This window comes from Diabrotica undecimpunctata, chromosome 4, assembly GCF_040954645.1.
Source record: "Diabrotica undecimpunctata isolate CICGRU chromosome 4, icDiaUnde3, whole genome shotgun sequence".
In the NCBI taxonomy this organism is placed as follows: Eukaryota; Metazoa; Arthropoda; class Insecta; order Coleoptera; family Chrysomelidae; genus Diabrotica; species Diabrotica undecimpunctata.
The window spans coordinates 64172299-65325731 of NC_092806.1; the positions used below are offsets into that span (position 1 = coordinate 64172299).

At 33.0% G+C, this 1153433-nt stretch overlaps 15 protein-coding genes, 2 long non-coding RNA genes and 1 other non-coding gene across 30 annotated transcripts in view; 5 read left to right on the forward strand and 13 right to left on the reverse strand.

Moving 5' to 3' along the window:
* Nucleotides 1-5680: 5680 nt before the first annotated feature.
* Nucleotides 5681-33342, reverse strand: LOC140439604 (alpha-2-macroglobulin receptor-associated protein). The gene is made up of 3 exons (XM_072529621.1): nt 33023-33342; nt 20355-20781; nt 5681-6346 (listed from the first exon to the last, which is right to left on the reverse strand). The coding sequence occupies exons 1-3, from the start codon at nt 33245-33247 to the stop codon at nt 5865-5867; spliced, it is 1134 nt and encodes a 377-aa protein (XP_072385722.1). The 5' UTR covers nt 33248-33342; the 3' UTR covers nt 5681-5864.
* A 164-nt stretch (nt 33343-33506) lies between these two features.
* On the reverse strand, nt 33507-34536 carry LOC140438260 (rhodanese domain-containing protein CG4456-like). Its single transcript, XM_072527954.1, has 3 exons — nt 33982-34536; nt 33696-33855; nt 33507-33640 (listed from the first exon to the last, which is right to left on the reverse strand). Exons 1-3 carry the CDS (start codon nt 34205-34207, stop codon nt 33586-33588), a joined length of 441 nt encoding a protein of 146 aa, XP_072384055.1. The 5' UTR covers nt 34208-34536; the 3' UTR covers nt 33507-33585.
* A 17175-nt stretch (nt 34537-51711) lies between these two features.
* Nucleotides 51712-188624, forward strand: LOC140439603 (uncharacterized). Its single transcript, XM_072529620.1, has 4 exons — nt 51712-54079; nt 127612-127794; nt 170804-170930; nt 180168-188624. The coding sequence occupies exons 1-4, from the start codon at nt 52079-52081 to the stop codon at nt 180353-180355; spliced, it is 2499 nt and encodes an 832-aa protein (XP_072385721.1). The 5' UTR covers nt 51712-52078; the 3' UTR covers nt 180356-188624.
* LOC140439602 (uncharacterized) lies at nt 132461-146995 on the reverse strand. Its single transcript, XR_011950661.1, has 3 exons — nt 146014-146995; nt 133179-133359; nt 132461-132752 (listed from the first exon to the last, which is right to left on the reverse strand). It is a non-coding gene; the product is annotated as an uncharacterized lncRNA (long non-coding RNA).
* LOC140438261 (uncharacterized) lies at nt 163843-165642 on the reverse strand. Its single transcript, XM_072527955.1, has 2 exons — nt 165400-165642; nt 163843-165342 (listed from the first exon to the last, which is right to left on the reverse strand). Exons 1-2 carry the CDS (start codon nt 165435-165437, stop codon nt 163911-163913), a joined length of 1470 nt encoding a protein of 489 aa, XP_072384056.1. The 5' UTR covers nt 165438-165642; the 3' UTR covers nt 163843-163910.
* LOC140440401 (U1 spliceosomal RNA) lies at nt 187977-188142 on the forward strand. Its single transcript, XR_011950820.1, has one exon. It is a non-coding gene; the product is annotated as a U1 spliceosomal RNA (small nuclear RNA).
* Nucleotides 188625-243873: 55249 nt separating the features above from the next.
* LOC140438262 (uncharacterized) lies at nt 243874-247610 on the forward strand. Of its 3 annotated transcripts, XM_072527958.1 has the most exons (4): nt 243874-244171; nt 244229-244348; nt 244485-244718; nt 244775-247610. In XM_072527958.1, the coding sequence occupies exons 3-4, from the start codon at nt 244603-244605 to the stop codon at nt 245778-245780; spliced, it is 1122 nt and encodes a 373-aa protein (XP_072384059.1). In that variant the 5' UTR covers nt 243874-244171; nt 244229-244348; nt 244485-244602; the 3' UTR covers nt 245781-247610. The 3 variants fall into 3 exon arrangements, with proteins under 3 accessions (XP_072384059.1, XP_072384057.1, XP_072384058.1); XM_072527956.1 differs by having other exon boundaries at nt 244229-244718; XM_072527957.1 differs by having other exon boundaries at nt 243874-244718.
* Nucleotides 247611-253697: 6087 nt separating this feature from the next.
* On the forward strand, nt 253698-851274 carry gukh (NHS actin remodeling regulator GUK-holder). 2 transcript variants are annotated; one of them, XM_072529622.1, is made up of 6 exons: nt 253698-254154; nt 735618-735892; nt 764359-764561; nt 783266-783502; nt 787361-789840; nt 849140-851274. In XM_072529622.1, exons 1-6 carry the CDS (start codon nt 253866-253868, stop codon nt 850594-850596), a joined length of 4941 nt encoding a protein of 1646 aa, XP_072385723.1. In that variant the 5' UTR covers nt 253698-253865; the 3' UTR covers nt 850597-851274. The 2 variants fall into 2 exon arrangements, with proteins under 2 accessions (XP_072385723.1, XP_072385724.1); XM_072529623.1 differs by lacking the exon at nt 253698-254154 and adding an exon at nt 651087-651425.
* LOC140438011 (uncharacterized) lies at nt 815948-819010 on the reverse strand. Its single transcript, XM_072527731.1, has 3 exons — nt 818245-819010; nt 817918-818148; nt 815948-817863 (listed from the first exon to the last, which is right to left on the reverse strand). The coding sequence occupies exons 1-3, from the start codon at nt 818369-818371 to the stop codon at nt 815948-815950; spliced, it is 2274 nt and encodes a 757-aa protein (XP_072383832.1). The 5' UTR covers nt 818372-819010.
* Nucleotides 851275-859931: 8657 nt separating the features above from the next.
* On the reverse strand, nt 859932-866761 carry snRNP-U1-C (small ribonucleoprotein particle U1 subunit C). Of its 2 annotated transcripts, none has more exons than XM_072529628.1 (3): nt 866600-866761; nt 866178-866519; nt 859932-860239 (listed from the first exon to the last, which is right to left on the reverse strand). In XM_072529628.1, the coding sequence occupies exons 2-3, from the start codon at nt 866479-866481 to the stop codon at nt 860073-860075; spliced, it is 471 nt and encodes a 156-aa protein (XP_072385729.1). In that variant the 5' UTR covers nt 866482-866519; nt 866600-866761; the 3' UTR covers nt 859932-860072. The 2 variants fall into 2 exon arrangements, with proteins under 2 accessions (XP_072385729.1, XP_072385730.1); XM_072529629.1 differs by having other exon boundaries at nt 866178-866535; nt 866600-866738.
* A 23645-nt stretch (nt 866762-890406) lies between these two features.
* LOC140439606 (uncharacterized) lies at nt 890407-912151 on the reverse strand. Of its 4 annotated transcripts, XM_072529627.1 has the most exons (4): nt 911810-911931; nt 906079-906235; nt 894335-895560; nt 890407-893498 (listed from the first exon to the last, which is right to left on the reverse strand). In XM_072529627.1, exon 4 carries the CDS (start codon nt 893491-893493, stop codon nt 892372-892374), a length of 1122 nt encoding a protein of 373 aa, XP_072385728.1. In that variant the 5' UTR covers nt 893494-893498; nt 894335-895560; nt 906079-906235; nt 911810-911931; the 3' UTR covers nt 890407-892371. The 4 variants fall into 4 exon arrangements, with proteins under 4 accessions (XP_072385728.1, XP_072385727.1, XP_072385725.1 ...); XM_072529626.1 differs by lacking the exon at nt 906079-906235 and having other exon boundaries at nt 911810-911945; XM_072529624.1 differs by lacking the exons at nt 894335-895560; nt 906079-906235 and having other exon boundaries at nt 911810-912151.
* Nucleotides 912152-924820: 12669 nt separating this feature from the next.
* On the reverse strand, nt 924821-927664 carry LOC140439612 (uncharacterized). Its single transcript, XR_011950663.1, has 3 exons — nt 927306-927664; nt 926430-926740; nt 924821-926353 (listed from the first exon to the last, which is right to left on the reverse strand). It is a non-coding gene; the product is annotated as an uncharacterized lncRNA (long non-coding RNA).
* Nucleotides 927665-931993: 4329 nt separating this feature from the next.
* LOC140439611 (uncharacterized) lies at nt 931994-969249 on the reverse strand. 3 transcript variants are annotated; one of them, XM_072529634.1, is made up of 3 exons: nt 968903-969041; nt 939406-940123; nt 931994-935154 (listed from the first exon to the last, which is right to left on the reverse strand). In XM_072529634.1, the coding sequence occupies exon 3, from the start codon at nt 935129-935131 to the stop codon at nt 933932-933934; it is 1200 nt and encodes a 399-aa protein (XP_072385735.1). In that variant the 5' UTR covers nt 935132-935154; nt 939406-940123; nt 968903-969041; the 3' UTR covers nt 931994-933931. The 3 variants fall into 3 exon arrangements, with proteins under 3 accessions (XP_072385735.1, XP_072385733.1, XP_072385734.1); XM_072529632.1 differs by lacking the exon at nt 939406-940123 and having other exon boundaries at nt 968903-969249; XM_072529633.1 differs by lacking the exon at nt 931994-935154 and having other exon boundaries at nt 939410-941935; nt 968903-969249.
* An 8057-nt stretch (nt 969250-977306) lies between these two features.
* On the reverse strand, nt 977307-996130 carry LOC140439609 (uncharacterized). Of its 2 annotated transcripts, XR_011950662.1 has the most exons (7): nt 996011-996130; nt 995770-995940; nt 995591-995713; nt 990812-992856; nt 979229-979382; nt 978346-979164; nt 977307-978285 (listed from the first exon to the last, which is right to left on the reverse strand). XR_011950662.1 is itself a non-coding variant. In XM_072529631.1 (4 exons), the coding sequence occupies exons 2-4, from the start codon at nt 995915-995917 to the stop codon at nt 991238-991240; spliced, it is 1890 nt and encodes a 629-aa protein (XP_072385732.1). In that variant the 5' UTR covers nt 995918-995940; nt 996011-996130; the 3' UTR covers nt 989923-991237. The 2 variants fall into 2 exon arrangements, 1 of the variants encoding a protein (XP_072385732.1); XM_072529631.1 differs by lacking the exons at nt 977307-978285; nt 978346-979164; nt 979229-979382 and having other exon boundaries at nt 989923-992856.
* A 2497-nt stretch (nt 996131-998627) lies between these two features.
* On the forward strand, nt 998628-1011027 carry Taf13 (TATA-box binding protein associated factor 13). The gene is made up of 4 exons (XM_072529630.1): nt 998628-998842; nt 998901-999082; nt 1004024-1004181; nt 1010877-1011027. The coding sequence occupies exons 1-4, from the start codon at nt 998816-998818 to the stop codon at nt 1010897-1010899; spliced, it is 390 nt and encodes a 129-aa protein (XP_072385731.1). The 5' UTR covers nt 998628-998815; the 3' UTR covers nt 1010900-1011027.
* Nucleotides 1011028-1049368: 38341 nt separating this feature from the next.
* On the reverse strand, nt 1049369-1050712 carry LOC140438693 (uncharacterized). The gene has a single exon (XM_072528337.1). The coding sequence runs from the start codon at nt 1050710-1050712 to the stop codon at nt 1049369-1049371; it is 1344 nt and encodes a 447-aa protein (XP_072384438.1).
* Nucleotides 1050713-1078987: 28275 nt separating this feature from the next.
* On the reverse strand, nt 1078988-1079512 carry LOC140438694 (uncharacterized). The gene has a single exon (XM_072528339.1). It carries the CDS (start codon nt 1079510-1079512, stop codon nt 1078988-1078990), a length of 525 nt encoding a protein of 174 aa, XP_072384440.1.
* Nucleotides 1079513-1098379: 18867 nt separating this feature from the next.
* Nucleotides 1098380-1153433, reverse strand: part of LOC140439614 (uncharacterized) — a 1046430-nt gene continuing 991376 nt past the window's right edge. For all 3 annotated transcript variants that reach the window (XM_072529640.1, XM_072529641.1, XM_072529642.1), the window contains exons 7-9: nt 1113817-1113923; nt 1100408-1100548; nt 1098380-1098939 (exon numbers count right to left, since the gene is read on the reverse strand). In XM_072529640.1, coding sequence (XP_072385741.1) covers nt 1100426-1100548; nt 1113817-1113923 — 230 coding nt within the window. In that variant the 3' untranslated portion in view covers nt 1098380-1098939; nt 1100408-1100425. The remainder of the gene's footprint in view (nt 1098940-1100407; nt 1100549-1113816; nt 1113924-1153433) is intronic.

A 1153433-nucleotide genomic window follows, 5' to 3' on the forward strand; every position in this document is an offset into this window, starting at 1 on the left:
GTTGTTTACCGATTTGTAAAAGTTGCACTTTTTAACTGCGTTTCTATAAAGGGAATGTTTTTTGAGCGCAGCCAAGTTTGAATATCGGCTTTTTTGTAGCCCTAATGGGAATTTTTTCCAATTTTCTGGAATGGTAAGAGGCATTGTCATCACAATTATGGCATTTTATCACAATTATGGCATTTTATCACAATTATGGCATTTTCCAGTGTCTCAACTTTGAAATGACCTCCTATCAATCTCCTCATGGTGGTCTCCACTTTTGCTCGATTTAAAAGCCCACAGTGCATCCGGAACAAAACCATTCTCACTTCCGATGTGTCAGATTATTAATCTTTTACCTTTTCCTAAAAGTGATATTAAAGATAATAATAAAAAAATTCAAAGTTTATTTTAATTTGAATTACCTGAGTGATTTCTAAACCTGTCGACAGCCGATCCAAAAAATGCACGTCTTGCAGAAATCACAGAAGCATCCACCCAAACTTTTGATTTTGTATGGCCAGCATTTATCCATGTTTCGTCAAAGTAATAAATGTTATATTTTCAGCTCTTATTGTCTTATCTTTAGATAAGAGATTATCTGTCTGCAGATAATCTCTTCGCCATAGCACAATTTCATTTCTGTCGAGTAGCAAACTGTTTCTTCCACGTTTTTGAAATTTAAAATTTAATTTTCGTAAGAGTTTGTAAAACGTGGTAATGAATACTATATAATTTTTTTTTCACCTGTAAATTTTGATTTATTAGGTTTACTAACTACATGTAATATAGACACATTTTTATTTGTATACTCAATATAAAAATTTTTCCAAAAATGTGATATTAATTGTATGAAATTAATGTATGTATATATGAATTAAACTAGATTAAATATAGAAAACTTTGTTTGAAATAAATATTTTTCCTATATCCGAGTAAAGTATGTAACATTTTTCCACGATAACGTAAGTATGTCCTAAAAGTTTTGGCACAAAATTCATTGGCTTTAATTTTAAGAAAAACAAAATAATATCAATATCAAGTTACCTTTAGAATCAAAAGTTTGTTTACTGTCAGTTGAGATTTATTTATTCTGAAGTTTCGCATTAAAATGTATAAATTAGAAATAAGGAATGGAAAAGTATCTACAAGTTGGTTGGGCGGGTACTAAAAGCGGAAATCTGTCGAATATTCCAAAATGAAAATATATCCCGCAGAACCATTTATAGGACAATAGCCTAGTGCAAGCAGGAAATACCATGTCTGAATCTCCCCAAAAGTGGAAGCCCACGTGCATTTCCTGCACAGAGGTCAAAGAAATTTGTGAGAAGAGCAGAAAAACCAGTTTGGAATGATATCTTTGGAATTGAGGAGTAATGGTCTTAAATATCGAAAGAGTCCGTGCCCAAATACTTTCAAGCGCAGCTCCTCCGTATACCAAGATACTGTAACTGAGGCAGGTACACATTTCCAATGAAAAATGATTATTTTGGATGACGAAAAGTATTTTACTTTGAGTAATTCTGAAATGAAGGGAAACTATTGATTTTATACCGATAAAGAGGATATTCGACGACAGAACTCGCAAAAATCGCACAACGTTTATATATTTAACAGACTTTATTTTCGACAAAATACAAAAATTGCATACAAAAGCTACACTCTTAACCTTTAAAACGCATTTTGATTTTTGTCGATAGGACACTGATCAAAATATATCGAATTTTTACCGTTGAGTTAATACAAATTTTATTTAAAATTTATTTCGCGCGCTTAACTGACATTCGAAATCACCGGTCGCTTCAAGTGTTTCTAAGAGAATGGTTCATTCTACATAAAAAGTGCTGATAAACATTTTTGTTCAAAATTATCTCAGCTACATTTTTTATTTGAAACATTTTTTTCTATGGCGTGGTGTACAGATTCTTGGTAAATCATTTTTTTTTCGTTTCTACCCCCTACATGGGCTAGTTTTAGGAGAAAGATAGGACTGGTAAACTTTTTATCATCTTTTTTGGGGTCCCAAAATTGACGTTCTCAGCAAAATTCAACTTGTTCATATGACTTTCGGGGGTCAAATATTTGCCGACTGGACTATCTATGGATAAACGATATCAAGGAAAAGCGATGACATGACATGGGATGCAGTGGCGGATCCAAACATAATTTTTATCATGGGGGTCATGGGTCTTGAGGGTGATTTTGATACAGGATTTAGATTGTTGCACCTTTACGATTGATATGATTTGTGCCTCATGTAAGGGAACCATTTTCTCAATAATTATTTTAAGCGACATATTAAACCAATGAGAAGTTATTAAAACCCAAATACCCTACGGGTGCAAAGAAGGGTACAAAATTAAGGGGTCTTAAACTTAAACAAAAAAAAATAATTTAAACCCACATACTCTATGGCAGTAAAATCAAGTGTACAAGACTATTAAATCAAAGGAAAGATATTAAAAATATAAATACTGAAAAATCAAGGACTTTCAATTTAAACTGGGTATTTTAAAGACAATTAATTTAAACCCACCTATCCTATAGCTTCAAAATCAAGAACAAACATATAGTATAAAGTATACACAAAGTATAAACCAAAGTTAAGTAATTTAATTATGTAAGTGTAAACATTAATGAATGTATTTAACATTCCTTAGAAACTCTATTATCGTTGGATATCCGATATCAATTTGTAAAAACATTCATTTATTCCGTATTGCTATACGGAGTGGAAACATGGACTCTCGGAATTACAAGTATGAGGCGTATAGAAGCCTTTGAAATGTGGGTTTTCCGAAGAATGCTGATTTCGTGGACAGAGCACGTGACCAATAACGAGGTGCTGAGAAGAATGAGGACTGAGAGAGAACTCTTAAATATTGTAAACAACAGAAAAACGAGTTATCTAGGACATAGTTACAGAGAAGAAAAATATAACTTTCTACGACTCATAATGGAAGGGAAAGTAGAAGGAAAAAGAGGTTCAGGAAGAAAAAAATGCTCCTGGCTGAAGAATGTAAGAGACTGGACAGGCATGGACACACATTCGATACTAAGAACAGCTCAAGATAGAGATCAATTTGCTGTAGTTATAGCCACCTTTTCGTAATGAAGAAGAAACCTTAAGAATAAGTGTAAACAGCATTTTATTTAAATTAATTTATTCAACAAAAAACATAATATAATTAAGGAATAGGTATTTCTATAATTAGGCATATTAGGCTATAAGCGAGTGAAATATTTTTTTACTCGGTATTGAAATTTTTCTCACGAATTGTCAGCAACAGCCGGCAACGAGTGGTAAATAAAAGTTCAGTGATTAAAAATACTATAAGAATAAGATAAGTAAATATTATTTAATTTTATAAAAATGTATTCTTTTCGCCTATCCGATTTAGCAAATCGCTCTATGATTGCATCAACATCTAAAGAAATTTCAGGATGCACATTGATGAATGGTAAATCAGTTAACCTTTCCGCATAAGTTCTATTTCTAAGTCTTTAGACGCTTAAACGTAGAACGCTCTGCTGTTGCTGCACTGACTGGCAGTGTAATTAATATTTGCAGAAATATTCTGATATTTGGATACATATGAATATCGCAGTTTTCTAATGATTCTAAAATACAATCAGGAAGTTTTCCATTATTTTGCACTACTCTTTTCCACTTTTGAATCCACAGTGAAAACTCTTGTTCTACTGTGGCGTATACAGTAAGTAATATCCTGGAAGGTGTCAACAATTTTTTTCAAAGCAACTTTATCTTCTGGTGTATTATCAGTTTTAGGTAAAACAACTCGAAGATTAAATAGATTCATAACTTTCGGTGAAAAAGTTCTTCTAAATCAGTTAAGATATTGTTTAAAAGGGGTAAATAAATAGATCTTCGGAAATATTCTTCGCAAGAGTTAGCAGATTGGTTTTGACAACAGGTTTGACGAGAAACTATACGAGGCATTTCCAATTGAATGTCTAGTTGTTCAGCTATTTGTTTACTTCATAGTGAAGTTTGCTAAAAACAGATTCAGCATTTGATCTTTTATTTTGAAGAATGCATTTAGTGTCCTCTATGGCCTCAGTAGCCTACTTAAAATCTAATTTTGGTGACTGAAGAAGACGACTAAGTGATACAGTTGTACCAAAATCATCACTAAGACAAACTACTGTTTCACAAATACCTTGGACAGCAGCCCCCAGTTCCTTTATTTGTATTCATCTACGTATCAGACAGAGCTAATGCAACAACAATATTCGCTTTGATATTTATTATAGATAAATTATAAAATGTAGCACACAGTCTCAACAATTGTAATACATATTCAAATTAAAAACAACCAATTCGTAGACAAAACTAAAGATAAGAAATAGGTACCTAATACAAAATAAAAATGTGCTGATCTCGTGCGAAGTCATGTCATGTATATTGAATAAGCAATAATGTGTGGACGGTAATTTTATTTCATCGATATTCGAACGATTCTCTAGCATTCAAATGATGAATTGACAAAATTTGAAAATCGCGTAACTCTGAATTCGTGGAAGTCTTAGTCGTGGTATTACTGTATTTAGATTTGTTGATTTTTTTAAAGTGAAATTTAAAAAGGCTTCCTTATAATTCTAAACTTACCCCTAGAATAAATGAGTTTGAATCATTTCAATTCTTTACTTCCTGCTTATAGGGTTGATGGGTTTTAAATTATTTTTTTTAGGATTATTTGATTGATATTTAATTTTAATTTGGAGTGGTTATGACCCCCTTGGATCCGCCACTGATGGGACGTTTATTATGGCTATGCTTTCACGTTGGTAAGAAAATGGTTGTATGTATATTTTTGTAACAACTATGCTTGAAAAGCACATGATAACTGATAGTTCCATCTAGTGTTGTGTCAATCGTTCATTTTGCAAGGACCGAATCAATCAGTGACCGACACTGAAAAAGATTAAATCATTTTAATCATTAGTTCGTTTCAATACTTTTCGTTGCCGTTTAAAACAAATATCAAGTAACCGATTGATTGAGCTGAATTGCCCGAAAACCGGTAGTATTGCTTACCGTATTTGATATGTTTATTCACCTTCATTGTCCTTGATACGTTTACGTTAGTGCGAGTAGGGCTTAGCTTAGATTCTAGACGCTAGAATTTATTAAGTTTTTGTTTTTAGATTCTTGCTGTAACTCATTCAACTCAGAAATAATTATAAATTTATATGGAAATATGTGCTGCATCCAAATATAAATATTTATTGTCATTGTGCATTTAGTATTGCATTGTGTATTGTGATTTTAACTATCTAACAATTATTAACAACACAAATGAAAGCAATCGCTTGGGCTCGATAGAATATTTTCCAACTCCAATACTCCCGGTCTGTAGCTAGGTCGCTGCTTTGCACGCATGGCAGATATCGGTCCTCGTCGCAAGTGAGGAACGACCGAGGACCGAAAGTAATGAAAGTATTGGCTGTGGGATTTTGTTTTGGTTTAATCTCGATCGACGCCGTCGGCGGTCGATCAATAGATTTTTGTCACTATACGATTCGATCGTTATGAACTAGCGGGATTCGGTCGTTCAATACTTTGAAGTGATTGAATCAAAACGAACGAATCAATCGCGATTGATACAACACTAGTTCCATCTCCATGAACACAAATCAGTTATATTTTGCAGAGGCATATAACAAACTAGCATGCTACTATCAAAGAAAAATATATTTGGATAAAATTAAACAGTCAATAAACTTGTTAATACAAAAAGTTAAGTAAATAGGTAACTAAAAAATATACATTTTAAAATCACATGCAACAGACAACCTAACCTAGAAGTATTTGAGAATTTTGGCATTACGTAGATTCTTGTTTCCTCATACACCAACAATTATAGCTCGATATGTTTTTGCATAATTCTAGTTTCAATATCTAGATGTATCTTCTCCACTTTTCTGGCATGCTTCTTAATATTGTCAGCCATAAGAGAATGTGTGTCAGTTTTACCGCCGGCAATTCCAATTTTTTGTTTCTCCTTCAATTTTTCCTCGTTTAAAGCATGTTCTACTTGCAGATGTCTGAGCTTCAATAACCTATTTTCGTAGTGAAGAAGTTCAGTCTTCAATGAATGAAGTTCGCTTGGTGTGAAATTACTCTCCAGAGCAACTTTCCATAGACCTTGAACTTTGGGTTCCACAAACTCTTTGCTTGCTGGACCTTTGGCCGAAAGTAAATGGAGGTGGTCGAAGCCGTCGTTGATTTCCTTATGTTTATCTCTGAGTAAATTAACTTTATCTAAATAATCTTTATTAGGTTCTTTTTCTTCCTGGATCTCTATTTTATTGTATTTGTCTAAAGAATCTTCAACTGCATCTAAAATATTAAGGAAATTTAATTAGTACAAAGACAAATTTATTTAAAACAATAAAAATGGACAATTAGGTATAATATTTAAATATTTAAAAAATAATAAGTTAAGTTTTCACGACCAAGTTTTTGTAATGATACAATGACATGTCATCTGCGACTACGACAGACATCAAAGTCGATGTGTCAACGGTCGAAGATGTTTTCCGCTAACTGAGGGTATCTCTCTGTCTATTTGTTCAATGTCCATTTCGGGTATCAGGATGTTTCAACTTTATTTTCAAGTATGAATGTGATTTATTTTGGACCCGTTTAGGATTTTATTATTCCCTTCAGGGTTAGGTTTTCTTGTGTTTCAAACTGGTGTTGATAACGACGGCATTGGCCGTAGAAGTGACGTTTTCCAAGCAGCTCATTTCGAACGTTATGTTTTGAAATTATATAGGGTATAGAATCGATAGAGAAGTTGGTACAGACAGCCATTGAAGTAACATGCTCTAAAAACGAAAATAACAAAGATACAAGAAGAAGACATCGGGTTCAATAAATGAACAGGAAACAGGAATGGAAAACGCAAGAGATCATGGACCTCATGAACATAAGACGAAAATATAAAACAAACCCAATAGAATACAAACGAATCAATAAAATCATTAAAAAAGTACTAAAGTAAAAGAAAACTGGATGTCAACAAAATGTCTAGAAATCGAACAACTTCAGGAAAAATATTGAACAACGTCAGGAAAGATGAAAGAAATGACGGGTAGACACAGAAAGAGACAAGAAACAATATTAAGAAATAATAATAACAAAATAATTATAAGACAAACTGGAGAGATGGAAAAAATACATTCAGACATTTTTTAACGACGATAGATATTGTGCTCCGCCATCCACAGATGATAATAAATGAAGAAGGTCCAGAAATAACCAAAGAAGAAGTTATTCATGAAGTAAAAGCTCATAAAACGGAAAGACGGCCGTGCCAGACAATATCAATGTCGAAGTGCTTAAATTAATTGCAGGCAACGAAAGTCAAAACCTAGACACACTCTTCAATAAGATATATGACACAGATAATATACCATCAGACTGGCTAAAATAACATTCGTAACATTACCAAAAAACCCAATTCCTCACAATGCGATGATTATCGAATATTAAGCTTGACGTCTCATGTCCTTAAAACTTTTCTCAGAATCATCCATACACGAATTTACAAGAAGTGTGAGTTTCAGATTAGTGACACTCAGTTTGGATTTTGGAACGGATTGAGAACACGAGAAGCTCTTTTTATCTTAAATGGGCTAAAACAACGATGCAGAGACATGAAAGTAGCAAGAGTAAACAAAAAGAATTGCTAAGCACGATCAAAGAGAGGAAAATAAATTATGTGTCACGTGTTGAGAGGTGAAAGATATGAATTGATCCCAATCAAATTAGAAGGTATAGTACAGGACAAAAGATCAGTAGAAACACGAGAGAACTCGTGGCTGAAGGACCTGAGGAGATGTTTTGACCGCTCATCCGCAGATATGTTTCGTGCAGCAGTTTCCAAAGCTACAATTCACGTTTGGATCGCCAACTTTCGAAAGGAGACGGTGCAATAAGAACAAGAAGGGTATATAGAGAAATACTGGCGATCAACTTAGGAAAAAATAGTTGTGCAAAAAGATTAGAAAACTGCGAAAAAACATCTCTCTACCCTGACTAGAAATCTTAGGATAAGAAAGTATGGTACCTCAGTGACGTTGCTTAACAACTAAGGAAGTTCATCATTACCAGATTTATAAAGGTTATTTTTTTTAGAGGTATAGAAAAGTTGGTAACACTTTTTTAACTGTCGGCCATTTTGACAGCTGTCAAGTGATTTATGTTAAGTTTGGTATTTCAGCATGAACAGACTTTACTCCTGAACAACGCTTCCAAATTGTACAAATTTATTTTGAAAATTATAGTTCTGTTCGAAATACGTATCGCGCACTATGTCCATTTTATGGTCAACATAATAGTCCATCAGAGCAAGTAATTCGATTAACTATGGAACGGTTTTGCACCACGTTTACTCTAAATGATAATATGCAGAATATACAGAAGTTGTTTCTGCTGTAGAGCGTAGCATACAGGATGACCCGAATCAGTCTATCTGCCATCGTGCACAGCACTTGGATACGTGTCCATCGATTTTATGGAAGATTTTGTTAAAAGATCTTGCTTTGCGTGCTTACAAAATTCAATTTTTTTTTATTATGACACAATCTTTAGCAATTAAAACACAAATAAAGTTCTATTAGCTAATTTGCTGGCTGCGAGCAAGGGGCTCCTATTGTCGTGGTGAGGTCTTTTCCAGTGACAAGATCACTTTAACCGTTTTTCAGGTCAGTTGGCCAGTTCCTTTTGAGTCTCCTATTGACTTGGTGTTCTAGCAGATGTTGGAGTAAGGGGTTACTATGTGATTTCAGTGCTTCGTGCTGTATTTAGTGATTACATCCTGTACGAACGGGATTCTTAGGTCTTCATGACGTTTTAGGTTTGATACATACCAAGGTGCATCAGCTATCGTTCGGAGTATTTTTGATTAGCATCTTTGAATTATGGCTGTGTTTGACTTTCTCGCACATCCCCAGAGTTGGATTCCATACGTCCAGATAGGTTTTATGACGGTTTTGTATACAAGGATTTTGTTTTCAAGGCTCAGTTTCGATTTCCTGCCTACTAACCAGTTTAGATCTGTCATTCTTAGGTCAATTTGTTTCCGCTTCTTAAGAATGTGTTCTTTCCAGGTGAGTGTTAAGTCAAGATGTATTCCTAGGTATTTAGTGCTAGACGATTGGGGAAGTTTTTTTTTTTTTTTTTTTCCGTGGAATTTATGGCTTTGGCGAGAACCAATTAGCCAGACTATGTTAGATTGAATCATTAATTTGTGTAAAATGTTTCATAGTATCAGACCTGAGCATGATGTATTCATTTGTTTTGTTAGTAATATATAAAATGTGTAAGGCGTTTATATATATATATATATATATATATATATATATATATATATATATATATATTTTTTTTTTTATTTTTTTTTTATTTTTTTTTTATTATTTTTTTTTTTATTTTTTTTTTTTTTTATTTTTTTTTTTATTTTTTTTTTTCCGCGCTAGGGCGTCAACCCGGTTCATCCCCTCGGAGGTTTCAGCCCTCTTTGTGTGCTTTACGTTTAGTTTCTTTCGCAGAATTGTATACAAAATTGGTTAGTAATTTTACAGTTTTAGTTTACAGTTTATGATGTGTTGATGAAGTACATAAAGGATATCATTATTTCCTGAAAAAATAATACAATTTAGGTCTATTGGAAGGTTTATCTTGTAGTGAATTAAGTTTTTGTATAGTTGATTAATGTTTACATTATTTATTGGACATTCAAGTAAAACATGTACTAATGTACCCATTTTACCACAACTACACAGTGGATCGTCTGTAATTTTCATTTTGTGCTTATAATAAGGTGTTAGTGCATGATTAGCACGTACTCGATTTATTGTGGCAACAAAGTTTCTGTTTGGTATTTTGTGAAACCATGGTTTTCTGGGAATTCTTTGCTGGTGTTTACAAAAGTTTGTTCCGGTTGTTGAAGCGTTGTGTAGGTTTTGCCACATCTCATTTATTTTGTTTCTTTGGTTTAAGAATAGGTCGGACGGGGGTAGTTTAAGATTTAGTTCTTCTCCTGATGTTGGGGCTGTTTTTGCTAAGGTATCTACTATTTCATTACCTGTTATACCTGCGTGTCCCTTTACCCATAGATATATGACGACTTTATTCTTGATGTGTATCTCATTATGTAAATACAGGATATTTGCTTCAATATGATTAACTGATCTATTTATGTTTACTTTTTTAAGTTTATCTACTGCACTTTTGCTGTCCGTACATATTATGAATTTGTCGTGGTTAGAGCCGAGTATGTATTTCATAGCTTGCACAATTGCTGTTAATTCTGCAGTGTATATGGAAGCTTCCTTTGGTAGAATAAATTTTTTTTCAGTATTTTCTTCCACATGGTAAAAGGCACAGCTGGTATATTCTTTTGACTTTGATCCATCAGTGAATATAGAATCATAGTTTGGCCAGTATTTGTTTTTTGTTTCGTTAAACTTTGATTGATTGAAACTTGCTACTTCTTGACTTTCAAAATAGTAGGTTCTAATTTCCCGTGAAAAAATTTGTTCTGGCGAGAAAATTAGAACCGGGGGGAGTTGGTTGGAATAAAGTATATCTGTAATGTCAAGTATTTCTGAGAAAGTTTCTACTATGAGGGGGGTTTTCTTGAAGTGCCAGTATCTATGGGTCAAAACTTGAACTGTTAGTGATTGTATACTATTGAGGTAAGAAGTTTTTTTGGAAATGGTTTTTATCACAAATTTTCTGCTCAATAGTTGTCTTCTTAGTTTAAGAGGAGGTTCCACAGCTTCAGCTTGCATAATATTTATGGGTGTTGACTTAAGATATCCCAGGCAAACTCTTAAGCATTTATTTTGTTGTATCTCGATTTTATTTAGATGTGTATCTGCTGCTGTTCCATAGAGTTGACTTCCATAATCCATTATTGATCGTACCATTGTTTTGTAGAAAAGTAAAGCCGTATTTGGATCTGCTCCCCACTTTGCCCTACAAAACGCTCTTAAAATATTTATAGAATTACTTGTTTTTTTGATGATTTGGTGGATACAGTCCTTCCATAATAGTTTTCTATCTAGATGTAGGCCAAGATATTTTACAGAGTTGCTAATACGGAGTTTATATTTTCCTATTGTTAATGGTCTTTGATAGTTGTTTCTATTTCTAGAGAAAATACATATATTGGTTTTGGACTCGGATATGGAAAGTCCCATGTTGTCTAGGCATTTTTGGATTTCTATAAATTCAGTGTTGATATTTTCTATACATTTGTCCTCTGATTTGTTACTGGTGTAAATAACAACATCATCGGCGTATTGAATAATTTTGGACTTACGTGATATAACATTTTCTATGTCCATTGTGTACAGGCTGTAGAGGATTGGGCTCAAGATACTACCTTGTGGTAATCCAGATCTACATATTCTTGATTCCGAAACTTCTTTATTTATCTTTAAGGAAACTGATCGATTAGAGTAAGCTGATTTTATGAAGTTGGCAAAGGAGGTTGGTAGACCAATATTGATAAGTTTCTCTTCTAGTATATTTATTTGAACATTATCATATGCTGAAGTGATATCCAAAAATGTAGCCAAAGTGTTGTATTTGTGTGTGAATCCTAGATAGATGTCATTTACTAGTATCGTTAGGGGTTCTAAGGAAGATCTTCCCTTTCTAAAAGCATATTGTGAGTCAGGTAATATTTTTTCATTTTCTAGCCAATATTCAAGCCTGTTCTTTATCATTCTTTCCATGGTTTTAAATATACACGATGATAAAGCTATGGGTCTATATGAATCTGCATTTCCGTTCTGTTTTCCAGGTTTTTTGATAGGTACTACGATGTATTCTTTCCACATTGGTGGAAAAGGAATCTTTTTTATCCAAATCGAATTGAACAATTCTAACAGGGCTTTCTTATGGCCTAAGGGCATTTTATGTAACATATTGTATGAAATGTTATCCGCCCCGGGAGATTTATTATTTGTTGATTTAATGCATTGTTCGAGTTCCCATAATTGAAATAGTGATTGTAGAAAAGAAGTGTTTCTATTTACAGTAGCTATTTGTTGAGTAATGTTGTTTTCAACCCATGGGGGTGAGATTTTTGTGTGGAATTCATTTATCCAGTCTTCTTTGGGGTTTATTTACTTGTTTTCGGTTTTTATATCGGTTTACTTTGTTCCACACTTCTTTAATTGGTGTATTTTGATTTAGATTTTGGCAATAATTAATCCAGCTTTTTTTCTTAGTTTCTTTGAAAGTTTTTTTAGCTACTGCATCAAGTCTTTTATATTCTGTTAGATTATTAAGATTTGGAGCATGTGTGTAGGTTAAGTAAGCTTGTTTTCTTGCTTTAGCAGCTATGTTACAGGTTTCATTCCACCAGTCCTTCGAACAATGATTTCTATTTTGTGTGTTTGATTTTTGTAAGGGAATTGCTTTGTTGGCAGCTTTGTTAATATTGTCGATAATGCCCATTAGTGATGATTTTGGTTCTGTAGCTTCAAGTGTAGCGGTGTATACATCCCAATTAGCAGCCTTGAGTCTCCATATGTTATGTTTTGTCTGTTTAATTTGCGCAAGCGGGCTATTCCTTCCAAATTGTATGTGTATTGGTAAGTGGTTAGAGCCATAAGGTTCTTCTAAAGTAGACCACGTAATTAGGTGCGTCAGATCCTGTGTACAGAGGGTCAAGTCTACAGCTGACTTCTTATTGTTTGCTAATGTAGGTGATCCGTCGTTCAAAATTACTAGGTTGCATTGTTCGATAGCTTCCAAAAGAGTCTTGCCATAGATATCGTCATATCCATCATTCCAAGCCAAACTATGTGCGTTAAAGTCGCCCCCAATTATGAATGGTTTTGGAATTTGTTCCAAAAAGTTGATCCACTGTTGTAATGATATTCTAGTTCTCGGTTTAAAGTATACTGAAACGAAGTAAATTTTTTTTTGTATAAATGGAAAATTAACCGAGATACAAGTATGCTCAAAGTTTATTGTAGTTGGAATTGAGACTTCTTGGTATATTAAGTCTGATTTTAATAAAATGGCTGAGCCGCCGTACCCATCGTCCCGGTCACAGCGAATATTGTTGAGGCCTTTAAAATTATAATATTTTCCTGCTTTAAACCATGTTTCCGATAGAAGTGCAACGGAGTAGTTGCCCCTATCTAGTAGATATTCTAGGTTAGTTTTATTAGAAACTGCTGAACGGCAGTTCCATTGAAGAGTATTTATTGAATGGTTGAGGTCTGAGAATGTGATGACGTGTTTCCATTTATAGTTAATTTGACTAAGTTTTCGAGTTCTTCCTTATTTATATTTATACTTTTTGTTACTAAAACTTTTGTGACAATTTCTATAACTAATTCTAATATTGAATTTATCATGCTTAGGTCTGAAGGAGATGCAACTGAATTATTATTAATATTTCCTTTATAGTTAATACTGTCTAATATTCCTCCCTTAGGTAATTGAGATCTAGGGGAAGCTATAATTTCATTATGCAAAATTAATGTTGGATCTGGACTATTTGGTCTCTGTCTTTTAAATGTTCTAGAATTTGTATTATTTGAATTATTGTAAAATATGTTATTTGTTGACATTTGGTTAATTGAATTTGATGGGAGCTGGGTGGGTGTATAATTATTGGGATTTAATGGAGGGAAAGTTTTGAGGCAGGAAATGTTTGTAGTTTGTTCCGTATTAATGGTTGTTGCTTTTGCATAGGAGTTCCTGGGAAACTGTCTGTTGGCGTCTTGGTAACTAATATTACTGGAAGACATAGCGTCTTTTACAAGTTTTTGACGTTGAAATTCCTGACACGCGCTCAAATTTGTAGTAAAATGATTCCCCGAACAACTAAAACATTTTGGAGTTATATCGGTCGTTTTACACTCTTTTGTGTTGTGTGATTCCTGACATTTTTCGCACCTAGCCCTGCTCTTACATTGTCCCCCTGTATGTCCAAATCTTAGACAATTAAAGCATAATAGCACCTTCTGTTTATATGGCTCGACTTCCTTTAGTACCTTGTTGATTGTTACATATTTTGGTAGTACCTGTGATCTAAAACTAACTACACATGTTTTTGTTGGAATATATTGGGTACCTTTTTCATCTACTTGCCTCCTATTTAATCTTTTGACTTGAATGACTTCAAATTTACAGTGTAAATCGTACATTTTGATTCTGTCTTTAACATACTCTACTGAAAATTCTGTGGAAATATCTCTTATTACGCCCTGTCTAACTACAAGAAACTTAGGAATGTATATGTCTAAATTATTTTTTGTAAATATTGCTTCATTTTTTTTAGATATGATATAGTTGGCCGATTTATAATCTTTAAATTTTATACGTATTTTATTTCTCCCTACTGCGTCAATGCTCACAATTTTTTCATCAATTTCTTTAAGATTTGTGATAATAATGTCACCTATCCTTAAAGCGTTTAACCTGCCTTTAAAATCGGGTGAATTATTTTCCAAATACACGTAATGAGGTCCCAAGTCGTTTTGTCGGTAAAGAAATTCCTCCCTTTTTGTTCCTACTTCTTTGTTTATGGTATTTGTTATTGAAGTGTGTACATTAGCAAAGTCATTATCGATAATGGGTTTATTATTAACAAGTTTTGTGGTACTTATCTGTATAACCGGAACCAGATTTTGAAATCCTAACAGCTCCTCGTTTGAAGATGATGCATGTTCTGTATCCATTTGGGTTTCTAAAACATTGTTATCGGAGGCATCGCCTCCGCTAACTGCACTCATAAGTTTTTAATGTCTTTCCGAATTTCGCTTTTTTATTTGGTGTAATTAATTTACTTTTAAAGTTCACGAAATATTTATTTATATAGCTAATTTATAAACACCGGTTTTAAAAACAAGCTTCTTTCTTACGCACGTCTAACTACCACGACGAATGAAAGCTGACTGATTGGGGAAGTTGGATATTGTTAAGTGAAACTGGGGGACACGGGTCTCATCTCAAGGTAAAAGTCACTTGGACTGATTTTGTTTCATTAATTTTAAATCTCCACTTGTAAGACCATGTCTCGATTTCATTCAGTTGTACCTGTAGAATGTTACATGCTATAATTGGTTTTTTGGTCGGCTGCAAGGATGACAGCATCATCTGCAAACGTGCCAGTGATGGTTTCATCCAAGAACGCTGCCCTGTGGAACACCAGATTTTATAGCAAAATTATTGGAATTACTTTCATTCACTCTTGTTCGGAATTTTCTCCCACTCAAATAGGATTTTAACAGTTTAAAGTACGTGATGGGTAAATATTACTTGATTTTGAAAATCAGGCCTGTGTGCCAAACCTTATCAAAGGCTTGACTAACATCTAGAAAAGCAGCTGTGCAGTAGTGTTTGCTTTGCATTGCAGAATTTATGGTGTGTACTATTCTATGAACCTGCTGTATTGTCGAGTGTTTTTTTTCGAAAGTCAAATTGATGGTTGGGTATCCATTCCTCCGTATTGGGGTCTGAGTTAATTTTTTGTAACAGTAACCTTTCAAGTATTTTGGATACGACTGGTAGTAGGCTTCTTGGTCTATATGATGAAACCTCGTTTGGATTGTTTCCTGCTTTTGGGATTAGTATTATTTCAGCGGTTTTAAAGAGCTTTGGTCAGTAGTTTAATCGTAGAATTGTAGAAAATTCAAATCATGCAAGAATTGAAGGTACATCATTACCTAGCAAGGCGTAGACTCGGTGAGTGGGTCCAAAACGAGATACTGTTCATTCCAATTTTCATAAGCGAATTTTGTTTAGCGATGAAGCTTACTTTTAGTTGAATGGCTACGTCAATAAACAAAACTGCCCTATTTGGAGTCAAGATAATCCTCAAATGAATTTGAGAAATCATTACATCCAAAAAACTGACTGTTTGGTGTGCTTTATAGTCTGGTGGAATCATTGGACCGTACTTCTGGCGATGTTCTGGCGAAAAACGATGCTGGCCAAAACGTTACAGTCAATTATGACCGCTATAGAGCCATGATTACTGCCTTTTTCATTCCCCAATCGAACAACCATGATGTGCAGGAGTTGTCGTTTCAATAAGACGGCGCAATTTGTCATACAGCTCGTGCCACAATTGATTTATTGAAGGAAACGTTTGGTAACCGCATAGTTTCACTTTGGGACCGTGAATTTGCCTCCAAGATCGTGCGATTTAACACTGCTTGACTATTTTATGTGGGGATATGTGAAAGTGCTAGTTTACGCCGATAAGCATGAAATGATTGACCACTTGGAGGACAACAAACGCCATGTTATTGCCGATATACGGCGACAAATACTGGAAAAGGTGATTGAAAATTGGACCTTCAAATTAGACTACGTCAGAGTCAGCCATGACGGTCATATTTAAATTATAATGCCAAAAGATTATCTTTCGCATACAGCCAATTTATAAAATTCATCTTTGTTTTAATCCGTTTCAAAGTTCTATACCTCTAAAAGAACACCCTTTAGTATAATGGAAAGTGGGTGAACATTGTCGAAATGTGAACAGGCAGACCTGAGGATTTTATCGATTGATCCAAATGGGTATTTTGTAATTTTCGGTGAATCTGGAGAGGAGTTTCATATTTCGTAGCGCTAAGCTTCACAACAAAACCCAATTTAAATTCTCGTTTTACTGAACATTATATAAATAGAGAAAATTGTTTCGACATCGTGGTTACTGCGAAAGGGCAGTAGTTGCAGAACACACCATCATAAAAGACAATTTTATTTGAATAAAAAAATGCTACAAAAATTAAAAAACGTTTAATGAACTTCAATCGTAAGGAAGGAGTTCTGCATCCAAACCGGATTCACGGTTATAAAATAAGAAACATCTTCCTGAAAATTCCAATTCCGATTAAGACTAACCCCAAAGTCATGAGACACACGATAAGAAAATTTCGATTAAGACTAACAGAAAAATTCATGAGACACACGAAGTTTGTATGTCGGATGTGCCTTCCTAACAATGTGACCCAGCAATCGGCTTTAACATATTCTAATCTAAAATTTTTATGAATGAAACGGTCCGTCAATTTTCCGTCAGATTATCCGTCTTGGATGATCTACTGGCAAAGACCTATGATATCATCGCAACTTTAGAGTCATCGTAATTGAGATAAAAATCCATGAAATCGCATAAATATACGGTTCATTCACCATGCTCAATGACGTTTGAAATTGACAATGTAAAGTTTAGTTAGACCCATATTTTAACAAACCTTGTTTTGGAAAATAAGTAAAAATGGTTCCCCAATATATTTCTCATAAATTTCATAAGACCGCAGTTTAGCTTTCTTTATTATATTCAGTACTACTAGTGCCACTTATGTACGAAGCTATGAAGATGTGCGAAGCAGTATAGGCTAGTTTTAATATAACCTATAAAAACACATTAATATTAATAATTTCGTGTTTGCAAAAGTTGTGTTTTTAGGTGTTTTAATTAAAGTAGGTAGATTGTTTTAATGGTGTTTAAAAGGGCATTTTTCTGTTTATTTCATATATAATATAATTTCTCTAATTATCAGAATTCACTCATGTAAATTAGTGTTTATATTTAATCAGATTTTGGGGTAAAATGGTCCCTCCCTGTTAAGGCAAAATGACTCCTGGGACCACTTTACCCTTACTTAGCCTACCAAATAAAGTTTTGAGTTATACAGGAATATTTTTTATAATAATCAAATGTAGGTATATCACCTTTACAGAAATAATGGTTGCTGCACTTAAGTACTTAAAAAAAGGGACGAAAATCATAATATATTGGTAAGTGAACTAAATGTAGACTACTTTATTCGTAAGGGAGATGTCAGAACATTATCGGTACTTTCTTTTAGGCAACAAATTATTCGAAAAGTCTTGGTCGATTCACTACAACATTGCAGAAAGAATTGGAGACTTACTGAAAGGAATATGTTTTAGACCGACTATTCGGCATGACGAAGAAAAACATTTGTGAAATAGCTTGCGGGAGAGGAACAGTATTAAACACAGATTTTCTCAAAACAAAAAGTCAGCTGGAACGGCTTTGTTTAAATATTTTCTAAAGAGACATTAATGAGATTTCCTTTAGAACTCCTGAGGCTTCCTCAGCCACCTTTTAGCACATAAAGGGCAGAAACAGGTTGGTTTCTTAACAGCGCTGAAAGGAGATACAATGTTACTATTGTTCTCTGTGTAAATGCTGCGGGTCGATCCATTCCTCCAGTCGAAGAAATGAATCAAGGCGTCTCATATGGAACACTTTCTCTTTACAACTAATCTGGATACATAAAAGCTGACACCTTCATTATATTTTTAAATTATTTTAAAAATTATTTAACAATATTTATTTATTCTTAAATCATACATTATACACAGTGCTCAGTTTAAGATGGGGTCCTAATGGCGTATTTTAATGAGGAAGTTATTTTATGGCTTAAAACAAACCCTGGTAAAGTCGTAATTCTATACACTATAGCTAGCTTGTTTGGAAAATCGGATCAAACAGCTGTCACACTTAACAACGGACTCATTGGATTCGAGACAACATGCATCTGTCCTTTTAATCCGAACATAATCCCAGATTATAAATTTAAACCATCGTTTACAACTGATCGACCTATAGTGGAAAATGAAACTTTTGATTCTATTCATGAACCAATAAATACGTCTCCACGAAGAGATACCTCTTCGCTTCCTAAGTTCTTTACTTATAAGGAATAGAAAAATCCGTAATACATCTTCATCAGATGAGCGAGATGAATAGGAAGTAAATGGACGATCTTTGGATGATCACCTTTTTGAAAACAGTCCAGGGGGATTATCAGAAAATAAAACTATCCACTGCAGCTTCAAATAAAGTTGACATTACAAACTCCTAAACTGGTAATTTAATACCAATTTTCGAAGGCAGCACTACAGAACAGAAAGGTGGCATTAAAAGGAATGAAATTCCACCATCGTTGGAGGATACTTGCATAACTCCATATGATATATCTCCACTACCTCAGGCACCTCCTTTGACAAGAAGTTTAAGACTTTCGTTGGGATCAACTTGATTAAAGGAATTAAGTTTTCACCTTCATAACAATTTATCTTTTGATAAAAGAAAAACAAAAAACACAAAAGTCAACTTCATAAGCACCCAGAAAAGCTGTAAGCAGAAAGGTGTTCAAGAAAAGAAAGAAAATAAAAGATTTATTGATTATGAAGACGAATCCTCCTGTATATTTTGCTCTGAATTATTCAGTGCATCGCAGACGAAGGAGGTTTGGATTAAGTTCACTTTGTGCAATAAATGGTGCCATCTATTGTATGGGGGTGTAACTGGAAAGCAGAAAGTGTATGTATATTTGCAATGTTTTTAAATAGAAACGTTTTATTACTTCTTCTGTACAAAGAATCTGTATGAGTCATTTTACCTCACGGACAGGGTGATTTTACCCTAACCATGGTGTAAAATGGTCCATCTAGAGCTTTTTCAAAATAAATTTTTTCTTTAATTAATATTTTTCTTTTAAGTGCATATTTAAATATAATTTTTTCACAGAAATATGTTCTGCTATACACCTCTTATTGTTTGATTAAATTCTACTTAATTATTTGGTTTTTTGTTATTTTATGCCTGAAAAAATGTTACAGGTACCATTTTGCCTCACTCACCCCTATTCGTGGGTTGAACGTGGATATATATATATATATATATATATATATAAGAAATACTGGATATTAGTGACTGTCGATATAAACAAACAACACAGTTTATTTCAGAAAGGTTGGCCGGGATGTTACAGAAACACTCTTGACTTTTGGTCTAGCTTTCGGAATTGTTTTATTTCTTTTTCAAGACACTGTAATTAGAAGAATGTGTAAATATTTACAATATATCACAAATTGTCAGTGCAACTTACTAGTCGTTGAGATTATTTATATAAACTATGACACTCAACATTAATAACATACACATAAAATATAACATAAAATAAGGAACAAAATACATTTTAAAATTTAGTTAGTGATAGTAAAACTTCGTTGTGACATCTTTTAATGGAGTGTTTTAACTGATCCATAGAGAACAGAAAGAAAAAACAAAAATAGTATGATTAAAATGTAATTAGGTGTTCTTCATGTTTTGTTAATGGAAGTAGTATATTAAACCTGTCTTGATGGTATGCAACATGTTTTGCATGCAGGTGTATTATGGTGTGTATATGTAAAAGTAAATCTTTATTTTATTTTTGATGTTTTGTCAGTAAATAACAATAAATGTTGCTCAGTATATATATATATATATATATATATATATATATATATATATATATAGATTTTAAATACTTACTTCCTTCATAATCTTCTGGTTGGCCCTTCACATCATGCAATAATGAATAATACTGATCAATTTTATCTTGATGATGTCCAAATTCCTCCCTCAAAGCTAGGAGCTCTTCTGTAGTAAATCCCGCTTTTTCGGCTTTTTCCCACAGTTTATTCAGCTTCTTATCTTTAAAAATACTCTTATTAATGTGTTTATCGCTGACTTCATTAAGTGGTTTCCATCGTTTTGCTTTTTCAACATCTGAGATATCATCAGCTTGGTCTAATAATCCAAAGTTCTCCATAATCTGCAGCAATTTTTTTCTTAATTGAGCTTCCATGGTACCATCTTTGTCTTTGCCCTCTGCTCGAAGATGCTTCCAAGTTATTTCTTCTTTATCATGAAGTTTGAGGTCTCCAAAGATAGATTTCAATTTGGTATCAGATAGCCTCTATAAAAAGGTAAGAAATAAAAATAGTTTTTAACGAAATAACACTTTAGGAAACCATGTATTTTTATAAATTGCTCATTTAAATATGTCAGTTTTGTTGCATAAAGTCAATGGCTCTTTAAGCATATCCTCCGATGTTTTCAAGTACAACAAAGGAAAAGCAATAAAAAATATGGGTATTCATAAATTTATTGAAAAATTACAATTAGTCATCATTAAAAACTGAACTGAATGGCTAAGAAATAACACGGATCATTTTTAATATGAATATATATAATGTGAATATATATATATGTATATATATATATATATATATATATATATATATATATATATATATATACAGTATACTCCCTCTATAACGAACACGGTTATTACGAGGTTTCGCTTATAACGAGATACATTAGATGTCCCGTGAAATTTCTATTGAACTATAACCGTCTATAGCGAGGCAAATTTGGTTATAACGAGAGAAAATAAGATCCAAAAACGTGTTTTTTACGTTTTTTGTCGGGTCGTGGCTATAAATAAATACCTTTTCAAACAGCCCCTCAATAAACTTAACTGCAGCCCGCAATAAACTTCTTTACAATGAATAAATACAACTGTTTCACATCTTTAGAAAATATGATAGAATGATACTGGACCATTTAAAGCAGTTAAAAATGACTTATGAATGAAAATGAGTTCTTAAAATTGCAGAAGCAATATTTTATGTTATCCTTGAAAATACGCTTTATACATTATGTAATTGGAGAAAAAAATATAAGTACAGATTTTTTGTTTTAACGTATATCATTGATAATAAAAGTAAACAACTCTTTTATGTTTTAATATATTTCATTGACAATAAAAGTAAATAACTTTTTTTCAAAAACGCCATTCAAACAATATTTATTAGCATCTTATATTGCTCCGAATGGCTTCACTATAGGAAGTTAATGGGTTAGAAAACTACAGATTCATATGTATGCACAGTATTATTATTGTCTGATATAACGAGATTGGCTTATAACGAGGTAATTAGTCTGTCATTTCAGTTCTCGTTATAGAGGGAGTCTACTATATATATATATATATATATATATATATATATATATATATATATATATATATATATATATTAGATCTTCAGGATTTTCTCACCTTTTCAGTTATCCCTAAATATGCACAATAAAATTAAAATCTAGACTTTAAGCAGACCAGTTTTTTTTTAAATACTAATATTCCAAGGTGCTGTGTTAGTGTTAACATCCTTAACTTGTATATGTCATTCTGAACTAATTCAAACAATTCTGACTACTTTCACTTTTAATACCAAATGTTTTGCTCTGAAAGAAAAATTCGTCATTTGTGGTGCAGATTCAACAATCCCTTTTAGGGAAGTTTTAGAAGTTCTTGAATTTTGTTTGGAATTTTTGATGAGAGACTAAAAGAGATTTAGAAAAGTGTGCCAGCATGTGGCACACGTGCTGGCTACATGATGATGACTAACGACTTAAGTAATAATAATTAATTAATAATACAGTATACTCCCTCTATAACGAACACGGTTATTACGAGGTTTCGCTTATAACGAGATACATTAGATGTCCCGTGAAATTTCTATTGAACTATAACCGCTTATAGCGAGGCAAATTTGGTTATAACGAGAGAAAATAAGATCCAAAAACGTGTTTTTTATGTTTTTGGTCCGGTCGTGGCCATAAATAAATACCTTTTCAAACAGCCCCTCAATAAACTTAACTGCAGCCCGCAATAAACTTCTTTACAATGAATAAATACAACTGTTTCACATCTTTAGAAAATATATGATATAATGATACTGGACCATTTAAAGCAGTTAAAAATGACAGAGTTCTTAAAATTGCAGAAGCAATAATTTATGTTATCCTTGAAAATACCCTTTCTACATTATGTAGTTGGAAAAAAATATAAGTACAGATTTTTTGTTTTAACGTATATCATTGATAATAAAAGTAAACAACTCTTTTATGTTTTAATATATTTCATTGACAGTAAAAGTAAATAACTTTTTTTCAAAAACGCCATTCAAACAATATTTATTAGCATCTTATATTGCTCCGAATGGCTTCACTATAGGAAGTTAATTTTTTTAGAAAACTACAGATTCATATGTATGCACAGTATTATTATTGTCTGATATAACGAGATCGGCTTATAACGAGGTAATTAGTCTGTCATTTCAGTTCTCGTTATAGAGGGAGTCTACTGTATATTAATAATTATTTTATTTAAGTTGTTTACTACTTTTTAAAAAATATGATTCTGAAGCTATTTTTTGGCTCATTTTAAATTTACTAGTATATTTTTTCTGCTATTTTAACAGATGGTGAAAAGCGAGAAAATTAAAATGTAATTCAGATCTTATTAAATGTAGCAAATTGTGTAGTAAATGCCTCAATAGAATGCAGCAGGATATGGTTCCCTATATTAAAAGAAAAAGTCGCTAAAAAGTATATCAACATTGACAAGGTAATGACATACCAAAGACAAAGACGCATTTATAATTTAAGAATAATACATCACATAACTAAGATTTATTTATAAAAGATATGTAATATAGATCATTAGTCATACTGTGAGTAATTGCGTTGTTACTAAGTAAATTTGACTTCATTGTCTTTACAATGAAGCACTTATATCCAAGACTGTGGTACCTCGGGTGAGTACCGATCCGACAAGTATAATAATAACATCATTCAAAGCGTTTACTTGAGAAGTTACATTTTATTACAAACATATTCTTGAGAACATAATATTGCCATCAGTAATCCAGATGTTTCCTAATAACAACTTCATCTTCCAACATGACAATTGCCTGGTGCATACAAGTAAAATTGATCGAGAATTAATGGATTGGAAGAAACTCATGTTGATGTTCTTCTGTGACCTTCCGGGAATCCAGATCTGAACCCAACTGAAGATGTGTGGGCAGAGTTGACAAAGAACTTAAATTAAAGAAATCATAGAAAACAGAATAGAATAGAACAATGGGAAGCAATTGGGCAGACATAGAAGGAGCTTGTTGAATATAATATGAGGAGACTGGTGCTATCTATGAACAGAAGATTTCAAAGTTGTATTGACAATAATGGGGATTCTACCAAATATTAATTGTGTTCTTGTATAATTTCTATTTTGTTACATTTTGTAAAATTTATTAAATGTCGTCACTTTGATATAAAATGTGCATTTAAATGAGATAAAAATTCTAAAAATTGGCTACTATATTTGTAAGGGTATGCAATGGCCACAGCCATACATAGATCAAGGAAAATATGTTACATTTCTATATATTTCTGGACAATTAGTAGGCTAAATAAACTAACAGAAAAGTGATGAAAACTTCTTTTAGAGTTATGTAGATAAAACTGAGAATTTATGCAAAATCAAAGTAGAGAATATCATAAATTCTTATTATATATTTATATGATAAAGACTATACAGTAATGCCTTAAAGAGAAAGAAAGGAAAATCATTTAACATCTTGAATTTAATAGAGGACTATATGACAGACTGGCAGTGATTATAGTTATAATAACTATAAACTCATATATAAATAACAAATATACAGATAAACATGTTATAGGTGAAGGTTTTACAGTTAAAGGTGTTCAGTAATAATTATCCATTCAGTTGAAAAAAAAACAATCAAGATAACTGTGATTACAAACCAAGAAGCCAGAAGAATTTATTAGAAATGAACTAAGCAGATATAAATTTAGACAAATTTTTAACACTGTGTGCGGATGTCCGATCCTGAGACTTATACTTTGAACTGAAACTTATTTAGTAATAAAACTCCTATAAGATAATTAATAAATGTTTATTAGTAATTATTAATCATAATTATAGGAAAACAATGAAAAAAATTTCCATGGCTCACATGTATGCCACCAGATATAAGATAAAGGTACTTGCACCAGGAACAGATGGCACACATGTATGTCACAAAGAGAAGATTTAAAATATATTGTTATACTTGTATACAAACCAAACGAGCTAATATATTACTAAGTAAAATACTTTTAGGTCGTGTGAAAATTTGCAAGACATGTTGCAACATACAAGACTGGTTTTTCCTGACATAAAGCAATAGTATAATGATATCTCACTATCACTTTCTAGCAAAGTCTATAATTCTTCACTAACATTTTTTGATTTTTTGGTAGATATTTTACATGATTTAGAAATTTTAGGCCACAAAGTACCTGCTTCCGAATATTCACTTATTACTTTTATAATATATTGGAATAATTGCCATTTACACCGAACTGCAAGTCTTTCAACGTTTGTTAATGACATTTTTCAACACTAACTTTGACTCGAAGATCATAATTGGTTTCAACCTTTTCTAATCATAAGTGGACTCTTGTCTAGCATATATAATAATGTTACGATAATTATCCTGGCCTAAAATAACCGTATTATATTATGACTAATGCTGTTCTGTTTTAGATTATACGAGACCTTTCGAATAGCTGGCATAAACTCCAAGTAATAAAAAAACTGGTTCCATTCGAATCTTCCGGAATTAGGCCTGTCCATTCGAGGCGAAACCAGGTCAATTGAGGTCAAAATCCATGGGATTCTAGAGCAGCTGTTTTCGTATAAATATGAGGGAACTTTTATTTTGAAAACAGTTAGTTAATTCTCAACACCCGCGCTCGCGAATTTGTTACGTACGGATATAATAAATTATTGTCAGATAAGTTAATATAAATAAAGAAATAAATTAAACCCGTAAGTGTTATAAATATTGAACCTTTTAATAAATTCACAACAAATGGTGGCAGAAGTGAGATCGAACATAAATTAGACTTATAATAATAATACAAGTGAATATTTGTAAATTGTGAAAATGACGACGATTTATGAGCTGACAGTGACTAATTTAAGAAGACATCTTGAAGACAGAGAATTAGCTTCTACCGGAAAAAAGGCTGAGTTAGTCCAACGACTAAAGAACGCTTTGCTAGAAGAAGGACTAGATCCAGAGACTTATATATTTGAAGATGCTGTCATCTCGTCGATTTCGAAATTAGAGAGCAAAGTTTCCGGCGACATCGCTTCTTTGGAAGACAAAGTTTCTAACGAGATTTCTTCGCTAGAAAGCAAAGTCTCTGCTAATATCTCTTTCGAAATCTCTAAAGTAACTTCTGAGATGTCTGCCCTCGACAATAGAATGTCTTCGCTAAAAAACCAAGTTGCTGCCGATATGTCGGCCTTCGAAGAAAAGATTAAAGAGATAGAAAGGAAGATGGAGGAAACCGGGACAGCAGAGAGAGGAAACAATCCAATTACAGTGGAGACAAAAGAAGACGAGACGAAATGTAAGTTGGAAACACGACCGAAATTTGAAGGAAGTGGAGGTACTGTCCATGTGAAAGTCCCAACTTTCGACGGAAAATCATCATGGAACAACTACATGAAACAGTTCGAATCAGCCGCAAGAGCAAATGGATGGTCTGAAAAAGAAAAGGCTGTAAACCTGACTATCGCTCTTCGAGGAGATGCCTTAGATGTGCTTCAGACCATAGCCGTAGAGGAGACCGATGATTTCGAACAACTGAAGAAGAGGTTAAATATGCGATATGGCCACGAACATTTGGAGCATGTATATCAGTCACAGCTTAAAAATCGTAGACAGAAGAAAGATGAGGCTCTTCAAGAATATGAGGTAGATATTGCCAGATTAGTACGATATGCTTATCCAACAGCTCCCGAAGACATGATGGAAAAATTGGCCGTTCAAACGTTTATTGATGGTCTTCGTGATCATGAAATGCAGAGAACACTGCGATTAGCTCGTCACAAAACGCTGGTTGATGTCTTATCCGCCGCCCTCGAATACGAGTCAGCTACGCAGGCCTCTGGCGGGTACAGTAAAGTTAGAACTGTAAAAGAGGAAGGAGATGAAGATAAACTTGACCAGCTCGTTAATATGATAAAAAGCATGACATACAAGAAAACGAAGACCATCAGATGCTGGAATTGTGGCGAAATAGGACACGTACGAAGCTCCTGTAAGCACCCTAGGTACGACGCAAATCAAGAAACTCACCATCAGGAAAACTAGAACGGGTCAGCCTTAGGGGGGCAGCTTCGACCCAGAACTTTTCCAAAGACCCTCTCATACTAATAGCTTCTTTGAAATGTCGTGAAGATAGTGTATATGTAGATGGAGACATAAATGGTAAAAAGCATACGTTGTTGGTGGATACCGGAGCGACCAGAACCATTATACGCCCGACAGTTATAAACAGCCGAAAGAAACTGTTACCAACGAGGTTACGACTTCGGACCGCTACAGGTGAAAATGCCAACATTCATGGAGAAATCCAGGTACAATTGGGAATTGGGGCAGAAAAGTTTGTCCATACTGTTATAGTTGCTGACATCGAAGAGGATGTTATATTAGGAATGGACGTAATGAATATGCATGGATTCCAATTGGATTTTAAGAATAAGGTAATCAAAGTTGGCAACGAGGAGGTATTTCTCCATCCACATAATGACAACACTGTGCAAGCAGCCATTACAGAAGATACAGTCGTGCCTGCGAGAAGCGAAACGATCATAGTAGCGCGACTACAGGGAATTGTAGACGAAGGGAGACCTGTTATGATGGAGCCTTGGAACCACGACGATGAGGTTGGCCGTGGAATCATAATTGGAAAGGAATTGGTGACTTCGGCTAAAGAAATTCCTGTGAGACTTATCAATGTCAACGACTACCCAGTGACCATAAAGAAAGAGACAAAAGTAGGAACTTGTGTACCTGTGACATCCATAATTCGTCAGGCGACAACATCTGATAATTCCAACGACAAATTCGACCAAATGGTTGCAGTTGCAGGACAGTTACCACAGGCGAAGAGAGAGGAAGCTGAAACGATTGTTCAGGAAATGAAGAAAGACGGGGTGATAGAACCTTCTACGAGCCCATGGGTCTCTCCGGTGGTCCTGGTTAAGAAGAAAGACGGAACGACGAGGTTCTGTGTGGATTACCGTTTGCTGAACAACGTTACCAAGAAAGATAGTTATCCTCTGCCTCGGATCGATGACACATTGGACACATTGGCTGGAAGTAAATTGTTTTCTACTTTAGATTTGAAGTCTGGATACTGGCAGGTAGAAATGGACCCAGTCGATAAAGAAAAGACAGCCTTCACCACAGGATCTGGATTGTGGCAATTCAACGTTATGCCATTTGGACTTTGTAATGCTCCTGCGACATTTGAGAGGCTTATGGAAAATGTGTTGAGAGGGTTATCTTGGAAAACATGCCTGGTTTATTTAGATGACATAATCGTCTTGGGGGAGACATTCGAAGATCATTTGAGGAATTTAGAAAACGTTTTTAATCGACTTAAAGCTGCCCAATTGATGCTAAACCCCAAGAAGTGCCAGCTATTTCAAGGTAAAGTCAATTATCTGGGTCATATAGTCAGTAAAGAAGGAGTGGCCGTGGATAAGGGAAAAATCGATTCCATTAAGGAATGGCCAAAACCAACTGACAAACATCAAGTGAGAAGTTTTCTTGGACTATGTACTTACTACCGGAGGTTTATTAAGAAGTTTGCAGATATCGCTAAGCCATTAACGCGACTTACAGAGGAAGCAAGAGAATACCGCTGGGATATAGACTGCCAAAATGCCTTTGAAACGTTGAAAAAGCATTTAATAACAGCACCAATTTTGGGGTATCCACTGCCAGAAGGAGAGTTCATCTTAGATACGGATGCAAGTAACGTGGGAATTGGAGGAGTGCTGTCTCAGATTCAAGGAGGACAGGAACGAGTCCTCGGATATTTTAGTAAAGTCCTTTCAAAACCTGAGCGGAATTATTGCGTCACGAGAAGAGAACTTCTGGCAGTAGTGAAATCAGTAGAGCACTTCTATCAATACCTCTATGGAAGGAAGTTTTTAATCCGAACCGACCATGCTGCCCTTAAGTGGTTGATGCAGTTTAAGAATCCAGAGGGTCAGATAGCCAGGTGGATCGAACGACTCCAAGAATACGATTTTAAGATTGAGCACCGAGCCGGAGTTAGCCACAGAAACGCTGATTCTCTTTCCAGAAGGCCATGCCCAGCAGAGTGTCCCCACTGCAACAAAACGGAATCCAAGGAAGCAGCAGTGCTAAGAACGACGATTGTCAACGACGACTGGACGCCTATTAAGATCAGAGAAGAACAAGAAAGAGATCCAGTTATACAGAAAATTCGAAAATGGAAAGAGGAAAACCGTCGACCACCTTGGCAAGAAATATCAAACCTATGCTCAGTAGTTAAGACGTATTGGGCCCAGTGGGACTCATTTATCATGGAAGATGGCTTGCTTAAACGAGTCCTGGAAAATGATGACGGTTCAGAGAAGAGAAGACAGTTGGTGATCCCAAAGAGCAGAATAGCCGAAGTACTTCGTCAGTTACACGACAGTCCATCGGGAGGGCATTTTGGTGTAAGGAAAACCCTTCAGCGAATTCGGGAACGGTTTTATTGGATGAACAGTTCCGACGACGTAAAAGACTGGTGTAAGAAATGTACTATTTGTGCTACGAGTAACGGGCCTCACCGGAAAAGGAGAGCTCCCATGAGACAATATAATGTTGGAAGCCCGTTTGAAAGAATAGCTTTGGACATCGCTGGGCCATTTCCAGAAAGTGAAAATGGAGGCAAGTACATGTTGGTAGTAATGGATTACTTTACTAAGTGGGTCGAGATTTACGCACTTCCCGACCAGAAGGCCGTCACCGTTGCAGATAAGTTGATCCAAGAATATATCAGCCGATTTGGAGTGCCTTTGGAGATACATAGTGACCAAGGCAGGAACTTCGAAAGCGATCTATTCCAAGGAATATGTGATAGACTAGGCATGAAGAAAACAAGAACTACAGCATATCATCCGCAATCTGATGGTATGGTAGAGCGGATGAATAGGACAGTCGGCAAGTATTTGACGAAGATGGTGTCCGATCATCAGCGAGATTGGGACCAATACCTTCCGTTCTTCACAATGGCCTACAGATCTGCTGTTAACGAATCAACAGGTCAGACACCAGCCAGAGTCCTATTCGGACGCGAAATGCGACTACCTTGTGATCTAGAATTTGGGTGTCGACCTGGAGAAGATGTAGCAGGTGAGGATTATGTGATCGAATTACGAAGAAAAATGAACGATATACATGAGTTGGTCCGTTCCCACCTTCAGATCGCTAGCGACCGAATGAAGAAACGGTACGATACACAAGCCGAAAAGGGTTGCTTTAAGAAGAACGACAAAGTCTGGCTGTATAATCCCAAGAAGCGAAAAGGTTGTTCTCCCAAATTGCAGCAGTTTTGGGAAGGTCCATACCTCATCATGGAGAAGATCAACGATGTCATCTACCGAATAAGCAAGATTCCGAGGGGAAAGCCGATGATAGTACACCATAACCGGCTGGCGTCTTTCGAAGGTGACCACGACGTAGATGAAGAAGTGGAAGTAAACCAAGTCCAAGACGTGTCTGACCTCACGTTTGAGGAATTCATGGGTGCCTATGGAGGTACCGGTAAAGCAAGACATGGTGTTACCACTGAAGAAAAGCAAGATCTACTCGCGCTCCCCGATGACTACTCGCTGGCCCTTACCATCCCGGCCAGTATCAAAGACGCACCAGGGTTGGCATCCGTCTTTCGAAGGAAGTTTGGTCGAGTTGCAGAACTTCAATGCCAGGTGCCAGCTCCCGGTAAGACCTTGAAACTCCAAGATGCATCACGTTACCTTTTCTACCTGGTAACAAAAGACACTGCCCGTGACCAACCTACCTACCGAGATGTGTGGGAAGCCTTACTTCAATTGAGAGAGCACGTACTAGAGTCCGACGTGCAAAAGTTAGCCATGCCAAAGTTGGAGTGCCGCCAATTAGATTGGAGGGTCATCCGAAATATGGTGGAGGAGATCTTTAAAGACACCGAAGTCCAGGTGTTAGTCTGTTGCAATCCGCATAGTTACTGGTGCGGAGAGAAAACCGTCCCTTGTCATTTTTATACAACTGGAAGTTGTAAAAGAGGGTCCAGTTGCCGATACCAGCATACAGTTCCGGTTCCAGTCCCGACAAGGTTCCAGGAGGAACCATCTTTTAAGAGGGGGGCAATGTTACGATAATTATCCTGGCCTAAAATAACCGTATTATATTATGACTAATGCTGTTCTGTTTTAGATTATACGAGACCTTTCGAATAGCTGGCATAAACTCCAAGTAATAAAAAAACTGGTTCCATTCGAATCTTCCGGAATTAGGCCTGTCCATTCGAAGCGAAACCAGGTCAATTGAGGTCAAAATCCATGGGATTCTAGAGCAGCTGTTTTCGTATAAATATGAGGGAACTTTTATTTTGAAAACAGTTAATTCTCAACACCCGCGCTCGCGAATTTGTTACGTACGGATATAATAAATTATTGTCAGATAAGTTAATATAAATAAAGAAATAAATTAAACCCGTAAGTGTTATAAATATTGAACCTTTTAATAAATTCACAACAATAATAATAATAATAATAATAATAAAGGTCTTTATTTTTCCTTCAAATTCATACAATACACAGAATATATAATTTATATATGCATAAAATACAATAAGAAAGAAAAAATGCCGAAGATCAGTTGGTGCTGATTTCAAGAAATCAGTACCTCTGCTTTTCATCTTAAGCAAGAGAGAAAAAAAAATATATAATATATTTTTTTGCATGTTAAGTAACAATCAATTAAAAACCATAACCAATAGAAACATTTAACATTTAAATATTGTACAAAAACTATCACACAGTTTATACATACTTCATAACAGGTCATCAAATAGTTGCACATGTGTTACTCACTTAGCAATTTAGATTTAAGAGATTTCTTAAAAGATATAATCGATTTTAATTTTAATTCTTTAGCTAATCCATTATATACTTTTGATATTTGATATGTAAATGAATTTTTGAATTGTTCTGTACGATGTGGCGGAGCTGTAATTGTATTTTTATATCTTGTATTAACATTATGTATGTCAGTTCTGTATATAATTTTTTTAAAAAGATATGCTGGTAGAGAGTTTTTGATAATTTTGTGGAAAAGACAAGCAGCATGTAGAAATCTTCTCTTTTCCATGTTCAACCATTTAACATGTTTTAATTTGTGAGAAATAGGCTGGTGTCTTCTTACACCACAGATCAGACGAAGACACGAATTTTGAACCACTTGAATTCTTCTCCTGTCATCTGAACTAATACAAGGCCCATACACAACATCTCCATAGTTAAATTTTGATAGTACCAGACTTTCGCACAATATTCTTTTTACTTTGTATGACAGATAGCGGCGATTATGGTAAATTGTTCTTAGACTGAGAAATGCTTTACTCACACAGGTGTTAATATGTTTTGTAAATTTGAGGTGATTATCTAAAGTTAAACCTAGATTTTTTCCACTAGTTACAGGTTTAATGGTTTCATTATTAACAACTATTTCAATGATGTTACTCATTTCCAAACACACCCTGTTTGGACCAAAAGGATATCATTTAGGGTTTATATCTATAAGATAGTTATAAACAAAATCTTATATAGGTACTTTCAAATATATTTCTTAAAATATTACCCAGCACAACTATTATTTTTATTTGTTTGTATATTTGATTTGTTTATATATTTGTGAACCAACGTAATTATAATTGAATAATACCTTATCCAACAACCTGATACTAAACTTAAATAATTCAATGCACTACTGACAAAAAAAACACAACTTAAAAATGTGTATAAATGGCATAGATGTGCGCCATCCGCTAGTTGGTGAAGGCACCATGTGGCTCACATGTATGCCAACTGCAGGGAACATGTTAAAGAAAAAATGAAACCTGCTATACCTATGAAAAGAATTATACATGCCAAGAAATATTGATGAAAGTGTTATTTAGAACAAAATTGAAAATAACAAGAGGAAGTGAAAGATGTGAAAGCATTGGAGGAGGTAGAAAGGGTGATAATAAAAAAGACCATTAGGTGGAAAAAAACTTGCATACAGACGGTGTTGAGTTGTTTTAACGGGAGCAATGAAGTAAGTATGATTGAATACAATGGTTATTACAGGATATACCTACACCTAGCACAGCACCTTGAATGTATTCAAATAAAGTTGTGAAAGATAACATTTTATTAACTTTTTAGCATAAAACTGTCTTACCAAAACTGCTTTGGACCATAAAAGATTCAATTTGGCCATACGAAAAGGCCGATCCAGATGTTTCAGAGTTATAGGACGTAAATCCACTGGTTCATCAACATCATCCTTATTTTTGTTCACATCATTTGTTTCCAAATTAGCTTCTTTGCTATATTTGTTGTAACACGTGGTATTGATAACGAAAATTGATAGAATAATTACACATATTACATTTAATCCTTTCATGTTGTTCGATATATAGTGTATTTTAATTACACTTACTTAATGATTGTAATTTGTAATCAACTGATATAAACATAACCTCAAATCAAATGTCTATCAGTATCAGATGACGTGTGTGTCAAAATACATAAAATTAAATTTGTTCAGTACAGTATCGGATTCACCTAACGAGTGTGTTTAAATCAATGAAGAAAACAATTATTTACTTATAACAATACAAGAGCAAAAAAAAAACAAATTTGAACTCGAATACATACTACAATAATTTTCCAATAAAGTTTTATTACAATAAAAAAGTAGAACAATTTTTACAATAAAAAGGTAGAACAATTCTCAATTCCTTATAAACCTTTCTTTTGCGACCATTCATTCCAGCCTCCTTTATAATACCTGCAACTGAAATAGAAAAAGTATTGATAAAATACTTATTGTGATATTTTTAAACATATACTTCTTAAATCCAAGAGATTCAGCTTCGTTTAAAGCTTTTAATGCTCGATTTCCTGACTTGCAACTAAATACCAATAATGTATTATCATTCGGGGCTTCCCGTTGATATGTCCTTTCAAATTCATTTTTTGGTGAGGTTAGAGCACTTCTAAGGAGGGGCACTACAATATAATATGAAATATTATTTTCAAAATGTAGAAAACCGTAAAAATATTGTTAAATCCACCTTAGATCATACACTTTGAATTTCTGCTTAAAGTTAGATATTATTCATAATTAATACTTACAAGGTATATTAATGCTGTTTTCAATTAATCCAGTCTCTTTTATTTCTTTAACCTCCCTTACATCTATTATTAAAGCGTTTCTATCCTTTACCAGTCTTTCCATGTCGGAATAAGTAACAATTTTATTATCCATATCATAAAAATATGGCGTAGCCGTCAAATGGCAGCTAATGTATTTAAACGATGTAAATATAAGATGTTGTAAAAACGTACATACCAAATTCATGCTAGCGCAAATAATTTTTATTTCCAATAAGGTATAAATGGATACTTAAAAATTTCAAATGTTAGTTTTCGAAATATATTTTCAAGGGACGTTTTTCACATAATGTCCTATTCGGGATAGCCAATTCCGACAGGGGGCGCTCAAGATTTCAAAGATGGACGATAACTTCGGGAAAACAAATAATTTTGTCATTTGATCTCTAAGCTATAAAACGTTTAATATAAATCATTTACACGTGTGTTTTGCCAAAGTAAAAGTTGGAGTACGTTCTTCAAAGTTTATTTGTTTGTGATTCGAGTTTATACATACGGCAATTGACTCTCAAACCTGAATAAAAATAAAATTAAATGTTTGTTTTTTTACAGTATGTCTGAAACATCGAAAGTAAAATTTACATTGTCTCAATTATTTTTGTAGTTGCAAGGTGGACAGAGATCGTTAGTTGAGGGTGAGGCAGTTTTTGGAGCTGGCTACGTTATATTTTGTAAATTACGACTTACGTTTTCTACTAATAACTTCATGAGACCTTTGGAGCAATTTAGCTGATGGAACAGCATCTTTCTTCAGTCTTCTCAATTTAGTTTCAGGTGTTACTATAAAGTAAATTAAATATTAATATATTAAAATATAAATAATATTTTAATCAAAACTTACTTGAAAAGTAATAGTTCTCAGTAAAATGTAAACTTCACACAGTCATGTACTTGGTTATAGGTTTGCCAATTCGCAAAATGCATTGCCAAACTTTTATGTATGGAATTTTTTTTGTGAATTATAACAGGATGAACATTGAGGAACACTGCAATAGTTTTTTGAAGTCGAGGTCATTGTTAATTACAATATAAACCAGTCGCTAATATGTATACAAATTAATGACAATTTCAAGGTTTTCCCGAAGTGGATGCTTTTGAAATCTACCACCAGGCGTCGCCCACTTTGCGGTTCCTCGCGAATCAAACTAATCAAAGAGACACTTCAATGTACATACAATTTTGACATTAAAAGAACCAATGGTACCAAAACCACAGAATAAATAACAATCAGAATGCCCACGGTTCGTAGACTTACTACGGTTGCCTACTCCGACTGGGGTGGGGAGAGTTATATGCTTGACTCCAGCCATCGAGTTAGATTCTAACTCGATGACTCCAGCACATAATAAATAACAATCAGAATGCCCACTCTCAGATGCCGCCTTTGAAGTTTGTCAGCACGCGATCGCCATATTTTAGATGGAAACATAGACTCGAATTGAGAAATTTGTGACAAGCTACGACAGAAGTGTAATTTAAATTTTTAGAGATTAACAATTTAGTAAATTTGAAATAATTTAATCTATTCTTTAACTAAAAGTAGGAATAAAATAGTGCATATTATGTCTATGGTTGCCGTACATAAATTAAACCGGGTTAATTTTTCTATCCACACCAGATAAAACGTCACTGAACAGCACTGGTTCCGTTTAAAACATGGCTGATTCCGTCTGCGCGTACGAAATGCGCGTACTTACTTTTTCAAGCAGAGTGGGCATTCTTATTGTTTATTATTCTGTGACTCCAGAATGCCCACTCTCAGATGCCGCCTTTGAAATGTGTCAGCACGCGATCGCCATATTTTAAACTTAAACACAGACTCTGCTTGAAAAATTTGTGACAAGCTACGACAGAACCGCAATTTAAATTTTTAGAGTTTAATAATTACTAAATTTGAAATAATTTAATCTATTCTTCAACTAAAAGTACGACATAAAATATTGCATATTATGTCTATGGTTCCCGTAAATAAATTAAACCAGGTTAATATTTTTTTCCCTGAATTAAGCTGAATTTTGCAGAGAATATTAATTTTGGGACTCCAAAAAAGGTGCAAAAAAGTTTACCACTTTTACTCCCGTGTTTCCCCCTAAAAGCCCCCTCGAAGTGGGTAAAAACGCAAAAAAACGATTTACCAAGGAGCTGTACAACGTAGAAAAAAATATTTCAAATAAAAAATGTAGCTGAGATAATTTTAAACAAAAATTTGTAAGCATTTTTTGTGTAAAATGAACCGTTCTCTGAGAAATACCGCTTGAAGCGACATATTTTCGATTAAAATTCGATATCCTGTGATCCAAATGTCCTATCGACAAAAATTAAGAAGCGTTTTAAAGGAAAAAGTACAACTTTCGTATGCAGTTTTTGTATTTTGCCGAGAATAAACTCATGACAATATGACATGAAATTTCAATTTTGAGTTGTGGTAACAAATATGAGGCATTTGAAATATGAATAAAAAATGCAGAATTTAATGTTTTGCATTACAAACGATCACACGTCACGGGAAATATATCTAAGAAGACGGATTTGGATGCAGTTTATTGCAGAAGTTTTGAAAAACGTACTAGTGTATTTAAAAAAAAGTTTTAAATGTTTTAGATCGTTTGTTGTGTGAAAGTGTAAATCCAGCGTTTTTAAGCATATGTCAAATGCTTCACATTTGTTGCCAAAACTCAAAACTAAAATTTCATGCTATGAGTTTTAAAGGTTAGGCTCTAGTAATCGAAACTTCATAGTGGACAGTCAATGAAAGGGACAGATTATATTGATCTCGTAAGTATCATAAAAAATTGCAAAAATCGCGCCTCGTTAATTTATGTAACATCTGTATATGTATAAAATCTGAGTTTAGTTGCGGCAAAATACAAAAACTGCATACAAAATCTAAACTCTTTACCTTTAAAACGCATCTTGATTTTTGTCGATAGGTCACTTGAATACAACTGTCGAGCTGATACAACTTTTATTGAACATTGATTTCGCGCGCGTAACTGACATGCAAAATCGACGGTCGCTTCAAGCGTCGTTTCTAAGAGAACGGTTGTTCTACACAAAAAAATTCTTATAAACATTTTTGTTTAAAATTCTTTCAACGGAGGAGAAACAAACATTGTACATTGGATACTGCAAGGTCATCGAAAAGGTGTTCCCGAAGAAAAGAGGACTTGCAAATAAGTGTCAAGACTTTTTTGGATGATAAACCCCGACTAAATTCTTTCAAAAATAATCCTCCAGGAGACGGATCGTATGAGACATTTTGAAGAAACGTCCATTATTATGCAAAAGAGTACCTGCGGATACTACCGCAAGTTCTCGAGTTAGCGAGATAGACATTAGAAAATGGTTTCATGAGATTGAAGAATACTTAAGAGATGAAAAATATTTTAAAATTCTCAATTCGCCCGGTCGAGTTTTTAATTCCGATGAAACCTGCTTTCTGTCATACCCTAAAAACAAATGAGTATTAGCAACAAAAGATGCAAACAATGTTTATGAAGTTGATAATGCTCCAGCTAAGTCCAATTTGATTATTTTATTTACATTTTTAGCTGAAGGGCGGGTAACCGCCTGTAATTTTAATTAAGGCAATAAATGTTTTTATTTTTAAAAAGGAAAAGACAGTTAAGATTTGATTTCACGTACAGTGCGTCTATGTATCCGCTTATACGTATTTCGGCCTAATAGGCCTCATCAGAACGACTTTCACAGTCGCTCTGAACGTGAAAATAAATCTTTTCTGTCTTAGGAAGCAACAATAACATGGCTTCGTATAGACGCAATAGCGACATCTGATATTACAATCCGTAAACTAATTTTCGAAACCAATTTCAGAATTTTGCTTTAATCTGTGCCTTCTAAGAATTGCAAGGCAAAACAGACGTTGATAAAGATGTTATTAGAGACATGGGGAATCTAAAAATTGCATTCCATAACATATCTCCTCAACTAAGCAAAATTCTTAGCGAATTGGTTTTTAGTAGTCGTACAGAGTCGGGTCAGACAGAGTCGTATATATACGGTCGAATACTACGGGACCTGATAGAGGAAGATTATCAATCGTCTGAAGACGAAGAACAAGGAGGATTTAGATCAGGTCGTTCATGTACAGATAACATCTTCTGTCTTAAACAAATTATAGAAAAGAAAATTGTGACAAATAGAGAGTTACATATGACTTTTGTAGATCTTGAGAAGGCATATGACACAGTCCCGCTAAATAAACTATGGGAAGTCCTGGGCACATCAAACATACATCAAACATTGGTTAGTGCTCTCAAAGATCTATATTATGGTTCAAACTCCCAAATGAAATTCGGAAAACTCTTAGCTGAAAAATTTGCAGTTACTAAGGGTCTCAGACAAGAATGTTGTATCTCTCCGACTCTATTTAAGATTTATATCTCTGCAGCTCTGAAACAATGGAAAAGGAAAGTCAAAGGAATGGGTATACAATTGAACGATCAGGATTACATATATACTTTACAGTTTACAGATGATCAGGTGGTGATCTCAAATGACAAAGATGACATGGAATACATGCTTAGAAAACTAATTGAAGAATACCAGAAATGGGGATTAAATATCAATTTAGAAAAGACAAAATACCTCTCAATTGGAGCTGAACAACTCGATATCGATGACAATCAAAAAATAAATCCATGCAACGAATATAAATACCTGGGCGTCATCCTCGACCGTAGTGGAAAAGACGAACGAGAAATAGAACATCGAATTGTACAAGCACGAAGAGCTATAGCATGTTTGAACGGAGTTCTATGGAGTAAAGAAATATCAAAGAAAAGAAAATGGAACATCTATGAGACAATGGTTAAAACTAGCCTACTTTATGGAGCTAAGACATGGAGAATAACCGAAAAATATAAGAAAAAGGTCGAAGCCACGGAAATGGATGCCATCAGAAGATCGATGAGAATATCAAGAGCCGACAGAATACGGAATGAAGTGATAAAACAACAAATGGGTATAGAGGGCACTATAGTTGAGGATATTGAGAGAAAACAGCTCATATGGTATGGACATGTGAGCCGAATGGGGGACGAAAGATTGCCTAAAAAAACGATGATGTGGCAACCCCCAGAGAAGAGGAAACGAGGAAGACCACCACAGAGCTGGAACCTGGGAGTTAGGAAAGTGATTAGCGCTCGAAATCTGGACGAAGACCTAACTCAAGACAGAATACAGTGGCGTTTGGGAGTCGGACAACGTCGTAAGACAATGGTTAAAACTAGCCTACTTTATGGAGCTAAGACATGGAGAATAACCGAAAAATATAAGAAAAAGGTCGAAGCCACGGAAATGGATGCCATCAGAAGATCGATGAGAATATCAAGAGCCGACAGAATACGGAATGAAGTGATAAAACAACAAATGGGTATAGAGGGCACTATAGTTGAGGATATTGAGAGAAAACAGCTCATATGGTATGGGCATGTGAGCCGAATGGGGGACGAAAGATTGCCTAAAAAAACGATGATGTGGCAACCCCCAGAGAAGAGGAAACGAGGAAGACCACCACAGAGCTGGAACCTGGGAGTTAGGAAAGTGATTAGCGCTCGAAATCTGGACGAAGACCTAACTCAAGACAGAATACAGTGGCGTTTGGGAGTCGGACAACGTCGTAAGACGTTATAAAAAAACCGAATATATATATATATATATATATATATATATATATATATATATATATATATATATATATATATATATATATATATATATATATATATATAACAAAAAGAGAAATCAAACGATTTCTACTTAGCGAAACCGAATTCAAATCTTAACCACTGTGTTTCCTAAAATTTGCGAAACAAACAGCTGGATGAATTAATCGGCAAGGGAATCTAAAATTGCATTCCACAAGCCGTTCATCCTAGTCAAAATTCGTAGTGAATTCAGTTTCTCGTACTTCCAACGAAGTAAATAACAAAACAGAATGACGGTATTAGATTTTTGTTTTGATAAAGTGCAGCAACAACCGTTGATACGTATTTCGACCTCCTTAAGTCTCTTCAGAACGGTATAGCCACTGCTCTGAACCAAAACAAAAATCTTTCCCGTCCTAGACAATAGTTATTAAAATAACTATATACAGACGTAACTACGCCATCTAAAAACAAAAAGAGAAATCAAACGATTTCTACTTAGCGAAACCGAATTCAAATCTTAACCACTGTGTTTCCTAAAATTTGCGAAACAAACAGCTGGATGAATTAATCGGCAAGGGAATCTAAAATTGCATTCCACAAGCCGTTCATCCTAGTCAAAATTCGTAGTGAATTCAGTTTCTCGTACTTCCAACGAAGTAAATAACAAAACAGAATGACGGTATTAGATTTTTGTTTTGATAAAGTGCAGCAACAACCGTTGATACGTATTTCGACCTCCTTAAGTCTCTTCAGAACGGTATAGCCACTGCTCTGAACCAAAACAAAAATCTTTCCCGTCCTAGACAAACGATTTCTACTTAGCGAAACCGAATTCAAATCTTAACCACTGTGTTTCCTAAAATTTGCGAAACAAACAGCTGGATGAATTAATCGGCAAGGGAATCTAAAATTGCATTCCACAAGCCGTTCATCCTAGTCAAAATTCGTAGTGAATTCAGTTTCTCGTACTTCCAACGAAGTAAATAACAAAACAGAATGACGGTATTAGATTTTTGTTTTGATAAAGTGCAGCAACAACCGTTGATACGTATTTCGACCTCCTTAAGTCTCTTCAGAACGGTATAGCCACTGCTCTGAACCAAAACAAAAATCTTTCCCGTCCTAGACAATAGTTATTAAAATAACTATATACAGACGTAACTACGCCATCTAAAAACAAAAAGAGAAATCAAACGATTTCTACTTAGCGAAACCGAATTCAAATCTTAACCACTGTTTATGTGGTTAAGTTTAATACCGTCATTCTGTTTTGTTATTTACTTCGTTGGAAGTACGAGAAACTGAATTCACTACGAATTTTGACTAGGATGAACGGCTTGTGGAATGCAATTTTAGATTCCCTTGCCGATTAATTCATCCAGCTGTTTGTTTCGCAAATTTTAGGAAACACAGTGGTTAAGATTTGAATTCGGTTTCGCTAAGTAGAAATCGTTTGTCTAGGACGGGAAAGATTTTTGTTTTGGTTCAGAGCAGTGGCTATACCGTTCTGAAGAGACTTAAGGAGGTCGAAATACGTATCAACGGTTGTTGCTGCACTTTATCAAAACAAAAATCTAATACCGTCATTCTGTTTTGTTATTTACTTCGTTGGAAGCACGAGAAACTGAATTCACTACGAATTTTGACTAGGATGAACGGCTTGTGGAATGCAATTTTAGATTCCCTTGCCGATTAATTCATCCAGCTGTTTGTTTCGCAAATTTTAGGAAACACAGTGGTTAAGATTTGAATTCGGTTTCGCTAAGTAGAAATCGTTTGATTTCTCTTTTTGTTTTTAGATGGCGTAGTTACGTCTGTATATAGTTATTTTAATAACTATTGTCTAGGACGGGAAAGATTTTTGTTTTGGTTCAGAGCAGTGGCTATACCGTTCTGAAGAGACTTAAGGAGGTCGAAATACGTATCAACGGTTGTTGCTGCACTTTATCAAAACAAAAATCTAATACCGTCATTCTGTGATATATATATATATATATATATATATATATATATATATATATATATATATATATATATATATATATATATATATATATATATATATATATATATATATATACAGAGTAAATCGGAATAAAAAGCAAAATACAGTTAAGATTTTATTTCACGTACAGTGCGTCTGTGTATCCGCTTATACGTATTTCGGCCCAAAAGGCCTGTTTTTATTTTTATTTTTTATTTTATACTACATTATTAGGACAGCTCTCCTCACAGGGGCGGAGGTACTACTATACTATACTAAGATAAAAAAAATTATATTTAGAAAGTCAACAAAATTAATGACTTACAATACTACATTTAAGATACATAACTACATTTAAGATACAATACTACATTTAGATTACAATAGATGCTCAAAATGCCCTCCATTGTTATCAATGCACAAGTAATATCTTCGTCTCAAAGTTTCTAATGCGTCAGATATTGTGTTATTATGACCATTTAAATTTTCAATTTCCGCGCGAACTTTTGCCGTGATAGTGTTAATATTTGTATTTGAATCCAAATACACTTTTTCTTAAAAAAAAAACCCATAAAAAGCTATCACATGGTGTTAAGTCGGGACTATTTGGTGGCCATGTAATGATACCCTTATTGCCGATCCACACATTAAATTGATTATTTAAATGTTCTTGAACGGCTACGACATTATGTGGCGGTGCTCCATCTTGTTGCCATATCATACTATTTAATTGATTTTGTGTATAATTTTGATTTAATAACTCATCCACTTCTGTAATGACTGTGTACACATATGATTCTCCAGTTAATTTATAATCATAAACCAATGGTCCAACTATTTTGTTTTGAAATATTCCGCACCACACATTTATTGATTTTCTTTTTCTGTTATTTTTCTGTTCCCACGAATACCTATTTCTTCTATTAAAAATGCCTAAAGTTGAAAAATTTGATTCATCTGTCCATAAAATGTTATAAAAATAATTAGGATCATTGTTCAAATTTGTAAGCATGTCTTAACAGAACTGTAAACGCTTTCTCTTATGAACATATGATAATTATATAAAAATGTATTTGCAGAAGAAGTCTGTCGATCTGGATAAATCAGCCTATATTCTCTTCTTGTCGCTTGCTTGTTTTTATTATTTTTTACATAAATTGAGAATATATTGTTACGATAAATATCATGGCCTAAAATAACCGTAAATATATTATGACTAATTCTGTTTTGTTGTAGAAATTTCGGCGAAGGATCTAGACCCAAATTATGATGAATCATCCGACTAGAGGTGTCCAGGTAGGCCGATAAGATCGGTCTGAGCTTCTGGTTAGTTCGATGGGAGATCGCCGCCGTTCTCGAATAACAAGATTTCATATATAATAACGGAACTTTAATTGAAGAGGGTCAGTTAATTTTGAAGACGCGCTCGCGATTTTAATTGTTACGTTCGCCTATATAAATTATGTATTATTCGTTAAATAAATTGATATAAGTTATCGTGCTTTTTAATAAATTAAAATAAGAACCTTTTAATAAAGACATTATAAATTAAATAAAGACATAGCAGTTAAATAAATTCACTACAATATCTACTTTTCCATCTACAGTATAACCCATTTCGGTATGAGGACTGACAGTTTATAAGAAATTAATTGTTTCATTTTGAAATGTCAGTTGTATAGCCACCTATGGTTACCCTTTTGTAGTACCATATGCCATTATAGAACAAAACTAATGCTACACAATGTTATCAACTGAAGATATACGAGTATATGAGGTTATTTATGTACATACAGTTAAATGTAAATTTAAATTATAAGCACACTAACATAAATCCCACTCTTTTGTATCCATTCCAGGGGTCCCCTCCCTATGTATAATAATATGTGTTGTTCATTAAATATAAGATAATATTAGATACGCATTAAGTGAAAATTAATACTTAACTGAAGCATTTTCCTTATAACTTTCACACATTTGTTCTGGCTAATTGGCTTAGTTCCAGTGCCATAAAACAAAACACACACACACACACACACAATGTTATATATTGGTAATCAGGAAATGCGGGGCTACTCAATTGAAATATTGAAGATACATTTTATTGGGCACTCTCTGTATACAAAATTTGGTATGTTGCTACATTGTTGGTTGGTACAGATAAAATAATACAACTTTTATTTGAAACTTTTTTTTGTATTCCCGAAATTAAGGAAAATAAGTGGGGGTCAAAATATAATGAGAAACCCGGTACATAAAAAAATGCCAGAGTATGAAAACTCCAGTGACCACATTAACTCCATCACTAACTATCAGGGACAGCGTTATGATAATGCACTTAATATATCAGGCAATTATAAGGGACTCCAATCCAGAATAAAACAACATATTTTTCTGTCCATTTCACACCATGCGCAAATCATTCAATAAATTTAATTGGCAACGCTGCTGCCGAAATTTTTATGGAAAATTAAAATTTGCACCTTTTTCAATATTGTTCAAGAATTTTACGATTTTTTTTTAGTTCTACACAAATGTGGAATACATTACAAAAATTTTGTAGGTTTAAACTCTTGAGTATTACCAGGTGGTCTGCTCGTTCCGATACTGTTGTTTAAATTTGAATATGGTTGTATAAATTAATCAATACATTTGTCCTCCCTGTATTCCTACGATCCCTATAAGTACCGCCATCGGGCTCGTGGAATGCGTCCCTTTGAGGAGAAGAGCAACAGTCGTTGAAAAGAAAAGACGCAACCCGGCAAGTGAACCCATACACGCATATTGAATTGATTTCGTTCGTTGTTTCGTAGTGCAAACCCTGGTAATTAGACCCAGCGGTAAGTTTTTACCTAGTTTTACCTAAACCTATAAATTGTCTTTGATTGTTTATTGCAACCATTTAAATTTTAATAATTATTTGCACCAATGAGGAAAAGTCCATTTTTCTCGCCAGAGTTATCGAAGGAATAGTTCTGTTAATTAAGTACTATTAATTTGTAATAGTACATTTGTTTGTTAATACCCCACATTGGCCTATCTAGCCGGATTTGAACTCATTTGTTGAAAAAATATTTTGTTATATTTAAATTTGAATGGTTGGTTTCGTCTCGTCGTATTTTTTATCGTTTTGAGGGTGCTTATCTTAAGTTTGCGTCTCTTGTCGTGGCTCGAGAATAATTTATGACCTTTTTGTAAAGTCGACCATATGGGACTTTTTAGAAGGGAATTATCGTCGTTTTAATAAAGTATCGAATTACAAATCGGTAATTTCGGGGTTTTAGACCACATTTTTGTACACTTTCGTTTGTGTAATATTATTGGAATTTGTTAAAAATTTAAAATGGAAAAACTTGAAGAAAAGAATAGGAAGCTCAAATTTTTAAGAAAAACTGCTTTAAATGATATTCAGTTAATTTTCGATTTAGGTTTTAAGGCCCTTTCAGACGTTTCTATTCGGCCTTTATTTAAAATTAGACTAGAGGATTTAGATTCGATTCGCGAAGAGTTCTTAAAACATCACACTAATATTATTAGTAATATTCTTTCTGTACCAGACGCGGATACGAGGGTTGAAGAAAATGTTCGGGAATTATTTTTGGAACAATTTTATAAAATAAAACTATTTAGTGCGGAATTATCTGAGCCACAATTTGAAACTCCAGAACCGTTTAGATCAGTAGTAGTTCCACAATCAAATATTCGCTTGCCTAAAATAGAGCTGCCTAAATTTAAGGGTGATTTTAAGGAGTTTAGTTCGTTTTTAGACTTATATAATTCGGTTGTACATAATAACGCAGGCCTAGCAGACGTAGAAAAGTTTAAGTATTTAAAAGGATGTTTAGAAGGGACTCCACTTAGTTTGATTCGTAATTTGTCAATAAATAGCGATAATTATCAAATTGCTTACGATCTAATTGTTAAACGCTACACAAATGTTCGTCGTTGTGCGACCGCGCATTGGGATGCGATCTTGGGCGTACAGAAAATATCGGTAGTTAATTCGAAAAATCTGGCTAAATTAGTAGATACGTTTTTAGAAAATTTAGCCGCATTGAAAACATTAGGTCTTCCGACAGAACATTGGGATTTTATTATGTTTAATTTACTTTTGTCGAAATTAGACGCGGATTCAGTAAAGTTATTTGAGTTAGAAAATAAATCGAATAAAATCCCGTCATTTCAAATATTGGTAGAGTTTATTGAAACTCAGTACATTGCTTACGATAATTTGAATAGTAGCTTAAGTGAATCTAAGAAATCGTCGAGGGCTCCAACTTATACGGAGCCAAAGTGTAATTATAAACATTCCAATGAGTCAAGGCATAATAGTAGTTCGTCCTTTGTTACAAATTCGTCGTCAATATGTTGTGCTTTATGTAAACAAAGTCATTTTCTTAACCATTGCTCGTTGTTTTTGAAAAAATCTCCAAAAGAAAGATACCAATTTTGTAAAGAATCTTCCTCGTGTTTTAGGTGTCTTAATCAGGCTAATCATTCTGTCAAGTCGTGTCCAAAGGCCTTTAAATGTAGTAAATGTAATAGTCACCTTCATAATAGTTTGTTGCATTTTGATAGAAATCGTTCCAATAGTCAGTCGTCCATAGAAAATACTAATAATCCAGGGGCATCGGGAGTCGAACAAAATTCGCCTGAAATATCACATTGTGCTGCTAGTTTTATAGGGAAGAAAAACGAGATAAAAAAGGAAATTTTGCTCGGTACCGTTTTAGTTCACGCGATTGATAGTAAGGGGTGTACACAGCCCTTGAGATGTCTGCTAGATTCAGGTTCAATGAGTTCGTTCATTAGTCGTAAAGCTGCCAGTAGATTAGGTTGGCCTAAAACTCCTTGTTCATTTGAAGTTAACGGACTCAATTCGATGCAAACGAAACTGAATCAAGGTCAAATAAGTTTTTCTATCCAACCTCGTCATCAGGAGTCACCGGTGTTTCACTTGGAGGCTATTATTACAGATCGGGTTTGCTCGGATTTGCCGAGCACCAAAATTGACATATCGACGTGGAATTATATTAAAAATTTGAAGTTAGCCGATCCCGAATTTAACTGTAGTCAATCTATAGATTTGTTAATTGGTTGTAGCATATTTTCGAAGGTGTTGTTAGAAGGTAAAATTGAAGGTAAAGCGGGACAACCAGATGCCCTAAATACCGTTTTTGGTTATATTTTGTTAGGACCTACTAGCACACCTAACCTTTCGTCGACTTCGCTTGTTTGTCTTTCAAATATTGAAGACCCACTAAATTCTTCGTTAACGAAATTTTGGGAACTGGAAAACGTACCGGAAAAGTCAGTTTCAGAACCAGAAGACGTTCTGTGTGAGAACATTTATCTGGAAACGCATAATCGGGACGTCTCGGGTAAATATGTTGTATCTTTGCCTTTTCGTGAATCGCCGCCTTGTTTGCAAGATAGCTATGATATTGCTTTAAATAGATTGCTATCATTAGAACGACGCTTATCTCGTCAACCAAGTTTGAAAAAAGAATATTCTTTTCATATGCAGGAGTATCTTGATTTAGGTCATATGCAGTTAGTCTCTAATGCCGAAAAGAAAAGGGGAAAGTATTATATTCCACATCATTGCGTTGTGAAACCAGATAGTGTTTCAAGTAAAATTCGAGTTGTATATAATGCGTCTCAGAAAAGTCCCAGTCGCGGTAAATCTTTAAACGACTATTTACTGGTCGGTCCTAAGCTGCAACAGAACATAGTCTCGCTGTTGTTGAATTTTAGACTTAATCGTTTTGCGCTGTGTGCGGACATTCGTCAGATGTATCGTAATATTTTAGTCGCTCCTGAACACACGGATTATCAACGCGTGTTATGGAGATTTTCTAGCGCTGAGGAAATTCAGGAATATCGTTTATTAACTGTTACTTTTGGAATAGTATCTTCGCCGTATCTCGCTTTAAGAACTCTCCAACAATTAGCATTAGACGAAGGCTCTCGTTTTCCTAACGCCGTCTCGCTTATTCGTCACGCTTCGTATATTGATGATTTTGTTTTTGGTGCTTCGACTCTCGAAGAAGCACAAACTTTAGTTGACGAATTAGTCGCTTTGTTAAAGTTAGGAGGCTTTGAATTACGGAAATGGTGTTCGAATGAATCCAAATTGTTGTCGCAATTTCCTGAATCCCATATTAATCCTCACTCCATTAATTTTGATCCAGAAGCAAATGGTCCTTCATTAAAAATCCTTGGTTTGAAGTGGATTGCACAGTCCGACGTCTTTCAATTTTCAGTCAAATTGCAAGATGTCCCTTGTACTAAAAGATCGTTTTTGTCCGAATTAGCTCGAATTTATGATCCTTGTGATTACTTAACACCTATTACCTTTTTCATTAAACATTTAATCCAACAACTTTGGGCAACCGGTCTTAAATGGGATGATCGTCCTCCTTCGGAAATAATTCGGGTATGGGAACAATATAAGAGCGAACTATCTCTTATTTCACAGTTCAAAATTCCTCGTTTTTTGAATATTTCCTCATGTCCCATCTTAGAGCTTCATGGATTTGCCGATGCTAGTGAAAAGGGATATGCTTGTGTCGTTTATATTCGTAGTATTGATACTCGTAACCTAGTTCAAGTTAATTTACTGTGTGCCAAATCGAAAGTAGCTCCTATAAAACAGATTACTATACCTCGATTAGAATTGTTAGCTGCTGTTCATTTGGTAAAACTTATGTCGTTTGTGTTAGAGTCGTGGAAGCATATAATATTTCAAAATGTGTATGCTTGGTTAGATTCTCAAATCGTATTGCACTAGATTAAAAGCTCCCACTCGAGATTCAAAACTTTCGTCGCAAATCGCATTTCGTATATCCAGTCCCATAGTCAAAATTATTCTTGGCATTATATCGAATCTCGAAATAATGCAGCCGATGCGCCTTCGCGAGGCATGCTACCGGCCGCTTTTCTATCAAAATTAGACTGGTTAACAGGTCCTTCGTTTTTGTATAATATTCCATTAATTTTTCCAGGGGTTCCTCCCTCATTGCCGGAAAAATCCTCTTTGGAAGAGATAAAGAAAGCTTTAGTGTTTGTTTCCACTCGTGAGGAACATTTTCTGTCTTGTTTGCTGAAAAATAAATCGTCTTTTACCTCGATCCAAAGAATTTTGGCTTTTATGTTGCGATTCGCGCACAACTCTCGTTATAAAAGGTCGAAACGGTCAGGACCCTTGACTTTCGTAGAATTAGAAGACTCGTTGATTATTGTTGTCAAATTTACACAAGAAAAGTATTTTGAAGAACATCTTCAATCAAATTCTTTTCCAAAACCATTTCGTAAGCTGGGAGTATTTTTAGATGATAGTACTCAGTGTTTAAGAGTAGGTGGTCGTCTATCGCAGTCTTCGTTATCGTATGAAGCAAAACACCCGTTTTTGTTACCAAAGAAATCACGCCTTACTACTCTTCTAGTTCGTCATTATCATGAGAAGTATTTACATGCTGGATTTAAGAGTACTCAGTTTTTGGTTAGTCAAAGGTTTTGGATAATGTCTTCTAAACAAGCCGTTAATTTGGTATTGTCCAAATGTATTAGATGTTGGAAACAATTTCCTACAAACTTACAACCCCCTATGGGTAATTTGCCTAGATTTCGTCTCGGTGCCATTAAACCCTTTTCGATTTGTGGGTTAGATTATGGTGGACCGTTTTCGATAACCATGTCTCGTTACAGGGGAGTTAGAACTCAAAAGGCCTGTTTGTGTCTATTTGTATGTTGCGGTACTAAGGCTTTAAATCTTGAATTAGCTAGTGATTTGACCGCGGAAGCTTTTTTGGCCGCTTTACAACGTTTTTATTAATTTTGTTTTGTTCGACTTTTGTCAATATAACCGCGACGAAACCACCATTTTAATTTTAATTTTTTTATTGTAGTTTAAGTTTTGAATATTTGTGTAAGATTTGTATAGGAATTGTTTGTATTAATTATCGTTTTAGTTGTTTAAGTAATTATAGTATTTGGAATTCGTTTTGTTTTTTAAAGACCTTATGGCCTTTAAAGGGGGGAGAATGTTTAAATTTGAATATGGTTGTATAAATTAATCAATACATTTGTCCTCCCTGTATTCCTACGATCCCTATAAGTACCGCCATCGGGCTCGTGGAATGCGTCCCTTTGAGGAGAAGAGCAACAGTCGTTGAAAAGAAAAGACGCAACCCGGCAAGTGAACCCATACACGCATATTGAATTGATTTCGTTCGTTGTTTCGTAGTGCAAACCCTGGTAATTAGACCCAGCGGTAAGTTTTTACCTAGTTTTACCTAAACCTATAAATTGTCTTTGATTGTTTATTGCAACCATTTAAATTTTAATAATTATTTGCACCAATGAGGAAAAGTCCATTTTTCTCGCCAGAGTTATCGAAGGAATAGTTCTGTTAATTAAGTACTATTAATTTGTAATAGTACATTTGTTTGTTAATACCCCACAACTGTAAAATCTTAATCTGTAAAATTATGAAGAAATTAAACATTATTTACGTCATTTTTCCTCAAACAAAGATGAAAAACCATTAAGAAGTTCCCAAGCTGCCGGTTTACATAAAAAACTTAATACATTTGAGTATGTACTGTTACTTATTATATGGAAAACGATTTTAGAGAAAATAATTGCTTCAAACAAGAGTCCTCACCAAAAAGACGAATACCTAAATACAGCCCTCTTAATATATATGATTTATTGAGTAAAATTTTTACATTTTAAAGCTGTAATTTTTGTCGTATTCTTTACTGATCGCGTAAAGATCTTAGGGATATAAAACTATTAACAATAAATCCAAAACAATTTTTCATGATAGTAATGTTAGTGACTCTTCAATAGAGGAATTAAAATGATATGAACAAGATTTAAACCTAGCAGAACTGAAAAATGAAGTATTACAATTTAAGACGTTTATAAGTAAAGAAAATATTATTTAGCCTGTATCTATGTAGTCATTTATTCAGGAAAATAATATTATTGCAACCATCCCAAATTTAAACAAAATTCTTATAATTTATTTCACCCTTTCAATAAGCAGTGAAAGATCATTCTCAGTAATGGCCAAAATAAAAAAAAATTTAAGATTACATTAGACCAACAAAAATTAAATAGTTCATCATTACTTTATATGTATATGTAGAAAGAGTTATTAAATAACTCTATTAATAATGACAAACTAATTGACAAGTTTTCAGAATTCAAAGTGTGAAAAACGACAATATAACTAATCAATCTGGATATATGTATTTGTTTAAGTATTATTGTTTGTTTTAATAAAATATATTTATTTAATTTTTGTACATGTATATTATTTTTTTCTTTTTTTTTAATCCGATAATTAAATAGAACTACATACTATATGCTTTGAAACCAAACTACCAAACGCAAAGTATGTGTCATGACTGAAAAATAGGCCCGGAATTACAATGTTGTCTAGGGCCGGCTTTAGGCTTAGTCCGCCACTGTCTCTTCGCAATAATAGCAATAAATGGAGAATTTCGAAATCTATTATGATGATCCAAATGACCAATTTGAAAACTCTATATTCTAAAATATATATTTTGTAAAAGGGAAAGGTTTTCATAAAAAATAAATAATTACAATATGTGAATAATTAAGAATATAATAATTCAAAAAAGAAGATACCTATGATAATGTTTAATCAGTATGTTTATCGTACACGAGAGGTCAGTAGCAGGTCATAATTGAGTAAATCCTTATGTTTAATTTAGATTCATTTTACCACAGAATACTCCATCCCAACGAGTATTCTGTGATTTTACAATAGAATCGTGTGAATCGTTTAAAAAAAAACGAAAAGGCTAATACAATAAAACAATTGGTTATATAATTTATTAAGGTCATTTTTTTGAAATAAATAGTAATTTTTACCTGCCATCTTTACACAAAAATTTGTGATCATTTTAATTCTCGGTTGAAGAAACCTTCAGTTGAGTTAAACTAGTATATTTAATTTCTATAAGAAGTCAGCAGAAGTTAACGATTCCTTAAATGTCATTACATCATTGTTTGTGTTTAGGTTAGTTCATTTTTAATAAAACATATCTGGGGTATTAAATTATGTATTATAGTAGAAAGTGTAGATTATAATTTTGATAGGTAGAAGGTACTCTAGTCACACTTTTGATATCAGTCTATAACAACCTGTTCCTTTCTGTGATAAATTAATGTATTAAGTGTACCGTCATTTTAAGTGAAAAATCAACCAGTGTTTCGTGAAGGTTAAAACAGGTAAAACATAACATATGTATACATTCATCAGTCTGTGAAGGTAGTGATAGATTCGTGTTGGCAATATGTTTAGGGAACCATAAAAAATTATTTTAAGCGAGATATAGTACAGAAAATCGGAATTTCTAATATTATGGAGAGTACTACTAGTGTTGTCAGTACCCCGCAGTGGAAAAAAGATTTAATTGCCAGACTGAGAAATCAAAATCAAAATAAAGCATCGTTTGGCAACAGCAGCAAAGATCATCACTCTACCCCCCATCACTCTTCGGCTCATCGAACGGTACATCAACCTATCCTAACCTCCAAGAGTGAATCAGTAGCGTCTGAAATTTCGCCGCGGTCGAGTGGTACTGATGCATCGGAACAACCGTGTAATGTGAGTCCGAAAATGGTGCAAGAACGAGTTTGGGTCGACAACAAGCCCGACCATTTCGCCGAAATGGTAGCTAATAATGGGTATCACAAGGAGAGCGACTCCGATTCGTCGGAAGAATTGCATTACGGTCCCGGTATAGTGAAAAAATTAAAAAATAAATACCTTAGTTTAGCCCTCCGGGAAAGCAATCATCGTCCTTCAATACTGAGAAAAGCCACATCATTAGAAAATCTACTGGATGATGATGAACCGGAAACTAAACATTCCTCAGATAAGTATGAATCACGATTTAATGGTGTTAGTGCCACTAGAAATGTACCCAATCGTTATAGAAATTCCAACCGGCATCATGAGATGAAAAGGGCCAGGTCTGTAGAAACTATTTCACGTTTAGACAATCAAACAAATAATGTGGTTTCAAATCGACAATCTTTACATGAAGAAACGCTTATCGCGGTTCAAAAGGAAGGAAATGACTACCCATACAGGAAAATACCAGATAACACTGATATCAAATCAGAAAATAAATTCAGTCAGAGAATAAACAGACCTAAAAGATTGCAACCTATAATGAGTGAAAAAGAAAAACCTCCTGTAGATTTTGTGAAACAAGCAAAAATGATTTTTGAAAGAAGACCTGAACAACGTACTAGAGCACCTCCTCAAACTGGTGATGTAGCTGCTAAAGTTGATAGTTTTAATAATATAATTGTGAAAGCAAAAGTAGAAGCAAAAGCAACAAGAAAACCTCAAGTGAAGGCTCCCAAACCAGCACCTAATGACAAAAAAGTGATTGCACCACGTTCTCCAACAAAAACAGTGACTAAATCAGACGAAAAACAGCAGGTGAAACATTTAGAGCTCAACAAAGTGCCCAAAACTGATTTATCATTGCTCAGTCCAATTCCGGATATATCAAGAATAATTCCTACTGAAACAGAACGAGGTAAACCATCTTCAAATTTATCAGAAACTCCAGACCTAATACTTACATCTAGTCCTTTATCTTCAATACCTCCACCAATATTTAAAAAACCTGAAAAATTAAATAATGAAGAACATCACAGCCCTAAGAGGGTTTTAAGTCCATTAGTAAGTCCCAGCAGAGTAAAACCAACCAGTCCATTAATTAGCCCAAGTTACAGCTGGTCACCAAGCTCAAACATGAGTCCTACACAATTTAGACCTACCACGTTAAATTATGATGATGATTCTGATTCATCTGGCTACAAAAAAGTATCTCCTACAAGTATTAATAATATTTCTAAAGATAGTGGTACATCTGTTTACAATTTTGTTAATAAAGAAGTAAGTCAGAATCACCTTCCTCTCAACAAAAATGTTTCTGAAACAAAAGTTCCCCCTTCGGAGCCTCTCAGGATCGAAGTGAATGGTCATACAGACTCAAAAATTGACACAGGAGCTAAACTTTTACAAACTCAGAGACCACGTTCTCCGCCAAAGTTTACCCCACCACCCCCACCTGTCAATGTTGTCCCTGAGAAAAAAATTGAAAAAAACTTAACTGTAACAGAAATTGAGAAAAATTCGATCAATACTGCAAAGAACAAGTCTAGTGGTAGTGATAAAGGGAGTGTTGAAGTTGTAAATAAAAATGTAGTGCCAAAAAAACTGAGAGCCAAAGAACCAGTTTCAAATACTGCCATTTTTGATTTTACAAAAAAGAACAGGGATGTACCAGACTACATATCTAATGATAAATCAAGGACTCCTAGCAGACCAGAATTGCCCAAGGTGAGTTATTTTTTTATTACTAGTTTTTTATGAGTAGTTGCAGGGTCATAATTAACTCAATACAAGAATTATATAACCAGTTTTTTGGTAGTCATTTACAAAAGTGGTTTTACTAATAACTTGACATTTAATTTTTTCCAATAATATTTAAAAAATGGTTAAAGATTTTATTAGTTATTGGTTGTTTTTCATATAGTTAATTGGCAGTGCCATAATTAAATTGCATAAGTAATATACAGCAATAGAAAACTAAAAGTTTTTTAGAATATCTGGTTATTTTACCAAAATAAAAAACTAGATATTGTTTAAGCAGTACCATACTGATAATTCTTCTTAAAGTGTCCTCTCCTCAATGGAGGTTGGCTACTACAATTGCAAACTCTTATCTGTCTTCAGCTGTTCTTATTAGCTGTTCAAAATTTAGCCCTATTCATTATCAGAAGTTACTTAGCCGTAATAGTCTTTTCCTTCCTTGTCCTCTCTTTCTCTTGATCTTCCCTTTCACTATAAGTTGAGCAGATTGGTACTTATTACTTCTCAGTATGTGGCGTAGCTATGATGTTTTTCTAACTTTCACTGTTAGATCTACATTACAATTTAAGCACCATTGATGTTTTAAGGGTCCATGTTTCAACTGCTTAGAGAAGAACCAATTGAATGTAGTCAAATTTTGAGTTTTATTCAAGAATCACATGGCAGTCTTTATTACTCATAATTAACAAATCAAAAACTTTACACTGATAGTTTTAGCAAAAATCTAATTTTGTATTTATATAGGATTAATCCACAATCGATTGTAATAAAAATTACATTTTACATTTGTTTTATTGCTGTTTCGATCTCTAATCTGGAAATCATTTTCAAAAAACATTATTATAAAACAATGAGGTATTTTAACTGTAGGTTGAGGTTAAAATAACTCCTTGTTCCATAATAATCAACAATTTCCGGATTGGAGATTGAAACATCAAAATAAATGTAAAATGTAATTTTTATTACAATCAATTGTGGTATAATCCCATATAAATATAATGTTTAAAGTAAATTTTCAGTTTTTCAATACACTGTTATTTATTTACAATTTATATAAGCCTGGGATTAATGAAACAAATATTAAGTAATTAAAATGTCCAACTAATGTTTTAACATATATATATATATATATATATATATATATATATATATATATATATATATATATATATATATATATATATATATATATATATATATATATATATATATATATATATATATATATTTAGTTGTATTTGACATTCTTTAGTTAGAACTTGTTATATCCAAATTTTTCTTTCTAGTGATCTCAATTTGAACCCTATCCTTATTTTTCCAATTTTCAGTTTGACATCTTTAATAATTTTTTTTACTTACATTTGCATGTAAAAGTCTTCAAGTCTTCAAATTTTAAAGCCTCTTTTTATTGGTTTCATTGGCATGTACTGTTTTAGTGATGTATGCTCTTTGAAAGGACACATGTTTTCGTCAATAGATAGATAGCTGTCTATATGGCGTAAATGCATTTTGAAAGGTCTCTGAAACATGGTTTATGAGTGGTCTAAGTTTGTAGAGCCTGTCAAACTATTTAGTTTTCGGTTGGAGCATAGTTTCATTATTGTTTAGATACAAAAATCTCAAGACTTTCAGGAACCTTTTTAATGTAAATACTTTAGTCACACATTCAACATGGAATTTTTCATTGCTGGACCAGTATGACCTTATTGGTGGAAGGGTGTGGAACCCCATGACTATAAGTATACCCAAGAAAGCGTCGAGTTCTTTCATATCCATAAAAAGTTCCATAAAAAATTCTTCTGGGTAGCATAGAAGTTCGATTCTTTGGAAATTATTTGACAGATACTCTCACTAAAGAAAACTCTGAAGAAGTCGATTGGCTTACTCGAATTAATGTCAACATTGACGCTTGAAGACTAATTAAAATTAAATGATTCGAAAAGGAGATTGGGGACTTTTTCTTGGACCACACAAAAGATTGATTTGAAGGAGCAGGAGCTTGTTCCTCTTTATCGGCAGGAGTTAAGGAATTTGTTGCTTGAGGTAATGTTAACAGTTGTTCATCTTTGTGTTGTTTATCAGAAAAAATGTTTTTAGGAAATTACCTAGCCAACTTGTTGTGTTTGAACCAAATCCATCATCTAGATCAAAGTCAGGATCTTGATCCGAATCATCAAAATCTTTGTTTCCGCTAGAATTATTTGTCTTTCTTGTAAGAGTAGGTACATTAGCGCACCCTTTTCAAGTCCTGTACTGGAGTATTGGAACGTGTCGGCTGGCTGTCGATACTAGTAGTCCACGAGTAGTCGAGGATTGCGACGGAGTTCTGGAAATTGAGCTTGTCTCAGATAAATTGTCGTCCGCATCCTCATCGTCGTCAAATTCGGAAATAGTCCTCTATATACTGGAGTTCAGCTTCTGTAAGCGGTTGGTTTAAGACATCTCCAAAAATTGTAATGACAAATAGGCCTAATAAATAATTTAAAGTCTTGTAGAACTTTGTCTACCAAATAAATACTAAACTTTGTTTTAATGTATTCGTAAAAATTTTAGTATTATGCGTAAACTACGATCTCGAGATTTTTTTGGTTTAGTATGTGAAAAAATAACCTTTTGTTTGATACAATCATCAAAATGATTAAAAATATTTTCCTAGCTCTGTCCAAGTATTTTATTCCAAATGATACGTGTACAAAAAACAAAAATAAAATTGAACGATTTTTTACATAGACTATTGCAGAAAGGCACGCTGAGCTTCTGTTTAAACAATTTTCGATAATTTTGCTTGCTAAAAGTTTTGTTAAAAACTTAAAGACTTTTCACATAAAAGATTGGTTAATTTCAGTCCTTACTGTTATTAATTAACGTAACGGTGATTTAAAAAAGGGCTATCTTGACTCCTAAAGGTCGTAGGACCTCTTTTTTTTTTCTAAAAGTTGTGTTTTTTAACCAGCTTTCCGAATTTTTCTTGCGATATAATTTGAACTAAATTCTACAGAGTTATTGTAAATGTGTATAAGCTTAAAAAGTGCTATTTATTATTAAATCATTGTGTGTATATAAATGTATTTTTTTTAACTTTTTTCCATGGGTTATTAATATAAGTACTCTTAGCCAAGAAAATAAGACCCGAATTATTGAGATACAGTTAAATTATCGGGACCGGCCTTAGAAATTAGTTCATTTTTCAAAAAATCTTATAAATAAATTAAATTTCGTAAAATATATTCAACCGATCTGGCCCATTTTTTGCACACAATAAGAACACGAGAAGACCATTAAGTTCGGATACATTTAATCAAATTTTAATAAATAATAAAAAAGTATTAACAATATTCAAAAATAGCGATTTTGTTGTTCATTTTGCAATTTATGTATCTTTTTTTCTGAAAAAGTTGTCTATTGACGTCAAATCTCTAAATAGACAAGTTTTTATGTTATGGGCAAAATAGTGAGTATTTCCACTAAACAGTTGATGAATATCTAGATGATAGTCTTTTTCTATTATCTTATACTGCACATTTCAACTGTCAAATCCGTCTATATAGTTATGACGAAAAAATTCTTATTTTTTGCTAACTTGATTTGGTCTATTTAACTATCGACCACAGTAGAGGTAATTAATTCCAGTTTTATCATTATGTTTGCATTGTTTTCTCATATTTTTATTGTATCATCAATGACTACATTTAGAATTCAAATAATTGTCTATCAAATGCTTGATAATTAATAAAAATAATTTCCTTATACTTAATAGAATCATTGAACACATTTTGTCCCTGAGAAAGTATTTGGTATTATGTGATAGACTTTAATAAACAATTTATGATATCTAATACTTCACAATTTAGAAATTATCTTATCTTCATTGTTGTCATATACCCATAATAAATAGGATGTCAGCTTTGATCTTTGTCCTCCACCCACAATTTTTATGTTTAATAAAATCGATTTTGGAATATATAAAGAGGAAATAAAATATTATTTCCATGCATTTAATCTTATATGTAGTACATTTCACACATTTGCTACTATTTTGGATTTGGATTAGGGATGAAAGCTTTGACTGAAATGGTCAGCTGTACTGAGAAAGTTAAGCAATAGCAAATTTTCCCAATACTTAAAGCACTGTCGAAGACAAGCGAAAATACAATTTTAACTGAGTGTATTTTACATTCATTTAGAGAAATATACAATAATTATTAGTGCAATAATAGAAAATTACAAATTCTATTATTTCTAAATTGTAATGGTAAGTATTTACCGATTAAGTAATAAGTAACAATAATACTCAAAATTGCTTTTAATGACAAAATGAAAATATATTACCTGTATGTATGTATGTATTATGTATTTTAATTTGTGTTTTGATAACTAGTTTTAAATTGGAAATCAAAAATATAAGTTATTTTTAACTAAAATTGTAATTTATTGCCATTTAATATAGTAATTAATATAATAATAGTAATATATTTATGTATATATGTAGTTATATAATATTAGGAATAATTTTTCCATATATTATATATATATATATATATATATATATATATATATATATATATATATATACACACACATATGTCCAAAAATTTGGAATATTGGAATATTTCATATTTTTATTGATTTTTATATATAAAATCTTCTGAATAGTTAAACATCATTTTGTTTCAATTATCAACAATACTAAATAAATCTCAAAACCAGATAAACGATATGCGAAAAAAATATTTATTTTCTTGGAGTGAAAAACTTACAATGTACAACTTACATTTAAAAATAAATTAGTATAGAAAAAAATAATTTTTAATAAGTATTTCCTCCATTGGCCTCTCTGCAAGCCTGTAGGCGATTTGGCATGCTACCGATTGACTGGTCGAGCTGGGCTTGCGGAATTCTCTTCCATTCTTCACGAGCAGCATTTTTAAGTTCTCAAAGTGTAATAGGGGGATTGTTTCGCTTCTTGATGCGTGTTTTGAGAATGTCCCAAGCATGTTCAATAATGTTCATGTCGGGGGAATTCGAAGGCCACTGTAACGTAGATATTCCTTCTTCTTTAAGATAATTTTGTACTGCTGATGTTCGATGAGGAGGTGCGTTGTCATGCATAAACACAAATTCATCACCTACTGCCCCTCGGAATAGACATACGACAGGATTTAAAACTTCCTTGGAACACGCGGTTTAGCTGTTTCTAGTGGGGCTTGTCGTCCTGGGGCCCTCCAAACCAGTGTTCTTCGCGAATCAGATACCAAGTCAATTTTTGACTCATCAGAGAACATCACGTTATTCCATTTAGGATCATGATGCGCCATTTCTCTAGCCCATTGCAACCTTACTATTTTGTGTTGGTAGGTTAGTTTAGGAACACGTAGCGGTCTACTACGATAAAAATTTACCGCATTTAGTCTGCCTGTTATATTTTGCCGTGAAATATTCAGTTCTTGAAGCCTAGAAATTTTTCTGGATATACCACTTGTAGATTCCAGACGATTTCTACGAGCTATAAATGTTATTTGCCGGTTTTGTGCTGCTGTTGTACATCGATTTCTACCACTTCTGAGACGATCCTTGACTTCATTTTTATCTTGGAATTTTTTTTTAATTTTCGATACAGCACTCTGAGTAAAAACTTTGACTAAAGTCCTGTTGTAACAAAGCAATTACTCTGGATCTGTCAAAATGAGATATCACGTTTTAAGGCATTTTTAAACGGCTCAATTCAAATTTAAACGAAGACTGAAATAATGTGTAAATACGCTAATCAGTTGAATGTGACCAAAATCATACAAAAACGATTCAAATTTTTTATCGTTTTCATTTAAAAACCCTCTAGAATGAATATCAACAACAGTTTTAAAACCACCATAGGCGTAGATATATTATTTGTATGTATTCCAAACTTTGGGACATGTGTGTCGTTTATATAAATACAAATATAAATATAGTCATAATTTATATTGAAAAAAGCTGACCATATTCACTTGTGTGTTTTAATTTTTTCGAAACTCCTTATGCCCTTCATAGGCATTGGAGGCATATTCTTCGTTTCTATTCTATTCTATCCATTTCTTTCGGTCTCTCCAAAGTTCTTTTATCTATTTATTTATGTCTATAATGTATTTATTTATGTATGTATGTGTATGTTATGTATGTTATGACGTTTTGTCTTTTTTTTGTTGAGATATATATATATATATATATATATATATATATATATATATATATATATATATATATTTTGTTTGTATATAAATTTTTAGTGAAAATGATTTGTAGCAAAATCCTCTATAATATTACTCTGACATCATTTTATTGTTAAATGACTAGAAAAAAAAATAAGATAGAAAAAAAAAATTGTTCAAAAATGTTTAGTTATTTTGGTTAATAACTTTTTTATTTTCCATTTTACGATTAAAAGTAATAGAAATGAAGTTGTAGACAATTTAATTTGCTACTAATGTCGGATAAAATGTTCTGTAGGTTTGCTAGTTTAAGATATACAGCGCGAAAACCCTTTGCACCACTTATTCCAAGATGGCGAATATTCAAGAACCCGGCCAACTTCGCAGCGCTGTAAAGTCCAGAGAACTTAATGAAATTAAACGAATTTGTTGTGAAAATTATGTCATGAAAAACCATGTATGATATTGTTTTGATGTCATTTTATAGTAAAATTACCATAAAAAAAGTTAGAGGACCTTAAAGGTCAAAAGAAAATTTGCTACAAAATTTTTAGATATTTTTGCTTATAACTTTTATAAGCGATTAAAATTAATAGAAATAAAGTTGTAGATAATTTAATTTGTGACACATAATGTCGGATCAAATTTTTTGTAGGATTGCTAGTTTACGAGATAAAACGCGAAAACCCTTTCCCCCTTTTCCAAGATGGTGGCCGGGGGACAAGGGTGGCGACCCCACAAACTTGAAGTTAGGCTTATACTTACCCTCCCAATACATCAAACAAATAAAATTGCGTCCTCTAAGAAATGCACGCTCAGGCATAAAAAATGTAACATTTTAATGGACTTAAATACCTGAATTATATTTTTTAATAATCGTAGGTTTGACCCCAATTTAATATGCAAACACGTTCAATTGATACTGTCAGATGTGTAAGGTCTTCCTATATGGAAGAAAAAGATAAATGTACCTGAGTTGCTTATGACGTTTATTCTTAATAATAACAAACCAACTTTTAATGAACAATTATTGTGGAAATAAACTGGTGTTTAAAAAAATTGGCAACAGATAATGATAATTCTAAGGTTTTAGATGATTTATATATTATACCTTAATCTAAATCCCACTAAATATTCCACTGATTACGAAAAAACACAGGAAATTATCGATAGAGCTATCAGGGATATATATAAAAACTAGGAGTGAAATATTAAGTACATAATAAGTTTATAGAAGCCTAATAATATTATTCTACATTTACTTATCTACTGTATAAACTATATTGTAGGATAAATTTCATTAGCGGGTACTTCTATTTTTTTTTATTTATTAACAAATGAATAATAAAAATAAAACAGTTATTATTACTCATCATTATGTATAGTCAATGATGTGAAATGGTTATTAATATAATGGCCTAAAAATTCAACAAATTTCTGATCTAAATAAAGTTTTGTTTAAAGACCCACTGTTCTGCAGGTTGGCTGTGTCACTAACAAGAAACGAGGTATTTTTCAAATGTTGAATAGGTTGTATATGTGAGTCCATTTCAATTTAGGTAAAAAGAAATAAATAACAAACTTACAATCAATCGATTCTACCTCTGACGACCGGTTTCGCATTAAAAATTATGCCAATATTATATGTGCATAGTTTTAAAGGTGCACAATTTTAAGATTATATGAATGATATATGCCGATACAAGGCATAACATTTATATAATCTTAAAATTGTGCACCTTTAAAACTATGCACTTACAATATTGGCATAATTTATATTTTTTTACCTGACAATACCCTAATATTGGCAATTTGTATTTCCAGCATTTAGTTACTTTACCGGAGACCTGACGATGCATAGCAAATTTTGGTATGCGAAACCGGTCGTCTGAGAAGAAATAAATATTGTTGACCTACTTCTATCTAGGTATATAAAAAACTTGTTTTTTGTAACGAATTAGAGGAGCAATTGGTACGAGCAAAAAACATTCATGTGTGTTTAGATACCAAAAGAAAAACTCGTTTTATTTGAGTTGAGATATATCGAAATTAAGTAGGTAGAATATATTTTCGTGTTTTATTAATAATTGTAACAAAATAATAATGGATTATTGATGGTATGTTACGATTTTAACATATTCATTCCATTATTTTTTATTCTAACTCTTATTCTTCCATATAGCTTTTTTTCACTTAATGGAGTCATCTTTCATTCTATTACTTTTGAAAAATGTTCAGCAATATTTCAAGGTCTTTAGTTTCTGTACACTAGTACTTACCCAGTCTATCTATGAAAAAATCATCAATTTCGCATAAAAATCTTATATAGGTTTTTGAAGCTTCTAAAAGGAGATAACTGATGACAAATTCTTGAAGACATACAGCTGATGTAGCTTTGTGTTTCTTAAACAATTATTTTTTGCATATAAAACGTCTATTTTCAGCATTTAATTACTTTACCGGAGACCTGACGATGCATAGCAAATTGTAGTATGCGAAACCGTTCGTCCAAGGTAGAATAAATTGATTGTAATTCTGTTATTTATTTATTTTTACCTAGAGATATTTTTAATTTGTGAAACATTATGGAAATGATTTTAGCCAGAAGATAGATTTTCGAAAAGAAATGAAAGGATATGTTAACTCAGTAAAAGTATCTAATACTAGTATTAAAAGTATTTTTGCGCGTTAATAAATTTAAAATAAACCAATAAAACTGTATAGTTGTTCTTTTAGTAAAACGTTCTGAAGAGTTTAAATTGAACTGCTGTGAGAACATTGCAGACTCTCTTTACTTAGATTCATTCCATGGACATAATCTCAAAAAATGCTGGGTTGACGTCACTGGAGTAGGTATGGCGTATTACTTGATAGAACTTGAATCATACACCCACAAAACCTATTGTACTGCACTGTAAACTATCAACTTACGTATAATATAAATCATAATTTTTAAATAATATACATTTATAAAAAAATAACCAACAATCAAGTTAAATTCTCCGATTAACAAACAATAGGTATTTAGCTACAAGACGTTTCTCATATTGTTTACGCCTACCTTTCCACGTTATATAGGAAATATGTAAATACGAGCAAATTAATTGTTAAATATAAACAAAGAAATTTTTATTATAATAAATTCTGTTAATTCCTCTATGAGAATTAATTGTGATAGAAGTTTGTCTGTCGTGCATTGAGATTCGTGAGATTTTTTCAAATAATCTTTCTGTTGTTTTTGGTAGAATATTTTTTGTTGAGGTAGTTAGAATTTGTGATTGTTTAGATATTAATGGCAATAATACAAAAGGTTATATTTTATACCGTTTCAGCTTTCTCTTTTCGGAAGAACAAATGACTTAGTAAAGGCACATTAGACTGTTGTTTCTAAAATATAAAAGAGAAAAGTATAAAAGTAATAAAAGTATATAGGAACACATTCCCTCTGCATTGGACTGTCAGTGATGAAAAATAGAAGTCGATATTATAGAACAATATCACTGATTAATTGGAAACACTTTCCACTGAAGCCAATAAAGTAGGTTTGAAAATCAATATTAGTAAAACCAAATCCATGAGAGTAAATGCAAGAAACAACACGCCATTTTCTATCAACAACATGCAGATTGAAAATGTGAAAAACTTTACGTATCTTAGAAGTGTCATAACAGAAAGCGGAGGTACAGAGGACGATATTCGTATGAGGATACGAAAAGCTCAATAAGCATTCAGCATGATCAACCATGTTTGGAGATCTGACGAGTATACTACAAGGAGAAAGATCCGCATATTCCAGTCAAATGTCATGTCTGTTCTACTCTACGGATGTGAAACCTGGAGAGTGACAAAAGTCCTTACAGATAAACTGCAGGTCTTTATTAATAAATGTCTACGAGGAACTGTTCGTATTTTCTGGCCTAACATTATCAGAAACGAAGATCTACTACACCTGACCGAACAAAAAAGGGTAGAACCAGTCAAATAAAGTCCAGAAAGTGGGGTTGGATTGGTCACACACTCAGAAAAAAGTCAAGGAAAGTCTTGAAAAAAAAAAGTCAAGGAAAGTTTTGAAATGAGGTGAAGGCCTTATCGCAAAATAGAACCCAATGGCGCGTTTTCACTGAAGCTGTATGCTCCACTTTAAAATGAAACAGTACCTAATTGTCAAGTTAACGAATAATTTCAGATTGACAGCACTTAAAGCGCACCACCATTGTCGTTAACGAAACAAGATTATGAATTTTCTAGGACCATTATCAAAATTGAAGCTATACTGACCCAAAACTGTAAATTTTACCGTTTGTTACAATATTTATTATAATTGATATTATGTTCAACAACGTTATTGCATATGCACAATGCACACAATCCACAATGCATTTCCAAAAAGGAAATCGGTTTTAATGAGTTTTAAACCATCTCTTTTCCCCTTTAAGTTTATATATTCTGTTGTGAATTGTCTACTTTCTACACACAAGAAGTGGGCCAAACATTGGAACTGAAACTAAGTATGTAAACTTGGATTCAATAATCCTTCGTCGAAACAATTTTCTAAGTCGAACTGGTAATAATAATCCCTGTTGAATTTAAGGGCACTTTATTTTATGTTGCACTTTAGTTACAAAAGATATGTTTTTTACAAAAGTATTTAACTAACACTAAACTATTTATTTTTCTGCTATGTGAACGAAGATTTACGTAGAGCGCGTGTATTTTTGCACAAATCTTGAGACGTATCAAGTACTATTGTAGAAAATTAATTATATTTTCTACAATAGTTTGTCCTTCTATAATAATTTTAATAATGATTGTTATTCTCACTAATATATCTCACTAATTTTAAGACATTCAATCAGCATGACACGCCTTCTTTCTGCTGCATTGTATCTTCTGCGCCTGTCAGTTCTTAAGATTCAAAATATTCAAACCCAACTACCCTTAAAATCACTTCGTCTTTGCCTTCTCAAATAGAAGCACGTAAGTCAAACTTATTTTTCAGCTTCTCAAATAGAAGCAAGTTATAATTCTCACGCTTCTCAAATAGAAGCAGTTTTCAAATAACTTATTTTATTAAATAGTTAATTAAATTCAGTGTCTGTGCATCGAATATGTAAGTACTTGAAATTATTCTTTTATCAGAAGAAAATCGACAGTTTGTGTGCCAACATTTCATAAATGCCGGTCCGACAAATTACAGGGTTGCCGGATATTTAACAAACTATAAACTTTCTTGTTCTATAAATCGCATGTATTTAGCTTTAAGAACAATTAATATAAACAGTTGTGCGGTTTAAGAACATTTTATATGAACATTTATGTTTTTATTATTATTAAAAAGGGTGATTTGTTGGCAATCCCGATACTACTATGTAAATAATACAATAAAAATATTTCTAGCTTAATTCTTATTTTAATTATTCTACTTTTAACTTTATTATCCACTATATTATTACTAATCCGCAATTTTGCGACCTAATGGTCGCTGGTCCTTCGAGGTTTCATTTATTTTTTATCTACCAAATGTAGGAAGGTGGGACTATAATTTTTCAAATATTTACTTTTAAATCATCGAACCAGCTACCTCATCCTTTCCCCTACAACTATCCTACTTAGGATCGAGGACGAAGTCTGAGAATGCCGCTTTAAATCAACCTTTTCTAAGAAAAGAAACCGCCAATTTTCAACGGTTTTAACGGACTTTAAAGGGCCAACGGTGGGTTCTAATAAGCCACTTTTTCTATAAATTTATGAAGAAACTGCGTAATGATAAAATCAATAAAACCAAAAGATTTATGGTCTTTTTACGAGTTCCTAGAAGAAATAAGTATTGTTGACCTAGTTCTAGGTAGATAATAAACTTGTTTTTTGTAACGAATTAGCGAAGCGGTTGGTACGAGCAAAAAACAGTCGTGACCGATACAGGAATAATGAAACAAACGCTCATATGGTATTCATTGATCTTGAGAAAGCATATGACAAGAGTTCCTCAGGAGATTCTGTGGTGGGCACTCAATAAGAAAGGAGTCTCCGGTGAATATGTAAAGATTTTAAGAGACATGTATGAGGGAGTAACAACTTGTGTTAGAACAGGTTTGGGAGAGACTGATAAATTTCATGTGAAAGTAGGATTGCACCAAGGCTCGGTGCTTAGTCGTTATTTATTCTCATTAGTTCTGGATCAAATTACAGCGAAACTACAGGGTAATATTCCGTGGTGCTTAATGTATGCTGATGATGTAGTGTTAGTAGGAAATAGTGAAAGCTACTTAGAACAAAAACTGGAACAGTGGAGACAAGCTCTTGAAGAAAAATGGTTAAAACTTAGTAGGACAAAGGTATTTTTAATGTTCATTTAAGATGGAGTTAGTACAAATAGAATGATATATTTGGATGGTGACAGGATTGTGAAAAGTAATAGTTTTAAGTATCTAGGATTGATATTACAGAGTAATGAGGGAATAGATGGAGATGCATGCAGTAGATTTGGATTGGATGGATGAAGTGGAAGGAAGCAAGTGGTGTGTTGTATGACAGAAAAATTCCAATGAAGTTAAAGTGAAAATTCTATAAAACAGCCAAAACACCAGCTATGATGTACGAAATTGAATGTGGGGCAATTAAAAAGAAAAAGGAACAAGGAATGCATGTGGTGGAAATGAGAATGCTTAAATGGTTGAGTGGAGTGATAAAAAAGGATAAAATTAGGGATGAGTATATTAGGGGAAATCTAGGGGTGGCACCAATTGTTGCCAAGATGAGAGAGCATAGATTAAGATGGTTTAGTCATGGTCAAAGTAGAGATGTTAATAACCCAATAAGAAGAATTGCTGATCTGCGTGTTTCTGGAAGTAGTTGGAGAGGAAGACCAATAAAGACCTGGGAGAAGACTCGTGGACATGTCGGTAAAGGGTATTAATATTGATATGACCCATGATAGAACCGTAGAGGAATGTAATTAAGAAAGCCGACCCCGTATAGGGATAAAGGCAAAGAGAATGATGATAATAAATAATATGCATTAATCAATGCAATTTAAATATTTTTTACGAAATATCCTCAACTTTTTTATGGAAAATTTTAAATAAAATATTTTTCACAGTTCTTATTTATCGAGCTACCGGGAATTAAACAAAAAAAATTCTTAGTGTCTTAGAAACCGAGATATTGTAACTTTTCTCAGCGCGTTGCAATTTGAAGTTCCATTCTAAAAAAAAACGAAGCTCGGACAGAAGGTATTTTACGGGTACCATCACTTTAAGGGGCTATACATTTTTACTCCTCCTTATGTACCATTTATAAAATTGATCATAAAATTTAGATCTTGGTTTATAATCAGCTGTTAATATTAATAAACAATGGAAATATGATTTTAAGAAAAAAAATTGCCATTTTGGTTCCTATTGGTTATATAAGGTTCGTTTTTTTTAAGATTGTGTTTTTTTACCATATTTTCAGTGAGCCTACTTATAAATGCATGACATAAAAAATATCAAAATTATTCAAAAAACAAGGTTATTAACATTTTTTGCAATTATTTATGTCAATTGTGTATGTAGTTTAATTTAGAATCTCGCAAATTAAAGAACTTTTTAAGATCTACAACTTTTATTTGAATCATTTTTCTCTAAAATGTATAACAATCGTTTTATAGGCAAATCATTCAAGCATTTGTCATCATCTATCACTTGCATACCTTTAAGAACCTTTAAAAACATGTATTAGATTTCTTCAGCTTTTTTTTTTCCTTTACTGGCCTATAGTGACATCATGTTTTGTCCTAATTTCAAATATTACGTTTGTGTCACATAAGAGTAATCTATAAGTAATTTCTTATTTCATTATAAATGGATGAATTGTAGGTCTATGCTGACCCGATAGACATCAAATATGGCTTAAGATTTATAGTTCATGAGATTCAAGCATGCGGAGACAACGAAAAACGTGTTTTCTTAGAAGCCATTTTATTTTTGTCCTTTTTTTTGTGTAAAAAATTATGTGCAATATAAAAATATTACTTAATTATTTTATCTCTTTTACATAAGTATTACGTCCTGTTATTAACTGAAAAATTAATATTCTTCCGTTTAGATTGAATAAACTATTTTACCCAAAATGACGTTGAAACTGTTGGCAGAGTTTGTATTACATTTTGTATCACACCAAAGGCTTCTCTTTTCACATATGCACGCTATACGGCGTTAAAACGAGTTCTTTGGATTCTCATTTAAATAGGTCATCGACTTGGATGGGCGCATAACCGAAAAATATAAAACAAAATATGAGAAGCTGAATTGAAATATGTGTACCGTCACCAACAACCTACATTTCACACATGTCCCTATTGTACGCTTCACGTGTCGCTACCATGGGAAGCAGGATGTTCAAATTAGAATTCTTTTTAGAGGATGTTTATTTTAACGTTAAAAAAGAAAAGTAATAATTTGATTAAAGAAATTCACTACGATACACTCAATAATTCCAATTGCTTATCAGAAAAATGGTTCATTTAACAAAAATGCACAAAATAACAATTCCACAGATGATTGGATACTATGGCTTATGTCATGAAAAAATTACAAATTTTCCACCTATATTCTAAGGGAAACTTTTAAAATAGAAAAACAATGACAAAGAAGTAGAACAGGGAGTTAAAACACGAATACTGGCGGGAAACAGATCTTTGAAATGCAACATCTAATGAGGTCAAAACTTCTCTCACTAAGACCCGTTTACACGGGTAGAGTAATGATGCAAGTACTTGATAGAGTAGAGTAACTCTACCCGTAAAAACGCTCAGCGCAGTAGAGTAGTAAGTAGAGTGCATAGTACGTGGTAGAGTAGAGTGACTAGCAACATGTGGCAAAGTAACTCTACTCTACTACCACCACCACCGCCAAAATATCCACTCGCCTGCGCACTCTACCCATGGAACGCCGTCAATTCTGGTAGAGTAGAGTAGAGAGTAGGTAGGAGAGTGCATACGGACGCTGTCATTCCGTCTGGAGTTGTGTTTTGTGTAAATAGTGAAAATGAAGTTCACCGACGATGAACTTCATTTCACTTTCACTTTAAAACTTGTAGATATGTATGGCGAATACTAGTGTTTATGGAATTTAGGTAGTGTACACTACAGAAATAAAAGTAAGAGTAAACGAGCTCAAGCAAAAAATTAAGAATATAAGGTGCACTTATAATCAAGAGTGTTTAAAGATACAAAAATCAAAAAAATGGGGTTCAGGTTCAGCCGATGTATATGTTCCGAACGTGAAATGGTTCACTCCTATGGAAGCGGAAGCAATCATGAAAGGTGCAAAAAGAAACAAGAAAACTGAAGGCTCACGGGCAAGTTACAGGTTTTTATTACTTGTTAATAAACAATACAATAAGAAATAAAAAACGTATTCTTATCAAGATAAGAATATTTGTGTGTGTGTGTGTGTGTATTCCTTCTTTTAAGCCACTCTCTCATCCACTCTTTTCTTTGTTACAAAGCGACCTCAGTTACAAATGCATTTGCAACAGTAGCTAAACAATTTTGAATCAATTTTCTTTTTCTTGAATTCATTTTGTACTAAACAAACACCTACTCCACAGTATACTAGCATAAGTACTATACTTGTAACTCTCCTCGTGTGAACGGTATCAAGCCATTTTTGGTAGAGTAGCGAGTAGAGTCGACTCTACTCGCTACTCTACTCTCCTCACAACTCTACTCGTGTAAACAAGTCTTTAAAGTGCAAAAATCCTGTTATATAAAACTGCTTCGAAAACAGAATTGGTCTTGTTGCAAAAAGACTCGCAGTTTAGTTGGTAATTTTACATGCCTTTACGTTAATTTATGTCTTTACATGCTGCCATAAACTGGATAATTTTGGGCATGCGGTTAGTTCGTCTGCAGCAATTGATCGGGGAATAATTAGGAGAGTCTGACGAAAATCACCTGACAATAGAATCATGGCTCCACCAAAAATGTATTGGTTGTCACGAATATCTTTCAAAGTTCTGGCGTTACAACTTTTCGTGAATCTTTACTTCTTTCACTATTGTGTTCTATTTTTGTAGGCCCTGTGCTACTATTTCCCATTTTCTCACTCCCATTTTCTCCGGATCCTCTCTAACTGCATCTTTCCACCTTTTTCTAGGCCGTCCTACTGATCTTCCATCTGGTTTTTCCCACACATTGTTTATAAGTCAATTGCCATTAGGCAAATGAAGAGAGGCTCTAACTTGTTGTTGTGTCTGCGCCTCCATTCGTTTGTCCCGCTGCAAAAATACAGATGTCATGATCTTATTGCGACCATTCAGAATTTTTTTTTCCAGGAAAGTTGGTTTCGTTCAACTTAGTTGACCCAGTTATAAACCAGGATGACGTAGTCAAGTATCGTACAAAGTTTTTGCATCGCAAAAAAAACAAAAGTATTGTTTATTAGAAAGAATCAAATTGATTCAATTACGCTAATTCTACTATTATACTTTGACTTCCTTGGTTTTTCTTTTCTTCTTCGTCTCTTGGGGATCAGTTCCAAAATCTTGATAATCTATAATCCGTCATTCTCCTCATATGGCCTTACCAAAGGTTTTCTCTCTATGGTGTCTATAAGCGATGTCTGTACACTTATTTCTTTGATTCTGGCTGATTTTGTAAGAACGTGTAATATCAATTCGCAGCATCTTGTTCTGTGGTGCTGTGGTTCTTGGAAAAGTGGTGCAGTAGGCGGTACTGTTAGACTAGCGCGAAGCTTCGTACGATGTGTTCTACATTTTTAAGTTTCAAATAATATTTTTAAAATTGAATCGATAATTTTATCATTTATTTATTATTTCAATTACACGTGTAATTTCAATAAACACGTGGTGAATCTATGACGATTCAAATAAATAAAAAAGTGTTTAAGAATTATATAGAAACGCTGTTATTTATTAGCCTTGTTTAGATTTTAATAAAAATTGAAAAAGTTTATATGTGTAATGGACTTCCCTCGTCGCGTAATCCAATTGTTTACATCGCGTTACCAAGGCGTTTCTGTAGTAGAAGTAGCGCCACGAAATAGCGTATATAGCTACTTCCGTGACCCCTTGTCGTGGCGCTACTTCCGTTACGCTAGTCTCAGCATTTTACTATAGATAAAAAGTAATATATACTACCCATATAGCACTTTCGATTTAATAATTAAACATTTAAACATTGTTTTTTAATCGTTAATAAAACGCTTATAACAGGACGGGCGCTCGGGCTGCTGTGTGTATAAGAGAGAGAAACAAGATCTATGGCACAAATGTTTGTTGATTTGAATTCTCATTGTACAAATGAGGGCCAACCCTGCCATACACGCTTCATTAACAATTAAAAAACAATGTTTTAAAATAAAATAATCCCAGAATTTCCATCAGAACCTGATAGAGAAGGCTTCAACTTGACTTTAGGCACTTGATGATTTCAAAAATAATATTTTTACTTGTGTTTTTGAGCCTTAAAAATCGTTCTTTTGCGTTTTTTCCAGTTTTAAATTATTTATAACTCGAAAGCGATCACCTTTAGAGATAACTTACAATAGACTTCTTTGTTCATAATGATCCAAAAAACCTAAAAAAAATGTCCGGGCCGAAAAAAGTGATTGTTACAATTTGTTCAAAAAACTTGTTACACAAAAATTTGAACAACTTTTCGTATGGGCGACCTATTGATCCTTATTCTGGGGTATCTCATGAGTGATTATGCAAAATAATCTCATGTGAATATTTTTTCGAACGAACCCGAGCTTTTCGCCGTGTCTTTAAGTATTCTAGTACAATATTAGATGCATATTTTAATAAAAGTTCCACAGATATACCTCCAGGAGCAGGTGACTTATTATTTTTCATTTCTTTCAATGAGCTCTTGATTTATTCAACAGTTAATGGTTCATTCTCATTCTCTGCTTTTTTTGGTCGTACGTAAAATTATGAAATGTATCTCTATTTTCTGTTAACAAGTTCTGGTAGTGTCTTTCCACTCTGCTTTACTAATTGGGGAGGTACCTACTCTTATAAGATAGAGATAGAATTATTTATTGATTGACCTAACAGGGGAACATACCTATTTTGTTATTATGGTGATAAAATATGATCGTTAACAGTTAAAAACAACTTCTGATCTCCTTATTTTTTTATTGTCTAATAGTTCCATTCTGTTAAGCTTATTATTTTTTCTAGTGCTTTAAAATGACACATCCACTTTTCTCTGGTAGGCGTTCATTTTTTAGATTTCACCTACAAACCACCGGCACGTTAGAACTAAAAATCAGCGACGGTGCTTTAATAGAGGAATTATATTAGTGGTACCGGTGTAGAAGCAAAACGATGAAGCAGTCGTGACGAAGCGATCAGGTCGTGGCGTTAACTAACAATTTCTTCAAAAAACGGTTTCGTCGCTTTTTACACCGTACACAGTAGTAATTAGTTCCGTATCAGAATACCGCTACGACATACCTTCTTCTGAATTTCTTGTAAGATATATTGACATCAAGCTACCGAGTAGAGTACACATAATTAGACAAATATATATATATATATATATATATATATATATATATATATATATATATATATATATATATATATATATATATATTTATATATGAATAACAATTTTTGCGGACACAACTTTTTTTAGCCTGTACCTAATTGACATATTAATTTTGAAAAAAATCACTTTGACATCCCATCTATTGACAATACAGTTAAAACTTCATTTTCTTCAGTTTTAAATTGAGTTTTCCCGTCATTGGTTGCTTTAAGGCACATCACTTCTACCACTTTTTTCAGGCAATGGTTTGAGAAACACAAGCATACGTATATGTTACAGTTTTTCTTTTTTCCCACGAAACTTAATAGTTAGATAGTCTCTACAGTAACTGCACCAACAGCATCTACTTCTGAAAATTCAGTTTCTTTTCTTCTTTCTTATTAATTTCTATATCTAAGCTGTCAACACTTTCCAACTAATCTCTTTTGCTTTCTTTGAAAAGCTTTCTTTTCTTTTTCTTTACCTACCTGAAAAACCTTTGTACCATTTTGGTCCAGGCCTTCCATTTGCAAATTTGGAATTTGGTATCTCTTTTGGTTTTCTTAACTATAAGTTCAAGATGATCTAAAAGCTGCCTTTTCGTAAGTGGATAATGAATTATAGCAAGTTCTAATATCAACTGTACCAAAATGTTTAAGTACTTCTTCATTTTTAAGGATGGAGAAGGGCCCATAGTGCAAACCTCTGGATATTGTCCTCTTACTTTGTATAGCAAAATTATACGAGTTTCTTTAACTTCTTTTGAAGCAGCAGAAACTGAGTTTCCTCTTCAAATGGCTATAAGTACTGCAGCCATTTGATTCGGAGTATATTTTTTTTTCGGAGCCATTGTTAGTAAATACTGTAATGAAAACAATTCCAGTTATGAACATGTAGGATCCTATGATTGACATCCCCTGTCAATATATAATAGTCTCCCGTTTTATACCGCTGTCGCGGCTTTGGGAGTATAGCAGGGTAGTCTGCTATATCTAGGGCCTACGGTATACAAGGAAGGTAACATGGCCAGTGCTACGCTTCAACCATCTATTATTACCCCTGGTTTTACCCAAGGTACTCATTTTTATTCAGGCTGAGTCGACCTGGGGCCTATAGACATTTTTTTAAAATGTCTAGATGTTCTTGCCGGCGGTATGATTCAAACTCCGGATCACCGGCTTGCGAGGCAAGCATCCTACCGCTTGCGCTACGCAGGCCCTGGCAATGAAAGAAATACATCTTATAGCGGCAACATCGCCTGTTATAAAATATTTGTTGCCACATCCATCACTCAGTAATGGAGTAAATTTAGATCTAGAATTTTTGGGTTACTTAATATTTAGGAAAATCTTTGAAGTATAAAAAGAATTGACGGGTGAATCAAGAAAATGAAGACTGAATGTAAACAGTACATAAATAGAATAATAAAGATTGCAGTAGTAAAAAATAGCGAAATAAATCACCTAAATCTTTAAGGAATAACTCATGATCGGGCATTTGAGTCTATAGAGTGTAGTACTAATAAGAAAAAGTAGATGTTTAAGACTCATGTTTAGAAACAAAACTTGTTACTGAAGATCTATTAATTATTATATAAATTACGACTTTATCTATAATAATCGGATTTCAAAACACCCATCAAGATTGTTTAACCAATTTTTACTATCTTTACAAACAAACCAGTTTTAAGAGGTGACAATTTAATGGGTCTCTAAAAGAGATAAATAATGCTAATTTTTATAAATATCTCTGAGATAAAGAGAACACATATTTTTAATGTGGCACAATAAACCAAAAATGTATCTGCAAAATGTGGCCCTAGGCGAATTTCTTTTACATACCTGACCTTATAGCCTCGACTTAACACCGATTGGCTTCCTTTTATTATCTTAAACAACAGATAATATGCAAGGTCACCGTGTTCAGAATTTAAATGAAGTGGCTCTTTTATTTTTATATGTTGCGAGTCGAATTCTTTGCGGAATTTTTAGTACACCTACGGGATTTTTTGTATTGACCTTTCCAACAAAGATAATATTTTATTATTATGCAGTTTTTCCTATTACATCAATAGCTATCATCAAGTAGTTTATCTGAAATAAAATCGTAAGGTAGCTACTAAGCGGCGTTTTCCAATCAAAAAAGATAAACGTTTATAACTTGTTATCTTTAATTTTTTTTATTGCCTTATTTATGTAAAAACCATAGGTAGTACTTTTAATATATAGGGTGTGTTCAAAGAAGCGGGACGGTCGAATATTTCGCGAATTAAACATCGGATCGAAAAACTGAAAAACACGTTTTCAATATTTTTCAAAAATTTATCGAATGACACCAAACATGATCCCCAGCCACACCCTCTAGAGCGGGGTGGGGAACAACTTTAAAATCTTGGATGGCGTTATAATTGGAAAAAACGGAAAATTGGATTTGTCGAGACACCCTAGGAAAATTATGAAAACGGTGTAATATCTCAAGTAATACTCTTTAAAGTGGAAAATAAAAAAACACGTGTTTAATATTTTTTTAAAAAATCTATCGAATGGTACTTACCAATCACGAATGACACCAAACACGAATGGCACCCTCACCTCCTGGGGTTCGGGCGGAGTGCAACTTTAAACTTTAAATTTAGCTTGTTGGTATGATTTTTAGAGGTCAAATGTCTGACGGCTGGACTAGAAATTGAACAAATATCCGTAAAAATCGTTGCAAGCATCACACTTTGACAAGCCATATCTCTGGTACCGTTAGTCCTAGAATATTTTATATAATAGACCATTTTAAACTACAGAAAATAAGCTTTCTTTTTTATTTTGTACTGCATGTACCTAAATGTACAACAAAAAAAAGTTATAATGAGAAATTTAACGAATACCTTGCTTAAAATTTAGTCGTAGAACCTTCTACAATGGACCATTTTAAAGGTAATTGATTTTCCTTTCTATTAAATGTCCAATAGTATATACCTAGAACTTCGTAGAAAAACGGTCCAGAACAATGGTTGCCAAAGAATTGCGAAAATGGCCTAAACACTTCCACTAAACGTCATTTTGAAGAGAAAGGATAGACGTTTTTTTCTCTACCTCAGTGCCTATCCCCTATACTCTCGTGAAAAAATGTTATGGGACAAAAAAGTAAAATCGCGCGTGGTCCTGTTTTTTGCTTCGTTTTTTGAATATATTTTTGTCAAAAAAATTATTTTTGACTTTGAAAGGTTACATTTCGATAGGAAATTTAATTTTGAATAATTTTTCGATAGATGTATATACAAAAAGCGCATGTTAGTGCATAGGGACTAATTCACCCATTTCTTATAAACGCAATAGAGGTTCGTGGTTCGCAGACACAGTAAACAGTTGAAAGAGTGTATTTAAGCGACGATGGGAGTCAATTGTGCAACATGTAAACTTTTCCAATTATATTAAAACCTATGAAAAATCTATGAATAAATAACATAATTAGGTACTTTATTCAATTGTAAAAATATTATTTTAATTTTAAAAAGTACAGAAAACATAATATGAATCTTCGCGCTAGTCTACAGTACCGCCTACTCTAACACTTTTTTTTAGAGCGGGAGTGTTTCAAAAATGCCTTTTTTTCTATTTTGTCGTTTTTATTTAAATATGCTTTCTAGTATATGTTTGCTGCGAATGGCTCGGACTCGGATGGTTTAATTTTTAATAAAATTTTACATTTGTGGTTGTATATCAGAAATGTCTCGGCAAGTGTTGTCCTTAAGCCCTCAAGGTCTCAATACTTTTTGGCTCATCGGTGTAGACCAGCGAATTTTCATATCCGCACAAAAAATTGAGTAGGGGTTTTAGATTGTACGATCTTGGATTCACTCGTCCAAAACCTGAAATTATGCTATCACCAAACGTTTTCTTCAATAAATCGATTTTGGCACGATCGGTGTATCATTTTGCTCCTCATTGTTGAAACCACAGCTCCTCCACATCAAGTTTATTCAATTCGGGAATGAAAAAGTCACTGATCATAGTGTTATAACTGTCACCATTGACTGTAACGTTCTAGCCAGCGTAGTTTTTGATGAAGTATGGACTAATGATTCCCACAGCTCATACGGCACACCGAACAGTCTTTTCGCAAAGTTTTTCATAAATTGGATGGATACAGCTCCAATTCTTGTGAACGATGGTAGATGGACTCTATGCTACTATACGCACTGTACGACATCTGTGGATGCGTGTTTACACTTTACATTTAGAGTATACTTGGTGTCAAAACGTTCCATCTTTAATCGAATTAATTGCTCTGATGGACGATTATGTCGACCATAAGATGGACATAGTGCGTGATACGTATTCTGAACAGAACCATGATTTTAGAATTAAACTTTGCACAATTTGGAAACGTTGTTCAGGTCTCAGTCTATTTATGTTTGAATGCTAAGCCAAACTAAACATAAGTCACTTAACAATTTTCAAAATGGCTTCTTCTTGTTCTTTAGTTGCTATACTTGTAATCAGACATGGCAACAAACATGACTTGGCCGCCATCATGTTTACAATTTCATCTTCATTGGTAGTGTGCGAAACCCATGATATTTTTAGGATCCGTCGATAGCACCACAATTCGAATGCTTCTAATTTGTTAAGCATTGTGGTTTTTAATGTCAATGTCTCACAACCTTAATATAATAGGATAGACCACACATAACATTTCAGGACCTTGTTGTGAATATGCATCGGCAGGTTTCTGTTACATAAAAATAGTTTCCAGGTCATAAAAGCCTTACGTGATATTTCGATCCTGGTTATTATCTCTTCATCAGTCACAATTTAAATTTAACCAGCTGCCAAGGTATTTAAAATGGTTAACGCGGTCTACCTCCTCTCCATTAAGCGAAAGCAGATCTTGATCTGTATTAATCTTTGCAACTGCTATCCACTTTGTCCTTGAAATGTTAATTGAAATGACTAGAATTAGTAATCTCTGGAGATCTGTAAATTTTCTGCAAGAACGGCTGTATCGTCAGCGTATCTGATATTATTGATTACTTCTCCGCCTAGTCTTACTCCCTCTTACCTGTCATCCAAAGCTTCCCTAAAGATTTCTTCAGAGTATAGATTAAAAAGACTGGGCGACAAAACACAACCTGTCGTACTTCATGTTTGATGGGTAGTTTTTTAGTACGACTATCTCAAATTTTGATAAAGGCTACTTAATTGTAATATAAGTATTTTAGCAGTCTTATATCGTATTTAGTGGTCAAGTCCTACAGTCCGCAGGCAATCAAAAAGTGTATCGTGTTGTACTTGGTCGAATGCCTTCTCGAAGTCGATGAAACAAACATAAATGCTCTTTGGGAACTTATAGCTTCTTTGTGACAGAACGCGCATACAAAATAGTACCTCTCTAGTTCCTAGACTATTTCTAAATTTAATTTGCTTATTACCCATTCTACTTTCGCAGAGAAGGAATACTCGGTTTTGTATAATTCGTAAAAGTACCTAAGTGTGTGGCTCTTCAAACTGATTAGTCTAAAATCGCTGCATTTAGTGGACCTGCTTTTCTTTGGTAATGTTATAAACAGTGACTTAACCATTCATCTGGTATTTTTCCTTCTTTGTAAATTTTGTTAAAGAAAGTGGATTCAACGCATTGAGAAGACCCATGCATTGAGAACTTAAACTTTGCTTTAGGCAGTTCGTCCTAAGCAAACAACTGGGGACTCGGTTGAGTTCTTAAGTGTCTTCTATTTACAGAAGGCCGGACTGCGGTCTATAATAGTTCGGCCGTTAAGAGTGATATAATGACGTATCCCGTAGACCGTGATGGCCCTTATCTCCAGTTAAGACATATACCACTATTTTTTGTCTTGATTTCGACATGAAGATGTAGGATATTTTGTAAAATTATAATCGGTACAATAGAAAATTCATTTTGAGTAATTAAATCTAGATCAGTTCGGTTTGGAGCCTTTTCTTATTTAAATAATTAAAATTCATATCGTTATGAAAATCATCTATTTTACTACTGAATTTAGCAAGCAGTAAGGCAGCCTTAAATATTAATTTAGCGTTTAGTATAAAAAACATTTTACCTCTAACGTGAACTATAAACTAATTGTCGCTGTTTTCTGCAGATTCTCGTTGCTTTTATGTTACCCATCATTTTGATTAGTGTGAGATCCACTTCGTCTATGAATAAAATGTCATTTAATCAGCAACTTCCGCTTGTTTTTTATTTAGTGTCACCGAAACTCTTTAAATATAGGATTTTTGTTGTGAAGACAATAGGAAAAACTTTACAAACCCGTAAAGTTATCAGAAAGCATTTCCATATTTAAATTTACGTACATATCGAATTCCGAAGCACAAAAATGAAACCCGCTATGGATATTTCAAAGGCGTCACTTTTATTACTTTCATTTTGCAAACATAAACATATAAAACTTATAAAAGTGTCATCAGGTTCAGATATAAAACATTAAACGCTTTTAAAATGTAATAAAAACATATATATTCGTAACTGTACATTCTTATTAAGTTTATTAAAGTTAAAAAGGTACGTTTTGTGTACCAATATTAAACTCAAGGAAACATGTAAAACAGGATATTTTAATACCGTCAAAAAGATAACATCTTTTTCACGTACGAAACTCGAAATTTATGTTTATAAATTTATATTTATAAATTTCGAGTACGAGTATATTATATCTATAGTTTTTATTCAATTTTATTATTCAACAATAACTCATCCATAAAAGTATATACTTATTAAAAATATAATATAGATCAAACTTACTGTTACAAAATTTTCTTCATCTAATTTTTCGATATTTATTGACCTTACTTCACTCTACTAACAATAATTTACATAATATACCTTTCAGAATAACACAAAATTAGACTGAATATTGTTGGTGCGAATGAGAACAAGCGAAATTATTTCCCTAGGGACTACTATCAAAAACTTGTTTGTTCTCCATGGAAGGGTTTGGGCAGCCATGATCCTTTAAGATTTGCCAGAAGATTATATTTCTTTTAATGCGCTTTCTTTCTTTTAATTTCTTTTTAATTCTTGACTGTTAAATTTGCATCGAGATATATCGAAATCTGTTGTCGATGTCTATCCAAGTGATTATTTGCGATGTTAAAAGCTTGCCACCAGTTGGGGCTCGAATAATGCTGATTAAACTTAACGGACAACCATTTGATGTTCACCTCATGCAGATATACATCCACAAACAAGAGCACGGAAGATGAGTTAGAGGAGTTTTATCCTGATATTGGAAAGGCTCAAAAACACATGCAGAACAATGATATTAACATAGTTATGGGAACCTGGAACTGCGAAGAAGACGAAAAGGTGGATGGTGTGGCGGGCCCATACGGACCTAGCAGTAGAAACGACAGAGGCACAAGGTTTGTTGAGTTTTGTCAAGAAAACAACTTTGTTATGCGCTGCCTAAACGACGCCTATACAAAAGTCTATCCTGTATACGAAATTTTAACTCAGGCCGTAATCCAGTTATAGTCACAATATGAAAAAAACTAAAGAAAACCCCGAACAGTGGAACCAAAAGCAAAATAGCATGGTCTTAGGCAACGGATGAACAAATAGAGCAGTATAGGGAGTACATAGACGAGCAGCTGGAGATAAGAGAAAAAGGAGATGCCCATAAAGCCACAAGAGAAACAGAACGAGACATCGAGAACATCTGGAGCCTCATAGAATTATTTAGAGCTAACAGAACAAATTACAGCCAATCAATAGAAAAAGGAGAAAATCTTCCTGCATTAACAGCAGAAGTTGGTTGCGCTATAAAAGAAACAAAGTGCAACAAAGCCCCTAGCAGCAAAACAGTTTAAATACCGCAGCGAAGCAGCAGTTTACAAATTAACATACCTCGTGAAAGACATATATGAAACCGAAACTCTCCCAGAGGATTGGCTAACTTCCACATAGGTAGCCCTCCCCAAAAGAACTAAGTCAAGAAATTGTGAGGACCATAAAACGATGTCTGATAATTCACGCTGCAAAAATATTTATGCAGATAATTCACAACAGAATCCGTAATAAATGCGACACAAACCTTGGTCGATCCCAGTATGGTTTCCGAAAGTGAACAAGTATTATTGAAGCAATTCTCGGGTTGAGACGCTGTTTGCTGAAAGATAATTGGAAGTGCAAAGAAATCTTTACGTTTGCTTTGTTGATTACTGAAAGACATTTGACGTATAAAGCACAACAAAATGATTTAAATCCTACAAAAGATCGGGCTCGATGGACGGGATCCGTAATATATACTGGAATCATAATGGATGATTCCAGTATACATCTTCTTCTTCTTCAGATGCAAATCCACTAATGGATGTTAGCGATCACATTTTCCATTAATTCTCTATTTCTTGTAATATGTATCAGAGATTGTATGTCGTTAATCCCTGTCCATTGCCTTATGTTTCGGAGCCAGGACATTTTCTTGCGTCCTATTCCTCTCTTGCCTTCAATTTTACCCTCGATTATAAGTTGGAGGAACTGGTATTTTTCATTTCGCATGATGTGACCTAGATACGCCGTTTTCCTTTTCTTGATGGTTTCGAAAAGTTTGCGTTCTTGGTTTATTCTTTTAAGGACATCTATATTTGTGATTTTCGCTGTCCATGGTATTTTTAGGATACGGCGATAGAGCCACATTTCGAAAGCTTCTAATCTGTTTATATCCCTCGTTTTGAGTGTCCAGCCCTCTACGCCATATAGCAGCACTGACCACACGTAGCACTTAGTAAACCTTAGTCTCAGTTGAAGATCGAACTCTGAACAAGTCAGTACCTTCTTGAATTTTACGAAAGCTTGTCGAGCTTGCTCAATGCGACATTTTACTTCCCAGTCTTCAAAAAGCCACGATCCCAGGTATTTAAATTTACTCACTCTTTCAATGGACTTAGTATTCAGTGTTATGGTGGAGTTTTCAAGTGCATCCAAGTTTCTGGAGATGATCATAAATTTGGTTTTTTTGGTATTAATCTCTAATCCCATTCGCTTACTGTATTCTCCGATTATATTGACAAGTTGTTGAAGATCGACTATGTTGTCGATACATCTAGGATAATGCAAATGGCAACACCAACCATGTCAACAAAAAACGAGGAGTAGGCATGTGAGGGATTCCTCCTGTCTCCGCTTCTCTTTAACATCGGAATATATTATTTAGGAATCTCTGAAGAAACGCCCAGAGGGTGCCAAAATCAATGGATTTGTGATCAATATCAATACGCAGGTAACACTGTGGTACTGGCTGCATCGGCAGAACATCTACAGACACGAATAAATGTCCTGCCGGTATCGAATGTCAAACTGAGCCTAGAGATAAATTCCTCAAAAACCAAAAACATAGTTTTTGAGCGTGGAAACTACATGCAAAACAACATGTTACATAGATAGATGATACTAACATCCAAAATGTTAATTAGCTACATATATCTAGGAAGAGGAAGATTTAAAAAGCTGCAAGCGTTTGAAATATGGTTCTATAGACATGCTAAAAATCAGCTGGACCACTAGAACGCCCAAAGCTGAAGGCTTAAGGGAAATTAATACGCAGCCACAACTAGTCCAAACGATTAAGATGAGAAAAACAGCTACAACTAAATTTGGGGGAAAGATAGATGAGAAGAAGTATAGGTCGAAGGAAGATATCGTGGCTGAGAAATATAAGGGTACGGACATACCGAAGATACATGGATGTGCGCGTTGGAGGTCGAGGTTTACATCGATGACGGGCAGAACATACCGAAAATACATTCCTTTCAGTGTTCTTTGCGGTTTCTGAGATGAGTGATATGTTTTCCGGAAAAGTTAACTTTTTTACATTACAAAATTATGTACATACACAGCAACTACAGTAGTGATGACAGTGAATGCATGTCTTCAGGTGAAAAGTAGTGGACTATTTGTAATTCTTTAAATCGCCAGCTTTCGGTTCATCATATAAATAAAAAAGGCAATATCTAGAAGAATACCACCACGTATTTAAAGAGCTTAAGAAACTCCACTCAAGACAGATTTTATGCTTATATGAGAATGAGTCTGGATAAATTTCAGTATATTTATCATACCATCCGCATCTCGAATGGCGAATGTCACGTGGTTTGAAGACCACCAATAAACTTGTAATTTACCATGCGATCAACAGCTCGATCGCGGTGTAAAACAAACTATTTTGTTCTGGCATCGACATCGAAGGCAGATGCAATCTTATAAGAAAATGAAGGTTTGTATGTATCGACCGCGACCTCCATCGCACACATCCATGTATCTTCGGTATGTTCGTACCCTAAGATATTGGACGAACACCAAAACACCAACGGAAATAACCTAATGCTTGCCAACCTCAACAGAGATGGCACATCGGAGAGAGGATTTGGCGATAGTAATTCCAAACGTTTTGCATTTGTGTTGTCACTTTTCACAACAATATGTTTTCTAATTTTACTACTACATTACACGAACCCTCTTTTCCTTGATCAATATTATATTTTTTTGATATTTTTCTGTACGACGCGATGGGTTCATTAATGCACTAAGTTAGAAACCTTTTTTTTTTATAATAATTTAAGAACTTTACATAGCTGCGTATGACCTTTTGTTATGGATTTACAACTACTTTAAACCCGCCGCTCATTTTTTAATGTTAATAACAAAAGTGATTCATCAAGTTTTAATTAAATCCTGTTATCTGGAAACTATACAAAGCGAAATATTTTATGACGCAATAGTATTCAAATTTATTTGATTTGTCAAAAACACAAGATTACTTAAACAGCTGTATAAAAGAAACTATTTGTCTAATGACAGTCACATTTGTATTAGCTTCTGAAAACACTTGTGTTAAACCTAGTCAAATAGTAATTCCATTTATTCCGTATTATTTTTAACCATAAGTGCCATCTATGATCCACGCCAATAAGCAGGCGCTTTATTATATGTCTTTCTCTCACTACGAATTTTCATTATCTTACACATTGTAGAAGAAATAGAAATTCTGAAATATTATTCTATACATCTATTCTACAATAGTTTGTTTAATGAATAAACTATAATAATTAAAATATTTCAATTTTCCATCTCACTAAATTAAAGACATATGATCAACACGACATGCCTTCTTCATACTGTTTCGTATCTCCTGTGCCTGTCAGTTTTTTTACATTCAACTATTCAAACCGAACTGCCCTTAAAATACTTCGTCTTTGTCTTCTCAAATAGAAGCACGCAAGTCAAAACTCCCTCTTTGGCTTCTCAAGATTTGTGTGTATTTTAAGAACATTTTATTTGAACATTTATATATTTTATTATTATTCAAAAGGATGATTATTTGTTAGCAATTCCGATACTGCTATTTATTTATGTAAATAATAAAATAAAAATATTTCTACCGGAAATCTCATTTTAATTATTCTATTTTCAATTTTACTATTTACTACACTATTAATAACCCGCAATTTTGCGATCTTTGGTCCTTCGAGAATTGTATCTATTTTTTATCTACCAAGTAGGAGGGTGAAAAATATAATTTTACTAATATTTACTTTTAAATCATCGAACCAGCGACCTCATCCTTTCCACTACACACATAAATACATTTCATATTACTGGATGTTCTGTTTTCTATGTCACTTAGTATAATATATTTTCATTTTTGAATAGATGGTTTCTCACCGGATCATTATTATTTTCTGAAAAATCCAAAAGCTTAGTAAAAGTATTTGCATTGCAGCTGGCATTGATAAAGAAAAAAAATCCATGCGTATTCCAATAATCTACCAACCGTACAGCTTCACGAGTATCATTCACTCAATAAGCCCTGTCCCAGTATTCCAGTATGATTGGAACGAATATATATATATATATATATATATATATATATATATATATATATATATATATATATATATATATATATTAGGGATTCTACAGTATTCACTGCCTTCCCTCGCTCAACCGTTTCCATCTCTCTCTGTTGTTCCATTCTCCATCGTTTAGTCCTCTCTTACTCATGGCTTCGTCTACTTCGTTCCTCCAGGATTTTCGGGGTCGTCCTCTTTTCCTCCTTCCTATGGGGCTCCATTCGGTTATTCTCTTTATAAATCTGCTGTCGCTAGTTCTTCTTACATGTCCATACCACTTTAGTCTTTTTTGTTCTATATATGTTAGTATGTCTGTTTCTATTGATGTTCTTTGCTTTATTTCGTCATTACTTCTCCTATCCATTCTTGTTACTCTGCAGCATCTTCGCAGGCATTCCATCTCTGTTGCTACTATCTTACTGCTGTTTTTCTTGTTTATGATCCAATTTTCAGCCCCATATGTCATAATACTTCGCACTAATGTTTTATAAATCTGCGTTTTTGTCTTCATATTTAGGTGTCTATCCCACCATACTGAGTTAAGTTGTCGGATTGCTGTTCTTGTTTGTCCTAATCTTTGTGTAATTTCTTCCTCTGTTGTTACCTTTTTCGTGATTATAAACCCCAGGTATTTGAATTTATCCTTTCCTTTGATTGTTACGTTGTTATCAATCTGTAGATCTTCTATGTCTTCTTCACTTGTAGATAGGTACTCTGTTTTCGCGAGGTTAATATCTAGGCCAGCCTTGGTATATTCTTCTTGTAGTTTCTTCATCATGTAGCTGAGGTCGTCTTGGTCTTGTGCAATCACTGCTTGATCGTCTGCAAAACTTAATGTATATAGGTATTCGTTCCGTACCGGTACTCCCATGCCTTCGCATTTTCTTTTCCATGTAGTCAAGGCTTTCTCTAAGTATATTTTGAATAGGGTTGGAGATGTGGAACAACCCTGCAGGAGCCCTTTTGTTGTGGTGAAGTCTCCTATGATTCTTGTTCCCATTTTAATGGACACTTTATTTTCTTTATACAGAGCTTTTGTAGCTTCTATGAGTTCCGTCTGTATTTCTAATTTGTACATTGCCTCCCATAGTTCTGACCTTGGTACAGAGTCATACGCCTTTCTCAGGTCCACAAATGCCAAGTGTATATCTCTATTTTTTGCTTTTTTCTTTTCCAACAGTTGTTCCAGTGTGTATATGTGGTCTATGCATGATCTTCCTGCCGTGAAGCCTGCCTGATCCTTTCCGATTTTGCCTTTTATCGCTTGCTCTATCTTTTCTCGCAGTATCTTCCCATATAATCTTCCTATTGATGATATTACGCTTATTCCTCTGTAGTTTTCGCATCGTTTTCTATCTCCTTTCTCAAATATAGATGTTATATATGCCGCCGTCCATTCCTTTGGGAGCTGTTCTCCATTTATGGCTTTCTGAAATATCCATTGTATCATCCGGTGTAATTTTTTTGATCCGTATTTTATAAGCTCAGGTGAGATGCCTCCAGGTCCCGGTGCTTTCTTATTTTCGATTGCTTTTATGGCCGTTCTCATTTCCCTATCTGTTATTTCTATTTCTTGTTGTGGGAATCTGCTTCGTCTTCGCCTGTTTTCTTTTCCAATGAATTGTGGTCTTTGTTCTGTTAATAGTTCCTTGTAGTAGTCCTTCCATTCTTTGTCCTGTATATTTCCCAATTTAATTTTTTCTTTTGAGTTTTGTTTCAATCCTCTCAGTACTTTCCATGACTCCGAAGTTCTTGTACCTCCTATATATGTTTCAATATTTAAGCAGATTCTTTCCCATTCTTCATTCTTTTGCTGTGTTATTTGTTTTTTCACTTCTCTATCTTTTTCTCTATATTCTTTATAAACTTCATCGTTGTTTGTAGTCAGCCATTTTCTGTATAGTTGCTTTTTTTCTTGAATTATTCTTTTTGTTGGTTCATTTATTTCATAATAGTGCTGTTTATTTGTTATATGTTCTTTTTCCCCAAAGGCTTCGAATGCTGCTTGCTTTATACTCGCCTTTATATGCTCGTATATTTCTTCGATGTTGCCGTATCTGAATTCTATTAATTTTTGGTCTAGACGTTGTTGGTATAGTTCTCTTATTGATTGTTCTTGGAGTAGTTCTATATTGTATTGTTTTTCTCTTATAGTGTTCAACGGTTCTTCTGTGGAGGGGGTCTTGTTATGTTTCCAATTGGAACGAATATTTATATGTTTAAATTTTAAGTTTTATGCAAAATAAGTGAAATATGTGATAAAGATAGTTCATATGGAAAAATACATTTAGTTTTGTTAAAATCTGTCAGTTAAAAATATTCAAACTCATTCTTCGTTTAATATAAAAACTGCAATTATAAGGATGTTTCATTCACAACATTTTCCGTTCGCATTGTTTACGTTTTGTTGTGATATTGACCTTAAAGAGAATAGAGAGAGGACAAAGATTGAGTCATAATAGTATTATTCGACGTGCGTGTGTTATTGTTTGATATTGATATTTAGGACGGATGCATGTAAATATTGTAAATTCCAATTGGGCTAATGACTAAAATTAACCTCATTTCTATTGCAACGCATTGGACCATATCAGCGGTTAAAGTTTCATATTTTTTACATGAAATGGATTTTGAAAATGTAAATATAATCAGGTTCTGAAACTCTGCTTCTTTGTAGTGCGTCAAAGATAATATTGTGTTTATATGAACTTAGTAAGCCACAATTGATTGTAATGAAAATTACATTTTAACTAAAAATTTGACGTTTCGTTTTTAAAAAAGATTATTTAAGAATTGTATGAAAAGTGTATAACCGCTAAAGTTGAGCGGGTTATGTCTTTTCAAAATCGACCGTTGACTTACTTGGCCACGGTGTTGCAGGTAACAGCCAGGCTTTTGGATGAAAAAAATGTGAGGGTGGATTTTGTGCCCTTGATATATCAAATTCTGATTATTTTGTGTGTTTCTGCGCGGTATTTATATGTGCATTAAGCGTTTGTGCTCGAACTCCGTGCGAGCGTCAAAAGATATGCCTCCCCATGCCATAACTGACTCTCCACCAAATTGAAGTCGCTCACATTCTTAAGCATATCTCTCGCCTGGACGTCGCCACACTCTTACCCGTTTATCTAAGCCCATAAGACAGAATCTAGATTCATCGGAAAACAATACACGACTCCAATCCTGTATTGTTTAAGCCAGGTGTTCTCGTGCAAAATTCTATCTGGCATTTCGCTGTTCAAGGAAAAGCGGGGGTCTAGTTACTATAGTTCGAGAAGGTAAACCAGCACCATAAAGTCGCCTCTGAACTGTACATTCACTCACGTTTACTTTTCTCAAAGCACTAAAAACGACAAAGCTGTCATCTCTAGCTGTTGTAATTCTGCCTCGATCTGAACCACGTTTTTGAGTAAGCAGACCGGTCTCTTGCCATACTCATTGCACACTCAAACCACTGCTTTTCACAGTTTCTCGCTGACTATGGCCATTTTCTAACGCTGCCACAACAGAACTTATGCTCATTGTAATACACTGACAGTGACAACGCTACATAAACAATTTACAATTGACATTAAAATCACAAATACAAAAACTATGCTGATAATGGTTTTTAGTAATTATTGTAAGGGCCCGTTTTATCTCAAACGCTTACCGAAACAGCAACAACAATTTTTTTCAAGCAATCCGTTAGTAAACTATGTTACAGCAGCAGAAACTAGTTCAAAAATAATGATTTCTAAAATAAATTCAAATTAGGTGGTGACCTTACTTTTATGCTTGTCAGTGTATATGGAATTATAACATTGATCAAATTTCCGCCATGGTTTCGCTGGGTAGCGCGCGCATTCCGAATGTCCAATTTTCCATGACTGTCGCGTAAAGGCTGAATTTGACCGATGGCATGTGTTATGTTGGCTTTGAGGGTCGTTGTGGTTTGTGGATTATTCGCATAGACCTGCGATTTAAGAAAAGCCCAAAAAGAGTTTTAACGAGGTGAACTTGCACGATTTCGGTGACCATCGACCTCCTTCACATCAGATGATCATGCCCTGAAATATTGCGGAATACGTGCAAGAATCAGCTGAGAATTATAACAGACTTCCTTAATGAGCATGCTTAGTAGGTATAGGAGCACCTACTAACACTGGACTGTTTCATGGAGACAAGCAGCATATTTTTTATTATATAACAGTTTTAACGATATAACAATTAGCTGAAGTATGGCCGGTGTATAAAAAACGGCTTCCAGGAAAAAAATACAATAATATAGAAAAAGCAGTTCCATTTTAGGCTTATTTTGATATTACTTTTCAGTTAACTGAATTCCTACGCCATTGTTTATTTTTTGCCATATTTGCCTATTCATACCTTCATTGACACCGCAATATCATGATTTTCTTGATATTCTTTTTTCTTGGTCTCTTAGGGATCCAAGTTTTTATTGGTAGTCTATTATCTGCCATTCTTATGTGCCGAATATATGCATATTCGCCAAAAGCTGTTTTTACACTGAATGTGTTCATTTCTTCATTAGTTTTGTCTTGTCCATACTTCATAGCAGCTGCCCAAAAAGTCCTTTGGTAGTTATTGAACTGTTTTTGTAAATTGTGCAGTCAGGACATCCTTCCTCTTTCAGTAGCCCTTGCCTTGTAGTATAATCTTACCACATTTCGAACGCCTTAAGTTTTTTTATCGATGCGTCAGATAACTCCACGATTCCACTTTGTACAGAAGAACAGAGAAGATGTAGCACGTTTATAAACGGATTTTAATTTCCTTTTGTTTAAATTCTCTACTAAGGGTCTAACCAATTGTATATTATGGTCATTATCTTTAGCAATTAAAATCTGTTCGTCTGCGTAATAATTTTGTCTCCAATTTGTATTCCCATTTTGGCTATCTTGTTCCAGTATTTTAGAACTTAGTTTAGACAAATCTTAACTTGATAGAGAGGCAGAGAGCAATCTCGCTTCAGATCCGTATTATCGTGAAATCATTCAGAACACCCTTGGTTTGCCTTGACGCAACTAATATTCTCTGAATGTTAAATTTGTGGTGACTAAACCACAGTATTATTTAAAGGTTATGTTTGACGTTTCAAGTCCCATCTCAGAATTTTTCTCAAAACACGTAAAGTATTTTGCATCATTTAAGTTCTTCTAGGTTTATGTTCTTATTATCAACATTCATGAAATAGAAGGACACTGTATATTTTGACTAATTTATATATTGAGTAAATTAAATTTTCTTATTTCAATGTACTACTTTATTCCCACTAAAAACATAACATTTATTTTTCATTTATTATGTTGATATAGTTTTTTAACAATTTTTTGGGTATTTCATTGTAACTATTGTAGCCGTTGTTGCATATTTTTGACATTTGGTTTTTTAGTAAAGTTTCATTGGATTTTCTCCTAATTTGTTAGTTGTAAGAGCCTCTGTAATGAATACTGTATGTTATACTACAACGAATGACGGCACTAAAATGGAAGTGAACTCAACACCCAAACAGTGGGTATGCTAATTTTACAATAAAGCATTATATATATATATATATATATATATATATATATATATATATATCATCATCATCATTGGTGCTACAGCCCTATAAAAGAGCCTCGACCTTCCCAAGTCTATTACGCCAGTCAGTTCTATCCATTGCCAACTGTTGCCAGTTTGCTGCGCCTATTTGTCTACCATCCTCATCTACACCATCCCTCCATCTGAGTTTTGGTCTACCCCTTTTTCTACTTCCCACAGGTTGTGACATAAGGATTCTTCTAGTAGGGTTGTTCTGCTGTGATCTTGCCAGATGTCCTACCCATCTTAGTCTTCCTATTTTTATAAAGGATACTACGTCTTTACCACCAAATATATGTTTATATCTGTGATATATCTCGTAGTTGTACCTCCTTCTCCAAACACCATTTTCACAGATGCCACCAAATATTCTTCTCAGGATCCTTCGTTCAAATATAAGCAGGAGATTTTCATCTGCCTTGGAAATGGTCCATGCCTCTGACCCATATGTCAACACTGGTTGTATAAGGGTTTTGTATATGGTTATTTTTGTTTTTTGGCTTAAGTTTCTGCTTCTCATATGTCTACTCAGTCCAAAATAGCATTTGTTTGCTAGGATTATTCTTCGCTTGATTTCTTCCGTCATGACGTTCTCCTTGGTGATCAGGGAGCCTAAGTATGTGAATTTGTCCACCACTTCAAAGGTAGAATTATCAACCGTGAGTTGGTGGCCGATGTTTCTGGCTCTATTGTTGGGTGTTGATGCCATTATCTTAGTTTTATTTTCATTTACTTGCAGGCCCATATTTTTTGAGGCGTTTCCTGGGACGACTTTACTTATAAGATAGTTCATTCGATTACATGAAATCAATACATTTCTTCTAGCTTGCGTGTTGTGCGGGCAACTAGATCAACATCATCTGCATATGCCAAAATTTGGGATGATTTATTAAAAATGTTTCCTCTGCTGTCTATTTGGGCATACCTGACCGCCTTTTCCAAAGCTATGTTGAAAAGGAGACACGCCAGCGCATCTCCCTGTCGCAGCCCAACATGCGTTTCAAATGCCTGTGATTGTTCGCCCTGTATTTGGACTTTGCAAACAACTTTACGCATTGTAGCCTTAACCAATCTTATCAGTTTATCGGGGATGTGGAATTCATCCATGGCTTCATACAATTTATTTCTTAGGACACTATCATAGGCCGATTTAAAATCTACGAAAAGATGGTATGTGTAAATATTAAATTCATTGGTTTCTTCCAGTATTTGCCTTAGCACAAAGATCTGGTCTGTTGTTGATCGACCAGGCCTAAAACCACTTTGATATTCGCCAAGAAGCTCCTCTGAATATTCACTCAGGCGACCATATAAAATACTCGAAAATATTTTGTGTGCTGTGTTAAGGAGGGTTATTCCCCTATAGTTTCTACATTCTAATTCATCGCCCTTTTTGTGTAGCGGGCAAACGATCCCAATACACCACTCTTCTGGGATTTGTTCCTCATTCCAGGCTCTCAGTATGATTTTATATATATGATTAGTCAATATATATATATATATATATATATATATATATATATATATATATATATATGTATATATATATGCTGATGATGGGGTAGGTTAGCATAGCCATAACTATATTTTGGCAAGGAAAGGATACACGGCTCATCCTGGCTGCTTATTTTATTGCTAATTAATTGCTGTTGATTGGTATATTAACCTTTCCCCAAAAGCTACCCCATCATCATCTAGCTTAAAACACCCCCGGAACCGCAAGAAATTGATAGCTAATTTATTACCGAAGTTTTACGCCAATAAACAATTTATTGCTGCAACCGTTTCCGAGAAACAATGATTATGCTAACTGTACGGTAAAGCTAACCTAACCACAGCTGTATCTCGGCAATGAAAAAGGCTACAGAGCGCATCTTGGCGGCATATTTTATTGCCAATTAATTTCTGTTGATTTGTATATTGAACAATCCCCAAAAACGTGATAATGATTTGAAATGCCTTGACGCATTTTGTGTTTAAACCGATTAAGGTTGCTACTTCGATTCCTTCGTTAGATGATAACTGAACATTAAATTTTGGCATACGACTTTTTATTTTCGTGAGCAGTTACTTGCACCTGAAAAAGTTTTACCTTTTTAGAAGAAAGCGCTGCATGCCATTTCACTATTTCTGTTCACTCATGTTTTCAATTATTTATGCTTTTTAACTTTCTCATTGGGTATATTTTATATTACATGGTGTATGTGTATAAGATTCATTTCTTGTATTAAGCAAATTCGACCTTTAGGCAGGAATCAAATTTGTGTGTTTCTGTTATTATATCAGTAATTTCTAATCAAGCAAAGTTCGACCAGAAATATACAGTTCATTAGAATCTTCTATTCTCACCGTATGGTGTCGACCATTCGGAACTCTTAGGAACACAATCATCAAGTTTGTTTCCTTTATATTTATGGTAAATCATATCATTTCATTCAATCGTTCCGTTATTATTATTTTTAGGAATTTCCATTTATATTATATCCTTCGAATATATATTAAATAAATAACACAGACTTCAAAATATACCCTGGTGTTTCACCTGTCTTAATGTTTGCCCTCTTCTTTCCTTCCAAATATTTTTGTAAATAACAAAAATTAGACATTTGTAAGACGTGTTTGTATATATTTTCTGCAGTCTTTATATAACGTATTCAAGTATATTAGAGAAAAGTGAAAAATATTATAGGCAAAGTAAGAAAGCAACGTCGTCAGTCGACCAAATATGAGGTCGCAACAAACCAGCGGAACAGACAACGTCGAATCGAAATGCAATAATGCAATAGAATATCTAACGATCAAAACCGTATTGCGTCAATATTATTTTGTGGTTGTGTTATATGGTTAGTTATATTCTAGAATTAATTTTCAAGCCTCTATAGTATACAGGGCGACCACAAACGTAATTCACCAAAGAAAATTGGAATTCATTTTAAAACGATTTGGCGTAAATCATCTAATTGAGAAATGTTTCCCAATGTAACTATGACCTCTATTAAATTAGTCTACTGGTGACCAATCACGTCTTAGGACATTTAAATAAATTATACCTATTACATTACGATAACTGATGGCGTCACCAAAAATTTTTGATAAGCTGGTTAACTTTTAGGTATTTCACCACCCACTTATGCAGTGCATAAGGACCGCTTTTTGGAATCTCTCTCGATCTATATACCGAGATTTCTGTTTTCGAGAGAGATGTCCGATGGTACATTTCTCTCGCTGTCTTATTTTTATTTTTGGATTTTTATTTAATAGGCTTTATTTCAAATCCCTATCGGGTTGGGGAGCGTCGATTTGTGTGTGGGCCTTCTGCTTTGTTTTTCTTCTTGGGCAGTTCTTTTTTTGGGTTTTAGGAAGATGCTTTCTTCTGCAGCTCTGTTTTCTACATCCATCCGGGTTGGGGCTTGTGGAGGTCCAAGCCATAGGGCTGAATATCTCTGGAGTTTATAGTGACTTTGTGGACGCTTTGAAGAACTTTGAAGACTTGGTCTGAGTCTTGTGCATGTGGTATTGACGGTTGTTTTGTTGTATTTTTATGTTGGTTCGATAATTTAGTTTATACTGAGTTTTGTTTGTCGTTTGTCTTCTTTTGGAAGGTTAGTTCTGCTATCTCTTTTTTCATATTTTTAATTGTGGCATTTAGGTTGTCTACTGTGTACTTTTACACATTTAACTGGAAACAACGTCGAAAAGATTGGCCCATACACGTTTTATACAAGTGGAGGCAATAATAGGAATTTTGGAGTGGGTTTTCTGGTACATGAAGACGTGGAGCAGGTAAAACGATTCGTAGTAAAATCTGACAGAATGTGTGCAATTAGAATTAAAGGAAAAAATAACATGATATCGTTAATAAATATACATGCTCCAACAGAAGAAAAAGAAGAAGAAGTGAAAGATGAATTCTATGAAGAATTAGAGTCATTGTGTGAAGAAATGCCCAGACAAGACACTAAAATTATTATAGGCGACGCCAATGCAAAGGTCGGAAGAGAAGATATATATAAAAACATAACAGGGGGTGAAAGTAAACATTTGAATACAAATGATAATGGACAGAGATTAATCACATTCGCAATTGAAAACAGGATGAAGATAATGAGTACCCATTTTAGGAGAAAAAATATATATAAAGGAACGTGGAAAATTCCGGGGTCAAATGGAACTAATCAAATAGACCACATCTTAATATAAGAGAAGTTTGCGAATTTAATAACAAATGTGAAAACGTGCAGAGGGGCTGACGTAGACTCAGATCATTTTTTGGTTAGAATTAATATGAGAGAAGCAATAATTAAAAGGCATAAACGGAAAAAGAAAGCGCAACGTAAATTTAACTTTGAAAAACTGCGAAAATTTGAGGTAAAGCAGGACTATCAAAAGGATATACAAGAAACCTACGCTAAACAAGATAGTACTACTGTGAGTAACATACAACAAAAGTTCTTGAAAATGACAAACACTATAAAGGAAGCTACGTCGAAGAACATACCAAGAGCAAAAAGATTTAGAAAAAACCACTGGTTCAATGACGAATGCAGAACAGAGCTAAAAAAAAGATCAGATTTGAGATTAAAAAGTTTACGTTCGCAAAAACAAGAGGACCTAGAAAGGTATGCCGTACAACGAAAAAAAGTAAAGAGAATCCTAAGGGAGCGGAAACGAAAGTATATGGAGAATAAAATTAAGCGCATTGAAGAAAATTACAAGAAAAATGAAATAAAAAATTTTTATAAAGAAGTAAAATACATTAAAACTGGGTACCAGGGAAGAACGATGAATGTAAAAGATAAGCAAGGAAACCTGGTAGTGGATGAAGACCAAATATGTGAAAGGTGGAAAGAATATTTCGAAGAGATACTAAATGACGAAGTGACTACTGAAGAAAATTGTTATGTTCCTAGACCTCAAATAGTAATAGAAGAAATACCAAAGCCCACAAGAGAAGAAATTGAAGAAATAATAAAAGATATGAAAAACCAAAAAAGTCCCGGGGAGAGCGGCATTGTGGCAGAGAACATAAAATATGGAGGAGAGGTCTTAATAAACAAACTTGGTGAGCTAATACTAGAAGTATGGGATGCCGAAGAAATGCCTCAAGAATGGAATAAGTCGATTATAATTCCTATACACAAAAAGGGAGATAGAACTGAATGCACAAACTATAGAGGAATATCCTTATTAGAAGTAATGTATAAAGTACTCGCCATACTAATTAAAAAACGATTAGAAATATATATAGAGAAGAATCTAGGAGAATACCAGGGAGGATTTCGGAAAGGAAGATCAACAACCGATCAAATTTTTATGCTAAAACAAATCCTGACCAATTGCTATGAATACAACATTTCAGCACAAGTACTTTTTATTGATTACAAAGCTGCCTACGATACAATAAACAGAAACAAGTTAATAGAAACACTAAAAGAATTCCAAGTGCCAGAAAAAATAATAAGATTGGTAAAAATGACAATTAGACAAACCATTTGTGCTGTGAGATGCAACGGTACAGTCTCAGAAGAATTCGAAGTGAAAAAAGGTGTTCGCCAAGGAGACCCGTTATCTACATTGCTATTCAATATAGTTCTAGAAAAAATTGTAAGGATTAGTGGGATAAATAGGTCCGGTACTATTTTATACAAGGAGCACCAATGCTTAGCATACGCTGATGATGTGGTTCTCATTGCAAGAAATGGAAAAGAACTATCAAATATAACAAAAAGACTGATTCGGGAAAGCTCTAAAATGGGACTGAAAGTTAATATTAATAAATCGAAGTACATGGAGATCTCGAGCAAAAAAGGAATAAGCACCAGGGGATCCTTTAAATTGGAGGTGGAGAATGGATCAGTTGTAGAATTCGAGAAGGTGGATGAATATATGTACTTAGGTACTCTTATTGATCAGACATGTAAAGAAGAAACTGAAATCAACCTGAGACTGACCAAGAGCAACAGGTATGCTGGAGCCATGAGCAAAATAATTAAGGCCAAAGATATATCTCGTAATACAAAAATAAGAGTATACAAAACTATAATTAGACCCACAATGCTATACGCTGCCGAGACATGGACTATGAACAAAACCGTACAGAACACATTGGAAGCATGGGAAAGAAAGATACTTCGCAGAATATTTGGTGGAAAAGTAGTAGAAGGAGAATGGAGAAGACGAACTAATGCAGAAGTGTATCAGTTGTATGCTAACCCTACAATAACAAATGTGGTGAAAAAACGTAGACTAGAATGGCTCGGCCATCTAGAAAGAATGCAAGGTAATAGACTAGTCAAGAATATTGCTTGGAGAGTACCTGAGGGCAAAAAAAAGAGAGGAAGACCAAGAAAGAAATGGAGAGATGCAGTGATGGAAGATGTCAGAGAGATGGGAATCAGAGATTGGAAGCTGTTAGCTAAGAATAGAAAACGATGGAAATTATCCATCCAGCAATGGGCCTAAAAGGCCTGTTAACGCTGTACATACATACATACTGTGTACTTTTTGTTCTTTATACTTTTCGGCTTGTCTGTCATTTTCTGCTAATAACTCGGCTATCTTCTGTTCCATATCTTTGTATGAGACGTCATTTTTTGTTCGTTGTACTTCTCGGTTAGTCTATCATTTTCTGCTGGTAAGGCGGTGTCATCTTCACTTGTGGTGTTTTCGTCGTCTAGCTACTTATAATTTGTTTGCAGAGAATTAAGCCGGTGTTTTGTTTTGTTTATTTTAGAGGTGCAATTTTTATTCTCGTTGCGTTTGTATTTTTATCTGTTAGTGTAACTACGTCTTTGTTTGGTTTGTGTTGTTCGTCATTTACTTGATTTTTTATGTCGTTAGTGGGTTGATTTTTATTATTTCTTAAAGTACGTGGCAGAATGCATTATTCGAGGTATCTTTCTCTTCATTGGATTTCTCTTGCGTTGGAACTTTCGCTAGTTCTTCTTTTTCTATTTTCTGCTATTTTTCGGTTTACTTGGTGTTTAAATTCAAATATGGTTGTGTGAATTAATCAATACATTTGCCCTCCCTGTATTCCTACGATCCCTATAGTACGCGCGGGCTCGTGGAATGCATCCCGCTAAGACAAGAGCGTAAGTCGTTAAGAGGGAAAGACGCAACCCGACAGTGAATCAATGCACTCATATTGAATTCGTTTTGTTCGTTGTTTCGTAAAGTAGCGTAAATCATGGTAATTAGCGGTAAATTCACCTAATTTTACCTGAACCTATAACTTGTTTTTGATTTTTTATTGCAACCATTTAAATTTTGATAATTATTTGCACCTATGAGTAAAAGTTCATTCATCCAGGGCTATTGAAGGAAATATAGTTGGTGTAAATTTAATTATTATTAATTCTCGTAATAATTAATTGTTTGTTTAATTCGCCACACTTGGTATGTGAACATTCTAGGGAGGAGACTGGCATTTGTTTGTAGAAATGGCTCTCTATTGGTGGATGTATGATTGAAAGGTAAGTTTCTGGAGGGGGGGGGGTTGAGTAATTTGAGTACTAATTTGAAGAGTTTTTCCGTATTAAGCTTGTTATGAAGGTTTAAGGAAAACTTTATTAGTTATCAATTGTAGTAAAAAATAAAAAATACAATTGGTTTATTACTGTAACTACGACGACCAGTTTCGGGCTCTACAAATACAGCCGATCTTCAGCTCCAAACGTTTACAAGTTACTTAACCACTACAAATACAAGAAAAGGGTAATATTACAATTATTGTTGGTTGGTAAAAATATAGATTATGCCAATACTAAGACCATAGTAAAAATTTTTTAATATGATTTAAGTGTATTGCAAGTATACTTACACAACTGTACAAGGACAGCTGTTACATTTAATAACTTGGCTTTCGCCAATTTTTTCGCCGATATTAGTACAGGAATCAACCTGTTAAGTACGTAGAAAATAAGGATAGTGTCTTAAAGAAAAGCGATTAAAAAAAAGAGGTCTCAGCAAGAAGAGCTGCGGGAAATAGATCATTATACTCTTCATCATCATTATTTGGATCTAAGCTGCTAAAAAGAAAATCTAAAGACTGTATAAAAGTCAATTATTCGCCAGTTGTTACATATGGAAGTGAAACATTGACTCTACATCAGCGGGAAATCAATAAGATGCTGGTATTTGAAAAGAAGCTTCTCAGAATGATATTTGGACCTCAAAGAGATCAATTCATAGGAGTATACAAAAGACGCCGCAATGCTGACTTATTGACTCTGTATATTAATGAAATCATCGTCAGACATATAAAAGCTAACCGGATAAGATGGGCAGGCCATGTGGTAAGATCAGAGGAAAGTGCTAAAGACAGTGTTTTTTGGGAGACCAGGCGGTAGAAGATCAGTAGGCTGTTCCAGAAATCGATGGAAGGATGATGTTGAAGCCGATTTATCTAGGATTGGGTTACAACAATGGGAAATGGAAGGGCAACATCGTGCAAGATGGAGCGGTGTAGTGGATGCGGCGAAAACTCACCCCGAGTTGTAAAGCAAGTCAAGAAGAAGAATCGGATGTTGTAGTCATCAGTAATGAAAAGAGTCAAGATTGATCGTAGCATGCGCATTCATCCTGCTATACCACAGACTAATTAGCAACTTACATGATGTTATTTTGAAAAAATTGGAAAATATTCCGTAGCTGAGCAGATGTGTGCCGAGACGGTTTGCCCTAATAATTGATGTTGAGAGGAGAGCTTACACGTTGTTAAGTTGAGAATAAACTCTTATCATGACTATATGTTTCCTCTAGGTATAATTTTTTCATAGTCAATAGTGTAAAACATTTTCACTTTGTTTTATGTGATCATTTGACGTCACTTACGATAACTTCAGATGTTAGGACACTAAAGAGATTGTTGTGAATCGGTTGATCTGAAATATAATTAAAATTGCTTGAATTTGTTTTCGTAACTTTTTTTGTCAAAAAAGTTATAGCTCCTAAAAAAATTTTCACTAATTTTGTGGAGCACTATATTTTATAAAGATTAGACTATTTCCCCAACAGTTTTCGTGCATATACTATCCTTTTATCTGCGTATACTATCTAACACAATTAATTACAGCGCAACATAAGCTTTTAATACATTAATCAACTATTTGATTTGTAAAAGGTTAAAAAAAAGGTAAGTAATACCTTAATACTGCCATGATTGCCTCTATTTATTTTAAGATTATTACATCTTATATTTTTGAGTGACCTGTGCCTTAAACAGCATTTATAACACAACGTACTTTTGCACATGTTTCAATCGATAACAAAATTCTTCGTAGTTTTAGTTTCTACTTGGATTAAGGCTCCTGGAACAATAATAAAAAGGTGCAACGAACTATCATTACGCATGGACTGTCGCTAGAGAGTGTATTGAAAATGTACGCATTAAAAAATTCCACCTGTTAAATTATTTTCATTACATGCTATTAGCTATTAGTGGTATGACCTCAGATTCGCACGGTCTGTGATCTCTAAAAAGTAGTGATAAATATCAAACGACCTCGGTAGGATGTTGACCAAGCGAGGCTAAAATTTTATGTCATATCGTTATCACGCAAAATACATAATAGATATGTTTTAAAGCCTATTTAGCTAATAATCTGTGTTTATGTGAACCGATTAAAACATTATCACTTCCAATATTTACGTATTATGTATTATTAAAACTTCAGTACCTATCCAACCAGGTAGATAGATGTTTTCTTTTGTTATTTTATTATTCCACAATACTATGTGCAGCTGTCTAGTTGCTAATCTTGCTTGGCCAATCCTAGAATGTATTTCTTCGTTACTCCCTGCTTTTGATGTTTTTTGGACTTCCAAGTATTTGAAGGTTTCAGTTGATTTTTTAGTTTACATTCCAATTTGTAGGCTTTCTGGTTTTCCTCCTGTAACTTAATACTCGGTTTTTTCTATATTAATTGTAAGGTCACACTTGGTGTACTCCTCTTCCAGTTTTATAAGAATATATTCGATATCACCCTCGTCTTCAGCTAGAATGGCTTGGTCGTCAACGAAGTGTATCGTGGACAATATCTCGTCTTCGATTGGAAACATTACCATATTGCAGCATTTTCTTCTCCACACTGAGAGCACCTTATCCAAATATATTTTGAAGAGTGTAGGTGCTACGCAGCAGCCTTGCGTTAGACCCTTACTAATAGGAATTTTTCTAGTTGATTTGTTTCCAGATTAAATGTTTTCCGTCATATTTTTGTGAAGCTGTTGTAATGCTTTTATATTTTTTTTATTTACTCCTTGACTTTCCATTGCTATCCAGAGCATTGAAAGTGGTACACTATCATATACTTTTATCAGATCTATAAATACTACATTGAACGGTTGTGGACTAATCTTTTCTCAATAACCTGCTTTAGAGAAAATATTCTGTCTATACAGGATCTGCCTACCCGAAAGCCATTTTGTTCTTCCACACCTGTCATTTTTTTTTCAATTTTATTTTTTATTATTTTTCCATGGAATCTTGAGAGTGAATTTATGACACTTAGCCCCCTGTAGTTTGAACAATTCTTTCTATCTCCTTTTTTGTAGATGTTGTTAATATGTGCTTTTGTCCACTCCGGTGGTAAGTCATGTCCTTACATATAAATCATGTTCCTAACATAAGGTGAAAACATACGCCAGTAATTTCCGCAATACTTGTGGGCTGTTTTTAGGGGTGTTTTTAGTAATTCGTTCGGTATACATTGTGGTCCGCATGCTTTTCAATTTTTTAGAGTTCGTATTACATATTCGACTTCCTGTACTGTTATTTCATCATATTCCTTTTCATATATGTTGTTGTAATGGTGTTTGTGAATTGCGGTCTTATTTCAATCAGAAGTTATGAGTAATGTTCGATCCAAGCTTTTTCTTCTATTAAATCTATTCTACTTATTGAAAACTAATCGTCTTCAGGGTTTAAACCCCGGTTTTTCTTGACCACTAGTATGAGAGTCCATCGTTTTGCGCTATCCTTGTAGGTAGCTTATTTAGGATCAGGTTGTTGGCCACAGTTACTCAAATACTCAACGTACCCAGAAGCCAAAAAAGTAAAACGTGAATCAGCTGAAACCAGGTTACAATGGTCCTTATATAGCTGGTTCTAGTCATCAACCATTGTACGTCTCTTGGCGAATTCTGTCAGAATTTGATCCGAATTCAAAGAAAACGTCGTGACCACTATCTGATCACCCAGAAAATTTCCGAACTTCTGACTCCTTAGAGATGACTTCTTGCTAAAAATCTCTTATTTAATTCTAGAGAGTTTCGTGAAAGGATAAAAGGCTAGAAAAATAACCATAAAATATAAACATAGAAGGCTACTTATTTTCTTCCAACTGGAACCCATCTCTGCTCTATCCTCCAGAATGCGCCGACAGATGAGAGGCGCGTAAAAGCAACTCCACATCATTCGAAGGTACACGACAATGTTTGACTACTCGAAGGATTAGCTATAAAAGGGCCATGACACGAATGGTGGTTTTGATAGGTTCACGTTCCACCTTTGGATATGTTGGGTATTTAAGTTGAGTTATTACGCGTGATTTGAACCTTTGGCTCCTGGTTTTTGGTTTTGGTTACGTTGAGTACTTTAGTTACCGTGAGCAATAACCTTTCCCTACGCCTCAAGAAACTACCGACAAAAGTAGCGAAAAGTTGAGATATGTTGAGTTTGAAGGTTTGCCTTTTTTGCAGTAACTGTTGTGTTGTATAATCGCTTCAAAATAACCAGATATTTTATTTACTGTTCCACATGGTTTGTCGAATTTCGTCCTTAACATCGTTATAGCTCGTGATATTTATTCTAAGATTGTTTATTTTCTGTTCTATCTGAAGATATATGTGTTTTGTGTATTATTAGCCGTTAATTTTTTGCTAACATCGGATGGGTTCTTTGCTGTGGACATCATCATCATCAGTGGTGCTACAGCCCTAGTTGAGCCTCGACCTTCTCTAGTCGTTTCTGTTTATCGCCAAAACCGTTGTCAGTTTGCTGCGCCGATCTTCTCGCCGATTATCATCCAAACCATTCCTCTATTTCAGTCTTTGTCTACCTCTACTCCTATTTCCTACTGGTACCGCTAATAAGGTTCTTCTGGGTGGGTACTTTCTGTTTGCTCTTGACACATGTCCAGCCCATCTAAGCCTATTTATTTTTATGCAAGATATTACATGTCTACCATTTACTATTTCTTTATACTTCTCGTACAATTCGAAATTATATTGTCTTCTCCAAATACCGTTCTCAATGATTGCGAATATTTTTCCTCTTAGTATCTTCCTTTAGAAGACGAGCAGACGATTTGCGAGCATATCTATAAGTCCTCGTGTGGTGCGTGCGATCAAATCCAAATCGTCATCGTAAGCCATAATCTGCGTTGACCTATTAAAGATTGTTCCCTTATTGTGTAACTTGGCATCTCAGTCTTTCTAACGCTATATTGAAGAAAAGATACGCTAACGCGTCTCCCTGCATATGTTTCAAAGATTTGTGACAGATCGCCTTGTATTTGCACTGTGCATGCAGATCACTTTACTCAGTTGTTTTTACATTTCGTATTAATTTATGGGGATTGTTAAATGTCATCATCGTCATCATTGGTGCTACACCCTATAAAAGATCCTCGACCTTCCAAAGTCTATTACGCCAGTCAGTTCTATCCATTGTCAAATGTTGCCAGTTTGCTGCGCCTATTTTCTACCATCCTCATCTACACCATCCCTCCATCTGAGTTTTGGCCTACCCCTTCTTCTACTTTCCACAGGTTGTGACATAAGGATTCTTCTAGGAGGGTTGTTCTGCTGTAATCTTGCCAGATGTCCTGCCCATCTTAATCTTCCTATTTTTATAAGGGATACTACGTCTTTACCATCAAATATATGTTTATATCTGTGATATATCTCGTAGTTGTACCTCCTTCTCCAAACATCATTTTCACAGATGCCACCGAATATTCTTCTCGGGATCCTTCATTCAGATATATAGGAGGTTTTCATCTGCCTTGGAAATGGTCCATGTCTTCGACCCATATATCAACACTGGTTGTATAAGGGTTTTGTATATGGTTATTTTTGTTTTTTGGCTTAAGTTTCTGCTTTTCATATGTCTACTCAGTTCAAAATAGCATTTGTTTGCTAGGATTATTCTTCGCTTGATTTCTTCCGTCATGACGTTCTCCTTGGTGATCAGGGAGTCTAAGTATGTGAATTTGTCCACCACTTCAAAGGTAGAGTTATCAAGCGTGAATTGGTAGCCGATGTTTCTGGCTCTATTGTTGGGTGTTGATGCCATTATCTTAGTTTTCTACTCATTTACTTGCAGGCCCTTATTTTTTGAGGCATTTGATAAGGTGGTATACATTGGATTGTTACAACATATCAATATTAAATTCATTATTTTTTTTAAGATTTAACATAGCACAAAAATCTGGTTGACCTACCTGGCCTAAAATCTCTTTGGTATTCACCAAGGAGTTCTTCCACATACGTACTTAAACGGCTGTACAGGATGTTGGGGAATATTTTGTATATTGTGTACAGAAGAGTTATACCTCTATAATTTTTACATTCGAACAAATCTCCTTTTTTGTGCAGTGGACATATGTTTCCAGTGCACCATTTTTCTGGCATTTGTTCTTCTTTCCAAACTGACTATTATGTTGTGAATTTGATGTAAAATGCTCTTACCTCCATGTTTGATGAGCTCTGAGAGGATGCAGTTCACTCCTGGGCACTTCCAATATTGAAGGAGGTTTTACGTGGCTGTTATTTCTTGGTCTTTGGGGTGACGCATCATTTTACACTTTGGTACCAAGTAGTTCTTTTAAGTGTTTAACCCATCTGCTTTATACTGTGTCACTAGTACTAACTATATGTTGATTTTTATCGCTATACATTGTAGCCGTAGTTTAATTTCTTGCTTGTGTTATCTAGGATGTTATAGAACTTCCTAGTTTCATTTTGTCCCTTCAGTAATTGAAGCTGTTGCATAATGTGGTTTTCCAAGGTCCGCTTTGTTCTTCGATGGATGGTTTTTCCCCCTTGCTGAGTTTTTTGTACAGTTGCTTCTTATCCCGTATTCTTCTTTGTTGCATATTTTTATATGCATTATTTTTTCTTTTAGTGATATCTTGACATTCATCTTTGAACCAACCGTTGCGTGGAGTGGGTTCTAGTTCTAGGACGTAATTTGTCGCTTCCTTAATTATTCTTCTACATGATTATATCACATTGCCCGCTAGTTATTAAATTCTCATCTATTGTGTTTTCATTTTCAAGGTAATTTTGATATCTTTCTACTGTGTAGGTCTCTTTCAAGAGTTTTAAATTATTACGAGTGCTTCTGTTGCCCTTTTATTTTTTTGTAGTTGATATTCTTTTGTTAACGTAAGATTCACGTAAGAGATTTTTTTTTCTATTGCTCTTTTTTGTCTACCCCATATCATGAAATTAAGTATCTTTAAACTTCAACTGAAACTATACCCATTTTAATTAGTTTGTATTTTTTCTAGATAAGCTTTTTGTGCACTTAGCTTAGTAAATGACATTAAGATCTTAAATAACCATTAATATACTACTTAAACATTTTAAATAAAGATGTGTAGACATAACGTGATTTGATTTTAATATTGTAAACATTGTTTCTGTACTTAATATGACACTTAAAATAAAAATGTGGTTTAAAATAACTACAAACCTGATCTCGAGGCACGTATTAATTAGTAGGTATATTCAGCACGTATTTCGGTCAGAATTCGCAAAAATTTATTTATTTTTAGTTAAATTATTACGTAGATAATAATAGTAAAAATTTACAGGGAACAATTGGGTGGTAAGTAATAATTGAATAAAACACGTGACATTATGGATATTATCATTGGTATTTCTTTTAGAACCTGGTATAATTGCGGCTTGAATGTCATAAGAATTTTTGTAGGCTGCAATTATCTGGTGGTGTTAAAACCAAATGTACAAGGCGTTTACCTATATCGATTTACCAGTATGCGTGAATATCTTTGAATATTAGCTTGAGCTAACCTAATCATACAAAAAACAAAATATGACTTTTAATGAGTGCAAACACATGATGCTGACATGACAAACGTTACATCACTGTTTTGGATTTGGGGAGTTTTTTAACGATATATTGGAATATTTTTGCGGGAATACTTTAGTATTAAATTAATTTAGTTACTAGTGAACACACGCTCTCATCTGGTCAATACTATCAAAATTAGAAAGACGTCATATCTAGGACACATAATGCGCCATAGGGAATTTGATCAGCTCCAGGTAATATTAGAAGGCAAGATTGAAGTTAAAAGGGGCATAGGACGAAAAAAAAATCTTGGCTACGAAACATCAGAGATTGGACCCACACAAGAGGAAATGAATTAATTCAGTAAGCCCAGGCACTTAGGAGGAACCTCAACAGAGAAGGCACTTAGGAGAAGGACTAGTGATAAATAGCATGAACTGAATTGAGTTTAGTTGTGATTGTTATTTGTCTTATTCTAAATTTTGTAAAATATTAATTACCGAGATATTACTTTTAAAATCTGGCGTTCGTGGTGTGGCAATATCCATGAAGCTGAAATACCAATAGAACTATCTAATCATTGGGAGGATTTACGAGGCTTTCAAGTAAAACGTAAGCGACATTTTCAGTAACTCTCTGACGATGCCAAACGCATGATAAAAAATGTTTATGAAAGCCTCTAATCTGATATTTCTACTCAGTGGCATTTACGGAAACGTGCTTTTTAACTTAGATGTCAAAATCGACGGTTTATTCTAGGTTAGGTTAGGTTATTCTAGGAGGAATTCTTTTATTTTTATTTTTAAAGCAAAAGGTCATTTACTTTATTATTATTATTACTTTATTAGATTATTCCTTAAAACTAGAAATTTTAAGTATAACACCATAGATAAGGCCAGACGCTCATGGATAGCAGTAAAATGATTTCTTTAGGAAACGGAATATATAAGAAATATAACGGAGTATTGAAAAACGAAACGAAACATCATAAAATGAAACGTCATAATTGTTCTTATTATTAATAAAAAAGTTTTCTAAATTTCTGAGACTTACACAGGCTTCAGATGGGCTGGATATATTCGACACTGGAAAAACTTCAGGTTCTTCCTCCTCGGATTCAGAATTAGTTGAATTTATTTCTGTTATTCTTCGATATAGTCGTTGATGGTTAATTTTCCTATTGCTTTTGGCACATCACTATCAATCAAGGCAAATTAGAGTGGAATATTATCCTGTGCTTCCAAATCATTCGCATCTATATTTTTATATTATAAATCTGCAATTATATTACACAAAGCATTTTTTTTTTGTTATCGACGACAAAGTATGTCAAGCCACTGTAACCCATATTAAGGTGTTGGTTATGGTACTGTTTTTCTCTATTTCTTGAAGAGAACAACCACTGTCTATACAAGTTAAAATCCTATTAATAAAATAGCTTCTAAAAAAATCATTTTAAACTTCTGAATAATGCCTTGGTCCAACGATTGGCAATGTTAGGTAGTATTGTTTAACATTACCCAGGACAATCTTGGAGTGAGATGTAGAAACAATACTTTTCTATTCTGATTTTTCATCTTCGTGTCTAATTTATGCAGCAATCTCTTTATAATGTATGCTGTCATCCACAACTTTTTATTGGACACCCATTCAAGAGGCAACTTATCGATATGTGTCCCCTTAAAACATCGATGATTTTTGCTTTTGCCTATGATAAGTGGTTTCTCCTTTTCACACTCCATATTTGCAAAGAACAAAATTGTATTTTTCTTCCAGGACCTTCCAGGTCATTTTTCAATGCATATGTTCTTGTTGGCAACGCACGATAGTAGAGACCAGTATCGTCTGCATTAAACACATCTTTTGGGTCATAATCCTTTAAAATAGCAGACAGCTTTTCAGACAGAAGATTTCACGTTTTCGACATTAACATCAGCGGATTCGCTACATATTGTCTTGAAAATAATATCATGTCGACGACAAGATCTTTCTAACAAACTATTTGATGCCTTGAAGTCACTCAGTCCTAGGCCCAGATATTGGCAAATTCATGTTTGCGCCTTACAAAACCAACTGAACACAGTTTGATTCACAGCAAGTCCCTCGGTTTAAGAAAATTTTCTTTTTTTGATCAGTGTTATCACCTTCTTGAAACCATTTTCTGGCCTCTTTTTTATTTTGTAGCAATATGGTCACTTGAGTCTTGCTTACTTTAAATTTTTCGGCCAACTTTCAGGTACTTACGCCACTTTTTTCACTTTCGTTAATTATATCCATTTATTCTTTGATAGAGGAGCGTTTCCTTTTCCCGCCATATTCGTTAGTTCCAAAGCAACACTAATACCACGGTAAAAAAAGACTGTCGAGTATTACGCACCGTGCAGAAAAAATCAATAAACGAGGAAAAATCCAAAATTTTGGCATAGATGCCAAATAACAGAGATAGAGCTAGAAACGCTAAACAAAACTTTAGCATAGTCTGTTTTGAACTAGTAAACAAGTTTACCTATCAGGGTGCTCTCATAACAAGCGATAATGACACATCTGAAGACGTAACACGAAGGGCACTGATAGCGAACAAATGTTATTTTGGACTAAATAAGCAGTTAAAAAACAGAAATTTAAGTCAAAAAACCAAATTAACAATATATAGAACACTCATCCTACCAGTGCGGACATTTGGGTCAAAAACATGGACCATCTCCAAAATAGAGGCAAATCGTCTTTTTCATACTAAATTGTTAACAACGCCGAAATTTCTGCAGAAAACGTATAGGTTTTCTTACTATAGATATATTAACGGAAAAACTCGTTAAATACCTGGCTATTATGAATTCCTGAGAAATACTTATTTCCCTAGACATCCTTGTCCTGTCTGATAGTATTATTTGTATTTTTCTGTCTTCCTATCGTGGCCCCATTATATAGGTATATTTAAATTTATGCGCAAAAAGGAATATGCAATCAAATCACGTTCAAAACCTTTGTACCTATTTTTAAAAAGGAAACAAAATAAAAAGGTGCACAATCAACCATAAGTGGTGCATTCCGACTTAGTCATTATTATTGTTGTTTTTATTGTGTGCGTATTTCGATTAAAAAGAAATTAAGGTCAGTTATAATTTCTACATGGTGACACTTTGTATCGAGGACATAATATTCATTATTATTTGTTTTAGGGAACATCATATCCATATTTTTTTGAAGCAAGTGGTGTGCTTCAAATTTTATTTAATTTATTTTCTTTCGTTATTTCCGGTTATAGTCAGTTTTTGTTTTCAACTGTTGTTTAACAGTGGTTTAACATTCTTTCCAGGAACACAACTCAAAAATATTGACAATATCATTTTAAAATAATCTACTTTAAAATGTAATATATGTCTGAATTGTAAATATGAATGAGTCAGGTGAAATTAAATTATTAGAAGAATTTTTAATCAAGTAACAAAAAACAAAATTTGTTTAATTTTAATGTTTTGTATTTTGAGACCGATTTCTTCTTCTTTTTTTTATGTAGATTGACTTTGTCTGTTTTTCAATGTGCCTCCAGTAGTTTGTCATTCCATCGTTTTCGTGGTCCTCCTACTGGTCATCTTCCTATTGGGAAACCGTCTGTTGCCTTGGACACTACTTCATTTGTTGTCTTTCGGCTTATATGATCGTTCCATTCTACTTTTCTATTTCTTATCCAGTTCTTGATGTTCTCCACCTTGCATCTACGTCGTATATCTGTACTTCTAGCTCTGTCCCATAGTGTCTTACCATCAATTTTTCTAACTGTTTTCATCCCTGCTATTTCTAACATCATTTTTGTCCCCTCTGTCTCAGGTCATGTTTCTGCCGCGTATGTCATTGTTGGTCTGATGACTGTTTTGTAAATTCTGCCTTTCATTTCTTTCCGATATTTTTATTTCTCCATATTGTTTCATTCAAGCAGCCTGCGGCTCTGTTGGCTCTATTAACTTGATCTTCCACTTCAGTTTTGAGCTTTCTGTAGCTAGTTAATGTGATGCTTAGATATTTAAACTCCATTACTTGTTGTAACATCTTTTTTTTGACACACGCTACGGTGGGGGAAATCTTTTTTGGACATCTACGTCACGGAACAAGACACCCTGGCATCTTTCGGCCGAGTAGGATACTAGGCCAGAAGACCCCCGGGGTAGTGACGGATTAACCGTGTTCCGGCTAACACCTTAACCACCGTTCCAGAGAGGTGGTCTTGCCACCCAATTAACAACTAAAATAAAAAACTAAAAATTTATAAATAACCATACCTATTACCGTAAATCAGAAAAAGTTTCAGACGTTAGGCCACACACTAATAAATAATATTAAACATAAATTTGAGATTTCTGGCTCAATTTCCTCCTTTGTCCTCTTGCTCCTTTTTCTTCATCACCCCAGAAATAAGACAGTGTACTTCTCTCCATTATTTCTCTCCTCTCAACATTATGTTTACAATGTTTCTTTCATCCAGCCCGAAATCCATTCGCCTCTCGAAATCGCCCCTCTCATTTGCCCATCTCTGGCAGTTAATGTAGGCGTGAGCATCCGGTACCCCACAAACAGTACAGTCTGCCGAGACAGATTTGCCTATTCTATATGTGAAGGTGCCAAAACTGCCATGTCTGGTCAGAAACTGCGTCAGGAAATAGTCCAGTTTCCTGAACTCCACCACGGCCTCAGATCGGGAATAAGCTCCTTCTTCCACCTTGCCTTTCTGCTATCATTCGCCTATTCTCTCTGCCACTCTACTATCGTTCTTTCTCATTCTCATCTATATTTACATCCATCCTCCTCGCATACACCCTCGCTCGCTCTTTGCACAACAAAACGATCGGTATCACCGCTCCAATGACATATAGAGCCTCATTTGAAACTGTCCTATATGCGCTAGATACCCTGAGGAGCATTCGCCTTTGCGAAGTTTACATCAGCTTAGCGTATTTCGCAGTGTTTAGTACGCTACACCACACGGGGGCAGCGTAGGTTACCACCGACTGGAAAACTCCATTAGCACCTTTCTTTTGGTGTTACCTGGGCCTCCAATGTTTGGCATCAGCCGTATCAACGCCTCCAGATTTCGGTTCGCCTTCTCTACCGTTTTTTGGATGTGTACTCCGAACCCTAGTCCTTCCGACAACCAAACTCCCAGATACTTAATCGATTTAACCGGTGCAACCTTCACACCTTGTTCTATCATCTGATCTTCCAGCTCCAATTTACATCTTAGTAAATTTGTTGTTGTAACCATGCATTTTGTCCTTTTTGGGAAAATTAACATGATAAATTTTCTGGCGGTTATATTAAATTGGTGCAGCATGCGTTGTAAATGGTCTTCAGTTTGAGAGAGTAGCATTGCGTCGTCTGCATGGCAGATTATTTTGAATTGTTTTTCTCCCATTTGGTATCCTTTTTAGTTCCTACTTTTTTTTATTATTTTATCTATAATCAGGTTGAACAATAGAGGACTGAGGGACTCTCCCTGTCTTATCCCATTGCTCTTCAATAGGGTCGGTTAGTTCTTCCTTGTACTTTTACTGTTATTGTGTTGTTCTGGTAGATATTTTCGATCGTTTTGATTATTCCTAGATGTATCTCTCTTGCGTACAATAAGTGGATAACGTCCTTTAAATTGACCCTGTCAAACGCCTTCTTAAGGTCAACGAAACAGATATGCCGGTTTGTTGTATTTTAATGATTTCTCGTGCTTTGCACTTGCCGCATTATAAAGCGTCGGTGCATGATTTTCCCGACCTCAAACCTTTTTGTTCTTCTGCTAGTGTTATAATTTCATTCAGTTTATTTGTTATGATTTGGGTTGTTAATTTTAGTGTTGTGTTTAATAAATGAATTCCTCTGTAATTTTCTGGGTCCGATATGTCTCCCTTTTTGAAGAGTGTTATTAGTATGCTTGATCTCCATTCTTGGGGAATTCTGTTCCATTATTTTTTGGGTTAGTTGTAATAGTTGTTTGGTCAAATCTGCTCCTCCGTACTTAGGAGTTCGTTCGGTATTCTGTTCTCTCCTGGTGATTTTCCATTTTTTAATTTCCTTAATGGTTCCTTTACCTCTTCCTCCTCAATATTTATTTCTTCGTTTGTCGTCACCTTTGGTGTTGGTGGTTCATTATCGTCACCTGTAGCAAATAGGGATTGAAAGTAGTCTACCCATGTTTCCTTCTGTTTCATTTTTATCAGTTCGTTCATCTCTTTTCTTTGTCCTCTCTCCATATTTCTTTTTGTGTTCCGTAGAAGTCGTGTTCCATCTGTTTTGAGAGATCTGCCAGTGTTCCCTTTTTATTTGTCTAACGATTTCCGATATGGAAATCGAAACATCAAATAAATTTAATTTTAAAGTAAAATTGTAACTTATTCCCAACAAAAATAGTAAATTGCATTAAGATTTCACAAGAAAATAGCTTCAGAACAATGTTCACTAGATAAGACAGGAAAATTTAGGGTTCTTTCATCTAAATCCAGCAAGACTGAGTTCTCAGGTAAATCGAGGGGTGGGACAATAGTGATTATTACCTAGGTTAGAACGGGGAAGTGGATTTTGCGCCTCAACCTCGAGCAAAGGAGCTACCCGTCTGAGTTACCCTTCTCACTCTTTATGTCATCTCGAATACGCTTCTTAGTTCATCGTTGACCATGAATCTTGATGCCTGTTATTTAAGTTTTTTATGACAATCGTGGCTCCTACTTTATTAAAATATTATAAAATATTAAATTCAAATTGAGTACAAGTGTATTGGTAACACTAATAATTAAAAAAAGTGCAATAAGTGTGAAACAAAATGAAGAAAATTTTTTTGGACGTTTTCCTAATTTGTTTTAACGTCCTACAGTCTACTATCAAATATAATACTAGATATATTAAAAACATTTGAAATTTGACATTTAACTTTAGTATCAATTACTCGATTTACAAAATTCGAGTACCGAAGGACGACTAAAAATAAAGTTTCTTCTACTTCTTCCTCTTTATAAGCAATTCTGCTTGTTCATTGGCGGATTAATACTTCTATGGAAGATTGTCACTCTGTGTGGCAATCAACTCACAATCACTCAATGATGTGACTTGCTATTTTGACGACACGGGCCTTCTCCATTCTGCTTATGTGGTTATTTCATTATTTTTTTCTATTTTGTGTCCATTCATTTATACACTGTTTTATATTTGTGTGTATAAAACTAAACTGAAGACGTTATTACCAGATAGGGTACCAAACCGATAATCACTATCCCTAAGAATTGTTAAAAATTGGAAATATTTAAAAAACGATTATGTAGTCGATTTCTACATATGTATTTATAAACCTATGCAAGCATATAATATATACCTCCCCCGCAACGAATCAGTTAACTGTTCATTTTTTATGATATGCACATCTGATATTTCTTGTCTTTTGTGATTTTCAAAAAGTAGACACTGTAAAAATGAGAACATAAAATATTAAAAATAGAAAACTTTGTAATATGAATGAAAAATAACTGAATTTTTTACCCTTTATTAAAATTTTCACTTTATTTTCTTTTCGACTTTTTTATAATTTCTTTGCTAACTACACCATAAGACAAAATAAGGACAAATACAAGAAATAATTTTTTCTCTTCAAGCTCCTTACCACAACCCCCAACCCTGAGAATCTATGAGAAACAGCTGGAATTTAGAGGTCATCACAAATTCTTGGGTTTAATCCTTCTTTCAAAGCTTCCATGGAAATATCAGATCTTTCAACTCATCCTTTCCTGTAATAAAAGATTAAATGTGTTAAGATCTCTTTGTAACAAAAACTGGGGCTCAGACCAATCCACTCTACTTTTTCTGTATAAATTTTTAATACCTTTTAAGCTAGATTATGGAGCAATTGCCTATTCCACTCCTAATCAATCTATTCTTAAATCATTAGATGTCATTTATAATAAAAGTCTACAGGGCTTTTCCAACTTTCCCGGTACCCAGCAGTTATGCTCTTTTAGGAGAACCACAGCTACATCACCGCCGCATGTTCCTCACCCTATCACATGCAGCCTCAGTCGCTTATAATATTTCAAAACCAATATATCAAAATACTTTTACAAATAAATATGTAAACAAATTCTAAGATATTCGCTACACTAAAAAACCATATTACGAAAGAATTAAATCCATACTTCAAAATCGTAAACACTAATTTTCCGGATATTTTCTCCTCGGATATTAAATACCCTGAGCCTTGGCTGATCGATTTACCAATCTGTGATACATCCGTGGTCTATTTCGATAAATCCAGTACAAACAATTCTTTTATTCGGCTAAAGTTCGAAGCCCTCTTAGAAAAGTACCGCGACTACTATAAAATCTATACAGATGCATCCAAGTTTTAAGATGGAGTGGGGCATCAATCGTTTCCTTAGAAAACAATCGTCTTTTCCGTCTACCCCCAGTATGTAGCACATATTTAGCTGAACTCTACACTATATACCGTGCTGTGAAACTTTTTAATGAGCTTATCTTCACAAAAACCCTGATCATAACAGATTCCCTTAGCTCTTTAAACTCATTAAAACATATTTTTTCGAAACATCCTTTTGAAAAGTTGCTAAAATACCAGCTGTCCCAAGCTCATCAACATGGAAGAAGAGTTCAATTTTTGTGGGTACCCTCACACGTCGGAATAACGGGAAACGAAGAAGCTGACAGGACTGCACGACAGGCAATTTTAAGCGATTATTCGGAGCCTATAGACAAGTGTGTTTTCAGTGAATTAAAAGCTTATTTTAAAAATAAAGTGTTGTGTTTGTGGCGAAGTGAGTAGTCTCAAACTAATTCTAAGCGTGCGTCCATAACGAGGCGCCGACCCTCGCTCGGGCCATGGGATGGTATCATTTAATCGATTTTCGCTAAAATAAAAGCATTACTTTAAATACGAGCGTTCACCGTCAGTGCTACGCTCTAGGCGAGAAGACGGTGCGATGGTCTCCGTTATGAACGCACCCTTAGCTGAATAAGATCAAGAGTAATGTTTCCCAGTGGATTCCATCGTCGGTGAAGAGCCGTGAACAAATTGTGCTTGCGCGTCTACGTCTAGGATATACCAAGTTAACATACTTTTACCTTTTCACAAAGAATAACCCACCCATATGTGATCAGTGTAACGTTCGATTAACAGTTAAACGCTTTTTAATAAATTGTGGTAAATATGATCAAGAAAGACATCGTTACAATATCTCGAACTTTCTAGTAGAAGCTCTAGGTCAGGAGTGTTTCTTATATAATATGTAATTAATTATCTAAGATCTTTAACATGTTCTATAATCTGTAGTTATTCAATTTTGTTATTTATATTTTGTTTCGTCGCTACTATCCTTTTGGTGAATGCGACTTTTTTGTCTAATAAAAAAAAAATAATAATTTTATCTTATTTGAGCTTGAAAGAAATGGATCAAAGAATGGGCCTATGCCCGAACACGTATGTCTGTGGCTGAATAGATAGATATAATATTATGTATATTTACTATCAGAATGATTACTTATTTACTTCTTGTATGTAAAAGCAAATGTCGATGTAAGTTTCCGATAGAGAAATTTGACTTTGTATAATAATATATTATTTTAAGAATCAACCAGTCGTGTTGTTTACAACGAATTGTGTGACTCAAAGTGTATTTTTATTATTTCACCATAATCTAGGAACTGAACATCCTCCTTTGTTGATTGTAATGGTTGTTCGTCAATTTTGTATCGATAAATTATCATTTTTCTGTGGTTTGTGGCGTCATCTGATAAAAAAAGATATGCTTTTACATCTTGTAGTTATTATTAAAACACTTCAATTTTAGTTTTTATTAGAGTAATAAATCATTGGGTTATGTTTTTACATGGAATCGAGTTCTAAGTTTTCAAAACCGCCATGTTTTTGAATCCTACTTGTTTGATACCTGAAGGTTATAGTTCTATAATTTTAAATTTTTCATGCCACTATACAGGGTGTCCCGAAAATAGTGCGTTCCTTAAAGGTATAGGTAGAAGGCACCATTTAGAGCAAAAAAGTCTTGATAACATTGTTTTCTAAATTCAACGGTTTGACCAAAAAACGAACATACATTTTGGTATGTAAAAAGAAATCTGTCAACTACGTGCAGTACGGAAATCTAAACTTAGACAGTAACAACGTTAGTAAACAGATATTTTGGAACAACACATACATGGAACAAGTAAATAAGCAACGATTCAACTGACCGTCTGTACAAATTATTGTATGTAGGTTCATCACGTGACTAAACACGACCTCACTTCGGCCATATTGTTATGATCGTTGTGACAGATCGTGTATGGTTGTTTACGTTTGTTGTTTTTCAAATATTTTTAGTTTTATAATACTTTTATAAAAACTGTAATATTATATTGTGATAGTGCATAATAATGGTTTCTTGTTCTCAACGTAGTTGCAGTAGCAAAAGCAATGTTAATAAAAAATCTTAAGGAATAACGTTCCACAGGTTAGTATACAAATATGTAAACAAAGTAATGGCCCGTACTTCAGAATATAAATTAATAGTATTCATAAAAAATCTTATAAGTAAGGTAGATCGTGCTATTCTTGAGAATACTCAAATATCTTCATCCTAAATATCTTAAAATTTTTTATTAACTACTGCAAGATAATTATTTTTATTTGTACACAGTATTTCCATTGTGATATTCGGCAGATATTCAATTTTGTTTTTTTAATAATAACTTTTCTAAGTTTGTTAATTGAACTACATTTTTTTAAGTGTCAGTTAATTTGTAGTTATCAAATTTATAAGTTGTAAAACGAACGTATTTCTTCTATTTCATACCGTATAATCATTTTACCCTTTAAAATATTATTTATATTATTACCTCTTTCAGATACAACTTGTTATTTGACTGTATTAATTTATCTTTATGTATATGTCGTGTTTTTAGTGTTTACTGCGGGATAAATAAATCATAGTTTATTAAAAATGTATTGCAGTTTTTTAGATTATGATTAAATCTTCTGAATAACTAGTCACATTTTTATAGTAGTTTTAATATTATTGAGTCAGGCCCTGATCCCACCGCCATATTGGTATGATCGTTAGCCACACCTACTGACGCCGTTTTTAATACACACGTTAATATGCTCATAGATTCTAACAACTATATAAGGTTAATTGTTAGTTTAAAATATTTTATAACTATTTTAAATTTTTCACTTACAGTTTTAAGAAAATCAAATTTTGATATTAATCCATTATTTAATTTTAAAGTTTGTTCATCTACAACTTGTTTTGATTTAAGGGGTTCTACAGAATAAATTTTTGTTACTTTTTTCTGTACGCTTTTAATGTATATTCCGGAATACAGTCTTTCGTAAGACTACTCCCAGATACTTGACTTCGGTGGGAAGTCCATTCTGGTATAGTATTCCTTAATAAATTGAAACTATACATAAGTTTACTCCAGAAAGTTTAAATGTAAAAAAAGCATTTATAAATAAATCAAAGATTCCCAATGATAAAACGTGATACTAAGCATACCAATCAAATGATGAATATAAATGACTTATTTTATTGTGCATTTAGCAAGCATGTATATAAGTTATAAGGAGCGTTTTTATTAAAATAAACACTGAACTAGAGTAAAACGATGGACATGTCATATTACGTAATATTTTTCTACTAAAAAATATACAGTGTACTTATTTTGACTACCAATTTTATAAAAACGATATCAGACATGCGAATATGTATGTCTTATAAGTTTATTTTGCTTTGAGTATCATTTGAATGAACACTTAACTTTTTTTATTTTACACTGTTTGGGCTAATTTTTAACTACTTAACATGAACAATTGTATATGTATTTATATCAATTAAATGCGCTTAATATCGATTAATAATTGATTATTTTATTTTAACTAAATTTCTGATCTATTACCATTATTACTAGATAAAGATATATTGCGAAATTTTAAAAATAAGGTAAACAACATTTTATTTGGTATTTTTATTGTCTTATTGATGCACGACAATACATTTCGTTTTAAGGGGCAGTATTTTATTGTTTTTCCTCTATTCCTTCCTTTATTCATTTTGTATAAACTACAGCAATAAAGCGTATTTGCGCTTTGATGGATGCAAAGCCAGTTCTCGTTGTAATTTTTGGTTTTGTGTTTGACAGTTTTATTTATATGTTAGTGAGCGAGCTATATCGTACGACTTTATGTTTCATGGGTTTTTCCTTCCAGGATATGTTTAGTTTTCAGATGAATGTTGGGATGGGATTGCCTGGGTTGTATTATAGCAAGATTTGTGCATAGCAAACATATATATATATATATATATATATATATATATATATATATATATATTTATATGTATATATATATATATATATATATATATATATATATATATATATATATATATATCTATATATAAGGACCGTTTTTATAAAAATAATCACTGAACTACAGTAAAACGATGGACATGTTATATTACATAATATTTTTCTACTAAAAAATATACAATGTACTTATTTTGACTACCAATTTTATAAAAACGGTATCAGACCGTGTCTGATATCGTGAAAAAATAACATGCGAATATGTGTTTATAAGTTTATTTTGCTTTGAGTATTAATTGAATGAACACTTAACTTTTTTTATTTTACACTGTTTGGGCTAATTTTTAACTACTTAACATGAACAATTATTGTATATGTATTTATATCAATTAAATGCGCTTAATATTAATTAATAATTGATTATTTTCTTTTAACTAAATTTCTTATCTATTACTCTATACTATAGCTAAAGATATATTGCGAAATTTTAAAAATAATGTAAACAGCATTTTATTGGGAGTTTTTATTGTTTTATTGATGCACGACAAGATATTTTATTTTTAGGGGCAGTATTTTATTATTTTTCCGGTATAAACTACAACAATAAAGCGTATCTGCGCTTTTGGAGATGCAAATCTAATCAGAGATTATACATCAGGATCTTGTGGTTTATGGTAAGAGATGGTATTCAAATGTGTCCATGAATTCTATGAGATTCAGTATTTAGTATACTCCTGATTTGTATGGTCTAAATAAAGCTTGTTAGATAGCTTGTTAAATATCTAGTAAATAACAAGCTCTGCTTGTTATTTACTAGATATTTTAGGGTTTTTCGTAAATTTTAGTATGGTATATTACTGTTAATTTTCGCCTGAGTTTTGGAATCTGTCATGTCGACCAGCAGTTGTTGAATAGGACGAACATCCATTTTATCATCTTTGGCCTAAAGTGCTTTATTTGTTCTGTTAGGATTTTATCTATACCAGATAATTTTCCATTTGTTCCATGGGATCTATTCTTGTTTTGAGCTTTTTGGCGTTAAACGGATTTCCCAACAAGTTTCGTTTTTGTTTTGGCCTCTTTATTTGACGATTTGGTTTGCCATTAACCAATAGTTAGTGTGTTATCTGAAACGTTATGGCGCACGCTTGCGGTACCTCTGTATAGTGTCTTATGTGTCTTGATCATATTTCAGACCTGCTATTTGTGATATTCATTTTACTTAGTGCCTCATTCTACTTTTTTGTGTATTAAAGTGCTCAGTAGTCTCTATACATATTTTGCTAAATGAGTATTTGTTATATTGTTCGATGTATCATGTCATTATGTTGTAATATTGAAAAAATAATATATACTTTACAAAATGTAAGAGCAACCATTTGCTTTTTCAAACGGTCATCTGTCTCTCTATCCCGGAGTTACATTCGAATACAAGTGTGTTGCATCTTGTAAGAATTCACATTCTGATTATATGATGGTTTGTACTATAATTTATTTTTATGAACGAGAGAGTAATTAGCATAATTTTAACTGGTACCTCCGACCACTCCATGGGCGTGCTCAAGATTAATTGAAAAATTACTTTGAATAATTGTAAAAAATAAATGAATTATTTCAGTGTTATAAAGTGTTATGTGTATGTAAACAAAAGTGACCTCTTTTATCACACACTATATTAGAACTGACTGGCCTACATTAAAAAGGGTTTTAAAAAATTCACATTTTTTTTAATTTTTAAAAATTACAAAAGAGAAAAAGAGTTTTTAAAACCGTCTAAGGTATGTTAAATAGATGAATAAAAATATTAATATAAAACTTACAGCTACTTGTTACAAATCCAAATCAGATTCAGAAGATGAACTTTCAGAACCAAGATTTATAATAACTGGCTCGATCATTTTATCAGTAATATTGTCCAGCTTCCACATTTTTTTCTCTTCTATAATAGTGTGATTTACTGCCTTTTCCCAGTTTTCAGGTTTTACATTATTTACGGCCTCCAAAAACAACTGTTTAACATCATGAATTTTAAAATTGGTATTTTTTCTTGAAACTTCACTCTTTATCTGTGCCCATACCAGTTCAATCGGGTTTAATTCACAATGATATGGTGGGGATCTAAGTACTGTCATTCCACGATTTTTGGCAATTTCATCAATTTTGTATTTTTTAAATTTTTCTTTATGAAGGGCACACAACGAATAAAGTTCCTTTCTTATAGATCCGGGATGGTACGTAATATTTTTTGAACTCAGCCAATTCTGCAAGTCTTTTTTTAACCACTTGGTTGTGGGCAGTCCTTCTATAAGTCTGGAGTGATAACTTGCATTATCCATTACTATTACACAGTTTTTAGGAAGAAGATCTATCGTTTGTTCGAACCATTCTTGAAAGACATCAGCGTGCATGTCTTCATGGTAGTCACCGGTACGAGTTGATTCAAAAATTAATAAACCACCTTCAACAAAACCGTCTGAACTGCCAATGTGTACTATTATCAGCCTGCGTCCCTTTCCTGATGGTGGGTTTAAACCAGTAGATAAGTTATTTACAAAAGCGTGCCTTTGACTTGTAACAGTTTCATCCTGCCAAAATTTATTTGGTGTATGACCCTCGTTGATCCATGTTTCATCAAGATAAAATATTTTTCTTTTTTGGTTTCTCATTTCCTTTATGGTTCTTAGAAAATGTCTTCTCCATATGACAATATCGCTTCTTTCTAATAAAATAGACTTTCTGGGATTCTTTTTCCAGCGGAAGCCTATTTCTTTTAAAAGTTTCCATAACGTACTTCGACTCATTTCTGGGTAATCCTTATCATCTCGAACTGAGACAAGAACTTTATCCAATGTTGGAAATTCTTGTCTAAAGAAGAATTCATGCACTTTCCGTCGAAGTCCTTCTTTAAAATGATATTCTATTTGAAATTTTGGTTTCCCTGGAGCATTACGTGGCATTTGAAAACTACCACATTTCTCTTCTTTAATAACTCTGTAAATCGTAGATTTCCCAACACCAAGTGTACTGCTAACTAACTCAACGGTCTCATCAACACTTTCACATAAACGTTTGTCTGTAAATGATTTAAAACAATTAAATATTAATGTTTTTTCATTAACTGTTAAAGGACCAATTTTTCGGCGTTTACACGGCACTTCCAAATTTTCCATAACACTAGTATACACAATAAACTGCACCTTGCAACTGAAGTACCTACTTTTAGTGAACTGTTAAGAATTTTGAATACGCCACTTGGACCTTCCTACAAAATGGAAAAACCCACTATCACATTTTCTGTGGAATAAGTTTAGAAGGTAATTATCTAGTCAATTACTGTCGTAGATTCCTGGAATTAAAGAATTAAATGTTTGATTGTTGAAACCCTTACTTCGTGGAATGCACTCATTTCAGATAAAATAAAACGTTTTATTTTATCTAAAGAATTAAACTTTATTTTGCAAATAGGTAGGTACTTATTAAACTTTTATTGGTTATATATAACCAATAAAATAAACATCTTACATTTCTTGCAAATTCATTAGTACCTGTTAACCTCCATCACTCCGACACTGGTAACCTTATTTAGGGATTAGTAACCCTCACAACTATTGTATTCTATTCTGCTCCAACCTTTCTACCTGGTGGTCATACTCAACTTAAAATTGTTTTCCTATATACTTCTGTAAACTTGTTGACAAATATCTGTTTTTCATTGAGTCACCCGTATCAACAGTTTAGGAATTTGCATACATAATTTATTGTTTTATTACTCTCTCATACATAAAAATACACTATAGACTATAGAGGTTCAACAATCACATTTCGGAAAAATAATATTTATAAAGATTTCTGTAGTAGCATTCAGCGTTCTGATGTTAGCTCAATCTGGGTTGTAACAGACAAAATAAATCGTCAAAAATGATCAGAAGACCAGTAGAAGAAGACATATCTTGTGAAAGTTTATTGTGTTTCAAATACTGACTTAAGATGAGCTTTTTCACTCTACAATAAGCTAAAAAATTACAAAGGTACAAGAGCGACACTGCTTAGTACAGTAAATACAACCAAAATTAAATTTAAAAGAAAAATTCTGAGTGGATGCCTGTATGCCATAGTTTAAAAAAACTTACAATGAAGTAAACACTTATTTTTGAAAATGGTATAACTTTTTTTGTTAAAATTTTTAATAATTATTTTTAATAATTAAAAATGTTAGTTTGTTTTTTTAACATTTAGTTCAAAATTCTTTACTCTAAAGGATTTTAAGTGTAACCAACGAACGATGCGTTGAACTATATTAAAAATATCTTCGGGACTTAATCAAGACAGGTTAATTACCTGTCTCTTGTATACAAGGCTAAAAAAGCGATTTCAAGTTAACTCTAATGGCTACCTACTGGTCTTGGCTTTTCCTCGATTCGCTCCTCACTCGAACTACCATCATATCTCATGGTAAATGTGCGTTGAACTTAGTACGTAGATACTAATGAACTGAAAAAACTTACACAAATCTTCTCGTCAAGGACACCATCTTCAGCAAGATTCCTCTTCTGTTTTTTAATTACAAATATAGACTATGTAGTTCAACGAACTTTTATTGTTTTTGTTTTAAGTTACTATTTGAGGTCATATTATGGTAGACGTGTTCGCGCTCATTTATAGACATTTTTGTGCATGTGATTTATTTTAATAATATTTATATAAAGCCGCAAAAGGAAAATAAAACAGAAGATATATGGAAAATGCACTGAATAACAATACCTTGCCTTTATACAGGGTGTCGCAAATATATTGGTCATATAAATTATACCACGATTTTTAGAGATGAAAATAAGTCGATTTGGCCTAACTTAAGTACATATATTGTGCAAAAATGTACGCAGAAAACATTACGGGCTCTGTTAAATGTTACCAAATAAAACCTCTATTTTAATATTGCTCCAAAAGGGTGTAAAACTTTTTTATGAAAATTTATACGAATTATGTGTTAGCATGTCATGGCCAATAAAACCGAAGTAGCAGAAATATTTTTGTTTTTCGATTTTTTTAGAGTTTGTTAGAGGGGTCTTCAAACCTTCCCACCCAACTTTTTTTTAGTATACCTAATATTGGATTAAAAACGCGACGTCAATGAAATGAAATACCTATTTTACTTTTTTGTCTTTTAGTATTTGTTTATAAAATCATTAATTTGGAAGATGCTGCCACTTTTTTAAATGTAATACTACATTTTTTCAATTATTAACTTTCAATTAAAAGCAGAAAATTTATTTATATTTTAAAAGGGTTCAAAATGAACTCCTCTTTCCTATTCAGGCTCTACTTCGTTTTAACAATGAATGCCGAATATTTAAAAAATTCAAATGTCTCTGTCGAAATGCATTAGCAGCTTCTAAAATTCGGTTCCTTAATTGTTCTTTACTAGTTATTTCCACGGAATAAACATAATCTTTCATAATTCCCCAAAAACAAAAAACCATTGGATGAAGATCTAGACCATGCGATGCCCACTCAATTGGTACATCGGGCCCCCTTCCTTTCCAACGTGCTATATTATATTGTTGAAATAAAAATGTCCTAACCTTGTCCCTATAATGGGGTGGAGCACCATCCTGCAAAAACCACATATTTTTTTATCGCTAACGGTACATCTTTCAAGTAGAGAGGCAGGTAGTTTTGTAAAAATGATTAATATTATCCCCGTTTAAATTCTTGGGAAGAAATATTATCTCTACTAAATAATTATTGATAATTCCAGCCCAAACGTTAACTTTAAAATTACCCTGATGGTGACGCACTTTTTTACCATAAGGATACATTTTTGAATGTGGACATTAGTGTATCCATTTTTTATAAAAGTTGCCTCGTCGGTGAATAAAATATTCTTTATAAAGTCTACGTCCCGTCTATTTTCTTCTAAAGCCCAATCACCAAATCTTATACGTTTGTGATGGTTTTGTGGAAGCAATTCTTGAACTGCTGTAACATGGAAGGGGTGCAGTAACTGTTCCTTAACCTTTCTTCACGACATACTAAGACATATAAGACGAAGTGCATATCTGCGATTACAGAAAAACTGCAATTGTTCATTTTCAATCAAATCAATTCAAACAATTTCGTTCACAATAACTAACAAACCACTGTAGAATAGTGAGACCACTATTTTACAGTATTAACAATTTGCCTACTCGAATAATACACTTGGTATTTTGCAAAAATTAATATATATTGTATTATTTAGCTTGAATTTAAAACAGTGGCTGTATCTTCTAAATTACTGATTTTAGAAACAAAATACTACCAGATAAAAAAGTCGTGAACTAGGTATTTCACTTCATTAACGTCGCGTTTTTAATCCAATATTATACTACAAAAAGTTGTGGGGAGGGGGAGGGACTCCTTTCTTATTGAGTGCTGAGCAGTGCTGAGCACAGAATCTCTCTAAGAACTTTATCACATGCTTTATTGTTTGTTTATTTATTTCTTTATTTTTCCATCAGCTGCCTTGAATGAAAATTGTCACTGTTGTTAATCTGCCTTGCATAACACCAAATTGGTTATTGAACATTTCGGTTTCTTCACATAAGTTACTCCCTCCCATATTTTCATGGTACGACTAAGTGGTCATGGCCCTGTAGTTTTTTCATTGTTGTATATACTCCCTTGTTTTTAAACAGGTACTAATATACTGCTTCTCCATTCGTCTGGCATTTCTCCCACTTCCATAAATGAGTCGCCCAGTTGCAAAACTCGTTATGTCCATTTTTCAAAATTTTCGGAAACATAAAAAAACTGCAGAATAAAATAATACGTATTGAAAGCTCCTTTCACATTTTTACTGAAGGTTTGTACATTATAGTGTATGTCCAGTGTCCTAAAAAAGATATGTTAACATTTAGGGGGATTTTAAGGAGGGTTTATTTTAGTCATAATTAGTTTGCTACGATATACTGGATTAAACGAGTTTTGCTGCACTATATGGGGGAGAAAGATTAAAATAAAGAGAGAGAGAGAGAGAGATCATTGTAAGAACTTGTTGAATGTTTAATGTAACAAATATGTTTCAGAAATATATACAAATAAAATGTGTAAATTATTTCAGTTTAAATCTATTAAATGTCCATGTTCATATAGCTCTTCTCCAGCATCATCGATCTTACTAATGTCCGATTCGTTGTCTGGAGGGTCAGTTGGTCAAAAAGTTTTTTAAAGAAAGTGAGATCCTGGTTATGCTCCCATTCCTTGGTAAACTGTTTCGTCAAAAGTCTATTCAAGTCCTTTAATTTCAATTTTTTTATAGGTACACCTTCCTTCGCAGGTTTTGGATTCAAAGTTGACAACTGTTTCTCAGGCTTAATAATACTTTTTCCTACTCCTAAATCAACATTGTAGTTAGTTTCCCCCGTTACCTTAGAATTTCCTAGTTGTTTTGTTTTGACTATGAGGACACGTTTAGTGGGGCGTAACCTGAAATGCCAATCTTTAGGTTCTTTTAGTGTTGATGACACCGCTTCTTTCCAATCTAACATAGAACACTCTTATTCCAAGCGGATAACTGTGGCTCACGACTTAAAAATGTCGACATTTTCTTTGTCAGTCAAAAGGGTAGTATGTTTTTTTAATTTAGTCTTGATTCGTCCAAAAACCCTATCGGGAGGGATGACGCAATGGCCGACTACTGAGAAGAGCAACATATCTTTTTTCACAGACTGCGGAGTATCTTGAGCAAGGAACTTGCTGAACATACCAATAGCGATCTTATTCTTGTGTTAAGTAGTACCCATCAGCGGCCACGAGTCTCTTTTATACTCGTTTTCTAACCAAACATAGGAGAAGATGTTTTCCTTCGTTTGAGAATCTTTTAAGGAAACCTCACTTCTAAGATAGTGAAGTTGTAAATGTACAATTGGCGTGAGTAATACGAGGCTTGGTCAGGAATTTTGGGTATTATCTGGTTTTTCTGACAGTCAAAACTAAAAGTAATTTCGCCATCTTTTTGCTCCTTAACCAGATTGTAAAAGGCATCTGCCCTTTTTTATGGAGATATGTCTTCAACGTGTCTTTTTCCTGTTGATTCCTGCAACGCTTAAGGTGAAGACCGACAAATTGTATGGAAAAGTGTCACAATTTTACTGAAAAAGCAAAGCAAATCCTTTAAAATGAGAGTTTGTAAACATATTTTTTGTTAATTTGTTGCTTGATGATTGCAAAAATAGCTTCAAAAATCGATTTTTTGAAAATTATTAATAACTTTTCTAAAAATGCACAAAAAATTGAATTTCGCGTGCTAATAGGGACAATATCACATGTATTCAGCTAAAAAAAAAAATTTAAGAAGTTTCACTGAACAGTTATTGCAAAATTGAAATTATTTTTGTCAGAAAGCTTTTATCTACATTATTATGCGTAGACTATAAGTCTACATAAATTCTGAAAGCGCTAAATTGAAGAGTAAACATATTTTACCAAATTAAAACATTTAGTGAGAAAACATTTTGATGATGAGCATCCCGGGAGGCCAAATGAAGTCACCACGCCGAAAATAATCAACAAAGTCCATGACATGATTATGGCAGATCGTCGAATTAAGCTCCGCGAGTTAATAGAGGTCCTAAACATTTCCTACGAACGCGTACACAACATCATTCACCATCATTTGGACATGAAAAAGCTATCCGCGCGATGGGTACCGCGTTTGCTGATAATCCATCAAATGCAAAAACGTGTGACCACTTCGTAGACGTTTTTGGCGATGATACGGCGCGATCCGAAGCATTTTTTTCGCCCATTTATCACCGTTGATGAAACCTGGGTGCATTATTATACACCGGAAACCAAAGAACAGTCGAAACAGTGGCGCAAACGCGGCGAAGGACCGTCAAAGAAGGCAAAGAGTGAACATTCGGCCGGCAAAGTGATGGCGACTGTTTTCTGGGATGCGAAGGGCATCATCCACATCGACTACTTGGAAAAAGGAAAAACAATCAATGGTGAGTACTACTCATCATTATTGGATCGACTCGATGCCGAATTGCATCGAAAACGCCCCGGTTTGGAACGCAAAAAAGTGCTCTTTCACCAAGACAATGCACCGGCTCACCGATCGGCCGTCGCCATGGCAAAATTACACGAATTGGCCCATAAATTGGTTGAATACTCACTGTATTCCCCAGATCTTGCCGTTAGCGATTTTTCCTGTTTCCAAACCTAAAAAATGGCTCGGAGGACGCCGTTTCGCAACAAATGATAAAAGTCGTCGCTGAAACTTCGGCCTATTTTGAAGAGCTCGAGCAAAAGTACTATTCGGATGGGATGAAAAAATTGGAACATCGTCTTACTAACTGTATCGAGCTAAAAGGGACTATGTTAAGAAATAAATCGATTTAATTCCAAAAAACTTGTTTTTTCTATCAAAGGCTAGTTTTATATCAATCCACTCTCGTATAGGAAGTTAATATTTTTTTATGCGAAATATCTGCATTTTTACACGAATTTTAAAACAACATTCAATGTCCTACGACTCTTAGAACCTGAGTTTGTTATCACTGAATTTATCAAAAGCAGTTTTTAGATACATGCATCAATCAATATCACAGGAAAATCCTTAGTTCGCTGGTCTATTACCAAATGCGACGAAATCTGTCTCGGACAAAGCTATAGCAATCCATGAAACCACCCATGTTATGACGTAATAAATAATTTTATATACTTATCATTAGAATGTATTTATTTCATTAAAACAATACGTGTAATTTAAACAAATTTTTTTATAAGATAATATTTTTCCGATCAGATTGAAATGCAGTATTTATTTTGGCAACAAGTGTGCGAACATAATAAAACAGCAACTTTTTACTATCGCACATTCGTTTAAAATATTCTGAATAACGTAAGATTTTTTGTTGCAGCCTGGCGAAGGAGGTATTATATTAATACCCGGTGCCACTATATTGGAATCCTTCACTGACGAAGATGAAGAAATTCTTCGATCCTTAGAAGGTCCACCGAGCCCCTGTGATGTTACTTTTATTAACGATAATATCCTCATTGATGGAAAATCTAGTCTTAGTCAAAAAACGAAAAAGGCGAAGGTAAGTTTACTTGATATGGTCATTTTTGTGTTCTTTGTTACTTTCTTAATATCTGTATCTTAGATAAGAAACATTTTCTTGTATAAAGTAAAATTACTATTACGGTATTAGGATATATTTCAGAAAAAGGTTACTGTCGAAAGTTTACATTCATCGTGCATTATTTCAACAATTATATTATTAAATGTGTATTATATATATATATATATATATATATATATATATATATATATATATATATATATATATATATACATATATACAGGGTGTTTCAAAAAAAGGTAACCCCGTCTCTAGGGTAGGTAAAAAACTGAAACATAATTGGGGTTTGCTTAGTAAAAAATTTTTGTAACGCCATCCGTTTTCAAGATACAGCATTTTTTACGATTTTGCCGAAACTACTGGTAACATTGTATTGAACTTTTATACGAATATGTTTTGGAAGCTGATACATCCCATGAATTTGTTTTTATATCTGATTCTCATAGAGGGCGCTAGTTACACGGATCGTACTAAGTATTAGTCAATATAACTTTGTTACCTTGAAAAAGGTACTCTTGGTTAAACTCGATACTGTGTACCGTTTTCGGAATATTTTGATTTGAAAATTATGAAGTAATAATTGATGCTGGTAGTAATGATAAAGTTCTAATAGGTATACCTCTATTTCCTCCAAGTGTGCCATGGAAATCTGACATTTATTGATTGTTATGATGATAAATCAACAATAATTAGAGTTTTGAAACCTTGTTATTTGTAAAATCAAATCAAAATGTACTCAAATGTTGAATACACTGACATGTTATTAACCTTAAGCGAATGTTTAGGATGTTCTAGTGCAGCTGTGACACGTTATGCAGAAAAGTTTCCTAGAAGAAACTTACCAAGTAAAAAAACATTTAGAGCCGTTGTACGACGTTGTCGAGAAACTGGGAATGTGAGACCAAATAAAATAAATTCTGATAGACCAAGAACAACAAGAACAATTAATAAAGAAAATAATATTTTAAATTTACTTGATCAACATCCAACAGTTAGCGTAAGGAATATAGCAAGACAAACAAATACTTCTTCTTCGTGTACTTGGCGGATACTGAAAGAACAGCAATTACATCCTTATCATTACAGACAAGTCCAAGAACTCTTGCCAAATGATCTACCGGTTAGAATGGATTTTTGTGAAACATTGCAACAAAGGACAGCCCACAATCCAAATTTTTTAAAATGCATTCCTTTTACGGACGAGGCCACCTTTACGCGACAAGGTATGTTTAACTCCCATAATGCAGTGTGATGAGAATCCATGAGTCAAAAGGGTATCACATTAGCAACACTCATTTAAAGTTAATGTTTGGGCAGCAACTTTAGGTAACAAATTAATAGGTTATCATATTCTACCTGGAAATTTAAATGGTGATATGTATCTTGATTTTTTAAACAATTCCTTATTCGAGATATTAGAAGATTTAACGCTAAACAAGCGAAGATCTTTATTTTTTATGCACGATGGAGCTCCACCACACTTTGATAGAAGGTGTCGTAATTGGTTGAGTAATCATTTTCCGAATCGATGGATTGGTAGAGGTGCAGAAGCTCCGATTCATTGGCCTCCTCGGTCATGCGATTTTAACCCTTTGGACTACGCAGTTTGGTCGTATATTAAGGAAAAAGTCTATGTTACAGAGGTAAATTCACGCCAAGAAATGGAAGAAAGAATTCAACGTCAATTTAATGACATCATAGCTGATCCCCTACCTTTTAGAAGGTTAATGGAATCTTTAGAAAAAAGAATAGACTTGTGTATTCGCGAAAACGGGGGGCATTTTAAACACTTACTGTAATTGAATTTTTGTTTTATGTTCTTAGTCAATAATTTAATTTTCTTCTTGTGAGTTTTGTTTAATTACTAACTATTTTATACCAGCATCAATTATTACTTCATAATTTTCAAATCAAAATATTCCGAAAACGGTACACAGTATCGAGTTTTACCAAGAGTACCTTTTTCGTGTAAAATTGAATGATGTTTAAGTTTACTTGAAATTTTGAATAATAATTATACTCTTAAAAAAGTTATATTGACTAATACTTAGTACGATCCGTGCAACTAGCGCCCTCTATGAGAATCAGATATAAAAACAAATTCATGGGATGTATCAGCTTCCAAAACATGTTCGTATAAATTTTTTTTTCTTCAACGCCCTGTATCTTGAAAACATATTTCGATGGTTCACTATGAATTAGGGAGTGTTTTCCGGTTTATTACTCTTTCCTTCAATTGCAGTCAACTATTCTACTATAATAGATAATATATGCAAGTTCATTATGATTACTCATTGATATGTGGAACTACCGCTAATCATTTGTTTTTACTGAAACAACAAATAGTAATTTCCTATGTGTGTTTATCACACCTTAAAACTAGATAATTTCATACTTCCTAAATTGTTAGGCATTTTTTATCGTTAGTTATGGATAAATTAAAGCGAACGTTATAAACTAAGGAGATAAATTATTGGAAAATCATAATTTTGATGAAAAAGCCTACATCGGAGACTGCGAAGTAGAATAAACAGTAAAAGGTATTTTAGATTTTTAGAACTAGCTTAAAAGGTTTTATTGTAATTATTATAAATAAAACCACCAGACTAGAGAATAGTATTTCCAAGTACATAGATTGCTGAATATGTAGAAATTTGTACTTACACCTTAGTTTGTATACTTAGTGTATACTTTGTTGTGTACTTAGCACACAACACTTAAAAAGTATCAATATAGAAACGCCAAGATATTATAGTATAAGCGGTGGTCATGAAAATCAACAAAAGTTGGTATTCCACGGTCTTTCTGATGGTCGACTCTGTTAAAATTTGAAACGTACAGAACATTGCTCCGATACCGATCCCATTACTCAGAAGTTGTAGTGTATCAGAAAAATTAATATTATTTTTTTTATATTGACTGGACTAATTTACTTTTCATCAGCAATCAAATTAATAATAAACACTATTATTACTAGTTTTGCTTTCCACATAAAAGAACTGTGTACTATTCATATATTAAATTTTAAGGAACATTTTAAAAAAATTTTAATATGTGTTTGTTGTGCGTTTTGTAAAGTCAAACTTATTTATAATCTCATGACTAGTAAGTAAAAAAAAACTAATAATAATTATAACTACATAATTTTTATATTTATTTATTGTCAACAGATGTCTTGAAAAAGAATTTAAAATAAATTCGAAAGCTTGACAGTAAGTCAAAGAGTTTTCTTTGTCGTGTGGGCCACATAGACTGCATTCTTATGAAGCACCACTTAATATTTAAATCAACAATCAACAACACCACCATCTTATATATATATATATATATATATATATATATATATATATATATATATATATATATATATATATATATATATATATATATATACAGTAGACTGCCTCTATAACGAGAACTGAAATGGCAGACTAATTACCTCGTTATAAGCCGATCTCGTTATATCAGACAACAATATTACTGTGCATACATATGAATATGTAGTTTTCTAAACCATTAACTTCCTGTAGTTAAGCCATTCGGAGCAATATAAGATGCTAATAAATATTGTTTGAATGGCGTTTTTGAAAAAAAGATATTTACTTTTATTGTCAATGAAATACATTAAAACAAAAAAAAAGAGTTGTTTACTTTTATTGTCAATGATATACGTTAAAACAAAAAATCTGTACTTACATTTTTTTCCAACTACATAATGTATAAAGCGTATTTCCAAGAATAACATAAACTATTGCTTCTGCAATTTTAAGAACTCTCTCATTTTTAACTGCTTTAAATTGTCCAGTTTCATTCTGTCTATCATATTTTCTAAAGATGTGAAACAGTTGTATTCATTCATTGTAAAGAAGTTTAATGAGGGGCCGTTTAAAAAGGTATTTATTTATAGCCACGACCGTGCCAAAAACGTAAAAAAACACGTTTTTGGATCGTATTTTCTCTCGTTATAACCAAATTTGCCTCGCTATAGAGAGACATCTAATGTATCTCGGTATAAGCGAAACCTCGTAATAACCGTGTTCGTTATAGAGGGAGTATACTGTATATCGTCTCGTGACGGGTGAGATTGATTTCGGCACGTGCAAAAATATACATTCATACTTGCTCTATATTATAGTGCAAGCGTATCGTGAGGGTGTGATTGATTCGGGTTTGTACAATAACATACTTGCATACCGAGCGATAGAAGTAGTCACTTCAATCACGTTTTCATCTGAATTTTGAATTGTTTTTAAAGAAGGCTACCCAAAACACAATAATAAAAAAACTCATTTATAATACCAACTTCTATGATAGAGCTTTGACAAATAATCCACAACCAGTTACATACAAAATATACCTTACATACAAAATTTTACACACCAAATTGTCCCACTTTCAAAACATTTCTGAACATTAAATTAACAAAATATAATTCATTTTTAAATTCAAGTTTGTTCTCAAAAACAAAAGCTAAAACTCCAAACTCATTAATGAGCAACATAATTTACCGAATAAATTACAGAGAACGTCAAAGTTGTTATATTTGTTATATTATTATTAATATAATTTATTGTTTTTATTTATCATTAAAGGTTCTATTTATAACACTTAAAAATGTATTAAAGTCTTTATTACTAATTTATTTTACACCAATAATTATATAATTTATCTACATTTATTATAATACGTGCGTTACATTTTAAAACGCGACGCGATGTTCAAAAACTAACTGTTCTGTTTACAACAAAATTCGTCTTTAAATATAAAATCCTGTTATTCGAGAATGCGGCGATCCCCCTTCGAACAGCCGAGAAAGTCACTCATGCTGGTTTTATTCGGCCTGCCTGGAAATTTCGAATCGTGGGTTACTCATCATAATTCCGGTAAACTGGTCTTTCAACTGAGCGCCGAAATTACTAGAAATAGAAAAGAATTAGTCATAATATATTTACAGTTTTGAGTCATATGACACGTCATTATTTATCGTAACATATTGTTCAAAGTCAACAGTGGCTTAAGCAACGTGTCACTAAACATAAAAGTGACTGCAACATAAGAGAAAACTCTTGTGCCTTAGTGGACCATCACTTAAAGACAGGACATAAATTTGACTTTAATAATGTAAAAATCTTAGAACAAGTTAACAATTAAAAAAACCGGTTCTTCCTTGAGATGGTACACATTAGCAAAACTCCTGAATCTATCAATTATTAGACTGACACCAACCATTTAGTAATATCTATTGCAATATTCTAAGTAACACATGACATGATAGAACCTAATCTCCTAACCTTTAAAAAACAAACACATTACTCACTTAATCTTTTAGTTAATCTACTTACATTTTTATTCCATTTCTGACCATCACTAACGTGCTATAGACTAACTCACTACGTACCATCCATTACATTTTATAGATCAATATAATATACTTCTGATCCTTTCTTATTTCTCTAACATTAATTTTATTTTTCCACCTTATAATGTCAGTATTACTGTCTATTGTTTACTATGTAACCTATTCTGAAAAATTGTTCGATATCAGACTTCATTAGAATAAAATAAAATGTATTGCAGTTACCATAACTCCCAGATATATCAAATTAAAAAAATATATATTAAATCAATGTCATCCAGTTAAATTTCTACTCTTATAGTTGTAAGTAATGAAATCTTTAGTCTTTGCTAACATCTAGTCATTCTAATAAATTTGCAGCTGTCTCCTGAAGAAGTATATTAATTCATGATGTCGAGATGGTACCAGCAGTTTTAAGGCCAGACACAAATAAAAAAAGGATTTTTGAATTTAGAAAGGGTCCCTGCCGATATATCGGAACAGAGGGTTGTAGCGTCCACTATTATGATTAGAGACATAGATTGAAAAAAGGCTAGTTTAGATGTAGTTGTACAAGGGGAGAGTACTTTGGCGAATTGGAACAAGTAAGAACTTGGTAAGAACAAAATTATAAATGCTCATGGAACGATGATTATAGGACTGGGCCAGAAAAATGAGAATAGTTTTGTATGGGAGAACTCCAGGAGATCGCGAAAGAGAATTTACTTTTGTAGGGACGTCTCTGGTTATATTGACATGCACATTAAGAGGTCTAGTCCAGAGATAGGGGATTTCGCACAGGAGTTTGTGTACACTTTTCAGATAATCAGTTAATAATACTGGAGCTTAAGATGGTGAAGGATCTAAAGCAGGTCTGAAGGTCTGAAAGGTTTGTAGAGGAACTGCAAAACAATGGGTAATAGAATCGAAGACAAGTATGGTTTTATAGAGAATATGGGAATTTCAAAGATCAGGTGATGAACTTTCTAAAAATATTTATGGAAACTGGTGGAGAGAGTATGGGGCGGATATGCATTTGCAGAGAAATTGAGAGTATAGACAGACTTGTGAAAGGAAAAAGAGACTTCTACATCTTCTGAGAGTTTTGGTCATGGATGAGAGTTATTAAAATCAAAAATGGCTCAATGTATTCATCATCTCCTTAAAGACATTTCGTCTGCAATTTTAAATTTTAAAATCTATTACTGCGGTCTGAGCCACTAAGTTATACTGAACCTTACATGACAGAATTATATGTAATGCTCATATGGCTTAAGAGTAATAAAGCTCCGATATAGGCACCGATAGGATACCGGCCGAGTTTAACAAAAATCTTTCTGCGACTACTGTAAGGATCAAAAACATAAGCGTGGCATACGCTTCTTCTTCTTCTTCCTTCTTGTACGTAGGCTTTAAAGCCTGTCTCTTCTTCAATATTAGCCTCCTAAATTGTTTAAATTGTCCCACCATCTTTTTCTTGGTCTGGCAATATTTCTTCGTCCATTTGGTGACTTACCTCGTGCTATTCGTACTATCCTATCCTCTTCCATTCTACTAATGTGTTCGTTCCACTCCTGTTTCCGTTTTGTCACCCATCCATTTTTCTCTTCTATATTGCATGCTCTTCTTATGTTTTCGCTTCTCTCCCTATCGAACAGACTTTTCCCTGATATTCGTCGGAGTATTTTCATCTCTGTTGTTTCTAGTAGTCGTCTCGTTTTAGATGTGTCAGGTCTTGTCTCCGCCGTGTATGTTAATATAGGTCTAATTGCTGCTTTATAGATTCTTGTTTTTGTGTCTCGTTTTAGGTGTTTGTTCTTCCAGATTGTACCATTAAGAGATCCCGCCGCTTTACTTGTTTTTAAGCTTTGGTGTCGTACTTCTTCTTCGACATCTCCGTAACTAGTTATATCTATTCCCAGATATCTAAACCTTGCTTCCTGCTTTATTATTTTTCCATCAATTTCGATTTTACATCGTAGTGGGTATTTAGATGTTGTCATACATTTGGTTTTTTCTGCTGATATTATCAAATTGTATTTCTTGGCTGTTGTATTGAAGATGTGTGTTAATCTTTGGAGCTCGTCTTCTGTCTCGGCGATTAATGCGGCGTCGTCTGAATAACATAATATTTCTTTGTTCTGTTCCCATTCTGTAGCCATGACCTTTACGTACTGCTTGTATTATGTATGTTTCTTTTATATAGTAAGTGTATAGACCTTTGTCAGGTCTATACAACATAAATATGTTGGTTTATTGTACTCGATGGCCTTTTCTGTGATTTGTCTTAGTACAAATACGGCGTCTACGCAGGATCTTCCGGATCTGAATCCTTGTAGTTCAACTGATAAAGTTGTTAGTTTATTGATTTTGTTGGTTAGGACTTTTGTGGTAAGCTTAAGTGCGGTGTTCAGTAGATTTATACCTCTATAATTGTTGGGGTCTTCTGTATATCCTTTCTTGAACATTGGTATCATTATGCTGTTTCTCCATGCGTCTGGTATCTTGCAGTCCAATATTAGTTTTTGTATAAGTTTTGTCATCTCTAGGGTTATACTTTCTCTTCCCTGTTTTAGAAGGTCGTTGGTTATTCCGTCTGGTCCTGGTGACTTTCTATTTTTGAGTGAATTTGTTGCTATTTCTACTTCCTGAAAACTTATTTCTATTTCGTGTCTTAATTCAGGTACGTTATTGTGTTGATTATTATTTTCCTTAGCTTTAAACATTTCCGTCAGGTATCTTTCCCATTCGTTTGCTGGTATGTTATTGTATTCCTTCAATTCTGCCATTTCTTTCCGTTGGTCTCTTATGAATCTCCATATTTGTTTTTGTGTACCGTAGAAGTCGCTTTCCATCCTTTTTGTAAACTGTTCCCAGTGTTAATTTTTTGTTCTTCTTACCAACTGCTTTGTTTCATTTCGTATTCTTCTATAGGTGTCTCGAGATTCTGGGGTATTTGATGTTTTGTACTTCGTGTAGGCCTCTCGTTTATCGTTTATCTTTACATTTCTTTTCTGAATCATGGTCTATTGTTGTTGTTTCTTTTGTTCAGTATGACTTTGCGTGACATACGCATAACTAAAAATACAGTAGACGTTTGATATGTTAAAAATCAGATGACAACAGAAAAATTATTAACAGAATCCGATATGCCTACGATACAATACTAATTACTGAAAGTGACTAAGAACTGTAAACGCTTAGTGCGAAAGTAGTGTGAAAAGATGAACAATACAATGTTGATTCTGATTGAACAATAAGATTACTATACATATAAGACACTGAACAAAAAATCAGTTGTAGAATGGAACAGTCCAGAAGCAATTTCTGAAAAATTCATCAGTTTTTCATCACCCGAAATCTTGATCTCTACGATACTGCATGATAAAATAATATTATTACAGTTTCTTACCGTACGACATGGAAATTTTGGTAGTTGACAATTCGTTACGTTTTAAGAGCTTTGAGATGTGCCAAATATAACAATTCACTTCCTGTAGCGAATAACGAAAGGGAAGATAGATGGCAGATGGCACATCACGTGACTACGTAATATCAAAAAATGTACAATTTTAACATCCAAACGCTAATAATATAAACCAAAAATATGATGAATTTGCTGGAGTCATCTTCAATTTCCACTAGAGAGACGAAATCCAAATAAGAATATGTTATAATTAATAAAATTATATGGATTTTAGAGTAACCATAATGTTAAATATAAAATAATTGACTTTATTTTGTATATACAGAAGATGGTCAATTATTCATCAAAATATTTTGCTCAACTCCAACACTTAAAAGAACCTTTCGAGTGAAACAATAATTATTGTATTTAATCAAATCTTAAAAGTCAGTTTTCCAATTCGACATCAATTGATTTGGAAGTTTAAACCTTGCACAGGTCTTTTGTTCAACTGTTAATATTGATACAATCTCTTTATAAAGTCATTGTTCAGAATCCACATAACAATAATCTTCATTTTTATACGTATATAATTTAGTGATTAATAATTAATCACAACGTTAATCACCATAACGGAAACCAATTTAACACAAACACTGTACTTTTGTGCTCTTTCGCGATAAAACACAAAAAAAGAAACAAGCATCATAGCCATGACCTACTTGATGCGAATGAATTATTATTGAACTAAAATAAAAAGAGAGATGAATTTCATTTCACCCATATTTATATATACTTTTCAGGTACAATAATTAATCCTAAAATACTACTTTCATCACGTTTTTATATATTTATCGATTATATTGATTTTTTTAATAAATCCTTTTTGTAGTTAAAGAAACAAGAATTCCATTTCTATAATAAAATGAACAATTAATATTATTTTCGTATAGTCACAGAATAAATACAAGTCTGTCCGAAACCCTTCTTTCAGTGCGTCACTAATTTTGACGTCATATAGGATTTTAAGAATGTCGAGAATTATTGCATGACATTTTAGTTAAATCTGACAGTTGCAGGATTGTAATCGGCTAAATGTGAAAAGATTATTTTTTTAAAATGTGAAGTAAAAACTTTAAGAATTCAAATTTTTTTTACTTTACATATTAGAGGTCCCGTCCTGTATAAAAAAATTTATTGCGCCTTATATTGGAACGGCATTTTGTCATAATTGCTATGCTATACATTCCAAAGAAAGTGCTTAATTAGCTAGATTTATTTATGGATTTATTATTATTTATTATAAACACTATGGAATTGGAATGTTTGTTTATTTAAAATAACGCTTCCTCCTATAGAATCTTTTAAGAGTTGACTGCGAGATAAAAAAATTTACTGGCAATTGCAAGGCATCAAAGCAAAAAAGTTTCTGTGGCAGCCATTAGTTTAATTTTGTGAAGATTTATCATAAAATCGTGAAAATAGTTTAAATAGTGAGTTATTCTACCAGATTGAGTGTGCAAATGAAAGAGTGTTATGAAGTTTAGGTAAAAAAACAATGGACAGTTTAAATAGTAAAGCAGTTGATTTTTGAGTTAATCTACCAGTTTCGGTATGCAGATGAAATAGTGTTAATGGAGTTTAGTTAAAAAACAAGATACCAAATGTAAGTTTATGTAAATAGTTTAAATAGTGAAGCAGTCGATTTTTGAGTTAATCTACCAGTTTCGGTATGCAGATGAAATAGTGTTAATGGAGTTTAGTTAAAAAACAAGATGCCGAATGTAAGTTTACCTTCTTTTTTTATGAATAACAAAAATCAATATTATATTTCAAACAATCCACAATCCGATTCAGAACCTGATTCATTAAAATCAATGATTACAGGGGATATGTGGCTGGCATCAATTATATCTTATATTTTAATAAAATGTGGTTCTAAAAAGAACCGTTTTAATACATATGAATATCTTCTAATTGAAAATAATTTAATAATTTTAATATTAGGCTTTGTTCTTTCTCGGTATATCTCGGCATATTTAAAATATTTTTATGACAATAAATACAAAATTAAATTTTCACTGTAAAATGTCTGAAAATACTAACCTGGAATGACAATTATCATTTTATCAGTTGTTATGGAATACTATGCGTTTATTTCTTCTCCGGACTAACTCTTTGTTTTGGAATTAAACAGAATATATTGACATGTATAAATTTATTATATTAGAGGATGAAAATTACACTCTGCTTGTTATTTCTTAAAACTATGAATATATAAGTTCTGTTATCTACAATTATTTAACGATGTTTCTGGATGGATTTGAGTACAAGAGATTGGACTCAAATATTAATATTAAAATAGCAAATACGGATAGCTTATCGAACAAAGAAATAAGAGAAATAAATTATTATTATTCCATAGATACGAAGTATTAGGTGAATAAACTAGCGAAACTTATTTATTCTAAATAGGAAAATATTTATGAAGAGTATTGATTCTGATTTCTAACAGCAAATAATTATTAGTGATTATACATGAGAACTTTTCATAATTGTAAATAACATATACCAGGTGACTAAAAACTATATAGAAATACATAGATACTTTAATTATCTTACATGTGAGTAGGTAGGTACATTACACCTCCTTTTGTAAGAATGAAAATAATTGTAAAATGAATTTTCATTTAAATGGTATAAAACATTTGTATACATTATTATTTTATTTTAACACATTTAAATAGTTTCTTTTAGTCTCGATAGTCTTTCACTTCGTCTTATCGGTGTAGTCTCTGTGAAACTAGTCTCTTCACACTTTTTGGATTCACTATAATTATTGTCTTTATTATGTTTACAATCTATACTTAAATCTGTCTCATGTACATGTTTTCGTTTACTTTGACATATATTTAGTGTTAAACAATTTGTAATTTGTTGACAACTATGTGACGGATTTCTACGAAATCGTCGGTAAAAATATTTAATTATCCTGTATAAAATATAAAGTAACATACATTTTATCAAAAATAAGATTGCATAAGTGAAATAAGAACTATTTTTTATTGTGTCTGAAAAATTAATATTTGTTTCTGAGGTCATTTTCTCTAAATTATCTAGTTTATGGCTTGCTAAATTTAATGCATCTCGATCGAGATTATTTAATTGTAAGGGAACAAGGTGTAATTTGGATTCATTATTTATCTTAATATCATCACAACAGACTTCTGGAAGGGATAAATCTGGAATGATAGACTGAAAATTACTTTCTTTTGGATTTGAGACAGATATCAAAATAGTTGATCCGGTGTAAGTTTTGCAATTATTCGAAGTAGAAAAAATACCTGTGTTTGAAAGAACAATAGATATTGGCGTACTAGTCTGACAGCTTAAAGTTAAATCTGTTGGTTTGGGTAAAACATATATCCAAGAATTTGGTTTGTTTAATTTATGTCAAATTCCAATTCTGATTTTCCTCCAAACTTAAGAAAAGAAAATACCAACACTTCCCAACGTTTTTGCAGATACTGCAAAAAACCAGGTCACGTTATAGAAGAATGTAGAAAACGCGAATTTAACAATAAAAACAAAAATCCAACAAATTCTTTAAACTTCCAGAATCCTCGACAACCAACGGTCGATTCTCGAGGAGTTCGTTCAGTTCAGGCCGTATCACAACCATCAACTTCTCAGTCACTTCCTATGTAGATTTACCCTTAGTAAATAATTCTAATCCATCCTCTTGCAAGTTTCTAATCGATACAGGCGCAGATATTTCTTTAATTAAATATTCAAAAATACTAAACATTCCAAAAATTTATTCTAAGTCTATTACTCTACGAGGCATTGATAAAAATGTCTTAAATCCAAATAAAACTATATGTAGTTGTAACGTAAATTTCAAGATAAAAGATTTTGTCCAAACTCATGTTTTCTATGTCGTAGAAGACGATTTTCCTCTTCATTTCGACGGTATATTAGGTAGCGATTTTTTTGAAATAAATAAATGCCAAATTGATTATAAAGAAAATAAATTAAACTTTAAAAATTGTTCTATTTCAATCGAATATATAAAATCTCCATTAAACAATGACAATGACGAATTTCTGAGAGATCAAAATATCGAGACAAGTTCTAATATCGATGAAATATTTCCTTATGATGCTAAATCCATAGAGGATCATTCTTATTTAGAAACCAATGATATCCAAATAACCTTAAGTAGTGAAGAACTACTATCCAATCCAATTCAATCTAAATCTAACTCTAAATCCAAAGAAAATTCAAGTCCAAAATGTGTAAAATCCACTGAGATATGCACAAATAAAACTTGTAACTCTTCACGAAATCATAAATCAAAAACCTGTTCAGAAGAAAAATCCTGTTCAGACGATCTTATACTAAATCAAAACTCTAATTCTAACTCAAGAAGTAATAAAACTATTCTATCCGCAAGAACTGAAACAATTGTTCAAATTAAAGTAATAAATAATGAATTAAGCGAAGGATTATGTCCCGAACGCGAAATCTTTAAAGGTGTATTTTTATGTCCTAGTGTTGTTAAAGTAAAAAATGATTTCTTTTTAACCTCAATCGTAAACACTACTGAAACGGATGTTGAATTAAACGATATTCAAGTAGCAATAGAAAAAATTCCAAATTTACAAAACAATGCAAATATACGAAAAATGTCTTCTTATAAAGATAATACGAATTCTAACAGAATTGCTAAATTAAAAAATGCCTTGAGAACAGATCATTTAAATAGTGAAGAAAAATCATCTTTAATTTCTATTTGCAAGGAGTACAATCATATCTTTTATCTGGAAGGAGATCAACTTACCAGTACAAATGCCATAACTTGCAAAATTCCTTTAAATTCTAATGTACCTATTAGCACTAAATCATACAGGTATCCTGAAGTACACAAACATGAAGTCGAAACTCAAATAAAAGGTATGCTAGATCAAGGTATTATCGAAGAATCAACTTCGCCATGGAATTCGCCCCTTTGGGTTGTGCCAAAAAAGGCCGATGCTTCAGCAAAGAAGAAATGGCGAATTGTTATAGACTATCGACGACTAAATGATATTACTATAGGAGATTCATTTCCACTTCCGAATATAGTCGATATATTAGACCAATTGGGTCATTCAAAATATTTTTCAACAATAGATTTAACATCAGGATTTCACCAGATCAAAATGGATCCTGAGGATTCTCCAAAGACTGCTTTCTCAACTCCGTCTGGACATTATCAATATTCACGAATGCCATTTGGATTAAAAAATGCTCCCAGTATTTTTCAAAGGCTAATGAATACTGTCCTCTCAGGAATACAAAATTACAGATGTTTTGTCTATCTCGACGATATAGTCATTCATGCCGATACATTAGAAAATCATAATAAAAGATTAAAAGAAGTATTCGAAAAATTGTCTACATTCAACTTAAAAATACAACCAGATAAGTGCGAATTTTTTCGTCGCGAAGTAATGTATTTAGGACATTTAATAACTGAATTTGGTGTCAAACCGGACGAAAAAAAGGTATGTGCTGTTACAGATTTTCCTATACCCAGAACACAAAAAGATATTAAGAGCTTTTTGGGTCTCACTGGTTATTATAGACGCTTTATAAAAAATTTCAGTGCTTTAACACAACCTTTAACAAAACTGCTGAGGAAAAATGTTGAATTTAATTGGACAAGCATTCAACAACAGTCATTTGAGAACCTGAAATCAATACTTTGTTCAGAACCAATACTTCAGTATCCAGATTTTACCAAACCCTTTGTCTTAACAACGGATGCTAGTAATTATGCAATAGGGTCCATACTTTCTCAAGGTAAAGTACCAGATGATTTACCTATTGCTTATGCTAGTCGTACCTTGAACAAAGCGGAATCAAACTATAGCACAACAGAAAAAGAATTACTTGCAATTGTATGGAGTGTTAAACACTTTAGACCATATTTGTACGGAAATAAATTTTTCATTTATACGGATCATAAACCACTCACATGGCTATTTAATGTAAAAGATCCCGGATCAAGACTCGTTAGGTGGAGATTAGCATTAGAAGAATATAGCTATGAAATTATTTATAAACCAGGTAAATTAAATCAAAATGCTGATTGTTTAAGTCGTCCTCCTTTAACCATATCTGAAACAAATATTTGCGAAGAAAACAAAAACCCGGCAACAATCACCTTACAAATAAACAAAATGAGTAAAGAAAATAATGACACTTATTCACAGTTCTTATCTAAATCCGAAACTATATTAATAACAAATGATAATATAAAAGAAACAAATGAAAAGATTACATCATTTTCACAAAATTTAGCATTGTTTGTTTCCGTAGATTTAAATTTTAATGAGATCGTTCAGAAACAAATAAATAAACAATTCAGTCATATAGAAAAATTGAAAGCCAAAAATCCAAGACTAAATGACATTATATATATTTCTGATCAAAATAAAAACTTTTATTACATATTTATAAAAAATAATTATTGGGACAATACCTCTTATGAAGATATATTTAATTCCCTAATAAAATTAAGAGACTGGTTATTAAACGATAAAATATTAAAAATTTGCCTACCCAGAATAACTTTTAGCTACGATAAATTAAGTTGGGGAAAAATTAGATCTATGATTAGATTTATTTTTAGAAAAACTGATATATCTATTATCATTTATCATGATATACTAACAAATCCTGAACCTGAGGAAATAACTACAATATTACAAGAGAATCACACTAGTCCTACGGCTGGACACTCTGGTTTTCATCGGACATACAATCGTATAAAAAAACATTTCAAATGGAATAATATGAAAAATGATATTAAAAACTTTATAAAAACCTGTGAATCTTGTCAGAAAAATAAACTCGTTAGAAAAAAATTCGTAAAGCCCATGGAGATAACAACAACAAGCTCAAATCCATTAGAAAAAATATTTTTAGATATAGTAGGTCCTTTACCTTTAACCGAGTCAGGTAATAAGTTCATATTAACATTACAAGATGACTTAACAAAATTTTCTCAAGCTTATGCAATTCCGAATCATGAAACCAAGACTATCGCTGAAAATCTGGTTCGTGGATTTATTTGCAAGTTTGGAAAACCCGATATAATAGTTACTGATCAAGGCCGAGATTTTACTTCCAAATTATTTTCTCAAATCGCCAAGCTTTTTAAAATCAGACATATAAATTGTACTGCTTATCATCCAGAATCAAATGCTGCATTAGAAAGGAGTCACGCTACTTTAGCAGACTACCTTAAACATTATATTAAAGCTGATCAATCCGATTGGGACGAATGGCTAGATTTTGCTATGTTTTCATATAATACAACTAATCATACTTCAACCAAATTCACACCATATGAACTAATATTTGGATATACACCTAATCTACCTAGCAGTATAATACGACCAGTAGAACTCAAATATACATATGAAGATTATTTAGATAATTTAACACTTAAGCTTAGAAAATCTCATGAGTTAGCAAAAACGAATCTATTAGAATCTAAAGTAGTCAGTAAAAAATATTATGACCAAAAGATTAATGACACCGTTTTCTTAGAAGGACAATTAGTATATCTCCAAAATGAGCAAACAAAGAAGGGTCAAACCAAAAAACTTACACAAAATTATAATGGACCTTATAAAATTCTAGAGATAAATTCTCCTGTCAATTGCACAATTTTAGTAAATAAAAAACCAATAAAAGTTCACATGAATAGATTGAAACATGCTTTTGTTTCAGGTATGCAATAATATGGCTGACAAATAGTGAACAAATTCACAAGAAATATACCAATACTCCTATCAACAAATCACCTGGAATCTATTACGAACACATAAAAAATGTTCAATTTATTGAAACTCATTGGAACATATTAAGTCATATTCCTTTACAACCTTTTACAGACAAATTAAATTTTGTAGATCTCACCTATCAAAAAACATTAAGACTGTGTCAAAACAAACCAGTTCTTATTGAATTACGATTATGCGATACTTCACTAAAACTCTTAGGACAAATCATACCTAGACTCTTTCAAGATGAACAAACTTTAAAAAACATAATTCTGCATGAACATTTTAGACCAAAACGCGCTCTATTTAATGCAATTGGATCTGTTTTCAGGACCTTATTCGGTACCTTAGACAGTGATGATGCTGAAAATTTCAATAATGCTATTAACAAAGCTGAAAGTAACGAAAATCATCTTCTTGATTTACTAAAACAACAAATTCATGTAGTAAAAGCCACGATTGCAAATTTTAATAACTCTATTACAAATCTAGACCGAAACAAAGTGATTTTTGATAAAAATTTTGAATCAATTACCAATTACACAGATAAAATGAATAATAAATATTTTAATTTAGATTTAAAACAAAAAATTGAAGAACATTTTACCTTACTAACTTTCTTTATAACAGAATTACAACAAGAATATTCTACTTTAATAAACGTTATTCTATTTGCAAGAAATAATAACCTTCATCCTTCTGTTATAACACCTGAGCAACTAATTCAAGAATTATCTAAAACGGTAACGCATTTACCTAGTACATCGACTTATCCATTTCCATTGACTATCGATTATGCTCATAAATATTTCGATATCATTTTACTTAAATATATATATTTTGATAACAAGATTTTAATTACGGTTAGTATACCTTTGGTTAGTAATACTCCTTATTCTCTTTTTAAACTAATATCTCTTCCTATAATTCATCCAACATTAAAGAGACTTACCTTTATTCTTCCATCTGTCAAATATCTTGTTCTTTCAGAAAATAGAAACATTTATGTTACTATTGATACATTAGAAGACTGTTATTCATTAGATGAAGAAAAACTTATTTGCAAAAATCCTGATACTTTCCGATTTACACACACTAATCCAATTTGTGAAACTGAATTGTTAACTTCAATAACAAACATACCATCTAGTTGCGATACTCGTATAATTCAAACAGAATATGAAACCTTCAGTTCGGCGTTCAGAATAAGCATCTAATAAGAAGTCTTTTAAATCTTTCCATTCGTCAAATGTTCTGTTTCTAGTTATGGCCCTAGCTTTATCGGTTAATTTAGTTTCTATAATGGCTAATAAGATGGGTTTGGATTGCGGATTTACTAAATTGTATGCTTTATCACAATTGTCTATGAATTCGTATAATTTTGATTTTGTACCATCAAATCGAATGAGAAGTTTTTCAGCTATTTCAATTGATACTGACATTTTATTTGAATTAGAAGTAGAAGAATTTGAAAGAGAATTTGAGTCGGGAGAAGGTATTTGTTCGTCAAATAAGTTACTTATATCAGGATATAAAGTAGACATACGTTTACAAGATTTTTAAAATATGAGACAGAATTTAAGATAGAATGTACTTACAAGTAGAATATTGTTGTTGGTCGCATAGTCTATTATTCCACGGGTTCACCTCTACTTCCGATGGAACTACAATTGGGTTATGACTGGAACTGGATTTCGAACTGGATGTACTGGACCCCAATGTAATTAGTTGTAGTGGCGATTTTTCCACACTGACAGTTTTTTTTTGAATGATTCCTCGAAGGAAACAAGTCAATTCAAAAATTCCTCAGCTCTCCTTCTATCAGCAATCAGAGGAACTCTGCTACTAATATCCCACGTTCTGACACCAAATTTTGTTATGGAATACTATGCGTTTATTTCTTCTCCGGACTAACTCTTTGTTTTGGAATTAAACAGAATATATTGACATGTATAAATTTATTATATTAGAGGATGAAAATTACACTCTGCTTGTTATTTCTTAAAACTATGAATATATAAGTTCTGTTATCTACAATTATTTAACGATGTTTCTGGATGGATTTGAGTACAAGAGATTGGACTCAAATATTAATATTAAAATAGCAAATACGGATAGCTTATCGAACAAAGAAATAAGAGAAATAAATTATTATTATTCCATAGATACGAAGTATTAGGTGAATAAACTAGCGAAACTTATTTATTCTAAATAGGAAAATATTTATGAAGAGTATTGATTCTGATTTCTAACAGCAAATAATTATTAGTGATTATACATGAGAACTTTTCATAATTGTAAATAACATATACCAGGTGACTAAAAACTATATAGAAATACATAGATACTTTAATTATCTTACATGTGAGTAGGTAGGTACATTACACAGTTGACATTGTCATAGTACTGTCACTATTGAGACCAATCTGCGTCAAATTATATTTATGCGCATCATTGATTGGATATCTATTTAGCGCATTCTAAACTCCAACCAATTATATATCCGTAAGTAGAATTCGCTTTAATATGCAAATACCCGTGAACGATACATAATTTTCTAAGTTCTATGTATAATAATCACAGACTTAAGTGTTTTTCTGTCACTTCTAGCTTAATGCGTTAGAGAGAATTCTATCAACTATGACGCACTGAAAGAAGGGTTTGGGATGAACTGTAACGATCAGAATGCCCACTCTCAGATGCCGCCTTTGAAGTGTATCAGCTCGCGATCGCCATGTTTTAAACGGAAACACAGACTCGGATTGAGAAATTTGTGACAAGCTATGACAGAACCATAATTTAAATTTTTAGAGATTACTAATTTAGTAAATTGGAAATAATTTAATCTATTCTTCAACTAAAAGTATGAAATAAAATATTGCATATTATGTCTATGGTTGTCATAAATCAATTAAACCGGGTTAATTTTTCTATGCACACCAGATAAAATTTCACTGAACAGCACTGGTTCCGTTTAAAACATGACTGATTCCGTCTGCGCGAACGAGATGCGCGTACTTATCTTGACAAGCAGAGTGGACATTCTGCTTGTTATTTATTATGTGGTATAGTACACATGTATCCACCTTTTTACCTACATTGACATATATGTTTCTTCCTTCTTCCTCTTATTTTGATTTATCTCTACCTAGGAATACTCATGTCCCTTTAAATAATCTTCCAATCACATCGTTTTTAGGCCTTCAAATGTCTATTTTGTTGTTTTCTATGGCATAATTCATCTGACTCTGCAAATACAACATCAATGTCTATGACAACACCTTGTTTATTTAAAATATTTCTTATTTAAATAATTGATCTTCTGGGTACTAAGCGTAATTTTACAGCAATTGATCGTTTAAAACTTTTCTATTGGTTGATTAAGTCGACCAAATAAAAGGGGAAAGTATAACAATTATAAGCAGAAACCAATTAATTTTTATATAATCAGACAACGTTTAACGTGTTTAATTCAACAGCAGATAATTATTTCTCGGTTGGGCCAATATTCGACATAATTGCGGTAACTTCTGTAAAAATTTCATTTTTTCCACAATTCCGAATAAATTATTATCGGTCTGTTGCTCCGATAATGTTTCGTGTTGCTGTAGTAACTACGAAATGAGTCAGAAAGTAGTGTTAAATGGGGTAATGCATGCTTATAATTCGAAACTGACTACGTACGAATTAACGGGTTGATTTCCCCTGTCAACAGAATACATACAAAAAATTACTACGTAGTGATGAGTCACCATGTCAACTTAACAGCCTAGTTTAGTAGGGAACTTTCGATACAATTTTGATTAGTTTTATCATAACTTTTTAGAAAGTTTAGTGAAATACAAATGGAATTCTAGGTAAACTAACCTCGCATGCCTGGGACATTTCAAACGTTTAAAACTGAAAAATGGATATCTCTAATTAAAGACAAGTAAATTAAGGCATTAATGGCTCAGATAGTAGCTGCCAGTATGTATCGATTTTGCTAAGAAGAACTAGACTCTGCACTCTAGTGTTCTGCACACCCTCTTGTGATTGCTTATGTATACACAAAAGTCTTCACAAATATGCAACTGTGAATAAATCTACTTGTTAGTGTCTTGCTATTCACTCTTCACTTAGGAATATTGTATCTGTTTAGCAGGCGTTAGCTATCATATTGATGATCATTACCTTAGACTGCCACCTGGAAAGGAGATACGCATAACCTTCTGTTTTCATAGGTTTTTAAGTCACGATTTTGTCTTTCTTCTCAAACCTTTTCTTAAAACATTTTAGTGAGAATAGAACAAAAAAAATGCAGGTGTATAGAAAGGTTTGTTCAAATTGTTTTTTATGCCTATAAAAAGGGCGCCTCAGATATTATGTGAATAATATTTCTTAGAATATATGAAAGGGTCTGATTTATGAGTTAATTTAAATATACATTTAAGACATTTAACAAAACTCAAATTTTTTGTGATAAAGTAATTATATTTTAGAGCCAAATTATACTTTGTCGATAAAGAAATAGGGCCGTAACAAGTACTATTATTAAAGCATCGAACTTATTATTCAGTACTTATATTAAAGCAATATTTTGTAGATTCTTCTCTTTCGTTACGTTAAATAATCACATCATTAAGAGAGTCTGCTATTCTATTTGCCCTTTCTACCTGCTCTCGAAGTTTGTGGATGTGTATATATATATATATATACTATACAAAGAGTACGACCATTAATAAAATGTAAAATTTATTTAATAGGTGAATTGCAGAGGTTTGTTCGGTCAATTATTGGCAAATGAAAGACGTCAACTACTTAATGGGTTTACTAGAATACGTTTCGCTTTTATTATTTTTTAAAAGCATCCTCGGTTCTCTACAAAAAGTGATGATATAAGAATATAAGTAAAAAACGAACAGTGTTCATACTTACAAAACAATTTGTAGAATACAAATAAATACAAGTAAATTTGAATATAGAAATGTATTGATCCCACATCCATCCGCAAAATCTATGGTCGGTTCATTACTGAAACACACAACGGGCTAACATTAGCGTCCATTTCTAATAAAATACAGATGAATAATTCCCCACTCACCCCTAAACAAACCACAAAATATGCTTCGCTCCCGTACTTCCCACAAATCACGAACAAGCTTACCAAACTTTTCAAAAACTTACCTGATAAAATAGCCTTAAAAACACCAGAACCGTAGAAAAGATATTTTCGAAGACAAAAACTCCATTGGCCCTTTAGAACAAACTAATGTCGTCTATTATATACCCTGTGCAGAGTGCAACTCCTGCTACATTGCCAGACCAGCCGCTCTCTTTAAGGTCGACTAACGTCCCACAAAAGCGACATTATGATTTCTATACTATCTTGTGCCGCTTGTGCCCTTGCACAACATGCCATTTCAACTAAACACAGTATCGATTTCACGAATACCAAAATACTGTGTAAACAACAAAATTATCATAAGCGAACCGACATCGATAACTTGAGCCAGATATATCACTCTCTCGTCATACAGAACAAATAAAAAACCTCATACAGGACAAATAAGAACTTCATATCCCTATTCTTCTTGTTTTTAACTAATAGTCTAAATTGGTCCATTCTCCATCGAATATATACAGGGGTGGCCAACTTAATCGGACTCGAGATCTACTGTCTGCCTTTCTAATTCTTTGCGATCTACCGACTAGGAATTTTTTAACAATACTGGCGAGCAATAAAACTTTTAATCCAGAATTTTAACGTTAAAAGTTAGCTGAATATCTCAGAGTTGCTCACTATATCTCAGAAAATGAATCACTGATTATCTTCTTCTTCTTTTTATCTAGACATGACTCTGTCTGTTTTTCAATGTGCCTCCAGTAAGATAAGTGTTTTCACATCTGCTACTTCTAACATCCTTTTTTTTTCCTCTCTGTGTCAGGTCGTGTTTCTGCCACGTATGTCATTATTGGTCTGTTTTGTAAATTCTGCCTTTCATTTCTTTCCCTGCCTTTATTTCTCCATATTATTTTATTCAGGCACTCTGCGGCTCTGTTTGCTCTATTCACTTTATCTTCCACTTCATTTTTGTTTTCCGTAGCTAGATAATGTAGTGTCTGGATATTTAAACTCTATCACTTGTTCTCTTATTTGATGACCTTTCAGCTCTAATTTACATCTTAGTAAATTTGCTGTTGTAACCATGCATTTTGTCTTTTTTTGGGAAATTAACATGTTAAATTTTCTGGCGGTTATAATAAATTGGTGCAGCATACGTTGTAAATCGTCTTTACTTTGAGAGATTAGTATTGCGTCGTCTGCATAACAGACTATTTTAAGTTGTTTTTCTCCCATTTGATATCCTTTTTTAGTTCGTACTTTTTTATTATTTCATCCATAATCAGGTTGAACAATAGAGGACTCAGGGAATCTCCTGCGTTATCCCATTGCCAGCTTCAATAGGGTCGGTTAGTTCTTCTACCACTTTTACTTTTATTGTGTTGTTTTGGTAGATATTTTCGATCGTTTTGATTATTCCTAGAGGTATCTCTTTTACGTAAAACAATTGGATAACGTCTTTTAATTTGACCCCCTCAAATACCTTCTTAAGGTCCACGAAACAGATATGCCGGTTTGTTGTATTCTAATAATTTCTCTTGCACTTGCCTTATAAATATTGCGTCGGTGCAGGATCTTCCCGACCTAAAACCTTGTTGTTCTTCTTCTAGTGTTATAATTTCATTCAGTTTATTTGTTATCACTTTGGTTGTTAATTTTAGTGTTGTGTTTAAAAAATTAATTCCTCTGTAATTTTCCGGGTCCAATTTGTCTCCCTTTTTGAACAGAGGTATTAGGATGCTTGATCTCCATTCTTGAGGAGTTCTCTTTTGTTCCCTTATTTTTTGGATCAGTTTTAATAGTTGTTTGGTTAGATCTGGTCCTCTGTACTTTAAGAGTTCGTCGATACTTACATCTGCTGAGTTGATGCATCTTACGTCGATTATTTTCGATGGATGTATATCTCTGTTGGTTATAACATAATCTATCATAGATCTTTGTCCACGGATGTTATTAAATATATATTTGTGTTGGTCTTTGTGGTCAAAAAATGTGTTGTTTATTCTATTTTATCTGATTCTGAAAGACCATTTTATCAGCTTTCGAGATCTGAAAGAATTTTTAATCTAAAACCGATTCGGCTCTGAGCGCTAAAATTCTGGATTAATTAGATTTATTACTGGCCACCTCGCCAGTGTGTATTAGTAGTACCTAAATAATACAAAAGTATTAATTCTTATTTATTGAAAAAATGAATGTGAGTCGCTCGCGATGATCGATGCCAGATTGCTAGCACTCGATGATCGACTGACCTAGGGGCCGCGATCGACTGGTCCATCGCGATCGACGGTTTAGCCCCCCCTGGAATATAATATAAAAAAAATAGAACAGAAAGACGGTATAAGATTTAAATTCGATTGCAGGGCATCTGCAAGCCGCTTATACGTATATCAACCTCTTTAGGTCTCATCAGAACGACATATGCAGTTGCTCTGAATCGAAACAAAATCTTCCCCATCGTAGTACAATAATTATAAAATAATTGTTAACAGACGTTACAACGCCATCTATTAACAACACTTGGAATTTTAAAATTTCCTACATGGCGAAACTAAATTCAAATCTTTACCACTGTGCTTTCTAAAACTTGCAAAGCAGAAAAGATTGATGAATTATAAAATGTTGAATTATAAAAAAATGTTTAAATCCTTCTCAAAAAAATCGATTTTTTTTCTTTTACCAATTCCCTCGTTAATCGTACCTCACTGCATTCCAAATAAACACATGTACGAAAGCAAGCCACATGTGGAACTATGACATTCAACAACGGATAGCAAACAACTGAAAGTATACTAGTGTGGTTTGACTCTTGAAAGAGCTTTAACAAAACATCCAAATAAAGCCGTCGGTCAAATTAAAAAAAATCACTTAAAAATTAAATAAATGAACAATAATACTCGCATACAATTTGAAAATGAACGTTAAAATATGGAAAGCAACCGAAAATACCTATTTCTGCTTTATTGGTCTTCGTCTTTAATGTGCGGGCAAGTTAGAAAAAGTAAAAAACTTGGACCAATAGGTATTTACGGTTACCTTCGATCTTCTACTGCACCTTTCTTTCGTCCTTGTTGCAAAGCAAACTACTCGCATTAACTGTTATATATATATATATATATATATATATATATATATATATATATATATATATATATATATATAGTATATAAGTAAAATGTCTCGCAAAACAGGAAAACAAAAAAACAAATGGAACCGTTTATACGTATTTCTGACTATTGATCGTCTTCAGTACGGTGCATCCAAGTTAGGAAAGGAGCATGTTAACTTGGGAAAGGATCACTACAGGAGCAATGCGACCAATTTGTGGCATTAGAGTAAGAAGACCCTGATGATTTCCAGGGCAACAACTAGAAATAACCACGGAGGAAGCTACAGCTACCTGAGGAAAGAAATTTTAAACGTTAAAACGTTTAAAACAAATAGAAAAGGTTAATGCGAGTGAATAATAAAATTCATCCGTGCCACATGCCGCACGCCACTGATTAGCACTTTGGACAACAGTTATTTTCTTTTAATTGTATTGATACCGTACGCCAAGGTTAGTTCATGTCTCGTCGTCGGCTTCTCTTTGCTTTTATCTGTTTTCTATCAACTAGAACTATTACTTTTAACGGCACTACTCGATAAAATAGGCTCATTCTTTCACTGGAAGTATACCATTTGATTAACATTTTACTGTATCTACATAGAAAGGTATTTATCTAATTTAGAATGAACCGATATAATTGCCATGAAAATTTTTAAATCTTACTATCGTACAAACTGCGCGATTGTCAATTTTTAAGTAATAAAGTGTCTTCAATATTTTTTGGCATATTTTGTAACATTCTAGTTACGCACATGCTAACACTATCCGGTGTTGAAGATCATTTAAAGAGGCAGGTTTCATTTTAAAAAATGGCTCCATTAGATCTGGTGATCTTAGTGTCATTCAGTGACACTTCACACACCTCACATTCACACACTTGACACTTTTCGTCCGAGCATTAATAACAGTATTCGATTCTTGATGACCTTGATATATAAATAATAATTTCACGATTGAACAATTCCCAGAAAAAGTATTCTTTTTAATTGATTTGTCACGTCGATTATAACAAATTTGATTTAAAATAAACACACAAACAATTTTTGTGTTCGACCTAGTTCTCAGTCGTGTGTTAGATACGGCTTACTTTTTTTTTGAAAAATAAACAAAATTGAAGAAAACAGAAGTGAAATTACCATCAACCTTGATAAAATATGTTAAATATCCGCACGGCTAATTATTCTTAGCCTAGTTTCGATTCATAAAGAAGGAAACCGCAAAACTGCTAAATCGTAGTTCTTAAACTTGCTAATAAGATAGTCATTGACATACTTCAGGGTCAAACTAAAAAAATAATATTTAAGTTGGCTTTTTTGATAATGTAATTTTGTGTAATACGGTTTTTATAAAATTTTCGCTGCAAATCTTCAAACAATAAAAGAATAGTGATGGCAACGATGTATCGATTACATTAAAGATATCGATGTATTTTAAAATTGTATCGATATTTTTATATTGATAATCAACTTTTGATATATCGGCACATATATCGATATTTGTCATATATCGATATTTGTAGTTCAATAGCCACACAAGATTAATATATTAAATTGGCACGTATTTAATATAATACAGAATAAAATTTATAAAAAAGAAATAAATCAAATAATGGAAAAAGAAAGTATTTTTGAAGTGTGTAAATATTTATTTTCTAGCTAAGCGCTTTGGGCTTGCAAAGCCATAATATAAATAACTAATTTAAAGTTTGTAATTAGGAAAGATCTCATTTTGGTAGCAAAATCCTCAATTTTCCTTTAAACTATTTCTTTATGTTAAAATATTTCTTTGGAAAATACACGTAAAAGATAGTATGCTGGACTCCACAAAAAACACATTAAATTTTTTTTTGTCATGGTTTTTAAACTATTATAATATTATTACTTTTAATAAAACCAGTAACTTAAACATCTCTTTTAAAACCAAACATAACATTAGTGTATAACATTAAGTCCTTTTTTAGAAAAACTAAGAACAAAATTGATGAATTAAACAAAAGGGGTATTTACAAATGGTCTTGTGATGATTGTAACATGACTTAAGTGGGTAGAACAATGAGAAGAACCCTGACTCAAAAAAATCAAAGAACATTTCTTCTTCTTCTAATGGCGCTACAACCCTTTGTGAGTCTTGGCCTGCTTAACAATGTTTTTCCATTCTGCCCTGTCGGATACTTTCCTTCGCCACTGCCTGATGTTCATGGTTTTAAGATCCCTCTCTACGTCGTCTATCCATCTTTTACGGGGCCTTCCTCTTGTTCTGTTTCCTTGGGGCTTCCATCTCTGGACTACTTTTACAGCTCGATTATCTGGCATTCTTTCTAGGTGACCAAGCCAGTTTAGTCTTTGTGATTTTACAAATCTGACAACATCTGCGCTCTGCATTAGTTCATCCAGCTCGTGGTTCATTTTAATTCTCCACGAACTATCGCTGCATTGGGTTGGTCCAAATATCTTCCTTAGTATTTTGCAAAGAACATTTAGACATCACATTAAATTTAATAAATCATTCCTTTTCACCTACTAAAAACAGTAAAATTTTACATAATATTGCAAAAATTTTAGACTTATGAACCTTTTAGAAGACCTTGAGATATCCAAAGAAAGAAAACCCGGATTGTTGCTTAAACTGCAACTGTGATTGTTGCAAATCAATCTCAATTGCAATTTTCAAATTTTTACTTAAAATTCTTACATTTCCAATCAAGAGATACACTTTTTAATATACTTAAGTATCATACTTAAAAAAGTTGCAATCTAGTTTCTTCTTTATATATAAATAATTTGAGTTGTTGTTCTGGGGATAACTTGTCAATTGAGCATACTTTGACCTTCAGTTAATATTATTCATGATGATGCTTTGCAGACCAAGATTTATAAAACTTACTTTTAGACAGCCTTCGATAAATTTCTTCATTATGAATTTCAATTCATCAATGTTTTGATATTTTCAATAATCTAAATTACTCAGAGGTAGATAGATATACCAATTCCACAGTTGTATATTTCAACATCTCCCACTGTTGGTCAGTTGGTCTTTAGTAACGCTTTTACATATTAGTTTTATAGTTCTCCCATTGACTGGAGGTTTAACTGAACTACTTGAATTATACCCCATTTATACACTGCTTTCAATTTTGTTTTAATTTTTAGTATTTCAATTTCATTGTCAGATTTCTTCTTTTTTACAGTATTGATAGTACCTGGTAGACCATTTTATTGTAGTCAACCACCCACTGTCTAATAGATTGTTTAGTCTATTTCTTTCATTCACACTTTATGTCCACTTCATTTGCTCTCAAACTAACAACCTTATTATTACAGACAGGTGTAAGTGTGAGATCTGGATTATGCAATATAGTTAAATTAAAATATTCTATATGTCATATTTCATAAGCTGATTTTCTATAGTAGTGTTAGTTGGACCTTTGGTCAATGCCAGTTTACTTACACAGAATTTAAATATGTGCAGATCACGTATCCATGATAGTGACTGTCCATCAAAGCTGTCATATGTCACATGTCACCTTAACATTTCCGTTAAATACTATTCTCTCTCCTGTTGCCGACAAGAATGTAGCGTAGAATATTTTTCAAATAATTTTAAACTGTTTGTCCTTGTTCTAGTATAGTGTTATGTACAATTTATTTTTAATTTCATGTTTATTACATTCTGCGCTTGCTGGATAGCACAAATTTGACGAAGTAAGTCTAAAACGTTAATAACAAAAAACTTTTATCATCCATTAACTTAGAGTTTTTTATCGAAGTTAATCAATTTTCTTCATTGAAAAAAACGTTTCTTGGCTTATTTCAGATGCCCCTGATGATGCTATAGAAAGCGAAATTATTTGGGCAAGATTTGATTATTATAATTGTGCTCGATATTTGCCTTTAATTTTTCAAAACAGATAAGTGTCGGACAATGAAAAAGAGGTGAATTATGTAGACTTGTTTTGGCAATTATCCATTTTGGTCAAAACTGTAGAAGTGAAACTGTGAAGTATAGTAGATTTATAGAATGACTATGCGTATAAAACAGATAAGTGCAATTATCTTGTTTTTGCAGTTTATTTTATCGTTACTTTAGGATGCCCAAGTGTGCAAAACCAGATAAGTGTCACTTAACGCGATTTTTTATGTGAATTATCTGACGAAAACTTGCACCGATCTTGTTTTTGCTGCAATGTTAATTGCAGCAAAAAGAAGTGATCCGGACACGGAAAGTAAGTATCCCCAATATGATACTTTTGGTTATTTCCTGTCCAACATTTATTGGCATATATTTGGTTTTATTAAAATTCACCCTTATTTTGATCGCATATCTTTCTGTACATGAGAATAACTCAAACTTTTGTGGTTGTGCGATCTATGATATTTATAGCATCTGTTTATTCCATGATTTTTACGCCTTTTTTACTATTGTTTCCCATAAGTTTATGTTTACACATCTCTTACAATGTATTTTGAGGCTAGATTGAATAGGGTGCAAGAAACTGCGTTTTTTGCCTAAGGCTGGTAGTCGCCGAGAATCCGTCAAATACCCTTGGTTATTTCACATTATGCTATTGTACTCATTCCAGAAATCTACAAAGATTTGATGTATTTCAATATTTAATGCATAGCACTTCACTAAGATTTGCCTTAATATGAAAATTAGGTATGTTATAGACTTTTGCCTGCAAAAGCCAAACTGATATTTTCCAATTATTTTCTCTGCGTACAGTTGCAGTCTCTGGTATATCACATTTGTTAGGATTACACATACAATACAAACACACAGTTTGTATAAACTCTTTTCACATTTTTTTTTAGTTTTTGGTATAATTTGGTCACTGGCTTGTTATTAAGAGTTTTCAGGTCTTGTATTTACCTGCTTGTTTGTTCTTATTTCTGACATCTATGTACTCTTTATTCGTGAGCGTTTTATACTATTGTGAGTATCTTAGGATTAGCTCGTTTGTCCTCCATTCTTCTGGTATTTTATTGTGTATTATAATCTTGTTAAATAATTTAAATGTTATGTTTATTATGGGATATATATGGGACATAACATTTAAATTAGACATGCAACAAGAAAGTAGTTTCAGAATCTTGTTAAATAATGTTGTCAGGCAATAAATCGTATTCTATATTTAGAAGGTAATCAGTCAAAGAAAGGAATCATATAATTTCATCCTCATCCTGTCTTAGCATGAAAATTGAAGATTATTTCTACAAATTCTTTCTTACTATAACCGAAAGTCGTTTAATGTCTAAGAATATTGGTAAAGAACTGCTATGCAATCAGTCCGTTAGGAAAACAAAAAGTTACATAAAAATACATACCAGCAGTAAAAGTACTGTTAGCGACACCAGTTGGCATTTCCACATGTGTAGGAAAAAGAATATTACATTTCTTATGTATTTATTTCCAAGAAGCTTCGATCGTTCTCGACTGACTGCTTTTCTCATGAGATAATGTTACATAACACTTAAAATTTTTCTTGTTAAGACCTGCGTAGCTATAAGCAGATAGATTACATATAATGCCTTAATAAATAATTGGAACTATACAGAAACTTTTTTATTATTGACTTTAGGAAAGTTAATCTAAAAATTTTACATCTTTATGGCCGAAAACCTAAAATGCAATCATTAGATACAAATATTTTTCATCTTAAATGAGATGTGTCACAAAATGTATTTCGCATAAGTGTAAGAGAGCTTTATTTTTGACAAAATCGAAAAAACTTATTTAAAAAAAGTTTAAAAGTACAAAACATGCAAAGTATTCAATTACATTCATTCATATTGAAAATATTTTTTCTTTTTGTCTGCAACAATGTAGCTTCGACTATTTTAAATGATTTTAAACTGTTAATTGTTAATTTTATGTTTATGACATTCTGGGATTGTTGGATAGCCCGAAACTGACGAAATGAAGATGCTCTAGCGAGAGAAAGTATTTGGGCAAGATTTAATTAATAAAACTGTGCTCGATATCTGCCTTTATTTTTCAAAGTACATAATATGAATAAATTCAAAACTCGGCAATGATAAGTCTTCATATAGCAGCTTTTTAAAATTTCTTTTACAATAAAATTTAGTAAAGAAATTTTAAGAAAAGGAAGAAAAAGAAAATAATGTTTGATTGTTGAATTTGGATATTTATTATTTGTATTATATATTACAATAATGTAGAAATATTAACAAAACAATTTACGTTTTTTATACATAGTTCAAGAATGATTCAAGATGGGCCAATCCCCATTATTTTTCATTTTCAAAAAAAAACTAGGATTTTTAAAATAACGGCACACCTTTTAAACGGGTTTTATTATCCACAAGGAAACGAAGTTCCTGTAGCTGGATGTATACCATGTGTCACAAAAAATTTATTTAAAAATCCTTTATAAAAGGTATGTAATTAAAACACCCAATCGGGCTACATCACAAAACGTTTTCGGTATCTACACTCAGGTGCAAAAAAATCGATCCATTCCTTATTTCTTATTTATTTGAAGTTGTATAATTTTAGAGACATTAAATTACGTATGTAAATTTAGGTGTACCCTCGTATACGAGAAATAAAATAATATTTTTAATATTGCTTTTTATATTTCTTAAAACAAATTGGTATTTCAGGTTTTTGTCAAAAAGAGTCTGAGGCAAGTAGATATTTATTGAATGTCGTTTTTAATTCAACAACCATACTAGTGTAGGGATTTTATTTTCAAAACGTATTATATTTTTATTTAATTATCCTTCCTAAATGTCTCTAACTCCGACAGATGCTGCAAGGGCGGTGACTTTAGTTCAAGATGGTCGTAGCCAACATTATGCAGCTGAAATGTTGGGTGTTAGTCGATCTTCGGTTCAAAGAGCAGTTCGGCGTTTTAGCGACAACGGTAACTTCACAAGAAGACCAGGATCAGGTCGTAGAAGGGTAACATCCTAAAGAGATGATCGATTTCTGGTCTCATCATGTTTGAGAAATCGGCATGTAACTTCAGTTGAACTGGCAAATCGTCTGAGCGAAGTGAGAAATGTGGATGTAAGCAGATGGACAGTTCGTCGACGACTTGTAGAAGGTAATTTATTATCCAGAAGGCCAGCCCTATCTCCAATACTATCCATAGAACATCGCAGAGCTCGCCTTGCTTTTGCAAGAGAACATGAAAACTGGAGTGATGCAGATTGGAGCAATGTATTGTTCTCAGATGGGTCCAGATTTTGTCTAAGGTCACCAGACGGCCGAGAAAGGGTTTGGAGAAGACACAGAGAGCGATATTTTCAATGTAATATTGCGGAAAGAATAAGTTATCGTAGGGGCTCCGTTATGGTTTGGGCTGGTATCAGTTCAGAAGCCCATACTGATTTAGTTATTGTAGATAGAGGTTCTATGACTTCTGCAAGATACATAACAAGTATTTTAGATCAGCATATGGTACCTTTTGCTCCTTTTATTGGACCTAATTTTATTTTTATGGACGACAACGCGCGTCCTCACCGTGCTAGAATCGTCAACCAATATATAGAGGAGGTGGGAATTGTCCGTATGAATTGGCCAGTTTGCAGTCCCGATCTCAATCAAAACATCTATGGGATATGATGGGAAGACGTCTTCGAGCACGAGTACCCTGTACAAACAACTTGGCTGAACTTACAGCGGCTCTTCAAGAACTATGGGACCAATTGGATCAATTTGATATCCAGAGGTAAATTACCTCAATGCCTAGACATGTACAGGCTGTTATAAGGGCCCGAGGGAGAAACACTAGATATTGATTTAGTATCAATGTTTTTTCTTAATTTCAGAAAGTTTTGAATATTCTTGTATTTTTGAGTTTTGGCGTATGTCTCTATAAATAAATGATTTTTTGGATAATCTGTAAAAATTATTTTAATCTAACATATACTTTTACATCTATACCTGAGTTAAAAGTAATATCTTCAAACGTTTTCTTTTTTCCGCAAATAATACCCATGGATCGATTTTTTTGCACCTGAGTATATATTCCAACAGATTTGGAACTTGGAATATACGAGGTTTGATCCAACATCCTGGAAAGTTACATATAATAGAGAGAGAAATGGCTGATTATCGAATTTCTATGCTTGGCATCAGTGAAACTCACTGGAAGGGTAAGGGGCATTTCCGAAGCGCCTCTGGCAATACCATTTATTTCTCAGGCCACCAAACAGAGAGCATCAATGGGGTTGCAATTATAATACCACCCACATTCCAGAACTACGTAAATGGATATGATGCAGTTAATGACAGAATTATACATCTGAGACTAAAGTGCTCAACATCCATCCTCCACATCATACAAATATATGCCCCGACAGCCACGGCAGAACAAGCAACACTAGAAGACACTAGAATACCAAACAAAGACATAGTGGTGATACTAGGCGACTTTAATGCCAAACTTGGAAGAACGAATCTAGATGACCACATGAAGATAACTTGGAAGAACGAATCTAGATGACCACATGAAGATGATTGTAGGGCCATATGGTCTAGGAGATAGGAATGAGCGAGGAGACCGACTATTAGAATTCTGCAACCAAAGGAAATTCTCTGTAATGAACACGCATTTCAAGCATCATCCGCGTAGACTCTATACCTGGAAATCACCTGGAGATAGAACAAGAAATCAAATAGACTTTATTCTGATCAGTTCGAGATGGAAGTCTTCAATTACCAACGCAAAAACATTTCCAGGAGCAGAATGCGGAAGCGATCACCAGCTCTTGATGGCTGATTACAGAATACGTTTCAAGAACATACGCAAAGCTTCTCCCCGTTCTTTTAGGCTAACGGACCCCGAATTAGCTATCTTTAAAGAGAGAATTGAACCAGCACTAACCAGAATAGAGAACAATCGGGCAGAACAAAGTGTGGATGAAGCCTGGACAGATATTAAAGAAACCATCGTAACAACAGTGAACCAATGTCGCCAACCATCTATAAATAATAGCATTAAACCGTGGATCAGCAGAAACACGTGGAAAGTGATTGAACAAAGAAAGCAACTTAAAGTTGGCCCCTGTGATCAACAGACATATAAAGCTCTCTCCAGAGATATTCAACGAAGATGCCGAAAAGACAAACAAGAATACATCTCTGAAATCTGTCAAGAAATAGAAAATCACGGATATCGAAATGAAACCAAAGACCTCTTCCGGAAAGTGAAAATTCTTGCGAGAGAATTTAAACCCAAGAACTATGCAATAGAGGACAAACAGGGTATTATCATAAGTGATATCGACAGAGTGTTGGAAACATGGAAAAACTATTGTTCAGAGCTCTACAGGGAAGAACACGTAAATCTAGGCCACACTTCGGCCCTCGAAAACATCGCATACAACCCTGAACCTGAAATTCTGCTGTCCGAGATTGAAGAAGCTGTAACTCACCTCAAGAAGAATAAATCCCCTGGCTGCGATGATATCACGGGAGAGCTCCTTCAGAACATGGGAGACAAAGGATGTTACATAATGTGGAAACTTTGTAATAAAATTTGGAGATGCGGAAAGTGGCCCAGAGAATGGCGCACATCATTGTGCATACCAATCCATAAAAAAGGAACAACTACAAAGTGTAGTAATTATCGTACCATCTCACTGATTTCCCATCCAAGCAAAATATTACTAAGAATCATTAAACGCCGTTTGCAACAATACTTAGACAAACAAATTCCCCAAGAACAAGCAGGCTTTGTCAAAGGGAAGGGTACGAGAGAGCAAATCCTTAATATGCGGCAGCTCATAGAAAAGGCCCGCGAATTTAAAATTCCAATAATAATCTGTTTTCTAGACTACCAAAAGGCATTTGATTGTGTGAAGTGGGAAGTTCTCTGGACAGTTCTTCATGAGATGGGAGTTCCAGATCATTTGGCAATATTAATTAAAAACTTATACGAAGATAACTCAGTTAAAATAAGAATTGAAAACCAGCAATCTGATACCTTCAAAACCAGCAGAGGTGTACGACAAGGGTGCATACTATCTCCAGACCTGTTCAATTTATATGGAGAATACATAATGAGGAACGCACTCGATGGATGGAGAGGCGGCATCTCCATTGCAGGAAAAAAGATCTCAAACTTAAGATTCGCAGACGATACAACACTGATAGCAACATCTGAAGAGGAGATGTCGAGACTGATAAAGAGAGTAGAAACCGAAAGCAACAAGTGTGGGCTCAAGATTAATAATCAGAAAACAAAAATCATGATTGTGGACCACGCGAATATCCTCCAAACAACAGGCGCCCTAAATCAATTCGAGAAAGTAGACGAGTTCACGTATCTAGGATCTTCCTTAAGCAATGCAGCCTCCTCCCATACGGAAATTCGCAGAAGAATAGGGATGGCCAAGAACGCGATGAGTCGACTGTCAAAAATATGGAAGGACCGCTCTTTATCCAAAAAACTCAAAATGAGACTGGTACGGACACTCATTTTTTCAATCTTCAGTTACGGTGCCGAAACATGGACAATAAAGTCAGAGGATAGGAAAAGGATTGACGCATTCGAAATGTGGTGCTGGAGACGAATGCTACGCGTCTCGTGGACGGAGCACAGATCCAATCAGTCGATTCTCGAAGAGCTAAACATTCAGACCAGACTCTCCTCTCAGTGTCTTGCAAATATTTTAAAGTTTTTTGGCCACATTGCGAGAAGAGACAATGACAACTTAGAAAGATTAATTGTATGCGGAAACGTAGAAGGACGTAGAGGCAGAGGACGCTCACCTATCCGATGGTCAGATCAAGTACAGAAAGCCACTGGAGAGACGTTTTCCGAGTCCATGAGAGCAGCCCAAAATCGCAAGAGATGGAGAGAATTGACAGCCCGCATTGTAGGAAATCACGATCCTCAGCAATGAGGAAACGACAAGAGAGAGAGAGAGAGATATATTCCATCATCAGTGTCTCCTAAAAGTATATAACCACTTTAATTAAAGAGAACATGAAATTTAAAATTTTGACCAAGGTTAATACAAAATGTTGTTAATACTTACTAAGTGAAGCGTGCATTTCCATAACGTAGTAAGTGCCAAATTATAAATTTTTCAGGAGGAGTAAAAAACAGTTTTTTATCGAACATGTTTATTTCTTATAATGTAACATACTGAAAAAGGATTAGTTTAAAGGTATTATATAATACAAACATACCGCAAAGGAACAATAAACAAAGCTTACTTAAAAAAAAAAATCAAAAATCTGTCTAAGGTCAAAACGTTGTAAGTGCCATCAGGTTTGCAAGTCAAAACGTTTTAAGTGCCAGATTTTTAACCGTTGTTTCCTACAGTAGAAACTTGCCCTGGTTGACCTAATTTTCCTTTAAAATACTTCTTGGCATCATCGTGAAGATAAGGGAGCATTTTTTCAATATCTGTTCTTTTTTTCTCTGGGATACCAAAGTGAGTTCTAGTTTTTTGAAGGTCTATGATTTTAAAGTCTTCTAATGTAACTCCAGATTTGAGTACATTGGTCTCACTCCATCCAGCGAGCTCACTATGTCGTTTAGCCACCATCACCGTACCAAATTTCTCTCTTGTAAGACGAAGCTGCGTAGCTATTGAAATTCCTAACTTCTTTGTGTTCAGTTTATCACAGGCAACGGTTTTGAAATCATAAAAGTCCTTAACCACCATGCACGAGAATGGATTTTTCTGGGCCGCACTAGTAATGATGTTAACAACATTCATCAATGTATAAGCCTTACACACTTTTTTACGTTTTTCTATGATTGCGAAATCTCTGTCGCAATTAAGGAAAGTGTGTCCTTTTACAGGAAATTTATGAATAATTTCCTCAAAAACGTTATTTGCTAGTATGGTCAAATACATGGCGATCATGAACTGATTTTTATTTTGACCCCCACAATTATCCGACCACAAAATAAGCTTTTTCTTTCCGTGATTGCCAATTTCCTTAGTAAGGTAAGTATATAAACAGGAGCTAATTTCCAAGGCACCCCTTCCCCCAAAGTCCTCAGTCCATAAATACATGAATCCCTTTCCTGTGATGGAATCGTGAATTCCTAAGTTACACACTGCAAGCTGTTGTGAGTGAGTTAATTGGGGAATGTACATTTGCTGCTGCATATCGAAGGAAAGAACATAGCAATTACTTGTACATGCATTTTTGGTCTCAGTTGACATTGCTTTTGTAGCAGCCTCTGCTCTCCGATGGTGAAGCTCCTGTTCTGTTACAGCAGCTTTATCTCCTGATTTTATTTGAACAGCCAAACTATCACATGTGGAGCATGTATCTACTTTAGGCCTTGCAAAAGATAAGTTAAATTTTGATATAAAAATTTCATTATACCATTGTCTAGTTACTGGTGGTTTGTTAGGCGGCTGATAATCCGCACAATATTTCTCTAAAAATGCACGGTACATTCTACTTACGTTTAAATCCGGTGACAAGAAGAGCTTATCCGGGGTTTTCGCCCTTGCGTAGTGGCTCTCAATTTTTGGAAAACTTTCGATATGCTCTATAATCTTGTTAGTCCAGACAGTCTTGAAAATATTTTGTCGAGCCCCTCCTCGTTTTTCTGACATATCCATTTTACCATCAAGAATTTTTTCTCCCAAAAGTTGCACTCTTCTTGGAGTTACGGCAAACGTACTACAAAATGTTTTGAGGCAAACCCTTATTTCAGATCCTCCAGGCAAAAGTAAATGGTAGGTGAAAGAGTGCTTTCTCCTACTTTCACTGGGATGTTCGTACTGACCACGACGTCTCCTTTTGATTAATTGGGGATGAATAAACCTTTGTAGGTAACTTTGCTGCTTACTATAATCAGCCATTTCATAGAAATGATTGTACAACTCAACAAGGTATTCCAGTCTTATGGATTTACATGCTAGTGGACACTTGCATTTTACCTAAAACAATTTTGGATTATTTAGATAGATTTAAACAAAAAAAAATTATTTATGTTTTAACGTCTATTTAGATAGGTATCTCTTTAAACCATACTTACATCAGCTGGTGGCATTTTCTTTGTAACGGTCTTTTTATTAACTAGAGAAACATATTCTTCGCCAGAGTTTCTCATTTTCTTGGTTTTATTTTTTTTTCCAACTATCAACAACTCTTCTTTTCTTTTTGGACCGTTTTTCTGTAGTTTCCTCCATATTCGTTTCAAATACTTATGTTTAAACCCAACCCAACACGTCCAAACAAAAATAATTTATAACTGATGCGCCACTCTACATTTAACAGAATTGCACTACGATACTTACAACGTTGTGACTTGCACCGCTACTTTATCCCCACTTTTCACGCCGTCGCTAGCTATATCGACATGAAATAAATTTTAGGCGATGGAATATGGCACTTGCAACTCATTTAACTTAAAAAAACCAAATGAGGCATATTGGCACTTACAACGTTATGGAAATGCACGCTTCAAGTGTACTTGGAATTGATAACATGGCAACGTAAGACTCGATGGTATCGATTGAAATGACAATATTGACATGTTAGGACGGAAGTCGGAACAAAGCAGTCAGTGTAACTTGAGGTATTTTTCTAAATATGACAGTAGCCAGTAATATTTAAAATTGAATAAGTTAAAATTATAATAAAATAACAGTAGCAGCCATCAATGTTGTAGTTTTAATTATGAATTTATCCTAAATTTATAATTAATGTAGGTGGACTGAAGTTTGGTGAAATTTTGTAGGTACTGATAGGCAACCAACTATACAAATATCTAAGTTAAGTGGTGGGGTAAACTGCTACTAGTTTTTAAATACATATCTATAAACAATATCAACACCTCTACCAAACAACTCTGCACAAAATCATTTTACTTTGTATCCAAGTGTGGAAAAAACGTAAGGAGGTGCATTTAAGATGAAATTTTTATATAATATACCGGCGTTCTTGTTCTTGATGTTTTCTACTTATTTAAAGTTTAGCAGAGATTTACATTTATCAAAGTTTTTTTTACTTCTTTTTTCTTGAGTCACTAGATTCTATATTTTTATTGATTGCCTATTACTAATTTTATTTGTTTTTTTTTATCATGTAAACTTTCGCTCATATAACATGGTCTTCTAATTGTATGCCTTTCTCGTTTTGTTTTTTTCTATGTCGATTACAATTTTCCGTAAGTAAAAATTTTATACCAAGAACATTATTGGAATTTAAACTCGATTGAAACAACCACATTGAATTACGGTGTAATAACATATATGCCAAGTCGATCATTAACTAAGGAATTTCTCTCAGCAAGAGGTAATTCATTATGATTTTAATATGTAAATAAACACATGGTAATACGTACGTATTAAATTTTCCGGTTTTATTAAGTACTAGACTCTCATCGAAATTGCGGCATTTAATTTTGCAACATATAACTATGTTTGAGTTACACTTCTGGTTTTGATGTGTATCTGATTCAGAAATATGTCAACTATGTGCCTCGCCCAATCATTTTATTATATCTCAAAGCAGATAAATGGTTACTTAAGGCAATATAGGCATGGCGCATTCACCACATGAAAATAATGCAATTTTACTATAGAGAGTGCCACAAAAGAATGGTCATCAATATCGCAATTTTCCGTGATAAAAATATCTCAATGTGCTCTGTAACTTAACTAAACTGTATTTGAAAACGGTTAAACATTTTTCTTAGAAATCGTAATCAATTGTAAAAATATTTCACAATTAAATCATTTAAACCGTCGGGGATACATCACATAGAGTTAATCAAATCTGCCATACACGTTTGCTGAATTTCTTTAACTTCTTCTTGAAGTGTTCTTCCATAATAACTCTTCAAGAGTTGCGGGCATGGCTAAACGACGACGAATGCGGCTCAGAAGCTGACCATATAGGCGTTCCAGCGAATTAAGATTAGGGCTGCATGCTACAATCAAATCTGTAATGTAATTTATTGTAAGCAGCAAGGTCAAACATAGTGTAATTGATTTCAAAGCTATTGATCATAGGATATGTCGAATAAGACTTAAAGGGAAGTTCGCTAATATTATAATAATTATTAGCATCCATGCTCCAACAGAAGAAAAAGAGGATGATGAAAAGGACATGTTCAGACCGAGAGTACGCTGAGTGCCCAAAAAATGACATCAAAATAATAGCAGGGGACTTTAATGCCAGAGTCGGAAGAGAGAATATATTTTTGCCCACCATCGGAAAAGAGAGCCTACACATAGACTCTAATGATAACGGTCTTTGAATCTTAAACTTTGCTATGTCTAAGAACATGGTAATAGCTGGGACACTGCTCTAACTTATTAGATGTTAGGTCTTTTACAGGAGTAAACATAGACAGTGATCACTCTTTAGTTAAAGCACGATTTAAAGAGGGAATATCCAATTTAGGACCTGCGTGGCGCAAGCGGTGGGGTGCTTGCCTCGCATGCCGGTGGTTCGTAGTTCGAATCCTACCGCCGGCAAGAACAACTAGACATTTTTAAAAATGTCTATAGGCCCCAGGTCGACTCAGCCTGAATAAAATGAGTACCTTGGGTAAAACCAGGGGTAATAATAGGCGGTTGAATCGTAGCACTGGCCATGTTACCTTCCTTGTATACCGTAGGCCCTAGATATAGCAGACTACCCTGCTATACTCCCAAAGCCGCGAGCGGTATAAAACGGGAGACTATTATTATATCCAATTTAAAAAATGAGATTGGGAAAAGGAGAGAAAAAATCGACATTAATAAACTAAAAGATCCCGACATTGCAAATGTATACAGACAGCAAATAGAAGATCAAATAAGGACAGACTACTTAGAAGAAGAAGACATTAACCAACTATGGGCAAATATTCGAGATATTGTGTTACAGACATCGGTTGAAATATTGGGTAACCACGATTAAAAATTTGTAAAGACATTAACGGTGAAATTATACATGATAAAATCTCAGTTCTTAACAGATGGGCACAACATTTCAGCGAACATCTAAATATAAATATAAACGATATTGAAGGAGGTTACAACATAGACAATCAACAAAATCTACAACGTCAACTACACAGTGAAGACCGAACAAGAGAAGAAGTATCAAATGCCATCCTAAAACTCAAAGACAATAAAGCCCCAGGAATCGATGAAATCTGTTCGGAAATGTATAAAAAATGTGGTGATCAACTTTTTGCAGCAATGCATAAACTAATAGTACTTATATGGCAGAGTGAATTGGTACCAGAAGAGTGGCTAAAATATGTCCATTGCATAAAGGGGTGATCAACTGGACTGTAAGAGAACTATAGAGGAATTACTCTGTTAGCATCTGCGTATAAAATCTTCGGCAATGTATTGTTTGAAAAACTTAAACATTTTACAAAGGATATTGTTGATGAATATCAATGCGGATTTACTGCTGGAAAGTCAACTACACATCAAATTCAAGCACATAGGCAGATTCTAGAAAAGTTACTAGAATATAACATAGATACAAACCATCTCTTCGTCAACTTCAAAGAAGCCTATGCTAATGTGAAAAGAACAGCATTAATGCAATGATAGACTTTGGGATCCCCCTAAGTTAGTTAAGTTGGCCCAACTAACAACGCAAAACGTAAGCTCTTGCGTTAGAATTGAAGGAGAAAACTCTACGTTCTTTGACATTAATAATGGTCTAAGACAGGAGGACGCGCTGGCGTAACTCCTCTTTAATATTGCCTTGGACAAGGCAATCAGACAGTTAAGTATTAGAATGAATGGAACAATTTTTAATAGATCGACGCAAATTCTCGCATTCGCTGACGATATAGTTATAGTGGGCAGAAGTATGAGAGACATGGTGCAGTGTTTTACAAGGCTTGCGGACACGGCAAGTGAATTAGGACTTGAGGTAAACGAGGAAAAAACCAAATATATGTTGGTTTCTAAAATATCCAACAGAGAATTCCAATAAAGAATTCACATATCTTGCTCAATACAAGACTTTAATAAGACCGGTTTTGATATATAGTGCTGAAACGTGGACCTTCTCTCAAAATGATGAAAGTTATACACCGATCCAGATATTGTGAAATTCGTTATAGTGCAGAGACTTAGATGAGCTGGACACATTGTCAGGACACACAGGATGTCAGATCACGAATACACTAAGAGATTAACATTGATGATGTGGAACAAGACCTACATACAGATTCCAAGGGTCAGAAGATGGAGTGAAGTTGCCAGTAATCGACAGGAGTGGCGACTTCTTTGTGAGCAGGCCAAGATCCACAATGGATTGTCGTGCCACTTATGATGATGATACATAAATACAACAAATTTATAAAAATTTACAGTTTTAGTTATACCAGTAACCTTCCATCAGTATAAATATCTCTTCCTTCAGAGAAACGAACTGTGAAAAGACCTCTTTTTTGAAAACACGCCGAGTTACAAAACAAAATCCAATAGGTATAGGAAATTAGAGATTTCAGCAGTTTCATCAAAAGCATTTAAAAATCCCCTTTCACGTTTGTGTCAAGAGATTCCTAGTCCATGTATCCAACCAAATTACGAACGTGATTTTAATTCAAATAAACGTTAAAAAAATATTTCGTACAGTATTTTCCATGTGTATCTTGTGCTTTAGCGGTCTTCCTGCTAATGAGATATCCAACGACGATATGATCTCTGAACCGTATCAACTGTTGTGTCACAAAACTAACTGTTGTTTTACGATTTTAATAGTGGAACCATACAGCGAGGATATAATTACTTCCTGTGAAATGGACATTATAACACAATAATTTCAGTGTTTTAAAAATTGGTATATAAAGGATCTCATTAATACAGACAGAATCTTGTATTTTGTACATCTAAAATAAATACTAGAGTAGAATAGATACAATGCCGGAAATACAATAGCAAGGTGTAACCAAATATCAGGAAACTAAATTTGAATTTCGGAATGATATCTGCAGTATATTAATATTGTTTTCATTTATACTCTTGCACTAAAGATGTCTTGTTATGAATTAATTAAAGTATTATTTTACATATTACATATTACATCAAAAAAAAAACTGAAAATGTAGCAGTAAAGAGATAAATTCTTTGAGGTATATAAGCAAGGTCAAATATCAATTTTTGTCCTTTACAGTTTTCCACACTAGTTATAAATCGGAAATTAATTTAAAAAAAATTTGCTACCCAATAACACATTAATTTATTAAATCTTTTTATTTTAGTTAAAGTTATCCTTTGTCGAGGATGGACCTGAAGTTTATGAGTATCCTTCCGAAACGTCGATGATGTTAGATGATTCTCCAATAGTTTCTCCAGTACAACTCGGTCACACCGTTCCTAACCTTAGTGGTGAGTAATTTATTTTGTTACGGTTAACTGAAAAGATAAAGAAGTGCAAACGGAAAGACAAATGGCATATTACCACTAGAAGTAACCACACGGGAAATTGACGAAGCTTGTAAGATATGACAATAACATAAAGTATTACTATTACTCCTTGGCTTAATTTTCTTTCATGAGCTAACTCATAAAAAAAATTATTTTACTGTATGTGTTATCGTACTATTTTGTTGGTAGATTGGGTTTTAAAGGCCGTGAATGAAGGCCGTCATATGCCGTGAATTAACATATCAAGAAAAATTAAAACAAGGCTAATGTGAAGAAAAATTATATAAAAAATAATCTGACTATCTTAAAAACCGGAAAAAAGGTACACATTTATTATGAAATTTAAAATTATCCAAAAGGGTTTTAACATTTCAGAACGTTTTCGGTCTCATAAGACATGAATACATATGAAGCATTTAAGAAAAATAACAGTAAAAACGAATCTGGACCAAATAATCAGTGATTCGGTAAAACAAATCTTAAACATGAATATATTAAATTGTTGAATATATTAAAAGGGATAAATATTATTAAAAATTGAAAAAAGGAAACTAATCCCTGCATCCGAAATCCGTGAAAGGATTTGAAAATAATATAAAAGAGTTAAGAGAAATTAGAAGAATTTCCATGAATGCTGATTCGTCGCAATATTTTTAGCTCTATTGTTAGCCGCCCACTTCCAAATTGTCAAAACATAGTAAAAACCGTTATTATCAAACACTTATTAATTATATATATATATATATATATATATATATATATATATATATATATATATGTATATATATATATATATATATATATATTATATTATATTATATATTATATTATTATTATATATATATATATATATATATATATATATATATATATATTGTTATGATTGTTTATTTTGACTTTGATCTTAGTTTATTGAGCCAATAAAAAAATATAACTTATTTGTTATCAAAAGTAAAATAAACTCCTTATATTACCTGTGTTCGATGGATTCAAAGATTTTCTAGTTGTCTTTTATCGAGAGAGAGAAGAAGGATAAGAATAAAAAAAAATATTATATTACAAAAATTTACGTTTCTTTATTTTATATGAACGAATAAAACAATTATCAAATTCTGTCGTTATCTTGTCAATCAGCATACAAGAAAATAAATCAAATTTTTATAATAATAAGATTTAAAATCTACATACATTTATATTAAGTGAAAACCAATTTTACTTAAATTTTTCTTTACTTGGAACAAAAAAACAACAAAACTTTAAACTTTTGATTAGCCTAACAAAACCTCAGTTCTTAAATTTGAATGCTAATGACCATGATGTCAAACCGATCCTTCACAGATATAAAATTCAATTGTACAAAACACTTACAGCTTATTTTCTTATTGAGTTGTATGTTGGAACATACCCAGAAAAATCCAGTCTCCTCAACGATGTGATCTCTCCTTTTTGGTACCTAGGCTCCTTCCTAACGTCTCTGCAAACCTGCTGCACTAACCAAAAACACCTGATGCACTTCTCCAAAAACTCAACTACTTATTAATGACACAAGGACCTCCTTTTGTCAACTTGATGCCGTAAAACTACTTTCACAAATCTTCACAAAATGCCAACGGTAGATACAAGGACCTCTTTCAATCTACTTGCTATCTCCTTCTGCAAAACTATTCAATTCTTTTCACAATGCCGGTATCCAACTCACGAACCACACCCTATCTTGAGACAAACGACTGTTTCCTTCGATGACCAAATTATAACTGACGTCTCCGGTTCTCATGATCGGCTCACAAATTCCCATTTAAAAACGACCGTCCAATCAAAAGCTCAAATTGTGTTTACCATGATTTTGGAAAAGCCTAATTTCGGTTTCAGAGAAAAACTAAATAGCTTACTTTAAAATTGGTTTTGTCAATACACAATTTATACATATTTCAAAAGATTAGAATATGGTCATTTAATACTCGATTATACAAACAATGAAAAGATTAACTTACAGGTAAAATGTCTTCTAATTCTAAACAAAGGTTTTTTGATAATTTTGTTTGAAACGGAAAAAGGTCGTTTGCCAAACAAATTTCTATTCTTATCTACACTAAATCTTATCTTAAATTACTATATACAATTTGTTTATATTAATATCTTGAAATTTTATTTCGATGGATTTTTTTTATTTATTTTTCTTTGGTTGGGAAAGAAGAAACATAATATATATATATATATATATATATATATATATATATATATTATGATAATACAAATTTCAGGTAATACCGTCTTCTTGAAGGCATTTCCTGTGACGTACTGATTGTAATATAAAGGTTTAAATTATGCGTTTTTTAGGAATATTTCAAATAAAGCCTGAAAAGACAAATAAAAAACAGAAGTGGATGACTTCAGAAATTCTAGCATTAATGGAAGAGAGGAGAAAAGCCAAAGGGAGAAATGAGCCAAAATATCAAGAACTACGAAGTAGAATTAAAGTAGAGATAAAAAAGGCAAAGGAAAAGTGGTTAACAGATCAATGCATAGAAATAGAAGAGTATGACAGAAAATACGACAGCTTTAGTATGCATAAAAAAATAAAAGAACTAACAAATAGCAAAAAGTGAGCACACTATGGGATATTCAAAGATGATAATGGTAAACTCATTGCAGACATCAAAGATAAACAAAGATTTTCGCAAGAATACATAATGAAGCTATTCGACAATGATAGAATGATGCAAGAAGAACTACAGGAACAAACAGGACCGAAAATAATAATGTGCGAATTAGAACAGGCAATTAGAAATGCAAAGACAGCAAAATCAGTAGGCCCAGATCAGATACCCACTGAGCTAATTAAATGCATTGACGAAGAAACACAGCATATACTTTTAGATCAGTTCAACAAAGTATATACAACAGGAGTAATACCCGAAGATCGGTTGCAGTCAACGTTTTGTAACACTACCAAAGTGAGTACATACGACAGAATGCTCCCAGTACAGAACAATTTCCTTAATAAGCCACACACTTAAGATATTTCTCAAAATAATACATGGAAGACTATACAAAAAAATAGAAGAAGATATATGTGTGATCGGTGGACAAAAGCAGACAAGTCCAAATTTGAGTTTTTTCAGGAAGTGATAAAAACTATTTTAAAATTAAACGCATGAGTAAATGTAGCTTTTAATTAAAATTATGTATATAGGATACATGTATTACAATACAAATTAAAACAACATAAATGTTAAAAATTTTGCATTTGAGTTAGGTACGTCTTTCTTTATTGACTTATCTTATAAGGTATAAATGAACTGCAAATTTTAAAATAAAAAAAAACATAAATATTATTATAATTACGAAATGAACATTAAACAATACAATTTTAAAAGAACAAAGGCATATAGTTTGAATTAATTTATTTTTTCATTATCACTTACAAGATCGGGGTGAGTATTTTGTTTTTGTTTGTTTGTGTTTGCAGTTTGCAGGTCTTTGTACAGACAAGATGCTATCTGATTTGCCCTCTACCTGCAACAGATTCATACCACATGTAACAAACAACTTTCACTGTACTGTTATCATGAACTGTCAAATTAAACGTTCACAGTTCTCTTATAAAATGCAACAGATGATTTTAAATCTGGTATTGGTAATTACTGTTGAAGGTCGAAAGTGTATGCCCTTAAATGTGGAACAGTTTTGGCTGTTTCTGTGTCTTTCCTTTTTTCATTATACGCTTGATCAGCTTCCATTTGGTGGGATTTGTGGTCTGAAGAGAGTTTTTCTTTCTGGTCGTCTGTTCAAATTTTTAATTGCACAATAAAATTATCGCAGGTATCACAAGTATCAAGTTTTGGCTTTTTAAATCTGAGATTCTTCTTCTTAAAGTGCCTATCCGTTCCGGATGTTGGCGATCATCACGGCTATCTTTACTTTGTTTATTGCAGAGCGGAACAGTTCAGTGGTAGTCGTGTTATACCACTTTCGTAAATTTTGAAGCCAGGAAATGCGTCTTCTTCCCGGTCCTCTCTTACCATTTACCTTCCCTTGGAGAATCGGCTGGAGAAGGCCGTAACGTTCTTGATTTCTCATTACATATCCTAGATATTCCAACTTTTTAGTTTTGACGGTCATGAGAATTTCACATTCTTTCCCCATTCTACGCAGGACCTCCACATTAGTAACTCTGTCAACCCAGGATATACGTAAGATGCGCCTATAACACCACATTTCGAAAGCTTCGAGTCGATTCATAGATGCAACAGTCAGTGTCCACGCTTCCATTCCGTAGAGCAGAACTGTGAATATGTAGCAGTTCAATAGACGGCATTTTGTTTTTAATGATATGTCTCGACTGTTGAAAATGGTTCTCATTCTAACAAATGCTGCTTTTGCTTTTATTATTCGCTGTTTAATTTCTGTTGAGTGGTCTCATAGGCTATTTAAATTGGTGCCTAGATATGTATATTGCTCGACTCTTTCGATATTCTGTTGGTTGATTGTAAGTTGAGCGTTTAGTATTGGTTTTTTACTAATTGTCATAAATTTGGTTTTCTTTATGTTAAGAGCTAGTCCGTATCGGTTGCTGACTTCTGTTATGCGATTTGTTAATATCTGTAAGTCATTCAGATTATCGGCAAAAACTATAGTGTCATCTGCATATCTAATGTTATTCAACCATTCACCGTTTATTAGTATTCCTTTCGCACAACCGTTTAAAGCTTCCTTAAATACCCATTCAGAATAAATATTGAACAACAATGGAGACAAAATACAGCCCTGTCGTACTCCACGTTCTATTGCAATTTTATCAGTTAACTGGTCTATTTTGATTTTGGCCGTTTGATTGTAGTAAATGTTTCTGATAATTCTAAGATCTTTGTTGTCAATTCCAATTTCTTGCATTAGAGTCATTAATTTGTCATGTTTTACTCTGTTAAATGCCTTCTGGTAATCTATAAAGCATACGTATATGTCACAATTCACATCCCTGCATCTCTGAAATAGCACCTGTACAGCAAAAAGGGCCTCCCGTGTTCCCAGAGCATCACGAAATCCGAATTGTGTTCTTGTTAGTTGTTCCTCTCATTTTGTATAATATTCTTTTGTGAATGACCTTTAGAAATGTTTTAAGTAAATAGGTCATAAGGCTTATAATTCTATAGTCTTCGCACTTTCTCGCATTGGGTTTTTTTGGAAGATTTATAAAAGTTGACACTAACCATTTTTGGAGAATTATGCCTGTATCATATATATTGTTAAATATATTTGTCAACCATTTTATGCCATCATAGTCAATAAGTTTTAAGAATTCTGAGTGAAAATTATCAGGGCCTACTGCTTTACCATCTTTGGTGCTTTTGATGGCATATTTTACTTCTTCGACTGTAAATGGTGGTCCAGATTCGCAATTGGTGTTTGTTGTAATACCAGTGTTACTTCGTATATCTTCAAAAGTTTTTTCCACGTATTTAATCCAAATATCCCTTTTATGCTCTATTTCCAGTACTATGTTTCCCTGATTATCTGTCAGGAATCCAGTGTTCTTGTGTTTATATAAGCCTGCCGCTTCTTTAATCTTTTTATGGAGGTTAAATGAATCATGTTTTTGTTATGTACATCTCTGTACACTTCGAGCTAAACCAATTTTCTTTTGCTATTTTAATAGCCCTTTTTATTTCGGTCTTTATGTTGTTGTAGTAATTCTTATTATCTTTAGCGTTTCTTCTGTCTTCCATCATACATAGAGTCATCATACATCTCCTCAGTCCCCATTTCTTTTTAATTGTTCTTTCAGGTTTTAAGTATTTCTCTGTTATTTCTTGACTTACTTTGTGCAAATTTTCTAGTTCTACATCTGTGTTATCTGTTTCTGTATGAGCCCATGGTTTTTCTGTACGAGCCCACCTTTTTTCTTTTAGGCGTTTTTGTACCTTTTCCTTTACTGTTTTATTTTTCAGTTGGTTAATATCGTACTTCATAATTTTTGGTCTTTGAACTTTCTCTAAACTAAGTTTCATTTTGGCGATAAGTGGATTGGGGTCTGAATTTATGTCGGATCCCGGGTACGCTTTAACAGATGTTATAGAGTTTCTAAATCGTTTGTTAATAAGAATATAGTCTATTTGACTTCGTACTGTGTGATCTGGAGTAAGCTAAATCTGAGGTTAAGCTTTTTAAATTCCTATGAATAAATTTTGATAGATGTGGGCACAGGTGTGGAGTGTTTGAACAATTTGTACATTTTTTGTAAAGTTAGGTAAGATGGTAAGTACTTCTTCGAAGTGTGCTTTCGTGAATAATGACTTCCGTACAGTGGAAATGAAAGTATATGATTTTTTATTTTTATTCGTTTTTCTTCACTAATTTTCGTTTTTGGTGTCTTTCCTCTTTTATCTTCTACATCAGTACCTGCGATCGTAGATTGAATCTTACTGGCGATAGTTAAAACAAAGTTTTTGCTTTCATAGAAAACATTAAGAATACAACCACGGCAGATAGGCTCAAACCAAAGTTCTTGACCTGCATTTAACCTTGTTCAGATCCATTGTTCTTGGTCGATGTGAAGCAGTTTCTTTCACTTAAATAAGAGATGCCATGTATGTTGCTCTCTTTGAGTACGAACCTAAACCCCAATTTTCATCAAAACACTTTTTTAACTCGTTTGCATTAAAACGATCTTTACATTTCATTCGACATGAGCTTAATACTTTGGCTTCGCGCGAACGTATTGGTTTGCCTTGTAACGTAAGATAACCTTTTCCTAAATTTCGCTGTAATTTCTTCTCAGCTTTGTATATCCTTGTGCTTAGTTTTTCTATGCGTGCATACTTATACATTTCACACGGTATAATATTAACGAAAACATTGGAAGTGATAAGAAACGTGAGAAACGCAATGTAATCAATACCCAAATTACAAATTGAATGAATCATTTACATAATATCCTTTTTCATAACTCCCTCAGTCTTTTCGCTAGCCAGCAATTTCACTGATAACTGTACCTATAATAATCAGTTAAGTCAAACGTTTGGTTAGTTATACTTCGATCTAAACCAGATAAAAGGACTTGATTGGGTTCATCTCTATAAAGGTGGGTACACATATGCGAGCCAAACGGTATACGTACCGTACGCGTACAGATCCTTGAAAAATATTCTACATCGTACTGATCGCATACTTATCTCGATCCATGGAAAGCGACAAACCAACAACGAACACACATGTGCGAAATGATTCATTTTATTTATAATTTGGGTACTGATTTATGTTTCTGTTTTTGCTTGTTTAACAAAAATAAAAATATGTACAATAATCAGTTTACTGTTTTCTCACGTCTCTCTAGGAAGGAACACGTCATTCACACAATATCGATTTGATGAGACAATAAAAATGGTCGCTGCTTCTAGTAAGCGTCGTCCAAACTGAAAGACGAGCTTCCTTTGAAGTCGTGGAATAAACCGCAACAATTTGGTTCGCAACGAGTCACGATGAAACAGTACGCAAGCGGTTTTTTCTGCTGTACACATTAACGAATATAGCGTTGGCATACCGTATGCATACCGTTTGGCTCGTATATGTGTACCGACCTTAAAATGGATAAAATTGTGAGTATGAAAAAGGTCACTATTTGATAGGGAACCACAGGTATAACATTTGACTTGTCTTTTTTATGCCAGCGGTAGATAATTTTTTTAGGTGATTTTAATAAATATAAAAATTTTCTCAAAAACTGACTTGTCTGCTTATGTCCGCCGACCACATATATGTGACATCCAGTTTGGATTCAGAGGAGGACTAAGAACGAGAGAAGCTCTGTTCGCTTTTAACGTTCTCGCGCAAAGACGACTAGATATGAACCAGGATCTCTATGTTTGCTTTATAGATTGTCAAAGGACTTTTGATATAGTACGACATCAGAAATTCGTAAAGCTGTTAAAAGAAAAGAATGTGGATACGGCCTTAAGATGCTACGTGTTCTCGACTTTGTTTTATGGAATGGAAAGCTGGACACTAAATAGTGGATAATATAAAGAAGTTGGAATCATTTGAGATGTGGTGCTATAGAAGGATTTTTGAAAATACCATGGACCCAACGAGTTACAAATTCAGAAGTGTTAAGAATGCTACAAAAGGATTGCGAGGTCATAAAGCACATCAAAACAAGAAAGCTGGAATATTTAGGTCAGAGGTGCGAAACATGAGATATTAAGGTTCATAACGCAAGGTAAAATCACGGGTAAAAGATCCATAGGAAAACGAAGAATTTCCTGGCTAAGAAACCTAAGAGAATGGTATAGTTGCATCTCAGTAGATCTTTTCGAAACAGCCGCCAATAAGATATGGATAGCTGTGATGATAGCCAACCTCCGATAGGAGAAGTAACTACAAGAAGAAGAAGATGGCATTTTCCGTGACGTGCGATCGTTTGTAATGCGAAAGTTTAAATTCTGCGTTAATACTTCAAATGCCTCATATTTATTGCCAAAACTTAAAATCTAAATTTCATGTTATAGGTTTTTGAAAGCCTATGGAAGACTATAACATAGGAAATTTTACTACGACCTGTTAATAAAAGTGATACATTTTATTGGTCTCATGAGAATCGTAAAAAATGGCAAAAATTGCGCAATGTTTATTTATTGAACAGATTTGGAGAAACTGACTTCATTTGCGGCAAAATACAAAAGCTGCACTCTTCACCTTAAAAACGCATTTTGATTTTTGTCGATAAGACACTGTAATCAAAAGATATCGACAGATTTTTGGTAAATCGATTTTTTCCAATCGATGTTTTAGAGGGCTGGGGTAGGAATAGTAAACTTTTTTCCATATTTTTTGGGGTCCCAAAATTGACATTTTTATATAGCATTTTACATAGCAAAATTCAGCTTGTATGATTTTTAGAGGTCAAATCTCTGACGACTTGACTAAATGATGAACTGCAATTTTTATGTACCATGAGAAAACTTATTAGAATTTACTAATGTTTGTATTTTGAGAACGGTTTCCGAATTGGAAATTGAAACGTCAATAAACTTACTTTAACGTTTAATTGTGGCTTATTCCCATTTAAATAGTAATTTTTATTATTTGTTTTTTTTATGTATCTCATGATTATTCTTCGGATATCCGATGTATATCGGTTCTCGAAATATAATAGGTAAACATGTAGATAATTAAATATTAATACATAATATATCCTTTTAGGATCATCGCTTGCCAATTACACACCGAAAGGTACCGAATCTTTCCAGCCTGGTATAACGAGAAGCGTCCCGCAGATGCCACCCTCTTCTTCGAACAAAGTTGAGTCGGCTGAAATGGAGCAAAATTTTGAACTAGACGAAATCGATAAACCGTTCAGCTCCGGACATACTGCGGATATACTATTTTAACTTGCAGGAAATTTTTAAATTATACAGTGTTTGTTGTGAAGTCAAGAAAGACCACATCATTTTGAGAATTACTTTGAGTGTCAAAAGTGCTTGAAAAGCTTTAATATGTAATATTTTAAATTTCCTCAGTCAGTTCGCGTGTTGATCGATCAGTTTGTGGAATTATTACCAATTTTATAAAACTGCAGTATAAATTTACGAAATGATGTGGTCAAAATAAGCCAGCTGAGCTGAGGTTAAAGAAATCAATTGGAAAAGAGATAATTTTAATATTTGCCTTTAAAATGCTATTTTACTCATAAAAATGTTTTCAAAAATGGAATATTTATTTATAAAAACAACTTTTGGTATGTTGTGCCTTAGTTGAAATCAAATATTACTAAAAGTTTATCTCTATAGCTCATTTTTATTCCATCTCTGTAGACACAATTTAATATTTATGAGCTATTTAGCTTTTTAACTCGGAATGACAGCACTTCTGATTTAGTTGGTCATTTTTAGACAGCATTTTATTGAATATAAAATTTTATTGAATACATTTTTTGGATTATTTTCGGTACTTTTACTTTTTATTAACTTTGTATTACTTATAAAATTAACAAACACTTTTCGAACTGATTCATTTTTAGCACAGTGGCTTTAACAAACTTGTCTAATCTCTTTCGAACACAACTCTTAAACAACAAAAGTATTTGTACATTGAAATTCCAGATGAGCATTCCAGTATTCGAAGCTATCACATCTTTTGGAGATATTTACACATTTGTACATTATTTTTTCTACTTTTTACATGTTTCGCAAACCTTTTTTACTCCAATATATTATTACCAACGCTAACGAAGGTGGGTAGGAGTAAATAACGTTTGATGTTGATGGTATATTAAACGCAGAACCTTATTCGTTTTACGGCACCTGTTCAAAATTTGCAGTGTTGTCATATATTGCGATAGGTAAGAAAGTTTGTAGTTCTGGCAAGAGTGCACGCCAGGTAATGTTTTGGACACACTGTTGATTTATAAATTAACGGGCGAATGTTTTATCACTATTTTAACTAGTTTTAAATGATTCCAAATAGATGATATCTACTGTGCTAGGTGTTTTTGTTGATTTTTTTTCTTGACCACCGCCATATATACTATTCATGAATCTTTACTGTAAATAAAACGGCAAGTCTTTTGATCTCAATTTTATCAAGTTTTAACAGAGTCCTAATAGGTGCTAAGTAAAAAGATATATTATTGTCAGATTATTTATTAAACTCTTTCACATATTTATATCTCCTATCTATTGTCCTGTACGTGGTGGTCAGAAAATTTCCCGGAATAATAATAAAACAGACAATTTAGGGTTTCAAATAAGTTTTATTTTTCAACATAATCTCCTCTTATATCGATACATTTCATTCAGCTCGTTCCGATATCGTTGTACCTTTCTGTACCATTCCTCTGGAAGTACTGCAAAGTACTCGCCAACAGCAGCAATGCCTTCTTTAGCGGAGGAAAAGCGCTGGGCTATAGGGTGGATGTTTCAGCACTTCAGCACGGGCAGGTGCATTGTGCTGATCAAAAAGATTTTTCTTTTTATAAGCTGGGTCTGTTTTCACGAATACTTGCGTCCAGTTTGATCAGAAGTTGAGAACAGTATTTAAAATTATGTTTTCTTTCGCATTCAGAAACACTAACAATAAGATCTCTCACGCCGATGTCACTATACTCGTCTTCTTTGGTTTGCTGACGATTCGGTTTTTATCATTAGAGTATTAGCAAATTCGCACATCTTTATACGCTGATCTTCCAAAATCATGTGCACATTCATCTCGATGATTTCCGGCAGTGTTTGAGGTACGCAAAATGAACGAGGCGCGTTGCTCAGAATCGGGAGAGATGTGGACGTGGTTCTTTCGACATTCTTACTAGCACATAAACAAAAGAAAAATAGAAAAGAAACATTAGGAGCTACTAGAGCTAAACCAAGAATCATAAAATCAAAGAAAAAAAATCATAAATAATTAGCCATAAAGCGCTTTGTCTTTTCTTCAAAAATCTTCTCTTAAAACCAAAATTCATGCAAAACTGTTAGCAATTATTTATTTGTGGTCCAAGAGGAAAGAAAAAAATATTATTACCCGAAACATAAATTTAATTGGACGTATTATTTTACATCTTACAACAAAAATGTTCATTACATCTTTACATAAAGTTTAATATAAATTTCTCTCGATTACCTGGTAAAAATACTTAAAACTGATCTTAAACTGATTTTAAAAAATTAAAATTTAAAATTCACCTGGGTCATAATTATATCATGATATGTAGTTTTTTAGTTCTTAAAATCTACATACAAATTCAGTGTTATATATAAAAATACAGTGATGATAAAACATGCAAAAAATTACGGGATGTACCCCTTCAAAAAACATTAACACTGCACTCCACTGGGAACATGTAAAAGAAAAGTAAAACTAACTAGATATGTTTCCTTTTTCATATTGACCACCAAACGGAAATATTCAGCTAAATAATTATCTGCTAAAGCAAGATAAAAAAAAGGTAAAAACTTACTGTGAATTTCTTTGTTTTTTTCTATACTTGCTTTCATTGTAGACTTGCCGATTCTTTTAATAGAAGAAAGACTGTTTTCCAATATTAAGTAAACCATAGGATGTTTCTCAACAATAAAAAACAAAAAACAACTTATACTTCCACTCCCATCTTTGGCGAGCGAACGAAACAGAAATTTTTATTTAACTTTTAATGGACTCAACTGCAAATTGTTGATACTATGAGAAAACACCAATACGTGGAGAAAGAAGCCAGACTACCGGCTTGTTCAAAATCTGAACTGGTAATGAATAATATTTCTCATACATCACCGCAATTACAGTCGCAAAGATTCATCCACGGGCTAAGACACTCGACGCCGAATCGTTTGATCTGCGCTTTATTTCCTTCGATTCTCATGCCGGTCTTGATTGAAACTTCAATAAAAGGCAACTTGGGCTGAATAAAATAAATACTTGAATTTTTGTTTATTCTATTCTAAGAGACACTTAAAGTGTGTTTCTTCGAAATTTTAAAATGTTTATAAAACTTTCGTTCGAAGATTTGTAATACGTAGATTAAAACCTTACACAGAATGGAAATTGAAATGCGTGAATTAAAACTTTATAAGTTTTTTGAATCGTTACAAACTTCTTTTGCGAAGACTATTATGACTGCACGATATTTGGTATTTTCTATTTTTAACACCACACTCCTCCCTTGCTTCAAACGATTACTTACACTCGACTGCTACCTGAAATCACTTGCAATTTTACATGGCGTCAACTACAACTAATGTGTACCAACCTAACGGGGAGAATCATGCGAGTAATGCGAGGCCGGAAACTTATCAGTCCTTTTTAGTGGAATATTTTTATATGCTGATATTATTTTACAATCTTTATTATGAAAAACAGCTTTCTAATTCTTTCCCAAACCAACATTCTTTTTTTCTGTAACTTATTAGTCCGATTTTTTTATTAGTTCTTCGTAATGTTCCTCTATTTTAATTCTCGCTTGACATACTGCGATTTATTAATAAATACTCTCTGACAAATTGTAAGAACATGTTAAGTCATATTAGAGAAAATGACTGGTTATTCGTCATTTAATTTAAAATTAACAGATATATGTGTCTTGGAAACTACACTTTTTTTTAGGTAAATTTGTTAATTATTTTATAGCATATTCGTTGGTTTTGAAATTATGTATAACGAAAAAGGGTCTGCGTTTACTCTAATGTATTTATTAAGGGAATCAAATTTAAAAAAAAAAAGGTAAAAAGGGTACAATATGTAATTATTATTTTTTCGTATTAAGAGTAGTGAAATATTTGCCAATTTTGAAAACCTAAATATTTTAGATCTCTTGTTTGTTGTTTTCATATTAAAAAATGTGTATTTATGTATATTATGCATTTAAAAAGTAAGTGTGTGTGAAAAATGTTTTCCCAGTCTTTTTAAATTAAATACTTAGCGGTGTAACTGCTGTTTTGATTGATAAAATATCGCCGGATTTTTTGCTTTTACGAGCTAGAAATTAAACAAACATTCCATCATTATATCTACAATATACCAAGTTAATTCTTCCCAGCCAGCTGTGTTTTAATCCATAAAACCTAATTTAATACATTTTTGATTAACTAAATTAGGGCATCTGTTAATAGTTTTTTTGTAATATAATTTTAAAGATCATGTTCCTAGATTTTTGTTCGTTTCTGTCGCGCCAGTTCAAAATAACGACCATTCAATGTTCAATGGCAACAGTGTAAAAGAAATGTTTTTCTTTGACACTGTTGCCATTGAACAGTATGAACTACCCCTAAATGTTTTTCTAAATTTTTCCAGTTTCTCACATTGTGACAAGATTCATTTATTTATTTATTGACGTGTATCAAATACATGACGCCATCAAGGTTTTTCCTGAAGGACAGTGTATGACATTTAACACCTTATTTGGATGCTCTTATGTCACTCAGTATTCAGATTTTTGTGCGATTCTCTCACGACGTTTTAAAATGGCGACCGTTGAGTTTTTGAAAATTACCTTAAATTGTCTTCATTTGTTTAAGTTATTTTGCGTAAAATGGTTTAAGTCGTTTTAATCAAAATTTTCTACATGTCTGTTTACTTATGCATCTAAATTACCCTCAACTGATTTGGTTTTTCTTATAACATTGATAGCCTCGTGTGTGATACTAACAAAAAACGGTCGTAATAAAATAAAACCAAATTTGAAAAATAATGCTGTTAATGAATATATAAGCAACTAAATCATCAAGTTAATATCTTCAGTATCAGATAAAGTAATCATACTTTCGTCTTCTACACCTTCAGGATGATTTTCAATACACCTCATAGTGATTCGTTAACAAAGTTGATATGCTTTTTATTTTATCTGGTTTTAAACGTCCCTCTACATTCAATGGTTCTAACTGGATTTTAGTAATATTCTTTCCCTTCTTGCAGATGCTCTTGGGCTCAAAAAGTACATTTTTATAAAACGATTCGCCTGTGATATAAAAACATCCTTTCTTGTTTTTTTGAAAATAATAATCGTTTAGATGGTTGAAAACCAAAATGCCAGAATCCAGTACTTTTAAAAACTTTTTGCTCCTTACATTTCCAGTCAAAAACTGTGTAATCTTCTCCCATCTTCTGCACTGTGGAATAATCTTTAATAAAATTAATATACGTTTCTGGATCAATTATAGTAGTTCATTTTTTAACTTTTCTTTTTATTTGAACAAAGACTCGATTGGGGGGAAGGAAAGAATTACCGACTACGGGGTATACGAGTTCTATACATTTTATATGAGGTGGTGCACATCATTCTAGCCAGTATTGGACCATTTCAACCATTGTGATATTCTTATTCTGACCCACACAACCATCAGCCACTAAACACTTCTACCGAATCACTTTCCACAGAAAATTTTCCAATCACGTATCAAACGCCAAGTGAAACTGAGTTAATGAGCAATATTAAACAACTAAAATTAAGGTACCCCCAAACAATTGATTAATAAAGCCAAATTGATATTATGAAGCCTAAAAACTGAAACATTTGTTTTCTTTTATACGCCTACATGCGGGAAGAATAGTCAATTAAAAACATAAAAAAGTAGCTCTTAATTTTGGTAATGTGTTTTATTCTTGTCGTGTTTATTGTCATTATCAGGTATTTTGTATTTTATTCTTTGTTTGTAAATTACAGATTTATTCATTTTTTGGGGTTATTAAGGTTTTCAAATAACAGCTACATAATATAGCCCACCTCTTTTACATATTTCTAAAATTTTAGTTCATATTTATCTTTTCTTTGTAATGTACAATTTAATTGTTTTGGTTTTAGCTGGTGGAGTATTTCTTCTTCTTCTTTTTCTTCTTAAAGTGCCTATCCGTTCCGGACGTTGGCGATCATCACGGCTATCTTCACTTTGCTTATTGCAGCGCGGAACAGTTCAGTGGTAGTCGTGTTATACCACTTTCGCAAATTTTGAAGCCAGGAAATGCGTCTTCTTCCCGGTCCTCTCTTACCATTTACTTTCCCTTGGAGAATCAGCTGGAGAAGGCCGTAACGTTCTTGATTTCTCATTACATGACCTAGATATTCCAACTTGGGAATTCCAACTTGGTGGAGTATTACATTTATAATTTTTCTATCTTTTTTTATTTGTTTTATATGTATTTTTTTATTTTCTCGGTTATTTTTATTTTTACAGAGACACTACATACACTCAGGGGTCTTTCAGAGTGATTTAGACAAAACACAGACCTGATCACGGGTAAATTTGGAGAATATTCAGGGAATAATTCATTTATACATTTACTTTTATTCTCAAAATGTGCTCAAAGAATACATTGAACGTGAGATATCTTCAATCATTAAAATTTGTAGTAGGATTATAAGGTTTCTTTGAATTTTTATACCCTTTCATCACATTGTTTAGCACACTTACATCAGTAGCTATATTTTTACAACCTAATATCATATTATATTCCCCATTTATAAACATGAACAATTTACAGTTTCTAACAATTTTTAATTTAAACAGATTTTAAATACTTTTTTAATATAATCTTTTATTACTAGATTTAAATACCTCGTTCCACTTTCTAACTATTGTTTTTTCGCAATCTGATACTACATATTATACTATATCTCATTATCTGTTAAATCCCGTAAGTATTGTACAAGGACCTCCAGTAGTGCTATAAATTCCGCAAGGGTAAACATTTGCTGTAGACTGCAGATTAACTGCAGACATTTTGTTATTGAATAGAACTGTATTACAAATTTTGTCATCAGAACGCGGCCTGTGGTTTTTTAGGCTCTGTGAAAAGGTAAGAATGGCGTGGGAAATAATTATCTACATTTTCATCAACGCCTTTCTGTCTAATTTGACTAGAAATTAACCAGTAATTTATTAGTAATATTAGATTACTCTTAATTATTTCATCTATTGAATCTACTGCTTCCAATACTCGTTTCCAATTTCAACGCGCGCTTCTTATTACGTTAAATCCATTAAATGCAACATTTGCATTTTTTCTCATTAGATCACTGTTTTTTTTTTGTTAAACATGATGGTAAAAAAATAGCTCCACAATCTAATATTGATCTTATATATATGATCTGAAAAGTAATAGTGCAACATTTGGGTCTGATCCCCGGAGGTTTTACAGATTGATCTTAAGATATTTAATCCTTTTTCAGTTTTTTGGATTGTATATTTTTTTCATGATACAAGTTTTGTCTAATACAGTAAATAAATATTTGACTGAAAGAATTATACAATCTGAATAAATATCAAACCGATAGAAAAAATATTGCTATAGATATAGATAAAATTTAAGAAAGAAATAAAATCACAGTAGTCACTGCGAAATCTATGGCACTATCATACTTACGAAGTCATATATTCATGACATAGGATATAAACACGGTTGTGTCTTCCAAATGTCAACCCAAAACCAAGAGAATAATGCAGGTATTGGCAGAGTTTGAATTCATGTGTAATTTCACATGTTCTTCATTATTTTAAAAATCTGTCCAGTAATTTCTAATTTTATTTGATTCTACTTAAATGGCGTAGGGGATAACCTTGATCAATAAGGCGGTTCCCCCAGGTTTAGGCCCTTCCATTGCACATCGGGTAGGCTGACCCCTGCGATTATCCCTAATGCGGATAACTCGGGCGCGTTATTTTTGGTCAGTTTTCAACCAAGACTGCATGAGTGAACTTTATTAACCAAAATCTATTCTTGACTATTGTTTCAGTTTTTGGTATATTCATTCCTGTAAGTTTAGCTATGTAAAATTAATGTTATTCATCTTTTATTATCAACAGGGCCAAAAAGAGACCAATAGTGAAATTATCTTGTTTGAATTACTTGGTTTCGTAGATTCATAATTACTTCCTTTTTAATTTTGATTCCCGCCGTAGATGTTAAGGAATATTGCGAACTGCTTTAATATTTTAATAAGTACTTTTATCTAGTATATAAGGTAATTGAAATTAAGTGAATAATTGTACTGATCACTAAATTTATTCCTACTGTAAATTTTTTGTTTTACCCTTAGTTTAAATGTTTAAGTTTTTTTATTTATAATCTGTGATTTTGAGAATTTGTGAGGACCAACAATGTTTTGTGTTTTCCACGTTGCTTCTGTTTAATGTAGCTTTTTGCTTATCTTTGATTTAATTATACAATATATACAAAGTATGTACATGTTTTATTTTCCACAATTCCAATACACGGTAACGTCAAAACAAAGTCTTAATTAGATACAAAACGTATAAAAAACAAAAATAATTAATATATACTTTTAATAATATGTACCTTTTATAAAGGAATTTTTAAATAAAAAAAATTTTTGTGATACATGGTGTATAGCCAGCTACAGGAATTTAGTTTCCTTGTGGATTTTACATAATTTGACGGTATGGTCAACTTGGCCCCTCAGTGCATGCGCTTAGCTACTAAAAGATGCACTTTGAAGCTAGATATTTGGTTCATCTCCCAATGTATAAATAATCAAGTCTTCCCTAAAAAGAAAAAAAGTTTAATATCGATGGCTTAAAGCACACTTATTGTATGTCCGTTTTTTTCATTATTTCAGTTATGTCCTGTACCTTGATGACCTCGTAACAGTCTATCATCCTGCACAGATATTGCATGTCTTAAAACATTTGGTGTGATATAATTGACATTTCAAAACTGTGAATTAAGCTCAAAAATGTATTATGAAGGGCACAATTGTTGCATGTCCATATACAATATCTGTGCTCTTAGCAATCAAAAGAATAAGGGCAGAATATTGTATGTCCAGGACATGCAATAATTGTACACAAAATAATGTCACTATCAACACGCCAGCTGGAATTTTAGCAACTTCTGCGGTGTGTGTTTTTGAGGTTATTGCTGTTAGAGTATTTCTTTTTGCTGTAAAGTGAATTTATTGTTTTTGTTTTAACGATAACACTAATGGAACAACGTACCAGAAGTTATAAACTATTGCAGTTAGCACTGAGTAACGAATATTTCAGTGAAAATGAACCACCTAGTGAGTTGACAACAACTCTACAACTCCATCAAAATTGTAAGTAACTATTTTTATTAATTATAATTCAATTGTTGATGACAATACATGAATCAATTATACAAAAGTGTGTTATTGTTGATAAGAAAACACATTTTGTAGAAATATGTGATTATGTAGATAGAGATTTACGATACAAACGAGAGAAGCCAAGATAGCCGAGCGATCTAACTAGTTGAGTTTAGATTGCAGTCCACTCTTTAGTGTGGGTTCGAATTCCACTTGTGGCAACTTTTTTTTTTAGTTTTATTACCTTGTTCCAAAAATGGCTGAAAAATCAATCACAAGGCATGACTAAACAGTAGGCAATAAATTTATGTTTTAGTTTTTAGTACATTAATAAAGCGAAGTGCTTGATTTTTTTAAACATATATTTATTCGTCTTTCAGCTGATGAACCGAATCCTGAGCTTAGTACTGGGATTGACGAAAATGTGGACAATGCTGTCTACCAGATTTTAACTCCAGTAATATACAGTGACATCATCACATCTGCTGGATTCGGTGAGAGTATTTGTACTACATAGTCAAAAAATGACATCATTCCATCTACCTCATCGCAAAATTTATATTCTCCGGCTAAACAAAGTGAAATCTACGACTCCTTTAAATCGACCAGTGGAATGATACATGACTCAAGCCAACATAGTGATTTTTCTGATTCTGATGAATCCTATGTACCTATGTACCAAATTTTTCAGAGCTGTCTAGTGATGAAAATCGTAATATAGGAGAAGTTGTTCAAGAGAATTTTAATCCAGAACCGTCCACCAATACAGTGACACCTGGTAAAAACTGTGCAAGTGTTTTTACTACAGACTCGAACAATGATGCAATTCCATCTAGCTCATCTACCGATCTCCAACGTTCCCCAGCTGAAGAAATTTATCCAGGTTTAACAAGAAAACGAAAGAGGATTGCAGATCCCTCCACTTGGACCAGAAATGTGAGAAAGGAAAAACGTGTGTCAGGTAAGACGTATGTAAACCGAGCTGGAAAAATAATTCCTGAAAAAAAAGTTGAAGGTGTTGACTGCTCTAAATGTCGTTTTAAATGCTCCCAAAAAATATGTCAAATGCAAAGAGAAAAGATATTCAAAGATTATTGGCAGCTGAAATATCCAAGTAGACAAAAATCTTTCATTTGTGCAGTTGTAAAAAAGAATTTAATCTTACGAGCACGTCCACGTCAAGAAAACTCTGCAGGACGGAAAAAGTATTCCAAGTATTATTACTTACCAGACGAAAATAAAGAAAATCAAAGAGTATGTCTTAAATTTTTCTGTAAGACTTTGAGCATAAGTTTTCAAGTTATAGACCTGGCACTGGCTGGGCGTGGCGAATCAGGAGCGTGCGTGGGGACCGATAAAAGAAAAGGCCGTAAGGCTCCTAATACTACAGATGCAAATATAATTGCTAAAGCTAAGGAACATATCGATTCCTTTCCTCACTATTGTAGGAAAGTCACTATTGTAGAAGAGACTCAAAGAAGCTTTACTTATCGTGCGATTTGAATGTTTCCATTTTATATAGACTCTATGAACAATTTTGCCAGGAGAATAATATACCTAAGTGTACTATAAATGTATACAGATCTGTTTTCAATAGCTACGAACCTCCATTAAGTTTTTATAAACCAAAAAAAGATAAGTGTTCTCACTGTAATAGGTATAAAAATGCTTCAGACAAGTCCGCCTTAGAAAATGACTATCAAGCTCATAAAAAGAGAGAAACTGACTCGCTTAAGATGAAGGCTGAATATAAGAAATGATCAATAGATGAAAAAGGTGTAACATTTCGATCAATTTCATTTGACTTGCAGGCAGTTTTATCTGTGCCCTATGCTGGTGATGCTCAAATCTACTAAAGACACAAACTTTACGATATTTGATTATTGTAATAGTGACGGACATTATTACGTCTGGGACGAAACAAATGGAGGAAAAGGAACGTCTGAAATCGCATCCTGTTTGTTGCAGTATATTTCAAACCTTCCTAGTACTGTTAAACATGTAAGCACATTTTCCGATACTTGCGGGAGTCAGAATCGCAACAAAAATATGGCAGCAGCTATGTTATATGCGGTAAATACGATACAACATCTAGAGACGATTGATTTAAAATTCATGGAAAGTGGCCACTCCTACTTAGAGGCAGATTCAATTCATGCCACTATCGAGAGGGCTAAAAAACATAAATCGGTTTATTCCACACGCGAATGGGCTCTCCTTATCGAAATGGCGAGAATCAAACCAGGGACACAAAACACATGTTCTAGGCTATGAGGACATGTTTGACTTTCAAGCTCTGACCACTCTCATGATTATGAACACAAAGTTGAACGTGAATAATGAAACAGTTCAGTGGCTTAAACTTAAGTGGCTTCGTTTTGAAAAGAGTAAGCCATTCACCATACAGTATAAATATAACTTGTACGACGAAGATTTCTATTGTTTGGATGTGTCAGCCACACGAAGGGACACAAGAACATCACCTACCTGGAAAGAAGTCTCATTGAAAAAAAAAATACTCCAAGCAACTGCCAATATCCATGGCCAAGAAAAAAGATCTATTATACTTGTGTAATGTTCTAGTTATACCCAAAGACTACAAAGGTGCCATAGATTCTCTACCTACCAAAGTCAATTTGTAAGACAGAGTTCCAGTAGAAAGCGATTCTGAAAGTGATAAATAGACTGTTGACGTTGTTTATTGTGTTAACATGAATAAATACATTTATATTCTCATATCTTTATTTTTATTTCCATAAAACGTCCAATAATTAAATCAAAATAATGATGTACACTGATTGTATGTCCATACTTTTTTTAAAAAAAGTCTTCTTTAATTTTTTTGTGAGGAAAGGTATTTATTTTTTTACTCATTTCAATGTTCATTTAATGACGTTTTATGAAAAAATTATGTAAAGTATAATATTGAATGTAATGCTGTGCTACAAGAGCTTAAACATTCAAAATCGATTTTCTCAAAAAGTACATTAAAGGACATACAATAAGTGTGCTGTAAGCCATCGATATATACCTTTTATAAAGGAATTTTTAAATAAAAAAAAAATGTTATACAGCTGGTTCCCAAAAAAACTGATACGACTCTTAAAGCGTATTTTGTAGAAAATAGAGCAGTGTATTTTGAAGGATAAATAATTATTATTTACATACTGTCACTGCCAAATCTTAAAATTTGTCAGCTAACTTATTCTGTTCAACCTCAAAAAATGGCTCCACATGCTAGCAAAGAACTAAAAGCAAGAATTGTAACGAAATTAGAAGATAGTTGGTGACTATCTACCGTAGCGAACCATTTTAACGTAAGTAGAATAACAGTTTTTAATATCAATAAAAGATGAAGAGAAAAAGAAACTCTCGAAAGAAAGCAAGGTTCTGGAAGACCAAAAATATCTACCGCTCATGGAGATCGTATGCTTTTGGAGAGATTAGAAGAGAATCCTTTTCAAGATGCGAAAACTGCAAGAATTATGTCACAGTTTCCGGGAAGAAAGACAACAACTTGGCGCAGAATTAAAGCGTCACGTCTTAGGTACCGAACTGCAAAAAAACAAGCTCTTACACCACAAGAGAAGCAATCAAGACTTATATTTGCTTTAAGCCATCAGCTACAAAATCAAGATTTTTTGGACAGGCTAATATTTACGGATGGTCATTTTAGCGCCAATGTATGGGGATGGATTTCATCTAGAGGAATAGGAATGGTATAGCGTATTGATGGCAGGTTTGTTGGGCAGACTTATCTGAATATTCTAGAAAACATCATATTTCCCAATGTGGAATAGTTGTATCCAGAAAATAATTGTATCCTCCAACAAGATAATTGTCCTGTTCACACTGCAAATGTAATAAACCAGTTGCTCCAGAATAACAACATCGAAACCTTACCATGGCCCAGCTACAGTCCAGATTTAAACCCAATCGAGAATGTGTGGGGGGTTATTATAAAACGGTTGTATCGGCGTAATTTTATACCTCAAAATGCTGAACAGCTGTGGCACGGTATACAACAGGTTTGAGATGAGCTCTCTGAAGAATACAATTTCATAGTTCCTTTCACGCAGATGGACCGAAGACTACAAGCTGTTATCTATGCTGATGGAGATATTACAAAATATTAATTTTATTTTTACATATCTAAATTTACTAGAGTTTTGGTCTTTCAGACCCTCGCTTTCTTTCTAGAGTTTCTTGTTCCCTCCATTTTTTATTAATAAAAAAACTGTGGTTCTGCTTATGTCAAAATGTTTTGCTGTCCAGTTATCTTTTAATTTGGTTACAATTCTTGCTTTAATATATTGTTGAGTTAAGTCGTTTGTTTTATTTCTTAATAATAATAAAAATAATATCAATATTTAGACCTTAATAATTATTACAATTTATGAATTTATGAATAATCAATTGTTTGTGTTTTGATAAAATGCGTTAGGCTTTCACAGCCATCGTTTAACTTGTTTATTTGTTTGTTCGGGCTGTTAGGCCGTTGTCTTCTGAAATTAGTTCTCGACGTTTCGCCAATACTAGGGGTTGGCATCTTCTGGAGATGTTACTGCTTCGCTTGTAAGCTGAAACTGACGCCGCGTTGTAGTACAACTAGTAGAACTAATCTCAGAAGACAACGGCCTAACAGCCCGAACAAACAGTTTAACCTTTAACTACTCGCGCATCAAGTTATAACATAAGTACATGCGTTGCGTACTTTATACAACACAAGAGAATACACTTAACAGCAGTTTTGTTTATTTTTTTAAATACACTTAGTTGTTTGTTATAAACCTTATTTATTAACATATTAATAATATTGAACATTTTGAATAAGTCAGAATGAAATTGTTATCAACAAATTTTTTGAAACCAAAGAGACATAATATGTACTTATACTAAAATATAAAAAATAACAGTCATAATGAAATATTTATTACACATCATCTAAGCTGTCATTTTTATTTTGACATTGTGTGCAAGTAACAACAGCAACAGATTGATCCTTGCAGACTGATCTAAGACAAATGCTTCATGTTATCGTTGTAGTCCGGTTTTTCTGTCTACCAATGCCAAAATAAAAACACCTTCCTCGTATTTTTGCTGGTGGTTCGTCATTCCGTTGAGCTATTTAAGGCCGCTTATATGTGTTTAGAAAAAGTCTTATGTTGGATGGCAAAGTATTTATTTCAGCTCGTTCTAAAAGATGTGGTTTCATCAATGATATTGCTAACGATTTTATAAAAAATTTCTTCTAAAGTTGGTTGGACTGTTGAAGTGAGCAAAATTATATAATATTTGACAATTTATTCCTACCACATTCAACATCTGAAAAAATTTAACTAAAGGCCACCTACGGTTAAGTCTTGCTACTTAATACGTAGTTATCTATGGTGTCAACCCCACCTTTGTGAGAATTATAGTCCATAACAATATTGGGCTTATTAGTGACCTGATATAGAGAGGAATCATAATGCATCGTGGAAAGTCTAATAACCGCTCTGTTCTTTTCTGGAACAAATGATACAGATACATAAGATGAACCTTCTATTCGATTTTTATTCGGTAAAAAATTTTTTGGGATATCCCTTTTATTTTTTTTTATTGTTCCAACTATTGAAGTCTTTTTTTCAACAGATCTATTGCTAACTTATAACTGGTGTACCAGTTATCACAAGTTAGATTGCGGTTTCTCCGTTCCATTTTTCAACCAATCGTTGTGTAATATCCCCTGGCTTATTCAATTTTTTGTAAGGCCCATCTAGTTGTTGCCCGCAGTACAATTCGATACCGGTCGCATAAAATGTTGTATGGCTCAACAGCAAATCTCACTAAATCAATTTTAACATATTTTGGCAAATTATTTCCTAAAAATGTTAACACGATCATCTGTCTTGGGACAAACTGTGTCTCATTATCGGAATCAATAATCCTACGTTTCATTCTTTTTACTTTTACAACTTTTTGGTCACTTTCAATATTCTCCAATATATACTTTTGGGCCAAAAAAGTGCCAACCTCTCTAATAATTGCCTTTTTATGGTTAAAAAATATAGGTATATAAGCGATCAAATTATTATCTTTTATTAATTTATGTTCTATAAAAGCATTTGCTATATTATAAGTCTTAAAAATAATTTTTACCTTATTTCTACCAATCAATTTTATATCAATAACATCGTTATTAAAAGTAGTATGTTTAAATAGATAATGACCAACTTTTACCGCTGATAATCGATCATTTTTATCGACTTGTTCTACAACAATATAGTACGGTCCAATATCAGTCGAAACATATTTGTTGTCTAAATTATATATTTTGTTATCAACTTCCATTTCGTTTTGCCTACCGTTTCCATCTGGTGGGTCTTTTCCAGACGGGGAAGCATCCCCGTCGGAAGAGTTACTCGTTATAAAATTATAAACTTGTACTTACCTTATCTATGAGTTTATGAAATAACAAACCAAAACAAACCTGCCTAAATTCGAGCAAAATGTAATTAATCGCGCTTCACGAGCCAACCTTAGAGTTCGGAAGAAACACCAATACTGAAAATGCAACTAATATCATTATGTTAAGAGAAAAACTGCTTCAAGCAGATGTTTTTACGAGAGTGTGTAATGTCTTTGCAATCTTATAACGCAAAAAAAAATAAGTAAGGTCGAATAACTTGAATAATTCTGTAATGGTTTCCAGACGATCATCCACAGCTTTACCACAGGGCTGCGGTATCTCCCACCTTTTGTTTAATATTTTTACAAAGGAAATACACGATGGAAAAATAATTATAATATTATACAGTATTCTGATGATTTTGTCGTTTATCACACTTACAAAAAATTAGAAGCAGGCATAACTGAGCTCACTTCACATATCATCTTTACAAGAGATAACCTACCCGATATTGATAATATAAATGGTACCTTTTATCCAGTATCAAATAAGGTAACTTATATTGGAATTATTCTTGACAAGAATCTTAGCTGGAAACCATTTATACTAAGTATAGAATCAAAATGTTTAAAGATATAAATTTTTTAAACTTCATAAGCAGAACCTGGTCTACAATCAGATCAGAAGCAGATCTACAATCGTGTTTAACTTTTAACGAATCCTTTATTAGATCCATCCTGGATTACGGATGTACATTATATGGATCAACCAGTTGTTACACCCTAAAACAATTGGAAATAATTTAAAATATTTCCCTCTGTTTGGGTGCAACGTGTTCAACGACTGTAGAACTACATACTTCGGATTGAAGCACTATAACCACCATTATTTTTGCGGAGGGAGTCGTTGTCAACGTAATGAGTAATAGAAACTTTGGCTTTCGTAGTGGCTAAACAAGAGAAGATATAATATATATATATATATATATATATATATATATATATATATATATATATATATATCTTCTTCTTCTTCTTCGTCTAGCGATTCACGTCCACATCTGAACATAAGCCTCTTCAAGTCTTCCTTTCCATTGTTTTTTATTGTACGCTACTTGTAGCCAATTTTTCCCGGCAGTCCTTTTCAGATCATCTGTCCATCTCATAGGAGGTCTGCCTCTGGGTCTTTTGTGTTGGTATGGTCTCCAGGTTAAAATTGATCTGTGCCATTTGTTTAGATCGCTCCTAGCTACATGTCCAGCGTATTCCCATTTCAACTTTAATGATTTTTGCACCACATCGGTGACTTTGGTTTTCTGTCTTATCCATGTGTTTGTTTTCTTGTCCTTAAGTGATATACCTAGCATTGCTCTTTCCATCGCGTGTTGAGTGACTCTAAGTATATTCATATTCTTTTTTGTGATTGTCCATGTTTGTGCCGCATAAGTTAATATCGGAATAATGCATGCATCAAAAACTTTAGATCTAAGATGTAATTGAATTTGTTGATTTCTGAGTATATAGTTCAGTTTACCGAATGCTGCCCAAGCTAACTTTCTTCTTCTTTTTATTTCTTCAGTTTGAATTTCCCTATTTAGTATTATTTTTTGTCCTAAGTATATATAAATATATATATATATATATATATATATATATATATATATATATATATATACTTAGGATATATATATATATATATATATATATATATATATATATATATATATATTTGTTTTTAGTACAATCCTGAGCCTTCGATAGTAAAACTTAAGCACAAAACTGAACCCCGTTTACGATCCTGAACCTGTATATTGGTTCAGGATTGGTTTCCTTTTATAACTGACATATGATTTAAAATTTACAAATTAAATCATTTTTTTAAATTAGTGAGCGGACAAAACTGCCTAACTTTCAATTCAATATGTCATTTGGAATCCAAGAGAAACCTGTTTGTATTGTGGTTCAGGATTGCATTTTTTAGTTCAGCCATTTGCCACTTTGGCGCTGGAAACAATTTCTTGAATATACATGATTTTTATATACATTATCACAATTAGTACCTTCCTGATCCATACTATGTGGCAACATTGCTTTGTCGTTATTTTGTTTAGAGAATTGGGGAATTCTATTTTTAGCCAAGGCCAGAGAGATTTCTTTTCAATAGGTGGTATAAGATATTATTATTTAGTTGCAAGTTGCAACAGTCGTTTGTTTTGGTTCAGGAAGATGCGTTTAAAAATGAATAATAATTATAAAGGACGTTGTAAACTGATGGTTGATATGTATTTAGGGAAAGGTTAATTATAATTAATTATTATTATTGTTATTAATTATTCCGTGATACATCATTTTAGACGGCTTATGAAATGTTTTCAGTAGTCTGAGATATCTCAAAATATTGAGTTCCTGTTTAAATTCATTTTATATAGGGCATCTTAAGTAAGAGAAATCACGTCATCTTCTTTTTGCTAACTGTCATGCAAGATGTTTTAGAAGTACTTCGATAAACCTCTAGGGGAATTATATTAGAAGGAAAAGTATCTCTAACTACTGGACCTTGATGTCTTCCTGTTTATATTTTTAAATTACTATTTTATCACTGTCAGTATCTCAGACGAATTTGACTAAATTAGCACTATTACATCTTATTTAGGTTAATTAGTTTAAAACCTTTGTCTCTATTAGTTAACAATAGCGCAAAGGGGAACTGTTTATGAAAACTTTTCATCTATCAATCATACCCCTGAAATTTTTCAAAATAGTTTTGAAACATCCTGTGCAAAATGAACCAAAAAAGCAAAAAATGAGAAAGGGTTTAAAGATTAAATGTATAATTTTTAGACAAAAACATAGAAAAAATACACTTTGATTATTGCTCGAAAAATTCGAAGAGCAGCTTGTATCCAATTTCTCAGATACACGTAACAAAAGATTCAAAAGTTTAAAGTTCAAAAGAGAAAAATGGAAAGGGGAAAGACGAAAAAGAGCAACGTATGGGTAACGTTTAAATAATATTTTACATACTTAATAATAATGGGTCTGAAATGCTTTTTTCTAATCTATTAAGCTCGAAGAATAAAATATATTCTTTTAAATAAATTTCCTGTATTTACAGAGAAATTCTAATCTTTTTGTATCAAAAAGTGACACTTCTTCGACATTCAAAATATTAATCATGTGCCAAATTACCAATATTAAAATATCTCGAAAAGAGTTAATATTCGGAAGATCAAAGAAATATAACTATTTTATTCAAAAATGAATGGGTGTCAAAATAGGTTAGTTGTAAATTATTGAGTGACAAAAAATTTTAAGCTGATTTCTTCTATTCAATATGATGAAAGTGGGGATATCTTGAGAACATACAAATCTAATAACATAAGGACCCAGATCAAGCAATAAAAATGGATTTTTTATCCGACGAGTATGATTCCTATGCGGAAAATAATAATGCTGTGTTTCTACAGAAAAAAAATTAATAACTCGTCTAACACATCCAAAAGCAAATTTATAGAGGATGACGACGATTCCATAAATATCCTAATTATATGCCATCAGAAGACGGCCGAGCTAAAAAAATGGGTAGCTATGTTTTTGTTTAATTGTTCTTAAATTTGGTTAAACTTTGACTCTTTCTTGCAGTTCTCAAATTTAAAAATGCCACAAAAAAGAGCCATCCACAAATCTGTGACAGCAAACAGTGTGAGAACGATTCGTTAATACTTGAAGAAGTGATTGATGGGAATGATGTTTCCTCAATTTTATTTAAAGAACCGATTGCAAGAGAGAAACGCGAGAAGGACGAATCCCTAATAATACGGAAACTCTTAAATTTTGATAATAAACAAAAAAGTGAACATCAAATGGAGAAGGAGACTGAAAAAGAGCAAAACACAAGCAGCAGTACTGTAGCTCAAAGGATATCATCTCTTGCTCTAGAAGAGAAAGTAAGGACTCAATTAAATAACCATATAAGCAGTATATGGCATTCAAAACAATTTGATACTTTACATTCCCCTAAACTCCAATAATTCTTAAACTAACAATCTGTGAGAAAGCATATAACGTACGGAAAGAGACAGAATTGATTTTAATTTATTAGACATGACATACTGTGGTAAGGTTGTTTTGTCGTTTACGTCTCGTCAGACGGGTTTTTTTTGTGGCCAATAAAACAAACCAAACTCATGTATAAAAAAAAGCCTATGTGTAAAGGACGAGACAACTGAGTCACAAGATGTCGTGTCTTAAGTTAAAATCAATTATGTTTCTTTTTTTTTTAATGTTACTTTACTTAAATCTTTTCTTTTTCTTTTAATTTTGATTCATTATACTTCTTTCTTCAGCCAGTTTTTTTCTACGTTTTTTTTAGAGAAAAAATTACAAAGATCGAAGGGATTTTTGCTTCTATTGCGAAAAGGATGTTTCCCATTTTGCTAGACATATTTCTAAATGGCATTTAGAAGAAATTGACGTAGTTAACATATTATGTCATAAGGTTTATTTAAAAGGGAGATAATTGGCTTTATGAAACTTGAAACTATGATGAGAAAAATAATAGAAGACAAACGTCCCAAAGCGACGGACAAACTACTTTGCTTCTACACCATTTTCTTAAACGTAATGATTTATTAAAATCAAAAATTTTCTTCAGAATGCGTGCAGACGACATAAATCTTATTGCTAAAAAAGATCTCTCAATTTGCCAGTACGCATATTCGTACATAAAAGGCCGTCAGAGTAAAGGCAAAATTGATTTGGTAAGACAAAATATGCTAAGACTCGCAAAACTCTTACACTTTACAAGACTACAGAATCCTGATATTAAGAAACTTATAGATATTCTTCGCCCAAAGCATTTTCAACTAATAATTTCTGGAGTTAATAAAATAGCAAAATATAACCCAGAAACGGATAATTATAAGTCACCAACGTTGGCCATAAATTTTGGGACACTTATGAGAAAATGTTGCGACTTAGCATATAATATTCTTGTTCAGATTGAAAACACAAGCGATGAGAGAAAAGAACTTAAAATATTAAAAACTCTTTTAGAATCCCAATGGTGTAATGAAGTTTCTGCTCAAACATGTACCAATTTAAATCAAAATTAATGGAACAAGGAAGAACTTTTGCTGCTTACTAACGACCTCAAGAAACTTAATATGTTTTTGCAAACATCTGCAGAAGAATTATTTCACAAATTGAAATCAGGTGAATACGCCAAAAAATGTCAGTTGGAGAGACCTGCGAGTATAACAGCAACAAAACTTCGAAAGCATTTGGCCACCATTATTCAACTTCTTCAATTTTTCAATAATGATATGGAGCAATTAAGCAAATTTATTACAAATGACACACATTACAAATGCATTGCAATTATTATCGTTTGTCAAAGTATATCAAACGGCTAAAATTTCTAAACTTTTACTTTTAATGATGGAAGGCGGAGCTGAAAAATACAAAGGTAAAACATTAGACGAAACTAACATTAACTTAGCAAATCTCTCTGATGCGGAAGAGGCAGAAATGGAAAATATTTTGGATACTCTAATCTAAACGTCGATTGTGAGATTACATCTACTTCAGCTAACTTAGATAATAATAAAGAACCTCAAAAAAATGGGCAATTTAAAAAAGAAAATATTTATTGATAGAAGAAGATCATGGACAAAACAATAAAAAAGAATTATCGCAGAATACTTGTCCGACGTTAAAAAAAGAAAGCTTTCCATTGAGGTAAAAGTGCAACACCTTATTAAAGAATATCCCGAGGTAATTAAAGAAAGAAAATGGACATGCATCAAAGCTGTAGTTTATAATATGTATACAGGAAAACTTAAACATTAAACACCCATTTTCTAATATTTTTTAGTTGGTTTTTAATTTTTTTTTTTCACTGTTTTGAAAGACTTTCTTGTTTTAGTTTTGATCTGATCTGTATCACATTATTCTTATGTTTGTAGGCAAATTTAATTCCTATTACCTAAGCTATAATAAATAGTAGAGTCAAGTTAATGTACCAATGTACTTAATTTTGATAATAAATGAATGCAATACTTTCCTGATTTATTCTTTTTTTAATATACCTAAATCGTCGTTAACATAAGCTCATATTTTTGACATATATGAACTGGAACGTATGGTTTGTTTATGGTAGTAATATGACGCCTTCGCTGTTAAAATAATCGGTAGACAGGACGTATTGTTTACATATTTTAGGATTTAGGATATGTACAATTAAGGGAAAGTAAAAATATACTGCTTCTGACTCTCAAGCAAACACATACGAAAATTTCCCTAAGAAATCCCATTTTACTTAAAGCTGGCAACATCTCTTAGGCTCAGGTTTATGTATATACACGTATGTTTAGGTTCAGAATTGACTGAAATAACAAGGGGATCAGGATTATGTCATTAATAAGTAAAATCCCCATTTATATATCTTTTAAAATATTGAAAATTTCTTTTGTATATATACATTTTTGAAATCCTTGCTAGAATTAATGAAGATAAGCGTGCCATAGGCAGCTCTAAATATTCTAGATATAGGAGGTTCAGGATTGTATGGTTTTTCAGATGGTTCAGGTATGGTATAAAGATGTATATATATATATATATATATATATATATATATATATATATATATATATATATATATATATATATATATATATATATATATATTGTTACGATAAAAATCCTGGCCTAATAGATTGTGCGAGGCCTGAACGGAAGCTTCCAAAAAAAAACAACATTTCGAAAGTTCGAGGCGAGTCGATGGGAAATCCAGTTTGTCCTTACCGTTTCGCCGTCGTCTACTCAAGAAGGTTTTAGACTTTTCGAGATAACGGCACTGGCATATATTAACAGGACATTTTATTTGGAAGAGACAGTTAATTCTGAAGACCCGCGGCCGCGATTTTAATTGTTACGCTCGCCTATATAAATTATGTGTATTATTCGTTAAATAAATTGATATAAATTATTGTGCCTTTTAATGAATTAAGATAAGAACAAGACATTATAAATTTAAAGAATTCACAACAAAATATAAATAATTATAAATAAATAAAAGACTTAACTGTGGTGTCAGAAGAAAAGTGGAATAAGTGGAAATTGTGGAAATGGCTACGATTTATGAGCTCACAGTGACTAATTTAAGAAGACATCTCGAAGACAGAGAATTAGCTTCTACCGGAAAAAAGGCTGAGTTAGTCCAACGACTAAAGAACGCTTTGCTAGAAGAAGGACTAGATCCAGAGACTTATATATTTGAAGATGCTGTCCTCTCGTCGATTTCGAAAGTTTCTGGTGACATCGCATCATTAGAGAACAAAGTTTCCGGCGACATCGCTTCTTTGGAAGACAAAGCTTCTAACGAGATTTCTTCGCTGGAAAGCAAAGTCTCTGCTAATATCTCTTTTGAAATCTCCAAAGTAACTTCTGAGATGTCTGCCCTCGACGATAGAATATCTTCGTTAAAAAACCAAGTTGCTGCCGATATGTTGGCCTTCGAAGAAAAGATGAAAGAGATGGAAAGGAATATGGAGGAAACAGGGACAGCAGAGAGAGGTAACAATCCGATTACAGTGGAGATAAAAGAAGACGAGACGAAATGTAAGTTGGAGACACGGCCGAAATTTGAAGGAAGTGAAGGTTCTATTCATGTTAAAGTCCCAACTTTCGACGGAAAATCATCATGGAACAACTACATGAAACAGTTCGAATCAGCCGCAAGAGCGAATGGATGGTCTGAAAAAGAAAAGGCTGTAAACCTGACTATCGCTCTTCGAGGATATGCCTTAGATGTGCTTCAGACCATAGCCGTAGAGGAGACCGATGATTTCGAACAACTGAAGAAGAGGTTAAATATGCGATATGGCCACGAACGTTTGGAGCATGTATATCAGTCGCAGCTTAAAAATCGTAGACAGAAGAAAGATGAGGCTCTTCAAGAATATGAGGTAGATATTGCCAGATTAGTACGATATGCTTATCCAACAGCTCCCGAAGACATGATGGAAAAATTGGCCGTTCAAACGTTTATTCATGGTCTTCGTGATCATGAAATGCAGAGAACACTACGATTAGCTCGTCACAAGACGCTGGTTGATGTCTTATCCGCCGCCCTCGAATACGAGTCAGCTACGCAGGCCTCTGGAGGGTACAGTAAAGTTAGGACTGTAAAAGAGGAAGGAGATGAAGATAAACTTGACCAGCTCGTTAATATGATTAAGAGTATGACATACAAGAAAACGAAGACCATCAGATGCTGGAATTGTGGCGAAATAGGACACGTACGAAGCTCCTGTAAGCACCCTAGGTACGACGCAAATCAAGAAACTCACCACCAGGAAAACTAGAACGGGTCAGCCTTAGGGGGGCAGCTTCGACCCAGAACTTTTCCAAAGACCCTCTCATACTAATAGCTTCTTTGAAATGTCGTGAAGATAGTGTATATGTAGATGGAGACATAAATGGTAAAAAGCATACGTTGTTGGTGGATACCGGAGCGACCAGAACCATTATACGCCCGACAGTTATAAACAGCCGAAAGAAACTGTTACCAACGAGGTTGCGACTTCGGACCGCTACAGGTGAAAATGCCAACATTTATGGAGAAATCCAGGTACAATTGGGAATTGGAGCAGAAAAGTTCGTCCATACAGTTATACTTGCTGACATCGAAGAGGATGTTATATTAGGAATGTACGTAATGAATATGCATGGATTCCAATTGGATTTTAGGAATAAGGTAATCAAAGTTGGCAACGAGGAGGTATTTCTTCATCCACATAATAATGTTGTGAATTTATTAAAAGGTTCAATATTTATAACACTTACGGATTTAATTTATTTCTTTATTTATATTAACTTATCTGACAATAATTTATTATATCCGTACGTAACAAATTCGCGAGCGCGGATCTTGAGAATTAACTGTCCCTTCCAAATAAAATGTCCTTTATATATGCCATTGCCTTTACGCTAGAATCATCGAACAGCCTTCTCGATTAGCCGCGAAATTATAACGGTAAGGCAAACGGGTATTTTTACATCGGCTCGACCGTTTCTGGAAGGTCCCTTCAGGTAAATTTCTGCCGGCTAATAGAATACTCTCGTAAAATCTAAAACAGAACAGCATTAGTCATAATATTTACGGTTATTTTAGGCCAGGATAATTATCGTTACATTGCCCCCCTCTTAAAAGATGGTTCCTCCTGGAACCTTGTCGGGACTGGAACCGGAACTGTATGCTGGTATCGGCAACTGGACCCTCTTTTACAACTTCCAGTTGTATAAAAATGACAAGGGACGGTTTTCTCTCCGCACCAGTAACTATGCGGATTGCAACAGACTAACACCTGGACTTCGGTGTCTTTAAAGATCTCCTCCACCATATTTCGGATAACCCTCCAATCTAATTGGCGGCACTCCAACTTTGGCATGGCTAACTTTTGCACGTCGGACTCTAGTACGTGCTCTCTCAATTGAAGTAAGGCTTCCCACACATCTCGGTAGGTAGGTTGGTCACGGGCAGTGTCTTTTGTTACCAGGTAGAAAAGGTAACGTGATGCATCTTGGAGTTTCAAGGTTTTACCGGGAGCTGGCACCTGGCATTGAAGTTCTGCAACTCGACCAAACTTCCTTCGAAAGACGGATGCCAACCCTGGTGCGTCTTTGATACTGGCCGGGATGGTAAGGGCCAGCGAGTAGTCATCGGGGAGCGCGAGTAGATCTTGCTTTTCTTCAGTGGTAACACCATGTCTTGCTTTACCGGTACCTCCATAGGCACCCATGAATTCCTCAAACGTGAGGTCAGACACGTCTTGGACTTGGTTTACTTCCACTTCTTCATCTACGTCGTGGTCACCTTCGAAAGACGCCAGCCGGTTATGGTGTACTATCATCGGCTTTCCCCTCGGAATCTTGCTTATTCGGTAGATGACATCGTTGATCTTCTCCATGATGAGGTATGGACCTTCCCAAAGCTGCTGCAATTTGGGAGAACAACCTTTTCGCTTCTTGGGATTATACAGCCATACTTTGTCGTTCTTCTTAAAGCAACCCTTTTCGGCTTGTGTATCGTACCGTTTCTTCATTCGGTCGCTAGCGATCTGAAGGTGGGAACGGACCAACTCATGTACATCGTCCATTCTTCTTCGTAATTCGATCACATAATCTTCACCTGCTACATCTTCTCCAGGTCGACACCCAAATTCTAGATCACAAGGTAGTCGCATTTCGCGTCCGTATAGGACTCTGGCTGGTGTCTGGCCCGTTGATTCGTTAACAGCAGATCTGTAGGCCATTGTGAAGAACGGAAGGTATTGGTCCCAGTCTCGCTGATGATCGGACACCATCTTTGTCAAATACTTGCCAACTGTCCTATTCATTCGTTCTACCATACCATCCGATTGCGGATGATACGCGGTAGTTCTTGTTTTCTTCATGCCTAGTCTATCACATATTCCTTGGAATAGATCACTTTCAAAGTTCCTGCCTTGGTCACTATGGATCTCCAAAGGCACTCCAAATCGGCTGATATATTCTTGGATCAACTTATCTGCAACGGTGGCGGCCTTCTGGTCTGGAAGTGCGTAAATCTCGACCCACTTAGTGAAGTAATCCATTACTACCAACATGTACTTGCCCCCATTTTCAGTTTCTGGAAATGGCCCTGCAATGTCCAAAGCTATTCTTTCAAACGGGCTTCCAACATTATATTGTCTCATAGGAGCTCTCCTTTTCCGGTGAGGCCCGTTACTCGTAGCACAAATAGTACATTTCTTACACCAGTCTTTTACGTCGTCGGAACTGTTCATCCAATAAAACCGTTCCCGAATTCGCTGAAGGGTTTTCCTTACACCAAAATGCCCTCCCGATGGACTGTCGTGTAACTGACGAAGTACTTCGGCTATTCTGCTCTTTGGGATCACCAACTGTCTTCTTTTCTCTGAACCGTCATCATTTTCCAGGACTCGTTTGAGCAAGCCATCTTCGATGATAAATGAGTCCCACTGGGCCCAATACGTCTTAACTACTGAGCATAGGTTTGATATTTCCTGCCAAGGTGGTCGACGGTTTTCCTCTTTCCATTTTCGGATTTTCTGTATAACTGGATCTCTCTCTTGTTCTGCCCTTATCTTAGTAGGCGTCCAGTCGTCGTTGACAATCGTCGTTCTTAGCACTGCTGCTTCCTTGGATTCCGTTTTGTTGCAGTGGGAACACTCTGCTGGGCATGGCCTTCTGGAAAGAGAATCAGCGTTTCTGTGGCTAACTCCGGCCCGGTGCTCAATCTTAAAATCGTATTCTTGGAGTCGTTCGATCCACCTGGCTATCTGACCCGCTGGATTCTTAAACTGCATCAACCACTTAAGGGCGGCATGGTCGGTTCGGATTAGAAACTTTCTGCCATAGAGGTATTGATAGAAGTGCTCTACTGATTTAACTACTGCTAGAAGTTCTCTTCTCGTGACGCAATAATTCCGCTCAGGTTTTGAAAGAACTTTACTAAAATATCCGAGGACTCGTTCCTGTCCTCCTTGAATCTGAGACAGCACTCCTCCAATTCCCACATTACTTGCATCCGTATCTAAGATGAACTCTCCTTCTGGCAGTGGATACCCTAAAATTGGTGCTGTTATTAGATGTTTTTTTAAGGTCTCAAAGGCATTTTGGCAGTCTGTATCCCAGCGGTATTCTCTTGCTTCCTCTGTAAGTCGCGTTAATGGCTTAGCGATATCTGCAAACTTCTTAATAAACCTCCGGTAGTAAGTACATAGTCCAAAAAAACTTCTCACTTGATGTTTGTCAGTTGGTTTTGGCCATTCCTTAATGGAATCGATTTTTCCCTTACCACGGCCACTCCTTCTTTACTGACTATATGACCCAGATAATTGACTTTACCTTGAAATAGCTGGCACTTCTTGGGGTTTAGCATCAATTGGGCAGCTTTAAGTCGATTAAAAACGTTTTCTAAATTCCTCAAATGATCTTCGAATGTCTCCCCCAAGACGATTATGTCATCTAAATAAACCAGGCATGTTTTCCAAGATAACCCTCTCAACACATTTTCCATAAGCCTCTCAAATGTCGCAGGAGCATTACAAAGTCCAAATGGCATAACGTTGAATTGCCACAATCCAGATCCTGTGGTGAAGGCTGTCTTTTCTTTATCGACTGGGTCCATTTCTACCTGCCAGTATCCAGACTTCAAATCTAAAGTAGAAAACAATTTACTTCCAGCCAATGTGTCCAATGTGTCATCGATCCGAGGCAGAGGATAACTATCTTTCTTGGTAACGTTGTTCAGCAAACGGTAATCCACACAGAACCTCGTCGTTCCGTCTTTCTTCTTAACCAGGACCACCGGAGAGACCCATGGGCTCGTAGAAGGTTCTATCACCCCGTCTTTCTTCATTTCCTGAACAATCGTTTCAGCTTCCTCTCTCTTCGCCTGTGGTAATCGTCGAGCTGTTTGACGAATTGGCTTAGCATTACCAGTATCAATTTTATGCTTAACAACGGTAGTTCTTCCCGTCTTTCCTCCTTTCGGTACGAAAATATCACGATACTGCCGCAGAAATTCCCTTAATTTCCTTTTCTCCATCTGATTTAGAGACTGTCCTGCAACTGCAACCATTTGGTCGAATTTGTCGTTGGAATTATCAGATGTTGTCGCCTGACGGATTATGGATGTCACAGGTACACAAGTTCCTACTTTTGTCTCTTTCTTTATGGTCACTGGGTAGTCGTTGACATTGATAAGTCTCACAGGAATTTCTTTAGCCGAAGTCACCAATTCCTTTCCAATTATGATTCCACGGCCAACCTCATCGTCGTGGTTCCAAGGCTCCATCATAACAGGTCTCCCTTCGTCCACAATTCCCTGTAGCCGCGCTACTATGATCGTTTCGCTTCTCGCAGGCACGACTGTATCTTCTGTAATGGCTGCTTGCACAGTGTTGTCATTATGTGGATGGAGAAATACCTCCTCGTTGCCAACTTTGATTACCTTATTCTTAAAATCCAATTGGAATCCATGCATATTCATTACGTCCATTCCTAATATAACATCCTCTTCGATGTCAGCAACTATAACAGTATGGACGAACTTTTCTGCTCCAATTCCCAATTGTACCTGGATTTCTCCATGAATGTTGGCATTTTCACCTGTAGCGGTCCGAAGTCGCAACCTCGTTGGTAACAGTTTCTTACGGCTGTTTATAACTGTTGGACGTATAATGGTTCTGGTCGCTCCGGTATCCACCAACAACGTATGTCTTTTACCATTTATTTCTCCATCTACATATACACTATCTTCACGACATTTCAAAGAAGCTATTAGTATGAGAGGGTCTTTGGAAAAGTTTTGGGTCGAAGCTGCCCCCCTAAGGCTGACCCGTTCTAGTTTTCCTGATGGTGAGTTTCTTGATTTGCGTCGTACCTAGGGTGTTTACAGGAGCTTCGTACGTGTCCTATTTCGCCACAATTCCAGCATCTGATGGTCTTCGTTTTCTTATATGTCATGCTTTTCATCATATTAACGAGCTGGTCAAGTTTATCTTCATCTCCTTCCTCTTTTACAGTCCTAACTTTACTGTACCCGCCAGAGGCCTGCGTAGCTGACTCGTATTCGAGGGCGGCGGATAAGACATCAACCAGCGTCTTGTGACGAGCTAATCGTAGTGTTCTCTGCATTTCATGATCACGAAGACCATCAATAAACGTTTGAACGGCCAATTTTTCCATCATGTCTTCGGGAGCTGTTGGATAAGCATATCGTACTAATCTGGCAATATCTACCTCATATTCTTGAAGAGCCTCATCTTTCTTCTGTCTACGATTTTTAAGCTGCGACTGATATACATGCTCCAAATGTTCGTGGCCATATCGCATATTTAACCTCTTCTTCAGTTGTTCGAAATCATCGGTCTCCTCTACTGCTATGGTCTGAAGCACATCTAAGGCATCTCCTCGAAGAGCGATAGTCAGGTTTATAGCCTTTTCTTTTTCAGACCATCCATTCGCTCTTGCAGCTGATTCGAACTGTTTCATGTAGTTGTTCCATGACGATTTTCCGTCGAAAGTTGGGACTTTGACATGCACAGAACTTCCACTTCCTTCAAATTTCGGCCGTGTTTCCAACTTACATTTCGTCTCGTCTTCTTTTATCTCTACTCTAATTGGATTGTTTCCTCTCTCTGCTGTCCCTGTTTCCTCCATCTTCCTTTCCATCTCTTTCCATATCTTTTCTTCGAAGGCCAACATATCGGCAGCAACTTGGTTTTTTAACGAAGACACTCTATCGTCAAGAGCAGACATCTCAGAAGTGACTTTAGAGATGTTAGCAGAAACTTTGTTTTCCAGAGAAGAAATCTCGTTAGAAACTTTGCTTTCTAAAGAAGCGATGTCGCCGGAAACTTTCGAAATATCGCCAGAAACTTTGTTCTCTAATGATGCGATATCACCGGAAACTTTGTTCTCTAATGATGCGATGTCACCGGAAACTTTGTTCTCTAATGATGCGATGTCACCAGAAACTTTGGAAATCGACGAGAGGACAGCATCTTCAAATATATAAGTCTCTGGATCTAGTCCTTCTTCTAGCAAAGCGTTCTTTAGTCGTTGGACTAACTCAGCCTTTTTTCCGGTAGAAGCTAATTCTCTGTCTTCAAGATGTCTTCTTAAATTAGTCACTGTCAGCTCATAAATCGTAGCCATTTTCACAATTTATTTTATATCACACTTGTATTATTATTATAAGTCTAATTTATGTTCGATCTCACTCTGACACCATTTGTTGTGCATTTATTAAAAGGTTCAATATTTATAACACTTACGGATTTAATTTATTTCTTTATTTATATTAACTTATCTGACAATAATTTATTATATCCGTACGTAACAAATTCGCGAGCGCGGATCTTGAGAATTAACTGTCCCTTCCAAATAAAATGTCCTTTATATATGCCATTGCCTTTACGCTAGAATCATCGAACAGCCTTCTCGATTAGCGGCGAAATTATAACGGTAAGGCAAACGGGTATTTTTACATCGGCTCGACCGTTTCTGGAAGGTCCCTTCAGGTAAATTTCTGCCGGCTAATAGAATACTCTCGTAAAATCTAAAACAGAACAGCATTAGTCATAATATTTACGGTTATTTTAGGCCAGGATAATTATCGTAACAATAACAACACTGTGCAAGCAGCCATTAAAGAAGATACAGTCGTGCCTGCGAGAAGCGAAACGATCATAGTAGCGCGACTACAGGGAATTGTAGACGAAGGGACACCTGTTATGATGGAGCCTTGGAACCACGACGATGAGGTTGGCCGTGGAATCATAATTGGAAAGGAATTGGTGACTTCGGCTAAAGAAATTCCTGTGAGACTTATGAATGTCAACGACTACCCAGTGACCATCAAGAAAGAGACAAAGGTAGGAACTTGTGTACCTGTGACATCCATAATCCGTCAGGCGACAACATCTGATAATTCGAACGACAAATTCGACCAAATGGTTGCAGTTGCAGGACAGTCTCTAAATCAGATAGAGAAAAGGAAATTAAGGGAATTTCTTCGGCAGTACCGTGATATTTTCGTACCGAAAGGAGGAAAGACGGGAAGAACTACCGTTGTTAAGCATAAAATTGATACTGGTAATGCTAAGCCAATTCGTCAAACAGCTCGACGATTACCACAGGCGAAAAGAGAGGAAGCTGAAACGATTGTTCAGGAAATGAAGAAAGACGGGGTGATAGAACCTTCTACGAGCCCATGGATCTCTCCGGTGGTCCTGGTTAAGAAGAAAGACGGAACGACGAGGTTCTGTGTGGATTATCGTTTGCTGAACAACGTTACCAAGAAAGATAGTTATCCTCTGCCTCGGATCGATGACACATTGGACACATTGGCTGGAAGTAAATTGTTTTCTACTTTGGATTTGAAGTCTGGATACTGGCAGGTAGAAATGGACCCAGTAGATAAAGAAAAGACAGCCTTCACCACAGGATCTGGATTGTGGCAATTCAACGTTATGCCATTTGGACTCTGTAATGCTCCTGCGACATTTGAGAGGCTGATGGAAAATGTGTTGAGAGGGTTATCTTGGAAAACATGCCTGGTTTATTTAGATGACATAATCGTCTTGGGGGAGACATTCGAAGATCATTTGAGGAATTTAGAAAACGTTTTTAATCGACTTAAAGCCGCCCAATTGATGTTAAACCCCAAGAAGTGCCAGCTATTTCAAGGTAAAGTCAATTATCTGGGTCATATAGTCAGTAAAGAAGGAGTGGCTGTGGATAAGGGAAAAATCGATTCCATTAAGGAATGGCCGAAACCAACTGACAAACATCAAGTGAGAAGTTTTCTTGGACTATGTACTTACTACCGGAGGTTTATTAAGAAGTTTGCAGATATCGCTAAGCCATTAACGCGACTTACAGAGGAAGCAAGAGAATACCGCTGGGATACAGACTGCCAAAATGCCTTTGAGATCTTAAAAAAGCATCTAATAACAGCACCAATTTTAGGGTATCCACTACCAGAAGGAGAGTTCATCTTAGATACGGATGCAAGTAATGTGGGAATTGGAGGAGTGCTGTCTCAGATTCAAGGAGGACAGGAACGAGTCCTCGGATATTTTAGTAAAGTTCTTTCAAAACCTGAGCGGAATTATTGCGTCACGAGAAGAGAACTTCTAGCAGTAGTTAAATCAGTAGAGCACTTCTATCAATACCTCTATGGCAGAAAGTTTCTAATCCGAACCGACCATGCCGCCCTTAAGTGGTTGATGAAGTTTAAGAATCCAAAGGGCCAGATAGCCAGGTGGATCAAACGACTCCAAGAATACGATTTTAAGATTGAGCACCGGGCCGGAGTTAGCCACAGAAACGCTGATTCTCTTTCCAGAAGGCCATGCCCAGCAGAGTGTTCCCACTGCAACAAAACGGAATCCAAGGAAGCAGCAGTGCTAAGAACGACGATTGTCAACGACGACTGGACGCCTACTAAGATAAGGGAAGAATAGGAGAGAGATCCAGTTACACAGAAAATCCGAAAATTGAAAGAGGAAAACCGTCGACCACCTTGGCAGGAAATATCAAACCTATGCTCAGTAGTTAAGACGTATTGGGCCCAGTGGGACTCATTTATCATCGAAGATGGTTTGCTCAAACGAGTCCTGGAAAATGATGACGGTTCAGAGAAGAGAAGACAGTTGGTGATCCCAAAGAGCAGAATAGCCGAAGTACTTCGTCAGTTACACGAGAGTCCATCGGGAGGGCATTTTGGTGTAAAGAAAACCCTTCAGCGAATTCGGGAACGGTTTTATTGGATGAACAGTTCCGACGATGTAAAAGACTGGTGTAAGAAATGTACTATTTGTGCCACGAGTAACGGGCCTTACCGAAAAAGAAGAGCTCCTATGAGACAATATAATGTTGGAAGTCCGTTTGAAAGAATAGCTTTGGACATCGCTGGGCCATTTCCAGAAAGTGAAAATGGAGGCAAGTACATGTCGGTAGTAATGGATTACTTTACTAAGTGGGTCGAGATTTACGCACTTCCCGACCAGAAGGCCGCCACCGTTGCAGATAAGTTGATCCAAGAATATATCAGCCGATTTGGAGTGCCTTTGGAGATACATAGTGACCAAGGCAGGAACTTCGAAAGCGATCTGATGTGATAGACTAGGCATGAAGAAAACAAGAACTACCGCGTATCATCCGCAATCGGACGGTATGGTAGAACGAATGAATAGGACAGTTGGCAAGTATTTGACAAAGATGGTGTCCGATCATCAGCGAGACTGGGACCAATACCTTCCGTTCTTCACAATGGCCTACAGATCTGCTGTTAACGAATCAACAGGCCAGACACCAGCCAAAGTCCTATTCGGACGCGAAATGCGACTACCTTGTGATCTCGAGTTTGGATGTCGACCTGGAGAAGATGTAGCAGGTGAAGATTATGTGATCGAATTACGAAGAAGAATGGACGATGTACATGAGTTGGTCCGTTCCCACCTTCAGATCGCTAGCGACAGAATGAAGAAACGGTACGATACACAAGCCGAAAAGGGTTGCTTTAAGAAGAACGACAAAGTATGGCTGTATAATCCCAAGAAGCGAAAAGGTTGTTCTCCCAAATTGCAGCAGTTTTGGGAAGGTCCATACCTCATTATGGAGAAGATCAACGATGTCATCTACCGAATAAGCAAGATTCCGAAGGGAAAACCGATGGTAGTACACCATAACCGGCTGGCGTCTTTCGAAGGTGACCACGACGTAGATGAAGAAGTGGAAGTAAACCAAGTCCAAGACGTGTCTGACCTCACGTTTGAGGAATTCATGGGTGCCTATGGAGGTACCGTTAAAGCAAGACATGGTGTTACCACTGAAGAAAAGCAAGATCTACTCGCGCTCCCCGATGACTACTCGCTGGCCCTTACCATCCCGGCCAGTATCAAAGACGCACCAGGGTTGGCATCCGTCTTTCGAAGGAAGTTTGGTCGAGTTGCAGAACTTCAATGCCAGGTGCCAGCTCCCGGTAAAACCTTAAAACTCCAAGATGCATCACGTTACCTTTTCTACCTGGTAACAAAAGACACTGCCCGTGACCAACCTACCTACCGAGATGTATGGGAAGCCTTACTTCAATTGAGAGAGCACGTACTAGAGTCCGACGTGCAAAAGTTAGCCATGCCAAAGTTGGAGTGCCGCCAATTAGATTGGAGGGTTATCCGAAATATGGTGGAGGAGATCTTTAAAGACACCGAAGTCCAGGTGTTAGTCTGTTGCAATCCGCATAGTTACTGGTGCGGAGAGAAAACCGTCCCTTGTCATTTTTATACAACTGGAAGTTGTAAAAGAGGGTCCAGTTGCCGATACCAGCATACAGTTCCGGTTCCAGTCCCGACAAGGTTCCAGGAGGAACCATCTTTTAAGAGGGGGGCACTGTTACGATAAAAATTCTGGCCTAAAATAACTGTAAATATTATGACTAATTCTGTTATGTTGTAGATTGTGCGAGGCCTGAACGGAAGCTTCCAAAAAAAAAACAACATTTCGAAAGTTCGAGGCGAGTCGATGGGAAATCCAGTTTGCCCTTACCGTTTCGCCGTCGTCTACTCAAGAAGGTTTTAGACTTTTCGAGATAACGGCACTGGCATATATTAACAGGACATTTTATTTGGAAGGGACAGTTAATTCTGAAGACCCGCGGCCGCGATTTTAATTGTTACGCTCGCCTATATAAATTATGTGTATTATTCGTTAAATAAATCGATATAAATTATTGTGCCTTTTAATGAATTAAGATAAGAACAAGACATTATAAATTTAAAGAATTCACAACAAAATATAAATAATTATAAATAAATAAAAGACTTAACAATATATATATATATATATATATATATATATATATATATATATATATATATATATATTTATTTACGGTAACAATTGACTTCCCACATGTAAAGTTGTAGGTTCAATTGGCTTCCGCTGGTCAATTGGCATCCGGTATTCGGATGCCAATTGACCTCTTCAAAATAATATCAGAAACGCATAGTGGATGATATTATAAGGCTCTTTACGCGATATCAACCCGGAATCCAATTGGACCGTTTTTTGATTCGTAAATAAATCATAGTTCGAGGCAAAAAATAAGCAGCGCCACCATCGATTTGTGTATATTGAGTTGAAGCGATATTCATGTCGTTACAGCTTAGCGGTTCAATTGGCATCTACAGGATGTGATACGATTTTGGAAGCCAGTTAGTCACTTAGATTGTCTTAGATTCCAGGTTTATAAAGGTTCGAGTAACATCTGGTCGATTCGCGTTTGAGTTTAATTCTTAGAATGGATATTTTTTGTTTAGTTTTTGGATTTACAATATATTATTGGTTTTATCTTACTTTCTTGTTATCTGCAGTCTTTTATTCTTTTTGAAAGGTTTTATAACCTTATTTCTCAGCGCCATGTGTATAATTTTTTGAAGCATATTGCTAAAACGTTGTGTATTAAAAAGCATTTAATGTTAGGGGTTGTAAATGCATTAAAAATGTTGTGAATTTTGAAAATGTGGTTTGGCGCTGTGTTAATAAGATTCTTTCGTTAAGATGCTTAGTTTTTATCTATCTCTGGTTATGCTTTGTCTTTTTTTCTGTGAAAATATTAACTAATATTATAAATGTGAGTGTGTTTGTCGGCTTGTTTTTTTTCGCATTCCCTGTTTAACTTTTTAACCGATCATATTGATTATTTTTGCAATTTTGACAGGGACACAAATAAGCACAGATGATACATTTTATTAAAAAAAGTTGTATTTTCAAGGGATACTTCTCGGCAGAAGACGCCATCACAATCGAATCGAGGATAAAAGCTAGTATTTTATATGTAAATGAGAATGCAATCCACTCTTAACTGATCAACATTTAATATGTCATCACAGGTGTTCCGTGTGCAATGCTGCCAGGTCACCCATGTACAGCTTGGAACAACAAGAGCCATTTGCTGATCGGTTTAGGCCGCCGAAACCCAATTAATTATGTTTAGATCAACAGAAACAACTACTCCGAGGGCTAATACCCCTACCGGCATTGAATTATACTATTGATCCAATGGTCGCAGCACAACACAACCCATCAAGTGTGAAACGCCAAACAGTTGTTGCGGTCCGCCAGACCTCATCAGTGACGCTTGGCTTCTCCATTGGAAAGTTGTCCGTTCTGCTTAAGGGGACAAGGTCCTCTGCATCTCAAATGTAAATGAGAATGCAATCCATTCTTAACTGATCAACATTTAATATGTCATCACCGGTGTTCCGTGTGCAATGCTGCCAGGTCACCCATGTACAACTTGGAACAACAAGAGCCCTTTGCTGATCGGTTTAGGTCACCGAAACCCAACCAATTATGTTTGGATCAACAAAAACCACTACTCCGAGGGGTAATACACCTACTGGCATTGAGTTATACTATTGATCCAATGGTCGCAGATCAACACAACCCATCAAGTGTGAAACGCCAAACAGCAGTTTCGGTCCGCCAGACCTCATCAGTGACGCTTGGCTTCTCCATTGGAAAGTTGTCCGTTCTGCTTAAGGGGACAAGGTCCTCTGAATCTCAAATGTAAATGAGAATGCAATCCACTCTTAACTGATCACATAGGTGACCTAGCAGCATTGCACACGGAACACCTGTGATGACATATTAAATGTTGATCAGTTAAGAGTGGATTGCATTCTCATTTACATTTGAGATTCAGAGGACCTTGTCCCCTTAAGCAGAACGGACAACTTTCCAATGGAGAAGCCAAGCGTCACAGATAAGGTCTGGCGGACCGAAACAGCTGTTTGGCGTTTCACACTTGATGGGTTGTGTTTTTCTGCGACCATTGGATCAATAGTATAATTCAATGCCGGTAGGGGTATTAGCCCACGGAGTAGTTGTTTCTGTTGATCCAATCATAATTGGTTGGGTTTCGGTGACCTAAACCGATCAGCAAATGGCTCTTGTTGTTCCAAGCTGTACATGGGTGACCTGGCAGCATTGCACACGGAACACCTGTGATGACATATTAAATGTTGATCAGTTAAGAGTGGATTGCATTCTCATTTACATTTGAGATTCAGAGGACCTTGTCCCCTTAAGCAGAACGAACACTTTTCAATGGAGAAGCCAAGCGTCACTGATCAGGTCTGGCGGACCGAAACAGCTGTTTGGCGTTTCACACTTGATGGGTTGTGTTGTTCTGCGACTATAGGATCAATAGTATAATTCAATGCCGGTAGGGGTATTAGCCCTCTGAGTAGTTGTTTCTGTTGATCTAAATATAATTAATTGGGTTTCGGTGACCTAAACCGATCAGCAAATGGCTCTTGTTGTTCCAAGCTGTACATGGGTGACCTGGCGGCATTGCACACGGAACACCTGTGATGACATATTAAATGTTGATCAGTTAAGAGTGGATTGCATTCTCATTTACATTTGAGATTCAGAGGACCTTGTCCCCTTAAGCAGAACGGACAACTTTCCAATGGAGAAGCCAAGCGTCACAGATAAGGTCTGGCGGACCGAAACAGCTGTTTAACGTTTCACACTTGATGGGTTGTGTTGTTCTGCGACCATTGGATCAATAGTATAATTCAATGCCGGTAGGGGTATTAGCCCTCGGAGTAGTTGTTTCTGTTGATCCAAACATAATTGGTTGGGTTTCAGTGACCTAAACCGATCAGCAAATGGCTCTTGTTGTTCCAAGCTGTACATGGGTGACCTGGCAGCATTGCACACGAAACACCTGTGATGACATATTAAATGTTGATCAGTTAAGAGTGGATTGCATTCTCATCTACATTTGAGATTCAGAGGACCTTGTACCCTTAAGCAGAACGAACAACTTTCCAATGGAGAAGCCAAGCGTCACTGATGAGGTCTGGCGGACCGAAACAGCTGTTTGGCGTTTCACACTTGATGGGTTGTGTTGTTCTGCGACTATAGGATCAATAGTATAATTCAATGCCGGTAGGGGTATTAGCCCTCGGAGTAGTTGTTTCTGTTGATCCAAACATAACTAGTATTTTATAGTATAGCAAAGTAATACATTTTCGGGTAGATCAGATATGTAGGATTTAGTGCTCGCTCTTCTACCTATATTTTATTAAAGTGTCTTATGAAATTTCAATTTCTGGATCATTTTTTGTCTTTAACTGGGATATTATTACTCTCCTGCCTTCTACTATTCTTTGCTTTTCTCACCACTCCTGCTGATATCTCTATATTTGTGTTTCGTTTATTTATTCGTTCATAGTTTGTTATTAATTTTGCCTCACACATATTTGCGTCTTAATAATTTTAATAATATAGAAATCTTATTACCTGAATAAAGGAATCATGTTTTGTTCAAATAAATTTAATAAATTAAAACCATTTCTACATACCATTTTGAAGATAATCATAACAACTTGAAAACACTACAACAAATGAAATGGAATAAGCAGTTGTTCCACATCTCTAACGTAAGGATATGAAGAAAAATTGATTCTTAATATCGTGTGTATTTTTCACCAGCGCGAATTAGTGCTTGAAATCTACGTGGCATGCTGCGTATAAGCCTGTCGATATCTTGTTGAGGTATCTATATTTTCCCATTCTTCGATTAGAGTTTATTTTAGTTGTTGAAGGATTTGAGGTGGATGTGGGCGCCTCGGGACACATCTATCTAACATATCCCAAAGATGTTCAATTAGTATAAGCGAATAAATGCAATACACTCTTAACTGCTCAACACATCAAGGTGTTATAGCAGGTGTTCCGCGTGCAATGCTGCCATGTTCACTATTGGAGTCACTGGAGTAGTTGTTGCTATTGATCCAAAAAGTTAAGCTTTGCTTGGGTTTTCGGTAACCTTAACCGACAGCAAATGACTCTTGTTTTCCACGCTGTACATGTGAACATGGCAGCATTGCACGCGGAACACCTGCTATAACACCTTGATATGTTGAGCAGTTAAGAGTGTATTGCAATTTTTCGCTTATATTTTATAGTCAGAGGACACAGTCCCCAAAGCAGAACGGACAACTTTCCAATGGTGAACCCAAACGTCACAATGGATCATTTTATGTACCATTATAGGTATGTGCCATGTATAGCCTTGATAAAGACTTAAAATAAAGTAAAAACATTGGCAAATTTTAAACATTAACTAGGTTTTAATTGTCCCTAACCCACTATTACCATTAGAAGCTATTAAGTGGACACTACTCCTAAAACTTTGTTTACGTTGAAAGCTATGTATCGCCATTTTAAAAAGAGAGACCAAGAAATTTTGTAAATTATATGTTTGCAACTGTGTTTCTTACAAAAACCTTTTGTATGTATATAACTTCTTTATTATTCACTTCTAATGAAGTTAAGAGATAAAATACTGATTCTGAATTTTGTTTAAAAGAAGTGTACCTTTAAACATTTGATTTTCAACTTCTTCAAAGTAACAGTAATTTCAACATCTTTTCAATTCTTGAGTACTTCAATTCCCAAGAGATTTCAGTAATTTTATTTTATTTTTTTCTACGTAGGGCAAACACAACCATGAGATATAATCGAGACTCCATATATTTCAAACTAGGTTGATTTTGATAAAATTGGTTTTTGTTAGGTACAGATAATAATTACCTATGTAGTGCCTTCATAACAGGTAATTCTTATTTTTATGTTACAGCCTTAAAATAGGAGTCGTGTTCTAGTTCACCTACGAATCGGACGTGCCTATCGACAAAGCGGAACGAAATTAAACTGTTTTCGTTTAAAAATTGTGTTTTTATAAATCTGCAGATTAGGTGTAAAAATAAAATTAGATTGTGAGTTTTAAGAACAATTAAATGGACCAGTTAGTCGGGGGAAAACCCCCAGACGACCCAGTGCCCCCAGATATACGTCAAAAAAATACAAATGATATACAAACAACAACAGCAATGACCATCGATAACGATAACACATCGAAAGAAAGACAGGAGTTTTTGTATGTAAGTACTGATTTAGGCCCGTATCATATTTATGTTGAGAATAATTCGGTCGAATTTAAAGGTAAATTAAATGCACTTAAAATCGGAGATATTATTCTTTCTAACTTTCCGGAGATAGACAATAAAATTATAAGTATCGATTCTATAGGTCGGAATAGGGTTAGGATCAAGTTAAAGGATTATAAATCAGCAAATTTTCTAATAAATAATAAAAACGAAAATATTTTTGTTAAAAATAACTTTGTATTGTATATCCCAAAATTTATTCTTCATAGACAAGGTGTTATTAGAGATATAGAAAAAGATTTTTCAGAGGCGTACATAAAAGATAAAATAAGACAATTTGATCAACATTGCACTTTTGAAGTATCTAATGTCAAAAGAATAAAACGTAAAGTAGAAAAAATTACGGATGAAGGTAAAATAGTAGAATATGTACCCACAAAGTCTTGCATTGTTATTTTCAAATCACAAATCTTACCAAAATATATTTCTATTAATAAAGTTATCAAGGAGGTAGAGCCGTATAACCAGAAAGTATTATTATGTTATAACTGCCTCCGTTTTGGTCATCTGGGAGGTCAGTGTCGAAGTAAACCAAGATGCAGCAAATGTCAGGAGTCCCATACCACACAAGATTGTAAAAATTCAGATTACATACCACGGTGCTTTAACTGTCAAGGAAATCATCTTACTACTAATTTGTCTGCTTGTCCAGAATTTAAAAGACAAAAAATTGTAAAGGAAACCATGAGCTCTTGCAATATTAATTTCTTTGATGCAAATAAACAGGTCCCAAAAAATACGTACGCAAACATAGTCGCTCATAATACTTCTGCCATGGAAAGTGGTCAAATATCCTCGACAAATTATTCCCAACGGCCTCAATCTGGACCTACCCCTTCTAGTACAATACAATATCATTCCTCTCAACCTCAGTACTCACAGTCCCACAATTTACAACCCAAATCCTATAATAACAATTTTACTAATTATATGTTTTCTTCTCCTACAACTTCAAACCCAAACAAAAGGCACAGACCAACCAGCCCTGATCCCATTGAAATTTCAAGAAAAGAAATACTTACACAACCAAAAACCTCTTTTGTCTCGGGGGGAATTTTTAATAGTCAACATTATTTAAAAAACTCAGCCGGAGTAAAATTACAATCAGAGGAATTAAATGCAACAATAAGTTTAGTTTTAGAAGTAGTTCTCAATATTATAAGTAATATAAAACAAACAAACAATTTTGATGTATCAAAATCTGAAATTGTGGAATTAATTAGTAAACATGTAAACCATACCTTGTCTTCAAATTCGCAGACACAAACGCGAACATAAATTTGCTGCAATGGAACTGTCGTTCAGCAGTAGCTAATAAAGTAAATCTAGAATATCTGCTATATCAAAATAATATTTCCATAGCATTGCTTTCAGAAACGTGGTTTAAATCAAAATACTATTATAATTTTAAAGGTTACAATTGCTTTAGATCAGATCGGGCAGACGGTTATGGTGGAACTGCCATTTTATTAAAATCAAACTTAAGATGCGAAGAAATAAATCTTAAAAATAGATATCCTTTCACTCACAAATGTATTTCAGTTAAAATTCTCCGAGGTAAAAATCCCATCAATATTGTGTCAGTTTACATTGAACCAAAGACCAAGATATCTGAAAGTCAATGGTTGGAATTCTTTAAAGACATACCTAAACCGTTTATTATTGGTGGGGATTTTAATTCCCACAGTATCGCATGGGGCTGCGAAATTGAAGACAGCTATGGTAAAAAACTTTTAGAATGTATTGATCATTGTAATTTGATATGCTTGAATGATGGTTCGCCCACATTAGCAACTAGTAAGAGTCCATCCGCTATTGACTTAACCTTTTGTACACAAGATATTTCAAAATTTTTTACTTGGAGAGTCCTACAGGACCCTCATGGATCCAATCATCTTCCGATTATCATTAACATGGAAACAGATCATATAACTTCATTTACAGCTCAAAACTATCACAAGATCTGGAATCTTAACAAGGCCGATTGGAAATTATACACATCTGTACTAGAAGCTGTAAATCCTCCTGGAAACTATCAAACTCTAATAGCAAACATTAATAAAGCAGCCAATTTAGCAATACCAAAGTTTTCATCTAACGGAACACATAAGAGACGAATTTCGAACCAATGGTGGTGTGAAAGTTGCAAAACCGCCGCTGATAACCGAAAAATTGCATATGGAAAATATAAACAAGATCCTACAAGAAATAATTTAGTTGAATTTAAGAGACTTGACGCTGTCGCAAAAAAACTTTTCAAACAAAAGAAAAAACAGAATTGGGTAGAATACTGCGAAAGCCTAAATTCAAAAACACAAATCAGTGAAGTGTGGAAGAAAGTAAACACTTTTAAAAACCGCAAACAGTCCAACAAGATTCCAATAGATCCAGAATCCAGCTGGCTAGATGAATTTCATAAGAAAATATCTCCACAGTGGGTACCTTCACAACATTTTCCAGAATACAGCGAAACAGTGTCAAGAGATAGGTTTGGCTTAGAAGAACCATTTAAAATGTGGGAGTTAGAGCGAGTACTTAGTCAACAAAATAGCAGTGCTCCAGGTAAAGACAATATTTCATATTCCATGATATACCATATTCCTCACCACTATAAAATATCATTATTAAATATTTTTAATGACATTTGGAATGATACGTCACAAATTCCAGACAGCTGGAAGGAATATATTCTAATACCTATTAAAAAACCTGGTAAGCCAGAAAATTGCAGTAGATCATATAGACCAATATCCTTAGCCTCTTGCTTCCTAAAGACGTTAGAAAGGTTAATAAAAAATAGAATTGAACATTGGTTAGAGCAAGAACATATTCTCCCAAAATCACAGTATGGATTTCGAAAATCAAAATCAACCCAAGATGCCATAACTGCCTTAGTCTCATCCATACTAATAAACTTTACTGATAATATGTATACTATGGCTGCTTTTCTTGATGTCTCCTCTGCATTCGATACCGTTAACTTGGACATTATGCATAAAAAGCTATTAGACATCGGCTTCCCCATCACCATAGCTAGTTTTCTGAGGACATTGTACACTAATAGATCAACTTTTTTAAAAATCAACCATTCCATCTCTCCACCACGTCTTACGAATATAGGACTTCCACAGGGTAGCATATTAAGCCCAATACTATTTGTTTTATATAATATGGATATAGAAAATTGTATTAATAGCCCAACAAAAATTATTCAATATGCTGATGATGTAGTAGTTTACACAGCCCACAAATCATTGGATATATGTAAAAATAATTTTGATCTCTCAATTAAAGCTGTTCTTAATCACTATGAAAATATTGGTTTAGATATATCAGAATCTAAAACTGAAATTTGTATTTTCTCTAGAAAACATCAAATTCCACAAGGGCATCTGGAAGTAGGTCAAATTCAGTTCCCTATTAAAAATTGTATAAAATATCTCGGTACTTATTTAGACAGAAAACTCCTATGGAAGGATCAAATTCATCATGTCCAAAAAAAGTCTGAAAATGCAATGAACATTCTAAGAGCCTTTTGTAGAACTAACTGGGGCGCTGATCCAAATGTAGCACTTTTATTTTACCGTACTATGATTCGTCCCATTTTCGATTACAGTTGTCATTTATATGGAACTGCCGCAAACACACATTTAAATAAATTAGAAATACAAAAAAATAAATGCCTTCGGCTTTGTCTTGGATATTTGAATTCTACACCTGTTAATATAATGGAAGTTGAGGCGATAGAACCACCTCTGAAATTTCGACGGGAGTTTTTAAGTGATAAATTCATTACTAGAGCCATAGGGAAAAATACTAACTATCTACAGGATATTCATATTTTATCAATTTTAGATCTAACTCATAAATATTGGACAAAGAAAAAATGTTCTCTTCTGGTAAATAGTTACCTGAGGATATCTCAATACCGACATACTTTCTATACGTATGAAAATCAAGTTTCACCTATGTATTCCCATATATTAGAAGAGCTTTTTTCAAAACATATTAATACCTTTTTTATGGACAGTAATTTAGATCCAGTCGCTTTTCAATCATTTACACGGCATAAATGGCCAAACTATCAGTTTTACTTTACAGACGGATCTAAAGTACAAAACAAAGTAGGATGTGCATTAATTAATGTTCAAAGCGGATTTAAAAAATTATTGAAATTGCCAGCTGAATCATCGATATACACTGCTGAAATGACAGCGATTCTTCTTGCATTAAGGCATATACATAGTAACGAACCCTACAGCTGCATAATATTTACAGACAGTAAGAGTGTCGTCGACAGACTAACAAACGTACATAGGTCCAAACAACTAAATCATATAGAACTAGAAATTATGACTATTTACAATAAAATTACAAATTTAGGGAAAAGCATTATTATATCATGGATAAAGGGACACGCGGGCATTAAGGGCAATGAAATAGCAGATAGCCTAGCCAAATCTGCCCTAGACATAGGCGAAGAAGCTCCCTTGAACTTACTCCCCTTTTCAGACATTGATATAATTAGTAAACAGCATCAAAAAGAAAAATGGCAAACATATTATCGAAACACGAGAACTGGAAATAATTACAAACAAATGCAGCCTGAAATACCCATAAAAAGATGGTTTCATACTCTATCAAATCGCCATTTCATAAGGGTTATAAACAGATTAAGATCTAATCATGCTCTTACCCCCCTTCATATGTACAAGTTGGGTCTCGCGGAGTCACCTAATTGCAAGTGTGGAAAAGAAGGTAACTTATTACATATTTTTCTTGAATGTTCCCACGAATCAGTAAACATAAACAAATTTTATGATAATCTTATTATATTAAAAATTCCACTTCCCGTCTACCTGAACAATTTGATTTTCTCTAGAGATATCAATATATTAAAAATGATTTACGAACATATCAAAAACTGTAAATATAAATTGTAGCTTAAAACTAACTTATATTTAAGTAAATATTGTATTATAGGAAAAAAAAAAAAAAAAAAAAAAAAAAAAAAATTAATTTAAAAAAAAAAAAAATAAAAAAAAAAAACAAAAAAAAAATCATAAAGAAATAAAAAAAAAAAAAAAAAAAAAAAAAAAAAAAAAAAAAAAAAATGTAAACCTCCGAGATGTTGAATCGGGTTATGTCTTAGCGCAGGAAAAAAAAAAAAAAATTAAAAAAGAAAAAAAAAAGAATTATTACTAATTACTAATTACTAATTATTAATTGTTAATTGCTAATTATTACTAATTGCACGTTAGATTGTACGGATGATTATATGTTTATTCCTCTAATTGTAAAAAATTCCTCTGATTGTAAAAATTGTTTGTCTTTAAATTTGTCTGGCTAATTGGCTCGGCCAAGGCCATCAAACTGAATAAAAAAAAAAAAAAAAAAAAAAGCCTTAAAATAAAACATACATTATGTCGAATAAATTTTGATATATCATTTATTAACAAACGGTTAAAGAAAAACAAATATGTGTTAAAATACGACTCTTTTTTAATTATTGCTTTTCATAGTATATGGACATAATATTTTATCTCTTTTTAATGTAAAAGAATCTGGTTCGTTTTGATTGTGCATCTATTATTATATAATACCACATCAAACCAGATTCAGTGACGTACGAGAAGTATGGGCAGAGGAAAGAAAAATACACACAGTTGTAAGAAGTCAGATACCAAAAAATAAAGGAGAAAGTTATGTGCACTTTGCGTTCGGCAATAATGTGCCTGTTGTCTTAAACATCTTCACTTGCAAAAATTTTCACAGTGAGTGTTATCAAATGGTCGTATACTCTTATAAGTACTTTTGTTTGCTTTCTAAGTATTTTTCATGGACTTTGAATTTGCTAAAATATTGGAAAGTGTCATCGAAAATGCAAATCGAAGAGAAATACGAACAAGAACGAGAAAATACAGCCCATATAGCCCATAATGCGACGTAACAGCCCAAGACATGAAGTTACAATCATTGTAACATTTAATTTTAACATTTAATCCTACTATACCAGAATTTCTTTAGTTTTCATTACAACAGAGCTCTTTTACTCAGGGAATAATCAGACTAGAAGTTGTTAAAAGACGATAAAACAATTTTAAATTACTGAGCTTAAAAAATGTAAAATAAAAGTATTTAGCAAATTAAATCAAATTTGAAGCTGTCATAATTTTAAAAGAAAAATATTCAATCTCGAAAAAAGCAATAACTACCTGCCTACAATTTATAGATAAAGATAACTTTATAATATACTCTAACAAGTTAAATTTTTAAACATCCGTTTCGACAACAAAATATTACAATGACTGAACAGATGAATTGACTCAGGTAGAATTCCACCGAAACCTTTAGGTATTATTGTCGACTTGAGTCATAAACCAATGGATGCTAAAGGTCCAAAGCCAATCGATGCCAAAGAAACCGCAACAGCGATTGATGCCAATTGGTACCGCAACAGAATTCGCTGTATATTGTGGCCCGTGAATATTCACGGATGCCAAATGGGAATACTTTTCGTCCAGAAGTCAATTGGTACTACAAAGAATATATATATATATATATATATATATATATATATATATATATATATATATATATATATATATATATATATATATATAGTTTCACAACTCTTGCTCAAAAATGTCGAGATCAACAAAAAGATTTTCACTTCGATTTTATAGACTATGAGAAAGCTTTCGACAAAGTTAAGGATAACATTCTCATGGATTGTCTAAAACGAAAAGACTCGTCAAAAATAATATTAATATAGTGACAAATCTCTATTGGAACGAACAAACTGTGGCAACATTAGAAGGAAATAACACAGATACGCAACAGATAAGCTGAGGTGTGAGACAAAGCTGTGTGCTTTCACTATTACTGTTATATACATATATATATATATATATATATATATATATATATATATATATATATATATATATATATATATATATAGTAAGAAAAAGTAGTCCAACGTTTTTTGACTAGTTTGGAAAAAATATATGTAAATACTTTTTTCTTTTTGGGTGTGGTAGTCAATAAAAAATAGAGCTTTGCTAAGGCGTACTATTTATTCTGAATCCAAGCTTTCGGTGGTTTTTTGCCACCTTTATTAAGGTCTACAAAGAAAATTACTACGTTGTAACAAACTGAATGGTGCCAAAAAGGCTGTAAAAAACTATAAAAAACTTACCCGAATGTAAGATTCGTGGCATAAACAACAACGTTAAATAACATGATAAAACTGAGGTTGCAACTAAACTTAAAAATGTTACTGTTAAAAAACACTTTAAAAATTACTAAAAACGTTAAAAGTTAAAAACAAAATGAAGGACGACATGTTGAAACAGTCGTCGTTGCAGGCTTGATTTCAGTCACATTTCACGAGCAGAAAGAGAAAGTGAGTGGATAATTATTGTTTAAATAGTTTGGAGAAAATACAAAAAACAACTTTGAAAATAACGTCTAACAGAATACTGTTAGTGAATTTTTAGTACTGCCAACTGTATTACCAACTTGAAATTAAGCGGGAAATTAAAAATGTAAATTATAACATAAGCAATCGAAAGAAAATAGTATTTAGTAAATAGGTTTAGAAAAAACAACTCAAAACAAAACAAAACTGAATTAGTAATTGCAGTTTGATCGTAAATATTCAGCTGTATAGCAAAATAAAACAACCCCTAACCACTCTAGAGACTACAGATGTTGTTTATTGCATTCAATGTACTGAATGTCCATCCACGTACATTGGTGAAACTGGAAGGAATCTGTCTAGCCGTATTATTTCTCATAAGAGTGATTGTAGATTAAACAAACCTACTTGTGCTTTGGCAGAGCATACTATCGATCTAGACCATAAGATAGATTTCAACAATGTAAAAATATTAGCCAGAGAGAAAAATAAATTCAAGAGAACTTTCTTAGAGATGGTACATATCAGCAAGAGTGATAATAACAATCTTAATAAGAGATCTGAGATCCAGAATCTTAGCAAAATTTACAATTTTATATTGACTTTTGACTGAGCTATTTTGCATCTCAGAGTTTTCTTTGGTTCTTTCCTTTTTTTGAAATATCATTATTAATTGAATATTTACGATCAAACTGCAATTACTAATTCAGTTTTGTTTTGTTTTGAGTTGTTTTTTCTAAACCTATTTACTAAATACTATTTTCTTTCGATTGCTTATGTTATAATTTACATTTTTAATTTCCCGCTTAATTTCAAGTTGGTAATACAGTTGGCAGTACTAAAAATTCACTAACAGTATTCTGTTAGACGTTATTTTCAAAGTTGTTTTTTGTATTTTCTCCAAACTATTTAAACAATAATTATCCACTCACTTTCTCTTTCTGCTCGTGAAATGTGACTGAAATCAAGCCTGCAACGACGACTGTTTCAACATGTCGTCCTTCATTTTGTTTTTAACTTTTAACGTTTTTAGTAATTTTTAAAGTGTTTTTTAACAGTAACATTTTTAAGTTTAGTTGCAACCTCAGTTTTATCATGTTATTTAACGTTGTTGTTTATGCCACGAATCTTACATTCGGGTAAGTTTTTTATAGTTTTTTACAGCCTTTTTGGCACCATTCAGTTTGTTACAACATAGTAATTTTCTTTGTAGACCTTGATAAAGGTGGCAAAAAACCACCGAAAGCTTGGATTCAGAATAAATAGTACGCCTTAGCAAAGCTCTATTTTTTATTGACTACCACACCCAAAAAGAAAAAAGTATTTACATATATATATATATATATATATATATATATCGAGAAAAGGAGTACGACCGTCAATCAAAATAAACTAAGGTACACTCGAAGAGTGGTGGGTTTTTCGGTCTCAACTTCTTTGTCTTTTATTTCTCCACTTTGACCGAAAAACCCACCACTCTTCGAGTGTACCTTAGTATATATATATATATATATATATATATATATATATATATATATATATATATATATATATATTCCGAAGAGTTATTTACACAAGTACTTGAAAACTGTGCAGACGGTATCAAGATAAATGATGAAACTATAAATAATATTCGTTATGCTTGGGATAGAGTCAGTATGGCTGAAAATAAGAAAGACCTGCAGACACTACTAAACACAATTTGCGACACTGGTTAACAGTATGGTTTATTACCATATATTAACAGTATTAATAATAGGAGTTGGGTTCTGCATCGATAACTATAATGTTGTACTCAATGTGGGCTCCGAATATTTTTAACATTAACAAAGTTTAATGTAAGTTATAAATTGTGAATCTTAGTGATATATTGGAATAAACTGTAAGTGTACAAACTCTTTACATAATATCCAGTTAAATTAGCATTCAAATCAGCAAATTGCAATTATTTGTTATTGTTGTCAATAAACAAATCCAGTTTTACCAGCAAATAACCGCTTTTAGTAAAGACCGATATACCTGTTTTAGCAGGTGTACAGAGTCGGACTTACTTTTCATAAACGTTTATCGAAATGAATTTAAACATGGAATCACACAACAGTTCTACAATACAAGACCATCAAAAACAAATAAACACATCACAGTCATACTCATCGGCAGCGTCGAGAGTGCAATTTCCTTTAAAGTCCCAAGCAATTATCTTTAGTGCCTTAGAAAACACCAAACTTCAAGACTACCTTCTCCCACTTGGAAATATAATTCAACCGAAAAATATAATCTTCTCTTCTAGATTATCTAATAATCGCATATGTATGTATTTATCCAATAAACAAATAGTGGACGATTTTATGAATAATCATGGTCAAATAGAAATACAAGGTGAAATTGTCAGAGCAAGAAGGTTAGTTACACCAGCGGAACGACTTGTGCTCTCCGGCGTATGTCCTTCAATACCGCACGACTTGCTAATCAATGAGTTACAAAAAATCGGCATAGTTCCTGTCTCCCCCATGATCTTTCTCAAAATAAGAGCTTCTATGCCTGAATACAATCACATCGTTAGTTTTCGAAGACAAATCTATATCAGTCCACACAATCTAACACTACCAGAGTCATTTACTCTTGTTTTTGACAACACGACATATAGAATATTCATTTCTCAAGACAGTTTAGTTTGCTTTAGATGCAAGAAGCCAGGACACATCGCTTCACAGTGCTCCGAACCACTAGCTCAACTAAACCCCAACCAAAACAATGAAGCATCGGTATCCAGCGCAACAAATATATCCTTGCAAGCATCCAATGACATAAACCCTTCCCAGTGTGAACAAATGTCTATTTCTAATATCCCGGAGATACCGAACAAAGTAGATGCATCAAATAAGGACAGTCACATAATTAATCAACCAAAAAGAAACTTTGATGAAATTATTTCACCTGAAGCAGATCCATCTTCAAAAGAATGTAACATTTTTCCACCACCTAAAGTCCAAGCAAAATCTAAAAAAGCTAAAATTAGTTCAGCAAGCACTTCTGAATGCTCATTTTCTCTCTTACTTGACCCTGCTAAAAACTTCATAGAAAATCACCCTCTACCTTTCCCTCTAAACGTTGATCAACTTAACATGCTCCTAATGAATATCACGGGGTCAACAGATCCTATAACCACAATTAAAGAATATACCACAGACCTATCAGCTTTGTGCGATATGCTCAGTCAAGTTTATCCCCATTTAAAGGAAAGATCCATAAAAGGTAAATTCACGTCCATAAGGAAAAAAATCCATAATTATCTTAACAGTGAGACATCGGAAGCGGAAAGTGACACATCTCAGTTAAGTCAACATTAAATTCAAGTCTCTACTTCAGTGGAATATTGATGGTTTTTTCCATCGCCTTGCTATGCTCCATCATCTAATTGGTGAACAATCTCCTGATGTAATATGCCTACAGGAAACTAATCTGAATCCCCCAAAAAATATAACTCCAACCAATATGACTGTTTTCGCAAAGACAGGATAACAAATAATAATTTTTCTTCAGGCGGAGTAGCCACATTAGTAAAAAAATCACTATCGGCGAAAGAATTTCCAGTGACTACAAATCTGGAAGTTGTAGTCGTGGAAATACAATCATCAAACAGGTATTTTATTTGCAACGTTTACTTACCCTCCAGTCGCCAAGTAACGTACAACGATTTAAAGGAGTTATTCAATCAAATACCATCCTCTCGCATCATCGTGGGAGATTTTAATAGCCATAATATTATTTGGGGCTCCTCTTATTCAAATGCTACAGGAAAAATTGTCGAAAATATAATTTCAGATTTTCAATTAAATTTTCTTAATGACGGATCTCCAACCAGATTTAACATTAATACCGGAAATTCTTCAGCAATTGATCTAAGTCTTTGTGACCCTGCACTCACACCTCGATTATTTTGGGAAGTTTTACAATACACTTATGGGAGCGACCACCATCCTATAGTAATAAAAAACTCTATGGCTCTGACTCATGACGTTTTCATACCCAGATGGAAAACTGAAACTGCTGATTGGTTAAAATTCGAAAATTATATCGACAACTCAATGCCTAACTGTAAAATGGCTGAAAGCATTGATGAATCCTTACACAATTTGAATAGCATTATCATAAATAGTGCTGAGCAATCCGTTGGAAAATCAAAAAAGACAAAGAATAATCAGACTCCTGTACCTTGGTGGAACTCAGAATGTGGAGCAGCTATTAGAGCAAGTAAAACTGCATTTAATAAATATAAAAGACATAAAACACCTGAAAATAAAACCATGTTCAAATCACTTAAAGCTAAGACACAACTTATTATAAAACAAGCTAAGAAGGCTTCCTGGTCCAAGTATGTTTCAGAAATAAATACCTCAACTCCTGTCAGCGAAGTATGGAAAAAAATAAGAAAAATTTCTGGTCTGAAATACACGCCAATGATTTCTAAATTAAAAGTTGACAATAGGATTTCAACTTCTCCTCAAGAAATAGCTAATACCCTAGCTGAATCTTTTAGAGAAATGTCTTCAAACAGTAACTACAGTGATACATTCCTTGAAAGGAAAATAATAATAGAGAATACTGATCTTTTTGCAAATGACAATTTAAATGATCCATTAGATCTACCTTTCACTTTTGAAGAACTGGAAAATGCTTTATCCGAATTAAAAAATACTAGCCCGGGCCTAGACGATATCCCGGCAATATTTCTAAAACATCTTCCTTACTCAGCAAAATTATTTATTCTTCAACTTTTTAACTTAATTTGGCAAAATAATAAATTTCCATCAATTTGGTCTAAAGCTATTATATTACCTTTTTTAAAACCTCAAAAATCAATCCTAGAACCTGACTCATACAGACCAATCAGCTTAACATGTTCTATGAGCAAATTGATGGAAAAAATGGTAAATCTTAGATTAACGTGGACATTAGAATTATCAAATTGTTTAGTTCCGGAACAAAACGGTTTCAGACAAAATCGTTCGGGCATTGACAATATTCTTGATCTAGAATCTGACATTCATGAAGCGCTAGCAACCAAACAACATTGTATTGCAATATTTTTCGACTTGAAAAGGGCATTTAATACTTGTTGGAAATTCAATATTCTGAAAGAACTACATTCATGGAATATTCGTGGAAATTGCCTGAAATTTATTAAAAACTTTCTACAGAACCGATCTTTTTGCGTAAGAGTACATAATACTTACTCAGAGGAGAAAAGTGAAGAAAATGGAACACCCCAAGGATCAGTCCTAAGCCCTACTTTATTCTTAGTGGCAATAAATAATATTATTAACAACCTTACTAAACCTCTAAAGGCTCGACTTTTCGTAGATGACCTTGTTGTCTATATCAAAGGAAATAACACCGAATCAATGACAAACGCTTTGCAATGTTTTCTAAACCAATTAGAACAATGGTCTCTAACGACCGGATTCAAATTTTCAGTAACAAAAACATCAGGTATACTATTCTCCAAAAAGGTCTCATCAATGCCCCCTACATTAAAATTATACAACACTACGCTACCATTTAAACCAACGGCAAAGTTCTTAGGTATGTGGTTTGATCAAAAACTTACTTGGCAAGAACATATAAAACAAACAGTTTTAACATGTCATAAAAGACTGAATCTAATGAAAACATTGGCAAACCGAAATTGGGGATCAGATCAGGAAACTCTGTTGAGAATATATAAAACACTAATTAGATCTAAATTAGATTATGGATCAATTGCATATGCATCTGCTTCAAAAACACTACTTAAAAAACTTGACAGCATACACAACGCTGGTATTAGAATTGCACTCGGAGCCTTCCGGACAACTCCCTCCGAAAGCATACTGAGCGAAGCTGGCGAACCACCTCTAAATTACCGAAGAATATACTTAGCTCTAGCGCATGCTACATCTATAGCCTCAAATATAAAAAAACCCCTCTACTGTAATACTTTTAGTAACAAATATATTAATTATTACAATAATAAGCCCCGTGCTCCCAAACCTTATTACGAGAGAATCCGATTATATAGCTCCAGACTGAACATTCAATTCCCAACAGTATTTCAAACGAATACCAATAACTATCTACCTTGGACTATTGAACAGCCCAAAGTCATTACAGCGTTAAGCATATATAATAAACATGAAACTAGTCCTATTATTTTTAAAGTTAAACTAAATTCAATCCTAGATCAACAATACAATGAGTGGATTAAAATTTATACAGATGCATCCAAAGGTGAACTTGGCGTTGGAGTAGCAGTGGTAACCCCAAATGACACTTTTCAATTTAAACTTCCTCTAAATTCAAGCATCTATACTGCAGAACTATTTGGTTTGCTCAAAGCCATCACGCAAGTAAATATTAAAAACATCCCTTGTTGTCTAGTCCTTTCTGACTCTCTCAGCGCAGTCAAAGCTATGCAAAATGTATACCCTAAACACCCCATTGAGAAAATTATCAGGGCCGAATTAATGAAAGCTCAAGAAAATTTCAGAAGAGTCCACTTCCTATGGATACCATCTCATATAGGCATAGAAGGGAATGAAGAAGCAGATACTAGTGCGCGTAACGCTATCACCAGTGACGTATCAGAAACAGAGTGTCGGAGTATCGCAGGCGATCTAAAAGTTTATTTCAAAAATAAGGTGTTAAGTGCGTGGAATCGGGAGTGGAATGACTCTAGTTCGAAACTCAGAACCATCAAAAGTGATATTTTTTCATGGAAGTGCACAGCCAGAAGTAGAAGATGCCAAACTATTATTACACGTCTACGACTTGGACACTGTAGGTATACTCATGCCTATCTCTTCTCAAATAGTGAACCTCCAAAATGCGAAGCATGCAATACAGTAGACAGTATAAAGCACTTCTTGATAGACTGTCCTAAATATGTAAATCAAAGACAGTCTTACAATTTGCCAAATAACCTGAAAGCACTACTCAACAAAAGTTTAGTTCCGAACAATTCATTAGGTTACTTAAAATGTATAAATATGTTACACAAAATTTAACTTAATTAATTGTTAGAAATGTTCAATTGTTCACAAATTGTAATTAATTGTTACAATGATTGACTGTTACAAACGTTAATTTAATATTATTACAAATGTTACAGGAGTGTCGCTAATAACCTTTGGGTGGATGCGACTTTGTTTCTTTAAATAAAAAAAAAAAAAAAGTATTAACAATAAAGATACAGAAAACAAAAACCATGGTTATCGGTAAGAGGAGTAAAGTCATAACAACGATCCAGATAAAAATGAAGATATTGAACGAGTGGATAAAATGAAATACTGGGAGTCTGGATTACTGGAGATCTAAATCCGAAATCAGAAATTCGATCCAGAATAGAACAGTCAAATGCAGTCTTTTTGAAGATAAGGGAATTTCTAAGTAACCAAAGACTTGATCTGTAAATCTGATATCGGTTGGTAAAATGTTATATCCACTCTCTTCTTCTTTTTGGCGCCGAAGCTTGGACTGTAATGTTGACTTAATGAGAACGCTGGAAGCTTTTGAGATGTTGCTTTTTAGGAAACTAAAAATACCACAGACATATTATAATATTATGAATGAAATGATATTGCACAAAATGGGAAGAGACAAAGAACTTTTGATCACCATTAAAATCAGAAAGACAGCATATTTGAGGCTCGTACTTATAAATGATAAGTACGAGTTATTGCAGCTGATTATAAAGGGTAAAATCGAAGAAAAGTGGAGTCTTGGTAGACGACAAATAGCCTGGCTGAAAAACAAACGCGACTGGACAGCGTTAAATATACAGACACTTTTAAGAAACGTAGAAGATAAGAGACGAATTTGCAATGGTTACAGCCAATCTTCATTAGTGTAGTTGGCACTAGAAGAAGAATAGTATTGTATAATTATACAACCCTGTCCTATGCCTGTTTTTTTATATACGTCATGTTCTTGCCTGTGCCGATCCCCCACCCTAACAGTTGCATTTTTTTCGGAATATATGTTGTTTATTATACGACGATATCGGCTATCTAAATAAACTGACTCTTTTCATTATATATTATATATTCAAATAGCTATACATACTTCTTGAAATATTATTACCTATCGATATTTTTTCCCTCTTCCCCATTGAATTAATTTAATGAACTTTTATTCATAAAAAGAGATTTTATTCATACACAATTATTGCATTTACCATATTTTAAACAAAAAATTTATATCAAAATCCTTTGTAAAAGTTATATAATTAAAACACCCAATCGGGCTACATCACAAAACATTTTCGGAATCTATATTTCATCATCAGTGTGTCTAAGTGTACATGTTTTAAGCCACTAAATATTTGGGTAAAAACACGTTAAATGTTTTTAATTTTAATTTGAATTTAAGTTACATTATTGGATCTTATATGCTATGATGTTTAAGTTACAATTGGAATTGATAACATGTACACTTAGACACACTGATGATGGAATATAGATTCCGAAAACGTTTTGTGATGTATCCCGATTGTGTGTTTTAATTATATGCCTTTTATAAAGGATATTTAAATAATTTTTTTGTGATACATGGTATACAGTCAGCTACAGGAACTTAGTTTTCTTGTGGATATTTTAAACATACTTTTTTGATCATTCAGGGAAAGATCCAAGATAAACGTGCTGCTAGAAGAAGAACATCATGGCTGAAAAATCTAAGACAATGGTCTACATCATTATTTAGAGCTGCTGTCAATAAAGTCAGGATAGCGAATATGGTAGCCAACATGATATCCAACGATCGATAACGGTCATGGAACTAGAAGAAGAAATATACTTTTAAGATAAAACTTCGGTACTAAAAAGAGTAACTAAAACAATATAATTTGCTTACTCAATGCGCAATGAAAGAATCCTCTGAAGTTTGCGCGTGCGTTAGCGGAAAACATTCATTCTCAAATCCTAAAAGTATGTTTTTAGTTGCATTGTGAGTTATTATGTGCAACTCACATTGTTGCAATTTTGTTGTCGTGCCGAGGATGAAGACTGGGATTACCGTTTTCTTAACAGGAAAATAGAAAGTCATCGAGATTATTTTTAAGTTCGATTTTGGCTTCAGATATACCAAGCGATATTGAAATTCATGTTCCCTTGATACACAATATGTTCTGCTGCTCCAAATGATGCAAGTCAATTTGTTAGATCATAAATTAGCTACATACTTCGCTATCTCCTTAATATCTTGGTGTCCTGTTCATTTTTTGGTTAACTGAACGAACTAAGTCGAGAAAACAAGGTGTAGCAGCGGTTTTGATAACCAAGTCGATAAAAATATCTTACTTTTAAAGTAAAATCCAATTTGTAATGTATTGTCACTATATTTAAAGTCAATTATAATAGGTCCAATAGATGGAACCTGTTGATTGCAGAGGAAAGAGAAATAATGAAAAAAATGTTTTTGGATACAATGTTGATCTATTTATTAATTCGTTAACGATTTTAAACACAAACCCACATTCAAAGAAAAAATGCGGTGGTATATAATTTGCTTGAATATTTAGATATATTTTTACTAGTTAAATTTTTTTTTGTATTTTCACCGATTACGTGTTATTACGACTATTTCACTCATCTTAAAATTTTCACATAATCTGACCAATCACAAACCAAAGACAGCTTGTGTTATCGCGAAAACACCAACTGTCTTTCAATTCTGATTGGTCTATCAGCTTCGTGTTTTCAACGACGTAACTATCCGATATCTATCCGGATACCGATCGCAAAGCAAAGTTTGACGTTTGCCAAAAAAAATTATTGTAGCTGTATACGTCAAAATGAGTCGTTTCGGTGGTACTTCAAACGAAGTTATAAACCAAAACATTGAAGAAAATATACCGAGTAACACAAGAAAATCTAAATCTTATATATGGAGACAATTTATGATGTTCTGTGTGGATCGCAACTACAAATTAGATGCAGAAAATAACAACGAAAGACTAGCATTCATTCTAAATAATATAGTTTATAATAATTATAGTCGAGAATAATGTACTTTTTTCGTGTACAAATTATTTATTGTTATAGGTAAAAAATAATTATAACAAATTATTTATAGTTATAATAAATATTTCATGATTATGACTAATTGTGAATTATTCCATAATTACACCATACACCATTACACCATAACCGCTAACCTCCATTGATGGAGACGGCACTTGAAGAAGAAGAAGTGAATTATTCAAAAAATGGGTAGATTTGGGTTACCTAGATCAAATGTAGTATTATTAAATTCCTTCCTCTCATTCTACTGAATTTTTGACCTATCACTGTTCATGAAATAGTCTTATACCACTCGTGATTTAATTTAGCTTATAAGTCTGTCTTTTATTTCTAAACTCAACTGAGTTTCTTAAAGAAAACACCACTCGTCCTACGGACTCGTGGTGTTTTCAAGCAACTCAGTTTCGTTTAGAAGTAAATCGACAGACTTATCGCGAAAATTGAATCACTAGTGGTATTACTATTGATAAGACGAAAAAAACAGACTATGGAAAGTTAGACAGATCCATAAAGAGTTTTGAGAAAAGATTGAAGAGTGAAGAATTGCTGACAAAACACAATTCTTACATAGATGAGACCCATCATTTTTTTCACAGAACAGTTAGCTATTAAACAATATACAGTGTGTCTGCGAACTTGGAACCATAATGAGAAACTTTTTTATTATAGAACTGTAAAGAGAATTGTAAACTTATAAATAAATATATTTATATAAATTCGAACCGCTCGTTTTATTTAAAAACGATACAATAATAAAAAGTTTCGCATTTGGTTCCAAGTTACGCAAACACACTGTATAAGAGGAAAACCAAACTCACGGGGCATCAAATTTTATAATTTATGTGGTAAATCAAGTATTATCTGTCGATCAATTGTTTTGTTTATCAGGGTAATACGACCTAACCTGAGCAAAACGAATTGTTGATACCGAGTCAATTAGTATTACATTTTATTGCATATTGCAAAGATTTCCAGGTTACTGCGGATTAAAATTTGATATTTTTTTTTTCAACGGAAGTCCTAAATAATTGTCTAATTCAGGAATTTTTGTGGCTAGCATCGCAGCTGCTAAAGTTCCTAAGATCTAATCTCGTTTGGTTAAAAATGATTTCAAATTAGAGGTAAACCTAATTAGAGGCTAAGAACTCAACAAAGTTGTCAATATGGCTTCAAATTTCCAAATTTGGTTGTTCTAGATCCCATTGACAAAGTGAGGTGATGGGACAAAAACCAGAGATCTGTATACATTGACAGACCTAAAATTATTACCTCGTAAAGCAGCACTCAAAGAAACAGCTTTTTCTTGTTCTGTCCAATGATTGGCTGTCGCAATAGCTTCAAATTGTCTAAGGTATATGGACCAAGAAGACTTTCCATCATATGGTGGCAATTTGAATCTCATATGATGTGTCGTTTCGTCTCTAGGTGATTCTTCTTTCACTACCGGATCTAAAACTATTGCATTAACTGGTGGTAGCACTTTTGTATTGGTTATCATGCTCTCTTACTGTTTGATCTTCTCTTCTACTTTATCGAATGTTTTAGAAACTTCTTCAAATTTCTCATTGTTCTTTCTATAAGTTTCTTCTATCATTTGAGAAACATTTTAAAATTTCTCGTCGAATCTTCTAGAAACATTTTCGAGTTTCTCGTCGTTTTGTCTAGCTACTTCTTTAATAATTTGAGACGTTTTATCGAATCTTTCATCATTCTTTCTAGAAGTTTCTTCAATCATTTGCGAGACGTTTTCAAATTTATTATCATTTTTTCTAGAAGTTTCTTCAATCATTTGAGACGTTTCATCGAATCTTTTGGAAACATTCTCGAATTTTCCATCAATTATTTTAGTTAAAACGGCTTCTTCTGCTGATTGAAACTGGCATGTCTCCGGGTCGTCTCCATTCTTGTTGAGAACAGTCTTCAGTCGTTCTTGGAGTATCTTCTTGGACCCGCTGCAGTCTTCATCGCGTTCTTCTAGTTGCTCACGCAACTGTTTTACAGAAAGTTCTACTAGCAGCATCTTTGGTCAGGTACACACGTACTTTTTTAAATGTTCTTTCCTACAAAGATCACCACCGAACTATGCGGATGTTCCCGACGAACAATATTTTTTTTTAGCAATCAGTGCTGAATTTATTTTGAAATCTCACATCAGACACCACTGTAGCGAGATTAAATAAAACGAGCTGTTCGAATTTATATAAATATATTTATTTATAAGTTTACAGCACGAAAATATCTTAACCACTAAACTCTTTAATCATCGTTACTTATATACATATATATATATATATATATATATATATATATATATACAAGTTATTATGTACTAGAATATTCTGGACTAGTCCACCTCTAATTCGTTTGTTTGACGGGTCGATCCCTCCTGCACTCGATTCTTCTGGAAGCTTCTCGTCTCTTTCGAGATGCAACCGTTACATGGGCCACGCCGATTGCATGTTCGTAACAGTATATATCATACAACATGATATCAATATAAAAATAATCGAACAGGTATCTGGAATTTTAAAATAAGGTATCACTCGACCGCCTTTTCTATTAAGATTTTAGGGGAGGTATAATCACCTTGATAGGGTGCTGCAGCGAACTGGTGATTATTAAGTGTTCCTTTGAAAACAAAATCGATAGGCCTGAGGTTTTCGAAAAAAATTAATTAGTTGCTCGAAAATGCCTTTGTTTCGTTTTCGGTGAACCATCCTGTACACACGACCAACACATTATTTGGTTTCAACTATCCAAAATCCCTCGTATCATCTAATTTCATTAGGAGTGTCTACATAAACCACCGACCTTTTCGCAAAACAAACCGATTTTTCTAACAGCAAGACTGAAAATTTTTTTAAAAGCACCAATCCAAAAATCTTAGTAAGATCACTCGAATTAATTCCTTTCTAAGCTTCGTAATATCTAGCCACCATTGAAAATTGTAACATGACATAAAAAAAAACATGATTTTAATCATTATTCTGGCTTTACAACACTGCTTGGATCCTAGCCTCCTTATGAATTTCTCTTCAGTCGTCCCTCCCATCGCCTTCCTCTGCCAAGCACGTATTCCCATATTTCTCATGTCTTCATCCACGTTATTAAGGAACATTGTTCTGGGTTTTCCTCTTCTTCTCTGATCAATGGGTCTATTTGCAGTCCAAGCAGCGTTTTTCTAGCTAGGTAATTTTATTTCATCCGCATTTCATGCCCTATTTACCTAAGACGTCCTATCTTAATAATTTTACGATTTCTGGTTCCTGGTATATTCTATAAAGTTCGAAATTGTAATGTCTTGTCCACAGTTCATTGCCATTCACCGCTCCATAGATTTATCTTAGTATTTTTATTTCGAAACATCCTATCATGTTTTCATTACTTTTTGTTAGAGTCCTAGTCTCTGAACCATACGTTAGGACTGAGCATATTATTGTTTTGTAGAGTTCTACCTTTGTATTTCTTGCTGCGGTATATCTCTGCGGTAGTACATATTATTTTCAATGTTAACGAACGCTCCTAGATATTCAAATTCATTCACTGCTTCGATGACGTCGTTTTCTATAATAATTGGCCGTAGGATTTGTGGTTTTGTGCTTATTTTTATGCACATACTTCGTTTTGTTGATGTTTATTATTAAACCCATTTTTGTAGCCGATTCTTTTAGTGTTACATACGCCTGTTGTAAAGAGTTTTCCGTTCTCCCAACAATATTGATATCATCAGCATAGGCAAGGATTTGCACTGATTTGTTATATATTGAACCGGTGGTTATGATTTGTGACATTTTTTCCAGAGCCAGATTGGACAGTATACAGTATACAAATCCCCCTGGATTCGTACTGTACATTTAACTTCTTCAAGAGTTACCTAGTTTTGTTAAATTTACCAACTGATTTTGTACTCCTAGCTCTTCCATTGCTTTGCAGATTTCTCTTCTATTTACAGAGTCGTAGGCTGCATTGTAGTCTATAAATATGTAATAAGTGTCTACGCCATATTCCAGTGTTTTTTTTTCTAAAATTTGTCTCAGGGTTGCAATCTGATGAATTGTCGATTTACTATCTCTCAAACCAGCCTGGTATTTTCCTACTATTCGTTCTGCATATGATGCCATAGTATTGTGAAAAAGATTTTTGCGCTACATTTAGAAGCTCAATTCCTCTATGGTTAGAGTAATCAAGGATATCTCCTTTTTTGTGTATGGTGCAAAGTATTCCAATATTTCAATCACTGGAGGGGAATTTCTGTGTTCATATTTCTTTTATGAGCTGCTATAATGCCATTATGGTATCGTGGCCACTTTCTTTATATAGTTCAGCTGTGAGATTATCTATTCCGGGTGATTTGTTTTTGAGAATCGTTGGTGGTTTATCTTCCCTCTCGTCTGTTCCGCATAAATCATCTCTTTCGTCTTCCACGTTTTCTTCTTCCTCTATATTAGGTACCTGGTTAAAGTATTCCACACATCTATTCAATACATATTTCCTTATTGTCAATAGGTCACCATTCAGACTTCTGCATTGGCTTGAGGTTGTCTTGAATTATTTTCTGTTGATGTTAACTTTCTTATAGAATGCTCTGAATTCTTGCTCTCTGTTAAGGTTTTCCATATATTTAAATTCCTTATTTAAGTGGTTTCATTTTTTTCTTTTATGTATCCTCCTTTCTTCTCTTCTCTTTGCCTGGTAATTCTCTACAGTTGTTCTAGTTCGTCGAGTAAGCATCTTTCTGTATGATTCATTTTTTCTTTTGTTGCATTCTTGCCCTTCTCCTCATTTCTTAAGCCCTTGTCAGGGCGTGGTGACACTGTAAATATTATCAGCTTGCTGTCTTTATTGCTTGTTGCTCCAGTTCTGTATTATTTACCCTTAGTTGTTTTGCCTGATATATTTTTCTAGTTGTGTGTAGTTTGAACCTGCAATTCACTTTTAGCAGTTTATGATCTGATGCTCCAGGCATAGCTTTTACAGATAATACTGATAATTTCTATCTTTTCCGCACGACTATGTAGTCGATTTGATTTTTCTATTCTTTATTTGGACTAGTCCTTGTTGAGAGCCTTCTTGGGTGATGTTTATAAAGTGTATTTTTTTACTAGATTGTTTTCACTGGAAAACTGTAGGAGAGGTTCTCCTCTGTTGTTTTAAATGCCCAAGCCAAATGACCTGACAATATCTCTCAAATGTGGTTCATTTTCAGTTTTTCCCACCTTGGCGTTAAAGTCTCCAATAATATATAGTGGCTTTTTTTGTGGGATTTTCTTCGCGATATTTTCTATGTTGCTGTAAATGCCGTCAATTTTTTCTTCATCTGGGGCACCTGTTGTGGGCATATATACCTGAATAACATAGAAATTTTCAGCGTTGTAATTCTTTTAACTGCGTCCGTAACACCAGTTTTTCTCCTAACTATTTCATTTTAAACTCTCTGAGGGCTATATTCAACATTGACCTCTCCATTGCTCTCTGCGCAACTTGTATCTTAGGGCCTGCATGATACTATAAATGACATTAGTCATGTTAGTCATAGTATCATGAGGGCCTGTACACATGACGGCTAAAACTCCGTTCTTGTATTCGTCATATTCCATCTCAAATACGTCTTCGCTTTTGCACTTCATCGATGAACAGTTTCTTACCAAAATGTTCAACTTCCATTGTAGACAGATCACTTTCCAACACGGCACAGCGATGCCAACAGGGCAAAAGAGGAGCGATTAATTACAGGGACCCGATCCGTTGACTGCGCATGTGCGAGATGACTGCGTTCGAAATATTTGGAACCTTCACCTTCAAATGAAAATGTTAACGGTATATTGCCTTGTCGAATATTATACCAAAATTATACTTTGATATTGTGTTTGCAGAGGTATAAAATCACAACATAGAAAATTGTTTTAAATAATTTCCTATTTAAATAATTAGTAAAATGTCAGTGAACTGTTTTGATTGTGGTAAAACTTTCTCAAATCAGTCTAACTTAAATAAACATATAAAAAATATACATGGTAAACTTTCTACGCCGATGCAATATGAGGAAAATGTGCATTTAAATAAGTGTCTGGAAGGTTGTAAGACATCTTTTCGATTCATTAGCGATTTAAGATTACATTTAGAACAAGAACATCACCTTCGTAATGAAACTATGACCAAAAGTTTTAAAAATTTTGAAGGTAGGACTGATAAAATTTATCATAATAAAATTATTTTCTTTTGTCAATTTTTTTTAGAGTTTACAGCATGGTTAAAGCTCGAGGAAGAGGAAAACAATGTGCGCTATGAAAAATCTGAAGGAATCAAACGCAGTGGAACTGAAAATCAGAAGATCTATTTCAATTGCAGTCGTTCAGGTGAGGAATTAATTAAGTTTTTAAAAGTTCTGTTTGTAGTTTATAAAAGATTATATAGACTATGTCAGTAAGTATAAATATGTGTGCTGTTTTACTGAATATAACTATTTTAATTTATTTTTATGTATAATTACAGGAAAAGAAAGAAGAGAAGAAAGTGCATATACTCGAAATGTCAGGGTTCTTGTAAATTGAACAGAAATTGTACCAGTCAGATAATAATTACGTTAGTAATTGAAACAGGGTTCTGTAGTATGAGTTATGTTAAGACTCATTATGGACATGAAGAGGATATGCAGCACATGAGACTCTCTAAACTCAAACGCGAAAGTGTTGCTTCCAAATTAATTGCAGGTGTTTCGGTATCGCAGTAAGTTTTTAATAAGCAATTTTGTCTTTTTTTTTTGTCAACCAATTTGCTTTTAGCATTTTAAATTCTACGAGGGACAACATTGGATGTTCATTGAAAAGAGATCACTTATTAACGAGGATGGACATTAATAATGTGATGCGTTCTTATAACATAGGTCTAAAGGATGGGTACCGTCACAAACAAGATGCAGTCAGTGTCGAATTATGGATTCAAGAAATGTCTGGAACCGAAAATAATCCTGTAGTATTTTATAAACCTCAAAATTCTGAATGTACTGCATACAATTTAGAAAATAAGAATATTTGTTTAATATTAATGAGTCCAGTTCAAGCAGAGCTGTTAAAAAAATTTGGTCAAGATCTTATATGCGTAGATAGTACACATGGCCTCAATGCATATGATTTTGAAATGACTACAGTTCTGGTCATTGATGAATTTGGAAATGGATTTCAAGTAGCTTTTTTATTTTCCAACCGAAAGGACTCCTACATTAATGAAGTTTATTTTACAGAAATTATGAAAGTTGTTGGGAAAATACAAACACTCTGTTTTATGTCGGACATTACTTCAGTTTTTTATCTCCCTTGGCAAAAAATTATGGGTACCCCACTTAAACAGTTATATTGTTCAATGCACATCGATCGTGCTTGGCAACAAAATTTGGGGAAAGTGTCAGACTTGGATAAAAGAAAATGGGTTTATAAGTCATTGAAGTATGTTCAATGTATACTGGATGAAGATGAGTTTATTTCTGATTTCAACAAATTCTTAAATATTTTACTATCTGATGACGAAACTAAGAAGATGGGTGATTATGTAAAAATACATTATGGTAAAAATGTGAAACAGTGGGCTTATTGTTACCGAAAAAATTGTCCTGCAAATACAAATATGCATTTAGAGGCTATGCATAAAACAATTAAACACGTGTCTTTAGAAGGGAAAAAAATTAAACGTATGGATAAAACATTACATTGTTTACAAAGATTTATGAGGGAGAAGACCCTTGAGAGAATTAAAAATAACAAAAAAATAAAAAGCATCATCACTGCAGTATGATAAATGCTAGACACAGAGCTGCATTAACATTATTGGTAAAAAATGTAGAAGTATTAGGAAATAGAGAAGATAACAGCTTTTACATAAAAACTGCCGATGATTTTCATATAATTAGTAAAAAGCAATTCGACAAAAGTTGTCACCTGATGTGCACGTTTTGTAACATCTGCATACATATGTATGAGTGTTCCTGCATAGACTATGCAATAAAATTAACCATATGCAAGCATATACATTTTGTTTGCTTAAACTTCAACAAATCAGAAGTGGAAGTGAACAGAAATGTACAAAAATTTGAAAACCCAGATATTGAGACTGAAGTGACAGCACTGCGTCAAAATGCCCCATCATCTACCATCTGTGTTGCAGACAAAAAAAAGACAGATCTGGCATTCCAAATAATTGAAAAATTACAAAGTGACCATTTAAACATTGATCAAATGGAACTGATAACCAAACATTTAAAAGTGGCTGCTTCTGTAGGATCTTTGAGCTGTGCAAAACCGTCAGCTGAGGAATTTATTATCAAATTGGAGGAAGATAAATTAATACCTTCAAACAAAAAAATTGAAAAACAAGCATTCTTCTCAACAAGGAAGAAAATGAAAGCTAAAACAATCCGTATGAAGAAACCAGATGCTGTTGAAAAACGTGTAATAGATAATACACTTCATTCTAAATTGTATGTTACAGGTGATGTTTCTAATGATCATATTTATACAAAAATTTAAATATATTGTTTGATATGCAAACTATTTTTTATTTTAGTTATAATTATTTTCACACAGGTAGTACAAAATATAAGTATACAAATTTTGTGCTCCATAGCTATGTTAAAGAACGATAAATTTTATTTTATTCAGTCTGCCACCCTAAGGTTTATATTTGAGGCATGTCATATCAAAATTAATAACAAACTTCAGTTTTTATTAAAATTGAGGTTTTCCTTCAATGATAAAATTGAGAAGCGATTGTGGGGTGTTCTATTTTAAGAAAGCTGCAGACACAATTATAAAATCTATAAATTCATTGTTTTTAAAATCAGTGAGTGCAAAAGGTTTTATATAGGGAAGAGTTCCAGATCTAACAAGATACTAGTAAAAGGGGAACCTGTTTATCGACAGGATATGATTGAATATAAATCACTCACAAAAAAGAATAGAAATATGGACCAGTATTGTCCTGGTATAATACCAAAGTACCTATAGTTTACAAGTAAAACAAGAAAAAGCAGTTGATGTTAAAACATTGTTAGAACAATATTACAGCTTAAACTGGAAGGTTCCGGCACATTTATCAGCCACCCAATTCCGTGAAAAATTTTTGTAAATCTTGAAAATATACATTATTTTAAGCTATTTACAAAAAAAAAATTTGCGGAATTTCCATTTATTTAAATAAAAAATGACTTTGAAAATTGAAAATTTCACACTTTTTGGGCGGCCATATTGAGAGTTGACTGCGACGTTTCCAAATCTATAAAAATGTATAGTATCACAAATATTCTCTGTAAGTTAAATTTTATGATATATTTTTTGAAGGGAATACTTCTTTTTACGTAATATACGTGCATAAACACTTATTACTCTGCTCATCGACTTATATAAATACTATTTTAGAATATAATGATAATCTAAATGCAGCAATTGAACATAAATACTAGATAATAATGAAAAATAAAAATGATCAATAAATTCTGTATTATATTTAACAAATTTTAGAAATTACTAAAATTATTAAACAAAATTTTTAAAGAAAAAAATTAGTTTCTTATATTTTAAAGAACTGAAATTCTTCTTATTCCTCTTTATAAGCAATTCTGCATGTTCATTGGCGGATTAATACCTCTATGGAAGGCTGCCATTCCACTTATCTCTTGCTATTTTGATGACACTGGTCTCCTCCATTCTGCTTATGTTGTTATTCCATGTTTTTTTTTCAATTTTGTGTTCATTTATTTATGCACTGTACGTTACGTTTTCTTCTAATTTCAACACTTATCTTTTGATCTCCGAGCGTAGTTCCTGTAATTTTTCTTATTACTAAAGAACTTAAATGTGCGGTGTTATTATAAAAAAATTAACAATTAAGTAATATATTAACGATTCATTTTTAAATGAGGAACACTTTACGTTTTTATACTAGCTTCAGTGGTAAATATACAACAATTGGAACTATATGCAATAGACTAATAGTTTACCTGTGCAAGGTCGATATGGAAAATCGTGGAAAATGTTAAAAAATATATATTGAACGTCTTGTTATGTTTAGCAGACCGATGGTGATCTACAAAGGTCGGTAGATCATCTCATAGCCCCAAAAAGGAACTCAATCTATCCTAAACTAAACGAAACTAATTAAGATAAAATATATTAATCGGTGTGTATTATTAAGATAAAAATATACGAGTTCCCTTCCTGGGGTGTGAGATGACCTACCGACGTCCTACGGACGTCGGTAGGTCATCTCACACCCCAGGAAGGGAACTCAACCTATCCTCACCTAAATAAATATAATTAAGATAAAATATATTAATCGGTGTATATTATTAAGATAAAAATATACGAGTTCCCTTCCTGGGGTGTGAGATGACCTACCGACGTCCTACGGACGTCGGTAGGTCATCTCACACCCCAGGAAGGGAACTCAACCTATCCTCACCTAAATAAAAATAATTAAGGTAAAATATATTAATCGGTGTATATTATTAAGATAAAAATATACGAGTTCCCTTCCTGGGGTGTGAGATGACCTACCGACGTCCTACGGACGTCGGTAGGTCATCTCACACCCCAGGAAGGGAACTCAACCTATCCTCACCTAAATAAATATAATTAAGATAAAATATATTAATCGGTGTATATTATTAAGATAAAAATATACGAGTTCCCTTCCTGGGGTGTGAGATGACCTACCGACGTCCTACGGACGTCGGTAGGTCATCTCACACCCCAGGAAGGGAACTCAACCTATCCTCACCTAAATAAATATAATTAAGATAAAATATATTAATCGGTGTATATTATTAAGATAAAAATATACGAGTTCCCTTCCTGGGGTGTGAGATGACCTACCGACGTCCTACGGACGTCGGTAGGTCATCTCACACCCCAGGAAGGGAACTCAACCTATCCTCACCTAAATAAAAATAATTAAGGTAAAATATATTAATCGGTGTATATTATTAAGATAAAAATATACGAGTTCCTTTCATGGGGTGTGAGATGACCTACCGACGTCCTACGGACGTCGGTAGGTCATCTCACACCCCAGGAAGGGAACTCAACCTATCCTCACCTAAATAAAAATAATTAAGGTAAAATATATTAATCGGTGTATATTATTAAGATAAAAATATACGAGATAAAAATATAGAAACCAAAACTAATTTAAGATAAATATATATATATATATATATATATATATATATATATATATATATATAAATTATATATATATATAAATTATATATATATATATATATATATATATATATATATATATATATATATATATAAATTATATATAGTTTTTTTTTTTTTTTTTTTTTTTTGTGTCATTGCTAAATTCCAGTAATAGCCTAAAAAGGTATGCGTATTGGACGTATAGCTGACAGACGATGGGGGAAATCTTTTTCTGGTTGCTTGAAGAGCAGCCACGGAACAAGACACCCAGACGCCCTACGGGCGTCTGTGTAGTGCCGGATTAACCGCATTCCGGCTAAAACCTACCACCGTTACTTAGATAGAAATCTAATTTTTTGTGCCCATCCTAACCTAACCCAACCACACCACATTTAACTTAACCTAAATAATACTATTTAAAAAGAAAATATATTAGTGGGTGTCTTTCTCCTACGGAGAAAGAGAAACCGACGCCCTACGGGCGTAGATAGGTCATCTCATGGTCCAGGAAGGGAACCAAACCAAAGCTAACTTAACGCAACCTAAACCTAACCTAACTCATATCAACCTAAACTAACCCAACCCAACCTAAATAAAAAAAACTAATTAACATAAAATATATTAGTGGGTATACTGCTCCTACGGAGCATGGCTAATCGAGGATCTATGGGAGTCACTAGGATATATAGCGGCTCATGAAGGAAAATTTACAAAACTAAAGAACTAACTAAATCAATCTAACCTACGCTAATCTAATTCAACCTAATCTAAAAAAACATACCATACTATACTTTAATATATATATATATATATATATATATATATATATATATATATATATATATATATATATATATATATATATATATATATATATATATATATATAAATTAGTTATATCTCTGTCTAATGCAATTTACTATGTTCTTAAACCTATCATGAGCATTGCGTCCATATAATGCATCCCACATAAATTGGTCGATGTATTCCGGTAGAAATGGAGAGCTCATCACTCCAAGTCGTCTTAGGTATTGTTTAAGACGAGACCAATACCCTTCTACCTGATTTGTACAGACCCCTGTTAGTGGATCTTTAAAAAATTTAGAGTGATTCACAGTTTTGTGAATATACCCTAAATTTTTTAAGTTGGAATATCCCTTCCACTGGTCTGTCCAAATTTCACTACCTTCCCGGACGTGTTTTTTAATAATCTCCACTAATACCTCTCCTTTCCTACTTTCTATATATGTTATGTACCCCCTTTTTAAAACTATATCGTACATTCCCAAAACCCATTGTTCTTTAATTATTCTACCACGGTTATATTTTCGTTTTGTTACAACACTTTCATCAATTTGAACTGTGTGTCCTTCTCCACCTGCAATAATAAGAATGTGAAAAGTAACTAAATGTTAATATTTTGTATTGTTATTTTACCCAATAAAAATGGTTCTTCCTCTTGTAAAAGTTTCCAAGAAACCACATCTCTCAAATACCGATATATCTGTATAACAGATCGTTTTTCCAAATTAATTATTTCTGCGGCACTTTTAACTGGCGCCTGACTTGCCCAAAGCCACATTACATAAAATAGAGTCCTGACTGGTACTCTCAATCCTTCAAAAAATGTACCTGTACATACGGAATACATTTTTTTGCATTTGCCGCACCAAAAACCATGGTTTAATTTATACCCATTTTTCTGTTTCACTACACATGGACGTCGACATTGTCTAACTTTACATTTAAATTGTTCTTTAAGTAATCCAATATTTTGTAAATATTGAATTAATTCAGTATCGCTTTTTTGTGTTATATTATTTATGTCAACAATAGAATTCACTTCCATTTTTCAGGAATAAAACCAAACATAAATTAAACTTGTTTTGACAATTTATAAATTTCATCCAGAGATATTTTGATTTGTTTAAATAAATATCATTTAAAATATTTAAAAACTGAAACAAACCTATCACAAAAATTGGCAACCTCGCACAGTCGCTGTCAAACTTCAATCCAAAAAGCCATAATAAATCAAACAGGTTATATGAGCAAAATTTATTATTTTGTTGATATCAACAAATATTTCATTATAATCCAATGTTCTAATAAAAATTACTAAATATTACACACTAATATGATATAATTAAAAGGTTAGTAGTAATATATAAGTTTGTTTTATAAAAATATGTCTCAAATTAGGGTCGCTAATAAATGTGCTGGCACCAAACTGGAAGAGTAATAAAGAATTAAGGTATTTTAAAATTTAAATTTAGTTCATAAATAATTTGTTTACTTTCAACAACAATAATTCAATTTAAGTTTATAATAATGTATTATATTCCTTATCTTCACTTATAAACGTATATTACGTTAAATATTTTAAATTATCTGGTGCAAAGTTAACAATCTCCATATGCTACTACAACAAAATAAACAATATTCGGCAGTTCATGGGTTCATATCAAAGTCATCAATATCCACTAGATTAATGTGATTTTATTTCTTATTACTGAGAGTACAAGTTATTTATTCTCTTTTATTTATGAATGTAACAACTATGTACCTGTAGAAATAAATAGTTTAAAATTTCCAATTTTTATGCCAAAACCGTTTTTATAAATTTGCTCAGATTATTTTAGGTGGGAGATTGTCACTTTTGATGTCCTTGTCATTTCAAAAATGCACATGCGCAGTTGACGGATCGGGTCCCTGTAATTAATCGCTCCTGGGCAAAAGCGCGCGCTTGATTGTGTTTACGATCACAACCTCTCCTAGTCACTAGAAACGTGCTGCAAATGCGGCGTTTGAAGTATATTCTACACGATTCTACGAGCGCCACGTTTTGACGACGTTGATTCTAAACGCGCGCTTGTATGTGAATCATAATATGTTCCTTGGTACTTGAAACAAGGCGTTAGGCAAACGCGACGTCTAACGCCCTCATGTGTATAGAGCCTTTTTGATGAATTTTCTGGTAAGGGTAAGCCGAAACATTGACCCTTACCAGAAATCCAACAAACAATATAGATGAAAGTAACTAGATTTAATGAATTATTAATTTCTATTGTTATTTTTGAGATCTTATAGTACACTACACTCTTTTTATTATGGAATCAACAATGCATTTATTATTAACAGCAGACGTGCAAAGATCAGTAAGTAAGTAGTACATTAAAAAATGTAAAATAAAACATTTTCCCGAAAATTTAAAGAATCGAATAATTAATTACTTTTCCAAAATTTAAATATTTTTCTTTGTTCTATTACTTTGCTTTTAAATACTAATAACGAGAAAGCACGTGTCTTCTCATTAGGAATACAAACTTGTTGCATCTCAGTTATGTTAAGAATGGCAGGAATCCGCATCGCACTTCGACTTTATCCTACAAGACGTTCTTTATAACAGGATAACAGAAAGCTCAAGGATCAGCAAAATTCTTTCAACGGTTTGTAAATCGATCAACAGCTTTTACCTCATAGTGTTCGTTAACTTCTTATAAGCATATGTTCTCCTGGTAACAGGGGAGCCGCAGTGATACCAATTCGAACAATAACAACCAACAAACAAAACAACACACCAACATTGAAAGTTTGACGGGTCTAAAAAAATTATTAAGGAATAAATTAATTAAATAATACACTGAAACCGCTACACATTTTTTTATTTTTGAGAGACACTTTTCGAAAATTTGTTTGTTAACTGCTATACATAAGGTACATTTAGGTCCCATATTCGACAAATACTTAAATAATTACTTTTTAATTAATTGCGTGTAGCAGACAGTCCAGTTCATTCTAACTTTTAGTGACAGGAGAATATAACTATATTTAAGAATTTTTCTTCTTATAATTTTCTTATAAATTCTTATAATTAATAATAAATAATAATAAATATCAAGGAATAATATTTAGTAGGTACACAGTAGACTATTTATTTATACATTATATTTCAAGTTGTGTTATTTACCATACCTTCCGCTGCCTTATTAAAGAAACATTCCATAAATAGGTATTAATAATTGTATTGGACTATCATTAATTTTATTATTTTAATTAAGAAAAAATATTAATTATTTTTGCCATCCTCCCTAGTTGTGTGAAATATAAGAAAACCAAATATAAAAACTTTGTTTTACCAAAAATAATTGACATCCAAAGCGCCCTCTATACGCTTTCGCTTAAGAAACCTAGAATTTTACTTTTGTATATTTAACTGTGTTGAAACGTTGAAACTTTAATGATTTACTTTATTTGACACTTTGACACACCTAATCTACATAAATATAAATATTCAATTCACAAAAAGTAATAATAAAATTATAAAAATTATAGCCTTTATGTTATAGATACAGGATTTTGTTTCTAAATAATAGATTCCACGTTCTAAGGATAAATAAGTTCAGACATCTATCGAGAGATGGCCAGTCCAACAAGTGTATTTCTGCGCACGTTCTTGATTCAAAAATTTTAACAGCGGGAAGCCGTATCGCACCGGTCCTTTGCCCATGCCACCGCTCGACCGCTCTTCAATTCAACCAACTTTAATCGTATGTCAGCCTTCGCAGGTAGTGGTACATTAATCGTGCGTGTATAAGCGCGTCTACTTTATCGAAAACATCGCCATGTGACAACAATGAGACAGTGATTGTGAGTGAAAGTGTGTTTTAGTGTTTGTGTAATGCCCTTCGTGCAGCGTATTGTTGAGCCGAAATTTTTGAGCAGGACTCAACTTTTCGACGAGAATGGCCACCCCAAAATCGGAGATTTCGAGCTGGAGGCCGTTACCAACAACACCCTGTGCAATGCTCTCAGACAGCTTGCTTCTCTGGTGTTGGCGGCCAATGATATCTTCGAGGATCTGGGGGGACAGCTCGAAGGTATCAAGAAGAGGTCAGAGGTTCTCAGAGTTAGGATCACCAATGTCGGAGGCAAAGTGGAAAAGTTTGATCCCAAGGAAGTTACAGTTCGTAAGTACCTATTAAGTGTCTTTATGTTGTTTATACTCACCTACGTTTTCTGATTATTTTACTTACAAATACAGTTGTTTTGGAATTTTAAAGTAAAAAATGACAGAAAGGCTTTCTTTTGCTATGCTATTTGAGTAAGTTTATAGATGATAACACAAGCCATTAGTGTACTTATTTTATAAAACGAGTTTTATTAACAAAAAATGATATTTTTGCGGTATAATAATATGGTTACTTTTCTGTTTTTTTGTTTATATCAAATATACAAAAAACAAACAATAAAAAGTTGTTTACTAAGGCCTCACTATTAATTCACCTGGCGTTGTTATTCTTAGGGTTACTTTAAATTCCCTTGTTGGAATCTGTAACGGTCATCAGACATCTTTTCATTCTTCATGTGAGAAATTTTCTGCAGCCTATATTAAAACTTTTGGGTAATTAGTTCTTTTTGAAACATGTTCAATGCCTTGAAATATTTTTAGAAATATATTGATACTCTTGTTTATTTTAGAAAATTATTAATTTTTAAAATGAAAGTTTCGGTCATATTTTCTTCGATTTCGAATATGAATACTTAATAGCAAAAATGAACATGTTTAACAAAATTATAATTATGAGAATATTATACTTTACTTGCAGGATATTAAAATACTATAAAATCGGATAGTGAATAAAACGTATAGGTACATAATCTATATTTCCTACAAGCACAAAAGTATAGTCTTCGTTATTATGAGTAAATAAATAATGCTTTAGTTATTTTCACAGAAAAGCATGTCTGTAAAGTTAGCATATCAATTTATTTGATATCTGGTCTATGCAAAGAATATAGCCAAAAGCTTTCCAAGCTAAAAGTGAGGGTCAAATGATATATTATTTTTTTTTTAAACTGTATCAGCGCTATTTCGTCAGGGATAAAATTTGGATTGAAGGATGATGGAAACAATTTAGCAAGTAAGTTGCATTATTCAATAAAATTTAATCAGCAATATATGACGCTAAGATATTTAGGTTCAGTCATCATTATTTTTGGGAAACGGTTGCAGCAATTAAGTGTTTCTTGGCATAAAACTTAAGCAATAAATTAGCAATTAATTCATAACGGTTCACTTTTCTGGTTTCAACGTTTTTGGCCGATATCTCGATTTTTCCAGGAATGAGATCTGCGGTAGGGGGATGATGGGGTAATTTTCGGGGATTGGTTTATGTACCAATTCAACAGCAATAACATAAGCTGCCAAGATGGGTCCTGTGTCCCTTTTCCTTGCCGAGACATAACCATGGCTATGCTAGTTTTATCGAAAAGTTAGCATACCCACTGTTTCTCGGAAACGGCTAATCATTTTTTCTTTCCGTAATAAATTAGCAATAAATTATAGTGTTGCTCTGAATTCGGCCTTATAAAATGGCTATGGTAACTTAACAGATATCAGAAAAGCCTTCACAAACCTATGGAATAATAAACTGAGGTTGAAAATGAACATGCTGACGCAAGATGAAGATTACGTTTATTCACAAAATAAAAATGTGCACAGGGCAGACGTTTTGAGAACTATTCCTTTTCTTATTTCAAATACTGGACCAAGTAGCGGAACAGAAATAAGAAAAATTCAATATTCTAAGACGATCAATATTTATTTATAGCCCGCTATGCTACTGATTTCAAAAATACTTAAGTAACCAGTTATTTCTTTCTCCATCACCTACGATAATAGTATTATCGGATAGTTCTAGACTTTATGTTCTTATTCTTCTTTCTGTACCGTGCTGACTTCCAGCGTTGGATATTCCCATGACAATGTGAGTAAGCCTTTCTTTCTCGATCGTTTGCTGCACGGAAAAGTTGTTCTACACCCAGACAGGTCCAACTCCTTATATTCCGCAATCATGAGAGCCTTCAACGGCCAGTCCATCTCTTAGTCTTTTCCTTTTTCCAAGCTCCCGACCTTTATTTAGCAGTTTGAGGACTTCTTATTATTTAACATATTATTTAATAGTACCTCATTAAACCATTCCAATAACATAAATGAAAAAAAATTATTGGTATTTTCATTTGGAACAGCCATAATAAACCATAAATACAAATATGTTTTTAACTATATACATTATCACTTAAAATAAATTTTGTATTGGTAATATTCTAGAATGTTATAAACTGAATAATAATATCTTAGTGGGTCAACGCCGGTAAAATCAGTCGGCGAGTTTAGTTGATAACCGAATTGCCTTTTTAATAAATAATCTATATCAAAACATTGAGAGATATAGAAAAGGATTAGTTTTTAGTAAACACTAGTTATAGCATGATATTTACAACAGCTTGCTTCATTTTGTCCCAGATTGTTCTAAACCTAAACATACACAAGAGGGACATAATTTTTCTGCTGTCATTTAAATTTTTTAAACATTTTTAAAACAAATTACATTTTTCTGTTAGTTGTGGCATTAGAAACAGTTATGAAAGCAACAAAAATTACTCTCTTAGACATTTTTAACCCAACTAGATGAATGGACAGCTAGTACAAGCTTCGAATTCTCCGTTACAAAGACAACTTGTATGGTGTTTACGAAAAAATAATCCATTACACCAGTCCTTTATCTTCACAACAGCATCGTTCCTTTCCAAAACTTCGTGAAATTCCTTGTTATGTGGCTGGATCAAAAACTTTCCTGGAAAAAGCACATAGAACACTTGGCGCTAACATGCAACAAAAGACTCAATTTGCTCTTAACCGTATCAAATCGTTTCTGGGGTTCCAGCTTCTCTACGCTACTCCTTCTGTATAAAACACTAATTAGATCCAAACTCGATTACGGTTCAATTGTTTATGCCTCCGCAGCGAAGAGTACTCTAAAACCGTTAGATACCATCCACAACGCAGCACTTCGGATCGTTCTAAGAGGTTTTCATATTTCACCCATAGAAAGCTTATATTCTGAAACTGGAGAACCATCATTGCAGTATAGGCAGGCACTTTTAACACTTTCATACGCTTCTTCTGCTAATAAAGATCATCCACTCTTGAAAATAATCTTGACTTTCTCTTTAATAAACCTCGTACTGGAAAACCTTATTACACACGAGTAAGATCAATTCTGAATAATTTTGACACAACGAGCATCCCAAATTGCAACACCTCTCTAATAAAGTTTTTCAAAAAATTCAATAACAACATACTAATCAAAAATAAACTAAACGAGATTCTTGAACGAGACTACCTTAACTGCACAAACATCTTTACCGATGCCTCTAAATCTAATGATGGCATTGGTTGTGCATTTCTTACTCCAACGTCTACTTTCAAATTTATACTACCGCCTAGCTCAAGTGTTTTCACCGCTGAAAACTGTTTGCTTTGTACCGTGCTCTAAAACATGCAAACCTCTCAAGAATTTCAAAACCTCTGTTTCTCATCGACTCACTCTGCTCTCTTCTTGCAATGCAGCATCTGTAGCCTAAACAGCCTTTGGAGCAACTAATAAAAACTGAACTACAAATCGCCCAAGAGAACCACATAACTCCTAAATTTATATGGATCCCATCGCATATAGGAATTATTGGCAATGGAGAGGCAGACAGTAGTGCTGGTGATGCAGCAACAAGTGCGGAATCTGAATTAGTGCGTGAGAGTGTATGTAAAGATCTCAAAACGTTTTTAAACAAGAAGTGATTGGTCAGTGTAGGACAAACTAAGATCACACACTCTTATTTACTTTCAGCCAGTGAACGCCCCCTGCGCCACCTATGTGCTACGCCTCTTACCGCCGTCCATTTGTTAATTGAGTGTTCAAAATACCATAGAGAACGTTTAATAAACAATATACCAAATACTCTACCAGATTAATTAGGAGAAAACTGTCACGTAAAAAACTTAAACTTAAATTACCTAAGGTCAATCAATATTTTGTATCAGATTTAAAGTTTTGTTGCAAACTGCAAAATGAGTTTATGCCTATACGTTTTTTATTTATTTTATTTATACCTTATACTTAGATCCATATCAGGTATAATAATTGCTGTAAAAGTTTATAAAGTTTATACTTATCTTATTCAATCTGTTTCAGTTTTTTTGTGGTTTCAAAGTATGACATTTGAATTTATAAAAGGCGTAATACAGTGAGGTACGCGCCAAAACAAAGGACGTTGCAAACTGAAGCTCTAATAAACATGAAAACTCAAATAATATGAGTTTCAAGTTTTCCTGCGATGAAAATGTGTTGAAAGATTGCCAAGCATGTTTATAAAAATGGGCTACTGCTTTTTCCAAAAAAGGTTAAAAATTTTTAACGGCGCTCACTAATAGTTGCGGTGATGTGTCTTTAAAACAGTTTGTTTCAGTACGCTGTTCAGTTAAGCATCAAAAGTTATTAGATCAGTTTAATGAGAAGGGCAAAAAAATCGTTTTTACGGGAATTTGCACGACTTCCAAAAATCTACTTAAAACAATTTGTATTTGTTCTGTTCTGATTTTCAACATTTCGACTATAATTTTATCCATGCAATAACATCACATTAACACCATACAATTAAAACGCAATATGAAACAGATAATAATCACATAGAACAGTGGCAAGTTAGGGAAAGTCAACTTTTTATTGTTTGTTCACAATAGTGTAGGTATAAACCAAGGTTATGGAATTATCTACCTGCCGATTTGAAACGTTCTAGAAATAACACAATGGTCTTTTGTTTTTTTTTTCCTGAAATTTGAGATCCACAGATCCATATTGGGTAGAGAAAATAATTACACATTTTAAATTTTTATTTAAATGAGAAATGTTGTTTATTTAGAGTTTAAAATCAAACAGCAGTTCTGAATATACAAAGGTTTCTTGTTTTCTTTTAGTCATGATTTCTCATGCAGATTTGCCCACTTTTCTTGTAATATAAAAAGAACGAATACAATTTTATTTTATCATTGTATAAAATATTTTTCGACCAACTACATTTGAATATATTTTATTATTCCGAAGAAATACTCAGCAACATGTTTGGAGCACTGTCAAAATGGAATATACAGAGTGATATATAATTTTGAATCGTATCAGTTTATAAAAGTGAAACTGGCAGTAAATATTTTGTTGCTACACATACATAGATAAACCAGGCCAAACCATAAATCGGAGAGTTTTAACATAAAATAAAACAGACTATTAGTGTATCCGCATTTACGGTAATAGGGCTTTGTCATATCAATATTATGATATAAACATTTGTAAGCATGGAAAATGAGCAAAATTTCATCACCACTGTCTAAAAATTTAAGATATACTATATAAAGGATTTAACATTAAAAATGTACAGTTAAGTTGGATAGTATATTTCACCCTTATACCAGGACTCATCTGTTTTGAGGTGGATGTGAGAGGTGGCATTTCTGTTTATTGTAGAAAAAGTTGTATTAATAACTGACTCATCCTCCCTCTCAAATAGGTCGGGAACATTAACAAAAAAAAAAATTAAAATATTTAAAAATTACTAAAAACATCGTTTTTTTTACTTTTCTTGCTTAATAACTGTAAAACGATTCATTTTAGAGCAAAGCTGTAATGAAATAAAATAGTGAACATTAAATTTTTTATAAAATACGACTGTATGTACTTTTCTATAAGATACGAATTTATTATCCTTGCTGCAAAATAGCAATAAATACAAAAAAAAAGGTGGAGGTGGGGTGGGAGAAAACAAGCTTTTTATTATTCAATGTTTTTCATCCACTTAAATTGCATTTAGGACCTTCATAATTCGCTTAGAAAATCTTTATAATATAATAAAACTGTTCACCAAATTTCATTAAAATCGATTTAATAGATTTAGCATAATAATTTTGCAATCTAATTGAAATTCTTTAAAATCTTGCACAACAAAAAATAGACCGTACAGAAGTTTGCCAAGTTTTACATATAAAAAGTCACTCCACCTATCTAACGTACATTACAGATTTGAAATCGGATTATTTGGGCGACTTCAGGAATGTTTTAAAATTATAAACAAGATATTTGAATCATATGGTTTCACAATGCACGTTAATTCTCCTACAAGAATTACTAAAACAACATCTACCATAAATTGATCATATTGTCTCCTCACTCCTTGATGTACACTCTATATTTATTAATGCAGAACTATCTGATCATAAAGCAGTATATACTACACCAAGTTTAACACTTAACAAAACATCCTCGAAAACCCAACGTCTAGGTAGGATTTTTTCCGCTCAGAACTTTCGTAAATTCCAAAATTTGTGCTTGACTTCTGGGTGAAACTTTCCCTTTGTGGACGTGGACTATAATTTCAGTGATTTTTTAGATAGACTTCTATATTTTCAATAAGTCATTTCCTTTAATTACAATTAAGTCAAAACATCACAAACCCTGGACTACCAAAGGTATCTGCTTATCAGCCAAGAATATGCGTTCACTACTGTACATTACATGTAAGTACTGTACATACTGTAGAAATTTACTACCAATGTCTTTGTCACTAAATATATCTCCAAGCACAGAGGAACCTATTTAAAACTTATCAAAACAGATAAAAAACTGTACTATCAAAATCGTCTGGAAAGCTCTAAGAATGTTGCAAAAGAAACTTGGTACATAATAAACGATATTCGAAATAAAACTAACACAGCTCAAAAATTTTTGACTTCCAAAGCCTGAAAATCTAAATAAATATTTCGTTAATGTGAGTAAAAATATAATATCAACTATTTTGCCACAACAAGATCCTATTTCCTATCTCCCCAAAAGGAAGGTCTCAAATTCATTCTTTATAAAAACCAGTTGATAAATCTGTTCGTTTATATCAGTTCCTTTATATATTTCCAGAGTGCCTAAAGACAGCCATTATTATTCCTCTTTATAAGGGTGGTAAAAAATCGAATGTCTGCAACTATAGACCTATTACCTAACTCCAGTCCAATTCAAAATTATTGAGAGACTTATAAAAGCCGGACTTACGTCCTTTCTCGCTGAAAACAACATTTTATCACAGTCAGTTCGGCTTTTTATGTAATATATGTACCAGAGAATCAGTGATGCTATGTTTTCTGTACTACATGAGGTCTCTCAAGCACTAAACAATAATCTTTACACTGCCACTGTTTTTTGTGACTATGCCAAAGCTTTTGATTGCGTAAATCACATTTTGATAAAAAAACTAAATTTCTACGGAATTCGAGGTATTTCTTTGAATTGGTTCCAATCTTAATTAAGGAATAGGAAACAACTAGTTAGAGCAAAGGATACTGACTCTAGTCACAAAAGCATTTTATGTGGAGTACCACAAGGTTCGGTATTGGGTCCTATACTTTTCCTTATCTTTACAAATGACATCAGTACCTAACTTAAAAATCGATGGAAATTTTTTTCTTTTTGCTGATGATACCAGTATCACCTGGAGGAACTTTTAACATTGCAATTTCATGCAACTATAATTTCTGATCTACTTAAAATAAAAACCTGGTCCAACTCCAATTTACTCTCTCTTAACGTGGATAAGACAGTAGCATTATCCTATATAGGAGCTCTTCAACACTTGCTTCTTAATAACAGACAGATCAGTGTCGTTGGCGGGAAATCAATTTAGCATCTTCCACATGAAGATGCTAAATTGATGTCTACGATATGGTCTTCCTTTTTGGGGTTCTAGTACAGCTGCCTAATCTGATTGTTTGGTTATTTTTAAATTACAAAAAAGAGCATTACGGTATCTTTTTGGCCTCGGTAGAATATCATATTGCTGAAGCTACTTAAAAAATGATGGGATTTTACTTCTTCCCTCTTTATATATTTTAGAAACTGTTTGCTTAATTCCTAAAACCCTACATGTTTTTCCAGCAAGACCTAATCATTACTACTCCACCAGAAATAAGACTACTCCACCAGAAATTTAACCTTTGATGTGTATTTACCGATCCCGTTCACTGAGTTAGTAAAGAAATCTATATTATATTCAGCAAAAAAATTATAAAACCATCTCCCTTTGCAACTTAAATCTGCAATTTCTTTCCGTAAGTTCCGTAAAATGACAAAAAGCTATCTATCTATCTGAAAGACCGTATTATTCAGTGGAAGAGTTTTTTAACGAATAACTAAGAAATTACAGTACGTTTATGTACAAGTAACCAAAGTATTTTTGTAAGCTTTGTCCATAAAATTGTACAATTTTCAGTGACAATAAAGCATATTTTTATTCTATTCTATAGTCACTTGATAGAATACTGGAAGCGCCTCTTCTTCTTCTGAATTTTACTCTACTTGTTTTAAGTACTTTATCCATATTTCATATTTATTTTCTAGTTTGTAAATTAATTAGAGTCGTGTTTTGTAGATACTTGCCATATACATGATCAGTTCTATGTCTGCTAATCAAACATTTGTATATAATTCAAATAAACTAAGTCATTTGACTAATTATTGATTCATTCTTTAACTTCAAACACAACCCGCTTAAAAAACCTATTACAAGACGATTGTTCCATCGTTCTGTCTCGTTCTCTCTTTCATCGGTTCCATGGTGCGCCGGATGCCCTTGAAGGCTGTTTTTTTCTCCTCTTCGAACAATCGGTCGATCAGGTAACACTGTCTCGCTTTACGGTCTTTTGGAGAAGATGAATGCAGAGCCTGTAAAAATGAAGATCGAAGATGGTTACTCTTAGGGATCAGCGGCGCGGCATATTTGAATAAGAATGTGAAGGGGTATGAGTACTCTTTTTATGCCGGCCGACGTTTAGGCTGTAGCTGTGCTTAATATAAATTAGCATACTGTATTCCTGATATAAATTTAAAGTAAACGAAAACTACTGTATAAAATACCTTTCCGAAAAGGCTACTTAAATAAATATCATCAGCAGACAGAGCTTTCCGGAACACGTATTTTTTTGTATGAATATGGATATATTCTTCACATTTTTTTTGTGAAGTAAAAACAAATTTGCAAGTAAAAACCCTCTTATTATTAAAATATCAGTATATTATTCAGTCTTGATGATTTTAGTGTAAGATTATGTGTGCCACAAGGATATTATATTACAGCACTACACCGCTGATTTTGATGTTTGTCAATGTCATAGCTGATATAGGTACTCAAAAGTGTGTAATGTTCGTGGGATGTTTTCGTTCCAGACACAGGCTGACAATTGCTTACTAACATGGTAAATGGTCCAAATCTAAGGCACAGAATAATAAACAATCAGAACAGAACCACCTGGTCTAATAGCAAAAAGACAGACGAACTGCAGGAAATGCTAATAGATCCAAATAAAACATCAAAAGAAATCGGACTAAGAATAAATCTATCAAAAACTAAATATCAAACAAAAAAGTTGCTGGATGTATGTACATATGTATAGCGTTAACAGAGTTTCTAGGCCCATTGCTGGATGGATAATTTCCATCGTTTTCTGTTCTTAGCTATCAGCTTCCAATCTCATTCTGACATCTTCCATCACTACATCTCTCCATTTCTTTCTTGACTTGTCGATTACCTTGCATTCTTCTAGATGTTCGAGTCATTCTAGTCTACTAGTCTTCTACATTAGTTTGTCTTCTCTATTCTCCCTCTACTACTTTTCCACCAAATATTCTGCGAAGTATCTTTCTTTCCCATGCTTCCAATCTGTTCTGTATGGTTTTATTCATAGTCCATGTCTCTTCAGCATATATCATTGTGAGTCTAATTATAGCTTTGTATACTCTTATTTTTGTATTAAGATATCTTTGGCCTTAATTATTTTGTTCATGACCCCAGCACATCTGGAACGAATTTACCAATCTTACTGTTTCTGGATAGTTTACCAGAAATACTGAATAGACATGAGAAAATACCTCGGGTCAATCAAAATACAGAGAAGGTTGAATCTTATGGATACTTAGGACAAAAAATCTTATTTTCAAATCAGAACCTAAAGACCTACTTGAATAGAAGATCTTCCTTATCCTGGACAGCTTTGGACAACAACAAACAGTCTGTAAATCTAACCTACTAAACACTTTAAATTCTAAATTCCAAAACTTGCTACAATACCGGTATGTATTGCCAGTTATAACAGTATGCCAGCAACTCCAACGTATGGAACCGAAACATCGCCTTTTAACAACGTAATTCACAAACTACAAGTAACTCGAAAGAGCCATGGAGTCAGGCAAATGCAATATTATTTATATTCAGTGAGTTTTTTCAAATACATATATAAAAACAATTCACTACTTATCTGTAATATAGAGAACTTATTACAATTTGCACATATTTTTTTTTTATTTTGGCGACACAATTGAACTTGAACTTGATATTGTTCTGAAGCTATTTTCTTGTGGCATTTTAAATTAATGGATTATCGGAAAAGCTTAAAAGGATAGGAAATAAATTCAACATTTCAACAACATTCAAAACAACAAACACGTTGAGATCTATTTTGTCCAAAACCAAACCTAACAATGAACAAGAAAGGACAAAGAATTGCATTTATAAAATACCTTGTGAATGCGATCAGTTTTATTTAGGTGAAACATCAAGGCCATTAAATGTTAGAATAAGTGAACATCAATCCTATATTAAAAATAGAGAATTTGATAGATCTCAAATATGTAAACATGCATGGGATAATGAACATAGGGTTCAATGGAATGATTCAAATATAGTCCTAAAAGAAACGGATGGTAAAAAGAGAAAAATCAAAGAAGCGGCTCTAATTATGCTAAATGAGACCAATTGTGTCGCGAATTCCTCGGCAGAATGTAGTAGGATCTGGTTACCCATATTGAAAGAGGAAGTTATTAAAAAGAAAATACCAATATTGATAAGTCAGTAACATATGGAGAATACATCATTTATATTTTTTAAATAACAAACATATAAAATCGGAATTTGGTATTTATTGAAGGTAAACTAAATGCAAGATCAAATACTTACCATGTCGGGATAGTATTATGAGGTTTTTTTTCCTGGTTTTTCCCTCATAATTTACTATGGAATCATTAACAGGAGAATTTTACTGTCATCATGGCATGTATTTGTCTTTTTAAAGACGAATTACATGTTATGATCTTTTCTCACGGATATTCTCAAGATAAAGTTGATTTCATGTAATCGAATGAACTATCTTATAAGTAAAGTCGTCCCAGGAACGCAACTCAACAATATTGGCAATATCATTTTAAAGTCGTCTACTTTAAAATGTATAATGTATGTCTGAATTGTCAATATAGATGAGTCAGAACAAATTAAATTATTAGAAGAATTTTTCACTAAGTAACAAAAACAAAATTTGTTTAATTTACTAATGTTTGTATTTTGAGAACGATTTCCGAAGTGGAAATTGAAACGTCAATAAACATATTTTAACCTTTAATTGTGGCTTATTCCCATTTAAATAGTAATTAATTGAACTTGATAATTAAATGAATAAGCAATAAGGATTCTTTTAGATAACTATAACTATTTTTAATATTTTAACAGTATATATAAAATGTGAGACATATTATATATTTACACCTAATGCTTTTTAAAAATCTACTTCTTTACTTGGCTCGTCAAATTCATTAGCTATTTTAACTACTTACAACTCGCACCGTTTGTATAACTTTATTCGTTCTTGTATTAATATTAATTATTAAACTTGTATTAATTAGTCAAATACCTTTTTCTAGAATATATTAATAAATGCCTATTTTTGCTTGCCAATGACTGCCATATCGTTCCGAAACATTGACAAAAAATCTGCCAGTAAATGAAGAGTAACCCAAAGAGCAATGTAAAGAACAATGCTGGGGAGAACAAAAGGGATATAATATCAAACTAGAGGGAGAGGACTAAAATAACAGATGCTATAGAAAAGATTGCACAAGCCAAATGGAGATGGGCTGATGAACAGTGGAAGAAATTGACAGATGATGATGATGACAGAGACGTGAAAACAGTTAAAGCAACATGGATAGAAAACTTTCACAGTTACCTAAGACTATTTATATAGATGGCAATATTGAAGAAGCAATTGAAATTATAAAGAAAATGTAATCGACAGCATCAAATGTACAGATAGGTAAATATGCAAGTCTAACAAATTAACCACATACTTACGGGATGAGGAATTATTAAAGACTAAACATACTCACTTTGTTTCTTAAATTATAAATAATAAGTACCGTTTATAAACTTAAATTTAGTCTACATAACATTTTTTACAAATAGTTATATTAAAATTGATTTAAAAATAGTTTAAGTGGTTGTAAAAAAATCGCTTCTGAAGCATATCACTTTCCGCTGTTCATACACAAACAACATCTATTAATAAACAACATACCAATTAATTTGATTTTATTGATACTTTGCAACTAAATTGCTTAACAAAGTACAAATAGACATGATTAAATGCTTGCTGACAATGGTATTAAATTCTCTCTGTTTTATGAGATCTTATACCTAATATGTTTGCGGTTATACGACAATCAGTTTATTAGCTCGGGAAAATAAGATTTCTCTGGGGACTGTGGACAAATCCAGGTATGTACGTGTTTTTAGTTATTATGTGCCTATTTAAAGAAAACCTATACGTTAACGTTTACGTTTTTGAAGAGAAATTCTATTTAATAATTTAATTGTCCTCGGACATCCGTCGTGAATGACTTTGCTGTTAATATCGACACGATTGCTGTTAATATCGACACGATTGCTGTCGGTGTTCCTGTTTTACAAAAGAATTAAGTTTCGTTTGCACTTTTGTTTGATGTTCTTTTATCAATTCTCTAAAATTACAGTACAATACAGTTGAACTTCGTTATCTAATGAATAATCAATTAGAACGTCGAGATGCGATCTTACCTCTGATAACTTTATTTTTAGCAGTATTGTTTATGTCTTCTTCGTTATCTTTACTTCCATTCTCATTTGTTAGGTTCATAACTTCATCTGCTTTTCATTTTCAGTCATGATGTTATATCCAGAGTCACCTTTATCTACTTCTAACCATTGTAAAGCATCTTCCTTAGCTACATGTTCCAAGACATTATTATATATTGTCCTACAGAAATCAGTAACTTCTAACCCTTCTAAATCTATGTCTGCATTTTGGCCATCAAACAAATTCTTCCAATCATTTTTTAATGTTTGCTCTTGCACCTCCTCCTATGGTGCAGAAAAATTAAAAATGGTTGATTTTAAATTGTAAGATTTTATTTGTATTTGTATATTGTATTTTTTGGCAAAAACGTACAGTTAAATTTGCCATCTTCTGAACGTAGAATATTTTCAAATGGGTGAGCAGGACCGTTGGATATTTGAAAATATATATATATATGGTGAACCATGCATTCTTAGAGCTATAATATGAAACGGGCAGATGATGCATTATATTTTTTAAAACTTGAGGTTTAGGAGATTTGCCAACCATTACAGGAGTCGATCTATGCGATCGATCCATCGGCATTAGCACAAAGGGGTGCCGAGACTGTTCTTGCTGATTTTTTTTTCAGAATTGGATTTTTCATATTTGGAGACTTGTGTGCTTTCAAACAAAGTACTCCATAACAAACCAGTTTCGTCAGCATTGTAAATCTGAGATTGTAATAGCATTATTACTTATATGTTCTACTAATTTTTGCCCAAAAGGTTATATTTCTTCTTTTGGTGCACTTGAATTTTCGCCATAAATTATTTTATTCGTGATTCCGTGCCTTTTCCGTAAGTGCCAGAGCCATCCATCACTTGCTCTGAATTCATATGATTTAGCTAATTTAATTGCAGCAGATTTTAATTCGACTGCGAATTGAAATGCGAATGGGACCGGGACCCCACTAGAACGTTGTTGGCCGTACCATTTTAAGATTGCTTTTTCCAGTGAAGTTTCACGAGCCAATTTCATTCGCTTTCTGAGATTGCTGTTCTCTCCTATATCACGCATTATTTTAAATTTATTTATTTTGCTTTTCTTGAACAGTTGATTTTTTATGCCACATTGATCACATATATGAGACACAGAAGTTCCAACCTCCAACTTTTGTATGATCTCTAGTTTTTGATTGATCCTTAGATTGATTCTTTCCGTTTGTCCATATTTAAAGGATAGGATTGCAAAAATTTTAACTTACTTACTGGCGTAAACCAAACGTTCGTTCACAACGAATAAACAAGTCAAATGCTGTAGAGTTGTGTGAATCCCCGCCAGTGTCGTAAACGCCCATACAATCACAGAAATTTCCGCGTTATTATATCAGGGAATCCCCTAATAATACGTGATGTTCTCACTTTCTGTCTCTTGTCTACAACTGTGTAAATTTATATCTCATTATGTGTAGAGAAAGTATATTATGTTTGTGATATCATGTTTCTGTTACAAATACTTTATTTATTTATATATTTTTCAGCCAAAAACATATACATATTACTATTAGAAATGTGTCCTCTTATGCTTAATTTTATTGATATTCTTTGTAAAATACAGTGGTATGGGACGGGTTAAGCATGTGTAATATTTTACGTACAGTACGTTTTTATTTTTTTTTACATTTGACCGGATTTTTTGTCCGTTATATCCGAAGTCCGTTAAATAGATGTCCGTCATATCGAGGTTTTACTGTAATATGCATACTATACTTTCAAGGCATACTCTATCCATCTGCAAGGTTAGATTTGTAGTTTAGATAAACTGAAATAATTAAAATAATTATACTATATTGTATATACCTACCATATCGAACAGGAGGTCAAAATTGCACAGAACATTCACATGTCCCAATACGGTGTAAGTTCGAATTCCGTTCTTTTCCAAAATATTAATAATTAAGAAAATGCCAGCTAGTTTTCTAAGATAAAAAAAAAGTTGATTTGCGGTGTTCATCGTTACTTATAACTGGATCATCTGTTGACAAAAAGATTTAGTTAGATTGTGAGTTTACCTAGGTCGCAACCTCGAGATATTGTTTATTTTATCATTTTTTCAAAGTTTAGAAGTAAAAAAAGAATTTTTAAATTTTCGAGAAATTTTTACTATTTAAATGGGAATAAGCCACAATTAAAGGTTAAAGTAAGTTTATTCTTGTTATAATTTCCACTTCGGAAATCGTTCTCAAAATACAAATATTCACTAATGTTTGTATTTTGAGAACGATTTCCGAAGTGGAAATTGAAACGTCAATAAACTTACTTTAACCTTTAATTGTGGCTTATTCCCATTTAAATAGTAATTACATGCCACAAGAAAATAACTTCAGAATAATATCGAGAAATGTTTGTTAAAATTTGACTAATTTGATGTGTAAAATTAATTATAACAATAAAATGGACAATATCTTAACGTTGCGACATAGTAATTTATCTCTAAAAGAAGTGTGCAAAATGTAAGAAGGATTGATCAAGTAGTTTTTGAGATACAGTGAACACCGACTTAAAATTAGTCCGAGAAAAACGCGTTGCAAAAAAGCCTGTTTTTTTTATACTCACACAGTATCCTCTATTCCAGGCCCATATAGCGACGTGCTTGACAATTTATTCCAATTTCTATGTGAGCTAACGCACTTACTCACCACACTCACTCACCACAGTCACTCACTGATTTCTTTCACTCACCTCACTCACTGACTTCTCTCACTCACCTCACCCACTCACTCACCTCAATCACTCACCTTAATCACTCACCTCACTCACCTCACTCACTCACTCACTGACCGCAATCACTCACCTCAATGACTCACCTCACTCACCCCACTCAGTCAACTCTCACCTCTAAATGCCTATAACTCTATCAATTCTGCTCTGATCACTCTGAAATTTTAACTTGAAGAGTTTACTATCGAATAAAAAAATAAAAAAACCCAAAAAATGCCCTACTTCCCCTTAAAAGTTATTTTATTTGTTTATCCCAGGGACTTTCTTTTGCAATAACATAAGTCAGAAAATAATGAAGATACGGTATTTCTTCGCATACCAAATGAAAGTATCAATATGTATCAAAAAAGTGAAAAGTTTTTTTTACATCCTTCTGCAAAATTACCATTACTTTTGATTTATAAACTGTTAAACTATTGCTCGTAGATAAGATATTTTTTCATAATCGAAAAGCTGATAATCTACCCAAATTGGTGAGAAATATAAAGTTGTTCTGGGACAATTAGATAAAAAGTAGAAATTATTTTTTTAATTTTTTTAGTTTTCCAAGCAATAAATATAGTAACTAAAAAAAAACAGATACCTGAATTTGTCAGTCCCGAACAAGGTCTTTTTTGCTTACTTCCCTGTACTGTACTTTTCCTGTCTTCCGGTCTCTCTCTCGCTCTCTCTCTCTCTCTCTCTCTCTCTCTCTCTCTCTCTCTCTCTCTCTCTCTCTCTCTCTCTAAAAATACTATTTAGGATTATTTGCGGAAAACGAAAACGTATTACCAGCTCTATAGAAGTTAAGTCTAGCAATTAACAATACAGGTAATTAAAAACCTTTATTGATATCGGAAAGCTATACATTTCGTTTGAAAATTATATGATGTGTGATACCACAGTTTTTATGGCACAGCTTATTTACATTTTATATTGTATTCGAAGTTTGTCAGGGTGGTCATATTATTTTTATAAATTCCTGTACACAACTGAGAAAAGAAAGTATCGTATTTATAATTTTCCTGCTTTGAATGCAAAAACATGCGAAGACTGCAGAATTAGTAGCCTGATGAGCCACTTGGTTAAAACATTGTTATAAGTTATACACAGTAGAATATACAAAAAATGCGAAGAAAAAGTGTTATGGACAGAATTTGGATTCCGCGATGCATTGAGTATACGAGAGGATTTACTCGCTGTGCGAGTTCTTGTTCAGAGATGCAGAGATGTCAACTGTGATGTATATATTTGTTTTATCGACTACAAAAAGGTATATGATAGAGCAAACCATGATAAGCTCATAATAATCTTGAAAGAAGCGGGATGACAGACACTTACGAGTCATATACAATATGTACTACAGCCAAACTGCCAGCATTAAAGTGGATGACCAGTTGGCAGAGGCAATCTCTAGAGATAGAGGATTGAAACAAGGGTGCAATCTGTCCCCGTAACGGAGTGCATCTAAATTAGATACGCTTACGACGCAGTAGTTTTTGCAGACAGCTTAGATGATCTATTCTTCTTCTTGACTGGCTTTACAACTCGGGGTGAGTCTTCGCCGTATCCATTATAGCCCTTCATCTTCTACGATCTTGCGCTTCCATTTCCCATTGTTGTACTCCAATCCTAGATAAATCGGCTTCAAAATCATCCCCCCATCTTCTTCTGGGACGGTCTGCTGATCTTATACCGTCTGGTCTCATCAAAAAACACTGTATTTAGAACTCTGTCTTCCTCTTATCTTACCACATGACCTGCCCATCTTATCCGGTTAGCTTTTATATGTCTGACGATGGTTTTAGTCCCATACAGTTACCAATTCAGCATTGCGGCTCCTTCTCTACTCTCCTGACAATTCATCTCTTTGAGGTAAAATATCATTCTGAGAACCTTCCTTTAAAATATCAGCAGCTTATTTATTTCCCGCTGATGTAGTATCCATGTTTCACTTCCATATGTAACAGCTGGGCGAATAATTGACTTGTACTGTCTTAATTTAGATGGTCTATTACAAATAATAATATGGCGCTTATCAGATGTCAGTAAGGACTATGGACTTTTTGAATTTTGTTTAAACAACAGCCAATTGACAAGGTAAACAGCTACACATACTTTGTTACCAACATAAACAGCCACAGGGACCACTTCATTGAAATCGCTTAGGGAAAGCAAGATCAGCGTTTGTAAACATGAAGTCCCTATTTTTTAAGCTACAATTTATATCCATACATATTATATTTATATTATATTTATACATATATATATATATATATTTTACATTTATATTTATACATATTGATATCTCTAGAGAAAATCAAATTGTTCAGGTAGATGGGAAGTGGAATTTTTAATATAATAAGATTATCATAAAATTTGTTTATGTTTACTGATTCGTGGGAACATTCAAGAAACATATGTAATAAGTTACCTTCTTTTCCACACTTGCAAGTCCCTATTTAGGAGTCACAATTTACAACTTGGAACCAAAATCTCTATCATCAGATGTTATGTGTTTCTTACGTTATTATACAGAGTAGAAACTGGGAAATTTTCTGAAGGAATGCGAGATTATTCACACAATCAAAGAGCGTAAATTTTAATATCTGGGCCATATTATGAGAAGTGGACAGATATATGTATGGCTTGTAGCATCATTCTTCAGGGCAAAGTGTTTGGAAATGGAGGACCACGGAGAAGAAGAATATCTTGGCTTTAAAACCTCAGAAAGTGGTTCGATCCGTCTACAGCCGGACTATTCCGAATAGCTGACATAAAAGTTAGGATAGCCATGTCAACATTCGTAATGGATAGGCAACGCAAGAAGAAGAAGCGAAGGATTTCTAAAATAATTTTTATATTTCCTTAAGAACTATGCACCAAGTTTCAAGGCTCTACTCCTTCTCTGTAGAGAGTTATTTATAACCTTAGGTATAATTTTAAAATTCAAAAGAATTCATGTCAAGAATAATTGCATGGCATTGCCACAGTTACAATTATTTTACTACAATGAAACTAAAAAAATTATGGTTTCACCAAAAGTTTCATTAGACCTTAAACATGTTTCTACGACTAGAATTGTGTTTTCTTTATTATAATAAATCAGCAAAAAACAAATCTAAATATTTTACTCTTTTTAATTTTTCGCTCTTTTTAATTTTTTGCTTCTTTTTTGACTAAATGACTGGCCTAATGGGTTAATTGTTGGAGTTTTGATTAATAGCAGGCAGGTATGTTATACGAGACTCAAGGGATTAGGCCTGGAATGAGGTTTTGTGTTTTTGTTTTATTTTTAAAGAGCTCCAAAGATTAACGTGCTCATATGTCAAAAATTCGAATGGAGATGTAGTTTCGAGACTTTTAAAGTACGTATTAAATCTCTTAACCTGCTTTTAGCAGATAAAACAGTAAGGCATTTATATAAAAGGATGCAATTATTATGTGATTGTCTGTAATTTGAAAAAGGTAAATAAATAAGTAGGTAACTTTATCTTTCCGTGTCTGTTAAACCCTTAGGATTTAGTAAATATTATTAGGACCTTTGCGGCCCTAATAAAGGACTGAAATGGCACATATTTTAACTGGGGTTGAAGATGTATAACATATTTAGAATGCAAATATTTTTTTCTCTTTACAACTTATTCTTACTAGTAATAACTGACTAAATCTTTAAAACTGACTATTGATCTTAGAATTTTCCATTGGTCATTCGGTTTTCCTAAAATGGCATCACAAAATGACGTGCCGTACTTTTTTTTTCACTCACTCACTTGAAGCACCAATTTGAATGGTTTCTTCCTTTTCATCCTTCTTCCAAGTCTTGTATTTCTTCTTTGACTGTTGGCATCTTCAGACCTTTATGAAAGTAGTCATTTCGAAAGAACAACAACACATATACAATGTATTTCGGAACCATGTTTTGGAATACTTGTATTATATTAATAATTAATTTTAGCTACAAACTCCTATAGTTGTATGCCATAGATAGACTCTCTTTATGATTTTTTTTAAATTAAGTTTATTTTATATTGAAAACTTGAATTTCCTTTCAAGCAACCAATACATTTTACCTAATTTGATGTAAAAGATTTTTTTAATGTGTTTTTCTCAATTTCAGTCGAGTGTCTCGTATCTTAATATTTTACGGCATCTTGTCAGGGAATGGGGTGATTATTTTTTATATTAATTTTTGTTTGTTTATTATTTTGTTTATTATTTAAGTTGTCTTACAACGAAGGGTTTACTCTGCGTTTCCTCTTTGCCTTTCTCTTTTATCTAACAAATCTATTAAAACTAATATGTTCGCCACAAGTAATATGTTCTGGTTTATTTAGGGTCTGGTCTATTAAAAGTAATTATTTACTCGGAAAGTTTTGTGTCTTTAAAAGGTTTCTTAGAGTTCTCGATATGCTGGGTAGTGTTTGTGACTTTCTGACTCTTGTTGATGAGTTAGAAGATTCGGTTACACCAGTTCCTCGGGTTTGAATCCTCTAGCTTCACTATTGGAGCCATTTACCCATAACCCACCCATGAATAACTCTGCGAGACAAAATAAAAAACGAAGAGGTCAGGAGAAGAACCAAGATGACTGGCGTCATCAAAAGGATAACCACACTGAAATGGAGATGGGCAGAACACATAGCTAGAATGACGGATGGGCGATGGACAAAGGGGTTATTAAAATGGAGACCAAGGGAAAAAAAGATAAGCGTCGGTCAACTACTTACACGATGGCCTGACGATTTAAGAAGACAAAATAAAAACTGGATGAGAGTGGCGCTAGATAGACGGGGTTGGAAACAAGGAAGAGGCCTATGTTCAGCAGTGAACTTTTGAGGCTAGATGATGATAATGACATAATGTACTTGGGCATTATTTATTCCGACTGGAATAGTTTCCATTCTTATTGGATTTAAATTATTAGTGTCCTCAACTACTGCTACCAATAGGGCGACAGTGTCTTAGCAAAGGCGCTTGTAAGGTAAGTATTATAACCTACCTCAGTGGTGTTACAGTGTATAAAATGTTTAACAGTTAACAGCACACTCCATATTTAAACTTCTACAGATATATAAGATTTGAAGAATTTCTGTTATTTGTTTAGACATAGCTGCATTTGAGAACACATCGGAACACGCTGTTTTTTTATCATGGTTTTTTTTATGTTTGTTCTACTGTACTTCTGGTCAAAATTCTTATTGCTGAAACAAAGTGATGATTTTAAATCAAGTGTTATTTTTTTAACAGGATTTTCTCAAACACCTATGAAATCACTATAATAGTAATATCGCTCAAGAAAACATTGTAAACATGTTACAACTCATATTGTTTCAGTTCATTTACCTGTCAAGCGAAAGCGGCAAATTAAAAGCGATTTATTCTACTATTTAATTTAATATTTCCAACATCAAACATTCACATCGTCTTTTAACGAAACACAAATAAGACTGACACAGGTAGATTCTACATTAAGTAAATATAAGTGTTTACTTAAATTTTTCTATTAGTTCTGCAAATAGAATTCCAAGTAAAACGGAACAAAAATGTCTTGTGTTTGTTTGGTTCTCGATGACATAACCTTGCGCGGATTCAAACACATGTTGCTGGAAATGTGTCGTACACGTTTAAGCTGTTTACAAAGTGTTACATAAGCAATAAGTGAGTGTGATAGTTTTATTTTAAATAAAAGTGGAATTTTAATTACGCCACTCTTTTCTCTCTTTTTAAGTTGTTTAATGGACAATTGCATTTTGAGTTTTCATTCAAGAAAATTAGTGCATTTATTCAATATAATTTATTCACAACCTATTCTTGCTAGTATATTTTTTCATTGTACATACTTTATTTATTCCTTCTAATTTTTTCCTCTTTTAACCACATGCTTTTTATCTCTTTCATTTATAAAACTCATGATATAAGTTTATGTAATTTTTGTACATTTTTTCTTTTATTTTTTGATTTAATTACTCTTGTAATTTAAGTCACAATAATAAGACGGGCGATTCTTTAATTAATCTTTACCACACAATGTCTAAGTAATCCTGGAGGTTCTTATAGTTTATGATAATCTTTTGGCTAACCTGAACCTGCAGTACAAGTATTATTCGGCTTTCTATATCCGTATTAGTCCTGTTCAAACATTTTGTTTTTATAGTTTATAAAATTGGTATTGTATGCTTCATTGTTATACTGAAAATGTTTCGCAGTCTTGGATGCGAATGTGGGATGTTCATGCTTGGTCGTAGTTGGTAATTCTGTGAGGTGAATTCGACCGAGAGGAAGGACGGGTCAACTCCGGATATCAGGTGACACTCAGGTTTCATTAGCATACATGTGGGACAAGAATGGCCCATAAATAAGCAGCCATAGTTGACTGAATACCGTTATAGGCCATATTTTCGCAGATTAAGAGGAACTACTGAAAAGTATTCAGCAAGACGGAACTGAAGCTCAGCAAGGGCCAAAAAACATATAGCAAGTGACTATAAGGGATCGGTGAGGAAAAAGTTCAAACACCTATATAAGCAAGGACTAAAAAAACTCAACAATAAATGCTAAAACCAGCAGTAAGCTACAAACGTAGATGTAGAATATATACAAAAGATATTTGAGGTCGTATCGAGAAAAAGTCTACGAGGCCACACAAACGCTTTAGCAGAATCTACAATGAACTCAACGTAACGTAATAATTTCTTTTTTATTTAAGTTATTAGAAGGCATTATATTCTCCAACACCAGATACGATATATTTATTATAACTTTTGCACGCACGTATTTATTGTAACTGTTACACGCGTGTACGTACAGTAGTAATCCCAACATCTGGCATTAAGCGGCATAAGTGTCTGTGAATAACATTCAAACATTCATCCTTGTGGAAAGCACCGGCACCTGGATATGCCAGAGACGAACTCACCAAGTCCCAATGCTCTTTCACTTCCAATGCTTCCCAAACACACTCCACACCCTCTCAGATGCACTGATTATCGTAGGGAGTTCATCATCATCAACCTGTATGCGTCCACTTTTGGACATAGGTCTCTCTCAGCTTTTCATCTATCTCTGTCTATTGCGGCTTGCTTTCAGTTACTGATAACACGCTTCAGACCGTCAGTCCATTTGGTTGGTGGGCGGCCTCTGCTCCGTAGTGCTTCTTGTCTTGGTCTCCACTCGACAATACGTTTTGTCCATCGGTTGTCTGATAATCTGGCAACGTGTGATGCCCAATTCCATGTTATCGACGCGATTTTTTCGATGACGTCTGTTGTTTTTATTCTACGACGTATTTCTTCGTTTGTGATTCGATCTCTCAGAGAGACACCTAACATCTGGCGCTCCATAGCCCTGTGAGTCACGCGAATCCTATTCACTACTTTTTTTGTGAGTGTTAATGTTTCCGCTCCATAAGTGAGTACAGGGCACACACATTAGTCAAAGATTTTGCTTTTGAGGCATAAGGAAGCGTAATATAATCTTTCAAGCATTATTATTGCATCATCCACACGGTCGCTATAAGAACGATGTCATCTGCAAATCTCAAATGACTGAGCTTCTTTCCATTTATGTTGATACCATACTCGTTCAGGTCTGCCTTCTTACAAATATGTTCCAAAAGCTTCGTGAATAACTTTGGAGGGACGGTGTCTCCTTACCGTACTCTTTGCTGTATACAGAATTTATTTTTGTTTCTTGTTCAGATAGTCTTACGCTAGCTGTGGCATTTTGGTAGATATATTTGATTATGTTAGTGCAGCTGACCACTTCAGGACTATTTCGAACTGCGGTCAATAAAGTTAGAATTGCCATGCTAGTAGCCAACATCCGTAACGGATAGGCACCACAAGAAGAAGGGTGTAGCGATAGTCTATTCGGCATTTTGTCAATGCTTTTAACATTTTCTGATGGCTTATGGTATCAAATGCTTTCTCGTAGTCCACGAATATCAGTTCGTAAGTAAGTGTTCGTTGGTGCCTTACCCCGATCTAAATCCAGCTTGTTCTCTAGGCTGATAGAAGTCTAGATGTGTGAGAGCAAACTGATAGGACTGTAGTTTTTTTTAGATCTGTTATGTCTCCTTGCTTGTGTAATAAAACAATGACTGCATTATTTCATTGAGAAGAAGTTTTTCTTTGGTAAATGCATTCGGTAAAAAGCTTAGCCAAAGCCTGGATAATTTTATTTCCACCTAGTTTGATCGCCTCGATCACTACTCCGCCATCGCCAGGGATTTGTTATTTTTCATTTCTAAAAGTACTGTTTTGATTTCGTATGGAGTTATTTTAGGCATTAATTCTGATCCCTGGTTTGTTATTTTGGGCAGGAGCTAATTTGGCTTTTCGTCGGTGGTCTAATACATTTCACGATAAAAAGATTCGACAACCTCAAGGTTTTTTGTTCTATGGGTAGTAATGTTTCCATCTGTAGTAACATTCCCATCTTTGTTTCTTATTTATAGGGAGTTACTAACCCGGAAGTCCTGGGAAAAAGGACCTTCACAATGACGTCTTCGCCTCGTAATGTCGGGGACAGCGTGAGACGCTGGTATGTACATGGATATGTTTGCAGCTTTTTTGTCTCAGATATCTGTTATGAGTTTCTTCTTGTTGGTGGTACACGTGTGTCCTCATGCGCAAGATACGTGTATCCCCATGCGAAAGTATGGGTAGTATGATGCTGTTTATTAATCTAGTTTTGGTTTTTAAGGCAAGATTACGTCTTGGGCCTGACGTTCACGGAAAGTGAACGTTAGGACTTTGTTCATTATGACTTTTAGGTATTTTGCTTCATCTCTACACTCGATTGGAGTTGAGCACTTCCAATGGGTGTTCTGGTGTGGTGATGGTATATAACTGTTGCTTCATGATCGAATAATGGTAAATGAGCTTTTGATTTTTATGATACAAACCAACCGGTATTTTAGTTAGAGATTATATTTTTATGGGACTATCCCACAACTGATTGTAATGTGAATTACATTTTACGTTTATTATTGAGGTTTCCACTGTGTAATTGTTAGTATTAGGTTAGAAAAAATTTAAGTAATCTATTCTAAACTAGATGTCCGAATGACGAAATCGAATCAGCAAAAGAAATTATTTATGTTACCCTTACTTCCGCTTTACACATTGCGAGTCCTCTACAGCTCTTAGTGGAATACTACTGTTTGTCACGCATAAAATATACAGCTTAGTATAAAATGTGCATAATACTTTTGTTTCCTTTAAATAAAGTAAAGGGTTACTATTTAGAAATGTGCTTATTAATCTCAAGCGTAAAGTGCCTATATCATTTTCCAAGAAACAGACTAACATTCTTTGCGATAATAATCTTAAAAGCCCATAGAATAGCAACATTATCGACCTGAAATAACCCTTGACTTGCGAGGAACTGCAAAGTTGAGATTTTTCTATTACATGCCAAGAAAGTAAACATTTCCTTTCATTTCTCGTGATCCTCACGTCTTTGTCGTCTTTCGCATCACATCGCCGCAATACGATATCGTTAACTTATCAAAATCGCTTCAGCCTTCGGGATTTCTGAAAGTAACGTTACCGGCAACTTAGTCAGGACGACAATAAAAATGTTTATTGGCATAGCGCGGCGAAATATCAAAGAAGGAGAAGAAGACGGATAATGAACCAGCCATTCTCGACCTTGTTCGTTTGCACGCTGGCTTCGGTTTGTTTAAAGAATTGGAAAATCGAATTTATACAAGGTAAAATGCACCAGGGCATCTGAAATCTTTCAACTCATCACGATCTAATATGAACCGTAAAATATGATGAACTATACATATGGTTTCACTTTAGTGTGTTTCTAAATTTTCATGAGATTTTCAAGGTTTATTAGCTGGATTGTCTTGGACATTTGGATTTGACTGAATGAATTGTGCCATCAAATCTGTTGGTGCCAGATTCATATGTGGTTGTAAAAATAAGTCTATATAATACAACACTTTTTTCTATATGTTGCAGGAAATAGTAGAAGTACCGAAGTTATTTCTTCGTATTGGTGCTCTGAGCTGGTTCTTGTCACATTCAATTAAATACCTCCTCTGTTCTTTTCGAGCTCTTAGAGCTGATGCAGTAATGTAACGATCCTGAACACTCTTAGTAACTCTAGGCTTTCCAGCTCTAACCCTTTCTGCAACATTTCCTTATCCTTTGTAACGATTAACTAATCTTGATCTCCACTTGGTGATACATTAAAATGTTCACCTACTTGTATATTTCACTTTCCTAGACCCAGCGTGAATTACTAATGAGGACCATATTGGCCTTTGCAACAGTTAACAACTTCTTTCTCGGAAAAATTGGACCGTAAAATTATAGAGTAATTAATTTATTAAACACAACACTAAAATTAACAACCAAAGTGATAACAAATAACCTGAATGTACTTATAACACTAGCAGAAGAACAACAAGGTTTTAGGTCGGGAATATCATGCACTGACGCTATACCTATTTATAATAAGGTAAGTGCAACAGAAATCATTAGAATACAACAAACTGGCATATCTATGTTTCGTGGAACTTGAGAAGGCATTTGACAGGGTCAAATTAAAGGACGTTATCTACTTTTTGTATGTTAAAGAGATACCTCCAGGAATAATCAAAACGGTCGAAAATATCTACCAAAACAATACAATAAAAAACTGATTCCCTGAGTCCTCTATTGTTCAACCCGATCATGGATGAAATAATAAAAAAAGTAAGAATTAAAAAAAGATACCAAATGGGAGAAAAACAACTTAAAATAATCTGCTATGCAGACGACGCAATACTACTCTCTAAAAGTGAAGATGATTTACAACGTATGCTGCAATAATCCAATATAACCGCCAGAAAATTTAACATGTTAATTTTCCCAAAAAAAGACAAAATGGTTATAAGAGCAAATTTACTAAGATATAAATTGGAACTGGAAGGTCAGATAATAGAACAAGTGATGGAGTTTAAATATACTCGAAACTGAAGTGGAAGATCAAGTGAATAGAGCAAACAGAGCCGCAGGTTGCCTGAATAAAATAATATGGCGAAATGAAAATATCGGGAAAAAAATGAAAACCAGAATTTACAAAACAGTCATCAGACCAATAATGACATACGCGGTAGAAACACGACCTGACACAGACAGGACAAAAATAATGTGAAACAGTAGAGATAAAATTTCTTAGAACAATTGATGGTATGGGACATATATGGGACTATACGGCAGAGCTAGAAGTACAAGTAGAGTAGTAAAGACGACAAGAGACGGTTCCCTAATTGGAAGACTATCAGTAAGACGACCACAACAACCATGGAACAACTTGCTGGAAGTAGGGACATTTTGAAAAACGGACATGTCTACTTAAACAGAAGAAGAACTTCCTTCTGAGATCGCTCTAACCTAGAGAAATTTAAAATTGTACTAACGGTTCTTTCGATATTCTCTATATTTCACAAAAACACTTAAAACTTGATCAAGTATAAAATAATTAATGTCATAAAATGTACTGTATTATAATCAGATTGTTAAGTTCCATTTAATTCGAAAATTAACAGAATTTTTTATTAGTAAATGTTTTATTTTTCTTTATAATCTGAGAAGCAATTTTTTCCTTGAGTTTTTTATTTTACTTTATGTATCTCATTAAATATATAATTTTTGCTATATATATAATCTCTTTTATCATAATCTAGATGCTATATTTCTAAAAACATCTTTCTTTCTCTTAATTGTTCACAGTTTTATAGGGTATAATCTTATCAAAACTCGAATTCTTAAAAGCCTTCTAAAGATATCAATTAGTATAATTATTGGAGATATCTTATCTTAATCCGATATTAATTAAGTTTTATGTAGAATAGTCGAAACCAGTGATCAAGTGTAGCGATGTACAGATTCGAACTGAAGAGAGCAGTAGTTGTTTAACATAAACCATTTAGCTTTTGTAAATTAGTACAAATTAATGATTTGATTTATTAATTACATTTCTATTAATGATTTTTATTAAATGTTCTTATGCTAGTTTTGATAAATAAAATTAGTAATTTTGTAATTTTAGGGAAAGTTAATCAAATTTATAAAAACTAGTTTGGATACAAACATAGCTTTCAACAAGGAGTACTTTCAAAATACTTAACAATATACTAATATGAATCAAAATAGAAGTATTACAAAAATATATTTGAATTATTTAATACTGTGATGACTAAATACATTAAATAGTGAGCGAAATAGTTTATCATCTCACTTTAACCAAATTTAACAGAACTGGTTACCAAGAAAGAGCATTCCTTATTATGAGAACTGTCTTATTTCTCATCAAATTTAAGTATTTTTGCCCATCAAAATTATCCGTTATAAAAAAGTAAAATATGGTTATAGTACTACTTGTCCAAATAGAAGGCTTTGCATTTTATGTTCCAACATCCATCAAAGGATTATTATTACGCCATACTCCATTATCTGCAATTATGGCTACTTATAATTTCATGTGAATGTGAATTTACAATGAAATTTTGATCTACTCGTGGTTCTTCCAATCCAATTTTAATTACAAAACTTGTTACAAAATATTATACTTGTCTGGAATCAAGCAAGCAAGCAATTTAAGTAAACCCAGCCTGTGAGACATGTTCACCTCTAAGAATTAAGTTTGGGTGTAACAATTCATTGGAGCGAGGTGTATTAACTCGAGTTAAAAACAGGAGTCACTCCACCGCGCTCCAATGCTCCAGGCCATCCCTTTCCCCATATAGCACTCTGAGGCGCGATAGGGGTACAACTATCAGCCAAATGCTTTTCGTGTGAAAGTCCTGGGTACAAGAACTCCAACACGATATCCTAACCCGATCAGTGCAGGCTAGCGTGACGCGCTCTTTTCCTGCTTTCTCTAGTGACGTATCATCGAACTAAAATTACTTTCTCGGGTCTTGAGTCTCCGCTCCGGGCTGCGCCCAGTTCGGCGACTCAGTGTCCGAGGATGTGGACCCCCCGTGCCCATATTTTGGGGTTTTGTTAATTTTTTTTGGATGACTGTCGCCTTTTTGTTAGTATTTTTTGATTTTTTTGGTGGCCAAAGCCTTTATTTATTTATTTTTATTATTTTTTTTTGAAGGATGTCCTGAAAATAAACATGAATTAATAAAATTTCCAGTGCTGCGTGCTGGGGCTTCTTCTGTTGGTAGAGCTACGAATTATTTAGACTTTATGTGTTTGAAAGGATTTGCTGTTTTGGTCTTTTGTGCTTCCATCGATGGAACGCATGATATCTTCTTATCTCTCGCAAGATCGGGCTTGGATGATTCTCTAATTCTGCAAACCTAATTCTAGCTTTTTCTGCCATTTTATCTGTCACCCTTATTTGTTGCAGTTCTCTAAACAGAAAGCGTTCAGCGACATATCTGGGTACATTTGCCGCTTCTCTGAGGATGTTATTGTGTGCTGCTTGTATTTTCTTTTTATTTGAATTGCTTATGTGTCCCCATGCGAGAGATACATATGTGATTATTGGAAGTATGATGCTATTTATCAGTCTTATTTTCGTGAAGGTTAAACTTTGGGCCATAGTGACTCCTAGGTATTTCGCTGCTCTTTTCCATTCGATGGGATTATCTTGCACTAACAACTGTTCGTCTGGGTTTTCTCTTTTCTTTTTGAATATGATTGCTTGTGTCTTTTCTGAATTGATTGCTATTTTCCATTGGATACACCATTCTTCAATATTATCTAATATTGTCTGTAGATTGTTGACCGCTACTTCTAAGTTTCTGTGTTTGGCCGCAATCGCTGTGTCGTCTGCATAAAGGCTAAGTAGTGTTCCTCGTGTTCTTGGAGCATCTACGGTGTATATTGTGTACAGTAGGGGTGACAGGACTGCTTCCTGTGGCACTCCAGCCTCCGGAGCTCCGTGATCGGATACTACTTGTCCTATTCATACCCTGAAGCTTCGGCTGCTCAAGTACGAAGAGATCAGTCTCGTCATGGCCTTTAGGCCTTTATGCCAGACTCTGTCTAAGGCTTTGCTTACATCCAGGAACGCTGCTCCTGTGTACTGTTTTTCGTTAAATCCAGCTGTTATGTATTCTGTCAGTCTAAGTACTTGTAATTCGCTAGAGTGTTCTGCTCTAAATCTAAACTGAGCTTTTTTGATTAGTCCTATTTCGTATGTTTCAGCTTGTAGTCTTCTTAGTATTACTCTTTCTACGATCTTGCTGACTGCTGGCAGTAAGCTTATCGTCCTGTAGTTTTGCAGAAATATGGTCTTCTTTCCTGGCTTTGGAATCATGATAACGTGGGCTTTCTTCCATCGATTTGGAAAGAGCTTGTATCTAAGGATCGCGTTCGTTATGTTGGTTAAAAGTACCATTGCTTTTGCTGGTAGATACTTCAGAGCTCTATTTGAAATTTTATCTAGACCAGGTGCTAAATCGTCCTCAGATAATTCTCTATTACATTGGCTAGTATGGATGAAGTACTATAACTGATATGGCTTCTACCAGCAGTAGTCTTTTGCAAAAAAATACGTTTTATATGAAACTTCAAGCTTTATAGAGTACGCTTATTTATGTCGGTTGATTATAGGTGGAAAATTATTTTGCATGTAACTATTAGAACCGGACCTCAGACTAACATCAAGAAGTTTTTTGACAAAATTCACACGGATTTTCTATAGAGGTTTACATAATTTTCAAATATTATCGCAGCCTTTGGTTGGTTAGAGATAGTTCAAACACTCCTGACCATGGAGCTGCGCGAAGGCGGAGTCAAATTCACTTAAAGGCAGAAAGATTCAATTGTAAGTGGAATTATACAGTGCATAGTACAATGCGTTTCGCATGGAAGTGGGGACTAAACCAAATTTCGTCTACTGCGCCGTGGTCAGGAGTGCTTGCACTATCTCTACTTCTGGGAAGTGCTAGTTGAACTCACAATACAGTATTGCAAATTGCTAAAGGAAATTGGAAATTGGATTAGGATTTGGATTTGTATCATTATAATACCCTTTTGAATAACGGCATTTTCATAATTTGCTCTTCTTGCTCTTTATTTATTCAGATACATTGCTTGTTTTTCATCAACTGTGTCTCTCATTCTGTTTCGAACACTATAATATCATCTCTTCATCATCATTCATCATCATCATTTATCACAGGTCGAAATGTGCTTCTGTTTCCGATTGGTAATGTTTTTTACATTGTCCATCCTGGATGTTTTTTGATCACTAAAAATCTAAACGAAAGAATAATGGGTTAGAGGTGGAACACTCGATCCGGCAAGGAGCGGGAAGTGACTATTCAACACTTAGCCACGGATCAGGTCTGTCTCAGATAAACATAGGTCAAGACCGGTAAGGAACTGCCACTAGATCAACACTCTAGCAGGAGTGGTTGGCCTTCGGCCTAGGGCCAGTGGAGTTGTTCCCAGATCAACAGTCTGATATAACTCCGGATGGTTGGGCTTTGGTCAACACCCAAGGGCTCGGTGGAGTTTCCACCAGATCACCACTCTGGCGGAACTCGATTCTCTCTTGCGGCATACGCTGTTTTATACCATTGCCTGTCTTCTACCTCCGGCGTCCATCGATGGAAGTGGCATTTAGCGGTGGGAATGCGTATGTGCAGACCGGTGGCGATAGCTGGCGATGCACATCGTTACATGCTTCTTATGTTGTTTATCAATATTTTTCCTGTTATTTGTATTAGTATTCCATTTCATTTGTTGCTAAATATCTTCGTGTAGTGTTAGTTTCAGGTCTTCTTTCTGTTATGTACGTCATGAGAGGCCGAACTAAAGATTTGTATAGATCCCGCTGTTCCTCTTGCTTTTGTCGATTGTTGCTTCTCTTCTTCTTCAATATTGTTGGCCATTTTACCATTTGGCCTTCAATTTCAAGTTTGCACCTTATTGGGTCTGTTGATACCTACTACTAGACTTTAATATTTTTTGAGCCGATATTTTCATGTTGAAACGATTTAGCCTTTGTATTTAACTGATGTAGCATTCTTTATATTTGCATTTTCTAGTTCTACGTAAGAAAAATAGGCAAATTTATAAAATGATATTAATTTCTCAGCTATTTGTTTGATTACAAATACCGCTTCATTACATAGACTTCGGAATTCTTATTTTTCGGCTGATATATTAAGTATTACTGTCTGCTTTTTTGTTATTTCTAAGTCAAGAGTTTGAGAATAAACATCTGTAATGACCAAAGAAGTGTAGCTACATACAGGGTGTGCTACTTAAAATTAATTATCTGTACATTATCATTTTCACACACATACAGCATCTGCCAAACTATTTTTAATATACAACAGAAATAATCTTAATTTACTTAAATGCCTATGACAACATTGTTTTTATTTGCTGAACGGTTAATAACATTTGAAGTTATGTTGCGAAAGAATAGTTTTACACAGTTTCAATTTTATTTATTTTGATCTAAATAATATTTCAGAAGGTATGCTTGATTTGTTAATTCATCAACATCATCTAAACTTTAATGAAATACAAATTGCCCTATCGTTTACTTTAACATGACGAACAATAGGCAGAATCATTGGTTACAGGTTACAGGTTTGACTTCGACGTTTCGCACAGGCCATTGTGGACGAAATAAAAATCCTCGGAGTTCAAACATCTGGTTTTCTGGTTCGCACATCAGCTACGAATCCACGATTAACTTCACGTGAATTGTAGTTTTGTCCTTGATAGTTCTGGCAAGTTGGTAATTCTGCCCTGCAAACAAGTAGGTATACGTATTATCCAACGTAGTCTACACCCAGACAATCTTCTGATTTACGGTCTACCGTGCCTGACAGCCGAACGAAAGTAAACTCTTCGTGATTTTGTTGGTGCCTAAAAGTCTCATTGTGTGTCGTTATAAGCACAGGTTAGTTACGGATTCACACACAGAGCAACATTATAACCTTCAATCAAAAGTGCCGTATTATGCTGCATTACATACAGCATATTTCAACTTGACAATGTTCCATCAAACAAATCTTGTCGAGCAACCAAGAAGAAAGCGGTATAGAAGTCCAACCGTAGAAATTAAAAGCCGAATAGAACAAGCTCGAGCTACTTTTGTAAAAATGAGGAACGTGCTTTGCAGCCACTATCTTAGTATTGACCTTCGCGTTCGATTGACATATTGCTATATCTTTCCAGTGCTACCATGTGGAGTGAAAGTAAGGCGATGCTTTTGAGATAAGTTGGGCGACAGAAATGAGGAGGTCCTTAGACGGCCCGAACCAAACAACACAACTGGTCAATACAATAAAGAAACTCAGGCTGGAATACTTTGGTCGCATTATGAAACACTCTGAAAAATCATTTACGGAAAGATCCAAGGTAAACGTTGTCCCGGTTGAAGAAGAACATCGATATCCAACGATCGATAACGGTCATGGAAGTATTAGAAGTAGAAAAAGGTATAGAAGTATTGGATTGGCCCCGTATTTTCTGTATGAATAATTGTATCGAAAATATTTGGTCATTTTTGAAACAAAAAATGCGTTTGATATCATCTCTGACTAGAGAAGTACTCAAAGGTAGAGACTTTACAATATCTCAAAATCGTATAACTCTCAAGAAATCTCGAGGAGGTTATACCGGCTATTCCACCAGGCTATATTCGTTGTAACAGCATATTGGGTTAAATATTATTTAATAAAAGATATATATATATATATCGGTTTCAAAACGTCTTGCGTCGTTGTCCGATGCCTAATTTCCACGAATTTCTATCATTCCATTGTTCTTCGGTCAAGTCTCGGGAGCTCATTGCCTTTGTTATTCCCTCCTTCCATGTTCTTTTTGGTCTTCCTCGTTTCTTACGATTTGGTGGTATCCATTTCATGGCGATTTTTGGTAGTCTTGTTTCTGGCATTCTTTGAACATGGCCATACCATATAAGTTGTTTCCTTTCTATGTCTGTTGCCAGTGATCCATCTACCCCCATCCGATTTCTTATTTCATCGTTTCTAATTCTGTCTGCTCTAGATATTCGAAGTGATCGTCTAAATACATCCATTTCTGTTGCTTCGAGTTTTCTTTTATTGCTTTCTGTTAGTCTCCATGTCTCTGTACCATAGGTTAAGCTGGTTTTTATGAGAGATTCATATATATTGTATTTTCGTCTTTTACCAATTTCTGAGCTCCAAAGAACTCCGTTAAGGCATCCAATTGTTCTACGGGCCTGGGTTATTCGTTTTCTAATTTCCCTATTGTCTGTGCCTGTGGTGTCGAAATCAATTCCTAGGTAGGTATATTCAGTGCAGAATGCAATTTCGGTTGTGTCCATCTGAATGTTGGATAGTTCTGCGCCTATTGGGAGATATTTTGTTTTTTGTGTATTGAGTTCTAAACCCCACTTCTTGTATTCTTCCTGTAGTTTTCTGGCCATATATGTCAGGTCTTCTTTATCGTTGGCTATAAGGACTTGATCGTCTGCAAACTGTAGGGTATATAGGCAAGTTTCTCCCAGGTCAATGCCCATTCCTCTGCACTTTCTTTTCCACTGATACAGTGCTTTCGCCACGTAGATTTTAAACAATGTGGGGGATATGCAACACCCCTGCCGGAGTCCCTTGTTTACAGGAAATTTTTTTGAAAGTCTATTTCCAATTTTTATTCCCGACGTTGATCCTTCATACAGTTGTTTAAGGGCGTTAATTACTGTGTGGTTAATGTTTGTTTCCTGCAAAACTTTCCATAGCTTTTTAGCGGGTACAGTATCATAGGCCTTCTGAAGGTCTATAAACATAAGGTGGGTTTCTTGATTGGTACTTGATCTTTTTTCTATTATTTGTTTCAAAACAAACACATTATCGGTGCAGCTCCTTCCCGCTCTAAAGCCAGATTGTTCCTCTTCTTCTTGTTCCTTATATTCTTGTTCGATAATGTCTCGAAGTATCCTTCCATATAGGCGACTTAAGGTACTGGTTACTGATATACCTCGATAGTTTGAGCAGTCCAGTTTACTTCCCTTCTTATGTATAGATGATATGAAGGATACTTTCCACTCATGCGGGACTGGTGCACCGTTTAGATATTGGTTTATACACCAGGTTAATCGTTCAAACAGTTTGTTAGTACCGCATTTGATTAGTTCTGCTGGAATTCCCTCCGGACCTGCAGCTCGACCATTTTTTAGTAGTTGTATCGTTTTTATGACAGTCCTCTCATCGATGTTTATCGTTTCTCCCTGTATGTGTATTTCAGTTGGAGACATTTCTCTATATTCCTCTCTGTTTTCTGTTAATAGATTTTCGTAATGTCGGATCCAGTTCTCTGTTGTTATTAATTGTATGTTTGTTTCTCTTTTTTCATTTGATTTAACTTTTGTCAGGAATTTCCACGTCTCTGAGCAATTTTAATTTTAATTTTTAATAAAAGATAAAGACATATATTATAGTTAGAAAGGGTGGTCAAGTTTTTTGGTAGGTACTGTTTCGGAAACAGTGTTTCCTGATGAAATAAGGAATTTATTATTTACTATGTAGATATACACATTATAGGCAGTCCACCTCTGAACGAGTGTGATGGACATGTATGTATTACAACTAGACACGGAGCAAATCATTTTAAAACACATCCGGTCAGTGTAATTGATATAATTCGTTACGAAGAGAGGAGAGGTCGCAGCTACGCTATCATATACACATGAATGAGATCATATGTTTTCATTGATAATTATAAATTACTCTTTGACTAATTGGATTCCGCATGTTGTGGGATCGTAAGCGAGCTTCCTCATTATTTTCTGGCGTCGATATGGATTAGAGATGACCGGTAATTATGTTAAGATGTCTTTATTGATAAATCTTCCTCAGTGATTAAGTAAGACCAATTGTTTTATTGTATTACGTTATACATTACCGATTGCTTTGATATTAGCTTTGACATATTATTTGTTAAAAAAATTAACATATTTCTAATATTGTTAATTAAAAAAAGGAAAACTAAAGAGATGGCAACAAACTAGTTTTCCTATGGATAAAAACAGATTTAATCCTAGTCAAAAGTTTAAAAGGAAAATTAAAAATATTAAAGACATATTTAGTACCTACCGTAGACAAACTGGTCCCATCGTCTCCCTCCAAACTGGTACCCAGAAGAGAGCAATTGGACTTTTGAAGTCCTTTTTAATAATTACCTCCTGATGGCGTTTTAATTATACCCCTTTTAGATTCTCCTACATTTATAGCTGATGATGACAGAGATGTCGAAACGCGTTCTATGTGTTAAAAAATAATGATTTTTTTTTACAATTTGTGGTTTTACTTAGAGTTAGTAATTGTATTAAGGGAATAAAAACTTATTGTAACTAAGGCAATATTATCTAATAATTAAGATTCACCTTCTATGTTACCAGCTACTTCGATTGATTAGTTGTTAATCAGTTTATATTTTGAAACAGAGCTTTCAAAAGGTGCCTTAATTTCTAAAAATGACATATTCACTAACTAACACGTGAAGAAAATCGTTTAAACTTAAAACAGTTCTTTTACAAGAAAAAATTACTTTTTTTATAAACTCCACAAAAACTTATTGATGTATTAAAGCATAAGATCAAATGAAGAATATCCATTGATGTAATTTATTGATAACATCCGACAATAGACAGGGCTAAATTTTGAACAGCTAATAAGTAGAGCTGACACAGGGAAGAGTTTGCAAGTTGGGAGAGGCTTATGAACAAAAATGAACGAGAGAAGGCTAAGAAGAAGAAGGGAAATGTACTTTTACTTATTGTACACTTGTGATCTACCTCAAATAAAAGATACGAAAATTGCTCTTGAAAAAGCCGTATGTTCTACATTGGTTAAAGTGCAGCCAACCGGCTTATTCTATATATTCCATTAACTATAGTTTATTTTTATGAACGAGAGAGTAATTAGCATAATTTTAACTGGTAGCTCCGACCACTCCATGGGCGTGCTCAAGATTAATTGAAAAATTACTTTGAATAATTGTAAAAAATAAATGAATTATTTCAGTGTTATAAAGTGTTATGTGTATGTAAACAAAAGTGACCTCTTTTATCACACACTATATTAGAACTGACTGGCCTACATTAAAAAGGGTTTTAAAAAATTCACATTTTTTTAAATTTTTAAAAATTACAAAAGAGAAAAAGAGTTTTTAAAACCGTCTAAGGTATGTTAAATAGATGAATAAAAATATTAATATAAAACTTACAGCTACTTGTTACAAATCCAAATCAGATTCAGAAGATGAACTTTCAGAATCAAGATTTATAATAACTGGCTCGATCATTTTATCAGTAATATTGTCCAGCTTCCACATTTTTTCCTCTTCTTTAATAGTGTGATTTACTGCCTTTTCCCAGTTTTCAGGTTTTACATTATTTACGGCCTCCAAAAACAACTGTTTAACATCATGAATTTTAAAAGTGGTATTTTTTCTTGAAACTTCACTCTTTATCTGTGCCCATACCAGTTTAATCGGGTTTAATTCACAATGATATGGTGGGGATCTAAGTACTGTCATTCCACGATTTTTGGCAATTTCATCAATTTCGTATTTTTTAAATTTTTCTTTATGAAGGGCACACAACGAATAAAGTTCCTTTCTTATAGATCCGGGATGGTACGTAATATTTTTTAAACTCAGCCAATTCTGCAAGTCTTTTTTTAACCACTTGGTTGTGGGCAGTCCTTCTATAAGTCTGGAGTGATAACTTGCATTATCCATTACTATTACACAGTTCTTAGGAACCTATTAAACCAGTAGATAAGTTTAATTTACAAAAGCGTGCCTTTGACTTGTAACAGTTTCATCCTGCCAAAATTTATTTGGTGTATGACCCTCGTTGATCCATGTTTCATCAAGATAAAATATTTTTCTTTTTTGGTTTCTCATTTCCTTTATGGTTCTTAGAAAATGTCTTCTCCATATGACAATATCGCTTCTTTCTAATAAAATAGACTTTCTGGGATTCTTTTTCCAGCGGAAGCCTATTTCTTTTAAAAGTTTCCATAACGTACTTCGACTCATTTCTGGGTAATCCTTATCATCCCGAACTGAGACAAGAACTTTATCCAATGTTGGAAATTCTTGTCTAAAGAAAAATTCATGCACTTTCCGTCGAAGTCCTTCTTTAAAATGATATTCTATTTGAAATTTTGGTTTCCCTGGAGCATTACGTGGCATTTGAAAACTACCACATTTCTCTTCTTTAATAACTCTGTAAATCGTAGATTTCCCAACACCAAGTGTACTGCTAACTAACTCAACGGTCTCATCAACACTTTCACATAAACGTTTGTCTGTAAATGATTTAAAACAATTAAATATTAATGTTTTTTCATTAACTGTTAGAGGACCAATTTTTCGGCGTTTACACGGCACTTCCAAATTTTCCATAACACTAGTATACACAATAAACTGCACCTTGCAACTGAAGTACCTACTTTTAGTGAACTGTTAAGAATTTTGAATACGCCACTTGGACCTTCCTATATACAAAATGGAAAAACCCACTATCACATTTTCTGTGGAATAAGTTTAGAAGGTAATTATCTAGTCAATTACTGTCGTAGATTCCTGGAATTAAAGAATTAAATGTTTGATTGTTGAAACCCTTACTTCGTGGAATGCACTCATTTCAGATAAAATAAAACGTTTTATTTTATCTAAAGAATTAAACTTTAATTTGGAAATAGGCAAAGAATTAAACTTTATTTTGCAAATAGATAAAATAAAACGTTTTATTTTATCTAAAGAATTAAACTTTATTTTGCAAATAGGTAGGTACTTATTAAACTTTTATTGGTTATATATAACCAATAAAATAAACATCTTACATTTCTTGCAAATTCATTAGTACCTGTTAACCTCCATCACTCCGACACTGGCAACCTTATTTAGGGATTAGTAACCCTCACAACTATTGTATTCTATTCTGCTCCAACCTTTATACCTGGTGGTCATACTCAATTTAAAATTGTTTTCCTATATACCTCTGTAAACTTGTTGACAAATATCTGTTTTTCATTGAGTCACCCGTATCAACAGTTTAGGGATTTGCATACATAATTTATTGTTTTATTACTCTCTCATACATAAAAATACACTATAATACACAAATCACAATGATATCAAAATGGCACAAATAGAAATAGTTGGATGTGACGAGATTTGTAGAAGTATTTTATTTACACAAACCTAACCCTATGTTGATAGTTAAATAACATTAATCTAATTATTTATTATTATTAATTATATATTATATTATTATTATTTATTAACTAAAATCTTAGATCTTTGAAAACAATTCATGCGTATTAATTGTAATATTCATGCAATATTTCTTTCTTTCATGTACTCACAATAAGAAAGCCGTTAACATTGCATTAGGAATCGTGTTGTTTTATACAATTCTTATACTTCCTTCTGTCTCTTTAATGTGCACTAAAACCGGAACTCGGAGTGCAAAAACAGCCAGAAGGGCTGTCTACATGCTACCTCCGGTCTTTGTTATGCAACAGTCGTTTTCGGTGAGCAGACAGTTAAAATCGTTAAGGGAAGGTTGCACGTTATGCAAGGGATTAAATTTATCTTGATTGTGATTTATTTTTATTAACTTAGTAGAAAAAAAAGATGATACTGTATTCAGTAAATACAGTAGACTAGCGTAAAGCTTCATATTATGTTTTCTGTATTTTTAAAATTTAAATAATATTTTTAAAGTTAAGTAAAGTAATTTTATTATTAATTTTATTAATCAAATAATTCAGTGAATTATGTTTGCTCCTAACGCCACCTGTTGACGTATTAACAAAGCATGCGTTGTTTACTTTTGACAGACCTGTCAAATTCAGACGAGATATGAAATTAATAATAAAATATAAATAAATATCATTTGATAGTAAATTTAATTACCATATAAACTAAATAAGATGTTTAAAAATAATAATTGTATTTAAGTATACGAAATTATTTTAAAACGAGAAGTGTCATAAAAATTTAAACAGATGATTCCACATTGTTATTAATTGGATAACATTTTTCAAATTGTGACAATCGTTACGAATCGAATCTTTCATTGATAGATATTCTTTTAATTTGTTAATTCTCATTTAATGTCTGTATTTGGTTAGTTACGTTTCATGCAATTTTTAATTTAAACCTACTTAGAATAAATATATCATGACTAGAAACGAATTAAACGAGAATAGTGAATCGATGTGAAGAGCGGCTATTTCTACCCGTGTTGCCTTCTCGTGACGATAGTTCCGTGACGCTCGTCTCAGTATTTTACCATAGAGAAAAAAGTAATACAACGTTAGTATAGAAGCTCCACTTCAATATATTGCAACTGTACAACTATTGTTTTTACCTTGTCTGATACATTTCTGAAGAACGTTCAGAGATTATTGTAGCTAATGTGATCCTATATCCTGGTCAAGAAGCTGTATATTTGTAAAATGCGTGAAAACTATAATTTATAGTTGAATGTTTTCGTCCATTACCTTAGAACTGTTAAAATTAAATTACTACTACATGAAAAAGTTCCCAAAAATTAAAAACTGATTCAAAACACTTATCACTCAGTGCTAGTAGATTAAAATAAATACTTTTAGGACAACAACTGGACGATTGTTATAAGAAAAAGAAACGGGTACATTTTTTTGGTAATAAACGTAAGTTGCGATAAACATTAATAGGACTTTTCATCAGCCGCCATGATACGTTTATAAATTTATAAAGAAAGATTTATTAAATAAATATTTTTGATTTAATAAAAAATAAAATTGCTTATAAAGAAATAAAAGCTTTAGAAAATTTATAAAATAATATATAATATGTATTGTCTGAGTTTGTATCACTCTTACATATTCCATAACAACACCGCTTCGTTATTTCTTTTCGTAGTAATAATAATTAATTAAAAAAAAATGGTTTCCTAATTTTGGCACTTTATTTGTTTCAATATCTGGATTTTCTTTGGTATTTTTATATTAATTATCTAGATTATCTATATTCCTAAGCTAACCTGTTTGTTTACAAAATGTCTGTTCGGAAAAAGTGGCACTATCTTTGATGAAAAGTCCTATCAAGTTAAAAAGAAGAAAAACAAAAAAAAATAAAAAAAATATATTAGTAAGTCTAGTATACTACTCAAAACCAACCAAAAAAAGTTGTTATTGAGTTTATCGAAAGGTCAAATAATATTATTTGATACTGACATGGACCAAATTCACTTTTTAAAAGATAATCGGGTGTAATTGCCCATTAATCATTGCAAGCGATAAAATAATTTTATCACGCAATACGAATCTTTAAACAGAATAGCTGACAGCTGGCACCTGTATATTAGTATTAGTACAGAAAATTGTGTCAGGATAAAAAACATGCAGAAGAAATTACTCTTCTTTTCTACTTGTTTTTTTATATTTAAGAAGAGTAAAGCTGCGCTGAGAAGTAGTAGTGAATCACGAACGTAAGCCTTGCTTTCGTAAGCTACAGTCCGTATAAACTAATACATTCGGGAAATACGAAGACTAAATTCTTTTCACAAACCGAAATAATTACCATCGTGAGAAGATCAAACTTAGTTGATTTTTGGATCGTGTAGTCAGTCGTGAGCAGTGCAAGGTCGAGGTCCCTTCACTAATCTTGGCATACTTTTATATTAGCTTCGACATTTATTTTTAGTACATTTGTTCTAGTATCTTTAACCAAAGGTATTTATTTAATACTAAATATTGTCAAGTAGTGAAAGAAATAAACACTACTATTCATATTAGTTTCGGAAAATATATTCACCATTGGGCCTTAATACAGTCTTACACGAAATATCCCCGGTTACATTGACGATTACGGCGGTGGTAAGGAAGAGAGAAAGCAGCTGATCGGAAGTCGACACGAGGATGGTTCCCAAGGTCTTAGTCAAACACGCACTGTTATAAAAATAACCACAATTTATACTCACTTTTCTTGCTGGTTTGATAACTCAAATGGGGTGAGTAATCCCTAATGCCTTATCCCTTGAGTTGTGATATGAGTGAGATGATTGATATCGAGAATGATGCATTTATGGGGGCGAGAATCATTTAACTCGCCAAGATTGATGCGGTTCATATAGTTTTCAACATACCTACCTGGACTTAATCAGAAATAATATGTTGATTTGTGTTGAAGTAGAATGTATATATATATATATATATATATATATATATATATATATATATATATATATATATATATATATATATAATTATGTGTATGTGTAAATAGTTTGTTATTTCCTGACCGTGGATTTTTAAATAAAAACTTTTTTTTCCTGGGTTTTTCGATTTGTTGTGAATAAAAATACTTAACTATTGCTTATACGTTTCGGCTATTTGCCATTTTCAATAAGCACTTTATTTTATGAACATACATTATACAATTATATTTTATGTTTACACTCTTTTAATAAGGTTTGGAAAATTGGTATCTGACATTGACAGATGACATCTATCTTAAAGCACGAGTGGTTCAGGGTCGTATCTTAAAGAATTAAGTTTACATCAAAGTGCCGGTCTTTCAGGTCTCCTCAAGCTTCCAGGACCTGTAAATTACTATTTTAGTAGGCATTCTTCGAAAAGTAAATCTTTTATTAATTTATTATCTTTTAAATTAAACATTGGCAGCTGGTTTATACAAAATGTCATTCTATGACTGTTAGCCCAATTTAAATTTCTAAACCTTTAACTGTTCTGTTATTGATCAATATATTTTTTTGAATCTTAAAAAAATTTATACTTTATTCTAAATTCAGTGGATTAATAAGACAGGCCAACAAAAAAAAAAGATTTATAAAACTTTTCTTACAAATTTATGTGAATCCTTTTGTATTTTTTGGCGCTAAAAAAGAATCTGAAATTAGATTTTACGTATCAATCACTGTTTTACCACAATATGACACTGGTTTATTCTACATTATTAGAATAATACCTTTTATCTAATTCTTATCTTGTAATTGTATACATAGGTCTGTACAATCATTTCAGGAGTCAATGCTTTTGTATCATCTTTTCCTTTTTTATGTAAAACTTCTCAAGTAGCTTTTTCTCCTATGCGAGGCACTCTGTTGTTCCTGATGATTTGTCCAACAGTAATCACCCATTATGTTGGTGTTTCAACATCCCTGGTATCGTTTCTAAATTACCTTGATATCAAGTGAAGCATAAGTGTTCCCATTGTGTAAGATTACAGCTTTTAAATTTGTTTTTGAGGAGTCTATAAAAATCCTCCAATCATGCTTATTATACTCAATAACAAACTCCTTCCTTAGATAGACCACCAATATCATGACAGTAGACCAAATTCCCTTCCTGCCTAAAAAACTGAGCAAACTGTTGATTTCTGTACCTGTATTTGTAAATAAATGTACCAGGCGACAACAAATTCTTTTCTTTTAATCTTGAGCCAAGCAATTCTAATTTTTCCTTTGTTAAACTCTTACTAAGTCATTCAACTCAGCTTTTATAAACAACTATGATTGTAAATTTTCTGAAGGACACTGAAATTCACCATCACTTCCTGGACCACTTTCATCAGATTCTGATTCACTAGTATTTAAAATGTCATCAATACGTAGTTTAGGCTCAGGGACTGGCAGTTCAGGTCCATGCTCTACCGGACGAATAGCAGACGGGAGGTTAGGATAAACAATCACTCTTATTTTTTGAGTTATATCCAGAAACATGGACAGTACGAAAATAACAATCATTAGTATGATTTTTTTTTGCTCTCTCCATAACATAGGCACTGCAAATCTGAAAGTTTTTTCTTTCTTCGACCACTTCCTGAAGTCCTCAACACAAACATAACATACATTGTGAGGAGCCCAAACTTTGTCTTAGTCACCAATTTTCACCCCAAAATATGCAAAATAAACCTTTTTTACAAAGTCAGTAATGTTTCTCTAATGTTTTTTAATAACAAAATCGCCACATATGTAACAACATGTATTTGGACCAGTAGCGCACCTAGAATTTGCATCTGGGTGGTTTTGGTTGTTTACCAAAATTTTTTTTATGATGTTACCTCCATTTTGAGTCCTTAAAATGTGTAAGTAACAGTGTCGGAATAGTGTCTGGGTGCGCCACTGATTTGAACCGCGACTAGCCATACTTAAAAGCGTATGAGTCAAACACTGAAAAGTGAGGTTATGTTTATTAGATTAAAGGAACTATACGCTGTTAATGAAGAGGAAGAAGAACAAAGAGTGTTTTACAATTCATTAACAGTGCTACCAACCAAGTAACATTAGATTTCTCTGCTCGTTAAACAAATAAAATGTAATTATTCAATTTTAAATGTTAAATTGTGAAATAAAAGTGGGTGATACAGAATTTTTAATATGATTTTCGGACTCAGCACACTAAAATACATAAGATAGATCTAAAACTTTTTAGATTTTGCCCCGAATTACATCTTTTCTTACTTAGTACAAGTAATGTATTACATAAAGTTGTATGTAAAAAATAAACGGTTGAAATCAGTTGATAACTTCAGAGTTTTTAGTCTACATGAGTCACACGTCCATAAACGTGTCCATAATAATCACGATTTTTCTCATAAAGTGTCACTTTAAGTGTCCTACAATAAAGTAACTTTCTGTTTATTCTGTGGCTATCCAGCAAAAGTTAGATCTCGTCAGTTTTATGTAAATATCTTACGGGTTCAAGTTTGTATGATTTTTGCACCTAATTATTAAAATAATTTTTAACCTGTATTAGAGACAGTGTACCATTTGTCTTTTGAAAAACAAACTTTTTCCCAAAACTTCTCGAAACAAATTGTTGAAATAAATCGATACTGTTTCCTTCATGAAGAGCCTCAACTGTTAGTCCTCGCGTTACTTGCCGTAGTATGGTCAGTAACGCGGGAACTCAGGGTTAATACACCCACACCCCAACATCGACATGTAGCAGGTGTTCTAACGTTCTTTCCTCGCACGTATTATAAAATATTCAAGTAGCGAATGTGGGAGATGGTGAATTTTTCAGAATAACATCCTATTAAGGTCGGTTATTTTTGTAAAGTCATTTAGAACAAGGTGATTAGAATATATTATTCAGAAGAACTAAGGAGACTATTGAAAATCGATGAGCGGTCTATTTTTAGTATCACAACAAGCAATTGAATTAGTTATCCTAATATATCTCTTAATTTTGACTTAAATAATAGAAATATTCATTTTGATATTTTACTGCGACTTAACAGTTAAAGTGGGATACGATCTATCTTAAAAAATGCCCATCCATGATATCGTCTCGTCTACACCGCCTTTATCCTCCACCATTACCTGTAATAGTTGTATTTTTAAACTTTTTTACTTCTTTTTTAAATTAAAGTGTGGTTCAGATATGGTAATTTTCTTACTTAGGGTATGCTCCGCTAGTCTAACCTTATCTGTTTATTTACGGAAACGCAATCAAAACAAACAAACTCTATTTATCGGTCTAGAATACCAGTAAGAATAGTATTTTATATTTTAATGTTTGCTCATCAATATCTAATACTAGTTACCGAGATTACTTTTACTCAACTTCAATCATTATTCTCTCTTTGCCTTTGTTCTTATGCAGAATCGGCTTTCACAGTAAGATTTCTCCATATTTCTATCTTGGGTTAAAACAATATTGATCTTCTTTACCGACATGATCTGCTTAAGCGTCTCCCCAGATTTTGTTTGGTCTTTCTCGCAAGTAATTTTTTGTGTTGGGTGATTAACATCTCAACGTTTAACATCGAACGATCTTGACCTATACTCTCTCATTTTGGAATCAATTGGATGCCAAAGACGATCCCTAGACTTGCCTTAATATACTTATTCTTAATTTTATCAATAATCTAAGCATTCTGATTTCCGCCACATGCATTCGTTTTTCCCTTTTTTTTAACACCGAAACATTCAGTTTCGTACATCATAACTGGCAGTTTTTTTAAATTTTTCTATCAGATTCATTGGAATTTTTGTGACACACATCAAATCTCTTGCTTCTTATTACTTCATCCATCCCACCCTAATTTAACTGCATGCATTTCCATCTATTTCCCCCATTACTCTGTAATACCGATCCTAGGTACTTAACACTATTACTTTTCACAAGTATTTCACCATCCAAAGCTATCATTTTACCTGCAGTAATTCTGTCTTTAAATTAACATTCCAAATACTGTTGTTCTGTTGTTGTTCTATTTTTTTTAAGCTTTACACGTTTTTCCCCAAGATTGTCTATATTGTTCCATTTTTGGTCTAATCCCATTTGCTAATAACACGCATACATTAAGCAGCAGGCAGAATTACCCTGCAGTTGCCCTGGTATGTGATCCAACACCAATGAGTGTTAAAGTGAATAAACAAAGATTGCACCGAGCCCTGACAGAATCCTACTTTCACATTAAAGTTATTAGTATCTCCCACATGTGTCTTAGTAGTTGTTGTTACTCCCTCATACATGTCTCTCACAATATCCACAAGTTCTTCCTATTCCTCTGAACTTCAATAGTTTCTGTCACTCTTAATTGAATATTAAGTTTTCTTCTACACATCCGAAGCTTTCACCTATAAACGGTGTCTTCAATATGTATTCAAAATATTTGTGGTTAAGGAAATGAGTTATTAAATCTATTTTCTTTGTTTTATATATCTGCACAAATATATTCTGGGTCACCGCATCCGAAGAGAAAAATATCCAAATGTCAAATATTTTGTTCACACACGCAAATTATTGCAGGATTTGATGGTATATCTACCACAAAGGGAACTTCTCATTAAACAGAAACAGTTAATGGATACGATCTTCGACATCATAATGTTTATCTAAACTTAATCTTCAACACGAAACTAAAGATGGGCTGTTGGAATGCCAAGGACCTTACTAATGATTATATCACGACGGTAAATGCTTTATCTATTCTCATAATCTATAAAATTTACATTTCCGAAGCACATATTCCTAATAACGGCTATTTTTATATTCCCAAATATTGTAACGATCCACAAAAATCCTATTAAGTTTTAATTCACGTATTTCAAATTTCATCTTGTATACGGTTTTAATTCACGTATTTGAGATCCTATTCTGTGTAAGCTTTTAACTAGCGGACCAACTCGATATCGAATTTTGATGATATTTAAGAGGGGCGGAGTCTAACGATCCATTGTTTCCGTCGCCTGGTGTAAATGTTCCAAAAATCCTAAAAATAAACTGTATCGACGCCAATTTTTTTAAATTGAAAATCGATACAGTAGTTTTTTAGGATTTTCAGGAAGATTTACATTAGGAAACGGAAACAATATGATTTTTAGACTCCGCCCCTCTTAAATAAAAAACGGAAGTAAAACCGGAAGTAACTTTTTTTTTGCATATTTTAGATTGTAAAATGCCACGTTTAAGAAAAAGAAGTCGGTTTGAGAACTCTAACTAACTAACTAACTAAATTTATATTTAAATATTATTTAAATTTAAAAAATACAGAAAACAGTATGATGCTCCGCGCTAGTCTACATTACCGCCTACTGTTCGACTTTTTTGAGAATACGCCACAATTTTACTTTATAATAAGTTTATTTTTTATTTATTTATTTAAAATAAACCTAATTTAAAGTAAAATTGTGGCTTATTCCCAACAAAATTAATAATATATTTCTAACTAATAAATTAAAAACAAAGTAATGCTTACCTCATTATTTAATTCTTCAAGTATTAAACTCAAAACGTAGTCTAAATCTCTAAATATCAATCACAACACCTCACACACGCTGCACTTGTTGGAAACAGAATACTTTCTAACTAAACATAAAAATAAAAAAATACCATCTCATCAGATAGTGTAAAACAGACCCCATAAATTAAAATCGGAGACAGGAGGATCCCGAATTTTGAGTGGTCATTATCGTTATTCCTTAAGTGGAAACACTTGTTGGTGCATTCCAGCATTCGAGAATTGAAGCGTTGTTGCATTGTGTATAATATTGAATGAGAAATGGATTTTAATATATTTATATTTATTATACAATTCTGAATTCAATCAGTAAGTATAAGAAAAAAGTAGACGCGGGCATATTTTAAAAATACATTGAAAATTAGGACTTTAAATTTTGAAGAATGAAACCTGTAAAATTCCTATACTTTACTATAGGAAAAATTCATTTTATGGCCGCCATTTTTAAACCGGTTCGAATTTTTTAAATTTTAAACCTTAGGGGGAATCTACTCAACAATCTGTTTAATTATTCGAAAAAATTATTCTCCTATCTATCACCGTTTAGGAGGAGTATTGCGCACAAGAAAAGGGCTTAGCCTTTTAGTATATAAGATTTGCGTTTTAGAATTTCGAACGAAAAGACATACTATGCGTGTTTGTTTATACTGTCTTAATGACACTTATCGTTGTTTTTAAACTCCGTCTTAAAAGCGTAGATTGATATAAGCAAAATTGAATTATTTATTTGCATTGGAATCTGTCGCTAGGAGAATTAAAAGTCGTTGTAAGCATTTGTCAGATGCTTCCTACCAGATTAATCTGAGCGCGGTCAATCGCTTGCTAGATAGAAATAATGAGAGCGGGTGCGGCTTGAGATCCAACGTTGTGGTTGAATTTTATTCCCGCTTGAGATCTTAAACAGGAAGAGGATCACCTTCACCTGGCGGTCCTCTAGGTAGGCGATACCGGCTTTTTAGACGGTATGGGCGATTGTTTATTGTTTTAAGTATTTAAAAAAAATTATCTTTGGAGATCAATTTATTGTATCTTTGTTCAGTAGTGTTAGTGATAGTATGCAGTCAATAAAATATAGTAAGATGTATATTAAAAGTAAAGATTAATTTAGTGCAGAATTTTTCATCTTTAATTTCAGTGGGTACAGCTGAACAAGTCCACCAGTCACTCTAAGTTTTTACCTCTTTGTACGTATCCTGCAACAACAGAAGGGTAAATATCACTTTTGCATTCCATTGCAAACTAGCAAACAGCGCAGACATAAATATTAATTTGTTTGTGAACAACCACAAATCTTTTCAGTGCAGCAGTTTGCAAAGTACAGATTGCCATGATGGTCGCCAACATCCGAAACGGATAAGCACTACATCAAGAAGGGGAAGAATGTTTATATAATTAAAGTGCTCATTGAGAATGGCAAATAGTCGAAACATTCAAGCAATAATTAAGTGTTTTAGTCAACAAATCCAAGAATTAAAAAAGTTCCTATTTAAAAATTCACCGTCAGGAAATAACAAACAATATTATCATCTATATCTCTCCAGCGTCTTGGTCTTCCACTTCCACGTTTTTTGCGTTCCGGTAGTATTCAATGTAGCAGTTGCTTTGGTAGTCTATCTTCTGTCATCCTCTGTACATGAAGAAAACTGATCCAACATAAAGAAGCATAAATTCAATGGAATATATAATAAAAGCAATTTACAAATGTTCAATCAAATTGAAATCGAAATTTTTAACCATATGGTGTATTGCTCATCAAACTCAAAACATATTTATGGCATCTCATAATTTCATACAATCTTTGTACATCACTGTATAATATCACTTATATATGAAAAGTGCAGACTCTATCGATTTTATATCATATCAGTTTACTGTTTACTGTTACCAATTTAGCTTCGTTATTTTCTAATAAAAGTTACTAAATCGATCATGGACGGAATTGGAAATACGATTCGCGTGCAACATATTTATCAGATGATAAATTTATTGATTGTTAGAGTTGAGTTGTGTTGAATTGTTTAGATTCTATCACAATTGCAATCTGATCTTATTTCTACCGCACGTAATTCTAAGTTTATGCCACTTTGAAGCTAAAACCGTTATTTGTTGGAATATAAGTCATTTAGGCATCCTATAGTTTTCATCCCATTACCATTACCACCCACCGCCAATTATAAACATTTACAGGTTAAGATAATTCAGAATACCTATTTATTTCAGAATTTTTTGCAATCGAAACGTTAAAACAAAGTTAAAATGTAATTCTCATTACAATCAATACTAAAAATTAAATTAGCATGTCTTTCGATTAGGTTATTTTTTATCAAGTTTAGGTATTTTACCTATTTAAAAATTCCACTCGCTCCTGGTAACCATTTTGCTATCTTTTCTCAGCGCACTTCCGAGAATAAGCTGTCATAAATAAAGAATTCCCAGAAAATATACAAAACATCAGAAAATATCAAATAACAATGTAGCATTTCCTAATACAACAGGAGAAATCGTTATGAATTATAAATTGTTTAAAGCACGTGTCTTGAATGTACACCGGGTTAACATATTATGTCGGACTCTTTTAGTGCCCATATGCTACCGGTTGTTCTTGTGCAAATCTATTTTCTTTTTGTTCGTTACGTAGGAAGGTCGTAAAGGTTCTAATATTAACGGCCTACCAGTGGGATTTACAAACAATAAGAATTTATTCAGAACTTGGATGATAATAGTTTTGTCGATGTCGTTGAATTTGGTGGGGGTTGTGACCCACTCCTTCCGCTGATGCTGTTTATTATAATCAAAAACCATTGTATTCAAACTTGTTCATTCATTTTTTTAAATATTTTTCCAGTTTAATTTCTTCTTTAAGTGCCGTTTTAGATTCGAAACTTAATTTCGTGTATATATATGTTCCATCAGTTATTGATATCCAATTGATATGATCTATCAAATAATCGATATATCGTATTTGATAGCCATACTTGGTCGAAGAACGAAACAGGTAGGCTAGTTTATCATCCATATTCTATAGTTTGTTTCACGAAAAATGGTTGAGTGCTTAATGGTTACCTGAGTTGATCCTATTGTGTATACAAGAGTCTCTCAATAAACTACCGAAGTACACAGGGTCGCACTTCAGAAAGTTTGTTATTTAATATATTTCATTGGTAGCTGTGTAATATACGATTATAAAAATTAATTAAATTATTTCATATGGTATTTTCAGGTTGTTCAAGTGAATATACTTGATAATTGAACAATTTTTAACATGAAGAAAGTAGGTTTTTTGTTCTACGTGAATAATTGTAGTATATGGATCTAAATTCAGAAAGGTACTTTCCTTTACATTTTTTACAGGCTTAGGACTGTCAGCAAAAAACTGGCGTGTTTAAAAGTTTTTGCTCTTCCTAATCGGATATCGTTAAAAATGTACAGTAATAATAGTTATATTTACAGTATGTACATACAAATGAATACATAATGTACAAAAAATAGATGAATTGAAAAAAAATATATAGAAAAATATATACAAGTTAATATTTACAAAAAAAAATACCCAAAATAGCCAAAATATATTTATGAATTCCTAAATATCTAATTCTGTTTCGCTGTCGCTATCCTCTTCAAGATTAATAACAATTGGTTTAATTATGTGATTCAAAGTAACATATGAATTTTCTACGTTTATTACATGGCGTACTGAATTTTTCCAACTTTCTGAGGAGATATCATCAACACATTTCCTTATTAATTCGACTACACTACCACTTAAAGTCGGAGAAACATTTTGTGACCTAACATTTGACTTTAGTTGGTGCCACATATGCTCTATGGGATTAAATTAACAATAGTAGAGCGGAAGCCGTAACACTGTATGTCCCATGTCCTCGGCCAATGCGTCACAAATATATACTTTTTTAATAGAAAATGATTTTAACACTTCTAACAGTTCATTTTTTAAATAACTTTCTTCAAAATATATATCGTTTTCTAACAGGTAGTTTTGAATTTCAATTTTCGTGTTATTTGCACTTGGAGACTTATGTAATTGACGACTGTGGTAACTTGCATTGTCCATTACTATCACACTATTTTGAGGAAGGTTAGGTATAAGACAATTCTTAAACCATTGCTCAAAAAGCTCTGCCGTTGTATCCTCATGGTAGTCCACGCAGGAGTCTTTAATGTTCTTTGCAGAAAGCCATAAGACATTTGGGACCCAACCATTTTCTGATCCTGCATGTAAAATTGTTATTCTTTTCCCTTTGTTTGATGGAGCTTTTGTTTGACACCTGTTGGAAGAATCAGACCATCCTTTTTATGGTGTTTCATGAGTGTCAAACCATGCAGATAAATTATTGGTCGATCGTGCAGATAAATTATTGGTCGATCTTCTGTACGGTACTTTCTTAAGGAAGTTATATATTCAGTACGCCACTTTTGTAAACGATGGGACTCCATAAGCACTTGCCTTTTGTCAATTGTACGATATCTGAAGCCCATTTTAGACAAATTCCTCCAAAGACTAATGCGGCTACAGTTTATTTGTGTATCATCATTAGTAAGCCGTTGTTTTAAAGCATCTAATGTAGTTATCCGTTGCTCTTCGTACATTGTGTAAATTTTTCATCTTATTAAGTCCTTATCACTTTCGTCAATACATTTGGTAGAACCGGCATCCTTACGCTTCCTTCTTGACTTAATGGGATTTGATGTAATTCTTTTCACTGTGGTTAGAGGTATTTTCGTTAAATCAGATATTTCACTGGCAGCAGTATTAGCAGTAAGATAAATGCTTTTTCTTTGCTGGAACACTGGAAGAAGCACCATCAATGTTTTTCCACGGACGCCACATAATGCTGTTTTATAGGTATAAATAGGTATATCACTGGTAACATTTGTAACACTTTCAACTAAATGAAACAAAATGTATATTTAAAAATTTCTCATCGTTTTTATATACTTTTACAAATTATACAGAATAGAGGGAACCTGTATAATTATTCCAGGAAATACTTAACGATCAACAAATTTATTGTGGTCATTAAAAGATCAACCATTGATAGTGAAACTCACTGTTATATTGTTTACAACTTTATGAAATAAAATGTATTCTAATCGTTTTTATAATTTTATACGATTTTTTAATCTTTTTTATATTACCAGGAATTTATTATACAAACAAGATAACGACACTCCACAGTAGCTTCAATTTTACCTGAATACTTACCTGCTCAACTAATGTTGACTAAGCTGGGGTACTTTCGGTCGGGTTTTATTGCAATCATTAAGCACTCAACTATTTTTCGTGAAATAAACTATACATATTGCTCAGCTATGTGCCTGTTTATAATCGTATCGTTAGGATAATCTGCAACTGAATTATTTCTGTTCAAATAATTATTTGATATGACCTTTGTTATGAGTTTTAGAATGTAACTTTGCTCTTCAATAATTGTTAGCGTCGTTTATTCGCGTTTCTAAAAGAGTGGGTCGTAATGCCTTTTCTTCATTCATGTGGTATTCTTTATATATATTAAGATCTTAAGATCTTATTAAACATCTGCCATATTTCATAAGCTCGTTTGCTACTTAGTCGTTTTCTGAAGATTTTTTTCTTTCTGTTTTTGGTTCTCTTATGAATCCTCACATATGTTTCTGTAATCCGTTAAAATCATGTTATGTTTCCTTCGAGAACGTTTCTCGTTGTTGTGTTTTTGCTCTTTCTGGAGACAGGTACACTACTGCATGTATTATTTTTAAACCTTTTTTTAAAGTAATATTCCCAAAGAATTTAGTAGGTAGTCAGTGTTGTATGATATTCAGACAAATCATTGAGATATGAGACATGAGTCTATCATAAGATATTTACGACGGTACCTAATATTTTATGATTTTTAGTAATTGTGATTGTGGAGATAACAAAATAAGTGAGGTTACGTATTGAATGCTTTATATATAAAAAAGCTTTACCTATAAAAAGCTCCGAAAGTATTATTGTCCTTCTAGATCATTAATTTTTTGACATAATATAATACTTTAACAAATTAGACTCATTTTTATTTTTGTTAATGTGCTTTAGAATTCTTATTACATTTTTGAGCTTTACAGAATTACAGCCTCAAAATTACAGAAGTGGCTTATAATTTACATTTTCGTGCTGTGTTTACATATTTCATATACATACTAGCATACTCTTCTCATAAATGGCAGTAATTTATCAGAATTTTGGAAAAAGGTCACATCCGACAAACCATAAATAAACCCCACAGAGGTCTTTTAAAAACCCGACTTTTTCATCGCACACAAAATCCTCAGAAATGTCTGCCAACAAATTAAACGATTCTTTAACACCTAACAAAATAGTATCCATCGTGAATTTAGAGCGCTTTGTACAAAAACCATTACCAGTTCCCGCTTCCTTCCCAGGTTAGCTTGAAAAGCTCTGTTTGTCTTCCGAAATAATGGGGAATCCAGGTAGAAAACGAAATAAAAAAAGTCGCTCTCTGTGAATCAAGCCCTCTACTGAAATCAAGTAAAATACTCTACCAAGATTTGAACTGCTTAGTTATTAGGCCAGTTACAGGTGTTTAGGCCTATCGACTTTTTTGTTGATAAAAATACGGATTTATTTTTTATGGGATGGGTATCCTGTAGCCATAGTGTTGGAACAAAATTTTTATTTATAGATTAATTTTACAATAGTGCGAGAACAACAAAAACCATATTTGTATACTTCAACAATTTAAAATATAGTCAACATTGACGAGAACTTCACTAAACGATTTCTTTTTGTCAATTTTTCAACATAAAATATTGTTGTTCAATATAAACTCGTTCAGAAACTGAAGTCTATTTTTTATACAATAAATTTTAATAAACAAATGAAATTGTCCCTTAAAAAAGAAAATCCACAAGGTGTTTACGCTTATTTAGACGATGTAACAGTTGGTGGTGCGTACAGAATGTTTTAAATGCCGTTAAAAAATATGTGTTAATATTAAATCAAAATAAATGTCACTACAATGAAAAAGTTATAAATATTTTGGGATATACAATAGAAAACTCTACAATGAAACCTGTTTCATGTTTTCACATTACTCAAAATGGGTTAATAGTTTTTCAACAAAAACTAGATGTCTTATAGATTGCAAGAAATTTCCATTAGGTCCAGACTTGGCATTTGCTTTTGAGAAGTTGACAACTGATATAGCTAATGGAAATCTATCGACAATTGATTTAAAAGAAATTCTCATTATTGAAACAGGTGGATCTGAATTTGCTATTGCTGCCATGCTGACTCAATCTGAAAGACCCGTTGCTTTTTTCTCAAGTACCCTCACAGATTCTGAACGAAAACATAGTGCAATTGAAAAAGATGCATATGCTTTCGTTAAAGCATTAAAAAATGGAGACATTATCTGATAGGAAGGCAATTCAAACTAATCACAGGTCAAAAATCAGTTTTATTCAATCCAAACCATACAATTAAAATCAAAAATGAATAAAATATGCGTTGGCGTTTGAAGCTTTCTTGTTTTAAATATATTATTTATCGTCTAGGAAAGGTTTATGATGCAGCTGATGCACTATCAAGAATATGCAATAATATAAATAATACAAACAAGTTATATTAATTGCATTCAGATTTGTCGCATCCTATGTACCATATTATAAAAATTCGAAATTTACCTTATTCTATAGATGAAATTAAACAAGTAATTACCTCTTATCCAGTCTGTACAAAAATTAAACCCAGATTTTATAAGAAAGAAGATGATAAACATTTAATCAAATCAACTGCTCCGTTCCACAGACTGATTGATCATTGACTTTAAAGGTTCAATGCCCAGCTCTTCTAGAAATTTCTAAATACTTACAATTATTGACGATTTTCAAGATTTCCATGGGCTTTTCCATGCCCAGATACAAGTCAGACAGTAATTGAATGTTTGAATCAACTATTTTGTTTATATGGATGCCGGCATATATACATTCTGACAGGGAACTAGCTTTACTTCACAAGAATTTATTAATTATTTACACTCGAAAGGAATATCTTCAAGTAGAACAACACCATATAACCCTGAAGAAAATGCTTAAGTCGAATCTAGCATTAAAAATCAAAAATTTAAACATCTCTAATTGGGAAACTATTCTACCAGATGCTCTGCACTCTATACGAAGTTTACACTGTTAGTTAGTACTGTGTACAGCAACAACTGTACACCCCTTGAACGTTTGCGAAGAACAACTAGCGGAACTTCTATTTCTTCATGGCTTAAGTATTTAGACAAAGTATTACTAAGAAAATTTGTACGTAAGTTTGATCCTCTAGTTGAAGAGGTTGATCTTTTAGAAGCCAATTCAGATTACGCTTTAATACAGCATCCAAATGGAAAGAAAAGTACAATTGCAACAAGACATTTAGCTCCTAAAGGTGATCCAAAATTATTGAATCACGATAACGATGAAGATGAAAATAAAAGTCCAAATAATACACTAGAGAATTCCACTAGTGAATCAATACCAGATGAGACAGAAAGTTTACCTATTCAAGAACCGAATCAAGTACCTGATAATTATCATGAACCTAGATTGGAAAATTCAGATTTTCAATCTAGCCGTAAATCAGGTAGAATTAAAAATAAACCCAGATATTTGCAAGTATTGAAATAATTGTTTTGTCATTCTAATGTCAAGTTTTATGCGAATAAAAGTCTAATTCTGCAAAAAAGGTATTTTACTTCTTCTTAACGTGCCCTATTAAGTCCCCTTGACGTTGGCGATTAACATGGCGAAACTGTCTCCGTCTTAAGCTATTCTAAAGAGTTGCTCAGCTTTCCTCATTCCTGTCCACTCCCTGATATTCTTCAACCAAGAGGCCTGCTTTCTACCAATTCCTCTGCGTCCTTCGATTTTACCCATCATAATAAGTTGAAGAATATTATATCGGTCTCCCCTTACTACGTGTCCAAAATAGGCCATCTTTCTACATTTGATGTTATCAAGCAGCTCGCGAGCAGCATTTGCTCTCTCTTGCACTGCCACATTTGTCAGCATAGCCGTCCATGGAATTTTTAGTATACGTCTGTGCAGCCACATTTCAAAGGCCTCCAGACGATTAATGGTGGATATTTTTAATGTCCATGTTTCGACACCGTATAAGAGGACTGACCAAATGTAGCATTTAACCATGCGCTTTCGAAGTTGAAGTTGCAAGTTATCTTTACAGAAGAATGACTTCATTTTTAAAAATGTCGTGCGGGCTATCTCGATTCTACGTTTTATCTCTTGATCTGGATCTAGTTATTCAGTAATATGGCAACCAAGATAATTAAAACTGGACACTCTTTGAATTATATGACCATCAACATATAATCGTGCATCTTCATGTGCTAAACGGCTAAACACCATGTGTTTTGTTTTTGAACAGTTTATGTTTAGGCCAAACTCTCTTCCCACTGTATCAATGGCATTTAAAAGGCATTGTAATCCATTCATGTCATCACTTAAAATAAATCTTTTTACTACACTGTATTTTACTACACTGTATTTTACTACACTAATCAAATAGTTTAGGTTGTTGGTAGAAACAATCCTCGACAAAAATATCTCTCTTCGCGTTCGATTTGAACCCAATGCATTCGTTATTCTTCTTTATTTTTAGCTGCATAACATGAAACGCCGTACGTAATAGCTGTCTTATAGAATTTATTTATCAGTTTCATTGAAATCTGTCTGTAACAACATGCCAGCCACCTCTCTTCATTTCATCCACACCATTCTAACATTACTTAATCCATCTCCTTCTATTTTACCATTGCTCTGTAATACCGACTATAGATACTAGTTATAGAACACTTTAACTTTTTATAATCATTTCACCGTCTAAAGTTACCATCTTCTTCTTGTCCTACCAAGCTTTAAATCTTTTTCTTCAAAAGCTTGCTTCTATTGTTCGAGTATTTGTTTCCCTTTCAATATTTCCTACTAAAATTAGACCATCAGAAAGCCAGTAATATCAAGAATATAATGAGAAACATTCAACAAAAACCTATTACAGACCAGATTTTTAAATCGAGGATTTTTGTGGCATTTTCATTTTCTTGAAGTTTTTAAGGTTTTATAAAAGTAAAGGAATAAACTAAAATCTATTTCAGACCAGTTTTTTGAATTGAGAGTTGCTAAAATCAGTTCATTTTTTTAAATTTTTTGTAAAAGTATAGGAAATTTTTGTAAATTGTACACATACCAATAACCTAGATGCACTGGCCTACGGTAAGTTACACCATCTCGAGTGTTCTGAACAGGTTAGAAATCTCTTTTGTGCAGTCGGAAGGAATCACCCGAAAGTTTATTCAACTCGATGTTTTAAAGGACCGGTCCCATTTCCATTCTAAGTTTCGCTGTGGGAGTGAGATAGGAATTGATGATATTGCTCTTTGAATGTTTGGAATTTGTGATTGATTTCTATAAACTGGCCCTAATGAAGATGATTTAATTTTAAGAGTTATTAATTAAATGGAAAATGTGTATTGCCTTATAAGATATGCTGTAGCACAATATCTTATTTAAATGCGAATTAATAGAATCGTAGGCTGTTTTAATGAAAAAACAGTTTATTTAGAGAAAAATTATATTCTGACAAAACTATAAAAGGTAAACTTACATCATTTACTACGAAGTATGTCTCCATTTGGCTGCAATTACTGGTTTAATCCTTTTTGGCATATATTCTACGAGCTTCTGACAGTTCGCAGATATCCTTTCATGTCGAAACCAAACCAGAATGACCGCTTCTATCATATTTATTTTTGTAATACAGTCGATTTTGCGCAGCCTAGCTTTGCAAATGGCCCATAAATTTTCATTGGGGTTGAGGTCTATTGAATTACTGGGCCAATCTAAAACATTAATCTTCTTCTTTTTGAAAAATTCCATCATTTGTTTTGACTTGTGACAGGGGGCAGAGTCCTGTTGAAGAATCGCTCCTCCTTGGGGCTGACATTTTTGGAGTTCTGTGTCCAAACGATGTTCCAACATGGATTGAATTTTTGGCTGTTAATCATGTCTTTGATTGTTACCAAAGATCTAACCCCCATGTATGAAAAACATTCACAAAACTTTTTTTTGACTGGATGTTTTAGGGTTTGATCAATATGAGATGGTGTAAGGTTTTCATTGCCAGACTTCCCGACGAATTTCGATCATTTTCCCTGAACTATAAATTGAGTTTCATCTGTAAATAGGACTTTTCTCCAGTCGTCTACAATCCAATTAGAGTATTCTTTTGACCACAATAGCCTTTGTTTCTTCATTTCTTTAGTTAGAAGCTGTTTTTTCTGTGGACGCATTGCCCTTCTACCATTCTCCAAAAATGGCTTGTTTTTCTTGGGTCCAATTTGCTCTTTCAAACTAAAAATCTTTCATCTGCTGGTGTTGTATTTCTCTTTCTTCCGCATTTTCCTAACCTTTTCACATTCATTGATTCCGTTTCTCGTTTACGCTTCAAAATCTTGCTTACTACTCTGACTAACTCCACACGTTCTTGCGATTTCACTTTTTAAGCTTCCTAGGCGTAATATCCATCATGGAATTAAACGAAACACTCACTAATTACCGAAAACAACACAAAATAGTACAAAACAACACAAACTTATTGGGAAATGTCCTAAAACGGCTTCAGAGAAGTAAGGTTAAAGGTCCTAAAATGCAGAGAAAAGTGAGGTTATGTTTTTAATGCTTGGTCAGTTGTAAATGTGTGGACTGTGTTGCCAACTGTGAATATTGAAAAATAATGTTTACACAATATCTTATTTAAAGAATACATAATTCTCTTTACCGTTACAAATCATTCCTTTATGCCTTGGTCCCCACACACTTATTTGTTGGGCTTTACCAGTTGCTTAAGGGATTTTCTGTACTTCGGAGTTGTTTTACAGACTCACAAGCTCAGAGTAATTTTAGAATCATAGTGGATACTGGTTTATACAATTTTTATTTATTCGGTAAAATGATAATTTAAAACTTTAATTTGTCTTCTCCAAAACTTTTAGTTATCGTACTATTACACTTTGCTTCCAATGAACTTGATAAAAAGCGTATATTAAATCACGTACAAGAAATGTATACAAATTCACACGAACTTCAACTCAAAGCCGCAAATACAATTTGAAATTTATACTATTGACGTTTGACAGTATACCACTCACAATAAAATGATCATAGTCAACCTTTTGCTACCGAACCCACCATTTGGTCTAGATTACCAAATTTTTTACTGTGTTTGATTAATCTTTAGATATATCCGTCAAAAATGATATATTTAAATACTTTTAAAAAAAATTTCAAACATCCATGGCATAATAATTTTAACGTACAAATTTGTGCGTATACGAAAATCAGCAAAGCATCAAACAAAATGCAGTTGACAGTACTCAAATATTAGTACTGGTATTATTGACTACTATTAAGTCAAAATATAGTGGTATTTTTTCGCCAGAGGCGTTTTTCTGAAACTATACTTCGTTCAATTTCAAGATAAGCTCGAGGTAAACAGATTCAGACACGTGATCAGTGAGTGTGTCGTATCGTCGCAGGTTGTCATTGGTTAGAAATTTAAGTGTTAACCAATGACAAGCTGCGACGGCGCGACGCATCCACCGATGACGTGTCTGAAACTGTTTACCTCAAGTATATCTTGAAATGGAACGAAGTATAGTTAGAAAAATTTGTTATTTCTAGTTCCAGCTTAATAAAACTTTCCAAGGTTTAACATTTTAGTGCATATATTATGAACTCACTAGAAGCGACGATAATTATCAAACTTACCGGTATAGTCTGGGTACCCATATCATACACGTACATGAATATTCCCATCGTTAAATTTAATGGATTACAGGTAGTAATTATTTATATTTTAATTTTTTTTTAGATTAAGCTCTATTTCAAAATTAACTATACCGAATTGTATATTTGTGACATTTTTGTTCTGTATTTTCTAACTAATATTGTGCCAAGCGATTACATAGTTATATGGGATGAAATAAAGATACGAGACGAAAGTAAGCGAAAAAAACCCACGTTCAGCTATAAATTGGCAATATTGGTGATGATTTTATTGAGTACATAAATTCTACCTTAGCAAATAAATAAACATTTCAAGACATTAAAGCACACAACCAGTTATTTCTAAAATTTTCAGTAGATTTATTTTTAACTTTCATGACTATATTGCGAAGTACTCGTTTATAGCTTACATTTATTTTTTTAAATCTATTTTCAAATATATTGTGAACAAATAAAGGTAGGTAAGCACCGGGTTTAATTTTATATGATGACTAGCTGGCCACTTTTTGCTGTTGCTTGGTTATTATACGGCTAATATTATGTTCAATGTATTTAACAGAGTTGTCTTCATTAATAATACTGTCGTCGACTGATTTGAAAGATATCAGATAACCTGGTGACAACTGTTGAATCTGGACGTTAATTTCGTTAATCTCAACATTTTTTCCCGCCAAAATTGCGCGCTCAATGAACCAATTATGATTCAAGTATTTTTCAGTATAGCCGGGAAGACACTTACAATTATTCATATTTGGTCTCGACAAAAGTGCAGAAATTATCTAGAAGTTTAATGCATTGTGTATTTGGATGATTTCCAATCTCCGATAGAAGTGGTACAAGAAGAAGAAGAATTTGGATGCAGTTTTATTTTACGGTTTCCAAGATTTAGGAAATGTTGGTACATATATATATATATATATATATATATATATATATATATATATATATGTATATATATATATATATATATATATATATGTATATATATATATATATATATATATATATATATATATATATGGAAAATTTTATGGATTTAGTATACCTACTCAAATTAAATTTTAACATTTTAACATTCTCAGTAGATTTTAAAATTTAAGTTTATTTAGAATTCTTTCAATAAATTTATAATTGTTAAAATGTATTGAATTAATGCAAAAACTTATATTTTTAACTTTATTGTAGATGCAGAAATAATGTTGAAAAATCGTTTTTTTTTTATTGTAAATAAACAATGTTTTAAAATTATTTTTAATTCTAATCATCTACATCTAACATAATCTACATAATTGTGTCAATAATAAAAAAAAATTACTCTCGAGTAAAAACTAATAAAAGTTGATATCTGACGGTATATGGTATATATTAGTATATTATAACTGTTTGTATGGGAAAACAAAATTGCTGAAAAAAGTAAATAGACCTGAAGGTAGTTTGTTAAACGTCACTTTGTTTAAATGAACTACTACTGTATGTAGTAGAGTTAGAGTCTTATAAAACATTTTGAATAAGGGTATAATGTAACTGTGGTTATGGGAAAATAAAACCGTTGTTTCTACTATTCTCCTTATAATTTCATTATATTTTCTCACTTATTAGACCTTTCTAGGATTTCAAATAATTATTTTAAAACCAAAATAAGCCAAATCGATTCAGTCGTTCTCGATTTATTATAAAAAAGTTATAAAAAAATGACATTTGTTAAACAACATTTTATGATATTTTATATGTAGTTATGAAGTAGTATAAAATGGCGTTTAACAAACTGATCAAATCTACTAAAACTGTAGAGATAAAGTCGTATAAACCATTTTGAATATACAAAATTAAAAAAAAAAAATAAGGGTCATTCATCGAGATAAAAATATATCGCATCTTCTAAGTTGGACCAACAAATACACTTTCACAAAATTTTATTGTAATCAGCTCGGTGGTTTTTGAATATTAACATGGACAAACATCGTGACACGAGATTTTTATATATAAAGATTTTAATGTATCTGCCAATACCAAAGACAATTCGTCTTTATACTAACTGTAAAAATTACAAAAAACTATCACTTGATTTTTTATTACAATTTATTACAATTTTTTGGATTTTCATTACGTGAAAGGTTTAGATAATTAGTTCGAATGGGGGCACCCACTTGCTTCTCTTGTTCCTACCCGCAACTTTCTCACGCTTAATATTATGTATATGTGGAAGAAGTGGAGACAAAAGTGAAGAAGTGAAGACAGCCTTTTTACAATACAGAACACAACAAACATAACAGGCATACAACCACTATAAACGAATCAGAAATGAAACTAATACTTTAGTTAGACTTATAAAAAGCAAACCTGACAGTCTCCCAAAACAGAATGAACACGACTTCTACGGAACACAAAAAGAAATATGGAGAATTATCATAGGACAAAGAAAAGAGAAGAATGAACTAATAAAAATGAAACACGTCCAGAAGGAAACATGAGCAAACTCCAGCAGATAATGAACCACCAACATCAGAGGTGACGACAAACGAAGAAATAAATATTGAGAAGGAAGAGCTAAAGGAAACATTCAGAAAATTAAAAAATAGAAAATCACCAGGAGAGGACAGAATACCGAACAAATTCCTAAGGTACTAATAACGAGATCTGCCCTATCAACTATTAAAATTAATCAAAAAAATAATAGAACAAAACAGAATTCCTCAAGAATGGAGATCAAGCATCCTAATACCTCTCTTCAAAAGGCAGACAGATCGGACCTGGAAAATTACAGAGGAATTAATTTATTAAACACAACATTGAAATTAAAAACCAAAGTGATAACAAATAAACTGAATAAAATCATAACACTTGTGGAAAAAAGGCAAGGTTTTAGCTCGGGAAGATCATGCACCGACGCTATATTTATAATGAGGCAAGTGCAAGAGAAATCATTAGAATATAATAAACCGGCATATCTATGTTTCGTGAACATTTGACCGAGTCAAATTAAAGGACGTTATCCATTTATTGTACACAAATCAAAACTATCGAAAATATCTATCAAAAAACACAATGAAAGTAAAAGTAGAAGAAGAACTAACTGACCCCATTTAAGCTGGCAATAAGACAGGGAGATTTCCTGAGCCCTCTATTGTTTAACCTTATTATTAATAAAATAATAAAAATAATAAGAACTAAAAAAGGATACCAAATGGGAGAAAAACAACTAACAATAATCTGTTATGCAGACGACGCAATACTACTCTCTCAAAGTGAAGATGATTTACAACGTATGCTTCACCAATTTAATATAACCGCCAGAAAATTTAACATGTTAATTTTCGCAATTAATTATTATTAATAAATTTGCTAAGGTGTAAATTGGAGCTGGAAGATCCAAGAATACAACAAGTGATGTATTTTAAATATCTAGGCATCACATTATCTAGCTCTAGCTAGTGGAAAGCTCAAAACGGAAGTGGAAGATCAAGTAAATAGAACAAACAGAGCTGCAGTTTGCTTTAATGAAACAGTATGGACAAATAAAAATATCGGGAAAGAAATGAAATTCATTATTTACAAAACAGTCATCAGACCAATAATGACATACGCGGCGGAAACACGAACTGACACAGAGGGGACAACAAGGATGTTTAAAAACAGCAGAGATGAAAACATTTGATGGTAAAACACCATGGGGCAGAGCTAGAAGTACAGATATACGACGTAGATGCAAGGTAAAGAACATCAAGCACTGGGTAAAAAATAGAAGAGTAGATGTAACCATCATATAAGCCGAATAACAACAAATAAAGTAGTAAAGACGGCAAGAGACGGTTCCCCAATAAGACGACGATCAGTAGGAAGACCACGAAAACGATGGAACGACAACTTACTGGAGCCACATTGAAAAACAGACAGAGTCATGTCTAGATAAAAAAAAAGAAGAAGAAGAAGATTTGTACTTCCGACATCGATATTAAAATACATTTGTATTTTGTTACTTCATTACTGGATATTTTCCTCATTGCTTCTGTAAAAAAATTTATATTCCGAATTTAATTGTATTTTTGGTTTCTTCCCTTCTTATCTGAGAGAACTATGACTTCCCCTTGTATATTAGTTAGTTCTTCTAATTCGAGGGATTTAGTGTTTTCGTTAAAAATTTATTGTATCTACCCACCTAAAGAATTTTTTCGTTTGTTTTGTGATTCGACATGATTATTAAAGGGAGGTTTTTGGCACCAAAATGACACGATTGTTAGACGGATTGGCGAGGGTTTAAGTTAGCCACCCATTTTGTGCCAGTCGCTTATTGCAGCTTCTCTGCAGTTCAGTCAGAACCCCATGTTTCTCTAGTATGGCTAAAAACCTGGCTGCCGCTTCGGCACAATATTCGCTTCGAATATTCTTCCGTCTGCTTTCATTGCCATGGTCTTTATATCGTTATATGTAACCCTGGACAAGAGGCCCTTACAGGGTGCTATCAGCTGGGCCAGCCTAACTCTAGTTTTTAGAGGTGCTACTGCTCTATTCCTTATCTTTTATCCAGGCTTATAACCGGCTACATCGGGTCTAAAGTCGAGTATGTAATACATAAAACGCATCTGAAGTGCTATCTGGAAAATGATCATGATATTTTAATGTGAAACATTAAAATTGGTTTGCGATCGACTTGAAATGAATGATATTTGCTTTTCTCAGGTCAATATTATGAACCAATAAGTTTCCTTTCTTTGCGATATTCTTAGGAATCTTTTTTAGGATCTTTAATTCTATTTTGCGAGCAGTATAACATATTCATATTATTTAATGAGATGCCTGTGATATAAAAGTACCGCCAGGGACTGTTATAATTCTATTTCTCATTAATCATTCATTGGTATCCAATATCTCACATCACCGAATCGTTCTTATTTTAAATTATAATATACGATGAAATCTTAACCATACTCTTCGTGATCATATTTCACGCATGAAAAGATTTAGGTAAAACCGCCGTAAACTCTTCTTTATTCAGATGAAAAAGGCCTATAAGGTCGTAAATTTAGCTTTACGACAGTATAAACCAAAATAAATACAACGACCATGCGCCAGCTCAAGAATGTAATATTTATATCGGTTTTCTTGACTTTTTATTATAAAAGAAAGATGAGAATAACAAGGGCTTGTTTAGATAACACGAAAGAAACTTGAGATTCTTGAAATATTGACTCACTTCGAAAGTTTGGAACGTTGTTAGTTAAGCCGTGATTGAAAGAGAAATATTTTAAAGAGGTTCTGAAACTGTTTCCTTGTGACATGTTAAAGTTAAATATTATTTTATGTGCGATTAAACCACAATTGATTGTAATGAGTATTACATTTTACATTTGATTTGACATTTCGATTTCCAATTCGGTAATCGTTTTCAAAGAACTTTTTAATAAAAATTATTAATGATCTAACCCTAACCTGTAAATATTTATAAATTGGCGCTGAGTGATAATACCAATTTGACATTTGACTTACTTGGCCTCCATCTTGCAATTCTGTTAATTTTAGTTAATGTTGTTATATTCTTGTTGTTAACTTCTTCTTTTAGTATTGGTAACCAGAGCCTGCTATATTCTATTGATGTGTTTGCTACACATTTTCCTTCATATAAGCTAAGGGCTGCTTTGATTTTCCTCTTTTTGCTGTTCGTTTCTCTCATGAATATTCTCTCATCTAAAATCATTAAAAGAATAATTAACAACCGATTGGAATGGTGGTTAAACATTACTGGCGCACTGCCAGCTACACAATATGGATTTGGTACGATCGATACGGAGGTGACACATATATTTACAGACATCCTAATAAGCCTAATTGAAAATGAACACTATGGATCGATGTTTATGTTAAATGGTTTATTTTACGGACAATTTGGTACAATTACAAATGCCAGTAAAAATTGCTAACTTATTTGCTATTTACACATCTTTTATGATGATTTTGTTTGTTATGTACATAGTAAACACCTCAACCAATGTATCCACCTTTTGAACTCAACCATGGGATCCATTCTAAGCAACAAAGTGTTTTAAGTCTACAAATCTTCGCAGAAAAAAATCCCAAGTGGTACTCTTCACCAGACATAACATGGAACCAATTCAGCAAATGACTATCAATAAAATAGAAATAAATTTAATATCAATAAAGGTTTGAATTTCCTAAAATCCATTATGCGAACTTGGTGGGGAGCGTATCCCCAAACAGCACTGCTTTTTTTATAGAGCGTATATAAGATAAATCATAAATTATGGTTTTACACTTTATGGTACAATCAATAAAACTAATCTACGTAAACTGGATATTGTACAAAACAAAGCACCACTAAGAATATGTATGGGAGCATTGAAATTAACATTTCTCAAACCTCTAAAAGTAGAAGTAAAAATTGACTCATTTCGAAAGTTTGGAACGTTGTTAGTTACTCCGAGAAATATACTAAATTGGAAAAATTCGTAGTAATCTTTAGTGGGTTTCGAAACAAACTCCAATAAATCATTCTCCACAAAACCATGTTCATGGCCAATGTGTATGACTATTAATCTTCGATCTTTTTCCGTGGGAGCATTTAAACTAGATGAATGTCCTTTTAGAAAGTCTTGTCTAGAACTTGTAATATTTTTATCTATCCATACTTTTGAAACAGTATGATTTTTGTTCATCGTTTCATCTAAATAAAAAATACCGTTCTCAATTTTTTTGGTATTTGCTAACAAATAATTTCTTCTGTATCGTTCAGTACCGGTTTTTACTTTGATTTTTACAAAGTTCATCATCAGTGCAGTTACCAGGTAGACATGAGGGAAGCCACTCAATATGTGGGTAAAAACCCTTTAAATGATGTTAACTTTAGACGATACTTTTATAAGTTTATACTGAAACTATAAAATAGGGATGCGAGATGTTCATCGATTATTGAAAAAAAAATAAATGTTGAACGCTCGATGGTCGATGTTTTGCCATCGATATTTAGGTATTCGTTAATATCGATGTTAAATGAAAACATCGAACACCATTTAAGTATATACTGCTTTCACTGGCCAGTAACTTATATAATGACACACTTATTGAAGGTACCCGATAAATACCAGCCCAGCAACAAAACAGGATAAAAGGAAAGCTGCTATCAAAACTGTCATTTTTACAAGATATTGAAACATTATTGGGGCTTATAATTTTAATATATTACTTAGGTATTTGCTTTTTTTTAGTAATTTGGTTGTGTTTAAGATATCTATCAAGGGATAATTTTTAATTGTTTACTATTAGGTTAAAATTACACAGTTACACCACGTTTTTCAGCAATTAAATCACCTTTATATAATATTAATGCCATTTATTATTTTTGCATTATTCAACATTTGTAAAAACATGTTTTTTTTTCGACATATCGTTACTATCGATGTTCAGGTTCGATGTTACCATCGATGCTTAACATCGATGTTTTTTTTTACCGATGTCGCATCCCTAACTAAAACTGCCTCTCACTTTTATAAAAACTGTATTAACAGAGAAAAATGCCATCGAAATATACAAATTTAAATTTGTTTCTCTATTCCCTGGAAAAATTTGTGTGTTTTTGTTTTTGATATTTACTGTTTTTGATATTTATTTTTTTATTTTCAGGTAAGTATCCAGACTCATTTTCATATAAACTTTGATGATGTGGTGAGTAATGAAATCGGTATTTTTGTATTTAATCATTGTTGGATTGGCAAACTGCAAATCAAACAAAATATGAACTAAAAATTATGATAGTATAGACCTTTCAAACCAAAAATAACCATTTTTCGTAATTATATATAATTTTTAAATTTGGAAAGTTTTGTTATGTTTTATATACATATATTTGATAAACAAGAATAATACTTTGACTATTATAGACAGATCTCGGACTCTTTTGGATACTACTACATACAGAGAATTCTTGAAAAATAACTATAATTATACATATTAATTTTTTCCATTCGTCCATTAATATGCTCTGCTTATATTTACATGTGATGTTAAAATAAACCATCAAAATAATAAAATATAACAAAAACTGATATACTTGAAACACGAGTGGGCTTTCTACAAGATCAATGATGGATCAAATATGTGGAATAAAACCAATCAAGAGAATAATTTCAGAATACAATATACCTTTCATTTTGATATATTTAAAAAAAAAATACTAAAACGCAAGAAAACAAAAGAATCTCTATCCAATCCAATTTTTAAATGCTGTTTTGTGAAAGGCTGTGGAGCGTTAAGTACGAAGATTGATAAAACTATTTTTCGCTGACACCAAAGCAGCAGTAATAACAAGAAATATCCTCCACGCAGCTGTATCTAAAGTTACGTGGAAATCTCATAAGACGAATTGCTGCCGATGCTGTTGACATAATTACACGAGGAAGTAGTAAGACAGCATTTAGACAAACTTTCGGTGACACAACCTTGAGATAAATCAGAATAAAACTAAACATATGTTCACAACAGGGATCAGGGGCCATAATGGAAAGTCCTTCCAAACATATCTTCACAGCATCGAAAGGTTGTCATATTTCATATACTTGGGACCTCTTGTACACAAATGATATAAATACATATCGCTACCTTGGAAGAATACCGTCATATCTCAAGAAAAGTGAAAAATGGACTATATTTTAAATATTCTATATTTTTTGGTGTAATAACGTCATAAAGTTAATATATGCCTATGGCCGTCAGATGGTAGAAGTGTCGATATTGTTAATCGAAAAGTTGGTTCGACATTTTGCACAACACTGTAAAATTTTGAGTGATGCCGTTCAGTCTCAAATACATACTAAGATAATACACTACTTTCTGTGAAGAATAATGCAATATTCTGAGGTGAGTCAGTGTTATATAATAAGAAGTTAGGAGTATGTTTAAAATTAGTTGTAGAATTCTTTTGGGTTATGTCAGTATTTCAGAAAATTATTAGAACGTTTAGAAATTTTTAGCCCAACTATCCACAAATTATTTCGACATGTAACGTTCTTAAAAAATGAATCCAGTTGGAATTATTTTAGATTACAAAAAAAAGACTTTTTGTGACCTATGGTTGTGAAAGACATTCTGCTAATGAAAGACGAAGATGACATGGAACGTTTCGAAAAAAAGCTGCTGAAATACATTTTTGGATCTGTGTGAAAGCCGAATGGTATATCTGCAGATTCTCTATGCTCTTTAAACTCAAGAAGCTAATCGATCACCCTGATATTGTAAATTTTATTAAATATTATAATATCCGTTGGCTAGATTATTTGCAGCCAATGAACAACGATAGAAATTTAAGAAATATTACCGAATGGAACCCGCTGAAAACAAATTATGGAAATTCGGTACTGAAAAAGAATCGTACACGATAAAAAGGAATGGAAAAATCTCCACGGGGATAGTAACACTAAAGAAAGAAGAATAAATTAAATTCTAAATGAAACAAGAAGAATTATTTTGAAGTTAGGAAAAAAATATCGCCCGTTAAAATTAAAACTAGTTCATATTTAAAAATATCCCAAATTGAGTGCCACAGCTCGTATCTATATAAATAAGACTAAAGATATTATTACATAAAACGATTTCAGGTAATATGAGAAACTGGCTAGAATCCAAACAACCAAGGTATCGAGGTGAAGGTGGCCTGGATATTTATAAAGAAAATAGAAATATGAATTGAGAAAGGTTTCGAAAATTCTAAGCAGAAATAGTGGTCCCGAGAAAATAGAACTCGATTGTCAAAATATGGGTTTAAAATTTTGGCATCACCACACTATATAAAAAAAAGTGGAACAGTAGGGGTACTGTAGGCTAGCGCGGAGTTTCATACTGTATTTTCTGTATTTTTAAAATTTAAATAATATATTTAAAATTAAATAAAGTAATTTTATTATTTATATATTTTTTATATTTTATTCAATAAATTGTTATGTTTGCGTTTTTATGTAAAGCATACATTGCGTTGTTTACTTATGACATTGATTATAAACCACCCACTGGGTGGTTTATAATCAATGCTTATGACAAGCCTATCATATTCAGACCTAATATTAATAATAAAATATAAATAATTATCATTTTATAGTAAATTTAATTAATAAACTAAATAATATGTTTAAAAATAGTAATTGTATTTATATGAAATTTTTTTAAAACGAGTATTTTTATAAAAATTTAAACAGATAATTCAATGTTTTAATTTATCGGATGACATTTATGACTTTTATAAAATTTTGACAACAATTACGAATTGAATCTTTTAGTGACAGATATTCTTTTATTTTTTTTAATTCTCATTTAATGTCTATATTTTGGTGTTTTTCATGCAGTTTTTAATTTAAACCTGCTTAGAGTAAATAATATGATGACTAGAAACGAATTGATCGAGAGTAGTGAATCAATGTCAAAAAACCGCTATTATATGACGCTACCCGTGACGGCGCCATTTCGTGGCGTTAGTTTCGTGACGCCCGCCTCAGCATTTTACTGTAGAGAAAACAAGTAACACAACGCCAGTATAGAAGCTTCGCTTCAAAATACTCTCGTTTCACTTTTAGACCGTTATTTCATTATTTTGAGTGCGACACGATCGACATCGGTTCGCCCAATATTTCGTTTTGATCCATCTCTATAACCTGTTCGTCCTTCTTTTTGGTATATTGCGTGCACTTCATATTTATTGCTTGATCAAAGCGATTTATCGGCGACTCAACTTAAAGAAAAGCTGCCGTAATTGCGAGTATCCAGCAGCGATTGTCTGTTCACTTACATCTGTATATGGGTAAGCAAGTTATCTTGGACCCGGTCGTTTAAACATGAATCAAACTTTTCTCTGTGCTCGATTCAAGACAAATGTTGCGCAATCTTTTTAAATATCTAAAATATTTTGCCAGATGGTAGATACTAGGCCGTTAAAATAAAAATTATAAAAATGTTTGATCAGATGTGCCCTAATAATTGTTCTATTTGAAGTACAAACATATCAAATCATAATAATATAGATACACATTATATATATATTTGAAAATAGTTGTTTGCTGGTCATGGTGCTATATTTAGCTATACTAATATTAGGAACATTTTTGAATATGGATATGACAGAATGAGTTAGACCATTAATAAAGGGGAGTTTTTTATATTTAATTGATTTGTTGTTAGAATCATGGACGGGACCGTCATAGAAATTAGTGCTGTAAATCAGTTTTTTCAAAATTTGTTTATTACATATATATTGTAATATATTGAACAAAATTTATAAATATTCAAAATAGCCAACATTCATCTTAATAACAACTAACCTTAATAATTCATCAAAGAAATATCATTATTCTAACGTTTCTTTTATTGTTATTTTTACATTTGAAATAATTTCAATTTTTTATCGTATAGCTGTAACGAACGTGCTTAAGACAATTTAATCTTGACATTCAGTATTTCAAATACTTTAATGTCAGTTTTATTTGCGAAATCTTTTAATTTCGGTGAGTGTTTTAAAAAGTATTTGTACGCCATTTTTTGTAATGTTCAAATTGTTTTAGTTTACTCCTGAGGAAGCTATTAAATAAATAGCGAAATATTGAGTATCTTAGAAAAAAGAAAGATTTTCATTACAGACCACTTTACCCGATAATTCGAATGTATTTATAAATTATTTTTTGGTCGAAATAATCACTTCTAATATATATATATATATATATATATATATATATATATATATATATATAATGATGAATTGAGACGCCAAATATATAAAAATAAACTGCGAAATGAACACAATTCGTCAAACTTTCCATGTATGAATTAGTCTAGGTTTTGCTAGAAGATTTGATCTTTTACACATTTCGTATAGCCCAGAGGATAGATATTATTAAATCGTTTTCGTTCATAGTCACCAAACTAGGTGGCACTTCTGTACGCTAACCACTGCAGTGGTTAAGTTAAGAGTTATGCAAAATGCACTAGATGCGCCTGGTATTTTTTATGAAATATCTAAGAACGCCCATCCTGTAGAAATAATTTGCAACTTTCTACTTTAAACAAACTATAAAATAATGAGTACATACTATACGAATAGGAATATTCACACCTCGTCAACCTTACCTGTGCTTCTGCACTAGTCATTGACTGACTGAAAAGTTTTGAATTAAACTCCAATATACGAAATAATTACTATTTAAATGGGAATAAGCCGCAATTAAAGATTAAGTTAATTTTATTGACGTTTCAATTTGAAATTTTTTTCAATTTCAAACAAAAAAACAAAATTTGTTTAATTTACTAATGTTTGTATATTGAGAACGATTTCCGAAGTGGAAATTGAAGGTCAATAAACTTACTTTAACCTTTAATTGTGGCTTATTCCCATTTAAATAGTAATTACTTTAACATGCTACAAGAAAATAGCTTTAGAACAATATCCGATATACTAAGGGATATGTTTTTCATTTCGTCTATACCAGCAAGTACTATCTGAAGATCTAATAATAGCGAAACACGTATAATAGAATGACATATTTTATTCTTCTTCTTTCAGTGCCTATTCGTTCCGAATATTGGCAATCATTCTGGCTATAATTATTTTATTGACTGATGCTTTAAATAGATTCGTTGTTGTTGTGGAGAACCATTTCCTCAGGTTCTTCAACCATGATATTCTCCTTCTCCCAATTCCTCGCTTTCCGAATACTTTACCCTGTAGGATTACCTTCAGTAATCTGTATTTAGTGCTGTTTCTCATTATATGTCCGAGATATTCCAACTTTCTCCTTTTAATGGTATACATCACCTCTCTTTCTTTGCCCACTCTTCGTAATACGGTCTCGTTGGTTATCTTGTCTGTCCATGATATCCTTAGAATTCGCCTGTACAGCCACATCTCGAAGGCTTCAAGTTTTTTCTCCATTGCTTCAGTTAGTGTCCAGGATTTAACTCCGTAATACAATATTGAGAAGATATAACATCGTAGGAGCCTTACTTTTATCTCCAGATTAAGATTGTGGCTTTTAAAGAGTTTGGCCATGTTATTGAATGCACTCCTAGCCTTCTCTATTCTACATTTTATTTCCTGTGAGTGATCCCATTGTTCATTTACTGTTGTTCCAAGATAGTTATACTGTTTTACTCGGTCCATTGGTGTATTATTGATACAGTAGAAGTAGCAGAAGCAGAAGTAGTTGAGCGTCTCTAACTTTATTTTTGCTGATGATCATAAATTTAGTTTTTGTTATATTTACTTGAAGTCCAAATCTTTCACTTACTTCATTTACTTTGTTTATTAGTTGCTGTAAACTGTTCAAACTGTCTGCAAAAATAACGGTGTTGTCTGCATAACGGATGTTGTTTAGGCGTTCTCCATTTAGAAGTATTCCATGTTCGCATTTTTCCAAGGCTTCACTAAATATTTCCTCTGAATATAGATTAAATAATATAGGTGAAAGTATACAACCTTGTCTAACGCCTCGTAGAATCTGGATAATTTCCGTTGGTTCACCTCCAGAATTCGTTCTTATTGTGGCTGATTGGTTCCAGTATAAATTTTGTATTATACGCCGATCTTTATCATCCATTTGGGCTTTTGTTAGAATATCCATCATTTTTTGGTGTTGAACTGTATCAAATGCTTTTTGGTAGTCCACAAAGCAGGTATAAATATCGCAAGTCATATCTCTGCATCTTTGAAATAATACTTGTAGACTAAACATATAGATATTTTATTAAAAAATATCAAATATATCGTATTTTATTCAACCATAGTTAATGACCGTATAATTTGCTTTAAGTTTAAGATAAATAATTGACATCAATATATTTTTGTACTACTCAATACTGAAGCCCTGAGATTTGTCTTTTGCAAACTTCTCGACTGCCTTAGTATCTTTGAAAGACCCCAATGGTTTCTCTACTATTTTAATGTTTACTTGTGTGCTAAAAACCAACTACTGAGCGGTTTTAAAATTTAAAATATGGAAGTTAGAGCACAAACATATTATTTACTATTAGTTATTACTTAAGAAAACAAATCTGATCTTAAATACTTACACATTCTCCGAAGGTAAAAGCTGCAAAACGCGACAATACTGTATAATATAGTCTGTGGTTGGTCTTTTCTAGACCTAAACAGGATTTCCAACGACCTACCGTATCGTCTGCATATTCTCAAAGGCATAGCACTGCTGTTTGTAATTCTATGCAATGGTGTTATTATGGGCCTACAGGCTTTAGTTCTCTCTAATGCTTGCCGTACCCTCTTCCAGTGACGGAGAACGAAGATTATGGGATCACCAGATTATGGAGATGAAATTGACTTCAGAATTCTCTGAAATTAATTTGTGCGTTCTAGATTTTGAATATTGTAGTTGGAATATTTTCTTAAAAAATATTTTTATATATTTTATACGGAAACCATTCAGGTATAGACTTTAGAAGTGCATTAACGTGGAATGCCTAAACCAACATTTGGAAATAATGTTTTGCCATAAATATACTTCGTAAAGACGCAGTTAATTAGTTTGAAATTGATCTCTTCAGTGAACACAGCAAAAATTATAAAACAAATTTTAAAAAGAAGTTGTGTCAGGATGTTTATGATATGTAGTTTGGAATAATAGGTACTTAATAACGAATAAAAAGTCAGGTTATATAACACTTAGATTAGATACGTGAGATAAACACGTTATGCCATAATAAGACCCATAAATATGCTGTGAATAGCGGAAATGCAAAATTGAGATCGGTGCAACATGTAGTAAAATGGAAAAGACAGATAAGACGGCAATGGTATAGTTTTTGAGAAGATCGGATTAAGCCACACTACTGAGAAATATTTACAAGGCTGCCAAGTATAACGTATGCGACATTTCTAATACCTGTCTATGTTCTCAAATTTATAAATCAGAGGCAATACAGAAATATGTTTTTTAACGAAGGTGTCAACGTCAAGTTTATGCGATTATGGGAAGCATATTTTTATCTAGAAAGAAGAGGAAGGATAGTGGCAACTAGTGTTTATGAAATGTATGCAGTATTAATACTTCAGCGGGCCCTACGTAGTCCAGGGACATACATTGGTTTCTATTTTTTGTTATCTAAATACCTTCTATCAATCATAGTATGAATGTAGATATAGTTAGAGCGAGACAAGAGAGGCATGATGCATTTAATATGCATAAAAAAAATAAAAGAAGTAACGGATCAGTACAAAAACACAAATAACATCGTTGATAGATACGTCAAACGGATAATCACTGAGTTGGATAAAATAGAGAGATAGAAAGAGCATATTGAGGATCTGTTTAATGATGAATTGCCCGATTTTGAAATTAAAGTAATAATAGAACCTGACATTGCTATGGAAGAAATTGAACGAGCAATAAGATTAGTACAGTCCAAAAAAGTGACGGAGCTGCATGAAATACCAAGTGAAATATTAAAGCTCTTCGAAAGTTCGGTAAAATATCTCTTTTTCATATTTTTAATAAAGTTTATGAAACTGGCTATATACCAACAGATTGACTGTTGTCGACTTTTGTGACGATACCTAAAAAAGCAAATGCGAAAAGATGTAGTGAGTACCGAACCATCAGCTTGATGTTTTAAAAATATTTCTTCGAATTTTGCACTCAAGAATATACCAAAAAATGGCACAAGTTAATAACACACAGGTTGGGTTCCGCAATAACCTTGGAACCAGAGAAACACTTTTTAGTATTCAGGTTATGGTACAGAGATGTAGAGATGTCGGTCATCCAGTTTATTTGTGTTTTATTGACTTTAAGAAGGTTTTTGATCGAGTAAAACATACTGCACTAATTGTCATTCTTCAACAGGTAGGCATTGGTGATAAAGACCTACGTATCATTAAAAATCTTTACTGGCATCAACGTGCAAACATCAGGATTGGTCAAGTTAATTATGAATGCTTCAAATACGAAAAGAAGTAAAACAGTCTGCATTTTGTCCTTATTAATATTTAACATCTATTCGGTATTCGTTTTCAATAAATCATTGGATAGTGTTCAATGTGGTATCAAAATAATGGCGTTAATATTGATAATTGGAGGTACGCGGATGAGACGGTGTTAATTGCAAATAGTTGAGAAGAACTTCAACATCTGATTAATAGGATTACCACAACGAGTGATGAATATGGACTGAAGCTAAACACCACAAAGACAAAGGTGCTGGTTCTCAGTAAAATACCAATGCTACCAGAAGTGGTAACAGCTTATGGAGAACAACTGAGGAGAACCAACAGTATCACTTACCTTGGTTGTAATATAAATGAGAACTGGGACATGAGTAAAGAAATTAGAACACGTATAGAGAAGGTCAGAGCTGCATTTTTTTAGGATGAAAAATGTCCAATCTGAAAACAATATCGCCTACTGAAAATTCAAGTAAGATGTTATGTGTTCTCTATTCTTTTATATGGTGTCAACGGTTGGTAACTGTTAAGGCAGTTTTCTGAGAAAACTGGAAGTCTTTATGTCGGAGGATCCTACAAATAAGTTAGGTTCGTGACGAGGTTGTTTTGCAGCTGGTTAAAACAGTTAAAAATTGAAAAATGAAATATGTTGGCCATGTTATGCGTCACCCAGAGAGATATACTATACTTCGTTTAATAATACAGGGCATGATAGACAGAAGAGAGGGGCTAGGTCGAAGAAAAACGACATGGCTTAGAAACTTAAGGGAATAGTTTAGCAGGTTATGTGCATTCCTTTTCCGAGCTGCCGTCAACAAAATTAGTATCGAGCGTGACACAGGAAGAAGAAGAAAAATTGCAAATTACACAAAAATTCTTGTACCCCTTTACGATACCAAATACGTACCAAAAACGATACAAAGCTTACTCCGACAAGAAGATATCCAGCAAATTCATCTGTTATGAATTCCATAAAGCACTTATGACATACGGTTGAAAGAGAAATTTTGAACAGATAAATTTGTTGAGATTTTACCGAACATGGCTATTCAAGAAGAACGGAAAAAATTGCAGGAAATGTTTGAATTCAATTATTTACAAATGATTTGCCTGTGAACTGAGGAGGTAATACTAATTAATTCGGTATTTGTTCTTCTATTTGTATTTATATCGTAATTCATTTTTGTGTTTAACTTTATATTATAATATCATCTACAAATACAATATGTTGAAGCTTATATATCTATACAGTAACATAACTAAAGGATACAACCCCAGCTAAAAAAATAAATTGTCTTAATTCTTCATGTAGTACTTATGAGCCTGAGGATTCTTGCATTATTTATTTTGTTAACAAGTATATATTTGTATATCAAGTACGATCGCCACTGATCTAGTTAGCAAATTTTATCTGAAGGCGACACGCGACAAAAAAACGCTAAACAAAAGTTTCATTTTGTTTCGCGACGAAAAAGGCGTGCATAAATCGGCCTAAACCTGATAATACAAGGAAAACAGAATATAATCGTAAGAAGAATAATTCTATTTACTGTCTATTTGTGACAAATCATCTTTTTTGTTCAGTTAGGCAGTATGTAACTTTTCTTATGTTGCTGTGTTCATTATAGTTACAGTTTTGTCTAGTTATATTGTTTTTATTCTGCCAAATAAGAAAAATATTTGTAAATACCTCATAATATTACTATCATTTAATAATTACAATTAGTTATGTGTTGAACAGATGAACGTATGAACATTATCTGGTTTTTTACGCCCAAAACCCCGTTTTTTAATGTCATGCACGCCATAGTCTCAGCCTCCCTGAAAGACGAATCGAGTCCTTCGCCCTACATTCCATTGTCGTTCAAGTAGTGTTCACACGCTCCCTCCGTCTCACTTCACCGCCGTCTCTGTCTTACGCATAGATCCTAAGGGGTGAGAAGGTGATAACGAAGATAATGGTGATAATTGGGAGATCCGCTACATGAATGGTCATTCACTTGTGAATACCGTTTGTTAGTCCGTCGATTTTGGATTGAAATTAAAACAATAACCGGTTAACATTAGTCGAACCTGAGCGAGGCGAGACAGGTGGTTTGTGTTGTATTTGGTTAGGATGAAAATAAAACAATGATTTTAGGAGGAATGAAAATCACCTGAAAATTATTAACAGTCGTAATGGATAAATTTGTCTATTTACTACTCGAAACTTACATAGCATCTTTACATCACCTACTGATATTTACATAGCCATATGGCCTGCACAACAAATTTTAACACAAAATATTTGTTCCACAGAATCCCAAGTAATGAGACCAGCGGTTTCACACAATAGTGGTTTACTATGTTATTATCTGCATTTCATGCTGTCCTGCTTTTTATCTTCTAAAGGTGCCTATTTTCTAGTGATGTTGGTGTTCTAGTCACATTGACCCATCTTCTGTTCTATTCACAGCAGCTCGAAATAGATCAGTTGCTTGCTGTCAGTCTTCTTGCTATATCTTCGAATAATTCTTGAATGTATTCTTTCAAATTGTAATTGTAGTCAAAAACTGGCATTCGATGTCTACAACTATGCCTGTGTTGCGTTATTTTGTGGTGTTTTGTACCTTTCTCGCTATCTCCCATCTTATTGTGCATATGGAAATCGTCATGTTTGGGTTGGAGGGTTTAAATTACATTCCATCAGCCATTCTTATTTTGCTCTTTTTATTTCCCTTTGTATATTCTTATGCAACTTTTTGTATTCATTATCATTTCCACCTTTTAATTTCCTTCGCTTCTCCATCATCTGCAATATTTTATCAGTTATCCATTCTTGCTTCTTTTCCTTTTTTTATTTAAGATTTTCATGCGAAATTATGGTAATAGATGTCTTCATTTCGTTCCATTGTTCTTCAATGTCGCCAGTAGTTTCTTCAACTATTTTCGCAATTCTTGTTAAGTTCTGTTTTTACTATTTTCTGGATGTTGTTTTCTTTCAGTAATTTTATATCTATTTTGGGACAGATTTTCTCATGAATTAGTTTGAGTCATATGTTGATATTTGCAACTAATAGATTATGATTCGAGATGATATCTGCGCCTGGATATGTTTTTGCGGAGGTGATAGAATTTCGAAACCTTTTATTTGTGTTGATAAAATCAATTTGGTTTCTTATGATTTTTCCTGGGATATCACTCTCTAATATAAAATAGAAAAGTATTGATGCTGTTCTTCTTAAAGCATAATTGGATCCTGGCAGGATCGCCATATAATATAAAGTAGAAAAAGTATAGTTGCTATCCTACTGGATGCATAATTGGGTTACATCGCCTCCTGACGATGTTACTCGTGGAACTACATCTTAATTGATGGATAGAAGGACTAGTGAATATATATTATTAAACTTGTAATATATCTCGTTTATTCGCTACTTATATACATGGAATAGCGTATCGATTACATTACTTATTTATTATCTAATGTTTACGTATCACATTACAAAACACGACTGAACTGAAATACGAGTAATGACTGAATGAATGATGTGTCCGACTGCTGGTCTGTTTACGATTATATAACATCGAGCTGTGACGCTTTGATTCTTACAATCTTATATACTAAAACGCTAAGCCCTTTTCTTGTCCACCACTTTACTAAAAAACCATATTAGATAATTAAAATATTTTTTCGGAATATTATTAGTATTACGTATGAGATTGTCAAGATATACTTTTGGTACAAAAATTCACTTCCGGTTTTGAGATGACCGGAAGTTAAAATTTATTTTAAGTTTTAGACCCCACAATGTATATATGGATCGAAAGGTCTCGTCGAGACGAATCTAAATATGTACTTCCGGTTGCGATCCGACACCGGAAGTGACCCGAAACGCGCATAAAACGTCAAGATAGAGCAAATCTGACACCGGATTCGTGATCAGCATGCAAAATTAACTGCTAAATGATATCCATGTCGACATTTGATGAACTAAAAATTGCATTCCGGTTTTGAGGTCGACTTCCGGTTTCGTTTTTATTAGTCAAATCAATAGAGAATTCAACGTAGAGTTCAAAAATGTAAGTTCACGAAATTATCATTTATAGTTTTTGAGTTATTGATAAAAATATTTTTACTTCCGGTCATTGTATATATTGTATATTTTTCTCGCAAAATAAAAATTTCATTTAAAAAACTCGATGTCGAGTTGGTCCGCTAGTTTAGTTTAAAATAACATAAAATCAATATTTTTAATCGTGCAAGGTTGAATTTTGAAGTGCAACTCAGACATTTAGAGATTAACACACTGTGTTATTAATTATGTGCGTCCCAGTTTTCCAATTCAAAACAATTTTAATTAGAACAATATTGTTTATGAATTCTAATGTCTTAAAATCTCACCACAACCGGGTGCTTTCCATTTATAAAGCGTTCTTGGATGTAATTTAAAAAATGTATTCTTTATAACCATATCCGTCTCTTCGTAGAATTGGATCAGCCTTTCTCCTCTTTCTTTTCTTGTAACAAGACTATATGTCCCCACAGAATTATTGACTGCCTCTTGTATGTTTAAAATTGCCCATGATAATAGTTAGTTCATCTTTTTCTGTCAATTTTAGAGAATCATCTAGAGTCTGTCTTAAATTACCTTAAACTACTTTCATCAATTTTTTACATACAAACATACATTTATATAAAGTATTGATTAAAAAGTACCTTCTGGTTTATTATCAAATTCAGATTGAAAAAAATTGTACTTACTTTGTTGGTAGATGTCGTATACTCTATTTCATAGATGGGTTGTCTTGTTTTTTGGACGAGGTCTACTTTTGCCTGGCTTCAAAAGAATATGACTATCTTCTTTCCTTTTTATAATTGTACATACTGTCCGTCGTGATATTTTTAATGCCGCAGCATCTCTTTTAAAAATAATTGTTAATAAACGAACATACATTTCAATATGTAACCTGTTACATAGTAATCATATGTAACCTGTTACCCATTTTCATCTGTTGAACAGATGAAAATGGCTGCAAAGGCCCTCCATTCATGTTTTCTATTTCGAAATACTTCATCATAATTAGGACAAGTTGTTGTGATCAAGAACTCAATGGTTTACCAGGCATACTCTAAAAATTAAAACCCTTAAAAAATATTTTATATCATTCAGTTTGAATGATTGAATATTTAAATGACCCGAAAATAATTTCAGACAGTCAAAACAAAACTTACAATTGCCAGTAGGTAAATCAATCACCGACCAATCGTCCTATGGCTGGCTAGGGAAAGAGACGTAATATAAAAAATAATTCATATAGAACGAGCATAGCCATAGCCAATACGAAATATGTTCTCATCTAATATTAACATCTAAAAGGTGAAATATCATTGAACTTTAGGTCAACTTAATTTTAAATTTAATTTGCTTAAATAAACCATAGTTTTCCTTCTAATTTTATTTCTTATTTTAATCATCAAACAAACGAAAGCCTTCCTAATTAGCTAATGTTCAAGCATGTTTACCATTAAAACAAATTGCTAATACTAAAGAATTTCATTCATTGTCCATTCGCTCTCCACTTTCTACTTTAGTACCCAACTTGGCAATTTCTTAGGTTTATTTCCTTAAGCGGGAGAGTCGTTCTCTTGAAATTATGGCAACCGTGTGCTTGTACACCTTCCGGCGGGGATACAGAGAAACAATGTTCTTATACCTACATGTGTTTGTTTCTTATGAATATTTAATGACGGTTTTGCATGTTAAAAGTTCGCGAAATGACCACATAATTCAAGGTCCAAATAGGGAAATTGTGGTGATCATCCATTTAAAGTTTTGTTTCGAAGCTATTTTCTTGTGGCATTTTATTATTATCTGCCCAAGTTTCGTACGAAAAACCCAGATTTACCAAGTATTAATGAATAATAATGTTGTTAAAAACAACAATATTAAGGAACTTATTGAGATTCTCACATTTATTTGAAATTGCATTTTTCTGACTTCTGAAGAGATATTTCGTCATTAACCTTAGCTTGTATTTTAGATATTTCTCTAGAGTAATTATTATTCATAGCATACACATTCCCCCTTGAATTTTATTTTCAAAACTTTTGAAAAACTAATTTAGTCCTCATAATATATTCCCGTAAAATCATTTTAAAGTTATTGAAAATATAATTTGAAACACACAAACAATTAATTTCATACAAATTCAGCGTGTATAGTAGTTCTATTTGTAAACTACACCGGAAGCGATATTTCTATCTGATGTTCATTTTATGCCAACATTTGTAGCTTTGTCAGCCGATTGGTAAGGTTCATAGAGGATTTTGTTATTTATTTTTGTATGCATTTACCTGCAGACATGATTCCTAGAACTTGTGCCTTTTTGGAAAATTTCGAAATATGTTTACGCGTTAAAATGCTCAACAGGCCGCGTAGACCTAGGACGAAAATACAATTAAACCATTAAATTAATATAATTTTAATAGATAAATCATTACTTATTATATAAGACTTTTGACACTTCGCACATTTAAGTGTTTTCTAGTTTAATCTGTATCTCTGTAAAGAAATTGATATGTTAAAGTCCTCCACTGCCTTCTATACCTTATTTTTGCTGTCCAGTTCCTGATTCCCATCTGGTGCCATCTTGTCCTCGGTATTCCTTGTGTTCTTGTCCCAACTGACCTCATTTTTAAAACTTTCTCTAACATTCTTTCGATATCCATTTTTTCAACATGACCTGCCCACCTGAATCTTGCTTTCTGAAAGCAGATCTATGCTTTCGTAGCTCCTTGTCAAGCATCTTTAATTCGTGATTAGTTCTTCTTTGTCAACCATTTTTTGTGATTGTTCCACCAAATAGCTCTCAATATCTTACGTTCTCACCTCTGCATCATTTCTTCCTCTGCTTTATTCAGCACACAGGCCTAACATCTATAAGTCACTATTAGTCTTATAATGAGTTTTGTAGATTCTGGTTTTGGTGTTTTTCGACACATTTTGATTTTAATAAATTTCTTAAATTACTCTAATTTTGATTCACTTTTGCTATTCTAAATTTTATTTCGCTTTGCTCCTGTTCTTTCTCATCCATCACCACGCCCAGATATGTAAAACTATTTTAATTTCATAATCTTTTTCACCTAAAGCTAGTAACCTTAGTGTGTCTCTTCCGGTTCTCTTTCCGGTTGTGTTCTAATTTTTTCTGAAGTCGAAATTCATTGCCTCCCTTTCATTCTTTTTCTAATTTTTTGCAATTAATTTTTTGCTTTTGCGTAGCGTCATGTCATCGGCAAAAGCCATGCACTGATGTTCGTTTCTTTAGATTGTTTCGTGTTGTCATTATGCTGTTTCTTATAATTGTTTCCAACACTAGGTTAAATAATACTGTCGATAACGGGTTACCTTGCCTGAGGTCAATGCTTACTAAAAACTTTTCTGATTAATATTTCGTTACTTGTTCTTTCTAGTTTAATTAATTTCTCTGGTATTTTCAATTGTCTTTTTTTTCATTTTTCCACCTTTCCTCTATCTACTCTATCATAGGCCTATCCAAAGTCTATGAATAGAGCATGTATAACCATTTTGTATTCATTCTCAGCCATCGAGCTGTTATTACTGAAGCTCATCTGACCTTGTCCTATTAATTTCTCTGCGTTTGTATTTATTCTTTCTTTTATATATATATAATCCTCCTACAAGTATCTTGTAGCAAACGTCCCAGCAGGGCAGTACCCGTATAATTTTGTACCATTGACACATCGTTCATTTTTTGTTGAATGGTAATATCCAGGCATTGGATCTCTCTTCGGGCATTTTTTTTTATTTCCATATACTTAAGTTTTATCAGTTCATGTAGTTTTTTTAATGTAGTTTATCACCTTCATTTTACTCTTGGCTTTTATTGCTTTTCAAATAGCTAATAATAATTATTTGCACTTCTTCTCTGGTTGGTTCGACTATTCGCTTTTAATGCTGTCTTCGAATATTATTTGGAACATATCTTGTTTGGTATTTCTTATAACATGGCCGAAATATTCTCTTCCTCTTTTCTTAAAAATTATAATTCATTTTTAGTTAATTTATTTTTATGTATTCTATTAAAGTTGATTTTTAGCTCTTGTCCGAACTTTCACAATCGTGTTTTATCATAACTGTTTTAGAACAGTAGAAATGGAATATTTTTAATAAATGTTAATTAGGTGCTATTAGAAATAAAACGCTGATATGAATTGTATTACATTGTTATATTACAAGATAATTTCCTTAGTATATTTACGTTATGTACACCAGTAATCCACAATAATCCAATGTGAAAAAAGGCTTCAGGAAAGACATTTGCTAATACTTTTAACAAAATTTATACTTTATAAAAAATTAAATTAAAAAAAGTGCTGCTATCTAACTATCTGAGAAAATTGTACTTAAACACTTTTATTTGACTAAAATTTCATTTTGGTTTTGATTATTATGAAACTTGAAAGTTTTGACCTAACATTGCCTAATTATGATACTAAGGTAATAACTTACTTCTGTTGTTGATATTTATGAAGTTTTTGGAGTTTTCGTACTTAATGATTTTTTACTGCAACTAACTTGGCTAAAACCTTAAACAAAACAATGAATGAACTGGATTGCGATTTTATAATAATGAGATTTTATAATAAAAACTGAAAAAAGCTGAATAAATGAACTAATTATCTTTCTATAACAAAAACTGAATAAAAAATTGATTAAATGAACTCATTCATCTTCAGAATCACTATGATTAGGTTCCGGTAAACGATGTGAGCCTGTTGTTTCAAGTGAAGGTAAGTTTGTATACCAGGCAGCTACTTCTTCTGGTATGTGTCCTGATGTGATTTATTTTAAAAGATCCGATTTTTTCTTACTTGAAATCGGTAAAAGTTGCTAATATAAAGATTTCAGTTCAACTGTTTAGGTCGACCTCGTCCAGAGATATTTACTTTTTTATAATCACTTGAATGGTCATATCTGTAAACGAATGCTTCGGGATTTTCCTTCTGAAACCTCAAGCATTTTATATTCAACCATGAAACTGTTTCCCCATTATCATCTTTATTTCTGTTTTGAATAAGATTTAAGGATAACTCTTGCAGGTTGAAAAAGTCTATATATTTAAGGATATGCACCTCATATTCACATTTCTTTTTATTTTTTGGGTTGAAGGAACGGGCAGATTTAAATATTCTCGCCCAATCGTTCATGGTAAAGGCACTCTCATATTTTTTTGCAGACTCTATTGCTGAAGGCATGGAGTCGCATTCCATATGAGAATGCCCTGACCCCAAAAATTTTATCTCGATTATCTTTAGGTTTGGAATAATTTGTACAGCATACAACATCACCGCAGCAACATTTTGGTTTCGATTTTGCCCTCCGCATGTATCACAAAAGAGAGATACATGAATAACTACGGAAAGGAGTCATTGTAAAAACTTAAATAAAATAAAATAAACCTGACTGAATAAAATTGACCCTATTTCATTATTCCCCCGTTTCCCATTCAGCTCATTCCAGGTGAAACAATGTGCTTTCACCCCATAACCAACATAAATAGTGAGATTGTATACACAAATTTTTCTGGAATAATAGAACACAAAAACACCAGAGGAAGGTAATTGCAGGACACTTTGCAGGTCAAAGAAACACATAGTAAATGTAGGGTCGTTTTTACAGTGTATCTTATCATTTTCCTTTGCTTCGTTACACTGATTCTTTCTCATTAAATAAAAAGTATATCGAGCTTCCAGTTTACGTTTTTCAGTAGGTGCAGCTTGTTCATATTTGGTGCAAGTTGAACAAAGACCTTTTTTTGGTTTGAAGAAAAAGTAATTATAACTGTTTCAAAATATTCTCTAAGTTTTTTCACTGACTGGAATATCCAAGTTATTGTTTTTACAAAAATCATTCTTGTAGAGGTTATACATCTTATATATTGACAACCTGCTATCTAAATAAAGTTTTTTAGTTAATTTACGAACATAGTGTGACTCCAATGCTGGAAATTGTTCAATGTGTTTTTTTACCATAGCAATTTGATTTTCGGAACTTTTGTTTGCAGGAGCTTTTTTGCCTCTTTTGTCTATTCCCACAAAACATTCAACACCACTTCGATTTTTTATAGCGGTGTTAACAGGGCCATTTGAAATACAAAGTGTTCTCTCAAAAAATTTTGCACACAGCCTGTATCTACCCCGATCATTTTTCAAAAAGTAAAATTTTGAGATACTTCGGGCATTGCTGTTTTCTGCCACTTTTCTGCGTTTAGATTCCAGTCGTGTTATGTATTTTAGGATAAAGTCGTTTTGCCTAAGAAAATTACCCAGTTCCCAATAAGTTTTACAAATAGTTTCTGTCTCTTGTTGTGTAAAATTGGAAGTGCATTTAAACCTACAAGTACTGCAATCAACTTGCTTACGAAACTTTGCAAGGCATTCTTTTTTTTTTTAGTTTTTATACGGAAGACAATTAGCTCGCTTTTCTTTCGTAATATTAACTTCCCAGTGTATTGGTTCGTTGGTTCTATACCTTGTCAACTTGTTGCCTTTCGTTTCTGGGATTTCATAATCTGAGAATCGCCAGAAAAGTCAGCTTCACTATCTGTTTCATAATCATATTCCACAAGGCGGTTACATTTCACCTGAAAGGAATTAAATATGAGATGGTTTCTCCATTAGTTTAAGCACATCGATATCGATATAAAAATATTTTAGAGAAAGAAGAAGAAAGAAAACACAGATTCTACTATTTTAGCAACCTACCTGAGCATACACACTACAGGTATATTGCTTCTAAATATTTATTTAAGCCGGTTCTGGACTTTAATCAAAAGGAAAACAATATTATTATAAAATAAATACAATAACTCACCAGTCAACATAACCTCAAACACTTACTACGATTTGCATGTTTTCTTCAGATGCTTTTCTACGATAAACTATTTCTAACATCCTCCGGCTCCTTGACGACATCTTAAATAATACTCTAGTAATATTTGACAAACAATATTAAAAATCTTTAAAAAACTGTATTTCTATTTTTCAATCGATTTTAATGCCGCAACTGACTTTACTGAAATGCTGTCAGCTTAACCTCACTAAGTGTTCAACTAATTTTTGCCTGTCGTAAATGGAAAAGAAAAAATCACTTAATGAATTTTAGAGGTACATTACTCTGTTTTCTCTGTTTACTTGTCAACAGATGTATTTATTTACTGAATATTGCCACATTTTCGTCATTACTTTGTCCACGTAATGTAGTCAGATGTGCGCCTATGTAGAGTTTATCATTTGCCAACCGGTGCGGTGTTCTAAGAAAGTAAACATGTCGGTGCTCTAACCTTTCAAGAAACATCTCAAAGAAATTTACCTACCATAATAATAAGGTACGCTCACCTACCGACACGTCTTAAGAATCGGTAAGCCAGACATGAAAATAGGCGGGCATGAAAGCCACCATGTCGATGATGGAAGAGTCAGGTTGTTGTTGTTGGTATTGTAATATTGACTGTAATAATAAGTGTACGGCAATTCTTGGAATTCAAGTCGTCTTCATAATAGCAAGCATTATAAGGCCAGTTACTTAGAGGTTCTATAACTTCTATGACTAATTTTATAATGATTAATTTTAAATACAACGACCGGATTTATGTATCACTGCGACCGAAAGGCCAAGACGCGATTCACAAGAAGAAATTGTAAAACTGTTCAGGAATAATAAACGAATATTTGATAAAATCACAATAGACTTCTTGAAAATTCTTTTCTTTAGCCTTTAAACCTAATTGATTTAGGTATTCTAATATCATGAATTTACATACTTGAGTGAAAAACTGATAGTTTTCACCATATTGTCGATATACCGTGGTTTGTTAGCTTTCCAATTTGTGAATATGTATTACTTAAAATATATATCGTTTCTTCTATATAAAATTATTAATCTAGTTTATCCCATTCATGTTTTTTGATTATATTTTGCAATATAATGAAAAATAAAAAATTACATCGTTTCTACATTTCCTAAACAACATATTATGTTTCCACCCTTTCTATATGTTCTAAATAACATTTTCTTCGTAACTTTCTAAATTTCTTATTTTTTACATCGTCGTGTAGACGATATAGAAATTCTTTATTGAATATCCTCATTTCTGTATTCTTTCCCTCTCTTCAATCCTGACCCCCGGAGGGAGTGTAGTGGTCATCGTGATGTCGCGTATTGTCCGTCTCCGAAGATCTCTGGCCATTTCTTTTAACTCATGCATATGTCTTTTGCATATTCCTGTAATTTGATCGATCCATTATGTTGGGGATCTTCCCCGTGATCTTAGGCCTTTAACTTTTATTGAATAATAAGTCTTTCCATGTTTTCTGTGTCTGTTCTCATAACATGTCCAAAGTATTTTAATTGTTGGAGATGGAGTTTGCTGCATAGCCGTTTGCTGACTTTTAGCTCATTTAAAATTGAAATATTTGTCCTGTGGTCGTTCCACGGAATTCGTTACATTCTTCTCCAACAGAACATTTCAATGGTATCTATCTTTCTTCTTTTCGCTTGTCTTAGGGTTTCAAGAGTCGCATCCGTATATCAGTGTTGGGAATATTAAGCACTTGATCAACCTCATTTTTAGTGAACTTTGATCAGATAAAAGGCATATATCGAGCACAGTTTAATTTAATCTTGCCCAAGTACTTTCGATCCCTAGATCATCTTCAGGGGCATTTCGTCAATTGTGGCCTATCCGGCAAGAACAAGATGTCATAAACATATAAATGTACATTACACTACACTACAAATGGACAAACAAACACTTTAAAATTATTTAAGAAAGGCTACAATAACTTGAAGAAGCCGGAGACAGAATGGCTCCTGATCTAACGGAAATGTTGGGGTGGCCCTGTTGTGTTGACCCCAACATTTCCGTTAGATCAGTAGCCATTCTGTCTCCGGCTTCTTCAAGTAATGTAGCCTTTCTTAAATAATTTTAAAGTGTTTGTTTGTCCATTTGTAGTGTAGTGTAATCTACATTTATATGTTTATGACATCTTGTTCTTGCCGGATAGGCCACAATTGACGAAATGCCCCTGAAGATGATCTAGGGATCGAAAGTACTTGGGCAAGATTAAATTAAACTGTGCTCGATATATGCCTTTTATCTGATCAAAGTTCATTTATTCGAGCATTCAACCTTATATTTATTCATTTTTAGTGAAATTTGAGAGTCTTTCCATATTTTCTTCCATCTTTCTTATGGCAACTTTTGCTAGATCACATCTACGTTTTATTTCTTCCTGTAGTGACCCTGTGTTTGTGATCAATGATGATCTTTGTCTTTGATATGTTTAACTGCAGAGTTTCGTTTTCAACCAGTCGTGTGCGATCAATTATCTCTTCTTGACTATTTGCAAAAAGGGCTGTGTCGTCTGCAAAACGTAGGTTGTTTATTTTTCGGCCATTTATTGAGATGCCCTTTCCCCATTCTTCCAGCGCTCTTCTCATAAAATACTCCCCATATATATTAAATGATTGTGGACATAGTATACATCCTTTTCTGACACCTTGTTTTGGTTGGAATTCCTTTGAGAGTGTGTCAAGCACTTTCGCTATTCCAGCAGTGTGTTCGTATAGTTCAGTTATAAGCAAAATTAAGTGCTGTGGTACGCCTACTTTTTTTAGTATCTGCCATAAGTGTAATTTATAAAACAAACGTATAGTGGGATATTGAATTCCCTAGTTTTTTCTCTTATTTGTCTTATTTTCAGAATATGTTCTCGAGTACCTCTACCTTTGGTAAATTCAGTTTTCTCTTGGGGTATTTCTCTTCGTAGGAATGGAGATTGTTCTTTAGTTGTCGCATTTATGGAAGCTTCCTTTTATATGTATTGTTGTTATTATAGATTTTGTATAGTCGTCAGGCCCTTGCTTGGAATGCCATATTTTGTTACAGAGCAAGTGAAGTAATTTTATTCCGGTTTCTTCTGTGGCTTTGTGCATTTCTGTAGTTATCATATCTGGACCTGGTGCTTTGTTATACTTGAGTTTACTAATTGCCAGTTTTATTTCATTCTCGAGTATGTTAGGTTCTTCTTCTTCTTCAGGAGTTTGGTGAACAAGTTCCTGGCGTCGATCATCTTTATATGGATTCTGGCAATATAATCTCCATGTCTCTTAATTCCCTCGTAAATAATTATTAGCAGTGTCGCTCTTATCTTTCCAGTAGCATCTGTTATAAACCGATTGTATTGTGCAGCCAATTGGCCTCTTGTACACATGCATATAATACTCTCGGTATGATTGGGTCTTATATATTCTTATTTTCGTTTTTTGTCACTTCTTTTTTGATGTTTCCTTTTGTGCTTCTGATTTTTATTTATTATTCCTCATGCCCGTTCTTCTATTTTCATCTATAAGTTGGGTGTATTCATCTTCTTTTTTCACCAAGAAGTATATCGCTGTTAGTATTCTTATGCCAATTCTTAACGAAGTATTTACTTGACATACCAGAAACTATTAATATGTAGGATTTTCGTCCAACAGACATAATTTTTACTATACGATTTTATTTCGTCAGGGTTTTTTCCAGGATATACTATCAGATGAATTTGTGAAAACTTCAGTTGGTCACTTATGGTTATGGCTTGTCATCTGTGAACGTAGCAACGTCTCTGTTGTTGCAAGACGAAAGGTTCGAAGTTTAGATCAGTTTCAGGTCGCTATACGCCTCTTTGCAATGCACCTTTTTTGATGAAATGCATTTGGGTGTGTTCATCTTTGTCTCACCAACAAGTATCTCTTTTGTAGAGTGTAGTTAGCAAATAAACAATGTCCGACACAATTGTCTACTCACGATTAATGTTATCTGTACTAATTATTATGATTGGAATTCTTTTTATATTGGAATTTACTGCAGTTCTTTTCTCTACAGGTCTAGTTTATACGTCCAAAGATATTTTAAAATACTTTTATCTGTCAATACTTTTTCCACTTTTAAATCCAATTTTCTGTCCATTAACCAATATAATGGAAGTTGTTTATATCACAAATTAAATTTGATGTCAAATTTATATTTTGGTTTGATCACTTCTCTTAATATTTTACCTTGGTTTATTATAATTATTATTGCCTTCATTATAATTAGACCTTTATTTTATTTTTCGCTTTTTCATGTTTTTCTTCGTTTATCGTCATTAACGACAGTCTGATTTCTGCCATAACAAATAATAATGAAATTGTTACTATAAGACTATTACAGTTTTGGTACCTATGCAGGAGAAACTTTTGAATCGATAAAATAAGAAGAGACTAAAATGTTAGGGACACCTGCTTTATGACGTCTAGACAGAGTACACAGTTGTAAACCGGTCACAAAATCTTGTTTAAATGCACCGTGAAATTTGTCAATAAAGGGAAACTACTTTTATTCAAAAAATTACTATAAAAGTATTACCTGTGTCCTAAGGTATAAGTAAAATAAATATTAGATTTCTAGAAACTAAAAATTTCTAAAAATAGTAAACCCTGTAGTGTGTATAAAAATTTACTCCAAAAACAAATACTCTAATAAAATACATATTATGATTATTATGATTTTGAAATAAATTAGAAAATTAAATAAAGTTTCTATTTTTATAGAGTTTCAATTTAATTATCAAACAAAAAAAATTATTTTAATTTTTATAAAAAGAGTTTATTAATTCATATTACAGACGTCAAATTATTAATTCGGTTTTTATTATATTTCGAGGTTTTTATTTGAGTTCAGAAAAATCTTTGTCTTTATATAGTTAAATAATAAACAGGAGTACAGTATAGAATAGAATAGAAATATGCTTTATTGTCACTGAAAATTGTACAATTTTATGGACAAAGATTATATAAGTTAAAAAAAAAGTAATAATAACAATAACAATTTAAATTTACTAATATTACATAAATCGCCAATATCACAATATCACAGTAATACCCCGAACTTACGCGATAGGTGCGACCGAGCGATAACCGCGTAAGTCAAATTCGGGTAAATCAGGGTATAATTTCGTATATGTATTATTATGATTGTTTATTTTGACTTTATTCTTAGTTTATTGAGCCAATAAAAAAGAATTATAACTTATTTGTTATCAAAAGTAAAATAATCCTTATATTACCTGTGTTCGATGGATTCAAAAGATTTTCTAGTTGTCTTTTATCGGTAGAGAGAAGAAAGGATAAGAATACAAATATATTATATTACAAAGATTTACGTTTCTTTATTTTATATGAACGAATAAAACAATTATTAAATTCTGTCGTTATCTTATCAATCAGCATACAAGAAAATAAATCAAATTTTTATAATAATAAGATTATAAAGCTACATACATTTATATTACGTGAAAACCAATTTTACTTAAAATTTTCTTTACTTGAAACAAGAAACAACAAAACTTTAAACTTTTGATTAGCCTAACAAAACCTCAGTTCTTAAATTTGAATGCTAATGACCATGATGTCAAACCGATCCTTCACAGATATAAAATTCAATTGTACAAACACTTACAGCTTATTTTCTTCTTGAGTTGTATGTTGGAACATACCCAGAAAAGTCCAGTCTCCTCAACGATCTGATCTCTCCTCTTTGGCACCTCGGCTCCTTCTTAATGTCTCTGCAAACCTCCTGCAGACTACACAAAAAACACCTGATTCACTTCTCCAAACTCAGCTACTTATTTATGACACCAGGACCTCCTTTTGTCAACTTGATGCTGTAAGAATACTTTCACATATACTTTATAAAATGCCCACGGTAGATACAAGGATCTCTTTTAATCTACTTGTTATCTCCTTCTGCAAACTATTCACTTCTTTTCGTTACGCCGGTATCCAAACTCACGAACCACACCCTATCTTGAGACAAACGACTTTTTTCTTTCGATGACCAAAATATAACTAACTCCTCCGGTCTCCTGATCGGCTCAGAAATTCCCCTTTAAAAACGACCGTCCAATCAAAAGCTCAAATTGTGTTTACCATGATTTTGGAAAAGCCCAATTTCGGTTTCAGAGAAAAACTAAATAGCTTACTTTAAAATTGGTTTTTTCAATACACAATTTATACATATTTCAAAAGATTAGAATATGGTCATTTAATACTCGATTATACAAACAATGAAAAGATTAACTTACAGGTAAAATGTCTTCTAATTCTAAACAAAGGTTTTTTTGATAATTTTGTTTGAAACGGAAAAAGGTCGTTTGCCAAACAAATTTCTATTCTTATCTACACTAAATCTTATCTTAAATTACTATATACATTTTGTTTATAATGATATCTTAAAATTTTATTCCGATGGATCTTTTTATTTATTTTTTCTTTGGTTGGGAAAGAAGAAACATAACAGTATGTATGTAAATTATTTTTAGTTGGGACCGGAAGCTAAAAAAGAGTAGTTTACACAAAAAAATGTATATCATATAGCTAATCATCCTTATCAGCTTAGGTTGGGAACACGCTGTGTTCTAATCAATGGGACAATTTTTCTCATTTATCTGATTATCACATCATAATTTTAAGATTGTTTTCATCTCGGCAATAATACCGTGACCTTTAGGAACGATGGCTGAGTTTAAAGATTGTGCACTTTTCACAGCTTCGAGAATTTTTTCTTTGCTCTTTATAATTGTTCTGGCAGTCGATTAGACAGATCAAACTTTTCAACTAATTCACAAAATTTAATTTTTCTGTTAAATTTTTCAATTATGTTAGGTTTAAATTGACGAAATTTAAAAAACGCGTAACTACGGGTTCGCCTAAGTCGAGGTATTACTGTATAAGGAAATAAATAAAATTAAGATTTGTTCAATACAATTAAAGATAATGTTAAAATCCCTTAGAAAAATTACACGTATAAAAAATCATTGGGAAATATCAATGTTCTCTATCTTAAAAAATTAAACCAAATTAAATTAGCTTTAACGAATAAGGCTAGGCGCAGACACATCGAATTTTGATCGGTCGATAAATATCGCTCTGCAATATTGTTCTCAAAAAACACGGTTAACTTTCAATTCTGAAATATCCTTGATAATTGTTCATCAAAAACTGTTTACCTAAACTCCTTCCTTTGATCTGATTGCACAGAATCTAGATCAAACGTCCTAACAATCCCTTCTATCTCTGTTGGCTGTCATAAATCTCCTTGTCGATGATTACATTTCTTCAACCAATAGTCTTTCAATCCTTCAAAATCCAACAGATTCCGATCCCGAATTCTCAAAATTGACTTTCAACTTTCCCAATTTTGAGTTCGATAAACAAAATAACAATGGACCTCAATAATTAGCCTTCAAATTTTCCGGAGTTTTTTAAAGTCAATATAAGGCCCAATAGAACAATACCACACCGGTAATAGCTTATATTTTGTTTATTCAAACCGTTGAGAAATCGGTAGGCGGTTTTCCGAATGATTTTTGCTAACGAAACAAATTTGTTTATTTTCCATATACCTATTAAAGATAATACTATTTAATTTTCTAAATTTTACCATTCACCATATAAAGTCTATATGACTATTAACACACAAAAACATGTAATTATAATTAATTTCTGTATTTTTATCTACGTATAGAAATAATCTTTTTTTTAATTTGGGTTATTCTTCTCTGTCTATTTAATTTTTCTACAATTTCGATTCGCGGATCTAAGATTTCCGCGGTTAGTACAATTATTAAACCTAGAGCTAAGATTAATACTATTACTAGAACTAATATTAATAAGGCCTACTTGCATCATCGCAAAGGGGTATTGCTCAGGAGACAAGGGGATTAATGACTGAATTAATTTGTGAAGGATGATGATGAGAGTTGGCATGTAAGAAACTATTGGTATGGGTGGGTTTTCAATGATAATCGACGCGGTTCAACCCGGAAGACTGTTGAATTTAATATTAGTTCTAGTAATAATATTAATTTTAGCTCTAGGTTTAATACAGTCGACGAAAATAATACAAAAATGATGGTGACCTATGTGAGTAAATTGTTGATGTACTAGTGGAATAGAAATATTGCTAACTTATTCTTTTTCCTTAGCTTTTCCCGTTTCAAGGGTTGCTGTTCCTTACTTTTCTTTGCCATCCATTTCTGCCCATCGTGTCATCTTTATTTAAACTTTTCTTCGGTTTTCCTCTACCTCTATGTCTGGACTAACCTACTTGAGTTGTAAAAAAAAATAGGCAAATTAACTTTTATGTCCTTAAAAATTAACATTTAATTACATTTTTATTTACTAAATCCTAAGCAAGGTCCTTAAAGTAACCTACTTTCCTGCTTATACTAAGATTATACTAGATACGTTAGTATACGTAATAGAATACCTCAATTAAAAAGCGCACTGACAGCGAATAAGTATTCTGAATTTGGTAATAAATTTACTAAAATCTCTGTTAACTCAATCCTGAAGTATCCTGACTTGAATTTGTCAAGTTTTCTTTAATTTCCTATTATTTTATTACTTAAGAATTTTCGACGTTTAGCTGCACACACAATTAATCCCCTGTATTACAGCGAATCACACAGCTGATTTATATAATAAACGCTCTTCCCAAAGAAAGCAATAAAAATATCCTATTACAGTAATACCTCCGACTTCCTCGTTTACACATGTCGACCTTAAAGCACGATATGATATTCACTTTTCACTTTTTTTCGTCTCTTTCATGTGGGATTATCGTGAAATATACCCAACCATAAAGTAAACATCCTTCTTAACATCACCGTACAGTAGTTGGATTCCCGCGAGTCGGATTAAACCCACTTTTTTGACTTCCACAATTTATCTGACTCTTTTAATACGCACTGAATTGTTGCCCAATTTGGAAGATTACCTTTTAGAAAGTTGGAAGGTGATAATGTATTGACTTGTTTAATAATGTCTTCTAAAATAAAAAAAAAAAAACAGAATTTAAAGATCCCTACGGCGTTAATTGCTGTAAATGGAAGTATAAAGAGAAAGGAAATCAATATTAAGGAATTAGTGTAAAAGCTATAAATAACGTTATATTTAGAATCAAATTTAAATATGGTGTTGATATGGGATTAAGTCACAATTTATTGTAATGATAATTACATTTTTAACTAAAAATTTGACGTTTTCGATTTCAAAAATTTGAGTGTTTCTGGATTGTTTGTGGTGTTTAGTTGTTTATTCCTTTAATCTTGTGGAATTTCTTGTTTATAAACAACAATGGGTAGTCATTTTTAGTCAAAACTTTTGTTAGCAGATTTTTTTCTTCTTGAAATTCATTTTCATTGGAACGGGTGCTCCGGGCTCTATCATATAGGGATTGAAACCCGGACCTTTTTGGTTGCTAAGCCAGTAACTAGCCACTAGTGTGCGAGAAAAAGATTTAAATGAATCTCAAAAGAAAAATTCTATAAAACTTCCGTAAGGCCCGCTATAATATACGGAACGGAATGTTGGGTAGTTAAAAACAAGGAGGATCAACGAATGCATGTAGCAAAAATGATAGACAAGAGGAGTGACAGAAAAGGATGAGTATATTAGGAGTCTAGGGTTGGCACCAATTGACGCCAAAATGAGAGAGTAAGATGGTTAGTGCATGTTTAAACTCAAGATGTTAATTACCCAATACGCAGAATTGCTGATTTGCAAATTCCTGAAAGGAGTAGGAGTGAAGGACCAAAGAAGACCTAAGGGAAGGCGCTTGTGCAGGACATCGGTAAAATATATTAATATTGGTATAACCCAAGATAGAAACTTCAGAAATTTAATTGGAAAAGCCGGCCACAGATAAAAATAAAGGCAAAGGGAATGATAATCATATCATAGGGTGCTATATGATATAAGTATCATATCAACTTCCACAACTTTTGCTGGCACACATGCACTCTTTTGTGGAGTGGTTGTTTTGGAGCCTTTTTCATAAATGTAGCTGAATTAGGTGGATAGAGCGTCCAAATTTTCTTCTTCTTTTATTCTTGATATTGTGGGTGGTCTTGGACTTAACGAAACAAACTTTGAACTCAAAAAACAGAAAAAGTCTAAGAGCGTCAAATTACATCCATTCAACAAATCTGCGCTGTTGAAAACAGGAATATACAAGTCTTTCATTAGAATCTGTCCAGCTTTTAAAAATGTTTCTTATTCTTCTTAGTATACTGTGTAATAGTAATATCAAATTGCTATACACAAAGGAAAAAAGTTTCTCTAGTAAAAAAAATGTTTGCGGATAAAATTCAATGATTTTGTGAACTGTACTTGTCTATAAATAATTAATAAAATACTTAATTTTTGTTGTCACATAATCAAAACGGATTTGATGCGGAGTAAGGCAGATTACAGAATTAATATATATATCTCAGCGTGTACACACCACATAATCTGACTAACCACAGATTTATCATTCAGCACCTACTAACCACGTATCTCGCATTCCTCGCAGATTCTCTACAAGTACCCTTTAAGATTTTTTAGTCGTAATCTCGATCGAGATCACTGATTAAACTGACCATCAAACTGTAGCGTAGCGATACTTCAAACTGCATCCCAACAACTGCTCGGTTCATTCGCGAGACTAACTACACGCCATCCTCTCGTAACGTGAAATTCCTTTAAATCTCTCTTAATTTCAGAGGCCGGACCTCCACGGGTGGGAACCAGTTTAAAATTCTCACAAGAGTAATTCCAGTGGCGCGACAATAATCACCCGCTAACACTGATTTGCAGTTTTTTATGAAAGGTTATTAAGTTTGGACAACGAAAGAGTTAATAAGATACTGTTTTTGGAGATGACTTTGGCATTTTCTTTCTTGATTTGTCAATAAAAACATTAATTGAGCAGTGCAGCAAATGCTAGTCTTTTTAATCTAACAGGATAATTAATAGAAGTACTCAAGGACAATAAAAACCATAGACAGAATATAGAAAGTATAATACAATTATAAAAGTAAAATTATCTAAGAAATCAGTTTAACTTTTTTCGTATATTATATTCCAATAATTTCCAAATATGGAAAGAACTTAAGACTGTATTTCTAAAAGCTGAAGACCACCTTAACCCATTAAGGGCCGAGACAATCAACAAAGAGAAATTTGACAATTGATTTATTAGATTGGATTAAAAACACATACATTAAGACTAATTTACAACCAAAAAGAATTTTTTTTTCTCATGAAAGGAAAAACAGGTGGGTGCGTATACGCACCTTTGGCCGAATACGCATACAATTTTTAAAAAAGGAACATATTGTATCTTAACTGTAAATTAAATTTTAAGATGAAAATTTTCGAAACATTCGGGGTGTAGATGCACTGTACACTTTTTACATAAATAAATAGTATTACTTTTGCACATCCGACATTTTCTTCTTGCACTATTATCGTCTCTTTTTATAATGTGGCCAATATTGTCGAATCTAGTTTCATCTGGTAAAGCAAATTTAGATGGACGTCCATATACTGAGTTTGACAATGATGTAGCGGTTTCTTCACTATTCTCTGCATGTCCACTATATTTTAGTAAGTTAAGAACCAATCTCGAACGAAACTCCAGCTGGGAAATTTTAGAATCATTCGCAATTTTAAAAATTTTCCAACTATTGATCACCATACTGTCAATCATGTTAGTAAACAACGGCCACCACCACTTTTTTCCTCTTATTTTAATACGGTAATTCACAATGCCATTATCATGCAGATCCACTCCACCCATGTATTGGTTATATTGGTGAATTACATTAGGCTGAGGGATAAGAATTTCTTTGTGTTCTTTACGGTTATAACGTTTAGTTTGCATAAGGGGTAAAACGTCACATGTATTTGTCATTACAGTCACTACTGAATTATCGTTCCATCTTGTCACCAAAACTTCTAAATTGGAATGGAATGCACATGTATATGAACCTCTTTCCTTTTTTTTCATAATTTTGTTTTCTTCTAGAGGACACTTAGCAGTGCGATTTTCCCTTACTGTTCCTGTTGCAAAGAATCCTTTTTCTTTCAATAGTCCAAAAAGAGCATATGACGTAAAGAAGTTGTCGAAAAAAACCTTATGTTGCTGTGGGTTTTTAACTATCGAAAGTAAATTCAAAACAACTGCCGTTCCTAAGCTAAAAGTATTATCTGTTTTCTCAGTGTTTCCGCCATATGGAATAAATTTGAACAAATAACCAGTATCAGAACATAAACACCATAGTTTAAAACCAAATCTAACAGGTTTTCCACGGATGAAGTTTTTGCACGAATGTCGCCCGAAATATGGAACCATTTCCTCGTCAATGGAAAGATTTTTTGCAAAAACTCCAAATTGTGCAAACTTTCGGTTAATTATTACAAAAATTGGTGACAATATATATATAAAAAAGCAAATATAACGTTTACAGCACACAGCAATTTTATAAATAGTGAATGAAGTGTATTGACTATTGACGAGATCGTAATTTCAGATTGTTTAGTCTACGAAAAAAATATAATATGGTTTCGGCTAAAGGTGCGTATACGAATCCATCGTATAAACATGCAATTATAGACCTTATTTTTAAAGTATGAATGAATAAGTTTTTAGAATAATAAAAATTTCAACATATTTTTATAATTATAGAATACAAAATATGAATTAAGTTTATAATTAGTATCGGAAAAATTTTTTGTATGAAGATGTGCATAAATCATTAAATTATGCAAAATTATAATAATCTTAAAATATTTAAAAAGTAATATTTTTGTCAAAAGAAAAATGATACTATATACCTCAATCTATTGAGATGTTACTTCAATAAAAAGAAAACATTAAAAAAATTATTTTCGGGCCAAAAAAAAATTAACAATAAAGGTTGCGTTTACGCACCTTTGGCCGTAAATGGGTTAAATACACGAATCAAAGAGGCAAGAAACCATGGATAACTAATGAAATATTAGAAATAATGAATGTGAGACGACAACACAAGAACAAAGACTGGAATAAATATAAAGAAATACAAAGACTAATAAGAAAAAAGATAGTGGAAGCAAAAGCACAGTGGCTTGTAGAAACTTGCGAAGTGTGTGGGATCAGAACCGCTAAGCAGTGTGGCACAATAACAAGCACGGATGATAGAGTCCTGACCACAATAGAAGAAATAAGCGTTGAATAGCGAGCATACATACAAAACCTATTCTCAGACAATAAGACAATAAAGATAGAACAATAAATATTGATAGACAAACAAACATCGAAAATAACGACTTGCCCATCTTAACATCAGAAATAAAATACGCCTTAAAAAATATGAAAACCGGAAAAGCCTCTGGACCTGACTACGTTCATAGTAAAATTATACAACTTTTGGAAGAAGACAATTTAGAACTATTATCAAGACTCTTCAACAGTATATACAAGACTGGTACAATTCCACAAGATTGGTCAACGTCTACGTTTGTGCCTATACCCAAATCAAACTACGCAAAAAAATGTAACGACTTTCGATTAATAAGTCTCATGCCCCATATTCTGAAGCTATTTCTAAAAATTATCCATAACAGAATTTACAAAAAATGCGAAGAAGATATGGGTCCGGAACAATTTGGCTTTCGAAACGGTATGGGAACTCGAGAGGCTTTGTTCAGTTTCATTGTTCTCATGCAAAAGTGTCGGGATCAACAAAAAGATGTCTACTTGTGCTTTATAGATTATGAAAAGGCTTTTGACAAAGTCAAACACGATCAGCTAATAGAATGCTTGCAAAAAAGAACCTTGAAACGACCAAACGACATGAATACAATACGTGAACTCTACTGGAACCAAAACGCCTCTGTCAGAACTGAAATGGGTGATACTGAAACCATAAACATCCAAAGAAGAGATAGACAAGGTTGTATACTATCACCATTATTATTCAACTTGTACTCAGAGGACATCTTTGCACATGCTCTAGCTAGATGAAGCACAAGAAGGAATAAAAGTCAATGGAAAAATCGTAAACAATATCAGGTATGCCGATGATACAATACTGATTGCTGGCAGTGAAGAAAAACTACAAATTCTGTTAACCAAAGTAGTGCGAGAAGGAGAACTATACGGCCTTAAGGTGAATGTAAAAAAAACCAAAACAATGGTAATTTCAAAAAAACACACACGAGTTATAAACATACTAGTCAACAACAATCTAGTTGAACAAGTGAAAAAGTTTAAGTATCTAGGCTGTTGGATACATGAAACCTTAGACCAAGAACAAGAGGTTAAATGTAACATAGAACAGGCAAGAAACACCTTCTTAAAGTTACTCACTACCCGTAATCTTGATTTGTCCCTACGATACCGCATGATAAAGTGTTATGTATATAGTGTACTATTACACGGCGTCGAAGCTTGGACGTTAACAGTCAGCTCGTTACGACGTTTAGAGAGCTTTGAGATGTGGGTATTTCGTCGTATGCTGAAAATTCCATGGACCGACTGCGTTAGAAATGAAGAAGTTTTAAGGCGTATGAATAGAGAACGTGAACTCACAGAAATTGTCAAGAAGCGTAACACGTCTTATCCTGGACACATATTTAGACACGACAGGTATAACTTCCTTCAGCTTATTATAGAAGGGAAAATAGAAGGCAGACGCGGCCCGGGCAGACGACAAATAACCTGGCTGCGCAACATCAAAGATTGGATAGGATTAGACTTTCAAAGTTTAATAAGGAAAGCCCAAAATAGGGAAGACTTTACCGAGGTCATCGCCAACCTTCGCTAAGAAGACGGCACCTAAAGAAGAAGAAAAAGAAAGATTGCCTTATTAATCTTACTAAAGTTGACACTTTGACGCACATTCAAAATCTTGGCTCAACAGTATTCAGAATAAACTGAATGTGCGTCAATTATGGATAGATGAGATTCATCACTATTAAAAGTTGTTAGCGATCTTGAAGAACATCGATATAATATACCCGTACATTGTATTGAGGACAGACTACATGTGGGATTCAATAATTAATGTTATGCTGCCAAAATAAAAAAAGTGCCACGAAAAATTTTCAAACATTTTTGAATCGAAGGTTTTAATATTAGTTTTTGTGGAGGGGAATGATTATTATTAGCTCGAAATTCGTAACATATTGTTAACAGCGTTGTTTTTGATTAATACCCATGTTGAAATAATCAAATTTCAACCAATATAATAATTATATGAGTATATCAATTGCATTTACCGTTTCATTAAGAAAATGATTAAAATCGAGTTAGTTAAAACCGTCACCTTATAAATGACAGTTTAGACGTTGTCCACAACAAGTTGTGGAATGCAAATTGTAGATTCCCCTTGTCGGTTAATTCATCAATATGTGTGCTTTGTATATTGTGGAAAGCGCAGTAGAAAAATATCTGAATTTTAGTTTCGTTAAGTAAGAAATCTTCGGATTACTACTATGATTGTTATTAGATGACGTTTTAACGTCCTGTATATAATTATTTTTATAATTATTGCTCTGAAATAGGTATAAGGGTATATAGGAGCTCTGCATTGAAATTAAATCTCAAACGCCTTCGTGCGTCCTTTTATATATTTTTTTACCGTGATCTTAATTTATAAAAAATATTGAGAATGCCTAGCATTCATGTGTTAGATCTTTTTCTTGTAGTGCCTAGCTCTTTCGAATATCGGTGATCATCATGTCAGGTTTGACTTTGTTTACAGCTGCCCAAAACAGATACATGAGACCCCCATGTTTTTAATTCTTAAGATTCTTAATTAATATACAAAAAAGGGAAAAACAAAATCAAGTTACGACATAAATACAGTAGAACCTCTGTAAGTCAAACCTCGATAAGTCGACCTCCAAAAGTCAAAAAAATGTTTTGTTTCCTTCTCTTCAAGCCCCAAAACCCCCATTACTCAAAATCTTAACCGTATGTTAGTCGAAGTAATCAGTGAGACCCTGCAAGCCATTTTGGTACATAGCAATGTTTTATTCTACAAACTTACAACTCGATTATTTGAAAGTTATTACATACCTCTATAGTTTGAAAAAAATAAGTTAACGGCTTTAAGAACTTGCCGACACTGTAAGGATACCATTGTACAACCTTGACAATTCGATTATTTTTATTACTTCGATAGCTCAAAGAAAAATAAGTTACCGACTTTTTAAAAGAATTTTTGAAAATATAAATACACCATTGTATCTTAGAAAACAATTTAGGAGTATACAATAAATAGGATTACCACTTAAGGAACTGATGACTGATGTTAACTCGTGCTTACTTGCTTGGTGTCAGGTATTTAATTTTATTATGTTTCATGTCATTTGAACTTGAAGCAAGTCATTTGTTGTCGATTAAAAAATTGTCAGAATTAATTTAATTATACCGCAATACACATCAATTTGTACAACAATTTACAAATAAAATTGTTAAAACATGCGTGCTGTGAAACGTTTACTGAAAACTTTTCGCTGGAGAAAAGAGTCTCGCTGAAAAGTTAGAAGTCCTCGAAACTGTGAATATCTATCAAAAGAAAAAAGATGTTGCTGAACAATTTGGCCTGCTAATGAGTACTCTGTCAACGATAATAAAAAGTCAATCAGATGTCATGAAAAAAATTCAAAACGATCAAAATTTATCCTATAAAAGATGACGAATTGCAGAATCTCTAGGCTTTGCGAGGAGTGTTTACTTAAATGGTTTGATCAGTGTCGAAGCCAAAAAAGGAGTGTTAGTTACCACTGTTACAAGAAAAAGCCGAAATATACACTGAATGGCAAAAAGTGGCCACCCTATAAATTTCCGAAAATAAAATTTCATTGGAAGTTTTATGCACTGTTTCATATTTCGTCTCAATTTAAATATTTATTGCGATCATTTATGCTTGTTTTTTATCATCATCATGCAACCTCTTCTGTCCACTGCTGGACATAGGTCTCTCCCATTTTTCGCCACTCTTCACGGTTCTGTGCTTCTTGTTGCCATTTCTTGGATATTCGTCCAATGTCGTCCATCCAGCGTGTTGGTGGTCGTCCTCTGCTGCGTTTGTCTTCTCGTGGGCGCCAGTCAATTAGTTTTCTGGTCCATCTTGTGTCTTTCAGTCTCGCTATGTGACCTGCCCAATTCCATTTCAGCTTGGCTATACGTTCGACGACATCACTGATACCTGTTCTTTTCCTTAAGTCTTGATTCCTTATTTTGTCCATTTTTGTCACGCCGAGAATTGATCTTTCCATGCGCCTCTGTGCCACTCGCATTTTTAGTGCGTTTCTGCTCCGTATGTCATAATAGGAAGAACGCATTGGTCAAATGTCTTCCGTTTCATAGCTATCGGGATGTTGCTCTTAAAGATGTCTCTTAGTGAACCATACGCCGCCCAAGCAAGTGTTTTTTGTCGTTGAAATTCGCAAGTCTGGTTGTCCTTGCCTATTCTGATTTCATGACCAAGATATATGTACTTTTCTGTCAATTCTACCACTTGATTTTGGATGATTAGGTGTTCGCTGGGAACTAAATTTGTCATAAATTTGGTCTTACTGATGTTCATTTTTAGACCTATTGTTGAAGATACGTTTTCTAATTCTTGTACCATTTGTTGTGCTTCACCCAGATCTTCGCTAATAGGTACTATGTCATCGACAAAACGCAGATGATTGAGCATTTCTCCATCTATTTTTATTCCTCTATTTTCCCACTTTAGCTTTTTAAAGGCGTATTCGAGGACCGTTATAAATAATTTAGGTGAGAGAGTGACGCCTTGTCTCACACCTCGCTTGATATGAATTTCTCTGGTGCTATCATGTAGTTTTACACGCATTGTGGCATTTTGGTATAATGTTTGTACTAGCTTTGTGAACCGGTAATCTATTCTACTATTGTTCAGAGCAGTTATAATGCTGTCTAATTCCACAGTGTCGAAGGCCTTGTGAAAGTCTACGAAGATAAGTACCAGTGGTCTGTTTGGTGATCGTTTGTTCCGAATTTTGAGCGGAAGCCAGCTTGTTCTCGGGGCTGGTAGAAATCTAACTTTTTCTCTAGTCTTGTCGTAATTATTCGGGTAAACATTTTATAGATGTGGTTCAATAAGTTGATTGGCCTGTAGTTTTCTAGGTGCCTTATCTCCTTTCTTGTGTAGTAAAATTGTTACTGCATTGTTCCATGTTTTTGGTATGCAACAATCTGTTAGACAAAGATTAAACAACATTTTTATTTGGTCGAGAAGGGCACGTCCGCCCATCTTTATAGCTTCTATTACGACTCCATCTTCTCCTGTCGCTTTGTTGTTCTTCATCTTTTTCATTGCGTTCTGGATTTCGCTTAGTGTGATCTCTGGCATGAGCTCTGAACCCTGGTTGATAATTTTGCGTGATACGGCGGCTTCCAAGTTCTTTTGGTCTTCTCTTTGGCTTGTGTACAGTTCTTGATAGAAGTCTTCAAGTATGTGTAGTAGTTCTTTATTTGATGTGGGGACTCCTTCTTTGTTCTTTACTTTGTGTATTTCACATTTTTCATTGTTTAGTCGTCTTCTCAGGACTTTCAGACTTTTGTCTTTTATAGTTTGACGATTATGTCGTTGTTTCTATAGTCGCTGTTTATCTTCAGTTGAAAACAGTTAATTAAACAATAATTTAGATTTTCAAACGTGGATTTATACTAAGTGAATAATTAAAATATGGTATTACCTACAGTAGTTGTTGCTCGAATTATTGCATTGCTACAAGATGGAAGAAGTATCCGAAACTTAAGGTATTCCGAGAACTTCAGTACGGAGAGCTTTCCATCGCTGTATAGAGTCTGGCACATACACACGTCGATCTGGTTCCGGTCGTAGAAGAGTTACCTCGCAAACAGATGATCGTTTTATTGTGATATAACTTTTAAAAAATCGCCATTCCACTGCAATTGATGCAAGAAACAGTCTGCACGAGAATCGAAATGTGAATGTAATTAAGAGAACGGTTAGAAGACGCCTCAATGAAAGAGGACTAATGGCTAGAAGGCCGGCTATTGTTCCCGAATTACAACCTAGACACTGTAGGAATCCATTAATTTTAGCTCGACAACATCAACACTGGAATATACAGGATTGAAGCCGAATTCTCTTTACTGATGAATCGCGGTTCTGTTTGAAGCCCGGCGATGGCCGAGAGAGGGTTCGGTGACGAAGAAATAAAAGATATACCCAAGCCTATATGTCCCAGAGAAAAAAGTTTAGCGGTGATGGTGTCATGGTTTGGCTGGAATCTCATTTGAAGCTCGAATTGAACTTATTTTCATCAATGGCCCCCTGAATGCTCAGTGTTATAGACAATTTTGTCTTTATGCATGATAATGCACGGCCGCATACTGCAAGAATCGTGACAAATTACTTGGGGGAAGTAGGAATTAATACTCTAGAATAGTCAGCCTTCAGCCCTGATCTGAATATCATCGAACATCTTTGGGATGAACTTCATCGTAGGGTTAGAAGTCAACCAGGCTAGTCAGAAAGTCTTGCAGAACTTCAAAACATGCTTCGTGAAAAATGTGAATTTATTCCTCAAGTTTTTATCCAAAATTTGTTCCTTTCCCTTCCAAATCGTATGCAAACGGTTATTGATGTTTTAGGGCATAATACCCGATATTAGACAATTTTGTTCTAGTTCACTAGTAATTTTTATTGCTTGTAATTCGTTTCGATATTACACTATTTTCTTTTGTAGCCTTCTAATTAAATAAATTATGCTAAGGAATCAAGCAATAATGGCTATTTTTTGTTTTAAAAATAAAAGATGTTGAGAATACAATATGAAACAGTGAGAAAGTGCAAGTGAATTGCAAGATTTGTTACATGGTTACGAACCTGATAATATCTTCAATGCTGACTAAAAGGCACGTTTGACTATTCTGACGTTTACTTGTAGCAAACATGTGGGGTACAGGAAAGCTCACACCGTTAGTAATCGGTAAATCAAAAGAATGGATGCGTCTGCAATTTTTGGCAAATGGCCAAAGAAAAAACTTGTCATTCATTGATAATTGTACAGCCCATAATGATATTCCACAAATGATTAAAATCCAATATCTGCACTCCAATACCACATCAAAATTACAGCCTGGATCAAGGTATTATTAAAAACTTCAAATCATTATATCGAACAGAAGTTGTCAGTAACATGTTGGATAATAATATGTAAGAAAAAAAAAAGAATTCCACTATAGATGTATTGCAAGCCATGAGAATGGCTGATAAAGTTTGACGAACTTTAACTGCAACTACTATAACAAACTGTTATATTATGTACACTGTGATTTTCCATTGTCGTCGTCGTCGTCGTCAATAGAAGCAGCTGAAACTGAAGAATGGAATACAGTTGTATCTGAATCAAGAATATCCTTTGAGGACTTTGTTACGTGAGATAGTGGAGTTCCGACTGTTGGGACATTATCTGATGACGAAATTATTGATTCAGTACCTCCGAACATAGATACTAATGATTTAGAGGACATATAGAGACATGAATACGACATGCGCTCCAAAAAACTAGTAACTCTGAAAAACGAGAAGTTTTTGCTCATTATACCCAAGAGAATGCTATAGATAGGGAACAACGAAATTCTCTAAAGCAAAAAAATTACTGACTTTTGTAATGCCATATTTTTATATTTGAAGGATGTTTTGAAATAATGTTGATTTATAATAAACAAAAATGTTTGTTACCTCTATAATTTTAATTTTTATTTATTTTACCTCTCTAGCTCAAAATTAAAAAGAACGAATCTTAACTTCTTTATGTCGAATCAAAATCCGCTCAAGTCGAAAACTGTATAGTTCGAATTTTTTGGTTTCTCTAATTTAATTTTGACGTATAGAGGTTCTACTATATATGTATATATTCATAATAATTGAAGTCGTAAATAGTATTGTATAGAAATAGTCTTCTTGTCCGCTACTGGAGTTCGTCTCATAGCGTGTCGGCAATTTTTACCCTATTCCGAATGCCCGGTGCAAATACTAAAATTCCTCTAGGGAGTCTGAAGTAAGGGGTTATTTATTTCATATATGTTGGGACGTGTCGGTCGGCCGCCAAATTTCTGGCCTAAAGATAAACACCGAAACATACAAAACACTTAATTAGAGAAAAGGCGAAGGTGGCAAGGCCTCAGGTCGTTGTGATTAAACACTCCGTGGGGAAGACGTTAGTCTGGCAGGTTTTCCTTTAGTAGCAGATTGGGGATTACGAAAAGAGATAATCTCAACAGAAAACTGGCTTTCTAGCGCAAATTAGGGCTTTGCAAATTTAAACTCTGCTTATATTCCTACATATTATAGTTGAGGTTGTGGAAAGTTTTCTCGCCTCCCTCTTATCAGTCATGTTTCATTCATTGTTATTCCCAGCTGCTTCTTGCTATTTATAGCTGCTTGTAAGTTTAATTTTATTTTTCTATATTTCCTGTAAGTAGCTAAACTCAACTGATGGAATACCTCATTATATTATGAGAACCTTGTTAATTTTTGCCCCTTCTTTGACCTAGCGGAGTAACAGCCCTCCGAGCCGTAGGTATATATTGGTAATATTCTTGTTTTAATCATATTAAATATCATTCTACTCATACTATCTTCACGTTATTTGTATTTTGCACAGAATTAAAAAATTCAGGTTTTTATAAGTTTAAATCCTCGTCTCTTTAACTAGTTTTTTATTCTTAATATTCATAACCAAACGATAAACAAGTTTTTGTTCAATTCCAACTCATTGATTCTTGCCGAATATGCTTACCTTGACCTACTACGCACAATTACAGAATCAATTTCGATGTAACAACTTCTTATTAGTGCGTAGAAAAAATACAAGTCATGTTTTTAATTTAACAGCCATTCATGTGTCAATTTATAAAGTAATAGTTTTGTTACTGAAACTGAAACCAAGGAATTTGGGTTGGTATTGATAAAAAAGTAGATTGTTGATATGACAATTTGAGTAACGTTTTTTCTGATTTTTTTTAAGAATTCTCATTAAATATGTCCGCCAAAAATATATGAATATACAAAACATAAAGAAACCTTCTCATGGTAAGGTGGTTTGTATTATCTTACTATTGTTATCTTTTAATTACTACACCAACTCGATCAAAACCTAAACCTTATTTTATGAGTTTAATAAACTTCTCAGAGTAATTGTGGTGAATGTCCAGCAGTATGGAAAATGGAAATAGAATCGTTTTTTAAATACCTAGGAAATCTGGACAGAGGCAAGTTGAGAGATCCAAAGATTGTTCAGCATAAAACGAATTAAATTGCCTCATTGGTGGTCGATTAATAATATTCCAACCAAGAAAAAATTGTTTTTAGAAATGATAGAATTATCAGAAGTTATCTTCTATTCCAGATGATCTTGTCATGCTATGGTTTTGATAAAACACAAATTTCCCCACACTAAAGTATAAAAAGATACATAAATATGCACTGAAGCTATACACTCCCGTAGAGCTATAGGACGTAGATTGGATAGCCCATTATTATTTTTAATTCGTTTTCAAATCTTTCTCTTAGGATCTTTAGTGTGTTTTCAATTTTGTCACTATTCTTCTGCATTCTTTCTTTCCTAACTTTGGTCTGTCTACCTTGCTTTTTCCTCTCGCTCTTCTTCCTGGTGGTATCTATTCCGTTATCTCCCTGACTGGATTTGTCTTTTTCTCCTCATTATGTGTCCATGTGTATTTTTATTGCTCTGACTATGTTCTCGTTTTTCATACATAAATCTATTTCATGATTATCCAAGGCCTTGTTTCATTTTTGTTTATTATGCCAAACATTTTTTTACTATGCTTTTTTAACTTTTTGTTTTTCTTCCTCTCTTTACGTTAATATGCTTTTTTTAGGTGTACATTAAAAAATCGTTTAGTAGTTCTGTATATTTTAATTTTGGCTTTACTACGAATATATTGTTTTTTTGTTATATTTTTTCATGTCCTTCATCCGTTTGATTGGTGTTTATAGCTGATCAGGGTATAACCGCTTTCAGAAACAAAAACTACTAAATATTTAAACATGTTCACTTCTTCAAAATTATACTCCTTGATTCTAAGAGTTTTCTTTGTTTTTGTTCCCTGACATACTTGTTATTTGTTTTGTCCAGTTGGCTTCGAATTCCACCTCTTCTAATGCTTTTTGTAAAATCTTCTTACAAGCCACTATAGTTAGGTCATCTGCAAATTCTATTATTGTTCCTGTGTTTCATATCCATTTTATAATCTCATTAAGAGATGTAATATAATATACCGCTTATATGAAGTCACCTTGTAGCATGCCATTTTCTATTTGTATTTGTCCAATTGTCTCTTTGTCTATATTAGTTAAACGTATCGATCCCCTTTTCTTACTCCATTTTATATTTTTATTTGTCATATCCATTATATCCATTCATCAACAATTATTGCTCTTGCGTTTCTTATGATGATATCGTTTGTCTTCAGTAATTCCTTTTCTGTCAAATAATGTATGTCATTGTGTGTCGTATTTATATGATGTTTTCTAAGTCTCTTTTCTAAATCTTTATCCATATCTGTTACTTTTTCTGTGTATATTGTTAGTTTTATCGTATTATTTATGTCAGTATTTTGTATGTTACATTGACTAGGATAATACCTCCAATTGGCTGCAGTAGAACCCCAGTAATTTTTGCATAATGTGTGATCTTGTTTTGATATTATGATAAAAGTACACATATTCCACTCTGCATTGTTTCCTCTTTTCATGTATGTAGTTCTGATAAGTTAGTAAGTCTATTTACTCAGCTCTTCTCTTTATTTTTAATACTTCTTCACTGATTTCATCATATCTCACACATTTCCTCGTTTTTTTTAACTGTTAATACTTTCTATAACTATATATAATTTCACTTGTTCGTAGACCTCTATTCAGTGTGCTCTTCTCTTTTTTCTACATGGGTTTCATGTCCGTCCATTAATTGTTTAACATGCTTTATTTTCTTATTCTCTTCAGGTACATTGATCTTGAATTTTGTTTAGTATATTATATTTCTAGCCAGTTCATAATTGTTTCCATTTTCTGTATCTTTTTTTTGTCTTTCACAATCTCTTCGTTTTTTCTTTCATACTTTTACATATTTTCTTTGTCTCCTGCATTGTCCAATATTAACATATGTAATGTTGCTTTGTTTTTGTATTCTACTACTTGTGTACATTTTTCTATTTTTCTTGTTTCTTGAATTGTACTGATTTCTTTCTGTACAGAATTCACGTATCTTCGTACCATCTTGTTCGACTGCTCCTCTCTTCCTTGTTCTTCAACGTGTATCTATATCGATTCTTCTATTTCCTATTTTTCTTTGATGTCTATTTCTTGGAGTTTACCTACATTTCATCTAAAGTGCTTTTTATTAGAAACTGTTCCCCTTGATTTCTTCCTGGTTGTCCCCTGTTATATTATGTATGTGCTTTTTTTATGTTTGAGTACTACTACATACGTCCATGATGACGACTACTAGGTCTTTCTATGTAGATGGCTCTACATAGAAGTAAGTAAGTTGCCTCATTGAAGGTCAATTAATAACAATCCAATAAAGAACGAATTGTTTTCAGAAATTATCGAACGTGGATTTTTCTTTCAAAGAATATTTTAATGCCAGAGTTTTGAATAAAAATATATTAACACTGTCTATATATCTACATATATTTTTGGAGTTTAAAATATACCAATATTCTTTATCTAAAGGTTTTCCTATACTCAAATATCACTGCTTTAATTTTTTTCTGTAAACAGACGATAATACTCCAATAAATAATTCAATTTTTATTAACTTCGTTAGCAGCAAAATCTCCGTTTCATAAAGAAATTGACTTCGTGCCACATTAAAACCGGAGACAAAAAAGCGAAAAAGCTCTACACCGAAATTTTTGGGGTTAATTGACGTTTTAGGGTTGGAAAACAGAAGGGTTGGATCTAATTGGGTTATATTTTTTTACGCCAAATTGGCGTTGAAATTCTTCGGACAAAGAATTTATGGCAATTGAAATTTGAATTTGAAACGCGGTAAGCATGGAGATGGTTTAATAATGGGTGCTGGCATTATGTCATTCTTAATGTGTTCCAGAGTTGTAAAAAATACATGCTGGAAAATTTGAACACTTTATTTTTAGTAACTCTGAGAAAAACTAATAAAATAACGGCAATAAACGTACAAATATTATTTTTAGAAGGGTCCCAGGTAAACTAGAGATAGAAACGGACATACATCCAAATGTATGTAAAATATGAAGAAGTAAGTTGGAGGAAAGAAGGTAAATAAAATGACCGATACTGCTGGAAGAAAAATTCTATATTTCAGAAATGTAGAAACGAAGTAAAAAAAGTTTAATGAAGAGTTGCGCATCTAGCAATACAAGTAGATGAAGTGTACATCAATAATAAATGCTGGCATTACCGCATTAATAGGTAATACCATCGGAAAGTACAACAAATAATAGAGCTATCTATATTGTGATAACGTTTCAAAATCCTATAATTTTTAAAATTTAATTTAATTCACAATGCAGTAACTTTATACAATACTGTATAAGATTTTAAAAACACGCAATTTATATTTTTGATTGTTTATCTTCAAATTGCCTTCCTTTTAAAAATCTAGGTAAGTCTCTATAAGCACTTACCGTTTTATACTTAGCCAATCTCGCATAAGTATTTCGGCAGAACGCCATTCTAGGAAAATCATTATTTCATACCAGGTACTAGAGAGCGGTGCAAAGAGTTACATTTTTGTGTTTCTTCCGGTCCACCAGAAGGAAAAAATACACATCTTTGAATATAATAACAACTTTGTTTCTTTTCGCTACGATTCCTCCTGGTGGATGAATGCATGGTTATACGTATATATTTTCGAACTTCACGCAACTCTTGTTACGTCGCCTCAGGTGCAAGTAGAATTTTGGAAATAGATTTTTTTTTATACCTCTTTTTCTATCCGAATTGTCGAATAAAGGTCTCTCCCATTTCTCGCCATTCATCCCTGTTGTGTGCTAGGCGTTTCCACATTGGTCCTGCGACTCTTTTGATATCGTCGCTCCAGCGCATTTGAGGTCTTCCTCTTGGTCTCTTCGCATCGTACGGTCGCCAGTTTCCGACTTCTTTGTTCCATCTACCATCTTCGAGACGTTCGTTGTGTCCAGCCCATTTCCATTTTAATTTTGCTGCTTGTTTCGCGGCGTCCTTTATTTTTGTTTTGTTCCGGATTGCTTCGTTCGTTTGCCGATCTATTAGTGAGATACCAAGCATCTGTCGTTCCATGGCTCGCTGAGTTTTTCGAATCTTGTCATTGTTCTTTTTTGTGAATGTCCAGGTTTGAGCTCCGTAAGTGAGAACGGGAAGGATACAAGAATCGAACACTTTGGTTCGAAGGTTTTGGGGTATCTTTTTGTCTTTCAGTATGTATGAGAGTTTTCCAAATGCGGCCCATCCCATTCTTACTCGTCTGCTTATTTCGGTAGTTTGGTTTTCTTTGTTTACCTTGATATTCTGACCCAGATATGATTGGAAATAGATACATTAACGGTATTCCTGTTATTTTCTGGCCGATGTACCAATGGACCATCCAGATAAGTAAACTTCGTTCACTATTTAATTTGAAGGCAATCACAGCATCAATAAGAGAAGGTTTTCAATTTTCAATTCAAGTTGAATGATTTTTTTTATAGTTTTAACTGTGCATAATTTTTTTATTATTTCAACATTATACATTCTTAATCTTTTCTAAAGTTTCTTTTTTTTTTAAAGTATGTGAAAATAAAAATTTAAGTAAAATATTAAATAACTATGAAATTTCAATCCCTTCTTAAGTATTTAAAAGTAAAAGTATCTAAAAATTGTTCTTTAGATGCTGGCAACTATAGAAAAATTTAATTAATTTTATCTTAATTTATGCATTATATCTTAATAAAGGTAGGTCAGAAATTATTACTGCAATAAACATATCAACGCAATTTAGTTAGTTTATAATCATAGTATTTTTAAAATTTGTTATACACATAATTTTCTGCTTAATTTTGTTAAATTTATCGTAAGTATAAATATATATTTCTTGATTCTTATATACATAACACATCTACCTATATTTTAACATCATATATAATATAGAACATTTGTATTGTCTTGTTAAAAATTTTATTTTATCTTATATATTATCATCTTTTTTTCCCATTTTTTAGGAGCTATAAAGAAAAATTAATTTGATTATCATTTGCTTCCTTGTTCTTTTCATTTAATATTTCTGTTTTAGCTGTAGTAGCAATTATCTTGTATTACTTTTTTTCTTTCTCCCAAATTCTACTTTAGTTTGTGGACTACTGGAACTGTCTAAAGAACCACTCCCACCTTTTCTCCGACTTTGAGCAACGTGTTCTGGTTTATTTTGTGTACCTCAAACACTCCATCTTTTGATGTGCTAGAATTGGCAAAATATAAGGAGGAGGTATAAAGCGAATGTCGTGGTTAAGGGCTTTAAAGGAAATGACGAGACTCAACTATAGACAACTTAGAGCGATGAGCAAATAAACATTTGCTCATGTGGTTTTCAATTGTGGTTAGATAGAATAAGGAAACGAAAAAGTATTTTCTAACCAGTTTTTTAAATCTAAGATCCGTGTATATTTGTTGTCGGAGTAAATTGCGTATTTAAAAAAGTCTTTTGTGAGTTGAGTTCTGCTTAATTTTTAAATTTTAATAATATTTTTAAAATTTAATAAGGTAATTTTATTATTTATTTATTATTTTTTTTATTCAGTATTTAAATTTTCGCTTCAAAAATTAAAACCGCTTTGAGTTATTATCATTGTTATAAGATTTTAATAAAATTGAAAAAGTTTACATGTTGTATAAACGGCCATATAGATAAAGAGCATTTCATTTCAATTCGTGCTACCGCATGCCTTTCTAATAAGAGATGAAACGTCGAAACACGTGAACAATTTTTAAGCAGAATTATTAACAATACATCGAAAAATCATCAAGAGTGCTTGAAAAAAACGCCTCAATTCGGCCAAAATATTTATTACTTCTGACAGTCAGTCTACATATGCAGACTACTTTATTCAGTATTTAAATTTTCACTTCAAAAATATTATTTATGAATTACCTAAACCCGCTTTTAGTTAATAACATTGTTATAGATTCTAATAAAATTGAAAAAGTTTACATGTTGTACAACGGACACTCCGCGTCACGTTAGATGGACTCTTCCAACTGTTTACAGCGCATCGTTCCTTTGAAGCTCATTTCGTGGTGCTACTTTCGTGACGCTGTGTCGTGGCGATAATTTCGTGACACTTAACTCAGCATTTTACTATAAAAAAAGGAATCCAACGGTAATATAAAAGCTTCGCTTCAAATATATGTTTTGGTCACACTTTAACACGTTTTGTTTAAATTAGGACTCATCATTGGTAGATCGAAGGCAATCTATAAGACAAAAAACGGACCTCTTAACCAAAGTTCAAACTACGGGGTGGATATGATACCTAAATGCCATCTTGGATGGCAGAAAATAGAGACCGGGGTGTGTGTAGAAGGCGGCGCACCAGACCCTTCGGTATCGCGTATATATGTTTGACTATCGTTTAATCGTTTTCCAGTTTCTCTCTTAAAGATGTTAAGAAACATTGTTATCAAACCTTGTCAAAGAACCGTAATCGCAAAGAATCTTAAAAATTTGCTAATATTGGTATTGTCATATTTTTAAAATAAGGGTATAAATTTGATAGTTTTAATGCCTAAATTAACTTGATATGCACTTCAGTATTCCGCCAATTGAATGTTATTTTTAAGGAAAATCTAAAATACACCGTTCACTGTGAACCAATTCCGAATCAGTTACATTATGCATCGAATTTTAAATACTTTTGATTGGAGTGCTATGCAGTATTCACTTAGTTGGTCTCATTGAAAATATGGCATCGTTTTGATCAATTGTAGGGAGCGTTGACTTGTGTTAATGATGATTTTATGGACGTAAATTCAGACGCAAATAGGTTTTTGCAAACAAATAGATTACACTCTTTCTTTGACTTTAATATCTTCAATTTATTTTCATGTTTTTTATATTCCGGTATTCATGCAAATCACCTTTTAAGAAATAAAATACGTTCAAAAACTTTTATTTTTCAACCCTCGAAGTGTAAATTTTAGTGTAAAATTTGGGTGAGTGTTTAATTTCAACACTCACCCAAAACTGACTCCACATTTATCATTTTCTGCATAATATTACACAAAGTTACACGATTTATCTTCCCGGTTTCCCAAGTGAATGTCCAGTCGGAAAAATTGCCATTAAAGTTGTATAAATTGTATACACTGTTTAACTTCCAGTTTGTTAGCATACCTTTGCATGGGATTAGCGAGGGAAACTTCAACCGTAAATCAAATAGGTCTCTGGATTATTCATCCAGTGTGTTGAGCTTTTATTTGTCTTGCAAAAACTTTTTTTATCAAATACAATATTTACCAAAACGCGACAAATATACATTATAAGTACATTATGTAAAAAAGTAGCAAAAAACAAAAGACAGTTTGCAATTTTTTTTTTGGAAAATCAAATTATCCGTAGAATTCACATCATTTATTCCATTCAGACATACAGCGAGGTCACAATTATCGAAAATACTGTGGACAAATGTTTTGTAATAACAGTCTTAATATATATATATATATATATATATATATATATATATATATACATACATATATATGATTTACTTATTCTGACCGTCTATGTGTCTGTAACGAAAACCCTATCCCCATCTATCCATAAAAAAATACTACTATCTCTGTAGTAGGTGACAATCTCTACAACGTGTTGGTATTTATTTATCTGAACATGTGTTTGGTCACGGACAACTTACATAGCTTTTCCTAGGGTCAGAAAGATGCAACATCTAAGTTCAAGTTTTGGACACACCACTGCAAGTTTCAAGGAAAACTATTGAAAGACTGCAACAAAGTGTTGTATTATTTTTGTAATTTATTTGTATTGCTTTTGGTTATTTTAAAAAATAGAAATTTTCGGGAATAAGGATTCAGAAGATCCTGCGTAGACGCCGTATTTGTACTAAGACAAATCGCAGAAAAGGCCATCGAGTACAATAAACCAGCATATATATGTTTTATAGACCTGACAAAGCCTTTCGATCGCATCCAAGTCGAAGACGTCTTACACCTACTTTATAAAAGAAACATACCTATCAATATTATACAAACCACTTCCATAATCGAATACAGGCAAAGATAAATAGAAAACTAACACAGTGTATACCAGTACAAAGCGGAGTAAGACAGGGTGACTCGTTAAGCCCACTTTTCTTTAATATAATAATGGACGAAATAATACAAGCAGTACCTACGTAAAGGTCGTGGTTACAGAATGGGGAACAAAGAAATCCAAATATTATGTTCAATACAGCAGCCAAGAAATATAATATGATAATATCAGCAGAAAAAACCAAATTTATGACAGCATCTAAATACCCACTACGATGTAAAATCGAAATTGATGGGAAAACAATAAAGCAGGAAGCAAGGTTTAGATATCTTGGATATAACAAAGCTTAAAAGTAAGTAAAGTAGCGGGATCTCTTAATGAAACAATCTGGAAGAACAAACACCTAAGACAAGACACAAAAACAAGAATTTATAAAGCAGCAATTAGACCTATATTAACATACACTTCGGAGACAAGACCTGACACATCTAAAACGAGACGACTACTAGAAACAACAGAGATGAAAATACTTCGACGAATATCAGGGAAAAGTCTGTTGGATAGGGAGAAGTAGAAGAACAATGTAGAAGACATAAATGGATGGGCGACAAAACGGAAACAGGAGTGGAACGAACACATTAGTAGAATGGCAGAGGATAGGACAGTACGAATAGTACGAGATAAGTCACCAAATGGACGAAGAAGTATTGGCAGACCAAGAAAAAGATGGTGCGATAATTTAAACAATTTAGGAGGCTAATATTGAAGAAGAAACAGGCTTAGAGCCTACATACAAGAAGAAATTTTCGTATTGTACAACCAGTTTTATTATGTATGCTTGTATTATATTCATTAATTCTGTTGCCTACAACGTTCTAATAAGTAATACACGGATGTTTCAATAAATTTCTGGAATTAAAACTAAAACTTTACACTTTTGTGCGTCTTAAAACGTTTTATTTTGCATTTTTCATATGCATTCTTAATGTCAAAATAATTCTGCATAGAATATTTTTAGTGTGACAAAACAAAAGCATTTTTGAACGTCATACTTTTTAGAATCCCGATGCATTAGAATCGAGCCACATTCTAGTAATCTATAATCTATTAAATTTAAAATGAAACGGTTAGTACTACATAAACTTTATTCGTTTGAAAGTTAATTAAAATGGTTTATGTTAGGAACAGTTTGAATGCCACAATAATTAACACGAGCAAAGACCCCATTAAATAGACCATATAATATTATTAGTCATAATAGTCTTACTTTTTATATTGTGAATGTGTTATAAAAAGTCGATATTGCATTTGTTATTGCATATTTGTTATTTGACGGGTTTTTATCATGATATATAAGATCTGGATAGGCTCTTGTCCCGTCCCGTGTCCCGCCCGCACTTCTGTCTCGTCCCGTGTCTCACGGCAAGTCCCCCAATTAAATTATATTTTCTAAATAAGTAAATATATTTTTATAATATTGGTATAAAGGCAAATTTAATATTTGTATTTTTGCCAAAAGAAATACTAAAGTGGCAACCAGAAGGAAAGAGAAAACGAGGTAGACCGAGAAAAAGTTGGAGCGAAGGAATAAATAAAGAACTGAGAGAGAGGGCCATAGAAGAAGATCTATGGAACAACCGGTCTAAGTGGCGATTTGAAGTCGGAAAACGGCGGAGAACGTTATAAACCGACAAGTAGTAGTAGTATTTTTTTCTAAGCATTTTTTGTTTTTACATATTGTCTTAACAATTAAACATAAAAATAATTATACTGTTGGACCAATTTAATAATTACCCCACTTTCTACAAGTGGCACCTTTTCCTGTACAATGTATCGTGTAAAAAATTCTATTTGTTTCGAGTACTTTTGGTTAGACTGAAAATCGCTCTAGCGTTTCTTAATTTAAATGTAATTTTGGAATTCTATGCGTAATTTTTGATAATATTACAAAACAAATAACCTATATACCTCAGAAACGAAATCGTGTATAAATATCATTTCACTCCACCCAAGTAGGCCATATAAAAGGTAGGGTAGTTATTTTTGTAAGATAACGATTAAAATAGAAATGATTAACAAAAACACATTTATATTTACTAAAAGAAATCCCTTATTTCTTTTTTATTTATCACGGGCACGGGTAAATTCAGAGGTATCATCATCTGATGGTGTAGCCGTAATTTTTGGTAGGGGTTTATTATGAGTACCCAAACCAAAACATTTTTTGTATATTAAGAGAGCATCGCAATAAATAAAAAAAATTGTCGAAAAAATTTTCTGTTATTCTAAATCTATTAATTATGTTTCATCAATACGAATTATTAAAACATAAAACCTTTTAATTTCTATAAATATTTTTACATTGTAAACATATTGCAGATACTTGTATAACTTTAATTACCAAATCGTTCCGATAATAATAAAAGTGCAGTTTTTGCGGAACATGTGAGACGACGTCCTCGAGACAAAGCTCTAGTCCCGTCCCAAGTACCATTCTGCAGAAAAATCGCTGTCTTGTCCCTCAGCAAAAATTGCTGTCCCGTCCCGTTCCTCGGAACGAAATGCGAAGCAAAGTGCGGGTTCTCATATCTAGTTCAAAATTCGCCCATTTATTAAATTTTTTTTCTAGTCTTCTACAGTTTTACTGTAGATTTTTGAATCGATTCATAAGAATTCTCTACATATGCTGCATAATCTTATTAATATTTATTATTCATTACTAGTTATTGTCTGAATTACTTATTGTCTTCGTCTTGTTGCTTCGCATAGAAATCGCTACTAGCGTACACAGATATGTTATGTTACTATTACGGCCATATAGATAAACAGCATTTCATTTCAATTCGAACTAGCACATATCTTCCTGATGAGAGATGAAACCTCGAAACACGTGTAAATATTTTAAGCAGAATTATTAACAATACATCGAAAAATCATCAAGACTGTTTGAAAAAATTCGGCCAAAATGTTTATTACTTCTGACAGTCAGTCTACATGGGCAGACTGCTTCCGGTTCCTATTTGCTAAGTTGACTATAATGAACCACCAACACCAGAGGTGACAACAAACGAAGAAATAAATATTGAGGAGGAAGAGGTAAAGGAGACATTAAGGAAATTAAAAATAATATTAAAGCTAATCCAAAAAATAATAGAACAAAACAAAATTTCTCAAGAATGGAGATTAAGCATCCTAATACTTCTCTTCAAAAAAGTAGACATATCGGACCCGGAAAATTACAGAGGATTTAACTTATTAAACACAACATTAAAATTAACAACCAAAGTAATAACAAATAAATTGAATGAAATTATAATACTAGCAAAAGAACAACAAGATTTTATAATGAGGCAAGTGCAAGAGAAATCATTAGAATACAGCAAACCGGCGTACCTATGTTTTATGGACCTTAAGATGGCATTTGATCTGGAGAAGTTAAAGCAAATTATCCACTTATGGTACGCAAGAGAGAAAGCTCTAGGAATAAACAAAACGATCGAAAATATCTAGAAGAAGAGCCAGCTGCTAATTCAAGCTGGCAATAGAGGGAGATTCCCTGAGTCCTCTATTGTTTTACCTGATTATGGATGATTTGTAAGAACTACAAAATGATACCAAATGGGAGAAAAATAACTTAAAATGATCTGCTATGCAGACGTCGCGATACTACTCTCTCAGAGTGAAGATGACTTACAACGTTTGCTGCACCAATTTAATATAACCTGGCAGAAAACTTAACATGTTAATTTCCCAAAAATGATAAAATGCATGGTTATAACAGCAAATATAATAAGATGTAAATTGGAGCTGCAATTTCAGATAATAGAACGAGTGATCGAGTTTAAATATCTAGCATCACATTATCTAGCTACGGAAAGCTCGAAACAGGAGTGGAAGATCAAGTGAATAGAGCAAACAAAGCTGCAGGTTGCCTGAATGAAACAATATGGAGAAATAAAAATATCGGAAAAGAAATGAAAGGCAGAATTTACAAAATAGTCATCAGACCAATAACGACATACGCGGCAAAAACAAAACCTGACACAGAGAAAAAAAAGATGTTACAAACAGCAGAGATGAAAACACTTAGAAAAATTGATAGTAAAATACTATGGGACAGAGCTGGAAGTACAGATATACGACTTAGATGTAAGGTGGAGAACATCAAGGACTGGGTAAGAAATACAAGAGAAGGATGGAACGATCATATAAGCCCGATGCCAACAAATAGAGTAGTAAAGACGGCAAGAGACGGTTCCCCAATAGGAAGACGATTAGTAGAAACACCACGTAAACGACGGAACGACAACTACTGCAGGCATATTGAAAAAACAGACAGATTCATGTCTACATAAAAAGAAGAAGAAGACAGTCAATCTGTAATTTTAAGACTACAGTCTACTACTTGTGAGTGCAAAATAGTGTAGGATTGCAAAAAGTCCCTTACATCGCCGCAAAAGTAGCATCGAAAATAGAAAAGAGAATTTGTTGCTGCCTACTGCGAAAATGTTCTAGGTCAAAGGCAATCTAAGAGGTTATTATAAACCTACTCGCTATTCGAATAATATATTTTTAGAATTTAAGAAAGTTAAATGAATTATCATTCATAAATGAATTATCATTCATAAAATTAAATGAATGGGAAGAATATTATACGACACTGCTGAAAGAGGATAGAGTAGAGTACAGATGGGAAAAGATAAGGGAATTAATAGACAACAGAGACGAAAGACAGGAAATCCCTATAATAACATTATCTGAATTGACGGAAACCTTAAAAGAGGTTAAAAACGGAAAAGCCGCAGGGCCTGGAGACATTCCCATAGAGCTGGTTAAATATGGGCCGACTGCACTTTTAGAATTAATAGTAGACCTTTTCAATAAATGTATGTGTGGAGACCAGGAAATTCCTAAAGATTGGAATAAATCTTATATAAGCTCCATATATAAGAGAGGGAATAAAAGAGACTGTTCCAATTATAGAGGTATTAGTGTGACGAGCTCTGTGGGCCGGTTGTACGGCAGAATATTAAAGAAGGGGGTTGAAAGACAGATACAAGATATTGAAGAACAAAGCGGCTTTCGTACCGGGAGATCCTGCCTTGATAATATATTTATCCTACGACAAATAATTGAAAAGCGTGTCGAAAGAAGTAGAGAGACCCATTTGGTATTTATAGACCCTGAGAAAGCATATGATAGTGTCCCGTTAAAGAAAATGGGTCCGGATTGGATTCGACGTATATCCGAGCGATATATAAATTGTACGAAAATGCAGTTAGTTGTGTAAAAATTGGAACCAGAACCTCAAATGAATTTAAAGTCACTAAAGGCCTAAAGCAAGGATGCTGTTTGTCACCGACACTCTTTAAAATATACGTCCAAGAAGCATTGAGGAATTGGAGAAATAAATGTAGATTTATGGGCATCGAAGTGGGACAAGAAACTCTGTATACAGTGTTGTTTGCAGATGATCAGGTGGTGGTTGCAACCGATGAGGAAGATATAAATTATATGAATCGAAAATTATTTGAGGAATATGCCAAATGGGGGCTTACTGTAAACATAAGCAAAACAGAATATTTAAAAATTGGAGGAAATACCACAGATCTGAGTCTTGAAAACGCAGTCATAAAAGGCTTCAACCAGTATAAATATCTAGGAAGCATCATATCAGCAGATGGCAGAGTTAAGATAGATGTACAAAACCGAATAACCCAAGGGAAAAAATGCATCCGAATACTGAATTCATTACTGTGGTCTAATAAAATAAAGATGCATACCAAACTTCGCGTATACAGAGCAATTGTAGAACCAATTACCACATATGGTGCCGAATGTTGGACGATGACAAAGAATGAACGAGATAAAGTAGACGTTGTGGAAATGGATTATCTTAGAAGGTCATGTCGAGTATCGAGAATGGAAAGAATCAGAAATGAGGAAATACGAAACTGTACAGGAATTAGAGATACTCTTTCAGATAGAATACAAGGAAGGCAATTACAATGGTATGGTCACGTGATGAGAATGGAGGAGGAGCGGTGGCCAAAGCAAAGAAAGCCTTAATGTATGTTCCGCCAGAAAGAAGGAAAAGGGGAAGACCACCAAATTCCTGGAGAAGAGAAATTACAAAAACAATGCAATCTAGAGGCTTAGAAGAGGGAGATTGGAGGGATAGGATGGAGGCTGAAATGCGGGAAGCGACAATCGCCGTAGGACCCCCGTTATATGATGATGATGATGATAGAATTTAAGAAAACTGTTTTAATCATCACAGATTCACTCAGCGCAATTCATGGAATTAATCAACTTTTACACATTGGCATTAAGGGCAACGAGGAAGTTGATCAATTGGCATTAAAATCCATCAGAAATGAAAATGTTCCAGAAATTACTAAATATTCCCACACTGACCATAAACGACAGTCCATACCCCTTTAGAGTCTGTTGCGTCCCAAGCAACTTGGGACGCAACAGACTCTAAATTAAAAACAATAAGGCCTCGAGTGGACGCCAGCCTACCACAACAAGGAAAATGAAGAGATCAAGTAATCGTAAATCGTCTTCGAATTGGTCACACAATACTAACACACCAACACCTTCTAAATAAAGAACCAGCTCCGATTTGTACCTACTGCTCTACTCAACTCACCGTGAATCATCTGATAATCGACTGCCCGCAGTTCCAACCTCTAAGAACATGCCGAGGAATTAGTGGAAACCTGAGAAGTGCGCTTACGATAAATATATCGGATTTATTGCAGTTTCTAAAAGACAAACATTTATAATAAACTTTAATTTATCAAAATGTACTACTTTGTATGTCCTCCCCACTAATAACCCTTGGTGGTTGATGTGGGTTCTCTATGTTTAAATAAAAAAAAAGAAAACTGAACTAAAGTTATATTTTAGAGTAAACGACCCATTCGAAATCTACAAATGTTTGTGTAAACAAACGATGGAATTTATTTTTCATAAAAGTGGTCCAATAGTGGTCGATATAATTTCATGCCAATCAATGATCAAGCAATTTGAATTGTACGATAACAACCAACGCTTGTTGTATTATTCTGTGTAGAAGAAGACAAATGATAAAATTTAATATCCATTAAATGTATATTAAACTAAAACTTAAATTTAATTTAAAATTAATAATTTATCAGTCTATAGTAACACGTAAGTATAGTCCATTAACATTTATGTTGTTTTGTTTGCAACATCAAATTATAGTTTAAACACACTTAATTGGAACTAAAGAGTGCGGAGAAGACCTTGAGGTGGAACGCACACACCAGTTGTTAAGTGAGCTGACTCATATATTGCCGTGGATAAGTTCATATTTCAGATTTACGTCACCTAATTATACCTATCTTGACTTCTTGTATAAAATTAAGATTATAAAGTGACATAATGTCGACTTAGTGAGGTATAAATGTTGTTTTTGTACGGTAAAGATATAATTTTTTACTTTCGTTTTTTTATGTTGTGATTTGTATAATGTAAAATGACAATAAACTTTAACAAATTGGTTTGAGTTAAAGATAGGAAGCCCTTTAATTTTGCCTAGCAGAATGCTGCTAGACAAAAAATTCTGGACATTTAATTTTTTTGTCATTTTTGCAATTACCTGCAAGTTTAAAAGAACGGTCTAACTGTATCCTAGCTCCCCTGATTAACATCAGATATTAGTGTTGCGGTCTTCAATTAGATCACGAAAGCATATTGGTATACTTTGAATGAGGTTGTTGAGGTACTCTTCCCCATGAGCACGCTTCAAGCCTGTTTCCCATTTCGTTCTAAAGGTGTCTTAGATAATTTAGATCTAGCCAATTCAGTGTTCAGCAATTAATCTCCTTCAAATAATCCCTTCCTAAATTGATCTAGAAAACAGTCGATAATCATTAAAGATAATATTCGTTGTTATCCTAGGCTAAGCCTCATTATATTTGGCTTATGTAGAACTCTTTATACGGTATTATTGTGTTAAAACAGTGTTGTGTATAATGTTCATTATTTCTTCTCAAAACAATTCTCAACTATCGATTAAACTTGAGGCATGCAGTGTTAGACACAGGCCTTTCATTCGATATTTTATTTATCACTATCTCAAATCATCTGCATTCGTCTCGAACCGACATATTTTTTTTATAAATTTCATTTACACTCATCATCGGTTGTGTCCTCCTTTTGCTTATAATCTTATAATCGTGAAGCCAGGATATGACCAATTTGTAATATTGTTATATTTTTCGTCTTTTTTTCAAATGGTATAAGCTTCCATTTCCGTTTCGGTTTGACTGTTTGACTGGTAAAATCTATATGGTATAGGCTTCCATTTCCGTTTCGGTTTGGCTGTTTGACTGATAAAATCTATAATGTTTGTAACGTTTTTTATCCAGCTATTCTTTCTTAAATTATTTTTCTGTCTTTGTTATTTATTTTGTATTAGGCCTTAAAATGTTTGTGGTTGAATCGGTGATGTGTAAAGATGTCATGGATGTGAAGAATGGATAGGCTAAATATTTTCGTTTGTAAAAACCGAGGAAATGATGCTCACGCCAAGTTCGTTGCTCCTTTTATTTATACTTCTTTTTGCTGTTTATGTTGATTCAAGTTTGTATTTTCCAAGTACATATATGCATTCATTAATTTGTTTTGATGTACCTGGCTTTTTCAGTTGTTATTGCTTTTATTTTTTCATAATTTATGTTTAGTCCAAGATTTCTGACATATCTTGGTTTAGTTGTTGTACCGTTTTCTCTGTTTATTCTTTGCCATCCTGCCATTATACTCTCTTGAAGTAAATGTTGGGCTAAATCTTATCTCATTGTCTAATTGATCCGAACCTGTGATTAAAGTGCCCCTCAGAACTGGTCTAAGTAGTTTTAAGTAGGTTCTTTTGTGGAGATTCCAGGACTCCTGGGCTAGTGGTGAAGTTATGAGACAGGCTAGGTTCAACGTATCGGGGCCATTTACAAGTCTTACAGCCCAATTTCTCCTTCTAAACCGTAGGATATACTCTCTGGTGGTCAGTATGCTTACTGGATACCGTAGATTCATGTCCTCTGGAAGTGCCCGGCATTGGTCTATAAGAGACAGAAGATCCTGAGTTTGGCCTTTATGCAGCCAAGTAAAATAAAGGAGTTACCCCTAAATATACTTGTAGCTATCTGCGAGGCGATGTTTACTAAAGGATTGGATGTTCGAAACCGCAGAAGCAGTTTGGATTTGGAGAATAGCCTGGGCCTCAGAAACGCTGAAGACCAAGTCCTTATCGGTCTAGTCAGGATGATATGGGCAATACAATGAATCCGCCTTAATGGGCCCTGCCTTGATCTGCCATGATCGTGCTGAGAGTATGAGAGATATGTTTGATGGAATAATAACTATCGTTATGACAGACGTTAAAAATTTCACGGAAACTAGAATTACATCAGGAGCCACTACTTAGTGCTTACTCATTCTCAAAAAAATGGATTAGATTACAAATACGTTTCCAAATAACATTTAATGGTACTTGATATATACTGATAATATGGTGTTAGTAGGAAATACTGAAAGCAAATTAAACTAAAGACTGGAACAGTGAAGACAGCTATGAAAGAAACATATTTAAAGCGTGCTAAGGTAAAAGCAGAGTATCTAGAATATTTATGTGCAAATGGGTTTCTTGGTAGAAATAAGATGGTAACCTAGGATTGTGGAAACTAATAATCTTAAATATTGAAGAACGTGGCAATGGGATTATAGATGGAGATGCCTGGAGTACAGTTGGGCGAGATGGATGAGATTGAAGGAGACGAGTGTGTGTTGAGTGACAGAAAGATTCCAATGAAAGAAGAACAATTAATGAATGTTTCAGAAATAAGAATGCTTAAAGAGATAGTAAGTGTAATAAAAAGGGATTATTATTAGATGATCCAAGATATAATCTTACTAAGAAATGTTATTAGTCAAGCCGATCCCAAACAGACATAAGGCAAAAAAAATGATCCTAAAAAATTACATTCTTACTTCTTTGTTTACTACCAATAAATCAAATAACCATAATCTACTAACTTTTAATTACGATACCCTTTCAGTGTATACATGTTCATAATTAACATTATGACGTACATTGTTAGTGTTTCTTTCATTATAAGTGAACATATACCCGTACACGTTTCTCTTTAACATTATTTTGGAGATCCTTGCACTTCCTTTTGTCTTGATGTCGCTGCACGTAGTAGAAGTACAAAAGTCCCGCTATTCCGTCCTTCCTTATTTGGAAAGTCTTCTTCTTTTCTGAAAAGGCCACACGGCTTTTAAGGAATGTCAATTGGAGGATAACTGTATTTAGGGGCCGTCAGGCTCCTGCATCTTGCACCGTTTAGTTAAATTCTTTCCAACTCAATTTACGGCATTGCGTTGTGTATATCAATCGATTTCTACACGCAGAAAAATTTGTTGGTCTGAGATCAGAAAGAACAATTTCCCCCAAACAAAACATTTACAGATATTTTTCTTCCTATTTTTCTTTTGTCTAAATTTAGTGCGTTTTAATTCGCTATAGCTTACGTTTTTTAAATGAAAGCAATAAAACAGTAAAAACAAAATATCCACGTTTTAAAAAGATCGAATAATTAGATGAGTTAGTCATGTAAACAGTATAAATAATTTGACTAAAAAGCTCAATTTAAGAGGCATTTAAAACGAATAACGCCGAATAAATCTTAATAAAAATTAGCGGAGACAAATTTTCCTTTGAGAAACAATGGGGGAAAACTAAAAAAACAATTAAATAATATTTTATCGACGAGATGCCCAACATCTGAATGACCAATAAAAAGATATTAGTTTGATAGCATTGGACCATACATTCTACAGCATCGGAGACAGTTTTAAGATTTCTTTTTTTTTGTTAAAACCAGTATGCACTAATCGATATGTATCTAACCTCTCATTAGTAAGGTGGACAATAGGTTACCACATGATTTATGGTATATAAGTTATCATCTTATATATAATATATAAATAGTTGGCCATTTATGTTAACCGTGATTTGAATTCTCCAGTGCACCAACATGTAGATGCACTAAGATGATAAATTAGCGGAATTTGTTTGGACACGTCAATTTCTTTTACCACAATTACTGAGAAATTAATAGAGTAGAATAGACCGGCATTTCTGTGTCTGATTGACTTAAAGAAAGCATTTGACAGATTAAGACTCAAGGATATAGTCCATCTTCTGTATAGAGAAGTTGCCCTAAATATCATAAAAACTATTAAAAACATTTACCAAAACAACAAAATGAAAGTCAGAATAGAAGGACAACTTACAGAACCTACAGAAATAAAGAGCAGAATAAGGCAGGAGGACACATCGAACTCTATGCTCCTTAATTTAATCGTGGAAGAAATCTTCAAAAGTATCAACAAAGGAAGAGGATAAAATACTCTGTTACGCAGCCGACGCAATATTGATAGCCCAAAATGAAGATAGTCTGCAAAGACTAGTCCACAGATTTAACATAAGAGCAAAAGAATTTAATATGACAATCTCATCTTAGAAAACTAAAGCAATAGTAATTAGCAAAGAATAAATTAGATGTAGAATAGAAATTAATAGTATCTGCGTTGAACGAGTAATGGAAATAGAATACCTTGGAATTACACTGTCCACCTATGGAGACCTGGACAAAGAAGTGAAAGGTCAAGTACAAAAAGCAAATGGACTGACAGGATGTCTTAATAACACTATATGGCGAAACAGACACATTAACACTGAGGATTGAGATGAAGTCACGAATTTATAAAGTCAGTGTAAGACCAATAATGACATGCCCCAGAAACAAGACCCGATATAGCCACAACACAGAGGCTACTGTGTTGTGGCTGTGTCGGGTGAAACGGCAGTGATGAGAGTACTGAGAAGAATTACAGGAAATACGCTGAGAGATTGAAAGAGAAGTGAAGACCTTAGAAAAAAATGTAACGTACAGTGTATAAACAAAGAGACAGTAAATAAAAAAAATGTAATAACCATATAAGTAGAATGGGGGAGACTCGTGTGGTCAAAATAGCACGAGATAAATCACCAATCGGCAGAAGTATCGGACGACCGCGCAAAAGATGAAGTGATAACCTTCCATAAAAGTATTACCTCTTATTTTTTGGACTGTCTTGACCGGATTACATCAGCATATATCTGCTATTGCACTATGCACTCGGATGGTTAGTGGTGATTAAAAATGGCCTATTTCGAGAGTAGTCTCCAAATTGAGAGTATAACAATTATTTTTAATTATAGCTACACTTTAATAAGTACATAACTAAGGTCAGTTACTCTTACAAACTCAACAGTTGTTTCAGTGTACTTATTTCTCCTATTTCATCTTAAACGAGCTTGCGTGGCACATGGTTATTTGTTTGTTTAGCGAGATGATTCATGAGCAAAATCTTGTTTAACTACCCCGATTGATTTATTAAGACACTTTCAGAGGACGAACTTCCTCTGGTTGTAGGTGGATAAACGAGTGTCTAGTATTCAAAATGGAAACTTCCAAGTGAAATATGCCTTAAATGTATAATTTTCTTTTTATAGGAAGTAATTCATTGTACTGTTATAAAATGGGAGTAAAAAGAAAGAGAAAGAAAAAGTTATTCATTGAGTACTTATTTAAGCGTGATAGTATAGTATATAATGTATATAAATGTTATGTAACAATAAATAAATAATACACAAATTAAAAAAATTAAAATACCGAAAAGAAATCGTAGTATCATGAGTTTAGCCCTAATTTTTCCACACAATTTACAACCGGATGGCCGTCACTTTCATAAATTATTTTAACTGAGACCATATGGCAAGTAATACCTAACTAAAAGCTCATTTAAATCACTTCTCCTTTCATTTGTCAACCCCATCCTTTAACCCACTAGCAAAAAGAAGGGGGGACACAGGGGTATGTCCGGCTAGGTGAATCCTGTCAGGCAGCGGAGTGGGTTGGAGTTCTGTTGACCAAAACAGGTGTAAAAATGGACGCCAGTCCGTTCCAACGGACTACAAAAAATATTCATAAATTCCCTAAATAACATTCCTCCATACGAGGTTGGATTAAACCGTGATATTTCCTAACATGCTCTTTTTAAAAATGCCCGCTCAGCACGATCTCATGAACACATTAGAATGTTCCCTTCTCCATCGCGGTAGGAAACTATTCGACTTCCAAAACAATGGGGCCTATAAAATGTACTTTTATTTGTTAATAATTAATATTTAATATCACTAAGATATGGATTTGACCAGACTAATAAAATTGTAGGTAAACGAACAATTTCCAGAAACATTTTATATATATTTATGACAAATTTGTTGTTGCACAAAATATAAATGTTACACACGGTTATTAATTTTAGTTCAAAAGCCTCTAGCATCTTATTTTCTGGACAATTAAACTAAAACTAATAATTCTTTAAGTTACCGTTCGTAATTCTTGATGGTATTCAATTTAAGGAACATTTTGGTTGAGTAAATGACTTGTTACTGTGTAGATTCGGTTTTATTGGTGTTAGTGGGTGTTCACAACGAGGCGCCGACCTTCGCTTCGACCATAGGATCGAACCATATTATCGATCGCTAGGTAAAATAAATGCATTATTTTAAATACAAGCGTTCACTGTCACTGGTATACTCTAGGCGAAGATACGATGGTCTTCGTTATAATTAGTGGACGCTTACAACGAGGTCCGTTGTAAGCATTGTACATTTAAAATATAGCATTTCTTCTACCTGGCGATCGGTAATATGGTACGATCCTATGGTCGGAGCGAGGGTCGGTGCTTTGTTGTGAGCGCCCACTAACTGCTATGATCTAGGCCTTAGTACCCTAGACTAGTACCCTTAGTAAGAGTTTCTTAATAATATATCCGAACCACTGCCACATATCAATCCGATTTGAAATATGCTAGGGATCCTGCACAAAACCACATTAACGAGTATATAAATATCGGAAAGTGATGTAAAAATAAAACAGTCGTTAAATCATATTGATACTATAACAGGAAATTGGGTAAAAGTGACATTAGATAAAATATCAGTAATCACAAAAAAGGTGTAATCTAACCTTAAAATGCAACTATCTTTAAACTACATCATGCTATTAAAAAAAACAAGTAATTCAATCAATCACTCATTAAATATTAGACCTGATTTCGCTATTCATTATAAACCATTCAAACAATAACTTCCTATTACAAACCCAGATTTCCTAAAGCGGCGTTACAATCGTAGTAAAAACGCATTATGTAAATTTTTACTTTTATTTATCGTAAAAAGAAACGGAATCTATCTGAATAAGGGAGAACTGTTTAGGACATTTGGCGCCAATGAATGCATGTAAATAATATAATGAAAACCATTCGCATTTCCATTGGATAGTAGGAACGTTCTAGTTAGATTTTCCAACACACTTAATGTTTGAAGTATAAGTAAAATTAAAAATAAAAATATTGATAACTTGTTACATCATCTCCGAGTTACCTATGTCAATAAATTGTACAAGCAATAATATGTATAGGGAATTACAAAGGACTTGCGCACATTTTCATTTTTGTGAATCCATATTTACTGCAAATGTCATTGAGCGAAACTTGTTTTTTGTTCAACACATCTCAGAAATTCATTAGATAAGAGCAAAAATACACTGTTCCAAAAAATTAAACGCATGTTTTTCGTATTATGTACTTTACTTTTTAAAACAAACAGATTTGGTGATGTTTTCGCTAACAATCTTCAATATTTATAAACTTAACACAGTCTTCAAACAATGAACAACAAAATCGCTAATTCTAAAAATTGAAACTGTTCAAATTTTTTTGCTTAATGAGACATGTTTTCACACCTGCTGCGAATTACAGCTTGGTATCGACGATTCATACTCCAAATACACGGTCTTAAAGTATTCTCATTAAGTTAATTCCAAATTTGGACAAGACGTTGTTCCAGTTTCTGCAGAATGTTTGGTTGATTAAGAGAATTCCGCAGATGCCTACCAAGGAAGTACCAAACATTCTCTATAGGATTGAGATCGACACTATTCGCTGGCCATCCCATAACGTCGATTCCAACTTCTAGATAATTTTGTCGTTTACTAATAAAGTAAATTTTATTTTGGTGTACAATATTCCCGAATTGAGCGTAGATAATTACATTACCATGATATTCGTTCCTCTTTATCTGTTAATTATTCTAGTCGTCAGAGACGAAAATGCCACTGAACTTCCAAAAATCAAGCGAACAAGCTGAATTTTGCCGAGAATATTAATTTTGGGACCCAAAAAAAGATGCAAAAAAGTTTACCACTTTTACCCCCAGGCTAAACCACCTAAAACGCAAAAAATCTATTTACCAATAATCTGTACGCCTTAGACAAAAATATTTTAAATACAAAATGTAGCTGAGAAAATTTCAAACAAAAATGTTTATTAGCACTTTTTTGTGTAGAATGAACCGTTCTTTCACGAACAACGCTTGAAGCGAACGTCGATTTTGAATTTTGAACGTCGGTTACGCACGCGAAATCAATATTCAATAAAATTTGTATCAGCTCGACTGTAAAAATTCGATATTTTTTGATTCAAGTGTCCTATCGACAAAAATCAAGATGCGTTTTAAAAGTTAAGAGTTCAGCTTTCGTATGCAATTTTTGTATTTTGCCGCAAATGAGCTCAGATTTTATAAAGGTGTTAGATAAATAAACGTGGCGCGATTTTTGGCATTTTTTATGATTCTCATGAGATAATATAATCTATCCCTTTCATTGATTGGCCACTCTTAAGTTTTGATTACTATAAATAGAGCCTGACCGTTAAAACTTATTGTTAGTTTTGAGTTTTGGCGTCAAATGTGAGGCATTTATGGTCGATGAAAGTGAATTTTATTAATCTCACGGGAATAAAAAAAAATGGCGAAAGTCGCGCCACGTTTATTTATTTAACACCTTTATAAAAACTGAGTTTATAAAGGTCACTGATACCCGTATTAAAAAAGTGCAGCGACTAACAGCTTCCGTTGAAGGTAGTGTTTTTTAGTCCATCATATACCTTTCAGATAATTTGTTGTTTCTCTTATGAGACGGGTCTATGACGTGGATGTCGTGTACTTGTACCATTTGTTATATACATTTTTATTCTACGAGAAACTGAGGGAATGTACTGCAAAGTAAAAAAAAACGGGTGTGGCAGTCCAGTGGGACTGCTGGTAGAAGTTATACTTATTTAATGCTATAGGTAAGAGAGAGCAGAAAGAGAAAAAGAATTAGGTATTGTAGGGGATGTAAGTTAAATCTTATTGGAATTTCACGTAATACAAAAAAAAACAAATCACTAAAACTAAACTGTATTGAAGTTATAAAAAAAAAGGGCACATGTAAAATATTTTGTAACTATAAATTAAAAACTAGCGTCCTTATTGTAAGGATGTTGTGAAGAGAGTGTTATCTGTCTGCAACCACCTGCAGCCCCTCTCTCGGGGTGTAAACCAGATGTCGGGTAAAATTCCAACTAAAAGTATATTTTACAGGGTTGCTCGAAAGTTTTAACATTTAAGCCGCCTCCCTTGAACGCCTGCAGGGGTTCAACAAGTAATCGAGTTGCGTTAAAAGTTTGTTTCACTGAAGCTTAAGTCACTGATCTGTGGGTAGGACGCACAGCTTTGTCACTGGTCGCTTGAAACAACCTCTATTATTTTTAATTGTCACTGCACGAACTATTCCGTCACTACCCGCATGTAAATGAGTCACTCTACCCAGGCACCATCTTAAGGGTTCAGTCCCATCTTCCTTCACCGTCACTAGACTTCCAATTCTAAGAAGACTGTTGAAATGTTTTTTCCATTTAACTCGTTGCTGGAGGGATGAAATGTATTCCTTGGACCACCTAGTCCAATAACCTTGGATCATTTTTTGAAGCCTTTGGAATCTGCTAAGGCTGTTTTCCTTGACATCTAAGAAATTCCGTTCAGGTATTGCGGTCAATGTGGATCCAATTAAAAAGTGTGCAGGAGTAAGAGGAAGTAAGTCGGAAGGGTCGTTAGACATTGGTGAGAGTGGTCGTGAGTTTAGGCAAGCTTCAATTTGACATAAAACAGTGGAAAATTCTTCATATGAAAGAATTGTATTGCCAATGACACGCTTTAGGTGAAATTTGACAGATTTTACTCCCGCCTCCCAAACTCCCCCAAAGTGAGGTGATCGTGGCGGAATAAACTGCCAATTGATACCTTCGGTAGTTAAATTGTCCCTAATAATTGAACTGGAGGTGTCAAAAAATTTGACAAGCTCATTTTTTGCGCCAACGAAGGTACTACCATTGTCCGAAAGGATGGAAGCACATTTTCCGCGTCGAGAAATAAAGCGTTTTAGCGTTGCTAGAAAACTTTCCGTGGTCAAGCTGCTCACGACTTCTAAATGTATGGCCTTAGTTGCTAAACAGATAAATAGAGCTATGTAACCCTTGATAGTTTTATAATTTCGGGTGTGTCGATCCTTTAGCAAAAAAGGTCCTGCATAGTCAAGTCCACAGTTGTAGAATGGCCTAGAGGGAACAAGACGTGACGAGGGTAAATTACCCATAAGATAGGTTTCTAATTTAGGAGCCACCCTACAACAGATAATACAATCGCGAACGATTTTGCGAACCACTTGACGTCCATTAATGGGCCAAAATGTTTCACGAATGGAAGCTAATAGTAGTTGAGGACCGCAATGATTTAAGGTAAGATGCTCATTTCGTACAAGAATAGTAGTAAAGTGGTGTTTAGAATCAAGCACAATGGGATGTTTTTTATCGTAACAAAAATCAGAATTATGCAGTCTTCCACCAACGCGGAGTATGTTATCCTTATCGATAAACGGATTGAGGGTAAGTAGTTTACTTTTAGAGTCAACGTTACCATGTCTCTTAAGGTGTGTCAAGTCGTCATAAAATGTTTCATTTTGTACTAGTCGAATTATATATTTTAAAGCATTATCTATTTCATCACAAGAAAGGTTGTCGAAGTTCCTTCGTTTAGGAGAAAATTTACAATTATTTATAAAGCGTAATACATAAGCGATAATGCGCTGTAGTTTTACAAATGAGGATATTTTAGTGATGATGTCCAATTTCATGTGAACTCTTGCGATAAGGGCTGATGCTGGTCGAAGCTCAGGGAGTTGACAAGGTTCGAATGTTCTATTAGGCCAATGAGTTTCTGGTTTAGCTAGCCATGATGGGCCATGAAACCACATTTCGGAAGTGATAAGTGATGTAGGAGAAATTCCCCTTGATAGAAGATCTGCGGGATTCTCAAGTGTATTCACGTAACGCCATGTTTGAGATTCGGTCAAAGTTTGAATTTGAGAAACTCTATTTGCCACAAACGTCTTTAATAAACTCGGAGAAGTCTTTATCCATCCTAGAACAATAGTGGAGTCGCACCAGTAAGTGATTTTTTCGAAATCTAATTGCATGTGTTGTTTTACCTTGTCTATCAACTCAGCTAGCAAGTAAGCTGCACAAAGTTCTAGGCGCGGTACCGTGAGGATGTGTTTTAAAGGAGCTACTCTGGTTTTGGAGCAAAGAAGATGACAACGAAAATTTTCGAAGTTTTCAGATGAACGAATATAAATGCAAGCACCATATGCAGCGGTGGATGCATCTGAAAAACCGTGTAGTTGAATTGACCTGTAGTTTCTACAAATTACATGCCTAGGAATTTGTAACTGATTAAGTTTAACCAGTTGAGTCTGATATGTAACCCATTTCGTAAAGATATCCATGGGAACGACTTCGTCCCAGGAAATTTTTAATTTCCACAAATCTTGGAGAATAATTTTAGCTGTTATAGTTACAGCCGAAAGCAAACCTAGTGGATCAAATATTTTTGATATAGTGGAAAGAATAAGTCTCTTTGTAACTTTACACTTGTGCTCTATAGGTTGAACATTGAAATGAAAAGTGTCAGATTTTGGACTCCACAATAAGCCCAAAGTTTTAATAGTATCGTCAGCTCCAATTTCCAAGGAAACATTATTTTGATTGTCAAAGTTTAAAATGGGAGCGTTTGACTTCCATTTTCTTAATTGGAAACCATGACGAGACAATAATTCGGAAGTAAGTGATTGAATGCGTTTGATATCTTCTATTGTAGAACCACCTGTGTGAAGATCGTCGACATAAAAGTCCCGTAAAATTATAGAAGATATGTCAGGAAAATCGGTTGCATACATATGTGCCACTTCTTGAAGACATCTCGTGGCAAGAAAACTAGCAGAAGCAGTACCGTAAGTTACGGTGTTTAAAGTATAAGTTTCGAGAGAGTTTGTATGATCAGATCGCCATAAGATCTTTTGTAAGGAGCGTTCTTCCTCCTTTATCAGTATTTGTCGATACATCTTTTCTATATCGGCTGTTAGTACAAAACTATGTTTACGAAAACGTGAGATGATAGTGAAAAGATCATCTTGCAAATTAGGTCCAACCATAAGAATGTCGTTCAGGGAAACACCTGAATCTGTATTGGCAGAACCGTCAAAAACAACACGAATTTTATTGCCTTTATAGACACAATGATGAGGAAGAAAGAACTCAGAGCCTATGGTTTCAAAGGGTGAAACGGACATATGGTTTAAGAATAAATATTCATCGATAAATCGAGTGTAATCATCTTTTAATTCAAAATTCGCATTAAGCTTCTTTTCGAGAGAATAAAATCTTTTTGTTGCTGTAGTCTTAGAGTCGCCTAGATTGTCGACGGAAGATTTCAAGGGAAGTGATACTACAAACCTACCAGAAGAATCAAGAGAGGTCGTTTTTAAGAAGTGATCTTCACAAGAAAGTTCTTCGTTAGACAAAAATTTTGTTTTTGGGCATTCTTCAATTTCCCAAAATTTTTGAAGTTGATCTTCAATGCTTAAATTGTTTATGGTCGATAAATGGCATGTAGTTCTGGCTGCAACGTTATTGTTTGGAAATAATGGACCTGAGATAATCCATCCGAGTTTGGTTTTTTGAAGAATCGGTTGTCCAGGTGACAATTTAATCTGACCAATACAAATTAAATTCCAGAAGATGTCTGCACCGATAAGAAGATCAATAGGAGATGAAATATTGAAGTCTGGATCGGCCAGAGTAATATTAGAAGGGATATTAAGTGTTTTCTTATCAAATGTGACAGAAGGTAAATTTCCTGCAATTTCCGGAAGTACTAAGCACGAAATTACTTGAGAAAAGTTTAAAGTTTTGGATTTAAATTTTACTGATGTTCTATAGCTTACAACAGAATTTGTTTGGTTTATACCAGAAATAGAAAAATGTGTTTTGGTTGTAGGCAACCTTAGAAGATTTAATAGGCGCTGGGAAATGAAATTACTTTCCGAGCCGTTATCTAGAAGCGCACGAGCCTCGTATTCGTTACCTGAGATGTCAAAGACTCTTATTTTTACAGTTGACAGCAAAGTAGTAGAGTTGGGCTCAAACGAAACGTTACGTGCTGTCAGTGCATTAGAGCCTTCTGATGTACCTGAACTTGAGCAAGGTAAACTGCTGCTGGTTTGATTACTGGTTTCAATATGCTTTTGTGAGTTACCTTGAAAGTGTAAAAGTGTGTGGTGTATTTTCCCACATTTACGACACCCGGAAGATTTGCATTCCTTAGTGAAATGACCACTGCGCAGACAATTTATGCAAAGTCGTAAGCGTTTTGCTTCATTATGTCTTAATGACGTTTCTAATTTGAGAAATTCAGGACAAGTGTAAATTAGATGTTTTTGTTTGCATAAAGAACAGTTAGAAGGATTATTAGTTGACAAGAAATTTTTGGACTTGGGATTGCCTGTAGATGGGAATTTGGGACGAGATTTTTCTTCTTGATGATTAATAGATTCTAAGACTTGTTGCGTTCTGCACATACGATGACCTCAATATAACAATTTTGGTCATCCTGAAGGGGGAGAGAAGATATTCTGTTCAATCTAGAACACGCTGGTTGCCCCCTTTTGGATTGGGTATGTATATTAAAATAAAAGAAATGAAAACAAGTGGACTGTATAAAACTCTATTTTAACTCGAAGTAAAAGCAATCATAAATATACATAACCCAATATACCTACAATTATAAATAAAGAAGAATATAAACTTAAAAGAAGAAGAATATATGTAGTACAAACTTACACACAAAAAGAGAACCATAAACAAAACAAAACTGTCGATTGTATATATACCACGTTATAGATAGAAATAATATACAAAAAATAAAAAAATATGAATATATATGTCATATAAAAACAAATTATTAAACTCAATGCAAAAGTATACTCATAATACACATTATGAGTTAATATTAGGTAATAAAATACACAACACTGTGATATATATACAAAAAGAATAGTGAAATTATTATAATATGAAAAATATACAAATCTACATAAAGGTAATGAAATGTTCTCAATCAAGTTCAATCGCGATCGCGGCACAACAGATAAAAGTTCGAAGCAAATATGACATCTATATACCAAGTAAACGTACTTGATATATGCAGCAACAAAATTATGGTGTATTGTAGCTTACCCCATAAATCACAGCACCAGCCGCTATTACCAACGTCTTCATCGACGTACACCAGGAACCACAAAATTTCTAATTTCAACTTTTCTACATCAAACCGACTTCCTCGGTCAAAGGACCGCTGGCAAGTGTGGTAAGGTACTCTTAACCCAAACGCACACACATGTGTGTGATTTGAGAGATAAAACTCGACTCTGATTGTGTAGATGCATCGCTTATCTCAAATACACATCTGTGTCATTTTGCAGATTGCCCGTCTCGTAGCATGTAGTTTTTAACCCAGATGCACCCTTGTGCATGGAATTTTGATATACGGGGAGAATCAAAACTACCATAAAGTCTGTAATATTTAATAAATGTTTATACACCGTTGCGAAACTGCAACATTCTCCCCGCGTTGGCACACGTGCCAATAACACATAACTGTACTTTGTACTCCCGACGCACTGTACAAATTCCGAAACCGTAAACACTTCTTCGGTTACGAAACGAACACCACACTTACAAGAATACGAAAAGCTCTACAATCACAAAAGAGCACAAAGAACGATAAACTTACAAACGATAATAGGTTACAAATACATAACTACATACTAAATATACATCACTACAATTATACAATTATCAGTACTATACATAAAACAATTCCCTCTCTAATAGGAAGTGCATTCCTCTATTATCCTAGGATACAATACATGAACTTGACGCCATCGAGATGTGACTACTCAAGCGAATCCTCAGGATATCATGGACGGACCAGTTAACCAACGGGACCGTATGAAAAAGAACGAGGAAAGAAAGAAAAGTGATGTATATCGTTAGAAGGCAACAATCAGGATGTCTCGGACACCTATGAGAGACGTCACTCAATACAAATACCACAAATAACCTTCTAATAGTTCTCGAAAAGCAAGGAAATGGGAGAAGACAAATATCCTGGTTAATAAACCTAAGGAAATGGTTCTCCGCAACAACAACTAAGTTAAGGACAAACAAACAGAATAATTGTAGCCCGAATGGCCACTACAATATTCGAAACGAATAAGCAGCAAAGGCAAAAGCAATGTCGTAAGAATTGTAACACTGTCCCTAGATATTAGCAATCTACCTGGACAGACATAATCATGACGAATATGCGAAAATGCAAAACGAAGAAACTATATTCTTCCATAAGCTTTATCCATAAAAGATAGTTATGATAATTTTAACAACAATAAGCAAATTATATCTCAGGTTGAGACTTAGCTCCCTCTTGATAATAAAAAAGTGGCGACTAATTCTAAGCTAGGAGTAGACTTAGTCAATTAGACTAAATCAGAATTACGATAAATAGATAAAGTAGATAAAATACGAACATTATACCATTCAATAAACAAGGCTTTCTATACATAATAAGGCAATTTTGAAACGAACGAAAAACAAAAGTGGTGCGACTTCTAAGAATTCTTTGTACTTTAAAGAATTCGTACAATGTCAAAAAAAAAAAATGTCATAAGTCTCTAAACATTAAAACCGTTATTTTTATAACGTGGCGCAAATAAATGAACAAATAAAGCTACGCAAGCTTTAAGCAAAAATATATCCCATAATCTATGGCAATAAAAAGAAATCTCGAACAGGTAACACAATGATAGATGGGACTCTCAACATTATAAAATGTGCAACAACTAAGTCCGAAATGATGTCTACAATTGGACGTACCTTGGGGCCTTACACGGCCCAACTGTACGTGTGTTTTAAACATCTTTAAAACAACTAGATTGTTCGAAGAAAGAAGAAAATGATGCTTTTGAGTATAAGGAATGGTAGCATTCCTCAACATACCGCTAACTTTCGCACGGTGAATAATTTCCTCTGGAAATAAATTTGGAATATCCAACTGATTATCCGGATTGGCAATACCGGATGGCAACGATTCCAATATACGAGGAAACGAGAGACTTTTTAAGTCTTGAATAATAAGCAATTCAGCTTGCTTTTTACGAACGTTTCTGATGAAACAAAACACAAATTCCTTTACTCGGCGTAAACGAGAAAGATAGGAGTACATTTTAAACGTATGTACCCCGAATGTTAAATCTAGAGATGGGTGTAATGCCACTCTAGTAACTTTTGACCCAATTATGGTCGCAATATCTAAGTTAATAGCTTCTTTAGAATTGTCTCTGTCACGAGACGACAATAATTTTGGCTCACAATGCCAAGATTTTGATCGAGCAAGTGTATCGGGGTTGGCTCCCCGCGAAGCTGTATTGGCAGCGTCATCATCAGACACCCCATCATGGAAGTCGTGCAAAGAAAAATCCTTACGTAAGGATTGAATATTAGAATGGACCTGAGGTCCAGAGAGATGTACATTATTAAAGGATAGCCCCGTAAAAGAACTCGTGCTGGTATGAGCGTCACGAGTCTTGTAGGACTCTCTATCATTTACCACTGCAACAGGTGGAAGGGAATATGCAATACTGCTAAGGCCCGTAGGTAACGCCTTAGGGACAGTATCTACATGAGCTAAAGTCGAGGATAGCTGACCTGACGAACTAGGCGCCATCACACGAGGTGTTTGAGACGTGGATGTCTCGAAAGAAGGTTGAGGTTTTGAAAAAGATGAGTCTTTTGACATATGATTTTGAGAAGATTTAACTACATTGAGTAGATGGCATAAATCTGAAATAAGTGTGGGAGGTCTTTCCCCCACATGTAACCTAGAAGAACAATGGGATGCACTACCTACCTTATAATACGTAAAGGATGAGAGGACGGGCTCCCATATTATAAGTCCCATTGCCTTACAAAACAAATCATCTACAATGTTTCGATCCTCGCTATCTTCAGCGGAATCTACCAATAAGTTCTCGATTGCATCCTGTGCGCGTTCATATTTATCATACTCAACCTGTAAATACTCACGACGAACTTTCAAAAGATAATCAATATCGACCAATGAAACATTTTCTGCAATCCAATTACAGTGACGAAGAATTGCATTCTTTGCAGACCGTCTCTTGAATTTGAGGGTTTCCATTGTTTAGACAAAAATGGAGCAGCTAATATTTAAAACTGACAAGACAAAAAGAAAAAGTTTGTGAATAAGTAAGAGTAATTGTAAATCCCTGGATTTTTTACAGAAACAAACCAAAGAGATACTTGTAATAGTTGAAAGCAGGTCTCTATAATAAGACAATTACAAACAAAATAAAAAAGAACAGTCTCCACAGACCAGGTATCTTATCAAGGAAAAGATATATCCCAACATAAAACGATTACAATCTGTTACTAATGTCCAAACAATCAGGAAAAATTCAACAAAGAAAAATGGTTGCATTAACCGAAAATATTTTTTCCACCCTCACAAAAACACCAGCGAACACAAAAGAAGAAATGTCTCTACAGACTGGGTATTTTTTTTTCACAAAATAAATACCCCAATGTAAATGGTTATACTAACCGCAAAAAGGTCTCTAGCATAAGAAAACCCTGAAAAAGTAAAAGTAAGAATGTCTTTCGGCAGACTGAGTATATGCTTAGACAAAATAAATACTTCACTGTAATAAGTACGAAAAAATCAGCAAAAAATGGGTATAAAAACACCGGAAAAGGTCTCTGTCATAAGAGCACCTTGAATAAAGGATATGAAAAAGAAATAGTCTTTCGGCAGACTAGTTATCTTTCAGTATAAGAGAAGTCTCAATGTAAAATGGTTATAAAGACCGTAAGAAGGTCTCTGTAAAAAGAGCACCTTAAAAATTAATGTAAAAAAGAAAATCGTCTTTCTGCAGACGACTGGATATCTTTTAGTATGAAAGATATACCGTAATGTAAAAATGGGTATAACAACCGCAAAAAGGCCTCTGTCAGAAGAGAACCTCGAGAAAGCAATGTAAAAAGAAATAGTCTTTCGGCAGACTAGGTATCTTTTCGTAGAAAAAAAAATATAAAATAAATGGTTATAACAACCGCAAAAAGAAGGTCTCTGTCAGAAGAGCACCTGGAACAAAGAATGTAAAGAAGAAATAGTCTTTCGGCAGACTAGGTATCGTCTTTCGGCAGACGAGTAGGTATCTTTTTACATAAAAGAAATACCTGACTATATAGTTATGATAACCGCAAAAAGGTATACAGTAAATAAACCTTGTACAATGTAAAACGTAAAATGTCTTTCGGCAGACTGGGTAACTTTTCAGATAAAAGAAATACCCGACTATACTATGGTTGTGATAACCGCAATAAGGTCTCTAGCATAAGAGAACCTCGACAAAGAAATAGTCTTTCAGCAGACTAGGTATCGTCTTTCAGCAGACGACTGGGATTAAATAATTTTTTAATATGATTATTAACAAGAAGAGATTTGTTTTCGAATCTGTCTTTTAGTAATTCCCATGCAGTTTCATATGTTGCTTCAGAAATGTCCAGGTTACGTATTGTTTCTGCGGCAATACCTTGTAAGGATAATCTTAGATAGTGGAATTTCTGAATGTTGGAAAGTTCCGTGTTGGTATGTATGATAGAATTAAATGTATCTCTAAAGAACAACCAATTATCATAATCACCCAAAGGAGGGCAAGTTGATAGTGGGTAACCTAATGTTAATAGACCTTTGTGAACTGTTTTCGGACGAAATTGTCGAATTTGAAGCTTGAGCAGCTTGATCACGGGGTTTTGAAAGATTGGTGTCAATAAAGTCTCGCACAGCGCTAGTAATATGAAAAAACGACGTTTCGAAAGACGACCTTTCTATACCATGGATAGTATCTGCGTTGGCAGTATAGTCCTCATCAGAGGCCTCAATAAGTGATTGAGCGTTGTCAAAATCATCAAAAAGTTTCTCAATTCTATCAAGTCTAAGTTGTAAATCTCTAAAGTTAATTTGTTCTAAAGGTTTGTTTTTGATAGAATTAAAATGTGTACTAAAACGAGTTACAGAACCTTTGATTGAGGAGCGTTTAATTTTTGCTGTAGCGATGTCAGCCATATTGACAATATAATTTTATATGATAAATTCACAAAAATAAAAATATATGTATGTATACGCAAAAAAATTGAAAGCAAATTATGTAATGTTATGTGTATAAAAGTTTTGCGAGTGAATAAAAAACGTTAAAGATAATATTTCAACTTTGTAATAATTTATAAATGAAAATGAATAAATTGAAATAAATTTAAGGACGCTAAGTACTATATTCGTGTATTAATGTATAAATGAAAATATTGAAATCTCTAAATGTGTTATAAATAACAGTAAAATACATGATTTTAAAAATAAATATTTTCCACTGAATTAAATCAAATACAAAATGTACCCTTTTACGACCATAGGATTAAAATGGGTAATAGGAAACTATTTATGCACTAACCTTGACTTTGGCGATACCTGCCTTCTTCCGATGCTGTGTGGATGGGACGATGAAAATTCGTCGAAAAAATACAGCTTCGAATGGAATGTTGATAACTGGTTAATGTGGCTCGAACAAAGGACCATTAATGTAGGGGATGTAAGTTAAATCTTATTGGAATTTCACGTAATACAAAAAAAAACAAATCACTAAAACTAAACTGTATTGAAGTTATAAAAAAAAAAGGGCACATGTAAAATATTTTGTAACTATAAATTAAAAACTAGCGTCCTTATTGTAAGGATGTTGTGAAGAGAGTGTTATCTGTCTGCAACCACCTGCAGCCCCTCTCTCGGGGTGTAAACCAGATGTCGGGTAAAATTCCAACTAAAAGTATATTTTACAGGGTTGCTCGAAAGTTTTAACAGGTATATAGGTATATGGTGCATCGTTTGCTGTATATAAACATTTGACCTGTAATAGGAGTATAATAAATGAAGGATTGTATCAATATTTTAATGAAAATATATATTTTTATTTTCATATAATATGTAGAAAAGGAGTTGAATGCAAAAAAATTTTTTTACACATACTATGCAGTAAAATTCATTGCTTATTTTGTTATTAATGTAAAAATTACAATACAATACACTGCAACATAATTCAATATAATAATACAATACAAATTAAAATGCAATATTCATAAGTATTTAAAATTGCCAATATACATAACTTACTTTACGAAGATAAAAATAAAAAACCAACAACTCTGATTATGTTGGAAATTTTCATTTTATTTTAAAATTTAGCATTTTTGCGTATATTACATATATTTAATAACAATAACGTGAGGTTTTTAAATATTTCAAAAATAAAAAAGGAAATTCATATTGGGATTCGAACTCACGTACACCAGCGTATGAACCAAACACGTAAAAGATTTGTCAATTAGACATGATACTAACGGATTTCTTCTTCTTCTTCTTCTTCGTTTGTTTTTGGGTTTCGATTATATAATCATTTACCCAGTACATGTAAGGTTATGCTCGTCTTGCTCTAGGCAATGCACAACCAGGGATAAATTTCTACTTCTGTTTACTTTACTGCTAATTGACAACTGGGTGATACCACGTTGTTCGGTGGTGATACTGAAAGATCAGCTTTTTCATTTGTTTATCTTCTTCATTTAAGGTTACTTTTTACTGCTAATTGACAACTGGGTGATACTGAAAGATGAGCTTCTCCATTTATTTATTTTCTTCATTTAAGGTTACTGTTTACTGCTAATTGACAACTGGGTGATACTGAAAGATCAGCTTTTCCATTATTTGTTTATCTTCTTCATTTAAGGTTACTGTTTACTGCTAATTGACAACTGGGTGATACTGAAAGATTAGCTTTTCCATTTGTTTATCTTCTTCATTTAAGGTTAGATTAGACTTTTCTCGTTTGGGGGTAGCTTCCAAACATTGTCACATTAGGTATATGGGTAATGCTACCTTCGGTTAGGATTAAGGATTTTAAGGACGTACATTTTTGTATGTTAGGATATTTCCAGTATTTTCTAGATTTATTTTGTTATTTTGACAAGTATAAAAAAAAAAAAAAATTTTTTATAGATCGATTTGAAAAAATTTGATGAATTTAATAATTATTTTTATAACTTTCTCAGAGGGTTTATATAGAATACTATGTAAAGATATTGGACTCTCTATTCCTGCTTTTATTAGTTCTAAATACAGATCCATATTTTTGTGTTTGTTTATGGGACATTCAAAGAAGATATGGATCACTGTTCCAATGGTTCCGCATTCACATATCGGTGTTTCCGTTTTACCTATTTTGTAGAGATAGCAAGGAGTTTTGCAATGTCCACTACGTAAACGATTAATATTTGTTATGGTATTTCTGCCCATATACCCACATTTGGCATACCATGGTTTTATGGGGAAATCACACTGCAATCTGCAATAGTTTGGATCTTTATGTTTAATTTGGGAATGCCATTCATTGTAGAACTGTGTTAAAATGTCTTTTTTTGTAACGCAAAAGATATCTGTACTAACATTTTTTATATTATATGGTACTCTTAATTCTCTCCCAATATTCGCCAGCCTATCAGCTACCTCATTACCTTTAATCCCCTGATGTCCAGGTACCCATTCTATTCCTATCGAGAATCCCATATTATTAGCTTCTACCAATAGTTTTTTGGTCATTATGGTTACGTAATCCATTTGATCCCATTTGAGACTGGAAATTTTGGATAAAGCACTTTTTGAATCCGCAAAGATAACTGCTTTCATGATCCCCTTCTCAATGCACACAGAGATAGCTTTATATATAGCTATCATTTCAGTTGTACAGATTTGTGTGTAATTATGGAGCCTTGATGAAAATTCGTAATTAATCTGTGGTATATAAATTCCAAATCCAGATTGGTTTGTTTGTGGGTCGATAGATCCATCTGTATATACATAGGTATGATTACTATATATTCCACCATATTTTGCTAAAAACATTTCATTAGATTCAATTTCATATTTTTCGTATTCTAGGCTATTAATTGTAATAGGATACAAAAGAATTTTTCTTTCTACTTCATATATGGGATTAATTTTGTATCGGATTATATTTTTTGATTTTTTGAGTATGTCCGTATATGCTAATGAGTAGTCTGGTATAGCTTTATTCTTCCAAAATTGGTTATTTGCGTTTATAGCTTCATTTAACTTATTTAAACTTCTTATTACTATGTTATTTTTTTCAGACATTTGTTTCAATATATACTTATGAGCCAATATTTCCCTTCTAACTTTTAGTGTGGATACTGAACATTCCGCTTGTAATATTAAAATTGGTGTAGAACGTAGACAACCTGTTATAATCCTTAAGGCCACATTTTGTACTTGTTCCAACTTCATCATCAGACTTTTACTGCAAGGATTTAAAAGATTGGCTGCATAATCTAAATGAGATCTTACTATCCCTTTGTATAAGCTTAAAAGAATGTTTGGGTCAGATCCCCATTTTGTACCACAAATTGCTCTCATAACATTAATTCCTTTGTTTGCTTTAGCTATCATATCATTTATTTGAATTGTCATATTCAAGTTACACTGTAGATGGAACCCCAGATACTTTATTTCATTTTTCCATGGGATTTCCATGTTTTGGTACATAAGGTGGGGGAAGTTATAAGCTTGAGCTCTTTTTCTAAATATTATTGCTTTTGATTTATGTGCTGAGATTTTAAAGTTGTGTGTTTCAAACCACTCCTGTAATTTTTGTAAGTAAGTATTTAAGCAATTAATTGATTTATATATATCTGACCCTTGTACCAGAATTACAAAATCATCTGCATATTGGAAGCACTCCATTTCAGGTTTGATTAAATCATGTAAAGACTTAGAGTACAAATTAAACAATATTGGACTGAGAGGAGACCCTTGTGGCAATCCAGTTGATGCTTGGATTGGGCCTAGTATATTGTTTGATTTATCTTTCATATAAATATTTCTATTGAGCAAGAATTGCATAATTAGGTTTGTATAGGTTGTTGGAATACCATACTTTATTAGATATTTATATAGCAAAAACGTATTGACAGTATCATATGCCCTACTAATATCCAAAAAAATTGCGATTGTATTTAAATTTTTACTAAATCCTGTTCTAATATAATTTATTGTTAAAGCTAAATTATCGTTACACCCTTTATTTCTTCTAAATCCTAACTGTTTTGGATTCAATATACAATTTTTTTCAATTATTTGTTCAATTCTTAATTTAATTATATTTTGGAGTATTTTGCCCACACATGACTCTAGGGCAATATTTCTATAGTTGTCTGCACATAATGGATCTTTATAGGGTTTTAAGAAAGGAATAACAAGAGTGTTTTTCCATTCTTGTGGAAATCCAGCTTTTCTGTTCATTATTTGATTAAATATTATTGACAGTGATTCTAATGCTACCTGAGGAAGTCTGCCAATCATACTATATGTTATTAGATCCAAGCCAGTAGCCTTATCCTTTTTTTTAATGACACTTATTATTTCCTCTCTGGAAATGTCCTCCACATTGTCATTGGATTGGATAACAGTAAATTCTGGATCTGTTATATCAATTCCCAATTTATTTAATATATCCAAAGCTATGTGTTTGCTGGGAAGTTTGGCAGGAATTATTGCATTTTGATATGTGGAGAACTGTTTAACAGTTCGCCATATTTCTGCTAGAGGAGTGTCCCTGTTTAGTCCATTACAAAAGCATCTAAAACTATTTCTTTTTTTATTTTTAAATATTTTTTTACTATAGGCAAAGATTTTTTTTATTTCTATATAATTATCTGTACTTGCATCTTCTTTGTATTTTTTGATTTTTTCTTTCCTCATTTTAATTAAATTTGAGCATTCCGTGTCCCACCATGGAGGACTTTTCTTTTTTCCTGTGTGCTTTTTTGTTTCCAAAAAGGGTATTTCTTCATCACTCACCTTCTCCATAATTTGCGTAAAGGTGCTATATTCTTTACACCCACTTTTCATTAGTTCTTCTATTTTTGAACAGTATTTTTCCCAATTGGCATTTTTAATGTTTCTTTTGTAACTTTTTTGGATAGATGTATGTTGAATTTGTGTCTGGATTTTACACATCGTTGGGAAATGATCACTACCACCCGAGTCCTCTAACACATCCCATTGACATCTGTTCACTATTTCCGAGGAGATTAGTGTTAGATCTACTGCTGAAGCATTCTGACCTGGGAGTGTAATCCGTGTGGATCTTCCATCATTGCAACAAACTAGATCCAAATCCTCTAGAGAGTCAGCAATTATTCTTCCATTAGCATTAGTAGTTACCTGACTTCCCCAAAGTGCATTATGTGCATTCAGATCACCCATTATAATTTTATTGCCTCTGATTTTTTCTATTCGCCCAACCCATCCATTTAAATCTATTTTTGCCCCAGGATGAATATAAATATTAATTATTGTTATGTCCCAATCAATTATTTTAACTGCTAAAATTTGAATTTTACTATTATTATTGTTATAAGTATATACTACTTTATGATCCAAACTATTATCAACAGCAGTAGCAATACCACCATAACCATCTAATCTATCCAATCGATGTATTTTATACCCTCTTAAATAAAAATGATGATTTATTTTTAACCATGTTTCATTTAATAATATTACTTTAGGGTTAAAATCGTGTATAAAAATCTTTAAACTATTATAATTACTCTTTAAACTTTTTATGTTCCATTGTAGGATGTATGGATTCTTGGGATCCATCTAGATCTAATAATTTTCTATTTGTTGAAGTTTCATGTGTAATTAGCTTGTTCAAGTAGGTGATTAGGTCTTCCTTATGTCTCCAATTCAGTTTTTTTAGTATTTCATTCAATATTTTTTCCGTTTCCCTCTCTAGTTGTTCTGTACGTGAACATCCAGGGATAGGAATTTTAGAACTAACAGAGAAGGTTCCCTCTTCAAATCTGCCATTTGGAGATATTAAATTCTGATTGTGAAGCTCTCTGTCATAAGTTTTATTTGACTCGTTAATTTTTCTTTTATTTTTGTTCCCGCTATTTTCTGTTTTTTTGCTAAACCACTGTTCTGGGTTACTTCGAATATTTTCTATCCATCGCTCATTAATTGGAATTCTGTCAGGTATATTAACCTGATTTGATAGAGGTGGAAATTCGTCCTGGCTTACTCTAAATGTATTTTCTTTTGATAACTTTTTATTGGAGACATATGGATACCTTTCACTTGCCTCAAAATAAGAGAGATTATCTAATGACATAACAGCTTTAATATTCTGTTGTCTGACATATTCAGGACACTCTTTAAAAGTACTTACATGAAAATTACTACTACAATGGAGACATTTCATCATACATTCACCTTCATGTGCTTTATCAGCACAATTTTTACATTTTTTATCCCCTCTGCATTGATTTTTTGTATGGCCAAAACGAAAACAATGATAGCATTGAACCACCGGAATCATATATGGCTTTACCCTAAAGGGAATCCCATATATAGAAACCTCTTTTGGAATTTGTTTTCCTGAAAAGGTAAAAGCAACTGTCTCTGTATTTATGTATTTGCCTGAATCATATTTTGATTTTCTTTTAAAACGTCTTACCTCCAAAATTTTAATATTTACTGAGGATGTACCCGAAAAACTAATTAATTCAACATCAGAAATACTTGCATCAACATTATTTACTACACCCCTACAAGTTACTTTATTAGCAGGAATAAAGAGTTCATATCCATCATTTTTAATCTCTATATTTGAAACAAATTTATTAGCACATTCCCATTTCTTAAAAATAACGCTAATTCGGTTTTTACCCTTTTTATGAATTTTTTGTATATTCTCAATTTTCTTATCATGTATATATTTTGCTAGCTTTAAAAAACTATAATTTCCGACGTTATTGTTTTTTGATTCCATATAGACCTCAAATGGGCCAGTGTCGGTATACTGATAAGAATACTGTTTTTTGTCTTTTTTACTCTCATGTTGATTAGTGGTCTCCGAATTATCATTATTTCCTACAAATGTTTTGTCTAAATTTATATTACATTCTATATCTGAATCATCTCTCTTACTTATTACCATCTCAACACTAGGAGGACCAACCCCCCCTGTGCTATCCCCCATTATTAAACCTCTTTAAATCTTTTTTTTTTCCAATTGATTTTAAACAATAAAAATTATTTATATACAACTAAAAATTAAATTAAAGTTTATAAAGATAGGAACAGAACTATTATAATACAACCTCTCTCCACAAAAGCCAATCACGGAAACCGAAGATAGCCTCAACCCTCAACCTCAAATGAGTTTCAGAACCTCTCTCCTACTTTCGATGGACAAAATCGACAAATTGTTAAGATTTTCTTCAAAAAACCGTGCTTCCCTAACGGATTTCAAAATTGACAGTTGTCTGACACTGTCATACAGTGATTATTTTGAAATACAGAAGCCTAAAATAATTATGAACATTTAATAAATAATACAAAACATATCACATAAATAATAATATTAATATATAATATTATATATAATATTATATATAATATAATATATTTATAATATTAAATATATATACAAAAGGAACGTTTTTATTCTCGAGAGAGGAAGAGAGAGAAAATATATCTTATGTCTCTCTCTTACTCATTATCTTACATATGTAATGGTTTCACAGATTCACTCCTGTGCAAATTTCCAACGCCGACCGTGCGTATAGAAGTATAACTTCAATAATTTATATATTATGTTTATATGGGATTAAGCCACAATTGATCCAAAGGTCAAACAGCAGTTAAAAATGTAATTTTCATTACAACCAGTTGTGGCTTAATACTATATAAATATAATATTTAACTTAGGTATGCCACAAGAAAACAGTTTCAGAATCTTTTTAAAAAACTAATTAACAAAATGAGTACGAAAACTATACATATCAAGCAATGGCATATAAATTTAAAAGCCGATACTATAACAACAACGATAAGCTAAAAACAGACTGCAAAAACTGTTCGCATATTTTAAATAGCATTTTGATCGATTTACCCTTTAGGGCTATGTACTTCCCACTAAGAAGATCACTTAGATCATTTTTTATTTTTAACCATCTACAAAAATTTAATCCGATGATAAGTATGAATTTGATGGTAATACGATCTTCACAGATGTCGCCGCTGCAGCACATATTTTTGTATGAAGTCACGTATATAGTTGAATTATTCAATTATTCAAAAAAATAATGAAATAATGACGCCGTTGGAATTGGGGAATTTCCCAACAGTTAAGAGTTTTAATATCAGTTCTCATCAATGAATTACCCTCTCCAATAAATTGTTGGAGTCTAGTCTATAGTTTTCGCCTCATTTGCTTGTACGTCCAGTTTATTTTTCTGATATTTACTGCATGTCTAAACGAAATTGAAATCAACCAATCTTTGCTGTGATATAAAGCCTTCATGATTAACTGCCATAAAAACATGAAACCCAACAAACCGATTCAATATTGACTGAAGGCAATAATGGCATTATCATAGCAATTAAATTGCGAATTTATTGCACATACATATCGAGTGTTTATATTAAACTAAATACTGAAAAATAAAGTTGCTTCAAATGCTCATGTTTCTACTCTAATGCTTGCTTAGTTAAAATCAATAAAATTCTGGAACTTAATATCTAATAACTTAATAACTAATTTAAAGCAAAATATGTTTTGCTAGCGTAAGCCTCACATAAACCCTTTTTTGTAGACAATAAACAAAAAAATGCGACATAAACTTCTAGTAAACAAAACTATTTGCTTAGTAATTCACTAGTTAGCCAAACTTCTTCCCATTCGACGTTTCTCTTTCCTAAAAACCACAACTTTTGCGAAGTTCCGACTTAGTTTCGATGTTTATACAAGGAATATTCTCTGAAATTAGATTAATAAAGGAGCCATTTGCTCTTCTCGTTACGTCATTAACCTAGTTAATTAAGTACACTTAAGTTAATTGGTTACGTATGCGTTTCATGAATGATGTTTATTAGTGATTTCATAATTAAATATTCGTTTTGTAGAGCTGTTTAACATGTGCATTCTATAAATGATTTTTTTTTGTAAAATATAATGCAATCGTATATGCATAAAGAATGGTTATAAACTTTTTCGAAAAGAAGGGATCAATTTTTATATTAATCTTAAGGGGTAAACATAAAACTAACTAAAATGTACTAACACTTTGAACCCTGTGTGTACTAGAAGTGGTACATTGTAAGTTTTACCACACGAGCTGTGTGTCTCATACAGTCGCAAAATATACATATAATACCATTGTTATAATACTCAAACTGGCAGATATTTTATATATTTTACAGCAATTGAGATCAATTTTTTGTTTTTTTTTGTGGCATTGACTTTCGTCATTCAGCCAGTCTCGAAAGGTTATAATATATTCCTTAAAAAAGTATACACAGATAAGTACAGATTATTTCTCTCAGACAAATGCACAGAGATCAATTTTTGTCAAATTATTTTATAATTTTGAAATAAAAATGTGTAATTTTGCAAAAAGTTCAAAAGATCTTGTCAAAATATGGTAAACACTTAAGTAAACTTATTAAGAAAAAAGGGACTAGTAAAAGGGCAATAAATCTTTTAGCTTTATTGTTTTTATGCAGTTTCTTCGTAATGTATAACAAAGTGGCTTTTTAGAACCCGCCGTTTGGGACATGTAGAGTTAGTTAAAAACGTTAAAATTCGTTAAAAGATTGGCGGTTTCTTTCAGTATAAAAGGTTGAATCAAAGCGGCATTTAGAGACTTCCTGCTCGGCCCTAGTGCCAAACAGCTTACATTCAGACTTTGTTACCGGTCCTCTTGCAGGACAATTTACATTCAAGACTTCTCTCTCGCACCAGACTCGCAAAATTGGTGTAAAAATACATGCGCTCTACGCAAACCTTCGTACACAGCAGAAAAATAAATATTTTAGTATTAGTCAAATACTTTTATAAAATAAAGTGCCATTAAATACAACAAGCATTATTACTACCAGTTCGACTTAGCAAATTGTTTCGACGAACGATTAATTTAATCCTAGTTAAGGCCGCCGCTAAGGTATTGGCCGCCCGTGTGCAACTTAATATTTGCCGTCCTCCTTCCAACACTTTAGACATACATACTATTATTTAAAGAAATGTGCAGAAGATGCATAATATAACAAACAATAATAATTTATAAATAGATAAATACTTACTTGAACATTTAGACTAATCTCTTAATAGAAACATAAACACATAAAAAACTAAAAACGCACTTTTCGGGCTTTCGTCTCGGAAAACTTTTTGACAATATCTTTAATGTCCAATGTCGCACACACTTCATGTTCTATAGATAACATTGCAGAAAGCAAAAACACATCTTACTACAATTGTTATTTGTTCTACGTGCGCCCCAATGTTTTTTCTCCATTTCATATAATTTTTGATGAGCAGAGTCAACTGTTAATCCTTTTTTTAATGTTGTAGATAGTTTAAACAGTTTTTGAGAATATTTTATATGAGCTGCACCGGATTCATGTCTTTTTAAAATAATAGCTAAATGTTGCCAGTCACTTACCCCATTAATTTCACTAAGTATGTCGACTGCTTTCATCACAATAAAACAGTTTACAAGGTGCACAAAAAACACTATTTAGTGATAATGAGTAAAGTAACCACGGGCGATGAATTTGGTCTTGATTAGGTAATGTGCGATAATAAGTTTCTGAAAATTTTATATTATTTGTATCTCTGGGGAAGTTAATTTTTGTAATTTACTGAGGAAAATTTTCAACAACAAATTGAACTTAACTTGAATACATATTTTGCATCCCATTTTCCGGGATCATCTGAAATCAAGAATATGCTGGAGCCTTCCTACACTGCAATCCAAATTAACTGGAACATTAATTGTTCTGTCTTGGTTGGTGGTTTCAGGTTCAGCCGTTTCAGCATCAGCACTCGCACTATCGCTATTATTATCATAAAATCATCCGTCTCTATCCGCAGGAATATTCAATTGTTTGGTACTTTTTTCTATGGTTTGGACTTCGCTTGAAGTTGAAGGTCCTAAATTTATATCCGAGTCTTCTATATTTTCATGTATGTTTTTGATCAAAAATGATTCCAGTGCACCGCTAAGTTTTTTTTTTCCTCAGTTTTTGCCTCTTTTATTTTTCTATATTAAAAACCTGAAAGTCGTTTTCTTTTTCTTTCGGACATTTTGAAATTATCACTTAAGAACCAAGCCGGGCAAATTTAACAAAATAAATCCAAAAACACTGCAAATAAGTTGTAGAAATAATGTTTTTCTAAATAATATGTAGCCGTAACGCGTATACGAATAAAATTGCTCTGATCTCGACGTTACTTCGAAATACAGTACCTACTGTGCAAAAGAAACGGGTACACTACTATATTTTACAAACAAAATCGTTTATCAAACGCGTGTCTCAATTCATCGAATTCTCAACTAAGACTGAACATAAGACATAATAACCCATCTATAAACATAACCATATGAACAATATTATAACAGAAACTTTACAAGCACTTGTCTAAATTCTTGTAAAGTATCTATGTGTGAAATCTCAAATAACTGAAGTCCGAAGCCGCCAGCCGCTTTGAATTAAAAAGTGTTCCCACTGCTTTGTGACTGTACCTGCAAAAGGGCGGCAGTTCATACAATAAATAATATTTTCTGAGATTTTTTTTAGATTAGGATGAAAAAAAGAAGTATACATGATAAATGAAACGCATTTAAGTATTATCACGTACTGAATAATTATTATTGTTTGGAATATTAGAGTTCACAGAATTATCTGAATCATTACTATTTAATTATTTGAATTTATTTTCATTTTAAAAAAGTATTATCATCAGTGGACTGCTTTTGGCCGCCCCTATTGTTGGCCGCCCGTGTGCGGTGCACACTTGGCACACATGATAGCGGCGGTCCTGATCCTAGTCTATATAATTAGCGAGTTCCAACGTCTGGCTCGCTTCTTGTTCTGTAGAAAGGAGTCAATTCACAACACACGGTTTGTAACAAAAGTCATTGTATGAAAAGTATGTACACCACCATTGACCAAAATGATTACTTTTTTATCTGACAATTAGGTATTGCAAAAAAAGAGTCATTGCATGACAACTTTTCACTATATGCATTGCAAGATGTTTTTACTCTCTTGTAATGCTTAATAGCATATACATTCTTTCATTTCTTGTGCATTTGTATCACTGTGTGTAACTTCCTCTCATGTTTCCTTCAGCAAGTTTATGGTATATTTCAAGTTATCTTTCCTTATTTTACTGCTTTAGGCGGTTGTGGGCCTGTTCAAAAGTTGTATTCACGATTTACTTTTGAAACGATGTTATATTAATTTTTTCTGTTACCATTTGATATGCAATATATGCATTTACTAATGCTGTGTCTACTAAAAGTTCTATACTCACTTTACGGTACCACTTAATTCTGCGATAAACTGCTAAGTAACATGACGCCTTTTGATGCTATTGTATTAATATGTGCTAATACTAGAAGGTTTTTTCACCATTTTTTTTTCTTGTTTCTAGATTGATAATTTCTGGAACATTCTGTGTTGCCAGAAATAGAACACTTCTCCTGTCGCACCACTTTCCTACCATTACCTTAGTATTACTCTGTTTTGTCACTAATTTTCGCTTTTTGCGTTTTGTTTTTCTTATAGGAGTCGGATTAGGTTTCCTTTTTGATCTGAGTGTTCATCTGAGTGAATGAGTATTGGTCATCAGCAGCTATTTCATCCATCGTCGGATTTAAGCTCCCTTAGGTGTGTCCATTCATTTCTGTTTGTTGTTTTTTGCATCTATTCGTGGAAAGCCATTCGATTGATAATATCAGTCCATATGGTTTGAGGTCTGCATCTGCCTCTACTTCTCTTGTGTGCTTTTGGTCGCCATTTAATAATTCTCTTCGTCCTACGGTTGTCTTCCATTCTTGAGTATTACAGTCGACAAATGAGTATTACAGTCGGTTAATTCATGTGCCAAATTTACGTTAGTGTAGAAATTATCAGTGCAGACAGTTCTTCCCGAGTTTAGTATAGGTCATAGTCTCGAGTGCTAATACTACTTGAGTCCCCGAAGATTTAGTTCGTGTAATATTTTCTTTTACAGTGTAAATATATTGTACATATACCATTTTTCACCACACAGTTTAAACAGTCTAAACAATTTAATTTCATATTTGTGGCATTTTCCTGGAATATATTGCGAATTTAAACGATATCTTCGTCTAAAGGTTAATTTTTTTGAAGTTTGTCCAAAACTGTAGTAGCTGTGTTTCCAAAGCAGTGTAAATTAGAGAGCAAGCTTTCAAATCGAATTCTTGACATACCCGCGTACTCTCCAACGTCATTAATATAAGAAGATTTTTACTAAATTAATCTTTTAACGTAGGTTAGTGATCAAATCTCATCCACATAAGATATCCTAATAATAAGAGAATCTAAATCAGGACCTTTTTTCATAACATTAGGCAAAGTGTTTTTAATTGTTTCATTGACAATCCTATTTATTATACTCTGCACGGCGTATTTTTTCGATTCTTGAACTAGAAGTGATAATATTTTGTCGTTGACAAACAGTCTGTGAAAGTCAAATGGATCGTTACCTGCTCTCTTTTTTAATAAACTTTGTCTTATTATTTCTTATCCATTATTTTATTATTTCTTTTGCAGACGTATAATGCAAGTGTTTTTGTTTTTTTGACTATATATGCATATTGGTTTTAAAGAGAGTCAGTTGTCACTATTTGTCATTTTTTTAAACTTTATTAAACCAATTTTTTCATATTTCTAGTGTCGAGTTTTCCTTGTCTCTCGAAAAAGGACAAAGTGGCGCCCTTCATTTTTCTATTTCTTTTTATACCAAATTTTGTCCATTGGTACGTTTCAATTAATTTATCTTTATCTAAATATACCATACACTAGATCTATAGACCCACCTTCCGGTATAAAGATCGCCGTTTTGTCCTTCAAAACACCTGAGCGCCGGTGTGCAAGGTGAACATACTTGCACCTGGAATTATTCTTTTCTCTTTTAATCCCCACTTCCCAACCGGACAAGTTACGTTACACTGTTCATAGTTTCTTTTAATTAAGTGTGTTTAAAAGAAACTGAACACGCAAAACATGTTGCAAATGCTGGTTGCCCACGATTTTATCCCTTATGCCTTTGAGAAGCACACTTGTGGCTCAGGTACAGATACAATATGAGATTACAGACCCATTTCAAATAAAACAAGGATTAAAACAGGGTGATGGGCTGGCACCAACAATGTTTAATTTAGCTCTGGAATACGTAGTAAGAAAAACATCAGAAGGTAGAAACAACACACTTCAGATCAATAAATCAGTCCAACTGGCAGCATATGCAGATGACATAAATAACATGAGTAGACCAAAGCAACAGGTGAGAATACGTATACGGAACTTAAATCACGTACTAAACAAATAGATCTGCCAATAAACGAAAAAAAGACAAAATCCTAGTACAAAGTCGTTCGGAGAGGGCAACACTTACCCGACAGTTGACAACTTAGAAACAGTAGATAGCTTTATCTATGTATGGCATACGCTATGAGTCCGATATTTAAATCACTAGACTTACATAAAATAACTAAAATACAAATCTACAAGACCATAATACGACCTATAATGAGCTATGGATGTGAAACTTGGGGTGTTGACTTAAAAATCTGTAAATCGCTTGGACCTCTTTGAAAGAAAGGTATTGAGACGAATACTATGTCCTATAAATGAGAACAATAGATGGCGAATTCGATACAATTTAAAATCAGATGATGATGCCAGAGCTCGAATTGGGCCGTAGAGCCATAAGATGGAGGATGGAATGTGTGTTTGTGTATTTACGTACAGCCACATTAGTATTCATGTACCTTTAAAGTTAGACTAACATTAACAATTAAGTTTTTTATTACCACCCGCCACAGCGTAAGAACCAAATCACGAGACTTCACAGCCCAGTGCACTAGAGACTGCACAATATTCAAATAGTTGATAAATTTGCATTTAACTTATTTCCAAATAAGAAATACCACCAGTACCGTTTAAAATAATTATTTAACATATTTTGCCATATGTAAACTCTCATAGTTAATTAATGCATTTGAAGAAACTCCATGAGAATCATGAGCTCTTAGTAAAAGGAAATATCAGAAGATTACCCAAACTAATTGCAGCTGATAAGAAAATACACTAGCAATATGACATGGGTAATTGTATGTTGGGTGAATATTATAACTATTCATGGGGGTCAAAAACAGTTTGTCTTTGTGGAACCGTTCGAGTACAATACAAAAATTTGCTTATTCCCAATATATATTTATTGTTTTCTCTAATTATCGAAAGCTAATCCTACCCTGTCACGGATTGGTGCTATTATCTTGTGTGATCTACAAATATTTACCAATTCCCTTATTGTTTGCATATGCACTGGATGTTTATTTAATTTTACACTGAGTACATACTCGCTCGGAATTTGTCACCTTTCGTAATGCATTTCTTTAACTGACACTGTTTGTTCAGCGATATTAGTATCGATAAAAACTTTTACGAAAGCAAACAACATACTCGGTAATTGATCTTCGAAGAGGACCAGACATCTTTTCTAACCCTTCTCACAAAATTGACAGGGAAAATAAAGATATAAATAGACATGCGGTGTTTGAATAAACACAGACTCAGTGAAGAGGGTCATCGCCTTTTTCGGTTTTTAATCCACTCGATATCCAACTATCAAAATTAGGGACCATCGATATTTTTTACGAGAGAATCGAAGCTTTAATGGGTCTGTTGCGATGTAGCGTAAGAATCTGAATACGGACAGTAAACATGCATAAAAAGATAGAATTTAAAAATTATTACAAACAAGACAAAAAAGAATTTTTGCTAAGCTAATGAGTGATATATATTCTTCGCCAAGACACCGTTTGAGCTGTTTGTAGTGGTACGCGGTCAATGGGTTTTTCTTCAAAACTACTTTTATTTGGTGACATTAGGAGTTATTTCCTCCCATCTAACTAGTTCGTCTATTCGACATTTATAAATCTTTTTCTTCTGTACCTTATTCCTAAGAGTCCTACCCGCTACCATTCTCAACAAAGTCTTTACATCAATGGATCTTAATTTAATTTTAGTTCTGTGCCTATCGCTCCTTATTTTCTATTTTTAGTTCTGTGCCTATCGCTCCTTATTTTCTATTTATATATCCAAACCACAGTTAATAGTCCAAGGAAGAATCGACAGTAGGAGGGGACCGGGAAGAAGACGACACTCATGGATGCATAACCTGCGACAATGGTTCGGACTAACATCGACCGAACTGTTCAGAGGTGCCGTAAACAAAGTCAAAATAGCCTTGTTAATAGCCAACGTCCGAAACGGATAGGGCAAAGGAAGAAGAAGATATCCAAACCCTTAAAATATTTTTTTCCTCTCTCCTTACTTATATTTCGATCAATTTTTATTTTGTTACCGATTTCTGACTTTTTTCGTGGTTGTCTCTTTAAAACTTCGACATATCGAAGTTCAGCATAAATAATTCACCTCTGTCAAAAGTGTATTTCTATTAGCTTTGGAAACATCCCATATGTCGAATCGTACATTGTAACGCTTTGAACTATACTTATATGGATACTTCTCTTTTGACAGAAGATATAGTTTTGAGTCTTTTACTAAAATATATAGTTACCTACATATAATACGTCGGTCAATTTTCCATTTGACATTTCTGTTGTCCTAACCTTCAAAAGGATGCTGTCAAAATTTTCATATCATTCGGATTATATTGTTTAAAGTGACGCTACTTTTGTGATATTGATAAGCAATGGATTCAAAGCAATTTCATCTGTTGATGTATCACTGTTATTTGATGAGATAACCATTAAACCATGGTTTACTGAATTCAAACGCCGACATCAATGATGCTGAGCGCTCCGGAAAACCAAATGATGCAGTTATTCTCGAAAACATCGAAAAAATGCTAAGAATTATTATGTAAAACCGCAAAGTGACGTTGTAAGAGATAGCTGACACTCCAAAGTTATCAAATGGTATTATTTTGACTATTATACTTGCGACATTTGGGTATGAGAAAGCTGTTTTTCAAATGGGTGCTGCGTTTTCCCACACCAGAGCAAAAACAACAACGAATTGATGAATCTTAGCTCTGTTTGGACATGTTTAATCGGAAGAACTAGGAGTTTTTGCGTCGCTATGTTAGTATGGATGAAACAAATCTATCACTTCACTTCGGAATCAAATCGGCAGTCTGAATGGATAGCATCTGGAGAAAGACGCCCAAAGCTACCAAAGAGGCAACAAACTGCCTCAAACGTTACGGCCTCTGTATTTTGGGATCTGCAAAGAATTCTTTTCATTGACTATTTGAAACATGAAGAAACTATCAACGGCGACTACTAAATTGGTTTATTGGAGCATTTGAAGACCGAAATCGTAACGAAAAGGCCTCATTTGTTCAAGAAAACAATTTTGTTTCACCAAGACAATGCACCGTGTCACAGGTCGATGAAAACGATGGCAAAAATGCACGAATTGGGCTTTGAATTGCCTCCGCACTCACCTTGTAGTCCAGATCTGGTCCCCAGCGATTACCAGCCTTTTTTTTTCGATATAAAAAATGCTCCGTGGCAAGATATATTGCTCCGATGAGGAAGTAATCGCCGAAACTGAAGCATATTTTAAAGGCGAAGATAAATCGTTTAACAAGGGCGGCATCGAAACATTAGAAAAGCGTTGGAATCATTATATTGATGCTAAAGATTATTTTGATGAATAAAGGATAATTTTGCAAAAAAATGTTGTTTTAGTAGTTCGGCCTGGGACTTTTTGACCAACAGGTTATAATTACCTATGGTTGGCTGCTCTACCTTTGTTTATTGTTGCAATGATTTCCATCTCACCAAGCAATCAAACAAGAGAAGTAAATCCATCCTGTAGAGACTTGCATACCCATATTGACATTCGGGCGTCCAATTCATTGGAGAGGAGAATTGGTCCGAGTAAATCAGGGACCACTTTTTCGAGCCCCAATGCTCCCCAGGGCTATCTTCCACCCCCATAGCACGCTGATGCGCCATGGAGGTTACTTTCACCGAAATGATTGCCATATGAGGGTCCTGAGTACAGGGATATTTATCAAATTAATGTTTACCAAATAATGCAAGACAGTGTAATGCGCTAATTTGCTGTTGCTTGCTTGGGCACAGAAAGATTTCCCACTCTGGACTTCGAGTGTGTGGGCCCTTCTTACCCATTTATTATCCAAAGTTTTTCTGTTAGTAGTATTTTCCTTTTAGCTTCTCATACTCCCTTTACAAGATTTAGCTAGAAATAAAAAACCTAATTCACTGTTATCATTTATTACATTTTTGTAATATTTTATGAAAATAATAAAAATAAAAAAATAAACAGTTTAATATAGTTTCAATCAAGTCATTATTTTTCTTGAATTTCCATAACATAAGCACTCCGGATTTCCACAGTAAAACAAGCTCTTATCCTCAATACTACAAGATGGTCGAACTGTCTCACATTCAGGTGTCGGTTGTGTTTTTGATAATTTACTGACACGGTCGTTTCTATCATTTTTTGGATTTTGGGTTAATTTGGGTTTTGTTAAAATTTTTTGCTTGGTTTTATCTGTTTCTTTAGTTCGCCGCTTTCTACTAGAGATTGCATTATTTCGAGACAATTTCTTTTCCTTTTTATTTCGACATAACTGCAGTTTTTCATTTTGAATTAACAGCTTACCGGAATTAATCCCAAGTATTACAGATTCGTATATTTTTTCGTGGGTCCCTTTTACTTTTCTGCCCAGTACTTTCGATAAAACTTTTGATACTTCAGCTCCCCTGGGATCATTTAAGGTTTCAAGGACTTTTATAATTTTTGAAAGTAATCTGTTTTTACTCATTTTTAATCGAATTATATGTATATTAATATAAAATGACAGTTCAAGTAAATATTTAATACTATTGACAGCCGTCAGTATTTAAAACACCTACACAGATATATACATTAGGCAATTAATAACAACTAACAATACTAAACAAACAGCTTGTTGACCTGAGGAAATAAAAAGTCAAACCAAATTAAAAAAATATAAATAGAAAATATACTTAAATAACAGAACAACCGAAAACTACGATCAATATAAAATTGAAAGAAATAAAGTTACAGTTCAAATAACTAAATCAGAGAAGCAGATTTCAATAAAGATGTTGCATAAAATAGAGAACAGTGCCAGATATCAAAACATAAATTTTTCATATTTGCTGTTACCTCTCTATAACGCTATTCGTTAGTTAACTTTTAAACTTTTGTTAAAAACCCTTATTGGAGAGGATTTTTCGAAATAAAAATTACGTCCGAAAAAATCATCTTTCTCTCTTTTTTCTGCTTCTGGTTGAAAATAGAATAATATATGTTTTAAAAATGTATAAAATGGTGTAAAATTTGTCAGGGTGTATGCACAGACGCAAATTACTTATGAATTTTTAACCGTCTCATTTTTTGGATTTAAAAATTCGTATGACGAATCTTGTTCAATTTTTTATTTTTACGGAGAGTGCACATTTTGAGAATGTAATAAAATATGTTGGGGTTTATATTACAAGTTTGGTGAAGGATATAAACCTCTTTTTATGAACGAAAATAAAAAGTAGCTGTCTGGATAGAACGAAAGAAAAGGGAATGTAATCATATTAAAGAAACCGAACCTAAAATATTCACTTGAATTTGAGAGAGATTGTTGTTTCGTCTTTGATAGTTGTAGTAATTTTATTATCTATAGTTTCAATTGTTTTATTACTAAACTATCGATAATATAGTTAAACTTACTATATATTATCTTTCTTCAACGTCTTTTTTATTGTATTATTTAAGCTGTATTGAAACCCTTGAGTATTTCATCAAAAGCTAGTAAGATAAGTTAAAAGATTTAAAATACTGATATTCTCGAGTTTAACATTGTATAATCTAAGATAGTTAATGACTAGGTAGTTTGGATATTTTATTATTGCTAAACTTTTTGTTTCAATATATAAAATTTATACTGAGTTAATATAATTTCATGAGGGAGCAGCTTCAGTTTCAGTTAAATTAATTATTGGTTAGTTACATAGAGAAAAAGTTTTAAAGACTGGTAAATAGAAATGTTGGAACGATGCAACTACCCTCTGAAAGTTGTGTAACAATAAAATTCCAACTTTCTTTGGTAGCCAATTGTTAACGCTTCATCTACCTCAGTTTCTCAGGTGTGAGAACCTAGTATCCTTATTGCAAATCTGAAAAATGAGTTTGGCTGGGACAAATAGAATAGGATATTAACTAATCATATTTATTGCACATTCATAAAGATACACTGAAGTTTTAATATTAAATAAAATCATAGCAAATCCTGCTATAGCTTTACACAAATTTGAAATTGATACTTACGACACTATTGGCTTCATGCAGGTGACTGAATACTAGGCTTCAGATGTTTGTGTAATATATACATAATATATAGATAGGTTGAATAGGTTGATCGGATACTAGGACTGTAGCTGAATGAGCAGATTTCAAGTTGGTGGAGATGCCGGAGATCGAACACTTTGTAGTTTCAAGCAGCTATTCAGTTCTGCATGGTATCTGCTATGGTGTTGCAGCTGTCATTCCATGTGTGGTGTATAACGCGGCTTCAGGAAGTTCCAACCACCAATGGGGAACAAGAATTATTTATTTAGGCCAAAAAAGCCAGAGAAGTTTTACCGATATAAATAAATATATGGACTAAATCATATATTACATTCATCGAGTTAGAATCTATGGAGAAGCTATGAGCATATTAACGTGTGTATTAAAAACGGCGTAGGTAGGCGTGGCTAACGATGATACCAATATGGCGGTGGGATCATGACCGGACTCAATAATATTAAAACTACTATAAAAATATGACTAGTTATTCAGAAGATTTAATCATAATCTAAAAAAGTGCAATACAAAAATACGATATATTATACATAAAGATAAATTAATACAGTCAAATACTATTAATTTATTCTCCGAAGTACGGGCCATTACTTTGTTTACATTTATATACTAACCTGTAGAACGTTATTCCTGAAGATTTTTTATTAACATTGCTTCTGCTACTGCAACTACGTTGAGAACAAGAAACCATTATTATGCACTATCACAATATATTATTACAGTTTCTATAAAAGTATTATAAAACTAAAAATATTCGAAAAACAACAAACGTAAACAAACATATACGATCTGTCAAAAGTGTCAAAACAATTTTAACGATATGACCGAAGTGAGGTCGTTTTTAGTCACGTGATGCCCTCTCCATAGATTCTAACTCGATTATTACATTAGATGAAAGATATTATAAAAACACTCTCTCTCTCCAATGGCGCTACAGCCCAAATCGGGCCTTGGCCTCCTCCAAACTATTCCTCCAACCTTGTCGGTCCCGCGTCGATCTTCTCCAAGTTCTCACGTCTAGCAAATTTTGCGCGTCCGCTGCCACTTCATCCTCCCATCTTCTCCGTGGCCTTCCTTTTGGTCTTATTATAAAAACACATTATCTTTATATTTTGAAATTAAACTGACATGGCAGAATAGAGTTGCCGACTGACAAATATATTATCTCGTTTGAAGTTGTGCATAGACGTTTTATATATGTCTATAGCGTACTTAGACAAGGAAGGAGAGGGGACGCGTAATCGTATGGAATTAACTAAAGCCTAAATTGGCACCGACCGGCACCAAAAAAGTTGCAAGGTCTCATTTTAGTTCTTCAGTAGATTGAGAATAGTGGATATTAATCAATAAATAGATTTTTTTAATTCATAATTGAACACTGACATGATCACTTTTTGAACATGATTTTATCATTACATATTTTTTATTAGATCCATATAGTGTTTCAGTAAATCCGTAAATTGAAGTTAAAATCAGTAGATCTACTGAAAAATCACTAGACCTGGTAACCCTGGTCCTCTCTCTTTCCTTGTCTAAGATAGCATATAATAGAGTGGAGTAGATACGCCTGTCTAGCGTGCGGCGTAATCCTAGTAGCTTCATACGAGCGAACGAATGAAAATAATACCGCTAGGTTGCTGGTCCCTACCAGTCGTAAGAGGCGACCAATGGGATGTCCGGCTGTTTGGCAGCGGCCGTGTCCAAGTATCTCTTCGGAGTGAAAGGACGAACCGAAGAATACTGCTAGGGTGCTGGTCCATACCGATCGTAAAAGTCAAGCAATGGGATGGAACGAAAGATACAGCAACGAACGTCCCGTACGTAGGAGCAGTAACGTGGTCGTCGTTTAAGGTGTCGGTATTCGGTATGGGGGCTACTAGAAGCGAGACAAGTCCCTAAGTCTTGCTTGGTGGTACGTTATCCCACCAGCGTGCAACTGTTCGCCGTCTCAGGGATCACGGACAGCGGTACGTATGGCACCGTAGGTACTGCCGGGAGGGTGAACCCCACGATATGGCTATCGTGCCACCCCCATTGGAGATGTACTCGCAGGGGCATTGGTTCTGCCAGAAAAGGATAGACTTCCTCTCGGCAGTTTTCAATATCCTTTATGCACCTATTCTACCCAAATGGTAGCTTATTGGGTCGTCAACGTCTAGGGGTTCTTGGCCTCAACAGGTACTGAATACGGGAAATAGAATATAATAAGTAAAAGATTAAGATTGAAAAATACAGATTAAATAGGATATTTAGTTGATAGAAGAGTTAAGAGCCAAATATTGTTAGAATAAAAATAGTGAAATAAAAGAGAAAGTTATTAGATGAATTGAAATTGTAAAATAATTATTTAAAGAAAAATAACAAACTTGTGACGTTTATAACGTTACAATAAGTCAGCATAGTTTGTGTAAAATAGGAAAGAAGATGAAATATAATTGTGGTCCAGTTGGTCTGTAACAGTTAGGCCTAGTCTAAAATTTGATATATAATAAATTAGGTAGAATTCTACGCGTTTCAATTTATCTAACATTCTTACATTGATTCTATAACCTGAATCGAAATTTTCAGAAAATAATATATCTCCCTCCTTATCTACTTGTTTACATTTTCATTTTACCAACATTTTTACATCTAGTTATGTATTTCTGTAAGCGCTGAAATAATTTATTGTATAAAAACTTATTTTGGACATTTATCTTGCGTGCATTCGGGCTGTCACCTCGCTACCGATAAGCCGGATTTATTCTCAATCCGAGATATGTTAATAGACCCCCATCTTCGAAATACATCGCCCAATAAAAATGAAATATATCCAAAAAATAATGACAAAAAGTTTAGTCTTTTATCATGTACACGAGAATCTTGTGTTGACCTCGTTTTTGACCCGTTCTTGAAGGCGTTTTCATTTTTTTCTATCTGCTTAGGGAACAGCCCTGCGGGCCCTTGGATGGAAAAAGATTTTGAGATTTTATTTCTGGTGGTATATTTAGTGGAAACGAGAATTTTCAGTTTTACGATTCTGTGGAAATTGATATTGAAATTGTATCGACAAAAGAAGGTAGTTGTGGCCGAAATAAGGGTATAGAGTTTATGATTGGAAATGATTGTTCTTTTATTTGTTTAGATATAATATGTTTTACAAGAAATGAGACAAAGGAGAATACGAGAAGTACGGGCACATATTGATTTTCACCAGACATAGTAAAGTACTAAAAATAATACTATAATAGTAAAGAATCAGTTATTAACAGTAATTTAATACGTAGGTATAAATTTTTTAGAATATTAACCCATTATTGGCCAGCGTCCTATTTATAGATCACCATTTTTTAACCCTTAAAATCTGTTTTCAAAGAAAAATGTTCCATATATATTTTAGGCTCTAAAAAACTGAATTATAACTTTTGTTGTATTATATTTTCAATAAAAAAGTATAAACATTGGACTTTGCTGACTACGTTTACATTTACATATTTAATAATAAAAGTTTCATATCGGCCCTTTTTTTATCGTTTACTCGATTGCTCTTGTTGATTAATGTTTATTATAAACTAAGTTCCTGAATAAATCTCGGAATTTTACATTGTTAAATCGGCATTATAAGTTTTATTTTACTGATCTTTAACTGTTTTTGATTCATTCAAACATACTTGCAATTATGATAACACTAACGCCAAATGATCTATTTATAGGACGGGTCAAAATTCAAAAATGCAAATATGTAAAAAAAAATTTTATGAATATTTCCATATTAACAACAATATTACTGATAATTATGTATGTAGGGTTGGGGGAGTATCTGCAAAAATATCCACAAACACTTCTTACTAAAATATCTACGTTTAAACATAATAGGTTTTTGACACTAAGTAATATTGACCGGTAATTGGGAAATTGCAAAACAAATAATATCTGCTAAGGAAAAATGGACGCAAGAAAATGTAAAGAGGTAGAAGATCTGCAAATTGAACATTAAAAGAGAGAATTTCACATAAAAGTCAAAGAGGTGGTTGGACTGTGGAAACCTAAACATTTATCTGTAATAACAAACAAAAGCAAAGTAATAGAATTAGACTCTGAAAACAATGAAATATGGGAACAATAAATAAAAGATCTTTTTAATAAAAGCTCCACATAGACAAATATCAGAAATAAACTTTACTCAGGAACAATTAACAAGAAGTTAGGCAAGCTATCTTAAAAACAAAGGGCAATAAAGCACACAGAGAAAACCTGATAATGATAACAGCCGAACATTTTAAACATCTAAGTGAAAATGTTTAAAAATAATAATTGTATTTATGTGAAATTATTTTAAAACGAGAAGTGTGTAAAAAATTAAAACAGATCATGCAATATTGTTATTAATCGGATAACATTTATGACTTTTTACTTCTCATTTAATGCCTATATTTTGTTAGTTATTTTTCATGCAGTTTTTAATTTAAACTTGCTTAGAATAAATATGTGGTGACCAGAAAGAAATTGATCGAGAGTAGTGAATGGACGTGAAGAACCGTTATTTTATGACGCTACTTGTGATGACGCCATCTTGTGGCGCTAGTTCCGTGACGCACGCGACAGCATTTTACTACAGAGAAAAAAAATACAACGCCAGTATAGAAGCTTCGCTTAAAAAAATGCTACAGAAAGGCAGACAAGTGTCTCCCAAATTAAAATGCATCTTTTGGAAGACGCTCTCTGCAGTGGTGGAAAACAACTAAAAGTGTAAAAGTAAAAAAAACATTTTTTTTTGTATTCAAACTCAACCAATAATATTGGAGTGGTGTTCGAGACAGTTTTTTTAAACTTATTTTAAAAATTTCTAAAGCGTTCAGAAATTTAAATTTTCCGCCAAAAAATTTGTAAAAAATACTCTCATGTAGACAATAAAATATCCTACAAATTGAAATAAAGAATGAGTTTCTACCATGATCAGAACCGAAGATATCGTCAAAAAACGAAAAAACACGTTTTAATTTTTTTTTTTAGATTACGTTTGGGCCTAATGAGGGGTCTAAAATTTTTTTTTGGTCTCATACAGAACAACATGTATTTTTATTTTTAAAATACTGCTCGGGGCATTTTTCATTATCTTAATCGGCATTACCCCTTTCTACATGATAGGAAACTTCCTTTGCAAATTAAACTGATACTATGCAGAACCTACCATCTAATGTAAAATTGGTACTGATAACGGTGGTATATTTTATGTATTGTGGACTGAGGATTGGGTACAAATTTTGAAAACCGAAACTAGTCGTTCAAATAAACATCTTTACCGATTGTGATTTTGACTTTAACACCTCTTTGTCCTTTATTAGTTATGGACACGCATTTGCACATGCTTCTTCAATTAGTAGTAAGCTTTAATTTTTTTAATAACTACTAGAAATTGCATAATATAAGGAAGTACACTACAGAGAACTCGTAAAAATATGAGAACAAAACATATCTTTGGTCCATGATTGTCAGATTTCATGATAAATATTTGGCGGGAAAACAATGTATTTATGACACAAACAAGTAAGGAGATAAACGAGAACTTAATAAATAAATGTAATAAAGACCTATTAAATAAGATGGCCTGGTGGCTTACAGAAAATGAATTATTAGAAAATCACGGATGCTCAAATGCTTAATTATTCTTAAAATAAGACTCATATTTTAAGCTAAATATATTTAAAAATAACAAAAATTGTAAGTAATATAGAACATAAAGCTATTACGCTAATAGACTCATTGTAAACGCATATCATTTTGGCATAAATTGTTCAATATATTAAATAAGAACTGCAAACAAAATAAGGAAAGAGCATAATACCGTTAATTTCCTCTTTTTTTCGTACTACAATGATTTAATTCGTACACTTCTACAAATGTTCAAAAAATCCAATGAGACTGGCAATTGTACATAGACATTTTGATAAATCTGTTTGTTTTGTTGTTCTGCAAATCCCCTAAATTCGCCTGTCTGTAATCAAAGCATGTGGCATAGAGCCACGCTAATCCCCAAAACTTGAAAGTCTTTGCTGAGGCCAATATGGCGCTATTGTGCCATTCAAAATTTCGACCCCTCTGACTCCGATACTATTCCCGGTTCGACAAAACGACTATGATAGATTTGATAGATAATGATGTTAGAATAAATTAAGGAAATGAAAATGTAGGATATGATTTCAGTTTTGCTAAAATTGTTTAACAACATTAAGCCAGATAAAAATCGTAGTAAAGATGCCATGGATTGATTATTGACGGGCCAAAAATTAACTTTGGGTTATAATAAGCCGATCGTAACACAAAGACAATACGAAGGCCTCATTGATCAGTATCGGAAATGTTAGGAGTGTTGTGAATATGAATAATAGATAATAGTTTGACAGAAACAAAAGGAATACGGAATGCTCCAAAACTGCAAAGCTAAATGAGCGCCAATAAATCTTAACCAGAGATTTATAAATGACTCTAATTACGTTATAAAAAAATTTTCCCAATTAAGTCTGCACCGTATGGAAAACTTTTAAATTTTCGGTTTTATGGGGAAATGTTATTCTTTATATAAAGTTCTTTACGGCCTAGAATTCAATCATCAGATATTAACTTTTCTCAATCATATACGCGATTTGTCAAAGAATATGAATTTTATTTTCATATTTTTTCATAACTTTCCCATAAGGTGCCGACTTAATTGGACACCCTGTATAAAAAGATTCTTTTATTTATTATCAGATTTAAACTGTTGGGTCCTCACTCCGTCTAAGAGAAAAAATCACATCTTGGGTATCAAACGGATTGAGCTCTGTGATGACTCTTTCCTTGTTAACGATTTTAGGTGATCCAGTTTGCCGAAGTATCTAAAATAAATTTTCTGACGCATTTTAATGGTCTTAACAAAGATCATTAAAATGCGTCCAATGAATCCAAGCTATTTGATATTCTCTGGAAGGCTCTTTAGAGTGTCGGATAGCAGTTGGCACACTAAAACAAAAACAAAATAAGAAACTGCAACTAAACAAGAAACATATGTGGCATTGTCAAATATTGGCCGGCATAGCATCGTCCAACAGTAGACGTGAAGAAACAGCTCACAAGGGATAACAAAGCATCCACCTCACACGCATATCCCTTCTATGGCTACGAACCCGCCCACCAACGCCTTAAATCCAGGAAAAGCTTTCTGCATGCTACTGAAGATCTGACTAAGCCAGCCCTAGGGACTAGACTGAGTTTGTGGAGAGCTCAAAGTAACAATAATAATGAATAAGAACCTTCCACTTAGGCACAAACAAGGATGAGCGACATGGAAAGCGCTCAATAGAGTTCGTGTTGGGGTGACAAGATCCAGCGCCCACCGATTGGAATGGGACTTCCCCTGTAAATCAGCCTTATGCGAGTGTCCCAATGAGAAGAAACACCAACAGTCAAGATCATATCTTCTTCTTAGGGTGCCTGTCTGTTCCGAACGTTGGCGATCATTCTGGCTATGATGACTTCCTTGGTTGCTATACGAAATAGCTCTGTTGAGGTCTTTCTATAAAATGCTCTCAGGTTAGCAAGCCAGGATATTCTTCTTCGTCCTGGGGCCCTTTTTCCTTTAATTTTACCTTGCGAAATGCATTGGAGTAGCTCGTATCTGCCTTGATTTCTCACTGCAGCTTACGGCCCTTCACGATGTTGATCAAATCCGCGGTTGTGTTCATCCTCCGCAGTACTTCTTCATTGGTGACTTTGTCTGTCCATGATATCTTCAGGATCCTTCTGTATAACCATAGCTCAACATATCAGATCATATGAACATTTTAAAATCGTTTTCAGAATTCTTGACTGTATCCATGCATTCCCATTCAATTGCTTGGATGTATTTCATCTGTTCTAAAAATTTTTTTTTCGTTTAAAAAATTCTTATCAGCATTTAAGACGTACCAGTTTAAGAATAAGTCACAGGGATTTCATTACATTAGTCACAAAATCTGCATTCTCCTTCTTTAGCTTGTAAGGTGTTCAGATCTTTTTTCAATCTACATAATTTTGTGAATATTCCTAATGTTTTGCGTACTTGGCTTCACTTATGCTGACGCAGTGATTAAGTATTTTTTTGGTTACGATTTTCAACAACTTTTCAAGAGTTTGTGATTGTATTATTCCTTGTAAATTACCAATATTTTTGTATGGCAGCAAATCCTGATACCGTAAATAGTATTTTTATTGTTTTTGATTATTAACTTACATCTTATTGTTGATGTGACCTGAATATTCTATTCATAAAGTTAGAATTCTTGGTATTTTTTTGAGAATAACTTCAAACAATGAAAAATCGCTTTTTGATCTATAAACTGTTGTAAAAGTTAATATTGTCGTTTGCATGTTGAATTTTTTTCTTTCCAAGCATCCAAAAAATTTCTTGTGTGAACAAGAAAACAACTGATATATAAAATACTTCACAAATGCGACCCAAAAACCTCTCATATCTTATATTTCTTTTGGAATATTTACATTACAAAAAAAAGAATCTTCTATTCATCATTTCAGCTTTTTCTGATTTCATTCAAGATATAAGGCAACGCTGCTTCTCTCCGTCGTTTTTGGCGTTTGTATGGCACACATTTCGCGACCGGGTTCATTTGCCACTTCCGGTATACCCACCGAGATAAATAACCGACTCTCAGAGGCTGTCCTAATAATCACGTGGATTTATTGGGAAATTATACTTTAGGACGATATCAAACGGAGATACATCAAAAAGGCATTATTCTCGGAACAATTGATTTCTAATTTATATAAAGAATCTAGGTCAAAATGCTTACGGTTTCTTTTATATTGTGAAATAATAAAAACACGTGGAGCATTGGCGCTTTCGGTAGGATTTCCAATGTAATGAGAACATGAGACAAAAATTAGTCGAATAAGGGGCTAAAAGTTTAAATTAGAAAAAATACACACCAAAAGTTTTGCTAGATTGATTTTTAACTATAATTCTTATAAACTAATATATGTAATAGGTAATAGGAAAATTAGGTCTACATATTTTTCTTGTTTACATCTAAATGTCTGATTATTTGTAAACCACTTTACCGTATATAATTTTAAAGTAGGTATCTAAATGTATTTCTATATTTAGACAGGTTTTTTGTTACTTATTGAAGGTTGAACTGTTTGAAATATCTACACCTACATTTTTAGTAATTTAATTATATAATATTATATAAGAGCGCAATCTATAAATGGTCTATCAGGATGAAAATGTCCTTGATGCAATTTCTTTATCATTTCGACAGTTAAAATAATATTATTCTAGAAAAAAATATTGTAGCCTATTCACTGAAACGAATAGATTTTTTCAGAAATATTCCAACATACTTCATCTTTTCGAAAAACCTGTCAAGTTTTTTTTTATTCCGACTTTAATGAATAAATGACTGGTAATTTTTAAACTCAATAATAAACTCACAATATCAACATTATTAGCTTTTAATAGTAAAAAAAATGAAGTTGTTATATTAATGTCTGCCAGACTAATTCAGACTGATCAAACGCAGACAATCGCGGAACTTATGCAATTTGTATCAAATAAAGTATTTATGTATAAAAATATATAGTTATAATGCTGTCCCTGTTGTATTAAATCAAGCTCTAAGCGTTTTCTATTTTTAATTGTATACATCCTCCAAACTACACTGATAAAAAACCATGGGGGTAATTTACTTTTCTAATACAATTAACCTCAAGATTTACAATTGTTAGCTGTCACGTCTGGTTGTGTGGAAGATGAAGATTTATTGAGGAGCATACAATACAACATGTTTCTTGTTAGGGCGAGGTTAGGTACTATGGGTGTATCTAAGAATATATGGTGTACAAAAAACCCTATTAAAAATATTTTATTTTTAACTACTTGGATTGAAAAAATGGATAGAATAATAATTTAATACAATTTCAAAGGGAGTCAAAGAATAATCTAGTTCCGATTAAATTTGCTTGTAAATGACTCGTTTCACGTTAATGAATATTTTTACAAGGAATTTATAATAATATTTTCTATAACATAGCATTAACTGCAATATTAAGTAAATAAAATAAGTACGGGCATTTAACGTTTAATCATTTCTATTATGTTTCAATAAATCTATTCTAATTTATAAAACAATTAAAAATATTTTTATTTTGGGAATAAAAGTTGTAACTCCATCTTTGAAAATAATTTGCCAGTGTAGCAAAACATCTGAATATGTAAATGGCAACAGTGTTAGTGTTTTAAGTGTATAACAGACATATTATCTAATACAAAAACAGAACCCCTCAAAAACAGGGTAGAGCCGGATAAGCGGTAGAGTGAATTGAGACGGACAAGAAGCAACATAGTTAGTTTTGACATCCTCACAATTTCTCAAGGAGTTTTTTTGCTGGTGACATAAGAAAAATTATAAGTTTATAGTGCCCTAAAACACCCTTTTTGTATACACCAGTCCTAAAGAAGTTTTGGTTCTCACAGTTTGGTTAGCCTTAGACCAATCCAGGGTTGCGACATATCTACCAACAGGTTTTGCATTTCAGTGATTAGGACAATTGTATACAAAGACACTTTTTTAACACTTTAAATAGTAAGTGGTACTTTAGTTCTAGAACTTTGTTTTGTGTTATTTATTATACATACTGTTTATATTCTCTCCTCTCTCTCGTTGGATATTTTTCTCTCGGCTCACATGATCGTTCCAATCTACTCTTCTATGTCTTACCCAGTCGTTGATGTTCTCCACCTTACATCTTTGTCATATATCTGTACTTCTAGCTCTGTCCCATAATGTCTTACCATCGGTTTTCAGCTCTGCTGTTTCTAGAATTCTTTTTGTTCCGTCTTTGTCAGGTCGTGTTTCTACCGCATACCTGTGTCATTATTGATTTGATGACTGTTTTGTAAATTCTGCTTTTCATTTTTTTCATGTTGTTTCATTTAAGCAATCTGCGACTCTCTTTGCTCTGATCACTTAATTTTCCACTTCTGTTTCGAGCTTTCAATAGCTAGATAGAGTGATACCTAGATATTTAAGCTCCACCACTTGTTCTATTATCTGGCCTTCCAGATCCAATTCACATCTTAGTAAATTTGCTGGTATAACCATGCTTTTTGTCTTTTTTGTGGAAATTAACACGTTAAATTTTCTGGCGGTTATATTAAATTGGTGCAGAATACGTCGCCTGCATAGCAGATTATTTTAAGTTCTTTCTCTATCATTTGGTACCCTTTTTTAGTTCTTACTTTTTTTACTAATATACCTACATATTTTTTTTATTAATATATATTTTATATATATTATACATAACATAAATGTGGAACTCATTTAGCATGGTGGAGAGCAGCTACATAGAGGAATTCAATCATTGGTTGAAAATATATGGAAAACAGAAACACTGTCAGAGAAATCAAATGAAAGTATAATTCTCCCAATCAACAAAAACGGTGACAGATCACCCTGCAAGAATTATAGAGATATAACGCTACTAAATATAACCTACAAAGTACCATCAAGTATATTGAACTAAACCCTATATGCAGAAGAAAACCTCGGGGACTACCAGGGCAGCTTTCAATCAGAAAGATTAACAATAGATCGAAATTTACTTTAGGCAACTGTTGGAAAATAAATATTAATAAAGAAATATAAATATATGCACATTAACCGAACAGCAGGTAGAGATAGAATAGGGCAATTTCAGGCATACAATTTCGAAAGTGTCAAAGAATTCCAGTACCTGGGTGCTACTACAATTTACGATAACAACCTGAATACGGACACGAATATAGAAAGGTAGCCAGAGGCTTTCAAGCAGTATAAGACTTAAAAAACTAATCCAATGTGTTGTCGAGATTATCGAAGCTCCAAATATACAGAACAATGATTAAACCAGTTGTTACATACGGCTTAGAAACCTGGACCATAATAAAACAAAACGAAATATTGTTAAGGTGTTTTGAACGCAAAATACAGAGAAAAATATATAGCCCGACAATTAATAGGATAAAAATCATCAATGAGATAAAAGCCCAGAAACTGAGGTGGGCAGGACGTGTACATAGAGCCAATGAAGCAAAAAAGAGACGTGGGAGGAAAATCCTATCTTTTGAAAACCCATAGGCAATCCTATACTCAGACGGAGGGATAACGTTCAGATTTGCATGCCATGGGAATTCACAACTGGCGAGAAGATATGGTTGATAGAAATAGGTGGAGGCAAATCGTATAGGCAGCGAAGACCCATGAAGGATTTTGAAACTACAGAGAGAAAAAGAGAGAGTCTTTCGTAGAGTTTGAATCAAATTCTAACAAAATTTGATCCACAAAACCTTTATCTGCTCCAATATGAGTGATAGTGAAATGACGACCCTTACACAATTGTGCCATTTTTATTTTACTTAATATCGCTTTTTGTCACTATTAATTCAAAAGTTATAATTGTGCACGTTAGATATAAAGGTCCAAATAGACAGAAAATGTTAATAACGGAATAATAATTTTTAACTGAAATAATTGACGAGTTTTTTGTCGATTGGGAATGTTAATCGTTTCTAAGAAAATTAGGTGCTTCTTAATGAACTTATTGGTTTATTATAATTACTGCAGTAACAAATAATGGGCCCGCGTTTGGGGCCAATATATCAAATTAAAATTGAGAGTCGATTTAACAAGTAGAAATAAGGGGATTAGAAGAAATTATAAAATTTTTCGGCTAAATGAAACAAAGAGGTTTAATCCGTGAGAGTAGCCACTAGAAGACCCTAGAATGGTCCAATTTGCATACCTGTAAAAGACATTAGAATATTGAACAAGACAAGAATAATTTAAGAAAATAGAGGTAATACGCAAGATACGAAGAATTCTTACTGGAAGTAAAGTTGTGGGCTCTAGTGAAGTAGATAGAATCTACTTCGTTAAGTTGCTAACCTATATTATGAAACAGAAATCCTTTGGGATTTATAACAGATCGACAAACCCAGGAATTAAGAAGTTTATATGTATATATAATTCTTGTAAATGTAATTCTGAAATGTAGCCATTCTTTTCACTCAATGCTCTTCGTTATCGTGTACTGTATATCAGAATGTTAAAAAATATTAACGAGTCAATAATTCTGAAGAAAAAAAACCAAAATTTATTAAAATATAAAAATAGGCCAGGTATATATCAATTATTTAAATAATATACTATTACCGCAAATACCAATTAGTTCATTTGACAAGAATCGGATCAACAAATTTTTCCATTTTTCATTTCGTATAGAAATGAAATAGCGTCATCAGGACATTCCACTTGAAATGTTCCTTTCTCTAAGTATATCATTAATTTTCTCACATATTTTTCCCAAACTTTCCAACCATATGTTGTCTTAGGAACACTTTTTCATCAACTGTCTATGACATATTTCCATCGTAAATCTTTCGTCATAAAGGGACTAAGACAACTCAGTTTACGTTAAACCAACAGCCATAAAAATAATTTATCGTGAAAAATTACAAGTGTGAAAGTTTATTTTGTTGGCTTTCGTGTTTTGTCACTGTTGGCTAATAAAGCACAAGAAATTATTGAGGTTGTCTGTTCCTGCAGACAGACAACTATTTTATGTGGGAGGTAAATATAAAGGTTGATGCAAATTTGCGTGTATGGACTGTAAGAACAAAGTGATTGCGAAAAAGATCATTGAATATGCTGGAATTTGAGATAAAGAAAACGATGTCGATAAATCTGTAATTTTTTAGTAATTTAATATTTATATAACTTACTTTTATATTATTAACAGTTATTAATGATTTGAAATTGAAAAATATTTTAATTGTTGTTTTTAGCTGGTCTGAAGCAGCTAAAAGGAATTTGACTACCGATCAAAAGTTTGACCGGTAACGATTTGACATTTGTATATTCAGTTTATCATAAAAAGTACTGAAAGCCTATATGTATTGAGCTTGTATACAAGTAATACGTTATGTAAAACTATGTTAGCTAAGTTAACTCGTTTTTTCTTCTTCTATAGAAGCTGTCTAATCTACTTAGATCTTGCTGTAGCCAATCTTTCATTAGCTGTTATACCCGAGCTGTGCTCGGGATTTGGCAGATCTCCTATGTAGAAGCTCCCCGCCAATATCCGGTTAAACTGTTATTTGGCCCTGGTGTACCCAGTTCCCATTTACTAAGGATACATCGAACCTTCTCATAACAACAGTAAGGTCTGAAGCTTACTGTGCTGAATGTTAGCATGTAGGATCTTGATTGGGGTTATTGAAGCCTACAGAGTATTCCAAGATGTTTTTAACAATCTGTAGCTGAGGTAGTAATCTTTTTAACTAAAAATTGGGAATTGTCAATTGAAATTACAATACTACCATTTGATCTATGACGTTATCATAGGATGTGTGGTTTCATCACAATGAAAAATATTATGGATCAGAGAAGTTAGCTCAAATGGAAGTGTTTTTAAATCCCAAATTCAACGTTGTACCGCAATGAGAATATTAATTTAAATAATTGTGCTAAATTTTTAATTTAATGTTTATTTTCAATAATAAACAATAACAGTTAAAATGTGAAATAATTTTATAGAAGGGGTTCAAAATGTTCTCCTCCTGCTTCAACAAAAGCGTCGAACACAAGTCACAACGCCTGTGATGACTTCACAGACCCATACCGTTTACCTCAAATAATAGTAGTATAGGTCCAATTAAGATTTCCCGATTGTTAGTCAAAAATATTCATTACTTCTTCAGTTACACATTGTTAAAAAATCCCTGAAAGACAGTGTATTTTGGGGCAGAGTCCGCAAACAGAATCAACTCTCGGCTCCTTCACTTTATATTTTTATTCGTGGACTCAAAAGAGTCAAGAGTCAGTTTTAGGTCCTCTTCGGGGCCTTATCTTTTTCGCGAGCTCTCCGGGGCATTGCGTATACAACACTTTTCTCCGTGTGACCTGCATCCCCTGGGCATAATGACGTTATTTCTCGGGATATGAGAGCGAAGTAGCCGCAGCACAAATCTCACCATAAATTAAGTCAGTTGTCAGAAAGAAATGAAAGGCAGAATTTGCAAAACAGACGTCAGACCAATAATGACATACGATAAGTTATTTCTACATAAAAAGAAGAGTGCTTTTGTCCATCATATTGATGTGATACGTTATAAAGGAAGTATCTAGTTAGAAGATCTGATGTCAATTTATTATATTTTTTGCTAATTTCGAGCTTATTTCAGATTTGGTGTACTAAGCCAGTTATACCGTACTTGTTCTTAGACTTACCCTTTTAACGTACCTTTTGTTTAGACCACAAAATAGTTTTGGCACTAGAAGATATGAGTTTCTTCCCCGTTTTAATAGTGTTGCACTTTCCATATTACAATTTCTTTATGAATTGACTCTTTATTAATTCTTCTCAGTACTCTTAACTCTGCAGTTTCCATTAGTCTTTATGTTGTGGCTGTGTCGGATCTTGTTCTTGATTCATATGTCATTATTGGTTTTACACTAGCTTTATAAATTAATAACTTCATCTTAGTGTTAATATATCGGTTTTGCCATATTGTGTTTCAGAATAGACTGGCAAACGCATCCTGCAGTCTATATGCTTTTTGTACTTGATCTTTCATTTCTTTGTCCAGGTCTCCATAGACAGTGTAATTACAAGGTATTTTATTTTCATTACTTGTTTAATACCGATGTCATCGATTACTATTTTACATCTGATGCTGACTGCTTTCTTAAGTCTATCGGACACAGACATGCTTTCCAGTACAAAAATCCAGTAGTCTATAGTTTTCTGGCTGTTTTATCTCCTTTTTGAATAGTAGAATTAGTCAGCTAGTTCTTCATTTTTCCGGTATGCTAATTATTCTGTGTATTATAAGTTTATTTCAAACTTCCTATTTTAACTTCTGTATTATTAACTTCTTAAAGTGAATAGAAAACGCTATTATAAACCAATACGATGGTTATCAAATCATTCTTTGGAGTCTAACAACCTAATAAAAAGTTAAAGGATACTTTATATATATCTTCTTTTTCTTAACATGCCATATACCAAAGTACGTAGGCGACTATCTCATTACTAGAATTCTGTTCTTGGCGGCGTGACACAGCTCGCCTGTATTGTGTATTCCTGTCCATTCTTTAATATTCCTTAACCACGATAATTGTTTGCGGCCGGCTCCTCTCCTACTTTCGATCTTCCCTTGTAGGATTAAATGTGGTATTTCATATTTTGCTCCTCTCAATATGTGCCCAAGGTAACCAATCTTGCGTCTTTTAATTAATTCAAAGAGTTCTCTTTCCACGCCGGCTCTCTTAAGGACGTCATCGTTTCGAACCCTATCCACCCAAGGTATGCGCATCATTCTTCTCAATGACCACATTTCAAATGCTTCAAGTTTGTTGATAGATGTTTTTTTCAAAGTCCACGTTTCCATGCCATAAAGCAAGATGGACCATATGTAGCACTTGACCATTCTGTAGCGTATTTCGAAATTTAGGTTTTGATTACATAGGAGCGGTCTGAATTTCACAAAAGCTTGTCTTGCCATTTGTATTCGGGTTTTTATCTCTTGTTGTGGATCCGATTGGTCATTGATTGTAGTGCCAAGGTATTTAAAAGTTTTCACGCGTTATATGCGATCGTCACCTATGCATATTATCGGGTTTTCTGGAGGGTTTCTGCTAATGACCATATATTTCGTTTTCAAAATGTTGATTTTGAGGCCATATATTTTACCTATGCTATTCACCCTATCAAGTAATAACTGCTGATCTTCCAAATTATCAGTTATAATCACTGTGTCGTCCGCATAACGTAGGTTGCTAATTGGTATGCCGTTCACCTTAATGCCTAATTCCGTGTCTTCTAATGCTTCCGCAAATATATTTTCAACATATAAATTAAAAAGCATCGGAGAGAGTATGCAGTCCAGGCGGACACCTTTCCGGATTTCAAATTCATCCGTATATTGGTCTTGATCAATCCTCACCTTTGCCATTTGGTTCCAGTATAGATTCTGAATAATTCTGATCTCCTTCTGGTTAATGTTGGCCCTGTGTAGTAGTTCCATCATGATATCATGTTTAACATTGTCAAATGTCTTCTCGTAGTCGATGAAGGTGAGGTAGACATATTTTCGTTGATCTAAACAGTTTTGTATTAGGGTGTCCAAACATAAAATTGCCTCTCTTGTTCCTAGTCCTCCCTTAAAACCGAATTGTGTTGACCTGCTAAGTTCTTCTAGTATCTTGTACATTATTGAGTGTAATATCCTAAGAAAGAGTTTCAGCAAGTGACTCATTAAACTGATTAAGCGGTGTTCATTGCATTTTGTGGCATTAGCTGTTTTTGGGATCATCACAATGGATGACTGCAGCCATTCTCGCGGAATGTAACCAGTATCATAAATTCTATTGAACAGCTTTACCAAGATTTCGATATTCTCCTCGTCTAGTAGTTTTATTACTTCTATATTAATTTCATCTGGACCTGTTGCTTTTTGCATCTTTGTGGTTCTAACTGCATATTCTATTTCACTTCGCATTATTGATGGCCCTGATAAGTTTTCGGAAGGAAGTTTGCGCGTTGGTTGTGTTGGTCTTTCGTCATTAAAAAGTCTTTCTGCGTATTCTTTCCACGCCATTGCTATCTGCTCTTCTGACTCTATGTATTCGTTTCTGTCGTTGCGTATTCTTGTTCTGTGGTGGCTTTTGTGTATATTCGATATTTCTTTGATCTTCTTATGTAGTCCAAAACTATCTCCTTTTTCCTGCAATTGTTCTATTTCGTTGCACCTTTCCACCATCCAACGTTCTTTTGCTTTCTTAACCTTCTGGCGAATTTCTTTGTGTATCTGTTTGTATTTGTCTTGATTACGTTGTTGTTTATGTTGTCTTCGCTTTTCCATTAGATCCATAATTTCGTCCGTCATCCATTCGTTATGCTTTCTCTTTCTGATCTGTGTTTTAACTTCCCTGTTTACTGCCAGAATCGTTCCTTTAATATCATTGACCATCTCTTCGATATCATCATTTTGTTCTATTATTCGCATTTTTTCATTAATTTGATTTGCATAACTCTTCTTCAGATTTTCGTCTCTCATCAGTTCTCTTGTATTTATAGGCGTGCTGGTGTCTATATTTGTTGTCTTAATTTTTGCTAGTTTTACTGCACTACCTCACATCTGCTATTAGCGGATTATGATCGGATGCAATATCAGCACCTGGATATGCTGCGATTCTTTATATATATATATATATATATATATATATATATATATATATATATATATATATATATATATATATTATTGAGATATTTAAAGTCTTGGTGCGCCAAGCAATAATTAGCTAATTAATTTTTTTGATTAATTAAAATTATTTAAATGATATGATTATGACTCTATCACAATTTTTAATTCTTTTATCTCAGGGTTAAATTCGTGCTTCAATATCTATGCTATTACATGTGAAAGGTAAGGTCCAGAGAATACCGGAATAATAAAAAACACATATGATCTAACATTATATATTGAAATAAAAATAATGAAATAATTCACACTCAAAAGTTTTCAATAAACAAATCTCATATAAGGATTCTCAAAATTTTGTTCTCCGTACGTGAACAATCAAAATTTATGGTACAAACAATATTAATTGAAATCTCAAAATTCCGAACTATTCTAACTCTCCTAATCAAAATATTTATATCCTTTCTAAATTAAGTATAAAAATTGTGTTATCAATAAAAGAAAAAACTGCAGAAAACAAAATATCTCTCTCTGATGATGAGTGGTCCAAATCCTTGTTCTTCCTTGTAGACTATATTATCTCTTCTCAACCGCTCCCTATGTAATCAGCAATCTTACACAGATTGTTGCAAGTATATCGTCCTTAATGATCTCCTTCAAAAGCACAAATCATTCAAATTATGATAGCCTTTCTCCTCTCGATAAACTGAATCTCTCGTTGGCCCGAGTGAAAAATGACTCTTGGAATATCTTCTCTTTACGATAAACTGAATCTCTCGTTGGCCTGAACAGTGACTCTTGGAATATAAGTAGAGAAATATGACTTACAATATTTTGCTGCTTCAGCTTCTGTCAGATACACTAACTCCACAAAAACTCACTAACATTCAACACTACTGCTTGCTACATTTCAGGAACCGCCAGAGAACAATCACTGTTCCTCTTACAGATTTGGAAAACCGACTGCCTATATTTTCTCTCTCCTCAATCTAGCTAAACTTTCCTTATCCCACCTTTTTCAATCTCCGCCAATCAAAACTCGTCACAATTCCCCATTTTTTCATTTCGATAACAAACAAATTTTTACCTATAATTATAAAATTTCCTAAAACTTATTTACAAATATTATTTTCTATAATTCTTAAAACTAACAAAAACCTCTTTATAAAATATCTTCTATTGTCTTTAATCACTGCACTAATGTATTTGTAAAAACCCGTTTCAATTTGTCTTTTGTTTCACTTAAACTTATGCGGGTCAACTGAAGTATTACAAAGAAATAATTTATGTAAAGCTTACTTTTTGTTTAGTACAGATAATCCAAGAATTTAATAACTTTCCTTCTTAGAAATGTTTGTTGGTTATACTTTCTGAATTATTTTAATTTTTTGTTGAACTTTGAAATATTTTAAACAAACCAATATTTTCTTGATTTTACATATCATAACAATATATATATATATATATATATACAGACAGAAGGATTACGGGAGAAAAAGTTAAGACTTTTTTAGTTGTAGTTTTTGGTAGTCCCTTTCGGCATGGTTTGGATTTTTTTGTTGGTACCTTTTGTTAGTTAGTTCTGTTTTTTAGGCATTCTATGATTTTTTTTTTAAATTTCTACGAAATATTATAATGTATGTTTTATTAATTTTACATATAAATGTCTAGATAGTATGGTAGACCTTTCCTACATCTTATTCGATGATAGAGTGTGGAATTAATTGCAGATAAAGGGATCGTTTCGCTTGGTAAACCTTCTATATAAACTTCCTATATACTACTTATAGCTGATTATTTAAATAATTTTATTTTATTATCAAATCGGCCAAGTGTCTAAGTAATTAAAGAAGATTTCAATTCTTAAATTCACACATCACATCGCAAGACGAAAGTCATTAACCAACCATACACAGTTTCCAACTCCCAACCTATCCGCTCTGCATAAAATTTCTGTAATTACGTAATAGCCGGGATGGAATATGTAGATCCGCGAATTTGAATAAGTATTCCGTAATTTTCGGGCTAATACTCGAAACTTTGTACGCAGGAATTCGCTGCTGCCTGCACTTGGCCAAACTGCGATTAATGCCATTCGCATTCTCGAGAAAATTAATTCCATGTTGGTAGATACCGATCTAAAATTAAGAGTTTGACGTTGGTCTTGCTGAAGTGGCTATTAGCGAGTTTATTGGAAATTGAAAGTTGTGTATTGGTAGCTCCGCTTTTCCTTGTTTTAATCGATCGTACTTAAAAGCATAGTGAATTGAGAAAATTGAATAAATGAGTACGTCTTCATAACAACCACTTCAGACAAAAATAAAATAGTCGTAGTTATGTTTATCAATCTTGTCTAAGACAAAGTCAGGTTTCAATACTTTTTAATTTTAGAAGTAGGCCACATAAATAATTAATTACAACATTTAGTTAGAGATAGATTAACATATTTTACTACATTTTTTATGCATTCAATCGGTTATGGAGGCTTACAAAATTATTATTGTAATTATTATATTTTATTGCTACATCAAACGAATGATAAGAAACAAAGATAAAGACAAAAAAATAATATTTCGTGACAAGAAAAGAAGATATATGTATGGTACGTGAATATAGAATGCATGATAATACTTGGTGAGACTGTGAGCCACCAACATATGCTGTTATGTTGTACGTTGAAGTAAAAAAGCGAAACGAAACCGCGAGATATTGGAGAGATCCACAAAAATTAAAATGGTGGATGTTAAAAGATAAGAAAGAAGGTCTATTTAGGACACACCTAGTAGAAAAAATGAGTTGGAACAATTAGGAAGAATATAGCTAATATTATTATTAGACATACTGCTTTGAAATACTTAGATAACCCTCAAGAACTCACGAAAGAATATATTATTTCCATAATGCAATTGTGAAAATATCATACAACAGGTTTAAACTTGCACTAGCAGTACAAATCAAATTTTTATTAACGGGACAATCATGCATAAAGTCAAACACAATTAAACCTTAGTCTGTTTCGTATTTAGAATCATTTGGAACAATATCTTAAGCCTCTACGGATTTAGGTAAAGTCTCCACAACGTTTCTGTAGTCTTCTGGAATTAACTTCTCGCGTAAGAGGTACAGAAGCTCATACTTTTTGCATTGGATATTGCCAAAATATTGCTATACTGTTGCTCAATATAATAATATACATCATGGACATTTTTACACTGTTTGTGTGTTTTCGTTCGTTTACTAGTATCTACTAGTGATGGGAAGACCTGGTTCGTTTCGGTGACCCGGGTCTTACAGGTCATTCATTAAAATGATCCGTTCATAAAGATATGAACGACTAATTAAATTTGTTGTGTCAAGGTCAAGTGTGTAGAGTTTAATATTGATATGTTTACGGGACAGGACCCGTTCATAGAGATTTTAATTATATTGTTGTTTACGTGTAGAATTCGATATTGTTGCTATAAATTTAAGAATGAAATATAGTTTAACGCTGACATTAACATTTGTATTTCTCAAATCATCTTCAGAAATCAATACAATATAAAAAAAATACTTGAAAAAGTTAAGTAAAATTACAAATTCCACATTATTATGTTCATGAATGAATAATAATGCAACAATTAAAATGGATTTTATTTCCTAGAAATTTATAAACAGAACAGATCCTTTGCGGTTCGCGGTTCATGCATTAATTTGACCGAGCAACGTGTCGCGATCACACAGTTCGTTTCGTAAACACGAGACAGCGTCATTCATACGCATGATTCATAGGGTCATTCGAACGATCCGTGTATCAATCACTGGTCTTCGAAAAGATCAGATCTTTGTGAACAGATCGTTCGTGACCTTCTCTTCACTAGTACCTACGTTGCGTATGTTCAATTTTAAGAAATTGTTACTTGCAACATCATACGTAACCAAAATAACTGACGGATTTGTCTTTGTGAAGCGTGAACATTTAATTTGCAGCCATTTCACTTGATTTCCGTTGGTGTCACAGTTAATCCTTAATCCTTAAAATTATAGAAATCGGAGTATGTGAGATGGTTAACTATGTAGGGACGAGGTTTCAGCCTTGCCATTTGTATTAAAATACCCCATTCACGGGGAAGTACTATTTCTTATTTTTTTAAGCACGTTCTATGGTACCGTATCAAATATTTTAGATCTATTATTTGAAGAGTTTCTATTTTAGCAACAGCATATATTATCGCAACAGTCACATACTTGTTGCGGTTTTTCCACCGCAAGTGTCTGAAAATGAAGAAGCATGTGTAACAGTATTGGGTAAAGATATTTCAACAAACAACTTCCAATTTCAAGTGATCCTTTTTTCCCTGTGTTTCGTCCCATAGAAATGAATAACCATCTGCATTGTAAGCATCGAAAATGGTAAAATTATATACGGAAAGTTTACGTCTGTAGAATATTTTGCTATTACCAGCATAAGGCACAGTTAGTACTGATTGTAAGTCAAATGTAATTGCTCAAAACGATTTTACATTATTTTTGGGACAATAGTCACTTTCTAAAAATTCTAACTCCTGTGTCATCAATTGCCCAAAGGTCGGTCGCAGTCGTCCAAATTTTGTCGACCAGAACGATAAAAACCAACTAAATAAAGAAGGCCAAATAAAGAACGTAATTCTTGACGTTTTGTTTCTTTTGCTTTATATCTATTGTTTTCCGAATATGTTACGGACTTTTCCTGAATCTTCTTTTTGGTGAAAATGACAATTTCATTGATCATATTATCAGTTATAAAATACTTCCAACACTCCAGTGGTGGCTTGCCATTCCTATTTTGTGATCATGTGACGCATGGCAAATGTGTTAATTATTTTGTCTACGTTCCTTGTCGTTAGGACGAATTCTTATTGGAGTTTTGTACCACTTGGTCTTATTGTCTCTTCCAAGATAATATAAAGAACAATGCGCATCCTCTTCAACGGATCCATCACCAGTAGGTTCATCTGAATTGCGAGAAAGAATTACGCAAGCATGTCGCGCTATTACTAGAACAACATTGGAGAAAGTTCGTGCAGAATTTGAAAATAGGCTGTATTATTTTTTACAAAACAAGGGAACCCACTTTGAACATTTACTTGACATTTTTAACAAATTTGTAGTTCAATAAAAATCTCATTAAATTTTCCATTTAAGCCAAAGTTTCACAATTATTCACCCTGTATAATTATTATTTATACCATTGGATAGCATTTTTTATAGTCTTTTCAATGATGTATCAAGAGTAGGGGTTTTCAATTTAAGCTTTTTTGGTTGTGGTGGGTGGGATCTAGTGGATCAGTAGCCTGAATACTCCTTTATGTCATTTTAGTTCCCCCTTACTATCCTAGAAACGGTTTGAAGCATTTTTCAATATCAGCTTTTTTTCATGAGATATAAGCCCTTGTAAGTTTTAAAATTGAGACACTGTATATGAAATAATTCTAGTTAAATATCTATTATTTAAATAATACTACACCGTTACCTGGTCCCTTTTTAACCTCTTTAACCTAAACATAATCAGCAATGTTTAAATAATATCGTATAAAAAAAATTAACATTCTTCATTCATTTACTTTCTATCTATCATAAACAATGTCTACGCTCGATGACATTGTTTAATGCATAGCTTCAACTTATTACGACATAACAACACGGAAATGGATAAGGATTCTTTTATTTCGGTTTTTTCGTTCCCTTTTTAGGTCGGCGCTTTCGTTCACTCAGTACAAAACATATGCGATGATTTATTCCCTCTTGTCATAATATCATGAATGAACAAAATGAGTATCAGTTCTGGGAAACTGTATGTTTATTATGGATATCGTATGCGGTTTTGATTATAAATATTAATAAGGAGTTACGAATGATATCTGAATAATAATTTTGTTTTCTTTTATTGTTTACCGTTTTCATCTGCAGATATGGGGTGGAGAACAACGAGGAACATGTACCAAAATCCAAAATTTCCAAGTACTACATATATACTTTAAGGTTAACATTAACGTATATCCAGATAGTGGTGTATAATAATTATATAAATCAGATAAAGATTATCAGAACGATATGGTAGAATGGAAAAATATACGAACTTTAATTACTTTAAAAAAGTATTTTATATACAGAATTATGATAATAATATATATGGACGGTTGCGTTTCAATGTTATGTTAAAGATATTTGGAATATCTCACAAAGTATCATCAGGTTTTTAAAAGGAGGACTAATAAATCAACTTTTTTTTTTAATTGCTGTATTGCCAGATTTCAGTAAGAGCCTAAGAAGGCAGGCGGCAACGAGAAGGAAATCTTTTTTAAACATCTAACGTCACGGAGCAAGACACCCTAGCATCTTTCGGCCGAATGGGATCATAAATTTCAGATCCATGGTTCAATTTCCTCCTCTGTCCTCCTGCTCCTTCTTCATCACTCCAGAAATGAGACAGGGTACTTCTCTCCATTCTTTCTCTCCTCTCATCATTGCGAAACTGCGTCAGGAAGTAGTCTAGTTTCCTGAACTTACATTCCCACCACGGCCTCAGATCGGGAATAAGCTCCTTCGTCCACCTTGCCTTTCCGCTGTTGTTCTCTCTCTCTCATTCTCATCTACTCTCATCTACCTCCTCGCTCGCTCTTTGCACAACAAAACGATCGCTATCACCGTTACAATGACATACAGAGCGTCAGTTGAAACCGTCCTGTATGCGCTAGATACCCTGAGGGCATTAGCCTTTGAGAAGTCTCCATCAGCTTGACGTATTTCGTAGTGTTCAGTGCGCTACACCACACGGGGCAGCGTAGGGTTCCACCGACTGGAAAACTCCATTTAGCACCCGTCTTTTGATGCTACCTGGGCCTCCAATGTTTGGCATCAACCGTATCAACGTCTCCAGACTTTGGTTCGCCTTTTCTACCGTCTTTTGGATGTGTACTCCGAACCTCAGTCCTTTGGTTCTTGTTAAAAAAAGTTATATCTGATGTTTGAGATCGCAAAGGTAATTAGAAAAATATTTTAGAAAGGATTTTTTTTAATATTTTGCATGTGCCTGATTTGGTACAAATTGTAATAATGGAAATAAACCGAAATAATTAACTGAAACCATATTTAATATAAATCGTTAAAAATACATGGAAAAATATTTCATTATCAGTCTTCATTTGGTCTGTCCATCGTGTTGGAGATGTTTTGCGAATACATGTTGACCTGAGCTGAGTATCCCTTGTTATTGTTCTGTCTTTACATATTTTAATTAATATACCTGTGTTGATTCTGACCATTGCTAGTCTACGCTTGATTTCTGAGGAGCTATTGCCATTTGTTGGTTATCAGGGAGCCCCAGTACACGAATCTGTCTACTACTTCGAAATTCGCCGCTTGATGTATGTGCGATAGATTATTATTTGCCCTGTCTACGATCATTATTTTTGTTTTTGCTGTGTTGATCTGAAGACCAAATTATTTGCTTATCCGGCTTAGCCGTTCGGTGATGGTAATCATTTCGATTCGCTGCTTTTATAAATGTGTCGCAGGTTACTGATTTTTCTGCACCCCATAGTGATTTGTCCATCCCATTCGTCTAGTACTTTCCTCATTTTATATTCAGAATATATGTTGTATAATAATGGTGATAATATGAAGCCCTCTCTAGTTCCTTTCTTTGTTTTGAACCCATTTAAATATATTTCCTACACTTTGCCTGAGTTTATCATACATATTTCTTATTACGTTAACTAGGTGATTAGGTACTCCTATATTTCTTTTGGGCTTTTGTGTAATATACGACACAGAGCAGCAATGGTATGTGTTCTCTCGCTTTTTCTATTATCTGTCTGGTGTTCAATATCTGCTCCCACGTTTCTTTTTCTGGTACGAATCCACATTGCTATTTGGCTATCTCTGGAAATAGAAAGAGCTTTAGCCGTTTATTGATTATACGTAGCAAGATTTGGCTCACATGAGAAATTAGACAGACAGTCGACAGGGAAGGATGGAAGATTGTTTTGAGGCAGTCAAGAGCTCACGAAAGGCTGTAGTTCCAACTGATGATGATGAGGAATAAGGGCATATCAGCCTCCATTTTCCGCAATCTTTAGTTTTCTCAACATTTTTCGTCGTATACCTATATTATTGTTACGTTGTTAATGTTTAGATAGTGCACATTTATTTGTTAACTGGTAATATAGTTTTCCAAGCTATTTTCATCCTGAAAATGGGCTGAATGTCACTAAAATGACATTCAGCCCATAGTTCTTGAAGTGGTTCTGTATTTTATTCTTATTCATTCAACATAGAGAATCATAGAATCGATACCAGTACTAATCAGTACGTGTGATACTTCCGCTGTTAGTTTTATTTCGATAGTCATTTTTCTATTCTTCTAAGGATATTTTGACAAAATATTTTTTTGTGGTTGAGTTCATTTTATTGGTAGTCCACTTTATTACATGTACTATGGACCTACCTTTTTTAAAGCCATGCTAAGATTTGAAGATAATTTGTTTTTTTTTTCGAGTTCTCTTTCCAGATTGTGATTTATAAGCATTTCTTGTAGCATGGCCCAACACCGAAAGGTACAAATGGGTCTACTGATTAAGTAAGAAGTAAGTAAGTCTTGTAGCATTGCAAGACTGTTTATTAAACAGATGTCTATTCATTCATCATTCATTATACCTGCTGTTTTTCTCTTTACAATATATCAGTATAAATTTTACATATTTCTAACGTAAAAGGTGTTGCATCTTCGATATTTTTGTGTTCGAATCGTAAGTCCAATTTTTAGGGTTTTCTGTAATACTTGTAATGTACGTTACGTCTATGGGCGTATGACTGATATCGATAAGAGTAGAAGCATTTTTATTCCTTCTGTAAATCCTTTTGTACCGGTTTTTTTTGACGAATTTTGATAAAAATTGATATCTTGGTATTATGTTGTTACTTTTATAAGTTTTTAAATGTTATGAAAATATACATAAATACACAATATTTTTTCTGTCTGTGAGTTTGAGTTTCAGACTATTCTAGCTAATGAGTCACTAGCCCGAAACCATAGTCCATGAGTTATCCGAGTCCAAATCTTTTTATATACTTAATTTTATCTTTTTCATGGCTGAACAACATGGAAATATATTTTTTTTGTCTTAAAGTTGACATATTTAAATGTATATTTTTATTATCAATACATACTTCGTTCCTTTTCTCTACCTCACTACTTTTGGTGCGAATATAATGATAACAGTTGAGTGAATATATCGAATGTTCAACGTTATCTTTCTGACATACATCACAATCATCTGCCATTCACTTGGTAAGACTCGCGCTGTGGTCACAATAAAAAATTGGTTTTGTATTTATTCTACAGAATATTCACGTTTAATAGAGTAACAATCGCACAATAAGGCAAGTAGGGATGTTGCACATCTGCTGATATTCCACTAGTTTTCATTGTCAAGTGCGCCCCCTTGAAAGCGATACGGGGCAGTGAAGTTTAACAACTGTTAATTTTTCGATTACAAAACGTCCTAATGCCCTTTTAAACGAAATCCAATTGAAAAGCCTCTCTGACAAACGGTTGTATTAGTCAACAGAGAATTTGTGGACGATTTTCGGTTGATTGAAGTTAATGGGCCAAGAGACCGATTTTATATAGACAATTTCATAAATTAGTTGTGGTCTGAAGTAAAAATACAGTAAATTATACATAGTAGGTAATAATCCAGCGATGTTTTTATAGGAAATAAATACCTGTGTAAAATTGTTTTAAATTTTTATTAATTTTTTGGAAATTTGGCAAAATATTGTACAATGACATTAAAGATATTTTACGACATATTGAGTTGTCCAAATAACAGAAAAACCGTATTTTTTAAAACGATATTTCAGACAAGCTTTCTTTAGTAACACGAAACTCACCGATATAGAAAAAGATTAAAGGGAATCTTCAAAAAAACATATTATATTGAAGAATGTTGAAATGAATAATAAAATTATAATTTTGAATATCCTTGTCTGATCAATACTTACTAATAGTTTACTTTTAGTTTATAATTAAGTATTTAATTAATAATACTACTACTAGCCATATTTATTCAAATTATATTACAACTACCGTTCGTGTTTAACTTTTTTTTCTTTTATTTTTGGCTTCAATATCACTTCTTTCTCTCCTTTTAACATTCACCTTTCGATCTTTTATGGCCCCAATACAAGCAAATAATCTTGTTGGCTTACAACACCAGAATCTGTATATGTTTTGCTTGACATGTAGTAATTTATTTGAGACTTATTTTATCGACTTTTTATGTGGTACGTTTCATTCTGTCAATTGCCAATGTACAGCTTCTGCTAGTTTGAAGAATATGAAATGCATCATTTCCATTTTAAAAACCTACTCCTCTCTATATTGATCGTATCCTGTTTGAAGGATACGAAACAACAATTACTTTCTTTTGTAATTAAATAATACAATCGGAAGTTAACATCTGTTTTTGTTATTATTTTCCCGGATGTGAACAAATCGTATATACCACTGGGTGACTAATTTTTACAAATTAACAAAATTAAAATGCATATTAAACTAGCTTTCTAGTATTAGTAATAGAACGACTCAAAACGACTTTTGAAAAATTGATCCACAACATCATCGAAATCCTACTGATTATTACTACCCATTTATTTATCTTTTACAATGACCTTTGTTGCTGGGACATGTTAACATAATAAGTACATAATAATTACAAACATGCCGATCTAAAATGATTACTCTATATTTGAATAAAAAAATTCATCAAAAATAGTGAAACTTTTCAAAAAAATAAAAACAAAACATTAGACGGGCGTATGCGCCCACTTGCACACCGGCGGCATATTCATGCAAGTGTTTTATTTAAGTCTGAACTTGTCAAGCAGACAAGTTCCAGTCCAGCTATGACTGATGTTTGGATGTGCGTGTTGTGAAACAATGAGTAATCGAAGCAGAAAAATTGTCGAACTTGCCTTGAAAGATGCTGAAAAGTAAGGTAATAACGATATTCATTTCTGAAATAGATATGAATCTTTTGAAAACCGCTGCTTTTGATTTTTTTGGTAGTTCACTATATTTCGTATTTTTTATTATTTCAGGTGATCAATCTTACCCTTTTGGTTCACTTGATTCCGATCTTGACCTCATGTTTTTGCCAACCAGTAATGAAGAAATACTATCCATGTCCGATTTCTCAGACATAGAAATATCCTTAGACGTATTTTCTCAAAAAATAGCATTGTCCAAGCTTAAATCAAATAACAAACGCAAATTGCAACCAACTAAAATCATTTCAAACAAAAATTTGTACGGGGAGTGTTTTGGATGAACAAAGCTGTTCTACATAACTCTTGGCCGATGTTGCCTCACAGGAAGAAATAGAAGGTGCTGACGCTATAGCCAGCATTCCATTAGATTCTATAGAAGCACACGAGAATAGGTTATGAAAAGATTTGGAACGGGAACGATACAATATTTCACCCGAACAATTGGAAAAATTTTTTGATATCAAAACCTTAGGTGAAACCCAACTAGCAAATATTTACGATATCCTGTAAAATGAGGTTTAAGCTGATCAAAATATTCTAGAACATACATGGACGCAGCCAATTGAAAATCATCACGAATTTGCATACTCTGCAGAAGGTGGATAATATGACAATTTATCGCCCTATAAGTGTTTGCTTATTTTCTTTAATGATGGAATTATTGACGAGATTGTAAATCAAACAAATTTATATGCAACTCAAATATTGTATGATTACAACGATATAAACATTGATTCAAGACTACACAGATGGGCTCCAACTGACCAAAAATAAATTATTAGATTTATTGGTGTAGTAGCTTACATGAATCTGGTAAAAATGCCTTCTTTGGAGTAGTATTGGAGCAACGATGACCTATGTAAGAATCCACAAGGAAAATAAAATTCCTGTAGTTGGCTGTATACCATAAATCACAATAGTATTTAAAAGTCCTTTATAAAAGGTACATAATAAAAAAAAACCTTTCGGGCTACATCACAGCAGAACGTTTTCGGACTTACTAGTCCATCATCAGTGCATTTGCCAGGTATACATGAGACAAGCCACTAAATATGTGGGTAAAAACCCTTTAAATATTACAAAATTTGTTATTTATTACAACTTGGTGTAATGTTAAAGTTATTTACAGATATCCTGAGTGTCAACGTCCTTACGACTGAGAAAATGCTGAGCGTGAGACGATGTCTCAGTATGGGCTACAGATTGCAACTGAGTTATAGTTAACTTATGGCAACTTCTGTGTCAACTAACATTGTCAATAACCTCTCAAAGGACCTACTAAATTCAGGACGAACTATTATTGCTGATAACTATTATACACGTCTAGAACTAACAAATATTTTGTTGGACAATAAAACACTTTATATTGGTACATTGAAAGCTAACCGGGTGAAAATTCGAAAGAAGTTATACCAAAAAATTTAAGAAGAGGGAATGTTTTTGGACAGAAAAACGAAAAAGGTGTATGCGGCTTGAAATGGAAATATGAGGGATATTCTTCTCACCACTAAGCACACTACAAAATGGAAGTCATCGATTGATCAATCAGATGACCTTTTGTAATTCACTCTTACGAAAAATCACTTAAGTGGTATCTTTAACTAGCGATTAAATTCATTCTGGGGAAAGCGGTTGTAAATTCTCACATATACAATCATCTTGCTGACACAAAAGGTAAAATTACAATGTTTCGGGAAGAATTAGTGAAATCACTGCTAACTTATGATGAGAAACATGACGAAAATGAAACAACACAAACGGCATCAAAGAATCCAGCACAAATTCATAAGTGGTTTAAAATAGAAGGGCCTTTAACAAAGCCATAAAATATTGTAAAGGCTGCTATGCAAGAAAAATTCGTGAAGAATTATCAAAAAATCAGGTAAAAAAAGTTGTGATTTATTGCTATTTAGATTGTTATAATATACATTCAAGGTATTTATATTTATTTGTTTATTGTATACTGTAGCCTTCTTTCTTGTTGTGTGTAGTAGAAACACTTTAATTTTTCAGTAAAAAAATAAAAAAAAAAAACAAAAATGGCAGCTTTCTCCAATATTTGTCTGTATACTGTATCTCAAACCATTCTAAATACGACTGCTGGCATCTAAAATTTTGTCAAATTGCGTAGCAATCAAACAATTTTTTGTTAAGTTGTGTTTTTCAAAATTAATAGGCCTCGATTTTGTAGGCAATATCCTTCTAGTGGTTGACAAAAAGTCTGACGTTAGTCTTTTTACCCGTAAAATATCAAATTATGACTGTTTTGTGTGTTTGATATTCCGTTTGTGAAAATATTGCTATATTTGTTTATATAAAGTGTGTTTAACATAGATTATATGTTTGTGTATTGTGTGTTGCATATGTATTGTGTATAATTGTACATGATATCTGCGACTTCCTTTTTTCCTTCCTTTAAAAAATGTAATTCAATTGTGACAAACCCATATAAATATAATATTAAAAAAAAATCAATTTTGAAAAGTTCGAACAAAAGTAGAATCTGAATATTTATACATAAACTTTTCGTGTTATTGTTACGTGCTTTGCAAAATTCTAAACATACAAAGGGATCATCCTGTGTGTATATTCAATTTTCAGTATATTATGCCAAAATTGGGAGCAATAACTTTCCAGAATTATAAATTTAACAGTACAATTCTGACCCTTGCGAAAGCCTTAGGCCAAATTGTTCACATAACCTTTACATCTTTGAAAATTTCAGCCACCCCTACCTAGTAATTTATTTCGATTTGAAATATTTTTGCTCGAATGCCTTCTCTAAAATTGATTCGTTTTAAATTCTATTATATTCATAGAGTGATCGTAAAAAAGTATATTGCCGCATATTTTGCCGGTTTTATGTCCTGCGGCATTTTATGTGTGGTGAAGGGGTACAAAAATGTAAAAATCGATTTGTGATAATTGAATGTTTTATTGAATTTTTTTTTCTAGATGTTCCTTATACCTATGACAAGTAAGACTGTTTATAACCGCCTTCTACTGTTGTAATTGGTTCCTTGCCGGTTATTTCATATGTATTATCTTTTCAGCTTGCACATCTGATTTGACTGGTCTGTTTTCATTAATTCTGCTCATATGTCCATACTATGGTGGTCAATGCATTTTTGGAAAGTAAAAAATGGTATTCAACACAGCGATTATTAATATTACATACTTCTGTATGGATCTAAAATTGAACAGTTAGTCTCAACACAACGTGGATTGCAAAATGGGTATTACTAATAATGGTTTAACAACACACAACAAGAAAAACGATTTAATATCTTTGATTTTATTGATGCTAGAATAAAAGGCAAGAACATTTAAATCCCATTTCCAACTAGATAATTAATTAAGATTTGAACATATGTAATATTTTTGTATGACCCTTTATAAAAAATTTCATTTCATCGTCATACAGCCTCTGCCTGCATCCAAAGTGGGCCGTAAGCCTCCTCAAGGTCTTTCCATTTATTTCTATCTTGTTAATCGTGCTACATGTGCCGCCCATCTCCATTTAAGCCTTGTAATGCGTTCGAGAAAATTATCCACCTTTGACTTTCACGTTTCCCCTCGTTTGTTACTTTATCTCTCAGTTTAGGCCCAGCATTGAACGTTCTATTTTCCTCTGGGTTATTTCTAATTGTATGATTTTTTTTAGTAAGGGTAAGAATGTCGGCTCGTATGTAACGACTGGCAAGACACACGCCAGGTTGAACGCTCTTCTTTTGATGCTGATGGGTCCTTCCATGTTAAATATTATCTTCATGACTCAAATATGTAAATTTGTGAGTGAGTTCAATTTCTTTTTGCCCGATCTCGATGTTCACAGGCTACTAGGTTGGTTATCATTTTGGTTTTGGTTTCATTAATGGAAAGTTTCATTTAATCGTCACCAATTAGAACTCAGAGTAGAAAAACTCAGAAAATGTTACAAAATAAGTTGTTTTGTCTGTTGCGGAGAGGAATTATGGTGTGTTTAAACTTCAATGGACAATATTTTCAATAGATATTTTGCATAATTTCTTAACTAAAATCATTTTTACTTCCTTACTAGTCAGTTGGCTAGTTTCAATCGTTTGAACAACGTCCATTTTTTGTCGAGAGGAGATTTGTATGTTGTCTTAAAATAAAATAAAAAAAAAATAAATCTTTTTATTACTTATATGTTTCTAAAATAAATAATTCTATGTATAGTATGTATCCTTTTTGCATACATAATTCCGAAAATAAAATATTTCATAAAAAGTTATCAATTTATTTACTTTATAAATTCTACCCATCAATTTTTAGATATTTAACTAACTTGCTTTAGACTTTACTAATCTATGACCAATTTTTGATAAACAGCGAATAACAATAATTATAAATTTAATACTTTTTGCTTAAAACATTCAGATACTGAAATCAGATGGTGATTATTACACCAATATGCAACAATACAATTATGTCTTCACATTAACCATGCTTAATTGATCAGCGGTGGCTCGTTGTTACTTAATTGGCATAGCTGGGCTAGTACTGGTTCTTCATATGTCTGTCCTTTTTATATATTTTTGCTAATTTATCCATAATTCTCTGGCATATTATCATGCACGTTGCGTTTACAGCACGTAGCGTTTAGTTTCCGAAAAATATAATGTAAATGGTTTTAAATATGAACAACTCACACTGTCCGGAACGTATCGTATCAGACACCTAACGTTTCCGTTCAGTATATTTGAAAACAATATTTTACTGATACCGATGGCTACGCAACGAGTCGTAACCGGTTGGTACGGATAATGTGATTTAGATGTCCGTCGTTTTCCCCTCGTTGTTTATTTAGGTATTTGTTTGATTTTAATACAGAGTATTAAAAAAATAATTTTTAAGGCTATTTTGTCATTTATGGATGTGTTTTTATTGCTTTGTGACCATTAATCACGGAAGTGATAAAAAATTAGGACTTTGTACGGAAGTGATACCTCTTCTTTTTAAAAATACTTTTTGGTTTGATATGTATGGCTTCGTTAAATGTAGTATTTTGTTTTTTTAACTGAAGGTGTAATTAAATTCAAAACATATTCAAACTAAATCCTATTTATTCTAGAATATTCATAATATTTTTCATCGCCATCAAGTAATTCTTTGTATAAAGTCCAGTATTCACCTTCCTTCTTCCTTTCTCTTAGCATTGGATGCACTTCAAACCTTCTTTTTACTACAGTTTTTCTTTCTTCATCGTTAAGTAGAAGAGCAATTGTACATAATTTTTGTCGAGAAAAGCGAGATCATATCTTCACCGAACCAAACTGAAACGTTCTATGTATGAAAATGTGAACGCGCAGTCCGATTGCTGGACTGGAAACGCTACTTGCCGGAAACTATACGTGCACGATATTATGCCGCGACCTTTATATTAAAATTCAGAGGACTAATCTGTCTGCTATCTACTACTACAACTAGCTACTGTTGGCTATCTTTTGACTCTCAGCTTCTTCAGATTTTCTTCCTTAATATTTTCTGCATATCTTAGTAAGATTCCTGTGTAGAAGGTCGTTCACAGATAGCACTTATTTTTAAATGCTATTTGTGCCCTCCCCGTTATAACCTTGATCTCTGCTACTATGTCATATTTTTCCGTACAACGAGGTGGTCGTAATTTATAAACAAAAACTTATTAGTTTTTGTTTAAGAATGTTAGTAAACAGTGTATATGCGAAAAGCATTGTCTAAGAATTGTTTTTTTTTTTAGATAAATTTTCGAGGAAATTTTAACTTCTATCCTAACATTAGATCTATATTAAATAATACTAAAATTCCCTTAAAACGTGTTATTTGTAACTTCCCCATATAGATTTAGAAACTTTTTCTATTAACCAAAAAACACCCTATTCTATACAAGGAAACAATTCCTACTATAAATAAATTCCCAATAAACCCAAGTTATTTTTTATGTCACCTCCTAAATCCGCTGTGCTGATAAAAAGCCCAATCAGAAATAAAAATAAAACTTTTCCTTCCCTATCAGGTAATCCCTGTTCTCAATAAAGAAACCCCTAATCTGTCCGCTGCGTAAGGCTGAGCAATGTTTAAAATGTCCCAACCGCGATAAAAGAGGCAAAAAAACGAAGGATATGACTGTATAGGAAGGGAGTACTTGAAACCATGTGTTACAAGAAAGTGTCCCTTTGGCTAGAGGTGGAAGAGACATTATATAAATTTTTAGTTTCAAAGTTTGTTATAGTAAAGATACTAAAAGTCTTCTATAAGAGTAACGAACAAAAATAAATTAATGGATTTTTCATTGCTTGTAAATCAGACCCCCGTGTGTGAAGTTATTAAATAATTCCAAGTTCTATAGGTTGCTGGTTCACTGATATAAAGATAATTAGCTTTGTACGTAAGGTACCAGCGAGACTGCTTCTTAAAAGGCTTAAATTTAGCCCAATAAATTTAAGTTGGATACCTTTGATAATGTCCGCGCACTAAGAAAGTCTGATTTATCTATTCTCTCTTCAGGGTGGTAACCGGGAAATAATATATGAGCTCATACGACATATGCTATTACCTTATCTGCTGGTTTCGGATATCACTTGCTAGATGATATTATGCCGCAACTCGGCAACTCGATCGAACTAATTTCGTGAGGAACCTCTTATAATTCAAACGTATCGAATATTATTGGTACTAGCTCACCGAGGTTTTTTCCAAACTTTCCAAGTCATTCACGAGAAGTAAGTGCTTATAAGGCACTTCTAATGTAAAATAATAATGTCTTCTTCGACAAACCTTTATCGACTCTCGATATCGTGTTTTTAGTCAATTGAGGTAAGAAACAGAGGCTGCTGTCTGACGTCAACAGATGTGGGCCATTCCTGTCTACTGTAGATACCCGTTTAAATCATTCACAATAAAAATTTTTTGAAATTAGCGGCTGGGTATACTTAAACTATAAGGATAGAAATAATGTTACAAATACATCAATATTGATTGACTATTTTGTGAGAATTACGAACGGTGTTTAGTTTAGATTTTCAAAAATCTAAAAAGTATTGCATATTTCCAATATTCGCTTATTGGAGACATTCTTATTCTTACTGGAAGCGTAAAGCATTTTCAATATCTAAAATATTATTTTTGCACCTTAATATTTCGTTTTTAATATTATTCTCGCCTGCTGCTGTATTCATTTTCATTTGAATCAGAACTTAACTTATTTTATCAGTAGCTATTTCCGGGATCTCTTCCAGCCCTACATCCAAATTATTCTTTGATGTTTAACTCTATTTGTTTACTTTATATTTGGCCTATAAAGTACCCTTTAAAATTCTACAGTTATTTATTTGTTATTGTCCTGGTCATGTATTTGGCTTTGTCCTTTTAATTCTTGCCCTTTTAATTCTATAGCTTTTGGTACGAAATGTCCGTGATTTTGTATCGTTACCTCAGTCCCTTACCTATCGAATATCAGTTCGGCGTTCGATGACCTGTGACACACCAGTCTAGAAGCTGATGGAATATACGCGATCAACGATCGAGTCTCGGGTGTGACACTCCAGTTGCATCGATAAATTTCTACTGGGATCTAGGAGCGATTCACCAAATATTTATAAAGACAGATTTAATTGTAATAGTTAGTCTAAGAGATGAATTTGTAGCGATTACTAATAAATTATTATAAACTAATTGTGTTTTTAGTGTGAATGTAAAAAAAGAGTGTAAATAAAAAATAAAATAATATCACAGTATGTCCATTCTTATTAGTTTTTTTACTCTTTTCTTTACGTATCGTTATACTTGTCTTTTATGTCGTCCTTGTTTGAACTTTTTTTGATCTAGTTTGTAGAATGATTGCGAAAAAGATGCTTTTTATTAATTATACTACTGAATATTTTGGTGAACTACATCATTTAACATTTTTTTATATACTGGATATTTACTTATTTTTGTTTTTGTTTTCAGGTAAGTATCTGGACATCATTTCATATAAACTTTAAAGATTAGGTGAGTAAAAATTGTGAGTCTTGGAAAGTTGACTCCTTTAGTGTGGGAATCGATTGTATATAAGCTATTTCCATTCTCTATATGTATATACTGTTATATTTTAACTAATATTTTGGAACATGTGTAATGCCAACTCGACATATGTTAAAACACTGTCCTTCTTGTAGGAGGATATGATATCTGATGGAATATATCTTGAAAGTGCTTGACTTTTTGGACTGGAATTTGTTACATAAAAATAGGATTAGGGAATATGATATATATCGCAAGGGACCGAGGGCATTTACATCATTCTTAAGTGTCTTCAGCAATATCTCACAAAGAAAAAAAAATCTGTACTATATTAAAAGGATATGTAAATAATTTTACTAAAAGATACTTCTCAAAAAAGAGTTTTGAGATGTATTCGTCACTTTAATTGTATGTTGATTTTAAACATTATATTTTTGAACTGAAAAACAGTTGGAATGTTTGTTTCAATAAGTATTAAAAAAGTTTCAAAATTTTAAATTAAAACTGAAAGAAACAGTAACGTTTGGATAAAATTGTTTAAACAATATTGTTGTGATTGTCTCTTGTCCTCCACATAAGACAAGAACCAAACTTCTAATTGATTATAAAGAAAGATTTTAGTAAAAATAGAAGGACCAAAAATGTAGGTATGTGGGTTAATTTTTTTTAATAACGACGAAATAAAACTTGGCCTATATGACTGATACCTAAGGCTGTAACAAATACAATAATATGTGTATCCTATGTCAGTTACATTTATACCAGTCTTTACTTATATCTCAATTGATTAAATGACGTCTGTTTTTCTATGGCAATATATTTGTTATTTTTGGTTAGGTGTCTCGCTATTTCTTGTTTAACAATATTTTTTCTGCGGCGATTTGTCTCGGATTCGTAACGTTCTGTTTCATTCTATGATCATTGGCACCTACACATCTATGGTTTCTACATTGCACTTCCTTTAAATGGTATATGTTAAGGCTGAGTTTTTCTGTTGTGCTTATCTTTGAATTTTTTTTTTGTATGCATCTGTATTCAATTTATATAAAAATCGAAATTCATTATTATTTCAGCTTCTCTGTTTATGGGAGTAGATTGTAGATAAAGGTGTCGTTTGGCCTTATAGACCTTACTAGACTGCTACCTGAAAAAACATTTGTGACTTTCTAATACGTTGTAGCGCCTCAAATCGAGCTTTTTTGGATTGAGGCGTTACTTGAAAAGGTACTTAATTAAATCTTTATCTCGCTGCATCGCATGTGCTCATTCGCCGGATTTTTTTTAGCTTGAAGTTTTTTCACGGTTTAACTAAACATTTTTCAGTAGCTCCTCCTCATATTTTGAAGTATGGCTTGTAACGGAGTGAAGCGCTATAGTTTGCTGATGATTGATTCAGCTTATTTTTTTTTTGCACTTTTGTCTCGCAAGAAACTAGGGAATAAATGGTTACTTCTGACAGAGTCCCACATGCCTGCGAAGGAGGATCAGGGCCAAGTTCGTGCCCACGACGAAGTCTCATATTTTATAGTTTTGGCAGGGAATAATAGATATCTGTAATTACAATAAAAATTTTATTTTATCTAAAAATAAGCCAAATGATACAATTTGCATTTATGGAATAGTAGGTGTGCATGGATATTACTAGGAGGGTTCCAGGAGCATTGTACGATACAAGTGAACTAAATTATTACTAATACCAACTGAGACTAATTTGGGACGATCTGGAATAACCTGAGACGAACTGGGACTCCCAACGGGATAAACTGAGATAATCTTGGAACTCCCAACGGGATAAATTGAGACCATAATTAGACGGATAAAATACATATCACATATACAAAGTCAAAGAAGTAAAAGATATAAAATAAAAAGAAACAAAAGGTATAAAAAATATCTTACCCTTTACAGGGGTCTCGAAACACACGTGCAATGCTCTTACATCTTAATTACGTCTGCACAAAGGAAAATAAAAATAGAATTGTAAAGTTATGCCTTTTTATGGAAAAATATTTAAATAGAAAAGGTGCCATTACTTGGTGTTTTTTGTGTGGTCTTAACTGTATTTTAGTATATTCAGAATGTTTGCAAATAAAACGCGACGGGAGAGAATCGGTACAGTTTTCGGAAGAAGATTTTAAGGGATTATAACGGGTATGTTTACAGAAGATTCGCAATACAGTCATAAACTGAGTAAGCACAGAATATTTAGGTAAGAATTACACTGAGTGGTAATAATATAACAGGCATTTTATTAGTACGGCCAACAAAATTATTTCTCGAGAAAATTTTTACAAAAATTATAGTCATATCTAGAGTGTTTTTAATAAAATAAACGAAAATTGGACAAGACATAACGTACCGAATTTTGACACCTTATAGCATTGCAGAGCTTTTAGGATGCAATTCGTCTTATACTTAGTTGTTAGCAAGATTAATTTTTTTTTCAGTTTATTTAAAACCAAAGTGAGACTCTGGTACTAGTAAAATCCTTTTAGTTGTCTATTGGCCAAATAAATCGTTAAGTACCGAAACTTATTTAAAACTAACGTCTATTTTACTAATGACAAAAGTCGTTAAGAAATTCTCTTAAAACCACTTATTCACGTTTATCTTATACCATTTGTTTTTAATGAATAAACGTTATGTCTAATTGTGCCCATATAGAACTACAAAGGCTGTCTTCTATAACACGCAACTATTAATCTTCTAACACTACAAAAATGGATTTTAATTAAATAAAAATTACAAACGGGACTGTAACAGAAACATCTGCCATTTGACTATGACGATGAAAAATCAAAAAGCGTTTTTGTTGAATGACTCTGTCGTGCCCATATAATTTCAACGAAGGGTACTAAAAATGGGCATAATTGGGAGAAACCATATATTTTTATTACTAGCTATAATACGGTTTGACCGTGAGCGCCATTGTTTCTTATCTTGTTCCAAACGTTTTTCAATATCTTTTCGCTTCGTGGCACTATTATTTCCACTAATATTTTAAGCATTTTTCATCTCATATTTCTTTATGTTAATATCAAGTAAGGTTTTCTTAAATATTCTGTAACGTTATAAACGTCACATGTATGTTATTTTTCTTTAAATAATTATTTTATTCTATTTTCTTTTGATTTTATTCATTTATTAACTTTCTCTTTTGTGTTACTATTTTACTACTAAAATAGTTGTCGCTCAACTCTTATATCAACTAATCATCCTATTTAATTTTTATACTCCATTCTGTTCTATACCTTAGACATATATATGATGTTTATGCCCTACTTCAGTCGACAAAATATATGAAAAGGCATGCTTGTTTTCAAAATTCATTTTATATCGTTATAACTTTTCTTGGGTTTTTTTTTGGCCCATATAAATTTTTCTTGTTCCTCTTTGTTGGGTGGAGCCCCTGAAGTCTCGTGGTACACTACACATGGAATAAAAACTGCTGCAGAATTGCATGCAAAAATCTCAGCGTCTGTTTGAAATCACAGTTCATCCGTATTCAGGCCATCATCTGAAACCAAGAACCACATTAACTGTATGCAATACAGCGCTACAGGCCTTCTAGGCCCCTGGCTTCTAAAAACTTTGTTATTTCCCTCCATTTTTTTCGGTCCCTTGCTTTCTCTCTATAATTTTTCACGCCTATTTCTGACAAGTCTTGCTTTACTGCTTCCAACCACTTCTTTTTTGGACGTCCTCTTCTTTTTTTCTCATTTCTCCCTCCTTCAGTATTGTTTTAACATTTCGATTCTCTGGCATTCGTATAATGTGACCAAGCCATCTAGGTCTTTGGGCTCGTATTTTTGCCGTAATTGCTGGTTTTTCATACATCCTCATTATTTCTCTATTCGTTCACTTTCTCCAAATATTCTCTGCCGTCTTTATTCCTTCGAAGATTTTTCTGAGCACCTTTCTTTCCCAGATCTCTACTTTCTTCTCTTCCTGCTGGTTTATAATCCACGTTTCACTTGCACACATTACTGTACATCTGATTACTGTCTCGTAAACTCGCACTTTAGCTGTTCTTGACACATTTTTTGCTTTCAGTAATGATTTTAGTGACCCTATCGCTCTGCTTCCCTTCATTAATCTTTTGTCTATCTCTTTTTCTTCTTTTCCCGTGTTCGTTATGGTTCCTCCCATAACGAACCATATTCCGCACATCTGTTTAATTTTTCTGTTCTTTCACTTAGAAGTAAACCTTCTTTGTTTTTGCAATACTGTGGATTATTCTTTGTAGCTTCTGTGGATTTCTTAACTTCTTGGTAGAAATTCCTTACCTCTGTGTTTATGTATGCTTCTTCTATGTTTTTCGATTGCTTTTCTAGCTGTTCTCTTTTCTTTTTACTGCAAATTCTTTTCACTTTCCTTCTTCTTGCCACATAGTTTTTGATCGCATTTCGGGTATTTTCTTTATCTCTTTGTAGTTTTGCCCTGTTTCTTCTTGCCAAAACATTCCTACATTCTTCATCGAACCGGTCTTGCCGTCTTTTTATATGCTGTCTTCCTATACACTTTTCCGCTGCTTCCGACATTGATGTCTGTATGGTCTGCCATTCTTCATCTATATTCTGTTTGACTGAATTTTCTAATTTGTTATTTATTTCTTCCTCTAGTTTCTTTACAACCTGCTTCTCTTAAAGCCGCTCTAATTGGTAATTTAATCTATCTCTAACAGGTTTTAGTATTATTGGTAGTTATTGTTTTAGTTTTGCTATTATTAGTGTATGGTCACTGTTGGTATTTTCCCCTCTGTAACTCCTGCAATCGATTATTGCCTTACCATGTTTGCTTTCAATTAGGACATGATCTATCTGATTTTTTATTTTTCCATCGGGAGAAGTCCATGTTACCTTATGAATGTCTTTGTGATCAAACTTTGTGCTAGCTACCTTCATTTTGTTCTCTGTAGCAAATTCTAATAACTTTTTCCCGTTTTCATTTGATTCCTTATGTAAACTTCGTCCCCCCGTTATTCTTGTATATATTTCCTCTTTTCCGATTTTCGCATTCATGTCACCAATGATTATCGTATTTCTGTATATTCCCTATTAGGGTGCTTATGTTTTCGTGGAACTCTGTTTTGGTTTCTAAATCTTTATCTTCAGTGGGCGAATGTAAATTAATGATAATTATTTTCCTATACTTTCCTCTTACTCTCAAGTAATATATTCTGTCTGATATTGGTTGAAAATTTACAACTGCTTGTTTGCTTTCTCCGATACCATGAAACCCACTCCAAAATATCTCTTGGTTCCCCCCCTCTTCAACAGTGTGCTTCCCTATTTTTATTATTTCATTTCCCAGTTGTTTCGTTTCTTGCAGGGCAAGGATATCTATTGTATATGTTTCCATGATTTGGTCTAAGTTTCTTAAAGCTCCCTGCTCATAAGTACCTCTTACATTCCAAGTCCCAATTTTTATTACATCTATTTTTCTTTGGTATTTTCTTTTAGTTGTTGTTTTTCTTCATCCCATATCCATTCTTTCCCATTCACGAACAACTTCTTATAGCCTAATTTTTCTCCGTTTTCCTTTACTTTTTTCTTCCTTTGCTATTTTAACTGTTTCCTTTTGTATTTCTTTTTCTTTTGCTGTCAGATCATTATTTATGTAGATGCGATCTTTATGATACTTCAACTTACTTTTTGTATGTAGTATCTCAATTTTATCCGTTTCTCCTATTTTTTGCGTTCCTTAGTTTTATTTGCGCCTGCAATTCTTGTGATATGAATGTTTCCATGCTTTCTTTTAGTTTCTTATCATTTGTATCTATTTTTAAACCCGATATAATCACACTTTTCTTTTTACTTGTTTTCTCATGTTGTTCCATTCTGTCTTGTTTCACGTCGTTTTTTAATTTTCTGTTTCCTCTTTTATCTCTTGTAGTCGTTTATTATTTTCCATTTGTTCCTTTCTTATTTGCTTTATTTCATTCATTATTTCTTCATGTTTTTCCATTAGTTGTTGCATCATTTTAATCATGATATCCTTTTTCTCTTCCTTTCTCCCCGTGTCACTTTTAGAAGGTGTGCGCTTATAATTTTACTTCTTCTAAAATATTCATCCTGGTCTCTTCTTTTGTGTTTCGTTTCTTCATCTGTATCTATTTCGTTTCCTGTTCCTTTGTCAGTTGTATTTATTTTCCTATATTAATTAAACTTTTTTATTACAATAACAATTATTGTTTGTTATTTTAATTTAATTTAATTCCTATCTTTAATCTAATTTATTTTAAGGCCGGATCTGGATTTTTGTAATCAAATTATGTGGCTTTTATTTTGATATTTAATTTATTGTCGGCACTAATTACTTTCTTATCTGCCAAAAAACAAAAAAAAAACGCGTAGGAATGCCTAAGCGGGTCGACCCCTCGGACTTATACATACATAATAATACATACTGAATTTACAAATTACCAGTCGACCACGACTACTTCATCATACGTTAAGAATTTTGTTCTTCCTACTGAGACTACTGTAATTGAGACTACTGTGCTCCCCAATCTAGAGGTATAACACCATTATGCCCTAGAGAGCTGAAGAAACATTATAGATTACAACCTGGAATCGTATGTATGTGCTGCCGTGCCTAATAACATTTAGTTTCTCGTAGAATATGAACACGGAGACAAAAAGAAATGGCCCAGAAGGGGACCCAGAAATATGTAACCCTTTTGAATCTAAAAATCAAAATATAAAGGGAATGGACAAAGTAGCGACCAGGTCGCGGCTATGTCTATGTCCCAAATAGGTCTCAATGAATGGCATTTGGCAAAATAAAGCAGCTTCGTAGAATTTACTGTTGTTATTAGAACGTTCAATGGTGCCTAGACCCAAGAGCCCTGTGTAGATCAGGGCTAAATAAAAGATCTATCGGGTGATCTATTGGCGGAGAGCTTATATATAGGATATCTGTGGAGAATATATCTGCTAAATAGTATATCTGTTCCCGAGAACTTGTACCATAATAATAGTAGTTAACGGAACATGTATGATAAGCAAATTGGCTGCAATACGAACAGTGCAGAACAGACGGCTTTCTGAGGGAGAAAAAAATTTCCTCTTCACCTGTTGTATTCTCATGGTCTTTAATCATTAAAGATTTGATTCTGTAGAGTTTGAAACAGTTCTAGAAGCCCTAAATCAAATCCGAATAGATTACAGGTACACGACACTAATCAAAAACATTTACGAGAACGCTACATCAAGTATACGACTACACGAAGACACAGAAAAATTCAGCTTAGGTCGAGGAGTTAGACAAGGAGACAATATTTCACCAAAATTGTTCACGGCAGATGTAGAGTCAATATTTAAGAACACTTAATGGCAAGATATGGTCATCAATATAGTGGAGAAAGATTAAATCATCGAAGGTTTGCAGATGATGTTGTATTAATCGCAGATAACTTAACAGGATACAGTTTCTATGATACATTCGCTTAAAAGTCTGTCTGAAAGAGCAGGATTAAAGATAAACTTTGAGAAAACTAAACTTATGACAAATCTCCTAATAAGTGGAAATATAACTATAGACAATAATACCATACAACAAACAGACACTTACAAATATCTGGGACACGAGATCAAAATAAGCAGAGACAATCAAACACATGAAATACACAGGCGAATAGGCCTGACATGGGCAGCATTTGGCAAATTAAGCCATATTCTAAAAATTTCAAGTTCCATGTGTCTCAAGCGAAAGGTTTATAACCAATTTGTTTTGCCTGTACAAACTTATGGAGCAGAGACTTTAACACTCACGCAAAAATCTGCGAATAAACAACTCAGAGTTACACAACGAGCCATGCAACGTGCAATGCTGAACGTGAGCCTTCAAGACCACACAACAAACCAACAAATCGGACAATGATCAGGAGTTCAAGACGTCATCGAAAGAACCACGACGCTTAAGTGGAACTGGGCAGGGCACTTAGCCAGAACACAAAATGGACGGTGGACAAGACGTATTATGGAATGAAGGCCCAGAAACTATAACAGAAGCCGAGGACAGGCTTCTGTAGCGGGAAACTGGCTACAAGTGGCCCAGTGTAGAGAACACTGGAAAGAACTGAGGGAGACCTATGTCCAGCAGTGGACGCGATTGGCTGATTGATGATGAAACATATCTAACTTACACCTAAAACAATAAATTTGTGCTTAGTAAGCTCAAATCCTTAATCGTTCAACAATCCTTATAACACAATAACATTGCTGTCACGTGCCTTACAGAAAATGAATCTGCACGAAATATTGTATCTTTGCATAGCGACCGACAATGAATTGTTATGATATGAACATATGAAGTTATAGTATCGAGTAAAATGTGTCAATTGTCTCAACGTCAAAATTCGGAGTCAGTTTAAACTTGACGTAAGTAGATATCCATAAATTAAATAAATAACTATTTTTATTATCTATAATTATCGAAATTTACTACATTAATTTTTTCTACAATAATATTACTTTTTTCAGTATTATAAACCCTTTAGTCTACGCCCGAGGTAACAGACCTTTTAAAAACTGCGTGTCATGGCGCAGTATGGCTTTTGTTTCTTTTATTCTATAACAAAGTGTGTGGATCCTGTGTCTGTGTTTAGCCACCTTTAATTTTTGATACGCATTTCCCCGATTTGATCTCTAATTGATCAAGCGGAAGCATACATGTCGGCATTGAAACCGATTATTGCCACAGTAAATGTATGAAGGTCCACCATATTCATCAAATATAAAAGAATTCGACACTACTCGCAATGTCCAATATGCTAAATAAAAAAGTAAAAAATTTTACACTTATATTTTTCTTCCCGTTTAGACCAAAACTTGTGCATTGGATGATATTGGTTTTTACTAGATGATATCTTGCTATAAGACACTAAAATAGTATTCGGAGAAGGCGATATAGTTTCAAATTGTACGAGAAGTATAAAAAAATAGTTAATGGTAGAGATGTAATATCTTTCATAAAAATAGGTAGGATTAGAAAGGCTGGACATGTGTCAAGAACAGATGAAAATTACCCACCCGGGCGAACCCTATTAGCGGCACCAGTAGGAAATAGAAGTAGAGGAAAACTAAGACAGATATGGAAGGATGGTGTGGACGAGGACGCAAGAAAAATCGGTGCAGCAAAATGGTAACGGTTGGCGATGAACAGGAGTGACTGGGGAAGGTCGAGGCTCAACAAAGACTATGACACCACTGATCATGATGATGATTTCTTGCTTTGTGAACCATTGTAGCATTTCTATTTAATATCCCACATATTAAAACACCGAAAAATATTTTCAATCCTTTTGCGTCGCTGGGATTGATAATATAAACATTTCTGGTCTATATATAATATCCCAGATTGGTATTTCTTTAGTATTTCTTTGATCTTATTCCGCTTAATATTGCGCGTCAAATAAATATTTGTCATTACAAAATTGGTGACCCCCACGTTGGGCTCTACTTTGTAACGGATATAATTTGCCTACCACATTGGGTATCACTTATAGGGGGTTGAAAGTGGGGACAGCAATTACTGGGCTGGAGATAGGGTAAGCAAACAAACCGAAACCCTTGCGAACGGCCACTCTTGATTTGGTTGGAGAGCTGGGTCGTAATTAAGTGAATAAAGGAGGGGCTGGAAGGGCTAACCACAAAGGAAGAAATCAAAAAAATACTTACATAGATTGCCTGGGCAACACAGATAAGAAGGTTCCTAAACTATTTGAAATGGACGCTGTTTAAAAGAATCTTCTTGCTGGATAGAAAGAAAGGCTTTTCTTTCGTTATATCACTCTGGCTGATGTATTTCCTTTAAGAAAGTTTTTGGGATCGGAATTGAACCAAAACACTACAAACAACACACAAATGTGTCCCATTCAAGCTGTGATTGGTTTACCATGGAACATAAAAATGGACAAATATTGGGAAGTTGGAAGCTTGCGAAGCTGATTCGGGCTTCGGATTATCCTGGATGACAACAAACTGCAATCTTCAAAACTCGGTCACTCAATTTCTTCTTTAAACCAAGTGGACCTCTCAAATGGTTGGAAAAGCCGTCTTACAAATCTCTCAAATAAGGCACAGCACAAACAATTGGTGATTAACTCAACAAAAACTGCCAGATCGCATTTTAAGCACAAATTCACCTCTCAAATTAAATGAAGACTACCACGCCGAAAGCTATCTCTTTCAAACCCAAATCTCAACTTAACTGTTTTTCTTCGTCTCGGTTTTCTGGCCTACTACCACCCCCGACCAGTTTTCGCTGCTGGCCAATCGGATTTTTTTCTAATGACGGTTTTTATAGGATTATGGATCTTAAAAGTGCTGGGTTTTCAAGATTGTAAAAGTAAAATCCAGCTAGCCGAGATGAGATTTTTGAGAAGTGTTAGAGGATATACGATGTCTGACCGAATAACAAATAAATATATTAGACAAGAGTTAAATATATTCGCTCTTAATGACAAACCTGCAGAATCTCGAAAAAACTGAGAAGAGACCATCTGGACAAAATGAATGACCACCGGTTTCCCAAACTGGTGTATAACTAGAAACCGAAAGATAAAATAAATGTGTTCCTCACAGGAAGACGTGGAGTGAAGGAACGGACCAGACCAGACGGCCCAACCGTCGAACCGTTCTAAAGAGTTACAATGTCACAACTTCATCATAATTTACAAAAGTTATAAAAGTGCATTTGTAACTGGATTGTGAAAATTTTAAACACAAGACACTAACAACAACTTGGTATAGGAGTTTTAAATAACATATGTGTGTTAGAATCCTGCTGTTTGAAATTTTATAAAACGCTTTATTCTAAATTAAGAAGATTCCGAATCTTATTCGTAAGGAGTTAAGCAGCAAAGGAAACTGACTGTAAGTTGTACAGTTTTTTTTATTTATTTTTCCAATTTATTTGCAATGTATTCAGACTACAAAAATAATAGGTAAACGTTGGGTTGACTATGTACGACATGTAGGAAAACACCTAGTCATCATCATACTGGCTTTACAACCCTGTGTGGGTCCTAGCCTCAAGAATGTCTCATTAGTCATCCCTATCTATCGCCAACATATTCCCATATTTCTCATGTCTGCATCGATGTTATCAAGGAACCTTGTTCTGGTTCTCCCTCTTCTTCTCTAACCAACGGGTCTATCAAGGAGCGTTTTTTATAGATGGGTCATTTTGTACCATCGTCTTAAATTTTTGCCAAGTCATTAACAATAAAATTTACTGTTTTAATTGGGAATAAGCCACAATTTTACTTTAAAATAAGTTTATTTTGACGTTTATTTTGAGCATGACTTTTCATAGTGTATAATCGGTTGCTCATGTGACACAGAGGTTTCTTAAATATTTTTTAATGCCGTAGTTTTTGAGTTTACTGAGTATTTTTTTAGTTTTCGAGTATTTACATACATTTTGACAATACAACACTTCGTTATTTGCCAAATTGTACGTAACCTCTATTTATTATAACTCATTTTTGTTTTGGAATTTCCTTACTGCTGTAGTAGGCTGACAAGTGGCATCTTATATAGTTAGCGTAAGGTGTTTCTCGTAAAAGGGAAGAATGGTAGTGATTGACTGTATACCATAGTTTGAATAAACTTGCAGTGAAGTAAACTTCTGGTGTAAAGTGGTAGATATTTAAAATTTAATTAAATATATTTTAATTACTATTTAAATGGGAATAAGCCACAATTAAAGGTGAAAGTACGTTTATTGACGTTTCAATTTCCACTCCGAAAATCGTTTTCCGAAATGGAAATTGAAACGTCAATAAACGTACTTTAACCTTTAATTGTGGCTTATTCCCATTTAAATAGTAATTACTTTAAAATGCCACAAGAAAATAGCTTCAGAAATATATTAAATATATATTATTTTGCACCACAGGTTTTTTACTTTACTGTAAGTTCTGTACTGTAAAACATTTGTGTTCAGATTCTCATCAAGCAATGTTCTAAATTTGTTCCAATTGGTAACGCTGTTGAATAATGATGGTGATATTTATTGCCTTTCCCGCTGATTTAATATTCTAGATCCTCAATCCTCAAAAATTATGCTTAGAACATTATAGTCGTCGTCTTCAATAATTCGATTGCCAAGTATTGTGTAATATTTTTCAAATGGTTCCTGTTTTATAGTAATGTTTTAGGGGACAATAGTGTGCTGAAATACTACTAAATAATTGGACAATAATTTTTTTTTGGCCTAAGCATTGGCCATTCAGCCAGTCACAACTTTTGTAATAGGACAATAATAGTCTTCAATTATATTACTAGTTGCTTGCAAATATACTTCACTGTATTGTTTGATTGCACTTCATCGTAAAGTAGTGCTTTATGGATATTTTAACTTAAATATCAATGCCCCTATGGGCGCAATTATCAGGGTGATTTGTGTTATAGATTGTGAATTTGGCATATCATAATAGCTTTTTGTTGTGACTTTTATATATGGGTAAAATGTTAATGATGTGAGTTAATGATAAACACTAAAAAGTTTATTAATTTAGATACGATTACTAGGTTTAACATTCTTGTGAGTTAATGATAAACACTAAAAAGTTTATTAATTTAGATACGATTACTAGGTTTAACATTCTTATTTGTTTTAATGGGGTTTTCGTAATACTTTTCAATCCTGATATGTCATCTGAGAAATTATTTCTGCAGACTTGCGAATACATGACATCAAATTAAACTTTTGAATTCGCCTTGCCTGTAGTGTAGATTGTACTTTAGGTGTAAGTCAAGGGTTAGCTTTTCTTTACGTGTTGGGATAGTGACAACGGCATTAAAACTTAAAAAAAAATGTAGCTGAACACAGGATAGTCGCAGTAGTCTTTTTTGTAAAGGTATGAAGTTGTTTAGCTAACTCGCATAGGTACAGACTTTAGTAATATATTTCTGCTTTATTCACGATATTTATTTAGCACATTTCTAATAGGGAATCCACTAAGAATGTCTCTTTTTAAATAATCTCGGGTGATATGTTTTATTAAATTTTTTTCTATCGGCAGGATGCAGGATAGGGTGCATCTTACTAAACTGAATTTGGAACTATTTAGCATCCTTTAATGAAAGGGTTAGACTCCGTAAGTGTTTTATCTGTCAAACGGATGGCTACGAATGACACATGTTGAAACCGGACAAAAAATAGACTAGAATTAAGTGCATTAACTTTTTATGTGTATGCCGAAAGGTACTTAATTCCACAGCTGAAAAGTAGCTTAATGAGTGAGGAAGAAGACCATATCTTAGTCCCCCATTTGTTACTGATTATTAAAATTCCCAGGTTTTCACCCAATCGATGTTGGAATTTGGTTATGAATTTAAAAATAAATCACAGTTTTATATGAAATTCTTGAGTTTATTCTTATCGTTAAAAGCCAATAATTACTCATCCAATCTACTTACTTAGCTAATCTAGCATCAGGGAATCTTGCCCTGTAGTTTCCCTTTTATCTGATCCAACTTTAATGAGAATAAATAAGGACTACGCACTGAGCTCTAATGCAATTGTACTTTCGCATAAAATATATGCCTCTCCTACACCTGTCCTATACCACTAGTTGTACGTATCTGTACTCCCTCATACACATCGCTTACAATCTTCACATACTCACCGGGGACTCCTTTCTTATTGAGCGCCCACCACAGAAGCTCTCCCGAAACTCTATTATCATACGCTTTCTCAAGATCAATGAATACCATTTGAGCGTTTGTTTCTTTATTCGTATATTTTGCCATCAGCTGACTTTTTAGTGCAGGAAAATCGCGTGTGTTTTGATCTCCCTTACGTAAATCTAAACTGATTGATTTCTATTGCTGCTTTTATTTTTTTTGGCGTCCTTATAGTTTTAAAAATCTTTGTCAGACCTCTTTATCGCCAGTTGTACGCTTAAGCCATGTAATGTACATACTCGGAAATTTTTAAAATAATTTCAGAATTTCGATTCTGATAGAATTTGACGAGTGTGTGATTAATATGCGCCAATTTTAATTTTTAGTTATTTTAATTCGGAACCTACTTGCAGTTTCATAGTTGGTAATTAGCTAACTCCGTGTTTGAATTTTGCCTTTTTTATTTTTCTCTTCAATGGTGAAAGACATTAATCAAAAATGAATCTATTTGATTTATAAGCTACATGTTACATCCAAACAGTTTTTTCCGATAAAATCTAAATTTTTGGATTTATTCGCGAAAAACCGTTTAAAAACATGCTTTTTTGCCGGGTAATTTGTTAACTTTCGGTCACTAATAACTCCACAAATATTGACTTTTCGAAAACACTCTATAATATTTTTGTCTTTAAATTTACTATTCTAGCGACTACTATGGTTTTTTTGATAAATTTTTTCCACCCACGAGTTGGGGTGGTAACCACCCCCAGAGGAAAAACACATAATACCATAGGGTAGATTTTGATCTTTGAACTATTTTTTAACTACTGTTAAAATTCTAAGCAAATCGATGCATATAAAAAAATTCAGAGATTTTCTACTATTTTTAATGTCATATCCTGGACTATTTAGTTAAAAGTGTAGTTTATCATCAACCCAAATAGTCATCAAATTTGAAGAAAAAAATAAAAATGAAATTTGAAGATAAATATTTAGGTTTATGATTTACATAATATTAGAATTGTGGATTAGTCATAAGTAATTATTACAGTATTAAAAAAAAAAGAAAATTTTTTGTTTTATACGTATTATTTTACTATAACGTTAGCGTTATGGGACCGCATATAAAATAATCTTTTATCTTTCAATATTTTTCATTGTTAGTGAACCGACAACATCGGTTCTCTCAAACCGAATTCCAGCAGCCCATTCATCTGAAAAGAATAGATAATTCAAGTTACTTTCCAGCTTTTCGTATCCAGAAATGAAGTGACAAAAGCCAGAAATTCGGGAGAAACGTGATTGGAATGATAAAATCTGTATTCACTTAATTTATTATTTCATCAAATATTCTAACAGAAAGTATCTTATTAGTCGCAAGAAGTTCTCGCAAAGAAGACGGTATTAGGGACAAAACAGAAGGGGTGTTTTCAGATATATCTTAATACTTTATTAAGGCATGAGCGGGCTTATTGAAATTAAAGGATAAGATGTAAGGAAAACACTGGTGCTTAAATCTACTATCACAATTTTATTCTCTGGTGCTCAAAAGAAATGAACAAGAATTTAATAAATTATAGATTATTTTGACATCAAAAAATAAAAGTGATGAAATAAAAAATTGTTGCAAAAAGGTCTGCCAATTTAATACAAACCACCAATTAAGTTTAAGTCCATTAGATCTACATTCATGGGTATGTAGGGAATATAGAATTAGCTGGTTAATTAGTTATAGCTGTAAAGAAAATGAAATGTATATGGTTCAAAATTTAAGAACAATCCAATTGGCACAACTCAACATAATTATCAGCACAAAATGAGATTACTTACCTTTTGTTGTTGCAATTATTGCTGTTCGAAATATTGGAATTCGGGTCAGGAACTACAGAAATGCGTCTGCTGTATCAGCAGAATTGATGTTTCACGACAAGCATTGGGAAAGATTTTGATACTCTTGGCCGGGCCATCATTCTATTTATGTGTCACCTCGGGGGAACAATTAAGGGTCTAACCACTTTCGGTTATCCCCGGGTGCTCTGTAGAGGGCTTCAGAGTAAACGTCGAGAGCTCCTCTACTTAAGTCCATTTTCGGGTTATGGACTTGGAAAATATTTATCTTCGGTGTCTTGCCTTGAAAAAGGCAAGATATTTCTTACATGACAAAGATACACCAAGTTGAAATAAAGCATTAGGTCGTGGTTTTCTGACGGCTTGTCTTGAAAAAGACAAGATATTTCTTACATGACGAAAATATAGGTCGAAATAAAACATCAGATTGTAGTGGAATAATATCTCAGCCACAGAGTATAATTGGAACAGCAGGAAGCAGCGCCCCAAGAGCACTAAGCTCTCGGAGAGCCCGTGAGGAACTGACTTGGGACTTGGCTGACCTGAAAATCGCCAATATTTATATGCGCTGTTCGAGCGATAAATAGGTTCCAGGTCAAGAGCCAATGGAAAAATTCGAGGCGGGGCGATGCGCATCGAAATGCGTACTAGTCCACGATGACATATGAAGGGGGAGACGGTCTTAAGCAAGGGGTAATATTATTAAAAACACTTTGTTTATTGATAACGTCAAAATATACGATTCAGGGTTAAAATTAAAGATTTTTTCAACACGTGAGGGTTCTCAGATTGCAGTTTTCATAAAATATGTGGAGATACCAAAATTTTAAAGCGAGAAATAGCTAATAACACACAATGAAATAAGTAATTAAAATAAATAACTAAGTAAGTTCATATGGTAAAAATACTAAGAATAATAAAAACAAAACTTGTAAATAGCATGAAATACTTTTATAAACAATTCAGGGCTTTTTCAATTTTCGTTTTATTACTTGGGTCGTAATTAGGAAAAGTCCTTATTCTGATTATCTTCTTGGTAGAATCATAGTGGGTAATGAAATTTTCGAGAGAGAAGCAACACAAATACTTTGGTTATACTCGGACCGCACTCAAGAGATCAGATACAGAACTAAGCAGGTGGGACAGAGGACAGGCATTTTTAAAATTTAAGATATTTAAGTATTAACAATATTTGACATGAAAATCTTGTAGGTTTGAGGAGGAAACATATTTGAGGAAGTGAAAGTTTTCGAAATATATACATACAGATGTTAAAAATTTCGTAGCGCCGAAAAGACAAATGGGCATATATTAAGCCACATTAATAAATCAAATGAATACCATCAAGAAAAGAAAATTTGAATATTGGAATATTCCTCAGTTGCGAAGAATAAAAAATATGTACTGTTACAACAAATAATGGAAAGTAAAATCGAAGGATCATATTTATATGATTTCTTGTCACTAATAGAGAAAGATGCCAGGAATAAATGGGAAACTTTATATAAAAATATTACTAATAATAACTCATAACAGTCACTATTATTCAATTCATCCAACTCTGCCCAATAGCATTTCTCACCTAACCTTTTCTCCTTACGTATCATCTATCTATCTATCTAATTAGCCTTCTTCGGTCCATCTTTCTACATGGGCCTCCCCAATCCTTTTCCATTCTTCTCTGTCTGTCGCTATAGTCATCCACCTAGGGCCCACGTGCTTATTGATATCATCTGCCCATCTCATTTGGGACCTTCCTCTGCTTCGTTTATATTCCCACGGTCTCCAAATTATAAGAATTTTGTTCCATCGGTCTTCTTTTTGTCTTATATTGTGTTCGGCAAATCTCCATTTCAATTTTGCAACTTCTTGTCTAACATCCCTCACTTTTGTTTTCTCTCTTATCCACTCGTTTCTGTTTTTATCCATATAAATCATATGCTTCCATTATTACTAGAATTATAATTCATCATGATTGCTTTCCAACCCATCTATTTGAAATAGGAGTATTTCAAAGGCCCTCTTGTGAGTGAAACCAACACTTCAGTGGGAGACTTATATCAAATATTTTTCGAATTTACCAATCCAAAGAGTCATTATCCAAATTGCACATTGCGGGTCCAGTTAATATATCATTTTTAATTGACTCATTCAACAAATCAGTGTATGATCTCTTAATCGATTTTCCCACGAAAACAAAAATAAATATTTAGCATAATTAGCTTAAAAAAATTTGAGGTAATCACTAGAATACAATTAATACGCACAAGTACATACTATTTAAAAATAGTTATATTAGAATACATTTAATTTTAAGTCAATAATATTTCATTAATAAGAATGGTTCTGCACAACAGCAACTAATCTATTTAAAGGATCAGTTAATAAAATAATTATAGCCAGAATGATCGCCAATATTCGAAACGAATAGGCACCAAAGGAAGAAGAAGTATTCTATTTCTTAATTATTCTAAATTATAAAGAGGCATAAACAATGCTAACTGACGTAGGCATGAAAATTATGTGCTTTCGTTAGAAACTGTTTTACATTACCATTATTAGCATTTATTATGCCAATATACACAAAGGTATTTAAATGTAAATTTAAAGTTAATTTTATATAACCCGGAAACAGTTCCTGGGTGACATTTGAGTCAGATTTTTACAAATTTTACAAAGAAAATTAGATTTAATAATTATGTACAGGTTTGAAAGTTAAATGACAAGTACCAGTATTCTATTTCAAAGCGTATGGCTAATTTCCGTGAACATCTTACATTAGTGCCCGTCCAAATGGCTATTACGGCGTTTTGACAAATTATGTAGAATTATTTACACCAATCTGAAATCTTCTATGGAAGTGAGCGCCGTTCACAAATAGAGCAGAAAATACCGAAGCGATTCGGTATACTATTTATTTTTTTGGATTTATTTATTAAGACTGGGTTTTTGTTTAGATTTAAATTAATATTTTCAAACTATTGTAATATTACATAAGTTTTGACTATGATTATAATATGAAACGAAATATTTATGTATTTTTGTTTTATGTCCATGTTATAAACTTTTTTATATAACTAAGATTTTTGTCAATGTCTATGTAGGTATAATTTTTTAAAGTTATCAATGACATTTAAACATGTTGTTTCAATCCATCATCATAGCTAAAAAATTCCAATTTCAAGATTTCTCACACGATTTCTCTGACGGAATATGTAGTCGTCATTTACTGTGACGTTTTATGAGCTCCCCCGTAGATCGATAACATTGCTATCGTTTCCAGCGCAGTATGACTTTGATCTGATAGTGTAGACGAACATCACCAGACAACCGGTCATTAATATTGTTTCTGATAAATCACCATGGTGTCGATTATGGCTGACCGTGACTATTTTATTACTCTGTATATGAATATTAATGGTGATCTGCAAATTGACGAGGGGTATTTTTCATGGGAGGTTGTCTATTTGTAAAAATATTACTAAAACATTATGTTTGCAAAACAGGAATTACAAAATCAGGATGATAAAGATAAACCAATGAATTTTTACAGCAAACGTCTAATCGCTGATTAGAATTTATAAAATAAAAGAAATGACACCTCTATTAACACACCATTTATCAGTCTTTTTTTCTTTAATGTACATACGTATATATAAACTGCGGTTTGTATCCATAATATAAATCGTAGTTTTTCATTGGAATCGAATTTTCTTAAACTGTCGATTAACGACTGTCGATATAGTTAAAAATAAAGGTTACTTTACTCTTTATCAGGTTGAGCGCCGTAGCATACACCGGTGTCTGCTCTGGTACTTTCCTTCCGGGCCATGGCAGACACCGGTGTCTGCTCTGTATCTGAAACTTTATCGATCTGTACTGGCCAGGCAGACACACTTTAACGCGTTTTAATATGCTAGCATGTCTGACGTGGCCCAGAAGAATAGTGATCTGATGCTGGGTTTTTAGTAGCTTTTTTTATTTTTTTTTTTCATTTTTTTTTTCAAAACACTACAAAAACACAATAAAATATTTTAATCACTTTTAATGAAGCAAAAAATACAGAATGAAGCAAATTAACTAAAATTATAAGGGTACAACATAAATGTTTAAAAAATATAAGGTTTCCAGTGCAACAAAATTATTACTTTTTATGGAAAAAATTGAAGCACTCTAAGCAAAATGTTGGTTGTCCTTCACAAAGAGAACAAAATGTTGTAACACGTTTGACCTTGCTTTTCGCTAATATTCCTTCCTGTTTTTTTTTGTAACAGCCTCGACAGTATTTTCTGTTTTCTCGAGCTTTACAGTCTAATTTGGAAAAAACATGAGTTCGAAGATTCTGAACCGTCTGCGTCTGCGGCCCAGAATTGATTTCATTGTCATCTCCGAATTTCAAATTCAGAATTTCATTTTCATAATCATAGAATTGCAGAATACAAGAGAAAAAGAGCAGTAGTATATCCTAAAATAATTTCTACTAAAAATTTTTGTCTCGATTCTGAAAAACAGCAATCCTGTTCTTTTAGTAATCTGTAATTCTTAGAACTTGATGCGAATAACAAAAAATGATCTATTACGAGAGATTATTAATAATAATAAAATTAATATCAACTATATTTCCTTCAATAGTCCTTGGTGAGATAAATGAACTTTACCTCATAGTTGCAAACAATAATCAAATTTTAAATGGTTGCAATAAAGAATTAAAACAATGTATAGGTTAAGATATAACTACGTAAGGACTTACCGATAATTGAAGTTACCATTGTTTACACTATTTTACGAAACAACGAACAAAACAAATTTAATATGTGTGCATTGGTCCATTTTCGAGTTACGTCTGATTCATCATGATCGCAAGAACTCTTGTGTGCTTTAAAAATATTTGCTATAGTTATCTATTTCATCTACGTATATCACTCATTCCATTTGATTTACCAACATTTATAAACAGTTTAAAATATTAAAGGAAATTGGTGGCTTATTTCTGCAATTTCTTAAATCACCGGAATTATTTATGCCTTTGCGATGGGTAGTTTAATTTGAACATTCAAAAGTGTTTCATATTTTTATGCTTTTCATAATAGTTCTGACAAGATGTACCATTTGTATATTTATACTATACTTCATCTAATTTACTTACCGTTTACATGATACCAACACAAATATTTAGGCGGTAGGTGTGTTCTTTTTTAGATTCACTTTGCCGAGTACAGCCACTAGACATATTTTATTATATACGCGTAGAAATAATATTTAAAGATTTCTATTAATGTTAACTTAAAGAAATACACAATAATATGTTTCGTTTAATTTATATAAACGCATTATAAAGCGTTTTTATGAAGAACATTTTTGTTCGTAACACACTGTAACTGTAATCGAACGAAGGTGATATTTTGGCATAAATTGGTAACACTTATTTGACAGTTGCAGTGTTGACACTTTTTTTACTTTATTATTTTAAATTTTAAAGTGAATACCTCTTGTTTTATATTTTTACCTATTTAATAAAATCTGTTCTTTTTAGAACAAAATTAGTGTGTTTTATTTAAAAAATGTCACGAAAGAATTTAAATAGTCGTTGTAAAGAGATGGTAGCTTCTTTGATTCACTAATCGATCTCTCTCTAATCACTATCGATCAGAAAACCGAAATTACATACATTACAAAAAACATAAAATTACAAAAATTATGGCTAGTTTCACAATGCTCTTATTTTATTATTTAAGTACTGCTCACAGAAACATTTTTGTTAACAATATATACTAATAACAGGAATGTTAACTGTACCAAACGATAATTTTCAGCAAAAGGATATTTATACAAAATATATTTTGTGGTACCCAATTTCATCACGTTATTTTTTAATTCCCAAGCAACACATGGTTCTTAATAAGTTTAACCAAGCATATAGCGTATAAGGGAATCATCAGTTTATTATTAAATATTAAAATCCTTTTGCTCGAAATTGCATGTATACTTTTATGGTATCAAATTATACATTGAATAACATACAATATGTAATATTATACACGATAATAAGCAGTTAATTATTAAATCCTTTTGCGGTGTTTCATAATTTATACTTTAGATCGAAATTCAACACGAGATCGTGACCTAGTTTAAACTGAAGTAAAGCCGAAATAACCCAAAAATTATGAAATCCGTGGTTTAGGTACCAAACCATAAGAAATGTTATACATTTATTAATTTTCCAATAAAAAGAACACTATAACATTAAAGAAATAATAAACTAACAATAAAAAGAAAAATCAACTGCAACTAAAATACAGTTGTAATTTTATTCCAGGCTATCGAAATAACACCATAAACAATAAAGGAGAAATGTGATTTAATCAACCAGTTTATATACATAATCAGAAAATAAAATAAAAGAAAAAAAAATCATTTTACAGAGTTAAAAAGAATACGAAAATACGAGTTGCCAAAAAATGAAACGAAATAAAGCAATAAGTAAACAACGTATACAGGGTGTTTCAAAAAGGTATGTTATAAATTAAATCACGCATTCCGGGGACAAAAATAAATTGTTTGAATCCAACCTACCTTCGTACAAAAGTGTACACAAAAAAAGTTCAGTATAATAGAAGAAACAATGCTTTAACAGTGGCAGTTACGACTGTTATGAGGCAGTAAAAAATAAAAGCAAATCAATATTAAAATGGTTAAGATGAGCAAATAAGATCGAGTAAACAAGTCAAATAAGTCAAAGAAGCTGTTGAGACAAAGGAAGCTAATAAAATAGAAGAAGAAAATATTATGACCTAGTACAAAATATTTGCAATAGGAAACTATTCTACGTCAGAAGAATGGAACACGAAAAAATAGTGACAATATCAAAATTAATATAACACAGATTACGTAAAAATTACCAATATAAATTTAGTGAATATTATGTAAAAAGCACCGTCATGAATTTAGTTATAAAGTGGCGGTTTCTTCTGTGGCTTTGAGCATTTCTGCTGTTGTCATATCTGGACCTGTTGCTTTGTTATACTTGAGTTCGCTCGTCGCCAGTCTTATTTGATTCTCGAGTGTATTATGTTTTTCTTCCATTTTTCGAGGGGTTTGGTGAACAAGTTGCTGGTGTTAATCATATTTATATGGACTAATGATTTTGCCCGTCTGCATGTAAAGGGGATCCAATCAATTGCCATATTGCTTATGCCAAATAAATTATTTTGCTAAATAAAACTTACCTTAAAGTTACAGTAGGTAACCAATATTCTTAATACAACATATCGTTTCAAGAACAAAATATGATTGATTAATACTCAGTAGGCTAAAATTATATTTTAGTCTTTTGTACAACTTTCTTAACAAATGTCACTTTCGAGGATTCGCTCAACTTTTGCATGAAGCCGTCTCATAAAATCGATCTATGTACAAAAACCAGCTAGTTTGGATAGTCATTCGTGAAGAATGCTCGAGTTTTGTATTATATTTTTTAGGTCTTACCATATTCCAAGCCAAAATTTTATGATCAACAAACTTTCAAAAGAATTAAAAATTAAATTTTTGAAATAATAAACTTCTTGCAAGTAAACTAACTAAATATAAAGTAACATAAAGCTTTAAATTATTTTGCTTATAAATCTTACCTTAAAATAGCATAGTTTACCTTAAAAAAGCAATAAATCAACCGGATCATTTTAAGAACAAAATATGATTGATTAAGACTCAGTAGCTTGAAATGTCAGTTGGTAGATCAAATTTCTTTCCTAGATGGCGCAAGATGTTATCGTCCCGGACAAACTGTGGTTCCGCTTGACGTTTCGTCCTAGCCTATTATTAGATTAGATCCCGACATTATAATCTAGCGTATTTTTCTAAATATATTCCTCGGCTGATTGTTTTGATCGTGGCTCTCAATTTTTTACACTGTTGTTTATTAGCCGTGCATCTTCGTTTTATCGTTTTATCTTCTTGTTGAGGTTTATTAAACTAGCTTTGTTCCTTTCTCTATGTACACCACTTTGACAAGGATTTCGTGTATTCTCAATTATTTAACGATTTCATATGTTATCCAGTGTTTCTATTTCACAGAATTATTTTTAGCTTTGAACGAATAGTATTGGTGTTGTTACACAATGTTTAATATCCTCCCATATTTCCTTGTGGTGTACGTTTACGAATAGAGAGCATATTGTTTTGCACTTTTTGGAGAAGCTCGTCCTTCTTTCTTAGTTCTATCCTCTTTGTCCCTCTCCGTTTGTTGGGCGCTTTAAGTTTGAGCTTTACGTTAGCTACGGGGAGAGTATGATCTGGTCCACATCAAAGTCGGCGTACATGTTGTTTATATCCAGTATTTATGACACAATATTTATTTCTGACAGCAAACTCGATTAAGCGGTCTCCTTTTTCATTTCTCCGACCTATGATAAACTTTCCCATTACATACTTTAGGTCGACGTTGTGTATAGTGTTGCCGACAATTGGCGATTGTTATTTTCAATTTTTCGTAGAATTCATTGACCATTATGTCGTCTGCTATGCTGGTTGAATTCGGCGACAGACTTTTGTAATGTTGGTTGGACTAGAATAGCAACACCTGCATAGTCCTGGGTGTCACCGCCAAAGAAGTAAGCATAATCACCATTATGTGTTCTAAAATGGCCCTCTACTAACCAGTGCGTTTGAGATAGTCCAGAGATTTAAATGTTATATTTTGCTAGGTCTCTTTCAATAACTTACAGTTTACCTGTGATTGTCTGTAGCCCTAGTACGTTCCATGTACCGACATTAATTAATTTTCTATATTTTAATGCTTGCGGACCAGTCGCTGATTTTCATCAAGCGTTACTTTCTTGGGAATGATGATGCAATGGATTCCTTTGCTCTTATGATGAAAATCCAATGATAAGCCGGTTCAGGTTAATTTCCTATGCCACTTATTTTAGTTCTGCCGGTCGCTGCTGCCCTCCGTGAGGAATATTTAACCACCTTCCGGTCGAGGTGTGGGAAGGGACCAATATATGGAGATTAGATGGGGTACATGATTAGTACCTGTTTTCTCCTAGGTGGGGAGCTTACTGTAGTAGCTGGCGTAGTGCAGGGTTGCCAAGCTCTGCAGTAGTCTGCCCATTGCTGGGAACTGTAGGAGAGTAAGTACTATCCGCTACCCCGCTGATCAATTGCCTGACATGAATTTCATTTTAAGACGTTTTCTTTATTATGTGTCACGACGACAAAAAGGTATTTAAAAGGTATAAATTTGCATTTATGTACAAACACGCAACTTCGCGAACAAAATCTCATGATGTAACTGCTTGGGGCTGAAGTTCAAGGTACCACTCGCTTTAGGGAAGTACGGCAAAAACTTTAGGAATATATATTGATTTATAGTAATTTTGTTATTTGGTCCTGACGGCGGAGGAGAGGTATGCTTTTGAATTACGTTAAAATCTTTTTGTATTTAAAAACTAGTATCTTTTTTTAAATTCTGAGAATATATCACCTAATATTACTAGATCCTCTGCGTATGCTATTGCAGTCAAATATCTACCTAAATAAGGTGTTAATTAAATAATCTCAATGTACTTCCTTTTTGTATATTTTAGATATTTCTTTTTCAAATCAATTTGTTTAATCTAAACCAAGTTTTTCAAATAAAACTAAAAAATTTTGTTTTGTGTGGCAACATTGCCACGAAATATTCGAGAAAGGGCTTCGTCAGGAGCAATCATGCACAGATACAATTATTTACACCTGGTCCTCTTAACTTCAACAAATATAGGCGTCCTTTTAATAAAAGAGAGTTGTTATATTTGTCAAGCAGTACAGGAAATGAAAGAGTTTAGTTAAATATTTTTGTCCCGTTTAATTATTTTGATACATCTGCTGTTTTCTAAATTATTTTTTGTTTTATTGCAGATTTGCAAACAAGGAAGGAATTTTATTTAAAAATTAACTACCAAATACATATACAGTGTGTCCGTAAAGTATGGAATAAATTCGATATTTCCTAAACGAAAAGCCTTTTTAAAAAAATCTAAAACACGTCGATTTTTAAATTTAATGTGCTACATTTTACAATAAAATTTCATTATACATGGTGATACACATCACAGTGATGACGCCATCGTTTCTTTTTTTAAATAATATCATAGTTTGATTCTTTATAAATGTTTTAAGAATTATGTACAATATTCATTAAAATGCTTCCTTCATCGACCGGCTTGAAAAACACTCACTTCAGCGGCGATCTTTTTGCTATTACCGACCACAATTACCTAATTATTACCGGACATTTCAGTCCTATCAGCGACCTTCTTGGCTGACAACGTATTTAAGTAATTAACTACGTACTTATTTATTTAAAAATAATCATATCTTCTGGCTCAATTAAAAAAAAACGCAGTTGAAGATTTTAACATCAGTATTATTCAAATCATAAGTTCATAACTTAAAAAATAAAAAGTTTAATAAGTATATTGGGCATGTATTATTATATATTATTATATTTTTTATTCCATTCGTCTCTGGAAATGCTCCTTTGATTCACAGGTTTTTGAGTATTAACTTTAAAAAATATTTCATTTCCTGAATATGATAAAATATCCTCCTTCTCGGGCCATTTTCAATGTGGACCGCTTGTTATCCATTGTCTTCACTCTTAATCCCGTATCGTCAAAGTCAATACTCACTCCAGGAAAGTACTCTCCCTCATAAATAATCACAGCATATTATTCTTCTTCAGAAATATTAAATTTATTTTTTAAATTGTAACTAGGAAGAATATGTTCTTTCACCACATTTTTGGTTCTTTTTGTTTCTATTTGATTTCGAAATCAGCTTTCTTTTCTTATTCTCCAATTATTTTTCTTCTTTTTTTTTCGGGGCGGAGACGCCCCGTAGAGGGCGTCTTCGGTTCATTTTTTTTTCTTTTCTGAAACTTCATCCTCAATAGTTTTTTCTTTTTGTGTGGTATTATCCACAGATTCCTCCGTCCTACAAGAACGGAAGCTCAATTCTTGATAAAAGTGGGTTACGTGTTTCTGTTACTAGAAACAGAGTATCTTCCGAAACAATGGAGTTTTCATATTCTGCTTCCTGCACTAAAGTGCCATCAGGTTGTACCAGCATGATTTGCCCTTGGTCTCAAATAGAACTATCTAAATCCAAATTGATGTTGGAAATCTCATTATATTCTGGCATATTTGTTTCTAGAATAACGTCATGGGTATTATTATTTTCATATTGGATGTCCGATATTTCGTTTTAAACTCTTCTCCAGAAATAAAATAATCCTTTGTTTGAGAGACTTATTTTCCAAATTCGACACAATTATAAAAGTCTTCTAGTAGAAGTTGTCTGTCAATCTTTTTTTCTATTTAGATTAAAAATGAACTCTTCTGTAAAACACTAGCCATTTATTTTGCTATTTTGATTCAACATGAGTAAGTAGTTTGTTGTAGTCAAAGCTATTCTGATCGTATGGAAATAGTCCATGATCACTGAAACCATTTCTTACTGTATCCTCGGTAACACTAGCCCTAATACATTTGTCCAGTTGCTCTGAAAAATCTTCTTTACACAGAAAAAAATAGGCTTTCTTTTTATTTATTTGCTACAATGTGACCCGATTTTAAACGCCCTCTATATTTGGGTACTGTATACCGGTCAAATTTGTAACCTCGGAAACCTTTTTTTTTGGATGGTGCTAGAAAGGTCACCAATGGAGACACTGCGGACGGTAGCCAGATGGTTGGTGGAGAGCGAGTCGTGGGTTCGAAACTAGCTTTTGGAACCAGGAATGGGTCCAACGGACGAAATAAGTAAAGATACGATAATAGATATTGGAAAAGATACAGAAATGAACAAAAAGATAGATGGGTAAAATTACCAAAGATAAGATAAGATAGGGAACAGGGCGCCACTTAATTTTTTGGGGTTTAAGGAGAAAATTAAGAAACCTTAGAAAAGAAAAGAGATAAGGAAAGATATGTAGGTTCAGAGATCAAACCCAAGAAAAGATATCAACTGTTAATTATTTTAAATAAATTTGGTTAACACTCTACATAAACAAAAAAATAAATATATCAGGTATTACACTTACTTACCTACGAAACTTAATCAGCCTGATCTTTCTACTTGTATAGTTATATTTAAAGGTAAAAAGCAAATATTCAGAGTTATGGTTATATCAGGGAACTTTGACTACATTTGAAGACATGTATGATCGTTAGATACGTCCAGATAATGGAAGATGATATGATACCATTCCATATTACTTGCCCAGATAGGTGGAGATATTAAGATTATGTTAACTTACAGTAATACCTGACGACTGCTGCTTTAAGTCACTGAAGTTAATACTATACTTGTATTAAACACTGAATTTGGTTAACCTTAAAGGTGCTTTATGACTATATTTAATCTAATATCAGGATCAAAAAACTCAAAATAACAAGTGTATACACACTTATAAAGAAAATGCACAGAGACGGTAAGGTAGCAGATACGATAATGTGAACTAACCGTCTTAACTCGACGAATGCCCACCGGTAAGTAACCTGGTTCCTCTAAAATTTTACCAAACTACCCAAGAAAAGGTGAGGGTATCTTCCACTCAAAAATCGTAGGCCAGTTGTATGTATTTCTGAGAAGGTAAAAAGTTCTAACTAACATTGAACATAACGGTATACTTCTACCTACAAACGTGATGAAATATCAAATCTCCTAGATTAGGTTTTTCCCGAAAAACATTACAACGGGCGTTCGACGACAATTACCGAATTTATGACAAAGAACCCGGAAAAGGATTAACTAAGGATTCGCCAGACCGGCGTCTTTAAATAAATACTTAGGTAGATTCTTCAGTCATATTTAGGTAGTTTCCCAATAAAAATTTCTGATCGTAAACACGACCACCAACGTATCATCCACATGGGTAAAAGGAATTAAAATTAATTTAATATATTAATTAATAAAATGTTACAAATTTACTAGAAAAGAAAATAGATATTTATGTTTGAGATGTAGAAAATTGGTACTCTGTTCGTATTAGGAGATTTGAACATATATTTTCAGCAAATATGTGGGTGGTATGGTTAAAGATTATTTAAGTGAATTTATTGAATTGCTGGAAATTGTCACTTTGTGGGATATATACTCATTCATATATTATTTCAGAGGCTAGAGATTTTTTATGATAGACGTTTTATAGAAAATAAATGGGTCAACACCAGTTTTGCTTTTTCTTTTATTTGGATGGTGGGGGGCTACACAAAACAGTCATCCAAACTGAAGACGATCTAACAGTGAAGATTCGAACTTCTACAATATACATTTAGTTTAATTTTAGATTTATTTCCTAAGATACAATTTAAGAAACATAAATACCTGGTTAGCTAAGCATGCAATATTTAATTACTACTAAACTATTTAAATAGAGCACGGTCCTGTCTCCTCTCTTTCATTAAAAACTAAATTGGATGTAAACAGTCGCTAGACAGTTTTTATCTTGCTTTAATTTTATTGTTTCTCCGTAAACTAGGTTATTTTAAGGAACTGACTTGTCCTAGTGACTTACTGCCTCGCTATTATGTTCTCGTTTGTTTAAATGGAATTGCAGTAAAAAACGCAGACCAAATAATTTCTTTTTAAGTGGTTTACTATATTATATACCTTATGGCAATTAAATTTAGTAAAACGAAATGTATACTATTTAACTATTCCATGTTGTGAGACTGAGACCGCTCCCTTAGGGAAAATGGTTCTGATTCGGTTTCTTTGCAGATTCGTGTTCAAAAATTTCCCTTTTAAACAAATCTGAAGGGATCTGGGCGAAGTTTTTGGGCAGAAATTGCTTAAAAAACACTTTTTTTGCTCCGAAAAACATTTTTTTAAGTTATTTGTGCCATTATAAACAAAAAAAGGTCACTTGTCATTTTTCTCTAAAATATATGTACCTAAATTGTTAGTTTTGAGCTTGCTAAGTGCCTAAATTGAAGTTTAAGCATTCAGTTTTCAGATTTTGAAAAGCAATAATAAAAGCTTATTTCAATTTAGACCGTTGTTTTTAATTGTTAATATTGTGCATGTTCACTCGATGTAGTCTTTGTCACTTGTACATATTATACGTACTTACGCGAAAAATTGCCAATAATATAAATATTGACATTTATTATAATTTTGTAATAATAGTACACAATAAATCAATCAACTATGTTAATAACAAATTACAAAATTTTAATAACTGTCAATATTTGATAAAATTTTTTGGCGTAAGTACCTATAGTATGTATAAGTGCGACAGAGACGCGTCATATAGTGTGGTGCACCGCGGCGGCCGTAATTAACAATTAAAAAACAATGATATAAATTAAAACAAGCTTCGATTGCTTCTCAGAATCTTGAAACTGAATGTTTAAACTTTAATTTAGGCATTTGGCAACCTGAAAATTAATAATTATCATATGAGTTTTCAAGCCTTGAAAATGAGGTATTTTCTCATTTTTCAGATTTTAAATCGCTTATTAGTCCAAACCTGTCAACTTTAGAGAAAAATGACAAGAGAATGACTTTTTAAAATGGCACAAAAAACTTTTTTGACAAAATTTTTTTCAGAGCAAAAAGGTGATTTTTGGAATTTGGGATTTGTTTAAAGAGGACATTTTTAAACAAGAATCCCCAAAGAAACCGAATCAGCAACATATTTCTTACGGAAACGGTTTCTCAACATAGGGGAATCAATATGGAATATTTAAAGTATCCATGAATCGAATACCTGCAAAATATAGCATCTTGTAGCTTCACATGTGGTAAGTCGTAAGTACTGGGCGTTTCTTAGTGTTAGCGGAGGAACAAGAATGTAGTTTTTATATGCAGTTTTATTTTCTCCTGGAACTTTCACTATTTCAATGGATTAAATATACAATACTGTAGTTAAATAAGTAGTTGTAAATGTTGTGGTGGTTGAAATGGAATAATACACTTTGTTGGCTACAAAGCACACAAGTGTTATACAAGCATGGTGATGGTTGCTGGCTATAGTAAACATTATCATTTCAGATATTGGATATGGTTAAATTGTTTGAGTAGTTCATACAAATTGCTTCTATATCCACTTGTTGTCTTGCCAATTTCTTGGATATTCTTTTCCTGTCATAAAAAGTGTTATATCTAGCTAGGTGTAAGTTCTTTTCCGCTTCAATGTATTTCAGGTTTTTTAGTAAAACTTGGTTTGCCATTATCATTTATTTTTGGTAACTGATATTTTATATTTTGTATTTTTACAGTTATTTCGTCACACTGGGAACATGTGCTCGATCGTATGAATGAATTTGTTCATTTTAGAAACATTAATCTCTTCAGAAAAGTATGTTTTATTAATTTTAGCTCGCATGAACTACCTGAATCATTATATAGCTGCAACTAAAAACAGGACGATAACATAACAACATAAGCTAACGGAGAAATTTGACATGGATAAGAAATTCAGATGTTAAGGCTCATATCCACTTGAATATGAGCCGGACTGAGGAAAAATTCAAGAAAATTAACAGAAAAATGTGACTGAATCTCTCTGCAGTTACTGAAGTTACTCCCGCCCGGTGAATATACAAATCAGTATTTGAACTACCAAATTTGGATCATTTAGCAGCTCTTTTAATTTGCTGGATCCTAGGAGTCGCTACTATCACCAAAATATCACACAAAAAACTTTACCTTGACTCCCGAAAAACTATCAAAAGTTATACTCTGACGGTAAAAAAGTAGCATCAAGATAATATTTCATCAAGATAACAACTCATTCAGTCAATGACGTTAGTGATCGACGCACGCGTCTATATATCGCGGTTTTAAAGAATGTCGGTTTACTCGCGGCTTGTTGGTGCTAAATGCTGCTGATACACTAACAAGCAAAACAGTCATATCTAGATGAAAATTATAGTAACGTGTCTTGCTCGGAGTCAGAATTTTTTGTCATCTCGTTACAGTACACCGCAAAATAATGAAAAATAAGCAAAAACCCTGGAGTTTAGGTTAAAGTTGCATAAACAGACGAGAATTGTCGCAGATCCATTTAACTCAAGAATTGTTAGTAGAACCCCTTGATTACAGAAATTATCTGCTAATGTCTGAAAAATCGGCTGCAATCAGTTACCTGGCCGATGGTGAAACCCAAAGAAGTTTACAGTATTCTACTTTAATATCTACACAACCTTTGGGAATGATTATTCCAGATATATTGTATAAACCGCGATATTGCAATAATACACTGGCGATCTTTACTGACGAAATATAAAAATGCGGTTTTACTCGCCTGTCGACCACGGCCTTTAAACCAACTTTAGGCCCTCAGCAAATCTGGGTCTTCGTCTATTGTCGATTCAATGTTAAGTAGTTAAGGGAAAATCTGAACAGATCTTTATTGGACCACGTCTACGTTTATTCTAATTTGTCAATCGATGTAAAGTGGATTATTCAAATCACCATATGCTTCCTCTGCAGAAGGTATACCTTTTAATTTATCGCAGCATATAGGCATTATACAGGGATGAGTGCCTTAAGAACCGGCAAAATAACGCAAAAGATAGAAAACATAATACGTTGTGAAATAAAAAGAGATGAAAGTAGTAGAGGTGAGAAATTATCGATATTAACCTATAATTTACTTTATATTACATTAGAATTATCGAAAATTTCCCACCTTTAGACGTTAGCTTATGAGCTGGTTGATTTCAGTCATAGTAATACGTATCACGTAATGTAAGTAAAACAGTTTAAGTAGGAGTATTTTTTTATCCAAAATTAAAATATTGATCAATAATAAACTATGATTTGTGATTTGAGACGTCGCATACACTCTTCTCAATACAGAATTATTATAGCTTGTTATTCTGTATTCGTCAACACAGAATTAATTATCAAATTACTACTAATTAAACTGTTTACTTACATTTGCTTTATTGCCTTCAATCAGTATTTACTTTATGCGAAATTTAAAAAATGTTAATGTTCGACGTCATACTTGTAATATTATGACTGAAGTCAACTAGCTCATAAGCTAACGTCTAAAGGTGGGAAACTATCGATAGTCCTAATGTAATTTAATGTAAATTAGAGGTTTCTATCGATAATTTCCCACCTCTACTACTTTCATCTCTTTTTATTTCACAACGTATTATGTTTTCTATCTTTTGCGTTATTTTGCCGGTTCTCAAGGCACTCATCACTGTATATGCCTATCATAACACTTTACATTTAGAAATTATAAAACAATATATTCAATAGCCCGATGTTTGTATAATGCACAATCTTGATCCAAATGAATTTTAAATAATATTTTGTATTATTTAATACTAATCCACTTTTAATTAATCTTTGAAGCTCATCACATCACAGCTGGAATAAATGGATTTTTCTCATTTTATTTGCGCATGAATTTTCAAAAGGTTTTCCGATTATATAGTATTTTTAAATGAATGTTTTACATGACTGTCAACAATGTTTTTATCTTTTGCAAATTTCTATTGGTTGACTCCAATATTACACAGTAGAGTAAATCAATAGGATTTATTCCATATTTAGCTCCTTTGTAAAGCTTTGTATAGCTTTATAACGTAGTCTCCAGCAGTGATTTTTCTAAAACATCTTTTAATATGATAACATTTTCCTGTTGATTCTCTCATACCATGATCATTTTAGAACTTAATAATGCTTATAGTAGCAAAATTTGTGGCGTTACATGCCCTATACCTGTTATTCTCCTGGTAACGCCCCATTTCCTGTTCACATTTAAAAACTGCTTGGATTTTTTCTGCTATCTGTTTATGATCTCCGGGAAATAAAATAAAAAAACTTAACTCCTTTTTGCATTTTATCGATTGCTATTTTCCAATCCAACGGGCGCAGTTCCGGTACTTTTATGCAATTCTATTAAAATATCAATCAAGAATCTTGTCATTTCTAAAAGCCATTTGTTTAAAACTAGGTTAACCATAACAGATTGGCCGATGCAATATTCGAAGAATTTCAATAAATCTCTCATTCAGCTTATTACCACTGTACTTCTGGGTAATTAGCACTGGCTCATAAATCAAAATGTATATACAGTTTTAGATGGTCATTTAGATTGCTAACTGTAAATCATTTATTGTATGGTTCTGTGTCGTAACATTATTAGGAGTAATTACATGATAATTAGTTGATCTTGAAAATACTCATCCAAAGCATAATTGTTTTATATTATAAAATTTACTAATTTGTGTAAGTTTTTAAATGAAGTATTTACTAACCGTGAAAATACCGATATAAAAAGAAAATTCAATTTTAAAAGTTTATGAACACCTTCATGAACTTTTCAATATTTAAAATACTCAATCTAACGATTATTCAAGTTATGCGTCATTTTATGATAGTTTAGGAAATCGTGGCCAACATGGTCAAACTAACTTTGGAAGTAACTTTGCTCTAAAAGTTTCTTTTGAGTTGTAGTTTTTGGATTATCAGCCGCTAGATGGCGTTTTTTCCTTCACTCATTAAATCATTATATTTCCGAAATTTTGTTATTTTCTTTTATTTCCCTTTGAATTTCATGTTCTGTCTGCATTCTGCTTAACATTTTAACGTTGTTAACGTGATCCATCCATGATATCTTCATATACGACCATTATCTTGCGGATTCGTACTATTTTCATCTGTTACCACAGCCTGTTGTTCCAATAGAGATTTCTCACTACGTTAGTATCATTTTTGTCGAGCACTTTACGCATTATCGCCTTCCATGAGAATGTTATGTTTAACTTTGTCGAAAGCTTTCTCACAGTGTAGTCATTAGTTTCTATTATTAATGTTCCTAGGTACGTGGACTTCTTTACTCTTTAGATCTGCCGGTCTCCTACCATTGGGATTTCCTTAGTATTATTGTTATTTCGTTAGTATTGGTGTTCTTTCGCTAGTATTTTTGTTCTTACTAATTTTCATGAACTTAGTGTTTTTAATGTCGAGGGTGACTATCTTCTCCTTGTGCACCTTAATATTTGTTCATTATTTTTCCTTTTAGATTTTCTGAGCTATCAACTATATTTATCGTGTCAATAATGTTGTTCATTAAAAACCCATTCACTTTCATCGCGGCTGTTTCTGATTTAATTGTTTCCAGAACCATTTTTTCGAGTAAGCGTTATCTAATAAAGGTGACAATATACTTCCTTGTATAACTCCACTCGTAATTTCGACCTCTTTTATTATTTTACTCCCGCTTTTTACTGCTGTTCGCGGATTATAGTGGAGGTTTGATACTAATACCTCGTTCATCCAGTTTTTGTTTTTAAAGAATTTACATCTATTTATCATGTTATGCAATATAGTTGTACTAATTTATGAAGATAGATAAATATCTATTTTATATATCTTTGCCATATCTTGGTAGTAATCTATGAAGCAATAGTAAATGTTTTAGTTAATATCTAAGATTCTTTGAATAAGGACATTAAAAACAGTGAGTCTCTATCGTTACGGAAGTCCAATTACGTGTCACAAATGTTTAGTTCTGGTTTGGAGTTTGGGGTGTATTCTAGTGTGTATAATTCTTAAAAGGGTTGCTAGCTTGTGTGACATTAGACTGGTTGTTTGGTCGTTCGATGTTATGGTTATTTTTTGCCAAAAGAAGTTTAATTTTTAATAAAGTGGTGGTTGAAGTAAAATAAAAACAAATTTTTTGCTGCTTCTTTTCTTTGACAATCCTCCAAATGAAACCAAAATCGACATTGGTTTCATTTATCTTCCGTTTTTCCTAGACTTTTTTGTTTAAAGTCTGTTATTTTTGTATGGCGCAATTATTTGAGAATGGACACCTCAGCCTATTTTTAATTGCTAGAGTTGGTAACACTATAGATACTGAAGTAAGACACCTGCGTGAGAAAAGCCATTATACCTCACAAGAGACTTACAGCAACCTTCTGATATCCTCTGAAACTCCTCGTCATCGTTTATAGTTTCTCATGGCATTCTTGGTGTATCTTGATCATTTAAAAATTTCAATAGATCAAACATAGAGGAAGCTATCATTAGTAGGAGTAGCAACGACTAGTGGAAGCGTCCCAAGGAAATTGGTCCTGATGCACGAAAAAGAGGGCTTAAAATAAGCGAAACCAAGTATGTGACCATCAAAAGAACATCTGATAATGAAAATAATATCGTAATAGGCATACCATCGAACGTTTACAATACGAACGTAATACAATTCTGTAAGTAGCGAAAATAATGCACGTATTTCCAGTGAAAATCGTGCATACTATGCTAATAAAAGATTAATGACATAGAAGTTATTAGACAAAAGAACCAAAATGACTATCCACAGAACATTAATTAGACATGTAGTAACCTATGGGTAATGACAAAAAAACATTGCAACAATTAATCAAAACCATGTATCTATTTAAAAATGTCTGTATTATTTTAGTTCATCTGAATATTACTTATCAATTCAAAGCGTAGTTGTTTCTTTGTCACTTTTTCATTGTTCCATAAATCGTTTAGTTTTAAGTCCATCTCTGGGTTTAATCAAGATAGTAAACCGATACACAGTGAATTCTGATGCTTACTATTCCGTAGGTTTCTGTTACATCTCACGTACTACTTGATACATGTTTCTTTTAGCCTGTATAATACGTTTTTTTATTCGCGTTTCCAATACCGACCAACGCCCACGATAAATATATTCCTCTGTGTAATTAAAAATAAGGCTTCGCTAAAGGGATTAAGTGTCTGTGTTACTGTATACTTTAACGACATGGGCCCAAGAAATGTATAGGTTTCTTTTCGGTACATTTTGTGGTTTCTTTTAATTTATCTCTTATAATTATTTCTAATATTTAGTTTTAGCCCTTAACGTATTATTTTCTATTATATTTTCCGTATACAAAAGCACAACTTTCTTCGACAATAAAACTAATTTTATTTGAAAAACTAGCTTGATAGACCCGTGAAGAATTTTGGCATGGCAGCAACATAGCCAATGATTGGGCGGAGAAACTTTAAACATTTGGATCCGGACTCAAAAAAGTAAAAGTAAAGTAAAAACTGGATGTAGCAAAGTGCAGGTCTTACGAGCTGAAATGCATTCTTATCAGATGATTAGGACGTAACCTAATAACAAATAACTTGGGTTTTTTGAGAACGATTTTCGGAGTGGACGTCGATACTTCAAATACTAGTTAGTTAAAAATGTCTTTTTCATTACAACCAATAATTGTGGCTTAGGAGTAAAGGAGTATATATATATATATATATATATATATATATATATATATATATATATATATATATATATATATATATATATATATATATATATATATATATATATATATATATATATATATATATGCTGTCACTATTTTTCCGGGTTTGACTCCGCGTTGTAAAATGCTGGTTTTCTTGAAAACCATTGTTTTGGCGACGTTTCGGCAAGGTCTCACTTGCCATTCTCAAGCCTGGTGGAACTACTTCTCGTCGTTACTCGATTAGTACTGGTCTACTAATCCAGTAATCCAGTAAGACCAGTACTAATCGAGTAACGACGAGAAGTAGTTCCACCAGGCTTGAGAATGGCAAGTGAGACCTTGCCGAAACGTCGCCAAAACAATGGTTTTCAAGAAAACCAGCATTTTACAACGCGGAGTCAAACCCGGAAAAATAGTGACAGCACATATAGCTCCCGCGGAAACCTCAAAACAAATATATATATATATATATATATATATATATATATATATATATATATATATATATATATATATATATATATATATATAAAAAGAGAAATCAAACGATTTCTACTTAGCGAAACCGAATTCAAATACCGTCATTCTGTGATATATATATATATATATATATATATATATATATATATATATACTGAAACTGAATCAAGAATACTTCTCCTTTACTCCTAAGCCACAATTATTGGTTGTAATGAAAAAGACATTTTTAACTAACTAGTATTTGAAGTATCGACGTCCACTCCGAAAATCGTTCTCAAAAAACCCAAGTTCGTACTCGTTGATATTGTTGCCTAATTTATTTTTGTCTTTTTCTTCAATACCTTTTTCCATTGGTATCATCGTTGTTTGATTTGGGTTTACTGTATGTCCTGTATTTGAGACATGTTGTACAAGGGACGACATTTTTAGACGATATTTTTGTTGTTGAGGATGGTGAAATAGTTAAAATTTTTTAGTCGCTATTAAGTAGCGTTTCTATTTTGTGTTTTCTTAGCACCCTCTCCATTTTCTCTGTTGTATCCTTTACATATGGTAGAATAGTTTTGCAATCATTTCTTTCGTCGTCTGTTTGGCCCTTAATTCTGCTTTGAGCATTCTAAGCTTTTTCGACGGTATATGTTGAGAAGCCGTTTTTACTTAACGCTGTTTTCACATTGCACATGCACATTTTCACATGAATTTCTTCATTTTGATGTCTCTCATCCTTAGTCTTTCTTCGTCTGTCAGTCTTCCGGATCTTATAATTAAGATTTTAATGACAGAATGTAACTGTGCAGGATGGTGATTGGAATCTGCGTGTAGATATCTGTTGGTATGTGTTGATTTTTAGACTGTGTATGGTAGTTGTTCTTTTTCTTCCAGTTCCACAGTAGAAGATATTATTAATGTGTTCTAAAAATACCTTCAGTTTTTCTTCTCTGTGTATCCATATGATAAAAGTATTTTATCCACGTATCTAAGCCAAAATTTGGGTTTGTGTTAGGCTGTTCTTATAGCTCGCTGTTCTATTTCTTGCATAAACAGGTTTACTATTACCGGTGACATTGGTGATCCCATCGGTGCGCCTTCAACTTGTTCATATCTTTGTTCTTTATAGATAAAATATTTGTTATTTAAGCAGTGTTTTTAGATTTAAAGTATCCTGTGGTATTGGATACATTTTGCTTATAATTTCTAATGATTCATCATAGGAACATTCGTGAAGAGTGAGACCACATTGAAGCTGACTCTAGAAATCGAAGATGAACAAATGTCCCGGCTCAAGAGTCACATCTATAATACGCTCGATGAAGTGAATTGCATTCTTGACGTAAGAATCCGCTTTTTCTACGTATGGTTGTAGCTGTTCAGCCAGAAATTAAAGAAAATCTCTAAGAGAGAAAAATAAGTAATAGTTGATAAAATAATAAGTTTTTAGCGCCTACTGTTGATTTTTTTTCTAAATTCGGCCATTTTCTCTTATAATTCTTCTAGTACTCGTAATAGAGTAATTATTTATCTGTACTTTATGTGTTGTATCTTGTCACCGTTTTTAGGGATTGTGTTGTCAAACCTACTTTCTATTCTCACGATTTGCTTACCATGTTTTCCGCTTCCAATATTTTTCACTTCCTTTCTTAAATGCGTATGATTACATCCAGCTCTGATATTTTCTTAGTTTTTAGTCTTTTCAGTATCAGTAATATAACCATTATATAACAGAGGTTCTACTTTATATTCTGATTTATATATATATATATATATATATATATATATATATATATATATATATATATATATCTTTTACAGAATTTTACTTTAATGTTTTTTTTTGTTCAGTACATCAAAACAGTGGTGCAAAATATTACTTTGATTTTCATGCTTCTACCAATTTTATTCCGATGTTCACGAGTCTGACCTTATTGTAACAGAAAAATGTCCTATTAGCCAAAAAATCGTCATCTAGATATATTTCTTTTAAGAAAAATCCTCCCTCTTGAAATTTCACCTCGCAATATTTCAACACCAAAAGAAACAAAGAACCCTCCCCCGAGATACATATATAATAAGCCAATCTGCTTTCTCCTTTGTTTTTGTCCTGCCGAAAGATATCGACATGTATTTTTTTAGATCTCGATTCTTTTCTCTGATGAAAATAAACGTTTCTATTCGCTCTCGAACACGCGCCCCACAGTTGGATCAAATTACGATAAATCACAATAGACAACTTACACATACACACCGGAAGCTACGCGGTAACATGCCCTTTTACACTTCCTGTGTGCAGTTATGGCCCGGAAAATTATGTACGCTCTGTACGTGGTTGTGTTTGCCTTTCTGCTGAACATCGAAGTTATCGGGTAAAGCAATGAGTCGCAATTTGCATAATAGCAAAGTTTGGGTGTATAAACACGTGATATTTGCATCGTAAAATATAAATTAGCTGAGGTTTTATCGGTACATTTGACAATAAACTTGAAAGCATCGTGACATGCAAGCTTATCGCATATTGCATGAATTAACAGTTAAAAACCAACTATTTTATCACTTTCATTGTAAAGTTGATAAAATGCGTTAGTGTCGTCGCTGTCCTTTGACAAATAGCAATTATTTTTCGGAACAGTCCTTAGTCATTGACTTACGGCTTCGCAGGAGCATAATGTTCCTGCGCACACAGTCGAAGGCATTCCAAGAAGAAACACGTCACATAATTTTTGGATATATACATTGGTAATAAAATAATCTAATCATATAAATTAATGGGTTAAATATTCAGATATTCAATAGGTTTACAAATGAAGTGATGAAATTTATATAGCAAGATTGATTTATGTCTGTATGTATGTGTAGATATTCAGGGATAAACTTTAACGACTGTATTCTGTTAAGTTCCTTTATATATTTTTTTCTTCATTACATCTGGAGATTATACACTTAGTGACCAAAATTCTGGTAAACTTTTTGTTTTGTTTGCAGCATTCCTCTTTTTCACACGACTTATGTTATTTACAAGATTATGTATAATTTTATTGCATCGTTTTATGCTTCTACTTAATATTTAACGTCTATTTTAAGATGCACAATGGTTAGTATAAAGAAAATTAATATTTGGTGGAATAACCTTTGTTTTTTTAGCACAGATTTGATTCTGCGAGGCATGGAGTTCACGAGACGAGCCAAATCTTGTGGTGCAATAACTCTAAACCAAATTTGAATAATGGTTTCTATCAGTTATCTCTTATTACTTGGGTTTCGGCGTGATAACAACACTTTCAGCCTTGACCATAGATTTTCTATTAGATTTAGATGAGGACGATTTCCAGGCAAAGCAGGACAGTAACGGTTTTTCAACCATTCAGTAGAAGTCTTGGCCTTATGACAGGGCGCTCCATCTTGCTGGTTGAGCATTTCCTTTAAACTAGGGTTTCAAAGTACAGTACTTCAAACAAATTCTTGATAGTCGGCAGCAGTTTGACTAGCAGTATTTTTTCCTGATATGTTATGGATTAATATTGCCCTCTATTGCCCGTTAGAGATCATACAAGCCCATATCATGACACTTACAGGGTGCTTCATAGTGGCTGTAGTACACTGGGGCTTAAGGTATTTCCCGGGTCTCCGGTGAACAAACTTTACTCCATCACCCCTGTGCGAAGATGCAGGTGTATTTGTCCTTACACCTTGTCTTGATGCCTTTGTTTCGATCAGCAGTCATAGGTCGCTGGTTCTTTCCTTGTGGAACAAGGTTTGTCCTTAGGAAAATAGGTTCACTTTTCTATACTTTTTTGAAGGACCACCCAGAAATACAAGACAAATGAAAGTTTCGTAAATAACGTTTTAAGTGTATTTAAACAGTTACAACTTCGTATTTCGGAGACCGATAACTTGCTTACGACAGCTGATTTACGAAATTTAGTTGTCTTGAGTGTATGTGCAAAAAAAGTTCTGTTGTCTAGAAAGTTCTGTTAAATACAAGCTATCGGCGCCCGTACAGATTATTAAATGGCACAAAAGAATTTCACAAATCTAAACCTTAAAACTAATAAACAGTGTGATACAGATAATATAACACAAAATGGAATAAAAATATTAAATGTTGTTGTTACGCAACAACTCCCCAAGATCGAGCTTTTGATTTGATCGCTCCAAATTACCTTACTCAACAGTTCTTGTGTCCACTCAGTGGCGCACCCAGGGGGGTTTTGGGGGTTAACCCCCCCCTAAGGACCCTATTCCGACACTGTTAATCACACATTTTAAGGACTCAAAATGGAGGTAACATCATAAAAAAAATTTCGGTGACGGACCAAACCCCCCCCCCCCCAGAGGCAAATTCTAGGTGCGCTAGATCTTTAATATCATGTATTTATCTTCTTCTTCAAGTGCCATCTTCGTTCCGAAGGTTGGCGATCATCAGGGCTATACGTATTTTCCAAACTGCTGACCGAAACAATTCGTTGCTGCGACAGCTATACCATTCCCGTAGATTCTTTAGCCAGGAGTTTCGTCTTCTTCCTATGGACCTTTTTTCTGCTATTTTCCCTTGCATAATTATTCGAAGCAGTTCATATCTTTCGCCTCTTGTAATGTGTCCCAAGTATTGCAGTTTTCGTTTTATGATCGTAAATATGACTTCCTTTTCTTTATTCATTCTTCTCAAGACCTCGACATTTGTGACTCTCTCGGTCCATGATGTTCTCAGGATTCTGCGATACATCCACAGTTCAAATGCCTCTAATTTTTTGGTATCAATATTTTTCAACGTCCATGACTCCATTCCGTAGAACAGCACAGAAAGTACGTAACATCTCATCAGGCGAAGTTTCATTTCAAGGCTCAAATCTCTTCCGCAAAACACTCTCTTCATTTTAGTGAATATTGATCTGGCTTTTTCTATTCTTATTTTGATTTCTGCTGAGCTATCGTTGTCTTCATTTATAAAAGTGCCTAAATATTTGTATTTGCTAACTCGATCGATAATTTCATTGTGTAAATCATTTTGGACATTTTGTGTTGATTTCGATATACCATAAATTTGTGTATACCATGTATTTATATTATTTATTAATGTTCCTGAAATTCTATAATCTTCCTACACCTCAATAGTTTCCTACAATTTTTGTTGTTTCCACCATCATCATCAATTTTATCTAAAGCCCTATGTATGTCTATATATATAGTATTGGATATATATCTTCCCTGTCCTGTCTCCATTTCTCTCTTTTCTGGGCTATTCTCATCCATCGTGTTCGCTAATGTTTGCTGTATTTTAGTTTTATGTGGAGCATCTGCCTTTCCATGGCTCTTTCTTTGCATGTTCTCTTTCGTCAGCGACTTCGTCTTTCGACATTAGTCAAATGTTTTAGTTAGGAGATCATGTGGGTATTTTTCGTTTTTCCTTTTTTATTGATTTCATAGAACCACCACTGTATTGTCATTTAATCTTGAGACTTAAGTTGAAAACTGGAGTTGTGTTAGGGTCCAGGTTAGGGAACCGTGTATTAAATCAAGAGAAAGAACATTTGAATACCGTTTTTTAGAATATCTTAACTTCCCAAACTAAATCAAGCCTTTTCTTCTCTGGTTCTTCATTTACATTTTCTGTAGATAGTTTTGTATACGTATAAATAGATTATTGCCGTTCGGAGGAGAACGTAGAACGAGAACGGAGAACGGCATACATGTCCTCAATACACAAAAAGGGAGACAAAAGGAATTGTAATAATTATAGAGGCATATCGGTAACCAGCACCCTGAGCAGACTGTATGGACGAATTTTGAGAAATATGATCGAGGAAGAATATAAGCACAATGAAGAGGAAGAACAAAGCGGGTTCCGTGCAGGAAGATCGTGCACCGATAACGTATTTTGTCTTAAACAAATAATAGAAAAAAGATCGGCTAAGAATCTAGAAACTCATATTACTTTTGTAGACCTGCAAAAAGCATATGACAACATCCCCTTAACAAAACTGTGGACAACGTTGAAAAGATCTAACATCAACCACACATTGATAAATGCTGTACAAGAACTATATAGAGACTCTAAGGCACAGATAAAAACAGGAAAATATCTAACGGAAGAATTCCTGGTTACAAAAGGCTTGAGACAGGGATGCTGTATCTCACCAACCTTATTCAAGATATATGTTGCAGCGGCATTGGAAAGATGGAAAAGAAAGGTACATAGGATGGGTATAGAGCTTAGCAATGAATGTATATATACACTCCAGTTTGCTAATGAACAGGTAGTGCTAGCGACCGACAGGGAAGACATGCAGTACATGCTAAGAAAACTGATAGAAGAATATAACGACTGGGGAATGAATGTCAATACAACAAAAACCAAATATCTTTGTATTGGAAACGAGTCAGATAACATAGACCTCGAAAACGGACAACATATTTCCTGCTGTCAGAGCTATGACTACTTGGGTGTTTCCTTTGACAATACAGGAACTGATACACGGGAAATAGAAAAACGAATCACTCAAGCAAAAAAAGTCTTAGGATGTCTCAATGGTATACTGTGGAGTAAAGAGATAACGAAAGGAAGGAAATTTAATATATATGAGACCATGATTAAAACTACTCTTCTTTATGGCGCTGAAACATGGAGAATTGGTGAAAAGAACAAAAAGCGAATAGAAGCAGTAGAGATGGATGCAATGAGAAGATCTTTAGGTATTTCCAGACGAGACCGAATCAGAAATGATGTAATAAAACAACGTATGGGAATAGAAGGAAATATAACTCAAGATATAGAGAAGAAACAATTAAGGTGGTATGGGCATGTTCAACGGATGCCAGCATCAAGACTCCCCAAAAAAGTAATAGAATGGCAACCGATAGGTCGACGGAAAAGAGGAAGACCCAGATTAGAATGGCAACACGGCGTAAACAAGTCCATGAGCGAAAGAAATTTAACAACAAACGACTGCGAAGATGGGAAGAGATGGTGTTTAGGTATCGGACAACGTCGAAAGACGTTCTAAACCGATGTATATATATAAATAGATTATTCATTATGTATACTTGAGTTTTATAGCTGTTAAGTTTTATAATTCTTGTTCACAACAGGTAATTTGACTAATGCGAATTTAAGTTTATACCTAAGTTGTAGTAGTCTCGTTTTTAAAGGTATATTCTAGTACGTGGTCCAATACCATAACATGGTATTGTTTCTATTATATTTTTTGTGAATCATCAGGCATAGCAATAGCACCTTATAGAATTGTCACCCATAAGCTGTCCTGGTGTTGTAGAACGAAATTATTGTATAGACCCTATTTTCATCAAAATATTTATATCAGATATAAGGTTTATAATTGGTAGAAACCGATTTATTTATTGTCGCTGCGTATATTTCTGTCATAGATAATCATTGCTCCTTAATTATTTCTAGACATTTAACACAATGATTCACATAAGCATTAATTTATTTCGGTATCCCTTTCAACTCCGTCCTCAACATTAAAAAGGCGAAATGTTCCTCGTAAAATAAGCCTTTTATACCGGATTCACCGCCCGTTCTCGTGCGACGATCCCCTTTCCCTAATCCCCCTCAGATCAATTACGACTTCCTAATACCATTGTACTGTAATTAAGCAAAAGCGAGAGACAAAGCGCAAAGTGCTACAAGAGGGCGCCTCTGTTTATCAAGCCGATTACGCGTCGATTACATTTCACTTAATTGTTAACTATGCCTGGCCAAACAAACCGTGTTAGCGAGGTGATCGGCGTGTTGGCGGAAGAAAGTGCATCTGTTGTTATCGCGGAGGGAAATCTCCGTTAGAAATGTAAAGAATAGAATTTGTACTAAGGAAAGGGATGGAAACAATCGACTATAAATTAATATTAATGAAAAATTGATACTTTTCTCATTTTTTAGCCTCTTAAAGATCTGTTTATACAGTAACTTGTTTGGAAGATGAGCGGGCATAGTTTGGAAGGTGAATTATGAAATATTTTTCTATATTTTTGACGATTTTATGGAAGAGCTTTTTTGATCGCTTTTATAGGTACCATTCTTTATGCCACTATCCAAATTTTTATATTGTTTTATTTGTTTTTATCCAAAGAGTGTCTTTTTACCCCCTATATTATTTAAAATATTTTTTATTTCATCAATTTCTATACCCATAAAAACTGTTTATGGTTTTAGTGAAAAAAGTTAAAATGTACCATAATATTAATTTATATCATGCTTCCCATAAATATAGTTGATCCAAAAGTCTTACTAGTCACCCAAGAAAAAATTGTATTCTATATATGAAAATCGAAAAATATAACGGAAAGACGTAATTTACTTATTGATTTATCTTCATTGTATAATTTCCAATTAAACTATTATTCGATCTCATTTCTTTACTGGTTGCAATATTTAGAAGTATTTTATAAAAATCATATTGCAAATATCATACTCGACGATTGGTGCTTTAAAACTTTCCAATTGCGAAAAGATAGCATTTTATGCAATTGTTGGATAAACTACTAATATGTATAATAATCCTCGTTCCTCACTAGGCATTTCAATATATTTATAGCTCAAATATTAAATTGAATTCGTTCTTTTATTAAAATACTCTACGGCTCCTACGGGTTCTTTTATGTTGAATAATACAAGCGCCTTTGATAATCAGGAAGAGTTAATTATTCTTAGGATTTCGTTCCCTTTTGTGTAAGTGTCAAACAATGGTTCAATTGTACCTCTTTATAAAAAGACTAAACGAATTAGAAGGGAAGTGGAAGTTAATAAAATAATTCCTCACCGGAGTTTCTTTTGTCCTTTAGATATAATATGCTTCTTAGTAAAATGGTAATTTCTCTTATCATGGAATAGGAAATGCATATCTATAAAAATAGACATGTTTGTATGACATATATATTCTTTTTTGAATTTTTTATTACCCGTTATGAACCAAAGCCTTCTTTAGAACAATCCTTCATTCTTCCCTGTCTCGGTCATGTCTTCTCCACCATTTAACTCCGCTAGATTTGATGTTTTCTAAGGTTTCATAACTTCTACACAACTCAAATTTGTAACGCATGCGCTACTCCTCCTCCATACTCCTCCATATATATTCTTTTTTGAATTTTTTGCTCGAGGAGGCAGTTCTTGGTCCTTCTGTGTAAGCAACCACCTTACTGCTTCATACGTTAACACTTGCCTTACTAGTGTTCGATATACGGTCAGTTTTATTTTCCTGGGAAGAGCTAGGGTTCCTAGCCCATTTTGACCTCTTGGGCCAGTCATAGTAACAGTTTTCTTTTAATTTTATTTAACCAACACTGTTCTTTTGTGTTCTCTGTTGTTATTCTTTCAATAACGTCTGCTACTCCTAACATTATTAGAAACCCTTAACATTATTACCTCCAGTGCTCTTTCCGCAACTTGTAGTTTACTCACTGTTGTTCTTGTGAGTGTTTCTGCACCATAGGTCAACACTGGTAGAATGCACTGATTAAACACTTTTCTTTTCAGACACATTAGAATCTTTGACCTAAAACTATCTTTGATCTTTGCAAATGTAGTCCAACCTAGGTTTATTCTCCTCTTCAGTTCAAATATTTGGTTGTCTGGACTTATTCTGATCTCATTACCAAAATACTTGTTGGAGTCAACTGGCTCGATGTCCTTGTCTTTAACTGAGATATTTTTGTTATGGACTAAATTGGTTTTTGAAAATTTTCTTTTATTTTAAGACCCAATCTGTTTGTAGAAGTATGGAGATCGTGGATAAATATCTGCGCCTGTTCAAAGCTGTTCGTAAGGAGAACGATGTCATCTTCAAACTGTATTATTTAAAAAAATTTCCATCTACATTGATGCCCTTCTCGTTCCAAGCTATCGTTTTACAGGCGTATCAAAGTTGTAAACAATTTCGGAGACATTTTGTCTCCTTGTCGAACGCATTCGGTACGAAAGGCCTCAGTATCCTCATTAAGTCTTACACAAGCTGTAGCATGCTAATAGATTGATTTAATTAGGGATATGCATCAGTAGTCTATTCTACATTTTTTATTGCGTTAGAGCATGTCGCATTTCACTTTTGTTGACGATATCAAACGCTTTTTCAAGTCAGCAAAGACGAGTATCGGGGATCTATTATATTCAATGGTTTTTTAATTAACGACTTATAGTTTGCAAATGATTATTTATTCCGTATCCAGCTCTAAACCATGCTTGCTCATAAGTTTGATATAAGTCTAGTTTTGCTGTCAACCTAGTAGTTATTATCTTCATAAACGACTTATAAATGAGTGATAACAAGCTGATAGGTCTATAGTTCTTCAATTCCGTTATATCTCCCTTTTTGTCCATGACTACTAAAACATTTTTATTCAACTGATACGGTGTACCTTCGTGTTAAAGGCATGAGTTATACTATCTTTCCTCCTGCTTCAACTGCCTAATTAACGATTTGGTCTTCACCAGCTGCTTTATCGTTTTTCATTTCATTTAATGACGTTAAGACTTTTTTAATTGTTATTTCTGGTGTCCTCTGAACCCACATTTTCGACGTCTTTCTTATCTTTTTCTCCATATAGTTTCGTGTAAAATTCTTGGTTTATCTTAATTATCTTCCCGTTATTTGTTATTATTTGCCCATTTCGATCTTCTAACTTAACAATATTCTTCTTACCTATATCTTGACTTCTCTTTAGTACCCTTAAACTTCGACAACCGTTGTAATCTGTTAGGTGTTACTTTGTTTTAAGTCCTTTCTCACTGCTTTATTAATATCTTTATTAAGCTGTTTTTATTTTAAAGTTCTTTCGGTTTCTCCATAAATGTTTTGTCTTTTGACTGATTTTTTTCCTCTGGTTTCGTCATTTAACTCTAAGATTTTCTAAGTTTTATTTGACGTTTTGATTTACACTTCCGAAATAGTTCTGGTCATTAATGTTTATTGCAGCATTTTTTTATGTGCCAAAAAAATTTTCTCACTCATTATTCACATATATTTTTTGGACGACACTTGGTCGTATATATTTTTAGGAACGACATGAGTACCCTGTGTAAGACTTTTCCGTCATACTTGATGCGACTTTAAAGAACAGCTTACCGTATAATTATTAAAATCAGAATTACTGATATTAAATTTACAGCTCCCAGAGTCTAAATTACTTTTATAATATATATGCTAAACTGTTAAATCTCTTTTTTTTTTTCGAAAAGTATTATTTATTTGATCTCAGCGTAAAGTTGGCTTTCGATGGTTGTTGTTTTATATTTTTATATTATGCTTCATTTTTATATAATCAAGGATTTTGGGTTGGAACTGAATTTTTTCTGGAGATAATTTCTCTTTTAGAGAGTCCTCTCCAGGGCGAGACTATCTTTGATGTCACCTTTAGGTTGACCCTGCCGGGGGTGAAACCATCTGTGATGGTCACCCTTGTAGTGGGTCTCGCAGAAGGCGATACAGTTTTTAGTCACCTGTAAGCTATTAGCTAGTTACACCATGCCCTAGAATATTTGAAAAGTACATTTGGGTCTGAGTAGCTATTATTTGCGGCTGTTTACTTTGATCCTTGTCTGTTATAAACCGATCATACTGTAGTTGGCTTCTTTTACATCTTCGATTTATTTATGATGCCCATTTCAGAATTCTGGAGCCTTGTAGCAGCTTTTACAGGTCAAGTGGGTGTGTACCATATGTTTTTAGAGTAACTTTATAGTCTCCAGAAAGTATTTGCCGTTTGCAACCTAGTGCCTCAAACTCCTGCAAGATTTGGTTGACTGTTGCAGGTTTTCCTTCTGCAGTTTTAGACCCATCTGTGTACCAGGTTATACCTGGTATAAAACCACATATATACCTCTGATATATAGCCACACATAGACTTCTATATAGGTCGAGTGAGAGTGGTTAAGCGGCAAGCACCCACTTAACCTAACCAGATATTAATCTTGCGGGTTGTTTACTTCTAAGTAGATGTCCAACTGGAAAGGTACTGTAGACCTGTATCTACGTACCATGTATAAAGTCATAACCCATATGTTATTCCTAATTTAATTTGTAAGATTACCTTGTTTTGATCTAAAAATTATGGCTTGTGCCAGCATTTATTGTTTTATGAATTCATGGCATTTAACAATTTTGGAAGAAATTTTGGAATACATGGAAGTTTGATTAGAAAAAAAATTTTAGTTGTCATGTTTCGGTTAGTAGTCTGTTAATAATTTGTTTATGTATACTCTTAACTTAATGTGCATGCAACCACGTTTTCGCGACAGGAGTACTTTTATTCTTATAACTCCATTATTTATTTTTTTTGGTTTTTAAAAGTTTTCATGGTTTGTCCTGATTGAAAAAAATGTGTTGTTTTTCGTTCCCAGCTCGTATCCTCCGGAGCCTTTAACATCTTAATTATGTTAGTGCCATTCGCATGTTTCTCTTTCGTTCTTAGTTCGGCTTATTAACATACAATATTAAAGGTTGGATTTAAGTATTATCAAGGCTTTGCGTTCCTGGCGAGATAATTAACACTGTCTCCTTAGAGCTCTTCTTATTCATTTATTGCAGTGAATTACTCCTCAGTCGACTTTTTTCACAGACTATCTTATGACTTTAATTACAATTAGTTACAATGTCACTGTCGATTATATTCTTGACCAAACAAACCCTACTGACTTTACTTAGCTCAGAAGATATTATGGCTGTAAGTGAACTCATTTCACAAATATATTACTTACATTTGTGTAAATTAAACAGAGTTGCAGAGAATCACACATATATTTCATTCTTGATTACACAGCCTTAGTCTACATTGAACAAAATTCATGTTGATGGAACTTTGTCTGATCTCCACAGGACCATGGACTGTTAAAGAGATTTTTTCGATATATGTAAGCAGACCTCAAGACGTTGATTCCTTATGTGTTTGGTTTTATCGGGTTGTATTTAGAGAAAATTAAAGTAATCAATCGATACTACACATTTAATAACTAGAGAATATTTACAAAACCACTATTAGTAATTAAAGAGTGTGCTTTACCACATTGTTCATATTATACCGGTGTTTTTGGGGCGCAAGAATATAGCGAAAACTAATGCACTTTTCACTGCATTTTTGAGACGGAGAGAGCGTAGGTACGAAGTACCGCACACAGCCACACGTTCGGCTAGTTATAACTTAAGGCCCTTATAAGGCATTTATGACACAAATATTTTGTAGGCAAGAGTCTGTCGCATAAGATTCAAGCCAATATTTGTGAAAACGAAAACTAAACGAATCTTAATATAACCGGTTGTTTTTACAATACATGTATTTATACTTACTTCTTATTTTTAATTAACTTCCAAGGTCATGTGGTGTTATTTTTTTATGCCACAAATTTATATTACATCCTGATTAAGATAATTTGAAAATAGCGAATAAAACATTAGGCAAACAATCGAGATAAATTGAAATGTGCAAAACGATTTCCGAAGTGAAAATTGAAACGCCATTAAACTTAATGAATGCATTAAGATGCCCCAAGAAAGTAGCTTCAGAACAAAACTGAAATGTGTTTTGCCTGGCCACCCAATTGACTTATTAATTCCAGATTTAAGAAATATGTATGAAGAATAAACATAATTAGTAACGACTTTAAATTAATTTTAACAGCTTTTCGATGAAAATTCGACTAAAAAAATGACAACAAACTAGTTAAATCTCAGTCCATGCATTTCTCTTTAAAATACCCGACAATTTCCGTCACCGAGAACAGCTGCTCGTCATAAAACAAGTATCCTCACCCTCTCTAATAATCTTATTTAATATTCATCCGATTTGGTATGCAAAGCTTTTGAACATGGCGTCGTTCACCCTTTATTTCACCTTGATAGTGTTAAAACGACAAAAATTGACGGGTAATTCCCGAGGAGATGTTTGTAGAAGGGACACAACGTCGGCGACACCGTTATAAACAACTTGACGAGATGTAGATAAGTTGGAAAGTAGCGTTTTTAATTTTCTCCGGAGTTTGTTGTTCGTTCTGGGTAAATATTAAATTTTTAGAGCGCCCTGGAAGTGTTAATAGAAATAAATGATTTGTTTAAATAGAAATAAATGATATAAAAACTTTAATAATTATATAAAAACCAACACAATGAGATCTATTCTGTCCAAAACCAAAACAAACAACATACAGGGTATATAAAATATTTGCAGTTATAAAATACCTTGTAAATGCAACAATTTTTATGTGGGAAAAACCTCAAGATCACTAAGTGTTAGGATAAATAAGCACGGAACACATCAAAAACAGAGACTTTGACAGATAGCAGATATACAAATATGCCTAGGACAATGAGCACAGACGCACAAAGACAACGACACATCAATATCATCTTACTAAATGAAGATTTATATCAGAAGATCATCATCTATAATTAACTTCATAAACACACAAAAAAATTAAAATTTTATATTAATCCGGGAATTTTCACTCAAAAACAGGCCGAAGGCAATAAGTCAACTGTCAAATTGGCTGCTACAAAGCGCCAATTAATGAACAACAATTTCTTAATTATAATAATTTTTTTGAAAACGATTTCCGAATTAGAAATCTAAACCTCAAAAATATAGGTAAAATGTAATTTACATTATAATAATTGTGATTTAATCCCATATAAATACAATATTTAACTTTACCATGCCACAAAAAAGCAGTTTCAGAACCTCTTTAAAAGGTTAAGTGAGTTACAATATAAAAAATGGTCCTACTTAGAGAAAAAAAACCTACTAATTTAATTATACATCTGATTCACTCTTAATTACGCTCCGTGGTCTATGTTGTGCATACATTTATTTAGATGGCAATATATGGTTATAGAAGACTCATATTTTAAATTTTCTTTAAGTACTCACTTTTTATCGACCTTATCTACTGTTCTGTTTCAACAACAAATCTTTATTTAATACACTGAACGTCTCAGGTCTTTTCTAAACCCACTTCTGTTTTTTATCGACCGTAAAAGGATTTTTATTTTTAAATCATGTCATGATTTTATTTTTGTTATCCGGTCATCTATTTAATCCTTCGGCACTCTTGAAATCCACATTCATAACGATAATCGTTCGTTAATAAGATTTAACGCTAGTTGGCATCACTAAAGTAATGTGTTACGACGTGCCCGTGGAAACCTTCACTATCATTATTATTAACAACATCAGTCGTTCATTCATGAACGTGCGCAAAGGCTTTTGGGGTGTGCATTAAAAATATCTGTATCGAAAATCAGGTTAGAACTACCCAGTTTTATTCAATCTATGTCTATGTGATTTTATCTTTGTTTCAATTTTCTTTCTTCTACTCACTATGTAGTGTATGATGATGTCCACAAAACATATTTTGTGCATACCCTACATCTTTTGCGTATTCCTAATGTTTTAGCTCAAAATAACTAGTTTCTGAGCTAGGTTTCATACCTGATCAGGTTTTAAAAAGACCTATTCAAGGTTTGAATAGCATTGGCGAATAATTACCCTACAGTTTTCGAGAATATTTTCAGCTGTTTTCACCACACATTCGTCATTTTCTGAAGCTCAAAGAGCATGTTTACATAATGAGCAGAAGGCTGTAATAACCTTTTTGCTTGCTTTTGTTATGGAATATTTTCACAGTAGGCTGCACTAAGATCGAGGTCGTTATCTAGCAAAAACAAACGGCTTTCTAGCAAAGTCCATCTATAATAATTAAAATAGTTTAGAAATGTGAGGGCAGACACAGAAAACATGGAAATATTATCAAAGGAAAGGTAGAACGCCGAAGATAAGGAGAAAAATATGCAAATTACATGCATGAGTTAAAAGAAATGGCCAGAGACAGAGATCTTTGAAGACGGAGAATACACGCCATCACGATGACCACTACACTAAATACGGGGGGTCAGGACTGAAGAGATGGAGAGAGATTTAGATTTAGCAAAACGTATCACCATGTATTACTTCGCCAGTTGCTTAGGGGAATGTTTGAAATTCTTAACTGTTATTTACTCACTTTATAAACCTCGAGAATATTTATTGTAGTTTGACTACCATGGGCAATACTCGTATTTCTGAGCTCAAAAATGTATTACTATAATCGCGGTAACATATTGTAGAACGCTTAAAATGAGGCGATGTTTGATCCTTTCTTATTTTACAACCGACCGAATGCCTGGGCTGAAGCGTACCAGAAGTTTGGAAGCAGTTTGTTAGAGTGTAGAGTGTTTTTTGCTGTAATTTAATTATTTTGAATAGTGATGTGGTGACCGTGTAACAATGTGGTTGAAAATGTTGCGTAATAACAACACTGTTTTTGTAGAAAGTACCAGTGGCGGTGTGAATGTAATTCCTGAAAATAAATTACTTGTAAAGAAGATTAGAATCAATTTAAATGCTGCTATGTTTTAATGTGTACAAAAATCTACAAAAGAAATAAGGCTTCGATGAAAAACTGTTGGTACAAGCAACTTCTGAATTAACAGAAATTCACTTACTGTATACAAAATGGTTAAAAATGAACCCTATCATGGAAGGAAGCAATGTGACTACAAATTTTCAAAATCTGTAGATGCTTCACTTAGTATCAATAATTCTAACAATAACAAGAGTAATTACAAAAGCTATTCTACATCAGTTAGTAATGCAAACATCCAGTAAAAGTTAGGATCCATGTAAAGTGAAATGTCAAAATTAATTTTATCACATATGATATGTCCTGATTAACGGTATATACCCAAGTAAAAGATAAATATTTTAAGTACATATTTAATTGCTAGAACAACCAGCCACTGCACTATATCAGCAGAACTATCGTAACCGAATCTGAGCGTTCTCCTATACTATGTCTTACCGCAACTATAGTAATTTCTCTTAAAATATTGTAGAAATATTCTGGAAAGATATAGATAGTCTAGGGTTAAGGTTATTAACCCCCATTCCTACCTTTATGTGTTTCTGACTCATCAGGAGACCTCTTGTAGTTTGAGTGATTTCGTTTTGTGCTCACTCACAATCGTTTATATTGATTTGAAAATTTCAAAAGCTTCTCTTGCAAATATCATGACTATATCATGACATACTATATCTTCATGATAGTAGTTCTTTTATGACTAGGGTATATACAAAATGGTTATTTGTATTTTTGAACTTGCTCTAAACAAATCAATCGATCTGCATTTATACAAATCACGTAAATTTTTCAACCAAGAATTCTGCCTTAGGCCAACAGATCTTCTTAATTGAATCTTTTCCTGTTTTATGAGTCCCAAAATTTTATATTTTGGTCCTGTTATCACGTGGTAGATATGATAACTACTACATTATAACTTTCTTTCTTTAACAAGTGCTGCATGTATTATTAAATTTCAACGTCGAGGCTTCAAAATCGTTCTACATTCACAGTCTCCATTTTCTTATAATCTTAATATTATATTCTTCCAAAAACTCCACAAGCATATCCCATATTTGCAATCTGCAATCAATTAAGACACTTAAATACTTTGAATTTTTCAATTTATTATCCACTTATGACTAGTAGTGGGTTAACTATAGGTCGCTATACTATTAGAATGTCTTTGATCAATTTTTTACATGCGAAAAACATCGCTGTATCAAATCCTATAATTACCACCCTCAATTTCAAATCGTTACCAAAGCCAACCCTTAATAATAATTCCTCCTACCTATTTTTACTCATACGTAAGTACAGGGGTCCCAAATTGGTATGTTTGGCAGGGTATACCGAAAACTAGAGGAGATAGAAAAAAAATAGTTAAGATGTCATGACTTCTTTTTCGTTAAAGTAACTATTGCCAAATCAAATCATCAATAGCTCCCCACATTAGCGAGATACAGGGCGATAATTTAAAAATGTCGAAAACAACAGGGTTAAATATCCTCTTTATTAAGAAAAATTTTACAAAACTTTATTGAAACTTTTGATAGATATATTATGGAAGAGCTCAGTGGCGTACGAGAATTTTTTTAGGAGGTCTCAATAAGAAAATATAATACAAACTTACGTTTTTTTATATTTGACACCGTATATATTTTGACATTTTTCGTTTACATTTTTAATTCTCTTTCACCTGATATACTTATTGTACACAATTTTATTTACCAGAAATAAGATCGATCAACTTAAAAAATGGAAATAATAAATTTACCCGTAACAAAAACTACTTAAAAACCAGAATGGATTTTACAAAAATATTAACAATATAATATACATAAAAACAATAATAAACAACGGGACAACTAAAATTCATTTTACAAAAATTTAAAAATTATAATAAATGTTCATGTAAACCCTGCTTTGTTGTAAAAGGTAATAATTGACACATTTTTCTTACATATCTTACACAATTGAGTATATGCATTGGCTTTATTTTTCTAAATGTTTGATGAATGATTTATAATAATTCTTCCTTCTTCTTCTTCTGGTTCCTATCCGTTTCGGATGTTGGAAATCATATTGGCAATCATGACCTTGCTCGCTGCGGCTTGAAACAGCTCCGTTGAGGTTTTCTTAAACCATGTTCTTAAATTCCGCAGCCATGATATTCTCCTTCTACCGGGTCCTCGCTTACCTTTGACTTTACCTTGCAATATAGACTGCAGCAGGGAGTAACGGTGCTGATTTCTCATAACGTGTCCCAGATATTGCAATTTTATGCGTTTGATCGTAAACACTATCTCTGGTTCTTTCTTCATTTTTTCTAGAACTTCCTTGTTCGTGATCCTTGCTGTCCATGATATTCTCAGCATTCTTCTATAAAGCCACATCTCAAATGTTTCAAGTTTTTTAATAGTGGTGTCTGTAAGCGTCCATGCCTCCGCCCCGTACAACAACACAGAGAAAACATAGCATCTCAAATTCTTCCTTACTTAGTATTAAAGTCAGTTTTATAAATATTGTTTTTTAAAAATCGCCAAATAAAAAAATCAGGAGGATTTAGTTGTGGTGAACAGGGACCATAAGTTCCAATCCACTGATTACGAAATTTTTCATTTAAATAATTTTCAACGAATTCGGAATTAAGGGCATGACGTCTTAACTACGTTTTATCTATCTCCTCTAGTTTTCGGTATACCAATTTTGGACACCCTGCACAGACCTTCGTGGACAATACGAAAAATCTCCCTTTCTGATTTTTGTGTGTTGTTAGAACGGACGTGTTTTTCGCTCCTCTCTCTTATGTTGGCTCTCGGAGACAACTGCGCTTGGTTCGCCTCTCTGATTTTTGTTCCCGTATATAACAGACGTTGTTTATCACCTCTCTTAATTTAGTACTCACAAAGAAACAGTACCTTATATAGAGTAAAAAATACCGCTAATCCGCTAAAGACAATTAAAACTCATACGAGAAACCATTGGGACGTGTGAAACCTACTTATATAAATACTGCGAGTATATATAACAGTAATATTAGTAAGCTTTTTTATAAACTTAATTTAGCTATTGTCTGTATAACATTTTTTTACCTCTCTTAATTATTTTGAACCACACCAATGATACAAGCCTACTACTACTACTACTTGTCGGTTTATAACGTTCTCCGCCGTTTTCCGACTTCCAATCGCCACTTAGACCGGTTGTTCCATAGATCTTTTTCTATGGCCCTCTCTCTCAGTTCTTTATTTATTCCTTCGCTCCAACTTTTTCTCGGTCTACCTCGTTTTCTATAAAAATGATACGCATATGTCTTACCCTACCTTTAAATGAAAATAGATTTTACTAAAAAAATTAGTGAAATACATATTTAAAAATAATGGCGAAAAACTCATCCCTTTCGTAGGGATGAGTCATATCATATATTCCCTTTATATAATTGAGTGACAAAATATAAATATCTGGGAGCTTACATCAACACAGAATTAGATCCATACCAAGAGATCCGTGTACGAATAGAAATGGCAAGGGCAGCGTTCTTAAAATTCAAACAATTGTTCTGTGACAAAAATCTGAATACTGCGCTGAGACTGAGGTTTGTTGAATGTTACGTCTGGTCGCAACTATTGTACGGGGTAGAAACATGGACACTAAAAGCGCAAATAGTTAAAAAGATTGAAGCCTTTGAACTTTGGATATACCGGAGAATGTTGAGAATTCCATGGACTGCCAGGGTCACCAATGAGGAAGTACTGAGAAGGATAGGTCGAGACAAAAAATTGTTGAGAACGATAAAAGTACGCAAGACTGCATACCTTGGACACATACTAAGAAATAATAAATATAGTCTTCTGCAGGTCATCATGCAGGGTAGAGTCGATGGCAAAAAGGGAATAGGTAGAAAGAGGAAGTCATGGCTGCGAAATATTCGAGACTGGACAAACATGACTGTAGACGAATTATTCCACGTTGCAAAAGACAGAGAAGCTTTTAAAAATGTGGTCGTCAACCTCCGTTAATGGGGACGGCATAGGAAGAAGATATTAAAAAACAAAAAATATCCTCGTTACCTAAAGACAAAACTATTCAATCAATGTATACTCCCTGTCCTCTCCTCCCTTGTGGGGACCTTCCTAGTGCTCAAATCTCGACGTTTATAAATGAAATCATAGAAAAAGTAGCAAAACCGAAAGATTTATGGAGAAGGAAACGCTAAACATCAAACTACTAGACGGGTAAAGGAATGATTGAAAAGTAAGAGACGAGACGTCAAACACGATTAGCTATGAAATACGCTATGGCAAAAAGACGAGAGATGGATTAAGATACTTTTAAACTGAAGGCCGTAATATATAGAGATATCAATATGTGCTTAATCATAGTCATTAATGTCTTATCAGATGTGTTGTGGTTCATCATTGAGCTTCAGCAGCTCGAATAGTTTGATTAATGGATATTTCTCCACTGCTCACAGTCATATTATGTTACATGTACTGCCTCAGTATACTGTTTGTTGAGAAGGTTTTTCTTATTGTATGCATGTGTATAATATGTTCTTAGTGATTGCAACTCGATGACCTATAAATACGCCTATTCTGGAGAAAAACTATCATTGCAAATAGTACCTATACTTATCACCTTTAAGGCAGGTGACAGGCACTCGATTTATATAACATTGATTTTGTTTCATCATAGGATTTTAATAATTCACGTATTAGTTTATAAGACTTTTTCTGTTTTTTGGTTTTCGTTTCAGCTGCTCTGTATAGCGTGATAAAAAAGGTGAACTGTCATCCGTCAACTTTTTCTTTTTTCAATACATGTCTTACATAAATTTTATTAAAGATTTTGTTGTCTTAAGTATCCATTATAGTATCGATATAAATTTTGACGACATGTTTGTGTCTTGTGGGTGCCACTATTCACAACAAATTACATAACAGAATGTTTCGAACTTATTAATTACTTGCATTAAATTTATTTCTTAACTTTGCCCACCCACGCAGACGTCAATGATCAGACAGTCTACCGATTCAACAACCAGTACTTCCTGAGTACTCACTTGACCGTTCAAAGATTCCTTTTGACTGGCAGACTTCTGTCTGTCGACTTGTTTGATACGCTGCAAGGATCTAATTAACAAGAAAATACATTAAAAATAATGACTCAATTTGAATTAAAGATCCGTCCATCAGATGTTATGCAAGCAAGTGATTGTTGATAATTGTTTCCTAGATAAAAGAAAAATAAATAAGACGTTATAATACAAGTTTCCACCTTACGAAGATTGGCAGTCGTACTAATACCTCGCTAAATAGATGTTGTTTCAAAACATGTTTTGCTATAAAGGGATATTTCAACATGCATTTAAAATGAAAAAGTAGTAATAGATGGCCGATTATACTGATAAGTATAAACATTTATTCCTAATCCAAATTTCCAAGAAAACAAATAATCAGATGATGAACGGTAGCTTTTCAGACCATATCCGCTTCTCTACTTACCCATCACTCATTAGGGCTTGGACACACCTATCATACAGCGTTCCGATCCTAACCCGATCATACATAGTTCGGCGGCTAGGTACTTTTCTGTATACATGGAAGGGTGGATAGTTGAAAATTATTCTTATGAAAAATGAGATGGGGAATTATATATCCGTATTCATCGAAAAAAATTACATAAGATAGAGTAGTTTTTAACTATCCACCCTTCCATGTATACAGAAAGGTACCCAGCAACCGAACTAATGTATGATCGGAGTAGGATTAACAGTCTGTATGATAGGTGTTATCGAGAACCAACAGCTTCGCGCAGGCGCAAATTGTACTTTGTAAAGTGTACTAAAAACTCTATTTTTTTTTAATTTTATACATTATAACCAGTGCTAAATTTGAATATTTTCTGGTCGTATTCTTTGTTATAGTGTATCATTATAATTTATTAATATTATTAAAAAACAACTCAGTACTTTTGTAGTGTTTAGATAATGTAAAAATCTAGCTTTTATAGAGTAGACTAAAGTATACTAATATATACTGGAATCAAAATGGATGTTTTTATACTGCAAATGGCAACACTATGTCAGCATAAAAAGAGGACTACATCAAGAATCCTGTCTCCGCTTTTCTTTAATATTTATGTGGGACATATTATCAAGGAATCTCTGGAGAGACCCCCAGAAGGTGCCAAAATCAACGGAACTATGATCAATATCCTAAGATACGCAGTCGGCAGACTGAATCGGAAGAGCATCTACAGATGAGTATCTTGTCAAAATCGAGTGCCAAAATGGGACTAGAGATAAACTCCTCAAAAACCAAAACTCTAGTTTTTGACCGTGGAACCTACCTAACATCCAAAACGTTTACAGCTACATATATCTAGGAAGAGACATAAACACTCAGCTGCACCGCTCAAAAGAGATGCATTGAAATTGCCTGCACCGGTTTTGTTAATATGAAAAAATTTCGATGCCACACGAAGTTGGCCGTCCAGGTAAGACTCTAGACACTTAAGTGTTATGGTTGGTCCTTATTGCTGTATTAATCTGAAACGTGGACGATGAAGTGGGAACATTTAAAAAAGTTGCAAGAATTTGAAATGTGTCTCTACAGACTTATGCTGTAGTGCGCATATTTGGTGCACATAGCTAGAAATGATAAGTACGGGTTGTTGCAGCTGATTATGAAGGGTAACATCGAAGGAAAAGGGGGTCCTGGTAGGCGACAAATATCCTGGCTGAAAAACATGGCGACTGGACTGGGTTAAACACACACACGCTTTTAAGAAAAATCAGGAGATAGATACGAATTTGCAATGCTTATATATAGCCAACCTTTATTAGTGGAGTCGACACTAGAAGAAGAATATGTGAAGAACAAGAACATAGTCAACGCAATAAAAGCACAATGTATAAAATTGTAAAGACAAATGTAAATTGAGGCAGGAAAGGAGGAATATAGTAAGAGAAAACTGAACGGTTAACACGATGAAGGACGAGAGGACAGTTAAGATGGAGGGAGCAGGTAGAAGACGATTTAAACGAGAGTGGTAAAAGTAGAAAAGAGTCTGAATGACGAAAACTGTGACCAAAGCGGAAACACACTAAAAAATTTCTCAACAAAATGTGTTTTAAAGTGAAAACAACTACAGCTTCCACAGAAGTAGAACTTATTTAAAAAACTGAATTTATTTAAACCATAAAGAGATGCAAAATCGAATTAATACGTTAATTGGAAAGTGACCTTTTTAACGATTTCTTACGAACGTTAATATTTAGTCCATACATCACTATAATCTAATGCACTAATCTTGTAGAACATTTTTAAAACAGATTCTCTTGTTTTCCAAGTATGTTTGTCGATTAACAAATGAATAACCATACAAACATTTACTTACCTACTTTCTTCGGCTTGCTTTGTTTCTCGATCGGTTATCAAGTAAAGTAAACGTGACAGTACGATATTGATCTCGTTGACATCATTTCTACACAAATATTTAAGTTGTACGGTCCAAATGGAAAAAAAGTTTTAAATTGAATTTGTTTTTCCATATCAATCTACTTGAACTGCCACAAAAATTTACCTTAACAGCCAAAGTTTATAATTAAGTTATTTTAAAGTTGTTTGAAAGTTTTTTCGGTATCTGAAGTTGATAGGATAAAAAAATAATGATGGACATACAAATATTTGTATTTCAACACTGTTAAGCAGTTAAATTTAGTTATGATTTATTTTTTATGTTTTCGAATTCCTTTATATGGCATGTTTTTTTGAAATATACTATATAAATTGTAAAATAAAAGTATTTTTTATTGTAGTGCCATTCTTTATCGATTTTTAGACATCAAGTTGGCTATTATATTTTTTAACGTACATTTATTCATAGCATCTTGAAAAAGGACAGTGTTGATTTATCATAAATATCGTATATCATATATCAGTCTTTGTCTTTTGAGCCATAAATTTTTGAGCTACCGAGTCTACACAATTACATATACAAATACACATATTTCATCTAATCAGAGCATGTAGTCAATGCTGCTTTCAAACATTGCAGTTCCTAGAAAATAACAAACAATGTCATATTTATATATACAATCAGTTTCTAACTGATTTTTCCATTTTCTGATTTCCATTTTCCATTGGTCTCGGTCATTCAGAAGGTACTCTCTTCTATTCCTCTCGCTTTGATATTCTTTTCCACTCCCTCTGTCCAACTTAATCTCGGTCTACCCTTCTTTCGTCTTCACTGCGGTGTCCAGTTTAATACTTTTTTTGAGATTCTGCTCTCATCCACTCGGATGGTGGATCACTCTGTTGGTTGATTCTGATGTCCTTTGTTATTATCTGTTTAACGCCCATGATTTCTTGAATTCTCCCGTTTTTTACTCTGTTTAATCTTGATTTATCGGCTGCTCTCCTTTTACGCTCTCCTAATCCATTTTTGTTGCTTCCAAAGCCTTTATCGCTCTATCTTTGGTGGCTATATTTCGCTTCCGTGTGTAACAATGCTTTTGACAATGCTATTATAGATTCTGTTTATTTTCTCTCAAAATGGTTTTATCCCATAGTATGCCGTTCAATTGCCGGATGACTTGTCTTCCCTGGTTATTTCTGTGGTTAATCTCTCCATCCAAATTGTCTTAATTGGTTATATGTATGCCTAGATATTTATAGATCTTACAGTGATTTATTTGTTGGTTGGTTGGCTCTTCCAAAATTAGATTTTGTTGTTCTCCACATGTGTTCTGTTTTTTTGACATTTACTTCTAAGCCCCATTTCTGATATTCCTGAATAAGTTTGCGTGTCATATATTCTGGATCTTCGTAGTCCTGAGCGAAGAATATTGGGTCGTCTACAAAGCATAGTGTGTACAATGTGGTGTCATTTAGAGGGATTTCCATACCACAACATTTTCTTTCCTGGTAATTGCACTGTCTAGCTATAGAGACCTGAAGAAGTTAGAGATCAAGTACAAAAAGCAAATTGACTGGCAGGATGCCTTAATAACACTATATGGCAAAACAGACACATTAACACTGAGATGTAGTCAAGAATTTATAAAGCTAGTATAAGGCCAATTATGACATATGCCTCAGAAACAAGACCCGACAAAGCCACAACGGAAAGGCTACTGGAAACTGCGGAGATGAGAGTACTGAGAAGAATTACAGAAATTACGCAGAGAGATCGAAAGAGAGGTGAAGACATTAGAAGAAAATGTAACGTACAGTATATAAATGAATAGACACAAAACAGAAAAAAAAAGAATGGAATAACCACATAAGCAGAATGAAAGAGATCCGTGTCGTCAAAATAGCAAGAGATAAGTCACCAATCGGCAGAAGAAGTATCGGACGACCGCGCAAAAGATGGAGTGACAGCCTTCCATAGAGGTATTAATCCGCCAATGAACAAGCAGAATTGCTTATAAAGATGAAGAAGAAGAATATTTTCTTTTCCACTTCTTCAGCGCTTGCTCCAAGTAGACCTTAAACACAATCGGGGACATACAGCATCCTTTTTTGACTCATTTGTCTACTACGAACCCTTTGAACATCTCCTGGTCTATCTTTTTTTTGCTGGTGTTTTTTTTATAGAGTTCTTGCATCGCCTTGTTTAGAGTTACGTTGATGTTTATTTTTTTCTAAAGCTTCCCATAGGTTTTGTTGTGGTACACTGTCGTATGCTTTTCGAAGATCTACTTATAGGAGGTGTATTGCTTGGTTTCGTGCGTTTTTTTTTCTATCAGTTGGGTAATCGTAAAAAGATGGCCAATAGTCGATCTACCTACTCTGAAGCCATCCTGTTCTTTAGCCTTCATATCACTGTATTCTCCCACTATTTTCTTTTTAATTAATTTTCCGTAAGCTGTCGAGATAGTGCCTCACATTGCTATTCCTCGGTAATTGCCTTTAGCTTCCTTTTTATGTGTGGTTGATATAACCGATGTTCTTCACTCTTCCGCTTTATTCTCTCCATTTAAACATTTTTGATGCATACTGGTTAGCTGCCTGTATAGTTGGTCGGTTCCGCATTTCAGGAGTTCGGGTGGGATATTACCTGGATCTAATGATTTTCCGTTTTTCAAGATTTAACATACTTAATTTTCTTCGCTACTGTCAATCACAAATGGGATGCTATTGTATTTACTTGCATATGAGAGTGTGTTTGGGTGTTTGTAGATATTCTATCCTTTCCTCCATCAGTAGTTTTTCAAAATATTCGTCTGATTCACGTAGGCTAATAGGAGAGATGATATATTTAGCCTTTTATTCTCGAAGAGATAGAAGTACTTTCCAGCTTTTGGTACTTCTGCTACCTCCCAGGTAAGTGTTAATTTTAGAGTAGTTTTTCTCCCAGAGTTCGTTTTTTTTTTTGGTTATTGCCCTTTGTACCTCTCTTTGAGCTGTTTGGTATTCGTGTTTACTTTGATCCGTTTTTATGATCATAAATGTGTTTTATTTATTACGTTTGATTTTTATTTTCTCTTCACTTTCTTCATCCTGCCAATAGAGCTTTCTTGTGCTGTCTTTTATACTTCACAACACATTTCTTCTGCACCATTCAAAAATTATTTTATATAATTGTATTGGTCCTATGCACTATCAAAATTTTCGCATATGAGGTCGCTGGAGACTCTATAGTAGAGAACCAAAAACAGTCAGCCATATTTTGTATGACTGCAAGGCATTAGATCGAGGGCAGCAAACACTTTTTGGAGATTATCATGTAACTCTACAAACATATGGTATCCATTCTCTATACCTGTACATGTATTAGGTGATATAGGGCTCCAGAATCCTGGAATGGGTATCTTAAATGAATGGAAGATATACAGTTAGTCAACTGGTTGCAGTTAGAGCGGTTTATAACACACTGCTTCCAAAAAAAAGTGTGTTTGTGCATTCATATTTTTTTATTTTATTTTCCGCCCCGTAACCCACAAATAGCTTATATACCTACGTTTTATTTTCATTATACCACCTGCTACCAATGTGAAGTAAAATATTTATGAAAATTGATTATGTACCGCTTCTTTTGACGTTTTTTTAAACATATTATATTGAACATACGGGAACGGATATCACCGTGATTTAAAAATTACTAGATTGCTTATCTATATTGTTAATTTAAATGCACATTGGATTGATAAAAATGTTAACACTTTTTTTTTGTTTTAGGTAAGTATAACCAACACTCAAAGGTCCCCGTATTTTCGAAAAGATAATATCCGATAATTGTATCGGAAAGACTATACAAAGCTATCATAAGTCAGAAGATTGACGAGTGTAAACAACATAACACTCCTTAAGCGTCCAATCGATTGGAACAGCAAACGACAAACGGTGGTCTGGGATATACTGCGCCCATTTCTTCAAGACCATTATTTTAATTATTGATATTATCCAATAATTTAAAGTATTCAGAGGTAAAGTACTTTTACAGCATTTTTTTCCTACAAGTTTTTCAGCCAAAAGAATGGCTGAATATTTTTGAAAACGATTTTCGGAGTGGAAATCGAAACGTCAAATGTTAGTGAAATTGTAATTTTCATTACAATTAATTGTGACTTAATCCCAAATAAACTAAGTAAATTATTTATTATAAATAAATTAATTAAAATAACTAGAATATTTAATGAATACGTTGTCGTGTGAAAACTAGTTTTATAAAATAACAGAAGAAGACAGAATGATCAAATTAACTGAAATATTTATAAAAAATGTATTGTTTGATCACGCAGCCACTTCCACTACAAATGGAGTAGCATAATCACAAAATTTTCGCTATTGGACAGCAGATCATCTCCATTAGTAATATACATTGGTATATAAAAGCCAGTATTCTAATCAATGTCTGCTGTGGGTTTTGCAGCGGTGAAATAAGTGTACTCTTTTAACTAAGTTTCAAGCTTTCGAAAATGTTTATTTTCATCATCAGGAAAAACTGAAATAAAGTGCTAATGTTAGTAAAGCATCCTCGAAACCTATTAAGAGTGTAAAAGGCTATAAAAACTTACGTTATTGAGATTTGTCTTTCGTGGATGTTCTACTCACATGTGACAATATCACGCACCACTCATTGATTGAGTCAATAATTAAATAATCTATAAATTGCATGGTGTAAAAGACCAAACTTGACAATTATTATTACTTTTAATACATAAGAAAAAGACAATTACAACGATTTAAAACGGCCACGTGTGCCGGCCAACAGTGGAGTGTTAGGTTAAGAGTAGCTGTCATTCCTGGACATGGCAAATGACAGAATTTCTTCTAGTTTTCTTTGTCTTATGTAGTACTACTAATATTACACATCAAAATTTAACAAAGATTGTATTTAGGTTGAAAGAACAATTTTTTAAGATGAGAATATACTAAATGAAGAAACCTGGAAACTTTGTGTATCTAAATATAATAGGTAGGAGTAAATGGCTTAACTGATTAATGTCACTCCTTTTGTTCATTGCGTTTGAATTTTGAGCAATGAATGCCATTTCTAAGAAGATTCTTTTTTTTTTAATTGGATTCAGTAGCTAAAACTTTGACTGATCCATAATTCATTTTGTGATGTTCTTTATTTATATGTTCTGCAAGGACAGATCTTTCCGGATATAGTCTGCTGTCGCTTCGATGACTGATTAAGCGACTACCTAGGCTACAGGTGGTTTGTCCCACATATACCAAATTACAATTGTTGCAAGGAATCTGGTACACTACGTTGGAAAAATCTTTGATGTCACTTTTATCTTTGACTTTGGAATATATTGATCTTGCAGTTAATGAAGTTTTAAAGGGTATTTTTAAATCGGCCGTAAATGGCCGTTTTAAATCGTTGTAATTGTCTTTTTCTTATGTATTAATAGTAATAATAATTGTCAAGTTTTACACCATGCAATTTATAGATTATTTAATTATTGACTCAATCAATGAGTGGTGCGTGATATTGTCACATGTGAGTAGAACATCCACGAAAGACAAATCTCAATAACGTAAGTTTTTATAGCCTTTTACACTCTTAATAGGTTTCGAGGATGCTTTACTAACATTAGCACTTTATTTCAGTTTTTCCTGATGATGAAAATAAACATTTTCGAAAGCTTGAAACTTAGTTAAAAGAGTACACTTATTTCACCGCTGCAAATCCCAATAAACCTCAAAGCTCCGTTTTCTAACGTTGTCAGCAAAGACTTCTTTTCCTTATATATATATATATATATATATATATATATATATATATATATATATATATATATATATATATATTGTTGTACTTTTGAATGTCCATAAGCAATAAAAAACCGATATACAAATTTTATTACTTAAATAAAAATTAAAATTATTGATATTTCATAAAGACACGGGCATATGAATTTTCAAACATCCTGTATAAGACAAAATATGTATTTTAAGTTGTTCGAAGAATTGTTCATTAGGCCTCAGAGACAAGACTTTCAAATATTATCGATAAGAAATTTAAATAAGTCGGTTATTGTGAAATGGTTTTACCCGGAATAAAAGTGTATATAGAAAGTGTTGAACAATGGACCGGGATTTGCGGTGGTTTTCTCCCCGAAAGATTATATCGGTAAAAGTTTATTAACAAAAGACATTGAATTGAGAAACAGGTATCGTTTGTAGCTATTAGTAAGAAATATTTGTAAAGTAGATAGATTTAGTTAGAATAATTAAAGAAGATTTGTTTTCTGGAATTACCCGAATGACGTTTTATAGAGAGAGTTGGGTGGTAACGATATACTCACAAGAGGTGGATGATTTTTATTGGTCAAATTTTGAATGCAAGGAGGTTTGGTTTTGGCTATGAGATAGGAGAGAGAAAAAAAGGTTAGTTAGTCAGTTTTCGTCGTCCAAGAAGGAAGGAGCTTTGTGATTTGTGTTTGTTTGAAGTCCCGAAGACGTAATTTACCGGGTGTGTTTATTTGCGGTGGAAAAGCTGACCAGTGTGAGGAACGGGGTACAGAGAGATAGAAAACCAAAGGGCCTAAGAATATTAATAGCAGACGAAGCCGGAAACATTTGGAGATACAAGGACAGATAGGAGAAAGGTGTACGTCATCTGGACCACAATAGGAGCAGAAGCAGAGAAAGAATTTTTTTGGTGTGGCGTGGCCATAGAATTGCAACGGCAGAGAAGGAAAGGTCAGTCAAATTTCATTAGAGCCGGAGTGTGATTTTCATTTATTAATCAAGTAAATTGAATAAAAAATAGAGACAGTTAATTTTGCGATCACTAAAAAAAAAAGGAATTATAAAAAGAGCTTAGTTATAACACATATTAAAAATCAATGTAAAATAACATTTGGGTCCATGATAGAAAACAACTTCTCATATATTTAAAGTTAGTATATTGCAAATATTACAGGATTGATTGTTGTATAAAATTTCATTAAAATAAAGGACATCTCACATATAGTTCAGTTGAAATTCTATGTATTTTATTCAGGTCATATTACCTATCCCGATTAGGACGCCAATTGGAAAATATTTTGAATCCACGATCAAAGGTAAATCGTACAATTTAAATAGCCTGAGATTGTAATTAATTAATGCTGATTTATTGTGATTAATTGGAGATTAGTTCATTTAATAAATATAGACAGGATTTTTCCTAAGTAAGCAATATAATACAATTTAAATAGCATAACAAAATGGCCCCCAACGTGTAAAGCTTTGAAAAATATTTCTAGTTGGCAAATTTGAAAGGATAGGAGTAGACGAGCAGATATTTGAAAGTTTATATGCCGGGGATAAAGTGAAATATTATGTAAAAATTGAGGACATAAAGATTATATATTTTTTTTAAGATACAATTTACCATAATTGATTTATTCGTGATATTGACAATTTATAGGTTACCATAATTGATTTATTTGTGTGATATTTAAATTTGATAATTTTACCATACTTGAATGATTTGATTGATTTTGACATTTGATATTTTACCATTTGATTTATTTGTGGGATATTGACATTTGATACTCGTACTCAAGAGTTATTACATTTGAACAGGAAAAGTCCCGTTTGTTGCAACAGACCAGTAGAATTTTATATTTGGCGGGGAAATTATTGCACAAATTTCAAAGTTTCATATTTGGCGGGGATAAATAATCTAACGAACATGTCGGCCACAAGGAGTCAAAGCAAAACGCAAGAAAGGAAAGAGGATAAGATAGAAGAGGAAACAATTATTGATGAAGGATCGGATAATGAAGGAAATGCTACAATAATGGAGGAAAGAAAAGAAACAGGGATGTTAGAAAAATTATTAGCTATGATGCAAATACAGACACAACAAATACAAGAATCGTCACAAAAAATGGATAAAAATCAACTGGAAACAAAACACATAATGGATGAATCACAACAAAGAACGGAACAAAAATTGGACAATTTGGAAGAAAACCAAAGAAAAATGGAACAAAAAATGGAAACGCGTATGGACAAATATGAAAACGAAATAAAAGTCTGTTTAGAAAGAAGTAGGGAAGAAACAGAGAGGAAAATAGAATTGCAGAGAGAAGAAATCGAAACTAAAATGAAGGATATTCAGAGTATGCAAAAAAGGGAATTAGAACAGATAGAAATAAAATTTGAAAATGCGCTACAAGAAGACCGGAAAGAAACGGAAAGGAGATTTAAACAAATTGCAGAGATGGAGATAAGAGGAGTAGAAAGAAAGGAAGTCATCGTACATAGCACAGAAGACGTAAAAGTACGATTTGGCGGGGATATAAGGAAAATACACCCAGTGCCTTTTATAAATAACCTAAAGGAAAAAGTCAAATACATAGGACCGTTTGCAACAGCAAAGGAAACCATCAGAAACCATCTCACAGAAGAGGCAAATCTTTGGTTTGTCAGCAAGGAAGAAGAATTGGACAATTGGCAAGATTTTGAGAGAAGATTCTTAAATTATTTCTGGGGAAAAATCCAGCAACTACAAGTAAATAAAGAGTTACAAAATGGAAAATACCATGAGAGGATGGGCGTATCAGAAAAGATGTACGCATTACAACTCTATAATAATGCAAAACATTTGCAATATAATTATTCATCAGAACAATTGGTAGAGTTGATATCGCGACATTTTGAAGATACCTTGGAAGACCACATAAATCTCCAAAATTACAAGGACATTGACAGCTTATGTCAATTTTTGCAAATGAGAGAATCACATAGGCATGAAAGAAGAGAAAGAAGACCGCAAGAAAATTATAGACAAAGAGAAAACCAAGAATATAGAGATAGAGGTCAAAATTTTAGAAGAGATTATACAAGACGAGAATTCATACCTAGACGGGGATATGAAAATAGACCGAACGGAAGAGAGAATTATGAACCCAGAACCCAGAGATGGAATGAAAACAGGGATCGGGAAAATCAGAGTAGAAATAACCGCCCATACCAAGGAAACAGATACAATAACCCACGGAATGAACAGGAATCTCGCGGTAATCGATACGGGAATGATAGACCAAAAGAGAACAGAAGAGAAATAAATAATATGCAAAGAGAAGAAAATGAATTTAAGAGAATAGACGGAAAGGAATTATATTTAGTGACACCGACATTGGCAGAAAGAATCATCAAGAAACTACACGAGGAAAATGGACATATTGGCAGTAGAAAGGTATGGCTTGTATTTAGGGAAAACTACATCAGTCGACAAGATTACCGCATTGCAAAAGAGATCACACAGAAATGCGAAGTATGCCAGAAATACAAGAGCAGGAATTTTAAAAACGAAAATATTGCAAAGAGCATTGTTTCCCGGAACAACCTGGACATTATAGCCATCGACATGTTAAGCGATCTAATTGTGACCACGCAAAGGAACAAGCATATTCTGGTGATGGTGGATGTGTTCTCAAAATACGTAAAATTATATAGTTGCCGCACCACAAAAGGGGAAGAAATATTGAGAAAAATAGACAATTTCATCGCTACGGTAGGAACCCCAAGAAAAATTTTACTAGACAATGCAACGTACTTCCGAAATGATCGTTTCAAGGGACAGCTTAGAGAACGGGGAATCGAGACGAACTTTGTAAGCATCAGGCATCCCCAAAGTAATCCTTCTGAGCGATTTATACAAGAGGTAACGAAATTTCTTCGTATTGCAACGGATGGTCAACATCGGCGATGGGACAGAAAATTGGGAGAAATAGAGATGTACCTAAATTCCATGCCAAGTACAGTAACGAAAGAAACACCAGAATACATCATGAAAGGCGTCATGCCGATAAGACCGTGGGAAGATCCAGAACAAAGAGAGTATCGACAGGTTATAGAAACCGTTCAGAGGAGATTAAGAAGAAGCAATGAGAAATACATCCAGAGACAGGGTCATAATAGGAAACGAAGACCAGTAACTTTCCAAAAGGGTGACAAAGTAATGGTAAGAGCATTAAGAGTGTCAAATCTTCAGACCGGTATTTGCGCAAAATTGATGCCTGTTTTCGAAGGGCCATACATAGTAAACAACGAAGATGGAGTAAACAGCTATGAGTTGAAACATATGGATTCTGAAAAGATCAGAGGTATTTATAATATCCATGATGTATATAAATATCACGAATGAAGATTTAAATTTGTATAAAGTAGATAGTAGGATAGGATAATACGTAGCATAAGTACAGATAGCATACAGGAAGTGCGTTTATTTTGCCTCGAGAAAATTTAGTTGCATAAATTGATAAATTTTATCGATTACAAAGGCGGGGATTTGTTGTACTTTTGAATGTCCATAAGCAATAAAAAACCGATATACAAATTTTATTACTTAAATAAAAATTAAAATTATTGATATTTCATAAAGACACGGGCATATGAATTTTCAAACATCCTGTATAAGACAAAATATGTATTTTAAGTTGTTCGAAGAATTGTTCATTAGGCCTCAGAGACAAGACTTTCAAATATTATCGATAAGAAATTTAAATAAGTCGGTTATTGTGAAATGGTTTTACCCGGAATAAAAGTGTATATAGAAAGTGTTGAACAATGGACCGGGATTTGCGGTGGTTTTCTCCCCGAAAGATTATATCGGTAAAAGTTTATTAACAAAAGACATTGAATTGAGAAACAGGTATCGTTTGTAGCTATTAGTAAGAAATATTTGTAAAGTAGATAGATTTAGTTAGAATAATTAAAGAAGATTTGTTTTCTGGAATTACCCGAATGACGTTTTATAGAGAGAGTTGGGTGGTAACGATATACTCACAAGAGGTGGATGATTTTTATTGGTCAAATTTTGAATGCAAGGAGGTTTGGTTTTTGCTATGAGATAGGAGAGAGAAAAAAAGGTTAGTTAGTCAGTTTTCGTCGTCCAAGAAGGAAGGAGCTTTGTGATTTGTGTTTGTTTGAAGTCCCGAAGACGTAATTTACCGGGTGTGTTTATTTGCGGTGGAAAAGCTGACCAGTGTGAGGAACGGGGTACAGAGAGATAGAAAACCAAAGGGCCTAAGAATATTAATAGCAGACGAAGCCGGAAACATTTGGAGATACAAGGACAGATAGGAGAAAGGTGTACGTCATCTGGACCACAATAGGAGCAGAAGCAGAGAAAGGATTTTTTTGTTGTGGCGTGGCCATAGAATTGCAACGGCAGAGAAGGAAAGGTCAGTCAAATTTCATTAGAGCCGGAGTGTGATTTTCATTTATTAATCAAGTAAATTGAATAAAAAATAGAGACAGTTAATTTTGCGATCACTAAAAAAAAAAAGGAATTATAAAAAGAGCTTAGTTATAACACATATTAAAAATCAATGTAAAATAACATTTGGGTCCATGATAGAAAACAACTTCTCATATATTTAAAGTTAGTATATTGCAAATATTACAGGATTGATTGTTGTATAAAATTTCATTAAAATAAAGGACATCTCACATATAGTTCAGTTGAAATTCTATGTATTTTATTCAGGTCATATTACCTATCCCGATTAGGACGCCAATTGGAAAATATTTTGAATCCACGATCAAAGGTAAATCGTACAATTTAAATAGCCTGAGATTGTAATTAATTAATGCTGATTTATTGTGATTAATTGGAGATTAGTTCATTTAATAAATATAGACAGGATTTTTCCTAAGTAAGCAATATAATACAATTTAAATAGCATAACAATATATATATATATATATATATATATATATATATATATATATATATATATATGTAGTTATATATGTATATAGTATTTATTGGACAGATGTACACTTTGAGACCTATGGTAGATAGCGGTAAATTTAATAATAACGCAAAACCTATTAGTCATGACTGAAAGGTGTTGAGTAAAATTTACTACTAATACGACCAATTTATACTTAGAAACTGTGTATATAATAACACGAAGTGAACTGTTTCTTTTTTAACAGCAGATGTTATATAATTCTATTTAATTAAATTAAATGTACGATGAATTTGAGTAGGCCATGTTTCATAAGAGAGTTGCGTAAGGAACGTTTTTTTTGTTCAGAAATTTTTGCCACTCCTAATTAATGTAATTAATTTCGTTGAGTATTCTATTTCTAATTTATATCTTTCGAGTACGTCTTCATTATCGCCTAATTTGGCGTTGCTTAAAACGAGTGTAGTGAATAACTGTACATATCGTCGGCTTAATCGGCATAGTGCGTAACTCCTTTCATACATATTTTACAGGAGACACAAAAAACGATTTAAAAACGACTTTACCTTTAAATGTATTTACGTTGACCATAGTTATTGTTTTTGTTGATTAGAAAATATCATAAAGGTGGAAAGTATTAGATACTTTTCTAATATTTTAACTTAAATCGCAAGAATTAAAAAAAAATGGAGATACGCAGTTTGCTTTTTTGTATTTTAGCTTAAAAATTGGAGATACTCATTTTTCTTTTCATTTAAAATGAAAGATTATGCAATAAAAAATCAACATAAAAACATGTTTATTCATGAAAGTATAAGATTAATGAACTTAAAAACTAAAAAGGATGAAAAAGTAGAACATTAACAAAAATTAAAAACTAAAAAGAATTAACTAATGATGAGGTAAATTATTATAGAAATCGTGATAATCGCTTTCCATGCTCGTCTTAAGTTGTTGGAGGTGTGCATATTTTTCTGCTTTAATTTTTAGTCTTTGTTTGTGTAATGTCGGTATATTATCTGTATTAGTTGCTTGAATGCTGCTTATGTTCAGTCTTATTGGAAGAGTTTGCCAATCTTTCTCTGAATGTCGAAGTTTAAAAAACACTCCATCGTTGGAATATTTCAATGCTTTTAGGTCGATTACCAATTATCCAGAGATTTTTCCTGGTCTAATTAATTTAAAATATTTCAGTTCATCATATTTTTTGAAGAAGTCGTGCATAAGGTATTCAACTCTGTAAGGAGCTTATTGACATGCTGCTTTGCAGATAAATACGTAATCTGCGGGAATATTGATTTTCTTGTTTCGAATCTTTCTTTCGATAACGGAATGAACGCTGTCCACTTCCATTTGAGTATGGCCCTTATGTAAATATTTCTGTATCACAGTTACACCCTTTTCCAGTGCAAAATTAAATAGACCATTTGACAAAGTAATGTTTCGGTTTTGATAACCGCAGCCGTGACTCCATAGTATAATGTTAATGTTACTTTGATTTTCTAATTGATGTTCTTTCACATGTCCCTCCAAAAAATGAATTATTATACTTGTAAATTCGTTGCTTATCAATCCGCCCTCACTCTCATTCCAAAGGTAACAGTAGCCTTGTTTGCGCTTAATGTCAAATAGTGTGAAATTATGGACGATAAGTTTGATCTTGTAATAAAACGCAGAAACATTGGATTTTGAAGAGAGAAACAAAACTGATTGAAGATCCATTGTTAAAACTTCATGTTGAGACTCCTTATCTGCACTCTTTTCATTTTTTGCTTCATTTTTTAGTGTTATGTGTTCATTGTATTCATCTTCTGTTGAATTGCCTGTTTGATAAGCGACACATTTGTCGCATAGATTCTTTTTCGGTTGATAAAGTGACAGCCGTTGCTTATCGAATTCCTTATGGAATGTGGCAATTGATACAGGTGTATGATTGTGTGTTTTGCAGTAGTCGTTTCTATAAACTTTATATAAATGGGCTTTAGAGTTCCAACTCGGTTCTAATTATTAAATAATTCACTATACACGTGCACACATTGACACTTCGTAACAAACTGATGGATTTACGAAGTTTGCTGACTCAATTTGACGGAAAAGGAGATACGCCGTTTTCTACTTAAGATATTGCAAGGCAAACAATTTAATCTTGGAAATATGGACTTTTCTAGTGTATGCGTTATAATATTTTCTACTAGATGGCACAAAAATGTAATTTTGTTAAAAAAGTGGAGTTACGCACTTTGCCGATTAAGCCGACGATATGTAGTTTGTGTTAAAATTTTAGTACACTTAACAATAAAAAGAAAGTTTCTCATAGTTACAGAAAAAAATAATAAATATCAAGCCGGCGCATGCAAAATAGGATAGAGAAAAAATATATTCCTGGATGTATATTTATACATATTTAATGAATACTTAATGCTCTTGAGCTTTGAATTCCAGTTTGGAACGGAATCACTTTTTGCGTTACATACGTTGCAACGAATATACTCAAACGAATGGTTCATTTCTGTATTGAAAGGCGGGTTCTACGTTGTGGATAATTTTCGTCAATGGAGGTTTTAGAAGATACAATTGCAACAGCATTATTACTTCATTACTACATTACATTACTTTTTTTAGGTAGGTAGATATAAAAAGCCTTTTTTAATTTTGTATTTCAGTTGTCTGTAGCCAAATATGGAAACTTACTATTTGATTTCTCTTGATTCGATATGCTAATTTTTTATAGAAAATTTAATTCACGTTGATATTTTAATCTACTTATTTCTATTTACTTGAATGTTACGTTTATCTTAAATTAGAATAATGCACATTTTCCGGAGCAAATAGTCTTGTTAAACCTGTTAGATGAAATCCCAAGTACATATGCTAATAATTGTAAGAGACCTTAATGTGGGTAAAAACATAAACAGTCTAGTAGTAGGGAGGCATAAAAAAAAGTTATAAACAATAAACAACAATGTAGAAAGACTGATACATTAATACGAACAATATAAACTAAAAGTAATGAATGGCTGTTTCGAGCACAAATATATTACAAATATATACGAGATATACAAGATGTGATCGTGAAGAGAGGAGCAGACTCAGAAGAGAGGGGGCTGGATTAGTGCCTGGTCGTTAGCAAATTGTATATATGTATATACAAATATATATATATATATATATATATATATATATATATATATATATATATATATATTTATATATATATATATATATATATATATATATATATATATATATATATATATATATATATATATATATATATTCGGAAGTACCATTTGCAGAAGTATCAACAGAAAAATATCCAAACTATTAAATATAAAAACAAAAGGTAAAAATCCGAATATTACTACTTGTTTGAAATTAAATTCAGATTCTTACTTAAATCTGTGCCTTTTACAATTTGCAAAGCAAGCACACGATGAATGGATCGACATGGGAAACCTAAAATTGCATTCCACATCATATCGATTCATCTAAGCAAGAACCTTTTATGAATCATGAACTGACTTCTAATACTCAAAATACGAGTAAATAAAAATATAGACAAGACAGTTAAGGTTTGAATCTCGTACAGTGCTTCGACAATTCGCTTATATTTATTTCGTCCTTGCAGGACTCATCAGTGCGGCTGAGTAAGAAGCCCTGAAAGTGAAATCAAATGTTTCTAATCTCAGAAGACAACAGCCTAACAGCCCGAACAAACAGTTTAACAAGTTAGACGATGGCCGTGAAAGCCTAACGCATCTTAATAGGTAAAAATCCGAATATTTCGAAACTATATTCAGATTCTTAGTTGAAGCAATGCCTTCTGCAATGTGCAAAGCATGCAGATGATAATGGATAAACAGGGGGAATTTAAAATTGCATTCCACATCATATCAATTTTAGGTATCCCATATCGGTCCATACATCGTCTGTAATATACGACGACAATTTCCATAGAACTATTTATTGCTTATTATACATGTTTACAGAACTTGGTTTCGATGGCTACTAACTAAAAAATTCCTTACAGCTACAAAAATTCATAACGGAAGTCCCTAGTAGAAGGGAGGTTGTTTCGAAAAACTATAAAATTTTACCTTGGGAAACAACGTGAATTACACAAAATCGTTCATATTGTCCTTCTCTCGCTGGGTTCGACTAACTGTAAATGTTAAAATACCTACTTTCTAAAGATAAGGATTATAATAGACAAATTTTTTCCAGAAATATGTAAGAATAAATGTATTTCAATCTTTTAAGAGATTTCTGAAAACTAATTTACACAAACTCAAAGAATTACTAATATGAATCTAAAATAATAAAATAAAATCGAAAAACAAAATGAACTAAACTATAAGGAGACGGAACAACATTGAAGAAATTATTAAGCAAAAAAGAAAAGAAAAAGGCAAATAGTTACTTAAAAGTGATGCAAACGAACAGTAGAAGAGTACAAGCAAATGATCGAAGAGTTAGATGACAAGTACTCAACAAGTAGGTACTAAAAGCTCTGAAGCCTGGAAAATCCTAAAAAGCATAAGGATCAATGATCAAAACAAAGTGCTGATGAGTAGCATATGTGACAAACAGTTGACAGCCACTCAGCTGATAAAACAGTTTACTGAATTATTGACAGAAATACGAGAAAATTCTCTAGAGAATAAGCACAACATTCAATTAACAGGTGACAGGATGAAACAGCTGTAAAAGGAACAAAACTGCGGAAATTCCCAGGTTCGGTAGGAATAAATGTAGAACTATTACAGTTTGGCCTTCTAAAATTATTAGAAATGCTCCAAAAACTTTTAGAAATATGCCTAAACGGAGACGATTTTCCAGAAGAATGATGGATAAATTTCACTCATCTCGGACGCCTACGGTATTAAAGGTTTCAGCTCTGGAAGGGCTCTTTATGTGTTATCGAGTATCCCTTTCTGCAAGGTCTTATACAGATGCTCACTAAGACCCACTTATCTATGTTCTCTAGGTGGTTCTTTGGAATGACTCCAGTAGTAGAGGGAATAATAGTTATCGTCTGGGTACTTTCTATTCTCCACCGTCTCCTTATTTGTATCTCAAGTACTTTGCAATTTTCCTGTAATAATATTTCTCTATAACAAAAATACGATCTTCTCCAATTACTAACTACTTTATTTTTCGTTTTGTTTCTGTGCACATTTCGTATATTTTTGACATTTTTCTTTTAAGAATTTACATACAATAGGACATTTTGGCCATTTTAAGTTGCAGATCTCTTGACGAAATACGATCTATTGAAGATCGGAAGTCTGACAAATGTAAATCATTAATAACCAACGTCTAATTCTTTGTCGACCTTATGTATAACAATTTCTTCTTGTACGTAATTTAATTAAGGCTCTCGACCATACTCATGGAGGGAACGCCAACCTAGGACTCTTGATTCTAACAAATTATCATATCTTCTTCAATATATTCATTAGGATCCTTACGGAACTCTTTAATAATTGGCTATTTTTTATTATTTTTTTTCTTAGTTAAAATATACGAAATTTAAAATTTAAAACCATTAATCAGAAGTACGTGATTTCTGATAAAAATTAATAAAAAAAATTATTTCTACTTAAGATGAAGATGTGTCAAAATTTTTAAAACACCATTAATATCAACATTAATAGACTTGTATCAAAACCAAACTATGTATATAATGGTAGATTTCAAAAAATTAACAAATTGTATAAATGTAAAATGTATAAATATTAATATCTAAAATTTATAAATACTAAATTATTATATAAATCTATTTTCTCTTTTAATTAAGAGAGTTTTAATAACGAGCTTTTACACGGGTTATGTAATTTAAACGAAATATATAGTTCACGATTTTCATGAGCTTTTCTGTTGTTACGTATTCGTACGTACATGGTTTTTAAATAGCGTATTATGAGTAGTTTCATTTAACCTTATTTATTATCAGTGACAAAAGGATATGTTCTACTTAATATTCGTAAATATATTCTACTTAATATTGGAGTTTATCTAATTTTAAATATCCTTATCGGTAAATTTATGGTTTAAATAACATTCCTTAAGGAAAATTCGGCATTTCTGATGATTTAAAACGAGAGTTTATAAACGTTTCATATTATATATTCATATCGAAATATTTTCCACGAAACATCCGACGAAACTTTATTTTTAAGATATTTTTCATAACACGGGTGGAGAAGAACCCTTCAGTAAATACTTTCGCTAAATTAAATTCCAAGAAATAAACCATTATCATAAAATCCCTTTATCTGAGACCATTGAGCGTTTTCGAAGCCATTTTGTATTCCTTACCTCCTTCACATAAAAGCCACTTTATGTGAAAGTATTGACCTACTTCCGTAATTTAACACGGTTTGCAGTATTGACAGAAACGGCGCATTTGTTTAATCTAAAATTTAGTGGGACTGGATTTTTAGGGGTTTTTACACATTATGTGAAATCAAAGTGTAATAAAACCAAATATACCATGCAACCATACAACCAAATTTAAGAAAACCAAAATCCATTGCTATTTTTATACTAATTCATGAAGTTGGAAACTTACAAAAAGCAGCGATGCGCCATTTTAATGTGTTACATATTTACATTTATATGATATCTGATATAATTTATATCCAGATTTAGCCATACGGCTCTCATTCCCTCTAAGGGGAAAATTCACTCATCCCAGATACCTACGGTAACAAAAAGATTGATCTCTGGTGGTCAAAAATTTCGTACACATCTGGATGTCGGGACAGCCTTTCTGCATGGTCTTATAGAGATGTTCATTCAGACCCAGCTTTTTTATGTTTTCTAGGAGGTTCTTCGGAATGACTCCAGTAGTATAAAGAATAATAGGTAGGGTACTTTTCATTCTCAATTGTCTCCTTATTTGTATTTCCAGATCTCTGTAATCTGTACTCTGTGGCGATCTTTTCGTTGTATTTAACACGCAGATTATTGTTGTTAGGTATCGCCACATCGATTAGTGTTGTTTGTCTGGTTAGCTTATTAACTAGTACGAAATCTCGTCTATTGTATGCTACTGTTTGGTCTGTGAGTACAGTGCGGTCCCAATATAGCTTGAAGTTATCATTTTCAAGTATACTCTCTGGGACGTATTGATAATGGGAGATGGTTTGCTTGGAGAAGACCCAGGTTGATACCTACTTCTTGGTGATAGATTTTTCCTACTGAATCCGTTCCTTGCATTCAGTTGCAGCAAATGGCTGGCAGTCCCCAGTAAGATGTTTGATCATTTCTTGGGCTTGACATCCATATCGGCATTTGTCGTTTTGGACTTGAGGGTCTTCGATGATATATTTAGGGTAATTTTTTGTTGGTATGACCTGATTCTGAATGGCAAGTAATGAACCCAAGTGCGCATTTTTTGTCCTTAGTAATATGGTTTATGCGCATTTCTGGTTTCCTCAGTTTAATCCGTGTTGTATTGTGGTAGGGTAGATGTCTCAGCCTGCATCTGAAAATAAGTTCTTAAATTAGTAATCTGTTTCTCTAATTGCTCACTTATATCCATAAGTTCTCGCCTTCCTAAATATCGCGCTAATGTCGTTTTTATGCCTTTGTCAGGTGTGTTCGTACTTTTCGCTGAAGATTTTCTATATATGTTTTTGTCCACTTAACAATACCAAATGAGTAGCTAAGCGCGGAACATGCGTAGGTGTTTAGTGCCTTAAACAAATTTTTACTGTTATTTTTACTGTTAAGGTGAGAACGAAGCAGTTGTTTTACTCTTCGTATAAACTCAGTAGTTATCTCAGTTTTCATTTGCTTATGGTCAATCTGCCGCGCTTGCTTTATTCCAAGGTATTTATACATATAATTTTCACCCAAGGCCTCGATGTTCTGGCCATTTTGCATATCTAATCCGCCGGGCTGAACCTTTCCTTTGAATACTTTTTAGACACGGCGCTTGTCAAGACCGAAGTGCAGACTAATATCATTAGAGAAATTTTCTACTGGTTTCAGCATCTGATCAAGGTGGCTTCGAGTGAAAGGATCTAGGACATATTTACAGAGGAGAAAAATACAACTTCCTACGACTTATAGTGGAAGGGAAAGTGGAAGGAAGAAGAGGTCCAGGAAGAAGAAAATGCTCCTGGTTGAAGAATGTAAGAGACTGGACAGGTATGGACACACATTCGATACTAAGAACAGCTCAAGATAGAGAGCAATTTGCTGTAGTTATAGCCAACCTTCAGTAATGGAGAAGGCACCTTAAGAAGAAGATAAGACATGCATGCGGCACTGAATTAAACGCTTTCTTGTAGTCGATGAAAGCAGTAAAGATATTTCTTTTCTTGCTATATGCTTGGTTAGAAATGACATGAGTCGATGATAAGTTGTTCTTTACAGCCCATGGAACTCTTAGCGCATCCTTTCTGTTACAGCTTTATAATATTGTTAGAGAATATTGTTAATTATTGGTATTGGAAGGTATATGGTTAATAATAACCAGTCAGTGTACATGTGTTTTTTGGATTACAACAAAGCTTTCTATAAGGTCAAACATAATCGTCTTATCAAATTACATGAAAAGAAAAATCTGGAAATTAGAGACATCAGGTCATCAGCGCTCTCTATTATAATTAGATTAGCAGCCGTGGTAAAAGGAGAATAACGTTTTTTCAAAAGAAATACCGATGGAGATGGGTGTTAGGCAGGGTTGTGTCCTGTATCCTACTATGTTCAATGTATCCTTAGGGGAAATAATACAGGAAGTAGTATAAAAATTAATAAAAGTATATGGTCGCCCAATCAATAATCTAAGGGTCGCAGACGACACTATTCTAATAGCGGAATGCCTTGAAAACATACAACAAATGGTTGACAGAGTGGTAGAAGTCAGTGAAGGAAATAGATTATCTCAAAACGCAAAAAATACTTATAATACACTTTTTAATCAGCTGGAACAACTCGTATTTATCATTTCTAAGTATATGTTTCAAATATGTATGTTGTATTTCTCCTTTTAATGGTGATCAAAAGTTTTATGTCCCTTCCCATTCTTTTAAAAAGTCTCTTAAAAAGCCAATTCCAGCTTTCTCATTAAGTCAACATTAACAGTCCAAACTGCGGCGTCATAAAGACGCATAGAGTGGATATAATATTTTACCATCCGATATCGGATTTGCATATTGAGTCTTTGGTTAACCAGAAATTCTCTCATCTTCAAAAACGCTGCTCTTGATTGGCCCATTCTTGATCGAATTTCTGATTTCGGATTTAGATCTTTAGTAATTCAGGCAAGTATTTCATTTTATCCACTTGTTCAATATCTTCGTTTTTTATCTGGATCCTTGTTATGACTTTATCCCTCTTACTGATAGCCATGGTTTTTGATTTCTTTATATTTATTGTTAAACGAAACTTTTCCCCAATATGGCAAATTGTGTTTAGTAGCGTCTGCAGGTCTTTCTCATTTTAAGCGATAATGACAGTATCGTCAGCATAACGAATATTAGTTACAGTTTCACAATTTATCTTGATTCCTTTTGTGCATATTTCAAGTGCTTGCGTAAATAATTCTTCCGAGTATATACTAAATAGTAATGGTAAAAGTAAACAGCCTTGTCTCACTCCTCTGCTTATCTGTTGCGCATCCGTGCTATTTTCGTCGATTATCATAGCCTGTTGGTTCTCACTATTCAAGGTTCTGAAACTGTTTTCTTGTCACATGTCTAAGTTAAATATTATGTTTATATGGGAATAAGCCACAAATTGGTTGTAATCATAATAACATTTTTCCTAAAAATTTGGCTTTTCAATTTGGACTCCGCAAATCGTTATCTAAAACAGATAATTAAATAATTTTGTTGAAAAAGCGGTGTATAATCGCCAAGATTGTTGACAAGGTTATTTTTGTCTAGTCTTTTCGCTTTAAACATTACATGGGAATGCTATGTCCTTTATGTAATTTATAATACCACCAAATATGTTGTTTAGTTTATTTTCTACCTGTTTTACATTTTTATTTTAGTTTAAAATTTGTCCAGTCTGATCTTCCTCCTGTATGTTATTATTTTTTAAAACCGGTCACTATTAACGTGGTTTATTCTATTGTTTCTCACTGTTTTGAGATCTTGTTGCAATATTGGGCATCCTAAGATTATAATATTCAATTTCATTCTATTTTTACTATTCCACTTTTCCTAAATTTAAAGCTTACAGTACGTTAAATTAGCTGTTTACCGTCCATAACTCCTTTTGATGTGATTGCTTGATTGTTTTTATTTTTCGAGCCTCGATATATTCATTAATATACTCTATGACGTTAAAATAGACATCGGAACTCCTTAATTCGTACTCTGTTTTGGGAAATACTTCTATTCTTCAGATATTTGTTGAATTGTTCTACAAAATTTTGTTCTTCAAAATGTGCAATGGTTCAAATTGTCAATGATTTTCAGAGCTTTTCTCCTTTCCCAACCAACCCCAAAATCTTCATCATCGATGAAAAGAATTTATCCGTGGCTAATAATGGATATTGATTATTAAATTACCATATAATAAATGATCAATACAATTAAATAAGACTATTACATAAAGATAAATCAACCTTGCTTAATTGAAGGCCAAACGATTCCAAACGATTGGAATTTGGCCCACATTAGCCCCATTTATAAAAAGGAAGACAGAAAAGAATGCGGAAATTATAGAGGCATTAGCGTAACTAGCTTGCTGGGAAGGTTATATGGTCGTATATTGAAAAGAAGAATAGAAGAGGAGTATAAAGAAATTGAAGAACAAAGCGGCTTCAGAGCAGGAAGATCGTGCGTGGACAACACATTTACCCTTCAACAAGTAATTGAAAAACGAACAGCTCGAAACCTCCCTACGCATCTGGTATTTATAGATCTGGAGAAGGCTTATGATACAGTTCCTTTAAAACTCTTATTTAGTGTCTTGACGAAAACGGACCTTAGTAAAACATATCTAAAAGCAATACTGAACATCTATAAATGTCCTCAAAGCACTGTAAAAACAGGAAATACTTTCTCAAGGGTATTTACAGTAACGAAAGGCTTGAGACAAGGATGTTGTCTTTCCCCCACCCTATTCAAAATATATATCCAAGAAGCACTGCACCAGTGGAGACAAAAATGTGCGGGAATGGGGTTGAAGCTTAACAACCATTATCTGACAACGCTGTTCTTTGCAGATGATCAAGTACTAATTGCAAGCTCTGAAGAAGATGCAGATTATATGCTTAGAAAGCTCAAAGATGAATACGAAAAATGGGGGATGAGTATGAATATGTCTAAAACAGAATATATGCGAATAGGCAGTGAAGACAAAGACCCGGATTTGGAAATTAGACAAATGAAAAGGTGCTACGAATACAAATATTTGGGAAGTATTATCTGCAGTAAAGGAACAACGGAACGAGATATAGACTATAGAGTGCAACAAGGCAGGAAGAGTGTTCAAATTCTGACTTCGATACTTTGGTCCAACAAAGCTACTATGAGAACTAAAATGACTATCTACAAAGTAATTGTAGAGCCCATTCTACATATGGAGCAGAATTTTGGCAAATGACAGTAAAAGGAAAGAAAAAAGTTGACACGGTTGAAATGGACTACCTAAGAAGAGCTTGCCGTATATCAAGAGTAGAACGTATACCTAATTCTGAAATTAGAAGAAAAACAGATAGAGTTCATACAACTTATGAAAGAATAGAAACTAGACAGTTAATATGGTATGGAGACGTACAGAGGATGGACGACAACAGATGGCCAAAAAGAGCTATGGAATACAATCCAAGTAATAGAAGGACAGGAGGAAGACCAGCCAAGTCTTGGATACAAGGTGTTATGGAAACCATGAAAGACAGAGCCATTGATGAAGACACCTGGAGAGATAGAAAAAGATGGCGATCGAAATGCGGGAAACGGCAGAAGCTGTAGGATCCCCGCTTATATATATATATATATATATATATATATATATATATATATATATATATATATATATATATATATATATATATATAAATCAACCATAAATATTACATTTTTACTAAATGTGATTTAAACTAAATCACATTTTTAAGATATTATCTAGTACTGTCTTTTGCTATTGAAAAGTCAAAATTAAAGCTTAATTTGTATTTTCAATAATTAATTAAGCTTATTATTATAAGATGATTATTCACAAGATAGTTAACATACGCATATTCTTTCTTCACATTTTTTATTAGATTTTATCATAGCCTAGACCATCTGCCGGCCATTGTTCTTCCTTACCTGCGTGTGCTGTTTAACAGGCAGAACGTTAGTGTTTGTAGATCTGAAAAGATACAACCTTCCAAATTATATATTTCTGATGTAAAACTAGGGCAACACTCATTTAGAGGCGAGATAGGTTTATCTACCCTTTCTAGGGCATTACACGGCTTTTACATATATTCGAATAAATTGAAAATTACACAGAAGGGTGTGATTAATTAGGAATATTAATTAAGGTTGCAAAGAACAAGCTGGAAGTAGTGAATGGGATGGGGATAATATATTAGAATAATTAGTTATAGTAGCAGAAAGGAATATTGGATATTGTGGGATAGCAAAAAGTAGTAACTGTAGCAAACAATACAATAACAAAGGCGTTAAGGTGCAGTGAATTAGTTAAAATCGTGATAAATGACTGGGAATTAATAGGCAAATTTATGCCTATAAACTCTAAGAAAAAAGGGTAAAATTTAAAAATTAATATTAATTACAGGGTTTTATGTTTAAATATTAATAACCATAATATTTTTAAAGTAATTAATTTCCACTTCGGAAAATTTCCGAAGTGGAAATTGAAACGTCAATAAACGTACTTTAACCTTTAATTGTGGCTTATTCCCATTTAAATAGTAATTACTTTAAAATGCCACAAGAAAATAACTTCAGAACGACATAATATTTTTTTTTTAATTTGGGACTTTAGGACCGCAATTTCTGATTATGTATGTTCTTTAATAAGAAGTAAGGAACATTTGCCGTTCTATCTCCTTTGCGGCCTTTAAATTTTATTTTAGTATGAGTCCAGGCAAGTGGTCATCATTTTCTTAAGAAAGTCTCACATTAATAAATGGTGTTAAGATCCTTAACAAAAAATTATTATTCGTTATCATTTAAAATCAAAGAATTTTACAAGATTTAAGAAACACACTAAGATCTATTCTGTTCAAAACCAAACCAAACAACGTACATGTGAGATCAAAGAACTGCATTTATAAAATAAATTGTGAATGCAACAATTTTTATGTGGGAGAAACCTCAAGACCACTACGTGTTAGGATAAATTAAAAAGAAACTTTGATAGGTCCAAGATATGCAAACATGCCTGGGATAATGAGCAAAGAGTACAATGGAAAGATGCATCAAATGCCATGAAAGAAACAGGCAGCAAAAAGAGAACAATTAAAAGAGGCAGCCCTCATCTTACTTAATGAAGAAAAATGTGTAACAAAAACATCAACCGAATGTAGCAGGCTCTGTGTCAGAAATACATGGAAGTCAGAATAGATCTACAACATTATTTAATCTAATCATGGATGAAGTCATAAAGAGCGTCACTAGAGAAAGGGATACAATGAAATTAAAATTTACAAAATAACAATGAAAACATTTTGATGGTCCAAAATGAAGATAGGCTTCAAAGACACATGTAATTCACATATTTAACATAAGAGCAAAATAATTTAACATGATTTCAACTCAGAAAACTAGAACAGTAGTAATCAGTAAAGAGACTTAAACGTGTATCAAAAATGAGACGTAAAATTGAAGGCGATGGAGTTAACATTGAGCAATTAATGGAAATAAAATACCTAGGGATTACACTGTGCATCTATGGAGACGTTGAAAAAGAAGTAAGAGATCAAGTACAAAAGAGCAAATAGATTTGCAGGATGCCTTAATAACACTATATGGCGTAACCGACACATTGACTGTGAGATGAGATCAAAAATCTATAATGCTGGAAACAGCAGAAATGAGAATACTCAGAAGAATTGCTACAAACACACTGTGAAACTGAATAAGGTGTGACGAGATCAGAACAAAATGTAATAAACGAGTGGACACTATATAGAAAAATAGAATGGAACAATTACATCAGTAGAATGGCGTATATAAGAGTCATTAAAGTAGCAAGGGACAAATCACCAGGTGGTAGAAGAATTTGTCGGCCGACCGCACAAGAAATGGAGTGACAATCTTTCATAGAGGCAACAAACGGCCGATGAACAAGCAAAATTGCTTTTAAAAGGAAGAAGAAGAAGATATTTAATGCAATACAACTAGAAATAATATTTATGTGACTATTAATAGTAATAATTATATTAATGTGACTCACATGAGCTTAACGAGTTTTTTTAAAGAATATCTATTTTCGGTAAGCTTAAATATGTGGAGAATTGCTAGAAACTTTTTCTACTCAAGAATGACTAATTTGGTAATTTTATTTTTACTCCAGACTGAATTACCTAAATTCCGGAAGTCTGCTTGATGAAATACGGAAATATATTGTTTGGCAGACCAGCACTCGCTCTTTTACACATGTTTAGCAACTGTATAAATTTTAGAATTAATTTTTTGGTCTACTTTCAACTAAAATATACAATGTGGTATCTAGATTAACATTATAAATAATATCTAAATTGATCCAAAATATTTTCTTCTTTCATTGTTTTTATTCTTGTTGTCACTAAATAACAAATGTTATTTAGATCTGGAAATTAATTACATTTTGTTAGTAGCAGTCCTGCACTATAAATTCACGTGTTATCAAACACAAAGGTACCGTGCCCTCTGTTGCAATGCAAATGTTATACTGGTGGACCAACTGGTGCCTTAGTCGAGTATTCTACATATAAAATAATGCCACGTCTGATGCTGCCATCAAAATATATTAGCTGGCTGGTAACCGAGCCATCCACCACTACCAACTCGAAGAAATTTATTTGGTGTATGTCTTAAAAAAACTTACCGTGTATGTCTAATAGGTCTCATTTACTTACAGTCCAAGTAAGTAAACCAAGATGTAGTAAGTCACTGATGAATCAATTTAGTTGCCATCCACCACTACCAACTCGAAGACATTTATTTGGTGTATGTCTTAAAAAAACTTACCGTGTATGTCTAATAGGTCTCATTTACTTACAGTCCAAGTCAGTAAACCAAGATGTAGTAAGTCACTGATGAATCAATCTAGTTGCGGCCACTGCGGTGTTTAATTACAATTAATCAAATTAAAGTAATTCCACATTAGCTTATGTTTTACGGATATATACGTTTATTTATTAAATAGATATTTTAAAATTGGATTATGTCATAATATATGGCAATACAGTGAAGAAGTGTTTCTTAGCAAACAATATCATACACGAGGCATTATATTGCATAAGGAAAAGTGTTGTTTTTTTATTTTAGGAACATGTTATAAATTGGGATCGATCCTGAATTTGAGCGTAGTATTTTAATACTTCTACCTTATTTAACACGTTAGTCATTGCTATGTGAAATTTTGTTAAAGCACTATTTTTTCATATACAATTTTTAATACATTTAATACATGATTTTTTCCACGCTATTACAATCAGCTGCGTATTAATTTTCCATCATCAATCCAGAAGACAGTACAAAAAGCTCTGATTGTATATATTGATCCTTCGAATTTGATTATCTCGTTTCTTATCTTGAAATTTGGCAAATATCCGACTATTTTCTACATAGTGATGATCAAAGTTAAAATGAGAATCGTCATTATTGACGTGGTTAAATCGAATTCATTGATGGGCGGTAATGATTTACCACGCATTTCCGGATCTCTTTATCTGTTTGCTCTCTATTGAGTAATCTGTTTGACAATTTATCTCCTCGAGCATCCATGTTCTGCCTGGACAGGTAAATTTGTTTGAGTATTGGTCTCCACATAAGTTCTTCAACAGGGCTTGCGGAAGCCTTTAGATAAATTCCGATTGCTGTTTCCAATTAGCTACTGGACGTGAGCAATGTTATATTCCGGGTCTAAGAGATGCATCAAAACTCGTTTGATTTAATATATGTTCAGATCGAGAACCATCGCACATGAGTGCTAAATGCACCTCATATAGTATAATGACTATATATAATAGTATCCATATTAATTGTTGTTGGTGGGCCATGACGCTTTTGTTTAATTATATACACCAGTCTTTGTCTTCGGCTGTTACTTCAAAATAGTGTGTTTTTGTAACCTAATGAACCTAATGGTTGTCACTTCAAAATAGTGTAAGTTTTTGTAACCTAATGTATGTAAGTAGATTCATGAGCCATGAGTTTTTGCACATGTACTGTAGTAAAGATGTTTAGATAAGATTCGTTAGTAACATTTTCTCTTTATCACGTCACAAGAAAATAAATCATGTGTTAGCAATATCGCCATACAATTTTAAAGTTTCGTCATTTAGTCCCGTTTTAACACATCTACGAAGTCGGTCCTGATATATTTTTATTTGAACGCACAGTGAAATTGAATCTCTTTATTTTCGTTCGGTTTTTTTGCGGCTTTGAGGTGTTTCCATTCTATTCTTCTCCATACAGGTTTATGTTTTTCTGGTATAATGAGTCATTGTACCCTTCGCGGCTTAATATTTCAGCCATTATCGGCTCGTTGAAAAGGAGTAAATATCAAGTAAAAACAGTTATTTCTTCAAAATTCTGTTCGGTTTGCCTGAGTTTTTATTGTAGTTAATTATTTGCAGATTTTCTGATTTTATATTAGTGTCTTTTTTTAATCAAATTAATTGTTAGCAATGTAACAGTGATCATCATCATCATCAATATCTTTATCCTTATACGGGTTCGGTTTTTCTAATTAAATTTTTACATATTTTTTCTTGCGATGTCTACTTCTGGAATTCATCTGCTTTTTGAATTGCCAACAGGCATTTGACTGTGTAAACTGGAGTTTTGTAGAAAATTCTACAAAACTCACATCAGGAATCCACCAAGGATGTATTCCATCTCCAAGAATCTTCAACGTATGTGTGGAATATATAATGCGAAAAGCACTTAATAAATGGTATGGCGATATTGCTAGCGCATGCAAAATGATCTCAAACCTGCCAAAATAACTAGTGCATCTGAAGAAGAAATGTCAAATCTGCTACAGCCAGTGGAAACTGAAAGTAATAGATGTGATCTGAATAAAGATCAATAAACAAAAAACGAAAATTATGTTAGTCGACTATTCAAGCTCACTGCGAACAACTGGAGCCTCGGGTTAGTTTGAAAGTTGTAATGAGTTCAATTATCTAGCATCATATGTTAGTAATGAAGGCTTTTGTGAAACCGTAATACGTAGGAGAATAGGAATAGCAAGAAATACTGTTGTGAATTTATTAAAAGGTTCAATATTTATAACACTTACGGATTTAATTTATTTCTTTATTTATATTAACTTATCTGACAATAATTTATTATATCCGTACGTAACAAATTCGCGAGCGCGGGTCTTGAGAATTAACTGTCCCTTCCAAATAAAGTTCCGTTATTATATACCAGTGCCGTTATCTCGAAAAATCTAAAACCTTCGATGGCGAAACGGTAAAGGCAAACTGGATTTCCCTCGCATCGGTTCTGGAAGGTCGCTCAGGTAAATCGGAGTCTCTCGTAAATTCTAAAACATATTAGAATATAAACATGTTACAGGTTAAAACTATGACTCATATTTTTACGTAACATTGCCCCCCTCTCAAAAGATGGTTCCTCCTGGAACCTTGTCGGGACTAGAACTGGAACGGTATGCTGGTATCGGCAACTGGACCCTCTTTTACAAATTCCAGTTGTATAAAAATGACAAGGGACGGTTTTCTCTCCGCACAAGGTACTTAGCGGATTGCAACAGACTAACACCTGGACTTCGGTGTCTTTGAAGATCTCCTCCACCATATTTCGGATAACCCTCCAATCTAATTGGCGGCACTCCAACTTTGGCATGGCTAACTTTTGCACGTCGGACTCTAGTACGTGCTCTCTCAATTGAAGTAAGGCTTCCCACACATCTCGGTAGGTAGGTTGGTCACGGGCAGTGTCTTTTGTTACCAGGTAGAAAAGGTAACGTGATGCATCTTGGAGTTTCAAGGTTTTACCGGGAGCTGGCACCTGGCATTGAAGTTCTGCAACTCGACCAAACTTCCTTCGAAAGACGGATGCCAACCCTGGTGCGTCTTTGATACTGGCCGGGATGGTAAGGGCCAGCGAGTAGTCATCGGGGAGCGCGAGTAGATCTTGCTTTTCTTCAGTGGTAACACCATGTCTTGCTTTACCGGTACCTCCATAGGCACCCATGAATTCCTCAAACGTGAGGTCAGACACGTCTTGGACTTGGTTTACTTCCACTTCTTCATCTACGTCGTGGTCACCTTCGAAAGACGCCAACCGGTTATGGTGTACTATCATCGGCTTTCCCCTCGGAATCTTGCTTATTCGGTAGATGACATCGTTGATCTTCTCCACAATGAGGTATGGACCTTCCCAAAACTGCTGCAATTTGGGAGAACAACCTTTTCGCTTCTTGGGATTATACAGCCATACTTTGTCGTTCTTCTTAAAGCAACCCTTTTCGGCTTGTGTATCGTACCGTTTCTTCATTCTGTCGCTAGCGATCTGAAGGTGGGAACGGACCAGCTCATGTACATCGTCCATTCTTCTTCGTAATTCGATCACATAATCTTCACCTGCTACATCTTCTCCAGGTTTACATCCAAACTCGAGATCACAAGGTAGTCGCATTTCGCGTCCGAATAGGACTTTGGCTGGTGTCTGGCCTGTTGATTCGTTAACAGCAGATCTGTAGGCCATTGTGAAGAACGGAAGGTATTGGTCCCAGTCTCGCTGATGATCGGACACCATCTTTGTCAAATACTTGCCAACTGTCCTATTCATTCGTTCTACCATACCATCCGATTGCGGATGATACGCGGTAGTTCTTGTTTTCTTCATGCCTAGTCTATCACATATTCCTTGGAATAGATCGCTTTCGAAGTTCCTGCCTTGGTCACTATGTATCTCCAAAGGCACTCCAAATCGGCTGATATATTCTTGGATCAACTTATCTGCAACGGTGGCGGCCTTCTGGTCGGGAAGTGCGTAAATCTCGACCCACTTAGTAAAGTAATCCATTACTACCAGCATGTACTTGCCTCCATTTTCACTTTCTGGAAATGGCCCAGCGATGTCCAAAGCTATTCTTTCAAACGGGCTTCCAACATTATATTGTCTCATAGGAGCTCTCCTTTTTCGGTGAGGCCCGTTACTCGTAGCACAAATAGTACATTTCTTACACCAGTCTTTTACGTCGTCGGAACTGTTCATTCAATAAAACCGTTCCCGAATTCGCTGAAGGGTTTTCCTTACACCAAAATGCCCTCCCGATGGACTGTCGTGTAACTGACGAAGTACTTCGGCTATTCTGCTCTTTGGGATCACCAACTGTCTTCTCTTCTCTGAACCGTCATCATTTTCCAGGACTCGTTTAAGCAAGCCATCTTCGATGATAAATGAGTCCCACTGGGCCCAATACGTCTTAACTACTGAGCATAGGTTTGATATTTCCTGCCAAGGTGGTCGACGGTTTTCCTCTTTCCATTTTCGGATTTTTTGTATAACTGGATCTCTCTCTTGTTCTTCCCTGATCTTAGTAGGCGTCCAGTCGTTGTTGACAATCGTCGTTCTTAGCACTGCTGCTTCCTTGGATTCCGTTTTGTTGCAGTGGGAACACTCTGCTGAGCATGGCCTTCTGGAAAGAGAATCAGCGTTTCTGTGGCTAACTCCGGCCCGGTGCTCAATCTTAAAATCGTATTCTTGGAGTCGTTCGATCCACCTGGCTATCTGACCCTCTGGATTCTTAAACTGCATCAACCACTTAAGGGCGGCATGGTCGGTTCGGATTAGAAACTTTCTGCCATAGAGGTATTGATAGAAGTGCTCTACTGATTTCACTACTGCCAGAAGTTCTCTTCTCGTGACGCAATAATTCCGTTCAGGTTTTGAAAGAACTTTACTAAAATATCCGAGAACTCGTTCCTGTCCCCTTGAATCTGAGACAGCACTCCTCCAATTCCCACATTACTTGCGTCCGTATCTAAGATGAACTCTCCTTCTGGCAGTGGATACCCTAAAATTGGTGCTGTTATTAAATGCTTTTTCAACGTTTCAAAGGCATTTTGGCAGTCTATATCCCAGCGGTATTCTCTTGCTTCCTCTGTAAGTCGCGTTAATGGCTTAGCGATATCTGCAAACTTCTTAATAAACCTCCGGTAGTAAGTACATAGTCCAAGAAAACTTCTCACTTGATGTTTGTCAGTTGGTTTTGGCCATTCCTTAATGGAATCGATTTTTCCCTTATCCACGGCCACTCCTTCTTTACTGACTATATGACCCAGATAATTGACTTTACCTTGAAATAGCTGGCACTTCTTGGGGTTTAGCATCAATTGGGCAGCTTTAAGTCGATTAAAAACGTTTTCTAAATTCCTCAAATGATCTTCGAATGTCTCCCCCAAGACGATTATGTCATCTAAATAAACCAGGCATGTTTTCCAAGATAACCCTCTCAACACATTTTCCATAAGCCTCTCAAATGTCGCAGGAGCATTACAAAGTCCAAATGGCATAACGTTGAATTGCCACAATCCAGATCCTGTGGTGAAGGCTGTCTTTTCTTTATCGACTGGGTCCATTTCTACCTGCCAGTATCCAGACTTCAAATCTAAAGTAGAAAACAATTTACTTCCAGCCAATGTGTCCAATGTGTCATCGATCCGAGGCAGAGGATAACTATCTTTCTTGGTAACGTTGTTCAGCAAACGGTAATCCACACAGAACCTCGTCGTTCCGTCTTTCTTCTTAACCAGGACCACCGGAGAGACCCATGGGCTCGTAGAAGGTTCTATCACCCCGTCTTTCTTCATTTCCTGAACAATCGTTTCAGCTTCCTCTCTTTTCGCCTGTGGTAATCGTCGAGCTGTTTGACGAATTGGCTTAGCATTACCAGTATCAATTTTATGCTTAACAACGGTAGTTCTTCCCGTCTTTCCTCCTTTCGGTACGAAAATATCACGATACTGCCGAATAAATTCCTTTAATTTTCTTTTCTCCATCTGATTTAGAGACTGTCCTGCAACTGCAACCATTTGGTCGAATTTGTCGTTGGAATTATCAGATGTTGTCGCCTGACGGATTATGGATGTCACAGGTACACAAGTTCCTACTTTTGTCTCTTTCTTTATGGTCACTGGGTAGTCATTGACATTGATAAGCCTCACAGGAATTTCCTTAGCCAAAGTCACCAATTCCTTTCCAATTATGATTCCACGGCCAACCTCATCGTCGTGGTTCCAAGGCTCCATCATAACAGGTCTCCCTTCGTCCACAATTCCCTGTAGCCGCGCTACTATGATCGTTTCACTTCTCGCAGGCACGACTGTATCTTCTGTAATGGCTGCTTGCACAGTGTTGTCATTATGTGGATGGAGAAATACCTCCTCGTTGCCAACTTTGATTACCTTATTCTTAAAATCCAATTGGAATCCATGCATATTCATTACGTCCATTCCTAATATAACATCCTCTTCGATGTCAGCAACTATAACAGTATGGACGAACTTTTCTGCTCCAATTCCCAATTGTACCTGGATTTCTCCATGAATGTTAGCATTTTCACCTGTAGCGGTCCGAAGTCGCAACCTCGTTGGTAACAGTTTCTTTCGGCTGTTTATAACTGTTGGACGTATAATGGTTCTGGTCGCTCCGGTATCCACCAACAACGTATGTCTTTTACCATTTATTTCTCCATCTACATATACACTATCTTCACGACATTTCAAAGAAGCTATTAGTATAAGAGGGTCTTTGGAAGAGTTCCTGGTCGAAGCTGCCCCCCTAAGGTTGACTCGTTCTGGTTTTCCTGATGGTGAGTTTCTTGATTTTATGGTCTTCTTTTTCTTGCATGTCATGCTTTTCATCAAATTAAAGAGCTGGTCAAGTTTATCTTCATCTCCTTCCTCTTTTACAGTCCTAACTTTACTGTACCCGCCAGAGGCCTGCGTAGCTGACTCGTATTCGAGGGCGGCGGATAAGACATCAACCAGCGTCTTGTGACGAGCTAATCGTAGTGTTCTCTGCATTTCATGATCACGAAGACCATCAATAAACGTTTGAACGGCCAATTTTTCCATCATGTCTTCGGGAGCTGTTGGATAAGCATATCGTACTAATCTGGCAATATCTACCTCATATTCTTGAAGAGCCTCATCTTTCTTCTGTCTACGATTTTTAAGCTGCGACTGATATACATGCTCCAAATGTTCGTGGCCATATCGCATATTTAACCTCTTCTTCAGTTGTTCGAAATCATCGGTCTCCTCTACGGCTATGGTCTGAAGCACATCTAAGGCATCTCCTCGAAGAGCGATAGTCAGGTTTACCGCCTTTTCTTTTTCAGACCATCCATTTGCTCTTGCGGCTGATTCGAACTGTTCCATGTAGTTGTTCCATGATGATTTTCCGTCGAAAGTTGGGACTTTAACATGAATAGAACCTCCACTTCCTTCAAATTTCGGCCGTGTCTCCAACTTACATTTCGTCTCGTCTTCTTTTGTCTCTGCTGTAATTGGATTGTTTCCTCTCTCTGCTGTCCCTGTTTCCTCCAGCTTCTTTTCCATCTCTTTCATCTTTTCTTCGAAGGCCGACATATCGGCAGCAACTTGGTTTTTTAACGAAGATATTCTATCGTCGAGGGCAGACATCTCAGAAGTGACTTTAGAGATTTCCGAAGAGATGTTAGCAGAAACTTTGCTTTCCAGGGACAAAATCTCGTTAGAAACTTTGTTTTCTAATGACGCGATGTCACCAGAAACTTTGGCTACATCAGAAGAAACTTTCGAAATATCGTCAGAAACTTTGTTCTCTAATGATGCGATGTCACCAGAAACTTTGGCTACATCAGAAGATACCTTCGAAATATCGTCAGAAACTTTGTTCTCTAATTTCGAAATCGACGAGATAACAGCATCTTCAAATATATAAGTCTCTGGATCTAGTCCTTCTTCTAGCAAAGCGTTCTTTAGTCGTTGGACTAACTCAGCCTTTTTTCCGGTAGAAGCTAATTCTCTGTCTTCGAGATGTCTTCTTAAATTAGTCACTGTCAGCTCATAAATCGTCGTCATTTTCACAATTTATTTTATATTCACTTGTATTATTATTATAAGTCTAATTTATGTTCGATCCCACTTCTGGCACCATTTGTTGTGAATTTATTAAAAGGTTCAATATTTATAACACTTACGGATTTAATTTATTTCTTTATTTATATTAACTTATCTGACAATAATTTATTATATCCGTACGTAACAAATTCGCGAGCGCGGGTCTTGAGAATTAACTGTCCCTTCCAAATAAAGTTCCGTTATTATATACCAGTGCCGTTATCTCGAAAAATCTAAAACCTTCGATGGCGAAACGGTAAAGGCAAACTGGATTTCCCTCGCATCGGTTCTGGAAGGTCGCTCAGGTAAATCGGAGTCTCTCGTAAATTCTAAAACATATTAGAATATAAACATGTTACAGGTTAAAACTATGACTCATATTTTTACGTAACAATACTATGAGTCGATTGTCAAAACTATGGAAAGATAGATCCTTGTCGAAGAACACCGAATTAAAATTTTATAAGTTCCTTAATTTTTCCTATTTTCAGACACGGGTCTGAAACATGGGCAATAAACTACGATATGAAAACAGGATAGGAAAAGAATAACGTCTTCGATATGTGGTGCTGGAGGAGAATGTTTCAAATGTGACGGACAGAGCACAGAACAAATTACTCAATCCACCAAGAGCTTAACATTCAGACTTAACTCTCGCCTTTTGTCTTGCAGGCGTCAAGTTTTTTCGGACATATTGCAAGAAAAGGTAATGATAATCTTAAGAGACTTATAACTTAGGGGATGTTTGACACAAAATAGACATAATTGGACATATAAATTATTAAAAAATATATTTCCTCTGACATAAGTTTAGATTTGACATATATAGATTTCTGCAACTGACATTGGAAGGGAAGAGGAAAAGCAGACGTGGTCCTAGGGAAAAATGATATTGCTACGTAATATCATGGAATGGCAAGAATTAGATCTCCAAAACTCTAATTAAAAACTCCAAAAATTAGAAAGAATTTTGATAGGTAATCGCCTAACTACACTAAGGAGACGCAATCTCTTGAACAGAGGAATATATTAGTACGAATGCAAGAAAACGAACCATATAGACAACGCGGAAAGCTCGGGTTCGTTCGGAAAAATATTCCCATGAGATTTTTTTGCATAATCACTTTCATGAGATACCCCAAAATAGGGTTCAAGAGGTGGCCCAGGCGACAAGTTGTTTAAAAATTTTTTAAACAAATTATAATTATCAAATTTTTTGGTCCGGACAATTTTTTTTTGGATCATTCTGAACAAAGTAGGTCTCTTTTTTCTGTAAACTTAATCGTTTTCAAGTTATAAACAATTTAACACAAAAAAACATAAAATTACGATTTTCAATGCTCAAAACACAATTAAAAAAATATTATTTTTGAATTCACCAAAGACCTACTACATTCAAGTTCAACAAGACCTTGTTCTATCATTTCCTGGTAAGTATTTCGGGTTTATTTCATTTTAGAGACTTCAACTTTAGAGAAAACTTACAACAGTTCTTTTTTATTTATAATGATCCAAAAAATCTAAAAACCTGTCCGGAATGTTTAAAAAAATTTGAACCGGTGACCTGGGTGACCTATTGAACTGGGTTACCTGAACTGGGTGACCTATTGAACCTTATTTTGGAATATCTCATAAAAGTGATTATGCAAAAAAATCTCAGAGGAATATTTTTCCCGAAATAACCCGAATTTTAGCTTTGTCTAATACCATTTATGTAAACTGGAATATCAGTAAAAAAATATCTAAAGAAATGCATTTGCATGGTATTTGAGAGATTTTTTTGATTTTATTGTCGTTCCAATCAACTGTTTCGAATAGCAATTGATAAGAAAATGCTGCAAAAATCTTCAGAATAATACATCGAATAAGATGCAGATAAATATTATTGCACTTAAAAGTATTTAAGTATAATGTGGATACCTTGTACTCCACTGGTTGGACTACGGTATATAATCGCGGCAGGGAGTGAGAGATTCACACTCAGATGTAATTTCACTTTTACAGGAAATTGCGGTCGTATTTGTGGATTAAGCTCAAATTTCAATTTTAGAATTTTAGAGCGGTTGTGAGGCGCACTGCAATCAATTATTCACGCGACTGACTGACCTAAACGCTAATTAATTCAATTAAGGTGATAATTGCTTTCAACGTATTGTACTCGGATAGCAATTTTGATCTTTCGTCGCTTGTTAGTCAAATTATTTCTGGCTTAAAATAAAAGGTTGAAGCGGAATTAACAGAGTTTAATTAGTATTCTCCCAAGTTTTTTAGCTGGATAAGAATCAGCCGTGATAAAAATGTCAAATTTACATTGAGAATTTTTATTGAGTCTATTTCTTCTAAAAGATTATCTTAATTATAAAGTTCAACCCGTATTTTCTGGTTCCTTTTACTTTTATCTTTCGTTTTTAAGCGTCTGTTGTATATAACTTCAAATTAGTTTAAAATTGGTTTTTTCTGTAATGATTGCATTTAATTCAATTTACATACACTAATTTCATTGATGCGTTTGTTATAATGTTGATTTTATATTACACTAGCTGACCCGGCGAGCTTCGTACCGCCTTAGAATTAATAAATGTTCTGTTAAATTATTAGGTGAGAATATTTTCATCGACGGACCTTGTTTTAATTCATATTTTTCGTTGTGACACCAGGCGCGTGAATGAACAAAGTGGATGGTTTGCTTACACGTCAACATACTGCGTACAATTGATGATTAGAGAAACAATTATTTTCTATATTCAACTTTTATAACTTTTATTTGTAAATTGTGCGGTGGTAAGCCCAGAAGACGTTATCGTTTGTTACATATATATATATATATATATATATATATATATATATATATTGTTATGATGTGTTTTTTGTTTGAATGATGAGCAATGAGTATTTTTAATAATATAATATATAGGGTTTTTATCGCGGTTCTCAAAGAATTAGCTTGTAAGTACTTTTTTAAATTATTTTTATTATAACTATTATGAAACACACATATATATCTAACCTAGTCAATGTAAATTTAAAATAAACTATCTTTAAACTGATATTCTTATAAAACTAATTAAATTCTATAGACAATCTAAAATTTAAACAAACTATCTTCAAAATTGAAATTGTTATGACACTAACTAAATTATATTAACAAAATTTTGTACCTTTCTTTCACTGAATGCCTAAATGAACTATTTTCCACTAAGTATATAGATTCTAATCACCACTGAATGTCTTCGTACTTCAGTTATCCTTGTTTTTTTGTGAAATTACTTTTTTCAATTATCAGCTTCTACCAATTTAAGATATATTTTTCTTCACCAGCATCTATACATCACCAACCAAACCAGCAAACAGCATTTATATTTATTCTTCTTTTCAATATACCAATATCCAATTATTATAAGTTGATTTATACTAATCTCCAACCATAATATAATTTAATTTCTTCCAATATACCTTTTTTTATCTTCAATAATTATTTGTGTATAATTATAAATGTGCATTAAATTATATGCATAATTTTTAATCTTCATTTAACTCACTATATTAAACTATTGGACTATTTGTACTTGATTCACTGACTCTAACTAACTTTCATAATAAACTGCTTGACTTCTGACTAAAAACTTAAAAACTTTTTAAAACTGCCATCTTGAATCCAAATCACGGGTATTTATATGTTTTTGGATTTCTAGAACCATCTCGTAATATATCATGTTCCAATTTGTTCTATCAAATACTTGTCTGAATTTTCTGGAACAAACCATTTCGCAAACATGGCCATCTCCGGAGATCCAGAGAATTCCATTCTTTTCTATTAATAATTTTGTTTACATTTAGGCTTTTCAGATCAGAATATATAATTAAATTAGTAACTAACACTCTAATTTAATAAAATACACATTTCAAACAATATGTTATTATAATAACCCCACTTTGTATTCGTATTATGATTAATTTCTATCTGTCAAAATTCGAGAGTATTTTTGGTTGCCTAAGCACATGGCTCACTTAAATCTATTTACAAGATTAAAATACAACTTTTTACACTTATTATATGCTAATTTATTAAAAATGCCCTCACATAAATATATTTTTATTAAATTCTCTAATATATAACTTCTTAAAATAATCAAATACTTTTTTATATCTAATATTATGTAGTATATAACTTATAAATTATTTTCTATAAACCCTAATCGTCACAATACCCCAAAAATAATATTTAAAATAAATAATTTACTTATTATTTTTTTAAATATTAATTTTCTCATACCTTATTAAATTTAATAAATCAATTTTTTTTTTTTTATTATTTAAAATGTGTTAAATACATCCCTGTTCGCTGTCTATGTCAAAACAGAGAACAACGGATCACAGTTCGGCTATTCTATGGTCAAACTGTCATGTCAAATGGAGAGAATAAAATATAACCTTAATTAAAAATATAATCTATATTGTGTTATGTTTATTTATAGACAAAATCTAGGAATTATTTCCATTCACAATAACTTTCATCAATATAAATTGGTAAGTTTTTTCACTTTATTATATTAGAAAGACATTTTTATAACAATTATAGTATCAATTTTGTGTCTAACCCCAAATTATGATTTTTAAGGTACAAATTAATTTCCATATATACAAAATTCAACAAGTATGATGTCAAATTGATTCAAAATAATGAAATCTACCATCTATTTAACAAATCAAGTCTATTGAATAAAATGGATATATCAGTAAGCTGTTAGTATTTTTATAATTAGTGTTAAGTTTATAACCTAGATATATGACTTCTTTTTGAAAAAATGTACATTTTTCTTGATTTATTTTTAGTCCAACTTTGTCTAATCTATTTATTATAATTTTAGGTGTTTCTCATGATCTTGAGCCGTTTTAGAAAAAATTAATATATCATCAATGTAGTGAATTACAAAATGTTCATATTGATCCAAAATATCATGAAGACTTCTACATAGAGCACTGCAAGATGATTGAAGTCCAAATGGTACTACTTTGAATTGATATACTACTCCATCTATCTGAAATCCTGTATACTGTCTACTTTTTCTTTCTAGAGGTATTAACCAGAAACTATGCTGTAAATCGATTTTAGTGAAAAATGACATTCCTGTAATTCTTCCTAATATTTCATCTATATTCATTGGTGCTTCAAATTGCTTTTCAGTAATCTTGTTAATATTCCTTGCATCCAAACATAACCTGATTTCACCTGATCTTTTTCGTACTACTACTATGGGGTTAATAAAATGTGTGTCTGCCTTCTCAATGATCCCATCTTCTAACATATTATTAATTGTTTTGTTTACTTCTTCTCTGTATTTATATGGTATTGGGTATGATTTTGTTTTAAAATCTTTTTCTTCTTTAACTTTTATACTATGGATATAATTTTGTGCAATTCTATTTTCTTTATTGACAAGTCCCCTGTGTTGCTGCAATATGGAAATGACTATTGATTTATATTCTTCAGGGCAATTTAAAACTTTCATTATATCTTCTTCTTTACAAATAAAATTATTCTTCATTATGTACTCATTATTCCTTGCTTCCAATTTTACGCACTCCGCCTCGTAGGCATCCATCTGCTTAAAATTTCCATTCCTTAAATATTCACTACAATAATTATTCTTTACATTCTTCTGGGACATTTCCCTATCATCAAAATACATTTCTTCTTCATAAATATCATTATTTTCTTTTAATAATATCCTATCAACTCTTATTCCTTCTTCTACCTCATCTTTCTGCATAAATTTAATTATTTGCCCTTCCAAAGTTACCATTTTTTTTTCAAAATCTATCTTTACTTTCTTCTTTTCCAATTCATCATTTCCCATTAATATATCAACACATAAATCCTTGACAATAAATCCTTGCATATTAATTTCTTTATTAAGAATATTAATTTTAAAATTGGCTAGTTTATCAATTTCACCCAACTTCTTATTATTTGCACCAATAATTTTAATTTTTGGAATCTTTATTATATCTGATAGTTTTAATGTATCAAAAATAAAATTCTCCGAGACTAATGTACTTTCTGAACCAGTATCTATCATAATTTTAATCATTTTATTTTTGGCCAAAGCATTTATATAAATTAAATTAATAGATTCAATAATTTTCTCTTCATCTAAAGAAATAAATTCAGAAGGTTTTTCATAATAGCAATGGCCTAACTTGTAATTCAGAAAGTTTACTGCACAAAATTTTGATTATTAGAATTGTCAGATTGTATCTGACCACTTGGATCTGATGTCCTATGTCTTTCCCTACTATGACTTCTACTCACATTTTCCTGCCTTGTACTATTTTGTTCCCTGTCTTCACAGCTTCTATTCCTTCGAACACAATTTACCTGTCTGTTATAGTTAGGTCGCTCTGTATTTCTTCTATTATTAAAATCTTGTCTATTATTATTAGTACTGTCATTAAAATGTTGTCTATTATAATTAGTATTATTATTAAAATTTTGTCTATTATAACTAGTATTATTATTAAAGTTCTGTCTATTTGGATTACTGTTATTATTATTAAAATTTTGTAAATTATTACCATACCTAGTATTAATGTTATATGATTGTCTATATTGTTGAATATCATTTTTATTATATTGAAAGTTATTATTGTTTTTTCTGTTGTTATTATTACTTGTCATATTGCCTCTTTGTATTCTTTGAATAAAATTAATAAAACTATCTATTGTTTGAATATTTTGTACAGTTACGGTTTGCACAACATCAGCATCAAAATGTCTAGATACATTTAAGACTGTTTCATCCTCTCTAAGTGGTGGTTCTAAATATTTTGCAACTGTTATCAGTTTCAATGCATAATCTACCATATTTGATTTTAAATTTTGATTATACTTTCCAAAATATAGAATTTCTCTAAACTTTGCTTGCTCTAATTCACCCCAATAATAATTTAAAAATTTATTTTCAAATGTTTGAAAGTTATCTAAATCATTTTCAATACTAGCAAACCAAGTTGCTGCATTGTCATTTAATGTCATTCTAATATAATCTTTAATATCATTAATATTATTCACAAATCTTAATTTATGTTTTAAACTATTTATGTATACTCTAGGATGCAAATTTTTTATATTACCAGAGAATTTAATCCCAGTCTCATTTGTTAAATTTAAGTAAGGTCTCCCTATGTCTCTCATTTGTGAAATATCATCTATTCTCTGTTCCACATTTCTTATTTGATTACAATTTATTTGGATATTTTGTTGTATATCGTCTAATTTTTCTTCTGTGTTTCTCCTGTCTTCGTTAATTTTTATTTCTAAGTTACATTTCTGTAACTCTATTTTCTGTTCTATATCTATCTTATTATCTTGAATAATCCTCTTTACTTCTGTCCTCTCATTGTCTATCCTTTTCTTGTAGTCATTCCGTATACTTTTTATTTCATTTGCAACTTTTTTCTCTGCAGCTTCAAGTTTTTTATCCATTTGTTTTTCCATTTGTTTTACAATTTTATTATTATTATCTTCTATTTTCTTTTCTAATTTTCTATAATTCTCTTCCAATTTCTGTTCCATTTTTTTCATGTCTTCTTTGACTTCTTTTGAATTCTCTTCCAATTTTTTTATGTCTTCTTTGATTTCTTTTGAATTCTCTTCTATTGTCTTGTTCATCTGCATCATTAATGACATCAAAGTTGCCATATTGACATTTTCCTCTCTTTCTGGATTCATTTCTGCAGTATCTTGTGGAACTTGAACTAAACTCTCCTCTTGTATAGGTTGTGTTTCTACTTCCACATCTTCTTCATTCTTTTTGCTTCTTGTACCTTTCTTTCCTTGAGACATTTTGAGACTTTACTTGTTCAAATATAATTAAAAATAAAATCTATAATTTTTTCTTTCTACTGATAATTAATTTAATTATATGAGAGCACTTATCTTCCCAAACTAATTCTTTTAAATAGAGAGCCCCACGTTGGGCGCCAAATTGTTATGATGTGTTTTTTGTTTGAATGATGAGCAATGAGTATTTTTAATAATATAATATATAGGGTTTTTATCGCGGTTCTCAAAGAATTAGCTTGTAAGTACTTTTTTAAATTATTTTTATTATAACTATTATGAAACACACATATATATCTAACCTAGTCAATGTAAATTTAAAATAAACTATCTTTAAACTGATATTCTTATAAAACTAATTAAATTCTATAGACAATCTAAAATTTAAACAAACTATCTTCAAAATTGAAATTGTTATGACACTAACTAAATTATATTAACAAAATTTTGTACCTTTCTTTCACTGAATGCCTAAATGAACTATTTTCCACTAAGTATATAGATTCTAATCACCACTGAATGTCTTCGTACTTCAGTTATCCTTGTTTTTTTGTGAAATTACTTTTTTCAATTATCAGCTTCTACCAATTTAAGATATATTTTTCTTCACCAGCATCTATACATCACCAACCAAACCAGCAAACAGCATTTATATTTATTCTTCTTTTCAATATACCAATATCCAATTATTATAAGTTGATTTATACTAATCTCCAACCATAATATAATTTAATTTCTTCCAATATACCTTTTTTTATCTTCAATAATTATTTGTGTATAATTATAAATGTGCATTAAATTATATGCATAATTTTTAATCTTCATTTAACTCACTATATTAAACTATTGGACTATTTGTACTTGATTCACTGACTCTAACTAACTTTCATAATAAACTGCTTGACTTCTGACTAAAAACTTAAAAACTTTTTAAAACTGCCATCTTGAATCCAAATCACGGGTATTTATATGTTTTTGGATTTCTAGAACCATCTCGTAATATATCATGTTCCAATTTGTTCTATCAAATACTTGTCTGAATTTTCTGGAACAAACCATTTCGCAAACATGGCCATCTCCGGAGATCCAGAGAATTCCATTCTTTTCTATTAATAATTTTGTTTACATTTAGGCTTTTCAGATCAGAATATATAATTAAATTAGTAACTAACACTCTAATTTAATAAAATACACATTTCAAACAATATGTTATTATAATAACCCCACTTTGTATTCGTATTATGATTAATTTCTATCTGTCAAAATTCGAGAGTATTTTTGGTTGCCTAAGCACATGGCTCACTTAAATCTATTTACAAGATTAAAATACAACTTTTTACACTTATTATATGCTAATTTATTAAAAATGCCCTCACATAAATATATTTTTATTAAATTCTCTAATATATAACTTCTTAAAATAATCAAATACTTTTTTATATCTAATATTATGTAGTATATAACTTATAAATTATTTTCTATAAACCCTAATCGTCACAATATATATATATATATATATATATATATATATATATATATATATATATATATATATATATATATATATATATATATATATTTGAGCCCTTCTCTCTATTCGGATTGCTGAATATAGGCCTCTCCCAATTTTCGCCATTCATCTCTGTTGTTTGTAAGACGTTTCCACATTGGTCCTGCAGTTCTTTTAATATCGTCGCTCCAGGGCATTTGCCGTCTTCCTCGTGGTATTTTGGCTTCATAAGGCGGCCAATTCCCGATTTCTTTATTCCATCGGTCATCCTTAGGACGTTCGTTATGTCCAGCGCCCATTTCCATTTCAGTTTAGCTGCCTGTTCGACAGCGTCTTTTACTTTTGTTCTATTACGAATATCTTCATTGGTTTTATGATCTTTGAGTGAGATACCCCGCATCTGTCGTTCCATAGCTCTCTGAGTTTTTCTGATCTTCTCCATGTTTATTTTAGTGAATGTCCAGGTTTGAGCTCCATATGTAAGTACAGGTAGGATACAGGAATTAAATACTTTGGTTCGCAGTCTTTGAGGTAGGTATATTTTTATTTTTTTTTTAAGTACGTATGAGAATCTTCCGAAGGCTGCCCATCCCATTTTTACACGTCTGCTTATTTCGGCAGCCTGATTTTCTTTGCTTAACTTGACAATTTGACCCAGATATGTATATTTATCTACGTGTTCTATCTCTGTCCCTTGGATATTTATCATAGGTTTGTCATCTTTGTTTGACATTAGTTTAGTTTTGCTGAAATTCATTTTCAGTCCTTTTTTTAGGGATTCAATCATCGTTCGTATTCAGTGCATTCCACGTGCCGGCTATTAGTACTACATCATCTGCGTATCTAAGATGGTTCAAGTATCTTCCGTTAATAGGGATTCCCTTATTTTCCCAGTCTATTGACATAATCTTCTAGGGCAGCTGTAAATAATTTTGGAGATATTGTGTCTCCTTGTCTTACGCCTCGGTTGATTTCTACTGGTCTTGTTTCGATTCCATTACCCAACGTCACTATCATTTCAGCTTGTTCGTAAATATTATGTATTAATATTCTGTACCTGGAGTCGATCCGGTTGTTGACTAATGCTTCTTCTATTGCCCACAGTTCTCCGCTATCGAAAGTTTTTTGATAATCTATAAAAGCCAGACATAATGGGACATTGTATTCGTTAGTCTTTTCTATTAAGATTTTCAAAGTATATAGATGGTCACAGGTGCTGTACCCTTTTCTAAATCCGGCTTGTTCTACTGGTTGATATCCGTCAAATTTAATTATTAACCTGTTTGTAATAATCTTTGTAAAGGTTTTGTAAAGTTGTGAAAGAAGTGAAATTGGTCGATAATTTTTCAGGTCTGTGGTGTTTCCCTTTTTGTGAATTAGTATTGTTTTAGCAGTATTCCATTGTTCGGGTATGTTGTCTTCGAATAGACATTTATTAAATAGTATTTTTAGATATGTGATGGCTTCTTCTCCGCCTTCCTTCAGCATTTCTGCTAGGATTCCATTGCTTCTTCGCCACTTCTGAGTTGACATTGGTTATCTCTGCCTTTTCAAGTTGTGATTTGAGGAGTTATAGGGATCGTTCCTGGAACGATACAGTTTTCAATTGAGTTTGCTATATCAGATTTACTTTTTTCTAGTTGTCCTTGTTCATTTTTAATGGTTATTATGTTTTTCTTTCCTAGTTTCGAGTTGATGCATTTGAGAATTCGGGTTTTCTCTATGACTTGTTCTATACGGTCTTCTTGATGTTTTTTAATGTCCTCTTTTATCTGTTTTCTTATTACTCAATTAAGTTCCTTACATTCTGCAGTGTCTCTTTTCTTTTGTCTCAGAAGATCTTTTCTTTATTTCAGCATGTTTTGTGATTCTACACAATTTTCGTTTTCTGTTAGCGGTTGCCACTTCTGAGCTTGCATTTAATAGTTCTTTTGTTATGACTTCAATGATTTAATTTAAGCTAAGTTTATCTAGATTGATATATATATATATATATATATATATATATATATATATATATATATATATATATATATATCCTCTTTTCTGCTAAAACTGTTCGTTCGCTCAACCATTTGTGATTTTTTTTGGTTAGCAATGATGTTCGGGAAAACTTTATGAATGAGCTTGTCCTTCGTTTAGACGACATGTCAAAAATTCGGTGCGAACGAAATCAAAACATTCGATTGGTCGACAAGAATACGGCAGTTACCGATAGCCAGCAATTGCTTATAAAGCTCTTCGGCAGAAATAAGAAATATCGTTTAACAATGCAACTTACTTGTTTGTCGTCAGTCAGTTTAATTTACTTCTCGTGCACTCCTTTGTGGGTTCAACATTGGTACATTCGTTCGAACTAATTGGTTAAATACATCTCGATCATATTTATTTTAACGTCCCGATTCTCGATTGAAACAGTCGCTCAATTAACGATTTGGCGATGACATTCGTAACTTGATCAAAAACTGCCGCACATGATGTAATACATGTCGTCGATCAAAAGTAAAGCCTGCTTATTTATCAAACCATTATGTATCATAAGGCTTGTCGAAATAACAATCGCACACAATGAGCGTGTCTTACTTGTAGATGCAGAAACAATTGCTTCAGCGATTGTCATGTCCCAATAAATATCGTTTTTTTAACAAATTGCGCTGTTGACATGATGCACTAAGTGATGGACACATTACGCCTTTAAAAGTTTGAAGTAATTAAAAATATACCAACCCACGAACGTTCACCTGCAACAACCTCACGTACCATTCGTCACTTATGGGATGAATTGTGTAAATACAACATACTTACAACCAAAAGCATTAGTAAAAAGTAAATCTGAATGATCAGAAACCGCTTTGCCTTGCTATCTATTTTGAAATTTCTTCGATATTGACAGTTGATGCAGTGTTACCAACTTCTTAAAAAAATATGAAGTTATTTTCTTGTGACATCTTCATGCAATTACCATTTTTATTGAGAATAAGTCACGATTTAAGTTTAAAATAAGAGTATTTTTGAGAATAAAAAATAGTGGTTGCATTAATACCTCTAAGAATATATATCTAGGTACAGATGGGTAAGATATAGCCAATATAAATCCTCAATCAAACGCTATTTGCAAATCTTATATTTTAATATGACTAATAAGCAGGTAGAGTCACTTCGAAGTCAGTAGTTCTAGTTCTAGTAGTTGCTATAAGTAGTTGCTTTTAGGTTATTGCGGTAGCAGCAGCATACGATCCACAGTGAATCTAAGGTTTTGAATTGGAATTAGCGAGTGAGTCGTGGTAGCTATGATACAAAACAATAATATGCATTGTTGTCTAATAGGACTTGTTGATAGCAACTGGTCCTCACAGACACTTTGTCTAAGAACCAGCAACCCCAAAGCAACCCCAAAGGAGTCCTACGTTGCCATGTGATCAATTCCTTTTATAACTTAAACATCATAGTTTCTGAATATCAAAGCTGTAATTCAAGTTAATCTAACTACATTTAAAGAGTTTTTACCCACGTATTTAGTGGCTTCAAACATGTAAATACAGATATCACTGATGATGGAATAGATATTCCGAAAACGTTCTGTCATATAACCCGATAGGGTTTTTATATTAATATACCTTTTATAAAAGATTTTTTTTAAATAAAATTTGTTTGCGATACATGGTATATAGCCAACTACAGCACTTTAGTTTCCTTGTGGACATTACGTTTTTTGTTTTTCAAATTGCATTAGAGTCGTTCTTCACATGTTTTGTAAAATAATCTGATAGAATATACAACATTGATTGTATTAGATCTCCATTTTTTTTATCATTTACGGGCCTATTAATTCAATTTCTATGCGTTCCTCGTTTCTGTTTTTAATGACTCATATTAGGTGGCTCGATTCCCGTTATCTACTGTCCCGCATCATACTAATAGACCTATAAAAGTTCACCTGGTTATTCTCCGAAACCGACCCAATTTATATAATTGCCCAAAGAGCCAAAAAAGCCATCATAATTACCATTATTCCACGTGCCTACTACGGAAGACCAACATCTGCCGCCCGTTTATTGTATAACAGAATCACATAAGGCCCGTTTCTCTTACATAATGAAATAATATAATCAGACAAACAGATTTGCATAACAAGTTCTCAGGCAAACTTACACAAATCCACCCTTTTGTAACGTCATTGGGAATAACAACGGATTGTTTCAACCCTTCCGCCCGTTCTTTTGATGGTCAGTTAAAGGGTGTTTTAACGACCACACGAAGCCGGCGTCATTATCGGTATCAACACAAGTGGTATATATGCTTCTAGTTGTTTTATCGTTGTTGTCCAACATAAAAACAAATGTGAATTGAAAGTACTTAATGTATACACTCTATTATTCTCGATTTGGAAATGCATGGGAGCACAGTTTTATGGCAGATGAATCAGTCTGAGCGTTAGTGTCTTGTTTAAGCTTACACTTCTTCAAAGAGGGGCTGCTCGCTTTTTTTGGGGAGCTTTTGAGGGGGACGAGTGGTGTTTTTGGAGTGGTAGGCGGCTATAGAGCAGGGGCTTTGATGGTAGTGATGTAGAAAAGGAGCGCTGTGAGGGAGAATATAAACTTTTTTTGCGTGCAATTAGTTTATCTGCGATATTTGAGGATGTCGTAATACTCATCAGAAAGTTCGTTACCAGTAAAGTGTAAAAGCTTGGCCGGAGGGAATAGAACTTTTATTTGGGGGAGCCTGGTGAGTATGTGCCCTCGGCGGTGGCAAGGAGTCCTTAAAGTTTGGTTAGCTCTGTTGTTGGAGCCAGCTATTGTGCGTGGACGTATCTTTTGCTGAGAGATCGGACTCTATCCTTTGGTGAATTAGTGCTGACGGATAATCTGCACGTTTCCTTATGCAGTTTCTGAGGATTTTCCTTTGTATTTAATGATAGGCTTGATGAAAGTCCTATAGGTGTGTAAGAGAGCTTTAGTAGAACTATTTCAGAGTTTTTCAGACAGCGTGCCCAGAAGTCTATCTCTTTTTCTTACCCTGTCTAGGGTGTTTTTGATGTCAATGTCCCAGTTAAGAGTCCTGCTAAAATGAACTCCCAAGTAAGACACCGAGTTTCTGAAATCGAGATTTTATCCTAGTAGGGCTATCTGGTTCCTCCCAGCATCGCGACTGTGAGGGGATTTGAATAAAATTATTTGAGTTTTGGAGGAAGTGAATGTGACTCTCCATTTGTTGCACCACATGGCAATTCTGTTTATTTCTGCATAACCCTGCATCGGCAGAGACTCAGGCTGATGCTAGTTCACACGCAGAACGGTCAGTGAATGTCTCTTGCTTATTTCCGACTTCAAGTGGATAGCTACCAAAGTGTCATCTCCTATAAATGCCATAAACGAAAACGATTTAATATTGTCGTTTTCGATAGTGGAAATTTAATTTCGAACTTTAATTTTCACAATCGCCGGATTTTCAGTCTTCTTTCATTCTAGGATCCGCATAGCATATCTGATTCAGTATTTCCAATATTTATGGGGTCTGTTTTATGTTTGCCTGTTTTGAATGTTAGTGGAATATAATCATAAGATTTTTGTAGACCATGCTCATTATTCATACGTTTTACATGCCATACCAAACATTCCCAATTAATTATAGTGATTCTATTATATCGTGAATGCTATTTTTTGCTTTTGTTTATTTTTAGATTTTTGCAGTTTCACATTTATGTAAATAATAATTTTAATGGTAATTGAAAATTATTGTTACGTCGTACCGACAACCCCATCTAATTGCCAGTAGTACGAATAGCAGAGCTCACCACTTCTTGCAAGTATTAAGCAACATTGTCGCTTTTACCTACATTTCCGGAGGTGAAGGTCGCCCCCACCGAGATTTTCGGTATACAGTCATCCGGAGATGAATTTTGCAATCCTAAATCTTTGCTTTTGTTCCTGGTCTGCAGCGAGACAGACGTCTCTTCTGCTACGGGTAACACCCCGCTACCGCCATCAACCCCACGTGGTAAAATACAAACTTATATACACCAATACATCGTTGCTGATATATTCAAATACCTTTATTTGAATAACAGTTATATTTATTATGTGGTGCGAATTTATATGGTTGTGCGGACGTGTACGAACTCATCACTATATAGCCCCCCATAAAATTATTAGACCCTCGGAGATATAGTAAACTGATCACCGGCATCCTTTGGAGATTGGTAAACTCATCACCGCAGATAGGTAAACTCATCACCGGGATTTTTGCCTGGTTTCTAATGCGAAAATTGCCTCTTACCTGTTAAACTATTCGTTTATGTAATAATTTAATAAAATCAGAAATTATTTTAAGCAAGTTGCTTTAAAATTTAACTGAGATATTAATATGTCACACGGTGTGGCCTATTAGACGTATCTGCCAATCTAAATGGTTTTGAGATCTAAAAATTTAGTTGCATAGGATTTCGATAGTGAACTTTAAAATGAAAATATTTGTCAACATTTGCTATTTTTGTTTATATCGGAAGTAGTCCCAACTTCGTTATTTGATTTTCATTGCATTTTTATATTCCTCATTGAATTCTCGAAATAATTTGTTAAGCATATATTCGGTCTAACTCTTATTGTTTTGGCGTTATTTGACTATCTTGAAAATAATAGACGGTTTTGGAGAGGAAGTAAATATAAAATGTCTAAAAAATAGGAAAAGCTAAAAACTTGAGTGTGCTATTAGTGCATTGAAGTCGAAGGAAACTTCGACTTGTACAAAGATCTCACAATTGTGCTTTTAAAAGCAATTTTTTTACATTTTTTGGTTAGTTTTCGCCATTATTTGTAGGAGTCAGATGAGTTGTTCATTTCATTTTATAAACATCATGACAATTAACCTCAATTAATGTAAGATACAAAATAATTTTTATTCTGTAATTTATACTAATTTTGTTTATTGTAGCACCCTGATGACACAAATAAAGATTTGCGAAAGCTTGGTAGACTAAACAGAGTACTTCTTTGTCCTATCTTCAGCTGCACACCCAAATAGTTATGTTTTGAAGTCTAACTGATCAGCGTTGACTACAAGAAGCATTTATCGCTTTTTCATATATTTATATATATATATATATATATATATATATATATATATATATATATATATATATAAAATAAAGTTTTATTATGAGGTTGCAGTCATTAATAGGGCAGGAAAGTGAAACTCTTTGTTCTTTATCAAGCTTTCGCAAAATTTATTTGCTTCTTCAGGATATGCTAAAATATGGTATCAGTAAATACAATGAAATTATAATTAAATAGCATTGTATAAAACTAGTATAAAAACTTACAACATGAGGTTAATCCATTAAATTTTCAAATTTACAAAACATTAAAACTTAACTTAATAAAATTATATAGTTATGAAGTACAATATTTTAATTTTATTTAATTTTGTAGAAATTCATTATGACATTGATTATGTTGATGTTTGATTTATGTCAGAAAGAGAATTCATACCCAATTAAAATAATTAAAAAATTTCTATTTAACAATCCTAATAATAGAATGATTGACATGAATCAAACAAGAGAAGCAAATCAACAAATCGTGCAATCTCAATTTACTTTCACATCACTACCTTACATACCAACATTAACACCTAAACTAACTAAAGTATTTGCTAACTATTCTGATATTAAAATTGCAACTAAAAATGTTAAAACATTAGCATCAGTGTATACAAAAACTAAATCACCTATTAGTATTATGGAAAGTTCAAATGTAGTTTATATAATACCATGCGAAAATTGTGATAAGTCATACATCGGACATACATCTAGAAATCTAATAGGCAGACTAACATCACATAAAAGTGACCTTAGAAATAATAAAAATACTTGTGCATTAATAGATCATGCAGTTGCATTTAAGACATCTGGATTTGGATTATACTGTAAAATTACCAAAAACTAGCCGTTTGCTGGGATTTTATGGTCTATACCTGATCCGGGGTGCAGGTAGGCCAGTGATCAGTTTACCAATCTCTTAGGGTCTATTTTGAAAACCCCACTTTTATGCCGGTGATGAGTTTGTACTATGTACGAGGGTATTTATGGTAATTGGTGATGAGTTTACGTGTACCCGGTTGGGACGAATTATTTCATATTGTGTCTCGTTTTGAGAATTTTTAACCGTAGAACATTTTACTTTGGTTAGACATTTTTTACTGTATTTTTTTACCACGAATTCTATTATTACAAAAACCATTTCACGTGGTGATTTCACGTGTTAATTTCACTGAATTGTATTAATTTTACCATTAATTGAATGTTTAGAATATTGAATTTGAATAGTTTATTCCTAATTTTACCTTTGTATTTATTAATACTTATCTGTAATATAAATTCATATCTTTTATGTCCGATTGCATGTTGTGTGCCGTTATTCCTATAATACTTAACCATTTGCCGAATTTTCATATACTACTACTACTTCCTAATTTTCATATTCCTTGCTTATTAATTATTTTTCAACCTCAAATCCTAGGCAGTTAGAAAATTGCTTGCTTTGTATTTTCTTGTTATACCTTTAGTAATGCCCTGCGATGGTGGAACTATTGTTTCATTTTGTGAGATTTGAATCTTTTGTATTATTATCGCTTGTATACCTTCTGTAAACTTATCCTCGGCTATAAATAAATATTGGTTTTTAAATATTTGTCACGTCGCATGTAATTTGTAGATTTTAATGTATGCTATTCTCTGTTTTATTTTACTTGTTTTGAATAGAGCTTACTGCAGTTTTCTGGCTTAATATTTTTCTGTGGTAATATACATATTCAAGGCAAAGGGAAGAAAGATAGCAACATCTTGCTCTATGTGCTATGTTGAGGTTCACTATACTTCCATATAAGCCTCTTTTTGTTGCCACCTACTGTTTTTGGTGAAAATATGGAATTTTACCTTTTGGATAGCTATTGATTCTTGATTTATCCTGTTGTTAATTTTCTTTCCATTTCTACCATAATCCTGCGATATAAGTCCCTAGATATTGTTCTCAAGCTATTTTCATGTGGAATCTTAATGCAATTTACTATTTTTTAGGAATAAGCTACAATTTTACTTTAAAATAAGTTTATTTTGACGTTTCGATTTCCACTTCAGAAATCGTTATCAAAATACGTGACTGAGTTCCGAAGTGGAAACCGAAACGTCAAAATAAACTTATCTTAAAGTAAAATTGTGGTTTATCATATGAAACTAACAAGGAATACAAGCAACCTTATCATCAAACCGCTTTTGTGCTTTACTAAATGAGTGAATCTACTTATATAATGACATTTAGATGAGGTTCCATTACAGAAAACAAAAAGAAATTCGTTTAATGATATATTTTTTAATGAAATCTGTATTTTATCCTGTGTATAAATGAAACTGAGCTTCCAAATTCTTTGTTCCTGAAGTAGGATTAAAAGTGCCATTTTAATCCTAAAAGCACGAATTTGAAATTTCTAACGAACTCCGGAGTATCCGGAAGCATAACAAAATACTCCAGATTTTACCTTAATTAGTCAGGGATTACTCGTATGCGGGTAAAATTGAAAGTAGAATTTCTCGTGCGAAAGTTTCACAACGTTCAGTGTGAAATTACGGCATTGGGTTTCAGACGAAGCTTTCGTGGTACTGACTGCGGGTGCTGGCGTGATAAAATCCTTATTAGGTCTCCGTCCTTGTCTTGGCGAGTAATATAAGCGGAAGTGTGATTTTGGGGATGAGGATGTTCCGGAGCTGAGTAGCATAGTAATGAGTTTATTTTGTTTTAATGGGAATTTAGACATCGTGGAAAGTGAAATGAATATTTCTACGTTCGAAAATTGGACTTTCCGAAATATATTTATTATTCTGCAATTTAAATAATAAGCGGGAAGTAAAAAAAATAGAATTTTATTATGTATGAAAAATTCACCGGTAATTTTAATAACAAACTAAAACGACAATTATAAGAATTTTAGACCGCTATTTTTTTTTGGCAAGTTTTGTTATTTCCGCAGTAGGACTTCCAAACTGTTCTTACCCTCTAACCCAAACTAATGGATAATTCAGTATACGTGTGTATTGTAATATTGTATGAGTTAATTAAACTTCTAGAAGCCATTTGTATCGTAGCCTGTAAATCAGACATATTTGGTCTAGACATAAGAGGTGCTTAGCAAGAAAAGAATAACAGGTCAACTCTACGTCAACCAATCCCCTGTAGAAAGAGTGACGCACTACAACTACCTCGGCACCATGATAAATGAAGAATGGACCAACAACCAGGAGATTAGAGCATGCATCGGAAAAGCTAGATCCACCTTCAAGCGGATGGGGTCCTTTTTCAAGAGTCACAACCTCTCTCTTGATACAAAAGTAAGAATGCTGCGATGCTACGTCTTCTCTGTCCTTTTTTATGGTGTTGAATCGTGGACCTTGAACGAAGATATGTGCAAAAAACTGGAAGCATTTGAGATGTGGCTATATCGGAGAATGCTTAAGATCCCGTGGACTGACCGCGTCATAAATGAGGAGGTCCTCAGAAGAATGAATAAGAACCGAGAGGTACTGACCACCATCAAATCCCGAAAGTTACAGTTCTTCGGACATATTATGCGAAATGAATCCAGATACGCTCTCTTTCGAGCCATCCTGCAAGGAAAAATATTTGGAAAACGAGGTCCAGGAAGAAGAAGAACATCTTGGTTAAAGAACCTCAGAATCTGGTTCAATCCAACATCTGTGCAGCTTTTCCGCGCTGCTACAGATAAGATAAAGATTGCCATGATGATCGCCAACATTCGTAACGGATAGGCACAACAAGAAGAAAATAAGAGGTGCAAGTGGAACAAGCATTCACTAGATTTATTATATACAACAAAGATTTGTCTAGTGAATTAAACAAAGATTTGATGGATTCTCTCCAAAATAAGAGTTGATTCTGCTTATCATAAATCTATGTCAAAATAAAAATTGCCAAGAGTTTGAAGACACAACGGCTAATGGAACAGTTTTAAGGTAAAAAAATCTAGACAGATCTTTAGCTAAATACTTTTTGGGGTGTCGTTTATCATAGACGTTGGTGATGACTTCTGCAAGTTCATCTCTATCGTGTGCTTTTCTAATTAGGGTTTGAAGGTGTAGTTATGACCAGTCGTTGATGTTACGCAGTCAGGTCATTTGTCGTCTGCCAGGACCACGCTTTCCTTCTATTATTCCTTCTACTAACTTCTACTACCTAATAATGTGTATATCATTTTAGCATGCGATATCGTAGAGTTAGACTCGGTTGGTAAAAAGATTGTTTCATATTTAGAAATGCATTCTATTCTACATTTTACTTCTCATTCTGAGCCTAAGATCTTATGTATCATACATATTTAAACTTTTTAAATATGTTGTATGTTTAGAGTAATCTTTTTTGTGATTACCATAGTTTTTGTATTCTTTGCACTAATTTTAAGACCAAATTTTTCACCACTGCTCACTACCTTGTTCAGCATATTTTGCAGTTCTTGTTCACTTCCGGCAATTAATGTTGTGTCATCGGTATATCGGATGTTATTAGAAGTTCTTCCGTTAACTTTAATGCTTTCTTGTGCCTCATCCTCTGAGTACAGATTGAATAATAATGGCGAGAGTATACAACCTTGTGTAACTCTTCTTTGGATTTTTATGGTTTTTGTTTTTCCCCATCTCCGATCTAATAAATGCATTTTTGTTCTAATAGAGTTTAGGTATTATGTTTATATCATTGGGATCGATGTTCTTTGTTTGTAAACATTCTGTTTACAAACAAAGGGTTTTAGTGCTGGACTTTTTTTCTCCCTGGGCCTGTCTAATCAAAAAGGTCTCCGTTATCACTAAAGCTGAAGCTTATTACTTGCTACCCATTGTTGCTTCCTACACCCAGCCTAGAATTTTTGTACCCTGTAGAATTTTGTACAGGTCTTTTGTTTGGTGTGTCTTAAATATACCAGCGTCTCCTAAGCGATCCCAGCGTTTCTATTTCCTGTCTATCACAAAGTCAGCAGTTAATGTCTCCATTGTAAATGCCTATTATTATTAAATGCCATTATCTTACTGGTGCATGCCCGGTCAACATTGCTGTTACTGTTCTCAGTTTGTTTCTGCTCATATAAAGCAGTTTCTCTGTTCTTTTTCTACATGGTTCACCAATGAAGATTTTTCCATGGGTTTGTTTTGGGATTCTCTCCCAATATCTCTCATAACTCTCTCTGATCAAGTACTCTACAGCCCTATGAACTGCAGCATTTGATATTCCCAGAGTTACAGCCGGTTCGTTTGATTCGTTCGATCCTCTATTTGCAAGTTGATCTGCTTTTTCGTTGCCTTCGATGCCCTGATGCCCCGGTACCCAGACAAGCTCAACCTTGTTCCGGTCTCCCAGTTCATTCAGTTCTTTGATGTAGTCTCACACCAACCTAGACATTATTTTTTGACACGCCAGTGCCTTCAGTGCTCCTTGACTGTCAGACAATATATGGACCTGCTCTTTTTCAAGAGCTCTCTCATTATTTTCTTTTGTACATTACAGAATCGCATAAATTTCCTCTTGAAAAACGGTGCAGTTCCTCCACAAGGCAAAGCTTTTGTTAATTCTCGGATTATTTGTGTGTATTCCTGCCCTACACCATCTGTAGTTTTGGATCCATCTGTATACTAGATCTTACCCTGTTGGTTATATACCCCTATATAAATTCTTAAAATTATATTTTTTTGTTATGTGATCTGGTTTTTCATTAAAAATGTCCTTCGTTGCAGTCCTTGCGCTCCAATCCTTTTAGTGATTTTTTTATTCTGTAGGCTCCCAATCTTGCTTCTCCTTGTATTATCAAATGTAAGAGCGGCAGGCCTAGTAGAGACTCCATAGCTGCTGTTGAAGTAGTACGCATGGCGCCAGTTATCCTTATACATGCAAGTCTTTGCACCTTGCTGAGTTTGGCTTTTGCAGCTGTTTGAAGTGTCTTAGTCCACCACATCGTCGCTGCGTGGTTTCGTATCTAGTACCTATAACTCCGACATACTTTACCTCTCCCTTTGGCTGAATTACTTGTACCCTGCAGCTTTAGAGAACCTAATCCCTCTAGTTTCCGTCTACGTGTGAAGGCGACTATGGTGGATTTGTGCGGACTTATATTTATCCTCCTCTATAAGTCCATTGTCTCACTAGTTCTAGGGCCACGTTAATGCGACTTCTGATTACTGTATTGTACTTTCCTTGCGAGATTATTACCAAATCATCTATATATTCATTTTTTTATGACCATTTGCCTTTAAAGCTCCTATTACTTCATTTATCACTAGGTTCCACAGCAGTGTGGATAGAACTCCCCCAGGTGGACATCCTATGTCGACCCAGGCCAATACGGTCTCTCCAATGATAGTGGTATTTACCCACTCTATTCGTCCTAAATATGCATATTTTTGTTGATCGCAATATTTTTGCATGAGCACAATACCGTTCCCATACCGTTCCTGAAACCAAATTGTTCTTTGCCGATATGCTAAATACTTCAACTACATTATTATAATTTTTGGCGCTCTAACATAAAAATGTACAAGAACTGAGAAATTCAACTCATGATAATATGATACTGTCACTTTAACGATTAAGATTCAGTAATATATAATTTCTATAGTTAGGCTATTTTAATTGGAACATAAAAATAAGCGTACTATAAAGACATTAAAATGCCACTATTTCTCTTACTCCTTTTGTTTGAACGTAAACTATGGCTTTCCTTATGTTTCTACTATAAATATCATTTACTTGGAATGTGTTTGTCGTAACATTGTACAAAGCGATACAATGCTAAAAGATACATTCATTTCTAACAAGAGTACAGTCGCCGTTTATTTCATTTGATCTTACGCTCCCCTCGGCACCATCCATAACTTCAGTCAACACTCGTTGGCTATCTCTTTGCAGATTTAATGGTTCTAATCAGTTGAGAAAAGCCGAGCGGTAACCGTAATTGCCCAGCGCCATCACGCTATACTTTCAACTATTTTATGTCGCTCGTTAGTACGGGCAACACTTTCTATTCTGGAAGAATGCTAGACTATCAATCTGCCGCGAATTGTAACGTACAGGATAGATTTTATATTGTTACAATATTTCTAAATACAAGAATGCGTCTTAAATCTACTCAACTTTGACGGACTATTGTCTTAAATCGTAGTAAATCTTAAAACATATCTTGTAACGATCCCAAAAACCTATAAAGTTTTAATTCACGTATTTTAAATTCCATCCTGTATAAGGTTTTAATCTACGTATTACAAATCTTCAAAGAAAAACACTTTAGTGTCTATTTTCAAATTACGTTGAGTAAAACGCTTTCTCTTTAAAACCCATTAATTATAAGCACTAGCATTGTTGATAGCAAGAGTTATTAACAAGTCCTCGTAGACAATTTGTCTCATGACTAGCAACCTCTAGTGGAGTCTTACGTTGCCGTGTTATCTATTCCAGTTGTAACTTAAATATCCTAGTATACAAGATCAAATAATGTAACTTAAATTCAATTTAACAACATTTAACGGGTTTTTACCCAAGTATTTAGTGGCTCAAAACATATACATCTAGATAATACTGATGATGGAATATTAATTCCGAAAACGTTCTGTGATATAGCCCGATAGGGTGTACCTTTTATGAAGGACTTAATACATTTTTTGTGGCACATAGTATACAGCCAGCTACATGAACTTAGTTTCATTGTAGAATTTTGGCTGGGAAGCCGGCTTCATAATAAACACAGCGTCACTTCATCTCTACTAGCAGAGTGGGTCGTTTGTGTTGTCTTCTTCCGATAAGGTCCAGATCTTATAATTTTTCTATAGGCTTTATCCTATCAGTTTTCAGTGTTAAGATGCTCGTTTTTGACTTCTTTACAGAAGAAAAAATAGACATTTTAAAATATTTCACTGCCTCGTTTGTCTAGTTGATATTTCCTTCTAGTGGACGTGTAAAATACGAGAGTCAGGTGGGATATATTCTGATGGATAGCTAGATGCTTTAAAAACGTTTTCGAATCCTTTTTACACAACGATCGATTACTTTTTTTTTGGAATACGTAACGATAAGTAATATTACTTCCTATATTTGTCTATTATTATGCAGCGATTAGCAGCACTTAAAAAAAAAGGATTTCAAAGTTAAATAATACACCTTAATTGGTTTTAACCTTCACAATTTGTTTACTTTGCTATTTCCAAAATAATATCTACTAAGTTTTCGAATGAAAGTCACGTGTTAATTTATTTTAGAAAATTTTATTGTATTGTTTTAAATTTTTAAAATATGTAAAAATATTTTTGGTATTTTGGCATTATGGCATTTTTTAAATGTAGATCAAAGGTGTCTCTTTCAATAAATTTCTCAACGGAGTTAGTTTGTTTATTCATTACTCGCTAACTGGCAATATAATCATTAATTTGTTTAGGAAATAAAGGAAGAATTCGGTGGAACCCTTTGGCAATTTGTTTATCATTTGTTTTATTTATTTAATTTATTCAATATTTCTGGTTTAGCTCTAGAAGCGTTCATCTTTCGTTTCTTTTTCTTCTCTCCAATTTTATTTTAGTTTGTGTACTAGTAGAAATGTCGTAAAGAACTACCCCCACATCTCTTCCGATTCTGAGTAACACGGTCTCGTTCATTTTGTGTGCCTCAAACCCTGTCTGTTAAAGAAGCTGCAGGCTTATACAAGCCTAGAAGAGTTGGATGTTTGGCAGACAACCAAGGTAATCCACTACTAAGTGTGGAAGAGAGACAAGACAATTGGAAGAAATATGTGGAAGTAAGATTTGCAGATGAAAGGCAGATTGCCATTGAAGACATAGAATACCAAACAGGACCCCCCATTACCATTGAAGAAGTCACAGCAGCCATTAGAAAAACTAAAGATGATAAAGCTGTAGGGCCTGACAAATTTCATACAAAATTCCTGAAAATTATGGACAAACAAGGAATAAAATGGATAACGACTATATTTAACAAAATATATGTAACTGGAAATATTCCCCAAAGCTGGTTAAAGTCGACCTTCGTAACTATACCAAAAAAATTAAATGCAAAAACATGAGGAGACTACAGAATAATTAGCCTAATGAGCCACTTACTTAAAACCTTTTTAAAAGTGATACATAATAGAATATATAAAAAATGTGAAGAACAAGTATCATGAACGCAAGTTGGATTCCACGGTAATTTAGGCACCCGAGAAGCTCTATTCGCTATAAAAGTGCTTATCCAGAGGTGCAGGGATGCCAACTGTGATGTATATATTTGTTTTATCGACTACAAAAAGGCATTTGATAGAGTAAAACATGACAAGCTCATATCCATCTTGAAAGAAGCGGACTTGGATGATAGAGACTTGCGAATTATATATAATTTATATTACAACCAAGCTGCCAACATTAAAGTGGATGAACAGTTAACAGAGACAATCTTCATAGATAGAGGAGTGAGGCAAGGATGCACTCTGTCTCCAGTGCTATTTAACATGTACTCGGAGCGTATCTTCGGGCAAGCACTGGGACAACTACAGGAAGGCATCTTAATTAAAGGAGTGCATCTAAACAACATTAGATATGCTAACGACACAATAGTTTTTGCAAATAGCAATATATCAGATATAAGTCGAGAATATGGGCTGGATCTCAATAAGAACAAAACGAAGTACATGGTAGTTAGTAAGCGCGAAATATTAAATACACATCTTTTGGTAAACCAACAGCCAATTGACAGGGTAAACAGCTACACATATCTTGGTACTAACATAAACAACGGACACTCTACTGAACTAAAATAACGCATAGGGAAAGCAAGATCAGCGTTCGTAAAGATGCAGTCTCTTTTCAGAAGTCACAATTTACCACTTAGTACCAAAATCTCTATCATCAGATGCTATGTATTTTCTACATTATTATACGGAGTAGAGGCATGAATGCTCTCTGAAGCTTCTTTAGGAAAGCTCGAGGCCTTCGAGATGTGGTGTTACAGGCGTATCTTACGAATTTCATGGGTGGATCGTGTAACTAATATTGAGGTCCTACGTAGAATGGGCAAGAAATGCGAGATCACTAACACAATCAAAGAACGCAAATTAGAATTTCTTGGCCATTTTATGAGAAATGAACACATATATGGCTTATTGCAACTCATTCTTCACGGCAAGGTATTTGGAAAGAGAGGACCAGGGAGAAGAACAATATCTGTCTATCGTTTGATGTGTTATAATCTAACGGTAGTTCAAATTTGTTTTGGCTTTCTCTCGAAGTTTAACATGAAACTTTTTAGGTGAAGCCACATCTCTTGAGTAATCACACTAGAGGTTTATCTGTAGTTTAAATTCAACCTGCTATTGCTAAACAAATTTCTTCTTCTTAGAGTGCCATATCCCTACGAAACGTCGGCGACTACCATGCTTATAATATTGTTATACTGATCTCGGTCTTGCGCTACGTGTAGCAATTGGTCCGCTGTCAAACCTGTCCACTGCCGCAAATTCCTCAACCAAGAGAGTTTCTTCCGTCCTATCCATTTCTTTCCTTCGATTTTACCGTTGAGAATTAGCCGAAGGAACTCATATCTTGGTCCTCTGATTATATGTCCAAGATATTCTAGTTTACGCCTCTTAATAATATTTAATAGAGTTCGTTGATGTCCCATTCTTCGAAGAACTTCTTCGTTTCTGGTTCTGCTAGTCCATGGAATTTTTAGTATCCTTCGATACAACCACATCTCAAACGCCTCGATTTTATTCATGATATCGGCGTTTAAAGTCCAAGTTTCACATCCATACAAAAGTACAGACCACACGTAACATCTTGTAAACTTTACACGGATTTCCAAATTTAATGAGTTATTGAATAATAGAGGCTTGGATTTTTGAAATGAGTTTCTTGCCTGTTCAATTCTACATCGAATTTCGAAGGATGGATCCAGATTTTGGGTAATCCAACATCCAAGGTATTTGAATCTCTGAACTCTCTGCAGCGGTTGTTGGTTTAATATCAGTTGGGTTGCGCCGATATCCACTTTACTGGTCACCATGTATTTAGTTTTATCGATATTTATCGACAGTCCCCAATTTGTGCATTCCATGTCAACTCCTGCAGATCGTCGATGTTTTCAGCTAGAATAACAGTATCGTCGGCGTGCCGTATATTGTTAATTATTTCTCCTCATATGATAATTCCTTTTTGATCTTTTAAATCTTCCCTAAATAGATTCTTAGAATACACGTTAAAGAGGGTAGGAGACAGTACACAGCCCTGTCTTATGCCTCGTTCAATACTGATTGGCTTTGATTCTCTGTTGTTGGTATTAATAATGGCTGTTTGGTTCCAGTAAAGTTTGGCAATAAGTTTGATGTCTTTCTCATCTAGTTGGATGCTCTGCAAGGCGGTAATTAGTCGATTAGCGATCAAATGCCTTTTCAAAATCAATGAAGCACATATATACGGGTTTTCTTACGTCCCAACATCGTTGAAGGAGTGTTTGCATAGAAAATAGTGCTTCTCTAGTTCCAAGGCATCTCCGGAACCCTAACTGCTCTTGACTAATTATTTCTTCGCACTTGTTGTTAATTCGGTTTAAAAGAATATGCAACAGTATTTTAACGGCATGGCTCATTAAACTAATGAGTCTACAATCGCTACATTTCTTAACGTTTGGTTTCTTAGGTAGAGGAATAAAGATCGATTTTAACCAGTCCGATGGAATTTCACTGGTATCATATATTTGATTGAAAAGTACAGTGAGTTCTTTTATATTGTCATTTGAGAGTAATTTTAGCCATTCGCTGTATATTTGATCTGGTCCACTGGCTTTGTTGGTTTTGGCTTGGTGTGTGGCTTTCAGGTGAAGCCACATCTCTTGAGTAATCGTACTAGAGGTTTATCTGTAGTTTAAATTCAACCTGCTATTGCTAAACAAATTAGTCCGCGGCTTTTCCAAAATAGTATTGTAAATTGTAATATATTAGGGTTACATATTTGATATTGCCGATTAACTTGGGTTGAATTGCTTCTCTGCTTCTTTCCACGTTTAACATCTAATATACTCTAAGATTACATTCTTCTGGGAGGACATATTAGTAACATTTTTCCTGTTCATAGGAGGGCATATTCCTATTCATTACTTTGCAGGATAGCCTTTTTTGTCGATTATCTTTGTTTTTTTTAATTGTCGTTATATTCCTTAAATTATTAACTCTAACATAATAGATTTTCTATTACTTATGAATTTGATATTAGATTGATTACATATAATAGTCATGATGATCTTATTACAGCAACTCAAACATCCGTTTGACAAGAGTGTTGCTATATATCTTTTTTCTCTTTCCCAAGGTCGACGTGACATTCGTGAAGATACCTCATCGCCAAGATCATGAGCTATCATACACAATTATCAATCATGTACTTTTTTTGACATGTGTGGGAATATCGTGCCTTGGCTAAAGCTTGATATGACCTGTGAACAGCATTCCTAGATTGTCATATAGATCTTAATTTCTTCGAAATTAAATTTCATTTTTAATCTTTTTTATAAGTCATGAATGTGTTGCTTGTGTGAGTCCATTTCAAAAGGTGAAAGAAATAATAAGTTAGACTTACTCACAATCAATTTAATTTAACTAATCGGACGACCGGTTTCGCTTTCTACAATATGCAAAGCATCTTCAGGTCACGATACAAAGTTAAAATGCTGAAAACAATAATCCCTTATTAGGGTGTTGTCTAATAAAGATAAAAACATAGGTAGGTGATACAAATTATATAAATTACAGTAATTATGCCAATATTACATGTCTGTGGTTTTATAAATGAATAAAATTAATAATAATAAAATGTTTAAGCAGACAAGGTAAGACCCACAAATTGGTAACATCGTCTATTAAACTGTAATGAATCAATAAATAAATGAACAACTAAATAAACATTACTTACATGCCGGTACTCTATTAGATTATTATAATAGAGTACCGGCATGTAAGTAATGTTTATTTAGTTGTTCATTTATTTATTGATTCATTACAGTTTAATAGACGATGTTACCAATTTGTGGGTCTTACCTTGTCTGCTTAAACATTTTATTATTATTAATTTTATTCATTTATAAAACCACAGACATGTAATATTGGCATAATTACTGTAATTTATATAATTTGTATCACCTACCTATGTTTTTATCTTTATTAGACAACACCCTAATAAGGGATTATTGTTTTCAGCATTTTAACTTTGTATCGTGACCTGAAGATGCTTTGCATATTGTAGAAAGCGAAACCGGTCGTCCGATTAGTTAAATTAAATTGATTGTGAGTAAGTCTAACTTATTATTTCTTTCACCTTTTTTATAAGTCTAATCGGCAAACCATCGTGAGTGATAATGATAATAAGTGATTCTTGTCATTCATCGCAAACTAAAAGTTGATAGACATCGCTATAATTAAAAAAATCAATCCATATAATAAAATTATTCCTTAAACTTAATATTCCTTAAAGCATATTTGATCACCACCTTACAAGATTTACTGAAACAGGGACGCTCTTTCTCGGTCTATATTTCTTACGTCCTCCAGGTTTTAACTCTTACGTATACGTGGATGAATTTACGCGATCTTTAACGACAATGCAGAACTGTAATCGTAGATGGCACGTCACGCCATTTTCCTTACGTAACTATCCATTTTTATGGGACTTGAGGATGAGAACCAACGATTAAGACGGTTTATGGTAAGACGATAAATGTTAGTCTGCTTGTTTCGTGTACAGGGATCATTTGTATATCACACACAGTGTGAGAATCTCTATACACTGGTATACGTCATGTCGAAAGTCATTATTTACTATAAATAGTTATCTAAATTTTTGTAACAGAACACCTGTTCTTGACGTTTGTATTTTAAGATTCAAACTATTCAAATGTGATTCACATTACCTTTATTCCAATTCTTTAGCAACTAAAATTTAATATCTAAAGGTCAGTTCTTCTTTCTATAACAATAAACATACATATGCGCAATCAAATGCGTTAGATTAAGTGTTACCCGACCCTAGTATACAAAACATGTAGTACATCATATCTCAATTAAAAGCTTTTGACCTAATATTTAAAAAAGTGAATAACTCAAATACTTGGGCTGCTGGATAACAAACAAGCTAGATCCAAACCTACCAGTAAGAACAAATACAGAAATAACACGAGCAACATTAATCAAGATGAATGAGTTTGTATAACTTCTTTTTAGTTACTTTTGAACTTTATTTGTAATGCCAAATATTTATTCTGAACCTTCGAATGTTTTTCTTGTGCCTCATTTTGCCAATATATTTACCTATTCATTTTTTGGAAGGCTTCATATCCGGTACCCATATTAAAGGCACTGGATTGTCTCATACGTTTATTAAGGAGATCCTGTGGATTATGGATTCCTGTTAGCCTTCGTGATATCAAAACTGAAAATGAATCTAAAAAGAAACGAAGCTTGTGTTGAAGGACGAAGGACATGTCGACAAATATGGATCAAAATTTTAAAACAAACGAGGAAAATCAGATCACAGAAATAATTAGAAGAGTAAGAAAAGCTGTGCTTGGTAAAGCTATGTTACGTTTATTTATTTTCAGTGCACAACAGGAACTTCTAGGACTAGGACAAATAGTTGCACTCTAGTTTTAAATTTTTTATTAAAGTTCTTGACGATAATACTACTCCATCTTTTTATCTCTGTATCTTCTTTTCTCCAGTCTCAGTGAACCACTTCTGTTAAGCCACTTTAACCCTATGCATCTTACCTCCGGTTATCCTCTCCTTTTACTTCCTATCTTTGGCATTCTTCCCGCTGGAATTCACTGGACTACTCTCTGAGTTTGTTGTCGTGCCATCAGGATCACCATGTTATTTTCATCCCGAGGGCTGACAGAATCGCTATGTGATGTTAGTAAAACATCGGGAGGAATAATTGGGTATTAATCAACTTTATTTTTCAAAAATTAAAAACTAAAAAACTAAGAACATTTCGCGAGTTGTCCTGTCACAAAATATAACATTGAAAAATCTACATACTTTGTCCGTAACAATAATCATGTAATAGTGCATTTGTTATCGTATTTTTCTAGGCATTTGAGTTTACTATACCATTATTGTATTTCTTTTGCAAACCTTTAAAAATAATTTAAAATATTTTGAAGTTTATTGCTCATGAAATTTGTTAAATATAAAATTGAAACCCAACTCTTCTTCCAATGAGCTGGTATTCTTTTTTTTTATAAATAACAAATTTAAATTCATATTTACATCAATTCTCTGCTCTGTTCTTTTGTATAGATATAAAATTTATTTCCACTTCAAACGCCTTCCGACACTCTAACTATACATTTTCTTTTATTAAATTTGAATGTTAATCGATCAATTTAGTAATGTAACAACACTTGTGACATTACCTCTTGAGCTCAAAAGTTGATTTTTATGCGTAATATTAACAGTACAGAAACCTTCTAATTTAAATAAGGTTTGCAAATGAATCCTTAAATTTTTTATTGTGTATTAAAAAGCCTAATTTAGCATAATTTAAAATAAAATTAATCTTAAGGTCTTTATGTCATGCCGATTTTTCTTTGTCATTGAATTCTATTAGATAAATCTTGTTATATAATATCTCGCACGTGACGATTGGCTCGATAGTAGCAAAGATACGTGTCTAAAGCTCTTTTGGCATGCTGCTATGTTTGATTTTTCGTCTTTTGCATTGTATTCTATTCGCTAAATCCTGTCATATCGCAATGTCCTGTATGTTAAGTCGTTTGGGCTCTATAACTTTAAGGTCTTTTTGACAATTCCCCTTCTGACCCCCACCCATTATTATTTACTTCTTGAGCTATCCTCTTTCCAATGACTCCTCATACGTCACGATCCAACCAGCCGTTCACGAGCAAAAGTGGAGGAGAGTAGCCCAACCTCCCCCTACTACAATTTAAAAAAATTAAGCTAACTTCACTTCTAGTGGTCGTAGGAGAAAACTTTTTTTTTAGTCTTTGTCTTGACTTCAGCTATAAGAATCAATAAGTTAAAAATGTGTGTAACGTATAGGGTGCGCTCTAGCTTAATTCATTTATTTAAAAGTTGACCTGTTTCATTGCAATAAATAAGGGGTAGAAACATTTTTTGAGCTAATATTTTTAGCTCGAAAGAACCACCAAACAATAGCCCTGCAAAATATATAAACATTTAAAAAAAAAGTATAAATAATTAAACGAATCTTGAAAATGAATTGCCGATCGGATCTTACGAAGTTTCATTCGATTTGTAATTAAAAGAGCTACAATATAATGCTTTTTGCATAAAAAAAGAATGTTATTTCAAAAATAAAAAATATTGAAAAATTGACATTTTTTAACTTTCAATCTTTACTTTTGGATAAACTATTGGGTCAAATAATATAATGTAACAAAGCTCAAATTAAAGGTTTTTATATGTGCTTTTAAAATGCCCATTCTTATTCTGCCCTAAAATATTGATTTGATAAAATAAAAATAAAAATATTAAAAAAATACAGCAAAAAAAATTTTTTGCACCTTAAAGTGCCATAAAAAATTATAACAGTTTGGAGTTGCAAACACTTGGAGGTTACTCCAGACATTGCCCTTCATAACGCTGTGCTAGTTTTAAAAATTCACCAACTAAGTAATGCACGTTTTTTTTTCTCTACAGCTCGGGGTTATATGGTGTACAACCAACCACTGGGAACTTTCTCATTTTAAGCTGAAATATATTTTGCTCCCTCTTCTCTATATTTTGTAAGGAAAAAAATCTCATTCGTAGATTTTCAATAAAAAATTGGAATACGACGTTGAAAATGCAATCATGTTGAATTTTACTTATATAATCTTCTTCGTCTAGCTCTACAATTTAATGTCAGTAAAACTAAGTTAAAGTTTTATGTGTTTTTGTGTATACTTATCGTCAAATCTTTGTTTGAAATCGACTTTACTTGTATATAATATTATCATAAAATACTTTGCTAATTTATTCTGGTTTTAAAGCATTTACGTAATGCAAAACAACTGTGTATAAAATTTATAACCTTAAACTATATTTTTTATTGTAATGTATATAGAACCCATATATTATTAAATTATATTTGTTTTATGTAACGGATTTCCGTCAGTTTTACAAAGGCCTCTTTCCGTCAGTTTTACAAATATTGCCATTACGGACAGTTCACCAGGAAGGGTATTGGAAATCCATTTGCAATATTTGCAATGTAATGCTTATTTAATGCATTCGTTACAATGCATATAGATAACTGATAAAAGACTACGAATTGTAAAAAAGTTGACAGAGTTCGACAGGTTTTCAACAAAAGAACAAGAAAATATCGATGAATCTCGCTACAATGAAAACCATGTCTGAAAGATAAATGCCAAGTACATTTACCTTATTCTTAGTGGTTTCTACCTTACTCAGTCGAAGAGGTGGGATTGCTGTAGAATTGATATTTGTGAGATTACTTTTTTACATTACTATAGCTTTTGCAGTACTTCAAAATATCAACTTAAAATTACCATTTATATTAAATGCATTTTACACATAGAAATTTAAAACAAAAACATGAAAAATAGAGCTATTATAAATAAAGCTAAGAAAAATAAAAAAAGGAGTGGGCGAATTTAAGAGGATTTCCAGAACATATTTTTTTATAACTATGTTCATTTACAATCTACATCATTGTAGAGTATTAGGTAAAATGTGTTACTGGTTTTGGTCGTGAAGGAGAGACGTCCAATGATGTCCCACCTTAGTCTATTCTGGTTTAGTTTTGAAGTAGCTCTTGGGCCAGATTCTATTCTAGTCCCCTTATAGTTGGACCATTGTAGAATAATTCCCTTACTAGCTCATTTCCATGGTGAATGGTACGTTCATTTTGTGACTCCGTGGCTCGATGTATTTCTTCTCTGATGAAAGGAATCTTTAAATCGTAGTGAAATGTTGGATTACTTACGTACGATGGTGCATCCACTATCGATCTTAGCACTTTAGATCGAAATTTTTGAATGATATTCAGCGACGTTGGCTTTGCACAGTCTCATAGGTGTAATCCATAGTACCAGATAGGTTTAAGTATGACATTATATTGAAGAATTTTGTTTTGGATGTTGAATTTTGATTTGCGTCCAAGAGCCAATACATTTGCCGGAATCTTAAGTCGAGCTGTCTTCTTTTGGTCTGGATATGTTCCTTCCAAGTGAAACGTTGGTCAAGATGGAGGCCAAGGTGTCTAGTGTGTGTTGCTGTTGGTATACTTACATTGTCCATTCTTACAGATTGCATTTGTTATGGCATTTGGTAAATGTTATTTGAGTTGATTTTGCTTTGTTTCCTTTTGTTCGCCATTTTGTGTACCAATTACTAAGTATGTCCAGATGGTGTTGCAGTTTTTGTGATGCTCGTATAGGATCTTCATTTACAGCTAGTATTGCTACGTCGTCAACAAAGGAAGCTATTGTAGTATTATTAGTCTCTAGTATATTGGCTTTGTAGAGTGAGAAAAGAAGCGGTCCGAGAACACGACCCTGTGGGACTCCGGAGTTGATAGGACAGAGTTTGGATTGTTGGTTATTGGGCTTACGGTTGGGCGTAGGCTGATGGGTCGATAAGATGTTACTTAATTGGGTTTTCTTCCTAGCTAAAGAGTCATAATGAGATTAAATCATAACCTGGAACCTTTCGTGTGTTAAGTTTGTTTATTTCTTTCTTGACTTCTATAGGAGTAAATATATAATTATAGAACAAAACATAAACCAAATAACAAATTCTTGAAACAAATAATGGAATGGAGATCATCTGGATGCCGATATCGGTTTTTAAACTAGGGGTTGTGGTTGCTTGGTACGGTTAAGACTACATAGATATCTAAAGTTTTAACATTAGTTGGATTGAAAGAAAATTAGGAACATGAATTAGATTCACCATTACGTTCAGAATACAACAATATTACATCTTATATCGGAAAGTTATTAATGGAACATGATTTGTATTTCGAAGATTTTTATACAAAAAAAAACCAAATTAATAAAGTTCTACACAAGAAGCAATTATACGCAAAAGAGAGTATTGCCGAAAAGCATGGACACAATATATTGAGACTTTCCCCTATTTTTGTGTTTTCAATCCTATAGAGTTAATTTGGGGACAATTAAAGCCAATTATAAGGCATGCAAATATATTTCCTAGGTTTGATAACAAGGTAATTGAAGTAATTAAAAAAGAAGTATCTAATATTACCAAAGAAGCAATTAATTTTAGCTCATACGATATGGCCTGCTTTAAAGGTATATACCTAAGTAAAAAATAAATATTTTTAATTCCATATTTAATTACCAGATCAACCAGCCACCGCACTATATCAAAACCTGCTTTTTACTATATGTCTTATACTATACCTCTATAATATAAATAAGAGTAGAAAACACATAGCCTAGAACCGTCCTCAAGCGTAGCTTTATCCATATATCCCGACAACATCGAAATCCGTAAGTTTAGTAAATGTCTAATCTACGTTCTACTTAAATACGTTTCTTAATTTCTTTGGATTAGTATATAATGTATGATGGATGTATGCAACAGCTGATTTGATGACAACCATGAACCTAGTTTAGTTACAGTTCATGAAAGATTTATTTTTGATACAGGCTAAACACATCTTCATTTTATTTTAGCCTTGCGCTAACATAATACACGAAATTGCACTACTTTGTGAAATTGTTATTTTTCTGGGAATTGTTTTAACTGTAACTTAAACGAAGGTATGATCACTGAAACTTACATAAATAACTCCTGGGTGCTTTAAATTTAAATTCGTTTATTGATTAATGATACATGTATTGTTTAATGTATTGATAGACATAAATATAATAGGTCAGTTAAGTTTAATAAAAAAAAATATAATATACTATATGTTAAATACATATTTTATAAAACAAATAACGATATTAGTAACTGCTCTCTCAATAACTTTCTCATAGTTAATGCACCCAGCTCGAGCTCATAGTGGTCTATACCATATTGGGGACCAATGTCCAGCATTTCTCTCACACAGACACACACCGGAAAGGATGCTGACATCTACCATGGAGGTCGAAGACCTCTTGGTTATACGACTCGAATGCATTATTCATAAAAATGAACAGGTACATACTTTTTGTTTTTGGTAAAGTAGGGTTTTTGTTCTCCGCGTTAAACACATCTTCCGTACGTAGTTACACCGTTCCTCTTAGTGATAATCTGTAATTAAGTTGCCAAATGTTCTCTTTAAATGGTCTTGAGGTCCGTTAGCGAATAAATTAATTCCGTATTCTTTAAGAAGAAATCAACACCGTTTCGTTTTATAATAAAAAAATTAAGTGGAGTAAATATACGTTACAGTTGTTACAAGGCAATACCACAATCAAATTAAAACAAAAATTTACACTAACCTTAAGTTTTCGACCGCATACGTTTCATTACAAGAAATCGTTGGTTAGACTCACAATATTGACTGACTGAATTTAATTAATTGTTATAAATAGGGCCAACTTTATATGTATCCACTTCTTCTTTGATCATCATTATAGTTATATTTGAGTTTAATTCAATGTGCGATCGATTTTCCTAGTTACATTTTTTTTATTTTTAAATTTATAGCATATCAGTTTACCATCATGATCAATAACTACTTGAAATGATTTCCACATCTAAATTAAATATACCTTAGATTACATGATTGCTGATAATTTTATGGTATGTTAAAATTTTAAGTACATTCACTTCAGGGCAATATAAACTTCCAACAAGAGTTACTCGTTACTCTGAAATTTTCAAATTAATGTAATAGATTTTCATCAAATAAATGCTTCTTCATTAAGATTCTACTTTTGATATTGTTTGAGATGCTGAATTTATTACTTTATTAAATTGTTTATTCAAATTATAGTTCCCATATGGTATGGCATAAATTTACTACTGTTCATGTACTGTACTATTCACTACTGTTCAACGCATACTCTGAAGAAATTATGAAAAGAGCTCTAGAGGAAGAAACAGTTAGAATAAAGGTCAATGGAACACCATGGCTATATAATGCACAATTTGACACAATTAATATCGCAAAAAATGAAAATTTGGGAGCCAACTGTAAAGCGAAGGTTAAGAAGAAAGACTTAAAAAGAAAGGAGAAGAAGTTTGAGTTTATGTCCAGGAAGAAGGACAACAGATGCCTTGTATGCTTTGAGACAGTCGATAGAGAAATACGACAAGAAGAAAAGAGAGCTCCATTTGGTATTTATAAATCCTGGGAAATGGGTTCTTGAGAAATACGTAAAGCTCGTGACGGATTTGTGTGAAGGAACGTACACCAAAGTAAGCACTTGTGTCGGATTGATCTGAAAATTTCCAGTGTCGGTTGGGTTACATCAAGACTCTTCACTAAGCCCCTACCTGTTTAACCTTTTTATGGATGAACTGACAGAGAAAGTAAGGGAGAGGGCGTCTTGATCAATTTTCTTTGCTACTTATATCGTATTAGTGGAGAGGAGCAAAAAAATGTTTGAGAAGACTTTGGAGGGTTGGAGAAAGGCTATTGAAGATGGAGGACCTAAGGTTAGAAGGTCGAAAACGGAGTATGAGAATTTAAATACCTTGGGTCTTACATAACTGAAAATGGGACACTAGATCGAGAAATTACCCATAGTATACAGGCTGGTCGGTGTAACTGGAAGCGTATGAGCGGGATACTCTGTCATCGAGAAATTGTGGAAGGGCTGGAAGAAGAGATATACAAGAGTGTGGAGATGCCTGAGTTGGTTGACGTTGAGGAAAAAGAAGTAGAGGAACACCGAGGAAAAGATGGAAGGACTGTGTGACAGAGGACTTGAGAGAGAAAGGTTTAAATAAAGAAGATACACTGGAACGGAAATGTGTGGCGAAGAGAAATAAGGAACAGCGACCCCTAAATAAGGAGAGCTGAGGCAGAAGATAAAGAAGAAAAATATCACAAATTAACGACATTAGTTATGCGGACGATACTGTTATAGTGGCGGACAACCTCCATGACCTCCAGAGGCTAATGAGCAAGATAGTTAAGTATGGAGAAGAATATGGACTATCAATAAACGTTAAGAAAACTAAATTTATGACAATATCAAAAACCCAAAATAATGCTGAAAGCCTGATAATTAACGGTAACAATTTAGAACAAGTGAAAAACTACAACTGTCTTTGTACAATAATTAATCAGTCAAACAAACGTCAATAAAATGAGAAAGGTACTTTGTACAAAAGAACTTAAATTGGACTTGAGAGTTAATCTAGTTATATTTTCTCGACTCTGCTCCACAGAATGGTAACCTGGACCCTTAGCACGGCGAATACTAAGAAGCTGGAAACATTCGAACTATGGATATATAGAAGAATCCTGAAGATATCATGGACCAAGCATGTAACAAACAACAAAGTCATGAGAAGGAAATAATGGAAACCATCAAAACACGAAAGCTGCAATATCTGGGGCGTGTCATGCAAGGTGTAAGATACGACGTACTTCAATTGATTTTACAAGGAAAGATCCAGGTCAGGAGAAGTATATAAAGGAGAAGAATCTCATGGCTGCGAAACTTAAAGAACTGGTACGGATACACATCGATCGAATTATTCAGAGCAGCCGCATCTAAGATCAGAATAGCTATGATGATTGCAAATCTCAGTCGCGAAGATGGCACGTAAAGAAGATAAATTTACTTAATTATTGATTATTAAGAGATAGGTCTTGTTTAATATGTATAACTAAAAAATATTTTTAACAAATGATAAATGACAGACCTAAAATGATTTACACATTTAGTGAAATTCGATTCTCATCATCTTCCGCCCCTTTTTCCTAGATCAAACAATTTTCTCATGCCACAAATTAACAAATGGTTACCACTTAGTTCATAAATAAAACACATGTTAGGAATCAATTCAGTTAAGGACCTAGATTGTGATAAATGAATTCAGTTTTTGATTTATTTCAGCCCTACCACATTTATTTATCTATTTTCCTTACTTCGTCGCTTTGAACTCGAATCACATAAGTTATGGACGGTGTTAATAAGTGTTTGACACGCCTAACGAAGAAATACGAGTCATATTAAATAATTTTCATGGCTCGATTTGAATACCAATCCGAGTATCGATGCGGGGCTCTTCTATTAAAGGTAATGTACGAGCTGGGGGGTCTAGAGTGGATTTTCGAGATGTTAAACTGAATATGTGCCTTCATTTTTAATGCACTATTCTGCGAAAGGTATTATAAACGGTTTAATAAGAATTGTTTTATTGCGTGTCAAAGGCCATAAAGATTTTATAGCTTTATGAACAATATAGGCATAGTAAGAAATATGCTTTGTAAATTGGATATTTTTATCGTCGTAGTTAATAATTCAACAACAGGTTTGCTGAATATTAATTGAGAACTATATCAAATTTTAAAGTTATTTCTACGGTACACTTAAATTTAGTTAGTCTTTCACTATTTGGACAAATTGGATTCTTTTCCCCTTTATTTATTTCTATTTTCTATTTTTTATACTTTTCATTTTTCTTTTTTTATTCTTGTGTTGTTTCATTTATATTTCTTTCCCTTATGTCCCTTTTACATTTAATTATTTTATATTTTATATATTAGAAGAACTATATTGCATAAAGTGGACACTCACACAAAATGACTAAGAGCTGCTTAAGCGTTTCGAGAGAAAGATTCTAAGAAGAATTTACCGAGGACTAAATGAGCAGGGTGTAGTAGGGTTTCAACCCTTAAGTATTAAAACGCAAAATGGACCCCAATCTTGATTATCGACTTTTTTATCTGAGGCTACATAAAGTCCTTAATGTACGAAACAATCATCGAAACTAAGGAACATCTCAACCACAATTCAAGCTGCTGCTGAACATATTCAGTCCAGAGCTGACTTGTTTTAAAAGACATGTTTTCACATACGTAAAACAACTGTGTAAAACGTGCTTGCAAGTGAATGGCCAACAGACCCAGGAGTTGAAGGTAAACGATCATAGATAACGACCTATATTCGTTGAATGGGCTCTGGAGCAGTTGGAAACTGACCCAAATTTGTCGCATTTTGGGCGATACCAATTCAGATGAGATCCAAGAGTGTCCAATGCATGTCGATAAGTCACTGTTTGGTGTGGATTTTAGATATTTTCTAGAGAGCGACGTTGGTCAGACCATAACTGTCAACGGCGAGCACTGTAGGCCCATTATTACCAACTTCTTTTGACCAAAATTGTATGACGTGAATACAAACTAAATGTTGTTTCAACAGGACGGCGTTGCGTGGCACTCTGCTCATGCCACATTGGACGTTCTGCACGAGCGATTTGGGGGCATGGTCATCTCACGTGGAGGTAATGCGAACTGGCCACCGAGAGCCACAGCGGCCCTCAAAGCTAACACAACCCATGCAATAGGTCAAATTCAGCCTGATATATGCTCGAGAATCATGAAAACTTGGATATTTTGGATGGCCGCCATCCAGGAAAGTAGTAGCAAACATTTAAACGATGTTATATTCCAAGAGGCCTTTCCAATGAAAAAAATTTCGATAATATCTCATACACAACTTGTTTTATTTAAATGTAAAGATAAAAAGCGCTTAATTCCGTATATTTTTGTTTCAGTGACCTAAATAATAAGGGTTGAAATTTTAGATTTAATCGTAACAGCCCTACAGTGGTTAAACGTTTCAAAAGTTAGATAATGTCTAATTATTACTTTTTTAAAGTGTATATCGTCCATCAAATTGAAGTGATTCATATATTCAAGTGTTTTTAATTAATAATCAATGTTTAATTGTGAGTTCCTGTATCCTAAAAAGCTCTCTAATAATGATTTGATTTATGTTTCCATACCAAAATTCATCGGTGCGTTAAATAGGAGGAAGAATGGTAAGGCCCTGACGGAATATGGTTGGAGGTTTGGAAGGCTCTAGGAGGGGAACAGGTTGATGTTTTGTGGCAAAGGATTAATAGGATATATAAGTAAGAAAGGATGCCCAATGCATGCAGAGAGAGAGTGTGTGATGGTATCATCGTATAAATATAAAGGGGCATTCAGAACTGTAAGAACTATAGAGGGATAAGTTAATGTCGCACAAAATGAAGATTTGGGAGAGAACTGTAGAGCGAAGGTTAAGGAGAGAAACATGTATAGGAACAGAACAGTTTGGCTTTATGGCAGGAAGGAGAAGGTAAGGGAGGGAGCTCCTTGGTCAATGCTCTTTGCTGATGATATCCTGTTAGTAGATGAGAGCAAAGAAATGTTAGAGAAGTTGGAGGGTTGGAGAAGAGCTATTAAAGAGGAATCACTTAAGGTTAGCAGGTCGAAAACGGAGTTTATGTGGTTGGGAGGAATAGGAATGGTTGGGGACATTGAATTGCTTGGAGAAAAACTTGGAGTAGTTGAATAAAAATATCTTGGCTCTTACATAATGGAAAATGGCCAATAGATCGAGAAATTGCCCACAGGATACAGGCTGCTTGGTTTAACTGGAAGCAAATGAGCGGGGTACTATGTGATGAAGATGCAGGTAGCTGAAATAAAAATGTTACGGTGGATGTTGGGTAAGACTAGAAGGGCAGGATCAGTAACGACATGATAAGGGAAAGAGCCGGGATGACTAAAGTCTCAAAAAAGATTCATAGAGTTGTTAGAAGTTGATGGAAAAAGAAGTAGAGGAAAACCGAAAAGAATATGGAAAGACTATGTGGCAGAGAGAGAAAGGTTTAGGTAAAGAAGATACGATGGACAGAAATAAATGGCGAAGAAAAGTAAGGAACAGCGATCCGCGATCCCTTAGAAGGGATAAGCGGAGGAAGAAGATCAAAATTCATCAACTAACGACAGCTTTTTTACAGCAAAGTGTTGTTGCTCAAATCTAGAAATACCCTGTATAACAATCCTGCCTTTACTAGTAATTAGTGTTAAAATGCAAACATTTCAAGAAGTGCCGATGTGGAACGACATTGTTTATTTTTACTTTTCAAACTGTCTGTGAACGACAATGCTTCTGTGTTACACTAAAACCTTATCTAATTATATCTTTGTCCTTGTGGAAAATAAAATAAAAAGTCATTATTCCATTCCGCGCGTAAACAAAAAATAAAACCCATCACAGGACAAACAGGAAAAACAGAAATTCTATATGCACACATCAGATAATCCCTGACGAAGGTAAATATAATGCAAATAATGCCAGACAGCTACGACGATTATAATAAAAAACTAAATGAAAAACAATGCTATGCTAATCATTCAAATATCGTCCAGCCGTGCGGAAAACAAGTAATGGGTTTTGGAATGTGTCATAGTGGCGATAAGTATAAATAAAATTAGATGAGCCAGATTTTACGTGGGAATGTCTTTAGCTAAAGTATAAGATTTTCTCTTTGTCATATATGGCAGAGCGTTGACAACCGATAATATAATACTTCTCGAACACAATGATGTTTTGTAACTTTATGTACGAAAGTTTATGTACAAAAGCTGTTGTTCTGGCTGAACAATAGTTGAATCGTTTATTGTATAATAATACAAGTATGCAATGTACAAATAATATGAAAACTTTTCAAGAATAAAAAAAAAATAGCTGTTTTTAATTATATTTGACAAAATTGTATATAATTATGTATTTAATAACTTCTTCACGTGAAAAGAGTGTTACAAAGTCATAATATTATATGTGATAGTACCGTTACTTAATGGAAGTTAATTTTATCAAGCAATAAAACAATGAAAACTTTTGTTTTCTGTCAGACACTGTCACAAAATTTATTATAATTTATTGTCACCATAGCTGTTTCGGCAGAGTGCCTTTCCCAAGAAAGTCATTTTTGTTATGCGTCTACTCTTCATAATCTCTAACTGAATAAGTTTTTGTCAAGAACTGTTTGCTTCAAGTTGGCCATTCAAAATTATCAGTATTTTTCAATTTGTTAATTTCCAAACATTCTAATAATGATAGCTTAAGGCCTTTATTTTGAATGTGAAGAATTTGAAATTGGTTATTAAAAGAATGATTATGATCTAGAAGGTGCGTACGTAGAATATATTTTTCTATTATTAAAAGCCCTTTTGTGTCCTGCTATATGTTTGTTAAAGGTTCTACCCCTTTGACCAATGTAACTTTGTAAGTTTGTATACAACAATGTGTTTTTGTAAAGATAGTGGTGTCTTTGCTGTATATGTAATCGAGCAGAAAGTACTGGGTTTGTTCTCTGTTTGTGGAAAGACTAATTTCAGGGCTTTCTTATGAAATTTTAGGTTTAAAAGTTTGTTTGTCTGCTCGTTGTACCCATTGTGTACTGCTATTTGTCTAATGAGATTTAATTCTATCTCCAAGTTGTTTTTTGACATGGGAATTTCTATTAATCTCTGTAACATACTATGATAGGTTGCCAATTTATGTTGTGTAGGATGGGATGATGGATTGTGTATAGTCGTGTCAGTATGGGTAGGTTTATGGAATACGGAGAACTAATGTTTGTTTTCAAGTCTGATAATTTTTAAATGTAGAAAATTTATGGATTGATTCTATTCTGTTTGTAACCTTCGAGCGAACAATCAGAAACGGTAGGTGCCAATGGGTAACAATATAACTACCTCCGAAAGTTGGGAGCCAATGTATAACAATAAAACTCAACTGTCTTTCGGAACCAATTGTTAGCATCGTCTAAAAAGCCCTTTGTAGTTCTAAGCAGTTATTGAGTTCTGTATATCTGCTATGCTGCTATAGGTTGTCATCCCTCTGTATAGTGCACCATGAGGTTTTAGAAAGTTCCACCCAATAAAGGGGAACAGAAAAAAATTATTTTAGACCAATAAAACTAATATATCATTATGTAAGAGATACCTAATGACCATCATTGTAGCTTTCCCTGATCAAACCTTATAGAGATCAAGAAATATATTGGATATATATATATATATATATATATATATATATATATATATATATATATATATATATATATATGCTATATAATATCTATATTTAATAGTTTTCTCCAATTCTAAAAAGCTATGAAAAGGAATTCGGTGGCGCTCATTCTGGCAAATTTTTTATCACATATGTTTTTTTTGTTATTTCAATATTTCTGGTTTAGCTCTAGTAACTATCTTAGTATATATATTTTTCTTCTCTCCAATTTTATTTTTGTTTGTGTACTAAAGGAAATGTCTTAAAAACCACCCCCATCTCTATCGACTCTGAGCAACGCGACCTCGTTTATTGTGTATGCCTCAAACACTGTTGTGTTACAATGTAGATTTTTGACCTGTGTAAACTAAGACCTGTATAAACTAATGATATCAGAGACTGTACAATATATTATTTGAATGTTCATTGTTGATATAAATTTACCTTATAGTTTTTTATAACTTTTCCTCAGACACCGTTACGTTTCTGAGTTTTCAGGTAATGCATTGTGAACTTTTATCATCTCCAAATTGAAAGATGGAAAATTTCATATAAATAAGTTAAATCCCAGTTGGTTCACGTTTCCTCTTGCACTCTCTTGCGAGTTTCGGTATAGATTTCATAGAAAGTAAGTGATTTAGATCATCTTTGCTTTAATAAATCTGTTATAAAAGTAGGCAACTATAGGCACAAAAGATTATTATTAAATGTAATCTCTCTGTTTATGCCAGTCTCAGAATAATAATAAACTTGGCTGTCTTCAAATAAAAACCTTTAATTAACTATTGATCTGTTTTCGGAAGCATTACTGAGTCCCTTTATATTCTTAATGTCCTTCAGGCTGAACAACATAGAAACGGCAAGCCCCAGAACAATCAGTAACTTATTCTCGACATCATTCTCGAAAATATTTTTATTGTGTTGTACGCTTATCCCGCTTTCGGTATATTACACGAGAAGAACGGCTTCTATTTAATGGAAGATCATTTATATCGGCCTTTAAAGAAGGAAATGGCGCTTCCCAGCATATTTCTTACGAAATTTATTAATGTTTTTGTGCGATAATGGCGGCATATTCAGCATCGGCGGCAAAAACATAAGCTGACGTGGAATGATAATGTTGAGAAACAGTTTAATCAAATGAGACTTTTAGAAATATTAAAGAGAGTCCATCAAGTCTGTTGTTAGTTATTTGGATATATTTAGTAAATTAATGGGAAGTTATTATAGATAAGTATAATGAATGAAGTTAGTTAATGCATTTTAAGTACTATTATGTATTAATTCTTGAGTAGATCAACAAGAAGTTTTTTATTCTGCATATAGATAGGTTTCATTCCTACCTTTTTAACCGTATTTTAACTTGTACTGTATTCAGTATCATGTCTTCTTTCACACAGTGTTGTACATAATTTGCGTATGCATGTAGTGTTAAGTGAAATGTAATTAATGTAGTTTTTTGAGTCTTTAATGTCGTAATTAACTGATGTTGCTTTCTGCACATATGATGACCTCTATATGACATATGAGGCCATCAGAAAGTGATGGTTGAGTAACAGCAAAGTTTAGACTCTTTAACAGTATTAAATTCTCCGTTGCATTTAAATGTCTATTTGATAGATTGACAACTGTCGCTAAAATGTCATTATTTCTATTTAGGTTATCTAAAGTGTGTATACTGTTTTGTTCTAATAGAATATTAAATTTATTTAAATGTATATCTCTTTGTTTAATATATGAATTTTCATATACTATAACTAAACTAAAAATAATTTGATCAAAATCAGAATTTGATATCATATCGAAAAGCAAATCTTCAATACTTACAATATCTTGTTCAACAAAAAATAAATTACATCTATGATATTGTAACCTTTCGCGGATCATGGACAAGCTGGCTCTATGTAGAATGTTGTTCAACCTTCTGCTTGAATATGCTGGACGTAACTTCAAGCCCTTTGGTATTAGGTTGTTGTCTCTACATCTTCGTAAAAATTTGATTGAATTTTGACAATGTGCCAGTTTCTTGTATAGAATTTCCAATCTCCGAATATTTTGAATAACGCTGGGCCCATAACGGTCTCTTAATATTGTTCTGAAGCTATTTTCTTGTAGCATTTTAAATTAATTACTATTTAAATGGGAATAAGCCACAATTAAAGGTTAAAATACGTTTATTGACGTTTCAATTTCCACTTCGGAAATCGTTCTCAAAATACATATTCTCAAATTTCGTATCAGAAAGTGAGTCTAGATAATATATACGTTCAGTCTAGAACACGCTGGTTTCTCCCTTTCGAATTGAATGTATATTACAACATAAGGCTCGATGCACACTTGCGTCTTTGTAGCGGGTAGGCTGGGTGCGATCGCTGGCGGTTCAGCAGCAGTTTTTGCTACGCCGTATCGTGAACGACGAACTTAATAACCTGGTTTACAATAGCTGCTGCATTACTATTCAGAGCGACAACAAATAAAATTATCCTTTTCTAAAATCATTGCCGACATTCGCTAACTGATGGGCACTTTGAAGTTTATTCTAGAGCTTTATTTAGAATTCAAGCATAGGCTGCTTAAAGATAAGCCCTAGAATAAGCTTCTAGAGCTTACGTGAGGATAGTTTTGCGCATATATTAGCATCTTTCGTTGTAAGGTTGGCTCATTGTCAATAAGTGAGGGGATCTCAATTTGAGCATCATGTTTAAACTGTTTTTTATTTAGATACCCATTACTTTTGTATTTTTGTTTCTGCTGTTTAAAATTAAACATAGTTTCTTGAAACTGTCCAAGTACTATACTGTTCGCGTTAATTGGGACAAATGAAAAAAAATTCTGGAACCTTAGCTTTTAATAATTACATAGCATAAGTAGACTGAAAATTCCATATATTACCAGAAAGTATGTCCTCCTTTAGCAGAAATGATCTCTTTAATACGTCTTGGCATTAGTTAGCACTAGTTTAAAGTACAACATGTTCTTGATTTCATCATTGTGGAACCACACTTGTATAGCTCTTTTTATCATTGTTTCTTTTGTAGTACAATTCATCTTAGCTAAATGTTTTTTAAGAATATGCCAGAAGTTCTCAATGGGAATTACGATGTAGGCCAATTTTTCCCTCAAATTTTCGACCAATTTCGAATTGTGACAATGGGTCAAGTCATGTTAAAATGTCCTTATTAACGAAGCAATCCTTCTGCGTAATCTGGGTATCCACTATGTTAGCGAACCTCTTGCGCTTCGAGCTCCTGCAATGTTCCACATAGTGGATGCGTTGGCGCTCCCGGAGCGTGCAGTGGTGCGCGCTCCTCGCTCAGTGCTCCAATAGGAGGTGGTAAATTGGACAAACACAAAGGCGAGTTCAGTCTGTTCGTGGACGCGAGCAATATATCACAAAGTGCGTATGTGCCGTATATCACGCTCCACGCTCGGTTAAATGGAGTGATCGGAAGAAAAATGTTTAACTCTAATCGGGTTGTACCCAAACCATATACTATGTTGAGGGATCCCAGGATGATAATTTCAAAAATAAAAATGTTATTAAGAATAAGTGGCAATCGCAAGAGGTATGGACATATCGGGGCAAATATGCAATCATAAAATGAAAATTCTGCTTTCGGGGTTTCAAAGAGAGAGAGGATACCTTACTAACACTGAACAATATGGTTACTACACAAATTAGCCCCATAATTATTATACAACACGGCTAGAAACAGCTACACTGAATCCGATTTATTCATCAGCACATTCACCGTCAACTTCTGAAATATGGGGGAGACGCACTACATCGCCAAATCCACCAGCTCATAACGCACATATGGTTAGAAGAAAGGATACCAGCACGATGGAAGGAAAACATAATAGTGCCCATCCGCAAAAAAGGGGACAAAACAAAATGCGCGAATTATAGAGGAATTTCACTCCTAAACACGGCATATAAAACCCTCTCAAACATCATTCTTAGTAGACTAATCCCTTATGCTGAAAATGTCCTAGACGAATATCAAGCCGGTTTTAGGGCAAACAGATCAACAATAGATCAACTATTCACGCTGAGACAACTTCTAGAAAAGGGATGGAAGTATAATAGACCCATACACAATCTTTTCATAGATTTTCGACAGGCATATGATAGCGTAGAAAGAAGCCAAGTATGGAATGCCATGGTGGAGTTCTCAATACCAAAGAAACTCATTAGGATGACCAAAGTCTGTATGGAGGGTGGAATATCTAAAGTACGTGTAAATAATAAACTGTCTGGCAGCTTTGAAATCAACAGTGGACTCAATCAGGGTGATGCGTTATCTCCACTACTTTTTAACCTTGTATTAGAGAAAGCCATGAGGTCGGCCGAAATAAAAACAGAATTGTTATCGGTTCAAGGTCCCAAGCTATTACTCGCATATGCAGATGACATAGATCTCGTTGGAGACTCCATCATATCTACGAAAGACATCTTCAACAAGGTGGAAGGAGCAACAAGTGAAGTATGGCTGAAGATTAATGAAGAGAAGACGAAATATATGTGTAATTGAAGGTGTAAAAACACCTTCAATTTCGAAAGAGTACAACGTTTTAAGTATCTGGGGGCCGTAATCACAGCTGACAACGATGTTACTGAAGAAATAAAAGACAGAATCCAATCTGCAAACCGCTGTCTATTCGCACTGGATAAGCTCATAAAATCAAAAAATCTTACAAGAAGTTCAAAGATAAAAATCTATAAATCCATCGTCAGACCTGTAATAACATACGGATGCGAAACGTGGACCATGACCAAAGCAAACGAAGAAAAGCTCAGACGCTTTGAACGAAAAATACTTGGTTGATACTAGGTTGATGGAAGACCGAACAAATTGGAAAAGCGTTGTACAGTCAGCCAAGTCCCACCCAGGGTTGTAGCGCTACGTGATGATGATGACATTCACCGTCAACAGCTAGTATCTCCCAAGATGATATTGGTCAAGGCAGTCCAAGTGAATCGCAGTACAGCACGGATTCTTTTAATGTCAATGACTACCTGTAATTATACTTCTTTTTTTAAATAAGTGTTGCAGACTTATAAAACTAAAACTATAACCCGTAGCCAAAAATCGTAACGTTAATGCTAATTTATCTTGAACCAATATGACTTTTCGAAATTTTTTGTCTTTTCTTGTATTGCTGGTAGAACCAAATTATACATATACATACATATATATATATATATATATATATATATATATATATATATATATATTCAAAATTAGATAATTATATTTGCATGAAGTTGTTATAATGGCCACTTAATTTCTAGATTTGAGTTTCATGTTCACTCAAAGGCTCGGTAAAAACTGTGGAGCGCACGAGAAGGGAGCATGTTTCATGTAGGGAAGCGCATGTCATATCCATTGCAGCAGTTGGAGGAGCGTGGAGCGTGAGAAGTTCGCTAACATGGATACCCACCTTAAATATTTCAATGAATTTGGCAAAATTTATCATGCATTCAATAGGAACTAAGGTTTCAGTCCCATTTGTTGTGAAAACCCCCAAAACATCTGTTTAGAAGGGTATTTTCCAGTCTGTTAAATACGATCTTGTCGCAGAGGTTCACCTTAACTTCGTCTAACAAAACTTGATTTATATTCCTGCACAAATAAATGTGATTGATTACACAAAATCACCTTTTCTAGACGTCAACATTCCATGGTCGGTATTTTTTGGCCCATGCTAAGCGTTTGTCATCATTTGTGTTAGAAACTGTTTTTTCTTTGCTTTTTTTGCCTTCCGGTCAACTTTCAGAAACCTTTTTCCGTACTTCAACACCATAATTCAGTAAACCCCTTCGAAGGTTTGTGCTTTTCTTTCTTGGATTTAGTTTGCTAATTCTTACTACAATTTTATCAGTTCTTGGAGTTGTTTTCCGTTTGCGCCCACATTTTACTTTTCTTTTTGGATACGATGATCCGAAATCTTGAAATAATCTTAAAATTCTTGACACACTTAATTTTTCCACACCAACTCCCGTAGCTATATCTCTCACAGTTATAGACATTGATTATGAACGATTACTTTAGCATGCTTTATTTGTATCTCGGCATTTCTTTCTAATATGTCGCATTTCTCAAATATTGAAGACGGAAGGTTTTTAAATGAACACTTCAAATGAATTGTGACTAAATTTATATTTCTTACATCCTAAAATAACTATTTAAAATAGATCTTCGTGATGATAGCGATCTACTTCAGTGTAAACTACTCTTCAACAATGTTTTATAGGAAGTTTATTCAAATTTTTAGGATGATATAAAAAGATTCTTTCTTTGTTTATATTTATTAACCTCTGTGTCTAAAAGTAACCCAACTAATGACATTTTCCGATCTTATATTTTTGCAACGATTTACACATGTTTCAACCTGTTTGACTCATTTATTTGCTCTCACTTCTCATCACAATCTCAATCTCAAAAAAGTGTGCCATTTACAGTATTCATTTGAGATTAATGGAATTCATCGATCACGTTCTTTTGCCTCCCATCCATCTTTTCGTCGGCCCATATCAGAAAGGACCGCAAGACAAAGACTTAACCAGATACACAGCGTCAATCGGGAAATTGTTTTGTTGTGAACAAATTGAGGGAAAACTGTATCCCATTTTGGTGATATGTAGACCAAGATATTGGGAGATAGTGAAAAATCGCCGCCGTTTAATGGGGTTATCGACTTGATGTTTTTATCGAACACATCGAGAGTGGTGATATATGTTTTGGAAATAATTTAATAAGGCATATGGGTCGAGACAAGCTGTCGAAAGCTTTCTTGAAAATTATGTTTTTAAATTATTTATTGGTTATAATGTTATTAAATCACAAGTACAAATTATTACACCTATATAATTATTTGTAAAATTAGGAAAATCTCTTTTTCAAACAGGTGAGCTTGTAGAATTTTTAAAACTATGATTTTTAACAATTAGTACTAAAAATATACCCAACAAATATAAAGGGACAATAAGACGCATCTACTTATAAAAAAATTGTTTATTGAAATTTTATAAATATTCATAATTTAATATAAATTTTTTGTTTAAACAATAATCAAATTTTTCAAATTGGTTATTGCTAAAATTGTTTAAAGAATTATTATTGATGAAATATATCTTTCGATTTGAATATGTGGCCCATGACGAAATAGTCTTTATTGGTCAGCAAAAGTCTTCTATTTATTGCAGGTTCTTCTTCATTATTTGCGGCCAGGTTCATTCTGAAGTGCTTGAATCTGTTGTGTACGAGTCTTATTTGTATTTTTCTACTTATTTTGTTTATATCATCTGCATACGTTACCAATTGGATTGGGTGCAAATTGTGGATTTGTTTGTAATTATTTCTGTTATTTATGCTCATCACCTTCGACCGTCGAATTACATATTCAAGAACAAAATTGAAAATCGTTGAAGCTAGTCCGTCGCCTTGCTTCAGTCCTTGCGTTATCATGAACGCATCAGTTATCTGACCTACATCTGCTTCTGTTTCTATTATTGTCATTTACACTAGTCTTATTCATTTTGGTGGTATACCGAATTCTTGGAATATATTATGTAGTTTTATTCTATCTATTGAATCTTAGGCTTGCTTACAGTCTACAAATATGTTGTAAACGTCCTATTTCATAGTCCCACGTTTTGACTAGTATTTGTTTGACTGCAGTCAATTGGTTGATTGGTACATTTATTTTGGATAAACCTTGTTTGATATTCTCCGATGATTTTTTCAGCAAGAGGATGCAGTGTTCGATTAGGAATATTTGTAAGAAGAGTATTTTTTGTATTTGTCCCAATTTGCATCAGTTCTTGTTGGTGTACTTCTTGTTGTTCCTGCTGCTGCAATTGTTGTTGTAGTAGTTGTACACTTTCGTTTAATAGTTCCCTAAAATACATTATCCAGGTTCTTTTAATTTCCTCCGTGTTACTAATTATTTCATCTTTCTTTCTTGTAGGGTTATGTAGGGCTATGTAGGTTATCTAAGTTTAGTTTGGCTTGTTTTGGATATTTTTCCTTTGCCTATCGACTGTATTTACATCTAAACCGTGTCTGTCCTGGCAGATAGTCTGAGGCACAGCTTGCTTTATGCTTTCTTTTTTACATCTAATATACTTGTCGCTATTCTTTTTTCAATCAGTACATGATCTATTTGGTTGAGTATGTTTCCATCAGGCGATATATAAGTACTCTTATGAATATCCCGGTGTGGACAGCATGTCAAACTTATAACCATATTTGTTCCAGCTGCAAAGTTTATTAGAAATTGACCATTCTCATTTGTCTCTCTATGCAGGCTATGTTTATCTATTAGTCATAAAATATGTACTCTTTCTCTTGTCGCCTATCACCATTTTAATGTCGTTTCCTGGTGTTGAATCATAAATTCGTTCTAGGTGTTGATAAAATGCTACCTAGTGTCTTTTTCCTGTTCTACAAATTCTTTTATTAATGTCTTGAATGTCTGTTATAAGGTGCTTAATTTTATTATCCATTATAAAGGCTACACCGAATTCCTTATTTCCCTCATCTTTAACATAAATCGTCGTCTTGATATCAGTCCATTCTGAGGACTGTCTGAAAGTTTATTAGTGGTACTTTTTTTACAGGAACAGGTTACTGGCCTAATACTCAAACCTCCTTAATATGGGCTTGGGACCAATACTGACAGTGGTTAAGCTACTCAATCCACCCAGCACTTACCAGAGATGGAGTTAAGAATTGTCTAAAGAAAATAATTAGATAATTATATTAAATAAACCTATAACTCGACTTGTTTCTCTCTCTTCTAAAACTGTCCATACTTCCTCAGGAACATCATTTGGTCTAACTGCTTTACCTTTCTTTATTTTTTGAAGTTCTTGGACAACTTCCTAGTTTGTTAGTTCCATTGCTGTTTGTATTGTCATTGTGTACTCTTTTGGAGATACCTTGTTTTTCATACCATGTTTTCAGAAATAGTTTTCCGATTTTCTATAAGAAAATTTCCAAAACATTTTTACATCTTGTTTTAGCAAATATTCCGTTTTACGTACTGATTTTTTTATAACTAATCACTTATTTTGAGAGAAACTTTCATTGCGAACAACTTTACCTTATTTTTTCTGTAAATATGATACTTGTACGGTAAAAGGTCAAGCACTAGGGGGTCTATCGAGTGTATTTTTTGTTCTAAATATTTTCCTAATGTCCCCACTATTTTTTAGCTGAAGCATATCAAAATTCTAGTTATACACAACATTCCGAACACATATCGCTACTGGACTATTTAATAAACCGTTTATAATAAAAATATCGCATATATATTTCAAATTAAAAGTAATTATATAATAATGTGAAGAGCTACCCTTCAGGGAGTATAAACCTTCCATCAGATAATCACCAGAGGTTACACAAATTTCGTTTCATAGTTAAAGCAGCGTCAACTAGACGCTCCGAAGACAAAGGTGCGGTATGGCGTGGCAGACCCTCTTTAAACTGTCATTTGATGAATAGAGGTTATGTTTGAGATTAGACAGAAGACATTCAGAAGTGTAAATGCTGTGACGTGTCATTATTTTACAATAATTATCTATTTCCGATAGGAGGGTTTCCATGTATAATATTTAAGTGTAGACTGGAATCATAATTAAAGAGCGATCTGTTAAAATCAGTGGTATTAATAATTATTATTTTATTTAGTTTTTATATCTTGTCGTCTTAAAAATTTATTCGATTTTGAATAAACACAATGTAAGATTTAATGTAATTATATTAAAATTATCATTGAGTAAGCACAACGATTGGAATTGGAATTGGAATACCAGCAGTAAAATGCACTTAAAATGAGTCTTGATAAAGTTCGAATGACTTTTAATTAATAATTTATGAAAGCTCTGTTCTATTCTGTTCCATGCTTGGTTCTTCAAGGAAGTACCTATCGTTTATGTATTGCTTTACATATTTATCCATCTTCACTTTAAACCAACGTTATCGTTATCGCTGTTTACAACGCATCTTGTTATAATAAATGGGCTAACAAAGCTCCCACTTTAAGTAGTAAAAAAAGAAGACATGAAAACGTGGTTAAGAGATAGAAATATTTCCTTTGATGATAACATGCTTCTACCTGGTTATTATTTATTTTCCAATTTTAATTTCATCCTTTTATTTAACGTACTTGACTGTTTAAAATCCATAAGAAACAGTCGGACAAGGCTTGGCAACAATGACTTGGCAATTACGACCTATACTTCTATTATCTGCGCACTTCGCGACTCTCGCTGTCTTGGGCTAGTATAGGAGGCTGTCTTGGTCCGGAGTGAGGCGATTTTCAAATCTGGTCGATTTAAACTTAACATAATTAAAGATTTTGAAACAAAAATGAAATTTTGTGAAATAGCAAATAAGTTTGATCTGTCAGAATCAACGGTCAAAATAATTATACTGCAAAAAAAATTCTCGAAGTTGTGAAAAGTGCACAATCCTTAAACTCAACCATCGTTTCTCAACGCCACGCTATTATCGCTGAAACAATGTTAAAATTATGGTGTGATGATCAGGGCAATGTGAAAAATTGTCCTATTGATTAGAACATATGTAGTATGTTTTCTAGCTAAGTTGATTTTTTAATCATTGAGATATGATCCTTGGGAGATCGCTAAAAATGAAGGGTTTAAAGCTAGTAACGGTTCTTTCAGCCGATTCAAAAGTCGCTGTAGTTGGCATAGTTGTGTAGAGAAATTAAAAGTTATGATAACCACTAAAGCAGTTAGCTTACTTCAACCGATGGAGTAGGGAATCATTAAAACATTCAAAGCTTATTACAACAGACGATCATTTGCACACATGCATGAAGTTATAAGAAAAACAACGAGCTCTCTATTATAGACTTTTGGAAACAATTCAACGTTTTAGATGCAGTGAAAAAGGAATGAAATTTCGCAAAAAAAAACGTTAAATGGTGTCTGGAAAAAACTGTCCTCTTTTTCATTACTAACACTAAGGTGGAATTGACGGCAGAGTCTGATGAAATTAGGTGAAAGAGGATAGTGATAACGTTTAAGAACTGTTTTATTTCCACAATCAGGAGCTGACAGTTGATGAACTCATCAGAAATGCATGGGCATGAGCAAGACATTGAAGAACTTGATTGTTTAGATCTAGTTCAAACAGAGAATCAAATGACGGTTGGAAACTTGACTGTAGGTCTCAGTTTAATTGAAAAGGTTTTACAAATTTTAGAAAATATAAACTACAACAAAGAGCGCATTTCTTCTACAAAACAAAGAATAAAAATCCACAAAGAAACAATTCCTTTATAAAAGGTATAATAATAAAAGTCCTATCGGGCTACATCACAGAACGTTGTCGGAATAACTATTCCATCATCAGTGCTATCTTAAAAAGTATAACCACTTTAATTAAATCAAACGTGAAAGTTACAATTTTGACTAAGGTTATTACAAAAAGTGTGGTTAATACTTACTGGATAAACATGTTTGAAGCCACTAAATATATGGGTAAAACCCTTTAAAAACCTTTTGATAATTAAAAACTATGATGTTTTAATTACAAAAGGAATTAATTACATGGCAACTTAAGGCTCCACTGGGGTTGCTAGTCCTTAAGGTTGTTAGTCCGTGTCTGTGAGAACTTGTTGATAGTAACTGATTAAAATGACATTAGGACGGAAGTCTGAACAAAGCAGTCAATGTAACCTGAGATATATACCAGCAGTATAATTCAACATTTATTCTGTTTACCTTCTATGTCAATACACACACTCAAATACATCAATTGTCATTTTACTCTGTAATAATAAAATTAACAAACCGGTGCTTTGTTCAGCCTTCCGTCCTAATATGTCATTTTAAGCAGTTGCTATCAACAAGCCATTTAATCAATTACTTAATCAATTACTACTGTAACTTAAATATCATAGTTGTTAATTATCAAAAATATAACTCAAAGTTAACCACACAAGATTTAAAGGGTTTTACGCATATATTTACTGGCTTCAAACATGTATATCCAGCAAGTATTAACCACATTTTTTTGTAATAATCTTGTTCAAAATTTTAACTTTCATGTTTGATTTATTTAAAGTGGTTATAATTTTTAGGATAGCACTGATGATGGAACAGTTATTTCGAAAACGTTCTGTGATGTATCTCGATAGGGTTTGTATTATTATACCATTTATAAAGGAATTTTTTAAATAAAATTTTAAGAATAAAAAATTATTAGCCTGCTATGAGGAAATTATTCAGGAGAAAAAAATTGTAAGTCGCCTTTGTTAGATTGTATGACGCCTTCTACAGCAAAATAACTTCAATTGGCGATGTTATATTTGTATATCCTAAGAGATATCCTAAGATAATATTTTTTGTGTAAATTGCTGTTTTTTAGGATCCAGTCCCAATTAAAAATAATTTATATAACATGTACGAAATTATACTCCAACTTACGCCAATTCGACTTACGCAGTTATCGCTCGGTCCCACCGATCGCGTAAGTTCGAGAATTACTGTATATAAGTTTTGCTACAATTAGCCAGTTTTCTGGATTATCGAAAATAATCGCTTGAATCTATCTCTAGATAAAGCTTCTTTGATTGTAATTGTAATTTCTTGACCGTAATAATTAAAATAACAAAGAAATATTATTACTTCATAGTCATCAGTCGGTATAATGTTTCGTTTGATTTTATTTTCAAATTTGTTGCACCTTATATTTCTATAGTATACATTGGTCAAACTCCGTGGGAATATATTTAGAAATTCACATTTAGTAGTATTTATACAGGTTGCTGTTTGCTCATTTAAGTCCTGATTCTATTTCATGATCAACATATTCATATTCACAGTGAACATTATCAAGCTGATCATCGCTACTTGCAGTGTTCTTCATTAAGTTCTTATTCAATTTACTTTCACTACCTTGCTTTAACTTACGCTCATCATTAACTTCTGGTGGTCTATACATATCTGAACTGTTGGTAGCTTCTTCTACACCACATCAGATCCTACCATAACCATAATCACTATTAGATTGTTGTTATTGCTCAGTATTCAACGCTGCATCTTTTTGATGCAGGTTCTTTTCGGTCAAAGAACCTGTTTCACTGAATAATAATAAATATAAAACACGTATTTTATTTTTACTACACACGTTCTTACCACGTTTAAAAATTACTAATAATTTCGAAGTTAGGAATCTAGCACGCTGCGCTGTGTCACACTGGGATGACATATAGCTCACTGTATGAGCTAGCAGATATCAAGTGGTTGTATTTAAAAGAGACGTATAAATAACATTAGACACTTCGAAAGAGATGGTGGGACATATGTAACCTGTCTCAAAAAGATTAACTTGACTTACATTAGTCTCGTATATTGTTATTTTTGTTCTTATATTGTAAACAGTTTTGTGTTGTTTTAATAGTTAAACATATTGTACATCTCAAAAATAAATGTTTTTTGATTCTCCTGAGATTTAATTATGTACAAGATATATCTTGTAAATTATATAAGAAGGAAAAAAGTGAGCAGTAAAAAGCTTGAATAGAAAATGTCTAGAAACCAGGAGACATATGTTCTGTTTTGACTGACATTAAATTTAATATCTACTTCATTTTTCTATATTATTTTTGCCAACAATTGTATTACCTATCTTCACTTCTTCGAACTTTTTTCCTTTGAGAATATATTGCATTCAATAGCAATTTTTCCTAAAATGAGATCTGTTTTCTTTTAACTATTTTAGAATTCACTTCGTACGCTAATGATTTAGTCAAGTCATAAAAGCACATCATTAAAGCGAAGCGTCAATAAATCTTTAAAATAGTTCAACTTCTGTAAATATGACGAAACTTCAACTAAACTGCGGTACTGCCATCGACGTCTTAAGAAACTAAACCGATCCAATAATGCAGAACGAAGTATCAAAAACTGTATACAGTTACCATAAATATTTAATCGAAGTCAAGACTTTAACATGCAGAAAATATAGTGGATGTGCCATAAAACCAGACTGCAATATTTAATTAAGGGAGTTTGTTTATTTGCTCTTTTGCATAATGTTTTCTTGGAAGCAAGAAACGGACAATTTGCTCCCAATGACGCATCCAAGGGGAACTAAGAGGGTCATGATTGCTTTAAAACAGTAAAAGAGTTATAAGTTAATCGCAAAATTTGTTCGAATCAAAGAACCATAAAAACATTGTTGGGTTGGATAGATCTACTAAACTAAACGTAAATTATACTCGAATTGTCGATTATTTATACATTCCTGAACAAGATAAATATTTAGATACACCATAAAAATATGAATTAGTGAGAAAAGTCATTTTAAAAATTGTGTATCATTTGTCTCACTTTTTGTACTAGGTGAAGGTTGATTGTTGATTGAGAAACCTTATGCCAGCATAATCCGGGCTTCCTTCAAACATTGGTGTGCAATGTATTTGCCTAATTAAATGTCTTCATCTAGTAGGATAATTATGAATATACGAGTTTTATATGTTTTCTATATTGTAAATTGATGGAACAGTAAGCAGGCGATAAAATTTTTGAACTGTGATCTACATATAATGTCTGTAAGATAAATTAAACATTAATCAAATTACTTCTTTCTGGGCTACAAACACTTTTGAGGATGTGTCGTTCTTCTCTAAAGTGTAGTTGTAGGGCGAATAGATGATAGCAAAATAAACATTTGACTGTGTCAAACAAACATCTATCAGTCTATTATCCTTGAGACATAAAATATTGAACATTATAGGCCTCCCCTTTGCGCCTACATCTTTCTCTATCTCGAGCCATGTGCATCCACCTCGAACCATGGTATTTCAGGATATAACCTACCCCATCTGTGGCCTCCCTCGTTTTTATTTATATGTCTAGGGTCTTCAATCTGTAATAATCATATTCCATCTTCCATAAGTTAGTTGTTTTTATTTAATTTTATTATCTGTACCAAATATAAACATTCATTAACTTAAATCCGTAAAATAGTTTCGAAACACAATTCAGATAACTGCCTTAATCTGAACCTTCTATAAATGCAAGGTATAACAGACGCTGATAAAGATGTTAATAGAGACATGGGGAATCTAAAATTTGCATTCCACGACATGTCTCCTCAGCTAAGCAGAAATCGTTAGCGAATTGGTTTCTTGTACTCATACAGAGTAGATCCGAATAAAAATAAAATTAAAAAGACAGTCAAGATTTCCTTTCACGCAAAAATAGTCTATGTATCTGTTGATACGTATTTCGCTTTAATAAAGCTCATCAGAACAGTTATTCATAGGCTTTCTCAACGCTTTCTTTAATTTTATTTTTATTCATTAACTTCTTTTAGTTGTTTATGTTTAACTAGAATTTTTAACTCTTCTTCTTGATTTGTTATCACTTCTGTTTTGTCATAATTCATATTCAATCTAACTTTTCTGCCTTCTTGGTCTAATTGTTGTCTATTCGCTGTAATTGTTCTTTATCTGTCGTTATAAGGACGATGTCCTCTTCATATCTTAGATGGTTTATTTATTCTCTATTAAAGTTGATTCCATATTCATTCCAGTTTAGTTTCTTGGAAATGTCTTCCAGTTAAAGAGTTTTAGCGAAATCGTATCTCCGTAACTCATAATAAAATAAAACGACTTTGATACCTTTCACAAGGCGACGTAAATACAATTTACAGGCTCCAACTATGAATGGCATCACATTAGACTATTCCAAGGAAGTAAAATATCTGGGGGTAACCCTAGATCAAAAACTCACCTGGAATAGTCATATTGAAACAATTTTATCCAGAGCTTTGGTGGCAAGTTGGACCTGCCGCAAGACGTTTGGAAAAACTTGGGGCCTACAACCGAAAATGACTCTCTGGTCATATAAAACAATAATTAGGCCCATGGTCACATACGCATCATTCGTATGGTGGCCAAAAACACAACAAACAACAGCTAACGCCAAGCTTCAAAAAGTGCAGCGGCTAGCTTGTCTGGGAATCACAGGGGCAATGTCAACATGTCCCACTGCAGCTCTAGAGGCGATGCTGAACCTTACTCCCTTGCAGTTCTGCATAAGGAGGGAGGCAGTAACTACCGCCTTAAAACTGCGACAGACACAAATAATGAAACCTGGAGATCTAGTTGGCCACCTGAAAATCTTAGAAGAAATTCCATTGGATTCTAAGGACATGCCGACAGATGTTATGCCAGTCAAATTCGACTTTGAAACACCCTTTGAAGTGGTCATAAAAAACCACCAAATGGGTGAAGAAATTGAACCAAAAGTGGAAGAAGGTTCACTCGTATGGTATACGGATGGATCTAACATAGATGAAAGGGCAGGAGTGGGAGTTACTGGGCCCAATTTCAGGCTATCTAAATCTCTTGGAAACGCCCCAACTATCTTCCAGGCAGAAATACATGCTATAGACATAAGTGCCCAAGAATGTCTCAACCGAGACACCCGTAGGGCAAGAGTCCTTATTTTATCAGACAGCCAAGCCGCCTTAAAGGCTCTAAAGTCATTTACATGTGAGTCGAAGTTGGTTTGGGACTGTAAACAATCTCTCAAGAAGCTGGCGGAACGCAACAATGTAACTGTGATGTGGGTGCCAGGTCACAAGGGAATTGCAGGAAATGAGGAAGCTGACAGCCTCGCAAAAGAAGGAGCTAATACCCCATTCCAGGGTCCGGAACCCTTCTGTGGACTATCGAAAAGCCACATCAGAGAGGAACTCCGTACCTGGGAACTCAATCAACTAAGATCATATTGGTCTAACACACCAGGACAAAGGCAAGCAAAAAGGCTCATAAAAGTGTCGCCTACTGCAACAAACCGCCTTCTCGAAATGAGTAAAAAAGATATCAAAATGGTCACTGGCCTTCTCACTGGTCACTGCCCTCTGAGATATCATCTCAAGAAGATGGGCAAATCAGATAGTGAGAACTGTCGTTTCTGTCACAATGAAAAAGAAACGGCAGAACATATACTATGCAACTGCGTAGCACTGTTCTGCAAAAGACTAAAATTCCTAGGAGAGGTCAGTCTGGCGTCCTCTGACATAGGAAACAAGTCACCTAGGAAGCTAATCAACTTCATCAGAAGTATTGGCATTCTAGAGTTTAACTAGATTAAGGTATGCACAAAAGATCTCTATAGGTCGAAGTGCGGTGAGGCCGCATGGCCTTAACGACCTCACATAATCTAATCTAATCTAACTCATAATAAGATAAAAGTTATATGAGGACCAGAATGCAGGCAGCAACCCTGGCTTAAGAATCTACGAGATTGGCAGGCTTGGGTTCAAACGATTTGCTGGAGAAGACCCAAAACAGTGAAAAATTTGCCAAAATTGTTGCCGATCGTGGATAGGATAGGAAAATACACTAAGGAAGAAGATATATACTAGGATGATATATGACTTATGACCAACGTCGAATTACAGTTGTTAAAAGCTTTATTAGATGCAAATCATTACATTAACATGCACATTTTTTATAATTTTGTTGATGTAGCTGAACAGATACTAACTGTATCACTGATTGTCCTGGTAATCTAGCCGCTAAATGAACACAATCCAACATAATATGTATATTAATGATTCTTCTGAGGTTTTCCCATAATACAAAAATATTTTATAAGGTTAGCTCAAACATCGTCAACTTCTTCTTCTTCTTCTTAGTCGTTAACCTGATGCAGGTATCGTGATATCATGAAGCTGTTAGCTAAATTTCCCAATGTTCCTCCACGTTTTTCTATCTTCTGCCATTCTAGCACATTCTGACAATGGAGCGCCAATGGTAGCAACAATATGGTCCGTGTATCGTGTGGGAGATCTACCTCTATTTCTTTTGCCTTCTGCTTTTCCCTGGATGGTAAGTTTTTCAAGACCATTTCTTCGAAGCACATGTCCCAAATAGCTGATGATTTGTTCTGATATTTGTATTCTTAGTCTTTTCTTTATGTTTAGCTGGTCCAGTATGGATTCATTTGTTCTTCGGGCCACCCATGGTATTCTCAGCATTCGTCTCCAGCGTACATCTCAAATACATCTATGTTCTTTTTGTCTTTCTCAGTAAGGGTCCGGCATTCCGATGCATAAGTAAAAACTGGAAAAACTAGACTTCTTACTAGTCTCATTTTTGTATCGGTAGTTATTTCATGGCTTTTCCAAATTTTTGTTAATTTTGCCATAGCGCTTTTTGCGATTGCTGACCGCCGCTTTATTTCTTCAGTACAGCCTCCTTTGTTGGTTATTAATGAGTCCAGATACACAAATTTATCTACAACAGCGATATTGTTTATCATGACCAGATGATTTTGATTGTTGTTAGCTCTGTCAATTATCATGATTCTCGTTTTATCTCTGTTTATTTTAAGGCCCATCGTTAAGCTTACGTCTTCTATCCGTTGTAGCAGGTGAATCAATTCAGCTTCAGAACTAGCGAGGATAGTAGTATCATCTGCATATCTCAAGTTGCAAATCTTCTTCCCGCCAATGGTGATGCCACCGTTCCAGTCCTCAGTAGCTTTCCGCATTATCCATTCACCATATATGTTAAATAGAATTGGGCTTAGTATGCTTAGTGGGCTTAGGCGTCAACTTAAGGAAGTTCAATAATTTCTTTATTTCAAAAATTATAATATATTATATAATTTGATTTATTTTTTGTTAAATTTTTCTTTACATAATTTAATTTTTAAATTTAATAAATCTATTTCTTTTCGGGGCATCTCTTCTGCCAGTTCCATTTTTCTGTGATGTATCTATTGTGCGATTTCCTCCTCTTTTTCTACATGAAGCCGTTGGCCTACTATTAGTTGTGTTCACTCTTTAAATAGACTCTAAAATAGTTTATGATTTTAAATTCTTTATGCTACATAAGAAAGCCCTGAAATTAGTATTTCCACCACCAGAGACAAAACCCAGTACCTTCTGCTCGATTACATATACAGACAAGATATCAACAAAAATAGCCAAACACATAAAAAAGAAAGGAATAACACCAGCTTTAAGAACAAACAACAACTTAGGCAAGTATATTAAAAACAACAAGAGCCAAAAGAAAAAGCACTTACACAGTGGTGTAAATAAACTTAAATGTTGCGACTGCCCAAAAACTTACGTCGGTCAAACTGGTAGAAATTTTAACAAACGTATAGCAGGACATAAAAGGGCTTTCATTAATAGAAAAATAGATTATTTTTATTCTCAGGCTATCTTTATTAGAATATATGTAAATCAACAAAATAAAAAATACGGACATAATTCTGAATGACCAACTTAAAATAAACAAAATTCACAAGAAAAATAAATTCCTGCAGCTGGCTGTATACCATGTATCATAAAAAGAGGTTTAAATCTTTGTATGTAGGTATATTGGTTGCTCAGGCATGTTAACCTGCTTTTTAACCTGATGATGGAATTATTATTCCGAAAACGTTTGTGTTTTTGATGTAGCCCTTTTAAGGGTTTTTTAAATATACCTACATACAAAGATTTAAACCTCTTTTTTAAAATAAACAGTTCTCCCCCTCATCAACCTATTCAGTTAAAGACTATAAAGTGTAAACACATAACAAAAATAAATAAATTGAGAAAAGCACTCTGCCGAAACAGCTGTAGTGATAAGAATTTAAAATTTAAAAAGAACAAAAGTTTTCAGTGTTTTATTGTTGTTATATATGAATTTCCATGAAGTAACGGTCGAATTAATCACCAATAATAAATTACTTCCAATAAAAAAACCATTGGTACTAGTTAAATAATGTCACTTGATGAAAAATGTATTTGAAGTTAAAGAAACTTTTACATCCAAGGTATTCACGAATTTATTGACACAGAAATTGATGAATAAGTTCATGAATTTCTTCGTGAATGTATTGTTGCTTTAGCTATGATGTCCTTATTTAAGTTATTTTAAATTATTTCCTGTGTCGAAAAATCAACATTTTCCACCATCAACCAAGCACACGTACTCATAGCCAATATTAATAGTAAACAAACTAAATAGTAAACAAAATAGAACTTTACAAATTACCGACAAACAATATTTATTTATTTGCACCATATAATAAATAATTATGTTAAATTATAACAACTGAAATATATTTTTTAAATATATACTACCCAAAATTTTATGGGTTTAGTATACACTTCCACTATTTATAATAATTCTTCTTTTTTCAATGAAAGGAGTATATAATAAAACTTTATTTAAGCTGTTAATGCTGTGAGCTAGGAACTTTTGTGTTGTAGGTTTCCAGCTATGAATCTGTCAAAATATGTCCGAGCTGAGCGAATGGACCTTAGCACATATTTTTTATTTAAAATTTTTACCTCTTGTTCAAGCTCTTTCTGAATTCCGCAGAATGTTTTGTTACTTCTCCTTAATCAATATTTTCTTTCTAAAACAATATTGTTTTCTGATTCTTTATCTTTATTAAAAAAAAATCAATAATAAATAATATCCAATAAAAAAAACCATTGGTACTGCTGAAATTATGACACTTGATGTAAAAATTTATTTCTTTTATTTTTATATAAGTCGAAGAAACTATGAAATACATAATATTCACGTATTTATTGACACAGAAATATTGTATTTACGTATTCACGTAATGTTCACGTATTTATTGACGCAGAAGTTCTTGAATTTCTGCGTGAATTTATTGTTGGTGTAAAGATGTTAAAAGACACGTATTTTAAAACATATCTATTTCAAGTACCGCTTTTTCTTTTCCGACTTCTGAGAAGGGAAAAATTAAAATGCCTGAAATATCACGACGTACATACAACACTTGATTAAATACAAGTTTTCAATAAAAATTCTCACTGCGTTCCCATCCCATATTCCTAGTAATAAATAATCACGTACATAGGTTTTTCTACTGTAAGTCTTTCCTCATACCTGCAATTAAATTTGCCGCTAATAGATTTATATAGCGAAAAGGTGTGTCCATGGGAGATTAATCTTCCTAGAGGATGCGACGCGAAAGTAAACATTTTTTCTATTGATAAAGTTTCGAAGAAACTTGTGTTTAAGTTGATGTTCTTGGTTTTATTTGAACTGTATTAGAGACAGCAATGCATATGGTGAAATATATTCCTTACCGTGATTCGATTTAATTACCTTTAATCTAAGATTTTAGTTTTATAATTTTTTCCAACTATCTATTCGACTTTCTATATTATTATTTATCTATATTATTTTTACATTGGATGCAGCCTTTTTTTGTCCCATTTATTTTTCGGTCTTGTGTAAGGTTCCATCATTTGGCATAACACAGTTGGCTGGTTCTAACCGTTGGACGAAGTTGTCCTTTTTTCGAGCAGGGAAAATGTATGTTCCCTTAGTGATATCCTATAACATCGACCTTGTGACATTACAAGTATTGTATAATACAATATGGTTTTCATGTAATTTAAAGTATTATATCTGGATTACTAATTAGTTTTAACTACTCTCAAGATGTTCCACTGATGATGGTCCGACTGGACCGAAAATGTTTTGAAGATATTTGTAATCCTTTTGAATAAATTTTAAATGTTTTGATAATAAAATAACCATCATTCACCAAAAATCTTTAGGTACTTCTTTTTAAGTTTTTTTTTTAACAGCTATGGTATACAGCCATCCACTGGGATGTTCCCTTTTATTTTATATATTATTATCTTGTTTAACAGATAACGCCAACAGTTTATAAGGTATATAAAGTAAATAACACATAAGGATAACGGCATAGCTCACACAAAACTGGATGAATATAAAAATATAAATAATGTTACGTTTTTCTGTGGGTTCAGGAATTAAGTGAAGTACATTGTAGTTAAACTAATTTTATTTAACTCACTTACTACAAAAAAAAACTCACTAATAATAACTAAATAACAAATATCTCATTAATAAATTATCGTATATCGTTTTACAAAGTAGATATTATTTTATTGGGAATAAGCCACAATTGAAAGTTAAAATAAGTCTATTGACGTATTTTGAGAACAATTTCAGAAGTGGAAATTGAAACGTCAATAAACTTATTTTAACCTTCAATAAATTAAGTCTTATTCCCACTAAAATAGTATACACTTTAAAATGCCACAAGAAAATAGCTTCAGAACAATATCGCTTTACAAAATAAACACTTTGCTAATACCATAAAACCTGTTTCTTCAAAGTGACGCCGCAGCTGTTTTTATACACGAACAGATGTTCTAGATATCGCAAGCGAAGACATGAACGCTGAGTCAGTGCTTTCAATACGAAATTCCAGAAAAATATCGCGAATAAAGCTTACAGGGATGTAATTACAGTTACATAGCAATAATATATAAAAAATTTAAAACGAGCTACGTTGTTCCAGAAATGAACATATCATTTTAAAATATAAAATAAAAATATAGTTCTTTACACTTTTCTTAGTGTAGAATAAGTAAAATAGTCACAGCCGACGTATTGGCGCCACAGCCTCTTAAATAGTTTTCACACCTAAATACAAGAGGGGTAATCTTCACTTAAAGTTCGCATCAAGTAGTATTAGTTAAGTCAGTTGGTTCTCACACGCCCTTGAGGCAACACTCTCAATTCATATATAAAATATTTCTCTACGCCGAAATCGGGCATTTTTTCTCATAAATACGGTTTTCTCTTTTACGTGTGATAAAGAAAGAATTATTTGATACTGTATAGTCAGCTAGAGCCGTGTTGAGGCCTATCTACTCTAAAAATAAGTTAATTATAAATCGATAAACTAAAGGTGATTTTATTTCTCTGGAGCTATATTTGCTCACATTAACAATCCTTATCCTTCAACGGTCACTGAAGAACCAAACCTATGGAGATATATCCATTCACAAGTCCTTTGAAGTAAGGCTTGGAATCAAAGGATTTCCAACCCTCGAATATAGGGAGCCAGTTACAAGGCCCCCTCACTACGTCGTTAACATTATACGTATATATTTCCGTTATACTCATTTGATACAATTCCTTTTGTTTCATACGTTATTTCGCATTATATTTTTCCTTACGAGCTTCCTTTATGGTTAATAATAGATGTTGCTTTGGAATGCACAATACAGGATCTTCTAACATTAATCCCACATAGTGGCTTGGATGCTCCTGTGCTCTAGTGATTTTTCCCAAATGAATACCTATTTAGATCTGGTGATCTAGAGATCTTGGAAGTCACGCTACTGTTCTTCGTCTGCCAATCGATCTCCTAGGAAAACATCTGTAATAAAATGATTCTTTTCATTTGGAAAAATGTCTATAAGGGCGGCTATAAATACATTTTTTAAAAAATCAAGATATCTTTGCCCCGTAAGAGGTCCATCAAAGAAAAAAAGGACCTATAATTCTCTCCTCGACTATTTCTGTCCATACGTTTACTTTTTGGGGGTACTGAATGTGTGCCTTAGTAATCCAATGAAGATTCTCTTTACTCCAATAGCTGCAGTTTCTCGATTCACTGTTCCAAGTAAACAGAATTTCTTTATTGAATTGCAGAATGTTGCTTTATCAGAAAAAATGATTTGACGAATGAAGTGTGGATTTTGATTACATAAATCTTACATTACTTTGCAAAACTGCTTTTGGCGTTCTTGGCGGTCTTGATCACCCGCATTGATTTCCTGGACATCATGAATTTTATATAGATGATATTTCTTATTTTTTAGTACACGTAGAACAGACCTTTTAGAAATGTTTGCATCAGCTGCAATTTGCCATGAATTTATTTAGGGATTCTTTGCCACACCTAATATTACATCAATATTTACATTATCATTTATTGGTGGACGACTAGCATTTGCAATATGTTTCACGTGTCCAGTGTCTCTCAATTTCTTCTCAATTTTACTAAAAGTAGTTTGTGTGATAGGCATATTAGGATATTTTATATTAAATACATTACATACTTCTTGTTGTGTTCTGTTTTTTTCTCCATATCCAACCATAATTAAGACTTCGATTCTTTTGTGTTTCCATTAATGGGGCCCTTATTCATTTATTTATTTCATGCAATAAAATACTAGTCCTTATAAGAAAATGTAAAGAACTGATAATGGTAATGAACTAAATTTAACTAAGTTTTATTAATTTTAACACATTTTTAAAAACTATACTTTTATATACTATACTACTATATGAAAATTTATTTTTTTTATACTAGTAGAAAGAACAGCATTTCTAACCATCTATTTATAAACTGTTTTTGACGTGACAACGTCTTAAATTAGGTTGTGGCTCGGAGTCACTCATGAAAAAGTGTAACGCCCGCTCACGTCTGTTACGATGAGTCACCGAACGAGAGAGAGGCCCGCCGGACCGGCGAATGCCTTGCGTCTCTCTCCCACTCAAACATGATCGGTCCGCTGCGCGCGCAGCACTAGAGAATTAGGCGCGTTGAATCGGTGCGTGCTTGTGTCTCTATCTTTCTCGAGCGTTCTTGGCGTTGGAAAACCGAGAAAGCGTCATAATACAAGTTCACACGTGTGGTTAAATTATCGTCAGCTGTGTCTGTAGTAAAAATGTGGAGTGCTTAGATTCGTCATTTACAACAACTACAACAATAAAGGTTAATAATTGTACACTAATATTTCATTATCGTAAACTATGATTGATTGATTAATTGTTAGATTGACACAAAAGTTGAGAAACTGAGTTTATAGGTTATGTCATACTATTGACAAATGTTGATAGTGTTAAGTAAATTATTAGTTTAAATCACTCTGCAATCAATCGTAATTCAGTCGATTGAGAAGAAACAGCGCGTTTCAACTGCAAACAACTATTGTGCAATTTAATAATATTCATATCAATAAATATTCTACCGAGAAAAAGACGTTGTCACGTAAAATCTTCGCCTGTAAAACCGACTTTACAGGCAACCGATTTTTTTTTATTTATTTATAAAGTGTTTTAAAAGTAGAAAAAAAATTAATGACTAATTTACTTCTCATTTAATTCAATACATTTTAAGAAATCAATTATGATTTCTGAATAAATTCTGAATTTCTATAAATCAATTAGGATTATCTAGATCGCCGATCGACCACAAATTTTATAAGTTTTAAAAAATAGAATGAGATTGGAAATTAGTAACATAACCAATGTTCAATTTAATCCACAATTAGTGAAGAAAATTGCCTCAGTCGGTTCAATTACTGTCAAAACGCAGGTGGGTGGCAATTTGAACATTTCATTTAAGCGAAAAAAATATACATTATTTCCGTTTTCTGACAGCAGTAAAATGTAAAATGTATTTTGCATTAAATAAATTACATATGTACTTCTTGTTGTGTCAATAAATGTAATTCAAAAATTAAAATCTTTTTGGCCACCCTGTATAAAAAGTATATTAATGTTTATATCACTGAATAGAGCATTGAATAACCTTTCAAATGAGCTAGCACACAAGTTCTCTTCTCATTTAAAAAGATCATCGATTACGTCATCACGTCCAGACGGATATCGTCACTAGTATGATATAGATTCCAAAAAATCATAATTTAAAAATAAAAATCTACCTGTTCTGGCATTTATCTCCAAAATCGGCTATTCTCGAATAAATAAATTTATTCCATGATTTTGCCTCTCACTGTATAGTGTTAACAAGATCTGAACATACCAAACAAAAATTACAGTGATGTCACAATTAAAAAATTAAAAATTAGAAAACAATCACTAGCAATACCATGCATTATTAATAAAATCTCCTAATTCCTCACTTAATTGAACTTATAGCTGACACCGGACGTGTCGTGCACAAACGTGTGAACAATTGTATCAATCACAGTAATTAACTTTTAATTTGTCAGTTTGCACAATGGAATGTAACAAATTGAAAAAAAAAACAAAACATCAACAAAAGACCTTTTAAGTTAAACAGATCCAATAAAGACAATTTGATGGAACAAACGTTGTGTTGAGGCGATTGTCTGGTGTTATACCAAAGGTCGTTTCAGTCTCGTCGAGGATACGACCAAACAATGAAGCATTTCGTTGCGGAATTCAATTGTTTAGATCGAAAAATATCTCGAGGTAGAAACAGATTTATTATCGCGTATTTTAAAAGTATTTTTGAGATGTTTTCTTCTGTAACCGTTGAATGCATCTACGGATGATAAAAATTCTTTAAGAAAAAAACAAAATCGAGAGTATATATAAACATCTTGAGTTTGTATAGCATGTCTATCCGGCATGTCCATAACATCTAAAAACATTCGGTAACATTGTTTAAAATTTATGTTTATTCATTCTACTAATTATCATTTGAGAACATTGTGTTGTATATTTTTACACACACTAACAAAGTAAATGCCAGCTCCAGGGACATGAGATTCCCGAAGTAAGTTTTTCTTATGTCCGAGACTCAAAAAGGTCATCCCTCGTTGAGACGGTACCTCTCTGACCCAACCAAGTTAACTAAACCCCTCCCCAATTGCAGACATGACGTTAAGGAGGTTTTATTGGTTTTTGATCTCGTGGGAAATGTGGCATACGAGAGGCCTTTCTACGGTGATACCGCTTTAGTAGGGGTGGCGTTATGCCATTTCTCCCTAGTTTACCTTTCTTTTTGTGATACCTCTAGAATTGCTTTTTTTCCGAATATGTGCCCCAGAGAGGTAGTGACCTTGGTTTTTGGCCTTGCTCACTTGCTCTCCGCATTTGGGTTTTGTGAGTGCCGGACGATCGGCTGTCGATTTGGCAAATAGTGTTTTCTTATCTCGCCAGCCGACCATCCGGAGGGTCTGGTCACTAAGCACGTACCTAACTGTGCACGGCTCAATGCTCGGGAATCGCAGTTGCTTTATCTGGGATATCCATGAAAAAAATTGCTGTTCTCTTTTGAATAACCTAAATCTCAAAACTCTAGTATTACGTATTCGGCTACCTTGTTTATTGATGATGACAGACTGATTGGTCTGTAGTTTTAAGAAAATTTTTTCCTGCTTTCCGAAGCATTATGACGTGTACTTTTTAACATTCCTTAGGAAATCTTCTTAGTGTAAGGATCGCATGTATGATTTGGGTGATGTATACGAAGAGAGGAAAATGCAATACTTGGGTCATGTGCTGAGAGGCGAAAGATATGAATTACTTCAAGTTATACTGGAAGGAAAAGTACAGGGCAAAAGATCAGTAGGAAGACGCCAGAACTCGTGGCTGAAAGACCTGAGGAGATGGTTCGACCGCTCATCCGCAGAGATCTGTCGCGCAGCAGTTTCCAAAACTACAATTGCCATTTGGATCGCCAACCTTCGAAAGGAGACGGCGCAATGAGAAGATACGATCGTTTTACTGGGCAGACTTTTTAGAGCCCTATTCGTACTATTCGTAACTTCCTGGTACCGGTGCTATATATATATATATATATATATATATATATATATATATATATATATATATATATATATATATATATAAATATATATAGCTGCATTAAAGGTACATACTAACTGCAGTTAGTATGTACCTTTTCAATTTTGCGTCTTTTTCTTCCAGTTCATTGGTGGAATTTTACCAATGTTTTTACTGACTATCCTTTTGAACGTTTGCTCGATTGTCGTCTTCTTCTGGTGTGTGTGGAGTGGATTTTGCTCCCACCCGTCTATAGTCTGTATGATTATATTGTGGTTTCCACTTACTTCTGATACTGATTGTATATCATACAGTATTTCTAAGTTATGAAGAATTGCTATGTCCAGGTCTGTTGGAAGGACGTCTCCTTCGAAGTAGAAGGTCGGTCCTTCCGTTTCTATTTTTATTGTGTTGTATTTGCCATCTTAGTAGTTACATAATATTATTCCGTTCTTGGTTGTTGTTCTGTCCTACCAGTTTGACGATCTTGCGTTTGGGTCACCTATTATTATTGGTTTTTGTGTGTCTAGGACAGCATCTAAATTTTTTTTTTGACTGAAACCTAGGGTCTCACGTAGGCTGATACTATTTTGACGGGTCTTCCTTTTGTTTCTATTTTTACTATTGTTCCTTTCATTGTTTTCAATCCAGCTGGAGTGGACATTATATTACGTTTTATTCTTTCTGACTAGGGTTGCTGTACCTCCTAAGTTTAATCTTAAATCGTTTCTGTAGATGTCATATTCCCGAATTTTCCTTCTTATGTTTATGGTCATTTTCGTTTTTTATCGTGATATTACATCTAATTCTTGTCTGTTGATGAATTCGTCCAGAATGATAATACATATTTGTTTTTAACTGTTCTGAATTCCATGATACTATCCGCAGGTGATCCCTGGTAAATTAGAACAATCTATTGGGTTGGATGTGGTTACTCAGAATTTGATTCATCTTGGTGAACGTGTCCTGACATTGCGTTATTTGTTGGACTAGTGCTTCCATGAATAATTATTGTACATTTGTCCTCGTTTGTTGTGCAGCCATCTGGGGTTTCTTGCTGCCTTCTGCGGTTTGTGCGTAGATTATTTTTTGTGGCTTGTTTTCTGTTCTATTTGTTGTGGCCTGAGCATATGAACTTTTTGGGGCCTTTGGACACTCTCTGTAGCTTGATGGTTGCTCACCTTGGCAGTTTTCACACGTTGCCTTTGATTTTTCTTTGTCTAGTTTGCATACATGGCTTCTGTGTTGGACGAAGAAACAACTTTTGTATTTTTGTCCACCCTATACTAATTTGAAATGGGATACATTTTTGTAAATAACTCCTAAGGGATATCAATAAATTAAAACAAGGTGGTATTCCAGTTAAAAAAAAACGGTGATGACGAATAAGTAAATTTAAATTAAAAATCGACCTTCTCTTCTGGGAGTTTTAATAGTGTCGTTAAAGTAGCTAATAATGAATTTATGCATTACCTTTGTATGCTCTGTATATATATAAAAGAGGATATAATATATAGTATACGTCATAAAGTATGACGTGTACTATATAATTTTGAATTTTACACAAAAGGAACCTGATATTATAACGTTTATAAAGATTAAACGTTTATGCTGGATTAGTGGATGGATCCATGCTGTACGGATGCATGAGAACCAAACAAAAAAGAAAGTGATACGGTGGACACCAGTAGGAAGGTCAAATTAGATCTATAGAAAAATTGGAACAAGACCTGAAAACTCTTTAAGATTACCACAAGGAAAACCACAGCAAGAGACAGATGAGAAATTCGGAATAAAATGTAGAGCAGGCAAAACCCACAAGAGTTTCCGAGCTAATGATGAACTTGGGTTTTACTTCTATTATTTTTGTTTTTCATTTGATATGTATTTCCATGTTTTATTTCTTATTATAGAAAAAAGCAGTGTTCCGCAATTTAAGATAAGTGACTTTGTATCTACGTATTTGTTGTAATAGTCAAAAAACGTTGCTTACCCTCTCTCTATACTAGTCGAAGTAGTATAAATTGAATAACTCATAAACTATTTGGTTGATCTGGTTGAAATTTAGGACACTTTAATAACTCAATTTAAGGGTTTTTTGCTACGTTCTCGGTGAATTGTACATGTCTTTTAATTCGCAAAGTCGCAAAATTAACTTTTTATGATCTGCAAAATCATTTAAACCATTTTTGTCTAAAATTTGTAAGAAACGTTTTATAGGCAAAAAAAATTTATTATTGTTAAAAAAAAACAAAGAAAAATCAGTTGAACTTACGTCGTCGCGGATTTTTCATCAGCTACACCTATACTTTTTAGAACTTCCAAATATCTGTAAAAGATTTTTACGTAAAATCAATGATTTTTTTCATAGGTATGCTGAACTAGTGAACGTTTATAACTAGCTGGAATTACGTTTGCCTAACTAGAGACAAAAGTTTAATTTCCACTGATGATACAAAACGCATTGAGTGCCAAAATACTAAGAAATTTAGTTACTTCGTTACATTAGCTGCAATAATTTTTCAGTATTAATTTTCCTGACCCATTAATATAGTTTTTAGAAACTTCAAGCGATTTAATACTGATCAGTACAACGAATATTGTACTAAATTATCATCTTCGTTCGTCTTTTCTGCAACACATTAATTCATACTTCCTTACACTTTGCTTAAATACATAATAAAATTTAGTATGGTTGGATCTATGATTCGTTACCAATAGATGTACCACTCTGATTTCATCAATATCAATATCGCAATTTTACACATTCCTTTCCTAGTTTGTTTTTAGGGGATACCTGTGTAATAACATGTAAAATATTATTTTCCGCAGCCTGAGCTTAATGGTTCTACCGTTTATTATTTCAAAGTTTTCGGTGTTATAGGTCATAAGCTAAGGAACCCTCGAAGTCGCCAATAATATGCATATCTATCAAATTCAACAATTTTTTCTTTCAAAAAAATATTTCTAACTATAATAATGAGTTCATGGGTAAGATGCGCAAATGCTATCCCTATAAATATATTTCTATGCATTGTTTTAAATAACATTTGCCGTAGTTATTACATTTGTTTGATATTTTCTCCTGTTTTGTAATATCAAGATGCATTTTCACTGAAATCAGCGCCTGATTTCCAAGTAGTTAAACCAACACCAGCCTCTTATCGGTTCTTGTATTACGGTACATTTCATAGCAGTTTCAATACAAATATATCTGCGGAGGCAGCAAAACGAGAAGTGCAGTGTAGATTGATATCACAACTATATTGTTTTCATACAGGAACAGATAATATTTCAGATAAAGGTGGTAGTAGCGGACTAGTTATTTATTGGCTATGAATAAATTTCATATCAATTTTCATGTAGGAAAGAGATTAAAATCCTTCTGAATATCAAATGATGCAAATGGTCGATAATCAATTATCGATAATTATTGTTTCATAATATACCGAGGGATTTAATGAATGATGTATGTAGCTGAAATATGGGATAAATATTAACTTGTACTTTGATCAAAAGCAAGCAATGAGTAAATTCGTTCTATACTTAATTATACGATACTTAAAAGCAAGTATGTATTTTAGGATCTAGTCAGTTACCGCCACAATACTTACTAAGTTCACGACTTAGTAAAGTGTATATACTTAAATTTATGTTAACTATAAACTGGATAGTCTCTACAATCCCTCTACAAAACCTTATGAAAACGTCTGAGTGTTCTTTATTAAAGTGTCCAGGTATCTCCTTTGAAGGAACTAGTTTTCTTAATAAGTGTAATAGTGAATAATTAAGAATTTCTTACTTACAACCCGTCATTTTTTTATATAATAATACTAATTTATCTAGTTTATAGCAATATTTATTAAAAACATGACTGTTTATACTTTCCTGGTGAAATTGAAATAATAAATGATGTGGCTTATAACAGGAGTAATATTTTGCAAAATATAATGACTTCGACTTGTTATGCGTACCTACTACATAACGAATCATTATGCGTATTGTGTCAAATTTTTTTGAAATACAATATTAGATTAGGTTTTCTGTCCTTCCCGAACCAAGATTTTTCGAGCCGCCACTGTTTCTTGTATAAACTTAAATTCTTTAACATAGCAGACATTTTTAGTTTGTATTTACATGTCAATAAGATCATGATAAAGAAGTATCTGCAAAGTCTTATTTTGGTACAGAGATCTTCACACTAAGTGGCAAACACTGAAAAAGAAGAAGAAATGTAACTTGTGAACATTGATTGGACACTATGGATCTGGACACATTGGGTCATTCGCATACGTTCGCTATCACCACTCCATGCTCGGGTGGCATAATTTTGGTTGCAAAATGGCTAATTAGAATTTTTACATTTTTTTCATAATTTTATTCTTTTTTTAGCGTTTTTCTAACAAAGTTTGAAATGTTCTGGAGAAGTGAAAAACCCATAGACATAATAAGAATAGATTAGGTAAGGATGGGCTGCTCTGTAAATATAGGTGAAACAACAATTTTCACTTTATATGGTCTAGCCATATTTGTATCTTTGTCATGTCAAATCTATTAGTTAATTTAATTTTCCGTCGACCGTCCATTTATGATCAATTTTAACACCCTCAAAATCATTGATTAATGACCCCTATTAATGAATGATTTTCTATTAATGAACGATTTTATTATAGGCAACACAACATACATTGCTTGCATAAATTAATTAAACGCTCTGTGATTGGCAGTGACCTGTGGTGTAGGCAACCAAACATATACCTATTTATATCCCCACTAAAAAATTAATTTAAAATGAAGTAGCCGCTGTTAGTACTATCTGTCATTGTTTGTCATTATTTACATTATTGTTTAAAATTCTGTGTATTTGAAAAATCAAAGGATGGATATTGACGAAGAGTTTAATTTAACTCCACCAAAATTTAACTTCTTCTATCACAGAATTTACAGAGGTCCAAGAAGACTTAAATATAAATTTGTCAAACTGCTATACAGCAGATAATCATTTATCAATATTACTTTAATTTCAGTAATTTGCACCATTTCGATATTAATGTTTACTATAATAAAACTACCACTAAGGAAACTTTAAATAAAGTCAATGAAAGCTGAAAAAATTGTTGTTTATCGTTAAGTAAATGAATATTTAAACTAAGATATCTTTATTTCTGAAAAGTACGGTCGACGGAAAAGTCGACGCTTCGCTCACGCGTTAAAATATCTCAATTGTTAATCGCCCTTATTAATACACTTGTTGGTGAAATAACTATTAATTATCACACGTCTTAACGGCACATGAATTAAAATTTTAGTTTCACTGTATGGAAAAGCTCTGAGCTAATAGTATAAAGCAAAATATCTTTTTATTTGACTAATTTTAAGTTCAAATTTTTTTAATAAACTTTTGCCGCATCCTGGACCATTAAAAAGAAAATAAAAAATAGTATAGAGATATGAATATCGAAAAGAATTTGCACAGTGCGGTTCTAGGTCTATGGGAATATTTAAGAAGATTGAAAGAAAAAAAAAATCCTTAATACGTGGTGTTAGTGCTTTGCCTGTAGTATTAGTATGGAACACAATACAAAAATTTTATTATAAAAAATATTTATTAAGTTATTTATATATCAAACTTTTTGAAACTAGCATTATTTTGGACCAGGTTTATCTCACTACTGAAAAATCATAGGTATGCTGGTCAAATGCAGTTCAGGGTTTCTTTTTTAGGTTGCTGGCTATGAATGTGGACTAATTTACAATGGAGTTCTTAGAAATTTTAAGACAAAACAGAAAATAAATTTTCTCGTCCAGAAATTTCATTCCTCTTTATTCTGTTTTGTAAGGACGCTATACTTTTTGCAACAGATTTATGGTCCACCATTCAGAAAATTCATTTTATTTAACCTCATCATCATAAAGAACAATCTGTTTCGGAACATAAAACCATTTTTATCTCTTTATCGTAAACGCTTCTCGTTCTCATTACCGAGCTGCTCTAATAAAAATTTAATGCATGTTAAATGTCGGCGGCGCGTTTCGTTAAAGCAATTTGCTACACGAAAATAAATCCATCACCAAGAAGTTTTTTTTCTTTTTTAATCTCAGTGTGCATGAATAAGATGTATAGTGATTATTAAAGTAAGTTAATTACTAAATACATATGGAACTTCATTCGAATCATTTTACTTTAACTTTGAATCATTTTATATCGGTACCTAGTATCACATAAGCTGTGCACTGTATTACACTGGAGGTATTATTAAAAAAATAATTGATATGGATCATCACCATTACTTTTACCTTTCTCCCTATGCGATTTTTCCTCTCTTACTGATTCCAGCAATCAATCAGCAATTATTCGTATTGGATGATTGGCGTTTCGGCGTTGAACATCTCCCTCGCTCTCTCATTTTGGCATCATTTGCTGCCAGTGCCAGGTCTTGTCCCTCTTGTCACACTTTTCCTTCTTTTTAACTGCCCAACATTCAGTTCAGTTCCTTACATCGTAGCTGATTTTATAGCAGTTTTATAGAATTTTCCTTTCAGTTCCATTGGAATTTTTCTAGCACACAACAAGCACTCTGTAATACTATGTTTATATGAGAATAAGCCACGATTTTTTGTGAGGACAATTATATTTTACATAAAAATTTGACATTTGACGTTCTCAAAAAGGATTATTAAATAATTTAGTTAAAAAACCATAGACATGTAATATAAATAGACTGAGAGTTGCAATACAGCGTCGTCCCTCCAGTGCAACAGAGAAAACTAAAGCAAAACAGTACCTGCATTCTAATGTGCCGGATTTTTTACGAAGTGACCTAAATAACCAATGGGAAGGTTACGTGGTCGGTAAACCCGGAACATTAGAAAAATATGCAGGGACTGTTTTGCGTCAGTTTTCTCTATCACACTGGGGGAACGGTAATTTATTGCAGAGATCAGTTTATTTGTATTATATGACTATGTGAAGAACCATAGACATATAATACAAATAGAGTGATTGCTGCAATACAGTCATGTTCCCCCAGTGCGACAGAGAAAACTGACGCAAAGCAGTCCCTGCATCTCTTTCTAATTTGCCAGGTTTATCGACCACGTGACCTAAGTGTCCAATGAGAAGGTCACGTGGTCCATAAACCCGTGACCCGATGTTTTGCCCCATGGAAAATTTTAGCTCTGATTATTCCAAGTATTCAGTGTTGTTAATATGTGCTGTAAATGTTTTTATATGTTTAGAGTGTTTCTGTTTAGTGAATATGTGTTGTGTGTTGCATATGTATTGTGTATGATAGAGAAAGATGTGTATACAGGGTTTCTTATATCGCTATTGTTGGTATACTCTTGTTGGCGACTTCTTCTTTAATGGCAACCAAAGCCTGATACATTCTCTTGATGGGTTTGCTACACATTTTTCTTCGTTGGGTGAGATGTATAGCAAAACGTTCAATTTAAGTTATAAAAAAAATAGAACTACGTGAGTTAAAAAAAAGTTCAAAGAACAGGCATGTTAAAAAACTTGAGTGTAAGTAACAAAGCAAAAAAATTATATTCGATATGGATGAAAAAAGTTCCAAAGGTACAGCTTATTTCAAATCGACTGGCGAGCCCTTCCACGAAATAGTTAATCGCTCAGACAATAGAATATCTATGATTAGACCCATGCAGTGGCGTTGCAATATTAAACAAATTAAATTATTTGAAATAGCACTAATTACAAAATTATTACTCACTTAAATAATAAATGGAGTTTGATTATACACAGAATGTTTTATACATACTAAACTTTTTGTTTGTTATAATACCATCTTTAATAATTGATACTCTATAAAGTTTGGTAAAAGTTAATTTCTAATTTAGTATCAGTTACCTTAAAACCGTAATTATAAAGTCAATATTAATGACTCCTTAACGACTCGTTACGAACATACAAAGAACTAATAAGAATTATTTCCGAAAATTTCTAGTCACTGGATTTCAAACGAGTTTATTTTGTAGAATGAAGATGGTTAAGATCAGATTGGCACCAGAATCCAAAGGAATAGTTTACAATGTATTTAAATACACTCTGCTATGAAAGCCATCTTTAGAAAGATTCTCTTACTAGAGTTACTTTCAACACCTAAGATTTTAAAGGAACTATAATCCATAGTGTGATTATTATCATGTACATGTGTGGCAAGAGTGCATCTTTCTGGATATAATTTACAGTTACTTTTGTGGGAGATAATCCAATCTTTTATGGATCTTGAAGTTTGTCCTATATATTCTTTATTATTTCTATATTAAGAGACTATTATTATGTCTATTCTTCAATTTTAAAAACAAAGTCCTCACTTTGTTAGTAAACAAACTAATTCATCATATGTACCATCAGTACATATGTACATTGTAACTTTCCCTGATGATGTCTACGAAAATAGGCGAAATATATTGGATATAGTGAAAAGAGTATACTTTGTCTATCAGTTGTTTACCCAATTATTTCCCTCCTTTGCTCCTTTGGTAATTTCAGGTTCTGTCGGTCTAAATTAAAACAATTGTATTTTTTGCCACTTAATATTTCCCCAACTGATTGTTTACTTCATCAGAACAAGACAACCATTAGAACTTAACTTACAATTAGACTGACTAATTGACTAAAGAAATTAGTAGTATTTGGCAATGAATTCAAACTCCGTTCGTAACAGAATGGTGTTATTATAAGTATGTTAAAATAATGTTAAAACCGTATTTTACGTTCACTATTATCATTATATAAAAATTATTTTGCTGGTACGAGTATCTCCACATTTCAACTATGTATCATCTGGTCTATGCAGCGACCGGGATAATACCATTATTTATAGTCATCTGCATGAGAATAATACCAAGTCTGATTTATGGATGTTACTCAAATTAGACGTCTTCAACATTATGGTTTTAATCGGTTTACAAATTTATCGAGATAGGATAACAACCGACTGTGTATATACCAGTACATGCACAATGCTGTAAGCGGCTTTAGCTCGAGGCCGCAATAATAAACATTCTAGTGGAATCAAGAATTTCAAATTTACAGATAGAAACTCTAAAGGTGGGTACACATATGCGAGCCGAACGGTATACGTACAGTACGCGTACAGATCCTTGAAAAATATTCTACATCGTACTAATCGCATACTTATCTCGATCCATGGAAAGCGACAAACCAACAACGAACACACATGTGCAAAATGATTCATTTTATTTATAATTTGGGTACTGATTTATGTTCCCGTTTTTGCTTGTTTAACAAAAATAAAATTATGTACAGTAATCATCGACGTATAAATAAAGATTTTATCTTTATTTATACGTCCATGACAATAATCAGTTTACTGTTTTCTCACGTCTCTCTAGGAAGGAACACGTCATTCACACAATGTCGATTTGATGACACAATAAAAATGTTCGCTGCGTCAAGTAACCGCCGTCCAAACTGAAAGCCGAGCTTCCTTTGAAGTCGTGAAATAAACCGCAACAATTTGGTTCGCGACGAGTCACGATGAAACAGTACGCAAGCGGTTTTTTCTGCCGTACACATTAACGAATATAGCTTTCACAAACGGTTCGCGAACAGTTCTGCTCGCAAATGTGTACCCGCCTTAAGATTTGTGCACGGTAGGTAATAGGATACCTAAGTAGCAATGCATCATAATTATTAGTATCATGAAGTGGATGCTTAAAAACAAAAAAGAACCAATAAGTCTACATAGTCCTTGAATCAGTTTAGAACGTATCTTCTTTGAGCCCTATATTATAAATACTTGCATTTATTTAATCACGCATTAATATTTTAAATATGTTTAAAATAATCAATACATTAATGAAAACCCTTATTTATAATTTGAAAATTAACAATGAAAGAGCAATATTAAACAACAAAATATGACATTTGTCTAAAATACTGTTTTAACATGGTAAAACAAACAAATTCTCAACATAGAATAATTTACAATAAATAATTGTATGAATTGTATAAAATTCATTAATAAATCACATTGAAAGTTAAAAAAGCTGAACTTTACCAAACTAAATAACTTTCTTCGTCCTCGTAGTAGACCTACAGTGTAGTTTTATAGTGAGACCTACAACCAACCTACAGACAGCCAGAATTGTAACACCTTCTGTAAAAACTCCTGTTTTGGGAAGTTTGATTCTAAATTAAACAATTATTGTAAACAGATACAATAAGTATTTGTGCCTGCTTTTGTTATCGTAGTCAGCTAAGGCTATTTTCAAATTTTACTCCGTTCTCGATTTAATAAAATTTCCTGGTGTTGTTCACACCTACATTTTATTTGGTATTAAGGAAGAGTTGTAAACCCCAATTATGTATGCAAAACTGTTACAAAGTGGACAACATATTTTAATAAGTTTTCATAAACATTTACATTGTTATGCAACTTCAGCTTTTTTTATTTGCCTTCATCGCACTGTAAAAGGAATAAATATATAGGGGTTTCTAGGATTATTGTTATTGGTACATTTATACATGCTTGTAGGCCAGATGATTGATTAAAAGTAATAGGAGATTATAAACACACTATTTTTATTTCAAGCATATTTATAAAATATTTCTATATAATGTCTCTGAAATGAAAAAAATTGATGAATTGTCGTTTTCTCCTATTCCTTCCATTTTGTATGTGGTATTTTTCTTGCCATAGAACTTTTCAATGAGCCCAAGTTCAATAGGGTTTAGTTCGCAGTGGTAAGGAAGAAGTCGAAGCACTGTAACACACGGTGAACCGAAATACTAGGAAGCAGGCTCAGAACTCTGATACCCTGTGTGTTTCGAAGGCTCGGTTGTTCAGGCCTTGGAGAAAATGGGCGGAGTTATTAGGGAAGTAGGTAACATGCGAAAGAAATAAAAAATGAGCGGTACTTTTTTTTAATCCAAAAGAAGAATAGAAATGAGATGCTCATAATACAAAAAGAAAGACCAAATGGAAAGACCGATAAAAATGTAAAAAAAATATGCAATGTATATGCAGAGTATGCGGCACTTGGGCGAGACAGTGTGACGTCACTGTCGGTAAGCGTTGAATCTGCAGTACCGGCCGAGTATGAACCTTAGCCAGGACCTGAACCATTTGTTAACTGTTCGACAGTCAATTCATCTTCGTCTGTCAACTGTCAATTGTTCTTCTTTACCGTAGCTAATGTCAGAACGAAGCTTCACCGACGCTGGGATATGACACAAGCATGACAGACATATTTGATGTTTAACGATTTAAGACTGTCACACGTGTGGAAACCGTAACGAGTTGCATACTATAGCAATTCATGTTTAAAGTTGTTATTGTACTTCCAGTCTCCGGTAAGAATATGTGTTGGTCATAGAAGGTTCTTTGATAGCAATCAGATATAGATTTGAAAGGTTATCCAAAACCCACATTTTCTTTTCTTCTTGAATCACATGGCTCATATTTTCTCTACTTTCTTAATCACATAAATGTTAACGACTGATTTATGTAGTTTTGTTGTAAATGTATTTTCAAGTATTTATTTATATAGTTAATAGTATAGATACCAGAATGATTTTCAGAATAACACAAAATTACGCTTTCAATAACATTGCCTTTATTGCTTTTGTTCATAACCTACAATTTATAAAATAAAATCCATGGAGAAATAATCTGATTTGTAGATCCAAGCAAACCTCTAACACATTTAAAAGAATCATCAGTAATTATAAAATAAAAAATTAAATAGCTCAGTATGTAAAAGAGGTATATTTAATATGGTTAAATACTCTATACAAATTCATGTATATGTACAAAAATAAAATAAATTTGAACTTACTTTAAGTCCTCTGTGGAAGGGAATTAACTCTATTTCTCTCTATTTAAATTGCATATTAGAAAGACAGCTGAACCTGAAAAAAGTGTTTCAATAGTAAAATCCATAGACATAATATAATACAAGATAGACTGATCGTTGCAAAACCAACCCGTTCCCCCAGTGCGACAGAGAAAACTAACTCAAAGCAGTCCCTGCATCTGTTCCTAATGGATCAGGTTTATTGACCACGTGACCTTACAAATGATCATTGGTCATTTAAATCACGTGGTCGATAAACCCGGCCCATTAGAAAGAGATGCAGCGGCTGCTTCGCGTCAGTTTTATCTGTCGCATTAGGGGAACGCGCCTGTATTGAAATAGTCAGTCCATTTGTTCTATATGTCTATGGTAAAATTTGGTAATAAAATCATGAAGGTTAAAATATCTATCATTTTGAAATGATTTGAGAAAAATATAAGTAGAAATATTAAAAAACGACGAGACTAGAAATTGGAAGATACCGGGACATAAGCTGAAAAGAGAAATAGTAGGAAATCTAAAATAAGGAGTAAAAAACTTTTAAACCAACTTCGTCTAACAATGAAGCTTAGTCCTGTAAATTTTTATACATGCCAAGATATTTTAGCGAATAACTATTTTCCGTTTATTATAGATCCCATGAATTTATCTAATGTACTCACAATTATTCCGTCTGTCTGTACTTTCCAAAGTATCGAAAACGATCCCAAGAATGTGGGTACTTTCAATATTTATAATTAATTTTTGAACGTAATCTTTTAGTATTATATGAATTTACCTCGTAGATAGCGTTGAATAAATAAGTAATATATGTACATTACTGATTTTATCCTACGGATACTTTCAAAAATAAAAACAAAAACAACACCGAATGACCGAGAGCCCCACGTTCGTTTTTTAAATTCCAATGGGTTCGAGATGCGTCTGCCTTTTTCAGGGTGAGGCCACTTCACATCAACAGTGTTGTGTGTCGCATAATTCGGACCCACGCCTCTTTTCATTCATTCTTTTTAGATGTGAACGAAGTTCTTCCATTCGATAGCGAAAAGAAACAAAACACAGTCTGATACTAACGGTACAACGCTTGTCGCCGATGTCTATACCTACTTGATGGCCTTTTTTTGACACAGATGGAAGAAATCAATGATTCTCACGCTTATACGAACGCTTGAACGATATATTTCATTTTTTTCGGTAGTTGAAAAACAAGATTAGTAATAATTTAAGGTGCTGTTTTTATTAATCTGTTTTTAAAGCTTAAAAACTGTACAAAATATGAAACATTTTATTACTGTGTATTGTGCAAAGCATGATTTTCTTCAAAAGATTACCAGCTCCCTTTTCACCTTTTGAGGGGTCACCCTAATGGTCGACGGCTAACATTTACCATTAAGACTACTCAGATTAATTACTCGATTGCTGTTCTCCGAAAAACTTCTTCCAACATTAAGAGAAGTTATAGGTGCATTTTTTATGTTGTTTATGTTGAATATTTTTCCAAAATAGAAAATCCTGCTTACCTTTCCTTTAACCATACGAAAAAAATTCTTAACATGATTCAAATTTTGTTTTTCAAGGTTTTTTAGTGCTCAACAAGAAATTTACGTTCCACCAGAGCTGCTGTTAGTTCTTTAATAAAACATTTTATTCCTTGAAAATACTCCGCATAAAAAAATGACTGTCTATGCATATCTCCCGCTAATAACCCTTAGTGGTTGATTCGGGTATATTTGTGTGAAATTTGTGTATATTTTTTGTAAAATTGAACTCGTAATGGCGACTTTATAAAAACTTTTTGACATTACAAACAAACAAACAAATTTGACAAACTTATTGATTTTCTCCAATTTCTTTGACGCAATAAGGTAACATTTATTTTTTACATCTTCGTTCAAAACCCCTATATGCGCCCCCCTGAAACAGTACTTTTGCCTACATTATAAAATAAATCGAGTTATTGGCGAATTTTTCTTATGGTCTCATCGTAGCAAATCTCGATATATTTTTTTCGTAAGGTACTTTTATCTTCTAGTTCCATGACCGTTATCGATCGTTGAATATCATGTTGGCTACCATATTCGCTATCGTGACTTAATTGACATTAGCTTTAAATAATGATGTAGTCGATTTTCCGTACCATTGTATTAGATATTTCAGCCATAATGTTCTTCTACCAGGACCACGTTTACCTTGGATATTTCATTGAATGATCAGATGTAAAAGTTCATATTTTAAAAAATATTACCGAAGTATTGCAGCTTGCGTCTCTTTACTTTCTGCGTCTCGGACTTTCATCGAGAATGCTAAATTTACAATATTTCTGCAAATGTTCTCTGACATATATTGACTAAGAATGAAAAAATGCATTTTGGTGGGTGGGAATATTACGGCCCTCCACACATATTTTTATTTTTGTATTAATTATTATTTTATTAACTTTGATCAAATAAAAGGCAGATATCGAGCACAGTTTTATTAATTTAATCTTGCCCAAGTACTTTCGCTCACTAGAGCATCTTCGGGGGGATTTCGTCAATTGCGGCCTATCCAACAAGAATAAAAGGTTATAAACATAAAATTAAACATCACACTACAATACACAAGGACAAACACTTAAAAATGTTTTAAAAATAGGCGAAGCTACATTATGTACGGAAACCGGAGACAGAAAAAAAATAATTTTAAAGTGTTTGTCCTTGTGTATTGTAGTGTGATGTTTAATTTTATGTTTATAACATTTTATTCTTGTTGGATAGGCCGCAATTGACGAAATGCCCCTAAAGATGCTCTAGGGAGCGAAAGTACTTGGGCAAGATAAAATTAATAAAACTGTGCTCGATATCTGCCTTTTATTTGATCAAAGTTCATTTATTCGAGCATTCAACCTTATATCAATTTATTTTTTTATTATTTTCATTTTATATTTTAATCCTTTAATTGACCTGTGTGTACGTTTTACGTACGTAAACTAATACGGTCCTGTAGACATCTCCCCTCATTAAGGGAGGCCAAGTTTATTCAGCGCGTACACACATAGTTTAGTCTTGTATTACACAACGTGAGAAATACCCCAGTTTTGTGTAAAATTTACCACTTAAGTTTAAAGAGATGCTGCCCATAGTCCAGTGCACTGGAGGAAGAAGAAACGTTAATTCAACATCAGAGGCACCGTAATTTGATTTGCTTACATACACAATGTTGAAATTAATTGATAAATTTTACTTTTAACCTGTTTTGACATCAAAAATAATACCAGCACGTTTAAATAAACATTTTGACAATTGTTAATTCTGATAATTATTATTAAATTGTTTCAATAATGATATATTCCAAGTTTGTAGGAGTAGTCAATATTTTTAATAAATTTTTGTACGAAACGGAAACAATGTATAGATATTTATAATTTTTTTACTTTGGATATACTTGTATAAAGAACATTGTAATTTTCTGCCATAAAAACTGTACTATGATGCATTTTCAAATCAAGTATAGTTAGCACTAGTTGAATGGCCTACTTTAGCCTTTCTCATGAAAATTCCGTGTGTCACTTGGTCTCTATTGTTAAGTTTATTAAAATTTCACTCTCCTATAAATGCTAATGTTTTTGGTGCAGAGAATTTTTACCTAAATAGTAATTGTTCATGTTCTGAAGTTGAAAGTTTGTTCATTTTTTGTACAAATAAATTATTCTTCTATATTCTCCCACATTATCTGTCGTAACATTTACTATTCTATTTCGTAAACAGATTGCACTATCCACCTGCAGAATCCCAGCTCGATAAATATATTCCTATTCTTCGAGTTGTCCGGATTTATCTGTGATTTCACGGAGAAATGTTAAAATGATATATTTGAAAGATGTATCTCGGTATGTATCTCTGTTATGTAGTGCCAGAATGCCACAAGACGCAAGGTCTATGTGGGCGGGCCACAAGACGTTCTTGTTTCGTATCGGTCACGACGTATGTATACATTTTCATTGGCGTACTCAACATAGATTTATTTTTTAGAGAATAATGCTATATAATACTGAAGAGTTGTTTCAAAATAGTTTTCTAGTAAAACAAATTCAAATTGAAAGTTGAAAACCGACTTGGAATCACCTGAAAATTTTGTTTTGCATTCCAATCTGAAAGATTGATCAGAGTCTTAAATTAAACGATTGGAGTCCCTATAGGTGAAGAATAATCTACAGACGATGAAGGGAAATTTGAGATATGGTCGAGTGGCCTTATCATTCAGTTGCCTCTCTAATAAAATGTAAAACGAAATAACTTTATTCCTGAAGTCTACAGTCTACATTCTCTGTATTTAATGTAATTTTTCCTATTCTGAGACAACCGCAAACATCAAAATCAGAGACTTCGATAAAACTGACAGAGGAGGAAATCTCTTCGTGGAACATGAAAAAATCTTCGTGGTCCTTAGTAGACGGAAACAGAAGAAACAAAGTATAACAACACAGAGTTGGTCAATAGATAATAATAAAATAATTAGTAAATTACAGATACAGAGCACACTCAAAGAGATAAAAAAAGAAGGGAGCGGTTAAAAAGTGTTGAGAAGACATACCAGAGATTAATAAGGACGACATAACACATTCGCTCAAAAACATGTAGACTAGAAAATAAACTGAACCCCTATAAAGCAATAGAAAAAGCCGATAAAAAAAGAAGGGAGCGGTTAAAAAGTGTTGAGAAGACATACCAGAGATTAATAAGGACGACATAACACATTCGCTCAAAAACATGTAGACTAGAAAATAAACTGAACCCCTATAAAGCAATAGAAAAAGCCGATAAAAAAAGAAGGAAGCGGTTAAAAAGTGTTGAGAAGACATACCAGAGATTAATAAGGACGACATAACACATTCGCTCAAAAACATGTAGACTAGAAAATAAACTGAACCCCTATAAAGCAATAGAAAAAGCCGATAAAAAAAGAAGGGAGCGGTTAAAAAGTGTTGAGAAGACATACCGTAGATTAATAAGGACGACATAACACATTCGCTCAAAAACATGTAGACTAGAAAATAAACTGAACCCCTATAAAGCAATAGAAAAAGCCGATGTTCGCTCAGGTTTCGGTTCCAATGATCATTTTATAATAACCTTAATAGAGAAACATGGACCTTGAACGAAAATATGTGCAGAAAACTGGAAGCATTTGAGATGTGGCTATATCGGAGAATACTTAAGATCCCGTGGACTGGCCGAGTCACAAATGAGGAGGTCCTTAGAAGAATGGATAAGAATCGAGAAGTACTGACTACCATCAAATCTCGAAAGTTACAGTTCTTCGGACATATTATGCGAAATGAATCCAGATATGCTCTCCTTCAAGCCATCCTCCAAGGAAAAATATTTGGAAAGCGAGGTCCAGGAAGAAGATAAGATAAAGATTGTCATGATGATCGCCAATATTCGTAAGGGATGGGCATATCAAGAAGAATAGAGAAAACCGTAGAATACAACAATCCACTAGTACTAGTTTTTGGTTGATTTCCAAAAGGCTTTCGATAAGATAAAATCAAAATCGGAAACAGAATAATCAGGGATCTAACATCTGCATAATTTATAACATGTATAAAAAATCAACAGCAAGTGTACAACTCCATAAAAAAACAAACATGTTCCCATTGGAGAGAGGTGTTACGACAAGGAGACACGATGCCATCCAAGCTCTTCACGGCAGTTCTAGAGTATGCTTTCAAAAAAGTCAATTGGTACAAGACAGGGCTAAATATCGACGAAAAATGCTTAATCTTTAATTTACCGACGATATTGTCCTGATTGCCAATGATTTATAAAAAGTCAAAGGGATTGCAAATAAACAAAAGAAAAACAAATATTATGCCAAACTTGCTCATCGGAGGAACAATGAAGTTGGAAAGTTGGAAGAGGTTACATAATACATATATCTTGCCATGCCTTAAAAATCACCATGGAGAACCAGACACAATAAATAAAAAGAAGAATTGGTCTAGGTTGGGCTACATACCGCCAGCATATTGAAGGACATAATCAATAGTAAAATCCCTTTGAGCTTTAAGAGATAGGTATACAATCAATGCGTGCTTCTAGTTATAACATATGGATTCGAAAACGCTAACGCTCACTAAAAATAATGCTAACAAACTGAGAATCGCACACAGGAAAAATGGAAATATCAATATTAGGAATTAAACTCACAGACCACGTTAAAAACGAAGAGATTCTTAATAATTTTATGGACGCCCATGTGCAATAGAATTTTCTTTTGATTCCTGAGACGTCCTTCACTCCAAAGAACTTTTAATCCAGTAGAAACTCTGTACTTTGCGATTGATCAATGTCATTAAAGTATTTTTTACTATTTTTAGCTCTGCAAAATGTTTAATCTGAAATTTCTAATCTTAAAAGAATTTATTCCTTCGTAAGAAGTTTGGTAGTTAAGTTTCGAATTCATTGTTTTTTTTTACACAGTATTTTATTGAGATTTGATTGTAGATTCAGATTCAAACTGCATTTTTATTTTTACTAAAGATAAAATATTCAAAAAGATGCTTAGTTGAGTTTGAGATTAAATAAAACAATGAGTTCAATCGAATATAATTAGAATTGTATTTCGTTGTCTACACAATATATCAACTCGGAATACTTGTCGAACGATAAATTATAGAAGTTAAAAATTGCAATAACGGTACAGTATCCCTGTCTTTCCTCATGCTATTTTATTAACCTCTTGTATTTATCCCAATGTCTGAATGGATTACTATTTATATTTAGTCACACATTGATCTTTCTTCATGCCAATTCTTTATATAGATAATTGATGTTAAAATTAAACTATCACTAATATTTTTATTTTGAGTTTTTTTTTGTCACTTCATAGATCTATCACAGCATTTATATTTCTGCAAACAACTTTCACTGGTTATAAAAGTTATGTTTCAGTTTTGTTGAAATTTTTTACTTGGCTAACTAATCACTTCCATTTTTTATCTTCATCATGTTCCCATTACTATACAGGGTTGGGATAAAGGACGGAACCAAATAAATAGCTTTGAAACAAAAGTCGCCATTTATGAAACTTTTTCATACAAGTACAATGGCACATAATGTATCTGACTCCATATTTTTTACTAATGCGCTACTTCTAGTTTCATCGGAAATATCCTTAACTTACTTATATGTTATTCCGAATTCATAAATACCAAGTTTCGTAGAAAAAAATGGTTAAAACGAGAAATAAATAACTTTAATAAGACCAATGAGATTAATAATTAAAAAAAAACTTAACAGGTTATCAGGTTCAGGTCTGGAGAATACGCTGGCCAGTTCATTGTTGTTACACCCACTTTTTACACAAAAAAAAGTCTCTTACACAGTAGGTGGCGTATGGGCGCGTATTATTCTGCATTGGAATCTCTTCACCACAAACTGTCTCCACCATCAATCATCACTAACTTTGTTCGTGCTCCTAAACATTGTAACAATTTATAATTTGCTTATTGGGAGTTGAAAGGGGGGACTGAACAATTACTGGGCTTGGAGACAGGGTAAGCAAATAAATTAAAACGTTTGCGAACGGCTACTTGTGATTTGGTTGGAGAGTTGAGTCGTGGATAATGATTCCTTTATTTGGGGAGGACTAAGACTACAAAAAAAAAATGGATAAAACATTTTAAGGGTAAATATCTTTTAAAAAAAATAATTTTTAAACTTCTGGTTTAAAGAGAAACTGCACATTTATTTTTATTTCACATAAATAGTTATTACAAATAAAAATATCTATAATAATTTATTAACAAACCTCACATTGAATTGGACCTTCTAACAAAAATGAATTAAAACTATGTTTATCAACAAATGTTACATTGAACTTTCTAACAAAATGGGCTTTAAAAATATGGTTTTTGTACATGTACCAAATGACAGAAAAGGTGTACTAACTGTGATATGTCGAAATGAAACTACTCAACTTTTCTGAATTATTAATTAATTTATCAAAAGTTAATTTTATTTAAAAGAAACTAAAATATGACAATTAGCTGATCCATAAAACGTATGTTTACTTATAAACCTTTAAACTGAAATGAGAGCAAATCATAGTATATTAAAGATAAATGTTTATTTAGAAAAATTTAACAAAACTAATCGCTTCACTGGCTAATTATTTCTTTTGAAATTATTAAAAAAAGTTTGTTACCTTAGATTTGAATACAAAAAAAAACACTGTCCCACACAAACTTCAAACGATCTAGATCCGAAGTGATCAAACATCAAACTGATGTTTGATGTTTGACCTAAAACGGCTTATTTAGCCCTCAAATAAGTTATTTCGCTATTATCAAATTCTTTGACAATGAAAACAGCTTTTAACAAACCGGTGACTAACTAACTTACTATACAAAGACTGCCACATACCATTTTGAACTTAAATCACATTCTTTTAACCAAAACTTATCGAATTGAGCCAAAATTTGCCGGTTTTTGAAACTATAACCGAAACGCATGTTTTCTCGTTCAGACCCCAATTTGTTCTCGCCACTCTCGACTGCTACAGAAATTCGGATTTCCGATTACAAAATTCTTCACGACTTCAACAATGAAATCGACCGCTACCGCGGCCGGTCCTACGAGGAGTGACCTCATCCTCACAAATCATTATGAACATAAGCGGAGAAATTCCTGTTTATTTCGTGCGCAAATATGTAGGCGGAACAAAGATCAATCGAAAGAGCAATTATAATTGTTATAAACAGAGTTAAAATATACGGGTGAAACGAAAATGCTACAACATATATCACCACATACCATAGCCATACCGTTAATGGAGTTTACATAGAACAAAAATACACAACATTAGCGGATTAATAGGAAGTCAGAGACAAATCGTCTACAATTATAAATAATATAACAATACACGATACATAGTCATATACTACACAAACACATAATATATAAATATATAATACATAAACACAAAACAATCAGAATATGATATCATCCTGAGGGTAAAAACACCTCCCTAACTAAAAGTTAACATAACATTTAACTTAAGGTAACATAACATTTAACTTAGACATGCCACAAGAAAACAGTTCTAGAACAATTTTCGGTATGTTACATATTTGCGTTTTGCAAATAAAATTTGAATAGAACTCGTTTCAACGGAAATTAAATTTCACCCATGAGTTTAAATTTCTGTAATAATTTTAGTAACGCATTAAAAGTGAGCGTGAAAGGTAGTAAACATTTACAAAAATGTGGCGACCGTAGTAAGATACAAGTGCCAATTACGTGGAACCAATTAATAATATGGTAGTATTATTGAACTTATTCCATCAGCATATAAATGAAAAAGGAATCATTTGTTACAAAACAAAGTATTAACAATGTTTTTGGGACAATTACCGAACAATCATTGTTAAATAAAAAATGCCATAATAGAAACCGCTGTGATGAAAAAACAACATTGCCAACCGCGAAAAGTATTGTCAATAATCCACTATCTTTAAGGAAACCTTTTATCCAAATAGCATTTTGCATTTCTAGTTCTGGCTCATTTTTCTAAAATTGAAAAAAATCAGTTTTTAAAAAATAAGTTTAAGAGCGTAGGCGCAAAATTTCGGGCCAGTGCTATTTAAATGCATTAATTTTTTTCGGATCCTGAGAAAACTAATAAGTATTTTTGAAAAATTTAAACGCAGAATGAAAGAATACATTACTGGTTGCAGTATCCTAGTTAACGACCAGTCACTTCAAAGTCTTACCAATATAACTTATAAAACTTACCTCGGCTGCTAAATAATTAGAAGAGAATTGTTTGCGACATAACATAAATCTGAATCTGAAGATCAGAATACTGAAATTTATGTGTATACATTATGTACTCTGTGTTTTTCAGATGTACAGAAGAATGTTAATTACAATAAAGAAAGATAAGTAAATCGTAAAAACTATCTAAAACTTCTTGTGTTGGTGGTTTATTATCGTCACCTTTAGCAGATTGGGATCGAAAGTAGTCGGTCCATGTTTCCTTCTTAATGTGTTTCGTTTTTTTTTAGTTCGTTCATCTCTTTTCTTTGACCTCTGATCTTTCTCCATACTTCTTTTTGTGTTTCATCTGTTTTGAGAGACTTTGCCAGTCGTTTTATTTCTGATTGTTTATACTGGTTATATGCCTGTTGTGCTTGTTCTGTTCTGTATTTTAAAAAAATCTTTCTTTCATATTTTGTCTTCACTTCCTCTCTAAACAATGAGATTTTCTTTTTTTATATGTTAGTGTTTGCTACTTTCCTCTCTCTAGAAGTGATTATGTTGCTACCTTAATCTTTTTAGTTTTCCCAGCTTTCCTCTATATTATCGCTTTCATTCCCAGCAATCTTCTCTGATCTGATATTCTTTTTCTGTATAAGTATTTCGTGGATTTCGTATTTAGTCCTTCGACTGTTTGTGTTGGCGCCGCTCTCTTGGGTGTGAAGTATTTCATGAAGATTTTTATTTTACCTAGTACTAGGCTATGGTCGGTAGGTGATGCAAGGAAAAATATTCGGAAGAAGACGTTCATGAAGAAGACGAATATCGTGGATTAAAAACCTGACACCGTGGTATTAATGTCCACTAAATGGTCCACTCCAAAAACAAGAACTCGTTCCAATGTCGGATGTTGATGATAGCTGGTAGGACAAGTTTTACATAATAATATTTTTTACTTTTTTATGTTAATTTAATAGTGACAACCTTGTCACTATTATTTTGAAATACGAAACAAGAAACATGTAAAAGTACAATATAAATAAACAGCGGTAAAAAAAGGTTGATGTATGTCAAAAGTACCATATTATTGAGAAACGGGCAGAAGAGATCACCCTCTTCATTTCAACTCTGACCTCACAAGCTAAGCCTACCTTCCAATGAAAATGAAGTTACGCTCATCACAAAGGCCCCACCACCAAGATCATCGCCTCTTCTTCGTTTAGGTCTGTCATGTCAACTGTTAAGTCTTTGTTTTCGGTCTGTCAAATCTTATTCTTATCTGCAGCCATAAGCTGTCATTTCAACTGTCTAGTCTTCTTCTTTGCGTCAAGCCATCTGTCAAGTCTTCTTCTTCTTCTCCGCACCCGGCAATTCTTCTTCTTTTTTTCGTTTGTCAAGTCTTCTTCTGAGATATTGGTTTAGAAATAGATCTTCAAATCAATGAATAAATCAACTTTAAAAGAAAAATTGTACTTGGAATCAAATTTACATACATAGTATGACAAAATGCAAACTGATACTGTTCCCTAAATGAATTAAATGTGGAAAAAATAAAGGCAGCCATACACTAAACAAGCTTGGTAAGTGTCATAATTTTAGCAAAATGCTCTATGGAAATGATTCCAATTACAATTTATACATAATAGTCAACTTTTATCCAACCAAGCGAATCATTATCTCACGATGTTATTTTCCATGAGCTCATATTTTGTTCGTGTTTTAAACCGTTGTTATAAAGTAATAGTCTCATTTTACTATATTTCTATATAAAAGGCAGAAAGAAAAATAATATCAAGATATAAAAACTAAATAAACCAATTGAACAAGAAAAACAAGTAAGTAACAAAAAATGTATATTTTATTTTCTGGGTCTCTTTGCGTTTTTTATAATTTCATCCATGGAATAAAAAGGCCGGAACCTCTCCTGTTGAACGTTACCTTCGTTACTGTCCTGCGATTCCCTAAAGTTGGGGGAGGAATATATAGCTGTAGTTCTTTCGTACTCGTATATGTTAGATACAGTGTCCATGTCGCGTCTTTGTCTTACAGTACTCAATGGTTCTTCTAACAGTGGGTTTTGAGGAATAGCAACTATTTCTGTTAAGTTTGGACTTAACTCGTGGTACATTTGAGTATTGGCACTAATGACTGTAATATCTACTGGATGGTGTTCTTGCAGTCTCTCTATTCCTACGTTCTCTATATTTACAAGAGGTATATTAAACGGTAATTCTCCTCCTTCGGTATGTGGAACATCCTCTGGCAACAGACCAAATGGTGGAACATTTCTTGTGTTTAAAGTAGTGGTTTCTGTGATCTCATGATGGACTTCTTCCATGTTTATTAATGTAGACCTCAAAAAGCAGGAAGATATCTGTTCGTCTATTCGAGGAAATATATCTGGTAGCCCCATAATTCTTTCCATGTTAAATGTGGACCATAGATCCGGTAGGATAGAAGTTGTTATTTCGTTTTCTTCTACCATATTATTTACACTACTGCATTCTTTGCTGCTGCCAGCTACAGCTACATTTATGCTATTGTCCCTTACATCAGCAAATGTATAATTTTTATTAGAACTTACTGATGAATTTTCTGCTGACTTAATAAGTGAGATGCATTCAATTTCATCTAGAACAGTTTCATTGTCCAGATTTACATCAGTTAATTTCGTTTTATTTGATATATCATTAAAGCTGTTAATGAATTTCAGTTTCTTCTCTTTTTCATAAATTTTCTTTGTCAAGGAGACCGGTATGTTCATTGATGAACTAGCATGAGGCAGTATGTAGGTTATACTTTCTTCGACGCTGAGAGTGCTTGATATATGGCTGGGATTATCTGACTCAGTAGAAATATTGTTTTTCATACTATTTATTTGAACATTATTTTCAGAATCAACTATATGATTCTCATCTTTTTCTCGATTGTTTACATTATTAGAATCTGCAATAACTTTTGGATCTTCTTTAAGGATATTGTTACTTGAAGAAAAATCAGAAGCTTTTGAAAAAACGGTGTTTGCAGAATCGGTAGAGCTTTTAAAGGTATGATCACTTATATATTTTAAAGGAGAAGCTACTCCAGGTGTATCTGTTATGTTATTAACAAGAATTTCCTCATCTGATTCAATCTTTTCTTGATTTATGATATTACTTTCTGTAGAACACCGGTACAAGAATTTACCATCTGTTTTTAAAGAAAGATGACTGATGTGTGGGTGAGATTTTTTACAAACGAAGTTTTCTGGATCTGAAAGGGGCCGTCTTGAAGAATTAGGTATACTTAAATTTCCATTACTTGTTTGCATCACTGATGATTCTATAATATATGACAAAACCATATTTACCAATTGCTGTTTTTTTGTTGAATTTTTTGAATCTTGTTCATGTTTTGTATTTTCGTTTTCTGTAACATCTTCGTCACTCATTACTGATATTATCTTAAGTTAATTGCTTATGTGTGTGAAGTTCTGATTGATATTTCAATATTTGATTCATGATTTGGAATGCATTTGATTTTTGAGACACGCACAATTTTGACAAATAGAAATAATTTCAACGTCAAGTTTGAAATTTTGAATGAGACAAGATTATAATTCAGCTACTAGACAAGTTCAATGTATTATTCTTCTTCTATAATGTAAGTTGGTCCTTTTTTATGTTTATTATATGATCTCCTTTTCGTCAAATATAAATACTTACTTTTTTTATTTTACTATCTTTTAACTTACTTATTATCTAACAGTAAAGTTTATTATCATCATTAATATGAATGGCGTTACAACTCTTCGTGTGTCTTTGCCACGTTTAATATTGCTTTTCACTCTTGTCGGTTCAGTGCCACTATTTCCAACTGTCTTATCGCCATTTTCTGTAGATTCTCTCTGACTGCATTTTTCCACCTTTTAAGGCCATCTCTCTTAGACATACAACTCTTTTCCTATCTGTTCTTTGCCAAAATACATTGTTTGTTGTAAGTCGCTTATCCCTACTCCGTATCACATGTCCTGTCCATATTTGTTGACTTGAGGCCTTAACGTATCTCACTAGATTTTCCTTTTCCACCAGAGTATCTCATTCGTTGTTGTGTACCTTATCATGCTTATTTATAATTATTAGCTTCACAAAGCATGTTATCAGCTGATAGATATTGGGTATTTGCTTATAAATCGATTGCACGTCGTTCAGTTTTTACGTTATCATTTTTGCACAGAGCTGCGGATTTTGAGGATAGTGGAGGATGTAGAAAATTATGAAGTAAGGAAAATGAAACGTTAATATTATTTTTAATTCATATGTTCAGAGGAAATTTGAAAGGAAAATTTAGAAAACACTCAAATATAATGAATTATAATGAAGAATTTGTACATTTCTTCAAACAACAGCTTCTTTTTGGTATGGCAATCTTTATTTTGTTTGCAGCAGCGCGGAAAAGCTGCACATATATTGTGTTGAACCTGATTCTGAGGTTATTTCAGGCTTGTAATAGAGCATATTTATCTAAATTCATTTCGCATAATGTGTCCAAAGTACTGTAGTTTTCGAGATTTGATGGTAGTCGTCAGTACCTCTCGGTTCTTCAGTCAATTCAGTTCAGTCCACGGGATCTTAAAATAAATTGCTAGTATTTTGATAATTTTTATGTCAGTGATTTGATCATAAAATGTAATTGAACATAACTTGTCCTGCCAGATTAGAAATATGGCAACAATGTAAATATGACATTATTTGAGAATTGCTTAAATTTAAGTGTATGTTTCCTTTCTTATGATTTGACTAAATTTTTCTTCGTTTTTGTATGAAATTCTGATTTCTATGTTCAGAGTATGATTTGAAAAATATTAGGGGATTAACTTAATAGCATTGTAAGCCACGCCGCTACCGCATGCACAGTATAATATTTTACTCTGGATTAAAAAGTCGAACGTATTATTCTATTTTCATGGGCTAAAAATGGCGCCACCTGTCAAATGTCTTTTGTCACTTCTTAAACAGTGCAATGGTGTTGGCAAAACGGCACTTGTGGCACTTATAAATCGGTCGGGAGTGCTTTTTTTAAGTTCTTTAAAATTTAAAAAATCTTAGTTTTTTCCTTTAAAAATTTTGTTTTATGTAATTTTCAAAATCTGTTAAATATAATATAGAATTTATTCATCATTTACATTTTTATTATTATCTTGTATTTATGTTTAATCACTTCATTTTTATTATCATCATATATTTATAACGTAAGAGATATAACTGCAACGTTCAAGGTCACTTCGTCGATAAAGGGAGGAGCCAATAATCAGTTGTATGCAAACACCCGAAGCGTAAACATCCATATACTTAGCATGGAACATAAATTTTAGTGCGTTTGCTACGTTGTCAGATAGCTTCGTAATTCGTGAAATAGTTATTGTTTGTTGAATTTTCATATTAAAAACTAAGAGGTACTAAGAGAATCTATTTTTATAAGCTTATTTCCACAAGCGTTGGAAACAATTTACTTTAACTAAATATCGCAATTCTCAATATGAAACAAATTTAGATTTCTAATTTAATAGACTTCCATTCATTCAGTTCATTTTAATGATTATGACATAACTTTAGCAAATGATATTGATATTAGTGCTCTGATAATAAATATAATTATAAACTCATTACAGTAATTATGGAGTATTAGTATTACAGTTCATTACCTCTAAAATAATATTCGATTAGGCAACACCGCATCAACCAACGTCTGTCGTGTCTGGTCGTGTCAAATCGTCAACGTTGCAGTTAAATCTGTTTAGCTGTAACTATAAAGGCGGGGTCCCACCCCACCAGTCGCGCTGCGCTGCGCCGCGCTGTTTGTTTTGGTTCATTTGTGCGCGGAGCGAGCTTGAGCGACTAGTGGGAACGACAAGTAGCGCTGCGCCGTGCAAGTTCAAACAAGAACGAACATTATCCGTTGGTTTTCGGTAAAGTAGTGTAGATCAAAGAAAAGTGCGCGTTTAGTTGGAACGGTGTTTGTGATTGAAGACCATTTTTACAGATTATTGTGTTTCTGTACTATCTCCGCAATGAGTTTTGAGTGGAATCATGAAGAAGTTGAAAAACTTATTTAGGCATACAGAGACAAACCGGAATTGTGGAATCCGAAAAGAAATAATTATCATATAAAAAGTAAGAAATATGATGCATGGGTATTTATTGCAGACAATATCGGTTGTTCCGTCGCTGAAGCTAAAACAAAGATGACGTCTTTGTTGTCTTCATATAGAAGAGAAAAGGTGAAAATGAAAAAGTCAATGGACACAGGCAAAGCTAATTTTACATTTTAATTTCAGTAGACATTGATAAATGCTTTGTTTCATCTCTTTCTTATTACTGGTTCAATCATTGTAAACAGGTACTCGAAATCGTGTAACGACATACGAAAAAAAATTTTGAAACTGTCCTGCAACTAAATCACTTAAAAGATTATTTCCATTATAAACTTGTCTACTTTTAAATACTGGTGTAACCCAATAACGACGTTTCCTCTGGGTCTTTTGTTTTTCTTATAAAAAATGGTTAATTACTATAACAGCAGCACTTGCTATTGCTAATTTTGTTTCCATCGTGCGCGCGTAAATAAAAACTGGAACTTATTTGTTCCTCTAGAATCACATGCGCAAAGTTGCGCCGCTCTGTGTAGTTCTGCTCCGCGCTGCTCGAAGCAGAGCGGCGCAGCGCAGAATAGCGCGACTGGTGGGACCCTGCCTTAATTTAAAAATAAAAACAAAAATCGGTTTGTGATACTCCGGCCTTCGGGAGTAACCGAGGAGGGACGCATAGCTTTCTGATCGTCTACGCACGGGGCGATGGTTTTTAATTTATTTTATTTTATTTTATATTATTTTATTGTATTTTATTTTATTGTATTGTATTTTATTTTGTTATATTATATTTTATTTTATTTATTTTAATTTAATTTAATTTATTATATTGTATACAAATATTGTAAAATCAAAATTAGCCAAATCGATCCAGTCGTTCTCGAGTTGCTATAAAAAGTGCCTATATGTATGTATATTATGTACATTATGTATATTATTGTATACCGCAAGGTTACTGCACGCGTCTCGATATTTCGAGTCACGCTAAGTATTTTTCGGGTCCGTGCAAAAACAGCATACGGAGCGATAAGAAGTATTCTCTTTCCCTTCAAAAAATGGAGTATAAGCCGCTTGGGCCTGGGAAAATTGTGTATCTCAATAGTATTGCAAGCTCATCTACTTCGACGTCATACGCTCGTTTCTCTGATACATCAATTAATAAAAACAAACAATTAAAAACAAATAACTCTTATCTAAATAGATGGTGGTGGTTGATTGTCTGCGTTAACTAAATGACAAAACTAACTTTTGTCTTCAAAACGGTTGACTCTACCTTATTTTTCTTCGATTGTGACCTGTTCACCTCGCTCGTACTTCCCAGTTTTTTTAAATACGCCTGCTCTCTCCTCTGCTTATCGTTTTCGATAAAACAATTCTACAACTGCATTAATCTTTTCCCAACTCCTCACTCAAACTCTTAACTCCTGGAGCAACTCTTTCTCTTCAGACACAAGGATATCTCAACTGTTCGACTTGGTCAAATGTAAACTATATATCTGTTTTTTTCTTACAGTATTCTATTTCTACAGTCATCTATTTGTTCAACTTCTTTTGCCTGCTACCACAGTTGGACCCCTTTCCACCAACACAAGACGCAACTTTTCACAAAATTTACTTTTTGAAAACTCTACTAATTAGCACCGCCATATTAGAAAAACTGTAGTGTCTTCTTCGGGTATTTAAATCACAATACGAATTTCTTCTCATGACATGACTCACATCGACCCCTCAAACCTCTCTCTATATTTTCTAAACCAATCAGAACGCACAAATATCCCTCTCATTCCAACCGTTCTCTACCAATCAAAGGTGAATGTTATCGCAAAAAACCCACTACCAAAACCCCAATCATCAACATTTCTTAATAAAAGGTCTTAAAAATTTGTTCCATTTCTAAAAAAAAAAAATATCCAGTCTATTCGTAACTTAACATAGTACAGAAAATTAAAAATATTCCATTCCAAATTCTTAAAAATATTTACATAACAATGACGAAGAGAACGATTTGTTGAGTATTAAAATCACATTGTTCTTGCAATCAAAAAATTTCGCAGTTCATCATTTTTCCGAAATTAGAGCAGAAAAAACACAAGGGCTTTACTGAAGTTTATGAGCTCTATTCGACATCAAAAGGCTCTTTTAATAAACCCTACGTGTACGGGAGCTCGTAAAAAAGGAAAAAAGAGATAAAAGTGAACGTATTGTGTTGTGAGAGGACTGACAATTTTGAAATTAGTTTGTTTCCCACTTGCCTTGACTTTACATGGTCGAGTTTAGTGAAAAGAATGACTGTGAAAAGCTGTAAAATGTGGTAAATCCAGTAAATGTAAGACTTTTATTTTATATTACCAATTTTTCTGTTGGGTGATGAACATAATAACTTGAATTTTTTATAGGCTAGTCCCACAATCGACGAAAATTTTATTTCATTTATTGTATATTCGAGGATTTTTAAAAACTTAAGTTACTAAGTTAAACAGCAAAAGGTATCACAGTAGGTTAATTAAATGAATGTTTAAACGTGTAGTACGTTTTAAAGTATTTTTGTTGCAAAGTAACTGAGTAGCAGTCATGAAAACTTGAATTGAAAGTGTTCTAGAATTGAATACGAATTCTAGAGCCCCAAGCACTGGATTCCATAATTCCGTATGGGTTTTTCTATTGTTCTGTAGCAGTTACTTTCGCTTTGATATGCCAAATGTCTTTTTAACATTCGAGACAACTAATTAAAACTAAATACATATATATATATATATATATATATATATATATATATATATATATATATATATATATATATATATATATATATATATATATATATATATATATATATATATTAGGGATTCTACAGTATTCACTGCCTTCCCTCGCTCAACCGTTTCCATCTCTCTCTGTTGTTCCATTCTCCATCGTTTAGTCCTCTCTTACTCATGGCGTCGTCTACTTCGTTCCTCCAGGATTTTCGGGGTCGTCCTCTTTTCCTCCTTCCTATGGGGCTCCATTCGGTTATTCTTTTTATCCATCTGCTGTCGCTAGCTCTTCTTACATGTCCATACCACTTTAGTCTTTTTTGTTCTATATATGTTAGTATGTCTGTTTCTATTGATGTTCTTTGCTTTATTTCGTCATTACTTCTCCTATCCATTCTTGTTACTCTGCAGCATCTTCGCAGGCATTCCATCTCTGTTGCTATTATCTTACTGCTGTTTTTCTTGTTTATGATCCAATTTTCGGCCCCATATGTCATAATACTTCGCACTAATGTTTTATAAATCTGCGTTTTTGTCTTCATATTTAGGTGTCTATCCCACCATACTGAGTTAAGTTGTCGGATAGCTGTTCTTGTTTGTCCTAATCTTTGTGTAATTTCTTCCTCTGTTGTTGCCTTTTTCGTGATTATGAACCCCAGGTATTTGAATTTATCCTTTCCTTTGATTGTTACGTTGTCATCAATCTGTAGATACTGTAGAGACTAAATACATTCATACATCAATAACTGAAGTGATCGTCTTACGTATAATGATTTGTCTGCTTACATCTTTAATGTAAATACTTTCCGTACTCTTTTTTAAAACTATTTCTACTTGTTTGATATCATATTTATGAATGTTGTTCAATTGCAATTCAATTATATTCATTCAATGTCATTTTATTTTAATTTTTTAGCTTATCATAATATTTTCTAACGTCTGTTAGAGAGGATGAAGCAGAAATTAGGCCGTTTTATTTTACTCCACTATTATTACTTATCTTAAATTTTGTCTATAATCCTTTGTATTCCATTTTTGCTTTTGAATTCTTAAATCATACTCAATATAATCCAATTAACTTCTTTGGAATCCGTAAATTTTTATTGCCTATAACAATTTATATCTATCTACAGTGTCAAAGACATCGAGCTGCATCACGATTATCACAGGCAGTATTGTCCGTTGCAGTATTAATGTCAATGTTTGGAAATGAATCGTTAAAGTTTCTCTGAGAATCTAATGATATCTTCTTGTAGTGAAAATGCCAATGCTGAATTCAAAATAATTGATGCCAAATATTTGTTTATTTATATTGTATTGTATTTATTGTTTAGATTTAGTTTTCTTCCATATTCTGTTTGTGTATTGTGTTTTTCTTTTTTTTCACTTTGAATATGACTTTCTATTTATAAAGTAATGCTTTAGTCCATAAAAGACATATATAAGTAGAAGAAAAAAAAATATTACAATTTTGCATTCCCACTCTGTCCTTTATTCTTTTGATCATAACTTCGTCAATCCCATTCCTCCAGAATCTTCTATGTCCACCTTTCTTCGTTCTGTCTATGAGGTTCCATTCCGTTATTTTCTTTATCCACATATTGTCAATGCCTGTTTATATACCTGTACCACTTTAATATCTTTTCTTTTATGTATGTTAATATTGGTTAATATGTTTTTGGTCTTATTCTACATGATGAAGAAACTATAAGAAGAATATACCAAGGCTGGCCTAGATATTAACCTCGCGAAAACAGAGTACTTGTCTACAAGTGAAGAAGACATAGATACAGATTGATGGCAACATAATAATCAAAGGAAAGGATAAATTCAAATACTTGGGGTTTATAATCACGAAAAAGGCAACAACAGAGGAAGAAATTACACAAAGATTAGGACAAACAAGAACAGCAATCCGACACTAAACTCAGTATGGTGTGATAGACACCTAAATATGAAGACAAAAACACAGATTTATAAAACATTAGTGCGAAGTATTATGACATATGGGGCTGAAAGTAAGATAGTAGCAACAGAGAGGGAATGCCTGCGAAGATGCTGCAGAGTAACAAGAATGGATAGGAGAAGTAATGACGAAATAAAGCAAAGAACATGAATAGAAACAGACATACTAACATACATAGAACAAAAAAGACTAAAGTGGTATGGACATGTAAGAAAAACTAGTGACAGCAGATGGATAAAGAGAATGAAGCCCCATAGGAAGGAGTAAAAGAGGACGACCCCGAAAATCCTGAAAGAACGAAGTAGACGACGCCATGAGTAAGAGAGGCCCAAACGATGGAGAATGGAACAACAGAGAGAGATGGAAACGGTTGAGCGAGGGAAGGCAGTGAATACTGTAGAATCCCTGAATATATATGGTCTTATTCCTTCATCGCTTGTTCTGTCAAGTCTAGTTGATCAACAGCATAGTTGAATTTATTATATACTTTGCAGCTATCCTACTGCCTTTCTGTTGCTTTTTGTTCAATTATTTGCACCCTATACCGTAATTCTTTACACTAAAGTGTTATAGATCTGTGTTTTGATTTCCGTGTTCAGATATCTCTCTCATCAGATGGAATTCACTTTCTTCTAATTTCTATTGTTGTTTGTTCTCTTTTGTTTTCCCATTGTTTAATTTCTTCTGCTGACGCTTTTTCGTTATTGAAAACCTCAAGTTTTTATATGCGTCCTTTCCTTTATATCTTCTTTGCGGAGATAACGTGGATAAACTGAAAAACAAAGTAATACAGTCAGGATTATTAGTCGACGATATATCAGAGAAACACGCGTATGACCTCGAAGTGGACGAGCTAGCAATATTATTGAGATACAAAATTTTCTCAGGCCCAAGCGGCTCATACTTCATTTTTTGAAGACAATACCTCTTATCGCTCAGTATGCTGTTTTTGCACGAACCCGAAAAAATGCTTAGCGTGACTCGAAATTTCGAGTCACGCTAAGAATTTTATAACAAATTAAATTTCGCAATCGAGCGAGTTATCCTTAAAGAGACTTGTGGATTTCTGTGAGGAGACAAAACTACTAAAGGATTAGACGTTCAGAACGGCTGGAAGGGCTCAGACTTGGAGCCCCTGCTGATTACTGTAGATATGGAAACCCGGAATAGCCTAGGCTCCAGAAACGCCAAAGAATACAATGATACAATGCACATGCCTTAGGAGGTCTTGAAATCTAAAGGGGTCATAGACGGGACCTGCCCCGATCTACCAAAACCATAACCATAAATTTCGCAAAAACTATTAAAAAAATCTGGCCCATCTTTTGCACACAATTCAAACAACACACAATAGCGATTTTTTTGTTCATTTTGTAATTAATTTTTTGTTTATTAACCGATTTTAATTTAGCATATCTCATTTTGCGTATCTTTTTTTCTTCTGAAAAAGTTTTCTTTTGACGTCAAATCTCTAAATAGACAAGCTTTTTTAGTTATGAGCAAAATAATGATTTGGCATTTTGATTGTAAAAATAGTTTTACTAAAAACTTGATGAATCCATATATGAGAGTCTTGTTGTAATCCATATTTCAACTGTCAAACCCGTCTATACAGTTGTGTCGAGTAAACTTATTAATTGATATGTCGCTATAGCGAATGGATAACGAATAAAGGCAAAAACAATCAAAAATAGCACTATAAAAGTATTACAACCATTTTGTTCCATTACTGAAAACGCTGTTTTCAAGAGCTTTTAAGTAATAGCATGCCGGACAGTAGTATCTGCGAAGAAAAGCAGTCAAAAATACAATCAAATAAAGTTATTTACTTGTATGATTAGACTGATTTTGACTACATCAAATGCAGTGAACTATTAAAATAACATATATGCAATATCAAATAAACTTCAAAAATAAAACGGGTGTGACAGTCCAGTGGGACTGCCGGTAGAAGTTATACTTCTATACACGCGTTCGCCGTTACAAATTTATATGAGAGTCAATCTGCACAATCATTACATATGTAATGCTATAGGTAAGGGAGAGCAGAAAGAGAAAAAGAATTAGGTATATAAGTATATGGTGCATCTTTTGCTGTATATAAACATTTGACCTGTAATAGAAGTATAGTAAATGAAGGATTTCATCAATATTTTAATGAAAATATATACATTTTTATTTTCATATATGTATAAAAGGGGTTGAATGCAAAAAAAATTTTTTACACATACTCTGCAGTAAAATTCATTGTTTCTTTTGTTATTAATATAAAAATACAATACAATACACTGCAACATAATCCAATATAATAATACAATACAAATTAAAATGCAATATTCATAAGTATTTACAAATAACAATATACATAACTTACTTACGTATATGTTTCATTTACCCTGATAATAATATTAATAAAAAAATAATAATATTAATAAATATTAAATATATTTACAAAAGGAATATTTTTATTCTCGAGAGAGAAAATATATCTTCTGTCTCTCTCTTACCTATATCTTACATATATAATGATTTTGCCGATTCACTCCCGTACAAATTTCCAACGTCGAACGCGCGTATAAAAGTATAACTTCAAAAAATGGTTGTGGAAGATAAAAATAAAAAACCAACAACTCGGATTATGTTGTAAATTTTCATTTTATTTTAAAATTTAGCATTTTTGCGTATATTACATATATTTAATAAGATTAACGTGAGGTTTTTAAATATTTCAAAAATAAAAAAGGAAATTCGTATTGGGATTCGAACTCACATATACCAGCGTATGAACCAAATACGTAAAAAATTTGCCAATTAGACATGACACTAACGTATTTCAAAATTGACAGTTCTCGGTCATACAGTGATTTATTGTAATTATTATTTTGAAATCTAATAATAAAATAATTATGAACATTTAATAAATAATACAAAACATATCACATAAATAATAATAATAATATACATTACATTATATATATAATATTATATATAATATATATATATATATATATATATATATATATATATATATATATATATATATATATATATATAATATTAAATATATATACAAAAGGAACATTTTTATTCTCGAGAGAGAAAGAGAGAAAATATATCTTCTGTCTCTCTCTTACTCATATCTTACATATGTAATGATTTCACCGATTCACTTCCGTGCAAATTTCCAACGTCGAGCGCGCATATAGAAGTATAACTTCAATATTTGCTTGAAAATATATTTTAATATTTTTTTATCAAAAATTTTTTGAATAACAATAATAATAAATACCTACGTGAAATATTGAAAATGCTAGACGAATTTACTGTAAGCAAAATGAATGTTGTTGTATTATTTCTAATTATTGATTTTGCTGTTTCATAAAATATTGGACGTTTCCCAAATGCAACTAGTTATTCCATTATTCCCAAAGGCATTTATACATGCTCATATTTTTTAAGATGAAAAAATTATTTAATATCTCTATTACGAATATTATAGAGAAAACAAAGAAATCTTACATAAAATATGAGGGTATTCCTTGTTAAAGGTTACATCCTGTTTAGGAATCGCCCTACTTCATGATGATTTATTATTCTAGTGCAGTTTTATGGTAAATGCTGTATTGTAAATAACATTTTACGTATTAAAATGATGATTGTATTAAATTTTACTTTTATTCGATATCGATCCTAACTATTTTTCTTTTTTGTTTCAGGTAAGTATATCATCATACAATAAAATGGCAGAAGATGTCAGAAAATTGACGACTGCAAACAACATAACACTCCTCAAGCGATTAATCGATCGGTAATACAAACGATAATCTGGTACGTAGCTGCACCCTGCTTGTATGACCACGCAATTATCTCGATTGTTAATTGTTCTAGCCGTGTTTCGTTGCCGAAAAGATTAAGCGGTCATTAGATAAAGGAATTATTGAGACTATCGATTTTTGGATTATCTTTAGTTGAATAAAATAGCTTCAAATGGCATAATACATTATAAATCCTTGATTTCCGAAATAAGAGAACTGTTTTAACGAAAAAATTATCATTTGAGTCTGAATTGGGTCTTTCCATTTATTTCCAAAATTTTCCTTATATCTTCAGAACATCTAAATTTCGGTCTTTTGTTTAAGAAGTATTATCTTGTTATTTTCGTTAGTTTTCCTGCTATTTGTGTACCTTAGGCTGTGTCATATGAAATTCCAATCAAATGGTGTTCGCGTTTTGATTTCTTTGTCGGAATATATCATCTTTTCAGCTAAATTTATTTTAAAATACAGCTCTATTTTGTTTTTTATTTTATTTCATTTTATATTTTCTTTGTTATTATTACTCTTGGTTCTTCAATATTAAGAAAATACACCGAAAAATGTGGTTTATTTTACATATTTTGTGCAATTGATAGCGACATAATTATATACGTAATAAAGAAAACAGCTATATAACAGTGGATGTCTCAAGAAATACTAGGTCTAATGGAATCACGAAAAAACTTCAAGAATAACGGTCATGCGAAGTATCGTGAAAACAATTAATTAATTCAGAGGAAAATTAGACCTGCTAAAGGACCATAACTTAAAAAATCTTCGGAAAAAGAAAACGGGAACCTTCAGAGGAAACACAACAACTTTAATCTCCATAAAAGATACCTAGATAGTTTGAGCATCAGTACCATAAAATAAACACTAAGATATTGTGAGCATTGACCACCTCCAAGTATTTTTTAATCAAATCTATAAAACCAGTCAGCTATCGGAAGATTATTTAGAGTCTCTTGATAACTTTACAAAAACTCAGAATAGCCCTAATGACTTCAGACTGATAAGCTTAATGCATCACATCTTGAAAATATTTTTACCAATTCTCTGGAATCTTATATACTTTCTCTGCAATTAAAAATTGAGTGATGCACAGTTTGTATTTTGCAACGGACTGGGAATATAAAAGACTTTCTTCGGGATTATCTTTTTACAAAAAAGTTGTGAGTTCTAAAAGAACGGGTACGTTTGCTTTGTAGAATTTAAAAGGAATTTTATTTTTCAAAATATGGAATCATCTGTAAATACAGCAATGATTTCAGGCTTTGAAAAGACCTCTACTGTCATCAAACAACGATCATAAAAGTGGACTGTAAGGATTGCAATAAAATGAGAAATGAGGCACGGGTGTATGTTGTAACCAACAAGGTTCAATGTATACTCAGACGATTTATTCAATAAATACGCGTACACAATACAACAAATAACATAAAATACGCTAACGACAGAGTAATATTAGCCGAAAGCATCAGAGACCTTCAGATCTTTGTTAACCTGGTTAACGAAAAACGTCGCCGTAGAAGTCTTAAAATCAATATCATGAAAATTAAAGGTATGACAGAGGGAAAATATAGGCCCAAAACAACTCGTATTGAACGGCGAAGTCGGGTAAAACATTTTAAATACCTTGTGAACTGTCATAACACTAACTCCGACGGGGAAATTGTTTCTAGAAAAAAAATATCTCACAAGGTCCTCATGATTTGAAAATCGACATTATACTACCGAAATACATCTATGCACATTCGCAAGAGATCTTTGAAATGTTAGTCTTACTAAATAGATTTGAGATTTAGACTTACCAGACTTGGACAATATAACAACGATGGATAGGTTGAAAAAAATTGAGCTGTATTGCAATTATATAATTCTGAAGAGATTATGAACGATACAAATTATTAACTTCGAGTGACGAATACAATTAAAATCTATTGCCACACTGCTAAATAAAGTAAAAGAAGACATACAGGATACTTTGGTCATATTGTCAGAGGATCTAAATATCAACTACAGCGCGTCATTATTCAGAGGGGAATCTCAGAATAATGATGGATTGGAAGTAACAAACTATCTGGGTTACGTTATCTAAGACAATAGACGAGTCTTTAAGTGCAAGATCTGACTCGATCGGTTGCTGATATATAAAGGTTCCTTGTTGATTGTCAACATGATAGCCAACGTCTGAAGACAGGGTATCACGAGAAGAGAAGGTACGTATCTCCATGGGACTTCACTTGGTTAATACTCGTACTATTTTCATATAGAATATTTGTTGGCGTTTTTCGAACCCACCACCCAATTGTCTTTAAATGAATTGTTGCAATTTTTTCTTCCCGTGTCCAATGTTTTAAAGTGTGTAGTGTCTTTAAATTTTTGCATTACTCGAAGGAGTTTTTCTGTTCTATATATTAAAATAATCATATTATTTGAATATATTTTCTTTATTATTATTTTTCAACCAATTGTTCCTGTTGCTTGAAATCCTAAAACTTGTCTCATAGATTTTCCTAACTAATATAAAAGAAAAATAGTATCCTTGGCTTTTGCCCGACTTTTAGTTTCTTAATTGTATGATCAAAAAATTATACAGCGCATATTTTTTCCACTTGCACATTATTGTTTATAAATTATGTCAATTAGCCTTAATTATTGAAATGGCTCAAGGTTTTGTTGCTCCAGCTGGTACGATTAAGGTTCATGTACATATATACCAAATGCTTGCGTGCAAATTCACTTATATTTATCTCACTAGTTTTTCTTTGTGGAAATAGAAATCGATTTGTATTGATTTTAATATTTTTAAACTGTTTAATTACTAAACTGCGTTTATAACAAAAAAAAGTAAGTAGATATCGGCATAGCTCGCAACAAAGGAAAAAAAATATATAATCAAATATGTGTATAGATGGACGACAACCATAATTCTTATTTCTGGCTATTGGTCGTCTTCAGTACGGTGCAGTTAAGTAAGAAAAGGAGCATGTTAACTTGGGAAAGGATTACTACAGAAACAATGCGACCAATTTGTGGCAATGTTAGAAGACTCATGAGTATTCCAGAGCAACAACTAATACATCCACGAAGGAAGCTAAGCTACGTGAGGAAAGGAATGCCAAACGTTTAGTTAACGTTTTAAACCAAAGTTAGTAACTAACCATTTTTTTGTTATTAACTAGCATTAACGTTTTCTTGTTGTTTGAAACGTTCTAAACGTTGTGGAAATTAAAATGTCAAAACTATTTTAAACTTCAATAATTGTGGCTTATTCCCATTAAAATATTAATAAATATATATATATATATATATATATATATATATATATATATAGATTTAAAATTTAAAAAAATAAAATATAAAAGTATTCTAGTATTTATATTGATTGAATAATTATACTCTGTTCGAAAATTATTGATAGCACAGACACACTATCTTATGTGTTCGTTTTTATATAACCTTAAGTTTGTATTTTAAATTCTGTACTTACGTTTTACAACTATTGTTGTATTTATTCCATTTATGAAGCCATATGCTAAATAATTAAATGATAGCAGTTTTATGACATAGCTTATAGTCCCCAACATAATCTTATAAACCAGTGAAGAAATTCAGAATTATTTAAAATTTTTTTTCTTAAATGTTGCACTAATTTTAATACAATATTATTGTATGTAAAAAGATTTACATTTCTGTCAAACATCTTATTTTACTCTGTTGAAATGAAAGTGTCATTGACAGTATATTTGAAGACTACTCATCATGACTAAAAAACCCCACTAGTACTGTTCGAAGTATAGTTTCAGTGTGTGTTCAGCCATGACCACAGTTTAAGAAGCAACCATTTATAGACTTTTGAAACAGCGAAAGCAAGGAATCACAGAAGCACATTATTAAGAAAATCCCAGCAAATAGATGATCTTCTAAAACAAACAATTTGAAGGAAAGTGGGAAAGGATATAAACTCTTTATACATTGATCAAACTTTTAGCCGACATTAATAGTGAAAAAAATTGCCAAACATACAGACAAATTATGGGAAAATTTTGGAATTAGACTTTGTTTGGGAGAAGCAATGTTATAGTCCATTTGCAACAGGTAAACAATAGAAAAAAACACTTACTGACAATTGGTTTTATTATAACTGTAGAGATCGAAATTGCATGTCCCCGAAAAGTAACATTATTCACTTTTGAAATTAAAATTCCCGAAGATGACAAGGCATCGCAAAGGTCCTGGTCAAAAAGTTGCTGCTGGTTTTTTTGAGTCCCTAAGCACTGCGTTATTGTCAATTGCCTTTTTGAATTGGGCCCTTTATGAGTTTTTTCACTGTTTTTAAGGTGAGGTCACTGATTAAAAATTTTCTATCAGAAGAAATCTGAAACAAAAAGCCAAAGTTTATTCACACGTTTTTTTTACCGCAATATATATCTTGACAATGTCACTTGTCTTAAAATGAAAATAGTTACTTACAATTTTAGAGCAAGTTCAACAAAATACCTCTCCTCTATCTAGCTTTAATTCATGATACGGCTGAATCCAATCCCTTAGTTTGGACATTGCGATGTAAACAAATTAACGAATCCACGGAATACGTGATAAAATTACACTATAAATACACTTTTGAAATCAACCTCAATACACACGTTTACACTGGTTGACGCGAAAACCATAAATGAAACTAATGTAAATTTCGGAAATTCATAGATCTACTTAATCGTAATTTCGGAAATTCATACAGCTACTTATTCCTAAAAGCTTCACCGACACTTTTATTACTCAGAATAATTTGAATGAACAATTTCGAGAAAAGATCGACACATTCAGAAAATATTGGCATTATACATTTTTTTTTATAAAAATATGCAGATATATGCAATTTCTTGTAAAAGTATGAATTTTTTGCAACGTTATGCAAAACATGCACTTTGCATATATTCCGATCTCCAATTATATCCATCTGCTTGATTTTGCTAGGATAGTGCTGATGTAGAAAGAACCTTACTACACATAGATGTAAGGGCAGTATTTTAAGAAGATATAATAAGAAAATAGCGGTGGTATATATATAACGTGACTATTGTGTATAATATTAAATATTTTAAATTTTTCAAACAGAAAATACTTAAAAACAGGAAAAAACGCTGATTCACAACGACAACAAAACACACTAAAAACACCAAAAAGGGGAGAGATTTTCTTGTGTTCACATTGTGAAAAAAATTTTAAAACAAGATTTCTCTCTCTTTCTTCAGTTCTGACCTCCGGAGAGAGTGTAGTAGTCATCGTGAATCGTGATGTCGTGTATTGTCCGTGTCCAAAGATCTCTATTTCTGGTAATTTCTTTTAACTCATGCATAGGTCTTTTGCATATTCCTGTAATTTGGTCGATCCATCTTGTTGGGGATCTTCATCGGGATCTTCTTCTACCTTTCCTTGAATAATAAGTATTTCCATGTTTTCTGTTTTACTTTCATAACGTCCAAAGTATACTCAGTGACATTAGAAGTGTTACACCCAGAAGGAATTATTTCTTGCACTTAATTTTTTGGCAACAGAATGACTATATTTAAAACATGCTATGATAACAATACCAATGTTTTATCTTTTCTACTTTTTGTAAAAAAAAGTTTTATCTTTAAATTTTTTTGTGAAGAGACCGATTTGTAAAAACCGGTTCGTATAGAAATTTTTAGTTATTATTCCTCAGTCTAATTGTATTCAGTGTAAGAAAATGCCTCGAGTTCGAGGACAGTAAAATTACCACCAGTTAGCGATTTTGACAGGGGAGAATTATTGCGTGTAGAGATATGAGTTTGTCGAATCGCGAAATTGGCCGTCGCGTTAATTGTACGGCAATGACGGTTATGCGTGTCTGTCGTGTGTGGACAAACGAAGGTAAAGGAACACAAAGAAGATCAACTGGCCAACCGAGGCGTACCACAGAGCGTCAAGATAGGCGCTTTAGATTACTGGCTCTGCGAGACCGTTTTGCTACTACGCGTCAAATTGCTGACTAATGGTTTTAAGTAGCAGGTAGACCTGTTAGTATGCTTAGACTATACCGCCATATTCGAGCCCTTGGACTGGTTTAATTCCGTCCACGACTAGTGGTTCCTTTGACTGCGGACCGCTGTCATCAACGTTTGAATTGGTGCAGAGAATGACAGCATTGGGTGGCAGAATGGCGTAATGTAGCATTCAGCGATAAATCACGATTCTGTTTAGGAATGCATGATGGTCGTAAGATGTTAAGACGCCACCGTTGAGAGCGACGGGATATCGGGTTTGATGTTGAGAGGCATGTACACAGAACAGTTGGAGTAATGGTTTGGGGGGCTATTGTCTATGGTAGTCCATCACTACCTGTGTTTATTCGAGGCAATATGACAGCTGCACGTTGTGTTGATGACATCTTACAAACTACTTTACTGCCTTATCTCGATGGCCGTCGAGACGTCCTTTTTTAGCAAGACAACGCGCGTCCCATATTGCCCGTCAAACTATGGACTTTCTATAAGAAGCTGGAGTTAATGTTTTGCCGTGGCCGCCCCGTGTTCCGGATTTGAATCCTATCGAACATGTATGGGATATGATGGGAAGGAGACTGGCCACTTGGTACCATCTTCCACAGACTCTGGCACAGTTATTACATGAAGTTTAAGTTGCTTGGAACGAGAAGCCACAGGCAGACATCGATCATCTCATTTTGTCAATGCCTAGACGTATACAGGAGTGTATTCAGCTACGGGGTCGCCAAAGACATTATTAATTTTTTTTTTGATTACTTGTTATTAAAAATTCTTGACAACGTTATCGTTTCATTCTTGATGTAAATCTACCATGTTGCCAAAACATTAAGTTCAAGAAATTATTCCTTCTGGGTGTAACACTTCTAATGTCACTGAGTATATTTTAATTGATGCAGATCGACTTTACTAGAGAGCCGTTTGCTTATCTATAGTTCATTTAAAATTGAATTATTTGTCCTGTGGTCGTAATTCGTACATTAAGGATATTAAATTACTAAGATTTTTGTTTCTGATTAAACCAGATTTCTGTTCACATCTCTTCTTAATCCCAATTTAAGAAATAATTTGTTCAATAATGTTTAAGAAAAACATGAAAACTGAGAAGAGATAGATGGCCCTAATATTTTTCATCTGACTGAAACATGGATTAATGAAGAATATTTTGTAAAAAAATTTGCAAGATGAACAAGTCAATTTCTTGAATTTATAACTTAATAGGTACCTGTATTTTTTAGTTAACTATGTCTTGGGAATATAATTTTTTTATCGCTTCGAATACGTATGAGTGTTTAAAATACCCTTAAACTCAAAAGACTCTTTTAGTAATAAATTATGTTTGAGGCTGTCGTATAGTATTCGATAAACGAATACGTTTTCTTAGCGGTTTAAAAGGATTAATCACACACAATCCCCCTCAATTTTTTTTTTGTTTTTTTTTAGTTAAAGCGTTTTAATTTTCTCACGGGAACAAATATTTTTAACCAAACTACGCAAAAATTCCCAAAAATTAATTAGCTTAAGTCTAATTTATAGAAAGCCCAAATCCGATTTTAGTTTTCAGTTGCCAGTTATTATTTGTATCAATATGCATTCAGACGTTCTAACCATTTCAAAAGCATCAAAAATTTATTATTATAATTCCGAGTAAATATTCAGAATAATGTTGCTCACGCCACCTATAAGCCGGGCGTGGAAACATCTAGCCTACTCCAAGAATCAAACTATAGTTCTAATGGTTCCAACCTTGGTCGACTCAAAATTGGAGCGTTTTTAAACTCTTCGCTATTCAGCTCCCTTCCTCTCTTTGTACGTCCAACAAACGTTTGCTCTTATATATTTTCAAATAAATATTTATTTTAGACCCTTACCGGGAACCCTAATAGTTGCTAGAACTATGTTTATTGGCCAGAGGTTATCTAAATAGCTATGTATTTATGGTATGTGTTCTGAAACCAACAATTCTAAGAATATCCCGTTTACTTAGTCTCCCAATCCCATATATTTTCTCCATTTATAATGGTGAATGTTATGATTCTGCTGCCGATAGATTCAACGTTTCTGCCAGCCTGAGTGCATAGAGGGTAAAAAATTATATCCTTTCTACACGCCACACAAGCATTTGGATAATTCAGGTTGTAACCATTTTATATTTTTTTTATTGAACAGTGAATATTATCTATGAACTAAATAACAGTGAAGTGAGTTAATTTTGATCTTTTAATTACAATAAATATCTACATTCTACCTAATATACAAATCTATTTTTTTATGTGGACGAATTTCGAAATTTAGGATAAAGTATAATTATGTTTTCATATATTTCTCATTAATAATCTAATGCCAAGTTATAAAATGCTTGTTTTCTTACGATATGATTTTAATTTTAGTGTCGTATAAGCACTTCTCATTTGTAATTTAATACCGTAAACACAGACTTGTTTATTTCTTTTCTGGGATGATGTAACTTTTTAACGTAGAATCTTTTAATAACTTTTTATTCGTTAGAAAATAATAAAAGGTTAGTTTTGTTTTAAATTTCTTATTTAATTTCTTTGTCTGAGCTCGTTTCGTTACAAGAGTAAACTAGTAAGGAATGGCGCCCAATTCATTTTAATTTTAAAGATAATACAAACAGCTTCTATATATGATTTTTAAAAGAACCGCACCCAAACTCTCCGATACAAGCAGAAAGGCCTAGATCGTTTGTGTACTTAAGTAAATAGTTTGCGTACGTTACAAAATGGCGCCCAACGTGGTAGGCTTGTTAAATATGGTACAAAATGTCGCTACAACGTGGAGTCTAATACTTTCTGTTTAGTTGTTTGGTAGATAATCTGTTCTGTATGTTTTTGTTGATTGATTGATTGTTTCTATAAAATTTGTAGTTGTTTGTGTATACATGAGGTTATATCTGAAAAGCCCTTCTAGAAATATTTTTTTATCTTTTGATGTGTAGTATTAGATTGGATTGAAAGCTTTTAAGTTATTAAGGGATAGTATGTTGGAACAAGCTGCAACTATTTTGTGTTTCCTATTTTTTTCTTTTGTTATTTTATGTGAGTTCCGTCTTTGTCAAATGTTTGTCGTTTTTACGTCGTTTATCGTTTATTAACGTTACAACGTGCATATTTGTAGTTTAGTTACGATTGAGAAACTCACAAAATTGTGGTAAATTCACTGTTCGTTTTGAATTAATTGCGATAGTAAGAGATCCTTTTTTGTCTTTTTATAGAGTGTGGCCGGCAATTCAATTTTTTGCCGCTTGCATTCACAGAATTATTTTATATCCGATTTCTGCCGACTGGGTTAACCACCCTCGGGATATGATGTAATTCACTACCTGTTCCTTTGGATTCCAACAATTGTTTTTGTCTAGATCTATGGCCCTATCTTCAAGGTATCATTTTTGGTTGCGATTTTATTTTTAGTTTTTTTGGGTATGTTACTAAATGTCACATTATAATTTTGTAACGTTAATTTTAGAATAAAACGAAACAATGGCCAATGAGATTCGTTCAGATTGCAGTCAGATATTCATTTGATTATAATTTTTTATTGAGATATTAAAGTTTTGATTAAAGTAATTTCCATATTGATTTTATTATTTAAATTATATAAACTATTGCAGTCTGTTTAAAGTATACGATTTTCATGACAATATATATATATATATCATTATCTGTTTTTTATTAATATATATTTATTAATAAAATTTTTAACTCTTACTAAACAATGTTTATTGTTTATTTTTTTACAATTCATGTTTGTTTGAAAGTTTAATAAACAATATTTTTTTATTGTGACGTATTATTTTATTTTTGAGTAGAGACGATATAATTTATTTGAATTTTGTTGTAGAAGATAATATAAATCTTTTAGTATTTTAATGAATATATAACCTTCTCTTACAGCTTGTGGTTAAATATGTCCATTAACATGATTTTTGTTAATAATTTGCTAATAGCTAACCGACGCGTATTTTTCTGAAGTCTTATTTTGCAGTTTATCTGTATTCCGTGTTTCTTGTTTTTTTTTGTTAAACTGTTATATTTTGTGATCTAGTTAATTTCTATCGTTTATCCATCTGTTTTTTTTTTATCTACATTTGTGTTTGTTTGTCTGTTTTTTCTATTATCTATTTCCTTACCCAACTCTGGTCTTCGTTGAGTATTGTGTACGAGAAGCTTTCTAGTATTAACTTTTGTCAGCTTTTTCGCGACAAGAATTGTAAACTGGATTCAAATTTCCCACTCGCAAATGTCGTTTGAGTGTCACTCTTTGGTATATTCTGTTGTTTCGTATTTGAACTTTGTTGTGGTGGTCATATTATTTTTAGAAATTCTTATATAAAACCGAGACCAGAAGATATAGATATTTATAATTCTTCAACTTTGAACAGTACTGTATAAAGACCGTTGTAATCCTCTGCCATAAAAACTGTGCTATCATGCATTTCCAAATCGAGTATAGGTAATAAAAAATCAGTTTTCATTTAGTATTATTTATATGACTAATATAATATGGTACTACTTTTTGAATCAAGTAAGTTTCGGTAATTTGGTTGGCTACTGTTTTGTGTAATAAAAGTGATTCCTTTCTGAACTAGAGAAACATTTAAATTAATCTAAATCAATTAACAAACTTGTGTGTTGAATAGATTTGTTGTTTATATTTTTTATTTTTCCCACTTTATTAGAAATGCGGAATAATTCGCAGATGTTAATACTGATCAGCTTCTAGCGGATTTTGTTCCGAGAATCAGTAACAATTGGATTTTATTGGTCATTCACATCGTTGATGTATGTGGAACTATTAGTAAACAACTGATGCACATCGTTGTTGTTACTGGTTTTTTTTTTTCTAAAAAAGGAAGTTTCAGGGGAGCTTGTTCAAATATACATTAACAACCATAGACGTTCTTATCTTTATCTTAATAAATAAACAGAATTCTAAAACTATCACGATGATCTATTTTAGTAATTGTTTCGATTTTCAAACGGGATAATTAATATACTGTTAAAGACATAAAGGAATTTAATCATCAGCCAATCATTACAGCTCCCTGATAACATAGAGATTGTTAAGAGTTTTGCCATTGTAATTTTGATTTCGAAAGTAAACCAAGTATCTGGCAGGAAATACACAAAAGACGAATGTCAAAAAATGGCTGGATGTATTCACTCAATAGAATATTCAGAGGCAAAAATATATCCAAAGCAGCTAAATTAAAAACGTATAAAACTGTAATAAGACCAATAATTACGTATGCCTCAGAGGACTATGAAACAAGCTGAGCGATAAATGCTCAGTTAAATTCAGCTCAGTCAAGTATGTGAAAGAAAAATATTTTGAAGGATATTTAGCGGAAAAATGATAAACAATTAGTGGACACGAAGAACAAACAAAGAGTTAGAAGAATTATTAAGGATAATGCGAGTGAATAATAAAAGTAAAATATAATTACTATTAAAATGGGAATAAGCCACAATTAAAGGTTAAAGTTCGTTTTTGTGGCTTATTCTCATTTAAATGGTAGTTACTCTAACATGCCATAAGAAAATAGCTTCAGAACAATATTAAGAAAGGTAAAATGTAATGGCATGTCTCGCAAAACAGGAAACCAAAAAAGATAATATCGATGGAAGGCAACCGTATATACGTATTTCTGACTATTGGTCGTCTTCAGTAGGCAGTTTTGCGAGATACGCCATTACATTTTACTTTTATTATTCACTCGCAATAACCTTTTCTATTTGTTTTAAACGTATCAACGTTTGGCATTCCTTTCCTCACGTAATGTAGCTTTCTCCGTGGTTATTGTTAGTTGTTACCCTGGAAACCATCAGGGTCTTCTAACTCTAAATGCCACAAATTGGTCGCATTGCTCCTGTAGTGATCCTAATTACTGTTTAAATGGGAATAAGTCACAATTAAAGGTTAAAGTACGTTTATTGACGTTTCAATTTCCACTTCGATAATGAAGTCCCATTTAAATAGTAATTAATCTAACATGCCACAAGAAAATAGCTTCTGAACATATGTAGTGATCCTTTCCCAAGTTAACATGATTCGAAGGAAATATATCTTCGTTTTATATACGTTGCACCCTTTTACCTTTTCGCTTATTTTTTACTGTATTGCTGTAATCTTGAAGTTAAAAAAGTAAAAAAACTACTCTGATTCTGATAGTTTGAAATGTTCACTTTTCAAGAACCTTTTTTTTTAAACTGTTCTCAATTTCTTTATTGCCACACAAGACAGAAGTGACACGTATGCTCCACTTGTAAAAACAAATTTATAAACGTATTAAATGAATTTATTTTTCATTTAAGTATACACAAAATTTTAACATGGTATGTAATTTCCGTTTTTATATATATGCCATATATGCTATTTAAAGTAGACGTAAAATAGTGATTTCATGCCAGAAATTGAAAAACGTGCTGTAATAAAATTCTTCATTAAAATTCACCACGAACGAAGAGGTAAATTTGTTGGATGTTTGCAAATTCTAGTTTTTTTATGTATGTGGCAGAAAAATTGGCGAGACTAGATTTCTGTAAATGACTAGGCTTAGTGGAACTAAATAAACTAGGTTTCCATAGCCATTGTTCTTTAAGCTCACTATACAGGGTCTTTCACTTGACAGAATATTATACTTATAGTAGAAATCATTTCATTTTAATTAGGATAAATATAATTTTATACATACATGCATATAAGTTAATAATTTTGGAGCAATTTAATATTGATTTAGTATTGTAAAGATCAAAGACAGTAAACAACAAAACATTACAAGTAATGTAGAAACACTCACAAGAAGGGATTCAAAGATGACAATGTACCATATGTAAGAGGCTTGTCAGAAAAATTGAAAATAATAGGAGATAAGTACAACATCACAACAACTTTCAAAACAACCAATACACTGAGATATATGCTGTCCGAAACCAAACCCAACAACACACAAGAAAGATCAAGTAACTGCATCTATATAATACCCTGCGAATGCAACAATTTCTATGTGGGAGAAACCGCAAGACTACTAAGTGGCAGGATAAACGAGCATGAAACATACATTAATATCAGAGACTTCGAGAAATCTCAGATATGCAAATATGCCTAGGATAACGAGCACAGATTACAATGGAAAGATGCATTAAGTAATAAAATCATGGAAGAAACAGACATGAAAAAGAGAAAAATCGAAGAAGCATCTCTCATCCTACTTAATGAAGAAAGATTTTTAGCAAACCCATCAGCAAAAAATAACACGTTTGGTGTCCAATACTAAAAGAAGAAACAATACAAAATAATTAGAATTTGGAAACCAAATGTGTAGTCTGCGGCCGTAAGTTACATCCAAATCCATATGTTCCTTATTTTCTCACAAATAAAATGTATAGAACAATGTAGTATTAGTATAATACTTTAGTGCGTGCATATCCGCTAGCTTGGGCCTACGGCCAATTCATAGGGATCAGGTGCTAAAAGTACATAAAAACAGCCTTAACTTTTCTTATAGTCTCAGTCTTTATTTTTATGTATGTTTTAGAAAATACTGTTAACATTTGATAATTAATACTGTCAGACTGATTTCGTTGGCAGTAAATTTTACCAGACGCTTTAAATCTTCTGAAAAAATCATGTAACTTTCCCTATTTTCTCACGTTTGATTTTTATATATGATACTCAGAAAACTAATTCAATAATTTTTAAAGCAGCCAGACCAATTGCAAGGGCCAGACATTCCCACAGACACACACATAAAGGCTTTTGGATAAATATTGATCTTGTGTTGATATACATAGCGAACCGTCAATCGGAGCAAGATCCACCTCAATCGAGATTTCCATGTATTTGGATTTATTAATATTAACTTTCAGTGCCATTTTAGAGCTTTCCCGAATTAGTCTTTTTGCTATACTTGCGAGTTCTTTCCATTTCTTGCAGTGAGAACCACGTCATCAGCGTACGCTAAGCATTAATGCTCTTTGTATAAAAGAGTGCCGGATCTACTTATCCGACTAACCCTTATCTTATAATTTTTTCTTAAGGTAGACAACGGGTCTCCTTGGCAAAAACTTTTTTTCTCTTCCACTTCTGAGACTGTACCATTGCATTTCACAGCACAATTGGTTTTTCTAATTGTCATTTTTACCAATCTTACTATTTTTTCTGGCACTTGGAATTTTTTTAGCGTTTCTATTAATATATTTCTGTCTTTGTAAACAATGAAAAGTACTTGTGCTGAAATGTTGTAATCATAGCAATTGATCAGGATTTGTCTCAGCACAAAAATTTGATCGGTTTTTGATCTTTCCTGGCGAAATCCTCTATGGTATTCTCCTAGATTCTTGTCCACATATATTTCTAGTCGTTTTTTAATTAGTATGGCGAGCACTTTGTATATTACCTCTAACAAGGATATTCCTCTATAGTTTGCTCATTCAGTTCTTTCTTCCTTTTTGTGTATAGGAATTATAATGGACATGTTCCATTCTTGAGGCAAATCTTCGGCATTCCACACTTCTACTATTAGCTCACGAAGTTGGTTTTCGTAAAGCCTCTCCTCCATATTTTAAGTTCTCTGCCACAGTACCGCTCTCCCCGGGTCTTTTTTGATTTTTCATTTCTTTCTTGTGGGCTTTGGTATTTCTTCTACTACTATTTGGGGCTTATACTTCAGTAGTCACGCCGCCATTTAGCTGCTCTTCGACATATTCTATCTATCTTTCCACATCTTTGGTCTTCGTCCACTATCAGGTTTCCTTGCTTATCTTTTACATTCATCGTTCTTCGCTGGTACCCATTTTAATGTATTTTACCTCTTTGTAAAAATTTTTTATTTCCTTATTTTTTTTGTAATTTTCTTCACTACGCTTTACTTTATCATCCATATACTTTCTTTTCCGTGCCCTTAGGATTTTTTTACTTCTTTTCGTTGTTCGGCATACCTGAGTCTGGCAGTATTGGTTATTAATTTTTAATAATATTTTCTAAAATATACGTAAAAATAAAAACTGAAACTAAAAGTTATCATCATGGAGCTTTTACCAAGATAATCTTAAACGTCGGATAATAATTCTAATATGATACAAAAAGGGGAAGAATAAGAACCTCCACTTCCTTCAAGCCAAACAGAGATGTGCCAAAATAAAAATTGAATTTTCGGTTAAAATCATTGCTCCAGTAAAAATTATAAATATTGTAGAACCAAATGTATAATATAAACTAATATTTTTAAGAACTTCATCGAAATGCTGAAATTGTGTTTATCTTATGTTTACTTGCATTTTTTACTTCTTTGTTCTGGAAAGAAAGCCTCAATAGATGCAACAGTTTCTGTGGATAAAAACATCTTGAAATTAGCAATAATTGAAACAAGCAAAATAATAATTATCACAATCAATAAATAATGTGATAGAGACTAAACAATTTAAAAGAGATTACTCGTAACATTAAAGTAAGATAAAATGATGATTTAAATATTGTTGAGATTTTCTACTAAACTATATTCACCGTTGGCAAAATTTGAAAGACAAACGAAAAACAAATAACAAATTAGACCATTCTTATCATAAACTCTACTTTTCTTTATCTTTATAAATGACATCACTAACTTAAAAATCGATGGAAAAAATTTTCTTTTTGCTAATGATACCAGTATCACCTGCAGGAACTGTATTATTGCAACTCTTCAGAACTAAAACTTCTGAACTACTTAAAATAAAAACCTGATCCAACTCTTATTTACTCTCTTTTAACGTGGATAAGACAGTAGCCTTATCCTATAAAGGAGCTTTTCAACCCTTGCTTCTTAATAACAGCCAGATCAGTATCATTGATTCTGTAAAATTTCTTGGTATTTTTATAAACAGCAACCTTAAATGGTAACTTCATATCGATTTGTTAAGTAAGAATCTAGCCTCAGCCTGCTATGCAATAAGATCTGTTTCGAAGGAAATCAATTTAGCATCTTCCAAAATAACATATTTTTTTTTTTGTTCGAATCTCATCTTCGATATAATCTTCCGTTTTGGGGTTCTAGTACAGCTGTACAATCTGATGTTATTTTTAAATTACAAAAAAGAGCAATACGGTATCTTTTTGGCCTCAGTAGAATAACATATTGCAGAAGCTACTTCGAAAATCACGGGATTTTAACTCTTCCCTCTTTATATATATTAGAAACTGTTTGCTTAATTCGTAAATACCTACATGTTTTAGCAGCAAGACCTAATCATGACTACTCCACCAGACATTCAACCTTTGATGTGTATTTACCGATCCCGTCCACTGAGTTAGTAAAGAAATCTATATTACATTCGGCAAAACAATTATTCATCCATCTCCTTTTGCAACTTATTTCCTTAATTTCCTTAAAATGACAAAAGCCTATCTATCTGAAAGACATATTATTCAATAGAATAGTTTCTTAACGAATAACTAAGAAATTACAGTACCTTTATGTACAAGTAACTAAAGTATTTTTATATACTTGGGTTGCAATTTATTTAAATTTTGCAATGGATTGTATATTTTATCATCTTTGATTTTGTGATATTAACGATTTACGTAATTTCAGTAAATTTTAAATTGCTATTTTTATTGCATTATTTGTCTATAAAATTGTACATTTTCATTGACAATAAAGCATATTTCTATTCTGTTCTATTCGAAACTATAGAAGTGTCGGTAAGTATAAAAAACTTTTGTGATTTTAACTTTTTCTAATTTTGTTAATAGTATTTATATATTTACATACTCCCAAGTATGCAAACGAACATACGCCTATGTCGTCGATCTTTCAGACCAGAACAAAACTCTCACATCTCTTAAGGATTCCAAATAAAAAGTTCAAATAGACGCCAAGAACAAATGTTACGTGAAATGAAATTTACAGTCACTTCAACTACGTACTTGAATGGTTGAAAAATTTCTTTATTTGTTTTTTTCGTGATAAAATACTTAAATAACATCTGAATAGAATATTTAATGTATCGAAAGAGCAAAAAGTGAAAAATCAATAGAAATGTCATCATATATGGATATTCAAGAAAACTAAAATCTCTCAGAAACTGGCAATATTCCACCAAGGTCATTAGAGTTTGGGCAGAATAATCTTTGTCGAACTCATACAATAAACATATCGAAATAAAAACATCCTTTTAATTATAAAAAATGTAATTTTTTTAAACTTTTTTTCCATGGGCCATCAGTATATGTATTAACATCGAGAATAATCCTCATATTATTGAGATCGTCCCTTTGTGAGCAGTGAAAGTATTAATCAATAAATCACTATACAACCGTACCACAACTGAGTCATGTCATGAGATTTGTGCTGGAACTACTGTGGTTCCCAATCTGAGGTGTAGCACCATTATGCCCAGAGGATGCATGGCATAAGGGAAAAGTGTTGCCTAAACGATGCCCTAGAGAGCTGGCGAACTCTGCTGGATTAGACAAGTGCCTGACAGCATTACGTCCCAACTTAAGGAAATAAAATAGACACGACACAAAAAGAGATGTCCCAGAAGAGGACTCAATAATAAGCGACTTTCCTGAATTCACAAATAAAAATATAAAGCAAACGAGCAGAGAGGTGACCATGTTAGCAGACTCTGTATCTGTCCCAAATCTATCTCTTTCACCCCAAACAGGGTCCTATTTTGAGCACAGTAAGGTAGCTTCTGCAGAACTTACTGTTAATTAGGGAGGGTTCAATGTCGCCTTGGTACAAGAGCCTTGAGTATACCAGGTCCAAATAAAAGGTTTATCGAGTGTTAACGGAGAGCTTATACATAGCCAGTCTACCGAAACCCGAGGGCTTGTCTATAAAAGTTAATGGAAAATGTACAATAAGCCTATTGGCTGCAGTACTACCAGTTTATTTATAACTAACGGCTACCAGACAAAAAATGGAAAATAAAAATTGTAGAATAAACTGAAAACAAAGCAGACACGAATATTACAGACAGGCGAGTCATTGATGTCTGGTCAGGAAAGTGCAAGGGCATTTGCAGTTGAGTTAGTCGTAATTTCTATATTTTAAGACCAGACTATCTAGTCTATCCTTCACGCCATGAGCTCACCAGTGTTATTTATGTTTGTCCAAATCTTTATATTCCGTAGCCACGACATTTGTTTTGCAACCTACTCTACTCTTGCCTTCACTCTTTCCTTGGATAATTAGGTGAGGGATTACATATCTGTTTTCTCTCAGGATTTGACCCAGGTATCCAATTTTTAGTACCTTGACCAAGTTGACTAATCCTCTTTCAGTATCCGTCCATGTTACGCAGAACATTCTTCACAGGGTCCACATTTCGAAAGCCTCCAACTTATTAATGGAGGATATTTTGAGCGTCCATGTCTCCATATCGTATAACAATATTGACCACACATAGCCCTTAACCATCCTGTAGAGGAGATTAAAAAAGATTACGGTCACATAGTAGCGGTTTAAATTTAACAGAAGCTTGTCTTACTTGTTCGGTATGGCATTTTATTTCTTCTTAAGGGTCCCACTGGTCATTAGCCATCATTCTGAACTATTTGGATGTTCTCACTTGCTCGATTGGAACTTTATCTATTTGTAGTTGTACTCTTAAAAGTGCGATTTTTGTTTGTTGCTATGCATTTAGTTTTAACTGCATTTACCTTCAAGCCATATGTTTTTCCTTCATTATTTATTTTATTTAGCAACAACTGCATATCATGTTCGTTATCTGTGATTATTCCAGTGCCATCAGCGTAACGAATGTTATTTATGGGGTACCCGTTCACCTTTATAGCATACTTAGAGCCTTCAGTGCCTCTACAAAAACATTCTCGACATAGAGGTTGAACAACATAGAACACAAAACAGACAGACTCTGTCGTGTCGCTCTTAAAATTTCAAATTCTTCGGTGTTGGTTGATTTATTCAGCCTGATTTGTGCTTTTTGGTTCCAATAGAGATTCTGGATAATTCTTGTATCCTTTTCGTCAAGATTAGCATTGTGTGGCTATTCAATCAATGCGTTGTGTTTTACTGTGTCAAACGCGTTTTTCATAATCGAGAAATGGGGTGAATATATCCTTTCGTTATTCCATGTAGTTTTGTACAAACGTATTCAAGCAGAAAGCTGCTTCACGTGTACCCATTCCGCTCTTGAAACCAAATTGTGTTTCGCCGCTTACCTCTTCTAGCTTTCTTAACATTCTTGTGTAGAGAATGCGAAGGAATATATAAGTATGAGCAAAATGGTTCATTAAGTTCAGACCGTAGTCTTTGAATTTTGTCGCTTTTTGTCACTTAGGGATCATTGTAAATATTCTAAATGATGCCAATCCATTGGTATATAAATATTTGTGAATTTAAGTTTTGTGTCTCAGAAAATAGTTCAGGGGCGGAATTTAGACCTGAACTGTACTCATTATTACCCATGATATGACCATTTAAGCACCATTCAACGCAACGTATACTCTACTACATTTTTAAAAATGTGCTTTTATTACAAACTACTTGTCAAAAATTGGAAAGAACGATAGGCTTGCTCTATTAACGCTCTGATTTCTTGCCTGTTGATACAGCTTTCATTGATCATTGTTTAAGACTAAGTTTCTTGAAATAATTTGATTTTTGTTTATAAACCTCCATTTTGTTTTTCAGTTTATATTCAATTGCATTCTAGGTCTCCACTTTTTCACTAAATAGATTGTGATGCTCTTCCAGATTACTCGCAGTTAATGCGTTGTCATCAGCGTATCTTAAATTTAGTATTTTTTACCTTGAATAAATATTTAATAAAAAATAAACATCAGATTTGATATTTTCAAAGTATATCTCGTTTATACGTTTATTTCAGTTTATAAAATATTCAAAACTAATTAATTTAAATTGCCCCTCTTCGTTTAAACTGCTGACGTCTCAACAACCTCTCTTTCCGTATTTTGGTTTGTTAGCACTCGAATGTCAATGTGTTGGTCCAAACAAGTCCAACCATCCATTCGACGTTCCCGTCGACTTCACAAAGATTTATTTCGGGCCTCCGGTCCAAATTTACGAAGACGTTTCGCTTTCAACTATAATGGCAGCAAAAGCAAAAGGGAAAAGTAAGGAAAAGACTGTGTTGGCTCTTGGCTCTCATTCAGCACAACTCACTTCTAATTATACTTTCCAAAAATTAAGGGTTAAGCCCGAACGTTTGTCTTTCCGTCGTTCTACATCGTTTAAGACACGTCCCTGATAGAAAGTTCCGTCTTAGCAGCAAAAAGGAAAGCGATAAAAGAGCGCATTGGCGGAGCAAAATTGTCAAAAAGAGGATTTTGTTTGATTCTCGTTTGCTTTTTTCGGGAGTTTAACGTAAAGAACGTTTATGTTTTAGTTGCAACACTGTTCATGAAGTGAATCAATGGGTTTACCGCTAAGATCAGCTAGCGAAGATCCTTTTATGTCAGTAAGTATTCATTCTTAACAGCTCTTTGAATTGATCAGTAGTATATATTGGTAACCTTATCTTCGAAGTAAAATTTTTGTTACAATTCAGTTTTTCGAAATAGTTTTTTAATTACACGTTGCAAACTGTCTTTTAATAATTTTCACAATAATCTATTGTGATTATCTGTCTGTCTTATGTATCTGTCTTTTAATTATTACAAGTTACAAATTTCGCTGACAAAATTAGTTTCAGCCTCTTATCTTAAAGATGTTAATTTCAATTTGAGTTATGTTTGAATAACTAGAATTTAGACCTTGTAAAAGTTCATAAGATCCTTTCTTTTAATGTTTTTATTTTGTTGTAGTACGCTTGTTAATAGTGCTCTCAATTGTCTTTACTCAATTAGGAATTCCCGAAAAGCTTTTCCCGAAAAAAGATTTTAATTTTAATATTTATTTGGTACTTAGAGAAAGTAATAAGTCAGTGTCAAGTGGCCATTTCTTATACGTATCTATTTATATACGTATAGTTTATTATATTAATTTGTTATGTCCAATGTGCCCTATAACTTTATAGCTCTACAGCTCTTGATCCTTGGCTTCCCTTAGCAGAACCTTTCAGCTTACCCTACTCAAGGAAAGTCTTGTCCATATCCTTATTCATAGTACCAGTAGATTTGCTTCCACATCGTCCAGAAACAGTTTTGAAAACAGATTTTTAAAACAGTGAGATCATCCCACAAATTGTTTCCTCCAAAATCTATTGTCATTTATGGCTCCATATATTTTTCTTGCAGCTTTTTTTTCGAAAGTTCCAAATGATTCTAATCTTTTTGGGTAGGTGTTCAAGTCTCTGTTCCATACTGTTCCAAACTAGTCTTATCAGAGTGGTATACATTTTAGTTTTTGTACTTTTCTAGATATTCCTTGATTTTGTTTATTTTGATAGGCAAGACTGTTCTGTTCATTTCTGACTTTATTTTTCATATCATTTTTTGTCTCGACGGGGAGACCACGGTATACAAATGTGTGAATATGTTCGAAAATTTGTCCATTTACAATTATGTTCTTCATCTGTCTTTAGGGAATTGCTAGTACTACTATATATGCAATTTTTCTGCAATAAGCCCACATCTCAAACGCTTCTATTCTGTTACTTATATCCTTTTTTGGCGTCCAAGCCTCCATTCCATATAATAACACAGAAAATACTTAACACCTCAGCATTCGTACCTTGAGTTGCAGACTCAGGTCATTGCTGGAAATTACTTTCTTTTTGTCCACCTTTTGAACGAGTTCCTAATCCATAACATCTCTTATTGTGTCGTTGTAATGGTCATGGATTTTGTGTTTTTGATATTTAAAGTAAGTTAGGCCTCTTCGCTACTATCTACAATTTTATTCATCAGAACCTGCAATTCTTCAATCGACTCTGCGATTACTAACGTATCAGCGGCATATCTGATGTTATTTATAGGTTCTTCGTTGACTTTAATTTCACTTGAGTGATTTAGTGCTTTCTGAGCTATCTCTTCTGAATATAGGTTAAAGAGCAGCGGAGAAAGTATACATCTCTGCCCTACCCCTCGTTGTATTTCTATTTCTTCTGATAGTTCTTTGCCAACCTTTACAGATGCAACTTGATTAAAGTACTGAATTAATTACAAGTTTACTACCGAAGCCAAAAATAAGGTATAAATTAAAGTGTTGGTCAGAAGAATGAAAAAATTTATCGAACAATGGAACAGTGGAACGAATGGAAGAAAAGAAAATACACAGGTTAAAAGAGAAAGCAACAGATCTACAAATATAATTATCACAATAATCAAATTATTTTTGTAGTGTTAAAAATGAAAAGCCTTTTGGAGAATCGTTCTCCAAATACAAAATACTGAAGTATAAATCGAAACGTCAAAAATAAACTTATTTTAAATTTAAATTGTGGCTTATTCCCATAAAAAATAGTAATTAATTCTTTAAACACCGGCAATAGGTTGTTTCAATTTATAGTATTAAGCATTTAATTGTAATCTAAACATGATGCTTGGTGATGATGTTATTAATTGAGCAAGTACTTCTAAGTTCACTAAACATAGAAAACGTTCTGAACAATTTGAATAGTCCATTTGGATTTTTAATTTTAATATTTTATTAAACATATACCAATTACAATTGAAGTAAATTACTTTGTTGTAAAGTTTTTTACATATAATTTACTCATCGACGAACGAAACGCATTTTTGCTCTTACTTTCAAGCAATAAGAATTTTGTGGTTTGACATATAATATACAACGCCATAAATACGATGTAGGTACTAGTGCAACATTTACGGTACTTTAATTTCCGTACATAAATTATTGTATATTTTTAAGCCTAACCTCAAAGTTGAATAGCGGTGGAGACAGGCTGCCATAAAATTGGCGGTTACCGCACCTTTCCACAAGACTGTCTGTAAGTTTATTTGCTTTCTATCAGTTTATTAGGTGGTTATATAATCGATCAGAATAATATTCTGTTTAAAGACATCTTATGGAAAAAAACTTCCAACTTTTATACAGGTTACTGAATTTTTATTTTGAAGTGTTTTATTTATCTATGGATTATCTATAGATTTCTGTTTTAGCACCAAATTCTGTTTTTATTCGTCAAGTATTTTTTTGTGACATTTATAATAGGGCCGGTTGTTCGAACGCTAATTTATTTAATTACAAGCAAATACGTCACAGCAGCTAGCTGTCAAAATTATTAAAAACAGCTTATTATTATTATTGATTTGTAAATAAAAACATGAAATTAACATCAGAAAGAGTTTAATTATGGTTTATTTTAAATTAAAACGAAAAATAATAAAATTGAATAAAATAAATCAGTCAACATAACCTCAAAATGTGACGTATTTGATTTTAATTAAATATTTGAGTTTTGATTAGCGTTCGTACAACCGGCCCATAGCTATCCTTAAAACCAAATAACAGTTTTAAAATAAAGCCTGCACTGACTCTAATAAATTAAGAATAAATACTATTAAAAAACCAACAAAATAATATCCTGAAAGTATTAACTTTTTGATTTAGCATTGCGTTGTAGAGTCGTTGTTGCGTTGCGTTGTTGTATTGCGTAGTTGTTCTTGTCACATATCAGATCGGTACAATCCAAGCTCCATCAATCCATGTGAAACAGCTCAATAATTTTTTCTGACTTTTTAATGTTCACTCCCTTCAATCTACACTCCCTTCAATCTACACTGATAGTTGGCATATGCTTCCAATTTGTGTCCAGAAGCTTTTTCTTAGAGAAATTCTATTTAGGGGAAAGAGCATCGTCCCCTTGCAAGTGATTGAGGACAACAAATGTATTTAATTAGAGCCAAGACAACCCTAAAGTGCACCCTAAATCCAAATATAGAACAAATCGAATTTTCCCTAAGCGTAATTGGCTATTACAGTCTAAAATAGGAATGTTTTGCCCTATCCGCCCCAGAGGTTTTTCCGTAAGTATATTAAGCAAGAGGATTTTTTGCTTAATATTCAATTAACGCGTTCGAGAAACGAAAAATTTGACGAGCAATATTGAGAAAGAATTCAGCGATGAGATTGGAAAATCCGATGATAATTTTTTTTAATAAATAATTATATTCGTTTAAGTAAATAACTACATATACCAAAAAGGTCAGGAAATCTAGCTATTCTGAATCCTCGAACCCTACGTGTTCATTAAAATATTGAATTTAACAGTAAAATTGATAAGAAGATATTATAAAAGTGGTTTCCACCTGTATTTATAGTAGCTTCTTCTTCTTCTTCTTCTTTTTATGTAGACATGACTGTCTGTTTTTCAATGTGCCTCCAGTAAGTTGTCGTTTCATCATCTTCCTATTGGGGAACCGTCTCTTTACTTCTCTATTTGTTATCATTCGGCTTATATGATCGTTACATTCTACTCTTCTATTTCTTACCCAGTTCTTGATGTTCTCTACCTTGCATCTACGTCGTATATCTATACTTCTAGCTCTGTCCCATAGTGTCTTGCCATCAATTCTAGGTGTTTTCATCTCTGCTGTTTCTAACATCCTTTTTGTCCTCTCTGTGTTAGGTCGTGTTTCTGCCGCGTATGTCATTATTGGTCTGATGACTGTTTTGTAAATTCTGAATTTCATTTCTTTCCCGATATTTTTATTTCTCCATATGGTTTCATTCAGGCAACCCTTCCAGCTCCAATTTACATCTCAGTAAATTTGCTGTGGTAACCATGCATTTTGTCTTTTTTGGGGAAGTTAATATGTTAAATTTTTTCGCGGTTGGTTAAATTGGTGCAGCATACGTTGTAAATCGTCTTCACTTTGAGAGAGTAGTATTGCATAGCAGATTATTTTAAGTTGTTTTTCTCCCATTTGTTATCCTTTTTTAGTTCTTACTTTTTTTATTATTTCATCCATAATCAGGTTGAACAATAGAGCACTCAGGGAATCTCCCTGGCTTATCCCATTGCCAGCTTTAATAGTGTCGGTTAGTTCTTCTTCCACTTTTACTTTTATTGTGTTTTTTGGTAAATATTTTCGATCGTTTTGATTACTCCTAGAGGTATCTCTCTTGCGTACAATAAGTGTATCACGTCCTTTAATTTGACCCGGTCAAATGCCTTTTTAAGGTCCATGAAACATAGATATGCCAGTTTATTATATTCTAATGATATCGCTTGTACTTGCCTCATTATAAATATAGTGTCGGTGCATGATGTTCCTGACCTGAAACCTCGATGTTCTGTTAGTGTTATAATTTCATTCAGTTTATTTGTTATCACTTTGGTTGTTAATTTGAGTGTTGTGTTTAATAAATTAATTCATCTGTAATTTTCCGGGTCCGATTGGTCTCCCTTTTTGGAACTTTTCTCAATTCTTGAGGAATTCTGTTTTGTTCTATTATTTTTTGGATTAGTTTTAATAGTTGTTTGGTCAAATCTGGTCCTCCGTACTTTAGGAGTTCGTTCGATATTCTGTCCTCTCCTGGTGATTGTTTATTCTTTAATTTCCTAAATGCTTTCTTTACCTCTTCCTCCTCAGTATTTATTTCTTCGTTTGTCGTCACCACTGGTGTTGGTGGTTCATCATCGTCACCATTAGCAAATATAAATCTAAATCGAAAGTAGTCTACCCATGTTTCCTTCTGAATGTGTTTCGTTTTTGTTAGTTCGTTCATCTCTTTTCTTTGTCCTCTGATCATTCTCCATATTTCTTTTTGTATTCCGTAGAAGTCGTATTCCATCTGTTTTGAGAAGCTCTGCCAGTGTTCTCTTTTTATTTTTGTCTAACTCAAGTATTCGTTTCATTTCTGATTCGTTTACAGTGGTTATACAGATTGAACGAATTTAAAACGGAACATACGAAATCAATGTATTTCGGCTCAACTCCGCTCTAGGTGGTTGGCCAACAAAAGGTTGTCAAATAATTATATTATAAAAATCTAATACTTCAGCGGGCTACTGGATTCGGAACTCATTCAAGAACAAGTCAAAACTCCACCCCAAATAGGTTGCCTAGAATCACTGAAAAAACTATACTAAACAAGCAGTTATTATGCTGTCAAACCACTTATCGCTTCCTTATAGTCCAAGAGATAGAGCCGAATTTATAATGTTAACTATTAAATATTTTTGATATAACAAATAGTAATTTTACTTATTTTTTATTACAATAAAAAGGTTTTTAAATTTATATTGCATAAATAATGATTGTTCAGATATAAGAAAAATTTGATTTATTAGTACATTAATAATCAAATACAAAATATATTATTTCTATTTATCAATAGGTAAAATTCAATTTGTAGAATTCCTTTAACATTTTACAAATAATTATTAATAAAAATCAATTTAATAGTGGAATTATCAATTTTTTAAGTTTTGAAATTTACTTTGTAGATATTTTCAATATTTTTTTTTTAACTTTCAAATTGATTGAATTTTTTTTCATTAGTTAATTATAATTTTACAAATGCTGTTTGGACATTAATTTTGCATCATTATTATTTTAAAATATTAAAATAATAATGATGCGCGTTCATTTAGATCAGTAATTCTAGACGCATGCGCTAAATGTAATAAGTATCAAGATGCTTTTATTCAACTTGGTGAAACTGACTTCGATTGTAATGAAGTTTTTGAAACCTTAGTCACTTATATGGAACAGGACTGACGAGAACAATTCCAAAAAGAAAAGTAAACGATGTCAGATTTTTACTATTTAACCGGCAGTATAAGTTGCATGATGTGAACGAGCCTTAAAAAAAAACTAAAAAATTTCGATGCTTCAAGCTTACCACCATGTCAAGATGAATTACACCAACATCTACTGCGAGCTCATTATATTTCAAATATTTGGACAAATGCTCATAAAAAAGTACCAACAGAATTGATTGTTGAAGAACATGGTTGGAAGTTTGAAGATGAAACATATAAATTCAAATGGTTTAGTGGACCTCAGATGCCAGAATCAGTTCGAGAAGTAGTGATTGAAAATGAAGCAGATAATGAATGTGATATTATTGAAAGTGAAAGTGACGAAGATGATGAATGTGATAACATCAATGAGAGTGAGAAAAATGACGAAGTTTTTCTAAATTTTTTTTTCTTATCGGAAAAATCGTTTGAAAATTTTTGGAAAAAAATCATGGTATAACTTACAGAAAATTGAAAGGATTCTACAAATTAGATTTTACCTCAAAAAATTACGAAAATTTTCATTTACGGAAATTTTTTTGGAAAATTTTGAGGAAAACTCTACTTGACGCTTCTCAGAATAGTAACAGAAGTGAGCATACAAATTTTCAAATCAATCGGTATAAAAATATCATAATAAAATCAGTTTGAAAATTGTTACCGAGACCTAAAATGCGCAGGCAAGTGGTACATTTGACCCCGTTTTGTGGCTCTCTGTACCAACCCAGCTGTCCGCCCTTTTGGATTTAGAGTTTTTAGGGGCTAAATAATAAGCCATGAAAATGGCGGACATATTACTTATCGTTAATTTTTCCCCAAAAAATTGCAACTTCACCCCTGTCCGCCACCCCTTATGTATCCACTCTCGCATCCGCCCCTTGGGATTTCGTCTAGTTATACCAAGATCTTACTCTGGGCAAATTTTCAGCCATATTATCGATCGTTAATTTTTCCGAAAAAAATTTCAACTTCATCCCTGTATAGCCACCCCCTGTACCACGAGGGACGTCCGCCTGTAAGGCAAAGTCTTAACCCAGTTACAATGAATATATTCCAATAGAGAAATGTCATATTACTGATCAGTTCAAAATTTCGGCTCTATCTCTCCGACTATTAGGCAAGCTCTTCTTTCCTTTAAAGGAGACAGATAGTTGAACGATATTTTATACAATGTCTATCACCGGGTATGTATTTATTTTTGTCCAAGTTTTATATTGGTCCACTATTTCAAATGCAGTTCAAACAGACATATATTAAATTGTATGTTCCGTTTTAAATTGGTTCAATCTGTATATGCCTGTTGTGTTTGTTGTGTTCTGTATTGTAAAAAGGCTTTCTTCTTTTCTTCACCTTTTGTCTTCACTTCCTCTCTAAACCATGGTGTTTTCTTTTTTAATAGTTTAGTGTTTGTTGCTTTTGTTACTATCGTGATCTAATATTTCATTCCCAGCGATCTTCTCTAAAATTCTTTTTCTGGATAACTATTCCGTGGATTCCGTATTTAGTATTTCAGGATGATTCTTATTTTACATAATACTAGGCTATGGTCGCTACCTACATCTGCTGAGGCATTTTACGTCGATTATTTTCTATAAATGTATATGTCTATTGGTTATAACATAATCTATCATATATATTTGTTTACGGGTGTTATTAAATGTATATTTGTGGTCTTTGTGGTCAAAAAATGTGTTGTTTATTCTAAGTTCGTTATTCGTCCAGAAGTTTATCATCAGTTCTCCATTTTCGTTTTTAACATCCTCGTTATGTTTTTGCTTAATTCCAGGTATTACTTGATTGCCTGTTCGTGCGTTAAAATCCACCAATATTATCCTCTTATAATGTGCTTAGCGCAAGTATTTAAGAAATATGCGCATTTTCCATGGTTTTTCCCATGGTTTTTTCCACCTCTATTGAGACATCTCCCAAGTTATTCTTGATAGTTCAAAACCAGGCAGTTTTTGTGTAATATAAGATAGATTCTTGACTTTTAGAGATGAAATCTGTGACCATTCCAAAAAATTGACAAACATCGAACTTCGAACATCTCGAACAGTTGTTTCGCTGTTACTGGTGCTGGACGTCAAGACTTTAGTCTTTGCTGCTCAAGGACTCTTAGGTCTTCATGCACAGGGAGTTGGAGGTTGCTGGTGATTTTTTTCTATTCTCTTCTATAAGCATGTTTTGTATATTCTCATAAGTATGACTTAGGAGAGATAATTCTCATGATGTTTATTTGTACTTCAATCTTGTTGGTTTAAGCACTGTTTGACCAAACAGGAGCGGCATATTCAGGAGCTGAAACGACCGGAGTCATTTTTGCCACCTAGTCTGAGGAGGACATGGTTTCGGGTTCCATTTTAGCAGAAAGATTCTACCTAATGTGACATCCAGATACTTCGAAAATCGGAAATCTATTTCTCCATCGAAAACTTTTCCGTAAAGCACTATTATCCTCAATATCAACACTTTTGGAACAGTATCTTATTATTTTAGACACCGTCGTATCCTTCACTCTGAAAGCATTGTTGAAACAGAACAATTAGTTATGTTTCAAATCGTATTTTCTCTAGCATAAAATAATTTATATTTATTTTTATATTTAATTATTGGTTTTTCTTTTTTTTCCTATATTTGATGTGAAAGCCTTATCTGTGCTCAAGCTAAATATATACCAGTGAGTTTCTTTGTCATCCTAAAATCTAGAGCCAAATATTTCGATTTCCACCAAACAACACGATTCAACTATTACGAGATATCGGTTTCTATGTTTGCACGGACTACGTGTTGTTTCCACAATTTAATATTTCGAACACAAGTCTGTGCTGCTGGTGTCAAGATCTGGGTGGTCATTGTAAATTATGAAAGCGCAGTTGTGGCTTTCAAACAATGGCTATTGAACTGTTTATTGGTTTTTAATTCTAAAACAAATGCACTGCACTGCTGTATTTAATAATTTCAATAGAATGATATACATAAAATCAGTATCTATCGGATTGGCAAGTACAATATTTGGTGAATCTGTTAATAATATTATATTAGGTAGAATTATTTACATATAAAAATCCAGCAAAATTTAACCTGCCTAATCAATCAAATGTGGTAGTATTATCACATGAAAGAAGATATTATATTTTTCCTTATCGTTCTTTCAAATATTTGTAATACTATTTTAATTTCTTCCTACTCTATCAGTCCAACCCGTTTTTCAAACTACGCATCTGTCAATGATTTTCATTTTCATTAGACTGAATATGTCAGTTTTTCTATTTTAATTAGTCAAAAAAAATCATATGTGCGTTTAGTAATTCTAATAAGATCTGTATTTGAAGTAGTAGGTATAGATTTTTTGATTTAGCTGTGAGCGATTTGATGTTTGCTCATTTCTATATCTCATAATTGTTTTATTTTTAATTATTCAAAGTAAATCTTACTTATTGAATTAGTAAAATCCATTCTTTAACGAATTAAGTATAGGTATTCATTTTATTGATAAATATGTTCATTTAGTCTACAGTTGCATATTATATTATTAAATCGATCTCTCTCTCTCTCTCTCTCTCTCTCTCTGTCTTCTCATTGAGCTTTGTCTCATTTACTCCTGAGATAGAGCTCTTTCAAGTCCACATCTTTCTGTTAAAGGCGGTCTGAATCCAAAATTTTCAAGCTCTAATTTTATTGTCATCTTGCTATCTTCCCACACTATTTTGAAGTCTAGGACGACCAATCAATAGTCTATATAATATCTCCTATCAACATCAATAACGTAAGTGAAAGACCAGCTTTTAGGCGCAGTAGAGAAAACCTGGTTACTGGGAACCTGGGAAGCAACCGGTATTAACATTATTATTATTATTATTAAAATTAATACATTAGATCTAGTTTATAAAATTTCCATTCACATTAATAATGTGTCGACTAAGCGGATGAGCGGAAGTCGACTATGTAAAACCTAAAGATGTAAAATACTCAAATTAGTATATTCTTTTTATTTTAGAAGGATATTCAATTATTTCGTCTTGTTAGGCACAGGTTTTATGATAAAAAAAGAGCTAAAAGAAGCATTAGTAGAGTTTAAACCAGTATTAGACCGCATATGTAGTATCAGGTTTAAGGGAAAATACCAAAAAATTACCCTCAGAAATATTCACGCGCCTTCAGAAGAAAATTAGATAATTATGTCAAAGAATGTTTCTACAGTGAATTAAACACAACAATCGAAAATATACCCAGATACGATATGAAAATTATTTTAGGCGACGCAAATGCCAAAATAGGGAAGGAAGAAGTATTTAGACCGACAATAGGAAAATATAGTAAACACAATGAAACTAATGAGAACGGACAATTCCTGATAGATTTCACAAGAGAAAAAAATATGATCATAATGAGCACATATTTCGAAAGAAAAGAAATACACAAGGAAACATGGATATCGCCAGATAGAAAGACTAAAAACCAAATAGACCACGTGCTCATCGAAAAAGAAGAACAGCAATGTATAAAGAAGATACGAACATACAGAGGATCAGACGCTGACTCAGATCATTACATGGTGGGCATCAAAATTAAGCAACTGATACCAGAAAACAAAAACAAAATAAAAGAAAAGAAATATATAAATAACTCAATTCGATTAGCAACAAAGAAAGAGCAAGAAGTGTACGAGGAAACAGTGGAAAGAGAACTAAAAAAGATACAAATAGAAGAGCAAACTGAGAACAAATGGGAAAACATAAAGCAAGTAATGAACAAAGCAGCAAAAGAATGTAATAAACAAGAGAATAAAAAGAGGAAAGACTGGTTCGACATAGAGTGCCAAAAAGAAATAGAACTAAGAAAATCATTAAGGATGGAAATGATCACGAAAGAAACAACAGAGACAAAGAATAGATATATGGAGCAAAGACAAAAAGTAAAGGGGGTGCTGAGAGAAAAGAAGAGAAAACACATAGAAAATAAGCTAAAAGAAATAGAAGAGAATTACAGAAATAAAGAAATAAAAAACCTACATCACGGTGCTAGAAATGAAAAAAGAGGTTTCCAACTGCAGTTGCAACTAACATACTGCAGTGAGACACGGACAATGACAAAAAATGAACAAAATTTACTGGAGATATGGGAAAGAAAAATGCTGAGGAAGATATATGGAGGAATAATAAGGGACGGTTTATGGATAAGATCAAATGATGAGTTAAAGGAATTATATAATCAACCTAGTATAATAGGAGTCATAAAGGCACAGAGACTAAGATGGCGAGGTCACCTAGAAAGGATGCCGAATACGAGGACTCCAAAAAGGGTACTAAACTACAGTATAGCTTCAAAAAAGAGAAAAGGAAGGCCAAAAAATAGATGGAATCAAGAGGCAGAAAAAGATATGGAGAAAATTAGACTAGAAGGCCAGAAAAGAAAAATTAATAACAAGAAGGAATTGAAAAAAATCACATATGTGAAAATGAAGAAAGAACAAACTTTTCAAGCCATGGGCCTCTAAGGCCTTTAGTGCTATTGTATATAATAATATATTATTATATTACGTGTGATAATCTAATGGTAACGTCAAATAATTACGTGAAGCTCAAATTATTTGAAACGAACGAGAAATAAAAAAATGCTTCTGAAGAAACTTTCTTGACGGACGTCAAAAGATTTTTGAATGCGAGCTTATATTGGAGTTGTTAATATGATATATAAAATATGCTAAAACCATTGATTTATCAACATTTCCAAAACAAAAAAAAATTAATGAAAAAGAATTATTTCAGTGTTTAGTTTTCGTTAGTGCTAAATCAATATGATTTATCGCAAAGTCTACAATTTCTCTCTTGGTTCGAAACTAAACCACCTGGTTTTTATTAATTGCGATAACAGTCTAAACCAATTGTTTATTTTTGTTTCAGTGGGTCAATAAACGTATTAAAACAGAACAGAACTATATTTGTTTCCTAGTACAAAAATAGCAGCAATAGGTAGAACACCGATTGCTGGTTAGTGTACTGGAAGTCATAAAATTATGATGTAAACGTTCAAAGTTTCGTTTAATATTGATATATTTATCTTGATACTGGAAGAAAGAAAATAAGCGATAAATATTAAACATCGCGAAATCTAAACATATTTATTCATTACTCGTAATAATTATTAATGCACAGTACATAACCATTTTAAGTATCACCAATTTCAAGTGAAAATAAAAGTATGAAAGCATTAAAGCACGATTTAGAGATAAATAAAATATCGAACGAGCTTCAAGATCATCAGTCAATAAAAGCTGGTGTTTTTGGTATCCTAATGATTAAGTATTTGTCAAAGTAATAAATGTTTGGAGAAGTGCAAACAAGCCCACCTCGCATAGCAAGCAGAGAATTGTTTTTACGTAGATATTGCATATCAATTGCCAATATGATATAGATTCAATATTAAATTTCGAAATTATCGGATTGTATTATTCCCATTTTCTGCATTGTTTGGAAGTAAATTCTAGTTTAAGCAATAGAAAATAGTTTCTTATGCAGTATCGCTTTTGTCAACCTTTATCCATCTACTCCTAAATGTAGGTTTCGTCCAGTTACTTCTATCTTTCTTTGACCTGCGCCAATCTCATCAACTGTTTGCCTAATACTATCTAATACTAGTCTCATGCTGTCTACCTACTCTTTTTAAGTTTCCGTGTGCTCAACATTGCTTCCATCTTTCTCTATCTTGCGCCAATCTAATCCACTGTTTGCCTGCCACTGTTCTTATGTCATCTACCCATCTTTTTTGAGGTCTTCCCGTGCTTCTTGTTGTCGTCCTTGGTCTCCATTCTAGAATTCTCCGTGTCCACCTGTTGTCATTATATCGGGCTACGTGACCTGCCCAGCGCCATTTCATTTTTGCAATTTCTATCTAAATATTCAATATGCAATATCTTTCTATCACAATAATGTATCTAGTAATAAAAATTCTAATATATTTTAACTTTTAGTATGCGACACTCATATTTATTAAACTAGACCACACTTTGCCGCGATTTAATTACAGATTTTGTTTTGGAATCAGGGGGCGTAGCTCAGATGGTAGAGCGCTCGCTTAGCATGCGAGAGGTACCGGGATCGATGCCAGGCGCCTCCAACTTTTTTTGTATTAATTTACAGAATTAATTAAATAAAAAAATTTGAATAATTATTTCTGTTATCTATGATTACTTCATATCAAGACAGATGATAAGCATGCGAGAAGTACCGGGATTGATGCTTAGTGCTTTTAATACTTTTTAATAAAACTAATCTTTATATCAAAAAATAACTTTGTTCGTTTTACGCGCGATCCATGGTTTTTGACGTCATCAGGCTGTTTGCCTGATACTAATCTTACGCCGACTAACTATTCTTTTGATGTCTCCATGTGCTTCTATTCGTCTGCCTTGGTCTCGAGTCCACGATTTTCTGTATCCACTTGTTATCATGGTTTCACTAGTAAGAGTAATTTAGACATCATCCAGCAATTCCAAAACAAAGTGCTGAGGAGGAACATTGTCAACGCTCCTTGGTACTATAGAAACAGTGATCTTCATAAGGACCTAGAAATGGATACTGTTAACAAGACCATTGAAAAATTTGCCAAGAGTCACGAACAACGACTTCTTCAGCACATTAGTGTTAAGACCATCATGACAACACAGATCTGGCTAGAAGACTCAAGAGGAAGAAACCCTTTAAGTTAGTTAAGTGAAAAACAGAGTATAGTGCAAGTGATGGTAAAGGTTATCATTTGTGCATTAAATTAACAGAACCTAAGGGATACTAGTGCGTTTGTCCTTAGTCTTAGGTTTTTAGTAATAAATCTTGAATATGTTGCTACATATGAGTCCATTTCAAATAGGTAAAAAAGAAATCAGAATAAGAATTACTCACAATCAATTTTTTCTACCACCAACGACCAGTTTCGCATACTATTTAATAATATTATTTGCTATACATCTTCAGGTCAACGGTACATGGTAAACTATGTGCTGAAAATATAATAACCCGTATTAGGATGCTGTCTGGTACAGAACATATAGCAATAATGCCAATATTATATGTGCGTAGTTATTAAATATGAATTTAAATTAATTCAATAAAAAATTAAAGTGAAAATTAAGTGAAAAATGATTTGGTAAAATGAAATGAAATTAAATAAATATTACTTATATGCGGATACAAGGATTATTAATAAATGTTTGAGAAAACATAGTTTAAAAATCCATTATGGTAAACTGATGAAAGGTGATCAACGGTTTTACTGCAACTATTTAACTTAAGTAGTTGCATACCACTCAGTTTTTTTAAAGTCTTCATTGACAAAAGTGGCACTAAACGCACGTTTTTCGGATGTTTTCAACTTCGGACATTTATTTTTATAGTGACCGGTTTGTGTACAATAATAATATCTGATTTTCTACAGATCTCTGTCTCTCTTGTCATTTACGCCGTCATAACTTCTTCTGTCATTTTCAAACGGTCTGTTGTGATTGATTCTGTTATTTCTACCACTTGTAAACGCACTACCAGTGTTACCAACATCACTTTCAATGTCTAATAGTTTTGCTTTTATCGAATTATCCACTCATCGTTAATTTTACAACTAGTTTCTGGTTTGTCCTTCTTTAACTATTTCATTCACATAACTTGCCATTTAACTGCTATCTGCCATTGCTTGCCATTGAATCTTCCAATCGCGTTGAAATTAGACTTCTTAATGTACTGATTTTTCTAACGTACCCTGAGTCATCAAACAACGATGACTCAGGCGATTGCGAAAGCCCAATCATCGTAATTTTTGCGGCCTAACAACTTGGTCACCGAAAACATAGTAATTAATTATTAACACTCAATAGTATACAACGTTTATCTATTTACCGACGGAAGACATGGTTTGCGCCACCATAACCTGTTAAAGATTATAAATGAAATGCGCCAGTTGAGTATACAGTTAAGACTAATTTTAATTTGTTCCAAAAGTGAATACAATTGACAGTACTTTACATTGTACGAATCTTTCTGTAAATGACAAATAGCGCTATTTAAATTTTGTTGTATGTGTTTGTTTTAATTTTTTGATTATTTCGATTGTTTTTAATTATTTGTATTATTTTTAGTTTTTTGATTGACTTCACGGTGGGAGACACGATCTCTAATCCTTATATGCACACCGGCAGTATAAAAATATTGTACATTTAGGTACACTTAGCTTAGGGGTACCTAACTGAAAGAAGAACCTATATTTTATTTCTGTTTTCAAATTGAAGATAGTTACTTTTTTTGCTATTACTCTAATAAATAATATTTAACAATAATTAGTCTATCTGAAATATATACATTATAATATGCTACACCATTCACAAGCACTCGTAACTTATTTCCTTTACTCTTGAAAGTTTCAATGGCTTCATACATTAAAACACGCCTCTTAATATGTCAAGCTACGAGAAACCCTGTTGCTGAGAGACGATGTCTCAAACTCAAAGTGTTAGTTTTTGAATGATTAGGTTTTAGGAGGTAGCACTTGAAGTTCACAGATTAGAAGCCATTTTGAGACGCTTTATTACAAAATGTTGCCAGTGTTGTCGTTACAGCGTCGTAACTGTTTTTATTAAAAAGAAACACTTTATGCGAGCAGTTGACCAAAAATAAAGTTAAATAATAATTAATCACAAAGCAGTGAACAACTAAATTGTTTATAATCTAGAAGGTAGAAAGGAATAACTGATAGTGCAAAGAAAGGAAACAGCACCCAACCCAGGTCAAATTATATTGTATAATGTTAAAATTTAACCAAAAAAAAATATTCAGCTACAGGTATTAATTATTATAATAAAAGAGAAACACGAAAACAAATGAGTATGTGTATAACTATTCAGAGTAATCGGGTAGCTCTTTTAGACAGTAGACATTTTAAATACAATTAATGTCATAAAATTGAAATGGCAATTACGATGTGTTAATACATACGTCGCGGGAAACGGTAGGACGGGTCAGAGGAACAGAGATGGAATGAGCCATCAATTCGGTCTGGCGAGGAGTGAAAAGTGACTAATCAACACTAAGCCAGAAAAAATTGGTCCGTCTCAGATCAATACTCCAAGACCTGATACGGAACTGCCACTCGATCAAGACTCTTGCAGAAGCAGTTGACCCACTAGATCAGCACTCCAGCGAAATTCGATTCTCCTGTTCACCCCTAAGAATTACGTTCGGGTGTAACAATTCATTGGAGCGAGGTGTGTTAACTCGAGTAAAAACAGGAGTCACCCCACCGCGCTCCAATGCTCCAGACTATCGATTTTCCCCCTATAGCACTCGCGATAGAGGCACAACTATCAGCCAAACGCTCTTCATGTGGAGGTCCTGGGTAATAGAACCCCAACATGGTTTCCTAACCGAATGCAAAACTCAGGACAGCTCATTGTCGCTATATTCCTGTTATCTTAATGTGGCTTATCCGCGAACTAAAATTGCTTACTTGGGCCTCAAGTCTCCGCTCTGAGCCAGGCTCAGTTCGGCGACTTGGTGCTCAAGGGGTTGGGCCCTACGTGCCCGGGTTTTGAGGTTTTTGTTAATTTTTTTGATGGCCGAGGCTGGTTTTTTGTGTTTTTTTTTGGTTTTTATTGTGGGTAGCCCTGAAACAAAAATCAAAATTAGTGCAATAAATATATAAAATGCAAATTAGTGCAAATATATAAAAATATAAAACAATATAATAATATAGAGCTTGTCCTCTTTAAGGCAACCGGGCCCACTTTGTATTTGGCGATTGTCCATGGGTGTTTTTGAGCTACGAACTGTCTTCATTGTGCATTGTTGTTTTTTAAAGTGTTTTTTCTCTGGTGTGTTGTTTTCTCTGTGGTGTGATTTTTAATTTTCTCTCTGGTATTATTGTTTTAGTCTGCTATTTGTTTTTTGGGTCTTTTGTGCTTCCACCTATGGAAAGCGTCATACCTCATTATCTCTGGGGTGCTTCTCTATCTCCGCGAACTTTATCCTAGCTTTTTCTTTCATCGTGTCAGTCACTCTGACCTTGAATGCGACATCAATGAAAAAACTGGAATCATTTGAGCTGTGGGTGCACAGAAGAATTCTGAAAATATCATGGACAGAACACGTCACAAACAAAGAGGTTCTGGGAAGGATGAACAAAGAAATGGAAATTTTAAATTCAATAAAAACAAGAAAGTTAGAATTAATCGGACATATTACACGTGGAGAGAAATACACCTTGCTCCAACTGATTATGCAGGGAAAGATCCAAGGAAAGAGAAGCATAGGGAGGCGTAGAATGTCATGGCTGCGCAACCTGAAAGAGTGGTACGGATGTACATCAAATGAACTTTTCAGAGCAGCCGTCTCAAAAGTCCGAATATCTGTGATGATTGCCGACCTCCGCCGCGGAGATGGCACTTGAAGAAGAAGAAAGAGGAATCTTTTTGCTACGGATCTTGGTACATTGACTGCTTCTCTTAGGCTGTTGTTGTGTGCCGCTTGTATTTTCTTTTTTGAAGTGTTGCATATGTGCCCCCATGCGAGAGATGCATGATGTTAGAATAGGAAGGAATATACTATTTATTAGTCTTATTTTTTGTTTTCAATCTGAGTTTGCTTTTCCTTCCTGCTAGGCCTCTTATAGATGCTCTTGCCATGTGGGTTTTTTGTACTTGTCATTTTTAGCCAGATAAACATAAAATATTTTTTACATTAATTTTAACGACTCTTTTTCCTTCTGTAGTAAATTTGTTCAGTTTGTTCTTATAAATGCCTGTATGCATACATTTCACAGTTTTGTAGGGTTTTAAAGTAACTGTATTAGAAGTAGTAAGTATTAAAGTTCTGCAGATAGTCAATTCTGCTGAGAAGTAACTTTCATATAGAGATTACAAAAGTAACCAAAAGAGTTAAAACGTGTTTTAGACTATTTTATTTTCTTTAAAATCGTGTTTTTAAAAAATCAGGTATATACAAGTTAGTTTATGTACTATTTATTTTACATTTTTTGTGTGGGAATGACTAACCATCCGAAAGGAGGAGGAAGGCTTATTCCAAGATCTGCCCTAGTAACGTTTGTTTTTTTATGGCTTATTATTTAATGTTAACTATCTTTTACCTATAACTATAAATATGAATAAATCATCAACGACTACATATATAAATTAGCTATAACATTACTTAGTAATGTTAAATAATGTTCGTTTTACTGAAAGACCGTTACAGCATTATAAATTCAAATATTGAATTTGTCCATAATTTATCTGTATTCAAAACTATGTACATGCATTCAACATAAATCTTCTGAAGAGTCATAGACGCGCTAGCCAGAGTCCAGTGAGGCCAATTAGCGAATTATTGCATAATTCTTGCTTGAGACTTGCAGAGGAATGAAGACAATAATGAGGAAGTTCTAACGGCACCTGGGGCTTGTTCGACTAATCTTAAAATCTGCATCATTACTACATCAGCAGTTTAAATATATGGCTACTGCTTGGTAGTCTCGGGCCACTTTAATGACTTGATCCCGAGGCTTACTTATCGCAATACATAAATTATTTGATCGTAATGAAATAAAAAATACTAACCATAAGATTGTTAAGCGAAAAAATTTAACCGGAAATCTTAATATATTGTAAAATAAATTGATAATAAGCTGTTCCATATTTAGCCGCGTAGAAAAAATGAACAATTCGAGATTTAGAGAGAAACAAATTAAAACATACAAAGATTGTATGAAATTTATTTCATTCTTTTTTCGCTCAATATTTTTTCTCTCCACTATTTCCTGTCATTTTCTCAACACCCATGTAAATGGGTTGGTTGTAATAAATGTTGTTAATGTTGGTCTTCTTGATATTTTTTTTGTATGTCTTGATATATATTTGAATTTGAATAAAATGTATACTTCCGAATACTTTCGCAAATAACCGCAGATCTGTAATGGTTGATAAAAAATGGTTCACACTATTTTACCCAGAAATGTCAAAGTCGAAAATTTATCAGAAGTAAAATCTAAAGCGAAGATAAAATTCTAGTTCTGATGCGTGTTTTGCCCTTTAGTCCTTATGCTAATCGAGTTCAGGAAGAAACTATGGATACCAAGAATTTATAATTTACAAATATACAAATTTGCATGTCAAAACTGGTTAGTTTTGTTAATACATGTTATCAAATCAGCAATACTATTTTAACAATATAACCAACCATAATAAAGTTAAGAACCAATGTGTAACAACTCTCAACTAATTTGGGAACCAATTGTTTAAGGCTTCATCTAGCTCAGTCTATCAAGTGTAGGTACGTCTTATCTTAAATGCAAATCTGAAAAATGGGTTTGGCAGGGACAAATAAAACAGTATATTAACTAATCATATTTATTATTCAGAAATGAATTTAATATTAAGAGAATCAAATTTAGCAAATCGTGCCTAAAGCTGTACAAAAATGTAAATATAATACTTATGGCATTTCGCTTACATATATTCTGTTCAGATACTTATTAGGATGTAGGCTGACTGTTTGGATGTATTTAAGCTGAAGTAGTTTCAGGTAGGTGTGGAGTTCTCTATAGTGGCCATACTGCAGCTAATGCCCTGTCGTGTCACGTGCTTTGGGAATTTCTTATCAAATAGGGGGAAAAGAAAAATTAAAAAAAAAAGAAAAAAAAAACGAGAAACCTTGTGTTAGCGACTGCATTTTTAAAAATTTCCTTGACGTGTTTTACCAAAATTACACATAATTACAAGAAAACACCTACTTAGCAAATCTTAAGCAGTAAATGCATACAATAATAATTGAACGAGTTAATTAAATTACATTAAATATTCTAGCAGCATATACGATATTAATAAGGTTGAAACAAAAAAACATCGTTGCTTGGAGGTTGTGTATAAAAAGAATTCTAAGAAAGATATAAAAAATTATCAACTGCAAATATGAAAATATACCAATATGTACTCACCTCAGAGGAACTTACACAATATAAATGAATTTCGGGACTAAAACATCAGTTTAAGTAGAAAAAAATATATAAAAAATATTCCACTTCCATTGAAGCAAAACTGAAATGAGAGAAGTCAAGACTTTTCAAGTCCCAAATATCATAGACATTTTATATATGTCTACGGCGTAGAATAGAATGGAGAATACGAGAAATATACAAAGAGTAAATAGAAATAGATTTGCAATAAATGGAAATTGAGATTGAAGAATAATAATTAAACAGAATATTTAGTTGATAGAAGAGTTGAGCGCCAACTATTTTTAGAAGAAAAACAGTAAAACAAAACAGAATGTTAACAAATGAATAAAATCAACAGAAATTTGAATAAAATAATTATTAAAAGAAAAATAACAAACATTTAACGTTTATAACGTTACACAATCCTTTGAGTTCATCTTGTTTTATGTTATTATGCCAAAGCTCGAAAATTGTTGGGACAGAATGATATTGATTGCGTATCGAGTGCAGATAACCGCTAAAATATGGTTAATTTGTGACAAGGTTTACGCTAATGTCAATTTAAGTAGCCCATACCTACATTTCAGCATTATCCAAAAGAAGCTGAGACAGGTCATAACCTTCTTCTTCTTCGAATGACTCCATTAATGTAGGTTAGAGATTACTCTGGCTAAGCTTTCCTTATCTGCTGTCTACGACAGCCTTTCTTTGCAGTTTTTTCTGTGAAAACTTTCAAAATTAGTTTATTAGAAATAGTATCTCGTTGATTCACTTCGTTACATTTTCCTTTGAAACTTATATCCCATTACAGGACATAGTCGAAGTCAGAAAAATAAAAAAGATAAGACAGATGCTCACTGTAGAAGAATTCTTCTCTTTCGGAAATTTTTCGAAAACAAAGCGAAAGACATTTGCAAATAGAAAAAATTCGTATACGTGCATATCCAATCCAAAGTTGAAGGTAAAGGATCATTAGTGGGACGAAGTCCATTTACACATTTGTCGTAAGAGATAAGAAAAAAATAATTTAGCTAAAAGTTGCAGCATAAATAGGACCATACTTATTACATATTTTCAAATATACAGGGCCAACTACATATATTAACAGGGTAAAACAAACTTATCTTTTTTTTTAATGGAACACCCTGTATATTTTTACATTTTTGGACTCTCCCCGATGTTCTCGTTTTTTTAATATTAGGTTTGACATTGTTATATCAGGTAGTTTAAAAGATAATTTCCGTTTTTCATTAATTTCGTAGCAAAATTAACACCCTCTACAATTGTAGAGATTTGACATCAAAAAATATACTTATGTTCAAAAGATTTTTAATATACCTAGTCTACTATTGCCTAAAATTATTAACATAGAAAAATATTTAATTTTTATATACATGGTTGGTCGAAACTTGAAATGAGTTTTCTCAAGTAGAACACCCTGTATTTTATTATTGTAATGAAATGTAATTATATGATACATTATTATTTGTAAAGCATTCCTTATATATAACCAACTGCTTTAATTTGTGAGTTATTAGTGAGCCAATAATTAATGGCACAAAAGATTAGGTGAAATTTAATTATGTTGGCCGTGAATAAAAATACATAATAATCTAGTCTGATCCTTAATTGGTTAATAGTTAATAAGATATCAAAATACCTAAGTAGTTAAAAGTGAAGTAACGTTTAATATACAAAAAAAATAAATGTAAAACAAAATATTTACATTTTAAAAAAATAACAAAAAAATCGTTGAATTTATAATATTCAAAATTGCCTCCGTCATATAGTTGATACATATCTGTTTAATCCCATACATTCAATTCCAATTATCTTATCTTCTTTAGCTGTAGCTCATGTTTTATATATCTTATATTATATTTGGTCTCCGAAAATGAATTCTAGCTTATTTAGCTCTAGAGGTCGAGGAGGCCACCTTCTCGGTCCTTTTCATCCATATCCATATTCTACTACTCATATCAGTACTACTTAAAATAATTCCGACAATTCATTGTCGCAAAACTGTTGATACTTTTTCTGTTAACGTGATCCTCGATAAAGAAGGGTTCTTTGACATAATTCCAGGAATTCCAGCCCAAACGTGTAATGATCATGTTGTTTGACTGTAGGTGAATATGTTTATAATACCATTCTTGTAGAAAGTAGCTTATTTACGAAGTTGAAAAATATTTAAATGCTTTATTCTTTTTTCGTTGCTAGTGATTTTATCCTGTAAAAGAATAAATATATTCGTTTTCTTGTAGTTTAAATTGTAATATAACATTCTGTGGAAACCTTTCTATCAAATTGCCATTATGAATGTTTAAAAAAATGTTTTTTGAATGTTGTAATAGTTTTTGAGTTTATTTTTTAGATCTGGGCATGTAATGGGTAGTAAACATGTGTTGAATATATCCAGTATTACTGAATTTTTCAGTAATGACAACAAAACTACTATTAACTATTTAAACTAAGAGAAAACGAATATATTTAGCCTTTTAGGGGATAAAATCTCTAGCACTTCTAGCATTCTAAAAGAATAAAACATTAATTTAAATATTTATTTATATAACTAAATTCAATTAATTATTGTTCAATTTTGAAATAACCCCGATAAAAATAACATCAAAATACCTTGAAATGCAGTAAAAAATAATTAAAGTGTTATACAAACAATAACATAACCTTAAAATATGAACATTCATAACATTCATAATATTCATAACCAAAAGTCCTAAAATTATTCTTAAAAAAATTTTAAAAACCAATATTTTCAACTTCTCATGGGACACATACGCACAAATTAGGAATGTTTGGAAAAGTTTTTAAAATGCCCGCCCATTGTGACGTCAGAGCTTAGGTAGTCAACTATACATATACTATAACAATAGTATGTCAACTATTATTGTATAAACAAAAATGTAAATTCATTTTAGTTTATTTTTCATTTTCGTTAATTGGTTTGAATATTATTGGACAAAACTTGTGTGCAAAAATATTCGTCGTGCGAACGCGTTGTCTAAGTGCCTTATAAGCGTGTTGTTTTATAAACACATTAATGTCGCTATGTCGGACCCTTGGATAAAATCGTGCATAAATTGTATTAAGTCAGAAATTAATCGCAAATCATAGTTGCTCTCAAGTCTTGTCCAGTGTGTGTGATGGCTCTCTCTAAAATGCAGTGAACAGTGTTATAACCAATTTTGTAAAACGAGCCCTTTTATTTTGTAATAATTTTGTTATTAAATGTGCTACAATCGATTACTCTAAGAAAGGAATTCAATAAGTTTTCCCCATAGGATTAATGGAGATTATGGCAAAGTTTTCGTCATAAACTTTAAGTTATTTCAGTTTATTTAAACAAAAATTAGGTATGTATCATACTTGATTGTTTGACTGAAATAAAGATATACTGCTTGTTTGCTTGGCCTTCTTCTTTTTTAAATACATTTAACACCTTACAAACACAAAAGCTATTACCAGAATAAAAATATTTACTTTTCAGTAAGGAGTTCTCGATCAACCTCTACAAAATACATAAATTTAAATCTATTTTTGGTCGGCGGCTTTCTCAGACAGCAAACTTTCTTCCTTATGCGTGTCTGTTTTGTTCTTATCTTATACCACTTTCTATTCCTGACGGAACGTACGTCCAAACTGACAATTGAGTCAAAACAGACCCTAGTTACGTTACATCCCAGACCAGAAAACCTGAAAACTTATCTAAACATCAAAATATCCGAGCCGGCTTTCAAATATACCTGACGAAAGCAACAAAATATAGACAGACACCTACGTGATGGGAAGTAAACAGCGAGGTTGTGTCTAGTTTGCCGTACTCGTGACCATAATAATGATATTGAGTCGTATGTGTACAACCGACGAAGCACGTAGTAAGAAGATAACACTGGTCAACACAAATTTTGTAATATGTAAATTTTTTCGTATTTCCAATATGTTTGGCACTCTAAAATCAAAATTAAAAACAAAATGTGTTTATTACTCACCAATCTTGAGTAACAGCAATTATACTTTGAAAATAGGTAGATAAGTGATATATCAAGTTCAATCTGTTTATTTCTATTATATGCAAGATGTACACAGCTCTTCTGATTTTCTACATTAGTAGGTATTTACCGGCGTAAGAAGTTAGTACATTTCCTATTGTAGTGCCGTGAAACGTAGTTAAGTGTTTGTGTTTTACATTTGTTTTGTTCATTTATATAAGTATACTGTGATTGATTGTGAATTACCAGCAAAGTAAAAAGCCTAGGCAGTGTGTAAATCAGGATAACAGTTTTTGTTATATGTGTGAGGAACTTTCAAATCGCAAAAACGTACTCTCACCCCACTTATGTGTAGAGCTTACAAAGTTTATTTTGGAGTTAAACTACTACATCAAGGTAAATCACGAGTGCCTCATATATTTTGGTGCCACCACAAGACTTGTGTAACATTATTAAAAGCTAAGGAACCGAAGGACCGAAGTCCAAGAATACTGTGCAGTATTCATATTTTCAATCAGCGTACCGTCTCGTCGAACATAACAAAAATCTCTCTATCCCAAAACCACCAAAGACTTTTAAGTGGGGATGAAGAAGAACTTGAAAGTTTCAAGATTCCATCTGGTTATATACAATTAAAAGATTATAAATAGACAATAATTCACTATTTCAAGAACCAGATTGTTCCTCAAAAGCCCATCTAAGTTCACAGGCTGAATTTAATGATTTAAGAGGGAGCTTTTAAAAGAGTTGTGTCCAATTTTCTTCGCAATGTTAAACTGACAATTACAAAGTTCTTCTCACTGAATTACTTACTGCCTACAGAGTTAGTTAAGAGACAGAGCATACGTCTAAGCTGTTTGTCAAAAACAATTTTTTTAAAAATAATTTTCTTTACTTTAGGACTCTATTTAAACTGAAATTCTCATTACAATTAATTATGGTTTAATCCCATCAAAAAAGTATCGGTATTAAACATGCCACAAGAAAATAGTTTAAGAGTAATAATATAAGGTATAATAAGGTGACCGGTATAATATGAGACTGAATATATCGTGCAGATTATACTGATACGCCTTTTCAATGATAAGTATAAATCGCTTGAATAATGAAATTGTGAAATTCGTTTTACGCTTAGCCACTTCTTCTTTAAGTGCTGTCTTGCAATCGGAGATTGAATGTCATCGTCAATAGCTTTACTCATTGAACTGCATCTTAACCAGTCCCTTGAATTTTTCAACCATGACACTCTTCGTTTTCCTATACTCCTTCCACCTCTTATCTTTCCCAGTATTATCAATCTTATCATTTCATATCGTTGTGCCCTCATTGCGTGCCCCAGATATTGCAACTTTCTTATTTTTATTGTATTTATTATTTCGTATTCTTTGTCCATTTCTCGCAATACTTCCGTATTCGTTTTCTTCTTTGTCTATGCTATTATAAGCATCTTTCTGTAGCAGCACATTTTTAATGACTAGCTTATTTATGAGTTCTTGCTTCAGTGTCCAGCTTTCAAGTCCATTGTAGTATCGAAAATAGTATCGTAATGTAGTATTGTCTTTATTGCAAAGAATAATTTTCATTTTTACAAACGTATTTCTTGCTATTTCTATCCTGGTCATTATATCTGTTGTTTGGTCATTATTTTCTGAAATCCAGGTTCCCAGGTATTTGTATTTTTATATACATAAATTTTTAAATATATATATATATATATATATATATATATATATATATATATATATATATATATATATATTGAAGAGTAATGAAGACAATAATACATTCCTGCCTAACTCCTCTCCTGATTTCAATTTCTAAACTGGTTTCTTTATCTATTACTCTTAAATTCTCTTTGATTCCAGTAAAGGTTTGTTATTATTCTGTCGCTTTTGTCTATGTTTTTTATCTGTAGAATTTGGACTAAATGACTTGCTACTAAGGACACGCTTAGCCACTACGAAACCGAGTATTAAAACCATGGGTAAATCATTGGAGTGACATTAAGTCTGGCTAATAATAAGGTTTTTACATTAAACTTGTAAACAAAACAATTAAACAAGTATTTCGTTCGTTTTTTCTTTATTACCACAATCTAAACATATCTCTTTGTTTTGGTCTAGAACAGACAGGAAAATGTCTGCGAATTACGTGTTCCACATAAAATTCGTCATAATGATCCCTATTTTATTGTATTTTATCTGTCATTTTTAATATGAAAATTCCTGAAAACACAGCCTAATCAGAACAACCTTACCTATATAAACTCTAGAATAAGCTCCACAGTCCCTAGGCTGAATTTTCGGTTGCCTAATAACCGTACATCGTTAAGAATAACTATCATTCGAAACTTAAATAGTAAAGTTGTTAATTTTATTGAAATCATATATCTAATAGACAGTCGCCGACAAGACAGCCAGAGCCACCGTAGAATGCATCCTACATATACACATCCAGCTGCTATGGCGGCACCGTGTAAATACAAGTTCAACGCACATGGTCATAAGTTCAAGGACGATTTTTCAAATAAAAATAGATAAATGTTTTTTTGTTACTTTGTATGTATTCACAGTCAATTAGAGAAACGTTTTAGCGGAAATATGTGAAAATTTTTCACTATGTCAACAATAACTCGTCCTGTATTGTCGGATTGGTTATGCTATGCCAGCCAGAGTGTTAATTTACAAATTGGCAATAGAGGACACCTTATTCTATTGACAATAGAGGAAAAGATATCCAATATCCAATAAGCGTGCTGCATTGTTTGCTATTAAATATATTAAATATATTCTTTTAATTTTTTGGAAATCATAATACTTTATTCTCCTTTTCGAGTAGTAGTGTCTACTAGTTCAGTTACCTATGTTCAATAAATTTATGTGTTACCACACATTTCCAGTAAAATATTTCAACACTTTATTTTTTAACTCATGAACTTTTGAACACATTTTTAAGCAAATTGCGTTTACGTCTAAAAGAAAAAACTCAACGAACGTCACTAAACTAAAAACGGAAAGAATGTGTTCAAGTAGGTAAAAAAATCGTCAATACTGCGATTTTATTACTTGTTTTGACTTACTTACCCAAAAACCTTGTACAACTTCGTAGAAAACCCTAGAAAAACATAATATCTCTATTATTAGTGCTTCGTGAAGATTTAGATATATGTATTTCCAAAATCTCTTTCCAAAAAAGTACACAGATCTTAATAATCTGTATTTGGGCAGTTATAGTTATAGAAAAATTAATAAAAATAATGAAAGATACATTACTAAGTAGCAACGTAGTATCAATTTGGATTTTTAGCTACACAGATTAAGTCCCCAGAATTATATCGGTCGTATAAACATATCGTCCGAAATAACGAAACGTTGCACACTGGTCTCCTTAACCCTTTAAGTGGCAGTGGTAGCAATAGCTACCATAAAAGTTTAAAGTTTATTTTGGAACGACAGTCACGCGAAATTGAGCATTACGCACTTCATTTCATCTCTTGAGTATTGGGAAGAATGCATACCACGTCAACCAGGAATGAGCGCAAAAATCAGATATGATTATTTAGCCGGTATGTGTAACTTTTTCTTCTTCTTCTACAGCACTACAGCCCAAATTGAGCCTTGGCCTCATTTATTTTTTGACTCCACTCTTCCTTGTTTGTGGCTGATCTTCTCCATACACGGACTCCTAAAAGGGCTTGTGCGTCGCTGTTTACTGTGTCTTCCCAGCGCTTTCTTGGCTTTCCTACCGGTCTCTTTTCCTGCATTCTAGCATTTAGTGCTCTTTTTGCTAGCCTACCCTCTCCCACTTTTATCACATGTCCGGCCCATTGCAATCTTTGTATTCTAATGAAGTCTGACAGTGATGCTTCCTTATAAAGTTGATAAAGCTCGTTGTTGTATCGATTTCTGAAGATTCCGTTTTTCCTCACAGGTCCTAGTATTCTCCTCAGTACTTTCCTTTCGAATGTATCGAGTTTGCTTTTAGATGTTTCTTTTAGGACCCATGCTTCACTGCCATAGCATGTTATTGGACGAATTAAGATTTTATAGATTCTTATCTTTGTATTTCGGTGGACATTTTTAGACCGAAATATATGGGAGGGGGCAAAATAAGCTCTGTTTGCCTGCGTTATTCACTTCCGTATTTCTCCATCTTCTGATCCGTCGGCATATATTTTCTACTCCCAGGTATGTAAAATTTCCAACCGTTTCAATGTCATCTTCATGTATAATGTTTTGTGTGACTATATTTCTTGTCGTCTATATAATTATTTTTGTTTTTTCTGTGTTAATTTCCAGACCTAGCTTTTCTGTTTGCGTTTTTTACTCTGCGTGTGTTTCCTGTGCTCCTGTTGATGGTCTACTCATAATATTAATATCATCGGCATAAGTGCCAGTTGAACCGTTCGTTTGGTCAGTAGATTTCCTCGTCCAGTTTGCATTTGCCTAACAAATACTCCAGTGCCAGGTTTTCCAAAGTTGGGGTCAGCCCATCTCCCTGCTTCAGTCGCTGCGAAATTTTGAAAAAGTCTGTCCGGTGGCTTTGTATTCGTACACATGCCTGAATCTCATCCATTGTGGTGTTAATGAGACTAATTAGCTTGTGTGGTATTGCCAATTTAGCCAATATATTGTAGAGTTTGTTCCTTTTGACAACGCTTTTGACTGAGTCGTATGCCTGTTTGAAGTCTACAAACAAGTTGTGAACATCAATGTCATGTTCCCATGATTTACTCAAGATCTGTTTGACTGTAAATAATTGATCCTTATATAAATAATTGTCTGCACTCGTCATCGAACCATGGTCCTCTTCTTGCCTTTTTCTTGTTTCCCAGGGTGAACGCTGCCGCTCTCAGTACTGCTGTGTATGTCTAGCTACCAGTGCGCATTTCCGTCTTACCATATATTTCAGCGAAAACAGGTTGTTTTTGCGTTTAACTTTTCAAGTTAAAAAAATTGTAAAATAATTTGGTAAGTAGTGTTACATATTACATAATTATAGAATGTAGTGGTTTGAATAAAAAACGATGTTTTTTTAAACTAAATTAAACTAAAGAAAAATATAATGGAATCTATATTTACCAGTGATCCTTCGGCACTTTGTTGTCATCCTAAAGAAACCCTTGTGGCTATATTTACCAGTAATTTTTTTGCGTAAATTTGGGAAAAAATCATAGCGGAATTTGTTAAATATTGTTTTCCGTAAATCTAAGATCATATTGAATGTGCACTATAATCGGAGCTGTAATTAACACAGCAAGGAAAAAAAAGTTTACACCACGTAAAGTGCCACGTAAACAAATAAACTATTCCACATAAAATAAAGTACAATAAACAAAAAAGTCTTTGCCTTTATAAGCATATTTTTTTTTTAAAGCGCATCTATCCATATTTTGAAAGTAGTTTAGATACAAGCTTGGGTTTTAATTTAGAAAGATCCTTTTTCATGATGAAAATAAAATACACACCAATAGAAAGTCATACGGTACATTGTTTTCGAGGTTTATAGCTGTCGTTTGGAATAATTTCTTCACACTCACTCACTTTATCGAGAAAATAAAGGATATCACATTAAGACTGAATGATTCAGTTAGTTTCTACATAGTTGCAATGTTTATTATGGTGAATATTTTATATGTTTTGAAAATTGTTAGATATACATATATTAATACGATAACTGCTTTGTTCTTCATTTAAACCCATAAATTTAACCCATAAAATTTGAAGTTTTTAGTGGTGTCACGACCACGCGTTTTTTATTAAATATTGAGAAAAGAGGAATATAGCTAAGTTCGCTAGAAACAGTGAAATAGTAGATACTAACTAACATACTTTACGAAAATCGAACAACTCGCCAATTTAATAAGAAGTGTATAATTTATTGTCAGTTATATCCATAACCAAATCCTAACAGAAATAAATAAATCATAATTGCAATTAAACATATAAAAAAATATATTCTTAGATGACATTACAACCTTTTCCGCCACTACTTTACCCCAACATAATTTCAGTAGGACGGTAGATTTTAGCAACATACTAATTGGGTGGCAATGGGCCATTGAGCCCGGGTATTAAACATTTTTTCAGGGAAAAATTTGATCAACAAGTCTGTTTCGTGTAAAACGTATTGAGTTCTCTGGTTAATATTTAGAATAATAACGAAAAAATGCAATATTTAGATTGTGAATAAATTAGCAATTAATTTAAATATCACAAAAATACCTGGCTTAACTCATTGATGTTATCTGTCCAAAGAAAAAACACTTAACTTTTAAATATAGTGTATTAATTGTAGCAAGTAGTAGAAGAGTAGCAACTGCCCGTCGCGACGCAAGGGACGCATGTGTCCGGGTTAAATTAGAGGAGATGCTTACATCGCGATGTCTCGATTCAAAGTGTCTTTTCTTAGTATGAGGTAGGCAGAAACCTTCTGACCACCCTTCTTGGGTGGTCCGTAGGTTAGTTGGGCAAGTGCAAAGTCGTAAATCAGCGCTATTGTAATGCGATTTTGAAAGACGTTAATTTAACTAAATGGTTCACAGAAATTTGGTTATTTTGAAACGTTTTCTGTGCTTGCGAGGCAATTAACAAATAACAAAGACAAGTGAATTTCTTTGAATTTAATAACAGATTGCCATGTGTTAGACAGTTTAACAATGATAATTTCCTGAATAGAAGAAAAATAGTATACTGTAATCTTTTAACAATAAATAAGTAGTTAGAATATATCATTAAACAAGATCAAATTATAATACAGTAATAAAAATATTGAATGTAAAATATGTAAATAAATTCTAAATACTTTCCCAAACAGAGTCAGATATAAGCCATTGTGTTGGTTTCTCTGTGTGGATAACACATCTTAAACCATGGAGAAGGTAAATTAACGATAAATTTGTTAAATCCAAAAATCTATTTCAACTTAGAAATAGAGAACAACTAACATATTTCATTTTAAAACGTTTTACTACAAAATCCAATGGAAATATGTGCAAAGAGAGAGCACACAAACTCGAATCACTACCATAAACAAAAGAGGAATGCATATAAACTTAAGCGGATAATGCTAACCTAGATTTGGAGGATGAATTGAAGTATCTATAAAAAGGCTTGCTTTGGTTTTCCACAATCACTCAATTGCAATATCTATTAATAACGAGATCCAAAATGTTAAGCTTTCTTACTATATTAAAAAGGTTTCTATCAAAATCTAAACAATCTCACAATCAAAAAACTCTTAGCAAAACATGACTTCAATCAGTAGCGCACCTAGAATTTGCCTCTGGGGGGGGGTTTTGGTTGGTCACCAAATTTTTTTATGATGTTACCTCCATTTTGAGTCCTTACAATGTATAAGGAAGAGTATCGGAATAGGGTCTGGAGGGGGGGTTTAACCCCCAAAACCCCCTCTCGGTGCGCCACTGACTTCAATCATCAAGCCAACGAAGAAGATATAAGAAAGTCTAAGATCGCCCAAAGATCCAACAGAACTGCTGTCAACTTCAGGTATTTACCGCATTCTCTGTAGTTTTTCATTTTCACAGTTTAATTGCAACTATAAATAGTCCTATATATAGACTGTGAATTATTAAACAAACTATTAATATATTCGCCATACAATCGCCTTGTGAAGTATTTGCATTTTTATCACACAACCTTTGTATACTGAATAGTTTATTATTGACTATATTATTGAAATCATATACGTGAGATTGCTGTAAATAAACATCTCAGAATAGGTCAGATAGAAATCTTTATTTAACAATAAAATGTGTTTATCGTTGTTTTGACCTGATTAAGTTAAAACGTTTACCCTTCTGCAAGTTTTTAAGTTATGCATTACCTAAAGACAATATAGAACTACAATATCACAAATAACAAATTGGTGATATTTCAGCTCTGTAATGTCGTACGTATATTGTATACCTACGGTAAATTTGTTATTACTATACAACATTAAATTAATAATTGCACTGAAATATTCAAGTAATGTCTTACAATGCAGTACAGTAACATACACATATGTCCATTGCAAGTAACGGTTACTTGCTCTAGAAAAAACATTAGTGGGCGGTCTTCATGGGCGTTTAACTATGAACTCTACCCATAAATCTTTACACCCATTAAATCAACTGCCATATTTCGTACGCGAGTATAAAATTTTACGTTTTTATAAGACATTTCCTAGTGCAATCTGTCGCGTAAAAGCGATAAGGAAGTTTTTAGATTAAATGATTTTATGCGAAAGGGAAAAGTTTACCAAGTGTTGGAGAATGAGTCCTATACAGGGGTGTTTATAGCTAATGGTTGTTTTAGTCGACCGATGATATATATGCCTTAAGTATAATAGGTATATCAATTAGAATTTGTTCAAATTTTTTTAAATTGCCTGTGTAATATAAGTACTTAACAGAACTTTTAATCGTTTCCAAATTATGTCTGTTTTTGAAGCGAAGCTTCTATACATTTTATAATTAGACAAATCTCTTAAGGTCAGGTTCCTCCAAACAATTTTCAAAAAATCTAATTTTTTTTTCAAAAATTGCTAGACAATACTCTTCCAAGCTGTTAATCCGACCACTCAAGCGGGCTGGGTAACGGCAGCTGTTTAATTTAATGGATTTTTGTAGAAACTACGTTTTTTCACGTAATTGTCACTCGCATTTCGCAACTATTACCTTTATCAAGATGAACCAAACGGCATTTTACTCTTTAAAAAAATTAAAAGTCCAAAATGGGGTCGAAAAATTTAAAAGTCTACCATTTTGTTTTTTTTTTCTGTGTAAATATTTCATTGTAGTATCGACCATAGCCAATTCGATGCAAAAAATGAAACCTTTTTGGTTTTGCTTTCGGGTGATTCGTTTCCAAGAAATGATAATACTCACGAACTAAGTTTGGGCAGCCATTTTCATAACCGCGATTTAAAAAAAAAAGAACAAAAATAGTAGTTTAATGTATGTACATTTGCCTGAAAAAAGGTTGATTTGATTTATCTGTGGTACTATAAATAAAATTTATTTAAAAAAGACACGATTTTTGGAGGAACCGGGCCATAAAAATTTGTGCAGCATACCTGGTTATATAGACGCTGTTTTTATAGTTCACGCGGAGTAAGCAATCAGGATACAAGACTGGCAAGACTATAAAATTACGGCCAATCGTAACAGATATTTCTCCTTATGGATTGGATCCTCGTAAATATGTACGTGAATATCTTAAAATTATTGTTTGAGCTAGCATAAACATAAAAGTTTATCCAACGTTGTCAGTGTTTTACAATTGAAAAATTTGTAGCATACATCCGATAATTAGTTAAAACTAATCCTGTCGTCCTATCCTAAAATAACCACTAATAAAGAATAAAACAATAGATCAGCGCTAAACGCTCAACACAGAGTTGAAGGGAAGAAATTGATAAAAAGATGAGAGAAAGTGAACTGGAGGAGTTTTGATGGAATAGTAGATTGAGATGAACATTGGGAATCAGAATTCATCGGAGATCGTTGTAAACCGATATAGGATAATAATCTATTAAATATGAAACATATTAATAACATATTAATTTCTGTCACAGGCATTCATCATTTTTCATTTTAATTGGTACTAATTTTTAGATGCCTTCTCTATAATATTAATATCACTGATTTAACTTTATGCGTCCCCATAATATTGATCATACTATTGTCATTAATATATTACCTTTGAGCAACTGTGGTGTATAATTAACTGCTTTAATTCATTTTATGTATTGTTACGTAAAAATATGAGTCATAGTTTTAACCTTTAAAACATGTTTTTAATCTAATATGTTGTAGAGTTTACGAGAGGCCTCGATTTACCTGAGCGACCTTCCAGAAGCGATGCGAGGGAAATCCAGTTTGCCGTTACCGTTTCGCCATCGAAGGTTTTAGACTATTCGAGATAACGGCACTGGTATATAATAACGGAACTTTATTTGGAAGGGACAGTTAATAAAGAAGATTCGCGCTCGTGGTATTATTGTTACGCTCGCCTACTAATAAATTATTGTATATGTAGTGATAAATAAACTTATATAAATGATCGTGCCTTTTAATAAATTAAAGTAGGAACAATATAATAAATTAGTAAAGACATTATAAATTAAAGACATAACAATTAATAAATTCACAACAAATGGTGTCAGAAGTGGGATCGAACATAAATTAGACTTATAATAATAATACAAGTGAATACGTAAAATAAATTGTGAAAATGGCTACGATTTATGAGCTGACAGTGACTAATTTAAGAAGACATCTCGAAGACAGAGAATTAGCTTCTACCGGAAAAAAGGCTGAGTTAGTCCAACGACTAAAGAACGCTTTGCTAGAAGAAGGACTAGATCCAGAGACTTATATATTTGAAGATGCTGTCCTCTCGTCGATTTCGAAAGTTTCTTCTGATGTAGCCAAAGTTTCTGGTGACATCGCATCATTAGAGAACAAAGTTTCTGACGATATTTCGAAAGTTTCTTCTGATGTAGCCAAGGTTTCTGGTGATGTAGCCAAAGTTTCCGGCGACATCGCTTCGTTGGAAGACAAAGTTTCTAACGAGATTTCTTCGCTGGAAAGCAAAGTCTCTGCTAACATCTCTTCGGAAATCTCTAAAGTCACTTCTGAGATGTCTGCCCTGGACGATAGAATATCTTCATTAAAAAACCAAGTTGCTGCCGATATGTTAGCCTTCGAAGAAAAGATATGGAAAGAGATGGAAAAGAAGATGGAGGAAACAGGGACAGCAGAGAGAGGTAACAATCCGATTACAGTGGAGATAAAAGAAGACGAGACGAAATGTAAGTTGGAGACACGGCCGAAATTTGAAGGAAGTGGAGGTTCTATTCATGTTAAAGTCCCAACTTTCGACGGAAAATCATCATGGAACAACTACATGAAACAGTTCGAATCAGCCGCAAGAGCGAATGGATGGTCTGAAAAAGAAAAGGCTGTAAACCTGACTATCGCTCTTCGAGGAGATGCCTTAGATGTGCTTCAGACCATAGCCGTAGAGGAGACCGATGATTTCGAACAACTGAAGAAGAGGTTAAATATGCGATATGGCCACGAACATTTGGAGCATGTATATCAGTCACAGCTTAAAAATCGTAGACAGAAGAAAGATGAGGCTCTTCAAGAATATGAGGTAGATATTGCCAGATTAGTACGATATGCTTATCCAACAGCTCCCGAAGACATGATGGAAAAATTGGCCGTTCAAACGTTTATTGATGGTCTTCGTGATCATGAAATGCAGAGAACACTGCGATTAGCTCGTCACAAAACGCTGGTTGATGTCTTATCCGCCGCCCTCGAATACGAGTCAGCTACGCAGGCCTCTGGCGGGTACAGTAAAGTTAGGACTGTAAAAGAGGAAGGAGACGAAGATAAACTTGACCAGCTCTTTAATTTGATGAAAAGCATGACATGCAAGAAAAAGAAGACCATAAAATCAAGAAACTCACCATCAGGAAAACCAGAACGAGTCAACCTTAGGGAGGCAGCTTCGACCCGGAACTCTTCCAAAGACCCTCTCATACTAATAGCTTCTTTGAAATGTCGTGAAGATAGTGTATATGTAGATGGAGACATAAATGGTAAAAAGCATACGTTGTTGGTGGATACCGGAGCGACCAGAACCATTATACGCCCGACAGTTATAAACAGCCGAAAGAAACTGTTACCAACGAGGTTGCGACTTCGGACCGCTACAGGTGAAAATGCCAACATTCATGGAGAAATCCAGGTACAATTGGGAATTGGGACAGAAAAGTTTGTCCATACTGTTATAGTTGCTGACATCGAAGAGGATGTTATATTAGGAATGGACGTAATGAATATGCATGGATTCCAATTGGATTTTAAGAATAAGGTAATCAAAGTTGGCAACGAGGAGGTATTTCTCCATCCACATAATGACAACACTGTGCAAGCAGCCATTACAGAAGATACAGTCGTGCCTGCGAGAAGCGAAACGATCATAGTAGCGCGGCTACAGGGATTTGTGGACGAAGGGAGACCTGTTATGATGGAGCCTTGGAACCACGACGATGAGGTTGGCCGTGGAATCATAATTGGAAAGGAATTGGTGACTTCGGCTAAGGAAATTCCTGTGAGACTTATCAATGTCAACGACTACCCAGTGACCATAAAGAAAGAGACAAAAGTAGGAACTTGTGTACCTGTGACATTCATAATCCGTCAGGCGACAACATCTGATAATTCCAACGACAAATTCGACCAAATGGTTGCAGTTGCAGGACAGTCTCTAAATCAGATGGAGAAAAGGAAATTAAGGGAATTTCTTCGGCAGTATCGTGATATTTTCGTACCGAAAGGAGGAAAGACGGGAAGAACTACCGTTGTTAAGCATAAAATTGATACTGGTAATGCTAAGCCAATTCGTCAAACAGCTCGACGATTACCACAGGCGAAGAGAGAGGAAGCTGAAACGATTGTTCAGGAAATGAAGAAAGACGGGGTGATAGAACCTTCTACGAGCCCATGGGTCTCTCCGGTGGTCCTGGTTAAGAAGAAAGACGGAACGACGAGGTTCTGTGTGGATTACCGTTTGCTGAACAACGTTACCAAGAAAGATAGTTATCCTCTGCCTCGGATCGATGACACATTGGACACATTGGCTGGAAGTAAATTGTTTTCTACTTTAGATTTGAAGTCTGGATACTGGCAGGTAGAAATGGACCCAGTCGATAAAGAAAAGACAGCCTTCACCACAGGATCTGGATTGTGGCAATTCAACGTTATGCCATTTGGACTTTGTAATGCTCCTGCGACATTTGAGAGGCTTATGGAAAATGTGTTGAGAGGGTTATCTTGGAAAACATGCCTGGTTTATTTAGATGACATAATCGTCTTGGGGGAGACATTCGAAGATCATTTGAGGAATTTAGAAAACGTTTTTAATCGACTTAAAGCTGCCCAATTGATGCTAAACCCCAAGAAGTGCCAGCTATTTCAAGGTAAAGTCAATTATCTGGGTCATATAGTCAGTAAAGAAGGAGTGGCCGTGGATAAGGGAAAAATCGATTCCATTAAGGAATGGCCAAAACCAACTGACAAACATCAAGTGAGAAGTTTTCTTGGACTATGTACTTACTACCGGAGGTTTATTAAGAAGTTTGCAGATATCGCTAAGCCATTAACGCGACTTACAGAGGAAGCAAGAGAATACCGCTGGGATATAGACTGCCAAAATGCCTTTGAAACGTTGAAAAAGCATTTAATAACAGCACCAATTTTGGGGTATCCACTGCCAGAAGGAGAGTTCATCTTAGATACGGATGCAAGTAACGTGGGGATTGGAGGAGTGCTGTCTCAGATTCAAGGAGGACAGGAACGAGTCCTCGGATATTTTAGTAAAGTCCTTTCAAAACCTGAGCGGAATTATTGCGTCACGAGAAGAGAACTTCTGGCAGTAGTGAAATCAGTAGAGCACTTCTATCAATACCTCTATGGAAGGAAGTTTTTAATCCGAACCGACCATGCCGCCCTTAAGTGGTTGATGCAGTTTAAGAATCCAGAGGGTCAGATAGCCAGGTGGATCGAACGACTCCAAGAATACGATTTTAAGATTGAGCACCGAGCCGGAGTTAGCCACAGAAACGCTGATTCTCTTTCCAGACGGCCATGCCCAGCAGAGTGTCCCCACTGCAACAAAACGGAATCCAAGGAAGCAGCAGTGCTAAGAACGACGATTGTCAACGACGACTGGACGCCTACTAAGATAAGGGAAGAACAAGAGAGAGATCCAGTTATACAGAAAATCCGAAAATGGAAAGAGGAAAACCGTCGACCACCTTGGCAGGAAATATCAAACCTATGCTCAGTAGTTAAGACGTATTGGGCCCAGTGGGACTCATTTATCATCGAAGATGGCTTGCTCAAACGAGTCCTGGAAAATGATGACGGTTCAGAGAAGAGAAGACAGTTGGTGATCCCAAAGAGCAGAATAGCCGAAGTACTTCGTCAGTTACACGACAGTCCATCGGGAGGGCATTTTGGTGTAAGGAAAACCCTTCAGCGAATTCGGGAACGGTTTTATTGGATGAACAGTTCCGACGACGTAAAAGACTGGTGTAAGAAATGTACTATTTGTGCTACGAGTAACGGGCCTCACCGGAAAAGGAGAGCTCCTATGAGACAATATAATGTTGGAAGCCCGTTTGAAAGAATAGCTTTGGACATTGCAGGGCCATTTCCAGAAAGTGAAAATGGGGGCAAGTACATGTTGGTAGTAATGGATTACTTCACTAAGTGGGTCGAGATTTACGCACTTCCAGACCAGAAGGCCGCCACCGTTGCAGATAAGTTGATCCAAGAATATATCAGCCGATTTGGAGTGCCTTTGGAGATCCATAGTGACCAAGGCAGGAACTTCGAAAGTGATCTATTCCAAGGAATATGTGATAGACTAGGCATGAAGAAAACAAGAACTACCGCGTATCATCCGCAATCGGATGGTATGGTAGAACGAATGAATAGGACAGTTGGCAAGTATTTGACAAAGATGGTGTCCGATCATCAGCGAGACTGGGACCAATACCTTCCGTTCTTCACAATGGCCTACAGATCTGCTGTTAACGAATCAACGGGCCAGACACCAGCCAGAGTCCTATTCGGACGCGAAATGCGACTACCTTGTGATCTAGAATTTGGGTGTCGACCTGGAGAAGATGTAGCAGGTGAAGATTATGTGATCGAATTACGAAGAAGAATGGACGATGTACATGAGTTGGTCCGTTCCCACCTTCAGATCGCTAGCGACCGAATGAAGAAACGGTACGATACACAAGCCGGAAAGGGTTGCTTTAAGAAGAACGACAAAGTATGGCTGTATAATCCCAAGAAGCGAAAAGGTTGTTCTCCCAAATTGCAGCAGTTTTGGGAAGGTCCATACCTCATCATGGAGAAGATCAACGATGTCATCTACCGAATAAGCAAGATTCCGAGGGGAAAGCCGATGATAGTACACCATAACCGGTTGGCATCTTTCGAAGGTGACCACGACGTAGATGAAGAAGTGGAAGTAAACCAAGTCCAAGATGTGTTTGACCTCACGTTTGAGGAATTCATGGGTGCCTATGGAGGTACCGGTAAAGCGAGACATGGTGTTACCACTGAAGAAAAGCAAGATCTACTCGAGCTCCCCGATGACTACTCGCTGGCCCTTACCATCCCGGCCAGTATCAAAGACGCACCAGGGTTGGCATCCGTCTTTCGAAGGAAGTTTGGTCGAGTTGCAGAACTTCAATGCCAAGTGCCAGCTCCCGGTAAAACCTTGAAACTCCAAGATGCATCACGTTACCTTTTCTACCTGGTAACAAAAGACACTGCCCGTGACCAACCTACCTACCGAGATGTATGGGAAGCCTTACTTCAATTGAGAGGGCACGTACTAGAGTCCGACGTGCAAAAGTTAGCCATGCCAAAGTTGGAGTGCCGCCAATTAGATTGGAGGGTTATCCGAAATATGGTGGAGGAGATCTTTAAAGAAACCGAAGTCCAGGTGTTAGTCTGTTGCAATCCGCATAGTTACTGGTGCGGAGAGAAAACCGTCCCTTGTCATTTTTATACAACTGGAAGTTGTAAAAGAGGGTCCAGTTGCCGATACCAGCATACCGTTCCAGTTCTAGTCCCAACAAGGTTCCAGGAGGAACCATCTTTTGAGAGGGGGGCAATGTTACGTAAAAATATGAGTCATAGTTTTAACCTTTAAAACATGTTTTTAATCTAATATGTTGTAGAGTTTACGAGAGGCCTCGATTTACCTGAGCGACCTTCCAGAAGCGATGCGAGGGAAATCCAGTTTGCCGTTACCGTTTCGCCATCGAAGGTTTTAGACTATTCGAGATAACGGCACTGGTATATAATAACGGAACTTTATTTGGAAGGGACAGTTAATAAAGAAGATTCGCGCTCGTGGTATTATTGTTACGCTCGCCTACTAATAAATTATTGTATATGTAGTGATAAATAAACTTATATAAATGATCGTGCCTTTTAATAAATTAAAGTAGGAACAATATAATAAATTAGTAAAGACATTATAAATTAAAGACATAACAATTAATAAATTCACAACAGTATGTAATATGGATATATAGTGGTCGCGGAACTCGGCGTGGTGCGAAATTAACACTTAAAAAACACTCGGTTATGGATAAAAACTCTTCGGTATCTTGTAAAATGGACTTTAGATTTAATTTGACGATTGCTAAACTTAAAAGTATGAATTTTTGTACCGAGTTATTAAACTTCGAAAATGACAATTTTCGCGTTTTTCAGTCCTTAAATTGGTTTTAAAAACGATGCCTTTTAGAAAAAATTTCAAATTTAGTTAACCTAAATACGTGTTTCGGACAAAAAAAATTAAATTTGGTCATTTAAAAAAAAATGTTTAAACAATTTTTGACCATCACTGGGGACTATCACATGGGGCAACATGCACGTTTGTTATAAGCGGACTAGTTCAATAAGATTGTGCAAAAATATGAAATGAGAATATTTTCCTAGCCAGTGCGCCAATACTACCCGGACTAATAGTTTTCTTTAATAAAACGTCCATGCGTTTTGCATGTATGTCCTCCTTTTTTAAACTGATTGAGATTGTGCTTTTTTTAATCTATTACGACAGAAACTTGCTTGAGTATATGTTTATGTGTAAACATTCAGTAACAAGCGTGGCCAAATGCATAATTTATGTAGTTGGAACGACAGAAAGTTTATAAAAGTTGTAAGTAAAATACGAGACTTTGGTCATAAATCAAAAGGGCGCAGCATGTCGCATATTGTTTTTAAAATCGCGTATTAACAGTACCGGCGTAGGACATCTTCGACATTTTCTGTCCATTTTCTTCTTGAATTATTTCTGATTATTTATAGATTCATTCACGACATGTTTTAATTATGAACTAATTTAGTTGCACTATTCTGTATCATTAATTATATTTATTCGAATCGTCTGCTTTAACCGCTACACATATTCTGTAACATACATCATAAAAACGAACAAAAAATGATTTATTTCCTAATTTTCTCTTATTATCAAAAGTCTGATGTCTGTTTTAATCAACCATATTTATACCATATGACAAAGAAGGGGCTACAAATGTTAGGTGATCGGTTATAAAAGTATTATTTCGGAAAAGGAGATGACTAAGTATAAAAAGCTGAATTCCTTATTTAAAATATATTGGCCCATTATAGTAGGATAATATATCATAATCATCAGTGGCGTTATAGTTTTTGCCGCGTTTACTATTGCCTATCATGTTTGTCGGTCCTATGCCACTATATCCTATTGTATCACTAATATTTTCTTCAGCTGCTGTCTGACTGCATCTTTCTCTAACCACCTCCACCTTTTTCTAAGCTGTCATACAGTTCTATTCCATCTGGTCTTTCCCCAAACACATTGTTTATAATGCGATTGTTATTACTGCATATCACATGTCCTGCTCATCTTAGTCTATTGCTTTATATATCTCACTAGATTTTCCTTTTCGAAGAGAGGCTCTTACTCGTTGTTATGTCTACCCCTCAATTCGTTTGTCACGCTATCTCTGTAAGGGATAATACTCGAAGGATTTTACAGGTTTCTTTTTTGGTTAGCGTCCATGTTTCGCATATCTGGATTTTTGCACCTCTTGAAAGAAGTATTGATCTCATTATACGGTGCATTGTAGAGAAAGTCTTGTTTCCCGCAAGTATATGCATTTCAACTTTTCCTTCTATTTTGTTACCATTGGTGATTGTTGCTTCTAGATATTTAAATTTTTTAACCACCTCGAAGCTATGATCGTTTATAGTAATATTTTGCCTTATTCGCCGTCTCTCTTGTTTTGAAACGACAATATATTTTGCTTTGTCTTCATTTACTTTTAGATCGATATTTATTGCAGCTTCCTCAAAGCCCGAGAAAATATCCTTAACTTCGAACGTTGACCTTCTACTGCATCTACTTCATCGGTAAAGGTGAACGGCAAACGATCTTTGCTCCCCTAACAGCTATGTTTGGTTTGATTGGTTGACAGGTTGAACAATAATGGGACGGAGGATCTCCCTCTCAGTCAAAAATTTACGTAGAAAGCATTTGATGTTTTCTCTCCTATTCTAGCTAGTTTCTTATGTATGCCCAGCTCAATTATTCCATTCCATAATTTTAAACGATTAATTGATCGAAATGGATCGAATGACGAAAAATCTATAAATTCTATAAAATCTATAAATCTCCCAATACTTTTTAGGCATTTGCCTAATAGTAAATGTTTGATCAATAATTGTCAACCTTCCAGGCCTAAATCCACACTGGTTGTCACCAACTGTTTCTTCGGGGTATGGTAGTAATATTTTTAGTAATACGAAAGCCAATATTTTATAAGTAATATTTATTAGTGAAATTTCTCTATAGTTCATACATTAGTCCTTTTTTCCTTTCTTATGTATTGGTACAATTATACTGCAACACCATTCTTTCGGTATTAGTTCTTGTTGCAGGCTTTTTCTATTAATTGATGGATTTTACTGATAAGTTCATGACCGCCTTTTTTAATTAAATCTGCATCAATACTGTCCAGACTCGAGGAATTATCGGTTATTAGTAGTTTATGGCATTTCTGATTTCTTTTTGGGTTGGCGGACTTATTTCTATTTCGACGCTTGATGTTCATTTTTCCATTATTTCCATCGTTTTCATTATTAATCAGTGACATTCTGGAGATGTCTTTCCCGATCTTCTGATTTTTCAACAACCGTCTTCCGTCTTAAGGTCTTGATTTTATTTCCTTGGACGGGTGCTGATAATTGTTTCATCAACTTCTTTGTCTGGGACGCGGGTGAGGACCTGGGGCGATTGGGCATATTATTGGGATTGACTACATTTAGGTCTGCTTTTTTCTACAGGTCCTCCATAGTCCTTCACACCTCAGTAATCTATTTTTTTTTGTATACTCGTTATCACAGTTTACCCATATACTCGTAGATTCTCACTTTCAATAGGAGCCTTATCCGCTGCTCGTTCGAGTTTGTTGATGATTAGGCCTGCTTGAGTCTTAGCTAATGAAGTATCAGGATGGTGTCTGTGTGCCACCGTTATCCTGAATACTTTTGTAATATTGCTACATGACCTAGTCTAATCGTTAAAATTCCTTGGTTTTTTAGCAACTCTTTATTTTGGAGACTAATGGTATTCTCCCGATGTATTTTTTTACCTGTATTAGGGTTTTGTATCTCCGTATTGATTTTAGTTGGATTTTCTGTAACGCATGTTTCAGCATCGATTTTTTGCCTCCCTCTGTATCCTCATTTGCTTAATTCCAGAGAGGTGATTTTTTATACTTAATGCAGGGTCAGTTCCTCTTAAAATACCACATGGCTGAGTATTTGGGGGAGATACAGAATATGTGACTGGAGTCACCTATCTGACAACGTTCTCGTTGTGTTGGATGCTCAGAAATGATAATTAGAAACACAACGTTCTCTAAGCTCGTTCTTGAGTTCAAGAAAGCACTTGCTTAGTATGGCGGCCTGGTAAGACCGGGGTTATCCATTCTGCCTGTCGAAACCGAACCTGTGATTGGAGTGCCCTTCAGTACTGGTCGGGGTAGTCTGAAGGAGCTTCTTTTGTGGAGGTTCCAGGACTTCTAGGCCAGCTGTGGAGGTATGAGACAGGCTAGGCTCCGCATAGTGGGGCCATCCAAAAGTCTTACAGCTTCTTGTGGAAGTGTTGAAAATGAAACTTTTCAGTGTTTTATTGTTAGATAAAATAAATTTCCATCAAGTAACGGTCGAATCCATCATTGATATGTATTAGATTAGATCTAATGGATCAATGAGACGTCAAAATCAATGTGCAATATTCTCATATTATATTCTCATATTATATTCTCATGTTTCTTCAATGTTATTTATTTTCACTTTATTTCATTATCGATACATATCCTCAATTTCTTTATTCACATTTTCTGATTTGTTATGTTTAGTTGTTTTGCAAGTAAGCAATTTTGAATAATTCCAAATTATTCTATCGCTTGGTACAGACTTTTTAAATTTCTCTTTTCCAAATGTTCAATAACAATTACGGCTTAAATAAAACACATAAACATCAACAATTTGTATTTTTATAGCATGTACATAAAAATAACTACCTCACATTGCAGAGAACTTATGGCAAAATATTTTTCTAGTACACTTACTAAACCACACAGTAAACATTATACTAACAAAACCGGAATGTATTCATTTGAATTTTAAATTAAGGTTTAAATTGGAAAAAAATACTCTTTTGTCGGAATATGTCGGATGTTGCAATTATGTTATTAAAGCAATCACCAGATATGAAATGGTAGAGAACAAATTGAAAAAATAATTGGATTGGATTATATTTCAAACATAACCTGAAAAATAAGATCTTTAATTTAGATTTTTGTTGTTGATGTAGCAATGTGTCGATCCAAAGGCGGTAAAAAGTATCAGAGACAAGTAGTATCTCGCTTAAATAGAAGAGGACGTAGATTTTAATTAACTGAACTAAACTATTGTAGTTTTTGAGCATTGAACAACAATAAAATAAGTGAAGGCAACAATTTATAGATTAATAGCCATGGAAAACATAAAAGGAAAAACTAAAAAATAAGAATTGAGTTTACAGACGAATATATTTTTTATTATCACGCTGGATCTTGAAACTGTAGAAAGGATTAATAGAAGAAGAATCATCAGATATAATAGACAACGATTCAAATGATGGCGAAGGATGTATCAAAACCAAACAAAACCAAAAAATCCATATCTGATGATTCTCTTTCTTTCTTTCTCCCCTTCCTTCTACCCTAACAGGGTGTCGGATATCTGATGATTCTTCTTCTTATTAATCCTTTCTACAGTTTCAAGATCCAGCGTGATAATAAAAAATATATTCGTCTGTAAACTCAATTCTTATTTTTTAGTTTTTCCTTTTATGTTTTCCATGGCCATTAATCTATAAATTGTTACCTTCACTTATTTTATTGTTGTTCAATGCTCAAAAACTACAATAGTTTAGTTCAGTTAATTAAACTCTACGTCATCTTCTATTTAAGCGAGATACTACTTGTCTCTGATACTTTTTACCGCCTTTTCTTTTCTTTAAAGACCGCCAAGAAGCACTGTGCACAAGTCAGTAACTTTCTTCTACGAAGTTAAAGTATTTGTCCATACTATACAGATGAGATTTAAAAAAGATATAGGTTGCAATTAGTAAAGTATACAGAAGCTTTCTCAGAAATGACATTAAAATATGACTAGGTAACATGAAAACATTAGTGTTCGACGATAATTTTGAAACCGGGGAAAGACCGGTCTATAGCTAACTCAAACAGGGAATCAGTCCAATTGGTTGCCTGGGGAAATTCTATGAATATCTAATAAAGAATCGCCTGGAAGAGGAATTGCAAAGAACTAGAATACTTCTGATAGATAGCACGGATTTAGAAGATCCAGATCCACAATAGACGCGGTAAAGGAAATAACTGACACTGTCAAAGAGACGAGGAAATGATGGGCCGTCCTCGTGATGTTCGACGTGAAGATTGCCTTTAATTCAGCCAACTGGGGTCACATCGTTAAAGCTTTGGAGAAGTCAAGAGTATCAGAATATGTAGTAAATATAATTAAGAACTACCTTAACGAAAGGTATGTCCAGGTGGCGAAGCCAAAAGACCTGCAAATCACAGCAGGAGTACCGCAAGGATCCGTACTGGGATCAACATTATGGAATGTTTTGTATAACGGAGTTCTGGAAATTGGCTACGGTTGTAAAGTAAAAGCTATTTCGTACGCAGATGATCTAGTTCTGCTGATTCAGTTTAAAATAATCTGGGACTTAGAAGACTTAGTAAATAAAAGTTGCAGGAAAGTAATAATTGGATGAGAAAACAAGAACTCTAATTGGCTACACATAAAACAGAAATTGTAACTTTGAATGGGCCTAGAAATCGACCCAATCTTACTTTCATGATAGGTAGTACAACAATAGAGCTGATAACTGTAATATCAAAGCTCATGCCAAACATCGGCGAGCCTAGCAGTCATACCAGAAGAATGTATCTTTAGATAGTGCATTCTACCCTTCTGTATGGTGTCCCCATATAGTACGAAGTCTTGACAATGGTAAAGTATAAAAATATATTGGTAACATCACAAAGAAAACCCCTCTTGAGACTAACAAGTGCGTACCGGACCAAATTGATGACTCCTTCAGGTCATATCAGGTACGCTCCCCATTCCCCTGCTAGCCAGAGAAAGAATATTATTATATGCAAATGATAACGGCCACTTGCCCCAAAGTCTGAGGTAAGAAGACATGTGCCAAGAATGGCAAAATGGATAGGAGTCACAAATCGAAAAGGCTCAATGGACCAAACCGCTCATCCCTGGTGTGGTGGCCTAGTCCACATGTAGGTATAGAAGATTAAATTACTATTTTATACAATTCCTCACCGGCCATGGTTCCTTTAGGTCGTATACGTACATCATCAAGAAAACCGTAGATGACCAATATTCAAAGTGTAACGTCAGAGGCGTCACACAACACTGCGTCTTTGCTAGTAGACTACTTGAAAGAGAGAGACTGATTCTGGCAACAAGGCTAGATCGAGAACATTATCGAAAAATCATTGCAAACAATTTCGTGGTTGATCTGATAACCGGGATCATAAAGAAAAAGGAGCCGCTTGTTAGAGCTAGTCAAGGTGGATAGACATATTGGATTGATGGGACTAGACAAAATATTTTTGACTTGATAATTTTTTATCTTTAAACGGATGGTTCATGTACAGCTTTGCTGTGAGTGAAAAGTCGGCACCTATACAGCTAGTCCTTTGAATATTTAGTGTGTTATTACAATACTTTACAATGACAAATAAACTTCAAAACTCAAAATACTACTGTTCTCCAACTGTCAATAACATATATTATGTTTATATATTTTTTCTGATGTTCCAAACGTCACTACAAATGTCAGGAATTTTCGATGTCATCTTGAATGATATATGAAATAATCTCACGTAACAATATATAATATTTTATAATAAAATATTCTACAATGTACTACATGACATCATAACCAGAAAAAATAATTGGAAAACTCCAAGCTTGATTCACAGGTGGTAAATCGACAATTCCACAGATTTTTACCCTCAGACAAATTTTAGAAAAAATACTGGGGTATAACATTACTTGAGGATCACTATCTCTTGATCTCCATCTCCATTAGAGTAGCTATTTAATTTCCACGACCACAATATTAAGGGGTGAAAGTTACAGCTACGTTCTTTTTTATAACTTTCTCGTCAAGAGAAGATAGAAATAGAAGTAGCCACTTAATTTAGTACTTAATTTAGTCCACACATAGTTTTCGAGGCATCCATTTCATAATTACACCATTTTTGTTTTATTCTCAAATCGGAAAATCTGTTTAATCGAAGAGCCATCATGAAGTTTTGCACTGTACTGGATTTCTAGCAATGGTTTTGTGATTATCTCGGTTAATCTTAACTAAAGAATAATTAATTATCACTAATACATCGTAAACTTTCTACATTACATAGATTTTTTATAGAGTGATTTTCCTCGTAAAAAAAATTATTTATTAGTGTGTACATAAACACTATTATAACCGTTTGTTTTCCCAAAAGAAACGATGAAATCCACTTGACATCAAACCGCGTGTGTGGCCAATTTTTCAACCCGACCTTTTCTTTGTCCGACCTTTCTTTCTCTTCTTTTTCGCGATCACAAGGTGGGTCTTCGTTTGTCTGTTCAAAGATCTGTTTAAACCGGACTGAACGATAACACAGAGAGATTACCTCAGAACGTAATGAGGTAAAGACCCAGACTGAGAAAGAGCACCGACGTTTATTTAGTTTTAGTTTTGTTTTAGAGAACGTGATGTCTGTATTCGATAATATAAATATACAACGACTTGTAAAGAGGGCGATGATGCCATTAAATGAAAAAAAATATCTAATTGCTTCATTTCAGTATTGATACGTTGTTTTTTATTACGATTGAAAGCCAGGAACAAGCACTTTTTATAGGCATACTATAAACTATAGGATAACGAGGAAATTGGAGATTGGTGTTTTCTGTAATGATATATTTAATTATTAGAATAATTTACGATTGGAAACATAATTGAAGAAAGTAGTTTTAAAATAAAAGGACATACATTTATCAATAAACTTGAGACATTAAATTGAGTTGATAATTTTGTTAGATATTCATAAAAGAAAGTGCATGTAGGTCAAAAGTAAAAGAAATAATTAATTAGAATAGGTCTTAATATAACCAATCTAACATAACATAACGCCTAGAACTATTTATGAAATTGACGTGTCGGATTGTACTGTAATTGGGGAAACATTTAGAAATGACTTCTATGTTCCAGGAGCTGTTTAATACCAAATAATTGTGTAGGGCAAAAAAAGGATAATACTTATTGTAGACTACTGTGGTTATAGATATTGTATATTTAATTAAAAATCTTATTTATTTTTGTAAAATATAATAATTAATATAAACATGCCACAAATAGTTTCAGAATTACTGTACAATAGGTTTGAGTACCAATTTCAAATAAATAGTTTTTATCAATTATTTTATTTAAAAATCTTCACAAAAGCACTTCGCTAGTACTGATAATCTAATACCGTATCACCGGGCTTCTATCATCTGTTCTAGAAATAGCCAGCGGAGGGAGTTACCGCGACTAGAACATCATTAGAATCGGTACGGGGTAGATTGGAGTGAAAAGGGTATTCTCGGCTTCGCCAAAGCACAGGACCGCAATTCGGGGCATGTAACACAACAATATTAAAACTGGGAACATCAGTTCTGACGTCTTTCATTGCAGAAAACTCGAAACTGAAATATCAAGCGTATATTTTAAGTAACACGTAACACGTATCTTCCCAGGGTTAGGCTATCAATACGATAGCCTAATGCTGATAGATCGTAGGCAAAGGCAACCAACCGTGCATCCCTATAATTCTGTTAAATTCTCGTAACCAAAATAAAATGGTAAAGTGGCCATTCTTGAGATTTCTAACAAGTCTTAACCCGCTCGCGTTGTTTTTTACTACCCACAGTGTAGCTTGAATTGCAAAGCATGGTCTTGGTATTAATTAGTTTGTCCTTTAAAATAGTTTATAAATCAGCTATGAAATAGGAACTCATTGTTTTTCTTTACGTAAACGTTAAATAAGCATATTATCTCTATACTTTAAAATAGAATACCGCTAATATTTTTTCATTTCATTACTTATTTTGCACTAGTTATAGGTATATTGCCGAAAATATGACAATCAATAAAAATTTGCAAATCAAATTTTGAGTACGTACAATAAACGATTTCTTTTTACAGACATGCATTCAAGAACAGCAAAAATGTTGGAAAGCGCTAGGCTGCTAGCACCAAATCTGGACAAAGTTCATCCAAGTTGTACTGAAGAGTCACCTCTAATACAAAAGTTTGAAAGTACTTAGTAGATCAAAATCACATGATGGTGGTGTAGTTTATAATATGATAGTAACAGAAGAACATCCTCTCGACGATTTATCTTCCATTCTAAATATTGAAAATGTCACCGATGATGTAATCACTGAGCTTACCAACTTAAATCAAACTTTTGAGAATCCAGTCTTCTTCTTTACGTGCCATCTCCGCGACGGAGGTTGGAAATTATCATGGCTATTCTGATTTTAGATACTGCCGCTCTGAATAGTTCGATTGATATGCATTCATACCATTTCCTCAAGTTACGCAACCATGAGATTCTTCTCCTTCCTACACTTCTCCTGCTCTGGATTTTCCCGTATAATTAATTGAAGTATGTATCTTTCATTACGCATAAGATGCCCCAGGTATTGAAGCTTTCGTGTCTTATGGTTTCCGCCCGCTATTTCCATTCTTTTGTTGACTCTTCTCATGACTTCGTTATTTGTTACATGCTCGTTCCATGATATCTTCAGGATTCTTCTATACAGCACAGTTCAAATGCTTTCAACTTTTTAGTAGTCGACGCGTTAAGTGTCCATGCCTCTATCTCGTAAAGCAGAGTCGAGAAAATATAACATCTTGCCAGCCTAACTCTCAAGTCTAATTTCAGTTCTCTTGCACAAAACACCCTTCTCATTTTATTAAAATTTGTTGGTGCTTTCTCTATTCGAACTTTGATTTCTTTAGAGTAATCGTTTGTGTTATTAATTATTGTGCTAAGACAATTGTAGTTTTTATCTAAAGTTTTACCGTTAATTGTCAGGCTTTCATCATTATTTTGGGTTTTGATATCCTCATAAATTTAGTTTTCTTGATGTTTATTGATAATCCATATTCTTCTCCATACTCAACTATCTTGTTCAATAGCTTTTGGAGATCTTGGAGATTGTCTGCTATTATGATAGTATCGTCCGCATATCTAATGTTGTTAATTGGTGTTCCATTGACCTTTATTCCTGCTGTTTCTCCCTCAAGAGCTCTTTTCCTAATTTCTTCAGAGTATGCATTGAATAGTAGTGGTGATAATATACACACCTGTTGCACTTCTCTTTTAATTTCTCTTTTAATTCACACTATATTGTAATTGTTTTGCTTTGAGGACGTCCATTAGCTAATTGTGGCGGACTTTATCGAAACCCCTGTTGTAATCTATGAAACAGACGAACATATCTTAGTTCACATCCAAGCATCTCTGGATCAGTACGTTTAATGCAAAGAAAGCTTCACGGGTACCTGCGCCTCTACTGAATCCAAGTTAGGTTTCATCAATATCCATATCAAGTATTTGGTAAATGCGTTTATGGATGATATTTAAAAACATTTTAAGTGTGTGAGATATCAGGGTTATGGTGCGGTGGTCGGTGCGATCTCTAGTATTTTTCTTTTTTGGGAGACAAATAAATGTTAAAGTCAACCATTCATTGGGTATGTCACCTGCCTGATAAATTTCATTAACGAGCTTTAAGAGGACATCCATGTACTCATTTTCTATTATTTTAAGGATATCAATAGGCAGTTGATCTGGTCCCGGGCTTTTTCCGCTTCTGGTGTTCTTTAGTGCATATAATAATAATATTCATATAGCGACAAACTCGATAATACCACAACGGAACGAGAGGATCAAAGACTGAAAGAACAACTCTTTGCCGGATATTTGGAAGATACAGTACCTCAGAAAAAAAGAGTCCACAAAGATCTCGGCGAAGTTTGTGAAGAAAAACCCATTTATAAAAGATATGATGATCAAGGATCCAAATGAAAAACTAACATTGAAAATTTACATAACGAACAACGCGAGATAGAAATCAACAATTAATACTAACGAGATAAAGAACCAGAAGTAGCTAATGATGGAGAGATGTGCGGTCAAGAAAATGTACAGGGATCTGAAAATATTGACTTAGAAACTAAGAGGCTCAAAGAAAACATCGAAGATTCAAAAGATCAACAACTCCGATTAATGAAAAGGCGCAAAGTTTTCGATGCCCGGCCATCATTCATTCTGATCATATTGTCCTTCATCTTACTTCCTCGTTTCTAGCCCTGCCTCTCAGAGTCAGTTCAAGTAACGACCGTTCCATTCTTCTTTGGGCTACTCTGAGTTTGGTTGCTGTAGCCTGGGTTAAGGAAAGTGATCTTCGAACGTTTCCTTTTTCAAATAATTGACATAAATGACATATTGCTTCTGAAGATGTTTGATTGGAAAGATGTTTGAAGGAAATGTAGGAAAGTATTATACCAGAGTGCTTTAAAAGTCACACAGTGTCAGTGTAAGAAGCATAGACAAACACGCGGACGGTGGAATAGAAAGACCGAGAAAGCGATGGGAGCAGGATGATGTGGATGAGGACGCGAGAAATCTCCTTGGCAGTCCAACAAGAACAGGAGGGTGTGCTGCTCTTTAATTGTAAGAAATCTGGTCTCCACGTTACCGATAAACGATATTCAGATCGTACAATCTTTTATACGCAACTACGGTATTGCATCTGCTTAACACTATGTACAATACTGGTATTATATCTCAACAATGGTGGCTGTTCACATTCATTCAAATGAGCCATTTGCTAAAGATATTTCTTATAAGTATTCTCATCATGGACGTATAAATAAAGATTTATTTATACGTCCATGATTCTCATAGAGAGGCTCTTCCTAGGAAGATTTGAGCTAAATGTACACATAACGCTGCATTTTTAAAAGTTAAGGCATTGCTAATAAATATCTGCTAATAAACATGAATTTATATTGCATTCAAAGAGCAGATATTAAAACTTTTAGGACTTTAAATATCAGATGAACTGAGAGTAAAACCCTATAGTTTATTATATACGGTAGAAAATGGCACAACCACCTTAAAATCTTTAACTTTTATTAGAAAATATGAATGTAAAATGCAATAAACATTGTATACATATTAATGTCAAGAAAACTATGTATATGAACTTCAGTAAGAATCCAATTCATCATACAAACATGAAGTTTGAAAAACTAACCAATCAATAATTTTCATTAATATAATTTTTTATTAATGTGACATAGACCAAACAATTAAATCTGTATATGAACTAGTATAATATTTGATAGTTAAAAATAATCAGACTTGATAGTTAATCCAAATAGAAATGGATATTCTGGAAATGCTGTGACCAGTTCCGGTATAAAATTAATCACTGCTTTTGATATTATCCTGCCAGACATTGTTGATACATCGATTAATATGCAGATGCTTACAAAATCTAAATTGAATTTGGGATGTGGAATTCCAAGCCCACACGTCGCAGTCGTAAATATTTTTATGAATTTCGATAAGACTTCGAGGTCTGGGTGCTCGATTGTGATCCTCTCTCGCTGTCTGGGTGGTTTTTTTGATAAAATATGCCGGGAGAGTTTACGAGGAAGCCTGGAGGGTAGGTTAATCGTAATTCTACTTAGCTGATAAAAAATTTTATGAGTTCAATCTTGACTTATCTTTTTCACGATAAAATCTAGTTATATGTCACACAAATTCTTTTTTGTTTTATGGTTTTATTTGTATTATGTAGAAAACAATCGTATAAAATTAATGACGCATTTGTAACTTTTGATCGACGCTGTTCTTGGTATTTTAAAATAAGTTTGGGATTTTGCCGTTAAACCTGTAAATACACTTTAAAACTACATACATAAAAATAGACATTATAGCAGTGGAGAATAAAGAAGTATATTCTATTATGTACATGCTGTCACGGAAGGAATTAAAAATAAGCGTAATTGTTGTCAATGTTTTGACAGTTTGTAGTAACAGTTTTAAATGTACAGGTAATGATCTACTTTTTCTACAATCCACCTTGGACAGTAATTTTTTTTATTGTATGGTGTAACGAAAAAGCTAACCAAAAGCTGATATTTCACCAATACTTAACGAAGACCACGTTGCTCAGTTTGGGAGCTTCATTGGGGTGTGTAAGGATATGATTAATAGATAATGATAAATACATTAAAATTAGAGTAACATATCTGACTAAAATTACGTCAGACAGCATATCAACGAATTATTAAAGAAAATTATAAAAATTGACTTATTTACCCATAAGCTGAAAGAGATTATATATTCAAAAAATTTTTTATCGTGTTTTCTCTTTATCGAGTTAAATCGTCTCTAAATTATTATTATTTAAATAAAATAATAAGTCTCAAATATATTTTTATTAAATGCTCAAAAAAAATTTATAAACAAATACTTTTAAATGAATAAAAAATGTAAAATAAATATAAAAATAAAACTAAAACGCAAATTAACTCAGGTGATACTTAAAGTTTCCCGACACAAAAAATGATAAATAAAAAGATCTGAGGCTGTAGCTTGGAACCGAGATAAGGCCTTAATTTAGTTTATCTTAAAATTTTCCCTGATATTCATCGAAGTATTTTCATCTCTGTTGTTTCTAGTAGTCGTCTCGTTTTAGATGTGTCAGGTCTTGCCTCCGCCGTGTATGTTAATATAGGTCTAATTGCTGCTTTATAGATTCTTGTTTTGTGTCTTGTCTTAGGTGTTTGTTCTTCCAGATTGTGGCATTAAGAGATCCCGCCGCTTTACTTGCTTTTAAGCTTTGTTGTCGTACTTCTTCTTCAACATCTCCGTAACTAGTTATATCTATTCCCAGATATCTAAACCTTGCTTCCTGCTTTATTATTTTCCCATCAATTTCCATTTTAAATCGTAGTGGGTGTTTAGATGTTGTCATCCATTTGGTTTTTTTTCTGCTGATATTATCATATTGTATTTCTAGGCTGTTGGATCTTTGGAGCTCGTCTTCGAGCTCGTCTCGGCGATTAATGCAGCGTTGTCTGCATAACATAATATTTGGATTTCTTTGTTCTTCATTCTGTAACCATGACCTTTACGTACTGCTTGTATTATTTGGTCCATTATTCTATTAAAGAGAAGTGGACTTAACGAGTCACCCTGTCTGATTCCGCTTTGTAATGGTATAGTACTATAAGTATTATCCCAAAACCTTTTGTTTTCACAACAGCAATCAGAGAACAAAAACACTTTGTGTAATGTCACGTACACTACCATTTAAATAATGCATAGTTTTTTGTATTTTAATTATTACTAAATATATAAAAATAATCTAAAACATGTTCATAAAACTGACTTTACATATAAAACTTGTGCGGGGACTGTAGAAAAGCTTTTGGATGAGAGAATAAATAACCAGAGCATTAAGGGAAGCGAACTCTTAAATTATATTTTACAATTTATTTGAAACATTGCGTAGTTAAACAATTTAATTTTGAGTGATTATTCGTAACTTAATTTTTTCGTACTTAGAGGTCATTGTGGCACTCGTAAATTTGTGTACAAATAAATAAAACATAGAATACCGTTATTTACTAGTAACTAGCAATATCAAAAGCTCTGTTTAAATTAAAACTTATGTCATTATACTAATCTATCTCTTTTTATTTCAGCTGAAAGCGACATTGGCTCGTTTGCTCTCCTCAAGAATCACTTCGCGTCAAAGCATCCTTTCTTGACGAATATCTTTGTTCCTGATACTAGGCCACTGGCATTACGAAACCTATATGAATGCGCTGCAAAGACGCCTGTGCATGTTATGCGTCAGCTGGACAGATGGCGTCGAGATGGACATCGCAGCTCAAAGTTCTTTGTCTGTACGCCGGTTTTGGGTTCCAAGAGGAGGAAGATCAGGACCAAAGTCGATATCGATATCGAGACCAGTATTGTAAGTATTGTTTTATTATTTCTTTTCCATTAAACGTAAATTGTAACTTTTAAATGTTAAAATACTTTAACTTAAGTGACATTGGCCGTCTGTCTATGCTTGACTAGAATTATAAATCAAATATTTTTTAATATGGAGACTTCGTTTTGTATATGCTCTCTTCTAGTGTTACCTGCTTAGCTCTCCATATATTAATTTTCGCTACTTTGCATACTCTTGCATTATATATATATATATATATATATATATATATATATATATATATATATATATATATATATATATATATATATATATATATATATTGTGTACAATATTGGTGACAGTACTGTCCTTTAAGCTACTCCTGCTTCAGGTGTCCGACTCCTCAGAGTTCTTGTCTTATTTGGATCCTAAATTTTCTGGATCCTTGCTGTATCCGTAAATCCGTAAATGTTTTTATTTCGCATATTTTAATGCCTATTCTTCTCTTCGTGTAAATGGCATGTTTATTGAAGCAGCATTTACCACTGATATGATAAGTAGTCTATTCTATATTTTAAAATCGAAGCTTTAATTTACGGAATCACTCGAATAATCTCAAAGATGTATATTTGTCTAAAAATTGGTTTTGAATTCTTACATTGAATTTTTTATTAATTACCCATTACCTTAAGTTACCTTATACAATTTGATATTATAGTGGAATCCTACAAGTTTTTGATTCTGCCTCCATATTAAATTCAAACAAATCTACAATAGCAACGAATAACTAAAGAAATAATACCGAACCGATTTTTCGACTTAAAACTTTCAGAATAAAGATCGGAATAGAGATTGCGAAGAATCTGAAAGTGGACAATAAATACCAAACTGAAAGAACTTGGATGTCGAAAAACGCCTAGTTTCTCTTCTGAGATCTTTTACCTGTGCTTTCTGTAATTTTATAAATGTATAATGATACATACTAGATGGCGGTACAAAGGAGTATTTGTTCAAAGATGAGATACAGAGAAGCAACCTTAACCTTAGGTATTAGTGCCAGTGCAAACAAAATTGGTAGCATTGTTTAATGTTCCCTTTATGTTTACTCGAATCACCCTGTTTATATTCTTTCGCACTCTAGCGAAAACCCAATCTATTCCTGTACCAAGAGAAGCGAAATAAAACAAAACCGGGAAACTATTTTATCCGTACAAACTAGAAACTTATTTCTGCTTGTCCTGAAATAACGCGTCTCTGGGATGAACTTCAAGATTCACGACCGGAATTATTTTCCAAGGGCGACGACACTATTTACACGGGCTCTCTCTCATTACGGTAATGGCTACTGCTTATCTAAATTAGTTTTGAAATTACCATTTAATGCAGCTCTGTGTCGGCGAAGTACTGTATTGGATGAGCAGGTGCAGGAGTTACTTATGGCTTGGCTAAGAACTCGCAATGACTTTTTGTTGATTGAAAGTGCCATTTTCGAAAAAGTAGTAGAATATAAATTTTAATATTCATTGAATTATGACTTAATGCTAAGATAGGTATACAGCAACGTATCGACCATTTTCTTATATATTATGGTTTCATTCTTCATTATAAAAACAGTTAATTGGTATGTTCCAGATGCTATTAAATTGCCTTTCGTTAGCTATTATATGTTTCAATTAATATGATTAATAAATACCTCCCGGTAAAAAAGGAAACTGACAAAAAGAGAAAATTAATAACAATATATTTTAGTGCAGAAAGAGACAGAACCTTGATAACATCTGGATGCCCGCTCTGCATGGAAACACTGTCAAAGAGGCAAATAATATCAAATATCTAGAAATAATGGATTGTCCACCTGGATAAAATATCCAACAAAGCGAAGCTTTCCCTTTGGACATGTCGAAGGATATCTGGAAAATTATGAGGTAATGAACCCAAACATTTATACGCTGGCTATATATGACTGTAGCCAGACCTATGATTACGTATGGAGCACTAACATGATGGTCTAAATGCCAACAAAAGACCATAAGAGAGAAGCTAAATAAGGTTCAACGACAAGCATGCTTAATCATAACAGGAGCGATGTCGACCGCCTCAACCGCCCCCGTGAAACTCATACTTGACCTCCCCCCATTACACATTATATATATATATATATATATATATATATATATATATATATATATATATATATACAGTAGACTCTCTCTATAACGAGAACTGAAATGACAGACTAATTACCTCGTTATAAGCGGATCTCGTTATATCCAACAACAATAATACTGTGCATACATATGAATATGTAGTTTTCTTAAACATTAACTTTCTATAGTGAAGCCATTCGGAGCAATATAAGATGCTAATAAATATTGTTTGAATGGCGTTTTTAAAACAAAATTCTTTACTTTTATTGTCAATGAAATGCATTAAAACAAAAAAGAGTTGTTTACTTTTACTGTCAATGATATACGTTAAAACAAAAAATCTGTATTCTGTAAATATGTATAAAGCGTATAAAGTTATTTTGTCATTTTTGACTGCTTTAAATTGTCCAATATTCTATCATATTTTCTAAAGATGTGAAACAGTTTTATGCTTCTTCATTTGCGTTTTGTCCTTGGATAAAGTTTCTGACAACCTTTAAAACACGTGTGAATGGTCAACCCAATACAATGACACTTGTGAATCATAAATTTTACATTTCCGACTAAGAATCATAAATTGTAAGAAGTTTATTGCGGGCGGCCCGCAGTTAAAAAGGGTATTTATTTATAGCTACGACCGGGCCAAAACGTAAAAAACACGTTTTTTAATCTTATTTTTTCTCGTTATAAGCAAATTTACCTCGCTATAAAGGGTTATAGTTCAATAGAAATTTCACGGGACATCTAATGTACCTCGTTATAAGCGAAACCTCGTAATAACCGTGTTCGTTATAAAGGGAGTATACTGTATATATATATTTAGGGATTCTACAGTATTCACTGCCTTCCCTCGCTCAACCGTTTCCATCTCTCTCTGTTGTTCCATTCTCCATCGTTTAGTCCTCTCTTACTCATGGCGTCGTCTACTTCGTTCCTAGAGGATTTTCGGGGTCGTCCTCTTTTCCTCCTTTCTATGGGGCTCCATTCGGTTATTCTCTTTATCCATCTGCTGTCGCTAGCTCTTCTTACATGTCCATACCACTTTAGTTTTTTTTGTTCTATATATGTTAGTATGTCTGTTTCTATTGATGTTCTTTGCTTTATTTCGTCATTACTTCTCCTATCCATTCTTGTTACTCTGCAGCATCTTCGCAGGCATTCCATCTCTGTTGCTATTATCTTACTGCTGTTTTTCTTGTTTATGATCCAATTTTCGGCCCCATATGTCATAATACTTCGCACTAATGTTTTATAAATCTGCGTTTTTGTCTTCATATTTAGGTGTCTATTCCACCATACTGAGTTAAGTTGTCGGATTGCTGTTCTTGTTTGTCCTAATCTTTGTGTAATTTCTTCCTCTGTTGTTGCCTTTTTCGTGATTATAAACCCCAGGTATTTGAATTTATCCTTTCCTTTGATTGTTACGTTGTCATCAATCTGTAGATCTTCTATGTCTTCTTTACTTGTAGATAGGTACTCTGTTTTCGCGAGGATAATATCTAGGCCAGCCTTGGTATATTCTTCTTGTAGTTTCTTCATCATGTAGCTGAGGTCGTCTTGGTCTTGTGCAATCACTACTTGATCGTCTGCAAAACTTATATATAGGTATTCGTTCCGTACCGGTACTCCCATGCCTTCGCATTTTCTTTTCCATGTAGTCAAGGCTACATGGCTAATGTAGTATATATATATATATATATATATACATATATATATATATATATATATATATATATATATACATATATATATATATATATATATATATATACATATATATATATATATATATATATATATATATATATATATATATATATATATAGGCGGAGAAGACGCCAGGGAGCAGGGCAAAAGGATACCAGGAACAAATCTGGAGAAATAATAAAAAATGAGCCATGGTTGGAAATGATACCAGATGCAATGCAACCTAAATATCATTTCGAAAAGCCTTATCTATGTAGATTAGGGAAGGCGAGTCAAGTCTCGCAGCACTTAGGCCATAATTGACCTCTTGTGCATTCTCCCAGGGAGCTGTTGTCCTTAGCTCATTGTCCATCGTGCCATTTCTGGGAAAGTGGACAAGTCACCAGGAGACATCTCCCTCATGCGAGCAGGTGTAGGCCGGGGCTCGCCGAACACATACTCTCGTATTGGCGATAACTCCGGACATTCACATAGAACATGCTTTACAGTTTCGTCTTCTCGTTCACACTTCCTGCATAGAGGTGTGTCTACTAGCCCCAGTGTTTGGAGATGTTTTCTTAGCTGACAATGACCAGTTAAAAAACTAACTGTCAAGCGTAAGTTTTTCTTGGTCATTCCCAACTATTTCTTTGATGCTGACTTTTCAAGGTTGCTTTTAATGTTATTTGTCTGGCCTTGTTATCTTCCTATCTTTTCACGGTTTGTGTACGTGTGGGAGTGACATTTGACAATTTCTGCGATTGTTGTAGTTGATTGTGTTTAGGTCTCCAAAATTATATATTAAAATACGGGACGTATAATAATACCCATTACCCCATAATTTCTCATAATATTAGGTCATCTCGAAGACGTCGTTGCTTGAATGTCATAAGATGAGCCATGAGGAGTATATCTTCATTATTAGGTCTTACAGGGCCGAATGCCCGTCTTGTGGCTTTACGCTGAATATTTTCAAGTAAAATTTTATCGCGACTGAGATTTGGATTCCACACTGTCCCGGCGATTTGCACGTTTACACACAAACAAAATGTGATCAGTTCAATTTAAGTCACTAATAATTATCACTCCGAGATCGTTATGGGAGGTTACCGAGTTTAAAGGATGTCCATTAATAAAGTACGGTAGTGATGGGCTATTATTGCCGATATGTAGAACAACGCATTTTTTAATGTTAAACAGATGTAACCATTCTGAGGATCATTTGAATATTGCGTCAAGATCGTGTTGAAAAACATGTTGGTTAATAATAATTGGATTCACATATAACTGGATATAATGAGCGGAAAATCACTATGTATACAAAAAGTAGAGGTTTAAGTAGAATGTCCTTGTAAGACCCCGCTGTTGACTGGCTTATCTAGTGAGTAGACTTCCCCAACACGAACCCCAAAGTATCTGTTAGATAGAAAATATTGAATCCAAATGTTTTATTTTTCGCGGATACCATAGTGATCCAATTTAGCTAGTAATCGACGTTTGCGAACACGGTCAAAAGCTTAGAACTCTAAGTAGACTACATCAGCAGGATGCCGATTGTTTAAAGATGATGACCAATCGTTTACACAATGAAGTAAGTTGAACGACCTTTGATAAAGCCATGCTGTTGGTGAGGGATGACATTTTCTTGAAGGAGAAACTCAGAAATAGCTTCCGAAATAATGGATTCCATGACCTTGCCGACAATAGTCACCAGGCTGATTGGACGATAATTATTGCAATCAAGTTTATTTCCTTTCTTGAATATAGGAGTAACCGAAGCCAATTTCCAGGAGGAGGGGAGAAAACCCTGATTAAAAGAAGCAGTCATTATGATGGATATAGTGATGTCTACAGGTTCTGCACATTTTTTGAGAAAAAAGGAGGTTAGTCCTTCTAATCCAGGTGAAGAAGTATTGTGTAGTTTCCATAAATGATGTTTAATTGCATCCGGTGTATATTGTCAAAAGTTTTAGGGAAACGTGAGCACATAATTTAATATTATCGTTAGTTTCATCTGTAAAAACTTAAAAAAAAAAATAACGATAAACATTCCGAATATTCTTTATTTTAAAAACATAAAGACCCGTTAGATTTTGAAGTAATGGTATGGAGACTTTAGAATATAAAAATCTGCTAATGTACCAATAAACTTTTTTACTATTATCACTTGCAATTATACATTCTTTACATCCTGTTCTTAACTTTAGCAACGATTTGTCTCGGTTAGAAAAATTACGGTGAGCGAAAAAAATCATCAAGGGAACCAGTGCGTTTATTATGTTCGCCAAAGCTTTTGTTTATGTCGAATTAAGCGGGTAGCTGAATAGGTTAATCCAAGGTTTTAGCCGAGTTCTGTATAGTTGCTGTAGTTCTGTATGAAGAAAAGTGTTCCACATTGATATATGTCCATAATAGTATGCTCTCTAATTATGCTCTCACATTTAGGTACTCCTGGCCTAAAAAGCCATTAGGGTAGGCTATGCATCCAAATTCCTTTAGCTGTGATTTTAGTGGGTTTCACATAACAAAAACATGAAAATTTGAGACCTTATAAAGAGAATCAGATCAAATAAAAACATTCTAGGTATTGACAAAGTACCTGTACTGCCATTTGAAAATGACCTCTGTTCTCTCAAATGGGATAAACAAATCTAATTGTTTAAATGTTTTATTGCTTATTTTAATAATTATAAACTTTTAAAAATCATGCTTACTTTCGGGTTTAATTTGCAATAACTTTTTTGTTTATAAACATTTTTTTAATTTAGAAAATCTTATTTTCAAAAGCAAGTATTTTCAAGAAAGTCGTATGTTAAACGTTTTATTCTAGAATGTGTAGTTTTTTCACAATATTGAAATGAGTGAAAAAAGTCGCTTTTTGTTGCTTAAATGTCATGACGCAATAAAAAGTTTCGTTAACCACGAGGTAATATGGCCTTTTCTATTGACTTCTCCCAAATATTCCAGCGCCTAATAGTAATTTTTCAATTTTTCAAGTGATTTTTCGGCTTTGTTTCATAAGGTAATAAACTAGAAAGAACTTATAATTTTAATCTAATTTAATTATTTATTTCTTTGAATAAAAAAACTAGTGTTATTTGTTGATCTAGATAAGTGACTTAATTGAGTTATACAGTTATATAATTTTATTGTTGTATTATTGTTTATTCAATATTAAGCTATATCCCTAACTTATGCCACGCAGTTTATATACTAACTATATAACCTTTACAATATTTGTTTTTTTTTTTCTTTAAAACAGGAATTTAAAAAAAATTCTAAAGTCTAAAACACATTGTAAAGTCCTTTGTGGATACTTTTTTTGCCAGGAAGATAATACAGCTCACATATTGGCATAAGTCGCTTTTTGTTGCTTAAATGTCATGACGCAATAAAAAGTTTCGTTAACCACGAGGTAATATGCCTTTTCTATTGACTTCTCCCAAATATTCCAGCGCCTAATAGTAATTTTTCAATTTTTCAAGTGATTTTTCGGCTTTGTTTCATAAGGTAATAAACTAGAAACAACTTATAATTTTAATCTAATTTAATTATTTATTTCTTTGAATAAAAAAACTAGTGTTATTTGTTGATCTAGATAAGTGACAATTGAGTTATACAGTTATATAATTGTTGTATTATTGTTTATTCAATATTAAGCTATATCCCTAACTTATGCCACGCAGTTTATATACTAACTATATAACCTTTACAATATTTGTGTTTTTTTTCTTTAAAACAGGAATTTAAAGAAAATTCTAAAGTCTAAAACACATTGTAAAGTCCTTTGTGGATACTTTTTTTGTCAGGAAGATAATACAGCTCACATATTGGCATATTTATCCTCTGGTAATTTTTTTTCAAAAGCTTTTCAATAATTTTTCAGTGCTAAACTTTTAACACAATGAGTAAATTTGTAGCTTAAACTAAGTAAAATTTTAAACATAGTTTTTCATCGAATCTGAAATAACTGCCATGTGGCAGTTATTTATTATTCAGTTTTTGGATTTTGATGTTGAACAATATTTTCAGCTGTAGGTTTAGAAGCTTGTAGATTTTTTCGATCAATTATCAAATATCTTCGAAAAACTGCACAGAATTTGCACACTGGTCAAACACTTGTTACAATTTAATTCTATTCTAGAAGTGAATACATCCAGTCGCTATTTACTTTTGCATCTGTACTATATGGATGCAATATTTGATCATTTTTGCTTTTTGCTGTTGTATCTTTAAACTTAATTCTAACGGTCATGTTATAAGGTGAATATTTATGGAGGGAAGATACGTAATTAGAAGATATAAAGTTCATGGGAATAGAGAATTGGGGAACAAAATGCAGACATAAAAAATTTGGAATAAAATTACTACCGCATTTGTAGGACACATCTAAAACTAGAAAAAATAATCAAAAGTAGAATAACCCACCTCATAAAATTGACAAAAAGACGCTATATTGCGTCGTTCATAATCCTACAGGATTTAAAGACATTGATGATGATGATTATTATTATCTTCCTTTTCCCTCTTTCTCAGTATATTACGATAACCATCTTTTTTAATGTCGTCCAATCCCTTATCTGCTACATAAAATCCTGTTCCTAAGCAGCCTCTTAAACAAAACAATTTTTTGTCAATTAAAACCAAAATGGTCACACCCATACATCATAATTATCTTAAAATTAATGTGTGATCGTTGTGCTACCTTCAACTTATTAGTCAAAGATACAGGTGTCATTATTGTCAAGGCCGGTAGTTGGGAAGTATGTGGAGCCGATTTTAATTTGAATTTTATCGATGTCTTTGCATATATTTACATGTTACATAATCCATTTGGGATTATTGAACGTTTAATCGTCTGTGAAATAAATAAATCACGGTCAAAACAAGTATGAAACATTTGGAATTTTAAAAACAGATTTTTCCTACTGTAGGAGTGGTTCCCAAATATTTTTATTAATAGATACGTATCAATACACTAGTTTTGTAAAAATATAACACATCCGGATGTATTTTGTAATAGAGAATAAGATACAGGTTAATGTAATAACAAAATACGGAAATGTTGTTCTCTCTCATTGAGGGCTATGATGTATCGTTTATGAAAATAACTACATACAAGTGTAAAGTTCAGAAAACGTACATCAGATTACAGTTCTCAAAGCATAATGTGTAAAAACGGTATGATGTATCATGTCCTGTATTGCTATGCGTAAAATGACCAAGCTACAGCAGAAAATTACATAAAATGTTATTTACTGTTCTGTCATATCCTGAAGATCTGTCAATTAATTCAAATTAACCTGACTTTTGGCTTTGTGTTTAAAAAAATTAATTTTGTAAATTTCTTTTTACTTTTATGAGATTTGGAGGACGGAATGGTGTAATTAGGGCTATTGATTGCACACATATGGCAATTATACAGATCACGAATTGTCGTAATTGTCACACTGACATTAAAAATTTCAAACGAAGTTCTAAAAGAATAAACAAATAATTAATAAAATGCCTATTACGTTGTATATCGTCCAAGAAAAAATGCAACTTGTAACATGGTACTTTCAGGGTCATTCGATACGCGAAGTAATTGATTTATTTATTGTTGCCTTCGAAATACACCCTCACCAAGTGTTACAACAGTTAAAAATACCATTAAACATTTTCAAACTTCGGGATGTGTTAACAGTTGTAAAAAGTGTCATGAAGGTAATGAACCACGTGTTAGACCTGTCGATGAGGAGCGTCAAAACAGGGATATTGATATTTGTGCTTTTGTGGAAGCTAGTGAACCCTGCAATAGTGTACAAATTGCTAGGGAAGTTAACGTGAATGCTCGAACTTTCCAGCGAGTTCTCAAAAGGAATGGGTATCACTGTTTTAAGATACAACCAACACAAGAACTGTTTCCGGAAGATAACTTTAGGCGGATGGAGTTTTGTGAATTTATGTTAGATAAACAGAATGAAAATGTACACTTTTTAAAAAATATTTTATTTTCTGGCGAATCTTCATTTTCATTACATAAAAGACACAATCCATCCGTTGCAAGGTATTATTCTCGGAAAAAGAAGCACTTCAGTGTTGCAGTGCGAACGCAGCATCCGCAAAAGTTAAATGTTTGGACTGGGATGTTAGGCGACCATATTATCGGTCGCCTAACATAATATTTTTTATCGATGTAAACCTAAATGGGCCCAAATATTTACAACTTCTACAGAATGAGATCATTCCGGCAGTTCGACGCCTTCCCGTTAATTTTCAGGAGTTTTTGACTTCCTCAATCAAACGTTTCCTGATCGACTGATCAATGATGAAGTACACGTGGTACAATTAAATGGCCTGCTAGATCCTGTGACTTAGCGCCTAACGATTTCTTTTTTTGGGGATTTCTCAGAGAAAACATTTATAGGCATCAGTTTAAAAGGGCCACAAACCTAGTCGAATTAAGGGCAAAAATACTTCATTTCTCTGCAAGCATTACACCAGCCCTACTCCAAAATATGAGGAGAAATCTGTATGACAGATTTGGTTACTGTTTAGCACAAGGAGGTGGAATAATTGAGCCCTTAATTCATTAATCTGCTTTCCTAATTTTTATTTTTTGTTAGGTACATTTTACGAAGTTTGTAGGTTCTTAATTAGGTTGTATTTTTTATGTTTAAGTTTGGAAGAATTTTATTGTTTTTTTTATTTAAAAGTACAAACGATTCTTATTCTGATTTTTTTTCTTCTTTCTTGTCTTATTGTTATAAGCTTTGTCCATAAAATTTGTACAATTTTCAGTGACAATAAAGCATATTACTTATTTACTTACTTATTTATTTATATTGTTATTAAAGCTAAAAAATAACCAAAAAATTAGTTTTAGAGCATTATAATAAATATACTCTAGAGATGGGATTGCAATAAATCTTATTTCCTATGGTCAACAAAACAATGTCGTTATCTGTAGTACCTTCTGCTCATGATCCGATCAGACTTGACCTGGCATATTTCAACAGAAAAGGATTTTAAAGTATAAATGTTCAAGAAATGTGTGATGCCAGTTCTATATTTTTAAATTGTAATGCTTACTTCCATACGTGAATTAGCAATTTGAGAGTTAAGTGTAGTGAATTGACTCCTGTTCTAAATGCTGGAGAAAGTACCCCAGAAGGAAGAATCAACCATGCTCATATTGATACCAGGAATGGGATTGAGAAAGCTTTCAGAATTTTGAAATCCCGCTTTCGTTCTTTGCACATGCACACAGTTCTACATTACTGCCCCATTAAGCTGGAAACAATATTCCTGTGTTGCATTGCACAACATTCTTACGAAAGAAGAGCTTCCTCCTTTAGATAATAAAAAAGATGAAGAACTTCCTGAAGTTCCAATGGAAATGATTCTAAATGAGGTAAATCAAAACAATGGTTGGATGTTAGAAGTGCAGAGAATACGAAGGAAGGAAGGAACTTTGTGTTGTAAAATAAAAACTTTGTTAAATTGTTAATTAAGTGATATGTGGTTGAATGCTCGAATAAATGAACTTTAATCAAATAAAAGACAGATATCGAGCACAGTATTTTATTAAATCTCGCCCAAATACTTTCGCTCCCAGAGCATCTTCAGGGGCATCTGAAATAAGCCAAGAAACGTTTTTTCAACTGAAGGAAAATTAATTAGCTTCGAAAAAACAACAACAATAATTTGGTGAGAGCCATAAACATTAAATAATATTAATAATTATTATCCGCCACGAGACCACAAATGATAAATAATTCCTCATTAACGTAATTCATTTTCTTCAACTTTACAAGATACTTTTGTTGACGACGAACCCACCAAACCAGTTTTCAATGTTTTTGGTATGGGAACTGAATGATATACGTGGCGTTATGGTTATAATTTTATACGTGGTGTGGCTTTATTGCGATTACAGCAAAATCTGTTGAAATTTTTTCAAATCTAAAGTCATTCGATATTCCGCGCGAGATTTCGCACCAAAGAAACGAAAAGCCCAAAATTGAGTTAAGTGGTGTTGCTTGGTTGACGACGCACAACAACAACCACAGAAGTCAACAAAAAAAATTCAAAAGCACCTAGAAAATGTATTTACTTATTTATTTGCCATGGATATTTATTTTTATGGAAACAATTTTACATAAAATAAAGAACATTACATTTCGGGCTTCAGATTGGACGAAACTGTTATCTAACTATTTATGAAACTACCACGTTGGTTATTTAAGTTTTAGTTTTCTCTATTTATGTGATGTTATTCTTGCAAAAGATTTTAAAATTGTTTGTATGTGTGCGGGCCTCAACAAGGATGAATTATATTCTTAAATTAAACTCAACTATAAACAGGTAATTTCGCTTTAAACGTCTACGTATTCAGACTACATATATATTATTTACAACCTCTTCAAGTAGTAGTTAATATTATATTAAAGCATAGGTATTTTACTTTTGATTTTATTTTGGGTAGTTTTTCCCTAAAATACTTGGTATATACATATAACTCATTGCATTTTATGTATGCAACTTCTAAGTAATTTGTAGCCCAAACATTACCAATAAAATAGCTTATGACTAAATACTTATTAAAACAGTAAGAAAAGCAACGACGAAGTATTTTTGGAAAAATATTTTTATTATTTAATTTATTTCGGCAAAAGACGTCTACTTCAGGCAATTAATATTAATAACCTCAAAAGTTACTCTCCAGGTGAATCTACATATAGCAGCTAATATAAATATATATAACATAAACAACTAAATCATGCTTCGACTTAATGTCTGATCACTCGCCATAATTTCTCACCTGGTCTTCTGAAATAATTTCTTTACCTAGAACTCCTATGCTTTATTCATCAAAAACAAATTGGAATTTATTTATAGAAGTCATTACTAATAATTTAAATATAAACTTATGTCTAAAGACAGAAAGTGACCTGAACACTGTTGTGGATCATCCCGCTACATATATACAGAAAGCAAACTTGGAATCCACCCCACCACCCAAGAATAATAGGAGAATAGAGAATACAAGGAGTTCTATTTTGAGACCAGAAAGTTAACACCATTAAAGGCCACATATTACACCCTCTGGAAGGCTACCAAAACATTGTTACGACTTCAGTAAATTATACTGCCTATCAAAACGAATAACGGACATTGGGCCCGTACTAGTGACGAAAAGGCTAATATATTTTTCTAACACTTAGAAACTACCTTTACTCCATTTTTCTCTGAGTTACAACCAAAAGAAGAGGAAAATATTCATAGATATTTGGACTACCCATACAAGATGTCTCCGCCTAACAACCCTTTTAGAAAAACCGAAATAAAAAGAAAGCTCCTGGTTATAAATTTCTTACTGGATTTGTCTTGTGTCAATTTCTACAAAATGTGCTACTCTTGTTGACACAAACCCTTAGAATCCACGACCTCTAATAGACCCACTAGATTTATTACCAATTCTTGTCAAAATTCTTGATAAATTAATAATAAATAAATTGAGTTCTTTCCTAGAAGAAAACTGCTTAGTTTCTGACTATAAATTTGGTTTTCGACAAAAACACGCTGAAATTGATCAAGTGCACAGAGTTATTAACATCATAAACCAGGATCGGATCAAATCCCACCTAACAGATAGATATTTCCAGATAAAGTACGGTACGATAATAACAGCATTGAGACCTATAAACTTCCGCGTACTTTAAGGTAGTATGCTTGGTCCATTCTTCTACCCATTGTACACGGCTGACCTACCTTCATCTGATCAGTGCTCCTTAGAAACATTTGAACATTTTCTGATGACACCGTTATCTTCTAGTCCCACAAAAATCTGTTGGAAGCATAAGATGACATTCTGGTAAACATCATTCTGATATAGTTAAGAAAATGGCGAATCAGGGTTAATGAAAGTAAACAACAAACAGACATGCCCACATGTATACTTAAATAATCAAGATATACCGCAATCCGATAGTGGAAAATACGACGGCATTCATCTTGATAGACGACTTACTTGGAACAACCACATCTTCAATAAACGAAAAAAACTTATAAGAAGTTAACAGTGTGACCTCGGAAACCTTTTTTGGATGATGCTAGAAAGGTCACCAATGGAGACACTGCGCACGGCAGCCAGGTGATTAGTGGAGAGCGAGTCGTAGGTTCGAAACTAGCATTTGGAACCGGGAATGGGTCCAACGGACGAAATAAGTAAAGGTAGAATAGGATAAGAGATATTAGAAAAGATATAGAAATAAACAAAAAGATAGACCATAGGGTAAAATTACCAAAAATAAGATAAGATAGAAACAGGGCGCCAATTAACTTTTTGGGTTCAAGGAGAAAATTAAGAAACCTTAGAAAAGAAAAGAGGTAAGGAAAGGTATTTAGGTTCTGAGACCAAACCCAAGGAAAGATATTAACAGTCAATTATTAAATAGATTTGGTCAACACACTATATAAACAAATAATAAATATATTAATAATAAATAATATACTTACCTATAAAACTTAATCAGCCTGACCTTTCTTCTGGTCAAAGTTATAATAATTATTTAATATAATAAACAAACATTCAGAGGTATTGTTATATCAGGAAACTTATTAGGAGTCGAGAAATAAAATTCATTGATGAAGCAAAACAATATATTCAACATCACTATGATATAGGCAGCTGAATGTACACACATGTAAAAAAAATGCACCATCAATTATTAAATGGTGGTATACATATAACAATACACAGTATTATAATTAGGAAATACCTTTACAAATACAACAATATAATAAAAACATAATAATAAAAACAGTGAAGAGAGCCTGATAGTATTTAATAGTATTCAACTAAAGCTGGTATAAATCTCTCTTTGCTGTTTATGGGCTTATCTCGAGATAACCAGTACATTATAAGAAAAAAAAATAAGAAAAAAATGAATAGCAAATAAAACAAAGTTAATTAAAGTTAAATTCAAAAGAATACAAGAATAAGATAATAACAAAAAATAATAAAAAAGTTACAAGAATTCTATATTATAACAATTAAACCAACCCGCTCTTGGTATCAAGATAATTAACTGTATCGCACTGTTGTTTAATGATTAACTGAGAATTAAATGTTCGTAATTTAGAAGTTCTTAATAGTTTATTTAGAGTTCGTATCAAAATATTAAATGTTCCTTGATTGAATGCTAACTCAGTAGTTAACCTTAACTACAGGAGAAAAAATAGTCGACGGAGATTCGCCCAGATAGTTGAAGATAATATGATTATGACAACTTACGATAAAACTTGATGACTGCTGCACTCTTCACTAAATCTAAATACATTACTTGTATTAAACACTGAAGTTAATTAAATTAAAGGTAGTTTATACTAATCTTTAATCTAATATGGTATTAAATTAAGAACTGAAACATTTAGATGTATACACACTTAAAGAAAAAATTCACAGAAACGGTAAGTTAACACAGAGACGGTAATCTAAGCAAGCGGCTTTACTCAAAGATCGCCCTGCCAGAAGTGATATTCTTCCTCTCCAAATTTACCAAACTACCCAAAAAAAGGGGGCATATACCCTTAAAAAATGCATTGCAAATAATCTTCACTCATCTTAATTTCCCTTTACTTGGAAAATAAAAAAAATCGAGAAACAGTACTTGTAATGTTTCTCATCTTAATTTCTCTTTACTTGGAAAATAAAAAAAATCGAGAAACAGTACTTGTAATGTTTGATACGCTTAATAACCATGTAGCTCAACCTTAAGGAAGAAAAATTGCTTTTAGTGTAGGTTTGATAGGTATCCATCTACCTCAAAATTTAGACCAGAAAATTTTTTTACTTCGTATATTTAGTAAAATCTAGAACACATTGTATGAATCCAAGAAAAATAGTAGAAAAATAAACATACTTTTAATCTGACACAGCCAACAACGATAAGAACCTATATTAAGATACTGACTTGTATGAGGTATTGTAGATGTCTTCTGAACGTCTTCTTGGAAATTGCACTACTCTAAAATGGTTTTTTCTAGTGATAAATATATACTCTCTTAAAATGTTCTAATATTAAAGACAACTTTTCTAACTAATTCTAATTTGCAAACAACTGCTGCAACAGTTCCGGTGCACCACAGGGTTCAACTTATACAATATAAGTTAATTATCAACTTATGTAGAATAAGCTTAATTATTAATTCTAACTATTCACTCCAAATTCGAGTTTTTGTAAGAACACAAACACGAAGTTCTTGGCTCTCTTTGTCATTTCAAAACTCAAAAGCATAATCAGACGGAATGGTGTCAATTTAAGATATATAAGACCTTTGCAGAAAAGGTTACCTACTCCTGCCTAAGATACATGAGACTGATTTAACATCAAAGACAGCCACCCTGTTTGGAAAAGCCGAAAACGGCACTCTACAAATAGTTTGAAGAGTAACGATAACCGCCAACATACGGCTAAGCACAATACACAAGAAGGAGAAGAAGTAGTCAATTTACCAGATTTTGGATAAGAAAGGTTGACAAAAACGAATTCCTGTCACTCGTGAAGTCACCTTATACCAAGTAGAAATTAATGTATACTTTTACACGGACCATAAACAATAAATGATGTACACTGAAAACATGAAAATATTATCGATCCATGTTTTTATTACTACAAAATGAAATTATAAAAAAAAAATATTAATTTTTTGATGATAATGCTATTATAGGCCTCACCCACGTGCAGGCTGTAAAACGTGCTTCTGCAAGTGAATAGTCAGCGACTGCATATTTATTTTCCTTTTGCTGAAAACTGGCCTACAAATTCATCTAATATGAATCACATAGGCATTTATGGAATATGGTTGGCCATTTTTAAATGAACAAAATTCTTGGCGATTCTCCAGAAAGTAACAGTTGTTACTCAATAACCATAGAACGGTATAATAGCGCAAATTATCGCTAATCTTTTTACTATTTTTACTGGGAATAATAAACCACAATTTTAAAAAGGTCCTGAAACTGTTTTCTTGTAGCATATCTAAGTTAAAAATTATATTTATATGGGATTAAGCCACAATTGACTGTAATAAAAATGACATTTTATAATTTTTATTTGACGTTTTGATTTTATCTCTAAAAATGGTTTCCAAAATCGTTTTCAAAATCGATTTCCTAATTGGATTCAATGGAATTCAAGTTATTGTCGATTTGGCATTTTTTTGCAGTAGTCTAAAATCTCTCGGTGACAGTCGGTCGGACGGTGTTATTAGATTGATTTTCAAAAATGTGGTCAAGTCGTGGTCGTGGTCTTACTCAGCAACACGCTTTGGATTATTTAGCGGAACTAGAACAATTATCTTAAACTGAATCTGACGTTCAAGATGTTCTAGGAAATAACGAAGAGAATGCGGAATTTGAAGTAACTAAATTTGGCAGTGATAACAGTGACGATGAAAATTTTCAACTGCCTTCGAGAAGCTCCAGTGATTATAGTACTGATAATTCCGATAATGAAGCCTGTGATAATGAAGATCTTCAAAATCTTTCGACATCTATCATTGATGCAGAAACATCTGCTGGTGGTGGTACTGTGTGGAAAAAATCAATCTGAACACTTCTCTTCGAGGTAGAGCAGCTAAACGAAATATTCTGAAGGACCCTTCTGGACCCACATCATATGCAAAAACAAAAATTATTGTCGGATCTGTTTAAAGTGCTTTTCACTTATTTATTAACGATTGTATTTCGAAATACATAAAACACAGTGCACAGAAGTTGAAGCTTGTCGACAATTGCAAACTGAAGAGTGGAAAATTTTACTAGAAGAAATTCAAGCGTTTGTTGGGTTTTTGTATGCTCGTGGAATTTTAGGGCAAAACAGTTTTAGTCTGAAGAGCTTGTGGTCAACAAAGTGGGGACCTCCGATTTTTTCAAAGACAAATGTCTCGAGATCGATTTTTACAAATAATGCGATATATACGTTTTGACATCCGGTCAACCAGACGCCAAAGACTTCAGGGCAATAAAATTTGTCTAATTTCAGAGGTTTGGGAGCGATTTATTTCAAATTGTCAATCATGTTTTATACCTATTGAAAACATAACAATTGATGAACAACTTTTTCCAACAAAGGCGAGGCGCAGATTTACACAATTCATGGCTACCAAACCCGATAAGTTTGGAATCAAGTTCTGGCTGGCTGTAGATGTAGATTCTCGATATCTCCTCAATGGTTTTCCGTATTTTAGGGTCGTGGCTCAAATGAAAGACTTTCTGACCATGTAGTGTTGAACCTGATGAAACCCTACCTGAAAAAAGAACGAAATTTAACAACTGATAATTTTTTTACTTCTATCCATCTTGCTCAAGAGCTCGAACGAAATAATACAACAATTGTAGAAACAGTCAATAGAATTCGAAGAGAAATACCAAAATCCTTGAAAAATAAGAAGAGTGAGCTGTTTTCAACAAAAGCTTTCAAGCATAAAAACTGCGTTTCAATTGGTTACCAATGGTCAGTAGCAGTCGAAGAAGCAGGAAAGAAAAAGCCAGAAATTATAAAATTTTATAATCAAACTAAATTTGCTGTCGATGTTGTCGATCAAATGGCAAAGAAGTACACGGTAAAAGCAAGTTCAAGACGGTGGCCGTTGCTAGTTTTTTATAATATATTGGATTTGGCTGCAATCAATGCCTGGTCTCTTTACAAAGCTGTCACGGATAAGAAAATTTCACGTCGCAAATTTATCTTGGATCTCTTAGAAGAACTAACTATGGGCCTAACGAACAGAGCTTCATCGGCAAATCAAGAAAACTTATTGAGTGCATCCAATTCTAGAGAAAAGAGAAAGAGAGAAAGAAGAAAGTGCAAAACATCATAGTGTTATAACAAAACCAGTGATTCGTGTGACAACTGTAAAAAAAGAATTTGTGGTCCAAGAACAGAAACAATTATGTGTAATCAATGCTTACAGTGCATGTAAATAATACTTTTTTATAAACAAAATGTTTATTATGAATATATTATGTATTTTTTCAATAATTTTTTAGTTAATTTGAACACCCCGAAAGCAAGAAATGGTCAAGTTGACCACCGCCGTCCTTGTAGGTAGGTTGATTCAGCCGTCCTTGCAGGTAGGTCGCTTCAGCCGTCCTTCTAGTGTTGATGTTGAGTGACTGATTGTGTTGTGGGTTCCTATATTCTATTTTATAGTATCACTAAAATATTAGTTAGCACTTTTGTCCAGATTTCAGTCTTAGTAAAGTATGGTGGATACAATTTAAAATCGTATGTGACATTTAGTTTTATATTCGGTACATTCTAAATATTATGCTCCAAAAGAGGGCAATTACCAATTATTTAGAGGCATAAAAATTTACGGGTTTATGTAACTTCATTTATTTTCTTTCAGACCGACAAAGTGTTAAGAAACTCATTTACGGTCTAACGTCAAAATGAGGTTAATTATCGAATAATCTGTTTCATATTGACCGAACGTGACGTAACTTTCATAATAAATTTTAGAAAATGGTTAAAGATTTCGATTTTAGTTTTATCAATAAAATTTATAATATTACTGGGAAAAGGCAGTCCATGTTGTTGATCCATGTTAGAAATTGGTGATTTATTATAAAATAGAATATAGTGTTGTGAAATTTGAGATTACCAATTCAATACACTATAACTACTATATTTTTTGACAATAACCTACAAGGTAATTAGAAATATTTTATTTTTTACTCTTCGACTCCAGCTAGGAAATAATTCCTAACAAAATAGACCAATAATTATTAAACCTTAAGCCAATTACTTAATATTAAACAAATTATTTTGCTTTATTTGGAATTTAAAAAATCTTCTAATAGTTAATTTTATCTGCCTCGCTGCTGATAATAATTCATACTTATAATATTATCGTCCTTGTATAGACAATGTGTTCTGTCTAAAACAAACAATAGAAAAGGGCTTAGATTACAATATGGAGAAATATATGGTATTTATTGATATTCATAAAGCGTATAATAATGTCTCATTAGCCAAACTGTGGCAGGGGTTGAAAGACAAATAAATTCCACCCATTTACATTTGCTACCAAGAGAGCATTTTAGTCAAATATAAAGCAAGATTCTTAAATATAGTTAAGCAATTTGTAATATGAGGACTACACAAATTAGTAATTTAAAAATGTTAAAACCTGACGAGCTCGTACCTAGGTCACGTAGTGAGAAATGACAAATATAACCTGCTACGATTTAATTGAAGGGAAGATAGATGGCCGAAGAGGAGTAGAGAGAAGAGCCATGTCATGGTTTCGCAATATTAAAACTTGGACAAGCATGAACGTTTAACAATTACTAAGAGTGGCCCAGAATAGAGAAGATTTTGATGTAGTGATCGCAAACCTTCAGTAATGGAGTGTACCAGAAAGGCAACAATGAAATAAGTTTTACACGGGGTCCTAGAATGATTTGAAATATGAAATGCGTCCACCCGAAAACAAAAAACAGCGAATTTACTCCCGATGTCATTTTTAAAGAAGTCTCATCAAATAGAAAATCAAAAAGCTACACTTTTTAAGATATTGAAGAATAAAAATTTATTCCGATTTTTTCGTTTTTTATCAAATTTTGTTTACATGCCTCTTTTTGAGTTTTTTGTTATATTGTTTTATTGTTTTTAATTTAGAGTTTGATTAATGCATAACTAATAGTTGTACAAAATTATTAATCTATGACAGACATATATACATAAGTTCGATGTTTTCTTAAGTTATTAAACAATATTAAAATACTTGAACAACAAAGTAAAACACTTCTGTTGTAATTGGTATATTTAATTAAAATTAAATTTATAAATCCAGAAGGATTAAGTTCAAAACGTTTTCGGGCTAATTAATCCATCTTCAGCAAACCTAAAAGCAAACGCATATGCATCTATATTCTTTGCTAAAAGCAAGTAACCCACTAAATAAAAAAAAAAGTAAGATAAACCTTATGATTCCTGAAGTGGAGGTGTGTCAGTACAATGTATAAATGTGAAATGAAATTATATGATTGGATATAAAATTCATTATGGTCTAAGAGATTGTGAATGGAAAAGAAATTATCTATTGTTTGGTGAAATGTTATGAATATGTATATGTAATGATGGAAATTACATATACAATAGTAATGGGAGACTTTAATGCTAAAGTCGGGAGAGGAAAAGTTGACGAATGAATATGTCGGGGAATTTGGACTAGGTGACAGAAACGAAAGAGGGGATAGACTTGTAGATTTTTGTCAAAATGAACATTTTGCAATAATGAACACAATGTTCCAACTACCCGATAGAAGATTGTACACTTGGAGATCTCCTGCAGACAACAAAGACCGCATAGTCAGAAATCAAATAGACTACATATTAGTCAAAAATAGATACAAAACTCAATTAAAGCGGTAAAAGCATACCCCGGAGCAGATGTCAACTCTGACCATAACCCGCTGATAGCTAGAATCCACGTGAAACTCAAAGAGATTGTAATACCTAAAAATAAACCAACGTTTGATTACACAAAATTAAGAAAAAGAAAAATACATCAAAAAGTGATCCAACAAGTCAACTCAAATCTAACAGAAGTGGGAGAAGAAATCTTAACATCAGAAGATGTCAATGAAAAGTGGAGCAATATTTAGGAAGCATTACTAAAGGCTGCTGAAGAAAATTTAAAGCCCGAAAAGACAAATAAAAAACAGAAGTGGATGACTTCAGAAATTCTAGCATTAATGGAAGAGAGGAGAAAAGCCAAAGGAAAAAATGAGCCAAAATATCAAGAACTACAAAGTAGAATTAAAATAGAGATAAAAAGGCCAAGGAAAAGTGGTTAATAGATCAATGCATAGAAATAGAAGAGTATGACAGAAAATACGACAGCTTTAATATGCATAAAAAAATAAAAGAACTAACAAATACCAAAAAGCGAGCACACTATGGGATACTCCAAGATGATAATGGTAAACTCATTGCAAACATCAAAGATAAACTAAGATTTTAGCAAGAATACGTAATGAAACTATTCGACGATGATAGAATGATACAACAATGATAGAACGGGCAATTAGAAATGCAAAGACCGCAAAATCAGTAGGCCCAGATCATGAGCTAATTAAATGCATTGACGAAGAAACACTGCATATACTTTTAGATCTGTTCAACAAAGTATATACAACAGGAGTAATACCCCAAGATTGGTTGCTGTCCACGTTTGTAACACTACCAAAGACAGTACATGCGACAGAATGCTCCCAGTACAGAACAATTTCCTTAATAAGCCACACACTTAGGGTATTGCTCAAAATAATACATGGAAGTCTATACAAAAAATAGAAGAAGATATAGATGACACCCAGTTTGGATTCAGAGGAGGACTAGGAACGAGAGAGGCTCTGTTCGCTTTTAACGTTCTCGCGCAAAGACGACTAGATATGAACCAGGATCTCTATGTCTGCTTTACAGATTATCAAAAGGCTTTTGATATAGTACGACATCATAAACTCGTAAAACTGTCGAGAGAAAAGAATGTGGATAGTCGCGATATACGGGTTGTTGTCAATCTGTACTGGAATCAAAAAGCAAAAGTTAGAATCGCAAATGTCGAAACAGAAACAAACAAAGTTCATGATTATTTCTAAGCAACATACAGTAGGAAGGCTAGATATCGAGGGAAAACAAGTAGAAAGAGTGAATAACTACAAATATCTGAGAACTTGGGTAAATGAAAACAATGACCAAGGTAGAGAAATAAGGACACGCATTGAAACTGCAAGACAAGCATTTATAAAAATGAAAACAATGTTTGTCAATCGAGACCTTCCTCTGGATCTGAGAATAAGAGCCTTAAGATGCTACGTGTTCTCGACTTTGTTGTATGGAATGGAAAGCTGGACACTAAAAGTAGATAATATAAAGAAGTTGGAATCATTTGAGATGTGGTGCTATAGAAGGATTTTGAAAATACCATGGACCCAACGAGTTACAAACGCAGAAGTGTTAAGAAGGCTACAAAAGGATTGCGAGGTCATAAAGCACATCAAAACAAGAAAGCTGGAATATTTAGGCCACATTACCAGAGGTGCGAAATATGAGATATTAAGGCTCATAATGCAAGGTAAATGCAAGGGTAAAAGATCCATAGGAAGACGAAGAATTTCCTGGCTGAGAAACCTAAGAGAGTGGTATAGTTGCAGCTCAGTAGATCTTTTTAGAGCAGCCGCCAATAAGGTACGGATAGCTGTGGTGATAGCCAACCTCCGATAGAAGAAGGAACTACAAGAAGAAGAATGATGGAAATAGGAGCAGTATGATAAAGTCATTGATAAGTAGATAAGCAAAAGAAGATATGGAGGGTATTGACTAAATTAAGAAAAGTATGGAGATTATGAAAACAACTGTCCATTGATGGGAACCAAGTTACGTATGAACGGAGTCTGTCTGTCTACACAGTTAGGACTGTTCTTTATGTCTTTAATGGTCTCTAAATCTTCGTACAGATCTAAACGTAATACGTTTCTTTGTTACAATTAATTGGACACCTTCAGGAATCTTTAGTTAATGTTTGTTGACTTTTAAATTGTGTGAAAATGCAGATGTGGACTCTCTCTTGGAGTGTTCGAAGAATCTGGTGGGTAAAGATTTGTAAGTTTTTCCAATATAGTTAGCATCGCAATCTGAACAAGAGAGTATGTATACACCACTGTGGTTCATATCATGTATGGGGTCCTTGGTATTCGTTAAACTTATTGAGGGTTTTATTAACTTCAAATTAAATTTTGATGCTGTCAGAAGAACTAATGATGATTTGTTTGATTCTTTGGTATAATGGAACGGTAAAGAAGCATAAATGGGAGAAATATTGGAAATTGAGGGAAAGGTTGATTGATGGAGGAGTCTAAGCTCACTTTTGTGTTGAAGTTTATCTATAATATATGGATCATAACCATTGTTAATTACAATTTGTTTAATAATGTTTCATTCTTTATTGAAATCAGTTGGTGAAAAAGATATAGAAGGTAATCTATGAATAAAACTTCGAAAAGCGAAAAGCCTGGCAAATATCCCTTCCCTATTTTGAGATATTAAATTCATCAATCAGCCAATCCCGTCCACTGCTGGACATAGGCCTCCCTCAGTTCTTTCCAGTGTTCTCTACACTGGGCCGCTTGTAGCCAGTTTCCCACTACTCTTTTTATGTCGTCGGTCCATCTAGTCGGTGGTCGTCCTCGGCTTCTTTTATAATTTCTGGGCCTCCATTCCATAATTCGTCTTGTCCATCGTCCATCTTGTGTTCTGGCTAAGTGTCCTGCCCAGTTCCACTTAAGTCTCGTGGTTCTTTCGATGACGTCTTGAACTCCTGATCTTTGCCTGATTTGTCGGTTTGTTATGTGGTCTCGGAGGCTCACATTCAGCATTGCACGTTCCATGGCTCGTTGTGTAACTCTTAGTTTATTCGCAGATTTCTGCGTGAGTGTTAAAGTCTCTGCTCCATAAGTTTGTACAGGCAAAACACATTGGTTATAAACTTTTCGCTTGAGACACATGGGAATTGAACTTTTTAGAATATGGCTTAGTTTGCCAAATGCTGCCCATGTCAGGCCTATTCGCCTCTGTATTTCATTTGTTTGATTGTCTCTGTTTATTTTGATCTCGTGTCCCAGATATTTGTAAGTGTCTGTTTGTTGTATGGTATTATTGTCGATAGTTATATTTCCACTCATTACGAGATTTGTCATAAGTTTAGTTTTCTCAAAGTTTATCTTTAATCCTGCTCTTTCAGACAGACTTTTAAGCGAATGTAGCATAGAAACCGTATCCTGTAAGTTATCTGCGATTAATACGACATCATCTGCAAACCTCAGATGATTTAATCTTTCTCCATCTATATTGATGCCCATATCTTGCCATTGGGTGTTCTTAAATATTGACTCTAGAGCTGCCGTGAACAATTTTGGTGAAATATTGTCTCCTTGTCTTACTCCTCGACCTAAGCTGAATTTTTCTGTGTCTTCGTGTAGTCGTATACTTGATGTAGCGTTCTCGTAGATGTTTTTGATTAGTGACGTGTACCTGTAACCTATTCGGCTTTGATTTAGGGCTTCCAGTACGGTTTCAAACTCTACAGTATCAAAAGCCTTCTCGTAATCGACAAATGCAAGAACCAGTGGTATGTTGTACTCGATGCATTTTTCAATTAAGATCTTTATGGTGTGCAAATGGTCATTTGTGCCATATCCTCTCCTAAAGCCTGCCTGTTCTTTGGGCTGATAGAAATCAAGTTTAGGTGTTAGTCTCTTTGTTAAGATTTTCATAAAGAGTTTATACATATGTGTCAAGAGGCTGATGGGTCTATAATTTTCTAATTTAGTAATATCACCTTTTTTGTGTAACAAGACTATCACTGCATTGTTCCAGTCTTTAGGAATCGTACCCGCATGTAAGCATTTATTAAACAGTTCGCTTACTGATTTTAATAGAATTTCTCCTCCTGCTTTTATTGCCTCAATAACGAGTCCATCGTCACCAGGCGATCGATGGTTCTTCATTTCCTTTAAAGCTGATCTTACTTCTGACACAGTAATGGGTAAAAGTATTTCCGATCCCTGATTTATGAGAGTCTTTACTCGTGTCGGTAAACTTTCTTGTGATCTTTGGCTGGTATAGAGGTCTTTATAAAACTCTCTAGTTATTTTCAGAATGTTTTGTTTATCTGTTGTTGCCTTTCTGTCTTTATCTTCTAGCTTGTATATTTCTTTTTTACTTTGTGTGAGTTCTCTTTTCATTATCTTTAAACCTTTGTTCTTTTCTACTGTTTGAGTAATTACATTAGTATTATATCTTCTTATATCTCTTCTAATATCCGCTGAAATTCTTTTATTTAGTTTTCTATATTCTTCTTTGTTTCCCTTTTCTTTCTCGCTTAGGTTTCGTCGTATTTCCATGAGAGCTTTTGTGTCTTTGCTAATCTTTTCACTTTTGGTGTAATTTTTCTTGCAAAATTTGAGTTGTGCGTTTCTAACCGAGTCTGTAATTAATTTATTATGATCGTCGATACTTAGAGGTTTGGGATTATTACTCTGTAAAGTTTCTGCTATATTTTTTATGTACGCTTCTGGCTGATTTGGTGAATTCCAAACTATGCGTTTGCCACTGTTTATCATCTTTGCTCTTTCTTTTTGTAGGTTTATCGTTATTCTAGCTCTTACTGGTCTGTGGTCGCTTCCTACTGATAGTTTATTAAGTACAGTGACATCTTGAATAATTTGCTTTTTGTCTGTTATTATATAAACATATTCGCTCTTAGTTCTTCCATCTGGACTAACCCACGTCCATTTTCTACTCTGTTTCTTCTTAAAAAAGGTGTTCATTGCATACAGTTTGTGTTGCAGTAGAAAGTTGGTAAGTATTTCGCCTCTTTCGTTTCTTACTCCGATTCCAAAATCTCCGATTGCTACTTCTTGTTCGTCCTTTTTCCTTCCGAGTTTCCCGTTAAAATCTCCCATTATCAGATTGTAATGGGCCGGTTCCTGCTTTTTTGCTCTTTCGATTTCCTCATAGAAGGCTTCAACAATCTCATCTTCGTAATCGCTGGTGGGGACGTATACCTGGATTATTTTCAGATTGTATCTCTTATTTAGTCTTAGATTTATATACATAACTCTTGGGGAAATGCAGCCAATGCTCTGTATCATTTTCTGTAATTTTTTGTGTACTAATAAACCTACTCCTCCAGTTGTCGATTCTGTTTCCCCATTATAGTGGAATATGTTGCCTGATTTTAGTTTGACCTGATCTTCACCTCTTCTTTTGACTTCGCTAATTCCTATAATATCCCATTTCACATGTCTGAGTTCTTCCTCCAGTTCCGTCATTTTTTCATCTTTGGATAAGGTTCTTACATTATACGTAATTATGTGCAGCGTTCGTCGTTCTTGGTAGCCTCTTACATCCCGGAGATTCTTTGTACCCTCTGCCCGCTGTCCGTGAATCCTACCGCTACCTTGGTTGGGAACTAGCGAGCTGCCGGGGACTGAGGGCCCTTTTCTTGAATGTCTATTCATGCTGAGGGGTTTTGGCATTTAAACACCACGCTTGCCAGGCGGGTTGGTGAGTTGGTTTGGGAAATTGGTAGGATAGTAGGTATTGGGTAGAAATGGGTTTAGGACATGATTTCTCTCCATAGGAGTTGAGAGACAATCAAGGCTCGCGTAGGGCAGGGTCGCATCCCTGAAGTAAGTCTATCCTCCACTGGGATTGTGGAGGAGTACTTACCCGCTACCGCTAGATATTAAATTACTTGTATATAAATATACTTGTATATAAAATATATCCAAGGATATCATGGACAGACAAGATAACCAACGAGACCGTATTACGAAGAGTGGGCAAAGAAAGAGAGGTGATGTATACCATTAAAAGGAGAAAGTTGGAATATCTCGGACATATAATGAGAAACAGCACTAAATACAGATTACTGAAGGTAATCCTACAGGGTAAAGTATTCGGAAAGCAAGGAATTGGGAGAAGGAGAATATCATGGTTGAAGAACCTGAGGAAATGGTTCTCCACAACAACAACGAATCTATTTAAAGCATCAGTCAATAAAATAATTATAGCCAGAATGATTGCCAATATTCGGAACGAATAGGCACTGAAAGAAGAAGAATATAAATAATAATAACATCTTGAAATTTGGTAATACATACCAAATAATATACACGCATACAATTCATTGTATACATTTTTTTAACACATTTGCGCATTTCCCATAATTATGAAATTATTATTAAAATTAAGGAGCTAACAGTGATACATAAAGTTAGCTGTTATACAAGAGCTAATGCCGTCGCGTTGATGGCACCAAAAACAGGGCGCATAATTTTCAAGTTTTACTCGAGTGTAGTTACATCGCGTTGAGATCACTTTGTCAGCGTATGTGCTTGTGCTACGCGTGAACTGCTTGCTCGCTACTTACTAACGCAATGGGCCGCGCTAGCAACGCTTGCCGTCGGAATAACGCGGACTCTCCGACGACAATGTTAGTACATATAATTTATTTCTTGGTAGTGCCATTGTCTACGCGTGCTGCTACATTAGCGCTTGTATAACAGGATCTTAAGGGTATCATCAGCATATTTCAGGTTACTGATTTTCTGTCCTCCAACCGATATTCCACCCCTTCATCCGTTTAGCACCTTTTTCTAAGATATTCCCTGTAGATGTTAAACAGAGTTGGAGAGATATAGTTCATAGTATAGACCCAATCAAACTTTGCATTAACAATGTCAAATCATAGTTGTTATGTCATCCAGTACGGTGACTAGGCTACTACCGAGCCGTATAAATATGTTACTCCATGGCCTATCTCAATTAAGAATGTTTTCTGAGAAAGGAGTTTTCCAAGAATTGATCTGTATTTAAATATTATTATTTATATTGTATTAAAATAACCCAATTAATTATTATATTTGAACTTGACTCTTCCTGTTAGCAGATCTACAGTACCCAATTTTTTCGCACGGGCGTACGCAGAACACACCTGGCAATTATATAATTTTGTTTTATTAAATATATTCTAGGCATTTACTAAACTATTGAGATAATTTTCATATGATTGAAGATATATAACTTTGTTCTTTTGTTACAGCCTGCAGCCCTCGAGGAACTCCGAAGGTGGACTTCGAACGAAGCTCTTGGTGACATCACCGTGACTCCAGATTGCGCAAGTCGCATTGCCAGTACTACCTATACAGATGGTAACACCACCGATGGCACGATTGGTTCCGACGACGAGGCTATCGATCACAAACTTCCATCGCCTGAGGAGCAGCTTCAAGTTGTGGCACTAAAGTAAGAGAAGCTTATGGTTATTTCTATTGCGTAATTAATTAAAATGACTTCTAGAAGTGAAATATGAACATATACTATAAAAAAAATTAAGATTTTCTGCTCGTAACTTTGAGTGAAAAATGTAGGACTCTGTAGGTCTTCTTTATATATTAGGTCTTAACTTTTCTTATCTCGCATCTCGGATTTTCTTTCTATAGATTGGTTCATCTTGACTTGATGCAGATAAAATTAATACAATTCACATCAAAATCTTCGAACAGATCGGAGGATAGTGGAGTGAAAGCGAGAGGTAAACTATCTAGATAACTTACTAGATAATAATCTAAAAAAAATTTGGCAGAATTTACTCTAAAAATAATATTACAAAGGAATAGATTAATTCAATTACGATCACAAAATAAATTAAAAACTCAATAGCTCAATAAAAAATCAACAAAATCCATTAAAATGCAAGTAGGTGAATGAATGATTTAAAAAAAAATCAAGAACCTAAGTAATCGTTAATCTCTTCCCTCAGTTAATATGAGATCAGTTCCAAATTGGTTTAGGGTTGCTGATAAAACATAAGTAATTACATGAAGAGAACCTGGTTAAGGTCTTATGGATTTATTATTATAAGTCTTATAATAATAATTATGTTATATATCCTACGTTTGCTACTATTTGATATTACGTGATCCCAAAGTATTATTTAGAAGGGATATTGTTTTTTGTGATGATCATAACCAGGTACTTATCTTCTACTTGTTTTTGGCCTTCTCTCGTCCATTTTTGGACATAGGCCTCTCCCAACTCCTTCCATCGATCTCCATCCTGAGCAACATACTTCCAATTTGTTCCGGCTATTCTTTTGATATCGTCCACCCATCTCATCTGTGGTCTTCTTCTTGGTTGTCTACCGTAAGGTCTCCAATATTGTATTGTGGCGTTCCAACGTTGGTCTTTTTATCTAGCAGTGTGACCTGCGAAGCTCCATTTGAGTTTGGTAATTTTTGTTGTGATATCTTCAACTTTTGTTTTTGATCTTACCCAGTCGTTCCTCTTTTTATCTGACAGTCGTATACCTAACATTGCTCTTTCCATTTCCCTTTCTGTTGTGGCTAGTTTATTCATATTTGCCTTGGTTAGGGTCCAGGTTTGACATCCGTATGTCATGATAGGAAGGATGCATCGGTTGAACACTTTGCTCCTTAAGTATTGAGGTATTTTGCGGTTCTTAAATATCCAACTGAGTTTTCCAAATCCTACCCATGCTAGTCTTGCCCTTCTAGTGATTTTCGCACTTTGGGTTTCTTTGTCAAGTTTCAGAATTTGGCCTAGGTAGATATATTTCTGGACTTGTTCTATCTTTTTTTGTTTCTTTTTTTTTGCTTGCTCAAGGTGGTGGAAAGACTTTATGTCCGAACTGCAGAGCTCAAGGCTTCACAGAACAGTGCCGGACTCGAGCCAAAAGGGCTCGCTACCAGCTAAAACCACCACCGCCGTATTCTCCAGAGAACGCCAAATTGAACCATCCTGTGCGGATATAACATCTCTTTGGCGCCTCCCAGACTTATACACCCACCTCTTTGCAGGAATTTCCTCGCTTTATCAAACAATATGCAAGGTATCAATAAGGTGTCCCCTGACGGGTACATATCACAACTCTCTACTATAAAAGGAACACTCGACGCTCTGGAAAAAACCACGCACGCTCGAAGTCCTTACTCTTTACAAACACTCTGGGTATATATGCCCAGATTTAACTGGGAAATACCCCTCTTTGGTTATATGCACACACACGCGGGCAGGACAATATATATGTGTAAATGTAAATAAAATGTATAAATAAATCAAATTGGTGTATAGATCGAATGTAAAAATAAAATGTAAAAATGTAAAAAAAGGGTGTAAAATATATAGAAAATTGTATAAATAAAAGGTTAAAATGTTAAAAGCAAAATGTAAATGTTTTCTATCTGCCATTTATAGTTATACGTCTGAGATCGTCTGTGTTGGTCATTGTTTTTGTTTTTGTCATATTCATTTTATGTACTTTCAGTTACTTATATGTGTCGCAATATCTGATAATTTCTTAATCTTCCAATGCTAGGTCTTGCTGTATTCCAGCGACGCACATATATTCTCTCTTTTTTATATTTATTTCAAGACCCCATTTTTTATATTCCTTGATTAATTTTCTTGTCATATATATAATATCTTAATACTTTTGTGCTATTACTATAGTTGGTCATCTGCTAATAATAATGTGTTTATAGCATTGGAGTTTAACGGCCATCCCATATTTTTGCACTTGCGTCACCAAAGGTTACGACTTTGTTCGAGGTACTTACTTACTTACTTAGTCCTAAGCCTTTCTACCGTTAGGTGTAAGGCTGGTGGGGTTAAGATTTGCACTGTTGTCTCCATGCTATCCGGTCTTGTGTTAGATTTCGTGCACTTTCCCATGTCAATCCTTTCTTCTCAACTTCTTTTCTGATTTCGTCTACCCACCTAACTCTTGGTCTTCCTCGTTTGTTTTTCCCTTGCATTCTCGTTTCAATCACTCGTTTTGTTAATCTTTCATTCGACATTCTACACACGTGCCCGAACCATCTTAGTTGCCCCTCTACTATTTTTTCGTTTATTGGTTCTAGTTTTAGGTTTTGTCTGATTGTTTCGTTTCGTATTTTGTCTGTCCTCTTTCTGTTTGCTATTTTCCTTAGGAACCTCATTTCCATAGCATTGACTCGAGATTTTTGTCTTCCTGTCAATGTCCATGACTCGCTATTATAGATGATTGTAGGTCTAACTACTGATTTAACGACTGCCGTTTTTACCTTCTCCGGTATTTCTTTTTTCCCCAAAAATGTTGTTTTCATAGTGTTAAATAAGCTTCCTGTTCGTCCCATTCTCTCATTTATTTCCATGTCTTGTTTACCGTTTGATTGAATTATTGCTCCTAGGTATTTAAAATGTTCCACTTGTTCTAGTTGTTTTCCGTTTAATTGTATTGCGTGTGTCTTTCTCTTATTTGAAATTATCATTGTTTTTGTTTTCTCTGTATTTATTTTCATATTTATGTTTGACAGTTCTTCTTCTAGGATTTCAAGGTTGTTCTGTAGGTCTTCTCTGTTTTCTGCTATCAAAACCATGTCGTCTGCAAATAGAAGCTCTGATAGTTGAGTCTGTTTCATTTGCCAGTATCCTAATGTTAGTTTTCTCATTCTTCTCTTGGCTTTCTTTATTGCTTCATCCAGTACCACTGAGAACAGCAGTGGGCTCAACACGCATCCCTGTTTGACGCCTTGACTTGTAGTAAATTCTTCGGATTCCTCGTTGTTGGTTCTCACCGTATTTGTATTATTATTGTACATATCCTTTATTACATCAATTGTTATCCTGTCAACTCCTCTTTCCTTTAATGTCCTCCATACGTCCTTTCTTTGAATTCTGTCAAACGCCTTTTCCAGATCAATAAAGCATATATGTATTTCTCTATTTTTATTGATTACTTTCTCACTTATTTGTCTTATTGTGAATATGTGGTCTTGCGTGCTTCTGTCCTTCCTGAATCCACATTGTGTATCTTCCATAGTTGGTTCTATTTGGGTTTTTATTCTTGTTTCTATTATTCTTGGGAATACCTTCCCAGGAATACTTGATATAGTAATACCTCGGTAATTATTACAGTTTCTCTTGTCGCCCTTTTTGTGTATTGGTAGTATAATGTCTTTCTTCCAGTCCTGTGGTATTTCTGCTCTCTTTATGATATCATTCATTAGTTCTTTCATGCTGTCCACTCCCTCTATTCCCATGAATTTTATCATTTCCGGGGTGATATCATCCTTGCCTGGTGCTTTGCCCAATTTAACTCTTTCAATTGCCTTTTCTAGTTCCTCTGTTGTTATGGGTTCTACTTTTTGTTCTTCATTAATTTCTTGTATCTCCACTATGTTGTCTACGTCTGTATGAGTTAGCTCTTTGAAATGTTCTCTCCATCTTTCCATTATTTGGTTTTCTTCTGTTATAACCTTTCCATTCTTGTCTTTTATATTCGGCATCATGTGTTCTTTCTTTTGTCTGAGCTGTTTTAAAGCGCCATAGAAGAGTTTTTGGTTTTCTCTATAATTATTTGTCATTTTTAGTCCAAACTTTTCCCATGACCTTTCTTTTTCTGCTTTCACAGCTATTTTAACCTCTTTTCTTTTTTCTTTATATGCCTCATAATCCTTAGGGCGCTTTGTACTTAGATATCTCTTCCATTTTTCTTTTTTGTTCTTTACTTATCTTCGTATTTCGTCCGTCCACCATTCAGTTCTCCTCATGCTATTATTTGCTATTTTTGTCTTCCCGCAAGTTTCCTCAGCAGCTATGATTAAGCTGGTCTTGAGATTTTCCCACTTTTCTTCTATACTTGCAGTTTTTGCCCTACCTTTCAAAATATTGTCTAATTTTTCTTGGAATATCTTCTTATATCTTTCTTCTTTTAATTTGTAGCTTTTTACTTTTTCATTTACTACCTTTCTCCTCTTTTTTCTTCATTTTCTTTTGCTGTTCTCATTCTCATTATTACTAGATGATGATCACTGCCAATCTCTGAGCCTCTTTTGACTTTCGTGTCTTGTACTCTTTTCCATTTGTTGCTACTTACCAAAAAGTAATCTATGATTGATTTTTCATTTCTACTTTCTTGTACTCTCGTGTATTTGTGTACTTTTTTATGTTTAAATTTTGTATTTGTTATAACAAGTTTATTCTCCATACATATTTCTATTATTCTTTCACCATTTTTGTTTAGTATTTCTTCTCCTTCTTTTCCCATGCATTCCTCAATTCCATTGTTATTATTTCCGACTCTACCGTTTAGATCTCCCATTACAATTATATTTTCTTCCCCATTGTCAATTTGCATTTGGAGCTCCTCGAAAAATTTATCCTTCTCTTCCTTTTTTGCATCTTCATTTACTCCGTAGGCTGTTATTATTGTCCATATTTCCTCGTCTATCAGTTTCATTTTCAGCGATAATATTCGCTGGTTAACATATGTTTCTTCTATAACGTATTGTAGTCTATTCGGTGCAATTATTATCCCTACGCCTTCTTTTGCTCTCTCCTTTGCATCAGCTCCTACCCAAAATAACCAATATCCTTTGTGTATTTTCTTAAAACCTCTTCCTTTCATTTTCGTTTCCGTTATTCCTAATATTTCTATTTTTTGTCTGATCATTTCTTCTACAAGTTCTACCTCTTTTCCATTGATGCTTCTTACGTTCCATGTTCCCATTTTTATCTCTCCTTTTTTCTGCGGTATGTCTTTCATCTTCTTTCTATTCTCATCCTTGTTTACCTTTGCATCGTGCTTTTTCCTAGCGTTATTCCTATTCGTCGCCCTGGTCGTCATTGTCAGATCCTTTCCGTTGCTTTGGTCGTTATCAATGTTCCTCGTGTGGGTGTAGTTTTCTAGTTTTTTGGATGTTTTTCCAGTTCCTTTTTTATTTTGTTCCATCTCCATTCTTCTTGGTTTACTAACACCTTGTTGTAACCAATTTTGACGTCTTTGCCTTTCTCTTTTTCGTTTTTTGCAAAATTTCTTAGGTGTTTCTGCTTTTCTTTCTCTTCTCTAGTCAAGTCATCATTGATGAATACTTTCTCTCCTACGACGTTTTTTAGTTTATATTTTTTTGCCATAATCTCGTGTTTTTCCTCTTCATTTCTTAGTTTTATTACGCATGTATTCTCGCCTATTTTTTTTACTGTTGTAGGTGTAATATCAATTTGAAGATGTTTATTAAAAAGTCCTTTTATTCTTTCTTTTAGGCTGCTTGGTTCATTTGTATCCATTTTTAGACCATTTATTACAATGTTGTTTTTTCTTCTATTTTTTTCGATTATTTCGACTGCTTTTTTCATTTCTTGTAACTCTCTCCTTATTTCTGAATTCTCTTTTCTTATATCCTGATTTTCTTTTTTTAATTGTTCGTTTTCTACTGTCAGTTTTAGTAGAGCTTCGTTTGTTTTGTTTTGTTGGTCTTTAATTTCTCTTATTTCAGTTTTTATTTCTTTCTGCTCTTGCTTCATATCTTTTTGAGTTGTGTTCATTTCTTTCATCATTATTAATAACTGGTCTAATTTCTCAGATTCAGTTGTTTGGCGTTTTGTAGGAGTTCTTGGTGTTTTTTTGCTGTTTACAAAAAAATCTATATTTTCTCCTTTTCTTTTTCTTCCTTCATCTGTAGAGTATTCGTCGCTGTCCATTCTTACAATATTTTCCTTGGCCTTTTCTTGTTATTTCGCTGTTTATCTCCTTCCCTGTCCTACACCGCGAAAAGAGTCGTCGACCAGTCAACCCGTCGAATCTCCGACCCTTATCGGTGTTTATATGTGGGTCACTTCTACCGAGTTACTTTTCGTTGTAAGTCCCGTTTTCCGAGTTTTCTTACAGCCGAAAATTAAAACGATATTTATTCACCAACGCCACTTTGCCGTCGATTTTAGTGTCATCGGTTGTCATTAGTGTCATAGGAAGGATGCATCGGTTGAACACTTTGCTCCTTAAGTATTGAGGTATTTTGCGGTTCTTAAATATCCAACTGAGTTTTCCAAATCCTACCCATGCTAGTCTTGCCCTTCTAGTGATTTTCGCACTTTGGGTTTCTTTGTCAAGTTTCAGAATTTGGCCTAGGTAGATATATTTCTGGACTTGTTCTATCTTTTTTTGTTTCTTTTTTTTTGCTTGCTCAAGGTGGTGGAAAGACTTTATGTCCGAACTGCAGAGCTCAAGGCTTCACAGAACAGTGCCGGACTCGAGCCAAAAGGGCTCGCTACCAGCTAAAACCACCACCGCCGTATTCTCCAGAGAACGCCAAATTGAACCATCCTGTGCGGATATAACATCTCTTTGGCGCCTCCCAGACTTATACACCCACCTCTTTGCAGGAATTTCCTCGCTTTATCAAACAATATGCAAGGTATCAATAAGGTGTCCCCTGACGGGTACATATCACAACTCTCTACTATAAAAGGAACACTCGACGCTCTGGAAAAAACCACGCACGCTCGAAGTCCTTACTCTTTACAAACACTCTGGGTATATATGCCCAGATTTAACTGGGAAATACCCCTCTTTGGTTATATGCACACACACGCGGGCAGGACAATATATATGTGTAAATGTAAATAAAATGTATAAATAAATCAAATTGGTGTATAGATCGAATGTAAAAATAAAATGTAAAAATGTAAAAAAAGGGTGTAAAATATATAGAAAATTGTATAAATAAAAGGTTAAAATGTTAAAAGCAAAATGTAAATGTTTTCTATCTGCCATTTATAGTTATACGTCTGAGATCGTCTGTGTTGGTCATTGTTTTTGTTTTTGTCATATTCATTTTATGTACTTTCAGTTACTTATATGTGTCGCAATATCTGATAATTTCTTAATCTTCCAATGCTAGGTCTTGCTGTATTCCAGCGACGCACATATATTCTCTCTTTTTTATATTTATTTCAAGACCCCATTTTTTATATTCCTTGATTAATTTTCTTGTCATATATATAATATCTTAATACTTTTGTGCTATTACTATAGTTGGTCATCTGTTAATAATAATGTGTTTATAGCATTGGAGTTTAACGGCCATCCCATATTTTTGCACTTGCGTCACCAAAGGTTACGACTTTGTTCGAGGTAAATCTTAAATAATGTCGGTGAGAGACAAAGCCTTGTTTAAGACTCTTGCTGGTTTGAAATCTCTTGGATAGGCTGTTTCCAATTTTACCATTGCCTTAGAATTAGCCTAGATTTGTTTCGTTGCTCGTATTAAACTGATGTTTATATTTATTTTCTCCAATGCTTCCCATAGTTTAGTTGTGGGATATTGTCATATGCCTTTCTCAAGTCTACATACAGTAAATGTACTTCTTGGTTAATGGCAATTGTCTTTTTAATAATCTGTGTAAGACAGAATAAATAGTCAATAGTTAATCTACCTACCCTGAATCCCGCTTCTATATATCTTTGTATTAATTTTTACCTTTTGAACTTATAATAAATAATAAATATTATTAATTATTATTATATTATATACCATAAATCCTGCAGATTGACATAAGCGTGTATATACTTAAAAAGTAATCCGGGATGAAATCACTACTCTCCCCAATTTAAGTTCACTTTCTGTGGACAAATAAAGCAAGGAAATACCCACCACTGTATATATTTAAGCCCACGTCTAGCTATCAAAGTAATTTTCCCTTAAGAATATAAGTTTTAGAAACAAATGTTCAAAACTACAACTTTCTTGAAATATTCTACACATTTTTCAAAAACTTTTACAAGTGCATCTGCATGCAGACGTAAAATTTTAGATATCTTTGCATTGTCTGAGAAATATGTTCATGAGTTTTTCAAAACTATTCGAAGTGAGAGTGGCATTTTATTTTCGACCAAAGGTGTTTTTACTTGATGTATTTTTTGTGTAGCTATAAAATTGATATTTACTCTCCTGTATGGTTTTTAGAATCCCATTGAGATGTTACCACACTTTCTTATTGTTTGGATGTATATATCTTTTATCAGTCTATAATATAAATCTCATTTACACTATATTACTTAACTGACTACGTCATTCGTCCAGCAATTTGTCTCATTTCAGTTTCTAATACCCTTGATCAATTTAATTTTATAGTCAATTCATAAATTAAAAATAATTCTTTTCCCTAATTATAATTAACTTAAATTTTAAATACATAAAATTATAATTTATCAACAGATGGGTCCTTGACCTTGTTTAATTTTCTTAAAATAAACTATCGATCACGTCCTGAATATCATTGTCATTTAAATAGTCAATTATTATTTCTTGCTCTTGCATCTCAGGTCAGTTGGCTGGCTATCGCAGACCAAGACTGATGTGAGTACTATTTCGAGTAGGGACATACCATTCCCGGATAGTTAAATCTATTTGCATCGACATTATGTCGTTTAATTTAATGTTTTTAAGTATGTAGTTTTCAATTTAAACCCACATTTTTAATTAACAGTCAAAATTTTAACCACGTTTTTCTTAACTTAGTGGGATTACTTACTTTTCAGGTTCACTGAAGATGAACTAAGTCCGAAAACGTTCGTTCTGAACAAAAAATCAACTACAATTAATTACAACAGAAGTTTTCACTTCGATGTAAAAGTTTTTTAAAATCAGTTATCTCTATACTGACGAGGATCTAGAAATTCATAATAGGGGGGCTAGACTTACCGAAAATATTATTATTATCATTATTATCCAGATTTAGCCATCTACGTACGTGGTTCAACACAACAACCACAACCCTTTTCAGAGCAGAAGTTTGCAAAATACAGATTGTCATGATGGTCGCCAACATCCGAAACGGATAGGCACTACAAGAAGAAGAAGATTTAGCCATATGGCTCACACTTTCTCTAATGGGAACATTGATTCATCCCAGATATCTACGGTATCGAAAAAATTGCGCTCTGGTGGGACTCTTTCCGTGTTATCGAGCCTTAGGTGACTTGATACGTCGAAGTATCTCCCAAAAATTTTCGTACACATCTGGTCGTCAAGAGTGGCATATTTTTCTGCATAGTCTTATATAGATGTTTGTTCACTTAGACCCAACTGTTTTATGTTTTCTAGAAGATTTTTTGAAATAATACCAGTAGTAGATAAGATAATATGTATTGTCTGGATACTTTCCATTCTCCATTGTCTCCTTATTTGTATTTCTAGATTTCTATACTTAGCAATATTTTCGTTATATTTAACACTCATATTAGTTGTTTGTATAGATAGTTTATTAACTAGTATGAGATATGGTCTATTATGTGCCACTGGTTAGTCTGTGAACTCAGTGCGGTCCCAGTATAGCTTGTAGTTGTCGTTCTCGAGCATTCTATCAAGGACGGATTGATAATAAGGGAGATGGTCGGTTTGGAGAATTCCCATTTTGGTAGCTAGTTCTTGGTGGGTAATCTTTCCTACTGAGTCATGTCGTTCTTTATAATCAGTACCCACAAATGCCTGGCAGCCCCTGGTAAGATGTTGGATGGTTTCTTGGGCTTGACAACTATATCGGCATTTGTTATTTTGGACTTTAGAGTCTTTGACAATATATTTCAGTTAATTTTTAGCTGGAACGACGTGATTCTCAATGGCAAGTAAAGAAACCTTCTGTCTCGAGAAACATCTTTCCTGATGTCAGCCAATAGTTCAACGTTTGTTTTCGACATATTCTCTGCTGATCTCGTTAAGATGTCGCCCATGCAGAGCTTTACTCTCATCTAGGTGTGCATTTTTTTGCGTAGACAGGTGGTTTATGTGCATTTTTAGTTCCCTCAGTTTAAACGGCGTTGTGTCATCTACTGCACAAATTGCGCGATGTAAAGTAGATGTCTGAGCCTACTTGTAGTTTAATCTAGTTTGATTTCTTCTGGATTCAAGTCAGTATTGCGATGAAAGTTGAGTAACACCAAACCATTTAGTCTCTCCTGGTTTATCCTCGATCTGAGATGGGTGGTGAGCAACTCATTTATATTTGGATAAAAGTTATTCCTTGAGTGCAGTAAAGCTTCAATTGCTCTCCACTAACGTCTTGGATAGTTCCTGATAAATCCAATTCGTAAATGGTAGCAGCAGGTATAATGATATCTCTATTTTCTAACCTCAACAGAAAAAATACTACTACAGCGACAAAAACGTGTTTTCGTACTGAAACAGTAGACACTTCCAGCTATGCAATGCTGCATTCGTTTCCCACTCTTCCCCTCTAGCACGCCTTGTGCGCGCGCAGTCTCGATATTTAATAGCCATACCTCGTAGAATACAGAATAAATACGAAAACCTTACTATTTTTACACTTTTATTTTAAAAAGTAATAAAAATACATAATAACAAAAAATTTAGCAGTTTTTATTAAATTATTAAATTAAGAAACGTAAAATATAAAGAAAATAAGACTTGGTGCAGAAAATACCGTAGCACAAAATTACAAAATGATTTTACGTCATTTTGTCTACATAGTCTGTGCAACACGCTACAATAATTTTTGCAAAACTTACAGAAATGTCTTATCTTCCGTTTTTTGCAATACCTACAGTTCCCTCTTTTATTAAGAGGCGAATCTGATAGAGCTTTAGAGTTGACATATTTGACAACTGTAGACTGAATATATGAATGTAAACCTGACGTCGAGGCTCTGGAAATCATATGTTCTTTTATTAGTTCCATTCCCAAATTTCTTATAAATAGCCATCTATTTTGGCTATATTCTGCATCTGGATTATTGAGTCTAGTAATGATAAAAGCATTAATATTTCAAACGTTTATTATTCCATAAAAAGTTACTAACGGCCACCGTTTCGTATTTTTTGAAACGTCATACGAAGAAGCCATTTTATCAACGATGTCTACATCGCATTTTGTAGAATCATAAAATAAAATTGTCTCTGGCTTACCACTAACTAGATCAACTGTGTCGTCACGATGAAAAGAAAACACCAAGAGGACATTTTTTTTCTTCGAGGAAGATAGGACGAAGCCATCATGTGTTTTCCAAAAGCAAATACAGAAGACTGCACGGTACGATTTTGTACGTCGGTTATAATGGTTGGCAATTGCGGCTTATTGGTTTTTAAAGTACCTACAATAGTCAATCTATGGTTTGTTAAAAGTTCCTCGACAGCTGGACAAGAGGTAAATTAGCGGTCCATCGATACATTTCTTCCCGAACCTGATAACGGTTGACACATTCTCAGTGTAACTGTTGCAGTGAAATTATCTAATTTGTACGGCCCAGGTGGCTGTTGTCCAGCATATATTTCCATATGATTTGTGTATACGGTTCTAGCATCAACGGTCGCAAACCCTTTTATATCATACTTTTTGGGCTTGTTCGGTATTGTTTTTGTGTAAAACTTAAGAGGTCGCTGGTTAAATGATATTAGAATAATAATGAAGAAAAAATGCAATATTTTGACTGTAAATAAAAGTAGCGAAAATAGCAAATATTTAATTGTGAATAAATTAAGAGAATTAACTAGCTTTAACTCATTACTGTTAATTGTACGAAGAACATAGACACCCTTTGGTATATTCGTAGCCAGTGAATTAGATTGGTAGCGTTGACCGTCGCGACGCCATCCGAGGCGTAAAAAGAAGGGACGTCCGGTGCTTACTGTACGCTGTCTCGGTAGGAAGTGATTCGCATTTTTAAGGGTAAAAATGTGTACCTACAACTTCTAAGCGGTGGTCAATGGTTCGTGGGGCAAGTGCATCCCATAAATCAATTCTATTGTAGGGCACTTTGAAATACTTTCCAAAAATAACAAAAGCAGTCAAATTCTCCGTACTTAAAACCAGACATGTGCTTAAGTCAGTTTAACAATGAGATTTTACGAAATAACAGAAAACAATATACTATCACATTATAGTACAGTAAAAGAAAAATATTAAATGTAAAATATTAAAATAAATACTACATACTTTCCCAAACAGGTATGTACATTCGAAAATTACATTTGCCTTGAAAAGCGAAAAGCATTTCATCCAATGTGACTTACTCACCTACAGAATAATAATTTTTACAATTCTAAATACATGTGTCAAATATCTCTCTTATATGAGCCAATTTATCTGTTCACTTCCTGTCATCCCTAGTATTTTTACCGTTAAAGCGAATAACTCTTAGAAGAAATCTAAATCGTCTCTCTGCCCTAGTCGCAAGAAATATTTCTCTTTCTAATCCATCTCGCGCAAAAAATTCTTTTAAAGTTTTTTGAGATCCATCTAGTCCTGCCAAATAAAAACCAAGAAATGCTCGCATTTCCGAAATTGATGTATCTTTGACATCTCGTTTATCTTTGAAATTTATAGAAATAGATCTAACATAAAGATTCGTATAGTGTACCACAGAATCAACGATATTATTAAATAAAAGGTTCCATGATTCAATCGGAGTACTTGCATTTCTTCCAATATCAATAGTGCCTGGTAAATGTTAAACAATATTTTCTTATCTAGTATGGACTGCTCTAGAAGGTGTATGTTTCAGCCATTTAGTTCCATATTTTCCGTAGTAATATAGTCGCCTGTCACCTTCTGTAGCATTCATGTCTTATACGTGCTGTTGTGCAGAATCAGTTCCGTGGTTACTGAATGTGTCCTCATTAGACATAGACTTATCGGAATCATAAATCTCTTTGTCAATCTGAACTTTATCATATAGAGCTTGCCGACGCCGTATTTCACTTTCATAGTATAAGTATCTTGAACTTGTTATAATATTACACCTACCTACCTGAGTCCAATAATTAAATCACCTATAAAATACAAAAACACTATGACCGATTACATATTCTGAGATATATCCACGTTTATTAGCCTAAACTAATCTTATATAAGTACTCTGGGAATTACCAGATTACCACAACAAACACTACCGTCTACTGTTTTTATTCCTATTTACTAATAATATTCGAACGTGACTTTAATCCTAAGCTGATAATATTGATGTACATATTTCTAAAAGTTTAATGACCACACGACAGTAGCGCACCTAGAATTTGCCTCTGGGGGGGGTTTGGTTGGTCACCGAAATTTTTTTTATGGTGCTACCTCCATTTTGAATCCTTAAAATGTGTAACTAATAACAGTGTCGGAATAGGGTCCTGGCGGGGGGGGGGGTTAACCCCCAAAACCCCCCTGGGTGCGCCACTGCCACACGAGGTGGTTTATTAAGACAAAATGATATATTTCAAAACTAAAAGCTTTTTTTTTGTAAAATATTTAGATAAGTACTTTTTTTGGTGCCTGAAAGGTACTGAAAAAACAGATATGTATATTATTTATATTCTAGCTTTTATATTCAGCTATATTCGTTGTATTTACCTTCGTTTTCTGTTCTCTTCTAAGTTTATCTATTTTACTTATTTTAGGTTTCTAAACATATTTTAATTTTTGAGTATTCAGCTTTTTAAGTATGTATTTCAAAAACTACTAACATATAAAGTAAAAATATCTATATAGTTATTCTTTAGAAAAGAACGCTTTAGAAAATAACTAGCAAGTATTTAGAGAGCACAACCTCCCATTGTTGATCATAACTTCTTGTTTGCGGTGAGCGCCAGACCTGGAAAAAGTTTCAAGTTTCTGACAAAAAATCGAGGTCACCAATAGTACGTTTGGTCGAATTACTTGTGTAGTCATAAATTTCAATATAGGCTATGGTCTAGTGAGTATATTATCGTTTCGACGTAAACAACTTCTGATTAAAAGTTACGATGGAGATATGAAAAAGAGTTCGTTTCGGAAAAGCAAAAACGTTTAAATATTTCAGGAGATAAGATATAAGTGACTGAAAGTTGCTAATAAACATAAATAAAAATAAATATAATAATAGGTACTGAAATATTTTTAAGATAATTTTCTTTTTCTTGTTCACATTACCACAATTTTACAATTGTCGGATAAACACAATGTTAAAATTTAAAATATCAGACGATTTAGAAGGAACAAAAAGTTCTCTGTCTTCAAGACAGGTTCTACATAATTCTAAATAATTTTTTCAAACTTCTTCATCTAATTTACATTTCGCTAGATTCAAGTTTATTAATAACAAGCAGTGTCAAAGATTCAGGTATCTATTGTCCTGCCTACCAACTAAAAACTCAACTCTAAAACTTTTAGAACCACCCTCTCTTACTTGTGCGCAGTTGACTGTCGCACGTACCGTACTCCGAAAGTGAAGTGGCCGCTGTAAGCATGACGACATTTTTAGAACACTACCTTCTCTCTCTTATCTAGATCTTATCTATTCTGAAGCTATTTTCTTGTGGGATTTCAAAGTAATTACGATTTTAATGGGAATAAGCCACAATTGAAGGTTAAAATAAGTTTATTGACGTTTGACATTAATGTTTGTAAAGTCGGTGAGCCAAATATTGCCACCTTACCGTTTGGTTCTAAATAAATCCTACACTTTAATTAATAACTGAAAACAAATTTGAATAGAAGTAAATAAATGTATTTTTTTAACAATATATTTTAATTATCAAAAAACTAAATAAAGAATACTTTTTTATTGACGTTGCGAATGGCAATATTATTATTATAGATCTTCTATTAAACTCCATTCGCTTGGCTCGGGCATATTTTGACAGATTCATTGTCGGAAACTTACAACACAACAATTCCTACTTCTCAGTATTAATAGCTCAAGTATCCTACTATTGCAGACTTCTTTCTTTAAAAAAAGAAGAATTATTAAAAGGTAAAAGAAATAATAAGTTAGACTTACTCACAATCAATTTAATTTAACTAATCGGACGACCGGTTTCGCTTTCTATAATATGCAAAGCATCTTCAGGTCACGATACAAAGTTAAAATGCTGAAAATAATAATCCCATATTAGGGTGTTGTCTAATAATGATAAAACATAGGTAGATGATATAAATTATACAAATTACAGTAATTATGCCAATATTACATGTCTGTGGCTTTATAAATGAATAAAATTTTTAAGCAGACAAGGTAAGACCCACAAATTGGTAACATAGTCTATTAAACTGCAATGAATTAATAAATAAACAAATAAATAAACATTACTTACATGCCGGTACTCTATTAACTGATGGTTGAAAGAACATGGTTCAAACTATCTGGGACTGTTGATTGGAGAACTCAGGTCAACTATTGTAATTGTTTAACAGTAAACGGGGAAGTTCTTGAGGAGACAGATTTTATCCAATGAAGTAGAGATAGGTGAAATGTATTGTTTGTTTGATGAAAGTAATGTTCTATACCATTAAATTCTTTAAAGTTATTTATATTTATTCTGGAGATATATTTATGAAATATGTGTTATTTATTGAGATTTTATGTTTTGTTTTGGAAGGTGGCAGTTGTAAGACAATGAATAAGAATGGATGTACTGATTGTGTGGGTGTGCAATTAAATAAGCTTGTAGTTATCAAATTTCTTTGATAAAGTTGTTGCAATATCTGGCAAATTTTTTGTAAAGTCCACAAAATTTTATGTTAAAATTAAATTAAGACACTTTTACACACACAGAAACACACAGAAAACACTTAAAAAACGGGGACGAAACAGACATTTAATTTAAAAGGAGAGGATTTTTTATTAGAGAGAGAAGAATTATTCTAAATAGTGGAAGTGTATACTAAACCCATCAAATTTTGGGTAGTATATATTTAAAAAATATATTTCAGTTATAATTTAACATAACTATTTATTATAATATGGTGCAGATAAATAAATATTGATTATCGGTAATTCGCAAAGTTCTATTTTATTTACTATTTAGTTTGTTTACTATTAATATTGACTATGAGTACGTGTGCTTGGTTGTATAGTAATTTCCAGCCACTTTTATTCTGTCAAAAAGTAACTAACTTCGCAAAAAAATAATTACTAAATTCACTAGACAGTTCGGACTGGGAATAGCGAACCGAGTTTATTGCCACCCATGTCAATATTAGGCACTGCAGAACTATAGTTAACAGTAACACATTTTTCTAAAAAAATAAGGCAATTAAATAATATAAACGTAACAAACAAACAGTGAGGGCAAGTAAACTTTTCTTTGTCATCTTTAGTCAGTCCTACACAGGCCTCGTGAATATAACTATAGCACACTATGTACAAGCGCATATCTTCTTTACTGCAGATGTTACAAAGAAAACGATACCAAGATTCTTCATTACTTGATTTTTTTTGTCGTACTGCTCATTGATTTTTCACAACTTTGATTGGATTTTCAATTTTGGTATTGGTGCTAACAAATCTTTGGTTACTTGATGGGCTTTACTGTTTAAAGCTGGCTTTCTCTTTACAGTGGATAATTTAATTTCCGGTGTAATCAGCAGTCCTGTATCTTTAAATGAACTGTTTAAACATTTGGAGTAAGAAGTTTTTACTTGATTAGACCCCGGATTACATTTTGTTGTTTCTTTTGTAACCGTATTGAGAACCGTATAGAGTTACCAGTGGATATGGTAACATGGCGACGTATGACTCCACATGAAGTTGCTGGTCCTGAGACGAAGTGTCTACGAGGACTTGATGATAGCACTGAGTTACTAGTAGCATATTCGCAGTATAGGCATTTATCTGTATCTGTCTTCTGAACTATGAAGATTCGCCCTAAAACAGACAATCTACCCAGTCCCTTAGTCTCGGGATCAGTATCTTGGTTCACTGGGCAACATCTTCCTTGTTATTCCACTCTTCTTGCCATCTTTCCATTGATCTTTCCCTTTCTTCTTTTTTTTATAGCTGTTGTCAAATGATCTCTTCTCTCATAGAGTTGTCTTTTTTCTACTGCTAACACATGCAGAGCAACACAACCCAGAATTGCCAGATTGGGGTATTTCCCCCCATTTTTTGGGGTAATTTCAAAGGGTCTGGGGGAATTTTTATAAACTAAAATGGATGGAGGAAAATTGTGGCGGATTTTAGGGGATCATCATTAATTAAATTTGCGAATGTAGATAGAATTGACTAGAAAAGGCTATTTCCTACATAAATAAATAATATACATATCTGGTTTTTTTCAGTAGATACCTTTAAGGCTTCCAAAAAATGTACTTGTCTAAATATTTTACAAAAATATAAGGCCTTTAGTTTTGAAATATAGATCATTTTGTCCTACAGACCACCGTCGTGTGGTCATGTAAGTTTTAGAAATATGTACTTCCATATATCGGCTGTGGATTAAAGTCACGTTGGATGCAGAATATAGCCAAAACGGAAGGCTAAGAAATTTGGGAATTATTGAGTTAATAAAAGAACAAATGGGATTCAGAGCCTAGTCGTCCCAATTCTGCACATAATCAATGGCGTCCGATTTCTAATTTTGTTTTTTAAACAGTTTTTTTACCAATTTTTAAACTTTTTGGCAGCGTTTGTGTTAAGGAAGCTCAATTGCGTGCTACTGTGTTATATACAGCCAAACATTATGTCTAGTTCTATTGTAAATAGTATTCTGGTGTGTAGAATAATTCTTACATGGGTTTTAGCGTGTGTGACATGACTAATTGTTCGGTACACTTTGCATTATTTTGAATTGACCTTCTTTGGTGAACCATGTAAATATCGATTTTAACGTTTGTCAGGGAAGAATCCTATTGTGTACATTTTATTGAACAACCCCACCAAAATATCCAGAGTTGTGTCATTAATAACTTTCATAACTCTAGTGTTATTTGGTCCGGGCCAGGAAATTTATTGGTTTTAATCTATCTTATTGCATGAGTAACTTTCTTCTAATTTAGTAATCTTGGGCCCCAAGTGTACGTTTATCTCAAGGTGGTCGTCCAACTTCTAGAACTGTTGTTGGTCGACCGAATACAGTGTCCTCGCAACGAACATATTTTCTGACTTCATCTTACTGCTTAGATTAGTGATCTTATGCTAATTTGTTACTAATTTTTAGCCATAATGTTTAACTATGTTTGCCTTTATTGGTTCCAATAGTTCACATTTTTATTTTTCATAACATGACCCAAGTATTTTAATTTTATCTATTTGATGTCATTAATATCTTCAGTTTGTTAATTCATTTAGCTTAATATATAATATTCCTGAAATGTTTATAAACACTTTCTAAATTTTTTAATTTAGCTTTGAGCGTCTACCGCCATCTTTAGTCAATAACTGCATACTAACATCTTTGTTCTTTACAGATTCCCGGCGGAGATTATTGCCGTCGATATATCAGGCAGAAGTTTCGATCGTATGTCGTCACAAAGAAGGTCGCTTAAACCGAACGGCGAAGTACCTAGCCGACCGACAGATGCCGCTAATGTTGACGATTCGACTACAGCCAAACGACGATCGAGAACGAGGAGGACTCGAAGTAAAAGAAGAAACACGTTGGCGGGAACCGATCAGAAAGAAATACGGGATGCTCTAACGGCTGCGTAAGTAGAAAGTTTCTTTGTCGTTTTATTAAAATTTAGTTTCGTTAAGATGAAGAAAAAAATATAATTATAAAATCGGATAAAAAACAATACTTAAGTAGTTTAATATTTTTATTTATTCAAATTTTGCATAAATCCATTCTCCTATGCTCTATGCATTATAACGTGTCTGTGAATCTTTATGGGTTCTTCTCCACATTTGTGTTCTTACTCTTACAGTAAGTGTGTGCCACACTTCTCGTCATTTCTTGTCCGTTTTTCTAATCTAACAGTCCTCAGTTGATATCATCTTTCTTTCTCTTGTTTGAGATAGTGATTAGAGTCACTATGAATTATTTAACTGAATTTGTGCTTTGGTCATTCCTCTTGGATAATTCGTTGTACTTATATTCTGTCCGTTTTATTTATAGTTTCGTATGATTTTGTCTTATATCTTCTGGAGACTGTCGAATGTGGACTTACACGGTTTGCTGCAGCTTGAATTTTTCATCATCATCATTGGCTCGACAACACGTTTTGCGTTTTGGCCTGTTCTAGGATTCTTTCCCATTCTGGTGTGTTTCATGCTTTTTTTCTCCAATTTTTTAGTTTTAAGTTTATAGTCTCTATTTGTTCTATGTATCTCAGCTTCGTTCTTCCTCTTGTTTTTTTCCTACTGGCACTTGTTTGCTAATTTTGTTTGGTATTTCGCCTTCTTCCACTTTTTTTACACGTCCCACCCAATGCAACCGTTCTTTTTTAATGAATGTATTCTAACCTGCGTTTTATTTGTCTATATATAATTTTTTTTATTTAGTCTGTTTTGTTCATAATTTCTTTTTTTATTATTTTTTACTCAATATTTAGGAGTTGATTCTTTATCACCTTCCGATTCAGAGTTCACAATTCAACTACTTAGTTCTACGTTAAATTTAGTATTACGTATTTTTAGGGCTGATGTCAGATCTCCGCTACAGATACACCTTTTTTATTTTCTTAAAGTTGGCACGTGTTTTTTAGTTCTAACTTGTATTTTAGCAGTCGTCTTCCTACCCTTCATATTTGGCTAGTATATATTCTTTTAGATTTTTTAAATTATGTGACATGAGACTAATTGTTTAGTAGGTATCGAGTTGAATATGCCTTCTTTGATAGATATATCAATGTCGATTCTTTTCTCTGGATTCCTGTTTTGCATTTTTATAGTATAAATCCACCAACTTATCCAGGTTTTTGACATTGATTGCTTTAACAATTCACTTGGTATTGAATAACCCCTATTTTAGTAATATCAGGTCCTACGTCTCAGCTTAGAATGTTCATAGAAGAATTTCCTCATCCCTGAAGTTCTCTATGTATTATTTTAATCGGTGTATTTTTTTTTTCTGTTTCCATAATAATGTTTGTCTCTCTCTCTAGCAGTATTTCTGGCATGTCTGTTTTTTACTACATCTAGTTATTTGACTTTCTATGCAAATTGAAATTTTCATACTTGTGTTGCTACACCTTTATTTCCTTACATTTGTTTGCGTAGGATGTAGTACGTATCTCTTATTTTTCTGTTAATCATATTTTGTGATTATTGTTATCCGGTTTTGTTGTTCTTAAATGTTGTAGCAAGCAAGCAATTTAATTACACCCAGCCTGAGAGACTTAGCACCCCTTGAAGTGACGTTCGGGTATTGCAATTTATTTTCAATGCTCCAGACCATCCCCTTCCACCTATAGAACTCTGATGCGCGATAGGGGCATAACTATCAGCCAAACGCTCTATATGTGGAAGTCCTGGGTACAAGAACTTCAACATGGTTCTCTAACCGATCAATGCTGGCTAGCGTTAGGCGCTTTATTCCTGCTATCTTCTTGTGACTTATCCGCGAATCTGAATTGTTTGCTCACGCCTCAAGTCTCTGCTCCGGGCTACGCTTAGTTCGGCGACATGGTGCTCGAGAGTTTGGGCCCTTCGTGTCTGGGTTTTTTTTGGTTTTTATTAATTTTTTTTTGTTGGCTTTTTTGTTGTCCTGTTTCGGACGTTTGTGCTTCCATCGATGAAATGCATCATATCTCATTATCTCTCGCAGTATCGGACTTGGATGATTCTTCAGTTCCGCGACTTTTGTCCTTACTTTTTCTATAATCATATCGGCACTCTGATTTGTTGTAGTTCTCAGAACAAAAATCATTCGGTAACGTATCTCGGTACGTTCACTGCTTCTCTTAGGCTGCTGTTGTGGGCCGCTTGTATCCTTTTCTTGATTGTTTTACAGACATGTCCCCATGCGAGAGATGCGTATGTTAATATCAGTAAATTGATGTTATTTATTATCTTTATATCTTTATTTTCGATCTTAATTTGCTTTTTTTACCTGTGAGTCCTTTTATTGACGGTTTTGCCATATTTGCTTTTTGTACTGTGGCATCTACATGTTTTTCGAAAGTTGCTCCTTTATCTATTATGACTTTCAGGTATTTAGCTTCATTTTTCCATTCAATGAGATGGTTTTGCACCGTTAGTTGTTCCTCTGTATTCCTAAATTTTGTTCTTTTACTCATTATTTCCAAAATTTAATCTGTTATCCAGCTTTTTTCAACATTGTTATCCAGCGTCTTTTTACCTGGCTCCATAAATGCTGTTTCAAAATTCTGTCACTGATGTTCTATGTTATCTTTTGTTGTTCTATGATGTTCTATGATATATTTTGACATCTTCCTAGATTATCAAATAATCTCTTGTTTCAGTTGCTCTGTCGATTCTTCCGACTTTAACTTGTCTATATTTAGTTTTTTATTATAATTTATTTATGTATTTTTTAATTAAAGTCGAAATCTAGCAATCAGGGAATTGTGATCCAAAAATACTTCATGCACCTTGGTACGCTTTTAGTGCTTGGATTGCGTTTCGCTATTTATATTCTATTAAGTAATCAATCTGGTTTCTGATTATGCTGCTATCTTTATCCCATAGTGGCTTTCATGTAGAATATAAAGGCATCTTTTAATTGTGAAGATAAAGCCGTATGGTCCTCACTATGGACCCACAACCTCTTCTTCCCTCTTATCAGCAGTTAAACTGATCCACCTTATAAGCAGTGTATAAATCTGTAATAAATTTAAGGCATATCCCTTAGGAGATGGTTTCCCTTTGCCTTCAGAACACAACCACTGCACTCCTTGAATGAACATTCTTTCTATATCCTTTTCTCTTCCGTAAAGAGTTATTTCGGATTACTACATTCTATAGATAAATTTTCCGCATTGAGCATGTTAACAATATTTTATATATACAATTTAGTTAGGTAATATGTGTTAGGCTCGTACATACAGGTGCTTTGAGTAAAATAAAAATATTTTATTACTACGTCCATTACTTTTGATTCAGTAATCTATTCTCCGATGAAAAATTTATCTTACGAAACTAAATTTTGTATTGGGCGCAGTAGTAGCGGCGGTACAAGTCAAAGGTTTGATTTTAAACAAAGATAATAAGACTTTAATACTAAACTTTAACTATAATAACTAAATAAATTTATAACTTTCGCTGATAGATATATCGTCAAAAGACAGTTCGTAGTGTTTTGTATACTTCAGTTTTCACTTTATGGTATAGTTAAGTAATATGTATAATCTTTGTTTTAAATCTCCTAGCCCTTTGTTCATTCATGCCTTACGCGCTACTGCTCTTAAAATGTCCACTAACTTGCTGAGTGCTGTCGATGGAAAGATTCCCCAAACGAAAATCTATGTCAATAACAAAGCATGCTGTTTGGCTTTCCATAAATGAACGCCATGTAAATATTTTCGGTCATATTGGCATCTGACACTCATCTAACATCGACACTCTTGCATCCAATCAAACCACTAATAACGATTCCTTAACAGGGAGGGACCGTCCTCACCGACAAACAGCAACGAGATTGAATGTTCCACATCTGGTGCTGTATCGAGAAGCAAAAGCAGCGATATATTACGCTCGTCAAAAAGGGATACCCCAGAAGGCAAGAAGTCTCATTTTAATACTCTGAAACAATGGGGAAAGAGCAGGTACGACAAGTTTATGAACAAGAGTTCAGAAGGAAAACCAGACATAAAAACAAGAGAGAGCAAAGAAAGTATAGACGAAGTCAATATCTACGAAACAGTAACCATGAAACGAAAACGGGATCTAGAAAAAGAAAGAAGAACACATGAACGAAATTCTTCGATATCTTCTTCAGAAAAATCGAGCATAAATGTACCAATAGCTAATCCTTTATCATCAGTAATGAATATAGCTGTAAAACTGAGAGACAGCTCTACCCAAAGAAGACTCAAGCGATTGGGAAATAAAGATGAACCACATTCGTCCAGTGGCAACTGGAGTGCTAGTTCAGAGAGCGGCCGGGCTTCGATCGGGTCAGAAATCACGTCAACCACTCATCCGAAATCGTCAACATCGGCAGCTACTTCTAACAATTCACTTAATCTACAGCCCAGTTCAGTAAACAGTAGAAGACGATTTAATGTTAATACCTCTACATCAGGCAGCGTTACTAGCGAGGGGACATTAACTCCAGATATTATCCACGATCTCCATGAAGATGGAGAAACTAGTTCGGTTTATTCATGTGATACAGAAGGCTACTACACTTCGTTTCATATGGATAGTGGTCTTAAAACTCTTAAAGAAGAAGACACTCCACCTACTCCTCTACATTCCACTTCAGCATTTTCTAATTCGGGTTCAAGCAATACAGTATTATCGGCGGAAAATGAATACGAATTATTCGGGAGGGGCTCCACCTCCACCACAACTAGTTCCGCAGGAACTGTCTGTACCACTCTTAGAGCTGCAGATAGTAATAAATCGTTAATAATAGGTCCTGCGGTACCTGAAAGAAAAAGTTCCTTATCAAAACTCTCTAATAAATCAAATGAAAGTTCATTGGAAAGAGATTTTAGTGATAAAACTGGTACTGTGAAGCGAAGTCCTGCTAGCAATGTTAAACCAGTAGTTGTAGCTGTAGTTCACAAACAAAACGATGGTGACGTTTCACCTGATAGTGGGCACAATACCTCTAGTTCTCCTATAGAGTCAATAAGTAGCCCTAATGGTGTTAGAAGTAGTTCTGATTTCGAGTTTTCTGAATCTTCCGATATGGAAGGCCCAGAAAGAATCGAACGAATCAGAGTCAAGACCACCATCAATTCAAGTAGAATACCTTCGATGTGTGTCATTACACCTCCTCACAGCGACGACGAAAGCGAGAATAGTAGCAACTCTTCTCATAAGAACTATCAAAAGACACTCGAGGAAACTAATGCTTTGAACAAAAAGAATACTGAAGATCAAAAGCGAGAAGAATCTGGTAATATTCAACGAATTATTAGCACAACAGTAAACGGAACCAATAAGTTGTCGTTGGTAAGTGTGAACCCACAGTCTGGTTATGCAACTGTGGAACGTATAGATCAACCTGATGGTGCTATAAAACCTATTGAAACTAAAGCTAGTGGCATTAGAGCACCTAGTCCCAGTGGAGGAACTGTCACAGTTAAAGAGGAAATAAAAGCATCACCACCTCAACCAATCATCAAGGCTTCACTTTTACCCTTAAATAACATGTTTGGTAGATTGAAATCAAATATTGTCAATTTTGCTCAGAAACGTGATAGAAGTAAGTCTCCCAATGCTCAAAAAGACCATATAGTAACCAATTTGCATGACAGTATGTTTGATGCGGGAGAATATGTAACCATAGCTGATGTGAGAAATAATAATGAAAAATCCTCGGTGGTTACTACACAACAAGATGCTAACCGTGTTCAAGATATTGTAAATAAAAATTTAACGACTCTACTATCAGGCAAGATAAGAGATACTGAGTATGTGTGCCTTAACGAACTGCCATGTAATGAGAACAATAACGTAACTTCTAGCAGTATAGACTCTTTAGAAAGAAAAAGACAGGGAGCAAGAGTCATTCTCGATGCTGAAGGCAAAGTTGTATATAGTTCTGACAGTTTAAGAAGAAGAAAAGGGGCTCACACCACTTTTGAGCCAGGAAAAAATGTTAAGCCTACGAATAGTCCATCTCCTAGTCCTTTGCCTACTCACAGGGCAATGAAACAAGTCCGACCCATAGCCAACAGCCAAAATCAAATGATAGCTGCAGTTCCTACCGTGGAATTCAACCGGCCTCTGTCGCCCCAAATGCAAAAGATCGTCATCAAAGCTACTACAGGCACAGCAGAAATAATAAGAAAACCTCCGTCCACTATCGTAACGCCAGGCAACACCCCCACGTCTCCCAAAACGCAAGTTTCTAGGGGGGCATACGTTAACATGCAAGAAACTGGAGCCAATCCTGCTCATGATAAAGGTAAGACCCAATTTCCTAGAATCCGCACCCCCAAACCCCTCACCAAAGTGACTCCCAACCGGAAAAACGGCAAAATCCGTCGTAGCGACAGCTACCGCATAGCTAATGCTCCTATAACGTTGAAAATGTTACACGAGAAACTGGAAAAGCTCGACATCGAAGATCAGATTGAGAAAGATATCGCGAGCGAGCTTTGGCGGGAGCGGATAAATTATCCCGCGAGCGTATCTCCGGTTGTTTCCCCAAAGTTGTGCCAACGACAGTGTCACGTATACAGTCGCGAGCATGCGCAACAAATGCTGCTAGCCTCCCCTGCACGCGTCATAATTCCGAGGGATAGTACGGAAAATAGAGTTAGGGTCCTCTCTGCGTCAGTTACAGATACGGAAATTTGGTAATAGGGGGAAGTCCGCAGTGGCGTAACCGGAAAGAAACGACGTTGACCCAGTAAAAATCGCCAAAGGGTCATTGGCATAGATAGACAGGCACGTGGCGAAATACTCTTACTCTTAACATGTTTGCTTTTACTTTCCTTTCTACTAATTTTTTACACATCTGTTTGTATTATTGATTGGTAAATTGAAAATATGCGGGTAAAATTCTAACAGCCATTTCAAACTACTAACCGTGTTTTTGATTGCTTCATTACGTTCCCACCATTTGTATAAATCTTAAAAGTCAGATAAAATATAAAGAACTGTGATAATATCATGTTTCTGACTAATTTATTGCTTTTTAATTTAATTTTTTAGTCCGTGTAAATTGTATGGTTTACACACCTCTGTGACATCTCCACAGTTCGATATGAAGAAATTGCTCTGTAGATCTAAGATGTAATCTATTCTATACTCCAGTATTAATTACTTCTTGTCTCCACACTGTGGAGTAGTATTTTCAAGATAATTATTATAAAGAGGTCGGTGATTCATTTTGTGTATTTCTTGCCCATTTTATTGCCTTGACCAAAAATATTTCTTTTCGTTAAAAATCATTTACTTGATGTCAAGGCGAGGAATTCTCGTCTTTTATAATTATTATTTGTATTATACAAACGAATCTATTCATGTAACAATAAAACACTGAAAACTTTGTTTTCAAAACTTCCACAAAATTTATTTTAAATTCTTATCACTACAGCTGTTTCGGCTGATTGCCTTTCTCAAAGTTTTCAGTGTTTTATTGTTACATAAAATGAATTTCCATCAAGTAACGGTCGAATCCATCAAGAATCCATTCATATTTCAACTATCATCATATTTTCACTTAATGGGATCTGGAGCTAAATAAGCTTTTTCATATCTAGTATAAGATTTTACGGTAGATTTTGCCGTAGTTCGTATTTGGTTTTCGGTTATTTTTAGTGATCTGGTAAACACAAAAACAGGGATTTTCGTATTATTATAAACCAAATCATAAACATGCATACTGAACATTAGAAGAAATAGTACCACAAACATTACACAAAAAATAAAATATTAAGCAAAGCAATATGCGGAATTATAAATTTATCTGAGAATCATTTCCAAACAGTTTATGACGGATATACAAAGACTGCTCTCTTTAAGTATGGATTAATAAAATCTTTAGGAGATGTTGAAGTTGAACACAAAAACGATAACACATGTACAATTTATATTTAAAAGAACAAGCTCATTCAATCGTAATTTTCAATGTATACGTCCAAAATGAGTGGTGTGCATTAAAAGAATACATGGATTATAATTATTTTCAAAAATTTAGCAATTATTCCTAATTACCAAGTTAAGGTGCCTCCTAATTTTTTCATTGACTTTCAATAGAGTACATTCACATATTGTTTTCGTTATAAAAACAATTGTGAAAATTTAGTGAAGAGTATTACCTATTTATTTTCTCGGGGATGTTGCAGTTTTGAATTACTACTTAAATATTAATAAACGGACGGGACACAAAATAACCCCTACGGTGGTGGATTCTTTTCGGTTACGCCATTGTTATCAAGACAAACGTTGTCGGCCCGCTCCCGTTGGAATCGATGGGACGTTCACCCCGCGCTCTACGACTCTCGATTTTTCTCACTATCATCCGACAACGTCTGGATGAGATGCAAGTCGACTCTCCATCTCCCCGCTTTTCCTTATCCACGGTCCTGTTGCTTTGGTGATTGGCCATATTCATAATAACACCAGCTTGGTGGAAGAACTGTCACTAACTTTGATGAATATGGCTGATTCTTCAATATGTTACATTTGTTGTGTATTGGGGACGTTGTGAGGTGTTCCGAATTAATTAGTTTTTTACGTACACGTCCTGTGGTGATATATAGTTGATATATTATATAGTAGAGTTATGTAAGTATTGTTTTTATTAGAATGTTTTTGTGTGTAGATGTATTGTTTTTAGATCCAGTGTTGTACTTTCCGTAGTAGAGGAGGCTTCACCTCAATGTTGCTTTCCACAGGATGTTAGCTAAACGTATTACTTTTAGTCTATTTAATAAAAACTTGCTAAAATTTGTTTTTTATATTTTTTCTAAATAGATTTCATATATATATATATATATATATAGGTATATATATATATATATAAACTTTTTAATTCCTGGGTTTGTCGGTCTGTTATAAATAAACCACTTAATTATTGCTTTAACGTTTCGGCTAATTGCTATTTTCAATATGCTCTGTAATTATATAAATATTACATAATAAACAATTATATTTTATGCCTTCATTTTTTTATAGTGTACTATGGAATGAAAAAGTGGTATTTGACCCTACTTGCTATGGCAGGCAGTTCAAAATATGAGTCGTTCATGGTCATATTTTAAATATCTAACAATGGTTAATTTAAAAAACAACTCAATTTATTAAATTATGATACATATTGGAAAGATATTTGATATTAGTCTTATTATTGATAGAATTTTGATCTTTTTTTATGCCAATAATCTCCAATATGCATCTTTTGTTGTAGTTTTGTTCTTTTTCGCAAAATCTGTACATTTTTAAAATCAAAAGAATGGCTATTTTCTAGAGAATGCTGGCTAAGGCTGTGTTTAATTTGTTCGTTTGTACATTGTGTTTGTGTATAACAACCCTTTTTTGTAAATATTGGTGTTTTTGCCCAATATATGTTAAATTGCAGTCTTTACAATTTATTTCATAAATAACATCCGATCTTTATTAACATATTGGGTTTAAATTTTGAAAAATATTTTTCGGATGTTTTTGACGATTTATGTCCAACATTGATGTCATATTTAGCCAACATTTTCGACATCTGTTCAGAGAATCAATTAATTTTTTAATCCATTATTGAATCCAGTAATGATATATAGTATTTGTTTGATTTAGTGACATTACTATTATTTTTGCTAGGTATGGTTTAGGTTTCTTTTGGATTGCTATCGGGATTAGATTGATTTATGATAATGCAACTTTGTGTTTTAATTATATGGTTGTAAAATTCTGGTGGATAATTACTTTCTCTAAAATATTTTTTCCAGATTTTCGGAATGGTGTTGTGGGCTAGATAAGCTTAATTGCTCTGTCAGTAAGATTGAATACAACACTTCTTTTATGAGGCATAGGTGCGTTGGTATTAAACTTTAGATATCTTCCGGACCAAACATCTTTTGTAAACCAGTTGGTTGTTATCAGTCGGTTATTGTTGTTATAATCTAAGCTTAAATTAAAAAAAGTAATTTTGTTGTATTTTTGTAGTTCAAAGTAAATGGAATAGTTGAACAGAAGTAAGTATGAACTAGAAGAAAACAATACAATTACTGATTTAAGTTTAGAATATAACAATAATGGAGGCAGTAGAAATGGACGCTTTGAAAAGATCAGTAGGAGTGTCACGCAGAGAGAAAATACGTAATGATGAGATAAGACAGCGAATGGGGGTTGACGGCTCTCTAACAACAGAAATAGAAAGAAAACAGCTGATATGGTACGGACACGTCCAGAGGATGGATAACTCAAGACTCCCAAAAATAATTATGCAATGGATACCACCAAACCGCAGAAAGAGAGGAAGACCCAAGAAATCTTGGAGAGAGGGAGTAACGAAGGCGAATATATATATATATATATATATATATATATATATATATATATATATCCAACACAAAATAAGTGTTGGATTCAGTCTTACTGGCAGAGCAAGTAAGCTATCTCGCCTACAATATCACTCCAAATATCTGAGAAAAGGTTAAGGATATTTTAATTTAAGAAAAAAAAATTAACCATAGTTTTACAACCATCTAATTAAAAAAAGGTTTCATTATCAGAAATCAATCTAATCCCGATACCAATTAAAAACAAACCTAAACCATACCTAGCAATAATAATAGTAATGTCACTAAATCTAAAAAACACTATATATCCTTTCCATACATTAATGGATTCTCTGAACAAATGTCGAAAATTTTGGCAAAATATGACATCCATGGTGGACATAATTCTTCATAAACATCCGGAAAATTTTTCAAAATCTAAACCCAATGTTAATAAAGATCATCATATAAAATAAATTGTAAAGGCTGTAGTTCAACATATATTGGACAAACACACCAATATCTATCTAGAAGGGTTGTTGTACACAAACTTAGTGTACAAAGCGTTATCTAGAAAATAGCCATTTTTGTGAATTTGAAAACGTACAGATTTTGGAAAAAGATGCATATTGAAGATGATTCACATAAAAAAGATCAAAATCCTATCAATAATAAAGACGGATATCAAAGATTTTTGTTGAAAATTGAGTTGTTTTTTTAAATGCACCATGGGCACAGATATTTTAAATTCAACCCTGAATTACTCGTAGTTTGAACTACCTGCCATATGTATTTAGGGTTAGATACCACTTTCGCATTCCATGGTAAACTATCAAACAGTTCAGATATAAAATGTAATTGTGTATTATGTAATCTTTATATAATTAAAGTGCTTATTCAAAATGGCAAATAGCCGAAACGGTTAAATAATAATTAAGAGTTATATTTAGAACAGACCGAGAAACCTACGAATTAAAAGAAAAATTCAGGGTTAGGAAATAACAAACAGTATATATATATATATATATATATATATATATATATATATATATATATATATATATATATATATATATATATAATATACTGTATATGGAAAACTTTTTTATTGTTATTTTTAGAACAAAAGTTAATGTATATATAAAGTTATACATGGTCTATTTAAGAGTATGTAACTCTATTTTTGACATTTTTAAAAGTCACACCTAAAAACCACATTTAAGTATGCAATTACATTCATTTATATGTATTAAAAAAATTAAAAAAACATTTTTAAAGCATTGTTGGCTTCAGATGCTATATCATTCAACATCTTACTAATTATTTAAATTTTAAAGTTTCAACTCAGATCTATTCCTATGCAAAAATGAATGCGGTCCAATATCGGGGTTTGTTAATAATAAAACTTTCAAACAGCATTACTTCTAAAAGGTTTTTTAACTAATGTTTGCCGTTTCGATTTCCACTCCGGAAATCGTTTTCAAACAAAAAATTATTAAAAAAAAATTATATTAATCCCTTTTTAGAAAACGATGGACGGTGGAAATCGAATCGTCAAACATTAGTTAAAATTTAATTTTCATTACAGACAATTGTGGGTTCTTCTTCTTAGAGTGCCGTCTCCCTATGGAGGTTGGCTATTTTTATTTTTAAACTGTCTTCTCTAAACAAATCAATCGATCTGCATTGATACCAATCACGTAGATTCTTCAACCAAGAATTATGTTTTCGACCAACAGATTTTCTTCGTGGATCTTTCACTGTGTTATGGGTCTCAAAACTTCATATTTTGGTCCTCTCATCACGTGGTCCAGGTATATAATATTTAAAATATATAACTTCTAATGGTACCTAGTCTGATTTCCAAATTAAGACTGATTGTCTGACCAAAAAATGCTGATCTAGAAATCTCTATTCGCATGTTTATTTCTGCAGTATGATCATATTTTTTAACTTGTTCTATCACGTTACCATTTGTTGCCAATATGTGGTGTACATTTGGTGGTCTTTTTGTAATTAGCATATATTTCGTTTTTTTAGCGTTTATGGCAATTCCCATCTCAGCACTATCCATACTTAAACTTTCTATTAGATGTTGTAGGTCTTCTATGCTCGTTGCAATGGTCACAGTGTCATCTAACGTAACTTGTTAATTAATTTTCCGTTGACGGTAACTCCCGCTTTGATATTATTGAGCGTGTTTTTGAAAATTTCTTCAGAATATAAGTTAAACAAAAGTGGCTATAAAACGCGTCCCTGTCTAACATTTCTACAGATGTTCATTTCTTCTGACTGTTGCTGGTTTTTTCAGTCTTTTTTGTTTTCAATGACACTGCCAAATCAATTCTTTCTTCTAGTGTAATTCTAAAGCTGTCCCAGTTCGTTTTATTGTTGACTAACACAGGGCTGTAAGCCTTTTGAATTATATTTTCACTAATAGTTAATATAATGGGAGTATAATCCGAGCTGACTTTGAAGTTCTCTTCGATTTGTATGTAGCTGCTCGATACGTTTTTAATGATGTAAAACTATATTAAATCAGGAATTTTCATATGGTCTGTGGGCCAATACGTAGGATTCCCCGTTGAGATTGCTTCACACTTATTCTCATTTATCGCTTTGGGCAATTCTTTACCCTTCTTGTTATGAAAATATAAAATCAACAACGTTAAAATTTTCTTCCATGATGAACCGATCAGCTGCGAATTCAAAAAGTGTAGTATATCTTTCAACTTTGATATTGTGTTTTGGGGGACCATATAGATCGGTATGTCCAGGTACTAGAGTAAACTTACTTTGTTCCGGATCTGAAGATATTTCCAAACTAACTTAAATTCAATCCGATTCGATTCTAGTACCTTTAATACCGCCTGACTATCAGATATAATTTTTATAGATCTGTCCCTGCAGTTCTTGTTTATTAGAGGAGACTACTCTGCTATCTTGAAAGATGGCAGAGTTTTACTATGGCTTAGCCTTGGTTTCCCTTCGTATATTCCAGCTCAACTCATGCATCGATTTTAGAGCCGCCTGTATACGAGCATTAATCTACCATTATGAAATTCGATTTATTCGACTTCCACTTGTCCCTTACTTAAAAGGGTAAGTTATGATTAAGCATGCTTGTCTTTGGTGGTCCTATTTTGGTATTTAAACCACCATGTTAGTGAGCTATACGTAATCATAGGTCTGACTACAATCATATATAGCTAGTACATCTGTTTGGGTTTCATACTCCATGGTTTGTACATGTCCAAAGGGAAAGCTTTGCTTTATTGGTTATTCTTACTAAATGTGCGTTCCATGTAAGCCGCTTTTCTAGTATTACTCCTAGATGTTTGACCTCATTCGCCCCTTTGAGAGTTTCTCCATATGGCCATAAACTTTATCTTATCAATATTGTTTGTTTCTGTCTAGTTAACTACTTATCTGATAAAATTTCTCTCGGTATATCGTGCACGGTTTCCCCTATAATTAACGCCCCATTTGCATAGCAGATGATACTCATTCGTTTGTTTGTCATTATTTATCCCATTTAAAGAGCGGTTACGCCTTCTATTATTGTATCCAATTAACACATTCAAGAGAAGTGGACTTAGTCTGTCTCCTTGTCTAATTTGTCCCGGTATGGTTATATTTTTTGTCTGCGATCCAATTTTTATCTTTTTTTTGTGTTATTAACATCTAAACAAAGTTATTTGGCGATTTTCACGATGTAAGCGAGGTCCTTCCCTTTTAGTGTATGTAAAGCATGCAGTCGCACGCTGTCGAATGCCTTGATAAAATCTACGAAGCACATATATATAAGCAAGTGTATTGAATTCTATCGATTTTTCTTTGATTATATTTTTTATAAACTGTGCGTCTAATTAATTAGCAAGATGACGAATATCCGAAGCTAATTGTGCCCAAATAAATTGTTATTTTAAAAATATTTTTCAAAAGGAACAAATATGTTTTTCATGTAAATGGATATAATTTCATATTTGAACCTGGTGTTTAGATGTAAATAACTTGTTTAAATAATTATTTAGAATATTCTCCAATCAAATATATTCAAATTGTTTAAATTTAAAATTCTCATATTTTTACAAAGTTCGTATAGGATTGAAAAAATTTATATATACCTACCTTATAATGGAATTTTTGGTTTTGGGTCATTCAAAACTTCTTACGAACAATAACTTTTTTCTGAAAACTAACAGTATAGTCCGTTCGCTCAGCTTTGAAATATTTTCACAGATTCAATGTCGAAAACCTTCGACACAAAAGTTCCTACCTCTCAGCATTAATGGCTCAAATATACATACTCATGCAGAATCCATTCAAAAGACTATACAATTTCAAAAATAAACTTTTGTTTTAATTGATGCAGTTTTATTTTGTTGATAAATAGCATGAGAATTTTTTTGTTGAAATATTGCCTGTAAGTAGTATGTATAATTTCACTATCAATCTGTAAAAATTTAACCAACGTAGCAAAAAATAATTACTAAATTTACTAGACAGTTGGATCAGCGAACCGAGTATAAAAAAGTTTTCCACATGATTCCACCTGAATGAGATATAGACCAAGGAAATAAGCAAAAAAAGTACCCTGCTTGTGACACTGAACCGGCCAGGCAAACGACAGTTGTTTTGAGTAGTATAGACCTCCGTAACAAAAGTCTATATGCTTCCTGCAGTAGATTTTTTGAACTTAATTTAATTATTAACAAATTAAGGTCAAAAACGGTAAATTTTCGCTTTTTTCGTCTATCAGCAGCAAGTAAAGCATTTGAAACAAATTTGAGAATAAGAAGCTTATATGTCATATATAGCATCATATTTTTTATTCTTGGAGCAAAAACATTTTTTTTATAATTTGTTTAAAAAGTGTTAAATAAATAAATAATAATAAATAGGTTGCCATGACAATTTTTTCATTGGGATGATTTTTCCATTGAGGAAAATCTTAAATTTTCATTTGAATTTTTTTTTAAAGAAATATTAGTAAGTACTTTAAAGTAGAAAGAATTGATAGGATAATTTGTTTTTTTTTAATAAAATATATTATATTCACGAAGTTTATTGAAAAAGTATATATTAATCCTAAATATTTATTTTTTACAATAAAAGTTACCTCAAATATTCCTAAAAAAATGGTTTAAACCAATTAGATGGTTTATTTATCAATCTAATTATTTAGATAATACATATTCGTAATGTACGCAAAAATTACATACCTATTAAAAAAAGAAACGTCGAAACCCATAAACAAGAAACAGAGATACAGGTAACAGCTTTCCCCCCCCCCCCCCGCTCTTACTAGTTTCCTAAACGCTCTTACTAGTTTTAAAGCCGACCAAATTTGAGGACCACATTTTTGAAGCTTTGTGAACGACTCCATTAAAATGTAATCTTTTTCAAATTTTTCACATTATAACTTTAAAGTATGTTCTTTCAGATGACCCTAATAAAGTGTCTTAATTGTTATAATCTAAGCTGCTATCAATTTATAAAAAAAGGCACTAACTTCGCCCCAAAGTATCCTAGGTCAACTTATTTTTCTTTTAAATTTGTAAAAAAATTCGGCTGTCTAAATGTGAAAAAAATAAGTTTTTTGCAGTTAATGGTTAAAAATTTATTCTAATTATTTATAGGCAAAAAATCGACATGTTTTTGCCAATTTTGCAATATTTAAAATTATTTTTGCCCATTTTTTTTTAAATAATAATAATAGAATATATCTTCTTGTTTCAGAAGCTACCCGTATAATTAATATAACTATATAATTTTCTGACTTATATTGTTGCAAAAAAAATTAATTTGGGATAAACAAATTAAATGACTTTGAAACTATTTGACCTATCCACTTGAAATTTTCATCATATTTTAAGTACTACAAGACCAAACAATGTGTGTAATATAATGGTTATAAGTTTATTTTTAAAAAAGTTAATTATATTTATAAAAAACCAAAATTTTTGACTCATTTTGCAATTTTCTAAGCAAAGCAACAAACAGGGATAGGAACATTTAAAACCGCAATTTTAAAGGTTTTCGTATGACTAAGTTTCTTACTCTAAAATTTGTTTTTCATTTGTTTCACTTTTTGTTGATAGACGAAAAAAGCGAAAACCTACCGTTTTTTAAGCTTAATTTGTTAATAACTAATTAGGTCCAAAAAATCGATTGCAATAAACATACAGTGTGGCTATTAAGTCTTACCCCCCCCCCCCCCCAGTGAACTCCGTTATTTAAGACAAAGATGAAAAACGCTCAGATCCGTCAATTTTTATTTTAATAGAGGTATTTTATAACATAAAAAAAATTGTCACCCCTTTCATCCCCTTCACTTGATAGCTACCCCCTCAGATTTTTTAAATAGCAATAGGGGTCGTGCGATAGTTTGTTGGAAAGGGTTTGAAAAGAAGAATTCAAAAATGTATAAGTTTGAATTTTTGTATGGCATAATGGTTTTATTTAAAGTAAAATATACAAAAAATAATGTATTAAATTACATCTTTAAAATTAAAGGAACTGGCAAATTACCCTAAAGAAAACTTAAATTACTACAGGAGATGCTCGAAATGTTCTCCATTTACTTCCTGGCAGAAGTAGATTCTTTGTTTTGTTGCCTCCCTAACCCTTTGTAGGGTCCGCATATCAATCCTATCACATTCTTCGATTATTCTTTGACGGAGTTCATCAACTGTCGTCAACCGGCTCCCATACAGTTTGGATTTAAGGTAACCCCATAGGTAAAAATCTAGAGGAGTAAGATGTGGTGATCTTAGTGGCCATTCAATGAATCCACGACGTCCAATCCATCTTCTCGGATACAAATTATTTAAAAAATTTCGAACGACAGCATCGTAATGAGGCGGAGCTCCATCTTGCTGGAAAATAATATCTTGGGTGAATTCGCCTGGATTGTTTCTAAGCACATCATGAATTGCAGGAATTATTTGTGTTTCCAATAGATGAAGATAGCTTTCCCCCGTTAAATTGCCTTCGATAAAAAAAGGGCGTATAATGTGATCCCCAAGTATACCTGCCCAAACATTTAATTTAGTGGGAAATTGAGTATGACACTCTCGAAACAATCGAGGGTTTTCGTCAGACCAATATCTTACATTTTGTCGATGTACATGACCATTTAAATAGAATGTAGCTTCATCGGAAAAACAAATATGTCTTAAATAACTTGGATCTTGTGAAATATTATTATCCATAGTTTCACAATATTGCAGTCTTCGATCTGGATCATTCTGTCACTCTGTCAATTCGTGCAACATTTTCATCTTATAGGGATGAAATTTTTGCTTTTATAAAATGTTTAAGACAGTCCTGTGACTTACTTCGCATTCGCGAGCAACATTTCTAGTTGAACTGGATGGATTTACTACAAATTGAGACAAAATATCTACTTGCTTTTCCTCAGAAATCTTTTTTCTACCATCCCGTTTCTTGTTTTCGACAGAACCAGTTTCATAAAATTTGGTGACAAGTAGTCTATAGTAATGTCGATCAATTGGACAATTCGGAAAACGTTCATTAAATATTCTCACAGCTTCATGGTAGTTACGGCCTGCTTCGCTAAATATTAAAATTGCTTCACATTTGTCTACTAATCTACGAGGTGGTGCCATTTTGTTTGTTTTGAATTTTTAATACTAAAAATTTACAGTTTACCACTAAAGCTCACCAAATCTCAAGTTCTTGTCAATATTCTTTACAATCAACAGTGCTAATTGCTTGGTTTTTATGACAGTTGTCAAAAACTATACACGCCAACTAGATTATTTAAAAAATTGTTCTAACCATGATATGTTTTAACGACACAAAAGTATTTATTATGCAAAAAAATAATTCGGTATAAACGTTGAAGAATAAAAATTAAATAAATTTTGTTATACCGAATGTCCCATATTAAAGCAAAACCAGTATACCTACTTTTGTATTGTTGTATCGCAAAGTGTATCTCCAAACAATAAATCGTTATTAACAAACAGATCCTTAAAGTTAAAGTAAAGTGTGATAGATTTTAGAATTCTTCTTTTCAAACCCTTTCCAACGAAATATCGCACGATCCCCATTGCCATTTAAAAAATCTAAAGGGGTAGCTGTCAAGTGAAGGGATAAAAGGGATGACAATTTTTTTTTATGTTATAAAATACCTCTATTAAAATAAAAATTGACGGGTTCGAGCGTTTTTCATCTTTGTCTAGGGAGGGGGGGTAAGACTTAATATCCACACTGTATAGGTTCTTGTTATAGAGGTCCATACTACTCAAATCAACTGTCGTTTGCCTGGCCGGAGGAGTGTCACAAAAAAAGCTAATTTCCGTGGGCTAATATTATATATACAATATTTTAATACAATATTTTAATACAATATTAAATTATTGTAACACATTTTTCTGTAGCTTTCTTCGTATTTCTCTAAATTTTGTTTCTTTTATCGGTTCAATATTAAATATTGATCATAACTTTTATGATACCGTTATAATCACCTAGAACTAGGACCACCTCACTAACTCCAACAAGAGCACATAGGTATTTTAGTTAGGTACAGGTTTAAATGTATTAATGTACTTACCCATTTGTGTTAAATCTATTGTCTTCCTTTCATAATTAGTAACTTCATGAGTGAGTTTTGTGATATTTCTTGTAATAAGACTGAGCCACTTTCATGTTCAAACATCTATTTCACTTAATTTTATTACTCAATATTGGTCACAAAATGACAGATTACGTCTCTTATAGTACAAAACCATAGTAAAAATGTATACTTACTTAACCAAAAACTATTTGTTGAAGCAAGTTTTTGAATGTGTAATGCGTTTCAAAGAAGTACTTAATTTTTCAATTTTGAACATTTTTAATGGTTTTTAAAATATTGTTATTTTGTGTTCAATCATTGTTTTTTAGGTGTTTGTGTATTAAAGGTACATGCGTAATAAAATTCATGTGATTTTTTATTAATAAAAAGAAACAATATGGCAGTGATACTTTTTAACTTTCTTTAAAACGTTTATAAATAGCATACCATAATTGATTCGTATAATAATATACTTGTAAATTTTTTGTGGTATTTAATAAAAACAATTTATCAGCAGTTGAAACACAGTTATTTATTAATTACTTTTTGCATTTATTTCTCTTTTCTTACCGTGCAATATTTTATTATAAAAATGCTCTCTCTGAAAACAGTTTTGGATTTCTCAAATAATCATGGATTTATATAATGAATTGTTGTAAATAACATCTTTTTGAAAGAATACTCCGAGAACGAAAATTAAAAACGAATAATTTAATTTAAAATAATGATCAAATGTTATGTAAAATTATACATATACAGTACGCCTAAACTCTAACTCTCCCAACTATTTTCTGAACCATAAAACCTAAATTATTAAATCTTAATTTCGTAAGGTAATTTTAAATGGGATTATATGACAACTAGTACCTCATTCGAAAAACCTTGTGTCACTCAGTATGTTCCTAAATTTCTTTGTGATTCTGTCGTGCTTTTTCAAAATGGTAACTAAGTGTTCGATGGCGACTGTGTAAAGATATGGGCTAACTCTAATAATTATGTAGTTGCCAGTTTTTACACAAAACACGAACAGGATTATTTATTTTTCTAGCTTCCCATTCTTTCTCATTTGTTTATTTTTTGACAACTGTCAAAAATTAGACTTACCAACATTTTTTTAAATGACATGTGACATGTATGCATCATTTGTAAACTCTTGTTGCTACCCAGTTATTCAAAATGATTTTAGATTTTTGATACTCATGCGGTAGGTCGTCTCCAGATAGGTGCATCACACGAATAGCTAGTCTTCTGTTTTCTTTTTTCTGAAAGATCGAGTTACTATCTCTAACATTGTCTTGTAAACTCAGTTCAGTCTTTTTCCTTACTGCCACCTGCATTATGGTATTTGTACTTACTCTACCTTCCTTCCTGTGTAATTCGTTTCTGTCCTCGTCGAATATTCCGCACTCGAATACACCTTGCTCGGCTGTATCAGCCACTCCACAGCCTGTACAGTTTCCATCCGTAACCTTCCTTATTCTTTCCAGATAGGCCCCGAATAAGCCGTGTCCTGTCAGGAAATGGGTAAAGTAATTAGTATCTCTTTCGCCTTATTTCATCCGTTCTTCGATATTTGGAATTAATACCCTCGTCCAGGCCGCCATATGCTCACATGTCCATTCTTCCTACCACTGCGTTATGCTGCTAATCCTAGCTAATATTTTCTTTTGCTCATTCTTCTCGTAGCTTTCCGCACTTTCCTTGACCGTTATGGCCACCGTTGATGTTGTTCTGTATGCACATGTTACTGTTATTAGTGTTTTTCTTTAGGATTTCTCTAGCATTATCCTATAGTTCTTGATGTTAAGCAGTTGTTGCCATACCAGTGCTGCATAGAGTACAGTGAAGTGGACCACTGTCATTATAATTCTCCTTTGGAATCCCTGGACCTTCCACGTTGGGTCTAATTCTTGTTAGCACCAAAGTCCTCTCCTCTGTCTTGCAAACGACGTATTTAACATACTCATATCTAGGACTGCTCCCAGGTACTTTACTACTACCAAATTATTAGGATTAATTCAGACAGAGGTAATATCCTGTGATAACCTGTGATCACTCCCAGTTTAGTTTTGTAAAATTCTAAGAGTATACTTGCTTACCGAGCAGAAGGTTATAACCCTGTTGCTTGCCTTCGGCTTGGACTATTTCCCACACTTCGAAGTGGGCTGCACTAGTAGGTTCCTTTTGCCGTTTTTGCCAGGGATACCGTCGAATAATTCTGGTCCGATAAATGGAGTACCAGTTTATTCTTTATCAAGATCATCACCAATCTTGTTGTGTTCAATCATTACCAATCATCAGTTACTTTGTTGTGTTTCACCAGTTGCTAAGAGACTGCTTGCAGCTCCAAGCGGTGACAGTTATAGAGTTCCATATCTCAAGTGAAGCTTAGCTGTCAAAATAAGTATTTTGAATGAATTTAGATGATTTTTTTAGTCGGCAGTCTTGAGCACAAAAACCTACTGTTTTGCTTGACATAGTATAGGAGTATTTCTGAGAGCTGTTTGAGATAGTATAGTCGTAAGACCATTAAACCCTATTCCTGGTCCATCATATCCCATCCTGCTTTCAATATTTCAGGCCTAAGGTGACGTTATAGTTGAAAAAGTTTTATATCAAGGGATGTATTGCGATCAATGAAAATAATATCTACATTAAATTAATAAGAAAAGTATGTAGAACCAAAACCACATGGCAAAAATCAAATAAAACCCTATAATTTTGTAGAAATTATCGCCAATACAGTCAAAATAGTTGTAACCTTATGTTATGTGAAGAAATCTGAGAAAGAAGTATCTTTGTATACTACATGGTAAATTGGCATTTCATAAATTCAAATACTGTTTTCAATTGAGCAATTTCCAAGTAATAACTGTTATCGCCAATGTGCTAATATTAATTTCTTGAATTGCATGAACTTTGTTATGCTGGTGTAAATAATATTTTCAGCACTATGTGTTTTCTCTGTGCATTAAATTTCTTTAAGATTAATTATTTTGTATATAATTTTTAGTTTGCATGCATTGTTTTATATTACACGTAATGCTATTTGCTATTTTAATTCACATCATTGTAATAAACTTATTAATAAAGATGATCATTCTTCATTTTTCCTCCTAAGTCCATTCAAATAACACGGATTAGAATGTTTGTAATACAGAAAGAAGTATACAAGTTTTTGTTTGTCTAATCAATACTTAATTGAAAAATCGGTGAAAGTAGAAAACTTTGAAGAACCACATTTTGTTTAAAATTAGTCCTAGAACCTTCTACAATAGACCATTTTAACGGTAATTGATTTTTCTTGCTATTAAATGTACCATTGCATATGCCTAAATCTGTGTAGAAAAAATTTATAGAACATTGTTTGCGAAAAAATAGGTAAAATGGCCCAAAAATGGTGTGTGGAATCCTAAAGACTTCTACCATACGTTATTTTTTAAGAGGAATAGAAGTATACCCTCGTGACAAAAAGTTATGGAGTAAAAAAATCGCATGCGTTTTTTGTGTTTTTTGCTTCGTTTCTTTTATTTTTTTGTAAAAAAAAATTATTTTTAAGGTGACATTTCGATAGGAAATTTAATTTTAATCAACTTTTCTGTAGATGTATATAAGTACGAAAAGTGCATAGAATTCTAGTTATAAATAAAAAAAAACAGAAAAAAATAATAAACTGAAAGTTTTTTCTTGGGGGACTATTACCAATACGAAAACAATAAAACCTCTTAAACGTTCTAGTTTGTAGTTGCTTTATTAACTCTTTATTGGACGTAATCAATAGCCTATTTTGTGAGACTAGAAAAGTTCAGCCTGTTTGTTAAGAAGTTACTAAATAATAGTTTATAATTATTTCTTTATAAAACGTTACAGATTTAAAACCATATTGTATTGGTGAAGGGTAACACTCATTTTACTAGTGACAAAAAAATCAACGAAATGGGCGAGCGGCGAACCGCCAAAAAGATGACCATGATCCAGGGCCGAGCCTAGAGGTTTTGCCGCCCGGATGCAAGAACCAAATTTGCAGCCTCATCAGATTCTAAATTGGTACAATATTTTATTATTTCCTCTTTAGAAAAGAGGATGAAGTTATTTAAAAAACCAAAAGATTCAACATGTGTTGCTAAATCTTGAAATCTTTCATCTAATTTTGAGATGGCAATATCAAGAATATAAAAATACAAATTTACTTTAAAATGTAATTCTGGAGATTGAATTGGCTCATCTTTATATTCATATTCATAAAAAGTTTTTTTTCTTCTTGGTCGGACTGTATGAACTACAGGAAATGAAATTTCTGCATCCATCTCTTGAGCTATTTTTTTAGCTTCATTGAGCCAATTTATAAACCCATTGTCGGATCTCTAACCTGTTAAAAATATTTCAATTCCATTTAACATTTGTACAGCTTCTGGTAAATAACGTCAGATTTTTGCAGGAGTTTGCTAACTACATTTAATTTTAATTAAAAATTGTACCAAACAACTAAGGAGCGGGTTTAGCGTTAACCTAGGCACTTCTTTTAAAAGAATATTCCATCGATATGTTGATGCCGAAAAAAAGACATATAGTTCCTGAATAATACTGAAAAAATTGGTAACTTCAAGTGAGCTTTTTGCTACATCATTCACGACTAAATTAAGATGTGTGCCGCTCCAAGGACAAAAAAGGCTCTGGGATTAACATCTAAAATTTTTTTTGTAGGCCAATGTGTTTGCCTTTCATATTGGCACCATTGTCATAACCCTGGCTTCGAATATCGGCAATATTAATATCAGATTCCTTTAAAAAATTTAATATGAAATCAATTAAAACTTGACCGGTACTGTTGCAAACTTCGGAGAATCCTAAAAAATGTTCTCGAACCTCTACAGTTTAAGAAAAATTATCAACAAAAACAAATCTAACAACAATTGTGATTTGTTCTTGATGACTAATGTCAGGTGTGCAATTAAGGGTAATTGAAAAATATTTGCACATTTTTAAGGATTCAATTATATATTTTTTACCTTTTTCTCCTACTAAGGTGATTATTTCATTTTGGATTTTATCGACCAAATAATGTGCCATTTTTTGCCATTTTTTTGAATCCTGCCGATATGGTCAGCCATTACACTATCAAATTTTGCAATTGTCTCAAGTAATTTCATAAAATTGCCATTACCTTTTTCGAATAGTTTTTGACTTTACTTTACTTAATCAGTAGACCCATTTGTACCTTTCGGTGTTGGGCCTCGAAATAGTTTTTGACTATTGCCCATAAAAGCTAAATTTTGTCCAGCAAAAAATTGAATAACAAAAAGAATTCTTTCTAAAACAGATGTCCATCTTTTGTTGTCTATTTCAAATAAATTCTGATTCATATAATCGACAGTTAAACCTTTTTCAATTGATTTTTTTAATTCAACCCTTATGCCACTTACTAGTATCGTGTCTTTCTAAAGCCCGAGACAAATGTTGCCAGTCCCTAAAATCATTATTATCGCTAAAACTATTAGAACAAACTTCAAATAATTTACGGGAAAAGCAGTATGTATACTGAATCTTTAGATTTTGAGTAAATAAGCCAGTTTCTAGGTACTTTTTCATTATTCGTTAACTTTTTCACGAAGTAAGTAGAGCTAAAAGATCTCTTTGAATTATTTACAGGATAAATAATATTTTTTAATTATACTCGACCTATGTCTAAAATTATTAGTCTAAAGGCCCGTTTTCACACTACGTCTTATTGTACGTTTTGTGGGTCATATAAAACGTACGACAAAATGTACGTTTTGTCTAGTGTATACACACTACGTTTTTCCTTCCGTTTTCTACCTCATTTCTAATTCAGAGTATTGAGTTGTGTGAAGTTTGTTTAGTGTTTTTTTTTATTATGGAGGAAACACGGCTGCTTTCTTTTATTTTTTCAACTATAAAGATACTACGACTGAGGAAAAAGGGGATGAAGAGGGAAAAGACAAGATGGTCAAGAGAGTGAGCTTCTAAAAAGAAGCCAGTATTCCCACGTCTCGTTACTAAAAGAGGCGAACCAGATGACTGGCGCAATTATTTGCGAATGGACACCTCAGCCCATTGTCAATTGCTAGAGTTGGTAACACCATACATATTAAAATAAGACACCTCACGAGAAAAGCCATTACACCCTATGAAAGACTTACAGCAACTCTCAGATATCTTACAACAGGACGCAGCGTCAAGGACTTGGAGTTCACAATCATAATATCCAAACCAACGTTAAGCCAAATAATTCCTGAAACCTGTAATGCAATCTACTTGGTTTTAAAACATAACTACTTAAAAACTTTTATACAATTCAATAAATTCCCCGAGAAAATCGTGGGTGCATTGCCGCAAATCTGACATTATTAGGCTTTTTTTGGGAAAAATGAAACGAACTGCAGTGGAACTAGTCGTCAAATAAGTCAAGATCGGACGACTTGTCTGAACATGTATTTTCACGTAACGTTTTATCCTATCAGTTCTCGCAAAACTATGCTTCCATCATTTCTACGATCTGACCTTAGATTTCATTTCGATTCGACAAGACGTACGTTTTGCTGTTTACATGCCACGTTTTATTGTATAGGATTTGTCCTATCCAACAAAACGTACAATAAGACGTAGTATGAAAACGGGCCTTAACAGTATCTGTCCATACTTCTGGCCAATATGCTGGATCTTTAAATTGCTCTCCACTTACATCAATATCTGCGGTTTCAGTTTGCGTATTATTTGATGAGGGAGTATTCGTTCTATTGGTGGTCCAGTACGTTTTCGGCGGTTGATTTATTTTGGTCCTGTTCTTCTGCATCGTTATCACTTAATTTAAAAGGTTGAACATCTAGGGCTTGGCTTGTTGAAGGTTGAGGTTGCGTACTCGTCGTGCATACAAAAAACTTTTTTAGTGAGCCAGCTAATCGCTTGTGGTCTTCCTCTTTTTCTATCTTTCTTTTTCGATATTGTGAACCAGAAAGTCTCTTTCTACCATAAGCCATCTAAATCAGTAAATAACAGTTTATAATTTGAACAAAAATAAAGACCGGAAATTTTTTATGCTAAAAAAAATTGAATCAGTAAAAAGTACAAAATACTACTTTAACTTTATATTATAATATTATGTAGGTAATAAAAAGCTATTTGGAATAAACTTACCATTCACAATACACTGATAACAGTAATAATAATGTATAACAGAAATAAATTTTAAAAAAAATCATACTAATAGGCAACTTGTCATTAAATTCGCAACTATCTTGCGGTAAAACTTACACTCACGAAAGAAAATGCAGAAAACAAGTATAAATTTCGGCCCGAAATATTAATTCCCCGATAGTTTCGAGAAATCCCGAAAATATCAGGGAATTCTCTAACGCCGCCGCCGTTGCATAGAATAGCATCGGTCAGCCCCAGCTACGCACAATTTTGGTACTATTGTTTTTATTATACTCATGTATATTATAAATCACAAGGAAAGGCCGCGCTATCTTCTTAATAGCAACTATTTGGCCAGTTATTTTTTTGCATTTTGCTTGCTTGGCGTTTTGATTTAATTTTGTTAACATTTATATTTTTGGGTAAATTTTGACGCCCCCAAGCGAGCGCCGCCCGGGTGCCACAACCCCTTGCACCCTGCACGGCTCGGCCCTGCTATGATCTGTAACTCGCTGGCAACCGACCAAATTTGATACCAAATTGTTCATAATAAAAATGTGCACTTTTTAAGTAAATTTTTTTTATTGAGGTGGTTAAACATGTAAAATTAAGAGTTCGGATATATTTCATTTTTTGTGGAAATGTCTATAGTATTTCGTTTTAAAATTATAAATCGAAACATTTAAATTGAGCCGAGATATTGCGACTTAAATATAAAATTTCATTAAAATTCTAAAATCACAATTTTTGCTTTTTTCTTGTTTAGTTGCATGTTCCCCACTAAAATCAAAAAAAAAATATTTAGGAAAGTTATGCCGATTTTAATTATGAACATTTTGGTGTCAAATTTGCTCTTACCAGCGAGTTATTGGTTTATTGAAAACTAAAACACTTTTTGGGGGTTCGTCACTAACCTAAAAGTGACCTTGCACAAACAAGGGAATAATAATAAAATAAATAAATAAATTATGCCAAGTTATAGAAATAACTTCATAACGATTGATTGTAAGGTTCTCATCTTTAATGATCTTAACAATTGGACTAGGCATAACTGATATCATAACAATAAAGTGAACAAATAGACCACCCATTCAAAAATTGTGACCTATACTAATTATTGTGTAATAATAGATAAGTTCTATGAAGAAATGAAATATTTGTATACACATTAGCAAACAAAACTTGTTCTACAATTTCATTTATACAAAAGTTGTTGTGCCCGCTGTCACATGTTATTTGAATGTACAAACAAATTGTGCTAATTTTACTAAACTCTGCGGTCGGTATCGACTTTGTAACAATCCGGTTATTTATAACATTCTTATCATGTGGATATTTCTCGGTTTTACAGTAATTAATGGATTGATTCACATTAGATTTCATTATTAATTTATTCACCCACGACGAGACGCGACACGGTGTATGATTCATGGTGTCCACTTCTAATTATTATGACTTAAAGTGTATGAGGTTACTGATTGATCTGAATTGCAACCTGCTAGTGTTTGTTTTTATCGTTGGTAAGGTGCACAATGTATTTATTCATTATTAGAATATTCAAATTTATTTAAAATAATGATATTTGGTGATGGTTCACGTTATTGTTTATTGTTTAAAAATTTTTTTGGTATAAATGATATAATACAGTATTTTTATGGTTTTTTTCATTGAATCATCTCAGTATTTTGAGAACAATATCTCTACACTCCCATTTTTAAATAATTTGTAAGGTTTTTTTATAAACAAAAATAAATTAGAGCAGTTTAATACATACTTTGTTGATGTATAAAGCAATTTTAAATATCATAGATATATTTCAAAAATAGTTTATTTCTTTTCTTTTTTATTTCCACCTATATGAATACATACTGCATATATTTTCTCCATTCTCCTTTACGAGTCAATCTTTCTCTTCTTTAAAAAATTCTATATACGTTTCATAAATGATTTTATCAGATCATCATTATCAACCTGTAGGCGTCCACTGTTGGACATAGGTTCCCTCAGCCCTTGTCTGTCTTGTGCAAATTGCATCTAGTTACTGCGAACACGCTTCAGATCGTCAGTCCATCTAGTTGGTGAACGTTTTTATACTACTCTGATTTTTTTCTGGGATTATTAGCACTCTCTGTTCCAACCGCTACCTTGCTTGGGGATGTGGAGCCGCCGGAGACTGAGGGCCGTTCAGTAGTTTCGTCTTTCATGGAAAATAACATTTGGGGTCTTAAGCCATTAAAACCCAAGCTTGGCCAGTGCGTGTTGGCTAGTTCGTTTAGAAGTGTAAGGAGGAAAAGGTGGAGATGGAAATGCTTTGGGTTTGGACATGGTTTCTTCGGGGATGGGACACTGGGGAAATCCATGAGCTCGCGTGGGCAGGTGTGTTATTCCTGAAGTAGATCTATCCCCTGCCAGGATCACAGAGAAGTATCCACCCTCTGCCCGGTCTTATAACGCCTTTTCTATATTGGTCATATATTTTTTTTAAACATTATGAGCATTCTGTACTGATTCACCTCTGTACAGCTTGTCAAATTTAAGGTGATACTTGACAAATTTGTCGACTTACGTAGAAAATTAAGTGAAAACGCATTCGGAAGAAAAAATATACATAATGCGCTCGGTCTCTTCGCCTCGTTGGTACACTCCATACTACAAGTTTACAGAGAGTTGCCTTATTTATTAATGGAATTTCTATGATATGTCTATATTGTATGTTATTTTGACGTTTCAATTTTTCCTTCGGAAATTTTTCTCAAAATACAAAATATTTTGTTTTTGTTACTTGGTAAAAAATTCTTCTAATAATTATATTTTATTTGACTCATTAATATTGACCATTCAGTCATATTGAAGCGGCAGTTTTTTCGAACACTTCTATAAATGTCTCGTTCTGTAATTTTATTAGAGGAATATTGGCAGAGATGAAAGCTTTACATTTGCGTTACAGTAAACTGTATAAGAATAAAAGAACTGTAGTTAATCTTATACCTGGAACATACCGACGAAACATTTATTACTTAATTTTTATACTAGAGTTGTCGTAATATTTTATATTATAGTCATATACTTTTATTCTTCGGGTGGTAGGGAGGTAGTCTTAAGACAGAGTGACCTGCATTGTTCATAATTTGATCTATTTCATAAGTTTTATTTCTGGGTTTGTGAATTTTTATTAGATTATATAATTCTGCTTTTATCATTTCGTCTGAAAAGGAAATGTTCTTTTGTCTTAACCATTCCTTTATTTCGTCTTTTCTACAATCCTAGTGGGACATTTTTGCACTTGGACATTGTGGTATGATGCATTGTCTATAACCAATACACTAGGGGCTGGTACATTAGGAATAAGTTTTTCATGAATCCATTTTTTATAATTATTATAGTTCATTTCGCTATGATAATCTCCAGACTTCGTACCAGATTTTAATGTCAAACATGCATTTTTTTTATGAACCCCATTTGGCCGTCGGCGTGAACAATAATCAGCCTTTGGCCATTGGACACTGGCTTGTGCAAACCTTCGGTGGTATTGGTCTCTCCAGTATTTGTCATGGGTATGAGAGGAATGAATATAAGTTTCATCCATGTAAATTATGGGCCGATTTTTTCCCTATATTGTTTAATATTTCTGAGAAACTTCCTCCGGAGCACTTGTATATCGGGTTTTTCCATTAGGATTTTCCTGTTATTCTTCGCTTTCTTCCATCGAAATCCCATATCTCTCACTTTTCTCAAAGTTTCATGCGACCCTGTATAAATATTGTCTTCATTAATTTTTTTTTTGTTATATGTCGCAATGTAGGAACTCGTTTTTCCGTGACATAATAATTTATTATTATACGTCGAAGTAAACCTTTGTCAAAATCGCCGAAGTTGGATTTTGGGGCAGATCTCATTCTTTTGTTAGGCGTCGAAAATGATGTAGAAGCACCTTCTTTTATATTTTTCATTTCACGAGAGATCCGTTTTATAGTGGCTATACTTACTCCCGTTGCTAAGGAAGCACGCTCTTGAACTTTTTTAAAATCTTTAACATGCGGATTTTGCATCGCTTCTCTCTGCATAAAAATGATTACATTTGCTATTACCTCCCTCGTTTGTCCACAGCCTTTGACTTTGCCTTCTAATTTTGAATGAAAGTTCATGTTTATAATTTAAAATACTTAACAATAATTATTTAAAAAGTAAAATCTATTGTAATACGATATTTCTTCAACACACAGTAACTTTAAACATAAGCAAAATAAAAAAAACTTGGTCTCAGACTATACAAGTACCTTGCACTTCGAAGGGCCAAGAAATAATAAGGACGAATTGTGTTGTAGTCCAATGCGGATCGTGGGTGGAGCCTAATTTCAAATCGGCCAAGTATCACGTTTAATTTGACAAGCAATACGTATCCCAACCCCAATATAATAGTTTCCGTTGTTTATTATTTCTCCTTTCCTATCTGTTCTTGATCCATAGACTGTTGATTCTAAAACGGTTCTGTACAAACTTTTTTTTTATTCTTGCGTTTTTGTTTCTTTCTGTGCAAGCTGATTTTATTTAAGCTTAATGGTTTGCCAATTTCTGAATACTTTACAGAAATTCGTAGGCATAAATATACAAAATTGTATGATATTTTCGAAATTATATTCTACCAGTTCGTTAATTTTAAACCATTGTATTGGTGTATTTTAATTTTAATGTTGTTTATATATCACCATATTTTTTTACCTGTCCCGCTATTCTTTTCATAATATCAATAAACGCTTTTTTGCTTTTTGCAAGAAAGGTGCAGTTATAGGTTAAAATTTGATGTTGGTTATTAAATGTGTATACTACTTTCTTCTTTCTCTTCAAGTGCGTCTAAATTAGTGGAGGATGGTAACAATTTACTGTGTACCGTTCTTAGGAATTTATGTGAATTAAGTTCTGTCCAATCACAGATGTTCTTCAGGTAGGAACAGTGAGTCGTTGTTTTCTTTTTCCGAAGTGAATTTTATTTTTTTTGTGACTCTTTACAGTTGATGTCCATCAAAAATTTATTCAGTAGTTCTATTCCATGAAGCACATCCAAATGGAGAACACATAATCTACATATCTCCTCCATACTGTGGAATTTTGGTCAAGTTTGTACAAAATGTTTTTCTTAAATTCTCCCATGAAAATATCGGCTAATAATGGTGATAATGAAGAGCCCATGCCTAATCCAAAATTTTGTTTATAAAAATCTTTGTCTAATTGAAAATAGGTATTGTCTGTGTTAATAGTTCCATTATAGCTAATACATTCAGTTAGATTATTGTTGTTAATGTATCATCTCTCTATAATTTGGTTCATATTATTTTATATAAAAGTTTATATATAAATCTATACAGTATTATATATTGTTCAAAGGCACATTAATGAACATGTTGGTAATTTCAAAACTGACTAGCACATTGTTGAGATTATTCTTTGTGTATTTTTGGGACTCCGTATAGGTTGCTGGCCTGCTGTAGTGAGGTGTTAGTGTTCTTCTTTGGTAATCTGTCAGGTTCTCCTTAAATTTAGATAGTGTTTTGTTTATTTTATTCTCCAATGATTTGGTTGGGTCCTTTTGTAGTTTAGTGTTTTTGTGGATTTTCTCCTGGTATTGAATTTTGTCCATGGTTACAGTTGCGTTACCATTGTCTGCTGGTGGGATTATTATCCACTCTTGTTCTTTTAGAATTGTGATAACTTTAAGTTTCTCTTTACTTACATTTGCTTTTGTTTTTGTACTTTTTTCTAGTTCCCTTTTGCATACTACTCTTTTTCATGTGTTGAAAGTTGTTGACAGATGTTTTTAACCCCGCTAATTATATCTAGTTTTGGAACTGGTGCACAGTAGTTATATCGAAATTTAAACCTTTCGAGAGCGTCAGGTTCTCTGTTAAGTTCAACTGTCTATTTGCTATATTAACGACAACTGGTATATTGTTTTTATTGTGTCTTGTTTGGTTATTAATGCTGATATTTCTTTGACCGTGGTGAGAAAGCACATAAGTCATTTTGCCTAGTTTTGCAGTAGAAGCGATTTAAAGTTCGCCGGGAACCTCTAAATCCGTTTTATGGTCCACAATTACGTGTTACTTACTTTATTTGGTTTTAATTGTTGTTTTTATAATTATCTATGTAAATGTCTTATACTAATATAGAACATTCTCCAAACTTTCCACCGCTAATGAAATAAAAAATATGTCAAAAGTGAAATTCGTGACTTATGTTATTTGATCCCAAGTGTGTCCATGACTTATGTGTTATTGCACTTACAGAAAAGGGTTATGAAAAAAAAAACTGAAACACTTAAACATAATTACTATTTAATTAATATCTTCGTCGATACCTGGATAGTCCAGCAACGCTGTTTCGCTCGATGGAAGATTTTCATAGAACCCATGAAAAGTTGTAGGGATTAAAGGAAGCAAATCAAGAAGATCCTTCTTTTTTTCTTTATTTATTGGCACATCCGCCTTATATTTCAACGGGGGAACTAAATTTCCCAACCCATTTCGTCTAATAAAAGAAATTTCCTTAAATGGCTCCTCTGTATTTAAGGATTTTTTGAAAAATATTTTCCCATTATTCTCTTTTCTATAATGTAGCCATTGCACGTCATGCCAGCGAAAAGGTTCTCCTTGATCATCTTTTTTCCTAGACACCAATGGCCCCTTTAACAGAGAAGCAAAATCGAAAAAATCCTTACGGGCCATCTCCACTACTTCAAATTTTGAACTTGTTGATCTGACCAGCTGGTACCAATCATGAGGAAGAAAAATTTCTATATGCGATCTTTTCTTTTTTTTCTCGATCATAGAGTGTGCTACATCTACCTCCATGTGGGTATGCCCAGGTACCATAAACTTATGATCCACTACTTGCACGTTTACATCTGAACTCTGTAATATTGACATAATCATGGATGAAATATGTGAATTTTTATTTTGCCCTCCACATGTATCTGAATAAAGAACAACATGTGTAACTTCAGGAGGCAATTCCAGAAACACTTTATACAAGCATGATCCAACCTCATTGGCCCCTCGTTTTGCAATACATTCGTGCCACATAAAATGTTTTGATTTTCCATTTTCATCCATTACAGTGGGGTTGAATGTCCATAGCTGCCGTTTGTAAAAAGCGACTGAAGACTTTAATAAAGGAGTTGGTAGACATTGCTGGAGGTCAAAAGTAAAACATTTCATTTCTTTGGTCTTTTGAGCTAAAAGCTTGTCTTGTTTTTTATTCTGATATGCCTGTTCTGCAGAAATCATATGATTTTCCTTTTCTATTTCTGCAGATTCTTTCTCTGTTCCATCGCTGCATTTCAGTAGCATAACAAACTTGTCGCATTTATGGCAAGTATCCGTCTGAGGCTTTTTAAACGACAGATTCAATTTATGGAATTCAGATCTATAATATGGATACGACACAGGGTTTTGGTATGATTCCTTGTACAGCGAATACATTGCTTCTAGAGTCAAATGTGATGGTAGAAACTTTTTATTTGTTTGGGCGCGTGAGTAGTGACTTTCGTAACTCGGGAAACTCAAAATATGCTTACTGACTTCTTCTAATTTTTCTTCAGACCACTTGTTTGGTGGAATATTCGTTCCTTGGGCAGAATCAGTCTTTGTTTCCGCAGGTGATGCTCTTTTTTTTAAAGCGATAACTTTTATGAAATTGTCTGTTTCATTGAAAGTCACAAGAAAGCATTTACGGCAAACAGAAATATGGCTACCATCTATTCGTAAAAAATATTTGTAGGTTTTGAGGCGAAATTTTTCTTTGTCTGGATCGTCTGTACGAGGTCTCTGCGATTTTTTGTCATGTATGGTGAAAAGACTGGCTATATAAGCTGCTCTCTTGTCGTAACTGCCTAAACTCCAATATTCGGAAAAAATTGCCTTCAGCTGACTTTCAGTGATTTTTGTTTTGCATTTTGCTCGGCATAGTGGCAGAGGTTGAAATGGTCTCTCTGGAATTATTTTACCATTTTTTGTAACATATGACTTACCCGAATTACGATTTTTTTTTCGTAATTCTCTAGCCTTTCTAGTGTCTGGTGTTTTTTTCAGCTGTTGACGTGATTTTTTACGCTCTAAAGTGCTTTTGCTTGTACTATTATTATTTGTCATCAAAACAGAATTGTTTTCAGGAATGTAATGGGGATCTGCTATCAACTCATCATCGGAACTATACTCATTTGTAGGTTTTACCAGGGAAGTTGAATTTTGATCTGGAACAATAAAATATGTTTACACTCAAGTAATTTTATATTAATATCACCAACCTTCTGAAAATAATATTCCGTCTGTACTGCTTGAGTTTATGTGTTGTCCTGGTTGAACAGACATTGATGGAGAAGTTAATTCGTGAATAGTTATTGGTTCATCCTCAGCGCTTCCAATATATTCCGATAACCAGCTTGTTGGTTGAACAAACGTTGATGATGAAGTTAATTCCTGAATGATGATTGGTTCATCCTTGGAGCTTTGAAAATATTCCGATATGCAGTTTTGCTCTGTAACCAGAATGACATTTAGCTTATAGCCGAATTATGTAAGTTAGGTTATGCAACAACTCAAATTAAAAAAATCTAAGATTTAATTACCAGTACCATTACTACAGCAGGGATCATTATAGCCAGGCTCTGGTACAAAGTGCTTCTCATATGAATCTAGGGTATATTCTACACTTTCTTTCAAAATGATCCCAGTTAAACTAGTATTGGGCTCTAGCCTCATGTAATCACCACCATCATCTAAAATAACATCAAAATTTTAACCAATCTATCTTTCTAAATATAATAAACTGAAAAACTTACCTTTCTTCTCAGAAATAACCAGGCCACAAGAATCGCTCTTACTAGAAACATTAAGTTCTTTTTCTTCTCTTTTTCTCAACGCTTCTTTAATTTTTTCCCATCTACTTGAAAATCCACTCATATTTTTCCAAATTAAAGAAACACAAATATTTTTCCAAATGAAAGAAACACAAATATATAAATAACCAGACACTTTAAACAGAAAACTTCTGGACACGTGTTAGTCGCAATATCAAACCAAACTGAATTGTTTTAGGTTAATTCTTGTCTGCATGTAACGTTTCATACGCGCCTAGTAACATAAGTCACCAACGGGACGACACGAGACAACAAGATCCAACTGGCTCCCTTCACATAAGTCGACTTAAGTGTTTATTCACAAACTCAAGTCGGTATTTTCTCAGTATGGTCATTATGCACACTTCGCAATAACAGCTGTAAAAATGCATAGTAGACTAAAGTGCTTAGATCCGATGATAGTATTACAAATCACCTACACATTTTTATCAAAAAAAAAAATTCGGAAAATTTGACTTATGTGCTTACTCACCTCAGTCACAGATTTTTCTTATGCCTCTTCTCATTCACCTTGTGAATGCCACGATTTTTATCTGGGCTAGATTAAATATTTGGGGTCGGTTAAATTTTTTTGCAGCTTTCAAAAGAATATATTCAGTTGCTTTTCTCAGTGTTAGATGTTCTAGATGATTTTGATTTTTATTCAGTGGACTATTCAGTTCCTTGCGCTAAAAATATTATTTTGCATTTCAGATTATATTTTTTGTTACCTAATCGAAAATGATCGGTCCACGTTTTGCCATTTTTGTGAATTTTTACTGGTTTTATCACCGTCCCACTAATTACGGATTTTGCATATGGGTATTTAAATGTAATACTTAATTAGGTATCAATTAGTAACACATTACAAAGAAAATATTGATTGTATTCCACACTGCATGTTTATTAATAATAGTTGATTGTCAGTGGTTCAAACAAATTAATATTTTATTCATGAGTCATAATTACAAGCTTATCCGTTTGTTTTCGAAGAAATACAGGACATTCCAAAGATATTATACATAAGGTTATTGTGATCAAAATTGTATTATTGCTAATATAAAATACGAATGTGGGAATTACTTTTTTAATATTTTGAAATTATTACAATCTTTGTATAATAAAATATTTATTTATATTCCAATTCTTCTATAAATTCTAACGTAAATTTGCTAGATTTTTTAACAACTTTAAGTGATGATATGGTAAATGTCCAAAATTGATTCAGTCAGTATGTAATATTAAGTATTTAGAGGATTATGACATTGACTTGATTTTGAGTTTTGTTTTCTCGTTTCTGCATACAGCATAGGAACGCGAAAAACTGAACGTAGAGGATTGGAATACCAATAATGGAATGTAAAAAAGAAAGATTTTGTATTCCATTTATAATTTTGGCAAAATCACTGCTTTAATTTACCAAACATTCCCTTAGCTATAATTTTTAATCGCCATTATGACTAAAAAAAGGCATTAAACAATTATAAATAATTTTCATCATCATAAGCATTCATGCTACGACTTGAGTTGAGCCTTAACCTTAATAAGAGGGCAGCTAAATGCTATCCCAACCTTGGCCTACCTCTTCACCTAATTTCCTCGGGCTTCGCTAATAAAATACGTCGTGCAGGGTAGCTTTCATTTCCTCTGGTTAGACATCCTGCCCACCGCAGGTGTCTAACTTTTATTAGTGACTATATCTGTGGCATTTGCTTGTTATTTATAATTATTGTATAGTTCAAAGTTATATCGACGTCGAGAGCTTTATTTTCATTTATTGGAACTAGCATTTTTCTCAGGACTTTCTTCTCGAATATTAATAGCCTATTTTCATCTGTGTTCATTCAAAGCATCCATGTCTCACAACCGTACATTAGAACTGTAAAAGTTAAGAATGATCTGGGTCTTCCTTGTTAGGCAGTGGCTTCTAAAGTGTGATTATTCCGTAGTAACTTCTATTCGCGAGCGTTATTCTATGGCTTACCTCTTCCGATATTAGATTGTTGGTGTTTACCATGCTTCCCAGATAATTATAGTCACCGACTGTAAAGTTATGTCCTGTAGGTTTCTAACTCTGTAACTTGTCCCTGATGCCATAAGCTTAGTTTTATTCACGTGGATGACCAGACCCATATCCCTTGCCGTTTTGGAAAGTGCAAGTCCACGTCAACTAGTCCAAATACAGCGTATGCTAGTATTTGGATAGATTTATTAAAAATAGTACCTCGGTTGTTTAGTTCTGCATCTCTTTTACCTTTTCTAAGGTCAATATTTAAAAGCAGGCCCGCTAGCGCATCCTCCTGTCTCAATCCTCTATTTATACTGAATTCTTCAGGGTAGCTATTTTTTTAGATTTTTATTTTACATGTGACTTTTATCATTTACATTGTGAGAGTGTCGTCGATCAATCTTATCAGTTTGACAGGAATTCCGAAGCTGCTTTGAAATCTACAAACAGGTGAAAGGTGTCGATGTCAAATTCTCTGGTTTTTTCAAGGATCTGCTTTAATACGAAACTCTGATCTACTGTTGATCGTCCAGGTCTGAATCCACTTTTCAATTTGCCAAGAATTTCCTCAGAGTATGGGCTCAAAAGTTTGTAAATTATGTTATCTTATAGACAAAAGTATCTTATATACTATGTTCAAAACTGCTTTCACTCTGTAATTGCCACATTCAAGCTGGTTGCCTTTCTTGTGTAGAGGGAACAGTGAACCGATGTTCATTAGGCATTTGCTCTTCATACTCTTGCTATAATATTGTCAACTTTCTTGGCTACATGCTTGTCTCCATACTTGTAGAGTTCTCTCGGGATTTCATCAGTTCCTCATGCTTTGTTGTTTTTCATTTTTTGGATAGCTTCAATTGTTTCCTGCAAGATTGGTAGATTGACTTGTTCTGATTTTCATCAGGGTTTAATTACACGGTAGAGTCAACGTTATCATCATTAGTGCATAGCGTATCCTTAAAATGCTCCGCTCATCTCTTAAGGAGTTATTTTCAGTTTGAGTTCTTTTCTTATGACGCTTCTGTCTTTAAAACCTTCTCGTATCATTGTGGTTTCTAATTTAATGTCATATATCATATATGAGTCGGCGTTAGTATCTCTGTAGCTACGGAAGGCTAGAGAAGTGTTTACTGTCTATGGTCAATTTGCTTTTGTGAGTCTAAGTAAGTGCTACCAACCACCATTCCTCTCGAGGCTGCGAAGTTGATAACTCGGCTTCCATTTTTAGTTTTGGCGTCATGTGCCCTAAATTTACTAATATATGTTTGGTACCAGTCGTCTTTGCCGCTTATTTTTGAAATGTTTATATCGCTTTGAGGGCATATATCATAGCTGATTTCAATTATTCATAAAACTGATATTTTTCTTTATCCGCTTCTTCCGTTGGTGTATGTACATTGATTGTACTCACATTGAAGAATTTGTCTTTGATTCTTAGAACACTTAGTCTGAATCTGATTGGTTTGAAGTCAAGGACTATTTACCTTGCTTTACCTTGGGACTACGAAAACGGTTCCAAATTCATGTCTGTTGCTTAAGCAGCTGTAATATACATCTTGGTGTGTTTAATATCCTTTGACAAATCTACCGCACTTCTTGTATTGCTGTAATATCATTGTAATAATATTGTAATTGGATAGTTCGTCACAAAGACTTATTAGTTTTCCACTTTCTAGGGTTTTTACATTCGAGATGAAGATTTTTATATCATTATCCTTAGTTCGTAGCTTTTGTCGTTTCCTTAAGTTCCGTAAGATTTGTCTCACTTCAGATTTACAATTATTTTTTTTACTGAATAGGGGTTGTAGCTATATGTCTCACCGCCAACCTGAAGGACCAGGGACTCTTTTGTTAAGGTTACCGTACCTTAGCTAATTTGTTCCAGTTTTTTGACACCGAAAACTCGCTATCACCCACTCCCATTTACTACATAGCGTACAGCCATTGTACGCTATGCGTTGCCCAGAAGTCACGAACGTGGACGTGGGAGTAGCATAGCAAACACCTCGACAATAGTTTCAATTCCACAGTTAAACTCTAATGTTCATCTAACAATAAAACACTAAAAACTTTTGTTTTCAAAACTTCCACAAAATGTATTATAATTTATTATCATTACAGCTGTTTCGGCTGAATGCCTTTCTCAGGTGATATATTTTTGGCATGCATTTATACTTTATAGTCTTCAACTGAATAAGTTGAGGAGGAAAGAAGTGTTTGTCTCAAGTTGTTCATTCAGAATTATGTCTATTTTTTTATTTGTTAATTTTCATAGATTCTGATAAAGATAGCATAAGGCCTTTATTTAGAATGTGAAGAATTTGAAATTGGTCCTTAAAAGAAGGATTATGGTCTAGAAGGTGAAGTGCGTAAGTGGAATCTTCTATTATTGATAGCTCTTTTGTGCTCTGCTATCCGTTTGTTAAAAGCTCTACCGGTTTGACCGATGTAAGTTTTTGGAAAATCTCCACATTTAAGTTTGTATACACCACTGCGTAAGTTGTTGTTTGTTCTGAAGGCTGGTGTTATTCCTTTCTTTTTTTATGTGTTTGGCTATTTTTGTTGATCTTTTGCCTGTATATGTAATCGAGCAGAAGGTACTGGGTTTTTGCTCTGTTGTTGGGAATACTAATGTACGTGACACATACCCTGCTAGTGATCAATTAACACTAAACTTTCTACCAAAAGAAGTGAGAGTGGCTATAATATACATATTGCATGTTCATTTTTTGAAGTCAATCCTGTATGCCTTAATTCAGACTGTCTAATATTGCTGATCTTCAAATCTTTGTGTATATTTCTGTTTTTAACGTACCAAAAATCATCTATGATATTTCTTAGCACCATAAGCCCATTGTTGTATTGTCCATTTATACTTAAATTTTTAAAATGTTGACGTATATAGACAGAGAAGCAACTTATCTAAAATCAGAAATTCTCTTCATTTCTTTTTATAATATTTATATTTTCTTTAGAATGTCATTTTGTGCAAGAGAACTGAAATTGGACTTGAGAGTTAGGCTGGCAAGGTGCTATATTTTCTCGACTCTGCTTTATGGGATAGAAGCATGGACACTTAACGCGTCGACTGCTAAAAAGTTGGAAGCATTTGAAATGTGGGTGTATAGAAGAATCTTGAAGATATCATGGACCGAGCATGTAACAAACAACGAAGTCATGAGAAGAATCAACAAAAGAATGGAGGTATTGGAAACCATCAAGACACGAAAGCTGCAATACCTGGGGCATGTTATGCGTAATGAGAGATACAACCTACTTCAATTGATTATACAAGGGAAAATCCAGGGCAAGAGAAGTGTAGGAAGAAGAAGAATCTCATGGTTGCGTAACTTGAGGGAATGGTACGGATGCACATCAATTGAACTATTCAGAGCAGCAGCATCTAAGATCAGAATAGCCATGATGATTGCCAACCTCCGTCGCGGAGATGGCACGTGAAGAAGAAGAAGAATGTCATTTGTTTTAGCCGCGATTAAAAGTAATACAGAAAGAAACATTTGATAAATTTAAGCGATCCTGTATTTTATATTCCACAGTTAAATGCAAGTTTACGTAACACATACCCTACTAGTGATCAATTAACATTTAACTTCCTACCAAAAGAAGTGGAAGTGGCTCTAATGTGCATCGCATGTTCATTTTTTGGACTTCATTCCTGTATTCCTAAAGTCAATCTTTCTAATAGTTGCTGATCCTCAAATCTTTGTGCATATTTTTATTTTTAAGCTACCAAGAATAATCTTTTCATCTTTTCTTAGCACCATATTGTTTGTTTGTTGCATTGTTTTGTTGTCCATTTATACTTCTTTATAATGTTGAGGGATATAGAGAGAGTAGCAACTCCGTCTTGAATAAATAATTTATATTCACGGCCAAGCTTAACACAGCTTTGTATGTTTGATTAAGTTTTCAAAACTTAATCTTGGACTCTTGATTAATGTACTGCTATGATAGGTTTCAATTAGATTATTGCCGCCTAATAACTAAATATGTAAATTCCTTGTATTACACTATAGTTAGTTTCATACTGCGCATTGTTTAAGTAGATGATACTATGCATTTAGTATTTTATTTACCAGCTGCTGGGTCATAACTAATTAAACCTATAGCCTTGACATTTGGACCTTAAGCGTTAAAAAAATTATTAAAACTGATCATACATCGTTGGGTAAAAGAGAATCAGAAAGGCACAATTTAAAATGTTGTCCAAAACTCAGTACTTAAAATTTTCGCACGCTATATAAAAATACGAATATAAGCTATAATTAGCTTGATCTATTTTTTTTAATTAACCACTAAAAAAGTATCACTTACACTTGGTTTATCAAAAACAAGAAAATTAACATACAAAATTATTCGAACTACTAATTCCAGCTCTTTTTGTCTTACTGTTATATTCATAGTACTAGCTGTTAGTGAACCAGACCTATTTTAGAATGTTCTACTTTAACTAAGGTAAGTATCATCACTTCATTGTCATCCATTCCATGCATTTCACTCATTTCGTCCGTTTTTTTGAGTGTTCTGTTGACATTGTTTAACGTTCATGTGCTGTGTGTGGCTTCGAATAATTTTTTTGTTAATTTTCTTGTTTGTTTTCAGATCTGCAGTTGTTCCAAGTGGTAAGTCTTGGCAGTGGAAAGAAAAGATACCATAAACATAAGAACAATAATCTTTTTTATCAGAATTTTACTGATCGATAACTTCCGTTCACATAAATTAGTTGTTTCACTCCACATTGATAACAAAGCAAATATAATTTATTCCCATATTTTTAGTTTCGTAAAGGGAACTTTATTATTAGGTCCCAATGTACAGCAAATTGTTGTTATATAACAGGGTAAAATTATCTAAAATGATTCCAATAATTTTGAGTATTTCATTCATATTGTTCTGAATAAAACACTGAAAACTTGATTACAATTTATTTTTACTACAGCTATTTCGCCAGTGCCTTTTTTCAAGTAATGTATTTTTACATAACAATTTATTTTAAAATATGTTAATGGTTTGGCTTTACAATTTTCTCCTCGACATCGTCTCTGCCTTTCACGTTTCTCCAAGTGTTCTTTCCTAACAAATTCTATGTTCTTAAATACTTTAGATGTTGATGTTCTCGGTCTTCCTATTATATATCTTGTACTGAGCCTCAAGTATGTTGTTAACACGAGCTTCTTTACCAAGAGTTTTTGGATCTTGTATAGGACACTTTGCTAATCTATTTTCCAGCAATGTTTCCTTTCCTCGGTATTCACATTTTTGTAAATAAAATAATAAATCTCAGTTGGTAAATAAATTATTAAAAAATATCTACTGGCTTGCATGTTCAGAAATGGAATCTAGCATATCAAGTACTATTCTTGATCCTAAGATTAAATATTCGCTATAATTTTTAGTAATTATTGTTTTGTCAGTATAAAAGTCAAAATTATAATAGTATTCGCTACTTCCAAAATTTATAGCCAAATCTAATAAGATTTTCCATTTCCTATTGTTTCAATGAGTTATGTTCATATTATTTCAGAATCATTTATTTTACTTTATTTTTATATTTAATATCCAAAATAATTTTCGTTAAAATATTAGTTACTGTGGAGTAGTTTCTCCTAAATATGATAAAATATAAAACTTTTGATGAAAATCTCAATAAACAAATGTAAAATAAAAAAAATTCAATTTATTTTGAATGTGGAGAATTTGAAATTTATCTATTGGTTTTACTATTGGATAAAATGAACTTCATCAAGTAATGTTCGAATCCATCACTTATTGTTCTGAATCTCTAAATATAGCTTCTTTTAATAGTTACTCTATTCGAAAATATAGCAAAATTTTTTTACATATAGTGTATTTTTAGCACAACAATGGGCTAATAAAATACACGCCATATGTAAAATTATTATAGCTCCAAAAAGACCTTATTGAAATTACTGTCTTCGCAATTTAGAGGCAGTTGAACCATTATGGGTAAACAATGCTTTTTCAATATACCAATTTGATTTTTCATTCAAAATATGACAAAATAAAACTCAGTTGATTATGTTTTCTGTTCTTTTCTTTCTAACGGCAATTTTTGCGTTTTGACTGCTACTAAAAGCATTGCATTTTTTATTGTATTTTAAGTTGATAACTATAAAATAATAAAAATTAGCGCGTATACATATACCAACATACTATACTTATACGGTTTTTCAGATCATTAACAGAAACTGGCAATTTTAGAAGATACATCATTAACTTCATACACAATTTTTGGTTGCACACCGGTTAAACTGGCTGAATTACATACACAATGGTACATTTAAAATCATCGTTAAATTATGGTAAAAAAGCACAAAAAGTTTTTCTATCGATATATCGATATTATGGACGTGTAACGTCCATGATCGATATAAATCAAAAATGTCGAAATTTTAAAAACTAAAGAATTTATTAAGGTTCTGGAAACTACTTTCTTGTGACATGTTTAATTTAAATATTATGCTATGATTATATAGGCTTAAGCCATAGTTACTGGTTGTAATAAAAATCACATTTTTAATTAACAAATGTTTGACGTTTCGATTGTCACTCCGGAAACTGTGTTCAAAAAAGATTTATACAAATTCTGAAAAATGTGTAATCAAAGTTTTTGTTATTGGTTATTTTATTTCAAAATTGACATGCTGGACCTAAATCTTGTAGGCAAACAGCATATAATGGCTATACAAAATGTGAAGGTGGTATTTTTAGCCTAGGAATATCGAATTCTGACTGTTTTTGTTTATTTTGTGTTTTATGTGTTTTATGTGTGTGTGTAAAAAACTGTATCGTCATTATTGTGGTTGAGTGCAGCTTAGAATCCAAATGATCAGATGTTACGCTTTTTCTGTCTTACTGTATGGCTTGAAAGTTGGACAATGGACTCTGAAATAGAAGAAAGAATGAAAGATGCATTTGAGATGTATATATATATATATATATATATATATATATATATATATATATATATATATAGACGAATGTTGAGAATTCTATGGGTACAAAGAGTTACTAATGTTGAGGTACTTCGTCGCATGTGTAAACAAAAAGAATTACTAAGAATAATCAAAGACAGGAAAATGCAATACTTGGATCATGTGTTGAGAGGCGAAAGATATGAATTACTTTAAGTTATACTGGAAGGAAAATTACAGGGCAAAAGATCAGTAGGAAGACGCCAGAACTCGTGGCTGAAAGACCTGAGGAGATGTTCGACCGCTCATTCGCAGAAATTTTTCGCGCAGCAGTTTCCAGAACTACAACTGCCATTTGGATCGCCAACCTTCGAAAGGAGACGGCGTCATGAGAAGAATAAATGCCTAAATTGAACAAAATATATTTTTGTATTTATGTGTATTGTGTGTTGTATTTGTGTTGGGTGTAACATGTTTTTTAAAGCCTGCTGCATTCTGCTGATGGGTTTGCTACACATTTTTCTTCGTTGAGTAGGATGAGGGCTGCTTCTTTGATTTTTCTCTTTGTCATGTCTGTTTATTTCATGATTATTGATCTATTGTACTTTGCATTATGCATGTACATTTTTCTATTGTACTCTTGTGATCACATTATGAGTCACCCTGAAAATATGAACTTTTACATCTCATTCAGGGAAATATCCATGGTAAACGTGGTCTTGGTAGAAGAACATTATGGCTGAAAAATCTAAGACAATGGTACGGAAAATCGACTACATCATTATTTAGAGCTGCTGTCAATAAAGTCATCGAATATGGTATGGTAACCAACATGATATCCGGATACATTGGTGTTCTTTGTATATTTGGCTATAAAAAATAACTCTCTACAGTGTTAATAATTTGATCTCCATGCTTAATGTTTATACAAATATATATCACAAAATACAAAAAAAAACAAAACAGTCAGAATTTGATATTCATAGGGTAAAAAAACCACTCCCAGATTTTGTACAGCCATTATGCTGTTTGCTTACAAGACCGTAGTCCGGCATGTCAATTTTGAAATAACATAACCAATAACAAAAACTTTATTTATACATTTTTCAGAATTTGTATAAATCTTTTTTGGGAACGATTTCCGGAGTGGAAAACCGGAGTAATTAATTTATAGTATAGTAATATAATAGGTTCTTTTAAATAAACTTTGTCAACTTCAGGGCATGCAGTTAGTGGATAGACCTTTTTGAGAAACTTCGTGGCTATTATAACAGTGACTGATGGTTTTTTACATTTGATCTCTTAACTTTCAGTCAATCGGTAAATGATAGGTTACTAAAATCCAAGTCGTCTGATTTGGAAGGTTGCCCTGTACCATTTCTAGTTTTATTTTTACTTTACGTAATGACCAACAACTGTGGCAAACAATTCTCTCAGAAATGCTCTGCATAGTTAAGTGGGGCTTTGGGTTTTCTTACCAAAGTGATTACGTGTATCATCGGTTAATAGGCCGACCTAATGTTGGTGATACTTAAAATCATCAGCACTGTCTGCAATCCGATATCGATTCAACAAATGCTTTGATATCTACCGAAAATATGCTAGAAATAATTCGGTCGTAGTCACAAAATATCACTACTGGCCAAAAGATCAGGAGTTTACTTTACATCTTTCCTCTAACTAGAAGAATGAATTGTCTATAGGGACTATTTAAATTTAAATAGAGCAGATGTCTTATTACTATTTAAATATGAAAAGATGAAGCGTCCCAAAAAACATCAGAAAATTCTGTTAATAATTAGAGAAGATACATATAAGAAAACCTCACGGTAAATTGACATATAATATACAAAATGCAATATTAACTAGGCATATCATTAGGTACTTAATAAATAATTTACCTTAGCATTACTGTGTACTGTGTCAAAGTTGAATGAATAAACTAAATAATTTTGATATATTTGATTTAATAAACCAAATTTTATTCCAAATATTGAATTTTTGTTTATATATTCTATGTGTAAATAGAAAGTTGTGCTCAAACTGAAGAACCAATTAACCAATAGCCAAATGGCGAACATACAAGGTTGCAGCTTTAACTGTTACGTGTTAAAATTCGCTATATATTTAGAATGAAAATTAGAGGCGCCACAGGATCACACCAAAAATATTTCTTATTTACATATTTCACAGAATATTTAATCACTTTTGCACTTAAAAAACTGGTTGCTGGTATTTTCCAGCCCGTTATATTTTTGATCTCATATTATAAATGAATACGTGGTAAAAACTTTTTGTGCTTTCCTAAATCATTTCAAGGAAGGGTTAACAATTAACGACATCATCGTTTTCTTGTGGCACAGATATGTTTATATGCGATTAGGCCACAATTGATTGCAATGAGAATTACATTTTATATTTGCTATACCTACTTAATGTTTCGATTTCAAATTCGGAAATCGTTTTCAAAATATTATTATGAATGATCTTAACCTGTAAATGTTTATAATTGGCAGGGGATGGTAATATCAATTTGACAGTTGACTTACCTAGTCTTATAGGCATCAGCCATGTTTTGAGATCATTCATAATTTTATAACTCATAGTTCATTGATCATCCATAACTTATAGTTACTGGGTGAGATGATTCATAATTTTTGTTGCAGAATTTTTTTAGGAACGATTTCTGGATTTGAAATCGAAACGACAAAAAAAATATAAAATTTAATTCTTGTTTCAGTTGTTTATCATTTGTGTACCAATCCCATATAAAAATTTCTATATATATCTAATTATCGTTAGGTCACGAGGGAAAAGAGATATTTGAGCTTATAATATTATAAATTAGTAAGTTAATATCATTTTACTTTCCATATATAAACAAATCATATTAATAACTCGTTGCTTGGAGCCTTAAGAAATTCCAAATTTAACTGCTTCCTGTAATTTTTTTAATCATCCGTACGAGGTGTTTTCTCACCAAACATTGACACACCATCTTTATTGATAGATATACGAATCTGAAGAAGTATTTTCGGATGAACTAATTAGCTTAAGAATAAAGTAAACAAACAATAGGCCAGTCAGAAATCAGATTTCAATAAATTGTGTCTAATTTCCTTCTGTTATACAAAGTATGAAACGTCTACTTTTATGTACATAATACGTATTTATATTATGTGGCCTTAGTGTACTTTTGTAGCAGGGAATGACCACCTTTACCTGGTGACTTATTAACAATGCTCATACTTTTTATTATGTTACCTATCCGTTCCGAATTTTGGCTATCATTATAGTTACATTTACTTTGTTTGCCATATCGCGAAACAGCTCAGTGTTATACCATTTCCGTAGGTTTTGCAACTAGGGAATTCGTCTTCTTGTTGGTTCTCTTTCCCCATTTATCTTCCTTTTAAGAAACATTTGTAGGAGGCCGTAATGTTTTTCTTACAATGAATCCCATACATACTAAACTTTGAGTTTTGATTGCCATCAAATTGCACATTCCTTCCCCATTCTGCTCAGACCTTCCGCATTGGTAACTCGTTTGGTCGAGGATATACCTAGGATACTCCTGTAAAATACCACATCTCAAAAGCTTCGACTCGATTCATAGTTGCCATAATAATGTTTATGACATTTTTGTTTTTATTGAAATGGTCTTAATTCCGAAAATGGGTTTCATTGTAACGAATACCATTTTTGCTTTTATTATTGATTGTTTAATGTCTGTTTAATTAGTCCATTGTCTATTTAGATTGGTGCCGAGATATGTAAAATGCTCAACTCTGTCGATCTTATTTGCTAATTATTAGTTGGGCGTTTAAGATTGAATATTTACTAATTGTCATACATTTGGTCGTTTTATATTAAGATCTAGCCCGTATCTATTTCTGACTTCAATTATGCGATTTACTAATGTTTTAAATGGTCCAGATTATTTGCAAAAAGTAGTGTCACTTCCTAAAGACAGATTCAAAATAAACGTTGAATAACATGGGCAATAAAATACATACCTGTGGTACCCCTCGTCCTATTGAGATTTTATCAGTTAACTGATCTATTTTGATTTAGGCCATTTGATTATAGTAGTTTGTCTCATTAGAATTATCAATTTGTCGTGTATTGCTATTAAATCCTTTTTGATAATCTATAAAGCATATGTATATTTCACACTTTACATCCCCAAATCTCTGTAATAGTACTTGTACAGCAAAAAGCGCCTATCGTGTTCTCACGTTCGTCACGGAACACGGCTCTGGTCACAGAGTTACTGTGACCGATAATTTTAAACGGGGACTTATAATGATATCTCGTTTGAAAGGTATTGAGCATATCTATTTAATCATACTAATTTTGTTTGGGTTTAAACTGATTTTGATGAATAAATTAAATAAATATTAAAATTATAGATTCGCATTTAATTAATAAAGATTCTAACTTCCGCTTCTGGTTATTTGTCAAAAAATTTGACGTTTTTGAATTCTCTAGTTGTTTTTACAGCGATTTTTTTCTAAAGTGTTTATAAATTGAATACTTAGTTTAATCATTGTTTAACGACACGTTTAAATGTTTACATAGACAGAATGGTACGGACTGTAGCCGACAAAGTAGCATGATACTGTCATAATAATTGGTTAATGTTAAAACAATTTTGAAGAAACCGGTAGTCTTCAAGATACCAAACGATCTGGTTAACCAACAATTAGTGATGACAAAAAAATTTACATAATTGCAGAAATGATAGTGAACCCTACTTTTTCTACAGTCCAAATTGGGTCCATCTGTGGAATCGGTCAAAGGACAGTACACCGAGTGTTGGCTAAAAACAAATTTCATCCATACAAATTAAAAATTGTAAACCAACTTTCAGATGATGACCTCGACCGAAGACTAGAATTCTGTGAAAATATGTCCAGTCAAAGTAACCAACAGTCAGATTACATAAAAACAATTTGTTTTAGTGACGAAAGTACTTTTTCAAATTGTGTTAACACACAATATGAGGTATTGGAGTGACAAAACATACTCAATTTTCAGAAAAAGTAAATATTTGGGCAGGTATTTTGGGAAACCACAATATTTTGGGCCTGTTTGTTTCAATGTCAACTTAACCAGTGAAGTGTATCTGAAAATGCTACAAAACGCAATTGAGCCGTTAATTCTTGAAATTCTGAAAGATAATCAAGATGAATTCATCAACTTGGAAATAACGTTTCAACAAAATGGTGCTCATGCACACTATTATGGTGCAGCAAGATCTTCTCTAGATGAGAAATATCGTGGTAGACGGATTGGACGACGAGGTTTGATAGAATGGCCAAATCGGTCATCGGAACTAACACCATTAGATTTTTTTTCTGTGTGGGGGTACTTGGAATCCAAGGTTTACGCTACAGCACCCAACAGTGTTGACATTTTGAAATAACGAATTGTGGAAGAATATAGGGCAATTTCCCTCGACACAATCGAATGAGTAGGACAAGAGTTTAGCAGTAGTAAACATTACTGTCAGGAAGTAGATAGAGCTCTTCTACTTCTAATACCGTCTCCTTATTCATCTCTGTTAGATGTCCAGTTTTCTTACGTTTATTGCAGCTTTGTTAACCCTTTTATAAAGGTTAAGCAATTCTCTGTTATTTCTCGGTGTATTTTGTGAATATTTTTAATCTTACTTCTCTGTTATCTGTATCTGTATGGACCTACCTTTCCTCTTTTTGACGTTTTTGATCCTTTTCTGTTATGACTAGGTCTTCTACTTGGGTAATATCGTATTTCTTAGTTTTTCTTAGAATTCTTTTACGAATTGTTCCCAATATATAGCTAATAAGTATGTACAATCATCTGTATAAATGTTTCTTTTCTCTTTTTATCAATACGGTGTTCTCTTCAAATATTGTGAAAATAAAAGAAAACAGGAAATTCATTAAGGCATAATATACGTTTTATTAGATCTGGAGTTAAAAAAGGTACATCGAAGTAGAATCTTCCATTATTGTCGTGACAGTCTATTTAATTTTTATCCCTGAACCAATGTATTGTGCATTATATAAGCTGCATGAAATCAAATAGAGTAGTAAAGACGGCAGGAGATGGTTCCCCAATAGGAAGACAATCAGTAGGAAGACCACGTAAAGGCTGGAACCACAACTTACTGGAGACACATTGTAAAACAGACAGAGTCATGTCTACATAAAAAGAAGAAGAATTTACTGTGAATGTGGGCCTTATATCTTCCAAGCTCATCTAACTACACCTTTCCCCTTCAGTTATTCTCTTAGAATAGAAGTAATTCCCTTTCTGACAAGCCTTTCAAGATTTCTTACTTTTTCTTTTGTTGTTTATTCCAATTTTTTTTAATGAAGTGTCTGTTATTGCATAATTGTAGTGACAATATAGTAAATTTTGCTATTTATTATATATTATATTCTTTCCAGCAGCCAATTTACATGAAATACGTATATTTGATATATGTATACTCATTGATATGAGTATAGAATATATTTTCGGTGTGTATAATCATTTTTTGATTATAGTGCGAAATCATCTACATAATTTATTTTATGTTTGGCCATTAAATATGGAATCCTTTATATGTATGAGTTTTAAATTTTTTTTAATAAAAAATTAAAAAAAAAAATATATTTTTTAAATTTTCAAATAAAGCTTTATCCCCAACAAAAACATAAAAAACTGAAATGCCATAAGGTATCAGTTAGAGAGCGTTATAGTTTTTGGTCAGTAGTGTTAATATCCTCCATTCCGTATATTGACTTTTATTATAATCTGTATGTCTAAATTTATTTATAAAATTAAGCATTTATTCATAAAACAGTATCAGAACCTCTTTAAAATTAAGTGGTTTTGAACAATCTGTGTATCTTTCTTCACCCCCGAATGAAATTACCATTACCATTCTACTTACAGTGAAGCTTAACTATATTTTGGATTGAAAATACATTTTAACAACACAACATTAAACATTTTGGATGTTAAATCTGACTTAATTACATACTCTGTTCAATATTTGTATTTTTTACCATTGAGCTTAATTTTTTAAAGACTTTTTCTTCTGAACTGGCCTAAAAATATTCAAAAAAAACGTAAACTCAGATATCTCTTTGCCACTCATCACTTTGTATACATACATCCACGAACTCTACACCCTGCACCGTCATCATTAAAAAATCTTGCACAAGAACAAACATGTCTCACTATCACTCGACATCGTCTTTGCTTGGAGCCCACGGCAGTATCAAATCTCACATCGCATCGTCAGTAACCCAGTCGAAATTCGCTAGTTCGGCACGTACAAAAGCCTATTTACCACCTGCACTGCACACTGAAAGCATGGATTAGCACTTTACGCAATTATTTTTGCTCGAAATCATTGTAGGTGTATGTTGGCTATATGCAGCACGTTTTCAATACGCTAAACGCTAGTTTGGCTTGTCGCATGTGAAGATTCGCAGGTATGTTTGTTTTATTTTTATTTTTATCATTATGTACAGGGGAAGTCGTTGTTCGAATTCACTTGAGACACCACTACCTGTATCTCTACCTGACCGTATTGTAAGATTACAGTGGCACTGTTAAAGTTTGGACTTCACGGAGAACTTTGGAACTCCAAAATTTAACAGTGTTTTGTAGAGTTACAGGCAATGTACGCTTTTCGCTGAACTCGATCATTGATTTTAAAGTAGCTAAATAAAATAGACGAATAATTAAAACAAAAACCATGACTTTATTATTTAAATGTTTTTAAAATTTTAATCTTATTTATATATACAGGGTTTCACAAAAAGATTTGGTCATAAATTATACCACAATTTTTAGGGATGGAAAATAAGTCGATTTTTTTTAATATTGCTCCAAAACGGTTTAAAAAATTTTTTTATGGAATCTCGAGTTTTCTAAATTTTAGAAGGGTTTCTAAACCTTCCCTCCCCCCAACTTTTTTGTAGTATAATATTGGATTAAAAACAGGACGTCAGTAGAATGAAATATTCATTTTACAACTTCTTTATTTTTATATTTGTTTATTTTATTTTTATATTGAATATTTGTTTGTAAAATTATTAATTTACAAGATACAGCCACTTTTTAAATGCAATATTACATTCTTACAAATATTAAGTTTAAACTTTCAATTAGGAACAGAAAATATATTAATTTAATTTAAAAAGTGTTGGTCAATGTGACCTTCCCCTTCCTGTATACAGGCTCTACATCGTTTCAACGATGAATACCGAATATTTTGACAAATCAAATGTCTCGGTTGCAATGCATTAGCAGCTTCCAAAATTCGGTTTATTGTTATTGTTAATACTCTCCTTGTAAAACACTCCAGTTTTTACAAGGAATTTTTAACAAGCTGAATTTTGCAGAGCATATTAATTGTGGGACCCCAAAAAAGTTTACCACTTTTACCCCCGGGCAAAACCCAGCCGGAGGGGTTAAAAACGCAAAAAATCAATTTGCCAAGAATCTGTCCACCGTAGAAAGAAATGTTTCAAATAAAAAATGTAGCTGAGTTAAATTTAAACAAAACTGTTCATAAGCATTTTTTATGTAGAATGAACCGTTCTCTTAGAAACAACGCTTGAAGCAACCGTCGGTTTTGCATGTCAGTTACTTGCGCGAAATCAAGGTTCAATAAAATTTGTATCAGCTCGACGGTAAAAATTCGATATCTTTTTATTTAAGTGACCTATCGACAAAAATCAAGATGCATTTGAAAGGTAAAGAGTTCAGCTTTCGTATGCAGGTTTTGCATTTTTCCGCAAATAAACTCAGATTTTATACAGGTGTTAAATAAATAAACGTGGCGCGATTTTTGCCATTTTTTATGATTCTCACGAGATCAATACAATCTATCCCTTTCATTGACTGGTCACTGTAGAGTTTCGATAATTAGAGCCCAACCTTTAAAACCTATCGCATAAAATTTAGTTTTGAGTTTTGGCAACAAATTTTAGACATTTGAAATATGCTTAAAAAACGCTGGATTTAAACTTTCACACGACAGACGATCTTAAACATTTAAAAAAATTTTTTCACTATTACACTAGTACATTTTTCAAAAGAACAAAACTTCTGCAATAAACTGCGCTCAAACCGTCTTCTTAAATACATTTCCCGTGACGTGTGACCGTTTGTAATGTAAAACATTAAATTCTGCGTTTTTTTCATGTTTCAAATGCCTCATATTTGTTACCACAACTCAAAATTTAAATTTCATGTCATAGGTTTTAAATATTTATCTCTAAAAATGGAAATTTTACTATAACTGGTCAAAGAAAGTGATTAATTTTATTGATCTCACGAGAATCGTAAAAAATGGCAAAAATCGCGCCACCTTAATTTATTTAACACCTTTATAAAAACTGAGTTTATTCTCGGCAAAATACAAAAACTGCATACGGAAGCTGCACTCTTTGCCTTTAAAACGCATCTTGATCTTTGTCGATAGGACATTTGGATCAAAAGATATCGAATTTTTACCGTCGAGTTGTTTATAGGAGAATGTTTCATTCTACACAAAAAATGCTTATAATAATTTTTGTTTAAAATTATCTCAGCTACATTTTATATTTGAAACATTTTTTTCTACGGTGTAAATATTCTTGATAAATAGACTTTTTTGTGTTTTTAGGAGGAAGCCCGGGGGTAAAAGTGGTAAACTTTTTTGCATCTTTTTTGTGGTCCGAAAATTAATATTCTCTGCAAAATTCAGCTTGTTCATATGATTTTTAGGAAAATTTAAATTAAATTGGTATTTTGCCATTTCAGAAAAAACTATCAATTGTTCATTTTCATCTTAATTTTTGAAATAACAGTCAAATCACTATCAAGATAGAGATCACTGCAACAATTTGCCTACTTGAATCATATAATAATAAACTTGATATCAGTATAATTGTATTTTTTTAGCTTGACAATTTCTTGGCTCTATTTCCAAATTAATGATTTTACAAAGAAATGCTAGAAGACAAAAAATTTGGAAAACAGCTATTTCATTCTATTGACGTCCCGATTTTAATCCAATATTATACTACAAAAAAGTTGGGGGCGATAAAGTTTGGAAACCCCCTTAAAATCTAGAAAAATCGAGAAAAAAAATTTTCTCTACTTCGATTTTATTGGCCATGGCATGCTAACACATAATATAAATTTTCATAAAAAAATCTTGAACCGTATTAAAGAAATCGATTTTATTTTATAACTTCAACACCCCGTAAACTTTTTCTGGATGTACTTTTGCATATAGGTGCACCAAATCGACTTATTTTCCTCCCTAAAAATAGTGGTACAATTTATGACCAGTCTGTTTGTGACCCCCTTTAAATTATTATTATTTTTTCAATATTCATCATAAAAATGATATATGTACTACAATTACCAAACTTGCGGTTCACTTTAATATTTCGGATAATCTAATATTCATAATGTCCAGTTATAGATAAAATCCAATAATTATTAATGAAAAATTAGAAAAAGTAAAAATGCCGAACAAAGTCAATTTTAGCGTTCTTAGAGACCGTTTTCCGATAGGTTGGATACTGCGTTTAAAAATAAAAGAGAAATTTGTTTCAAAATATAAATTATATTTTGATTTTATAGTAAAATTCTGTGAAAATATCCATACACAAATTGATATACCGTTGCGTTTCGGTATATAGACATGACGAATGAACGTTGAAATTCAAAAAACCTTGATTATTTCTTACCTGCAAACTAAATTTTGTTTTAATCCAAAGCTTATGGTACTAAAATTACAAATAGTCAAGGATATAACAGTTTTCTGTTCAGTATGCTTTTTATATGCATGGCTGCTTGAAATTTTGACAGTAGGTAGAAAATCGCCCAAAAATTAAAATATTCCCTATGCCAATATGTGCTTTTCCTCTGGGGACGGTGACCACCCCAACTCGGGGGTGGAAAAAGTTTATCAAAAAAAATACGGTAGTCGCTAGAATAGTGAATTTTAAGACAAAAATGTTGTTTTTCGAAAAGTTATATTTTTGAAGTTATTCTTGACAGAAGGTTCACATATTACATATCAAACCGTTTTTAAACGGTCTTTCTCGAATTTAAATTTCAAAATTTAAAAAATTTAAATCTTATTGGAAAAGCTGTGCGGATATAAAATGAAGCTTATAAAACAAAAAGATTTGCTTTTAAATATTATCGTAAACTTAATAGCCGTTATAGCCGTTCGAAGGCAGACTTTTACTCATCGAATACAAAAATCCTAACATTTGATGTTGAATAACCGGAAAATGGTAAGTTTTTCGTGCAAATCTGTTTTAAAGACATTAAAAAACTTAAAATGACCACTGGTAAAAGTGATTTGCATGCAAATTAAGGTAAGTTATAACTAAAATAAAGTCTTTATATTTTTTGTGCAACGGAAAGTAACAAACTCACCCCCGACAAAACTACCCTGTTTGAAACTATTAGTTGTTTAGAGTGATATATGTTTAATGCTCGATTACTGGTCGAATAAATTAACTTTAATCAAATAAAAGGCAGATATGTATCTAGCACAGTTTTTTATTAAATCTTGCCCAAGTACTTTCGCTCCTACAGTATCTTCAGGGGCATTCCATTCTTTTTTTCTATTTTGTGTCCATTCATTTATACACTGTACATTACATTTTCTTCTAATGTCTTCACTTCTCTTTCGATCTCTCAGCGTATTTCCTGTAATTCTTCTCAGTACTCTTATATCTACCGTTTCCAGTAACCTTTGCGTTGTGGCTATGTCGGGTCTTTTTTCTGAGGCATATGCCATTATTGGTCTCACACTGGCTTTATAAATTCTTCGCCTCATCTCAGCGTTAACTCCTTTATTTCTTTAGACTAAAAATTAAACGGGATATGATTGTTTAAAATCTGTATTCGTATGCGTTAGCACCATCTTCAAGCAATTTCACCGCAATCCTTTTTAAAACGAAGGGCTTGAAAAAAATTTAATATGCACCATTTAGTAGTTTATTTTAAAAGCTATAAAGTGATGTAGGTATATTAATTTTTTTTCGAGCCCTTCGTTTTAAAAAGATTGCGCTCAAAGAGCTTGGAAGATGCTGAACGCATGCGAATACAACCTTTAAACAATCAAATCCCGTTAAATTTTTAATTTATAGAAATAAAGACAAAACAAATATCTTCAGTAAAAGGAAGCTGCTTTTTGTGTTTTTTATTTTTCTATTTTAGTTGTTGAGCTATTATGAAAACAAAAGCAAACTTTTTGAGAAAATCTGAAATTAGTATCTTCATTTTAAACTCGGATTTTTCCAAAACTAAATCTTTTAAACCAGTTAAAATGTCAGAATGTAATGTTTGTATATAAATGAAGTAAGTTGTAAATGAACAACGAATAGTTTCCAGGGTAGTTTTGTCGGGGAAGAGTTTGTTATTTTCTGCGTCTCAAAAAATATAAGCGGACTTTATTTTAGTTATAACTTACCAGTGGTAGTTTTAAAGGTTTTTAAAAAACTCCAAAAATAACTCCAAAAATATTACTACTACTACTAAGGATTTCCACAGTTTTCACTGTCTGCCTTCACTCAACCGTTTTCTCCAGTTTTCCCTGTCATTCCAGTCTCCATCTCGCAGGGTTCTTTTCTCCATAGCCTCGTCGATTTCATCTCTGAATGACCTTCGGGGTCTTCCTCTCTTTCTTCTTCCAATCGGGCTCCATTCTGTGATTTTGTTTATCCAGCGTCCTCTGTCCGCTCTTCTGACGTGGCCGTACCAGGATAGTCTCTTCTCCTCTATATAGTCGATTATGTCTGATTGCACTCCCATTCTCCGCTTAATCTCTGCGTTTTCAATTCTGTCTCTTTTTCTAAGTCTACAGCTTCTCCTCAGGAACTCCATTTCTACTGCTCTTATATTATAATATTAACTTTTCGAAAAAACTTCAAAGAACATTTTTGTCTTAGTATTTACTATTCTAGCGACCACTGTGTTTTTTACATAAACTATTTCCAGCCTCGAGTTTGGAGTTTGATATTTGAGCTATGTCTTACCTACTGTCAAAATTTCAAGCAAATCGATGCATATAAAAAAATTGAAGTTTTCTACTCTTTTTATCGTTATATCCTGGACTAAACATAACAGTCAAAAGTGTACCACTTCATATGAAATACTTTCTATTCAATGAGTCAAAAGCTTTTTTGATTACTTTTTTATTTTTACGGTAAGCCTAATACAAATTCAGTTATAACTCATTAAAGGTAATAATTTCGTATTTAACGTTATAATAAATACGTGTCTATTTACTGCTCGTTTTTACTCTACTGGTAATAAATTTTGAATGATGCATCTAGGCCAGGGAAATAAGCAAAAAAGTACCCTGTTTGTAAAACTTATCCGGCCAGTCAAAGGGCAGTTGTTTTGAGTAGAAATAATGCCCTTTCGAAATAGGTTTTGGGGGTTAAACACCCCTAAACCCCCCCTATGGGTGCGCCACTGAGTAGTATGGACCTCTGTAACAAAAACTATGTCTCCTACAGTTGATTTTTTGGACTAATTAATTATTAACAAATTAAGGTCAGAAAATGGTAAATTTTAACTGTTTTCGTCTATCCGTTGATTGAATAACCCAAACAATCAACGGTCTATCAGCAAAAAGTATTTGAAAGAAATTTCAGAGTAATAATCTTATGAGTCATATAAAAACCATCAAAATTTCGTTTTCAAATGTTTATATCCTTATTTGTTGCTTAGAAAGTTGCCAAATAAGTTAGAAATTTCGGTTTTTTTATAAATGTTTATAACTTTTTTAAAAATTGTTCTGAAGCTATTTTCTTGTGGCATTTTAAAGTAATTACTATTTAAATGGGAATAAGCCACAATTAAAGTACGTTTATTGACGTTTCAATTTCCACTTCGGTTTGTATGTTGAGAACGATTTCCGAAGTGGAAATTGAAACGTCAATAAACGTACTTTAACCTTTAATTGTGGCTTATTCCCATTTAAATAGTAATTACTAAATGTTGGGTCTTGTAGTGATTAAAATATGACCAAAATTTCAAAGAGATTGGTCAATAGTTTAAAAGTTTTTTGTTTGTTTATCCCAAATATTTTTGCAACAATATAAGTCAGAAAAGATGAAGTTACAGTAATTCTAAGGATGGTTTATAAAAGAAGAAGGATTATTCTATCGACACTATTAAAAAAAATAAAGAAAAAGAATTTTAAATATTGCAAAATAATTTTGCAAAAAATGTTGAGTTTTTGCTTATAAACAATTAGAATAACTTGTTAAACATTGCCTGCAAGAAAATAATTGTTTCATATTTAGAAAGCCTGCATTTTTTCATAAATTTAAAAGAAAAAAATTTAGCCTAGGACAATTTGGGACGAAGTACGTCCTTTTTTTAATTTATAGCAGCTTTGTTTATAACAAATAAGAGATCTTATTAGGGTCATCTGAAAGAACATGCTTTAAAGTTTTAATGTGGAAAATTCGAAAAAGATTGCATTTTAATGGAATCGTCCACAAAGCTTCAAAAATGTAAGTCGCGGCCAGTTTTGAAAGTCGCGGGAGCGATGAAGGGGAAGGAGCTTTTAATTGTATATCTGGTTCTTGTTTATGGATTTCGACGTTTATTTTTTTAATTTGCATTCTGTTCTGTTCCTTGCTTTGTTTTTCCAGTTGGTAATCTTAAGTATTTTCGGATTTTGTTCCACTTGTTCCATGTATCTAAGTTCGGGTCTTCCCTTTGACCTTATTCCTACTGGTGTTTGCCTCATTATATGTTTTGATTTTTCAGTCTCCAACATCCGTTCAACATGGCCCATCCAGCGCAGACGTCCGATCTTTATGGATGTTATGACCTCGGGTTCATTGTATGCTGTGTATAGTTCAAAATTATATCTTCTGCGCCATATGTCATTTTCTTTCACCCCCTTATATATGTGTCTAAGGATTTTTCGTTCAAACGTATCTAATAGGTTCTCATCGCTTTTTGACACTGTTTATGTCTCTGATCCATATACAAGGACCGGTTTTATCAGGGTCTTGTATATTTTGCATTTGCTTTTTCTTGTAATGTTGTTATATCTTAGATGTTTAATTAGTCCATTATATGTTTTATTAGCGATATGTATTCTTCTCTTAACTTCTTCACTGACATTGTTATCTGCGGTAACTAGTGAACCTAGATATGTAAAATTTTTCACGATTTCGATGTTATAGTCTCCTATTGTCAGATTCTGTAGGTTTCTTTGGCCTGTCGATTTGCTGGCCTTCTTGTATTTGGTTTTTATTTCGTTAATGTTTAGGCCACTGTTTTGTGCCGCTCTTTCTATCGCATTAAATGCTTCTATCATCTCTCTTTCGCTTCTAGCTATGATATCAACATCATCTGCAAATGCCAATATTTGTACACTTTTTGTTATTATTGTTCCTCTGGTGTTGACTTTTGACTCTCTAATTGTTTTCTCTAATGTGATGTTGAATAGAATACAGGATAGGGCATCTCCCTCTCGTAGGCCCGTTCTCACATGAATTGTATCTGTTAGTGCGTTTTGAATTCGAATTTTGCTTTGTACTTTAAGTGTTTCTTTTACTATATCAACGAGTTGAGTTGAAATATTAAACTCTTTCTCTTATTAAAGAGATGCTGTGTGTCTTTATTAAATTCACTAGTCTTTTCCAAGATTTGCCTCAAGACGAAGATCGGATCTATTGTGGACCGCATATGGTCCCAATCTTTCATACACAATATTTGACAGTATTTTATATGCCACAGTTAGTAGCGTTATTTCCCGGTAGTTTTTACATTGAAGCTGATCTCCCTTTTTATGTAGTGGGATAATTACTCCGGTATTCCAGTCTTGTGGCAGTTGTTTATTATTCCATATGTTCACTATTAGTTCGTGTATCGCATTCAATAGGGAGTCCCCGCCTTCTTTTATTAATTCTGCGCTAATGTTGTCTAATCCAGGTGACTTGTTGTTTTTCAGTCTGGTAACTGCTTCTTGCATTTCAAGCTTGCTGTTGCTTCTTGCATTTCTTGCTCTTTTCTTTCTGCGATGTATTTTCTTCTCTTCCCTCCTTAGCATTCTATATTCCTCCTCTGCCTTTCGTGGTCTATGTCGTTGTTGTAGACGTTGATATGCATTATCTTTCCTCTCTGTTATGTTACGACACTCTTCGTCGAACCACTGTCCTTCAGTTGATTTGAGCTTTTTTTGTAGACCCAGGGTCTCTTTGGCCGCGTCTTGTATGATGTTTTTACACACTTCCCATTCTCTGTTTATATCTTAGTGCTTTTGTCTGTTTTCTAGCCTTCCTTTTATATATTCTTTGTATATTGCCTTTTTGCTGTTGTCTGCTAAGTTTTTTATTTCATATTTTTCAATTTTGGATCCCTTTTATTTTTTAATGTTTGAGATTCTGCTTCTCTTATTCTACTTTCTACTGGGTAGTGATCCGAGTCTGCACTTGCCCCTCGTCTGCTGCATACGTTTGGTACGTCTGAGTGATGTCCAGAGTCAATAATAACATGATCGATCGTGTTTACTGTAACCCCATCTGGAGATCTCCACGTTCCCTTATGAATATTTTTTCGCTGGAAGCATGTGCTGGCAATGACCATGTTAAGGGAAGTTGCTAGATTTATTAGTCTGATTTCATTGTCATTGGATACCTCATGAAGGCTGTGCTTACCTGTAGTTGGTAGGTATTGTTGTTCTTTTCCTATTTTTGCGTTGAGATCACCATAAATAATTTTGATGTCATTCTTTGGGCATGAGTGGTATGCAGCTTCTAGTTCTTCATAGAATTTTTTGTTGAATTGAAGACGTATATATTAATCATAAGTATTTTTGACTGATTTTGCAACTTTCTAAGCAATAAATAAGGACAGGAACATTTAAAAAATGCCGTTTTGAAGGTTTTTATATTACTTATAAGTTTTTTACTCTCAAATTTGTTTCAAATACTTTTTTGACCTTAATTTGTTAATAACTAATTAAGCCCAAGAATTCGACTACAGGAAACATATAGGTTCTTGTAATAGAGGTTCATACTACTTAAAACAATTGTCGTTTGCCTGGCTAGACGAGTGTCACGAAAAAAGCTTATTTTCTTGATCTAATCGTACAATTTTCAAACGGGCAACAATGTATTATGTACTTTGAAACGTCCTAAAAGACGCCTAAACGGTTTGATCGACACAAAGTGTTACTTGTTAAATTATTTGAATTAATGGAATGTCATCCTCAAGGACGACTTTCCGGTTAGAGGGTTAATTTCCTAAAGTATCTTGTTTTTGTCTTGAGAGGTATGTTATAATACGCTATCTTAAATTGTTTCAAAACTCGCCACAACCGTGTTTTCTGTAAAACAAATATAACTTTTTGTTATAATAGAAAATTTTCCTGAACTTTGATAGTTTTGTACTTATTTTGAAAAAAAAGATGTTGTTTTTAAAAATTTCAAAAATATTTTTTTCACTGGACCACGTTTTTTTCAAAATTATTCATTTTAAATTGTTTAATTTTTTGGATCCTATTACTGATGTTAAAAGAGTGAATTTGAAATGGATAACATTTAATTATTTCAATTAGGACAGAAATAGCCAGGGAAGTATTGTAACTACCTTCTTCATATGCTAAAGAGTTCTACAAAGTCCCATTTTAATGCTTTTTAAGTACTTTAAAAAAAGTACCAATTTTTCCAGTAAAACTAATCATTTTCATGTTATTCTTTGTTGAATTTTTAAAATTTTTGGTTAAAAACGAAATTGTCACCTTCAATGAGTTTTAACTGGGTTTGGTATTAGGCTTACAGCAAAAATAAATTCATCTTTTGTAGGCAACATTTTATACGTTAACGGTGTTTTCGATAAAATGTCAAGTTTTTGAGTTATTCATGAAAAATAGTTTGAAAACAAGAAAAATTTCAATTTTCCATCAGGAAGTCTATAAGTAGATATTAATTTTTGAAAAAACTCATAGGACATTTTTTGGCTTAGAATCACTAATCCTCAACTTGGGGTGGCTTCAATCCCCAAGATAAAATCACAATTCGGTATAGAATAGATTTACAAGTTGAGGATAAATAGAGGTTAATTCAAAAATGTCATCAAAATCGGTGCGTTGATAGAAATCACAGGTTATACCATATTTTTACCGTGGTAGACTGGAGTAATATTTTTAATAGTTTTTAATCCGGTCTATATAGACATTTGAAATAACAAAAATTGCCGGAAAGCTAGGGTATACCATAACAAATAAAGTTTTAAAAGTCCTCATCGATCCCATGTGTGCAACAAAAATTATTCGGGGTCAAAGGTCAAAATTTGAGATTTTTTTGGATTTTTTTCGAAAACATTAAGTTTTATCAAAAAAAAACTTACAACTTAAGTTGTAGATCTTAAAATTCTCTACAAAAATAGTCCTTACTATTTTTTTCCTAAGAGGTGCCATTCCTGAGATATCGCGATTCTAAGAGTCACATTATACATGATATGCACACGTTTCCACACCACCTGTGAGGTAATGTACTCGGGGCTTTTTTTTACAGTGGTTTCCCCTGTAGGCATACTCCACTAACTGTTTTGACAGTTTTAGAATAATTTAAGGAAACAATACCGGTCAAGTTCTAGATATTACCTTATTATTGATATTGCTATTGATTATTAAGGTAACTATTGTTTTGATTTCTTTAGATATTTTAATCAGATTCATATTCTTGAAAGTCTACTTCAACAGTCAAGTCTTCTTCGATTTCATCTTCTTCCTCTACCTTTTGCTGGATGTTCAAAAATTGTTCAAATGTGACTGAGTCATTGGTCTCTTCATTAAAATCACAGGAGTCTTCCTCTGTTGTACTAAACTGGACATTTGAGCAATACTGACCTTGGCAATTGGTACACGCTAGAGAACACAGCAACCCGACTTTTTTACATCCACATTTGACACTACAACCTTTTTTGCAATTGCAAAAAATAGTGTTAAGGAGTTTTTCTGGAGCAGGTGAGAGTAAGGTTTTAATCGGTTCCAGAGTATTGTCTGTTAATTTCCAACCCCAGTCTTCTGAATTCAGTTCATTGCCTAGCCATGTTTGAACTTGATAATATACTCGATACAAATGTTGAAAAGCAGATGCTGATGCTGGAGGAAGACATTATAGTTGTACTTGTTTCTTGTTTCGCGTATTTTTTACAAAAGTTAAGTATCGGTATTTATCAAGACAACTAATTTTTTTGAAGCTTCATAAACCACAAGAAGAAAGCGAATTCCTTCCGTAATTATTGTTTGCGGTGTGGAATCAAGTTCTGTAAAAACTTTACAGCAGTCAGTCAAATCTTTTTTTTTTTTCGAATAATTTAAGTACTGAAGTTTTGCCCCTTCTGTACATTGCTGACGTAGTGTCGCAGCCGGTTATCGCATGTAAAAATAAAATGTGCTTTTCGCATTTGGGATAAGCAGATAAACTTTTCGAAGAATATATCTCTGTTCGCTGTTGAACCCTTCCAGGTTTCAGAAAATAAATAACTATCTACTGGAGTCCTTGCAGTAAGCAGTACTAACAAATCAACATCTTCACCAACTACAATTGTTGTGTTTGTTGCCACATCTGCTTACATCTGCTTCATTTTTAGCTTGTTTCACTTCAATATTCACAGCTGTTAATTTGTCAGTTAACATGGAAATGAAACGAGATTTATTATTAATGTTAGCGAAAAATTGTTGTTGATTCGCTGCAACTGTTATATTTTCATCTGTAGCCATTGTTAAGAATTGTTCAATACTGTAGCCATTGTTAAGAATAGACAATCTGTTCTTTTTTAAACAATGGTATAGCCAAATGTTTTTCAAGGCCACGTGGATAGAGGAAATTCAGTTTGGGACTGATTATCTTTTGAAGAAATATTTTCAGAATAGTATAATATATAAAAGAGACACAAATAGGCATTTATACTTGTCTTAAGTGCCTGATATGTATATACGTGGCTTATATGTGCATATAATGTATAATGTAACTTTTAAAATCGCGATATCTCAGGAATGGTAACTCTTAGGAAAAAAATTGTAAGGACTATTTTTGTAGAGAATGTTAAGATCTACAACTTTGGTTTGAGGTTTTTTTTTTGATAAAGCTTACCGTTTTCGAGAAAAATCCAAAAAATCTCAAATTTTGACCTTTGACCCCTAATAACTTTTGTTGCACACATGTAATCAATGGGGACTTTTAAAATTTTATTTGTTATGGTAAACTCCAGCTCTCCACCAAAATTTGGCTTTCCTGCAATTTGTCTTATTTGTCAACTATTTTGATGTCTAAGTTGACCGGATCATTTATCTAGAGCCATAATCATCCCTTTTTTAATAACTATATATTTTTTTATTTCTCTCTCCGGTTTTCTTATTTAAACGTTTAATTTTTTATTTAGCTTGAGAATATGCATAAAGTTTTACCAGAGATATATTATTACGTAGATAACAAGTTCTTAATTTTTTTATATCAATCATGCCGTTTCTCTTATCAATTTATATATAAGATAAAATATTCCCCTAGATTTCCGTATCAATATGTCCCTTAATCAATGTCGAACAGACGAGTAACAATGCGTCATTCTAAAAACTACTTAAATATATGTACATAATGGGTAAATATTTTGCTTTTCTAAAAATAAACTAAATAATAATAGTCTTAGATACAACATGCATGTTGTGTGTTTTGAGTGCATGGTTTTTGTGTGTTTTTCTAGAATAATATTACTTAATTTGAAAAGTATATAAGTTAAACTTAATTCCTATCTGCAATATTTCAAATTGGTGTTTTTGTTCAATGTCTACATTTATTTAAAAGTTATACTACAATAATTTGTATTATATCCTTATGTGAGAACGATCTAAAATAAAATAAAATCTGGTATGGCACGTTACGGGAACCCTTTTAACTTTGTTTTATAAAACATACTATAACCTTTGCCTACTATTAAAAACATGAATTTTGTTGTAATCTACAAATTACTGTACTCTACAATCTATTTATTTTCAATAACGTTACAATGACTTTATAATCATATTTGAATTATATATCCAATCTTACAGATCTTCAATTTTAAATTTGTAACATCCTAGCCCTAGATTATTACAAGTAATTCCAGTTTGTTTTACTAAACAATTAGATTTCATTATAAGTATTTCAACACAGATTATAATATGAATAAAAAAAAGATTTTGTAGCATTGACCATATTTCACAAAATTGAATTTATCAATGGTTTTATAGGTCGTGGTCTGGAATTACTTCTTCGTGATATTCCGTCACCAACTGCGGCTGATATTATCAAAGCCGGTGCGGCAACAGTCGTAGCTTTCTATGGCTCGCTGATAATCATACAGCTCGTCAGTGGGTCTTTAAGACCGTTACTGCATCGCATTTGATGTCTGCCCAATTGTAAACGAATTCAGGAAGAAATAATTTCAGACCACGGCCTATAAAATCAATGTACCCTTATATTGAACTTAATTTCACTTTTATCATATCGAAATACACCACATGTATTTTTTAATTGTCTTTTTAGTTCTTGTCCCAATTAGTCCATATTGTACTATATTGAAAATAAATAATTTAAGATATATCTATATAACCTGGTTAGAGTGCCGATATTAATCTTATTCCTGTTTTCAGAACGAGTACAGAGTCCGACCAAGCAACTTCCCAGTCCAACCCAACCTCCAGGAAGTCCAAAAAACGTCCAAAATAGTCCACAAGAGATGTATCGATATGGTTATGGTGACCAGCTGTTGGATATGGATACCAACAGGTTTAATCAGTATTACCTTCCTCGGGGTACCAACATGTACTCTACACTGCCTTCCAAGAAAACTCAATTTTTCAATAACGAACTCAAGGCGGAGAGATCTGTCACGCCAGATATTACTAGGGGCCTAGAAAGAAACACTTATTTCGATCAACGAAGCGGCGTTCAAAGGACAGAACACACCATATTGAATCAACGATTGGGCATTCCAGTGCAAATGCCTGACATCAATCGTCTGCACCTCCATTTTGTGCCTTCAACCTACACACCTCAAAAAAACGACTCTCTGAAATATATATCCCAACCAAATATATATGAAGAAGCAGATTCTATTAGAATATCTCCTATAGATCCTAGAAACTCAGCAGGATTTCAGTCCTCAACTCCATCAGGTAAGACTGAGCTCAGGGCAGCGTCCAATTTAGAAAATAAACTTCTATCTCCAAAGAAATCAACAATGTCAAATGAAGAACTATATGCCGTTATTCACAAGAGTAAAAAAAAGATGAATATTGAAGCAGAAGATTCGCCGAGATCGTCACCTCTAACAGTACAAGAACCTTCCAAAAAACCAACGAAATCTCCAGAAACTGGATACATAGGTGACAAATCTAGATCTAGATTGAGCTGGTCACCTAGTAAAGGGGAATATATAGATTTTAATGAAGATATAGACAAACTATCGCCTCCAAATGACTCAAGAACTCGACAAAGTTGGGCTTGCAGCGATAGAAAACCAAAGCCTAAACAAACCTCTACACTGGATTTTAAAAGACTACTCTTACAAAAATCAAGTTCCAATTCTCCGAAAAAGCTCTCAGCTGTTGAACAGCTGAAGATGTCTAAACAACAAATTAAGCCTTCTCCGCAAAAACTCCAACCCGAAATGAATATTTTGGACCTAAGCGCCTCTCCTCGGAGCTTAGTAAACAGGAAGTTCGTGCATAACCCTCCTGGATCTCCGAACCGAGAGCAAAAACCTTTAACGAAAGTCTTATCTCCCAGGTCCCAATGGCGCTTTGCCAGTCCAAGAAGCGACGTTCTCTCCTCCCCAATCCTAGAAGATTGCAGAGAAGACGAAAGTCCGAACAGTTCCGGTGAGAGAAAAAAGTCTCCCAAGAATCGCAGCTCAAACTCTAACACAGAGACATCTCCTAAGGGGATGCCTCGACAAACGGATTCCAAGCCCTATACCTCGGCTACTCAGAGACTTTACGCTCAAAGAGCTCAATTCTTCAGCCCAGTGACGCCGAAAAACAGTCAGGTTAAGAACCAAGAGAAAGACAAAAAGACTTCTCCACCTACTTTAGAAACCGCGTTTTAGTTTTAGGTTTTTTATTATATAATTTTAGCAGGGTGTTTCCAAAAGAGGAAGTATTAAAAAAATCAAATTTTTTATTAGGTATTTTATGTTCAACACTGGTTTTCTTAATAAATGAACATTGTTCTACATATTAAGATTATTATTGCTCAAACAAATGATACCAGGTGTTGTTTGTCAATGTGCACAATATTTTAGTTTCTTATATTTTATCTTTCAGTTATCCCTGAAGATTTATTAAAAAAACCGTATTTGTTATATACGTCCTCTACGTTGTATGTATTCTTGGCTATTCCTTATCTATAGTTATTTCCTTGTTAACGTTCGTTGTTTTCAATTTTTTACTCAACTCATTTATTAATTTCTCTGTTTGAGTTCTTTATTAAACTGAAAATTTTCAAAAATGATTTTTCAAAAATATCTTTTTGAACCACCCTGTAGTTAGAGTTAATTTAGGATTTCGGTTATTTATTCGTTACTTCTAGTCCTTGAAGAACTACTTTTTTCATTTTTATACAATTAAAGGTTTTTCAAATCTTGTAATGTACAAAAATTAGATGTATATAAATTTTCTGTCGAAGCTTCCAACACAACAAATTTAGTAAGGTTGCCTTAAATTATTGTAAATCTTAATATATTGGTTTTGTAAATAAACGTTTTGAATTGCATTTTTATATATCACATGTTAATTTTATTTCCACAACTTCGCAATATCAGCATGTAAAACGCTGGACACCAGAACTGTAACCATAATCACAAGAAGCCTCCAAACCGCCCTTACATTATATTTTATTAAAATAAAATGCAAATAATAACAGGAAGCCTGTTTAAAATAGGCATTACCACAAAACCAGAAGTTTAAATAAAAAAGAACCAGGAAAGCAAAAAAACAAATAGCGGCAAGCATTGTCTTAAAGAATTTCTACGGCTTGCGAAAGTAGATTTAATATCACGCTGAGCAAAGAAATAAGTGAACTAACTGTAACTAATAGAAACAAAAAAAAATAAACGTGAGTACCTGGACTAGTTACCTCACTGATTTGTTTAAGACCACCGAAGATCGAATCCTATTACAAAGTGTAGACATAATTTACTGAAAATATAATCGTGTCCATAAGAGGAGATCACCGAAGCATTAAAGAACCTGAAAACTGTAGTCTTCAGGTTAACACAAAATTCCAATCGACCGGTTAAAAGCATAGTTGAAATATACTTGCTGCACATTTAAGAATACATATCCCAAAAATTAGTGAATACCAGACAACTTACAGTTTGATGAGGTACTAGTACCATCAATAATACTTGAAAATTGCAATAAGAGAAATAAGCGGTTGTGATGAGGTTTTTTTGGTATAAGGAAAAATCATACTATTACGTCGTGGTCTACTGTTGCTTTATAGATCTATATATGCATAACATACTGTTAGATCTTATTATAACAATTGAAAGCATATACAGTACCTCAATAACCAGGACAAAATTAACAACTACAGATACAGATCCTTTACCACTCGAGGGAGGCATACGTCAGGGACTCACTGCTGTTTTACGACTGAATTATCAACAAGGTACGAAGTAGGTATGTAGTAATAAAGTAGGTAAAAATATATATTATTTGATGTGCAAACGATACCGTAATTGTTGAAGAGTGAACATGGTCTAAAGATATTCCAAAAATCCAATACGTTTGGAAGTGGATGACCAAATAATTCACCAAAAAGAATTTTACCTTCTTAGAAATACTTACACAAAGCTATGGGATGCAGAAGCTGAACTTTGAATAGACACTAGTGAAGAAAGTGCACTAACACTGAACGTTAAAAAAAACAAATTTATAACACAATTGTAAAAACAAGAGAAGGGCTGGTAGAAATATTTAACGAATACAAATATGTGGGTACGATTGTTAATGAGAATATATTTTAAAAAAATAAACAGAAAGACAAGCTATAGCAGAATTTAATAAGATCATAATAGTGCAATGCGGTAGTGACCTTGGCTAACAACTGAAAAGAATATTGCGCTCATATAAATTTTCAGTATTGAATCAGGATAGGGTCTTGGAATCTTGATGAAGGTAATAGATGCGCTTAAAATAAGGAGAGTACAAATTGCTTGCATTTAAGAGACTAGGTGAAGGATACAAATTGTAGTATGTAGGGAAAGTAGTGAAATACTTACTTGATAAAGAAGTGTTGAATGTTGTGTGTGAGCATGCTCCTCAAGTCGGTCTGGCTGAGAATGAAAGAAAAGCTTTCTCTGGTCAATTATGAAACATAGGTACTAAGTGATATTCCATAAGAGGAGTGTCATAATAGTTGGGTGATTCTACTGCACATGTAGGCCAATCCAAGAAAAAGTATGAAGCAGTATATTGAAGACTAGGCTTTAGAATTAGAAATTAAGTTAAATATATGCTGGAATCAGCAATGCCATTAGATATGGCGATTATTAACAAATTCTTAAAAAAGAGAGGAAGTCAAAACATACAAAAGTAGACAAAATTATTCCCAAATACATTATTTCTTGACAAGAAAAGAAGATATAGGTGAATATAAGGACTGCAAGGTAATAGTTATTAGGCATAGCGCTATTTGCTTACTTAGAAAAACCTCAGGGAAGAAGTTTTTAAATTAAAAGACCTGGCGCTGGTCAAACGAAATTTAAGAAAAATACACAGATTAGGTAGAGCACAGATCTTCAAAACTATAAAACAAACGTATATAAATCTATACGATCAACTTTAGCGAGAGTGAAGCAAATATATATATATATATATATATATATATATATATATATATATATATATATATCTAAATCAATATATATATATATATATATATATATATATATATATATATCTATATATATATATATATATATATATATATATATATATCTATATATATATATATATATATATATATATATATATATATATATATATATATATATATATATATATACAGTATACTCCCTTTATAACGAACACGGTTATTACGAGGTTTCGCTTATAACGAGGTACATTAGATGTCCCGTGAAATTTCTATTGAACTATAACCCTTTATAGCGAGGTAAATTTGCTTATAACGAGAAAAAATAAGATTGAAAAACGTGTTTTTTACGTTTTGGCCCGGTCGTAGCTATAAATAAATACCCTTTTTAACTGCGGGCTTTATGATTCTTAGTCGGAAATGTAAAATTTATGATTCACAAGTATCATTGTATTGGGTTGACCATTCACACGTGTTTTAAAGGTTGTCAGAAACTTTATCCAAGGACAAAACGCAAATGAAGAAGCATAAAACTGTTTCACATCTTTAGAAAATATGATAGATAGAATACTGGACAATTTAAAGCAGTCAAAAATGACAAAATAACTTTATACGCTTTATACATATTTACAGAATACAGATTTTTTGATTTAACGTATATCATTGACAGTAAAAGTAAACAACTCTTTTTTTGTTTTAATGCATTTCATTGACAATAAAAGTAAACAACTTTGTTTTAAAAACGCCATTCAAACAATATTTATTAGCATCTTATATTGCTCCGAATGGCTTCACTATAGAAAGTTAATGTTTTAGAAAACTACATATTCATATGTATGCACAGTATTATTGTTGTTGGATATAACGAGATCCGCTTATAACGAGGTAATTAGTCTGTCATTTCAGTTCTCGTTATAGAGGGAGTCTACTGTATATATATCTTCTTCTTAGTCGTTAACCTGATGCAGGTATCGTGATATCATGAAGCTATTAGCTAAATTTCCCAATGTTTCTCCACGTTTTTCTATCTTTCTGCCATTCTATATATATATATATATATATATATATATATATATATATATATATATATATATATATATATATATATATATATATATATATATATATATATATATATATATTCGTTTATAGCAAGTCGTGACATAGTTTTCCGATTTTAGACAGTAAATAATAAATACTTAAAGTTGAATTTTGGACTATCCGAAGATCACAGTGCTGTGCGTCGACTGGTAAATCTATATTGGTGCATCTTATCATCTGTAAGTCACTATACATCTTTGAAACTGTACGTAAATCTTTTTTTGCGCCATTAAAGCGATAAGAATTTACCAAACTATTATAGTTCAAAATCCACGCTAATATTTAATACAGAATAGGCAACCAGTATCACTTTGTAATGTATAGCTGGTTGCTTCCATTACAGAAGTATAAATTCTTTAACCATTAGTAATATTAATTAACCTGATATCGCCTTTGACTACGAGGGCTACAAAAATTATAGTTCCCACACAGTAAATGAAAACATGTGTATAAACCAACTCTCCATTGGTCACCTCATATGTAGCAGCTGCAAAATCAGTTCCAAAGTCGTTCCCTAAAAAAGAGCAAGCGATTCTGTTCCATTCAGTTGATAACTTGAAGCTATTTGACTACGTTAAATCAATAGGAGACATCATTGGACCGAAGAACATCAATTTCGCCTCGAGAATATTAAACAAAAGAATTCGCATTTATTTAAATAACATAGAATTAGTTGATAAACTAATAGAGAACAACTCCACAGTAAAAGTAAGTAATTTAAAACTTTCTATAAGAAGACTCGTAACACCTGCTAAACGAGTCATATTATCCAATGTCTGCCCATTCATACCTCACACACTTCTAGAAACAACCCTGAAAGACATGGGTCTTCAACTTACATCCCCCATCTCATTTCTAAGAGCTGGTATTCCCAGCGATGAATATGGTCACATCCTCTCTTTCCGCAGACAATCATATATCATCCCTTCTCAGGAAGATCTACAAATGTCATTTATAATTTTTTGAAAATAACGATCATCGAATATTCCTGTCAACAAACAGGATGCAATGTTTTTCCTGTAAACAGACCTGTCATATTGCATCTAGTTGCACTAACGTAGAAACTGCATCTCAATCGTTACATTTTAACCCTCAAAACACGATCAATATACCCACTAGCTCAGCATCAACTATTACAGACACTCCACTGTCCACCATAGCCCAACCCTCATCTCAACCTATCGTTGGGATAAAAGAGGATGTCCCAGTTCTCTATAGAATCTGACGCATCTTCACCCTTGGAAGTGAATATATTGGATACTCCGAACATCACTCACACCCACTATAAACTTCAAACGACCAAATAAAACCCCCTAAAAAGAAGATCAAAACGGACATTACTCAAGTACCCACAATACCTGCAACTAGCAAGAATAAAATATTAGACACATATAAAACATCTCCTAAACCTCTTACTCTTTCTGTAAAAAAGTTCATTGCCTTCCTCGAAAATGCATTTGGCAACAGTAACCCACTAGACGAAGCTAAAAGCTTTACAATGTCGATTCTCTTATATCTGATATGTTTAGTATATACCCAAATCTAGATCACAGATCGCTCAAAAATAGGTTCACAAGCATTACTAAAAAATTAAAAAAAGCGCTAAATGAGAAAAATTCAGACCCAGATAATAAAACTCAATCTTCCCAAGACCAAACTGTTACCTGTTAAGTCCTCTTACTAAATAAACTTAATTATATACTTATCCTTCACCTTAATCCAGTGGAAGTGCGATGGATTTTATCTACGCTTGGAACACACCTTCAGCATCTCACTTCTGAATACTCCCTTACTTTTTCTGTCTCCAAGAAATAAACTTCACCCATTCTCATACACCTTTTCTAAAAAACTACATTGGCTACCATTTTATCAGAACTTCTCACCTGCGAGCAAGTGGCGGGACATCAATCTTTGTTTCCTCTTATGCATACCCTCAACAATTCCATCTAGACACCGATCTCGAAGCTACAGCAATAACTGCTTGGTGTCCACATAAAATTGTAATATGTAACTTGTACATTCCTCATTCCTCCAAATTACAAACCAACTCCAATAGAAATCACAAATCTAATAAATCAGCTTCCAACCCCATTTATTCTAGTTGGTGACTTTATTTCTTATAGTCCTATGTGGGGATCCAAATACACATCTGCGCTTGGCAAGCTAATTGAAAAGGTGATACATGATTTAAATATAAATGTTCTAAATACAGGTGCAGCACATATTTTCATGTCCCATCTGGCAGCACATCATCTATTGATCTAAGTATTTGTAACCCTGGTTCTGCTTCTCTCCTTTCCTAGTACACACTGGACGACTTATACAATAGCAACTCCTACTCAATCATCATCTCTAATAATACTTCCAACCCATTCAAACTAAAACTAAATGGAAAATCTCTAAAGCGAACTAGAATCTTTTTAGCGAAACTGTTAGGGAAAAAACCGATCAGATCTTGTTTCAATCTGATATAAACAAAAATGTGGATATTTTACTAACTGTTTTATCTCTTCAGCTGAACAATGTATTGGCACATACACTACAAATTTTACAAGAAAAAGAGCAGTTCCTTGGTAAAATAATGCCTGCAAATCTGCGGTAAGAGAATGTAAAAAAGCCTTAAATAAATACCGACGAACACGCAATGAAACAGATCTTATACACTTCAAAAAAATGAGAGACGTATCGAAACTTCCCTCTCCACGTGGAGTCATATGTCGCCATGTTACCTAATCCAACGGTAACTTTAGCATCCTAGCAATTTATATAATATAATGTAAAACAAATGTAACTAAATTTTTGTTAACGGGTTTTTACCCATGTATTTAGTGGCTACATTCATGTACACCTAGACACTGATGATGGAATAATGGATTCCGAAAACGTTTTGTCTATAACAGCCCGTTTGGGTTTTTAAAAATATATACCTTTTACAAAGGATTTTTAATAAATTTTTTTTTTATATAAGAATACCTTGATCTATAGTAATCTAAGATTTCTTCAGAGTATAGATTAAAAAGACTGGGCAACAAAACACAACCCTGTCGTACTCCACGTTTGATGGGTAGTTTTTCAGTACTACTATCTCGAATTTGTATAGAGGCTTCTTGATTGTAACTATTTTAGCAGTCTTATATCGGAGTGGTCAAGTCCTATTTTCTCCATTTGTTTAATACCTTCATTTTTTTATCTGGATCCTTGTTATGACATTACCCCTCTTACTGATAACCACGGTGTTTTCTTTTGTCCATTTAAAATTAAATTATTTCTCCGGTGATCGGTCCACGGAATTCGTAACACTCTTCTCCAACAAACATTCCAGTGGTATCTCTGTATCTGTAGAGTAGGGAGGGCGAGTTAAGTTTCACAGCACTTAGGCCACAATTGACCCATTGTGCATCCTCCCAGGGAGCTGTCACCCTTAGCTCATTGTCCATCCTGCCAATTCTAGGAAGGTGGACAAGTCACCAGGAGACATCTCTCTTATGTGGGCAGGTGTGGGCCAGGACTCGCCGAACGCGTACTCTCGTATTAACGATAACTCTGGGCATTCACATAGGACATGCTCTACAGTTTCGTCTTCTCGTTCACACTTCCTACATAGAGGTGTGTCTGCTAGCCCCAGTGTATGGAGGTGTTTGCTTAGTTGACAATGACCAGTTAAAAAACCAACTGCCAAACGTAGGTTTTTCCTGGTCATTCCCAAGTACTTCTTAGATGTTGACTCTTCAAGGTTACTTAGTGTTACCCTGGCAAGTTTACATCCTTTCCCTTCTTCCCATCTTTTTACGGTTTGCGCATGGGAGTGACATTTGACAATTTCCGCGATTGTTGTAGTTGACCAACCAAAAAGATCCCCAAGTCCTAAGAGTCTTAGGCCTACCGTCTTCCTAGCTAATTGGTCAGCAATGCGGTGGCCTTTATTCCTATTGTGTCCTTTAACCCACCTCAGGATGATGGTATTACCATCCGAAGCTTGAGTTAGTGACTTGTGACACTCCATTACTAAACCTGATGTGACACGTGGTCTATTCAAGGTTAGTATCGCTTGTCTGCTATCTGTAGATGATTATAGTTTTACCTGCTATACCTTTTTGGGTTATCTCTTTTGCTGCTATGGAGATACCGGTCAGTTCTGTCTGAACTACGCTGGCATTTTTGCCCATACCCCACTTTATTCTTAGGTTCAGTGATATGGAGTATATCCCGCATCCTGAGCCTTCTTTCATTTTGGAGCCATCGGTGTATATGCAATAGGCATTTGCCACGTTTGTCTCCATATACTGTCCTGTTTCAATTTTGTAGGGTTTGTTAAAGACAAACTTTGGTTCAATTGAGTCGCAGCCTGCCTGTAGAAGTGGTAACGCATCCAACTCTTCTCGCCAGAAACGAGTTCTCAATTGTCCCATTCCTACATCAAGGTTTGCACCAGCTGAGCGCAGTCGCATCATTGTCACTAGCGCCACCTCTTTGACATATATATCTAGAGGCGTGATGCCAGTGGTATCTACCTTTCTTCTTTCCGCTTGTCGTAGGGTCTAAGATTCACATCTATGTCGTATTGTCGTATTGGGAATATTAAGCAGTTGATTAACCTTCATTTTTAGAGTTTGTGAAATTTGAGAGTCCTTGCATATTTTACCCAATTGGTATACTTCCATATTTGTTGCTATTATGTAGAAGGACACACTTTAAACTTCGTTTGAAACTGTCGATAAAAAGACGCCAGTGATCCGGTCTATACTCCGATACACCCATTTTTTCTAACAATCCTTTAATATTGTTACAAAAAACCGTATCATCTTGCTGAGAAAAAAATGGCAATAGATATTTTTCTCTATTAAGGTAGTATGTAATTTTGTTGTCTAGGTGAAGAAGATTCTTTTACTTTAGTCTGGAGGCAAGCAACTCGGAAAAATCTCTGATAAGATCGCTTGCTCTTCCTGAATAAACCACTCGTTGAATCCCCTTCAAAATCACTGTCGTCTACCTCAAACCTATTAGTCTGTAGTTCATTAGATAACGTTTCGACATTATCCTCTGGTAACGTAGGTAGACTGCTAAATATTGGAATGGGTGCTCAAACTGATATGGAATTGGTCTTATTGCTGAATTGAGTAGATAATTAGTAGTATATGATCAGTGTCCGCATTTGCTACTATATAAGATCTCAAATCTTGTACTATTTATGTCCACTTTTTTGAAATCAATACATACTCATTGCCATCCGTTCTTCCAAGTACCATCCACGTTGATATATACTAATGTTTATATATTTTACTAAAGTAGAGAATAGTTGTGGTTCTCTACTCTCATCTACTTATATTGTGATCTTTATCTTGCTTTGATGATTGGATCATGTAAGTGTAGACTGCTAACATTTTCATTGATTTAAAATTTTCTCTTTTTGATACATAGGAATAAAATTGAATACAACAAGAGTAAAAATTTTAAAATCCAATAAACATTTGCTGTCCTGACAAGATAAACCTTTTATTGACAAAATAAAAGTACAAAAACTAAACTAAAGTATTTAAAATAAACACATATTTACAGTGAATACTTTGAAATAAATCAAATAAACCTTAAATTCGAAGTCCCTATCTAATTCTTCATTGATGGGCCCATAGGTGGTCGAACTGGGCCCATTGGACCCATAGGTCCCATTGGCATCATTCCCATCATAGGTGGTCTTACTCCCATCATAGGAGGCATTGGTCCATGGGGACCCATCATCATTGGAGGCATTGGGCCTGGACCTGGACCCATACCTGTAAAAGAAAAATAGTTTGAACTGATAAAGAAAGACTATGGGTACTAAATATACTGGAATTACCATTCTTGATTAAAAGGCAATAACTAAAAGCAGAACTACAGCTGGTAATAACATAAGAACATGTGATGATGAAAATAAAATACATTTTCAGAAAGACACCTGATGACCCTTTACTAAAGCAAAATTCTGTAAATAACTATTAAAAATTTCTCTACAGAGTAATGAACTGGAATTTTTTAGTATAACTTTAAGGTTACGTTATGGTTTATATAAACTCGTGTCACTTTTAGTTAAAATTTCCCCAACACAGCTAATTACACAGAGAAACAGATAAAAATGCAGACAGTATTAGTTAATTTTAAGATTTTGGCGTCAAAAAATCAATAAATTCACATCTTTGTATCCATGTTTATAATTTTCTTGTAAAAATCCTAAAATCCCTGATTTGATGCTAAAATTTGCCACCCAACTTGTGGCAGGAAATTGTAATGTGTCTAAATCAAAGTTTAATGTGTTTTAGGGGTTAATTAATGACAAAATTCGCCGGTTCACTCAGTGAACTATTTTGTTCGCGTCATTTTGAGTCGCAAAAGGTTCACGTATTAGCAAAAAGTGCTTTGCTCTTTCGGACTTCTTGTTTAATACTGGACAGAAAGTTTATTGAATTCAAGTGATTCGGTAACTAGTTATATATGCGGAAGCTCATGTTTCGATATTTAATTATTGGACATTTCGGTTACTAAAAAGAACAAAGTGTTTACGTAATTATATCCAGACTGTTTGTGGTGTATTTTATTTAAACAATAAGTAGCTGCAGTCCAATTATCGGAATACACACTCTTAAGAGCTTCGGTATTAATTACTGAACTACACGTATTTAAACCTTCTGTCTTATTGAAAACCCGGAAGTGATTAGTATCAATGTGTTCCAAGGTGTCTGCAGAAAGTAAGGTCCTGGAGGTATTTTACTCAAATTTGGACATGCCAGCGATTTGGCAAGTACTTTCCAATTTTATGCATGCAAAACCATGTGTATAATTTGCATTCGACGCAAAATAGAGACCTTGACGAACATTTGATTTCGATAAGCAATTTCGAGTCGGATTCTAAAGAATTTTCGAATACATCCGTGGACATAAACAGTAGAGACATGACGAGTCAAAACTAATAGTGATAACTATTGTGATAACTAATAAACAATTACAAGAATTTTTGTCGACACTGTCGGTAAAAAATGCTCCTGTTACGCCGTCGCTGCAAAGTGCCCTTCGCGTTTTGATCGTAAAAAGGACATCAATGTAAATGCTTTTATTAGTACCGTAGAAATTTATAAAGACTGCGTATTAGTGTCTGACGAAAATGCGTTTTGAGGAATCACAATGCTTTTTGATGATTTTGCTGCTAAATGGTATCAAGGCGTTAAAGATACTATTTCTACATGGCACGAACTTGTTAAGCTTTTAGGAATTACGTTACGAGAGAAAAACAAAAGTTGATGTTTCCGTTTGTAAATGTAGAGCAATAATTGCACAATTAGAACCAGGAAGTCTCACGGAATCAGTTCAATTAGACATGGTGTACGGATTATCACACAAGTATTGGAGAAAAGATTTCTCGAGAATCAGTCGCAACTTTTAATGATTTGTTTACAGAAGCACGGAAAGTTGAAGATGTCTTTGACCAACCTAGTTTTAATGAAGAGAAAACTTCCCATAATCGTGAATCGTATCAGAATGAATCACATATAAAACAATACTACAATATATAATAACTTTAGAAACTATGCCGTCAATTCTTATCGGTAAATGTGAGTCACAGGTAAGAAAAACTTACCATTCAAGGGGGTGGTTAGTTTTTTTGGCCAAACATTTTTGTACGGCATTAATAAACTTAGGTAGGTAATACAAAAATAATGATTTGCTACCTAATGCCATAAGTTTCGAATCGGTATATAGATTAATTTTTTTTGCAACGCTGAACATTTTGGTTGGGACAGGGGTGAGAAATCCAAGGCGCAACCCTTAATTTGAATACCCCATGCGTTGTGTGCCGATAAGAATTGGCGGCATAGTTTCTAAAGTTGTTATTACATATTATACATATTGTAGTATTTATTTATATGTGATTCATGCTGGGTCATACGACGTTATTAAAAATGTCCCATGGGCTATAAAGATCGAGCTGCACCTACGACTTCGAAAGTAATTTCAGATTCTTCGCGTATGGTTAGTACTACTGTTGGAGCAACTACTTCGAAATCACCACACAATAGCTTAAACAAACCTTTAATTTGTTACGGTTGTGGTAAACCAGGTTTTATCAAAGCAAACTGTCCAGTTTGTAGCCATACGGAAGCATCTTCGTTAGATTTCTCTCCCATAGAAACATTTATTTCACCTCAACCTAGACCAGTGATACGCATCAATATATTAGGTCATGAAGGTCAAGGTTTAATCGATACAGGTGCTAAACAAAACGCAGCTGGTATACCTTTATATAACCTCTTGATGAGGTTATAGATGATGGTGTTAGTAGAAACGAACGAGTGTTGATAAAGGTAGTTGATGTATAAATAAGAGATAAAATGGTGCCTACTAAGTTTATGGTTTTTCCTAATGCATCTAATAAAATTTTTATCGGTATTTTGCAAATTAAAGCACTCGACAGCAGTTGCTCTTTGAAGCCAAGTGAACAAAACGATGCTGGCTGAATATAAATGAGCTTGACTCAATGAGTTTTAAGAAAGTAGGAACAACAAGTTCAGAATGGGGGAGAGCCTACAGCTGATGAAGAAACACCATTCACACTGCCACTATACAGAATGTCACCTGCAAAGAAGGAAGTGCTTAAAACTGGAAGAAGGCATCATTGAAGAATGTGAAAGTGCAAATATCAAGGAAGTGCAATCTTTCCTTCAGACAGATAGTTCTGTCTGTAGACAAATGGTTCTGTCAATTTATAAATAATTTTGCGGATATATCTAGACCCTTAAGCGATTTAACTACGAAAAGTAAGCCATGGAAATGTACGTAAGTGGAAGAGAACTCCTTCGAAACTCTTAAGAAGTTACTAACCACCACACCAATTTTACAGCAAGCAGATGAAAATCAGCTGTATATCATTCGTTATGACGCCAGTGGAATAACGAGCATCCCATGAAATACGCTAACAGACTTCTAACCACTGCTGAGCGCAACTACTCCACTTTAGAAAGAGAAGCGTTAGCTATTGTTTGGGCATAAGAAAAGATTAGAGGATATACTGAAGGTACTAAAATAACCCTGCAGGTGTACTAAAATAACCCTAATAATTATCTGCTGGCAAACGCAACATGGAAGCTGATACACTTTCCAGACCACCATGTTAGGTGAAAGACCTAGATGTTGCCAAAATAATTTAATGATTCCAAGACCCAAATTTGAATGAATATGTAAAATGCACAGATCGTGGAAACTTGCTCACACAAGGAGTATTCTACTGTTACTCATCAGAAGAAGACGAAGAAGAGGCTTTGTTAGTAGTACCCATACATGAGCGTGAAGCCATTATAAAAAAATATCATGAGGCACCAACTCCTAGCCATAACATACTTTGAGAAGAATCACTCAAAAATTCTTCTTTCCAGGCATGCACTGTTTTGTTGCTAATTATATTGATAAATGCCCAGATTGTCAAAGATATAAGGCCTCTAACCAGAAACCAGGTGGACTGTTACAAACCACTGTGTATGCTCAATGTTTCGAAACACTTGCCATCAACTTATTTTAACTGTTACCTGAATGATCAAAAAGTGAATGTTGGATTTAAATAGTTGAAGACACGTACTAAGTGGTTGGAGATATTTGCCTTAACTCAAGCATCCGCACAAGAATGCGCTATAAAGCTTACTGGCAAGGTATTCTTACGATTTGGCCTACCCCAAAGAATTATCAGTGATAATGTTGTGCAATTTGTGTTAGACGTAATACAACAAGTTTGATATGTTTTATGAATAATCACTATCATCCTATTACCCTTCTGTCAATACTCTATTACCCTTCTTCTAATATGGTAGAGCATAACACTTGGCCTGAGAAGATACGAATGATTAGATTTGCCATGAACTTAGTATGAAGTGAGATCAAACTGCTGCCTTCTCAATTTTTGGACGAGAGGTGTGAACCCTAGATCAAGTTAATCAAGATATCTGCCAAGTTGTAGAATCTGAGAATTTTATTCCTCAGGTAACCCCATACCTAAAACACATGGCTAAAACATAGCATGGATCGAGGATGAACCATGACAGAGCCTAAGACAGGTAAAATAAATATGCTGATCAACATTTGAAGAAACCCAGTCCATTCAAAGGAGATTTAGTATGGGCTAAAATAACTGCTCCTAGTAATAGGTTGAAAGGTCAGAAAGCTAAATTCTACCTGATGAGAGATGGACCTATAGAATCAAGCAAGTGGTGATATCTGTGAATTATAAGCTTAGTGACGTGGACACCCCTACGGCTCTTGGTGTGTTCCACATATCTGCTCTTACACAAGCTAACCTCAATGATGTTGAAGCTGCCACGCCTAAAGTGCCAAGCCAAAAACAAGGATGCCCTAAGACAAAACCTGCATCTTCTGCTGGTCCCTCCTCTAAGTTCTATGACAGGGGGGAGACTGTAACAAATCCTCATCCCAATGGTGATACCTAGGGGGTATGGCGAATGAAATAGCCACCTGCATCTAGCAGATATCAAAAGTGTACTAATGTGTTTATATGATCTAAGAATGTGTTTATATGTTTTATTTGTTGTCTGATACACCAACTTAGATAAACATATAGACAGTATTAGTTAGTTAGTTTTAAGATTTTGTGATAAAACCATCAATAAATTCACAACTTTCTATCCATGTTTATAACTTTCCTGTAAAACCCCTAAAATTCCTGAAAAAAACTAAATTGATGTTAAAAGTTCCTTTTCAAAATAAGCACATGAATATAATTTATTATGGTACTTTCCTTGTTTCTTATAGTAAAATCATTATTTGTGAAAGTGCAAAGGGGAGGGAATAATGATTATTCACAATAATCATTATCGGAAATATTTTTTATTATGTAGTTAATTCATGGCTTCTATTACTATTTTTTACATTACCTAGTGACTTAATTATTATGTTTGATTAAATGGATTGAAATAAAACACTATAAATATACCACTGTTAAAAGTAATATTAATAACACATAATACTGTCATTTATCTTAATGAGAAAGTTTTTAGTGCAATACCGGTATTACAATTGCATTTATAGGGAATAGGAAGAGTAAATATATTATATATCCAAATAGATTATTTTAAGTGTAAAAGTGGGTGCAAATTTTAATTTGAAAATAGCTCTCCTTAAAAATTTGCTTTTCTCGAAAGTGCCAGTGTTCACCTAGCGGCGTGATATAGGTATATTAAATATCTTTTTAATCCTCTAAGTGAATTGTCAGAACTGACTTTTCTAATGTACCCATAGTTTTATTCAATATTTTAATTTAAATGTGTTTCTGAACAATAAGCAATCAGATGTCATTGAGATTTTTACTCATGTGAGACAATCAACTCATGAACACATATATCACCATCCCTAAACACCTTTCTATTGTTTTTCATAAATTAAAAATTAACTTGTTCTGTTGAAGACTTGTTCCTAGATTTGACAAGTTGTACTATGTGTAAGTAATTATAGCTTAAATATATTCTTCACAAAAATGAAAACAACTTGCCAAAGATGAGGGTCCCATCAATTTTTGGCAAACAACTAACCACTTCAAAACAAAATTGTGTTATGAAACTACTAGAGTCTAATAAAATATATTGTGCAACATGATCATTGGGACAAACAGTAAACTATGTATACATATTTTATCTACTTCCTGTTTTGGACTCAATACTATTCTGTTATTTATCTTACCTGCTGGTGGCATCATTCCTGGACCTCCAGGTGCTCCAGGCGGTCTCTGACCCATGGTCAGTTGTGCCGGTGGTGGAATGGCTACTCCTTTTCCAGGCTGAGCAAATGGGTTGTTTGCAATTTTACCAGCTTTGAAGGCTGCCGTTGTGGCATCGATTAAGTGTTGGGCTTGTTCTTCCATCCATTTTTGGTAGAAAAATTTGACATTGTCTTTATGTTTTCTGCCAGTACAATGGGTTTTTCGCACACTAGGTGAATCATGGGTTAAGTAAGTATCGCAGTAATCACAGTAGTATTTCGGCATTTTTAGGTTATATCTAGAAATATTCTTCAGTAATTCACCTGTAAATGTATTAGCCTTTATATATTATTTTAGATATTATAAGAAAAAAATAAACATATTTTATAGAAAATATACTTACAAATTTAAATGTTTTCTAAATTTCTCCAAAGCTTTATAAACACTACATTACTAAGTTTTTGTCATCTGTCAATGTCAATCTTTTGTTAGCTCAAGCTGTCTACTTCTTATTTCATTTCTGACATCTCGCACTGCTTCTCCAAGGCAATTTTTAACCACCCTATAAAAAATATTTGTTTTAGTTCGTAACCCAAGCCATAGAATAAATAATAACAATCAGAATGCCCACTCTCAGATGCCGCCTTTGAAGTGTGTCAGCACGCTATCGCCATATTTTAAACGGAATCACATTTTTTATACTATGATCACAGACTCGGAATGAGAAATTGGTGACAAGCTACGACAGAACCACAGAATAAATAACAATCAGAATGCCCACTCTCAGATGCCGCGCCGTCTTTGAAGTTTGTCAGCACGCGATCGCCATATTTTAAACGGAAACAGACTCGAATTGAGAAATTTGTGACAAGCTACGACAGAACTGTAATTTAAATTTTTAGAGAATAATAATTTAGTACATTTGAAATAATTTAATCTATTCTTCAACTAAAAGTACGAATAAAACAGTGCATATTTTTTCAAGCAGAGTGGGCATTCTGATTGTTTATTATTCTATGACAGAACCATAATTTAAATTTTTAGAGATTAATAATTTAGTAAATTTGAAATAATGTAATCTATTCTTCAACTAAAAGTACGGCATAAAATATTGCATATTATGTCTATGGTTGCCGTAAATCAATTAAACCGGGTTAAGTTTTCTATGCACACCAGATAAAATTTCACTGAACAGCACTGGTTCCGTTTAAAACATGGCTGATTCCGTCTGCGCGTACTTATCTTGATAAGCAGAGTGGGCATTCTGATTCTGTCACAGAATAAATAACAGTCAGAATGCCCACTCTCAGATGTCGCATTTGAAGTGTGTCAACACGCGATTTCAAGAAGCAGCAAATCAAGCAAGGGGATAGAAACGACAAGTTCGGAGGAAGAGGAACAGCCACACAACCACAAAACAACATCATAATTGGAGAGCCTTCAGGATATTGTGTTGACACTCGGGAAACTGATGAGGTGCCCAATACAAGGCTATCCATAAAGAGGGAGGTCATGAGAAATCGGATGCACGATTATACCTTAAGTGGAGGAGAATATGAAGAAAGACAAGGTTCCAAAAAACTTTGTAGAGAACCCAGAAGCAATTAAAATAAAAGTGGGCGCTAGAGCGAACAAGATGGCAACATGGGAGGATGAGAAGGAGACAACAGAGTTCCTAAATGAAGAGTGGTCGGAGGGGGTCTTCACGAAGAAAGAAGTGGAGAAAGAGAGGGACAACAGAAGAGGTGGTAGTCTTCGTCACCAAGAACGACAAGGACATCAAAGCCATGAAAAGGTGAGCCATATTTCCGGAACTGCCAAGTACTCCAGCGGAAGTACACGAGGAGGGCGGCCTGGGATCCATGAGAGTTATGTTGATTCAAACTTCTCCCAAAGAAGAAGAAAGAATTCGAGGCGGTGAAGTTCCTGAAAACGTACAGGAAACTGGTGTAGTATAGACGGCGGAAGAACTAGAAAGAGTAAATGTGGAGATCCACACGCTGGCAGTACTGGGAGTTGAAACATCAACTAGTGGTAATAGTTCTTTTGCTCTTCTTCTTCTTCTTCAGTGCCTTATCCGGTCCGGATGTTGGCGATCATCAAGGCTATCATGGTTTTGTTGACTGCTCTGCGAAACAGCTCCGCTGAGGTCATCCCAAACCATTGTCGGAGATTTTTCAACCACGAGATACGACGGCGTCCCGGTCCTCTTCTGCCAAATACTTTACCCTGCATAACAAGTTGAAGAATTCGATATTTTTCTTCGTTCCGCATCACGTGGCCGAGGTACTCAAGCTTATGTTGTTTAATTAAATTAAGCACTTCTTTTTCTTTTGTCATGCGCTGTAGGCCTCAACGTTGGTGACATGGTCCACATAAGATATTTTTAGTATCCTTCTGTATATCCACATCTCGAAGGCTTCGATTCGTTTCTTTTGCTCAGCTTGGGAATATTTTGACAGATTCATTGTCGGTGTCACTATAATAGGTCAAACAAAAACCGCCAAGTGATAGAAGCAACGGTAAAAATGCAGAGAAGTATGAGATACCTCGCTTTTAAAGGCAAACAATGTCAATGTAAGAGGCAGAACAGAAGAGGATGTTTCTTCCGATGTGGCAAAGAGGGTCACATAGCGTTGTAATATAAGGGAAAAACAACTAGGTGCCTCAAATGCGATATCGCCGGGCATGTCGCGAACTCAAGAAGACGCCCAAAGTTCAACCAACCGGTTAAAAAAGAAATTACTGAGGACTAGTCCCAAGGAGAGTGAGTGAGTGAAAAAATTACGAAAGAAGTGCGAGGCTAAGAAATGACAAATACAGGAAACTGAAATCTGAGTGCTGAGATAAGCATATAATCTTTCCGAAGCTACCGCCGTAGAAAAGAACATCGGCGTGCAATAGGAAGTGTCTGACGAAGTCCTAATTGTTTACCTACAATATTTCATAAGTGTTCAATAATCCCATGGTTTTCATAGTCACATGTCGGGACTATGAAAAAGCCAATTCAATGTCTGAATATTTACCTCACCTAAATATTCAGTAACGACATGCGATACGTAAGGCCTTGCGTTCTCATGCGTTAAGATGAAATTATTTCCGATATAAAGCGTGAAAGGAACAACTTGTTCAAAGAAACAAAATTTCTGTAATGTACCTGTCGGTTTTTAAATAGCCTCCACGTAAAGACTTCAAATCCGTTCTTCAAGACTTCACCACTTGATTACGCTTCCTTTGCATTGAAGTGTTATATTTTATATACTTTTGGCGCTAAGTGCATATTGATTGGTAATACAATAAAGTTGTAGGGTAGGCTGTCTAATATTTAATTCTTTCAATTTTTTATTAATTTCTTCTTCTTAAAGTGCCCTCTCCTCAATGGAGGTTGGCTACTACAATTTTAAACTCTTCTCTATCTTCAGCTGTTCTTATTAGCTGTACAAAATTTAGCCCTGTCCATTGTCGGATGTTTCTGAGCCACGGATAGTCTTTTCCTTCCTAGGCCTCTCTTTCCCTCGATTTTTCCTTTCACTATAAGTTGGGCATATTGGTACTTATTATTTCTCAGTATGTAGCCTACGTATGATGTTTTTCTAACTTTTACTGTGTTAAAAAGTTCTCTTTCCTTGCCTATTCTATGCAGCACTTCTTCGTTTGAGGTATGCGATGTCCATGAAATTTTGAGTATTCTCCGGTAGATCCACATTTCAAAGGCCTCCAATTTATTTACGGTTGATGTTTTAAGGGTCCACGTTTCAACTGCATATAGATATATATTTTATTAATTATACCTACCAAACTAGTATTGTGATCTGTTATATTCTTTGTACTGTCAGTTGTCACATGTTTTCCATTTTTATAGTACATATTGAATACATCTAATAGTTTCAAAAATATATTTTCACTTCGTATTCTTAAGGAGGCTTTTGAATGCAGTTAGTTCCTCTGTTACACAAAATTGTTTATCGGCTCTACCGATAAAAATCAACAAGAATTTTGTTTTAATTTATTAAATATATTAATTGATTTAACACAAACCATATTTAAGGTACATTCAGACCAACAGCCACGGGACGATCAGATCACAGTCAAGTCAAGGGGCAACCCATTCACACACACAGTCCGGGCAGATCACCGTCAGTCTACTTCAGCATTCCGGTGAATCAAGATGTCTAAGAGAAAAACACTCTACAAAATGGCATTGCTTTTGGAAGAAGAAGACAAAGTGAGCCCTCGTCGAGAGTGGGTACACAAAATATTTTTATCGAGGAGAGAAGGGGATTTCGCAAAATTGTACCCATAATTAGTGGACGACGAGACAAAATTCGTACAGTACTTTCGCATGTCGCATTGTGATTTTCTTAATTTGCTGTCTCTGATTAAAGACGGCATAACGAAAATGGACACTCACTATAGAAGAGCAGTAACTCCAGCCGAAAAGCTTGCTGTAAGAAAATAAAATTACTTAAAGGATTCAAAATTTTGTATTGTAAAAAAATGTGTAGATAGTTTTCAAAAAAAGTTTTATACAAAGTTTTCTGATGAAAAAGCTTTTAAGTAGGAACCCGTAGTTTGATTAGAGCTTGCTGAAGAATACTGGGGTGGCGCATTGTGAACATCTTGGTTATTAAGTTGGCTGTTATTAGTTCGCTGTGAATAGGTTGGCTTAGAATGTTGGTGAACGTTCGTAACAAACGAAGAGTGTGCCAATTGGTTCAAATTAAACTCCTCCAGTTCACTGATTACACCAAAAACTCTTTGTTTAGCCAAAAGTTTATTTCCGGCATTAAATTTTTTTACTGTAGTAAAAGAAAAGAAAGATCAATATAATCTTTTTCTTTTTCATTTTTTTCTTCTTCCAAAAGATGTTTCATCAAAACTGCACTAGCACTTTCAACAGCTTGATGCCCTCTACGTTTAGGGTTGGATGATTTCCGCATTGGGATCGCAATAGAAGAGTGGTTTGTTTCGTTGGGGTTTTCTAAAGTAAGTTCCTCGCCTATCGCGATATTATCTTCCTCCAGTAGAACTGCATGTTCCTCATTTTCTGTTGCCACGGAAGTATATCTTGTCCTTCATATATATATATATATATATATATATATATATATATATATATATATATATATATATATATATATATATATATATATATTGTTATGATGTGTTTCTCGTTTGTTTGAATGTTGAGCAATGAGTATTTTTAATAATATAATATATAGGGTTTTTATCGCGGTTCTCAAAGAATTAGCTTGTAAGTACTTTTTTAAATTATCTTTATTATAACTATTATGAAACACACATATATATCTAACCTAGCCAATGTAAATTTAAAATAAACTATCTTTAAATTGATATTCTTATAAAACTAATTAAATTCTATAGACAATGTAAAATTTAAACAAACTATCTTCAAAATTGAAATTGTTATAACACTAACTAAATTATATTAACAAAATTTTGTACCTTTCTTTCACTGAATGCCTAAATGAACTGTTTTCCACTATATATATTCTAATCACCACTGAATGTCTTCGTACTTCGGTTATCCTTGTTTTTGTGAAATTTCTTTTTCCAATTATCAGCTTCTACCAATTTAAGATATATTTTTCTTCACCAGCATTTATACATCACCAAGCAAACCAGCAAACAGCATTTATATTTATTCTTCTTTTCAATATACCAATATCCAATTATTATAAGTTGATTTATACTAATCTCCAATCATAATATAATTTTAATTCCTTCCAATGTCCATCCAATATTCTTCTAATATACTTTTATAATCTTCAATAATTATTTGTGTATAATTATAAATGTGCATTAAATATAGGCATAATTTTTAATCTTCATTTAACTCACTATATTAAACTATTGGACTATTTGTACTTGATTCACTGACTCCAACTAACTTTCATATTTCTTACTAAACTTTTCTGACTGACTTCTTGAAAATTCTGAACAATTTACTTCACTAACTAAATGTGTCTACTAACTTTCATAATAAACTGGCCTGACTTCTGACTAAAAAACTGCCATCTTGAACCCAAATCACGGGTATTTATATCTTTTTGGATATTCTAGAACCATCTGGTAAGAGATCATGTTCCAATTTTTTCTATTAAATACATGTCTGAATTTTCTGGAACAAACCATTTCGCAAACATGGCCATCTCCGGTGATCCAGAGAATTCCATTCTTTTCTATTAATAATTTTGTTGACATTTAGGCTTTTCAGATCAGAATAAACATTTAAATCATTAAATATATATAAATTAAACATTTTAAACTAACATTATTATTATAACCCCTCTTATATTCGTATTATGATTAATTTCTATCTGTCAATTTACTGTATAGTTGGTTGCCTATGCACATGGCTCACTTAAATATATTTACAACATTAAAATACAACTTTTTACACTTATTATATGCTAATTTATTAAAAATGCCCTCACATAAATATATTTTTATTAAATTCTCTAGTATATAACTTCTTAAAATAATCAAATACTTTTTTATATCTAATATTATGTAGTATATAACTTATAAATTATTTTCTATAAACCCCAATTGTCACAATATATATATATATATATATATATATATATATATATATATATATATATATATATATATATATATATATATATATATAGTTAAGAACGACATGTTATCGTAATGCTTCCATGGAGAGCCAACTGATTGACCAGTTACTGTTTTTTTTGCGCGAATGTATTTTCGGAATTGATTTCGCAATGACTCCCACCTCAGCTTACATTTGTTAGGATCTAAAAAAAATAAAAAATAATTAGACAAATACTTATACTAACAGCATATTCAAAACATAACCAACATTTCTTGATTGATATTACGAATGAGTGAGTGATATGATGAATGAGTTATAATTGTATGTTAATGAGTTTTAGTTAATTATTACAATTATTATCTTGCAGATTCCTCGCAACTGGTGATTCTTTCGTAACGCTATCGTATAATTACCGACTTGGACATTCTACTGTGCACTCTATAGTCCATGAAGTATGTGGTACTATAGTTAAAAATTGCTTGCGAGTTTTTATACCAATGCCTTCTACTGAAGACTGGACGACAATCGCACACGATTTCGAGACTAAATGGAATTTCCCGAACTGCATTGGAGCTATTGACGGGAAACACTGCGAGATATTTGCTCTAACTCTAACTCTCTAACTATTTCAATTATAAAAAGACATTCTCAGTTGTACTACTCGCCCTAGTTGATGCCAACTACAAGTTTATAGCTGTAGATGTTGGGTCCTATGGAAAGAACAGTGATGGAGGGATTTTTTCTAGTTCTAGATTAGGCACAGCACTAGAAGAAGGATACATTCCGAGTGGCAAGCATTTGCCGGATACAAATATATCCACACCGCTTGTAATTTTAGGCAATCAAGCTTTTCCACTCAAAACATATATGCTAAGACCGTACCCCTCAAATCAGGTACAAGAAGACCCAAGGAAACGGATTTTCAACTATCGTCATTGTAGAGCAAGAAGAACGGTGGAAAACGCTTTTGGTTTATTGGCCCAACGATTCAGAATATATTACCGTAAAATAAACTCACAGTCTGCTTACATAGAAAACATAATCTTGGCTACTTGCATACTGCATAACTACATTTTAGGTCGAAATAACTTGCATTATCTTCAAAATTCGCTTTCAGATGAAGAGAGAGTGTGTGTACTAGAAAGTCTACCAGGATTTGGATCAAATGCGCGGTTGTCTGCTTTTGATAATAGGTAAAAATTTACAACCTACTTTAATTCTGAAGAGGGTTCTGTGCCATGGCAAAATATTCAGTAGCAAAAGGGGACCAGCATCTACAGACAGCTTTGAACTTATAATTAAAAAAAAAAATAACTTCTAATGTAAAACATTTTTTTAATTGTGTAAACTATTTTTATTTTAAATTACCAGTATATTATCTAACTTTCAACAATAATTATTGTCTTAAGAAAAATTGATCATGTCTGAACCTGTCGAGACCTGAATTATTGTGAAATTTAGTTTGAATAATTGATACAATACGTTATAAAGGTTATAAGTTGACAAAATTTGTTATATTAAAGAGCATAATATTAAGGTTACACTGTATATACATACTAATAAATATTAATAAACATATTAATAGTTACCTTGTTTTAACACCTTCCCAATTTCTTGACATGTTTTTAATTTTCGCTGAGAATCAGAGTAGAATGGATGTGACAAATCATATAATAATTTTTTTTCACGAACGCACTCAATCAATTTTTCGTCCTCCATTATTAAGAAAATAAACTAAACAAGTGGCGAAAATATGATACAACGCTGAAAAAGGTGGCTGACTGACTGTGTTATATTCACACCAACACCAACCCGACAGTCAAGTCCAGTCAACGATCAAGAAGTCACAGTCTTGATTGCTGGCAGAGCGACCGCACAGTCAGTGACCTTGACGGTACCGTGCCCGTGCGTGGTAATAACCTCATTGAAAAACCACAGAAGCAATCTTGACTGTACCGTCTCTGACTGTGACGTGACTGTTGGTCTGAATCAACCTTTATTTTCAATACGTCGATTTACTGTACATGCAGGCAAACTAATAGCTTCAAATTTCTATTTTTTGTCGGACAAATTTCGTTTACAGCAGCCAAAATACATTGTTTATTGGATCGTAAATGGTTTGTTATATTCAGTAATTTATTTCGAAATATGCAAGGACATTTTGATCAATGCTAACTTTTTTTCCTTTTTTTAAAAACGTTTTGTTGTGCTTCTAATAATTTTTGTAAAGGATCATTTTATTTTGTCTGAATTGCGATTCAAATGTATCACATTCACTTTTGTGTTTTGTCGTAGTGCCGACTCAAATTAAATTCTTTGAATACGCTTATAATATTTTTACAAATTAAGCATAGTACTTTATTGTAATTATTAATAAACAAATAATCAAAAGTCCACTGTTTGTGTGCAGAATGCACATATAAAGATACAGTAGCAAACTGGCGAAATGAAAGAATGCTAGATTTGCTAAGCGAGCCATCGTATTCACTGGGGAGTCGGGAATAAACATGCGCAGTTTAACAAGTTTCCTAATATTCTTGTGTTTGCGTGCATTTTTATCACCAGTAATATTTCGGCATGCTCACGCTCTAAGTTTGGTAATTCTTAAAATTATATTGGCGCCCCCCCCCCCCCAATGGCGGGCTGCGCAAAAGTTGGAAAGGACCACAGGTCATCGTTCCCTGTCCTACGGTATCATGTGAACTTTTAAGTAAGATCTTTGTGAAAACTGTTTTGTTCATGTTACACACAACCCATTTTTCCCTCATTGTGTAATCTCAAATGCCTTGTTAAATTGTGACTTCGTGAAAACTGTTTGGTGCAAATATTACACGAAAAAGACCGTTTCCGGTGTGCAGTCTCATATGTAATTTTAAAGAAGAATTGTCTGAAAACTCTTTGGGGCATATTTCACATTTAACTAGTTTTTCTCTATTGTGTATACTAAAATGTCTCTTTAAATTGTGACCTCGTGAAAACTGTTTAGTGCATATTTTACACGCAAACGGCTTTTCCCCAGTGTGGACTCTCATATGTTCTTTTAAATTACAGCTTCGGAAAAACTGTTTTGTACATATTTCACATTCAAAATATTTTTCCCCAGTGTGCTTAGTCATGTGAACTTCAAAATATTTTTTTAGAGTGTGTATTTTCATATGCTGTTTTAAAGAAGAATTTTTTGAAAATTCTTTGGTGCAAATTTCACATGGGAAAGTTTTTTTTCCAGTGTGTCTTGCCATGTGAAACTTCAAGTTTTTACTTTGTGAAAACTGATTCGTGCATATTTTACATGAAAATGGTTTTTCTCCATTGTGTGCTCTCAAATGTATCGTTACATTGTAAATTCGTGAAAACTGTTTGGTATAGTACATCCACTAATAATTTTCCAACATAAACATGTCTCATTCTGGTATCAAAGAGACCGCCTTTCAAATCAAGGTTGTCAGACATATTTCCTAAAATTCCTAAGGTTATATTTAAAAAATATTCTCTATTCGTTATTATTCAATTGCTAGTCAACGAACGACACTCTTAAAAAATAATATGAACATATTCTCAAAATATATATATATATATATATATATATATATATATATATATATATATATATATATATATATATAAATTAATTAACTAGGTACTAATATTTCCATGGACTCTTCACTAATGAATTAAAGCAACCGTGAACTTTGTATATATTACTTATATTCTAAGTAATTTTCGAATATTGGCAACATTGTAGTCTTGAGAGAATTTGAACGTTCGACGTTGCCCTGTTGGTGAATTTAGCGGTAATACTTTTATAGATATAATGATCGACTTTTAAGAAATCAGACAACTTTTAAGAATCCAAGTTCTCAAAAATGGTTTCAAGAATTGTATTATTTTTTTCCAAATTTCATTGATTTTATACCTTACCTGGAAACATGAAAAATTGCAGATATATTAATAATGGTATTAAGGTTATATTCACTAATTTTAAACTCATGCATTATGGCAACAGCGAAGGCGCAAAGCCGTAAATTCTAATGAACACCTGGTTGTCTGGCTATGTGACACCCTAAAATATTTCCTTTTGCAGAGGCGGAGGCTTATTATAAGGTATAAGTAATATTATATTTTTCTAGGATGGCATTTTTTAAGATGCATCAACTTCTGTGTTATCAATAAATAATGACAATTATGTTAATGACAGCTCCGAATTAAAAAATAAAGATTTGCACGTACAATCCCAAAGAATAGTTTTAAATATGTATGAGTGTTTGAAAAAAGAAAATATTGGGATGGCTGATAATGCAATTGTTTCGAGAATTCATGTATTAAAAAAATCGGGTATAAGACGATATATACAATTATTAAATTAGGCACAGTTACAGATCATTCCTTAAAACGAAAGCGACCAAATAAAAAATTGGATAGGATTGACACTGCTGCAAAAGACGTTATTCAGCGAACAGTTTACAATTGATAATGCAATTGTTTCGAGAATTCATGTATTAAAAAAATCGGGTATAAGACGATATATACAATTATTAAATTAGGCACAGTTACAGATCATTCCTTAAAACGAAAGCGACCAAATAAAAAATTGGGTAGGATTGACACTGCTGCAAAAGACGTTATTCAGCGAACAGTTTACAATTTTTACAAAGAAAATAGAGTGCCTACTTTAGAACTGATTCGTGAAAAATTAAGAGATTTCCCTGAATATAATTATATATTCCGCTGAATTCAGTGATTGTTATGGATAATGCGTAGGATCATTCCCGCATATTAAATAAAATACCTAATAATAACACGAAAAAGGACGAAATTTTAAAATTTATGCAACTTAAAAACATCATTGTTCCTAAAAAGATTCCAGTAAAGAAAGAATTAATTAGAATGATCAAAAGTCGGAATTTTAAAAACGAATACGTTATTGACACCATTTGCAGCAGGCACGGCCATACTCTTTTGCGATTACCCTCATACTATTGCATTTTTAATCCAATTGAAATGGTTTGGGGTACCGTAAAAAAACGATTGCGAAAATATAATCAGTCACCAACATTAAGCGCAATGGCCATTGAGAATATTCGAGAAATAATTAGTGGCATTAATAGCGATGTGTGGAAAAATTGCGAAGCTCATGTTGTAAAAATAGAAAACGAATATCCTGTTTTACCGGCAATAGCACCAATAGTTATCCAACCTGGGAACGATTCGACTTCAGAAGACTCTGACGATTCTTTTCAGTCCTTCTAATTAATTTCTTTACAGCTATCGCGATGCATCTTGAACACTAGTATTCATTATTATACAGTGTGTCGCATTTAAGATGAAGACACCTCTATATATCAGCTACTAAAATACATACAGATTTGACATTTTGCACAGTCATACATGTTGATAGTGCACATTTTTTTAAGATAGTCATCTGAAATTTAAATTTTAAACGCGGCTTACTGCGAATCCATAAACAGGGTAAATTTTCGATATTTTGCTTCGCGTTAGAGAAATCGGAAAAACTTATTTGGAAAAGTTGTTCCACTTATTGTAACCGCACATACCAAATTTCATGACAAAATTCGCAATTTTAGTTTTTCAGTATTATTTGTAATCTCGATCCTAAATCTACAATTGGCTGTCTAAAGATGCATCTCGGGACAGCCAACTGTCCGTTTTAGAATCCTGACTACAATTGAAGAGCTTATTTCCAAAGTGTCTTACATCCATATAATGAAATCCATGAAATTGCAGATTTTCATACAAATTTAACATACAAATTATACAATTTTACAATTTTCATATGCACTTTTAAATGGTAAATAAGAAGTTGTTTTGGTACATATAACTTTATTCTAGACTTGAAGAAATCTATAAAGTTTAAAAAAAGAAAATTAAAAAAATCGAAATTTTGGATTTAAGACACTTTGGAAATAAGCTCTTCAATTAATGAAAAAAGTAAAAGTGCGAATTTTGACATAAAACTTTGTTATGTGGGGTTATAATAATATTTGGAACATCTTTTCCAAATAACTTTTTCAGATATCTCTAACTCGAAGCAAAATATTGACGATTCACCCTGTTTGTGCATTAACAGTAGGCCGTGTTTAAAAATTAAATTTCAGTTGACTATCTTAATTGCTGGATAGACAATCTTTTAAAATTTTCTGACAGAATGAGCCATTATTTACAGATAATTGTAAAAAAATATTATGGTTTATGTAAAAACTAAATAATAAGTCCAATATTCTTATAAATCACTAAAATTAACAAGCTTTAATTTGAAAGAATTAATTTGTTATTTATTCGATGTTGTGAGGCCGCTCCCATTTGAAAAAAAAACTGATTATGTCCTTTGAAGAGTCCTATTCAAAAATGCCCCGTTTAAACAAATCGAAGGTTGAAGGGTGCCGGACATTTTTGCCGGAAACAATTCAAATTCAAAAGATCACCTTTTTCTGCTACGGAAAATATTGCTCCGATTTCTCACCAAAATCAATGTTGATACTTTAGTTTAGATACTCTTGAATCTCAAAAATACTCATTTACATATTTTTCAAGTCTCGAAAATGCATATTAGGTATCGCATTTTTCGGATTTTAAATCGCCTATATCTCCAAAACTATTAACTTCTGAGAAAAATGACATAGATCTTATTTAGAGTCACCCAAAAACCTAAAAAATATTTTTTGGGGCACAAAAGGTGATATTTTGAATTTGTTTAAACAATTTCTGCCCAAAAATTGAGAAATTTTCCTGAATATAATTATGTAAAAATTAATAAAAATTATATGATTTTTCTTGAAATATGCGTTTGATAACTGATCCCTTTTCTTAATTTCCACGCCAATGATCGGCATTGGCATCAAAGAATCTCAAAAGCCGACAATTGGCAAATTGACGGTGGAAAAAGTATACATATTTCACATGCAAATTGTTTTTCTCCAGTGTGCATTTTCATATCTAGTTCATAAGCGTTCACCTTTCTCATGGCATGTGTACATTGGTTCAATTGGTTACGGCTAATATGATTTTTTAATTCGATGTTTTCATCAATTTGTGTATCTTCAAATTTTAAACCTAACATCATAGTTAACTATTAAAACAGTATTAAGCACAAAAAGGAAAAAAACAAAACAAAATAATTTGGAAAAAGGAAATTAAAGGTATGACAAAATTTTTTAGCTTTTGAAATTTTGTTTATTTTTACAAACTTACATTACGTAAATGAGTGGCTCAGAGGCAAAGGTGCCTAACCCCAAAAATTTATTTTACTGGATTAGGCTTAATAAGTGCTTATAATTTCTGTAAAAATCGTGTTCAGAATCAGCCTAAACTTAATTTTTGTTGGTACGGTGTCCCAATCTATAAACTGGTTTTCGCACTAACAAAATGTCATAGGAGGCTTGCGGCAAAACTGCCTAACCAGAGATCAGCGATATAGATAGCGATTATAATCCCAGTTCTTCAAATATCGAGTCTTCAGGTAAGACAGTAACAATATTATTAATATTTAAATATAAAACAAGCAAGATTATCCTTAAATACCCATTTATAAACAAATGTGGCTTAGGCTGTTTTGCCGCAAACTTATTTGTAATATATTTTTTATTGTTCTAGACGAGAATAATGATGATTCGACTGAAAAAAACTCAATAAATAGGTTGTCGAACACTAAAAATCAAGACAATGATGAACCGGGAGGCAAATTGCACCAGCATTCCAGAAAGAGAGTAAGCAATCTTGAAAATCATGCAAGGTATAAAAGTAAGATAAACAGGGAGATAGGAGAAGAATATGTCACAGAAGAAGAAAAACGTAAAAATGCTAAAGAACTCGTAGTCGGACCATGTTCGTGCAAAATGAAGTGTCATATGAAAATTTCTAATGAACGAAATCAAAGTAGAAGACAAAAAGAGGACTTATACCCAAAATCAAAATTCACGTAGGTCTAAAACTCGCGTATATACTTTACGGATGAAAATGGTTGTGACCAAGTGGTATGTAAGAACTTTTTTAAGGACACAGTTTTCATTACAGATGGAAAAATTTCATAAGTTTTAGCAATAAGAACATGGGACATTTCTTCAAGATGCTAGAGGCAAACATCCATCCCATAATAAAACCAATATTGAAGACGAGCAGTATTTATGTGGATTCATTGAACCGTTCCCAGCATGCGAATCCCATTACTCCCGACGAGATAACATAAAAAGGAAATATCTTTCACCAACTTTGAACATGTCGATCATGTATCAAGAGTATGAAAAAAAAAATGCACAGAAGACTTAAGAAAACCCCTCTCGCTGTTTATGTTTCGCAAAATGTTTAACACCAAGTTTAATTTGCATTTTGATGCACCACATAAAGATAATTGTCAAAAGTGTGACAGTCTTAATACTGAAATAAAATCATCTGATACTTCAGAACAGCGTAAACAGGATGCAAAAGTTGAATTGGAATTACACCAAACAAAAGCAAAACCAGTTAAAGAAAACAAAAAGCAAAATATAATTAAAGCAAAAGAATCACAGCAAAAAATATCAGTTTTAGTCTAAGATCTTCAGAAAACGCTTCCTACTCCTGAGTTAAGTACAGGTGTAGTTTATTATAAGAGACAACTGTGGACATATAATTTGGGTATCCATGATGAAGTCATAGAAACAGCACACGTGTATGTCTGGCCTAAGAACGTCACATCCCGAGGAGCTCAAGAGATAGCTTCATGCTATCTAATATCTGATTCATAATATCTAATGATCTGATCTTCATAATACATATCTGATTTTGTATAGCGATGCTTGTGGGGGCCAGAATCGGAATATAAAGGTGGCTTTAATGTTAAGCAATTACCTTCAAAAGTGTAAATCGTCACTCAAAGTTATAGAACAAAGATTTTTTGTATCTGGACATAGATTTAATATATGCGATCAAGATTTTGGGTTCATTGAAAAGGAGAGAAAACACCATGATCGAATTCTTGATCCCGATGACTGGGTTTCCATAATTCAATCGGCCAAAAAAGAAAACCAAAATTCCAGGTCAAAAGAATGAACTCACTAGAGTTTTTTAGTAGCAAGTCCCTTGAGACTAAGATAACAAATAGAAAGTTACTATAACTGGCGAAAAAGTTAAATGGCTTAAAATTCAACAGATAAGGTATCTTAAAAGCGAACAAAAAAAAAATTTGGTAAAATATACAGCACAGGACATGGGTTTGTTTCATGAGGTTGATTTAAGCAAGAAAACTATAGGCCTCCCATCATCATCTACTGTAATGCACAACTTAGATGTTCTGTATCCAAATGGGAAAGCAATACCAAAAGAAAAGCTTTTATTCTGGATTGAAAGATAGTTCCGATGTATTAGATTAGGGCTTAGAAGAAGCAATTATACATGAAAATTAAGAATACGCACTAGAAGTTTTTAGCTAATAAGTTGGAGATTTGTTTTCTGTTTATCTTAATTTTTGTTTTGGACAATTTACTTGTTTTAGTTTTCTTTATGGCAAATATGACTAAACATGGCTTAACACACAAGTTTCTATCGGAATATATTTTTTGGTAATGGCAAATGTGCCTATACTTTTTGAACACAGAATTAGAATAATAAAACTTAGGTGAGATTTTTCCTTAAATGTTGTTTTAAGACATTAGCTTTTCCTTAAAAAAAAATAAAGTGTTACATTTTTTTTATCATAAAAATTGTATTTTTTATTTAAAGTTAATTTTAACATGATTTATCACAAAAACTCCAGATTAGCTTTTCCTTAAAAAAAAAATAAAGTGTTACATTTTTTTTATCATAAAAATTGTATTTTTTATTTAAAGTTAATTTTGACATGATTTATCACAAAAACTCCACTTTGTGACTTAGTCACCTTTGCCTCTGAGCCACTCAAATATGGTAAAAAAAAATTATAACAATCATGACAGACAACAGAAGCATTCGTTTAATTTTAAAGATAGTGAAACATTATAAAAGGAACGACATAAGAGGAAATGCAATTTGCATGAATCAATACGATAAAAAACGATTCAATTGCCCTAAATGACAAAGAAGACATCGATCGTTTAAACAAAATTTACTTCAGTATCACCAGAAACCATAGACGTATATATTAACATAAACCGAGCATCCATCCATAAACAATCACAAACCCCAAACCGGTTGGAAGAATTAAATACTGGACTTATTGCCTGAATTATTTTCTTCCTATAGGTATGAGCAGACTTTATTATATAGAATATTATGTAGAATATAGAATGTAGTATGTGTTATGTTTAGATTTTTAATCGATAGTAGTTATCAATACTGAATAATTACTAAATCGGTTTATTTATTTTATATATACAAAATACTACATAATTTCACTTTTTGAGATTTAATTACTAATAACGGTATATTTGTAGAATACAGTAGGCCTCGTTAATCCGGAGAGGCAAAAACAAGACCCTTTGCGGATTATCGAGGCATCCGGATTATAGTAAGCCACATTTAACGGTAATAAAACATATGTTTACCTGTTTGCCCTTAATTTTTTTATCGATTTTTAAATTATAGTATAAAGAAAAAATGGAAATATTCAAAATTACAACCATGTAAGAAAAACAGTGAGTTAAAATAAAACAGTTATTTTTTTTTTGAAAAAGTCTGTAATGCTCTTCTGTTTATAATTTGCGCACTTGATTTCAAAAGGCCGATCTCTAAGCCGACGGAGAAATATAACTTCGTGGCTATCAAATTCGTTTTCTTCAGCCCATTTTAAAGCTGCGTTGAAAGCTTCTACTGCTTCTGAACCACCAACTTTTTCGGAGGCGAGAACTTCAACGCTTTTGTCCTCATATTGCTCATCGCCCTCACACATAACCGCTCGCACAATCTCCTCATCAATTAACACTTCGTATTTTTGTATCTCACTTTCGGCACCACCAGCAGCCCATCCTTGAGCTTCTTCCTCACTTATTTGAGGATCATTGGGTCCCCTCAACCTATTAAAAATCTGAGCTAAGGGAACATCATCTTGTGGTTTATCATTATTGGTGAGAAATTCAGTGTGCAAATTCTTCCATGATTTGTTAATTAGAGATGTCTTAACATAGGCCCAGCAATTAGCCAAAAGAAAAACAGTGTCCTTTAAAGATATCGATTTTAATGTGTCGATGAGCAGAATACAGGTTGTCAGGATAACCGCAAATCACTTTTGGTTAAATGTTGCCGTCTTCAGAGATAAGTTCATCTGCTGATGGATATCAAGGAGGAGGTAAATTAAGAGACAAAATATAGCGACGAACCGAGGGAACAAATTCCGTTTTCAACCACTCAAGAAACAAGTCTTTCGTAACCCAAGCACTTTTTGTGCACGATAACAAACAGGAAGACGTGTTGATTTAAATGCCCGTGGGTTTTTTAATTTTCCGACAACAAACAATTGAAGTTTATGGGTTCCAGCCGCATTTGCATAAGGCATGAATGTCACTAATCTTTATCATTTTCTTTCCGGAAGCCGACTTCTCAATGGCAGAGGCTAAAGTACGATGGGGCAATAATCGCCAGTACAAACTATATTCGTCAGCATTGTACACTTGTTCCGCTGTTATTTTTTTCTCTAATAACTTTCTGTAACTCTAGTTGGAATGGTCCGATAGCGGATTCATCATTGGATAGTTTTTCACCGGCCATTTTTAAACGTCTTATTTCGTGGCGTTTTTTAAATTTGTCTAACCATCCCAGGCTTGTATTAAACTCGATATTGGAGTTTGTTACCTGGCGATGAAAAATGCGAGCTTTCTCACAAATCATATCACCACTTACAGGAACATGTAATCGTCTTTGTTACAAAACCACGTAAACAAAGCATTTTCTAAAACGGGATTTTTCGATTTCTTCAGTGTTTTTCGCACACCGGGACCACGTTCTGTTAGGCTTACAAACTTTAAGATTTTGTCTTTGTTTTTCTTTATGTCGCCCACAGTTGACCTGCCTATATGAAACCTCCTAGCAATGATAGGGTAGCTGTCACCTTTATCTAATATTTCTATAACCCGCAACTTATCTTTTCTTGTTAATGTTGAATGTTTACGTGGCGACGCCATTATGTTAGCGAGCGCGCTAAATTGAAACTATACCATGAAATGTGATAAACAAAACACCCCCGCACCTACACCCGCACGCGAGGACCATTGTCCGATCCGATTACAGCGATCACCGAACAAGGAGTCTGAATTAGCGAGGCCCTACTGTATTGTTAATAATGAGGATAAGATAAAATTTAAGTTCAAACAAATAAATAATCGATTACTGCCATTCAATTTTAGTCAACTTGATTAATATTTGCGGCAGATAAAGTTCTTCTTTCGGTGCAATTAAGTGATACTTTACTGTCGCAAATGTACAATGAACGACTGTAATGACGGTTGGCGATAAATTAAATTATTTAAATGCGCTTATAGATTTTTTGCAAATTGAGCATAGTGCTGTATAGTCCATTCGTCAGAGGGCTGACCCCTAAAAATCATACTAACAAGCTGAATTTTGCCGAGAACATTAATTTTGGAACCCCAAAAAAGATGCAAAAAAGTTTACCACTTTTACCCCCGGGCTTCATCCTAAAAGCCCCTCATAGAGGGGTAAAAACGCAAAAAAATCGATTTATCAAGAATCCGTAACCCTTGAAATGTACACCGTAGAAAAAATGTAGCTAAGACAATTTTAAACAAAAATGGTTATTGGCACTTTTTGTGTTGAATAAACCGTTCTCTCAACGACGGTAAAAATTCGATATCTTTTGATCCAAGTGTCCTATCGACAAAAATCGAGATGCGTTTTAAAGGTAAAGTGTGTAGCTTACGTATGCAGTTTTTGTATTTTGTCGCAAATAAACTCAGTTTTTATAAAAATGTTAAATAAGTAAACGTGGCGCGATTTTTGCCATTTTTGTCTCGTGAGATTAATAAAATTGTGTGTGTGTGTGAAAGATATGGCATGGAAACAAGTCCATCAGCCACAGAATATTTTATTTATGTTTAAAGATATTTTTTTTGTTACTATTTGTTCCTTTTTCCAGATATACGTATAAATATTGATCACTTTCATTGACCAGTCGTAGTAAAACTTACATTTTTAGAGATCAGTCTTTAAAACCTATGACATGAAATTTCAATTTTGAGTTGTGGTAGCAAATATGAGGCATTTGAAATATGAATAAAAAACGCAGAATTTAATGTTTTACGTTACAAACGATCACACGTCACGAGATATGCCTCCAAGAAAACGGTTTTGGGTGTAATTTATAACAGAAGTTTGGTTCTTTTGAAAAACGTACTAGTGTATCCGAAAAAATAAGTTTTAAACGTTTTAGATCGTTCGTTATATGAAATTTTATAACCAACGTTTTCTAAGCATATTTCAAATGCATCACATTTGTTGTCAAAACTCAAATTTCATGCTATAGGTTTTGAAGGTCAGGTTCTAGTAATCGAAACTTTATAGTGGCCAGTCAATGAAAGTTATATATTGATCTCATGAGAATCATAAAAATAGTAACAGTTGCGCCACGTTTATTTATTTAACACCTTTATAAAATGTGGGTTTATTTGCGGCAAAATACAAAAATTGCACACAAAAGCTGAACTCTTTACGTTTAAAACGCATCTTGATTTATGGGACACTTGAATCAAAAGATATCGAATTTTTCCCGTCGAGCTGATCCAAATTTTATTGAACATTGATTTCGCGCGGATAATGGACATTCAAAATAAACGCTCGCTTCAAACGTTGTTTGTGAGAGTTCATTCTATATAAAAAGTGCTAATAAACATTTTTGTTCAAAATTACCTCAGCTACATTTTTTATTTAAAACATTTTTCTACGGCGTACAGATTCTTGGTAGATCGATTTTTTTTCCGTTTTATCTCCCTATGAAGGGGATTTTAGGGGGAAGCCCGGGGGGAAAGGTGGTAAACTTTTTTGCATCTTTTTGGGGTCCCGAAATTAGTATTCTTGTCAAAATTCAGATCCTTCGTATGATTTTTAGAGGTACAGTGGCATTTTCGTCTCTGAAGACTGGAGTATTATTGTAATTATCAATAAAAAAATAATCAAAAGTCCACTTTTCATTAAATTCGCGGTTTTACTCATTAATTTTTCTTTTATTTGGTATTTTATCAATTTTTTCTACGATGAAATATGAAGTATTTTATCAATAAATTAAAAATACCATGCATTTCTTATTACCTATTGTAGTGAAACGTCATGCAGTTGTCAATATGAACGCGTTTATGTGCAAAATGGACATACAGGGCAAACTGGCGAAATGAAAGAATGCTACATTTGCTAAGCCAACTGTCGTAATCGTTGGGGAGTGGGGATTAAACTTGTTCAGTAAAATAGGTTTCCCACTATTCTTCTGTTAGCGCGCATTTTTGTCACCGGCCACATTTGTGAACTGTGTAAAAACCATAGCACACTACCACCTAGCATTGAAACTTCCGTGTTAAGGAATAAAACAATGATTGGCGCATCACCTAGTGATCGGGCGCGTAACTATATATACATGGCGCTAAATTCAAAAGTTTAGTAATATTACCTAGGATTGTGAACTCATTTTAAAGTAAAGGAAAATCGATATAATCCTAAAATAACAAGAAAAATCCTTATCCTATACGATAATAAATATTTTTCGTATACTTTTTGGGTTTTCTTGTTATGTTGGGACTATATTTATTTTCCATTACATTAAAATGCCAAAGTGGTTAAAAAAATTAAAGAATAAAATATAGAATAAAATCTTTATTTATAAAAATGTTACAAGAAATGTTATATGTGTTACAAGAAATATTAATAATACAAGCCACGTGTAGTATAATTTAGTTTTCTTAATGTTGTGACAAGAACTGGTCAGTATTTAAATAATTGTTTTGTCATTCTTATCAAGTTTTATGTGAATAAAAGTCTAATTCTGCAAAAGACATTTTACTACAATTTTATTCGCATAAATTTACAATGGGGAAGTACTTTAGACCAGATAAACTAGAGGCTGATCCAAACTGTCAAACTTCCACCAAAGAATTCAAACATTGGTAAGTATATAACATTCAAGAATTTTTTAGAAAGCAATGAATCTAAAGATAAATCCCTAGAAGATAAAGATAAGTACATGCTTTTAAAAAATTAATCTATGATTACATAAGCGAAGCAATCAATCTGGAAAACCAATTGCTTTTTTCACACATACCCTCACAGATTCTGAATGAAAACATTATGCAATTGAAAAAAAAGCAAATGAGTTGAAGTATTAAAAAAAATGCAGACATTATCTGGTAGAAAAGCAATTCTAACCAATTACAGATTAAATCACTATTTGGTGTATATAGAATGACGGTATATATCAAATCTAACAAGGAGAACTAGCTTTACTTCACAAGAATTTATTAATTATCTACACTCTAAAGGAATATATTCAAGTAGAACAACACCATATAATCATGAAGGAAATGGTTAAGTCGAAAAATACAATGAGTTATATGGAAATTGGTGAATCTAGCACAGAAAACCAAAAATTTAGAATTCACTTAATGGAAAACTGCTTTACCATGTGCTCTGCACTATATACGAAGTTTACTGTTGAATTGTTATATTATTGAATCAAGATAATAATGAAGGTCCAAATAACACACTAGAGAATTCCACTACTAAATAAATACCAGATGAGACAGAAAATTTACCTTACAATCATAATATAAGTTCCAGAAAAATATTCTGGTTATCAACAAAATTATGATTTTGATTAGATTAGCAAAATATTGCTTCTTGCAAAAAGAAAACCCAAGAATGAGGAATAACCGAATGATAGCAAATAGAAAAAACGAACAAAAAAAAAAAGAACAATGGATAAGGTAAATAATTTATTTCTAAGGTATGCTTAAAGTTTTCACCCAGAATGTAAGCTTTGCTAAAACCTGATATAGTAACTTTATTTGCTCAGTATAAACTCCAAACAACAGAGGATAATAATGTTTTTATGCCTGAAATGACAAACACAATTACAATCAACAGATTTTTTCACCAGTATGTCACCTTAAGATCAGTCATCCCATCCCTATCATCAACAGAATAGGAAAGATCCCTGTCGACACATTCAAATTTATTTATTCATAACTCTGAACGCCTTACCACTGTCTGTGTGGATGCAGGCTAATATACGGGACAAGCCGATTAAATGTTACAACTTACAATATACAAAATAGTGGTTAAGTACACAGTATTTTACGATAATAAAATTAAATAATGTGAAATAAAAATATATTATGTACACAAACACACACACACACACACACACATATATATATATATATATATATATATATATATATATATATATATATATATATATATAAAATTAAACATGTAATTACATTTTAAAACCTATAAACCCAACAGTTAGTTCTATGATTCTAAAATCCAGCACAATAAAGGTGGAAAAATAACATAACAAAAATAAAACAATATGTAAAGTATTAACTAGTTACAATAAAAACATGAAGTATTTTACACAGTTAAGTTTCCAAACTCTATGGTACCAGTAACTCTTCTACTAATATTTATATATTTATTGAGGGACATATTAAATATTTACATTTAGGTTGTTTAACAAAGATAAGTATCTATTCAGTGGGCTATCAGCACCATAGGTTGTTCTACAAAATGGAACATTAAAAGTACATAGATGAGGCAAACCATGGTAATATGGTACTCTAAGACCAATCTCACTCACAAGAGAGGGACAGATCCCTCCTCACACTTAAAGCAGGCAAGCTCATATACCTCTCCATGATAGTGTAGTCATGGTCTGCTAATCTAATCCAACTTTGAAAGGCGCACACCTGTAGAAATTTATGCCGAACCCTCTCTAAGGTGATGCTTTTTAAGATAGTTGTTGAACCACTACCTACAAATAATTCAAATACTAAGCTAAGTAAGACTGGTTTTATAATATATAATTTTAGGTTAAATTTATAAACTAATTTGTAAAAGGTCAGATATAATGTGAATAAAAATATAGGTCAGTGGTATAATAGTTCTTACCTGGTCCTGGTAAAAACAAACTCGGAACGGCTGGTCTCGTAATACCGCTATTTCCAACATTGACTATATCTTCCTCTTTAAAATGACTAGCGCATACACGAAATTTGTTATAAATAGTTTCTTTTGCAGCATTCTCTAATTAGGGCTCTTAACAGCATTCACCCATTTATCAAACATATCCATATAATGTCCTGGACTTAAAAAACGGTATCGCTTGCCAGTAGTATCCATGCAATCTGGAACACATCTTTTTTTGTTCAGTTCTTCGTCTCTACATTGTTATTCCATGTAATGTGTTTGATTCCATAATAAAAAATCGTCGAAAATTGTACGATTTTGCACTATTTATATAAAAAAAATTTAAATTATAAAATAAATTATAAGAAATAAAACAAATACAAATATGGCGCCGTATTTGTCTAAACTCAACTTTGACTTGATCACAGCACACTCCCTTCGCGCAGGAACGAGACTAGCAGCGCCACCAAACGAATGGGCGCCTAATCCGAACATGATTTGACCTTGGCTATCCCTGTTACCAATCTAGGTGTAATTTTATCTATGGTAAAAACTCATAGTGCAATGAACACAAGGTATCATATTGCGCAAGACATTTGACAGCTGACCCAGGCGTGTTACGTAGTCAAGAACGCTCGAACCCATTATTTGTAATGATAGTTAACGAGTTTTTTTGTATCAATTCACCGCCTTTTTCTTCAGTTAAAGAATTATAGTGCCTTAAAAACTACCTGTGGTGTTTAGTTTTTTATACTGTATAGTAGTTTTTTTTGTAAAACTAAAAGTTTTTATTGTCCATTGTATATCTATATCATTATGCAATTTGCAATTTATTTAAATTTAGCAATTAATTGTTTATTTTATTATCTTCTATTTTGTGATATTGGCGATTTTTGTAATTTCAATAAATTTTAATTATTTTTATTTTCTGACTTTTTGTAAGCTTTGTCCATAAAATTTTACAATTTTCTGTAACAAAGTCTACACCCATACGATATAAACAGTTATCTTCTAAGTCTTTTAAACATAGCGTTAAAAGAATTCTTGATTTTACCACAAAAAAACATCACTGCTTAGCATTTGCTAACGACTTGGTAATCTTGGCTAGAAGGAAAATAGAGCTGATAGAAACAGTCATGAAACTGAAAGAGAAGGTAGCAACCAAGGGAATGTATATAAATTAAGCAAAAACAAAGTATATGGAATGCACACATAAGAAATTCCTTCGGGGGCAGTACATAACAATGATAACAGCAAAGGTAACACAATATAAATTCGAAAAAATTAAAAGATTTGAGTACTTAGGAAATGTCTTTATAAGAGAACCTAACTGTGAGGAAGAAATACAGAAAAGAATTATGTCTGGCAACCGCGCTATATATGCTCTCAATGGGTTGTTAAGAAGCAAAAATATATCTCGAAGAGCAAAACTAAGGACATACAAGACCGTAATAAGGCCAATAGTGATGTATGCTTCTGAAAAATGGGTCACAACAAAGAAACACCAGAAGTTTTTATTAGTTTGGAAGCGTAAAATCTGGTGGCAACATATTAGCGGTAATTAAGGTTCAAAGACCTAGATGGTTGGGCCATGTGCAGAGACTGATTCCATCTAGAATTCCAAGAATGATACTACCTAGTGCATTGGTATGCAAAAGACGAAGACGAAGCGAGGTCAAGATGGAGCAACGAAGTAAAAGAAGATATGAGAAAACTTAATGTAACGAACTAGGAAGGAAAAGGGAGTAACAAAGAATAGTACATCAAGCCATGAGCCTAGTAGGCTCGTAGTGCTTACATATTATCATTATTAAGCAATATCAAGATAATTTTATGTGTGAAAATTACAGAAGATATCATTTAAAACATTGTGCAATATTGTGTGACCTCACTACACTCATATTCGATAGGCAGCTAGCTCATCCGATCTAAATAAAGTTGACTTTATCATTATTTATTTTGATTTTGTGTTTAGTTCAGCATATACGTACAAATTTAGTGCACCTACATTACAAAGTGATTATTAACAAATTAAGAAGTGGGAATACCTTGTATATTTGAAAAAAATTTTAAAATTTTTAGCTATACTCGACCCATTTTTATGTAGATACCACTTTTTGGTATCTTTTTAAACATCTGAAACATCGAACTCTGGAGTATAAGTTTATCAACATGTACCTACGTGTAATAAAAGATAATTAAAACTTGTTTTATAAAGGATATCTATGTTAACAAAAAATCAATAAAATTAAATTAACTTCAAATTATTATTTATGATTAAATATTATAATAACATAATTTTATCATTTCTTTATAATTACTATAATTAAATTAGCCAAATTATATAAAAAAAATTTTAAATTAAAACTATTTCTTCTACAACTACATTCAAATGTTGCGTGAAGAAGCGTTTTTGACTACGCCATGCGCGAAGCGAACCGATTTTGGAACATTATGTATCATACCTTGTGTTCATTGTACCATGGTAAAAACTATTATCTTTCCCCAGTATGCACTCTCATATGTAATTTTAAAGTAGAACTTCTTGAAAATTGCCTGGTACAAATTTCACATGCAAATGGTTTTTCTTGAGTATGCGTTAATATATGGGCTTTTAAATGAATATTTTGTAAAAACTGTTTGGAACATATTTCACATGCAAAAGGTTTTTCCCCAGTGTGCGTTCTCATGTGAACTTTTAAGTTAGAACTACGTGAAAACTGTTTCGTGCATATTTCGCATACACATGGTTTTTCTCGAGTATGTACACACAAATGTCTTGTTAAATCAGTATTTCGTGTAAATTTTTTCGGACAAATTTTACACGCAAAAAGGTTGTCGCCAGTGTGAATTTTCATATGTAGTTTTAAAGTATAACGATGTGAAAACTGTTTGGTGCATAATTCACATTCAAATTGACTTTCTCCAGTGTGTATTTTCATATGTACTTTTAAAGAAGAACTTTGTGTAAACCGTTTGGTGCAAACTTTACACGCAAAAGGTTTGTCACCAGTATGCGTTACCATATGAACTTTTAAGTGAGCACTTTGAGAAAACTGTTTGGAGCATATTTCACATGGAAATTCTTTTTCTCCAGTGTGCATTTTCATATGTAGTTTTAAATAATAACTGTGTGAAAACTGCTTGGTGCATATTTCACATACAAACGGTTTTTGTCCAGTATGCAACCTCATATGTAATTTTAAATTGAAACTTCTTGAAAACTGACTAGTACAAATTTCACATGCAAATGGTTTTGCTTGAGAATGCGTTGATATATGATCTTTTAAATGAGTATTTTGTGAAAACTGTTTAGAACATATCTCACATGCAAAAGGTTTTTTCACAGTATGCGTTATCATGTGATCTTGTAATTTAGAACTATGTAAAAATTGTTTTGTGCATATTTTACATAAATACAGTTTTTCTTCATTGTGTATGCTCAAGTGTCTTGTTAAATCGGAACTTTGTTGAAACTGTTCGGTGTAAAATTTACGCGTAAAAGATTTTTCTACAGCGTTCACCCTCTTGATGGCAGTTATAGATTGGTTCAATTGGTTACTTATAATACGATCTTTCAATTCGTTGTTTTCATCAGTTGGTATATCTTCACACATGAAACCTAAAATTGTAGTTATAATTTAAAATGATATTAAGCAACGAAAGTAAAAACAAAAAATAGTTACTTAGAAGAGACACAGTTAAGGTAAGTACAAGAAAATACCAGGACTTGCACTGGTCGATCTGAGCTCTCTGTACAATACAGTGAATTATATGTTGTTGACAAAACTCAAACGATGTGCTCAAAGATTACTACTTAGTAAAAATTGTGAAGCCTTCTTTACAAAACTATGCCACTCTGGAGCGAAAAAAAAACCGATGGAGGAGACAGAATAATGGACTGGCCCACGGAAGCATTTTTCTCCCTTTCTATTTAATACATACACGAACGACCAACCAAGACCAGAGTATACAGAACATTTTCTTTTTGCCGAAAACCTGGGCCATCACTGCGCAGGCTAGAACTTTTGAGGAATTGGAAAGCAAATTAGAGGTGGCCATTGAGACCATGAGACGCAACTAAGTTTCTTCCATTTCCACACCCGCCAAGCAAAAAAGAGGCTTTAAGTCCGATTGGATGGTGTTATTCTAGAACATACGGAGAAAACAATCTACTTGAGTTTCACGCTAGCCAGGTCTCTAACATATAGACACTAATGCGAGAAAACACGACATAAAGTGGCAGTCAAAATCAACATCCTCAAAAAACTCACCAATATCAGGTGAGGGGGGACATCCTGACCGCTTTGACAACTACCGACCGTGTGCTCTTCTATTCTGAGGCAGAATATGCCCGATCGGTTGATGGGAGCAGATATAGGGGAAGGATAACAGTCAAAAAAACAAAAAAGTATGATGAATCTATAAAACAAAACAATTCCATGAAGTTATGTTTACCTGTCTACACTGACTGTATCAGTCAATAATTAGTACAGATAACATTAATCCTGAGTAGACAATTGTGTCCAACACTCTAAAATATCCAGTACTACTCAACCTAATCAATATATTACAATTAGTAACAGTGTTTTTGGCTGTATGGATCCTAATACAAAAAATATCAGTTTCAAACTAAGTGCTACTTGCAGTCTAGGTCTATACACAGACCACTAATAATGTCTATATGTGTTTGGTACTTGTTGAAAACTTAATTTTTCTTGCAAAATGAATGTCTCCAGTATGCGATTTCATATGTTGTTTTAAAGAAGAGCCTCGTGAAAACTGTTTTGTGCATATTTCGCACATAAATAGTTTTTCTTCAGTATGTACACACAAATGTCTTGTTAAATCGCGATTTCGTAAAAATTGTTTGAGACAAATTTCACACGCAAAAAGGTTGTCTCTGGTGTGCATATTCATATGTAATTTTAACGAAGAACCCCGTGAAAACTGTTTCAAGCATATTTCGCATAAAAATTGTTTTCCTCCAGTGTGTACAAACAAATGTCTTGTTAAATCACGATTTCGCGTAAATTTTTTGGGGCAAATTTTACACGCAAAAAGGTTATCTTCAGTATGCATTTTCATATTTAGTTTTAAAGAAGAACTGTGTGAAAACTGTTTAGTGCACATTTTACAATCAAATTGGCTTTCTCCAGTGTGTATTTGCATATGTACTTTTAAAGAAGAACTTTGTGTAAACTGTTTAGTGCAAACTTCACACGAAAAAGGTTTTTCACCAGTATGCGTCATCATATGAACTTTTAAATGAGCACTTTGTGAAAACTGTTTCGGACATATTTCACATGCAAAAGGTTTTTCACCAGTATGTACCATCATATGTCTTTTTAAATCTTTATTTGTTACAAAATTTTTGGTGCAAATTTGACATGTAAGAAGTTTGTCAGAAGAATGTATATTCATGTGAACACGCAAGGTGGAATTGTGTGCAAATTGTTTTGAGCAAATTTTACACGTGGCAGGATTTGGCCTGTTGTGCTCTTTTAGATGTCTAGTCAAATTTTTCTTTCTTGTATACTTTTTAAAACAATTTTGACACTCAAAATATTTTTCCATAGTATTCACTTTCCTAACATCAGTTGTACATTGATTCAATTGATGACTTATAATATGTTCTTTTAATTCGTTGGTTTCATCAGTTTCTATATCTTCACACATGAAACCTAAAATCGTAGTTATCCATTAAAACGGTATTAAGCAAGAGCAAAAAATAATAGTAAAAAAATTACAAGGAAGTGTGAAACTTCTTGTGTAAGTATATTAAATTTATAATGAAAATACTAATTCTTTAAAACTATGCGATTGGTCTTATTACTTAGTGATAAAGAATCTAATTAGATGGAATATTACAAAGGATACGTTGACAAATATAAACGTTTTTATTATAACAATAATGCTCGGTTACGATATAAACTGCTTTTTGACTCGTTGACATACTTGTCTTGCATAGGTAGTGCCAACAACTTTGTAAAAATATCAGCTTGTTGCAGCTCAGACGGTACATTTAAAGCAATGAGTTCCTTTTCAAAACAATTTTTGATAAAGTGATGTCAAACATCAATATGTTTGGTTCTTTTTGATTCTAATGTAGAAGCCATCTTAATATGTACATGATTGGTTATCTTTATACACAAGTATATTATACATAGTTTAAAAATCTCTTTTAACATCTGACTAAAGATCAAATTTTCTGTAACACATGAAGATAATGCCATATATTCGGCATCTGCACTAGATAGTGACATTACAATTTCCTTCTTAGTTTTAGAATAAATAACATTATTATTAAGTAGGTAAAAAGAAATAAGAATACATCACAATCAATTTATTCTACCGCCAACGACCGGTTTCACATACTATAATTTGCTATAATCCTTTTACCCTATGACGTCCGATATGTAATTAAGATATGATCAGTGGGCCTCAAACAGTGGGGCGTTAATATTTAATTCCGATCGCTTGAAAAGTAAAAATATTTAATTTCCTGTATTTTATGTTCAGTAATATTGAATTTTACTATATCAAAGGCAAATAAAATGAATATAATATGTATATACAGGGTGTGTTAAAAGAAGTGGGACGGAATATTTCGAATAGTCGAAATTATTTGTCGACATCAAATGTTCATCAAGGTCTCTATAAGTATTTTGCGTAGAGTGAAAATTATACGCATGGTTTTGCATGCAGTTAAATTGGAGAATACTTGCCAAGTTGCTGGTATGTCCAAATTTATACATCCAAGACTTTACTTTCTACAGACATTGTATTAAATATAACCTTGAAACAAATTGGCACTAAATCACTTCCGAGTTTTCAGCAAAACAAAATGTTTAAACACGTGTAGTCCAGTAATTTTCTCTTTTTTTCTATTCTATCAACACCAAAGCTATTGAGAGTATGCAGTCCAGTAATTAGACCGAAGGTACTTTATCGTTTAACTAAATCACACCACAAAGTCCGAATTGAATTCCCGAAACACTTTTTTGTTACTTCTTTTTAGCAAACGATTTGCCCTATTCACTGTCTGATATTTCACTATTAGAGTCGTCACTATCTGAATTGTCTATCCGAATAATTAGAGGCCGGACCTCATCTATAACTCGCTCGGTTTGAAAAGACTGAACGAGTATGTCTTCCGTATGTCTAATACAATTTTGTCATTGTTCTGCCTTTATTTGTTCTAGCGATTCTTTCCATAAACTAAGAACGCTAGCGTCATCTGTTGTTTTGGATGCATGTTTATCATAAAAATTTTTGGCTATACCCCAAACTAACTCAACTGCATTATAGTTGCAATGGTAGGGCGGAAGTCGAAGAACTTCATGCTCATATTTAAGAGCCATTTGGTCAGTAACAAATTTCTTTTGAATTTTGTGCTCTCCACACCTTTGAAGTAAATCGACTTTTTAAAAATATGTCGCTGTGATAAATTTTCTTTTCTGTCAACCACAACTTTATTTCTTCTTTTGTCCAGCTGCTTGAAGGAAATCTCTCTTCTACTCTTGAGTAGTAGGATGCATTATCCAACACTATTATGGATGGTCGCTCCAATTTTTTTAACAAATTTTCTTCAAACCATTCTTCAAAAATATTTGCATCCATCATTCCATGGTAATCACCTGTATTCTTTGTTTACGAAAAAAATAAACTAGAATCAGGAATAAAACCCTCATCATTTCCAGCATGAAGTATAATGTAGCGTTTAACATTACCGGAATGATTAGAAGAATAACATTTCGTGGTGTCATCTTGCCAGGATGATTTTGACATATTTCCTTTAGCGAAAATCCAAGTTTCATCTAAAAATACAACTTGCCTCGGACTATCAGACGTTTTATTGTTCATGTACTTTCTTAAAAAATGCCACCGTTTTGAAACAACATTAGAGAGTTCACACAATACTTGCCTATTATTTGTCTTTTTATATCGAAAACCTAAATGTTTCAGCACTCTCCACAAACTTGTTAAACTAATATCACACAGTTCCTTGTCTTTTATTTTTTGCTTTTATTCTCTTGCTTACTTTATTTATTTCATCCTCACTCATGTTATTAATTATTCGGAATGTCCTCTCTGAGATACAACAAGCATTGCATGTGCGTTTCTGAACTGCCATAACAGATGTCAATGGACCCATATTATTTTTTTCCAAATGGAAATAACTTTCGACTATTAGAACTAAACGCCGTTCTTCTGGAGATAACACTCTCGATACAAGTTTCGATTGTATTTTATTTTCTTCCAAATTACTAATTTTGCTTTAAAGTACCGCTTCACTACACTACTATAAAAAATAGGTACTTATATACAACTACTACACCCTAAAAAGGACGAGGGTTGTACAACAGACGAAACAATCGAACACAAATTATTTAACAGCCAATGCTAAACAAGCATTATCACTGCATTGATTGTGATTGCAAAAACCGTTCGCATGTTTTAAATAAGATTTTTGCTGATTATGTATTTTGTTAAATTATTAAATAACACCAATACAACCCACGACCATCAATTACTTTTTAACGATAAACAGAAGAGAAATATGATGACGTTTGAATTTGATCTACTTTGTCGATGGCAGTGTCGTTAACAGAAAGATATTTTTATATAGCATGAATCATTTTTCAATGATTGTGTGGATTTAAGAAATACATTATTAAACGAATTTTTAAAGTGTGTATAAAGTAGATTACAATTATTATGACACATGGTATTTACTTCTTATTTTTCAAATAAGATGTTCTTGTAAAGGCATAACTTTGATTATTGGGTAAACCTACATTATACGATACGTCAGAAGAAATTTAAAAAAAAATTATTCCGTACTAGTACTATTGCAATAAAATATTAAAAAGAATAAACGGTAACTTGTTGAGCAGTGCTGATTGAAACAACAGAGCAGTAAAATGTTATTCATAAAGGTAGTGTAAAATATATCGCCGCTTTATACATATATATATATATATATATATATATATATATATATATATATATATATATACCCGGTATTTTAGGCGTCACGCCCTTCCGGTAGGGATCTATGGAGGAGTATCACCGAGACGCAAGCCCTTATCTCTTGAAGTACTGCTCCACCATAGGCCGATCAGACACCAGCATATTCTAGTCTAAGCCGCAGATTCATCTAGAATTTTAAACTGCTGCGTTAGACTTTTTGTTTTTCTGTACACCGAGCTGGGGACCGAACCCACGTCCACTGAACCACTCGCAGTGAAGCGAATGAGAAGCCGGCCGCCCAGCCCGCTTGGCTATCTGACCGACCGAGTAATAAAGTTACCAGCATTTAATTGGAAAGCATTAAATTAAAATTGCTTAGGTGAAAAATATTATATGCATCTTCAGGTCAACGGTACATGGTAAACTGAATGCTGAAAATATAAAAACTCGTATTAGGGTACTGTCTGGTTACTTACATTACTTGCCAATACAAGGATTATTATTAAATATTTGAAAAAACATATTTAAAAACGGTTACGGCAAACTGGTGGCAGGTGATCATCGGTTTTTACTGCAACCATTTAACGAATAAAGGGAAAATTCTTGAGGGGAGAAGATATTAATATTCTAGTCTAGTTGTTAATATCTTTCCCCCTTAAGAAGTTTCCCTTTATTTGTTAAATAGTTACAGTAAAACCGATGATCACCTGTCACCAGTTTACCATAAGTTTTTTACCTATGTTTTCTCAAACATTTAATAATCCTTGCATCTAAGTAATATTTATTTATTTAATTTCAATTTTACTGGATTGTTTTTTTCACAAGTTTTATTTTGTTTGACTTAATCAATTTTAAAGTCATATTTAATAATCACACACATATAATATTGGCATAATTGGTGTTTATTCTGTACCAGACAGCACCCTAATACGGATTATTATATTTTCAGCACTTATTTTACCATGCACCGTTGACCTGAAGATGCATAGCAAATTATAGATTATAGTATGCGAAACCGGTAGTTGGTGGTAGAATAAATTGATTGTGAGTAAGTCTTATTCTTATTTCTTTTTAGCTATTACTCATATTACTTAAATCTGTGCAAGATTTTGTTAATTAATTCCTTTTATGAAATATAAACTTTATTTCCAATTTTACTTATCTGTAAACCTAAAATACTAATTTTTCACTACCAAACTCTTTCCATTTAAATTTTTTCTTTAACTCAAACTTTAAAAGATAATATTGTTCTCCAGTTTTGAAAATATTATCAAATCATCAATCAAAGGATCCTTCTTAGATCGTTAAACACCAAGATTGATGGTCAGCGAAAGTGCCTATTATCTTCTTCAATTTCTGGAATATAATTAGTGTACAATAGGTAAAGTAAAGTTCGTGTAACCTTCTGGCTAAAGTCTAGCGTTAGGGTTTTCAGGTCGCGCAAGCGCCCCTAACATGACTTAACGACTACTTTCGTAGCCGGGACCGACGGCTTTACGTGCCCTCCGAAGCACGGTGGCAGTTCAGTTAAATTAGAAATTAAAAATTTTGTCGGTGCCTACAATAGGTAGAGTGTGATCCCAGTACACTCCCACTTTGATTTCTTTTAGTCCAGACTAGGCCTCCTCCTGCTTGACTCCGAAGATTCTGTTTAAAATGGAAGATTCTAATAATTGGGAATATTAATTTGCTAGTACTCTTTTTAGTTTGTGAATAAGGACCTTATGCAATACTCTATATCGAAAGCTTGAGCAGGATCCAGAAAGACGGCTAAACAAACTGTCTTTCCTTCCACTGCTCTTTCTATTAAATTAGTTATTCTTTGTATTTGATCCAAAGTAGAATGACTTTGGATCTATTATTGGTTTTAATCTTTTTAGCAATAGATTTTTAAATACTTTCGATAGTATAGGCAACAGAGATATCTGTATGATAAAACATCATTTTCCGGTTTACAGGGCTTTGCTATCATTATGACCTCCGCAACTTTCCAGTTAATCGGTGCTTACTTAAGTCTGAATGATGCATTTATAAGTGAGTAATTTTCGCTATAGCTTATTTTGGAAGCTTTTAATATTTTTCCTGTTACCAGATCGAATCCAGGCTCTTTTCCAGGACTAATATTTTCATTTATCCCCTTTTGGACTTAGGAGCAACACATTTAATTTTTATTTCGTCTTTTCAGTCTAAATAAGTCAGTTCCTTTAAGGTCATCTCCCTCGTTTGGTTGGAATGTATTCTTTAAATGTTATTCAAAATTTTTAGCTTTTGTGTATGTTTTTTGCATTTCTTATTGGAGGGTTTTGCATGATGAGTTTTTTGTCATTTCTTAAAATTATTTTCGTTATTTAAATTTGTATATTCTTGTATAAAAAGGCGCCAAATTTTGTTTTGGCCGGAGCGCTAAAACCCTTAGAACCGGTCCTGGTAACCATTATCTGAATAACCCACCATAATTAGCTTTTCACTACGAGAATCAACAGTAGATTTTCTGTTCTCTTTGAATACAATTTGAAGACCTGCTTCTTCCATTAGTAGATTCTTTTTAACAAAGTTTTAAAAAATTGCTGTGGTAACTGATTGATATATTTCAGGCATTGCAGACAGTAACTGTAATACAACTTCACTATATTGTACTTGATTTCCTTCACTTTTAATGTCCCAAACAGTTTGACTAAATTCTGTTAAAAACCGCCAAAGTGGCCCCACTTTCAACGTTATCAGGCGCCATTCATATATGCATTTCGACAGAAATATTTAGCAACTTCAACAGATTGACTCAAGATTTTCATTAAAATTTTATATTTATAAAATAACATTAACTTTTATATAGTAAGTTTCCATCAGCGCTTTTTCTCAAAATAGTAAGGTATCGCTTAGGGACCCATACAGCCAGTCCAAGCATGTACGTAGTTTTAAATAAGAACTGAGTGAAAACTGTTTGGTGTAAATTTCACATGCATAATGTTATTTCCCATTGTGTACTATCTTATGTCTTTTAACATAATTATGTTACAAACTGTTTGGTGGATATTTCACACGCAAAAGGTTTTTTCCCAGTATCCTTTTGGAATATTATATTGGTTACAAACTGTTTCGAGCACTTATATAAAGTATGCCTGCGTAAGTTGGTGGCTTAAGTAAACTTTTTTAACACTTTGACTGCCATGTGTATACCTGAATATATACAGTGTCTGAGATCAAACCGCCACGTGTATATTTACATATACACACTCAGTAAAGATCGTTTGGCCATGAGTATTCTACAGGAGTACACTTTACATGTATTTCCAATATAACTTAGCGGGGCCTGGGGCAAATTAAAAATGATCTTAGCCTGAGAAAAAAATAGTTCGTCATTTTTCTATTATTAGTTGAATAATTATAGTGGATTTTTTTACAACTTAAACGCTAATTAATTGTCAATTTTGATCTGTTTTACAAAAGTGTTTATTGTGATTAGTAATAGGTACAATAGATACAATAATGTACTATAAAATAAAATAATAACACATATATTATTATACTATTATACTCTAATGACTATTTTGGGAAAATTTTGTGCTTATAAAAAAAACATTCTAAGCAGAGAAATTTTTGATCACAGACTTGACATTTAGTGGTAACTTTCTTAGTTTTATTTATTGCATAATCTCGTCTACGATCATCTTTATTTCGTTGGTAACAAATTACGCACCAACTTTTTTTACCTACTTGAATAAATTTATATTCTGGGGGTGTGTTGTGGGAAATATAACTTTGTTTACCTTTTGAAAGTAGTTTCAAGCACAATTTTTCTTTGAAATCTGTTCTTTCTGGTACAGTTTTGTTATTATATAAGTTAATCCAGTAAGTATTGTTCTAGTAAGTAGTTTAACTGTCACCTTCCTGTACTATTTAATGCTCCGTCTAATAGAGGTAGAATACGACGATAATTGATCAGATACAGCAATGAAACTTTTTGCATTATTAAAAGTCACAATAGCTACCGGCTTGTTTTTGACCTGAATTCTACCTGGAATGTCAATAAAATTCAGTTTGTGTTTGGTAGTAAGCATCAGGACATCGCGTTTATCTTTCCATTTAACAATGACAATGCCATTTCTATCTCTTCCTACAATTTCACTCTTCTTCAGTTTGCTTACCACTACTTTTTTCGGAATACCTTTACGATTTCTTTGTAGTGTTCTTACTAGATGTGTTTTTCTGCTTTGTAACTTTTCAGCTAACTCTATGCTGGTGTACCAGTTGTCAGTGTACAATGTCATTTCTTTATCGAGACATTCGTACATAAGTTCAAATATATAACTGATGATGTTGTTCTTTGCCATTATTTTTACATTCCGTATTGCATTTTAAAGTCTTTATAAGTCCTCGCAATGTCTGGGGTGACCAGTACTGTTTTTTAACCTGTTCTAAAAAGTGCAGTTGATCATGGGGAAGTGTGCCTATGTTGGACCCCTGCCTATGATGGACCCCCTGCTATAATTTCAAATATGGCGCGGTTACATGTACATCGCCGGTTGCTGCTTGCGCACGAAGTTTGTGGTTTAGTATTTGCAAAGTTTCAGACCCGTGGCGGTTATAACAGTAAATTTGTGAAATAAAATTAAAATTTGGCGTTGCTGATCTAATAAAATTTTTTGATAAGTAATATTTTACTGGTAACATACGTTAAGTTAAGTGTTGCTTTTGTTTTGTATAAAATGACTACACTTTCTTTGTCAAATACTATACTTTGTTTTAGGTTAGAATGGTCAAAACAAAAGTAACAGAATTAAATTTACTGTCTTGTCTATTTGCCTATGATGGACCCCTTTGTCGTTATGTATGACGGACTAGGGGTCCATCATAGGAAAAAGAAATGAGTTGCTACTTAAAGATTAACATAATACATTTTACAGGGATGGATCCTCATAAAAGGCAACAGTGGAATGAGAGTAATATGCAGCAAGCTTTGAAAAGCATACAAAAAAAAACTATGGGGTTTAAGCTGGCAGCAAAAACATTTAACGTTCCAAAACATAACGTTCCATAACATGGACGAGTCCGGTTTGACAACTGTGCAAAAGAGATCGCAGAAGATTTATGCTATATAGTAAAGGTCGCAAACAAGTTGGTGCTTTAAGTAGTGCAGAGCGCGGTCTACATGTTACGGTCGTATGTGCAATGAATGCAATTGGAACATATGTTCCTCCTGCTTTGATTTTTCCTCGACAGAGAAAGAAAGACGAACTTATGATCGATGCACCTACTGGAAGTGTAGCCTTCGCTCAAGAAAAAGGATGGATGACTTAAGACATTTTGTGTCTCTGGCTGCAACATTTTTTAAGGGATTCAAAGGCTTCTAAAACCAACGAAGTTTTGTTGTTACTCGATGGTCATGATAGTCATAAAATTCATAAAGTCATAAAGTTCTCCAGTTTGCAAAAGAAAACGGTATTATTATGTTTTGTTTTCCTGCTTACTGCTCTCATCACGTTCAACCTTTGGACGTAGGATTTTTTAGACCACTTCAAACTTACTACGGCCAAGAAATTCAATTATGACTGCGACAGAATCAAGATAAAACAGTTACCCAATTTAAAGTAGCCAGTATCTTTAATAGAGCATATTTAAAAAGTGCTCTTCCATCAAATGCAATAAATGCATTTAAAAAGACAGGAATAGAACCGTTCAATCCAGATGTCTTCGAGGATTGACAATTTTTGAGGTCTATAACAACAGATAGAGGAAATTATGAACAAAACCCACTACCAGGATGTTCTGACGAGAACTCACTACCGGGACATCGGAACCAAAATGTTTCTTCGATTGAAGGTTTATCAAAAATCATTGATCAGAAATCAACATCATCGTCAGTCCTAAACATCTCAGTCGAAGATATTTGTCCTCATCCTTTAGATGGAGTAGTTGAAGTAACTCAGAAAAGGGGTAGAAAACGGGGTAAAACAGGATATTTAAATTCAACGCCAGAAATTGATGATATAAAACAAAAAATTGCAGAAGAAGCAAAAAAAGAAAACAAGACGCAAGCAAAGTGAAAAGGCAAGTTCGTGTTTCAACTACAAACAGTTCTGAAGATGATTGTGAATCTTCTTTTGAAGAAGACGACTCGGACGATGCAGCTTGCATTTACTGTAACGAACTATTTTCGCATTCACGATCCAAAAACAAATGGATTCGTTGTCAAGTGTGTAAGAATTGGTGTCACAACAAATGTGCAGATGTAAATCCTGGATGTAAACAATTTGTATCTGAACTGTGCTTGTAACTTTTTTCTTAAAAATACCTATTTGTAATATTATTTATCATTTAGAATATCTTTTGGTTTAATAAAATAATTTGGTATTTACTTATTTTATACAAAATGCAACGGGTCCATCATTAGCGCATATATGCCAATGATGGGCCCTTAACAGGATTTTAGTAAACTATGAATAACTTTTGTCATCTTAATTTTTATCAAAATTGGAAAAATTTGCATATTATACAAATAACAAGACGTTATGTGGTCACATTTAAAGCCTGCTTAGTAAATAATTAAAATTATTATGGAGCTTTTTCCTTAAGGGGTCCATCATAGGCTCATTTCCCCTACATAGAGTTTAAGTCATTGTTAAACCAATTAATTTTTTTAATTTGCTTGGCCCTTACCTTATATCTTTTAACTGCAACAGAAACATAAAAGAAGAATGTACCTGCCAAAGAAAGATATAAGGTAAGGGTTAAGTAAACTAATCAAATTAATTGGTTTAACAATGACCTCAACACTACGTGTGATCAACTGCACTTTTTAGAACAGCTTAAAAATCAATACTGGTCACCAGACATTGAGAGGACATGTAAAGACTTTAAAAAATACAATACAAAATGCAAAAATCATGGAAAATAACAACATCATCAGTTATTCTAGTAATCCAATAGAGTCTGTGTGGAAAATCATAAATAAACATTGTGGCATTAAGAAAAATACTAGTCAACCTCCTAATATCAGTCCAAATATCTTTAATGATTTTTTTAACAGATAGATATCCCAGTTTCAATTCTGAATCAAATAGATGTAACTCTAATAAATATATTAAATCAATTTTCTTTCTCTGAAGTTATTTTCAACACAGTATGGGATATTATCAATAATTTAAAAAATAAAAACAGCTGTGACATTCCTGGACTGAATGTAAGTTAATCAAAACAATAAAAAATATCATAATAATTCCACTTACTAAGCTAATTATTAATATCTGTATCAAAGAAAATGTTTTCCATCTGTCTATAAAAAGCGATAATTCATCCAATCTTCAAAAAAGGGAAATCAAACCTGCCAGAAAATTATCTGCCAATCTCACTGCTGCCAATTATTTCGAAAATTGTGGAGTGGCACTACAAACAGTAGATTTTTTGAGGTCAATGGTATGTTTTTTGAGTGTTAATTTGGTTTTCGCAAAAATAAAAATACAGTTTTAGGCATTTTAAACCTTATATTGTATATTACTGAGTCAATTCATAGACTTCAATTTAACCCAGTCCTTTTGTGTGACTTGAGCAAGGCTTTTGACTTGGCCAGCCATGAAATTCTCCTGCAGAAATTAGAAAAATATAACTTTTGTTTTGAGAGTATTGAGCACATAAAATAAGTTGTCAGGATTGGTAAGGTGTTGTCTATAGAGTGTGTTACATATTGAAGTACCCCAGAGTTCAATACTGGGCCCTATTTTATTTTTGATTTATATAAATGATCTTCCAAATATGGAACATAATGCTAAGTATATTCTTTGCAAATGACACTATGGTGGCCTTTGCAGCTGGCCATTAAGGATTTGCTGGAGAGTTCTACGATGATATGGCAGAGAACTGAGCAATGGTTTGCTGCAAATAGGTTGGTTCTGAAAAACAATAAAACTAAACAAGTGATTTTCACAATGAGAAATGTGAGTGATATGAATGATGGGAGTCAGAGAAATTGAGTTTCTTGTTCTTTTGGGCCCAAAATTAGAGTGGGGTCCACATATTAATAGCTTGTGCAAAAAACTAATAAGTCTCTTTATTTTGAGGAACCTTTCAAAATATGTCTCACTGGAGACTGAGGGTCCTTGCTGGTTTGGGATTTAGGGAGGCCTATCAGGCTTATGAAACATTGGGAATTCTTACTGTACGGGCACATACATTTCATTCTAGAAAACCTTCGATTCATGAAGAGAAATATCAATCTTTATAGAAGTCATGAAGATCAATACAGTTAAGATATATTCACAAGCAGGATATGATATCAGCATATTGGCATTTGAGAAGGTGTCAAAATGGACAAGGATATTGGGCAAAAAAATGTTTTTCGGCCTGAGAATATAAGAAACATGCCTGAAAAGGAATTTGAAAATAAAATTAAAAAAATATTGATAAAAAATTCCTTTTATACAATTCATGAATATGTACAACATAATTTTAATTTTAATTGAGGTTTTGTACGTGATTAATGTGTGTAAGATTTTAGATTTTTAACATGAATAAACAGTATTAAGTGTATTTAGCACAGTTGGTTGGTACTATCTTTGTACATGTAAAATGAAAAATCAGGTTGGCTATCACTCTGGATCCTTTTAGTATAATTATCTCTGTTTTATTAGACACCAGCTCTAAGCTGTTAGTTGTAATCCACCTAATAACTTTTTTCCAGCATATATATTAAGTTATTTATTACACCCACATTTGTGTCACCTTCTATTAATATTGCTAAGTTGTCTGTATATGCAATTGCTGACATATCTCTGCAGTAATATACATTCGACAACATTGGACCTAATACAGATCCCTATGGTATCCCAAAAGACAGTTTTTTCTTTACTTGTCACTTTAATATATCAGTCAGTAACTTAATTTTTAGATCTATCTATTAGATAATCTGTCACTCCAGCAATTCCAGTTTCCTTATGATGTATCCCAGTTGACAGAATTGAAGGTATTCTCTACATAGAACATAACAAGGATTGCTCATTTATTTCTTGTTCTTTTGACTGTTTCAGGTATGCATTTCAATGATTTCACCACTTCTATAGCTGATCAGAAACTGTTCTTGTGTTTAAGAGTTTGTGTTCAAAACAACATTTTATGAAGCATTCATAGAATTTCCCAATACAATCTAATATGTAAATATATATGCCCATATGAACTAGCCCAATCGAGTAGTTTCTCAAGTTTTAAGATTAAGACTAATTTGCAATCTTCAGTTATCTGGAAATTCTTAGTTGTGCAGGAGCTCATTCAAAACCTTTCTGGTGTCTTCAGGATTTTCCTGTACTAGAATCTGTATGGCTTCTGGCAACTCCATCTAGGCCAGGTAAACTATTGATTCTTATGTTTTGAGCAGCTAATCCAATTTACTGTATGGTGAACTTGTCTGGGGATCTATTATCTATATTGTATGGTAGAAATTAGCATTCAGACTCATTAGGAAAAAGGGTTCTCGCAATTTTTTTTTCTACACAAAGGCTTCACTCCAAAAGTCTAGTGCATCAAGTAGGTTCTGAAAGTATGTTCATTAAGTCGTCTATTTTATTAGACACCAGCTCTAAGCTGTTAGTTTGTAATCCACCTAATAACTTTTTTCCAGCATATATTAACTTATTTATTACATCCACATTTGTGTCACCTTCTATTAGTATTGCTAAGTTGTCTGTATATGCAATTGCTGACATATCTCTGCAGTAATATACATTTGACAACATTGGACCTAATACAGATCCCTATGGTATCTCAAAAGACAGTTTTTTCTTTACTTGTCACTTTAATATATCAGTCAGTAACTTAATTTTTAGATCTATCTATTAGATAATCTGACACTCCAGCAGTTCCAGTTTCCTTATGATGTATCCCAGTTGACGGAATTGAAGGTATTCTCTACATAGAACATAACAAGGATTGCCCATTTATTTCTTGTTCTTTTGACTGTTTCAGGTATGCATTTCAATGATTTCACCACTTCTATAGCTGATCAGAAACTGTTCTTGTGTTTAAGAGTTTGTGTTCAAAACAACATTTTATAAGGCATTCATAAAATTTCCCAATACAATCTAATATGTAAATATATATGCCCATATGAACTAGCCCAATCGAGTAGTTTCTCAAGTTTTAAGATTAAGATAATTTGCAATCTTCAGTTGATCTGGAAATTCTTAGTTGTGCAGGAGCTCATTCCAAACCTTTCTGGTGTCTTCAGGATTTTCCTGTACTAGAATCTGTATGGCTTCTGGCAACTCTATCTAGGCCAGGTAAACTACTGATTCTTATGTTTTGAGCAGCTAATCCAATTTCCTGTATGGTGAACTTGTCTGGGGATCTATTATCTATATTGTATGGTAGAAATTAGCATTCAGACTCATTAGGAAAAAGGGTTCTCGCAATTTTTTTTTCTACACAAAGGCTTCACTCCAAAAGTCTAGTGCATCAAGTAGGTTCTGAAAGTATGTTCATTAAGTCGTCTATTTTATTAGACACCAGCTCTAAGCTGTTAGTTTGTAATCCACCTAATAACTTTTTTCCAGCATATATTAACTTATTTATTACATCCATTATTTGTGTCACCTTCTATTAGTATAGCTAAGTTGTGTGTATATGCAATTGCTGACATATCTCTGCAGTAATATACATTAGACAACATTGGACCGAATACAGATCTCTATGGTATCTCAAAAGACAGTTTTTTCTTTACTTGTCACTTTAATATATCAGTCAGTAACTTAATTTTTAGATCTATCTATTAGATAATCTGACACTCCAGCAGTTCCAGTATCCTTATGATGTATCCCAGTTGACAGAATTGAAGGTATTCTTTACATAGAACATAACAAGGATTGCCCATTGATTTCTTATTCTTTTGACTGTTTCAGGTATGCATTTCAATGATTTCACCACTTCAATAGCTGATCAGAAACTGTTCTTGTGTTTAAGAGTTTGTGTTCAAAACAACATTTTATGAAGCATTCATAAAATTTCTCAATACAATCTAATAAATATATATGCCCATATGAACTAGCCCAATCGAGTAGTTTCTCAAGTTTTAAGATTAAGACTAATTTGCAATCTTCAGTTGATCTGGAAATTCTTAGTTGTGCAGGAGCTCATTCCAAACCTTTCTGGTGTCTTCAGGATTTTCCTGTACTAGAATCTGTATGGCTTCTGGCAACTCTATCCAGGCCAGGTAAACTACTGATTCTTATGTTTTGAGCAGCTAATCCAATTTCCTGTATGGTGAACTTGTCTGGGGATCTATTATCTATATTGTATGGTAGAAATTAGCATTCAGACTCATTAGGAAAAAGGGTTCTCGCAATTTTTTTTTTCTACACAAAGGCTTCACTCCAAAAGTCTAGTGCATCAAGTAGGTTCTGAAAGTATGTTCATTAAGTCGTCTATTTTATTAGACACCAGCTCTAAGCTGTTAGTTTGTAATCCACCTAATAACTTTTTTCCAGCATATATTAACTTATTTATTACATCCACATTTGTGTCACCTTCTATTAGTATAGCTAAGTTGTCTGTATATGCAATTGCTGACATATCTGTGCAGTAATATACATTAGACAACATTGGACCGAATACAGATCTCTATGGTATCTCAAAAGACAGTTTTTTCTTTACTTGTCACTTTAATATATCAGTCAGTAACTTAATTTTTAGATCTATCTATTAGATAATCTGACACTCCAGCAGTTCCAGTATCCTTATGATGTATCCCAGTTGACAGAATTGAAGGTATTCTTTACATAGAACATAACAAGGATTGACCATTTATTTCTTGTTCTTTTGTCTGTTTCAGGTATGCATTTCAATGATTTCAACACTTCTATAGCTGATCAGAAACTGTTCTTGTGTTTAAGAGTTTGTGTTCAAAACAACATTTTATCAAGCATTTATAAAATTTCTCAATACAATCTAATAAACATATATGCCCATATGAACTAGTCCAATTAAGTAGTTTCTCAAGTTTTAAGATTAAGACTAATTTGCAATTTTCAGTTGATCTGGGAATTCTTAGTTGTGTAGGAGCTCATTCAAAACCTTTCTGGTGTCTTCAGGATTTTCCTGTACTAGAATCTGTATGGCTTCTGGTGACTCCATCTAGGCCAGGTAATCTACTGATTCTTATGTTTTGAGCAGCTAATCCAATTTCCTGTATGGTGAACTTGTCTGGGGATCTATTATCTATATTGTATGGTAGAAATTGGCATTCAGACTCATTAGGAAAACGGGTCCTCGCAATTTCTTTTCTTGTTTCTACACAAAGGTAGGCTTCACCGCAATAGTCCAGTGCATCAAGTAGGTTCTGCCAGTATATTCATTAAGTCCTCTTTATTTTGTTACAGACATATCATCTACAATTTATACAGAATACATATGAAACACAATGCGTACACTATGTAATGCAATACACAAACATATAATCTACATAAACACACATTACAAACAAATAACACAAAAAAAAACAGTCAGAATTTAATATTCCGAGGGTGAAAACATCAAGTTCAGATTTTTTCAACCAAAACCTATTAACAACTTTTAATTATACAATTTGCCAGATTTTTTTGGATTTCCAGAGTGGAAATTAAAACGTCAAACATTAGTTAAAAACGTAATTTCATTAAAATCAATTGTGGCTAAATCTCATACAAACATAATGAATATTTTTAAAAGTTATTTTAAACAGAAAATATGTAAAAATCAACATTGAGCACCCAATAAAAAGCATTGTACATTAAACAGTACCTAAGTGAAAGCGAATTCATATAAATTTCATCTCAGCAGACATTGTTCCCTCTCACTACTCTAGTACCCAAATATTACTTAAGTACTTTTTCCCAAAAATTTAGATTATTCGATGTATTTATGTATACTCTCTGATAAATATGCGCTAGAAGTGTACTTACAATTTGATAGGCATGTAGTTAAAGACAAATTACTTACTTTCATGTGTTTGTTTTACTTTAAGGAGACACTGTTTATCTTCATCGTATTCTATTTCTGTCTTTAAAAAAGGATCTTTCTTATAGTTTAAATAATCGAAAGCAGTATGTGCACTTTCTGTATAGGGTTCTTCCTTAATCTCAGTTTTAAAGGTATTAAGAAAAGCATTATGCACCTCGTTATCAACTATTTCTATTTTACACGTCTCTTCCATAACTTCTTGTTTTACTTCCATTTAATTTGATTGGTATTCCAGAAATATATTTACAATAATTAAAAGTAAACAAAAGCATTGGTCAATTATTTTTTTAATTCATCACAATCACAGAAGCAAAAAACTGACCAAACGTCATCGGTTAAGAGTAACTTCTTCTTCTTCTTTTCTATTGGCTTGCATATGGGTGCATTCGCCAGCGAATTTGGGTACGCGATATTAAGCACAGAATAAATAACAATCAGAATGCTCACTGTCAGATACCGCCTTTGAAGTGTGTCAGGACCATATTTTAAACGGAAACATAAAGTCGGATTGAGAAATGTGTGACAGAGCTACGACAGAACTGTTAATTTAAATATTTATAGATTAATAATTTAGTAAATTTGACATATGTTAATTTTTCTATGCACACCAGATAAAATGTCACTGAACAGCACTGGTTCCGTTTAAAACATGGCTGATTCCGTCTGCGCGTACTTATTTTTTCAAGCAGAATGGGCCAATGACGTATAATATATTATTATAGAATTTTTCATATAAAAATGATTGCACGTCATTCAAGATTTACGATATCAGAATCCCACTGCGTTGCGAAACATCAGAATACTTAGTAAGTGAGGAATTTTTAAAATGTAAACTATTTGTCAAACTATTATATTAACAGTAAATACACTTAGTTTTAAGACTAGTGCAACACACTAAAATGCATAAGAAAACATTTTAACACAAAATTATATATTCTAAATTTTAAACTTACCTCTTTTACAGCATTAATAGTAAAAACGTTCCGCCATTATTTCTCGTTCAAAATAATCTATCTTATATGAAAGTTTATCAGCTTTCTACAGACTATTTAGTTTTTTGGCATAGCACAATCACAATACACAACAATAATTAATTTTTAAAGCTATTAATCTAAATTTAATATGTCTTTATAAATACAATTTATTAATATATTGTGGCGAGATTAAATAAAACGAGCGGTTCGAATTTATATACATATATTTATTTATAAGTTTACAGTTCGGTACTCTCTTATCAACTAACTCTACTGCTAACATTGTTACCTATATATACTACAGTTACTAGGTTCGAGAATATTCTGGCGTTGTCCCACCTCTAATTCGCCTACGTGACCGGTTATTCTCTCTCGCACTCGATACGCCTCGAAGTTTCGAGAAGAGTATTAGAGATGCAATGCAACCGTTACCTGGGCCATGCCGAGAGTATGTTCGTAACACTGCTCCCCTCTTAAATCTGATCGTCCCGATCAGCAACTCTATATGTAGGCACAGGATGGCGGAATCTACAGGACTCTCCAGCTCTACATGAACCCTTTAGAAAGAAATAACAGTCTACTGACTTTGAAGGATACGATCTCATCGGGTTAATGCAACACACAGTAATTCGTACGCTGGTTTCTCGGAAGATTACTTTAAGCATGCTTCTGACAATCTTCCAGTCCAGATTATCTAGTGCATGGCCTATCTTGGGTAAGGCCAAATTCTTGATGTCGTAATTGCACACAATTTTCTTCAAATTAGTTAGAGCACGCCATATATCCTCGTAGCTTGCCCTGTCTGTATAAGACTTCCTGGTCACCATATACAGCAAAGATCGAGAACCATCTTCTAATCTCAGTACTCTTCCAACTTTAGGCTGCTGGTTTTTTAACTCGTCCAAACGACCGAATTTCTTATCAAATACGGATGAGATTCCTTTAGTCATCTCAAGATCTTGGGCAACACAGTGGGCTAGAGAGACGTTATGCGGAACACTAAAAAGATCCTGTTGAACTTCTGTGGTCACGCCGAATCTAGCACTCTTTCTCTCTGCGTAATTTGACATAAATTCATTAAAGCTTGGTCGCCGGTCATCTTTGATCTCATGTTGAAGGGCTTCTTCTGTTTCATTTGAGCCAGCATATGATGCAAGACGATTTATGTGAACTACTTTTGGTTTACCTTTCGACAACTTCTTAATTCGGTATATTACGTCATTTATTTTCTTTTTAATTTCATATGGACCTTCCCATTGTCTTTGCAGTTTGGGAGACAAGCCTCGACGACGTTGTGGATTATAAAGCCAAACAAGATCACCTACTTCATAGCTTTCACTCTTGCATCGAGAATCATATTGATCTTTCATTCTGTCACTGGCTATCTGGATGTGTTGTCGGGCCTGTTCATGAATGTTGTTCATTCTTAACTTCAGGCGGTCGACATAATCTTCGCTTGCAACATGTTCTTCGGAAGGTCTGCAGCCAAACTCTAGGTCGCAGGGTAAACGAACTTCACGACCTAACATCAGGCAGGTTAGAGTCTGTCCTGTAGTTTCATTCACGGCCGAGCGGCAGGCCATTAGGAATAAATGAATATGCTGGTCCCAATCTCTTTGATGTTCTGATACAACTTTGGACAGGTGTTTACCCATTGTTCGGTTCATTCTCTCGACCATTCCATCTGATTGAGGATGCAGGGGTGTCGTTCTGGTCTTATTGACACCAATCAATTTACAAACGTTTTGGAAAAGGGTTGACTCGAAGTTTCGTCCTTGGTCGGAGTGGATCTCCAAAGGAACACCAAATCGGCTAAAGAATTCTTTAACAAGTACCTCTGCAACGGTAGCAGCTTCTTGATTTGGTATCGCATAGGCCTCAGTCCATTTCGCAAAATAATCCATGGCTACCAGGATATATTTATTTCCATCATTTGTTTTTGGAAGTGGACCTGCAATGTCGATTGCTACTCTTTCCATAGGACTACCAACATTGTACTGTCTCATGGGTGCCCTCTTTTTACCAGCTGGACCATTACTGGTTGCACACAGTTCACATTTCCGGCACCATCTTCTTACATCATCTTTACAGTTCACCCAATAGAACCATTCTCGAACCTTTTGCAGAGTCTTCGTGATACCAAAGTGTCCACCTGATGCACCTTCATGCAACTGACGCAATACTTCTGACACTTTACTTTTAGGTACAATCAACTGAAGCTTAGTTTCTGTACCATCATCGTTCTCGAAGGTTCTATACAGAAGATCATCTTTCAGCACTAGACAATTCCATTGGCTCCAGTAACACTTGACTTCTGGACTACATGCACTAATGTCTTGCCAAGAAGGTCTTTCACTTCGACGCATCCAATCCAATACTCTTTTTATACATGGATCATCTGCTTGAGCGTCTTGTAGCTGTTGAGGCTGCCATTGATCATTAATGACGGTGGTTCGTCTCACGGGGCAAAGTCGTTCTTCTAATTTAAGACAGTGATTACAATTTGCACTGCACGGCCGTCTCGAAAGGGCATCAGCATTTGAATGAACTCTGCCAGCCCTGTGTTCGATCTCATAATCATATTCTTGTAATCGTTCTAACCATCTTGCCATCTGGCCCTCTGGATTACGAAATTGTAGGAGCCATTTTAGAGCAGCGTGATCCGTGCGAAGAAGAAACTTTCTGCCATACAAGTATTTATGGAAATGCTCACAAGCCTTCACTACGCCTAGCAATTCTCTCCTGGTAACTCAATAGTTTCTTTCTGGTTTTGACAAGACTTTGCTAAAGTAAGCGATGACTTTCTCCTGCCCATCTTGGATTTGGGAAAGAACAGCTCCTATTGCACTGTTGCTTGCATCGGTGTCCAACACAAATTTTCCTGCCTGTCTAGGGTAGCTTAAAATCGGTGCGCTGGTCAGAGCCATTTGTAAGTTTTCGAAAGCTCTTTGACACTCTTCGCTCCATGTATATTCTTTGCCTTCTTCTGTCAACTTTGTTAATGGCTTGGAGATGTTGGCAAATCCTTTGACAAAACGTCGGTAATATGTACATAAGCCAAGAAAACTTCTAATTTCGTGTTTATCTCTTGGTACAGGCCAATCCTTAATTGCTGAAAGTTTTTCAGGATCAGCTGTTACACCATTACTTGCTACAATATGTCCCAAGTACTTCACTTCTCGTCGAAACAAGTGACATTTCTTTGGACTTAACTTTAAATTCGCTGCCCGCAATCGTTGAAAGACTTCTGTCAGATTATTGGCATGTTCATCGAAGGATCTTCCAACTACAATTACATCATCCAAATAAACCAGGCATGTTTTCCATGTTAGACCTCTTAAAACTGCCTCCATTAATCTTTCAAATGTGGCTGGGGCATTACATAAACCAAAGGGCATAACTGTGAACTGCCAAAGCCCTGATCCTATCGAGAATGCGGTTTTTTCACGATCAGCTGGCTCCATGTCTACTTGCCAATATCCACTTTTCAGATCGAGTGTGGAGAACCAACGAGAACCAGAAAGTGTATCCAAAGTATCGTCTATTCTGGGCAAAGGATAACTATCTTTTTTAGTTACTGCATTGAGCTGTCGGTAGTCAATACAAAAACTTGTTGAACCATGTTTCTTCTTTACTAGCACTACTGGTGATGTCCATGGACTATTTGATGGTTCAATTACCCCTTGTTTGTTCATATCTTTGATGATGTCTTCGGCTTCATCTCTTTTCGCAAATGGAAGTCGTCTAGGTTGTTGTCTGATTGGCTGAGCGTCTCCGGTATTAATTTTATGCTTTACTATGCTTGTTTTGCCATTATCCTTCTTATCCAAGGCAAAAACATCTTGAAATTCTATCAGCATAGATTTCACTTTTTTAGTTCGCCCATCATCAAGATCTTGGCACGTTTTAATCATCGTCCCAACAAGCTCCTTTGGATACTTAGATTTCGACGGTTTCTCACCAGTATACATGGAACAAATCGAAGCCACGGGAACACACTGTCCGATCAAAGTTCTTTTACTTAACTTAATAGCAGTTCCCTTTAAATTCATAACTCTTACAGGAACGATATCTCGAATTCTCACCAAAGCTTTTGCCGTTAGGAACTTGGCATTATTCACATCTTCGACCATCCTTAAACTTCCCTCTCGGCAGTAACCATCAGGTCTGGTCATCAAAATTTTCTCACTATTACCGGGTATTGTTACGTCACAAGTAGTTATTAAGCTGATAACATCTTCTTTGTCTTCATGAAACGGCAACTCTTCTCCACTGATCTCGAGAACTCCATCTTTGACATTCAATACAGCCCCAACTTTCCTTAGTAAATCCATCCCCAATATGAACTCATCGGAGATCTCTGCAATTAATACTGTATGTTTCACTGTGGTCTGGCCAATGGATACTGACATATTAGCCTCGCCATATGTATTAATTATCTCACCAGTTGCTGTTCTAAGCTTTACTGTTGCAGGGAATAATTTAAGATGGCCTCGTACTACTTCTGGCCGTGCAATAGTTCTCGTTGCACCTGTATCTACCAAAAACGATCTACATTTATTATTGATACGACCCTCTATGTATAAGCTATGAATTCCACCTGAGGACGTAATGTTCACAGTTACTATGGGGGCTGTGTTTCTCGAGGTCGGCAGTTGCCCCTTGTTGTCGACCCGTTCTAGTTTTCCGACTGTTGTATCATTTTCTTGCAATTACGGCGAATATGACCTACGTCACCGCAATTCCAACATCTGGGCTCGCGTCTCTTTGGCATCGTGTTACGAACTACTTTTCGTACCATTTCTTCCAGACGTTCATCGTTTGGTTCGTCGCCTTCTTCAATGGTTCTTACTCGATGACTCCGTGAAGTTTGACTGGCTGTTTCATGTTCCAAGGCAATAGCAAGCGCTTCATCTAGAACTTTCGGTCTTGCTAGTCGTAAAGCTTTCTGTAATTCACTTTCTTTTAACCCATTGACGAAGGTATCTACAGCAATTTCTTCTAAAATGTTGTCTGGTACCTCCGGATAAGCCAACCGCACTATACGAGCAACATCTGCTTCAAACTCTTGCAAATTTTCACTTGCTCGTTGAATTCTGCTTCTTAGTTGCGCCTTGTAGACTTGTTGTAGATGGGCATCTCCGTAACGTTTGTCTAGTCGGGTGAACAAGGTCTGGTAACATTTTTCTTGACCCTTAGGAATCGATCTTAGGATATCCGCAGCATCACCTCGTAAAGCAGCAGTCAAGGAAACAGCTTTTTCTTGTTCTGTCCAATGATTGGCTGTCGCAATAGCTTCAAATTGTCTAAGGTATATGGACCAAGAAGATTTTCCATCAAATCGTGGCAATTTGAATCTCATATTATGTGTCGTTTCGTCTCTAGGTGATTCTTCTTTCACTACCGGATCTAAGGCTATTGTGTTAACTGGTGGTAGCACTTTTGTATTAGTTATCATGCTCTCTAACTGTTTGATCTTCTCTTCTACTTTATCAAATGTTCTTGAGACTTCTTCAAATTTCTCATTGTTTCGATTACATACTTCTTTAATTATTTGAGAAGTCTCGTCGAATCTTCTAGCAACATTTTCGAATTTCTCTTCATTTTGTTTAGCTGCTTCTTTAATAATTTGAGACGTTTCATCGAATCTTTTGGAAACGTTCTCAAATTTATCATCATTTTTTTTAGAAGATTCTTCTATCATTTGAGACGTTTCATTGAATCTTTCATCATTTTTTTTTATAAGATTCTTCTATCATTTGAGACGTTTCATTGAATCTTTCAGCATTTTTTTTAGAAGATTCTTCTATCATTTGAGACGTTTCATTGAATCTTTCATCATTTTTTTTTAGAAGATTCTTCTATCATTTGCGAGACATTTTTTATTTTCATTAAAACTGCTTCTTCTGCTGACTGGAACTGGAATGTCTCTGGGTCTTCTCCATTCTTGTTGAGAACAGTCTTCAGACGTTCTTGAAGTATCTTTTTGGACCCGCTGCAGTCTTCATCGCGTTCTTCTAGTTGCTCACGCAACTGTTTTACTGAAAGTTCTACTAGCAGCATCTTTGTCAGGCACACACGTACTTTTTAAATGTTCTTTTCGTACAAAGATCACTACCGAACTACGCGGATGTTCCCGACGAACAATACTTTTCAAAAGTTCAAAAGTCTTTTTCAAAAGTCACTGTTGAATTTATTTTTTCTTTACTCACACCGTAACACCACTGTGGCGAGATTAAATAAAACGAGCGGTTCGAATTTATATACATATATTTATTTATAAGTTTACAGTTCGGTACTCTCTTATCAACTAACTCTACTGCTAACATTGTTACCTATATATACTACAGTTACTAGGTTCGAGAATATTCTGGCGTTGTCCCACCTCTAATTCGCCTACGTGACCGGTTATTCTCTCTCGCACTCGATACGCCTCGAAGTTTCGAGATAAGTATTAGAGATGCAATGCAACCGTTACCTGGGCCATGCCGAGAGTATGTTCGTAACAATATATTATATTATGATCAAATTTTGTAAGAAATCAAAACATAAACAAAATTTTTACTCTAAAAAAGCGGCAACACTTCAAACAATTTTGCCACACGCTGAACTATCATTAAAATTTGAAGTATTCCCGTATCAGTTGCGTACAATTGTCTAATCTATTTACTTAAAATAATTATTTTGTGGAATATTAGACTTGAAAGAGTTATTTCATAAAGTTTATATTATCATTAATAAATGTTTTTGGTTATTTAATCAATATAAGTCTAAAATTCCCAATATAATGATGATTAAATTTTTCTGATTATTATACCATGTTCACGCCTATGAAAGATCGAGCGGTTCCCTATGGGTTTCGTATTATTATACTTCATCCAATTTAATTACCGTTGCACGTCATCCACTAGACATATTTTATTATATACGCGTAGAAATAATATTTAAAGATTTCTATTAATGTTAACTTAAAGAAATACACAATAATATGTTTCATTTAATTTGTATAAATGCATTATAAAGCGTTTTTATGAAGAAAATTTGTTCGGAACACACTGTAACTGTAATCGAACGATGATAATATTTTGGCATAAATTGGTAACACTTATTTGACAAAAAGAGAAATCAAACGATTTCTACCTGGCGAAACCGAATTCAAATTTTTACCACTGTGCCTTCTAAAACTTGCAAAGCAAACAGCTTGATAAATTACTCGGCAAGGGAATCTAAAATTGCATTCCACATGCCGTTCATCATGGTCAAAATTCGAAGTGAATTCAGTTTCTGGTACTCCAAACAGAGTAAAGTAATAGAACATAATGACGGTATTAGATTTTTGTTTCGATACAGGGCAGCAACAAGCCGCTTATACGTATTTCGACCTCTTTAGGTCTCCTCAGAGCGGTATAGCCACTGCTCTGAACCAAAACAAAAATCTTTCCGTCCTAGACAATAGTTATCAAAATAACTATATACGGACGTAACTACGCCATCTAAAAATAAAAAGAGAAATCAAACGATTTCTACCTGGCGAAACCGAATTCAAATTTTTACCACTGTGCCTTCTAAAACTTGCAAACCAAACAGCTTGATAAATTACTCATCAAGGGAATCTAAAATTGCATTCCACATGCCGTTCATCATGGTCAAAATTCGTAGTGACCGAATTTAAATTTTTACCACTGTGCCTTCTAAAACTTGCAAAGCAAACAGCTTGATAAATTATTCGGTAAGAGAATCTAAAATTGCATTCCACATGCCGTTCATCATGGTCAAAATTCGTAGTGAATTCAGTTTCTGGTAATAAAACATAATGACGGTATTAGATTTTTGTTCCGATACAGGGTAGCCACAAGCCGCTTATACGTATTTCGACCTCTTTAGGTCTCCTCAGAACGGTATAGCTACTGATTGTTTTGTTTTTATGTTTATTTTTTTCACTTTGGTTTTAAATCATTTTTAAACTTTCTGTACAATCCATCACAACACAAATATTCAACTACAGAAAAAATTATTTCATTTTGATCCATAATACTAAAAATTTTAACATAAAGGTTTGTTCGTAGTAGGGATTACAAACGGTTTGTGATTTGTTGAAATGCAATGCGCATGTTCAGTTGGAAACTGTTTGGAATTAGTTTGTGATTTTGTGCTCCAGGTCCAGGAACACTTAAAATTTGATGTTTTGCATTTGTCATTGTCCTTTGTTAAATCTCGACATCTTTTCTTATTTCTTGGAATTCGATCTAATTAGTTTGTTAAATCTTTTTATCCCCTTTTTTTGCATTTATTGTTTAATATTATTAGGGTAATTACTTACATTAGTGAGGATAGTCGGATTAGTCTGAAATTTGGACAGTGGATTATGTTTTATTTTTTATTCACTTTTCAATCTATACATTTTTTTACGCTGAGCTATAGTTTTTCTGTATTTCGTATTTAAAAAACTGATATTTTGACAAATTTCAAGATGCCGCCGCCATTACAGCTGCTGTCAATGATGTGCGTGTGCGTAGTACATACTTCTTGATCCAATGTTGCCACACTTTTTAAATATATTGTTTATTGTGAAAATATTATTTCTCAAGCTTCTCAAGTACAATAATAAAGGAATAATGATAATGAGTATTATTTCCGTTTTCTGTTTCTAAGGGATTCGTATAACTGTATTTCATTTATTATTCACTTATGTTATTACATGTAGATTATAGTTTATTTCGTTTTATGTTGTATTTAGTTGGGTGCATTAGTTATTAACTTCTTTATTAATTTACATAGTTAGATGTGATTATATTAATTAAGATTAGGTTTTAATTTGTTTTTTTTATTGGTACCCCATTTTGCTTATTTAAAATACGCCGTAGCGTGTTTAAATTCAACTTTCCAAAACGCGTGTGTTTTAAAGTTACCCTGGCAACATCAACAGTTTTAAATATTTAGCTGACCTGACAGGAGTACATAACTTGTAATGTCAAACAAATAATATAGGAATAAAATATTAGTAACAAATATTTCAAAAGCTTTATTTAAATATTTGGAAATCTTAATTGTCCCAATCTTTTAATCTTATACATACTTACCTACTTAATATACTATACTGATAACGAGTTTTGCAAAAATACTAGTCCAATTTCCGTTTTCCCATGCCGTTGCCATTAAACTGGTGAGTATTTCGTTTTATGTTGTATTTTGTTGGATGCATTAGTTATTAACTTCTTTTTTAATTTAAAGTTTTAGATGTGATTGGATTAGTTTAGATTAGGTTTTATTTTGTTATTTAATAGTCAATAATGATTTTTACAAAACACTAATTCTGCAACCTGACAACAGTGTTTAAAACTTAATTTCAATATATATACTCCACAAAAAGCAATATTAAGTCATATGTGGTACACTTTTATTAAAACTTAAAAATTTAATATATTTACTCCGCAAAAAAACAATATTAACTCATATGTAGTATACTCTTATTAAAACTTAAATTCAATATATTTACTCTTCAAAAAAAAAACAATATTAAGTCATATGGAGTCTCTTATTAAAATTTAAATTCAATATATTTACTCCGAAAAAAACAAATATATATGTGGCAACATTGAACCTGCGCAGAATATTGTATATTGTGCGCAAACGCGCTTGACTTGTTTTTCCAAATAAATGAATTTTGGACACTTTACAATATGTATTTAATATTTTTGGATAATTTAACGGGGAAAATGATTGGTATTTACAATTGATTTATAAATTTTATGTAACTACTAAGGCTATTTCGTCTTTTGATAACATTTTTCTCTTGTTAATTTTTGATTTCCTATACTTTTTATGATTTTTTTTTCAATTTTTGTTACATTTTTTCACTTTTTGTGTGTTTCCGTAGACGTAAACATGAAAATTTTGCCTTTTTTCTATTTTTCAGGCTAAGTCCAACAAAAATTCGCATTTTTAGGGACCCTCACTAATGTAAACAAATACCATTATTAGTTATACTGTTTATTTGATTTTATTAGTTTGATTAGTTTTTTTTAGTATATTTTATTTTTTAGTTATACCTATTTTAATTAAAATTTCTACAACTGAATAACCTTAAGATGGAAGGTAAATGATTTTATTTTTATTACTATTATTCTATACTATATTTATTTAAAATTTTTAGAATCCTTACGAGAGTATTTGGCTTTCCAAGAAAGTGACCAGCTATTGGCCAACGCTGAAACAAGTTTTGTATGGACGAGAGGAAACACATTGCTATTAATTGATCTATACAAAAACTATAGAAAAAATGTGGGAACTTTCGCCATAAAGAATTTTAAAAAGTTGTGGGAAGTTATATCGTCTGACTTAAAAATGAATAATGTTAATTGCACCCTAGCAAATTGTGAAAACCGTTGGAGGGTTTTAGAAAGAAATTTTAAAAAATATATAGACAACACCAAAAAAACAGGGAGAGGGAGAAAATATTTTGAATTTGCCAAAGAAATGGGACAAATACTCGGCACAAAAAAAAAATTGTACCTGAATGTGTAATCAGCACAAATTCAATTGTAAACTTAAAAGAAGACAACATTTCTACACCTGTTTCTGAAAATGTAGCATCAGATGATCACGATTATGTAATAAGTACACCATCAACATCTCATGATGTAAGGGTAACACCACAAAAAACTGTTGCTACTGCTCTTCAAACATCAGCCAAAAAAAGTTTTTTTAGAATCAGCAAACGAGTAGATGTATTAGACAAAGAGGAGAAAAAAAGCAATATAATGATGCTAGATTGGCTCTAGAGAAAGAGAAGTTTGAAGTCCACTTAAAATTAGAAAAAGAAAAGTTGGAAGAAAGGAATAAATTATTAAAACAACAACATAAAGAAAGTATAGAAGAAAAAAGACAGAAATAAATTAATAAAAGAACAAAATGAATTGTTAAAAAAACCACAGAGTTGTTAGAAAAAGTTGTAGACAAATTTGATTTGTTTTTTTTTTCAACATTTATACAATAGCATAACAACGTGAACAAAATGAAATTTGAGTTAACTCTTGTACTCGGCTTACAAACATGTACTTCACATAATACAATACTGAATATTGTATTATATGAAGTACATCTTTTTAAGCTAAGTTCAAAGGATAGCTCAAATTTGATACTTTTTAAATTGTCACACTATTAAGATTGTAGTATTGTTTTGTATTTTTTAAGATTTTATAGTTAAAATAAATCCTTATTATGTGAACAACTGTTTTACTGGAATAGTATGACAAGTATACTAAAAATTAAAATTTTTAAGAACAATCGCTGTGGAACATTGTTCATTGTAATGATGTTTATTCTTTTTACCATGTGAATATAAAACAAACTAAAAAAACTTGATTCTATGTCGACCCAAACATATGTAACAAAGAACAAGAATTGTCAATTCTAGAAAAAAGGCTGTTGTTTTTCAAGAGACTTAAAGGATAAAAGATTTTACCTAACAATTCAAACAAATAGCGACCTGTTAGGCAACATTTTTTATTCTTTAAGGTCTGTTGAAAGAACAACAGCCTTTTCAAGGAATTAATAATTCTTGTTCTGTTTCTGTTGTTACATATTTTGGGCTACATAGAATCAAGTATTAGTCAGATGGTTTACACAATAAATATCACTACATTAAAAATTAATTTTACCAAACTAAAACAAGTATTTCCCTAGGATAAAATACACAATTCATCATTTATCCTAGACAAGAGTTACTATGTAAGTATAGGTAAGCATTACAATAGAGTTTTGTATTTTGTTGGAGGATTTTTTATTTAGATTTTTGGTGTTAACCAAAAATTTTAGTTGCCCTAAAATTTGAAACCTTTTTTAAAAGACAATCACGGAATGGAGAAAGTTATATTACCATTATTATTATATATTGTTAATATTGCTTAATAAATGTTATTTAATTTCTGTGACATATAATTTTGATACATTTGAAATAAAAAAACATTTATTTTGAATTTGTTTTATTCACAACTATATACCATATTATATTCGAATACAAAAATGCTACAAAATAAAGATAACGCCAACATTAAAAATAATAATTTGAGAAAAAAATTTACTATATTTTGGTTTTTTTGATAATTTAATTATTTGTTTTAAAAATTAATAATTTAATATTTACAAACAAAAAATTTACTTGACACAATAAAAATTAAAGATTCCATATCTAAAGAGAACAAGATCACAAAACCATAAGTTAGTAGGTAGGTACCTATAAGAGATTCACATATTTAAAGTGGAACCAAGAAATACTGCAGTTTTCATTTTCGCATTTTATCATTGGTTGTCCATCGTCAATTCCTTTACATGTACACCATGTTAAATTGTTGTTAAGTTTGTTAAAATATTTGCAAAGTAAATCGGGAATTATAATTTTTTTATGAAAAAAACTTTAAAATTTAAAACTGTAAAATTTCCAAAATTCTTTATTAAACATAATTTTTTCATGATATAATTCAGTTGGAGACCATATTACAAAATGGCAATATTGAACATTATAGAGAGCCATTTGAATTTGATAGTGATATTTATGTTGTCTATTTAATTGAACTTCTCCATCAGAATTTATAATAAGACATGATGAAGGTAAGTTGATGAACTCTGCTATTGACATATCTTTTCACTTCTAAGCATCCCCTACTGCAACATTTGCAAAAAACCATTGCATCAGGAGTAGCACCAAGTTGTGGAAATTCAGGCTTAATGAAAAATCTAGCATTTTTATGACTAGATCTTCATGGGTACTATATGAATATTTTCGAAAAGCTTCTATTGCGTTTTTTTCATTATTTATCCCACACTCTGTTGCACTTGTTTTGAACAAACTTTGTTCTGGATAACATAGTTTTAATTAGGGATAAGCGGTTTTTCAATGCGAGAATTGGCAGCTGCTTTAAATTTGATGCTTTTATTCTTCCTCTTCTTTGATGAAACCATTGTCCTGACTTACTTTGGTCTAGTGTACTCTTTTCAATGGTTATACATTCACTTTCATCCAAACTTATAACTAAATTATTAACAACTTCCATTAACTGAATGTATGTGTATGAAATGTACTTGTCATTGTATAACGAAGAAAATGGGTTAATTGGTGATATCGACATTCTTCTTAATGATTCAGCCATTTGTTTAGCAAATGGTTCTGTCACTCTGCTTAAAATGGATGAAGTTCCAGCTTCTTCAATGTGAGTCAAAAACTGCACAATATGGTCATCACTCATGCAAGGCACTTTTAAGGGAATTCTTGATCCAGAAAATATTTTGCCAAAATCAATACCTCTAATTGGTTTACATTCAGTTACCTTTGCAGTTTTGGGCAAATTCCAGAGGGATCTCACATCTGTACATGATACATTATTTTTGATTCAGCTATATATTGTAGCCCATACAATATCGCACCAACATGGCTACACACTTCTCCTGCACCTGCCATACATGTACAATGTCCTGTTTCTATACTTCCATCTTAGTTACACACAACCCATGCTTATAGTGGTGGCTCGTTCATTTTTTGTGAATGTTTAATCTGTAACAATAAAAGAACAAGTTAATATATTGTAACAACTAGCATAAAACATTTGCTCCTCAAATACGATACTCACTTTGCCTAATGTCATAAACTTGTCATGTACAACTTTTGACCCACAAAACCTGCTTCAAAGTATTTGTATGCTTTCAGGCTTTTGTAGGCTTTCATTTGCTGTTGTGTATAAAAACTGGTGCTCAACACTAAATAGCTCACTACATCTATGCTGCTTATTGGGGAAAATCATTTGGATTGTAACTTAATTTCCTTTCTGAAATAGTATATATGGATCTATGTTGTTGATTAGTTTCAATTTCTCTAGATATCTGCTTGCTACATCAGGATTCTCTAATTTCAAGTTATTAAAGTAATGACTTCAATCCATTTCTGAAACAAAATAACATTCATCAAATTAATAAACATTTAGGTTTCTTATCAATTAAAAAGGTGTAAATGTAACAATAAAACACTAAAAACTTTGTTTTCAAAACTTCCACAAAATTTATTTTAAATTCTTATCACTACAGCTGTTTCTGCTAATTGCCTTTCTCACTTGAGAAACAGCTGTAGTGATAAGAATTTAAAATAAATTTTGTGGAAGTTTTGAAAACAAAGTTTTTAGTGTTTTATTGTTACATAAAATGAATTTCCATCAAGTAACAGTCGAATCCATCAATAGGTGTAAATGTCTTTACTATATTATAAAAAAATGGTTTGAGTCTCACCTAGTTCAAAAATGTTAAAATTGTATTATTATTTTAATTTCAGCAGCTTATTTTGTGTAATACTAAAATGTTTAAATGAAGCTAAATCTATAACTGAGAAATATTAGCGATATGCCGAATACGATAATATATAAAAGTAAATTCTTATCAATCATAACAAGTATATATTGATAATAATTGTGGTTGTTAAACGACTTAACTAAACTATTAGGAACTTTTCAACTTACCTCATTAAATTATAATTATCTTCATGTAATCAATGTGAATAAGAATTATATTAAAGAAAATTGTTTTTTATCAATTATTAGGTCATCTACTAATTATATTTGAATAACTACAATTAAATATTTGTCTATTACTGCAAATCACAATGCTATTCTATCCGCTTTAGTAACAAAAACAAAACAAAACAAATGGATAAATCCAAGGTTATGTATTAATGTCTATTTGAATAGTTATGCACAACGCCAACGCCACCATATATAGAGTTTTAGTTAGGAGAAATCGTCTATAGGTCTCCGCACTGTGTACAGTTAGAAGTGAGGTTTAGTAAATAGTGATAGAGTATATAATATATCAAGTTTTGTTTTTGTAGAACAAGTTGATAATAATGGAACATTATCTCGACCCTGAAGAACAAATAATGTGCCCATACAATAGTGCTCATTTGATACGAAGAAAGGTATTTAATACCCATCTGATAAAGTGCGGGAAGGCAAATCCAGATAATAAATTGGTTGACTGTGACTTCAATGCTAGCCATAAGGTAGAAGCACCATGCCTACAGCATCATCATGAAAATTGTCCTGATCGAAAGAAAATTGAAACGGCCTTTTATATAGATGAGAAAACTGAACTCAACAGGTATCCAGTTCGCAATACATATATACCTTCTGATGAAAATTGGGATGATGAAAATGTCCCAACATATGATCCTCAGAAAAATTGCCTAAGCAAAGAAGTGATCAGACACCTGGATGTTGCATCTGCAGCTAAGAAAAAGAACTTTCGTATGGAGGAGCGACAAAGAATATCTCAATTTACTAATAATAGTAACATTAGACCCAAAAAATCCGATTTTCCATCTCAAAATGTGGAATTACCGAAAACTCGGCAATTTTCTGGTGCTGGCGACGAAAATACTCCAAATTCAGTGGAACAAGTTCTTATAAAAACTGCAACAGCTGTTGTACCAAAGAAAAAGAAATTTTAATTATTACCTCCTATGTTCATAATGTAAAAAATATTTTATAGTCTCAAATAATGTTAAAATATATGCTAGTGTTTGATATTAATAAAGTGAAGTATACTTTTCTTTAGTTGGGCCCAGTTTCTCTACTGTTGCATAGTTCTGTTTCCTGTTTGGCTCATCTTTAAATAATACCTGTATGTATTGTTTCCATCTTTCTATTTTCTTGTTGTCAACGATAATTTAATCTTTTTCAGATAATAGCATACTGTTATGGTTTGTTTTTCAGATGTCGTCCTGTTCTTTTACCCTCCTTTGTAAATTGAAGTCATCATGCCTTTCCAATAAAAATTGAGCATTTGTATAGGTTAATGTCAGATGTTTTGTGAGAAGATTGTAGTGTTTTTTTTTATAGGTTAATACTATGAATTTACATTTTCGTTTTTATTTTAAAAGTTAAAGCTAACATCGATGCTAGAAGACTAGAGCTAATTTCTGAAAAACCAGAGCTCTAGAATCCAGCTGTAATGATTATAAGAATGTAAATAAGAAGAACAATGTGTGGGAAATAATAGCAGCCAGCTTTGAAGAAAGCAAAACAGCTCTTTACATAAATTATAAATATATAAATTTTTATTGAGCCACAATAAAAATACCGATTTTAAAAATATTGTAGATGCTAAATGAATAATTGTAGATACATATTCGACTTTCCTCACATAAATTTCATTAGTTTTATTATTTTTAAAGTAAAGCAGCATCATTTTTAAAATGCTCTTCAGTTCTTGCACTTTTAATACATGAAGATAAATCAGTCTGTATATGCCCTATTATTATACAATTCCCACTGTTCAATTCTATATCAGTTCAATCAGCTGCCTTATTGCATGTTTCTAAATCTTAATGCACAAGAGAGACTACCTAACTAGTGCGTCAGTCACTTGGGCCTGCTGCTTGTTATATACAAGCAACAGTCACTTAAGAGAGACTGCATCTTTAGGTATCAAAATAACAGCAGGTAACTGCAAAAATAGGTAGAAGGTATTGGAAAGGGGATATAAAAAGTTTGTAGGTAGTAATAAAATCACATATTAATTTGTTAATTAGGATATTTATTTTTATGTAATATGTACAACTTCTTAGTTTTCAACTAACTAATTGTGCATTATAGTTTTCTATCGAAACATGTATTGATTATAATATAAATGCACATAATGTATATTTAATTTTGCCTTCCAGTGTCAATACAACCTTCGAACCTGGCCAGAAAAAAATTTAAAATAAGTAAGAAGTATACAAGCAGAATCTTAAAAAGTAATATCCTCAAAGAAATTAGATCAGACAAGAAAGATTATTACAAAAGACAACTTGAAATAGAGAAGAAATTAACCCTACAAGAGAGAAAACTTGATGTATTTTGAGGGTAAACATATAAAACTCTTAAAGAACTTTTGGGAAAAATCCTAATTTGGCTATTTTTCTTATTATAGATGTCTTCTTCTTTTTTAGGCATCAAAACCCTGGATGTGCCTTTGCCAGTCTGGCTATTACTTTCCATTCAGACCTCTTGTGCCTTTCTCATCCATTTCATAGTTTTCCAGGCCATCTTCTATGTCATCTTCCTATCAGCTTCCATTTTATTATTTTTTTTTGTTGATTAATACATTAGATGTAGAAATGGGGGAACTAAATGAAACTGATTATTTATAGTTTAGAGCGTGTGTTGTCAACTAGGTGAAACAAACAAGAGGGCAAAACAATGTTCGAAATTTCACTTATTTCCTGTGATGTTTACATGGAATTTTGTGAGAGTGGTTTTCTCCTGGTTGAAAAATAATCTTAATTAGACAAGACCTAGTTTTTGTAATCTAATCTTATGGTTTGTTGTTTAGAATAATTGTATAAATTTTTTTCGATCATGTAATGCATTTGGTTGTACTACAAGAAATTCCAAGACAAATCATGTACTCATATCAATGAGCGTCAAAGACTATTGTTCTTGGAAACTGGTGACTTCAAATAAAATTTCTTCAGGCAATGATTTTTCTTTATGTATAAGTAGTAGACTTCAGTTGTCACTGTATGGAGCTCATTAATATGGTATGATGGTTAGCCATGAATACCTTAGTGTTAGACTCTATGCGCTAGGAAAACAGAGGACTGAAAAAGTAAATGCTACTTCGAAAGGCAGGATCTAACTAAATATATCTTATTTAGTCATTCTTGAACTTTGTATAAAAAACTTAAATTGTTTTGTTAATATACCTACATTATTGTAATACATAATACAAATAATAAATATCCAAATTCAACAATCATTCACAACATGTTCATAACATCATACATAAATCAATTTAAGTGTTACTGTGGTTTATCTGTAAATAAGAAACAGTGCTACCGTGGTCTGTCTGTCCAATGACAACAAGTTTTTTTTCATTGCTGAGAATTAAATAAAAACTTTCAGTTCTGAGAAAAAATCTCACAATTTATTCCTTAAGGATAAAAATATTTTGAAATATTTCGGGTTTAATACCTATAAATAATTATATATATATATATATATATATATATATATATATATATATATATATATATATATATATATATATATACACAGTATACTCCCTCTATAACGTACACGGTTATTACAAGGTTTCGCTTATAACGAGGTACATTAGATGTCCCTTGAAATTTGTATTGAACTGTAACCCTCTATAGCGAGGTAAATTTGCTTATAACGAGAGAAAAAAAGATTGAAAAACGTGTTTTTTACGTTTTGGCCCGGCCGTAGCTATAAATAAATACCCTTTTTAACTGCGGGCCGCCCGCAATAAACTTCTTACAATTTATGATTCTTAGTCGGAAATGTAAAATTTATGATTCACAAGTGTCATTGTATTGGGTTGACCATTCACACTTAATAATATGGGTCCTAATAGACAAGATGTGGAAAGTGTTTAAAAGGTTGTCAGAAACTTTATCCAATGACAAAACGCAAATGAAGAAGCATAAAACTGTTTCACATCTTTAGAAAATATGATAGATAGAATACTGGACAATTTAAAGCAGTCAAAAATGACAAAATAACTTTATACGCTTTATACATATTTACAGAATACAGATTTTTTGTTTTAACATATATCATTGACAGTAAAAGTAAACAACTCTTTTTTGTTTTAATGCATTTCATTGACAATAAAAGTAAACAACTTTGTTTAAAAACGCCATTCAAACAATATTTATTAGCATCTTATATTGCTCCGAATGGCTTTACTATAGAAAGTTAATGTTTTAGAAAACTACATATTCATATGTATGCATAGTATTATTGTTGTTGGATATAACGAGATCCGCTTATAACGAGGTAATTAGTCTGCCATTTCAGTTCTCGTTATAGAGGGAGTCTACTATATATATATATATATATATATATATATATATATATATATATATATATATATATATAATATATATATATATATATATATATAAATATATATATATATATATATATATATAAATATATATATATATATATATATATATATATATATATATATATATATAAATATATATATATATATATATATATATATATAAATATATATATATATATATATATATATATATATATATATATGTATATATATATATATATATATATATATATATATATATATATATATATATATATATATATATATATATATATATATGGTACTTATGGATTGAAGTGGTTAAAGCCTTGGTAATAGAAACTTTTATTTCCTGGGTTTGTCGGTCTGTTGTAAATAAAACTATTGCTTAAACGTTTCGGCAAATTTGCCATTTTTAATAAGCTGTTTACACTTTTTAAAAGTTTAACATGGATTAAAAAATTGGTGTCTGACATTGACAGATGACGTCTGGCAGGTATCTCAAAACAAGAGTGGTTCTGTCACCTCGGGGGAACAAATAAGGGTCTAACCACCTTCTGATGTCCCCGGGTGCTCTGTAGAGGGTTTCGGAGTAAACGTCGAGAGTTCCTCTACTTAAGTCCATTTTCGGGTTATAGACTTCTCAGCCACAGAGTATGGAAAATAAATGCAGGAAGCAGAGCCCCGACAGCACTAAGCTCTCAGAGAGCCCGTGAGGGACTGACCTGAAAATCGCCAATATTTATATGCGCTGTTCGAGCGATAAATAGGGATTTCCAGGTCAAGAGCCAATGGGAAAATTCGAGGCGGGGCGATGCGCATCGAAATGCGTACTAGTCTACAGACTATGGCATTCGATGGCAGTTCAGGGTGGTATCCATCAAGTATCTATTGTAATAATTATACATATTGGAAAGATCTTTGATGTCAGTCTTATTATTGATAGAATTTGACACATGAAATTTAATTGTAAAATGTAATGTTTATAAAATAAAAAGCTTATTGGAAATGGCAAATTTGCCGAAACATTTAAGCAATAGTTTTATTTACAATAGACCGCAATAGTTTTATTTACAATAGACCGACAAACCCAGGAAATAAAAAAGTTTCTATTTAAATATTGACGGTCAGGAAATAACAAATTTGATAAGTATAATTACTTATTTTCAGTAATAAACCCACACTGTAAAATGGGGTTTTTCATCATTGGGCCAGATTTGACAAATCATAGCTACTGGCTCATAAAAAAATATTTTTATAATTACCATTGCTTATAACGAAATAAAGTCTTTAGAAAATAATATGTATTATCTATAAATGATTTAGAGCGTGTATCACTCTACACACTCTTTAACGAAATCGCTTTGTCATTCCTTTTCCTACATGCATTATATGTAATCGATAAAAAAAGATTTGCTAATTGAGGTACTTTTTTCATTATTTTCGTTTTTTTTTCAGAACTATACTTTCTTTGGTATTTTTTTTTATCTTAATTATGTATTCACATGCATTTTATTGTTACCTATATTACTAACCCTTAGACAAGGAAAGAGAGGGGACGCGTAACCGTATGGAATTGACTGAAGCCTAAATTGGCACCAAAAAAGTTGCCAGGCCATATTTTATTTCTTCAGTAGATTACCACAATCAATTGTTTCTTTTCGTAATAAATTATAGTGTTGTTTTGAATTCGGCCTTATAAAATTGATATGCTAACTTTACCGATATACATATAATATACCTAGGCTAATAATCCTGAGCATCTTCAGACACTACTAGACTGAGTTTTGGAAACCTACAAAAAATACGAAATGAAATTGAAAACAGCAGTAATTATTTACTTAACGGTTTATTGTGTTTGGTTAAAACGCTATTGATTCGTTAAATGCTTCCGTTAAAACCGCTGTATTTGTCTTCTACACCAATACACAGTCGTGCATAGGTATTGATTAATTCTCCTAAGATATATAATGAACTGTATTTGTTGTTTATATAATACAAATTTCCTCAAATCCATACTTTTTTTCAAAGCACTTTTTCACTCTTGATGATTCGGGAAATTCAAGCTAAATACTGATGAAGATTACCTCATCTTGCACAATTAATTTACCTCAATTCTCTGATGATTTTATGCAGGTAAATAACATCGCTGTTATGGAAGGGTTTCTTTATTGTAGACACTTTATTTTACCAAAGAAAAATAGACTCCTCCACTTGCTTAAAAAAATACACTAAACAAATTTCGCACTTAAACATTTCTTGTATGTACTTTCAAATGTTCTTTCAAAGTAATATTCTGAGAAAACTGCTTAAAACAAATTTTACATTTGTAGGTGTGTTCACCAGTATGCACTGTAAAATGATTTTCTAAAGAACGTTTTTGGGAAAACTGCTTAAAACAAACTCCACACTTGTAAGGCTTTTCTCCAGTGTGTACTCTGGAATGTATCTTCAAAGCATTGGTTTCACTAAATTGCTTAAAACAAATCTCACACTTGTAAGGTTTTTCTCCAGTGTGTACTCTCGAATGAGTTTTCAAATTACTTACTTTACTAAATCGCTTAAGACACATCTCACACTTGTAAGGTTTTTCTCCAGTGTGTACTCTCGAATGCGTTTTCAAAGAACTCGCTTGACTAAACTGCTTAAAACAAATTTCACATTTGTGAAGTTTCTCTCCAGTGTGAACTTTCGTATGTTCTTTCAAATGACTTTTTCGACTAAATTGCTTAAGACAAACTTCACAGATGTAAAGTTTTTCTCCAGTGTGCACTATCAAATGATTTTCCAAATGACCTTTCTGAGAAAACAGCTTAAAACAAATTCCACACTTGTAAGGTTTTTCTCCAGTGTGTACTCTCCAATGTTTTTTCAAAGTATACGCTTCACTAAATTGCTTAAAACAAATCTCACACGCGTAAGGTTTTTCTCCAGTGTGTACTCTAGAATGTATTTTGAAAGTACTCGCTTGACTAAATTGCTTAAAACAAATCTCACACTTGTAAGGCTTCTCTCCAGTGTGTATTCTCGAATGTGTTTTCAAATTACTGGCTTGACTAAACTGCATAAAACAAATCTCACACTTGTAAGGTTTTTCTCTAGCGTGTAACATCATATGTCTTTTCACAGTACCTGCATGAAAAAACTGCTTAAAACAAACTTCACACTTGTAATGTTTCTCTCCAGTGTGAATTTTCGTATGTTGATTTAAACTACTTTTTCGAGTAAATTGCTTAAAACAAATCTCACACGTGTACGGCGTTTCTCCAGTGTGTACTCTCGAATGTGCTTTCAAACGACTTGCTTGTCTAAACTGCTTAGGACACATTTCGCACTTGTAAGAGCTTTGTCCAGCCACAACTTTCATATTTTGTTTTGATGTTTTTACTTCAGCATGTTGACTCATATAATTTTCTTCGTAAGATGAATATCTCTCCATAATTTCCATTTTGTTTTTGTCTTGGAAATAACCTAAAATACAAACTGACTATAATAAAAAAATTTTAGTATAAAGGAAAATTAATTTAAAAACAATTAAATAGAAATTCAATATTGCGGAATAGTTCTTTTAAATTTTTCTTCTTTTTTTAAATAAACATATAAAGGTACATAAAATATTTATGAAAATGATTAAAAACTAGACATATTGACATTACAAATCTTCTGTTTAAGAAGCTAAAAATTGATGAAGAAGATAAAATAAGAATCTATAGGGAATGTCCATCAGATCAAGCTTATCGAAATGGAAATATTTAAAAAGAATAAAAATAAAGATATTATATTTATATGAGATTAATTCACAATTGATTTCAATAAAAATTACATTTTACATTTGTTACAATGGGACAATAAATACAGAGTACAAAGGAAAAATAGTTCAATGATCATGAAAGAAACAGACAGAAAAAAGAAAAAAATGAAAGAATCTGCACTCGTTTTACTTAATGAAGAAAAATGAATAGAAAACCCATCAACAGGCTGTAGTTACCAAAAAAATAATAGACTAATAGGTCAGAGACACACAATACAATATTCACAATGCATAAAAACGCAAAAATACCATAAAAAAAATACAAGATCAATGCCAAGTAAGTCACCTGTCAATGTTGACTATATATATATATATATATATATATATATATATATATATATATATATATATACAGTAGACTCCCTCTATAACGAGAACTGAAATGGCAGACTAATTACCTCGTTATAAGCGGATCTCGTTATATCCAACAACAATAATACTATGCATACATATGAACATGTAGTTTTCTAAAACATTAACTTTCTATAGTAAAGCCATTCGGAGCAATATAAGATGCTAATAAATATTGTTTGAATGGCGTTTTTAAAACAAAGTTGTTTACTTTTATTGTCAATGAAATGCATTAAAACAAAAAAGAGTTGTTTACTTTTACTGTCAATGATATACGTTAAAACAAAAAATCTGTATTCTGTAAATATGTATAAAGCGTATAAAGTTATTTTGTCATTTTTGACTGCTTTAAATTGTCCAGTATTCTATCTATCATATTTTCTAAAGATGTGAAACAGTTTTATGCTTCTTCATTTGCGTTTTGTCCTTGGATAAAGTTTCTGACAACCTTTAAAACACGTGTGAATGGTCAACCCAATACAATGACACTTGTGAATCATAAATTTTACATTTCCGACTAAGAATCATAAATTGTAAGAAGTTTATTGCGGGCGGCCCGCAGTTAAAAAGGGTATTTATTTATAGCTACGACCGGGCCAAAACGTAAAAAACACGTTTTTCAATCTTATTTTTTCTCGTTATAAGCAAATTTACCTCGCTATAAAGGGTTATAGTTCAATAGAAATTTCACGGGACATCTAATGTACCTCGTTATAAGCGAAACCTCGTAATAACCGTGTTCGTTATAAAGGGAGTATACTGTATAACCATGTATATATATATATATAAATATAACCATGTATATATATATATATAAATATAACCATGTATATATATATATATATATATATATATATATATATACATGGTTTTTATTATTATAATATATGTTATAAATATCTAGAGATGTAAAAATGATTATCCAGAAAGAGATCTAAAAGAAAAAGGTAATGGTTTAAAAATTATTATCATTCTATTTTTTATAACTTCGTCACGAATGCCGGTCAACTGTGACTGGTTGTATTTCAGAAACCACTGCTTGTAATTCAATTTTTGTTCTTTTACAAGAAACCGAGATATTCTATTTGTTTATAAGCTAAAAAATGGTTTATAATTTTATAACATTCCTAAGGCAGTCCAAATAATTCAATTTCAATTCCATAAAGTACGTTAGATAGGTAATGTCGTTTTTATAAGTAAAAAAATGTCAAAGTTCTATATGGCCTTGTTTTTGTTGTGAAAGATTTAAAAAAAAAATTAGATTGCAAAATTATTATGCGGAATCTGTTAAAAAATATTTTAATGAAATTTGGTGGATTGTTTTATTATGTTATAAAGATTTTCTAGTCAAATTATGGACGTCCTAACTGCAATTTAAGTGGTTGAAAAACATTGATTAAGCAAAGACTTGTTCCCCCTCTTTTTTTTTCCTATTTGTTGCTATTTTACAGCAAGGTTATTAAATTAAAACATTTTTAACCAGCCTATTTTATTTCATTCCGACTTTGCCCCAAAATGTCACCGTCTTTATTAATTTTTAAATATTTAATCAGATCGGATTATTTAATAAAACAGATCGGCCCTGGTCTAGATGTACAAGTCAGTTTTTTGTGCCTCCTGTAAAATTGCCATTTTGTTGATAACAGGTACCTATTATTTCTTAATGAGGGGGGGTGTAGGGTTTATTTTTAATATTTTAAACATACTTAAGATTTTTTTTGAAAAATTGTTTAATATAAATTTATATATAAAGCACGACATTTAGAGACAACAATACTGCCCTATTAAGAAAGAACCCCGTATCTACACTATAGCGAGTTTTGAGAAAAACGCGATTAAAGATTTTTGTTTAATCCCTTATGCTTTTGGTACAATAATAACACAAAATCATTTAGGGTAGAGTGTGTAGCATCGTAGTTAACTTTTTTCAAAAAAAAAAAATTGTAAAATTACCATAATGACATTAGTTATGCGACATACGGGCTAATAAAGCAAAGAATTGTGTCAAGTTTAATTAGCTAAAACCACTTATTATCCAAATTTGTCTTAAGCTTGGTTTTAACTATGTAATTATTATAAAATTTATATAACTGCCTCGAAAGGCAAAACATTTAAATATTTTAATAATATTTTTTATGAATATTTGTTGAATAAAACATAAGTATTTACAAAAAACGTTTATTTAAAAATACAAAATGAAAATTATTATTAATCGAAAGTTGGCAATTCGTCCCAAAATTGATGGCGGTTCGCCAGTATAATTTGACCTAAGTTTTTTAATATTTGTTCTTTTCTCTTCTTAGCAATCCCAGAAAATTTCGTCACAGGTGTGGGGTCCTTGCTCTCTCTCTCTTCACAATTACTTTAACAATTTGTGATAAGGTAAATACTTGATTCTGTTTTCTTTAATTTTGACTATGATGATAAGTCTTTCCAGATTTGAAAATCGGAAACTCCCATTTCTTTCACCAGTACGCGATTCAAATTACACATTTTAACGGCCTCGACGAAATCATGGTAATCATAAACTTTCTTCTTTTTCTTTAACGATAGTTCCACTTGGTGGTAGAAACTATTAGCGGTGTTGCTCTATTCCTTAGAAAAAACCTCGCATATCGTTTTATCCTACGTTAAAAACTCATATCTGCTGAGCATATACCAGGTTTTTATTACGAAGCGTTAAATGCCTGGTTTATACTAAGCATAATAGTCATTTTTGGCGTTTACGGGGAAACTATTTTCTTTCATAAAATATTTAGAAATGTAAAATACGGGTTTTTCTCTATGTGAATATGTCATATAAATCATAATTATTCTTATGGTGCAAATATCCCAAGTTTTCAAATTTTGGAGATACGGGGTTCTTTCTTAGTAGGGCAGAATACAAGAGTATTGTTTGACATTAATGTAAGATAGGCTTAACGTAAACCTGGTAACTATGTCAAATATGTCAATGTCAAGTCAACACCACTTCCCAACTGGGACAATGGGCGACATGATCATGTTGTAATGTATGAATATTATTAATATATGTTCAGCCAATACAGTAGTTTAATTGAGACCTTATTAACATACTTTAAACAAGTATTATCTGAAATTTTGGTAAAAAATATTAAAAATTTAGAAAATAGCTGCTAATTTTCCAAAAAGAGAAAAAAGTTGCTTTGCTGTGTTCATCGTAACTTATAACTGAATCATCTGTTGACAAAAAACCACAAATATTTTGTTAGTTTACGAGTTTCCCTCCCTAGGTTGCAACGTCAGGATATTGTTAATTTTATCGTTTTTTTCAAATTCTAGAAGCAAAAAAAAAAACACAAAAAAGCTTTTTTAATTTTCGAAAATCTTTTGATAAAATTTGACTAATTTGATGTTGTAAAATGAATTATAACAACAAAATGGACAATATCTCGACGTTGCGACCTAGTAATTTATCTGTAAAAGAAGTATGCAAAATTTGAGATGGATCAATCAAGTCGTTTTTGGAATACAGTGAACACCTACTTAAAATTATTCACAGAAAAACGCTTTTAAAAAAACCTTATTTTTTTAATACTCACACAATATGATCTATTCCAGACCCATATAGCGAACTGCTTTCTGCTAATATTTTTGCTCCTGTTTCGATAAACTCTGCCTTTTTTTGTTGCACCTGCAGCCATTTTATCCGCTTTTATAATTCGATTGTTATCTGCCGCGAGTGCATAATTAGGCGAATGTAACGCTGTACTTATTCCATTCCATTCCATTCCTAATTTCTAAGTGAGTGCTCACTTACCCATTCACCTCAATCACTCACTCACTCACCTCACTCACTCGCCTAACTCACTCATAAATGCCTATAACTCCATCCATTTTGCTCCCGACCACCCTGAAATTTTAACTTGATACTCTTGAAGAGTTACACTATCGAATATAAAAATAAAAAAACGCAAAATAAAACCCTACCCTCTCCCTTTAAGCATCGATATGATGTTTTAGAGTAACATTTGTTACAAATTGTTTATTGCAAATTTCAGATGTAAAATGTTTTTCAGAAGAGTGTATATTCTTGTGAACGTTGTGCAAATTGTTTTGAGCAGGTTTCATTTTTTTCATATTTTTCTCCAGTGTGCTTCTCTATCATATGTCTTCTTAAACGTTTCTTCATAGTATACTTTTTAAAACAGTAGTCATCTTCGTAACGTCAGTTGTACCTACATAGGTTCAATTGGTTATTTATAAAATACTTTGTTAATTCGTTGTTTTCCTCAGTCAGTCTATCTTCACATTTGAAACCTAAAACCGTAGTTATCTATTTAAACGGTAACGCAACGAAAAAATTTAGAAGAAGGTAAAGGCAGAAAGTGAATTTTTCGATTTTTGAGTGAAATTAAATGTTGCAAATTTTTCAGCACACTCCAAATTCAAAATATGGCGGACTCCAAGCTTGTTCCCTCAACACTCAACAACAGAATCTGCGTAAGAACATTTACTTTAAAGGACTGCTACTTTAGCAGGTTTCATTTATTTCAGATTTTTCTCCAGTGCGATATTTATTTGTATTTTATTATTAATTATTGGTCTGAATTTGACAAGTTTGTCATAAGTAAAAACGGTTGTTTGCAATAATCTCTGTAAATGATTATTGGATTTGAACTTGTGTAAAAAATCAATTTCTCTTCATAACACAATAGTTTCTCAATATAATTGCTTTTAAAATAATCAAAAAATGCATACAGATATACATTTTTCATTAACCATGCCCTTCCTTTGACTTAAAGCTATCAGTTACCTGAAATACACCCACTCAACCATTGTATATTTTACATACAGCTGTAAAGAAGAATTGTATGAAAACTGTATGGTGCATATTTCACATTCAAATATTTTTGTGCTATGTGCATGATTTTCTCCAGTAATCCAAATGGTTTTCACCAGTATGTACTGTCGTATTCTTTTTGACAACTAAATTGAACATTAATTACTGCTGGAATTAGTGTGTTTTCATGTGTTCCTTTAATCTAGTATTTGTTGAAAACTGCCTAGTGCAGATTTTACACGCAAAAGATTTTTCTCCAGTGTGCCTTGTCATGTGAACTTTTAAGTGAGCACTTTGTGAAAACTGTTTAAAACATATTTCACATGCAAAAGGTTTTTCCCCAGTATGCACTGTCATATGTCTTTTTAAACCTGTATTTGTTAGAAACTGTTTGGAACATACTTGGCATGCAAAAGGTTTCCCACCAGTATGCACTGTCATATGTGTTTTCAGATAATTATTAGTTAGAAACTGTTTAGTGCAAATTTCACACTCAAATGGTTTTTCACCAGTATGCACTGTCATGTGTGTTTTTAGATTATTATTTGTTACAAACCGTTTAGCGCAAATTTCACATCTAAAAGGTTTTTCGCCACTATGTATAGACATATGCCTTTTTAGAATCTTATTTGTGACAAACTCTTTGTTGCAAATTTCACACTCAAACGGTTTTTCTTGGGAATGTGTTGCCTTATGTTCTTTCAAATGACAATTTTGTGAAAACTGCCTAGAACATATTTCACAAGTGAAAGGTTTTTCACCAGTATGTACTGTCATATGTCTTCTTAAATCTTTATTTGTTACAAACTGCTTGGTGCATATTTCACATGCAAATGGTTTTTCACCAGTATGCACTGTCATATGTCGTTTTAGACTATCATTTGTAACAAACTGTTTGGTACAAAGATCACATTCAAATGGTCTTTCTCCAGTATGCACTGCCATATGTCGCTTTAGAGTATTATTTGCTAAAAACTGTTTATTGCAAATTTGACACATAAACAGTTTTTCACAAGAGTGTATATTCATGTGAACTTTTAAGGAGGAACTTTGTGCAAATTGTTTTGAACAGATTTCACATGTGGCAGGGTTTTCTCTAGTATGCTCTATCAAATGTCTACTCAAACTTTTCTTTACTGCATACTTTTTAAAACAACTTTGACAGGCAAAAGGTTTTTCTGCAGTATTCACTTTACTAAAAGCAGTTGTATGTTGATTCAATTGGCTATTTATGACACTATCTTTTAATTCCTTGCATTCATCAGTTTGCTTATCTTCGCAAATGAAACCTAAAATCGTAGTTATCTATTAAAACAGTATTAAGCAACGAAAGGATAAAAATAGTATCTTGAGGGCAAGCAAATCTAAGTACGAAACAATTTTTCTTTATGCTGAACAAGGTTCAATAATATAAAATTAAGTATTCTTATTCAGTTGTAATTCAATAACACCAAAAAATTTAATATTGTTCTGAAGCTATTTTCTTGTGGCATTTTAAAGTAATTACTATTTTAATGAGAACAAGGTACAATTGAAGTTTAAAATAAGTTTATTGAAGTTTCAATTTCCACTTCGAAAATCATCCTCAAAATAGATACATTGAGTTTACTCTCAATAAATACCAAATTCTGATTTTATATGTATGTTATTAAAAAAAAATGAAGAGGTGGATTCTTAAGTTTTAAGTCAAAAAAGTAAATTTTTCAGGAACGAATTTTTTCTATGTTTAAGAATATAATTAAATGTTACTTTGAAATAGAATCAGTCATGTAAATTACAGGTTCAAATTCTTGTTTCAAGACAATTGAAAGTAAGATTTGAACACAAAATCATGTCTTTTAAGAAGTTAAACATTTGGTTTTTTTTTTTCAAAACGACCTTAAGTCAGTGACTTAAGCACTTTTGGAAAATTCATGTGGGAGACAACTTCATATTATTATTCATTTATAAGTTTATTGATAATCAGAGCTTGTCTTTAAGATGTCAGCAAAGGTTTAATAACTATCTAAGTACATCAGCCATACTCAATACGCGGCCCGGAGCGATTTTTCGCGGCCCTCAGACTGCTAGGCAGTAAAATAAAATTTGCGAGTTATAATATAATTATGTGTCTATTTATATATTTAATCAGATTACAGTAGTGTAGAGCGGCGCCATGCATTTGTACCACATTTCGCATTAGTCATCTTTACCCTCACCACAGTGGCACTTACCGGCCAGTAAAGATGTTTCAAAACCTTGTGGACCTCGTAAATACGCATGCCCGAAAAAATAAATGGACCCTAAAAACATTTACCATTTTAATTTCATAGTTAGGCGGCAGGGTAGGATTTGATAGAGTTTCCATTGTATCATTCACCAAGAAAGCTTAGCTGATAAATTTGGTGAAAATTTCAGCTGTGTTATGAAAACACTTGTAAACATTGTGAATGTCATTAGATCAAATGAACTAAACCACAGAGGGTTTCAAGAATTTTTGAAAGAACTTCATCATCATCATATAACGGGGGTCCTACGGCGATTGCCGCTTCCCGCATTTCTGCCTCCATCTTTTCCTATCTCTCCAATCTCCCTCTTCTAAGCCTCTAGATTGCATTGTTTTTGTAATTTCTCTTCTCCAGGAATTTGGTGGCCTTCCCCTTTTCCTTCTTTCTGGCGGAACATACATTAAGGCTTTCTTTGGCCACCGCTCCTCCTCCATTCTCATCACGTGACCATACCATTGTAATTGCCTTCCTTGTATTCTATCTGAAAGAGTATCTCTAATTCCTGTACGGTTTCGTATTTCCTCATTCCTGATTCTTTCCATTCTCGATACTCGACATGACCTTCTAAGATAATCCATTTCCACAACGTCTACTTTATCTCGTTCATTCTTTGTCATCGTCCAACATTCGGCACCATATGTGGTAATTGGTTCTACAATTGCTCTGTATACGCGAAGTTTGGTATGCATCTTTATTTTATTAGACCACAGTAATGAATTCAGTATTCGGATGCATTTTTTCCCTTGGGTTATTCGGTTTTGTACATCTATCTTAACTCTGCCATCTGCTGATATGATGCTTCCTAGATATTTATACTGGTTGCAGCCTTTTATGACTGCGTTTTCAAGCCTCAGATCTGTGGTATTTCCTCCAATTTTCAAATATTCTGTTTTGCTTATGTTTACAGTAAGCCCCCATTTGGCATATTCCTCAAATAATTTTCGATTCATATAATTTATATCTTCCTCATCGGTTGCAACCACCACCTGATCATCTGCAAACAACAATGTATACAGAGTTTCTTGTCCCACTTCGATGCCCATAAATCTACATTTATTTCTCCAATTCCTCAATGCTTCTTGGACGTATATTTTAAAGAGTGTCGGTGACAAACAGCATCCTTGCTTTAGGCCTTTAGTGACTTTAAATTCATTTGAGGTTCTGGTTCCAATTTTTACACAACTAACTGCATTTTCGTACAATTTATATATCGCTCGGATATACGTCGAATCCAATCCGGACCTTTTGAGGACCTCAAACATTTTCTTTAACGGGACACTATCATATGCTTTCTCAAGGTCTATAAATACCAAATGGGTCTCTCTACTTCTTTCGACACGCTTTTCAATTATTTGTCTTAGGATAAATATATTATCAAGGCAGGATCTCCCGGTACGAAAGCCGCTTTGTTCTTCAATATCTTGTATCTGTCTTTCAACCCTCTTCTTTAATATTCTGCCGTACAACCGGCCCACAGAGCTCGTCACACTAATACCTCTATAATTGGAACAGTCTCTTTTATTCCCTCTCTTATATATGGAGCTTATATAAGATTTATTCCAATCTTTAGGAATTTCCTGTCCACACATACATTTATTGAAAAGGTCTACTATTAATTCTAAAAGTGCAGTCGGCCCATATTTAACCAGCTCTATGGGAATGTCTCCAGGCCCTGCGGCTTTTCCGTTTTTAATCTCTTTTAAGGTTTTCGTCAATTCAGATGTTATTATAGGGATTTCCTGTCTTTCGTCTCTGTTGTCTATTAATTCCCTTATCTTTTCCCATCTGTACTCTACTCTATCCTCTTTCAGCAGTTTCGTATAATATTCTTCCCATTCATTTAACTTTATGAGAGAAATGTTGTCTTCATTTTTCTCATTTTTCTTAAACTGTTTTAATGTTTTCCAAGCTTGCGCCACTTTTGTTCCACCCATAAATCTGTCCAGTTCATCACACTTAGCCTCCCAGTTTATATTTTTCGCCTTATCCACGTCTTTTTTAACTTCTCTATTCCATTTAGCGTATATTTCTCTGTCTTGAGGATCTTTGGATTGAAGCCATATGTGATATGCTTGTTTTTTCTTGAGAACTTTCTCTTCTAGTTCCGTTGACAACCATTCAGGTTTTCCTTTTTTCCGATTCTCAACTTTTCCCAGTGCTTCATTTGCCGCTTCATGAATATATTTTTTAATTACCTCATACAGACTTTCAGGGTCTAAGTCCTTTGTTTCTATATTTTTTATTTTCTGAGCTATTCTAATTTTATATAAGAACTTTGTCGAATCTTGTTTAAAGCTTTCCAGGTTATATTTTATGTTTTCTATGGTTGTTCCTATGTCTGTTACTTCATCATTTTTGTGACTTGATTGTTCTCTCTTAAATGTCACCATTACTTTTGCAATAATCATATGGTGGTCACTTCAATGTGGTGGTTCTGGTGAAAGAACTTATGTCGCAATATGGAGACATTCTTTACTACACAGAAGTAAGATGGCTGAGTAAGGGTAAAGTTTTGGAATGTTTCTTCAGCATTCAACATGAGATTACTCTGTTTTTGGCTACAAAGAATAAAGTGTCCTGATATTCATAATTTTAGTTGGTGGCTTAAAGTAGCGTTTCTCACTGATACAATGAGCATTATGAATGAAACATTGACCAAATTGTAAGGAGACTACAATAACATTGTAACGAAAATGATGAGTATTGTGTTTTCACTGGAGCAGAAGCTGAATATGTATATTAAAGAATTGTGAAATGAAGATTATTCCAGCTTTTCTTCCGTTAAAGCACTGTTTGATGAAGTTCCAGATGAAAGTCAAGAGATTTCTGACCTACTGAAGCTGTTAGCATACCTAAAGGATGAAATGTCTGTGAGGTTTGGTGACTTCAGGAAGTTCCAAGAACCATTTCTTTGGTGGAAAATCCATGGGCAATAACAACAGCAAATGTAGCTCATCTTTCTATTTTTGGATACGAAGCTAGGGATTTGAAAAATGAGTTAATTGATCTTCAGAATGACACAGAGCTCAAAAGTATTTTTGAAGAAAAAAAGAAGGAAACAGCTCACTATAAGTTTTGGGAAGCAGTTGAAAATGGGAAATTTCCTAACTTAATTGACTGTGCTCAGAAAATTTTGTGTATTTTGCATCTACATATGTCTGTGAATCTACATTCAGTAAGCTGAGGTTCATAAAAAACAAGTACAGATCTAGGCTAAATAGTGAGAATGTTGAAAACATTTTGAGAATTTCAGTTTCCTCCCAACCTGCTAACATAGAGGCCATTCTAGAGAGCTGTGTAATAAACAAATTCAGGACTTGACATTCCTGGAGTCAAGTAGAAGACATTTTCCTACTTTTTACATGCAAAACAGTCCATATAATTTATAATTATATTGTTTTTACGTAACTTGTAATAAACTTATGTTATAGTCATATAGTTTTAAAGTTATTTCATACCACCACTTGTACTTGCGGCCCTGAGGAAAATTTCATTCAAACTATTAGGCTCTCAAAGAAATCCTAGTGAAGATCCCTGAAGTACATAATTAAAAATTAATTTTTATTCATCAAAATCAATTATTCACAATTTTTGTCAAAATTTGAAAAGTAGAGTTGAAAAATCTTTCAAATAAAAGGCTCTAGTTCATCATATACTACAGTATTATTATCATTGGAATCATTTTGCACATTGGTAAGTGCAGTATTATAAAAGTCTTTTGAACTTTCAGATAATGAAATAAATTTGAGAAGGTTTTTCACATCGTTTTTCTTCTTTTCACTTACATGATTCACTAATGGCATAGACTTCACTGTACTATACACTCACAGCAAATTGCATCCTTTTTTATAACTTTAAAAGTACTAGAATCACCACAGTAGGTATTTGGGTATTATAATTAAACTATTAGGATATAAAGAAGATATTTGGACCAACCCAATGCAGCGATGGTTCGTGGAGAATTAAAATGAACCATGAGCTGGATGAACTAATGCAGAGCGCAGATATTGTCAGATTTGTAAAGTCACAAAGACTAAACTGGCTTGGTCACCTAGAAAGAATGCCAGATAATCGAGCTGTAAAAGTAGTCCAGACATGGAAGCCCCAAGGAAATAGAACAAGAGGAAGGCCCCGTAAAAGATGGATAGACGACATAGAGAGGGATCTTAAAACCATGAACATCAGGCAGTGGCAAAGGAAAGTATCCGACAGGGCATAATGGAAGAACATTGTTAAGCAGACCAAGACTCACAAAGAGTTGTAGCGCCATTAGAAGAAAGAATAAGAAGAAGAATTAAACTATTATTGTGGTACTATTAGTTAAGCAGTGTTTTTCAAACTTTTTTGCCTCTTGGTATTTTGCTGATAAGCCACCATTTATCGAGATGTGGTTTCTTCTTTAATATTGTTCAAAATATACCTAAAAATGTAACTTATAAATAAATTTTCATATTATTAACAGGTTTCTATAATCGTAAAACATTATATTTGACTAATGTACCACAATAATAATTTAATTAAAATGTACACAAAAGTTTGGGGGGAAGGTTTAAGAGAACAAAACCCCCATAAATTTTTTATGGGGTGCACAAATTTCACTGTAATTTTTTTTAAGATGTTCCTGCCATAAGAATGCCATATGTCTATTTCCAATAAAAAATCTCTAGTATTTTTCGATATATTGAAAAAAATCGATTTTCATTTTGAAAAATCGCTGTTCATTTTGACTCTTCAAAGATTCAATGGGCTGTAATCTTTTGTATGTGCACATTTATACTAAGGTAAGTTAGGTTCAATTGAACTATTTTTGGTCTAAAAATATGTGATTGAATTTATGATGTGAAATTTTGTTAAACCTGTATCTAAGTATACATATTAATAAAACAAAATCGTTTAGACTTAATTGAAAATATAACCAGCAAGAATAATAGCATTATATAGTAACTGTATCAACAATACATAAATAATAATAAACTGCACCAAAACGAATAATAATTACATAACTAACTATCCCAATTCAACTTTTACACTATTCATTATTAGAAATTTAATTCTCCCTCTTTGTAAATAATAAAACTGGGAATTCCCGATAATACTATGGGGATCCCTAAATTCATTATTTGGTTGAAATTCGCCTTTGAAGATGGCAGTAGAAATTATAGTACAAAATACATACTATATTGACTTTTAAATTTTATAGTGCATGAAGTTGTAATTATCGTACAAATACTATAATTATAGATGTCTGGCATCACTGAGGTCTATATATTCCTTCCACTATCAAATGCCTACCAGTCTGTAAGAAAAATATTGAACATTTTGTGTTATATCTATAGACTTCAGAATAATCAAAACAGTCTGTAATAATAATATCCCTACACCTCCACCTTCCTTGTCTCTACACATATACACTGCACTATATCCATTCATTAAAGTAATTACATTAAAATATGTGAGCAACAACATTGTGATTTTGCATGAAGAAAAAGTATGTTTTCCCTTTTTTTTTCACTATATTATCTAACACATCTCAGGGATAAAAAAAATTGCATGACTTTTAAAATAATTGATGGATCAATCTACAGTTTTGAGGGTTTCTTTCACCACAACACCCACATTTCGACACAATAACAACGTTGATTTTTACAAAACATAAATAATTAATGATCTTAACTTATTTGTCAATTTTAGGAGCAACGAATTAATTTGATAACTTTGATAACACGCCATTGGTAAAGCTTTTTAATGTTTTAAAAGACAACATTTAATAAGTAAAAATTCGTGCACTTTTTTTAATAACTAAAAATAACAGTGAATTCTCTACAGCAAACATGTAGGCTTTATAAACTATAGGTATATATATATATATATATATATATATATATATATATATATATATATATATATATATACCGATTCGGCAAATTTTCAACTACCGTATACGTTAATCAGTATGTGGAACAAAGATAACACTTAATTGTTTGAATACGAGTGAGACACAATCCACGCACTTGGAGTAGCGAGTCTAATTTTTAAACAGTGTTGCGAAATTTCTGTAACATAACTCCTTCTAAAACATTAGTCGGATACATGAGTGTAACATAATGTTTAAATCCACTACAGTTCATTGCAGAATGAAAATTAATATTGCCCCAACGAACCTTACATGAAGTAATCATGTAAGTATTATTTTTTAAACGATTATATCATTACTTCATTAATTAACAAAGAATACTGAATTGAGAAATTGAGATGCGACAACAGCGTGAGCTAAATAAATAACGCACTTCAGTAGACAGACAAATAGTATAAACCATTTGCCCTCTCTACGACTTCCCCTCAAAAGAATAGGCGGTCCTTATCTGTACAGCAGGTTTAAGGTCAATAAGGTAAGGTCTATTTCTTTGATTTTTAGCTGTCGTGGTAAAAGGTTGAAAACAAATAATTAACATGCCAAGCGTATGCAGTAGAACCTCGATAAATTAAATTCCAAGGGAAAAACCAAATATTTTAAGTTATAGAGGTTTTAAGTTATCAAGGGTCTATGTTGTGATGGTTTCCTATATTAATATAGGTCAGAAGTTCATTAAAATATAGGCATTTATTATACACTACATTACTACATAAACTACATTCATTTATTATATTCGTTACAAAAAGTTAAAGCAATAATTAAAGGTATAGTCTACTAAAAAAAAGTCTGTGATTTTCTTTTGTTTTAAACAATTCATAGATTCTAAATCGATTTGATTTTCAATTACATAGAGAAGAAAATACGTTATCTTTTATGTTTCTACACTGCTCTATAAATGATCGTACAGTCGTTATAGCACTCTTGCTTCGTTGATTGATATGCTCTTAGATGAAGTTTGTGGGTCGTCATTAAATTCATCGTCTTTACAACTTTAAATACAGTACATGTTGTTATTCCATTATTCAGGATCATTATTATCTTCCTCTTCAAAATGATTTCTTGAGGTTCTGAAGAAAAACCACAGGTTCTAAAGCAGTTTTTCACTGTGAGGAGTGTTACGTTTTGCCATGTTTTGTCCATCATCCTCATTACTTGAAGAACATTGATAGAAGAAATCGTATTTTGCTCCATATCAGCTATCATTCTTCTAACAACTTCTTTTCTGTATAATGTTTTAAAATTTTTAATGATACCCTGATCCAAAGGTTGAAGTTGTGATGTGTTTGGTGGAAGAAATTGTACTTTGATTGCCTTTAATGGTGGTATGTCCCCGTGTGCTGTTTAGTTGTCGATGAACAGAACAATTTTTCTATTTCAAGTTGCCCTTTGCTAATCTATATTAATCAGCCATTTTTTAAAAAGTTCTGCTGTCATCCATGTTTTTTTATTGGCTTCATAATTAATGGGTAGTGATTTTAAACCTGCAAAACACCGAGTTTTTTTTTACTTACCTATATAATTAAAGGTTTGAGTATTTCTGTGCCCGTAGAATTTGCACAAAGCAGAATCTTAAGTCGTTCCTTGCTGTGTTTTTCTCCATGACATTTTTTATTTTTGAATGTTAATGTTTTTTCGGGAAGACATTTAAAAAACAGACCAGTTTCATCAGCATTAACAACATCATTGGGATCATAATTATTCACTAAATTATGCAAGTCAGATTTCCATTCTTGGCAGACTGATTTGCTTACGTTCGTACTTTCGCCGCACATTTTTTTAAGGTTAAATCATTCGTTTATTGAAATTCTCTAACCAGCCATTGCTGGATTTAAAATTATCGATTTTTAGTGAATTAGCGAACTCTACAGCCTTTTCTTTCAGTATGGGTCCACTGATATTGATGTTTTTGTTTCGATACTGTTTTAACCACGTAAACAAACACTGTTCCAAATTAGGGAATTCGGCAATTTTTATCTCCTGATTCTTGTTTTTTCAATAGTTCGGTTTCTTTTTTTATGATGATTGATAATGTACTCTCGTGTATTCCAAACAGAGCCGCAACTTATTTTCTTTTGAATCCATTTTTCACTGCTTCTATAGCTTTTAATTTATCAGCATATGTTAGCGTTGTTAATTTTCTTTTTGAACTCATTTTAAGCAAGGTATCACACAGTACCTAAATCGATGTTTCTAGAACAGTGATCAAAACTTATAATACAGTAAGCTGTTCAGCTGTCATTGGTAAACAATTTTATGTTATAGAGATTGTGAAAACATTTCTTTAAGTTACTGAGGGCCAATATTGATATTATTTATTTAAGTTATCGAGATTGTGTATTTTAAGTTGTAGAGGTTTTGGGCTCCGATGGGAAGGGAACATATAATTTTTTGAAGTTATAGAGGTTTTTAAGTTATTGAGGTTTGACCTATCGAGGTTCTACTGTATTTTCAAAAAGAAAAGATTCAAATGGTGAAATGGTATTATGGGAACCATTCTATTGTAGAAATAATACAGTTATTTATTGCTGCTTTTTAAAAACAATAACTTTTTAAAAAATGTTTTCCGATGAATCTTCATTCACAATCCATAAACGTCATAATCCATCTGTCGTCCGCTATTGGTCTAGGGAAAAGAAACATTTGAGTATTGCTGTGAAAACACAATTCCCAAAGAAATTAAATGTGTGGACTGGCATTTATAACGATAATATAATTAGTCCATTTTTTATTACGGGAAATCTGAATGGACGAAAGTATCTAGATTTATTACGCAATCAGATTATTCCAGCAGTTTGAAACCTTGCGGTCAACTTCGATGATGTTTGGTTTCACAGGATGGTTGCCCAGCACATAATGCAATCGAAGTTACAAATTATTTGGAACAAACATATCCTGGACGAATAATTTCTACACGAGGAACAATAAAATGGCCCCCTAGATCACCAGATTTAGCACCTTTGGTATTTTATTTCGTAGGAATGCTAAAATCAAAATTATATCGGCATGAATTCGAACGAGCCACCAATTTAGCAGAATTGTAAGAAAAAATTGTTCAACTTTGTAGTTGAGTACAACCAAATCAGCTAAATGCAATGAGACTTGCTTTAATTGATAGATTCGGATTTTGTTTAGCTTAAAATGGTGGTTTGTTTGAACATTTAATTGGTTAGAGATTTTTTAAAAATGCCTTTAATTTTAATTATTTAGAATAATTTTTTTGATTGGTTTTTTTCTTATAAAAATAATATTTATATTTAGTTAATGTTTGTTAAGTTAATTATTGTTTTATTTCCTAGCTACCACAGCTAAAAATCTACAAAAATTACATTTAAAACTCGAATACCTATAAGTGTTTGAGTTTTTCTTAAAGATTTACCAACGGAAAGTTGGCGACGAAATAATTTTATGCAAAGAACTGCACCCCATCAATGTCCGATAATTACTGTCGGTCATCGGTCATCGGTGTATTTTTATGCCGCTTCGCACTGTAAAAGAAGGCGTTGCTTAAAATTTTAAACTCTTCAGGGGAACAATGCTTTGTTGCCACACATAAATTACTTAAATCACTGTTCTTTGTTAACTAATAAAGTAATTGATAAAATCGATCAGAAAATAACAATTACGTGGCTACTTTATTTGAATTTTTTTGCGACAATATTAATTTTTATTCTACAATGAACTGTAGTGGATTTAAATATTATTTTAGACTCATTGTATCGGACTAAAATTTTAGAAGGAAAGATGTAACAGAAATAATAGCAACACTGTTTAAAAGTCATACCTACTCCATCGAGATGGTGACTGCCTCTCACTTCTATTCAAACAATTAAGTGTTATCTTTGTTCCACATACTGAATAACGTATACGGTAGTTGAAAATTTGCCGAATCTGTATATATATATATATATATATATGTATATATATATATATTATATATATATATATATATATATTATATATATATATATATTATATATATAATATATATATATATATATATATATATATATATATATATATTATATATATATATATATTATATATATATATATATATATATATATATATATATATATATATATATATATATATAACTGTTTTGGATGGGTTGGAGTCAATAATAGGGCTATTGGTTAACTATTTTTTTATTCTCGAGCTTTCAATTGTGTTTACAATTATTATCAAGAGCTAAAAAAGACAAAATACTTACAAGGTTGAACTAAAAAGAAAAAACAATTTTTGTTAACTTACCAAATAAAAATTAGTTTGGTAAGTAAAAATCACTGCTTACATGTTCAAAATATTTAATATAAAAATGTTTTGATCTAACAAATGTTTCTCCGAAAATTTCTATAATTTTGAAAACATTTTTTTTAATATAAAAATAATTGAATTTATAAATAAGTTCAAATAGCAACCAATTACAAATAGCCTCAATGTCATAAATGCCAACATAAAATTTTTATTTTTGACAATTATATTGCCAAAAGTAAAACTTCGTTTAAACATTATTTTTTGTTTAGTAACAAAAAGAAGAAGATTTATTCACCCTTGACAGATGTCTGAAAGAATGTGATAGATATATGGAGAATTAAATATGACATTTTACAAGTTTTATATATAAATCATAAAGAAAGAATATAATTATAAATTTTACTTAAATTTTGAATTTCAGATCTTTTGTTTAAACTCTTATCATTTTTGCTAATACAAACCATTTCCAAAAAAGTCCTTTTAAATTTATTACTTTCACTACATAAAATTTTAATGTTATCAAAATCCATAATATGGTCTTTATCGATTACATGTTCTGCCAAAGCACAAGATGGTTTTTTAATTCTGCAATCACTTTTGTGAGAAATAATGCGATTTGAAAGATTTCTTCCGGTCTCACCAACATATTCAGCCTCACACTGAGTACAACTAATGCTGTATACTAAATTCGTTTTTTCAAATTTGTCTATAGGATATTTAGTTTTAGAATATAAAGATGAAATAGTTTTGATGTTCTTTGTTGCTATTTTTATATTGTCAATAACTTTTAGTGTTTGTATTAATTTAGGTGTTAATGATGGTATAAAAGGTAGTGAATGATAATAGATGTTCTGATTGTTAGATACAATGTTTTGAGATTGAGCAAAAAATGGTGTTAAATTATTTATATTACCAATATTAGAAAAAAGCATCCTATGTAGCATATCTGGAGGATAAGAGTTTTCAATTAGAATATTTTTTAATAACTGAAGATCTTCTTGTAGATAATCTGGATGAGAAAGTTTTAAAACACGTTCTTTTAATCCTGTTATAAGGTTCATTTTCATCTTATTTGGATGGTGAGAGTAATAGCTTATAAATCTATTACTACATATGGGTTTTCTGAACCATCTGGTTTTCAACATATTGTCTGTATTTCTTACAATTCTCATGTCAAGGAATGGTAGAGAATTATCTACCTCTTCCTCAACTGTGAATTGTATATGCTGATTATGACTGTTGAAAATGTTGACTGTTTCATGAATTTTGTGTTTAGGAAGTGCCAAAACTAAATCATCTACATATCTCTTAATAAAAGGAATGAAAATTAATTGCACTTTTTTCATTCCTTTTATTAAGAGATATGTAGATGATTTAGTTTTGGCACTTCCTAAACACAAAATTCATGAAACAGTCAACATTTTCAACAGTCATAATCAGCATATACAATTCACAGTTGAGGAAGAGGTAGATAATTCTCTACCATTCCTTGACATGAGAATTGTAAGAAATACAGACAATGAATGTTTAAACGAAGTTTTACTTTTGGCAATATAATTGTCAAAAATAAAAATTTTATGTTGGCATTTATGACATTGAGGCTATTTGTAATTGGTTGCTATTTGAACTTATTTATAAATTCAATTATTTTTATATTAAAAAAAATGTTTTCAAAATTATAGAAATTTTCGGAGAAACATTTGTTAGATCAAAACATTTTTATATTAAATATTTTGAACATGTAAGCAGTGATTTTTACTTACCAAACTAATTTTTATTTGGTAAGTTAACAAAAATTGTTTTTTCTTTTTAGTTCAACCTTGTAAGTATTTTGTCTTTTTTAGCTCTTGATAATAATTGTAAACACAATTGAAAGCTCGAGAATAAAAAAATAGTTAACCAATAGCCCTATTATTGACTCCAACCCATCCAAAACAGTTATATATTTGTTCCAAACGAGTCACAAGTACTTCTTTTTTCTTATTCTTATATATATATATATATATATATATATATATATATATATATATATATATATATATATATATATATATATATATAGATCTAGCGGTTAATGGGGGCTCCGTACTAAAACGGTATTATACTAACTCCAGGCGAATATACATCGTGTATATTATTATCTGGGTAGCGCTTTATGTGGACTCCGACCAACACGTCGGATTAAGTGGACTCCGTAATAGGTTAAAACACTTTTGGGATCCATATACATTTCTTTGCGTATACAACTAAACTCCTCCGATGTTGCCAATAATTTGATTAGTCGTAGAGTTTTAAATTTTTCAGCAGGTACGTTTTGGAACTTCAAATTTATTTTAATATTAATCAATTTAGTCATCGAGAAATTTCACAAATAGGTACTTGGTTAATGTAGTTAAATATTTTATGTTTATATTACTTGCTTTAATTATTTTCAAACTTAAAAAAGTATTTATTATAAACTTGGAAATGGCTAGTTTTCGTTTTATTTATTATTATTTTTTGTTAAAATGTATATGCACTTAAACATTTAGTCTCTAAATGTACTAACATCGAGTAGAGTAGTCGTGTAACAGTTTAAGAAAGTAGAAGCCCTTCGGTAGGATTATAATAAACTACATAAAATTGTAATTTTGTCTTTGTAATTTTTCAATTCCTGCAATTTATGACGTGCAATATTTGTTTCATAAAGTAGTTAAATTTAAACTATAATAATTTATGGGAAGCGTTTAGAGAAGTAATCGCTAACCTTAATTAGAATACGGCACAATAAGAAGATGAAACTTACTGTATTTTTACTTATTATATTCACAAAAAGAATATCCAACGTAAAATTTAACAAGTTTTAATGTAGTTGTAGTGAAATTTGACTTCTTATTACGATACCGGATCCTGTAAAATTTTAAATACATTAAATCTCCCGTAAATTATTAAACTTATTCTTAGAATAAAATAACAAACTTCTTAGTAATTCGGTACAATATACCGTTCACAATTATGTGATAATGTGTAGGTGTCAAGATTGCACGGTCATGTGCCATAAGGTTTCATCTTTCATATAAACATCGATAGTTTTTAACTTTGGGTGTATTTGATTCCACCGTGCTGTAACCGATCCAACTTGAAAAGTGTTATTTTACATAAAATTAGAACGTTGGCCCTAATAATGACCTATAAATATACATTGTTAAAAATTGTATACATTTATCAATTTAAAACGTTCTTTGTCGTCTTCTGATCTTCATCTCCATTCGTTCCTAATTAAGCACATGTTATCCACAGGATACCTCTCTCATTTTTAAATCATTACTCTTTTTGCCTTTTGCCATGGTTTTCTTTATTTTGTTTATTCATATCGTTTTTACTCATAACAAATATTGGGTAGATTATTGTATCATTAAACTTTCTCCTTATATGTCCGTATCATATAAGTTGTCTAGTTATTTTAGCTTATATAATGACGTATGTTAATTCCATTTTGTTTAACAATAAAACAGCAAAACTTCTACAAAATTATTTCTATCTTATCACTACAGCTGTTTGGGAGAGTGCCTTTCTCAAGTCTCAAGTTTCTCGAATCCATCAATCATCCATTGTATTTCTTATACTTTCATTTAAATCCTCTCCAATCAAAGATTTTGAAGCAGCTTTGCTCCATAGTCCATTTTTGTTGCTTTTTGTCACTGTTTCTCCTTTCTCTTTATCATTATCAATACGTAGCGCTACAACACTGGGTAGGTCTTCGCTGATTACAACTTATCTCCAAGTTGATCGATTTTCCACGAATCTGCAATCAAATGAAATGTTCATTTTTTGAGATATGATTGGATGTTTTCTCTCCATTGTATACTGACATGCCCAAGTGGCATTCTTCTGTGCTAACTTTCTTCCACACCAGTTCTACAAGTTTGACATCTTGGCGTCTATGCACGTGTCCGATATACCTTAAGGGATTTATTTTCCTGAACAATATCTTTATGCGAGCTTTCTTTATTCAGTATGTTTTCTTATTCTATACGGATTTGTAGCGATATGATAATGAGTTCTTAAGCTATTTTTTGTGGCATTTTAAAGTAATTACTATTTAAATGGGAATAAGCCACAATTAAAGCTTAAAGTTAGTTTATTGACGTTTCAATTTCCACTTCGGAGATCGTTCTCAAAATACAAACATTAGTGAGAATGATTTCCGAAGTGGAAATTGAAACGTCAATAAACTAACTTTAACCTCTAATTGTTGCTTATTCCCATTTAAATAGTAGTTATGATAATGGAGTTAAATAAAAATTTCTGATTATTTTGCTTTCAAATATTCGGAGTGCTTCCTTATTTGTTTTAGTCATTCTCCATGACTCACATCCATGTATTAAAATAGGTCTGAAGTTTGAATTATGCTCTGTATTTCTTTAGTGGCATTATTATTAGGTAACCGTGATTAGTGATATAAGATATTTAAAGTGTTCCATACTTTCGAAATTGTAGTTGTTGACTTTAATGTTTTTTCTAAATTTATTGAATTGGTTGATTGGTTTTCTGTTGATTCGCTTGTATTTGGTTTTCATTTCGTTGATTTTAAGTCAAACATTTTTTGTGCTCTCTTCACTTTATTGAAGTTTGTGGACGGAAGAGTTTCTCATTAGAGTTATGAGTTCTATATCATTAGCATATGCTAGGAGTGCTTTGTCCCTTGGGCCGTTAATGGATTACATCTTAAATAGGCGTTATTTCTATTTTAGTAAGCTGTTCATTAATTTTTTGATTATTGGAATCGAGAATCTGTATTTTATTCGACTGTTTTATAACACAGAGTTTTTTGGAACATATTTTCATCTTTGGTTTCCAGTATCATTATTACAAGGATTTTGCTGGATATGGACATAGTGAACCCGGTGGTATGTACATGATGTTTTCATAACCAACGTTCAAAAATTTTTCTTACTGTAAATTTATGATTATTTTACTAGGAAATATACTGTTGTTTAATAATAATACAGTTCAAGCAACAATTCCTATATGCATTAACTCGGTAATGATAATTCTGCTCCCCGATACCAGGTAGCAGTCCCGAAAACATTAAAACTGCTACACTCATGCTTCTCATTATCCAACAATTAGCCAGTCCAGAACTATAAGCCTTATTATGACACTGATATTGCTGCTGCTCCTCATAAGTGAATAGAATATGCAAGGAAGGTTTTGACAATTTAATAGGATTTTGTGTGTTAGAATATTATTTCTCCGAGAAAGTAAAGAATATCTATTTGCTATCCGGATTTAATCCATAAATTAAATAATAGAATGCTCTAAAATAATGCTAGTAGCAGCAAAAAAAGCGGTCTAATAGTCATCATCATCATCATCAATCAGCCCTGAGTTGTCCATTGTTGAACATAGGCCTCCTCTAGACTTTTCCATCTGCTTCTGTTCTGCGCCTCTGCTATCCAATTGGTCACGATTCTTTTGAGGTCGTCGGTCCATCGCTTTGGGGGTCTTCCTCGGCTTCGCTTGTCAGCCCGTGGTCTCCACTCAAGCAATTTTTTTGTCCAACTGTTGTCTTTCATTCTTGCAACATGTCCTGCCCATCTCCATTTTTTTTTGTAATATGTTCGATAATGTCTTCCACTCCGGTTCGTCTACGAACTGCCCCGTTTCTTATTCTATTGCTTAAGTTTATTCCAAGCATTGATCTCTTCATCTTTCGTTGTGTCCTTCTCAATTTTTCGGCTGATGTTTTTGTGAGAGTTAAGGTTTCTGCTCCGTATGTGAGGACTGGTAGAACGCACTGGTTAAAAGCTTTTCTGTTTAAATGGATCGGTATATTTGTTTTAAATACGTCTCTCATTTTTCCGAATGCAACCCAACCCAGACTTATTCTTCTGAGTAGCTCGCATGTTTGGTTATCTCGCGTTAACCTTATTTCGTGACCCAAATACACATATTTTTCCACAAGTTCTATGGGCGACTTTTCGATTTCTATTAGCTCATTGGGGACGAGATTGGTCATCATTTTTGTTTTTCCATAGTTTATTTTTAAACCGACTTTCTGGGTTACTTGCTGTAGTTGTTGTAGCATAACTCTGGCTTCTCCTAAGTTGTCTGTTATGAGAACAATATCATCGGCATATCTGAGATGATTGAATATCTTTCCATCGATTCTAATACCCTTTGATTCAAACTCTAGCCTTTTAAATGCGTACTCCATAACTGTTATATATAGTTTTGGCGACAAGGTATCTCCCTGCTGCACCCCTCTGCCAATTTTTATCTTCTCAATGCAATGGAGGTTAACGGTTGTTGTCGCATTTTCGTATATATTTCGAATAATATTTGCATACCTGTGATCTATTCTGCATTCTGATAGTGCTTTTAAGATAGCAACTGTTTCGACTGTGTCAAATGCTTTGTGGAAGTCGACAAAGATAAGAGCAAGGGGTCTGTTATATCCGATAGACTTTTCAACTAGAGTTTTAAGGCATTGCAAATGGTCGTTTGTTCCGTGTCCTGCTCGAAATCCTGCATGTTCTTCTGATTGATAGAAATCGAGTTTTGCTTCTAATCTGTTTGTCAGTATTCGAGTAAAGAGCTTGTATAGGTAGTTAAGCAAACTAATTGGCCTATAGTTTTCGAGATCTGATTTATCCCCTTTTTTGTGGAGGAGGATTGTAACCGAATTTTTCCATTTACTTGGAATGTTTTCACTATGCAGACATAGATTAAAAAGTGTTTGGATTCGGGACATCAAAAGTGGACCTCCTAGTTTAATTGTCTCAATGACTACACCATCTTCCCATGGGGCTCTATTATTTTTCATATTTTTGAGGGCATGTTGAGGGCACCTGACCTCAGCGACTCCAACAATGTCCCAATTGATTTTATTAAGTTCAGATTCCATTTCTATGAATTTTTCTTCTGATAGCAGGGTTCTTGCATTGAAAGTTGCAATTTTTAGAGATATATATCTGTTAGATGGTTTTCTAAAATATGTCAGAATTTTGCCCCCCCAGAATCCGTGGGACTGACTGATAGTCTGACTGATAGTCTAATAGTCACTAATGAGAAAATCAAATAAATGTTCTTTAACATACAAAAGAGAGGATCGAAAGTAGGGCATAACGGAACAATAAAGCCATATAATTTTGAAAAATTGCAGCGTCTTAGATGCCGTAGGTAATGTTGTTACATAAAAAATAAAAGGGAATATTTAGGTAGCTAACTGATGTTTATGTATATATAATCCTCTTTTAAATCCAGAAGTCTAATTCGAATCTCTAAAATCAGGATGTATAAAATAGTGATCAAACCAGTGCTAATGTGTGGATACGTGACGAGAACGTATTAATTAGACCAGGATTGCTAGAAAAGCCATCAGAGGTATTTTCCGACTTACAGAGGTCCGAGTACTAACCAATACTGAACAGAGCTAATTCCAAGGTCAAACACATATATAAAGATAGCAACGTCGTACAAGAAACTAAATCTCAGTGCTAAAGTTGCGCTGGCTTTATCCAAAGACTCTATAATAACTGCATTGCCAAGTTAAATTGGGAGGATGCCTCAAGAGAAAAAATGCCTTTAAAAATTCCACAAATGAAGGAGGAGGTAACATATTGTCAGATTTAGGAATAATGAGACTATCTACCGACCCATTATATTTATCAACACCTGCTATCCTACCTACAATCAATACTTATCTGTTGTGGAATATCAAATCAATTACATGTAATCAAACGAACTAGGCTTAAAAAAATTATCGAAGGAAAGGCACTTCAGAAATATTGACATAAATTTTAAAAATGTCATTTACCTGGCTGTATTTTCAATAGGAAAGAGAAGACAAAAAGAAGAAAAGGCAATAGAATCTTGTTCCGTTTTGACTATACGATGACGATGATCTTTATATAACATATAGGGAGAAAGAGAGAATAATGTTTATGTTTAATTTAGAAGTCGTTGGTTTTCTCCCTTTTGAATTGGGTATGTATATGTATTACCATAGAAAATAAAAGCAAGAGAACTATAATTATAAAACGAAAAGATTACGAAATGAAAAGATTATATAAATCCCTTATATTTACACAGACTGTTTTACAAAAGGTGAAGGACAGCTGTTTTACAAACTTAATATTATTAGACGCATTTAGGATCAATTTCACTCAAAATATGATATGCTAAAATATGATCCGACAGGAAAAAGGCAATGACTTTTACAGCTGATTGCCACATAAATATCTCAATGTAACCCAAGTATGATGATTTTTGCCACAGCAAATTTAAAGTGTTCCATACTTTCGAAATTGTAGTTGACTTAAATGTTTTTTCTAAATTTATTAAATTGGTCTCTTCTGTTGATTCGCTTGTATTCGGTTTTCATTTCGTTGATTTTAAGTGAAACATTTTTCGTGCACTTTGTTAAAGATGTTTTCGGACCGGAGAGAGTTTCTTATGAGATCCATATCATTAGCATATGCCAGGAGTGCTTTGTACCTTGGCCCGTTAATGGATTACATCTTAAATAAGCGTTATTTCTATTTTACTAAGCTGTTTATTGATTTTTTGACTATTTGAATCAAGAATCTGTAGTTTATTCGACTGTTGAATAAAACAGACTTTCTTGGTGCATATTTTTATCTCTGGATTTTTGTTTGCCGTCTTCTTATTACAACGATTTTGCTGGATATCGACATAGGGAACCTGGTGGTATGTACATGATGTTTCCATAAGCAACGTTCGAAAATTTGTCTTACTGTAAAGTAATGATGAATTTACTAGAAAATATAGTGTTGTTTAATAATAATAAAGTTCAAGCAACAATTACTATATGCATTAACTTGGTACTGATATCTCTGCTCTCCGCTAACAGATGGCAGTCCCGAAAACATTAAAACTTATGCTTCCTATTATCCAACGATTAGCCAGTCCAGTACTATACGCCTTATTATGGTACTGATATTGCTGCTGCCCCTCATGAGTGAATAGAATATGCAAGGAAGGTTTTGGCAATTTAATAGGATTTTGTGTGTTAGAATATTATTTTTCCGAGAAAGTGAAGAATATCAATTTGCTATCCGGATTTAATCCATAAATTATTAGAATGCTATAAAATAATGATATTAGCATAAAAAAAAAACGGTCTAATAGTCAGTAATAAAGCATATAAATGTTCTTTAACATACAAAAGAGATGACGTAGAGTAGGGCATAACGTAACAATAGACCCATATAATTTTAAAGGATTGCAACATTTTAGATATCGTAGATAACGTTGTAACATAAGAAATAAAAGGGACTATTTAGGTAGCTAACTGATGTATATATAACTCTTATAATACTTTTAAATTCAGAGGTATAATACGACTTTCTTAAATCACGATATATAAAACAGTGATTAAACCAGTGCTAATGTGTGGATATGTGGCCAGAACGCTAACAAAACAATGTACGTAAAACTCAGGTATTAATTAGATCAGGATTGCAAGAAAAGCCATCAGAAGTATTTTCCGACTTACAAAGGTCCGCGTACTAACCAATACCAAACGGAACTAATGCCAAGGCCAAACACATATATAAAGACAACAACGTCGTGTAAGAAGCTAAATCTCAATGCTAAAGTTGCGCTGGCTATATCCAAAGGCTCTATAATAACTACATTGCCAAGTTAAATTGGGAGGATGCCCCAAGAGAAAAAATGCCTTTAGGACTTCCACAAATGAAGGGGGAAGGTAACATGAGGTCAGATTTAGGAATAATGAGACTATCTACCGACCCATCATATTTATCAACACATGCCTGTTCAACTACCTGCTATCCTACCTATAGTCAATACTCATCTGTTGGGGACTATCAAATCAATTACATGTAATCAAACAAACCAGGCTTAAAAAAAGTTATCTCAGGAAAGGCACTTTTAAAACGTTATTGACGTGACTTATTAAAATTTAAATTTTTAATGAAAAGTAAAAGATTAGCCATTTGTTATGGGGTTCAGAGAAGAACCTTCACGATGTTAATTTTTTGAGATATGATTTGGATGTTTTGCATCTACCTTAAGCAATTTATTTTCCTAAAGAATATCGTTATAAGAGCTTTCTTTATTCAGTATGTGTTCTTCTTCTATACGGATTTGTAGCGATATGATAATGAGGTTAAAACAATTTTCCTATTATTTTCCTTTCAAATATTCGTAGTTCTTCCTTATCCGTTTTAGTCATTGTCCATGATTAGCATCTATGTATTAAAATAGGTAAAAAGTTTAAATTATGATGCCGTGATAAACCGTGATTATTTATCTAAGATATTTAAAGTGTTCCATATTTACGAAATTGTAGTTGTTAACTTTAATATTTTATCAAGATCTATTAAATTGGTCTCTTCTGTTGATTCGCTTGCATTTCTTCTTAGCTTGACGAATTCTTCTTTTTTCATTCTGTGAACTACTAGTGGGTTCTTTTTACGGAATTTTTTCATCACGTTTAGGTAATCATCAACGGTATATAAACGTTGTTGAAATTTTAGGGCATTTTCAAAATCTCCAAAATCACTACCATTGGGTAAAAGCTATGACTAGGAAAGTAATAGCGTAATGTAATTTTTTCAATGGTAGGATGAGTTTCCAAAATCATTTTCAGAATCAAAACTATTTTAATGCTGCGGTTTTGGCCGCCACAAGAGTCTGACCACAAAATTACATGTTTTGCAGAAGTAACATTTTCTTCAATGTGTTTCTTAAGACAAATGCCTACGTCCTGGTCTCCCCGACCAGCTTCACCTTCTATCCAAATATAACAATGACCTTTTTTATCCTTGGCGCTATGGATACCAAGGTTGTAAATACATAATTGACGCTTATAATATACAATATTTATTAGAATTCTCGAAAGGGGAAGAGTTTTTCTTTAAATCAAAAGAAAAGGTTTCCACTTCTGGTTGATCGTTGCTTATCTTCATGTCTAGCTTTCTTTCTTCTAAGTGCACATTTTTTCTTTTTTTAATGCTTAATTGTTCGTTATCTGCGCAATTTTTAATTTCTAATTCGAAACAATAACATCTACTACAAGTATCTTTTTTCAACTTTTTTCTTTGAAGATTAAATCGTGTTAAAAACATTTTTTTGTAAAACGAAAATTTAACAAGGTCATTGTCTGCTTCTTTAATATACAATTCATACATTTTACTTAATGTTATGTCTTTTGTTAAGTATTCTCTTTCTGTGTTAGCTCTTCTGTAATGTGACTATTATAGAAAAATTTAAGCAATAACTAAAACTACTTCTTAACCTAAACGCCTCAACAAGTTGCCAATGTCACCATTGTTAACCACGTTTATGTACATATGTTGCCAAATATACGATTTACAATCATTAAAACGCTCGCAAGAGGCGCTTGGTCCAAAACTAATACACAAAAATTAGTCGCTTGCTCTAGTTATGCAAAATTCAAAATCCAAAATAAAAAGAAAGGTACTTAATCTTTTTAAATATATCTGGTTATCCGTTACTAACATGTTAATGGGATTTATTACGTAGATAGTTTATGTTTTTTTCTATCTTCTTCTTTAAGTTCCATCTTCTATCGAAGGTTGGAAATCATCATGGCTATACGGACTCTGTTGACTGCCGCTCTATAAAGTTCTGCACTACTGCATTCAAACCATTCCTTTAAGTTCTTAAGCCAGGATATTCTTCGTCTTTCCACATTTCGCTTTCCTCATATTTTGCCTTGCATAATAAGTTGTAATAATGCGTATTTTTGCCCTCTCATCACATGTCCTAAGTACTCAAGTTTTCGGCTTTTTAAAGTTAATAATATTTCCGCCCCACTTCCTATCATTCTAGTTACTTCCACGTTTGACATTCTTTGAATCCATGATATTCGTAGGATTCTTCTGTAACACCAAATTTCAAAGGCGGCCAACTTATTCAGATGGACTTGTTTTAGTGTTCACGCTTCCAAGCCATAAAGAAAAGTAGAGAACACGTAACATCGAAGCATTCTCAGGCTCTAACTTTATATCCCGAAAACAAAGAAACTTTTTAAGTTTAAAAAATAATGCACGTGCTATTTCAATGCGTGTCCTAATTTCTTTTGTTTGGTCTACATCTGATGTTATCCTGTTGTTCCTCTTTTCCACCAGAAAGCGCCACGATCCACAATTTAAGGAAATGGGGCTGGGTCTAGTGATGCATAACGCCGTTCATATAGCAATTTGTTGTCACATGTTTATAGTTTTTCAAAAAATGAACTCCGATTTAAAGATTAAAACGTAAAACAAAATATAAAAACCTACTGAACCTTATTCAGAAAATTTCAGAAAAGAATAACTTTTGTGAAAGATTGTGGGACACAGTCATATTTTAAGATAAAAACTTCAATTCAGAGAGTGGACATTCTTAATAAATGTATAATCTAATATGGAAGCATATTTATGTTTTACAGACTTAGAAAGCACTGAGCACACAAGTATTAATTTTTTTATGTACTAGGTCGTAAAATAAGTATACTCAAAACAAATAAATATTATCTACCAAGTATTCTACTCCACTTTATTATCAATGCATCAGATATATTATAAAGATTTCGTCGTAGTTGTAAATTAATAGGAGATAAAACCAAATGTAGAGCATATAGTGAAATCTGAATATCTTAGAATAACTATATCGAGCGGGAACATTATTGATGAGCAAAAGGGAGACCCATCGCTGAGAAAGTGACAAAGCAATTGGCAAAAGCAAAGGGTACTTTGTACTAAAGTACTCATACTCTAAAGCATAAGCAGGTCTTTTCGTACTCTTTTAGTAAGTGATAGATTCGACCGTTACTTGATGGAAATTCATTTTATCTAACAATTAAACAGGTATGCGTTTACACGTCATATTTTGTAACTGAATAAGTTGAGGAGGGGATAACTGTTTGTCTCAAGTTGGTCATTCAGAATTATGTCTGTATTTTTTAAGTTGCTAATTTCCATAGATTCTAATATTCATGGAATCTACAGATATCTTAAGGCCTTTATTATAAATACACTTTTTTAGTAATAAAAATATATAAATAGAACCTAGAATACGCCTGTAAAAGTATGTAACCTTTGATCTCTGGGATAAACCCATCTCCTGAACAATGGTGCCGATATATGTAGGTAAAATTTTCTACACCTATTTTAACCTGTTTATTTCCTCAATATCAATATATATGAGTTGTAACCGATACCACAAACTCATTTACTTATAGAGACTATATATTGACTATAGCTATTACTATACAAATCTGACTCGAAATATCGTCTTAAAATATCAATAACAGAAAAGTGAAAGATTAGTCATTTTTTATGAAGTTTAAAGTAGAAGCGTTCACGAAAATTGAAGTACTAATAAGACCACCGCAATCGGGCGTACCCTGGGTAATGAATAATTAAGTAATCGTTAATTCTTAAATCACCCGTTCAATATGTTTTTTGTCAAATCGGTCCTTTTTAGGACCAACTATTCTAATTATGTGTAAAAATATTAAGAGTATATCTAGAGATAAAGACACTCCACTTTACATATGCGCTTAACAAAATGCAGGAAGCACATAGATGGCCAATCCTATGGTATTTGGTATTAAGCTAATCGCTGAAAATTACATATTAAATGCAGGCAAAGAAGCAAAGAAAAACTTATAATGAGAGAAAACAAAACCAGTCAGCTGAGAGAACCTTTCAACGATGTTGAGCTTGGATCCGCTATCCACGTATATAATGAACAATATACGGCTCCTGGCTGAGGATCTGAGCACAAAACTAACTATAAAATTTGAACTAAAAATACAACAATGGCTAATATCCAAAGTCTTTAGACAAGCAAAGCAAAGACAAAGTTGTTGCCTTGCTTAAACCTGGCAAAAACTTCAACGACCACAAAAGCTATCGGCCAATATATCTATTTATTTTGTCAGCTATACAGAATACTTCTGTACATGATCCTTAATATAAACCGATAATAGAAGAAAAACTCAAATTAAAAGACAAAAGTGGCTATATATGACAGGTTAGATCCTATATGTCACAAATACTAAATCTTGCCCAACACAGCGAAGAGAAGTACGAAAAATATCAGGTATGAGGAGTGGTATTTGTTAATCTAAATGCCGCTTATAAATAGTTATTTAAATAACTTATAAAATATTTAGTTATAAATTAGTCAGCCAAATTCAGGGAATATTAAGACTCACATCCATACATAAGCTCTACAATATTGTAGCTATCAATCCACCTAATATCCGAAGATAAGTAGCTAGAGAGCAAAAAAAAAAGTCCAGTTTCGTCCCGACATACAAACAAAAATAAGCTGCTCCTCGCCATCTGATCCCTCGAACGGAACTTCCTTATGGTAGTTATCTTCCTTAAATCTGCCAGGAGGACTCTTGCCTGCAAACACCGGTTAACTTGTGTGCATGTGGGGTGGTACAAGACTTATCACACTTTCTTAGTTAACTTTACCGTTCAAATCGCTCTTTTTGAAGGGACAAGGTTTATTTATGTGAACTGAACACGTAAAGTACAGTCAGTAAGCTATTACTTATAAAGATCATTGCAAATTTGACACTAACTCCACTTATATTGAATACATAATATTACCCACATATTACCCCTAAATACGAGATAAAACATTCAGAAATATGTAATATTGGTGAAGTGGTATAATTCATGTTAGAAAAATTAATCATTCTTCCCTTTTTTGTGCACTACTACCCATTTTAACAAAAAAATATCTACTCGTATTTTAGCACTTCAATATTTATTTTGAGATAACCTTCTATCCAAAATTAAAAAATAGAATAATAAGAAATAGAATCCAGAAAAATATAAAATAATAAAATAGAAGAAATAAAATAATAAAAAAGCTGTATATAAGATATCATGAAACAATGGATGAAATAAAAGAAGTTCTTATTAACCGGATTCTTAAATAAAACGTATAAAGACATACTCACGTTAACAAAATACATTAGGAAATTTTCGCATATGAAAAAACACATCCAACTTGGTAGTGAAATCCTTTTGTATCTATAAATCTATTTTTAGAAAAGCACGTACCTACCAAAAACAGGTATTTGGTAGTACACATATCTGTTACATACTGTAATGCGTATGAATGATAACAAAAGTAAGGAGTCTATATGAACCGTTTAGAATATACGCTGGAAATAAACGGCTTAATACCATAGTTGCCAAACTATCAGAGCTTACTTAAACCGATATACGTATGGTTCCAATATACACGGAACAAGATCTGAACGACCCCTATAATATATACACGTGAACTAAGCGATATACATTCATGATACAGGGGTACTTAGGGGCTCCACAAAATTTTTAAAAATTGTGAAACTATACATGTTGACGAATCGACAGAGCCAATATTATGGAATAGTCAAGTGAGCTCCGTATATCGGTCGCCACTTGACCACGGAGCTCACTTGAACCTGAATTTTAACATGGGCGGAGTCCACTTTATGCCGTAGATATATATATATATATATATATATATATACATATATATATATATATATATATATATATATATATATATATATATATATATATATATATATATATATATATATATATATATATATATATATATATATATATATATATATATATATATATATATATATATATATATATATATATATATATATATATATATATATATATATATACTTATTAAATGTTGTCTTTTAAAACATTAAAAAGCTTTACCAATGGCGTGTTATCAAAGTTATCAAATTAATCCTAAACACTACTGATTTCTCCGAATTCACAAAATTTGCGTTTTTATTTACTTACTTTCATGTGTTTCTTTTACTTGAAGGAGACAAACTGTATCTTCATTGTATTCTACCTCTGTTTTTAAAGGATATTTCTTATAGCTTAAATCATCAAATTTATTACCTATCTCCCTTTCCTCCTTAATTTCAGTTTTAAAGGAATGCAGAACATCATCCACTTCATTATTACCTATTTCTATTTTACACGTCTTTTCCATAAATTCTTGTTTTACTTCCATTTTATTTTATTATTATAATTTGGTATAATTTCTCTAGCCCTTTTTCAATTTGGGAAATATAATAATACTAATATACTAAAAATAAGCCAAATTGTTGTATTTTTTAAACTCATTGATCATCATACAATTTGATTGTCATTGTCACCTCGTCACGTCACTGTCACTTTCCCTTCCCTTGCCACAGGCCGAATGGACTAGACCATAGTACATAAAAATCTAGACTATAGCATTTTTCATATAAAAATGCATGCACGTCATTCAAGATTTACGTCAGAACCCCACAGCGTTACCAAAACATCAGAATAGTTAGTAAGGAATTTTTAAAATGTTTATTTATCAAACTATTATATTAATAGTAACTACACTTAGTTTTAAGATTACTGCAACACACTTAAATACATAAGAAAACATTTTAATACAAAATTATATATTCTAAATTTTAAACGTACCTCTTTTACGGCTTTAATATTAAAAACGTATCTTATATGAAAGCCTATTAGCTTTCTACAGACTATTCAGTTGTTTTGACATATCACAATCACAATACACAACAATAATTAGTTTTTAACGCTATTAATCTTAATTTAATATGTATTTATAAATACAATTTATTAATATATAATATATTATGTTCAAATTGTGTCTCTTTGTCAACCATTTTCCATCCACTTCTGAATGTAGGTCTCTCCCAATTGCTTCCATCTTTCTCTATATTGCGCCAATCTAATCCAGTTTGCCTGCCACTGTTCTTATGTCATCTACCCATCTTTTTTGAGGTCTTCCCATGCTTCTTGTTGTTGTCCTTGGTCTTCATTCTAGAATTCTTCGTGTCCACCTGTTGTCATTATATCGGGCTACGTGACCTGCCCAGCGCCATTTCATTTTGACAATTTCTTCCACAATATCCCTAATCTTCGTTCTACGTCTTATCTCGGTGTTTCTAATCTTTTCTCTTAGTGATATTCCAAGCATGATTCGTTCCATTGCTCTTTGCGTTGTTTCTAATTTTTTAGCAGATTTTTTGGTAAGGGGTACTGTCTCCAAGCCGTAAGTACAAACTGGTAGTATGCATGTGTTATACACCTTTTTCTTTTAGTTTACAGGAATGGAGGTGTTTTTCAAGATATATGCTAATTTACCGAAACCGCCCCATGCCAGTTGTGTTCTTCTTTTAATTTCAGCATCTTGATTTGGTTTTCCTAGTTTGATAACATGACCTAGATATATATAATGTTCAACATTTTCTATGGTATGATTTTGTATTGTTATTTTTGTCTGGTCTCGGCTCAGTATTTTTGTTTTGAAATTGCATTTAATTGTTGTAACTATCATTTAGTTCTTGGATATTATCGGCTATTAAAACTATGTCATCTGCGAATCGCAAGTGGTTTAAGTATGATCCGTCGACATTGATACCCTTATTGTTCCATTCTAGTTTCTTAAAAATGTCTTCTAGAGCAAGGGTAAATAGTTTGGGAGAGATGGTGTCTCCTTGTCTTACTCCCCGTTGTAGTCTTATGGGATGTTTTTGTGCCTGCGTCCAGCTTTATCTGCATGGTGGCATTTTCATATATGTTTTTAGTTATGTTAGTGTATCTTGAATCTATAAATGCATTTTCTAGAGATTCAATCACTGCCCATAATTCGATGGAATCGAATGCTTTATGGAAATCGACGAACGCCATATGAATTGGAACATTATACTCGGTGCATTTTTCTATCAGTATTCTTGCGGTGTGCAAGTGGTCTATAGTACTAAAATGTTTTCTGAATCCAGCCTGCTCGATAGGTTGATAGAAATCAAGCTTATGTGTTAGGCGGTTGGTTATGATTTTAGTTAGTAATTTATACAGATGTGAGAGCAAGGATATTGGTCGGTAATTCTCGATGTTTGCTTTGTCTCCTTTCTTGAATAGTAAAATGATTTCGGAGTTATACCATTCTTGAGGAATCTTTCCTTCATAAATTACTTTATTAAATAAAATATTTAATACCTGTTCTATTTTTCTTCCACTGATTTTCAACATTTCGACTGTAATTTTATCCTCTCCCGGACATTTATTCGTTTTTAGTTGATTTAGGGCCATTCTTATTTCATAGTCGGTTATGTCCGGTATTTCTTCTGAGCCGGTGTTAATTATTGTTCGTTCAGTACGTCGTTGTTGTGGTTGTGTATTTGCCGAGTATAATTTAGTGTAGAATTTTTCAATGGCCTCCCTTATTTCCTGTCTGTCTCGGACGGTGACGTTTTTCTCAAAAAAAAAATGAGAAAAACGTCAAATTGTGTAAGAAATCAAAACATAAACAAAATTCTTACTCTAAAAAAGCGGCAACACTTTATACAGTTTTGCCATACGCTGAACTGTCAAAAAATTGTCTAATATATTTAATTAAAATTAATATTGTGGAATATTTAGACTTATTTCACTTTAGACTTTAGAGTTATTTCATAAAATTTATATTATTAATAATAACAAAATGTTTTTGGTTATTTAATAAATATAATTCCAAAATTCCCAATATAATGATGATTACATTTTTCTGATTATTATACCATGTTGACGCCTATGAAAGATCAAGCAGTTCCGTATGGGTTTCGTAATATTAGCTGTGTTAGGAAAATTTGAACTCTAACGTTGACGTTCTGGAAATTTTAAATATAAGTGACGTCACTTTATATAAATTGTGACGTGTACGCATTTTTATATGAAAAATACTATACCGTCTATACCTAAGCTCTGACGTCATAATTGGCTGGATTTTTAAAAGCCCTTTAAAAGATATTTACTATGAATGTTCATATTTTAGGGTTATGTTATTGTTTGATTAAAACTTTAATAATTTTTTTATTAATTTAATTAAGTATTTCAAGGTATTTTGCTGTTGTTTTTATCAAGGTTATTTCAAAATAAATCAATAAATCTATGAATGAAGTTCAGTTACGAAGCTAAAAATATTTAGATTAATGTTTTATTCTTTTTTCGTTGCCAGTGATTTTATCCTGTAAAAGACTAAATATATTCGTTTTCTCGTAGTATAAATTGTAATATAACATTCTGTGGAAACATTTTTATCAAATTGCCATGAGTGTTTAAAAAAAATTGAATGTTGTAATAGTTTTTGAGTTTATTTTTTAGATGTGGACATAAAATGGCTAGTATACATGTGTTAAAGATATCCAGTAATACTGAATTTTTCAGTAATAACAATAAAACTACTATTAACTACGAGAAAACGAATCTATTTAGTCTTTTAGGGGATAAATCACTAGCACTAAAAAGTAATAAAATATTAATTTAAATATTTTTCAACTTCGTAAATATGTTTAATTATTTTTTGATTAATTTTGAAATAACCCCGATAAAAACAACAACAAAATACCTATCTTGAAATACAGTAAAACAATTAAAAGTTTTAATCAAACAATGAAATAACCTTAAAATATGAACATTCATAGTAAATATCTTAATACGTTGATATTTTTACCTCAGAAAGAAGAATCAGAAACCTCAAAATATACTCAAATGGGCTTAATGAAAAACCAGAAAAAAGTCGAATTCCTCTGGCAAATCATTGTAATTGACTTCATTGGTCCTATAATAAAGCTATGGTTTGTTAGAAGAGTAAGTGACGCATAAGTGAGTCACAGACAGTCGAATGGCACGCACGTTCGTCAAAATCAAAGGAATGGTTTTCTATGATAACAATTTGTTAGGTTCTGCTTAGTTGCGCGGACTGCAGAGCGATAGAGGTCCCGTCATTTCGGAAGGCATCTAATTTGCATATTATGAGGCATGTCGAAATTGTATAAGAACCGCCTTTGAAGTTAGTGATTGGTTACTGAAATTTTAACTAAACGACAGTGGCGCGGACTATTTAGTAGATACAGCTAAAACATATTATACTGAATAAAGGCGATTTTTTAGTTTTCAATAATTTTGAACATATAGCCAACATTTCAAAAATGATCAGTAAGATATTTGATGGGACAAAAACAATAATACCTTCGTAATACGTTTTACCTGAACAAATAAACTATTTTTATTGTACAAAAGAATTATTAAGTTCTGAATATTGATAATTTTAACAAAATGGATTTTTAAAATAGCAATTAATTGCCAAGCGTATTTTCCAAAATATCAAATACCAATACAATATCAAAATATTAAAGAGTGAGGATAATTATATGCTAATGAACGGTCCCAATTACATGTACCTAAAACTTCTACCTGATTTAATTCTTTTCTTGGTTTGACTCCGGATGATATGGAGGTAATCGTAAAGGAGTGTGACCATATTCACGCAAAAGTTCATCGAATTCATATCTTTTGAAACGATTTTTATGGTACTTAATCAACGCATACAATTCGGGTTTAAAACTTTTGAGGATTAAATGTTATATTGTTTTTAATCAGCCAATCAATCATATAATTTTTTTTTGGAATTACTATTAGGCGCAGGATTCACTTGTACCGAATGGTATGGGGCATTATCGCAAACAACTACCGAGTTAGGGGGTAAATTTGGAATTACTTTTTCCTTTATCCATTTGCGGTAATTCGTGGCATTCATTTCTAAGTGGTAGTCACCGGATTTACTACCAGACTTAAATATTAAAAGCGCGTTTGGAATAAATCCCATTTCACCACCGGCATGTACTATTATTAAACGTTGACCCTTCGAAATGTTCATCAGTAACCCTTTACTAGAATTATCATTCCAAGTTATCAATCAAGTTTAATGTCCAAATCTCTCTCAATTTTGTTCTTCAATTTATTAACAGTAACACGACAATTCTCTGTTCTATGAAAATCGTGTATTATATGCCGAATATCTGTAATTTGTTATTCTGGTAAATCTGTCACAGGTGACTTTCGTAAAGGTCTCTTTGAAGAAAATTCAACTTTGTTTTTATTATCTAGAGACCGTTTGCTCTCTTGTAGTATTCTGGATACGGTCCGTACAAAATGCCTATAACGGCATAAATATAATAATCAGCGTAAAATGAAAGATGCAGTAAGAGAAGATCTGGAGAAAATGGGAGTGAGACAATGGGAAATAGTGGCACAGGACCTACAAACATGGAAGGCAATAGTAAACGCGGCAAATACTCAAAAGAGTTGTAACGCCATTGATATTGATGATAATGACGTAAATAATAATTCAAAATGATTGGTATGTTGCAGTAATAATTTTTCAAATTATAAACAGACAACATAAAGAAACAAAAAAGTACATTGAGAAGTAACTCAAAGCGATAGTAGAAAATTAAAAAAAAAAAATAAAGAAGAGATTTCTACGAAAACAAGAGCCTATGAACTCTCTCCACATATAAATAATGATGACGACCTATTACTAAATGAACTAGCTAGGGGAATAATGACAATTTGGCAAAATTATTTTACAGTAAATGTGGTTATTATTTTACAAAAAATTATGGTAAATAAAAATGAAGTAGTAATGGAAACACACCATGAAATTGTAGATGATCACATAGATATAAAACTACCTACAGACCAAGAAGTAGTAAACAAAATAACGAAGTAAACGTAATAATAGCTAAAAATAACGACTCTAACGAAAGTGCAGATAATACGATATTTAGGACACATCGAAGGAATGAAAAAAGAAATATGTCGAAAATGGTATTCTCGACACACCCAATGCAAAAGAGAAGCGAAGGTAGGCAAAATGGGGTACAAGAGCAGAGTATAAAAGATTGACAAATAAGTAACATTGAGAACTAAAAGTAAACATTGTTGGAACATTAAATTTGATTATCAAAAATTAGTACCTACTAATAGTAATAATAGCTAAAAATAACCACTGTAACGAAAGTGCAGAGTATAAAAGATTGACAAATAAGTAACATTGAGAACTAAAAGTAAAAAGTGTTGGAACATTGAATTTGAATATCAAAAATTAATACTAAATGCATTGAAACTCCTTACCTGTTGCTTCAGCAATCTTATTTTTATCATTAGCAGAGTGTCCATTTCACTTTTCATATTTTTAAAATAATTATACACATTAAATATTATTTAACGACCCTGCTCTTTAATAACGCTACGTTTTTTTCCGTCCATTTTCAGCAAGATTGTTTGAAAATAAAATTATCTAATATTTAACACACACAACTCAACTATACTGCTGCGCTACTGAGTATTGAAATGATTTACTGCTAAAGTCGACTTTATACTACATGATTTATCATATGATTTAGTCATGAAGTGAAATTTACATGTTTACACTGTGTGATTTGTCATAAGCACTGTCATGCGGCTCGTCATAGCTTGTCACAGGAGAATAGGACGGTACCTATTCCGCATGAATTTTACACGTCAATTTGACGTGTAAAATTCCCTACTCTAAGATAACATCATATGATTTTCGGTAATAATACGGGTAACACCAACATATTTAAATATCGCCCCTTATTCTTACTACTACTATTTTTTGCCAACTTCATGAGCAGAAATAGATTTTTGTTAATATTGAGAGCGCTGCATTTTAACGATAATAATGAACCCGATGAATCAAGGCTTGCTAAAATATTGCCAGTAATGGAGTTTTTCAATTCCAAAATATCCCAGATTTATTCTCCACAAAGAGAGCTGTTAAGACGTCAGTTAATGACGTCTAAGATGGGCTGGCCATGTCCATAGACTCCCTAATAACACCACAAGAAGAAGGCCCTTAAGACGTCCACGACTGCGATGTGGATACAATATATGGTCAGATCTAAGAACAATGGGACTACCCACTGACCCAACAATTATGAACGACCGTTCAAGATGGAAGTTGTGCAGTCAGCCAGAACCTCTAATAAGTAAATTAAAAAAAAAATTGAATTGTTAAAGTTTTTACTCCACATTTAAAAAAAAATAACCTTTTCACATTTAGCCGATTACGATACTGCAACTGTCAGATTTAACTAAAATGTCATGCAATAATTCTCGACATTCTTAAAATCCTATATGATGTTAAAATTAGTGACGCACTTAAAGACGGATTTGGGACAGACTGTAGGTGGATCGATGATGTATTATTAATATCTGCAAAAGAAATAAAGACGCGTCTCTAGATTATCATGAGGATATGGAAAGTTTAATTTTTGAATCATGGTTTGAAAAATCTCTTCTTCTGAGATTACCTAAACATAGTGTGATTGTCATGAACAATGCATCATATCATTCAAGATTAATGAGAAAAGTAAAAATATTACTTGAAACAAATTACAAATTCAAGAATTTTTATTTGAGAAAGATTTGTACTTTCAGTCATCATATAGTAAAAAGCAATTGTTGGAGGTTGTTTATAGTAGACAGTACCAGAAGGAATATGTTGTGAAACTGTACTCGCAGTAATGGGCATATTGTGCTTAGACTTCCTCCTTACTATTGTACATTGAACCCAATAGAGTTAATATGGACTCAACTTGAAGGAAATATAAGAAGAAGAAACGTGGCTCCTAAATTTTCGTCTACTGTTCTCCAGTTAATTAGAAGAGAAGTTACAAAGATCACAGCAACCAACTGGAAAAATGTAATCAAACATGTAATCGCAGTGCAAAATGACCATGTTAAATATTTACCAGCATTAACCAAATTAACTATAAATTTAGAAGATAAGAGTGATACTAGTGATAACAGTGATTCTGAGTAGATTAGTAAGTACTTACTTCGAACTAGGTGTTAGTTGAAACCTTTATTTTTATTGTAATTGTAGATATTCTCGTTTTGTGACAGCAAAACAAAATAGCGTACAAACACACTTCATGATAGAACAAAACCGTACAAAGTATTTAATTTAAAATAGTCAAAGTACAGGTTAGGTTATTATAAAATACCTGCTAGATATATAAAAAAGATGTTCATAAAAGTTTTAGACCTCTTACCCATTTTTAAATTATTGGGGTACTAAAGTCTTCTCTCACACGGTGTCAAACCAAAGTTGTTAATAGAATACCCTGTATATAATTTAAAAAATAAATTCTCTATTTTTTCCTGATTACAATAACTAAGTTATCAGGGATAAAATGTGCTCATAAGTTTTAAAACTTATGAGCTGTTGTGTTAATAAAACGTTTGTATACTAAAATACTTGTACATAAAAAAATTCTTTAATTGTATGTGATAATTACTTTTATTAACACTTTTTATAGGTATTTTACAATAAGTTCTGTTTAGTCGAGTCGATTAGTGTTATCACTCCCTAGATATATCACAATAGTTAACAACACCGATATTTTTTATTTAAACTTTATAGAAAATGAAACTTTTTGGTAAATAAAATTAAATAAAAATAAAACCTTTTATTTAATTTAAAATTAGATATCTACGCTACTGTTCAATAAAGTACTGGCCACTCTAACATTGTTGCCATTTTGCTAGTATTTTACTTGGCTCTTGTTTCCATAAATTTTCCAACGAAATTACGTGCCGACTATACATGGCATATATCAATATATGCCATTACAGTCAAAACAAAAACAACATAATACCATAAATAACAATATAAACAATAAGAAAAAATACTTCTGCCTAATTGTATTTAATATTTTTAGTCAGAAGTGTATTTGTCGGTTCCCATTCATAGCAGTTATTTTTTGCCATTAAAAGTGAGTTACATGTTTTCAGAGTTAATCTATTGCGTGTTTTACTTTTTATTAAGTTAAGCTGTGAAAATATCCGTTCAGCAGCTGCACTGCTAAACGGATAAAGATAAATTATTGAATACAAATGAACAAATATTTCGAAATTTGTGTTATTTAATTAGCTGCTCTTAATAATAATAATTTCAACTTTTGTTCCTTAGTAAATTTCATCATTTGGTAAATTCTCATCCACCTTAATAGGATTATTCATCAGTACATTACTATTGGAGTCAACGTATCTACTTTTTAAATAAAATTTTAGTATGGTTTATACACTGTTGTAATCCTTTTAAACAACAGATGAAGCTTAGGCTTCTCTGACTGAAATTCGATGTTCAGTTTATTTATCAAAGGCAAAATGTGTGCTAAGAATGCAAGATAAAGTTCATATAAAAGGTCATTAAGCTTCTCCAATAAATTACTTGGTCTTGCAAAATTTTTCTCCTCAAATGCTTCTCCGGTAAAAAATAGTGCTTGTTACTACCCTAAAACTCGGGCTACTACAGCCTAAAATATTTAAGAAAGTGTTTTAATTTACAGTATTTATGTATCTGAAAAACAACTTACCTCTAGTGAAATCCATCTTGTTTGACTTAACTTTAATATCTTGTGAGGCTTGATTTCTAAAAATTCCTGAAACTGGGAATATACTTTTAATCTTTTTGAACTCCTTGAGCTTTAGTTATAAACATCCTGGACAAACTCTTCCGTCAACAGGACGAAATTTTTTGCTAGCCTCAGATGCACACAAATGCAATGAATGACATATTCATTCAATAATGAAAATGATTGTATTTATTTTTTCCTTCAGTTTGGCTTGGACGCCTCCAAACTTCCCCATGATTACAGAGGCATTGTCTGCTGCAAAACCTATTACATTTTCCAGGTTAATGAAAAGCATTTAAAACATTTAATATGGGAGAAGTGAGGCCATCAGCAGTACATTATTCCACTTCTACTAGAGTTAATACTGAATCCACTACACTATAAGATGTTTTGTCTAAATAGCGTACTAAAACTGCCAGACATTTTCTTGTAGATATGTCTGTCGTTTCATCTATGATTAGCGAAAATTTAGTGACTTTGCTTTGCTATTAATGTTGATTCTGCTTCCCTTTTCAACATATGAATCATTTTTGTCGTTTGTGTTCTACCACAAGCCAATGATTTAATGATTTTAGAATCCGGCACCGTTGACAGTAACAATTTTGGCACGTGATCCATAAGTAACATTGGACTGTTATGCTCTACGACAAGACCCAGAACTAATTTATATTCTGCTTTTTTAACGGAAGTTTTCTGTCCTTTGGGTTCTAATTTAAGCCAAGAAAATTGTGCCAACCATGAATCCCTATACTTCCTTACATAGGTTTTCTTTTTATTTTCCTAAAATGAATATATAACAAATAACATAAAAAAAATTTAAACATTCACCTAAAATTACCTTTACCTCATGAGTAATAGTAGGAAATTCATTTTCTGTCAATGAATCATCTAATATATTTTGTGTGGATGTACTCGTAGATGCTTCTGCTTGGTTAGAAGTAGATGTAGAGGCATTAACTTCAGTTTGTTTTGACTCACATCTCTTTCTTATAACAAATCTGAAAAACAAATATTATACGACTCTTAGTAAGATTTGATCATTTTGAGCAGTGTATTTGATTGGTCTGACATTATATTATATTTATTATTACATAATATATAATATAATATTATATTATATTATATATATATATATATATATATATATATATATATATATATATATATATAATAAAATAAACAAACAAACAACAAACAATTGATTACATATTATGTTAATTCATAAATTATAATAATTATTAAGGTCTAAATTTTGATATTATTTTGAATTCCTGCATTTTATGAAGAGTAGGTATATAAATAATAGTTTTTACATAAAATAGAGTTGTTGTTATTATTTTTATTATTATTAAGGAATAAAACACACGACTTAAATCAACAATACATTAAAGCAAGAATTGTAACCAAATTAAAAGATAACTGGGCACTATCAGAGGCAGCAAAACATTTTAACATAAGCAGAACTACATATTTCTTTTAATAAAAAATGGAGGGAACAAGAAACTCTCGAAATTGAGGGTCTGGAAGATCAAAACTATACTAAATTTAGCCATGTAAAATAAAATTAATATTTTGTAATAACTCCATCAGCATGGATAATAGCTTGTAGTCTTCGGTCCATCTGCGTGAAAGGAACTATGAAATTGCTTTCTTCAGAGAGCTTTTCCCAAACCTGTTGTATACCGTGCCACAGCTCTTCAGCATTTTGAGGTGTAAAATTACGCCGATACAACCGTTTTATAATAACCCCCCACATATTCTCGATTGGGGGGTTTAAATCTGGACTGTAGCTGGGCCATGGTAAGGTTTTGATGTTGTTATTCTGGTTTATTATATTTGCAGTGTGAACAAGACAATTATCTTGGAGGATAAAATTATTTTCTGGATACAACTGTTCTACACTGGGAAACATGATGTTTTCTAGAATATTCAGATAAGTCCGCCCAACAAACCTGCCACCAATACGCCATACCATTCCCATTCCTCTAGATGAAATCCATCCCCATACATTGGCGCTAAAATGACCAGCTGCTCGATATCTATCAACATATAGAGAATTAAATCTATTATTATCTGGCCTATACACCTCAATTTTGTCCTTTTTAGAAGATTGAAAAATTTTCTCTTATGTAAATATTCTTCTTCTTCAAGTTCCGCTCCTATCGGAGATTGGAAATCATTCTGGCAATTATAATTTTGTTGGTTACACGCCTGAATAGTTCAATTGAACTGCATCCAAACCATTCACGGAGATTGCGTAGCCACGAGATTTTACGTCTGTTAATATTACCCTGTCCCAAAAATCTTGATTTTGTAGATGATGGTTTAAAGCAAATATAAGTCTTGATTGCTTCTGTTGTGGTGTAAGAGCTTGTTTTTTTTGCTGCAATTCGGTACCTAGGACGCAATGCTTTAATTATGTGTCAAGTTGTTGTCTTTCTTCCCGGAAACTGTGACATAATTCTTGCAGTTTTCGCATCTTCAAAAGGATTCTCTTCTAATCTCTCCAAAAGCGTACGTTCTTCATTCGCGGTAGATATTTTTGGTCTTCCAGAACCTTGCTTTCGTTCGAGAGTTTCTTGTTCTCTCCATCTTTTATTAATATTAAAAACTGTTGTTCTGCTTACGTTAAAATGGTTCGCTACGGCAGATAGTGACCAACCATCTTCTAATTTCGTTACAATTCTTGCTTTTAGTTCTTTGCTAGCATGTGGAGCCATTTTTTGAGGTTGAACAGAATAAGTTATCTGACAAATTTTAAGATTGGGCAGTGACAGTGGTAGTATGTAAATAATAAGTATTTATCCTTCAAAATACACTGCTCAATTTTCTACAAAATACGCTTTAAGAGTCGTATCAGTTTTTTTAGGAACCAGCTGTACCTTAGTACAAGTGCTAATAAAAATGTCACCGCTCTTTGAAGTTACAAAATGAACATCGATTTTTTCCAATAAGTATATCGAAAACTATTAGAGATTTTTATTGAAAATGGACATGTGGTATTCTTATGGCAGGAACATCTTTAAATAAAATAACATTGGATTTGTGCAACCCATAAAAATTTTATGGGAGTTTTAAACCACCAAAATGTTTGCTTACGTTCCAATTAAATTATTATTGTGGTACCATTAGTTAAACACAATATTTTTAAAACTTTTTTGCCTCTTAGCACTTTTTCGATAAGCCAGTTTTTATCCAGATATTTTGAACATTTGTAAAATCCACCACATATTTTTAAATGGTTAAGTAAGATTATATGTAGAATATTATTTTCATATTATTACCAGGTTTCTATAATCTTACTTAAACTTAACTATTTAAAAATATGGGGTTGATTTTACAAATAATCAAAATACCTCGATAAAAACCAGATTATTGAAAAAGTACTAAGTGGCAAAAAAGTTTTAAAAATATTGTGTTTAACTAATGGTACCACAATAATAATTTAATTGGAATGTACACAAACACTGGGTGGGCGGGGGCGGGGGCTTAAGAGTACAAAAACAATTATAAAATTTTTATGGGATGCACAAATAAAAAATCTCTAATAATTTTCCACATATTGGAAAAAAATCATTTTCATTTTGTAACTTCAAAGGGTTGTAACTTTTTTTATATACATATTTGTACTAATGTAAGTTAAATTCAATTGAACTATTTTTGGTCCCAGAATATGTGATTTCATTTATGACCTGCCTTTTTGTTACACCCTGTATAATATTTTAAGGTTTTTGTATTTTTCAATGATTTAAATGATTTATACTTTTTTTGCAAGCATTTGATATGCAGTTGATGTTAAATAAAATAAACACCGTAGGAAAAATATATGGCTTGAAGATACATGCTGGAAAAACTAAATGCATGGCAATAAGAAAAAACGCACTTTTAAGAATACAACTGCAAGTAGATAAAGCTCCAATCGATCAAGTGAAAACATTTAAATACTTGGGAATGATGATGAATGACCAATGGGATCTTCAACAAGAAATAAAATGCCGTACCGAACAAGCAAGACAACCTTTTATCAAATTTAAAACCGCTACTATGTAACCGCAATCTTTCCTTCAATCTCGGCTACAGGATGGTTAAATGCTATGTATGGTCCATATTGTTATACGGCATGGAAACATGGACGTTAAGAGTACTTTCCATTAATAAGTTGGAGGCCTTCGAAATATGGACGCTGCGAAGAATGTTTTGCATACCATGGACAGATAGGGTGAGAAACGAGGAAGTCTTAAGAAAGGCAAATACTGAGAGAGAACTACTCAATTTGATCAAGGTACGAAAAATTGGATACCTCGGCCATATTCTGAGAGGAAAAAAATACGCAATCCCTCAACTAATCATCCAGGGAAAGATTGAAGGCAAGAGAGGAGTAGGTCGCGAAGAAATGTCGTGGCTACGGAACATAAAGAACTGGACAGGCATAAATAACACTGGCGCTCTTTTGCATGCCGCAAAAGACAGACGTCTGGCCTTAAAATAATTCGCCTACGCACTATAGGTGCACGGCACTATGAGAAGAAGAGCAAGCAAAAATGTTTTTTTATTTGGACTTAAATTATTATATATATTATATTAATAAAATCATCTAGAAAGAAGTATGTAGAAACGACCTGTGAATCCCATGCAAGCAACCTCCAGCTCAGCTAAAATACATTATGCAAATCCCATACAAATATTAGTACCATGTGCTTATCCAACAGCTCCTGAAGACATGATGTAAAATTCGGCTGTTCAAACATTTATTGATGGTCTTCGTTATCATAAAATGCAGAGAACACTACGATTAGCTGGTCACAAGACGCTGGCTGATGTCTTGTTGGCAGCCCTTGAATACGAATCTGCTACGCTGGCCTATGGCGGTTACAGTCAAGTTACGACTGTAAAAGAGGAGAAAAATGAAGACAAACTCGACCAGCTTGTTAATATGATGAATACATTCAAGAAAACGAAGACCATAAACTGCTGTAATTGTGATGAAAAGGAACATGCACGAAGCTCGAGTAAACGTCCTAAAGACAACAAAAATCAAGAAACTCGCCAGCAGAAAATACCTAGGGGGGCAGCTTCGACCAAGAACTTTTGCGAAGACCATCTAGTACTAATAGCTTCTTTAAAATGTCGGGAGGATAGTGTATATGTAGATGGAGAAATAAATGATAAAAAGCCTAGATTGTCAAACAGCAGTAAGAAACTTTTACCAACGAGGTTGTGACTGTAGACCTCCAGATGTGAAAATGCTAATATCCATGGAGAAATCCAGACACAATTAGAAATTGGAGCACAAAAGTTCGTCCATATTGTCATAGTTGCTGGATTTCAATTAGATTTTAAGAATAAAGTAATCAAAGTTGGTAAAGAGGAGGTATTTCTTCGTCCACATGATGGCATGATGTGCAAGCAGCCGTTATAGCGCGATTGCAGGGAATTGTGGAAGAAGGAACACCTGTTATGATGGAGCCTTGGAACTATAACGAGGAGGTTGGCCAAGGAAGAAGAATTGTAACGCGGGTGTAGTAGGAAAATAAATGTAAATAAATTAGAATAGTGTTAGTGGAAAATAAATTAGTGTAAGATATTTTATATAAATTAAATAAAGACTCTGATAAACTGTTAGAACATGTTTTAATAATAAATTAAAAGATAATAAAATCATTACACATCACTAAATTGCTTAACCCATTCACGTTAATTAACTTCATACATTGATCTTGTCTAGCGCCGGTGACTTTTTCGTACGTCATATAAGTAAACGTCATATAAGTAAACTTGTGAATAAACAGCAATAATTAAGTTGGCGTTGTATCAATTCGTACACGCGCACTTTCGGCGTCTCGTAAAAGGCTACAAAAATGTTATTTGTTTGGTTTCCTAAGTGGGTGGTTTAAAATGGATAAACCAAGAGGGCTTTTAAGACAAAACTTAACTCACTTTTGCCTATTATACGACCTTGTACTAAATGGCATAACTCTTGTGAAGTTAAGAATTTTCGAAATTGTATATCTTCGCTAAAATTAAATTTTGCCGAACTTCTCTTTGAGAGCCTTAATAGTTTTATTTATTTTTAGATATAAACGGCAGAAATTGTATAGATATGAGAAAGCGCTAGAAAGGGTGAAACACTTAAAATATCTGAGTAGTTGGATTGACATGAGCATTAATAGTAATGTTGCTTTAACAACCAATACTGATGATATTAAAAGAGACTGGATCAACTTAAGGGACGCTATATGCAATGGTGCGAAAGAAGTCATTGGTGACTACGAGCGGAAGAAGAAGAACGAATAGATGACAGATGAAATATTACACCTTATGGACAGAAGGAGGGAAAATAAGAATAATCCCGAACAATATAAAAAACTGGATAGGACTGTCAGCAGAAAGATAAAAGAATCCAAAGAGAAATGGTTACAAGAAAAATGTCAAGAGATAGAAGAGCTAGAACGAAGACATGATAGTTTTAATATGCATAAAAAATCAAAGAGTTTACTTATACTTACAAGAAAAAACAGTTTGGTAGGTTAATAGACACACACACATAGTCACACCCTTAAAGTATTCTTGCGTATTATCCATTCCAGAATACGAGCAAAATTAGAACACAGCATAAGTAAAACACAGTTCGGTTTTAGATGCGGTTTTGGAACTCGAGAGCCGCTCTTTGCAATACAAGTCTTGATTCAAAAATGTCTGGATCAACAGAAAGATGTTTACGCCTGTTTTATCGACTATGAGAAAGCATTCGATACTATCAAACATGACAAACTCATAGAACTATTACATCTTACAGGACTTTACACTAAATTCATCCAGATTATAAAAAATCTATATTGGAATCAAACAGCCCACATGAAGAATGGACATATGGTGAGTGAAAACGTAACCATTTCTAGAGGGGTTAGACAGGGCTGTATTCTTTCGCCACTGCTTTTCAACCTGTACACGGAACAAATATTTCTAGAGGCACTGGAAGAGTACAACGAGGGCATCAAGATTAATGGCGTACCAATAAGTAATTTTCGATATGCAGATGATACTGTTATACTGGCCGATAATATCGAAGATTTACAGATGATGCTAAATAGAGTAAATACAATTGGCAACCAATTTGGACTGAAGATCAATAGAAAGAAAACTAAATTTATGGTGATCAGTAAAAAGAACATTCAACATATCGACCTGAATATTGAAGCCGAATGTATTGAAAGAGTACACCGATTTAAATATCTGGGATATACAGTAAATGATAAGTGGGACCCAGATGTAGAGATTAAGATCCGAATTGAAATGCTACGTACTCTCTACGCTACTTTACGGAGTTGAAGGGTGGACGTTAACAGCAACAACTATAAAGAAGTTAGCGGCTCTAGAAATGTGGCTGTATCGACGCATACTGAGAACACCTTGGACAGACAGAGTGACCAACACAGAGGTATTAAGACGAATTGTTAACAACTGTTAAAAGGAGGAAAGCGTCATACCTGGGCCATGTGTTCCGTAATGATAAGTATAGTCTGCTACAGCTTATCGTGGAAGGCAAGATTAAAGGTAGAAGAGGTTTGGGTAGAAAGAAGAAATCCTGGCTGAGAAATTTGAGAGAATGGTTTCAAATACCAGAAGCTGCGAACATAATACATGCGGCACAAAACAGAGAAACCTATCGTTTGATGGTCGCCAACCTTCGGTAGAAGACGGCACATAAAGAAAGAAGAAGGATTGACTGCAGAGTTGAAAGTGACAAGGAAATTTCGACCAGAATAGAACTTGCACGAAAAAGCCTTATTAACTGGCGTTCTATACTGTGCTGTAGAAGTCTGTCATTGACCACATATGTAAGAGTATTGAAATGCTACATCTTTTTCTATGTATGTGAAACCTGGACAACAAAAGTAAAAAATCTTAATAAATTGGAAGCGTTCGAGTTGCGGTGTTACCGTTGCATGCCCAGAATACCGTGGACAACACACATCTAAAATGAAGGTCCAATACTTTGGCCATATAAAGAGAAGACCTAAATATCGCTTACTCCGGTTGATCAGTAAGGGCAAAATCGAAGGAAAACGCTGGGTCGGAAGAAAACAACTGTCCTGGCTGCATAATATTAGACAATAAACACGTAGAACGGCCGAGGAATTGTTTCATCTAGCTGCCGACCGAGAAACATTTCATCAGCTTGTTAATACAACAATAGCTAACGCTTAAAAACAAGCACGGCACACAAAGAAGTAGAAGTAGAAGAGGAAGCGCTAGAACTTTTTCTGGGGAGCTCTCAGATCAAGACAATTAATCGTCCAAGAGTGAAATATGTGGAGAATAGTTCAGACTCTTATATTCGAGATGATATGATGAAAATGAGTTAGACCATGTACCACTTGATCTAATAGCCACTGAGATGTAGTTTTAGAAGATTCAAACTGAAAGATTTGCCTGAAAAACTGAATGAGTTTCCATTTACAGGGACTCAAATTCCAATCGCAGTTGACACAAATGCTTTTGTGTTTGAAAATTGATGTTCATAATCCCGTAGAGACTATTTCAAATTATTAGCTACATACCAATTTTACCAATTGATTATTAGTCAAACAAATAAGTATGTAGAAGATGTTTTTTTAGAGGTGTAGGAGTAGGAGTTACTAAAAACACACTGCCTGACAGGCACACAGATGAGAAATCGGAAACATATTCCTAAAGAATTATTGAATACAAAAATTAAAAAAAAAGGAGAATTTGTAACAAGATATGCCGATGATATATCTGTAGAAAAGGGGAGAGAAAAATGAGAGACAGTGGCGGCTCGTGGCTTGAGAGATAAGGTCGACAAGGTAATTTTTGTCTCCTCAGATAGGTATACCGTCTAATAAAGACTTCAATAATCATAGGAGATTTTTTGTTTTTTCCTATAAATTTAGAACCTAAACATGTTTATAAATTAACTCTAGTCTACGTTGTTTGGAAGTAGCAAAAGGGGGTATAACGTCATCATAAAATTTATTCGAGTTTTGGAGAGATTTTAAAAGTTTTTTTCTATTGGCATTTGAGACAAGTTTGACATTCTCTCTTGTTTGATGGTGTTTCGACAATACGTTTTGATTCTTTTGAGACAAGAGAAATCTCGTTCATTTGAGGCAGACGTTGGTGGTAATGAGAGAATTAATGACAATAATTTATTAATTTCGGTAACTGTTGTAATGAATTGCAGTATATAAAATTATACATATCTTGTAACTTATCCCACCTTCCGAAAATATTTGAATCAGCATATAAAACTTTTAATTCATTTTCTTATTTTATTTTATTAAAAAATGATGGATAATTTTTATTAACATGTCTAATAAATATCTTGAAAATTCTTTGGCGTAACTTTTAAATTTTGAATCGTCAAAAATTTGAAAATCTTCAAAATTCGAAAAACGAGTATCTATTTGCATAATAATCGTAACCAAAATATACTCGTTTTCAGAGATCTGATTCTGTGTCATGCCTTTGCCTTTTTTTTTGGGGGATTCGGAAGTATCAAGCGCGCCCAAAACGTCACTGCGTATATACTGGAAATTACTATCATTACGAATATCTCTGAGATTTTGCACCAGTTTTGTTATTCTATTTTTGGAATGAATAATGTTAGTTAACTGGTTTTGAACATCATTGAATATATCAAATCGGTTTGGGTAAACACTTTCTTAAAAATATTTAAAAGTATGTTAAAAGAGTAATCATTTAATAAAGTTTTCAAACCGATTGCTTCACGGATCTAAATATCATCACTTTCAAAATAGTCGCATTCAATAATAAAATCAAAAGCTTCCAAAAAACTGTTCACGAAAATCTGCTACAGTGAAAACTAACCGAGATTTAAAATTCCATCGCGTCTGACAAACTGTTGGCATTTTTTTCGAAACAAACCGTTCTAAAACATTAGTCCGTTTAGACGAGCTTGAGAAAAATGAAGCAAATCCGCTTAAAGACGACATTCTTTAATTTTTTTAAATGTATCCTGCAAAACTAAATTTATTATATGCGCATGACAGTGAGTAAATAAAGCTTGGGGTGCAATAGTTTTAACTTTTGCCTGGAGACCATTCAATTCACCAGACATCACGGCAGCGCCGTCATAAGTTTGCCCTACCAATTTATTTTTGATATCAAAAAATTTTAATCTGTTCTTTAAAACACCAAAAATATATTCTGCCTTATGGCTTTTACTCACGTCTGTAAAACCAAACCTCTCAAATATTACCACGTAACGCGTATCGAACAACAATTGATAATTGTGAATGACATGATATGTCGGTAGTTTCATTTACTTCTAGTGAAAAGCAAATGGTTTCCTGAATCTCAGAATAAATAACGTTACTCAAAATGTAACTAATTGATTCTAGTAAATTATTCTGGACTGTTTTAGATACACCGCTAAATGTCTTCAAATCAGAAAGTAAATTAGAAAATTCTAAATCGTATTTCTTAAACATTTTTATTAGTTCTCTATAATTGCCTTGATTTAACGAATGCTCCGATTCATCATGTCCCCTAAATGATAATTCCTGACAACTTAAAAAATTACAATATCAATTAAACGACGTAAAACTGCGTGATTATTTTTTACAATTTCGTTAAATTTAATAGCATTTTCACGTTGGGCATTATCTAATGAAACATAGATATTTTGTTTTCCAAATAAATCGAATTTAATCTGGCTGTATGTATGATCTTTCGAAATATCATGTTTATGTAAAGCCCTAAATAATTCCTTTAAATTATCGTAACCAGCCACGGATTTTGACGTTTACCCTTATTTGTCGAAAATAAAATGCAAGGCCAACAGAAAAGTTTGTTTTTTATTTCACTCCCGGTAAGCCATGAGTACTTGCTGTACCAATTATCTGAAAATGATCTATTACTTCCTTTACCCCCCGCACTAATATTTATAAACCGGGACATTTTAAGCAAAATACGCCCCATATTTTTAATAATAATTTGTTCTTCGTATGGAATAGATGAAAACCCATTTTGCAAAATATAATTTACAATATCAGATTTATCAATACTTACACTTTAATTAAAAAAAAACTTTTAATATATAAAAAAACACTAACCATTTACGGCAGACGTAACGTATCACAGTATTACTTTAGAAAATAAAAATAAATCACAGAAAGGAAAGCTAGTTCGTGCACTCAATATCACTTCACTACTTAAGTACTTATATTTATCGGCAAATTTAAATTTAAATTACGTACTTGGTAATTAAATTCATATGGAAAGAAATGTATGTTTGGTTGCTCATTAACTAATATTCCGTTGATTTTTACATGTAAATATTGTAAATCGTCAAGCTTGTAATCGACTTGCCGAAACCCCGAAACGTGCCTTTTTAAGAATTCACAGGCGGATGCATGTCTCCGATTTCAGATCATTAATTTGAAAAGTGTCTTACGCAGGGATCACTTAACGCTCAAATTGGACGAATTCTTTTAAAAACCATGAATAAAATTTAGTTATCTCACAGATATGTTCTTTATTTCACAGAAACAAATGACATCAAATAATTTCCTGCCACAATTATTATTGAAATACTGATTAAATTAAATATTAAAAAAAAATCTATAATATCTATAAAGGTGTGGGTCGGCACTGCCGACCCTGACCGGCCGCCACTGATGAGAGACTTTAATGATATTTACCGAACATAAAGGAAAATTAATAAGTACAACAAATAAAAGAGGACAGGAAACCATTAAACCTAAGTCCTTGGAATACAATAAATTTATGAGTGGAGTGGATATAACCAACTAGATGTATTCCTATTACCCATGTGAACATAAAACATTGCAATGCAATCAAAAATTGGGGATTTATATATTTCAGCTGATTTTACTAAATTTTTATTTGTTATATAACAAAAATATTCTTTAACAAAAATGTAAATGTACAACTATCGCATAAAAATTATTGATTACTTATTATTCTATAAGAGTGATGCAGAGAAATCAACTAAAATAAATAAATCTGCACATATGTCTAAATTTTATAAAAAAGAAGGCAGTAAAAAATCTATACAAAGACGATGTAAACTGTGTTACAAGGGTGGGAAACTTAAGGATATAAGGTTCTGAAGGATCTGAGGATTACTGTTCTGAATATACTAAACAACCTGCACTATGTCTAGAATGTTTTCCAGTGTTTCATAAAAAAAAATAAAGATGATATTTAAGAATAAGAAGCCATGTGCAAGTTTGTCACTAGATATGAAGCTGCTTTTTAAGTTTTTTCTGTATTCTTGTTCATAAATGAACTATAATTTTTTATTATAAGTTATGTAAAATTTTTGTTCAAATTTAATAATAAAAACAATTCTAGTTTTAAGGAAAAGGTAAAAGGTAGCAAATTTTATTTATTTCAATGCGTAAAATACTGACATTACCTGACTCAATTCACATTTTAATTTTGGCACATGCCAACGACATTAATGCATGTCTACATGCAATTCTGCACTTCCGTAAGCAATTGCCACACACTGAAAAACCCCAGATTATGGTGCGACATCCAATGTGTTATAACAAATTTCACACTTCACACTTGTAACGATTCTCTCGCTTGTCTCAAGTGTGCATTCTTAAATATTTTTTCAAATCACTTGATCCACTAAATTGATTAAAACAAATTTCACACTTGTGAGGCTTTTCTCCAGTGTGTACTCTTAAGTGTGTTTTCAAACCACTTGTTTCACTAAACTGCTTAAAACATATTTCACACTTTTAAGGCTTTTCTCCATTGTGTATTCGTAAGTGTCTTTCAAAGTGCCTGCTTCACTAAATTGCATAAAATAAATTTCACATGTGTAAGGCTTTTATAAAGTGTGGATTTGTAAGTGTTTTTTCAAATTACCTGCTTGACTAAATTGCTTAAAACAAATTTCACACTTGTAAGGCTTTTCTCCAGTATGTATTCTTAAGTGTTCCTTTAAACTGCTTGATACACTAAATTGTTTAAAACAAATTTCACACTTGTAAGGCTTTTCTCCAGTGTGTATTCGTAAGTGTTTTTTCAAACTACCTTCTTCACTAAATTGCTTAAAACAAATTTTACATGTGTAAGGCTTTTCTCCAGTATGCACTCTTAAGTGTAGTCTCAAATGTTGATTCTGATAAAACTGCCTACAACAAATTTCACACTTGTAAGGCCTTTCTCCAGTGTGCGTTAGAAAGTGTCTGTGCAAACTACCATTTTGACTAAATTGCTTAAAACAAACTTCACACTTGTAAGGTTTTTCTCCAGTGTGTACTCTTACATGTGCTTTCAAACTGCCTGCTTCACTAAATTGCTTAAAACAAATTTCACATGTGTAAAGCATTTCTCCAGTATGTATTCTTAAGTGTTTTTTCAAATAGTTTGCATCACTAAATTGTTTAAAACAAACTTCACACTTGTAAGTATTTTCTTGCTTGTCTCCATTGTGCAGACTTAAGTGTTTTTTCAAATTGCTTGATACACTAAATTGCTTAAAACAAATTTTACACTTGTAAGGCTTTTCTCCAGTGTGCATTCGTAAGTGTTTTTTCAAACTGCCTCCTTCACTAAATTGCTTTAAACAAATTTCACACTTGTAAGGCTTTTCTCCAGTATGCATTCTTGAGTGTAGTTTCAAATGTTGATACTGATAAAAATGCCTAAAACAAATTTCACACTTGTAAGGCTTTTCCCCAGTGTGCATTAGTAAGTGTCTGTTCAAACTACCATTTTGACTAAATTTCTTAAAACAAATTTCGCACTTGTAAGGCTTTTCTCCAGTATGTACTCTTAAGTGTTGTTTTAAACTACCTACTACATTAAATTGCTTAAAACAAATTTCACACTTGTAAGTCTTCTCTTCAGCGTGAATTTGTAAGTGTTGTTTCAAATGTTCATTCTGAGAAAACTGCCTAAAACAAATTTCACACTTGTAAGGCTTTTTTCCAGTATGTACTCTTAAGTGATTTTTCAAATTACTCGCTTGACTAAATTGCTTAAAACAAATTTCACACTTGTAAGGCTTTTCTCCAGTGTGTACTCTTACATGTGCTTTCAAACTGCTTGTTTCACTAAATTGTCTAAAACAAATTTCACATCTGTAAGGCACATCACATGTAAACATATCAGTGTGAGTTCTGATATGTTGTTTCAAACTACATACTTTAGTAAACTGCTTAAAACAAATTTCACACACGTAGGGTTTTTTTCCAGTGTGCATTTTTAAGTGTATTTTCAAATTTCCTACTCCATTAAATTGCTTAAAACAAAATTCACATTTGTAAAGCTTTTTTTTAGAGTTCATTTTTGTATGTTTGTTTAAACAACTTTTATGGCCAAGTTGCTTAATACAATAGTCACATTTTTTTTCTTCATCTGGTTGAATCACATATTCTTTGTTAGATGTATGTAGAGATATTGTTTCCATAATTTCCAATGTGTTCTCCTCTCCAAGAGAGCCTAAAATAAAAGAAAAGATTTAATACAACACAAGAGAAAATTTTGGAAACTCTTAGGTATTGACATAACATAAATATTATGATTTCCAAAATATCAATTAAGTAAAATGAAATTTTGAGAAATCATTTTACATGTGAATGGTTTTTCTCTTTGGTACATTCCTGTATATTCTTAAAGCATAACTTGTTGAAAACTATTTAGGCATATTTAACAATTGATAAAGATTTTTCTATCATTATAACAATTGTACAGGCAGAAAGTTTCTATTGTGTTTCTATTTTACAATTATATTTAGTGAGGACAGTAAATCAGTGGCTATGATACTGGTTTGCTAAGCCAGAGGGCCCTGCATTAACATTATAAATGTTTCAATTTTTATTTTAACTGCATGTTAGGCTTGTAAGGCAGAACCAAAATTTTTTTATGCTATCCCTTTATTATTTTTTTATGACTGTTGTCAAATGTTTCCTTCTCTCATAGAGATGTCTCCTTTCTACTGCTAACGCTAACACTTGGAAAGGAACACAAACCTTGATAGTCCACAAAGCTGCCACAGATACAGTCCTGTAGACACATGCTACTCGCAACAGACTTGTTCTGTCTACTCTTATCATGAGCCTAATATTATTTATTTATTTATTTAATACACAGGATAACCCCATTAACAGTTTAAATTACAATATACAATATCACAGTTAGGATTCAAAACTTGAAATTACTTATAATATAAAATCATTATTAAAAAGTTTAGAAAATGAGACTAAAAATCTTACATACTAAAAAAAAACAACAAAATATAACAAAAACAAAATTCAACAATCTCAATATACATATCACAAAGCAAGAGATCTTTTTAACTGAGTTAAAGTTATATTAAAAATATCAAAATTGCGAACATTTAATAGCCTCAAGTATCTATCCAATAGGTTGTGAATACCATAGGTTCTTCTGTGGAAAGGAATATGATAACGTAGAGCTTGATGGGGAACATTAAAGTTAATCTGGCTTAACAGGTTTGAACAATCAATAAATCCATGTATGATCTTATATATATATATATATATATATATATATATATATATATATATATATATATATATATATATATATATCACGACAGGGTAAAGATAATTATTTTTTGTTACAGGAATAATCATGATTTTATGCCGGACTCTTTCTATGGTATGAATATTTTTCTGAAAATAGGGTGACCAAATAAGTGAACAAACAGTATTCCAAAATAGTTCTAACTAAGCAACAATACACTACTCTTGCTGAATTAATGGAGAAATACTTGCAATTCCTAGTAACGAAACCAAGAAGTTTAGATACCTTTATTGAAATAGAGTTTATATGATTACAGAAAGTAAGCTTCTCATTGAAAATCAGACCCAAATCCTGAATAGAAGAAACATAATTCAGTGGCTGATTATTAATAGTATAGCTTGTTCCAATTCTATTGACTTTACGAGAAAAACTTATAAAACAACATTTTTTTAAATTTAAATGGAGTTTGTTCTGATTGCACCAATTTTGTAGTTGGTCTAAGTCATCTTGTAGCAAGGCTTGATCTTTTATACTATCTATAACTTTACAAAATTTCAAGTCATCTGTCAACATTAGACATTTGCTATTTAGGAAACAGGAAGTGATGTTAACGAAGATATTAAAAAGAAGTGGAGAAGTGTGGCCTCCTTGAGGAATTCCAGATGTTACTGTGATACTGTCAGACAGATGACAACCTATCTTTACTCTTTGACTTCTAGGTATCTATCTAAATATAATGAAAAATAATAATTTAATTCCTAAACTGTAGCTTAAATAATAATTTGTAAACAAATTTATAATATAATGTCTAAACAGCGTTGCTTTAGAGCCGTATGGTTTATTACCTCTTCTTCATTTATTTGAATGTCCTGATGGGTGTCAGTACCATTTAGTCTCCCTTCACTAATATGATTTCTTAAATAAGTCTTTAGTACTTTCAGTGATGAAAAAACATTTCACATTTTTTAATTGTGTGTGAAAGAGAAGTTACATTTTCCTACTATTCTTATATATTTTTAACTTTATATGCACGGTAGCTCCCAAAACCCCTCTGCGGCACTGCACTAGACCTTAGACAGAACAGACAGCTACTAGAGAAAAAAAAATACATACCAAAATAAACAAGATAGAAGATAAATAAACCTAATAATACTAAAAATATTAGAAATATAGTTCCACCTCTTAGCTTGTATCTAGCATATATTTAATGTAACTAAATTCATGACTTATTAGGCAAAATGAGAAACTACTATACTTGAAAACAATAATTATTATACCTAAGTTATATTTTTGAAACATGCTCACACAATAACCACTAGAACATAATAGGCTGGATCTTATACTAGTGTCAAAAAACAAAACATTATTTAAAAAAATCCTTTATAAAAGGTAATAGATTTTTTAATATACCTTTCATAACGGAATTTTTTAAATAAAAACTTTTTGTGATACGTGTTATACAGCCAACTGCAGGAATTCAGTTTCCTTGTGGATAAGAATATTAATTTGTATTTGTTATCTTTAATGGGCAACACTCTTTAATAAGTACAAAATTGGCTCACAAAAAAAGAGATTAGCTTTGATCGTCCAGTCGATTTTAAAGAATGCTTCTTTTCAGATAAAATATGGCTAATCAACCAATCAGATGATAGTGGGATACAAACAAAACAATAATTCTTTGTCTTACCTGAGTTATCCTCTGATTCATTCTTCAGACCCTCAACATAGATGGATGTGGATAACTGACTCTCAATATATCTTGGATCACCTTCAACAAACCCTTCCTTAATTTCAGCTTTTATTTCCATAGCTAATAAAGATAAATTAGATCACATTGTTTAGCACTAATTTAATTAGTTGTATTACCTGAATTGTCTTCTGGTTCATTCTTCAAATCTTCAAGATTTGTGGGTACGAATAACTGACTCTCTATATATCTTAAGTGAGCATCCACAAACTCTTCCTTAATTTCAGTTTTTGCTTCCATTGCTAATAAATGGAAATTAAATGACATCGTTTAGGGCTAATCTTTTTTATCTAGAAACCAAAATCGTTAACATTAAGATATTAACGAAATCGTCATTTATATATGTGTATTTATTCTTACCGTTGATTGAAATATTGGATTATAATATTTCCACCCCTATAATATTTCATTTCAATCAACGCTCTTTTGGTACAAGGTTACGTCATAATCCTGACAGCTGACAGCTCACACAGCTCACAGCAAACTTGCACCAAGGTCACCGAAGGTGTAATTTATATAGTATTTTTCATATAAAAATACGTGCACATCATTCAAGATTTACGACGTCAGAACCCCACAGCGTTGCCAAAAAATCAGAATAGTTAGTAAGTGAGGAATTTTTAAAATGTCAACTATTTGTCAAACAACTATATTAACAGTAAATACACTTAGTTTTAAGATTATTGCAACACACTAAAGGACATAAGAAAACATTTTAATACAAAATTATATATTCTAAATTTTAAACTTACATCTTTTAGATCATTAATAGTAAAAACGTCCCGCCATTATTTCTTGTTTAAAACAATCTATCTTATATGAAAGCTTATCAGCTTTCTACAGACTATTTAGTTGTTTTGGCATAGCACAATAACTATACACAACAATAATTAGTTTTTAAAGCTATTAATCTAAATTTAATATGTATTTATAAATCCAATTTATTAATATATAATATATTATGATCAAATTGCGTACGAAAACAAAACATAAACAAACATCTTTCTCTAAAAAAGCGGCAACACTTTAAACAATTTTGCCACACGCTGAACTGTCAAAAAATTTGGAGTACTCCTGTATCATTTACGTACAATTGTCTAATATACACTCGCGATCATAAAATCCGGGTCACCTTGAAAATCACCGATATTTCGTTTTTAACGAGCCTTATCGTAAAAATAATAACACAAATACAAACTAATGCATGTTTCTGAGAATTGTTGCGGTTTCCTTTGTAACAAAGAATTCCAATAGTGCCGATTTCGCGGTAAAGTGCACACTTCCCAAAATGAACGCTACCTGTAACTCCGCTTGTTTTAAATGTCTCGTTTGTACTTCGACTTTCTGTTCAAATGCAACGGACAAACGTTTATTATTGCCACCATTAGTGTTTATTAGTGCCATTATTAGTGTTTATTTTTTGTCAACAATGCCTTTGACTGTTGTTGAAACAGCACAAATTGTTGCACTTGTGGAAGACGGTCACACTCAACGGCAAGTCGCAAGAACTGTTGGCGTAAGCCTTTCTACGGTTCAACGAGTGCTTCAACGCTTTCAGAAGACAAGTTTGCTAACCAAGCGACCTAGCTCTGAACGAAGAAGAACGCCCAAGGCACTAGATGACCGTTTCCTTGTGTTTCAGGCTTTACGAAACCAGACCTCAACTGCGGTTATGCATCAAAATCGTCTAGAGGAAGTACGAAATCGCAATTTTAGTGTTGCAACAGTCAGAAGAAGACTTCGTTCTTCTTGACTATCTTCTCGGGTAATGGCTAGAGGACCGCCACTTCGCCGGGTGCCTCGAGTTGCACGACTAGCTTTTCCTCGACAATACGCGCATTGGGGAATTAACGATTGTAGCAAAGTGTTATTCTCAGATGAATCCCGTTTCTGCCTAACTGGATCCGATGGACGTGTAAGAGTTTGGAGGAGAACCGGTAAACGATTTTCACAAGCTTGCATTGCTCCAAGAATTCCATTTGGTGGAGGCTCGGTCATGGCTTGGGGAGGTATATCTTCCGACTTCCACACAGAGTTACCCTTCATCGAAAATGGGTTCCTACCAACATCTCTGGGACGATTTGAAGAAACGTATTCAAACCCACACACCTAACAACGGACAGGAGCTTAAGGATCTGTTAGTGAGAGAGTGGAATAACATACCACAACATGTAATCCGGAGAAAAATTGAGAGTATGCCCCGTCGTCTGCAAGAGGTTATTAGAGCAAGGGGAGGCAATACACGATATTGGTCATTGAAATTTCACTGATTTTTTACCACGTTCTGTATTTTCCATTTTTTTTTTCGTATGTCTGTTTTATCAACAATTTGATTTGTTTTCTGTTTTTTTCAATAAAAACAATAAAAACCATTTTTTTTCTTTCAAAACAAATATTGATGACAAATAAAAAATACATTAGCCAAGAAAAAGGTTATTACTGCACCAGAGGCAAAAATATTTAAGAAACTTGAAATTTTCAAGATGACCCGGATTTTATGATCGCGAGTGTATTTAATTAAAATTATTATTTTGTGGAATATTAGACTTAAAAATAGTTATTTCATAAAATTTAAATTATTAATAATAACAAATGTTTTTGGTTATTTAATCAATATAATTCTAAAATTTTCAATATAATAATGATTACATTTTTCTGATTATTACACCATGTTGACGCCTATGAAAGATCGAGCAGTTCCGTATGTGTTTCGTATTATTAGCTGTGTTAGAAACATTACTACTTCTGTTATTTGTAAAAATATTAGTTCCTCTGTTATTTGAAAAAGAGGTTGATGCTGATGATTGTCTTGTTGTTTGTTGAAATTGTGTGGAGTTTGTTATAGGTGGGGCTTGACGTTCTGAAAATTTTAAATACAAGTGACGTCACTTTGTATAAATCGTGACGTGCAAGTGTTTTACTTTGAAAAATGGTATACGTTATACACGATACGTCAACGTCATTAATCAGCAGGAGCAGCCAGCAGAGGAGAGAGCACTGAGAGCAGAGAGCAGAGTATAAATAAATCAAATGTAAATACATAATACATATAACCTGTCTGCTGTTTGGAGTAATAAAAAACAAACTTTTAAGAATTAATACAGATTCTTTTAACGATCTACGATCTATACATTGATCGAGAATAGAAACGAAAAAGACAGTCAAATGGCACAAGAGGAAGCTTTTGAACAAGTAATTTACCAAAATCAAAATTTATTTTGTATATATTAAATATTTTCATTTGTTTTAGTTTGAAGAAGATGATGCAGCTGAAACAGCCTTAGCTCTAAGTAGTGCAGGTAGAAAAAGACTCTTCAGCAAAGAATTAAGATGCATGATGTATGGTTTTGGAGACGATCAGAATCCTTATACAGAAAGTGTGGATATAATTGAAGACCTAGTTATTGAATTCATAACAGAAATGACTCACAAGTAACTTTTTCATTTAATTACTAAAACAAATTTAGACTAGGTAGCGCAGATCTGAATGTATCGATTTTTGATGCTGAATGAATACAGAATAAAAAATATTGTGGACAAGGAATCAAAACATAAGAATTAAAATGCCATTTTACATCAACTTCAAGTAACTAAAATACAGTAACATAAATTAAAGCAAAAGGGCAATGATGCAAACAATGCAATACTTAAAATAAACACAATAAGTGAAGATAATATGGCTTCAAAATTTACCCATGGTTCTGAAATTATTTGTTTGTGGTATTTAATGAGAATGGGAATATAGTTTATTTTAACAGTTTAATTTTCACTTTAAATTTAATAATAACAAATCAAAGTTTACTGTCTGGGTCCATAAAAGAGACAGGCCATATAGGTTGGGGGTGTTCTAATTCTTTTACAGTAACGTAAGGTGTCACAGGGATCTCACTGTGCACTACTGTTTTTGTTGTCAAGAATATAACTGAATATCTGCATTATCCCAAGTGTGAAATTTTTAAAGTTGATTTGAAATTATATTTGAAACATTCCTTACCCCAGCCAAAGGACAACAAATAAATACTTACATTGCCAATGGACAAATCTAAAGTATGTGGACACTGCTAATTATTTGGGCGTTCTGTTTACCCAAAGGGTTTTTAGAGTGTATTGTAGACATAATTATGTTTGAAGGAAATGACGATGCTTGATTTGTTAAAAGATATTTTGTTCAGTTCTAAGTATATAAATCTATAACTTCATGTTTATCATGTCAGGTGTCTTCTTATTCTTTCTCTATAGACATGACCCTGTCCATTTTTCAAGGTACCTCCAGTAAGTTATTGTTCCATCATTTTTGTGGTCTTCCTACTAATCTTCTTCCTATTGGGGAACCATCTCTTGCCATCTTTACTACTCTATTTGTTGTCATTCAGCTTATGTGAACCTTGCACCTTGCATCTCTGCTGTTTCTTAAGTGTTTTCATATCTGCTGTTTCTAACATCCTTTTTGTTCTCTCTGTGTAAGGTCATGTTTCTGCTAAATATTTCATTATTGGTATGACAACTGTTTTCTTAATTCTGCCTTTCGTTTCCTTCCTGATATTTTTGTTTCTCCGTATTGTTTCATTCAAACAACCTGTGGCTATGCTTGCTCTACTCACTTGATCTTCCACTTCTGTTTCAAGCTTTCCCTAGCTAGATAGTGTGATGCCTAGATATTTAAACTCCATCACTTGTTCTATTATCGGACCTTCCAGTTCCAATTTACATATTTATTCTTCATACATTTGCTGCTATAACAATGCATTTGGTCTTTTTTGGGGAAATTAACATGTTAAAGGGGTCTTTTTGAAAGAAAGGCCAGTTAAGATTTGATTTCACGTATAGTGAGTCTGTATATTCACATATACATATTTCATCCTAGCAGGAATCATCAGAGTGACTGGTGCAGAAACCCTAAACATGAAAACAAATCTTTTCCATCAAAAGAAGCAACAATAAAATGGCTTCAATTTGGACCCTATAACAACATCTGATAATAAATCTCGAAAGTAGAAATCCGTAGATTTCTATTGACAAAACCAAAATTCAGATTTTTTTTGTCTTTAATCTGTGCTTTCTATAAATTTGCAAGGCAAAACAGATGATGCTAAAAGATCTAATAGAGATATGGAGGATCTAAAAGTTGCATCCCAAAACATATCTCCTCATCTACGCAAAAATCTTTGGCAAATTGGTTTCTTGAGTATGCTTTTGTATGCGACTTCTTGAGTATGCATATTTTCAGACTTGCAAGGCCCATTTAGAGATAATTTAAGATATATTTTTAAGATTTGCTGCATATAAGTTTAACTGTTTAAGAGCTATGCTGTTTTTTAAAATATGTGTCTAAATTGCTATGCATTTTTTGAAATGTTCTGAAATTAAATTGTCAAAAAATGCTCTTTCTTACAAATAATATACAAATATTAACCAATTTAAATAATTCTTTTTGTATACTACAGATGAAATATTAAACTACAGGCATATGATAGAAATAACAAATGTGTATAAACTAGCTATACTAGATAGACTAGATACTTACCCAAGAAAAAATTAAATTTATTAAAAAAATGTGAACAGTCCCTTTGTTGCTACAAATCACACATTGGTGTAAATTATGTCTTGGTAATTTTTCTAAGGAAACTTTTTTGTGGGAAGAAGATGGTGCTGACACTCTATTTTTTTCATTATTCCACACATTCAATATCTTCAAAAAATTTTTATGTAAACTGCAGCTGCATATATTCTTTTCTGTAGTTTTTTAGATGTTGTCTTAGAAGTCTGTAAAATGTATGAATTTACAACCATTTTACTAAAAATGTTAAAAACCACCACATTTTGTCAGATTTGTCAACACCTCCTATATATATGTTACAATGATGAATTACGCTGGGTTTCACCTTTTTGTATTCAAAATTCCCTCTTTTTCTTGATGGTTACATTAATAGTGTCCACATTTGGTGAAATCAATATCACTGGATTTGGTTTGCATTTTTTGTCCCTAAAAGAACACATCAAAATATTTTCATGTCCAACATATTTGGCTTTTCCTACATTTGCATTTTTAGCTTCTGTGCGAATTTTTTTTCTATTGTGACATATTGTTACAGTAAGTCAAGCGTTTTGCTGTAAAAGAGCTTTGACTAAGCGCCAGCTTGTGTAGAAATTATTAGTGAATAAATGATAGCCTTTATTTAGATAATTTCCTATCGATTACAATTTCTGCACTACTACAAACCCAAGACCATGTTTTTTGACTAGAGCTTTCTCATCTGAATGCTTTACTCTTTTGTAGCAGAAAAAAACCTAAGCAATATTACGGAGTTACACAAAATACAGAATTTTATCACCCATTAATGCTGTTTTTTATTTGGGAGTTACTATCTTATAGAAAAATGGCATTGAGTATCAACCAACAAATCGTCAATAGATAATTGCTGGTTTGGTACATAGTGCTGCCATAATGCATCATTTGCATGCTTGACAAGCATGTCAAACCTGGGACACGGGTCATATTTTGGATAGTCTAGTTCAAATAATAAATTGTTATCAGTCAACAAAAAAACTTTAAAAGCAATTGAAACCTATCCCTTGCAAACATTGTTCTCAACCATGGAATGTGTCTGGAATCCTCTTTCCAATAACTATAAATTTTAACTCTTTTTGTAATACCCATCTCTAGTAATACTGCAATGAATGCTCTGATTTCTTGTACTGTAGTCAGTGTGCACGTTATTGCTTGAGAACTTTCGGGAACATTTCGTGAGAGTATCTGTTTGTTTCTCTAACAATGGACTCTACTAATGTCATTGTAACATAAGAAGCACATCTAGATCCAGGTGCCCTGAAAAAATTATTTGTTTCTTTAGAAAAAACTTTTGTTGTAGGAATATTCGTAAATGTTAGCGTTTCCTCTATTTCTGAAGAAGTAGAAGAGCCAGAAGATTAATTTTCTACTCTTAGCATTTTTCTACAATCCTTAATAATCCCACTGTCATCACTACATATATCTGACATCTCACTCTCTGTCGAGTTATTATACACAGAGTCGACATCGGAAACCATAATATCTGGCGTATTATTTCTGTTTAGAAAAAGGGCAAAATCAAATTAAATTAATTCCCATGCGTAATCAAAACCTGATGTTACAAAGAGCGCGCATAGTCAGAATATGTGCACACAGGCTGACCGACAAACTCACACTAAACGTAGCAGCGCTGCACCGCATTGCACTATAACGGTTAATATTAATATGGATAATTAATGTAGCACTATAAAGTAAGGTAATGGTCTGGTCTAATTTTAACCTAATTTTAGTGTCACTAAATGTCTACAAGCTTTTACAGAAAATTGATTAAATACTGCTTGTTAATCAATTATGCTAGTTTTTTAATCCACAAATTCTTTCTTACATTCTCTTATTCATAGAACATTAAAATGCATTCACACCAATTAGGACTCCCATGTAATTTTTAGATCGAATTTAGTTAGTTTCAAGAGGTTTTTCCACAATTTAAAATATACATTTATGTATAACATATTTGTTATTACAAATCAAAATTGTAAAATGTGATTTATGATAAAATTAAATAAAACTTTTTTACAGTTACTGTTTTTTAGAACTCATTAAAAGTATTCTGTTCTTTTTATGCCAGATTATTAGCCAGTTCGTTGGATTCTATATTGCTTAGTATACTTAATTTAAAGTTTGTTTCTCTTTTTCCAATGTGTTTATTTTTTATGTCATACTAGTTTATTATTGTGTTTTTATTGCTTAGTTACCAACTACGTAATAGTGTACTTTATGCTCGCGCGGGCATAAAGTGTACTTTATGGCCCGCACGGGCGTAAAGATACAAACAAAAAGATAACTTACTAGAAACAGCTTTATTTAACAACATTTCAAAACATTATTTAGAATTCACATAAAACTGGCAATTCTGAAAGGATCCGCTTTTTTTTTTAAATTTGGTTAGGGATCTCAAAAATATCTTGCATTTTTACGGTTTTAGTTTGACACGTTTTGGCTTTGCCAGTACCATTAACTTAGGAAAAAAAAGTTTGACACGTTTGACACGTTTGACAGCATTTCCGTAGCGTAGCAACATAACACGGACGATAGAATGTCTACTAGTAAATATATTGTCAAAATGAAATCGAATTTTCGGATTTTTAGAACATATTTATTTGTAGATGCAGTAACGAACTAGTATGACATAAAAGTTTGTATGCACCGCGGGTATTAATAAATGTATATGTTCTCGGGCGACTTACAAACCCTCGGGCCAGAGGCCCTCGAGTTTGTAACATCGTCTCACTCTGGGCATAAACATCTATTTAATACCCTTTGTACATAAATAACTATTATATGAATATGTTAAATGTTTTTAGAGCTATGGAAATTGGAAGGACTGGTCGAGTACAAGTAGAAGACATTGTATTTTTAGTTCGTAAAGACCCTAGGAAATATGCAAGGGTGAAAGATTTACTAACTATGAATGAAGAGCTCAAGAGAGCAAGAAAGGCTTTTGATGAAATTAAATTTGCAGGTAATGCCAAGACATAAGGATGTGCATTTGATCCATGCATGGAATTTTTTATTTTTATACTTTACATAATATCTAACTTGCTATCACATCTATATAACATACCTATTTAATCCTTTCAAGGCAAATGATACTATTAATATTATATACTTAATTTATTAAGATTTTCTAATTGAAATTGTTCTAAAGCTATTGTCTTGTGGCATCTTAATGCAATTTACTACTTTTAATTTTGACGTTTTGATTTCCACGTCAGAAATATTACTAATGTTTCATATTTTTAGAAGGATTTTCAAAGTGGAAATTGAAATGTCACAATAAATTTATTCTAAAGTAAAATAATGGCTTATTCTCGATAGAGAAAAGAGAAGAGTATTTTGGAGGTTAAACATGTGCAATACAATTCTAGTGTGTAATTATTGCAATAAATCAGTATTAATAGCTGTACTATGCAGTATTTGCAAGAAAAGTGCTACCCATAAAAGCTGTGCTGAAAGGGCATATCAAATGACCAATAATGTTATAGACATATATTACAAGATAGACCGACTGCTGCAATACAGTCGCGTTCCCCCATTGTGACAGAGAAAACTGACGCAAAGCAGTCCCTGCATCTCTGTCTAATGGGCCGGGTTTATCGACGACGTGACCTTCTCATTGGTCATTTAGGTCACGTGGTCGATAAACCTGGCAAATTCAAAAGAGATGCAGGGACTGCTTTATGTCAGTTTTCTCTGTCGCACTGGGGGAACGGGCTGGTATTGCAACGATCAGTCTATCTTGTATTGTATGTCTATGAATAATGCCCGATGTTCAAATTGTAAACAAAGCGAGGTATTGGTACCTGAAAACAGTGTAAAACTTGCTTCTGGATAGACAATGACAAAAATGATAACATCTCTGTTATTGATGAGTCATTACAGCGATTCTGTGGAAAAATTGAGAGAATCTGTTTTCTGTTGACTTTATGTCCGAAAAATTCGATCAACTATTTTCTGAAAATCGAAGTTTCTTGGCTGAAATGAAAGCATTAAAAAATGGAAGCAGCTAAAATCCAAAGTCAAAATACTTACAGTCCGAAAAATGACAGATTACCCATGAACGATCATATCAATCACTTATTTTGTATAATTTGCAGTTTTTTTTATATAAATAACAAACATTTGTTATAGAAAAAGACAGCAAATACAAAATAAGTGATTGATGTGATCGTTCATGGGTAATATTTTATTTTTCCGACTATACAAGACTTTAAAAACTATATAGGGTGGTAATCATATTGTAGAGATTTAAGGGGTCTTTGTCAATTTGGAAAAAAGCCATTTATTTTAGAATTGATTGTGCACTAAGGAACTATCTGAAATATAAAATTCACAACATGACATCGTAAAACATATTAAGATAGGACGTCTGATGTGGATAGGACATGTAATGCGGATGGAACAAAATGACCCAGCTAGAAAAACGCTCCTTGATAGACCCATTGGTCAGAGAAGAAGATGAAGACCTAGAACAAGGTTGCTTGATAACATCGAAGAAGAAATGTGAAATATGGGAATACATACTTGGCGGAGAAAGGCGATGGATAGGGATGACTGGAGTACAATTCTTGAGGAGGCTAGGACCCACGACAGGGTTGTAAAGCCAACATACTTTTCTATGAAGTATGAGTTCCTATAATTCAGAATTTTCCAATTGGTTTTTGAAAAGGTAATTGCAAAGGTGTTGCTTTTATAAGTTACTTTAATGAGGTATCCAAACAGTCGAATCCTATCTCACGCAACTTTCGATGGAAAATGCTAAGACATACAGCTAGGAGATGATATGTCGTCCTAGCAGTGGGTGATACATCCATTCATATTACCAATGATTCCATTAGTGGTTCTCAAAGGCATGTAATCGCTTGTTGTTTGTCATTGCTTTGTTAATATTTTTAGAAATTGTTCATTCACACTAAAAACAGTAAATATCATTCTCACCATAACCGCCTGTTATGTCTGTAGACTTGTTAGTACTATGGGCAGTATTTTCTGTACATTGTTACCGAAAGAAAGTTTACTTTTTACATGATCTGGAGAAATATTTCAACGATGTGATTACAAGATTTAAAAGCATGTTCATATCATAGATTAGATCAACAGTTTCTTTAATCTTAATTCATAAAAAATAACATTATAAATTCTTAACGGCATAAATTAAAACAATTTATTCTAAAAAACATCAATTTTATAATTTTCATTAAAACTGTTTTAAATTAAATTTTCAAAAAATCCACTACGTTCAGCCAAGCAGTAGCCCAATCTATTGTATAATTGCCTTCGGATGTTCGATATCATTTTGGGTGTTATGCTTTGAAAAGCCTGAATGATTTTTTGATGTAATTCGTCTAAATTTCCGTAACTTAAACCTGTACTTTTTACTATCCCATATTTTTGTTTTTTTACAATACCTTCTCTACATGTTATTTTAAATGGTTCCTATCGTTTTTAGACATGAATTTTTTCCAGTTAATTTAATTTTCACACTGCGTGGGGCATCCCAATGTTTCGTTTTTCAATTGAACTCGTTCGGGGCTGCCTTTTCCGAAGAATGCTTCACATAACCCCTTACGAAAAAGTCCAAAGGTGCAAGATCGGGAGAGCGAGGTGGCATTTTTATGGTATCTTTTGTACTAATATCTCTATCTGGAAACATGTTTAAAAAATATAACACCTCCCGTGCATTGTGAGCTGGACAGCCGTCTTGATACAACCAAATTGTATCCATATTTAATAGGTAATGCTCGAACTGATGGAATTATGTGATTTCTCAGGAGATCTAGATATTTACGACGACATCTTGATTTCAGCTAGACTACATACAGCAGTTTCACGGTGTTCTCGTTTTTTATTAATTGCATGAGCTAGTTGATTTTAATCTGCATCACTACGCGTGCATTTTCTACGATTCTTGACACAACCAGTTTTTTCAAGTTTAAAAATAATGTGAATTGTAGATTTTGTTGGTAAAGGGACTTCGAATGAAAACGAAAACCTACCGATTATATCGTCGGCACTACTTCCAGAATAATGCCATTTAATAATTTTAATTTTATGTTCAGCTGTAAAGGTTCATCATTTTCCGAACTTGAAATATCAATTTATTCTGTTTTTTTGCGAATAAAACTAGAATTATTACTAATGAAAAAATAAACGTACATTTGACGTTTCCGTTATCATAACTGAATGCCACTTTGACAAAACTAGAATTTAATCTAATGGGTGTTAAAAACAAGCTCGTATGTCGGTACTAATTTCATACTATATTCTATTCGGTCTCTCGGAAGACTGAAGGCTTGCGGCTTGTTGATACTCAATAGATCCCTAAGACATTTTAAAAATTAAATTTATTTCTATCAGACAAATAATTTTTATGTTAATAAACGTATAAAATGGTCTGTCGGTGCCATGGTGCACAAGAGCATAGGCTTTGGTACTCCCGCTTTCCTTAAACATTCCGTCTTAATTAATACTGATTTACCAGTTGGCTTGAAAGGACTAACAGTGCTATAAGCTAATTCTTATAAAAGTGATAGTAAGTACAATAGTCCTTGTTTTTATAGTTGTTGTTTTTATAGTATGTAATATGTTAATTTAAGTTGTGTCAATGTTAATTCAATTTTACGCTGTTTATTATTTTATTTTTCTTTTGTAAACTCCTTTTTTGAGCTTGTGTTGTGGTTTATTGGTTTGTTTTGTGTTTATTTTGGTAGTTCTTTACCCAAGACTTAAAATATAATATACACATATGGTGTTTTTGGATAATTTTTATTATATTTTTATAGACTCAAAAAATTTAATTTATTTTAATTATTTTTAAAACATTTGATTTGCAATGATAATCTAACCAATAGCGACACCCCGTTCCCCAAGAAGCGATTACCTACAGAGTAACAACACGTTGAGATGAATACATATACCAGTCGTGTAAGAAGAAAGATACTGTCCAAATATGAAAGACGATTAGCTAACTCATTCTTTTATTTCCAAGATTGTTCGCTTTGTTTTCACAAGTTTTATTCATTAAACTTGTTTTATTTTAACTACATTTAAAACTTTAATATGTTTTATGTCCCTTCTGGATGCTTCTTTGGTTAGACTTTTTCATACTGCTCTGTCATACATAATTAAATAAATTTTTGAATAAAGTTTAAAATTTCTCCCCTTATTTTCTGAATAAAACTTAATTTGATGAATTTATACTAACTGAATTAAAGCATTTGTTAATTTTTTTGTGGTATTTTAGTAATGTAAACATAAAAAATGGCTGGTTGACGGCGCCATTTTGTAAGTTAATTTTAAATGGAATCACATGACAAGTAACACAAGCTCGTTTTAGATTCGTGTCAACAATACCTATACACTTATCAGTATCACCCAAAATACTCAAAATATTTCTTCCGTTTTTATCATTAGCTAAGCAAATTCAAATTTTCAGCATCAAACACCAGTCTCTTTGTCTTTATTCATATGCGAGTTCAGCCTACCTTGTTAAATTTCTTTTATTTTCTGTTTTGGGCTATGCCAATATTCCAATATTCCTTTCATATACATGTCTTGTGTAAGCTGCTCCTCACTAGGTCTTGCTTGACATTTCTTACTCCTTCCTTTAACTAAAAATTCTGGGATCTTCGCTTAATAACTTCGTAGGTAAATGAACTGGGAAGTAACCTAATCATTAAAAATGGCGGGAGTGCGCCATTTTGTAAGATACGTACACAGGATTTTGCATTAGTCAGGGTTTGTATTACTCAATTCTCACTTATATTGGTTCTCTGGATGCTTGGTTATGGTTATGGTATCGGGGCAGGTTCCATTTATGAGCCTTTCAGATACTTAAACCTCCTTGTATCACTTCTATCATACGGACTAGGCCCATAAGGATCTGGTCTTCAGCGTTTCTGGGCCCAGGCTGCTCCGGACTCACATAATCTTCTGGAATCAGCAGGGGTCCAGATCTGAGGTCTTCCAGCCGTTATGAACGTCTAATTCTTTAGTAACTTTGTGGTTGCGCAGAAAGCCACAAATTTCTTTCGGGATAACTATTTCCCTTTTTTGTCTTGGTTGCATAAAGACCGAACCCAGGGTCTGCCGGGCCAGTGCCGGACACTTCCAGAGGACATGTGAGCAGGTTTCCTCCGCATAGCTAATCGCCAATCCAAGCAGATGCAGGTGCTGTCTAAGTCTACAGTGGCCGGAAAGCATACTGTCTACCAGAGAGCATCCTCTACAGTCTAGAAGGAGAAGTTGGGCTGTAAGACTTTTGGATGGCCCCTCTATGTGGAGCCTAGCCTGTCCCATACCTCCATAACTGGTCCAAGAGTCCTAGAACCTTCGCAAAAGAAGCTCCTTGAGACTACCCCGACGGGCACTTTAATCACAGATTCGGGTCCCACAAGCAGTCCTTCTTGCTATGGCGTTGGCCCGTTCGTTACCTTTCATACTTTTGCGTCCTGGTACCCATATCAAGTTAACTCTATTGATCAGCGCAACGTGATCCAGTGCTCTTTTGCACCCTAGAACCAGCTTACAGCTGACTTTAGGCGTGTCCAAAGCCCTTAGCGCTGCTTGACTGTCAGAGCAGATAGATATAGTCCTGCCTGAACAAGCCCTATATATTAATATATATCCCTTAAGTACATACCAGGATCGCAAAGATCTCCTAGGTTCTCCTTCCATCCACTTATCCCGATCAGAAAATTAAACCAAGTAGGATGAGAACCAGAATTTAGGGGCCATGCTGCCCTATATCATAGAGAGCATAGGACAACACTCGATGGCCTGTCTCCAAATGTCACAATGGCCTATTCGACTAGTCATTCCGGATTAGTATCCAAAATAGTTGAGACGATAGGCTGCCATCATAGCTTCGTGCTCGGCAATAAGATGTAAAGGAGGTAAATCTAACAGAGCCTCAAGAGCCGCAATTTGTGTGGCCCCATGGCTTCTGAGATGCCAATGCAAGCCAACGGCTGAAGGTGAACTAACTATGTCTTGGCTACGAAAGCTCTTCTGCACGCCCAGAAATCTGCAGTGGCATTTTTCACCTTTGCATCCAAATGTTCCTTCCATGACAGTTTAGAATCAATGATCACTCCTAGGTACTTCACTGACTTGGAAACCGATAAAGGTTTATCATAGAAAGTAAACTCTCTGGTCTATCTTATGGCCCTTCTCCGAGTAAACAGTACCACAGCCGTCTTTTCAGGATTAACCCCGAGTGACTGCTCCTGGAACCATTTCCCAACGAACCTGGGAAGAGTCCCTCAATCAGTATAACTACATCATCGACGTAGGCTTGTGTATATATCTTGTTCGGACAGTCGCTGAAGAAGGCCGTCAACCACCAGGTACCACTGCAGAGGGGACAATAATCATCTCTGAGGGCAACCACAAGACGCCGACACCCGAACGCAATCTGTCTGGATGTTTACGATTGTATTTATTTCTATTTTAAGGACAGTTTTTTGATTTACAAAGCCTATTATAGATAATATTTTAATTATTATATTTTAAATCTTGGGAAAGACTTTTACACCAGAATGTATATTTTATTTATAGAAACATTTTAGCTTACTAATATTGTGCTTTTTTAAGATTCTGCATGTATTTTTCACACAAGTTTTCATTGAGATTCATTCTGGTGATTTTAATTTTTAGGAAAAGACGCCGTTTCAAGTTAGTCTTTAAAACATGTACAAAAGCTTGTAACGAACTTCCTTATACATTTAATACAAAAATATGTAATCTCATTTAAAACGGATAATTTGTAATATATTTGTATAGTTAATAAACTATTATTAAGAATCTATTTTTTTTTGTTATCTGTATTATGTTAACTAAATTTATATTTCGGTATCAAGTATGATATGCCCTAAAATAAAGAAAATCAGCTCAACAAGGTGACGACATGGATATTTCAATTTTTATAAAAATTGAACACTCGTTAAAAATAAATTACCTCAAACTTTTCGTTTGCAACCGTTTTCATCGATTTCAAATTGAAATAGAAGAAAATTATGCAAAATAAATTTTTCAGAAAAGATCTCTTGACTTTATTTATATGGGGCAAACCTATGATGTAGTTTCGCAGTCAATATCCCAATCACACACACAGCTTATGATGTAAAACTTATATTAGCCTTACCAGACGTAATTAAAAAATGAGAGGAATTAGTAAAGGAAATATTTGACGATGAGCGAATACATAATAAGCATGAACCTAATAGTCACCATGAACCATACCACAATAGAGGAAATTGAATATATTATTCAGTTGATATGAGTATTAAAAATTAAAAAGATCGAAAAGCAGTAGGAACCAACGAAATTCACACAGAATTTCTCAACTTAATCGATATTGGCAACCATCAATATTAGCAAATTTCTTTAATACTATACTGATACTATACTGAAAATATTTTCACAGACATGGCATTACTGGTTATACCGAAAGTGAACAACAACTTTGTATTTTAAATGGAACACCCTGTATATTATTGCATTTTTAGATTCTGCGTAAAATTCTAGGTAAAATTTGTATAACCTAGCATAGGATAAAATTTCATATTTTTTGAGTTATTCATCTTTATTCAAAAATTTTGACCGATAGAGAATCTTTTTAAAGTTAATATCTCATCAATTTACAAACATAATATCTTGAAAACCTTGCACATAAAGTGTCGGTAATGTTCTTTCAGAACTTTACATCAAAATCGAATTTCTAAATACATGGTGTTCACGAATGATACACTATTTCTTTAAACTTCAAACCACAGTGAGTCTAAAATGAAACTGTATTTTATAATGATAATGAAAAAATAAAGTAGGAACAGAAATTTTTGTCCGTACAAATCATTGGTTTGACGATAAATGCAAGAATGCAACAAAAGAAAAAAATGAAGCCTACAGAAAGATGTTAACCCGACGAACTAGAATAACTGTAGAGAATTAAAAGACAAAGAGAAGAGAAGAAAAGAGGATACACAAAAGAAAAAAACGAAACCACCTAAATAAGGAACTTAAATATAGAGAAAACCTCAACACAGAGAAATACTTCAGAGTATTCTATAAGAAAGTTAATATCAACAGAAAATAATTCAAGACAACCACAAGACAATGCAGAAGTCAGAATGGCGACATATTAACAACAAAGAAAGATGTATTGAATAGAGGGGTGGAATATTTTAACCAGGCACCTAATATAGAGGAAGAAGCAGAAAACTTGGAAGACGAAAGAGATGAGGTAAGGGGAGCAGACTAGAGGGAAGAGGACTCACCAACGATTCTTGAAGTAAAGATGCAGCAAAAATACTAGCCAGAAACAAATCACCAGGAATAGATAATCTCCCAGCTGAACTATATAAAGAAGGTGGCCATGATACCATAATTTCATTATAGCAGCTTATAAAAGAAATATGGACACAGAAATCCCTCCCCAATGATTGGAATATTGGAATACTTTGCACCATACATAAAAAAGGAGATACATTTGAATGCTCTAACCCCAGAGAAATAACGCATCTAAATGCAGAGTATAAAATATTTTCCACAGTACTATGTCACCGTATGGCACCATATGCAGAACGGATAATAGGAAAATATCATTCTGGTTTCAGAGGTGGTAATTCGACAATTCATCAGATTGCAACCCTGAAACAAATTTTGGAAAAAACACTGGAATAGGGCATTGATACTCATAACATATTTATAGACTACAAAGCAGCCTACGACTCTGTAAATAGAAGAGAAATGTTCAAAGCAATGAAAGAGCTAGGAATACCAAATTAGTTGGTAAATTTAACAAAGCTAACTCTTGAAAAAGTTGAATGTAGAGTACGAATTCAGGGGGAACTGTCTGAACCTTTTAAAACAAATAACGGGCTGCGCCAGGGAGACTCTCCTGTATACTGTTCAATCTGGCTCTGGAAAAGTAATACGTATGTCACAAATCACAACCACTGGTTCAATATAAATATAATAAATCAGTGCAAATTCTGGCCTATGCTGATGATATCAATATTGTTGGGAGAACGGAAAACGCTGTACGAGAGGCGTATGTAGCATTAAAAGAATCAGCTACAAAAAGGTTTTAATAATAAACACCATCAAATCGAAGTATATGAAAATAAGCACGCAACCACAAATCCTGCGACCACTTTTTATAGAAAACGAAGTCATCGAAGTAGTGAACGAATTTGTATACCTACCTGGGAGCGCTCCTTAACACTCAAAATAATACTACCGCAGGGATAAACCGCAGAATTTGCACAGCCAACATATGCTATTTTGGGCTAAATATCCTCCTTAAATCCACAATTATGGAGAAAGAGGAGAACAAAACAACATTGAAGAAGAATGGAATGTCATCCAAACGACAATTACAAATATGGCAAAGGAAACATTAGGTGAAACCTCAAGCAAAAGAAACGAGGAATGGTTTGACCAAGATTGCCAACAAGTAATAAATAGCAAAAATATAGCTAGACAGAAATGTTTGGGAAATGTAAAGGGATTCCCGATTGAATAGAAGGGCATATGAAGAACTCAGAAAAGATGCAAAAAAATATGTAGAAAGAAAAAGAGAGAAATGTTGAATAGTAAAATACAACAAATTACAGATTATAATAACAGAAGAGAGGCTAGAAAATTTTACAAGGAAACCAAGCAATGCACCTAAGGATACATGACAAGATCAACAGTTTGCAAGGACAAAAATGGGGCAATTATCGGCGAGAAAGAGGAAATATTGAAAAGGTGGAAGTAGCATTTTCAAGAGTTATTAAACCCAGAAAAACAACAAAACGAAGATGAAGAAATAATTTACCACATAGCAGAACAACTAGTTGAGCAACCAACATTGGCAGAAACGATAAACGTCATAAAACATCTAAAAAATAACAAAGCACCTGGCACAGATGGAATAATTGCAGAACTGATAAAGAATGGTGGACATGTGCTATGGAGGCGTATCCATAAACTAATCGACCGCATATGGACACTAGAAGTCATCCCACAAGATTGGAAAGTAGGAATCATACTTTCTATGTACAAAGGGGGAGAAAAACGACTCTGGGACTCTGGAAAAATTATAGGGACATAATGGTTGTAAATGTCGTCTACAAGATATTATCAGGAATTATATACAGCCGCCTAGAATCGTTTTCGGAGGAGATTATTGGTGAATACCAATGTGGCTTCAGACCAAAGAGGTCAACTATAGACCAAATACATATGTTAAGAGGTATACATGAAAAATGTGTTGAATATAACATACCTATTTAAAACTTGTATATCGATTTCAAACAGGCTTTTGATGAAGTAGATCGACAAAAAATGTTAAAGCAACTATCTATGTTAGGGATACCCAATAAGTTGGTTAAACTTATACGAATGACTCTGGAGGGTTCCAAAGCTATGGTGAGAATAGATGGAGATATGACGCAGGCCTTTGATATTGAAAATGGAGTTAGACAAGGTGATGCCTTATCAAAAACACTTTTTAATCTAACTTTAGAAGCTGTTAGAAAACTGGATATAAACGGCTGTATTAATACAAGATCAATGCAAATATGCGCATATGCGGATGATGTTGTCATAATAAGCCGCAACAAAAGGGTATTAAGCGAAAAAGTTATAGAACTGAAACGAGGAGTTGCTACGTTTGGTCTATATATGAATGAAAGCAAAACAAAATATATGGAGTGCACAAAATCAAATGAACATGAGAATTTGAAGGTAGACAACATACCTACAAATATGCCTCCACTTTTCCCTACCTAGGCTCAACAATAAATGACAACAACAACATCAGTTAAGAAATACAAGCACGGATTCTTAGCGGTAATAAGTGCTTTTATGCATACAAAGACTTAATGAAAAGTAAGTTACTGAATAGTGAGTCTAAGCTTAGAATCTACAAAACAGTAATTAGACCAGTGGTCACATATGGATGTGAAACGTGGACCCTCTCAACCACTGATGAAAATCAACTGAGAATATTTGAGGGCAAAATACTAAGGAAGATATTTGGATCAACCCAATGCAGCGATGGTTCGTGGAGAATTAAAATGAACCACGAGCTGGATGAACTAATGCAGAGCGCAGATATTGTCAGATTTGTAAAGTCACAAAGACTAAACTGGCTTGGTCACCTAGAAAAAATGCCAGATAATCGAGCTGTAAAAGTAGTCCAGAGATGGAAGCCCCAAGGAAACAGAACAAGAGGAAGTCCCCGTAAAAGATGGATAGACGACAAAGAGAGGGATTTTAAAACTATGAACATCAGGCAGTGGCGAAGGAAAGTATCCGACAGGCCAGAATGGAAGAGCATTGTTAAGCAGGCCAAGACTCACAAAGGGTTGTAGCGCCATTAGAAGAAGAAGAAGAAATCCACAATTATATTGAGAAATACAAAAATTAAACTCTACAAAACAATAATACGCCCAGTCCTAACATATGGTTCAGGACTCTAACAAAAAGTAATGAAAACATGTTAGGATGTTTCGAACGAAAAGTACTAAGGCGAATCTATGGAGCGGTGAATGACAATGGAGTGTGGAGAAGACGATACAACCTCGAACTTTACAGAATATATCAGGTTCCAAACATCGTAAAATATATTAATGGAACATGGAACAAAATGACCCAGCTAAAAAAACGCTCCTTGATAGATCCATTGGTTAGAGAAGAAGAGGAACACCCAGAACAAGCCTCCTTGATAACATCAATGGAGACTACTGGAGAGAAATTCTTGAGGAGTGTAGGACCCACGCAGGGTTGGAAAGCCAGAATGATGATGATGAAAGCTAGAAGATAACAAGTGAAAGTAGGTAAATTATCAAAAAAAAAACTTCAAAGCGCCATAATTCTACACAGATTTCAAAAGGTAGATATGCATAGAATTATTGTAACTAAAAGAAATAAATTAAGAAAAAGTATCATCCGTAAAAAATATACCATACAGGTATAATTACTGTCTCAAAAGACAAAAAGTAAACCATATCCACATAATCTGGCCCATAATAGGCTCAGGATACACACATATACATATATATATATATATATATATATATATATATATATATATATATATATATATATATATATATGTATATGTGTGTATCCTGAGCATATTATTAATATGCTCAGGATACACACATATACATATATATATATATATATATATATATATATATATATATATATATATATATATATATATATGTATATGTGTGTATCCTGAGCATATTATTAATATGCTCAGGATACACACATATACATATATATATATATATATATATATATATATATATATATATATATATATATATATATATATATATATATATATATATATATATATATATATATATATATATTGATACGATTAGGGTTTATAGAAAATAATTTATAAGTTATATACTACATAATATTAGATATTTGGTTGTTTTAAATAAGTTATATACTAGAGAATTTTATAAAAATATATTTATGTGAGGGCATTTTAAGAAATTAGCATATAATAATTGTAAAAAGTTGTATTTTAATGTTGTAAATATATTTAAGTGAGCCATGTGCATAGGCAACCAACTATACAGTAAATTGACAGATAGAAATTAATCATAATACGAATATAAGTGGGGTTATAATAATAATGTTAGTTTAAAATGTTTAATTTATATATATTTAATGATTTAAATGTTTATTCTGATCTGAAAAGCCTAAATGTCAACAAAATTATCAATGGAACATTAACGAATTCTCCAGAGTGCAGAGTGTGACCATTGTTTACGGTCGAACATTCTCGAAATAATGATTATGGCGGTGGATCGAACAGATATTTTTTTCGAGAACATCTATATGAAAGTAATGGAACAAATTGGAACATGATATCTTACCAGATGATTCTAGAATATCCAAAAAGATATAAATACCCGTGATTTGAATTCAAGATGGCAGTTTTTAGTCAGAAGTCAGGCCAGTTCATTATGAAAGTTAGTAGACACATTTAGTTAGTGAAGTAAATTGTTCAGAATTTTCAAGAAGTCAGTCAGAAAAGTTTAGTAAGAAATATGAAAGTTAGTTGGAGTCAGTGAATCAAGTACAAATAGTCCAATTGTTTAATATAGTGAGTTAAATGAAGATTAAAAATTATGCATATAATTTAATGCACATTTATAATTATACACAAATAATTATTGAAGATTAAAAAAAGTATATTGGAAGAAATTAAATTATATTATGGTTGGAGATTAATATAAATCAACTTATAATAATTGGATATTGGTATATTGAAAAGAAGAATAAATATAAATGCTGTTTGTTGGTTTGCTTGGTGGTGTATAAATGCTGGTGAAGAAAAATATATCTTAAATTGGTAGAAGCTGATAATTGGAAAAAGTAATTTCACCAAAAACAAGGATAACCGAAGTACGAAGACATTCAGTGGTGATTAGAATCTATATAGTGGAAAACAGTTCATTTAGGCATTCAGTGAAAGAAAGGTACAAAATTTTGTTAATATAATTTAGTTAATGTCATAACAATTTCAATTTTGAAGATAGTTTGTTTAAATTTTACATTGTCTATAGAATTTAATTAGTTTTATAAGAGTACCAATTTAAAGATAGTTTATTTTAAATTTACATTGGCTAGGTTAGATATATATGTGTGTTTCATAATAGTTATAATAAAGATAATTTAAAAAAGTACTTACAAACTAATTCTTTGAGAACCGCGATAAAAACCCTATATTATTAAAAATACTCATTGCTCATCATTCAAACAAAAAAACACATCATAACAATTTGGCACCCAACGCGGTGGCTCTCTATTTAAAAGAATTAGTTTGGGAAGATAAGTGCTCTCATACAATTAAATTAATTATCACTAGAAAGAAAAAATTATAGATTTTATTTTTAATTATATTTGAACAAGTAAAGTCTCAAAATGTCTCAAGGAAAGAAAGGTACAAGAAGCAAAAAGAATGAAGAAGATGTGGAAGTAGAAACACAACCTATACAAGAGGAGAGTTTAGTTCAAGTTCCACAAGATACTGCAGAAATGAATCCAGAAAGAGAGGAAAATGTCAATATGGCAGCTTTGATGTCATTAATGATGCAGATGAACAAGACAATAGAAGAGAATACGAAAAAAATGGAAGAGAATTCAAAAGAAGTCAAAGAAGACATGAAAAAAATAGAACAAAAAATGGAAGAGAATTCAAAGGAAGTCAAAGAAGACATAAAAAAAATAGAACAAAAAATGGAACAGAATTTAAAAGAAGTCAAAGAAGACATGAAAAAAATGGAACAGAAATTGGAAGAGAATCATAGAAAATTAGAAAAGAAAATAGAAGATAATAATAATAAAATTGTAAAACAAATGGAAAAACAAATGGAAAAACAAATGAAAAAAAAACTTGAAGCTGCAGAGAAAAAAGTAGCAAATGAAATAAAAAGTATACGGAATGACTACAAGAAAAGGATAGACAATGAGAGGACAGAAGTAAAGAGGATTATTCAAGATAATAAGATAGATATAGAACAGAAAATAGAGTTGCAAAAATGTAACTTAGAAGTAAAAATTAACGAAGACAGGAGAAACACAGAAGAAAAATTAGACGATATACAACAAAATATCCAAATAAATTGTAATCAAATAAGAAATGTGGAACAGAGATTAGATGATATTTCACAAATGAGAGACATAGGGAGACCTTACTTAAATTTAACAAATGAGACTGGGATTAAATTCTCTGGTAATATAAAAAATTTGCACCCTAGAGTATACATAAATAGTTTAAAACATAAATTAAGATTTGTGAATAATATTAATGATATTAAAGATTATATTAGAATGACATTAAATGACAATGCAGCAACTTGGTTTGCTAGTATTGAAAATGATTTAGATAACTTTCAAACATTTGAAAATAAATTTTTAAATTATTATTGGGGTGAATTAGAGCAAGCAAAGTTTAGAGAAATTCTATATTTTGGAAAGTATAATCACAATTTAAAATCAAATATGGTAGATTATGCATTAAAACTGATAACAGTTGCAAAATATTTAGAACCACCACTTAGAGAGGATGAAACAGTCTTAAATGTATCTAGACATTTTGATGCTGATGTTGTGCAAACCGTAACTGTACAAAATATTCAAACAATAGATAGTTTTATTAATTTTATTCAAAGAATACAAAGAGGCAATATGACAAGTAATAATAACAACAGAAAAAACAATAATAACTTTCAATATAATAAAAATGATAATCAACAATATAGACAATCATATAACAATAGTGTTGGTATTATTATCAACAATAACTTAAAAGAGTTTGTGACAAATTTCATTCCCTTTAACGAACGTATGATGCTACTTCAGCTGAAAGCCAAACCTCTAAACATAAATCTAATCCAAGTGTATGCTCCAACATCTGATAGCAATGATGCTGAGGTCGAAAAATTCTACGCGGACTTAGAACTGTTAACAAAAAACATAAAGAAGCAGGAGGTAAAAATAATTATGGGAGACTTTAATGCTAAAGTCGGTCGAGGAAAAACTGGAAATATAGTAGGAAATTTTGGGTTAGGTAAAAGAAACGAAAGAGGAGACAGACTAGTCCAGTACTGCCAGGAGAAAGAATTAGTCATAACAAATACATACTACGACCTACCCTTACGAAGATTATACACGTGGACTTCTCCAAAAGATAACACCAACAATATAATTAGAAACCAAATTGATTTTATAACGATTAACAAAAGGTTTCGTAATGGAGTACAAAGTGTAAAAACCTATCCAAGCGCAGATGCAGATACGGATCATAATCTATTACTAGCAAACGTCAACATTAAACTCAGAAAACCGGAGAAAAAAGGTAAAACCACCAAAATGAACATCAAAAACCTAAAAGACGACAACTGCCAACAGCAACTAAACGCAGAGATAAATAAATTAACTGAAGGAAGCGTTGAATGGGCAGATATGAAAAAAGCCATACTAAAAGCGGGAAAGGAGGTCCTAGGCGAAGAAGAGAAAACCACTAAAAAAGACTGGATGACACCAGAAATAGTTGAGCTAATAAATGAAAAAAGAAAATACAAAAATAAAGATGAAAATAAATATAAAACCATCAAGAATAAAATCAAATATGAAATCAGAAAGGCTAAGGAGGAATGGATGAACAAAGAATGCCAGGAATTGGAAGAACTCAGCAACAAACATGACACCTCAAACTTACATAAAAAAATGAAAGAACTTACAGGCAACACCAGACTAAGAAGAACACTCATAACAAGAGATAATAATGGAGAAATACTTACTGAAGAGAGCAAAATAAAGGAAGTATGGGAACAATATATAATCCATCTGTTCCATGACGAGAGAGAAAATGAACAAGATATAGGTGAAGAAAAACAATACCTACAAATTTTACCCTCAGAAGTAAAGAATGCCCTACAGAATGCAAAACAAGGAAGAGCACCGGGTCCTGATCAAATTCCAGTTGAACTGTTAAAAGCCTTAGATGACGGTAATATCAATAGACTCACCCGAATTCTCAACCACATATATGTAGAGGGCAACATCCCGGAAGAATGGCTTAAATCGATATTTTTACCTCTACCAAAAAACAACAATCCCAAATCATGTAATGACTATAGATTGATAAGCCTAATGTGCCACCCTTTAAAGATTCTCTTGAAAATTGTTCAAAACCGAATTTATAAGAAATGTGAGGAGCAGATAGATGAAACTCAGTTTGGCTTCAGAGGAGGCATGGGTACAAGAGAAGCATTATTTGCGTTGACGGTACTCTTGCAGAAATGTCGGGAATATAACAAGAGTGCATATGTATGCTTCATAGACTTTAGGAAGGCCTTTGACCGAGTGCAGCATATGAAGTTAATAGATGAATTAAAAAACATCAATTTAGACAAAAAAGACATTGAGTTTATTAAGGCTATATACTGGAACCAGAAAGCAGTAGTAAAGGTGAACGATATAGAAACAAATAATATACCGATTGCGAGAGGGGTTAGGCAAGGATGCGTCTTGTCTCCGACGCTTTTCAACGTGTACTCACAGGTCATATTCAGAAAAGCCTTATGGGAAAGAAAAGAGGGAATAAGAATTGGTGGAGAAATCATAAACACCATGAGATTTGCAGATGACACGGTAATTATGGCTGAGAGTATAGAAGAACTACAAACTTTACTAGATGCAATAAATAGTGAATGCATTCAAATGGGACTTGACATCAACACAGATAAGACCAAATTTATGATAGTATCAAGGAGTCCAATAAATAATGAACAACTAACTCTTGGTGGACAGCAAATAGAGAGAGTGACAAAATATAAATATCTGGGAGCTTACATCAACACAGAATTAGATCCAGACCAAGAGATCCGGATACGAATAGAAATGGCAAGGGCAGCGTTCTTAAAATTCAAACAATTGTTCTGTGACAAAAATCTGAATACTGCGCTGAGACTGAGGTTTGTTGAATGTTACGTCTGGTCGCAACTATTGTACGGGGTAGAAACATGGACACTAAAAGCGCAAATAGTTAAAAAGATCGAAGCCTTTGAACTTTGGATATACTGGAGAATGTTAAGAATTCCATGGACTGCCAGGGTCACCAATGAGGAAGTGCTGAGAAGGATGGGTCGAGACAAAAAATTGTTGAGAAAGATAAAAGTACGCAAGACTGCATACCTTGGACCATCGAGCAAAAAGACAAAAGAGGGAATCTAATCGTTATGAAAAGGCGACCAAAAAAGTGGCCTCTGATGGCCGACATATCCGGAAATGCGAATGCGCCAAATTTAAATTTTCCGACACTTATTAACAGTAGCTATAAAATAGTTTTCAGAATGTGTCTTAGACGAGAAAATTTTAATTAAATATTAACGATAACAGTCTAAAATGTGAAACAATTGTTAAAAAACTTCAATATAAATAAGATTTCATGTGACAGTTGGGACAAATAATAACATAACCCAACTAAATTTGATTTCTTAAACAAGGAAAGACTCTCTTTCCTTGTTTAATTTGGCCTCTCAAGATGGCACTTCCTGTCTAACAATATTTTTGCCCCCACTACCTTTACATTCCCTCTTTTGTCTTTTTGCTCGATGCCTTGGACACATACTAAGAAATGATAAATATAGTCTTCTGCAGGTCATCATGCAGGGTAGAGTCGATGGCAAAAAGGGAATAGGTAGAAAGAGGAAGTCATGGCTGCGAAATATTCGAGACTGGACAAACATGACTGTAGACGAATTATTCCACGTTGCAAAAGACAGAGAAGCTTTTAAAAATGTGGTCGCCAACCTCCGTTAATGGGGACGGCATAGGAAGAAGAAGATAACAATAATACTAGGTATGGTGATAGTTTACAAAATTTTAATAATAATAACAGTAATCCAAATAGACAGAACTTTAATAATAATACTAGTTATAATAGACAAAACTTTAATAATAATACTAGTTATAATAGACAAAATTTTAATAATAATACTAATTATAATAGACAACATTTTAATAACAGTACTAATAATAATAGACAAGATTTTAACAATAGAAAAAATACAGAGCGACCTAACTATAACAGACAGGTAAATTGTGTTCGAAGGAATAGAAGCTGCGAAGACAGGGAACGAAGTAGTACAAGGCAGGAAAATGTGAGTAGAAGTCATAGTAGGGAAAGACATAGGACATCAGATCCAAGTGGTCAGATACAATCTGACAATTCTAATAATCAAAATTTTGTGCAGTAAACTTTCTGAATTACAAGTTAGGCCATTGCTATTATGAAAAACCTTCTGAATTTATTTCTTTAGATGAAGAGAAAATTATTGAATCTATTAATTTAATTTATATAAATGCTTTGGCCAAAAATAAAATGATTAAGATTATGATAGATACTGGTTCAGAAAGTACTTTAGTCTCGGAGAATTTTATTTTTGGAGAAATTGATAAACTAGCCAATTTTAAAATTAATATTCTTAATAAAGAAATTAATATGCAAGGATTTATTGTCAAGGATTTATGTGTTGATATATTAATGGGAAATGATGAATTGGAAAAGAAGAAAGTAAAGATAGATTTTGAAGAAAAAATGGTAATTTTGGAAGGGCAAATAATTAAATTTATGCAGAAAGATGAGGTGGAAGAAGGAATAAGAGTTGATAGGATATTATTAAAAGAAAATAATGATGTTTATGAAGAAGAAATGTATTTTGATGATAGGGAAATGTCCCAAAAGAATGTAAAGAATAATTATTGTAGTGAATATTTAAGGAATGGAAATTTTAAGCAGATGGATGCCTACGAGGCGGAGTGCGTAAAATTGGAAGCAAGGAATAATGAGTACATAATGAAGAATAATTTTATTTGTAAAGAAGAAGATATGATAAAAGTTTTAAATTGCCCTGAAGAATATAAATCAATAGTCATTTCCATATTGCAGCAACACAAGGGACTTGTCAATAAAGAAAATAGAATTGCACAAAATTATATCCATAGTATAAAAGTTAAAGAAGAAAAAGATTTTAAAACAAAATCATACCCAATACCATATAAATACAGAGAAGAAGTAAACAAAACAATTAATAATATGTTAGAAGATGGAATACTAGAAAGAATTACAGAAATGTCATTTTTCACTAAAATTGATTTACTGCATAGTTTTTGGTTAATACCTCTAGAAAGAAAAAGTAGACAATATACAGGATTTCAGATAGATGGAGTAGTATATCAATTCAAAGTAGTACCATTTGGACTTCAATCATCTTGCAGTGCTCTATGTAGATGTCTTCATGATATTTTGGATCAATATGAACATTTTGTAATTCACTACATTGGTGATAAATTAATTGTTTCTAAAACGGCTGAAGATCATGAGAAACACCTAAAAATTATAATAAACAGATTAGATAAAGTTGGACTTAAAATAAATCAAGAAAAATGTACATTTTTTCAAAAAGTAGTGATATATCTAGGTTATAAACTTAACACTAACAGCTTACTGATATATCCATTTTATTCAATAGACTTGATTTGTTAAATAGATGGTAGATTTCATTATTTTGAATAAATTTGACATCATACTTGTTGAATTTTGTATATATGGAAATTAATTTGTACCCTAAAAATCATAATTTGGGGTTAGACACAAAATTGATACTATAATTGCTATAAAAATGTCTTTCTAATATAATAAAGTGAAAAAACTTACCAATTTATATTGATGAAAGTTATTTTGAATGGAAATAATTCCTAGATTTTGTCTATAAATAAACAGAACACCATATAGATTATATTTTTAATTAAGGTTATATTTTATTCTCTGATATAGCATCCATTGCTTCAATTGACATGACAGTTTGACCATAGAATAGCCGAACTGTGATCCGTTGTTCTCTGCTTTGACATAGACAGCGAACAGGGATGTATTTAACACATTTTAAATAAAAAAAAAATTTATTTATTAAATTTAATAAGGTATAAGAAAATTAATATTTAAAAAAATAATAAGTAAATTATTTATTTTAAATATTATTTTGGGGTATTGATACGAATAAATATAAATGCTGTTTGTTGGTTTGCTTGGTGGTGTATAAATGCTGGTGAAGAAAAATATATCTTAAATTGGTAGAAGCTGATAATTGGAAAAAGTAATTTCACCAAAAACAAGGATAACCGAAGTACGAAGACATTCAGTGGTGATTAGAATCTATATAGTGGAAAACAGTTCATTTAGGCATTCAGTGAAAGAAAGGTACAAAATTTTGTTAATATAATTTAGTTAATGTCATAACAATTTCAATTTTGAAGATAGTTTGTTTAAATTTTACATTGTCTATAGAATTTAATTAGTTTTATAAGAGTATCAATTTAAAGATAGTTTATTTTAAATTTACATTGGCTAGGTTAGATATATATGTGTGTTTCATAATAGTTATAATAAAGATAATTTAAAAAAGTACTTACAAACTAATTCTTTGAGAACCGCGATAAAAACCCTATATTATTAAAAATACTCATTGCTCATCATTCAAACAAAAAAACACATCATAACAATATATATATATATATATATATATATATATATATATATATATATATATATATATATATATATATATATATATATATATATATATATATATATATATATATCCTGGGATGCACAAAAATACTCTCGGGGGAATCTGTAACTTCTAGAGAGAGCGTCCCCAGTTTGCGGGTAGAATGCCCCACCCGGTTAACCGGTGGGTGGGAGAGAAATAAAATACCTCCCGTGACCAACAGGTAATTCACCGAATGATTGTCAGTATAAGCAATCTTCCACTTACTGACCAAGAGCTTCGGGCGGGTTACTCTTTTGTCCAGGGTTTGGCAAACTGGCCCTAAAGGTGGATGCACTGAAAAGTAGGTCAACGGAATAAGGGTGCAGAAGGCAAAGGGGAACCACTGCATTATAGACTCATAGAGTACCCTTAGTAAAGTCATGAATGGCAAATGACATTAAGAGTAAACAAACTTACTGATTATGGACCACGGAATCCAATATATGGTAGGGGAGGAATAGCTGTAGATCACAGGGCCTCCCAGGTCGTAAACCAAAAAAGTCTCTGTGCATTTAAGACATTAAAAGTAGCAATCTGGAATGTCAAAAGTCTATATGCAAATGGTAAATTAGCGAACGTACTCCTTGAAATGGAAAAGCTACAAATTGATGTTCTAGGTATAAGTGATGTACAGTGGCCAGGTTCAGGTGAACAGATTTCAAATAATGGAACCATGTATTATTCAGGTAACAACGAGGTCAATCATCGCTATAGTGTAGCTATCTTAGTTGTAAAAAATGTCAATTACTGTGTAATAGGTTTTACTCCCTATTCTGATAGGATATTATCATCACAAATTCTGTCTAAGAAAGGTATAGTGAACTTTATTTAAGTTTGTGTTCCGACGGCAGATAAAGATGAAGTCGAAATCAAACTGTTTTACCATGATTTGGAACAAGTCTTAAAGTCAATGAAGAAACATACAATAGTAATGGGCGACTTCAATGCCAAAGTTGGCCAGGGAAGAGTGGATAGATACGTGCATGAATATGGTCTAGGAAATAGAAATGAACCACAAACAAAGGAACAAAAAAAATCTTACTAAAAGTTTACATAATGAGAGAAATTACATGAGCAATAAGAGCTAAAGAGAGAATATTACATAAGCAATGACAAGAACTAGAAGAAATTGAGAAAAAATATGACTTTTTTTAACATGCATAAAAGAATTAGAGAACTAACAGGAATGTGGAAAACACTTCTACCTGAGAGATGAAGTGGTGCCCTTTATAACAGATATAAACCACAAAATGCAGAGATGAATACAATATATAGCACAGCTTTTTGAAGACAAAGAGAAAACAGAAGCACTAAAAAAATTTAAAAGATAATACTGGACCTATCATTAAACGAGAAGAAATCGAATATGCAATAAAACAAGTCAAAATAAAGTAAATCTCCCGGGCCTGATGAAATTCCCATCGAATTGCTTAACATTGTGGATACTGAATCTATTGACTGCCTTTTAGATCTATTTAATACCATATATAGAACAGGTATAATATCTAAAGAATGGCTCAAATCGACATTTATACAGCTTCCCAAAAAAGCCAATGCAAAGGAGTGCAATGAAAATCGCACGAGTGATCGCAAAACAAACTCACGAGTTTGTTTTGCGATCCATCCATGATATTTTCAAAATACGCCGGTTACACCACATTTTGCATGTTTCGAGGTTTTTAATGTTGGATTGTGCTTTTGTAAATACCATGAACTTGATTTTTTTTCAAAATTTTTAGTCCATAATCGTTGCAATGTATGTACATTTAGTTGTTAAGCAAGGTGTTGCAGTTCTAGTGTTCCGGTGAGAAGGACGATATCGTCCGCATATCTTATGTTATTAACAAGTTGACTGCCAGAGCTAATAGATGAAACTTTAATTTTTACGGACTGTTTTTTTTTAAACATTACCTTATGTGTTTATAAAGTCAACGTGAATTTGGAAATTTGATTATTTTTTATTTTGATTGACATTTTTAGCGTGTGTATTATAGGATACACCGGCCTCTGAGATAGTTTTTCCAAAACAATAGGTGTAGGGGCCAATGTGTCCTATAGGACACATGTCATTATTGTGGACTAACTTTTTTGTTTGTTTCAGATAGCGAAACATATTGAAAATACTGATAGAAGAAGAAAAATACTGATAGAAGAAACATTTTATTACTCCACTTTGAAAATGTTCTCCATTGGTAAGAGAGTCATTGTCAAAATGGGCTAATAAAATGTTTCTTCTTATTTCAGATTTGAAGTGATTTACTAAAAATAGTGTTAATAGACTGAGACTTTAGTTACCTATTTAGAAAAAAAGTTATACCTATAGTAGTGAACAAATAATAATAATAATGGACTTTTCAAGTGACGATTCGTATGACGATCCTGATTTTATGCCAAGTGTGGCAGACGAATTAGATTCTGATTCGATTGGGTATTCCGACGAAAATTCTGATCATGAATTGACTCTACAAGTGCCTCCATTAGCTTCTAGTCCAATCTTCAGGGATGACAACCATCAACCATTTACATCAACAGCTTTAAACGAAAGAGAGTTAGTTGAAAATCAGCTAAAGAATGTAGTCTGGGAGAAGATGTGCCAAGAAGATAATCCAAATCAGTTTGAATTTATTGCAGAATACAAAAGTGGTCTGAAAGAAATATACAAAGCAATGTTTGCAAATGCTGAACCATTGAAAATTTCGAACTATTCTTAACTGACGACATAATTAGTGTAATAGTTGATAAAACAAATCTTTACGCCACACAAATACTTACGACTGGTCAAGATATCTCTCAGCGATGCAGACTTCATAAATGGTGACCAGTTGATAAAGCGGAAATATATCGATTTCTTGCTCTTGTTGGATGGATAGTATTGGTGAAAGTACCAGTTCTTCGTGACTATTGGCGAACAGATAATTTATATAATTTCCCACTAGCCAGGTCTGTTATGTCCGGAAACAGAGTCGAAATCATTTTGGAAATGCTTCATTTATCGGACAACACAAAGCCCCAGAAAATGACCGCTTGTATAAAATACGAAACATTAACAATATGTTTATTAACAATTTCCAAAAAATTTATACGCCGGGAAGAAAAATTTGTATCGATGAAAGTCTGATTCGATGGAAAGGACGATTGCTCTTCCGACAGTATATATCCAATAAACGGCACAAATATGGCATAAAATTTTTTAAGTTGTGTTGTGACAAAGGATACACCTGGAATATGTCGATATACTGTGGAAGGTCAAAAAATGGAGAGGTTGGCGTTGCTGAGAGTGTAGTAATGGAGCTCATTGACGATCTTCTGGGTGAAGGTAGAGTTTTATACTCGGACAATTACTACACTAGCCTTTCATTGGCATATCGTCTGCTGAACCGAAATACCCACTTAGTTGGTACACTTAGACTCGATCGGAAATATCTGCCACACCATGAAGTTACTGCAAAACTAAAAAAGGGAGAATTTGCTGCCAGCACGAGTAAAGATGGTATTAGTATTTTGAAATGGAGGGATAAGAGAATTGTTTCTCTCCTTACTACAAAAGATTCTGCATTACAGACTGTAGAAAAGACTACACGTTCTGGAAGTAACATCACCAAACCCAAGTGTATAGTTGACTATAACACAGGAAAGTCTTTTATCGATTTGAGCGACCAAATGGCGTCATATAGTACAGCATTAAGACGCTGTACCAAGTGGTACAAAAAATTGTTATTTGAAATTATAGTTAATGAGCATTAACGACTAGCATCGTTAATGCTCATTTTTTATACAACAAAAATGATTTGAGAATGCAGAAGTCCCTTAAAATTACTGAATTTAGGGAACAGGTAATCCGTTCTATGTTGCAAAAATACGCAACTGATGTACTACCACCGCCAAATCCGCGTAAGCCTGGACACAAATTAATTCAAAAAATGATTGGAGATCCACCACGAAAGACTAACGGAAGGTGTTCGGAATGCTACAAAAAATATGGCAAAAAAGGAACTGTGGTTGACGGAAAAATCAAATTTGCAACTCAAGTACAAACAATGTGCACCGGATGCAATAAAATGTTTTGTTTAACGTGCTTTAATAAATATCATTAGTTATTTTTTGAAAATAAAATGTTTTCATCATTTAATATTTTATTTTTTTATTATTCACCAAAAAACCCATAGTATCCACAACCTATTCGCGTGAAATATCCGTTGGGGCCACTACTTCACGTCTACAATGTAAAATGCATTAAACTGTGTATTCTATAGGAAACACCGGCTAACAATATATGGTCGACTGGTGTGTTCTATAAGAAACACTGGACTCTCGCGTAAGTCTAGCGTGTGTCCTATATGAACCACTGGCAGTCAACCTGTTAAGTGGCTCACCGTTTATTATTAGGCCCTCATTGACTTCGACCAACGCTAATTCTAAGTAGTGAGGAAAATCGATGTAGAATATTACAACTGATCCTTAAAGGCAAAATAGAAGGCCGTAGAGGTGTAGGAAGAAAAGAGGTTCCTTGGTTAAAAAACATTCTAAGATATCAAATGCAGGACAATTATTCCATGTTGCAGAAGATCGAGAAACCTTCACAATGGTGATCGTCAACGTCGGAAAACTCTGATATGGCACGTGAAGAAGAAGTTGATAAAATACCTCATTGGCGCACCCCACGACAAATCTGGATATCCTCAGTCAGTTCATTTTCAACTTTAACATTCGCTGTTTGATTCTATTATAGGTTACATATAATTCAAATATCTCTACTGTCTATGTTTTTATTTAAAAGAATTTCTTTGAGCCGACTATGCTGTACTCTGTCAAATGCCTTCTCAAAATTAATTAAACAGATATATACTTCCTGATTCATATCTAGGCATATCTGCGAAAGAACCGTGCATTCCGTATTCCCAGACCATTTCTAAATTCCATTTTTGTATTACTTATGCCTTCATCTAATTTCTTATGTATTCTATTGTGAATTACTTTTAAAAACAGTTTCAAGACATGACTCATCAAGGCTATGGTGCGATTTTCATTGCACTCCTTTTCGTTGGCTTTTTTGGGAAGCAGATAAATGTCGATTTGAGTCATTCTTTAGGTATTATACCTGTTCTGTATATGTTATTAAATAGATCTAAAAGGCGGTCAATAGATTCAGTATCCACAATTTTAAGCAATTCGATGGGAACTTCATCAGTCCAGGGAGATTTACTTTATTTTGGCTTGTTTCATTGCATATTCAATTTCTTCTCGTTTAATGATAGGCCCAGTATTATCTTAAAATTCTTTTGGTGTTTAATTCCTGACGAAACGATAGTAATAAGGGTATCGTACCTTTTAGAGGTCGTCTTAAATTCAGACAGTACATTAAAACAAATCATCCTTACGGAATTAAACTCTATAAATTATGTACTATGACCGGATACGTTCTTAGTTTAAGGATGTACACAGGAAGAGTAACTGACATAACTTCTGGAAAAGACCATGCTTAAGCTGTAATTTTTACCCTGATGGAGAATTATTTAAATTCTAGACGCATTCTATATTGTGATAATTATTACACAAATATATCCGTAGCACAACAGTTACTTCATAAAAATAATAGAATTTGTGGTACTCTCAGATCCAACAGAAAGTGTTTACCAAAAGATGTTAAGGGTAAACAATTAAAGAAAAGTGAAGTTATTGGTCAAAAAACAAATATTTACAAGTAATTAAATGGCAGGGTAAAAGACCTGTTTTAATGTTCTCGGCCAATGAACATCATGATGATGTGCTAATGGAGACTGAAAAAATTCTTTATGACCAAGCTGTTCTAAAACTATCATGTATTAAAGACTACAATTCTGGCAAAAAGTGAGTAGATTACAGGCAATAAAATGTTAATTAAATGTGTATAAAACTTAATATTAATTTATTTTTTCAGTGATCAAATGGGATCATACTATACTGTATTGAGAACAACAAAAAAAACGTTATAGAAAAGCGGCATTTTCTTAGTTTTTTGATACTTGTGTAGTTAATGTGTGGATACTTTATAACAAAGAACACAATTATAATAAAAAGTCAATGTTGTATTTTAGAGATGCATTGAGTAAAGATTTATTTCAAATGTCACTTATTGAACAACCACCACTGCCAAGAACACCAAAACGGATACACACGCTTGTAAAACGTGGCCCTGAAAATAAAAATAAGCGCAAATGCAATGGGAGTTATTAAATATTAGGAAAAACATTTAACAGCAAAGGATGCAGATAAAAAAGTACAAAAAGTAATTACATTTTGTGAAGAATATGAAGGAAAACCAGTCTACTGCTTAATATGTGTCAACAATGTCCAGGAAAAAAAACGGGGACAAATGTCTGTTCACTTTTTTTTACAAATGTTTGTATTTTTGAGTTTTATTTTAATAAAAACCTTATAAAATTTTTATGGAACTTAATTATGAATTTTTTATTAAGTATTATCTAGGAACTGTGACAAAGGAATATTGTGTGACAGTTTTACAATGAATTTCTATAAAGAAACTTCAGTTTTCATGTATTATAACAAAACCATTTTCAAAAATACATTACAACCTCTTCGGGGTCATATATATCCCGAACCACCAGATGAGAATGTTCCTGACGAGGTCTGTTATACCTCATACCGCCTTATTTGAATTCTTATAAAAATTGATTCCGCCATGTACGAAGAACTTTGACGGGGTCAAATAGACCTCGTCCCACAGGTAACGTATTAAGTAGGCATAAAAACACAATTTGCCAACAAACTTAAGGTTTTCACTCAGTTGCTTTAATAAATATAATAATAACAATTACAAGAAACTCATCGAGCTTTCGAAGTCATACTCGTTAGCTGGCAAATATGTTATATATACATCTTCTTTAGGTGCTGTGTCCGTACACATTGACCATCGTATACGTTGACCATCATCATGTTTACAATTTCCTGAAACCGTTCTCTATCGGCTGTTGCACGAAATAATTCTTCTACTGTGGCACCACTCCAATACATCTCTTTCCCTCCACTTTTCGTTGTTTTATAAGGCGAAGTAGACGGTATGGGGGTCCTCTAATTATATGGCCGAAGTATTCTGTTTTTCTTCTCTTTATGATGTTTCTATACATCTAATTAACGAAGAATATCCGTCTTTAGACATGGTAAGAAGGGAAAGGAAGCTTTCACTCTTTCATTCATAGTTCTCCATCGCCCCATCCCGGAATATGATCCCCTCTCGGGATCCCGTTATATTATAAGCATCCTTTTCATCACAGTTTGTGGTCTCCAATGTATAGTTATTTTGTTTCATTTATCGTCCTCATGTCTCGAAGTATGCAAAGCCACTTTCCATTTAAATTTTACTACTTGGTTGAAATATCTATTTTGGTTGTACTATGAATCAGTTATTTCTGTGTATATATTACAGTTTAATATTCAGCATCTATATTTTTATAAAACTTTGTGCTTTCGCTATCTTTTCTACATTATTCTTGATAAACGTCCATCTATGATTCTGCTCAGCTGATTTTATCATTCTTTTAATTTCGTCATTCAACTAATTTTACACTATTCTATGATTTGCTCTGAATATATGCATTCAGTTACTTGTTCTATGTATGTTCAACATATTTTTAAATCTATTTTTATTTATTCGTGATTCAAATTTTCAATAATTTTTTTTTACTGGGCATAAGCACAATGTTGTCAAAATGTCCGAAGCGGTTTATGTATTATATGTTTATGTTCGCTAAGTTATTCAAATGTACCTAGATCTTTAAAAATGTCTTCGAATCTTGATTATTATCACTCTTCTGGCGATATGCCATCTCTTATACAAAAATGGAAAACCCTTCCTTGTTTTAGAAATCAACAAACAAGTTACAAACTTAAAGAAACAGTTAGGTTAAGTATGCAACTCAGACGACATTCTCATTCATCATATCAATTTAAAAAAATGATTATTTTCCAAACCCCATCTTATCTTTATAATATAATAAAGTTTCTTACTGACGTATATAATATTAACATAAGACACAAAAACACCATTTCTATCTCTTATCATCGTACACAGCGTTACAAGCAATACTTTGCATATAATTTATTATGTTATGAATAATTATACTACTGCTATCAATTTTTCTCAAACCAAATTTAAAAAGTTTGTTTATGAAAAATTAATAAATATTGATAAAGGTAGAGTTTAATGATATTTTATGAGTGAAACTTACATTCAGAACTTATATTCGTTTCAGTTATTATGAATTCTTCAATTACAAAAGTTTTTCTCTATGCAGTTGTGATTAGTTTCAACAATATACACTCTTCATTTAGTAATAACTATCATGACCAGAAATAACTCCATACGAAATCAAAACGGAACTTTTAGAAATGAAAAATAACAAATACCCTGGCGATGACGGAGTAGTGACCGAAGCGATCAAACTAGGTGGGAATAAAATTATCCAAGCTTTGGCGATGCTTTTCAGCGAATGCATCTACCAAGGAAAAACTCCTTCTCAATAGAATAATGCAGTCTATATTTTATTACACAAGCAAGGATACATAACAGATTTAAAAAACTACCGTCCTATCAGTTTGCTTTTACACATATATAAACTTTTCACAAAAATTATCAAAAAAAGACTGGACGTTTAATTAGACTTCTATCAGCCTTGAGAACAAGCTGGATTTAGATCGGGATACAGCACTAACGACCACTTACTAGTGATAAAGAACCTGATGGAGAAGTCTGCAGAATACAACAAACCATTGGCACTGATATTTGTTGACTACGAGAAAGCATTCGATACCATAAGCCATCAGAAAATGTTAAAAGCATTAACAGAATGCCGAATAGACCATCGCTACACTAATATAATCAAATATATCTACCAAAATGCCACAGCTAGCGTAAGACTATCTGAACAAAAAACAAATAAATTCTGTATACTGCGAGGAGTACGGCAAGGAGACACAGTCTCTCCAAAGCTATTCACGACGCTTTTAGAACATACTTGTAAGAAGGCACATCTAAACGAGTATGGTATCAAGCTAAATATAGAGAAGCTCAGTCATTTGAGCAAGGGACCAGAAAAAATCTCGGGAAAGAGAAATGTGGGACGTAGGAGGATTTCCTGGTTGCGAAATTTAAGGGAGTGGTATTGGTGCAGTTCAATACAGTTGTTCAGAGCTGCAGCCAACAAAGTGAAGATTGCTGTGATGGTAGCCAACCTCCGATAGGAGACGGTACTGCAAGAAGAAGAAGTCATTTGAGATTTGCAGATGACATCGTCCTTATAGCCGCTCGTATGGATAATGCAATAATAATGTTTGAAAAATTACGCGCTACAGAAATGGCTAACAGTACCCTCAGGGTGGTTAATGCCACTGGTGCATACACGTCTTCGTTGTCTAATGTTGGCTGCTGATAGCCTCTGTCGACTGATCGAGCTCCTTTCACTAACTGACCATCAAATTTTTTTCAATAAAAACCTACCGTTAATCAATGATTACGTCATCAGTCCTAGGTTCTACCAAAGTCCAGGTACCATTGTTTTCTAACGCCAAAAGTTCCTTACCTATGGCCTCCTTCCCGAAACAGTTTCAGTATAGTTTTTAGGTAATTCAAAAGGTAGACACAGGAGTAGATATCATATCCACTTCATAATCTCAAGATAAGAAGGCATACGTCTATCTCTTGAACTTCTAAGATCTCGTTTTCTTGATTACTATCAGGTTGTATTACTTTAGGTTTAATTTTAACAGGTTAAGTAATAGTTTGCTCATCCACACCTCTATGTCTTATCACATGCACTAAAGATTCACTTTCCCAAGTTTCATCACATCTAACTGAACGAGATGTAAACACTGCTCGTTTTAGAGGGTCCCAGAGGTAGTATACATTGTCACAGCCAATAAAAATACAATCTCTTGATCTCTCAGAAAACTTCCCAGATCGATCTACCTCATCAATTTAATTTTGCTCATATTAGGTTTGTAACCATACCAAACATTGGCTGGTGTACAGTCATTAGGCAATATACTTTTGGGAGTTCGATTTGTTAAGTACACAGTAGCCAATACAGCTTCTCTCCAAAATGACTTTTGTTATCCTTTGTGATCAAAACCGTTGTCTAAATAGTACGATTGTATTTTTGCGCCAATCCATTCTGCTCTGGATTCCTGGGTACAGAATATTGTATAGTTATATTTTTACTAGTACAAAAACCTTTAAAGCTGTTAGAACTATTCTCCCCAGCATTATCACATCTCAAATACTCGATTTTCATGTTGAATTTTGATTCAGTTAAGGCTACTAAATTCCTAAATCATGTTTCCACTTAATTCTTTTTTTTAATAAGGTTTAACACTCCAAAATCACTGTCATTATCAATAAATTAAACCTATTAATTTTTACCATCATGAGTAGGAGGGCTAATTTTTGCACACACATCTGTGAACACATATTGAAGTAAGCGTCGAGCTTTTCTATCACTTGGGCTGCTCTTTAAAAATGGAGAACGTGCCTGCTTACCTTTCAAGCATATCTCATATACTGAACTCACAGGAAATCTACAAGAGTGTCCCATCCGCTTGGGCCACAACTCAGGTGTATTTTGAATATTGTTAACCGCATCTGAATACAATTGCAATTCTATAAAATACAAATTTTCAATCAATATTCCGGTAATAATTGCAGTATCACCCCTGATAATTTTTACTTTCTTATTTTCAAAAATCATACGAAAAACTTTTTCTTTAATTTATCTGACCGATAATAAGTTGTGAGAACCATTGCCACCAACAAAAACATCATTCAAAGTAACTAAAAGTCCTTTAGATATAGCTGAGAAACTACCTTAAAATTTTAGTGTTACAGTTTCACCAAATTTTGGTATATTTATTTGTCTATCCACTGTTTTGGAATTAATCAAAAATTAAAAGTATTTTTACATAACCAGGTGATTTCTACAACTACTATCTAGCAGCTAACTGCAACTTCCTGTGTTGTGTGACTACCAAGAAATGCACCAATAACTACTCATATTAGCAGTTACATGATTTTTAGACATATTTTTGTGCATTCCGAACGAATGTGTGTTTAAAAGTATGTTTGCCCTTACCTTTACATTTATCATGACCAACAAAGGCATGCGAAGGAACAGGTAGATGCACTCGTAACTGCCTTTGTTTTTAAACGATCATCTTTTGCCACTAAACTATTTTTCGCAAAATATACAGTTACTTTTGATGGATCAGAACGAAATAAATCAATGGGTGTTACAACTGAACTAAATTTATCAGGCATTGCACACTAAAGTGTGGTGATCTTTTCACCATCATCTATTTTACTTCCTTCCTGCATCATTTAATTCTCTTAAGGTTTTATCAAAATCCACCAAAAACTCACCCAAGTTGCCGTCTTCTTTAGGTACTAAGTTGCGCAAATTTTTTTGAATTTGTACCTGAGACTTAAGTACTGTCTTTTGCAGTCGAATCATTTTTAACAAAGTCTTTGTATTTATCGTTAATGCTAGCAGCAACACCATGTCGTTCAAATGTTCTTTCCAATCGAAATTTCCAGGAATAAAAACGGGCTCCATTAAATTGTTTTACATTAGCAATAAAAATTGATTGATGGACAAAGCCATAACTAAATGACACACATTTTTCATGCAAACTACACTTTAAGTTCCACTGGTGGGAGTATTTCGAGTCAAACTTAAAACAGTGCAGAAAAGGAAAGCACAATCATACGACCTACGTATCCTGAAAGACCTTGATACGAAAATGAGAGTCTAAGCCACGTTAAACGAGCAAGTGACTGCAATTAGAGACGAATCGACCGATCAAACATATTACAGGAATAGTGCAAAATGTAAAGAATAAACACTTAAAGACAGATAGGTTAATGAAGAAAAAATCATGGATGACAGATGAGATCCTGAAACTAATGGACGAGAGAAGAGCCAGACATGACCCAGACAAATATAAAACCATAAATATATTAATAAGAACGAAAATCAGAGAAGCAAAAGAAAAAGTAGCAAGGGAAAGAAACGAAGTTTATTCCGCAATAATACATTGCAATGAGTGCGTGCCCTCCAAATACTAAGACCTGGCAGGACCCTGGGCTACCTAACCTTTCGGCATACGCCCCTTTAGTGAAACCTCTGCCCCTACGAGTCCGACACCAAAGTGAAGGTGCCACGCGGCGCGTACCAAAAACGTCCCGTGGGTCCCCCCGTGGGGGTACTCCATGGGGTTACCACGACATGTCTACTATACGCGACCCGTGGGGGCTCCACCTTCCCCGTAGTACCTGTATGGTGAGTACCTTGCCTACCCGTTATTCCCACACCACGGGCGGGTAGGTTCGGCAGGCGGAGGAATTTCCACCTCACACGTAGACAGGTCGCCGCCGAGGATCTCTCCTCTACCACTCTTGGATCTCCCGGTGGGTACGTGCCGGGGCACCCACACCACGTCTGACCGAGGTCAGGAGAGGTATATACGGGCCCAGCTCGTTCAACCTCACCAGGCTCTTTTGGAATGGGAGTAGAGTGGTCCCACGAGAGTCTCGTCTCGGATACTAGGAATGTAGACCGGTGACCGTGTCGCCGAAGCAACCGTGTGCGTTTCTACCAACCCGACACCTCAAGCGACGGCTCTCCACCTCCCTATTCCTACCCATTAGTCGCCTCTTACGACAGGCAGGGCTTTCTGACCCCGGTCGTATTCTTATCTCCGCGAGACCGGACGGAGTCCGCAATAATACAGTTAAAGGATGGCAAAACGTCAGGCCCTGATGATATACAAGCAGAATTACTCAAACTAATGGACAACGAATCAATAGCAATAATCGCAAAGATATTCAACAACATATACAACTCTGAAGATATACCAACAGAATGGCTGAAATCTGTGTTTATTGCACTTCCAAAAAAAACCAGGAGCCAAAAAATGCGAAGATTACCGTACTATAAGCCTCATCAGTCATCTCCTAAAATTTTTCCTAAAGATAATTCATAAGAGAATCTACAAGCTGTGTGAAAGTCAAATTTCCCCCAACCAGTTCGGGTTCACAAATGCTGTTGGTACTAGAGAGGTTTTGTTCTCAGTACAAGTCTTATTTCAAAGATGCAGAGACGTCAACTGCGACGTATACGCATGTCTGATTGATTACGAGAAAGCGTTTGATCGAGTACAGCACGCCAAGATGATGCAAATACTAAAAGAAACAGGAATTAACAACCAAGATCTGAAAATAATTAGAAATATTTACTGGAATCAGATAGAAAATCTCAGAGTTGAAGGTGAATAAACTGACTATGTGAAAATCATGCGTGGAGTGAGGCAAGGCTGTATTTTGTCTCCTTTAATCTTCAATCTGTACGCTGAAAAAATATTTATCGAAGCTTTGCACGAAACTGAAAAAGGTATTCTACTAAATGGTTACCGGCTAAACAACATCAGATATGCAGATGCCACCATAGTATTTGCGGAAAACTTAGAACACCTACAAGTTCTTATGAACAAAATCACGTAACAATATGGACTCAATATAAACGTTAAGAAGACAAAGCTTGTGATAATTAGCAAGAAAAGGATAGCAGAAGACCAACTCTATGTCAACCAATCCCCTGTAGAAAGAGTGACGTACTACAACTACCTAGGCACCATAATAAATGAAGAATGGACCAACAACCAGAAGATTAGAGCACGCATCGGAAAAGCTAGATCCACCTTCAATCGGATAGGGGCTTTCTTCAAGAGTCACAACCTATGTCTTGATACAAAAGTAATGCTGTAATGCTACGTCTTCTCTACCATTTTTTATGGTGTTGAATCGTGGACCTTGAACGAAGATATGTGCAGAAAACTGGAAGCATTTAAAATGTGGCTATATCGGAGAATGCTTAAGATCCCGTGGACTGACCGAGTCACAAATGAGGAGGTCCTCAGAAAAATGAATAAGAACCGAGATGTACTGACCACCATCAAATCTCGAAAGTTACAGTTATTCGGACATATTATGCGAAAAGAATCCAGATATGCTCTCCTTCAAACCACCCTGCAAGGAAAAATATTTGGAAAACGAGATCCAGGAAGAAGAAGAACATCATGGTTAAAGAACCTCAGAATCTGGTTCAATATAACATCTGTGGAACTTTTCCACACTGCTGCAGATAAGATAAAGCTTGCCATGATGATCGCCAACATTCGTAACGGATAGGCACATCAAGAAGAAGAAGAAGTAGAACTATCCACAAAACAGACCAAAACGCAGCATGGAAAAAGACACCAACAATTCTAACTAGAATAGAAGCACAAAACTACCGAAAAGAAATAAGAGTATAATATCAGAAAATGGGAAGCTAAGACGAAAGTTGTAATAAAACAGATAAGTTGCTAAGGTCGTATTGATAGCAAAGCCAAATAAACCGCAAAATGAAGTTTCATATTACAGACCTATATCTCTGTTGACTATACCATCGAAACTATTTGAAAAACTATTGCTAAAACGAGTAAAACCAATAATAGATGAAAAGAACCACCTAATACCACCTAATTAGTTTGGTTTTAGGGGAAGTCAGTCGACTTTGGATCAAATACATAGAATAACTAATTTAACAAAAAATAAGTATTTTTATTGTTTGTATCATCACAAGATACAATTTATTACATTTATTAATAAGAAATTAAACATAATACAATACAATAAATTTTTTATTAATGAAAAAATTTTTTTGGTACATGTGGTTTCTGCACTGAGAACCCAAATAAGGACATATTTCAGTTAATGAAATTCAGAATGTCAATGTGAAACTATGTAAATTTATTTACACAATTCGTCAGTTACATATTTGTTAACCTTGTACTAAATAATACATGGCATATGACTTAAAAATCATTATTTCTCATATTTTGATATTATATGTAAATTTAAAAATGGAATATACAACTCAATTTATTAACAAAAAATAAATATTAAAAACAAAACAAAAAGATATTTAGTCATTAAAAAAAAATCATTTATCACATGGTCATCATCAGTTACATCTTCTGACCACTCTTTTTTTTGCTACAAAGAATGGTTTGTATGTCTCTTCAGTATATGGTAACAGTTTTCTATATAATAGGTCTATATCTGGTCAATAATTTTTTTGTTTAATGGGAATTTTTCCTCTTGGGTACGCAGGATTAGTGGGAAGTAAGACAGGATTGGATTGTGCCTTCAGTAATTAAAATTTATGTGATGGGGTTTATTGGGGTAGTGATGCGTCCCAAACAGTCTCTCCTACTCAAATGTCAACGTCACCTTCACGTTGGTAAACCCTGTCATCACAAACGAGGCTGTGACGACCGAGTATCAGCGGTATAACTGTAACACCCGGAATTAAGGAAATGTAATTCCATTAAGAATGAGTGGTGCCGACCCATCTTTTCAGAGGGGTGTTGGCTGAACTGAGTAGGCCGCTAACCTCGGTTACAAGTTACAATGGTGGACACGACACATTCTTCTACCCCACCAACTCGTTTGGCCAGTGGTGGGATATGGCCAAAACCTCGAAAACCAAACATGTCGATTGCGACAGAAACACGGAAGGTACTTTTCTTGAATAGAAATGTTCACTTCGGTCAAAACGGCCAGCTTCCGTAAGTCAGGGGTGTTCTAACTAGGGCAGGCATCACTATATAAGTACGAAGTTCTTATTAGACATTTTTTGTAATACTTTCTGCAAAAAGTATTTATATTCATTAGAAACTTCTTATATGATATATGAAAACATATATCATTAGATCTTTATTGTCCTGTCCGTCATGATACAGATACATTTTACTTTTTTGTGTTCGCATGTTAAATATTCCAAAACAGTTTAGCCAGAGCTGTCTAAGATAAAAAATATCCTGCACTGGAATATTAGGCATTGGGCAGTTATAAAAATATATTGGGTAAAATTTATACTTCACTCCATAGCATCAGGATTCGCGCTCTTGAACATCTTACATAGTTTTAACATCTAACTTAGTAAAGGTCTCGTCATTTCGGAAGGCATCTAATTTGCATATTATCGCACTGGGCAGAGGTCAAAATTTGACATTTCTACCTAAGCCACGCCTGAGCAGTAAATAATTTCAATATGTACTCAGTAGCGCAGCAGTGCAGTTGAGAACAAGTTGTGTGTGTTAAATATTAGATAATTTTATTTTCAAACAATCTTGCTGAAAATGGACGGAAAAAAGCGTAGCGTTATTAAAGAGCAGGGTCGTCAAATAATATTTAATGTGTATAATTATTTTAAAAATATGAAAAGTGAAATGGACACTCTGCTAATGGTAAAAAATAAGACTGCTGAAGCAACAGGTAAGGAGTTTTATTCACAAGGCATTTAGTATTAATTTTTGATATTCAAATTCAATGTTCCAACACTTTATACTTTTAGTTCTCAATGTCACTTATTTGTCAATCTTTTATACTCTGCTTTTGTACCCCATTTTGCCTACCTTCGCTTCTCTTTTGTATTGGGTGTGTCGAAAATACCATTTTCGAATTATTTCTTTTTTCATTCCTTCGATGTATCCTAAATATCGTATTCTCTGCACTTTCGTTACAGTCGTTATTTTTAGCTATTATTACGTTTACTTCGTTATTTTGTTTACTACTTCTTGGTCTGTAGGTAGTTCTATTACTATGTGGTCATCTACAATTTCATGGTTTGTTTCCATTACTACTTCATTTTTAGTTACCATAACTTTTTGTGAAATAATAACCACATTTACTGTAAAATAATTTTGCCAAATTGTCATTATTTATCCGAGTATTCAAGCTGTTATATACCATAATGCGTTTTATGTATTGGGAATGAATTAATATGATTGTGTATTAATTTACATACAGTGATGAGTGTCTTACCACCCGGCTTTTTAACGTAAGAGATAGAAAATACAGTTACCTTTACCTTGTGAAATAAAAAGAGATGAAACTCGTAGAGGTGAGAAATAAATAATCGATAGAAACCTATAATTTACATTACATTACATTACCACTATCGATAGTCTCACACCTTTAGACGTTAGCTTCGAGCTAAATCACCTCGGTCATAATTATTATGTGTAACGTCGTATGTGTGACGTATTTCCATTTTTTAATTTCGCATAAAGTAAAAACTGAGTGACCACAATAAAGCAAAAATGTGAATAAAATAATTTAATTAATAGTGATTATTTAATCGAAAGTTTTAAATTATTAACCAAGAATAATTTCTACTATGATTTGAACAGCAGCAGAACAATAACCCAAACTGTCAATGATTATAAAAGTCTGATGGATCAGAGATCAAGGCACGATGTTCTCATCCAGGCGCTCAGGGTTCGAATCCAACATGACGGTTTTATTTTTTTAAAAATTAAAATTTGAAATTATGCAGGTATTATATCGTTTTACTTTAAATCACTAAACATTTATTTCAGTCTTTATTAGAAGTGTTTATAGTAAAGCATGAAAATCTTATTGAAAAAACAATGTCGTACTTTCGAAAATAAAGTAAAAATTCTTCAAACATAAAAGAACGTTCTAAATAAATGTACTTACAAAAAATGTTTAAATAGATAGAAATTCTATAAAAATATTCTAAATAAACGTATTTTATTCTAATGAAATGTATTTACAAAAAATGTTCAAATAAGCCTCCATTAGCAGCAGAACAATAATCCAAACTATTATAAAAGTTTCGTCTAACATTAGTTAATGTTTCTGGACTAATATCTCTCATTAAATCAGAGATCTTTTTTCTTAATTCTTGGAGAGAATTAGGCCTATCGTCTTCAATTCCATATAGTTTGGACTTGATATATCCCCACATAAAAAAAATCACAAGGTGCAAGATCAGGCGATCTTGCAAAAAATATCTCCATGACCACTAATCAATCGATTAGGAAAAGTCGCACTGAGATATTCACTGACGATGCGAGAATTATGTGCAGGACAACCATCGTGTTGAAACCATATGGAATCGAAAGGTATTGGTAAATTACGAAGGGCAGGGACAATTTGATTTTGCAGAAGTTACAAGTATTTCCGCCCAGTCAACATACCGTCTATAAAAAAATGGACCAATGACATGATTCCCTATTATGCCTCCCCAAACATTTACTTTTCGAGGACGCTGTGTACGAGCGACATAAATCTGACGAGGATTTCCTCGAGACCAATACCGAGCATTCATTGAATTGTGACGGCCATGCAATGAAAACGTACATTCATCGGTGAACAAAACGTTCTCTAAAAAATGTTTATCTTGATGTGACATTTCCATTGCAGTTTGACAAAATTCTAAACGTCTATATTAATCTCCAGGGAATTGTTCGTTGGATTTATGAAGTTTATAGGGACGGTATCTATGTCTTTTCAAAATTTTACCTACTCTAAATCTTGAAATTCCATATTGTTCTCCGAGACGAGATGTTGATTGGGTAGGATTTTGCTCAATACTTGCACAAATCAAAGTGTCCCTTAGTTCCAAATCTGGATTTACCTCCCTTCGTCTACGAACTCCTATTGGAGCGAACACGGATCCATAAGTAAAAAAAATTACGTATAATAGACTGAATCGTTGATCGTGCTGGAACCAGCCTATTTGGAAACATATTTACAAATTGTTGTCTAATCATGTTGTCTGATAATCCATTCACATGCTAGACAACAATTTTCACTTTTTCCTCGACCGTTAAAACCATTTTTACGAATTGTTTTTTTAATAAAAAGTTTCTGTTTACCGTGCAAAAACACTTCTCGATATGTTATTATTTGATGGCTGAAGGCTTGATGATTTGGTTAGCTGTAAAGCAGGCAGCTGTTCGCGTGCATCCATTTCAATGTTCTCAATTGTTTTGAAAATCATTACCTGTACAGAGGAATTGATATTAACACTGAGAATTTAGTGATGGATTTGACATTAAACAGTCTTCACCGGATTATTTTGCATTCACAACTGAAGACTGTAAAACTGGAATTGAATTTGAATTAATTTGTATTTCTATTTTATAACATTGGAATCAGAATAAATTGTAAATAATGAGTTTTTCGAAAACTTGTTACCTAATATGTATCATATTTTTTATTATTTTTTGAATGAATAAAACAAAAATGTTATCCTTGGTGTGAATTGAACCCCAATCTTCTTGTCAATAGACCACGTCTCTAACTATTACACCAATTCCACATACAACAATTGTTTTCGGACAGAACATACCTACCTTTAGTTTAGTCAAATATTTCAGTTGAGTTATTTTTATTATTAAATAAATTTAAAGATTTATCATTTTAAATCGCTACTAATTAATGTTTTTTAATATAATATATCTTAATTTATTCAATCATTTATTCTAGCATCAGAACTTATTAAAATAAAATATTTTCGAGGTCATCCGTATAATTATGACTGAAGTCAAATAGCCACGTCTAAGAAATAGTTTATCTCGTACTATCTCACAACTTAATCTGTCTTCTATCCTTTCCGCTATTTTGCCGGGTGGTAAGACACTCATCACTGTATATCGTCGGCTGTATGCAATAGTGGCATAACACAAAACTGGTAATTTTTCAAAACAGTGGTTTAAAGTTTGGGTGCCAATAATTTTGTCTTATTTATTTTACTACATAGATTGGGATTTTTGAAAAAAAAAAAAATAATAAATTTTGGTTTATTTGCGAGACCGTTAGGTAGCCTTTAATGAATTGCAACATAGACTTTTAAATTTCAAAACTGGCATTTTTTTGTTATTTCTATCAACAGAAATAAAGGTTCAATAAAGAATAGTACAAGTTACTTGAATGAGAAAATGAATTTATTAACAACTATAAGAAGAATGAAATAAAAAAAGTATATATTAATAATAATTGGAAAAGTTATGATTAACAATGCTTTAAATGTAGATATAAATCAGCGTGAATTGGTGGAACATTCTTGTCTTCACAAAGGCTAGCAAGGTCTTCTTTTTTTTTCAGTTATTGGCAGGCTGCCAGTGTAAGCCTTTCCTAGTTTTACAATATCCATTCTTTCTAAACCTTTTTTTGGTTTTTTTTGGTAGTATCAACTTATCTGTACTCCTCTTGTACAAATGAAGTTAAAAAAGTAATGGGCATCAGACCTTTTTTTACATGAATTTCACAAATATCGTTGATATGAAAAGTATTTCCTTGGACATATTTATTGAAAACTGTCGCTGTTTTAGTAGGAGAATCAGCCACCAATGGAGGAACAAAGACTGTAGAGGACTTGGCCAGAAGACCTGGTTACATAGATGAAAATGAAGAACTGTCACTGGACGGTACCCAAATCAAGTCAATAGTGTCATCACATTTACTAATTATACAATGTAATATTACAAATGTAAATATTCATTAAAAAAATATGTCTGAATTGAATCTTCTTCTTCTTTGGGTGCCGTGGCCGTATTCAGACGTTGGCCGTCATCATGTTTACAATTTCCTGAAACCTTTCTCTGTCGGCTACTGCGCGAAATAATTCTTCTACTGTGGAACCACACCATTGTCTAATATTACGCAGCCATGAAAGTTTCTTTCGACCAATCCATCTCTTTCCTTCCACTTTTCCTTGTATTATAAGGCGAAGTAGATGGTATTTAGGTCCTCTAATTATATGGCCGAAGTATTCTGTTTTTCTCCTCTTTATGGTGTTTATGAGCAGACGTTCTGAATTGATCATTTGAAGAACATCTTCATTGGAAGTGTGCGAAACCCACGATATCTTTAGGATTCGTCTATAGTACCACAATTCGAATGCTTCTAACTTGTTTAGCATTGTGGTTTTTAACGTCCATGTCTCACAACCATACAATAGGATGGACCACACATAACATTTCAGGACCTTCTTACGAATATTCATCGACAGGTTTCTGTTGCATAAGACTGGTTTCCAGGTCATAAAAGCCTTACGTGATATTTCGATCCTGGTTATTATCTCTTCATCAGAGTCACAATTTACATTTAACCAGCTGCCAAGGTATTTGAAATGATTTACCCTTTCGATCTCCTCTCCATTAAGAGAAATCAGACCTTGATCTATATTGATCTTTCCAACTGCCGTCCACTTTGTCTTTGAAATGTTGATTTTTAGGCCTCTTTGATAACTTGCTTCACTGACTAGATTTAGTAATGTTTGGAGATCTTGTAAATTTTCTGCAAGAATGGCTGTATCGTCAGCGTATCTACTATTGTTGATTACTTCTCCACCTAGTCTTACTCCCTCTTGTCTGTCATCCAAAGCCTCCCTAAAGATTTCTTCAGAGTACAGATTAAAAAGAGTGGGTGACAAAACACAACCCTGCCGTACTCCACGTTTGATGGATATTTTTTCAGTCGGACTGTCTTCAATTTGGATAGAGGCTACTTGATTGTAATATAAGTATTTCAGCAGTCTTATATCATAGTGGTCAAGTCCTGCTGCCCGTAGGCAATCGAAAAGTGTATCGTGTTGTACTCTGTCGAACGCCTTCTCGAAGTCGGAGTTCACAACTTTTTTGTAATAGAACGCGCATACAGAATAGTGCCTCTCTAGTTCCTAGACCGTTTCTAAATCCAAATTGCTTATTACCCATCCTACTTTCGCATAGAAGGAATACTCGGTTTTGTATAATTCGTAAGAGTATCTTCAGTGTGTGACTCATCAAACTGATTAGTCTAAAATCGCTGCATTTGGTGGGCCTGCTTTTCTTTGGTAATTTTATAAACAGTGACTCTAACCAATCATCTGGTATTTTTCCTTCGTTGTAAATTTTGTTGAAGAAAGTGGTTAAGCAGGCAATGCTTTCCTCATCCAAAAGTTTAAGTAGCTCAGCAGGGATTTGATCTGGTCCAGGCTGCTTTATTGTTTTTGGCTTGCTGTATTGCCTTTTTGACTTCCGAATTCAGTATACTGGGACCTCTGTCTAACTGGTTGTCACAGGCAGTATTTGGAGCATTTTTTCTAGAGGCATCGTCAAAAAGGTCAGTGATGTATCTTTCCCATTCTTTGCACTGTTGTTCGTGATCACAAATTTTTCCGTCCGCGCTTTTAAGTATGTGAGCATTTTTCTGTTTTCTAATTCCGGCAGTATATTTAAGTTTCTTGTGGAGCTTGAAACTGTCATGCTTTTTTTGGAGGTCTTCTATTTCTTTACATAAATTCTCAAGCCAGGATTCTTTGACTTGCTTAATTTTTCTTTTTATGCGTTTATTGATTTCACGGTATTCGATAATATTTCTATTTTTGTGTTGCCGTCGAATTTCAACTGAATTGAATAAGTCGGATAAAATTAAATTATTAAAAGAATTGTTTGTATTACCAAGTAACAAAATGTGTTTAATTTGTTTTTTGAGGATGATTTGCAAAGTGGAAATCGAAACTTCAAAATAAACATATTTAAAAATTAAATTGTGGTTAATTCTCAGTAAAAATAGTAAATCTTATCATTATTTTTAAAGGAGGTTATAGTTAATACATAGACTGGAGATAACCTTTTAAAACACTATCGTGGTTATTGCGATCCGATGGATTTAATTGAAATCATTTTCTAAATACTTCGCAAATGATGGAGCTTTTATTTTATTATTTTGTAACCACTAACCCTCTTCAGTACTAATTGGCGGATTTATTGTTTAAAGACTAAGGTAAAGGGGGCAAACATTAACACATTTTCATAATTTTTGTTTTACACAGTCAATGACTTGTTGAAAAATGATAGCCACAAGATCGCTGAGGACTGCTACATCTGCGACACTACTTGCTGTTAGTATTGACTAAAAATCTTCACACATTTTTGTACAAAAAATAAGTTTGCAGGGTGTTACAGGTGTCAATGTTACACCGTATTCGGTACAACATTGACACCCACTTTAAAATCCATTTCTGGAGCAATGTTGCCCGCGCGCAGGGTAAAATTGACATTGAAGGTGACTGTAGTTTATTAAAAAAAAAAAAAATTGCCAACCCCCTAAGAATATTTTAATGCACGAAAACAGTTAGAATATAAACGTTTACAAAAAACAGAAAATAATCTTTTATTTGTTGACTTAAATAATTGTTATTGCACTGAGAAAACTTAAATTAAAACTACATTGTATTCAGAAACAAATACACAAACGAAACTTCTTATAAGTTGACTTAGCCATTGCTCAAGATCGTGCATCAGGGCGGCTGGGCTTCTTTGCGAAGGGCATCTGAAATAACAAAAGATAAGATTAGCAATGTTATTCTTAAACAAGCTGGCAAAACTGAAAACTGAAACAGGTAGATAACTTACTTGCTAATAAATAATGATTCCAGGCTTAAAATCTATTTTGAAATAATGCTTTCCTCTTTGGATTACAGGGCTTTCCAGAACTTGCTAAATGTCGCTTAGTTTTACACCAGCCTTGTCTTGAACGTCGGGGTACACAAAATATAATTTGTTTCTTTCTTAGGAATTCCACCTCAAATGTATTTTCCTCTACATTTAAAACTTTACCAACGTAACAGATAATGTCCTTTTTGTTATAATATTTGACAAGAATCCAAGCTCCGGCCAAAATCAATGGCTGATCCATATTTGTACTGGGAACTGTACTTCCAGTATTATTGTCTGAAACAGCTTCTATTTCTGTAGAAGAATCACATTCGAGTAAATCTGCTTCTGCTTCCAAATCTGGCCCCCTTTCCAAATCTGCTTATTCTTCCATATCTGCTTCTTCTTCGTCCTCACCAACCACAACATCATCATCGCTTTCTAAACGAACGCTAATAGCACTCTCTGACGAACTAGAAACATCTCTCTTCGTTCTTTTTGTTTGTGTTCTTGTTTTCTTTGTACTCGCTTTCTTTTTGCTTTGTTTTTCATGTTTCGTTTTTGCTAGTCTTTCTCTCACTTCTAAATCTGTCAAGCTTTCAGCAAACTTTCGTGTTACTCGACTGCGTTTATTAAAAGTCATTTTCTGGTCATTGTCCTTTTTCAATACCGACATAATGGCTAGTTCAAGTCCTTTCCTTTTACACTCTCACATGACGGTGTGCTAGTCAGGTCGGAAGATGTTGACGGAGTATCGTGATTATCATCGACTGAAAGGTTTTCTAACGCTACTGGGCGAGAATTAGCGCCTGCTTCAACCACCTCTGCCGTAACAATTTTCTTCATCATATTGTCTTTGCAAAGCGGATAAATCCCAGACCCACTAAACCCACCGATCGCATTAGCTCTTGACAGACATCCAGAATTTTCTAGCTTTTTCATAAGCGAAGGAAAAACCAATTTGTCAACATTCTTGTAACCAGTCTCTTGATAGTATTCTCGTAGAACTCCCTTCCAGGACTGTTTAACTGCTTTGTACACACCAACATCCAAAGTCTGCACAAGGTGTGACGTGTGAGCTGGCAAGCAGAATATTTCTACGTTATTCTCAACAGCTGCTTCTACAAGTTCTAAAGATATGTGCGAGTTATGACCATCGAGAATTACTAATTTCGTTCCTTCGTATTTTGAAGTTTCCGGTACAAAACAGCTTATGAACCAATCAAAAAATTGAGCTGATTCCATCCAGCCAGATGGGGAACAGTTGTAACGAGCATTGGCGGGACCATTAACACACCAAGTAGGGTACAGGTGCAACCCTTTGTAATTAATGAACATCGGCAAAAAATCACCAATGGCATTGCAGCACATTAGAACTGTGTACGTAGCTTTTGTAGAACTGGCAACTAATTTATTTGGATTACGACTTCCTCTTCTACAAAGCACCTTTTGGACACCAGCATCGGTTTGAAATCCGGTCTGATCGCAGTTAAATATATTTTGTGGTTTGGTCTGTAAGCCACATCGGTTAACGACCAACTCTAGTTTTTGATAAAAGTCCTCCATCACTTCCTGTGATCCTGCTATTGCCCTGTTTTTCGGCAGGTTTTGCGCTACCCTTCTACTGATTTCATGAGACCATCTTCTTTCAAACATCAGGCACCAGTCTGCACCTGGCATACCATTGGCAAATGGATTGGGCCGATCCATTCGCCTAACGTAATCTTGTACGCAACGTTGTAGTTGAAATCGGTCGAAACCATAACTCCACTCTCCCAGTTTTACCAATGAATGAACCAAAAGCTCTTCCTCTTGATGTATAAGAACTGTTGGTCTACCAACATTCTTGCATTTTATCCCCTTCACATGATTTAATAACGTTGTTCTATTAATACCATGACGTTCTGCCGATCTTTTACAACTTTCGCCATTTTTCACTTCTTCAACTGCTTTCTTCATTTCTTCACTATCATATTTCTTATAACTTCGAGCATCAGTGCGCCTGGGTTTCTTGGAACGGGGCATCTGAAACCACAAAGATCATTCTGTAAGTGACACTTTTGGTCCAGGAGTAAGATTGACACTGTCATTCTTAAACGAGCTGGCAACATTGACACTGCCAATGTTCACATCAAGGCTAACTTTGACACTGCCAATTTTAACATATAAACGGAAAGTGCAGAAAAAAGCTGTTTACAACAACAGTGTGTTCTAATATTAAAAACTATAAATGGTAATTGATTAAATACCATCCACTTACCTTGTTCAGCTAAATTACGTTTTTGAAACGGCCGTTTGTTGAAAGGTCCTTTAGCACAAAATTCACGTACCACCATCCGTTGACTCATGGGCAGACATTTTAAAAAGCCAAGAGTGTTGCCGGAGTCTCGGCACTTCGCTGTTAGATGGCGCTAGAGTAGGAGTATTTATAGATACCTTTACATTGGCGTTATCTTTATTAGCAGACGAACAGAAAACTAAATTCAAACAAATGTCAATGTTGTACCAGTGTCAATGTTGGTCCGCGTTACCTTATATAATTTTTTCATTGCTTTCCATAGTGCTCCTTTACATAAATTTCTTTTTTTTAATTTTTTGCAGACAGTATTTGAATGCCGTCATTTTTGGATTTACTGAGTATCCCCTTTAGCTCTTTGAATTAATTTTTTTTATGGGTACCCCATTTTGCTTATTTAAAGTACGCCGTAGAGTGTTTAAATTCAACTTTCAAAAACGCACGTGTTTTAAAGTTACTATCGCAACATCAACAGTTTTAAATATTGATCTGACTTGACAGGAGTACATAACTTGTAACGCCCAATAAATAAAATATGAATAAAATATTACTAACAAATATTTCAAAAGCTTTATTGAAATATTTGGAAATCTCAATCATTTAAATGAATGTGAAAAGTACAGTTGGTACTGTTTGAAATATTTATACTTCCGTTTTTTAAATCAAAGGAAATGCTGTTCAAATTAATGCTACCGACATTCTCGGAAGCCATGGGGTTGTACTTCCATTATTGACACTCCCAATAATGTTTGAAACATTCTTCTCATTCTTCTTTTAAGCAATATACAACCAGTAATAACAATTAATCTGATATGACAGATTGCAAATTAATTTTTGTTTTTCTCATTTCCATAATAACGAAAAGTATACTGATCACAAATCAGTTATTAGTGGTCTGTGATACTGATTCTTATTTCTATTTTTTGCTAAAACCTCAATATCCGCTTATACTTTAATATACTATATTAATAAAAGTTAGCTACATCTGACTAATTGTAACTTTAACTTTTTTGACCGTTAAAGTGGCGTAATTGTAAATCAAAACCAGATATTATTGTGGCACAAAATTTATTTAACAAAGCAACATTATAATATTTATACATTTTACATTAATATGACTGTTGTTTACAGTTTGCATTATATATATAAAATAAAATTTTTACTTTGATATTGGCCAATAGCTCTTGAGTTGATCCCTTAACAGTTGTGTATGAGTATAAATACAATATTTGATATATACCAGTCATTGTTTATTACTATGCTTAGTTTTATAACCAATTTTGATTGTTTAATACTTGTTTTGGAAACTATATAAAATTTAAGTCCCAAATTGTGTTAAAGTAGTTTGTTTAATTACTATTCTGCATCTAAGATAAAAGCTATTATTCTTCAAATTTTTTTCTTGATATGTTGCGGACATTAATTTAATTAAGTAACACTAAATCTTTGGTATATCCTTAATTCCAAAACAAATATTATACTTAGAATTAATTTATATAAAATTATAATCATATTGACTGGTCAAGAACGAGTAGATTTTGATATCTGAATGATATGACGCAAATATGTATATTCCAAATAATATACCAATCCATTGAAGTTAAAACTAATTGAATTAAATTGAAGGCTTTCATGGCCAAAGTCATAAATAGCTAATGGTCTTCCGGTTTTGGACTTTCTATTTTTGGATTACTCCTATATCGGTCCATTTGAACGTTTCGTTATTCTTGTAAACAGCTTCTCCAGGAGCAGGTAACTCAGTATTTAACGTATTCAGTCGCGAAAACCAATAGTGTGTGAATCCTTCCCTTTGCTGGTTTAGGTAACTGGATGTTGCTTTATACTCTAGGAGCTAGGGGGGCTTGTTATGTACTTTTATGTCCCCTCGGTAACTTGACGTTTTTTTATGTTTTTTGGTGCCTAGATTCGATTTTTCGAGGTTACCAGGCTGAAAACCTATTAGATAATTTGTTAGTAACAATTTAATTGTTTAAGTGATTGTATCTCCTTAACTATTGGATATATTTAATTTTACCAAAATCAAAATTGTTCCTTTTGAAAAACGAATAAAATAACGTTAGGTAAACTTTGATCAGATGATTAGAACCGAAGTTATAACAAATTTCTTGAAAAACAATAATCGCAAAATAGGCATCCATTGGAGTCTTTCCAAATATAACTCAGCTTCCGTACCTGCGAATAACTTCCAAACCCCCTTCAATTTAAAGGTAAATAAGTATTTCCGCTTAAAAACACTTTATCATTATTAATAAAAAAGTTATAACAATTCAACATAAAAAATTGTTTATAAGAAATTTAAACAAAATTAAGCTGTAAACCTTGAAACTTTGGTTAATAGAAGTTATGGGTATTTGGTAAGTTGGACCAACAAAATTTTAAGCTTTGGTAAATGTTTCTGTGATAATTTTTGACTAAGATATTATTCCAGATATAAATCCAATATAAGTCCAATATTAAATCATTATAAATAAAAAAGTTATACCAGTTTATAGTTAAAATTTTCGTTAAAAAGTTGTGAATTAATTTGTTTATAAGAGTTTTAAATAATATTGAGCCGTAAATGTTGGCAGTTTGGTTAATGGAGGTTAAAAAACAATTCAACACATACATTTTAAGCTTTGCTAAATGTTTCTATGTTATTTTTGCCGAGATATTGAAAATTGATTTACGCGTGCGGTTTACGTGCCCATATATTCGCTGCGAGTTGATTGTGCGCCACAGAGCGCGTTATTAAAAGTTCCACATCTTGTTCAAAAATTAACATAGAAACATTTACTTAAGCTTAAAATGTTCGTTTTGAGTTGTCCTATAATCTACATGAGCCAGATTTTCAAAGTTCATAGCTTAATTTTGTTTAAATCTCTTATAAACAAATCGCACGTATCAAAGCTAAGTTATTCTTGGAATAATTGAATGTCCGATTTTGCAATTGTTTTTCACGAAATTTGTTATAACTCCGATTCTAACACTCGTATTTTAGACTTTAAAAGTTTACCAAACGCCATTTTGTTTTTTTTTTGAAAAGGAACAGTTTTCATTTTGGTAAAATTAATATTTCCAATAGTCTAACATAAAATTATTTACACAATTAAATTGTGAATAACAAATTATCTGACAGGTTTTTAACCTGGTACCCTCGAAAAAAAAAAAAAAAATCGAATCTACGCACTAAAAAACATAAAAAAAACGTCTAGTTACCGAGTGGACATAAAGGTGTATACTCAAGTACCCTTGGCTTCTAGACTATTACGCCCAGAGTCAAGTTGGCGTTGAGTATTTGAGTTATTGTCATCAACTATCTCTCTCTGCATCTCAAGAAGCTAGTTACAGGTGTAGCAAAATATTACGATGAAGCCGCATACAGGTAGTACAAAAAAACCGCCAAAATCAAAAAAAAACGATTGGTGAAATTAATTGAAATTATACATTATTTAAAATACCATATTAATTGAAATATGATAGGTGACTAAGAAATAAAATGTTTAAAATCTTCATCTCTATAGAAGGTTAATAGGATATAAAAAAAATTTAATTGAATATAATACATGAATCAAAATAAATTTTGTCCGTGTCAGAAATACTGCGGCAGTTGAATAGCAATCCCAAATTAATTTATTCATCTGTACATAATTTTCTTTTTGTGAGATTAACTAGACATTTATTAAAAATTATATTTTTGAACGCAATACCCTATACACGAATATATTTGGTTATAAATAATTATTTTTTTGCACATATGAGTCCATTTCCAAATAGAAAGAAAAGTAAATACTCACAATCAGTTTAATAGTACCTTGGACGACTGGTTTCGAGAATAATATTCTGCTCATCTCCAGGTCCCCGATAACACTACAAGGAATGTGGTCATTGGTAAGCATACTATACGATTAATTAGGCCAAGATAGTGTTTATGGAAAGTTACTTTTTTGCTTGTCGATAGTGGGAATAGTTATTGAGGAGAAGATGTTGATAATATGAGTAAAAGTTTCTTACATTATATGATAAAGATTATTGTTGTTTTTTTATATACATGTACCTATATATTTGTTTATTTATTAACTTTTACAGTTAAATAATTTTCTTTTCCAATTATAACTAATTTGAAATGCTCAGGCGAATTGTAGTTAATTTACTTAATAGTGGAATGAGTGAGTTCTGAAGTCCTTCATATTTAAAAACTAAAAATCGAAAAAACACCGGGACACGGGGACAATTCTATTTCACTTTATCTTTTATATCTTGTGTTTTTAATACCTGACAACCCTAATTTGCAGCCATTTCATCTCAGACAACCTTATACTCATATTAAACACAAATTACCTTTTAATTTGATACAAAAAAACATGCACATATATGTTATGAGCAGCGTGTCTTATTTGCAAAATAAATGAACGAACTAAAATTTTGGTTTAAAAATTAATTACCATTAATTGAATTAAAACTTATTGCAGTCACTTTTTGACTATCAACCCATTATCAATATGTTCTATTCTTAAATGTATGTAAAAATGTGAGTTTTATTAACTAATAGTAGTGTAATGTAATGTTGGTTGTATAGGTCTAAGGGAGTGTTAAAATGTATAAGAAATGTCTGTATTGACTGAAAATTTGTGATAAAATATATGGGTAGTCTACGATTCATGGTAATGAGAAAATGTAAATATTATTAAATAAGAAAGGAGTTTTATTTTGTAGAAACGTTAAAGTATCTTAAGATAAATCAATCTGGTAGTGGCACATATTGAATGGAAATGATGAATGGAGAAATAGTCAATAGCATAAGGTTGTAATGTAAAAAAGTAGGTAATATTAAAACTTAATTAAAAATTAAAAGTTGTAGTAGGTAATGAAAATGGTTCTATGCTTCTTGAAATGGCAGTGTGTCAGTTAAATGCATGATTGTGAAATTATTGATTAATTGAAATACAATTGTTTAAGTGACTGAATGAATTGTGGTCAGATTGTCTTTTTGCTCGATGGGTCAGAATGAATGGAAATAAAATTATATGAGTTAATTTAAAATGACAAGCATGTAATGAAACAACATTTTTTAAAACAATCAAAGACAAGAGATTGTAAAGTGTCCTAGTAGTAAAGGATCATAAAATATTTTTAAGATACGGAAGTGATTTGACATTCAATGAGGGTAATATGTGATAGACATTGTAATTAGTTATTAAACATCAATTCAGGGCATTGGGAAGAAGAAATGGATAATTGTTGTAGATGTAGAAAATGAATGCATGTGTTAGTCAAGTTGAAATTAATAGAAGTTGGGTAGTTAATTATAATTAATGTGGGAAGAACTAATAATGTAAATTAAAAGGAGTAAAAGAAAGGGGAAGTCATTGATGAACATGTGTGAAAATGCACAGAAAGACAAATAATGAATTTTGAAGTCCAAATTAGTGGACATGTATGGCATTAAAAAAATAACTGTCGTTAAATGGGGACGAAATTACTGTTGAAAGAAGTCTGTCTGTTAACATAATTAGGACTGTTCTTCATGTCTTTAATGATTTCCAAATTTTCGTATAAATTTAGTCGTAATATGTTCTTTTTTTTGTATATTATGTTATGTTTATTGACTGTCAAGTTGTGTGAGACAGCCGAAGTGGTTTCTCTCTTAGAGTGTTCTAAGGATCTGGTGAATAAATATCATAAGTTCTACAAACGTAAGTAGCATCACAATCTGAACAAGGAAATTTGTATATAACACTGCGGTTCATATAATGGATGGGGTCCTTGGTATTGGTTAGGCTCTTGTTGAGAGTATTATTGACTTTAACCGAAAGGTTGGGCATGACCTTGAGACACGAGGGACGTTCCTACGTCACCAGGGGGCGTTGTCTAGAGTGACAGGTCATTTCCGCTCCAGAACGAACTTGTCATATCTACTTTTTTATGTTTTCGAAAGAACTGTTGAGGATTTGCTTGACTTTTTCAGATAATTTAGTATAATGAAACAGTAAAGAAGCATAAATGGAAGAGATATTAGAAATTGAAAGAAAAGCTGACTATTAAAGGAGTCTAAGTTCTCTTTTGTGTTTAAGTTTATGTATAATGGATCAGCCATTGTTTACTGCAATTTGTTTGAAATATTCAATTCTTTGTTAAATTCAGGTGGTAAAAGAGGTGTAGAATGCAATCTATGAATAAAACTGCGGAACTCAGAAAGCTTCTGTGAAGGGGGATGGTTTTGAGGAGAATAGATATCAAGACCTGCTTGTGTAGGTTCACGGTGGTACCAAAGTTAAAGTGATGATTTAGTCCGGTGATAGATAAGTTAAGGAAGGTAATGGAGTTAGATGTTTTTCGTCTCATGGTAAAAGTGATGTTAGGATGAATTTGATTAATTTTGTTAAGTAAGTTATGAGCTGAAGCAGAGTTTCCTGAAATGAAGACTAAACAGTGATCAAAATAAGGGGACCAATGTAGAATCTCAGCACATTTTGTGATATAATTGGACTCTAAATGATCCATACAAACATCAGCTACGAATGGGGATAAGTAACTACCCATTGTTAAACGATGATAGAAGTTGTTAATGAAAACACAATAATCTTAAGATAGACAAATTTTGAGAATATTTAGAATTGACAAACAATTGTTGGGAGAAATAGATTAGTTTAAAAACAGTAAGTTAACCAGACTAATAGATTTCTGTTTGGGTACGGAAGTGACTACTAATTACTAATATCAAAGGATAGCATAGTAATATTAGGATTATGATTGGAAATTGGAAAGAATTTTATTAACTTATTGGAATTACTTACTTTTCAGGTTCACTGAAGATGAAGGGTTCGGTTACTCTATATATACTAATTACAACAGAAGTTTTGTTCAGATGGAGATATTATATTTTTTTTATTATTTTTGAAAGTCCCTTATACTTTTAAAAGTTTTTACGGACATATATACTATATCCCTAAAAACTTAAAACAGCTGTTTAAATTTTGTCATATAATATATCGTTAGTTTATCGCTTGAAATTTATTTGGTTACAATCGGTATTAAATTTTACACAGGTGTTTCCAATTTGTATGGATCACACTATTTATCATGCAACGTATTTAAAAAATATCGTATTGTTACGTGGGTTTAGATAATAATAATAATAATAGCGTTTATTGTCCAACAGAATCCATTTATTCGCTCTGTGCGTGACTGACGCGACACCTACCGCCTTCATCTGACAGTTTTGGAGTCTACCAATTTTCAGGTTAAACATATGACATTAATGACATATGTTTGACATTGTTAAATACAGGCGAAATTGACAATTATTAATAATTAACTTTTTAACTATATTTTTTCAGTTTATGTACAAAATAAATGTAGTATTAAAAACTGGGTTTCTCAAAATTCATCATAATATATCATTTTAAGCCCAAACGGAAAAGTTTAAAATCTAGTACTGGCAAATCAAGTTTTTCACGTGAAAGAGCATATAATTAAAAATAGTAATAGTAAAAGTTATGATATAAAAGCTAAAGTCATCAGGCACTCTGCAGTTAGCTTGAAGCCTTATAAAATATCATTTAAGGTAAATTATTTAAATATTTCCTATTTTAATTGCATAAAAATGATGTTATGTGATATTTACTTTTTCATATTAATCGCACGGATCCATCTTTTTCTTTTCTCTAATTTATATGTAATCTTTGGAAACCTATAAAAACTACACTTGCTATTTTTGCTATTATTAGCACAATTAAATACGCAATATGTATTTGCACACATTTTTGATAAAATTTATGCGTATAAAGACTCCAATTGTGTCATATTTCGCCGCTACGCACGCTGGCATCGTTTCAAGGTACCCCTACCATGGTCACGCACGGAGCGAATAGGACAAAATACAATACTAAAGTTAAATGAAATATAAATAAATCATAGGTACTAACTAAATAACACATTTTTCGAGTATTTTACCTTAACATAAATAAATTACTCAATCACCTAGTTAGATCTCAGCCATCCTAGTAAGCTGCTTTAAATTGCAGTGAAATATATCGCAGTAAGCACTTAAGGAATTATAATAGTTGCACATGAGAAATAGAGGAGAATTTAACATAAGATTAGTTCTAGCTTGTGTATTTCTGAACGTAATCGAATTTCTCACTGGATAAGATGGAACGTTAAAATTTATTTGTCGAAGAATATCAGGGCAGTCAATGAGATTGTGTAGTAGCTTGTACAGGAATATTAGGGAGGCATTAATTCGTCTAGATTCTAATGATACTATGTCCAAACCGCTACACAACTCACTATTGCTGATGCCCCTCTTGGGATATATGCCGTTAATTTTGAAAGACAAAAATTTTAAAAATTTACGCTGCACCTGCTCTATAATTTGGATATGTACATCATAAAAAGGTGACCAAATGACAGAGGCATATTCCAGTTTACAGCGTACAAAAGTGTAATAAAGTAATTTAATTGCCTTAGTATTAGTGATATTTCGACTATTTTTCATTATTAATCCATAAGATTAAAGTGCTTCTTTAACTTTTAAATTAACATGTTCAACAAAGGTGAGTTTATAATCAAATGTAACTCCAAGGTCTTTAATTTTATTTAAACGTTCAAGTTCATTGTCGTCGATAATATAAGGATGGTATATATTAGACTTTTTCCTAGAATAACTAACTACTTTGCACTTATTGGCATTAAGATTCAAATGATTTGCATTACACCATTCATGAACACAATTCAGTTCACTCTGCAGAAAATGACAATCATTAAGGTCGCTGCTTATCAATGAATAAATCTTTAAATCATCGGCATAACATAAACATGGTGCAGAATTTGATTCACACAGATCGTTAATAAATAACAAGAACAATAATGGACCTAGACTAGAACCTTGTGGAACCCCTGAAGAAGCTAGTTACTTCACCGATTTGTAACCATTATAAGCAACAAACTGCGTTCTATTTGACAAGTAAGACCTCATAAAAGTCACGGCATCCTCAGAAAGACCAAAGAGACACAATTTAGAAAGTAATACGCCGTGGTGAATTCTGTCGAACGCCTTCGTAAAGTCAGTATATATGACGTCAACTAGACTTCTATTATCTAGGGCCGCTGAGATATATTGTGTGACCATTAATAAGTTTGTCACAGTGGACCGATTGGAGACAAAATCATGTTGATATTGAGACAGCTGATTACGAGTGCGTAAGTAAATACGATTATACAAAACTATTTCAAAGACTTTCGATATATTGCAAATAATGGAAATTGGTCTGTAGTTTTCTACCTGACCCTTTTCACCAGTTTTAAATATTGGGCACACTTTTGACTCCTTCCAGAGACTCGGATATTCCTTGTTAAGAAGACATAAATTAAAAATTTTTAATAGTGGCACAGTTAAGGCACCTATACAATCCTTAACCAAAAAGGATGGAATATTATTAGGTCCACACGTCATTTTGTCTTTAAATTTCTTACTAGCCAAAATTATCTCAGACTCTAAAATAGGATAAAAATTTAAGTAATCTGCGTTAACTGAGGAAGAGTTAGCCTTGAAATTAATATCTGATGACAGAAAAACACTCTTGAAAAATTCTGCAAACACATTCACAATATTTTGTGGGTCGGAGGTAGTAATGCCATTATATTTCATCACACCTTCCTAATTCTTGAACTATTATTTTTCGAATTTACGTACGACCAAAATTTCTTGGGGTTGATGGATAAAGCAATTTGGATATTCTCGACATATACATTGTATGCCAAACTGATTTTTGATTTGACAAGGTGTCTTAACCGTTGAAACTCAAGCAAATCACAATGATTTTTGAATCGTTTAAACTTTTTTCTAAACTTTGCTTTAGTTTAATGTTGTGAATGATATCAGCATCGAACCAGGGTGGGTATTTATGGCTAAAGTTTTTATAAACTGGAATATACTTACACAGAAAACATTAAACACAGAAAAAATCTTATCATAAAAGTTATTTAAAGTTTCATTATCATTTAGATGAAACGTTAATATTTGATTTTATAACCTATTCGTTTTAGCTTATAATCATTTGTTAGATTACGGTTCAAATATAAAGTAAATGATATTAAACATCTTATCTTCTTGTACACCATGAAAGCAAATACTTTTTTAGTCTACTCCTTTATAATTTATAGTAAATTCGTAAATTTCAGTGATATACATTTACATAACTGGAAGCAGCATTCACAATATTTAAAAATACTTGTACCTTGCAGTTGCAACTGTAGTCTAAAAAATCCACCTTCTTTGTTAAATCTGATATTTTTATGACCATCATAAATAGACTAAACTATAATGAATAGTTTTATAGCAAGTACTATACAAACAACTTGCAGATTTTTAAATATTCAGTCAGTTTAAACATAAAAATTTGAATTTTAAATGTCGAGGACCACCAAATTTTACCACCGCTTAAAAAACTAGGATTAAAGCTATAAAATACTGACTGCTCCCCTCTTAGAATGGTGCATTCTAAGTGGGGTTTATGGCTATACGTAAAAACAAGCAGCAACAGAGTGCCCGAATTCTGAGCCAAATGAGTCATACTTTAAGACATGATTTCTCCAAACAATTCTCAAAAAATCGTAATTTTTTTCAAAAATTGCTTGAAACCACTCTTAGAAATAAGTAATATAAAACCGTATAAGTCCCATATTTAGCAACACATTCAAGTCAACAAATTTTACTTCAAAATACACCTATACCTTTGACCACCTCGTCACATAACACTACAACCATATATAAACCGTCTGAGTCATCATCTATTAACCAGAAAGAATACTCAACCTCACCTTAAATAAGTCAACCGTAAATTCCAAACAAAAATGCACCTATGGATACTCACAAACTTCCACCAACTTCGACAAAACAACTGGAGAAAGAACCTTAGAAGATGTAACCACACCACTTGCCAATTGACAATTTAGAAAAACCTAAGCTTCAGTTAAAAAAAAAACAAAACTAATGACAAAAAATTAACAAATGAGATACTAGAACCAGCAAGGGAATATCTAGAAAACAAAACACAATTCTTAAACTTCAATCAAGTAGTAGATCTATTTGGTAATATCCAAGGATCAAAATATATAACCAGCCTACCAAAATTGTACTCAGAAGAATCTCAAGCACTTCTAGAGTTCCTAACGATTTTACATCAATATTACACTGATAAAATAATGAAAATCAAAAGCACCAAATTAAGATGAAAACTTTTCAAACACTTAAGTATATACCTAGTAGCGAGAACGTCACTGTTAGAAGAAAATTTCGACTCATCTGTCAATTCTTTTCAAGAATAATTGAATTTTTTGCTTCTCTTATCTACTTCAATGGAACTTAAATGGGTTCTATAATCATTTTGAAAAACTAAGCCCGCTCAGCATCCTTTAGCCAGGATTCCATTCGCATTAAGGACTTTCTTCTTATGATTTCAAATCTAAAATCAAATCTAAAGTGTTTAGTGCGTGGAAAAAAATTTAAAATGTATCGCAAAATAAACTAAAAGAAATTAAATAATTAGTGAAACCGTACCATTAAAACAATAAAATATTTTGTCTCTAAAAATTTATCGAAAATAAGAACATTTGTTACAATTAACGAAAAAAGACAGACTATAATTTTTTCCAAAGAAATCCGAAATTTTTAGCTGCTTTTTAGAATTTAGCTTCTCGGTAACAACAAGATGAGTAAGATATTCACTGAACTAAAAATACAGTGACTTAAGTCATTTTTACTTTCAAAGTATCGTCTAAGTTGTGTAATATGGTTTCGATGTATTTTCTCCACAACTGATGACGCATCGTCTTTATCACTCCCTTGTTTTTCATCATTGTTTTTAAACACTTCAGCGATGATCTCTGCATCGGTTATCTCACCAAATACTGCAACATCCTCATTCACGTTGACAAAATGACGTCCTCCCAGCCGTCAATTAAAAGCAGCTCTTCTTTTAAAGTGTCGTTAGCATTTCTGCGTGCTTCCCTTTTTTACGAAACCAGCTTTTTTGAAACCCGTCTCGTCAACATTGAAGATATCTTTTTTATCTATACATTAAATTATCTCCCCCAATTTTTTTTCCATTGGATGGCGTCTTGCTGATTAAGGGCCCCACTTTCTCCACAAATGGACTTGAATGACATTTTGTGGCGTTCTTTGAAGCCATCTAGCCACCCTGTACTCGCCTTAAAATTGTTTTTCCCCATTTCAATAGCAAATTGTTCAGCTTTGCTTCTTATAACGGGACCACTCACTGCAATCTTTTTATTCTTGGCTTCTTGAACCATTTTAAAACACAATTGTATAAATGTGGATTTTCTGGCTTCCTTAAACTTTTTCGTTCTTTACCGCACTCACTTTCACTCTTGAGATTTGTTTCTTTATTCTTCAAGTAGCTGGATAATGTATTTAGGTGGAATTCCAAAGTCCGTGGCAATCTCAGATTTTTTCTTCGTCCCCTTTTCTACTTCTTTAATTGCCGCTATTGTTTCCGATAACGTCAAAGTTTTGTATGTTGCGACGGCATCTTCGCTCAAAACGCTGTGAAATACTAACATCATGCCCTGCGAACTCAATAGAAAAAAATGGTTACATATATATAGTAGGCTTCCAAAAAAAGAGATGGCGCCTTGCGCTTATTTCAACTGGATCGCTAGTATATGTGGTAGAAGGCTAAGTAAAAAAGAAAGAAGAATATTGAGTTTCAAGTTGGACAGTTGTGTTTAAGTTGTATTTTGCATGTGTTTGGGTGTTTGTGCCATTTTGTTGTATTTTATTTGTAAAAATTTATTACGTTTTTATTTTGTACTCACGTGAAGTAAATGTTTGCTATTTTAGTTTTTAATGGACATTTTTAGTGTATAGATTATTTTAGTTTTTAATAGATAGTTTTAGTGTAAAATTTATTTTTGTTCCCTCAACTCTAGTTGTTTCAAGGTAATGTAAATAATTCCAAAGGTATAAATTTATTAGTTCTTAAGATTGATTATTTGCAATTTATTTAAAATTTGCAATAGATTATTTTTGTTTTACTAATTTTTTTAATTTATATTGACAATTTATGTAATTTTAGTAAATTATATTTGTTATTGTTTTGTTTTTCCACTGTTTTTAAGATTTGTTTATAAAATTGTACAATTTTCATATATAAAGCATATTTCTATTCTCGTGTAATACTCCAATGTGATGAAGAATTTGTGTTGTCAAAACAATCTAATATACTTGAGATTTATTGCAATAAATAATAATTATTACTGTCATTTGTTGGTTTTATTATGCTAAATTTGATATGTGCATGTTATTAATTTTTTGTTTTTGCAAAAAAAATATTTTTTTGGCAAAAACTAAAAGTTGAAAGATTGCACATATGGAATTTGGTATGCCTAGCGAAGATCTTCCAATTATTAGTTAGCTTTCAAGATCCCAGAGGGCGCTAAACAGATTTGAATTTCGCGGCTATCGTCATAACGTTACAGAGATCTTTCAATTTATGGAGATTAGTTGGCTTCCAAAAATGTAGATGGCGCTAGAATTCGTGACCAGTTTAGTCTATAGAGAGTGCATTCTACCTAACCCTCTTATCTATGACTAACATGATTGCGGAGTGCCAGATACGGGTACAATGTACAATGGCCTTGAATACCTTGAACCTTAAAGCGAGTGGCGCGTTAGGATAGGAAAGAATACTACCTCTTTTCGCGGAAATTTCCAGCATGAAATTGGCATTGTAGCTTGTAGAAAAGTTTGAATTATCCAAAATATAATTCAAATTATTTACGACTTTTTACCATTACTTATATAGGAAATGCTAGGGATCAGAATAAAAATTCGAATTAAAGAAGATTTCGAATTAGAGAAGTTCGAATTAAGGTTCCACTATTCCTCGGTAGTACAGTGGCCAGTATTACCGCCTGTAACAAACTAACCCATATTCAGTGCATGGCTTGCATAAATATAACAGGTGCTATGAAAACAACAGCAACTGCTGTAATGGAGTTGGTCATTGGTATCACGCCTCTAGACATAAAGGTTAAAAAGGTGGCGCTGGTTACAATGATGCAATTGCGCTCAGCTGTTACAAACCTTGATGTAGGAATGGGACAATTGAGAACTTGTTTCTGGCGGGGAGTGCTGGATGCGCTACCCCTGCTAAAGGCAGGCTGCGACTCAATTAAACCAAAGTTTTAACAAACCCTACCCAATCGAAACAAGACAGTATAGAGAGACAAACGTGGCAAATGCCAATTGCATATACACCAATGGCTCCAAAATGGAAGAAGGCTCAGGATGCGGGATATACTCCAGATCACTGAACCTAAGAATAAAGTGGGGTATGTCAGTGTAGTTCAGACAGAACTGGCTAGTATCTCCATAGCCGCAAAAGAAGTAACCCAAAAAGGTACAGCCGGGAAAACTATACTAATCGGCACTACTATAAAAGCGCTACTAACCTTGAATATACCACGTGTCACATCAGGGTTAGCAATAAAGTGTCACGAGTCACTAACGCAAGCTTAGGATGGTAATACCATTATTCTGAGATGGGTTAAAGGACATAATAGGAATAAAGGCAACCGCATTGCTGATCAATTGGCTAGGAAGGCGGCAGGCCTAAGACTCTTAGGACCTGTGGATCTTTTTGGTTGGTCAACTACAGCAATCGCGGAAATTGTCAAATGTCACTCCCATACGCAAATCGTAAAAAGGTGGAAAGAAGGGCAAGGATGTACAAGTAGACTTGCCAGGGTAACACTAAGTAACCTTGAAAAGTCAGCATCAAAGAAGTACTTGGGAATGACCAGGAAAAACTTACGCTTGACGGTTAGTTTTTTAACTGGTCATTGTCAACTAAGCAAACACCTCCACACATTGGTGCTGGTAGAAACCTCTATACAGGAAGTGTAATGAGTAGACGAAACTGTAAAGCATTTCTTATGTGAATGCCCGGACTTATCGTTAATACGAGAGTACGCATTCAGTGAATCCTGACCCAAACTTGCCCACATAAGGGATATGTCTCATGGTGACTTGTCCACCTTCCTAGAAATGGCAGGATGGACAATGAGCTCAGGACGACAGCTCCCTGGGAGGATGCACAATGGGTCAATTGTGGTCTATGTGCTGTGAAATGCCCTCCCTACTCTACAGATACAAAGATACAGAAGGTTCCACTATATATCAAAGGAAAATTGGTCATTTTCGTTACTTTCCATAAACTTTGAAGGACATAAATGTTGTTTCCTTTAAGTAATCCGTTAGTAAACTATGTTACAACCGAAAATAGTTAAAACAGAATAATAATTTCTAAAATAAATTCAAATTACGGGGTGACCCTAATTTTATGCTCGGCAATAAACACTCGTACAGATTTTTTTCACTTCAACATATTTGATACAAAAATATTTAAATTTTATTTTCCACTGGTTAGTACGAAAGAATTCTATTTTCTAGTCGTCTTCAGGTCTTAAGATAAGATCATGATCACAGTGACCAAATAAATTCAAGTGTGAATAAATATATCTATCTTCATGGAAATTTAGTTTCAACATAATTTTATAATATGTTCTACTGTATTAAAGCTGATAAAAATCTCCCAACCAATAAACTCTGGAATAATAAAGCGCAAAAAAGGTTGCAACTGCAGGATACCTCTCGAAGCATAACAACCCTGTAACATGTTCCACAAATACATATATTTTTACTTAAATTTTATCATCACATTTAGTATAACAATAATATTCCGCTATAATTCCAATTTTTTACAACAAACTTAAATTGCAGTATGCCTATGATCTTTTAAAGTTGAATATAGAATACAATTTTACATTATTTCAATCAAATAGTTAGTTGCATCTTTATAAAATTGAAAATAACATTTTCTTTAAATCATGTATTGCCAATCATATCTTAAATAATACATTATTCAAGATTTTAATATATTATTATGTTCATAAAGTTTTATTCAGAGGAATTGATTTGAATTGAAAAAACGTATTAGCTTGAGCAGGAATTTGGCTAAATTAACCTCATTGGAAAGTAAAAACCCAATGTTATTTGATAATGAATACAGCAATATATAAGATTTCTTGCACATTTCTTCTTTGATCTCAATTATAGATAAACAAGACTTTCGCTATCCTTTGCTGCTCATAAATCTACCTTAGGTGACGTTGGCCGTCATTATGTTTACAATTTTCTGAAACATTTCTCTATAGGCTGCTGCGCGAAATAATTCTTCTACTAAGGCACCACACCATTGTCTAATATTACTTAATTGTTTCTTTCGACCAATCCATCTCTTTCCCTCCAATTTTCCTTATATTATAAGGCAAAGTAGATGGTATTTGAGCACTCTAATAATATGGCCGAGGTATTCTGTTTTTGTTCTCTTTACGATGTTTGTAAGCAAGCGTTCTAAATTTATCATTTTAAGAACCTTCATTGGAGGTGTGCGAAACCCATGATTTTTTAGGATCCGTCGATAGCAGCACAATTCGAATGCTTTTAATTTGTTAAGAATTGTGGTTTCTAATGACCATATCTCACAAACATATAATATGATATACCACACATGATATTTCAGCACCTTCTTGCGTTGCGAATATGTATCGACAGGTTTCTTTGATATAAAACTAGCTTCCAGGTCATAAAAGCTTTACATGATATTTTGATGCTGGTTATTATCTCTTCATCAGATCCACAATATCCATTTAACCAGCTGCCAAGATATTTAAAATGCTTTACGCGTTCTATCTCCTCTACATTATACAAAAGCAGACCTTGATCTATAATTCCATCTTTGTCTTTGAAATGTTAATTTTAACGCCTCTCAGATAACTTGTTCCACTGACCAGTCTTACCCCTCTTATCTATCATTCAAAGTCTTCCTAAAGATTTCTCCAGACTATAGATTAAAAAGACTGGGTGACAAAACAAAATCATGTCGTACTCTACGTTTGATGGGTAGTTTTTCAGTACGACTACCTCCAATGTGGATAGAGGCTACTGATTTTAATATATGTATTTTAGCAGTCTTATATTGTAGTTATTAAGTCCTGCTGCCCACAACCATTTGAAAAGTGTATCGTGTTGTACTCGGTCGAATGCCTTTTCGAAGTCGATGAAAAAACATAAACGTTCTTTCGGAACTCACAGCTTTTTTGTGAGAAAAAGGGCATACAAAATAGGGCCTTTCTAGTTCTTTGAGGGACTACTCGGTTTTGTATAATTCGTAAAAATATCTTATTAGTGGCTCATCAAACTGATAAGTCTAAAATCGCTGCATTTCATGGGCCTGCTTTTCTTTGGTAATGTTGTAAACAGAAACTCCAACCAATTATCTGGCATTATTCCTTCGTTGTAAATTTTGTTAAAGAAAGGGCTTAAGTTGTAAACGTAAAAAAATTTTCGTTTTTAGGTACGTGAGCATTTTTCAGCTTCCTAATTCCGGAGTTCTTTTTATGAGTTTGTTAATTTCGCGGTATTTGTTAATAATGTTGCTCATATAAGTTCTTTTAAATCCAGTTCGGTCCATGTTTCTCATCCAGGACAGCTCTTATCTTCCAATGCCACGTCATTATTATATTGAAATAATTGCAGATGTACTATTTTCCGTGCTTCAAAAGATATCTTAGGTAACTAACTTTTCTTGTTTTTATTACTAATACAAGCACTTTTTTTATTTATTTGTTGTAGAACTTTTAGAATTTGCTGTTGGAAACATGGTCATTAGTTTTAATTCTAGTACAATTTTTTTTTATATCTGTGTTACTTTAGTATTATTGAATGCTTTGAGCAGTTTTTTATGGTCCACACAATAGAATGCTTTTTCGAAATCGAAAGAGCACCACGAAGCACAAAACGATAAGACCACCAAACATTTTTTTATTGCTTTTGACACTTTTGGTATAATACTTGGAGTGAGAATAGAGCTTCCTTGGTCTGAATACTGTTTCTAAATCCGTAATAATGTCTCTATCTTTGATAAATACATAATATTATTCTTCTTATTCTTCTGCTTCTTTTTATATAGACATGATTCTGTCTGTTTTTCAATGTGCCTTCCATCGTTTTCGTGGTCTTTCTACTGATCCCTTCCTATTGGGGAAATGTCTCTTGCCGTCTTTACTACTATATTTGTTGTCATTCGGCTTATATGATCGTTCCATTCTACTCTTCTATTTCTTACCCAGTTCTTGATGTTCTCCACCTTGCATCTACGTCGTATATCTGTACTTCTAGCTTTGTCCCATAGTGTCTTACCATCAATTTTTCTAAGTGTTTTATCTCTGCTGTTTCTAACATCCTTTTTGTCTTTTCTGTGTCAGGTCTTGTTTCTGCCGCGTATGTCATTATTGGTCTGATGACTGTTTTGTAAATTCTGCCTTTCGGTTCTTTCTTGATATTTTTATTTCTCCATATTGTTTCATTTAGGCAGCCTGCGGCTCGGTTTGTTCTATTTACTTGATCTTCCACTTCGGTTTCAAGCTTTCCGTAGCTAGATAATGTGATGCCTAGATATTTAAACTCCATCACTTGTTCTATTATTTGATCTCCCCGCTCCAATTTACATCTTAGTACTGCTAGCAAAGGCAGACAATTAGAACAAATTGGTTTTATTCTTCCCTTAGTTTTCTATTTATTTGCTTTTTTCATTCATTCATTTTCCCTTGGGTTTCTTTTTGCTTTATTATACAAGGATCCATCCTTCCATGCAGACTTTTTCGCTGTAATTCGTGACTTTGGTATCTCGTTTTTGGTAGTTTTTATTAATATTTGTGACTTGTTTCTACACCTTTTCCATATCACGTGCTGCCTTTATTTTGTGTATGGTCAATTTTTAAAAATATCGTATGATATGTTCTTTGGTTAATTCTGTGTTTATAATAAACCAATTATATTGATGTATGTTTAATTGGCATACATATATTTGCAACTACTGAATTGTGCCATTAGGATTTTATCATAATGTGAATTTCGTTTCAAATTATATAATATTGGTAATGAAGTTTAGTTGGTTACATGTTAAGACATACGTTTAACATTCCAAATATTTCAACTTGAAGCCTCATACGTGCCTATTATGAAAATGTGTAATATTCGACATGAACGTTTTAAAATATCATTTTAGCAATGAACAAAAGGTAAAAACATGCAATATTCTTTCCTAAATTCAACTTTAACTTCTATAGAACGTTAAAACATCGCTGAATGTACACATATACTATTACTATACCGCCAAATAATTTGCGGTTGTGTTTACCGGTACAACTAAACGTAAAGTAACAAACAACTAATGTTGTTAATCTTTACAAAAAATATAGATGAATTAGATTCAAAGATATTTGAATTTCAAATTAAAACTACATTGTGTTGCGTAAATAACAAATGCATATTTTACAAGAAAATATAAGTAAGTGAAGAAATTTTTTTGATGCTACATATGTACATTGACACTTACAACATCTAGGTTTTTACAATATAGACATCGCATATATGTTTGTTAAACAATTCTGAGGTATGGACAAGAAAAATCTATCATTAATTTTATTAAAGAAACTTTGTAATATAAAACTTAAGAAATTGCAACTTAAGATCGTGTAATAAAACAATAGCATACCAAACTGGCAACACCTTAAAACACGAAACGACTGCCATTACTTTTTTAAGTATTATAATTGTTTAGTTTATTTTTAAATAGATCATCTCGCCATCAGCCATAAATTATCTAAACCTACAGGAAAAATTTGTAGTTGTCCTGATAGGACAAAAGAAAACATGATCAAAGGCAAATAACCATCAGATAAAATTTAACTCATAATATTATTTTGACAAACAGAAAACAGGCATTCCAAATATCAAGCGAAATTAATGCTAGGATTTTTATTATGCACGTGAATATTGCAGCAATAAAAGCCATGTCACTCTGCAAAAAATGCTGCTGCTTTCTTGATTAAAAAAGACTACAATTTGCTAAAAATCACACGAGTTGGACAGTTGATGATTTACTTGCTAATAATCATTGTTTTATACAATTATAAAATGATACAAAATTACAGGTTTGCTTTTCAAAAGAATCATTGAAAATCTACAAAAATGCATGTGTATTGAGAATTGTAAAGCACCCTCTTCTGTCATGTGAGATCGATCATAGGCCATTAAGTATCCAGTAGACTGTATTTAGTCAAGTAAACAATATTTCACTCCGCCTCCGGTAAGTGCTGGGTTGATTGAGTAGCTCAGTAAATGCCGGTGCCGGTCCCAACCTCGGATAAAGGAGGAGGGTTGAGGCGATGGGCTAGCAACTCATCCATTGTCACAAGAAATAAATGCTAAACATTTCGACCAAAAGCCTCGGAATACAAAGGATGGATCAAAACAAAGACGACTAATGCAACGGAAAAGGAAAATGATATTGGCTACATGGAATGTACAAGGACTTAGAACCAAACAAGAAGAAGTAGTTAAAGAATTAGCGGAAAGAAAAATAGATATATGTATTCTCACTGAGACTAAGAAAAAGGGAAAAGGAAAAGAAGAGATGGGAGAATATATACATATCTACAGTGAAGTGAGTAAAAATAACAGAGCTAAGGGAGGAGTCTTTATTGCCATTAAAAAAATCTTAAAAACAATATTAAATCGTGGACCGAAGTAAATGAACAACTGCTAATACTGGAAATGAAAAAGAATGGGCACAACATCGTAATTGTCAGAGTGTATGCCCCAAATGAAGATGCAGATCCAGAAAGTAAAGACGATTTCTACAACAAGATAAATGAAATACTCTCTGAAGTTAAAGAAAACTGTGAAATCTTTATATTAGGAGATTTAAACGGCAGAGTAGGGAGAGAAGAAAATAACAGAGTCATGGGAAGATATGGGGAACAAATAACCAATGACAACGGAACGCGTCTTAGAGATTTTTGTGAAACAATGTCTCTCAAAATTATGAATGGCTTTTTTCAACATAGAGACATCCACAAATTTACATGAATACAACTTACTAGGAATCTGCGCTCGATAATCGACTATGTAATCCAACGTCAAACTTCCCAGCTGAAAACAACTGACATAAGGGTATACCGTGGATCAGAATGTGGATCCGACCATCGTTTACTAATGGTAAATGTGATAGTTAATTATCGCAAAAACAGGTACAGAATATAGAAAAGGGACAAGAAGTAACACCTAGAAAGCTTAAAAGAAGATTCAACGAAATTTCTTTACAAATTACGACTGGCCACAAAATTACAAAATGTGGATTGAGAAAATATATCAGCGGAAGAATTATACCAGCAACTTAAAAAATGCATTAATGAGGCTGCAAGTGAAGCTTTGGGGTACAAACACAAACATGAAACAAAAAATTAAATCAAGATGTAAAAAGAGAAGTAGTAAAAAGTAAAAATGAGATGTGGGATCGAAGATGTGCAGAGGTGGATAGATATATGGGTGGAACAGGAGTTGGGCAAGCGTGGAAGGTGATAAAGTCTCTCCGGAGGGGAAGGAAAGGAAAAATCTAACTTACAGTTAATAGATCTAAAACAGTGGAAACATCATTATGAGGTCTTACTGACAGAGAATAGATGTAACTTCCAAGAGATCGAAATGGAAGAAATATCCTAACACACACAAATAATTGAAATAACAACCGAAGAGTTAAGCGATGCCCTCAAAAGCTCGAAAAACGGTAAAGCAGCAGGACCTGGAGACATCCCAATTGAGCTGGTAAAGTATGGACCAAAAATATTACATGAAATGCTGGTTCAACTATTTAACAAATATCCCTGATGATTGGAATGTTGGATACATCAGCTCAATATTCAAGAAAGGGGATAAACGCAAATGCTCTAATTATAGGGGAATAACTGTTATCAGCGCAGTGGGAAGGTTGTACGGTTGAATAATAAAAGATAGAATAGAATCAGAATATGAAGACATAGAAGAACAAAATGGATTTCGTGCAGGAAGATCATGCACTGATGGTATATTCGTTCTGCAGCAGGTAAGCGAAAAACGGAAGGCAAGGAACCTATCTACCCACCTATTGTTTGTAGATTTAGAGAAGGCATACGATACGGTACCTTTGAAAAAACTGTTTCAAACATTGACGAAAGTAGGTCTCAGTAAAACAAATGCAAGAGGTGTCGTTAAAGAAGGAAATCTTATATCTGAATCATTTCCAATAACAAAGGGGCTTAAACAAGGATGTTGTCTATCTCCGATGTTATTTAAAATATATATTCAATCATCGCTAGAGCAGTGGAGGAAACAAGTATCCGGAATGGGAATAGACATAGGCGATGGTAAATGTCTAACAACTTTATTTTTCGCAGATGATCAGGTAGTTGTAGTGAATGATGAGAAAGACATGGACTACTTGTTGAGAAAACTAAAGGAAGAATATGAAAAATGGGGCCTCAATATGAATATGTCAAAGACTTCTTCTTCTTGTAGTTCCTTCTCCTGTCAGAGGTTGGCTATCATCACAGCTATCCGTACCTTATTGGCGGCTGCTCTAAAAAGATCTACTGAGCTGCAACTATACCACTCTCTTAGGTTTCTCAGCCAGGAAATCTTTCGTCTTTCTATGGATCTTTTACCCTTGATTTTACCTTGCATTATGAGCCTTAATATCTCATATTTAGCACCTCTGGTAATGTGGCCTAAATATTCCGCTTTCTTGTTTTGATGTGCTTTATGACCTCGCAATCCTTTTGTAGCCTTCTTATGTCCGTCAAAGACAGAGTATCTTAAAATAGGAGATGATGAAGAAGATCCAGAGTTAGAAATTAGAAACACAAAAACACATAGTGAATATAAGTATCTAGGATCTATAATATCTAAAGAAGGCACTACCAAAAGAGATATCGAAAACAGAACGCAGCAGGGAAAAAAAGCGGTAAACATTCTAAACTCTCTACTATGGTCTAAATATATTAGACAAGAAACGAAATTGACAATCTATCGAACCTTGGTAGAGTCTATTATGACTTATGGAGCAGAAGTTTGGCAGATCACGAAAAAAGATAGAAAAAGAATAGAAGTAGTAGAAATGGACTTTCTAAGGAGAGCGTGTGGTGTATCCAAAAAAGATAATATCAGGAATGAAGATATTAGAAGGACAAATACTGTATATTCCAGTGTAGAGAGAATAGAAACGAAACAACTAGTATGGAATAGTCACGTGAAGCGAATGAATGAAGATAGATGGCCAAAGAAAGCTTTAAAATACATACCACAACAAAGAAGAAGAAGGGGAAGGCCTTTAGTTGCCTCGGAAGAAAACGTACGGCACATAATGAGAGATAGAGCCATCAAAGAAGACGAATAAAAGTTCGTCCATGATTCTTTTGGGAATAAGAATTATATGACCCTATGCCTTGCGGTATGCAGATGATACAATAGTGTTTTGCAATACCATAGAAGGGCTGCAAAACTTAATGAATAAAATAACGGAAACAAGTAGAACATATGGACTGGATATAAACACTAGCAGAACCAAGCTAATGATCGTCAACAAGGAAAACAAAAATGGAGCAAATCTGTATGTGAACCAAATGAGAATTGAACATGTCTCACAGTACAACTACTTGGGAACTATAATCAATGAGATGGGGCAATACTCAAGAGATTAAACGTCGCATCGGAAAGGCAAAAAGTGCATTCTTGACTATGAGCTCTGTGTTCAAGAGCCATGACCTCACCTTAGAAACAAAAATAAGACTCTTTACATGTTACGTGTACTCAGTGCTTCTGTACGGAGTAGAAACGTAGACATTGAAGGTGAAAACTCTATTAAAACTTTACGCTTTTGAGCTATAGTTATACAGAAGGATCCTGAAGATACCATGGACAGACAATGGTCACCAATGAAGAAGTGTTACGGAGGATGAATCCAATTGCGGATTAGGTCAACATCGTGAAGGGCCGTAAGCTGCAATACTTGGAGTATATAATGAGACACCAAGGCAGATATGAGCTACTCCAATGCATTTTGCAAGGTAAAATTGAAGGAAAAAGGGCCGCAGGACGAAGAAGAATTTCTGGCTTGCTAACCTAAGAGCATGGTATAGAAAGACCTCAACACAACTATTCCGCATAGTAACCAAAGTCATCATAGCCAGAATGATCGCCAACGTTCGGAACGAACAGGTACCCTAAGAATAATGCCTTGTCAAAAGCAAGAATTGTTCTAAAATTTCTTCCTGACAATCAAGTAAACGCCCGTGGCCTAGTAATTCATCAGCTTTTAATTAGTTTAAATTACTTTAGAAGTTGTTCAACCACTGGTAATAACTAACCATATGAAATAGACGTAGATATTTCTCTTTTGAGATAAAGTATGGACTTAGACAAAGGGATGCTTTGACTTGCTTCCTATTTAATATTGCTTTAAAAAAGGCAAACTAGGCAAAAAAGTGCAATCCAATACACATGAATTAGAGATGGCGTTATTATTTATAATATGATAATAGATATATACAAATCTTAGCATACGAGCGAGATGTTGAGAAATATTTCGTAGTCTTGGAAACAGCGGCGAAACAGGTCGGTCTAGACATCATCGAAAATAAAACCAAATACATGACGTTTACTAAGAATCCTACAGCAAACGAGGAACGGGAAACAATTTTTGAAGGTGTTAACAGCTTCACATTTCTTGGATCGCTGGTGACTACTACAAACAAAACAAGCAAACAAATTAAAAGACGAATAAACATTACAAATATAGCATACTACAGACTTCAGAAGCAATTCTACTCAAGAAACATCCAAAGAACTAAAATTATTATATACAAAAAAATGCTGTCCTCAAATGCTGCGGCCTGTCCTCAAATCAGAGGCAGAAACATAGATCCAAACGCAGAAGGATGAAAGACGTTTGGGAATATTCGAGCATAAATCCTCCGCAAAATATTTTGAGCTATAAATGACCCAAGGCACCAACAATATTAAAATCCTTTAACTCAATAACAACTACCAATGGAAATTAATATAGGTAGCCCAGATCCGACAGCCTGATTAAATTAAGGGTAGAAAGAAAGAAAGATATGTGTAAGTCAATTTTTTATACATTCTTGTGTGGACTAAAAAAAAGTTAAGTATGTAATTTATTAGGCTATGAATCTATAGTATTCCCGTTTTCTAGATTTGGGATTTTTCGTCAATGTTATACCCATAAATTTTAATTTCAGTCAGTTTTAAGGAATGTTTCTTAAGTGATATATACTGCTAAATATCCTTGTTTACTGCATGGTCTCGTGGTAGTCCATAACTAAAAAAAAATGGGTATGGAAGTCGCCTGGCTCTGCTTTTTCTTATCTTTAGTTTCATTTATATCAGCTTCATTTTGAACTAATTGGAAGTCCTGGAATGCATTCGTTGATATCAGTTACATTGTTTCTATCACCTGTGAAGTTTCCTTCGACTTATCTTTTCTCTAATTATGAACTAACTTTCATCTTTAGTCAACATTATAGTTTTTCTGAACTTAATTAGGTCTTCTGGATCTTTGACTTTTTTTACATTTAAAATGTTAAAGGCGATATTATTTATACCTATTTATGGCGATATTACTGAGCAATTAACATATATCAAGTAATAAGCAGCTAATATTCCATATCGTTTCCATATTACAGTCGTTTTCATGTTTCAGAGTGAGATGGGACAATACAATATTAAAATTATATTAAGCCATTGCTTGTGATATGATCTCCTGAAAAGAATAAACAGATATAAACAGCACTCCAAGATAAATCTAGTTGTTGTCTATTATTAGTAGGGAGGTGCTAAATAAAAAATGAAGTGATCTTAAATCTAATAAAATATAAAGCAGAAAATCGACGAAAAAACAAAGAAAAGGAGAATAGAAAGCAACAATCAAAAGGAAATAAGAAACATATAAAATGAAAACACAAACTTAACAAAAGCCCTAAATACTCGTATATCGTCGTTTAATATCACTAGAAACTTATTAGATTCATTTTTCAGCTAGCCTTTTAAAAATATTTCTTATAAACTCTTCTTGAGAAATAACTTTATTAAATTTTGTTTTATTACTACCATCATTAACTTTTTATAAAAGCCACGTTTTTCTAAAATATGCTTTATATTCATTTCCTCTATTCATCAAAGTCTAATCGCCACAACTATTACTCAACAAACGCCAGAAATGGCACCAGGCCGCAATCTTTGTGTAGGACCGTTATCAAGTTGGGAAAACTGGCAGTTTCTAGCGTGACAAAAGGGAAAGCGTCTGCGGAAAATGAACGCGATGGGCTGAAACTAAGTCCTTTGAAAGTGTCAGCTGCGATAATTGTATTAGTTAACTTGCATTTGCACGGAAACTAAATGAACTGAAACACTGCAAGAGTGTGGATAGGGAGGCGAGGAAAAATTTTCCGTTTCGTGAATGACGTCTAAAAGGACATTCATATTTTGACTTTATAACAGTGAGATATAAATATAGACGTGAATTACAAGAAACAATATTTAAAAATTACTTAATTTGATTAATATTAATAAAATTTTGTTAATAAAAGTAAAGAAAGGTAAAAATAGAAACCTGCTTAATGAACACTTATTAGAGAAACAATAGTAAAAGTTAGTTATAGAAACTATTTCTAAAATACGTACGTAAATGACTAATCATAAATCAATAAAAAATCTTTAGAAAATTTCTAACACACAATTTTTTTCTCATATAAAGTTTTTTCTCAAAAAAAAAGAAAATTAAAACAAATTCTCTTTAATATAATAAATAAAACGACATTCTAGTTAAACGAATAGTCACAAACAATAGCTAAAGATGGTCATATCTTTAACATATCAAGAATGAATCTACTAACATTATAGTATACTAAATACTATGTGTGATTTGTGTAGTTTTCCGGGTTTGACTCCGCGTTGAATAACATTGGTTTTAATAAAAACCATTATTTTGACGACGTTTCGGTAAGGTCGCACTTGCCATTGTCAAGTCAGGTAAACCATATTCATTTTACAAATTCCCAATTGTCAATATAAGCACGTGAAAGCCAAACAGGGTCGTACTGATGTGTATCATATTATTTTTAAAAATATTTACTTTTGAAACTGTTAGTGTAAGAATTTCTTGATATTTAATCATTAAATCACAATTAAACTAAACTCTAAAAAACAACACGACCAGTAAATATCTTAACAATAACTATAACATAAATATAACACAATATATTTACTTAAAAATCAACACGATACAATTTGAATTTAAAATGCTGGCAAGTTTGGATCTGTAACATGAGAATCTGTCTGGCTTAAGGTAATAAATTATATTTAATAGCCTCTTGACGAATGAGACGGCGAATATCAACACGTGCTCATATTTACAGATGGGAATTTGCTAAATGAATGTACTATAGTAGCGCTTCTCGCTGATGCTTGAAGCTAACTGACTCTCTTGGTCGCTGCTATTACTTTTTATAGCCACAAGGCTTCTTGTAATTGGTTCTGTCCGTGTGTAGGTAGGCGGGGTCCTACTAGTCGGTCTTGTGGTCTGATATATTTTAAAATTTTTCTTTAATATCGTTTTTTATGTTGTTGGAAACCTTGAGCATCATCTCTTTGGTTTAAACTGTTGTGATTTTTTTCTATTTCTATTGATTTTCTGATTTCGCGATTTCTTTTAATTTCAATGTTAGCTAGCATCGTAGTTTGGTTCAGGTTTATTGTATGTCCTGTGTTTGCGACATGTTGGGCAAGGGACGACGTTTTTTCTCTCCTTTCGATGTTCTTCTCGTCTAACATCTTCATTTGATCTGTCCGATTTACGATTTGTCACAGTCCGCACATGGAATCTCGTATACTCCTTGATTTTGTAACGATATTTTTGTTTTGGCGGATGGTAAAATGGTTGAGATTTTTCTGTCGGTATTGAATATCGTTTCTATTTTGTGTTTTTTTAGCACTCTCCCTATTTTATCTGTTGTACCCTTTAAATATGGAAAATGCCTATTGCAATCGGGTTTTCTTCTTTTGTTGGATCCTTAATTCTTTTTTGAGCATTATGAGCATTTTCAATGGTATATGTTGAAAAGCCGTTTGTTCTTAGAGCTAATTTCACATTCTGCATTTCTTTATTTTTATGTTCTTCTTCTGTCAGTCTTTCGGATCGTGTCATCAGGATTTTAATGACTGAATGTAATTGTGCAGGATGGTGATGTGAATCGGCATGTAGGTATCTGTCGGTATGTATGGGTTTTCGGTATACTGTGTGTCCTATGTGCCCGTTTTCCTTCTTTATTATTAACACATCTAAAAATGGTAGTTGTTCGTTTTTTTCCAGTTCCATAGTCAACTGGATTTGATGGTAAATATTATTGATGTGTTCTAAAAGTACCTTTAGTTTTTCTTCTCCGTGTATCCAGATTATAAAAGTATCATCCACGTACCTAAACCAAAGTTTGGATTTGTGTTCGGCTGTTTCTATTGCTCGCTGCTCTATTTCTTGCATAAACATGTTTGCTATTACCGGTGTCAGTGGTGAACCCATCGGTGCTCCTTAAACTTGTTTATATTTTTGCTCCTTATAAATGAAATATGTGTTATTTAAGCAGTGATTTGTTAGATTTAGAGTATTCTGTGGTATTGAATACTTTCTGCTCATAATGTCTAATGATTCATCTTTAGGAATATTTGTAAAAAGTGAAACTACATCGAAGCTGACTAACAAATGTCCCTAGTCAAGAGTCACATCTTTTATACGTTCGAAGAAGTGGCTTGTATTCGTGACTTAAGAATCTGCTTCTTCTGCATATGGTTGTAGCTGTTATAATGATCTATATTTCAAAACTAAAGGCCTATATTTTTATAAAATATTTAGATAAGTACATTTTTTGGGTGTCTTTAAAGTATCTACTAAAAAAACCAGATATGTGTATTATTTATTCATGTAAGAAATAGCCTTTTGAGCTTAAATCCCCTTCTGATCGAAAACTATCGTGGATCGGACTGTTAATCCTAAACAACTCAACGGAGGTGGCCTAGGTGGCCGAAAATCAATTTTTACATGTTGTAAATTTGTTTTCTAGTGCCGCCATGGATATGGAATGGAAATTTTCTTCGCTATTGCTAGCCTACAGGGGAATTACTTGATTACTTGGACATTAGACTTGTATCGATATGAAATTCGTTTTTTGAGAATTCCAAAGATCCGCGGGTTTTTGAATATTAGTAGTCAAATGTAGAGAACAGTAAACCAAAATTATACTATTTATCAACAGAGAGCGCTAAAATAATTCATAGATTAGATCATCTTCGATTATATGAGAGTAGAATAATATGCAGTCCTATGTACTTTCGCAAATTTAATTGAACATGACCCCCTAAAATCCTCCACAATTTTTTCCCCCAAAAAATCCCCCAGCCATTTCAGCTTATCAAAATTCCCCAATCTGGCAACTCTTCTGCACGCTCTGTTTACATACCTTTTAGCGCGTCTTGTGATCGGTCTTGTGCGCAGAGGGTCTTATTAGCTATTTTAATTTCTACGTTTTTCTCTAGAATTGGTTTCCACGTATTTGGGAGCCTTTGGATATATATTTTATATGCTACCGTAATTATACTCAAGGATTTTGAAATATATTCGTATATATGACTATGAAGATGTCCTAGAAAAAGAGATATGAATTTTCTAAGCTGTAATACATTGGCCATGTGATAAGATAGTAGGAACGATCAGATGATCTACTGCAGCTAAAAAAAAAAAACAAGAATAAACAAGATTAATACAGTAATTCCATGATTTGATCGACTAACCCAATTTCTTGAACATTTATATACATCTAGTTTTTAATTTTGCTTGATATTATTTACTATACATAATTAAAACAGACATATCGCTTAGTACTTAAAGAACGTATCATTATCTAGAACAATTAATAGCTTATCACTTTCAGAAAATTAAACTTCCAAACATTCATTCCCTAATAGATACTTTTACGAATAAATCCAAGAATTAGATACCTAAAATACACAAATAGGCACTAAGTTGTCACAAAAATATTGGTCATAAATTATACCAAGATTTTTAGAGATGAAAAATAATTCGATTTGGCCTTTTCCTATTTGCAAAGTACCCCCAAATAAAGTTACGGGGTGTTAAAATTACAAAATAAAACCGATTTTTTTAAATATTGCTCCAAAACAAGTTGAAACTTTTTTTTCTCGATATTAACGACAATATTTTTTTCTCGATTTTTCTAGATGTTGGTCTTTTCCTCTCCATATTTTTTTATAATATAATATTGAATTAAAAACGGGACGCAACAGAATGAAATACCTATTTTACAACTTTTTGTATATAGCGTTTGTTTGCAAAATCATTAATTAAGAAGATACAGCCACTTTTTCAAATGTCAAGCTAAATAATACAATATTAATTTACACAAATATAAAGTTTAATAAAACAAAAAGTAGAAATTCGAAGATTTCTAGGTGTTCGAAACTGAAATTCAGATTTTTGCCTAAATCTGTGCCTTCTACAATTTTCAAAGCAAGTAGACGATGAGTGGACCAACATGGGAAATCTAAAATTGCACTTCAGGACATATTGATTAATTTAGACAAGAACCTTTCATGAACTGGTTTCTTATACTAAAAATACGAATAAATAAAGATATATAAAAGACAGTTAAGATTTGATTTCACGTATAGTGCCTCTACTATTCGCTTATACGCATGCTCTTATGAGTCATGTTAAGACAAAATAATACTTATAAGCGAATTGTAGAAGCACTGTACGTGAAATCAAATCTTAACTGTCTTTTCTATATGTAGGCAAATTGTCGTTCTGTACTCTCTCTTGACAGTGGTTTGTTTGTTAATGTAAACGAAAGTTTACTTTCAATTAATTTGATTGAAAATGAACAATTACAGTTTTTCCGAAATGGCAGATATGCACTTAGTCTCAGCTAAGAATAAGGACTACGGAAATATTAATTGTGGCTACCCTTTATTAATTTTTTAATTAGGTGAATGTCAAGAGAATGGTGCAGCAGTAGCAAGGTGTTATGCAGATAAGAAACCTTATAGAAATTTACCAGATTGGTGCATATTCCTAACCATTGATCGCCATTTAAGAGAAACTGGAACTTTAAAGATCAAGTGCGTATTACCAGTAGTCGCGAAAATACCGTGCAAATGATAATGCTATTCTAAACCGTATTAATGAGCACCACGAAACAAGCATGAGGGTGATGACTGCTGAATTAGGCATATGTCGTATGAAAGTGTAAAGAACGGTTAAGGAACAGTTATTTCACCCCTTCCATGTAACAGCAGTTCAAAACTTACTTCCACAAGAACATCCCAAACGTATAAGTTTTGTGGCGTTTAGAAGAAAATAGAGGGACTTAATTTTTAGATTTTAGAATATTTTATTCCTGGACGATGTAACAAACTATATGCTAAAGCTTTGATTTATAATAAATATTGTGGCTATAAGCGCACAAAACAAAAATCGAACAAAATCAGACTACATAGAGATTAGAGACTTCTCTGGGAGTAGGTAAAAACGCATAAGGAAGACTCAAACTAGTCTGGCCTAGGATGAGTTATTACCGGTGAAAATTATTTATCATTTTGACGATTTTCTCTCTACTTGGTAGATGTACCGTTAGTGATCAGAGAAAGTGTGTGGTTTTTGCAAGATCCACCATCACCAGGAACAAGGCCCGATGCACCAATTGAATGAGCACTGCGTTCGATGGTTCAAATCTTAATAAAATGGATCTTTGTTTTTAGGGATTTATGAAAGATTGTGTTTATTCCGTGAAAATAACTATTGCAGAACAATTAAGAAACTGAATATTAGAAGCTGCTAATTTTTGAATCGAATATAATATTTTATATTCATTGTTGAAACGAGCCTGTATAAGGATAGAGAAGGTCATTTTGATAACTTTTTAAATTAAATTAATATCTTTTTTGTTTCTAATTGAAAATTAATATTAAACTTAATATGTGTAAAATTGTAATATTGCATTTAAAAAAGTGGCTGCATATTATAAAAAAGCTATTTTGTTTTATTGGCTTCCTGTTTTTAATCCAATATTATAGTTAAAAAAAGTTGGGGGAAAGGATTTGTAGACCCCCTCTAAACATCTAGAAAAATTGAGAACAATATATTTTAGCTACTTCAGTTTTGTTGACCATGTCGTACTAACATATAATATAAATTTTATAAAAATTGTTTTAGTCCGCTTTGGAACATTATTAAAAATTTCTGTTTTATTTTGTAACTTTAAAACCGCGTAACTTTTTCTGGGTGCACTTTTGCATACAAGTAAGTTGGGTGAAATCGACTTTCATTTCTAAAAATCGTGGTATACTTTTTAACCAATCTTTTTGTGAAACCCTGTATATCCTATAATATATTTAAAAATTTTTACAAACTTTAATAACTTAACGCTCATTATTTGAATATATTTGCAATGATTTAGTTGGTACACAAATTTATTTGTGTAAAATAAAAGTTTCTTCATTTCTAATAATACATGTATTGGATATTAAAGGATAATTGGATATAAAAAAGTCCAAATATTCTTTATTTGGTAGTCAATTTATTGACTAGTCCATACCTCAGAAACTTATTCACTAAAATGGCAGTGTAAATGGTAAGCCCACCTGATCCACTATAAAAACAATTCGCTAAAAAACAAATTTTTAGCCAATTGTACATAATTGAGATAACTATTAATACATATTTATATAGACATTTATAGTGTTTCTTTTTCATCTGAATATAAGATACTAGAACTATAAACTTTCTCCGATTATATACTAAACAAAATTCCGAAAAAATCGTACGTCTGCACATCACCTAGTCGTGCTGTACAAGAACCTCTTTATATAGCTTCTATAGCTTCTTTTTGTGCGCTATGCGGCCATTCGTAATTTCACAACCCAATGGTAAGTATCCCTACAAATTATAGACGAAATAAAGATTTTCAATTCATTTCTGACTTAAACGTGTTTACTTACCGAGAAAACGATATCTGTTCGTCGAAATCGTTTGCTCAGTACATAACAACTAATGACTGGTAAAAAGTTTATAGTTCTTTGAAACAGAAACAACAAAAGAATTTGTAGGTTTGATAATATTATCATATTTTATTATGATATTGCTTTATTCTTCTCTTATTTGTTTTCTACTTTCATATTTTCTTTAAAAAATTACAAAATGTCGGTTGAGTCAGAAATTCGTGAATTACCGCACGATAATACAAGTGAAATCTGGATTTCACGACTATCAGGGAGCAAACCACCTAAAATCAATCTTGGTATGCAGACCGATGCTTCTAAGAATTGGGAATTATAACAATTAAATTAAAGCGGACACAGCACCTAAAGAATATAAATCTGGAACTATTTTGCAAATAACTGATCAAATTGTACAGGATTGATCTATTAAAAAAGAAAGAAAAAGTTTACGAAAGACAGAGACATTACCACCACTGCTATACATCATCATCATCATTCTCATCTACACTATCCCTCCATCTCAACCTTGGTCTACTTCTTTATCTGGTTCTTTCAGGCTTCGCTAATAAAATACGTCTTGCTGGGTAGCTTTCATTTACTCTGGCTAGATGAGCTCACCAAAGGCGTCTTTTTTATTGCAGTGACTATATCTCTGGCTTTAGCTAATCCTTTGTACTTATTGTATAGCTGTAGAACTCGTAGCTCAAGGACCTGAGGAGATGATTTGACCGCTCATCCACAGAAATCTTTCGTGCAGCAATTTTCAAACCTACAATTGCCATTTGGATCGCCAACCTTCGAAAAGAGACAGCCTAATAAGAAGAAGAATTGTATAGTTGAAAGTTATATTTACGACGCCAGGTTGTTCAGGGAAGTATTAAAGTTGTCTTCCGTAAAAAACAGTGGCTTCTAAAGTGTTTGATTAGCCCGTAGTTTATCTCTTCCGATATTATGTTGTTGGTGTTTACCATTCTTCCCAGATAAAAAAACTGTTAAAGAACTTCAATATTAGAGTCACTGATGTTAAAGTTATGTTTCGTATTTCTAACTCTGTGATCTGTCCCCAATGCCATGAGTTTAGTTTTATTTTCGTTGATGACCTGACCAATCTCTTCTGCCGCTTTGGAAAGTGCAGTATGCATCTCTTTGGATTTATGAGTCCTACGAGCGACAAGGTTCATGTCATCTGCGCATGCTAGTGTTTGGGTAGATTTATGAAAAATTGTTCATTGGTTGCTTAGTTCCGCAATAACTTTTTCAAGAACAATATTAAAAGGAGGTAAGCTAGCGCACCCCTTTTGTCTCAATCTTCTATTTGTACTGAAATCTTCAGAGTAGCTATTTTGGATTTTTACTGTACACATTGTTACTCATATCGTTATCAATCTTATCAAATTGACAGGAATTCCAAAGTGTTACATTGCTTACCACCGCAGTAAAGTCTGACCAAAACGCACAAAGAAAATGTTCTTTTACGATAGTTTGTCAGTGCAATTGGCTCTTCTACACAAGATATCGCAAAATATCTTACGGCGTTGCTAAAACTATCCATTACCTAACCACAAACTTACGTCAATGATTCTATAGACCTCATCGCGAAAATAAAGGATATCACATTGGTATAACGAGTACTTGAGAATTTCGACGTTATTCACTGTTTTATATCGTGCCAGATGATAAGGCATTGGTGTTTGTTATTCAACAGTTGCCAGAAGACAAATTTTTTCACTGCCTTACCACAACAGATTGCTTGTGAGATAATGGGACAGCGAATTTTATAAAAAGACCCCGAATGGCAATGGGAAGACCCATCCCGTAATATAAAAAACCAATAATTATAAAATATAAATTAAGTAAAGTTTGAAAGAAAAATATTAAAAAAAAACTAAATAAGTTAGTTGGTTGACCACAAAAATTAAACTTAAATCACCAAAAAATATGACGATCACTGAACAAAAAAAAAGACTATTAACGTTCCACCTGTTTTTTATTAAAACCATTTACTTGTATTCTTTTGTTGTATCTTGATTTAAATAAAATAATTTTGATGTTCATGAATTTTTACTAGTAGGAAAACAATCATAAGTACTTTATGGTTACGCTTCTTTTTGTCAATATATTTACAATGGATTTTTTTAGCAAACTCTTGTACCCAACGACTTATCTCTTAAATGATATACAACTTAGTTGCAAGCATCTGCTAAATTTAACAAACTCCTTAAAAGAAATGGAGTATTGTAATTTATCAATTATAGTGTGGTAAAAACTTAAAATATATTTAATGAAAACATAAAGACGGTATTAGATTTTATTTCGATGCAGGGTATCTGCAAGCTGCTTATACGTATTTCAACCTCTTTAGGTCTCATCAGAGCAACATCTCTTCCATCATAGGATAATAATTATAAACATAATTATTTACAGACGTTAAAACGCCTATATTTAATGAATTTAAAGTAATAAATATTTAATAAGTATCAGTTTAAAAGAATGTGAGATATATGTATGAAAGATATGAAAAGAGAATAATGAAGTGTATATTCTATCCAAAAAGTTTTAAGGGTGTATTTAAAGAAAACAATGTTAGCTAATATTACCAGCACACGAATACACAACACTATCGTTGAACAAGTGACGGGTACCAGATACCTAAGTGTGTGATTGAACAGCAGTTGCGACGATTCAACGAAGAAATTCTGTTAAAAATTCAACGGGCTAGACAGACGTTTATTGACATGAAGAACTTCTTTATCAGACATGATCTAGACCTAAAACTACGGCTGAGAGAGCTGACTCTTAATCCTTCGTTATAGACACTTGACGCTTTCGAAATTTACCTTTATAGGAGAATACTGTGCATTTACTGGACAAAAGAAATAACAAATGCCGAAGTTTTTAACAGAACGCAGAAGAACAAGGAGCTGATGCCAACGATCAAAGAGTATAAGCTAATGTATATCAGATACCTAATGCAAGAGGATAGATATGAAATACTTCGGTTAATCAGAGGAAGAGCTCAATAGAAAGACAGAATTGTGTCTTCTGGCTTCAGGATCTACGCCGATGGCTCGGCAAAACATCATCCAAAATCTTGAAAGCTGCCATTTTACGTTTAACCATTGCTAATTGGATCGCCAACCTTCGAAAGGTGCAATGAGAAGTAGAGATGCTATCAGTAAACTTTAACTTCTCTGTCTGTCTCCGTCTGATATAGGTAGGAAATCGATATATTTTATCCTAGATAGTATTTTTCTCACTGTTTTTAAATTTTTAATTTACATAATACCTAGTAGAGTATGTTGAATGACTTTCAAAGACAATGTATGGTATTCGCGATTACTAAAAACCTAGATATTTTAACTAATTGATAAGAAGTTATATATTCTAAAATGCTGCTGAGTACGAGCAATAGTTTGGTTTTAATAGTCTAACTAGACGCATCCATTTTTATTTTGTTTTTGTCTACAATTCATACACCAAATTTGATTGCACCTTGTAGTTTTTAATAAATTGGAATGCTACTTTTATTATATTTAAATCTTGCACTCAAATTAAATGATCTTTTTCTTATGGTGCCAATAATTTTTTGATATTGGCGAAAATCATGGCAATTTTGTAAACCATATCTCAGATTGTTTTTCATAATATGTTTAAAAAGTACTCTAACTCTCTTTTTTTATCATGATAAGCACTTCAAGTTCTTTTCCCATTCTGCGCAGAATCAAAACTTCAGAATTGGTTAATTGATTCTTCTTCTTTGTGTGCCGTGCTTGTATTCAAGCGTTGGCTATCGTCATATTGACAAGCTGATGAAATGATTCTCGGTCGGCAGCTAGATGAAACAGTTCCTCGACCGTTCGACCTGTCCATTGTCTGATGTTACGCAGCCAGGACAGTTGTTTTCTTCCGACCCAACGTTCTCCTTCGATTTTGCCCTGAATGATTAACCGGAGTAAGCGATATTTAGGTCCTCTCATTATATGACCGAAGTATTGGACCTTTCTCATTTTGATGATGTTGATCAATTCTCGCTCTTTGTGCACGGTCTCTAGCACGCGTTCGAGAACAAAGTAGACCAGACGTAGCACTTCAATACTCTTAGACGTGTGGTCAACGACAGACTTCTACTGCATAATACAGAACGCCAGTTAATAAAGTTTTTCCGTGCGAGTTCTATTCTGGTCGAAATTTCTTCGTCACTTTCAACCCTGCAGTCAATCCAGCTACCCAGATATCTAAAGTGTTCCACCCTTTCCAGGATTTTGTTATCTAATCTTAGCACTGAGTCATCGATATTAATTTTTCCGACCACCATCCATTTTGTTTTTTTTGCGATGATTGTTAAGCTCTTTTCAGTGCATTCGTTGTTTACAGCATTCAACAGGGTTTGAAGATCTTCTAGACTCTCTGCCATTATTGCGGTGTCATCGGCGTATCTGATGTTGTTAATAATTTCACCAATTAATTGGTGTTAACCAGTTAATTGATTAAGATGAGGTAATAAAATATGCATTATTTTTGTGAAGTACTGTATCACAAAAGCATTCAACTTTTTCATAGATGCCCATGATAGAGCCCAAGGATTTTACTCCGCATAGCAAAACTGAAATTATGCAGTATTTAAGTAGCCAAGTAGCCCTCTACGTTGTATGAATATAATATATATACCTGATCTCTTAGCTGGTTATCTAATTTTATACTCGCAGTTGGATTGTAGTATATGTTTTTAATAATTCTCTTCTTCTAATCTAATTTAATAAGATCTTTATTATCTACACCAACTTCTTTCGTTATTAACAACATTTGGTCATGCTTTATTTTGTTGAATGCTAATTGGTAGTTTATAAAATATATGTAGATATCAGAGTTAACATCTACTTATGCATCATTGAAATATAACCTGATGGGTAAAATGGTTTCTCGTAAAACTTCTCGTTTGGATTCCGTAACGTCTGGATATGGAATCTAAACTGTGTTCAACATATATTTTGTAGATAATACTATGCATTACTTTAAAAATGGTCATTAGCAAGTGGCCCATTAAAAGATATAATTTTATCTGTATTATCTCTTTTCAGTCTTGACCTCTGTCCATCTTCGTAGATCCCTGTTTTTGGTCATTTATTTAGTTAGTGCTTTAATATTTTGCAGATTTCTGTGATTTGATCAATCCATCTTTTTGGGGATCTTCCTCGTAGTCTTTTGTCTTCTAATTTTCCTTGAATAATATGTCATATTCAAAGTATTGTAATTGTTGTAATTGGACTTTTCTGGACAGCCTTTTACCGATCTTTAGTTCTCGTAAAATCGAATTATTTGTGCTATGGACCACGGAATTCGGTACATTCTTTTATAACAGAACATGACGGTGACGTCTATCTTTCTTCTTTTGGATTGTCTCAGTAGTAGTATTAGGAATATTAAGCAATTGACCAATCTCGTTTTTGGGTATACAGAAATTTAGATGCCTTTCCATATTTTTCTCATCTTTCAGTTCAGTTCAAGAATTAGGAAAATCAGTTGTTGCCTACTTCTTTTAGTATCCGCCATAGTTGATGCCATTTGACCTTGCCGTTAAACGACTTGCAATAATCTATAAAGTAGATGAATAACGGGATATTGAATTTCCTTGATTTTTCGATCATTTGTCTTCTTCTTTTTGTCTTCTTCTTCTTCCTTCTTGTATGTGGGCTTTAAAGCCTGTTTCTTCTTCAATATTAGCTTCCTAAATTGTTTAAATTATCGCACCATCTTTTTCTTGGTCTACCAATACTTCTTTGACCATTTGGTGACTTATCCCGTACTATTCGTACTATCCTATTCTCTGCCATTCTACTAATGTGCTCGTTCCACTCCTGTTTCCGTTTTGTCTCCCATCCATTTATGTCTTCTATATTGCATGCTCTTCTTATACTTTCGCTTCTCTCCCTATTCAACAGACATTTTCCTGATATTCGTTGGAGTATTTTTATCTCTATTGTTTTTAGTAATCCTCTCGTTTTAGATGTGTTAGGTCTTGTCTCCGCTGTGTATATTAATATAGGTCTAATTACTGCTTTATAGATTCTTGTTTTTATGTCTTGTCTTAGGTATTTGTTCTTCCAGATTGTGTCATTAAGAGATCCGCCGCGTTACTTTCTTTTAAGCTTTGTTTTCGTACTTCGTCTTCAACATCGTAACTAGTTATATCTATTTCCATATATCTAAATCTTGTTTCCTGCATTTGGTTTTTTTTGCTGATATTATCATATATTTCTTGGCTGTTGTATTGAAGATGTGTGTTAATCTTTGGAGCTCGTCTTCTATTTCGGAGATTAATACGGCGTCGTCAGCATAACATAATACCTTTTTGTAACCATGACCTTTACGTACTGTTTGTATTATTTAGTCCATTATTATATTAAAGAGAAGTGGGCTTAACGAGTCACCCTGTCTGACTCTGCTTTGTACTGGTATACACTGAGTTAGTTTTCCATTTATCTTTACCTGTATTCGATTATGGAAGTAGATGTTTTCGATGGTTTGTATAATATTGATTGGTATGTTTCTTTTATACAGTAGGTGTAGGACAATCATTTGTCTAATATTCAAAAGTAATTTTCTGGCATCTCTACCTTTGCAAATTCTTTCATGGATGATTTGTGGCATTATCTTGCTGATGTGTGGAATGAAGGAAATATTTCTGATATTAACGCATTTATTACAGCTGCATTTTTTTCGTGGATTGTGATTGTAGATTGTGTTGAGTCAGTGGACCATTGTCTGAAATGTCATATTATAGAGGATGTGAAGCAATTTTATTACTGCTTTTCTGTGGCCTTGAGTATTTCTACCGTTATCATATCTGAAATTAGCGCCTGGTTTAGTTTGAGATTAATAACTGGTCACCTTCCTTCGCTTTAGCGGATATCAGGGTCCTTCTTATATTTTATAATAGTTCTGGTGAACGTTCCTGGGTTGGTCGTCTTTACACAGATCCTGGCAGTATAATCTCTACCTCTCTGCTATTTTTTCTGTTTATTCTCAGGGAATAATGACTGCTCTGAAGAGAAGTATGCCTTTTATAGTTTCATTAAATAGTTATCAGCAACTATGAAACAAAATCTTGTTAACAGCCTGTTATTTAAAGTTTTTTTCCTGACTTCTTGACTTTATTTAGTTGATATTTTTGGTAGTAGGTGGTTTTCAAATATATCACAAATCTAGTTCACCCGGTCGAACTTTTTTATCTCTTCGCCGAAGTAGATGTCAAAGTTATCTTATTATCAAAGCTAACATTTATTGCTCTTATCCTAGGGTCAGAGACTTCCGGCTCTAAGATTGGTATTTCTGCCTTTCCACGTGTTTGTCTTTGTATTTGTCTAAAGAGGGCATCACTAATTGAATGCCAGTAACAAAAATTAATTTTCATCCTTAGTTTCAGTATAAAATATCAGTGCGATACACGTAGTTTTATAACTATCTTCTTTGTCAACCATTTTCCATCCACTCCTGAATGTAGGTCTCTCCCAATTGCTTCCATCTTTCTCTATCTTGCGACAAATCTAATCCACTGTTTGCCTGCCACTGTTCTTATGTCATCTACCCATCTTTTTTGAGGCTTCCCATGCTTCTTGTTGTCGTCCTTGGTCTCCATTCTAGAATTCTCCATGCCCACCTGTTGTCATTATATCGGGCTACGTGACCTGCCCAGCGCCATTTCATTTTTGCAATTTCTTCTACAATATCCCCAATCTTCGTTTTACGTCTTATCTTGGTGTTTCTAATCTTGTCTCTTAGTGATATTCCCAGCATGAATCGTTTCATTGCTCTTTGCGTTGTTTCTAATTTTTTAGCAGATTTTTTGGTAAGGGCTACTGTCTCCAAGCCGTAAGTACAAACTGGTAGTATGCATGTGTTATACACCTTTTTCTTTAAGTTTACGGGAATGGTGGTGTTTTTCAAAAGATATATGCTAATTTGCCGAAAGCGCCCCATGCCAGTTGTATTCTTCTTTTAATTTTAGCATCTTGATTTGGTAATAACTATAACGAATTATATTAGTTGATAAGCTAGTGAAAAAATGGGATTAAAACGAAATCATTTCGGCGTAACAATTTTTTATAATTTTCGAAGAGAATTATCTCAGTAAAAATGCGTCACAGAGGTGGTTTCTTTTTTCGTCAATGAAACATCATGTCAGTAAGCAATTTCTCCTAACATTCAAATGTAAACATAGTAGGCTTTGCGAGGATTTAAAATAAGGTACTTTAAAAACGGCACTTACTCAAGCGTTTTCCGAATAAATTTACGAAGAACTACATGTCACATATCGCGAAATAAAGGCATTTCCAAGATTTCATAGATCTTATTTGTAAAAATTGCTTGTAAAAAAATTAGATTTCCATTAGAAAAACTAGGGTGAATTTGTGTCCAATAACTCTAGATATCTTTAAGGCAGGACAATCAAAAAACGTTTACAATATCGGGAATTATGCTGAATCGTAGATTTACTGATATAAGGCAAAACGAAACTCCAGTGGCCTCTTTGGATGTTTAAAGTAAAAAAGAAAAATGTGACAAAAGTCATCAATTCTCGAAATGCCTCCAAAGCGATGGTTAGAAACCTATTTTGCTAATTAGAAACCATTTATTTGCCGCAGCTCATCGCTGAGATTCATAACGAATTTGTATACCTGGGAGCACTTTTCCATATTGATTGACGATACCGCAGAGATTAACCGAGAATATGTATGACCAACAGATGCTATTTCGGCCTGAATTCCTTTTCAAATCCTCAAATATATTATAAAGAAATACAAAAGTGAAGCTCTACAAAACAATAAAAAGCCCAATTCTGACATACGTTTCAGAGACTTGCACTTTACTAAAAAGCTATAAAAATACTTTAGGGTGCTTTGGGAGGAACGTATTGAGAAGAATTTAGGGAGCTGTGAATAACGGTGTGGGTAGTAATGCGGATGGAACAAAATTATCCGGTAAGAAAAATACTTCTTGATCCATTAAACAGAAAAAAAGAGGAAGACTAATTGATAATTCAAAGAAACTTGAGAGTACGTGCTTGGCAAAGGAAGGTGATGGATAAGTAAGACTGGAGAAAAGTTCTTGAGGAAAGTTAAACCCACAAATGTTTGTAAACCAGGATGATCATGATGATGATGCAGATAACAGCTAAGACAAGGTGTTATACAGGGTGAGTCATAACTATTGGGACATAGACTAAGGACAGGTTATTTGGACCAAAATATGGCTATTGGGCCAAATATGCCTTAATAAAATGTTGCTGAGAAAAAAGATACAGGGTGTTAAAGTTAATTTTTGTTTTTCGTTTTTTGCTAATAGATTCACTGTATATTTATAAATTGCTATCAAAATTGACACAGAGGCATAATCTTAGACAAGAAATAGTATTTTATTTACAATTTTACGTTTTGTCATAGAGGGCGCCACGTGGATCATTCCTAATGATCAAATTGAGTCTAAACTTTTTCTGATGAAACTTTTTAGTAATTTTTATTAGAAAATATGACGTAAACATCATTTTTCATAAAATTGGTACTTTTGTTTAAACATGATAATTTTAACCGTTTTCGATAAAAACGCAGTCGAACTGCTTAGAGTCTTAAAAAAGGATTTCAAATATTATTTCTTTTATGAAAAGTATGCTTTGGACTGTCAGATAATTGTTGTTGGTAAATATCGTTTGTTCAGAGTAAATTATTTTTGATGTGACAGTGTAGTGTAATGTTGCATTTTTTTAAAATAATCATTACTTTTTTTGATTGAAATGCCTCGTCACAATCATTTTACTAATGAAGAAATGCGAGATATGATTTGCGTATACGCACAAGAAAATTTTTGCGGTCGCTCGGCAGCCAGAAGGTATGGAATGTTATACGCAAACAGAAGGCAACCAAATAACAAAACTTTTGCAAGATTATATCGTAGTTTAGGTGAAACTGGGTCATTTCACACTAAAAATCGGGGTGGTCGACCGAAACAAATCACACCTTATCAAGAAGATGAACTTTTGGTTCGAGTAGATGAAAATCCTGAAATAAGTTCACGACATCTATCAGCAGCAATAGGAGTAAGTCAGTCGTCTATTGTTAGAATTCTAAAAAAAGAGAACCTCCATCCTTATCACTTCACTCCTGTTCAAAATTTACTTCCAACCGATCTTCCACGACGGTTACAGTTTTGCCAACGTATTCTGAATAAACATCGCAATGACAGACACTTTATTAAGAATATTATGTTCACCGACGAAGCAACTTTTACCAGACGAGGGGTTTTTAATTGGCGAAATAGTCATTATTGGGAAGAAGAAAACCCGCATGCTATTAAAGCTAGACATTTTCAGCATTAGTTTAAATTGAATATTTGTTGTGGCATTATAGGCGACCAACTACTAGGGCCTTATATTCTTCCTCCGAATTTAAATGGAGATTCTTATTTATTCTTTTTGGAAAATACCCTTAGTGATATTTTAGATGATCTGTCACTGGGTGTAAGAAGAAAAATGTGGTTTATGCAGGATGGAGCGCCACCTCATTTTTCATTAGCTCTTAGAAATCATCTTAATGACGTATTTCCTCAACGATGGATTGGCAGAGGCAGTAATTTTCAATGGCCACCAAGAAGTCCTGAGTACAACCCGCTAGATTTTTATTTTTGGGGACATATGAAATCCTTAGTTTATGCCAATGAAATTAATACACGAGACGAACTTTGGAGATACATTCAAAATGCAGCTAATCTTATAAGGGGACAGAATAATATTTTTTTTAACTTTCGAAAATCCTTTATAAAAAGAATTAGAAAAGGCATAGAAATCGGAGGAGACCATGTAGAACATTTGGTTTGAGTTTTTGTGAGTTCTTTTAAGTTAATGTGTGTTTAGTTTTGATTTATCGTCAAAACGGAAACCTTACGTTAGTTGCAACTTTGTTTATTAGTTTGGTATTTGATAGTGGAATTGTAAATAAAATACTATTTCTTGTCTAAGATTATGCCTCTGTGCCAATTTTGATAGCAATTTATAAATATGCAGGGAAACAATTAGCAAAAAACGAAAAACAAAAATTAACTTTAACACCCTGTATCTTTTTTCTCAGCAACATTTTATTAAGGCATATTTGGCCCAATAGCCATATTTTGGTCCAAATAACCTGTCCTTAGTCTATGTCCCAATAGTTATGACTCACCCTGTATACTGGAATATTAGCATTTTCTAAAGATTTGTTACTTTTTAATATCCTTATGACTTTTAAGGTCAATACATAGTTACGTATAGGATCACAAACTGATTATATTGAATAAGAACTTTTTGATTTAAACATCTAGAATTTTTTTGAGAAAGTTGTTTTCTTTTTCGTGAAATGATTTTCCAGAAACATTAAGTTAATGCTTTAATTGAGTTTAGAGTTATTAAAAAAGCTAACAAAAGTATTTTACAGATTGTAAAATTTTTACGGTAAAGCATTTCATCTCTAAAGTAATAAAGTTTTATTAAGAACAAAACTTCACAAAAAGGCGACTTTAACCAGAAAATTATTTAACTAAAGAATAAGCAAACTTCTCCACGTTACATAAGACACAGGAACTTCCACAAAGGAACATCCTCGTTGAAGGAAATGAATTAAAAGGAATTTCAAAGTTACGTTTCGGAAGAGATCTACACTTGCCGAACGAGGTTTGAATTAGTTAAAGTTAACAGAGTTGCTTGCACACGATAGGTTTATATTCATAGTATTTGGTGTACTTAATACTGTAGAATAACTATATTGAGTAACTTTATTAAAAGATATCAAAAGCTCCACATATTTATGTTGTTATGCATAATTAAAAACCGTATTCATTTATTAAATGATAGTCTCAAAATATTTGTAAAAAAGAAAATTTCATAAATAGCATTTTATTTTGTATCAAAATTAGCAATAAGTGATTGAATGTAATTTTGATAGCTGATAAAACGTTATAAGATTTTATATAGGATTTATAATATACTACAGTTCAACAATGCAGCAATTTTTTTTGGAAAAGAAAGGAATAAACCTGTCGTAACAAACTATGCGCCAATATATTAATTAATTTAACGGAATAAGATTTGTAAGTGTAAAAAATAACAATAACACTAAAAATGGAAAGAAAAGCAAGTCCTCCTCATAGGTGACACCATTTACAAATAATTGCGCAGCCTGAAAATATATTGGTACATAAAACCAACTGATTTTAAACATTTCGAGCAAGTTGATTAAAAAAATTCCATTTTTTTCTTTTATCAGCTCTAGATTGAGATAGACAAACATTAAATTTTTCGTAAATGTTCATCCATATTGCTAAAATAAACTTCCGAACGGATCTACATTATTATCAGTGAAATCATCCAAAATTTTATTTTTGTTTTTTATTACCTTCTTAATGCTTCTAAGTAAGAAACTGTTATATTTTCCTTAAATTCTCGTTATACAAGCTTTATGTGTTTATGAAATAAACCAAACATACCTGATAAATAAACGTTTTATGTCAATTGTCGGAAATACTGATACAATGGCCAGTTAATGATTGACTTTCCAATAAATCTTTGTAGATAATATTTTAATTTTTGGATAGATTTATGTCCTATGAAATGGGTAAGTTCCAGCTTGGTACGTAAAGGTTGTTCTCTATAAAATCGTAGACTAATTTTCGAAACCAAATTCAGAATTTCGCTTTAATCTATGCCTTCTAAGAATTTCAAGGCAAAACAGACGTTGATAAAGATGTTATGAGAGACATGGGGAATCTAAAAATTGCATTCCACAACATATCTCCTCAACTAAGCAAAATTCTTAGCGAATTGGTTTCTAGGACTCGTACAGAGTATATCGAAATAAAAAGGAAAAGACAGTTAAGATTTGATTTCACGTACAGCAGTATATCCGCGGATGCGCAAGCGCCCTGTACGTGAAATCAAATCTTAACTGTCTTTTCCTTTTTGTTGTTCTCTATCTTATGATTATGTTTGTTTTATAGATTTAAACAAGTTTTTATATTTCCAACTAGGACCATCTACCAGTGGCTACGTGGGTAATAGCGAAGATGCCATATTTAGGTAAAATAACAAAAACAACTGTTAAAAATCAAAGAAAACGGAAAAACGCTATTTTTTTTGACCGAGTCAAGTTTATTCTGTTAAAAAGATAACCAAATAACAGATATTTCACAACTTACCCACGAAATCAAACGACGTAAAAAAGATTTAAAAAATTAAGGGACCATCTTTGATTTTCGGAAAGTTCTGACCTAATTTTCGGCAATTTGATACAGTACAACATTAATACACATAGTTTCGGATCGTTATTTAGATTACTTTTTTTACAGTGCCGTATATATCGGCTGGTAGAGGACGGAGAAATCTAGAGTAGAGAGGGCGTACCTCTCTATTTTTCTATTTTTAAGTATCAGAGCAGATGCAATACACAAATGATGAATAATTATTACTGAAGTATTCAAAGTAACAAAGATCACAAACCTATGATAAACATCAGCGACAGAGATGGAACACAGAGAAGATCAGAAAAACTCAGAGAGCTATGGAATGACAGATGCTGGGTATCTCACTCAAAGACCATAAAACCAATAAACACATTCGTAATAGAACAAAATTAAAAGATGCTGTCGAACAGGCAGCTAAACTGAAATGGAAATGGGCTGGACATAACGAACGTCTGAAGGATGGCCGGTGGAATAAAGAAATCAGGAATTTTCGATCATATGAAGCCAAAAGACCACGAGGAAGGCCGCAAATGCGCTCGCTGGAGCGACGATATTAAAAGAACTGCAGGACCAATGTGGAAACGTGTTACAAACAACAGAGATGAATGGCGAGAATTAGAGAGAAGGGCTTAAAACAAATTCAAAGTAACAGACTTTAAATAGCTAAAGAAAAGTTTTTAGATTGGGCACAGAATACTGTATATATTTGGAGTAATGGCATTTGTAAATATTTGTCGCATATATTAATTTGTTGTTTGTTTACAAGTTGTATTTGAACTAACATTTATATGCTGGGACAAAACTAACTGTGCTTACATCTTTTGGAAATAAGACGTAATTTTATTTAGAAAAATCTAATCTGGCATTTTTGGTTTTATTGACTTAAAATTTAGCGTAACTAAATATATACCGTAGTAGATCGTACTACTAAAGGGGACATGAAGGTAAATGAGAATATGACTATTAGTGCGAAGAACCGAAGAAGTTATATGTATATATGTATATATATATATATATATTTATATATATATATATATATATATATATATATATATGTATATTATATATATATTAACAATAAGAAATATAGGATATAAGAACGAAAAATTAATATTTAAATTTAGATAAGCAAAAAGGTCGGCTCTAGATTTTTCCAATTAAATAATGTTAGGCATGCGGTTAGGTTAGTTTTTCTTACACAAATATTTTGAGACAGACCTTTGTATTCGTCCCCAATGTTAAGGTCAAGTGTAAAAAAGGTAACATAAAAATATTCAAACAGTTAATCTTAAACCTGACGACGAATACATCTTTAAAAACAAAAATGACTTATCAGCTAAACGATTCTTTCACGACAATGAAAAAATATGTCTTATTTGTTTTTGATAACGAATTGGTTACTAGTCTACGTTCATCAATCAAACGCTAGACAGTTTTCGCAGCAAATCTTCGAGGTTTCATTTTTCTTCCATTCGAAAACATTTTCCAAAGTTGAAACAAACTTCGCCGATACGATACAATGCTCCAAAAGTTCCGCTCAAAAGTCAAAATTTCTCGTCGCCGACATATAAACGTTCTCGATTAGTTTCCTGGTGGAATTCGGCGAGAGCTTCAGAATCTGACGCTCTGCCGACGAAGCCCCACCTAAATAAAAGGGTTTATATTATTAAGTACCTATATAGGCGAAAAAAGATTATGCGGCGTGATTAGGTTGTAGAAATATGGAAATATGGACATATGGAAATATGCTATTATGATACCGAGGGTGTGCAGAAATAAAAAAAAATTGCAATTGCTTAGCAGTATTGTGAAAATGGATGAGATAATTGATATGCAAAAATATAAAACTTATACTTATTCATCCCACAACGATATAATTTTATTAAAAAAACAGTTTAATTACTTGCAAAATGTGGAAAATGGATGGAGGAACATCTAGTGTTAAGATTTATATAGGTGTAAAAGTTAACTGAAAGTATACATATTAATATATATATATATATATATATATATATATATATATATATATTATATTGTATGTACGTACGTACATACATATATATACACATATATATATATATATATATATATATATATATATATATATATATATATATATATATATATATATGTATATATATATATATATATATATATATATATATATATATATATATATATATATATATATATATATAAATGAGCCATAGCAAACTTATTGGGCAATTCTAAATTGTTTCCTGCTTCCCTAATTATTTTACACCAAAAGTCGTAGAAAATTATTTGTAGAGGACTGAAATGTGTATCGAAAACAAATGTTAAAATTGTTCTACCAATTAAACGTATTCCAAAATTTTGCAAAAATGAAATACATTTTTGAGGCCACCCCTAAAAGTCAGGCCACACGCAGTGCAAGAATATCATATTGATATTTCTGATATTTGACAATATTTGAATTTCCCAAATTTTTATTATGTCAATTTATTTTTTAAAAAACAATAAAGTTAATTAAAAAATGTACTTAGCTGGGGAAAAAGTAGCAATAATAAAAATATTTTATTTGGGCAATAGTGCGCGAAGTCTCAGTTCTTTATTTATCGTAAGATATCCAAATAAACCAATTCTAGATCATTCAAAAATTCAAAGGATTTTACAAAATTTTAAAAATACTGGAGCTGTGATTTCTAATTGTACCTCTACAAATAATATTACTGAGGTACCAAGAAATTTAGAAAATGAAACAAATGTATTAATAGAGTAGTAGAGAATCCTATCTTTATTTATACGTCCATGGAATCCTAGAATAAGTTCTCGGACCATTGCAGACCAGTTTAATATACATAATATCACGACCTTACAAATTTTGAAAAAGCATAAATTCCGTTGTTTTAAAATTTCCTTGGAAAATAAAAATTTAAAAACCAAAAACAAAACATTGGGTTAAATTTATTCTTGTTGTTTTATTTTCCCCAAAAATTGTTTAAAATACGTTTTATTTTATTTGAATGTAGAATATAATACACAGAAAACATTGAAGAGATTTATATATAAAGATACCTATTTAGATTGGGACAATTTAATTTAATGTATGTTTTGTTCAAACAAGACCTACCTAGGAAAAAGACTTTGGCTATGCGTCCACTTCGTGGCATACTTCCATGTAATCTGGATGCAACATGATATCCTTGATCATATCCTTTAACATAGAATAACGTAGCACCATTGGATATAACTTGGCATTAGTGTATTCAGTCTAAAAATTAGATAACATTGTTTTAAGACCAAACAGTTAAATATTTGATTTATATGAATAATAATTAAATCCATTATATCTTATATAGAGTGAGCTAAGTACTAGCATAAATAATAGCATTAAATACTAGCATAATACTTTTTATACTGTAAAGGTTTCAAATACTTTGTTTGATTATAGTAATTCATTCAATTTTAACTCTTATCAAACGAGGCGATAGCGGTCCAAATATTACTAAGGAAGATGTATTATATGAAATTAAACTAACACAAGACAATGAAGCTCCCGGGCCTGATCAAATATCAGCAGAAATATTTAAACTTATCGACGAGGAACATATAGAGGTGTCAGTGGATTTGTTAACTTCTGCATACAATACAGGCACTATTCTGAAAGAATATGTGAAGTCTGTCTTCATCGCATCGGAAAAGCTAGATCCACCTTCAATCGGATGGGGGTCTTCTTCAAACGTCACAACCTCTCTCTTGATACAAAAGTAATAATGCTGCGATGCTACGTCTTCTCTGTCTTTTTTCATGATGTTGAATCGTGGACCTTGAACTAATATATGTGCAGAAAACTGGAAGCATTTGAGATGTGGCTATATCGGAGAATGCTTAAGATCCTGTGGACTGACCGAGTCACAAATGAGGAGGTCCTCAGAAGAATAAATAAGAATCGAAATGTACTGACCATTATCAATTTTCGAAAGTTACAGTTCTTCGGACATAATATGCATATACATATATCCATTCGGACATATTATGCATAAATGAATTCAGATATGCTCTCCTTCAAGCCATCCTACAAGGAAAAATATTTGGAAAACGAGGTTCAGGAAGAAGAAGAATATCTTGGTTAAAGAACCTCAGAATCTGGTTCAATACAACATATGTGCAGCTTTTCCGCGCTGCTGCAGATAAGATAAAGTTAGCCATGATGATCGCTAACATTCGTAACGGATAGGCACATCAAAAAGAAGAAGAATCTTCATCGCATTACTCAAAAAACCAAATGCAAGAAAAGTCCATTAAATGATTAGCCTTATGATTCACACCCTTAAAATATTAAACAGTGAAGAAACACAATGAAGATAGTACAGGCTCTAGATACAAAAAAAATCAATATATGGTAATAACTAAATCACAAAAACGACAAGAAAGGCTAATAATCCACGAAGTCTAAAAATACAAATATTAAGGATCAATTATTAACAATAACAACGACTATACTAAAGAAATCAAATTAAGAAGTGGACAAGTAAGACCGCATTTATCACAATGAAAAATGTTTTGTTTAACAGAGATTTGACCATCGGATTAAGAGTTAGACTTTTGAGCTGTTACGTGTTTTTATGTTGCTGGATGGAGTAGAAGCATGGACTCTAAAGAAAAAGATCGTCGATAGATTGGAGGCTTTCAAAATGTGGGCTTACAGAAGAATGTTTACAATAAGCTGGGTGGACAGAATTTTAAAACGATGCAGTATTAGAGTCAGAAAACATGCAGAAATCCAAAACACTATCAAAATTAAGAAGTTAAAATTTTCGGGCCATTGCAACCCAGAGACACATGGATGTCAATTAATTACTCCATATTTGCTTTATCTACAGACCCATAAGGCCTTTGATAAGGCCCATCCTAATACAACTGCTTAGAGATTTTCAAGACATCAGAATAATACCTCATCTATATATTAATCAGATTCCTAACTTCGGAGTGAGAAAATAATTTTCTGAGAATATAAAGATCCAAATAGAAATAAGGCAAGATTGCGTGCTCTCATCAGTATTGTTCAACTAAATAAATAAGGACGAAGCACCGAGCCCTGATGCAGTCCTACTTTCACATGAAATTTATCAGAGTCTATTATGCCTGTCTTAACTGTTGCGAAAAAGCTGACAAAAGTAGATAATAAAAAGCTTCTCGTTCAAAAATACTTAACGAAGACCACGTTGCTCAGTTTGAGAACTTTATTGGGGGAGGGTAAGGATATAGATGATATAAAAATATCATAATCAAAGGCGATAGATAATAAGTAGATAACAAAATATAACAGTTTGACAAAGGAAAACAAGAAACACAGAATACAGCTAAAGTGTAAAACAAAATGGGCGCCAATGAGTTTTAACCTGAAACTCACGAAGGAACTTAAGATTAAATAAACTAAACAAATATTTCTGTCAAAGACTTCAGAAAAATATACGCCAGCAAACATATTAGCAAATTATCAACAAAAATAATGAAAATCAATATATTTATCCATAAGCTGTAAAAAAGGTTAGATATTCAATAAAATGCTTTGAAAAAATTATATCGTCTCTACAAAAATAAAATATAACCCTCGAAAAATTGTTTATTAATATTCAAAAATGAATTTATTAACAAATACATATTAACTTAAATAAAAACCGATACTCACACATATTGTCATCTCCAACATGTATTAATTAAATACTCAGAGATAACAATAAATATCGTTGTTAATAATTTTGTCATTAAAGCAGATTACAGTTCTTGGAATAAAAACACTCAAATGAAAAAAGTTAATTTAATAATCTTTTAAAGTGTCTCAAAAATTAATCAATGAAAATAAATAAAATATGTATAATCTCGTAAAAAACGTAAATATTTTCGTTTCTGCCTAAAATATAATACATAAAAGAATGACACATAACATTCTTTTCATCGCAAACAAATACATTACTTTTAATCATGAAACTAAATATGAATTGATCAAAGAAACTTTAACTAAATCTCAGGCCAAAATAAAATAAAATATTTACTCATAACAACTCAAATTAAAAGTTCAATGCCTCTGAAGGGAATATCTGATACAACCAAAACAAATTCGTTTTTTAGTAAACCAGAATGAAATGTTGTTAACTCCGTCGGCAGAAATCAGATAGTAAAATAGATACGAGACTGCATAACAACATTAAAAGTGAATTTCCAGTGGGACTCAAATTATAATATGTGAGTAAACAAAACTTTAAACACGTAAATGTAACCTCTGAATGCATATTGATATACAAATAACAGCTGGGAACTGGCTGAAATCGCGTCGTACGACTGACTGTTTTTATAACTTCTTCATGGGAAACATATTTCTTAGGTCCTGAGATTTTATTTAAAGTGGATATTAATTTATTAAGAAAAGGGAGATTTTTAAGTACTCATACTTATAGGTATTCGAACCGAAAAATTAATAATCTCTAGACAGAGTAAACTGAAAATACAGTCTCGTCAAAACTTTTAAATTGAAGAAATTCAAAAGAAATTTAGCGTGCTCCGACAATAGTTTTAATTCCCTCACACATGTCTCATACAATGTTCAGATTGTGAGAGAAAGTTGGCTGAAATGTTCGGCAGTGAGTTAACAATAAATCAAGGTTAGCTCCAAATAAGATTTTTACCGATCGTAAAGAAAGATGGATTGTCAGAGAAACAACAAATAATCTTTAAAGAAACTTAACCAAAATTTGTGAGACGAGGTAAAAAGACAGTTTGGAAAAAGATGTAACCCCAAAACAATTAGACGAATATTACGAAAGAATAATCAACATGGTCGAACTGCTAGAAATAAACCTTTTATTAGCCACAAAACAGGCGTATTAGCTTATAGTTCGCTAGGAAGCATACTAACAAAGATTTGAGCTTTTAGAATTCAATAATATTTGTTGTTCTGAAGCTATTTTCTTGTGGCATTTTAATTTAATACTGTCAAAGGGTCTAAACTTTGCTGTTACTCAGCCATCAATTCCAAAATTAGACATAATAAGCTCAGTGGAAAAAATATCTCAATGTTTACCAACCCATGAAAAGGAAGAATACAGAGTATTATGTAAACTTGAATTGGAAAAGTCTATTAAAATTATTGAACAAAACATAAGCAAAGAGGAACTAAAGTCTATAAGAACTTTAAAAAATGACGACTCCATAATCATCCTACCAGCAGACAAGGGAAATGCAACTGTGGTAATGGATAGAATTCAATATGAAAACAAAATTAAAGATCTAATAATAAACGGACCTTATACAAAATTAACAAAGGATCCAACAAAACCTTTGGAAAACAAAATATATAGAACTTATTCAAGTTTAAAGATTGTTTACCCAGTTATTAGAGAAGATTAATTACACCTCATTACAGTAAGACCCCTCATTTTTATGGAGTACCGAAAGTTCATAAAACGAATATACCACTTAGGCCCATTTGTAGTACCATGAATTCTCCTTGTAGTGAACTATCAAAATTTAAGTTAAATATTTTAAAACCAATTGCAAATAAAAATGACACATTTATAAAAAATACACAACATTTTTTAAATAAATTATCAAATATTGAATTTAATTCAAATAATACTTTAGTAAGTTTTGACATAAATAGTTTATTTACGAATGTGCCATTAGATAAGACTTTAAATATAGTAAAGACAAAATGAGAGAGTGATGATACATTGGCAACTAGAACAAGACTAAATATATCGGCTATAATGGAGTTAATAACATTATGTACTGATAATACATATTTTCAACTAAATAATGAATTCTCAACAAAGTTTTGGACTAGCAATGGGCTCTAGTTTATCTCCATTATTAGCCGATATATTTATGGAAGATTTTGAAACAAATATTATTTCTAAACAAAATTTAAAACCCTCAGTATGGTGGAGATATGTAGATGATGTATTCTCAATATGGCCTCATGGATCAGAGTTGTTGGACATATTCCTAAATGATATAAACGATAAAGAAGAAACAATAACATTTACCATGGAAAAGGAATATAATAACACATTACCTTTTCTGGATATTTTAATCTCTAAGAACGATACTGGATACGAAACTCAGGTGTATAAAAAACCAACACACACCAACAGATATTTAAATTTCAAATCAAATCACAATATTAATATTAAAAAGGGAATCATTAAATCCTTATACGATAGAGCCAAAATTACTTGTTCTAACGAAAATTCGTGCTTGGAGGAAAAACATTTGTTAACATCTGTTTTATTAAAAAATGATTATCCTTTATCGTTTATAAATAAGGAATTTTCAACAATCGATCGAATAGAACAAAACAACTTAGAACGAGATCCTACAGCATATACAAGGAATAATATGAGGAAAATAACAATACCATACATAAAAGGATTATCGGAAAAGCTTAAAAGGATAGGAAATAAATTCAACATTTTAACAACATTCAAAACAACAAACACGTTGAGATCTATTTTGTCCAAAACCAAACCTAACAATGAACAAGAAAGGACAAGGAATTGCATTTATAAAATACCTTGTGAATGCGATCAGTTTTATTTAGGTGAAACATCAAGGCCATTAAATGTTAGAATAAGTGAACATCAATCCTATATTAAAAATAGAGAATTTGATAGATCTCAAATATGTAAACACGCATGGGATAATGAACATAGGGTTCAATGGAATGATTCAAATATAGTCCTAAATGAAACGGATGGTAAAAAGAGAAAAATCAAAGAAGCGGCTCTAATTATGCTAAATGAGACCAATTGTGTCGCGAATTCCTCGGCAGAATGTAGTAGGATCTGGTTACCCATATTGAAAGAGGAAGTTATTAAAAGGAAAATACCAGTATTGGTAAGTCAGTAACATATAGAGAATACATCATTTATGTTTTTTAAATAACAAACATATAAAATCGGAATTTGTTGTTTATTGAAGGTAAACTAAATGCACGATCAAATACTTACCATGTCGGGATAGTATTATGAGGTTTTTTTCCTGGTTTTTTCCCTCATAATTTACTATGGAATCACTAACAGGAGAATTTTACTGTCATCATGGCATGTATTTGTCTTTTTAAAGACGAATATTACATGTTATGATCTTTTCTGATGGATATTCTCAAGTTAAAGTTGATTTCATGTAATCGAATGAACTATCTTATAAGTAAAGTCGTCCCAGGAACGCAACTCAACAATATTGGCAATACCATTTTAAAGTCGTCTACTTTAAAATATATAATGTATGTCTGAATTGTCAATATAGATGAGCCAGATAAAATTAAATTATTAGAAGAATTTTTCACTAAGTAACAAAAAACAAAATTTGTTTAATTTATTAATGTTTATATTTTGAGAACGATTTCCGAAGTGGAAATTGAAACGTCAATAAACGTATTTTAACCTTTAATTGTGGCTTATTCCCATTTAAATAGTAATCAATAATATTTGCTAATGAAACCAAAAAAAAACTTATTTGGGTCGGATGCAAACATATCGGTGTGAGGAAAGCCGAATGAAGAACTAACATTAAAAAATATGAAAGCTACGGTAATTCACGGTTTAGGTGGGGTCATGATGTGTGGGTGTATGTCGTTCGCAGGAGTAAGTAACATAAATTTTATTAGAGGAAATATGAACCAGTATATGTATTTGGTTATGCTAAGGCAGCATCTTGCCTCTTGTGCTCAAAAATTAGATATTAATAAAAATTACCGGTTTTACCAGGACAACGATCCAAAACATACGTCATATCGAGTCATTAAAACATGAAAATTTGTGTTTGAAATTAAAAAATAAAGTTAATAGTAATCCAATATCAAATAAAAATGAATTGAAAGTAAAAACTACTGAAGCTTGGGACACAATTTTCCCAGAGTACACTAGAAAGTTAGACCACACAGGCTATAATTGATAATGAAGGAGGATTTATAAAATATTAGCAATCATTTTTCAATGCGTTGAGTTTGTTTTTTTTATTAATTTTCTTGTTTTAAAGTTTGGATCATTTTAGCTGTGACATTAAAATCATGCTTATAGTAATTTAATTTCAGTATGTAATTTTTTTCTAATACATATTGAGTCACTGACACAAACTAGTTTTATTGAGTAACGAGTGCATCATTTAAGATGTGAGCCACTGTATATGAGATAAGTTCACCTAAAATATTGGTTTGAAACCGTTTATTTCTTGTGATCTCAAATAACTTGTTTAATTAAAAAAAATTTAAAAGAGACTTCCTATCTTGCGGCTGAAATATTAGGTACTGGATTTATTTTATAATTTATGGGTTATGACCAGAAAAATATTGAAACCAATATCACAAATATGTTTTAGTAAAGAAACAGCTCTTTTTATGTTATTTATTCTTGTTTTTTATATTATATCTACCAACTATCCAATTATCGATAATTTCCTTTCCCAAAGGAAGTATACAAATGGAGCAATCAAATCAACACAGATAACGTCCTGTGAAGATGTACATTTGAAAAGGGCAATTAGGACAACTAATTGGTTTCGATCCTTCCCAATTTTAGTCCCGACGTCGATTAATTATACTGAGCGTTTCTTTATTCAGACTGGAGCATTGTTTGTATTGTTAAAATAAAAACAAAAACGCCCAATACAGATATACAGATAGTATTGTTCCAAAAAAAGGATGAAAGATGGCATTAGATGATTGGTTAATGCTTTTACAAATTTGAAGATGATGGGGAATTAAAGCACAAAGCACATTAGAAAATATTATGAATTTGATATATAATTATTTTGTTACACATGTTACACACATATAATATATATATATATATATATATATATATATATATATCTTTAAGGTATATGACCGTTTAATTTAATATAAAAAAATGTGCACTCGTAAGTGAATGGGATGTTTTCGGTCAATTTGGAGATAAAAAATATCTCCAAATTGACCGAAAAGATCCCATTCACTTACGAGTGCACATTTATATATATATATATATATATATATATATATATATATATATATATATATATATATATATATATATATATATATATATATATATATATATATATATATATATATGGAAAATAATAATGCGAGTGAATAATAAAAGTAAAATATAATGGCATGTCTCGCAAAACAGGAAACCAAAAAAGGTATATCGATGGAAGGCAACCGTATATACGTATGTCTGACTATTGGCCGTCTTCAGTCTTAACTTAAGAAATGATCACTACAGGAGCAATGCGACCAATTTGTGGCAATAGAGTTAGAAGACCCTGAGGGTTTCCATGGCAACAACTAACCATAACTACGGAGGAAGCTACAGCTACCTCCGTGTAGTATGCGGTTGCCTTCCATCGATATACCTTTTTTGGTTTTCTGTTTTGCGAGACATGCCATTACCTTTTACTATTATTATTCACTCGCATTATCCTTTACCATTTGTTTTAAACGTTTCAACGTTTGGCATTCCTTTCCCCAGGTAGCTGTAGCTTCCTCCGTGGTTATTGTTAGTTGTTGCCCTGGAAACCATCATGGTCTTCTAACTCTAATGCCACAAATTGGTCGCATTGCTCCTGTAGTGAACCTTTCCCAAATTAACATGCTCCTTTTTTAACTTGGCAGCATCGGACTGAAGACGACCAATAGTCAGAAATACGTATATACGGTTGCCTTCCATCGATATACCTTTTTTGGTTTTCTATTTTAAGAGACATATGCCATTACATTTTACTTTTAATTTATATACATCATCAGTTTATCTACAAAATTCTTTAAATAAGAGAACATCCATAGATACAAAAAAAATTTCACATGGTTAACATTACAAAAGATATGAAGTAATAATATGATGGAAGTGAATAAAATAGCTTAATTTATGTACCATGTAGATTAAAAAGTACAAAACTTTCAGTTTGAGTTATTAAAAAACAGACCTAAGTTAGTTTTGTAAAAGTTAAAAAAGAGTTGAAAGAGCAGACATGTTAAAAAAGCTTTAGTGTTAGTAACAAAGCAAAAAAATTATATCCAGTAATATCCTGATATTACTTAATAATAATAGACATAATAGTAGTTTATATTTAACTTTAGGTAACATTATTAAATCGGCTTGTTTCAATTAATAAGTAACCAAGCAATGCCACTTATTACCGGTCAATGCACGATGCAAACATTTCAAATGTCGTATAGGAAGAGATCTACGAATTCAATGAGCATTTGTTTAAAAGTTTGTTATTATGAGTGGAATGGTACAAATATGGGTATACCCGAAAAACAAGAGTGTCATTTCATACAGCTCGACCTAACAAAGCGTTAAGTTCAAATCAGTTAGCATACCAGGGTGTTACCAAAGTTAGTGTAAGTTGACATCAATGAAGTGAACAAGGATTAAAATACACCTCTATCATTATTGTGGATCTCAACTTTGCATTAATCTGTGAGGACATTCCTCTATAATAAATGTGGATCTCAACTTTGTATTGACCTGTGAGGACGTAACTAGTGCTTGCATAGAGCACTAACGATTTAGACGAATAAAACATAATAGTTTATCTGTGGTTAACTATATCCAGCAAATCAACTATGTAAATGAAATGAGCAAGTATAAATTTATTATTATTTAATACTTAATTAATTATTTATTTATTATTATTTACTAATTTAATTAATTTTTTATCTCAGGAAACGTTGAGTTATGAAATATATAAAAATTATTAAATGTCATATTATAAAAATTGTATAAAAAATCAAAATATAATTCAGTTCTGCAAGAATAAATAGTGATAGATTTGACTTAAGTAACCAATGTCAGTTCTCTTATTGAGAGCATTCGGATGTTTAAGTAAGTAACACATTTCCAGACACTGTCTCTTAGAGGAATTTCTTTTGTTGCAAAGAATTTTACCCCTATTCATAATAGACCTGTAGCGACAAGCTAATTACGAATAATAATTAAACTTTTGTATTTAAAAATTAAATAAAACGATCTCATATTAAAATTTACATTTTCGCAAATGTTTATACACATAAGAAATAGAAATAAAATATAAATTGAAATGTGTTTCTCAATATCTTTATTTATTATATTACATATATGCTGGACACTTTAATTATACATTTTGAGTACGTTGCATTTTTTTATTTATGGGAAACAAAATATAATACGAAGTAAGAATTGACATCACAAGAGACCAGCCCGATAATAAAAGTTTATCGTCTGGCTTTTAAAAACAAAGAGTGTTTTTAGTTTGAGTTTAGTAATCATTGAGACACAATTTGCATCGGTCCGCAATACATATACAAAAAATACCTTCGCTTCGAGAATAAATTAGGCTTTACGAAAATAAATATATTAACAGTTTTTTTCTAGGGGATTTGTTCTAGGGGGGATGGGGCTGTCTTGGTCTTGGAGAATAAGTTTCTGAAAGTTTTTGCGTTTTTTGTTGCTAATTTACCTGAAATATTTTCAATAGTTTAATAAGTTTATCTGTAACTTGGGGAAAGTACGGTAGTGAAGAATTATGGGATATTGACGTAGTTAATGGAGTTTCATGTGTTGTAGTTTGCAGAGCTGTATTATTAACAGTATTATTTAAAATTGACCCAAAGTTAAGGTCAATCATTAATTGTGGAACCATAACTTCTCGAGAAAAGATACTTTAAAGAGGAGGGGTAGGAGTTTTCAATAAGAATACTTTTAAGTAAAATTAGTGATTCTCTTCGATTAACCGCATGTGATAATCTGTGATAACCTTTCAGGTTACTGTTTAGTAACCTAAAACTAAGGGTTTGGATGAGGTTAATTTTATATTTATATGAATGACAAGAATGGTAGTTAAGAAATCTGTCGGAAGCTATAGGTTTCCTATACCAACTTCTCAAAACACGCATATCCAAAAACGGCATGCTCCTCGTGATGGAGTCCTCTAATTCACAAGTGAATTTTAAGTAAGAATCAAAATAGTTGAACACTCATGTTTATGTCCTGTTTAGTGGTAAAGCTAGAATTAGGTCCTGACCATAACGCTTAATGAAAGGCATTTCAAAATCCAACAACCTTAATCGGTCAAAAAAAGTGATCAAAAACAAAAGTGACAAGGATGGGTGAGATCAAGGAACCCATAGGTTTTCCAAAAATTTGTAAATAATATTTATCGTCAAACACTTGAAATTAGTATCGAAGACTAATTGAAGTAATTCTGTAAATACATTTCAAGAGACAGGCGAGTTTGATTGGATAGAACTCTGATGGTTATTTAAAGCAGACAGGACACTTGACAGAGGTAAGTTAGTGAAAAGTGAAACTACATCAAAAATTACTTAAATATACCCTTATGGTAACTGAAATCCATTATCGAATTCACCAAATTAAAGGGAATCAACTACGTTGAAATCATTCTTATAATTGTAACATTTAGACAAATAGTCTATAAAAAAACTCAACAACCTTGGTGTTAGGAGCGTTAATTGAAGATACAATAGGTCTCACGCTCAATGTAGGCTTGTTTATTTTGGGTGGATAATAAATCTCAGTGCATAAATAAATAATGTAACCTAAAGTTAAATATAAACTTCTATAATGTTTATTATTATTAAGTAACTTCAGTGCTAATTTTGGAACTTTGCTTGTCACCTATGTTGGATATAGTTTTTTTGTTTTGTTACTTACACTAAAGCTTTTTTAACATGTCTGTTCTTTCAACTCTTTTTTAACTTTTACAAAAACAACTTTGTTCTGTTTTTTAATAACTCAAACTGAACGTTTTGTACTTTTTAATCTATATGGTTAATAAATTCAGCTATTTTATTCACTTCTACTTCAGTCATCAGAGACGAAAATGACACTGAACCTCTAAAAATCATACGAACAAGCTGAATTTTGCCGAGAATATTAATTTTGGGACCCCAAAAAGATGCAAAAAAGTTTACCAGATTTACCCCCGAACTTTCCCCTAAAACCCCCCTCGCAGAGGGGTAAAAACGCAAAAAAATCAATGTACACAGAATCTGTACACCGTAGAAAAAATATTTCAAATAAAAAATGTAGCTGAGACAATTTTAAACAAAAATGTTTATGAGCATTTTTTGTGTAGAATGGAACGTTCTCTTAGAAACAACGCTTGAAGCGACCGTCGATTTTGCATGTCAGTTACGCGCGCGAAATCAATGCTCAATAAAATTTGTATCAGTTCGACGGTAAAAATTCGATATCTTTTGATTCAAGTGACCTATCGACAAAAGTCAACATGCATTTTAAAGGTAAAGAGTTTAGCTTTTGTATGCAGTTTTTTTATTTTGTCGCAAATAAACTCAGATTTTATACAGGTGTTAAATAAATAAACAAGGCGTGATTTTTGCCATTCTTTATGATTCTCACGAGATCAATACAATCTATCTCTTTCATTGACTCGTCACTATGAAGTTTTGATTACTAGAGCCTAACCTTTAAAAGCTATAGCATGAAATTTTAGTTTTGCGTAGTAACAACAAATGTGAGGCATTTGAAATATGCTTAAAACAGGTTGGAGTTAAACTTTTACATAACAAATGATATAAAACATTTAAAACTTTTTTTTAATTACACTCGTACGTTTTTCAAAAGTTCAAAACTACTGCAGTAATCTACACCCAAAACAGTCTTTTTAAATGCATTTTCCGTGACGTGTGATCGTTTGTAATGTAAAACATTAAATTCTGCGTTATTTTGTTACTACAACACAACATTAAAATTTTGTGTCATAGGTTTTAAAGATTGTTCTCTAAAAATGAAAGATTACTACAACTGGTCAATAAAAGTAATCAATTTTATTGATCTTACGAGAATTGTAAAAAATGGCAAAAATCGCGTCAAGTTAGTTTATTTACCTTTATAAAAGCTGAGTTTATTCTCGGCAAAATACAAAAACTGCATGCGAAAGCTGCACTCTTTGCCATAAAACGAATCTCAATTTTTGTCGATAGGACCTTTGTATCAAAAGATGACGAATTTTTACCGTCGAGTTAATACAAATTTTATTGAACATTGACATCGCGCGCGTAACTGACATGCAAAATCGACGGTCGCTTCAAGCGTTGTTTCTAAGAGAACGGTTCATTCTACACAAAAAAATGCTTATAAACATGTTAATTTAAAATTATCTCAGCTACATTTTTTATTTGAAACATTTTTTTACGGTGTACAGATTCTTATTAAATCGATTTTTTCACGTTTTAATCCCCCTGCAAGGAGGGTATTAGAGGAAAGCCCGGTGGTGAAAGTGGTAAGCTTTTTGGCATATTTTTTGAGGTCCCAAAATTAACATTCTTAGAAACATTCAGCTTGTTCGTAGGACTTTTAGAGGTTCAGTGGCATTTTCGTCTCTGACGACTGGAGTATCTGCTTATATTCGAAGTCAGACATTTTTTGTTGCTCAGTCCAATCCTGTCTTTCGGAATTGATGCGATTCAAATCGACTGGCATTATTAAAATTTGAACACAATGCAAGGATTAGCTAAAAGAGCATACTAACCTTTAATTGTCGGATGAGATTTCTCAAACCAGAATACTTCTTTAGTAATCGATAAAGGTCATTCGTCATTTGCGTATTCTCGGCGTCTATCTGCGATGTTGTCATATCTAGAACCAAAAAGAAATATTGAACGAAAAAAAAGTAAACACATATCTTAAGTGACTATAAAAAAGTAGTCAAATGGTCAAAATAATAGTCATTGTATATTACAATAGTTTTGATGCAAGTGGATAAATTCTGAAATAAATAAAATTTTATTTTAAATAAAAATAAAGTCTATTTAATAAACTTGCACGGTTTTCGGATTAACCAAATAAGCAAAGATTCAGCTGACCACTAAAAAACATTATTCAGGTTTATGCTTTTGGGTGGGTAGCGGCAATTGACAATTTAAACATACCAGAAAATAGATATATTTAAAATTCGTAATTAGGAAATTGGTGACACTCAATTCGAAAAATGTTAATTAGCATTAAACTTATTTATAAAGAAAAACAACAAAATTAAAAACTTTAATAATTTCAAGAAACAATTAAAATCAGAATTAGTCTATATCTCCCTTATCACGTACGATTGTACAGGTATGTCGATTAAGGTGAAATTATTTTATTAGCGAAAGGAAATTTATTATTCTCCAGTTGGATGTATTGTTTCGAAATATTAGCATCTTATATTAATAATTTTGTGAAGATCTGTTGGTGCTATTTGACTGAAAAGACCAAGACGTGATTTAGATTAGACACTCATTGTACTACTAGTAAACTACATTTTGCCATTTTACATTAATTGCCGTATTTCATTTTGGTCTAGTTCTCTCCAAATCTGGATCAGCCTCTCTCCCACTTCCTGTAAGTTGTTTGGTTGGATCGGTGTAGCTCTTTATCGCATACCAAGGATATCCCAGAGATTTTCAATCAGATTTAAATCCGGACTATGTGCTGGCCATTCCATAATGTTAATTTCTACCTTTTCTAGATAATTTCTGACGATCTGTGCAGCGTGAGGTCTGGCATTATCTTGCATTAGTAAGAAATTTTTACCGATACAAGGAGCGAATGGTACTACATGTTGCTCCAGGATCTCCAATATGTACCTTTCAGCTGTAACAGTTCCATTTTGTATGACCACTAGGCCCGTACGTGCGGTTAAAGAAATACCACCCCACACCATAACGGATCCTCCACGAAAAAATGTGGTGCGTGAGAAGTTACACTGAGCATATCGTTCGTTGGGTCGTCGCAACACACGAACGAACACGTCTGTCGTTATTGTACAAAGAAAATCAAGATTCATCCGTAAATAGCACTCGTTCCCAGTCAGCCTCTAACCAATTATCGTGTTCTCTGGCAAACGGTAGTCTCCCCCTCCGATGCTCTGCAGTTAATAGAGGACCTCGGGCGGCAATCCTAGGTGTTAAGTTGTATTCCTTAAGTCGCTGGCGAACAGTTTCAGTACTAATTTGTATAGCATGAACGTCTCGAAGCTGAATTTGTAGACTTCGATGTGTTACAAAACGTTGTCGAAGAGCAGAAATTCTTAAAAATCGATCTTTAATAGGGGTAGTTACCCGGTTTCGTCCTTGCCCTGGTCTGCGAGTATGATCCCCTGTTTCGAGGAATCTTTCTAACACCCGTGATACAGATGTGTATGGCACATTAAACCGACGACCAATTCTTCGGTATTCAAACCTTCTTCCGACCGTATCACTGCTTGGACACATTCATCTCGGGTTAAATTACGTGATTGACGCTGCATAATAAACACAATTAACAATAATCAACAATTAAACAGTAGCCGAATAAAATTCGTGAACACTTGGAAATTAGTATATTTTTAGAATTAGTACATTTTTTGTTTCTTTTTGTCTTGTTGCAAAAAAAATTATAGCGATAAAACACAGTCAATAAATATAGAGTGTACGAATAGCAGATACAAGGGGCTTGCAAAATATAACATTACAATGGAAATTTTTATTAACGCTAATAAAATATTTTAATATTTCAAAGTGGTGCGTTAATTTCTTAGAGAAGAGGATATATCTATATATATATATATATATATATATATATATATATATATATATATATATATATATATATATATATATATATATATTGTTATGCTATTTAAATTGTATTATATTGCTTATTTAGGAAAAATCCTGGAAAAATCCCATTTTGTAACTCTTTATTTACTTGTAGTTGCTGGATTTTTCCCCAGAAATAATTTAAGAATCTTCTCTCAAAATCTTGCCAATTGTCCAATTCTTCTTCCTTGCTGACAAACCAAAGATTTGCCTCTTCTTTGAGATGGTTTCTGATGGTTTCCTTTGCTGTTGCAAACGGTCCTATGTATTTGACTTTTTCCTTTAGGTTATTTATAAAAGGCACTGGGTGTATTTTCCTTATATCCAATTTGTTTAAATCTCCTTTCCATTTCTTTCCGGTCTTCTTGTAGCGCATTTTCAAATTTTATTTCTAATTGCTCCAAATTATCTTTAATTCTCATTTCTTGTTCTTTCATATTATTTTTAATTTCATTAATCTCTTCTATTTGTTGTATCAGTTCTTTCTTTATCCCCTCAACACATCCTTTAATTTCCTGTTCATAGTTTTCCAGACGCTGCTCTATATTGCTCAGTGTTTGTTTTGTTTCCCGTTGGTATTTATCCATTTTTTGTGACAATTCTTGTATTTGTTGTGTCTGTATTTGCATCATAGCTAATAATTTTTCTAACATCCCTGTTTCTTTTCTTTCCTCCATTATTGTAGCATTTCCTTCATTATCCGATCCTTCATCAATAATTGTTTCCTCTTCTATCTTATCCTCTTTCCTTTCTTGCGTTTTGCTTTGACTGCTTGTGGTCGACATGTTCGTTAGATTATTTATCCCCGCCAAATATGAAACTTTGAAATTTGTGCAATAATATCCCCGCCAAATATAAAATTCTACTGGTCTGTTGCAACAAACGGGACTTTTCCTGTTCAAATGTAATAACTCTTGAGTACGAGTATCAAATTTCAATATCCCACAAATAAATCAAATGGTAAAATATCAAATGTCAAAATCAATCAAATAATTCAAGTATGGTAAAATTATCAAATGTAAATATCACACAAATAAATCAATTATGGTAACCTATAAATTGTCAATATCACGAATAAATCAATTATGGTAAATTGTATCTTAAAAAAAATATATAAATCTTTATGTCCTCAATTTTTACATAATATTTCGCTTTATCCCCGGCATATAAACTTTCAAATATCTGCTCGTCTACTCCTATCCTTTCAAATTTGCCAACTAGAAATATTTTTCAAAGCTTTACACGTTGGGGGCCATTTTGTTATGCTATTTAAATTGTATTATATTGCTTATTTAGGAAAAATCCTGTCTATATTTATTAAATGATCTAATCTCCAATTAATCACAATAAATCAGCATTAATTAATTACAATCTCAGGCTATTTAAATTGTACTATTTACCTTTGATCGTGGATTCAAAATATTTTCCAATTGGCTTCCTAATCGGGATAGGTAATATGACCTGAATAAAATACATAGAATTTCAACTGAACTATATGTGAGATGTCCTTTATTTTAATGAAATTTTATATAACAATCAATCCTGTAATATTTGCAATATACTAACTTTAAATATATGAGAAGTTGTTTTCTATCATGGACCCAAATGTTATTTTACATTGATTTTTAATATGTGTTATAACTAAGCTCTTTTTATAATTCCTTTTTTTTAAGTGATCGCAAAATTAACTGTCTCTATTATTTATTCAATTTATTTAATTAATAAATGAAAATCACACTCCGGCTCTAATGAAAATTGACTGACCTTTCCTTCTCTGCCGTTGCAATTCTATGGCCACGCCACAACAAAAAAATCCTTTCTCTGCTTCTGCTCCTATTATGGTCCAGATGACGTACACCTTTCTCCTATCTGTCCTTGTATCTGCAACCCAATAACTCGTGTTAGTCTATGCAGCCTCCTTTTGTGCCAATCTCCGCGCCTGTTTACAACTCCAAATGTTTTCGGCTTCGTCTGCTATTAATATTCTTATACCCTTTGGTTTTCTATCTCTCTGTACCCCGTTCCTCACACTGGTCAGCTTTTACACAGCAAATAAACACACCCGGTAAATTACGTCTTCGGAACTTCAAACAAAACACAAATCACAAAGCTCCTTCCTTCTTGGACGACGAAAACTGACTAACCAACCTTTTTTTCTCTCTCCTATCTCATAGCCAAAACCAACCTCCTTGCATTCAAAAATTGACCAATAAAAATCATCCACCTCTGTGACGTATATCGTTACCAACCAACTCTCTCTATAAAACGTCATTCGGGTAATTCCAGAAAACAACCTTCTTTAATTATTCTAACTAAATCTATCTGCTTTACAAATATTTCTTACTAATAGCTACAAACGATACCTGTTTCTCAATTCAATGTCTTTTGTTAATAAACTTTTACCGATATAATCTTTCGGGGAGAAAAACCACCGCAAATCCCGGTCTATTGTTCCAACACTTTCTATATACACTTTTATTCCGGGTAAATCCATTCCACAATAACCGACTTATTTAAATTTCTTATCGATAATATTTGAAAGTCTTGTCTCTGAGGCCTAATGAACAATTCTTCGAACAACTTAAAATACATATTTTGTCTTATACAGGATGTTTGAAAATTTATATGCCCGTGTCTTTATGAAATATCAATAATTTTAATTTTAATTTAAGTAATAAAATTTGTATATCGGTTTTTTATTTCTTATGGACATTCAAAAGTACAACAATATATATATATATATATATATATATATACATATATACATATATATATATATATATATATATATATATCTACGGCATAAAGTGGATTCCGCCCATGTTAAAATTCAGGTTCAAGTGAGCTCCGTGGTCAACTGGACACCGATATACGGAGCTCACTTGACCATTCCATAATATTGGCTCTGTCGATTCGTCAACATGTATAGTTTCATAATTTTTAAAAATTTTGTGGAGCCCTTAAGTACCCCTGTATCATGAATGTATATTGCATAGTTCACGTGTATATCTTATAGGGGTCGTTTAGATCTTTTTCACTGTATATTGGAACCATAGGTATATCGGTTTAAGTAAGCTCTGATAGTTTGGCAACTCTGCCATTAAGCTGTATACTTCTCGCGTATAGTCTGAACGGTTGATATGGACTCCTTATTTTTGTTATCGTTCATACGCATTACAGTGTGTAACAGATATGTATACTATTAACTACCTGTTTTTGGTAGGTACGTGCTTTTCTAAAAATAGCTTTATAGATACAAAAGGATTTCGTTACCAAATTGGATTTTTTTCATATGCGGAAATTTCCTAATGTATTTTGTTAACGTGAGTAAGTCTTCATACGTTTTATTTAAGAATTCGATAAGTAAGAACTTTTTTTATTTCATCCAATGTTTTATGATATCTTGTATACAGATTTTTATTATTTTATTTCTGGTTTTATCTGTGTACTACATATAATTCTGGATAGAAGGTTATCTCAAAATAAATATTTATTTGCTTAAATAGATATTTTTGTGTAAAAATGGATAGTAGTGCACAAAAAAGGGAAGAATGCTTAATTTATCTAACAAGAATTATACCACTTCACCCATATTATATACTTCTGAATGTTTTATCTCCTATTTAGGGGTAATATGTAGTCAATATAAGTGAAGCTAGTGTTAAATTTGCAATGATCTTTATAAGTAATAGCTTACTGACTGTACTTTACATGTTGAGTTCAATAAATAAAGCTTGTCCCTTCAGAAAAGAGCGATTTGAATGGCAAAGTCAACGAAGAAAGTGTAATGAATCTTTTATCACCCCAGATTCACACAGGTTAACCGCTGTTTGCAGGCAAGAGTCTTCCTGGCAGATTTAAGGAAGATAACTAGCATAAGGAAGTTCCTTTTGAGGGTTCAGATGGCGAGAAGCAGCTTATTTTTTTTTGTATATCTTGCAGATGTGTTGAACTAGCCAGTTTTTCCTCGATTCTAGTCATAAAATGGGTTGTTATTCGTGGAGTGAATGTTACGAATCTAGACTTTGTTTCTTTTGTTCTCTAGCTACTTATCTTCGGATATTAGGTGGATTGATAACTACGATATTGTAGAGCTTATGTATGGATGAGAGTCTTAATATCCGCTTAATTTGGCTGACTAATTTATAGCTAAATCTACGTGTCAAGTATGTATTGATGTCACCCATACAAGCTAGGTATATTTGGCAGCAGAAGCATAGAGTTTAAGCGTCTACGTTTTAAGAGTGAAAGGATGTGCTTCCCGTTTTTAGCTGACAAGTTCGCGGAGAATACTATTTTTCTGGTTCTAGTTTGCCATTTAGTTTTCAACAAAGTTCTGTAAATTACAAAGTGTGTTTAATGATTTCATGACACTATTGGTTCAGGTATATGTTCAAATTTGTGAAAGCTTCTCTGTTAGGGACATTGAAGGAGCACACCTGACTTTTTCCAGGGTTTGGCTTAAAATTAATTTATAATCTATTTTTATTGTGTTTAAGATATGATTTAGATTTTTCTCCACTTCAGCAACAAAAGTTTGTGGTTCTGCAACAATAGATGTATCGTCTACATAATAAAAGTCCTAGTATTTACTGGAATGGGTTGTGTAAATGTTATACAGTGTAGGTGCCATTACGGTACCCCAAAGGAGACCGTTCTTCTACGTTCTCAATCTTCATCTTTTCTTATCATTGAGTGATACGGAAAATCTTCTGTTGTTCTATTACCTAAGGGGATATCACATAGATTTTGGAGAAATGTCCTTTAATTTAAGGTGTCGTAAGCAGAATTTAGATTGACAAATACCACTCCTCATGTCTGATATTTTTTATATCCGTCTTCGTTGTGTTGGGCAAGATTTAGTATGTGTGACGAACATGATCTACCCTGTCATATATAGCCACTTTTATCTTTAAATTTAAGTTTTCCTTCTATTATCGGTTTATATTAAGGATCATATGCAGAAGTATTGTGTATAGCTGAAAAAATAAATAGATATATTGGCCGATAGCTTTTGTGGTCGTTGGGGTTTTTGTCAGGTTTAAGCAAGGCAACAACTTTGTCTTTACTTTGCTTGTCTACAGACTTTGGATATTAGCCACTGTTGTATTTTTTTGTCCAAATTTTATAATTAGTTTTGTGTTTAGATCCTCAGTCAGGAGCCGTAATATTGTTCATAATATACGTGGATAGTGGATCCAAACTCAACATCGTTGAAAGGTTTCCTCAGCTGACTGGTTTTGTCCTCTCTTATTTTAAGTTTTTCTTTGCTTCTTTGCCGGCATTTATTATGTTTATTTCGTTATTTTCAGCGATTAGCTTAATACCAAATACCCTAGGTTTGGCCCTCTATTTGCTTCCTGCAGTAGAAATACGTCACATTTGTGTTAAGCGTATATGTCTGATAAGCTTAAGTAAAGTAGAGTGTGTGTATCTGTAGATATGTCCTTACTATTTATAGACATAAGTAGAATAGTTGGTCTTAAAAAGGACCGATTTGACAAACATTATATTGAAAGGGTGATTGAAGAATTAACCGATTAAATAATTATTCATTATCCAGAGTAAGAGTACGCTCGATTGCGGTGGTCTTATTGTAACTTCAAATTTCGTGAAGGCTGTTACTTTGAACTCCATAAAAATTTAAATTTTGCATACTGTTACTTATAGACGATATTTCGAGTCAGATTTGTTTAGTAATAACTGTACTTATAATATATAGTCTCTTTGTGAAAAGTAAATGAGCTTGTAATATCGGTTTACAACTCATATGGATAATAAGGAAATAAACAGGTTAAAATGTGACAACAAATTGCTATATAAGAGTACGAGACAATATTCATATGCTGTGGCAAAATCATCATATTTGGGTTTCATATTTAAATTATCATATTTACATTGATATTTATGTGGCAATCAGCTGTAAAAGTCATTGCCTTTTTTTCTGTCATATCATATTTTAGCATATCATATTTTGAGTGAAATTGATCCTAAATTCGTCTAATAATATTAAGTTTTTAAAACAGCTGCGTTTTTATGCTCATTCGGTTACCTTTTGTAAACCAGTCTGTGTAAATATAAGGGATTTATATAATCTTTTCATTTCGTAATCTTGTCGTTTCATAATTATAGTTCTCTTGCTTTTATTTTCTATATTTTCTATATAAAGATCATCGTCATCGTATAGTCAGAACGCAACAAGATTCTATTGCCTTTTTGAAAATACAGCCACGTAAATGGCGTTTTTAAAATTTATGTCAATATTTCTGAAGTGCCTTTTCTAGGATAATTTTTTAAAGCCTAGTTCGTTTGATTATATGTAATTGATTTGATAGTCCACAACAGATAAGTATTGATTGTAGGTAGGATAGCAGGTGTTGATAAATATGATGGGTCGGTAGATAGTCTCATTATTCCTAAATCTGACCATATGTTACCTCCCTCTTCATTTGTGGAAGTCCTAAGGACATTTTTTCTCTTGGGGCATCCTCCCAATTTAACTTGGAAATGCAGTTATTATAGTCTTTGGATAAAGCCAGCGCAACTTTAGCATTGAGATTTAGTTTCTTGTAGGACGTTGCTATCTTTATATATGTGTTTGATCTTGGAATTAGTTCTGTTCGGTATTGGTTAGTACTCGGACCTCTGTAAGTCGGAAAATACCTCTGATGGCTTTTCTAGCAATCCTGGTCTAATTAATACGTTCTCGTCACGTCTCCACATATTAGCACTGGTTTGCTCACTATTTTATATACCCTAATTTTATGGATTCGAATTAGACTTCTGGATTTAAAAGAGGGTTATATATACATATACATCAGTTAGCTACCTGAATATTTCCTTTTATTTCTTATGTAACAACGTTACCTACGATATCTAAGACGCTGCAATCTTCCGTTATGCCCTAATCTAGATCCTCTCTTTTGTATGTTAAAGAACATTTATTTGATTTTCCCATTAGTGACTATTAGACCGCATTTTTTGCTGCTACTAGCATTATTTTATAGCATTTTATTATTTAATTTATAGATTAAATCCGGATAGCAAATAGATATTCTTTACTTTCTCAGATATTCTAACATACAAAATCCTATTAAATTGTCAAAACCTTCCTTGCATATTCTATTCACTTATGAGGAGCAGCAGCAATATTAGTACCATAATAATGCGTATAGTTCTGGACTGGCTAATTGTTGGATAATGAGAAGCATGAGTGTAGCAGTTTTAATGTTTTCGGGACTGCTACCTGGTATCGGGGAGCAGAATTATCATTACCGAGTTATATACCGAGAATATAGGAATTATTGCCTGAACTTTATTATTATTGAACAACAATATATTCCCTAGTAAAATAATCATGAATTTACAGTAAGAAAAATTTTTGAACGTTGGTTATGAAAACATCATGTACATACCACCGGGTTCACTATGTCGATATCCAGCAAAATCCCTGTAATAATGATACGGGAAACCAAAGATGAAAATATGCTCCAAGAAACTCTGTGTTATAAAACAGTCGAATAAAATACAGATTCTCAATTCAAATAGTCAAAAAATTAATGAACAGCTTACTAAAATAGAAATAACGCCTATTTAAGAAGTACTCCATTAACGGCCCAAGGGACAAAGCACTCCTAGCATATGCCAATGATATATATCTCATAACTCTAATAAGAAACTCTCCCGTCCAAAAACTTCAATAAAGTGAAGACAGCACGAAAAATGTTTCACTTAAAATCAACGAAATGAAAACCAAATACAAGCGAATCAACAAAAGAGACCAATTCAATAAATCTCGATAAAATATTAAAGTTATTAACTACAATTTTGAAAATATAGAACACTCTAAATATTTTAGATAAATAATCGTGGTTAATAAAAAAAACGGGTGTGGCAGTCCAGTGGGACTGCCGGTAGAAGTTATACTTCTATACACGCGTTCGCCGTTACAAATTTATATGGGAGTCAATCTGCACAATCATTACATATTTAATGCTATAGGTAAGAGAGAGCAGAAAGAGAAAAATAATTAGGTATATAGGTATATGGTGCATCGTTTGCTGTATATAAACATTTGACCTGTAATAGGAGTATAGTAAATGAAGGATTGTATCAATATTTTAATGAAAATATATATTTTTATTTTCATATATGTATAAAAGGAGTTGAATGCAAAAAAATTTTTTTACGCATACTCTGCAGTAAAATGCATTGTTTATTTTGTTATTAATATAAAAATTACAATACAATACACTGCAACATAATTCAATATAATAATACAATACAAATTAAAATGCAATATTCATAAGTATTTAAAACTGCCAATATACATAACTTACTTTACGAAGATAAAAATAAAAAACCAACAACTCGGATTATGTTGTAAATTTTCATTTAATTTTAAAATTTAGCATTTTTGCGTATATTACATGTATTTAATAACATTAACGTGAGGTTTTTAATAATTTCAAAAATAAAAAAGGAAATTCATATTGGGATTCGAACTCACGTACACCAGCGTATGAACCAAACACGTAAAAGATTTGCCAATTAGACATGATACTAACGGATTTCAAAATTGACAGTTGTCTGTCATACAGTGATTATTTTGAAATGCAAAAGCCTAAAATAATTATGAACATTTAATAAATAATACAAAACATATCACATAAATAATAATATTAATATATTATATTATATTATATAAGTATATAACATTATATAATATAATATAATATATTTATAATATTAAATATATACAAAAGGAACATTTTTATTCCCGAGGTAGGAAGAGAGAGAAAATATATCTTATGTCTCTCTCTTACTCATTATCTTACATATGTAATGGTTTCACAGATTCACTTCCGTGCAAATTTCCAACGCCGACCGTGCGTATAGAAGTATAACTTCAATAATGCCACTAAAGAATCACAGAGCATAATTCAAACTTTAGACCTATTTTAATACATGGATGCGAATCATGGACAAAATAGGAAAGAACTACGAATATATGAAAGAAAAATAATAAAAAAAATGTTTTAACCTCATTATCATATCGCTTACCAATCCGTATAGAATAAGAACATATACTGAATAAAGAAGGCTCTTATACCGATATTGTTCAGGAAAATAAATCGCTTAAGGTAGATCGGACACATGCATAGCCATGCAAGATGTCAAACTTGTAAAACTGGTATGGAAGGAAGTTAGCACAGAAGAATGCCACTTGGGCGTCTCAGTATGCAATGGAGAGAAAACTTCCAATCATATCTCAAAAAATTAACATTTCGTTTGATTACAGATTCGTGGAAAATCGACCAACTTGGAGAAAAGTTAGCGAAGACTCACCCAATGTTATAGCGCTACGTAACGATGATGATAAAGAGAAAGGCGAAACAGTGACAAAAAGCAACAAAAATGGACTAATGGAGCAAAGCTGCTTCAAAATCTTGATTGGAAGGGATTGAAATGAAAGTATAAGAAATACAATGGGTGAGGGGGATTCACTTATGAGGGGCAGAAGCAATATCAGTACTATAATAAGGCGTATAGTCCTGGACTGGCTAATCGTTGGATAATAGGAAACATGAGTGTAGCAGTTTTAATGTTTTCTTGACTGCTACCTGGGATCGGGGAGCAGAGATATCAGTACCAAGTTAAGGCATATAGGAATTGTTGCTTGAACTTTAATATTATTAAATAGCACTATATTTCCTAGTAAAATCGTCATGACTTTACAGTAAGACAAATATTCTAACGTTGGTTATGGAAACGTTAAGGACATACCATCGAGTTCCCTATGTCGATATCCCGAAAAATCTTTGTAATAATGATAACCGAACCAAAAAAACAGAGATTAAAATAGGCGCCAAGAAACTGTGTTATAAAACAGTCGAATAAATACAGATTCTCGATTTAAATATTCAAAAAATTTATGAACAGCTTACTAAAATAGAAATAACGCATATTTAAGATGCAATCCATTAATGGACCAAGGTACAAAGCACTCCTAGCATATGCTAATGATATTGATTTCATAAGAAACTCTCTCCCGTCTGCAAACGACATTAACAAAGTGAAGAGAGTACGAAAAATGTTTCACTTAAAATCAACAAAATGAAAACCAAATACAAGCGAATCAAAAGAAGAAAGCAATTCAGTACATCTAGATAAAATAATAAAGTCAACAACTTCAATTTCGAAAGTATGGAATACTTTAAATATCTTAGATCAATAATCACGGTTAATAATAATGTCACTAAAGAAATACAGAGCATAATTCTTCTAAAATTTTTGAACCTCATTATTATATCACTACAAATCCGTATAGAATAAGAACATATACTGAATAAAGAAAGCTCTTATAACGATATTGTTCAGGAAAATAAATCGCTTAAGGTAGATCGGACACATGCATAGACGCCAAGATGTCAAACTTGTAAAACTGGTATGGAAGAAACTTAGCACAGAAGAATGCCACTTGGGTGTCTCAGTATACAATGGAGCGAAAACATCCAATCATATCTTAGAAAATTAACATTTCATTGAAGATTCGTGGAAAATCGATCAACTTGGAAAAAAGTTGTAGTTAGCGAAGACCCACTCAGTGTTGTAGCGCTACGTAATGATGACAATAAAAAAAAAAGAAACAGTGACAAAAAGCAACAAAAATGGACTAATGGAGTACAGCTGCTTCAAAATCTTGATAAGAAATACAATAGATGATTGATGGATTCGAGAAACTTGAGACTTGAGAAAGGCACTCTACCGAAACAGCTGTAGTGATAAGATACCATTAATTTGGTGAAAGTTTTGAAAACAAAGTTTTTAGTATTTTGTTGTTAAATAAAATGGAATTAACATACGACATTATATACGCTATAATAACTAGACAACTTGTATGATACGGACATATAAGGAGAAAGTTTCATGAAACAATAAACTACCCAATATTCGTTATGAGTGAAATCGATATGAATAAAGAAAATGAGGAAAACTATGGCAAAAAGGTAAAAAAAAGTAGTAATTAAAAAATGAGAGAGGTACCTTGTGGACAACATGTGCTTAATTAGGAACGAATTGAGATAAATAATCAAGACGACAAAGAACATTTTAAATTGATAAATCTATACGATTTTTAACAATGCATATTTATAGGTCATTTTCAGAGCCAACGTGCTAATTGTATGTAAAATGAAACTTTTTAAGGTTTTTAATGTTTGTATGAAAGATAAAACCGTATGAAACATGACCGTGAAATTTATATACCAATCTATAAATCTCTTTTAAAAGAATACTGACACCTATACATTATCACAATACTACATATCATAATACTAAGAAGTCTGTTATTTTAATCTAAGAATAGGCTTTATAATTTACGAGAGATTTAATTTAATGTATTTAAAATTTTCTAGGATCCGGTATTGTAACAAGAAACAAAATTTCACTACAAGGCTTGAAATCGTGTTAAATTTGACTTTAGATATTCTTTTTGAGATTTAAAGATTTTGTCTTTCTTCCCAAGACTTTTCTTCCCTCTACTCTTCCTTGCATGATGACGCGTAGAAGAGAGTATTTATCGTTTGGAACTATGTAGCCCAGATACGATGTCCAGATAGACAATTCGTTTGAGACTTTTACAGTCCAAGGAATTTTAAGAATACGCCTATATAGCCAGATTTCGAATGCCTTCAATTTGTTTACAGATTTGGCTTTCAGGGTCCAAGCTTCTACCCTATAGAGCAGTTGCAACCATACATAACATTCGACGATCTCAATCTAATAACCATACTCAATTTATAATTTGTAAACATTGACTTTTATCTGTTTAGTTTAGTCCTATCTTTTTGCTTTATCTGTTAATGATTTATATAAGAATTTGTAAATCATCTATATTTTCTGTCATAATTGGGGTTTAGTATGCAAATTTTTTGTTATTAATGATGCTCACTCCATTCCTTACTTCTTTCCCATAGTGTCTCCTAAAATAGTAGTTGGGAGTACACATTAAATAATTGTGGTGACATTTCACATCACAACAAACATCTCTGGCTGACTCCTTTTTGAATTTCTGCTTGATTTGTCTCATCTTTCACCCGCATGACCGCTGTTTGATTTTAGTAGATTTTTTATTAAATTAATATCTTGGTATCTAGGTTTATGTGTTTTAATGCATGTATGGGCTTACCAGGTTGAACTGTGTCAAATACTTTTGAAAATCTATATTAGATAAGAATAGGCTTTCATTATAATCTCTTCATGTTTGTAATAGTACCACCATTGCGCACAATTCCTCTTTTGTTCCCAATCCACCTCTAAATCCAAACTATGTGTTGTCCCATTGTTCTTTACATTTTTTATTGACAGACGATTTAATGTTGTTATTAACCGGATGGCATTTATGACTTTTATTAAATTTTGATAATCGTTACAAATCAAGTCTTTTAGTGACATATTATTCTTTTAATTTTTACTTCTCATTTAAGGTCTATATTTTGTTAGTTATTTTAAGAGTAAATATATGATGACTAAAAACGAATTGATCAAGAGTAGTGAATCGATGCCAAGAGCCGCTATTCTATGAAGCTACCCTTCACGACGCCATCTTGTGGCGCTAGTTCCGTGACGCTCACCTCAGCATTTTACTGTAGAGAGAAAAAGTAATACAATGCCAGTATAGAAGCTTTGTTTTAAAAATATGCCATAAGGAAAGATATAAAAGTATTCTTGTCATTATATTATATTGCATACTGTATTATTAACAAAATTTTTCATAATACATTCTGATATACGCTTTCTCTTGCCGCTAACGAACAGAAGTTTTTATTAACTTTTCGGTAATATAATTATGTAGGTATTTATATTTTTAACTTCTTACCATAATGCTAGAGTACAAAAGTAGTTATACTCTACTGTATTTTTTTCGTGGGGGTTCTATTTTTTAACTGTGTGATGAATTCTTGTATTTCAGTTCGTACGATTTGCGTTAATTAATTTAATGATATTTCTGGAGTTACAAGTGTATACTCAGTTTCTGTTGTTCCGTTTATTTATCTGAGATATGTTATTCATTCTTCTCTAGGGATGTACTTAATCTCAATCAATTCTTTGATTTGGTTTTTGCCCTCTTTCACATCTGTTTCAAACCCTCCGGCGGACTTTTAGGTCTTCATTTTATATAAGCATTTTTTTTCTTAGCATTTTACTTTTACCTCTTTTAATAAAGTGTGTCTATTTTTCTTTCTCAAAGAGCCTCTTTTATTTTTGTTTTTATGTTGGTATTATAATTTTTCAAATTAATTCGACATTATTTCCACATTATTAAGGTAAATAATTGTACACTAATATTTCATTATCGTAAATTATGATTGATTGATTAATTGTTAGATTGACACAAAAGTTGAGAAACTGAGTTTATAGGTTATGTCATACTATTGACAAATGTTGATAGTGTTAAGTAAATTATTATTATATATTATATATTATATATTTAACAAAATATGTTTCTATAGTTAAAATTTGTGCAATTCTTATTTTCATTCAATTCCTTGTTCCTATTGTGCAATTTAATAATATTCATATCAATAAATATTCTACCGAGAAAAAGACGTTGTCACGTAAAATCTTCGCCCGTAAAACCGACTTTACAGGCAACTGATTTTTTTCCTTCAAATCATCAAATTTTCATAAATTGTTTATATTTCGTTGTAGTAAAATTCATATTTTCCGATAAGCCTAACATATGCAGCAGCGGTGTCATGAAACCGAAATAATCCAGTTCTGCATAACGTTTTTGCTGATCGATTTACAAATAAATTTTCAAACACATCAAATTGATCATCCTTTTTACTTTCGTATACGCTCATACTTATCCAAATTAAATTTTCAATTTCCAAAAACTTATGATACCTCCTCAATCCGCAACCCTGCGCCATTACAACCATCTTTTCGTCTGAATTATTCGCAATTCTAAAAAGACAACCCCCTTCTACTTCTTATTAAAAAAGAACTTAAAAACATTTTAAATAAGAACATCCAAGTTCATTTTTTATGGGTGCCTTCTCATGTCAGAATTGAAGGTAACGAAGTTGTAGATAAACTAGCTAAAAACGCACCAACTAACCTGATGTCCGAAGAAAGTAACATAATGGTACAAAACGATTTAAAACCATACTTAAAACAAAAAATAATTCAAAAATGGCAACAAACTTGGAACAACACTCCATTAAGGCTATACGAAGTTAACAAACATCCATATCTTTGGAAACCAAAAGTAAAAGACAGAAGAGAGCATGTGATGCTTACCCGTGTCGTCTCCGGTGTAATTAATAAACGTATGAAAAGTCGATAGCATCTTGGTGCAAGTTTCCATGTTTATTAATGTCTTAAACTATTGCGCAATATGTTGCAATATTGCGTAGTTAGCCGGTACGCCCTTATTGTGGCATTGTCTTGAAAAAGACAATGCCTTTATGGTTTATTTACTTTTGTAGAAATAAAACACAGGTTTTCTAAGAAGAAAAAAACTCAGCTTCGGAGTCTTAGAAAATTCGCAGAGCCCTTCGAGCAAAGTGCTCTAGGGAGCTACCCTAGACGGGTAAAACCATACTGACTTGAGATCCGAAAATGTCCCATATTTAAAGATAAATTAACTTTTATATGAAACTTTTTCATTTCTCAACCAATTAAATTTAATTATAAGTTCCAGAAGGAAGGGCGATGCACATCGAGGTGCGTGATTGGTGGCACCTGATGACACCCGTCTCCGTATCGGCCAGACACGACTTACTCATGGCTATTTACTACAGCGCAAAAATAAACCAGTTTGTGAAGTGTGCAAACATGTTCTAACGGTAAAACATTTTTTAATACAGTGTCCTAAATATAACAGTGAACGACTCAAATATAGCATACCCAACTGCCCTAGAAGAAAATACAGATACCCAAAGAATAATTTCTTATCTTAAAGACTGTCAACTTCTTCATAAGATTTAAAACATACATTGTAATACACATACATATTATTATTATTAATTGTAAACTAATATATATACACTATTTGTATCAAGTGTAACATTAATCTAAATACGCTAATGCCTCTGCGTGGTAGATGCGTTTAAAAAAAAAGGTATTTTTATTTGATTATAGATTATATTAGATTTATATTAGATTAGATATTCAGTTTTGTGAAAGCGCCTGTCTTAGACAAATTAAAGGAGCGCTCCTAAGATTTTTCGGGGTTTGGCTTAAAATTAATTCGTAGTTTATTTTTATTATATTTAAGGCATCATTTAGATTTTTTTTTCACTTCAGCAACAAAAGTTTTGGTTGTGCAATGTATCGTCTACATGAAAGTCCTAGTATCTACTGGTATCGGTTAATCATTTGTGTAAATGTAATACAGTGTAGGTGCCATTACGCTACCCCAAGCGAGACCATTCATCTGCGTTCTTCATCTTACCATTGAATGATACGAAAAATTTTCTGTTCTGTAGATATACGCGGATAAAACACGTGATGTTTTTATCTAAGGCGATGTCATACAGTTTTGGAGAAATGTCCTCTAATTATATATGTCGTAAGTGGCATTTAGATTGACAAATACAACCCCTGATACCCGATATCTTTTGTATCCGTTGTTGCTTTTTGCAAAAACGGGTACGTTATTAAGTACGTTAATAAGTATTACGAATAAAAATAAATAAGCAAGAAGAATATAAGTGATCTATATTTAAACCAAATGACAAAAAAAAGAATATTATATATACATTTACTTCTAAATTAAATATTAAATTTTGATATGCCTGACAGTGAAAGATACAAAAACACAATTATGTAAAGTTGTAATAATGATAGCTTGTACAATCACAAAGCATTTAAAACAATAAGACCGAACATATTATATGTAATTGTAATAGATATGTTGCCGAGAATCAAGTTACACTAAGGTACCGAAATATTTCTTCTTTTAGTATCTGCCATAAGTGTATCTATGTGTTTATGTGTATCTAAAATATAGTATATAGGATATTGAATTCCCTACATTTAAAAATCGAAATACTGAAATTAGACAGTAAAAAATTGGAATTTTAAGAATGATTTATAAATTGTTATAATTCAAATTTTACTACTTCATGAAACAAATATTTTATTCGTCATAAACAATCGATAAGCAATCGAAACATCGGAACGTACATTTATAATATAATAAATGTTTCAATGCATTAAAAAACATACTAGTACATAAAAATGGACCCTTGCCTTTTCAAAGTTTATAATAGACACTAATTTAAGTTTATCTATAATTAAAGCAAGTAATATAAATTACCACCATAAAATATTTAACTACAATAACCAAGTACGTATTTGTGAAATTTCTCGATGACTAAATTAATTGATATTTAAATAAATTTGAAGATCCAAAACGTACCTGCTGTAAAATTTAAAAATCTACTACTAATCAAATTATTGGCAACATCGGAGGAGTTTAGTTGTGTACGAAAAGAAATGTACACGGATCCCAAAAGTGTTTTAACCTATTACGGAGTCCACTTAATCCGACGTGTTGGTCGGAGTCCACATAAAGCGCTACCCAGATAATAATATACACGGTGTATATTCGCCTGGAGTTAGTATAATACCGTTTTAGAACGGAGCTTACATTAACCGCTAGATGTATATATATATATATATATATATATATATATATATATATATATATATATATATATATATATATATATATATATATATATATATATATTGTTATGATGTATTGTTTGTTTGAATGATGAGCAATGAGTATTTTTTAATAATATAGGGTTTTTATCGCGGTTCTCAAAGAATTAGTTTGTAAGTACTTTTTTAAATTATCTTTATTATATCTATTATGAAACACACATATGTATCTAACCTAGCCAATGTAAATTTAAAATAAACTATCTTTAAATTGAAATTCTTATGAAACTAATTAAATTCTATAGACAATGTAAAATTTAAACAAAATATCTTCAAAATTGAAATTGTTATGACACTAACTAAATTATATTAACAAAATTTTGTACCTTTCTGTCACTGAATGCCTAAATGAACTGTTTTCCACTATATAGATTATAATCACCACTCAAATGTCTTCTTCTCAGCTTCGGTTATCCCTGTTTTTGTGAAATTACTTTTTCCAATTATCAGCTTCCACCAATTTAAGATATTTTTCTTCACAGCATTTGTAAACCACCAAGCAAACCAGCAACAGCATTTATTTTTATTCTTCTTTTCAATATATCAATATCCAATCACCAAAATATCATTTAATTTTAATATTCAATTAATACTTCTTCCATTATCATCATTTATACATAACATAATTATTATCATCTTGGTTATGTATAAATGATGATATATAATAATGATGATTTTTAATCTTCAATATTATTTTCTTTATACTGTTTCTTAATATTGATTTAACTCACTATATTGAACAATTGTAACTGATTGACTGCCTCTAACTAATTTTCAAACTAAAAAAAACTCATAACTAACTGAATCGACTTTCTTACTAAACTTTCTGACTGCTTGACTTAAACTTTCTGACTGACTTTGAATCCAAATCACCGGGTATTTATATCTTTTTGGATGTTCCAGAACCATCTGGTAAGAAATCATGTTCCATTTGTTCTATTATTTACATGTCTGAATTTTCTGGAACAAACCATTTCGCAAACAAAGCCATCTCCGGTGATCTAGAGAATTCCTTACTTATCTATCGAGAATTTTGTTGGCATTTAGGCTTTTCAGATCAGAGTATACATTTAAATCAGTAACTTATATAAATTAAACATTTTAATTTAATAAATTACACATTTTAAACAACATATTAGCATTATAACCCCACTTTATATTCGTAATTATTCTTAAACGTCACTTCAGAGTATGTATATCTGGTTGCCTAATCACATGGCTCACTTAAATATATCTACAACATCATAATTACTAAAAAAATACTTTTTATATGCTAATTTCTTAAAAATGCCCTCACATAAATATATTTTTATTAAATTCTCTAGTATATAACTTCTTAAAATAACCAAATACTTGTTATATCTAAAATTATCTAGTATATAACTTATAAATTATTTTCTTTAAACACCAATCATATCAATACCCCAAAATAATATTTAAAATAAATAATTTACTCATTATTTTTTTAAATATTATTTTTCTTATCTACATACCTTAGTAAATTATTAATTCAATTTTTTTTTATTTAAAATGTGTTCTATTAGATACATCCCTGTTCACTGTCTATGTCAAACTGTCATGTCAAATGGAAGTTTTTGTGTTTATATTTTTGTGTTTACTACATTTTACCATGGATGTTAGGATACAAATCTAGGAATTATTTCCATTCAAAAGGCTTTCATCCATATAAATTGGTAAGTTTTATACTTTATTATATTAGAAAGACATTTATAAAATCAATTTTGTATCTAACCCCAAATTATGATTTTTAGGGTACAAAATAATTTCCATATGTACAAGACTACAAGTATGATGTCAAATTGATTCACTATAATGAAATCTACCATTTTTTAACAAATCAAGTCTATTGAATAAAATGGATATATCAGTAACAGTTGTTATTATTAATATTAAAAGTATAGAAAACATTATTCATTCTCTTCATAATACTTAAAAATGTCGTTGATATGGAACATGCCTCGTAGTCTGTTCTCTGCATCTATTAACACATAACTATTTAGTCCATTCTGATTTTCAATTCTGTATGGACCTTCACACATTGGTTCTAATTTCTTACAACGATTTTCTTTAACATTACTTTTTCTAAGTAAACGAATTAACACTTTATCTCCCTTTTGAAATGTGATTGGTTTTTTTATTCTTCGATTTTGTCTTCTGATATATTTTTCAGCTTTCCTCCTAATTCGGTTATTCACTTTCTGCATTACTTGTTCTAACATATCCTGATTATATTCACTAATCCATTTTCTGTTTCCTATATGGCCAAACATTAAATATTCTGGTACTTCCTCTGTATTTAAATTATGTGTATTATTTAAAAAATATTCTACTTGTGGTATATGTTGCTGCCACGTTTCATGTTGATCTTGGCACACTATTCTTAAATATTTTATAACTTCTTTAATATATCTTTCTGCAGGATTTGCCTGAGGATGTCTGATACTTGTAAAATGAATGTTGATTCCCTTTTTCTCACAAAATGCTCGAAATTTTTGGTTGTTAAAATATCTAGCATTATCTATTATGCAATTTCTAAATGGTCCTATTTCTTCGAAAAATTGATTAATATATAATTTTAATGTTTTAACATTTGTTCTTGAGCAGGGATATAGTTTAATAAATTTTGTATATAAATCAACTATCACTAGTATATGCTTTTTTCCTGTTGGACTTGGAACTAAATTTGAAATAAAATCCATGGACACTGTATTTAGTTTTTCATATACAACATTAGATCTATAGGTGTTCTGGTTTTTGAAATTCTTTTCTTTGTTTATTTGACATATTTGGCATTGGGTAGTAATTTCTTTTGCTATACTTATGTCAGTCTTTGCAAAATAATTGTCCCTAAATAGCATCCATAGCTTTCTTGAACCAATATGCATGTAATTATTATGTAAATTTTTCAATATTTTCCTTGCTAAAGTTCTAGTTATTACATATACTTCTATGCCATTTATTATTTTATAATAAACTCCATCTTTCTTAAGGACTTTTTGTTTTTCACTCAAATTGATCTGATCTCTTATAATTTCTTCTTTAGAATATAATCCTGTACTTTCTACTAATTGATTTAATCCAATTTTTATTGTTCGCTGCCCTTTTTGTGATGTATTTTGTAACCTTTATAAAGCATCTGCCATTATATTGGATTTTCCAGAAATGTATTTGATTTCAAAGGAGTATTCACTCAATATTAGACTCCACCGATGTATTCTACTGTTTCCATATTTGTTATTTAATATAGATGTTAAAGCTTGGTGATCTGTTTCTATTGTAAATTCATTACCCAACAAATAAAATCTTAATTTTGTGACACAATGTATAATACTTGCTAGTTCTAATTCTGAAACTGAGTAACCCTTTTCATGTGGCTTTGTAATTCTTGAAATGAATTGTATTGGGTATTCGACCCTATCATGTATTTGTAATAATACCCCTGATAATCTCTCTATGGATGCATCTGTTCTTAATATGAATGGCTGTGTGTAGTCAGGATAATATATTTTTAAATTTGACAGAAAAATGTTTTTAATTTCTTGGAATGCTAGTTCTCTTCTCTGATCCCATCTCCATTTTACACCTTTTCTTAGTAGTTCAAGTAATGGAATTTCTTTTATACTTAGATCTGGTATCATCCTTTTATAATAATTAATTATTCCAATAAATCCTCTTAAAGTTCTTAAATTGTGTGGTGTTTTATATTCCTGAATGACTTGTGTCCGTTCTGGATCCATTTCGATTCCCTTAGTGTTAAGTTTATAACCTAGATATATTACTTCTTTTTGAAAAAATGTACATTTTTCTTGATTTATTTTTAGTCCAACTTTGTCTAATCTATTTATTATAATTTTTAGGTGTTTCTCATGATCTTCAGCCGTTTTAGAAAAAATTAAGATATCATCAATGTAGTGAATTACAAAATGTTCATATTGATACAAAATATCATGAAGACATCTACATAGAGCACTACAAGATGATTGAAGTCCAAATGGTACTACTTTGAATTGATATACTACTCCATCTATCTGAAATCCTGTATACTGTCTACTTTTTCTTTCTAGAGGTATTAACCAGAAACTATGCTGTAAATCGATATTAGTGAAAAATGACATTTCTGTAATTCTTCCTAGTATTCCATCTTCTAACATATTATTAATTGTGTTGTTTACTTCTTCTCTGTATTTATATGGTATTGGGTATAATTTTGTTTTAAAATCTTTTTCTTCTTTAACTTTTATACTATGGATATAATTTTGTGCAATTCTATTTTCTTTATTGACAAGTCCCTTGTGTTGCTGCAATATGGAAATGACTATTGATTTATATTCTTCAGGGCAATTTAAAACTTTAATCATATCTTCTTCTTTATAAATAAAATTATTCTTCATTATGTACTCATTATTCCTTGCTTCCAATTTTACGCACTCCACCTCGTAGGCATCCATCTGCTTAAAATTTCCATTCCTTAAATATTCACTACAATAATTATTCTTCACATTCTTTTTGGACATATCCCTATCATCAAAATACATTTCTTCTTTATAAACATCATTATTTTCTTTTAATAATATCCTATCAACTCTTATTCCTTCTTCCACCTCATCTTTCTGCATAAATTTAATTATTTGCCCTTCCAAAGTTACCATTTTTTCTTCAAAATCTATCTTTACTTTCTTCTTTTCCAATTCATCATTTCCCATTAATATATCAACACATAAATCTTTGACAATAAATCCTTGCATATTAATTTCTTTATTAAGAATATTAATTTTAAAATTGGCTAGTTTATCAATTTCACCCAACTTCTTATTATTTGCACCAACAATTTTAATTTTTGGAATCTTTATTATATCTGATAGTTTTAATGTATTAAAAAGAAAATTCTCCGAGACTAAAGTACTTTCTGAACCAGTATCTATCATAATTTTAATCATTTTATTGTTGGCCAAAGCATTTATATAAATTAAATTAATAGATTCAATAATTTTATCTTCATCTAGAGAAATAAATTCAGAAGGTTTTTCATAATAGCAATGGCCTAACTTGTAATTCAGAAAGTTTACTGAACAAAATTTTGATTATTAGAATTGTCAGATTGTATCTGACCACTTGGATCTGATGTCCTATGTCTTTCCCTACTATGACTTCTACTCACATTTTCCTGCCTTGTACTACTTCGTTCCCTGTCTTCGCAGCTTCTATTCCTTCGAACACAATTTACCTGTCTGTTATAGTTAGGTCGCTCTGTATTTCTTCTATTGTTAAAATCTTGTCTATTATTATTAGTACTGTTATTAAAATGTTGTCTATTATAATTAGTATTATTATTAAAATTTTGTCTATTATAACTAGTATTGTTATTAAAGTTCTGTCTATTTTGATTACTGTTATTATTATTAAAATTTTGTAAACTATCACCATACCTAGTATTATTGTTATATGATTGTCTATATTGTTAATTATCATTTTTATTATATTGAAAGTTATTATTGTTTTTTTTGTTGTTATTATTATTACTTGTCATATTACCTCTTTGTATTCTTTGAATAAAATTAATAAAACTCTCTATTGTTTGAATATTTTGTACAGTTACTGTTTGCACAACATCAGCATCAAAATGTCTAGATACATTTAAGACTGTTTCATCCTCTCTAAGTGGTGGTTCTAAATATTTTGCAACTGTTATCAGTTTCAATGCATAATCTACCATATTTGATTTTAAATTTTGATTATACTTTCCAAAATATAGAATTTCTCTAAACTTAGCTTGCTCTAGTTCACCCCAATAATAATTTAAAAATTTATTTTCAAATGTTTGAAAATTATCTAAATCATTTTCAATACTAGCAAACCAAGTTGCTGCATTGTCATTTAATGTCATTCTAATATAATCTTTAATATCATTAATATTATTCACAAATCTTAATTTATGTTTTAAACTATTTATGTATACTCTAGGATGCAAATTTTTTATATTACCAGAGAATTTAATCCCAGTCTCATTTGTTAAATTTAAGTAAGGTCTCCCTATGTCTCTCATTTGTGAAATATCATCTATTCTCTGTTCCACATTTCTTATTTGATTACTATTTATTTGGATATTTTGTTGTATATCCTCTAATTTTTTTTCTGCGTTTCTCCTGTCTTCGTTAATTTTTACTTCTAAGTTACATTTCGGCAACTCTATTTTCTGTTCTATATCTATCTTATTATCTTGAATAATCCTCTTTACTTCTGTCCTCTCATTGTCTATCCTTTTCTTGTAGTCATTCCGTATACTTTTTATTTCATTTGCTACTTTTTTCTCTGCAGCTTCAAGTTTTTTATCCATTTGTTTTTCCATTTGTTTTACAATTTTATTATTATTATCTTCTATTTTCTTTTCTAATTTTCTATGATTCTCTTCCAATTTCTGTTCCATTTTTTTCATGTCTTCTTTGACTTCTTTTGAATTCTGTTCCATTTTTTGTTCTATTTTTCTCATGTCTTCTTTGATTTCTTTTGAATTCTCTTCCATTGTCTTGTGCATCTGCATCATTAATGACATCAAAGCTGCCATATTGACATTTTCCTCTCTTTCTGGATTCATTTCTGCAGTATCTTGTGGAACTTGAACTAAACTCTCCTCTTGTATAGGTTGTGTTTCTACTTCCACATCTTCTTCATTCTTTTTGCTTCTTGTACCTTTCTTTCCTTGAGACATTTTGAGACTTTACTTGTTCAAATATAATTAAAAATAAAATCTATAATTTTTTCTTTCTACTGATAATTAATTTAATTATATGAGAGCACTTATCTTCCCAAACTAATTCTTTTAAATAGAGAGCCCCGCGGTGGGCGCCAAATTGTATGATGTATTGTTTGTTTGAATGATGAGCAATGAGTATTTTTTAATAATATAGGGTTTTTATCGCGGTCCTCAAAGAATTAGTTTGTAAGTACTTTTTTAAATTATCTTTATTATATCTATTATGAAACACACATATATATCTAACCTAGCCAATGTAAATTTAAAATAAACTATCTTTAAATTGAAAATCTTATGAAACTAATTAAATTCTATAGACAATGTAAAATTTAAACAAAATATCTTGAAATTGTTATGACACTAACTAAATTATATTAACAAAATTTTGTACCTTTCTGTCACTGAATGCCTAAATGAACTGTTTTCCACTATATAGATTATAATCACCACTCAAATGTCTTCTTCTCAGCTTCGGTTATCCCTGTTTTTGTGAAATTACTTTTTCCAATTATCAGCTTCCACCAATTTAAGATATTTTTCTTCACAGCATTTATAAACCACCAAGCAAACCAGCAACAGCATTTATTTTTATTCTTCTTTTCAATATATCAATATCCAATCACCAAAATATCATTTAATTTTAATATTCAATTAATACTTCTTCCATTATCATCATTTATACATAACATAATTTTTAATCTTCAATATTATTTTCTTTATACTGTTTCTTAATATTGATTTAACTCACTATATTGAACAATTGTAACTGATTGACTGCCTCTAACTAATTTTCATACTAAAAAAAACTCATAACTAACTGAATCGACTTTCTTACTAAACTTTCTGACTGCTTGACTTAAACTTTCTGACTGACTTTGAATCCAAATCACCGGGTACTTATATCTTTTTGAATGTTCCAGAACCATCTGGTAACAAATCATGTTCCATTTGTTCTATTAATTACATGAATTGAGTCTGAATTTTCTGGAACAAACCATTTCGCAAACAAAGCCATCTCCGGTGATCTAGAGAATTCCTTACTTATCTATCGAGAATTTTGTTGGCATTTAGGCTTTTCAGATCAGAGTATACATTTAAATCGGTAACTTATATAAATTAAACATTTTAATTTAATAAATTACACATTTTAAACAACATATTAGCATTATAACCCCACTTTATATTCGTAATTATTCTTAAACGTCACTTCAGAGTATGTATATCTGGTTGCCTAGTCACATGGCTCACTTAAATATATCTACAACATCATAATTACTAAAATAAAAAAATACTTTTTATATGCTAATTTCTTAAAAATGCCCTCACATAAATATATTTTTATTAAATTCTCTAGTATATAACTTCTTAAAATAACCAAATACTTGTTATATCTAAAATTATCTAGTATATAACTTATAAATTATTTTCTTTAAACACCAATCATATCAATATATATATATATATATATATATATATATATATATATATATATATATATATATATATATATATATATAATTTTATCATTTAAATATTGCCGCGCTCTACCGAATTAGACACAGCCACTTCTGTCATCTTCATATTTAAAAACTTGTCAGCTTTTATTTGTGGTTAGGATTGTTACATTGACAGTTAGTGACATTGAATGTCGTTTCTTTAATTTCAGGTAAAATTTTGTGTAAATAGTGTAATTAGAACATGTATGGACCAAAAATATAGTTTTTCAATTTTTACATGACCAAAAATATCGTTCTGAAGCTATTTTCTTGTGGCATTTTAAAGTAATTACTATTTAAATGGAAATAAGCCACAATTAAAGGTTAAAGTACGTTTATTGACGTTTCAATTTTCGCTTCGGAAATCGTTCTCAAAATACAAACTTTAGTGTAAAAAAAAACTTTACACTAAAGTTTGTATTTTGAGAACGATTTCAGAAGTGGAAATTGAAACGTCAATAAACTTACTTTAATCTTTATTTGTGGCTTATTCCCATTCACATATTAATTACTTTAAAATGCCACAAGAAAATAGCTTCAGAACGATATTTTTGGTCATGTAAAAATTGAGATTCCAATTTATAATGCTAGGATCATCAGACAGCAAATCAAATGAAATCTGTATTGCCTCAATCGAGACTCCAGAAGGTCGTATTTTTGATATCCCAGACGAATTTAAGCAGGTAAATAAACATAGTACATTTACAAAAGTAAAAAACTCATTGAAACAAAGAGGTCAAAAACGAAATGTCCATACATTTCGTTTTTGACCTCTTTGTTCTCTGAAATGACAGAGGAGATCGATTGATTCAATTTTGCCAAAGTGAAGACTTCGTAATATCAAATACCTTTTTCAAATTACCTCCTTGACGGTTATATACATGGACATCTCCGCAACATACACCAAAGAAAAAATAGTGAGAAATCAAATAGACTACATTATGATACCAAGGAGGTATCATAATGCTGTTAAATGTACTAAGACGTACCCAGGAGCTGATATAGGCTCAGATCATAACCCGGTAGTTACTTTGATAGAGGCGAGACCAAGAAAGATTAGAAGACCACACAGAAAGGCACTAGATTTAAATAAACTTAGAAACAAAAATATACGACAAGAAACAGGAGAAGAAATAAAAGAAAACCTCCGTTCAGTGTAGCAACAAATTAACGATACAAACAACGTTAACCAAAAATTAAAGTTCATAAATACAGCTATACAAACAGCAGGAAAGAAACATCTTACAAAAATAAACAACAAAGAATAAGGGGTGAATGACACAAGATATACTAGACTTGATGGAACAAAGAAGAAACATGAAGAATTACCCAGACAAATACAAAGAAATAAATAAACACATAAAAAAGAGAATAAAAGAAGCCAAAGAGGAGTGGATTAAAGATCAATGTGAAGAAATGGAAATCTATGAGAAAAAGTACGATGCGTTCAATATGCACAAAAAAGTAAAAGAGATAACAGGAAGCATAGAGAAATGCCAAATAGGTAAACTTAAAGACAAATATGGAAATTTTATTGTAGATCTAGAGAATAAAATGAAAAGATGGACAGAATACCTGAATGAATTATTTGAAGACGATAGAAACAACTTAACTCAGATAATCAATGCAACTGGGCCAGACATATTGAAAGAAGAAGTAGAATACGCAATAAGAAACGCTAAAAATCGAAAAGCAAATGGACCTGATGAAATTCCTACAGAACTGTTGAAGCTTTTGAATGATAAATCCGTAACCATAATATTAAATTTTGCAGCAAGGAGCTAAAACAGTTTCCCCTCCACTTTCCTATGTCGATCTTTCGAAAGTAACTTCGTTTCGAAAGGTTTTAAGTTTCGAAAAATTGGATGAATTTTATAAGTATAAAATTCAATATAAAGTTTAGATTTTCATTCAAAATTTGTGCAAATTTTACTTCTTAATGTTTATAAACAATGGAGATATAATTAACAAAAAAATTGTCGGTAACTTCGTTCCTATTGTTTATAGAAGGTTTATTTTTTTTGTTAAATGTGAGTTTTTTTACCAGCTATCTAATGGTTGTACGTACAAGTCTGTAGCTTGAAAAATATAAAAGTTATTACAATTGTTTATAAGTAAAAAACATACCCCTTTTTCAAACGTTTATTTTGTAAATAATTTCGATGAAAACTCAATATTCATTTAATTTCTGAGATAGTATACGTCTTAAAGAATCCTATGAAATTTGTTAAATGTGTCTAGCTTTATTCATAGGGCAAGTTCAATGGTTTGAATAATTAGTCCCAGGGATAAACAAATTGAATAACTTTTAAACTATTTGACCGATCGGGGAGAAATTTCGCACAATTTAAAGGACTGTAATTCCTCAATGTTGAAATGTATTAATAACAATTTATTTTTTTAATAAAAAAATTAATTAAATTTATAAATTAGTGCAAAAAACTGCTTTTTTGCAAATATCTCCGTAAATTATTTATCAATTTTAAGTGAAAAAACGGGAAAATAAAGATATTCTTGATATAAAAAAATGGTATAAATATTGTTTATTTAAATTATAAGGGAAAAAACTTATATATAGATAACTTAACTATAGATAAAAAATCAAATTCTGACCATAAATTATTGTTTAAAAAAAACGCAAGGTAAAAATAGGAGTATCTTTTTATATATTCATCTTCCAGTAACCCCCACCTATGTCTTAAAAGCTTCAGATATCTGCGAAACATTTTGCCGTGAAATCGATGATTTTTGTATAACCAGACTGGGCTATATTGTTAAATCTGGTGGGATGATTGTGAAAATCTACATGCGCATTGTATTGGCTAAGATTTTGTTAAATGTGCAACAGACACTGCATAATGTATACACAAGGTAATGTAACACCACATCTCGAAGGCCCTGAGCTTTCCTAAAGAAGCTTCAGAGAGCGTCAATGCCTCTACTCCGTATAATAATGTGAAAAATACATAGCATCTGATGATAAAGATTTTGGTACTAAGTGATAAATCGTGATTTCTGAAAAGAGACTTCATCTTTACGAAGAAAATGTTTAATAAATAAAATATCTTAAACCTCTGCGATTCCAAACGAACGCCACTAACGATTGAAATCTACAATCTACAAGTTCGTCAATGTAAAAATTGTTGTCACTTAATTTTAAACTACTTTTTTTGTGAAGTTAAATTTTTAAATATTTAACGATCAATTGACAATAAGAATAATGCTACTAAGTACTTTCATATTTTGAAATATTTGTTTTTTCCCCTTATTTTATATCTGTAAGCCTCTTATTGTGAAACTTAATTAAAAGTTGTTTTCGTTTCTGTTTCTGATTAATGTTGACATTGTACATATATTTAAATTAGGGAGTTGGGATAATATGCCTAACTTGTAAGTCAGCCGCGAATTGATTAAGTTTGGGAATCTCGGAGTAAACTTGGTTTGTTCAGAACATAACAAAATTTAGCGGAGTAACATAAAATGACAAAAATATGATGTATACGTTAATGCTTTTTTCTAACTATGTAAATTATTATAGGACTTTAATATCCTAGGAGTACCAAAATTCTCCTCAACTATTAGGTAATAAATCACAACTGTTCTATTTGGTTATGTTCTATTGTTCAACAATTTCAAGAATTTTTATTATTACACAACGGCTTTATGGTATTTTTTTAATGTTAATGTTGCAATTTTAATGACAATTCTTTAAAATATTTCAGGGTTGTTCAATGAAAAACGATTGATAAGGATACTGATGCAGTTCTGTATTGGTACTCAATCAAACCAGAGGTATATATTTCGACCGGTGATATCGAGTGTTTAAAATTTAACAAAACTGAATTTAAACTTATTAAATTACTCTTTAAAATCATACAGTGATAGTGATGGTGTAAAGGAATATACAAGGAAAAGTCCCCCCAGCTTATCGGGAAAAAACCCCACATCCTCCAGACGATTTTCTGTTTGATTCCCCAGATCTGCAAAGTATGAACATGCAAGTCACGGATTGAAGTATACCTACTCAATACACACGACAATCAAAATTTAAGTACACCAAATTTAATTACCGAGCAGTCTAAAATTTTGAAAGACGGAAATACATCAAAACGATAACACGAAAAGCAGAAACAGGTATTTAATTATGGCCCAAGTGATCAGGAAACCAATTTTTCAGGTAGACTGAATGCTTTAAGGGGATATAATTTTAACAAATTATCCAGAACTGGACAATAAGATTTTAAGGATCGATTCAATTATTAGTGATCTTACATTAGCTTTATAAATTCTTGATTCTATCTCAGTGTTGATGTGTTTGTTTCGCCATATAGTGTTATTAAGACATCCTGCCAGTCTATTTGGTTTTTGCACTTGATCTTTCACTTCTTTGTCCAGGTCTCCATAGCTGGACAGTGTAATTCCAAGGTATTTTATTTCCATTACTTGTTCAAGACAGATGCCATCAATTTCTATTTTATATCTGGTTGGTTCTTTGCTGATAACTATTGTTCTAGTTTTCTGAGATGAGATTGTCATATTAAATTCTTTTGCTCTTATATTAAATCTGTGGATCAGTCTTTGCAGACTATCTTCTGCGTAACGGTGTATTTTTATTTCTTTGTTTTCCATTCTGTATTCTGTTCCTTTGTTAACGCTTTTGATGATGTCACTCATGATTAAATTGAAAAGCATAGGGCTCAATGAGTTCCCTAGTCTTATTCCGCTGCCCATTTATATAGGTTCTGTAAGTTGTCCGTCTATTCTGACTTCCATTTTATTGTTTTGGTAAATGTTTTCGATAGTTTGTATAATATTTAGAGGAATTTTCTCTATTTTACAGAAGATGGATTATATATTGAGTCTTACTCTATTAAACGCTTTCTTTAAAGTCAATCAGGCACATAAATGCTGGTCTATTATACTCTAGCGATTTCTCAGTAATTTGCTTTATAACCAATATTGCGTCTCTCCACAATCTTCCACTACAAAAACCCTGTTGTTAATCTGCTAAACTTATCCTCTGATTTATTAGTACTTGTAAAATTTAAGTTGTAAGTTTTAGGGTAGTATTTAACAAGTTTATACCTCTGTAGTTTCCTGGCTATTTTTATCTCTTTTTTTGAATAATAAAATTAGTTAGCTCGTTCTCCATTCTTCCGGTATTTTATAATTTTATTAATTAATATTTTTAATTGTTCTATCATTGCTGCTTCACAATATTTCAGTAATTCGTTTGGTATCGTGTCTTTACCTGTTGATTTTCTGTTCTTCAGCTTTTCAAGTATTTTACTAACTTCAGTACTACTTTGTTTTAATTGCTTGCGTTACGGGCATCTCATGTAACAAAGATTACAACTTAAAAGAGTGTACTTAAGGCGAAATAACCCCAAAATGTTTTAGTTTCATTAGAGATCATTTCACTATTAATTTAAAAGATGGGCAGGAGTTTCACTGACAAAAATTAATCAAAGAAACTATGTCATCAGCCAATGTAAATTATTATGATGCTAAACAATAATTCCCAGAAACTCTTATAGTTCTATTAATGCCAATCATTCTACCTATACTAACAACATCCCAAACGAAAGCATGACCTTTCTAAAGATTTACATTCCACAACCAACCCGTATTGAGCTTCTACTCTCATGTTCGACTCAACCTCCTCCAAACTTCAATTTCTTCGGAGAATCCTCTGCACACCATACATAAACACCCAATAAAGTTTATAATAAACAACAAAGTGTTACGTTTCATAAGCCAGTTAAAAGGCTGAAGCCAAATAACACAGACCCAATAAAAATAGCCCATCGAAAGATTATTTCTCAACCTAGGACTCTAGGTCCAGATTCTAGTATTCTAACCAACCCTAGTTACTTTAAAAATGTAAATACCTCAGATTATTCAACTCATAATTTAGGGTTAAGTTCAGAAAATGTCAAAATTATCTTAGAACTAGTGGCAAATACTATCTCAACAATTGGAGAACCAGTAATTATAATATCACCAAAACGGAACTAGAATATATAATTAGTAAACAATTAAATATAGGCCTATCAGAAAACACATCTACTTCGCAGATATAACACAAAAAATAAATATCATTCAATGGAACTGCCGATTAACAGTTTCAAATAAAGAAAACTTGGAAATAATTCTTCATGAAAATGATGCTGCTCTTGCAGTGTGGTCTGAAACTTGGTTTAAAGAGGGAAAGTATTATAAATAATACTACTGTAATAATCAATGAACTTATAATAAATACTCAATTGATGCAATAAAACAATGCACTCTTGTTTTTCTAAACAGCGGATCTCCAACATTAGTTCCATCAAGTATTAAAAGCGCAATTGACTTAATTTTTTTTTCGATATTTTTCAATTTTTTATATGGACCAAAATAAAGCTGGATCAAATCACCTACCCATCGTGATTACACTCAATCTGTCAATTAACGATAATCATCACTTAGCTGAACCGTCGGAGCACAATATATGACAGTTAAAAAATTCAAATTGGAATCTATATGTAGCTAGTCTTGAATACAGAGATATAGCTCGAAATTATGATGAATTCCTTTTTATCATTAATGAAGCTGCAAAAAAAGTTTCAGGTCGGACTAAGCACCATAATCACTGTCCGAAGCCTTGATGAAATAAAACATGTAAAAAAGCTGCTCATCAAAGAAAGTTATCAAGTATAAGAGAACTCCAAATGGAGAAAATTTATTGAATTCAAATAATAGATGCTTGCGCCAAACTCACATTCAAATTCACAAAAAGGCAAAAATGGATTGAGTACTGTGGAAGTTTACACCGCCATACGCCAATTTCACAAATTTTGAAAACGATAAACTCATATAAAAGTCCAAAATATATTACCAATAGACTCAAATTTGAACTTAATAGAAAAGTTTCATAACAAAATTTCACCCCGTGGGTACCAACCAACCAAGATGAATATGATCTTCAAATTTCGCCAGTACCAAGAAATACGAGCTATCTAAGTGATAGCTTTCTGATGTGGGAACTTGAATGATCTATCAAACATACCAACAATAGCTCTTGTGGTATAGATAATATTTCATATTCCATGGTTTATAATTTGCGAATGAATTAGAAAAAATCTCTCTTAATTATATATAATGCAATAATGACAGGAAAAACAACAATTCCTGAAAGTTGGAAGGAGTATATTTTCATTCCAATAAAAAAATACCAGATTCCATTCCAACGTTTTATAGACCCATATTAGTAGTTTTACGTGTCTTGAAGACCTTCGAGAGGCTTATCAAAAATCATCTAGAGCAATGGTTAGAAAAAAAAACATATTCTACCTGATACACAATATGGTTTCAAAAATCCTAGGTCAACATTGGAAGCAATAACAGTAAATGTAAAAGATACTTTACCTGAACTTCTAGTAACCTCATAACTATGACAGGTTTCAACGATATAACAGGAACATTTGATAACGTTAGCCTAGATGTTTTAACGAACAGATTTATTTTAATTGGATTTCATAAATAATTAGCGAACTTTATAACTTTGCTGTTCACAAACAGAAAAATACATTTAAAAATAAATCAAGTAACCAGTTCACCTAGAACTACGAATCTTGGACTCTTCCAAGGTAATATTTTAAGTCCAGTTTTGTTTTTATTATATACAATGGATGCTAGTCTTAAACTTTAAAACATACGAACGATACAATTTTTAGATGATATTATTTTTTACTGTACAAGGAAAAACTTTGAAACTTGTTTCTTCTACATGTGCCTATCTTCTAGAGATGTTGGCGACTACATTGACCCATCTTATTCTATTCACAGCAGCTCGAAATAAATCAGTTGACGTCAGAACAGTCCACTTCCTAAGATTAGACAGCCAGGATATACGCCTACGTCCAGGGCCTCTCTTACCCTCAATCTTGCTTTGTAGAATCAACTGTAAAAGTCAGTATTTATTAAAACGCATGATGTTCCCAAAGTAAGCCAATTTTCTGTTCTTTATGGTGTTAATAATTTCTTTGTCTTTTCTTAGCCTCTGGAGAATAGTTATATTATTTGTGTGGTGTATATATGAGACCCTTAACATACGTCGGTAGCACCACATTTCAAATGCCTCTAATAGTTTTATGGCATCTTCTGTAAGGCTCCAGTTTTCTACTCTATAAAGAAGGACACTAAAGACGTAACATCTAAGAATTCTTATGCGTATATTGATAATTAAAGATAGGTTGCAGATAATCTTCCTAAGGCTGTTAAAAGAGCTTCTGGCTTTTTCAATACTGGCTGAAACTTGTTAGTATGAATTAAATAAAACTTCAACGAGTGGCTGAATGAAAATTATTTTACAGTCTCTGAACAAAAAACAGAGGTGTGTATATTTTAGCCATAAACGAAATATTGAGCAGAATTATGTAAAACTGGGACCTTATAATTTTCAAATAAAAAATATTGTGAAATACTAAGGATTATATCTAGATCGAAAACTGTTAAGAAAATATTGTATACATCAAATAATGAAACAGTCTAAAGGCCCGTTTTCACACTACGTCTTATTGTACGTTTTGTGGGTCATATAAAACGTACGACAAAATGTACGTTTTGTCCAGTGTATACACACTACGTTTTTCCTTCCGTTTTCTACCTCATTTCCAATTCAGAGTCTTAAGTTGTGTGAAGTTTGTTTAGTGTTTTTTTTTATTATAGAGGATACACGGCTGCTTTCTTTTATTTTTTCAACTATAAAGATACTACGACCGGATAGCCAAAAGGGCTGGGCGGCTGGCTTCTCCTTCGCTTCACTGCGAGAGATGTCAGTTCAATCCCCAGCTCGGTGTACAGAAAACAAAAAGGCTAACGCAGCAGTTTAAAATTCTAAATGAATCTGCGGCTTAGTCTAGAATATGCTGGTATCTGATCGGCCTATGGTGGAGCAGTACGGCAAGAGATAAGGGCTTGCGGCTTGGTGATACTCCTCCATAGATCCCTACCGGAAGCTCGTGTGCCGCCTAAATACCGGGTATATATATATATATATTATATATATATATATATATATATATATATATATAATATTATATATATATATATATATATATAATATATATATATATATATTATATATATATATATATATTATATATATATATATATATATATATATATATATATATATATATATATATATATATATATATATATATATATATATATATATATATATATATATATATATATATACTACGACTGAGGAAAAAGGGGATGAAGAGGGAAAAGACAAGATGGTCAAGAGAGTGGGCTTCTAAAAAGAAGCCAGTATTCCCACGTCTCGTTACTAAAAGAGGCGAACCAGATGACTGGTGCAATTATTTGCGAATGGACACCTCAGCCTATTGTCAATTGCTAGAGTTGGTAACACCATACATATTGAAACAAGACACTTGCATGAGAAAAGCGATTACAGCCCATGAAAGACTCACACCAACTCTCAGATATCTTACAACAGGACGCAGCGTCAAGGACTTGGAGTTCACAATCATAATATCCAAACCAGCGTTAAGCCAAATAATTCCTGAAACCTGTAATGCAATCTACTTGGTTTTAAAACATAACTACTTAAAAACTTTTATACAATTCAATAAATTCCCCGAGAAAATCGTGGATGCATTGCTGCAAATCTGACATTATTAGACTTTTTTTGGGAAAAATGAAACGAACTGCAGTGGAACTAGTCGTCAAATAAGTCAAGATCGGACGACTTATCTGAATATGTATTTTCACGTAACGTTTTATCCTATCAGTTCTCGCAAAACTATGCTTCTCCCATCATTTCTACGATCTGTCCTTGGATTTCATTTCGATTCGACAAGACGTACGTTTTGCTGTTTACGTGCTTCGTTTTATTGTATAGGATTTGTCCTATCCAACAAAACGTACAATAAGACGTAGCGTGAAAACGGGCCTTTAGAATGCTATTAACATATTGAGAGCTTTCTGTTATAGCAAATGAAAAGGCCGACCCACATATCGTATTGTTGTTTTATAGAACCATGACAAGATCAATCCTGGATGTTGGTAGTCACTTGTCATTCACTATTCACGAACTTTTAGTTTCAGTACTCCACAGTCTTATTGGCTAAAAAAGAAAACACCACTAATTTGTGAAAGTTATACCTACCACTCATTCCCAATACAGGTCGGCATTGTATACATCAAAAATCCAACCAATATTGGAACATCCACATATCGTGTTTTCTAAAAAATTAATAAATTTCAGATAGACAAAAATGAAAACTTCCTCGAAACAGTTATTCAACGATGGCCCGACAACTACCAGATTTACACCGATGGATCAAAACAAACTCATACAGGTGTCACTTTTTACGATCATACCACAAAATATAATAAAGAGTTCAGATTACCAGATGAGGCAACGATATATACAGCGGAAATGTTTACAATAAGTGAAGTTCTGAAGGGACTCATAGACCCAAAATGATTAAAGTTACAGATTGCAAAAGTGTTATAGGGAGACTAAAAAATATTAGTGCGTCTAAGAACTTAAATCATGTAGAGGTAGATATAGTACAGACCAAATACGAAATATTTAGCTCGCATCGAGAGGTAATAATCATTTGGATCAAAGAACATTCGGGTATTCCAGGAAACCAAATTGCCGATAATTTTGCAAAATCCGCCTCAGACTTAGATAGAGATTCTATTAACCAGTGTATTCCATATACAAATTTGTATGCCGTACTTAAAATTCAGCTAAAAACTAAATGACAAGAACTGTATGACAGCCAAGGATATCAAGGATTCAATTATAAATCATGTGAAGTCCAAATCCCAATACTAAAATGGTTCCACAACCAAAGCAACAGGAACTTCATTATTACTATAAACATAATAAGAACAAATCATGCAATGTCACCAAGCTATACAGCTATAAATGTAAAATTAGTTTAATTGATGATTCCTCATGTTTATGTGGTGAAATTGGGGACTTAACACACATTATACTCGGTTGTTCATTAATTAGTCAAAGCACTGATAAATTTTTTAATAAAGTAATTAATAACAAAATTTGCTTACCCATAAATTTAAGCTGTATAATTTTGATGATAATGAAATTGTAAATTACTAACCATATCTTTGTTAGCAATTCTGCACCTAGTTCGATTTTGTAAGTGGGCACAAAAAAATGAATAAATAAAAAAATATAAAAAAATAAAAAAATAAAAAAAAAATTAAAATTAAACAAATAACTAATAAAGAATTATATTTTTGAGATTCCTTCTTCTCAAACTCTTCTTTGCCTCTATAGGTATAGCGACAGATCTTCAATTAAAATATAAAATACTATATATATATATATATATATATATATATATATATATATATATATATATATATATATATGATAGTATTATCGACTGTTGATTTAAACATCAAGTGGTGATTCTTGAGGACAAAGACAACTCTTTGACTTATTGTCAAGCTTTTGAATTTATTTTAATTATTATTCAAGACATCTATTATGCCCTACTAAGAAAGAACTCCGTATCTCCAAAATTTGAAAAATTGGGATATTTGCACCATATGAATAAGTATGATTTATATAACATATTCACATAGAGAAAAACCGGTATTTTACATTTCTAAATATTTTATAAAAGAAAATAGTTTCCCCGTAAACGTAAAAATGACTATTATGCTTAGTATAAACCTCGCATTTAACGCTTCATAGTAAAAACCTGGCGTATGCTCAGCAGATACGGGTTTTTAACGTAGGATAAAACGATATGCGAGGTTTTTTCGAAGAAATAGAGCAACGCCGCCGCTGCCTCCAATAGTTTCCATCACCAAGTGGAACTATCGTTAAAGAAAAAGAAGAAAGTTTATGATTATCATGATTTCGTCGAGGCCGTTAAAACTTGTAATTTGAATCGTGTGGTGGTGAAAGAAATGGGAGTTTCCGATTTTCTTATCTGGAAAGACTTATCATAACAGTCAAAATTAAAGAAAACAGAGTCACGTATTTACCTATCACAAATTGTTAAAGTAATTGTGAAGAGAGATAGCAAGATTTTACACGTTAAGATTGATGATAGCGAGTAGTTGATAGAGATGGACTTTTTGCAGCCCAGAGTGTTAAAATCTGGGATAAAGGACCCCACACCTGTGACGAAACCTTCAGGGATTGCTAAGAAGAGAAAAAAACAAATATTTAAAAACTTAAGTCAAATTATACAGGCGAATCAATTTTGGGAAGAATTGCCAACTTACGCTTAATAATAATTTTCATTTTGTATTTTTAAATGAACATTTTCCGTAAATACTTATGTTTTATTCAACAAATGTTCATAAAAAATATTATTAAAATATTTAAATGTTTTGCCTTTCGAGGCAGTTATATAATTTTTATAATAATTACATAGTTAAAACCAAGCTTAAAACAAATTTGGATAATACGTGGTTTTAGCTAAGTAAACTTGACATAATTCTTTGCTTTTTTAGC

Excerpts from the sequence above, each read along its gene's own strand:
- LOC140439603 (XM_072529620.1), top strand. The coding sequence starts at position 52,079 with ATGGAGAGTACTACTAGTGTTGTCAGTACCCCGCAGTGGAAAAAAGAT. Across the intron at positions 54,080-127,611 it reads GCAGACCAGAATTGCCCAAG|CCTGGCGAAGGAGGTATTAT; the intron begins GTGAGTTATTTT and ends TTTTTGTTGCAG. Across the intron at positions 127,795-170,803 it reads AAAAAACGAAAAAGGCGAAG|TTAAAGTTATCCTTTGTCGA; the intron begins GTAAGTTTACTT and ends TTTTTATTTTAG.
- Taf13 (XM_072529630.1), top strand. The coding sequence starts at position 998,816 with ATGGCACAAGAGGAAGCTTTTGAACAA. Across the intron at positions 999,083-1,004,023 it reads ATAACAGAAATGACTCACAA|AGCTATGGAAATTGGAAGGA; the intron begins GTAACTTTTTCA and ends AAATGTTTTTAG. Across the intron at positions 1,004,182-1,010,876 it reads TGATGAAATTAAATTTGCAG|GAAAAGACGCCGTTTCAAGT; the intron begins GTAATGCCAAGA and ends TTTAATTTTTAG.
- LOC140439606 (XM_072529624.1), bottom strand. The coding sequence starts at position 912,044 with ATGGAAGTAAAACAAGAAGTTATGGAAGAGACGTGTAAAATAGAAATA. Across the intron at positions 893,499-911,809 it reads AGTAAAACAAACACATGAAA|GTTTCATGTGTGAAGATATA; the intron begins GTAAGTAATTTG and ends CTACAATTTTAG.
- LOC140438262 (XM_072527957.1), top strand. The coding sequence starts at position 244,471 with ATGTATAATTACAGGAAAAGAAAGAAGAGAAGAAAGTGCATATACTCG. Across the intron at positions 244,719-244,774 it reads GCAGGTGTTTCGGTATCGCA|CATTTTAAATTCTACGAGGG; the intron begins GTAAGTTTTTAA and ends ATTTGCTTTTAG.
- LOC140439611 (XM_072529632.1), bottom strand. The coding sequence starts at position 969,122 with ATGGAAGTAAAACAAGAATTTATGGAAAAGACGTGTAAAATAGAAATA. Across the intron at positions 935,155-968,902 it reads AGTAAAAGAAACACATGAAA|GTTATTTCCAAGACAAAAAC; the intron begins GTAAGTAAATAA and ends TTTGTATTTTAG.
- LOC140438260 (XM_072527954.1), bottom strand. The coding sequence starts at position 34,207 with ATGAATTTGGTATGTACGTTTTTACAACATCTTATATTTACATCGTTT. Across the intron at positions 33,856-33,981 it reads AAACAGCATTAATATACCTT|TGCCCCTCCTTAGAAGTGCT; the intron begins GTAAGTATTAAT and ends ATTATATTGTAG. Across the intron at positions 33,641-33,695 it reads GAATCTCTTGGATTTAAGAA|TTGCAGGTATTATAAAGGAG; the intron begins GTATATGTTTAA and ends TTTCTATTTCAG.
- LOC140439604 (XM_072529621.1), bottom strand. The coding sequence starts at position 33,247 with ATGAAAGGATTAAATGTAATATGTGTAATTATTCTATCAATTTTCGTT. Across the intron at positions 20,782-33,022 it reads TATGGTCCAAAGCAGTTTTG|AGGCTATCTGATACCAAATT; the intron begins GTAAGACAGTTT and ends ACCTTTTTATAG. Across the intron at positions 6,347-20,354 it reads ACCAGAAGATTATGAAGGAA|ATGCAGTTGAAGATTCTTTA; the intron begins GTAAGTATTTAA and ends TTAATATTTTAG.
- gukh (XM_072529622.1), top strand. The coding sequence starts at position 253,866 with ATGCCCTTCGTGCAGCGTATTGTTGAGCCGAAATTTTTGAGCAGGACT. Across the intron at positions 764,562-783,265 it reads CTTCAAGTTGTGGCACTAAA|ATTCCCGGCGGAGATTATTG; the intron begins GTAAGAGAAGCT and ends TGTTCTTTACAG. Across the intron at positions 789,841-849,139 it reads CAATCCTGCTCATGATAAAG|AACGAGTACAGAGTCCGACC; the intron begins GTAAGACCCAAT and ends TCCTGTTTTCAG.
- LOC140438011 (XM_072527731.1), bottom strand. The coding sequence starts at position 818,371 with ATGAGGCTAGAGCCCAATACTAGTTTAACTGGGATCATTTTGAAAGAA. Across the intron at positions 818,149-818,244 it reads TGATCCCTGCTGTAGTAATG|AGCAAAACTGCATATCGGAA; the intron begins GTACTGGTAATT and ends TTCTGGTTACAG. Across the intron at positions 817,864-817,917 it reads CGGAATATTATTTTCAGAAG|ATCAAAATTCAACTTCCCTG; the intron begins GTTGGTGATATT and ends TTATTGTTCCAG.
- LOC140438694 (XM_072528339.1), bottom strand. The coding sequence starts at position 1,079,512 with ATGTTTATGCAAGAAATAGAGCAGCGAGCAATAGAAACAGCCGAACAC.
- LOC140439609 (XM_072529631.1), bottom strand. The coding sequence starts at position 995,917 with ATGTCATTTAATTTCCATTTATTAGCAATGGAAGCAAAAACTGAAATT. Across the intron at positions 995,714-995,769 it reads TGAACCAGAAGACAATTCAG|CTATGGAAATAAAAGCTGAA; the intron begins GTAATACAACTA and ends TATCTTTATTAG. Across the intron at positions 992,857-995,590 it reads TGAATCAGAGGATAACTCAG|GCTCTCTTGGAGAGGAGAAC; the intron begins GTAAGACAAAGA and ends CTTTTATTTTAG.
- snRNP-U1-C (XM_072529628.1), bottom strand. The coding sequence starts at position 866,481 with ATGCCGAAATACTACTGTGATTACTGCGATACTTACTTAACCCATGAT. Across the intron at positions 860,240-866,177 it reads AGGAATGATGCCACCAGCAG|GTATGGGTCCAGGTCCAGGC; the intron begins GTAAGATAAATA and ends TTTCTTTTACAG.
- LOC140438693 (XM_072528337.1), bottom strand. The coding sequence starts at position 1,050,712 with ATGCCCCGTTCCAAGAAACCCAGGCGCACTGATGCTCGAAGTTATAAG.
- LOC140438261 (XM_072527955.1), bottom strand. The coding sequence starts at position 165,437 with ATGGCTGATTATAGTAAGCAGCAAAGTTACCTACAAAG. Across the intron at positions 165,343-165,399 it reads CAGCAAAGTTACCTACAAAG|TGAAAGTAGGAGAAAGCACT; the intron begins GTTTATTCATCC and ends CGAACATCCCAG.